This window comes from Homo sapiens, chromosome 20, assembly GCF_000001405.40.
Source record: "Homo sapiens chromosome 20, GRCh38.p14 Primary Assembly".
NCBI classification, from domain to species: domain Eukaryota; kingdom Metazoa; phylum Chordata; class Mammalia; order Primates; family Hominidae; genus Homo; species Homo sapiens.
Genome location: NC_000020.11, coordinates 17,052,525 through 18,198,030, shown reverse-complemented (window position 1 = coordinate 18,198,030; position 1,145,506 = coordinate 17,052,525). Strand labels below are relative to the sequence as shown.

The 1,145,506-nt window shown below is 44.1% G+C and overlaps 10 protein-coding genes, 6 long non-coding RNA genes, 1 other non-coding gene and 10 pseudogenes across 73 annotated transcripts, besides 92 other annotated features; 14 read left to right on the top strand and 13 right to left on the bottom strand.

Annotated features, from left to right (window-relative positions):
* Positions 1-9,995: 9,995 nt before the first annotated feature.
* KAT14 (lysine acetyltransferase 14) lies at positions 9,996-60,878 on the bottom strand. 16 transcript variants are annotated; one of them, NM_001392075.1, is made up of 11 exons: positions 60,812-60,878; positions 55,112-55,823; positions 52,680-52,798; positions 47,089-47,210; positions 38,766-38,947; positions 35,792-36,208; positions 35,086-35,654; positions 16,185-16,321; positions 14,733-14,908; positions 13,239-13,429; positions 9,996-10,745 (listed from the first exon to the last, which is right to left on the bottom strand). In NM_001392075.1, exons 2-11 carry the CDS (start codon positions 55,368-55,370, stop codon positions 10,572-10,574), a joined length of 2,346 nt encoding a protein of 781 aa, NP_001379004.1. In that variant the 5' UTR covers positions 55,371-55,823; positions 60,812-60,878; the 3' UTR covers positions 9,996-10,571. The 16 variants fall into 16 exon arrangements, 15 of the variants coding, with proteins under 15 accessions (NP_001379004.1, NP_001379001.1, NP_001379007.1 ...); NM_001392072.1 differs by lacking the exon at positions 60,812-60,878 and adding an exon at positions 60,378-60,484 and having other exon boundaries at positions 35,792-36,211; NM_001392078.1 differs by lacking the exon at positions 60,812-60,878 and adding an exon at positions 60,378-60,484.
* PET117 (PET117 cytochrome c oxidase chaperone) lies at positions 54,862-60,168 on the bottom strand. The gene is made up of 2 exons (NM_001164811.2): positions 59,980-60,168; positions 54,862-55,823 (listed from the first exon to the last, which is right to left on the bottom strand). The coding sequence occupies exons 1-2, from the start codon at positions 60,073-60,075 to the stop codon at positions 55,674-55,676; spliced, it is 246 nt and encodes an 81-aa protein (NP_001158283.1). The 5' UTR covers positions 60,076-60,168; the 3' UTR covers positions 54,862-55,673.
* Positions 59,680-59,799: a silencer, noted in NCBI's record as "silent region_12701". NCBI's record gives its function as "represses an Ori minimal core promoter by ATAC-STARR-seq in GM12878 lymphoblastoid cells {active_cell/tissue: GM12878}" and the evidence as "EXISTENCE:reporter gene assay evidence [ECO:0000049][PMID:35858748]".
* Positions 102,399-102,460, top strand: RNU7-137P (RNA, U7 small nuclear 137 pseudogene; annotated as a pseudogene).
* Positions 104,291-104,862: an enhancer, noted in NCBI's record as "H3K4me1 hESC enhancer chr20:18073813-18074384 (GRCh37/hg19 assembly coordinates)". NCBI's record gives its function as "activates a minimal SCP1, AML or CMV promoter by ChIP-STARR-seq in primed H9 embryonic stem cells {active_cell/tissue: H9 hESC(primed)}" and the evidence as "EXISTENCE:reporter gene assay evidence [ECO:0000049][PMID:30033119]".
* Positions 106,969-107,469: an enhancer, noted in NCBI's record as "H3K27ac hESC enhancer chr20:18071206-18071706 (GRCh37/hg19 assembly coordinates)". NCBI's record gives its function as "activates a minimal SCP1, AML or CMV promoter by ChIP-STARR-seq in naive H9 embryonic stem cells {active_cell/tissue: H9 hESC(naive)}" and the evidence as "EXISTENCE:reporter gene assay evidence [ECO:0000049][PMID:30033119]".
* Positions 107,280-107,972, top strand: RPL15P1 (ribosomal protein L15 pseudogene 1; annotated as a pseudogene).
* OVOL2 (ovo like zinc finger 2) lies at positions 138,843-173,879 on the top strand. Of its 3 annotated transcripts, none has more exons than NM_001303461.1 (4): positions 138,843-139,141; positions 141,154-141,374; positions 156,308-156,497; positions 173,079-173,879. In NM_001303461.1, the coding sequence occupies exons 3-4, from the start codon at positions 156,383-156,385 to the stop codon at positions 173,393-173,395; spliced, it is 432 nt and encodes a 143-aa protein (NP_001290390.1). In that variant the 5' UTR covers positions 138,843-139,141; positions 141,154-141,374; positions 156,308-156,382; the 3' UTR covers positions 173,396-173,879. The 3 variants fall into 3 exon arrangements, with proteins under 3 accessions (NP_001290390.1, NP_001290391.1, NP_067043.2); NM_021220.4 differs by lacking the exon at positions 138,843-139,141 and adding an exon at positions 140,115-140,496 and having other exon boundaries at positions 173,079-173,868; NM_001303462.1 differs by lacking the exon at positions 141,154-141,374 and having other exon boundaries at positions 138,843-138,951.
* Positions 140,923-141,710: an enhancer, noted in NCBI's record as "H3K27ac-H3K4me1 hESC enhancer chr20:18036965-18037752 (GRCh37/hg19 assembly coordinates)". NCBI's record gives its function as "activates a minimal SCP1, AML or CMV promoter by ChIP-STARR-seq in naive H9 embryonic stem cells {active_cell/tissue: H9 hESC(naive)}" and the evidence as "EXISTENCE:reporter gene assay evidence [ECO:0000049][PMID:30033119]".
* Positions 141,432-141,521: a silencer, noted in NCBI's record as "silent region_12700". NCBI's record gives its function as "represses an Ori minimal core promoter by ATAC-STARR-seq in GM12878 lymphoblastoid cells {active_cell/tissue: GM12878}" and the evidence as "EXISTENCE:reporter gene assay evidence [ECO:0000049][PMID:35858748]".
* Positions 144,038-144,538: an enhancer, noted in NCBI's record as "H3K27ac hESC enhancer chr20:18034137-18034637 (GRCh37/hg19 assembly coordinates)". NCBI's record gives its function as "activates a minimal SCP1, AML or CMV promoter by ChIP-STARR-seq in primed H9 embryonic stem cells {active_cell/tissue: H9 hESC(primed)}" and the evidence as "EXISTENCE:reporter gene assay evidence [ECO:0000049][PMID:30033119]".
* Positions 160,416-160,916: an enhancer, noted in NCBI's record as "H3K4me1 hESC enhancer chr20:18017759-18018259 (GRCh37/hg19 assembly coordinates)". NCBI's record gives its function as "activates a minimal SCP1, AML or CMV promoter by ChIP-STARR-seq in naive H9 embryonic stem cells {active_cell/tissue: H9 hESC(naive)}" and the evidence as "EXISTENCE:reporter gene assay evidence [ECO:0000049][PMID:30033119]".
* PTMAP3 (prothymosin alpha pseudogene 3) lies at positions 184,974-186,239 on the bottom strand (annotated as a pseudogene).
* Positions 189,502-190,062: an enhancer, noted in NCBI's record as "H3K27ac-H3K4me1 hESC enhancer chr20:17988613-17989173 (GRCh37/hg19 assembly coordinates)". NCBI's record gives its function as "activates a minimal SCP1, AML or CMV promoter by ChIP-STARR-seq in primed H9 embryonic stem cells {active_cell/tissue: H9 hESC(primed)}" and the evidence as "EXISTENCE:reporter gene assay evidence [ECO:0000049][PMID:30033119]".
* Positions 190,063-190,624: an enhancer, noted in NCBI's record as "H3K27ac-H3K4me1 hESC enhancer chr20:17988051-17988612 (GRCh37/hg19 assembly coordinates)". NCBI's record gives its function as "activates a minimal SCP1, AML or CMV promoter by ChIP-STARR-seq in primed H9 embryonic stem cells {active_cell/tissue: H9 hESC(primed)}" and the evidence as "EXISTENCE:reporter gene assay evidence [ECO:0000049][PMID:30033119]".
* Positions 192,203-192,262: an enhancer, noted in NCBI's record as "active region_17580". NCBI's record gives its function as "activates an Ori minimal core promoter by ATAC-STARR-seq in GM12878 lymphoblastoid cells {active_cell/tissue: GM12878}" and the evidence as "EXISTENCE:reporter gene assay evidence [ECO:0000049][PMID:35858748]".
* Positions 192,311-192,872: an enhancer, noted in NCBI's record as "NANOG-H3K27ac-H3K4me1 hESC enhancer chr20:17985803-17986364 (GRCh37/hg19 assembly coordinates)". NCBI's record gives its function as "activates a minimal SCP1, AML or CMV promoter by ChIP-STARR-seq in naive and primed H9 embryonic stem cells {active_cell/tissue: H9 hESC(naive and primed)}" and the evidence as "EXISTENCE:reporter gene assay evidence [ECO:0000049][PMID:30033119]".
* Positions 197,605-198,106: an enhancer, noted in NCBI's record as "H3K27ac hESC enhancer chr20:17980569-17981070 (GRCh37/hg19 assembly coordinates)". NCBI's record gives its function as "activates a minimal SCP1, AML or CMV promoter by ChIP-STARR-seq in naive H9 embryonic stem cells {active_cell/tissue: H9 hESC(naive)}" and the evidence as "EXISTENCE:reporter gene assay evidence [ECO:0000049][PMID:30033119]".
* Positions 201,831-201,900: an enhancer, noted in NCBI's record as "active region_17579". NCBI's record gives its function as "activates an Ori minimal core promoter by ATAC-STARR-seq in GM12878 lymphoblastoid cells {active_cell/tissue: GM12878}" and the evidence as "EXISTENCE:reporter gene assay evidence [ECO:0000049][PMID:35858748]".
* MGME1 (mitochondrial genome maintenance exonuclease 1) lies at positions 206,909-229,441 on the bottom strand. 15 transcript variants are annotated; one of them, XM_011529394.1, is made up of 6 exons: positions 229,091-229,178; positions 227,661-228,230; positions 225,280-225,324; positions 222,128-222,347; positions 209,733-209,865; positions 206,909-208,092 (listed from the first exon to the last, which is right to left on the bottom strand). In XM_011529394.1, the coding sequence occupies exons 2-6, from the start codon at positions 228,169-228,171 to the stop codon at positions 207,922-207,924; spliced, it is 1,080 nt and encodes a 359-aa protein (XP_011527696.1). In that variant the 5' UTR covers positions 228,172-228,230; positions 229,091-229,178; the 3' UTR covers positions 206,909-207,921. The 15 variants fall into 15 exon arrangements, with proteins under 15 accessions (XP_011527696.1, XP_005260924.1, NP_001297267.1 ...); XM_005260867.4 differs by lacking the exon at positions 229,091-229,178 and adding an exon at positions 228,417-229,013; NM_001310338.2 differs by lacking the exon at positions 229,091-229,178 and adding an exon at positions 228,890-229,013.
* Positions 213,666-214,619: an enhancer, noted in NCBI's record as "NANOG hESC enhancer chr20:17964055-17965008 (GRCh37/hg19 assembly coordinates)". NCBI's record gives its function as "activates a minimal SCP1, AML or CMV promoter by ChIP-STARR-seq in naive and primed H9 embryonic stem cells {active_cell/tissue: H9 hESC(naive and primed)}" and the evidence as "EXISTENCE:reporter gene assay evidence [ECO:0000049][PMID:30033119]".
* Positions 227,308-228,507: an enhancer, noted in NCBI's record as "CDK7 strongly-dependent group 2 enhancer chr20:17950167-17951366 (GRCh37/hg19 assembly coordinates)". NCBI's record gives its function as "activates an origin of replication core promoter dependent on BRD2, BRD4, P300/CBP, MED14 and CDK7 cofactors, with strong dependence on CDK7, by STARR-seq in HCT116 cells {active_cell/tissue: HCT116}" and the evidence as "EXISTENCE:reporter gene assay evidence [ECO:0000049][PMID:35650434]".
* Positions 228,019-228,148: an enhancer, noted in NCBI's record as "active region_17578". NCBI's record gives its function as "activates an Ori minimal core promoter by ATAC-STARR-seq in GM12878 lymphoblastoid cells {active_cell/tissue: GM12878}" and the evidence as "EXISTENCE:reporter gene assay evidence [ECO:0000049][PMID:35858748]".
* Positions 228,169-228,368: an enhancer, noted in NCBI's record as "active region_17577". NCBI's record gives its function as "activates an Ori minimal core promoter by ATAC-STARR-seq in GM12878 lymphoblastoid cells {active_cell/tissue: GM12878}" and the evidence as "EXISTENCE:reporter gene assay evidence [ECO:0000049][PMID:35858748]".
* Positions 229,015-229,769: an enhancer, noted in NCBI's record as "NANOG-H3K27ac-H3K4me1 hESC enhancer chr20:17948905-17949659 (GRCh37/hg19 assembly coordinates)". NCBI's record gives its function as "activates a minimal SCP1, AML or CMV promoter by ChIP-STARR-seq in naive H9 embryonic stem cells {active_cell/tissue: H9 hESC(naive)}" and the evidence as "EXISTENCE:reporter gene assay evidence [ECO:0000049][PMID:30033119]".
* Positions 229,015-229,808: a biological region, named in NCBI's record as "NANOG-H3K27ac-H3K4me1 hESC enhancer GRCh37_chr20:17948905-17949659".
* Positions 229,089-229,398: an enhancer, noted in NCBI's record as "active region_17576". NCBI's record gives its function as "activates an Ori minimal core promoter by ATAC-STARR-seq in GM12878 lymphoblastoid cells {active_cell/tissue: GM12878}" and the evidence as "EXISTENCE:reporter gene assay evidence [ECO:0000049][PMID:35858748]".
* Positions 229,237-256,431, top strand: SNX5 (sorting nexin 5). Of its 3 annotated transcripts, NM_152227.3 has the most exons (14): positions 229,237-229,331; positions 229,574-229,656; positions 240,994-241,098; positions 242,556-242,666; positions 243,914-244,035; positions 245,321-245,444; positions 246,436-246,531; positions 247,635-247,740; positions 247,824-247,899; positions 248,928-248,967; positions 249,055-249,141; positions 250,386-250,545; positions 254,836-254,921; positions 255,624-256,431. In NM_152227.3, the coding sequence occupies exons 2-14, from the start codon at positions 229,606-229,608 to the stop codon at positions 255,672-255,674; spliced, it is 1,215 nt and encodes a 404-aa protein (NP_689413.1). In that variant the 5' UTR covers positions 229,237-229,331; positions 229,574-229,605; the 3' UTR covers positions 255,675-256,431. The 3 variants fall into 3 exon arrangements, with proteins under 3 accessions (NP_689413.1, NP_001269383.1, NP_055241.1); NM_001282454.2 differs by lacking the exon at positions 229,574-229,656; NM_014426.4 differs by having other exon boundaries at positions 229,237-229,656.
* Positions 229,399-229,608: a silencer, noted in NCBI's record as "silent region_12699". NCBI's record gives its function as "represses an Ori minimal core promoter by ATAC-STARR-seq in GM12878 lymphoblastoid cells {active_cell/tissue: GM12878}" and the evidence as "EXISTENCE:reporter gene assay evidence [ECO:0000049][PMID:35858748]".
* Positions 229,639-229,808: an enhancer, noted in NCBI's record as "active region_17575". NCBI's record gives its function as "activates an Ori minimal core promoter by ATAC-STARR-seq in GM12878 lymphoblastoid cells {active_cell/tissue: GM12878}" and the evidence as "EXISTENCE:reporter gene assay evidence [ECO:0000049][PMID:35858748]".
* Positions 229,770-230,524: an enhancer, noted in NCBI's record as "NANOG-H3K27ac-H3K4me1 hESC enhancer chr20:17948150-17948904 (GRCh37/hg19 assembly coordinates)". NCBI's record gives its function as "activates a minimal SCP1, AML or CMV promoter by ChIP-STARR-seq in naive and primed H9 embryonic stem cells {active_cell/tissue: H9 hESC(naive and primed)}" and the evidence as "EXISTENCE:reporter gene assay evidence [ECO:0000049][PMID:30033119]".
* Positions 229,859-229,908: an enhancer, noted in NCBI's record as "active region_17574". NCBI's record gives its function as "activates an Ori minimal core promoter by ATAC-STARR-seq in GM12878 lymphoblastoid cells {active_cell/tissue: GM12878}" and the evidence as "EXISTENCE:reporter gene assay evidence [ECO:0000049][PMID:35858748]".
* Positions 231,742-231,821: an enhancer, noted in NCBI's record as "active region_17573". NCBI's record gives its function as "activates an Ori minimal core promoter by ATAC-STARR-seq in GM12878 lymphoblastoid cells {active_cell/tissue: GM12878}" and the evidence as "EXISTENCE:reporter gene assay evidence [ECO:0000049][PMID:35858748]".
* On the top strand, positions 235,085-235,321 carry SNORD17 (small nucleolar RNA, C/D box 17). The gene has a single exon (NR_003045.1). It is a non-coding gene; the product is annotated as a small nucleolar RNA, C/D box 17 (small nucleolar RNA).
* Positions 236,600-236,769: an enhancer, noted in NCBI's record as "active region_17572". NCBI's record gives its function as "activates an Ori minimal core promoter by ATAC-STARR-seq in GM12878 lymphoblastoid cells {active_cell/tissue: GM12878}" and the evidence as "EXISTENCE:reporter gene assay evidence [ECO:0000049][PMID:35858748]".
* Positions 256,947-257,538: an enhancer, noted in NCBI's record as "H3K4me1 hESC enhancer chr20:17921137-17921728 (GRCh37/hg19 assembly coordinates)". NCBI's record gives its function as "activates a minimal SCP1, AML or CMV promoter by ChIP-STARR-seq in naive H9 embryonic stem cells {active_cell/tissue: H9 hESC(naive)}" and the evidence as "EXISTENCE:reporter gene assay evidence [ECO:0000049][PMID:30033119]".
* Positions 256,947-257,603: a biological region, named in NCBI's record as "H3K4me1 hESC enhancer GRCh37_chr20:17921137-17921728".
* Positions 257,514-257,603: an enhancer, noted in NCBI's record as "active region_17571". NCBI's record gives its function as "activates an Ori minimal core promoter by ATAC-STARR-seq in GM12878 lymphoblastoid cells {active_cell/tissue: GM12878}" and the evidence as "EXISTENCE:reporter gene assay evidence [ECO:0000049][PMID:35858748]".
* Positions 257,634-257,723: an enhancer, noted in NCBI's record as "active region_17570". NCBI's record gives its function as "activates an Ori minimal core promoter by ATAC-STARR-seq in GM12878 lymphoblastoid cells {active_cell/tissue: GM12878}" and the evidence as "EXISTENCE:reporter gene assay evidence [ECO:0000049][PMID:35858748]".
* Positions 258,726-259,319: an enhancer, noted in NCBI's record as "NANOG-H3K27ac-H3K4me1 hESC enhancer chr20:17919356-17919949 (GRCh37/hg19 assembly coordinates)". NCBI's record gives its function as "activates a minimal SCP1, AML or CMV promoter by ChIP-STARR-seq in primed H9 embryonic stem cells {active_cell/tissue: H9 hESC(primed)}" and the evidence as "EXISTENCE:reporter gene assay evidence [ECO:0000049][PMID:30033119]".
* Positions 258,964-259,093: an enhancer, noted in NCBI's record as "active region_17569". NCBI's record gives its function as "activates an Ori minimal core promoter by ATAC-STARR-seq in GM12878 lymphoblastoid cells {active_cell/tissue: GM12878}" and the evidence as "EXISTENCE:reporter gene assay evidence [ECO:0000049][PMID:35858748]".
* Positions 266,309-266,509: a silencer, noted in NCBI's record as "peak4160 fragment used in MPRA reporter construct". NCBI's record gives its function as "represses an SCP1 promoter by STARR-seq MPRAs in K562 erythroleukemia cells {active_cell/tissue: K562}" and the evidence as "EXISTENCE:reporter gene assay evidence [ECO:0000049][PMID:32103011]".
* Positions 268,248-268,774: an enhancer, noted in NCBI's record as "H3K4me1 hESC enhancer chr20:17909901-17910427 (GRCh37/hg19 assembly coordinates)". NCBI's record gives its function as "activates a minimal SCP1, AML or CMV promoter by ChIP-STARR-seq in naive H9 embryonic stem cells {active_cell/tissue: H9 hESC(naive)}" and the evidence as "EXISTENCE:reporter gene assay evidence [ECO:0000049][PMID:30033119]".
* Positions 290,810-290,971: a silencer, noted in NCBI's record as "fragment chr20:17887704-17887865 (GRCh37/hg19 assembly coordinates)". NCBI's record gives its function as "represses an EF-1alpha promoter that drives an FKBP-Casp9 reporter gene in an ReSE screen in HepG2 liver carcinoma cells {active_cell/tissue: HepG2}" and the evidence as "EXISTENCE:reporter gene assay evidence [ECO:0000049][PMID:32094911]".
* Positions 293,813-293,872: an enhancer, noted in NCBI's record as "active region_17568". NCBI's record gives its function as "activates an Ori minimal core promoter by ATAC-STARR-seq in GM12878 lymphoblastoid cells {active_cell/tissue: GM12878}" and the evidence as "EXISTENCE:reporter gene assay evidence [ECO:0000049][PMID:35858748]".
* Positions 294,174-294,249, bottom strand: RNU6-192P (RNA, U6 small nuclear 192, pseudogene; annotated as a pseudogene).
* Positions 301,845-302,521: an enhancer, noted in NCBI's record as "H3K4me1 hESC enhancer chr20:17876154-17876830 (GRCh37/hg19 assembly coordinates)". NCBI's record gives its function as "activates a minimal SCP1, AML or CMV promoter by ChIP-STARR-seq in naive H9 embryonic stem cells {active_cell/tissue: H9 hESC(naive)}" and the evidence as "EXISTENCE:reporter gene assay evidence [ECO:0000049][PMID:30033119]".
* Positions 302,051-302,190: an enhancer, noted in NCBI's record as "active region_17567". NCBI's record gives its function as "activates an Ori minimal core promoter by ATAC-STARR-seq in GM12878 lymphoblastoid cells {active_cell/tissue: GM12878}" and the evidence as "EXISTENCE:reporter gene assay evidence [ECO:0000049][PMID:35858748]".
* Positions 309,210-310,409: an enhancer, noted in NCBI's record as "BRD4-independent group 4 enhancer chr20:17868266-17869465 (GRCh37/hg19 assembly coordinates)". NCBI's record gives its function as "activates an origin of replication core promoter dependent on BRD2, P300/CBP, MED14 and CDK7 cofactors, and independent of BRD4, by STARR-seq in HCT116 cells {active_cell/tissue: HCT116}" and the evidence as "EXISTENCE:reporter gene assay evidence [ECO:0000049][PMID:35650434]".
* Positions 309,210-310,586: a biological region, named in NCBI's record as "BRD4-independent group 4 enhancer GRCh37_chr20:17868266-17869465".
* Positions 310,292-310,586: a silencer, noted in NCBI's record as "tiled region #2615; K562 Repressive non-DNase unmatched - State 23:Low". NCBI's record gives its function as "represses a minimal TATA promoter and a strong SV40 promoter by Sharpr-MPRA in K562 cells {active_cell/tissue: K562}" and the evidence as "EXISTENCE:reporter gene assay evidence [ECO:0000049][PMID:27701403]".
* Positions 315,069-315,982: an enhancer, noted in NCBI's record as "H3K27ac-H3K4me1 hESC enhancer chr20:17862693-17863606 (GRCh37/hg19 assembly coordinates)". NCBI's record gives its function as "activates a minimal SCP1, AML or CMV promoter by ChIP-STARR-seq in naive H9 embryonic stem cells {active_cell/tissue: H9 hESC(naive)}" and the evidence as "EXISTENCE:reporter gene assay evidence [ECO:0000049][PMID:30033119]".
* LOC105372548 (uncharacterized) lies at positions 315,371-325,395 on the bottom strand. 3 transcript variants are annotated; one of them, XR_937297.3, is made up of 4 exons: positions 325,311-325,395; positions 325,108-325,178; positions 319,650-319,776; positions 315,371-315,442 (listed from the first exon to the last, which is right to left on the bottom strand). It is a non-coding gene; the product is annotated as an uncharacterized LOC105372548 (long non-coding RNA). The 3 variants fall into 3 exon arrangements; XR_937296.4 differs by having other exon boundaries at positions 325,270-325,361; XR_007067542.1 differs by lacking the exon at positions 325,108-325,178 and having other exon boundaries at positions 325,270-325,356.
* Positions 321,276-322,178: an enhancer, noted in NCBI's record as "H3K4me1 hESC enhancer chr20:17856497-17857399 (GRCh37/hg19 assembly coordinates)". NCBI's record gives its function as "activates a minimal SCP1, AML or CMV promoter by ChIP-STARR-seq in primed H9 embryonic stem cells {active_cell/tissue: H9 hESC(primed)}" and the evidence as "EXISTENCE:reporter gene assay evidence [ECO:0000049][PMID:30033119]".
* Positions 326,177-326,905: an enhancer, noted in NCBI's record as "OCT4-NANOG-H3K27ac-H3K4me1 hESC enhancer chr20:17851770-17852498 (GRCh37/hg19 assembly coordinates)". NCBI's record gives its function as "activates a minimal SCP1, AML or CMV promoter by ChIP-STARR-seq in primed H9 embryonic stem cells {active_cell/tissue: H9 hESC(primed)}" and the evidence as "EXISTENCE:reporter gene assay evidence [ECO:0000049][PMID:30033119]".
* Positions 338,217-338,790: an enhancer, noted in NCBI's record as "H3K4me1 hESC enhancer chr20:17839885-17840458 (GRCh37/hg19 assembly coordinates)". NCBI's record gives its function as "activates a minimal SCP1, AML or CMV promoter by ChIP-STARR-seq in primed H9 embryonic stem cells {active_cell/tissue: H9 hESC(primed)}" and the evidence as "EXISTENCE:reporter gene assay evidence [ECO:0000049][PMID:30033119]".
* Positions 347,488-348,687: an enhancer, noted in NCBI's record as "P300/CBP strongly-dependent group 1 enhancer chr20:17829988-17831187 (GRCh37/hg19 assembly coordinates)". NCBI's record gives its function as "activates an origin of replication core promoter dependent on BRD2, BRD4, P300/CBP, MED14 and CDK7 cofactors, with strong dependence on P300/CBP, by STARR-seq in HCT116 cells {active_cell/tissue: HCT116}" and the evidence as "EXISTENCE:reporter gene assay evidence [ECO:0000049][PMID:35650434]".
* On the top strand, positions 347,641-384,256 carry LOC107985440 (uncharacterized). Of its 5 annotated transcripts, XR_001754512.1 has the most exons (5): positions 365,713-366,237; positions 366,846-367,007; positions 368,252-368,361; positions 371,484-371,576; positions 381,598-382,370. It is a non-coding gene; the product is annotated as an uncharacterized LOC107985440 (long non-coding RNA). The 5 variants fall into 5 exon arrangements; XR_001754509.1 differs by lacking the exons at positions 365,713-366,237; positions 371,484-371,576 and adding an exon at positions 364,648-364,716; XR_001754508.1 differs by lacking the exon at positions 371,484-371,576.
* Positions 347,852-348,146: an enhancer, noted in NCBI's record as "tiled region #14281; HepG2 Activating non-DNase unmatched - State 5:Enh". NCBI's record gives its function as "activates a minimal TATA promoter and a strong SV40 promoter by Sharpr-MPRA in HepG2 cells {active_cell/tissue: HepG2}" and the evidence as "EXISTENCE:reporter gene assay evidence [ECO:0000049][PMID:27701403]".
* Positions 362,304-362,881: an enhancer, noted in NCBI's record as "H3K27ac-H3K4me1 hESC enhancer chr20:17815795-17816372 (GRCh37/hg19 assembly coordinates)". NCBI's record gives its function as "activates a minimal SCP1, AML or CMV promoter by ChIP-STARR-seq in primed H9 embryonic stem cells {active_cell/tissue: H9 hESC(primed)}" and the evidence as "EXISTENCE:reporter gene assay evidence [ECO:0000049][PMID:30033119]".
* Positions 394,684-394,853: an enhancer, noted in NCBI's record as "experimental_59986 CRE fragment used in MPRA reporter constructs". NCBI's record gives its function as "activates a minimal promoter by MPRAs in K562 erythroleukemia cells, with activity observed for both the introgressed and non-introgressed 20:17783908 variant alleles {active_cell/tissue: K562}" and the evidence as "EXISTENCE:reporter gene assay evidence [ECO:0000049][PMID:34662402]".
* Positions 395,916-396,104: a silencer, noted in NCBI's record as "fragment chr20:17782572-17782760 (GRCh37/hg19 assembly coordinates)". NCBI's record gives its function as "represses an EF-1alpha promoter that drives an FKBP-Casp9 reporter gene in an ReSE screen in HepG2 liver carcinoma cells {active_cell/tissue: HepG2}" and the evidence as "EXISTENCE:reporter gene assay evidence [ECO:0000049][PMID:32094911]".
* Positions 406,638-406,807: an enhancer, noted in NCBI's record as "experimental_59976 CRE fragment used in MPRA reporter constructs". NCBI's record gives its function as "activates a minimal promoter by MPRAs in K562 erythroleukemia cells, with activity observed for both the introgressed and non-introgressed 20:17771954 variant alleles {active_cell/tissue: K562}" and the evidence as "EXISTENCE:reporter gene assay evidence [ECO:0000049][PMID:34662402]".
* Positions 432,724-433,225: an enhancer, noted in NCBI's record as "H3K4me1 hESC enhancer chr20:17745451-17745952 (GRCh37/hg19 assembly coordinates)". NCBI's record gives its function as "activates a minimal SCP1, AML or CMV promoter by ChIP-STARR-seq in naive H9 embryonic stem cells {active_cell/tissue: H9 hESC(naive)}" and the evidence as "EXISTENCE:reporter gene assay evidence [ECO:0000049][PMID:30033119]".
* Positions 444,902-445,607: an enhancer, noted in NCBI's record as "OCT4-NANOG-H3K27ac hESC enhancer chr20:17733069-17733774 (GRCh37/hg19 assembly coordinates)". NCBI's record gives its function as "activates a minimal SCP1, AML or CMV promoter by ChIP-STARR-seq in naive H9 embryonic stem cells {active_cell/tissue: H9 hESC(naive)}" and the evidence as "EXISTENCE:reporter gene assay evidence [ECO:0000049][PMID:30033119]".
* Positions 446,933-447,485: an enhancer, noted in NCBI's record as "H3K27ac-H3K4me1 hESC enhancer chr20:17731191-17731743 (GRCh37/hg19 assembly coordinates)". NCBI's record gives its function as "activates a minimal SCP1, AML or CMV promoter by ChIP-STARR-seq in naive H9 embryonic stem cells {active_cell/tissue: H9 hESC(naive)}" and the evidence as "EXISTENCE:reporter gene assay evidence [ECO:0000049][PMID:30033119]".
* Positions 462,160-504,359, bottom strand: BANF2 (BANF family member 2). 6 transcript variants are annotated; one of them, XM_005260668.4, is made up of 5 exons: positions 497,976-498,065; positions 485,491-485,870; positions 475,153-475,315; positions 472,880-473,008; positions 462,160-462,366 (listed from the first exon to the last, which is right to left on the bottom strand). In XM_005260668.4, the coding sequence occupies exons 4-5, from the start codon at positions 473,003-473,005 to the stop codon at positions 462,220-462,222; spliced, it is 273 nt and encodes a 90-aa protein (XP_005260725.1). In that variant the 5' UTR covers positions 473,006-473,008; positions 475,153-475,315; positions 485,491-485,870; positions 497,976-498,065; the 3' UTR covers positions 462,160-462,219. The 6 variants fall into 6 exon arrangements, with proteins under 6 accessions (XP_005260725.1, XP_011527472.1, XP_011527473.1 ...); XM_011529170.2 differs by lacking the exon at positions 475,153-475,315; XM_011529171.4 differs by lacking the exon at positions 475,153-475,315 and having other exon boundaries at positions 485,491-485,673.
* Positions 498,172-500,415, top strand: LOC105372547 (uncharacterized). The gene is made up of 2 exons (XR_937294.2): positions 498,172-498,532; positions 499,851-500,415. It is a non-coding gene; the product is annotated as an uncharacterized LOC105372547 (long non-coding RNA).
* Positions 515,119-515,178: an enhancer, noted in NCBI's record as "active region_17566". NCBI's record gives its function as "activates an Ori minimal core promoter by ATAC-STARR-seq in GM12878 lymphoblastoid cells {active_cell/tissue: GM12878}" and the evidence as "EXISTENCE:reporter gene assay evidence [ECO:0000049][PMID:35858748]".
* Positions 515,459-515,878: a silencer, noted in NCBI's record as "silent region_12698". NCBI's record gives its function as "represses an Ori minimal core promoter by ATAC-STARR-seq in GM12878 lymphoblastoid cells {active_cell/tissue: GM12878}" and the evidence as "EXISTENCE:reporter gene assay evidence [ECO:0000049][PMID:35858748]".
* On the top strand, positions 515,789-584,352 carry RRBP1 (ribosome binding protein 1). Of its 3 annotated transcripts, NM_001042576.2 has the most exons (26): positions 515,789-516,003; positions 517,956-518,032; positions 537,503-538,051; positions 539,342-539,426; positions 554,904-555,052; positions 556,112-556,234; positions 561,302-561,454; positions 562,367-562,485; positions 564,418-564,571; positions 568,070-568,208; positions 570,349-570,527; positions 570,649-570,683; positions 572,429-572,519; positions 573,363-573,455; positions 576,084-576,176; positions 576,258-576,341; positions 576,484-576,573; positions 577,224-577,316; positions 577,661-577,732; positions 578,303-578,398; positions 579,352-579,435; positions 581,192-581,299; positions 582,022-582,105; positions 582,502-582,600; positions 583,151-583,294; positions 583,811-584,352. In NM_001042576.2, exons 3-26 carry the CDS (start codon positions 537,524-537,526, stop codon positions 583,847-583,849), a joined length of 2,934 nt encoding a protein of 977 aa, NP_001036041.2. In that variant the 5' UTR covers positions 515,789-516,003; positions 517,956-518,032; positions 537,503-537,523; the 3' UTR covers positions 583,850-584,352. The 3 variants fall into 3 exon arrangements, with proteins under 3 accessions (NP_001036041.2, NP_004578.3, NP_001352542.1); NM_004587.3 differs by lacking the exon at positions 517,956-518,032; NM_001365613.2 differs by having other exon boundaries at positions 537,503-539,435.
* Positions 516,109-516,438: a silencer, noted in NCBI's record as "silent region_12697". NCBI's record gives its function as "represses an Ori minimal core promoter by ATAC-STARR-seq in GM12878 lymphoblastoid cells {active_cell/tissue: GM12878}" and the evidence as "EXISTENCE:reporter gene assay evidence [ECO:0000049][PMID:35858748]".
* Positions 516,432-517,104: an enhancer, noted in NCBI's record as "H3K27ac hESC enhancer chr20:17661572-17662244 (GRCh37/hg19 assembly coordinates)". NCBI's record gives its function as "activates a minimal SCP1, AML or CMV promoter by ChIP-STARR-seq in naive H9 embryonic stem cells {active_cell/tissue: H9 hESC(naive)}" and the evidence as "EXISTENCE:reporter gene assay evidence [ECO:0000049][PMID:30033119]".
* Positions 516,469-516,518: a silencer, noted in NCBI's record as "silent region_12696". NCBI's record gives its function as "represses an Ori minimal core promoter by ATAC-STARR-seq in GM12878 lymphoblastoid cells {active_cell/tissue: GM12878}" and the evidence as "EXISTENCE:reporter gene assay evidence [ECO:0000049][PMID:35858748]".
* Positions 516,549-516,858: a silencer, noted in NCBI's record as "silent region_12695". NCBI's record gives its function as "represses an Ori minimal core promoter by ATAC-STARR-seq in GM12878 lymphoblastoid cells {active_cell/tissue: GM12878}" and the evidence as "EXISTENCE:reporter gene assay evidence [ECO:0000049][PMID:35858748]".
* Positions 517,296-518,495: an enhancer, noted in NCBI's record as "BRD4-independent group 4 enhancer chr20:17660181-17661380 (GRCh37/hg19 assembly coordinates)". NCBI's record gives its function as "activates an origin of replication core promoter dependent on BRD2, P300/CBP, MED14 and CDK7 cofactors, and independent of BRD4, by STARR-seq in HCT116 cells {active_cell/tissue: HCT116}" and the evidence as "EXISTENCE:reporter gene assay evidence [ECO:0000049][PMID:35650434]".
* Positions 541,893-542,187: an enhancer, noted in NCBI's record as "tiled region #8855; K562 Activating non-DNase unmatched - State 10:DNaseD". NCBI's record gives its function as "activates a minimal TATA promoter and a strong SV40 promoter by Sharpr-MPRA in K562 cells {active_cell/tissue: K562}" and the evidence as "EXISTENCE:reporter gene assay evidence [ECO:0000049][PMID:27701403]".
* Positions 545,976-546,055: a silencer, noted in NCBI's record as "silent region_12694". NCBI's record gives its function as "represses an Ori minimal core promoter by ATAC-STARR-seq in GM12878 lymphoblastoid cells {active_cell/tissue: GM12878}" and the evidence as "EXISTENCE:reporter gene assay evidence [ECO:0000049][PMID:35858748]".
* Positions 548,667-548,796: a silencer, noted in NCBI's record as "silent region_12693". NCBI's record gives its function as "represses an Ori minimal core promoter by ATAC-STARR-seq in GM12878 lymphoblastoid cells {active_cell/tissue: GM12878}" and the evidence as "EXISTENCE:reporter gene assay evidence [ECO:0000049][PMID:35858748]".
* Positions 548,948-549,651: an enhancer, noted in NCBI's record as "H3K27ac-H3K4me1 hESC enhancer chr20:17629025-17629728 (GRCh37/hg19 assembly coordinates)". NCBI's record gives its function as "activates a minimal SCP1, AML or CMV promoter by ChIP-STARR-seq in primed H9 embryonic stem cells {active_cell/tissue: H9 hESC(primed)}" and the evidence as "EXISTENCE:reporter gene assay evidence [ECO:0000049][PMID:30033119]".
* Positions 549,446-549,535: a silencer, noted in NCBI's record as "silent region_12692". NCBI's record gives its function as "represses an Ori minimal core promoter by ATAC-STARR-seq in GM12878 lymphoblastoid cells {active_cell/tissue: GM12878}" and the evidence as "EXISTENCE:reporter gene assay evidence [ECO:0000049][PMID:35858748]".
* Positions 549,716-549,805: an enhancer, noted in NCBI's record as "active region_17565". NCBI's record gives its function as "activates an Ori minimal core promoter by ATAC-STARR-seq in GM12878 lymphoblastoid cells {active_cell/tissue: GM12878}" and the evidence as "EXISTENCE:reporter gene assay evidence [ECO:0000049][PMID:35858748]".
* Positions 554,007-554,136: a silencer, noted in NCBI's record as "silent region_12691". NCBI's record gives its function as "represses an Ori minimal core promoter by ATAC-STARR-seq in GM12878 lymphoblastoid cells {active_cell/tissue: GM12878}" and the evidence as "EXISTENCE:reporter gene assay evidence [ECO:0000049][PMID:35858748]".
* Positions 560,416-561,289: an enhancer, noted in NCBI's record as "H3K27ac-H3K4me1 hESC enhancer chr20:17617387-17618260 (GRCh37/hg19 assembly coordinates)". NCBI's record gives its function as "activates a minimal SCP1, AML or CMV promoter by ChIP-STARR-seq in primed H9 embryonic stem cells {active_cell/tissue: H9 hESC(primed)}" and the evidence as "EXISTENCE:reporter gene assay evidence [ECO:0000049][PMID:30033119]".
* Positions 561,290-562,163: an enhancer, noted in NCBI's record as "H3K27ac-H3K4me1 hESC enhancer chr20:17616513-17617386 (GRCh37/hg19 assembly coordinates)". NCBI's record gives its function as "activates a minimal SCP1, AML or CMV promoter by ChIP-STARR-seq in primed H9 embryonic stem cells {active_cell/tissue: H9 hESC(primed)}" and the evidence as "EXISTENCE:reporter gene assay evidence [ECO:0000049][PMID:30033119]".
* Positions 582,670-583,393: an enhancer, noted in NCBI's record as "H3K4me1 hESC enhancer chr20:17595283-17596006 (GRCh37/hg19 assembly coordinates)". NCBI's record gives its function as "activates a minimal SCP1, AML or CMV promoter by ChIP-STARR-seq in primed H9 embryonic stem cells {active_cell/tissue: H9 hESC(primed)}" and the evidence as "EXISTENCE:reporter gene assay evidence [ECO:0000049][PMID:30033119]".
* Positions 583,394-584,117: an enhancer, noted in NCBI's record as "H3K4me1 hESC enhancer chr20:17594559-17595282 (GRCh37/hg19 assembly coordinates)". NCBI's record gives its function as "activates a minimal SCP1, AML or CMV promoter by ChIP-STARR-seq in primed H9 embryonic stem cells {active_cell/tissue: H9 hESC(primed)}" and the evidence as "EXISTENCE:reporter gene assay evidence [ECO:0000049][PMID:30033119]".
* Positions 585,566-586,289: an enhancer, noted in NCBI's record as "H3K27ac-H3K4me1 hESC enhancer chr20:17592387-17593110 (GRCh37/hg19 assembly coordinates)". NCBI's record gives its function as "activates a minimal SCP1, AML or CMV promoter by ChIP-STARR-seq in naive H9 embryonic stem cells {active_cell/tissue: H9 hESC(naive)}" and the evidence as "EXISTENCE:reporter gene assay evidence [ECO:0000049][PMID:30033119]".
* On the bottom strand, positions 588,112-627,956 carry DSTN (destrin, actin depolymerizing factor). 2 transcript variants are annotated; one of them, NM_001011546.2, is made up of 5 exons: positions 627,820-627,956; positions 605,968-606,099; positions 596,986-597,293; positions 593,400-593,476; positions 588,112-590,994 (listed from the first exon to the last, which is right to left on the bottom strand). In NM_001011546.2, exons 3-5 carry the CDS (start codon positions 597,243-597,245, stop codon positions 590,885-590,887), a joined length of 447 nt encoding a protein of 148 aa, NP_001011546.1. In that variant the 5' UTR covers positions 597,246-597,293; positions 605,968-606,099; positions 627,820-627,956; the 3' UTR covers positions 588,112-590,884. The 2 variants fall into 2 exon arrangements, with proteins under 2 accessions (NP_001011546.1, NP_006861.1); NM_006870.4 differs by lacking the exon at positions 605,968-606,099.
* Positions 595,032-595,533: an enhancer, noted in NCBI's record as "NANOG hESC enhancer chr20:17583143-17583644 (GRCh37/hg19 assembly coordinates)". NCBI's record gives its function as "activates a minimal SCP1, AML or CMV promoter by ChIP-STARR-seq in primed H9 embryonic stem cells {active_cell/tissue: H9 hESC(primed)}" and the evidence as "EXISTENCE:reporter gene assay evidence [ECO:0000049][PMID:30033119]".
* LOC100286962 (ras homolog family member G pseudogene) lies at positions 598,224-598,734 on the top strand (annotated as a pseudogene).
* RN7SKP69 (RN7SK pseudogene 69) lies at positions 621,522-621,751 on the top strand (annotated as a pseudogene).
* Positions 627,516-627,805: a silencer, noted in NCBI's record as "silent region_12690". NCBI's record gives its function as "represses an Ori minimal core promoter by ATAC-STARR-seq in GM12878 lymphoblastoid cells {active_cell/tissue: GM12878}" and the evidence as "EXISTENCE:reporter gene assay evidence [ECO:0000049][PMID:35858748]".
* Positions 627,826-628,015: a silencer, noted in NCBI's record as "silent region_12689". NCBI's record gives its function as "represses an Ori minimal core promoter by ATAC-STARR-seq in GM12878 lymphoblastoid cells {active_cell/tissue: GM12878}" and the evidence as "EXISTENCE:reporter gene assay evidence [ECO:0000049][PMID:35858748]".
* Positions 628,426-628,993: an enhancer, noted in NCBI's record as "H3K27ac hESC enhancer chr20:17549683-17550250 (GRCh37/hg19 assembly coordinates)". NCBI's record gives its function as "activates a minimal SCP1, AML or CMV promoter by ChIP-STARR-seq in naive H9 embryonic stem cells {active_cell/tissue: H9 hESC(naive)}" and the evidence as "EXISTENCE:reporter gene assay evidence [ECO:0000049][PMID:30033119]".
* On the top strand, positions 628,811-704,126 carry BFSP1 (beaded filament structural protein 1). Of its 6 annotated transcripts, NM_001278608.2 has the most exons (10): positions 628,811-628,860; positions 634,936-635,057; positions 637,453-637,674; positions 673,123-673,183; positions 683,215-683,310; positions 685,963-686,055; positions 689,035-689,142; positions 698,991-699,211; positions 701,008-701,093; positions 703,002-704,126. In NM_001278608.2, the coding sequence occupies exons 4-10, from the start codon at positions 673,163-673,165 to the stop codon at positions 703,955-703,957; spliced, it is 1,581 nt and encodes a 526-aa protein (NP_001265537.1). In that variant the 5' UTR covers positions 628,811-628,860; positions 634,936-635,057; positions 637,453-637,674; positions 673,123-673,162; the 3' UTR covers positions 703,958-704,126. The 6 variants fall into 6 exon arrangements, with proteins under 6 accessions (NP_001265537.1, NP_001265535.1, NP_001265536.1 ...); NM_001278606.2 differs by lacking the exons at positions 628,811-628,860; positions 634,936-635,057; positions 637,453-637,674 and adding exons at positions 639,198-639,343; positions 656,832-656,966; NM_001278607.2 differs by lacking the exons at positions 628,811-628,860; positions 634,936-635,057; positions 637,453-637,674 and adding an exon at positions 639,198-639,339.
* Positions 640,080-640,795: an enhancer, noted in NCBI's record as "H3K27ac-H3K4me1 hESC enhancer chr20:17537881-17538596 (GRCh37/hg19 assembly coordinates)". NCBI's record gives its function as "activates a minimal SCP1, AML or CMV promoter by ChIP-STARR-seq in primed H9 embryonic stem cells {active_cell/tissue: H9 hESC(primed)}" and the evidence as "EXISTENCE:reporter gene assay evidence [ECO:0000049][PMID:30033119]".
* Positions 659,200-659,400: a silencer, noted in NCBI's record as "peak4154 fragment used in MPRA reporter construct". NCBI's record gives its function as "represses an SCP1 promoter by STARR-seq MPRAs in K562 erythroleukemia cells {active_cell/tissue: K562}" and the evidence as "EXISTENCE:reporter gene assay evidence [ECO:0000049][PMID:32103011]".
* Positions 660,775-660,844: a silencer, noted in NCBI's record as "silent region_12688". NCBI's record gives its function as "represses an Ori minimal core promoter by ATAC-STARR-seq in GM12878 lymphoblastoid cells {active_cell/tissue: GM12878}" and the evidence as "EXISTENCE:reporter gene assay evidence [ECO:0000049][PMID:35858748]".
* Positions 664,439-664,498: an enhancer, noted in NCBI's record as "active region_17564". NCBI's record gives its function as "activates an Ori minimal core promoter by ATAC-STARR-seq in GM12878 lymphoblastoid cells {active_cell/tissue: GM12878}" and the evidence as "EXISTENCE:reporter gene assay evidence [ECO:0000049][PMID:35858748]".
* Positions 666,312-666,851: an enhancer, noted in NCBI's record as "OCT4-NANOG-H3K27ac hESC enhancer chr20:17511825-17512364 (GRCh37/hg19 assembly coordinates)". NCBI's record gives its function as "activates a minimal SCP1, AML or CMV promoter by ChIP-STARR-seq in naive H9 embryonic stem cells {active_cell/tissue: H9 hESC(naive)}" and the evidence as "EXISTENCE:reporter gene assay evidence [ECO:0000049][PMID:30033119]".
* Positions 666,312-667,392: a biological region, named in NCBI's record as "hESC enhancers GRCh37_chr20:17511284-17511824 and GRCh37_chr20:17511825-17512364".
* Positions 666,588-666,637: a silencer, noted in NCBI's record as "silent region_12687". NCBI's record gives its function as "represses an Ori minimal core promoter by ATAC-STARR-seq in GM12878 lymphoblastoid cells {active_cell/tissue: GM12878}" and the evidence as "EXISTENCE:reporter gene assay evidence [ECO:0000049][PMID:35858748]".
* Positions 666,758-667,087: a silencer, noted in NCBI's record as "silent region_12686". NCBI's record gives its function as "represses an Ori minimal core promoter by ATAC-STARR-seq in GM12878 lymphoblastoid cells {active_cell/tissue: GM12878}" and the evidence as "EXISTENCE:reporter gene assay evidence [ECO:0000049][PMID:35858748]".
* Positions 666,852-667,392: an enhancer, noted in NCBI's record as "H3K27ac hESC enhancer chr20:17511284-17511824 (GRCh37/hg19 assembly coordinates)". NCBI's record gives its function as "activates a minimal SCP1, AML or CMV promoter by ChIP-STARR-seq in naive and primed H9 embryonic stem cells {active_cell/tissue: H9 hESC(naive and primed)}" and the evidence as "EXISTENCE:reporter gene assay evidence [ECO:0000049][PMID:30033119]".
* Positions 667,108-667,157: a silencer, noted in NCBI's record as "silent region_12685". NCBI's record gives its function as "represses an Ori minimal core promoter by ATAC-STARR-seq in GM12878 lymphoblastoid cells {active_cell/tissue: GM12878}" and the evidence as "EXISTENCE:reporter gene assay evidence [ECO:0000049][PMID:35858748]".
* Positions 680,689-681,238, bottom strand: RPS27AP2 (RPS27A pseudogene 2; annotated as a pseudogene).
* Positions 692,996-693,519: an enhancer, noted in NCBI's record as "H3K4me1 hESC enhancer chr20:17485157-17485680 (GRCh37/hg19 assembly coordinates)". NCBI's record gives its function as "activates a minimal SCP1, AML or CMV promoter by ChIP-STARR-seq in naive and primed H9 embryonic stem cells {active_cell/tissue: H9 hESC(naive and primed)}" and the evidence as "EXISTENCE:reporter gene assay evidence [ECO:0000049][PMID:30033119]".
* PCSK2 (proprotein convertase subtilisin/kexin type 2) lies at positions 713,453-971,924 on the bottom strand. Of its 3 annotated transcripts, NM_001201528.2 has the most exons (13): positions 971,652-971,924; positions 970,549-970,701; positions 937,687-937,791; positions 839,591-839,704; positions 837,391-837,499; positions 828,754-828,791; positions 788,692-788,768; positions 768,508-768,596; positions 761,148-761,323; positions 744,074-744,289; positions 741,583-741,683; positions 732,478-732,705; positions 713,453-716,447 (listed from the first exon to the last, which is right to left on the bottom strand). In NM_001201528.2, exons 2-13 carry the CDS (start codon positions 970,666-970,668, stop codon positions 715,961-715,963), a joined length of 1,860 nt encoding a protein of 619 aa, NP_001188457.1. In that variant the 5' UTR covers positions 970,669-970,701; positions 971,652-971,924; the 3' UTR covers positions 713,453-715,960. The 3 variants fall into 3 exon arrangements, with proteins under 3 accessions (NP_001188457.1, NP_002585.2, NP_001188458.1); NM_002594.5 differs by lacking the exon at positions 971,652-971,924 and having other exon boundaries at positions 970,549-970,991; NM_001201529.3 differs by lacking the exons at positions 937,687-937,791; positions 971,652-971,924 and having other exon boundaries at positions 970,549-970,991.
* DYNLT3P1 (dynein light chain Tctex-type 3 pseudogene 1) lies at positions 718,565-719,242 on the top strand (annotated as a pseudogene).
* Positions 747,322-747,847: an enhancer, noted in NCBI's record as "NANOG hESC enhancer chr20:17430829-17431354 (GRCh37/hg19 assembly coordinates)". NCBI's record gives its function as "activates a minimal SCP1, AML or CMV promoter by ChIP-STARR-seq in naive H9 embryonic stem cells {active_cell/tissue: H9 hESC(naive)}" and the evidence as "EXISTENCE:reporter gene assay evidence [ECO:0000049][PMID:30033119]".
* Positions 766,607-767,113: an enhancer, noted in NCBI's record as "H3K4me1 hESC enhancer chr20:17411563-17412069 (GRCh37/hg19 assembly coordinates)". NCBI's record gives its function as "activates a minimal SCP1, AML or CMV promoter by ChIP-STARR-seq in primed H9 embryonic stem cells {active_cell/tissue: H9 hESC(primed)}" and the evidence as "EXISTENCE:reporter gene assay evidence [ECO:0000049][PMID:30033119]".
* On the top strand, positions 871,133-965,554 carry LOC105372546 (uncharacterized). Of its 2 annotated transcripts, XR_007067540.1 has the most exons (5): positions 871,133-871,215; positions 872,763-872,819; positions 932,745-932,782; positions 933,893-933,967; positions 965,463-965,554. It is a non-coding gene; the product is annotated as an uncharacterized LOC105372546 (long non-coding RNA). The 2 variants fall into 2 exon arrangements; XR_007067541.1 differs by lacking the exons at positions 932,745-932,782; positions 933,893-933,967; positions 965,463-965,554 and adding an exon at positions 872,969-873,046.
* A 7,850-nt stretch (positions 971,925-979,774) lies between the features above and the next one.
* On the top strand, positions 979,775-981,248 carry LOC105372545 (uncharacterized). Its single transcript, XR_937290.2, has 3 exons — positions 979,775-979,932; positions 980,031-980,120; positions 981,098-981,248. It is a non-coding gene; the product is annotated as an uncharacterized LOC105372545 (long non-coding RNA).
* On the bottom strand, positions 988,811-988,971 carry RNU1-131P (RNA, U1 small nuclear 131, pseudogene; annotated as a pseudogene).
* Positions 995,443-995,944: an enhancer, noted in NCBI's record as "NANOG hESC enhancer chr20:17182732-17183233 (GRCh37/hg19 assembly coordinates)". NCBI's record gives its function as "activates a minimal SCP1, AML or CMV promoter by ChIP-STARR-seq in primed H9 embryonic stem cells {active_cell/tissue: H9 hESC(primed)}" and the evidence as "EXISTENCE:reporter gene assay evidence [ECO:0000049][PMID:30033119]".
* On the bottom strand, positions 1,001,093-1,075,853 carry LOC105372544 (uncharacterized). Of its 2 annotated transcripts, XR_937289.1 has the most exons (4): positions 1,075,797-1,075,853; positions 1,062,899-1,063,151; positions 1,024,015-1,024,152; positions 1,001,093-1,001,364 (listed from the first exon to the last, which is right to left on the bottom strand). It is a non-coding gene; the product is annotated as an uncharacterized LOC105372544 (long non-coding RNA). The 2 variants fall into 2 exon arrangements; XR_937288.2 differs by lacking the exons at positions 1,001,093-1,001,364; positions 1,024,015-1,024,152 and adding an exon at positions 1,045,519-1,045,683.
* RNU6-27P (RNA, U6 small nuclear 27, pseudogene) lies at positions 1,010,416-1,010,521 on the bottom strand (annotated as a pseudogene).
* Positions 1,018,028-1,018,529: an enhancer, noted in NCBI's record as "H3K4me1 hESC enhancer chr20:17160147-17160648 (GRCh37/hg19 assembly coordinates)". NCBI's record gives its function as "activates a minimal SCP1, AML or CMV promoter by ChIP-STARR-seq in naive and primed H9 embryonic stem cells {active_cell/tissue: H9 hESC(naive and primed)}" and the evidence as "EXISTENCE:reporter gene assay evidence [ECO:0000049][PMID:30033119]".
* Positions 1,075,854-1,145,506: the final 69,653 nt, after the last annotated feature.

Genomic DNA, 1,145,506 nt, shown 5'->3' with positions numbered 1-1,145,506 from the left:
ATTACAGGCGTGCACCACCACGCCCAGCTAATTTTTGCATTTTTAGTCAGGACAGGGTTTCACCATGTTGGTCAGACTGGTCTGACTCCTGACATCAGGTGATCCTCCCTCCTCGGCATCCCAAAGTGCTGGGATTACAGGTGTGAGTCACAGCGCCCGGCCCATAGCTGCAATTTTTAACAATGAAACCTCAAAGGATGTGAGTTCTTGCCAGGTCATAGCTGGTGCCTCCTTCTGTGTTGGGGTTTTTGCAGGGCAAGGCTGGGAAGCACTGGTTTAGCTCTCTGGGAAGGGGAGGAAAGCGGTAAGCTGTCCAGAGGACTTGTTCTCCGGAGGCAAGCCGTCACTGCTTTGGGGATCTTGGCAACTGAGCGTCTCTATGTGCCCAGGCCTCAGCCAAGTGCTGGGGAGGACAAAAGCTGCCTCAGCTCCCAGGGAGTCCAAAACCTGGTTAATGCAGACAACAGCACCTACTCCTGCACAGAAAAGCCATTGCAGACACTGACACAAGCTAGCATTTTAGCAAATAAAGGCATTATTATTTGCCGAGCAAAATATAATGTGGGGAGGCATCAGCACGTGGCCTCTCACGTAGTTCTCTAAATTTAATTTTTTATCTAACATTAAACTTCAATGGTTTCAAAAATTTTGTAACAGAATTTTGATCAAGTTGCTTCCATTTTTAAAGCTAGATCTGTCTTTAAAAACAAATAGCTGCCGGGCGTGATGGCTCACGCCTGTAATCCCAGCACTTTGGGAGGCTGAGGACGGAGGATCACGAGGTCAGGAGATCGAGACCATCCTGGCTAATACAGTGAAACCTGTCTCTACTAAAAATACAAAAAAATTAGCCGGGCGTGGTGGCGGGCACCTGTAGTCCCAGCTACTCGGGAGGCTGAAGCAGGAGAATGGAGTGAACCCGGGAGGCAGAGCTTGCAGTGAGCCGAGATTGCACCACTGCACTCCAGCCTGGGTGACAGAGTGAGACTCCGTCTCAAAAAAAAAAAAAAAAAAAAAAAAAAAAAAAACACACAGTAGGCTGGGCGCGGTGGCTTATGCCTGTAATCCCAGCACTTTGGGAGGCTGAGGTGGGCTGATCACCTGAGGTCAGAAGTTTGAGACCAGCCACAGCCAACATGGCAAAACCCCATCTTTACTAAAAATACAAAAAATTAGGCCGGGTGCGGTGGCTGTCGCCTATAATCCCAGAACTTTGGGAGGCCAAGGCGGGTGGATAACGAGGTCAGGAGTTCGAGACCAGCCTGACCAGCATAGTGAAACTCCATCTCTACTAAAAATACAAAAAAAATTAGCCAAGCATGGTGGCGGGTGCCTGTAATCCCAGCTACTTGGGAGGCTGAGGCAGGAGAATTGCTTGAACCCAGGAGGTGGAGGTTGCAGTGAGCCAAGATCGTGCCACTGCACTTCAGCCCAGACAACAGTGCAAGACTCAGTCTCAAAAATAAAATAAAATAAAATAAAAAATTAGCCGGGTGTAGTGGCAGGCGCTTGTAATCCTAGCTACTTGGGAGGCTGAAGCAGAATTGCTTGAACCTCGGAGGCAGGGGTTACAGTGAGCTGAGATGGCGCCATTGCACTCCAGCCTGGGTGACAGATCGAGACACTCTCTCTCAAAAAAAAAAAAAAGAACACAGAATATTCCCTTATATTCCATTGCAATCCCTTCCATCTGTGGCCTAGCCATGGCATTACTCTCTAACCATTAGCCCTACTTTACTATCTGCGCATCCTTGGGGAGTTTCTTTACCTCTCAAGCCTCCCTTTTCTCCTCATAAAATAGAGGCAATTACAGGACCACCTCATGGAGTTGCTGAGACAGTGGCTCTGAGAACGTCCTTTGGCTGTGACTGGATGGCAGAGGTGGCCAGTCAGCATTCTCCCTGAGTCATGGAGCACAAATAAAAGAGTATCTGTGCCACATACTGGACACTCCAGAGGGATGAACGCATGCACTTGGAGCTTAGTGAAGAAAATCATTTTCACATTCTTAGGAGAGATAAAGTAAAAAAATGTACTAAATATTGAATTTATATATCATTTTCAAATAAAATCTCTTCACATATTTTAATGAGAAACTTGATCTGGTTTTCATGGACATTTAAAAAATATCAGATATTACCCTTGAAATGGTTGCATACAATTCCTAATCACAAGTTTTTAACAATTCTCTCTTCTAGTTCCTGACTGTAACCAATGAGAAACATTGACAAAAGTAGGTGATAAAATATTTAATCTTCCTGGCTGGGTGCGGAGGCTCACGCCTGTAATCTAGCATTTTGGGAGGCCGAGGTGGGTGGATTACCTGAGGTCGGGAGTTCGAGACCAGCCTGGCCAACATGGTGAACCCTGTCTCTACTAAAAATACAAAAAGATTAGCCGGGTGTGGTGGCATGCGCCTGTAATCCCAGCTACTCAGGAGGCTGAGGTACGAAAATCACTTGCACCTGGAGAAGGAGGCTGCAGTGAGATGGCACCACTGAACTCCAGACTGGGCGACAGAGTGAGATGCTGTCTCAAAAATAAATAAGTAAATTTAAAAAATTGTTTAGATTTAACCTTCCTTTCTTTAAAATCTGAAAATTTCTAAGAGTTGAAATTAGAAGAGTCTTAGCAGTCCATCTTTTTTCTTTTTTTTTTATTGATCATTCTTGGGTGTTTCTTGCAGAGGGGGATTTGGCAGGGTCATAGGACAATAGTGGAGGGAAGGTCAGCAGATAAACAAGTGAACAAAGGTCTCTGGTTTTCCTAGGCAGAGGACCCTGCGGCCTTCCGCAGTGTTTGTGTCCCTGGGTACTTGAGATTAGGGAGTGGTGATGACTCTTAACGAGCATGCTGCCTTCAAGCATCTGTTTAACAAAGCACATCTTGCACCGCCCTTAATCCATTTAACCCTGAGTGGACACAGTACATGTTTCAGAGAGCACAGGGTTGGGGGTAAGGTCACAGATCAACAGGATCCCAAGGCAGAAGAATTTTTCTTAGTACAGAACAAAATGAAAAGTCTCCCATGTCTACTTCTTTCTACACAGACAGAGCAACCATCCGATTTCTCAATCTTTTCCCCACCCTTCCCCCTTTTCTATTCCACAAAACCGCCGTCGTCATCATGGCCCGTCCTCAATGAGCTGTTGGGTACACCTCCCACACGGGGTGGTGGCCGGGCAGAGGGGCTCCTCACTTCCCAGAAGGGGTGGCCGGGCAGAGGCGCCCCCCACCTCCCGGACAGGGCGGCTGGCCGGGCAGAGGAGCCCCCCACCTCCCTCCCGGACGGGGCGGCTGGCCGGGCGGGGGCTGACCCCCCCACCTCCCTCCCAGACGGGGTGTTTGGCCGGGTGGGGGCTGACCCCCACCTCCCTCCCGGACGGGGTGGCTGCCGGGCGGAGACGCTCCTCACTTCCCAGACGGGGCGGCTGCCGGGCGGAGGGGCTCCTCACCTCCCAGATGGGGTCACGGCCGGGCAGAGGCGCTCCTCACCTCCCAGACGGGGTCGCGGCCGGGCAGAGGCGCTCCTCACCTCCCAGACGGGGTCGCGGCCGGGCAGAGGCGCTCCTCACATCCCAGACGGGGCGGCGGGGCAGAGGCGCTCCCCACATCTCAGATGATGGGCGGCCGGGCAGAGATGCTCCTCACTTCCTAGATGGGATGGCGGCCGGGAAGAGGCGCTCCTCACTTCCCAGACGGGGTGGCAGCCGGGCAGAGGCTGCAATCTTGGCACTTTGGGAGGCCAAGGCAGGCGGCTGGGAGGTGGGGGTTGTAGCGAGCCGAGATCACGCCACTGCACTCCAGCCTGGGCACCATTGAGCACTGAGTGAACGAGACTCCGTCTGCAATCCCGGCACCTCGGGAGGCCGAGGCTGGTGGATCACTCGCAGTTAGGAGCTGGAGACCAGCCCGGCCAACACAGCAAAACCCCGTCTCCACCAAAAAAATATGAAAACCAGTCAGGCATGGCGGCGCGGGCCTGCAATCGCAGGCACTCGGCAGGCTGAGGCAGGAGAATCAGGCAGGGAGGTTGCAGTGAGCCGAGATGGCAGCAGTACAGTCCAGCTTCGGCTGGGCATCAGAGGGAGACCGTGGAAAGAGAGGGAGAGGGAGACCGTGGGTAGAGGGAGAGGGGGAGGGGGAGGGAGCAGCAGTCCATCTTTTTTCTAATGGACAAATGTAACGTTGATAATTGTGAAAATGTGAATGAAACATGAATCCAAAAGACATTTTTTCAAGTCATGTGTTTTTAAGTGGCAGGAAAGCTCTAAACTAGGGGTCTGAAACCCCCAGACCATGAACCAGTACTGGTCTGTGGCCTGTTAGGAACGGGGCTGCACAGCAGGAGGTGAGCAGAGGGCAAGTGAGCAAAGCTTCATCTGTATTTATAGCCGCTCCCCATCACTCGCATTATCACCTGAGCTCCACCTCCAGTCAGATCAGCAGTGGCATTAGATTCTCACAGGAATGTGAACCCTATTGTGGACTGCATATTTAAGGGATCTAGGTTGTGCACTCCTTATGAGAATTTAATGCCCTATGATCTGTCACTGTCTCCCATCACCCCAAGATGGGACCACCTAGCTGCAAAACAACAAGCTTAGGGCTCCCACTGATTCTACATTATGGTGACTTTTATAATTATTTCATTAGATATTTCAATGTAATAATAATAGAAATAAAGTGCACAATAAATGTAATGTGCTTGAATCATCCTGAAACCATTCCCCCCTCAACCCCAGTCCATGGAAAAATTGTCTTCCACAAAACTGGTCTCTGGTGCCAAAAAGGTTGGGGACCACTACTTTAAGCCATAGAATGTGTTCAGTAGAGTGGTCTCCCTGCAGCCAGCTTGGAAGCTACAAAAGCCACAGACAATCCAATGTGTGTGAGGCTGCAACCTGGGCCTCCCAGGGCCTCCAGAAAGCCTCCCTGACCTTCCTAGTCCGCCTCCACCAGCTGCTACTGGCAGCACAGGAACTCCTCGGGAGGCAGCTCTGTCCTTGCCCAGGCTCACACTGTGGGCCGCACGTGGTGAGCTCCAGGAGCTGCTCAAGTCTGCTGCTTGTGGGACCACCAGGCAAGCTATCAGACCCCATTGTGCCCAGCCCTGAGGTGGCTGCATGCAGGAGCTGCTGGTTAGATTTCCAAAGTCATTATTAAAAGTTAAATTATATACATTAATTAAATCAATCATATTTAAAATCAATATTCAAAACGTACTAAATGTCAGCCAGGTGTAGTGGCTCATGCCTGTAATCCTAGCACTTTGTAAGGCTGAGGTGGGAGTATTGCTTGAGGCCAGGAGTTCAAGACCACCCTGGCCAACATAGCAAGACCCACCCTATCTCTATAAGATACAAACAAACAAAACAGCTTACTACATGACAATTAGATAATTGTCATGACTGCTTGTTACTATTACCTGTGCTTCTGAGGTAACTTCCATCTATTGTTTCTGCGTGACAGAAATACAATATAATGGTGGCTACTGTACACATCGTTCTACCTCTGGGTTTAGTGACATCACATTGGTAGCTTGAAAATTGGCCATAGAGCTGGGTGTGGTAGCTCACGCCTGTAATCCCAGCACTTGGGAAGGCCAAGGTGGGTGGATCACCTGAGTTCGGGAGATCCAGACCAGTCTGGCCAACATGGTGAAATCCCATCTCTACTAAAAATACAAAAATTAGGCCGGGCGCGGTGGCTCACATCTGTAATCCCAGCACTTTGGGAGGCCGAGGCGGGTGGATCATGAGGTCAGGAGATCAAGGCCATCCTGGCTAACACGGTGAAACCCCGTCTCTACTAAAAATACAAAAAATTAGCCGGGAATGGGGCGGGCGCCTGTAGTCCCAGCTACTCAGGAGGTTGAGGCAGGGGAATGGCATGAACCTGGGAAGTGGAGCTTGCAGTGAACCAAGACTGCGCCACTGCACTCCAGCCTGGGCGGCAGTGCGAGACTCTGTCTCAAAAAAAAAAAAAAAAAAAAATACAAAAATTAGCTGGGCGTGGTGGTCGTGGTGGGATTACACGCCTGTAATCCCAGCTACTTGGGAGGCTGAGGCAGGAGAATCACTTGAACCCAGGAGGCGGAGGTTGCAGTGAGCCGAGATTGTGCCATTGCACTCCACCCTGGGTGACAAGAGGGAAACTCTGTTTCAAAAAAAAAAAAGAAAAAAGAAAAAGAAAATTTGCCATAGTAACAGTATTTCACCATGAAAATCAGCAAACACTACACATCAGGGGCTTGGTTTACTGCTCCCCCTCTCCCCACCTCACCCCCAGTCTGTGGTCATTTATCAGCACATTACTGACTGCACCCAATGGGGACAAACTCCTAGGAGCTCTGGCTGTCCCAAGGGCTGAGGGGATTCACATGTGATGCACCTGGAACCTGCTCTGCTGGATAGAATGTTGGGTCTTCTGAGTTTCCAGGTGGACTTTGTCTCCATGCTTGGGCCAGTGGCCTTCCAGACCTATGCTCTGAGGTCACCTGCAATAAAATTCCACCTTATATGAGCAGCAAGGCTACAGAGGAAGGCTGAGCTGCCCTTCACACACGTGGGCTTGCCTGGAGCCATTCCATCTGTGACAGCACAAACTGTCCACCTTCCAGCCTCTTAACCTGAGCAGCCATCAGTCTTTTCCTTTAGCTCATAAAACTGAAATTTTACTACAGTCTTTGGTTACTTTTGTAGAGATTGTTCTAGCATGGGGTAACCTGTATATAATGTTGTAAGGTTCTAAGAGGCTAAGAGTTGCCTTTACCTATCCAGGCAAAGAGAAGGGGCTGGGTGCAATGAGAAACACTTATGATTTCTGATAAACAGAAAGATTCCATGCCTATATTTAAAAAGTGAAAAAAACAAGAGGCATTACTGAGGTCTCTCATCACATTGAACTCCCGGTACACACAGCTCATTTTCTCCCTCCTTCATCCAATGTGTGGAGTACTGGCTCTGTGCTGGGCACCACTCCAGGCACTGGGGGCAGTACCGAGCCAGACACACACAGACCCCCTAAACTACCCCCTACACCTCCCAGCCCCCTCCCCAAGGCTTAGCCAGAGCGGTGAAGGCTGAAGGCTGTGGTACCAGACTGCCTGGCTTTGAATTCAGGGTCCTCCATTTGTGATTTTCTTGACCTTGTTGTACCTATCACTACAAATGTGTGAGGTGGGTCTCATCAACCCTGTTTTACAGATGAGGAAGCTGAAGCATGACATTCACTAAGACTGTGAACTTGTTTCTCATAAATAACTGTAATACATTTCTCAGAGTCAAGTATGTACTAACAAACTCACAAGTATGTGAGTTAGGTATGTACTAATGAAGAGTCTCATGACCCCATGGCCATTCCCAGTTCTGAGGTACATTATGTTTTTACTGCAACTTCCTGCTGTTAGATACCTGGAGGATATGCTTAACCACACTGTGTAATGCAACCCCACATTGTGGGGTCAACCTGGATGCTTCTCCCCAGGGCTGTAGTGAATACACCAAGCCACTTGCAGGAGACAGTTCCAGGAAAAGGTCCCAAGGCAATGTGGCTTTTAGGTGATGAAAACTTTATGTAAAATATGTTAACTGCCTTTAGAAAATTTAAAATTATGTTTCTGGTTCTTAACCATCCTGCTGTAAATAGAGCTCAACCTCCCTAGAACAAGACTGAGTAAATATGGACAATAATTAATCAGAATTACTGCAACCCCCTAGGGATCCCAAAGGCCCACCTGGCTACCCCAGGCCACCTCCCAAGGGGACAATCCAGACTCTCTCACGAACACACAACTGAAGGCAGAGCTCTTCAGCTTGTCAGAACTCATTCAGAACTCATTCTCACTTTTGTGGCATGAAAAAACAAGCCTTCCTCCTTACTTGATATTCTGAAACTTCACAGTAAATTTTGACTTTAATCCACCAAAACATGGCTCTTCCGCAACCCAGCCCCAAGCCTGGCACTGTGGAGATTCACTTCTAGAGGACTAGCTAAGGGTTTACTACAGGGCTAGCTCAGAAGGGCCAGAGAGAAAGGCAGATCAAAACCGACAGCTGCCCCACACACAGGGGCCATCAAGCCCACCCCTGGGAAATGGCCCTGCCCCAACACCCAAGCAGGGAATGGAGTGGGGCAGGGAGTCAGCTGTCCCCACCCTCCGCTAAAGAGACAAGCATAGGTCCACTCCTCACCTTGTCCAGTCAGTCCTGCCCCATGAAGGACACCACAAGGACGCAACAGACAACCCACATGTGGGACATGCCATGGGACAACTGATGTTGTCAGTGGCAGTGCAGTAATAGGGCGGAGGCACTCTGGATGAACAGGCGGTGGAGACAGGACAGTAAGTCACTTATGTGGACCCTGCTTGGCCGCTGATCCAACAAACCAACTGTAAAAGGAATTTCTGAAACAATTCAAAAGGTGTGACTACAGGTTGACTGCTAGATAATTCCAAACATGTTCATCTTGTTAGAGGACTGATAATGAACACTGAGATTATATAAGAAAATATCCTTATTTTTTAGAAATACCTATTTGAGTAAGAAGTGGTAAAATTATATGATATCTAGAATTTACCTTCAGATAGTTTAGCAAAAAAAAAAAAGGATAAATGAAGCAAATGACATAGAATTTCAACAATTGTTGAATATGGGTGATGGGGTTTGTGGCATCATTGTCTTTGTGTGTGATTAAAATTTCTCAAAGGCCGGGTGTGGTGGCTCATGCCTATAATCCCAGCAATTTGGGAGGCCAAGATCACTTGAGCTCAGGAGTTCGAGACCAGCCTGGAAAACACGGTGAAACCCCATCTCTACCAAAAACACAAAAAATTAGCGAGGTGTGGTCGCGTGTTCCTGTGGTCCCAGCTATTCAGGAGGCTGAGGCAGGAGAATCACTTGAACCTGGGAGGCGGAAGTTGCAGTGAGCTGAGATTGCGCCAGTGCCACTTCACTGCAGCCTGGGCGACAAAGTGAGACCCTGTCTCAAAATTTAAAAAAGAAAAAAGAAATGAAAAGGGTTTTTAAAATTTCTCAAAATTAAAAAAAAAAAGTGAAACAGAGTCAGTAAAAGCAATCACAGCTTTCCTCAGCTCCCTGAAGTTACAGAGACAATTATTTGAGCCCCCACTTTGCAACAACAAATGCCTGACATTCACATACAACAATCACAAGCTGGTTTACAGATGTGGAAATGTTGTCTCCTCAATTTTACTTCGTGGTGTTACAATCCATTCTGTCAACAAAAACCTTCCAAAGAGGCAGAAAACTCTTGGGAGGCAGGGTAGGAGGTAAAGAAAAGGAAAGAAATAGATAAGACAGTGCTGCTACAGTTCCTCTCACAAATGAAATGGAGCCTCAACTGTTTCCCCAGATGACTGAACAGCTTCCAGATTGGCTTAATGTGGGAGCTCAACACATTCTCTCTCACAAAGGAATTCGAGCTGGCTGCAAGTACAGCTTCTAGAACAGATGTTCTTAACTTGTGGTCGACAGATCCCTGATGCAAAATTTTAAATGTGCATGACAGTTTTCTAGAGAGTATTCAGCTTTCTTTGTATTCTCAAAGTGATCCATGTCCCAAAAAGTTAAGAACCACTGATCTTAATTAAAGAGGGTTTGAAAGCAAACTGACTAGATTGACGCTCTGGCCATGGGTTGTGCAAAGAAAGCTTTTTATTTGAGAACACCTAGATACTTTTGGAAATGTTCTTGTTGGATCACAAACAACCTAATTGACAGTCTATCGCCAACATCCACAAACACAGCAAACAGTCCAGTCCTGCAGACCACACAGGGTACATCTAGAGGGTTCTACTTGCATCACCCACACTTCCACTCCTGTGAAACAACTGTCTTGGGCATGAGAAGGGCCAGGATAGGCCAGGTGAATGGCAGGCTGCCCAACAACCCCAATCCCAAACCAACCTCCCAGGCCATGGGCCCAAGTCCCTGCAGGAAGATGCTAATAGGTACAACAGGTAGAACATGTAGACACAAACATCTAGTTTATTTTTTCTGACTGTAACCAAAGTCAGCAAAAGAAACAACAAAACTTCAGTGCCCTAGAAATCCTCCTGGATTCAATGACAACACATCAATGGCCGGGCACAGGGTTGGATTCCTTTTATGAAATCACCTTATAATCTCTCATCATCCCAGGACAGTGCCTTTTGGGACTGCATGAATCTTTAATAGCTACACCACATTTTCTCATCCTTTAAGTTATGACAGACAGGTTATCTCTCTCCAAGAGCATCAGGTTAGATGCTCTTTCACTCTTACAAACTGTCAGGTGGAGGGAGAATCACGACATCATTCATAAATAACTGTGGAGTCTGGGATGCTGGCTGAAGGCATCTCCAGGAAGGACTGGAGGGCGATTTTGCTAAAGGGCTGCTCACTGCTCATTTCACTGCATGCCGCTTTTCTCACTTTGGTTGGGAGTTTGAAGGACCATGTAATCACAGAGATTAGAGCTCCCTGTGAAATCAATCACTGCCTTTAGATCTCCACAAAGACCTGTTCTCCAATAGCACATGCGTTTCTCTGTGAGCTGTATTCGCATCAGCGCCGGAGCCTCAGAAAGAATGCGTGTTTACACTCTGTACTCTCCAATGGGTAATATTTATCATAGAAATCTAATACATATTCTTCAGTCTTGAATCCAAACTTCTGGTACAGTAGCATAGCGGGGTTGCTTGCTGAGACGTGAAGGGTTACGTCCTTGCCCATGCAGGTCTGCCAAAAGAGTGGAAAAATACAAGATAAAAATGGAAAGGCCTGAGGGAAAATGAGTAGGTAAAGAAACGCTTTTAAGTGTAGGCAGTTAGTTATGGAAACCGGAGAAATCAGAGACTGAGGCTGAGACATTGCAACACCTAGCAACAGCTGGAAACAGAATGACATTTTGCTGCTGATCAAAACATTCACAAGACCAAGGAAACTGATAGTATTCTGGGTGTTTTTTATTTTTCTTTGAAGCAAAGGGTCAATGGGGATATTGTTATTGTCAGCTTTATTATTTACAACTCAATTACCTTTAAATATGTCAAACATTTCAATACCTAACACTATGATAACCTTGAATAAATACAAAACAAAATAAGTTTTGCTTTTTAAAACTAGATGTTATCTTGTACCTCCCCAAAACCTGTAAAAATTCCTTTACTAGGCCTGCTAAATTACATGCACAAACATGAAATATTAAGAATGTAATTATAAAACCTGAGGCCCTTGTATAGACCTTCTGAATCCCAAAGTCCACCTTCTGTCTCTCTAAAACTGACAGAATTAGCTTCTTAGAACTGAGATTTCTACATTCAGCTTTGACCTAATCTTAGGGGAAAAGAGTAACAATCATTCTATCAACACAAGGCAAGTCCTTAGATTCTTTAATCAGCTACACAGAGTAAGGTGTCCCAAAAGTCATATCATTTAAGAACTTACTTTTTAATAAAGAAGGCACTGAAATACTGAAGTTGATAGAGTCCTTGAGATTTATAACCCATGGTTCTCTCAGGCCTCTAAGAACTCCTCTGTTGACAGTCATCTGATAGCTACCTGCTTTCTCTGCTTAACTTCCATGTGTATCCATAGGCATTTTTAGGACAAGAGAGCACTTACCAGTATGCCAGGGACAAGAGCACTTTGTGAGTTTTTAAAGCAAATTTTGTGGGGTCATATTGGTGTTTGCTAGATTGCAAATATACGTGATCTCACCGTGGCCATCATTGAGTGCCAGCGACTGTGCGCCACCTATGTTTGGGCCCTCAGGGGTATGGTCTGGCTGGAGGGGAAGGTGCCCACCTGCAAAGATGAACCACTCCTCCAGTGGCCTCGCAAACACTCAGCAGGGACTGACTCTGTACCAGCCCTCATGTTGGGCACCAAGGACACACACACACAAGGACAGAGTACTATTCGTGCCCTGTCTTCAGGCCCTTACCAGTGACAGATACGGCAGCAAATCCTCTAAGTGCTCTCCTAGGTTAAAAAGACGCATACTGAGAGATCAACTCTTGGTTGGGATGGGGCAGAGAAAGGGAGTGTTGTAGAAATAACTGAGAAGCTCTCAAGAGAAAACCACCACCCAAAGTAGCACATATTAATTACTCAGTGAGTGATTTACATAATCACTGCCTAAGGAGAGAAGGAAAGCAATTTCTAGGAAAATGGTTCCAAGGTTCCTGCCAACATTTGGGAATTATTAAGCAAGTTTCATTAAAAATTGGAGAAACAACTTTTATCATCTTCATCTCCTCTTTAAAAGGAATCTTGCCTGCATAAACATATAATCCTCCATACCAAATGGTTTCTAAGTAAAAGTTGACTAAAAAAAATTCTAGGGGAAAAAAATCCTTGCATGTTTTTTGATGGTGATATATGGTGTATTTTCTTCAAAGGTGATACAAATATATTAAAGGATGAATTATAATTCAATACTAGAATCAAATCTTAGAAGGTTCATATCAGCCTTATACAGTGATAGTAAAATTACAAACTATCAGCAAAAATAAAATATGTAGCTAGGCACAGTGGCTCATGCCCATAATCCCAGCACTCGGGAGGCTGAGGTGGAAGGATTGCTTGAACCAAGGAGTTCAAGCACAGACCAGGCAACACAGTGAGACCCTGTCCCTACAAAAAATCAGCCGGGCATGGCAGTGTGCACCTGTGGTCCTGGCTACCCAGAAGGCTGAGGCGGGAAAATCACTCGAGCCCAGGAGGTTGAGGCTGCAGTGAGCTATGATTGTGCAACTCCAGTCTGGGTGACAGAATGAGACCCTGTCTCAAAAAATATATACATATTCTTATTGATACAGTTGTGCTAAAATGTTTACAAATATTTAAAAAAATAAAAATAATAGTCCTACCCTCACTTCTCTGAGTTGCGAAGGTGATGATCCTAAGAGCAGTAGCTACTACTAATATGAATAGTCCACCCTAAAGCTCTTGCTTTTGGTATTTTCTCATTTTATTTATACACATGTTCACAAACTGGTTTCTATGAAACCTGAGTCTGAATAATAATCTTATTTTAGAGGGTCGAAGATTTTTGACTGTGTGCTTTGATAACCTCATGAATGCTGATGACTGGCTTTCTTCACTTGGTTTACAAGGAAACCATTCCATTGGGCCATGCTGGGAAGGGCTAGCTCAGCTTCATTCCTCCTCCAGGTTGTTCAGGGGAGCCCAGACACAGGTGATAAATCATAAACATAGACAACTTACCTGAATCAGATGATAGATCATGAAAGTTGCAATCCCTGCTCTTCTCCATTCAGGGTGGACGAACAGAAATGAAATGTAAGCTTCATTGTATTTCACATCAGGAACCATGAAGCCAAAGGCAATGATGACTTTTTTATAAAGAACAACAACACTGAAGTCTGGGTACTGCAGACACTCAGACAGGTCAATGCCTAAAGAAAAGAAACCATCGGAGACTCAAACCACATGCCTTTGAGAATTAAGGAACACCAAGCTGTTCAGCATGTACATATAGCTACACCTGCATGCTAAAAAAAAAAAAAAAAAACACCAAAACTGGAGGTAACATAGAGACCACACAACCAGATCATAAAAATAAGAGTGAATTTTAGAAAATATTGAAATTACATAGTATTTCCTAAAAGAAGAGTGGCAGAATAGGGTAGGTAGCAGTGCACGGGTTCAGAATTGGACACAGCTGGCTTTGAACTCAGCCTCCTCTACCATGTGTGGCTTGGCACATTTCAAAATGTCTCAGAGACTCCGTTTCTGCAATATGTAAGATGAAGAGCATACCTAGACCTGACAGGGTTAAGTAAAGATCCTCCGAGCGTGTTCTATCACATCCTTTACCCCCCACACATATAATTTATAAGTTCTTTTGTACAAATGCTACCTTTCACAATAAATAAGTAAAATATGCTTCTGTGCATAATGTATGGAAGGCACCTAACATAAGGGCAGGAAGCAGGAGATGCTCCCAGAATGTTACTTTTGGCTCAGTATGACTCCCAAAAGAATGAGTGCAGCTCTGCCACCACATTCACAGTTATGTGATTATGTGACAATAAAGACGACACAGCTCTATCTTGATGAAATCGTATCTAACATCTGAAAGACATGTATTATTTCCTTTAGGTTTCAAGGCAGCGTGGGAAAGCAGATCCACAAAGAATAGTTTATATTTAGCAATGCAAATGTGTTCCTTTAATTAATGACTTTGGTCTTCAGAGGCAATTTTGTTAAGGCTGATAAAATGACAAATTATATTGGGTTTACCCTTATTCTCAGTCTGTGATCAGGGCATTTGGCTTTTAAAAAACACCTTCTGGCTGTACTAATACTCTCTAAGGAACAGCTAAATAAACAAAACATAAAGAATTATTAAGCCAAAAACAAAAGTGTCCAAACACGCCCAAGCTACCAGTCTGTGTATCTTTGATAGACATTACCTGGTATCTAAACATATGCAGAAGCAAAACAGGATGAATCTTTTACTCTGGAAACAGAGACAAACAGGGAAGAGAAACAAACAAAAACACTGTTTATTGCTGGCTTCTTCTAGATTTTGGGAAAGCAAGAGGTATTTGTATTTTAATATTTCCATGTTAGCAGAGACAAACTAAACGAAATCATAAATAAAAATCTTAAGGATATCACATAAACTAATTTTAAAAATTGCTAGAATGGACTGTACAGAAAAATGACCTGCCTGGTTTGGGAGGGGGAACATACCAGGCCAAAAAAACTCCTGACACATGGAGTTGATCGTTGGGATGTGATTTGGCCGCACATAACAGTAATCGAGAGGTGCGTCGGGCTCCGGCGTCCAGTGAGGGTCGCTCCTGTGCAGGTGGGAACGAATCTGTGACAGGAGCTGCAGTTTGGGTGGCTTTGTTTCATAATCACGCCTCCGGTACCACAGAAGATAAACAAATTCAAGTCAAGAAAAATACCTGGTATTATTCCTAGCTTTTTGACTCATATAAACTCTTTGATCTGCTTGAAACTTTAAAGTAACCTGCACTGTTTTACACGAAGCTGGCTTGATTACAGCTATACTTTTATGTATGAAATCTAAAATTCACTCTGAACATTCATCAGGCCAAAGCCCTCTGTACCCACCAGGGACTGTGCTAGGTGCCTTCATGAACAGTGAGGAAACAGATACAGCATCAGATTCACCCCAAGGAGTCAGACATGAGGATGCATCTCCAGTGCCTTGGAGGCCAGAAGAGGGAACACTCAACTTTGCGGGGCATTTGGGGAACACCAGAGACACAATGAGCTTGGAGCAGGCTCACAAACTGCTTCTCACTGTGCCTGCCCAGGAATGTGGTGCTGGCATGGAGGGTCAGGGTGATCATGGAGCTGCAGGGCAATTGTAGTGCAATGAGTGCAATAATGTGCTCTCATTTACAGTGCCAGACACTGCTGGGTCCTCTCTAGCAAGCTCAGCTTCCATTTCATTGCCTGGACAATGACATTCATTATTGGAAACTGCTTCATATACATCCAGTCCAGATGGAGGCTCAACTGAGATGTCTTTCACATTTTTTCATTTCAGACTACTAAAAATATACAACTTTAGTATTTAAAATAACATAATGAGGGCCGGCCCCAGTGGCTCACGCCTGTAATCCCAGCACTTTGGGAGGCCAAGCTGGGTGGATCACTTGAGGTCAGGAGTTCAAGACCAGCTTGGCCAACACGGTGAAACCCTGTCTCTGCTAAAAATACAAAAATTAGCTGGGCTTGGTGGTGCATGCCTATAATCCCAGCTACTTGGGAGGCTGAGGCAAGATAATTCCCTGAACCCCGGAGGCAGAGGTTACAGTGAGCCAAGATTGCACCACTGCAGCCCAGCCTGGGTGACAGGGCAAGAGTCTGTCTCAAAAAAAAAATAATAATAATAAATAAAACAATGATTATGATCATCACAAAGCAATCTTTCAGTTAATTTATTTTTGCTTTTTAAGTTTCTTTCAAAGGACCATGTTCTCTGCAAAAAAGTAGAGTTGAAACAAGCAAAGGACAAAACTGGAGGTGAAGCACAGAACTCAGTCCTTGCCAATGTTGTTCACAGTTTGTGATCTTTATTCTCTCCAACAGGAGAACAGGGCACAGAAACCACAATCATTATCCCTCATGACACACCTGACATCACACCTCTAGTTCTCCATATACCTGATATAAGGTTTCAAGATCCGAGAGGTATAAGGGCTGACAATACTCTGGTCCACAGCCATATCTTCTGATCCTACCAAGCGATACAAAAACTTGGTGGTCTGGTGTCGAAATCCCTTCCTGGACGGCAAGGAAGTCTATGAGAAAGAAACACTGGTTATATAGAAATAATTACTCAGGCTGGGCACAGTGGCTCATGCCGGTAATCCCAACACTTTGGGAAGCTGAGGTAGGCGGATCACAAGGTCACAAGATCGAGATCATCCTGGCTAACACGGTAAAACCCTGTCTCTACTAAAAATACAAAAATTAGCCGGCCGTGGTGGCAGGTGCGCCTGTAGTCCCAGCTACTTGGGAGGCTGAGGCAGGAGAATGGCGTGAACCCAGGAGGCGGAGCTTGCAGTGAGCCGAGATTGCACCACTGCACTCCAGCCTGGGCGATAGAGCGAGACTCCGTCTCAAAAAAAAAAAAAAAAAAAAAAGAAACAAAATTACTCTGAGGATTGGTTAATTTCCATATATAATTAGTATCATATTTTTATGTGTCATAAAGTAGGTCTTTTTGTATTACTTATTTGGAAAGCTCAAACTTCAATACAAAGTTTATAGACACCTTTGCATAAAACTAGACACAAAAAACCCCAGCTGTTTAAAATAAAAATAATAATTTTAAAATTCTGAAGTCATTTAAAAATTTTTTTTAACTCATTAGAGGGAGTGAGATGCAGGATTGAACACTGGATTTGCAGCTTCTCTAGGCTTCACTTTGTCTATATTATGCCTTCAACCCATTCACTAAATATTAACTAGTATCAAGTAGGTAACACACACATGAGTCATATTATATGATTGCTCTGTTATCCAAAGAGCCACTGGGGCCAACTACTACTGTATATAGAATTTTTGAAATACATCTCTGATATGGTTTGGCTCTGTGTTCCCAGACAAACCTCATCTTGAATTGTACTCCCTTAATTCCTTTGTGTTGTGGGAGGGACCTGGTGGGAGATAATTTGAATCATGGGGGCGGTTTCCACCATACTGTTCTCGTAGTGAATAAGTCTCACAAGGTCCGATGTTTTGTTTTTTTTAATCAGGGGTTTCTGCTTTTGCATCTTCCTCATTTGTTTCTTGCCACTGCCCACTAAGAAGTGTCTTTCACCTCCTGCCATGATTCTGAGGCCTACCCAGCCATGTGGAACTGTAAGTCCAATTAAACCTCCTTTTCTTCCCAGTCTTGGGTATGTCTTTATCAGCAGCATGAAGACAGACTAATATAATAAATTGGTACCAGGAGTGGGGTGTTGCTGAAAAGATATCTGAAAATGTGGAAATGACTTTGGAACTGGGTATTAGGCAGAGGCTGAAACAGTTTGGAGGGCTCATAAGAAGACAGGAAAATGTGGGAAAGTTTGGAACTTCCTAGAGATTTGTTGAATGGCTTTGACAAAAATGCTGATAGTGATATGAACAATAAGGTCCAGGCTGAGGTGGTCTCAGATGGAGATGAGGAATTTGTTGGGAATTGGAGCAAAGGTGACTCTTACTATGTTTTAGCAAAGAGACTGCTGGCATTTTGCCCTGCCCTAGAGATCTGTGGAACTCTGAATTTGAGATGATTTAGGGTATCTGGTGGAAGAAATTTCTAAGCAGCAGAGCATTCAAGAGGTGACTTGAAGGCCAGGCATGGTGGCTCATGCCTGTAATCCTAGCACTATGGGAGACGGAGGTGGGCAGATCACCTGAGGTTAGGAGTTCAAGACCAGCCTGGCCAACATGGTGAAACCCTGTCTCTACTAAAAATGCAAAAATTAGCCAGGCATAGTGGCACACACCTGTAATCCCAGCTACTTGGGAGGCTGAGGCAGGAGAATCACTTGAACCTGGGAGGTAGAGGTTGTAGTGAGCCAAGATCGCACCACTGCACTCCAGCCTGGACAACAGAGCAAGACTCTATCTCAAAAAAAAACAAAAAACAAAAGTGACTTGGGTGCTATTAAAAGCATTCCATTTTAAAAGGGAAACAGAACATAAAAGTTCAGAAAAGTTGCAGCCTGACAATGCAGTAGAAAAGAAAAACCTATTTTTTGAGGAGAAAGTCAAGCTGGCTGCAGAAATTTACATAAGTAACAAGGAGCCGAATGTTAATCCCCAAGACAATCTCCACGGCATGCCATAGGTATTCATGGCAGCCCCTCCCATCACAGACCTGGAAGCCTAGAAGGCAGCCTGGGGACTTGCCGCCCTGTGCCCCAGCCGCTCCAGTCATTGCTAAAAGGGGCCAAGGTACAGCTCGGCCCATGGTTTCACAGGGTGCAAGCCCCAAACCTTGGCAGCTTCCACTTTGCATTGAGCCTGAGGGTGCACAGAAGTCCAGAATTGAGGTTTGGGAACCTCCACCTAGATTTCAGAAGATGTATGGAAACACCTGGATGCCCAGGCAAAAGTTTGCTGTCAGGGCAGGGCCCTCATGGATAATCTCTGCTAGGGCAGTGCAGAGGGGAAATGTGGGGTCAGAGCCCCCACACAGAGTCCCTACTGGGGCAGTGCCTAGCTGTGAGAAGAGGGCCACCGTCCTTCAGACCCCAGAATGGCAGATCCACCGATAGCCTGCACTGTGCAACTGGAAAAGTTGGACACTCAATGCCAGCCCATGAAAGCAGCCAGGAGGGGGGCTATACCCTGCAAAGCCACAGGGGTGGAGCTGCCTAAGACTCTGAGAACCTACCTTTTGCATCAGTGTGACCTGGATGTAAGATAAGGAGTCAAAGGAGATCATTTTAGATCATTTAGAATTTGCCCTGCTGGAATTCAAGCTTGCATGGGCCCTGTAACCCCTTTGTTTTGGCCTATTTCTCCCATGTAGAACTGCTGTATTTACCCAATACCTGTACCCTCACTGTATCTAGGAAGTAACTAGCTTGCTTTTGATTTTACAGGCTCACAGATGGAAGGGACTTGCCTTGTCTCAGATGAGACTTGGGACTATGGACTTTCGGGTTAATGCTGAAATGAGTTAAGACTTTGGGGGACTGTTGGGAAGGCATGATTGGTTTTTTAGTGTGAGGGCATGAGATTTGGAGAGGCCAGGGGTGGAATGATATGGTTTGGCTCTGTGTCTCCACTCAAATCTCATCTTGAATTGTATTCCCATAATTCCCACATGGTGTGGGAGAGACCCAGTGGGAGATAATTTGAATCACGGGGGCGGTTTCCACCATACTGTTCTCATGGTAGTGAATAAGTCTCACGAGATCTGATGGTTTTATCAGGGGTTTCCACTTTTGCATCTTTCTCATTTTTCTCTTGCCACCACCATGTAAGAGTGGCTTTTGCCTCCCACCATGATTCTGAGGTCTCCCTAGCCAGGTGGGACTCTAAGTCCAATTAAACCTCTTTTTCTTCCCAATCTCAGGTATGTCTTTATCAGCAGCATGAAAACAAACTAATACAATCTCTTTTCCAGTGAATAAATTTGACAAAAATGGGAGTGATGTAGAATATCACTCCCGTGGATTCCCGTGGAATGCCATGGAGATTGTCTTGGGGATTAACATTCGGCTCCTTGTTACTTATGTAAATTTCTGCAGCCAGCTTGACTTTCTCCTCAAAAAATAGGTTTTTTTTGTCTACTGCATTGTCAGGCTGCAACTTTTCTGAACTTTTATGTTCTGTTTCCCTTTTAAAATGGAATGCTTTCAATAGCACCCAAGTCACTTTTGTTTTTTGTTTTTTTTTTGAGATAGAGTCTTGCTCTGTTATCCAGGCTGGAGTGCAGTGGTGCGATCTTGGCTCACTACAACCTCTGCCTCCCAGGTTCAAGTGATTCTCCTGCCTCAGCCTCCCTAAAATAAATCTCAGTAGCAGAGAGGTCTTATCAGGGGTTCAATGAGGAAGAGGCCTCTGTTCCCTAGGAAGGTATCCTAACAGACTTGGTAGATTTTATGTGTTTCATTTCAAACCCCAAGAGCTGGACTGGAAATATGTTGTTCTTCAATGACTGCCGCTCCAGGGCTCTCAGTCATGTACTAACAGAACATGTACAATTAGGGCTTTATAGCAAAGAAATCAGATGGAAGATTAAAAGGCACATTTATAAAGTTGTTTGCGAAGGGTTGGATGATGTTTAAAAACTTGTTTTTGTAGAATCAGTTTGCTCTTAACCTAGAAAATAACTTTGTTAAAAGGAAAGAGCAAGATTCCTTCCATTATAATTTGCTTTCATACCTTCCCAAACTGGACACCAAAATTTTCAAAGGCCAACTTTGAATTCTTCCAAGGCTTAAAGTCAGTTTCAAGGTAAAACTGAAAAGTGTGGTATGTAATTTCTAAATACAGCCACTAACAATTCCTCCATCCCTACTAAGCGGCTCCTCGTATCAAAAGGCAGGATAAATTTCCCCACCCACTGAAGCTGGGTGGACCTTGTGAATAGCTCTGACCAATCAGAAAGTAGCAGAAATAACTTTCTGGGACTTTTGAGTCTAGGTCTTAAGACAACTGGTGGCTTGCTTCCACTTTCTCCCTCTTGGAGTCCAGCTAGACCAGTTAATAACTAGAGGCCACAGGGAGATGGACTCTGGAGGAAGAGAGGCTCTCCTGGTCATTCCAATCCCAAACTAGCTCTCAGGTTAATGCAGCACATGAGTGAACCCAGCCTTCAGCCCACTAAGTAAAGAACCCAACAGTGCCCAGTCAATCCACAGAATCAGAAAAAAGATACAGGGATCAAAAGCCACTAAGTTTTGGAGTGGTTTATAATGCAGCAACAGATAACTGTAACACCAGGCACTGAACTACTTACTGCACAGAATACTCTCATTATCTGGTTAATGCCTCAAGGTAAGTTCTGGGAAGCTCCATCAAAGTTATACAGCTCCCTAACTTCTTCCCACTCTAGTGTAAACCACTCCCAATGCTGCCTGGATCAACTGCCTCCCATTGGTCTCTCTGCTCCCACTCTTACACCCATACTATCCACTCTCGACACAGAAGCCAGAGTCTTCTAAAAACATAAATTCACTTCCCTTGATCAAAACTCTGACATGGCTTCCTACCATATGTTCAGAATGCAGTTCAAACTCCTTACTTATGACCTGTAGGATCCTGCAGGATCTGGCCCCTGTCACCCCAGTAGCCTCATTAGCCACCAACCCGTTCCCTCTGCCATCACCAGGTTCCAGCCACATACACCAACCCAACTCCTGCTTCAGGGCCTGCGCCTGGGCCTTCCACACTGACCCTTCATCACCCTGGCTCCTCCTTGTGGACTTAGTTCAAGTGCTGCCTCCTCAGAGAGGCCGTCCTGAACCCCCATAGAGCAGTGCTCCTGCCCGCTACTCCTCCCCACGTTCACTCTGCATGATGTAACATCACTGTCCCCGCGTTCACTCTGCATGATGTAATCTTATTTGCCTGGTGAGCTAGTTAATGTCAGCTCCCTGCTCAAGGATGCCCCCTGCCTAAGGACAGGGACCTACTCTGTCTTAGTTCACAGCAGATCCCCTGCTAGAATAGCGCTTGGCACTTTTTTTTTTTTTTTTTTTGAGACGAAGTCTCACTCTGTTGCCCAAGCTGGAATGCAGAGGTGTCATCTCGGCTCACTGCAACCTCCACCTCCCAGATTCAAGCGATTCTCCTGCCTCAGCCTCCTGAGTAGTGGGACTACAGGCACGCGCCAGCATGCCTGGCTAATTTTTGTATTTTTAGTAGAGACGGGGTTTCATTATGTTGGCCAGGCTGGTCTTGAACTCCTGACATCATGATCTGCCCACCTCAGCCTCCCAAAGTGTGGGGATTACAGGGGTGAGCCACCATACCTGGCTTTTTTTTTTTTTTTTTGAGACAGTCTCACTCAGTTGCCCACGCTGGAGTGCAGTGGCATGATCATGGCTCACTACAGCCTTGACCTCCTAGCTCAAGTGATCCTCTCACCTCAGCCTCCTAAGTAGCACATGTCACCACACCTGGCTAATTTTTGTATTTTTTTTGGTAGAGACGAGGTTTCCTCATGTTGCCCAGGCTGGTCTCAAACTCCTGAGCTCAAGTGATCTGCCTGCCTTGGCCTCCCAAAGTGCTGGGATTACAGGTTTGAGCCATGTTTCGGCTCTCGGTGTATGTTATGTACTTGACTTGCATTTGCTGAATGGTAAAGTGTGGGAAAAAAAAGCATCCCAAGGTCAAATAAGTGAGAAAAAATGTTAAATGAGTTTCTTTATACTTCTAATTCTAAACACAATGGAGAGCTAGGAGGGCTGCTTGGTCCCTTTCCAAGCCCATCTGAGAGATGCTACAGACATGAGAGGGAAGGCAAAACACAAGGCTGGGAGAAAGCCCGGGGAGGCGACAGGTGGCTGGGTACGAGTGAGGCAGCAGAGTAGAGAGGGCAGAAAAAGGCTCTGCCCCACAGATGGGTCAGGGGCTGCTTGGTTAAGCCATCTCCTCCCCCGAGCACTTCTCTGGGAGAGGTAGATCGCTGCCAATCAACTTTGCCAGCCACGTATTGGCTGGAAGGTAACGCCAGAGCAGCACTAGAGCCTTCCTGGGTGAGGGTGGATACCACTCTGGGCAGCCCCTGAGCATCCCACAGTCCTAGGAAGCAACACCAGAGGGAGATTAAAAGCAGCACCTGGGCGAGAGGTCCTGGGAGGTTCCCTGAGAGAAGAGGGTGGCTGATTGTGGGAAAAAGAGAGGAGGAGAAATGGTTTTGCCCAGAACCTCCCATTTTGCTAAACTTGCTGACAGGGTCAAAAGCTAGGAACCAGGCTTTTGCTCTCTTCCCTAGGTGTAAACTGCCAGCAAAGGTAGCTGAAAACACTAAGGGGGTATGAGCTCACGGGGAAAAAAAAAATCAAGACCCATAAATAAAAAGTGCAAGAAAATCGCCGGGCGCGGTGGCTCATGCCTGTAATCCCAACACTCTGGGAGGCCGAGGTGGGTGGATCACCTGAGGTCAGGAGTTCGAGACCAGCCTGGCCAACATGATGAAACCCACATCTCTAATAAAAATACAAAAATTAGCTGGGTGTGGTGGCGGGCACCTGTAATCCCAGCTACTTCGGTGGCTGAGGCAGGAGAACTGCTTGAACCCAGGAGGCAGAGGTTGCAGTGAGCCGAGATCGCATCACTATACTCCAGCCTGGGCGACAACAGTAAAAATCCACCTCAAAAAAAAAAATAAAAAAAAAAGCAAGAAAACAAAAGGATAACAAACTAAACAAGCTATTACAGGAAAAGGCACACTTAATTTACCAAACAGACAAGAATTTTAAAGTATAATAGTCATCAAAGAAATGCAAATCAAAACTGCAATGAGATACTACACTTCATACTCAGTAGGATGGCTATAATAAAAAAGACAGACAACAACAATATGGCAAGGATGTGTGGAGAAATCAGAATCTTCATACCCTGCTTGGTGGGAATGTAAAACGGCACAGCCACTTTGGAAGACAGTCTAGCAATCCTTCAAAAAGTTAAACACAGAGTTACATTTGACAAAGCAATTCCACTCCTAGATCTACACTCAGAGAAATAAAAATGTGTGTCCACACAAAAACTTGTATACATATGTTCAAAGCAGTATTTATGTTCATAGTCAAAAGGTAGAAACAACCCAAAAGTCCATCAACTGATGAATGGATAAACCAAATGTGGTCTATCCATACAATGGAATATTAAGCCATATTTAGGAATACTAATATATGTTACAATATGGATGAATCTTGAAAACATTATGCTAAGTGAAAGAAAGTGTTCACCAAAGGCCACATATTATATGACTCCATTTATGTGAAATGTCCAGAGTACATAAATCTACAGAGGCAGAAAGTCAATTCATGGGCAGTAGGAATAGGGAGTTTTGGGTAGTAACAGCTAAAGGGTTCAGGGATTCTTTGTGGGTTAACAAAATGTTCTAAAATTGATTATGGTTCAACTTTGTGAATATATTAGGAACCCGTCAACTGTACACTTTAAATAGGTGAATTGTAAGGTATATGAACTGTATGTTAATAAAGCTGTTAAGGAAGAAAAAGCATAAGAAATAGCCTCCAAGGTAATGGAGGAGCCTGGAAGCAGGAATGAGTAATTATGAAGCATCTCTTATTCATTACCAGATATTAAACACATGATCACTGAAATAAAGCACTCAACAAATGATGTCAGGGACTGGTTAAGGATTTTGTTTAAAAAGCAAAAGAAAAGACAAAAAAAAAAAAAAGAAGTAATGGTGTTAACATCCATATTCAGAGTGCAGAAGAGGAAAAGATAAAGGAGGAACATATTTAAAGAAGCAATAATGGGGAATTTCCTAGATCACAGCAGCATATCCAAGGACTTCTGATTTCCACTCTGGCAGGCAAGAAGCTTAGAAGTCATTCCTCCAGCCTAACAAGTAAACCACTGAACAAAGTGAAAAATCAAGAACTCTTGTAGATCCGTAAAAGACATGAGATAACAAGGCAAACCACTGCCCTCAAATTTGGAGAGAAAGAGAATCACAGCACACGGGAGCAGAGCCTCTGTGGGAACCAGCATCAAGGCGGGAAAGCCCTGAAGAACTGAAAATTGCTGAAGGCTCAATGCGGACAAGTCTAAGGATAAAAACTCCACTCCACAAGGTTCACCTCCAGAAGTTGGACCAGGTTCTCACAGTGAATATCAAAGAAAACTCCCCTCTTGATTCCAGATGGAGGAGGGGAAAAGGAACCATCTTAAAATAAAACACAGCATTGTGTTCTTAGTAACACCTGCCCTCAGGAGAAGTTATTTTTATCAGAGCCTAACCTATTGGGATTTAATCAGAGCCTAACTCACCTGGGGGAAGAGAAATACCTAACTTCACACCCTCTAGCCATCCTGTCCCAGCTGACCGGAGAGAAAACTGAGAAGCACTTTTAGTCCACAGCCCAGAGCACAGGCTCAAAAAAGACTGAGAACTACTCACAGAGCTATAGAGGGCTTTCCCTGCCCACACCTCCCCCATTTCCAACAGCCTACTTATCACAGCTCCTCTTACCCAGAACATCATCTTTGGCTTTCAACAAAAAATTACAAGGTATAAAGGCAAAAAAACACAGCTTGAAGACACAGAACAAACATCAGAACCAGACTGAGATATGGCAAAGATGTTACAGCTACTGGACTGGGAATTTAAAATATAGGCACACCTCAGAGACATTGCAGGATCAGTGCCAGACCACTGCAATAAAGTGAATGTCATAATAAAGCAAGCTGCACAAGTTTTTGGTGTCCCAGTGCATATAAAAATTATGTTTAAGGCTGGGTGTGGTGGCTCATGCCTGTAATACCAGCACATTGGGAGGCTGAAGTGGGAGGACTGCATGAGCCCAGGAAGTCAACTGACAGCTACAGTGAGCCATGATTGTGCCACTACACTCCAGCCTGGGTGACAGCGAGACACTGTCTCAAAAAAAAAAAAAAAGTGGCCAGGCGTAGTGGCTCAAACCTGTAATTCCAGCACTTTGGGAGGCCGAGGCGGGCGGATCACGAGGTCAGGAGTTCAAGACCAGCCTGGCCAATATGGTGAAATCCCATCTCTACTAAAAATACAAAAATTAGCTGGGCGTGGTGGCACGCACCTTTAGTCCCAGCTACTCGGGAGGCTGAGGCAGAAGAATCGCTTGAACCCAGGAGGTGGAGGCTGCAGTAAGCCGAGATCGCACCACTGCACTCCAGCCTGGGTGACAGAGTGAGACTCTGTCTCAAATAAAAAAAAAAAAGTTGACACTATATTGTTGTTGTGTGCAATAACAGCATTATGTCTAAGAAAAAAATGTGTGACTTAATTTTAAACACTTTATTGTTAAAAAATGCCAATGATCATCTGAGCCTTCAGTGAGTCAATCATTTTATTGGTAGAGGCTCTTGCCTCAATATTGATGGTTGCCAACTGATCAGGGTGGTGGTGGCTGCTGAAGGTTGGGATGGCTGGGGCAATTTCTTAAAATAAGACAACACTGAAGCATGCCACATTGACCTGCTCTTCCTTTCACAAAAGATATTGGTTTTTTTGAGACAGAGTCTTGCCCTGTTGCCTAGGCTACAGTGCAGGGGTATGATCTCAGCTAACTGAGACCTCCACCTCCCAGGTTCAAGCGATTCTCCTGCCTCAGCCTCCCAAGTAGCTGGGACTACAGGTGTACACCACCACGCCTGGCTAATTTTTGTATTTTCAGTAAAGACAGGGTTTCACTATGTTGGCCAGGCTGGTCTCAAACTCCTGACCTCACGTGATCCGCCCGCCTCGGCCTCCCAAAGTGCTGGGATTACAGGCGTGAGCCACTGTGCCTGGCCATGTGATGCTGTTTGACAGCATTTCACCCACAACATAACTTCTTTCAAAATCTGAGTCAAACTGTGCCACTAACTTATCAACTAAGTTTATGCAATATTCTAAATCTTTTGTTGTGAGATTTCAACAATGTTCATAGCATCTTTAGCAGGAGTAGATAGCATCTCAAAAAACCACTTTCTTTGCTCATCCATAAGAAGCAACACTTATTCATTCAAGTTTTATCATGACATTTATCGGTCACATCTTCAGGCTCCACTTCTAATTCTAGTTCTCTTGCTCTTTCCACATCCACAGTGACTTCTTCCACTGAAGTCTTGAACCCCTCAAAAGTCATCCATGAGGCTTGGAATCAACTTCTTCCAAACTCCTGTAAATGTTGAAATTTTGATTCCTCCCATGAATCACAAATGTTCTTAATGGCATCTAGAATGATGACTCCTTTTCCAGAAGGTTTTCAATGTCTTTGCCCAGATCTATCAGAGGAATCACTATCTATGATAGCAATAGCCTTAAAAAGAGTCTTAAATGGTAAGACTTGAAAGTCAAAATTACTCCTTGATCCATGGGTTACAGAATAGATGTTGTTTTAGCAGGCATGAAAATAATACTAATCTTAAACCTCTCAATCAGAACTCTTGGGTGACCAGGTACATTGTCAATGAGCAGTAATTGTTTGAAAATAATCTTTTTCAGGCCGGGCACGGTGGCTCATGCCTGTAATCCCAGCACTTTGGGAGGCCGAGGCGGGCGGACCACGAGGTCAGGAGATCGAGGCCCTCCTGGCTAACACGGTGAAATCCCGTCTCTACTAAAAAAAATACAAAAAATAAGCTGGGCATGGTGGCGGACGCCTGTAGTCCCAGCTACTCAGGAGGCTGAGGCAGGAGAATGGCATGAACCTGGGAGGTGGAGCTTGCAGTGAGCCGAGATTGCGCCACTGCACTCCAGCCTGGGCGACAGAGCAAGACTCCGTCTCAAAAAAGAAAATAATCTTTTTCTCTGAGTAGTAGCTTTCAATAGTGGGCTTAGAATATTCAGTAAACCATGCTGTAAACAGATATGCTGTCATCCAAGCTTTGCTGCTATATTTATAGAGCACAGCCAGGGTAGATTCAGGATAATTTATAAGGGCCCTAAGATTTTTGGAAGAGTAAATGATCACTGGCTCCAACTGAAAGTCACCAGTTGCATTAATCCCTAACAAGACAGTTGGCTTGTCCTTTGAAGCTCTGAAGCTAGGCACTGACTTCTCTCTAACTATGAAAGTCCTAGGTGGCATCTTCTTCAAATAGAAGGCTGTTTCATCTACAGTGAACATCTTGCTTAGTGTAGCCACTTCCATCAATGATCTTAGCTAGGTCTTCTAGATAACGTGTTGCTGCTTCTACATTAGCAAATGCTGCTTTAACTTGCACTCTTTTGTGTTATAGAGCTGCCTTCTTTCCTAAACCTCATGAACCAACCTCTGATAGCTTCCAACTTTTCTTCTGTAGCTTCCTCCCTTCTCCAAGCCTTTACAGAATTCAAGAGTTAAGGCCTTACTCTGGATTAGGCTTTGGCTTAAGGGAATACTGTGGCTGGTTTGATCTTCTATCCAGACCACTCAAACTTTCTCCATATCAGCAATAAGGCTACTTCGATTTTTTATCAGTTGTGCACTCACTGGAGTAGCACCTTTAATGACCTTCAAGAACTTTTCCTTTGCATTCACACCTTGGCTAATTGTTTGGCACAAGAGGCCTCGCTTTCAGCCTATCTCTGCTTTTGAAATGCTTTCCTCACTAAACTTAATCATTTCTAGTTTTTTATTTAAAGTGAGAGAAGTATAACTCTTCCTTTTACTTGAACACTTAAAAGCCATTGTAGGGTTAACTGACCTAATTCCAATATTGTTGTCTCAGGGAACAGGGAGCCCCAAGGAGAGGGAGAAACATGGGGAACAGCTGGTTAGTGCAACAGTCAGAAAACACACATTTACCAATTAAGTTCATTGTCTCATATGGGTGTGGTTCATGGTGCTCCAAAACAATTACAATACTAACATCAAAGATCACTGATCACAGACCACCATAAAAGATATAATAATAATGAAAAAGTTGGAAGTAATGCAAAAACTGCCAAAACGTGAGACACAGAGACAGAAAGTAAGCACACACTACTAGAAAAATGGTGCCAACAGACTTGCTCGACATAAGATTGTCACAAACCTTCCATTTGTACAAAATGCAGTATCTGTGAAGTGCAATACAGCAATGTGAATAAAACAAGATATGCCTATAATATGTTTAATATGTTAAGGGCTTAATGGACAAAATACACAATATGCAAGAACAGATGGGCAATTAAAGAGATGAAAACTCTGAAAATGAATCAAAAAGAAATGCTGGAGATAAAAAACACTGTAACCAATATAAAGGTTGCCTTTGATGATGGGCTTATTTGTAGACTGGACACGGCTGAGTAAAGAATCTCTGAACTTGAGGATCTGTCAGTAAAAACTTCCAAAACTGAAAAGCAAAGACAAAAAAGATGAAAAAAAAGAACAAAACAGACTATCCGAGAACTGCGGAAAACTACAAAAGGTGTAATAAACACACAATGGGAATACCAGAAGACAGAAAGGAATAGAAGAAAAATTTGAAGCAATAATGACTGAGAATATCCCCAATTTAATGTCAGACACCAAACCACACATTCAGGAAGGTCAGCGAACACCAAGCAGAATAAATGCCAAGAAGCATATAAAATACCTCTGACCAAAAGAACAGAGTTGTCAAGTAAGACAAATGAGAACAAACACAATTTCTGTGTTTTGGATGTGCTGGAAAATAAAATAATAGAAAAAAGAAAACAAAGCTTTAAAAAGAGAAAATAAAAGACACTTAACATGCACTAATTAAAGATAAAAAACAAAGAGAAAATTCTGAAAGTTTTAGGAGATGGGAGAATAAAACAAGGAGGCCACTTAATTGATAAGAAACAAAAAAAATTTTTTTTTTTTGAGAGAGAGTCTCACCCAATCACCCACGCTGGAGTGCAGTGGCATGATCTCAGCTCACTGTAACCTCTGCCTCTCTGGTTCAAGTGATTCTCAAGCCTCAGCCTCCCAAGCAGCTGGGATTATAGGCATGCGCCACCAGGCCTGGCTAATTTTTTTATTTTTAGTAGAGACGGGGTTTCACCATATTGTCCAGGCTGGTCTCAAATTCCTGGCCTCAAGTGATCTGCCTGCCTCGACCTCCCAAAGTGCTGGGATTACAGGCATGAGCCACTGAGCCCAGTCAAAAATTTCTATTTCTTATCAGTACCGGGGTTCTCAGGAGTGACACTGTATGTAAGATGATAATGAAGTCATAATTTCAAAATATCAATGGAAAAAACTAAAATAACAATTTTATATGACTGCTATCATTTAAATGAAAAAGTGAAATGAAGATATTCTTAGTCGTATAAGTTTTCAAAATTAACCTCAAAAAGCCCATATTTTTAAAGAACTGTTAGAGAAAGCAGTCCAGCAAGAAATTAATCTAGAAAGAAACAATAGGACGAGTGAATAATTTAGTAAAGATTTATGTCATTTAAATAAGCAATACAAAAGAAAAAAAGAGATAAGTGCATGAAAATGTACTTTTTTGTTTGGGGGGACAACCACATGATATTAAAAAAAGAATAAGGAAAAATAAATGTATCTTAAGTTAGGACCTATAAAAAGAATAAAAATAGAATGTATAACTTTCTTTATGGTACAGAATGAACATCACATAAACTATTTTCTCTGATCATAATACAACATTAGAAATCACATCAATTACCAAAACATAGCTTAAAATTCTCATATATCTGAAAACCAAAAAACAACTAAATAACCTTTGGATTAAAGAGGAAATAATGAGAAAAATAACAAAATGCCAAGTACTGATTGGAAATAAAATCACATCATTTCAAAAGTCAAGAATCACAGCTAAAGCAGCACTTATTGAGAAACTTATAGCTACGAATACATTCAAAGAATAAATATAAAACAAGAGTATGGATTGAATAAATGCATTTACAGCCACTCCCTGTGTAAATACATTAAAATTTATACTAAAATTCCAAGTTAAGACTGGGTTAAAACACAAGCATATAAAGCTTTACTACTTCCCAAAATCCCACTAAAACTATAGAAGCTGACTTAATTAGAACAGTAACTGGTAAACAGATGGACAAATAGTAACTGATTTAACACCAAAATCCCAAAGTGGCTTTGGGTAAGCTAAATGAGAACTAACCCAATCTATACTACAGAACCCGCTAAAATCCAGGCAGCAGCCAGCAGATTCCTCTGGAACTGGGACCAAATGGGACAATAAAATAAGGAGCAGGCAAACACCATGTGGAAAGCAGTATGATCCCCAGATCCTTCCACTCCCTGTTGCTGGGTGGCTGCCCTCCCCCAGAAGCCAGGAGGTCTGATCTCTAGAGAACTAACAGGGGATCCAGCTGGAGGGCTGAGGTGTGAGTACCTGACAAGCTGAATGCTAAGGTCCCTCTTCCCCAACTTGGCAACCAGCATCCTGAGCCCAGAAGATTATTCCCCAGGGACTCTGACTAGATTCAAAGAAAAAACCTAAAGGAAGTGCAGTGGTCCTCAACAGAGGTCTCACCTAGACAATGTGGCTGTGTATGGAATTCCAGGTTCAACCTCACTTAATGAGGGTCTTTTCAGTATGTTGGTCTCAAATTTTACTTCCCATGCAGCTTTTCTCAGGAAGTCATTAAGAACAAGGGAATAAACCTATAACAAGGTAAAGATGGGCCACAGGAAACAGGAGATCAAATACAGAGGAGGGCAAAAGAATCTCCAGAGAGGGGAGATCCCAACACCCCTGCTGAGTTTCACAACAAAGGGTGAACAAGTGTGACCCAAGGGGCAGACATAGTGTAGAAAGTAAAAAGTTTCCTCTTCAAAGTTTTCCTTCTTGTTAAAGAATAAATCATAAGTGTTAGAAATAACAGTTTCTTTTAAAGACTAACTTTCTTCAAGTCTCCTTGCCTTGTGCTAATAACTCTTTGTTAAGCCCTATCCTCTGTAACCGTTGGACATGCTCACAGGCACGTTCCAGCCCACAGTCTACGCCCCTTCCTTATTTGGAAATGTTATTGCTTCCTTAAACCTTTTGTAAGCAACTTCTTTGTTCTTCCCTGCACTTACCTATTTAGGAAAGTTTTAGGCTATTAGCAAATCGGGTATCAGTTTAAGATTGTGAGGTCCCGCTCCAGCCAGTGGATGCAGGACACAGCAGTAAGGACGACCCAAGTGCGTAAGGGATAAATATGTCTGCTTTTCCTGTGTTCAAGTGTGCTCTCACCTTTGTTCCATCTGCAACTGAGCACCCTTTCTACAGAAAGAAAAGATGGCCTTGCTGAGATACCTTTTGTCTCTGTGCTGACTTTTCTTCGCAGCACCGATTATCTATTTCTAACAATTTTGGTATTTCTAACACATATTGAGGCTATCATCCTTAAGTCCTTGCTGCCACTGACCATCTTTTAAACCTATGGCGTCGTGGCCCAGAATCTTATCTACGCTCAGCTTGTCTTCACCATGTACAGGTGAGCCTCCTGTACACCACCCATGCCCACCCCAAAGACCAGCTGATGATGCTCACTCCACAAATAACTGCTTTGACCTTCTGCAAGCTGGAAGGAAGCTGTCAGCTCAGGCAGGAAATACAGAGGATCCCACTTCCTCTGCCCAGATTTCTGCCGCATCTCTGGTATACATCACAGCCCTGGCTGATGCATACGCTATGGTGAGCCTCATGTTTCCCAGGACTCCCTAGTGACCTTGGCCAGTGACTACCTCAGAAGGGGTTCATGGAAGCCGAAGCCAGAACATCACTGTAAGTATTAGTTTCCCAGGGCTGTAGGAACAAAGCACCACAAACTGGGTGGCTTAAAACAACAGGAATTTATTGTCTCACAGTTCTAGAGGCCAAATGTCAGAAGTCACAGTGTGGGCAGGGCTATGCTCTCTGGGGTACGCACTAGGGGAGAATTTGTTCTGTGCCCTTCTCTTAGCTCCTGGTGCTGCCGGCAATCCTTGGTGGTCTTGGCTAATTATATTTGCAAAGGGCCTATTTCCAGATAAGGCTGCATTCATAGGTACCAGGGTTGGGACTTCAACATATGCTTAAGGGGGACACAATTCAGTCCACAACAATGACCCAGAATGACTATTTAGCTTATCTTCTCCAGGAAACTTCATCTAATAGTGGCAATTTACTTACACAGCTAGATTTATGCTTGCTACTCAGTATTTTTTTAAACGAAAAGTATATCATTTAGAGACATACACATTTAAAAAGCAAAAGAATAATTAACACTGTAAGTCAAAGTGGCTTCCTCTGAGGGGAACAGAAAGTACACAGGAGACTTCTAAGGTGTTTACAACACTCTTTATCCAGGAGATGAATACATGGGCATTTATTTTACTAATATCTAAATTATACCATATTTCTATGCTGCCTTCTATCTGTATGACACATCTTACAATTTAAAAAATTAAGTATAGGCAGTAAACAGACAGGCCCACAAGAATAAGAACAAAGAACAGGTGAATATTGGCCAGGCGCAATGGCTCATGCCTGTAATCCCAGCACTTTGGGAGGCTGAGGCGATCACTCGAGCCCAGGAGTTTGAGATCAGTCTGGGCAAGATAGTAGGACCCTGTCTCTACTAAAAATAAAAATTAAAAAAAAAATTAGCTGAGTGTGGTAGTGTGTGCCTATAGTACCAGCTACTTGGGAAGCTGAGGTGGGAGAATTGCTTGAGCCTGAGAGTTCGGGGCTGCAATGAGCTGTGGTTGTGCCACTACATTCCAACCTGCGTGACAGAGAGAGACCATGTCTCAAAAAAAAAAAAAAAAAGAACAAGAACAAGTGAATAGATGACTAACAAAAGCATATGAACAAGCAGCAAATGACTTAACAGACCAAAGAAAGCCAATACCTAAGCCAGTGGTGAAGCTAAGCAGGGTGATTTACAAAACACAGCCTCAGGGAAGTGTAGTCACCTAAGGCATCAGGCTTAGAGCCTGGGGGGTATGACTATGGATTGTGAGGCTCTTTAAGAGGTTAAAGGCTCCAATTATACCCCTATAGTAATTATACTGCCCACATCTAGGAAATGATCTTTCCCTCCACGGGCAGAAGACTGGAGAGGCTCAAGAGGGAGATTCTGGACACAGGAAGCCAAGGGTGGGAGTACTGTACTGAAGACAGGGAGAGTCAGTTTACCTCCTAAACGATGGGCTCCTGGGCCCTCCCGACTTGGCTCCTGGTAGGCAGGCCAGTTAATACTGTGCTTCCCAGGAAAGATGGGAATTAGGAAAAAAAAGAAAAGAGGATCTATCTGGAGTAGGGATCTTGGTAAACTATAGCCCCCAGGCTAAATCCAGTCCACTGCCCATTTTAGTAGATAAAGTTTTACTGGAACACAGCCACACTCATTCACTACGGCTCTCCAATCACAACAGCAGAGTTGAAGAGTTCCGAATGAGATTTTGTGGCCGGCAAAGCCTAAAATAATTACTATCTGGCAGAAATACTTATTTCTTTACAGATAAAGTTTGCCAACTTTTAATCTACAGGGTCCAATATCCAAATAATGGGGAGTTCTAAAATGAGAGAACAGAAAAAATAGAAGATAGGAAATCAAGACTTTTCCATACTCAGGAAAGAAAGTTTCAAATTGAAAGGGCCCACACACCACATGTCCAGCACAAGGAAAGACATAAGCCCTACATACGGCACATCACTGAATAATACCAGAACACCAGCAATGAAGAGCAGATCCCACTAGCTTCCAGAGAAGAGAGAAAAACATGCAGACTCCAAACAGGCAATTCACAAAGAAACAACCAGGAAATTTAACCTCACCTGTAACCAAAGAAATATAAATAAAAAACAAGATTTCACTTTACAGCCAGCCAATTAGCAAAACTTAAAGGCTGGTTAGTGTCAAGTGCTAGCAAAGATAAAGGGAATAAGGCCTCTTGTTCCTCCCAGTGGGAGAGTATATACAGGTAGTTCTAAGTGGAATTAATTGTTCCCAGAAGCATCCACAAAATTTGGGTTCCACCGACCATCCTTTGAGCAACACTGATACCACACTGATCCCTTGGCTGCTATTTCTTCATGTTGTCCTTCGCAGATGTCTACACACCTTCAGATCCTCTGCAACACAGTGTCAGAGACACCGTCATGGCCTCAACAAATTTGTCAAAGCTACGACACAAACCATGCATATCTATCCTCAGAGAGAGAGAGACAAGAGAGACAGATGAAGAAAACTTATAGGTTATGTTTGAATGCCTAAAGGAAAAGAAAAACTCAGATGTATTCAGGTGTACTTACAATGAACAATTCTGAAAAATAAAGCCCAGCGATTTTTGTATTTTTTTCCCTTGCACTTTACTTTTCTCTTCCCAAATTACTCAGGATTTAAAAGGTCACAGCATAACCATGTCCAATGCCTAGTGCTGCCTGCCCCACCTCCACTCCTGCCCCCAAGGGCTTTACAGCAAGTGCTTGCATTCACCTGGTATCGGTCAAGGATTCTGAAGTCCTGACAGGTGGTTCTGTACGTGGCTTGTCCAGCTGGAAGTCTGGAAATTCCTCCTTCTTTGGCTCCATAAATCCCGTCAACTAACAAAAGAGCAGCATTAACAACTTGATCCAAGTCAAAAAGTGGTAATCCCCTATCCCTTTTCGCTTGTCTGACAATCAGTTTGCGTTTCAGTCTCCGAGCTTCCGGAGTCATGGCAACAGCACCGGGACAAGCTTCCAGCCTCTTGAGCAGCAGCTTTTCCTCGTAGATGCTCACGGGAGTATACCTGGGCTCTTTCGGCTTTGTGTCCTTCTCCAGCTGAGGCTTCCTCTTTTCTCTAGCCCTTGTTTGCAAAGATGTGTTTGAATCTGTGTCTTCACTGTCAATATCCATCCTGTCGGGTTTTTCCTCCTCACTCTCTACCTCCTGCTTTATCTGTTCAGGGCCTCTGACCTTCTTTCTGACCCCAACCACTGGCCCAGAAGCTACTGACCCAGCAGGGGGTGGGACGTACTCCATCCCTGGGTCTATGACTCCATCGCCTTCCATCTCATCGTCATCTGTGCAGAGTACAAAACAGTGTCATCAAGACATAGGAAGGAAGAAATGCAGAGCACACAGCCCACGGGGTGAAAACTTGTACATTTATACCATGGCCCATACCCAAAATAAAAGAGCAAAGCAAACAAACTCTTACCATGAAACAAGGCTTGTGGGGGCATCACATCTGGAATCAGATCTGCTTCTGAAAGCAAGCTAGGTGTGGCAGAATGAGAGGCAGGTGTACCAGGGGCAGAGAAATCCAGAGAAGGAGAAGGAGATGGGCTTGTCAGCGGGGTGCGGTCAGAGGAGCTCAAGGAGGAAAAGTCAATCACTTCGCCTTTTTCCAGAATCACATCTGGCCTGCGGCCTCGGCTTATGAATTTTACAGGGGTAGAAGATGTGCTCCTGTCAAGAAAGCCAGCGGCCTCCTTCTGGGCTCTTCTAATGTCTTTTGCTTCCTGAGTTCGAGACCTTTTCTCTTTTAATTCCATGGCAGATTCCACAGGATTCCGACTTGCTCGTTTTCTAAGTCCCTCAACAGTAATGATGGGATCTAAAGTTGGTTTTGAGGCTGCTAAGAAAGAATAAATACAGGCTGAGTATCCCTCATCTGAAATGCTTGGGCACAAGCATGTTTTGGATTTCAGATGTTTTCGGCTTTTGGAATATTTGCATTTTACTTATTGGCTGAGTATCCCAAACCCAGAAATACAAAATCCGAAATGCTGCAAATGAGCATTTCCTTTGAGCGTTATGTCAGTGCTGAAAAAGTTTCAGATTTTGGAGTGTTTTTGATTTTGGATTTTCAGATTTGGATTGCTCAACCCATATCTAAATTTTAAAATAACTACTCAACTTTAGTTTCTTTTGCTAATTTATTATTATGAGTAATATCATGTTCAATAAAGAGAAATGTTCAATGAATGCCCTAAACTAAAAAAGACTTAGATATCTCTTGAGAAAAAAGAAGTTATACTGCAAATTTAAACAAATAAATACTATCTTTCACCTACTGGAACTGGCAAACATTAAAAGTTTAGCCAGGCGTGGTGGTGCACGCCTCTTAATCCCAGAACTTTGGGAGGCTGAGGTGGGTGGATTTTGAGCCTGGGAGGTGGTGGCTGCAGTGAGCCAAAAAAAAAGTTTGATAAAGCTCAGTAAATGTATGGGGAAATGGGCATTTTCATGGGCATTTCAATGGGTACTTTTTTTTTTTTTTGAGACAGGGTCTTGCTCTGTCACCCAGGCTGGAATGTTAGTGGTGTGATCTCGGCTCACTGCAACCTCCGCCTCCCGGGTTCAAGCAATTCTCCTGCCTCAGCCTCCAGAGAAGCTGGGATTACAGGCATGCGCCATCACGCCCGGCTGATTTTTGTATTTTTGTACAGATGGGGTTTCATCATGTTGGCCAGGCTGGTCTCGAACTCCTGACCTCAGATGATCCACCTGTCTCGGCCTCCCAAAGTACTGGGATTACAGGCATGAGCCACCATGCCCGGCCTTATTACAGTTTCTTGGAGGATAATTTGGCAATCCTGATTAAAATTTTGAATGAATATGCCCTTTGATGTAGAAACTCCAGGAATTTATCACATTTTCACATGTACACAAATTTGTAGAATTGTAGCACTGTTTAAAGTAACAAAAGGTCAGGCATGATGGCTCATGCCTGTAATCCCAGCACTTTTGGAAGGAGAGGCTGGAGGATCACTTGAGCCCAACAGTTCAAGACCAGCCCAGGAAACATGGCGAGACCCTATCTCTATTACTTTTTAAAAATGTTTTAATTAAAAAATAAATAAATAAAATAGCAACAAAAAGGTAGAAACAACCAAAATGTCCATCAACAGGAGAATGGTTTAACAAATTATCACATAATTATATAATGGATGTAATGAAATAAAATAGGGTAAATCTACATGTACTGTCATGGAAAGATGTCCAAGACATACTGGTAAGTGTGGCAAAAATGGAAAACTCATAATAGTACGAGTCCATTTTACTTTTTTAAAAAACTAAGAAAATGCTTAAATCTGCAGAGATCTTTCTGAAAGTATTCACAAAAGACAACAGTGGTTACTCTGGGAAGTGAAATTGCAGGCCATAGGCAGGTGGGGGAACTTTCATACTTTACACCCTTAAGTACTATTTGATTTTCTTCCCAATCATATTTTTAAAATTTTAAAAGCTCATCAGCCTGATCCGGTGGCTCACCCTGTAATCCCAGCACTTTGTGAGGCCAAGGCAGGTGGATCGCCTGAGGTCAGGAGTTCGAGATCAGCCTGGCCAACATGGCAAAACCCCGTCTGTAATAAAAATACAAAAATATTAGCTGGGCATGGTGGCATGTTATTTGGGAGGCTGAGGCACGAGAATCATTTGAACCTAGGAGGCAGAGGTTGCAGTGAGCAAAGATTGCACCACTGCACTCCAGCCTGGGCAACAAAGCGAGACTGTACCTCAAATAAATAAACAAACAAGCAAACAAATAAATATAAAAATTTAAAAGCTCATTAAAAGCTTTTTAGATTATAAAACCAGATCAATATGTGATAGTAAGAAGTCACTGTTAACATCTTTTTAAATATGAAAATGGCATTATGGTCAGGCTGCAAAAAGGAAAGAATCCTGATCTCTTAGAGATACATACTAAGATATTTAGGAATGAAATGTTGATTCCTGGGATTTGTTTCTAAATAATCCAATTGTAAGAATGGGGAAGGTTGGGGAAAAGTACTGAGGATTTAGATAAAATGAGACTGTCAGGAGTTAATGTCAAAGTGAGGTGGAAGGTACATGGGAATTCATCATGTTATTTATTACGGGAATTTTAAAATATCTCTTCACCTTTGTGAGAAGTTTAAAAACAAAAACCAGATGGAAAACATTGAACCTTTCAGATACCCTGGGAAATTTATAAAACTGATAGCTTGATTAGGAAGTGATAAAATGTTTTTATGTGGCATTTATTTCTAGCACACACACAAGTGTCATCACAGAAGTGTTAAACAGAGTAGCTCCAGAGAGGCCTGCGAGCCATGCCCAGTGGAAGCAGGAGCGTCTCCTGGGCTCACACCTGCTTGGCTCTGGTCTGACTAGCAACTTTTGTACTGTTCTCACAACAGTACCTTTTATTTTCAAAGTAGAGGCAGACAACTTCTCTCCTTCAGGTTTCATCGTTGGGGGCTTGTTATGAACAAGTTTCCACCATCCTGGCTCTCCAAATTCCTGAGCACCTGAACGGAAGTACATGGGACTTCCCACGCTGAGGCAACCTGCCACGGTGCTCCACCAGGTAGACGTCTTTTTCCTAAAGAGTCCAAGAATTTAAAAATGATTGGCACTTTTGCTCATTATACAGAAAAGACAGTCTGTGTATACTGTGACTCCTGGCCTGCAACATGCAATGGCACCTCCAGCTACTGAAGGAGCAGAGCACGAGAGGCAGGAGAGAGGCTCTGGAGTTCGCCTGCTTCAAACCCTGGCGCTACCAACTTCTAGCAGCCTCGGTTTGTTCATCTGTAAAATCAGGATAATAGAACTTACCTCACAGGGTTGCTGTGAGGATTAAATGCAATAATTCAAACAAAGCACGTGAAATACTTCTCATCACAATCATCACGATTATGGAATTCTACAGGCTAATTTTAATTAAGTTGCTTTGTTATGTGAATTAAGCACAGCTCCCAAGAATAAAGCATACAAAAAGTGTAACTCCAAGGCTGGGCATTTTGTGATAGAAGTTAACTGGCTCCAGTAAATACCTCATTTTACCCGAGGAGTAGCACACATCTCTCAATCTGATCCTATCTGCCTCGATGCACTAGAGTGGTAACAAAACTATGTGGTATACTCCACAAACACAGAGAGCACCTACTGCACAACAAAATAACAAAACATGCAAAATGCCAACTATCCGGGTTCCCTAACGGAAATTCTTTCAAGGCGACTGTTCTATTTCCACCTTGAAAAGATACATCAATCCCCGGAAATCCTAGAAGACAGTCTTTCACAAGAAGACCAGTCTAACAGTTGGAAGGTATTGCTGGGAAGGCAAAGGAAAACCATTCTGAGGAACAGAGACGTAATATTAATAGAAAACTCAGAAAATAAACAAAACAAATAAGCTCAGCTATAGTAGGCATAAGCACTATCTGAGGCTGGGTGCGGTGGCTCACGCCTGTAATTCCAGCACTTTGGGAGGCCGAGGCGGGTGGATCACCTGAGGTCAGGAGTTCGAGACCAGTTTGGCTGACAGGGTGAAACCCCGTCTCTACTAAAAATACAAAATTAGCTGGGTGTGGTGGCACATGCCTGTAATCCCAGCTACTCGGGAGGGTGAGGCAGGAGAATCTTTGAACCCGAGAGGCGGAGGCTGCAGTGAGCCAAGACTGCACCATTGCACTCCAGCCCGGGCAACAAGAATGAAACTGGGTCTCAAAAAAAGCACTATCTGAGATGGAGAGAATGAAACCCCCAAGCTTTTGGTTCCAAAGTACCTCTCCTACATTCTTATCTTTTTCTAATCTTTCCAAATCCTCTCTAATAAATACAAAATGTAGCATAAACACATACAATAGAATATTATTCAGTCTTAAAAATAAAGGAAATCCTATCACATACTGCAATGTGGATAACCCTTGAGGACACTTATGCTAAGTGAAATAAGCCAGTCCCAAAAAGACAAATACTGTATGGTTCTACATATATGAAGTATTTAGAGTAGTCAAATTCATAGACACAGAAAGTAGAATGGTGACTGCCTAGAGCTGTGGGGAGGGGAGAATGGAGAGTTATTTAATAGGGATAGAGTTTCAGATCTGCAAGCTGAGAAGAGTTCTGGCCATCTGTGAATCTATATTCAAATACGTGAACATACTTAACACCACTGAACTGTACACTTGGAACTGGTTAAGATGGTAAATTTTCACTGTTTTTACTGCAATAAACAAACAGAAGTCTGGGCAACATAGTGAGACCTCATTTTTACAAAAAAATAAAAATAAAAAAATTAGCTGGGTGTGATGGCACGTGCCTGTGGTCCCAGCTACTTGGGAGGTTGAGGTGGGAGGATCACTTGTGCCTGGGAGGTAGTGGCTGCAGTGAGCCATTACTGTGCCATTGCACTCCAGCCTGGGTGACAGGGTGAAACCCTATCTCAAACAAACAAAAACAATAAAAAAGACTGACAAAGACTCAAAAGATTTTAAAAACCAATGTGTTATTTACTGTGTCGAAAACGGGTGCGTACTTGTACATTGACAGTGGGACTATAAATGGGCATATACTTTCTGGAGGTTACTTTCATAATGTACAGCAAAATTGTGTGTATCCTCTGACCTCGCAAATCTACTTCTAATCACAAAAACACAAAGGATATATATACAAGAATATGCCCCACAAGGCTAACTTAAACACAGAAAAACTGGAAATAACATAAATGTTTATAAAATTATCGGCCAGTGTTACAGATTTCATCGTATCCTCCCAAAAGATGTTGGAAGTCCCAGTACTTGTGAATGTGACCTTATGTGCAAACAGTGATCATGAGGTCATTAAGTTGAACACTAATCCAATATGACTGGTGTCCTTACACAAAGGGGAAACTTGGACACAGAGACAGACGTGTAGAGAGGGAAGATGCATGAAGACACAGGGAGAACGTCATCTACAAGCCAAGGAAGGCCTGTGGCTAACAGAAGCTAGGGGAGAGGCATAAAATACTCTCTCCCTCACAGCCTTCAAAAGGAACCAATCCTATCAACACCTGGATTTCAGATTTCCAGCCTCTAGAACTAGAATACATTTCTGTTGTTTAAGCCATCCAGTTTGTGTTACAGCATCATTAGCAAACTAATATAGCCAGCTAAATCACAGCACAACACATAATGAGACATTTGTATGGAATGGAATAAATTTGTTGCCAGGACATATACAAACACAGTATTTATGAATGGCCTCAATAGTTTTCCCCCAAAATTATTATTGTGGTAAAATATACATAACATTTACTATCTGAACAATTTTTAACAGTATAGTTCAGTGGTATTAAGTACATTTATATGGTACAATCACCACCACCATCCACTTTCAGAACACTTTTCACAGGGCAAAACCGAAACTCTATATCCGTTAAACAACTCCCAATTCCACCCTCCCCGCCAAGTGCTGACAACCACCATTCTACGTTCTGTATCTGTGATTTTCACTACCCTAAGTATCTCAGATAAGTGGAATCACACAGTGTTTGTTTTCTTGTGATTGGTTTGTTTCACACAGCATAATGTCCTCAAGGTTCATCTACACTGCAGCATGTGCCAGAATGTCCTTCCTTTTTAAGACTGAATGATATCCACTGTATGTATATGCCACATTTTGCTTATCCATTCATCTACTGATGGACACTTTGGTTGCTTCCACATCTCAGTTATTGTGAATAATGCTGCTAAAAACATGGATATACAAGTATCTCTGAGACCCTGCTTTCAGTCCTTTTGAGTATATACCCAGAAGTGAAATTGCCAGATCATATGATCATTATATTTTTAACTATTTGAGGAAACACCACACCATTTTCCACAACGATTGTACAATTTTACATTCCCACCAACACTGCAAAAGGGTTCCCATTTCTCCACATTCTCGCCCACAGTTGTTGTTTTGTTTCTTTGATAATTGTCATCCTAAGAGGCATGAGGTGGTATCGTGTTATAGATTTGATTTGCATTTCCCTAATGATTAGTGATGCTGAGCATCTTTTGATGTGCTTATTGGCCATTTTAATATCTTTGAAGAAGTGTCTATTAAATGCCTTTACCCATTTTTGCAATGAGGGGAGCTATAACAACAATGGCTGCCATCTCTTTTCACCTCTATGATTAGAAGCAGCAATCAGTGATCAGAGCACAAATACCCAGTATTTGGAAAACAGGCTTATTTTTGCCCACCCTGGATGCTACAAGCTGTGTGTAAGCCACTCCAGGAACACACACACAGCTTTCTTCCTAGTGGCTGGAGAAGGGGGATGGGTAGCACCAAAAAAACCCCCACCTTTTTACATTTAAACTTTAATAACATATTAAAGGCATAAAAGAAAAACCTGTAAACATCTGAAAGAAAATTCAGAACTTCATTACACTGTATAGCATTCTCTTAGATCTTGTGACAAATGAGAAATGGTTACAATTTTTAAGAATTTAAAGTATGTCCTGGCCAGGTGCAGTGGTTCACGCCTATAATCTCAGCATTTTGGGAGGCCAGGCGGGTGGATCACCTGAGGTCAGGAGTTCAAGACCAGCCTGACCAATAAGGTGAAACCCTGTCCCTACGAAAAATACAAAAATTAGTCGTGCATGGTGGGGTGTGCTAACCTAAATAATTTTATGTACCATTGTAGAAACAAGTTAAAAAGTATATGAAAACTTAGTTATTACTGAATAATTGCCTAGTATTTGTTCATTTAATCTGCTTTTACAGTCCTGGCCTTGAATTCTTCCAGAAGGTATAGTTTTGATTAGTGAAGAATAGCTTGAATATTTTCTTCTACTACCATATTTTACTGATTTTAAGATACGTAATTTTGCAAATTTTGACATCTCTGACAGCTAGATACATCTTATAGTTACTGATATGTCATAATTTAATTGGTAGTTAGCTCTTATTTGTACACAAAATGGTGTATCTTAAAGTTAATGGATCTTAGAATTGATGAAATATGATAGTACACATTCATAGTATCTACACTTCAATCAACTTTACGAGGATTCTGGGAAGGTGGCAGATAGGAAGCATTTGCCTTCCTGCCTGGACAGCAGTTGCACTGGCAGAATCTGACTGATGGAACTATTTTGGGACTCTGGAGTCTAATAAAGGCTTGTGGTTTCCAAGGGAAGGCATAGACAGTAGACTGCGGTTAATACTGGTCAATTTTAGTTCTTAATGCAGTAGCAGCTACTCCGGAGGCTGAGACCGGAGAATTGCTTGAACCTGGGAGGCGGAGGTTGCAGTGAGCCGAGATCACGCCGCTGCACTCCAGCCTGGACGACAGAGCAGGACTCCGTCTCAAAAAAATAAGTAAGTAAGTAAATAAATAAAGTACGTCCTATGGATAGCAGAATGAAAATCTTTAGTAGCTATGAAAAAAGTGTACCTTAAATATAAATGCTCTTTACAGACAGCTTCTCTGGGGTACGGTAATCTTGTTAACATTCATACACAGAAATGTCTGAGCAAGTGGTAACTACCCAGGGGTAGTGGTTTCAGGGGACTTCTCCAATCACTGATATTTCAAGTGGAGTTCCCAAAGTGAAGAGCAGCACTGTAGCATGAAACCGGGTGGCAAGAATCATAAAGTGATTTCTAATTCTCTTTTGCTTCTTCTGGTTAGATCAAAAGAAAGTTTACTGCTTTAAATTCTCATTAACACTTGTAGCAGCCTCCCTTTTTGACTGGAAAAGAAAGCCATGGCTTGCCATTATATGCCATGGGATCCAGCTACAATTTAACAGCATTGTTTTATTTTTATTGTTACATTCTACTTATGACAATTTATATAGGTTTCCCACTTACCATGGTGATGTTAAGTTTCTTTTTAAAATTAATGTATTTTTCAGGTGACTTGATTTAAATAGGAAGATCAAATAAATAATAATTCCGGTGATATACCAATATGGCCAACACACTAAATAAACTACACAGAAACTGGAGAGTAATTAATGCCTTTCATTGGCATGTTAAAAAGAAATAAGGCTCAGCTGATTCCTCTCAGAACATGCTCTAGAAATGAACAAATGAAGCATTTAAACAACTTCTGTTAAAATCCAGCAATATTTTTAAAAACAGGCAATCTAAATCTAATTTTTTCCAGGAGATAACCCACTAAATAGGACAGCACTCGAAGATCATGAAAACATTCCAAGATCCAATTTTATCAGTTTTTTCCCTTTCTTATCCCTTATAAATGGGGTACATTAAGGTCCATAAATAGTGCTAAATCATTAAACTAAACAACAGATTTCTTTTCCTTATGAGAAAGAACCAGTTATAGTGTCGATTCTTTTCTTAGCACCAATAAATAGCTCAAGAACTAAAATAACCCCTTTTGCAAAAATGTAGGGAGTCTATTCCATTTTCTCACAGCAGCCTGCAGGTCACCCTCCTTCTGACTACCCTCCCGTACTCTCAGTAACATGAGCAAAGCTGTGATTCCTCAGCTTCTGAAGAAACAGAGGCTGCAGTGAACCCCAAGTGAGGAAAGGCATGAACTCCCTGCCCTGACCTGAAGTGATCAAAGACTTTGTCATGTCTAAACTAACCTCATTATGTAAGATTCATGAATCTCACACAGGACTTCAGACAGCAACTAACAATCAGAATCTCAAACAAAAATTCACCAGTGTGGTAGCAAACTCACAAGTACCCAAGAGCAATAAAAGTCTTGATAGATCCACGTGGACATTTAGTGAAAATATATGGTCGCAAGGTCTGTGCATCGGCATCCCCGAGTCTAATGCACCAAAGCAGCCACTGGGGAGAGCACACAGCAGCAAACTCAAAGCGCAATGATAAACACAGTGACCAATGAACAAGCCACATGCAGATGTGCCCAGACTTTGCTAAGCACTATGAAAAATAGTTAAAAATAAAAAAGAGTGTCTACTTTACAGAGTTAAAAACAAATACTAGTAATACAAAACTCTATTAACTAAGGGCAACCTAAATAGATGCAGTCAGTAACTGCCATTATTTTTCCTGTCTTGTCCTCCTAGAAGGCACTGCTCTGTTTTGGTTCTTTTTTTGGTTGGTTGTTTGTTTGTTTGAGATGGAGTCTCGCTGAGTCACCCAGGCTGGAGTGAAGTGGCCCCATCTCAGCTCACTGTAACCTCCGCCTCCCAGGTTCAAGCGATTCTCCTGCTTCAGCCTCCCGAGTAGCTGGGATTACGGGCACCCGCCACCAAGCCCAGCTAATTTCTGTATTTTTAGTAGAGATGGGGTTTCACCATGTTGGCCAGGCTGGTCTCGAACTCCAGACCTCAGGTGATCTGCTCGCCTCGGCCTCCCAAAATGCTGGGATTACAGGCCTGAGCTACCGGGCCCAGCCTGGTTGGTGTTTTCTAAGAGATGGGGGTCTCACTATACTGTCCAGGCTGGCTTCAAACTCCTGGGCTCGAGTGATCCTCCAACCTTGGTCTCCTGAGTAGCTGGGACAACAGGCATGCCCCACCACACACAGCTTAAAAGAATATAATAACCCTATCTCCTCAAGTGAAATATTGACTTATCCAACTCTTGAACAGTCTCATGTAATACAACTCTTATTTTTTAACATTCTAAGAATTTCTTCAAAAAACGTCATGTTCAGTTGAAACAAACATCTTTTTTTTTTTTTTTTTGAGATGGAGTCTCACTCTGTTGCCCAGGCTGGAGTGCAATGGCGCAATCTTGGCTCACTGCAACCTCCACCTCCTGGGTTCAAGCAATTCTCCTGCCTCAGCCTCCTCAGTAGCTGGGATTATAGTTGCCTGCCACCACGCCCAGCTAATTTTTGTATTTTAGTAGAGATGGGGTTTCACCATGTTGGCGAGGCTGGTCTTGAACTCCTGACCTCAGGTGATCCACCCACCTCGGCCTCCCAAAGTGCTGGGATTACAGGCATGAGCCACTGCGCCCAGCCAAGTTTTTTTTTTAATCTTAAAAAAGTAAAAATATTCTCTGGAATTCAAAAATTTTCGTAATTGCCACAAGTAAACACTCTAAATCTCTAACAAGGTAAGGAACGGTGATTCACACCCACCATAATCCCAGCACTTTGGAAGGCTAAGGCAGGAGAGCTGTTTGAGCCCAGGAGTTCAAAACCAGCCTGAGACAACACGAGACCCCTGTCTCTACAAAAATATAAGGCCAGGCGCAGTGGCTCACGCCTGTAATCCAAGCACTTTGGGAAGCCGAGGCAGACAGATCACTTGTGGTCAGGAGTTCAAGACCAGCCTGGCCAACATGGTGAAACCCCGTCTCTACTAAAAATACAAAAATTAGCTGGGCATAGTGGCAGGTGCCTGTAATCCCAGCTACTCAGGAGGCTAAGGCAGGAGAATCGCTTGAACCCGGGAGGTGGCGGTTGCAGTGTGCCGAGATCACGCCACTGCACTCTAGCCTGGGGGAGAGAGCAAGACTCTGCCTCCAAAAAATAAATAAATAAATAAATAAGCCAGGCATGTTGGTGCACACCTGTAATCCCAGCTACTCAGGAGGCTGATGCAGGAGGACTACTTGAGCCCAGGAGGTTGAGGATGCAGTGAGCTATGGTCATGCCACTGCACTCCAGCCTGGGAGACTCTATCTCAAAAAAATTAAAATAAATCTCTAACAAGTCTACATTAGGCTGTCTCAAATCCTGTATACTTCATTCTTTACATATTCCTTGAAGTATAAGATTTTTTAAAAACACATTACCTATTCCCTAGTAAAAAAGTCCAATGTTTCTCAATAAAAGCACAGATATCTTCTTTCCACCTGAAATAACCTTGACGTCCACTTCCTTCCAGAGACAAGTTGTACATTGCCAACATGACGACCTGAAACACAATTGAAACAAGAGGTGGGAGAACAGCACGGTTAGGGATGTTAATCTTGAGGGGGGAAAAGCTTCTTCTGTTTTATATTCTGAGTAGGAATGGTGGGGAACAGAGCGAACAAAGGACGGACGGTATCTTGGAATATTCCCAGGGTAGAATTTACTTCCTTTTTTACTTTCGTTAGATTATCACTAATCCACTTAATTATGTGCAGAACTAAGCATCTAATCCTTAGGTGCCACACATGCAGGGCTAATGTGTGGCTGAACTGATGGCTACAACAGAGATGCCCCTGAATCAGCTGATAAACAGGCATTGTCCCAAGGATCCCGCACCCTACACAGTGTAGTCCTAAATCAAGGGGTACCTTCTGGCCAGCAGGAGGCCTCCAGGTGCCTACTCCAGCCAGCATTTTCTGACCAACGGCACTACCCTTTATCAAATATCTTGAAAATTACCCTTGTATATATTTCTCTAAGCTCTTAGATGGCAAAAACAAGACTCAGAATTTCAGAACTAAAAATAATGCTACATGCCATCTATCTACTCGGTGACTTAGCCATTTTTACCTGTCAAACCCCTCCTTCAAATGAAATCAGCATTAGAGAAGAAACAGGGAACTGAAAGGCCTAGCCACTCAGCCCATTTTCAGAGCGCTCCAAGACAACCCCAGAGCTCAGGATGCAAACTCCTAATCTAATCTACTCTTATTTTACAGATGAGGAATTCATGGCCCCAAATGGGAAGGAAGTAAAAATCACTTGAAATCCACCATCAAGAAATAATCCCATCCTTTCAGACATTTTTCTTTGCATCTATACTCAGATACTCATATAGATGTTTTTTTGTATTTGTTTGTTTGGTTTTTTTGAGACAAGAGTCCCACTGTGATGCCCAAGCTGGAATGTGATGGTGCGATCTCGGCTCACTGCAACCTCTGATTCCTGGGTTCAAGCAATTTTCCTGCCTCAGCCTCCCAAGTAGCTGGGATCTCAGATGCGCACCACCACTCCTGGCTAATTTTTGTATTTTCAGTAGAGACAGGGTTTCAAACTCCTGACCTCAAGTGACCTGCCCGCCTCAGCCTCCAAAAGTGCTGGGATTACAGATGTGAGCCACTGCGCCCAGCCTAATCCTTATTTCTATAAAGAGCATCCTGTAGCTGTAAGGAGTGTAGTAAATTGCAGTTAATGCCCCCAACATCTGTATTCACAGCATTAAATCCCCAGCAGTCTTACGGAAAGAGCAATATCTACACCACTCAAAGGGGCCCAGTAATTCTGACCCTTCACTAACCAAGTTTCAATTTCCCCCATTCTTAAACTTGCAATACTTGCAGACAGTCTAAAAACAATTAACCCCATGAACAGATTTTAAAAAATGTCTTCCAGTTATATCTGCATCTGGTCTACATCAGCCAACAAACACCTTCCTTTAAACAATCAATATTCATGGGAAGTTAGTGTTTAATGGGCACGGAGTTTCATTTTGTAAAGATAAAAAAATTCTGGAGGTGGATGGTGGTGGTGATTACACAGCAATGTGAATGTACTTAATTCCACTGCACTGTACACTAAAAAATGGTAAACTATATGTTATGCATATTTCATCACAATTTTAAAAAATAATTATTGCTCAATAAATAATTTAAGAAAATCATAGAACGAGCTTTGCCCACTCTCAGAAGAGTATCTCAGAAATATGTATTTGCTGATAATCTCAGTGATAAAGTATTTCTATGACTTTTTTGTATAATTGAGACATTTTATGACCCTAAAAAGCTTACATATTTACTTGAAAATAACTTTTTCTATTATCACTTAATCTTTACTAGGCAAACTATAAACTAATATATAAAGGACCTGTTTTTCCTTCTCTCCTGGAATTTATGATCTAAAAGAATGAATCCCAGGCCGGGCATGGTGGCTCACGCCTGTAATCCCAGCACTTTGGGAGGCTGAGGTGGGTGAATCACGTGAGGTCAGGAGTTCAAGACCAGCCTGGCCAACATGGTGAAACCCCGTCTCTACTAAAAATACAAAAATTAGCCAGGCATGGTGGCGCACGCCTGTAGTTCCAGCTACTCGGGAGGCTGAAGCAGGAGAATCGTTTGAATGCAGGAGGCAGAGGTTGCAGTGAGCCAAGATCGCGCCATTGCACTCCAGCCTGGGCAACAAGAGTGAAACTCCATCTCAAAAAAAAAAAAACAAAAAAAAATGAACCCCAGTTTAGTTTTCTGCTCTCATGTTACCAGACCAAGCTCATCAGTAATGAGGCTGATCTTGTGGACCAATGTATCCACAGGGCCTAGCTCAGAGCTGGCAGGTACTCAGTATATGCTGAAGAACACTAGAAAAATAACAAGCAAAGATCGATCATAGTATCTTTACTTGTGCCATAAGAATGAGTCTCCAGGAAAAGAATGCAAAAACTTCCCTATCCTTCCCAAATGTTTGATAAAGTTTCTCCTACGTATGGAACTGCTATTCACAGGAGTCACCAAGGAAGAGGAGAGGACACAGAAAGGGAGTGTGGCAAGAAGGGGCTTTTTAATCAGGAGATCAGACCTCTTTACTGTAAGTATTTTATAATACAAACAAAATGCTATTTGTGTTACAAGCATTTCTACATATTTCTTTGGTAAATCTTTCAAAGTTTAAAATTTAAAGACGGAAAACCCACATTTCAATATACTAAGAATGTGGCTACATCAATGGAGTCCATTCAAGACCAACTGATTCTCTTTCAGGTCTTCAGTGAGAGATGGGCTTTTTCAGATGCAACTAGAAATACTGGTCAGTTGTTTGCTAAGAACCACATATGTGCAACCTAAGTTATCACTTCACCCTACCAGGTTAGTATCCACCATCAATACGTATTTTGGAAGTGAAAAAATAATCTGCAAGTTATGTTAGTCTAATTAAATATGCAAAGTGGCCGGGCACGGTGGCTCACGCCTGTAATCCCAGCACTTTGGGATGCCGAGGTGGGTGGATCACCTGAGGTCAGGAGTTCGAGACCAGCCTGGCCAACATGGCAAAACCCCATCTCTACTAAAAATACAAAAAATTAGCCAGGCATGGTGGCACATGCCTGTAATCCCAGCTACTAGAGGGGCTGAGGCAGGAGGATTGCTTGAACCTGGGAGGCGGAGGTTGCAGTGAGCCGAGATTGTGCCACTGCACTCCAGCCTGAGCAACAGAGTGAGACTGTGCCTCAAAAAGATTTAAAATTTTTTTTTAAAAAGAATAAATAAATATGCAAAGTGAGCCAATATTACATACTCTGAGCAAAATAAGCAAAAGCCAGCTTTTCTTTTAAAAAGAACCACTACAGAAAACTCACATTTTTGAAAATTTACATATATTTGCTCTTCTTCCATTTTACAGCTTTTATGAGAAACAACTTGCAGGACAAATACAAATCTACCTGTGTGCACATATCACAATAATCTATTAATAAGATCTTGCCTACACACAGTATCCCATGTACACTTGAGAAAAATGTCCCAGTTATAATATTCATAAGGCTCTATCCTCAATACAAACTTCTCTTCATTTTCTACTTACATTTTTTTCAGGCAAGTCAAAGAAAAGGCTTCCTAATTCAACACTGACAGATTTCATCAGCTGTCCTAATAAAGCACTGATAATTAAGATAATAGACGAAGGCTGCTAAGGCAACTACAATTTACAAGGAACACCATAAGTGGCTAAAATGGTGTAATTTAAAATCTTTCTCATTACTCTATTTCCTTCAAAGTAAAAAGTGCTGTGGGTAATTATCTTGTTGATCTGTTTATTATCAAAATTAAGTATAGAATGTCAGCTGTCTTGGGGCAGAGGCCTTAGCTGTCTCGTTCACCACAGTAGTCTCAGGCCTAGAACAGCACCTGGTTCATAACAGGTACTCAGTATCTGTTGAATGAATGAATGAACATAAAAACTAAGTAATATATAATTTTTTTTTTTTTGAGATGGGGTCTCACTCTGTCACCACCCAGGCTGGAGTACAGTGGCTCGATCACAGCTCATTGCAGCCTCAACCTCCCAGGCTCAAGCAACCCTCCCACATCAGTCTCCTGAGAAGCTGGGACCACAGGAGTGCACCACCACCACATTCAGCTAATTTTTGTATTGTTTTGTTTTTTTGGTTTTTTTTGAGATGGACTTTCACTCTTGTTGCCTAGGCTGTAGTGCAGTGGCGCGATCTCGGCTCACTGCAACCTCCGCCTCCTGGGTTCAAGCAATTCTCCTGCCTCAGCCTCCCAAGTAGCTGGGATTACAGGCATGTGCCACCGCACCCAGCTAATTTTGTATTTTTAGTAGAGACGGTGTTTCTCCATGTTGGTCAGGCTGGTCTCGAACTCCCGACCTCAGGTGATCTGCCTCCCTCAGCCTCCCAAAGTGCTGGGATTACAGGCATGAGCCACCGCGCCTGGCCTGTTTTTTATAGAGTCGGGGTTTCACCACGTTGCCCAGGCTTGTCTCCTGAGCTCAGGTGATCTGGCCGCCTCCGCCTCCCAAAGTGCTGGGATTACAGATGTGAGCCACCATGTCTGGTTTCATCTGGTTTTTGAACTAAAAAGTATACACTGATGCCTTATTATTCATATTATACATTAACATATTGACATAGAAACAAAACTAAAACAATTTAATACAACCTGGAGATCAGCAAAAAGCTATTGTTTAGGATACAGCTGACTTAGATTAGGGTGCTGATATTAGAGACAGTTAAAAAGGAACAAGTATTTCAGCAAACAAAAATTCAAACATCTCCGAGTTCAAATGCAGAAAAGCTGGGTTATGTTGGTTTTTGCAATCAGTCACCTTCCTTCTTCCAAATCTATTTTCAACATAGCCATCTTTCCACTTTAAAAAAATAGTTTTATTGTTCTTAAAATGGCTGCCAGGAAAATGAGAATTTCATTTTCAATTATAATCAGAGCTTGGTATCACATATAAAAGAAATCATGAGATTCTCAAGCCTCTCAAGCCCAATTCACCAAGTCAGCAGTGAATATATTTTTTTTTTTTTGAAAAGGAGTCACACTTTGTCGCCCAAGCTGGAGTACAGTGGCACGGTGTGGGCTCACTGCAGCCTCCGCCTCCCAGGTTCAAGCGATTCTCCTGCCTCAGTCTCCCAGGTAGTTGGGATTACAGGGGCCCACCACCATAGCCAGCTAATTTTTGTATTTTCAATGGAAATGGGGTTTCACCATGTTGGCCAGGCTGGTCTCGAAGTCCTGACCTCAGGTGATCTGCCCGCCTTGGCCTCCCAGAGTGCTGGGATTACAGCGAGTATTTTTCACTCCCTTCTCCACATATTCGGTATCTAATTTCATTGCGAAATAAAAAGTGCCCCTCCAAACAACTCAAAAGCTCATCCCTAAGTTTCTAGATATTCGTTCCAACAAACTCCTGGGGGAACCACCCTCATGGATTTGGGGAAGGGCTTTTTACTCACTTGCTGCCATGTCAGCTTCAGCCTTTCATACTGCTCCTTGCCATCTGCTGAGCAATCCGAACAAGTAAACCTAAAAAAATTATCACCCTTAAGGTAACTGAGCTGTTCCCTCAGCTGACCTAGGAGAAAAACAAAAAGTCACATCATGGGTTTATCTAGAGCAGCGGTAACCTAAAGGTTTAATCCGTTTATCACCCAGATTTTCCTTTCCCATGTTGTCTTCTTTTCTTCAGCCAACCCACAATTGCAAAATGGGGAAAAGGAAGGGAATTAGAAAGATTTCTATTCTTCTAACACCAAGTATACGCCCACTAAGATCTGTAGGATCCAGTAACTTTTAGGAGAAAGGTACTGGAAAAGCAGGTATTGTTGCTGGATTTCCCAATTGTCACATTCCTGACTCCCAGAGGCAGGTCTCTTCACACATTCTTTCAAAAAATATGAGCTCCCTCTGCATACCAGGCACTGGGCTAGGAACTGGGAATACAAAGTCCAAGACAGATAATGGTGCCTGATCTCACAGGTTTGCACTTCCCTGAGGGCTGCATAGAAAACAGGTGATCACAACAACACAGTGGTTCTCCATGCTCACAGTGCATTGGAATCACCCAAGTTGTTCTTGGTTTTCTAAATATGCTTGATTCTAGCCCAGATAAAATGCATCAATTTCTGAAGCAGAGCCTAGGAGTTACATTTCTTAGTCCCTCAGGTGATGCTGATGCTCTGTGACACATAAGGAATGGAATGTGCTGTGTACCACAGGGCAGTGTGAGGGTAAATAAAAGGAGGCCCAACCTATATTAGGGGGAGGCTTAGGATTAGAAATTGGCCAGGTGAAAAGGGGTCTCTTTGTGTATAGGGAGAATGGAGGCTGTGGAGATGCATATTCCAGAAGAAAAAAACTGTGCAAAGCCCTAAGGATAAGAATTGTTTGTGAAGAATAAGTTCACCCTAACTGCAAAGTTGTGTGGGAATCAAAGAAACTACAGTTAGCAGGGTCCTGACCACAAAGGGTAGCTTAAAATTTGTCCTCAACAGGACAAAGGGAAAGCCACTGAGAATTCAGGCAGAACCTGAAATCAATAACAGAGACCGCTCAGAAGCAAAAACCAGCTAACTAGTAAATTCTGCATTTCCTGTGAAAATGTTACTATTAATTTGTTAACAGTGACTAAATTTGAAGTTGAACCCATTTTAAGAAAAACATTTCCACATGCCAGAAAATGACCCTCTTCACAGTTATATATGTATTTCTCTGACTTGGTTACAAATTATATTACACAAAGGCATTCCTCAAGTACCTATATCTTTACTAGTCTCTTGCCTAATGGGAAAATCCTGTTTCGGTATAAACCATATGATGGCTGGCAAGCCATACTCCTCAGGTGCCAGGAAGCTGGCCATTGAAAATCTCAAGATCAGGGCCGAGCACAGTAGCACATGCCTGTAATCCCAGCACTTTGGGAGGCCGAGGCGGATGGATCACCTGAGGTTGGGAGTTTGAGACCAGCCTGACCAACATGGAGAAGAAACCTCATCTCTACTAAAAATACAAAATTGGCCGGGCATGGTGGCGCATGCCTGTAATCCCAGCTACTCGGGAGGCCGAGGCAGGAGAATCACTTGAACCTGGGAGACGGAGGTTGCAGTGAGCCAAGATCATGCCATTGCACTCCAGCCTGGGCAATAAGAGGAAAACTCCGTCTCAAAAAAAAAAAATAAAATAAAAAAAAAAATTAGCCAGGTGTGCTGGCAAACACTATAATCCCAGCTACTTGGGAGGCTGAGGCAGGAGAATCGCTTGAACCCAGGAGCCGAGATCATGCCATTGCACTCTAGCCTGGGCAACAAAAGCAAAACTCCATCTCAAAAAAAAAAAAGAAAGAAAAGAAAATCTCAAGATTGAGGCAATCAGGGAGTGTGTATGAGGTATCTCTTGCCAGCAGAAAAAAAGGAAAATGGAAAAAAAGACTGGTCCTAGAAAAAGGGCAAAAAACACCTTCAATCTGCTAATTCTAACCTCTTTTCAGTATACAATAGCAGGAGTTCTCCACGTAAGTTAAATATTAACAAAGTAATTTTTATAAACTTGAACATGAATTCAACACTGGGACTGGAATTTGGCCCTAAATCTCTGTGACCTTGTTAGAAAAATATGGCTAATTCTTTAAGTAACACAGGATTTCCAATTTTCTCAATTTTATTGAGTTACCACCAAAAGTGTTAATTTAACAATGTGATAGAGGTTGACAGTACGTTTCATTAGTACAAACATGCCTATGTTTTATATAAATTTATAGCTGATCAACTAGAGAATAAATATAATTATCCTTTTATTTAGGTCTCTTTTACATTCACGTTTCTTTCACAGGTTGGAAAAACAAACCTTCACACAGGAATTGACAAATCAAAGGAATTGAGAAGCTCCTTACTGGCTGGTATCCATTTTTGGCACTTGTCACAGAAGTAGGACAGCTGCTCCTCCATCCAAGACACGTCTCCTTCATCACTGTTGAGGGAATCCCCACTCTGGTCGTGCGATAAGTCCACTGATGCCTGATCCTCGGATTCGACGATCAGGAGCGTCTCTCCCTCCACTTCACCTTCCTCCAGTCCTTCTGAGGTCGATGTTCTCGTGGCTTCGTCATCATGCCGACTGATCAGACTACTCAGGTGGATGCTACTATCCATCCCTTCCTTCTCACAAGCTCGGCAGTGCTTCTCAGTAACAACCCTAAGCACTGGACAGTGACCCTAATGGGGCTTCTACCAGGATCACCCAGACAGACTCTTCCAAAAAGTGTCTGCCCACACTCCTTTATTCAGATATAAGGGACCCTGAAAGCAGTAACTTATATGACCCACTGTCCTTTATTTGATCAAGTTTAAAAGGACAGTGACCAAAAAAAAAGATGAAGATACTACTAAGCTACTCTCCATCAACACACACACACAAACTCGTGTTGTCTGTCCAACAGATATTTCACATTCAAGTCATGATTTTTGAGATCCTTTTGCCAATAACATCTTCTCTCTTTCTGCTTCAAGTTGCTCAGTCAAAATAATCTGTTCTCCCAAAAGACGAATGTTTTCTTTTTTCCGAATTTGCCTCTCAATGTCTCTGATAACTCCGTCACGAAGCCTCTAAAAACGTAAGAAACAGATTTCAGTAACATCCCGAACAGGTGGTCCCCATCCTTGTGCCATTCAAATCCAAATAACAGTGTTACCAAAATATACTTAAAACTTTCAGATTCCAAATACCCAGTTACTATTTTAATTTTCTGTACAAATGTAAAATGTAATAAACGATCAAATAAATTTGGTAGTGTGCTAAATGTTATTACTGAAATGATTTCTTATCATATTTTAAGAAATTCCTGAACATTTAGTACAGAAAATTTAATGGGAAATAACAGAAAAAAAAAACTGGCACTATGTTAAATTTTTTTTTATTTATTTTTTGAGACAAGAGTCTCGCTCTGTCGCCCAGGCTGGAGTGCAGTGGCTGCACTCCGCAGCTCACCGCAACCTCCACCTCCTGGGTTCAAGTGATTCTCCGGCCTCAGCCTCCCGAGTAGCTGAGACTACAGGCGTGCATCACCATGCCCAGCTAATTTTTGTATTTTTAGTAGAGACGGGGTTTCACCACGTCAGCCAAGCTGGTCTCGAACTCCTGATCTCAAGTAATCCACCTGCCTCAGCCTCCCAAAGTGCCGGATTACAGGCGTGAGCCACTGCACCCGGCCAATGTTAAATTTTTAAAGTTTAATTGATATGTAATGCTTTAAAAACTTGGCGAGTTACTACAGTAACACTCTAAACTACTCTTCTGTTAGCACTTATCCTAGCTGAACAATAAACACCAACAGAAAAAATGCAGATTACTAAAATCTCAACTTGGCTTCTAGCATGTAAAGTTAACAATGTAAAAATCATGCAGAATTATTAATTAATTATATAACAGAGAAAGAAGAAAAAGAAGGATGCTACTACCAGCGGAAAAAATAAATGCTCATCAATGGTAGTTACCTTAGTAAGCACTAAAAAACCACAGCACTTCAGAACGTGGACCTGGCACCCAAGAAGAGACTTTTAAAAACATCAGTCATTACTAATAACTAACATTTTATAGTTTATTGCTCACAAAATACTCTAAAGGTTTTAGGCCAGGCGTGGTGGCTCACTCCTGTAATCCCAGCACTCCTGTAATCTTAGGCCAAGGCAGGCAGACTGCTTGAGCTCAGAAGTTCTAGACCAGCCTGGGCAACATGGCAAAATCCCATCTCTAGCAAAAATAAAAATAAAAAAAAAAAAAAAAAAAAAAATTGCAGGGAGTGGTGGTGTGTGCCTGTGTTCCCAGCTACTCCGGAGGCTGAGGTGATAGGATCACCTCAGCCTGGGAGGCACAGGCTGCAGTGAGCTAAGATTGTGCCACTTCACTCCCACCTGGGTGACAGAACAAGCCCCATCTCAAAATAAATAAATAGGGTTTTTTTTGTTTTGTTTTATTGGTTTTTTTTTTTTTTTTTTGAGAAGGAGTCTCGTTCTGTCACCCAGGCTGGAGATCTTGGCTCCATGGCACGATCTTAGCTCACTGCAATCTCCACCTTCTGAGTTAAAGCGATTCTTGTGCCTCAGCCTCCCCAGTAGCTGAGATTACAGGCGTGCGCCACCAGGCCTGGCTAATTTTTTTGTATTTTTAGTAGAGACGGGGTTTCACCACGTTGGCCAGGCTGGTCTCGAACTCCTGACCTCAAATGATCTGCCTGCCTCAGCCTCCCAAAGTGCTGGGATTACAGGCATGAGCTACCGTGCCTGGCCAATAAATGGTTTTTAATAGTGGCTATATAGAGTAGAATTAATGGGAGTGGGGCCCAGGGCCTGCGTATGTTTGTGGGGTTTTTTCCAAATTATTTTACCTATTTTTAAAAACTCACCTAATATAATACCTACTTGCTGGACCTCCTCCAGGCCTACAGCTTCATTATGAGGGATTTGAAGGAGTCCCGGGATTGATATAACTCAACTGAAACACAACTGTCTTGAACCATGCACCCTTGGCAAGATCACCACTGAGACAAAAACGGAGGTGCTTATTCCACTCCCCCAACTGCAGGTCTTCCTGTCCTGTGCTTCTTACACCATGACACACCGATACCCACCCTCCCAAGCCCACACCATTCACCAGAATCATTCCTTCCACACCTGCCTCCCAGATCCTACCCTTCCTTCTCAGAGATGTCACGTGTGCTTATGATCTGGCTCTCCATCCCATCATTTGCTATCTTCCTCTAGGTTTCAAGGTCTATGCTGATTGCCTCACACATCCTTCCTGTGACCCTCACTGAACTACCTTTCTAACAACTTTCCTTACTAATCACTAAAGACCTCTTTATTCTTCCAACCCTAACACCTAGAACTCTGGCTCCTCATGTAGCACTGCTTAATTTTTGCTAGGTTACTGTGAGGATTACAGATGATATACATAAAGTGCTTAATACACTGCCTGGTATGTGGTAGACGGTCAGGAATCAATATTCATTATTTAATTTCTTGCTTCCTTGAACCTTCCGACACATCCACTGTGCTAATCATTTGTCCTAGTCTTTCCCACTGCTATTAATACAATGTAAGCCCCTAATGAAGAACCGGACATAAAAGGAAAAAAAATAAACACACACACACACACACACACACACACACACACACACACACGTTATTTTGGTTCTTCAGCTCTAACTTCCAAATAACCACTTTTCCACTCTGTAACACAATGGTGCTTAGTCCTGTGTTAAAATTCTCTGGGTTACTTTTAAAACATTGTTGAACCAGGTCCCCATCCCCAGGAGATTCTGGTTTAAATGGTCTGGGGTGGGGACCAAGCCTTAGTCACATTGTAAAAACTTTCCGGGAACATTTGATGTTCAGTTAGGGTCCAAAGCCAAGCTCTAATCCATCCCTACCCAAACCCTTCAAACATCACTTCACTGACGTCAGATCATCTGTCATACTAAATTTTACTCCATCTCAAGTTTTCCCAGGATCAACATCTTTTACTTTTCCTTGTAAGAGGCGGAAGTCTTCTGCCTCTATTCCAAAAGCCAGCCCCTTAGGAGCACATTTTAATCCCAAATCTCTGATCTCTCCTGTGCCCTTTCATTGTTAAGTCATCTCAACCCCTCGTCAAAATTCTTGTACCATCACATGCTTCCTCTCTTCTAATTTCCACAGTCTGTGAACACCAAGAACAAAGACCTCATCCACTTCATCTCTGTATATCAAGCACATAGCACAGTCCAAAGGTCTGGGTAGGCAAATCAAGAAAAGACTGTTTACTCTTGATTCATCCAGTCCATTATTTTCACCCTTGGTGAACTAGGTTCAACCCCAATCACTGCCAAGTTGTTTTCTGAAAATTCACCAATGACCCTGTTCTCAGCAAGGTCGTGAATCACTGATAGACTCTGGAAGAGTGGAGTTTCCTTATCTTTGTATTCCCAAGGTGCTTAGTGAGGTAGCTTCCACACAGTAATCACCCATTAAAGGTCTGTCAACTTGAATAAGAAAGAAAATATGAACTGAGAGGACAGAATAGTCACTGCTGATCAGCAGGTCACGGATATTTCCTGAAATAAAAGTACCAAAAAAAAAAATCTGGAGACTGTTATCTCTATCGTTCCCAGATTCTAGTTTCCATAGCAAACTGTTCATTTAAACGAGAAGTGCAAACATCTCACCAAATTATCTTGGTCAAAGGCATGGAGAGTGAGTACGGGGAAGGGGGGCTCCCTTACCATGGGATAAAATCAATAGCACGTAAAACACATTAGGCTTTAACCCCAACCTTGGGCCAGGAGGGAGGCTGGTAGCTTGCAGAATGCACCCCAAGAAACTCCTTCCCCACCTTCTATTTTCTAGCGGCCCAAGTGAGATGTGGAAAGGTCCGCACCCTGCGGGCCGGCTGTGACTTGAAAACAGAGCCACTGGGCACCCCAAAAGCTTGCGTGCCGTGCCTGTGCGGAGCAAGGCCCCTTCAGCGCGGAGCTCCAAAGGCGCTAAGCCGGGCAGCCGGGTCGTCCTGAATCTGCGGGCTGCACACGCCCGCCGGGAGCTGCAGCGCCCGGAGCCCAGCAGAGCGGCCGCCGGCCGCAGCCGCAAACGCGTGGGGTGCAGGGCCGCGCCACCGCGGGGGAAAGACACGAAGAGGAGCTGAGGAACCGAGCGGGCAGAGACCACGAGAGGCCCCAGGTCGACGCCGCGCGCGCGGGCCCGGAAGAGACGGTCACGTGACACCGACCTGCTGGTCCCACTGCTGCTTCACATGTACGCCGGCCACTGTGGCCGCCGTCAGCAGCACCGAGAGGCCCAGCACCACCTTCGAGCTCCTAGACATCCCCACGCTGGCGGCCGCGGCCTCTCTCTCCCGCCCGCCCGAGGCGCAGAGGCCGCCGCAGAGTGCGCACCGCCGCCTGTACTGCCCAGGCTCGACCCCTCGAGCGCAGAGCCCCAGCCGTCGCGTGCGCCGCTCGCCGCTGCCAGGCGTGAGCAATCGAGAGCCGAGCATAGAGCGGCGCCCAGGCTCTACGAACTCTTGGCTTCACTAGGGGCCTCCTGCACACCCCGCAGGCGACAGCGTTAGACCACCCCCGATTCAAATTCTAGGAGTCCCGGCCCAAACTGGCCCCGGCACCTTACCAGGGTGGAGGGTGGGGGTTCCATGCCCCTCAGTCAGTTCAGTACCAACCTCACCCCGGGCGGGGTCTGGATACCGTGCTGACCCCTCTCCCACAGACGTCCCTTCTGAGCCCCTGACTGATCCAGAAGCTTCGCCCAATACCGGCTTCGCCTAAACGCAGCCCCCTCATTGCTCCTTTGGCGGGGCAGGCGCCACCAGGAGACCGCCTCGTTAGGCAGCTTCAGAGGCGCGGGGTTCCCATCCGTGGAGTTTTTGCCTGAGGACCCATTATTAAACGCTGTAGTCGCGGTCACCTGGTTTCACCTTGACGCTGTGGGGCGACTGGTCAGGCTCGGATTATTATTATTATTATTATTATAATTTTGATACAGAGTCTCTGTCTATCGCCCAGGCTGGAGTGCAGTGGCGCGATCTCGGCTCACTGCAACCTTACCGGATTCAAGCGATTCTCCTGCCTCAGCCTCCCGAGAGGATTACAGGCGTGAGCCACCGCGCCTGGCCCCATGTAATCTTTGTGATCACTTTTACACCCAAGTTTCCGCGCCAGTAATACAAGGGAAATAAATGATATAAAGAAGTCTTGCGTTGGGAATAGTTAAGCAATTGTGCAAGACGCATTTTCACTTCTTCCTCGGGTAAAAAAGGCAAGGCCTCCCAGAAACTTTTAAGTATCTGATAGAGCAACCAGTGAAAACGTGTTCATCATTCAATCATTCTTTCCCACTAGAATTCACAGAGAACGAGCTTCTTCCGGTGGACACGGCTATAGGCAGTATTGATTAAGCCTCACCAGGGAGTTTTACAACATTCATTACTGTTCATAGTGCTTTGCTATTCCAGTCTCTTATGTGAGCGTAAATGGCATAAGGGGACTATTGCTCTTAAAGGTATCTTTAAAGATACCTTTTCCAAATGTCATTTTGTCCACAGCATTTTTTGCAGCCTAGAGAGAATGTACCACTGAATTGGAAAATGGAGTTCTTGCTGTAATGAACTTTGAGAAGAAATTCAGTTCAGGGTGTATTTGCATATTTCTCTTTAAAAATTATATTAGACTTCTTTTTATTCGTGGTATATCCTAGATATTTTCCCCTGTAAATCAGTGAGCCTTCAACAGAGCTGTATGTCCTTAGAGTGTACATCAGGGAATTAGATCAATCGCCTTTCATTTTATTGTGACTAATTTTTCAACTTGTTTTCTTGAAATGTACTCTTTTCTTTATTTTCAGGATACTAGAAGCAAAAAAAAAAGTATTCTACTTTTAAGAAATCATTTATTATTAACTGTGTCAAATAAAAAAGTGGGTTGGGGGACTGAGGGAGGTCTTGCAAAAAAAAAAAAGTATGTTTATCTGTTTAAATATTTATAAGCCTAAGCAGTATATTTTCCGTGATTATTGTCGCATAAATTACTGATTTGTGAGAGTGACTGCATATCATCAAACTGAGAAGCAACTATTTTTTTCTTTTTCTTTTCTTTTCTTCTTTTTAATTGAGACAGGGTCTCACTCCGTCGCCCAGGCTGGAGTGCTGTGGGGTGATCTCACTGCAACCTTTGCCTCCCAGATTCAAGCGATTCTTGTATCTCAGCCTCTGGAGTAGTTGGGGTTACAGGCCTGAGCCACCAGGCTGCACTAATTTTTGTATTTTTAGTAGAGATGGGGTTTCACCATGTTGGCTAGGCTGATCTAGAACTCTAGTACTGGGTGCTGGTACTGGGTGTTTGTGAAAATTGGTCCAGTGGCACACCAAGGCTGTGTGGTCACACATACATGCATGATACACTTCTATACAAAATCTTACATAACTATACGAACAGAAAAAAAATGGCTCTTTTTTGTTTCTTTTATTGTCTTTATTTCCTTTTGATTTTTTATTGTGTGTTTTTTTCTTTTTTTTCCCATTGGTTCATAGCCGATGGCTTTACATTTTATCATCACTTCTTGTATCAAATAGCTTTTTGGCTGGGAACGGTGGTTCATGCCTGTATTCCAGGCACTTTGGGAGGCCAAGGCAGGTGGATCACTTGAGGTCAGGAGTTCGAGAACAGCCTGGCCAATATGGTGAAACCCCGTCTCTACTGAAAATACAAAAATTCGCCAAATGTGGCAGCGCATGCCTGTAATCCCAGCTACTTGGGAGGCTGAGGCAGGAGAATTGCTTGAACCCGAGAGGCAGAGGTTGCAGTGAGCCACTGCACTCCAGCCTCGGTGACAGAGTGAGACTTCAACTCAAAAAAAAAAAAAAAAAAGTTTTTTCTCCATGGTAACTATCAAAAATTAAAGAGATGATCATTTAAAAAGATTTTGATCAGCCAGGCGTGGTGGCTCACACCTTTAATCCTAGCACTTTGGGAGGCCAAGGAGGGTGGATCACTTGAGGTCAGGGATTCGAGACCAGCCTGGCCAACATGATGAAACCCCGTCTCTACTAAAAATACAAAAATTAGCCAGGTGTGGTGGTGGGTGCCTGTAATCCCAGCTACTTGGGAGACTGAGGCAAGAGAATCACTTGAGCCCGGGAGGTGGAGGTTGCAGTGAGCCGAGATCAAACCACTGCACTCCAGCCTGGGTGACAGAGTGAGACTCCATCTCAAAAAAAAAAAAAAAAAAAAAAAATCTTGATCAAGAACTATGTGCAGGAGCAATGATCAGGAACTATTTTTAACACAAAACTTGATATTTAAAAGAGACTCCAAGAAGAATGTTATCAGGAAATTTTACCCAAAGTTGATATTTAAATCTACCCCAAGATTTGCTTTTATTTTTCTTCTCATAATTATATGTCATTTATTTTTTTGTTTTTCTTTTTCTTTTTTATAAGAGTACCATATAAAGGAAATGTAAATAATTATTATCCATGAAGCTCCTTTTAGAATTATCCAAGCTCACGCAAGTTGATCCCAGTGAGTTGTACAGATATCCTTATTTTTTATGTTTACCAAGGTGGGACGAAGCTTAGGAAGCATGGCTGATTTAATACAATTTGCTTGTAAGGCCAGAACATCTGAACCTTGTGTATCTGGCTATATTCTAGTGTCTCGGCATCCTAAGATCACATCAGTTCCTGCCCCTCTCAGCTTTGGATTGACTTAGGTGTGCCCAGAATGGCCACTGCTTTCCTGGAGAGGACAGTGGGTGCCTTGCCCTGCCATTGGCTGGCCTTCAGAGTGAACTTACCTCCAAAGACAAAAATAGGAAGCTGACCACCTTAAAAACCGCTCAGTGGCTCCCCATGCCTACAGGATAAAGTCCCATACTCTTTAGAACAGCATACTACCCTGTCCTTCCCTTCAGAATCCTCTAAGCAAGAGGCAGCATCAAAAAAGAAGTACAGTTGGAAGTCAGGGCTTGGAGAAGAATCAACAAATGAAAACTAAGGGGAGGGAATGCAGTCATTTTCCTGTGTTTGAACAACATGGTCACACAATCTTTGTTCCACCTTCACTCACACAAGGGTGGGGACTTGAAAAAAATGCCTTCCTCACTGAGTGTGTAATTTGGCTTATGTTATTTGGGCTTGAATCATGGCCAGGTCCTGGCAGCTATCCTGGGAGAGCTGGGTTTCGGGTCACTTCTGTCTTAAAGAATAGTAAATCACTAGTACCCTAGCAGGAGGTATCAGTAGGAGGCACGGGTTTAAACTGGGCTTGATGGTGGGCATGAATGCAATAGGTCAAGGCAGAGGCTTCAGGCAATGATCAGAAGCTTGTCATCATTGGGGCTGAGAGAGAAGGAGGAGGTGGGAAGGAGGAGGTTTGTTTGGGAAGAAGGTGGAGGGTGTCAGCTGAACTGGCACCAGTGACTGATAAATTTATCAGTCTCAGCACTAAATGATTACAGAAACATCACACCACATGGCACCGCATAAAGCACCATTATGACTATTTTAAATGCAAGCAAGAAGGCTTGCCTTGTGTATGGCCCTGTAGTGGGCTCTATAGGCAGACAAGGCCACGAAATCCCACCTTCTTCAGGCTGAGGCTCTGAAGTCAGCACATAAGGAAAAAGTCAAAAACAGTTAAAACTACCCTTGAAAACATTTTAGGAAGGTGACATGTTGAAGAAAATAGATATTTTCTCAGGAACTCCAAAACAGCCAGTTTTTCTTCTGGTACTGGAATTAATCACCATGAATTCAATGCAGTATCTATATAAGTAATCTGAAATTCTGCACAGGTTTGTCTCTTCTCTCCCATTTAGTAACTGATTCAATCATTTGTTTCTATCAGTGTGGACTGGTGGGTATTTATTTTATACTTTGGGTTATAATCCAATATTACTTTATTTTGTTGCTCAGATGGCTCCCGCTTTGGCCGTTGGGAGATCTTTCAGCTCCTCTGCTTCTCTGACGGACCCTCATCAATGTGTGTTTTTCTTGTTTAGCACTTGTCTATTTTCTGACACTGCACAATATTCTGAGCTAATCTTGTATATTTCCTGCCCAAGTCTCAGAATCTGCCATTTCTCCAAGAATCCAAGGTTCTTTTTATTGTAGAATAATATTGGAATCCAAGATATAGGTCCTGGCATGCTTATTGCTACTGGGGCTTTGTTTCTTTTGGGCCCTCTCAGCTGACAAAGCACATAAATATATGTGTGTATACTTATCTGTGTATGTTACATATCTGCAAATATTTCTATATGTAATCACCTGAATCTATATTGACTAAAATGTGAGATATTGCTGATGTCTGCAACTCTAGTCCATTACCAGATGGATTATTCTAACCTCCTTTTTTTATTGGTAAATTCCTACTCCATCAGTGAGAATTCAGGCTCCCATTTTCCACCATCCACTTGCGCAATTGTTTGATTCCAGTGTACATGTATAGCAGTTTCAGAATTGTTTACCTCATAATTATATGTCATTTTTTTTTTGTGGGAAACAACTTTACCTACTAGAGTACCATGCTTTTTTGCAGTTCCTATTGCTTTTGGCTTTATAGACCTCATTTACTCCAAAGTTACCAAATCAGCACCTTTGCCCTCCACCCCTTCAGTGATATCGTTTCATATGTTTGCAATACAGTTAGATGCTCTTGTCATGGTTTGCACTTTTTCCTAGGATCTTCCTGAGAGTATTTTTTTAACTCCTTTCTTTCTTTCCTTTCTTTCCTTTCCTTCCTTCTTTTCTTTTCTTTCTTTTTTGAGACAGGATCTCACTCATCCAGGCTGGAGTGCAGTGGCACGATCTTGGCTCACTGCAACTTCTGCCTCCTGGATTCAAGTGATTATCCCACCTCAACCTCCCGAGTAGCTGGAAGTGCAGGTGCATGCCACCAAGCCCGGCTAATTTTTGTATTTTTAGCAGATAGAGGGTTTCACCATGTTGGCCAGGCTGGTCTTGAACTCCTGACCTCAAGTGATCCACCTGCCTCAGCCTCCCAAAGTGCATGGATTACATGTGCGAACCACCGTGCCCGGCCTTTTTCACTCCTTTCCATAAACATGATGGAATCAGCATATATCCTCTCTTCATACCGCCCAACTTAGGGATTAGATTGTTTTTAAGCTTTACCTTTATGCCTTTAAATATATTTAGACCTCTGTGCTTGATTTACCATCTTTAAATAATATATTCTGGTCACCAGCTCTAAACATTCAGGAAACCAGCTGTATTAGTTTGTTTTGACATTGCTATAAAGAACTACCTGAGCCTGGGTAGTTTATAAAGAAAAGAGGTTTAACTGACTTACAGTTCCACAGGCTGTACAGGAAGCATGCTTGGGGAGGCCTCAGGAAACTTACAATCATGGCAGGAGGTGAAGGAGAAGCAAGTACATCTTCACGTGGCTGGCAGCAGAGGGAGAGAGAGAGAGAGAAAGGGGAGGTGTTACACACTTTCAAACAACCAGATCTTGTGAGAACTCTACTATGAGGCAGCACTTGGAGGATGGTGCTAAACCATTAGAAACCACCCCCATGATCAAATTACCCCTCATGAGGCTCCACCTCCAACAATGGGGACTACAATTCAACATGATATTTGGGTGGGGACACAGAGCCAAACTATATCACCAGCATACTTGACCTATTTCCTATCTTCTGCTCTTTCTCATTCAACTTTTGTTGGTTATATCACTCCTTCACTGTCAGAGTTTATAACATATATATTTTGCTCTTTTTTTTTTTTTCTGAGACATGGTCTCACTCTGTCACCCAGGCTGGAGTGCAGTGGCTCAATCTCAACTTACTGCAACCTCCATCTCCCAGATTCAAGTGATTCTCCTGCCTCAGCCTCCCAAGTAGCTGGGATTACAGGCTTGTCACCATGCCCAGCTAATTTTTGTATTTTTAGTAGAGATGGGCTTTCTCCATTTTGGCCAGGCTGGTCTCGAACTCCTGACCTCATGTGATCCACCTGCCTCAGCCTCCCAAAGTGCTGGGATTACAGGCGTGAGCCACCACGCCTGGCCTACATTTTGTTCTTTAACCATAATTGCCATGCTTGTTTTCATCTTAGTTGCATCTTTAAATGGATTTGATGGTCATCACCAGTCCTTTCTGTGTCTTTTCTCCATCTACCCTCTATTAGAATCTTTTAAAAAGTGTTGTAGAAACTATATTTCCTGAATTCTTGCACATTAAAAAAACATGTTTGTGTTGTCTTTGTCCCTGAAGTACAGTTCAGCTGAGTAAAAATTTCTTGGGTCACACTTTCTTTGCATGAAGACTATATAGACTTTACCCATCTGTCCTCAAATATCAAATATAGCTGTGGCAACTTGGAGGCCGGTCTAATTTTCTCCTTTTAGTTAATTACTTTGCATAGTTGCTTAAAGCATACTTTCTTTATCTTTGAAGTCCAATAACTTTACAAGAATATATTTTTGAGTCTATTTTCCTTGGACACGAGGTACCCATTCAATTTTTAGATTCATACTTTTAACTCTGGAAAATTTTTTAAATTACATCTGTAAATACATTTTCTGTTCTATTCAAATTTCTCCTTCAGGGACATGAATTATGTGCCTATTGGATCTCCTGTGCCTGCCTGTCACATTTATTACTTTCTGTCTAATCCTTTTTAAACTCTGGTCATTTTAATTTCATTTGCCTTCCTATCTCTTTTCTAATCGATGGGTCTCTCTTACTTCAATGGTATCTAGTCTACTCTGGAAAAGTACACTTGGAAACAATTTTTTAAATGCTTTTTTGAAATTCTACTTATTTACCCAATGCTTTTAACTCATAGTTCATCTTTTTAAAGTTGTGTAAAATACACATAGCATAAAATTTACTAGGTAAACCACGTTTAAGCGTACAACTCAGGGGCATTAAGTACACCTGCACTGTTGTGCAACCAGCATCACTATTCATCTCCATAACTTTTTCATCTATCCAAACAGAAACTGTGTCCATTAAAACGTAACTCCCTATTTCCCCTCCCTCTAGCCCCTGGTAAGCGCTATTCTACTTTCTGCCTCTGTGAATTTGCCTATGTTAGATGCCTCGTATAAGTGGAATTATGCAATATTTGTCCTTTTGTGTGTGACTTATTTCACTTAGCAATAATGCCTTTGAGGTTCATTTATGTTGTAGCACATGTCAGAACTTCCTTCCTCTTTAAGGCTTAATAATATTCCATTGTATGTATATACAACATTTTGTTCATCCATTCATCTGCTGATGGACATTTGAGATGTTTCTACCTTTTGGCAATTGTGAATAATGCTGCTGTGAATGTTGGTGTGCCAGATTCTGATCCTTGCTTTCAATTTTTTCAGATATACAGACAATTCCAGAGTTATGATGGCTTGACTTATGATTTTTCCACTTTACAATGGTGCGGAAGTGATAGACATTCAGTATGCTTCTCAACTTATGATGGGGTTGTGTCCAGATAAATCCATCATAAGTTGAAAATACCAAAAGTCAAAAACTCTGGCCAGGCATGGTGGCTCATGCCTATAATTCTAACACTTTGGGAGGCTGAGGCAGGCAGATCACCTGAGGTCAGGAGTTCGAGACCAGCCTGGCCAACATGGTGAAACCCCGTCTCTATTAAAAATACAAAAAGTAGCCAGGCATGATGGAGCGTGCCTGTAATCCCAGCTACCCGGGAGGCTGAGGTAGGAGAATCCCTGGAACCTGGGAGGTGGAGGTTGCAGTGAGCTGAGATCGCACCACTGCACTTCAGCCTGGGTGACTCCATCTCAGAAAGACAAAACAAATTCCGGGCGCAGTGGCTCATGCCTGCAATCCCAGAACTTTGGGAGCCAGAGGCGGGCAGATCACTTGAGGTCAGGGGTTTGAGACCAGCCTGGCCAACATGGTGAAGCCCTGTCTCTATTAAAAATACAAAAATTAGCCGGGCATGGTGGCACACAGTTGTAATTCCAGCTACTTAGGAGCCTGAGGCAGGAGAATCGCTTGAACCCGGGAGGTGGAGGTTACAGTGAGCCCAGATAACACCACTGCACTCCAGCCTGGGCGACAGAGTGAGACTCTGTCTCAAAAGAAAAAAAAAGTCAAAAACTCATTTTCAATATATGATATTGTCAACTTTTTTTCCCCTATGGGTTCATTGGGATGTAAACCCGGGAGTGGAATTGCTAGATCATAAGGAAATTCCATATCTAACTTTTTAAGGAACTGCCCTCCTGTTTTCCACAGAGGGTGTATCATTTTACATTCCCACCAGCAAGGCACAAGGGTTCTAATTTCTAGATATCCTTGCTGATATGGTTTAGGTCTGTGTCCCTGCCCAAATCTCATGTCTAATTGTAATCCCCAGTGTTGGAGGTGGGGCTTGGTGGGAGGTGACTGGATTATTGGGGTGGAGTTCTCATCAATGGCTCAGCACCATCCCCACTTGGTACTGTATAGTGAGTAAGTTCTCATGAGATCTGGTTGTTTAAAAGTGTGTAGCACCACCCCACTTCCTCTCTTCCTCCTGCTCCAGCCATGAAAGACATGCTTGCTTCCCCTTCACCTTCTGTCATGATTGTGAGTTTCCTGAGGCCTCCCCAGAAGCAGATGCTGCTATGCTTCCTGTACAGCCCGCAGAACCATGAGTCAATTAAACCTCTTTTCTTCATAAATTACCCAGTCTCAGGTATTTATTTATAGCAGTGCAAGAACAGACTAATACACTTGCCAACGCTATTTTCTTTTTCTTTCATCTTCTTGTTTGTCTAATAGTAGTTATCCCAACAAGTGTGAAATGGTATCACATTGAGGTTTTTATTTGCATTTCCCTAATGGTTAGTGGATATTGAACATCTTTTCATTTGCTTATTGGCTATTCATATATCTTAGTTACAGAAAGTTTGAGTCTTTTGCTTTTTGTTTTGAGGCGGAGTTTTGTTGTTGTTGCCCAGGCTGGAGTGCAATGGCACAATCTTGGCTCACTGCAACCTCCGTCTCCTGGGGTTCAAGTGATTCTCCTGCCTCAGCCTCCCAAGTAGCTGGGATTACAGGCATGTGCCACCACACCCAGCTAATTTTGTGTTTTTAGTAGAGACGGGGTTTCTCCATGTTGGTCAGGCTGGTCTCAAACTCCCGACCTCAGGTGATCTGCCCACCTCGGCCTCCCAAAGTCCTGGGATTACAGGTGTGAGCCACCACACCCAGCCTTTTGTTTTTTAAATTGAATTGCTTGATTTTTTGTTGTTAAGTTGTAGGCATTCTTTATATATTCTGGATATTAACCTCTTATCAGACATATGACTTGCAAATATTTTTTCCCATACCATAGGTTGCATTTTCACTCTACTGATAGAATCCTTATGTATACAAAAGGTTTTAATTTTGATAAAGTCCAATTTATTTGTTTTTTCCTTTTATTGTCTGTGCTTTTGGTGTCATACTGAAGAAATTATTGTTTTTTTTTTCTTTTTTTAAATTTTACTTTAAGTTCTAGGGTACATGTGCACAACAGGCAGGTTTGTTACAAATGTACACATGTGCCATGTTGGTGTGCTGCACCCCTTAACTCGTCATTTACATTAGGTATATCTCCTAATGCCATCCCTCCCCAGTACCCCCACCCCACGACAGGCCCCACTGTGTGATGTTCCCCACCCTGTCCAAGTGTTCTCATTGCTCAATTCCCACCTACAAGAGAACATGTGGTGTTTGGTTTTCCATCCTTGTGATAGTTTGCTCAGAATGATGGTTTCTAGCTTCATCCATGTCTCTACAAAGGACATGAACTCATCCTTTTTTTATGGCTGCATAGTATTCCATGGTGTATATGTGCCACATTTTCTTAATCCAGTCTATCATTGATGGACATTTGGGTTGGTTCCAAGTCTTTGCTATTGTGAATAGCGCTGCTATAAACATACATGTGCATATGTCTTTATAGCAGCATAGCAGCATGATTTATAATCCTTTGGGTATATGCCCAGTAATGCGATGGCTGGGTCAAATGGTATTTCTAGTTCTAGATCCCTGAGGAATCGCCACACTGTCTTCCACAATGGTTGAACTAGTTTACAGTCCCACCAACAGTGTAAAAAGTGTTTCTATTTCTCCACATACTCTCCAACACCTGTTATTTCCTGACTTTTTAATGATTGCCATTCTAACTGGTGTGAGATGATATCTCATTGTGGTTTTGATTTGCATTTCTCTGATGGCCAGTGATGATGAGCATTTTTTCATGTGTCTGTTGGCTGCATAAATGTCTTCTTTTGAGAAGTGTCTGTTCATATCCTTTGCCCACTTTTTGATGGGGTTGTTTGATTTTTTCTTGTAAATTTGTTTAAGTTCTTTGTAGATTCTGGATATTAACCCTTTGTCAGATGGGTAGATTGTAAAAATTTTCTCCCATTCTGTAGGTTGCCTGTTCACTCTGATGGTAGTTTCTTTTGCTGTGCAGAAGCTCTTTAGTTTAATTAGATCCCATTTGTCAATTTTGGCTTTTGTTGCCATTGCTTTTGGTGTTTTAGTCATGAAGTCCTTGCCCATGCCTATGGCCTGAATGGTATTGCCTAGGTTTTCTTCTAGAGTTTTTATGGTTTTAAGTCTAACATTTAAGTCTTTAAACCATCTTGAATTAATTTTTGCATAAGGTGTAAGGAAGGGATCCAGTTTCAGCTTTCTACATACGGCTAGCCAGTTTTCCCAGCACCATTTATTAAATACGAAATCCTTTCCCCATTTCTTGTTTTTGTCAGGTTTGTCAAAGATCAGATGGTTGTAGATGTGTGGTATTATTTCCGAGGGCTCTATTCTGTTCCATTGGTCTATATCTCTGTTTTGGTACCAGTACCATGCTGTTTTGGTTACTGCAGCCTTGTAGTATAGTTTGAAGTCAGGTAGTGTGATGCTTCCAGCTTTGCTCTTTTGGCTTAGGATTGATGTGGCAATGTGGGTTCTTTTTTGGTTCCATATGAACTTTAAAGTAGTTTTTTCCAATTCTGTGAAGAAAGTCATTGGTAGCTTGATGGGGATGGCATTGAACCTATAAATTACCTGGGGCAGTATGGCCATTCTCACAATATTGAGTCTTCCTATCCATGAGCATGGAATGTTATTCCATTTGTTTGTGAACTCTTTTATTTCACTGAGCAGTAATTTGTAGTTCTCCTTGAAGAGGTCCTTCACATCCATTGTAAGCTGGATTCCTAGGTATTTTATTCTCTTTGAAGCAGTTGTAAATGGGAGTTCACTCATGATTTGGCTCTCTGTTTGTCTGTTATTGGTGTTAGGAATGCTTGTGATTTTTGCACATTGATTTTGTATCCTGAGACTTTGCTGAAGTTGCTTATCAGCTTAAGGAGATTTTCGGCTGAGACGATGGGGTTTTCTAAATGTACAATCATGTCATCTGCAAACAGGGACAATTTGACTTCCTCTTTTCCTAGTTGAATACCTTTTATTTCTTTCTCCTGCCTGATTGCCCTGGCCAGAACTTCCAACACTATGTTGAATAGCAGTGGTGAGAGAGGGCATCCCTGTCTTGTGTCAGTTTTCAAAGGGAATGCTTCCAGTTTTTGCCCATTCAGTATGATATTGGCTGTGGGTTTGTCATAAATAGCTCTTATTATTTTGAGATATGTCCCATCAATACCTAATTTATTGAGAGTTTTAAGCATGAAGGGCTGTTGAATTTTGTTAAAGGCCTGTTCTGCGTCTATTGAGATAATCATGTGGTTTTTGTCTTTGGTTCTGTTTATATGCTGGATTACATTTATTGATCTGCATATGTTGAACCAGTCTTGCATCCCAGGGATGAAGCCAACTTGATCGTGGTGGATAAGCTTTTTGATGTGCTGCTGGATTTGGTTTGCCAGTATTTTATTGAGGATTTTCGCATAGATGTTCATTAGGGATATTGGTCTAAAATTCTCTTTTTTTGTTGTGTCTCTCCCAGGCTTTGGTATCAGGATGATGTTGGCCTCATAAAATGAATTAGGGAGGATTGCCTCTTTTTCTATTGATTGGAATAGTTTCAGAAGGAATGGAACCAGCTCCTCTTTGTACCTCTGGTAGAATTCGGCTGTGAAATAAAGATGTTCTTTGAAACCAATGAGAACAAAGACACAACATACCAGAATCTCTGGGACACATTTAAAGCAGTGTGTAGAGGGAAATTTATAGCACTAAATGCCCACAAGAGAAAGCAGGAGAGATCTAAAATTGACACCCTAACATCACAATTAAAGAACTAGAGAAGCAAGAGCAAACACATTCAAAAGCAAGCAGAAGGCAAAAAATAACTAAGATCAGAGCAGAACTGAAGGAAATAGAGACACAAAAAAACCCTTCAAAAAATTAATGAATCCAGGAGCTGGTTTTTTGAAAAGATCAACAAAATTGATAGACCACTAGCAAGACTAATAAAGAGGAAAAGAGAGAAGAATCAAATAGATGCATTAAAAAATGATAAAGGGGATACCACCACCAATACCACAGAAATACAAACTACCATCAGAGAATACTATAAACACCTGTACGGAAATAAACTAGAAAATCTAGAAGAAATGGATAAATTCTTCGACACATACACCCTCTCAAGACTAAACCAGGAAGAAGTTGAATCCCTGAATAAACCAATCACAGGTTCTGAAATTGAGGCAATAATTAATAGCTTACCAACCAAAAAAAGTCCAGGACCAGATGGATTCACAGCCAAATTCCACCAGAAATTATTGTTAAATTGAATGCCATGAGGCTTTTTCCCTGTGTTTTCTTCTAACAGTTTTGTAGCTTTAACTCTTTGTTTAGGTCTTTGATCCACTTTGAGTTAATTTGTGTGTATTGTATAAGGTAAGGTCCAACTTCATTCTTTTGCATTTAGATATACAATTTTCTCCCTGAAAATTTGAAAAGACTGTCCTTTCCCAATTGAATGATCTTAGCACCCTTGTTGAAAATCAATTAATCATGTATAGGTTTATTTCTACACTTTATTGTCTTGTAATGGCCTATATGTCTGTCCTTATTGCCAGTCAGAACCACACTGTTTTGATTACGACAGCTTTGTAGTAAGTTTTGCAACAAAAAAGCATGAATCCTCCAACTTTGTTCTTTTTAAGATTGTTTTGGAGGCTGGGCGTGATGGCGGACTCCTGTAATCCCAGCACTTTGGGAGGCTGAGGCAGGTGGACCACTTGAGGTCAGGAGTTCGAGACCAGCCTGATCAACATGGTCTGTCTCTACTAAAACTACAAAAATTAGCTGGGCATGGTGGTGCATGCCTGTAGTCCCAGTTACCCAGGAGGCTGAGGCATGAGAATCACTTGAACCCAGGAGGCGGAGCTTGCAGTGAGCCAAGATTGCGCTACTGCACTCCAGCCTGGGTGACAGAGCGAGACTCCATCTTAAAAAAAAAAAAAAAAAAAGATTGTTTTGGCAATTAAGGGTCACTTGATATTCCTTATCGATTTTATAATGGGTTTTCTTTTTATGAAAAACAATCATGTTGGATTTTGATGGAGATGGAGATTATGCAGAATGTAGATAGCTTTGGATGATATCGTCATGTTGTCAATATTAAGTCTTTAATTAGAGATGACTTTACATTTAATAATGTCTTTTCAAATTTCTTTCAGAAACGTTGTATAGTTTTCTACGTAAAGTCTTTTGCTTCCTGTGTTAATTTCTAAATATTCTATTATTTTTGATGTTGTTGTAAGTAGAATTTTTTTTTGAGATGGAGTCTCACTCAGTCACCCAAGCTGGAGTGCAGTGGTGAAATCTCAGCTCACTGCAACCTCTGCCTCCTGGGTTCAAGTGATTCTCTTGTCTCAGCATCCCAAGTAGCTGGGATTACAGGTGCCTGCCACCATATCTGGCTAATTTTTGTATTTTTGGTAGAGATGGGTTTTTGCCATGTTGGCCAGGCTGGTCTTGAATTCCTGACCTCAGGTGATCCGCCAACGTTGGCCTCCCAAAGTGCTAGGATTACAAGCATGAGCCACAGCGCCTGGCCTTTTTTTTTTTTTTTTTTTTAGATGGAGTATCACTCTGTCACCCAGGCTGGACTACAGTGGCATGATCTCGGCTCACTGCAACCTCTGCCTCTTGGGTTCAAGGGATTCTCCTGCATCAGCCTCCCAAGTAGCTGGGATTACAGGTGTGCACCACCATGCCTGGCTAATTTTTGTATTTTTAGTAGAGACAGGGTTTCACCATGTTGCCCAGGCTGGTCTCCACCTCCTGACCTCAAGTGATTCTCCCACCTTGGCCTCCCAGAGTGTTGGGATTACAGGTGTGAGCCACCGTGCCCGGCCCTGAATGGGTTGTTTAGCTCTAAAAGTTTCTTTTAATGAAACCAATCTTTAGAGTTTTCTACATATAAGATCAAGTAATCTTCAAACAGAAATGATTTCATTTCTTCCTTTCCAATTGGATGCCTAATTTTTTTTTTTAAATGGAGTCTTGCCCTGTCGCCCAGGCTGGAGTGCAATGGCATGATCTCGGCTCACTGCAACCTCCGCCTCCTGAGTTCAAACGATTCTCCTGCCTCAGCTTCCAGAGTAGCTAGGATTACAGGTGCCCGTCACCATGCCCAACTAATTTTTGTTATTTTTAGTAGAGACGGGGTTTCTCTGTTTTGGCCAGGCTGGTCTCAAACTCCTGACCTCGTGATCCACCTGCCTCAGCCTCCCAAAGTGCTGGGATAACAGGTATGAGCCACCGAGCCCTGCCGGATGCCTCATTTATTTTCCTTGCCTAATTGCTCTGGCTAGAACTTTCAGTACGATGTTAAATAGACATGGCAAAAGTGTGGCCGGGCACGGTGGCTTACGCCTCTAATCCCAGCACTTTGGGAGTCCAAGGCAGGTCGATCACCTGAGGTCAGGAGTTCGAGACCAGCCTGGCCAACATCGTGAAACCCCATCTCTACTGAAAATACAAAAATTAGCTGGGTGTGGTGATGCAGCCTATGATCCCGGCTACTTGGGAGGCTGAGGCAGGAGAATCACTTGAACACGGGAGGTGGAGGTTGCAGTTCCAAGATTGCACCACTGCACTCCAGCCTGTGCAACAGCAGAGTTTGACTCTTTTAAGTCTCAAAAAAAAAAAAAAAGTTGCCAAAAGTGGGTATCCTTGTTTTATTGCTGATCTTAGGGGAAAAGTTTTCAATAATTCTCCAGTGATGTTAGTCGTAGATTTTCCATATATGGCTGTCTTAGTCCATTTGTGCTGCTATAACAAAATACCTTAGACTGGGCACTTTATAAAGAATAGAAATTTATTTTTTACAGTTCTGGAGCTAGGAAGTCCAAGATCAAAGCACCACCACTGGTGTCTGGTGAGGGCTGCTCTCTCCAAGATAGCATCCTGTTGCTGTATCCTCACATCCTGGAAGGTGGAAAGGCAAGAGAGTGCTCCCTTCATACTTCAGCCCTTTTATAAGGATGCCAATCTCATTTATGTGGACAGAGCCCTAGTGATTTAGTCACCTTCAAAAAGCTACACCTCTTATAATTGCACTGGGGATTAAGTTTCAACATGAATTTGGGAAGGGACATCATCGTTAAAATCATAGCAATGGTTTTTATCATGTTGAGGTAGTTTCCTTCTATTCTTACTTTGTTAAATGTTTTTATCACAAAAGAGGATTGGATTTTGCCAAATGCTTTTTCTACATCAATTGAGATGACCATTTTTTTTGGTCTATTAATGTGTATTCATTTCATCTTCATATATTGAATCATTCTTGTATTTTAGGGATACATTTTACTTGTTAAAGGTATATAATCTTTTTAAAAATGCCACTGATTCCAGTTTGCTATTATTTTATTGAGGATTTGACATCAATATTCATAAGGAATACTTGTCTGTTCCTTTTTTGTAGTGTGTTTTCTGGTTTTGGTATTAGGTTGATGCTGGCCTCATAGAGTGAGTTAGGAAGTACTCCATTCTCTTCAAATTTTTAGAACTGTTTGAGAAAGATCGGTGTTAATTCTCTTTAAAATATTTGGTAGAATCAGTCAGTAAAGAAATGTGGTCCAGGCATTTCTTTGTTAGGAGATTTTGGATTACCAAATCAATCTCCTTATTAGTTACAGGTTTACTCAGATTTTCTATTTCTTCACGATTCAGTCTTTGTAGATTGTGTGTTTCTAGAAATGTGAGGATTTTGTCTAGTTATTTAATTTCTTGACATACAAATGTTCATAGTATTCTCTTTTATTTCTTTAAATTGGTAGTAATGTATATACTTTTATTTCTGATTTTAGTAATTTGAGTCTTCTCTCTTTTTTTACCTCATCAATTTAGCTAATCATTTGTCAATTATATTGATCTTTTTGAAGAGCTAACTTTCAGTTTTGCTAATTTTCTCTTATTTTTCTAGTTTTGATTTTATTTATCTTTGTTCTGGTCTTTATTATTTCCTTTCTTCTGCTAGATTTGTGTTTTATTTGCTTTTCCTTAAAGTGTAAAATTAAGTTATTGATTTGAGATCTTTCTTCATTTTCAATGTATGTAGGTTTTAGCTATAAATTTCTCTCTTGGCACTGCTTTCACCATATTCCATAAGTTTTGGTATGTTGTGCTTTTATTTTCATTTGCTTCTTGGTATTTTATAAGTTCCCTTGTGATTTATTCCTTGACCTACTGGTTGTTTAAAATTGTATTGTTTAATTTTCATATATTTCTACATTTCCAGCTTTCCTTCTGTTATTGATTTCTAGCTTTATTCTACTGTGATCTGAAAATACATTTTGTATGACTTTAATCTTTTAAAACTCATTAAGAATTGCTTTGTGGTCTACACATTGTGTATCCTGGAGAAAGTTCCATGTACGCTTGATAAAAAATTCTATCCTGCTGTTGTTGGGTGGAGTGTTTCGAATATGACTTATTTGTTCTACTTGGTTTATTACTTGTTCAAGTCCTCTGTTTTCTTATTAATATTCTCTCTGGTTGTTCTATCCATTATTGAAAGTGGTGTTGAAGACTCCAACTATTATTTTAGAACTATTTCTCCCTTCACTTCTATCAATGTTTCCTTCAAATATTTTGCAGCTCTAATATTTGGTGCACATGTTTATCATTGTTTTATGCCTTGGTGAATTCACCCTATATCTTTATATAATGTCCCCTTTGATCTTCTGCAGCAGTCGTTTACTTCATTCTATTTGGTTATATTAGTACAGCCATTTCATCTCTCTTTTGGTTACTATTTGCATGGAATATCTTTTTCCATTACAGGCATACCACAGAGATATTGTGGATATGGTTCCAGACCACTGCAATAAAATGAATATCACAATTTAAAAAGTCACTTTTTTTTTTTTTGAGACGGAGTCTCACTATGTCCACATTTTTTTTAGTTTTCCAGTGCATATAAAAGTTATGCTTTGGGCCAGGCGCAGTGGCTCACGTCTGTAATCCCAGCACTTTGGGAAGCCAAGGCGGGTGGATTACCTGAGGTCAGGAGTTCAAAACCAGGCTGGCCAACATGGCAAAACCCCGTCTCTACTAAAAATACAAAAATTAGCTGGGCATGGTGGCGGGCGCTTGTAATCCCAGCTACTCAGAAGGCTGAGACAGGAGAATCACTTGAACCTGGGAGGCAGAGGTTGCAGTGAGCCAAGATCACACCATTGCACTCCAGCCTGGGCAACAAGAGTGAAACTCTGTCTCAAAAAAAAAAAAAAAAAAAAAAAAAAAAAAAGTTGTGCTTATACTATGCTGTAGTCTTTTAAGTGTACAAAAGCATTATGTCTTTAAAAATGTACATATCTTAATTTAAAAGCAAGTTGTAATTTTTTACCGGTGGACAGTCCTGCCACAGTGTTGATGGCTGCTTACTGATTAGGGTGCCAGTTCCTGAATGTTAGAGTGGCTGTGGCAATTTCTTGAAATAAAACAATAGCGAAGTTTGCTATATCAATTCTTTTTTTTTTTTTTTTTTTTTTTTTTGAGATGGAGTCTCACTCTGTCGCCCAGGCTGGAGTGGTGTTGTGCAATCTCGGCTCACTGCAACATTCGTCTCCCGTGTTCAAGCAATTCTCCTGCCTCAGCCTCCCGAGTAGCTGCAATTACAGGCAAGTGCCCCCATGCTCAGCTAATTTTTGTATTTTTAGTAGAGACGAGGTTTCCCCATGTTGGTCAGGATGGTCTCGAACTCCTGACCTCAAGTGATCTGCCTGCCTCAGCCTCCCAAAGTGCTGGGATTACAGACGTGGGCCACTGTGCCCAGTCTGATTATTTCATGTATAAGAAATTGGATTTATTCATTTTGTAGGTTGGGATGTTCTTTTAAATATCCCAGAGTAGGTAAAAGCTGAGCAAACTGAAACATCAACAACTCTTCTTAGATCTGTTAAAAAAAAAAAAAAAAAAAAGGCCGGGCGCGGTGGCTCACGCCTGTAATCCCAGCACTTTGGGAGGCCGAGGAGGGCGGATCACGAGGTCAGGAGATCGAGACCATCCTGGCTAACACGGTGAAACCCCGTCTCTACTAAAAATACAAAAAATTAGCCGGGCGTGGTAGCGGGCGCCTGTAGTCCCAGCTACTCGGGAGGCTGAGGCAGGAGAATGGCGTGAACCCGGGAGGCGGAGCTTGCAGTGAGCCGAGATCGCGCCACTGCACTCCAGCCTGGGCGACAGAGGGAGACTCCGTCTCAAAAAAAAAAAAAAAAAGGGAGGTCACAAGGTAAAATGTTGCCCCCCACAACTGGAGAGACAAATAGGTAGGTGAATACAGAGAATCACAATATACTGGGGCAAAAACCTGCACTGGAACCAGTGCCAGGGAAGGAAATCCTGAACTGTAATTGATTATTTGCCAGAGGCTGATTGTGGAAAAGTCTGAGAGTTAAAAACTCCAGAGTCATGGGGAGGGGAGGGGGGTCCCCACACTTTTGTGAGTGTTACCTCTAGGAGCAGAACCAGGTTCTCATGGTAAATATATACCAGAGAATATTAGTAAAGAAAACCCCTTCATGCTTCCTGCAGGGGTGGGGAGAAAGAACAAATTTGAAATTCCTCAGAGCACTCTGCTCTTCTTAAGAAGATTTGCTCTCAGGAGAAGCTAGTTAACCAGAACAAAGACTGGAAAAAAGCAGAACAGCATATACAAGAACTGTGGAACAGTTATAAAAGATGTCACATACGCATACTGCGAACACTAGAAAGAAAAAAGAAACAGAAGAAATATTTGAAACAATAATGACTGAGAATTTCCCCAAATCAATGTCAGACACCAAATCACAGATCTAGGAAACTTAGAGAACACCAAGCAGGATAAATCCCAAACAAAAAACAAAAAGACAGAAAAATCCACCAAAAGCCTATACCAGGCATATCATTTTTCAAGCTACAAAAAATAAAAGATAAGGAAAAAATTCTGAAAGAAGCCAGAGGGAAAAAACAACTATCTATAAGGGATCAAAGATAAGAATTACATCCAACTTCTACTCTGAACCCACATAAGCAAGAAGAAAGTAGAGTGAAATATTTAAAGTGAGAGGAAAATACCAACACCTAGAATTCTGCAAAATTGTCCTTTAAAAGTGAAGGAAAAAGACTTTCTCAGACAAAGAAAAATTGGGGTAATTTGTTGTCAGTAGGTCTGCCTCGCAAGAAATAGTCTTTCCCTGTCTCCCTCCCTCCCTCCCTTCCTCTCTCTCTCTCTGTCTCTCTTTCTCTCCTTCTTTCTTTCTTTTGAGACAGAGTCTCTCATTCTGTCACCCAGGCTGGAGTGCACTGGCGTGATTTTGGCTCACTGCAACTTCTGCTTCCCAGTTGCAAGTGATTCTTGTGTCTCAGCCTCCCAAGTAGCTGGGATTACAGGTGTGCACCACCACACTTGGCTAATTTTTGTATTTTTATTACAGAAGGGGTTTCACCATGTTGGCCAGGCTGGTCTCGAACTCCTGGCCTCAAGCAATCTGGTCTGCCTCAGCCTCCTAAAGTACTGGGATTACAGGTGTTAGCCACCATACTAAAAAAGGTGTTTAGAGACAAAGAAAAAAATATAGGTTAGAAAGTCAGCTCTACATAAAGAAAGGAAGTACACTGAACAAGGAATAAATAAAAGTAAAATGAAAACTTCTATTTTTCCTTTTTTTTTTTTTTGAGATGGAGTCTCACTCTGTTGCCCAGGCTGGAGTGCAGTGGTATGATCTCGGCTCACTGCAACCTCTGCCTCCGGGTTCAAGGAACTTGCCTGCCTCAGCCTCCTGAAGAGCTGGGACTATTGGCACCCGCCACCATGCCTGGCTAATTTTTGTGTATATTTATTAGAGACGGGGTTTCACCATGTTGCCCAGGTTGGTCTCGAACTCCTGACCTCAGGTGATCCGCCCACCTCAGCTTCCCAAAGTGCTGGGATTACAGGCGTGAGCCACCGCGCCTGGCCGAAAACTTCTATTTTTCTTATTCTTGATTGTTCTATCAGATAACAGTTCATTCAAAATAATAGCAACAATTGTATTTGACCATGTAGATTTCTGTGTATACCTCGTGTGTGTGTATGTTTATATGTATTTATATAGAAGTATAAGGAATGACAGCAATGATAGAAAGGACAGGAAGGAAGAATTAGGATCCTTTTTTTTTTTTTTGAGACGAAGTCTCACTTTGCTGCCCAGGCTGGAGTGCTGTGGCATGGGCTCGGCTAGCTGCAACCTCCACCTCTCAGGTTTAAGTGATTCTCTTCCCTCAGCCTCCCCAGTAGCTGGAATGACAGGTGCATGCCACCACACCTGGCTGATTTTTGTATTTTTAATAGAGATGGGGTTCGCCATGTTGGCCAGGCTTGTCTCGAACTCCTGACCTCAGGTGATCCACCCACCTCAGCCTCTCAAAGTGCTGGGATTACAGGCATGAGCCAGAATTAGGATTATTTTATTACAAGGTACTCACACCACTGGTGAAGTGGTATAGTATTATTTAAAAGTAGGTTTTAATTAGCTGTAAATGTATGTTGCAAACTCTAAGGCAATCACTAAAAAAAGTAAAAAGAAAAAAGAAGTATAACTAATATGCTAAGAAAGGAGAAAAAAATGAAATCATATAAATGCCCAATTAAGACCAGAAAAGGGGAAAAAAAAAAAAGAGTGGAAGACAAAAACAGGGAAAAAGAGCAAGGGCAACATATAGAAAGCAGAAGCAAATTTTGCAGACAGTAATCCAATTATATCATTAATTACATTGAATGTCAATGGTTCAGATACATCAATTAAAAGATAGAGCTTTGGATGTTGGCCGGGTGCAGTGGCTCACACCTTTAATCCCAACACTTTGGGATGCTGAGGTGGGCGGATCATCTGAGGTCAGGGGTTCGAGACCAGCCTGGCCAATATGGTGAAACCCCATCTCTACTAAAAATATAAAAATTAGCGTGGTGGTGGGCGCCTTTAATTCCAGCTACTCGGGACGCTGAGGCAGGAGAATCACTTGAACCCAGGAGGTGGAGTTTGCAGTGAGCTGAGATTGCACCACCACACTCTAGCCTGGGCGACAAGAGCGAAACTCCATCTCAAAAAAAAAAAAAAAAAAAAAAAGATAGAAATGATCATGTGGATCAAAAAACAGGACCCAACTACATGTTGTCTACAAGAAACCCATTTCACATATAAAGACACATACCGATTAAAAAGTAAATAAATGGAGAAAGATATACCATGTTTACATGAATCAAAATAAAGGAGGAGTAGCTATGTTAATATCAGACAGAGCAGACTTCAAAGCGAGGAAAGTTATAAAGGATAAAGAGGGGCATTACATAATGATAAATGGAACAGTTATCCAAGAAGACATAACAATCCTTAATGTGTACACACATAACAACAGAGCATCAAACTACACGAGGCAAAATCAGATAGAACTGCAAGAAGAATTAGATAAATCCACTAATACAGTTGGAGATTTCAACACCCCTCTATCAGAAATGGACAGACCTAGCAGGCGGAAAGTCAGTAAAGACATAGTTGGTGATACACAACACCACCAATTAATTGGACATAATTGACATCTATAGACTACTTCACCCAACGACAGCAGAATACACATTCTGTCCACCACATAGAAATTCACTAAGATAGGGACCACATTTGGGGCCATAAAACACACTTTAACAAATTTTAAAAAGTAAACTATGAACTATAAGAAAACATTGAGAAAAGTCTCCAGGACATCAGTCTGGGCAAAAATTTCTGGAGTAATGCCCCATAAGCGCAGGCAACCAAAGAAAAAATGGACAAATGGGATCATATCAGGTTAAAAGCTTCTACACAGCAAAGGAAACAATCAACAAAATAGAGAGACAACCCAGAGAATGGGAGAAAATATTTGCAAACTATCCATCTGACAAGGGATCAATGAGAATATATAAGGAGCTCAAACAACTCTATAGGGAAAAAAAATCTAATAATCTCATCAAAAAATGGCCAAAATATTTGAATAGACATTTCTCAAAAGAAGACATACAAGTGGTGAACAGGTATGTGAAAATGTGCTCTACATCATTGATTATCAGAGAAATGTAAATTAAAACTACAACGAGGTATCATCTCACCCCAGTTAAAATGGCTTTTATTCAAAAGACAGACAATGACAAGTGTTGGCAAGGATGTGGAGAAAGGGGAGCCCTTGTACACTGTTGGTGGGAATGTAAATTAGTACAACCATTATGGAGAAGAGTTTGGAGATTCCTTAACAAACTAAAAATGGAGCTACCATATGATCCAGGAATCCCACTGCTGGGTATATTTCCAATAGAAAGAAAATCAACATATTGAAGAGATTTCTGCACTCCCTTGTTTGTTGCAGCTCTGTTCACAACAGCCAAGATTTGGAAGCAACCTAAGTGTCCAACAACAGATGACTAGATAAAGAAAATGTGCTACTTATACCCAATGGAGTACTATTCAGCCATAAAGAAAGAACAAGATTCAGTCATTTATAACAACATGGATGAAACTGGAGGTCATTATATTAAATTAATTAAACCAGGCACAGAAAGATAAACACTGCATGTTCTCACTTATATGTGGGGTCTAAAAATAAAAACAATTGAACCCATGGAGGTAGACAGTAGAAGGATGGAAGGGTAATGGGGGTTATGAGGGGAAGGTAGAGATGATTCATGGGCACGCAAAAAAAGAATGAATGACTAGGGGCTAGTATTTGGTAGCACAACGGGTGATTACAGTCAATAATAATTTAACTGTACTTTTAAAGATAACTAAAGAAGAATAATTGGATTGTAACACAAAGGATAAATGCTTGAGGGGATGGATACTCCATCTTCCATGATGTGACTATTATGCATCACATCCCTGTATCAAAACATCTCATTACCCCATAAATATATATGCCTACCATGTACTCACAAAAATTAAAAGTTAAAAAAACAAATAAAAGTAGAAATTATACAATGTCTGTTTCTCAGACCACAGTGGAATTTAACTAGAAATCAATAACAGAAAAATAACCAGAAAGTCTTCAAATATGTGGAGATTAACTGCTTCTACATAACACATGGCTCAAAGAAGAAATCTCAAAAGAAATTTAAAAATATTTTAAACTAAATAAAAGTGAAAACATAGCATTAATATTTATGAGATGCGGTGAAAGTAGTACTTACAAGGAAATTTACAGCATTGAATGCATTTATTTGAAAAGAAGAAAGATAAAAAATCAATCATCTAGGCTGGTCTGAAGGTAGTGAGTTATCTCCATTGATTGTTCACAGACAGTTACAGATCAAACTCCTTGTTCTACTCTTTCTCCCCTTCTCACCACTGCACTTGACTAGTCTTATAGAAAAAAAATACAGAATAGAAAAAGCAATCATCTAAACTTCCACCTTAGGAAATTAGAAAAAGAAGAGCAAATTAAATCAAAGTAAACAGAGAGAAATAAACAATAAAAATTATAGCTGAGTATAGCTGAGGCTGGGCACGGCAGCTCATGCCTGTAATCTCACCACTTTGGGAGGCTGAGGTGAGTGGATCACCTGAGGTCAGGAGTTCGAAACCAGCCTGACCAACATAGTGAAACCCCCATCTCTACAAAAAATACAAAATTAGCCAGCCGTGGTGGTGCATGCCTGTCATCTCAGCTACTTGGGAGGCTGAGGCAGGAGATTTGCTTGAACCTGGGAGGTAGAGGTTGCAGTGAGCCGAGATTGCACCATTGCACTCCAGCCTGGGCAACAAGAGCAAAACTCCGTCTCAAAAAAAAAAAAAAAAAATTACATCCAAAGTCAAAGAAATTGAAAATAGGAAGTCAGCCAGGTGCAGTGGCTCATACCTGTAATCCCAACACTTTGGGAGGCCAAGGCAGGTGCATCACCTGAGGTCAGGAGTTCAAGACCAGCTTGGCCAACATGGTGAAACCCTGCCTCTACTAAAAAATTACAAAAATTAGCCAGGTGTGGTTGTGGGTGCCTGTAATCCCTTAAGCTACTTGGGAGGCTGAGGCAGGAGAATCGCTTGAACCCAGGAGGGAGAGGTCGCAGTGAGCCAAGATTGTGTCACTGCACTCCAACCTAGGCAACAGAGTGAGGCTCTATCTCAAAAAATTTTAAAAAAATGAGAAAATAAGAAGTCAACAGAAAGAAAATCAATGAAACCAAAAGCTGGTTTTTGAAAAGATAAATAAAATGGGTAAGACTCTAACCAGGCTGACCACAGGGAAAAAAAAGAGAAAGAGGATACAAATTACTAATATCATAATGAAAAAAGGATCATCACTACAGATCCCATAGATAGCAAAAGGATATAAAAGAATATTATGAAAAACTATATGCCCACAAATTTGATAACTAGATGAAATGGACCAATCCAATAAATACACTTCTGCCAAAATTCCCACAAAAAGAAATAGGCAATCTGAACATATATATATATGTTCAGATGGTATATACATTCATATATATTCATATATATAAATATATACATTCATATATATTCATATATATAAATATATACATTCATATATATTCATATATAAATATATACATTCATATATATTCATATATATAAATATATACATTCATATATATTCATATATATAAATATATACATTCATATATATTCATATATATAAATATATACATTCATATATATTCATATATATAAATATATACATTCATATATATTCATATATATAAATATATACATTCATATATATTCATATATATAAATATATACATTCATATATATTCATATATATAAATATATACATTCATATATGTTCATATATAAATATATACATTCATATATGTTCATATATAAATATATACATTCATATATATTCATATATATAAATATATACATTCATATATATTCATATATATATTCATTATATATAATATTAAACTGGATCAGTAATTAACAACTGTCCAAAATCGAAAACACCAGACCCAGATGAGTTCATTAACAGGCTCTACCAAACATTTAAGGAATAAATTTTTATTTTTTGAGATGGAGTCTCACTCTGTTGCCCAGGCTGGAGTGCAGTGGCTTGATCTCAGCCCACTGCAACCTCTGCCTCCTGAGTTCAACTGATTCTCCTGTCTCAGCCTCCTGAGTAGCTGGGATTACAGGCATGCGCCACCACACCTGGCTAATTTTTGTATTTTTAGTAGAGATGAGGTTTCACCATGTTGGCCAGTCTGGTCTTGAACTCCTGACCTCAGGTGATCTGCCCACCTTGGCTTCCCAAAGTCCTGAGATTACAGGAGTGAGCTGCTGTGAGGCCTTAAGGAAGAAATTATATCAATCCTTTATAATCTCTTTCAGAAGCTAGAAGCTGAGGGAATACGTTCTAACTCACCCTATGAGGCCAACATTACTGTAATAACAAAACCAGACAAAGACATTATAAGGAAAAGAAACTGGTTGGGTGCTGAGGCTCACACCTGTAATCCCAGCACTTTGGGAGGCCGAGGTGGGCAGATCACTTGAGGTGAGGAGTTTGAGACCAGTCTGGCCAACATGGAGAAACCCCATCTCTACCAAAAATATAAAAATTAGCTGGGTGTGGTGACACACGCTTGTAATCTCAGCTACTTAGGAGGCCGAGGCATGAGAATCACTTGAACCCAGGAGGAGGAGGTTGCAGGGAGCCGAGATCGCGCCACTGCATTCGAGCCTGGGTGACAGAATGAGACTCTGTCTGAAAAAAACAAACAACAACAAAAAAAAAAATAGGAAAGGAAATTATAGGCCAATATGTGTTATGATTGTAGACACAAAATACTCAACAAAATATTAGCAAATCAATCAAATTCAATAATGTATAAAAAAATTATACATCACAATCAAGTGGGATTTATTCTAGGTATTTAAAGCTAGTCCAACATTTGAAAACCAGTTCACATAATCAACTACATCAACATGCTACGGAAGAAAAATCACATATCAATAGATGCAGAAAAAGCATTTGACAAAATTCAATATACCTATTCATAATAATTACTCTCAGTAAACTAAGAATAGAGAGAACTTCTTCAACTTGATAAAGAATATCAAGCTAACATTATACTTAATGGTGGGAAACTAGAAGCTTTCTCATTAGGAGCAGGAGCAAGGCAAAGGTGGCCCATTTTACCACTCTTTTTCAACATTATACTGAAAGTCCTAGATAACACTACAAGGCAAGAGAAGAAAATAAAAAGTATACAGATTGTGGAGGAAAAAATAAATCTGTCTTTGTTCACAGATGGCATGATTGTTTATACAGAAAATCTGAAAGAATAGACAAAACCAAAACAAACAAACAAAAACAAAAACAACCCTCCTGGAACTAAGAAGCAATTTTAACAAGGTTGCAGGATATAAGGTTAATACACAAAAGTCAATGCCATTCCTGTATACCAGCAATGAACAAGTGAAATTTGAAATGAAAAACTCAATACCTTTTATATTAGCAGCCCCCAAAATGAATTAGGTACAAATCTAACAAATTGTGTATAAGAGCTATATAAGGAATATGGCATAACTCTAATGAAATAAATCAAAGAACTAAATAAATAAAGAGAAATTCCATGTTCATTACTAGAAAGACTCAATATCACCAGGATGCCACTTCTTCCCTGTTTGGCTTATAGATTCAATGCCATCCCAGTCAAGCTCCCAGCAAGTTCTATTTTATAGATATTGATGGCTGGGCACAGTGGTGGCTCACACCTGTAATCCCAGCACTTTGGGAGGCCAAGGTGGGAGGATTGCTTAAGCCCAGGAGTTCAAGACCAACCAGCCTAGGCAACATAGTGAGACTTGTCTCTACAAAAAATAAATAAATAATTAGGTCGGGAGTGGTGGCTTTTGCCTGTAATCCCATCACTTTGGGAGGTCAAGGTAGGTGGATTGCTTGAGGTCAGGAGTTTGAGACGAGCCTGGGCAACATGGCAAAACCCCATCTCTACAAAAAAGTACAAAAATTGGCCAGGCATAGTGGCATGCACCTGTAGTCCCAGCTACTCAGGAGGCTGAGGTGAGACGATGGTTTCAGTCCCAGAGGCAGAGATTGCAGTGAGTGACTTAAGATTGTGCCATTGCACTCCAGCCTGAGCAACACAGCCAGACCCTGTTGAAAAAAAAAAAAATTAGCTGGGTGTGGTGGCATGCACCTGTAGTCCCAGCTACTTGAGAGGCTGAAGTGGGAGGGTCACTTGAGCCTGGGAAGTCAAGGCTGCAGTAAGCCAAGATTGCACCACTGCACTCTAGCCTGGGAAACAGAGCAAGATCCTGTCTCAAAAAAATTTTTTTTTTTTTTTTACAAAAAGATATTGACAAACTGATTCTAAAGTTTACATGGAGAGGCAAAAGACCCAGGAGAGCCAGCTTAATATTGAAGGAGAAAATGAAGTTGGAAGACTGACATGCCTAACTTCAAGACTTACTAAAAGGCTATAGAGTAATCAAGACAGTGTGATACTGGTGAAAGAATGAACAAATAGATCAATTGGACAGAATAGTAAGCCCAGAAATAGACCCACATAAACACAGTCAACTGAGCTTTGACAAAGGAGCAAAAATAGTCTCTACAGCAAATGGTGCTGGAACAATTGGACATCCACATGAAAAATAATAAGAAGAATCTGGACAGACATTACTCCCTTTACAAAAACTAACTAAAAATGCATCATAGACCTGCCAGGTAGGATGGCACCCACCTATTGTCCCAGCTGCTTAGGAGGCTGAGGTGGGAGGATCCCTTGAACCCAGGAGTTCAAGGTCAGCCTGGATAACATAGCAAGACCCTATCTCTTAAGAAAAGAAAAATCACAGACCTAAATGTAAAATGCAAAACTATAAAATTGCTAGACAATAATATGGAAAAAAAATCTAGATGACCTTGGGTTTGGCAATGACTTTTTAGATACAACACTGAAGGTACAATCCATAAAAAAAGAATTGATAAGCTGGACTTCATTAAAATTAAAAACTTCTGCTCTGCAAAAGACACTACAAGAGAATAAAAAGCCAAGTCACAGACTGGGAGAAAATATGTGCTAGAACATGCCTGGTAGAAGACTGGTATCCAAAATAGACAAAGAATTCTTAAAACTCAACAGTAAGAAAACAAACAATCCAATTTAAAAATGAGCAAAAGACCTTAACAGACACCTCACCAAAGAAGATATACAGATGGCAAATAAGCATATGAAAAGATGCTCCACATATGTCATAAGGGAAATGCAAATTGAAACAACAATTTACCACTACACATATATTAGAATGGCCAGAATCCAAAACACTGACAATGCCAAATGCTAATAAGGATGTGGAGAAACAGGAACTCTCATTCACTGCTAGTGAGAATACAAAATGGTACAGCAACTTTGGAAAACAGTTTTACAGTTTCTTACGCAGCTAAATATACTCTTACCATTCAATAGAGCAATCATATTCCTCGGTATTTACCCAAAAGAGTTGAATACTTACATCCACACAAAAATCTGTTTAGTAGGTTTATTCATAATTGTCAAAACTTGGGGGCAACCAAGATATCCTTCAGCAGGTGAACAGATGAATAAACTGTGAGCTAAAAAGAAATGAGCTATCAAGCCATAAAAGATATGAAGGAAACATAAATGCATATTGCTAAGTAATAAGCCAATCAGAAAAGGCTACTTACTGTATGATTCCAACTATATGACATTCTGGAAATGGCAAAACTGTGGCAACTGTAAAAAGATCAGTTGTTGCCTGGACTTAAGGGGAGGGAAGTATGCATATGCAGAGCATAGAGGATTTTTGAAGCAGTGAAAATACTCTGCATAATTCTATAGTGGTGAATATATGTCATTGTGCATTTGTCCACATCCACAGAATGTTCAACACCAAGAGTGAATTGAGGCTGGGTGCAGTGGCTCACGCCTGTAATCCCAGCACTTTGGGAGGCCAAGGCAGGTGGATCACCTGAGGTCAGGAGTTTGACACCAGCCTGACCAGTATGGTGAAACCCCATCTCTACTAAAAGTACAAAAATTAGCTGGGCTTGGTGGCATGAGTCTGTAATCCCAGCTACTCGGTAAGCTGAAGGCAGGATAATTGCTTGAACCCAGGAGGCGAAGGTTGCAGTGAGCCGAGATCGCACCACTGTACTCCAGCCTGGGCAACAGAGTGAGACTTCGTCTCAAAAACAAAACAAAACAAAACAAAACAAAACAAAAGAGTGAATAAACTATGGACTTTGGGTGATGATGAGATGTCAGTGTAGATCCATCAACTGCAACAAATGTACCACTTTGGTAGGGGCAGTTGATAAATGGGAAGGCTATGTGTGTATATGGACAGGAGATATATAGGATAACTCTGTATCTTCCTGTCAAATTTTGCTGTGAACCTAACACTGCTCTAAAGAAAAACAGTCTTTTTTATTTTAAGTAACAAACAAACAAAAACTGGTGTTGGAGCTGTGTGTGTGCTGTTTCGTGTGTGATGGTGGCTGACTGGTGGGATTCCCTTTAGTGGATTGGGCAAGGATTGACTGTTTCTTTGGGGAACGCTGCATGTGTATATGCGTAAGTCTTTTCTTTTCTTTTTTTACATTTTCTAGAAGTCACATTAAGAAAGAAATAAACAGTCTGGGCGTAGTAGCTCACACCTGTAATCCCAGCACTCTGGGAGGCCGAGGTCAGGAGTTTGAGAACAGCCTGACCAACATGGTGAAACCCTGTCTCTACTAAAAATACAGAAATTAACCGGGTGTGGTGGCACACACCTGTAGTCCCAGCTACTCGGGAGGCTGAGGCAGGAGAATTGCTTGAACCCAGGAGGCGGGGGTTGCAGTGAGCTGAGATCACGCCACTGCACTCCAGCCTGAACAACAGAGGGAGCCTCCATCTCAAAATAAAAAAAAAAATTTTTTTAATTTAAAAAAAAGGCGAGATAATTTCCATATATTTATATGACCCAATATATCCAAAATATTATCCTTTCAGCATGTAATCAATATAAAAATGTATTAATGAGATATTTTACAACTTTTTTGTACTGTCTTTAGAATCTGGTGTGTAATTTACACTTACAGTACATTTCAATTCAGACTAGCCACACACAGTTCAAGTGCTCAGTAGCCACATGTGGTTAATGGCTGCCATATCGGACATTCAGATAGGGAAAATAATTATTATTGCCCTTGAAGGAACTAAGCTCCAGAAATTTTTTGCCTGTGTCTCTTCTGTTCCAAGTATCAGATTTTCAGGAGGGAGCATCTCATTGGGTAGGCCCAGTTTTGCCTTGGGCCTGTCCTGGACCAAGGCCAGAGGCCGTCATATCATATTGAAGGGAGCCATCTTGGGTGTCTGAGAAGTTGAAGCTGTAAATCAGGCAGCCATCCCACGAAGGAGCACATAAATGCTCCTGTCAATATTTAATCATTTCACATGCAATATTATATCAATTGTGGTTTTCATTTTCTGTATTTCTTGATACTTTAACATCCTGAGGGCCTTGCTCACTTGGAGGTACTGCCCCTCCTAGGGCTAGCCAATTTCTAAAGGTAGTAAGGGACTCGTCTGCGAGTGCACCTTTCCAATACAAACTAACCGATCTGAAGCCCATACCCCAACCACCTCCTTTATCAGACTCTCATACCTGGCCCAGACTCTCATATTCCCCTGCCCTATTCACTCCAAGGCCAGGTACTGGGAAAGCAGGGACAGTTCCTGTAGCCTAGAGCCCACTGAAATTACTCAAAGTAGCCAATCTCAAGCCCGCTTACCCTGCCTCACCTATTCCCTCCCATGGAATCCACACTAAAGACTTCTGCCCACACTCACTCCCTCTGCCTCCTGACCAACTCTGGTGCTGCCCTGCATGGCCCTGCATGGCGCGCTGTGCCTCCAGTTTCTGGTATCTGTGAACATAACAAACTTCTTCCTTCATGATAGTCATTCCCATGTCTGCAGGTCTTTCCATACCTGAATACAACAATGCTGGGTACCATTTAAAACAAATATTAGACATTTCACAGGGTTTCCAAGGACACGATGGAACTTAGCAAAAACTCTCCTGTCCCTTTGCACAGTTCTTCTCCCATGCCCCATGGATAACCTCTGTCTTGGTTTTTCATGGATCTTTCCAGAGTTTCTTTAAGTGTATTTAGGCAAATACAAACCTTTTTACCAAAAAGGCTGTACAATATACCCACTGCAAATGCTTTTAATCATCTCATGGCCACGAGTATCACTTCTCTTATTCTTGGTGTCCTTGTAGTAATTTTTAAAAATTCTTTTTTGTTTTGTTTTGTTTTGTTTCTGTTTTTGTTTTGAAAAGGAGTCTCGCTCTTGTTGCCCAGGCTGGAGTGCAATGGCACCATCTCAGCTTACTGCAACCTCCGCCTCCTGGGTTCAAGCCATTCTCCTGCCTCAGTCTGCCAAGTAGCTGGGATTACAGGTGCCCGCCACTATGCCCAACTAATTTTTGTGTTTTCAGTAGACACGGGGTTTCACCATGTTGACTAGTCTGGTCTGGAACTCCTGACCTCAGGTGATCCACCTGCCTCAGCCTCCCAAAGTGCTGGGATTACAGACGTAAGCCACCTGGCCTGGCTATTTTTACAAATTCTTACATGGTCATATGTGGTTTATATATTCTTGTATTGTTATTTGACAAAAGCTGTGTCTTATCTTTTACAAAGCTTCATCTATTACAGTGCTTCCCATGTTGTCAGTAAAAGTGAGCTAAATTGTAAAAGATAGTGAGCAGATCTTTGTGGAATAAATGAGTTAATATTGGGAAAGTATATGCAGCACCCATTCTTTTCCAATAGTAATTGATTTTATAACTACTGTGCTTCTTAAATCATATTTTTAAAAAGTATAGTTGTCTCAGTTTATGTTTGGAATTCGTTTTGCATTTTAAGGAAAAGCAGATAGTATCGAGGAAGCTTGGAAAAAGGTTAAGTGTAAAAATCATATCAGAACTTTATTCAAACCTAATAGTAAATAACCTCCTCAAATAAATGAGTCAAGGTTCAGTATTTGTCTTACAAGGAATGGACTTAGGTTTTTAATTTGGCAACTCTGTCATGAGTTAAGCATAGGACAAAAGAAGCATAAATCAGACAAAATGGAGACAAAAGAAGTACACTATGTTTCCAGAAAGCTCTATTAGAAGTTAAATGGCATATAGAAAAATCCCTGCTCCTGGGATCATTCTGGTATGGATTCTGATCCATGCTTTCTTACAGTTCAAAAGCAAGTATTTCCTTTATAAGGGGCCTGTAGTAAAATCTAAATTATCTCCCAATCCCAAAGTGGTAGTTTAGGCACTTATTATTATTATTATTTTTGAGACAGGGTCTGATTCTGTTGCCCAAGATGGAGTGCAGTGGTGCCATCTCAGCTCTCTGCAACCTCTGCCTCCCAGGCTCAAACTATCCTCCTACCTCAGCCTCCCGAGTAGCTGGGACCACAGGTGCATAGCACCACTCCTGGCTAATTTGCGTATTTTTGGTAGAGACAGCGCTTTGCCATGTTACCCAGGCTGGTTTCAAACTCCTAGGCTCAAGCAATCCTCCTGCCTCAGCCTCCCAAAGTGCTGGAATTACAGGCATGAGCCACTGCACCCAGCCTAGTTTAGGCACTTTTTTTTTTTTTTAAACAGAGTCTCTCTGTTGCCCAGGTTGGAGTGCAGTGGCACAATCTCGGCTCACTGCAACCTCTGCCTCCAAGGTTCAAACGATTCTCCTGCCTCAGCCTCCCAAGTAACTGGGATTACAGATGCCCACCACCACCCCTGGCTAATTTTTGTATCTTTAGTAGAGGTAGGGTATAACACATTGGCCAGGCTGGTCTTGAACTCCTGACCTCACGTGATCCACCCGCCTCAGCCTCCCAAAGTGCTGGGATTACAGGCATGAGCCACAGCACCCAGCCTAGTTTAAGCACTTTTAAAAAGTGTTCTCCTTTTGAGGAAAATGGTTATTTGTCCTCATATAGCTTCATTTTCACCCAGCAGGAGTAAACATAATCCTGAATTTGATGGATTCCAAATATCATCATCCCCTTTGTTATTGAAAGCAAATATTTATCAAGGGTAGGGACTGCTTCTTTGTTCTCTGGTGACCCTGGAGCCAGCACAGTGCCCTGTGTTTGCTGAGTTGAGATAAGGAGTCAGCTGTCAAAGAACTAACAATCAACAATAAATTTTAGCCCCTCGCATAACACCTATAACACCCAGACAGGTATAAATCAGTTGAAAATAATTTACATTTTTAAACACTGAGGTACTATTTTTAAAAGCAAAAGTACAAATCTTTTTTTTTTTTTTTTAAGTACAAATCTTAAGTGTATATGGCTGGGTGCAATGGATCACGCCTGTAATCCCAGCACTTTGGGAGGCCGAGGCGAGTGGATCACTTGAGGCCAGGAGTTTGAGATTAGCCTGGCCAACAGGCAAAACCCCATCTCTACTAAAAATTTAAAAATTAGCTGAGCATGATGGTGCACGCCTGTAATCCCAGCTACTCAGGAGGCTGAGGCATGAGAATTGCTTGAGCCTGAGAGGTGGAGATTGCAGTGAGCCAAGATCTCGCCACTGCATTCCAGCCTGGGCGACAGAACGAGGCTCTGTCTCAAATAATTAATAATAATAATAATAAAAAAATAAGTGTAGAGCATGATGAAGTTTAACAAATGAATACTTTCATGAAGCTGCCACCCAGATCACAATATATTTCTAGCACCCCCAGAAGACTCCTTTATGTCCCCTTCCAGTCCTGTCCTGACTGTATCATCTCAATTTGGCCCATTTTGAACATTATGCAGATGGAATCATACAGTGTGCTCTCTTTTGTGTCTGTCCTCTTTCACTTAATATTACATCTGAGACTCATCCGCGCTATTGCATGTTCCAGTAGTTTGTTCTTTTCCAGTGCTGGGTAGTGTTTCCCAGTGTGAACCAACATACCACAATTTGCATGCCTGCTCTGCTCATAATGGACTTTTGGGAGGCTACCTGTTTAGGCTGTTATAAATACACCTTCTATGAACATTCTTATACATATTTTTTAAATTATTTTTGTTCATTTGACTTTTTGGTGTGCAATTCTATGGATTTCAACATGTGTATAGATCTATGTAACTACCACAATATCAAGATATAGTTGGTTCTATCACCCCAAAAACTCTCACCTACTGTCCCCTTAGAATCACAATCCCCTCCCCTTTCCCCAGTCCCTTACAGCTACTGATCTGTCTTCCATTACTATGGCTTTGGTCTTCTTGAGAATGCCATATAGATGGAATCATATAGCATGTAACTGTTGGAGACTGGATTCCTTCACCAAGATAATTCCTGTGGTATTCACCAACACAACAGGCATGCACCACCATAAGTTCGTCTCTGTCAACAACAGATCATATATATGACGGTGGTTCCATAAGATTATAAAACCTTATTTTTCCTGTACCTTTTCTGGTTTAGGTATGTTTAGATATACACAAATACTTATTTATCAGAACCTATCCCTGTCACTACACAGCGCCTGTCTGTACATTCCTTTTTATTGCTGACATTACTACAAGTCTTTGATGGACAGACTTCTACTGGTATAGTCAAGGGAGTGGAATTGCTTGATCGTAGGGTCTTCATATGTTTCACTTTAGCAGGTACAGCCAAATCGTCTTCCAAAGTGGTTGAGCCTGCAACGTAAAAGAGTTCCGATTGCTCTCTGCCTTCTTCACCATTTAGGAAGTATTCTGGTCAGTGTGTAGGTAACATTTTAGCTATTTTTGTGTGTGTGCATATAAATTACCTTTTAAGATTTGCCATAAATCATACAAAGAATTAGCCATCCTCTGCAGCAGATGCTGTTGGTGCCTGCGTGGACCCCTGGGATTCCTTTTACTGCCCCCAGCTGCTGCAGATGCGGTTGCTAAGGCTCACACCTTCAGCTTTATCCAGTGCTGCTCAGCAGTTGGGGCTGCCACACAATTTTCATCCTACCCCCCATCTCCCAAACACACACACGAGGCAGACAGGTTCACAATGTTGCAACTTATACTTCAGAGCTCCTGTGGGATGAGGCTGAGACAGGACTTCACCTGAATCCACATGCCTGTCTGGCTTTTCCTCCGGGCCCAGCCTACTTCCCTCACTCCCTTACAACACTTCCCTGTGAGCACTCTCCCAGTAAAGCCTTTGCACAAGCATCCCCGTTTTCAGCTCTGTTGCTAGGGAACCTGGCCCAGGACACTTTTGCGGCATCCATTTCTCCATCCTCCTTCTCCAAAGGCCCCACTTTCCACCTACAGGCTGTCTAGTTAGAAAAACATTTGACTGCAACTAACAGAAAACCTGATAAGCAATAGCTTAAACAAACAACTGTTTGTTTTTTTCCCGCAAACAGCTATAGCCTCACCATGACAAGTGCCAATTCAGTTACAGGTTTCCAGGCAGAAGCATGAGATAAATGAAATCACTCTCGATCCTCCCCTTGCCCTTCCAGCCCCTGCCACCCCTGTAAGTCCCTCCTAGTTTCTCCCTCTTCCCAGGCCCCCAGCTCTGAGGCCCAGTGACCTCTGAAATGCTCACGCCAGCCATTTCCAAAGAGTGTCCCCTAAGAATGTTCAGGTTCTTGGGGTGCTTCAATGACTCAGCATGCATAAATTAATATTTTATGCCAAATAGTAGAAAATTTTAAATCCTGACTAGTAATTTTTATCACTAGTCTAGTTAATAACTGGGCAGTTAATTTCATTAAATTTTTCTTTTTCTTTCTTTTTTCTTTGAGACAGAGTTTTACTCTTGTTGCCCAGGCTGGAGTGCAATGGCATGGCTTCGGCTCACTGCAACCTCCGCCTCCCGGGTTCAAGCGATTCTCCTGCCTCAGCCTACCAAGTAGCTGGGATTACAGGCATGCGCCACAACGCCCAGCTAATTTTGTATTTTTAGTAGAGACAAGGTTTTCCCATGTTGGTCAGGCTGGTCTCAAACTCCCAACCTCAGGTGATCGCCCGCCTCAGCCTCCAAAGTGCTGGGATTACAGGCGTGAGCCACAGCGCCTGGCCTATTTTCTTTACATTTTTCAAGACATCTTTCTAATTTTGTCTCCTCATAAGAAATGCTCAGGCCGGCACAATGGCTCATACCTGTAATCCCAGCACTTTGGGATGCCGAGGTGGGCAGATCACCTGAGATTGGGAGTTTGAGACCAGCCCAGCCAACATGGTGAAACTCTGTTTCTACTAAAAATACAAAAATTAGCTGGGCATGGTGGTGCACACCTGTAATCCCAGCTACTGAGGAGGCTGAGGCAGGAGAATCGCTTGAATCTGGGGGGCAGAGGTTGCAGTGAGCCAAGATTGAGCCATTGCACTCCAGCCTGGGCAACAGAGTGAGGCTCCGTGTAAAAAAAAAAAAAAAAGAAAAGAAAAAGAAAAGAAATGCCCAGATAAACTCATTCATTCTCAGGTATTAATAACATTTACTAATTCTTGGTTCAATTTGTGTTTATAGAGGGCATGACCTAGGATCTGAATCAGTTGTGGGGTTTACAAATATGGATAATATATTGGCCTCTTTTAAAAGGCCCTGTGTGCACATGTATACATGCATTTTCCACTCTTTATTGTAGCTGTCAATTTATTTTGTCCAGTAGATTGTAAGCTTCTTGAGGTCAAGAACTATGTTTTATCTCTGTGCTACTAACTAGCATAGTACTTGGAACATACCATACATGTTTCTGGAAAACAGCATAGCCAGGTGAGGTGGCTCATGCCTGTAATTCCAGCACTTTGGGAGGCCAAGGTGAGTGGATCACCTGAGGTCAGGAGTTCAAGACCAGCCTGACCAACATAGTGAAACCCCATCTCTACTAAAAATACAAAATTAGCCGGGCGTGGTAGCACATGTCTGTAATCCCAGCTACTTGGTAGGCTGAGGCAGGAGAATCATTTGATCCCAGAGTGGGCGGAGGTTGCAATCAGCAGGGATCAGGCCATTGTACTCCAGCCTGGGCAAAAAGAATGAAACTGCGTCTCAAACAAACAAAAAAACTAGCATGGCAGGGAGGATAAAAGGAAAGAGAGGCAGGAAGTGGAGAAGCTGCGGTAGATTAAAGATGGCCACCAAGGCTGGGCGTGGTGGCTCATGCTTGTAATCCCAGCACTTTGGGAGGCTGAGGTGGGGACATCACCTGAGATCTGGAGTTCGAGACCAGACTTACCAACATGGGGAAACCCTGTCACTACAAAAAATACAAAATTAGCCACAGGTGGTGGTGCACACCTATAATCCCAGCTACTTGGGAGGCTGAGGCAGGAGAATCGCTTGAACCCAGGAGGCGGAAGTTACAGTGAGCCGAGATCACGCCATTGCACTCCAGCCTGGGAAACAGGAGTGAAACTCCGTCTCAAAGAAAAAAAAAAAAAAAAAAGATGGCCACCAATTCCTTGTAGTTTTCTCCACTGAGAAGTGGAGGCTATCTTTGCTCACCTTGAATCTGGGCTTACGTTGTGACTTGCTTTGATAATGAAATACGGTGTACATGATGATGTGCCAGCTTCAGATCTATGCCTGAAAAAGGTGTGGCAGCCTCAGGGAACTACCCTGAGACTACCACGCTGTGAGGAAGCCCCAGATAATAACCTCGTGGAGAAGCCATGTAGAGAGAACTGAGGAACCCAGGCAACACCAAGGGTGAGGCCTAGACATACCCTAGTTGAATTGTTCCAGCCAGACCTCGGCTATCTGAGCCATTCTAGCTGAGACCCCAGACATCATGGAACAGAGATGAGCTATTCCCACTGTGCTCTGGTCTAGTTACTGACCCACAAAATCAAGTTCCAATAAAATGTTGTTTTAAGCCACTGAGTTTTGGGATGGTGTGTTCCACAGGAAAAAAGAAAATCTGAAATTGGAGATATTCACCATCAAAAGAACAATGTACTGTCTCATCATTTCCAGTACTCTTTATTCTACTTGAGATATGCCTGCAGGAAGAGAGCAATTCTTTTCTTTCCTTTCCTTTCTTTTTTTTGAGATGAAGTTTCACTCTTGTCACCCAGGCTGGAGTGCAGTGGCGTGGCTCGGCTCACTGCAACCTCCCCCTCCTGGGTTCAAGCGATTCTCCTGCCTCAGCCTCCAGAGTAGCTGGGACTACAGGCATGCGCCACCACACCCGGCTAATTTTTGTATTTTTAGTAGAGATGAGGTTTCACCATGTTGGTCAGGATGTTCTCAATCTCCTGACCTCGTGATCTGACTGCCTCAGCCTCCCAAAGTGCTGGAATTACAGGCGTGAGCCACTGCACCCGGCCAAGAGCAATTCTTAATACAAAGAAAAGGTTGTACTAGTGGAGATATCTTGGGGGCAGAGAAAATATTTCCAACACATTTCTCATATCCTACCAAGGGTTGGATATGAGAATATCTCCACTACCAACCCTTGGTAGGATATAAGAAATGTATTGGAAATATTTGCTTGGTTATGTTGGGCGTCTTGATCTGGGCTGAAGGAAGGCTGGAGTCCACCGCAGGAAACTCAATTATCTACTACAGTCTGGGAGCGAAGGTCAATGAGTGAAGTGGATCGGGAAATGGTGACAGTGGATGGACTGGCAGATACCAACACTCAACTCTGGCCATTTATGGTCATGCGGGAACTTGGGCCCGCTATTGCTGGATCCTTCATTTTTTTTTTTCAGAAGCAAAATAGCCAGATTTTTATATAAAATCTCCAAATTTTATATCTGTACTGTTGGGTTGCTCATTTGAGCTCCCTGGTCCAATGACAGAGCACTGGGTGAGGTGTCGTACTCGTCACACATTGCATGTGTGTCTCTCCAGGCAGCCTGTGGCTTTGCAAAATGAAAGTTGTCTATGTGCTTTCCGGCAAAGTCCAGCTGGATCAGATTCGGTGCGTGAAGTTCTAAGTGCTGGCAGGGATGTGCAGCAACTGGAACTCTCAGACATTGCTAATAAGCCTGTGAATTGGTACATTTTAGAGAACAGTTTGGCAATAACTACTAAGGCTGAGCATATACCTCCCCTAGCACTATGACCCAGTAGTGCCACCACAAGGCTTGGGAACACGTATCTGCAAAAGAAATGCAAATACATGTTCACCAAAAGACATCTATTAAAAGGTTCATAGAAACACTATTAGTACTAGTCAAATACTAGAAATAAATACTGTCCATCATCTGTAGAGTGGATAAACAAATCATCTATTTATGGAATATTACACAGCAATGCAAAAAAAAACCACAATAGAAATTTGTTGCATGTTTGCTGCATGCAACAACACAGATAAAACTCACAAACAAACTGTTGAGTGAAAGAATCAGTTACAGGAGAGTCCGTACAGCACAATATACGGTGGGTGAAAGTTCTGGGTGCATCACATCTTTGTATACCGACGCTTAGTATATAAAGTTCAAAACAGGAAAACTCATCTGTGGCATGATGATGGTTACCCTTTTTTTAAATTTTTAAATTATTTTTTTAATATTTTGAGACAGGGTCTCACTGTGTCACTCAGACTGGAGTGCAGTGGCAAGAGCATAGCTCTGTAACCTCAAACCCCTGGCCTCAAGTGATCCTCCAGCCTTGGTCTCCCAAAGTGCTGAGATTACAGGTGTGAGCCACTGCACCTGGCCAACAGTAGTACTATAGGAAAGAGGTCGTGATCCAGACCCAGGAGAGGATTCTCAGATCTCATGCAAGAAAGAATTCAGGGAGAGTCTGCAATGCAAAGTGAAAGCAAGTTTATTAAGAAAGTAAAGGAATAAAAGAATGGTTATTCCATAGACAGGGCAGCCCTGAGGGCTGCTGGTTGCCCATTTTTGTGGTTAGTTCTTCATGATCTGGTAAACAAGGGGTGGATTATTCATGCCTCCCCTTTTTAGATCATATAGGGTAACTTCCTGACATTGCCATGGCATTTGTAAACTGTCATGGTGCTGGTGGGAGTGTAGCAATGAGGATGGCCAGAGGTCACTCTTGTCACCATTTTGGTTTTGGTGGGTTATGGCTGGCTCCTTTACTGCAATCTTTTTTATCAGCAAGGTCTTTATGACCTGTATTTTGTGCTGACCTCCTATCTCATCCTGTGACTTAGGATGCCTTAACCGTCTGGGAATGCAGCCCAGGAGGTTTCAGCCTCATTTTACCCAGCTCCTATTTAAGATGGAGTTTTCTGGTTTACACACCTCTGACAGTAGCAACCCTTGAAAGTGAGATGGTGACTAGATGGGGGTGAGGGGACTTTTGGCGCACTGGTCATGTTCTGTTTCTTGTCTGTGCATTGGTTACATGGGTGTGTTCACTTTGTGAAAGCCACTGAGCTATACACTTTTGATTTCTGCACTTTTCTGTATACATGTTGTATTTCAATACAAAGGTTTTTTTTGTTTTTGTTTTTTGTTTTTTCCTTTAGATAGACTCTCACTTTGTTGCCGAGGCTGTAGTGCAGTGGCATGTAGCGCAGTGGTGTGATCTCGGCTCACTGCAACTTCTGCCTCCTGGATTCAAGTGATCTCCTGCCTCAGCCTCCCAAGTAGCTGGGATTACAGGCGTGCACCACCACATCTAGCTAATTTTTGTATTTTTAGTAGAGACAGGGTTTTATCATGTTGGCCAGGCTGGTCTCGAACCCCTGACCTCATGTGATCTGCCTGCCTCGGCCTCCCAAAGTGCTGGGATAACAGGTGTGAGCCACCCCGCCCAGCCAATACAAAATTTTTTAAAGCAACATTTGAAAAATGTAGCACTTGCTCCTTCAACCTGGGTTGTAAAGTGAGGACAAAAGCAACCTGGAACAAGCCTCTAGCCTCTAGCTTACCTAAGCTGAACATGTAGTAGGAGAGAGAACTAAGTCTTTGTGTGTGTGTGTGTGTGTGTGTGTGTGTGTGTGTGTGTGTGTGTGTTTTAAGTCCCTAGAAAATAATGCAGCACTCTAGTCCTCCCAGTTGTCCTCTCAAATCTATTTTCCATCTTCCTGGATACATGGCTGCCTAACCAGTGGCTATATTTCCCAGCCTCTAATATTGGGCTAATGAGAAGTAGGCAGGAGTGAATGACCTGAGCCACTTCCGGCTATTTTGCTTTTGCCCTTTCTCAGGTGCATCAATGTGGAGACGGCAAGGACAGCAGCAGCAACAGCACCTGGGAGCTCGTTAGAAAGGGAAATTAAGGTTACAGCTCTTTTAGAATTTGTCTAACAGGTTTTCCTGTCTTCACCGGAACTCCCCAACTCCCAACAAAAAAGAAATGGCCATTCAGTTGACTCTTGAACAACGAGGGAGGGGCTGGGGTGCCACCACCTGCACAGTCCAAAATCTGAATTAACTTTTTTTTTTTTTTTTTTTTGAGACAGGGACTCGCTCTGTTGCCCAGGCTGGGGTGCAGTTGTGCGATCTCGGCTCACTGCAACCTTCACCTCCTGGGTTCAAGCGATCCTCCCATCTCAGCCTCCCAAGTAGCTAGGATTACAAGCATGCACCACCACACCCGGCTAATCCTTGTATTTTTAGTACAGACAGGGTTTCACCATGTTGGCCAGGCTGGTCTCAAACTCCTGACCTCAAGTGATATACCTGCCTTGGCCTCCCAAAGTGCTCAAATTACAGGCATGGGCCACCGTGCCGGGCCTGCATTAACTTTTGATTCCCCAAATACTTAACTACTAATACCCTACTGTTGACTGGAAGCCTTACAGATAACACAGTTGATTAACACATATTTTGTATGTTATATAAATTATTACTATATTCTTACAATAAAGTTAACTAGAGAAAACAAAATGTTATTAAGAAAATCATAAGGAAGAGAAAATACATTTACTATTCATTAAGTGGAAGTGGATCACCACAAACGTCTTCATCCTCACCATGTTCACATTGAGTAGGCCAAGGAGGAGGAGGAAGAGAAGGGCTTGGTCTTGCTGTATCAAGGGTGATAGAGGCAAAAGAAATCTATATATATATGTGGATCCACACAGTTCAAACCTGTGTTGTTCAAGGATCAACTGTTCTTAGTTCCCACCTGAGACCTAATGAATCAGAGACCCTGCGATGGAGCTCAGCAATTTCCGTGTAAACAAACCCTTGGGGGAATTCTAACACACTCAAGTTTGAGGACCACTGATTTAGAGGAGTCAACAAACGTTTTCTGTAATGGGACAGAGAGCAAATATTTTAGAGATTGCAGGCCGCACAGTCTCCGAGGCAACTACTTAGCTCTGCCATTGTAGTGCAAAAGTAGCCAGAAGACAAACTGTAAATGAATGGGTTAGCCGGATTTGGCCTAAGGTGGGACTCAGAGAATCAGGTATATGCTTAGAGTACAAGTAAATGCCAGGTAAAACAGTTTTCTTATCTTTGAGCAGAAGAATGTCCTCTGAGTCTCCCTCATGCCTCTTATCAGTCTTAACGTCTACTCTGAGCATACGGGAGTGACCAGTGCTGAATCCTTTATCCTCTGTAGCTGAGCCCTCCCTCCGGGTTCCTTACTTCTTGCACCCTGCAAAATCTGCTCTGTGAAATTCTATAATAACCCTTGTGTAAGTATTAAAGTCTACTAACAGCCAATAATGCCACTTTGGGCGGAGGCATTGGCATTTTAATTTGGGGCAATCCTCGTTGGGCAGGGAGAGGATTGTGTCCCAATACTGTCATGGGCCAACTGGTGGATCTGTGGAGTAGGAAGGGCTTCCAATTTCCCCAAAGTCGCTTTCAGGAGAGAGATTGCTTTCCTGTAATTCCCGATTTGTCTGTTTCGAGTTCAGATTTTTGCCGATTTTTTTTTTATACACTGAGTCTCACTCTATTGCCCAGGCTGGAGTGCAGTGGTGCCATCTCGGCTCACTACAACCTCAGCCTCTAGGGCTCAAGAGATTCTCGTACCTCACCCTCCCAAGTAGCTGGAATTACAGGCATGTGTTTGTATTTTTAGTAGAGACGGGGTTTCACCATGCTGGCCAGGCTGGTCTCAAACTCCTGACCTCATGTGATCTGCCCGCCTCGGCTTCCCAAAGTGCTGGGATTACAGGCATGAGCCACTGCGCCCGGCCAGATCTGCCGATTTTTAATCCCACCTGGGTTTAGAGTGAGTGCAGTGTTCGTATGGCACTGTTCGCAGTTTGTTCCGTTCTGGCTTCAGCGTTCCTGCAGGGAGCCCCAGCTGAACATACCTCCAGTCCCTCCTTCCCCTGGGCCTGATCCCCTGGGCTGGGAGTGCCTGGCACCCCCCAGGGACGGGAGCAGCCCAGGTGGGTTTCCCCTCCTATGCAAGCAGAGATCACTTCCCACCACGTCTGTCTGAACTGCACCTGCTCGGCCACAGAGCCAAGGCAGCAACCACCTCTCTCTCTGTTTCTCATAAGGGAGACCCAGGAGAAGGCCCTTTCTCTGTCTTGTATCCATTAGGCATCTTAGTCACAACTCAAAATGGGTTTAATAGAGAAGTTCCTGACTCGTTTCACTGAAAACTCTCGGGATAATTCTAGCTTGAAGCACAGCTTGATTCAGGGGCTCAAACACTACCACAGGGCCTGGTTTCTCACTCCATCCAGCAGCCCTCCTTGTTGGCTCCATTTTCAGACAGGCTGGCAGGTGATGGCGGCGGATCCAGGCTTCATTCTTCCAGGTGCACAGGGAGCAGGGCGGGCCTCTCTACCCGCTAAAGACTCCTCACACCTCATTGGCTTCGAACCGGTCACAAGCTGCCCCTAAGCCATTCCCTGTGGCTGGTAAAAGATCAATGCTGATTGGCTAGGTGTGATCCATGTGCCCTGTCCTGGGGTTGGGATGGAGCCACTGGAAGCACACAGAGGGAAAGTGAACGAGGGGTGTGTCAAGGAAAGCAGAACCCAGCGGCCCTTACTGAGAGAGTGGGACTGGATGAATCTTAATGAGAGGTCTCCCAGACTCTGTAGTATTTAATTGCAAGTAGTTTGAGAGATGATTTCAGGGAGTAGGGAAGCAAGATAAGAAAAGGAAGAGAGCCAGTAAAGAAAGCCGCGTTATCCCCCGGGCGCTGTGGCTCACGCCTGTAATCCCAGCACTTTGGGAGGCTGTGGCGGGAGGATCACGAGGTCAGGAGATCGAGACCATCCTGGCTACCACGGATGAAACCCCCGTCTCTACTAAACATACAAAATATTAGCTGGGCGTGGTGGCGGGCGCCTGTAGTCCCAGCTACTCCGGAGGCTGAGGCAGGAGAATGGCGGGAGCCCCGGAGGCAGAGCTTGCAGTGAGCCGAGATCGCGCCACTGCCCTCCAGCCTGGGCGACAGAGCGAGACTCTGTCTCAAAAAAAAAAGAAAAAAGAAAGCTGCGTTATCAAGCAAGTTATCTCTGCGGGCACCCGGAGCCCACTCCCCCTGGAGAGCTTGGGAGACGGTGTAGAAGATGCTTCAGAGTTCTCCCAACAGAGGGGCGAGAAAGCTGCAGTGCGAACCCGACAGCTCCTTATCTGTCATTGATACAGAACTTTCAGCTTGCCCTATTTGCCAGCCTAGCTTGCTCTTAAGGAAGGGGGTGGGGACAGGGAGGAGGAAGGGGTAGAGAGAGGGAGAGAGAGAACCTTCCGGCAGAGGAGGACTTGGAGGTGTTTGCAGTAGGCAGCCGTCATTGTGTAGGGGTGCATGCCACGGGGTTGTGCATGGCATATGGACAGTGTCTGCCACAGGGTGCTGACAACAAATGTCCTGTTCCTTTCCCGCATCCCATCCACCAGGAGTCTTTTCCCATAGCAAGGACTAGGGCCTTCTCTGGCCCATCTAGGAAAGACGCCATTCCTTCTTCCGATAAATGAAGGAGAATATCAAGCCCATAAACACAGAAATAAAACAGTACCCAGAGCTCCCCTTAACATTAAACATACCCAATTTCACAGGGACGGCTCCTGCAAAAGTAAGAAAGGTTTTGCAGGTACAGAGTCCTGGGCCAGAGGCTAAAGCTCTTAAACGGCGTGGTTGACTCATTGGGCAGGAACAGATAAGCTGAATTTGAGACAACTCCACCCAGACCATGTGGAACAGGGTTGGGAAAGGGTAGATATCCAGACAGAACTCCGAGCTGTCACTGGGAGTGGAGTGGCTGGACGCTGCACCAAAATTCCCCACAGATTTTGGCTGCAATGGCAACTCTTTTATTTGTTGATGTACAAATATACAACATCCATGAGTTCCCCAACACGAGTATGACAATTTAACCTCTTTACATGCCCTACTTATCTACTCTATTTCTCCCATTATTTTATTCTTAAATTCTATTAGTTACCTTTGTAACTTTAAAAAGAAGACCTTTATTTCTTTTTCTTGATGCATTAACCATATTTTTAAAAATATATTTTACTTTAAAAAGTATTTTATGGTCTATTTGCTTGGCTCTTGATGTCTGGCTCTTCTGATTTTGTTTTCTTTTTCTCTTTCTTTCCTTCTCTTCTTCCTTCCTTTCTTTCCTTCCTTCCTTCTTGCTTTCTTTCTTTCAGACAGAATCGTACTCTGTTACCTGGGCTGGAGTGCAGTAGTGCAATTTTGGCTCACTGCAACCTCCGCCTCCCGGGTTCAAGCGATTCTCTTGCCTCAGCCTCCTGAGTAGCTGCAACTACAGGTGCATGCCACCACACCCAGCTAATTTTTATATTTTTAGTAGAGACAGGGTTTTGCCATGTTGGCCAGACTGGTCTGGAACTCCTGACCTCAAGTGATCCACCCGCCTCGGCCTCCCAAAGTGCTGGGATTACAGGCATGAGCCACCGTGCCTGGCCTCTGATTTTGTTTTCTTTCAGAAAATATTTTGGCTGGGTGTGGTGGCTCACGCCTATAATACCAGCACTTTGGGGAGGCTAAGGTGAATAGATTGCTTGAGCCCAGGAGTTTGAGACCAGCCTGTACAACATAGTGAGACCCTGTCTCTACAAAAAATACAAAAATTAGCCAGGCATGGTGGTGCTCACCTGTAGTCCCAGCTACTCGGGAGACTTAGGCTTGAGCCCAGGAGGTCAAGGCTGCAGTGAGCCATGATCACGCCTCTGCACTCCAGCTTGGGCAAAAGAGTGAGACCCCGCCTTTCTGTCTGGCAGTAGCCATCAGGTAAGCCACGGTGGGTGCATACAAGTACATCCAGGAGCTATGGAGGGAGAAGCAGTCTGATCTCATGCGCTTTCTTCTCAGGGTCCGCTGCTGGCAGTACTGCCAGCCCTCTGCTCTCCACAGGGCTCCCCAATCCACTTGGCCCCATAAAGTGCGCCGACTGAACTACAAGGCTACATTATATATAGGATTCATGTGTGCGGTGATGGCCAAAAACACCCAGTTCCTAAGGGTGCAACTTACGGCAAGCCTGAACATCATGGTGTTAACCAGCTAAACTTTGCTTGAACCCTCAGTCCATTGCAGAGGAGCAAGCTGGACACCACTGTGGGGCTCTAAGAGTCCTGAATTCTTACTGAGTTGAAGATTTCACATACAAATTTTTTGAGGTTATCCTCATTGATGCATTCCATTAAGCTGTCAGAAGAAATCCTGACACCCAGTGGATCACCAATCAGTCTACAAGCCCAGGGAGACACGTGGGCTGACATCTGCAGGCCGAAAGAGCCATGGCCTTGGAAAGGGCCTTAAGTTCCACCACACTATTGGTGGGTCTCGTCATGCAGCTTGGAGAAAATGTGATAATCTCCAGCTCCACTGTTGCCACTGACATAAGTAAAGTTTAAGTTTGTAAAATTCATACCTAATAAACAATTTAGGACAGTCAAAAAATAAAAATAAAAAATAATGAGACCCTGTCTCACACAAAACAAAAATGCTTTGAAAAGTTTTTTATTGTTATTTTATACAGTAGAGACATACACTACATAATAATTAGCTGATCCTTAATAACTTGGACACTTGAAGGATTTCACTGGTAAACTGGACCTAAATCCTTTTTTTCTGTCTTTTTAAAATTGATATATCATAGTTACACATATTTTGAGAGTACATGTGATATTTTGATACATGCATACAATGTGTAATGATTAAGTTAGGGTAACGAGGATATCCATTACCTGAAACGTTGATCTTTTCTTTGTGTTGGGAATGTTACAATTATCTTCTAGCTATTTTGAGATATACACTAATTATTAACTACGATTTCCCTACTGTACTATTGGACTAGAACTCATTCCTTCTATCAAATTATATTTTTGTGCGTATATCCAACTTCTCTTCACCCCTACTTCCCCCTCCTAAGTCATTCTAAAAAGGTAATTTTTCAAACTTTGTTTTCACTTTATTTTAGATGTGTCTTTGTGTAAGGAGTTTATCGAGTTTTTTGTTTGTTTGCTTGTTTGAGACCGAGTCTCACTCTCTTGCCTGGGCTGGAATGCAGTGGTGTGATCTCAGCTGACTGCAACCTCCACCTCCCAGGTTCAAGCAATTCTCGGGCCTCCGCCTCCAGAGTAGCTAGGACTACAGGTGTGAGCCACTATGCCTGGCCAATTTTTGTATTTTTAGTAGAAATGGGGTTTTTCCATGTTGGCCAGGCTAGTCTCAAACTCCCAACCTCAGGTGATCTGCCCGTCTAGTCTTCCCAAAGTGTTGGGATTACAGGCATGAGCCATCGCGCCTGGACTGTTTGTTTTTAGATGAAGTTTCGCTCTTGTCGCCCAGGCTGGAGTGCAATGGCGTGATCTCAGCTCACCACAACCTCCTCCTCCTGTTCAATCGATTCTCCTGCCTCAACCTCCCAAGTAGTTGGGATTACATGCACGTGCCACCAGGCCCGCCTAATTTTTGTATTTTTAATAGAGACAGGGTTTCACCATGTTGGGCAGGCTGGTCTCGAACTCCTGTCCTCAAGTGATCCACCCGCCTTGGCCTCCCAAAGTGCTGAGATTACAGGTGTGAGCCACATCACCCAGCTAATCAACTGATTTTTAAAATAGGGAGATTATCCTGGAATATCCAGGCAGACCGAATGTGTTCATAAGGATCCTTAAAAGTGGAAGACAGCCTGGGCAACATGACGAGACCCCGTCTCTACAAAAAAATACAAAAATCAGCCAGGGGTGGTGGCACCCGCCTGTAGTCCCAGCTACTTGGGTGGCTGGGGCAGGAGAATCACCTGAACCAGGAGACAGAGGTTGCAGTGAGCCAAGATTGCATCACTACACCCCAGCCTGGGCAACAGAGCAAGACCAAAGAAAGAAAGAAAGAAAGAGAGAGAGAGAAAGAGGCGGGGGGGAGAGAGAGAGAGAGAGAAAGGAAAAAGGAGAGAGAAAGAAAAAAGAAAAGAAAGAAAGAAGAAAGAAAGAAAGAAAGAAAGGAAGGAAGGAAGGAAGGAGGGAAGGAGAGAAGGAGGGAGGAAGGAAGGAAGGAAGGAAGGGAGAGAGGGAGGGAGGGAAGGAAGAAAAAAAAAAAAACAGGGCTCAGTGGCTCATGCGTGTAATCCTAGCACTTTGGGAGACCTAGGTGGGCGGATCACCTGAGGTCAGGAGTTCAAGACCAGCCTAGACAACATGGTGAAACCCCCTCCCTACTAAAAATACAAAAATTAGCCGCGCGTGGTGGTGGGCACCTGTAATCCCAGCTACTCGGGAGGCTGAGGCAGGGAGAATTGCTTGAATCCGGGAGGCGGAGGTTGCAGTGAGCCAAGATTGTGCCACTGAACTCCAACCTGGGCGACAGAGTGAGATTCCGTCTCAAAAAAAAAAAAAAAAAAATGGTGGGAGAGAGAGGCAGAAGAGGAGGTTGGAGTGATGGACACGAGAATTCAGCTTGCCATTGCTGACTTTGAAGATGGAAGGGACCGTGGGCTGAGGAAAGTGGGCAGCCTCTAAAATCTGGAAAAGAGAAGGGCATAGATCCTCCCTTAGAGCCTGCAGAGAGGAATACAGCCTGCTGACCCTTGGATTTTATCCCACTGAGGCGCTTGTCAGACCTCTGACTCCAGAACTGTAAGACAGGAAGTTTGTATTGTGTTCAGCCATGACATTTGTGGTAATTTGTTACAGCAGCAATACAAATCTAATAGAAGCAGAGTATCTACATAATATTTTGGATTTCTTCTGCATAGGAAAGTTAGTTGTCTTTTCTCACTCATGTCTTCTGATCTTTAGGAATGTTGTATTTTTGTTCTGGTGAATATATGTAAATGTATGCAATATACTTAGACTCAATTCTCGATTCCTTTAGACATTAGATTAGATGTTCGCTTCCTGCTATGAACAATGGTAAAATTAGTATGCTTTTCTTCCTTTCCTTTCCTCTATCATCTAATGCTAGCAATAAAATTATCTTTGCAAATTTTAATTTTATACTATAAAATATGCTGTATTGCATTCAACTTACATACCTTCCCGACTTGACTCAGATGTGTATTCCCAGGTCCCCTCCGAGCCACAGCCAGTGATTCTAGAAGTATTCTGGCCTTCCTTGGGCTTCCACCATGTAGTGGACCGCTAGGTCAGCACCTGCCTCCTGGAAACTGGGTCAATGGTGGCCCCCCACCTTCACCATCAGCCTAGCTTTCCATCCGAGTTGAGCAAGCCCTACTTCTTTGGCCCCTCCCATTGTTAATGGGCTCAGCTAAAGCACAGCCTTGCGGGGCACAGGCTCTGACTTCTCCAGAAGATGCTAGGGGGAACCACAGAGCGCAGTTAACACAACAAAAGTTTACTACAAGTTCCTTGCGAGGGCTTTTTTAATAAGCTGTCTTGAAGTCATGAAACTCCAAAGTCAAAACTGTATATGGACTCTCAAATGATTTATCTAAATTGAAAAAGAAAATTAGTGTGAGTAAAGAGGTGTTATTAGACCAAAGGTAAGTATGAGATTGTATTAAGCCATCATGGTTCATAGTTATGGGCTAGTGGGAAAGATACTCAATTATAGCTAGGCAGTTTTGGTTCTTTAAAATTGTCTCCATTATGTAATTAGCACCTTTTAGTTAGCTCTCATGGACAATAATAGAAATTGCTATATTCCTAAATCCTTCCATATGTTATCGTTGGAAATCACTCAATAGATTTTTTTCCTAAGTGTTTTATTTTCCTCTGCTTTATTTGTTTGTTGATAGAGACAGAATACAAAAATAGCAAAACATACCTAAATAACTCGTGAGCCAAGGAAAGATTCACAATGGAAATGAAAACTGAATGACAAGGAAGATATGACATAGCATAATGTGTGGAATATAGCTAACACAGTACTTACAGGGAAATTTAAAGCTTAATAAATATATTAGAAAAGAAGAAATGGTTCTATCTCCAGAAGCTATAGGCCAGGCATGGTGGCTCATGCCTGTAATCCCAGCATTTGAGGAGGCTGAGGCAGCAGGATCATTTGAGGTCAAGTTCGAGACCAGCCTTGGCAACATAGTGAGATCCCATCACTACAAAAATTTTTTCAAAAACATTAACAGGCCAGGCATGGTGGCTCACACCTGTAATCCCAGCACTTTGGGAGGCCGAGGCAGGCAGATCACCTGAGGTCAGGAGTTTGAGACCTGCCTAGCCAACATGGTGAAATCCCGTCTCTACTAAGAATACAAAAATTAGCTGGGCCTCGTGGTGGGCGCCTGTAATCCCAGCTACTCGGGAGGCTAAGGCAGGAAAGTCTCTTGAACCCAGGAGGCGGGGGTTGCAGTAAGCCGAGATCGCATCACTGCACTCCAGCCTGGGTGACAGAACGAGACCCTATCTCAAAAAAAAAAAAAAAAAAAAATACCCAGGCGAAGTGGTGCATGCCTATAGTCCTAGCTATTCAGGAGGCTGAGGTGCTCGAGCCCAGGAGTTACAGGCTGCAGTGACCTATGACGGTGTCACCGCACTCTAGCCTGAGCAACAGAGCAAGACCCTGCCTCTTAAAAAAAAAAAAAAAAAAAAAAGGAAAAGAAAAGAAACTGTAAAAAGAATACCAGCTAAAACCCAAAGAAAGTTGAAGAAAGGACATAATGAAGACAAGAGGCATGGCAGCTGCTGGGTTGAAACCAGCAGCTTGGGGTCCACATATCAAGAGAATCTGAAGAGGCTCTACTAGATGTAGCCAATACACCTTTGTCTTAGTCATTCATGCTGCTGTAACAAAATGCCAAAGACTAGGTAATTTTAAAAGAACAGAAATTTATTTATTTTGGTTCTGGAGGCTTGGGAGTCCAAGGTCTGGGTCAGCACTGGTGTCCAGTGGGGGCTGCTCTTTACTTCCAAGATGGTGTCTTGTTGCTTCATCCTCACCGGGTGGAATAGAGGGGTAAACTCTCTCCGAACCCTTGTTTATAAAGGGATTAATCCATTCATAACAGTGGAGCTCTCATGACTTAATGACTTAATCATCTCCCAAAATGCCCACCTCTTAATCCCACCACAATGGGCATTATGTCTCAACATGAAATTTGGAGGGGACACCAGGACACCACATTTAAACCATGGCAACCTTGTTTCTTTTCTTTTGTTTTCTATTATTTTTATTATTTTTATTTTTTGAGACAGAGTCTCACTCTGTCGCCCAGACTGGAGTGAAGTGGTGCGATCTCGGCTCACTGCAAACTCCACCTCCCAGGTTCAAGCGATTCTCCTGCCTCAGCCTCCTAAGTAGTTGGGACTACAGGCATGCGCCACCACACCCAGCTAATTTTTGTATTTTTAGCAGAGACGGTGTTTCACCATGTTGAGCAGGCTGGTCTTAAACTCCTGACCTCAGGAGATCCACCCGCATCGGCCTCCAAAAGTGCTGGGATTACAGGTGTGAGCCACTGCGCCCGGCCCTTGTTTCATCTTTTACCCTGTTTCAGAATTATCTTTCTATTGTAGATGTGATCATCTACCCTCCTGCTCAAAGCTTTTCATGGCTTTTTATTGCTCATAGAATGAAGTCCGAATAATTTTGTATGTTCAGGGCTTTCAAAACCTTGCCTACCCTATCTTCCCAGCCATATTTCCTGTCCCTTTATTATCCCTGCAGGTGTCAGAGATGACTGGTGCTTCTCCAAAAATTTGTGCTGCTCATTCCATAGCATGGAGCTGTCTCTTAAAGATGGATTCCCATGCAGGGACTCCATTTCCCGCCCTCCTTGTATCTATGTGTGGCCAGATGGCTAATGCTTTGCAATAGAATGAGAATAGAAGTGACATGTATCACTTCTAGGCTGGAATTTTTAAAGTGGATGGAGAATCCTCATTTTTGTTCTTCTGCTGCTTGCTAGAGCCAAAGGGAACCAAGGTCCTAAAGATGGCAGAGCCACACAAGGGAAGTAGTCTGGGTCCCCAAGTCATTCCACAAAGAAAAGCTGCCTTGCTCGCCTCTGAGTTGGCTTCCTTTTTACCATTTTTTTTTCCATGCAGAGACAAAAATAATCTGCTGCAGATTCCAGCTCACATTCTGCTAGTTTATTAACTGCAGCTCAAAGAGAACTCAGGCCAGGCGCCGTGGCTCATGCCTGTAATTTCAGCACTTTGGGAGGCCGAGGTGGGCAGATCACTTGAGGCTAGGAGTTCGAGACCAGCCTCCCAACATGATGAAACCCTATCTCTACTAAAAATATAAAAAAATAGTCAGGCATGGTGGCACACACCTGTAATTCCAACTACTCAGGAGACTGAGGCAGGAGAATCACTTGAACCCAGGAGGCGGAGGTTGCAGTGAGCCAAGATCATGCCACTGCACTCCAGCCTGGGCAACAAAGTGAGACTCCATCTCAAAGAAAAAAAAAAAAGAAAAGAAAAAGAAAAAAGAAAAGGAAAAAAGAGAACTCATGTTTATCGTGAATCTAGCAAAAGTCATAGGCTTGATTCTCATGGGGCTACTTCGGGTCACATGTGAATCCCTGAGCCATTCTCATGTCTGAGATGTTTTGGCCTGGCGTAGGTCACTGACCCACTTCTGCAGTTGAAGGTTGGAAAACACATAGCCTGGGCTTGGAGGAGACGTGTTTCCCCCAGCAGGTATTGAGTATACAAAAAGAAGCACACCCATTCAGTGGGCTCAGGACTTAAAGAGAAAATATCGTCCTAGGGCTGTCTCAGGCCTTCTTCCATGCACAGGGGCGAAATCCCCACACAACTCTTCCAGAAAAAGACTGTGACTCTTTTCTTCTCTGAGGGACAGGGAGAGAATCCATCTCCTAACCACGTACTCTTCATCTTTCCTCGTGCCCTTCTATGGAGATCAATGATGTCAGAGACAGGTGGCCAGAGTTGCTGCTTCTTCCACCTTCCTTTCCCTTCCACACCAGGCTGAGGCCTGACATTTTTCAAGAGGGTGGAAAGAACTCTGCAGCATGACATTTGATCCAAGACCTGAAGGATGACAAAGGAGAGTGGGGAGACCATTGATAAGCAAGGCGCCGAGGTAAGAAGAAACACGGGTTGTTGGAAGAAGGGAAGGAGGTCAGTGTGGATGGATCAAGGGAGGCCAGGGAGTGGTCGGAAGGAGACAGGCTCAGATAGGGAGGCAGAGGCCTGATCAGCAGGACCTTGTGGGCTGGGGCAGGAGTCTGGATTCTTTTCTACTCATGGTGGAAAGTTGTTGAAGAATTTTTAAATAGCATGATTTATTCTAGCTTTCCAGAAGTTCCCCTTTCTTACTATGGAGAGAATGGATTGGAAGGCACAAGGCAGGAGTGAGGAGACCAGCTGGGAGACAAGCAATGCGGGAGGGTGGAGACTAGGATGGTGGCATCGGAGTGAAGGCAGGGTGGGCTGGCGTGGTTAGAGTTGACAGAGTGTGGAGGGGTGGTGAGAGAAAGGAAGGATCAAGCGTGACTCGGAGGTTTCTTGCTGCAGCTGCTGAATGAATGCTACTTATTGAAATGGGGAAGCCTGGGGCAGGAACATGGGGAAGGAGAGATTGAGGGGAAACGTCCAGGCCTTTTCAGACTTACTGGGATGTTTGTAAGACATTCAGATGAAGATACCAACAACTGGATCCGTAAGAATCTGGAACTCTAAGAAAATTTTGGGTTGCATTTATGACTTTGAATTCATGGGATTTAACACTAAGAAATGGGTAAGAGCTCCTTGGGACAGAATAAAGATAGAGAAGATGAAAAGGCCAGAGCCAAGCTATGAGGAAGAGTTGAGGATGAAAATCAAAGGGGGAAGGAGTTCCATGGAAGGAAGAATAAAGGAGAAAGTGAAAAGCATGGCACATATTGTAGAACATATTGAGGTTCTCAAACAATTATCAGAATCACCTGTTGAGCTTGTAAAGCCCAGATTTCTGGGCCCAGAGTTTCTGACTCAGTGAGTCTGGGGTGGTACCCAGGAATTTGAATTTTTGACTAATTCCCAAGTGATGCTGATGCTAAGAGCCTGAGGACCACATATTGAGAAGCACTGACAGAGTGACACTTTCAACATGTTTATTTATGAATGGGGACCAGAGAAGTAGAAGGGAGTGGGGATACAGTAGGATTTTTTAAGATGAAAGACAGAACATCTGTTTGCTGATGGAAGCGTTCCAGTAGAGTAGGGGAGATGAATGATGCAGGGCGGAAGGGGATAAGTGAAGGGACAGAGTCCTTGATAATTCAAAAGGGACCTGGGCTTGCATCATCATAAAGGCTTTGGCTTCCATAAGAGGATGGACATTCCTCCACAGTGGCAAATGTTACAGGTTTAGAGGAGTTGAGGTTGGAGACTGGGCCAGCTTCCATTAGGAGCTTCTACATTCTCAGTAAAGAATGGAGAGCTCACCTGGAAGCTTTCATATTCTTTATTCTCAAGGAAGAATGAAGGGAGAGTGGAGAAAATGGTTGGGGAGATTTAAGGCAAGGGGGAAAGGCTATGAACTGGTTCTCTTGGGGAGTGGGAAGTCAAGTTTCCTAACCTAGTGTAACAGAACTTTCTGGAATCATGAAAATGTTCCATAACCTGCGTTAGTCACACGGGGCTGCTTATATTTAAGTTAATTAAAATTAAATAAGAATGGAAATGTAGTTGCTTGGTCTCACTAGTTGCGTCTCAAGCAGCTATGGTCTCACAGAGCACACAGTTGGCCCAGGAGCTGTGTTGGGTGCGTGCTAGAGGTCCTTGAAACCAGCCAGCCATGCTTTGCAATTTTCTTCCAGCAGTGCTCACCAGTTCTGTAGCAGGCCCAGAGAAGGTGAGAGATATAGGCCCTCAGGGTGAGGTTTTTCCAGACAAGCAGGACAAAAGTAGAGAGGCCCAGAGCAGCAAGGGTATTGGGGAAGGAGAGATTATAATGCTGGGCTGGGAAACCTACACTAGGAAAGAACAGTGAAGTTGCAAGGGATCTATCTCATGTAAGATTATCTTACTTTTATCTTCACTTTTTCTATAAACTCTATCTCAGGGATTAAATTGTTGATAAGGGGGAAGTTTCTTTTTATGCAAGTATTCCAGCTAGTGAAGAAGGAATGATAGAATTAGAGGATCAACAATCTATAAATTCTGGCCAGGTGTGGTGGCTCACGCCTGTAATCCCAGTACTTTGGGAGGCCAAGGTGGGCAGATCACCTGAGGTTGGGAGTTTGAGAGCAAACTGACCAACATGGAGAAACCCTGTCTCTAGAAAAATACAAAAATTAGCCGGCATGTCAGTGCGTGCCTGTAATCCCAGCTACTCTGGAAGCTGAGGCAGGAGAATCGCTTGAACCCGGGAGGCGGAGGTTGCGGTGAGCCGAGATCACGCCATTGCACTCCAGCCTGGGCAACAAGAGTGAGACTCCATCTCAAAAAAAAAAAAAAAAAAGTCAATTTTGGAAAACACAAGGGACTAAGGAATATGTTAGCATCTGAGGTATAGAATCAGTAAAATCCAGACTGGAAAATTCTTCTGAAAAAACAACCTGCTTTCTTTGTTCCTTCCTTCCTTCCCTTCCCTGCCCTCCCCTCCCCTCCCCTCCCCTCCCCTCCCCTCCCCTCCCCTTCCCTTTCCTTTCCTTCCTTTTTTGGATGGAGTCTCACTCTGTTGCCCAGGCTGGAGTGCAGTGGCGCGACCTCGGCCCACTGCAACCTTGGCCTCCCAGGTTCAAGGGATTCTCCTGCCTCAGCCTCCTGAGTAGCTGGGATTACAGGCTCATACCACCATGCCCAGCTAATGTTTTTTGTATTTTTAGTAGAGACAGGGTTTCACCTTGTTGGCCAGACTGGTCTTGAACAACCTGCTTTCTTCAACAAATAAGTTGCAAGGGAAAAATAGAGATGGAGGAGGAACCTAAAAGAGATTCATGACACACATCAACAATAATCATACTGTGGCTATATATTTTTAGAATACAAACTGAAATAGTAACAGATAAAGTTATGCACCTGGGATATACTTCAGGATGAAATCCCAATGGATGGAGTTATTTGCTGATTATCATAGCTGGTGGATGGGTACCTGGGGCTTCATTATACTATTCTACTTTATGTTTATTTGAAATTTTTCATAATAAAAAGGTTAAATAGAAATAACACTTCCTACACTAGATACTATATCCAGATGGTAGCCTGCCTCGCTCCTTCCTTTCACAACCAACCTTCTTGAAGGAATGATCTCTGCCACTTCTTCATGTCCTTACCTTCCATTCGTGGCTTTAGCCACTGCAGCCTTGAGTGCCTCCACCAGAACTAAGGTCTCCAGAACCTCTAAGCCAGGGGACACTTTTCTTTTTCTTTTTTGAGACAGAGTCTTGCTCTGTCACCCAGGCTGGAATGCAATGGCGCAATCTCAGCTCACTGCACCCTTCGCCTCCCAGGTTCAAACGATTTTTGTGCCTCAGCCTCCGGCACCTGCAATCATGCCTGGCTAATTTTTGTATTTTTGTAGACACAGGGTTTCCCCATGTTAGTCAGGCTGGTCTTGAACTCCTGACCTCGGATGGTCCACCCACCTTGGCCTCCCCAAGTACTGGGATTACAGGCATAAGCCACCGCGCCCGGCCCAGGGGACCCTTTTCTAATCTCAACTCCCTCACTACACCTTCCTTTCCAAACGCTCTCCAAACCAGGACAGCTGGAATTGGACAGCATAGGACTCACATGTCAGCTGGCCACACTCTGGCTTGATGTTCTTATTGGAGAGCCTCTCTAAGCCTCCATCTTCCCATTTGTAAAATGATGATAATAACTGTGTTTCTCTGTCCTGAGTATCGATTCCTGTATAACAATCTACCCCAAAACTTATGGGCCTAAAACACTATTTATGATGATCTTTCATGGTTCCAGGGGTGAGTGGTCTCAGCTGGGCAGCTGTCACTTGCCTCATGCAGTTACAGGCAGATGGTGCCAGAGGTTTATGTCATCTTCACTTACATCCCCGGCCCTAGACTAGGGTGGCTGGAGCAGCTAGAGCTGGTCAGGTGTCACTGTCTCCATGAGACCTCTCCCTGCAGCTGGCTTGCGCTTCCTTTCAGGATACTCTGACCTCTTATATGACAACTGGCTTCCCCCAGAGTGAGCACTCAGGGAGACAGGAGGCAGAAACTTCTGATTTTTTATAGACCACAACGTGGCACAGCATCCCTTTTACTATATTCAATTGGTCAAAGCTGTCACAGAAACTGCCAAAGTTCAAAAGGAGGGGACAGTGAAGTACCAGGGAAAAAGTCTCAAAGTCGTTCAGCCTTGAAATAAACCCCATCTTCTATTGTAAAAACCTCTCTCTCTCTCTCTCCTCTCTTTCTTTCTTTTTTTTTTTTTTTTTGAGATGGAGTCTCACTCTGTCACCCAGGCTGGAGTGCGGTGGCACAATCTCGTCTCACTGCAAGCTCTGCTTCCTGGGTTCACGCTATTCTCCTGCCTCAGCCTCCCAAGTAATTGGGGCTACAGGCGCCCGCCACCACGCCCAGCTAATTTTTTTAATATTTTTAGTAGAGACGGGGTTTCACTGTGTTAGCCAGGATGGTCTCGATCTCCTGACCTCGTGATCCACCCGCCTCGGCCTCCCAAAGTGCTGGGATTACAGGCGTGAACCACTGTGCCCAGCTCTCTCCTCTCTTTCACTCGCTCGCTCTCTCTGCCAACATCCTTTAGATCAGAGTTTATCAAAATATGAATGTGTTAGATACTCATTTGGCTGCAAGAAGCGGCACTGGCTTAAACAATAGGAGGTATTTTCCCCTCATTATAAGCCTCTCATTATTACACCTCAGCCTCCCAAGTAGCTAGTACTACAGGTGCACACCACCATGCCCTGATAATTTTTGTATTTTTGGTAGAGATGGGGTTTCGCCATCTTGCCCAGGCTGGTCTCAAACTCCTGGGCTCAAGCAATCCTCCTGCCTTGGCCTCCTAAAATGTTGTGATTACAGGCGTGAGCCACCGCACCCACCTAATGTGATGTTTCAATACAGTATATAATGTGTAATGCTCGTATCAGGTAATTGGCATGTTCGTCATCTCATTTATCATGTCTCTATATTGGGAACATTTAAAATCCACTTTTCTAGCTATTTGAAAATATACAATAAATTATTGTTTATTATAGTCACTCTATAGTGCTGTAGAACTCTTATCTAGCTGTAGTTTTGTATTCAGCAACCAGCCTCTAGTCATCTCCCCCCTCCTCTGCTTCCCAGCATCTAGTAGCTATTGATCTACTCTCTACTTCTAGGAGATCAACTTTTTAAGCCTCCACACATGAGTGAGAACATGGAGTATTTATCTTTCGGTGCCTGGATTATTTTGCTTTTTTTTGAGACACAGTTTCACTCTTGTCGCCCAGACTGGAGTGTGATGGCACAGTCTCGGCTCACTGCAACCTCCACCTCCCGGGTTCAAGCAATTCTTCTGACTCAGCCTCCTGAGTAGCTGGGATTACAGGCGCCCACCACCATGCCCGGCTAATTTTTGTATTTTTAGTAGAGACAGGGTTTCACCACATTGGCCAGGCTGGTCTTGAACTCCCGCCCTCAGGTGATCTGCCAGCCTCAGCCTCTAAAAGTGCTGGGATTACAGGTGTGAGCCACCACACCCAGCCTGGCTTATTTCACTTAACATAATGTCCTCCAAGCTTACTAAGTTGCCACAAATGACAGAATTTTGTTCTTTTTAATTGCTAAATAGTATTCCATTGTATAGATATACCTGGTCTCTCTCTTATAAGGATATTTATATTGGCATTTAGGGCATCCCCTCCCAGATGATCCAGGATAATCTCCTCATCTCAAAATCCTTAATCCAATGACATCTGCAAAGACCCTTGTTCCAAATAAGGTAATATTCACAGTTTCCAGGAATCAGTGAATGGATATCTTGTGCCAGGAGAGAATGCATTTTTCAGCCTACCACAGTGGGAGTGAGCAAGGCGGAAGAGGATCAGCCTCTCTCACAGAAAAAGCCGTCTTCCTTTACAGGAGTGTTGCCCCCAAATCCTTTTTCTGACACCATCTGTAGGATTTTAGCTCCGTGGATGTAACTCCCATTCTACCACATGGTGGCTGTGAGAATGTGCCACTCACATCTCTGACTGCAGGAAATGCAATGGACTCAGGGCCTTGGCCATTGCACTCTGAACTGCCTCACTGCATTGGGGGTGAGGCTGTGCTTTCCATGGGCTGCTCCAGCCAGTGCCTGAGCACAGTAGGGTAGTAAGGTAGGCCCATTATGGGATCCTCTGACAGATGGCCGGCTGAGGACTCCTCAAAGGCCTTGCTGAACCTGTCTTAGAACTGCCCTGCAGACTAAGATGCTGCCACCCAGACTCCCTTCCTTCCTGCTCTTCGCTGCTCCCTGGGGTCAGCTCTGAATCCCAGTCTGACCACTCACAAAACCTTCTTCTGGCTCCCTCCTCATTTCTCTCACAGACATTCCCCCTAGTACATTTCTTGCATGTTTAATCCCTTCTTGGCATCTGCTTCTTAGACAATCTATTTACACTTAACTTTTCATTAAATAAATGTATTTAAGGAGGAATTCTATATCGCTACTGGAGATAGGAAGCCAAAATCACTTGCCATGAATAGAGGGGAAGCTGAAAATGCATAGATATAGACCAACAAAATAATGTTATTAAATTTTAGCCAGTTACTCATTGCTTACTTGCCAGAGGATCAAAGTCCGAGATTGGATTGCTCTTTAAAGGGAGTTTAGCCAGTGTTAGGAAGGTGTTAAAGACCTATTCACAGCTGGGCGCAATGACTTATGCCTGTAATCCCAACATTTCAGGAGGTAGGGGTGGATGGATTGCTTGAGCTCAGGAGTTCAAGACCAGCCTGGGCAACATGGTGAAACCCTGTCTCTACTAAAAATACAAAAATTAGCCAGGCGTGGTGGCATGCACCTGTGGTCCCAGCTACTTGGGAGGCTGAGGCAGGAGGGTCACTTGAGCCCAGAAGCTTGAGACTGTAGTGAGCCGTGCTCATGCCACTGCCTTTCAGCCTGGGTGACAGAGCAAGGCCCTGTCTCAATAAATAAATAAATAAATAAATAAATCACAAAAAACAACCGTATTCACATCAAACTAAGACTTTCCCCTGAATCGAATCAGAACTATCAACAGAGAATTAAAGAGAGAATAATTTTCTCATTTGGGGGTTCCATGTTAACATTTACCATAGACTAGTAAATACTCCTCAAACAGACATATAGCCATACACATGGTTGAAAGGCAGTAAAGATGAGTTAATTGTTGAGGAAACCTTGTGGCAGGAAAACTATTGAAATATTAATTTGTGTTTTGTTCTAGTAGTAAGTTTTCCTCCATCGGCACCAATCAGGTAGCTGTTCTTCATGCTTTCTTGTCTTTGGGGGTCTGTGTGGAGAGAGCAGGGTCTTTTGAAGGCGCTTCTCTTGCAGTCTTCAAAGCAAGCTAAATTCATGAGTGGGGAAGAGAGGTGTGTGGACACAGGACCATGGAAGGACAGAAGGAGGTTGCTCAAGCTAGGGAGGAGGACAGAGGCTTGGGATCCAGAGAGCAGTGAGGACCCCCATTCCCCTCCTTGGGAACAGAATCCAAAGTGGAGAGGGAAGAAGGTGGCTGCATGGCAAGCCCACCACAACGGGATAGAGCCTTGGAGTCAAAGTGAAGAAAACAAAATCATGTGACATTATCCACACACTTGAGTTTGTCCACCTGGAGCCCTACATCTTAAATAATTCTTTTCTTCTTTTTTTTTTTTTTGAGATGGAGTCTCCCTGTGTCTCCCAGGCTGGAGTGCAGTGGCGCAATCTCGGCTCACCACAACCTCCGCCTCCTGGGTTCAGGTGATTCTCCTGCCTCAGCCTCCCGAGTAGCTGAGATTAGAGGTATATGCCATGACGCCCAGCTAATTTTTGTATTTTTAGTAGAGACAGGGTTTCACCATGTTGGCCAGGATGATCTTGAACTCCTGACTTTGTGATCCACCCGCCTCAGTCTCCCAAAGTGCTAGGATTACAGGTGTGAGCCACTGCGCCCGGCTAATAATTCTTTTTTTTTTTTTTTCTTTGTTTGAGATGGAGTCTTGCTCTGTTGCCCAGGCTGGAGTGCAATGGAGCGATCTTGGCTCACTGCAACCTCCGCCTCCCAGGTTCAAGCAATTCTCCCACCTCAGCCTCCCAAGTAGCTAGGATTACAGGCATGCGCCACCATGCCCGGCTAATTTTTGTATTTTTAGTAGAGATGGGGTTTTCACCATGTTGGCCTGGCTAGTCTTGAACTCCTGACCTCAGGTGATCCACCCGCCTCAGCCTCCCAAAGTGCTGGGATTACAAGCCTGAGCCACCACGCCCGGCCAATAATTCTTATAATGACAATCAACTCACTCCCAAGCCATCTATTTACATTTATATTTTTATGGTGCCCCAAATGATGGCGATCTGTTGTTTTACATGTATATCTTCAATCTACAGAACCATACCCTCTGCCTCACGAGGGTGAGCTAAAACATTATTGTGGCCTGGTGGCCTTTGGAGAACCAACTTGTGGTTTGTTGGGAAAGGACACACTGTGTTTTCCATGAGTCACTAGGAGAGCAGAGAAATAACAGGATCCAACACAGTCTTATGGACCCAGCCTCACACTCTCCACTTTCCTCTGTTGGCGTCATCTGCAGGCAGCTGCTGGTGGCAGAGATGGCTGCCAACCCTAAGCTTATATAACATCCTCTCCTCAACCTTGGAGGGATGGGAGTCTCCACAGCAGCTCACCTACAGAGCTGGCTCTGTCTGGATGTCACATCTGTCCTTGAAACAGTCGCCATGGCCAAGATGGTGGAGGGTTCTAATTAGCTGGGTTAAATTCCCACCTCTGCTAGGAGGGGTGGAACTGGCCTGTCCAGAACAGCATGAGAATAGGGAAGAAGCAATTTCCCAAGAAAATGAGAGTTCAGTTACTGGAAGATGAAGGATGAATGCTGGAGGGATGGGAAAACACCAGATATCTTCCTCAGGTAAACTTCAAGCTGGTAGACCCTTCCTTTCCCACCCTTCCCCAGAAACAATTGTGCCCAGAGCATGCAGAGCTCGTTGGTGTGGAGAAGACACTGATATCTTGTTCTTGGAAAATTCCAAGTGTGTTTACAGACTGAGGAGCCTCAGGCAAGGGGGTCCCCCACCTGGCATGACTGGGGGCCCTGATGGACATGCTGCCAGTTCCTGCTAAACTCAGAATGCACATTCTTAGAATCCTGTGTATTGGCTGGGCGTGGTGGCTCATGTGTGTAATCCCAGCACTTTGGGAAGCTGAGGAGGGAGGATCACTTGAGCTCAGGAGTTCAAGACCAGCCTGGCCAACACGGTGAAACCCCATCTCTACTAAAAATACAAAAGTTAGCCAGGCATAGTGGCCCGAATCTGTAATCCCAGCTACTGGGGAGGCTGAGGTGGGAGAATCACTTGAACCCGGGAGGCAGAGGTTGCGGTGAGCCGAGATCATGCCATTGCACTACAGCCTGGGTGGCAGAGTGAGACTCTGTCTCAAAATAAATAAATAAATAAATAAAATTTGTATATCTCTAATGAGGGGCTTAAAAGTAGGGGCTCTTGACCTTTCTAAGCCTTGGTTTTCTCACTTGTGAAATGGGCATGAAAAGAGTATTTCTCTCCCACAAGGGCTGCTTCAGGAACAATATGCCCAGAGCATATTACCTAGTAGCTAGGTCACAGGCGCACTTAATTAACATTGGTCATTGTCTTTTTTTTTTTTTTTTGGAGATGGAGGCTTGTTGCAATGGTGCAGTCTCAGCTCACTGCAACCTTCACCTCCTGGGTTCAAGTGATTCTCCTACCTCAGCCCCCCGAGTAGATGGGATTACAGGCGTGTGCCACCACACCACCACACCTGGCTAATTTTTGTATTTTTAGTAGAGACTGGGTCTCACCATGTTGGCCAAGCTGGTCTTGAACTCCTGACCTCAAATGATCCAACTGCCTTGGCCTCCCAAAGTGTTGGGATTACAGGCGTGAGCCACTGTGCCCAGCCTTGTTATCTGAACAGTAGCATAATTCTTCATACAAGCACATACACAAATATGATCCCATTTGATTTTCCTAGTGTGATAGTTGATATCAGGTGTTGGCTTGACTGGATTGAAGGATGCCTAGATGGCTGGTAAAGTACTGTTTCTGGGTGTGTCTGTGAGGATGTTGCCAGAGGAGACTGACATTGAGTCAGCTGACTGGGAGAGGAAGAACTCACCCTCAGCATGGGTGGGCACCATCTAATGGGCTGCCAGCAGGGATAAAACAAAGCAGGTGGAGGAAGGTGGGATGAGCTGGCTTGCTGAGGCTTCTGGCTTTCATCTTCCTCCCGTGCTGGATCCTCCCTTCCACTCCTCCTGCCCTTGGACATCAGACTCCAGGTTCCTCCGCCTTTGAACTCTTGGGCACGCACCAGTGATTTGCCAGGGGCTCTCGGGCCTTTGGCCATAGACTGAAGGCTGCACTGTCAGTTTCCCTGCTTTTGAGGCTTTCAGACTGACTGAGCCACTATATCCCTAGAGCTTATCAGTAGCAGAGCCAGGTTTCAAAGCCAAATCACTGGCCTTTCAATGCAATCTCCTTCTCATCCCCCACTCAATCGAATGCTGATCAGGAACATTGGAGGAATACCTGAAGTGAGCCTTCCAGAACAATACAGGCTCTTCATGTCAGTCTAAATAGTCTAGAACCACTGTCCAGTAGAAATACAATGTGAACAGCCAGGCGCAGTGGCTCACACCTGTAACCTCAGCACTTCCGGAGACCAAGGCGGGCGGATGACGAGGTTAGGAGTTTGAGAGCAGCCTGGCTGACATGGTGAAACCCTGTCTCTACTAAAAATACAAAAAATTAGCCTTGGTGGAGGGCGCCTGTAATCCCAGCTAACTGGGAGGCTGAGGCAGGAGAATCACTGGAACCCAGGAAGCAGAGGTTGCAGTGAGCTGAGATTGCACCACTGCACTCCAGCCTGGGTGACAGCATGAGACTCCATCTCAAAAGAAAGGAAGAAGGAGGGAAGGAAGGAAGGGAGGGAGGGAGGGAGGGAGGAAGGGAAGAGAAAAGAAAAGAAAAGAAGGAAGGAAGGGAGGGAGGGAGGAGGGGAGGGAGGGAGGAAGGAAGGAAGGGAGGGAGGGAGGGAGGGAAGGAGGGAGGAGGGGAGGGAGGGAGGAAGGAAGGAAGGGAGGGAGGGAGGGAGGGAGGGAGGGACTATGTGAACCACAGGTGTAATATGAAATCTCCTAGTATCCACATAAAAAGTTTTTTAAAGAGCCACACATGGTGGCATGGCCCTGTAGTCCCAGCTACTAGAGAGGCTGAAACAAGAGGATCCCTTGAGCCTAGGAGCTCGAGGCTGCAGTGAGCTGTGATTGTGCCTGTGAATAGCCACTGGACTCCAACCTGGGCAACATAGTGAGATTCCCATCTCTTAAAAAAATTTAAAATAGGCCAGGCGCGGTGGCTCACGCCTGTAATCCCAGCACTTTGGGAGGCCGAGGCGGGTGGATCATGAGGTCAGGAGATCGAGACCATCCTGGCTAACAAGGTGAAACCCCGTCTCTACTAAAAATACAAAAAATTAGCCGGGCGCGGTGGCGGGCGCCTGTAGTCCCAGCTACTGGGGAGGCTGAGGCAGGAGAATGGCGTGAACCCGGGAAGCGGAGCTTGCAGTGAGCAGAGATTGCGCCACTGCAGTCCGCAGTCCGGCCTGGGCGACAGAGCGAGACTCCGTCTCAAAAAAAAAAAAAAAAAAAAAAAAAATTTAAAATAAATAAAAGTTTAAAACATTGATTTTAATAATATATTTTATTTACCCTGATATATCCAAAACACTATCATTTCAACATGTAAATGAATATACAAACAGTTAATGTTTTACATTATTTTTTTCATATTAAATACTTGGAATCTGGTGTGTATTTTACCCTTATAGCACATCTCATTTCAGACTACCCACCTGTCAAGTGCTCAATAGCCAGTAGCCACATGTAACCAACTGCAGTTCCTATTTGGACAGTGCAAGACTAGAGGCAGATTAGGAATAAATTTAGGACACCAGAAAAGCAGGAGGACAAAGGAGAGGGGCTGAGAAAGAGAGAGAGACAAAGAGAGAGATTCTGCTTTGACGAGTCTAACCAGAACCTTGCAAAATAGCCTAGAAAGTGGAGATTTAAGATAAGCATAGGCTGGGCGCGGTGGCTCACATCTGTAATCCCAGCACTTTGGGAGGCTGAGGCGGGCAGATCACCTAAGGTCAGGAGTTCGAGACCAGCCTGGCCAACATGGTGAAACTCTGTCTCTACTAAAAATACAAAAATTAGCCAGGCGTGGTGGCACACGCCTGTAATAGGGGAGACTGAAGCAGGAGAATTGCTTGAACTCAGGAGGTGGAGGTTGCAGTGAGCTGAGATCGCACCATTGCACTCCAGGCTGGGTGACAAGAGTGAGACTCCATCTAAAAAAAAAAAAAAGACAAGTACCTATTTTGTGGTTTAGCATTGTTTTTATTTTGAATTACAGTGGGGTGGGGACGATGAGACACCATGATCTTGTCCTCAATCAGAAGACAGCTGAAGGTCTTAATGCTGTCCTAGGACACCAATGGCAGAATCGATGACCCAGGATGTGGCAGCAGAACTCACTGTAGCCAGCTGAATCAGAAAAGGAGTGTGTTAAACACTGCTAGGTAGCTCATGGAATCTCGGGAGATGGAGACTCCATCTTGCAAGGAAGCGTCCTGAATCGATGCTCAAATTAAAGTGCAGGCCACTCCTGCGAGGGTGTCTGTTTCAGCCATCTCTGTCCAGGATGCCTGAGTAACTAACTACCATTCTCGCTGAGTACAGGGCTCGACCACCAGGAACCTGGCCACAGCACCCTCCAAGCTTCGGAGGTCTCTCTCCGTCACCCTTGCCCCAGCAGACACTGGCAGCTCGTCTTGGTTCATGTTGTTTATGTTGTTTGTTTTTAACTGGAGTCTATGGGAAAATCCCAGCCATAGAACTTGGGTCACACGCTTGCACTCAGTAGCATGGAGTCTGGGAAAGTAATTTGCAGACTCTGTTGTGAGGAAGTTAACTCATAAGTGGGAAATTGCCCAAGCATAAAGGTGTGCAGCAGGTTCCTATAAGCATGACACATGCCCACTATTCTAACTGATTAGGTTTTCTCTTTTAAAAATTATTGTGACGGCCGGGCGCAGTGGCTCACGCCTATAATCCCAGCACTTTGGGAGGCTGAGCTGGGTGGATCACCTGAGGTCAGGAGTTCGAGACCAGCCTGGCCAAAATAGTGAAACCCTGTCTCTACTAAAAATACAAAAATTAACCCGGTGTGGTGGCGGGTGCCTGTAATCCCAGCTACTTGGGAGCCTGAGGCAGGAGCATCTCTTGAACCCGGGAGGTGGAAGTTGCAGTGAGGCAAGATCATGCCATTGCACTCCAGCCTGGGCAACAGAGTGAGACCTTGTCTCAAAAAAAAAAGAAAAAAAAAATTATTGTGACAATCAACAAAAGGAGAAAGCAACCCATGGAATAGGAGAAAATGTTTGCAAATCATATATTCAGTAAGAGTATACCCCAAATAAATAAGGAAGTCATGCAACTCAATAACAAAAAAAACCCCAAATAACCCAATTTAAAAATGGGCAAAGGACATGAATAGACATTTTTCCAAAGAAGACATACAAACTGGCTTGACAGGTACATGAAAATGTAGTCAATATCACTAATCAGCAGTGTAATGCAAATCAAAACCACCATGAGATATCACCTCACAACTGTTAGGGTGACTATTATCAAAAAGGCAAAAAATAACAAGTGTTGGCAAGGATGTGGAGAAAAGGGAACCCTCAGAAATTGTTGGTGGGAATGTAAATTGGTACAGCCACTGTGGAAAATAGTAGGGAGGTTTCTCAAAAAAATAAAAATAGAACTACCATATGATCCAGCAATCTTACTTCTGGATATATATCCAAAGGAAATGAAATCAGTATCTCAAAGAGATATCCCCACTCCTGTGTTCACTGCAACATTATTCACAGTAGCCAAGATATGGAAACGACTGAAGTGTTCATCCACAGATGAATGGATAAAGAACATGTGTATATATTATATAGTGTATATATATATATTTTTAATTAATTAATTTTTTTTGAGATGGAGTCTCACTCTATCTCCCAGCCTGGAGTGCAATGGAGTGATCTCCACTTACTGCAACCTCTGCCTCCCAGGTTCAAGCCATTCTCCTGCCTCAGCCTCCCGAGTAGCTGGGATTACAGGCATGAGCCACCACTCTTGGCTATATTTTATTTATTATATATAATGTATAATTCCTTTGGATATATACCTTTCTTTTGTGGCTTGTTAATATATAATATATAAATGTAAAATATATATAAAATATGCATATATAATGGGATGTTATTCAGCCTTAAAAAAGAAGGAAATTCTGCCATTTTCTACAACATGGATGAACCTGGAGGACAAGAAGTACAGATATTGCATAATCTCACTTACATGTGGAATCTTAAAAAGTCAAATTCATAGAAGGAGAAAGTAGAAGGGTGGTTACCGGGGGATGGGGTAGGGGAAAAGGGGTGATGTTGGCCAAAGGTTACAAACTTTCAGTAATTAGATGAATAAGCTCTAGAGATCTAATGTACAGCATAGTGACTATAGTAAATAATACTGTATTGTATACTTGAAATTTGCTAATGGATGAGATCTTAAGTATTCTCACCACACACATATATACATACACATGTACCTCTGTGAGGTGATGAATATGTTAATTAGCTTGACTAAAGTAATCATTTCACAATGTATATGTATAGCAAAACATCACCTATACCTTGAATATATACAATTTTTGTCAATTATACCTCAATAAAAATTGTCGTAAAATATATTTTACAGACAAGAGTGTATATTATATATATACACAGTGAAATAATAATAATTATTCTGGCTGGGCACAGTGGCTCATGCCAGTAATCCCAGCACTTTGGGAGGCTGAGGTGGATGGATCACCTGAGGTCAGGAGTTTGAGACCAGCCTGACCAACCTGGTGAAACCCCCGTCTCTACTAAAAATACAAAAACTTAGCCTGTAATCCCAGCTACTTGGGAAGCTGAGATAGGAGAATCGCTTGAACGTGGGAGACAGAGGTTGCAGTGAGCTGAGATCACACCATTACACTCCAGCCTGGGCAACAAGAGCAAAACTCCATCTCAAAATAATAATAATAATAATAATAATTGTTCTTACTTTCCTGGTTTAGAAATCCAACATTACTAGCCTGAAACCACAGCCTCTCTTTGTCTGTCCTTGGGATTTTTGTTGAACTTTCTTGAAAACCCAGCCTGTCTTTGTCTTTCTTTGGGATTTTTGTTGATTTTTTTTTTTTTTTTGAGAAAGTAATAAGGGTTCTTATTGTCAAAACAAGAGATCATAATAGAAGACACAAATAAATTAATGGTTCTGATAATTTTAGACTCCAGGGCCTCTCTATGGAAAGTTCAGCTTCTTATTCAGAGAAGATTCTATCCACAACAAAAAACAAGTATTTGAGACAGTGTTCAAGACAATGACTGAACTTATACATGGTAAGGAGAAATGAAAAGGCACTTTCAGCCAGGCATGGTGGCTCACGCCTGTAATCCCAACATTCTGGGAGACTGAGGCGGGCAGATCACTTGAACTCAGGAGTTTGAGACCAGCCTGGCCAATATGGTGAAACTCCATCTCTACTAAAAATACAAAAATTAGCTGGGCGTGGTGGTGTGTACCTATAGTCCCAGCTACTTGGGAGGCAGAAGCAGGAGAATCGCTTGAATCCGGGAGACAGAGGTTGCAGTGAGTCAAGATGGCACCACTGCACACTCCAGCCTGGGCAACAGAATGAGACTCCATCTCAAAAAATAAATAAATAAAATAAAAAGACTGTTTCCCTATTTCCTTTAGTGTGTGTGTTTTGCGTAAAGGGATGAGGCTCATTTTGGTGAAAAATGCTTTCATACGGAAAAGTTTGGATTCTTTCGCCTCCCCCACCACAGAGTTTTCAGGCCCTGAACTGATCAAAGAAATCAAAATATGGTGACGCTGGTTTCACACGGACCTCAAGACTATAATCTAACTGTACCTACCAACTTCTTTACTTTAAAGAAAGTTTAAAGTCCATTTACCTGTATCAAACCAGTAGACTAAATTATCTCCTTTAGGAAGTTTTTAACCAAATCGGAATTAACTTAATCTCACTTGAAAGTGAAAGAAAGGCTTTGCAAGACTGACTAGTGTTTGTTCTATGGCAAAGAAAGACGAGGATGCCTCCCCCAGAACTGGCCTAACGGGTAACACATGAAGAACTGGCTGCAGAGCAGTAATCCATTAGATCTATCAAAAAGCAATGGGACTCAAGGTTCAGCCTAGAAAGAGGATTGCTGCCAAGTCTGGCTCTTACCAGACAACCCAGGTACCAAAGAGATCTTAGGCCCCCTAACTGAGAAGGCTGGAGCACAGCGTCAGCAGTCAACACGGCCAGAGTCGTCTCAACGAGTCAGTGAGCTTTGTTGAATTTATTTTTAATTTTTTTTAGTAGAGACAGTCTTTCACCACATTGGTGAACTCCTGGCCTCAAGTAATCCACCCGCCTTGACCTCCCAAAGTGCTGGGATTACAAGCGTGAGTCACCACACCTGGCAATTTTGTTGAATTTTTTTATTGACATATGATAGTCGTACATATTTTGAGGATACCTGTGATATTTTGATAGATGTATACAATGTGTGATGATCAAATTAGGATAATTGGGAAATTCATCACCTCAAACATTTATCTTTTCTTTGCGTTGGGACACTCCTTGTGTATACCCTTTCCTCTCCCCCTGGTGGTCGCTACTATCCTGACTTTTGTTATTAGTCATTTTCTTACTGTAACTAATGATAATTTAAATTATTAATTTTGAGATACTACAAATTCATAGGCAGTTGTGTGACCTTTTCCTGTCTCCTCCAACCGTAAATCTTACAGAACTAAAGTATGATATCACAAGCAGGATATTGACATTGAAGCAATCCACAGCTTTTATTCAGATTTACCCCGTTTTACCTGTACTCATTTGTGTGTGTGTGTGCGTGTGTGTGTGTATTTAGGGCTATACAATTTCACGACAAATGTAGGCTTGTACATCAACCACCACAGTCAAGATACTGCACAGTTCCAATGCCACAAGGATATTTTTTGTCTTCCTTTTACAAATCCTTAACTCCTAGCAACCACTAATCTTTTCTCCATTTTTGTAATTTTGTCATTTCAAGAATGTTATATAAATGGAATCATAAAATACGTAAACTTTGAGATTGGCTTTTTTCATTCAGCATAATTCTTTTGATATTCTTCCATAATTGTCGATTGTTGCCTAATGCTTTATTGTTGTTGTAGTTTTGCTTTTTTTTTTTTTGAGATGGAGTCTTGCTCTGTTGCACAGGCTGGAGTGCAGTGGTGGGATCTTGGTTCACTGCAACCTCTGCCTCCCGGGTTCAAGCAATTCTCTTGCCTGAGCCTCCCGAGTAGCTGGGATTACAGGTGTGTGCCATCATGCCTGGCTAATTTTTGTATTTTTGTAGAAATCGGGTTTCACCATGTTGGCCAGGCTGGTCTTGAACTCCTGACCTCAAGGGATCTGCCCGCCTTGGCCTCCCAACGTGCTGGTATTAGAGGCCTGAGCCACCGCACTTGGCCTGTTGCTTAATGGTTTTAACACATATGTTTGTATTCCTAAATAGCCTATTGTTCACTTTTATGTGTTTAAAAAATAATTTGAATATTATAATTTTTTTGTAATTTACTTTTTTCATTCAACTATATTTTTGATTGTGTGGCTTTATTGATGTGTGTGGCTGTGGGGCCATTTATTTTTCTTGCATTAATTTATCACAAAGTATTCATCCAATTAGTTATTGACAGATATTTGGGTTGTGTCTTTTATTTTTAGGTTGAGTTTTTATTTTTTGGAATATTATGAATGATGATATTATGAATATTCTTGCCTGTGTCTCTTGGTTCACTAATGGATGACTTTTTCTAGATTAAAAATGTGGACTGGAATTTCTGGCTCAATTTTACTAAATAAAGTCAAACCTATTGCTTGGTGCCCTCACCAATACTTGGTATTTTCAGACTTCTAGATTTTGTCAGTCTGATATAAAACAGTATTTCATTGTCATTTTAATTTGCATTTTATTGTTTATGAATGAGATCGTGCATCTTTTATATATATGTTTATATATTCATGTTTTCCTGGGAATGCCCGTTCATGTCTTTTGTCATTTTTCTATTGAGTTTATCTTTTTTTTAAAAATTGATTCATAACAGTTCTTTACATATTCTGGATTCTAATCATTTGTAAGAGAAATGTGTTGAAAAAGTTTTCTCAGCTTATTGTTTAGCATATCATTCTCCTTATTGTGTGTTTTGATAAAGACATTCTTAATTTGTCTACAATTAAATTTATCAACTTTTTCTTTTCTTTTCTTTTGAGACAGAGTATAGCTCTGTCGCCTAGGCTGGGGTGCAGTGACATTATCTCGGCTCACTGCAGCCTCCGCCTCCTGGGTTCAAGCAATTCTCTTGCCTCAGCCTTCTGAGTAGCTGGGACTACTGGCGCGTGCCACCACACCCAGCTAACTTTTTGTATTTTTAGTAGAGACGGGGGTTTCACCATGTTGGCCAGGATGGTCTCGATCTCCTGACCTCATGATCTGCCCGCCTTGGCCTCCCAAAGTGCTGGGATTACAGGCATGAGCCACCGTGCCCAGCCTCAACCTTTTTCTTTTCTTTTTTAAGTTCACAGTTCTTCAAGGTGGAAACCCTTTTTCTTTTGTGGTTTATTTTTTGGGTCTTATTTAAGAAATTCTTTCTTATCCTGTGGTCATAAACATATTCCTCTACATTGTCTATATACATATACATGTATATGTATTCACACACATCTAAATGTTTAATCCACCAGAAACTGATATGTGTGTTATTCAGTTTCCTTTATTTTTCCCAAACGGATAAGCACTTGTTCCAATTCCATGTATTGAATATGACATCTTTCCCTGCTGCACTGCATACCCTCTCTCATAAATCAATGCACACATATGTGTGGGGCTGTTTCCAGGCTCTCTCTCAGGTACCAGTGGTCCCTCTGTGAATGAAAGCCACATCATTTTAATTACTATTGATATCTGATTGATCAAGCCTACACACCTTGTCCTTCAGGAGTGTTTCGACTCTTCTTTCACATAAATTTTGAAAGAAATTTATCATGTCCCACAAAAAGACTGTCAAGTATTTTTAAAAATTGTATTATATCTATAGATGAATTTGGAGATTTTTGGCCTCTTTGATTCTGAATCTTCCAATCCATTAATATAGTAAAACTTTCCATTGATTAGTGTCTTCTTTAATGTCTTCCAATAAAGTTTTTTGTTGTTGTTGTTTGTTTGTTTTTTAGACAGGGTCTTCTTTTTTGTGGCCCAGGCTGGAGTGCAGTGGTGCCATATAGGATCACTGCAACCGCCACGTCCCGGGCTCAGGTGATCCTCCCACCTCAGCCTCCCGAGTCTCTGGGACTACAGGTGCACACCGCCATGCCCGGCTACCAATAAAGTTTTCTAATTTTATATACAAAGAGCTTGCACAATATTTTCAAAAAATCAATTGCAAGGGACTTTGTATTTTTGTTGTGTTTTAAATCATTTTTCATTAGACTTTTTATTTTTCTGACAGTTGCTGGCATGTAGAAATTTAATTGACACTGAAACCTTACACACTCAGATTCTTTTTTTTTTTCTGAGACCGAGTCTCGCTCTATCGCCAGACTGGAGTGCAGTGGTGCGATCTCGGCTCACTGCAACCTCCACCTCCTGGGTTCGAGTGATTCTCCTGCCTCAGCCTCCCGAGTAGCTGGGACTACAGGCATGCGCCACCATGCCCAGCTAATTTTTGTATTTTTTAGTAGAGACGGGGTTTCACCGTGTTGGCCTGGATGGTCTCAATCTCTTGACCTTGTGATTGCCCACCTTGGCCTCCCAAAGTGCTGGAATTACAGGCATGAGCCACTGTGCCCAGCCCACACTCAGATTTTCTACACTGCAATCTTGCTAAAGTCTCTTATTAATTCTAATAATTTATCTATAGATTCTTTTGGGTTTTCCGTAGACAGTGATGCTGACTACAAACAATAGTAGTTTTGTTGTTTTCCCTTATAATCCTTATACTCTTATTTCTTCTTTTTTGCCTTGCTGTACCTGCAAGGAAGCAATCTAATGTGAGTGGGGTGGTGAGAGCAGGCACCCTTGGCTTGTACTTGGGTGCTTTTTCCACTAGTGAGTTCAGTGGGTAAAAATATATCATTTTCCTAATACTGTACTATACTTCAATTAAAAGTTTAGGTGGGAGGCGCGGTGGCTCACGCTTGTAATCCCAGCACTTTGGGAGGCCGAGGTGGGCGGATCATCTAAGGTAGGGAGTTCAAGATCAGCCTGACCAACATGGAGAAACCCCGTCTTTACTAAAAATACAAAAAATTAGCCGGGCATGGTGGTGCATGCCTGTAATTCCAGCTACTCGGGAGGCTGAGGCAGGAGAATCGCTTGAAATTGGGTGGCGGAGGTTGCAGTGAGCCGAGATCGTGCCATTGTACTCCAGCCTGGGGAACAAGAGCGAAACTCTGTCTAAAAAAAAAAAAAGTTTAAATAAAGTTTCCTTAGGAATATTTTCTCAACAACATCTTACCCTCTCCTTATTGCTGTGTGCTCCAGGGATGCCACTGAGCAGGTTTGTACCTGCCTCCTTTCAACCTGAATATATATTACTGGAGAAAAGAAGTCTTAAGTGAGGGTGCAGATGGCTGCTTTCAAGAATTTGAAGAGCTACCAGGGGGAGGGAGTACAGGGGGAGTCTCAGCAGCCCTGGATGACAGAATAAAAGGGGAGATGGAAGGGCAGGAAAGCAGATTTCCACAAGCAGAAAGAAAAGCTTTCTAGCATCATTGTTGTCTAACCAGAGAATAGGTTGCTTTTTGAGACAGTGAGCTTCCCAACACTAGAAGTATTCAAGCAGGGCTAGATACATACCTACCAAGGATGCTGTACAGACCCCTCACCCCCAATATTGGGCGGGGTATGGACCACATTATGTCTCCTGTCTCTTCCAACTTCAGTCTTGAGATTTGTAAAGAATTGGATTCATTTCTTCTTTTTTTAAAATTGAAATTGTTTTTATTAACATCTTGTGTGTGTTTTTAAGTTCTGAGTATTCAACTTTGACTATGACCAAAATGTCTATATTTAAAGAGGTAACAAGGTATTTAACACATTGTGTAATATGAGCCAGATAAATTGCTTTCATACTGAGGGCTCCGTCCAAATAAGGCAGAGGCCACGATCCCAGGTGGAAGGAATGGAAATGAATCTATTTCAAGGCCAGTAGCTACACCCAGAATTCACTCAACTCTACCAAACGTACCTGCACTATCTCAGCAACACATCTCTACAGTTTGACAAGACAATCAAAAGTATATTTTGTACTTAATGTAATAAGAGGCTCAGATATAAATGTCTACTTTTATATATTTTTAACTTATGCAGATCGTTTGTTATTTAATAAATAAGTTAAACTGACTTTGTTGCAAATGAGATATGAGGATGTGCATATGAAGAATAATTGGGCTGGGAACAGTGACTCACACCTGTAATCCCAGCACTTCGGGACGCTGAGGCGGGTGGATCATAAGGTAGGAGTTCGAGACCAGCCTGGCCAACATGGTGAAACCCCATCTCTACTAAAAATACAAAAATTAGCCAGGTGTGGTGTCAGGCGCCTGTAATCCCATCTACTCAGGAGGCTGAGGCAGGAGAATCACTTGAATCCAGGAGGCAGAGGTTGCAGTGAGCTGAGATCTCGCCATTGCACTCCAGCCTGGGCAACACAGCGAGACTTTTTTTAGACAGAGTCTTGCTCCGTCACCCAGGCTGGGGTGTAGTGGGGCAATCTTGGCTCACTGCAACCTCCACTTCCTAGGTATAAGTGATTCTTCTGCCTCAGCCTCCCGAGTAGCTGGGATTACAGGTGTGCACCACCATGCCCAGCAAATTTTTGTATTTTTAGTAGAGATGGGGTTTCACCATGTTGGCCAGGCTGGTCTGGAACTCCTGACCTCAGGTGATCTGCCTGCCTTGGCCTCCCAAAGTGCCAGGATTACAGACGTGAGCCACAGCGCCCAGCAGAACTTGAATGGTACTTAGTTTCTCATAGCCTATTTTCCCTCCTTCTTAAAAAATGGGACAAATAATATTGCCAAATGAATGTAAATAAAGGTATTTAGGAAATAATGTGAAAAAGCTTTAAAGCATTATTTACTTTTTCTTTTCTTTTTTAATTTTAGATTCGGGGGTACATGTGCAGGTTTGTTACATGGGTAAATTGCATGATGCTGAAGTGTGGGCTTCCAATGATCCTATCTCCCAAATAGTGAACACAGGCCGGTTGTGGTGGCTCATGTCTATAATCCCAACACTTTGGGAGGGCGAGGGGGGCGGATCACTTGAGCTCGGGAGTTCGAGGCCAGCCTGGCTAACATGGTGAAACCCTGTCTCTACCAAAAATACAAAAATTAGCCAGGTGTGGTGGTGCATGCCCATAGTCCTGGCTACTTGGGAGACTGAGGCACGGGAATTGCTTGAGCCCAGGAGGCAGATGTTGCAGTGAGCTGAGATCTCACCATTGCACTCCAGCCTGGGGACAGAGGGAAACTCTGTCTCAAAAATAAAATGAAAATAAAAACAAATAGTGAACATAGTACCTGATAGGTAGTTTCTCAAGGCTTTCCCCCTCTCTCCCTCCCCACTTTTGAAATCCCCTGTGTTAACTGTTCCCATCTTTGAATCTGTGTGTACCCAATGTTTAGCTCCCACTTCTAATTGAGAACCTACAGTATTAGATTTTCTGTTTCTGAGTTAATTTGCCCAGATAATGGCCTCCAGTTGCATCCATGTTGCTGCAAATATGTGATTTCATTCTTTTTTGTGGCAGCATAGTATTCCATGGTGTATATGTACCATATTTTCTTTATTGAGTCCACCATCGATGGGCACCTGGGTTGATACTATGTCTTTCCTACTGTGAATAGTGCTGCAATAAACACACAAGTGTTTATTGGTAAAGCGATTTGTTTTCCTTTGGTTGTATATCCAGTAATTGGATTGGTGGGTCCAGTGGTAATTCTATTCTTAGTTCTTTGAGAAATCTCCAAACTGCTTTCCACAGGGGCTGAATTAATTTGCATTCTCACCAACAGTGTATAAGCATATAATAGTAGTGCAAGAAAAGGAGAATTGGGTTCACTTCTTATCCTGCTTTCTGGGATACTCTATCAACTCCTCTCATAATACTTAGAAAACCGACCTTACAATGGAGGCAAGTCAACCAAGATAAAAGCTGGTTCTTTGTACATGTTAATAATTTTGATAGACCCCTATCACATCTGATCAAGAAAAAAGAGAGAAATAAAACACATTAAATTCCTTTCTCCTCAGGAAGCACCCAGCAAATATAGTAGGTGTGCATCCAACGACCATAGAATAAAAAGGTTGTTATCCTGTTAAGTCTTCATCCCCAAACCTATAAAGGTTGCATTGCTTTGGAGGTTTCTAGCCTTATACCTCATCATCCTATAATCTTTTAAAATAATACAAATAGGCAAAGTAGTCAAGACACTCACTGGTTTGAAATCCAGTGAAAGGAAAAAAAAGCTTTGTTAATGGAGTTGACAGCCTCTTCTGTATAATTGGAAGTTCTGAACGAAGTGAAGTTTTGAAGATTTTTAAAGACTGGGAATAATTCTGTAACTTCATAGTTGTACTTCATTTTTACTCTTCCATTCACCCAAGCTCCTTCTTTCTAGCAAATCCCGTTTGTTGGTGGATAAAAATACATCTGCAGAGTCTCCCGGAAGCTGCCCCATCAGCCTCATAGACAAGAAGCCTTGTTTTCCTGCACCGCTACAGAAATGTCTTCCTCCTCCTCCTCCTCCTCCTCCTCCTCCTCCTCCGGCTCACCGGGATCAAAGTCTTTTTCGTTCTTAGCTGGTTTTTCTTAGAGAAAAGCTGGAGTTCAGAGTTCAGTCCAGAGAGGGTGACTCCTTGAGGGCAGACCTAGAGGCGCCGCGCACCGGTCCCGCCCGCAGCCCCGGCAGAGCTGCGCCCCGGCTCCCTGCGCCGCGCGAGTCCGCCAGTAGCGCCGAGAAATCCGTTACCAGGCGGTTGTGTCCCCAAGGGCCATTCAGGGCGGAAGGGAACAGGGAAAACCGCTGTGTTGATTCCCGGGCCCTGTAGGCTGGGAGCGCGGAGGGTCAGGTTACAGACAGGTGAGGCTGGCTGTTGGGTGAGCCTTGGGCTCCAGGGCATCCCTGACCAGACGCGCCCCCGCAGCACCCGGCAGCTGGCACACGTCTGACGACCTCCTGGAGGAGGGCGACCGCAGCGACACAAGAGGCTGTGCCGGTTGTCCTGGGCGCACCCGAACAAGGCCTTGGGAAGGGCAGCGCGCCCCGCAACGTGAGCACAACTGCTTTACAAACTTGGCATATTTTACCAACTCCCCCTCCTTCTCTCCCTCTCCCCTCCAGGCATAAAGGTTGATAGGAACAAACAGATATAATAATAAATGCAAAGCTTTCCTACCTCCCCGGTAGGGGCGGCTAGAAGATGTAGCCAATGTTCACTATGCTAGCTTCCTGGAAAGGTATTTCCCAGTCTCAGAATTTGGGGATCGGGTGGTTAGGAGAGGCAACGGTGGGAGTGGGCGAGGATTGGGGGCTTGTTTTGAAGCTGCATTTGCATAATATGCTCCTGGCTTTTGTTTCTATTGTGTGTTTACTTGGGGTGAGGGGGCTCTCGGGGGGTGCAACGTCTTGTGAGGAGAAGCTGCTTTGGCGGGGCAAGGCTTGTTTTTCTTAGATTGTATGATACTAGTCAGAAAAATAACGTGGTCTAAAGATGCCGAATTTTTAAATTTATTTTTACTGCTTATGGGGGGGGGGTGTTGTAGCTGATGGAAAGCTTAAGCCCCTAAGCCCCCACCCCCCATTATTAATAATCAGAATCCTTGGAAGTCTCCCGCCGCCTCCCCCTTCTGACCGCCCAGATTTCATCAAGCCCCAGGAAGGCTCCACAAGGTCCAGGGGAACTGAGCCATTTTCTGGCTCGTCGAAGACAAATCCACCGGGCGGGGGAGGGGGGCAACTCGTGGGAGGCCCCAACTCACCGGAGGGGTGCCCTGGGAGGCGAACCTGGGGTTTACCTCGAAGAGCTCGCCTCGAGGTGCAGGTGATGGGGGAATGGGGCGGGGGTTGATTAAAAAATGTTCTTCCTTTCTTAAAAAGAGGAGGGGGAAGAACAGACTTTAAATTCTTTTGCAAACATTCATGCCTAAGGAAGGGCTGGAACAGGCAGCCCCGGCCGCCGGAACCGGTCGGACAGGTAGCGAGCTTGTTGACACCGTTATGTTGCAGGGCGCATGCTCAGTCCCAAGTTTCCTGGTGCCTTTTCTATTCCACCTTATGAAACTTTTTCCCCGGCGTGGTCTCACTCGCGATTTAAGGCATAGGTGTCGCCGAGCCGGGAGGCTGGGAGTCGCCAGGCGTGCGGGGGAGAGGCCTGGGCCGCGCCGCGGCGGGGGGTGGAGGAAGAGGGCAGGCGAGGCGGGAAGGTGGGCTCTGGCCGCCGGGAGCCGGGGACGGAGCCGCCGCCGTTGCCCCTAGCGGGGAGCAGCCGGGAGGAGGGGGCCGCAGTCGGGAGAGGGGACCCCACCATGCCCAAAGTCTTCCTGGTGAAGAGGAGGAGCCTGGGGGTCTCGGTCCGCAGCTGGGATGAGCTCCCGGATGAGAAAAGGGCAGACACCTACATCCCAGGTGAGCGCGCGCGGGGGCCGGGCCTGGGCGCTGGGCTCCCGGGGTGGGGGAAGGGGTGGCGGGTCTTCTCTGCTCATCGGCAGGGGCGGGCTCCCCACCTCATCCCCCTCTTCCGGGGGGCACGCGGGGGTCTTCTAGGCGGGTTAGGGCAGGCAATGAGGGACTGGGATGCCCCAGACTCTAGGCGCCCCCTTCCCCGTAGTGGGAGCCTCTAATTGCCCGGCGGCGGGACCGTTGGCTGCAGCGCGGGCCAAGGTGGCCCAGGAAAGGGATTGAAAGCCAGCAGAGGCTACCCCCAATCTCACGTCCTCATGGGGGTGCACAAAGGCTCGCCAACCCTTCTGGGGCTAGCTGGGGAGAGGTCAGATCCGCCTCCCCCGCCCTGAGAGGAAACTTGGCGCGCGGGGTCCTCCGCCGCTCGTGGCCGCCCGGTTCCTCGTGGGCGCCTTGGCTGGGACCGGAAAGAGGCTCCGAGCACCCCAAGCTAGCTCTGTGGGCCGATTCGGGGCTTACTGGCCTCCCCCGCGACGTTGCCCACTTGGCGAGGTGCCCAGGTCCGGGGCGGGGCGGCGGCAGCACCGCCCGCAGGTCAAACTGCCGCGGGCGTGCGGGTTGACGCCGAGTGTGTGTGTCGGGGCGCGGCCCCTCCCTCCACAGTGGGCCTAGGCCGCCTGCTCCACGACCCCCCCGAGGACTGCCGCAGCGACGGCGGCAGCAGCAGCGGCAGCGGCAGCAGCAGCGCGGGGGAGCCTGGAGGAGCAGAGAGCAGCTCGTCCCCGCACGCCCCCGAGAGCGAAACCCCCGAGCCCGGCGACGCCGAGGGCCCCGATGGACACCTGGCGACCAAGCAGCGCCCGGTCGCCAGATCGAAAATCAAGGTACTGTGTCGACTCTGCCCCCGCCGCCACCTGCACCACGCCCTGGCGTCGGGCTCCCGAGGCCGGCGCCCCTCCCTGCCGCGCCCGCCTGCGCAACCCGGCACCCGCGCCCCGAGCGCGCCCGCCGCGCCGCTCCTGCACCTGCCCCTGGGCGGCGGCCAGGGCGCCTCGGCGCGTCCTCCCGCCCGCAGGGTAGCTGCTGCGCAGGGGCGGCCGGTTCCCGGAGTGGGCTCCGTCCTCCCGGTGGCCCCGCCTGATGCCGAGTGCTGCCTCTGGAACTGCCGAAAAGGCACAGGCATCACTGCCTTCCGCCAGCAGCCCGTTCTGTGCGCTAGGCCTGTAGAATAACCAAGGCCGTCGGAGTTCCTGAGGTTGGAAAGGAAGCCTCAGCGCTCTCAGAAATTCCACCCTCTGGGACGCAGTTCCTGGCGCCGCGATTCTGAGAGTTCACCCCCCATGCTTATGTTCTGGACCTGGGCGGCAGCTTGACACATAGTGGGCCTCTCCCAACATGAACCGGTTCCCAGTGTCTGTCAGACAGGAGGCTTGTGCACGGCACTTTAGATCTGTCATCTTTCCAATCTTGAATTAAATTGATGGGTAAAAGGGTTCAACTACAGATTTCTCGAGCGCCCCTACCCCAGTGGATTGGAGTGTTTCCTCCCATCTATGGTCGCGCCTCGGGGCCCCCTCGAACATTCTGGACGCCCACCTGCGCTTTCGGGCAGAACTTCCATGATGGTCTGCTCAAAGGTATCCGCTACCCACCAAGGTTTAGGAATCCCATTCCACTGACTCAGCCAGCTGGAGCTAGGAGGTGGTGGTTTATGATCACTTGGCCCCTCTTTCTAGCCTGGTGGGCCGCAGTGCTACACTGTGCACCCCCTAGACCCCCGGTGCAGGTGGTAATTCCAGGGCTCTCCGGTGCCCTCCTGCCACCCAGACCGGGAGTAGAGGGCGGTGGGGAGGGAGAGCCTGGGCTTTGCTGTGGATTGAGAAAGGACCCCTCATTTTCCTGGGAGAGGTCCCCTATGCACATTGCGTATTCCCAGGGTTTGACTCCGGGGTGGGCTGAGGCGCATTTGGTTTTGAACTGAGGTTTGAGGCTTCAGCTGGGATCCAAAGGAAAGACCTCTTTAAAGAAGAAGCTGCCGAAACCGTGCGGGCCGGCAGCTTAGCGGTAAGTGTGAGGGTGAGGTTCAAAGTCAGCTGGCCTGAGGCTCTTCCGGGCCAGGTGGGGTTAAGTGGGAGGGAAAAATTTGCCTGAGGCTGGTAGCTCTGCCCTTCGGGAGATTCTACAAAGTGCCCCACTTGCATATTTATCACCAGGCTGGAAGGACAATTGCAACGTTGTTTTGGGAGCCTCTGCAGCTAGTTTGCCCCTCTGTCCCCCAATTGCCCAGATTCCCCTGGAGAGAAAGTGACAGATTCTCATCCAGTCTCTTAACAAATATTTTAGGCAAACTCTTCTGCCTCAGGCACACAGGGCCGTTGGAATCCTGGATTAAAGGAAGACGTAAACCAATCTTATTTCCTAGATTAGTTGCCTGTGTGCTGGGGGAAGGGGGGCGGGAGGCACAGTTCACTCCTGAACCGTTAAGAGTCTTCTTTCCATAGTTTCCAGGGGAATTTTTATTTACTGGGGATGTTTAGGTTCCCTCTTTCTGCCTCTACCCCCAAAAAGGAAACATTTTGGTGTTAATATGCTCCAAGCCTCCAGAATTATTATCAGCCATGGCATTGGCAGTTTTCAAATGACTGACCAAATTGCCTGTGACTTAGCACGTTGTATAATTATAAAGTTCTTTCCAAGGCATGCTGAACTCACAATTTCTCTAAGAATTAGTTTCTTTTCTTTTCTTTTCTTTTCTTTCTTTTTTTTTTTTTTTTGAGATGGAGTTTCGCTGTTGTTGCCCAGGCTGGAGTGCAATGGCTGGATCTTAGCTGAGTGCAATGGCTGGATCTTAGCTCACTGCAACCTCTGCCTCCCGGGTTCAAGTGATTCTCCTGCCTCAGCCTTCCGAGCAGCTGGGATTACAGGCATACGCCACCATCGCCGGCTAATTTTGTAATTTTAGTAGAGACAGGGTTTCTCCATGTTGGTCAGCCTGGTCTTGAACTCCCGACCTCAGGTGATCCGCCTGCCTCAGCCTCCCAAAGTGCTGGGATTACAGGCGTGAGCCACCGCATCCAGCCAAGAATTAGTTTCTTAGGCAGTGGGCTCCCAGGACCACAAGAAGGGCAGGTTTGAGCTATTGCCTGGCACAGAGAAGCAACACTCTGCCCGTCTAACACCTGGGGTGTGCAAGGCAGCAGGAGGTAAAAATGCTCCCACCCTGGTGTTCCTTCCAGAATCATCTGGCAGTAGCGGTTAATCATATAAGCTCTGGCTTTGTCACTTCTTAGCTGTGGACCTTGAGCAAGTGGCTCACCCCTCTGAGCCTCGGTTTCCTTATCTGTAAGATGATAATGATACCTACTTGATAGCATCGTGAGGATAAATGAGTGGAGGGTAGAACATGGTATGTGCCCAATAACCATAGATAGTATTCAGGTTAATAGGGAGACACAAACATTATTAACTCTGCTGCAGGACAGTGAATGTGAAACCAGAATTCCAAACAAAGACGTGACCGATTTGAGTGGGGAAAGTGTCCTGATGTGGATTTGAAGGCTGGGGAGAAGGGAGGCGGGTGGGCCTGAGGGCAGTGTGGGCTGAGTCCCGCAGCTGGAGCATAGAAAGGATGAAGCTCTGGTGGCTGAAGATAGGAAACAGGGCTTGCTGGGGTCAGGGAGAGAGTTGGCGGTAAAGAGCTGGAAATGTAACCAGGACAGGGTGAGATGGTGAAGGGGCCAAGCCAAGAAATATGGGTGCTCCTGCTGGGCAGAGGAGAAGCTCTGGATGATGTAAGAAGGAAAACCTCAATCGGGTTCCTCTTTTTTTTTTTTTTTTTTGAGACAGAGTCTCTCTCTGTCGCCTGGAGCTGGAGTACAGTTGCGCAATCTCAGCTCACTGCAAACTCTGCCTCCCAGGTTCAAGTGATTCTCCTGCCTCAGCCTCCCAAGTAGCTGGGATTACAGGCACCTACCACAAAGCCTGGCTGATTTTTGTATTTTTAATAGAGACGAAGTTTCGCCATGTTGTCCAGGCTGGTCTTGAACTCCTGACCTCAGGTGATCTGCCCACCTTGGCCTCCCAAAGTGCTGGGATTACAGGTGTGAGCCACCGCGCCCTGCCATTTGGGTCCCTCTTAACGGCTGTGTTCATGGATCATTATCTCTTCTGAGCCTCAGTTCCTTGATCTGTAAAGTGGAGGACTCAAAGAATCAGCCTCCTAGAAGAGTTGCATAGATTAAATGAGATAGTGGGTGTAAAGTGTTTAGCTTTCTGTGCATGTGTAAACTGCCCAAGAGGAAGTTAGCTGACAGTGACATACAGCAAGTTTTAATGCCCAACATTTTGTTGGCTGTAAGGACATGGGATTCACTAACTTGATCGTGTTGATGGGTGGATCTGGAAAAGGAGTCCGAGGTGCAGATTAGGAAATGTGGCTGGCCCTTCCCAGCCTACCTGCCTTTTGACGGTGTGCCTCAGGGCAGATTGTGAAATTGTCTCTTTACTACTGAGAATTCTGTAATTTGCCAAACAAATAAGGGTGAGAAGATGATGTACATTCCAGAGAGTGTGCATGGCAGGTCCCTTTTGTGCTGGATCCATCTGCAGGTCTTCAGCTGCGGGGTAGAGAAACCCAGGAAATACTAATCACCATTGTCCTTTGGAGGCTTATTAGAAAGTAAGTAACTCTGAAGTTGGCTGATAGTATTCATACGTGATTCTCTGGCTGGTAGGACCCAGGTCCAAGTATGGAGTACCAAGTGAATTTGTCCTCTCACCCTTTCCTATTCTGTTCTTTCTTTTTGTCCTCTCCCATGGGTTCTTCAAAATAAATTAAGTTTAGATTCTTTCAAAAGTATGCTTGGCCTTTTACCCGGCTCTCTATCGAGTCTTGTAGTGGTGCAGATGTGTGTCTACGGAGTAGTCCCCATACCCCCATCACTTTGTATTATTTACAATCTCAAAGGCATAGTCATACGTATCTGCCACCCAGCCCCAACAACCATTAACCCATGGCCAGTCCTGCCCAGCCACACTCCCACCCCTTGCCCCATGCATGATTCTGAAGCAAATCTAGGACATCATACCATTTCAACCATAAATAGTTCAGAATGTGCGTTTAGTGGATAAAGACCAAAATTCATGATCACACCCACATTACCAATTGTGTTCACATTACTAATTGTCTCATAAATTAATACTTTTCCCCTCCAGTTTGCTTAATCAGGTCCACATAATGTCCACACATTGTAATTGATTGGCATGTCTTTTGAGCCTCTTTTAATTTCATACATTTTCCCTCCATCAAGTTAATTGTTGAAGAAATGGGTGATTTGTTTTGTAGAGTCCCCAACAGTCTGGATTTTGCTGAGCGCATCACCATGTGCCTAATGTTTCTCAGTCCCCTAGGTTTTCTCTAAACGGATAGTTGGATCTGCAGCTGCAGCATCCAGTATCACATGTGACTATCACAGCCATAGTCAATTAAGAATTAACAATTAGACCAGGCGCCATAGCTCATGCCTGTAATCCCAGCACTTTGGGAGGCCGAGGCGGGCGGATCACCTGAGGTCAGGAGTTCAAGACCAGCCTGGCCAACATGTTGAAACCCCGACTCTATTAAAAAAAAATACAAAAAAAATTAGTAGGGCTTGGTGGCATGCACCTGTAATTCAGGCTACTCAGGATGCTGAGGCAGGAGAATCGCTTGAACCCAGGAGGTGGAGATTGCAGTGAGCCAAGATTGCACCACTGCACTCCAGCCTGGACAACAGAGCGAGACCCTGTCTCAAAATAACAGTTAAGTTCTTCAGTCCTACTAGCGACATTTCAAATGCTAGTAGCCATGTGTGACCAGAGGCTAATGTACTGGACAGTACAGAATATAATTTTTCTGTCACCACAAAAAGTTCTATTGGATAATGCAACTCTCCCTGCTTGGTCAGCTCTATTTTATTTCAGCTAGAATATGTCACACTGTGGGGCATCTGTCTTCATCAGAGGCACTGAATATTTGGTTATCTCTCTTTTTCTGATGTTAGCAGCTGTTGATGCTCAGGACCTAAATATTTTGGCTTATTAGGTGTTCTAAAACAGCAATAATCTAATTCTGTCCTCTGTTTATTAACTGATGTATTTCTATAGAGATACACTTTGCCTCATCTACTGCTTGGTTTTCCAGTGGCACAGTTCATTTATGAAAGGCAGAATAATGCTGGATTCGCTTTATTTACCTTTATTTGTAAATGAAGATAATCAGTTGTTAACCAGAATTCTCCATTGATGGCTAATTAGTTCTTTCTTTTCTTTCTCTTTATTTATTTTTCCTTTTGAGACAGGGCCTCACTATGTTGCCCAGGCTGGTCTCAAACTCCTGGGCTGAAACGATCCTCCTATCTCAGCCTCCCAAAGTGCTAGGACTACAGGCACATGCTGCTGAGCCTGGCTCTCAATCTGTTATTTCATTCATTTTGTTGTGAATTATGGATTCAAGCCGTTTTTAAAAACCAATTCATTTGATATTTGGAAGGGAATATAAGCTCCATCCCTGACTCCTTTCCTCTTGTTTTTTTGTCTCCCAAGACAGACTTGAATACTCCTCCCCCTGCTCCACTGTAACCTGCTGCCCATTTTCCTGGCTGCACATTTGGCCAACTGACTTCTCTTTTCCACTCTAGATCCATCAGAGCCAGGGAACACTTCCTACTGGGCTCGTATTACCCAGCAACCAGTGCAGTAGTGCCTGGGTCATAGAAGGACATAAGTGAACACAGAACAAGAATTTAGGCAGGGGAAGAAGTCAACAGTTCCCAGACATGAGTGATAGCATTTGAAGGAAAACACAGAAAGCAGGAAGAAAAGGGATACTGGAAAAATGCTTGGAATGGATTCTTGATGAAGGTTAAATTAATTAAAAGGGGGAAAAGGAGGAATATGAGAACAATGTGTATTAATTGCCTGGTGTTAAACTTGAATATAGGTGAAGTAGGTTTTTATTGTTGGAAAGGACTACATAGGCTTAGTTACGAACATCAGAATCCACTATAGCTAGTTTAAGCAGAGAAAGGTATTAAATGGACTAAAGAAGGACCAAGCTGAGCTCCCAGGAATGACTCAGAGCCACAGAGCAGAACTGGGCCACCTAGGAGCTGAAGCTGCTGCCCAATCAGGAAGCTGCCACCTCGATGGCTGCCCGTCCCTGCATCTGCCATGGCAAAGTGTAAAACAATTGCCTCTTGCCTGCCTCTGCCCAGTTAACTCGGGGCTGAATTCAGATCTCCTGATAGTGCATGTAACTGGTGAAACCCAAGTTACTTCCCAAATCCTCATGGCAAGGGAGTCAGGGAAGCGTAGTTTTCACTTCTCTAGCTTCGGCGGTGCAGGAAGGCCCACCAAAAGGAGTTGGGATAGATACTGAGTCCTTCCATAGGATCGACTACAGGAACCTTTAAAGCATGTATGGCCCCAAATCTCCTTACTTTCAGGGTGAGAAAAATTAAGCCCAGCAAGTTTTTGTTGAGTTCCTCAAAGTTGTTAGTGGCAAAACTCAACCCAAGGATCCTCAACCTTTCAGCATTGTTCCATTGCATTGTGGGACAACTGTACTGTCCAGTATGTCAGCCGTAGTCAATATGTGGCTTTGATGCTTTAGCCCTTAGTGTTGATAGTCTGACATTAAGGACTCATGATGATATGAGACAAACAATGGGGTTCATGCCCCCTCCTCCTGCCCCACAGACCTGTGGGCCTGTCCTGAGGGAACTGTAGGCACAAGTTTTGCAGATGACGGACCACATTCAAAATTCTCAGGGTTGGCCACTACAAGTCATGTGGCCGTGGGCAAGTCATATCTCTTTGGGCCTCAGTTTCTTCTTCAGGTTTATAAAGATATATATTCCCTTCATCTTCTCTGCATTTGAGAAGGCTCTCCATTCTGCCATGTAGGGGAGTTGTGAAGTCTAAGGAAATGGTACATAGGATCGGGGGGGGAATCTGAATGCCAAACGAATTGGGGAAATATGCTTAGCATGCTTTTAGCATTCAAGCATCGCACCGTGTCGGTGGAAATCTGGTCCAAATGGCCACCAGAAGGTAGCCTTGGACTCAGAATATCCTCCCATAGACCATTAACTAAATGAACTTGTCTGCTAGAAACATCAACAGAAAATAAAAGTTGTTCTTTTTTTTGTCGTTGTTTTCACCTTTAGAAGTTTGACAGGTGAATGATCTGAGCCGGCTTTGAAGCTGGTCAGAGGGCCAGCCGAAGGCCCTGACTCCCTGGATGTTCCTGCAGTTTTCAGCAGTGCGGAGACAATGATTGGTTTGTTCTGCCGCTGAGTCCTGTTTTCTAGAAGAAGAACTTGAGGAGAATTTTGCACATTTTTTGAAATGAAAGCCGAGATCCTGCAGAAAACAGGACAGTGCTCAGAAAAGCGCCAGGCCATGGGGTTGGAGAGCTGTTCATTGTCTCTTCGTCTTCGTGCCCTGAATTAATTTCAAGACCAAGGTCATTTCCCTCCCTGTATGGTAGTTTCCCCACCTCGTTAATAAGCCTTTTGCAAAGTGTTAATTTTGGATTAAGGGTGAGACGATTAAGCTTTTCCAGAAGGTAGCATGGTGTAAAAACCACCCCTGGCAGGCTTGGAGCAGTACCTTATAATTAAATATATTAATAATTTCCATATTAAAATGTGAATATTGACACTAAATGGGATAAAGTCTGCACATATTTTTACATCAGCTCAGGTCAGATTTCACTGTCACGGGAGATAGGAGAGAATGTTGGTTGTCAGAGCTTTTTGTCATATGTTTTGTTTTATTTTATTTTATTTTTTGAGACAGGGTCTCTCTCTGTCACTCGGGCTGGAATGCAGTGGTGCTATCTCGGCTTACTGTAACCGCCGCCCCCCACCTCAGCCTCCTGAGTAGCTGGGATTACAGGTGTGCATCACCATGCCCAGCTAATTTTTGTATTTTAGTAGAGTCAGGGTTTTACCATGTTGGCCAGGCTGATCTTGAACTCCTGACCTCAAATGATCCTCCTGCCTACACCTCTCAAAGTGCTGGGATTACAGGCATGAGCCACTATACCCAGCTGTTTTTCAGAGCTTTTTGAATTACAGAGTTGCAGATGAAGGACTGGGAGCTAGTGGCTCCCTTTTTAGTTTCGTTTTGTTTTTTTTAGTTCCCCTTTTCTTCCATCAAAGAGAGAAAAATTCAAAAGCAAATTGGGAAACAAATTTTTTTTTCTTCTTTTGAGACAGTCTTGCTCTATGGCTGAGGCTGGAATGCAGTGGCATGATCTTGGCTCGCTGCAAACTCCGCCTCCCGGGTTCAAGTGATTCTCGTGCCTCAGCCTCCTGAGTAGCTGGGACTATAGGCGTGCACCACCACAACTGGCTAATTTTTGTATTTTTAGTAGAGATGGAGTTTCACCATGTTGGCCAGGCTGGTCTCGAACTCCTGACCTCAGGTGATCTGCCCCCTCAGCCTCCCAAAGTGCTGGGATTACAGGCAGGAGCCACCGTATCTGGCCGAGAAACAAGAAATTTTGACCAATTACCTTTTGTTTAGGACCACAGAATTTTGGAGTTGGTCTAACTATAATAGGACTTACAAAGCACCAGGTTAATTAAATTAAGATTTAATTTCTTCATTTCTTTCTTTTTTTTTTTTTTTTTTTTTTTTGAGACGGAGTCTCACTCTGTCGCCTGGGCTGGAGTGCAATGGCGCAATCTCAGCTCACTGCAACCTCCGCCTCCCGGGTTCAAGTGATTCTCCTGCCTCAGCCTTCCAAGTAGTTGGGATTATAGGCACCTACCACCATGCCTGGCTAATTTTTGTATTTTTAATAGAGGCGGGGTTTCACCATGTTGGTCAGGCTGGTCTCGAACTCCTGACCTCAGATGATCCACCGGCCTTGGCCTCCCAAAGTACTAGGATTACAGGTGTGAGCCACTGTGCCCTGCCAATTTCATTTATTTCTAAGAGACAGATATTATTATTATATTTATTTATATTTATTTATTTTGAGACAGAGTTACAGTCTTGTTGCCCAGGCTGGAGTGCAACGGCACAATTTCGGCTCACTGCAACCTCCGCCTCCCGGGTTCAAACGATTCTCTTGTTTCAGCCTCCCGAGTAGCTGGGATTATGAGTAGCCACCATGCGCGGCTAATTTTTGTATTTTTAGTAGAGACGGGGTTTCATCATATTGGTCAGGCTGGTCTCGAACTCCTGACCTCAGGTGATCCACCCACCTCGGCCTCCTGAAGTGCTGGGATTACAGGCGTGAGCCACCACGCCTGCCAATGCAAATATTATTATTCACATTTTACAGGTGATGAAATGAAGGCTTAGAGAAGTTAGGTAACTTGCCTACAACTAAGTTAGGTAACTTGCCACAAACTAAGTGGTAGAACAGGAATTGAAGGAATTGAGGAAACTGGAAAACAGACCCTGCTCTTAGCTTCTTATACTGCTGAAGAGATCATCTAATACCATTTTATTGTTTTACATGTGGGGAAATTGTGACATAGGGATGTTAAATGACATTCCATATCACACCCCTAGCCAGATCTAGGTTTTTTTTTTTTTTGATCCTTCAGATTTATTGTCTCTCTATTCCACTATTGTTTTGTAACTAACATGACTAAGATGTAATTAAGTTTAGTCTAGTACTTGTAGAGGAACAAGGTAAGATCGATTAACTCTTTTTTAACTTTTAGGAGGTACAGTGTTAGGTGTAAACCTATGTAAACAAAATAAAGGTGCTCCAGTGAGCAGAGCTGTGATCCTGATCCAGGCGGGGTCAGCTGGTCCTCTGCCCCATGAGACATCAGTCCAGGAGTCAGATGTGTCTTCTGTACCATGCAGTCCTGGGAGAGACACTTAGAAATGTGGCAGGTCTGGCGTCTGGAGAGAATGATACGTTTATTACTGTTCCAGTTAACCTATTTCTGCTTCACAAGAATCTCCAAATTTAATAGATGAAATGATGTAGTATTGTATCATCCACCTCTGTGGGATGACTGGGCTTAGCAGGGCAGTTCTTGCCTTGTGGTTGCAGTCAGATGGCGGCTGAGGCTGGAGTCTTCTGGGGGTTTGACTGGGATGGACATCCACAAGGGCTCACTCACATGGCTGGCAGGTGACACTTGAACTGCTTCTAGCCTCTTACCTTTGTCCAGTGCATTAATTGTAAGGTTCTGCCACCGTTTTTTCACAAGTTCCTATTGATAGACATGTATTTAGTTTCCAGTCCTTTGCTATTACAAACCAAATTTCAAGGCACAAGGCATATTAAATATACTTTTAGGGATAAATTTCATGTTTAGGAATTTACAAAGATCCCTTCCTTTCTGAGAAGTGAAATAGTCTGGCAGAAGCTAGCTTTGTCAGCCATGATTTTTTGCCATTAAATAACCTTACATCTTCTTTCAACAAGGCTCCTGAAGACTTTGAGTGTAATTTGTTAATATCTGATGGCTGGATTGGTCATAAGGGTGGTAAGCAGCACTTAATGGATTGGAGGGTGTGCCACAGGATGAATTCCCTACCTGAGCCACTTCTTGGTGACTCAGCTTTCCATGCTGTGAAATGGGGAGAAATGGAAAAATTGCCTTTGCTGAGGGATATGTGGAGAATTTCCATTTTTGCTCTAAGAAAACCAGAGGAAACGTCCCCTTGAGAATTAGGTGTGCCTTCAGTCTCCAACCCCTTCTCTCCACTCCCATTTTCTCCCCTGTTTTATAAAGCTTCCTGGCAAGTCATTGTGGCTCACGCCTGTAATCCCAGCACTTTGGGAGGCTGAGGCAGGAGGATCCCTTGAGGATAAGAGTTGAAGATCAGTCTGGTCAACATAGTGAGATTCTATCTCTAAAAAAAATTAAAAACAAACAAAAATAAATAACACACTTTCTATGTCTTGATCAGATGATCTACTGGCCCTGTACTCCCTTAAATTGTCACTGATCTCCCTTCCCTGTGCCCTTCAAGATCTTATTCTTTTCAAACAAAATAATACCGACGATTTGAGATTTTCATTCTAGACTGCAATAGAAGGCATCTGTATTGCATTCAGAGCATTTTAAAAATAGGAATTTGTCAAAAAGATTAAACAAGAATTCATGTTTGAACTATGGTTGGTGAGTCCTTAGGCACATTCTGCAAGACTTTCAAAAGACAGTTGCAGGTTTTTACTAATTTTAACTGGAATTACCAGGGTAATTGTCTTTGTTCTATTTCATTAGCCCCTCACTACCACTCAAATGTGCTTGTGCACACTTGGTCTTTAGAAGCTCAAAGTACTTAGTGGAGCATATTTAGTCTTTTCAAATCCCTTCAAGGGTGGAAGTAAGCAGGATGGGGACTGCCGGGCAAGGAGAACATGAACTGCGTGGGTGATAGGAAAGCCTTGGGTAGAGGTGGGCAGCTGCAGTTCTGGGGAGTGAGGTAGTTGATGAGGATCCAGGACAGCCACCCAACTGGGTCATCGAACTCAGCCCCTGTGATGTTCCCCCTTTGTCTTCCAGTGGCTCCCTCTTGCCCTTTGACTACATTCCAGCTCCAGTAGGGCCCTCAAGGTAGACTCCTAAGGGGATCTTGTTCTTCTCAGCTACCACTGCTCTCTTCATTAACTGCTCTCCCAGGCTCAGGCTAGCCATGCTGAACCACACACAGTTCCCTCTTTCCCATTGTCCTCTCCTGGAATGTTCTTTGCTGTGCACCCCTTTTCTTCCTCATCTTTGCCTGACTAAGGAGCTCACTTCCTCTGGAAGCATCTTCCCTGGTGCTGTAGGTCTGGGGTAGGTGCCCCCTCGGACCCCTGGGCCTCTCAGATGTCAATGGCTGTTGACTTGCCTGCACCCCCACTAGACTCGGCAGCTTCCTAGGGACTGGGGATTAAGCCATCTCTAACTGTATTGCCTCCAGCTCTAAGCACAGGGCTTGTCACAGATCAGGGACTTATCAATGTTAGCTGGGGCAAATTAAGCTCCAAGCAAAGGAAAATGAACTAGTGGAGGAGGCTGACTGGAATACCCTGTTCTGGGGTCTTGTGCCTCCCTTGAGACTCTCTGCATCCTGCCACCTGCTCCCAGCTGCCGGTCAGCACATACTGATTGTGCACTGGCCCTAGACTAGGCTTGGAGCAGTGGGTAGGGAGGCAGGAATGGGACCGAATGCTTGCTGACCATCCTCAAAGTGTTGAGTTGAGAAAACAAGATGAACTGTGTGCATAGTGAAACTTGGGAATGAGATGGAATATAGCATGACTTCTCAGGGCTAGTGTGGCGTGTGCATCAGCTGCAGTGGCATCTCCTGGGCTCTGGTTAGAAATGCAGCACATCAGACCCTACCAGACCTCCTGAATCAGAACCTGCATTTTAACAAGACCCCAGGGGAGGCATAGGTATGCTGGAGTCTGAGAGGCACTGGTTTAAGTGGGACAGTGAGCAGTTTAGTCATGGGCTGCAGTATTTGGAGAAGGCTGCATCGGCAAGGGAGCAACTGAGCTCCCTTGAGTCCTGGGAGGGCAATACCCAGGGTGGATGAAAGAGGAGAGTATTTGAAGCTGGGAGAGTGTGGAGCCAGGAGAGGACCAGTCTTCTTGCTAGTGATGAATTTTGGCAGAGCAATGGGATCCATCTTCTAAAGGATCTGATTTGGTAACATTCACATCACATGTTCAAAAGTTACCAAATCAGATACTAAAATTGAACACATCATTTTTATCACCCAGATGTAGATTCTATGTTCTTCCTTAGCAGCAGCGAAGGTGGTAGAAAGCACTGGGCAGGGAGTCCAGACCCAGGTCTGGTTGTGGTTTTGCTGATAACAAAGCTGTGGGTACTGACCAAGCCGCTTTACAAAATGATAATTTTATGCGTTTATGATTTCGTGGGTCAAGACAAAAGCCATAGGCATGGCTCTGCTAGGCAGTTCTACTCTGGGTAGTGTTAGTGGGGGCGACTCATTCAGCTGGTGGCAGCCCTGAGTTGGGATGGAGAGTCCAATCAGGCTTTATTCATATCTGGCTCCTCCGTGCTCCCCCATGTGGCCTTTGGCTGTCCACATGGCTAGCTTGGGCTTCCTCACAGCATGGTAGCCTCAGACTTCTTATGTGGCAGCTGGCTTATAAGAGGGAAGAAATGGAAGCTACAAGGTCTCTTAAAACCTGGAACTGACACATCTTCATTGCATTCTGTTGATCCAACTGGTCATAAGCCCTGCCCAGATTCAAGGGGAGGGAAAACAGTCTCCATCTCTTGATAAATGGAGCAGGATGCAGGCACAAGGAGGACAGAATTGAGTGTGGCTCTCTTTGGGTACTGTCTGTAATATAACATACCAGGCTCCATGATGTCATGAGGACCCAGACTCCTTTCTGCTCCTCCCACCTCATGGTCCAAGGTGACTGTTGGTGCTCTAGTCAGCAGGAAGGAGTGGAGGAGGAAGAAGGCACCGTTTGCTCCCCTTCAAGGAGATTTCTATTTCATTGGCCAGGTAGTCCATGGCCATGCTGTCTTAGTCCATTTTGCGTTGCCATAAAGAATACCTGAGACTGGCTAATTTATAGAGAAGAGGTTTATGGCTCATGGTTCTGCAGGCTATACAAGAAGCATAGGGCTGGTGTCTTCTTCTGGTGAGGCCCTCAGGAAGCTTCCACTCATAGAAGGCGGAAGGGGAACAAGCGTGTCATATGGTGAGGGAGGAAGCAAGAGAGAGGGGAGGAAGTGCCGGGCTCTTTTTTTTTTTTTTTTTTTGAGACGGAGTTTTGCTCTTGTTGCCCAGGCTGGATGCAATAGCCCGATCTTGGCTCACCGCAACCTTTGCCTCCTGGGTTCAAGTGATTCTCCTGCCTCTGCTTCCCGAGTAGCTGGGATTACAGGCATGCACCACCACGCCTGGCTAATTTTGTATTTTTAGTAGAGATGGGATTTCTCCACGTTGGTCAGGCTGATCTCAAATTCCCGACCTCAGGTGATCCACCCACCTCAGCCTCCCAAAGTGCTGGGATTACAGGCATGAGACGCCGCGCCTGGCCACCAGGCTCTTTTAAACAGCCAGCTCTCCCATGAACTGATGAGAGTAAGAACTCGCTCTTTACTACGGGGACGGCACCAGGCCATTCATGAGGGATCTGCCCCTGTAACCTCCCACGAGGCCCCACCTCCAACACTGGGGATCACATTTCAACAAGACATTTGGAGGGGCCTAACATTCATACCCCATCACATGCCTGTAGGATGCTGTAAGACAGTATGCCCAGCTAGAAGTCAGAGGTTTGTTCTAAGGAAGAAGGGGAGAATAAAAAGTGGGAGCAACTGGCTGGGTGCGGTGGCTCATGCCTGTAATCCCAGCACTTTGGGAGGCTGAGGCGGATGGATCACTTGAGGTCAGGAGTTTGAGACCAGCCTGGCCAACATGGTGAAACCCTGTCTCTACTGAAAATACAAAAATTAGCCAGGCGTGGTTGTATGTGCCCCTGTAGTCCCAGCTACTTGGGAAGCTGAGGCAGGAGAATTACCTGAACCCAAGAGGTGGAGGTTACGGTGAGCTGAGATCGAGCCACTGCACTCCAGCCTGGGCAAAAAAAGTAAGACTCCATCTCAAAAAGAAAAAAAAAAAAAAAAAAGGGTGGGAGGAACTGCCAGTTGTTACTTCACCTTTCCCAAAGCCAAAACCTGCTTGAAAATTTTAGGGGCAGAAGCCGCAGACAGGGCAGCCTCAAGACACAGGGAGGTGGGTCTCTTGAGTGAGCCTACTGGATGTGCCTGCCTGCCCGGGGACCCTCATGGCCTCTCTCTGCCCCCAGTTCACCACAGGCACGTGCAGCGACTCGGTGGTTCACAGCTGTGACCTGTGTGGCAAGGGCTTCCGTCTGCAGCGCATGCTGAACCGTCACCTCAAGTGCCACAACCAGGTGAAAAGACACCTGTGCACCTTCTGCGGCAAGGGCTTCAACGACACCTTCGACCTGAAGAGGCACGTCCGCACACACACAGGTGAGCGGGGAGTGCGTGCTTTGTTCTCTGTTTTGTTATTCTGGCCAAGAGCTCCTGTTTCTTTCCCACCAAAAAACCAGGTTGAGACCGTGGAACAATGTTGTGTTTCTAGAAAGATCACAAGATGCGGATCACGAGGTTAGGAGTTTGAGACCAGCCTGGCCAACATAGTGAAACCCTGTCTCTACTAAAAATACAAAAAAATTAGCTGGGCGTGGTGGTGGCGCCTGTAATCCCAGCTACTTGGGAGGCTGAGGCAGGAGAATCGCTTGAACCTGGGAGGCGGAGGTTGCAGTGAGCCAAGATCATGCCACTGCACTCCAGCCTGGGTGACATTGCAAGACTCCATCTCAAAAAAAGAAAAAAAAAGAAAGATCACAAGATGATGGGGCGTTAGGGCCAGCCCTTCTGGGTTCACCTCCTGACTCTGCCACCTGCCAGCTGTGTCACCTTGGGCCAGGTGAGCCACCTTTGGTAGCCTGCCTTTCACCCCTGTAAAATGGAGATATCGATGTGAGTTCTAGCGAGGCTCAAAACGGATCCCTGGCTGGAAGTATTCTGAGAATCATGATGCATGGCACACACGCGGGGCCTGCCACAGCTCAGCCCCTTGGTTCTGGCTGCTGGAATGTGGTTCTTGTGGCCCCACAATGAGTATTTTATACTTCTCTCTTGGGACATAAGCCTGTCTCTGGATAGCATCGTGTTCCTCCTGAGACACAAAAAGGAGCTCATTGCCTTTAGAGCTGACCCGAGCCTCGTACTGGAGCCTGGCAGGCAAGCATCTTCCTCTTCTGGGACCTGCCTCAGTTTTCTGACTTAGGAAGTGGGAATCCAGGTTCTCCCCAGTTCCAGTTCTTCACAGAGTCCTGGGGGTGCCCTTGGCCTCTTGTCTCGGCCTCACTGCTTCTATCTGAGAAACACCTGGCCTCCATGCTTTCCCGCCTGAGCTCCATTGTCCACACCTCTGCCAGAGTGATCCCTCCAGGAGAATTCTAAGGACTCTACTTCCCTGCTAAGAAATCTCCAACTCTGAACAGAATGAAATCCAGACTCCTCATCTCTCATCTTGATGGGCTTCGTGTAAAGGCCTTTACAATGTGGGTCCCATCTTCAAATCCCCATCCTATCTCAGCCCATCCCAGCCCATCACGTCCTATCCCATCACATCCTATCACAGCCCACCTCAGATCAGCCCATCTCACTCCAACCCATTTCAGCTCATCCTATCCCATCCCATCTTAACCCATTCAACCCTATCCAGGTTACCACCCACCCTCCCAACAGACTTATAGAATTTACTATCTGCAGGCTGGGTGCAGTGGCTCCTGCTCGTAATCCTTGCACTTAAGGAGGCCAAGGTGGGAGGATTGCTTGAGGCCAAGAGTTGGAGACCAGCCTGGGCAACATCGAAAGACTGTCTCCCCAAGAAAATTTAAAAATTAGCCAGGCGTGGTGGTGCGTGCCTATAGTCCTAGCTACTTGGGAGACTGAGGCTGGAGGATCGCTTGAACGTAGGAGTTTGAGGCTGCAGTGAGCTATGATTGTGCCACTGCACTCCAGCCTGGACAAGAGAGCAAGACCCGGTCTCAAGGGGAAAAAAAAAGGGTTTGCTATCTATAGTCCCCGAGCCCTTTCCGTCCTTGGTATTTTGGTAGGGAAGGGAAGACACTTTTTCCTCCCTCCAGATGGGGCTCCCAGCTACTCAGCCCTCATACAGGTTCCTTCTTAGGCCTCTGCATCCTATTTTCTAGTTCATATCATGCGTGTTTGCTCTTAGAGGACTGGCCGTGAGCTGCCTCCCTGGTCTGGAAAGAGTTTCTGTCACCTTAGAGAGTGGCTGGAATCCTAACATAGTTCTTTTCTGTTTTCCTCTTTTAAAACTTTTTCTTTTCTTTCTTTCTTTCTTTCTTTTTTTTTTTTTTTGAGACAGCGTCTTGCTCTCTCACCCAGGCTGGAGTGCAGCCACCAACTCCTGGGCTCAACTGATACTCCCACTTCAGCACCCCTAGTAGCTGGGACTATAGGTGCATGCCACCACTCCCAGCTAATTTTTTTTGTATTTTGTATTTTTTGTAGAGATGAGATTTCGTCATGTTGCCCAGGCTGGTCTCAAACTCCTGGGCTCAAGCCATCCACCCGCCTTGGCCTCCCAAAATGCTGGAATTACAGGCATAAGCCACCACACCCGGCCAAAAACTTTTTCTAAAGAGACTTTTCATTTTAGTGTAACATACATCTAGAAAAGTGCACAGATCCTAAGTGCCGACCTCAGCAAATTTAGGAAGTTTTACAAAGTGAACACACTCATGCGACTAGCAGTCAGACCAAGAAACAGAATATTTCCAGCCACTAGAAGTCACTACCCCTCTCAGTCTGCCTTTTTCTCTCCAAGGAAAACCACTGTTGCAAATTCTAACAGCTTAAGTTACTGTTGCCTGTTTTTGAGCTTGATGTAAATGGAATCCCATAGTGTGCTCTTTGGGTCTGGTTATATGGCTGCTTTTCCTAGCACCAGTGAATCAATAAAAGTTTGACCTCTGTGAGTCTAAGCTGGCCATTGGGTGGGGGTGAGGAGAATGCTTAGGGAGAGGTGGAGGATCCATAGGGCAGTAGGGGGTCTTATAAGAGGCCTAGGGGAGGTCTCGAGGTTGTCAAGGGACCCATCCAGCAGCAGCAAAGCTGGGCTTTCCTCCTGACCCCAGGGGCAGGAAATCAGGACCACTCCTGAAGTCGCTGGCCATTGGTGGCCCTGGAGGGTGTCTCAGCCCCTCCTTGAGGGTGTCTCAAGGACATCATCTCTGAGGATGTCCTTGAGGGCATTCCCTGCCTGGATGGACTCTGTGGTCACTCCCCCACCCTGGCTTCTAGGACACAACGCAGGGGGCCCAGGAAGCATGGCTAGCTGTTGGTACCTTCAGCTGGAGTAAACACTGAGCTGATGGCCTTGCCTCCCCTGTGATTGAGTTAATTCTCCATTGCTGGAGACTAAGGGAAATATTAGGGACTGACAGCTTCTCAGAGAAGAGTTTACAAGTTGAGGCGGTCACATAGTAGTTAAGAACTCCTGATCTGAGTTAGCTGACTGTGAGACTTGTTCTAAATTATTCGTCTTTCACCTTAATTTTTCCATCTCTAGAATGGGTGTGATCATTTTAATACTTGCCACTTAAAGTGATGGTTGTGAGGTTTTGGGGCCAGAATTACATAAAAGTGCTTCTTATATTGTAAGTGCGTAGTAAATATTAGCTATTATTAGTAGTAAAATTGCAACAGTTGGCAGAGGCTTCCTGAGGACCTGATGTGTAACAGGCCCTAGGATTCACCTCTGTGCTCATGGAGCTCTCAGCCAACATAGGGAGGAATAACTCAGACATCTGACTGTGAGACAAGTGAAACAGCCGATATGCCAGACAGAAGAAAAAGTGGCACATGCCAAAGGGGAGTCCTGGGAGGTGCCTTGTTTCTAACTGCATGTCAGGGGGGCTTCTTAGAAAAGGTAGTCTTTCAGCTGGGCGTTGAAGGATGAGCAAGCTTTCTACAGCAGGACAGAAGGAGGAAGAGCGTTGCTAATGAGGAGTGTCTTAGTTTGGGTTGCCCAAGAAGCAGACGCGACACAAGGATTTGGATGTGAGCAATGTATTTGGGAGGTGATCCCAGAAAACACAGTAGAGGAGGGAGGGGAGGTCAGGAGGGAAGACAGCCAATAAAAGCTCAATAATAATGAGTGGGTTATCACTACGGGCAGCGGAGGCTCAATCCCACTGGAGATCCTCTGAAGAACCATATAGAATGCACCCCAGGTTGCTCAATCAACCCCCATCCCTCCTTGGGTGTCCATCCTGGACCTCCTGACTCCTGGGCAGTTCTCCCTACCCTCTGCCCACCCCAGCCCTTTGCAGGCCTGGAGAGCATCCTTAGGCAGAGAGATGCAGGAACCATCTGAGATGCCTGGCGATCTGCTAAGGGGATATGAGTGGGGCATCCGCCCTGGGAGGCAGAAGATTTAGCAAGTGAGGAGGGTGGCTCGGCAGAGACTAGGGGACCCTTCAGAGAGTAACACAGCCCTGCAGGCAGAAGCAAGCCACACACGGTCACTCTCCTTCATGCCAGGCCTCCGGCCTTTATCCTGTCATCTCAAATTACCCAAAGCAGTCAGTGCTGTTGTTCTCCACCTTTTGCAGAGGAGGAAACCAGGCTCAGGGAGCTCACACAACCCATCAGTGGTGGAGCTGGGAACCAGAACTGGCTGGCCCTGAAGTTCATGGTCTTTTATCCTCTGTAGGGTCTCCTTCTCTGCCCTCTTTGCCTCCCAGTGCCTTCCTCAGCATTCCCCCTGAGGCAGGGGCCTCACCAGCCTGCCCTGTTGCAGTTTCTTTCTTTTTTTTTTTTTTTTTTGAGACGGAGTCTCGCTCTGTCGCCCAGGCTGGAGTGCGGTGGCGCGATCTCGGCTCACTGCAAGCTCCGCCTCCCAGGTTCACGCCAGTCTCCTGCCTCAGCCTCCCGAGTAGCTGGGACTACAGGCGCCCGCTACCAAGCCTGGCTAATTTTCTGTATTTTCAGTAGAGACGGGGTTTCACCTTGTTAGCCAGGATGGTCTCGATCTCCTGACCTCGTGATCCGCCCGCCTCGGCCTCCCAAAGTGCTGGGATTACAGGCGTGAGCCACCGCGCCCGGCCTGTTGCAGTTTCTAGAAGCCTGCTTGCTTCTAGAGGAAGGTGAGATAAAGGGAAACTCAGACCTATTAGTAGCACAAAGTGCACACTTCAGCTTGGGGTTTAGTAGGTTGTAGAGGAGCCTGTGAGCGTGTGAGTTCAGTGGTGCCAAGATGTCCTCTGCCCACAGAGGAAGCAAGAAAGGGGGTGCCTGTACCCCTTCAGACTCCCAACCTGAGGTTCTCAGATTTTCTCCATCTCCTACTCTTCTAGTGACTCCTGTGAGGGAGCTGAAAATCATTTAAGTTAGTGAATGAAAATACCTTCCACCTGACGTTTTCCCAAAGGGTTTCGCAGTTATCACCTTAGGGGAAAGGCTAGGGCTTAGGAGGCAGCTAGGAGTGAAAAACCTAGAGGTGTGCTGGCTGGTCCGGCGGCCACTGGCTGTGTGTGGCTCCTGAGTCTCAGAGGAGGGGCTGGTCCAGATTGAGATGTGTTGTATAGGCAAAAGAGACACTAAGTTTCAAGTTGTAATGCAAAAAAAGAAGGTGTAAAAATCTCAATTTTTTTGTTTTTTTCTTTTTTGAGATGGAGTTTTGCTCTTGTCGCCGAGGCTGAAGTGCAATGGCTTGATCTTGGCTCACTGCAACCTCTGCCTCCCGGGTTCAAGTGATTCTCCTGCCTCAGCCTCCTGAGTAGCTGGGATTACAGGGATGCACCACCATGCCTGGCTAATTTTGTATTTTTAGTAGAGATGGAGTTTCTCCATGTTGGTCAGGCTGGTTTCGAACTCCTGACCTCAGGTGATCTGCCCGCCTCAGCCTCCCAAAGTGCTGGGATTACAGACATGAGGCACTGCACTCGGCCAAAAATCTCAATTTTTAATATGGATTTTACATTGAAATGGTAGTATTTTGGGCATAATGAGTTAAACAAAATATAGCATTAAAATTCATTTCACCTGTTTCTTCCTACCTGTTTGAGGCTTCTACAAAACGTTAACTTATAAAGCAGCTTGCATTTTAATTTCTATTGGATGGCACTAAGATAACCTTTAAAAATTTTAATCATCATTTTGACACTTAAAGGGATGAACAAATGGAACTATGGAAATGTTTTAGACCTATTTACCCCATCCCGACCTATTTTCTGATGAAGGTGTGTCTCCATGTAATAAAAGACCAGAAAGAGCAGCCGGGGGCTTCCTGACACATCAGCTGGTGGCAAGCTCAGAGGAACAGGCTTGCCGAGCCATCTCTTCAGCTCTGTCCAAAAGAGACAGTTGGTACAAAGTGCAAAAATGTGGGTTTCTCAGATGATGTTTTAGTTCATGTGAACAAACTTCACCAGCTCCAAAAGACCTTACTTGAATTCAGTGGGAATTTGGTCTTACCTTTGTTGTTTGCTTATTTGTTTTGTTTTAGGTGGAGTCTTGCTCTGTTGCCCAGGCTGGAGTACAGTGGCTCCCGTCTTGGCTCACTGCAGCCTCTGCCTCCTGGGTTCCAGCGATTCTCTTGCCTCAGCCTCCCAGGTAGCTGTAGCTGGGATTATAGGCACATGCCACCACGCCTGGCTAATTTTTGTATTTTTAGTAGAGATGGGGTTTCACCATGTTGGCCAGACTGGTCTCGACTTCCTGACCTCAGATGATCAGCCTGCCTTACCCTTCCAAAGTGCCAGGATTACAGGCGTGAGCCACTGCACCCGCCTGGCCTGGTCTTGCCTTTGATTGAGCTGTGAGTGTTGTATTTTTGCTATTGGTTCTTATAAGTAAATGTTGTATTTAGGCCAGAAACAAAGATATAGACACTTAACATAAATACGACAGATAGTTAAATGAGGGGTATGTTTGTTTGCAGTCCAATTAGACCAGGCCATGGCCTGGACCCAGGACCCAGGACCCAGGGCCGAGGACCCTTTGTTGGAGAATTGTAGCTATAATATTGATGAGGTGGGCAAAGACAGTGAGCTAGAGAATCAGGGTTAATCTGCACCACCCCCGACTCCCCCATCTCTTCCAATCCCCTGCAACTACTGAGCAAACAGGATATCTAAGGAAAGACTCAAAACACAAAGAAATATCTTGGAAAAGATCCAGGGAAACTAGAACCTGAAGATGTCTTACATTAATATCCAAGTAGACGAAAGAAAAGATTAGGACTTCTTTTTTGGCTGTGAGTTCACCCAAGAAAGGTAAATCGGAGGGGTGTGTGTGTGTGTGTGTGTGAGAGAGAGAGAGAGAGAGAGAGAGAAAGAGGGGAAGGGAGTGTTAGTTAAATGGTGTCCTACTGAAGACTGGAAGAGAGAAACTGACCTGTGCAGAAAAACTCTGTAATATTTTGTGAAAACAAGTGGCTATTTTCAATCCAAATTATCTTAGGTGGGGTTTGGAAGCGGCTTCCCATCAAATGGTTTATTGAGGGAGGGCTGTCAAGTGGAGCCTGTGAGGGCAGAGGATGAGCATGGGTTTTGCTGTTAGCTGGAGTGCAGCCTCGACCTCATCCCAGGGGGGATCAGGAGTGTGAATGGACTCCAGGATGGATCTGCTACAGGCAAGGTGGGGGCAGGGACTTTTTTACCCCCATTTCAGTCTGACGTTGGCTGAGGGCTGTGTCTGCCCTGGGCGAGGTCAGGGAGACACTCCTGAGCATCTGGAAGGTCACTTGCCCAGTGCTGATTCCTTAAAGAAGGGGACAGCCAGAAGCCACACGACAGCTGGGGACATGCACTGACCCAGAAAAGCGGTCTGGATGGGAAGCCAGCAGCAGCCACTATATAATTGAGGGACTTGCTGTACTTCAGTGAAGTTGACAGGATCACTGAGGACAACATGGGAAATTCTGCCTGCTGACCAGCTCAAAATAGAGAGAGGGGACATGAGCTTCCAGGAAATGAATGTGTATTCAGTTCATAGCCTGTGAAAAACATGGGCCTTTATATTTATAGGATATATATAGTATTTATAGGACATTCTTTCGGATTTATTTAAGTGTTTTAGGTTGAACAGGCTAGGATGCTTCCTAAGAATGGTTCTCTGTTGAAGTAAACGATTTGGTTTGGGAGGAGAGGGAGGAGATCTTTATTTTAGAGGAAAAAATAATAACCAGCCCTTGCAAGCACAAGACTCTGCACTGAGTGTCCACACCCTCCCTACTCAAAGGGTGGTCAGTGGACCGGCAGTGCCAGAGTCCCCAGGAGCGAGCATGCAGGAAATGCAGACTATTGCTTCGGAAGTGCCCGATGTGCCAGGCCCATCATTTAAGTCCCGCGTTTATGGAAAGTGTTTTATTTTGCTCATTTGTAAAATGACTAAGTATTCTGTAAAAGATTTCAGACAATATAAAAAGCTGCAGAGAAGACAGCGTAAAGGGCCATAAACAGGTGAGAAGGGCACACACATCCGTGGGGCTCCCAGCTAAGGCTTTGCAGGGAGCCACGTGGCCCAGGGAGGTCATAAACCCATGCTGGTTATAACTTAACAACGCTGGCTGGAATAAAGGAGGCAGTTCAGGGCTCATGCCATTCCTGGGGAAGCTGCTGAGTTCCACAGGGTGAAGCCGAGGAATTCCAATTCTGAGGTCAGGGAGGTGGGGAGGGGGCACCGGCCCCACCCTCTAGGGCGCCTTCTGTCCTTATCTTCCATCGGGGCCTACATTCAGAGGGAGGAGAAGGCACACAAATCCCATCTTGATTAAAGAAGAGAAAACAATGGTGTCTTTGTTTGGAGCCCAAAGGGAAGGATTGACTAGATTGGGAAAAATGCAGATTGGGAGATGTTTGGAGTGGGCCAGATGGAGAAGAAAGAGTCAAGTCACCTCCACCCCTAGTGGCCTGAATGCTGTCATGCGGAATTGCCTGGTCCAGTTAACAAACCCTCGCTTCATTGTTTTATTTTTAATTTGTATTTTATCTTAATTTACTTTTTAGCTAAAAAGGTAATATGTTCATTAGGAGATAAAAGGAAAGAAAAAAATGTAAACTCCCTTCACATGCCAAGCCCCAGTTCCACCATTTAATTTTTTTCCCAAAAGTTTTTAATGTATATTGCTTTTTCACATAATATATATCTTGGAGCTAGGTGCGGTGGCTCACACCTGTAATCCCCGCACTTTGGGAGGCCGAGGCGGGCTGATCACTTGAGGTCAGGAGTTTGAGACCGGCCTGGCCAGCATGGTGAAACCCTGTCTCTACTAAAAACACAAAAATTAGCTGGGCATGGTGGCTGGCGCCTGTAATCCCAGCTACTCAGGAGGCTGAGGTAGGAGAATCGCTTGAACTCGAGAGGCAGAGGCTGCAGTGAGCTGAGATGGTGCCACTGCACCCCAGCCTGGGCAACAGAGTGAGACTCCATCTCAAAATAATAATAATAATAATAATAAAAGAAATCATGACAAAATTTCCAGTATCGAGGGACTGTACTTTTCCTATTCCTCAATTGATGACATTTGTTTCCATTTGCAGATTTCCTTCCTTCCTTCCTCCCTTCCTTCCTTCCTTCCTCCTTCCCTTCCTTCTTTTTTCTTTTCTTTTCTTTCCTTTCTTTCTTTCTCTCTTTCTTTCTCTCTCTCTCTCCTTCCTTCCTTCCTTTCCTTTCCTTTCTTTCTTTCTCTTTCTTTCCCTCTCTTCTTTCCTTCCCTTCTTCCTCGCTTCCTTCCTTTCTTCTTTCCTTCCTTCTTTCCTTTCTTTCATTTCAGGCAATCCTACCATGAGTATATCTTGTATATCCTTCGCCTCCCTGTGTGAGTCTTCCTGTAGGATAATTTCCCTGATGTGAAATTGCTGGGCCAAAGGGTAGATACAGTGTGATTTTTTTTTATGGCCATTGCCAAATTGCCTTCCGGGGAGGCTGCCGTAAATGTCCACTCCCACAAGCATGCCTGTAAAAATCTTCTCGCTGAAGTTCACCTTCGGATAAAGTTCAGTAAAGGAGCAGTTGAGCTATAGCAAGGAAAGCAACTAGAAAGTTCCAAAGTGTAGAATTTTCCTTGAGGATGTATGGCACGAAGCTTGATTTGCTATTAGGGGTAAAAAAATGGAAAACAACAAACCCTTTTTGATAACCCAATAAACAATATTTTTCGGACTAGGTAGGACAGGCTGATGGTACAAAATTCAAAAGGGCAGACGGCGAAAGCAGTCCCCCCTCTCCTCCACCAGCCACATTTTAAAAAATTATCCTTTCCTTTTGTTGTGAAATAAGTAACACGTACAAAAGTATACATATAGGTACAGTTTAAAGACAAATCTGCGAAATACTCATGTACCCAGCAGCCAGCTTATGTTTTTGTTTTGTTTTTTTTCTGAGATAGAGTCTCGCTCCGTTACCCAGGTTGGAGTGCAGTGGCGCCATCTCAGCTCACTGCAACCTCTGCCTCCCAGATTCCAGCGATTCTCCTGCCCTGGCCTCCCGAGTAGCTGGGATTACAGGCACTCGCCACCATGCCCGGCTAAATTTTTTTTGTATTTTTTAGTAGAGGTGGGGTTTCACCATATTGGCCAGGCTGGTCAGCAGCCAGCTTACGAATGAGGCTTATCTGCATTATGTTGAGCTGTATCCCATTGAGAACTTAGTCTATCTCGGCTAATCCTCACAGCAGCCATGCAAGAGCTATGACACCCCTGTGACAGGTGAGGAAACGGCCTTTCGGGCTGGAGCAGCCGCCCCCGTTTCAGTTAATAAGCAGCAGATCCGCAGCCTGGCTCTTCGGTGGCCTTGGACTCACAGTCGTGTGGGTGTCAGTAGGTTAATGACGTCTAGCGCATGGGTGGTGCTCTTCAGTTCCCATGTCCTGCTTTAGACACAGGCACGGTTGGCCTTTGCGTGAGAGCACCAAGATGGGTGAGCCTCAGTGGTGGGAGGGGCCTTGGCATCAGTCCGTCTTGCCCAGGGCTCCTCTCTGGCCACCCACGTCCCCCTGAATGTGTGGGTGATGGGGGTGCTCTGGGAGGGAGGTGCTTGTTCCCAAGCCTAGAAAGGGTCACCAAGGGGCTGCCGCATGGCAGTGCCCGCACCAGTGAATGAGGGGTGAATGGTGGCGTTTACACTAGCAAATGGGGAAGCAGAAGTGCTGGGGCACAGAGCAGTGCATTTGGCAAAAGTCAGAAGTGCCATAACTGGAGCTTTCTGGGCCTATGTCTCCTTTCCATCTCTGTCTGCGAGTCACTCCTCTTCCAAGCCAGGCTCTAATTCTACCCACTCCCTGGAAAAAAAGCCCCCACTGCCATCATCTCTCTTGTTTGCATGATGCAGGGCTTTGGAATCTTCTAGCGTTTGCTATCCAGGCCTTGCTGGGTACTCTGCTCATAGAAGATGCTCAGAGGCTGTGTTGACTGAAGAGAGGAAGGAGATGTGGCCCTGTGCACATGGGGCTGAGTGGTGGCCTGGCTGGCCTCTCCTCGGGGGCAGATCACCTTTGAGGATGGGAACCTCCAGGAGTTTGTTGCATCCAGGTTAAAGCCTGATGTTAAGTGTGCCAGCTTCCCCATATTTTTAGTTTGGATGTTTTAAAACAGTAGTCGGTTATTTCTACTAACTAGTGAAAGGAGCAACTAATCTCTGGGTGGATTTCTGCTCTGATGAGCTGAAGGTTGGAAATCGGGTTTGCCGCTTGATCTACTGGGTAGTGGGAGCCAGCTGCTCGCTGCTGCATGGGCCCAGAAGGCCGGGAAAACACAAAGTCTGCATTACAGTGCAAACATGAAAGCTAGAGCGGGCGCATTCCTTAGGAGAGGAGTCTGTAGTCCTTGCCTATGTGGAAAACTAGTCCCAAAGATGTGGCCTTTCTTTCCTGGAACCAACAGAGTTCATCCATTCATTCGATATTTTGATTTTTAAAATATTGCCTTAAAACTTTCTTAACCTTGATTGGTGAGGGTTGGTTTGTTTGTTTTCTGTTTTTCTGAGACAGGGTCTCACTCTCGCCCAGGCTGGAGTGCAGTGGTGCGATCATGGCTCACTGTAGCCTTGAATTCCTGGGTTCCAGTGATCTCTCCCACCTTAGCCTCCTGAGTAGCTGGGACCACAGGGGCATGCCACCATGCCCAGCTAATTTTTTACTTTTTTGTAAAGACAGGGATCTCCCCATGTTCGCCAGGCTAGTCTCGAACTCCTGGACTCAAGAGATCCTCCTGCCTTGGCCTCCCAAAGTGCTGGGATTACAGGTGTGAGCCATGCACCCATCCTAGAATAGTTTTAAGAGAAAAGGTGGGAGATTCATTGTCATTACACTGCCCAGAAGGAACCACAGTTAGTACGAAAATTATTATTATTAATACTGGCAGGTGGTTGGAGATGGGAAGTAGTACAGACAGGGACGCAATGGCAAGTGTAAGCCTTCACCACCCTCCAGACCGTCTCTCCAGAACCCCAGGTTTATGTTTCGGAAACATGTACATCCGTGCATATGCCAATGTGAATGTGCATTTATTTAGAACTCTCGTTTTCATACTTGGCTGCACACTAGAGCCTCCTGGGGAAGCTTTAACAAATTCTCCTGCTCAGGCAACACCCAGAGATGACATATATTTATTAATCTTAAAATACATATGTAGGCCGGGCGTGGTGGCTCATGCCTGTAATCCCAGCACTTTGGGAGGCCGAGGCAGGTGGATCTCCTGAGGTCAGGAGTTCAAGATCAGCCTGGTCAACATGGTGAAACCCGGTCTCTACTAAAAAAATACAAAAGTTAGCTGGACATTGTAGCAGGCACCTGTGGTCCCAGCTACTAGGGAGGCTGAGGCAGGATACTCGCTTGAACCCAGGAGGCAGAGGTTGCAGTGAGCCGACATTGTGCCACTGCACTGCAGCCTGGGAGACAGAGTGAGACTCCTTCTCAAAAAATAAAATAAAATAAAAATGTACATATATATAATTTGTAGAAAATGTGAAGGATCACAAGAAACTTGCGAGTTAGGACTAGGGAAGGAGAGGTGCATGGGGTGACAAAGGGATCTTTTCTGTTTTATTTTTTTTAATTTACTGCTGTTTTTCACCATAAAACTGGGGGGTATATTACTTTTAAATTTAAACAACTATTAATAGTAACCTTTTGTTATTTATTTTGTTTATTTATTTATGTATTTATTTGAGACAGGGTCTCGCTCTATTGCCCAGGCTGGAGTGCGGTGGCACTATCTCAGCTCACTGCAACCTCTGCCTGCTGGGTTCAAGCAATTTTCGTGCCTCATTCTCCCAGGTAGCTGAGATTACAGATGTGGGCCACCACACCAGGCTAATTTTTGTATTTTTACTAGAGACGGGGTTTCACTGTATTGGCCAGGCAGGTCTCGAACTCCCGACCTCAGGCGATCCACCCAGCCCGGCCTCCCAAAATGCTAGGATTACAAGCGTGAGCCACCGCACCCAGCCTATTTTTTATATTTTAATAAAAGGTAACTATTAGGGCCAGGCACGGTGGTTCATGCCTGTAATCCCAGCACTTTGAGAGGCCAAGGCAGGTGGATCACCTGAGATCGGGAGTTTGACACCAGCCTGGCCAACACAGTGAAACCCCTTCTCTACTAAAAATAAAAAAATTAGATGGCTGTTGTGGCGGGCACCTGTAGTCGCAGCTACTTGGGAGGCTGAGGCAGGAGAATTGCTTGAACTAGGGAAGCGGAGGTTGCAGTGAGCCAAGATTATGCCACTGCACTTCAGCCTGAGTGATAGAGCAAGACTCAGTCTCAAAAAAATAAAATAAAATAAAATATTAAAAATAAAACTACAGCTTCCTAGTCCCAGCCCCTGACCTAGTGCCTGGGGTCCCTGAGGCAGGCCCGGGAATCTGTACAGGGTCTGCGGGTTTCTCCAGGTGGCATCCCTCCTGTCTCTAGGCTCTAGGATGGTCTCGTGGCTGTGGCAGTGGCCTCTTCATGCTCCATGCACCCCCAGTACCATATTCACCCTCTCTCAACTTCCATGCTTTTGTGACGTGTGTCTCCTTCACAGCCATAACCTCTCTTTGAGAGCCTAAGTTAGACCTTACAGCCGGGCGCAGTGGCTCACGCCTGTAATCCCAGTACTTTGGGAGGCCGAGATGGGAGGATCACGAGGTCGGGAGATCGAGACCATCCTGGCTAACACGGTGAAACCCCGTCTCTACTAAAAATACAAAATATTAGCTGGGCGTGGTGGTGAGCGCCTGTAGTCCCAGCTACTCGGGAGGCTGAGGCCGGAGAATGATGTGAACCCAGGAGGCGGAGCTTGCAGTGAGCCGAGATGGTGCCACTGCATTCCAGCCTGGGCGACAGAGCGAGTCTCAGTCTCAAAAACAAAAAACAAAAAAACCTTACTATGGTGATTTCTTAATTTCATTTATTTATTTATTTATTTACTTATTTTTTTTTTTTTTGGAGACGGAGTCGCGCTCTGTTGCGCAGGCTAGAGTGCAGTGGCACAATCTCGACTCACTGCAACTTCTGCCTCCTGGGTTCAAGCAATTCTCCTGCCTCAGCCTCTCCAGTAGCTGGGATTACAGGCATGTGCCATGATGCCCAGCTAATTTTTGTATCTTTAGTAGAGACGGGGTTTCGCCATGTTGGCCAGGCTGGTCTCAAACTCCTGACCTCAGGTGATCCGCCCACGTCAGCCTCCCAAAGTGCTGGGATCACAGGTGTGAGTCACTGTGAAGCACCCAGCCAATTCGTTTCTTAAAGCCCAATAAAACTTGCTGATATGGCCTACGGGAATTTCCTAGAATCTGTCATGTGAGATTCTGCTTAGTGTGCTTGCTTCTGTCACATACCAGTCTCAACCTTAAAAAAAAAAATTCAACTTTGATTTTAGATTCAGGGGGTGCATGTGCAGGTTTGTTTATATGGGTACATTGCATGATGCTGAGATTTGAGGTCCAGATGATCCCGTCACCCAGGTAGTGCGCGTAGTACCCAATGGGGAGTTTCTCAGCCCTTGGCCCCTCCCTCTGTCCGCCCTCTGGTAGTCCCCAGCGTCTGTTGTTCCACCTTTAAGTCCCATCCTTCTTTTTGAGTGTGAGCCTCCTATTCAGCCACTGGCTCAAGGGGTGACCTTCGCCAGTGTAGGGTGCTGAGCTGGGTGTGCTCTGAGGTCTCTGCCCTGCCACTACCTTACCTGACCTCAGGCAAGACCACAACCAGAATCTTAAAGACCCTAACCTGTGGCTCTTGAAAGCCAAGTTGAACACTGGAATATCCAGCGACGTTTGTTAAAAATAGATTCCTGGGCCCGGCGCGGTGGCTCACGCCTGTAATCCCAGCACCTTGGGAGGCCGAGGGGGGCAGATCACAAGGTCAGGAGATCGAGACCATTCTGGCTAACATGGTGAAACCCCGTCTCTACTAAAGATACAAAAAATTAGCTGGGCGTGGTGGCGGGTGCCTGTAGTTCCAGGTACTCGGGAGGCTGAGGCAGGAGAATGGCGTGAACCTGAGAGGTGGAGCTTGCAGTGAGCTGAGATTGCGCCACTGCACTCCAACCTGGGTGACAGAGCCAGACTCCGTCTCAAAAAAAAAAAAAAAAATGGATTCCTGATTCCTACCCCAGACCCACTGAGTTGGTCTTAGGAGAAGTGAGTTAAGATTTTCAAAAGTTCTCCAGGTGATTCTGAGGCTCTGGCAAGTATGTAAAATACTGTACTGTCCAAGCTCATCTAAATAGTCTGTTGCACACACACAGAGTCCATGTTTATATTCTTTATCTGACATTCTGCCATACACATCAGGGTGAGTACCAATCATGGAGGTAGGAGCGGCAATGCTTTGATGAGGCTGAGCTCCCTGCTCTATATTGTACCTGTGATATCTCAGCTAGAAGGCAGGTCCAGTGTTAGCCCAGTTCTAATGCCAGCATGAGATCTTGTTTGGAAATGATTTTCATAACTGCCACAAATGCCTTAGTGTCCTGCCAATGGCCTGGGCATCTGCCATTTCTGGGCACACCTGTCCAAGTGGCAACTGTCCACCCCTGCACCTCTGCCTGAGGGGTTCCCTGCTGGAGCCCAGTCTGTCTGCACAAGGCAGGCAGAAGTGCTGGGGATGGAGAATCAAAACCACCCAGGAGCAGCCGGCAGCCAGTGACTGACCTCAGCTCCTGGAGGGGTGGGATGACGCCAAGGTGTGTGCCACACTGTCTCCCTGCGTTGCACAGAGGACTGGACCCTGGTTGTCCACCGTGTAACTGGCTGGGTAGCTTCCCCTCTACTGGATCCTACCCCTCCCTGCCTCACATCTTCGTTGCCCTATAGGTTCTTCCCAGGATCACCTCTCAAATAAACTACTTGTACTGGAATCTTTGTCCCAGGCTCTGTTTCTGGGAATACCCAAATTAATTTTTTTTTAATGGAGTCTCACTCTGTTGCCCAGACTGGAGTGCAGTGGCTCGATCTCAGCTCGCTACAACCTCCACCTCCTGGGTTCCAGTGATTCTCCTTCCTCAGCCTCCCGAGTTGCTGGGACTATGGGTGCGCGCCACCATGCCTGGCTAGTTTTTTGTATTTTCAGTAGAGACGGGGTTTCACCATGTTGGCCAGGCTGGTCTCGAACTCCTGACCTCAAGTCATCCGCCTGCCTCGGCCTCCCAAAGTGCTGGGATTACAGGCGTGAGCCACTGCACCTGGCCCGAATTAATTTTTTTTAAAAGTTTACTTTGCTCACAATAATATGAAAACATTAAGGTATGTGAGTTGGAAGAATAAAAATCTTCCTCCCTAAAGCAGGTGGTGGTTTTGTTTGTTTGTTTGTTTGTTTGTTTTCTATGTTGGCATCTGTTTGTGTTAGGTTTACTCAGGTGGATGCTATGATTTTTTGTAGACAGTTTTCTCTCCTGCTGTAACCATTGTCCTCATGCTGCCATGAATCCTTGGTCATGGCATGACTTTTACTGGCTTCATAGTTGGGTGGTTCTGGCTTGGCCATGACCAACCGATGCTGTGTCTGTCCCTCATCCTTTCAGGCATTCGTCCCTACAAATGCAACGTCTGCAATAAAGCCTTCACCCAGCGCTGCTCTCTGGAGTCCCACCTGAAGAAAATCCATGGGGTGCAGCAGCAGTATGCCTATAAGCAGCGGCGGGACAAGCTCTACGTCTGCGAGGATTGCGGCTACACGGGCCCCACCCAGGAGGACCTGTACCTGCACGTGAACAGTGCCCATCCGGGCAGCTCGTTTCTCAAAAAGACATCTAAAAAACTGGCAGCCCTTCTGCAGGGCAAGCTGACATCCGCACACCAGGAGAATACCAGCCTGAGTGAGGAGGAGGAGAGGAAGTGAGGAGAAGGAAGGGGAGGACAGACGTTCACACTGCCACGTATGTCTACGTGGATTTTTGGTTTTCAGCTTCCCCCACCCCACTGGCTCTTCTTAATTAGAAGTGACCAGTTCACCTCTGTGTCCTTTTGAAACATCAGCAGTAGGGTCCATTCCAAGATTGTCAGTTGCCGTTAGTGACGTCAGGCCCTGTAACCTGTGTCCTGTCTGGCGCAGTTGCTCACATTCACCAAAGTTTGTTTTCATGATCCTGATGGCCAAGAACACCGTGTGGGATTTTTTTTTCCCCCAAGGATTTTCACACACGGAAGGAGAGGTATTTCTTAGAGAGATCATCATTTTATGGTGCCTTGAAATAAAAATACTTCTACTTGAAATGCTGTTTAAGCAAGGCAAGTGAATTTTGTTATTCTGAAAGAGTTTACAGAAACTATTTTAATAAATGAAATGTTCTTGTGAAGCTTTTAAAAGCAAAATGGAACATTGACCTACAGCTCTCTGTTCAGGGCTTATTGTGTGATGTTTAACTTCAGGTTATTGAGGTGGGGAGGTTGATTACTTTATATTAGTTGTGTGGGTTTGAAGAAGCAGATCTTCCTCTCTTTTTTTGTTTTTGAGACAAGTTCTCACTCTGTCACCCAGGCTGGAGTACAGTGGCATGATCATGGCTCACTGCAACCTTGACCTCCCAGGCTCAGGTAATCTTCCCACTTCAGCCTCCCGAGTAGCTGGGACTATAGGTGTGTGCCACTATGCCCAGCTAATTTTTGTATTTTTTGTAGAGATGGGGTTTTGCTATGTTGTCCAGGCTGAGAAGCAAATCTTGAGTGTTGGGTGGAAGAACAAACGGCCAATTGGAAAAACCTGCACTGAGGGGCTGGCTCATGCAGGCTGGTGGGCAGAGATGCCTGGGGGTGGCATGGCAGGGAACTCAACTCATGGATCTCTTTTTATGGGCCTGGTCTCTTTTTCTGCAGAGGTCTTGGCTTTCTGCGGTTAGGATGCGCTGGCCGAAGGCTCTTCTCCCTCCCTTGAATGGGCTCTGTGGCCAACCCTGGAGCATGAGAAATGCTGGCTCCTCACTTGCAGGTGGGATAACAGTGACAGGAGTTCCCTCAGGGTGTGTGACAGCTGAGTGAAGTGACCTCTGCTACCTCCATCTCCTCACCTTGGAGGCCTGCGTCAGAGCCATGGGAGGTGAGACCCTGACTGCCTCGGGGGGTATTTGCCTCAGGCTGGGAGCTGTTGCCTGAATTGAGTAGGAAGTTCGGATCACCTACACCCTGATCACCTACACCCTGGTCAGCAACAGCCCATCACCTACACCCTGATCGTCTACACCCCATCACCTACATCCTGATCACCTACACCCTGGTTGCCAACATCCCATCACCTACACCTCAATCACCTTGACCCTGATCACCTACATCCCATCACCTACACCCTGATCACCTATACCCTGGTCACCTACACCCCGATCACCTACACCCCAATCACCTACACCCTGATCACCTACACCCCAATCACCAACACCCCATCACCTACACCTCTATCTCCTTGACCCCAATCACCTACACCCCATTGCCTACACCCCAATCACCTATACCCCATCACCTACACCCTGATCACCTACACCCCAATCACCAACACCCCATCACCTACACCTCTATCACCTTGACCCCGATCACCTACACCCCATTGCCTACACCCCAATCACCTATACCCCATCACCTACACCTCAATCATCTACACTCCATCACCTACACCTCATCACCTATACCCTGATCACCTACACTGCATCACCTATACCTCATCACTTACACCCTGATCACCTACACCCCAATCACCAACACCCCATCACCTACACCTTGATCACCTTGACCCCCATCACCGATACCTCAATCATCTATACCCCATCACCTACACCCCATCACCCAAACCCCAGTCACCTACACCTGATCATCTATACCCCACCACCTATACCCCTTCACTTACACCCTGCTCACCTATACCCCAATCACCTACACCCTGATCATCTATACCCCATCACCTATACCCGTCACCTACACCCCATCACCTACACCCCAATCATCTACACCCCACCACCTATACCTCATCACTTACACCCCGATCACCAACACCCCATCACCAACACCTTGATCACCTTGACCCCCATCACCTACACCCCATCACCTACACCTCAATCATCTATACCCCATCACCTACACCTCGATCATCTATACCCCATCACCTACACCTCAATCATCTATACCCCATCACCTACACCTTGATCATCTATACCCCATCACCTACATCTCGATCATCTATATCCCAATCATCTACACCCCATCACCTACAACCTGATCACCTATACCCCGATCACCTACAACCTGATCATCTATACCCCATCACCTATACCCATCACCTACACCCCGATCATCTACACCCCACCACCTATACCCCATCACTTACACCCTGATCACCTACACCCCAATCACCAACACCCCATCACCTACACCTTGATCACCTTGACCCCCATCACCTACACCCCATCACCTACACCTCAATCATCTATACCCCATCACCTACACCTCGATCATCTATACCCCATCACCTACACTTCAATCATCTATACCCCAGTCATCTACACCCCATCACCTACATCCTGATCACCTATACCCTGATCATCTACACCCTATCACCTACACCCCATTGTCTTTTATTGCCCACTCCCTGTCCCCTGGGCACCACCTGGGCCACTTCTTGGTCTAGGGAAGCATCCAGATGAGGAGGCCCTTGTCTTATTTTCTCCCTCCCTGCTTCCTCTTTCCCCTCCCTCCTTTCCTTCCACCTTCTTCTCTCCTTCTCTCCCACACTGTGCGCCAGGCCTTGTGCCAAGATCTGGACATTTTAAGTGGCATATCCTATAGCTTGAGTCAATGCTTCTCTTCCAATTAAGCGCTTTTGTTTCAGAAGGAAAGGAAATGAACCCTTTTTGGGCAGTGAGCTAGGTAGTCCTAGCTGGGCAGATGTTTTCTGGAAGAATCCTCAGAGCACCCCTGGGGTCACAGGCCTGTTTTCATGAGTAGATGAGGCAACTGCAGAGGCTGTCCTCTGGCGGTCAGAGGCAGAGGCCAGGAATCCTAAGTCTAGTCAGAACACCTCTATTTTCCCCCTCTCTCCTCACCTTCCCTTCAAAAAAGAAAGCAAAGGCCTCAGGCTGGACTGGGACCATGCAGAGGCAGGTATGAGACCAGGGCTGACTGGGGAGTCCTCACCCCTCTGCTGTTTGAACTGGCAAGTTTCAGGGACCCTGGGGCCCTGCTCTGCCTCATGTGAAGCTCCGGGTTCCTGGGCTGAGGCTGTAGCACTCAACAGTCTAAATGGCCCCATTCAGGCAGCAGCAGCAGCAGTAGGGGTTGAACCTGGCACTCAAGTGTCACAGGTGCAGCCTCCCAGGACAGCAAGTGCTGAGGATCAACCCTGACTCCAGAGGGCAGAGTACTCACATTGTGTTCTCTCTTAGCACTTGCTGCCAAGGAAGGCGCCGCTGGAAGGCGGTTGATTTGCTTTCTCCTTGGTTATCTGGGTCATGTAGACAACAAAAGTGAGCGTTCTTAGAAAGGAATATCCAAACGACAGGCTGGGGCAGCTGACCTGTGCCTGTTTTGCACAGGGAATTGTGAACCAGCTAACGTTCTCCTTAGGGTCAGGTTTTTATTTAACAGAGCTCTTGGTTGCAAGAGACAGAAACCCAGTGTAAAACAACTTCAGCAGAAAAGGGAATGTAGTAGCTGTAAAGCTTAGGGTTGTTCCAGTTTCAGGGGTGGCCAGATCTGGTGCTTATGTGATGTCATCCTCTCTTACCTCCCTCTCCGTCTTTTAGCTCGATTTCCCCCATGGTGGCTTCTTTCTCAGGCAGGCGCAAATGGAGGCTGGATGGCCACCCACAGCTCTGGACTTCTGCCTCACAGTGCAGTCACTCAGCAGGAGGGTTTCTCTTTCAGGCTAAGATCTTGGGCAGATTTGGCTCTGGGACCCACCCTCAACTAATCACTGTGCCCTGGGAAATGTGCAGCTCTCTTAGCCCAGGCCTAAACCCCTCCCTCCCCTGAATTGAGTGGAGAGAGCGCAGGTCAGCTACACCACTGGTCTGGGAGCAGTGGGAAAGGGATTCTCCAGCAGAATCAGGACAACATGGCCAAAAGAAGTGGACGTTGGGCGGCTATGCTAGTTAAGACAAGGCATGGCTGGGCCGGGTGCGGTGGCTCACACCTGTAATCCCAGCACTTTGGGAGGCCAAGGTGGGAGGATCACTTGAGGTCAGGGATTTGAAACCAGCCTGACCAACATGGTGAGCCAAGATCGCACCACTGCACTCCAGCCTGGCGAAAGAGCAAGACTCCATCTCTAAAACAAAACAAAACAAAACAAAAGATCAGGCGTGCTGCTGTAACAAAGATTCCCAACACACCTATGGCTTAAAGAAGAGAGAGCGTTGTTTCTCACGTAGTAGTTCTGGGTTGAGAGTTCTCCTCCATGACATCACTTGGGGGCCCAGAGTTTTCCCTTGCGTTGCTCTGCCATGCCCTAGGATAATGCCATCATATGTGTGGTAGAAGCTGGGTGTCTATGGGTCTCAGCTGATCAGAGAGTTGTCTTGAAGAAGCAAATCTTGAGCGTTGGGTGGAAGAACAAATGACTGATTGGAAAAACCTGCACTGAGGATCTGGCTCATGCAAGCTGGTGGGCAGAGATACCTGGGGGTGACTTGGCAGGGAGCTCAACAACTTGGGCTCTTTTTAAGGTCCTGGTCTCTCTTTTTTTAATATATTTTTGGTTTCCCCAGAAGCCAATTCCGAGGCAAGGATTAAAGTTCAAGTGGGGCTGGGCACGGTGGCTCACGCCGGTAATCCCAGCACTTTGGGAGGCCGAGGCGGGCAGATCACGAGGTCAGGAGTTTGAGACCAGCGTGGCCAACATGGCGAAACCCCGTCTCTACTGAAAATACAAAAATTAGCCAGGCGTGATGGCAGGCGCCTGTAATCCCAGCTACTCAGGAGGCTGAGGCAGGAGAATTGCTTGAACCCAGGAAGCGGAAGTTGCAGTGAGCCAAGATCGTGCCATTGCACTCCAACCTGGGCAACAAGAGCAATACTCCATGTCAAAAAAAAGAAAAAAAAAAAAAGTTCAAGTGGATTGTTTAGGAAGCAATCCCAGAAAGTATCTGCAGGGGATTGGGGAGGTGTGACAGGAAGAAAAGTGCCCATGTGGGGAACAGAATCAAGGAAGTTACTGCTGTGGGTAACTGGTGCTTAATCACCCTGGGCCCTCTAGGAGGCAGTACAGCACACGTCTCAGAGTTATCCCACTGCAGATGCATAGGACACTGTCTGCAACTTTCCATCCATCATTGGTTGAAGGCTGCTGACATTAGGGCCCTTCCAACTTGCCCTGTGCACTGGCCAAGCATGCCTCCTGTGCCAGGAAAATCTGCAGAGGTTAGCTGTAAGCAGCTTTCAGCACATAGACCTGAAAGCTGGCAAAACCCAGTGAGATGATGATTGTGTCTGGTACAGGTGTGGAAGGGTCACAGCCCCTACCTGAAGACACTGGCCTGGGTATGGCCCTTCCATTCCCATTCCATAGGGAGAATTTAGTCACATTAACTAGAGGGGTGGAGAAAAGCAGGTGTCTCAGCCACAATACTTCTGTGCAGCAGAATGGGGATGGATTATGGTGGATGACTGAAAGTCTCTACCATGGCAGGCAAAGTCAACTGATGTCCACTCTAGCCTTTTTTGCTTCCTCCTCCCAACTCTGTTTACCTGTCCTGCTCTCAGCCAGTTGCTAGGAAATCCAGCCAAAGTGCCCAAAATCATGACTTAGGGTTCTCAGGCTGGCAGCCCTGGAGCCTTGGGTCTGAAGGTGTTGGGGATGGAGACCCATGAGCTATTAACTTGTACCGAGTCCACCCAGCACTATCTGCTTTGGGTTGGTGTTAGTTTAGCACCATGTGGATATGCTGATGCTTGTGCTAGTCACAAGTGCCTACTGGTTATTCATTTTGGAGAATGGGATCTGTTTTCCATCAATGTGATTTATTTTGTGAATGTCTTAAGTTGGGTCCTAGAAGCGGAGTCTGAGACAAGGATTCTGGGGTAAGTGATTTATTGAGGGAGGCTCTCAGGAGAAACCAAGAAGGAGGTGAGGGAAGCGAGGGAAGTACAGCAGAGGAATAAACTCAGCAAAGATGCGGGGTCGGCTGATGTCCAGCCTCGGCCTGATTCCAGGCAGCTCTGGATATGAATGGCACCACCGAAGTTGTCCCACCTTGAGGCAAGGGGGCCTGTCATCAGCTGTGGGCTACCCCTGGTCAGGCAAGGCATAACCACCGGGCATTTTCAGCAATAGCAACTGTGAGCTGTTTAGTAGTCAATGCTCTGAGCAGCTGCAGGCTGGCTCTCTAAAGGTCTCCAAGCAGAGGAAGAGAAATCATAGCGACGGATTCTTAAGGGTGAAAAAGACGGCGGTCCACAGAATCTGGCTACATCCCTCTGGAACATTTGCATTTTGATAAAGGACTTGCTTTTGGAGCTAAGGAGTGAATCATTTATTGCAAATTATGTGGCATTTTCAGAAGAAGTAAAATAATATATAGAAATGTACACAAAGGAAAGTCATATCTGCAAACGAGTCCCTTATCTGCCAAGCCTCTCCTCTACCATTGTAATTAACCACTGTTATTAGCTCCTCCTGTAACTTTCCTGAGTTTCTTTACCCATATATAAGCAAACATGAATGTGTGTATTCTTGCTGTCCACTGTTTCTTCTTCTTTTAGCATTTTAATTAGCAGATAGCATATTATACATACTGTTTGGAACTTTGCATTTTTCTTTTTTTTAATTTTAAATTTTAAGTGTTGTGGGTACATAGTAGGTGTATATGCATTTTTCTTTTAATAGTACATCTAGTGGTTCTTTCCAAAATAGTACAAAAAAGTGTTCTCATACAAAAAAATTAGCCGGGCATGGTGGTGTGTACCTGTAATCCCAGCTACTTGGGAGGCTGAGGCAAGAGAATCGCTTGAAACTGGGAGGCAGGGGTTGGAGTGAGCCAAGACTGTGACACTGCACTCCAGCCTGGGCAACAGAGTGGACTCCATCGCAAAAAAAAAAAAAAAAGTGTTTTCATTCTTCTTTACAGCTATCTGGTATTGTATTATATGGATGTGCCATAATTTAGGCTATCAGTCTTCTATTGATAGGCAGTAACGTTATTTCCAATATTTTGCTACTATGGAGAATGCTACAATGAGTAATATACATATGTCATTTCATATAGGTGCAAATATATCTGTGGGATAAATTCCCAGAAATGCAATGGTTAGAGCTAACAATTTCATACAATTAAGGGTCATTTGTAGTTCCTTCTTCTGTGAACTGCTTTAACGCCCCTTTTTCCACTGGGGTGTTGGTCTTTTTCTCTGCCTAACTTCTAGGAGTTTTGGGTTTTTTTCAAAATATATCAGGAAGTTTGGCCCATTATGATGTAAGCTACTGGTTTTTATAATGTTGATAGATACAGCCTAATTACCCTACCCAGAGGTTGTATTGTTTGTGATGTGTGAGAGTGCCTGTGACCTCACCACCCTGCCAGTGTTGTCTTGCTATGGTTTGGGATGTCTGCCAATCTGATATGGAAGAAATAGGTTTTCGGTATAATTTTATATTTTTGTTATATTTGAGAGAGAGTTAATGTTTTTTCATATGATTAAGGGCCATTTGTACAGTCTATGTGCGTGGGATTGGTTCCAGGACCGCTACAGATACCAAAATCCACAGATGTTCAAGTCCCTGATGTAAAATGGTGTAGTACTGGCTGGGCACCGTGGCTCACACCTGTAATCCCCGCACTTTGGGAGGCCAAGGCGGGCAGATCACTTGAGCTCAGGAGTTCAAGACCAGCCTGGGCAACATGGGAAAACCCTACCTCTACCAAAAATACAAAAAATTTTCCAGGCTGGTGGCACAGGCCTGTAGTCCCAGCTACTCGGGAGGCTGAGGTGGGAGGATCGCTTGAGCCTGGGAGGCAGAGGTTGCAGTGAGCCAAGATTGCTCCACTGTACTCCAACCTGGGTGACAGAGTGAGACCCCATCTCAAAAAAAAAAAAAAAGGTATAGTATTTGCATATAAACTACGCACATCCTTCCATATATATATATGTGTGTGTGTGTGTATATATATACGTCCATATATATATATATATATATATATATATGGAGATATATATATATATATATATATGGAGATATATATATATATATATGGAGATATATATATATATATATATATATAGATATAGATATAAAACTTCTAGGAGTTTTGGGGATCTTTTCAAAATATATCAGGAAGTTTGGCACATTATGATGTAAGTTGCTGGTTTTTATAATGTTGATAGATATGGCCTAATTATAGATAGATAGATATAGATATAGATATAGATATATAGACATACATAGATACACACACACACACACACACACATATATGTGTATTTTTAAAGATGAGGTCTCACTATGTGGTCCAGGCTTGTCTCAAACTCCTGAACTCAAGTGATCCTCTCGCCCCGGCCTCCCAAAGTGCTAGGATTACAGGCATAAGCCACCACTTCCAGCCATTCCATATACTTTAAATCATTTCTACATTACTTATAATAGCTAATACTATGTAAATGCTATATAAATAGTAGTTATGCTTTGTTGTTTTTTATTTATATTATTTTTATTAGGTTTTTCCTTTTTTTTTTTTTTTTTTTTTTTTTTTTTTTTTTTTTTTTTTTTTGAGACAGGATCTCATTCTGTTGTCCAGGCTGGAGTGTAGTGGCATAATCTTGGCTCACTGCAGCCTTGACCTCCCAGGCTCAGGTGATCCTCCTACCTCAGCCTCCTGAGAAGTTGGGACTACAAGCATGTGCCATTACGCCCAGTTAATATTTTGTAGAGACAGGGTCTCACTATGTTACCCAGGCTGGTCTCAAGCAGTTCTCCGACCTCAGCCTCCCAAAGTGCTAGGATTACAGGCATGAGCCACTGCTCCTGACCCCAAATATTTTCAACCTGTCGTTGGTTGAATCCACAATGTAGAACTCTTGGATACAGAGGGCTGACTTTATAGTCCCCTTTTCTGTGAACTGCCTGCCTGAATGTCCATTTTCCCACTGGGTTTCTGCCTAGCTTGGTCTTTTTTTTCTGCCTAATCTCCAGAAGTTTTTTGTTTCTTTGGTTTTTCTGTTTTTGTTTTTGTTTTTTTTTTTTTTGAGATGGAGTCTTGTTCTGTCGCCCAGGCTGGAGTGCAATGGCGTGGTCTCGGCTCACTGCAACCTCCGCCTCCCAGGTTCAAGCAATTCTCCTGCCTCAGTCTCCCAAGTAGCTAGGATTACAGGTGCCCGCCACCACGCTTGGCTAATTTTTGTATTTTTAGTAGAGATGGAGTTTCACCCTGTTGGCCAGGCTGGTCTCAAACTCCTGACCTCGTGATCCGCCCGCCTCGGCCTCCCAAAGTGCTGGGATTACAGGCGTGAGCCACCGCGCCCGGCCTGATTTTGCTCATTCTGTTTTGTTGTTGTTGTGACCAAGCAGAAGTTTTTTATTTTTATGTACTTTGAGTTGATCCATCTTTTTCTTTCTTTCTTCCTTTCTTTTTTTTTTTTTCTTTGAGTAGAGATGTCTTGCTATGTTGCCCAGGTTGGTCTCGAACTCCTGAGCTCAAGCAATCGGCCTGCCTCGGCCTCCCAAAGGGCTGGGGTGACAGGTGTGAGCCACTGCACCCAGCCCATCTTTTTCTTTAATGGCTGCTGGAGACTGAGTCGTAGCTAGAAAGGCTTTCCTACTCCAAGGCGACATCAGAATGCTACGGGGCTTTTTTCTAGGACTTGAATGGCTTCATTTTACCATGTATAAATCTTTGATCCGCTTGGACTATTTCCTGGTGTATAGTGGGAGGTATGGATCCAACTTTATCATTTTCCAGATGGCTGACAAGAGATATTTTTTAGCAGGGAGCTGGTCCAAAACACACCAGAGAACACTTTCTTCAGGAAAAGGTCGCATGCCTCAGCAGAAGGTGTTGCGAATTATAGTAAGGAGCAGTTTTCTTTAATTAGCAGTTTTCTTTAATTCATTTGTTCAACAAATATTTTTCAAGTGCTCACTGTGTGCTAGGTACTTTTCTAGATACTGAGGCTAGAAAAAATAGACAAAAGTTTCTGCCTTCAAGGAACTCACGTTCTCTTGGAGGGGGGTGTGGGTAGACAATAGAGAAGCAAGTAAATACACATTATGTTAGACTCTATAGAGAAAAATTAAATGAGGTGTTCTGGTTACTATGACCGTGCAACTAGATGGGCCCAAACTTATGGATTCTGTGGGTCAAAGATTTGGACAGGGCCTAGCATAGGGGAACAGGAGCAGCTTTCCCTGCCCCACCATGGCTGGGACCTCAGCTGAAAGACTCAAAGGCTGGGGCCTGGGCTTCATCTGAAGGCCCATTCTCTCGTGAACCTGGTAGTTCATGCTGGTGGTTGGCTAGGGGCCTCAATTCCTCTCCACATGGACCTCTCCTTATGGTCTCCTCTCTGTGTGGGCTGGTTTGGGCTCCAAGGACGTGGTAGGTTCCAAAGGAGAAGGTCCTAAGAGGAAGAGTCAGGTGGAGGCTGTGTCACAAATTAAGAGCGGGCCTCAAAAGTCCTGCAGCGTTGCTTCTGTCACAGTTTGCTTATTAGAAGCCAGTTACTAAAGGCTGGTTCATATTCAAGGCGAGAGAAAGAAAACTCTCCTGGCCAGGTGTGGTGGCTCATGCCTGTAATCCCAGCACTTTGGGAGGCCAAGGCAGGTGGATGGCTTGAGGCCAGGATTCGAGACCAGCCTGGCCAACATGGTGAAACCCCATCTCTACCAAAAATACAAAACTTAGCTGGGTGTGGTGGTACGTGCCTGTAGTCCCAGCTACTCAGAAGGCTGAGGCATGAGAATTGATTGAACCGGAAGATAGAGGTTGCAGTGAAATGAGATTGCACCATTGCACTCCAGCCTGGGTGACAGAGTGAGACCCTGTCTCAAAAAAAGAAAAAAAAAAGAAAACTCTCTTGACGGGAGGAATGGTTCTAGAAGAACTTGTGGGAACATACATAACTGTAGCCATTGTTAGAAAATTTAATTTACCATGTAAGAGAAGGAGAGCTGGGATGAGGTGGAGGTGATGTTGATAGAGATTGGTGTCATTTTGTTTTGATTTTTTTGAGACAGGGTCTTGGTCTGTTGCCCAGGCTGGAGTGCAGTGGTGCAAACATAGCTCACTGCAGCTTTGAACTCCTGGGCTCAAAGGATCCTCCTGCCTCAGCCTCCCAAGTGGCTCCCATGCCCAGCTAATTTGTATGTATTTTTTGGAGAGATGGGGTCTTGATATGTTGTCCAGACTGGTCTTGAATTCTTGGCCTCAGGCAATCCTCTTGCCACAGCCTCACAAAGTGCTGTGATTACAGGCATGAGCTACCGCGCCCAGCTGATGTCATTTTTGTTGTTGTTAGAACAACTCAGGAAAATAAAATTCCTGTTTATTGTTGGACAACATTGTTTCACACATACCTCAAATAGGCAAAAAATAAATAAATAAATAAACAGCAACTTCATAGACAGAAAAGGAAAAAAAAGAAACCTTTTATCTTTGGCCCTTTTAACCATCTCATACAAACCAACTACTTATAGTACAGCTAAGTACGCACACACAAAAAAGTTACTGGAATGCTCAGAATAAGATTGTTTTTCTGTTGTCGTTTTTGCTTGTCTTACAAGGTTTTTTTCTCCTTTGAGATTATAACGAACATGGTCACATCACAAGTGACGTTAGAAGCAGGACAGAGAACGCTCTGAAGGCTGGTTTGGTCATCTGAGATCATTAAAAATGGCTGACCCTAACAATATGTCCAAAAATATAAAATGTAAATTAAAAAATGCAAACAAACTTCCTTTTTAAAGTATTTTTAAGGAAAAAAGCAGGGCCTTGGGAAGTTTTGGTTCTTTTTTCCTCCCCTGTTGCAAATTCTCATGGTTTGGGTTGGGTGGTGGAGAGCGCATGTCATCTGCGGGTGGCATTGCCCTCGGTGGGCGGGTGGGCCGTGTCATCTGCGGGTGGCACTGCCCTCGGTGGGCGGGTGGGCCGTGTCATCTGCGGGTGGCACTGCCCGCAGTGGGTGGGTTAGCGGGCCTCAATACTCAAAGGTGACCACATGTAGATTCTGAGACAGGAAGTGGAGGGTGAATAGGTCACCCTCCTAACATTTCCTTTTTTGCTGTCTAGTCATCCTTGTTGGTCTTCTGCTTCTTGGTATAGGCATCATCATTCTCATCATCTTCAGCTGCCCGCTTGACCTAGCGGACTCAGCTTCCTCGTCTTCATCACCATCCTCTTCCTCACCATCGCCTTCTTCTTCCTCCTCGTCTTCCTCCCCACCTTCTTCCTCTTCTTCATCTACTTCATTGTCAGCTTCCTGCTCCCCATTTTCCTCATTAGCCTTCCCATTAGCAGGGGTGTCTCTTCCATTTTCCGCTTCCTCCACAGCTTCCTTCTTCTTTAAGTCCTTGGTGGTGATTTCGGAGCTGGTGTCTACGGCTGCGTCTGACATGGTCCGGCACACCAGTGATCCGATGCAGGGGATTAAAAAGAAAGCGAGAGTTCAGGGACTGTGGTGATGAAGTGTCCGGAGTCCGCAGCGGTAAAGGCGGCTGCGGCGAGCAAGGAGCCGGACAAGGAACAATGCAAAGATGGCTTTTCAGAGCAGCCAGTGGGTGATGTCATTTTTTTATACAGGAGTCAGGGACCTGTGACCAGAAAGGAATGAAAGAAGAAGCCCTGTCCTTATGTGGGAAGCATTCCAGGCAGGGGGAAGAGCAAAGTCGAAGGCCAGGCTGAAGTGGGAGTGTGCTTGACTTACCTGGAGAGCGCGAGAACTGGTGTAGCTTACGTGGAGTGAGAAGAGATGGGGAACATGTGAATGAGGTCAGAGCGGTTGCAGGAAACGGACTGCTGCTGTAGGCCATTTTAAAGACTTTTGATTTTCCTCTGAACTGCCGAGTATTTTCAGCAGAGGAGTAACATGATCTCACTTATTTTTAACGGGCTTACTCTGGCTGCTGTGAAAACAGATTTGGGGGTAAAAGGCAAGTCTAGAAGTGGGGGATCAACTAGGAGGCCATTGCAAAGATAAAGGCAGGACACGATGAATGCTTGGACCAGGATGATAGTGGAGGAGGTGAGAAATGGCCGGATGCTGGATATGTCTCTTATAATAGAGCTAACTGGATTTGCTGATGGATTGGAGTGGGTTAATGGATAGACCATACAACTTATTTGTCTGGGGAAGTTCAGGTTTATATAATGAATTATACAGTCACCCTAGTACTGAGAAAAAGAGAGGAGCCAAGAATGACTCCAGACCGGCATGGTGGTTCACACCAGTAATCCCAGCACTTTGGGAGGCCAAGACAGGAGGATTGCTTGAGGCCAAGAATTTGAGACCGGCCTGGGCAATATAGCAAGACCCTGTCTCTACAAAATAGTTTTAAAATTAGCCAGGCACCGGCTGCCCAGTCTGGAAAGTGAGGAGCGCCTCTTCCCGGCAGCCATCCCATCTGGGAAGTGAGGAGCGTCTCTGCCCGGCCGCCCATCGTCTGAGATGTGGGGAGCGCCTCTGCCCCGCCGCCCCGTCTGGGATGTGAGGAGCGCCTCTGCCAGGCCGCGACCCCGTCTGGGAGGTGAGGAGCGTCTCTGCCCAGCCGCCCCGTCTGAGAAGTGAGGAGCCCCTCCGCCCGGCAGCCGCCCCGTCTGAGAAGTGAGGAGCCCCTCTGCCCGGCAGCCACCCCGTCTGGGAAGTGAGGAGCGTCTCCGCCCGGCAGCCGCCCCGACCGGGAGGGAGGTGGGGGGATCAGCCTCCCGCCCGGCCAGCCGCCCTGTCCAGGAGGGAGGTGGGGGGGTCAGCCCCCCGTCCGGGAGGGAGGTGGGGGGGGTCAGCCCCCCGCCCGGCCAGCCGCCCCGTCCGGGAGGGAGGTGGGGGGGTCAGCCCCCCGCCCGGCCAGCCGCCCCGTCCGGGAGGTGAGGGGCGCCTCTGCCCAGCCACCCCTACTGGGAAGTGAGGAGCCCCTCTGCCGGGCCAGCCACCCCGTCCGGGAGGGAGGTGGGGGGCTCAGCCCCCCGCCCGGCCAGCCGCCCCGTCCGGGAGGGAGGTGGGGGGGTCAGCCCCCCGCCCGGCCAGCCGCCCGGTCCGGGAGGTGAGGGGCGCCTCTGCCCGGCCGCCCCTACTAGGAAGTGAGGCGCCCCGCTGCCCGGCCAGCCGCTCCGTCCGGGAGGGAGGTGGGGGGGTCAGCCCCCTGCCCGTCCAGCCGCCCCGTCCGGGAGTTGAGGGGCGCCTCTGCCCGGCCGCCCCTACTGGGAAGTGAGGAGCCCCTCTGCCCGGCCACCACCCCGTCTGGGAGGTGTACCCAACAGCTCATTGAGAACGGGCCGGGATGACAATGGCGGCTTTGTGGAATAGAAAGGGGGGAAAGGTGGGGAAAAGATTGAGAAATCGGATGGTTGCCGTGTCTGTGTAGAAAGAAATAGACATGGGAGACTTTTCATTTTGTTCTGTACTAAGATAAATTCTTCTGCCTTGGGATCCTGTCGATCGGTGACCTTACCCCCAACCCTGTGCTCTCTGAAACATGTGCTGTGTCCACTCAGGGTTAAATGGATTAAGGGCGGTGCAAGATGTGCTTTGTTAAACAGATGCTTGAAGGCAGCATGCTCGTTAAGAATCATCACCACTCCCTAATCTCAAGTACCCAGGGACACAAACACTGCTGAAGGCCGCAGGGTCCTCTGCCTAGGAAAACCAGAGACCTTTGTTCACTTGTTTATCTGCTGACCTTCCCTCCACTATTGTCCTATGACCCTGCCAAATCCCCCTCTGCGAGAAACACCCAAGAATGATCAATAAAAAAAATAAAAATTAAAAAAAAAAAAAAAAATTAGCCAGGCACCTGTCACTAACCTGTAATCCCAGCTACTTGGGAGGCTGAGGCTGTAGGATCACTTGAGCCCTGGAGTTCGAGTCTAGCCTGGGCAGCATATGAGACCCTGTTTCTTGAAAAAAAAAAAAAAAAGAAAAGTGTTGTAAGGATTGTTACAGATATCGCCTGTTGTCAGGTGGTTTGCTGGCACAGCTTGGAGAGCTGCTGAGGCCCACGGGCCAGCTTGTCCCTGCCATGCAGCCCTAGATTGCTTTGCTCTGAAACATCGCCCTGCTGACCCGACCACATTTGTGTTTTGAGTTTTCTGTCCTCCCCTCACTGACAGCTGGCATTTTCCTTCTTGTTCCAGGCCTCTCCTCCTTTAATCCAGGGCTCGCCAGGCTATGACTGCTTGGTAACTGACTTACCAAGTACACCAGGATCATAGGTGAATGAGAGGCTGTCCTGTGACTGTCGGTCATGGCATGGGCTACTTTGAAGGCTTTTTTTTTCTTCTTCATTTTCCCTGGATAATTGCTTATTTGAAAGCAACTTTTAGATAAGTTGACTGGAACTATAAAAATTATTTTTTTGGCTGGGCACGGTGGCTCACACCTGTAATCTCAGCACTTTGGGAGGCTGAGGGGGGCAGACCACGAGGTCAGGAGATCGAGACCATCCTGGCTAACATGGTGAAACCCTGTCTCTACTAAAAATACAAAAATTAGCCAGGTGTGGTAGCAGGCACCTGTAGTCCCAGCTACTCGGGAGGCTGAGGCAGCAGAATGGCGTGAATCCAGGAGGTGGAGCTTGCGGTGAGCCAAGATCACGCCACTGCACTCCAGCCTGGGCGACAAAGAGAGACTCCGTCTCTTAAAAAAAAAAAAAAAATATATATATATATATATGTATTTGTTGTTGTTGTTGTTGCATTAATTCAGTCATGCAGTTTTTGCTAGAGGCCCAATATAGTGTTAGCACCAACTGGGGTTACAGAGATGGGCTGGTTAGTTCATTGGTACAACAAATACTATTTAATGGTTGTGGGCCTACGGATGAAACAGACAGACATCCCTGTCTGTTTCAGGTTTACATTCTAGAGTGAGAAGGTAAACAAGACAATAGGGACATCAGTAAAATATCAGGCATGCAGTGGTGCTGAGTGCCACAGAGAGACCATCAGGCAGAGAGGCAGCCGGAGGGTGCTGGGAGCAGGGGCTGCAGTTGAAACAGGGCCGTTCTGGGCAGCATGCGAACCCAGCAGTGGGGATGGGGCGGAGATGTCCCCAGCTTCAGAACCCACCAGTTATGGATCAAGGCAGGTCCGGTGCTTCTCATCCCACTAGGAATAACTCCTGAATCCCTCTCTGTGGCCTGTGGCCGGGACAGTCTGGTCCCTGGCTGCCTCCTGACCTCGTCGTTTATCTTTCCTCTCTGCTGTTCAGCTCCCGCCACAGTGGCCTGTTTCTTTCCTTGCTGCTCCTGCAGCACAGCCCTGACTCGGGGACTTTGCGTGTCCCCTCAGCGCTGCAGGGCCCACTCCTTCCTCTGTCCTGGTCTCTGCTTAGCCAGCGCACGGTCAGGGAGGCATGGGTGGCCAGCCCGCAAGGAGCCAGGCCTCCCAGCACCCCTTCCCTTGTGTGGCCTCCTCCCACATGGGATCTCAGCCGGTCCTGGCTTCAACTAAACAGGACGTGGCAGGCGTGATGCCCTGCCAATTCCAGGCCTAAGCCTTGACACAGCCTGGCAGCTTCTGCTTCTGAATTGCAGGAGCCCCAAGCTGTCATGTAAAGAAGTCTGGCTGCTTTGCTGGAAAGGCCAAATGGAGAGACCACGTGAGAGGCCACATAGACAGGCCTTGTGGAGAGGGAAAGGTGCTGAGACTACCTGGAAGGGGAGCCCAGTTGACCAAACACCCCCACTGAGCCCATCCCCCCAGCCATCCCTGCCAGGACACCAAACATGTAAGTGAGGCATCCCGGCCGTTCCAGCCTGGCCAAGCGCCAGTGGACTGTAGCTGCAGAGAAAATCTGCATAGAACAAAAGTACTGCCGAGCTGAGCCCAGTTAGTCCACAGAATCATGAGAGATAAGCAAATGATTGTTGTTTCAAGTCACTTAGTCTTGAGGTGGCTTAGCATGCAGTGAGATGACTGGAACACCTTCCCTGGCCACCCAAACTCAAATACTCAAATTGCATTTTCTTTCCTTTGCTTTTCTTCTTCCCTTTTTTTTTTTTTTTTTTTTTTTTGACAGAGTCTGGCTCTGTCGCCCAGGCTGGAGTGCGATGGTGCAATCTTGGCTCACTGCAACCTCCGCCTCCCAGGTTCAAACCATTCTCCTGCCTCACTCTCCCAAGTAGTTGGGACTACAGGCGTCCGCCACCATGCCCAGCTAATTTTTATATTTTTTGGTAGAGACAGGGTTTTGCCATGTTGGCCAGGCTGGTCTTGAACTCCTGACCTCAGGTGATCCACCCGCCTTGGCCTCCCAAAGTGCTATGATTACAGGTGTGAGCCACTACACCTGGCCCCTGTGCTTTTCTTCACACTTAAAATCTCCTGACATTTGTACATATATTTGTTTACTGTCCAGCCCTCCCACAGGTCTGTAATCTCGAAGAGGTGGGGAATTTTGTTGAATTTGCTCACTGCTTTCTTCCTGGAGCTCAAGACAGTGCCTAGATCAACACAGGCACTCAATAAATATTTGTAGAAAGAATGTATAAGTATCCATGGCCAGGCGCGGTGGCTCACACCTGTAATCTTAGCACTTTTGGAGGCCAACGTGGGCAGATCATTTGAGCCCAGGAGTATGAGAACGGCCTGGGCAACATAGGGAGACCTTCTCTCTAAAATAAATTAAAAAAAAAATAGGCCCGGCACGGTGGGTCATGCCTGTAATCCTAGCACTTTGGGAGGCCGAGGTGAGTGGATCACTTGAGGTCAAACGTTCGAGACCAGCCTGGCCAACAAAATGAAACCCCATCTATACTAAATATACAAAAAAATTAGCCAGGCATGGTGGTGCACGCCTGTAATCCCGGCTGGTTGGGGAGGCTGAGACGGGAGAATCGCTTGAACTGGGGAGGCGGAGGTTGCAGTGAGCTGAGATCATCCCATTGCACTCCAGCCTGGGTGACAGAGCGAGACTTCATCTCAAAAAAAAAAAAAAAAAGAAAAGAAAAAAATTTAAATAATAAATAAATATCCAATCTTCTAAGATCCAAACAGTCCTGCTTTTAGAATGACCCCTTTACCCTGAGAAAACAAAACAGAACAAAACACTCAATCCCCAGCTTGCAGGGGCACACGCTGTTCTGCGAGGTACATCCTGCAACTGACCTCAGGCATGAAAATCCACACATTTTTCTTGAACTGCACCGTGGAAGATTGATTGGAAAACGAACTGAACATTTAAAAATAAACAATGACTTTAAACAAACTGAGTTCTATGTTTGGACAATCTCCTCTATTCTGGGAGGAAGGGGTGAAGAGCTCTCAGGGCAGAGGGCCCTGCTCTAGCTGCCCCTGAGTCCCAGGGCCCCCTCCCTGCAGCCTTCGCCACATACCAATTCCTCCGCAAGAGGCCTCCTGAGCTCTGGGAGTCCTGCCTTCTACGCAAAGGGGCAGATTTGTGTCACCACCACCGTCCACACAGTTGCTATTTCAGTTGTCCCCCCTGTTCTGTCAGCCTGACATTTCCCCAGCCGATTCCAAGCCCAGTGTACCATTTTAGCTGACGTGGGTGAGCGTTTCGTGGGGACAGCAGATGGATGGAATGACAAATAGCAGGATGGTGGGGACAGCTGAGAAGTGCTTTTTCCTGTGTCGGATCTGTTGGCTGTGCACGTGCCCCGACGTAGTCTAGACACACTGTGGGGGCAGCGCATGTGCCAGGGCCCAGCCGGCGCGCGGGCTTCCATTTCTTTCTTTGCTGCTAATCGTGCCCATTCACACAGCCAATCAGCCAACTAGCCAGTTGTCTTGGTTTGAGCTCCAGCAGAAGCAGACCCCAAGATAGTAGTTTCTTTGACCCAGAAAGCGTGAGATGGTAGAGGGGAAGTGAGACTGAAAGAGAAGGCAGAGTGGTTATGAGCAGTCACTGCTGTGGACAGCCAGGGCTCAGTGCTGCTGGGTCTGGCCAGGTGACTGTGCAGAACCTGCCCCAGGGTTGTCCCGTGCTGGGCTATTCATCCACTAACTGCTGGTTTTCATTGCTTAAGTGTTGCCCCAGGGTGTTAACTCCATGGAACTTTGGCCTGATCCGCACCCAGACAAAACCCGCAGGCAGAAATTCTCAGGTTCTTAGTAAGAAGCCATCATTTGGAACAGCGAGTGTGAGGGTATGGTCATTTGTAACACTGACCTGTGTGTCTGCCACATACCAGGCACTGAGTTAGACCAGGGGCAGAGGAAACATAAAATGGGAGGTTTAGGCCGGGCACGGTGGCTCATGCATGTAATCTCAGCACTTTGGAAGGCTGAGTTGGGTGGATCACTTGAGGTCAAAAGTTCGAGACCAGCCTAGGCAAAATTGCAAGACCCCTGTCTCTACAAAAACTGTTAAAATCAGCCAGGCATAGTAGCACATGCCTACAGTCCCAGCTACATAAGAGGCTGAGGTGGGAGGATCACTAGAGTCCAGGAGTTCGAGGCTGCAGTGAGCCATGTTGGCACCAGTGTTGCACTCCAGCCTGGGCAACAGAGCAAGTCACTGTCTCAAAAAAATAATAATAATTTGAAAGTTGGAGGCTTGCCCAGAGTCTAGTGGGGAGATGGATATACAAGCAGATGTGGTGAATACCTTGGCAGAGCCCTGTGTCAAATGCAACAGTAGACAGAACAACCACGGACCATTCCTGGGAAGCTTCGCAGCGCAGGGAACATGAGCTGGGTCTTGTGAGCAAGACTCGAGTTCAGGGTTACGTAAGTGTAGTTCACAGTTCACAGTCTCTCCACACATATGGTGGCTGCCTTCCATGATGGGACAGCTGGGACTCCCTGTCAGTTAGAAGTTCTTGGAATTCCTAACCAGGGAGCTGCTTCTTGAGCATTCAGCAAAGAAACCTACCAAAGGAAGGGGCAGAGGCCTCTCGATCAATTCCATGTCCTGGGGTGACACCTGAGCTGCCGTGCAGGGAGTGAGGGCTGCCTGGTTGTCCTGGTGACAAGCTGGAGGTCCTGGAACTGGAAAGCAGTTGGAGAGGCCACCAGTCCTCTCATCTCTAGGCCCTACCACTGGCTGGCTCCTTGATTTTAGAGGCCCCCATGGATGTGGGAGGGATGCCATCACACTGTCATTTGTTCCCCTGGTTAATGAGCTGGTTCTCCCTTCCTCACAGCTCACCTCCTCATGCCTAGCCTCAGGGAATAGCCTTACAATCTGCTCTATTTATTCAGCATTTTACAGACTATGAGGGCTTGTGACATGTAGGCTCACAATTGGTTCTTAAGGGACCCTGTGAGGCAGGCAAGCTGTCATTAACTGCATTTTTCTTGAGAATCCCCAGGCCTCCAAATGTCGACAGGTGAGTTCAAGGTTACACAGCTAGGAGGTGGAAAGTCCCTGAGCCACACCAGGTCTTTGCCCCATGTCCTATATGTGTCTCGAGCTTCATGAAGGGGAAAGTTGTTAAACGGGCGATTTTCTCCCTCTTGTTTCTGGTCTAGCCTCAGCATTTCCTAAACGACTTGAGACAATTTTATGTACTGTGCTGTGCTGCTCTAAATAACATTGGAGTACACCGCAAAAAAGTGTATCCATTTTCTATATTTCTGATTCTGTTTGGAAGAAAATCTCTGTAGATAACACAGCCTTTGTCACTGGCCTTTTGTTCGAATATCTTCCTTTTATAAAAGAGAGAGCAGCCCTCAGATTCTGCTTTTGGAAAGCAGAAGTGAGTTAGAATTACTAGCCCTGGTTTGTGGTTGTTTTTGAAACAGAGTCTCACTCTGTTGCCCAGGCTGGAATGCAGTGGTGCGATCTCAGCTCACTGCAACCTCCACCTCCTGGGTTTAAGCAATTCTTGTGCCTCAGCCTCCCGAGTAGCTGGGATTACAGGTATGTGCCACCATGCCCGACTAATTTTTGTATTTTTAGTAGAGACTATGTTGGCCAGGCTGGTCTCGAACTCCTGACCTCAAGTGATCCACCCACCTCGGCCTCCCAAAGTGCTGGGATTACAGGTGTGAGTCACCACATCCAGCTTTGTTTGTTTGTTTGTTTGTTTGTTTGTTTTTGAGATGGAGTCTCACTCCATTGCCCAAGCTGGAGTGCAGTGGCGTGATCTCGGCTCACTGCAACTTCCACCTCCTGGGTTCAAACGATTCTCCTGCCTCAGCCTCCTGAGTAGCTGGGATTACAGGTGTGTGCCACCACACCTGGCTGATTTTTGTATTTTTAGTAGAGACGGGGGTTTCACCATGTTGGCCACGCTGGTCTCGAACTCTTAACCTCAGGTCATCCACCTGCCTCAGCTCCCAAAGTGCTAGGATTACAGGCATGAGCCACCGTGCCCAGCCGTTTTTTTTTTTTTTGGAGAGACAGGGTTTCCCCATGTTGCCCAGGCTGGTCTCAACCTCCTGAGCTCAAGTGAGTCCCTTGCCTTGAGCTCAAGTGATTCCCTTGCCTTGGGCTCCCAGCGTGCTGGGATTACAGGTGTGAGCCATCATGCTCGGCCACTGCTTTGTGTTTACTGTATTTATTTTACAATAAATAAATGTATTTATTGCCTTCTATTTAGGACAGGTGATAGTCACTTCCCATTGTAGTAGTTAACATGCTTCATGCTTCCTTTTGAAATTAATTTCTTTTTTTTTTTTTTTTTTTTTTTTGAGACAGAGTTTCACTCTTGTTGCCCAGGCTGGAGTTCAATGGTGCTATCTCAGCCCATAGCAACCTCCACCTCCCAGGTTCAAGCAATTCTTCTGCCTCAGCCCCCCGAGTAGCTGGGATTACAGGCATGTGCCACCACTCCTGGCTAATTTTGTATTTTTAGTAGAGATGAGGTTTGTCCATGTTGGTCAGGCTGGTCTCGAACTCCCGACCTCAGGTGATCTGCCTGCCTCGGCCTCCCGAAGTGCTAGGATTACAGGCGTGAGCCACCACACCCAGCCTGAAATTAATTTCTTTAAATAAAAAGAGTGGGGCTGGGCACGGTGGCTCACTCCTGTAATCTCAGCACTTTGGGAGGCTGAGGCAGGCAGATCATGAGGTCATGAGATCGAGACCATCCTGGCTAACATGGTAAAACCCCATCTCTATTAGAAATACAAAAAAATTAGCAGGACATGGTGGTGTGCGCCTGTAGTCCCAGCTACTTAGGAGGCTGAGGCAGGAGAATCACTTGAAACCGGGAGGCAGAGGTTGCAGTGAGCCGAGATTGTGCCACTGCACTCCAGCCTGGCAACAGAGCGAGACTCTGTCTAAAAAAAAAAAAAAAAAAAAAAAAGTGAACCTGTTTAATAGTCTTAAGTGGTGCTCAGATATGGCAAAAACAAAGTTTTTTTGTGGCACAGGAGTGACTGGAGTTTGGGAAATATGAGTTTGCCCAGCAGGGACTGAACTTTTTCATTATGATGATAACAATAAAACAGCTACTACTATGTTATGTGCCAGCTATTTCTAGTCTTTATGAATACCCTATGAAGTAGTTATTATTTTACCCATTTACAGACGAGGACACTGAGGCTCAAAAGCTTTAGATAACTTGCCTGGGTCATGCTGTTAGCATGGTGGGTTGTAAAAATGGGCCCATTGTTCCCTTTCCTGTTCCACAGCCCTTTGCCATGTGAGTTTTTGGCTCCTCTCTGCAAGAGGTGGAATTTATTTCTCTATCCTTTGGTCTTGCCTTGGCCACATGACCTGCTTTGGCAAACGAGACATTAGTCAGCACGGCCCAAGCCGAGGCTTGTGAAATGCTGTGTGCTGGGGCTTGTTCTGCTGCTGTCCGGAATCCTTCTGCTACTGCTGCGTGAATGAGAGCCCAGGTTAGCCCTCTGGAGGATGAGAGTCACCAGGCCCAGGCATCTCCATGGCCCCAGCTGACACCAGGCCAACCCTCAGACATCTAAGTGATGACATCCTAAATCATCTAGCCCTACTTGAGCCAGCACAGACCAGAAATGCTCAGCTTGACCTCAGAATCATGAGAAATAAGTCGTAAACCACTGAATTTGGGGGTGATTTTTATTTACTTGTTTTTGAGACAAGGTCTCACTCTGTCACCCAGACTGGAGTGCTGTGGCACAAACATGACTCACTGCAACCTCTATCTCCCAGGCTCAAGCGATCCTCCCAACTCAGCCTCCCAAGTAGCTGGGACCACAGGCATGTGCCACCACAACCAGCTAGTTTGTTTTATTTTGTTTTTTTCCGTTTTTTCTAGAAGCGAGTCTCACCATGTTGCCCAGGCTGGGTGATTTATTGCACAGCAAAGCTAACTGATAGTGTTAGTGAGGAGAAAAGATGGGGCTGGACCTGGATTTTCTCCCTCCAGCCTTTCCCATGTCAGCAAATAACACACATGCCCTAAACCTACAACTTACCTTCCATTTATACTTCTTCATCACTCATCTCATTCAAACCCTCAGGCAAGGCTCCCAAAATACATCTCGAATCTTCCTTCCCAGCACCTCCTCTGCCATTTCTCTAGGCCAGCCTACCTCTTCTATCATCTAGACTGAGAGTCGGCAGACTTACTCTATAGAAGTCCAGATAGTAAATACTTGAGGCTTTGCAGGCCATACAGCCTCTGTTACCGACTTAACCTGCAGCTACAGAAGGAAAGCAGCCAGAGTCAAAAGCAAATGGGTGATGCTGTGTTCCAGGAAACCTTGACTTACAGACACTGGAATTCGAATCTTTACAATTTTATAAAAATTATATATGCCATAAAAAGACTCTACTTTTGATTTTTTTTCCAAACATTTAAAAATGTAAAAACAACTCTATGCTCACAGACCGTATAAAGACTGTATCAGGCAGCAAGCCGGATTTGGTGGATGAGCCAGTGTGCTGACTCCTATTATAATAGCTCTGTCTATAATAGTCCAGCCAGGCTGTGCTTCAGCACTTGCCTCCTGCATTCTGCTCTCCAAACAATGCTGATCTGCTTCTGCTGCTGCTGCTGCCGCCGCCGCCTCCTCCTCCTCCTCTTCTTCTTCTTTTTCTTCTTCTTCGTCTTTTAAATAATTTTAATTAAATTAGGCCAGGTACGGTGGCTCATGCCTGTAATCCCAGCACTTTGGGAGGCCGAGGCAGGTGGATCGTTTGAGGTCAGGAGTTCGAGACCAGCCTGGTGAAACCCCATCTCTACTAAAAATACAAAAATTAGCCAGGCATGGTGGCGTTGGCATGCACCTGTAATCCCAGCTACTCGGGAGGCTGAGGCAGGAGAATCACTCGAACCTGGGAGGCAGATGTTGCGGTGAGTCGAAGTGGCGCCATTGCATTCCAGCCTAGGCGACAAGAGCAAAACTCCATCTCAAAATAAATAAAATAAAATAGATAAGATAAAATAAAAAAAAATAGAGGTGGAGGTCTCACTATGTTGCCCAGGCTGGTTTCGAACTCCTGGGCTCAAGTGATCTCCTGCCTTGGCCTCCCAAAGTGCTGGGATTACCGGTGAGAGCCACTGCACTTGGCCCCGCTCTTCTTAAAAGGCAATGGAATGGCTTTATTCCCCTGCTTATCCCTGTCTTTCCATCTTAGAGTAAAATCTAAACTCCTTACCATGGCATATTGAGTTTGACATCATCTGGCTCCCCCGCCCACTTCTGCAGCCTGCAATTCCTTTCCTTTCCCCACTGCCTTCTGGCCACCCCTGTGTTCTTATAGCTCCTGTAACATGCTGTTCTTTCCTACCCTGGGGCCTTTGAACATGCTGATCCTTCTGCTGGAATATTCTTCCTGTGGCTCTCTGCAGTGCTGGCCACGTTTCCTCCTTTCCTCCTTCAAGTATCATGTTATGTGTCGCCCCTCAGAGGAGCCCTCTCTGACCACACAATCCAAAGTTGCAATTCTCCTCCTGGCTCAGTGATCCTCTGTTTCTTCATGGCACTGTCAATCTGTAATTTTCATACTAACTTTCTCACTTATTAATTGTTTGCCCTTTCTCTAGACTGTCAGCTCCATGCATTTTGCAAAAAACTAGCACAAGGCAGACATGAATATTCAATAAGACATTTGTCGGGTAAAGGAATGAATTACCACCTATGATGGTCAATCTTAGGTGTCAGCGTAACTGGATTAATGACACCCAGACAGCTGGCGAAGCATTATTTTGAGGTGTCTGTGAGGTGTTTCTGGAAGAAACTGGCATTTGAATCAGTGGACTGAGTAAGGAAGATCCATCCTCACTCAATGTCAGGGGGCACCGTCCATCAGCTGAGGGCCAGGATAACAAAAAGGCAAAGGAAAGGAGGATTTGCTCTGTTTTCTGGAGCTGGAACACCCTTCTTCTCCTGCCCTTGGACATCAGAACTCCAGCTTCTCCAGCTTTTGGACTCTGGGACACCAGTGGCCTCCTGGATTCTCAGGCTTTCGGCCTGAGACTGAGTGCTATCAGGTTCTCTGGTTCTGAGGCTTTTGAACTTGGACGGAGCCATGCTACCAGCTTCCCTGGTTTTCCAGCCTGCAGACAGCAGACCGTAGGACTTCTCAGCCCCCATAATTGTGTGAGCCCATTCCCCTAATAAATCCCCTGTCATATACCTATATCTACAAGCCCTATTGGTTTTAGCTCTCTGATTTATACACCGTCTAACTACAATCCCATGACTTTCTTCAGCATCGCATCCTTATCTGTACTGCCTCATTAATCCTATTTTGCAAGTCTTGTTTCACTGCGAGACTCCCCTAGTTCTACACAAAGCTTTCATTTCTTTTTTTTTTCTTCATATACTCAAAACTTTCAAATCACTGAGCTCACAAGTCAACCCACAGCCTCTTATCAAAGGGGTGACCAGCACTAACCAAATTTCTCTGGTGAGCCATTCTGATACCCAGCTCTTTTTCTGCTGCTCTAGGAAATGGCAGTTTCCTCTGTTGTTTGTCTCTTTACTCATCTCTCTCTTAAAACACTATTCTGGGCCAGACATGGTGGCTCACGCCTATAATCGCAGCACTTTGGGAGGCCAAGGTGGATGGATCACCTGAGGTCAGGAGTTCGAGACCAGCCAGCCAACATGAAAAAACCCCGTCTCTACTAAAAATACAAAAAATTAGCCAGGTGCGGTGGTAATGACCTGTAATCCCAGCTACTCGGGAGGCTGAGGCAAGAGAATCGCTTGAATCCAGGAGGCAGAGGTTGTAGTGAGCCAAGATTGTGCCACTGCACTCCAGCCTTGGCGACAGAATGAGACCCTGTCTCAAAAAAATAAATAAATAAAAAGATGTTTTGGGTTCAGATTTGAGAGTTTTTTTCTTTTTGTTTTTCATTTTACTTAAGAAATAGATATAAAATAAGTAGTTTTTTTTGTCTTTTTGTTTGTTTGTTTGTTTTTGTTTTGAGACGGAGTCTCGTTCTGCCGCCCTGGCTGGAATGCAGTGGTGCAATCTCTGCTCCCTGCAACCTCCCCCTCCAGGGTTCAAGCGATTCTCCTGCCTCAGCCTCCTGAGTAGCTGGGACTACAGGATGTGCCACCACTCCCGGCTAATTTTTTGTATTTTTAGTAGAGACGGGGTTTCACTGTGTTTGTTACATGTACATCTGAAATAGTGAAGTAACAGAAAAAGGTAGAATATGAACAAGAATCAAAGTGGGTGGTAAAAACAAAGGCACCACAAGAGTTCAGTGAAGGGTAGAGTCGGTTCCACGGAGGAAGTAGTTGATCTTTGCCCAGTGCCTATTCCACGTTCAGCATTTGTCACACATTTCCTATGTTAATCTTTCCAGGAACACTGAGGTTAATACTCTTCCCCAAATTACTAGTGAGGAAAAAGGCATGGAGAGCTGAAGTGACTTAGCATTGCACAGCAGGATTTGAACCCACCTCTGCCCAATTCTGAGGCTCCTGCTTCCTGCCCTATACCATTTTGTTTCCTGTGGAGCAGGTAAGACTTGAGCAGATCATCAGTGGGATTGCGGTTCAGGCCCAAGCTCTCAGGCAAGATATGGCTGAACAAAGGGAGGAAGGGAAGTTATTTTATGCAAAGGTGTCAGCACAAACAACAGCTTAGAAATGAGTGAGACTGGTGCAGTAGGACAGTCTAGACTTGCCTAAATGAATGCTTCTAATCACAGTTGACCTTAGCTTGCTGTTCTTTAGAATTTGTTTTCTTTTTTAACTTTTTTTTTTTTTTGAGACAGGGTCTCCCTCTGTCCCCCAGGCTGGAGTGAAGTGGTGTGATCTTGGCTCACTGTAGCCTCTGCCTCCCAGGCACAAGTGGTCTTCCCACCTCAGCCTCCTGAGTAGCTGGGCCTGACTACAGGTGTGCACCACCATGCCTGGCTAATTTTTGTATTTTTTGTAGAGACAGGATTTTGCCATGTTGCCCAAGCTGGTCTTGAACTCCTGGGCTCAAGCAATCTGCCAGCCTCAGCCTCCGAAAATGTCGGGATTACATGCACAAGCCACCGCACACGGCTTCTTTTTTTAAAAAACTTTTAATATGCCATTAGTTTAGTGATACTATTACTTAAAGACACATTAGGTTACATTTCAGCAACATTGCTTTTTTACACTATTACCTTTAATGAACATTTTTGTTCATCACAAAATTGTAGCATGTTACCTAACCTGTTAGATAATATTTGTTATCTAACAGATCTTTAAAACTATATCTATGTCTCTGATGATTAATATCTAACACTTTCATACACTTTTCAATCCTTTTAGAAGTCCTCGCAGAGAATGGCTGAGGCTGATTGGGACGCATTAACTGGGGCTCTGGTGAGCCGACTGAGCTGAGTCCCCTGCAGTGCCTGTATGACCTGCACCAACGTGGGAATTGCCATCTCTCCTGCTGGAAAATCAGTGCTGCCTGTGGGAAGCCCGCCCTGGTTGGAGCTGCAGTTTCCTACCAGTTTGGTAAATAGCCTCATTTCTACTTTATCTCACTCCACTTTTCCGAACCGGTGACCCAGATGCATTTGGTAGCAAGGGGCCTCACTGGGCTGTGTAGCCAGGCTTCTATATTATTGTAGTAGAAAAAGTGAGAAGTACAAGCTGCCTGAAAATACAGAGGTAAAGGAAGAACACTCATGTAGTTGATTTTATTCAAAACAGACCTGTGTTGGTGACTAAAATGCCCAAATTACCCGGAGATAGATGTAGGTCCGCCCATTTTTGGCTTCTGCCCCATAATTGCAGTGTACTTCTCTCACCACTAGATGACAGTCGCGTTTTAAAGCAGATTTTATTCACGCGTTAATGCTGTTCCAAAAAAAAAATGGTTTTCATACCGTCAGAAGAGGGGCTCACAACTCTTGTGTTAGAGAATATGCGAGAAATCAGGAAATTTCAGACACCACTGGTGGGACATTAAGTCGATGTCACTGTTTTGGAGAGGAATTTGGTGGTAATGTTCAAGCTTTGACCCAGCAGAGACACATCCAGGTCTGATCATTTGATAGGAGGATGGCTAACATTTTGTTCCCACCATGTGTCAGGCACTTTTCTGAATGCTTCGCTCATTCAATCCTCACAATTTCAAGAAGCAGATACTATTATTTTCCCCCAAATTACAGATGAGGAAATCAAGCACAAAAAGGTCAAGTAACAGGCCGGGTGCGGTGGCCCACGCCTGTAATCCCAGCACTTTGGGAGGCCGAGGTGGGTGGATCACGAGGTCAGGAGATCGAGACCATCCTGGCTAACAAGGTGAAACCCCGTCTCTACTAAAAATACAAAAAAAATTAGCCGGGCGTGGTGGCGGGTGCCTATAGTCCCAGCTACTCAGGAGGCTGAGGCACGAGAATGGCGTGAACGCTGGAGGCCGAGCTTGCAGTGAGCCGAGATCGTGCCACTGCACTCCAGCCTGGGCGACAGAGTGAGACTCCCTCTCAAAAAAAAAAAAAAAAAAAGGTCAAGTAACTAGTCCAAGGTCACAGAGCTAGTAAGTGGCAGAGTCACAATCCATACTGCACTTTCCACTATATTGCATGTGTATTGTGTGTACCAGAAAACACGTGCAAAGGTGTTCACTGCTGCATCGTCTGGAGTAGCAAAACACTGTTAACCGAACAGTCCATTAGCATGACAATAAAACAGGAGGGAGAACTGCAGAGGAGTTAAAAGCAGTTATGAAAGATCTAGAATTGGTGAACCTGGAGACATCTCAAAAACAAAGTTGAGATAAAGCAAGTAAATCTAAAAACACAGAAAGCAAAACTATATTATACATGGAAACCAGTACACACAGTAAAACTATACAAAAAAACCCACATCAAATTTATGACGGCATTTGTCTCAGGGGAGAGGGAAATGGGATTAAGAAAACAAGGCAACAGCTTTTATCTGTAATGCTTTTTTTTTTTTTTTTTTTTTTAGAAGACTGAGTCTTGCTCGCTCTGTTGCCCAGGCTGGAGTGGAGTGGCATGGTCTTGGCTCACTGCAACCTCTGTCTCCTGGGTTCAAGCAATTCTCGTGCCTCAGCCTCCCAAATGGCTGGAATTACAGGTGCCCACCACCACGCCCGACTAATTTTTATATTTTTAGTAGAGACGGGGTTTCACCATGTTGGCCAGGCTGGTCTCGATCTCCTGACCTCAGAAGATCCACCCGTCTCAGTCTCCCAAAGTGCTGGGATTACAGGCATGAGACACCGCGCTGGCCTGGTCTATTTTTTGTTGTTGTTGTTGTTTGTTTTAGAGACAAGGTCTCACCCAGGCTGGAGTGTAGTGGTGTGATCATAGCTCTCTGCAGCCTTGGACACCTGGACTCAAGTGATCCTCTTGTCTCAGCCTCCCAAGTAGCTAGGACTATCAGCATGACCCCCATGCCCAACGACTTTTTTTTTTTTTTCCCAAGACAAAGTCTCGCTCTGTCGCCCAGACTGGAGTGCAGTGGCGTGATCTTGGCTCACTGCAAGCTCCGCCTCCCGGGTTCATGCCATTCTCCTGCCTCAGCCTCCCGAGTAGCTGGGACTATAGGCACCCACCACCACGCCTGGCTAATTTTTTGTATTTTTAGTAGAGACAGGGTTTCACTGTGCTAGCCAGGAAGGTCTCGATCTCCTGACCTCGTGATCCGCCTGCCTCGACCTCCCAAAGTGCTGGGATTACACGACTTTTTACTTTTTAGAGATGGGAGTCTTTCTATGTTGCCTAAGCTGGTCTCCAGCTCCTGGCCTCAAGCGATCTTCTAGCCTTGGCCTCCCAAAGCATTGGGTTCAAGGTGTGAACCCCTGCACCTGGCCTGTAACAATCTACATATTTTATATCTATTTCTTAAGTAAAATGGGAAAAAACCCTCAAATCTGAACCCAAAACATTATTTATTTATTTATTTGAGACAGGGTCTCATTCTGTTGCTGAGGCTGGAGTGCAGTGGTGCAATCTTGGCTCACTACAACCACCACCTCCCAGGCTCAAGCGATCCTCCCTCAGCCTCCCAAGTAGCTAGGACCACAGGTGCATGCCACCACACCTGGCTACTTTTTTGTATTTTTGGTAGAGATGGGGTTTTGCCATGTTGCCCAGGCTGGTCTCAAACTCCTGAGCTCAAATGATCCGCCTGCCTCAGCGTCCCAAAGTGCTGAGATTACAGTCATGAGCCACTGTGCCTGGCCATCTTTTTATGATTGGATCTTCACAAATGCATTACTCAACCTGACAATTGTTATTGTCATGGCAACATACAAGCCTTTTGCTCATTCTGGGGTCTCTCCCCAGAGATTCTCTCTAGTTCCCTTCAATAGTATAAATAACTGAAGTGGATCAGTAGGTTAGACTTCCAGCAGAAGCACATATCTGCTTAACTTTTAGGCCTCTGCTGGCGGGAAGGGAGGCAGGAAGGAAAAGTCAGTTCTACTTTTTACTTAGCATTGAGTGATTTAACACATAGCTCCAAACAACTTATTGTTTCTTTAAACATGGAAGTTTCAACTATTCTCTATTTTGTTTCTTAATGTTTTTTACTCCAATGATTCCCTTCCTTCACTCTTTTGTTGAGGGGTGGGCAGGAACACAGGGTAGGTTATAATCAAATATTTAATTGCTCGGGTGGAAAGCCTCAGTGATTAAAACAAAGTACCCTTCTCCAATTCCTTTTAAAGCCAGTAGCCAAATTGGTTACCTAGGAACACACTGACTTATGACTAACCCCCTTCCTGTATTTACCAAGGTCAACACATATGAAACCGTAGGTCATACACTGACGAGTTTTCCTAGAATTATAATAGGGTTATAGAGGCTAATGTTCTCAGATTATCAGGCTCTGAGGAAGAGGCCAGGTGTAAGGAGGAAAAAGGCCATACATGTATGTGTATATATTTATACTTTTTTTTTTTTTTTTTTGGAAAAAACAAAATTGGCTTTTGTGTCAGCATGGAACTTCTGTCAGTTGCTGACTGCATTGGTAAGAATGGGTAGAACTGTGGAGGAAAAGGAAATGCAGTTAGCTTTGAAGCCAACGGATTTTCTCAAAACTAAACACTGGAAGGCAACATTCTGTACTTCTGAGAAAGCCTCCTCAGAAAAGCAATATACACACACCTCCTTTAAAAAAATGTAAATTATCCTTGAGCGTCTCTCCTTATTTTGAATGCTGTTTCATTTCACTGGAGTTTCATATGCAGTATTTCACTTCGGCAAAGAGATGGCAACCAACAATTCCTAACATACGTGTTAATTCCTTTTTTTTTTTTTTTTTTTTTGAGACGGAGACTCGCTCTGCTGCCCAGGCTGGAGTGCAGTGGCGTGGCCTTAGCTCACTGCGACCTCTGCCTCCTGGGTTCAAACAATTCTCCCGTCTTAGTTCCCCAAGCAGATGGGACTACAGGTGTGCACCACCAGGCCCAGCTAGTTTAATTTTTAGTAGAGAAGCAGGGTTTCACCATGTTGGCCAGGCTGGTCCTGAACTCCTGACCTCAAGTGATTCACCCGCCTCGGCCTCCCAAAGTGCTGAGATTACAGGCGTAAGCCACTGCCTCATACATGTTAATTCTTGAAAAACTGCAACTCATTTAGAAACTCAAATTTGACTTTCTCCTCCTATGCTTTCGTAGTAACAATAACTTTTTCCGTTGACATTAACATCTCAGGAGATGTGACCCCCGAGGAGTATCATGATTATCAGGAGAAACTGGTGAGCCCTTGAGGTCAAGAAAACCTGCCCAGGGATTTACCTTCTCTGTTCTTATACCAACCACATCCTCCTGGTCACACTCTCCTGAGGGGCTCCCTCATAGAACTTTTCAGGCCACCATTATCTTGGGAGACTCCTAGTACAAAGTCACAGGTCTGAGACAAATTTCTATTTACATAACAGAACACCTGTATTAAAATGAAATTTTGCAGCTGGACATAGTGACTCACGCCTGTAATCCCAGCACTTCGGGAGGCTGAGGCAGGCGGATCACCTGAGGTCAGGAGTTTGAGACTACCCTGGTCAACATGACGAAGCCCTGTCTCTACTAAAAATACAAAAATTAGCAGGGCATGGTGGTGCACGCCTGTAATCCCAGCTACTTGGGAAGCTGAGGCAGGAGAATTGCTTGAGCCCGGAAGGCGGAGGCTGCAGTGAGCCCACCGCACTCCAGCCTGGCTGACAGAGCCAGATGGTCTCAAAAAAAAAAAAAAAGAAAAATAAAAAGAAATTTTGTTAGGTCTAGCCTCCTAAATTCTAGGTTGAGGCTTATTAGAGCAGAGTGGCAAACTCTGCTAGCACAACTTTTAATTGCCTCACTTCATTTTTGACTGGAATTTACAGGCTACAGAAATATGTATCTGCAGCTTGAGAAAAACCCACATGAATGCAGAAGTGTATAGAGATAATACAAAGGTCCCCCTTGATCCTCCCATCTCCTACCTGAATATTGCTTTCCTTGCTAGGTGACCGTGGCTGAGGGCTTAGTGAGGAGGCTTTTTTTTTTTTTTTTTTTTAAACGGAGTCTCGCTCTGTCGCCCAGGCTGGAGTGCAGTGGCGTGATCTCGGCTCACTGCAAGCTCCGCCTTCCGGGTATACGCCATTCTCCTGCCTCAGCCTCCGGAGCACCTGGGACTACAGGCGCCCGCCACGACGCCCAGCTAATTTTTTGTATTTTTAGTAGAGACGGGGTTTCACCGTGTTACCCAGGATGGTCTCGATCTCCTGACCTTGTGATCCGCCCGCCTCGGCCTCCCAAAGTGCTGGGATTTCAGGCGTGAGCCACTGCGCCCAGCCGAGGACGCTTTCTTTTATGCACTTACACAGAACTCTCACCAAAGCTATTGGGCTTGTAAAATTCTGAATTATAAAAAAAGTGCAAACAATTTCCAGGTTTATAAAATTATCCTATAAACACACAAAGTAAACAAAACCAAAGCTTCATTACTCATATCTTGTATTTTATTTCTTATGAAAATGGCTACCCAAAGAAGTCATTGTAGCAGGCTACTATTTTAAGGCAGCAACTGTATAACTTAAATGCTAAGACTCACTCCATAAGACAGAAAACCCTTCCCCAGGGCTGTAATGGGCATTTAAGTTTCCCAAACCCAGGGACAACTAATTTTTATTACCTATTGAATAGAAACAAATGGATTTTAATAGTTCCCCTCCCCTATAGCTGAAAAACTCCACAAACAATAATTGACTCTATCTACATGATCTGTTGACTCACGCCAGAAATAGTTACTAAAACACTTAGAATTGTGATGTTCAAACTGGCCTCTGGCTACTTCTGGGGGGTTATTTGGTGTTACGCAATGACATATTGCCAGCGACATGGTGAATATACTGTCTTTATAGTCAGCAATGTTTAGTTGAGGCTAATCACGTATTTATTTTTTCAAAAGGTTAAATGTAAGCTTTTCCCAGCTGAAATATATAGAAAACCCCAATGTATGAAACAAGTTTTAGGCATTGGTGTTGGCAGCGGTAGTGGGCTGATGTGTCCTCCCTGCACACAGCTGGGGGCATGTAGCCCCTTCCCCTCTGGGTGAACCCTGGGGAAATCTTGGCACCCTCAGCCTCACTGCCTTCCAATCTCAGCTCAAAGACTGGGCATCCTGCCTGGGACCACGCCCCCCCCCCCCCAATGTCCCTCAAGGGAGTACAAGAGTCACCAGCATGACTGCCCATCCTGCGTGTCCTCCTTTCAGGTAAATAAGAGGTAGCATAGCTGGGATTTCGCGTGCCGAAGTCTAGGTCTTTATATCTAGACTTTGGGGCTTTTCAGTCTTTTTGGTAACAACACATTTCAACAAATTAATACTTCTACTTGTGTTCGTGTAGCACTCAGATCCAGTGGCACCTCATTTTTACACTGGAGTAAACAGCAATATATGTTCCCAAACTGTGAGAAGGTGCTGAATGTTCCCAAATAGCAACTTGCTCCCTATTCTGAATATTCTGGTTTCTGAATATTCTGGTTCTTTTTCTTTTCCGTATATTCTTCTAGTCGAAGAAGCCACTTGGTCCAGTACTGGGAACAGAGCTCTGCATCCATGAAATGTGGGTGGGCAGGTGATCCATCTTTGTAGGCCACCACAATTAAGCCACATTGAACCTAGGAAGAAACACAGGGCAATTCTCGTTTCACTACAGTAGGTCCAGAGTTTAGGTTCGTTTCCTTCTTACTCCAGGGCAAACTCAGTATAAAATAATCTACAGGATATCTCCTAACTCAGTTTCTAAGGTAGGTTGATCAAAGACTGCACCAGGACACAAGAACACAAAGATGACAGATAAAACATTGAAGACTGGGCTGTGATCCTTACAGAGCCATTGAAAAAAAAAAAAGGCCCAAGAAGAGGGTGGAAAAGTGCTTTTTTTTTCTTTTTTGAGACAGGATCCCACTCCCATCGTCCAGGCTGGAGTGCAGTGGCACAATCTCGGCTCGTTGCACCCTCGAAGCTGAGGCGGGCACCACTTCCGGCTGATTTTTCTATTTTTAGTAATGATGGAGTTTTGTCACGTTGCCCAGGCTGGTCTTGAACTCCTGGGCTCAAGCAATCTGCCCACCTCGGCCTCCTTCAAAGTGCTGGGATTACAGGCATGAGCCACCACCCCTGGCCAAAAAGTGCTATTTATTTATTTATTTATTTATTTATTTATTTGGAGAGAGACAGTCTTGCTCTGTTGCCCAGGCTGGAGTGCAGTGGAACAACCTTGGCTCACCGCAACCTCCGCCTCCTGGGTTCAAGCGATTCTCCTGCCTCAGCCTCCCAAGTAGGTGGGACTAGAGGCACACACCACCACGCCCAGCTAATTTTTGTATTTTTAGTAGAGACAGGGTTTCGCCATGTCAGCCAAGCTGGTCTTGAACTCCTGACATCAGGTGATCTGCCCAACTCGGCCTCCCAAAGTGCTGGAATTATAGGCTTGGGCCACCACACCTGGCCTATTTATTTATTTTTGAGACAGGGTTTTGCTCTGTCGGCCAGGCTAGAGTGCAGTGGTACAATCTCGGCTCACTGGAACCTCCACTTCCTGGGCTCAAGCAATCCTCCCACCTCAGCCTCCCAAGTAGCTGGCACAAGTGTGCGCCACCATGTCCAGCTAATTTTTGTATTTTTTTTGTAGATACGGGGTTTCACTATGTTGCCCAGGCTGGACTCAAACTCCTGAGCACAAGCAATCTGCCTGCCTCGGCCTCCCAAAGTGCGTGAGCCACTGTGCCCAGCCAAAAAGTGCTTTTTTAAGTGGGAAAGGAACAAGGAAGACGTTAAGCAATGGGATAAAAATAGAGATTAAAAAAGGAAAAACCTCAAGGAGTTCTATTTTTTAACTTTTTTTTTTTTTACAATTTTTCTCCTCCTACCCCCCCACTGAGAAGTTTTTTTTTTTTTTTTTGAGACAGATTCGAGATGGAGTCTCACTCTCTTGCCCAGGCTGGAGTGTAGTGGCGCAATCTTGGCTCACTACAACCTCCACCTCGCGGGTTCAAGCAATTCTCCTGCCTCAGCTACTAGAATAGCTGGGATTACAGGCATGAGCCACCATGCCCAGCTAGTTTTTGTATTTTTGGTAAAGACAGGGTTTCACCATATTGGCCAGGCTGGTCTTGAACTCCTGACCTCAAGTGATCCACCGGCCTTGGCCTCCCAAAGTGCTAGGATTACAGGCATGAGCCACTGCGCCCGGCCCGGAGTTATAGTTTTAAGTAAGCATTGAGCAAAGCTTTAAGTAAAGGCTCAGTGTCCTGACCTGAAAGCTGTAGTTGGTATCATGGTTCATGGCACCCATGTATGCCACAACTTGCAGTGGGTTGTCAAATGTACTTTGAATAAAAGGCTTTGGTTTCTCTGATGTCTTCCAATCAATCACACAGAGCTTGCCCCTAAAGAGAAACCACAGGAAGACTTTGTAGGTAATAGATCACAATGAAAATCTCTACTAGGTTAACAGTTCTCTTATGTATAGTTTGTTACTTGTCAGCCAATGACCATTGCTCTTATTCACCATTTTTTTCCTTTTTTAAAAAAGAGATGGGGTTTCATATGTTGCCCAGGCTAAACGCATACTCCTGGGCTCAAGTGATCCTCCCACCTCAGCCTCCCAAGTAGCTGGGACTATAAGTGCACCCCCCCACTTTTTCTCCCTCTTTTTTTGCATCAAATAACCAGTGGATTCCTCCCCCCATCCCCTATCCTGGTCGGGTTTATACTTGCCAAATGCAAATATCAAAAGGATACAGAGAGTGGACCAGTAACTGGTGACTCTCAAAGGACTCTATCGGTTCAATCTGTCTTTCATGACTTCAATTTCAAAATCAGCAGTTTATAGGGAGATTTTGTACAAAGCATGTATATTACTTACATGTCACTATAGCTCTAGACAGTTACACCTCATGCAAACTCAGTCTAGAGCAGCACTGGCTAAAAGAAGTAAAATGTGAGCCATGTGTCATTTTAAATTTTCTAGTAGCCACATCGGAAAAGAAAAAAAAAATACAGCTGAAATTTTAACATTTTACTTAACCCAACATATCCAAAATATCATTTCAACATGTAATCAACTAACAAATGATTAATGGGATATTTTACGTCTTTTTTTTATTATAGGGATATTTTACATTCTTTTTTGTACAAAGTCATTGAAATGTAGTTTGTATATTGCTATAGCACACCTTAGTTTGGCCTGACCACATTCAAATGCTCAATAGCTATAGGGGTTAGTGGCTACTCTACTGGACAGTTTAGGTTTAGAGATAATTTTATTGTCTTCAGAATTGTTTTGTAATATTGCCAAGTTTGACAATCTGTGTAGTTGAGAAAAGGGCCCCAGTAACTCTAGGATGCCATTCCTGGTTCTTCTTTTTTTTTTTTTTTTTTTAGATGGAGTCTCACTCAGGCTGGAGTGCAGTGGTGTAATCTCGGCTTACCACAACCTCCGCCTCCTGGGTTCAAGCTATTCTTCTGCCTCAGCCCCCTGAGTAGCTGGCATTACATGTGTGCGCCACCTCGCCCAGCTAATTTTTGTATTTTTAGTAGAGATGGGGTTTCGCCCTATTGGCCAGGCTGGTTTCAACTCCTAACCTCAAGTGATCCACCCGCCTTGGCCTCCCAAACTGCTGGGATTACAGGTGTGAGCCACCATGTTATATTTCTGCCACAGAACACTGTTTGCAGCAATGTACTGTAATTGTAGAACTTAATAAATGTAAAAAAAAAAACCTTAATAGCATTCTGAAAACTATAAAATATTGATGAAAGAAACTGAAAATGATACAAATAAATGGTAAGATATCCTCTGTTTATGGACTGGAAGAATATTGTTAAAATGTCCATACTATCCAAAGCAATCTATAGGTTCCACGCAATCTTTATCATAATTCCAATGGCAGGCCAGGTGTGATGGCTCACACCTGTAATCTCCAGCACTTTGGGAGGCCAAGGCAGGTGGACTGCTTGAGCTCAGGAGCCCGAGACCAGCCTGGGCAACATGGTGAAACCCTGTCTCTATAAAAAATACCAAAAAATCAGCCAGGTGTTGTGGCTGGAGCCTGTTGTCCCAGCTACTCAGGAGGCTGAGCCCAGGAGGTGGAGTTTGCAGTGAGCCGAGATTGCACCACTGCACAACAGCGTGGGTAACAAAGCCAGACCCTGTCTCAGGAAAAAAGAAAAAAAAAAAATTCTGCCGGGCACGGTGGCTTACACCTGTAATCCCAGCACTTTGGGAGGCCAAGGTGGGCAGATCACCTGAGGTCAGGAGCTCCAGACCAGCCTGGCCAACATGGTGAAACCTCGTCTCTACTAAAAATACAAAAATTAGCCAGGCGTGGTGATGTGCCCCTGTAATCCCAGCTACTCGGGAGGCTGAGGCAGGAGAATTACTTGAACCTGGGAGGCAGAAGTTGCAGTGAGCTGAGACTGTGCCATTGCACTGCAGCCTGGGCGACAAGGGTGAAACTCTGTCTCAAAAAGAAAAAAAAATTCCAACATCATTTTTCACAGAAATAGAAAAAAAAAAATCCTAAAATTAACACGGAACCACAAAAGACTCCGAATAGCCAAAGCAATCTTGAGTGAAAAGAATGAAGTCGGAGGCATCACACTGCCTGATTTCAAAGTACAGTCATGTGTAGCTTAATGACAGGGATATGTCCTGAGAAATGCATGGTTAGGCAATTTTGTCATTGTGCAAACATAGAGTATATTACACAAACCTAGGTAGGATAGCCTACTACACACCCAGACCTTTGCTCCTAGGCTACAAACCTGTACAGCATGTTACTGTACTGAATACTGCTGGCAACTATAACACAATGGTAAGCATTAGTGCATCTAAACACAGAAAAGGTACAGTAAAAATGTGGTATAAAAGATAAAAAACAGTATACTTGTATAGGGCACCTACCACGAATGCAGCTTGCAGGACTAGAAGTTGCTCTGGGTGATTGAGTGAGTGAGCGGTGAGTGAATGTGAGGGCCTGGGACATTACTGTATACTACTATAGACTTTATAAACACTGTACACTTACGCTACACTAAATTTATAAAAAACGTTTTTCTTTCTTCAATAATACATTAACTTTAGCTTACTGTAACTTTTTTACTGTATAAACTTCTTTAATTATTTTGAGATGGTGTTTCACTCTTGTTGCCCAGGCTGGAGTGCAATGGCACAATTTTGGCTCACTGCAACCTCCACCTCCCAGGTTCAAGCGATTCTCCTGCCTCAGCCTCCCAAATAGCTGGGATTACAGGCATGCACCACCACGCTTGGCTAATTTTGTATTTTTAGCAGAGATGGGGTTTTGCCATTTTGGCCAGGCTGGTTTCAAACCCCTGACCTCAGGTGATCCACCCACCTTGGCCTCCCAAAGTGCTGGGATTACAGGCATGAGCCACCATGCCCGGCCACTTCTTTAATTTATTGACTCTTGTAATAATACTTATCTTAAAACAAACACATCGTACAACTATACAGAAATATTTTCCTTTTCTTTTTTTTTTTTTTTTTTTTTGAGACAAAGTCTTGCTCTGTCACCCAGGCTGGAGTGCAGTGGTGCAACCTTGGTTCACTGCAACCCCCACCTCCCGGGTTCAAGCAATCTTCCTACCTCAGCCTCCAGACTAGCTGGGATTACAGGCATGTGCCACCACACCCGGGTAATTTTTTGCATTTGTAGCAAAGACGGAGTTTCATCGTGTTGCCTAGGCTGGTCTCGAACTCCTGACCTCAAGTGGTCCACCTGTCTCGGTTTCCCAAAGTGCTGGGATTACAGGTGTGAGCCACCATGCCCCGGCCTCTTTTTTGATATCTTTATTCTACATGCTTTTTCTATTATTAAAATTATTTTTTACCCCTTAAACCTTTGTTAAAAACTAAGACACAAACATACACATTAGCCTAGGCCTACACAGGGTCAGAATCATAGTAAATACCAGTAATATGCCAGTAATAGTTGTTTATAAGCTGGTTATATACCAGCTTATGCCAGTAATAGTTGTTTATTACCATTATCAATTATATACTGTAGTGTACATAATGGTATGTGCTGTTTTTATATGACTGAATAGGAGGTTAGTTTATACCAGCATAACCACGAACACGAGTAGTATGTTGCACTATAACATAACATCACTAGATGATAGGAGTTTTTCAGCTCCATTATAATCTTATGGGACCACTGTTTACATGTAGTCTGTCGTTGACTGAGATATTGTTATGTGGAACATGGCTGTATAAAGTAAAGCTGTTATAATCAAACAGCATGATAATAGCATAAAAGCAGACACCTTAAACCAATGGAACAGGACAGATAGCCCAGAAACAAAACCATGAATTTACAGTCAATTGATTTTCAATAAAGGTACCAAGAACGAACAATGGGGAATGTTTTGTCAATTGTGTTAGGAAAACTGGGTATCGACTTGCATAAGAATGAAATTGTACCCTATCTCATACCACATACAAAAATCAACTTAAAATTTAAGACCTGAAACTGTAAAACTACTAGAAAAAAAACAGGAGAAAAGCTCCCCAACACTGATCTGAGCCATGATTTCTCAGAAGCCCAAAAGCACAGGTAACAAAAGCAAAAACAGACATATACATCCAAATAAAAAGCTTCTGCATAACAAAGGAAACAACAGTGAAGACACAATCCACAGAATGGGAGAAAATATTTGCAAACCACCTATCTGATAAGGGGATAATATCCAAAGTATATAAGGAACTCAAACAACTAAATAGTAACAAAACAAATAACTTGATTAAAAAATGGGCAAAGGAGCTCAATGAATATTTCTTAAAAGAAGACATGAATGACCAACAGATAGATGAAAATATGCTCAATATCTCTAATCATTAGTGAAAGACAAATCAAAATCACACTGGGCTATTATTACCTCATGCCTGTTAGAATGGCTATTATCAAAAAGACAAAAGGTAAGTGTTGGTGAGGACTGCAGAAAAGAGAACCCTGATAAACTGTTGGTGGGCATGTAAATTAGTATAGCCATTTGAGAAAACATCATGGAGGTTCCTCAGAAAACTAAAACATCTAAAAACTGAAACCAGAACTACTATACGATCCAGGAATCCTACTTTTGGATATATAGCCAAACGAATTAAAATCAGTATGTTGAAGAGACACCTGCAATCCCAGGTTCACTGAAGCATTATTTACAAAGGCCAAGATGCGGAAACAACCTAAGTGTCCATCTATGGATAAATGGATAAAGAAAATGTGGATACACACACACACACACACACACACACACACACACAATAGAACACTACATAGCCTTTAAAAAGAAGGAAATTCTGTCATTTGTGACATGGGTGAACATGGTGAACATTTTGCTGAGTGAAATAAGCTGGGCACAAAAAGACAAATACTGCATGATTTCATTTATATGTGGAATCTAAAAAAGTCGAACTCAGAAAGAGAGAGAGTAGAATGGTGATTACAAGAGGATAGGGATGGAGAGTGGGGAAGAGGAAAGGGGAGATGCTGATCCCAGGGTAAGAGGTTTCAGTTAGGTCAGAAGAATAAATTTTAGTGATCTGTTGCACAGCATGGTGACCATATTTAATAATGCATTGTATATTTAAAAGTTGCTAAAAGAGTAGATTTTAAAGATTCTCACCACCAAAAAATGATAAATAGGTGAAGTGATGGATATGATAATTAGCTTATTTAATCTTTCCATTAGGTATACATATATCAAAATATCATACTGTAGCCTATAAATATATATAATTATTGTCAGTCAAAAACATTTTTTAACATCATAGTAGCGTAAACCCAAATTAAAAGTACAGTAACAGTTCACAAATAGCTCTTAAATGAAAAGATGCTCAGTCTCACTTATGTGACATGCAAATTAAAAATACAATGTTATCAAAATTACTAACACTGTATTGTTAAATGTATTCACTCATATTCTTGGTAATTTAAAATGCATACCCTTGACCCAGCAACCTTCCTAAAGTATAGGATAGCAATGGCTTGATATCCTGAGTACAAGTGAAGTGACAAGTGCCTGGGAGATTTAAGAAGCAGTCATGTCCGGGTCTACTTCAGACCAACTAAATGGATTGTAACTGCATATATCACACGTCTAAAACAAACAGGCCAGGCATGGTGGCTCATGTCTGTAATCCCAGCACTTTGGGAGGCTGAGGTGGGTGGATCACCTGAGGTCAGGAGTTCGAGACCAACCTGGCCAACATGGTGAAACCCTGTCTCCACTAAAAACAAAAAATTAGCTGAGCATGGTGGCACATGCCTGTAATCTCAGCCACTTGGGAGTACAAGACAGGAGAATCGCTTGAACCCAGGAGGTGGAAGTTGCGGTGCCGCACCATTTCACTCCAGCCTGGGCAACAAGGGTGAAACTCCGTCTCAAGAAAAAAAATAAATAAACAAATGAATCTGTGCATCTGCCTAGAACAGCTCTGTAATATACAAAGAGGCACATTTGCTGCAGCACTGTTTGTAATTGTGGAAAACTAGAAATAATCTGAGTGTTCCCAATAGGGAAATGGGTAAGGCTCATTCATACAAAAGAATACAAAAAACGAGTTAAGAGAGAAGTAGGGCCAGGTGCAGTGGCTCAAGTCTGTAATCCCAGCACTTTGGGAGGCTGAGATGGGTGGATCACCTTAGGTCAGGAGTTCGAAACAAGCCTGGCCAACATGGCAAAACCCTGTCTCTATTAAAAATACAAAAAAAATTAGCCAGGCACCTGTAATCCCAGCTACTCAGGAGGGCGAGGCAGAATTGCTGGAACCTGGGAGGCGGAGGTTATAGTGAGTCCAGATTGTGCCACTGCACTCCAGCCTGGGCAATAGAGCGAGACTCTGACACACACACACACACACACACACACACACACACACACGAGTAGTAGATTGGGCAAGGTGGCTCACGCCTGTAATCCCAGCACTTTGGGAGGCTGAGGTGAGGATCATACTTCCTTCCCAGTTCTAGATTAGTCTGGGCAACACAGCAAGAATTATTTCTATAAAAAAGTAAAAAAAGAAGTAGATCAAAATAATAATGTAACATCTACTGAATACATAGTATGCATTAAGCACTCTTCAGGGAATATCTCATTTTATAACAAGGTAGGTACTACCATTTGTCTTATCTTAAAGATGAATAAATTGAGACAGAGAGCGACTAAGTAATTAATCTAAGGTTAAGATGAAAAGCCAAGCCAGAATCCAAACTCAAGCAGCTGGCTCCTGAGCCCAATATCTTACTAGCTTTGTGATGCTGTGTATCTAGAGATGTCTGTATATTATGACTGTCACAGTTCTGCATGAAATCATACATAAGTGCTGCCTATGCATGTGTATTATACATAGCATTATGTGTGTGCTAAGAGTATAGAGGGCACATATTCTTAGGTTCTCCTGATGCTGTGTCACAGATCATTGGTCATTAAAAAAAGAAAAGAACAAAAAAGAGCGTAGAAGGCAGACTAGAAGGAGGTAGTGCCAAACTTAAAACAGCAATCGCCTTTGGCCACGGGTGGTTCAACAGAATTTGGGGTTAATCTGTAATATTATATTTCTTTAAAAAAAAGATCTCCATGTAATCACAGGGATAAGGAAAAAAAAAGTTTTAAGCAAATGCACCAGTGTTAAGTGTTAATTGTGGGTGGTGGAAAATTATTACATGAGAAAAGAATGTTACAGATCTATATAAACTAATAAAAGATTTTTTTTTTTTTTTTGAGATGGAGTCTCACTCTGTCACCCATGCTAGAGTGCAGTGGCGTGATCTCAGCTCACTGCCAGCTCCGCCTCCCGGGTTCACGCCATTCTCCTGCCTCAGCCTCCCAAGTAGCTGGGACTACAGGCGCCTGCCACCATGCCTGGCTAACTTTTTGTATTTTTAGTAGAGATGGGGTTTCACCGTGTTAGCCAGGATGGTCTCAATCTTCTGACCTCGTGATCTGCCTGCCTTGGCCTCCCAAAGTACTGGGATTACAGGTGTGAGCCACTGCGCCCAGCCTGATTTTTTTTTAAATAATTTTTTTAAGTGGAAAAAAGCAGGGTATATCATCTTGTGTTAAAAAATGAGTGTGGGGACAAATGATTGTACATATGGTCATACAATATCTCAGGAACACAGGAGCTTTTTAAACAGAGGTTCAATACAGAGTGGGTGTGGGGAGTTACTCTTAATAGCATATTACCCATTAAAAATTCAGTGGGGTCGGGCACAGTGGCTCACACCTGTAATCCCAGCACTTTGGGAGGCCGAGGCAGGCAGATCTCCTGAGGTCAGGAGCTTGAGACCAGCCTGGCCAACATGGTGAAACCCCGTCTCTATGAAAAATACAAAAATGAGCTGGGTATGGTAGCAGGCGCCTGTAATCCCAGCTACTAGAGAGGCTGAGGCAGGAGAATCACTTGAACCCGGGAAGCAGAGGTTGTAGTGAGCCAAGATCTCGCCATTGTACTCCAGCCTGGGCGACAACAGCAAAACTCCTTCTCAAAAACAAAATCGGCCAGGCATAGGGGCTCACGTTTGTAATTCCAACACTTTGAGAGGCTGAGGTGGTGGATCACTTGAGCCCAGGAGTTCAAGACCAGCCTGAGCAAAATGGTGAGACCCCACATCTACAAAAAATAGAAAAATTAGTTGGGTGTGGTGGTGCATCCCTGTAGTTCCAGCTATTTGGGAAGCTGAGGTGGAAGGACAGCCTGAGCCTGGGGAGTTAGAGACTGCAGTGAGCCCTGAATGCATCACTGCACTCCAGCATGGGTGACAGTGAAAGACTGCCTCAAAAAAATAAACTAAAATAAAATAAAAAATTATTAGGCCCGGTGCGGTGGCTCACACCTGTAATCCCAGCACTTTGGGAGGCCGAGGCGGGCAGATCACGAGGTCAGGAGATCGAGACCATTGTGGCTAACACGGTGAAACCCTGTCTCTACTAAAAATACAAAAAAAAAAAAATTAGCCGGGCGTGGTGGCATGCGCCTGTAGTCCCAGCTGCTGGGGAGGCTGAGGTAGGAGAATGGCGTGAACCCGAGGCGGAGCGTGCAGTGAGCCGAGATCGCGCCACTGCACTCCAGCCTGGGTGACAGAGCAAGACTCCATCTCAAAAAAATAAATAAATAAAATTAAAAAAATAACAAAAATAAAAAATTCTTAGCTGGGCGCGGTGCCTCACACCTGTAAATCCCAGCACTTTGGGAGACGGAGACAGGCAGCTTGCTTGAGTTCAGGAATTCTAGATCAGCCTGAGCAACATGGCAAAACCCCATCTCTACAAAACATACAAAAAAATTAGCTGGGCGTGGTTGTTCGCATCTGTGGTCCCAACTACTCAGGAGGCTGAGGTGGGAGAATCGCTTGGGCCTGCGAGGTGGACGTTGCAGTGAGCCGAGATCATGCCACCGCACTCCAGCTTGGGCAACTGAACAAAACTGTGTCTTAAAAAAAAAAAATTCTAGGCTGGGTGCAGTGGCTCACACTTACAATCCCAGCACTTTGGGAGGCTGAGGCGGGCAGATCACTCAAGGCCCGGAGCTCGAGACCAGCCTGGGCAACATGTCCAAACCCCATCTCTACTAAAAACACAAAAAATTAGCCAGGCGTGGTGGTGGGTGCCTGTAGTCCTAGCCACTTGGGGAGGCTGACACAGGAGAATTGCTTGAACCCAGGAGGCAGAGGTTGCAGTGAACTGAGATTGGGCCACCACACTCCAGTCTGGGTGACAGAGCAAGACTCTGTCTCAAAAACAAAAACAAAAACAACAAAAAAAAACCGTAGTTTCAAAAATGTTCATATTACCAAGGTTGATGTTGACTTAAAAAGCAAAAAACAAACAACAGTGCTATGGACATATTTTATCATCTCTATGACAAGCATTGGGTGTCAGGAACTTCTTGTAGGCCTTGGGTGGAGGTGACTGTATGGCTTCCTTGGTTTATCTAAAAGGCAACCAAAGTCTATTAAATCTCTTGGTATACAGGGCTCTTCTCAGATATGACGCAGTTGTGCTATAAAACCATTAGGTGGTCTAGGCCAGGCGCGGTGGCTCACGTCTGTAATCTCAGCACTTTGGGAGGCTGAGGTGGGTGGATCACCTGAGGTCAGGAGTTCGAGACCAGCCTGGCCAACATGGCGAAACCCCATCTCTACTAATAACACAAAAATTAGCCGGGTGTGGTGGCGTGCACCTCTAATCCCAGCTACTTGGGAGGCTGAGGCAGGAGAATCGCTTGAACCCAGGAGGCAGAGGTTACAGTGAGCCAAGATCACGCCATTGCACTCCAACCTGGGCAACAAGAGTGAAACTCCGTCTCAAAAATAAATAAATAAAAAATAAAACCATTAGGTGGTCTAAACAGTTTTCAGACTATCAAGGGTGCCCACTCTTTCGGCTTCCTGGCCCACATTGGAAGAATTGTCTTGGGCCACACAATAGCTGATGAACTAAAAATAAATAAATAAATAACCAAAAAAAAATCTCATAATGTTTTAAGAAAGTTTACGAATTTGTATTGGGCTGTGGAATAGACAAGCTTTTAAACTTAAATTTTAACTAGAGCTTCAAGGTTTACATGAACGGATTTTTCTATCTTGTTCTTAGTGATCGCTTGCCTTATTTGGATTAGGGGTACCTGCAGGTTGTAGCCACCTTTGTATCAGAGGCGTTCGAACGAGAGCAACTCCATCTTGAGTGAGGGCTAGGAAAGTGAGGCTGGGCCTTGCTGGGCTGCATTCCCAGAAAGTCAGGCATTCATAGCCTCTAGATGTTTAAGGTTAAGGGAACAAATTAATAATGTTTACTAAACAGACCCAGACTTGGGAGTGTCCAGATACCCTGATATCTGGAGAACGAAGGCATTCCTAATTTTGCTTTAAAGATAGTATCGATTCTTGCAAAATATAATAATTAAGAAAATTAATCCTTTATCACAAACCCTTGCAGTAGAGCACATCTCCCCAAGATCTCTTTTTTTATCTTATATATATGAGCACTGTACTTAGGGTGGAAGTGTTCCTCCTCTTACTTTCAGGAACGCCCTGCTCTGTCTATGGAGTAGCTATACTTCCACTACTTTACTTTATTAATAAACCTGCTTTTACTTTGCACTGCAGACTCATCCTGAATGCTTTTTCTTTTCTTTCTTTTATTTTTTTTTTTTTGAGACAGAGTCTCACCTGTTGCTCAGGCTGGAGTGCAGTGGCACCATCTCGGTTCACTGCAACTTCTGCCTCCCGGGTTAAAGTGATTCTCCTGCCTCAGACTCCCGAGTAGCTGGGACTATAGGCACACACCACTGCGCCTGGCTAATTTTTGTATTTTTAGTAGAGACGGAGTTTTGCCATGTTGGCTAGGCTGGTCTTGAACTCCTGACCTCAGGTGATCTGCCCACCTCGGCCTCCCAAAGTGCTGGGATTACAGGCGTGAGCCACTGTGCCTGCCTTCAACCTAAATTCTTTCTTGCCCGAGATCGAAGAACCCTCTCGGGGTCTGGATCAGGACCCCTTTCCTGTAACACTTGGACTCTGAAGTACCTGAGTAAAACAGTAAGACAGCTACGATATAAAAACCATGGGGACCGGGCGTGGTGGCTCATGCCTACAATCCTAGCACTTTGGGAGGCTGAGGCAGGCGGATCACCTGAGGTCCGAAGTTCGAGACCAGCCTGACCAACATGGAGAAACCCCATCTCTACTAAAAATACAAAATCAGCCACACATGGTGGCGCATGCCTGTAATCCCAGCTACTTGGGAGGCTGAGGCAAGATAATAGCTTGAACCTAGGAGATGGAGGTTGCAGTGAGCTGAAATCGCACCACTGCACTCCAGCCTGGGCAACAAGAGCAAAACTCCGTCTCAAAAAACAAAACGAAACAAAACAAAACAAAACAACCATGGGAAGCTTTAGTAAGTTCAGATCTCTGATCCATGTCAAGCACTGCCTGGAAGCCAGGAAGAGTTGATTTTCAGAACCAACAGATCATGGTGCTATCTTTAGAAAAACAGGAAAGAAAACGCAGGAATGAAATTGGATCTTATGGCAGGTACCTTGCTTTGGGGGAGGGGAAGGACAGGCTGGCAAACAGGCCATGTTAGGGAGATTGAAAAATCTCGGCCAGGTGCAGTGGCTCACGCCTGTAATCCCAGCACTTTGGGAAACCAAGGTGGATGGATCACTTGAGGTCGGGAGTTTGAGACCAGCCTGGCCAACATGGTGAAACCCTGTCTCTACTAAAAATACAAAAATTAGCCAGGTGCGGTGGTGCATGCCTGTAGTCCCAGCTACTCAGGAGGCTGAGGCAGGAGAACCGCTTGAACCTGGGAGACGGAGGTTGCAGTGAGCCAAGATTGCACCACTGCACTCCAGCTTGGGTGACACTCCGTCTCAAAACAAAACAAACAAACAAAGAATATACCTTTCTCCAGCAAACAATTTGATTTTGGAGTACTGGATGACAAAGGTTACGTGGCTCTTCTCCTTGTACCTGTTCTCAACCCCGCCCCACCCAATTCTTTTACCTAGCACAAAGGTCTGGACATTAAACAGACAGAGGCTACAGTACCTACAGGCACACCTTTGACAGGCACCATCTGTCCTACGCTGTATTAATTCACCTCCAATCTCATACTTACTGATACTCAGCCACACAGTCCAGCAGACCTATATAGTTTAAGGTTTCATGTTGAACAGCACTTTCAAGAGCTCGCACTCCACTGACATCTTTCAGAATATGCTGGACACTTTCAATGTAACCAGACTTGAGGAGATTTTCATCTCTCTCTTTTAAGGTTTCCTGGGGTGAAAGTATGCTTTCCAAGGCTTCGTGGAACCGTTTCCCTTGTAAAAAGACGTCTGAAAAGAAAATCAGGGAAAAGGGGAGGGGGGAAACACAAACAAAGCTAACACTGAAAAACAAATACTCTAAAACGCCCTGAAACAATACAATTAAAAATGACATTTTTTTTTCTTTTTTTTTTTTTTGGATGGAGTCTCCCTCTGTCGCCCAGGCTGGAGTGTAGTGGGCGATATTGGCTCACTGCAACCTCTGCCTCCTGGGGTCAAGTGATTCTCCTGCCTCAGCCTCCTGAGTAGCTGGGATTACAGGCGCCCGCCACCGTGCCTGGCTAATTTTTCTACTTTTAGTAGAGATGGGGTTTCACCATATTGGTGAGGCTGGTCTCGAACTCCTGACCTCGTGATCTGCCAGCCTTGGCCTCCCAAAGTGCTGAGACTACAGGCATGAGCCACCGTGCCCGGCCAAAAATTACATTAGTTATTTTTAAGTGACAACCCCTAAGACCAAATTTCAGCCTCTTGTGAAACCTAAGAATATACTTTGAAACCAACGGGATTATTAATAGGACGTTAGGTAATAAAATGAATTAAAATTAAGTACTTCTAGGAGAATTGGGCCAAAGTCAAAACTGAAGATCTGGCGGCTACAAGACCACATCCAGTTTATGGTACTATGTGTTTAAGTATCCAATGTAATAAGTTAACTGGCTGTGATAAAATAAAAAAAAATTAGAAATCTAGGGAACTGTGCTTCTGTTTGTAGTTCTTTTTAGACCAAAACTTAATTATGAACATAGGTGGGGGAATCCTTTTACTAACAGGATTAGTGACAAACAAGGAATGGAAAATAAGGCATGCGCAAATGAAAAGTTATGAATTTGATATTATGGAATCTGGAGGGGGAGGAAGAGGAAAATATGTGACATTCTTCTCCTGTATTTTTTTTTTAGTGCTGGAACAGCCTGAAAAATTCAGCTGTGTCTCAATTTTTTTCCCTCATACATTTTTCTATTCTAATATTTAATATTTAACATGTAATATTTTTCTAATTAGCTTTAGATTATTAGAATTCTGATTTATGGCTTGTAGGAGGACACATCTTCTTTCTTCCTAACATTTTATAACATGTGAATACTAGAGAAATTTCATTAGGACACATTAGGACACATTATTTTTCCTGTATGTTCATTTTCTGAGGTCAAAGCCTTACTTTTCGTCCCCAGGTTTCTCCGAAAGAACTGTAGTGTCTGGATTTGTTGGCGTATCCCAGGATCTAACTTGATTTTTGAACTCTCTCCTCATTTTCAGTGCTCGTTGGCCTCCAAGCGCTTGCATAGTAAGCCCCCTCCTCATACACATTTTAAAAAAGGGAACATGGCCGGGCATGGTGGCTTATGCCTATAATCCCAGCACTTTGGGCAGCCAAGGCAGGCGGATTACCTGAGGTCAGGAGTTCAAGACCAGCCTGGCCAACATGGTAAAACCCAGTCTCTACTCAAAATACAAAAATTAGCCAGGTGTGGTGGCGCATGCCTGTAATTCCAGCTACTCTGGAGGCTGAGGCAGGAGAATTGCTTGAACCCAGGAGGCAGAGGTTGCAGTGAGCCAAGATCATGCCACTGCACTCCAGCCTGGGTGACAGAGCAAGACAATCTCAAAAAAAAAAAAAAAAAAAAAAACACACAAAGAGACTCAACAAACACAAGAAATATATTCACTTGTTTCTTAGTAAGAGGAGAGAAAGAGGGGGGACTGTTATGCTAAGCAATGGCCTTGGAGCTTTCAAAACATTATTTAATTTTCAAACCCAACAACCCAGCAAAATAGGGATTGTAAGTTACCCCCATTTTAATGAATGAGGCCCTATCCCACCAGGCAGTGCTGTTAATTTGCCCCAAAGCAAAAAGCTGGACAGGCAGCCTGGCACCAGAATCTGTTTCCAATCTACCACACAGTAGAGCAAAGGAAGCAATCTTGGAAATCACCAATTAGATACTCAGAGAAACAGAGCAGGAAATACACGTGCTTGGAACATGCTTGCAGAGAGACCCACAGAAAAGGCGGAAAACAACTTTACATTTGTCAAGTTTTTTTTTTTTTGAGACAGGGTCTTACTTGTCACCCAGGATGGAGTGTACTGGCTCGATCATTGCTCACTGTAACCTTGAACACCTGGCCTTAAGCAATCCTCCTGTCTCAGCTTCCTCTACAGGCATGTGCCACCACGCCTGGCTAATTCAAAAAAATTTTTTTTTTGTAGAGATGCAATCTCTCTACGTTGCCTAGGCTGGTCTTAAACACCTGGCCTCAAGCAATCGTCCCACCTTGGTCTCCCAGAGTGCTGGGATTACAGGCATGAGCCACTGCACTCGGCCTTCAACTATTTTTTACAAAGATGGAAATGTCAATTCTTTTTTTTTCCAGGCTGGAGTGCAGTGGTATGATCTCGGCTCACTGCAATCTCCACCTCCCAGGTTCAAGCGATTCTCCTGCCTCAGCCTCCGTAGTAGCTGGGATTACAAGTGATCGCTGCGCCCGGCTAATTTTTTTGTATTTTTAGTAGAGATGGGGTTTCGCCATTTTGGCCAGGCTGGTTTTGAACTCCTGACCTCAAGTGATCCGCCTGCTTCGGCCTCCCAAAGTGCTAGGATTACAGGCATGAGCCACTATGCCCAGCTGGAAATGTCAATTCTATCATTAGCAAAAAATGGAATCCCTTCTGAAAAATTATTTGGAGAGTTAAATGAAATTCAACTTAGGAACTAAGTTATTCTACTCCAAATTTACTTGACTCAATTGGAATTATTAACACGTGAAAGACCTACAAGAAATTTATGACTGATGGAATTAAAGCCTAGGAAAAAGAAGTGTATAGCATTCATCTACACACTAGGTTAATGAAGCAGAAGACAAACATGTTAAAAACAGGAAGAAAAAAACTTAGCAAATGCCATGCCAATAGACCATACATTTCTCGCTGCAAACTTACCCCTGGCTAGGTTCTTCATATACACATGATCACAAACATGAAAACCTAGATTACAGGATCCTTTAGACACTAAGGCTCAGAACATTCAACATGATTCAATTTATAAAAATAAAAAATGATCCAAGAATATTCACTGCATGTAGCATCAAGTCTGCTTATTCACTCAAAGTAATGAAAGTGAAATGTTTTCAAGTCCTCGTATATGAAGTGCACTAAAAAAAACCTTCATGCATCTCCAGTATTCTCATGATGGAACTGGCAGGATGGCTAATACTTCAGGATTAAATCAGCGTAGCAAAAAAAAAAAAAAAAAAATTAAAACCTAAACCCCATCCCTTTGTGTGTATTTATACACAAAATATAAATCAGAATAAGTCAGACTTTCTCATTCCCACCAGTCTTCAAAAGATGAACTGATGCTTGGGAAACTGCTCAAGTATTTGGAAGAATGCCAGACACATTTCTATGCTCTCACCTTTGAGAAGACTGGGTAGAAATTACTGATCCAATATTTTTCATTAAAAAAATCTTCTTAATTTTTAAAATGTAATTCTTCTTGGGTGCCACCTTCTTGGGTTTGGGATCCAGTATCCTCCAGACCCGTTAATCAATTTAGTGAGCCCTTTTTCTTTTATTCACCATGACACTAATTGTCCCTTTATTTATTTCAGAACCCACTGCTTACTAATACTTATTTTCTAAAAAGAGTGATTCTGCCTGGGCACAGTGGGTCACACCTGTAGTCTCAGTATTCTGGGAGGCCGAGGTGGGAGCACCACTTGAAGACAGGAGTTGGAGACTAGCCTGGGCAACATAGGGAGACCCTTGTCGCTACAAAAAATAAAAAAATTAGCCAGGCATGGTGGTGCACGCCTGTGGTCCCAGCTACTCAGCAGGCTGAGATGGGAGAATCACTTGGGTCCCGGCGGTCAAGTCTGGGCGGGGTGCTGGGGTAAGCGATTCTGCTCATTTCTTAAGGTTGCTACTGAGTTAACTGAGAAACACAGCTGAGTGCTAATCTAGATCAACAAAGCTGACTCTATGAAAAAAAAAACAACCAGTCTTCTCTCTGCCTGGGCTATTGGGGCTCATTCACATTCCAAACAGAAATTCCTCTCTGGTGCACTTCCTTACTTTGTGCCAAGAGCTACAGGCCCTGGGGTCCCATGTGTTCCAGCAGGTTTCTGCCTTTTAATAATACATTTCTTATTAGTAATTTCAGCTGTACATTCCTGGTTTAAGGAAAATAACTTCTCATGAGAAAACTATCAATTCTAAATTTTAGTGGTACAAATACAAAACTGTAAGATGCCATTAGAAGATTTTTATGTTGCTTGCTTGGAAAGCAGACAATAGTTTGGTGGTTGCTACTAATTAACTATCTTAGGAAGGCAGTTAGCTCTTGCATATATAATCCTTGCCCCACACAGCTGAGGAATATTATAAGGAGCAAAGGCCTTGACCATTTGGTACATATCCAATACCACCTATATATACTTAGTATTTTTCTTTAGAACATGTGACATGTTTAATGTGTTACACGCATAGTTTTAGGAGTCTGGATTAGGGAAAAGACGACTTAAATAGAAGCCCAGGCTATGGCAAGGGTCAGTACACTATTCTTAAAACAAAAATGAAAGAGTTTGTGTACTACTAAGAGTACATGTACTGCACTTTGGGAAGCTTGGGTAAAGGAATGATTGATGTGAAACTTTCCTTTAACAAAAGACCCCTATATAATTTATGGGACTAGCTAATTCACCAGTGCCAATGGTCTTTGTTTTTGAATGGAATATTAAATTTAAGGAAGCTATTCTCCTCACTTGTCCAAGTTAGTAAATTAGAAGTTGAAGGTTAAAGTGTATTTATCCTCAGATCCTTATGAAGAACCTCTGATTATGTTTACCAAGGTCTAAATATAGGTCATGTGTTCTGGTCTGCTTCAAGGTCTTTAAATTTACGAGTCAGTTTACGCTAATAAGTAGGACAGTGGGTATTTACTGGATTCTAAACAGAATTATCTAGCAAACAACTAGAATTCTGTTACCAGGTGACTTTTTTCAATAATCAAGGAAAACAAGCAATTCTAATATTGTTGGTAGCTTATAAAACAAGTGAATTTTATGTATTATTTAGTCAAATATTTGATCTATTTTAGTTTCATCTGTAAAATGTGGATAACAGTATCTATACTCCACAGGACTACCATGAGGATCAAGTGAGTTAATACACATAAAGTGCTATTTAATGTTAATTACTATCTGAAGGGAGTTCCTTGCTAGTAAGTTAAAAAAACAAAACCAAACCTCATTCTTTTGACACCGTTGCTCTCTATTATAGAAAACATAGCAAACATATAGAATCAGAATTGAGATAATTACTTGAAGTGTATTCTTTAAAGCCATCTTCTCCCAGTTCCAGAATCATCCGCTGTTTCCACCTCTCCAACAAGAAAACCTGTTGTTTTGTCATGGTCTGCTGAAGGACTCGGGTCACACTTGGTATCACATTCCTTTGCAAGGGGATTTTCAAAGGAACTGAAGGATCACTTGCATTTGGTTTATCACTTCTCTCTGGATTGAAGATAGGAAACCAGTTTTGTGGCACTCGTCTGTCCTCACCTTGGTTTGGCAGCTTATGCTTGCTCACGGGTCCACAGAGCAAAGCATCTTCCTCCACCGATCCCGGGGTCTGGGCGACGCCTCTGGATGACAAGACAGACTGAACTAAATTAGAGTATTTTTCTTGGTCCACTTCTTCATATGGGTTCACTTTTTTCTTCCGGCCACATGAGTAAGAGGAAGTAGAGAAAGCCACAAGGGCAGCTGATTCCACAGAAAACTTTGAACTCCTGAGCTGCCTGCAAATGGTCTGAAATAACTTCATCTTCATTCAGATTTGTTTTCACTTTAGTCTATTTGCAACGGTCGAAGGCCTTTATGTTTGTATTCCTATTGGAGAGAAAACAACCATCAAAGCGAAAGCTGCATCAGAATGATATTGCACATCAAAATTGTGAACTTTTTCGACATGTTTGGACAGAGCCCTTTCTTAAGAAAGTCGACAGAGCGAGACCCTGCCTCCAAAAAAAATTTATAAATAAATCAAGACTCAATACCCGAAGGACCGACACATACTAAATGCGAATTAGTAGACAGCTTGAGGCAAGACGTCCCAGTTTCTAATCTGCAGGAATGTGACGCCCAGGAAGGGAGGCGTGTGCGAGACACGGAAAAACACAAAGATGGAGCCCGTCCCATGGCGGCCACACAGTCCTAGGTGACAGACGACGACTAATTCCTAGACACCAGGCTCTCTGCTAAGTATTCTGTGTGGATACTTCTCATTTGGTCCTCACACCCTCTACCGTGGGTCTAGAATGAACCCGTTGCACAGACGTGGAAATCGGGTTGGAGGGTCCCGTCGCTCGCCGGTCAGAGCTGGTGGCGGCGCTGAGGTCCCATTACTGTGACCGCAAAAAGTCGCCTCCCGCTCCGCCGTGGGTGCGGACCCCTGGCGGGGCCAGGACGGCGGTGGCCCCTGTGGCAGGAGTCTGGATTAGAGAAAAGACGACTTAAATAAAAGCCCAGCCTACGGCAAGTGTCGGTACCTTGGAAGCCACCACACTTCGCTTAACTCTCAAGGCGCGAACAACCTCTCGCGACCCGTACTTTCATCCGTCCCGCGCTTTGGTTTCGAATTAGGCACAGCCTAAGGCAAAGCAGGTCCAGAATGCCCCGCGGCGCTCACGCCCCACCCGAGGCTTTCGTCGGCCTCCGCCAACGCGCCACCAGTTAGAGGCAGGGAGTACCTCTCCGAGCGGAAGGGCCGGCGTCTCCGAAGCGCGGGAGCCTCCAAATCGCGCCCTTCTGCTCTCACGAGATCTGGTGACGTCAGCGCTCGCTGCCATCTTGGACTCGGGCTGAGTAATAAATTCCCCCCGCACCGAAACGCGGTCTTTCTCTAGACGCGTCTTGCTGGGAGAGTGTCCGTTGCTTCCCGTCCGTGTCGCGGCCCTGCGGTTGGCGGCCTCCTCGTGGAGCGGAGCAAGGGTAGGCCCCACGTGGCGTCTTTGCCCGGCTCCAAGATGGACGGCAGCGGGGACTGGGAGGCTGCTCTGGGGGAGCACGTGGCGCCCTGCTCGCCTGCTCCCGGGGCAGCTGGGATGGTGGCGGAGTCCGGAGGCCTCCTGCCGCCGTCGGGCAGGGAGGCCGGCGGAGGCGGGGCCGTGGCCGCCCCCGAGAGGCGCCCAGGCGGCGGCGGCGGCGGCCCAGCTTCTTCTTTCCTCGCACAGCCAGGCGGCCCCTGCTCGAGTCCCGCGTCGCCATGGCCGCGGTTCCCGAGTTGCTGCAGCAGCAGGAGGAGGACCGCAGCAAGGTGAGGTCCTCCCAGCCTCAGACTCCTGGGCGGGCGGCCCTGCGAGCTCCGGGGTCGCTGCATTCTTTCCCTTGCGCGTCCATAGGCCGTGGCTGCTCGCCGCCATCCCCAGCGCGGGAAGCACCCGTGAGACCCGGGCGGCCCCTCTCCCTGGTCTTCACTGAAGGCTGCCCCGGGGAATCCCTGTGGATGTCCCGGATTCTATTAGGACAGAACCAGAGACGCGGGACCTTAGCCCCAGCTCAGGCGCCGGTGCCGAGCGGACTTGGAGAGATGATCTCTGGAGACCCCGGAATGTTCTTTTTAAAACTTTCCTCGGCTTCGTGGTGACCAGTAGGTGAACGTGAAATTGACTTAACATGCGACAGACCAGTTTGGTTTGTTGCCCCCAAAATACCCTCCTTCCCCCCACCTTTTACTGAGAAGACTTTTTTGGGGGGGGGGCCCAAACAACTTGGGAAATTGCATCAAGCGTCCGAACATGCTGCTTACAACTTTAGAAACGCAAAATGCGTTGTTGTGGGAGTTGTGTAATTTTTAGTAGGTGCTCAAATACTTGCTGAACTTGGTGTCTATTTTTAAGTCTTGCCCATTGATGTAAACTGTCCCTAGGTCACGTGTATCTTGAGGTCTAAAAGATTATTTATGCAATAAATTGAAATTCCCATAGCCAATTAAAGATTCAGACGAGCCTCCACTCTTTTTCATTGGTTCTTTAAATTTGCCTCGGTAGCTTTGCGATGCATGGTTTGCGAGCAACCTTTCTTGCAGAATCGTCAACGTAAGTTTTTCTGACCGATGAAAAAGAACCTCTAAAAATACAAGGCTCTCTTAAAATGTAATTTGGAGCCGTCTTAACTTACACATTTCTTGAGAAGTTAAAGGCACCTCCATAGAGAAACTTGTTCATCTAGTAAGTAAATACCAGAGTTTCAAAGCGGCTGGATTGTTCCAACAAGGGTATCATTGCATTAATTATTAAAATAGAGCTTTCTATACAGGAGGGTGTTGTTTAGAGTGGTTTTTTTTTTGAAAGTTCTTTATTACTAAAACAAAGTGGAAACTTGAGACCACGATTCTTTGTAAAACATTATAAAGGTACTTTTCTCCATAAAGGGTAGATAATGGATTGGGATTTTGGTAGCATTTTATTTTTTCTTTCTTTCTGGTACATTCTTTTAGCTGTCTTGATTCGGAGTCAGCTAGGTAAAAGGACTCAATTGCTTCACCCCACTCTCTGGTAGTACAGTATATTGCAGCTGGTTTTTAAAATGACTTCCACCACCCTGATCCTCCAGCAAAATTGGAGAATGGTTATGAAGGCCATTTCCTGCCTGTTTTAGAGGCTACAGAAACTGTCCGTATCTGTAGCGAAGAGAGTTACATGACATTGTTTTCCTTTTTACATTACAGGAATAAAGAGACAATAAAAATAAATAATTACCCTGACGCGTGGCTTTATTTTTGTTTTCTGATCTCTGCTGATGCTGATAACCTGCTGTGGTCTGGCCTAGATGGTGTTATGGTTAACTGAAAGGGAGTTTGGGGCAAGTATGAAATAATGGGAAACTAAGTCTTGGGCAACTTTTTGCCATAATACAATTTCGGTAGTCAACTGAAATGTTTTGTGTGTTACCTGAAATGTGTGTTACTTAAATTGTTTAAATGCCCTCCTGATAATTTACTTTGGTTTGGAATTCTCCCTAAGGATGGAGTTAATTAAGACTCACTAAGGTAGGGGGACATACTTGATTCTTCAGGATTTTGAATTCTAGCCCAATACTCATTTTGGCCAATTCAGCAAAACTGAAAGGGAATACTGTGTCAGTCGTGTCTGGTAGCCAGACACTGGCATTTTGTTACATTCTTTAGCCGAGGGTGTTGGGGTTTGCCTTCTTCCTCAGAAAATAGTTCAGGGGAAGAGATGCATGGTTAATTTGGTTCCTAACTGGTCCTCTATTTACTGGTTTTTGATTTTTTTTTTTTTTTTGAGACGGAGTCTCGCTCTGTCGTCCAGGCTGGAGCGCAATGGCTCGATCTCAGCTCACTGCAACTTCCGCTTTCTGGGTTCAAGCGATTCTCCTGCCTCAGCCTCTCAAGTAGCTGGGATTACAGTCGCTCACCGCCATGCCCGGCTAATTTTTGTATTTTTGTGGAGACCGGGTTTCACCATGTTGGCCAGGCTGGTATTTGAACTCGACCTTCGCAGCCTAGTGCTATTTTTAACTAGGGGGTTCTCCTTCCTTGACAGTAACAACTTGGCCTTAACTTACTGCTTGGTTACAGGGACTTTGGTGAATGATATCTGTCCTCTTACCTACTCAGGAGTGTTTGTAGACTAAGTACTGCTGCTCTGGTTTCGTGTTTAACTGGTGTGGAAGCTGCCTCTAGGGGTATTTTTGTTCTCCATTAGCTAGAATGGAGTGCAGTTGGTTAGTATAGGAACAATCCTGAACTTTGACCAATACCATAGCAAGTCCAAACTTACAAACTTTGTGGACTGAAGCTTTATGCTACCCTTGCAACTATTTTCTAAGTTGAGGAAGTATGACGTATCAAGCTTCCCACGCCTTAGTTCTAGTTCAGTAACTTGTACTCGGTGTCTTAAGATCCCCATTTGTGAATACTCTAAAAGGTCATTATCTGTTCACATTATTTTGGCCATAGGTAGAAATGGCCAAGAGGCTTTTTTTTTTTTTTTTTTGAGACAGGGTCTGGCTCTGTCACCCAGGCGGGAGTGCAGTGTCACGATCACAACTCACTGCAGCCTCGACCTGGGGAGCTCAGGTGATCACCCCCACCTCAGCCTCCTGAGTAGCTGGGGCTACAGGCACACACCAGCATGCCCACCTAATTTTTGTATTTTTTGGTAGAGATGGGGTTTCACCATCCAGTTCAACATGCCGGGATTACAGGCATGAGCCATTGTGCTTGGCCAAGGCTGTTAAGTTTTCTAGATTTGTTTCTGAGCTGTAAACTCCTCATTCGGTGAGACCTAGTGGTCATCTAAACTAGAGGTTGAGTTTAAAATTCAGTTTCTCAACCTGGGGAGCACTGTTGACATTTTAGCCTGATCACTTTTGTTGAGGAGTGCCCTCTGGGTTGTAGGATGTGAAGCAACTGTTTTTGGCCTCTGCTAGGACGCGGCCTCCTCCCCTCCCATGGTGATAAGAAGTCAAAATTGCCTGTTTGAGAATCACTGGTTTAAACGGACTTCCTTCTAAAATGGTGTGATATGGGTGGGGTCAGGTTGTGTTACAGAAGCTAGTCTTTGTGTGCTTGTTGCGAATTTTTCAGGTTTTCTATTAATCTTGCCTAAGGAAATAACATGCCATGTAAAAATTAGCATTGTTGGATATCTTTGTGAGAATAAAGCTTTTCCACTAATACTGAGGAACCTTAACAAAAGGTGGTGAAAGATGGTTTTCTTCAGCAGGTTCTGGGTACTTGAGGGTTGCAAAGGGAGGGCTTCGTGTTTGTGTTTGTGAGTGTAGGCTTTGGACACTGGAAACTTACCTGAGTTTCTTGTGCTGCAGAGGGGAACTTGGTTTAAAATTCTGCTGTTTCAGCATTTTTCTGTCTTTATTATCAGGGTCTTGATGCTCGAGCAAATTAGGTGAGAACAGATCTATAGGTTAGTACCCTGAATGTCTTAAATAGCCCGTGGTCACAACAGTGTGTAGTGAAGTTAAATAGTATTTAAGGAAACAGTCTAACTTTTAATGATCCCAATAGTGAGAAACGGCTATTAAAGTGTAAATTAAGTTTCTCTGCATGATCTAACTTTCCAAAAAGTGGCTTCTTCACCCTTAATACCTGTTTTCTGATTGGCCATTGAGGTACTCTGACAAGATCTCCTAAAAGAGATCTTCACACCTTCACATGCTGCCTAAAGGCAAACCATAGTACCCCAGGAGGAGTAAGTTGCAGTTTGAGGGGCAGCCAACACTTAAGTTTAAAAATGGGGGTCCTTGGCTTGACTCTTCTTTTTACATTTTGGCATAACTTTTTTAGGCATTCCTATATGGTCTGGAGAGAAAACTAATTTTCTGCCTGAAAAGCTCAGTTTCTGAAGGGCACACTCCTAAGCATTCTAGTCATGGTAAATGGTGAGGAATACAAATCCAGATGGCTCCCTTGTCAGGGTTTTCACTTTTTCTTTCAAGAGCACCGCAGAGCTAGGACATTGTGCTGTTAGATACTTGGTAGCTGGTGGGTGATAAAATGTTGGACTTCTTCCCTCACCCTTCCTATATCTTTCATGAATTTTGTTTTGAATTCTTGTATTTATTTTGTTTAGAATTCTTTTTCTCAAGACAGTCTTGCTGTGTTGCCCAAGCTGGTATCGAACTCCTGAGCTCAGGCCATCTTCCTGCACTCAGCCTCCTGAATGGGCCCCTGGTCTGAGTATTGGAATATTTACATCTGAATGATTTGGGAAATTTGCTGTACCTCAAACTCAAGAGTGAAAGAAATGTCCAACCAAAAAGCGGGCAGCCTGCTCTCCATGCTGCCATTTGTATTTCAAACTGAGATGACCAAGGTTAAGTTCAAACAGGCAGCTCTACCACTGTTGCTGAATCGTCTTTCTTGGTAAAGGTAAATTGTCAAACCTATTTCCTGTGCATCTTGGTTTGATCATGAAGTGAGACCATGAAGGAAGGCAGTAAATGTCCTTCAACACCCTCATCCACATGAGTAATATGGACCATCTTAGCTTTGTTGAAGAGGGCTTGTTCCAGCCTTGGCAACAGAGTGAGACCCTGCTACAAAAAAGGGGGCTTGCTGACTTGATATGGTATGCCAGTGAACTTTTGGGAGGGAGCCATGATGGGATTGGGTAGTAGGTGAAGGCTTTTAGCTCTGAGTAAAGGAAACTGGCATTTCTGTTTTTTACTTTTTGAGACAGGGTCTCAGGGTCTCGGCCTGCTCCCAGGCTCGAGTTCAGTGGTCTGATCGTAGTTCACTGCAGACTCAAAATCCTGAGCTCAAGTGATCTTCCCACCTCAGCCTCCCAGAGTGTTAGGAGTAAAGGCATAGGCCACCGAGCCTAGGTGATTTTTTTTAAGGCTTTGCTGTGTTGCCCAGGCTTGTCTCAAACTCCTGGCCGCGGGCGATCCTCCTGCCTCAGCCTCCCAAAGTGCTGGGATTACAGACAAGAACCTCTCTGCCTGGCTGGGTTTCTTTTATTCATTTGTTGGACCTGCTTTCTTGGTAGCAGTGGTGTATTGATTCCCAGTAGGATTTATCTGCCAGGAGATCCTTACAGATCATTAGTTCAGCTGTTTTGCTTTGTGAATTCATTTGAAAGTATTATAATTTCGGTACTTAGTAATTAGATGGATTTCTTGACATGCATTAGATATTTAAGGCAGTAATTTAACTCTGGTTCCATGTTGATTCCATTAGTACATGGGCTTGCAGCCTTGTGAAATGATGATTCAGTTTATCCATTCGCTGAGTGCGCTGCACTGACCTTCTTCCAAGCCTCAGTTCCTGTTCTAGGAACTTGAGGCTATGTAGCCTGAAAATGCCCTGCAGTCTGCAGTGTTCTACTGTGAACTGCTTGTGTGTTGGCAGGCTACCGGTAAGAATGGTTGGTGTCAGCAGGGACGGGGCCCTCTGAGACCCATCTCACAAAGATGAGTGGTGAAAATCTGATCACTTGCTGCAGCCCTTTAGTTTTTTATTAAGCCGATGCCTGAGTAGCTTTAATAGCTATTAGCTATGTTAGTAGACTGAGATCTTCTGTTAGAAGTCTTTAGTTCTGTTTTCCTTGGGGGACTAAGAAATTATATTGCAGGCCTGAATTACAGGAAGGGGAGAACCAATGGCTAGGGAATGAGAGCCAATACCTGTAAAAGCAGAGTTGGGCTGGGCGCGGTGGCTCACGCCTATAATCCCAGGACTTTGGGAGGCTGAGGCGGGCAGATCACGAGGTCAGGAGTTAGAGACCAGCCTGACCAACATGGTGAAACCCTGTCTCTACTAAAAATACAAAAATTAGCTGGGTGGGGTGGTGGGCGCCTGTAATCCCAGCTACTCAGGAGGCTGAGGCAGGAGTATCTGGGAGAATTGAACCCCGGGGGTGGAGGTCGCGGTGAGCTGAGACTGTGCCACTGCACTCCAGCCTGGGCAACAGAGTGAGACTCCGTCTCAAAAAAAAAAAAAAAAAAGCAGAGTTAATATATTGCTTATAGTTAGTTGAACCAGTTGTTTCTCACACACCAGTGCCATAATCTAAAGCTGAGATTGAACACAGATAGGTACGTATTAGTTATCTTCAGGATGGCAGAGAATAGTAACAATTCGGAGCACCAATGGGAACATTGTTTCCTGAGAGTTCAAACAGTAACAAAGTAGCATGTGTTTCCTAAATATGTATCATGTGAATCTTTAATATTTGTGGACATTAATACAAATCTAGAGTGTGACAGAACATCTTTGAATTTTATATTCTCACTTAACAAATATTGGACTAGGCAAGGTGTGGATATCTTTCCAGCTGAAAATCTGATCAAGGAGGCAGGCTTCTTGGCTCCATGCTAAGAATCATCGATGATTTGTCATATTGGCCCTCTTGCTGGCAAAATCTTAGTTTCTTAGGCAGTGGAATGAAACATAACAAAACAAAATCCCTAGAGGCTAGGAACAGATAGTTTGAAAGAGAAGACACTGTAGCATGTGCTGCTTAAGTACATATCTTCTGCTTTTGGAATGGAAACTAGGAAGTCATTTAAATAGATATGTGTCTTTTTTATCCTATCTGTAGTAATTTATGTGGGATATTCAAATAGGAAAATACAGGCTAGCACTGCATATTGTATCCATGTCTTACATTGTATACAAATGACTATTAGATTTAAATGACTGTTCAACTAGCCCCAATCTAACAGATCAGAGATTGTGGAGTTTCACTTCTTTGGACTGTGTCTTTTTCATTTTGGCACTGAGTCTGCAGTCACCATAACCACTTAGAAAAAACTGTATTTTTTCTGTTCTCCTGGTGGGTTCTGAGTTTTAGAATCTTGCCTTTTGTGTTGTTCAGTCATCCAGGTGCCCTTTGCCCTCTGTAAGCCATTAAACCTTTTGAAGAGGCAGCTTTGCTGGTAGAGTCGTAAGTGAAATTTGGACCAAAAGTGAGTTTATGAAGACTGGTGGGCAGGAGCTCAACAGCTGCAGGGTTGTCCTGCAGCCAGTGTCTGATGTGCCCCAGCTGGGAAGCTGATGAATAGGTGAGGAAATGCACAGGGATTCCGTAACTACTTTTCTCCTTTTAGGGAAGTGCCTTGGCTCTCTTACCAAAAGCACTGCGATTTTTTAAAACAGTTGAAAATGTGCTTTCCAAATGAAGCCGTGCTTGTTTACCGTGAAGGCTGATTATAATCCGTATTGTAAGGATTGACCTGGTAGGGAAGTACATCATGAACTGAAACTTTACCTAAAACTTTGGATACGTGATCCAGTAGTTTCAAGGGAAATCTACAAAAGTCAGGTTTTTAAAAATTTTTTAAAAATTCTGAAATAGAGATGAGGTCTCACCGTTTTGCTCAGGCTGGGTTGTTGGGTTTGTTTTTTATGTGTAGTTTTTTTTTTTTTTTTTGGAGACTCGCTCTGTTGCCCAGGCTGAAGTGCAGTGGTGCGATCTTGGCTCACTGCAACCTCCTCCTCCCGAGTTCAAGCAGTTCTTCTGCCTCAGCCTCCTGAGTAGCTGGGATTACAGGCGCACGCCACCATGCCAGGCTAATTTGTGTGTGTTTTTTTGTTTGTTTGTTTTTTTAAGACGGAGTTTCGCTCTCATCGCCCAGGCTGGAGTGCAGTCGCGTGATGTCGGCTCACTGCAACCTCTGCCTCCTGGGTTCAAGCGATTCTCCTACCTCAGCCTCCTGAGTAGCTGGGATTACAGATGTGCGCCACCATGCCCAGCTAATTTTTGTATTTTTGGTAGAGACGGGGTTTCACCGTGTTGGCCAAGATGTTCTCGATCTCCTGACCTTGTGATCTAGCTGCCTCCACCTCCCAAAGTGCTGGGATTACAGGCGTGAGCCACCGTGCCTGGCCACTTTTTGTATTTTTAGTAGAGACGGGGTTTCACCATGTTGGTCAGGCTGGTCTCGATCTCCTGACCTCAAGTGATCTGCCTACCTTGGCATCCCAAATTGCTGGGATTGCAGGCGTGAGCCACCACACCCAGCCAGAAGTCAGTTTTAAAACTTAAATTATTTGAGAGTAGGTATATTTTCAATTTGATTCTTACAAGTGACCTAAGGGATCTGGAAAAGAGGTAAAACTTTGCATGGTAAAGGTCCGGCATGCCCAAGGCTGGACTTGGTTCTAAAGCCTGCTTTGTTAACTGTTGTAAACGGCCACTGTAAGCATTGTAACATCTGTGGCCTAAGTCAGAGACTCAAGTGTTGGCCAGCAGGGCTAAGGAGTACTCTGAGCCCTTCAAGCTTAAGGGGGGATGGAGGCAGAGGCAAGTGAGAGGGGAAGAGTGGAGCCTGGCAATTATTTAGCAAGTTCTGTAGCACTGTGGAGTGGGTTTGTTGACTAAGCAGAAGGAATGCTGAACTTTTGGTCACACTTGATGCTTCCCGAGTGAGAGTACAAATGCTGACTTAGAAGCTCTAGTCATTTCACAAGTTTCTACCCATGTTTGTCTCATCTGGAGGGTTATATGCTATAATATGAGAAAGTTCATTTAACTTGCGCCTGGGGGACATTGAGTTAATGATGGCCTGGATGCTGAGGGGTTTTGCCAATACTCTCTTTTAGACAGTTCTTTAAGGCCCAAATACAACATTGCATTATTTGCTTATTTGGTGGTTAGGACTGTCATGTCAAGTGATTGGAGTTTTGCTTGAATCCCTTCCTAGGGCGAAATGTCTGGGCAAAATGGCTGCTAGTGAACCTCGGATGTTTGATATGCTGTGGTTGCAGTCACTCATAACCTAGTGGTTTTCTTCTTTTTGTCTTCATCACATTCTGAAACAAAAAATATGTTTCTATACTAACCAGAAAGGAAGACAGGTATAGTCGGGGGTATTACCTCTACATGGGGAAAGGGACGAAAAGAGAAGATAATTATTCAGAGGAACGAAAAGCAGCTAAAGCAGCTGGTAGCATCCATTGCAGCTTTAACTGTGGTGCACAAATGAGCTCCATTTACTTGATTACATCCCCCTTGGGTCCTCCTATTCGAATTCCAAGGGTATCCCATGTGGAGTTCACAGGCTCACTGAGTTTGCTGGGCTTGTGAGCGAAAATGGAACTGTCAGCATATTCATTTGAGCAGTGCTAGAAGTCAGGGTTTGTGACTTTAGGAAATGGAATCTTAGGAAATGTGGCAGTTTTTGAGCTCTGGGAAAGGCACCTTAGACCTGTCCTGTGAGCTGTCCTATGTCTCCTCCAGAGACCATGGCTACTTCTTAGGCCTGGCTCTGTTTATTCCTGTTCTTGGGCCTGCCTGACCTTGACAGATAAGCCTAAGATCAGTAGAGTCGTTGGTATAGCCTCTGCAATCACATCTCAGTTAATGATTTGAGGTATTTTTAAAGGCTGTATTTGCCAGTGTTAACTTAGCAGAAGGAAGGAAGCTCTTATCAGAAAATACGCCAAAGCTGGAGTCAGTTATGATCAAATGAAGTCGCAGACCTTGAAGCTTTATCTTTGTTTGCAGAGATCTCACAAATGGACATGTGAAAATTAAGCCAGACAAGCAGATATTTCATAGGAGTTATCAAGAATTCATGTGGAAGAAAAATACTTAGGTTGAGATGTGAGGACTCAAAAGTATCTGTTTTGATCTTACTAATAGTTGATGTTAAAATCAACTTCTGGTGACTACTTGAGCTTAATTTTTTGGAGGAAAGCCATTGTAATAGGCTCCCTCTGGCTTTCAGAATTATAAATATACAGTGCTTAAGGAAAAAGGGAGTACTTGAAACTTAAGTAATCCATGTGCTTTTAGTGAATATATTTAGTCTTTTTATAGCTGATTGACCAGATTTTCAAGTTTTAGAGGTTAAGTACATAAGTTTTTAGTCTTGAACTTTTTATTTTGAAGAAAGGGACCCAAAGGGAAATTTGGAGTGAAATACCTCATCTTCTTAATTGTAATCTTCACTTGGCATTCCGTGCTTTGGGTAATCCAGTGTTATGACAACTTTACTTTAGCACTCCTTACAGTAAAAGGAATGGGGCAATGAGATGCTTACGCTATGAGTTCCTCGTGCCTTGTGTGTCAGGTTTTCAGATTGACCACCACCTTGTCTGCTTTAATGTACTTTTATTTAAGTCACTTTTCCCTAATAGCCCAGTTCCTATTAGTGCTGCCACTGTTCTCTCCTCTCTTTTTTTTTTTTTTTTTTTTGACGGGCAGAAATGGAGTTAGGTAGTTTTTTTCCTCTCAATTTCCAGCTCAGAAAATCAGTTAATTGAGTATTCAGAGTGATGCTCACACTTGTTGCTCATGTGTAACCACAGTGGGATTGTGCTAATTAAGTAAGGCCTTGGTTGGTTTTTCTAATTCACCCCTCCTGTCTAGATTCCTTGGCTATTTGAAACAGTCCCAGGTTTACTCTGAACTCTCCACCCAGGATCCTATTCCACATGACTGTTCTCTGTGCCATCTCCCCAGGTTTTCCTTTCAGATATTTGTGTGGCCTGGTTAATGCCTCTTGAATGTTCATTGTACTTTGGCATTTATGTAAGAATTCAAGATTTTGTTCTATTTAGTTCAGGCCTTAGTGTACAGTCAGGTATTTGGCCAAATGTATTGTACATGACATTATTGTAGCTGTTGTTTACATTACAGGAATACTTCGGATATACCAATGCATGTGAAGAATGGGTTTCCCCTCAGTTTCACATAAACTTAGAAATGTCTCAACTGACATTTCTTTTTCTTTTTTTTAATTTTTAATTCTTTTTTTTTTTTTTTGAGACAGTTTCGCTCTGTCGCCCAGGCTAGAGTGCAGTGGTGTGATCTCAGCTCACTGCAAGCTCCGCCTCCAGTGTTCAGGCCATTCTCCTGCCTCAGCCTCCCAAGTAGCTGGGACTACAGGTGCCCGCCACCACGCTTAGCTAATTTTTTGTATTTTTAGTAGAGACGGGGTTTCACCATGTTAGCCAGGATGGTCTCCATCTCCTGACCCTGTGAACCACCCGCCTTGGCCTCCCAAAGTGCTGGGATTACAGGGGTGAGCCGCCGCGCCCAGCTCAACTGACATTTCTAAATGATCTATGTATAAACTGCTTTTTAGTAACTACTCATTTTTGGAATAATTTTTTAGGGCCAAATGAGTTTGAAACTAATACGCAAAAAATGTATTTCAGCTGAGATCTGTATCTGTGGACCTGAATGTTGATCCCTCGCTTCAGATTGACATACCTGATGCGCTCAGTGAGAGAGACAAAGTCAAATTTACAGTGCACACAAAGGTAAGTAACATGCAGTGGTAATACATACAGTGCTAGGTTGCAGCCTTGTTATTCACAGTGGATGTGAGAAGAGATTCCCTGAGCTTGAAACAGTTGCTATTCGTAGGGTAGCACTATTAAGTGAGAACCTCCCTAATCTATCTCACAGTAAGCATCAGGTGAGTGCCATTGTGGCGGCAGCAGCATTCTGCTGTGGCAGAGCCCTGGGCTGTGGGCATTGTTTTTTTGTTTTTTTTTTTTTTTTTTTTTTTTTTTTTTTGGAGACAGTCTCATTGTGTTGCCCAGGCTGGAATGAAGTGGCACCATCTTGGCTCACTGCAGCCCCTGCCTCCCGGGTTCAAGCAATTCTCCTGCCTCAGCCACCAGAGTAGCTGGGATTACAGGCCTGAGCCACCACACTCGGCTCAAACTCCTGACCTCAGGTGATGCACGTGCCTCAGCTTCCCAAAGTGCTGGGATTCAAGGCGTGAGCCAGAGCCACCACACCGGGCCCCAGCTTTGTTTTTAATTTGCATCCAAGGGAAGTTTGTCTCTGTAGCTTGCTTTTTTTCAGCATTTACTAAATTGGGAAAGACCTTTCCCATGTGGTTTTTTCTTAACGCCTGGGCGGCTTGAATAGCACACTTCAGTTATTCCGGAGGTAGTGTAAAAAGACTGGTGACATAATTCTCTGCCTGAGCTTACCAGATCAAAGGAGGTAAAATCAGCATTCACTGGAGTGAAAAGGAAGGAAGCCAGGGACAATTTTTAGAACCATAGTAAGTTACAGCTAAGAGGTTTTTTTAAAATTTATTTTTCTTCTTTGTCATAAGTTGGGGGTGGGGGGTAAATTCAGACTTACAAAAATAGAATTTGGGGCTGGGTTGGGTGGCTCACACCTGTAATCCTAGCACTTCGGGAGGACAAGATGGGCAGATCGTTTGAGCCTGGGCAACATGGCAAAAACCTGTCTCTTCCAAAAATATAAAAATTAGCCGGATGTGGTAGCACACACCTGTAGTTCCAGCTACTCAGGAGGCTGAGGTGGGAGGATGGCTTAAGAGCCTGGAAGGCAGAGGTTGCAGTGAGCCAAGAAGCCAAGATCATTCCACTGCACTCCAGCCTGGGTGACAGCCAGACCCTGTCCCAAAAATGTATATAAACAAAAAAAAGTACACAGAAACAAAAAAATAGAATTAGGGTTGTGGCTTATTTCTTAGAACTGAACTTCTACCAGTAGATTCTGATGGGATATTCATTACAAGCTTCAGAAAGGTGGAGTTTGGGGAGAAATCGTTAGAGTTCAGGTTGAATCTTAGCTATGACTTTCATGACAGGAGATCATGTATAACTGCTTTGTTCTTTACTGGATCATATTATGATGTATTATGCAGAATTTTCCCACTGTGTAGCCTAGGAAACCCAGATCACTTATCTAAAAGTCGTGGTTACCAGTTAACTTCTTTCTTTCTTTACAGACCACACTGCCCACGTTTCAGAGCCCAGAGTTTTCTGTTACAAGGCAACATGAAGACTTTGTGTGGCTACATGACACTCTTATTGAAACAACAGACTATGCTGGGCTTATTGTGAGTCTTTTAGAAAATCAAATAAGCTAGTTCTTTCTGCCTTGCTATGCATTAGTTTAAAAGAGACTTATATCCACTTTTTTTAATGGATTGTGAAAAGTTAGATTTCATCTACCTACTGGAGTATTTGCTGACTGTCAAGTGGAAAGTATGTGAAGGAATAGTGTTACAGCTTTGAGGTGGTGCATACAGGCTTACATTATTTACATTGTAAAGGGGTGTGAACAGTGTAATGACTTTAGTCTTACCTACCTTTAGGTTTGGTTTTTCTCTGGTATGTTTTTTCCTATGTCAGTAGAATTGATTTCTAGGAAACACTGCTATTGGTAATAGTTTGTGATAAGATTTCTCAAAAGTTGCTGAAGGAGGCCATGCCTTTAATCCTAGCACTTTGGGAGGCCAAGGTGGGTGGATCACCTGAGCTCAGAATTTTAAGACGTGCCTGGGCAACATGATGAGACCCTGTCTCTACTAAAAATACAAAAAATTTGCTGGGCGTGGTGGTGCGTACCTGTAGTCCCAGCCACTGGGGAGGCTGAGGCATGAGAATCGCTTGAACTTGAGAGGCAGAGGTTGCAGTAAGCCGAGGCCGTGCCACGTCACTCCAGCCTGGGTGACAGAGCGAGACTCTTTCTCCCAAAAACAAAAAAAGTGCTCAAGGAGGCAGTTTTCAGCCCTTGATTGTTATTTCTTGGCGGCAGGAACAGACTTAACTGATTTTAAAGGAGATTTCCACGCGTTTTGTCCTGCCAGGCAGACTGAAGAAGCTCTCCAAATGATGATTGCTTAATCATTAAACAAAATTAATACCGAAGCTTATATTTAGATATGTCTTTCATTCAAAATTAGAGTCCTTGATTATCCTTTGGGATTAGGAAAAAATTCCTTTGGAATACTGAACACTTTATAATCTTGATGGCTCATCTTTGGTGCTTAGCATTCGTTGTACTAGTTTTAGGCGAACACTGAAGCAGTATAGACACTGTTGTGCTCTGAACAATTGTCTATAATGGATAAACTGAACAAATGATTGCCATCAAAGTGAATATGCAACTCTCAGGAAGACACCTCATTTTAAATGTCCAGAAGAGTTAAGGAAGGTTAAGAAAAAACAGGAGTTGACTTTTAAATAGCCCCACAGGAGTGGAGTGGTTGTCTCCTGTGGACCAGCAAGAGTAGAATGAGGCACCAACTAGAAAACATCGCTGCTGGGACAAGAGGCTCATGAGTTCCTGCCTCTGCTGCAGATTCCACCTGCTCCTACGAAGCCCGACTTTGATGGTCCTCGAGAGAAGATGCAGAAACTGGGAGAAGGTGAAGGGTCTATGACCAAAGAAGAATTTGCCAAGATGAAACAAGAACTGGAAGCGTAAGTGGATTTTCCTGGTGGGCTCTGTCTTTTGAGAAGTAGAAAAGTGGTGCTGTGTACAAAAATAAGTAGAAGAACCTGACTTAATTTTGTTTTAAGTGCAGCTGTTTAATTAGGTCCCTAGCGTCGTTTTCTAAAACTAGTAATACATCTTGCATAGTGTGGGACATGGTCTTTGTACTTCACACATTGATTCATTGGAGGCCATTGACACTAATACCCGATAGAGTAGTTGTCTTTTCCCATATGTAGGGCATACTTATTAAGGATGCTGGTCTGGCACAGTGAGGAAATAAACTTTTGTGCCTTTATAAATTGCTCATAATGTACAAAGCTTTTCTTTCGGAAGCTTGGTTACTAGACGTTGAGAAGAAACTAGAGAGTTGGGGGTTTCGTCATGTGTTGCCCCGGCTGGTCTCGAACTCCTGAGTTCAAGTGATCAGCTTGCTTTTGCCTCCCATAGTGCTGAGATTATAGTGAGCTGCCCCTGGGCCAGGCCAAATAGTGCTGTTATAGAGTAGCATTCTCAGTAACCATCACATAGATAATTTGAAAGAGGAAGTCCAGGTCTACAGGCAGCAAGTATATTTTAATCTGGTTGTCATTTAATTTTTTCAAACAAAAATAGATTTTTGGAAAGTTTCTTATGAATCCATCCTTGCATTTCCTCATCTTAGCTGAAAAGTACTCATTCCTCCCCTCTTCAACCATCAGCTCCCCCTCTCCAAACCCCTGTGTCATCTAGGGCAGCACTCAAACCTCCAGGCCCTGAAAGCATTTAGCACACACTTGAGTGGCTCTCGGGACCAGCTCTGGGGAATGAGGCACTGAACACAACAGATCCAAGTTTCTACCGTTAGGAATTTTAAGGTGACTTTTAATGTCTAGGTTGAGATAAAGCTGCTTTGTAATTTTTGTTAACTTTTAGCTTCATTAGACTCATGCTGTATACTTAGGCTGCAGTTAAAGGGTTCTCATTGCTTTAAAGAAACAAATGTTCTGTGGCTACTAAGTAACAGTAATTGCATGTAGATTTAGGAGCTCATGGACTTGACCCATCAAATCCAGTTACAACATTGCTTTCCTCCATAGTCTTATTCCACAGATTCAAAAATGGCAACTGCCTTAGTATCTAACTAGACACCAGTTTATACTGAAATACTGTTTGGTCCAGTTGCAGTGTTTTATGTGGTGGCATGAGCAGGGCCATAGAATTAATCAGGAGTGGTATTGGTCAGGTAGTTGAGCTGTGTCAACTGAATGCCATGTGCACATCTCTTTTCAGTGAGTATCTCGCTGTGTTTAAGAAGACTGTGTCCTCCCATGAAGTCTTTCTTCAGCGGCTTTCTTCTCACCCTGTTCTCAGTAAAGATCGCAACTTTCATGTTTTCCTGGAATATGATCAGGATGTAAGGCATTTTTATTCCATTTTGATAATCCACTTCAAATGTTTATACTTTCAAAATGTACTTGATAGTTTCTACTGCTTTAAAGTTTTGAATTTCTTACACAATGGAAACCTTTTTAGATGCTGCTTTTCCTTCATTGTAAGTCATTTTTTGTAAAACTCTGCTTAAAGAAAATTTTGACTTCTTTCCCCTTCCAAAACCTAGGTTTCTTTTTAAGAAATTAACAGTCCCAAACATCCCTTAGTTAATTTCTTAACAATTCCAAACTTAACTAAGTTCATTTTAAGGAAATTAAAATTTGTGTAATTTATTTTCTTCCCACCTACGCTTTTTGTTGAATTATGACTTTTTTCTTTTCTTTTTTGAGGCAGAATCTCGCTCTGTCATCCAGGCTGGAGTGCAGTGGCGCGATCTCGGCTTACTGCAAGCTCCACCTTCTGGGTTCACGCCATTCTCCTGCCTCAGCCTCCCGAGTAGCTAGGATTACAGGTGCCCACCACCACACCCGGCTTATTTTTTGTATTTTTAGTAGAGATGGGGTTTCACCGCGTTAGCCAAGATGGTCTCGATCTCCTGACCTCGTGATCCGCCCGCCTTGGCCTCCCAAAGTGCTGGGATTACAGGCGTGAGCCACTGCGCCCGGCCGCGAATTATGACTTTTATGCTATTTTTCTTTTTAACATGTTTTGGTTTTTGCTACTTAATATGGATAGAAGAGAACAGTAATTTTCCCAAGGATTTCAGAGCCACTAAGACTTAGCTTCTAGTCAGTCTTTCAAAATCTGTCAAGCCTTTTAGAATGAGATGACCTACCTATGTTTGGGTTTAGCCATTAGGTGTTTTAAGCTTGGAGGTTAAGGCAGAATTAAAGATACTTTATGCATTTGCCTGTACTGATAAAGAGGATTACTTAAAATGTTACTCAGAACTTCTTTAAGAGAATCTAGAAAAATCCATACCATATAAACTCTTTGGAATTTTCTTCTTTTAGCTAAGTGTTAGGCGGAAAAATACTAAAGAGATGTTTGGTGGCTTCTTCAAAAGTGTGGTGAAAAGTGCTGATGAAGTCCTTTTTACTGGAGTTAAGGTAAGTGACCTTTGGCTGTTGGAGAAAATTTTTTACTTCATCGGGAATAGGTGACCTTTTGTTTCTTTGAAAGAGATACTTGTGAAACAAATGGTTAACTTTTAAGACATGTAAGTGTTCTTCAGATTTTGGTAATTTTCATCTACTTATTCAATTTTCACTTATTTCCCAGAGCACCTTGTTCTGTCCCAGGAGAAGCAACTTGAACCTTTCCACACTTGGCTTCATTTTCTCCTTTTCTGTAAGGAGGGAGATTACTCAGTTAATTTCTAAAATAAAGTACAAGATCAGTATTTTATCCCACTCTCAGAACTACACTGTCCAGTTTGGTCACCAACTACAGGTGATAGAGAAGCACTTGACATGCAACCTAGCTGGCACAACTAAGGAACCAAACTTTAGATTTTATTTACATACTGGATTTCAAGGCGTTAGCACAAAGACAAGAATACAAAATAACGTTTCCGTTACCGTTAGAGGTATGATTTACTTTACTACTTCTCGGGCCTTCTCATTCCTTTGTAACTGAGTTACCCTTACAATTACTGTCTGGTATCTGGCTTTGCCACTCCAGGGAGCCCAGAATACAGGTGCTAAGTAGAGAGGGCATCATCAGAAATTAGGAAACTCGGACTTGGTCCAGTTTAAGGTGTATGGGACTGTCCTGTATCCATGCATTATGGGATATTTGGCATTGGCATCCTTGGCCAATGCCTACCAGATACCAGGATTTCCTCCCAGTCTGAAACCAATCGAGAAAAAAAAACCTCATTCACACACAGATAGGTATCCAAGGCTAAGTGGCCATGTTCCACCTGGTAGAACCATTGTACTAGCGTAAAATTGCTGTGTCTTAGGGTGCCAGTTTTACTGGTGGTTGTTAAGTGATTCTTCTGTAGACATTTTCTGCCAGCCCTTGATTTTTCCCAGCCTTGGTTAAGAAATAGTATCGTAAATTTGTAATTCCCTGATCTGTAGAGGTTAAACTTTACTCACGTTTATATGCCATGTTCTAAGCAATATATTTTTATATTGATAAATGTAAAAGGCTGCAGGGATAGTATATTTCATGAAATGTCTGGTTCTTTTTTTCTTCCTTCTAGGAGGTAGATGACTTCTTTGAGCAAGAGAAGAACTTCCTTATTAACTATTACAATAGGATCAAAGATTCTTGTGTGAAAGCTGACAAAATGACCAGATCTCATAAAAGTAAATATCATTTACCGCTAGTCAGAGCTTTGCTGATGAGCCTGGCTGTGTTTGGATAAAAAGACTTGTCCTTGTTTCTGCAGATGTTGCCGATGACTATATCCACACCGCAGCCTGCTTACATAGCCTGGCTTTAGAAGAGCCCACAGTCATCAAAAAGTAAGTTTTTTTGGAAAAGCATTTCCCCTAACCCAATTGAAGAGTGCCGAGTGGTGTAATTAAAAGCATAAATGAGTAGTGACTACATGGTCCTGCTCTGGAGTTACAAGCTCAGTAAGACAAGTCTCTAGCACTCATCTTACATGTTCTCTGGACATAAGACACTTGTAAGACAATTGTAGGGGACTTGGGCTCTTCTATATGTAAACAAATACAGTAAATGTTGTCAAAGCAGTAGTTTCTGTCACACTTAAAAGCCTGTTTTCTTTAGTTTTGGAGTTTGTAAGAGTTTATCTTGCATCTTCCCCTGGCAATTGGTGCTTGCAATTTTGCCTGGTAATGCCCTAGACCTTCTTTTTTTTTGGCCTGTGATGCAGCCTCAGGAGATCCTGAGAACATGTGCCCCTGCCCTGGACCTTGAAGAGATTTGGTTATAGTGGTCATGAGAATAATTTAATGACCCCAGTCTAACACACAGCTGTTTTGATGTACAATTTTCTGAAATTACCTTCATTCATTAATTAAAAACCCTTCCATTTTCACTCTGCACTTATGTATGTGTTTCAGTTTCTCCATCCTGGGCATTTCTGGTGTAAGACAATATTTTACTTAACATCCAGGCTTGGCAAAACAGGTGATACTACTTCTGACTCGAAATTGAAAGGCTAATGGCAGAACCATGACGAATTAAATAGCATATTTACTGCTTTGTGATGCCCATAGCATAGCTCATTAGAAACCAACCTTGGTTTACACAGCATTGGCATTTAATAAGAATATTTGGGCGCATGGCAGGATGACCGAAGGGTCACCAAGAGGCTGAGTGTGGTGCTGTACATGTGTGTAATTTTGTGACCATTTTCTCTACTATTTGGGGTCAGTTGAAGTGAGAGCACTACTTTTAAATTAATGCTAAAGTACCAAAGGCTAGGACTCCTGAGTTGACCCATTCCTGTCTTGCACACTGGTAAGATCATGTTTTATAGATGATTTAAGACCTTAAACCAAAATTATATGTACATTTCCAGGTACCTATTGAAGGTTGCTGAGCTATTTGAAAAACTAAGGGTAAGGATTTCTGTGTTGGTCTTCATAATATATATTTTATAATCTATAGCTTTCTGCCTTGATGGTGACCTTTCCTTTTCTATATAGAAAGTAGAGGGTCGAGTTTCATCAGATGAAGATTTGAAGCTAACAGAGCTCCTCCGATACTACATGCTCAACATTGAAGCTGCTAAGGTAGGAAGAGAGTTGCTCAGCTTCTCAGAGCAGTGCAGGACCAGAAGTCTGTTTAAAAAGTTTCTTTATACAAAGGAGCAGAATAAGAATTTATCAGACTTGTTTTTATAAATGACATGCCTTTCTGGCATTGTATCCATAAAGCTTGTGTATCTGACAGCACTGTATGGGTTGTGTGAAGTAGACAGGTAATAGTTTGGGGGATTATAGGTCATTGATGTGGGACATAACATGCAGAAAGGGCTGTTTCTGGGGCAAAGAAGATTTGGGAGTTTTTATTGAATTGCAAGTATCCCTGCAGCCTTTGAGCCGTGAAGCGTTATATGTATATGTGGACAAAATGGTAAGCAGAATAACCTTTGGGAATGAAACATGCTTTGTCTGCATTGCCCTGAACAAATATGTTTTAATTTTATGTGAAATGTATTAAATCAGGCAAAATAAAATTAGATAGGATTGTATGCCCTCTAAGGCTGAAATGTCATCAGAAAGTAAAAGAGTAAAAAAAATTTTTCCCCCCATCATGCAATTTTATTTTAGTTAATTTGCCCTTTGGCATGTTTTCTGAATCTTGGGAGTTTTTAAAAACATACTTTTTTAATAGCCTATTTTCTACTTTCATGGAATTAAGAGCTCACTTACGATTATTTGAGTATATACAAAAATAGGCCTAGTAGTTTCACCCATCAGTTATTATTTCACCTAGTTTTAAATGTGTAATCTATACATCATAATTGCTCATTTCAGATACTAAAGTAACTTCTACTCTGTTGTAAGATTGCAAAGAATCTTTATATCTGACTAAGTGGATCTCCAAGGTAGATTACCAGAAGCAGGATTTGCAGGGTAGGGTTATGTTTCTTACTACTTCATTGCCCAGTTGTATTTTAGCAGCGCTCAACTTGACTTACCCAGCAGTGACTGTATATTTCAAGTTATCTCTGATACACAATATTTAATTTTTAAAGTTAACTTTATTTACTGAATTACTGGAAAACAAAAGTCCTTCTGTTTTCACTCTTGAGTAATCACTTGATTCATATAAGGAATTCTAAAAAAAGCTCTCAACAAAGCTATCAGCATTGCTCATCCCTGCGAAGCTGGAGATTTAAAAATACTCTGGGAGAGGGAAGGTGTAGAGGTAGATTATTGCCACTAACATCTCAGGTGGTACATTGGCACTTGGGCTATTTTTTAGACTGGTTTAGATACTTAGTATGTATACCTGTTAATTTTTTTCCCAGGATCTCTTATACAGACGCACCAAAGCCCTCATTGACTATGAGAACTCAAACAAAGCTCTGGATAAGGCCCGGTTAAAGAGCAAAGACGTCAAGTTGGCTGAGGCACACCAGCAGGAGTGCTGCCAGAAATTTGAACAACTTTCCGAATCTGCAAAAGAAGGTTGAGCAGGACATTCTTCTTTCTGTACTGTAATTTGAAAATAATTTCAAACTTAGAAAAGTTCTACAAATAGTGCAAAAAACACCCATGTATCCTTCACCCAGTGTCAGCACTTCACCCCTCTGCCTTATCACTTGCACATGCACAGTCATCCTCATGGCTTTGCGTGCTTACAAACGTTACACACCTGGTTTTTCTGTACCATTGGAGATTAAGTTGCATATGTCATGCTTCTTTTAGCCCTAAAAACGTTGTGGTTTATTTCCTAAGACTGAAGACATTCTCTTGTATGGTTACAGTATGGTTGTTTGCTGTGATAAACTTAACTTTGGGTCTACAATCTGCTCTCTGTATTTTCATGTTTGTCTTGATGTCCTCTACAAGATCCAGTCTAGGATTGCATCTGGTTGTCTTAGCTATTAGTCTCCTTTACTCTGGAATAGTTCTTAGTTTTTAACAGTATCAGTCTTTTTAGAGAATCTCTTTACAAATCCTGTATTTCTGACTTTTGGTAGGTTTCCTCATGTTTAGATCTGGTTATGGGCTCCTGGCAGAATAGAAGTAATATGCCCTTATTGGGGTGTCACTTCTGATTGGACAGTGTGTCTCTCCTTCATTCGTGGTGGTAATTTTGATTACTCAATTAGATAGTATCCAAATCCAGTTTCTCCACTGTGTAGTTACTATTTTAACCCCCATCAATCTGTGGTGAGGCAATTTAAGACCATGCAAATACCTTGGTCTTCATCAAACTTCCTCCCTAGGTTTAGCATGTATTAATGATTCTTGCCTAAACCAGCTGTTACTCTGACGATTGCAGAAAGACGATTTCCCTCATCTCTAGCTCTAGCTTTCCTACCCAAGTTGGCACTTGTCATCCTACTACAAAAAAGCCTTCCCTTTTCTCAGAAATTTCCTTTATCTTTATTAGAGTCATGGACTCCCAGTTTTTAAAATGGTTTAGAATTCATTATTGTATTACCAAGTTATTTTTGATGCCTGTCCAGACTTTGCCAATAGGAGCACCTTTAAGCTGGCATGTGGTTGTAACAGCCTAACCCGTCTTTTTTAGAGTGATAGGCCATGCTAATCTTACTCTCTGCTCCAGCCTTGAAACTGGCCATTTTTTCAAGGAGCCAGGGTTCTTTTTCTTTGGGAACAGTTACCAGCATCTGAGTATGCTCATCGTTTCGGGGTATCTCTGCTTCTGTGCCCTTCAGTGGACTGAGCTAGGAAATGTATGTGTGTGTGCACACATATGCCGTTGCACACACATGCAGGTTTCAGGGATCACAAGTCCGGTCCATGTCCACATCCATAGGGTTCTTTCTTGCCTTATCCATTTCACCTCTTAGAGCAGAGGACTTTCACCATTTCTATTGAACATGAGTATAATATGTAGTCCTTACCTAAGAGGATTCTGTGGATCTTCTCTGGGGTTCTCAGGGGCCATGGAACATGTCAGAGCAAATGTTGGAATGGATTACCCAGAATGTGAGTAGTTGTAGTGGGGCACTGTTGGACTCAATCCCAACCCCCTAACGCGTGTTTCCATGAAAAATTCATATCTTACTTAGTTTTTTCCTAACTTTCTTGTTTCCCAGTGGTAGGGTAATCTAGACATAGGGAAATGATGTGTTCATCAACATGTTTGAAGCTACCTGGGGGAAACCTAGACTTTATAGATTTCTAATCATTTGTCTGTCTATTCAGGATTATAATACAATGCCTTAACTGTAAGGCACAAAGGCACAGAGCTTCCTGGCAAATGTCATGTAGACAGGCTCTGAGGCTGTGTTGGGTTCTTCCAAAGTAACCTTCATGCTACCCTGTTTCTGAAACAATTACAGCTTTTTTTTTTTTTTTAAAACTAAAATTTTCAAGGAAACGTACACACTTCAAAACTACTGAGTTGAAATCTTATAGGCCAGTTTCATGGCTCTGGAAATTTTAGAGGAGATTGAAGAAAAAACATAAAACTTTAAAAAATGATGCCAATTCAGGTCTACCTTTACTGCCTAAAGTTTTCGCCCACATTGATTATATCCTATATTCAAAATGCCAGATAGGTACACTATCTAAAAATACAGTATTCTGTGGAATGCTGAGATTGGTGGGTCTTAACCTGTTTGCCTTTGGTATAAGTGCTTTCTGAGACTTGCAGCTGAGCTGACGACTAGAGTTGAGTCAGTGGGTAAGGGCTGGTTTCACAGGAGGTGAATAGTTAAGTGTATGGAGCCCTGGTACTGTGTGTAGGTCTAGAGGAAGGCAGGGAGCTTATCTTCACCCAGGATATCCAAGGGACTGATAAACATCACCTTGTAGTGCAAGCACTATAGACTTGACATATCACTATGAAATTTGTGACTTTTTAACTTGGATGTGGCTGCTTGTATTGTAGTTCTTTTGCACAGCACTGTAGAGACAGGAAGGAGGGTGAGTCTGCTCTGAACACTTGAGCACCAGCAGAAGGTTGGGTGATGGTCAAAGTTTTAGTCAAGTAAAACTGCAAGACAGAACTTGATGTCACAAATTCAATGAAGGAATTAGGGCGGACATGCATATTCTTGGTTTGTTCCAATTTCCAATGGGTCATTAATGCCGAATTCTGATGGCAATAGGAGTAGATGAAATGAAAAAGGGCTGGGTGCAGTGGCTCACGCCTGTAATCCCAGCACTTTGGGAGGCTGAGGCGGGCGGATCACGAGGTCAGGAGATCGAGACCATCCTGGCTAACACAGGGAAACCCCGTCTCTACTAAAAATACAAAAAATTAGCCGGGTGTGGTGGCGGGCGCCTGTAGTCCCAGCTACTCGGGAGGCTGAGGCAGGAGAATGGCGTGAACCCAGGAGTCAGAGCTTGCAGTGAGCCGAGATCCCGCCACTGCACTCCAGCCTGGGCAACAGAGCAAGATTCCGTCTCAAGAAAAAAAAAGAAAAAGGAGTAGATGAAAAGGAAGCATGCCCTAAAGATCATCAAGTAAACCTGTCTTGAATACGTGTAGCAGTTTTTCACTGTTTTGGATTTAAAAATGTTTTAAGTTTTATTTTTAATCGACAAGTCATTGTATTGCATTTGTGGAATACAGTGTGATGCTTTGCAGGTACATAATGTGAAATTATTAGATCAAGCTAATTAACATCTTTCATTTTTTTCAGTGGTAATACATTTGAAATTTGCTGTTTCAATATATATTATTGACTGTAGTCACCCTGTTGTGCAGTAGATCTCAAAATTTATTCCTTGAGTTTAGCTGCAGCCTTCTACCCATTCTCTTTCCCACCTTCCCCAGCACCCCACCCTCATCCTCTGATAACCATCATTCTGTTCTCTACTTCTAGGAGTTCAACTTAAGATTTTACCTGTAAGTGAGATCATGTAATGTTTGTCTTTCTGTGCCTGGTTTATTTTATTTGGCATAATGTCCTCTAAGATCCATCCACATTGTCCCATATGAGAGAATTTTGTTATTTTAAAAGGCCGGATAGTATAATGTATCTATACTACATTGTCTTCATCCACTGATGGATAATTCTCAATTGATTTTGTATTTTGGCTATTGTAAATAATGCTGCAGTGAACATGGAAGTACGGATATCCCATTGAGATACTGATTTCAGTTCCTTTTATATTCCCAGAAGTGGGTTTGCTGGATCATATGGTAATTCTATTTTTAGTTTTTTGAGGAACCTCTATACCATTTTCCATGGTGGCTGTACTAATTTACATTCCCAGCAACGGTGTAGAAGAGTTCACTTTTCTCTGCATTGTTGCTAACACTGATCTTTCATCTATTTGAGAAAATGCATTCTAGCAGGTGTGAGGTAATCTCATTGTGGTTTTAATTTGCATTTCCCTAATGGCTAGTGCTGCTGAACGTTGTTTGCATGAACCTGGTATGTCTTCTTTTGAGAAGCATTTTCACAAGCCATTGGTGAAGTATGTGGCTCACCACCACCCATACTCCAGCCCTGTTCCCAGTCACTGGTACCTAGAGGGTGAGAGTGAGGCTGCTCATCAACGTGTTCTCCAAGTCATAAGCTGCTGCTCTCCCACTCACGATGCTTGGTGATTCAGTGATGTTTTCCACTTAAAGACAGTGATAGCTGTATCACCACAGTTAATAGATGTCTGATGTGTCCCAGTCACAGAGATAATACAAATGTGAGGAAATAATGCTGGTGCCTGAAAGCATTGGAGACCATTTGTAAGAATGCCATTTGGTAGTTAAAGTGAACATGAAAATTGTTTAGTTTTTCTTGGTTTCATAAACATTTTTTCTTCCTGTAGAACTGATAAATTTCAAACGGAAGAGAGTGGCAGCATTTAGAAAGAATCTAATTGAAATGTCTGAACTGGAAATAAAACATGCCAGGGTAAGTGTTTTCTACAGATGAAGCCAACATCTTTTATGGTTTTTTCCAAGTTATTTCCCAGTTTACTAACCCATTGTCATCAGGCAGTTGGGGTGGCCTTGTGGTATTAATCGTCTGTAGTACTTAGTTGATGGGAGCCACTCATTGTTTATTTGTAGTCTTGTTTATAATGTCACCCATGACTAATTTTTAGCAACTTTTTTTTTTTTTTTTTAATAGAGATGGGGTTTCACCATTTTGGCCAGGCTGGACTTGAACCCCTGACCTCAGGTGATCCACCTGCCTTGGCCTCCCAAAGTGCTGGGATTACAGGTGTGAGCTAAAGCTCCCAGCCCTAATTTCTAGCAACTTTTATTCAATCTTTCCAAGGCCCTTGCCTTCATGGAACAACGCACTGATAGTGTCTTAAGAAGTTACAGTAAGCAGGATCACATTTAGGAGCAAGCAGGTGAGGGCAGAGGTGCTGGAGTGAACGTCGGCTCTTTGGCTGGTAGCCTTACCCACTGAGGGAGAGGAGCTGAAACATGAAATGGGGATGCGTGGTACGTTGCAGTTCACCTGGGATTTGATGAAGAGAAGGGCCAGCTTGCTCTGGCTGACTTTAAACCTCCCGTGAAAAGCCGTGTTGGTGTACTTGAGTCATTCCAGGTATATGGCAAGTTTTAATAATTCACTGGTCTGCCTTGCCTTTTTTCCCCACAGAACAATGTCTCCCTTTTGCAGAGCTGTATTGACTTGTTCAAGAATAACTGATATGCCTTCACTCAGAAGAAAAGAAATGAATGTGAAAGAAAGCCAAGCATCACTTGCACTTAAATCATTACCACGGAAGATATATTAGCTTCAACTTTAGTTTAAAATTATGTGAATAAATATTTTGATTTCTACAAATCTTAACATTTAACCATGTTGGTTTAAAAATATTATTGCTTGCTACTTGGACATAACTAATTTTTCCTTGTGCATTTAATACCTCTGGGCAGAATCCAAATACTGGGTTCTCCCGTAGTTCGTCTTTAGTTACTAAGAAAGGGTGTAGGACACATTAGCCTTCTGGAAACAAGTAGAAGCCATCACCTGGCCCATGTCCCTACAAACCCATGATTGTCAGGGAGGTGCCAGTTACAGCAGGTGATTCAGCTACTTGAGGTCGGTAACAGACCTTCCATTCCTCACTGAAGGTGGGGTTTGTGTTTTTGTTTTGCCCTGTTACTCCACTGGTAGTCATCTGGTGTTTGTACTATAACAACAGCAAGAAAATCTCATTTATCTTTATATACTCTTTGCACCTCCTTTTTTTAGTCGAGATATAAATATTTGAGGGGAGAGAAATATCTACAGGTATATATGGAAACAAATAATGTGGTCTGCTTTATAAGATGGCCAGATCTACATTAGGAAAAGTATAAGCCCCCTCCCTAATGGCCGCTGGGGGGTGAGGGCGGTGTGTTGTATGTCTTTGGGTGTTTGTTTTTTTATAAAGCATATAATAAAATAATCGTGCTACTAATGTACGGCCTGTTTTCGTGGAAACTACAACCAGAGTGTGTCCCAGGAGTGCAGGTGGTGCTAGGGTTTGGCTGTGGTTACAGGGTTTTCAGGTTCTGCCCAGAGTCCTGGGGGCGGTCAGGGGAAATTTGTCCTAGTCTTGACATTCTTAAGTACTCCAGGCCTTTTTTAGATGGTCTCTAAATGTGGGTTTGTCTGTTTGCTCCTGACCTGATGGAGGTTTGCATTTTGGCCAGGGCCTTTACCATAGGGCAGTGGTCCCCAGTCTCAGGTCCATGGCTTGTTAGGAAGAGGTGAGCCAGCATTGCCGCCTGAGGTTCGCCTCCTGTCAGATTAGCAGCAGCATTAGATTCTCATAGGAGTGCAAACCCAGTATTGTGAACTGGGCATGCAACAGGTCTAGGTTGTGCGCTCCTTAGGAGAATCAAATGCCTGATGATCTGATGTGGAATGGTTTCATCTGGAAGCCATCCCTTTCCACACCCCACCTTGTCCATGGAAAAATTGTCTTCCACGAAACCACTCCCTGGTGCCAATGACATGTCTTCAGGAGTTGTGTGTCTATTCCTTTGTTGATGACTGAGCACTTAGGGTGGTAATCTCCTTTACCTTTCTAATAAGTAATTCATGGTAAGACCATGAGACTAAAAACATTTTACCCACCACATTTAGCATCTGTTACAGCCAACTGGTATGAGGGTTGCAGAACTGATTTCAATACATACAGGGAGCATGTTTCTTAACATTTATCTGGTCTTCGTGTCTTGCCTCCCCAGCTATTTACAGGCGGCCACAGTGCCTTCTACCTTCACAGTACATACTTGGGAAACGGTGCACAAAATGAGTGAATTTAAACTTGGCAGTTGTAACTTCAGTCTGGGCTCCTAACCAAATCTGTCCTTCCTACCCATCTCCCCCATAATGTCCACAGCAGCCACCCACACACGCCCAGCATTCTGTTAGTGTAGAGCCAGCACTCCTGCAGTCAGGTTCCTGGGCCGCAGTGCTTGAGCACCAGTGTGATCAGCCCTGATTGGTGGAGCTCTGGCTGTTGGCCTCGGGGCCTTGGTGCATTTTCTTGAGACTAAACCTTGTCAAATGGACAGCAGAGGCATGAATCTTGAGTGCTGGGTCTGCTGCTCACCAAGTGATCTAGGCTGCCTCTCTCAGCTGACTGATCTGTGAGCTGGAGTCAGCACTTCAGAGGCCCCTCAAATTAGTTTTATGCCAGCAATCTCTAATACAGCCTTCATGGATGGTATGATTGTAGATGTTTTACCTGCTGTATTTGTTCCAAGGCTTTTCATTAAATTGCACCTGACAGTCACTTAGGAAATTTGAGGCACTCTGGGTCAGGGATGTAGTCACCTTTCCCCTTCTGTCAGTCACCTAGTGAGTTGCTACCTTTACCTGTATGTGAGGGTGCATTCATAGTGGTCTGGGGTGGGGGGATGGGTTTAGATGCTGACTGCGACCTGTGTGGTGTGCTGAGACCTGGAAAGGCAGGCAGGCACTTGGCAGCAGGAGGAACAGCATCAGGTGGGAATCCACAGCTATCTTGCTGGAGTGCAGGAGAGCATAGGTCCCACATTGAGAAATGGGAATTTGGGTCACTTCAGGGTGATGTGTGGAGAGGCTTTTGCTGTGTGCTTGTATGGTTCTGAGAACTAGTGATCCTCCAGGAAAACCCATGTGGGTGCACAATTCATAGGGAACCCTTGAAGGTTTCTAGAAATGGGAATGGGAAGTGGTTTCAGATGGGCTGCCTTAAGGCATCCAGGCCAAAAAGGCTGTGACTTGCCCAAGGCACGGCTGAGAAAGTTGCCTCGTGGCACACGCAAAACTGCACAGTTCACATGTCATACGATTTCATTAAAAGCTAGGATCCAGCCTGAGAAACAGCGCAACCGTGTCTACAAAAAATGCTAACCTACAGTGGTGGCATACACCTGGAGGGCTGAGGTGGTGGGAGGACTGCTTGTGCCCAGGAGTTCAAGGCTGTAGTAAGTTAAAATCACACCACTGTACTCCAGACTAGACAACAGGGACAACTGCCATCCACCTCCCCTCTCCCCGCCCTCCCCCACTCTGAAAAGCAAAATTAGGAGATTGTCACGAGGAAGGAAAGCACACCCCTGGTCTGTGAAGCCGTTGAGGTCATGTCAGACCACTGGGGTCGTTTGTGGTGACAGAGCACAAGCATTTGGCCAGTTCACCACCCAACACATTCACTTGTGCCATCTCAGGGTTTAGGGGTCTGTTTTCTGAACATTTGCCTTGCGCACCTTTTCTTTGTGAGGTTTCTTTGTGGTAATTCCCAGGCTCAGCTCTGTGAAGGGCGATTTCCGTTTGGAAGGAAACCTTGCACCATCCGCTTTCTGCCTGTAGGCGGCAGGGGCGACCCAGCACAGCCACCTGCCCACCCACAGCTGAGCAGGAGCCTGGTATCCCCGCAGAGCTGCTCAGATTATCAGCTTATAGCTAAGGTAGCAGGAAGAGAAATGTCAGGCTACTTGAGAGTTAAGTAGTTCTGAATGGTGTTTTCCCAGACCAGCAGTCCCCTCCAGGATTCCTGCGGGCTTCAGGTTTCTGGTTACCCAAGACACAACCTCCATTGCTGAGGCCATGCTGTTCGAGAACTCCCCATCTGAGCCTGGTGTCAAAACAGTTGTGATGTTGATGGGGGTTCACAGCCAGGCCATGTGATGTGTCTGGAAGGAAGTTGGGGGTGGTGGACAACATTTGGGCAGTGATCAGTTATGTCCTTTAGACACAGCTGGGTCTGCAAGGTCCAGGGGACGCCCTTCCCCATCCACTCCTCGCACATACACAAGGTGCCCCTTGCGTGGGTGAGCTGCCCACAGTGATTTCTTATTGGAGGTTTGGTTTGTCACCATTCAAAACCATTGACTTTTTTGGTTTTAATGTTTATTTCTAACTTTAATACATGTAGGGATTTAATGAAGTCCCCACATCTTGTAAAACAAAATAACAGTAAAATACCACATCTCAAGAATAAGTTATTAAATGTTTCTAGATTTTTTTCCTATCCGAATAGGAATTGTTTACAAAAAACGATTCAGGATGCCAGCATTGGGGTTGGATTCTGGAGGTTTTCTGCTGTTGGTTCTCTCTCTCCGTGGAGATCCATGGAGGAGTTTTCCTGAGGCCCCAAAACAGCTCTTTTGCATCTTTGTCCTTCCACGGCCTGCTTCCCATGAGGAAGAGGTGAGGGCCCCCTGCAGACAAGCACAGAGGCCCTGAGCCTCCCAGCCTCTTCCCTGCCTTCAGCAACCACCCCACCCAACCAAAGTCTTCATTAGCTAGAAGTTGTGAATGGTTTAGGTAGCTGTTTGGGAGGATTTTAATTTTTAATTGAGCCTTTCTTTTTTTTGGTTGGTTGGTTGTTTCTGAGACAGGGTCTCACTGTTGCCCAGGCTGGAGTGCAGTGGTGCGGTCATGGCTCATGACAGCCTCCAGCTCCTGGGCTGAAGCCATCCTCCCACCTCAGCCTCCCAAGTAACTGGGATTACAGGCACACGCCACCATGCCTGAGTAATTTTTTTAAAAAAATCTTTGTAGAGACGGGTCTTGTTATATTGCCCTGGGTGGTCTTGAACTCCTGGCCTCAAACAGTCCTCCCATCTCAGCCTCCCAAAACGGGATTACAGGCATGAGCCACTGCCCAACTGGGCCTGCCTTATTTTTTAATACATGCTTTACAAACCTCCTTTAAAGCTTCTTAAGTTGTGGGACCTGTAATATTCAGGCCAGGAAAATAACAGCCTGTAATCCTAGTCCACAGCCACTTCTGATAGTTGCCTTCCAGCTCTTATCCACGTTCATTAATACATTTGGTGTGTCCTCAGCTAAAGGAACAAAGGCCTGTTTGGGGGGATTTTTCGCATCAGTCAAAGGGTAGGGATTTGGGGGTTTGGGGTATAGAGTTTCCACTGAAACTTGCTGCAAGGAAATGGAGCAGGAGACTGGCCAGCTGCTTGGGTTTCAGGAACTGTTTATGAACGGCCTTACTTTTTAACTGTTACATTGCAGATCCTTTCCAGTTGTTCTGATGGGGTTTGGAGAGGGAATGGAGGTCATGTGTTTGTTGTTTACCCCATCCTCTCTACATTGCAAAAAGACAGGGAGGGGATGACCCATGCTCTGGACGGTCAACCTAAGACAGGGCAAAGTCAAGGAACAGTTAATAAGAACGGTGCTGTGCGGTGTTAGGCTGTGTATCAGTTACCCCTAAATCAGGCCGGATACCCATAGCAATTCTTGACATAGCTTCCCATTGCTCTGCCCTGCTGAAGTTAGGAGGTTTCTGCGAAGCAGTTGGCACACTTCGCATGAGGGTGGAAACCCGTAGCTAGAGCCAGCCTTCAAGATTCCAGCTGGATGCAGCTGCAGCTCCCGGGGCCTCTCAGCTCCTTGGATTTGTTGATTGTATCATGATCCCGTGATTCAGTCCTGTTGGGAGGCAGGTGGCTGGACATTTATCTGGGGGCAGAAAAAGTGTCAGAAGTAGGAGAAAGAATACACAAAAAAGACCCTAAGGGGAGGAGAGGAAAGGAGCCAGAGAGAGCCTGCAGACAGCAATGTAGGAAGCCCCATTCCTGCCTTCCTATGAAGCTGATCTTGGCCTGCTCAGCGAATGCCTCAGAAGACAGGAAATCCCAAGCCTGCAGTCTCGAGAAAAACATTGGAAACGCCTGCTGCGAATCCCAACAGGGCTCGCGCTATGTGTTTTTCTAAAGTCTGGTTCATGTCTGCAGTGCTTTTGACCCCTTTTGCACTGTCTGTTAAAGCACTTGTCGCCATAGGAGGGGGCGGGGGAGTGAAACTGACCAGATGTGACTCGCCTCAGAATTGGGGGCAAGAGGTGAAGCTGGTGTGAGGGGAGGGGCTACTTGCAAGGGTCCTTGTTGCAGGGAAGAGGGAAATAGGGTCCAGAAGCTGGGATCGTCATGCCAACTCCACCACCAAGTACTAGGCTGGGGTCTGATTTCAGTTTAGTTTAGGGCTAGGTACAACCTAAGGAAACTCCCAGACTCTGCCTTCACCCCCTACGTTTTATTCACTTGCAACAGCCAAAGGAATCTTCTTCGCACATGAGTCAGATTGTGACCCTACTCTGCAAATACCCTTCATGACTCCCTGTTTGACTCAAAGCCCCAGTCCTTCCAACAACTACAAAGCCCTACGTGATTTGATGTCCCCAACTCCAACGTTGTATTTTCCAACAATATTTCCAGTCCCGTATACTCTTCTGTAATGTGATCTTGCAGCTTTCCCATCAGAAGGAATCGGATCCCCCTCCTCTTGAACCTGGGTTGGCTGGAATGGCACATGTGTAACCCACCAGAACAGGACAGAAGTGACGCTGGCGGGTAACCTCCAGGTACAGAGCGGAGGAAGCCTTGCTCTTGGGCCACTCTCTTGGAATGTGGTTGCCATCCGTGAGGACCCACGCCAGATACAGAGGTCCCACATTCCAGTGAAGCCCCGTCTTCACGTCCTCCCAGCCCAGGAAGCAGACAGGTGAGTGAAGACCTCTCCAGAGCAGCAGTGTTCATAAGGACTTTCTGTGTGACGGGAATGTTCGGTATCTGTGCCGTCCAGCCTAGTGGTCGTTAGCCACATGTTAGCTGGGATTTAGATAAAACATGGAACACTGCCAAATTTGAATTCCATACAACAAATAATATAGTGTAATACATACCATGCAATATTTGGAACATAGTTATTCTAAAAAAAAATTTGTTGATTATTTAAAATTCGGATTTCACTGGGTGTCCTGTATTTTTATCTGCCAAGTATGGCAATTCTCTCTTTTGTAAAAATTATTTTAATTTTTTATTTTTTACAGAGACAGGGTCTACCTGTATTGCCCAGGCTGGTCTCGAACTCCTGAGCTCAAGGGTTCCTCTCACCTCGGCCTCCCAAAGTGCTGGGATTGCAGGCGTGAGCCACTGCGCCCAGCCAAGTCTGGCACTTCTCTATTAAGCACCTGGAATGTGGCTGGTGCAATTGAGGAAGCTAAGTTTTTATTTTGCTTAATTTTAATTAATTTCTGTTTAAATAGTCACATGAGCCTAGGGGCTACTGTATTAGACAGTTGCCCCCGCAAGACACTCACATCTTCCTAGCTGAAGCCCCAGATGTTATGTAACAGAGACGAGTCATTCCCACTAAGGCCTGTCCAGACTCTAGCCTCCCAGAAGCCCAAGCACAATAAAATGGTGGTGGTTTTATTGTGGTTGTTTCCTGCATGAAATGTGGGGTGGTTTGTGATCTGCAAGTGTAGCTGAGCTCCCCTGACCTCTGTGAACTTCCCTCCTGTGCCATCCCTCTCCTTCATCCCCATCCAGCCACACCTGTTCCAGGACACCCCAGGCTCTCCTGCGCAGGCCCTCTGTTCCAGTTGTCCCTGTGCTTGGGATGTTCCCACCCAACCCTCCCCACCCCCCACCAAAGATTCTGATATCAATAGTACAGGGTACAGCCTAAGTATTGGAGGTTTAACATGTCTTCACCTGGTGGTCCTGATGTACAGCTAGGGTTGAGAACCAACCACTTGTTTAGTTCAGTCACAGTTACATCCTGTGAGCCGGGGCTGTTTTACAGATGAGGAGAATGAGACTCCAGGAGATTCAGCCAGGCCCCAGAGTCAGAGGGTGAGAAATGGTGCATCCCGGTAAAATGTTGGGTCCTCCCCCTACTGTGCAAGGACAGGTTTGACCTGAAGGCAGAAGCCTGGGCTGAGGCCCCTGAACTTTGGAGGGGCCCTCAATCCCCCAGGAGGTAGCCGGCGACCTCCCCTGGCCTTCCTCCCCCATGGCTGGGCCTCTTTCCTTAGCTAATCAGGCTGATGAAAGGCCCTGCTGCCTGCCCACTCCCTCTCTGTAATTTGCTCGTCCTTCTCTCTAATTTTATAGCCTCCTCAGCAGTTTCCCAAAGATCGGGGGCTCAGTTTCCACTGGACCCCCCTCCCTGGCTTAATGAAAGGGGCTGCTTTGCAGCCACTGACTAGCTAAGGGTGGGGATCATTCTTAAAGCCCTAGGGGATGGGAAGATGTGTTGGCAAATGTTTTAGAGCAGGGGCCAACAACCCCTTTTGTCCGCCAAGTGCTATCCTAAGTCCCTTTTTAGCCACTTCTTGAGAAAGGCCCTTACAAGAAGAAGCGGGCGGGAGGCGGCGAGGCCGACTGCTGGGTGTGGAATGTCCGGCTCTGGGTGGTAGCCTCCTTGTATTATTGCCTTATGTTGCGGTTTAACTGCTCTTGCTCATTTTCCTCGGGGTCTTATTTCCCCGGCTGGATTGCAGCTCCCTTAGGGTAAAGACTCTGTGATGTGTTTGAATCACCCAGGCCTCCCAGGGTTCTGCCTCTGTCTCACTCCCTGGCACCGGTGACCATGGCCAAGCTCCTGAAGCTCATCCCTTTCCACGTTGGTAAAATGGGAGGGGGGTTACTCTGAGCACAAAAGGAGAGTCCAGTTAGTGAAGGGGCTGCCACCCCTGCCTGCCCCGGAGAGGTGTTTGGAATACCGGTCCTATCTCAGGGGAGAGTCGTAGTTGCCACTAGGAGGAGGGGCTGTGAGCGCTGAGGTAGGCCATGCACAGCCTCAGTGAATGCTTAATGAACATGACCTTGGTGTTCTCTTATGGGCCCCTGCCCATCTCCTGGCTGCAGCTATGCACACAGTAGACTTTCAGTCTATGCTGTCTGTGCCTTTGCATGCAGAGCCATTGGTCTGGGGACTAATTCTAGGGGTTTCATTTCTGTAAAAGAGCTCCTGTCTTTGGGCTTCCATGGTGTAGCCAGGCTGGGCTAGCAGCTCTCCTGCGGCAGTGCAGAGCCTGCTCTCCTGGCTCTGGCTGGGGCTGGCCCTTTGCTCAAGTGCCTCTGGGGGCAAAGTCGTTAGCCAGGTGGGCTTGGAAAATTCAATACCCAGCCTGAAGATGGAGGGTCCTCCCCTTCTCATGGGTCTCCTCTGCTGAAATGCCTCCCTAGAGTCACCCTTTGCTCTCCATCCCCTCCCCTGGGATCAGCAGTGCTGTTCTCAGTTTTCCTCAGGGCCCTGGACCCCCAAAGTCACCTGCAGTTCCTTCCTGCACACCCAGTGGCATCCTACATCAGGACCTGCCTGCCTCTCTTCTCAAGGGCACCCCTGATGGCAGGGGCACACTCCACCAAGCTGGGAATGCCCAGAGTTAGCACACACTCCTACTGGGGCTTCCTGGGGCCATCCCCCCACAAAATGCTTCTGCTTGAATCTTCCTTTTGGGTCAGCTCTTGGGGAAAGCTGGGCTAAGGCAACATTACCAAGCAGTCACACGTGAATTCCAGGGACTCTTGCTCTGTGGTTTTCATCCCAAGTTGCAGAGGATTTCCCCTGAGTGCCCAGGAGGGCAGGAGGGCTTCTGACCAGGGCAGGAGGTGCCATGGGAGATGGCTGGGTGAGGCCAGCCAGAGGCTGCGGGGGACCCTCCCCCTCACCCCTCTTCCTCAGCCTTCCTGACGCTCTGAGAGTTGAGGGGACCCCTGGCCAAGGTCTAACAGCCCCTGATGTTTTCTTTCCTTTGGTAGCTTTGCATGAAATGATGAAAGTCTATTTAATGAGGTGCTGGGATTGTCAGAGGCTTCTCACTGTTGAGAAGTTTTTTTTGTCTCCCTGTTAGGGACTGTTCAGGTCTCAATGCAAGTTAGGAGAAGAAAAGGCTCAGACCAGGGATCCCTGATGCCTGGCCCAGCTCTTGGTGGTGGGAGGAGGTGCCTCTGTCCAATGGCCTGAGGGAGCACCAGGCAAGATGTGCCACAAGATACCTGTGTCCCTACACCTGCACTAGTCTCTCCGCCTCAGTTATCTCACCTGAGAAACAGGGCTGGAGAGTGGGGTCTGCAGACCCCATTAGTGGGTTGCAGGAAAGGAGGAAGTCCCTTTACACTCTAGAGGGTTATTCAAGTGCAGTGACCACTGTCATTCAGGGATTGAGGGCCCAGAGCCAGGCGGGCAGCTGGGAGGTGCCCAGAATACGTCTTCTTAGTGAGAGCGCTGTGGCCAGCTGGATGGGAGCCCCTAAGGCAAAAGATGAACTTGTTTATTCCACAAATATCTGAACCCCTACCAGGTGCTGGGCGCTAATAGTGGTAGACAAAATAGAGAATCTCCTTGCCCCCATGACACTCATATTCCATGGTGTGTGTGTTGGGGGAAGAGAGACAATAAACAAATAAGCAAGTAAATACATAAAGAAGCGAGGTGGTAAGTGCTATGGCAAGATATATACGAAGGAGAGTGATGGGAGAGGGGCTTTTTATATGGACTGGCCAGGGGAGACCTCACTGAGCAGAGACCTGAAGGCAGTGAGAGAGAAAAGGCCCATGGAGTTTGCAGGGAGTGGGGTTTCAGGCAGAGCAAAGAGCAAGGGCAAAGGTCATAAGTTAGGGGCATGTTTAGTGTGTTTGTCAGCTGTTGTTAGCTACATAACAAACTACCCCCAAACTGTTTATTTTATTTATTTATTTATTTTTGAGAAGGAGTCTTGCTCTGTCGCCCAGGCTGGAGTGCAGTGGCATGATCTCGGCTAGCTGCAAGCTCTGCCTCCCGGGTTCACACCATTCCCGCCTCAGCCTCCTGAGTAGCTGGGACTACAGGTGCCCACTACCACACCCGGCTAATTTTTTTTTTTGTATTTTTAATTTTAGTAGAGATGGGGTTTCACCATTCACAGGATGGTCTTGATCTCCTGACCTCATGATCCACCCACCTTGGCCTCCCAGAGTGCTGGGATTACAGGTGTGAGCCACTGCACCCAGCCCAAACTATTTATTTCTAATGGCTGTGCTCAGCTGGGCAGTTCTTCTGGTAGCTGGGCTCACTCAGTTGTCAGAGGTCAACTTCCAGGTCTGCTGGGGCCAGCTGGCTGGCTCAGAATGGGGTCAACTGAGATAGCTTGTCTTAGTTCTGTGTGGGCTCTCATCCTCCAGTGGGCTAGCCCAGGCTGTTCTCATGGCAGCTGGGCGGGGTTCCAAGAGAGTGAGTAGAAGCTGCAAGGCCCTTGAGGTCCACTTGGAACAAGCACACCATCCCTTCTCCTGCATTTCACTAACCAAAACAACTTACAAGGGCAGCCTAGATTCAGGGGGAGGGAAAACAAACTCTATCTTTTGATGGGAGAAGTGGCAAAGATTACAGCCACTTTTGCCATTTACTATATAATCCCCCATTTTGGGGGGGTGAGAAACCAGGCCTCAGAGAGGCAAAGGCACAAGCCACTTGCCCAAGACCACACACTGCTGAGATTCACATCCATGCCTATGGGTTTACCTTCATGATTTGTGCCTTTTCCAGTATTGACTGTCTTTTGTTTATCCATTAAGTTTCTTAAATTGATTTTTTAATTTCCCCAAAATTACATGTTAAGGTAGAAAATACAGAAAAGCAAATAAATCACTGCAATGGCAAGACCCAGAGGTGATGTGCCAAAGCAACCCTTCAGGCTTGTTTCCCACACGCACATGTGACTCCATACCCCAGCTACACACACACACACACACACACACACACACTCAAATACTTTCTCAGGTGGTGTCTTTATCTCATGTGAAAATAAAGAAAAAGTGGCCACAGGCTTGGTGCCATGTCTCACACCTGTAGTCACAGCATTTTGGGAGGCTGAGGCAGGAGGATAGCTTGAGGCCAGGAGTTCAAGCTCAGCCTGGGCAGCATGGAGAGACTCCATCTCAAAAAAAAAAAAAAAAAAAAGAACAGCGGCCACAGGGAGATTTCATCTCTAGGAGGGTCAGATAATTTGGAGATATTTATGTTTTTAAAATCACGCAGCCTGGGCAACATAGGGAGACCCTGTCTCTACCAAAAAATAAAAAAATTAGCTGGGCATGGTGGTGTGTGCCTGTGGTCCCAGCTACTTGGGAGGCTGAGGTGGGAGGATCATCTGAGCCCAGAAAATCAAGGCTGCAGTGAGCTAGTGATTGCACCATTGCACTCCAGCCTGGGTGACAGAGCAAGACCCTGCCTCAAATAAAATAAAATAACAAATAATCAGAACGGGCCTGTGGAATAGTGACTAAATGCCAGTAGCATTTTGGGGTCCAGGTTTAGATGAGTCTTCAACACCAGAGTGACTTTTTGGATGGCGGGTGATGAGGACTGGGCAGGTGGTGGCCCAGGCGTGGGGAGGTGTCCACGGCAGGTGTTCTTGGCTGGGCAGGCAGCCAGCAGGGCCGGGGTCTGGAATCCACGACATGAAGACTGCACATATGAGAAGGTGGGGGGGACCAGGGATACCCCGAGGGCAGGGGAGTGGGGTTTGGGGTGGTTGGTGGGGAACGTGACAGCAGCCAGCCAGCCTTTCAGGACCACCAAGGGAACAAAGGAAGAGGCAGAGCCAGGTGTGTGGGGTAGGAGAAACAGATTTAACTGGCTTCTGAGGAACCTTCTGGTCATCAGAGCAGCCATTGTGGGAGGTCAGGAGGGCAGGTGGGCTGGAGTGGATGGTGCTGGTTTCCGCCTGCCCAGCCTCCTGCCCTTGGTAGAATCCCGGTTTTCCTGTGGGGCACCTCCCCACTTCCAGTCTTGCCCTTTCTGGTAGGCTGCCCCCACCCCGCATGCAGCTGTGGCCAGAGCACTGGGGTCTAGCCTAGGGGAGCCTCATCTCCTTGCATCCAGCCACAGATACTGGCTCACACACTGGCACCTGACCCCTGGCAGTCCAAGGACAGGGAGCCCCGGGACTGTGGCCGGGCTGATAGTTGGGGATGCACTCCCATTCTGTTGGAGCTGCAGGGCAAGCTGGGGTTAGTGGGGACTGCAGGGGGCCATAGAAGGGAAGGCAGGACTGAGATGATGGGAGAGATTCCTGATGGCATGGCTCAAGCACCTGCATCCCGGCCGTATCCACTACACGCCAGGCACCATGCTGGTGGGGACATTCAAGGGTCGGTGGTTATTTGCATTCCAGTGTGCCCAGTGCCAGGGGAGCAGGAAGCCCAGGGGCCGCGGAGCCCAGGGGACAGGCAGGGGCATCTCCCTGGGCTGGAGGTGAGGGGTCAGAGAAGCCTTCTGGCGGGAAGTGATTTGAGCTCCCATAGCCCAGGGGGTCGTCTGGACCATTAGGCTGTTTCCAGCCAAGGGACAGAGCAGGTGTGGCCACTTCACTCTGCCCTGGACCCTCCTCCCTCGCTGCCCCTCACTCCCTGTGCTGCCAAAGAGTGCTGCTCCCTCTCTGAGACTTCGCTTCCTCTTCTGTTACTTGGCTCTAATGAGCCCTCTGCCTAAAATCACTAGGGAAGGTGGTGAAAATGCACATTCCTGAGCTTCGACCTGCAGTGTCCTGGAGGGGTAGGTGTGGGCTCAGGAATGTGCCTCTTACCCAGCGCCCAGGGGCCTCTATTGAGAGCCCTGCACCCACACTTTGAGAAGCTCACTGAAGAACGCCAGCAGGCCCTTTGGTTTGGGGGATCCACTGAACGCGCTGTTGAAGTGGGACAGGTGTTTGGCCAGGGCCTTCCAGCCGTGGCACCGTCAGAGGCTACGGGTGGCCCCTCTGGGACACACCTTTGGCAAACACCAGCAACTGATCCCGTGGATAGGCTCCTCATCCTGACAGCCTGAGTCCAAGCCCTCAAGGTGCCGAAGCACCTGCCGAGACGGGGGAAGGACCTCCGTAGAGGCAGCCTCGCCAAGGGCCCCTGGGGAGGGTGGCTCGGGGCTGAGGCTTCCTCGCAGTCATCCCAGGAGACCCTATCTAGGCCATGTTCCTTCTGGGGCCTCGGCCACCTGGCCTTCCTGCCGCTCCGCACCTTTGTCAATATTTATTTCTTCTCTGGACTCGAACAGCCTGGTATTTGTTTAAAGGGCAGGAGCAGACGTGGCTGTTCCTGCCTCCTTGCCTTGCGCCCTGCTTCCTGGCACCTCCCCAGGGTGCCTCTTGCCTGCAGGTGGGCTCACCAGGCAGGCCCACCTCTGTCCCTGGCCCTCCCACTGGGGCCAAAGGCCTCACAAGAGCTTTCTCACTTCACCATTGACTCCAATTTCCCTCGAGACACCTTGACCTGGGCCTCTGGCCCAACGCACATCATATGTGGCCTACAGGCCTAGAACTGAGATGCTCAGAGCATTAGCAATGTTCCGAAAATACTCCTGGCTTCTGATCCAATAGAACAAGCCACAAAGAGGTTGTGGCAAAAGGTCATGTGGTTTGAAACAGATTTGCACATCATTTTCGGAGAAATCAGAGCCTGTCCTGGGCTGAGGCTAGGGCGTGGACCTGGGAGACCTGCACTGGGAATGCGGAGCTGCTAATACTCCTGATAAATGTGTGACTGGCCCTCGGACAGGTCACTGGACATTTTTTCTGCCAAACAGATTCAGATGTGATTTGTCATTTTTGCCTCCTCCCAGCCTCGGGGGCATGCTTCGGACAGAGGAGGCTTCAGCCTTTACCTCCCCACTCCCACATGCCAAAATATTTTGAGATCTGTTGCCTCAGTTTTGAGTACTGCTCACATCAACACAATGTGGGGATTGTTCCTTTTCTAATAAAGATACTGCTGAAAAACTGGACATTTGATGCTTTTTTAAAAAACCTTTATATTTTGACCCACTTTTAGAAAACTAGTAGTAAAAGTAGCAGAAAATTTGCAAGCCTGGTACAGGCAACTTCTCTATGTCCCTCCAGCAGTTGACCCCAATCTTGCAAAACCATAGCACAATTTGCAAAGCCATAGCACAGTAATCAGAACCAGGAAATTAACCTCAGTACAGCAGCCTTAATCAAACCAAAGATCCCGTGTGAACTTCACTGGTTTTCCCATTAACGTCTTTTTCTTGCTCCAGAATCCCATCCAGGATCCCGCATTTGCATATAGTTGTTTTTTTCTCTCTAGTCTTCTAGACTCTATAATAGTTCCTTGGTCATTCCTTGTCTTTCAGGACCTAGATACCCATGAAGAGTATTGATCAGTTACTTTGCAGAAGTCTCTTAGTTCAGGCCTGTCTGAACTTGGGCTCAGGTTGTGCATCCCAGGCAAGGGCGCCAGAGGCCTGGGGCTGCATCCTGCTCACTGCACGTGTCACGGGGGCATGGCGTTGATGGCTTACGTCTGTGATGATGGCCCTGATCACCTGGTCAAGTGGTCTCTGATGGGCTTTTCCTTGGTAATGTTTTTTCTGTCCCCAAACCCCACCCTTGTCAACAAACCTCCTGGAAGAGATACTTAAGGCTTTGCAAACCCCTTTTTTCCTCAAACCTTCCACCTATTCTGTTGTCTATTAGCAGCTCTTGTCTGCAACAATCACCACTGTGGTGTTGACCTAATGCTGATTTCTCCTTTGCTCCTTCCTTCCGCATGGATTGACTGGATTTTCATTGCAAGGAAGAGCTGTCACTTCCCTATTGACTTATTTAATCAAATACTTATATCAGTGTGGACTTGTGGACATTTATTTAACTCTATGGGTTATTGTCCTAAACTATCATTATTTTTCTTATTGTTTAAATTCTTCCAACCTTGACCATTTGGAGCTCCTTCAGGGCTCCTGTGTTCTTTCAACAAACCACCATCTTCTTCTAGTTCCACACGATGTTCCAGGATTTGCTGCTGGTTTTGCTCAGTTAATTGTTACATATTCTCTTTGGGTTCTGCATAGATTGTGAGCTATGAGAACCACAGATCACATCTTCTGCTTGATATCAACTACGGGCTAGATTATGCTCAAAACTTATTTCTGAGTCGTTGGCAGAGCCAGTTCTTTGGAACTTGGAGATTGGCAGTTGTGATTGTTGTGTTGGGAGCAGTTAAAACCAGGCGGAGCCCAGTAGGCTCCAACTCTGCTGTCTTTTACGGCTTATGTTCATTCTACCTTAAAGTCTCCATGTGACCACCTAGAGTTCAAAAGCCCCAGAATACCCAACTCAGACTAACCTGTGGCTCCCTTTGCCTGGCACACAGAATAGTGCCACGGTTTCATGCTGATAACCTCGACCTTTGTCTGAGAGCTGTACCTGATCTTACCAACAACACTGTGAGAAAGTTGGAAAGTTTCTTAATTTGGGTTCCCCCAGAAGCTGACTCTGTTGCATGGATTCTTGTGCAAGTGTTTTATATGGACAGTGATCTCAAGGGGCTGTAGGGAAGTGAAAGAGGGAGAGGAGGGCGACTGATTTGGGGTGTATTGTCAAGCACCTCATTGCTGTGGGTAGCTGGAGCTCAGTCTCATGGGGGGTCCCTGGGAGACAGTGTAGAACTCATACCTAAGAATGATCCTGCCCCTCAGGAGTTGGGGTGTTAGGCTATTTGGGGGGGTTGCTCCTGGGAGTGTGAATTCTCTAACACTTCTAAGCACACAGGCAAAGTTGTACACAGGGATGATCAGGGTCTGCAGGATACAGGTGCAGCCCCAATGTCACCCACTGCAGGCAGAGCCCATTTTACAGATGAATAAACTGAGGTTCAGGGAAGCTAAGTAATGTCTAGAAATGGTGCAGAGACCTGGTACTTGAACCTATGAATGTGGGTAAGGATTGGGTTAGATGGTTCTAAGTCTCCACCCAACTCTGAGATCTTCTCTCTTTGCACCCACTTCTCATGGCATGTTCCTTCACTGCTACCTGCTTGCCTGCCACGAGGCAGACCGGCCATTACAACCCACCACCCATGGTTTCTGGAAATGGCCTCCCAGACTTGGCAGGGTGAGTATTTGCACAAAGGCACACCTGAGCAAAATGAGTGATGGTTTGGCCTGATGTCTTGGTAGTTGCAAGTTCATTGCTTGAGTCGGACAGGATAAACCCCGTGTTGTTTTAGGAGGTTTGAGTTACATCGACCCCACCGATAAGCAGTGTTAAAAGATTAGGTGAATTGACGGAAGGAACTCCTGGCTTCTTCTTTGCTTAGACTGTTGGGCTGACAGATAATCTACTTATCTCCTCCGACAGCGCCAGAAGATAGACATTCCCAGTGCTGAGATATATGTTGTGCTGCGTCACAGTTTCTCACTGTTTCTCCTTTCCCTCCCTGACCTCCCAGATCTAGTTCTTGGCCCTAATTCTGACTCCCCCCTTCCCCCATCATGTAGCCTCAGCCTGTCCTCTTAGTGAACTTTTGGACCCGGGCCATGGGTGTTAGTCTTTGGACTCTCGTGAATCTTTGGAGGGAATTCTAGGCTAGGAGACCTAGTCTCAGGCCCAGCCCTGCCAATAAATACATATGCATGTGGCCTGGGTGCAGCCTCAGCCTCAATGTCCCACAGGAGGAACTGGAATGTTTAAAGAGGAAATTATCCCTGCCTGGTTCACCTCCTAGGACTTCTGGGAAGTTCAAACCAGATGAGGCTGCAGGAGGATTATCACAACCCAGGACTTGGCTGACTTCCTGGACTTGAGGCTGGCTTCAAAGGACATATATATGGATAATACACATACAAAAAGAAGCTCCGTCTCGTTGGTATTCAGGAACATGTGAGTTACAACAAGATACCAATGGTGGTGGGGATCTAGCCTTTTGAGGGGCAAATTGCCACTCTCGATTACAATAAATGATGTCTAAATCCTGTGCCCCAGAGAGTCATTCTTTAGATTTATGGCAGAGAGATGCTGACATGAGAATGAGAGGGTAGGCATGCATTAAGCTGTCCACAAAAGCAGCTCTTCTCAAAAATCTGGGAATCTGGGGGCAAGGTCTATTGTTTTGTTTTGGTTTGTTATGTTTTTCTTGAGATGGAGTCTTGCTCTGTCACCCAGATTAGAGTGCAGTGGTGCGGCCTCGGCTCACTGCAACCTCTGCCTCCCAGGTTCAGGCAATTCTCGTGCCTCAGCCTCCCAAGTAGCTGGGACTACAGGTGTATGCCACCATGCCTGGCTAATTTTTGTATTTTTTGTAGAGACGGGGTTTCACCATGTTGGCCACGCTGGTCTTGAACTCCTAACCTCAAGTGATCACCCGCCTCGGCCTCCCAAAGTGCTGGGATTATAGGCTTGAGCCACTGTGCTCAGACTGTGGTCTAGTTTTTATTTCTGATCTGTCATAAACACGTACATTTTTACTTTTGTAGTAAAAATGAATTACTAGAGAAGTGAAAATTTAAAAAATAAAGACTTAGAAAATATAAGCCTCCAATTTTTATTGGAAGATTCGATATGACATTACCCCGCCAAATTGCTATAAAAGTTTCTCAACACCTATCCCAAATTTCTGTTCTTATCTTGTGGTAGACGGCTAATAAACTGCACCTATGGGCCGGCACGGGGCTTTGGACCACAGACTGCTGTGCAGCCCCATCACTTGCAAAAATCCTGGAAAAACGGAAACATCTATCCCAAGCAGAATGGCTATAAAATGTGTCATCCTTACTATAAACTCCATGTAATAGTAAAATGTAAAGATGGGAGATTTGCCAGTCCTGACATGGGAAGGTGGCTGACATACATTATTGAGTGAAAAAGAAAAAAAAAGCAAACTGCAATATGACATACCGTTTTCTCATGTGTTAAAGGAAAAAAAAATCCACACTAAAGCAGCACAATATATTTCTTATGGATACATAAACATCTAGGAAAATGTATACAAAAAGGACTGGAAATTTATGCCTCTGGTATTGGAAATGGCAAGTATAGGAGGAATCTTTTGTAATGGTTTAATTTTTGTGATATTATTCAAATATTATTGTGTAATTAAAAAATAACATCTTAGCAAGGTTGATGTAAGGCAGGCAAAAGCCTCTCCCCACCCCTCGAGTTGCACTAGGAACTAATTTTCTCAGCATCCGTCTACCTCCTCACAGAGGGACGCCATCACCCACTTGCTAAACAGGTAACATATGGACTCAGATGAACAAGCATATCAAGGGCAAAGTCACGTGAAAAGAGCCGCCCTGGCCAGGTTGCAGCCTGAGAGGTGGGGAAGGCATCGCCGATGCTTGGTTGCACGTGAGTCCCTTGTGAGGTGGCCAGAGGCAGAAGCAAAAATTTGGATTTCAGAATCTAACGTAGGGTAACATTCTAGCGCCCGACTTCTGAGTTGAGAGGGTAGACTGAGCCCAGGTATTAGGCTCAGCTCTCTCCTGAATCTTGGCTAAACTGACAGTAAGATGAGCAAGACCCCCAGAGAATGGAGCTGGGAAGCAGATGGAGGAGTGGTCATTGACTTCGCAGATGGGAGGCTACTGCATCCTCAGTCAGCAGTGGGGGGCGGGGGCGGGGGCGGGGGGCGGGCAGGGGAGCGAGAAGTGATATGGCTTATACCACAGAACCCCCAGAAGACCCTTTTCCTTTTTCCTCTCTGTGTTCTTTGACCCTAGAGTTCTGACATTTTGTGATGATTTACCTTTATATGGATCTTGCAATGTGGGAAATAAGTTCCTTTCATTCTGGTGGTTTTTTGTATTAGTTCCTTGATAATCTCCTTCCCCACTGTTTTCTCTGTTCTTTCTTGGAACTCTTCTGAGTTGGATGTCTGTATTGTGTTAGTCAGGGTTCTCCAGAGAAAAAGAACCAACATGACATTCATGCTCTCTTGCTTTTTCAGAGAGAGAAAGATTGAGATTTCTTTTGTTGTTGTGTTTCTTTTTTTGAGACGGAGTCTCGCCCTGTTGCCAGGGCTGGAGTGCAGTGGTACGATCTCAGCTCACTGCAACCTCTGACTCCCAGGTTCAAGCAATTCTCCTGCCTCAGCCTCCCAAGTAGCTGGGATTATAGGCGTGTGCCACCACACCCAGCTAATTGTTGTATTTTTAGTAGAGACAGGGTTTCACCATGTTGGCCAGGCTGATCTTGAACTCCTGACCTCAGGTGATCCACCCGCCTCAGCCTCCCAAACTGCTGAGATTACAGGCGTGAGCCACCGTGCCCGGCTGAGATTTCTTATGGAATTCACTTGTGTGGTTATGGAGGCTGAGGAATCCCATGATCTGCCATCTGCAAGCTGAGACCCAGGAAAGCTGGTGGTGGAGATCAGTGGAAGTCAGAAGGCCTGAGAATCAGGAGGCTGGTGGCGTCTTAGCTTAAGCACAAAAGCATGAGAACCAAGGGTGCTGATGTCCAAGGGCAGGAGAAGGATGTTTCAGCTCAAACAGAGCAAATTTGTTCTTTTTTGCTGTTTTGTTTTATTCAGGTTCTCAGTGAATTGGAGGATGGCCACCCAAGTGAGGGAGGCCATTTGCTTTATTCACTTCACCAATTCCCATGTGGATCTCCTCTGGAAACAGCCTCACAGACACGCCCAGAAATAATGTTTAGCCATGGGCATCCCTCAGCCCAGTCAAGTTGACATAAAATTAGCCTTCACAATTTCAGACCACCTGAATGAATGCCATCTCTTTCTTGTGGGTTTGTTTCCTACTTTCCATCTTATTTTTTTATTGCTGTTCTACTTTTGGAAAATGTCACTGACTCCATCTTTTAATGCATCTTTTAATGTTTGATTGTTTTCAATTAAACTTTCTATTTTGAGATAAATATACTAGATTCACATGTAACTGTACAAAATAATCTAGAGGTCCTGTGTATCCTTGGCTGCTATGGTAACATCCTGCAAAACTACAGTACAATATTACAACCAGGATGTGGACATTGACATAACACATCAGATACACACACTTCTGTCCCTACCAGGATCTTTCGTGTTGCTCTCTTATAGCCACACCCACTTGCCTCCTGCAGCCACTCCCTCCTTAACCCATTTCTCTAACTTTCCCATTTCAAGAATGGAATCATATAATATATAAACTTTTATAATTGGCTTTCTTTCACTTAGCATAATTTTCTGCCAATCCTACCAGGTTATTATTTGTATCAATAGTTTATTCCTTTTATTTATTTATTTATTTATTTATTTATTTTTGAGACAGTGTCTCACTCTGTCACCCAGGCTGGAGTGCAGTGGTGTGATCATGCAGCCTCAACCTCCCAGGCTCAAGCGACCCTCCCACCTCAGCCTCTGGAGTAGCTGGAACTGTAGGCTGCACTACCATGCCCAGCTATTTTTTTTTTTTTTTAATAGAGACAGGGTCTCACTATGTTGCCTAGGCTGGTCTCGAACTCCTGGCTTCAGTGATCCTCCTGCTTCAGCCTCCCAAAGTGCTGGGATTACAGGTGTGAGCCACTGTGCCTGACCAGTTTATTCCTTTTTAGTGCTGAATAGTAGTCCATGATATAAAAGTACTATCTTTTTTAGAACCATTTCCCATTAAAGGAATTAGGTTTCTTTCTAGTTTGGGCTGTTGAGAATAAGGCTGCTATAATCATTCATGTATAAGTTCATATCTGAACTTAAGTTTTTATTCTCTGGGATAATTACCCAAGAGTGAAATTGTTGGGTCATATGGGAGTTGCATGTTTAGATTTTTTTTTTTAAAGAAACTGTCAAACTGTTTTCCAGGGGGCTATTTCATTTTACATTCCCACCTGCAATGTATGAGGGATCCGTTTTCTCCACATCCTCACCAGCATTTGATGTTGTCCCTATTCTGTTTTGTATTTTAGCCATTCTGATAGATGTGTATAATATCGCATAGTGGTTTCAATTTGCATCTCCCTGATGGCTGACATTGTTGAGCATCTTTTCATGTATTTATTTGTTATCTGTACATCCTCTTCAGAGAAATATCTCTTCATATTTTTTGCCCATTTTATTCTAACTGGATGGCGTATTTTCATACCGTTGAGTTTTAGGGATTCCTTATGTTTTCTAAATACTTGTCCTTTGTTGAATAAGTGACTCACAAATATTATCTCCTAGTTTATAGCTTGCCTTTCACCCTCTCAACAGTCTTTCACAGAGCAAAATAACAATAACAATAATAATAATAATAATAATAATAATAATAATAATAGTTTTCTGAGACAGGGTCTCACTTTACCACCCAGACTGGAGTGCAGTGGTGTGATCACAGCTCACTGCAACCTCAGACTCCTGGGCTCAAGCGATCCACCCACCTCAGCTTTCCATGTAGCTGGGACTACAGGCACATGCCAGCATGCCTGGCTAATTTTAAAATTTTTTGTAGAGATGGGATTTTGCCATGTTGCCCAGGCTGGTCTTGAACTCCTAGCCTCAAGCGATCCTCCTGCTTTGGCCTCCCAAAGTGCCAGGATACAGGTATAAGCCACTGCACCCAGCCCAGAGCAAAAAGTTTTAATTTTGATAAAGTTCAATATACAGTTTTTTTCCTTTTACAGATAGTGCTTTTGCTATCAAGTGTAAGCCCTAAACTCTGGAGATGTTCTTTGTTTATTTATAAAAGTATTATGGTTTTACATTTTTCATTTAAGTCTGCAATCCATTTTGAGTTAATTTTTGTAGAAGGTGTGGGGTTTAGGTGGGTCATTTTTTGCCTCTGGCTATCCAGTTGTCCCAGTATCACTTGATGAAAAGGCCAACTTTTCTTTTCTTTTCTTTTCTTTTCTTTTTTTGAGATGGAGTCTCGCTCTGTTGCCCAGGCTAGAGTGCAGTGGCACGATCTCGGCTCACTGCAACCTCCGCCTCTCAGGTTCAAGGAATTCTCCTGCTTCAGCCTCCCGAGTAGCTGGGACTACAGGTGCCTGCCACCATGCCTGGCTAATTTTTTATTTTTAGTAGAGATGGGGTTTCACCGTGTTGGCCAGGCTGGTCTCGAACTCCTGACCTTGTGATCCACCCGCCTCAGCCTCCCAAAGTGCTGGGATTACAGGCGTGAGCCACTGCGCCCGGCTGAAAAGGCCAACTTTTCTTCATTGAATTGTGTTTGTGCCTTTGTCAAATATCAGTCGTGCATATTTTTGTGCATCTAATTCTGGATACTCTGCTCTGTTCCATTGATCTATGTGTCTCTTCCTCCACTAGCACAACACAGTCTTGATTACTGTAGCTGTATTGTAAGTCTTGAAATTGGGTAGGCTGATTACTCCCATTTTATTTCTCTTTCTCAAAATTGTATTAGCTATTCTTTTGCCTTTCTGGATACATTTTAAACTAATGTTGTCTATATCTACAAAAAACTCTGCTGGGGTTTTGATGGGTATTTTTTTAAACCTATGCAATTTTTATGGAGAACTGACATCTTTTCTGTGATGAGTCTTCCAATTCATGAACATGTGATGCCTCTCCATTTATTTAGATCTTTGATTTCTTTCACTGGCATTTTGTAGTTTCAGCCTACAGATCCTGTGCAAGTTTTTTTTTTTAAATTTGTACTTTTGAGACAGGGTCTTGCTCTGTTGCCTAGGCCAGAGTGCCGTGGCACGAACACGGCTCATGGAGCCACCGTGCCGGCCGGAAAGTTTTGATAGATGTATATCTGAGTATTTTACTTTCTTTTTGTGCAATCTGTGTTATCAAATTTATATGTGTAGAGCAGTTTGTAATATTTTCTTGTTATTCTTTCGATGTCTGCAATGTCTACTGATAGCCTCTGTTTTATTCCCGATATTGGTAATTTGTGTTTTCCTTTTTTCTTTCTCAGTCTTGGTAAAGTTTTGACAATTTTGTTGTTTTCTCCAAGAATCAACTCCTTGTTTTATTGACTTTATTATTTTTTTTTGTTTTTGTTTCCATTAAGTTCTGCTTTTATTATTTTCTTTCTTCTATTTGCTTTGAGTTTATTTTGCTCTTCTTTTTTTAAGTTCTTGAGGTGGGACCTTACATTGTTGCTTTGAGACTTTTGATCTTTTTTTTTTTTTTTTTTTTGATGGAGTCTCGCTCTGTCGCCCAGGCTGGAGCGCAGTGGCGTGATCTCGGCTCACTGCAAGCTCCGCCTTCCAGGTTCACGCCATTCTCCTGCCTCAGCCTCCCGAGTAGCTGGGACTACAGGCGCCCGCCACTACGCCCGGCTAATTTTTTGTATTTTTAGTAGAGACGGGGTTTCACCGTGTTAGCCAGGGTGGTCTCGATCTCTTGACCTCGTGATCCGCCTGCCTCGGCCTCCCCAAGTGTTGGGATTACAGGCGTGAGCCACCGCACCTGGCATGATCATTTTTTAAGAACACTTATTTTTTTTAACAGTTTAGCCAAAACTGAAGAGAAAGTACAGCTACCATATACCTCCTTCCTCCAACCCACAACACACAGTCTTCTGCGTCAGCAATACCCCGTACCAGGGTGGTAGATTTGTGACAATTGTTGAACCTACACTGACACATTGTTGTCACCCAAAGTCCAAGTTTACATTAGGGCTCACTGTTGGTATTATACATTCTTTGGGCTTTGACAAATGTATAATGACATGCATTCATCATTATAGTATCACACAGAATAGCTTCACTGCCCTAAAAATCCTGTATGCTCTGCCTGTTTACCCCTCCCTACCCTTCCCAAACCCTGGAGACCACTGAACTTTCTAGTGTCTCCATAGTTCGGCCTTTTCCTGAATGCCATATAGTTAGAATCATATAGCATGCGGCCTTTTCGGGTTGGCTTATTTCACTAAGTAATAAACAGTGAAGATTCCTCTATTTATTTTCATAGCTTGAGAGTACATTCCTTTTTAGCCCTGAATAATATTCCGTTCTCTGGATGTACTGGTTTATTTACCCATTCACCTACTGAAGAACATCTTGGTTGCTTCCAACTTTTGGCAATTACAAATAAAGCTGCTATAAACGTCAGTATGCAGGTTTTTGCATGGACACATTTTCAAGTCCTTTGAGTAAATACTAAGGAGTGTGATTGATGAAAATGGTATGGTAGGAGAATGGTTAGCTTTGTAAGAAACCTCATGAGGGGGGTTTTCTCCAGTCTTTACTGTGAGAAACCAGTAGAACTCCTGAAGGTAAAACTCACAAAAGTATGGCATGTGGCTGGGCGCGGTGGCTCATGCCTGTAATCCTGGCACTTTGGGAGGCCAAGGTGGGTGGATCACTTGAGGTCAGGAGTTTGAAACCAGCCTGATCAACATGGTGAAACCCCATCTCTACTAAAAATACAAAGATTGGCTGGGCGTGGTGGCACACGCCTGTTATCCCAGGTACTCAGGAGGTTGAGATGAGAGGATCGCTTGAACCTGGGAGGTGGAGGTTGCAGTGAGCCGAGATTGTGCCACTGCACTCCAGCCTGGGTAACAGGGGGAGACCCTGTCTCAAAACAAACAAACAAAAAAACCCCCAAGAAACCAAAAGTATGGGCATGCCCTTCAAGACTGGCCCCATCCCCGGAGTTTTAAACTCTTAGACTTGTCCACACTGAGCCTCCAGCAATTTGTAAATTGCAGTTCAGGCTTTCCTGTCCCTGTACTTGTTCCTAGCAAGGTCTCTGCACCTGTGACTCTGCAGTGATAAGTTGTGATTCTCTGTACGATCTGTCTGTCTCTCCAATTTTGGAGGCAGTGGTTTGCCCTGTGACCTCAATTCTGTGACAGATCTAAGAAGTTTTTTTTTTTTTTGAGACAGTCTCACTCTGTCACCCAGTCAATCTTGGCTTATTGCAGGTTTGACCCCCTCAGACTCAAGCAATCTTCCCACTTCAGCCTCCTAAGTAGCTGGGACTACAGGCAGACGTCACCACACCCAGCTTATTTTTATTTTTTATTTTTGTAGAGACGGGGGTCTCCCCATGTTTCCCAGGCTGGTCTCGAACGCCTGAGCTCAAGCAATCTTCCCACCTCAGCCTCCCAAAGTGCTGGGATTACAGGCATGACCCACTGCAACCAGCCAAGAGTTGCTGATTTTTAGTTTGTTCGGTTTTTTTAACTTATTAAGATGGAGTCATGACTTCCAAGTTCCTCATATGTCCGATTGAAAACTGGAAGGAAGCTTCTTTTCCTGTTTTTAAAGTTTTGATTCCTGTATTGGTTATCTACTGGCACAATGACGCTGCCTAATAAACAACTACAAAGTCTTAGTGACATATAAAAGTATCATCTGTTTTTAGTCACAAGTCTACCAGTTGGTTGGTTGGTTGATTTGTTCTGCTGATTTATATTGGGCTCTGCTGACTTTGCTTGGGATCATTCACTTGTAGAAAGGCAGCTGGTGGTTAGTTGGGGCTGGCGGAGCTTTTAGGACTCAGCTGGTATTACTTGGCTCTGCTTCATGTGGTTTCTTATCCTCCATCAGGCAGGCCAGATTGGGCTGTTCTCAGGATGGCTGGGCAGGGTTCTGCAACACAGCAGAAACCCCAGGCCTCCTGAGACCCAGGATCAGAACTGTATAATGTCACTTCTGCCTCATTTTGTTGGACAAAACATGTCACGAGATCATCTCAGTGGTGGTGAAATTATTATTATTATTTTGAGACAGAGTCTCACTTTGTCACCCAGGCTGGAGTGCAGTGGCGTGATCTCAGCTGCTCACTACAACCTCTGCCTCCCATGTTCAAGGGATTCTCATGCCTCAGCCTCACCAGGTAGCTGGGATTACAGGTGCACGCCACCACGCCCGGCTAAATTTTGTTGTTTTTTTTTTTAGTAGAGACGGGGTTTCGCCATGTTCCCAGGCTGGTCTCAAACTCCTGACCTCAAGTCATCTGCCTGCCTCGACCTCCCAAAGTGCTGGGATTACAGGCATCAGCCACTCTGCCCGGCTGTGGTGAAATTATTAATTCAACCTCCTGGTAGAAGAAACTGGGGCTATCCTAGCAATACCTCACAGTTTCTGTCCTTGATTTTTAGAGGCTTTGTTCAAATATCCACTAATCTTTTGTTATTTTTTGTTTGATTTTTAAAAATCCATATGCATATTGTACTGGGGTCAAAATATAAATTTAAAAGTATTTATACCTTGTATTTGGAATTTATATACAATATTTCCTGCAATGTTATTTCATTTTATTTCCTGCAATACAATGAAAACATGGAAAATTCTAAGTGTCCCAATAATGAAAGAACCATTCAGTAAATTATGTTATTTATTAAATGGAATATTCAGCCATTGAGAATAATGTCCTTGAAGTTTTAAATGCTCAAGATCTCGCTCTCTCTTTTTTTTTTTTTTTTTTTGAGATGGAGTCTTGCTCTGTTGCCCAGGCTGGAGTGCAATGGCACGATCTCAGCTCACTGCAACCTCTGCCTCCTGGTTGAAGTGATTCTCCTGCCTCAGCCTCCCAAGTAGCTGGGATTACAGGCACCCGCCACCACACCCAGCTAATTTTTTATATTTTTAGTAGAGATGGGGTTTCACCATGTTGGCCAGACTGGTCTCAAACTCCTGACCTCAAGTGACCTGCCAACCTCGGCCTCCCAGAGTGCTGGGATTACAGGTGGGAGGCACTGCACCTGGCCAAATGCTCAAGATCTCTTGTTGAGGGAGAGAAACAGGGTACAAAACTGTTTCACATAGTGAAATCCACCTGACGAAGCCCCCAAATCTCAGTGGCTTACCCAGCACAGTGTCCTTCCTCCCAAGAGTCCCACTGGTCTGGTGCTTAACAACTGGGCTTGGTGCTTGGGGGTCTGTTATTCTACGACCGCAGTGAAGGAGCCGTGGCTGGCTGGGGCAAGCTCTTTCCATGGCAGATGGCAGGAGCATAAGAGAAGGAGGGGAACATGCAAGACTTCCTAAGGCCCAGCCTTGGGACAGGCACCCTGACACTTCTGCCAGCCTGTTGGTCAAAACAAGTCAATGGTCAAGCCCAAGGGCAATGTGGGCAGGGAACTCTTTTCCATGCCCTGGGTTGGGGTCAGGGAAGGCAGGAGGAGAAAATTCTTATTGGACAGTAAGACAATCTACCACACTTCTTCACAAACTCCTTCAGCTCCCTGGCCCCTCTCTCTTTGTAGAGCCCCATCCTGAATGAACACAAATATTTCCCTTCTCTACCTACATACCTGAGCAGCAGAATATTGCTGGAGAAAAGTTTGTAACTTAGCTAATCAGCTAATTTCTCTATAAATGAATTATCTCAAGCATCAATTGGATACTAAACATGGCCTGCCTAACTTCTTTTCCCTCCATAGGTGTATGTATATTTGTGTTAGTTTGTTTGTTTATGGTGGTAAGAAAACATACAACACAAATTTTACCTCAGCCAGTTCTAAGTGTACAATACAGTAGTGTTAAGTACATTCATATTGTTGTTCGACCAAGCTCCAGAATTTTTTCCTTTCCAAGCTGAAACTCTATTCCCATTAAAAAACTCCCCATTGCCCACTCCTCCACAAAGCCCCTGCTAATCACCATTCTACTTTCTGCTTCTATGAATTTTATTACTCTAGAGATGTCACATACATGGAACCATACAGTATTTGTCTTTTTGTGGCTGGCTAATGTCACTTAGCATAATGTCCTCAAAGTTCATTCATGATATAGCATGTGTCAGAATGTCTTTCCTTTTTCCTTTTTCTTTTCTTTTCTTTTTTTTTTTGAGATGGGGTCTTGTCTGTCACCTAGGCTGGAGTGTGGTGGCACAATCTCGGCTCACTGCAACCTCCGCCTCCCAGGTTCAAGTGATTCTCCTGTCTCAGCCTCCTGAGTAGCTGGGATTAAAGGCATGCACCACCACACCTGGCTAATTTTTGTATTTTTAGTAGAGACAGGGTTTTACCATGTTGGCCAGGCTGGTCTTGAACTCCTGACCTCAGGTGATCCGCCTGCCTCAGCCTTGCAAAATGCCGGGATAACAGGCATGAGCCACCACACCCAACTGTTCTTCCTTTTTAAGGCTGAATAATATTCCACTGTGTATTCTATATTTTGTTTATTCGTCCATCGACAGACAATTGAGTTGCTTCCAGCTCTTGGCTATTGTGAATAGTGCTGCTGTGAACCAGGGTGTATGAATGTCTCTTAAAAGTTCTGATTTCAATTCTTTTGAGTATAAACCCAGAAGTGAACTTGGTGGATCATATGGTAATTCTATTTTAATTTTTTGAGGAACCACAATACTGTTTTCCACAGTTTACATTCCCACTAACAGTATGCCTAGCTTTTTATATTTCTCCAGGAAGCCTGCTTTGCCACTGCCACCAATGACTTTGTCATACTTTCTCTTCCTCTAAACTCCCCTCCACTCTTCTACTCTTACTGTCAGTTTCACCCGCAGATGCTGCCTTATTTTACTGAGAAGAAGACCGTCAAATCCAAAAAGAAGCCATCAAATCCAAACACACTCCTTCTCCCGATTTCAGACCACATTCATTGTCAGCATCTTCTCCTTCTCGTCTGTTACGACCGACGAAATGCGTCTGCTCCCTGTCAGGGCAAACCCCTTTGCCTGTGCTCTGACTCCACCTCTCTTGCCAACTCAAAACTTCATTACTTCATTCATCTTTCTAATTTCCTTCCCCGTCCAAATTTCCTTCCAATTTCTATCACCCATCTACTGGATCCTTTTTGTCAGCATTTAAGTAGGCTGAGTGTTGTCCACCTTTAACAGAGATTCACCCTTAAGAGTTCATATCATCTCTGTGATATTCTTGCCAAGAATGTTTAACCTGAATCCAATCATGACAAAAAAATCAGGACAATCCAGAATGTGGGACATGCTACGTGACAACCAGCCCAAACTCTCCAATGTCAGTGGCATGAAAGACAGAAAAATACAGGGGACTGTTTCTGATTAAAGGAGACTACAGAGATGTGGCAACCAAATGGAATGCATGACTCTTGATCGGATGCTGGACCAGAGAAAAAGCTACAAAGGACATTTTTAAACATTTGGGGAAATGTGAATATGGTCTCTTTATTAGATAACTTTGATGCTAAATTTCTTTGAGTGGGATATATCATGAGGTCATGTGGGAGAATGAGCTCGTTCTTAGGAAAAGCATGCTGATATACAGGGGGGTCTGCAACTTTATTTCCAGTGATTTACCCCAAAGTGAATACATGCGGGTATGTGCATGGGAATTAAATGTGACAAAGGGTTGACAAATGATTAAAGTGAAGGGTACAGAAGTGTTCATTGTTCTATCCTTTCAACTTTTCTGTAGGTTTTTCATTTTTAGGAATTAGCCATATTGGTATGGGTCTATTTCTAGACTTTTTATTTTCTCCCATTGATCTGTACATCTCTCCTTTTGCCAATACCACATAAGTCAAGATGACTATAGCTTTGTAATAAGTATTAAAATCTGGTAATATAATTCTTCCAATTTAAAAAAAATAAAAATAAAAATAAAAAGTTGAGCAGAAAAAGAACCTTTCTTTTATTTTTCCTTTTTTTTTTTTGTTTTAAGACGGAGTCTTGTTCTGTCACCCGGGCTGGAGTGCAGTGGCACGATCTCAGCTTACTGCAAGCTCCGCCTCCCAGGTTCAAGCAATTTTGTATTTTTAGTAGAGACAGGGTTTCACCACGTTGGCCAGGATGGTCTCAAACTCCTGACCTCAGGTGATCTGCTCCCCTCGGCCTTCCAAAGTGTTAGGATTACAGGTGTGAGCCACTGCGCCTGGCTAAGAATTTTTCTTTGAGCTATATCTGCCTATAGCTACATCCAATTTATCCGCTGGTCTTCTCAGTTAAACTTCTGAAGTCATTGACACTCAGTGCTCCCACTGCCTCACCTCCCATCCACCAGTGGTTTCTGCCCTCACCGCTGCCTTGAAATTGCTCTTATCAGGGCCCAGACAATCTCCATGCTGGCAATTCCAATGGTGGTGTTCCACATAGGTGGCTGCTTCCTCATCCTTGAAACAGTCTTGTCTCTTAGCCTCTGGGATAACTTATCTCTTGGATTTCCTTCTACCTCACTGATCTCTTTCACTCTTCTTTGCTTGTTCCCTTTTCTCCACCCAACCTGTAAATTTTGGGCTCCTTGGAGCTCAGGCTCTTCCTTCTTTAAATTCTCCTTTGCTGTTGTCATCAATTTTTATCAATTTTAAAAAAACTGAGTTTGTTCCAGTAATACCCAAATATGTACCTCTAGGTTGGATCTTTCCCACACTTGACTACTTGACAACTCTCTTCTTGACACCACTCCTTGGATATTTCACAGACATCTCAAGTTTAACTTTTAATCATTTTTTCATTAACTGAGCCTATATTGATTGAGCACCTGCTGTGTACTAAGTAACTGTTCTAAACACTGGGGACATAGGGAGACAAAACAGTACGACTGTACCATGAGAGCACATTCTAGCTGGAAGAGAAGGATGATAAGCAAATAAGTAAGAATTCATTTGTGGTCAGTGCTATGAAGAGAATAAAATAGGAAATATGTTAGATACATTGGATGGACTGTATATTTTGGATGATCGGAGAAGGTCTCTCTGAGCCTGATGTAGATGAACCCCAAAATTGGGGCTTAGCCTGGGAGGGTTATTGGCTTTGCTCAAGAAAGAATTCAAGAGTGAGTTGACAGTGAAAGAAAGCAAGTTTATTAGAGCAATAGTGTATAGCAAAATGGTGGCTCCGCAGACAGGGCAGAGCTGTCCCATAGACAGAGTAGCCCAGAGTAGCCCAGAGGAGCAGTGTACAGCAAACTGGCTGCTCCACAGAGCAGTCCTGAGCAACAGTGGCAGTGTGAGGCAGCAGTAGCAATGTGGAGGAGGAATCAGAGCAGGAGCTACCGCTTGGATTGCTGGAGTTCTATTTATACCCACTGTTAATTATATGCGAATGAAGGGGTGAGTCATTCAGAATTTTCTAGAAAAAGGGTGGAGAGTTCCTGGAACCATATAAGGTAACTTCTGGGTCATTGCCACGGTACATTGCCATGGTATTTGTAAACTGTCACGGCACCGGTGGGAGTCTATTTAGTAATGAAAAATGAGGGCAGCCAGAGGTCACTTTGGTGGCCATGTACTGGTTTCAGCTGGCTTCTTTACTGCATCCTGTTTTTGTGTGTGTGAGTGTGTGTGTGTATGACGGAGTCTCTCTCTGTCACTCAGGCTGGAGTGCAGTGGCACGATCTTGGCTCACTGCAACCTCCGCCTCCCGGGTTCAAGCAATTCTCCAGCCTCAGCCTCCTGAGTAGCTGGGATTACAGGCACGCGTAATGCACCCGGCTAATTTTTGTAGTTTTAGTAGAGACGGGGTTTCACTATGTTGGCCAGGCTGGTCTCGAACTCCTGACCTCAAGCGATCCGCCCGCCTTGGCCTCCCAAAGTGCTGGGATTGCAGATGAGAGCCACCATGCCCGGCCCTGCATCCTAGTTTTGATCAGCAGGGGCCTTACAGGTGCTCAGAAAATAAGTCCTGCTGATTTTCTACCTCAAAGAGACCAAGATGAGACCAAGATGAGAAGACAGGGCCAGAATAAGCAGGTTTAGAGAGGAGGGCTCTAGGCTGAGGAGAAGACTAGTTTCGACACCCTGAGGGAGGAATTGCTTGGCTCCAGAACTGAGATGTGTCCAGATCTAGTTTTTAATGTGTCCCCAGGACAAGAGCTTTGATCTCTTCTTTCTCTGGTTTGTATCTTTGAATTTCAGGCCATGTAAGACCTGCTCATCAACTCTGTCTGAAAAACCTTTGGTTGACCTGAATTTCTATTCTGGAATCTTCTTCAAATTAGCAGCAGCTTTTTCTCTGAGCTAGAAAGCACTTTGATTCTTTTATTGGCAACAAGTCAGGAATTTTAGAACAAGATGCAGGCATTTGTCAGCGTGTTACAGTCCTTCTTTTCCACATGCAAAGTGCAAATAATAATCCTGACATCTGCTTGAAGGGGAAAGGTTTCCATTGTCCAGTGAGTCTTGGGTCCCACCCCTAGCCCATCCTCTACCCTCCACAGCTGCCTTTGTTTTTCTGGAGGCTGGAGGAGACTGGGGAGACAGAGGTCTTGGGACTGACAGCTGACACAGGCTGTAAGCGTCCCTCTAAGCAAAGTAGAAAGGGCGACGACCTGACCCTGTTCTGTAACCTTCTCTGTAGAAAGTGCAGTGATGCTGACAAAGATGATGATAAAATCTCCTGCACCTCCCTCAGGGCTGAATCCCACTAGGCCTTGCTAATGAGGCACGATCCATCTTTTCCTAAATAGGGGGAAACCACTCCTTAAATGAATTACAATCACTCTTAGAACCTAGGGTTTTTTGTTTGTTTGTTTGTTTCTGAATGGGCAATATATTCATATCTTTCTAAAATTTAAAAAATAAAGATGAAAAAATTTCTAAAAACGTCTTCCCAAGTCCCTGTTCACAACTTCTTGGTTTTCATTCACCTCTATCCCCTGCCCTTCAAATGTGTAACCACTATTATCAGTTTCTTGTGTATCCTTGTGTGCGGCCCACTTGGAACTGAAGACTGCCATACATTCTGTCTTTGGGGCAGCTTCCACTTCCAGGAGAGGGACCAAGAATAAACCTACCACAAATCTTCTATTCAGGGGAGTTTCATGGCCATGAGGAAGACACAGAGACTATTTGCACCTGCATAAATAAACCTCATCACAAACTTCTAAAATACCCTGTTTCTTCTCCTAAAAACCCATTTGTAAATCTATTTGTTCTTCCCATGGTAGCCCTCCTATTCTCCTTCTAAGGCATATAAGCCCCCAGTTCTAACCACTCCGTCATTGAGCACTTCTATGTGTCTGTGCATTCCCCGGGTAATTAAACTCTTTTTTCTTGCTAATCTGTCTTTTTTTCAGTTTAATTTGCAATCCCCCAGTATTGAACCCAAGAGTAAAGTTTTTTTTTAAATTATTTATTTATTTATTTATTTATTTTGAGACAGAGTCTCGCTCTGTCACCCAGGCTGGAGTGCAGTGGCGTGATCTTGGCTCACTGCAAGCTCCACCTCCTGGGTTCACTCCCCAACACCTGCAAAGACTTTATGGGGGAGGTGTATTTTAAATACAAAAATTAGCCAGGTGTGGTGGTGCGTGCCTGTAGTCCCAGCTGCTTGGGAGGCTGAAGCACGAAAATCACTTAAACCTGGGAGGCAGAGATTGCAGTGAGCCAAGATTGTGTCGCTGTACTCCAGCCTGGGTGACAGAGCAAATATATTCTTTTACACCCTACCCCATACACCTTTTTTAAAATTTTGAGAGAAGATATTGCTCTGTCGCCTGTGCTGGAACGCAGTGGCACAATGACAGCTCACTGCAGCCTCAGCCTCCTGGGCTCAAGCGACCTTCACACCTTGGCCTCCTGAGTAGCGGGGACTGCAGGCACACACCACCACACCCGACTTATTTTTGCATTTTTCGTAGAGATGGAATTTCACCATGTTGGCCAGGCTGGTCTCAAACTCCTGAGCTCAAGCAATCCTCCTGCCTCAGCCTCCCAAAGTGCTGGGAGGTGTAAGCCTCCCACACCCAGCTTCCATACACATACCTTTAAAAAAAAACCCCACAAATGATTTTGTACTGTAGGCTGAGTGCAGTGGCTCACACCTGTAATCCCAGCACTTTGGGAGGCCAAGGTGGGAGGATGACTTGAGGTCAGGAGTTTGAGACCAGCCTGGCCAACATGGCAAAACCCTGTCTCTACTAAAAATACAAAAATTAGCCGGGTGTGGTGGTGCATGCCTGTAGTCCCAGCTGCCTGGGAGGCTAAGGCACGAAAATCTCTTAAACCTGGGAGGCGGAGATTGCAGTGAGCCAAGATTGTGTCGCTGTACTCCAGCCTGGGTGACAGAGCAAGACTCTGTCTCAAAAAAAAAAGGAAAAAGATTTTGTACTATATAACTGTTATGTGTCTTGCTTTTCTTTTCACTTGATAATATAACTCGGAAGACTTTCGATGTCTGTATATAGAGAGAATCCTGTTTTTTGTGCCTGAATAGTATCCATTGCATGCATGTGGCTATAATTTTTAAAATAGATATTAAATTATGAATAAAGTACAATAAATATGCAATCCCCTCCAAAATTCCTGTTGAAATGAAATCCCCAATGTACCAGTATTAAGAGGTATAGCCTTTGGGAGGTGATTAAGTCATGAGAGCTCTGCTCTTATGACTGGGATTAGCAGCCTTATGAAAGGGCTGGAGGTTGAAGGGAGCAGTCTCTTGTCCTTCCACTTTCTACCATGTGAGCACACAGCGGCAAGGTGCCATCTTGGAAGCAGAGAGCATCCCTCACCAGGCAGCAATGATGGATCTTGGACTTTCCAGTCAACAGAGCTGTAATAAATACAATAAGTTTCAAGGCTGGGCCTGGTGGCTCATGCCTGTAACCCCAGCACTTTGGGAGGCCAAGGCAGGCAGATCACCTGAGCTCAGCAGCTTGAGACCAACCTGGGCAACATGGTGAAACCCTCTCTACCAAAAACACAAAAAATCAGCTGGATGTGGTGGTGTTCGCCTGTGGTCCCAGCTACTCGGGAGGCTGAGGTGGGAGGATAGCCTGAGCCTGGAAGATGAAGGTAGCAGTGAGACCCTGTCTATAAATAAATAAATAAATTTCAAAATACCCAGTTTAAGGTATTTTCTTATAGCAACACAAATGGACTAAGATGAATATACATACTTAATACATATTAAGGCTGGGCATGGTGGCTGACGCCTGTAATCCCAGCACTTTGGGATGCTGAGGCTGATCACCTGAGGTTGGGAGTTCGAGACCAGCCTGGCCAACATGGTGAAGCCCCGTCTGTACTAAAAACACAAAAATTAGCTGGGCATAGTGGTGCACGTCTGTAATCCCAGCTACTTGGGAGGCTGAGACACGAGAATTGCTTGAACCTGGGAGGCGGAGGTCACAGTGGGCCAAGATTGCGCCACTGCACTTCAACTTGGGCGACAGAACAAGACTCTGTCTCAAAAAAAAAAAAAAAATACGGCCATGTGAGGTGGCTCATGCCTGTAATTTCAGCACTTTGGGAGGCCGAGGTGGGTGGATCACCTGAGGTGAGGAGTTCAAGACCAGCCTGGCCAACATGGCGAAACCCTGTCTCTATTAAAAATACAAAAAGTAGCTGGGTGTTGTGATGGGCACCTGTAATCCCAACTACTCGAGAGGCTGAGGCAGGAGAATCACTTGAATCTAGGAGGCAGAGGTTGCAGTGAGCCAAGATCATGCCATTGCACTTCAGCCTGGGCAACAAGAGTGAAACCCCATCTCAACAAAACAAAACAAAACAAAACATATTAGTATTTATCTAATGGCCTTCTTGAGGGGCATTTGGGTCTGTTTTGATCAAACAGCATCACAATGAGGCAACAAATAACCAAGTACATACATGGTTTCATCCGTGTGCAAGTTTATCGTAGCATAAATACCTCCTGTTGTATTTGTACCTCCAGTGTGCATTTGTAGTTTTGATAGTTTTTGCCAAACCAGCTCCTATGGAAGTCAAACCAAAGTACATTCCCACCAGCAATACAGGCAGATAGGAGAGACCGATTTGGTGGGGCAAGCCAGCGGCATCCCTAGGAATTTGGGGTGGGGAATTCACCTAGCTTATTTAGCTTTCCTCAGTGCAAACATACAGTAAACTTCTTATGGGAAAGGGGCTTGGGGACTTTTGGCACACCTTGTGCAGGGGCAGTGGTCAAATAGCAATATCTATCCCTGTGTAGGAATGAAGACGTGAAAGACAGTGTCAGGAGATTGAGGCCACCAGGTGGGTTTCCCCTGGGGTTCTCCCAGCAGCCTCCTGTTGGAGCCCACTCTCCTTCCCCAGGCTCCCTGACAAAGCTGCCGAAGGCTCCTTCTCTGCTCCCTCAGCCCAAGTTATCACCCCTCAACCCACCTTCAGAACTGGCCTCTCAGGAGTCACTTCTCCACTCGGGCCCCATCCTACAGCCCTCTCCAGGCATTAATCTTACTGGCTGGCCCCCTTGGCTCTTTTAACTCTCTGCTGTCTGTGGCCACCAAGCTTCTTACTTCTTTGACCCCCAGAGGACTTCATTCTGACCTCTGCCTGTGCATCTCTGCTCATTCTTCCTTTTCTATTCTTCAAGTTCGACAGCTCTTCACGGTTTTCACCTTGGTCCATTTCTCTTCCCATTCTGTGTGCTCTTCCTATTTTACTGTTTTATTATTTTTACCACAAAGTTTCTTATTTTTTTCTTTATTTTTCTTTTCTTTATTTTTATTTTATTCTTGTCCTTTTTTCTTTTCTGCTATTTTTTTATATTTTTATTTTTGATTCATTTTATTTATTTATTTTTGAGACGGAGTCTTGCCCTGTCTCTCATGCTGGAGTGCAATGGCACGATCTCGGCTCACTGCAACCTCCGCCTCCTGGGTTCAAGCAATTCTCCTTCCTCAGACTCCCGAGTAGCTGGGATTACAGGTGCCTGTCACCACGCCCGGCTAATTTTTTTTTCTTTTTTTTTTTGTATTTTTAGTAGAGACAGGGTTTCACCATGTTGGCCAGGCTGGTCTTGAACTCCTGACCTCAGGTGATCTACCCGCCTCAGCCTCCCAAAGTGCTGTTCTGGGGTTACAGGCGTAAGCCACCGTGCCGGCCAATTCATTTTAAATAAACGTTATTGAGGTATAATTTACATACAATAAAACTCATTCATACATTTTAAGCATTCAGTTGGACAACTTTTGACAAATGCATGCACCTAAACAAGATATAACACCTGTCCATCACCCCAGAAAGTGTTTTAGTCCCCCACTTGCAGTCACCTCAGTCCCAGTTCATCGTTGATCTGCTTTCTGTAACTATAAATTAGTTCTCTTTGTTTAAAAATTTTATATAAATGAATCATATGGTAGGCACTCTTGCATCCAGCTTTTATTTTACACAGTGATTTTAAGACTCATCCATGTTGTTGCATCTATTAGTAATTTCAATCTTTTTATTACTATCCCTTTCTATGAAGAGAACAAATTTTGTTTACCCATTTCCTAGTTGATGGATTACTTGAATTGTTTCCAATTTTTAGCAATCGTGAATAAAGCTGTTACGCACATTTGGATACAAGCCTTTTAAAAAGGCAACCTATTATTCCAATGTAGACTTCCACAAGCTTTTGAGCAATCAAATCCAACAGCATTATGGTGGCCACTAGCTACTTACGCCTATTCACATTTGTGTACAAGTCTTTTTGTGGGCCTATGTTTTTATGGTACTTCAGTAAATACATAACAGTAGAATTGCTGGGTCAAATGGTGGGTGTTTGTTTAGATTTAAAATAAACTCCAGTAGTTCTCCCAAGCAGTTGTACTATTTTATTTTATTTGTATCTTTATTTTTTGAGACAGGGTCTCACTCTATCACCCAGGCTGGAGAGCAGTAGCATGATCACAGCTCACTGCAGTCTCGACCTCCCTGGCTCAGGTGATTCTCCCACTTCAGCCTGCTGGGGTAGTTGGTATTACAGATGCATGCCACCACACCCAGCTAATTTTTTGTATTTTTAGTAGAGATGGGGTTTTGCCACATTGCCCAGGCTGGTCTCAAACTCCTGGGCTCAAGCAGTCTGCCCGTCTTGGCCTCCCAAAGTGCTGGGATTACAGACGTGAGCCACTGCATCCAGCCTGTACTATTTTAAGTTCCTGCCAGTGAGCTAGGAGTTTCAGCTGCCCTACATTCTAACCAATACTGGTATTACACATCTTTTTATTTTCAGCCATGCTTGTGAGTGTGAGGTAGCATCTTACTGTGGTTTCATTCTGCATCTCCCTGAAGACTACTGAGGGTGAGCATCTCTTCCTGTGCGTGCTGGCCATTTGCATGTCCTTTGTGAAGTGTCTGTTCATGTCTTTTGCTCAGTTTTCACTGTTTGCCTTCCTATTAGTGAGTTGTATGGGTTCTTTATGTATTTGGAATGCAAATCCTTTTTCAGATACAGGTGCTGTGAACATTTTCTCCCAGTCTGTAGTTTGGCTTTTCACAGCAGGAAGTTTTCACCCTGATGAAGTCTGACCCTCTGCCATGGTGGGCCTGGCCTCCAGCCCCCACTCACTCCTTTGGGGTCTCCTTTAACTCATTCTTTTAAAAAAATTTTAAAATAATTTTTATTGATATGGAACTTTTCATGAATTCGTGTGTCATCCTTGCAGGGGCCATGCTAATCTTCTCTGTATTGTTCCAGTTTTATTTATTTATTTAGAGACAGAGTGTCACTCTGTTACCCAGGCTGGAGTACAGTGGCGTGATCTCGGCTCATTGAAACCTGTGCCTCCTGAGTTCCTGCTTCAGCCTCCCGAGTAGCTGGAATTACAGGCATGCACCACCACGCCCGGCTAGTTTTCATAGTTTTAGTAGAAACGGGTTTCATCATGTTGGCCAGACTGGTCTCGAACTCCTGGCCTCAAGTGATCCGCCCACTTCAGCCTCCCAAAGTGCTGGGATTACAGACGTGAGCCACGGTGCCCGGCCTTCATTCCAATTTTATACATGTGCTGCCAAAGACAGCACTTTGACTCCTTTCAATCCTTTGCTTTCCTGCTTTGCATATCAGCTTGCCCAGCTCTTGCACCCAGTCTTGCATAAATCCCTTCTCAGTGCTCAATTTTAAAAAAAGAGAGAGGGCGGACGCTCCTTGGAAAGGAGAGACGATCTTTCAGTCCTTCTCTCACAGTTCTTTCTCTTCCTCCCCATTTGCTCTCTCCTCCCCAGCCCTGCACATCATCTCTTCTTTTCATTCTCTTTACTCCTCCTTTACTTCCTCTCCCCTTCTAAGTCTCATCTATCTTGGGCCAAAAATTAGCTTTTTAAGGTAAAATCAGGTCCCCTTCCCCATAAAGGCTTTTATGCAAAGTGTTCTAACAAAAACGTCTCCAGCTTCAATATTGCCAGAACAAATTCTCAGGGCTAGGCACCTAGAACCTAAATTCTGCCGTACCAGGAACCCCAAATTGCAGTGTTATAGAAATGAAGAGACCACAGACAGGTCAAATTGAGGAGATGGTATTTCTTCTCCTGTAACGCCCTCACCTGTGTGAGCTCCCTCTCCAGCTGTGTACCTCTTGTCAGATGAGACGATGAGAGGCTATGGCAATGCTAATTACTCTCACCTGCATCAGAGCCACTCACCTGGGTAGCTTTTAATTTCCCCCACTCTCTCCCAGAGCTTGGCTCTACCCATTAGACAGTTAGACTCTGGTGGTTTTCAGAGTGTAGTCCCCAGAGCAGCCACATCTGCACCGCCTGGAAACTTGCTAGAAATGCAGTTTCTAATTAGGTCCCACACTTCCACATGCATCAGAACCCCTGGCAGGGACTGTGAGAACAGTCAGAACAAAGATTGCTGGGGCTGGCCACAGAATTCAGTGGGTCTGAAGTGGGGCCTGAGAATGTGCATTTCTAACAGGTTCCCAGGTGACAATGTTGCTGTGGCTCCAGGGGGCCCTCTGAGAAACACCATATTAAAGATTCTGATTCAGTTGGTGTGGGTCAGACGGTCCGGGCATCCCATGTTCCAATGCTCCCCTGTGCTGTGCAGCTGAGGTTGGGAGCTCCTGGTCCATGGTCTGCGTTGCAGCACGGCTAGAGCCGCACATCTGCAGAAGACAAGAAAGACCCTCCTAAAGGGCTTCTTCCTTCATCTAAGTTTTCATCACAGGCAAACTCTGTGTGTCCAGTGTACTTGGGGCTTGTAATTTTCCTCCAAGGACCTGTAGGACCCTCTCCAAGTTTGAGCAGGTCTGGCATCCCAGGGTGCTAAGGCCTGCTGGCAGCTCACGTGCTTGGCCCCAGGTACTCTGGGAGCTGTGAGAGTTCGACCCAGAAAGGTGGATCCCTTGAGAGTTCTGGGCAGGGCCACAGCCCCCTTGGTTGGAAAGCGACGGGTCCCTTTTGGTGCTGGTGAGCTGTAAGCAACAAAGCTGTTGCCAAGGGCCTCTGGAATATGACTGTTTCTGAGGCTGTTACAAAATTATATTAAATTCCCAAATGATGGTATTCATTGTAATATATGCAAGCTTTTTAATGTATCAGCCATGCTTATATCAGGTGTGGTCACCTAAGAGTTTTGATTGTTTTTGCTCTTTTATTGATGCATAATTTGCATATAGTAAAATACACAAATCTTAAGTGGATGCTCAATGAATTTTTACCTATGTATACACTCATGTAACAACCACCAAGATCAGGATAGAGAACATTTCCATCATTCTAGTAAGTTCCTTCAGGCCCTTTCTCACTCAATCCCCATCTCCCACTGCCCTAAACAAGTAGACACTATTCTGACCTCTCTCATCATATGTAGATAAGTTTTGCCTTTTATTTTTTTATTTTTTATTTTTATTTTTTAAAAAGGGGTCTTAGTCCTCTGTGACTCAGGCTGGAGTGCAGTGGTGTGACCATAGCTCAATGCAGCCTTGAACTCCTGGGCTCAAGCGGTGCCCCCGCTCCAGCCTCCCGAGGAACTGGGACTACAGGTGCACACTACCACACCCAGCTAATTTTTAAAAAATTTTTTTGTAGAGATGGGGTCACCCTATGTTGCCCAGGCTGGTCTTAAGTTCCTAGACTCAAGGGATCCTCTGGCCTCAGCCTCTCAAGGTTCTGGGATTACAGGTGTGAGCCACACTGTGCCTGGCTTATTTGATATCTTGTGATCAATATTGTGTTTTTGAGATTCATTCATATTTCACGTAAGAGCAACCCATTCATTTTTCTTGCTGTGCTGTACACCACAATGTATTTATCTATTCTTCTATTGATGGGCATTTGAGTTGTATTTAGTTTTTGGCTGTTATCGATTTAGCAGCAATGTGTATTTTTGTACATGTTTTTTGGTGTGTGTACGCACTCATTTCTTTCAGGGTATATACCCAGGAGTGGAACTGCTTGGTCACATGGTGAGTGTATGTTTAATTTTAGAAGAAACTGCCAAATGGTTCTCCAAAGTGCTTGTACTGGTTTATACTTCCACCAGCAGCATGTAAGAGTTCACTTCCTCCACATCCTCACCAATGCTTGATATTTTCAGAAATTTAATTTTAGCCATTCTAGGGAGTGTATAGTCACAGCATATTGTGGGTCTAATTTGCATTTCCCTGTAACCATTGAGGTTGAGCATCTTTTTTTTTTTTTTGAGACGGAGTCTCGCTCTGTTGCCCAGGCTGGAGTGTGCTGGCGCAATCTCGGCTCACTGCATCCTTCGCCTCCTGGGTTCAAATGATTCTCCTGCCTCAGTCTCCCAAGTACCTGAGATTACAGGCATGTGCTACCACATCTGGCTAATTTTTTGTGTTTTTAGTAGAGACAGGGTTTCACCATGTTGGCCAGGCTGGTCTCAAGCTCCTGACCTCAAGGGATCCACTCATCTCGACCTCCCAAAGTTCTGGAATTACAGGCATGAGCCACCGCGCCTGGCTGATGTTGAGCATCTTTTTATGAACTTACTGGCCATTTTGATATCCTTTTGTGTGAATGCCTTTTAAATTCATTTGTGCATTTTTTTTCCTATTGGATACCTGACACCTTTAATAAAGATAAAAGGGTTATGAAATAGCACCTTACTCATGCCAGGAGTTAAGAGGAAACTGAAGTGGGTTTGTGAAGAAAGTGATGAAGAAGAGAAGGACCCTACTTCTCAGGTCTCTGAAGCTTATTGGTCTCTGTCTCCCCAGAACCTAGCACACAGCTCGGCACAAGACAGGAACCCAACAAAAGTTCATCAAATAAGGGGACTGTCCTTGTTTTGGGGGGCTGTTGTGGACTTTGCAATGCATGATCCTCTTTACTATTCCATCTCTCTGAAGCTACATCAGACCCTGGGACCCCTCCAATTCTGGACAGGTGGCCCACAAGTAGCCTCAGGCCACGGCTCACTGAGACAGCCCAGATTGTCTTGCTGATTAGCCTGCTTGAATCCCATGGAAAACCTCTCCTGTCACTGGGGTACTCCATGAGCCTCGGGGATTGCATCATTATTTACATCCCAATTTCTTTAAATTCAAGATTTGTATCCAATAGCGTTGGTCTCCCTGAACCTGGATCCCCAGGTTCTCAGAAGAGTCAGGGACCGCAAGCTGCCTTCACCAGCCCAGATCTCTGCTGAGCACTTGTTCTACCCGGGATGAGTTCCTGAAGATAAACCTTTTGTGCATTGTGTTATTTTGTGTGCACAACTCAGCTAAGTGGCCTCCAGCACTACTCATCATCCCGCCGCCTGGCTACCAAGAGGCCCAATCAGTATCTGTGGAACGAGTGGATAAAGAATGATTTAGGGTCCAATCCATTTCCCAATCCAGTAAGCCATCTTTCATTTCCACCATCTTGGGCCAAAGGAAAAAAAAATGGGAACATCTTTCTTTCTTTCTTTTTTTTGTGACAGAGTCTCACTCTGTTGCCCAGGCTGGAGTGCAGTGGGATGATCTCAGCTCACTGCAACCTCTGCATCCCAGGTTCAAGCGATTCTCGTGCCTCAGCCTCTTGAGTAGCTGAGATCACAGATGTACACCACCATGCCTGGCTACTTTTTGTATTTTTAGTAGAGACGGGGTTTCACCATGTTGGTCAGGCTGGTCTCAAACTCCTGGACTCAAGTGATCTGTCCTCCTTGGTCTCTCAAAGTTCTGAGATTACAGGCGTGAGCCACCGTGCCTAGCCAGGAACTTCTTTTTATGCTTTACCAGAAACTCATCTTGATGTTTTCTTGTTCTTGATGATTTTGCTAAAGTCCAGACGTTCCTTGATCATCGAACACTTCTGTGTCAGCTAAGTTGTTTGAAGCAGTAAATCCCAGCTCTACATTCCCTTCATAATATGTGTCCAACTGAAAAAGAATGTTAAAGAAGACAATAAAATGCTTAATGGTAGAGTTCTGAAATAATCAGAATTAATCAATCAATCATTTATTTATTCAAATGACCGACACTTATTATTATGTATCTCTGTGCAGCCATGCATGGCTTGAGGGATGTGACACAGGAGATTTATGTCTGGTGGTGGATGGGCTTTTGTCTCGAACTCCTGACCTCAAGTGATCTGCTCGCCTTGGCCTCCAAAAGTGCTAGGATTACAGGCGTGAGCCACTGCGCCTGGCCTTGGATGGGCTTTTGTAACCTAGTATGTCTTCCTGGTGCCTTATCCATGATTGTTTCTTGGTATGGGATTTTTCTCCCACTCTTGGGAATCTCCTGGTATTCCACCGATGGCTGCTGAAACCCAGTCCCTGGCTGGTTCCAGTGTCTGATTGTGCTAGGTTGTAATTCCATGTGCTGCCAGGAGGTGTCTCTCCCTAACACCTGATGCTGCCGCGGCTGAAAAGTTGGTTTCTGTGTGACAAGTGAGAACAGTGTTGAAGTCAATTTTGTGTTTGAAGTTTTATCTTAAAAATAAGTTAACTTTGAATAAAAAATTATCTTGGTCAGTGAAGGGTATGTAAATTTTTTTTTGTTTATTTTTCATTTTTTGTATCTTCATGAACACATGTAAAAGTTTTTGGAACGGCATTGTCCAATAGAACTTTTTGCCGTGTTAGAAATGTTTTACAATCTGCTCTGTCCAATAATTGTAGCCACAAGCCACATGGAGCTAATCAGCAGTTGAAATGTGGCTAGTGAGACTGAGGAACTGAATTTCAGATTTTACTTAATTCTAATTAATTAATTAATTAACTGATTAATTTTTAGAGACAGAGCTCAGCTTGGTTGCCCAGGCTGGAGTGCAGTGGCATGCCATAGCTCACTGCAGCCTCAAACTCCCAGTCAAGCTAGGACTATAGGCAAGCATCACCACACCCAGCTCATTTTAAAATTATTTTTTCTAGGGATGGATCTCACTGTGTTGCCCAGATTGGTCTTGAACACATGGCCTCAGGCAATTCTCTGCTTTGATTTGCCAAAGTGCTGGGATAACAGGCATGAGCCATCATGCCCAGCCTTATTAAATTTAAACAGCTACATGTGGTCACTCTATGGAGCAGCATAGCTTTATAATAATTTTTTAAAATTAATTAGTTTAATTGACACATTATCATTGTACATAGGTATGGGGTGCAGTTTGATATTTTAATACATATATTGTATAATGGTCAAATTAGGGTAGTTAGCATGTCAATCACCTTAGGCATTTATCATTCCCTTGTGGTGAGAACATTCAAAAGCCTCTCCTCTAGCTATTTTGTAATATACAATATCTTACTGTTAACCATAGCCACCCTACTGTGTAACAGAACCCCAGAATTTATGCCTCCCATCTAATTGTAATTTGTACCTGTTGACCGACCTCTCCCCATCCTCCCCTCTCCCCTGCCCTTCCCAGGCTCTGGTAACCACTGTTGGACTCTCTGACTCTTCTTCTATGAGATCAATTTTTTTTTTTTTTTTTTTTAGATTCCACATATGAGTGAGATCATGCAGTATTTGTCTCTCTGTGTCTGGCTTATTTCACTTAATATGATGTCCTCCAAGTTCATCCATGTTGTTGAAAATGACAGGATTTCATTTTTTTATGGCTGGTACAATTATTTTTGTTTCTATTATTTCAGCAAAGGAGAATCAGGAGAGAAAATATCAGAACAGAGTACAGCCAGTCAGTCTCCTTACCAGTGTCAGGGCAGATTAGTGTAAGACTGTGGGGTTCTAGAGATTTGTGGGTCAATTCTGGCCTTGCCACTTAATAGCTGCTGTGACGTTAGGTAAGTGAGTTCATCTCTCTGAGCCTCAGTTTCTTTATCTGTAGATTGGGGATTGTAATGGCAACCTCAGAAGACTACTGTGAGGACTGAGTGAAGTACTGTGTACATCACTCAGGGTATGGGAGCATTGACTTACATAGTGAGTGCTCAGCAAAAGTCCCTCTGCCCCTGTTGGTGGTGATGGTGGCAGTGACAGCGGATTTATTATTCACCAAACTAGTCTTCCTGCTCACTGTCTCTACAGGGGCTAAATCGGGGGAGGACACAGTCCAAGGTCAAGAGCATCAAGCAAAGAATTAGTCAGCAGTCAGCCTAGGAGTCAGGCTGTTGTGTCAACTGCATTAACCCAGAGGTCAGAAGCAAAGGGACTTACAGAAAAATTCTAAGAACAGAACAAAAGGATTTTTTTTTAAACTCTTCATCAAGATTCCCCAAATATTAACATTTTTGCCACATTTGCCTTACTGTTTTCTCTGTCTGTGTGTACAAATATATATATTTTTCTGAATCATAAGAGAGTAAATTGCAGATGTGATGCCCTCTATCTCCCAAAGCTTCAGTGTATAATTCCTAAAAAGTAAAGGACATTCTGCTACACAGCCACAGTGCAGTGACTAAGTCAGGAAACGAACACTGATTCAATACAATTAGCTAATCTACAGACCGTATTCAGATTTAGATGTCACCAACTGTCCCAGTAATGTCCTTTATAGCAACACAATATCCCAGATCACGTGCTGCAGTTGGTTGCCCTGTCTCTAATCTCCTCCAATCGGCGACAGTTCCTTGGGCTTTCTTTGTCTTTCCTGACCTTGACATTTTTGAAGAGTCCACGCAGTTTTCTTGTAGAATGTCCTTCAGTTTGGGTCTGCCTGATGTTTCCTCATGATAAGCCTCAGGTTGTGTATTCTTGGCAAGAATACTGGGAAAATGATGCTGTGTTCTCAGTGCATCAGATGAGCGGGGACATGAGGTCCCTTTCTTAGTTTGGGAGAATAAATTCTGATGAAAAATATTCCCAGTGAGAAGGAAAATCGAGAGGATCTCAGGAGGCTGGTGTGGTTTGCACAAGCAACTGTGCTTCGCTCACATTTTCAAAGGACAGAAGCAAAGGGTGGAAGGCAGAGAACTCCACTCAGAGAGCGAGAGAACGGAGAGAAGAGCGGCTGAAAAGCTGGCTCCAGAAACGAGCTGAGGCCCTGAAAAATGCTGAAGGCAACCAAATAGGCTTCTAAATTGCTTACTTAAAAAACACTCATTCGTTTTCCTGACAATAAAAAATAGAATGTGGTCATTGTGGAAAATACAAACGTATAAAGAAGGAAACAGTAACTCCCTGCATCCTACACCCAGCTGTAGCCACGGCTAATATTTTGGGTATTTTCCCTCCCCACCTCCAGGAAAGGTTTTTAAAGCTGCGCTTGGAGCATGAAACAAAATGAGAAAGACTTCAGCTTCTCGGCGTGGGGAAGGTGATGTCATGCCAGCGGGGGCGGCGGAAAGGGCTGCCTGTGCTTCCCCTTCACTCTCGGGACGCGGCTGTGGGCTGGGCAGGAGGGAGCCAAGTCTGGGGTGCACTGGGGAGCCCAGAACCACTGCTATGCTCTGCAAAACTCTGAGGCGCTTCCAAAAGTTTGGAGCTGGGCATGTATTTTACTGATTTCTAAAAATCGTAAGCGGTTGTTCGGGGGGAGGAGAAGGGTGTTGGGGTGACGGGGTGTCCGCGCTGGAGACTCAGCTGTGTGCGCCCTGATTCAGACGAGGGAGGCCTTCCAGGTGGGGGTGGGCAGGGAGCTTCTGGGGAAGAATGCATCCTGAGGGCGGAGAGCTACAGGGTAAGGGGGCCAGGCTGTCGGCATTAGAGGGGTGTCTGCGTTTGGCTGCAGCCCAGCCCGCAGGCTCCAGAGTCTGGGAGCCGCGAAGGAGCCGCCCTTATCAGGCAGTAGGGCGAGCTGCCCCAGGGGACAGTCTCTGTGCTGAGGGCATTCCTCGACCTGGGTCGTGGCGCCTACTAGCAGGGGGTTCCAGGATTCCCAGGGCAGAGCTGTCCGGTGTGAGGTGTCCAGCTGGCTTGAGGCCTGTGGCCCTGAAGGCCGGGTGGGCCAGGAGGCTGAGAGGCAGCCACCTTTAAAGGGAGCCAGAGCAGGGAGGGAAACGGAGCTCTTCCCCTGCCGTCCTGGCGCTGTTCCTGCCAATAGACAAGGCAGATGTGTACAATGATTATAGTCTTTTTGTTTGTTTTAAGAGACAGCCTTGCTGTGTTGCCCAGGCTGGAGTGAGTGCAGTGGCTTGTTCATAGCTCACTGCAGCCTGGAACTCCTGGGCTCAGGGGATCCTCCCACTTCAGCTTCCCAAGTAACTGGGACTACAGGTGTGTGCCACCATGCCCTGCTAATTTTTTTTTTTTTTTTTTGAGACGGAGTTTCGCTCTTGTTGCCCAGGCTGGAGTGCAATGGCGGGATCTCAGCTTACTGCAACCTCTGCCTCCCAGGTTCAAGCGATTCTCCTGCCTCTCGGCCTCCCGAGTAGCTGGGATTACAGGCATGTGCCACCACTCCCGGCTAATTTTATATTTTTAGTAAAGACGGGGTTTCTCCATGTTGGTCAGGCTGGTTTTGAACTCCCGACCTCAGGTGATCCGCCTGTCTCGGCCTCCCAAAGTGCTGGGATTACAGGTGTTAGCCACTGCACCCAGCCACCCCACTAATTTTTAAATTATTTATTTATTTAGAGACAGAATCTCACTCTGTCACCCAGGTTGGAATGCAGTGGCACCATCATAGCTCACTGCAGCCTCAACCTCCAGGGTTCCAGGGATTCTCCTGCTTCAGCCTCCCAAGCAGCTGGGACTATAGGCGTGGGCCAGCCCATCAGACTAATTTTTTTTTTCAGATCCTCACATCTCAGATGAACATCCAGCTAATTTTAAAAAGTTTTGTAGAGATGGGGTCTTGCTATGTTGACCAGGCTGGTCTCGAACTCCTGGGCTCAAGCAACTCTCCTACCTCAGCCTCCCAAAGTGTTAGGATTACAGGTGGGAGCCATCACACCACCCAGCCTGATTATAACATTTTAACTGTGGGCCAGGCACTGTGTTAAGTCTAAGTCTGCGTATGTTCAAAGTAGCCTTTGCAACTGGTCTATCGAGGTAGGTATTTATCATTCCTGTTTTACAGAGGACTCAAAGGTAAATGATATGGCAGATGTGGTCAGTGCCCCAATGTCTCCCGGGCACTGGGAGGTGACCTCAGACCATTCCATGTGTGCCTGTGGCTCCCTGTATCTCTCTACAGGGCATGCTCTATGGCCCTTGGAGTGTGGGGAGTTAACACCTCAAGAGTGATTCTCAGCTGGTGGGCGAGGGATGGGAGTTGTATGAAAACCCCAGGGTGCTTGCTCCTTGATGAGACAATTTTATTTTTAATTGTAGTAAAAAAAACACATAGCATAAAATTTACCATCTGAACCATTTATAAGTGTATAGTACAGTAGTATTAACTGTTTGCACCTTGTTGTGTAATAGAACTTTTCATCTTGCAAAACTGAAACTCTATACCCATTAAATAACTCCCCATTCCCTCTCTCTGCAGGCCCTGGCAACCACATTCTACTTTCTGTCTGTGAATTTGACACTTTAGGTACCTTGTATGCAGTATGTGTCCTTCTGTGACTGGCTTATTTCACTGAGCATAATGTCCTCAAGATTCGTCCATGTTGTAACGTGTATCTGAATTTCCCTTTTTTTTTTTTGTATTTTTAGTAGAGATGTGGTTTCACTATGTTGGCCAGGCTGGTCTTGAACACCTGACCTCATGATCCACCCGCCTCAGCCTCCCAAAGTGCTGGGATTACAGGCATGAGCCACTGCATCCAGCCAGCATTTATCCTTTCTTTGTGTTACAAACAATCCAGTTATACTCTTAGTTGTCTTTAAATGTATAATATACTATTGTTGACTGCTGTCAGTTTGTTGTGCTATCAAATATTAGATCTTATTTATTCTATCTAACTATATTTTTGTATCCGTTAACCATCCCCACTCTACCCCCACCCCACTACCCTTCCCAGCCTCTGGTAACCATCCTTTTACTCTCTATCACCATGAGTTCAATTGTTGTAATATTTAGCTCCCACAAATAAGTGAGGACATGTGAAGTTTGTCTTTCTGTGCATGGCTTGTTTCACTTAACATAAGAACCTCCAGTTCCGTTCATGTTGTTGCAAATGACAGGATCTCATTCTTTTTTATGGCAGAATGGTACTCCATTGTGTATATGTACCACATTTTCTTTATCCAATCATCTGTTGATGGACACTTAGGTGGCTTCCAAATCTTGGCTATTGTGAACAGAGCTGCAACAAACATGGAAGTGCAGATATCCTTTCATTATGCTGATTTCCTTTTTTGGGGGTATATTTTTAGCAGTGGAATTGCTGGATCATATGGTAGTTCTATTTTTAGTTTTTTGAGGAACCTCCAAGCTGTTCTCCCTAGTGGCTGTACTAATTTACATTCCCACCAACAGTGTACAAGGGTTCCCTTTTCTCCACATCCTTGACAGCATTTGTTATTGCCTGTCCAAAAGACAAAAGCCATTTTAACTGGGGTGAGATGACCTCTCATTGTAGTTTTGATTTGCATCTCTCTGATGACCGATAATGTTGAGCACCTTTCAATATGCCTGTTTGCCATCTGTATGTTTTCTTTTGAGAAATGTCTATTCAGATCTTTTGCCCATTTTTGGTTGGATTATTAGATTTTTTTCTATAGACTGGTTTGAGCTCCTTATATGTCCTGGCTATTAATTCTTTGCCAGATGGATAGTTTGCAGATATTTTCTCCTATTCTGTGGGTTGTTTCTTTATTTTGTTGATTGTTTCCTTTGCTGTGCAGAAGCTTTTTAACTTGATGTGGTTTGTCCATGTTTGCTTTAGTTGTCTGTGCTTGTGGGGTATTATTCAAGAAATCTTTGCTCAGTCCAAAGTCCTGGAGAGATTTTTTCCCAATGTTTTCTTTTAATAGTGTCATAGTTTCAGGTCTTAGATTTAAGTCTTTAATACGTTTTGATTTGATTGTTGTATATGGCAAGAGATAGGGGTCTAGTTTCATTCTTCTGCATATGGATATCCAGTTTTCCCAGCACTATTTATTGAAGAGACTGTCCTTTCCTCAATGTATGTTCTTGGTACCTTTGTAAAAAATGAGTTCACTGTAGATGTATGGGTTTTTTCCTGGGTTCTCCATTGTTTTCTGTTGGTCTACGTGTCAGTTTTTATGCCAGTGCTGTGCTGTTTTGGTTACTATAGCTCTGTAATATAACTGGAAGTCAGGTTATGTGATTCCTCCAGTTTTGTTCTTTTTGCTGAGGATATCTTTGGATACTCTGGGTCTTTGTGGTTCCATATATATTTTAGGATTTTTTTTTCTATTTCTGTGAAGAATGTCATTGTTATTTTGATAGGGATTGTATTGAATCTATAGATTGCTTGGGATAGTATGAACATTTTGACAATATTGGTTATTTCAATTCATGAACATGTAATATCTTTTCATTTTTTGGTGTCTTCAATTTCTTTCATTAAGATTTTGTAGTTTTCATTGTAGAGCTCTTTCACTTCTTTGGTTAAGTTATTTCCTAGGTATTTTATTTCATTGGTAACTATTGTAAATGGAATTACTTTCTGGATTTCTTTTACAGATTGTTTGCTGTTGGCATATAGAAATGCTACTGATTTTTGTATGTTTTTTTTGTATCCTGCAACTTTACTGAATTTATCAATTCTAATAGTTTTTGTTGATGGATATTTTTTGTTTGTTTGTTTCTTGTTTTTTGTTTGAGACGGAGTTTTGCTCTTGTTGCCTAGGCTGGAGTGCAATAGCGCCATATTAGCTCACTGCAACCTCCACCTCCAGGTTCAAGCAATTCTCCTGCCTCAGCCTTTCAAGCAGCTGGGATTACAGGCACCCGCCACCACACCCAGCCAATTGTTTGTATGTTTAGTAGAGATGGGGTTTCACTGTGTTGGCCAGACTGGTCTTGAACTCCTGACCTCAGATGATCCACCCACCTCGGCCTCTCAAAGTGCTGGGATTACAGGTGTGAGCCACCATGCCTGGCTGATATTTACTTTTTTAAACATTTAATTGTTATTTTTGTAAAAATAGAGATGAGGTCTCACTGTATTGCCCAGGCTGATCTCCAATTCCTGAGCTAGAGTGATCCTCCAGCCTTGGCTTCCCAAAATGCTGGAATTACAGGTGTGAGCCACCACACCTGACCTGTTGATGGATATTTAGTTTGCTTCCACCTTGTGACTATTGTGAATAATGCTGCAGTGAACATAGGTATGGAAATATCTCTTCAAAATCCTATTTTTAATTCTTTTAGTTATATACTTAGAAATGGGATTGCTGGATCATGCAGTAGTTTTAGTTTTAATCCCCTACCTGTATTTCCTGGATTCATCACCCAAATAAACTATATGCTCCAAGCCTTTGTCTCGGTATGTGCTTCTGGCAGGAACCTAAGCTTAAGCTTGTCACTTGCTTCAGGTTACTCAGTCAATAAGTGGCTCTTCTGAATATCTATTGCTGTAAAATGAGCTGTCCCCAAATCCAGTGGCTTAAAACAACACTTCGCAATTACTTCTGCTTCTGTGAATTGGCTGGGCTCAGCTGGGTGGCTTTCACTTGGGGTCTGCCATGGCTGCAGTCAGGTGTTGGCTGGGGCTGGAGGGTCTGAAGGCTCGACTGGGCTGGAGGCCCACAGTGGCTCACTTGCACACTGGCCATTGATGGCAGGAAGCTCAGCTGAGGCAGTCTGCCAGAACTTCTGCAAGGGGTCTCTTCATGTGGTGAGGGCTTCCTCACAACATGGTGGCTGAGTTCTGAGCGTAGAGTCTCAAGAACAAACATTCCAAGAGACAGGAACAGGCAACTGTTAAGGGCCTTGTCTTTAAATGGCAGTGTCACTTGTGCCATATGCATTTTAGAGCGGGGTGAAGAAATGGACCCCCTGGTGGGATGGGGCAAGGCCATGCTGCAGAAGAGCATGTGGGAAGGGAGAGATTTTTGTGGCCATCTTTGGAAGACACAGTTGGCCATAGTGACAGAGGCAGTATTCAGACCCAGGCAGTCTGACTTGAGAAGCTGATTGCAACCTCTATGCTGCCTCCACTTGAGAACACATTCTGAGAATTCTTGACGTTTCTAAGGGACTGGAGAGCCAGCAATAATGGCAAACCTAAGAAATGCTATTTTTGTTTATTATGACCTCTTTTTAATGTCCAGACTGATGTGGCTGGGTGAATTACAGGTCTCAAGCAGATTCCAAAATGTAGAGACAGTAACCTTGATGTTGACTTTTGGAAAATTATAGAGCAGAGCGTGACATAAACTCATTTGTGAACAGCAGGGAAAAAAAATGCAGTGATGGTGAGGTGGGAGAGTTTGGTGGGGATGAGCTGTGCCCAGCTGTGGTGGGTGGCATAATGGCCCCCTAGAGATATCAGGTCCTAACCCTTGGAGCCTATAAATGTTACCCTGTAAGAAAAATGGGTCTTTGCAGAAGTGAGTAAGAATCTTGAGATAAGAGATTATCCTGGACTCTCCTGTGGGCCCTAAATGCCATCACAAGTGTCCATATAAGACAGAGTTAGACTTGACTCACACTCAGAGAAGAAAGCCATGTGAAGACAGAGAAGAGAAGGATTTGAAGACACTGGATGTGAGAATTAGAGTGATGTGGCCATAAGCCAAGGAATGCTGTAGCTCCCAGAAGCTGGAAGAGGCAAGGAACAGTTTCTCTCCTAAAGCCTCCAGAGGGAGCACAGCCCCACTGATGGATTGATTTCAGTTTGGTGGCACTGATTTCAGACTTCTGGTCTCCAGGACTGTGAGGTAATAAATTTCTGTTGTTTTAAGACCAAAAGTTCATGGTAATTATAGCAACCACAGGCAACGAATACACAAACCAACTTTCTTTTTAGACAGTACTGGATAATGGGGTAAATAAATTTGTGTCCAGCCAGCATTTTATGTTACTGTTTTTTTTTGTTTTTTGTTTTTTGTTTTTTTGTGAGACAGGGTCTTGCTATGTTGTTTATGCCAATCTCGAACACCTGGGCCCCAGTGATCCAGTCTCAGCCTCCTGAGTAGCTGGGACTACAGGCATAGGCCACCACCCCCAGCCGGCATTTTAATAAAGGATTGGCAAACTCACTGGTAATGACGGTGTTTTTTGGTGGGATTTATGGCAGATTGCACGTCTATCAGCAAAGTGTTTGCCATCAAGGAGTCCGTTGCCCTGGTGGTCATGGAGTACCAAAGGGCTCTGTGGTGAGCTCTGCCCTAGCCAATCAACGTTCAGTCCACTTTCTGGATGAAGATGGCAGAAAGTACAGGGTCAGATGTGCAGGTGACACATATTGGAGGGAACAGTGAAAGTGACAGCCAAATGGGAGATGAAAGTGATTTCGATAGATTGGAACTTTGGAGTAAGGCCAAGATCAATTGATATCAGAGAAAGTTAGGTTTTAAAGAGAAATCTGGTGTCCAAGCATAGAACCAGTTGAGGAGGTCTGGGCGGTCTGGGCGGTGTGTGTGAAAAGAAGCTCAGGGTTTCAGTCGCCACCAGCGTGGTGCTGTTTTTGTAAGGGGAACCTAATTTGGGGCACTATGGGACGATAGTGTCCAGTTCATAGAAGCAGATGGTCCCAGGGTGATCACGGCTGGTTGAAGCATACTGAACTACTTTGCTTCATTTTTAATACCCCTCCCCTTTTTGAAAATGTGTAGCAGGACAATATGGGATCAGGAAACCAAGTGTTCTGACTCTGCATTGTCTGCCCCTCCGTGTTCATTCTCTGACCTCCTCTACTCTGACCCCAGGAGGCTGACCTCTCTGGACGAATATTAGCTAGCTAATGCTGTGGAACAAATCATCCCGTGGAACAAAACATAGTGGCCTAAAGCAACAATAATCATTTAATGTCTCACAGTTTCTGTGGGTTGGGAATCCAGGAGTGGCTTCTGACTCATGAGGTTGGCATCAAGATGCAGCTGGGTTTGTAGTCACCTGAAGGCGTGGCTGGGGCTGGAGATGGCTTCCCACCACGGATGATGAGTTCGTGTGGCTGTTGGCAGGAGGCCTCAGTTTTTCACCTTCTGGACGCCTGCACAGGGCTGCTTAAGCAGCCTCACAACATGGCAGCTGACTCTCGCCATCGTGAGTGATTCAAGAGAGAGCAAGATGGAAGCCGCAATATCTATGATGACCTGGTCACAGTCTGTCATTTCCACAACTGGTAACACAGGTCAGCCCTATTTAATGTGGGAGGGGACTACATGAGGGCAGGATTGCCAGGAGGTGGGGTGCATCTGGAAGGCTGGCTGCCACAGGAACAGTGGGAGGGGATGTGCTGTGGCCAGAAGAAAATCAGGACAGACCAGAGCTGGAGGGTATGATCTGCCCCAACTCAGGTTGGCCAAGTTCAAGCCCCAGTTCCGGGATGGAGAGCTCCATGCCTTGGCCCTGCCAGTGGGACTTCTGCATGTGCTGGGAGAGAAGAAAGGTTTCCTTTGAGCCCTGCCAGGATCTTGTTACAGTCTCCACAGAGCAAGACTTCAGGGTCAGGGTGTTGCATTATGAAGACAGGAGCCGTGGAGCCTCCAGCAGGAGACAATGGCTTCCATTGAGATAATATGACTTAACGAGGCCACAAGTCCACAGCCACCACTCAGGAAACAATAACCATTTCAAGAGGGCACAGGAGGTGTTACAGAGAGGCGTGGTGACACACCCCACCCACCGTGGCCTCAGAGATGGTGCTAAGGGAGAAAGTTTGCTGGGATTTGTCTGAAAAGGTCAGTTATTAAAAACAGCTTCTGGCTGGGCGCGCTGGCTCACACCTATAATCCTACCAGTTTGGGAGGCCGAGGTGGGCGGATCACTTGTGGCCAGGAGTTCAAGACAACGCTGGCCAACATGGTGAAACCCTGTTTCTAATAAAAATACAAAAATTAGCTGGGTGCGGTGGCATGTGCCTGTAATCCCAGCTACTCAGGAGGCTGAGGCAGGAGAATCGCTTGAATCCGGGAGGCAGAGGTTGCGGTGAGCCAAGATCATACCACTGCACTCCAGCCTGGGTGACAGGGCAAGACTCTGTCTCTAAATAAATAAATAAATAAAACAGCCTCTTAAAAACACAGCGGCTTCTGACCTTCATGCACTTTGTTATTGCTCAGGCCAGGGTGGTGCTTTCCTGATTCCTTTTCCGAGTTTATGAAGGCACCGTTACTGCTTAGCATCAGGTGAGAAGAGAGGGGTACATTAGGAATTAGAAGAAGAAGGTTTGAGCATGACTTGTTTGAAACAGTCATGTGGGTCTCTCTCTGTTTCCCTGATGTCTGTCTTTGAGATCTTGTATCCAGCAGAGCGCTGGCTGACATCCTGTCCCAGGAGCAGAGAGTGCTATGTGTGGGTCCAGCCATTTGTCTGCTGGCAGGGGACTGGGGATGGGCTTGGGCCTTGCAGTTGAGCAGAATCCCACCCTCCACCACTGGGCCCTGGGGCTGGGCTTCTTGGTGTCATACCTGGAATTAGTATCAGTGAAGTACTACTCTGCCACGATGTCTCACAGCCAGGACGCGGAGAGCACAGAAAAATCCCCAAAGAAGGACCTCCCTTGGAAGATACTTGCCAACTACCAGGTCCCCCAAGACAGAAGGCACACGTGGGTAGACCTGGGTGTTCCTGATGGGAGTGCCCAGAAAAGAACCTCTCTTGGAAAGAAGGACCCTGCTGAACCAGGGCTTACAGATCATAGTTCCATGTGGAAGGCCCTCTGGAATATTTGTGAAGGCCATTGGGGAGGACAGGCTGGAATTTCCACCTGAGCTTAGCCACTTACAGATGGTATGACCTTTGTGAGTTAATGCGTGTCTTCGTGGAATGGCTGTCTGGCATTCTGTGGCCTTCCGGTGCATCTTTCCCCTTCCAGCAGCCCTCCAATTTTCTTTTGGGGAACTATTTGTCCTCTCCCTGGCTTGAACGTCATCAAGGAGGTTGCTGGAGGGGATGTCTGTGGGAGATGCAATTGACTCAAAGCCAACACAAGCTTGCTCCATACCTTTATTTACCTGAATGTCTGGGGTCTGGAACAGCTCTGAGTGAGTAGAATTTCCTGTAAGTGAAATCATATTTTAATTGCAGGGGGACATTTGCTTTTTAAAGGGAACTTGTTGAAAATATTTATAAAACAACAAAAAAATCATTTAGCTGTGCATGTAATTGCTCCCCAATTTCTGCACTAAATTCGTACTTTCTAATTGGGTTGTAAACTCTCAAAGCATCTGCACTGGGCTTGCTTCGGTTTGCTTCTCCTCCCTGCTCCCCTCCCAGCCTTGCCTGTTCCCTGTCTGCTCTGTGTCCTGGGATGCAGGGCTCTGGAGCCTGGAGCAGTGGGCTCCCATGATGTCTAGTTTCCAGCTGGGTTCACTCCACGGGATAGTGTGTGGAAGACAGGAGGGGAGGGAGTCTGGGTATCCACCTCCCCAGCCCTTCCTTTCGGATTCCCTGTGGGTCATGTACTTCCTCTTCCTAAAGGTCCTGGCTTCTGTCCAGGGAGCTCTCATTGCCACTACCCTCTTGGCTTCCTGTAATTACTTCTTCACTTTTAGGAATCGTCCCCTGATGTTGCTGGCCACAGAATTCTGAATTAGCCTGCACTGATTTCCTAAATCCTATCTGTGCCTTTGTAAATAGTCTCTTTATTAAACTCCCCTCAAACTGCCCAGTCTGAGTGTGCCATCTGCATCTCCAGGGACCCTGGAAGATGTGATATTCAAAATTTGATTTTGTACAATATTTTTAAAAGCTCTGTGGTGTTCTCTTTCTCTTTTGAAGGCCTCAGGAAAGATTTAGGATCTGTGTGTTCAATTGAATTGCTATTGTTTGAACTTTAAAAACCAGAGCTGACCTTTGGAGAAGAGGAGAAGGGTAGCTTTGTGTCTTTCTTCAGTGCAAGACTCAACTGAGTTTTAAAAGTCACAGCTGCTGGACCAAATTGAAGATGGTTTCATCCCCAAGGGCGATAGCCCCGGAAAGCTCAGAGTAAGTTACAACAGGACTGGAGAGAGACGGCACCAGGTCTGCTGCTGTTTTCACTACTGTGAGCCTTACATGAAAGCCAGATCAAGGGTTGGGGGCTGGAGGAAAGAAATCAGGACAGTAGGATGGCAAGTTCCCTGCTTTCAAAGGGGTCCTGAGATAGGGTTCTGAAGAGGGGAATGCATTCCGGAATCCACTGATAGTTACTAAGAAAAGACACAAGTCAATAAGATAAATATTGATGGAACGTCCAGTGGATTTTTCGTGGCTGCTCACCGGGACGCTGTCATCCCTCAGTGTAGAAGGTATTCAGGGACGGGAAGAGGTTCCTGAGGATGAGTGGATAGAAGTGGGTTGTGGTACAGTATGCAAGTATGAGCTTGCCTTTGTGGAAGGGAGAATGGAGTCTGTATCTATTTAGAGCATGTAAACTCATGAGCTGGAGGGGAGCCGTATACCTCACATGTGAGGTATAGCAGAGAGCAGGGACAAGGGAGAGAAGCAGATACCTAGAGACAGAGAGAACCAGTCGTGAGAACCTGCATGGAGTCCGTTGTTCTTATCAGGGGTCCCACAGCCCTTCGGTAAATCCCTCTTTGTCTCCTGGGCTGGCCTGAAGTGGGGTCAGTTATTTGCCACATTGAGAATTCTGAGACATTTAGCACTGCTGTGATCACGCCCATTTTCCAGATGCAGAAACAAAGGCTGAGAGAAGCCACGCAACTTGGAAGTAAATGGTGAAGTTCAGATTCGAACCCAGGTCATCTGAGCTGAATACTGATATTTGCCACGTTGCTGGAGCCAGGGGCTTCCAGGAGTTACTTGGAGGTGACTCTGAGGCACCTGACTCTGTTAGGGCATCAACAGAAAACCGTGGTACCTCAAGGGATTTCAAAAGAGATTTTCTTAATGGAGGGTCTGCTCCTGGTCTGAGTTTAGGGAAACAAGGGATGTTGAGGCACGCAGGCACTAGCAGCAGTGGGGAGCTGTTATGCCCTCCAGTGGAAGGCCATGGAAGAGTGTTTCCAGCTGCTGGGGAGAAGGGCAGCGTGGAGGAGGGCCACCGACTGAAGCCCCTGCCAGAACCATGGGGAGGGAGGGAGAGAAGAATGTGGGGGATAAATATTCTACACTTTGCCTCCCCACTGCCCCACCCCCCACAACCCCCATCTCCTGCCACTGTAGGCTATTGGCTGGATTAACCAGGAAGTGGAGGACCAGGGATCCCAGACAGTGCAGTCCCTAGGGCTCAGCCTTCCAGGGGGCAGGGCCAGGCAGGGAATGTTCGGGAAGCGATGGAAATACCCTAACCAGCACACTACTCACCCTGCGGAGTCCAGCTGAGTCCTAAATGCCTTTGTGAGCAGGACTTAGGGGAGCCCTGTGTGGATAAAGGGGCTTCCTGGAGAAGCAGCTGAGTGGAGAGAGGGAGGGGCTGCCCCAAGGGAGGCGTCCTCCTGGCTTGTCCCCTGGAGGTGGTGTCCCTCTATGCCACATACCCCTTCTCCCTCCCCTTGCCCCTTTCTCCCATTTTTTTGTCTCCATAGATTCTACTTTCTTTCTCTTTTCCCATAAAATGAAACCCACGGAGGAAAAGGGCAGCAGGGGCCCTTGCAGGGATCTCCCCTCACCCAAACTCCCCCTCCACACACTCCTAACAGGCATGGGATGCATGTGTGTTGCAGCTATGATTATTTATTCATTTATTTTTAGAGACAGGGTCTTGCTCTGTCAGCCAAGCTGGAGTGCAGTGGCACAGTCATAGCTCACTGCAGCCTTGAACTCCTGTGCTTGAGTGATCCTCTGCCTCAGCCTCCTGATTAACTGGGACTACAGGTGTATGCCACTGCACCTGGTTAATTTGTCTATTTTATTGTAGAGACAGGGTCTCGCGATGTTGTCTAGGCTGGTGTCGAATGCCTGGGCTCAAGTGGTTCTTCTGCCTCAGTCTGCCAAAGCGCTGGGATTACAGGCATGAGCCATATGAGTGAAGCAGGGGGGTGAGATCAAGGCTGGGAGAGACTTGGAATGGCAGTTCTGAGACAAGGATCTGGGCGCAGGAGGTTTATGTGTCAGGTGATTCCGAGGCACAAGGGAGGGGAGGGGGAAGGGGGACAGGAGACGGGGAGCCAACAGTGGCTGCATTAAAAGCCTGTTGCTAGTGTGGGCGCCTGGACTCCATTCTGTTAGAATCATCTGAGGACATAAGCCAAACTCTTATTGGTGAGGTTTGCTGTGGACAGCATTAAACCCTCATCAGTTCTGGGCTGTTCTACAGATAGTGGGAGTGATGGCACGTCTTTGTACCCATCACTGGTGGGTTGCAGGGTGGGGAAAGGCTGGTGGCAGGGGCCCTGATTAGGGGAGAGCCTGAATAAGCCCTTCAGCTGAACTTAGAGGGGTAAGGAGCCTTCAGAGAGGCTGGAGGCTGTGCACATGTCACCAGTGAGTGCCCGTGAGCCTGGAAGTGGCTGCTGCTTGCTGGACACACTGGAGTCTGGCAGGGTCAGCTGAGCAGCTCTTGTCTCCTCGGCTGTCCAGCCAGCCTGGCAGCCTCCTGGGACCTTTGATGACTTGATCCTAGTGCCTGGTGGAGGAAGGGAGGCGGTGGGCCCTCCAGGCCAGGCCACACAGACCAGCCTTTGTGCCGTGTGGCCTACGGGAGGTGTAGGCTGTCTGCACGCTCAGCGCGGCTGGGCCTCAACACAGGCTCTCTTTGTGGTGCCCAGGAACCAGGAGGTGCGGGGGTGGGACATGGTGGTGGGTGGCGCAGGAGCAGGTTTCCCCAGGAGCAGCCACGTTGTGACGTGTTGGGGTGACCGCCCCAACAGAGACTTGGGGGAAGGTAGCAGGCTGGGCCAAGGGGCACCAGCAGCTTCCGGGGGCTGGGGGTGGAAGGTTCCTGGAGGAGGTTCCCTCTGGCCAGCCCCGGGATTCCACACAGCAGGCAGAGGCCACCTCCTACAAGCAGCCCTCCAGGCCCACCTGCCTGGCCTGAGCTTAAGCCCCTCCTGACTCTAATTCTTGCTAATTAAAGCTGCCCAATGACTCAGGGCCCTTGGAACCTGCCGTTGGGCTTTTAACATCTCAGGAGCCACGGTTTCAAATGCACAAGCATGAATGTTTATAAGGTTTGTTCTGGCAAGATTCCTGGTCAACTGAAAGGGTCTGTGTGGGTCCATGGCATCTTAAGGCCCAGACCAGCTCCTCCTTGACCATTTTCCTGGCCTCATCCCCTGCTCTGTAATTTGCTCACATGGTCCTGCCAGGCAGGGCCAGCCTCATGGGCTTGTAACCTGTGGAGTCACATGGTGTCCCATGCCCAGATGAGCCCTTGCACTTGGCTTCGTACTCTGCTGTCACTATCTTGGAATTCTTAATACCTTTTGAACAAGGGGCCCACATTTTCATTTTGCACTGAACCCCACAAAAATATAGCCAGTCCTGCCTCAGGGCTCAGGGAGGGGACAGGAGAGCTCTCAGTCATAGCTCGAGAGAGTCCTTAGCCCACCTCCCCAACCTCTCCCTGACTCAGGCCTCCACCACCATGGCGGGGGCTAAGTGACAGTCTCTCTTTTTTTTTGAGACAGAGTCTCGCTCTTGTTGCCCAGGCTGGAGTGCAATGGTGCGATCTCGGCTCATTGTAACCTCCACCACCCGGGTTCAAGCAATTTTCCTGCCTGAGTCTCCTGAGTAGCTAAGATTACAGGTGCTCGCCACCATGCCCGGCTAATTTTTGTATTTTTAGTAGAGATGGGGTTTCACCATGTTGGCCAGGCTGGTCTCAAACTCCTGACCTCAGGTGATCCTCCGGCCTTGTCCTCCCAAAGTGCTGGGATTACAGACGTGAGCCACTGCGCCCGGCCAAAGTGACAGTCTCTTAAGCACTTTGTGGACATCAACTTACTCTGAAACCTCCTGCACAATTATTTTTTTTAAAAATAATTGCTTCATTAAAATTATATACACTTATTGTGAAATTTTAAACAATGTAGAAAAATACCAAGAAGAAAGTGAAGAAAAAATGATTCAAATTCCATTATGAAGAGATCACTGTTATTAGCATTTTGGTGAACTTTATTATGGTGCTCTGTGTGTGCGTGTGTATTTATATATATTTATATTCACACCTATATATATGTATCTACACACATTTACCTACATATAGTTTTATGTAAATGGGATCATAATGTACATATTATATGTCTGTGTGTGTATATATATTTAACAATATATTAAGTTTTGGGCAGTTCAAGGTCCAGGACCTATAGATTTATTTCACTAATTCTGACAGTTGCATGGAGTTCCATTGCACTTTAAACCATCATAAATGACTGACCCAGTCCCCTGTAGCTGCATGTGGCAGCGGCTGCCACATGTTCACTCTTAAAAACAAGGCCATGGGGTCTGGGCGCGGTGGCTCATGCCTGTAATCCTAGCACTGTGAGAGGCTGAGACAGGCATATCACCTGAGGTCAGGAGTTCGAGACCAGCCTGGCCAAGATGGCAAAACCCCATCTCTACTAAAAATACAAAAATTAGTCAAGTGTCGTGGCAGGCACCTGTAATCCCAGCTACTCAGGAGGCTGAGGCTGGAGAATCGCTTGAACCTGAGAGACAGAGGTTTTAGTGAGCCGAGATTGTGCCACTGCACTCCAGCCTGGGTGACAGAGAGAGACTCTGTCTCAAAAAAACAAACAAACAAAAAACAAGGCTATGGTGAACATTCCTACAGATACACCTTTGGTGGGGAGGGCAATCCTGGGTTTCCTGTTCCCTTGTTTATAACGGAGGGGCTGAAACGTTCAGAAGCCCCGAGCAGTGGGCAGTTAGATGGGGGCATATTTCAACCCCTGGGGTTGAAGTGGTTGTTCCCAAACCTGACTGTATTTTCATTCTCCGAGGCACGTGTTGAATATCCCAACCCAAATCTCCGGGGACCCAGTCACCCTGCTGCCCTTTGCACAGGCCCCAGAGACTTGTTCTTTTTTTTTTTTTTTTTTTTAATTTTTGTTTGTAGAGATAGGGTCTTGCCATGCTGCTCAGGCTGGCCTTGAATGCCTGGGCTCGTGATCCTCCTGCCTTGGCCTCCCAAAGCGCTGGGAGTATAGGTGTGAGCCACCGAGCCCAGCTGACTTGCTTCTTTAAATTAGTTCCTAGCAGACCCACTTGTGCTTTCCTCCTTTGCCTCTGGCCCTGGGTGTCCTCTCTGAGAAGGGACAACGACAGCGCTCTGCTCTGAGGAGCTGGCTCAGTTGCCTGTCACTTGGATGATGCCTCGTGCCATAGCTTTGGACATCTCCATCAGCACTGCGTCCCCTGCCTTGCAGCACCTGACATAATGGCAGGTGCCCAACAAGTATCTTTGCATTGGATGAAAAGTCTTCTTGGCCAGGCGCAGCGGCTCACACCTGTAAACCCAGCACTTTGGGAGGCCGAGGTGGACAGATCACCTGACGTCAGGAGTTCAAGACCAGCCTGGCCAACATGGTGAAACCCTGTCTCTACTAAAAATACAAAAATTAGCCGGGTGTGGTGGTGGGTGCCTGTAATCCCAGCTACTTGGGAAGCTGAGACAGGAGAATCTCTTGAACCCAGGAGGCGGAGGTTTTAGTGAGCCGAGATCACACCACTGCACTCCAGCCTGGGCAACAAAGAGCGAAACTCTGTCTCAAAAAAAAAAAAAAAAAAAGAAAAGAAAAGTAGTTTCACATCCTTTTTTTTAAATTTCCCCTCAACATTTTATTATAAAGATTTTCAAACACACAGAAAAGTTGAATGCATTTTCCAGTGAACACCCACATATGTACCCCCTAGATGGCATTTTACTGTATCTCTTCATCACACAGCTCTGCATCTACCCATTACTTCATCTTATTGTTTTCCACCTTTCAAGGGGAGCCACAAACCTCAGTACACTTCACTCCCAAAGGTCTCCACATGTATATCATTAAGTAGCATTCAGGAATGCCTTTATAGTTCATTTTAGGTAAAATTTACATAGAGTGAAATGTTCCAATCTTAAGTGCACCATTTGCTGGATTGTGACAAATGCAGACATCTGTTAAATCAGACTCCTCCCAAGGGAAGGATGTTCCCGTCCCCTCAGAAGGTTCCTTCGTGTCCCTTGCCAGTCAGGCCACCCCCACACTGCCCCCTGCGGCAACCCCTGTTCAGGTTTTTATTTCATTATAGATGAGTGTTTCCTGTTCTAAAACTTCTTAGAAATGATTTGTACTGCAGGTGCCCTTCTGAATTCTGGCTTCTTTCCCTCCCTGTAGCGATTCTGAAATCTGTCCTCGTTGCTGTGGGTTTCAGTAGCTTGTCCCCTGCTGTTGCTGAGCGGGGTCCCCCTGTGTGCATGTACCTACCATGGGGTGTTCATCCCTCCCACTCTGTATCACTCAGCACACATTAAAACACCCTTATATACTATCTCTCACTCAACTCAATTTGCCTGAGGTCCCACTGCCAATTCAAGGGCAGTCAGGATTTGTCTCTATGTTTCCAGGCAGGGAACCCATCCAAAGGTCACCGATGAAGACCTGCCCAATCTTACTGGCCCTCCGGTGGCCTCTACTCAATCTGCCCCCTGCCCCAGCCAGCACTGCAGGGCTTCCTGACGGTGGTGGGTACGTTGGCTGCCTCGGCTTCCTCTCCTCATGTTCCCCCTTCAATTCACTGCAGGCTGGCTTTGGCTGCCCCTTCCCATCTTATCAGTCCTCCTAGTAACATCCAACGCGGCCACCCCCGCTGCTCAGAGAAACCTCCCCTCTGTTGCCCTCTGTGCTCACCCGCCTGCCTCCACGGCTGCTGCGACTCAGTTTCCTTGGCTGTCCCTCCTCTCGGTGACCTTCAGCGTTGAGGAGTCTTCAAGGTCTAGCTCTGGACAGTTGTCTCTGCTCTCTGAACTCTCACTTCCTACAAGGTTGCATCCAGAACCATGGCTTTAAATTCCACCCAGGTGCTGGTAACGCCACAGCCAGACCTTCCCTTAATTCCGGAATCTCCAGGCTTGGATAACCATAATCTCCACTTCAGGCTCAAATAATCCTCCCAAATTTAACAGCACCAGAAACAGAAGCCTTGGTTCCCCTCTCTAGTCTGATCCTGCCCTGCCCTCCCATCCCCAGTAAGTGGTCCCATGAACCCAGAGGTAGCTCAAGCCTGAAGCCTGGGGGTTGTTCTTGATTTCTCCCATGTCCTTGTCTCCTACATCTAACTTATTACCAATCCACAGAGCATCCATCTCCAAATCACATGCTTTTTTTAAACCATAGTGTGGAGGTATGATTGACACACAAAAAGCTGTAGGTTTTTTTTTTGTTTGTTTTGAGACGGAACTTTGCTCTGTCTCCCAGGCTGGAGTGCAGTGGTGTGATCTCGGCTTGCTGCAACCTCCACCTCCCAGGTTCAAATGATTCTCATACCTCAGCCTCCCGAGTAGCTGGGATTACAGGCATGAGCCACCATGCCTGGCTAATTTTTGCATTTTTAGTAGAGATGGGGTTTTACCATGTTGCCCAGGTGGTCTCAAACTCCTGACCTCAAGTGATCCACCCGCCATGGCCTCCCAAAGTGCTGGGATTACAGGCATGAGCCACCACGCCCAGCCTGTAGATATTTAATGTATACAACTTGATGGATGGAGATATGTACACACCTGCGAAAACATTCATCAAGGCCATAAACTTATCCATCACTCTAAGTGTCCTTCCGTCTCCTCTGTTTCTTTTTCATTTCCTTATGTGGTAAGAGGACTAAACATGAGATCTACTCTGTTAGCAAATGTGTAAGTGTACAGTACAGTATTGTTAATCACAGGCCCTAGTTGTACAGTAGATCTCCAGAATGTATTCATCCTGCGTAACTGAGACATTGTACCCTTTGACCAACATCACTCTGTTTCCCCCTCTTCCCAGTCCCTGGCAATCATCATTCTACTTTCTGCTTCTATGAGTTTGGCTGTTTTCCGTTCCATGTATAAGAGAGAAAGAGCAGTATTTGATTTTCTCTGTCTGAGTTACTTCAGGATCTCATCATGTCCTCCAGGTCCATCCATGTTGTCACAAATGGCAGGATTGATCCCTCTCTCCCTTCCTTCCTTCCCTCCTTTCTTCTTTCTTTCTCTTTTTTAGATACCGGGTCTCGCTCTGTTGCCCAGGCTGGAATGCAACAGTGCTGTCATAGCTCAGGGCAGCCTCCAGCTCCTGGGCTCAAGTGATCCTCCTGCCTCATCCTCTTGAGCAGTTCAAACTACAGGCATGCGCCATGATACCCGGCTAATTTTTAAATTTTTTGTAGAGACAGGATCTTGCTTTGTTGCCCAGGCTGGTCTCAAACTTCTGGTTTCAAGTGATTGATTCTCCTGCCTTGGCCTCCCAAAGTGCTGGGATTACAGGTGTGACCAACCACCCTGGCCCTGGATTTCCTTCTTTTTAAATGTCGAATAATATTCCCTCATAGGTGTATACTACAATTTCTTTATCCATTTTTCCACTGACGGACATTTAGGTTGTTTCCAGATCTTGGCCATTTGTGAGTAACACCGCAATGAACCTGGGTGCGCAGATATCATCTCTTCAAGATCCTGATTTCAGTTCCTTCAAATACAATCTTAAACCTCTCCCCTTCTTTACCCCCACTGCCACTGCCCTAGTCCTTGGGCCATGCTTAAACTACAAGTATTTCTGGTTTATCTGTAATTCAGATGTAACTGGCTGCCCTGCCTGTGAGGGGCTGCAGCCGGCTAGCACCTCCTCTCTAACCTCGTCCCCACTATGGAGTTCCTGTTCCTGCTACCCAGGCCAGGCGGGCTCAGAGTGAGCCAGGACAACCCCCTGCCTCCGCTTCTTTCCCCCTGCCTCCGCTTCTTTCCCCCTGCAGGCATCTGAGGGGGAAGCAGATCCTCTGCAACCGCGAGATCTGAGATGTCTCCGCTGCTCAGGCAGAGCGGGGTCTCTGCCCTACTGCTCAGACACAGGCGTTCCACTTGGCTTGCTGTCAAGAGACTGACTCCAGAGCTCTGATTTTAAGGATCGAGGAGACTGACATCTGTGAGGATCCCAGCAGAGGGCCTGCCTGGCTTACTCGGGGCCAGTACATGGCAGTGCCCCCTTGGTCCTCCTCATGCCTGCTTCCCCCTGGGCACAGACAGGGGCTGGGCTGGTGAGGAAGCCATTCTCCAGGGGGAGCAGATCTGACAGGACTCATTTCTCCTCTCCCTGAGCAGGCTTCTTTTAAAACTACTGCATGTTTGGCCAGGTACCGTGGTTCATGCCTGTAATCTCAGAACTTTGGGAGGCTAAGGTGGGTGGATCAGCCTGGGCAATATGGTAAAACCCTGTCTTTACAAAAAACATGGAAAAAATCAGCCTGGCATGGTGGCAAGTGCCTATAGTCTCAGCTACTCGGGATGCTGAGATGGGAGGATCACCTGAGCCCGGGAGGTTGAGGCTGTGGTGAGCCATGATCATGCCACTGTACTCCAGCCTGGGTGACAGAGTGAGACCCCGTATCAAAACAAACGAAAAAACTCCCCAAAACCCCCCACTGCATTTTAAACCATGCACAGTAGTGAGCAGTCCTGTTTCAGGGCAGTTCTGGGAATTACAAGGACAAAATCTGGCCTTCTGCCTGGTGGAGCAACGTGGGGGTGTGGACGCCTGTGTGTGAACGCCCCTCACCCACGTGGGACAAAGTCCATCCTCTGTGCCAGGCCCTGGGCAAGCCAGCCCGGCTGATCCACCTTGCTCCTCCCCCTCTCTTCTTTGTGTTCCCTGCAAACTCCTGCCAAGTTTGCAAGCAGAAAGAGCTGACGGTTTGGGGTTGTGCAGAACATTCCTTTCTAGAATAGAAGTCAGCTGGTGGGGAAGCAGATGCCCCTTACTCTCGGTGCCTCAACTTCCTCATTGGCCTAACGGGGCTTAGGAATTCTGCCTGCTTCTCCTGGAGAGCACAGGGGACCCACCAGGCCCCCAGTGCTCAGTAAGAGGGGTACCTTCTGTCCATGCAAGTGGCCCTCCTTTGAGACCCAGCGCCCGACTGCCCAACAACTTGGAGCTGTTTCCTCCTTGTTCGTAGCACTTTCTGGCCTCTTCCCTTGCCGTCTTCAGTGGGTGGCATGGTGGCCCTTTCTCTTTACATTTTTTTCTGGCACTAGAATCTGAGCTCCTTGATCTGCAGGGATTGTGGTTTCCCCACACAGTGCCTGGCACACAGATAGTGCTCAATAAATGCTCACCACGGCAGAATTTAACTGTCTTTGAGGTATCCAGAATATAGAGACAGGTTCCTCCAGCTTCCTACTCCCTCAGGCCTATTCTAAAACAAAACCTGAATTTCTGTCCCTGAAGGCAGGTCCTCCTTTAGCCAACTGCAGGTCTCCTTAGGAAGAGTAAGATTCCAAGTCCTAATTTATCCTTTTTATACCTAAGGTGGATCAGCCCTGATTTTATGCTGGGACCTTTACTTGTACTATTTTATTTAATCCTCAAGATAACCCTATGAAGTAGGTACTGTTAATATCATCCCCATTTTACAGATGCAAAAACTGAGGACCAGAGAGATTAGGCAACTTGCCCAAAGTCACACAGCCAGCAAGCAGTGCACAAGGGATTTGAACCCAGACCCTTCTGATACCAGAGCGAATGCCCTTGAACCTCTGGGCTACACTGCCTGAGGGCTGCAGGGCTCTAAAGGGATAAGGAAGGAAGCTTGGAGGGACTGAGTGCCAGGGGAGTGAGAGGGGTGTGTGTATGAGTGTGTGGGTGGGTGGGGCTTTGCAGGGAGGCGGTTGCTACAGAGGGGCAGGGGAAGGGGGGTGCTGGAACGTGGGGAAGGTAGACAGAGGAGCCCCAGAAGCAGTCAGCTGTGCTGACGATGGATGGGGCAGGAGAAGAGAAACCCCAGGCAAGGGAGGTGAAGCTCTGAGCGGCCACACCAAGCTCTCCCTCCTGCCCAGGGCACAGCGCCAGGCCTTACTTTTGAAGCTAACGAGAAGCAGATGAAGGAGTGGGATGGGCTAGAGGCGGAGACTGCCTCTGCTACGTGGCACCCCTCGGCAAGCCTGGAGCTTCTGCCAGCGGCCAAGAGTGGGGCAGGGCCTTGCAGCTGGACTGTGGGTCTCCCTCAGGGTTTACTACAGCTTGGACTTGCCAGTGCAAGAGGGTGGATCTTATTCAAAGATAGGTTCAAACATTAGCAGCCTCAGTGAACGATGCAGCCTGGGCTCCATGGAGTTGCTACCACCCATAAGAGGGTGTCCCTCCTGCCATGGGCTTCCCTTTCCTTCCCTGACACATGGACAATCCAGCCCACAGGTCTGAGCCCCCCAGAGCAGCTGGCTCCCAGGCTGCGCCATCCCTTCCAGGGAGGGGTGGGAGTGGGTAGTGCAGGTGCTTGGAAGCCAGAGGGGTGGCTCTGAAGGGATAGCTAGGATTCAGGATCCAGGGAGAGCACTGGGGGCTGGGGTGGCAGCCCCCTGTGGGCCAGGACTGGGTGTGTTGGTGACAGCAGCATCCGCAGCACCTTGCATGGTGTGCCTAGTCGATGCATAATCAACACTTTAGTTACGTCACATAACGGCTCTGTAAACAGGATCTGGAATCAGCCATGGGCTTGAACCTCAGTCCCACTATTACTAGCTCAGCAGAGGGCTTGACCCCCCTCCCCAACTTTTTTAGTGACAGGGTCTTGCTCTGTCACTCAGGCTGGAGCGCAGTGGCATGATCATAGTTCACTGCAGCCTTGAACTTGTGGGCTCAGGCGATATTCCAGCTTCAGCCTCCGGAGTAGCTGGGATTATAGGCGTGTGCCACCACACCTGGCTAATTTTTAAATTTTTTGTAGAAATGAGGTTTCACTTTGTTATCCAGGCTAGTCTTGAACTTCTGGGCCCACGTGATCCTCCCGCCTTGGCCTCCCAAAGTGCTGGAATTACAGGCACGAGCTACTGTGCTTGGCCAGGGCTTAACCTCTTTAAGCTTCCATTTTCCTATCCGAGGCTTCCAACTCAGGCAGCTCTGAGCCAGCTCTGAACCAGTCACGACTTGCTGCCTCTTAAAGGTGCAGAGCTCAGCACAGTGCCTGGCACATAGTAAGTGCTTAGTAAAAGCCATCATGGACATTTAATTCACAAACAGGTGGAGGATGCAGCAGAGTGTCCTGGGTCTTCCTGAAAGAAGTGAAGTGATGGCATTTTGTACTTTTCATCATTCATTCATTCAATCTTCATTCAACTCTCCTACAAACCTGGCCTAAAATGCAGGCAGAGTTGGTGTTGGGGAAGGAGATGGCTGTGGGTCCATTATACTCCATGAAGCCTGTTTGAGGGAAAGAAGCAGAGAGCCCTTCAAGTGAACCGGAGGGAGACGGGCTCCTATTAGGAAACCCTGGACTCAGGGAACTGATTACCAGAGGAGCCTCACAGCAGCCTCCTGGGAACGGAAGGTTACCAGGCAATCCGGGGCTGGGTCACTTCTCTGCCGGCCTGTGCTAGTCTCCCTGCGCACTGACTATCCCCGCGAGACTCTTCTGCTCCCCCAAACTCAGCATGCAACAGACTACGGGTTGCCGTGGTAACAACCAGGGCTCCAGTTTTATATGTTCTTACCACTTCCGGGTCAATACCACTTCCAGGTCAATACCACACCCGGGTCAATACTACCTGACTGTGGTTGGGTCTTTTTGAGTTCAAATTCTGTCGCCCTCTCATAAGTGGGGGGGCTATCTGTCTCAAACCTGATAGTTTGCTTCTTCCTCATCAGCAAGAAGGGGGATCACACTCCCAAAAAAGGTAGGCACGCAAAATTGTCTCCTATGAACAGAACAAAAGACCAGCACCTCCCAGCAGCCTTTTCAGATAACTATCTTCACACCATTTACACCATCTTTATTTATCCTCTTACCTCTCTTTCTCCAGGACTGTTAAGAAGCTGAGAGCCACAGTAAAAAGCCACAAGGATGTCCCAAGTTACATTTCCAACCTTGTCACCTGCTTCCTTCACAAACCCACTTTTCTGGGCAGAAAAGTGCACCCTGCCAGCAGAACACGCCTGGTTCCTTCCTCCCTCCAAACTTCCGCCCACACTCGCCTCTGTAGCCTCTGTAGCCAGATGTGCTCCTCTTCATATCATTTTTTTTTTTTTTCTTGAGAAAGTTTCTTGCTCTGTTGCTCAGGCTGGAGTACAGTGGCATGATCATGGCTCACTGCCACCTTGACCTCCTGGGCTCAGGCGATCCTCCCACTTCAGTCTCCAGAATAGCTGGGACCACAGGTGCACACCATGCCCAACTAATTAAAAAAAAATATTTTTTTGTAGAGACGAGCTCTCACCATGTTTCCCAGACTGGTCTAGAATGCCTGGGCTCAAGCGATCCTCCCTCCTCAGCCTCCCAAAGTGGTGGTATTACAGGTGTGATACCTAATTCAAGAGTTAAATAACATTAAAGAATAATTTGGAGGCTCCCTCCCAGCCTCCAAATCTTCACCAGCCCTCAAAATTAAGCTCAACTTCTGTCTCCTCCAAGAATTTTCCACAGGATTCCAATCTGGAGGGATCAGTGTCCTCTAAGTGTAGCCTTTATTGACTCTTCCACCATTTGGTCTCCTATATTACCATCAGGAAAAATTAGTAAAAGACTTTCAAATGGACAAAAAAGAGCAAATGTCACTGAATGTCCAGCCTAGAGCACTCTTCCAGTTTATCACTGCCTTCCATTGCCTTTGAGCCATTTACAACTCTATAAGTCACAGAGAACTGATAATAGTGCAAATGACTTGAGTTCATAGAAATGCAAATTCCTTGTGTCCCGGGGAATGTACTCGATGGTTGCCCTGTGGATAAACTTCCTCTGCAAGTTCATTTCAGCCTCCTGTTGACTTACATGTGTGTGGTTCTTGGAATTCTCCTTTTAACCAGTTAGAACATCTTAACTACTTCCCATTAATTAATGAGTTAAATAAAATCTTTATATTTTAATGAGAGTCATAATTTTGTCTTTTTTCCAAAAATTATTCTTTAATGTTATTTAACTCTTGAATTAGAAAATATAATGGCTTGGCACCCTGTATCCGTCAGTGTTTTGGGGAGTAGGCAATAGAAAGGGGAAAGGGGGCTGCCAAAAAACAACTGTCTACCCATCTTTCCTTGACAACTAAATTGTGCACTCTGGGCGGGGTGTAGTGGCTCACACCTGTTATCCCAGCACTTTGGGAGGCCACGGTGGAAGGATTGCTTGAGGCCAGTAGTTCAAGACCAGCCTGGACTCTGTCTCTACAAAAAAATAATAATACCTAAGAAATTAGCCAGCTGTGGTGGTGCACACCTGTATTCCCAGTTACTCAGGAGGCTGAGGTGGAAGGATCACTTGAACTCAGGAGTTTGAGGCTGCCGTGAGCTATGACTGCACCACTGCACTCCAGCCTGGGTGACAGAGCAAGACCCTGTTGCTAAATTTTTTTAAATTGTGAGTTGTGTGAGTGCTATATCTAGAAAGTTCACATATTCCTCTTTTCTCTTTTTTACATAATGAGGGATTACTAAGGGGGCTAGTGTACTAGACCCTGTGGAATTATTCTAAAGGAAGTCCAGGGAAAATACGAAATCAGAGAACGTCTGAGCTGGATGAGGTCAGAGAAGCTGCCTTGAGCAAGTCTCTCATTTTTCTCCTGAGGACACCGGGCTGCCTGCGCTGGGGGGTCTGTGTGGCCTGTCAGAGAGTAGGATTTGGGGATTCTCTGACAACTGTTCATGAAATGGGGCATGCTCACTTACCCCAAATCTGGTTATGGTAACGAGTTGGGGGGAACGGCCACCAGCTGATTGGAAACAGAGCCTCCCGAGGCGCATTGGGCTTCCGGGCTGTTTCCCAGCCTCCTTGGCAGCGGACTCCTCTCCCGAGGTATGTTTTGCCGACGTGGCTGGCCGTGGGAAGCTGGGAGGCACACTTTTCTGAAGATCTGTTTGCAAAATTGAAACCCTGCTTTTGAGAACCCTTCACAGTTCGCAGCTGTGAGGAGATGGGAGCGCGAGGCCAGGAGCAGCCTTCCAGCAGCTCTGAGACCCACCAGTGTAACCCAGGATGCCCTCGGCTTGGTCTGGGGCTTCAGCAGCCATGCCTCCAGCGTGTGCCCCTCAGGGGCCCTTTCGGGGAGAACACCCCGTCTTCTCTTTGCTGGGGCTGTTGACCTGTCTTCTCCCTCTCGGTTTCCTCCACTTTAGCTCCCATACCTGGTTTCTGGAAGGCAGGGGTGCAGCTGCAGCTATGGGGCTTCCATCCACTCACCTCACCTTGGGGAGACGAGGGTCCCACACACGGGTGTGGCCACAGGCAGGACTGGGGTGGTCTGGGGTGGGGTGGAGGGCTTTCTGGCAGACAGGTCGCGTGGTCTTCTCCCAGTGGGAAGAGGTGCCTGAGAAAGGCAAGAGCAGGAAGCCAGGCGTCCAGGTCTCCACTCCTCGTTATGGTAACTCTCGTTCCCAACTCCAGAGGGACCCAGTCTGTCCCATTGCAGCACCCCTACTCCTATAACCTGTCTGGAAACAGAAGAGGAAAGGAGGGATGGTGCAGGATGGGATTGACACTACCGATTTCTGACTTATGTTGACTGCTGCATTCTACTTAATCTTCATCACCATCACTGCAGTGCGAGGTAGGGATTATTACCCATCTTACAGATGGTGAAACTGAGGCTGAGAGTGCCCGAAGGCAGTGAGCTCAGTCCTGCCAGCTACCAAAGCCCACAGTCTCCCTATGATACCAGGCTGAATCCTCTCCCTCACAGCCCTCGCCAATTCTTCAGTTTTGTTAATCAGTAAATACCCAAAGTGTCATGGACTGATTAGCAAGACAGACAAGAAAGGGGGAGTCAAGATTTTTCCACTTTGTCTTGTTTTAAAAACTCTTGCACACTTTTGCTTTCCTATTTGAAATGGTCTTGGGTGTGGGTTTTGGAAGCAGCTCCAGATCCCTTAGAGGGGAATTTTCTTTGCATTTTCTTGCAGAGGTTTTCAGCAGGAAGGGTGGAAGTTGCCCTTTTCTTTCCTCACTCAGGAAAGTGGAGGGAACTGAGTGAGGACCTCACCATGGCTGCGGGCCAGCTGGGGCTTTTTGTTCCTTAGGGTTTGCTGGTTGGCCCAGGAGTCTACCAGCTACGCCCATGGGCACAGCTCTCCCCCATCAGGGGTGGCGGCATGGTGGGGGAAGGTGTGCATATCCCCAAGTAACACCCACCACTGCTTATTCAGCCACTCAAGCCTCAATTTCTCCATCTGTTAAATGGGAATAATGATAGAACCCACCTCCTGGGGTGGTTGTGAAGATTAAGATGGGTTTATGCATGTGACTGTCAAAACCACTATCAGGATTGGATACTCACCAAAGCTCCCCGCTCCCCAGATGATCTCTGGAATGAGACTTTCTATTTTCAAGAAAGACTCACACAGTCTTTCATGTTGTGGGGTGCTCCCAACTATTTTACTTTAAACAACCAAGTGCTGTTTAGGCGAGATGTTATCTGAAACAACCTTGATCGGTGGTTTTTTTTTTTTGGCTATTTACTAAGGTTATCTTGAAGGAATTGCTAAAAAGGAAGCTAGGAAATGTAACCCAGATTTGGAACAAATTTCCAAGGGTGTGGCATCACAGTGTTGCACTATGAGAGTGAGCGAGTCTTTTAAGGACACTTAAGAAAGCCATACCATCCGTGGTTACATTATGGAGAGCACGCATTGGCACCTCTGAGATGAATGGAACAGCCAGCTGCCCTAATGTTATGCAAATAGGTGCTCAAGGCTTGGGATAAAAATTTCAGTGAAAGCATCCTACAGATTCCAAAAATGCTGTATCGCCAAGAACCCAGAGGGGAGGAAAGAAGATGTGCTTGGGAAACTAAGATGATTCAAAAGGTGGCTTTGATGATGACAAAGACCATGAGAGCAATGATGAATTGGAAGAGCTGGAATAAAACTGAGTCATGGAATGAGGGCAGAGATAGCAACTTTTCTAAATTAATATATCATTAACATATAATATGTGATTATAAGCATGTAGGGTAAATTAAATGTTATAGATATTTAACTCTTTTATCTACTTATAAAAAGATTATATATTCAATTAGGTCACAAATCCTCTGGGTCTTTTGAGTGGAGAAGTGGGCAATGATCATATTTTGGGGTTGTGTCATATTTGGGTGCTGGAGGGATGCTGCTGGTGCCTTTGCAGAAGGCCTGACTTGTGGCTCTTTTGCCCCAGGTTCCTGTTCTTTGGGCTGCCTGCAGTGGGGATGGCTGGAAGTGCCAGGGAATTAATACAGCCTTGGAACAGCCCTCAACCAATGGCTGATGGGATCTGGGGCATAAATTCCCCAGTGCCCTCATCCCTGGATGAGATGATGCTGAAGTGTGCGCGCTGCACTGGCTCCCAGAGTCCCCAGGGGGCTTGAGCTCCAGCGGCCCCAGCCATAACTTGCTTCCCTGGCTGTCTTCCATTCTCTGTCTTTCTTCCTTGTGCTTCCAGGATTCCCTCCAAAGAAAGTCAATGGACTCAAATCCTTGTCTCAGAGTTCACTTTTGGGGAATTCCAACCTACAAGCACATATGATAAAGGACAACGATTGTTATGATCACTCTTGTTATTATTTTGATAAAGTTCAGGAAAATGAAGTGAACGCTTCGTGTTCTCTGTCCGCAGAGCTTGTGGGAGTCAGGCTAGGAGAATCTTTGAGATCTGGTCAGGAGCGGGGATGTCTGACTGTATATTCATCTCAAAGCAATCTCAAAGTGATATTCTCTTTCCCTCTCATTCAATTATATGCTTGAGCAGCTAAGCCAAAAATCGGTCCATCCAGAGCAATTAAAGGCTTCCTTTGCCAGACCTTGGGGATTTCTCTCTGATCAACGAGAAAAACACTGCAGCTGGAAAACAGCTGAAACCAAGAACAGGGCAGTCAGGTCTTAGCTGTTCAGATGGGGTAAAATTTGTTTTTAAAAGATCCACTAAAATTTGTTTTTAAAAGATCCTTTTATATTTTCAATATGGGATGGTGGGAGGAGGGATGTTATATAAACGATCAGATATTTCATAGTTTTCCAGCCCTGTTGCCTCCAAACTGGACTTTATTTGTGAAAATTTCTATGGGGCCCCACATACCAGCTCATGAACCACAGTAAGGTAGTTGTTATTATATTTATGCTTAATAATAAAATAATAGCAGGAATCATGTAACATGTAGTTACAATGTGCTGGTCTCTGTGCTAAGAACTTCACTTGTATTATCTCAGCTGACTGATGATACTATAGAGTGGTCAGTGTTATCATCTCTGTCGTATAGATGCAGCTACTCAGCTCAGAGAGGTCAGAGAGGTTGAGTAACTTGTCTGAGATCACACAGCCAGGAAGTCACAGAATGGGGTTACAATCCCAGGCAGTTTGGCTTTAAAGCCTAGGTTCTTTGATATCTGACTTTTTCTAACCTGGTGGAAGGAATGTCTTGGCTGACTTCATTGCCCAAGGCTGGACTCGCCCTGAGCTGCCTTCCTTAAGGAGTTGAAACAAGGTGGGTTTTAGTTCTCATGCTATTTCTCCCTGCCACTCTCACTTATGTAGATGTCAGAGAGTTTTGTAAACTGGGTTTCCCTGGGTCTCAGCTGCCTGTAGCTGCAGAAGGTGGCACAGCCTAATGGTGGTGGACATTTCCTGGGCCTGTGGTGTGCAGCTGCGGATGTGATCCTCCAGCCCCTAGGAGACACCTCAGTGTGCAGCCACTGCGGTGTTTGGGAACAGCGGAGTGATTGTTTATCTAGAAATACAGGGTAAATGCAGAAAATACACGACGCTAGTCATGAGCCATCTTAGGTGACCCCCTTTCAAGAAGCAGGCACCAGGAGACTTGGGGGTGTCCATGGAGTCAGGGAGTGGATAAAGAACAAGGAAAGTCTCCCAGGACGTGTTGGGATGCTACAGGGAATAGAGCCGTCCCAGCTTCTCCTAGCCATCATTCACTCTGTGACTGAGGCCCTATCACTCCTCTGCTCCACCTCCTTCTCTGTGAAATGGGCAGATGTTGGCCAGGCGCGGTGGCTCACGCCTGTAATCCCAGCACTTTGGGAGGCCGAGGCAGGCTGATCACAAGGTCAGGAGATTGAGACCATCCTGGCTAACACGGTGAAACCCCGTCTCTACTAAAAATACAAAAAATTAGCTTGGCATGGTGGTGGGCGTCTGTAGTCCCAGCTACTCAGGAGGCTGAGACAGGAGACTGGCGTGAACCCAGGAGGTGGAGCTTGCAGTAAGCCGAGACTGTGCCACTGCACTGTACTCCAGCCTGGGCGACAGAGTGAGACTCTGTCTCAAAAAAAAAAAAAAAAAAAAAAAGAAATGGGCAGATGTTTTAGGGGAGGCCAAGAGGCCCCTCTCTATGATCAGTAATCAGTGGGCAACATTTCCTGCAGGAGACATTCTTCCCTACCCTTGGCTCCATGCAGTGTCTGCTGTCTCCGTGTCCTTAGTCCTTTGGCCCAGGGCATGGCCTGTCTGCGGGTCAGTGTCTCCTTGAGGATCCAGCTGAGCCATAGGTCCCTGAGGTCAGTGAGTGGGGACTTCTTTGTGTTTAGATTTTCACAGAGTAAATCTAGCACAGTGGTTCCCAACCAGGGATGTTTTTGCTCCCCATAGGACATCGGAAATCTCTGGAGATATTTTGGGTTGTCGAAATGGGGAAGAGATTGCCACTGGCATCTGGGGAGGGAGAGGCCAGGATGCTGCTGAACATCCTCCAATGTATAGGATGGTCCCTGCAGGAAAGAACAGACTGGGTCACCATGCGCTGGTGCCAGGTGGGAACACTCTGGTCTAGAGGAAGACTAGGTGGATTCAGGACTGTGGGTCCCAGGTACTGTGGCAGGCCCTTGCTTTTCCTCCTCTTTAAATTCCTTCCCCCAGCAATCAAGAGAAGACCACTAAATAATTATGGCTCAGTCAAGTCACAGTTATTCTTTTCTAAAAACAAGTAATACATGCACTTCATAAGAGACTCTACAAAATGCCCTTCCTCACAAGGGCACACAAGGAAAACTAATGATTTTGCATACCCATGCACACTGGCCCCCTAGTCCCTGCAATGGGGGTGTTCACTGTGAACACGTTTCTTGTGTATCCTTTTAGAGTTTCTCAATCTCAGTACGAATGACACTTTGGACCAGAGAAGTTGTTGCTGTATTGCAGGGGCTGTCCTGTGTATTGCAGGATGTTTTGTAGCATCCCTGGTCTCTCCCCACTCGATTTTTGTAGCACCTTCCTCGTTGTGACAGCTAAAAATGCCTCCAGACATTGACAATCATTCCCTGGCAGCCCTGGTTGAGAACCACTATTCTAGAGACATCCTTTGCATATTCATGCACATATGTATTTATGAAAATATATCTATGGTGCTTGGCACATTATAGGTGCTCAAGAAATATCTATTAAGATAACTTGAGAATAAGACAATAAAGCAGGTCTTACTTTAAATGCTCCAGAGGTACAGATTACGTGTATCCTTTTTTTTCTTTGGAGTTTTGCTCTTGTTGCCTAGGCTGGAGTGCAATGGTGTGATCTCGGCTCACCACAACCTCCGCCTCCCGGGTTCAAGCAATTCTCCTGCCTCAGCTTCCCGAGTAGCTGGGATTACAGGCATGTGCCACCAGGCATGGCTAATTTTGTATTTTTAGTAGACAGGGTTTCTCCATGTTGGTAAGGCTGGTCTCCAACTTCCGACCCTCAGGTGATCCGCCCACCTCGGCCTCCCAACGTGCTGGGATTACAGGCAGGAGCCACTGTGCCCAGCCACAGATTACATGTATCCTAACACAAATACAGGATAGGAAACAATTCTTTCCTGATTTGTACTTATCTGTTTTGCTTTCAGAGAGCATAGCTTGTTGTGCCCCCCAACCTCGATTTGTCCCCATTGCTGAAGGCAGGGATGAGGGGGCTGAATGCCAGAGGCCTCAGAGGTCCACCTCCAGAAGCAGTCAGCTGCCTGCAGTAATAGAATGATGATAGTCCTTACACATGGGGTCTCCTTCCCTCCCCGCACCCTGCCTGCCTGGGCTGATAGGGTGCGAGAGGCATCAAGTATGTGCCTCCTACACCCCGGCAACCCCTCCCACCTGGCATGTCCTGCTCTACAGACATCTGGTTTTGTTCCAGGCTATGGCCTTGGTTCCGGAAAGAGTGCCCTTCCTAAGAAGGTGGGGGCAGTAGTCCAGCTTGGGCAATCGGCCCAAAGTCCATTTTGTGTCATTCTTGGCAGCATGCCTGGTTTCTTCCTGGAGCGCAGCTGGGCCTGGGATGGTCCCTGGATTTTCCATTTTTCTGGAGTGGGGTGGGTGGGGAGCTGGGAGCTGGGCAGGTGACCTGTGCAGACACTGTTAAGTCCTGCTCAGGAGGCGCTGTACCCAGGGCCTGTTTGTTAATCCCTGCTGGGCCCAGGCAGGTGTATGGGGGGGCGGTGAAGCTAGCCTTCCCAGGGAGCACACAGCAGGGACGGGGAGCTGGGCCTTGGGGAACCCTAGAGAGCAAGGCAGATTGTAGCCATCGTGAGTGCTGTGGCCTGGATGTGATTTTCTAGGAGCTCAGGTGGGGCTAGGGGCTGGGGCTGGCGGCCTCAGTTTCTCTCCACATGGGCCTGTGTGTGTGGTGGCTTTGGGATAACTTATTACATGATGGCTCACGGCTTTGAAGGCACATGTGCCAAGAGAGAGAAACCTGCAGAAGCTGTGTGGCCTTGTCCAGCCGTGAGGATGAGGTTATCTGACATGGTTTATGGTGGACTCCACCAGCCAAGGAGGTCACAGAAGCCTGCCCAGGTTCAAGATGAAGGGACACTGACTTTACCCCTCGATAGGGGTGTGCCAAGGTCACTTGTATAAGAGCAAGTGGGATGGGAGATACTGTGGTGGCTGTTTTTAGAAAATGCCATCTGCCACAGGCTGTAAGGGGTTCCAGTCCTGAACAACAGTGAGAACCAGGATCTGCCATGTGCAACCGAGTAGCCCCCAGGGCTCCCCTAAGTTCCCACTGAGTACCTCCTTGTAAGTTTTTCTTGGTAGCTCGGACAAGCCCAAGGTTGGGGCAGGTTCAATGGACCCAGATGTCCTTGAGTGTATGCTCAAGTCTGTCTTCTGTTTCTCCCACATCCCACTGACAGGAGGGTGGGGCACAGCAGGGGAGGGGATACTCAGGGTGAGTTTGCTGAGCTGCTTATTTAGGCTAGCAACTTCTGTCCGTCCCAGAATCTCCTTCTCCCACTCCTGGATCCATCCTCTTCCCTCCCTCCTTCCTTCCTCCCTTTCTCACCATAAAATCTGTTCTTGCCACTGCCTCGTGTTCCTTCTTTCTCAGCCTCTCATTGACCTGGAAACCTCCACTTCTCTGAGATTCTCTCCCTGTGGTCACTAGTCACCCTCTAATCACCAAATCCTTTCACATCTCACCTTGTTTGCTTGCCCTCTCCATAGTTTGAACAGGACCTGCCTCCCTTCTTGGAACTCTTTCTTGGGGACCCCAGAGTCTCCTCCTACCTCGCAGACTGGCTTCTTCTTTCCCAGCATGTGTCCTTGGTTCTCCTCTCTCTCATTGAACCCCACGACTTCATCTGTTCCCTGTTAGCACTGACTACATAATCTACTCCCTTCTCTCCTACTTACCCCATGAGCTCTGGATCTCACATTTCTAACACCCTCCTTGCTCTCCTGACCTGACTGCTACCTGGATGTCTCAGGTCCACTAGACCAAAGTTCAATCCAGATCTGCTTCCCACTGTGACCTATTTCTTCCCATGTCACTGAGCATCACCTTCCAATCTGTCAAGGCAGAAAGCTTAGAGCATCACTAATGGCTTACTTCTTCCTCTACCACCTTTTAATTATGGGAAATTCTAGCAAGTCTACTGCCAGAAGATCTTTTGAATACATACATTCATTCATTCATTTAGTTAGCAAATATTGATTGAGTAGGTACAATACCCCAGGCACTGTTCTAGTGGCTGGAGATATAGCAGTCAGCCGAACAAACTCCTTCCATTCTACAAGGGACAGAAAGACAATAAACAGATAAAGAAGCAAACACATGGTATGACACGTGCTGGTAAGCTGTGAGACAGTAAGGCTGGGTGAGGGCTTGAGAGAGGAGGTGGGCGGTTGTTTTATGTCAGGTGGACAGGGAGAGCCTTACTGATCAGGTGACACTTGCATAGAGACCAAGAGGAAATGCAGGTCAGCGAGGCAGACACTGGGTCTTTCTTCACCATCCCATGGCTCCTCATCCTTTCCCCTCCCAACCATAAAAAGTACCTTCAGGCTGGGCGCTGTGGCTCACGCCTTTAATCCCAGCACTTTGGGAGGCCAAGGCAGGCAGATCATCTGAAGTCAGGAGTTTGAGACCAGCCTGACCAACGTGGCAAAACCCCGTCTCTGCTAAAAATACAAAAATTAGTTGGGCATGGCGGCGTGCACCAGCAATCACAGCTACTGAGGAAGCTGAGGTGGGAGAATCGCTTGAACCCAGGAGGCAGAGGTTGCAGTGAGCCAAGATCGCACCACTACACTCCAGCCTGGGCATCAGAGCAAGACTCTGGCAAAAAAAAAAAAGAAAAAGAAAAAGAAGAGAAGAAAAGAAATTACCTTCCCCTTGAACTTTTGGCCTCTAATCCTATCCTTCCCTCCTCATCCCCTTTCTGTGGCTCCCTGTCTCCCGTACATTTCAAACTGGCATGCAAGGGCATTCATAACTCTCTCCAAGCCTCTTTTCCAGCGAAGTCTTCCCTCAGCTGACAGAACTTGAAATGGCCCTGTGAGCTCCACTCTTCACTGTTACGCCCCATAGAATCCCCACCTCTTGAGTGCAGGTAAAACCTGTGACTTGCTCCTAGCAAGAAGCAAGAATATGGGCTATCACTCTTTATATGATAGAAGGTTCGGTCTTAGCAGACTTTATAGAGATTCTGCCGGCCTTGAAAAGGCAGCAGCTGTGTTGGGAGGTGCCCATGGAGAAGGCCCGTAGCAGGGAACTGTGGTGGCTTCTAGGAGCTGAGGGCAGCTTCCAGCCGCCAGCCGGTAGGAAGGTGGGGCTCTCAGTTCTAGAGTCACAGGAGATGAATCCTGCTAAAATCCTGAATGAACTCAGGTGCAGATTCCTTCCTGTCCAGGTCCCTGTGACCCCTGGTGCAGCCTGGAGAGCCCCTGAGCAGAGGACCTACCCTAACTGGGTGGACCCCTGGCCCGCGGAAGCTGAGATAATAAGTGTGTGTTGTGCCTAGCCTCTCAGTTTGTGGTAGACTTACACAGCAACAGAGCATGAATCCACTCAGCCTTCGTATCCCCTGCAAACCCTCAGGACTGCCCTGCTTCCAAACAAGTTTTTTCTTTTTCATGCCCTGCTAGGAGCACAAATTCTATGTACACAAATTCTCTAACCCTACATTTTCTCCCCAGTAAGATCGCGTTTGTCCTTCAAAGCCCCATTCAAATGCACCCTTTTCTCCATATTCTAGTTACACCCTGGTTCATCTTCCCCCCTGCCCCGCCCCCGCAACCCTGAGGGCCTGGTTCTCACCTCTCTTTAACCATGCCCGTGGCATTGGTGGCATTTGCGTGCCCGGCAGTTCCCCCACTTCCTCATCTCTCCATCTCAGGGTCTAGCTCAGTGCCTGGCTTCCAGCAAATCAAGCATTCTGAACTCGGAGTGTGAGCATGTGTGGATGGGGTTCATGGTATCCATTTCCCTAAAATCCAGTTCCCTAAAATTGCTTGGCAATTGCTGCTTAGGAGCATTTTGTTTTTCTGAGTCCCTGTCTTTCTTCAGACTCTCACAGAGGCTTGAGGTCCTGGAAAGATTAAGGCCTATAGAAGCAGGGTGTCAATGCACATTTCTTGAATTTAAGAAATTCACAAACTGGGTTGTGGCCCACTAAAAGGATTTTCATTTTCAGCTTTATGGCAAATTGTAGCTTCCCTGGAGGAATTGGAAGCATTCTCGGCGTTTTGCAGGAGAGCTGCTGTTTTGACATCTGCAAAAGCGCAGTCACGTAGGCAGCCCCAGGCTCCAACCAGGGATACAGATGGTCCAGCCTGGGGAAAGAGTGGGCAGGGTGGAGCAGGGGTGCAGGGAAGCCCGGACTCTGCTGCAGGAAGAGTGAACTGAGTGCAGAGTGGGGATGACGGGCGCAGGCAGGGCCCAGGGGGTTGGCTAATCCTGCGATGCTCCTTTAATAGTGCCAGGTGCTAGGATAGCTATTCCCCACTGCCAACTCCCCTGGGCTCTCAAGGACTGCCTTTGGCTGTGCCAGTGTATTTTTAGCCCTCCAGCAAGTGGAACAAAGTGCTCGGAGAGGCGCTGTTTCCCTCTCGGCTGCAGGCAACGCTCCGCACCTTTCTGAGCCGGTGCAAGGGCCCCCTCCAGCAGCAGAGAGGATGTGGGTCTGGCTCGCACCTTCCTCCCACGCCCTCCCTCAGGAGCCTGGGCGCGGGACGTCCTCATCGGTTGGAGAGAGGCGAGTTACCTGTGCTCCCGGTTGTTTAGGGGAGAGCGAGTGGGCTGGCCTTTCCCTAGGAGAGGACTCAGCACAGGGCAGGAGGCTGTCCTGGTGGGATCTGGCCTCTGACGACCACTCACTCTGAGGAAAAAATGATGTGTCCCAAGACCACCTCCAGTTAGGTGGGCAAGGCAGGGCGCTCTAGGCCAGGGGGCTAGGTGGACAGGTGAGCCCCTGACCACAGCCAGAAAAGCCCTCATCCCTGAAGGCTGCCATGAGGGGAGGCGTGGGTGAAAGTGGCAAGAAGCCACTTCCTGGTGACCCAGTGGTAAACACTTGAGGTCAACCTTGAGCATTGATCTGCCAAATATTTGCCTGGGTCACTGACCTAGCATACTTCCTGCCTTCATCTCCTCCCCAGCTGCAACCCGACTGCCCTACCCCTTGATCCTGGAGGGGTAGACATCATTTCCCAGAGAGGCCCTTTCCAGGCACAGTCCCCTCTCATGGGGCATGGGCTGTGGGTGAGGGTGGATGGGCTGGGGACTGGGGCAGGCATCCTCATGGGCCCTTTGAAGTGGCTACCCCAGTGAAGCTGGTCTGAAGCGGTCAAGGTTCACACAGCTGCCCACGCAGAACCAAACTCCACAAGGACCAGGCTGCCAGGGCTCCCTCCCCAACAGCTCCATCACCCGACCCTGGGAAAAAGAGAGACCTTGCCTCTCCAAGCAGGCAGGAGGAGGCCAAGGGGTCTCTGGCCAGGGCCTGGAGAGGCTCTCTCTCTCTCTCTTTCATCACACACACACACACACACACACACGCACACGCACACGCACATGCACGCACGCACGCACACACACACACCCTACTTCCCCTGAGTGCCCACCCTGGGTCGGTCACCATGCTAAGTTCTGCACAGACACTATACCCCACATTGTTGTAACCCTCTGTGAGTTACGTTGCTCCATTTTACCAAGTTGGAAACCAGGATTCAGAAATGTTAGGCAACCTTTCTGAGCTCACACAGCTGCGAGTGGGGAAGCTGGATGTCAGATCCCAGGCTGCCGGATGGCCTGCAGCACCCAAGAAGGAGAGAGAAGGACAAGAAGACCATGCACCTGTTCTGGGAGAGTCTGGGACAAGAGGAGATGTGAGGGCTGGTCGGAGGCAGAGCCGCTGTGCCTGCAGAGCACTGATCATTCACAATCATTTCCCAAAATCGCTTACAGGGAGAGAATTAAACCAACTTGCTTAAGTCATTGTTGTTTGGGATTTTCTGTCACTTGAAGCAAAAATGGTACTAAATAAAACACCTGTAGTCTAAGCCCCTTCCACTAGGCTGGCTGCCTGCTCTCTAAAGGCACCTCTTTCTGTGCCTGGCTGTTCCACAGGCTGCAGCCTTCCCTCTGGCTGTGGCTATCTCTGTATTTCCTTCAAGGCCCAGCTGAAAAGACCACCTCCTCCATGATGCCTTATGTAATTTCTACACATCAGAAATGATGAGTTCCTTTCCCTGCTGTCTCCAGTCTCTCAGTTTATTTCTTGTATTGAAGTCATCATGCCTGATTGGCATGTGATAATCTTCCATTGTGTATCTGTCTTACTCCTCAAGTTGGAAGAGACAGTATTTCCTTCAGCTTAACGGGGATGGTGTGTGGGTAAACCAGCTCTCCAGGAGAAAAAGCACCCTGATTTGTAGTGCTAGCCAATTCCCATGGTGTAAACGCTCCCACCATGGTCAGTTTCAAGCTATGATGGTTTAACAACTGGCTCAAAAAATTCCTGAGCATTTAACAGTTGGCTTTCATGAGTCAGTGCTAGCAGGCTCCAGCTTGCTACTGCTTAGGGTCTACCCACTGCAGAGGCTTAAGGCTTGCATTTAGTAGGCGTGCAACAGGCTGGTGCCACAAACTCTTACTTGGGTGTATTATTTGATTCAACACTTTTTTTTTTCCTGAAACCCCTACTTTGTTCCTAGAAGAATTTTAAATGGATATAGGGGAAGATCATTTGCAAACATGGTGACAATCCTTCCCCCTCCCTAAATCTATGCCCCTTTCCAATGTGACTTTGTAGCTTCTGGGGCTGATTTCCAGTCCTTGAATCAGGGATGGCCTTTTGACTTGACTTAGCCATTGGAATATGTTGGGAGTCACCTTATGACAGTTCCAAGCCTGGGCCTCAAGAGGCCCTGAGTACTGCTGCTCTTGTCTTGGGAGCCTGTTGGTTACCATGGATAAAGCCCAGGCTACTGTGCATAAAGCTCAGGCTATGCTGCTGAGGATGAGAGACCACGTGGAGCAGAGGCATACTGTCTCAGCTGAGCCATCCCAGATCAGACAGGCCCAGCAAACCCAGCAGCTGACCAAAGACATAGGAATGAGCCCAGCTAAGCACAACCCAAATGGCTAATATGAGGACTCATGAGCTAAATAAACAATAGTTATTTTAACCACTACATTTTGGAGTGGTTTGTTATGCAGCAAAAGCTGATACACCATCTTTGCATTCAGAAGTAGCTTAGCTTTTGACTGGAATGTCCATCTCTATCTGAGTGAGATATAGATAGCTTCATATTCCCTGCTATCCATCAGCCAAGAGCAAGAAGACCAAGTGTCAGCACCATTGGCCCTCCCAGCACGTAAGTTCCAGTAGAGTCTTACATCTCTCCCTAAACACAGCCTACAGGAACCTGGAAGATGTGGACGTTCTGGCTCCCTGATGGAAGAGTTGGACAAGAGGCATGGAGTCTGTGTCTATACACCAGAGTTAAGGTGAGCTCTCCTTGCCTTTGACTTTGCCTGTGCCGTGAAGTCATGCGGCTGGAGCTGCTCTTTTCCTATTAGTCAATGAAGACTTAACTGCCATTTGTGGGAAATGTCCAGCCAGGAATGGGAAACTCACAAATTCTTCTCTTTTCTGCCCCATAGAATTATTATTATTATTATTATTATTATTATTACTATTTTTTTTTTGATAGGACAAGAGGATCCTAATGTATCTGGGTTGGGGAAGAGAGAAAGAGCTGTGTGTTAAAGCTAACAATAATTTTCTACTTTCAGTTCAAGAGTAAAATCTCTCCTGTAATCTGTGAAGGAGTGTGTGAAAAACAAAACAAAACCCAACCTGCCCTCCAGGTTTGAACTGTAGAAACTCTGTGGTAGAAAAAAAAGGCATTCTAGGGAAGAAGAGAGGAAGCAGGCCATGAAACAGATTTGCAGCTGCAGGACGTGGTGGTGTGTGGTTCCCCTCTAACCAGCTGTGTGACCTTGGGCAAATCTCCCGGCCCCACTGGGACTGCATATCACATGGGGCTGGACTAGAGAACCCCACTCCCTAGAGGATACAGTATTTTTATGAGGGAGAGCTGGAGAGGCTCCTGACTTTTGATTGTTTACCCCTGGAGGTGTGTACAACCACGTGCCATTGACAGACAATGTACCCATTGTATGACAGGGAGGTAGTGGTGCCTTCCCCAAGTTATAATTGGCCTTGGGACACAGTCAGTACATACACACCCAACATTAGACACTCCATCACTGAGCAACTCAGTGCCTCTCATTCACAAGCTGTGTGATCCTAGGAGGTTATTCCACTTCTCTGATCTTCCATTTCTTTCTGTCCCTCCCTCCCTCCCTCCCTCCCTCCCTCCCTCCCTCCCTCCCTCCCTCTCTGTCTCCCTCTCTCTCTCTTTCTTTCTTTCTTTCTCTCTTTTTCTTTTCTTTCTTTCTTTTCTCTCTTTCTCTCTTTCTTTCAACAGGGTCTCACTCTGTCACCCAGGCTGGAGTGCAGTGGCATGATCTCGGCTCATTACATCCTCAACTTCCTGGGCTCAAGTGACCCTCCCACCTCAGCCTCTGGAGTAGTTGGGACTACAGGCATGCACCACCATGCTTGGATAATTTTTTTTTATTATTTGTAGAAATGGGGTTTCACCATGTTGCCCAGGCTGGTCTTGAACTCCTGGGCTCAACAGATCCTCTGGCCTTGGCCTCCCAAATTGCTGGGATTACAAGTGTGAGGCACCACATCCAGCCTGATTTTCCATTTCTTCCTCTAAAGTGTCATGTCATGTGAAACTTTTACAATGCTGGATTGTAAGAAATATTGAATGAAAAAACATATATAGTGATACTGTATGATTCAATACATAGAACATATACAGAAGCTTATTTTTATCTATTCACTTACAGGAAATCATGTTGACCAGAAGGTCTAATTTGGCCTCAAGCAGCCACACTACACTCAGACCTTCTGGGATTTTTCATTTTTCAGTTTCAGGACTTTTTTGTTCAGTTATATGTGTACTGGAACAATCTTTTTTTTTTGGCTATAATTTTTTTTAGGTTTTATGGAACACCCTTGGTGCTTATCTCAAAGGGTTATCAAAAGGATTACATGAGGCCAGGCATGGTGGCTCACACCTGTAATCCCAGCACTTTGGGAGGCCAAGGCAGGTGGATCACGAGGTCAGGAGATCGAGACCATCCTGGCTAACATGGTGAAACCCCGTCTCTACTAAAAATACAAAAAATTAGCCGGGCATGGTGGCGGGCGCCTGTAGTCCCAGCTACTTGCCAGGCTGAGGCAGGAGAATGGTGTGAACGTGGGAGGAGGAGCTTGCAGTGAGCCAAGATGGCGCCACTGCACTCCAGCCTGGGAGAAACAGCGAGACTCCATCTCAAATAAATAAATAAATAAATAAAATAAAAAAGGATTACATGAAATAATCCACCTAAAGCATGAAGGTTAGTTCCTGGACCAGTGGATGCTTCATCTATGGCAGCTACTATAGTGACTTCCCCACAGTGCTGGATGTTTGCTCTTGCTAATGCGGGGATTGATCTCCAGCTCTGGCTGGCAGGGCCTCTCAAGAACCCAGCCATCCTGGTTCCCCAGACCACAGGTCATCTCCCCACCTAAGATCATTCTCCCACAGTCCCCTCCTGTTGGGGATAGGGTGACAAAGACTTCTCCCTTGCTGCTCATGCTCTCCATTTCTGTAGGAATCAGAAAAGACGCAAAGCTGTCAGCTGAGACAATCTTCTGCCTTCAGGTAGGCACAGGGCCCTTCTCATCCCCATCACACAGCTCAGGCGGTGGAGACTGTCACTTTCCTGTTTGTCCTCAGATCCATCCCTCATCCTTCTCTGCTGTGCTGTGTTGCACGGCCCTGACCTCTGTGGACTACATTTCCCAGGCTCCCCTGCACCCTGGCTTCCTGACAAGTTCAGTCAATGGGAAGCAGTGGCAGGAGATTGAGCTTGGTAGAAGAGAGAAGCCAGGAATATTCTCTCTCCAGCCCTTTCTGTTTCAGGTGATGCCTCCAGCAGTGGCCAAGTCTCCTCCATAACTTCGGCTCCTAATAATACCCTCTCTTCCCTTGTTCCTCTAGCCCTGGGGAAGTAGCAGTTTCTACTTTCTGGGTTGCTCTACCCTCCCGTTTAGGTTTTCAGCTCTTCCATCACCTTTGCAACTACAGGTGACCCTTGAACAACATGGGTTTGAACTGCACAGGTCCTCTTCTACATGGATTTTTTTCAATAAACATTTTTTGGAGATTTGTGATAATTTAAAAAAGCTTGCAGCATGGTCTAGAAATATCAAGAAAATTCAGGAAAAGTTAGGTATGTCATGAATGCATAAAATATATGTAGATAGGAGTCTATTTTATCATTTACTACCATAAAATATACACAAATCTATTCTAAAAAGTTAAAATTTATCAAAACTTACACATACGGACACAGACCATACATGGTGCCTTTCAATCAAGATAAATGGAAACAAACGAAGATACAGTATTAAATCATAACTGCATCGAATTCACTGTACTGATACCATACTACTGTCATAATTTCATAGCCACCTCTTGTTGCTATTGTGGCAAGCTCCTGTTGCAAGTATCCACTTAAACACCATATGATGCTGATCATCTCCCTGTGAGCAGTTTGTCTCTAATGATACACTGCATATTGCAGTGAAAAGTGATCTCTTCTGGTTCTCGTGTATTTTTCTTTGTGTGCAGTGCATACCATAAACCCTGAATAGCACCATGAGACCCACATGAAGTGCCACTAGTGGTGCTGGGGGTGCTCCCAAGAAGCAGAGGAAAGCCATGACATTACAAGAAAGTTGAATTGCTTGATGTTTACCATAGATTGATGTCTGCAGCTGAGGTTGCCGGCTATTTCAAAAACAAATGAACCAGCCTAACAACCATTGCAAAAAACAAAAGGAAATTCGTGAAGCCATTTCTGGGCCAGCAGGCACAAAAACTTTGCACTTTTTTTGCAAAATTCCTTTCATATTGAAAATGCAGCTTTCATGTGGGTGCAGGATTGCATACCTAGAGACTCTAATATGATTCACGAAAAAGCAAAGTCGTTTTATGACAACTTAAAGCAAAAGGGTGTTGGAGGATCTAAAGCTGGAGCATTTAATGATAGCAAAGGATGGTTTGATAATTTTAGAAAGAGGTTTGGCTTAAAAAATGTCAGGATAACAGGAGAAGCAGCTCCTGCTGACCAAGAGGCAGCAGACGAGTTCCCAGATGCCATTAAGAAATGATTTAAGGGCCGGGCGCAGTGGCTCACACCTGTAATCCCAGCACATTGGGAGGCCGAGGCAGGCGGATCACAAGGTCAGGAGATCGAGACCACGGTGAAACCCCATCTCTACTAAAAATACAAAAAATTACCCGGGCGCGGTGGCGGGTGCCTGTAGTCCCACCTACTTGGGAGGCTGAGGCAGGAGAATGGCTGAACCCAGAAGGCGGAGCTTGCAGTGAGCCGAGATCGCACCATTGCACTCTAGCCTGGGTGACAGAGCGAGATCCCATCTCAAAAAAAAAAAAAAAGAAAAAAGAAAAAAAGAAATGATTTAAGAAAATCATTGAGGAGAGAGGATGTCTACCTGAACAGGTTTTTAAATACAGATGAAGGTACTCTATTCTGGAAAAAAAAATGGACAAAGAACATCTATTAGTAAGGAAGAGAAGTGAGCACCAGGATTTAAGGCAAGAAGGGTTGGGCTAACTCTATTGTGTTGTACAAATGCAGTAGGTTTGTGATTGGGACTGCTCTTATCTATAAAGCTGCTAAACCCTGATCCTTGAAGGGGAAAGATAAGCACCAGTTGCCAGTCTTTTGGTTGTGCAAGAAGGCCTGGATAAGGAGAGCTCTTTTTCTATACTGGTTCCTTCGATGCTTTGTTCCTGAAGTCAGAAAGTACCTTGTGAGGTAGGGACTGCCTGTTAAAGTTCTCTTGACCCTGGACCATGCCCCTCGCCACCCAGAACCCCATGAGTTCAACAGCGAAGGTGTCAAAGTGGTCTCCTTTCCCCCAAACACAATGTCTCCAATTCAGCCTCTAGATCAGGTCATAAGAACCTTTAAAGTTCAATACACACAGTATTCCATGGAAAGGATTGTCAGTGCTATGAGAGAGAACCCCAATAGAGAAAATATCATGAAAGTCTGGTGGGATTACACCATCGAAGATGCCGTTGTTGTTATAGAAAAAGCTGTGAAAGCCATCAAGTCTGAGACATTAAATTCCTGCTAGAGAAAACTGTGTCTAGGTGTGCATGACTTCACAGGATTTATGACACAGCCAATCAAGAAAAGAGATTGTGAGTATGGCAACAAGGTTGGGGAGTGAAGGGTTTCAAGATATGGATTTTGGAGAAATTCAAGAGCTAACAGACACCACACAAAGGAATTAACAGAAGACAACTTGATAGAGATAAATGCTTCTGAACCAGAGCCGGACAATGAGAAACAAGACATGGTAGTGGATTATCAGAACTTATTAACGTTAGTGTCACTGAAGTTGGTATACAACCCCCACTGCTAAATTTGACTGGCTCAGGAAAAAAAAAGAACATAGAAGACGCACTGTGAGAAAAGAGACTGACATTAGACAATCTGGCAGAAGGGTTCCAATGACTTAAGATTGTTGACCAGGTGCAGTGGCTCACACCTGTAATCCTAGCACTTTGGGAGGCTGAGGCGGGTGGATCACCTGAGGTCAGGAGTTCGAGACCAGCCTGACCAGTATGGTGAAACCCCATCTCTACTAAAAGTACAAAAATTAGCCAGGTGTGGTGACGTGTGCCTGTAGTCCTAGCTACTTGTGAGGCTGAGACAGGAGAATTGCTTGAACCTGGGAGGCAGAGGTTGCAGTGAGCCAACGTCGTGCCATTGCACTCCAGCCTGGGTGACAGCAGGACTCCAACTCAAAAAAAAAAAAAAAAGTCAGTTTTGACTTTTTTTACCACATGGACCCTTCTATGGTTTGGGCACTGAAACTAAAGCAAATGGTGGAAGAAGAATTGGTACTGTACAGAAACATTTTCAGAGAAATGAGAAAGGAAAAAAGTCAAACAAAAATGATGATATATTTCCATAAAGTTACACCGAGTGTGCCTGCCTCTCCCGCTGGCCCTTCCACCTTCTCATCCTCTTCTGCCTCTGCCACGCTGAGACAGCAGGACCAATCCCTCCCCTTCCTCCTCCTCCTCAGCCCACTCAGCATGGAGACAATGAGGACGAAGACCTTTATGATGATCCACTTCCACTTAATGAGCAATAAATTTATTTTCTCCTTCATATGATTTTCTTAATAACATTTTCTTTTCTCTAGCTTATTTTATTGTAAGAATACAGTAATAATATTTATAACATATAAAATATGCATTAATCAACTGTTTGTGTTATCAATAAGGCTTCCGGTCAACAGTAGGCTATTACTAAACTTTTTGGGGAGTCAAAAGTTATATGTGGATTTTCAATTACGTGAGGAGTTGATGACCCTAACTTCCTCATTGTTCAAAGGTCAAGCTGTAGTTTCTAGTATTAATTCACTATTGAACTACTTGGCTGGGGCTCTATTTTTCTGGTGGGGCCCTGAGTGCTGCAGCTACCATGGTCAGATATCTACGTATATCTGAATGTTCTCACCACGTAACCTCCAAATGGCCACAAGTTTGCAAAAAAAATTTCATAGGAATTTTTCCAGGGCAGCTTGCATGCTGACTCTGTGCTGGAGGGCAGATGGCCACACTTCCTGTAGTAAGCTGTTTGTAAGCAAAAATAGCCATAGTTATTCCCTCCCCTATCATATCCCTTCACGATGTGCCTTTGCTGCTCCTCCCATCAACAGATGGAGTCTATTTCTCCACCCCTTGAATCCACGCTGGTCTTGCGACTTGGCCAATAGAACGTGGTGCAACCAAGTCCAGGCCTCAAGAGGCCCAGCACACTTCCATTGCTCCCTTGGAAACCCGTCCAACCTGTGCTGTGAACATGCCTGGGCCAGCCTCCCAGAGGAGGCGAGAATGCAAAGCAGAAGGAGCCGTTCCCGCTGAGACCATCGGGACCAGCTAGTGCCCAGATGAGCCAGCAGCTCCCTCCAGATGCAGGGGTGAGGCCCATTTGAGGCCAGCTGAGCCCAGTCCAGATCCAAAGAACCATTCAGACCATCCACAGACTTGTGAGTAAAAGTAAACCGTTGTTATCTTTAACTACTACATTCTTGGGATGATTTGTTATACAGCAGTAGCGGATACGCCCCACGTGTGGGTGACGGCAGGAAGTAGAGAATTCCACATTTGCTTCTGACTCATAACACGTTCTGTGTCCAGGAGTCTCCAGTGCCAACAGGGATCTCCAGGGCAGCAGCAGGAAGTCCAGTCTAGCTGGCTCTGACCTCAGTGGCCAGCTGAGGAAAATGTGAGTGTATGGTTGAGTAATTGCATCTAGTCAAGTTTAAGGTGTGGGTGCTGGATATAGTCCTCAGCTCCTGGAGTGATCCTGGGTGCTAAGGGGGTCTGCTCTGTGGTAGGGACTCTCTGGGGTGGGGCAACCCTCTCCCCTCTGCTGCATTTAGTAGAAAAGTGAAGCACAGAAAGGCTGCCAGCTGCCTGCCCTCAATCGTCTTTCCTGATCTTACCAGTTACAGAGTCTGTATTATTAAGCATAGCACAGTCACCTTTCCTGGCCTCCTTTATGACAAGGGTGGCCAGTCTAAGCAGAAATCACTGGGTGGGGACTTTAGCCTGGGTAGGAGGCCTCCCTTTTCCCTCTCCTTCCCTTCCCACCTCCCAGTCCCCTTCATGCTGAGGTGCCCTGGGCACACACATCTGGCCAACCACACTCCATCATTCTCTTGCAGACAGCGTCCCCTTGGCCACCCTCAGGACGAGGGGTACCTTCTAGAAGGGGATGTGTGTGATCATCTAGCTGGGCATGTCCCCTTGGCCTCACCAACTCCTTACTCTGGGGAGGACTATGGCCCAGAAGAGCCAGCATGGAGTTCGGCAGGGCCTGAGGCCCGGGGCAGGGGCCTCACCCAGCAGGTCAAAGCCCAGCACGATTGCAGGGCTTCCTGGTGTCACTGCAGACCTGGCTCTCTGGGGACACCAGAGTTACCCTGCTTCCCAGTGGACTCATTCCTGATTCCTTGGACCATTGGAAGCTCATTCCCCTTTTCCAAGGAATGACAATTCATGTCTTTCCAAGTTAACTTCCTATTCCCACCCATTCTGCGATGTAGCTGACAATGGCTTTCTCTAAAGAAGCAAAAACCCTAAGTTGGATCTCTGCTAGGCACCCCCTTTGGAAGGTGACAGAGGGACATTTCAGCCCATCCTGAGCATGTCCCCCTCCTTGGTCCTCAAAAGTCACAGGCCCATGCCTTGCCTACCTGATTCATGTGACCCTGTCCCCGCACCTGCAGGCATAGCACCTGCCATCCCTTCCTGTTTGAGACCATCCCGGAGGCCCTCAGCTCCCAGCTGCCCCTCCCATCCTGGGTCTCTGCTGCTCAGTATGTTATCCAGGAAGCATGGGGCAGATGTTTTTGCCAAACCACTGGGCTGTGGCTAACCTGTAGGGGTGGTGAGGGTGACTGCACAGGTGTGTGCAGTTCCCCTCCACCTCCCAGCCATCTGGGCTCTCTGGGGGGAGCAAGTTACATATATATTTATATCAGCAGGGACTGTGGAACCCCCAGCAATAAACACTGATGGCTAAGGACTTTGGGTGCATGTTATCCACTGAATTAAACTCCTCTCCAGCTGCCTTGAAGGTTGAGAGGCTCAGTCTATAGTATTAGCTACAAGCTCTTGATGAGAGCTCAAAGGTCTGTTCCATTACTGATGAGAAAACCAAGGCTCAGAGAGGAGCAGGGACTGGATCCAAGCATTCTGACTCCAGGGGCCTTTCTGAGGGCCCAGGTGGGTCTGGCTTCATAGGCTTCCTCCAGGGAAGTGTGAACTCTGCAAACTGCAGCCTCTCCTGAGGGTATGGAGCTGCTTCTGAGGTTTTGAAGGGAGCTTCTGGAAGCCTTCCTGAGAGCTGAGCTCCTGGGTGCCGACGGGTTGCCCAGTGCTCAAGGGGATGGGCTGGGCCTCCCAGCCTGTGGTTACAGAGGGAAATGCTCTTTGGAGCCCACCCTGAGACGACACCTGCAGTGCATGTTCTGGGGCCCAGACAGAAGGCACCCCTGCTCCTGGAAGGCGTTATTGGGAGCTGCTCAGAGGAGGAGGCCAGAGACACCCTTGTGAGATGGTTGTGCTAGGAAAGTTTTGGAAATCCGATTTTCAAAGTGAAGCAGTGAGCCTGTGTGTACGATGTGCATAATAGTTGTGCGTGTACATACATGTATGTGATGTGTACATGTGTAGGTGCACGTGTGGATATGTGAGTGTGTATGTGCATGAGAGGTGTGTTTATATGTGTGTGAATGTGTGAGCAAATATGTGAGTGTGTATGTGCATGAGAGGTGTGTTTATATGTGTGTGAATGTGTGAGCAAATATGTGAGTGTATGTATGCACATGCATCATGGGCAGGCGTGCTTGTGAGGGTGTGTGTGTGTCTTTGTGTGTGTATATTTATGTGTGCCATATGTGTAAGTGCATGTGTCTATTTGTGCACCTGAGGTTTGCGTGCATATGTGTGAGGGTATGTTAAGAATAGCCCAGACCATGGCATGTGAATGGTGCCTGGTTTTGTCCACTTCCAGGGAAGGAGGGAGCAGGACGGTGACACGCCATCTGTATTGGCCAGTCCTCTTTCCTGCCACCATTCTTTTGCCCCAACTTTCTTTCTGTTAAGCCTTCATCTGGGGCCTGCTACCGTGTAATATTGCCTAAAGATGATCTGTCCTTCCCAGTAACAAAGCAGTGCATGCTCCTCACAAAAAACTGGAAAATAGGCCAGGTGCAGTGGCTCACACCTGTAATCCCAGCACTTTGGGAGGCCAAGGCAGGAGGATTGCTTGAGTCCAGGAGTTCGAGACCAGCCTGGGCAATGTGGCGAAACAAAAAATACAAAATTAGCTAGTGGGATGGCATGCACCTGTAGTCCCAGCTACCCAGGAGGCTGAAGTGGGAGGATGGTTTGAGCCCCGGAAGCGGAGGTTACAGTGAGCCAAGATCGCATCACTGCACTCCAGCCTGGGCGACAGAGCCAGACCCTGTCTCAAAACAAGCAAACAAAAAACCCCCCAAAACCGACAACAACAAAACCTTCTGGAAAATAGAGAAGAGCACAAAGAAGGAAATAAAAATTGCCTTTAGTCCCCAAAACCAGAGTGCTGGCTGTGGCTTAATAGAATGTTCTTCTGCAGCTGGGACTTAGGGAGCCGAGGAGGAGAGGGAAACACGAGCACCATCATCATCCGAGGGCCCTTGACCCTTGGCCCCACACGGGCTAAGCCTTTGGAACTTCAAGGTCTCTTACATTGTTATGTTGTTGCTGTTGTTGCTGTTGTTTTGTTGTTGGATTCTTCATGATTCACAAAGTCCTGGAGGTGACCAGTTTGGCCTGAGCTGTGAAAACCGATATAGTGACCTGGGTTTAAATTAGGTCTCCACCAACCTAAAAGTTGTCTCATCTTGGTTGGCTCAGTCATTTAACCTCTTCAAAGTGAAGCAGTGAGCCTGTGTGTATGATGTGCATAATGGTTGTATGTGTGCATATGTGTATGTGATGTGTACATGTGTAGGTGCAGGTGTGGATATGTGAGTGTTTCCTCAGTTTCCTCATCTCTACAATGGGGTAAAAACAATGACCTTGAAGGGCAGTTGTTGGGGTAGACATTGTGTCTGGCCTCCTCCTGTTTTCTCTCAGACCCTTTTCTCTCCTTTCTGCTTTCTGTTCTACAGTGTGGAGAGGGTCCCTTCCAGGGCCCCTGCCCTCTGGCTTCAGATAGGCTTGGACAAGTGAGTAGAAGCCTGGAGGGCAGAGGCGGGGAGAGCTCAGGGTGTGTCTCCCTGCTCTGCTTCTGGGGGTGTGTCAGGCAGTGGCTGCCTCTCTGCTGCGGCTCCAGCTCCTGCCAGAGGCCCCAGAACCATCAACTCTGATGACCCCACCTTGTCCCTTTGTCCTTTCCTGTCCCAGCCCTAGTGATGGTAGCAGTGGCTTCCTGTTGTTACTAACCTCTGGGTGACCTCGACATCCTCATATGGCTGTTCATCAATTCAAAGCTGCAAAACAAGTTCCCTCTATTAAACTCCCTGGGTTGGAAGATCTAGCATGGTTTTGGTTTTGTGCTGGGACCCTGATCCGTACAGAAATGACAAGCAGGGCAGTGTCTGGTGCCAAGAGGAGGGTCAATGTGTAGCACTCAGGTCTAGAGCTGTGGCCCCTCGTGGGCTTATGACAACATCACCAGCTAACCCCTTCTCTCAAGCGAAGAGCTCAACCCTGCCTTCTCGCCTTTCTTGATCAAAGCCCTGACTTAGCTCTTCGGCATTTTTTTTTTTTTTTTTTTTTTTGAGATGGAGTCTTGCTTTGTCATCAGGCTGGAGTGCAGTGGTGCGATTTTGGCTCACTACAATCTCCATCTCCTGGATTCAAGCAATTCTTCTGCCTCAGCCTCCTGAGTAGCTGGGACTACAGGCCTGCGCCACCACACCCAGCTAATTTTTGTATTTGTTTGTTTGTTTTTTGTTTTTTGTTTGAGACGGAGTCTCACTCTGTCACCCAGGCTGGAGTGCAATGGCATGATCTTGGCTCACTGCAAGCTCCGCCTCCCAGGTTCACACCATTCTCCTGCCTCAGCCTCCCGAGTAGTTGGGACTATGGGCACCCACCACCATGCCCGGCTAATTTTTTGTATTTTTAGTACAGACTGGGTTTCACCATGTGGGCCAGGATTGTCGTGATCTCCTGACCTTGTGATCCACCCGGCTTGGCCTCCCAAAGTGCTGGGATTACATGCGTGAGCCACTGCACCCAGCCTCTTTTGGCATTTTTAGTAACATGACCCAGTGTAAGGGAATGGGCTCTGGCAGCCCTGGGTTTGAACCTAGATTCACTATTAGTAGCTGGGTGACCTTCAGCAGGCCGCGTCAACTCAGCTGCATTATCTAAGCTCAGGGGATAAGAATACCTAATTCACAGAGATGGTATTTGTAAAGTACTCAATAGAGAGTAAACAGTCAGGTGTGAGGGCTCATGCCTGTAATCCTAACACTTTGGGAGAATGAAGCAGGAAGATTGCTTGAGCCCAGGAGTTAGAGACCAGCCTGGGCAACATAGCAAGATCCCATCTCTAAAGAAAGAAAGAAAGAAAGAGAGAAAGAGAGAGAGAGAGAAGGAAGAAAGGAAGGAAGGAAGGAAAGAAAAGAAAGAAAAGAAAGAAAGAAAGGAAAGAAAGAAAGAAAGAGAAAGAAAGAAAGAAAAAGAAAGAAAGAAAGAAAAGAAAGAAAAGAAAGAAAAGAAAAAATTAGCCAGGTGTGGTGGTGCATGCTTGACCTGCTCAAGGTCACCCAGCTAGTAATAGTGAATCTAGGTTCAAACCCAGGGCTGCCCTACTGCAGAGCCCAGTAATCCCAGCCACTTCCGAGGCTGAGGTGGGAAGATGGCTGTAGCCTAGAAGTTGGAGGCTGCGGTGAGCTGTGATTGCGCAATTGCACTCCAGCCTGGGCAAGAAGTGAGACCCTGTTCTCAAAAAAGAAAAAAAGGAAAAGAAAAAAAAGTATGGTGTCGTGTTTGTTGACTGTTATTAATCAATATTATCACCACAGACCCTTCCTTCAAGAACGTGGGATCTTTTCACCCGGTTGTGTGCGAGTGGACATTGAAATGGCTCACTTCTGGTCTTTCTAATATCTCTTGATATGAAGAGTGCAAAGACTGCTGGGAAAGATGGGAACATTTGCACAGGGGCTGAGAATCATGGGAAGAAAAGGGAAGAGACCCAGAACCTTTCCTTTCAATGTTGGCCTGAAAACATCTTGAGTAGATTGAGATCATCACCAAAAGGCTGGGGACCATGATGGAGAGCTGAGTCTGGTGGAGTTGAATTTGCCCACACTGGGCCCACAGGTTTGCTTCTACCTGGCATGTCTTTTCATTTCTTGTCCATCCAGCAAACTTCTATACATCCTTCAAGACCCAGCTGAGTTAAGGCCTATGGTGACCTTTGGTGACATCTCCAGTAGAATTAAACCCCATCATTCCTTCTGCTCTCAGCACTTGCGCATACTTCAGTGGTGGTGCCTACACACCCTCTTCTGTGAACTCTTAACGGCTCACACATCCTCCCGTCACCATGCCTGTCACATCCCTGCAGGAGTAGGAGGAGCCATGAGGGTAGTTGGTAACTGCTGAGCACTCACTGCATGTCAGGCACTGTGCTGTGTGTGTGATGCGTGTCACCCCACTGGCCCTCACCACTTCCTATGGGGTGTCACCACTTTACAGATGAGGGGACAGACAGGTGTACAGACCCATCGCTACCTGACTCTGGAGGCTGCATTCTCAACCTCCCTCATTTTGCTTGTGAACCCCAGAGAAAAGGGATCGGCTTATACCCTCCTTTGGGTACCCAGTAGCTGGCAGGATGCCTGTCACCAAGTGGTCACTTAAATGTCGGGTGAAATAAAGGAACATTCCACGGTGCTGACATGCCAAGGTTTATGAAACCACTTCCCTTATGTTGCTGTGAATATTTCTGAGCACAGCTCTCTTTCTTGGGCTGGATTATTTTCTTTGGGTCAGTTCCTGGGAGTGGAATGACTGGGCCACGTCATCTTCCACCTCCCAGAGCCGCTGGCAGTGAAGGAATAAAGCTGTTCTTTGCTGCCTTGCAGGCCAGGCCCTCTTCTCACCTTGATGTGGCTCCAATGCAGGCGCCCTGGCAGGCCTGAGACAGCTACACTGAGTCCTCTGGAGCCAGCGGTGGGGCCCTGTGCGGTCAGCGAGCCAGGATCCCCAGCACCACCCAGCACCCACAGCCCTTCCTCCAAACCCTCCCCAGCTGCCTCATTGGCAACTGGATTCTGTCTGGGGGCAGGGATCAGACCTGCAGGCATCCTCCCTGACCACACCACTGCCTCTGGCTTCCTTATTTGGAGGGTAAGAGATGAGGAGGTAGGAGAAGAGAAGAGGGCGGATGGAGGCAGCACAGGGAAGAAAGGATTGGGCAAAGGAGGGCAGGCCATAGGGAAGGGGTGGCCCCGAGTCCGTGCCTGGGGGTTAAACCTCCAGCACCCCATCTCATTTCTCCAGGGCTGGGGCAGATGGCCCTCCCGATTTCTGCAGACCTTCCTCCAAATCCTCAGCTCACAGAGGGAAAGGCGAATTCTCACTCTGGACAGGGACTCTGACCTCAGGTCCCTCGGCTGTGCTGAGAGCTCAGGGGTGGGAGAAAGCAGGCAGAGGGATGCTGGTGCCCCTGCCCTTCCCATGAAGACCCCCTTTTTCTCTGTCTCCTCTCCTTTCCATCCATTTATTTCCTTATCTTCCTTTATGGGTATTTCCACTCCAGTTACAAATGGGAGAAGACCAGGGATGCCCAGTTAAGACCAGAGACATCTCGTTTAGCACAGAGTCACCCAATTTAACTCAGAGACACCTGGTTAAGGGTGTCCTGACCAGTTGAGACCAATTTTTGTATGTTTTATGGTTGCCAGATAAAATCCAGGATGCCCAGTTCAATTTGAATTTCAGATGGGCAATGAATAATATTTTTAGTATAAGTATGTCCCAAATATTGCACAGGACACACACTAAAAAAAATTCATTGTTTATCTGAAATTCAAATTGAACTAGGCATCCCATATTTTTATTTGCTAAATCTGGCAAAGACAGTGCATTTCTCTTCTTTTCCTGAATTTTAAACTCTTGGGATTCGGCATCTGCCTCCCATCCTACTCCACCAACCAGCTTCCCTCTTCCACCTTTTTGGTGGAAATTTGACTTCTCTTAAACCCGTGCTCTTTTTAATTTCTCTCCTTCCCTGGGTTTTATTTAGTTAAACAAAGTCACACTGGGTCTCCATTTCAAAGTGTTTGATGTTATTACTAGATACTGGGGTTGAGGCAGTCTAAGCTTTTCGAAAGGTTTCTTCAGGACATTGGAGGGAAATTAAACCTTGGAAAATATGCTTGACATTTTTTTTTTCTTTCTAAAAAGAAAGTCTGTGCGTTCAGTTCCCTTATGGTCACGGGAGCACAAACAGTGGAGTTAAGGCCAAAAAGCTCATTTCTCAAGCCGCCACCAGCTGCAGCCCCGGCCAATAAATGATTTATCTCCAGCTGCACGGGCCACTTTCTCAGGGTTTCCATCCTCAGCTGAGCTTGTTCAAAGAGGCCTCGAACTTGTAGGCTCAGAGGGATCCGAGGAACTAGCTAGACCAGAGCTTCCCAAACTACCATGTCCAACAGGTCACTGGGGGAGCTTTCACCAGTCCCATGCTCAGGCTGACACAGCCTCATCAGCTCAAAATCACTGGAGCTGAGACCCAGCCATCACGGAAAAAAAAAATAAACTTGGCCAGGCGCGGTGACTCATAATCCCAGAACTTTGGGAGGCCGAGGCGGGTGGATCACTTGAGGTCAGGAGTTCGAGATCAGCCTCGCCAACATGGGGAACCCCCATCTCTACTAAAAGTACAAAATTTAACCGAGTGTGGTGGCACACGCCTGTAATCCCAGCTACTCTGGAGGCAGAGGTAGGAGAATTGCTTGAACCTGGGAGGCAGAGGTAGGTTGCAGTGAGCCAAGATCACACCACTGCACTCCAGCCTGGGTGACAGAGTGAGACACTGTCTCAACAACAACAACAACAAACTCCCAGATGATTTTAGATTGAGACCCAGTGAACCAGAGTGGTGCTTCTCAATGGCTCCTGGAAGTTGATGGACAAGGACCCCAGCTCCCCGCCTGTTGGTTGCAACAACTCTGAAGTATGTGACCCTCTTCTATTGGTCACCCCTGTCCTCAGTAGCCCATCCTCCCACAGCAGTAACTGGCTCCAGTAAGCCCCCTTTCTTGGCTTCTCTTCCCTGTTTCTCTTCCACATTTCTCTATGGTGCTTCTTGAGATCACCTCCCAAATCACCTACTTGTACTCAAATCCTTCTCTCTGATTTTGACCGTGGTTTATGATAGGTCACTGTTGCCCACAGATGGATGGTTTAAAATGCAAATTCTCAACTTAACAGGCTGCCCAGAATGGCAGAAGACCCCAGTTTTTGGAGCCAGGCAGACAAGGCACAAATCTTAGTTTGGTGGCTTAGACATTCTAAATTACTGTGGCATTTTCCGAGTCTCGGTTTTTAAAATCTCTAAATTGGGGTTAATAATGGCTGCCTGTTGGGGTTGTTGAAGAGGATAGAATAAAACAGCTTCTGTAGAAGGTAGAATAATAATTTCCTATTTTCACTTCCCTGTAGTAGCATTAATATTAGATGTCCACACTCTTGCTATGGCCTCAGGTGGCAGAGTATACTTAATGTCCCTTAGCTTTGGTCTTAGCCATGTGACTTGCTATGGTCAAGGATGTTGACAGTCATGATGTAAGTGAAGGCTTGAGTGGGCTTGTGCTGTTAAGCTGGCTCCTGCACTTTTTTACCATCATTGTAGAAAATAATTTTTTAGGTAGCGCTGGTTCCAGAAGTATAAGAAACATACTAAGCAGAATTGAACCCATCCGATGGCCAGGAGTCAGGCCCAGCTGAGCCCCGCTTAGGCCAGCCAAATTCCATGTAACCCGAAGATGTTGTATGCTGTGAATTTTGTTACACAGCTTTATTGTGGGAATAGCTGACAGATACACTATTTATAAAAACACCTACACAGGGCCTGGTACATCGTAGAGGTCCAGTAAATGCCAGTTGCTGTCTCTTTTCATCACATACACTAACATGGGAGCCAAGACATTTCCCTGATTCTTATCCCTCAAATCAGACTTCTGGATAAAGACCTTGGAATGAAAGCCATGTTGGGATTGAAGCTCAAATTGGTAATGGAATCCTGCCCATGCAAACCCTCTTTCCTCATGTGGCTCCCAGCACTTCTCTGATCAGAGATAGAGACCTTTGTAACAGCATTAGTTCCCCCTCACCCCGTCTTTTAAAGGAGGCACAAGCCTGTCTTTTCCTAAACTTTCCTAGAAAGACCTCACCCCTTGTCTGTGTCTGTCACTTAGGGCACAGCATAAGCTGTTTCTTACCATTTCACTTTTCACCTGCCTTCATTAATGATAACTCTAATATAATAGTCAACATTTTAAAATATTAATTGCTCATCAGGCATGATGCTGGGTACTTGACATAAATATTGTTTAAAAGTCAGCACATCTAAAGATCAAATGAATGCTTCATTTACAAAATGTCTAATGATTTTGAATTATATGTGAGTCAAGGTTTCAAAGCCTGATTAATTATAAAAATATATTTTTCAAAAGTCAACACATCCTTATGGTGTAGATAATGGTATTATCTCTCATTTGCGTATAAGGAACTTGAGGCCCACAGAGATTTGGTGCTACCCAGACCCAAGTCCATCTGATCCCCAAACCATGCCCTTACCCCCACCCTATGCAGCCAATGTGGTCCCTCTAACTAGATTGCAAGGTCCTTGAATTCACAAGCTGTATCGGATGCACTTGGTGAGCCCATCACACACAGTAGTCACATGGCTGTCATTTAGTGACTGGCTGGAGCTGCAGGGATCAGGCAAGGGGTTTTCATGTTCATGGCAGGGCTGATCCTTCTGCAGAAGCACCCAACACCCTGGGCAGATCCTGTGCTTCCCACCGTCAGCATCTACCAGCCACACTGGACCAGTGTCTACCTCCTCTGTATTTCTGCTCAGTCTTAGGTGCTCTGTGAATTTCCAAAACACACAACAGGTCTCTGGGAGTCCTGGGAATTGTCACAATGCTTTTGTTGGCAAGCAACAGAAGCCAGGTTTGGGCTCTGGTGTCCTTTCCTTTCACTTTTCTTGTCTGCCCATTTCTGTAGATCCACTTGATTTTCTGCTGGATTTCCCCATGTTCCAAGCCTGTACACCCTCGAGATTGAATTTGTGTTCCCAGCCTCTGGGCCACTCCCTGTGGTGTTCCATGGGAATCTCATATGCGAAGTGACTTCAGTCTGGGTTATTTGTACCAACCACTATGACAAGGTAGCTAAGACTTACTCCAGTCAGGACTCTGGAGCTAGGGCAGGGTCAGACACACACCATCTTCGTGGTTGCCAGGGCAGCGGGAAGGGTGGAAGGATGCTTGGCAGCAATGACACATCTATATGGAGGGATGATGTGTGGAGGAAGGGGTGGGGTGGGAGAGCAGAGAGGCTGCAGGAGGGGCCCCAGCATGCTACTTGGTTCTCAGAGAAAGCAATGTCCTTTTATAGCCTATGTCCTCCGAGGCTCTCAAACAATTGTACCAGCCCCTGGCAGGGTGATTCTTTCTCTCCTGTAAGAGGAGTTGCCCATTAGCCTTGGCTGTGCCTAAGTGTGGATTCTTCCAGAACAGATCTGGGACAAGGTCTCGTGTGCCTGCGATTTATTAAGGAAGTGCTCCCAGGGCAAACTGGGAAGGGGCTGAAGGAAGCAGGTTGGGGTAGAGAGGAATCCAAGCCAGGGGTGATCACAGGCGACATCCTACAGATGACGGCTTTTCAGCCTGATCCTGAGGGGGAGCTCTGAGTGCAGGGGACACTTCAGTTAATCTTAACCCAAGGCAAGGGAGCTGGACTTTCAAATTCTTGTGCCCATTAGTCATTGGACAAGGATTGCAGGTGTGGGAGGAGAATGCAAATTTCTAGGCACCTTGGGCTCTCTGTCCCTCCAAGCAAGGTGAAGGGAGCCCTCTGAAGAAGATCCCCAGGAAATGCTGCTTATAAGCTGTGGTCAGATGTCTTTGGGCCTCACTTTCCTTATACATAAAATGTGAATAGGCCGGGCGCAGTGGCTCACACCTGTAATCCCAGCACTTTGGGAGGCTGAGGCAGGTGGATCACGAGATCAGGAGTTCAAGACCAGCCTGGTCAACATAGTGAAACCCAGTCTCTACTGAAAATACAAAAAATTAGCCAGGTATGGTGACGGGCACCTATAATCCTAGCTATTTGGGAGGCTGAGGCAGGAGAATCGCTTGAACCTGGGAGGCGGAGATTGCAGTGAGCTGAGATCGCGCCATTGCCCTCCAGCCTGGGTGACAGTGCCAGACTCCGTCTGAAAAAAAAAAAAAAAAGTGAATAATCCCATTACCTGCATCATAAGGATGTGGACATGTTAACTTTATATATATATAAATTGATTAGGCTTTTGAAACCTTGCCTTACAACTCAAAAACCATTAGACATTTAGTAAATGAAGCATTAATGTGATCTCCCTTAGATGTGTTGATTTTAAACCAATATTTATGTCAAGCACCTAGCATCGTGCCTGATAAGCCACTGATATTTTAAAATACTCTTATGTTAGGCCGGGCACAGTGGCTCACACCTGTAATCTCAGCACTTTGGGAGGCCAAGGCGGGCGAATCACTTGAGATCAGGAGTTCAAGACTAGCCTGGCCAACATGGCAAAACCCCATTTCTACTAAAAATACAAAAAATTAGCTGGGTGTAGTGGTGGGCACCTTAGTCCCAGTTACTTGGGAGGCTGAGGCAGGAGAATTGCTTGAACCCGGGAGGTGGAGGTTGCAGCAAGCTGAGATCGTACCACTGCACTCCAGGCTGGGCGACAGTGAGACTCTGTCTCAAAAAAAAAACAAAAAAAACAAAAAACCAACCAAACAAAAAACAACTATTATGTACTATTATGTTAGAGTTATCATTGAGGAAGGCAGGTGAAAAGTGGAATGGTAAGAAACAGGTTATACCATGAGGTAAGTCAGGTGCATACTGCAGGAAGTGAAAGCCCTTCGGAGCTGGAGGGGTCACGGAAACAAAAAAGGGAGGAAGGGATTTGGGGGATGGGTAGAGTGCTGACAATGCCTGCTCCTGGCTGGGGTACATGTGTCAGTTCTCACCCATAAAGGAGGACTCAAACTCCAGCCCTCAGCCCCAACTCTACCCACAGACATGTTTTGCTTGGCCCACAGTGTACTACTGACTGCTCAATACCGTAAAGCTTCTGAATTAGTTGCCAATGTTTAAATCTCAGGTAATTTTTAAATAAAAATCCAGATCCCTGGCTCCTCTTGAAAAATCATAGTTGTTATCAGAGGCCCACATAGCCACACGGCCACAGTTGCAAGATGCCACAGAGTCCGCCCAACCTGAGCAATTTTACCTGGCGGCCTTGATGCCACAGGCCCCACCACTCTCTATTTGTCCCAAGCACACGCACTATAATTATTCTTATAGGAGAACTAAGGGGAAAGAGAAATCTTTTTTTTTTTTTTGTGCCTACCTCTCTAAAATGGAGAAAATCTCTACAGCCCTAGGATGGTTAATGTGGATATGAGATGTGACTGTATCTGAAGAATACGGCACAAGGTGCCATTGGCAAGCAAGCCCCTGAGCTGCTGCCGCTGGGCCCCTCTAGGTTTGTGTGTTTGTCTCTCCTGCTGTGAGCTGTACGTTCCCACCAGACTCTGGCTTTCCCACCAAGATCCAGCTGTGCTGCTCCGCTTCCCCCTCCCTAGCCCATTTTGTGAAAAGCAGCTGTTTTTCCCTTTCCAGCTCTCCAAGTGCTGATTTCATCTCTTTCCCGACAAAAGTTTGAAGCCAGGAGGGAAATGGTTTGGCAGAAAGTCAGATTGCAGTGGGAGCAAGAAGACTACGTGGAGGAGGCCGATGCCGGGTAGCGGTCCAGGATGAGGGGTCTGGACGCGGCTCTGCAGACTCCATGAGACAAGAAGCCCCAGGAATCTAGGCGGGGCATAGGGCTCTGTGGAATTCACTCCTCTGAGCTGTTTTCAGCAACTTTAGCTAGGGGTGATGTCAAAGAGTTCCATTTCTCAATAGCTTTTCTGGAAGAGGGGTGGAGACAGCCATGGGGAAACCATGATGAGACACCAGGGCTCACCGGGGCTGACCACCCCTCAACTCAGTGCTACAGTTCGACTTTTGAGCACTTACATTGTGTGTGGACTGTGCTGGGGATGGAAGGAGGCTCGAGAGAACATGAGATGGTTAGGAGGTGAATAAGGACTGAAAACGGGTCACCAAGGCAACCAGGCTCAAAACTCATGGCACTGGGGAGGGACAGCCAGGTCAGGAGGAGCCAGAACTGCCCACCCCGGTACCGTGTGCGGTCCCACTTCCCGGGGGGGTCACACATTGTCCCCACTACCACCCCCGGCCTTATTAAAATCACCCTTCCCTCCCAATCAAGCTGAGCCAACATCTCTGACTGAGTCTGGAAAAATTCCTTTCTCCTTAACTAGGCCAAAAAAAGGTTGAACATTTCCCAAAGGAACACTGAGGCACAAAGGGAAACCCCAGTCACGGAGAAACCGGTGAGTTTACAGAGTGCAGATTTCTGAGCCCAGTGTGACCAAACGTCCCACGGAAACCATGGAAGGTCGCCTTGATGGGCATGGGAAGAGGTGGCTGTTCCTTGGAATTCCTTGACTCAGCTGGGCCTGAGGTGGAGGCCAGCAAATGCCAGCAAACTGTGGATGTGGCCGGGGCGGGGGCGGGAAGGGCTCTGCTTCCAGCCTGGTGGGTGCCTCAGTGCTTCTCAGGGACTGGGCCCAGGTCTTTGTCTGGGAAGGGGCTCTCCATGCACCTGCCAGGCCCTCCAGCCAGGCCCCCTCAACATCCCCCTGGCCTCCTTGAATGTTGTCCCGGCTCTGCCCCCTTTCATGAGGAAAGCCTTGAATTTTCTCCTCACTCTTCTGGAAGTCACTGGCTCCTTGGCTCAGGGTGTCCCCCACCCTGACCCCATCTCGCTCTGACCGTCTGGTTGTCCTAAAGCATGTTCACAGGGTTTCAGGCTGGCTCTGCCTTGGAGCTGCCATGTTCCACTGGGTCCTCCGATGAGTCAGCACAGATTCCCGCGGGCTGTTTCCAAACGTGAATCACTGTTGGAGTCCCTTTGGCATTTGGCTCCTGAATCGAGGAACTAACCTTATCCTTAGGGAAGCCACAGCCGACCTACCCAAGTGTAATAACTATAGAAATGTTATTTTTAAAAATAGGTAATACATGTGCATGTTAATGCAATCAAACACGAACATAAGTGGCCTCTCTCCCTGCCTCCATTTCCCCCCTGCAGAGGCAACCAGTGCCCTGTGCGTTTTCCAGAGACATTTTATGCAAGCAAGAGCATATATGTATGTTAATATATTTTGAAGATAATTTCATATCAGCACATAAAGTACTGCTTCATTTAAAAAAAATGGTTGCTAGTATTCCCTTGCAGGATGGTACATTTATTTAGCCAATTTCCTATTGCCAAGCACTTGGGTTGCTTCCAATGTTGCTATCTCAGAGAGCTTTGTCACTAGATTGTTTGGCATGTGTGCCCATGTGTCTGCAGGATAAATCCCAGAAGTGGGATTGCTTAGCCAAAAGATATGTTCATTTTAAATTTTTATAAATATTGTCAAAATGCCCTCTAGGGTAATAGTACTTACTGATTTTTTACTCCCGGTAATAATATTTGAGAATGTCTGTCTCTCTATACTCTCATCAACACACAGTGCTATGAAACTTTTTGCCAGTCTGTTAGCTAAAAGCAATTGGTATACAATCATAATTATAATTTTTGCTTTTAATACTAGTGTGGTCAAGCATCTTCTCCTATGTTTAAAAGTCAGTTGTGGGGCTGGGCAAGGTGGCTCACTCCTGTAATCCCAGCACTTTGAGAGGCCCAGGTGGGTAGATCACCTGAGGTCAAGAGTTCGAGACCAGCCTGGCCAACATGATGAAACCCGTCTCTACTAAAATACAAAAATTAGCCGGGTGTGGTGGCATGCACCTCTAATTCCAGCTACTCGGGAGGCTGAGGGAGGAGAATTGCTTGAGCCCAGGAGGCGGAGGTTGCAGCGAGCCAAGATTGCACCATTGCCCTCCAGCCTGGGCAACAGAGTGAGACTCAGTCTCAAAAAAAAAAAAAAGGTCAGTTGTGGGTCCATTTCTATGAGCTTTGCTCTATCCTTTGCCATTTCTTTCTTATTGATTCTAAAAGTGCTTTATATATTAAGGAAATTAGCCTTTGCCAACTGCATGTGTTGTAAACACTTTTTTTGCTTTGTTGGTTGTGCTTCGACTTTTATTTGACATTTGAATTACATTTTTTTATATAATCAAATTTATTATTATTTTTTAAAATGTGTTCCAGATTTTGTGTTATGTTAAGAAAGATCTTTCTCACTCTGAGGTTATTTTTTTAAAAGTATTCTATTTTTAATGCTTTTATGGTTTTAGTTTGAGGGATTAAATTTCTGATCCATCTGGAATTTATGTTGGTGTGAGGAATAAGGTGGGGATTTAGCTTTAATTTTTCCCAGATGACCACTTGGTTGTCCCATTCAATTGGGATCTTTTATTTGTTTGTTTGTTTTGAGATGGAGTCTCACTCTGTTGCCCAGGCTGGAGTGCAGTGGTGTGATCTCAGCTCACTGTGACCTCCACCTCCCGGGTTCAAGCGATTCTCCTGCCTCACCCTCCCAAGTAGCTGGGATTACAGGCATGTGCCACCACATCCGGCTAATTTTTGTATTTTTAGTAAAGATGGGATTTCACCATGTTGGTCAGGCTGCTCTTGAACTCTTGGCCTCAAGTGATTCGCTTGCCTAGGCCTCCTAAAGTGCTGGGATTACAAGCGTGAGCCACTGCACCTGGCTGAATTGGGATCTTTTGAATAATCGCTTTTCTCCACTGATGTAAATTTTGAAGTGGATGCTCCGTAAATGTTTCCTTGGCATGTACAGTCATGTGTCCCTTTAATGGGGGATTATGTTCTGGGAAATGCATTATTAGGCAATTTCCTTGTTGTGTGAACGTCACAGAGTGACTTACACAAACCTAGATTGTACAGCCTGCTACACACCTAGGCTATGTGGTGTAGTCTGTTGCTCCCAGGTTACAAACTTGCACAGTACGTCTTTGTCCTGAATACTGCAAGCAGTTGTAACACAATGTAAGTGTTTTTGTATCTACACAGAGAAAAGGTACCGTGAGAATATGGTATAAAAGATAAAAAGTGTCCACTTCTATGGAGCACTTACCATGAATGGAGCTTGCAGGACTGGAAGTTGCTCTGGGTGAGTCAGTGAGTGAGTGGTGAGTGAATGTGAAGGCCTCGGACATTACTGTACACTACTGTAGACTTCAGAAACACTGTACACTGAGGCTAATTTAGAAAATACGTTTTTCTTTTGTCAATAATAAATTAACCTTAGCTTACTGTAACTTTTTCATTTTATAAACTTTTTAATTTGTTTTAACTTTTTGACTCTTTTGTAATAACCCTTACCTTAAAACACAAGCACATTCGTACAGCTGTACAAAAGTACTTTCTTTACATCCTTATTCTATGAGTTTTTTCTGTTTTTAATTTTTTTAACTGTTTGAACTTTTTTGTTAAAAACAAAGACAAAAACGCACACATTAGCCTAGGTCTACGGTCAGGGTTGTCAGTATCACTGTCTTCCACCTCCACATCTTGTCCCACTGGAAGGGCTTCCAGCGCAGTAACATGCATGGAGCTGTCATCTCCTAGGATAACAATGCCTTCCTTCTTCTGGAACACCTCCCAAAGGACCTGCCTGAGGCTGTTTTACAATTAACTTTTTTTTTTTTAATTAGTAGAAGGTACATGCTCTAAAATAATGATTAAAATTATAGCAAATACATAAACCAGTAACATAGTAGTTTATTAATCATTATCAAGTATCATGCACAGCACATACAGTATTTATATGTGCTAGACTTTTATATGACTAGCAGTGCAGTAGGTTTGTTTACACCAGCATCCCCACAAACACACAAGTGATGCATTGTACGACATGATGACAGCTATGACGTCACCAGGCAACGGGAATTTTTTTTTTTTTTTTTCTAGACAGGGTCTCGCCCTGTTGCTCAGGCTGGAGTGCAGGGATGCAAACATGGCTGACTGCAGCCTCAACTTCCTTGGCAGGAATTTTTCAGCTCCATGGTCATCTTATGGGACCACCATAGTGTATGCAGCGCCTGATGGTATTTAGAAGGGAGGCGGAGAGGAGTGAAACGGCTGGATGCGCCTTTGCCTCAGCATTATCTTCTCAGGTGGTTCAGTTCAGAATCCAAACTTGGAAACTCTACTCAGAAAAGGAAAGGCCCTCCAGTTACAGAGTCCTTCTCTCCCCAGAAGGCAGCCTAGTGATGCTTGGTACTGCTCCGCCCCGTCTTCATCCCCACAGTTGGACAAAGTGCTCCTTCCAATCTCTGGGGAGTGTGATTTGCTCCATCTTGTCATATTTCCAGGTTGCTGCCCTGGTCAGCTTCCTGGCTGGGCTACCACCTGTGGGGCACCCGCTGGGGGCTCCGATCTGCACCATGTATAAGAGTAAGAGGCTTCGTCTCGTTTAATCATCAGCGCACTCCTCCTTCTACCCCATCTCAGGGTTGAGGAAGACAGGCTTGGAGAGGTTCAGCCTTCCCAAGTCCCAGTCTGCAGGTAACAAGTGTAGAATTTGAACCAGCTCTCAACTCCAGAGCCTGAACTCTTGGCTCCCTAGGGATGCTGTCATCAGAAACCAGAACCTGCACGTGTCTCAGATGCTCCGGCAGCACTAAGAGCAGTCGGGTGGCCTGAGAGGGTGGGATCAAGAGCATTGTCAGTGTCCCCCATTCTCATTGCATCTCATGGCTCCCCTGGAAGCCATGGCTGCGTGCACACCCACTGCAGGCCCTATCAGCCAACCAGAACACCACTCCCTGGGCCACTGTCTTCCTTTGGGTTCTTAGGAGCACCGTCAAAATGCTCCTTTCCCGAGACCCATGCCCACATGGCACACTCGATGTCGGGCACCTACAGATGTAATGAGTTCTAGTTTTCATTATCTCCAGTTCTAAGAGTAAAGGCAACACAGTGGCCAGTCCAGGCTCTGATTCCCGGGTGAGGCCGGCTGCTGCTGCACGTGATGGGAGCAGCGCCATTGGAACCCATGTGATCCAGACCGCCAGCCCTCACCCTAGCCCCCAGCCCCAGTGCGGGAAATGCTCTTTATAACATTCACTCTTTAAAGGCCACCTGGATCATTGTTTTCTTTTTCTAAATCTCAGCTTATTCAAAGAAAAATGACTTTAGCTTGGCATGTGAGAAAGGTCAGGACATTACACTGTTGGAAATGTCTATATGCTTGAAAAGAACCGAGAGTCCTCTGAATACGTAGCTCCCCCAGCGTCTTCACAGTGGGGTGTTTCACCCATTTCGTGGAGTCCAAAGTAAGTGATTTTTACATCCTGTCATCCGTAGGGGTGGGGATAGATCACCCAGCCACCAGGCTAAATGGGAGAGATTTGTTTATTCTTAAAATATGAAGAGTTGCCGTGGTCCTGGAATCTGTCAACAGTCAGATTCTTTTTTTCCAATCATAAACAATTGTTTAAAAAGTGTTTTTATTTTATGTTCATCTTAATTTTCCCAGACTTTTCATCTTGAAAAATTTTAAGCCATAGAAAACTTGCAAGAATAATAACTATGAAATTTACCAGCAGTTAATATTTTGCCACATTTGCTATATCTCTATATAAACATATTCATTGGTCAAAAAAAAAATCAGTATCTTTCCTTCCCTTCTCTCCTCTCCCCTATCACTTTTCTTCTCTTTCTTTTTTAATTTCCTTTCTTCTTTCTCTTTCTCTCCCTACCCCACCTTCTTTCTTTCCTTTTTTATCATTTCCCTCTCTTTTTATTTATTTATATTTTTAGAGATAGGGTCTCACTGTTTCCCAGGCTGGAGTATGGTGGCATGATCATAGCTCACTGCAACCTTGAACTCCTGGCTCAAGCGATCCTCCTGCCTCAGGCTCCTGAGTAGCCGGGACTACAGATGTGCACTACCACAGCTGGCTAATTTTTTTATTCTTTATAGAGATGGGGTCTCACTATGTTGCCTATGCTGGTCTCAAACTCCTGGCCTCAAGCAATCGCCCTGTCTTGGCTTCCCAAAGCACTGGGATGACACATGTGAGCCACTGCACCAGGCCTTTTTGTTTCTTTCTATATTTGAGAATAGTTGCGGAGATATCTTGAGATTTTATCCAGATATTTCCACATGTCTTTTCTAAGATAGTGAGCATTTTCTCACATAAGAATGAAACCATGACCACCCTCAATGAATTTAATGTAGATACAAGCCTGGTCTCTTTACATGGCCCATGTCCAAATGTTGCAAGTTGTCCTTGTCATGTCCATGTCCCTTTTTATCCAGTCAAGACCCGCCTCCCTCCATTGTGCCTCCGCTCAAGCTCCTCTCACCTGGAGCCACCTTTGGGCCTGTCTTGTCTTTCATGACCCTGATATTTCAAAGCATTCAGTCATTTGTTTGACAGACCGTGCCTCAATTTGGATTTGACTAATTGCTCTTCAGGAAGAGATTCGGGCTTGTATTAGTCAGTTTTCTGTTGCTATAACTGAATATCTGAGACTGGGTAATTTGTAAAGAAATGAAATTTATTTCTTACAGTTCTGGAACTGGGAAGTTCAAGGCTGAGGAGCTGCATCTGGTGAGGGTCTTCTTGCTGGTGGCCTTCTTCTGCAGAGTCCTGAGGTGCTGCAGGGGATCTTGTGGCAGAGGTAGGAGCAAGAGTCAAGCTGGCTTTTTAATGACCGACCGCCATGATAACCCAAGAACCTATTAATACACGAATGGCCCTCATGATCCAGTCCCTTTTTAAAGGCCCCACCTCTCAATGCTGCCATATTAGGAATTAAGTTTTAAGATGAATTTCAAAGGAGACAAACCTTCAAACCATAGCAAAGTCAAGCTTTTTTGAAGGGACAAGATTAATCATAATTTTTATTCTATTTGTGTGCATGTGTGTCCTTTTTAGAGATGGGTCTCACTCTGTCCTCTAGGCTGGAGTGCAGTGGCTCAATCATAGTTCACTGCAGCCTTGAACTCCTGGGCTCAAGTGATCCTCTTACTTCAGCCTCCTGAGTACCTAGGACTACAGATGTGTGCCAATGCACTCAGCTAATTGTTTTCTATTTTTTTAGAGGTGGGGTCTCACTATGTTGCCCAGGCTAGTTTTGAACTCCTGGCCTCAAGCAATCCTCCCATCTCAGCCTCCCAAAGCAGTGGAATTACAGAAGTGAGCCACCATGCCTGGCAAAGAAGGTGTACGAACATACACACACTGGAGTCTTTCTTCTTCTCTTGCCCCTCAGTGGGTGACCCAGTTCCCATCCTGGCAGGCAAATCACATTCCCAGTGTCTGTCTCCTTCCACAGATGATACAAGGGGAGTGTTTAATGGTGTCTCCTGCATCTGTAGCTGGATAGTTTGATCAGTGGGTGTGTCTGATTGTGTCACTCTCTTGCCTAGAAACCGTGGAAGGGTCTTGGAAGGCCAACTAAGATCTTGCTTGGCCCACAGGATCTAGTGCTCTGGCCCGGCCCACCTCACAGCCTCACCTGGTTCTACTCTCTGGCTTGGAGAGACCCCACCACGATGGCCTCCCTCCAGCCTCCGCACAGACCCTTGGATGTGCCATTCCCTCTCTCTGGAAGGCTTTTGCTCCCTTACCCCATCAGCTACTCATCATCCTGCATGTCTTGGCTCCCAGCCCCTTTTCCTCTGGGAAGTGGTCGCCAAATCCCAGGCAGGGTCCTATCACCTGGTAACACCCCTCTCAGGGACAGTGTATTCGCTGTCTGCTCCAGGAGGGAGGAACCTCTTCTAATGTGGGCACCAAGCGCCGTGCCTGGTGCATAATTGGCTGTCAGTAAACATTTGTGGAGAGAGCAAATGCACTCATGAATCCCTCACATCACAGAAGGCGGGGCCAGAGCCAGGGTGGAGGTGGGAGTAGAGGAACTCCGGGGCTGGCTGCTGAGGAAGGTTCTCTCTGATGGTGCAGCAATAGCAGGTCAAGCCCAGGGTCAAGATAAGGAGCCAAACGTCCCAAAGGTCGTAGGTGGTCAGCGATGGGGCCAGCTGGATGTTGCCAGTGGGTAACACTCCTGCTCTGCCAGGTCTGAGGCTCAGAGTTCCCAAAGGAGCAAGCAAGTTCCTAGGAGAGGAAGAGGAGAACCAGACTAGGTATCCGGTCAGGAACAAGGGACCCAACAAAATGAGGTGGGAGACTTGGGGCTGAGGTGCGGGCGGTTGCTCCGGATAATGACAGAATGGATGTGCAGAGGCCTGGCCATCAGCCAGGGTCCTGCACTGGAGATGTCCCATGGAGAAGGCAGGGCCGAGGCCCAGCAAGGCTAATACAATTCTCTCTCCAATGTCTGGAGCCAGCTTAGGCCACAGAAGGTATAGACCATGACATTGACCCAGCTAAGTCCTACAGTGTCCGTTGGGCCAGGAAAGGTTGTTTAAGGGATGAACAGGACAATCTCTGCAAACAAAAAAGTCTCACATTTTTGGCCTAAGGCCAGAGGGAAAAGCAAAGTTCACCAACAACAGCCCCATGATCCCTCTCCACCTTCCACCTGAAGTGAGAGGCAGGGTGAAGCCCAGCAAAGCTTTCTGCACTGTGTGACTGCAGGGGGCAAAGGATATTCATGGAGAAAAGAAAGAAAAACCCCAACAGGGATTTTCTTCAGTGCATGGAACTGGTTTTGTTTTATTTTGTTTTTTAGAGTTTCCTGCAACTTTCTATTTTTTTTCTATACATGAATGCCAATTATTTTTACACTTTTACCAAAGACAAAACCCTTTTCAAGGATTCTGTACGCATCCCCTGAGAGTACTGGTTCTAAACCTTGACTACATGTTAAAATCACCTAGGGAACTTTAAATACGCCAATGCCTGGGTCCCACCGCGAGGTGATTCAGATTTTAGTGCTTGGCAGTGTGGCCTGCCCAGGTGATTATAATGTGCAGATTGAGAGCCACTGCCCTAAAATGAGTATGCACTAGAGAGGTCGAATAAAAGATATGCTCTTACCAAGCACCCATATCCAGGAAGGCCATGTTCAGTTGTATGAGCTGCGTACTGCATACCTCCAGGGGACACCATTTGCATAGCCTATAACATAAAAGTGCCTCCCTGGAGTTATGCAATGTGGCAGCCTTGTAAGTATGGATATATAAATTACATATTCATAGATACATAATTTAAACATTGATTGCATCTGTTCACTATAATTCTCAGTGGGAGGGATGGAAATGATGTTCAGTAGGATATACAGAGTATTTTGGAAGACTTAGTTTATATTGTCTGGGATTTTAAAATTTGGTGAATCATTCTCCAAGAAGATGATTATAAATTTAAAAAAATAAATAAATAATAAAATCTGATGAAGGTTAAGATAACAATAAAAACACCGAAAGCCAAGGTGACCATGTCAATCTAGAACCATGGGTTGCACGGGACAGAGAAGACTGAGAGAGAGGATGCATCTGAGAGGGCTGGGACGTGTGCAGAAGCACAAGTTTGGATGGGAAGTCTCCAGCAGGCAGTCCGTGGAGGTGTGGCTGGTGGCAGAATTGTTGGAGCAATGGGAGCATCCTGTGGAGTATTTTCCCTCTGCCATGAAGCATTCCTGTTTCTGCCACTGCTATCATTCAGAGATTGAATCTAATTCCCTGCTCTTGGACCTGAGGTGACCTTTGACTTCTTTTAATGAGTAGAATGCAGTGCAAGTGATGCTATATAAGTATAATGGTTTCAGTCATTTTCAGCTTCTGCCTTTACTTCTTTAATGGCTCCTTCTTGGACCCTCACTGCCATTCTGTGAGGAAGCCCAGGCAGCCAAGTGGAGAGGCCCACACAGAGGAACCAAGGCTGCCAGTCAACAGCTCCGCAGATCCCCAGCCAGTAGCCCGGTGGAGCCATGTGAGTGAGGCAATTCTGTAACCTTCCAGCCATCCCAGGGTCCCAGCTAACACTAGGCAAAGCAAAGGAAACACCCGGTCAACCCACAGAATGGAGAGAAATGATACATTTTTGTCGTTTTGAGTCACCAAGTTTCAGAGTATTTTGTGACTCAGAAATAGGTGGCTGAAGCAGGGCCACTTCTGCTCTGCAGGTGGGCACAGGCCAGTCTGCTGGAAGGGTATGTGTGTTGAACTGGCTCTGAGGCCTTGTGAGGTTAGACGTGCTGGAAGATCCTAATAGGGAAAGGTTTCTTTACAAAAATTATACTTATCAAAGTTATATATATACACACACAGACACATATGTGTGTGCGTGTGTGTGTGTGTGTGTTATATAGTGGCAACAACTCAGTTACATCAGAAAGGCTTACAATGAAAAGCAATCGTGTCTCTCCTGCTGTACTTGCCCCTGTTCACTCCCAGTCCTACTCCCCCAAGACAGCATCTTTTGCCAGTTGCTGTTTATGGATTTTCTCCACACTCCAAATCACATACTTATACCTCCGTTCCTCAGTTACCATCTTTAGACAACAGCTATTCACTCCCCAATACCTAAGATGAGCATTTAGCTCACTACTCCCAATGTCTGAACTTTCATGACTATTTTTGACTCCTGCATGAGCATTTCCTCTTCTGACAGCAGTCGCTGATTCCCAGCTCTGTAAGATGAGGACATCAGTGCCCCTCCCTTTCTTTCTGCTTTTCTCTTCCCTTCTTCAATCACTCGTGTTTTGTGCCTCTGCTTCTACCACTTCATAGCACTGTGGTGTTTAATCTCGGGTGCCTGGGCTTCCTGGGAGAGCAGCCATGAATTCCTTAAAATTAAGTGTAAAATTGTGTGTGTGTATTTATGATCCATTTCCTGGGGAGAGTCCAGAGCTTTCATCAGACACTCCCAGAGGGGTCAAGCTCGGGTGCTGTATGGGACTCTGTACTGAGGTCTTCCGTCCGCCACCAGAGCCACCCTCATCCTTCTTCAGACTTCCGGCTGGGTGTGGCCAATGGGGGGCCCGGGCAGGAGTAGCAGGAAGGGGACGAGGAGAGTGAGGAAAGGCATTTGCTTATTCCTGTGGCTCCGTCTCTGCTGGGTCATCTCGGGCTGGTTGAGTCTCAGCTGAAGGACCTTACTCCGCCAACGGTTGCCTTTTCCACGTAGCTATCTCCTTTGGTAAAGGCTTAATTGTTCCTAGCCCCAGGTCACTGCATTTTTCTTGGTGGTCTTATACACCCTGCCCATACCTTTGTAAACAGTCCTTTTAATAAGTCATCTGGAATTCTCTTAATTTGATTGTGACATTTGTTTCCTGTTGGGACTCTGTAATGACCATGTTCCTCGGACACAAACTCTGAGACAGAGGTTATATGCAGGAAGTTTTCGGACAGTGCTCTTGGGCAGAGGGAGGAGTTGAACTGCGATGTTGTCACCATGAGGGCTGGAGCTGGCCCTGTGGGAGATCTGAAGCTGGGATAGTCTTTGGAGTTATTCCAGTCCAGGCAAGGGGGCCCAAATGACCAGACATTGGATGCCAGGAGGGGACATAAGCTTGGTCAAAGTGGGTCTCTTCAGGTGAGGGCAGTTCTCAGGAAGGGCCCCCTGGCAGCAGGGACAGCCTGGCCTCTAGGGCAAGGAGAGCCTGGGTCTCAAAGCGGGAGGGGTTGGGGGTTATGGGGAGGCCCCTGGAATGCACTGCAGACCCAACCTTGGTCTGGTCGCTAGGCCGGGCCTTTTGTTCGCTGCATCCTGACACCTAGCACAGTGTCCCACACAGTGTAGGAGCTCAGCCAATATTTGTTGAATGAATGACTGAATGGAGTAACAACAAGCTTCTTTAATTGATTAAAATTCATAAAACTCAGAGCGCTTATGTATCGCTGCTTTTTTCAATTTTTATTTTTTAACTTTTTGTTTTGAAATACTTTCACACTTAGAAAAAAACTTATAAAAATGAGACAAAAATCATCCAGGTTTCCCAACTTGTAACATTTGCCTCTCTCTCTTATATATGTGTGTATATACACGTATTCACATATATATACGCAAACTGTTATTAATTTCTGAAACACTTTAGAAAGTTGGAGACCTCCTGCCCCTTTATCGTTAAATATTTCAGCATCTATCTCCTAAACATGAAGACATCTTCTTACACACCTGCGGTGCAATTTATCAAATTCAAGAGATAGAACACTGACTCATAGCTACTATCTGATGTACAGTCCCTTATAGAAACTCCCTCCCCACGTCAAGGATTTGATCCCGGATTACACCCTGCCCTCCACTGTCTTGTCTCTTGGTCTTTTTCCTTTGTCCTTCATGGCCCTGGCATTTTAAAGGACCCATTGTTTCAGGAAATGCTCTCAAGTTCAGGTCTGTCTGTTTCCTTATGATCAGATGAAGGCTGTGCCATTGGCAGGAACCACTCTTCATCTCCAAACCTAGTGGGTTCAAAGTTCACTGCGTCTCTCTTCCCTGTACTCTCCTCAGGGAGGAGCCACTATACCCAGTTTCTATTCTTAGGTCCAAGGGTGAAATCACCTACTCAAGGTCGCACACTTAATGACTGAGCTAAGTCCAGGTACCCTTAGCTGCCGCTCAGCATCTTTTTCACCACACCTGGTAAAAGAAGGGACTTCCACAAACACTTCCCCTCTCCCTTGGCCTCTGGAGGAGGCACCCACTTCCTAACCCAGCCCTTCGTTGTGCTAACTGGGGTAATGGGCTACCTTGATTTTCAAAATAAAGCCTCTAGAGCTGCTCTCAGAAGGGAAACCTCTGGAAGAGGGCTTGTAGGAGGGGGAGGAGGGAGAAGGGGGAGTGAGACAGGACGCTGGCAGGGCGGAGAGTTTGAGGGTGAGAGGGAGGGCTGGGTGAGCCCCTGCCCTGTGGCGTGGGCTTTGGAGACAGAGACGGACAGAAGGACTCTGTAAGAAGTTTGCAGTGGGCAGCGTTGGGTTTGGCACATGGCTCCCGACCCCCAACTCTTTCCTCTCCTCCTATGTTTGCCTGCTCAAGAGACTTGAGAAAAAAAAAGGTTTTCAGGGCTTTGGGAGAGGTCTGTGTTTATTCAAAGGCCACTGTGTTTAGATGGGCCCCAGCATGGCCCAGTTATATCCTGGTTACATATGAATGGCGGTGATTTCATTTGGATCAAGGATAAGAGATATGTTTGTGTAATAAACACTTAGAGATGAAACAGGTTGTCCTGGCAGGGTTCCCCAAGGGACTTTTCTAGAGCCGGGGTCGTCAGGGTTGTTGAGTTGGAAAAGACCCCAGAAAGAGCTCTTCTTTATTTCCCTCCAGTTATTTCCCTCCAGTTATTTCGTGAGTGCAAGTTTTGTGTCCCCAGACAGGCTGAACCTTCCAAGGCGCAAGCGTTAGGCCCTGTGAGCCCTCGTTCTGCCACATACTGCCTGTTGAAGTCTCTCACCTCTTTGGGCCTCAGCTCCTTCACCTATGAAATGGGCTTATAAATAGCGACTCTCAGACAGGATGTGCATGGATTAAATGGGATGCTGCCTCCCGACGCACTAGATGGGCTGTAGAGCATGGCACGTGTGTAAGGAACACACGTGTCATTCAGGACAGTGCCAGGGGGTTGGTGGAATACTACAGGACAGAGGAACAAAGCACTGATCTGCCAGCCCCAGGCATCTCAAGTTCAAACTCACCGTGAGCTTTCCCTGTCCTGGCTTCCCCTTGTCACAGTGGAGACGGGCCCAAGAGGGACCTGAGGCCTGAGGGGGTCTGTGCGGTGGCTGCAGGGGGCTGCTTACTGGAAAGAAGGCCTTGGGGAAGTCCCTAGCTTCCAGATTCTCCCCAGGAGCTGCCACTGGAAACCTTTGTCTGGAGACCAAAACTTTTCAAGACTTGACCATGAAGATTTCTGATTTCCCTGGAGAACAGCTCCTCCGAGCAAATCATCCCCTATCCTGGCTTTCAGCCTCGCAGCCCACACCTTTGACATCTCCACGGTAGAGCCAATCTATGCAGCTGGGCCCACTCTCCTCTGCTCCATCGGCAGTCCCACCTCCTTGTCTCCTTTCAGGGGGTCCCACTTTCCAAGTTCACCCCACTTCCAATGCACCTTCCAGATCATGTCAATCCCTGCTCAAAAGCCTTCTGACGCCCTCCGTAGTAAATGTTTTTTAGGTTTGGCCTAAAGCTGCATCTTGTAAGTTAGGCCTAAAGGTTTCTCCAGACACAGTGAACTGTAACCTAGCTGGATGTGTAAACAGACTGTAACCTACTCTTGTGCCAATCACCCAGCTTCAACCAATCACAAGTGGCCAACTGTTAAGTAAGACAAACTCCCAGTTGTAACCGGTCCGGCTGTTTCTGTACCACATTTCCTTCTTCTGGCTGCAGCTTTCTTTTTTCTGTCCATAAATCCTCTCTGACCACGTAGCAGCACTGGAGTCTCTCTGAACCTATTCTGGTTTGGGGGCTGCCCAATTCAAGAATTCTTCCTTGCTCAATTAAACTTTGTTAAATGTGTCTAAAGTTTTTCTTTTAACCATGTTAACCCCCCAGCTTTGCTCTCAAGTCCCTTCATCATTAGAGCCCACCTCACCTTTTCCAGCAAGATCTTTTTTTTTCCCCCTCTGTCGCCCAGGCTGGAGTGCAGTGGCAAGATCTCAGCTCACTGCAACCTCTGCCTCTTGGTTCAAGTGATTCTCCTGCCTCAGCCTCCTGAGTAGCTGAGATTACAGGTGCCCGCCACGATGCCCAGCTGATTTTTTGTATTTTTAGTAGACCTGGGTTTTGCCATGTTGGCCAGTCTGGTCTAGAACTCCTGGCCTCAAGTGATTTGCTTGCCTTGGCCTCCCACAGCGCTGGGATTACAGGCATGAGCCACGGCACCTGGCTTTCTACCCAGATCTTTAACCATCCTTCATGTGCTGTCCACTACAAACCCTGCCCCTCGATGTTCTTTGGTATACCTTGGGTTTTCCTGCCTCTGGGTCTTTTTTCTTTTCTTTTCTTTTCTTTTCTTTTCTTTTCTTTTTTTTTTTTTTTTTTTGAGATGGAGTCTTGCTCTGTTGCCCAGGCTGGAGTGCAGTGGTGCAATCTCGGTTCACTACAACCTCTGCCTCCCGGGTTCAAGCAATTCTCCTGCCTCAGCCTCCCAAGTAGCTGGGACTACAGGCGCCTGCCACCACGCCCGGCCAATTTTTTGTATTTTTAGTAGAGACAAGATTTCACCGTGTTAGCCAGGATGGTCTCAATCTCCTGACCTCGTGATCCGCCCGTGTTGGCCTCCCAAAGTGCTGGGATTACAGGCGTGAGCCACCGCACCTGGCCCCCTTTAGATCTTTTTTAATGCTGTTCCTCCTGCTTGGAATGTCCTCCTTCAGTAATTTCTACCCATTCTCCAAGCCTCATCCCGAATGCCTCCTCCCCGTCATCCTACCCCCAACTGGACCCACTCTTTCCTGCAGTTTATGCTTGGCATTCACCAGACCCTGCCTTGTTTCCATCTTTGGAACAAGCACGCATCAGCTTGCAAGAGCCAGTTTTGGGAATCTCTTCTCAACTCTGGGTTCATCGAAGTCATTTTGGCAGTTTGAAATCAGTCCTGGTTTACTTATGCCAGGGAAATCAGCAAATGTTACAAGTCGGGGTCCTCCCATCCCCCAGAAAGCTGGCTACCAGCACAGCACTGCTTATCTTCCTATTCCCTGGGCTGGATGCGAGCTTCATGAGGGAGGGCGGGGCATCTCTGAAAGCCCATGTGTCTCCCACCAACAGCTCTTGACAGGCACCGCACTCAACAGGAACTTTAAGCTGAAGTTTAACTCGTGTGATGCAAGGGTCCCTGAAACTGGACGTGAGATGGGTAAGGTAGTGGAGTCATGAGAGAGGGGAGAGGCTCTGAACATTAAAAGTACCAAAAACTCACCCTTTTCTATTCCGGGTGTCAAAGACCACCAAGGACCCCACCACTCTTGTGGCCTCCCATTTTTTACCTTCCATGTTTGAAAAATGACAATAGTTAATACTTCCTGGATGCTGTGGTAGGTTAAAGATGGCCACACATTCTTTGCTACTCTTCTTGTTGGGATGTGGGGTCTGTGTCCCTTCTTGCTGAATTTGGAGAGGCTCTGTGGGCACTTGGCCAGTAGAAAATGGTGGAAGTGCTGCCATACTAGTTTCTGGGCCAGGCCTTAGGTGTCTGTGTCTGGCAGCTTCCACTTCCACTGCTGGGACTCCTGCTCTGGGAGCTTTGACCTTTGTAAGAAGTTTGACTACCCTGGGCTGGTCATCCTGAAGAGGCCACGTGTGGGTACTCTGATCAATATCCCAGCTAAGATCAGCCTTCCAGCTGTCCCCACCAATGCACCAGACATGTAAGTGAAGCTCCTTCAAACCAGCCAACTTACCTTCTAGACACAAAGGGACTGTCCTAGAGCCATGAGGAGCAGAACAGTTGCCCAACCCAGCCCTGCCCAGATTCCCAATCCATAAAATTGTGAGAGATAGTAGAATGGGGGTTGTCTTGGATCACTAAGCCTTGGAGTCATTTGTTACACAGCAGTGCTTACTTAACTTACTATGTTTCAGACACTGGGCTGGGCATTTTAGTTGCTTTATTCCAATTAATCTTTACACCATCTTCATGGAGCAAGCCTTATTATCATCTCCTTTTTACAGATGAGGCAATTGAGGCTTAGAGAGGTTGAGTGCTATGGAATGAATTGTGTCTCCCCCAGAATATGTATGCTGGAGCCCTCACCCCCAAATGTGGCTATATTTAGAGGTAGGGTCTTTAAAGAAGTAATTAAGGTTAAATGAGTCATAGATCATAAGGGTGGGGCCCTAATCTGATATGATTAGTGTCCTTAGAAGAAGAGGAAAAGAGCAGAAGTTCATATGCACAGAGAAAAGGCCATGAAGACAGTAAGAAGGCAAGCCAAAGGTGTAGGATAAACCAGCCCTGCTGACAACTTGATCTTGAACTTCCAGCCTCCAGATGAGAATACATTTCTGTTTAAGCCACCCAGTCCGTGATGTTTGTGACGGCAGCCTGAGCAGACTCACACACTGAGAGCATCCCAAGGTCATACCAATACAGCCCTAGACCCTCACAAGTAGGGGGCCCTACCCCGCACCCAGTACTGTAGAGGGCCCTTCTCTGGCCCTCCTCTGGCCTTGCCCCTCCCCACAGACTGAGGAGTCTGGTTGCTGTGGGATCATGTCTACTCAGGGCCTGAGACCTTCTGGGCCATATTTCATGTACCTGGGGCCCTGGAATTTTTTTTTTTTTTTTTTTAAGATACAGTCTTGTTCTGTTGCGTGCGCTGGAGTGCAGTGGTGTGATCATAGCTCACTTCAGCCTTGACCTCCTGGGCTCAAGTGATCCTCCCACTTCAACCTCCTGAGTAGCTGGGACCACAGGCACATGCCACCATGCCCAGCTAATTTAAAAAAAATTTTTTTATAGAGATAATGTCCCGTTATGTTGCCCAGGCTGGTCTGGAACTCCTGGGCTAAAGTAGTCCTCCCGCCTTGGCCTCACAAAGTTCTGGGATTATAGTCAGGAGCCACCATGCCCAGCCCAACCCTGGATTTTCTGCCCAAATGGTTAGGAGCCTCCTCCCAGGACCCATGTTGGTCTTGTTTCTAGGTGTGTCCCCCCAAAAGTGACCTGAGACTAGAGCAGGTAGGTGCAGGAGCTATCAAGTGGTAGCTCTTCGTGGACATGTGGATGGGACTTGGATTTCAGGCTGAGTATCTGTGTGCATGCACACAAGACCCCCTGCAATGCCAGACAGAATTGTTGTGGGACAGGTAAGAGGCCAGGCCATGGCCAGGGTGAACTCTTCTTAGACTGCCACACTCTGGAGTAGAACCGTGCAGAGCCCTAGAATCCTGAACTCAAATCCAGCCTCATGGGTCATATATGTCAAAGTAGGAGCATGGAACATATTTTATTGAACAGTTTGTTTGCTTGATTTATAGTGTTTAAATACTCAGACATATGGCACATGGGCCGCCATTTGGACCCGTGAGCTAGGCCTGCCTGCACAGCTGCCGTGACTGAGCCAGGGCCGGAGCCCAGGGCCACCACACGGGATCCCTCCAAGCTTATTGCCCAGAGAAGGGTAGAGATAGTGGGGCGGATGGGCTAAGAGGAGATGCAAATACTAGTGCTTTTAAGTCCACTATTAGCCAGGTGTGGTGGTGCACACCTGTAGTCCCAGCTACTTGGGAGGCTGAAGCAGGAGGATCACTTGAGTCCAGGAGTTCCAGGCTACAGTGAGCTATGATTGCACCACTGCAGAGTGAGACCCTGTCTCAAAACAAAAAATAAAAATTAAAAAATAAGAGTTCTGCTACCAGTGCTGTAGTATCTCAAACTCATTTCTAACTTGGACCAAAGACAAATGGCTGCAGAGCCTGGAGACCACTAGGATGCTGGATTTAGGGACTCCAGCTGCTCATGGGACCATCCAGGTGGGAGACAGCGTGGCTTCAGGGCCCCCTCCTGACCCCCTTCATGACGAGCCACTGACAGGCTGAGACAAGTGACAGGAGGAGGAGATGAGATGCCTGTCTTGGGTACATCTGTGGCTTTCTCTGATCCAAGAACCACATCTCACACCGCAGGCTGCAGCTTCAAGTCCATGCCTGGGGGATCTGTTTGCCCCCTTGCTGGCTGGCTAAGGGTGTGGATGGCACTGACTGGGGCACAGGCCAGGAGGCTGGATATTGGTGGGTGCTTCCCTGGGAGGCATGTGTCTCCCAGTCAAATAATAAATGCAAAAGATATTTGGTTAAAGTGTAAAGAATCAAAGAAAGAGAGAAACTCTGGGGATAGGAAATTCTTTTCAAAATCAGTGGGGTTTTGATTTTTGTTTTCAGGTGGGGGCTGTGGATTTAGAGCCCAGGGTTTCCCTTGCCTTCTGGGGACAATGTGGCAGGAGCCTGGTCCTCTCAGACTGTTGCCTCTCTGGCCAGAGATCATGTTTCCTGAGATGGGCTTGGGATGGCTTTTTCCTCTTCATAGGAAATGCTGGGCACATGAGGTAACCGCGTCTGGGCAAGAAAGAATGTGTGGCGTCGCCAGGGCATCATCCCACCAGGAGGTTGGGGAAAGGGCCTGTTGCTTGCCCATTTGTTTGTGGACAGGGCCTCCTTGGGGAGCGGAGAATGGGGCATTTGTGAGCACTTTGGGGTTCATTCTTCCTGATTTTCTGGTCATTGTGAGTGTCCAATTAGACGTGGGGCCTGGGGCCCTTTCTAATTCAGAGGGGGTGGTTCAGCTGGATTAGCCTGGAGAAGACCAATCCCACGTTGGCTTAGCTGTGGAGACCCTGGTTTGTGCCTGGAGGAGGGCAGAGACCGGCAGGATGCTGGGGAGACCTGCTGGCACCGCAGCCAAGAGCGGCAGAGAGCAGTGCTGGACTTCTGACTCTCGGCCTTGGAGGGAAGCCTCTGTTAGACCCCAGCTGGGCAGGGCAGGGCCACGCATTTCAGCAGGGCAAATCCTGTTTCCTGCAGGGGAGCTGGGGTGTCCCTTACTGCCATCACTTGACTTCCATTTGGGTTGGGTGGGCCAGTGGAGGCAGGACTTCACCCTACTGTGATCGCACAGGAATTCTGTAGGATTTTCCACTCTTTTTCCTATGGGCGTCACAGAGCCCACCAAGGGTGGGTTGGGGATTTCAGCTTCAGCCTCTTAGGGGCCTGGGGTGGTATATATGGGGCAGCTGCTTGGAGGTAAGAGTTCTGCTCCCAGCCGGCTTTCCAGCGAGCCATTTGGAGGTCGAGTCAAGTGACTTGGGGGCAAGAGTTTGGAGGAGTGTCAAGATGACACCCTGAGAATACAGTGACTATCTTGCCATTGTTGGAGAGGCCAGCTTTGGTTTGAGAAGCCCAGACAGGATGAGTCTATTTCCACAGTACTTGCCATCTCCACCAGCACCTTCCCCTTCTCCTCCCTTCAGTTTTCAGCCATTTATGGAGGTCATTTGTTTTCCAGTACTGCTGTGACAAACCACCACAAACCGTGTGGCCAACAACACAGAAATTCATCCTCTCATGGCTCTGGGGGCCAGAAGTCCAATGTCAAGGTGTCAGGTAGGCCGTGCCCCTCCACAAGCTCCGGGGAGGATCTCCCCTTTTCTCTTCCGGCTTCTAGTGGCCCCGGGTGCTCCTTGGCTTGTGGCTGCATCAGTCTGTTCTCTGCCTCCATCTTCCCAAGCCCTCTCTCCTCTCACTTATGAGTCTCTCCTCTGCGTATCTCTAATGAGGACATTTATTGCTAGATTTAGGGCCCACCTGGATAATCCAAGATGATCTCATCCTGGCACCCTTCACTGAATTATATCTGCAGAGTCCTTGTTTTGCAAATAGGGTCACACTCACAGGTTCTGGGCTTTAGAACATGAACATATCCCTTGTGTTTGGGAAGGGAGCACTATTCAGCCCTTTCTGGAGGGTTCTTATGAACAGGTACCTGGCAATGTCCTCAGATGCTCAGTGAGGACGCACCTGAGGTTCCAGTCCTGACAGCAAAGGTGACCGCCCTGGACCTCAGTCAGCTCATCTGCAGAATGGCTAGGTGAGCTCAAGGGTTTCTTCCTTCTGGCACATTCCCAGCGCAAATCCTGTCGGTCCCTCGGCATCTATGCTGCTGATTTGGGTCTACTCCAGGGCTTTACAAATATACATATCTCTAAGCATAGAACATATATTTTATTGTAGTAAAATACACATAACATAAAATTCACCATTTTAACCTTTTTGTTTTGTTTTGAGCCAGGGTCTCTCTCTGTCACCCAGGCTGGAGTGCAGTGGCACCATCACGGCTCACTGCAGCCTCCACCCGCCTCAGCCTCCTGAGTAGTCAGGACCACAGGTATGCATCACCACACCCAGCTAACTCTTGTATTTTTTTTTGTAGAGATGAAGTCTCATTATGTTGCCCAGGCTGGTCTCAAACTCCTGGGCTCAAGCAATCCACCTGCCTCAGCTTCCCGAAGTGGGATTACAGGTGTGAGCCACCGTGCCTGGCCCCACTTTAACCATTTTTAAGTGTGGAATTCAGTGGCATTAAGCACACTCATATGGTTGTGTAACCATCACCATTATCCATATCATCTTTCACAAAGATGAAATAAGAAGACTCATTCTCAGGCCCCTCGGGCCTCAGAGTGTCCTTCATGGGTAAAGCATCTTATAGAAGATGCCTCTACTACAGAGCTCACTATCCTGGTGGAGATGTGAAGATCAGGATGTTAGAAAAGGAGGCAGACAGGACTGAGGATGGTGGTGAATCCAAAGCAATACCCCCGGCTCCTCCTCCTGCAGGATCTGCCCTGTCTTGTCACCATGTCTTCTCCTTGCTGTCCACCCGTGTTCTTTTTTCCCCTCTAGACCAGAAGTTCTTAAAGCCTGGTCCCTGGACCAGCAACATCAGTACCTCCTGGGAGCTTGTTAGAAAAGCAGATTTTCTGTGCTCACCCCTACCCACTGAATCAGAAATGAGGGTGAGGTGTGGTGGCTGTTTCACAGCCCTCCCGGGATTCTGATCCATGCTAAAGAGTGGGAAGCACTGCTCCGGATCTGCAGAGAAATCCTGCTTTCAAAGAACTCACTAACGCCCCTACAAAACTACAATTTTTATGACTAGAAGCTCTGTGAATACCTTAAACAAGGAAGCTGACAGATTTAGTAAGATCGCGTAGGTCATGATCGCAAATGGGCTGCCCAAGGGCACGTCTTTCCCTTGGGTTTGTGCATTTGTCCTGCACACAATTAAAAACATTTAACTAGTTGCCAGTATTAAAGAAATAGAAACTTCCACGTAGAAATTCAGATTTTGGCATTATTTGAAATAATACTGTCTGGCAGTCCTGATATGTCTTGGCCTAGGTCCAAGCATGGGCCACCATGACTCGATGCAGGGACTGCCAGGCAGCCCAAGTCCCCCTACGCCCCAAGGCAAGTCCGCCTGGTGAGCCCACCCCCCCATTTTTATCTGCACTGACTGCTGTAGGGCTTTCGAGTTGTCAACCTCTGTATGTGAAGGGGGACCACAAACTGTAGCCCTCTGTGATTGTTAATGTTATATGTCAGCTTGGCTAGGCCACGGCATCCAAATATTTGGTCAAACACTAGTCTAGATGTTGTGAAGGTAATTTCTTTTAGGTGAGAGTAACAGTTATATCAGTGGACTTTGATGAAAGCAGATTGCCCTCCATAATGTGGGTGGGCCTCATCCAATCAGTTGAAGGCCTTCAAAGAAAAAAGACTGACTCCCTGCAGGAAGAGGGAGTTCTGCCAGCCTCCACGGTCACATAAGCCAATTCCTTAAAATAAGCCCCTCTCTCTCTCTCTCTCCTCCTCTCTCCACACATGCATACAAAACACACACACACACACACACACACACACACACACACACAAATGGTTCTATGTCTCTGTAGAATCCTGACGAACAACCCATGCTGTGAGTATTATTATTTGTTGGTGACCCTGGACCATTCAGGCACCAAGAGGTGCAGGAACTCTTCTTCCGTTTGCTGGCAGCTCTTAGGGATACACGCTCATTCAAACCATGCCCTCAGAGATGGAGGCTGCAAAGCTAATGAGTAGTATTATAATATTAATAACAAGAAATAAATAATCCATAAAAATAATTATGTTTATTTATTTATTTATTTATTTTTGAGATGGAGTTTTACTCTTGTTGCCCAGGCTGAAGTAAAATGGTGCAATCTCGGCTCACTGCAACCTCCGCCTCCCAGGTTCAAGTGATTCTCCTGCCTCAGACTCCCGAGTAGCTGGGATTATAGGCATGCGCCACCACGCCCGGCTAATTTTGTATTTTTAGTAGAGATGGGATTTCTCCATGTTGGTCAGGTTGGTCTCGAATTGCTGACCTCAGGTGATCCGCCTGCCTTGGCCTCCCAAAGTGCTGGGATTATAGCCATGAGCCACCGTGCCTGGCCAACAATGATGTTTATTAACAATAACACTATTAACATGTTGAGTGTTTATTCTATGCCAGACACCATGCTAAATGCTTTCTTTCTTTCTTTTTGAGATGGAATCTTGTTCTGTCGCCCAGGCTGGAGTGCAATGGCGCAATCTCGGCTCACTGCAAACTCCACCTCCCAGGTTCAAGCGATTCTCCTGCCTCAGCCTCCTGAGTAGCTAGGATTACAGGTGCCTGCCACCACGTCCAGCTATTTTTGTATTTTTAGTAGAGATGGGGTTTCACCATGTTGGCCAGGCTGGTCTCAAACTCCTGACCTTGGGTGATCCGCCTGCCTTGGCCTCCCAAAATGCTGGGATTACAGGCATGAACCACTGCACATGGCCAAGGCTTTTTTTAAATTAAATTAAATTTAATCCTTGGAGTAGCCTATGGCACAGGTACTATCATCACTAAACCTATTTTACTGATGGAACAGTCACAGAGAGGAAGTAACTTGGTCAAGGTCACCTAGCTCATGAGTGGCAACAAGATTTGAACCCAGAGCCAGACTTCAGGGCTCATGTTCATTAACCACTTAACCATGCTGCCATGCTAGAGTGTGTACTTCACCCTGAGTTTCCCAAATGACGGCGTGCAATAGAATCAATTCTCTGGGGGTAAAGAAATCTGAGAACTTGCATTGTGATTCAGGCAGTCCTTGGACTTCAGCTTGCCATGTGTAGCTGCACTAGTTGTGCACCATATAATTGTACTCAGTGGTACCAATGCAAATACTGTTGTAGGCAATGGAGAGAAAGATAGCTGATGTTCCTCACCTGTCCTGGAGGTGAGAGAGGTGCTGGTATAGTCACACAATGGAACACTTTACAGCAATAAAAAAGAACAAACAATACACGCAACATTATGGATGAATGAATCTAAAAAATTTATTGAGAAAGAAGGCACCAAACAGTATATATTATATTAGTCCATTTATAGTGGAGAAACCTGGTAGGTACCAAGTTAGCCACATGATCAGGTTAACATCATTAGTAACAAGACACATTAACGTAGTGAGCTCTTTGATATAAGGACATACACCATTTTAATGGTATTCTTGCCAAAAATGCATACTCTCACTCCAATCATGAGAAAACATTGAACAAACCCAAACTGAGGGATATTCTACAAAATTACTGACCAGTACTCCTCAAAAGTGTCAAAGTCATTAGAGACAAGAAAAGACTGAGGAACTGTCACAGACCACAGGAGACAAAGAAAAAATAACAATGAATGCAGTATGGGATCACGAATAAAATTCTGCAACAGAAAAAGGGCATTTTCAGAAAAATTGGTAAAATTTAAGTAAGGCCTGCTATTTAGTTAACTAACATTAACTTCAATTCACCGGTGATAATTTTCTTGTAATCATGCTGTGGTTATGTCAGATGCTAGGGGAAGCAGGCTGAAGAATATAAGGGAACTCTCTGTACTATTTTTTGCAGCATTTCTCTAAATCTAAAATTAAACTAATTTAAAATTAAAAGTTAAAAGCCAAAACAACACAATAAGCCAGGCAACGAGCTACCTGGCTCCATTTCCTCTGTGCTCAGTGGACCCTGGAAAGGAGGGAGCAGGGTCTGGGGCCAGGCAGGTAAACACAGGTAGGACTTGCTTCTCTGATCAGACCTAGCCCCTTTCCCAGACACCAAGCAACTCACCTGACTCTTCCAGCTCAAAGACAGTCCGTGCTGTCAGCCAGCTGCCTCCCACGGGCCACCAGTGCCACCACACTGAAGGAACCATGGAGCCACCTGGAAAAGTCAACCGAGAATTAGACATAACAATTTGGTTCTGCAAGGAGAGGAAACCCTTGGTCCTGGGATTCAGCCTTCAGGCTGTTATTAGCATTTATGGATGAAAGCTTCCTCTCAAGCATGGGTTGGTTGTGAATGCTTTTCCAGAGACATGGAAATGCAGCCAATGAGGACGTTTTTAAGTTCTCAGTTTTCCACCAGAGGACGGCTGCGCTCCCTGGTTTCAGGAGGGCACTGGGCTGGGGTGTGGATGTACCCAGGCGCTGTGGCCTCTTTGTGAGTTGCCTTCCTGGTATGCTGTAGGGATGAAGGGATGTGGGGGGGGTGCTCTGACTGAGCCCAGGGAGGGTGTCTGCCTCACCAAAAAGAGGAAGAAGGCAGAAAGAGGACCATGTCTCTGTGGTGAAGAGATGGGGTGATGGCAGCCTGCTCTCTCCTCCTGCACAGGGACTAGCGATGGACTTGATGCGCCTGCCTCTTCCCTCCCTGTGACACCCATTCCCCCATCCTCACCTGAGACCACAATGTGTTGTGTTTGGCACCCAAGCCTTCTGGTTTCCAGTGAGTTCTTGGTGCTCACCAGGCCTCCTGAGGGGCCTCCCTTGCTTGACACAGGGCAGAGGAGCAATGACTGGACCTGGGTCCCAAGGGCTGGGCATTCCCCTGGGCCGGGTACCCCTGTCGGCTGGGCACCCCTGTCAGCTCAGCACCCCCCTGGGCTTGGCACCACTGTGGGCTGAGCCTCTGCTAGGAGTCCAGGCCCCTCTTAGGTGAGAGCTTGAAACTGACCTCACAGGGGAGAATTTTGTGCGCCTTTCTTGTTCCTTTCAACCCTCCAGGACTATTATTTGGAAGAAGTATAGGCAGATTCCACTACATGGTTACCAGTCTGAGTGTCTGGAAGAGCATATTTGAAACTTGGGGATCCTCTTGAGTCTTCAGGATCCCTGGATAAGCGGCTCCAAACTCCACAGAGAAGCAGCTGGTCTCCTTCACTGAGAAATCCCTCAGATCCTCTTCTCTGTGGATTTCAAAAGACAGGCCATCTCCTCCCATTTCAATACACATTTCTCACTTGATTCTAGAACTTTCTTGTGCACTTCAGTCTTAGCTTCTCCCAGAACCCAACCTAAGGTTAATTGGAGCTTTAGTGGTCAGTGGGGTTTTCCCAGAAGCAGCCCTACAACAAGAATGTTGAAGATAAACATTTGATTTGGGAGGTGATCCCGGGAAGTAATGGTATAAAGACCAGGACTGATCATGTGACCACCGTGGGCGACTAAGGCTCCAGTGCTGCAGACTCTGGGGCAATGCCTGAGTTATTCCTCTAAGGGGTGAGGGGGTAGCCACATGTGTTATCATCCACTGTTGCACACAATTTGGATACCCCTGGACGGCCACATCTGCATGTGGGTGAGGTGAGCTCAGGAGAAGAGACACAGGTGCTGGCAGCCAAAGTGAGTTCATGCTCCCTGATGTGGCATGGCCTGAGGGCATGGGTAGGCACTGCCAGCAGCTTCTACACCTTCTGGGGGAGGAACACAGCCTATCTAAGGCTGGAATAGATTGTTCAAACTGTTCCATGTGGCAGGAGCCAGGGCTGCAATAGAAAAGAAGATTCCAAAAGGCTCTCTAGAGAAGGCTGGGCAAACAGAGCTGGATGCGAAGTGAGAGAAGGTTTATTATAACTCAGCACAAGCCCATCCCATCCACATTCCAGGCAAATCCACCCCATAGAGACAGGTTGTCCTGCCATGCGGCCGAGCCACAGCAGGCCTCTGGGCGCCAAGAGCCTGGGCTGGAGCATAGAGGATGTGGAGCCCCACTCTGTAGGTTCTGGGACTCCTGAGTTTGTTTCGGCCCCCACAGAGCTGTCCTGGCTATGGTTCCCAGAGAGCCTCACTGCATAAGGCTGCCCTTTTTCTTTTCTTCCTGTGAATAGCACCAAGCCATTTTGAAACAAGAATTCCTTAAAATAGTTTTTGTTTAAAGAAACAAGAAGCACCATCTCTTTATCGACTGTATGTTAACAGCAGTCAGCCAGTGAGCAGAAGCTTCTTTCAGCTTCAGGGCCTGAGGCTTGCAGGGGGACCCCCAGACCTCACCCACCCAGGGAGCTGCTTTCTCATAGGCACATCCCACAAATACTCCAGACACTAGATGACATTTTTATAGGTTTCTGTTTCCCTATATAGTGAAGTTGTTATTGCAGAAATGAGAGGACACTTTTGCAAATGACCAGAAGTCTGCACTTTCTAGGGGTGTCTTCTGGAGCTGCACTGAGCCACCGAGCAGCGCTGTCTGATAGAACCTTCTGCACTGATGGCAATGTTCTTGCACCACGAGTGGTCGCTGAGCACGCAACATGTGGGTACTGTGACCGATAAATTAAATGTTTAATTTCATTTAAATCAAATTAATTTAAATCTTTACACATAGCCACATATGGCTACTGACCTGGGCAGTGCAGCTTATGAGCAAAGGACACCCTGAACTTGGGCTGCCTCCGGTTGGGGCTGAGTTTGGGACGTAAGTATATGCACAGTTACATGGGTGCCCCTGGTGTGTGTCACACACGGCTGGAGTCCAGAAAGAAAGCAGCAATGGTTTCTTCTCCAGCTGAAGTCTTTTCTAGGATTGAGTCCAAGTTGCAGAGGTTTATGCCCTGCCCTTGGCCTGGGGTGATGACCTTGACCCTGGTCATCAGAGCAGCCAGGAAGAGCTCAGATTTAATGTCTGCTAGTGTCAAGAGCTTTCATGCAAGCAGTCTTCTTCGCCTCTGGGACACTCGGCTTGGGGGTTGTGTGTTTACCCACCCCCCACCCCCCAACCTTATCTTGGGGAGGAAATTGAGGCTCAGAAAATGTCAGTGCTCTGCCTGAGCTTCTCAGTGAAAAAGTGGTCAAGTCAGGATTCGAACCCAGGTCCACTGAGGCCCATGATACCCAGCACTCAGAGTTGTGCTTTTTCCTTGGCAGTAAGTGCTGCTGCCGTGAACTTTCTCCCACACTTTTTCTTGCAGTTCCTGAGCAACCGGACATACACTGGGCTCTGGTTGCTGGGACACCAGAGTTGAGAGGTCAGCATAGGAGGCTCCACTCACTTCGGTCCTGTGACAATGGACTCATGACCATTCATGACATCTCCAGCCTTGATGCCCCACCCCCACTACTGCCCATGAGTCTTATGTTAAAAATAACAATGAACGACAAGAACTGGGGCTCTGCAGTCAGAAGGACAACATATGTTTTCCATTTTCTTCTTTCTCTTCCCTGCTTCTCTAAAAGTGGATTAAATATGAAAAAGCACTTCCCGAACGCTTGGGAGACACTGGGAAGGATTGTCCAATGGAGAAATTATTCTCCAGAGAATTTCTTAAAAGCCACTTGTTTTTAAGAAAACACATAAAACTCTTAATTATAAAATTCACACATATTCGTTAAAGAAAACTTGGAAAACACAGATGAATATAAAGAAAGAAAAATGCATTGACATTCTACTCAAAGAATCTTCACTAAACGTTTGCTATAGTCCTTTTCAATTTTTTTTTCCTATGCACAAAAAATGTATATTTTTGTTTGCCTGCTGTAGTTATAACTATATATTTTAGGGTGATTGTATGATTGTGGTGGGAAGATTCAAACCCTCCCTGGGGTCAAAGGAATGATTTGAGATCCCTACTTTTCAAACCTTCTGGGTATAAAGGACCTGTTTTTTTTTAAATTTCCAACCCATCACTGACCACATATGAAGCAGCACGCTATGTGTCACTGACCTTGTGGGTTCACTGTCGCCCCACCTGGGTCATGTTGAGTCCAGCAGACACTTGATTGGGTGCCAGAGCAATGTCAGATTGCTCTAAAAGTTTCTAAGCAATCACTCTGCTTCCACACTGATTTCTTTATGGCAGAACTGGCCTGACCATGATCACCAAACTACAGCCCTTGGGCCAAATCCTGCCTACCACTAGGTGTGAGCTAAGGATGGTTTTTATATTTTAAATGGTTGGGGGAAAAAATCAGAACAATGTTTCATGACATGAAAATTCCAAGAAATTCAAATTTAAAAAATTCAAATTTCAAAAATCAATGAAATTCAATTTTGAAAAGTCTCTTCGAGATAGAGCCATGCTCATTCCTTTGCACATATGTGGCTGCTTTCTCAGTACAACGACAGAATCAAGTCGCCGAGACAGGGACCGACCATCCTGGCCTAAAATGCCTGAAATATTTACCATCTGGCTCTTTACAGAAAAGTTTTGCTGACCCTGATCCAGTTCAATGGTTCCCACATTTGCTGCTTTTTATAATCATTGGAAACTTAAAAAAACAGTACAGCTCGCCAGTCCCCTCCCCGCCCCAGGTGACTGTGACGTCAGCAGTTCTGGGACGCAGCAGCCAGGTGTGCCCTCAAGCGGCTTTCCCAGGACGGGGCCCGCGGCTCTGTTCAGAGTCTCCTTTGGGACAAAACCCCTTGTGTCCCGAGCTGCTCCAAATGTGGTCCCCGCCACAACATTCCCCGTGGGTCCAGCCCTTTCCGGGCACCCTGTAGCTGGGGTTCACTTCCTCCTCAGCCCTCTGCACCATGACCTCGGCCTCCTTCTTCCTCGCAGCCTGCAGCAGGCCCCCTGGGCTTTCCCGATGTCACCCCAGCCAGGGCCTCCTCGGGCTCTCCCCAGCAGAGGGTTTCTAGAATTCTTGGCCTGCCCCCCCGGGGCGGCTGGGAGGAGCAGCCTGGCCCCACGTCCTGAGGGCCCGGCCACAGGGCTCGCCTCGTCTGGGCCCCACGCAGCTCCCACCCTCTGGTTTATGCTTCTGGCACCAGCACTGGAGTCCTGAGCCAAATGCACACATGGCCTGAGCAGTTCTGTGGGGGAGTGGAGAGGAGTGAGCTGGAAGGGAGAGAGCTGATAAAGCCGCGTCTCTGCCTGTGCGGATTCCTTGTCTTTCCTGAATTCCTTCCTCACTCCTCCATTTTTATATTTCTCATTCCTTTCCTCCTCGCTCCGTTCCCTCTTCCTTCTTTCTCCTCCTTACCCTGCTACTTCTCTCTCTGGCATTGTTACCCCTCCTGCCTTGAGTTTTTGAGTCAGATCTGCTACTTCTAGGACAACCCCCTCTTCCTGAATGGGATGTGGGACACAGCGGCTCAGGCTTCGGGGCTGGAAATGTGCTCACTTTATTCAGGGAAAATGTGTTCCGGTCCTGTCCTCAGAGAGCTCACAGTTTATGAGAGAGCCAGACAAGCCGCAGGCAATTTTATGTGTACATATGTGCTATTTGTTTGTTTGTTTGAGACAGGGTCTTGCTCTGTCGCTCAGGCTGGAGTGCAGTGGCAATCTTAGCTCACTGCGGCCTCAACTTCCTGGGCTCAAGCAGTCCTCCTGCTTCAGCCTCTCAAGTAGCTGGGACAACAGGCACCCCTCACCACACCCAGCTAATTTAAAATTTTTTTGTTGTTGAGATGGGGTCTCGCTATGTTGCCCAGGCAGGTTTAGAACTCCTGGCCTCGAGTAGTCTCCCTGCTTCGGCCTCCCATGGTGCTAGGATTACAGGTGTGAGCCACTGCACCTGGCCATGTGTTGTTTTTAAAATTTTTCTTTAATTGAAAAACAATAATTGTATATATTTATGAGTTATGATGTGATGTTTTGATATGTGTATACATTGTGGAATGATTATATCAAGCTAATTAACATATCTATCACCTCACATATTTACCATTTTTTTTGTAGTGAAAACATTTAAAATCTATTATTTTAGCAATTTTGAAATACACAATGCTTTATTATTAACTGTGGTCATCATGCTGTGCAATAGCTCTTAAAAACTTATTCCTGGCCGGGCACGGTGGCTCACGCCTGTAATCCCAGCACTTTGGGAGGCCGCGGCGGGTGGATCACAAGGTCAGGAGATCGAGACCATCCTGGCTAACACGGTGAAACCCCGTCTCTACTAAAAATACAAAAAATTAGCCAGGCATGGTGGCGGGCGCTTGTAGTCCCAGCTACTCAGGAGCCTGAGGCCGGAGAATGCGTGAGCCCCGGAGGCGGAGCTTGCCGTAAGCCGAGATCGCACCACTGCCCTCCAGCCTGGGCCACAGAGCAAGACTCTGCCTCAAAAAAAAAAAAAAAAAAAAAAAAAAAAACTTATTCCTTCAGTCTAACTAGAAATTCATATTATTTGGTCAACGCCCTCCCCGCTTGCCCCCAGCTCCTGGTAACCACCATTCCATGCTCTATTATTATAAATTCAACCTTTTTAGATCCTCAGATGAGTGAAATCTTGTGCTATATGTCTCCCTGTGCCTGGCTTATTTCACTAAGCACAGTGTCTTCCAGGTTCACCCGTGTTGTCACAAATGACAGGATTTTATTCTTTTTAAAGGGATAATAGTGCTCCATTGTGCATATAACCACCTTTTCTTTATCTCTTCCTCTGTCGATAGACACAGGTTGGTTCCATATATTGGGAATAGTGCTCAATGAGCATGGGAGCGCAGACATCTCAGACACACTGACTTCATTTCCTTTGGCTATATGCTCAGTGGTGGGACTGCTGGATATGGTAATTCTATCTTTCAGTTTTTTTTTTTTTTTTTGAGACAGAGTCTCTGTCTTTCGCCCAGGCTGGAGTTCAGTGGCACGAACTCAGCTCACTGCAAGCTCCACCTCCCAGGTTCACGCCGTTCTCCTGCCTCAGCCTCCCGAGTAGCTGGGACTACGGACACCCGCCACCAAGCCCGGCTAATTTTTTTTTTTTTGTATTTTTTAGTAGAGACGGGGTTTCACCATGTTAGCCAGGATGGTCTTGATCTGCTGACCTCATCATCCACCCGCCTCGGCATCCCAAAGTGCTGGGATTACAGGCGTGAGCCACCGCGCCCGGCCTATCTTTCAGTTTTTTAAGCAATCTTCATACTGTTTTCTGTAATGACTGTCCTAATTTAATTCCCACCAATAGAACCATAGGCTATTTAAATAGTGCCCTAAGGGGCAGCCTAGGGGTAAGAACAGGGCACTTGGTCAGGTAGCACCCAGCAAGAGCCCATCCTGGCTGTGTGTTATGTAAGGGGGAAAAGGTGATCAACTCAGTGCAGGGAATGCTGGAACTAAGTCATGTTCAGGGTAGACAGTGGCATCTGCCCATGGAAGCCGTGGACATGCCCCTTCTTAAGACCCATGGACACTCCCCTCACTGAAACCCACAACATGGTCTTAAGTAAGGGAGGCTCAGGAGCAGATTTATACTTTAGAAAACTCATCCTGGCTACAGTGGGGAAAGTAGAACTGGGGGGTACCAATCTAAAGTCAGGAAGGCCATTCTAATCCAGAGAGATGAGGCAGGCCTAAACTCGGGCTGGAGAGGAGGGAGCGGCTTTGAGGGATATTTAGGATTTGGGGGTTGGAAGTGAGGCATGAGGGAAAGTCATGATGAGGAAAGGATGACATCCAGTTTCTAGTGTGGTTCTCTCAGTGGATGGTGTTCTGTCAGTTACTTCTGTAATAATGCTGCATAACCAATAAGCCCACAGTCTCAGTGGTTTACATCAACAAAGATTTTATTTCACATCCATGAGACTGAAGGCTGGCTGCCGTTGGCTGATCTTGAATGGGCTTGTCTGGGCCAGACTTCTGATTGGGTTCAGGATGTTCCACATGACCTCATTCTGGAGCCTAAGCCAAAGGGCAGTAACTATCTGGTGGAAAATCATGGGAGGGAAGATCACACAAGCATCTTTAAAATCTCATCTTGCATCACATCCAGGGCAGAGGTAAATCAAGGCCACCAGAGGAAAGAGGAGATAAGGTCACTAGGGGCTGAGGGCTGGGGCTGCTGGCTGGAATATCTGTCTGGGTTTCCTCTTATCCCTAGGCCAACCGAGGTCACAGTTGTGATGTGTTTCTCAAGTCTTTAAAACGATGCCAGGGAACAGAGATGTGGTTATCAGAATTAGGTACAATGAAAGTCTTTTTCCCTCCAATAAATATTGGATGCACATCCACTACGTGCCAGATGGACCATTTCCTCCTGTGAGGTAGGCATGGCAGCTGGAATCAAGGCCTAAGTTTAAAGCTGTGTCATGGAAAATAGGTTTCTGGTGTCCTAAGGGTTAGTTGTACCATCAAATAGAATTTCCATGGGAATTTCAGAATAATCAATTATGTACACTTTATGAATTTAAAATTGTAGTTGGCTAAAATAGAGACCTGAAAAATAGTGGCTTAAATCCCCAAGTATTTATTCTCTAATTTGTTAGGAAGTTTGGAGATAGGCAATCCAGGGCAGAACCCAAGCTTGTTATGTCTTTCTGCTCCGTTGTCTGCAGCTTGCAGCTTCTACCCTCAGACTCACCTCATGGTCCAATATAGCTGCTAGAGCTCCAGCCATTCGATGAGATATAGGCTAGAAGAAGGAGGTAAGGCAAAAGGGATATTTTTCTCAATTGAGACAGGTTTCTCTAAAGCAGGCTTCCTGGAAACTCCATAAAACATTAAGGCTTACATCTCACTAGTCACATGACCACACTAGCTGCAAGAGAGATTGGGAAATTTGGTTTTAGCTAGATACATTGCTTCCCTGAGTAAAGTCAACATTCTGTTTTCAAGCCACAAAGGGAAAATAAATATTAAGGGGCAACCAGCAGTTTCTACTGCACCCTCTAAGTGTGTGTGTGTGTGTGTGTGTGTGTGTGTGTGTGTGTGTGTGTTCCCTCAGAGGGACAGAATTTAGCAGAAAGAACCCTGTATTAAACTCAAGACCCATGGACTTATTTTCCTATTTCTCTATTACTGGCTACATCAACAAGGCAAAGTCATATAATCTCTCTGAGGCTTCAGGTTCCTTTTCGGCAAAATGTACTATTGATCATCTTTCCTTCCAGTGTTATCAAAATAACCAAATAGGACCAAGAACTCTATGAATTTTAACATGATATTAAAAAATTAATAATAAATACCCGTTTGGACTAGAAGCGCCCTTTGACCCACTGCTGTCCACACCAAGCAGGCTGTTGTGCTCTCACAGAGCATAGCTGGAGGGTAGGAGTGGGGCAAGACTAAGTATGTGGATGGAGTTGGCCCTGTTGAGGCAGATGGTATCCTAATTCCTTATGGACAGTAAGTACCTTAGGAGAATGTTTACTTGTGGATGGTTAGTCTTGATCCAGTGGTTTCCAACCGCTCCAGTTGACTATGCTGTATAATAGACACTAACCCCAAAGCCTACTGGCTTAAAACAATAATTTGTCATCTTTCTGGTTGACTGGGCTCAGTAGGGCAGTTTTCACTTAGAGTCTCTCATATATTTACTGTCGGATGTCAATGGGGGTTGCAGTCATCTGAAGGCTCAACTGGGCTGGACCTCCAGGGAGGGTCTCCCAACATGGTCAGCAGTTGATGCTGGGAGAGTAGCTGAGCTATACACTCAACCCCTCTTCATGTGGTCTCTGCACATGGCTTTGGCCTCATTGCATAACAGCTGGGGTCTGAGCAGGAATGTTCCAAGAGCAAATCTTTCAAAAGGAAAAGAACAGAAACTGTCATTTCTCCTATAAGCTAGACTAGAACTGGCACGTGTCACTTCTGCCCAGATTCAAGAAGGTAGAAAACACACTCCCTTTCTTTATGGGGGAATAGCATGCCTGTTGGGAAGGGTGGGAACTGATGGCAACATCTTAGAGACTGGCTACCACATCTACATTGGCTGAACATTGAAATCCCCTGAGTGATTTCACCTGAGTGATAAAACAAAGGCCAGGTGCATCCCCAGAGACTGCGGTGATTGACGATCTGGAGTGTGGCCTGGTTATTATGATATTTCAAAGCTCCAAAGGTGATTCCAATGTGCAGTCAAGGTTTAGATCCATTGGCTTACTCCAATACCACCATCTCCCCTGCCCCCCGCAAAAAAGACCCAGACCCAGGAAGGGAAAGAACTCAAGGCTTAGTCCATGAGACCCAGGAGGTTCTTAATCAGACATTCAGTATGCTCTGCTCCACCCCGTCCCCTTGCTGGTTTGGTCCCATGGGACTTTCTGCATCGAGGTAGCTCCTGTGGTCAGGGAATAGAACAACGTGGAAGCCAAGGTGGAAAGAGTTATTAAATGTGAGTGGGGATAGTAGAGTTCATAAAACTGCCTGGATATCTCCTTAATCCCAGGCTTTTGATCTGTAGTTGGTAGTTTGGCCAGTTTTTCCCATTGCTTTCACCAGGAATTTTGTGTCAGAACACAAGTTCCAACAAAAATGCCAGAAATCCCATTTTAAGAGCATTTTGAATCAATCAGACTACGAATAGTTAACATACCTTTCCCCCAAATGGGCAGTACCTAAAGGAAGGTTTCAAATACCTTCATTCCAGGAGCATGCTTATGAATATTCATATTCTGCCTGCTAGTGGTTTCACACATTAGAAAATACCATTTATTCCTAAGGCTAATGAGCTCTTAAATTTCCTTTGTGCTGGGGAAAGAGGTTTTATTTTTCTGGGTAGTTTATTTTCGGTGTCTGTCCATTTTCTGGAAGGGCCCTTTCCTTTAAAACTCTAGGCACGTTTCAAGAGCAGAGTGGAACTGTAAATAATTTCCCACGCAGAGAAGCCCACCAGCCTGGTGATAACATTAACGAAGGCTGCACAAAGTGGTTGGGAGGCAAGAGGATGAGAAGTTAGCTGTGAGCCCAGTTCCCAGGGAGATTCATATCGAATGGGGACCACATAATCAACACCCCTGTGAAATGCATAAAACCATGCAACGAAAGACAGTTGCAGAAATGTGAATGTGGACAGTACATAATTGGCATCTAAGGCTCTCAGGCGTTAAATGAACCTTATAAAATATCTTGTCTAGTGACCTATCATACGTTGGAACTTCCCTGTTACACTTCTGCTGAAATGGCTCAGAAGAGGGGAACTGTTTCCTCTCTCTCGTCTTTGTCCAGTCTGGTGGTTTGATAGGCCTTCCTTACATTCATCCACATACTCTCTCTACACCTGCCACCCTGTACCATGAACCACTCACTCATTGGCTTTTGGCTCCATTCCTGTCCTCAGTGCTCTGCTCTCTGCCAAAGGGGCTGGAACCCTGCATTTCCCAGGTTATCTTGCCCGCTGGCTTCTGCTTAGGCTTAGTCAATGGGAGGCACTGGAGAGATACTGGAAGGCAGAAGAAGGGGAAGCTAATCTTGTTCTCTCTGTATCAGACTGACCCTCCAGCAGAAGCAGCAATGAATACAAGTCCCTGGGTTCCTGCTCTGGCAGCTCCAGCAGTCTAGTGACTGATGGCTCTGGGTATTCTATTTTTCCTGTTGCTCTTCTAGTGCCAAGGTTGACTGTGACTTCCTACAGTTACTAATCTTTGGGTATCCTTACCTTTCCAACTCTCTCAATACTTTTGTAAACAGTTCCCTACATTCAATTCCTTCTATTTGAGATATCTAAGAGGTTCCTATTTCCCTAACTGGACACTGATTGACATACTATTAGGGAATTTCTAGAGTTGTATAAAGATTTATGTATCTTCCAGATAACAGCAAATATTTGAGCATGGCTATACTGTTCTCTTCCAGTTTTATCTTTATCATGTCACATTTCCTCAGCCCTGCATCAAATGCCTCTTCTCTTATCTTGTGGCTTCCAGATCTGCCTCCATCCCAGCTACTTTCTTCTGAGCCCACTTCATTTGGCTACTGCTTGTTTCAAGTGACATCCACAGTTGGATGGGCCCCAGCCATGATCAATCCAGGATAAGGACAAGGGAACTTTCACCTTCCTCCACCTTCACACTAGCCTTCATGGGATTAACCTATTGTCTTAGTTCATTTGGGACTCTGTGCCATGGACTGGGTGGCTTAAACCACAGACATTTATTTTTCATGGTTCTGGAGGATGGGAAGTCCAAGATCAAGCTGCCAGTCAACTTGGTTGAGGGCTCCCTTAGTTTACAGAGGGACCACCTTCTTGCTGTGTCCTCACATGGTGGAGAGAGAGATCTCTTGTCTCCTCCTCTTTTTATAATGGTATGACCTAATCTAACCCAAATGACCTCCCAAAGGCCTTACGTCCAAGTATCATTGCATTGGAGATTAGGAATCAACATATGAATTTGGAGGGGCACAGATATTTAGTACACATCACCTGTGATGCTGCTGGAAGTCAGCAGGCACACCACATTGCTGACACTTGAAGCTACCCCATATGTCTTTGTCAGTGTTTTTTGTTGTTGTTGTTTTGTTTTGTTTTGAGAAGGAGTTTTGCTCTTTTGCCCAAGTTGGAGTGCAGTGGCGCCATCTTGGGTCATGAGTAGTTGGGATTACAGGTGCCTGCCACCATGCTTGGCTAATTTTTGTATTTTCAGTAGAGATGGGGTTTCACCATGTTGGCCAGGCTGGTCTCAGACTCTTGACCTCAAGCAATCTGCCTGCCTTGGCTTTCTGAAGTGCTGGGATTACAGGCGCTAGCCACTGCGCCCAGCCCATCAGTGTGTTCTTGATAAGCCTTCGCTTGTCCATCTTATGCTTGTGTTGTTGTTTTTGTTTTCCTTTTGGGCCCTAGCTCCAGGCTGTTACACTAACTCCCACCGGCCTGCAGCAGGATCCTTCAGTCCACTGCTCTGCAGAGTTTATTGAGGCTCCTCATTCTGTTGCTCAGCACACTTGCTACTTACTCTCCACGGTTTCCTGTCTACTGCATACTTGCCAAGAATGACCTTTACCTTATTATCTCAGTCACTGATTTAAAATGATTGAACAGAACCTGGCATTCCATAAGTTGCCCACTCAACAGTCATTGCCCATTTCACTCACTTTGCTGACTAAACCCTGATTTGGGGGTGGGGGAGTGGGCAGTGAGCTCAACTTCCAAAGATGTAACTGCCCTGCTGCACTTTGCAGATGCTCACTGTTTCAACTCCTCCAGGGCAGCTGGAGGCAGGGGTGGGGCAGGTAACTCAGGTATGGTCAAGAGGAAGTCTACTGGGGAATTTCTGGCAAGATTTTCCCTCCTTGATAAAAAGAAGAGCTGTCTTACTTTGTCCCCACCCCCAAACCCTCACCGAAGCATTCCCTGAAACAAGAATTATAGGGTAAGTAGTTTTCTGGGAACATAATCCCAGGAAAACACTAGCAAGGGAGTAGGGAAGTGAGACAGGGAAGGAAAAATATTTAACAAAGCGTGCATTATAGAGCAGGTTTTACTGTGGAGAACTAAGCTTAATCATGCAGGGACATTTTTGGAAAAGGTGTAAGTCACATGCCTTGTGGTTATCCCTTGGAGCAATGAGGGAACTAAGGTACTTTTATAGCTACTCCCCCTCAATCATTGGTTAGGACTTTCTCTGGAGGAATATGAATTTTGGGGGGCACTTCTGACCTGATGTCCATGGGCAGAGCAGTTTTCTGAGGTTTTAGGGAAAAGCCCTCAGGTTAAGGCAGTTTGGAATTGACTGGAGCCTACTGAAATAATAAAATGGAGGGATAGGCGATGAGCTCCAATAATGTCTGCTGTAATGCCCCTGCCCCACTATGCTTCCTGACCTTGTATGTGGTTGTGATGTTGGGGGCTGCAGCAGCCATCTTGTGACCAGAAGGTGATAAGCAAGAGGCTGACAAACCAACACACTGAGGTTGGCAGTGGAGAAATAACAGAAAAACCCAGGGTCCTTTCCCTTGTCATTGGGCTGCTACTGCAAAATCTCCTCCCACAGCCTTCTTATTTTATGAAAGAATTGTGTTTTCATTTTTTTTCAGCCAGTGTTACTTGGGCGTCCTGTTCTTTGTAGTTAAGTAAATTTCATCTGGAACAGCTCTACAGGATGAGTGGATGAGAAGGTCCCAGGCAGAGTCTGCCTGAGCAGCTCACTACTCTCATAACTGAATCCTTGCACCAGGGTTTGTTTTGAGGGAACACAAATTAAAACACACGCTTGATAAGACCTTTAAATAAGAAACAGATGGATGGGTCCCTGAATGGAAACCTGGATGGGTAAAACTTCAATCTCTCCATGTTAAGTAATTGATTAAATTCTTATCCCTTGTGGTGCAGGAGGAAAGCAGTTATGCCGAACAGCGTGGCTTTTTCAGGAAAAGAAATAATTCCAGGGAGGCACAACTGAAATGTCTTTTTTTGGTCAGGACCCTTTTGGTTGCAAGTGACAGAAATGCAACTCAAATAAACATAAAGGGAATGTGTTTGTGTTGACTCTAGTAACCACCAGATTCCAAAGTCATAGCTGGATTCAGTGGCTCTGATGATATGGGCTCTCTCTCTCATCTCATCTTACCTCTATTTACCTTCATTCTGCATGCAAGCTCTGTTCACGTGGCAGACAAAATGCCAGGCATTTGCAGCCCCACCCTGCCAGTGAATAACCCAGGTGTACAAGCTTCATTTACGGTCTCTCCCATATCAACCTCAGAGTGTTTGATGTGGTGGAGTTGGGTGTCGTGATTTTCAAACCCACCAGAACTGTGTCATGAATGGGACCTCCCCAGAGGAACCAGCAGAAGAGGAATAGAAAAGCAGCCTGGAAAGAAAGTTGCTTGGCTGCTATTAGCCCTGTCAGCTTCCTGCTCATTGACAGGGATAGTTCTTGTATTGCATTATCGGATGCTCCGTAGCTGCCGGCAGCTTTAACCCTCTCATCCTCTTCCATGGTGTTGGGATGGGGGACACATGCATGTTCTTGCTTCCTTTCCAGCCACTCCCTTTCCTAAATCCAAATGTATCTCTGATTTAGATGCAGTGGTACATGCCTGTGATCCCAGCAACTTGAGAGGCTGACGCAAGAAGATTACTGGAGGCTAGGAGTTCAAGACCAGACAGGGCAACATAGTGAGGCCCCATCTCTAAAAAATAAAAATTACAATTAAATGTATCTCAGGATGCCCCTGACACAAAGACTTGAGCTTAGGCCATTTATTTGAGAGATGACCCCAGGATGCACTGGGAGGGAAGAAGTGAGGCAGGGAAGGAAAGAAAATCAAGAAGGGGGTGTATTAGTGAGAGAAGGAAATAGGGCTCAGGTATCCCTGTGGGCCTTCTAAGACACTGTATAAAGTTTTATCAAACCAAACTATCCCTCAAAACTGTACACAGAAAGGCAAGGACACAAGAGTCCTTTTCACTACCTCCTAGCAGTCCTCCTTGCTTGGAGGCTGCCCCTAGGAGCAGTCTTGCCCTGGTTTCTCTAGCCTGTGTTGAGTGTGAGCTGAACACTCTGGGGTGGGAGGTACTGGGGCAGGGGCATAGAGAACACCCGAAGAGATAGATGCAGGTGCTGGAAAGAGCCCTTGGCATGGCCTGGACTGCCAACAGCAGCTGTAAGTGACCTCCAGAGTGGACCTGGGCATGTGGGCTTTGGCTGTCATCTGTTATTTAACTGAATGTTGCAACAGCCCATGAGGTAAGCATTACTCCATTTAAGAGCCAAGTAACTGACGCCCAAGCAATTTCAAAGCTCTGCTACCAGACATACTCTAACAGTAGAAAGTCTGATTTTTAAAAATGACCTAGTTTACAGAGTCCAGGGTTTTAAAAGTTTCTTCCAAAACCTCAACCTGCATCCTGTTTTCAGAGTTGTTACTACAGTTGCTTATTAATCAAGATTAATAAAGACCATGGCAGTTATTATCTGATAGTCACAGCTGTTGAGAATCTTAGGAAATAGACACATGGGTGAGAAATACCAGAGCTTGATGCTTGATTGGCATTAGCCTTATGGGGCTCATGAGATAGTGACCATGGTGCTTGCAAAGCATTTCTTGCTGAAAAAGGGAAGCTACAGCTTAATGCTGGGGCTACTTCATGCCCGACCATGACCAGGATCTGTCAGGCAGTACTCTCTGAAGCCAGTCTCCTAATTTTTCAGACATCACAAATGCGACTTTTTTTTATAGTTGTGAAAGCCCCCAAAACATCAATTCTCACAAATCGAGGACTGGCTGGGGCCCTGGCTTCTGACCCTTTGCTCTCCAGGGACCATGAAAATTATTTGGCTTAGATGTGTGGTGATGAGGCAATGGAATAAATGCAGCTTTCCATTTTGCTGCAGAGTAACATGAAGAAGCCGGTTGACAAGCAACTCTCTGGCCAGTTCTGTGGCCTTGGGCAAATCGCTTAACCTCTCTGGGATCCAGCTGTTTGTATGTGAAATGAAAGTGTTTGGTTAATCAAGCAGCTAATCTGGGGCACTTGTGCTGCCACTCCTCTCTCCCTGCCCACGGCATAGGGTACTATTATGGCACTTTCCCTCCAAGCTAGATGTTGGCCTCAGAATCCTCAACACAGCAAATCAGGGAATCATCACTGAGCACTCAGAGTTGGCAGATGGGTTTGAAACCTGTCTGCCCTCCCTGGCCTGGATGATCTCTAAAGTTCCTTTAATTCTAACTTGTTGGATTCTGGGAACATGTAAACCAGGGGTCTGCAAACTACACCCAAAGGTCAAAGCTGGCCCTCTGCCTGTTTGTGTAAATAAAGTTTTATTAGAACACTGCCATTCAAAGGCCCATTCATTTATGCATTGTCTATGGCTGCTTTCATGCTACAATGGTGGAATTGGGTTGTTGTAATAGAGACCACATGGCCTGTAAAGTCTAAAATATTTTCTTTCAGGTCCTTAATAGAAAAAGTTTTGCCACCTTGTGATTAAATTTCCCTCCTTCCCTCCATCTTGTCCTCCAGGTCATGAGGGAAATTCCTCTTTGTCTCTGAGGGGCCTGTGTGGCTGAGCAATGCTCCAAGTGCCTGTGGGCCTTCTGCATCCCTAAGTCAGGAGAAGAGCAGGAGAAAAGCCAATAGGAAAATACAAGGAATGAAGACATTGTGGCAGAGATAGAGGTAGGGGGAGGCAGATGGGTGGGGAGCCGGGGTTCTCAAAGAAAAGGTCAAAGGGCACCCAGAGGAGAGGACCAAGGCATCCTTTTGTGCTGTCACTGAATGGCCACGGTGGTACTTACAGACCTCCTCCAGCCAACCTATCCTGGCATCCAGTTGGGGGCTGAGCCACCTTGTTTGGTTCTGTGCTCCAAGAACCCTGGCATGGCTGGCTGCCCGCTGGCTTCCGCCAGTAGTTTGGCATGAAAAGTGCTGGCTTGGGGCCTTTTTTCATGAAGAAAACAATTGCCTTTTCCTGGTCTGTGGACAACCACTGCTGCCTGCCTGGACATTGGCAGGAATGTTAAATTGCACCCTTGATGGCTGCCCTAGAAGCTGGGGTCTAGGAAATGTCCCTACAGCTATGTATGCTGGGCTACCATATCCATTTTCTCTCTGTGGGGTCAAAATCCAGTGCCTCAGCAATGAATCCTGCAGCGTCTTATATGAATTATTGGTGAATGTAATGAACTGTACACCCTCATCTCTTCTCCCACTTCCAGGCCCACTGAGGTCCTTTTCCAAGGTCTGTGTGCTTTGCTGTGAATGGCTCACCCCTGATACCTTCAGGGACCTGCCCTTGGGCACTGGGGCTCCCGGGCAGCCCATGGCCACAACTGGTGGTCATGTGGACAAAGGCCCAGCTCCTTTGCTGTCACCCCCACTCCAGGGTTCCCTGCAGGATTAGGCACTGGGACTTTGTCAAGCTCAGGTGCATACAATTCAGGGCAACTCCAAGCCCTGATTCAGGGGCTTTTATAATAGATTCAGACTGTTTATTACTTACACAGACAATGAAGAGTAAGCCAAAGGTACCAGTGCCCCAGGTCCTCATTCGGCATATCAGAAAGGAGGGCACCCAAACAAGAGAGGCCGAGTGACTGTCATGTGAGCTGGGGGATGCCCCTTGGCTGAGATGCCAATTCTAGACTGAGGCTGAGCAGAGGCAGGATGGGGAGCCCCATCACTCAGCAGAACCCAGAAGGGATGACAAACAGACCCACGGCGGCTCTCTAGGGGCTGGGAGGCGATGGGGAGATGGCCTGGAACTCTGCAGCCTCTGCCTCTCACCCACTTCTGATCCAGGAGGACCACGAAGCATTCCGCCAGCACTCAGCGTGTTCAATTCCTGTTGCTGCTCCAACAAACCATCACAGATTAGTGGCTTCACACAAAGTTATCTTACAGTACTGGAGGTCAGAAGTCCAAAATGGGCTTCCCTGGGCTAAAATCAGGGTGTCAGCAAGGCTGGTTCCTTCTGGAGGCTCTAGGGGAGAATCCTTTTTCTTGCCTTTTCCAGTTTCTAGAGGGCACCTGCATTCCTTGGCTAGTGGCCCCAGCAAGCACATCCCTCCAACCTTTGCTTCTGTCCTCACATCTCCCTCTCACTGCCCCTTGTGATTACATTGGGCCCATCTGGGAAATCCAGGAAAATCTCCCCATCTCAACATCTTTAATTTACTCAACATCCTTTTTGCATATAAGGTAACATATTCACAGATTCCATGGATTAAGACACAGATGTAGGGGTGCGGGGCGTTATTTCACCCACCACATTCAGATTGGCTGTGGGTCAAGCCTTCGCCTCCGTGGCCTATTTGGATACACGTGAGATCTCCAGGGCACCACAGAGGAGCCGGTCCCATGCAGACCGCAGCTGAAACAGATGCCTCTTTAACCCCTTCCCTTTCCTTGTCCTGCTTCTCTCCTGCCCAAACTGGTTTCCCTTGAGGGTGCTTCCTTCATAAACATCTGCATGGAGTCTTAGGAAGCTGCCCTGAGACAGTGGGGGACCCCATGTGCAGGAAAGTATAACTTCAGTGGCTGGTGCTTCCTCTGTGCCCCTTACCTAGGATTGCAGGCTACGAGTCCAGCTCCTCCCTTAATTACGGAGAAGCCTGGATGAAATTTCTGAGGGTTTAGGTAAGGCTGACTCTGAGGGAGGGGAGGTTGGGTGGAAATGTCCCAGACACAGAAGTGTGCAGTCTAAGGAAGACTCAGCAGGGCTTTCGGGAAGCCCCGTGTCTCTCAGAAGTGAGCCTGCCTCAGTATCTCCACCATGTTCGGTCACTGGCAGGTGCAGCCTGTGGCACAGCCTCTGTGCATATGTGGTGTCCTTACACTCCCTGAATTTGGAAGCCTCATGGCTCCTGCAGAATGGTGGGGTAAACAGGACATAGAATTTGAACTTCATCACTGGTAGGCTGGGAAACTCCTAGGAGGATTTAAGCAGAGGGATGACATGACATGGCTGGATTGACCATATTGAATGGTCACTCTGGTTGCAGAGGGGAGAATGGACGTGGTGGGGCCTGAGAGGGGGCAGGGAGGCCAGAGGGGAGGCTAAGTCATTGTCCAGGGGACAGGTGAAGGTAGTGGGCCTGTACGACTCGTGTTCTCAGGATCCCGGAAGGAATGCTTTCGGAGAGCAGAGCAGAGACCTCAGCTCAGCTGCCTGCCTCACCTCCTGGGTTCCCAAATCCCACAGGGTCTGCCGTTTCCTACCCTGCCCACCTCCTTTCCCATGTCCTTCCCCCTTGCCCATGCCCTTCATGCTTCACCCGAGGCACACCCTGCCCTGGCATTTCCCAAATCCCTCCATACTCTGCATTTCTACTCCCAGCTCTCTCCCCAAAGAACAGATTGCCCCTGTTTTCCAAAACTCTCCTGCATCACTTGTTAGAAGTGCAGATTCTGTTAGCCAGGCATGGTGGTGCGTACCTGTAGTTCCACCTACTCCAGAAGCTGAGGTGGGAGAATCACTTAGCCCAGGAGCTGGAGGCTACAGTGAGCTGTCACCGTGCCACTGCAATCTAGCCTGGGCAACAGAGTGGGACATTGTCTCTTAAAAACACACACACACACAAACCCAAAGCATGGATTCTGGAGTCCCACTGCTGATCTACTGAATCAGATACTCTGGGCAGAGGTTGCAGGAGCAGCAATTTGTGTTTTAAAAAGCCCCTCCCCCACCCCCCGCCGGGCCCAAGGGATCCTGATGCGGCTCAAGTTTGAGAACTCCTGTTGTACACACCCTGGAATCATCTGGGTAATTCTTTTAAAAATCTCATTACCTGGGTCCCAACCCAGACCAATCAAATCAGGATCTCTGGTAGGACCCGGCTTCAATGCTTTTTTGAGCTTCTCAAGTGATTCTCATGTGCAGCCAAGATTGAGAGCTGCTGTATCTGTGGTGAGTGGCCTGTGTGTGTGGCCCGCACCCAATCCATTCCACAGACATCCATCGAGCCCTGACAACATGTTCCACGTGGAGTCAGGTGGGCCATGAGAATGCAGAGATGTGTCTCCCTGGGGTTTTGGTGTGTGGACAAGGGACTGCAGCTCTGTGTGTGTTGCCATCTGTGCGGAGGGAGAAAAGGTGTGGGAGGAGAACAACACCCAAGACAGGCTTTTAAGAGAAGCCATTAAAAGTTGAGGAAGTTGGGCTGGGCGCGGTGGCTCATGACTGTAATCCCAGCACTTTGGGAGGTCCAGGCGGGCAGATTAAGAGGTCAGGAGTTTGAGACTAGCCCGACCAACATGGTGAAACCCCTTCTCTACTAAAAATACAAAAAATTAGGCAGGCATGGTGTCGTGTGCCTGTAATACCAGCTACTCAAGAGGCTGAGGCAGGAGAATCACTTGAACCCAGGAGGCGGAGGTTGCAGTGAGCTGAGATTGCACCATTGCACTCCAGCTTGGGTGACAGAGTGAGACTCCATCTAAAAAAAAAAAAAAAAATTGAGGAAGTTGCAGCTTCTGAGAGGTCGGCATCCTCATGTCCTGCCTTCCCATTTGGGAATGCAGGATGTCAGCCTGACCCTGAGTGCTTAGGATGGGTCCAGTAACTATCTGGATAACCCCAAATCGTGAACCTGAATGTGGCTCTCTGGTTCATAACCTACAATCACACTGTCCCCTGACCCCTTGCAGGCTAAGCACACTTCTAAGAGTTGGGGGTTAAGGCCTGGGAGATAACGTCAGGAATTTGCTATCATGCCCACTAGAAGGGAAGCCCCTGTGCCCTGTGCCAGTGGCAGAGAGGGGAGCATGGTGGGTGACCACTGACATCTCCAGGCTATCAGAAGGCTGCTGTGGGACTATCCTGATTTCTGGAGGCAGAGCTCAGAGTAGTCTCTTGGTCCAAGCCCCTCTATTAGAAAAGGTCATTTATATCTGGAAAAACTGTGAGGCAATGAAACTCTAGAACAAAAATTATGCGGGTCCCTGGGCGCTTGTCTTCTCCCAGTTCCTTCCTACTGTCTTCCTTTTTGCCAGGAGGCCTTTCCAGGGAGGGTGCCGGGTGGACAAATCTTGAGTGCTGAGAGCTATGATTTCGTGGGGAAGCCCAGCTGTGCATGTGGTCTTGAAAAAAGAAGTGCCTTGAGGTAGAATTCTTGTTTGGGTTTTGGCAACATCAGCCCAAATAGGATTTGCATCCTTTCTTGTAGAGGAGCTCAGAGCTGTGGTAAAATTACTCCTTCTGGCCTCCAGCTCAGATATGGGATCAGCAGGAGCTGTGGCCTGGGCTGGGAAACAGAAGCCTCCTGTTTAGTGGCCAGGCTGAGGCTTGGAGTGCTCTGATGGAAGGGGAGTTGGCAAGGGTCGGAGGCCTTTCCTGCAAATTTGGGTGGGTACCTTAGTTGGATTCCTCAAAAGCAGAGCTGAGCAAGAACTTAGATGCAGGTGGTTTATCTGGGTGGGGATCCCAGCAGGCAAGGGTGCGGTGTGGGGAGACTGAGAGGGGGAGGATGCTTCATTGAGAGGCTTCATGAGGTGGGCATGGCAGCTCCATCCACAGAGGAAGCATGTAGAATTCTCCCACTAGAAGGGTGTCACCTCCCAGAATTGTGCCTTTGTGTGGACTTTGCTGCCTCTCAAGGCTTCAGGAAAAACCCCACAATGGGAGAGCAGAGAGATGCTGCAGCACAGCTGAGAAGGGATGTGGGCCGTGCACACGCACTGACCCCCCACAGCCAGGCTGAAATCAGGGGGCGAAAGGGCCAGGGCCAGGTGACAGAGCATCAGTCACAATGGTCAGATATGCTGGTTCTTACTCAGGCCCAAGACCAAATCTCAGTGGTACCATGTGCTATCTCTGCGGCTTTGGGCAGCTTTTTTACCTTGGAAAACCTCAGTTTCCCCATCTGTAAAATGGAGTTGATAACACTGCTTCTCTCCTGGGGTTGATGTGGGAAGTTAAAGAGAACATTCAGACAGTTGTATATCTACATGCAAAAGAATAAAGCTGCACCCCTACCTCACATCATGTGCAAAAAAATTTACTCAAAATAAACCAACCATAAGACTCTTAGAAGAAAACATGGGAAATCTTTGACCTTAGATTTAGCAATAAATTCTTAGATATGACACTAAAGCACGTGTGACAAAAGAAAAGCTGGATAAATTGGGCTTCAAAATTAAACACTTTTGCGCATCAAAGGACATTCTCTAGAAATTGAAAAGACAGCTTACAACATGAGAGAGAGTATTTGCAAGTCATATTTTTGATGAGTCTGGTATTCAGAATATGTAAAGAATTCTTTTTTTTTTTCTTTTTTCCTTTGAGACAGAGTCTCTCTCACTGTGTTGCCCAGGCTGGAGTGCAGTGGCATGATCTTGGCTCACAGCAACCTCCGCCTCCCAGCTTCACGCCATTCTCCTGCCTCAGCCTCCCGAGTAGCTGGGACTACAGGCGCCTGCCACCACGCCCAGCTAATTTTTTTTTTTTGTATTTTTAGTAGAGACGAGGTTTCACCATGTTAGCCAGGTCGATCTCCTGACCTCATGATCCACCTGCCTCGGCCTCCCAAAATGCTGGGATTACAGGCATGAGCCACCATGCCCGGCCCAGAATATGTGAAGAACTCTTACAACTCAATAACAAAAGGACAAACAGCCTGATTTCGAAAAGGACTTGGGTAAACTAATCAAATAGACATTTCTCCAGAGAAGATATACAAATGGCCAGCAAGCACATGAAAAGATGCTCAAGATTATTCATTATTAGGGAAATCCAAATCAAAACCACAGTAAGTTAGCACTTCACACCCACTAAAATGATGTTTAAAAAAAATGGAAAATAACAAGTGTTAGCAAGGGTGTGGAGAAATTGGACCCTTTGTATATCGCTGGGGGGAGTATAGGTTAGGGCTGGTTGGAACCCAGCCTCATGGTTCAGCCTTAGTGGAAAATGGTTTGATGGTTCCTCAAAAATTTAAACATAAAATTATCATATGACCCAGTGATTCCACCCTTGCCTGTATACTCAAAAGAGTTGAAAACTGGTGCTCAAACAAATACACCCACATGTGTGCTTATAGCAGGACTATTCACAATAGCTAAATGGTAGAAATAGCCCAAATGTCCCTCAGTGGATGATTGGATAAACTAATTGTGGTATATCTAGAATGTTATTCAGTCATGAAAAAGAAATGAAGTGCTGATACTTGCTAACATGGATGAACCTTGAAAACACTATGCTCAGTGAAAGAAGTCAGTCACTATCATACAACTTTATTTACCAAAAAAAAAAAAAAAAAAAAAAAACAGAATAGGTAAAATCCATAAAGACAGAAGGCAGATTGGTGGGTTCCAGGGGGCTGGAAGAGGGGGGATGGGGAAGAACTGCTTTATGGGGTACAGGGTTCTAACTAGCCCTAACTTGCTGGGAAGGCACACAGAATTGCACATTTGCCAAGCCTTATGAAAATGTGAGGGGTGGGGAGGGGGCAATGTGGTGGAGTTCTGGAATGGGGGACTTTCAGAGGGCAATGAATGTCCCAGCCAGATGGAGATCACCTGCTGGGTTGGAATTCCTGAGAGAAAAAGTGGCATCTTGCACCATCCCAGGGTCCTGCATTCTTCAGAAATCAGGGGAGAGTAGAAACCAGTAGGCAGCCTTCATGTGGGCTCTTAAGGGCAATGAAAATGGATTCCTAATGCCACCACTGATGGGCATTTTACGGGGAAGAGAGAGGAGCTTCTTCCCTCTTCCTGAGCTTTCTGAGCTCCTGCTATGTGTCAGACACGGTGTTAGGCTACAGGCCCACAGAACAATACTTGTTCCTGCCCACAAGAAGTTTCCTAGAGGAGAAAAAACATAACGAAATGTGAATCCAATGTGTTCTGTGCAGTGATGGAGAGAAGCCAAGGACATTGGGTGTGGAGGGAGGCAAGCAGGTGTCAGTGAGAAGCATCGCAGGTTAAGGGAGCCTCGGTGGGGTGGGGTGGGGTGGAGGGAAGAGGCCCTGGAAGCAGGTGGAGAGTGTGGCCCCAGGAGCAGGAGGAGAAGCCCAGGAGCTGGCTGTCATGGAGGCCATGTCCAGAAGACAGGCTGGTCTCATCCTCAGGGCCACACTGGCCGCAGCTGTAGTATGGACCGTTCCTGCGCACACGGATGTCTTCCACCTTAAGCACCCCTGTGGCTCTCTGTTTTTCTGCCTCAGGAGTTAATATCCCTGGGAAGTGACATTTAACCCATGGGGTCCAGACCAATGCTCCTGCCCTGCAGCCTTTGGAGGGACAGTTCTAAGGTGCATTCTATACAGCCCCTTGGAAGGTCCCAGCAGGCTTCCAGCCCCGGGTGCCCACAGCAGTGCCCAGCCCAGTAACACACACTTTTTCCTGGGCTCGCTTTCCTGGCATCTTCCCAGGACCACCCGCTACATACACTGGTTGCATGTAGGGCTTTGTCTCAGGTCTCTGCTTTAGGAGAATACAATACAAATACAAATACACCATGAAAGTAGAGGGTTTTAAGTGAAGAGAGTGAGGGGTTGTTTCATACAGGATGGAGCAGACAGTGAGATCAGTTCTGGAAAATGGCCATTGAATTGAGTGGTGAAGAGGCCCTCAGTGGAAATTTGTTGGAGTGCTTGGGGGATGGGCAGCCCCAGAGGGCCGAGGTGCCAGTGCAGACCCAGGAGGTGTTTTGAGAACCTTAGAGGAGAAGGGGAGGAGAGGGTCCCTTCAGTATCAGATTGTCCCTTCCCCCATGTCCCCATATCAGTTCCCATCACACACTGCCTCCTACCCTCCACAGACCTCTCAAGTCTCCTTTGGGGGATGCTGTTGCTTTGCACTTTTTTTCCGGAATTTTCCACGATGAGTGTTCTAGCACCCCAGAGTCTGGCATCCTGGAGAGGCTGGGTCTCTGCCTTTCTGTTGGTGCTATGGAACCATGGGCCACGGGCCCAGCTCTGTGTTTGGAAATATTCTTGGCCCCTTTTCGAGGCCGTCTCAGACATCCACTCAGCCATCCCCAGCAGTGAAGTTTGCAGCAGCTGATGGTGGAAAAAGAGGCATAGAAAAAACAAAACTGTTTGTCCAAGGTCAGCCAGGAAGTCTGTGGTAGCCTCGAGTCTGGGATGCAGAAAACGGATCTCCCTAACTAAGCCCCAGTGTGATGATCTAAGCCCACTTGCTTTCAGACAAGGAGAAGGAAAAGGAAACTCATTCCTTTCTGTCTGCAGGGAAATCGCCTGTGGGTGCTGGCAGGGCCGGTGGAGACACCTGCGAGGAGCCAGCAGCTGCTCTGTCACGAGAGGGTGGGAAGTATCTCTGACCAGGCCTGGGCCCACTGTCAAGAGCAGACCCTGAGAACCTCTGTTCTGGGTCCCAGGGCCTCACGAATCAGCTGCAAGTTCTGGTTTTCTCCTCACCCAATGCCCATTTCAATTCCAAGTCAGGGTGGGCCATGGATTTGAAAGGATAAGGGGAAAGGGAAGAAGAGGGATGGGAGAGGAGGAGGCCTTCCACCTGGAGGACTAGTGCCAGCCTTGACACAGGGTCACACTGATTCAAGAAGGGCTGTGCTTGTGCGCGCGCGCGTGTGTGTGTGTGTGTGTGTGTGTGTAGCATGATGTAAAAAACCCACAGGACCAATAAGATACATCTTTCAGAAGTTATGAAAGTAAAATTTTATATTTTGAGTGTATAAGGAAGCAAGACATGCAGGCACATTAAGGTGTAGAAGGATAAATTAACTGTAGATTTAAAAACTTTAAAAACTACAATAGGAGATTCTTTTTTTCTTTTCTTTTTTTTTTTTTTTTTTGAGACAGAGTCTTACTCTGTCGCCCAGGCTAAAGTACAGTAATCCAATCCTGGCTTACTGCAACCTCTGCCTCCCGGGTTCAGGGGATTCTCGTGCCTCAGCCTCCTGAGTAGCTGAGATTACAAGCGTGTGCCACCACATCTGGTTAATTTTTGTATTTTTAGTAGAGATGGGATTTCACCATATTGGCTAGGCTGGTCTTGAACTTCTGATCTCAAGTGATCTGCCTGCCTCGACTGGGATTACAGGCGTGAGTCACTGCCCCTAGCCTACAGTAGGAGAGTCTAAGGAAGATTCTAAAATGCTGAGACCCCAGGCCTCTGGGGTTATGTATCAGCTGTCCTCTGCCACCAGGAAACATTAGCAAAAGCGTTTGAGAAGCACTCATCTAGTCCAGTGGTATGCTGGTAAATATTTAGCAACTAACTCTCAAAAAAAAAAAAAATTTGGATTGGTGGCATTTGCCACTTCCCATGGTATAACTGCTTCCATTATGGCCAGTTTCCACCTACCAAGGTGACATCACCGAATATGGAGCTGGGAGGAGACGCGCACAGTCTGCTGTCACAGGCTGGGGTGTGCCAGTCCAGCTTGTCATCGATTCCACCCAACCTCTGCATCCTACAGCAGGAAACACAGAAGCCCAGGGAGAGAAAATAGCCACTCCAAGGTCACTTGGGGAGCTGGTGGCAAAGTTGAGCTCCTAACTGATGCCCTACACTTTATTCCATGTTCTCATATTGTTTGTTTTATTTGCTCGGCTCTAGAATATGAACATGTGCACGTGTGTGTTTGTACCTCTTTTAGCTTTTCATTTGACCACCCCTCTGTCAGGAGGACACTTTCTCGTCTGTCCAAAGCTGGCATCTTTCTGTCTTTCAGGTCTCATTCACACATTCCCATATCATCTCCTAAAGAGGACTTCCTTGGCCTCCCTATACATCCAGTCACTCCCCATCACAGAGCCCTGTTCATTCACGGCACTTAGTGTCTAAAGTCATCTGAATTGCTTGCTTATTGCCGTCTCTTCCCTAAAGGGCAATCTCCTCCCTACCCGCCGCCAACCCCACCGTGAACAAGGAACTGTGTCGGCTTCATTGTCCTGTCAGCTCCTAGGACGGCCTGGAATCGCTTCCTTTATTTCCCAAAGATTTATTGAGCACCTATTGTATGCCAGGCACTACCTTGAAACCTGGCTCCCAGAGTGGGGCTGGGTCCCACTGCTCTGCAGAGGGATGCATTTAGAGTTTCTTTCTGTAGCTGTGTGTGGGGCTTGTATTGCACTGCCTGATTCAGGAACAGGGCAAAGCAGAGAGAAGGGGCAGAGCAGAGCGAAGGGGCAGACCTGGGATAGAGAACCGCATTTATCTGGCTGCGAAGATGCCTCGGGCGGGTTACCTGGTGTTCCAATTATCTATTGCTGTGCAGCAAATCATCCCCAAAACCTGGTGGCTTAAAACACTGCATTGTGTTATTTTATTTATTTTTCATATTATCTCTTGCTGTTCTGGAAAATATTATCTGCCACACTGAGCCTGTCAGTTTTCAGCTTCTCCATAGAATTATTGTGAGGATTATACGTATGTGTGAAAGTGTGAATTTTAAAAGATGAGCTAAAGTGACGAGCTGGTTGTCTGACATGCAGGAGGCCCCAGAGGGTGGCCATCTCCTTCCCACCCTACACACCCAAAGGCTGATAGCTTTTGCTTCCTTTTTTAACTGTTCATAAAGATCTTAGAATAAAAAAATGTTCAGGAAGTGATCGCCAAGCTTTTTTGTTAAAGTCGAGTTTTACTGAGGTGTAATTTACATACGGTAATTGCATAGTTCTGTGAGTTTTGACAAATGCTGACAGTCACGTAACCACTGCCACTATCAGGATAGGAAACATCCCTGTTAACACAGAACACTGCAACCCTTTGTGGTCAACCCTTAGTTCCCAGATCCTGGCAACTGCTGAGCTGCTTTCTGTCCCCACAGTTTTGTCTTTGCTAGAATGTTGTGTCGATGGAATCATATAGTATGTAGCCTTTCGGGCCTGGCATCTTTCATTTAGCATTACCCATTTTGGATTCATCCGTGTTGTTGCTGAGTAGTATTCCATGCATTCTGAACAATGCATTTATCCCAAACTTGCTTTTCAGATATGGAAAAGCAATGATATCCAGTGTGGAACCTCAAAACACAAAACAGATGAGGACTGAGATCTGGTGAGGCCAGGAGGAGTGGAGGTTGGGTGGGGAAACACAGCCCCATGTCACAGCTCCAGAAACCTCTATAAGGCATTCAGGGGATTCCTTGAAATGTAGTTTGAAGTCCCTTGGTCTAGTCACTTGTGAATAAAGCAGGCTGTTCTCCAGCCTCTCTCAAGTTTTGAGGCCTGGATGAGTTTTATTTTCCTGAAAGTTGTTTTCCATCCTAAGGAGACAGAGCTCGGTGAGTGAGGGAGTGTGAGGCAATGGAAGGACACGAGCATGGAGGTCGGGTTGCCTTGACCTAAGCATGACATGGGCAGGTTCTGGCTCCCTTTGGGTCTCTATCTCCCCATGTGCAAAATGAGGATTGCATTAAACTAGACTCATGTGGGGAACCCTAGGGATGGGGTGAGAAGTTGAGGACACTGACTCTAGACTCCCATCCCATACCTCGTTTCATCCAGCCATGAGAATGGCTCAAACTTGTCGTCTCCAGAGCCACCAACTTGTCTAGCAATGCTGGACCAGATAAAGGACAGGGATGACTAGCAAACAGAATGCAGGTGTGGTGCAGAAGTGAGAGGAGAGGCTATTTTTACCTTCTCTGACTGCTTAGAAATGAAACCACCTCTTGGTCTTGCCCACTCTGGCCAGGACAATTGGAGATCATCTTATTTATTGAGTCCAGGAGTCATAATTTGTTCATCTTGCCAATGCCCCACTACATTGCCTATGCCTGTGAGGACCACCGAGTAATACTGCCCTGTCCCCTGCACTTGGCAGAGTCTCTAACTGTTGAGTTTCTGTTCTTGGCCCTGGTCAGGGAAGTTTGTGAGTATAAAACGTAGGTGTCTGGTAAGGGTGATAGCATTCTTACTGGAATAAATAATAAATAGTGACGCTGTACAATTTAATATCCAGCAGTATCATTTTCTCTAAAGCCCAGGGACTATCAGATTTACATCCTGTTCTGTGAGAGAAGGAACATTTAACTTGATCTCAGACTTTTCTTGTTCAGATATCTTTTAAAAATACTCCCCATATCGTACATACTTGACACACTTGGGGTTGGGACTGCCTTAAACAAATTATCTTCTCTTATTGTCACCCTAATCACTGATAATAACACAATTATCATTATACTTCCAGGTTATTTAGGTAAGAAAAATGGTCCCCTCTCTCCCTGGCTCCCACCCTGCTCAGTCCATCTCCAGATTCAAGAGCTGCAGCGTGTTTAACGCCATTCAGTGGGGCTGGTCCTGACCTCCTCATGCACTAGGCTGGTGACCCACCAGGGAAGCCTGGCTTGGTGCAGCCCCCAGAATCTCTGCCACAGATGAGAGGTTTCCACTGTTGCTGAGACATCTGCCCATGCAAGACAACCCACATGACCCTTCTAGGGCCCTTCTCTGGGAAAGGCCTTTGGTCAAGTCTCATGAAGAGACATGAAGAAAGCACTTAGATGCAGCAATTCCAACAAGTGACAAAAACCCACCTGAAAAGCTGCTTTGTTTTCCCTTGGATATGTCTTAGATATTCATGCTGTCATTTAGCACTGACGGTTCCCTATGCCTGGGACACTTTCCCCCCAGATTTCAGCAGGGGTCACTCCCTCAGCTCCTTCACATCTTTGCTGAGCTTCACCTCCTCATGGGGCTGACCCTGACCCCCCTATGTAATACTGCAAACTGACCACCCTTCACTTCCAATCCCCCTTACCCTGTTCTACTTATTTTCTTATAGCATGGAGCCTTTCTAACGTACCAAAAAAAGTACTTATTCATTATGTTTATTATTTAATGTCTGTCTTTCCCTGCTGTACCATAAGCTCCACAAGGCAGGGATCTGTGTTTGGTTTATCTATCTAACTGAAATGCTGAGAGCAGTGCCTGGCAAACTGTAGGTGCTCAATAAATCATGTTAAACGAACAAATGAGCAATGGAAATGTCATCCACACAACCAGCAGGTTCAGTTGCTTGGCAGATATCAACCCAGTGACTACAACCAAGGAGGACTTAGCAAGGGGATGTTATTACTTGTAAGAAGTAAGGCGAACACCAGGGATAATTCCCAAAGCAGCATCTCCCCGAGTTGGGGGCTGGGTAAGGTTTTATAAGCATAAGGTAATGAGGTGAGATCTGATTGGATCCTGCAAAGAGGTGATGCCAGGAGGCGTGATATGACTGGATCCTGCCACGGGGTGATGCCAGAGCTTGATCTGATTGGATCCTCCATCCCAGCACTTAGGATCCCCCCTCTCCCAGGTTGCACACTGAAGTCATCTGGGCATGCTCATGTTACGTGACCTGAGGGTCCGTGGCTACTGAAAACACCTCACAACTTTGTTACATAAAAGTGAAACCAATAGGTTGGATGCAGTTCCAGAAAGAACACTGAGGTCTGAAGGGGGATGTCTGAATTTGTATCTGTCTCCTGGGGTCTTTGTCATCTTTACACGCACCATTTGGCCTCTCTGAGTCTCGGCTTCCTCCTCTGGAAAGAGGAAATCATGGTGTGCGTACTTCACAAGGTTCTGGTAGCCACGTTAAATAAGTAAAATGAAACAGGGTATGTTCCTTTCCTAGGGCTGCTGTCACGATATGCCACAAAGTGGGTGGCCTAAGACCACAGACATTTATGGTCTCGCAGCTCTGGAGACCAGAAGGACAAAATCGGGGCTCCTGCAGAGCCGTGGCCTGTGTGATGCCTGTAGGGGAGAAGCCTTTCCTGCCTCTCCCCGCACACGGTGCTTGCTGGCAATCGTGGGATTCCTTGACTGGCAGCTGCATCACTCCAATCTCTGTCTCCATCGCCACATGGCTATGTTTTTGCTGTGTCTGTATCTTCTTTTTTTTATAAGAACACCAATCATATTGCATTGAGGGCCCACCCTATTCCAGTATGACCTTTGTATGAGTCCATCTTCACACTGCTATAAAGAAATACCTGAGACTGGGTAATTTATAAAGACAAGATGTCTCATTGGCTCACAGTTCTGCAAGCTGTACAGGAAGCATGGTGGCTTCTGCTTCTGGGGAGGCCTCAGGAAACTTACAATTATAGCAGAAAGTGAAGGGGAAGCAGGCACATCTTATGTAGCCAGAGGGAAGAGAAGAAGGGGAGAGGTGCTACACACTTTTAAACAACCAGATCTCATGATAACTCATTCACTCACTATCACAAGAACAGCAGCAAAGGAATGATGCTAAACCATTCATAAGAAACCACCCCCATGATCCAGTCACCTCCCACCAGGCCCAACCTCCAACATCAGGGATTCCAATTAGACATGATATCTGGGCAGGAACACAGACCAAACCATATCAACCTTATCTCAACGAATTACATCTGCAACAACCCTATTTTCAAATAAGGTAGCATTCTGAGGTACTAGCGGTTAGCACTCCAACATATCTTTTTGGGGACCACAATTCAACACATAAAACAATGAGATAAATTTTATTTTTATTTATTTATTTTTTTTTCATTTTGTTTTTAAACAATTTTAATAAAAAATTTAAAAGTAATATCACGTTACGTGAAGTTTGAAACTAGAGAATGGAAAAGATCACCCCAAATCCCTTCATCCTGATTCAAGGTTTTTTTGTTGTTGTCTTTTTTTTTTTTTTAATTTATGTTGTTAATTTTATTTTATGGTTTTTTTTTGTTTTTGTTTTTTTTTAGTATTTATTGATCATTCTTGGGTGTTTCCCGCAGAGGGGGATTTGGCAGGGTCATAGGACAATAGTGGAGGGAAGGTCAGCAGATAAACAAGTGAACAAGGGTCTCTGGTTTTCCTAGGCAGAGGACCCTGCGGCCTTCCGCAGTGTTTGTGTCCCTGGGTACTTGAGATTAGGGAGTGGTGATGACTCTTAACCAGCATGCTGCCTTCAGAGCATCTGTTTAACAAAGCACATCTTGCACCGCCCTTAATCCATTTAACCCTGAGTGGACATAGCACAAGTTTCAGAGAGCAAGGGGTTGGGGGTAAGGTTATAGATTAACAGCATCCCAAGGCAGAAGAATTTTTCTTAGTACAGAACAAAATGGAGTCTCCCATGTCTACTTCTTTCTACACAGACACAGCAACAATCTGATTTCTCTATCTTTTCCCCACATTTCCCCCTTTTCTATTCAACAAAACCGCCATCGTCATCATGGCCCGTCCTCAATGAGCTGTTGGGTACACCTCCCACACGGGGTGGCGGCTGGGCAGAGGGGCTCCTCACTTCCCAGAAGGGGCGGCTGGGCAGAGGCGCCCCCCACCTCCCGCACGGGGCGGCTGCCGGACGGAGACGCTCCTCACTTCCCAGACGGGGCGGCTGCCGGGCGGAGGGGCTCCTCACTTTTCAGACGGGGCGGCCGGGCAGAGACGGTCCTCACCTCCCAGACGGGGTCGCGGCCAGGCAGAGACGCTCCTCACTTCCTAGACGGGATGGCGGCCGGGAAGAGGCGCTCCTCACTTCCCAGACTGGGCAGCAGGGCAGAGGGGTCCTCACATCCCAGACGATGGGCGGCAAGACAGAGACGCTCCTCACTTCCCAGACGGGGTGGCGGCCGGGCAGAGGCTGCAATCTCGGCACTTTGGGAGGCCAAGGCAGGCGGCTGGGAGGTGGAGGTTGTAGCGAGCCGAGATCACGCCACTGCACTCCAGCCTGGGCAACATTGAGCACTGAGTGAACGAGACTCTGTCTGCAATCCCGGCACCTCGGGAGGCCGAGGCTGGCAGATCACTCGCGGTTAGGAGCTGGAGACCAGCCCGGCCAACACAGCGAAACCCTGTCTCCACCAAAAAAATACGAAAACCAGTCAGGCGTGGCGGCGCGCGCCTGCAATCCCAGGCACTCGGCAGGCTGAAGCAGGAGAATCAGGCAAGGAGGTTGCAGTGAGCCGAGATGGCGGCAGTACAGTCCAGCTTGGGCTCGGCATCAGAGGGAGACCATGGAGAGAGAGGGAGAGGGAGACCGTGGGGAGAGGGAGAGGGAGAGGGAGACGGAGCTTGTTGTTGTCTTTCTTCCTTCCTTCCTTCCTCGATAAATTTTAATAATATATTTCATGTAACCCAATCTATCTGAAATATCATTTCAATGTGCAATTAATATAAAACTATTAATAAGATACTGTATCTTTTCTTCCTTCCAGGTCTTGCAGTCAGTGTGTGTTCCACCCTCACAGCACATAGCAGTTGGATTAGATTAGCTGCATTTCACATGCCCACTGCTCACATGTGTATTGGAGGGCACCGGTATCTATGGAGTTAATACAGCCATGCAAATCGGTGCAAGCTAAGACCAGTTAACAGCAGCCCAAAGAGCTACCTCAAAGTAGATGTTTCAAATATCTGACCTTAGGCACCCCTCTACTCTCCTCAGTAGTTTCTCTGCCCACCTCTTCCCCATACTTAGGGATTTCTTTTGGGGTCCAGGGCAGTGTAAATATCCGGCCAATTCAATGTGACTTGTAGTTATTTCATAGATGTCTGGAAAGCCCAACTGAAGGGTCAGCAGACCTATGACTGAACCAGGGATGCTGAGCCAGTGGGGTGAGCACAGATCCCACTCTGGTCTCCTAAGGCCTCATTCAGGGCTTGGGCCCAAATCCCATAGCCTGTGGGTGTGGGGAAGGCATCCTAGAAGGACTCATGCTTCTCAGACTCCCAGCCTCCATTGCTGGTATTCCTGGTGCCCATCTCTCATCCCCATCAGCCGTACATTCCCACCCATCCACCTCTGATGCCAAGGGACATCTTTAACTTGGGATCCCAGATGTGCCAGTTCAGACCTTGGTCCCATCTTCAAATAGAGGCTGTGGCCCCCTGGCTGTCGGAGGCTTGGATCCTCCAGCTGGGAACCTGGGAAGGTCCACCCAGGGTCCCTTATCCCTTAGACATCTCTATCAAGTCTCTCAGGGTGCCTAGTGCTTTCCAGGGCATTGCTTCATGCTTTACTGGCACCTTGTAGGACTCCTGGGCCTTCAGAGGCTGGAATGGAGGGAGGTACACGGGCTTCTGCTGCATTTCGCAAGTTTGGGCAGTGAGCTTCACTCAACCTACAGAACCCAGGGCAGAAGCCCAGCCCCCTCCAGGCACACATCGAGCCTCCGTTGAAGGTGTTGCATTTCCAACTTTAATTTCTGTGTCAGCGACTCTTTACCACGTCCCTGTGGCCTCATATTTTCCTTTATCCCCAGCATCCTGGCTGCTCCTCTCAGTTTGACAGGCACTGCCTTTCCATTCCCAAGTCCTCAGTGGCCTGTGTCCATCTGATCTCCGCCCTGTGTGTGCTGTAGAGGGTGTCCCGGCAAGGGGCCTGGGCCAAGAGACCCACATGAAGCTTGGGGCCAGATAGGGAATGGGCAAGGGAAGCCCTGCTATCGGATACAGGGCCCCAGAAGTGGTCCCTGAGGCAAGCATTCAAAGGCAAGTTGTTTATTTGTGATGTGGCCCTCAGAGATATTGATAGGAGTGAGACGAGGAAGGGAAATAGGTGTCTTAGGAAGTAGGTGTTGGGGCTCAGAAACCAATACCCCAAAATATGGCATTTTGACATGCTCAACTGAATGTTGGAAATAATGTTTAAAATTTTAAGGAAATTGAACATTTAAAACAACATGAAGAAGCTTCAAGGTCTCTCTGACCTTTCCCCTGCCCCCACTGTCTCTCTCAAAGAAGCTGAAGTCCCTTTATCTGCCTAAGACCCAGACCCACCAATGAGAACAATTGTTTTTTCCTTCCCCTCCCTCTAAGACTTGTTCATTCTCCCTAGAAATCCCTTCAGAAGCATTTCTCATTGCCCCTCCCACTTTGGCAGGATAGTATATAAGCCTCTGAGCCACCATGGGGCTGGGATCTCCTTCTGAAGGCTCTCGTGTGTATCTGTAAAATAATTTTGTCTTTTTTTTCTTTTTCTTTTTTTTCTTTTTTGAGACAGAGTCTCACACTGTTGCCCAGGCTGAAGTGCAGTGGTGTGATCTCAGCTCACTGCAGCCTCTGCCACCCGGGTTCAAGTGATCCTCTCCTGAGTAGCTGGGATTTCAGGCACACGCCACCACGCCTGGCTAATTTTTTTGTATTTTTTGTAGAAACAGGGTTCCGCCATGTTGGCCAGGCTGGTCTCAAACTCCTGGCCTCGAGTGATCAGACCACCTTACCCTCCCAAAGTGTTGGGATTACAGGCATGAGCCACAGCGCCTGGCCCCTGTTCTATTATTAATTAATCTGCCTCATGTCAGTGATTTTTCAGCAAAAAATTTTTCAGCAAGCTTTTAGGGGGCCCAGGGTTGTGGCCCCCACACAGGTTACCACTGTGGTCAAGTGGAGCTCAACTGCAAGGGAAACTCAGGGAAGCAGTGGAGCCCTCCCTCAGAATTACCCCCAAGGAGAGTGAGCTGAGGTGTTTATACACGAACTCCCATCAGCCATGGGCTGAGGGTTGTGGGGGACAGAGGTTGATTCCCCAGCCCTTCCATTGTGCCCTGGGCATGGGCAGGGCAGCCTTCTGAGGCTTCAGAGAAAGCTTTTATGTAAAAAGAGGCAGACCCCAATAGATGGAGTCTGCCACACCTGCCATAGCCACCTTCCAAGGAGCGCTACACACCCATCCATTGACCGCATGTTGGGCATATCCTCGTGTTGGACCGAGTGCTAGTGGCTGGGGCTCTGATGGTAGGCAAGACAGGCAGCCCCTGCCCTCTTGGGGCTAGATATGGCAGGAGATGAAGATACTTGCACAGGTGATTGCACAACAGCACCATGGATGCTCTGAGGAGGGTGCTAGAGGAGCACCCAGGTGGAAGCAGGGAAGGCTTCTCGGAGGAAGAGATGTTGCAGCTGAGAGGTGAAGGGTGAGCTGGGAGAAGTGATGGGCAGCTGCAGGAGTTGGCTGGTGTGTTGGGAAGAGTACTGTTCCTGGTAGGGGAAATGATCTATGCAAAGGTGAGAGAGATCCCACGTGACCTATTTAGGGACCTGAAGTGGATTCTATAGGGGAGAGTGAGGTGTGGAAAAGAGGAAGGGTGGTGACAGAGGAGGCTGCAGTCAGCTCTGGAGAGGTCCTGTAAACCCTATTGAGGCATTGAGATTTTTAGCCTGAGGACAAAGGTAAGAAGTTGAAGAATCCATCACGCGAGTGGCGTCCCCAGATTCGTGTGTTGGAAAGATCTCTCTAATGGCCGTGTAGACACTAAGGTTGGGGGGATGGGTGCAACAGGTGTAGTGGGGAGACCCAGCAGGGGCTGGAGGTGATGGTGGCTTGGATTGGGGATGGTAGCAGAGGATGGAGAAAAAACGACCTTTGCCTCTCGATGGCATTTAGGGGATCCCTAATAGGGCGAGAAAAGCAGGCAGCTCTGGGCTACCTCTTCCCCTTTTCCAGCCTTTACTTTTATCTTTTTTTTTTTTTTTTTTTGAGACAGAGTCTCGCTCTGTCGTCAGGCTGGAGTGCAGTGGCGTGATCTTGGCTCACTGCAACCTCTGCCTCCCGGGTTCAAGCGATTCTCCTGCCTCAGCCTCCTGAGTAGCTGGGATTACAGGCGCACACCACCACGCCCAGCTAATTTTTGTATTTCTAGTAGATACGGGGTTTCACCTTATTGGCCAGGATGGACTCAATCTCTTGACTTCGTGATCCGGCTGCCTCGGCCTCCCAAAGTGTACTTTTATGTTTTCACTTCTCAACTTGTTGACTTCTTTATTGGCATATAACTTAGAGTAAAGGGCATGAATTATAAGCGGGCAGCTTGCTGGTTTTCTGCGTATTTTCAGCTTCCAGCAGGGTCTCTCGCACTGCCCCCTAAACTAGCCATTGTTCTGACCTTTGTCATCATGGGGCAGTCTTGCCTGTCCTTGACCTTCAAACAAAGGAATCCCACAGCAAGCTTCCAGAGGTTCCTCCATGCTGCTGTGTGTGGCGGTAGTTTATACTTTTTCTCATTGTGTTGTGTTCCATTGTATGAACACACACACATAATTTATATCTCCTCCTGCTGATGGATATTTGGGTTGTTTCCTGTTTGGGGGCATGATGAGCAGTGCTCCTATGTGTATTCTCGTACATGTCTTAGGAAGCTTCTATGCAGCACAAGCACTGGTTTCTGGTAGACATATACCTAGGAAGAGAATTTCCAGGCTTCATTTCTAGGAAGTTCTCTTTCACCTTCCCCCATTCTTAGGCAATAGGGAAGGTTTAGGGGCAGTGGGGGATAGGCCATCCTTACGCTGAATGTGGTCGCACAGTTGGACAGTTGCCCACTTACCGGGCACAGGGTCTGTCCACAGCCGAGGTGCCCACTCGCTGTTCGTAAGTGGACACAGGCATTCCACTGAACTGGAAATAGCACGCTCTTGTTATTTTTAAGGCTTACCTTCTTTTTGGTTTTTCCTTTTTTCTTTTTTGGGTAACAGTCTTGAAAGAGACTCTTACAGGGAAAATAACAGAAAGCAAAGACTTCTGTATTTGATTCATAAAATGATTTCTCCAGGGATGAATCCACCGAAACCTCCTAATTCAATGTCACTCAGAGGAGTCCATGGACATTTGTGTCCAAGAATATTAATAGCAGTAACTTAAAAAAAAAGCTTCTTCCATCAGGGAAGTTTGGGAGACACCCAACTGAACAAAGTGAGTTAGGTTTTCTTACTCAGGACTTGTTGGAGCCTCGGTCAGTCTCCAAGAGGCCCCCTAGAAGCCACTTTCTCTCGGCACAGCGTTTTGTGGGCTGGAGAACCCACACTGGGAAAGCCTGTGAGGAGGAATATTTTTGAAGTATTCTTGGAACATGTATTATTGTTTTAGTCTCTGGGGCCTATTTCCTCCAAACCTGAGCCTGCAGTGGAGGTTGAGCCGGCAGGGCATCATTCTCGGCATGAGCCATGCAGCCCTGGGTCCCTTTTTGCATTTGGCTCCACCTGATTCCGAGCATGGGGCTGACTGATCCAAGTTCAGAGAAACTAAGTTCATACAAAACCAGGCCTCAGAGGAGTTCCCAGGAGCTCCTGGGCACCCAGACCCATCTACAAACGGTGGAGGAGCTTCGTCCCTACACTTGCTGGTCCTTCCAGCTCCTCCCCCAGATATCTCCAGAGCCACTGCCTCCCCTCCTCAGGCCTTGACCTTCTCTGTGAGGATTCCGCTGACCACCTTGAAGTCACAGCCTTGCCCCCACCCCCAGCACTTCGTATTCACTTTTCCTGCTGTTTCCCCTCCTGAGCCCTTACCTAGATTTAACATACTCCATCTACTTATTTATTTATTTACTTGAGACAGGGTCTCACTCTGTCACCCAGGCTGGCATGCAGTGGCATGATCATGGCTCACTGCAGCCTGGACCTCCCAGGCTCAGGTGATCCTCCCACCTCAGCCTCCTGAGTGGCTAGGACTACAGGTGCCCACCATCACGCCCAGCTATGTTTTGTATTTTTTGTAGAGATGGGGTTTTGCCATGTTGCCCAGGCCGGTCTTGAACTCCTGGGCTCAAGACATCCACCTGCCTTGGCCTCCCAAAGTGCTGGGATTACAGGCGTGAGCCACCGTGCCCGGCCTCCATCTATTTACTTAACTTGTTGATTGCCCCCTCCTCCTCCAGCTAGAAGGCAAGCTAGAAGGCAGGAAGGGCAGGGTTATTATCCGTCTTGCTCTGCCATACCCCAGAGCCTGGAACACTGTGCGGCAAACAGTCGGTGCTCAGCAGATGCGTCCAGAGTGAATGAAGTGTGTCCACTGTGCTCTTGTGAGAATGCTTTCTTCTAATTTGTGATGTTTCTGCCTAAAGAAGGTCAAGTTGCCAGCCTGACTTTGGTAGATGGGAACCACTGGTGAGAACTCCACCTGCTTCCCTCAAGACGGACCTATCTGTTATGTATTCTGAGGCAGGCACTTTGCTGGGGGCGCACACAGGATTCCAAAACCCACTGTGAAAATGCACACCCCAGGGAGTGCATTCAGACTGGAAAGCAGGCTCTTTTATCTTTCTTTTTATTGATATTGCATTTGAAAAATACATACATACAATCAATAAAATACACAAAGTGAGGTTTCTTTCTCACCTCGAACCCCTACATTCCACTTCTCCTCTCCAGAAGCAACCTTTGTTAGTTTCTTTTTTAGCTTTCCTGAGGTATTTCATGCATTTATAAGCATTTTTTTCTTTTTTCACAGGTGATAACACACCATACATGCTCTTCAGCATGTGACTTCTTTCACTTAACAATATGTCTGGGAGGCACCTCCACCTCAGAGCATAAAGAGCTCTCTTTGAAAAGGCCACAGAATATTCCATTAGGTGGATGTACAGGACTTAACCTGCTATTGTCCATCGGCACGAAGGTTGAATCCAGTTTTTTGTCTATTACAAGCAATGACATGTGTATACTTTTGAAAGGAGGGAAAGAAAGGAAGGAAGGAGGGAAGGCAAAGAGAAGGGAAGAAAGACAGGAAGGAAGAAAGAGAAAAAGAAGGAAGGAAGGGAAAGAAAAAAAAAGAAAGAAAAGGGAGGAGGAAGGGAGGGAGGGAAAGCAAGCCACCAACGTGGTTCAGAATTTGACAAATATTTATTGGCACATATTTTAAGTGCCAGGCCTATTGTTAAACTCTAGGAAGCTCCTGCCCTTGGAGCCAGTCTAACAGTGAATCTCAAAGTCCTGTCGCTTTTTTCTCTTCAGAGAAATTCCTCATGGCTTCTCCTGGGGAGGGGAGCGGCGAAGGGGAAAGTAGGGAAGAGGCTCTGCTTAGCTTTGAACTGCACTCAGGGCACGGTTGTATGTGGACGCACTCAACCACAAGCACGGTGGCCGACTCTCACAAATGTACATTCGGGCAGCCTGAGGGTTATGAGTTTGTCATGATATATTTAGAGCGAGCAAGAGCCCTTTAGTGGTGCCCCGAGCCAGAGAGTAAATAGCTGCTTACACGGGCATTTAAAGCCAACATAGAAAGAGGCTGTAATTGCAGTGCTCAGGAAATGCCATACTTGAGAGCTTTTCTAAAATGACATGCTATTTGACCCAATATTTTCCAGAATGCAGAGGCTTCTTTGATCTTTGCAGCACGGCGCCCTTGCACAATGACTGGGTCACAGCAGCACTCCGGATGAACATGCCCCGCCGGGGGTAGAGCTGGTAACTGGGAGGACTTGGGCTGAGAGCTGGTGGACCAGATCTTGGGTTGAATTCTCCCAGAAGTAGAGAAAGATGGAGTTCAGAAGATTGTTTGGAAACGCATTTCTGGAAGCCCCCCTGGGGAGCGGGGAAGGGAGACAAACCTGTTCAGAGTATTGATGGGTAGTTAGCACCGTGGACAAGCAGAACTCAACACTGTAGGGGCCTTGGGAGATGGCAGGGACATGCTTCACAGCAGCCCACCTGAGGGGCAAGGAAGCTGGAGTATTTATCCCACCAACATCCATTCCTCATTGGCCAGAGGTGTCTTGGGAGGGAGTAGGGGGTTGAGTCTCCAATCAGCCCTGCTTAAAGCTGGGGAGAGAAGCTGTTGGGTTGGCCTCCATAGGATTTTTATAGAAAAATCTCCCAATTGCTAAATGTTGGCAAATGATCCCCAATTTTCTTTTCCTTTTTTTTTCTTTATTTTGAGACAAGGTCTCACTCTGTTGCCCAGGCTGGAGTGCAGTGGTGTGGTCATGGCTCACCGCAGCCTCAACTTCCTGGGCCCAAGCGATCCTCCTGCCTCAGCCTCCTAAGTAGCTGGGACCACAGGCATACACCACCACACCCAGCTAATTTTTAAATTTTTTTTTGAGATGGGGTCTCCGTATGTTGCCCAGGCTGGTCTCTAATTCCTGGACTCAATCAAGCAATCCTCCTGCCTTGGCCAAGGCAGGCAGATCGCTTGAGGCCAGGAGTTCGAGACTAGCCTAGCCAACATGTCAAAGTCTCTTATCTACTAAAGATACAAAAAAATTAACTAGGTGTGGTGGTGCACGCTTGTAATCCCAGCTACTCGGGAGACTGAGGCATAAGAGTTGCTTGAAACCAGGAGGCAGAGGTTGGAGTGAGCAGAAATCACGCCACTGCATTCCAGCCTAGGTGACAGAGTGAGACTCTGTCTCAAAAATAAAAATAAAAATTCCATGAAGTCAGAGAGAGCTGACAATTTACTCCTCCTCAGTTGATTATACCTCAGCTTACTTTTTTCTTTTTTTATTATACTGAAAAGTTGCAAAATACCTCAGTTTATATGAGTTTTCCAGATTAAAATATTATTGCTTTTTAGTGAAATCTTTACAGATGAAATGATGTTTGGGATTTGTTTCAAGGTAATATAGGAGGTGAAAAGTGGGTCAAGTATAGATACGGAAAGATTGGTCATGGATTGATAAGAATTAAATTGGGTCACAATAGTCATATACTATTTTTTATTTTATTTTATTTTATTTTTTGAGATGGAGTGTCACTCTGTCGCCCAGGCTAGAGTGTAGTGGCACAACCTCGGCTCGGTGCAACCTCCGCCTCCTGGGTTCAAGCAATTCTTGTGCCTCAGCCTCCTGAGTAGCTGGGATTACAGGCGTGGGCCACCATGCCTGGCTAATTTTTATATTTTTTATAGAGACAAGATTTTGCCATGTTAGCCAGGCTGATCTCAAACTCCTGACCTCAAGTCATCCACCCACGTCAGTGTCACAAAGTGCTGGGATTACAGGCCTGAGCCACCATGCCTGGCCTAGTCATATACTATTTTTATAAATGCCAAACATTTTATGTAATAAAATTTTGAGGGAAAGCTTTGAAAGTTGTTATTGTCAATGAGTGGATTGAATGTGCACAACAGAATAAGAGCGGAACCGAGTGGCGTGCTGAAGGCAGGCAATACCTGGGAATAAATTTTACACTGTCAGGTGACATCTCTTCATGCACATTTCACTCTAGAGCCTAAAGTAGCATTAATCTTGATTTTAGAAGTGGCTCTAAGTTCTAGAAGAGAATTTAGGTCTCTGTCTTGGATTGTCAGCAAGTGTTCTTGAGTGACTGTTGGTAAAACAACCTTGAAGAAAATTCTGATGTGGTTCTAGAGTCACATGGGAAACAAAATGTACTTGAAGGCTGTGTTGTGCTGGAGCCAGCTCATGTCAGGTCTCAAGAGCCAATTACGTGCATCTTTTCTCAACTCTGCTTTTATCGAGATCAGGTTGATAGTTTGAAACTGACCACGGTAGGAACCTGTATATCATGGAAATTGGCAGATGCTATAAATAGGACTTTTTTTTTTTGAGAGCTGGTTGTTGCACAGGTACCACCACACCATGGCTGTAAGGTCTTCCCTGGGACTCTGAGGGTACAGAGACAGTTGCCATTTTAAACGTGTGCAAACCCACTCTTGAAACAGATGCTGTCAACACTTATCAGAGCTTAGGCAAAGGTAAGATTGCCAGAGAAAGGGATGCAGCGGCAGATAGCTTTCCATTAGAAAGCTGATGGTGTTCAAATGTGCCTGTCACAGGGTGTGGACCACAGTGGATACCTTGTCCATGTCAATAAGCTTTTGTTGAGCACTTTCTAGGGGACTGGGGCAGGTTCTGAGGGGAGGTGATGCGTTTGAAAAGGATGGCAGTTAGTTTCATCTGGAGTGCTGTGTTGAGAAGGATTCTGAGGCTGGTCTGGACTCAGCAGGGAAGAGAACAGCTATCTCCTGATCATGTCTTCCATGTGAATGGCAGGCATTAGTTGCCCTGGATCTAATACCGTGCCAAGCCCTGGGCTAGGCCCTGGAAAATGCATCCCTCTGGCTCTCAAGTAACTTAAAATATTGTGACCCATAAATATTTGTTCCCTTTTTCATCTGTTTATTTATTGATCCATCCATTCTTCTTAGGCTGCCTCGAATGATTTATCAGCAACTTTCCTGAAAGGAAAGCTTAAGACCACCTGATATTATTTTATTTTATTTTTTTCTAGCCACATCATTTCACACCATATTTTTATTTATTTATTTATTTTTAATTTTTAAAATCTGCTGTTTTGGGCTGTTCATTTACCACTTCTCCTTTGTCTGGAAACAGTACCCAGTTTCCTTTGGGGGAACCCCTCCTTCTCTCTTAGTGCACCCTCTGGCTCCCGGGTGGCAACTCAGCACATCAGTGCCCTTGGCCACAGTGATTGGCTCAGGCTGAGCACACAACCCATGTTAGACTAAGGGAAGCCACTCCTGGGAACTGCTTGGGAAAGAAGCCCTTCCCTTTCCACCGGTATTAATAAGCAGGCAAGACATGCTTGTACTGTTGGTGGCCATGCCTTTTATCACATGGAGAAAAGTAGCTTGAAAGTGTAGCCAAAAGAGATAAAAGAAGAGATGAAAATGAGAGTAGGAGCTTTCTGATATTTTTGAGGACCTGTAGCCTGCTATTCCTGAAGCCAACACCCCTGGGCTTCTTGGATATATAAACCAACACATTTATTGTGTTGCTGTTTACACCAGTTAGAACTGGATTTCTGGCCCTTTCATAGAAAGCCCTGGTAATACCCTGCACTGACACCTCCAGAGGATCCAAAGGATAAGAAAGAACGAAGCCACGTAGAAAGACATCACTACTACATAATGAGCAGTAAAGGCAGTTCATTTCCAGATTGGTCCCAATGTTAGGAGGATTTTGACCAGGCTCTAGAGGAAGCCCACATGTTGTTGGACTCCCAGGCTCTGTGCATTGAGGGCAGAGGAGGACTACCCTGCCCCACCCTACACCTGGCTGCTCACAGGTGCCAGAAAAGAGCCCATGATATGGCCTCTCTTCCCAGTGTGCAGCACGTGCCCTTGGTGCAGACTGTGAACAGCACTTAAGGAAACAATGAGTGTTTGCTACTGGGATCCCAACCCCAGAGAGAGCACAGGGGCAGCCAAGGAGATGGAGCATTTTGGGAGCTGAGCAGGGGCTATCAGTAAATGTGTAAAGCTGAGTGAGGTGCCTCGTGCCTATAAACACAGCACTTACGGAGGCCGAGGCGGGTGGATCACCTGAGATCAGGAGTTCAAGACCAGCCTGGCCAACATCGCGAAACCCTGTCTCTTACTGAAAATACAAAAATTAGCCGGGTGTAGTGGCAGGCGCCTGTAATCCCAGCTACTCAGGAGGCTGAGGCAGGAGAATTGCTTGAATCCGGGAGGTCGAGGCTGCAGTGAGCCAAGATAGCGCCACTGTACTCCATCCTGGGTGAGGGAGCGAGACTTTGTCTCAAAAGAAAAAATGTGTAAAAACAAGTGGACTTTCAAGTGACTTCCAGGCTTGGGGGGAAAGAGAGGTTTGCTTGTCTCCAGTAGGTCTTTTATTCTCTCTGAAGCTTCCTATACCAGCTCTGTGAGCCCTGGGGGCTGCCATCCCATAGTTAAAAGAGTTTTAGAGAGGAGACAGGACCCCGAACCCAAGAGAGACCTGTGGGGAGGAATGCTGGGTTATGCTAGAATTCCTGGGTTCAAGGACTAATTTGTGCTCGGCCTTGTGGACAACTGAGCTTATCCCTGTGTCCTTCCTATTGAAGGGCAGGTGACATCTTTTCTTCCTTTCATTGCTACCAACCACGGCTGTGCCTCCGTCATGGCTTACCCAGACCCTTCCATCACCTCCTAGCTGGTCTCCTCACCTCCACTCTGACCCCCTTACAGCTCTTCTCTACAAAGTGCCAAGCTGATCTTCCCTAAATATAAATCAGGTCATACCAGCTTCCCACTGGGAACTCTCCTTCAAATTCTCAAACCACTCTGGAACACTCTTTAGCAGAATCTACTAAGGTCACCGTAAATCTACTCTATGACCTAGCAGTTCCACTCCTGGCTGTATACCCCACAGAGACAGCACCGTGACCACCCACAGACTTATCCAAGAATATTCATAGCCACATCTTTCACTATGGCCCCCAACTGGGAACAACCCAACTGCCTATCAACAGGAGATTGGATAAATACGTTGGGATATATTCACACAACAGGATATATACATAGCACTTAAGAGGTATGACATGTACATTTCCATGATGTACATGCTGCTACACGTGGTAAAATGGGTGACTTACAGATACTATGTTGAGAGAAAGAAACCAGATGTAAGAGAGCACATAGCCACACGTTTCCATTTATACAAAGGTCAAAAACAGGCAGAGCAAGCCTTCGATGATAGATACTGGAACAGTGGTTATACTAGAGGGAGCTTTTGACTAAGAGGGGACATAGGGAGCCCTTGAGGGGACTGAAGATGTTCTGTCTTGCTCTGATGGTGCCTTCATGGGTGTATATATATGTAAAATGTGTTGATCTGTACACTTAAGTCTGGTGCATTTTATTGTGTGTTAATTATACCTCAATATGGAAGAAACCAAAACCCATCCAGTAGGTCCCCACTTCTCTGAAAATAAAACCTTCATTTCTCTGAGAACTGCATAATCTTCCCTGCTTACCCCACTCTGCTCCAGCCACACTGGCCGTCTTTCTATAAACTCCATCCTGCCTCAGGGTCTTGGCACCTGCCATTTCATCCTCTTGGAATGTTCTTCCTCTGGGTCTTTGCATAGCTGGCACCTACCTGGCATTTCTCCTCCCCCAGGTAGTCCCTATCCCAGTTAATATAATCATTTCTGCCATTAAAGCCACGAGCCCTACTCCTGCCCTCTCGGCCATTCCCTTCCCCCCAGGGAAGGAACAAATGGGGCTGATGGGAGATTTTCACCCAGAGCCCATGCTCCATCTGGTCACAGCCTGGAGCCCTGGGACCCTAACTCGACCCAGACCACCCAGCCCTGCCCCCAGGGCTGCACAGGGCTTTTTTCTCTGGGTCTGTTTTCCCATGGGCAGATTGCAACACAGGCATGTGTACCCGTGGAGGGGAGGGTGGTGGGAGGTGGCTGTGAACTTGGGTTGTATTAAAGCTCCTTCAGACACAGTTCGGAGCATAGAAAGGGTGTGGGCTTTGGACCGGTAACATCCATTGGATCGCTTGTCTATCATCTACAGATATTAGGGGTGTATCTATTATTATCCTGTTAAATTGTCACAAATTGTCAGTGTCTTATTTATTCATTTGCTTTTTATATGTCAGCGCTGTGAGGAGAGGGGTGTATTGCAGCATCTGGTACAGTTTCTGGGACCTACTGGCCTCTCCGGAGGCTGTGAGGACTGTGGCATGGAGAAACAGGGCTGAGCTGAGCCAGTCGGAGGAGTGCCATTGGCCTCAGAGCATGGCAGCCCTGGCAGGCTGGTGACAGCTGGCCTGTCTCAGCTCCTCCTCAGGGGCCTATGACCCATTCCCTGGAGGGGCAGGGCTCACCTACCCAGCCTTGGCTGGGCCTGGCCTGGAGTCCATTGCAGCATATGCCTGGGCTAGACTGTGGCTGGGGAAATGTTTGAGTCCTGGAGACAAGAACAGTGCCCCCATCGGATGTGGCTCAGCTACTCTGGTATGAGACAGGTCAGGGAGGCGGGTCATCTTCGAAGGCTGCCCCTGCCCTGGGGGACATTCAGGAGGCTTGGGGGTTGCTGTAGAGCCTGATGGACCTGCACCCTTCTTATACCTCCTCACCTCTCATGAAGTCCAAGAGGCCAGGCAGTAGCTGCTATGGTTTGGATTGGTGTTGTTTGGCCCCACCAAGTCTCATGTTGAAATGTGATCCCCAGTGTTGGAGCTGGGGCCTGGGGGAAGATGATTGGGTCATGGGTGCAGATCCCTCATGAATGGCTTGGTGAGAGTGAGTGAGTTCTCACTCTTAGTTCCCAAGAGAGAGCTGGTTGTTGAAAAGAGCCTGGCACCTCCTCCTCCTCTCTCTTGCCCCCTCTCGCCATGTGATCTGCACACGCCAGCTCTCCTTCGCCTTCTACTATGATTGGAAGTAGCCTGAAGCATATGTATGCCATAGTATAAAGCCTGACAGATTCTCACCAACTGAACACACTTAGGTAACCAGGACCCGGGTCAAGAACCACTGTGATCCCAGCCCCCAGCAGCCCCTCACACCCTGTCTGTTCTGTGCCCTGCTGAGGCAGTGCCGCCAGTGGACAGCAGAGATTCACTTTGCCTTTTGCACTTTATAAATGTGGCAGCACCCAGCAAGTGCTCTCTGTGTATTTGGCTTCCTTTGCTCATCACGATGTCTTTGTGTAGAGTTTTAGGTTGTTTATTCTTATTACTGGAGAATATTCCATCAAATGAGATGGATTATCTGTTCATTTATTATGATTATGATTATGATTATTTTTTGAGATGGAGTCTCGTTCTGTTGCCCAGTCTGGAGTGCAGTGGCGCGATCTCGGCTCACTGCCATCTCCGCCTCCTGGGTTCACACCATTCTCTTGCCTCAGCCTCCCGAGTAGCTGGGACTACAGGCGCCCGCCACCACGCCTGGCTAATTTTTTGTATTTTTTTTTTTAGTAGAGACGGGGTTTCACTGTGTTAGCCAGAATGGTCTCACTCTCCTGACCTCGTGATCCGCCTGCCTTGGCCTCCCAAAGTGCTGGGATTATAGGCGTGAGCCATATTTATTCAATGTATTTATTCATTTTATCATTGATGGACATTTGAGTAGTTTCTGATTTGAGGCAACTGTGACTAATGCCACTGTGAGCCTTCTTGATTATGTCTTTTGGTAACCATAGACATGCTTTCCTTTTTTTTTTTTTTTTTTTTATGAGACAGAGTCTCACTCTATTGCCCAGGCTGGATTGCAGTGGTGCGATCTCAGCTCACTGAAACCCCCACCCCCCAGGGTTCAAGCAATTCTTCTGCCTCAGCCTCTCGAGTAACTGGGATTACAGGCACCTGCCACTGCGCCTGGCTAATTTTTGTATTTTTAGTAGAGACGGGGTTTCACCATCTTGGCCAGGCTGGTCTTGAACTCTGATCACATGATCTACATGTCTTAGCCTCCCAAAGCTAGGATTATGGGCGTGAGCCACTGTGCCCGGCCAAAATGCTTTCCCCTTAATTATGTCCAGGAGAGAATTGCAGGGGCATGGGGTGAGCGCATGTGGAGGTCAACTTCCATTAACTCATAGAACATGGTTAGTTTTCTCTTGGGGAAAGGGCAGGCTGTGGTTTTCTAAGGCTTTCGGTCGTTCTCATTTGGGGTACAAGGTGTATGGTTTGGTTGGAAAATATTCTTTTTTTCATATTAAAGAAAGTTGCCACTTCCTCTTCTCCCAATGACCTTCACAGATAGGACTGCCAGAGCCTGGATCCTGCAGGACCACATTCCTTCTTCCTCCCCAGCGCTGTAGGGAGGGGAAGGAAATGGGATCATGGTGGTGGGAGGAGACAGAACCCTGAGGTCCTACTTGGTGCCTTGTTGTCTGCACCACCCAAACCCAGCAAGAGAGATAGACAGAGAGAGTGAGAGACAGAGAGACTGAGAAAGAGCAAGAGGGAGAGAGAGGCCAAGACAGAGATGAAAGACCGGGAAGGTGGAGAGAGATTATGGCTGATAGAAATGCAGAATGAGAGAAAGAAAGGGAAGAGGAAGAGAAGGAGGGAGGGAGAAAGAAAAAGAGGGAAAGAGGAGAGTAAAGACTGGGAGAGAGATTAAGAGAGGAGGAGACACACTGCGAAAGACAAAGACAAAAAGAGGGAGAGAGAGAGAACCACAAAAACAAATTCAGCTACAAAGCAAAAAGGAATGAAACCTGGGGCCTGCGAAGTGAAACCAGATAGCTCTGGGAAAAAATCTGTATCTTCAAATAGGTGACAATTGTGTTTTTCTACCAAATAATTGTGAGATGTGACTTCAATTTGAAAGGTTCACAGAGCTCAACTCAACATAACTCCAAGGAAATGAGATAAGTGAGGCCTCTGGCTACTTCAGAGGCAGCAGGAGCCTTGGAAGGAGGAGGGAGGCCTCCTAGGAGCCAACCAGGACCTTTCCACCGCAGTCCTCAAACAGCCAAGGCCTTCTGGTCCTGCTGGCCAAGCGCGGTGAAGGGACTGGGTGAAAGGAGGCTATAGGAGAGTAATTCTTCTCCAGGACAAGCAGCAGGCCCATGGTGGGTTTCTCAGCAGCCTCTGGCCCAGCCCCTCCCCTCAGACACCTGCCCTGCACCTGTGGCGGCCTGTGCTCTCCTCTTGCTTATAAAGCAGCAACCTCTTTTTACCGCACCAGCCTCACTCAGACAGAGCTGGGCACATTTCCAAATGCCAGGCATTCAGAGTAGGAAACCGTGATGGGAGGGTGAAGCCAGGGCTGGGTAAGGCAAGAGGCCTTGGTGCAGCATTGAAGGGGGCGCCAAGAAACTTGGTAATCAAGATAAATAACATTTTTAGTAATATTTTAAAAAATCAAAATGAATGCAAAAAATAATCCATAATGAGCAAAATGTTAAAATTTTAAATAAAGATGGGATTGGATCCTGCACTGGCCTAATCCTGCCTCACTCACCTCACCCTCATCCTTGCCCTGGTTCCAATAAATCCTAATTTACAAAAATAAGCAGCTGGCCTGCAGGCCGTAGCTTGCCAATTTGGTTTTTAAAAGGTATTGGGTTAAGCCAATCATCTTCTTTCTGGAATCCATTGGCCTGCTGGGTCTCTGGGTGTAACAAGAGGCAAAGACTCAGGTGTCTTGGACACTGAGACTAGCAAGCAGGGACAGAGGTCGAGGCACTCGTCCATGAATAGCTGACTGTGTGGGCAGGAGGTGAGGTGGCAAGTCAGCCAACAGTCCACCAAAACATACATCCCTCCTTATGTGGTATAACATCATGGCTGGGAAGCAGTTGTGCACCAGGAACTACATTTCCCATCACACCTTGCACCCTGCATGGCCATGTGACCCGCTCCCACCACTAGAATGTGAATGGGAGTGAGGTGGTTAAGAAAGGGTCTTCTCCACTATCTTTCCCCATTTTCCTGGCTAAATGCAGAAGACTCTGAAATGGGGAAATGTGGAGCCACAAGATCAGAGGAGAATTTCCATCCCCAGATTAACTTCAAACACACACATTAGACTTTTAAGTGAGTCAGGAAAATACTTGTATTGTGTTAACCCACTGCAAGGGAGGGGCTTCTTTGTTACAGCAGATAGTGTTATTCTGACTCACAGAGAACGTCATGGAGAGTTAGACCCCAGGAAGGAGGTCACAGAGGAGGCTGACCTGAATGGCCCCTCGAAACTTGGGTAAGATTTGGGCTGGAGTCAAGGAGACTTTCCAGATTGGGAGAGTGAGCTTCATGTGCCTTCCAAGGGTCTCACTGGAACCTTCAATGTTTGCAGTAAACTCGGAGCAAACAGGTATGGTTGAGTCTGCAAGGCCTGCCCACTTTGAGGACCTCTTGCTCTCCCACTCCCACAATTTGATAAACTGTCCATCGTGTTGCCTCACCCCTTTGCCACTACTGAGCCTGTCCTTGCTCTCCCCAGGACTTTAAATACTGGAACAGGGTCGGGCCCTCTTTCTGGGAGGCTCCAGGGCTGGTGGCACCATGTTCCTTGCATTGTGGAATTAGCAATCTGCAGTCACAGAGCATAAAAGCTGATGAGCAGAGGACAGAGATGAGAAACAGAGAGAGTAGTGGCTGGGTTGGATTGCAGATTCCAGCTGCCTGAGACCAAGGCTTGCTCCTGTCCTTCCCACACTGACTTAATATATCTCAGAAATGACTCTTTCTGACAGATTCTGCCTCTGGACCAGGCAATCTCCAACTGGATTTCTGTGATACCACACCAGGAATTCCAACTAAACTCTATCCACCAAACCCAAATATTTATGGATAATCTACTATGTGCAATACAATGGGGTCAGCTTTTGTGACTTTGAGAGGGGCTGTGGGAAAGGATGCCCAAGGAAGATATTGAAGGGATGGGAACCGGCAACTGGGCTGGGAGCTTCTGTTTACCATCAGAAAATGAGGAATGGCATAGAGAGAGAGAGAGAGAGAGAGAGAGAGAGGATAAATCTTATCCGCAGGCCTCTGCTTAAGGACACGAGAAAGTCTTCCTGCTCCTTCCTCTCTTCCTGGCCATCCTCACTGACCTGAGGGTGATTTAGACTCACAATCATCTCCTGAACCCTAGGGCAAAATGTCCTGACTGTGGCAGCCTCACTGGAAGAAGACAGACAGACTACAAATGTGAAGGTTTGTAGGATACATATCTATTAGAATTGTATATGTTGTTTTCCTTTACAAAAACAAAGCTCAGAAACTAACAGACACTTAAACAAAGAGGATATACAGATGGCAAATGAGCACATGAAAAAATGCTCAATATTTTTAGCTATTAGACAAATGCAAATTAAAGTCATGAGAAGATATCATTACACACCTATCAGAAAGGCTAAAACAGAAATTAGTGACAAACACCAAATGCTGGTGAGGATGCAAGAAACTGGATCACTCATTCATGATTGGTGGTCTTTACAATGGTACAACCACTCTGGAAAATAATTTGGCAATTTCTTTAAAAAACCAAACGTTCAACTACCATGTGACTCAGCAATTGCACTCCTAGGTATTTATTCCAGAGAAATGAAAACTTATGCTCACCCAAAAACCTGGACATGAATGTTCATAGCAGCTTCGTTTATAGTAGCCAAAAGCTGAAATCAGCCCAGAGGGACTTCATCCAGTGAATGGTTAAACTGTGGCACATCCACACCATGAAATAAAGGAAAGAACCATTGATACATGCAACTTCAATGAATCTCCAGGAAATCATGCTAAGAAAAAAGCAACAACAAAAATTCCCCAAAAGGTTACATACTGTATGATTCCATTTATATAACATTTTTGAAATAATAAAATTTTAGAAATGGATAACATATTAGTGGTTACAAGGAGTTAAAGGAAAAGTAATGTGGGAGGAAAGTGGGTGTGGCTGTATAAGGGCAACATGAGGGGTCCCTGTGGAGATGGAAGTGTTCTGTATCTGGACTATGTCAGTGTCAGTATCCTGTGGTGATGTTGTACTATAGTTTGGCAAGATGTTGCCACTGGGCGAAACTGAGTAAACAGTACAGGGAGTATCTCTGTATTATTTCTTACAATTGCATGTGATTATGTAATTATCTCAAAATAAAAATAACAACTGCCCAAAGGCATTACAGAGTGAACAAAAGCAGGCAGAAACAGGAGGAGGCTCTGCACTTGGAAGAAAGGAATGGCATAGAAAGAGGTTGCTATTTTGTTTTTATGACTTTTAGCCTGAAAGCGGTTCTCGGCCTGAACTATGCAGGGTGGTTAAAATTCCAGTAGAAAACCTGCCGTCGGCTGGGCTCAGTGGCTCATGTCTGTAATCCCAGTACTTTGAGATGCTGAGGGCAGCAGACCACTTGAGGTCAGGAGTTCAAGACCAGCCTGGCCAACATGGCGAAACCCCGTCTCTACTAAAAATTTGAAAATTAGCCGGGTGTGGTGGTGAGCACTTGTAATCCCAGCTACTTGGGAGGCTGAGGCAGGAGACGGAGTTTGCAGTGAGCCAAGACTGCGCCATTGCTTTCCAGCCTGAGCAACAAGAACAAAACTCCATCTCCAAAAAAAAAAAGAAAAGAAAAAAGAAAACCTGCCATCTTTCTGGCTTGGAGAGTCAAAAGTTAGAGTCTGGGCAATGACAGCTGCTAGAAAGTGAGAGGTGAGCCCCAGAAAGGTGAGGACCAGTGAGGAGAAGCCCTGAATTCTGTGTGTTTTCTCTGTCCAAATCTCTGGCTGATCCCTCAACTGTGTACGTGTGTGCAAGACTTCCAATAGCCCAGCCAAGACTAAAAGAACTGAGCTGAGGTTCAACTTGCTGACTGAGAGGGAGGGTTGGCAGCTGGAGTAGAGAGAGCCAAGTTTATGGCTTTATAAAACAAGTAAGCAGACAAACAAGTATCAGTGCTCTTCAGAAATATAATAGAATCCAGAGTCACTGCAAAATAGCATCCACAATGCCTAGAATACAATCCAAAATTATTAGACATAGGAAAACCTAGGAGCTGTCCTTGATTCTTCTCCATCTCTTGCTTTCTGCAGTCAATCCATTCATGAGAGCTGTCAGCTCCACCTGAACACACAGTGTCACTTCATCTTTTTCCTGTCTCCACTATGACCTTCTCGTCCCAGCCACCACTGTCTGTGACCTGGATTACCACATGAGGCTCCTTACCAGTGTCCCCGCTTCCACCCTCACTCATCCCCCACACATCAGCCAGGGCCATCTCTTTAAAGTACAGGCCTCCTTGCCTGGCCCACAGGCCCTGCAGGGTATCCCACCTGCCTCTCCAGCTTCATCTCATTTCACTCAGGCCCTTCCTCACCACTCTCCACTTTCCCCAACTGCTGTCCGCTCCTCCAGCGTCCTTAGCACCTTCGTTCTTGCTGTTCTGTCTGATCCTCCTGTTCTTATTAAGGTTTCAGCCCAAATATCACCTCCTGAGATAGACCTTCCTTGATTCTACCACTCCCCAAGATTGTCCAACAGTCACTCTCATGGTCCCTGGTTTTATTTTTCTAAAGCATTGAGTCACTGCTTCCATGTTTGTTTTCATTATCTGTCTTCCCCAGTGAGAGTGTTAGCCCCACATAGGGAGGGACTGTGCTACCTTGCTTATTGCTTATCTGCAGGGCCTGGAGTAGCACCTAATGACAGTAGGTTCTTATTTCAGCCATCTATTATGCATAATGGCCTTTTCAAACGTAGAGGCCTAAAACAACAAGCATTTTATTATGCCTGCAGATTCAGGCAGGGCCCAGGAGGAATAGCATGTTTCTGTTTCATGATGTCTGAGACCTCATGAAAACTGGACTGGCTGGGGGTGACTTGAAGAGCTGGGACTGGAGGGTCTACTTCCAAGAAGTCTACCTCCCTCTCTTGGCTGGGCCCTGGGCTGGAATGGTTGAGACACTGGGATCAGTTGGGAATGTGGACTGGGACCTGTAGGCGGCCCCAGCCTGACAACCTCAGGACAGTCAGATGGCTTACAAGGTAGCATAACCTCTCAGGGAACTAGGCTAAAGCTGTGTAGCCCTGGACACAAAGCAGAACATCCACAATCCTCTGCTGGCCACAGTAGTTACTAGGGAATCTATACCTCAGTTACTTATGGGAAGACCGTCAAATAATTTGTAGCCACTGAAGAAAGTCTGCAATAGATCTCAACAAAGATTTGTTGGAGGAATGAATGGAATGAATGAATCTGTATGAAGATATCCCTAGATAATTGGTTTCAAGTGTCAGCTACTGAAGTACTGAGGACTATCCTAAAAGGATGGACTTAGATAAATCCACCTTCCCCCTATACCAGCCCGATTAGAGGGTCCCACCTGTCATCGGCTCTACTTCTTGTTTTTCCCGCACTCATGAGCAAAACAGCAAATGACAGGAATCACTGCATTACATTTTCTAACACCTTAGCTTCCTTCTTCAAGCCAATGACAGCGGCTGCTGGGTCAGGCATGAGCAGTGCAGCAGGTGGCAGCGGCCTCTCCCAGGCTGGATGTGGAGGTGTCCTGCCAACCTCGTGACGCAGTCTACAATGGAGGATGGCAAGGCTCCGTGACTCTGGCAGGTGGGTACTGATGATCAGTGCGCATGTGCCACTCTAGATTACTTACCTGAAGGGAGAAGCAGAAAGATACGGGTCCTGCCCACCCCCCTCATCTCTAATGAAGGTTTAAAATCATCTAAGGACTCAAAGGGATCAAGAGCGGACACTCACTTCTTAAGCAGGTGTAAGCACTTTCCAAGAGAGAGAAAGTCAAAGAAGAGTAAAAGAAGGAGAGAAGGTGTTCTCCCAAAACTTAGCCAAGCAGAGGAAGTGCTGACGCACAAACACAAATTTTCTTTTCTTTTCTTTTCTTTTTGTTTACCTACTGGAATTAGAAAGCAGAAATACACGTTTTTAAATACCCATTGCACATGCAGCATTGCACAAGTGAACTGAAGGCTGAACGGCCTTGGAGCCTGCCTAGGTCTCTCCCTGGGTGAGGCGGCCTGTAGAATCATTTCTACTCTCACCGTCTCCACACCCCCGCATCCTGTTCACTCCTTACCTCACCCCAATCTGCCTCTGTCCCCACTGAAGTAACCCTTGCTAAGGTCACCAATGGCTTCCTTGTTGCCAAATCTCATGGACACTTTCAGCCATTTTCTTGCTTGATCTTGGAAGAATTTGATGCTGCCTTTTGGGAACTCTCCTGTCTCAGTGGCCCATGGAACTGCTCTCTTCTGGTCCCCTTCTGCTTCTCTGGCTGTTACTTTTTGGTGTTCTTTGTGCATTCTTCTACATCCTTTCACCCTGAAACCTTGCAGCTCCCCAGGATTCTGTCTCAGCAACTTTCCGTTTCCCACCTTCCTTGATGGAAACATCACCCACAGCCATGTCTTCTGCCTGTGTCCTAATGACTCCGAGTCTCTTCCTGCCTTCCAGACCCATAGAACCATCTGCTTACAGAGAGTTGACCCTGAGATGCTGCAGAGATACCTCCAGCTCGACGTGTCCAAAATAGAACACATTAGTGTCCTCTGCACCTGAATCTCTCTCCTTGATTTCATGCCCCAACACTGACTTAGCTGAGACTCCATCATTTCTGACCTTGATTCATGCAATCGCCCCCAATTCTGCCTCCTACCCTCTGCCTTCCCCCTGCTGTGGTCATAGTGACATTACCCTCCCTGCTTAAATTCTCCAGGGTCTCCCCACCATGGTTGGAATAAAATGTAAAGATCTGAGAGTAATACGTGAGGTGTTGAATGATCTGGCCCCATTCCACCTAAGCATAAGAAGGCTCTGATCCAGCCCAGGTTCCTCCATTGACTGACTGTGTGACCTTGAGCAAATAACCTCTCTATGTCTCAGTTTTTCTGTATGTAAAGTGAACAATAATAATTTCAACTCCTGTTAGGAAGATGCAATGAAAAATGCACGTAAGCGCTTAATACCATGCCTGGCATCTAGTGGACTGTTACTCATCTCTCTCATCTTTCTGGACAATCCATGGTCTCTTTCCTCATCCCTCAGAGCTCCGACCCCCTTTTTAATTCTCCACATGTTGCTCATGCCATTTTCTCTTCCCTGCCTATGTTCCCTTCCTGCCCTTTCCCATCTTCTTCCCCTATCTCTCTCCTTCTCAAGACCCCACTCAAAGATCACACCCTTCAGGAAGCTTCCCCTGCCTACTCTCTTGCTGGGTAAGTCTGGGTTGGAGTCACCATGATGCCTCTACACATCTTGATTGAGCTCACCAGGGGCAGCAAATTTATGGTCTACATGGCAGATTATGCTATTGATGTGCTTTCTTTGCCCTGTATAGTATTTTAAATTTATTTTGAATTTATTATGACATTAAAAAGTTGAGAGATACCACGTGAAAATCTGGATGCAACTCTTGAAAAACTGAAGGAGATGGCAACCTGGCCACCACCAGCCAGGAGCTGAGTGTCAGCTGCTACCTTTTAGGGAGCACAGAAGTTCACCACAGTCCCCACCATTCCCTATTGTATGACACCCAGCTGCTTCACACTGCCTTAGTGTGAATTCCTCCCAAACCAGACCCTGAGATGAGAACTTGGGTGCAAGTAGTTTATTTGGGAGGTGAATCCAGGAAGCACAAGGGAGGGGTTGGAGAAGTGAGACAGGGAGGAGAGAAAGCCCATACATAGGGTGCTAATGGACCAGTTATCCCATAGGCAAGTGGGGCTCAATGCTACTGGGCACCTCTGAGAAACATCATAGAACATGCCTCAGAATGGTCCCACTAGGGGTGGGGCGGCTGGGGTATTTATCGCCAGCTGCCATCTCTTGTTGGCTGCAGGCCACCCCTGGGGTGATCCATCCCTGGTCCTCTCAGCTTGCCCAGTGTGCAAACACAGCAAACCCTTAGAGAAGTGGAGAGCTGCAGTGCACCTGAGGGTGTTCACTGCATCACCGGCGAGACCCGAGATGGGTGAGGGGACACAGCACCTGCCTGGTTCCCACAGACACTCATGTTTGCAACCTCTGAACCCAGTAGCATTGCCCTTGTCTGGTTATTTTTCTTCCCCAACCCTAAACTGTGAGCATCTTCAGGATAGGGATTGTGAACTTTCTCTCTTTAACTCTGGTGCTTAGCACTGTGCCTGGCACGTAGGTACTCAATTTAAAAAAAAAAGTGTGTGTGCCTCAGTTTGCTTATATCAACACAAAGGCGGTTCAGCTCTGTGATGGACACAGACACACTCTGCAGGAGTGGAGCAGATCCTCTCAATTTGCTGCCCAAATATGTGAGTAGGGACAGCTCACCTTCCTGGTACTGCTATAGCTGAGGTAGGAAAAGCTAGTGGCTTGTGAGCCATGGTACCGATTCAACCACAAGTTGTTGGAACCAGAGAAAGGGAGGAGACCCATAGGATGAGCCCCTGCCGCTAATGGAAGCATGTTAGAATTCATCCAGCAAATACCTACGGGTTTCCTGCAGAATGCTTGCCGCACTTAAGGGTGCTGGGGATATACCACCTTACATTCTGGAGATGGGGATACAGACATTTTGGAAGCAAATCAAGATCTTTTTAGAGGGTGATAAGCACCATGAAGAGAATAAAGAGGGCGATATGACAGAGTAGCCAGAGGAGGAGACGACTGGAGGTTGAGTGGTCAGGAAGGGCCTTTTTGAAGAGACAACATTTGAACTTTATGCAGATACCAGTGGAAAAGGCATTGCAGGTGGAGAGAACAGAATGTGCAAAGACCCTGAGGCAGGAATTAACTGGTCTACCTCAAGGATCAGAAAGAAGTCTTGAAGATAAGGGGGCAGGCGTACAAGACGAGGTCTGAGAAAGAGACAGGCACAGGTCACATGGGACCCAGTGAAGCCTCAGAGAGCTTGAATTTTACTCCAAGTGCAATGAAAGGGTGTTGCAGTTTTAAAGATGTGACTGCATCATCTAATTTGGTTTTTAAATAATTCTTCTGGCTGCTGGGCAGCGGACCAAAGGCCTAGGGTAGGGAGGGGAGTAGAAGGGAAGGTGTGGAAACAGGGCTGGTGGAGAAAAGTTGTCCTCTTCCAACTAGAAGTAGTGTGTGGCATGAGCTATGGAGGTGGGAAGATGGTCGGTACATTCTGGAGTTGGTGTGGACAGGACTAATGTTGAACAGGACATGGGTGGGACAGGAGGGGAGACTACAACTTTAGGGTTGACAAACATAATCACTTCTGCGCTGAGCTATTGGTAATTTCCCAAAAAGGGGCTGTCACTTGTCACCCCTTCATCCTCCATGGCCTGCCTGGGATATTAGGACAGTGCCTTGAGACCTTCCTGGGGAGGCAGCACCCTCACCATCACACAGACTTTTTGGAACAGGGGCCAAGCTTCTCTCCATGGGCACCCCAGATTCTTGAGGTTGAGGGAGAGATACGTAGTGTGAGAGACTATTTCTGGGGATTCTGAGTGCCTGCATGAACAGAGTACTCCATGGTCCCTCCCCAGTCCCCAGCCCCTGGAGAGGCACTGCATTCTGCAGCCCAAGTGTCTGCAAATCCTGGCAAAGGGAACTTCAACAGACCTCAGAATTGTCCTTTTTTTGTAAGTCTCTGAAAGCCCCTGGATGATTGGAATTTTTGAAGCAAGCTTACATGGTACAGGACTGATGTATTAGTAGTGATATCAGACCTTCTGCTCCCAGGTGAGTGGACCCATTGGGCACTTACTGGCATAGTGCTGCCCCGATTCCAGGTACTGGGGCTATCTTCACAGCCCCATTACAAACCCAACATTGTAAGTAAGTACCCCCATTTTTCTAAGAGATGGCTTAAGTATTTTTTTCTATGTCTTTTCTCATTCCCCTGGTTCCCCACTTCCTACTTAGCCGTTTAGAAATGCAAATATATCCTTTTTCCTCCCCTTCACCAGACTCCCTACAGGGCAAATTCATCTACATGCTCCAAGACAGAACTCTTGAGAGTTAACAGTCAATTTACAAACCAAAGCATGCCCCTTAAGAAACTCTCACCCTCCAGGAGGTTGCCTCAAAAGAGAACAGCCTGCCCATTAGGGCACCAGCAGTGACCAGCTCAACCACCTGGTACCACCACCAGCTCAACCACCTAGACACCAAGCTAACACTCGGACCCCTCACCTTGCCTGCTTCCTCCTCTGCCTTTAAAACAAATTTTTTTTTTTTTTTTTTTTTTGGCAGACAGGTTCTCACTCTGTCACCCAGGCTGGAGTGCCCTGGTGCGATCTCCACTTACTGCAATCTCCACCTCCTAGGCTCAAGCAATCTTGCAACCTCAACCTCGCAAATAGCTGGGACTACAAGTGCACACCACCGCACTCGGCTAATTTTTTGTATTTTTTGTAGAGATGGGGTTTCATGATGTTGCCCAGGCTGGTCTCAAACTCCTGAGCTCAAGCAATCCGCCTGCCTCAGCATTCCAAAGCTCTGGGATTACAGGTGTGAGCCACCATGCCCAGCCCCTCCCCTGCCTTTTAAAAGTGCCCACTTTCTGTTCCAAAAATGAAGTGATACATTCAAAGGCAAGGTGGACACCAGTGCTTCTTCCCGTAAGCTAGCTTTGAAAATAAATCAATTTCTTTATAGCGGACCTCGCTCTTATTCAATGGACTCTGCAGGCAGCAAGCGACTGTCCCACCAGCCTTTTAGTTACAATGCGGATGTCCCTTTCCGTCTTTTACAGCCACACGTTAAGATTTTTAACAATGAAGACCATATTTCTAAATGCAAATTAAAACTGAAAAATGTGGGTATGGTGGCACACACCTATAATCCCGGCTGCTCCGGAGGCTGAGGCGGAAGGATCACTTGAGCCCAGGAGTTTGAAGCTGCAGTGAGCCATGATTGCATCACTGAGCCTGGGGTCACAGAGCAAGACTCTGCCTCTAAAAAAATTAAAATTTAACTTTAAAAATCCTGAAAAATTTAATGCTACTACACCTCCCCCAGAATTGATAAGACTAAAAAGACTGACCCACCCAGTGTCGATAAGGATTTGGGGCAAGCAGACTTCCCGTACATGGCTGGCAGGAGTATAAATTGGTCCAACCATGTTGGGCATCTGTTTGGCAGTGTCCAATGAAATTAACATACATATGCTTTGTTACTCAGCAATCCCACTTTGAAGTACACCCAAGAGAAACGAGAGCATGTGTTTACCAAAAGACACGTACAAGAATATGCTTAGCAGCACTATCTGTCATAGCCAATGAGTAGTCTATTCATACAATGGAATACTATACAGCCACGAGAAAGAATGAATTATTACTGCACACAATATCATGGATGAATCACACCAACATAACATGGAAAGGAGCCAGACACAGAACTGCACATATTTTACACATCCATTTATATAAAGTTCATAAATAGACTAAACGCTCTCTGCTGCTAGATGTCAGCTGTGGGAAAGTGGACCCGTCTGAGACGGGGCCCGAGGGGCCTGCCAGTAATGTCCTGTTCTTTACCTGGGTGGTAGTTAAGTGGCTGTGGTCACTTCTGAAAATTCATCACACTGTTCGCCAATAATTTGTGCATCTTTCTGTGGGTATTACACTTCAACAGAGTTTTGTAAGAGACCATATTCCATAACTCAGTCACTCAAATGGATCTTCAGAAGACTTGTTGAGAATGGATCAAATGGGTCGTCACCATGTTGAGAATAGTATAGAGAACCACTTGGGGCTCTAGTGGCCATTCCAAAGGAGGAATTCCAGAATGTTCTGAGCCAGGAGTGGGTAACCTCAGTAGTGGCTGGGCCCCCAGGGGCCTGGGTGGACAACATCCTTATGGGGAGTGAGAGAGAAGCCCTTTGGTCTAAGGAGGGGCCTGCTTGCCTGTGGGTGACCCCGAGCAGCTCTGATTTTGCTTCCTTTGCTGAGGGCCCAACCCTGAGGCCATTAATTATGGGGCATTGTTTGTCCATTGACTTATGGACACTTTAAAAACATAACTGTATTAGGTTTGGGAATTTTGATCCTGTGCCTGCCCTGGAAGCCTAAGGAGACTGGCCGGAAGTGTTACACAATGGGGAGGTTCCCGAGAGGTCCCCGCGGCTTTGCCGGACTCAGCCAGCCAAGGGATTTCCCTGCTTCCCGTGGGTTCTTCCTCTCCCGCCCCATCGCTTGGGTCACATTGTGGCTGTTCAGGAAACTGCCTGCTTTCAGGAGCACCAGGGGGCTGCCGTCCTTGTTTGGGCATGAGAGTTTGATCCCTGGCAGGTCCTGGTGAGGTCACAGCACCTGAGTCTGTCCCATGGGCAGTCAGGGTCTGGAAGTTGGGTGGGCCACTGGGGGTCCCTGGAGGGCTCCACCCTGTGTGAGCCCTGGGAAGCTTTGCACGCCTCCCAGAAACAAACCTTTGCTCACCCCAGTCACGAGCGAATTTTTCTCTCAGGGTCAACCTCTTCCAGGTTTCACCACAAGGCAGAACAAACAACCCTTGAGGCAGTTGTCTTTCTAGTTTGCTCCAGAGCTGAGTCAAGAAGGAACAGCTGACGGGGACTTAGTAGAACACCAGAGCTCCCACTGATGGCCGGGGAAGAGGGTCGGATGGCTGGGCAGTAGAGGCCCCCAGCTCTCAGTGCTGGCCATTGGCTTGATTCAACACTTACTTATTGCATGCCTACTCATACTAGGCACAGGGCCAGGCCCTAGTGATTAATTTGAATGGGTTGACATAATAAAATAAGTACATTTTAAAATTATATTAGAAGATGATAAGGGCTACTGTGAAGAAAAAACATTTTATAAAGCTGGTAGAGGAGATAGGGGCGGTGTTTTTAATGAGAGGGCCTCCTGCGAAAGTGTAAGCAGAGTCTTAAAGGGTGAGTGAGCTGGGTGGAGGCTGGGGAAGGCTGCTCCAGGCACAGGAGGAGCCGTGCAGAGGCTGGGAGGCCTCTCTGCCAACAAGCGGCTCTGGTGTGTTTAAGGACCAACAAGGGGCCGGTATGGCCAGGGTGGAGAGGAGATGAGAGAAGGAATAGGTCCAGATTGTGCAGGGTCTTCCAGACCATCTTAAGAAATTTGGTTTTACTCTGAGATGGGGTAGGATGTCATCAGACTAACATGAAGCCAGTCCCCAGGTTGGTGACTAGAAAAACCAGCTGCAGTAAGAATCAAAAGTCTTAAAAATGTTTCTGCCTTCTTATTCAGTTAAATGCATTCTTAGGCATCTTCCTTAAAAGAAGAATGGAAAATATTGCAAAGATTTCTGTTTTAGAATTCACTCATTCATTTTTTAAAAAATACGTATATAGCTGCTCATAAAAGCTTTGATTGTAATGGTGAAAAAACTGAAAGCCAAAAAGTCAAAAAGAGAAGGCACAAATCAACACATTATTGGACACAAATTTGATGGATTGTTATACACATAGCCGTTAAAAACCATTTTTCAGGCTGGGTGAGGTGGCTCACGCCTGTAATCCCAGTACTTTGGGAGGCCAAGGTGGGCAGAACATCTGAGGTCAGGAGTTCGAGACCAGCCTGGCCAACATGGTGAAACCCCGTCTATACTAAAAATACAAAAATAAGCCTGGTGTGGTGGTGTGCGCCTGAAGTCCCAGCTACTCGGGAAGCTGGGGCAGGAGAATCACTTGAACCTGGGAGGCAGAAGTTGCAGTGAGCCGAGATAGGGCCACTGCACTCCAGCCTGGGCGACAGAGCGAGACTCCATCTTAAAAAAAAAAAAAAAAAAAAAAAAAACAGCCATTTTTCCAAAAAGATTTAATGATGAGGGAAAATGTTTAAAGCATACAAATGAAAGAAACAGGATAACTTATGTTTGATAAGATCATTTTTAAAATTTTAAAATTTTATTTATTTATTAAATTATTTTTTTGAGACGTCTCTCTGTCCCCCAGGCTGGAGTGCAGTGGCGTGATCTTGGCTCACTGCATCATCTGCCTCCTGGGTTCAAGCGATTCTTCTGCCTCAGCCTCCTAAGTAGCTCGAATTACAGGCATGCGCCACCATGCCCAGCTAAATTTTTTTGCATTTTTTAGTAGAGACAGGATTTCACCATGTTAGCCAGGCTGGTCTCGAACTCCTAGCTTCAGGTGATCTGCCCGCCTTGGCCTCCCAAGTGTTGAGATTACAGGCATGAGCCACTGCGCCCAGCCTCTCAATTTGCTTTTGAAAATATACAGCATACATGTGACATTGATTTGCCTTGAAAACATGATGCTAAGTGAAAGAAGCCAGTCACAAAAGACTACACAGCATGTGATTCTATTTACATGAAAGGTCCAGAACAGGCAAATCCATAGAAACACAAAGTCCATTTGTGATCGCCAGGGGCTGGGTTGGGCTGGGGGAGGGGAGCAACTGCTAGGGGGATACCTTTTTGGGGTGATGAAAATATTCTAAAATCAAATAGTGGCGAGAGTTGTATCAACTCTGTGAATATACTGAAAACCACCAAGTTGTACACTTTAAAAGAACAAATTTTATGGTATACAAATTTTATTGAAATAAAGCTATTATTTAAAAATGTACCTATAGGCAATTGAAAAAAGACTGGAAAGAAATCCGATAAAATATTAGATGATAGGGTTTATTTCCTAACTTATTCATTTTCTTCTATACATTCCCCTATATTTTCCAAAGTTTTCACAATGTAAATCCACGATTTATTCATCGTACCCACGCACATTGGTTAAGAAACTCAGTCATTGTAAATCTGTAAAAAGACAAAAAAGGGGCAAACATTGCCTATAACAGAGCCTTCTCGGGGACTTCCTGTGACTCTCACCCCCACTCCCAAGATAGGTTCACATGGTAGTGATTTGTGATGTTCACCCCAATTTTCCATTCTCTCCTCTCCCAGCAGACAGCACTACCTGGTCCCCTTGGGGCTGGGTGGGGCCATGTGACTGGTGCTGACCAGCCGTTTGTTAGTGAAAGTGACATGTCACTTCTGAGCCAGAGCATTTAATGGCTAGTGTGAGACACTTCTTTCTGCTGAAGTATCCTGCATACATTCAAGATGAGGTTGCTGTGTCAGCTCAGGTTGTGGAGACAGGACAACACAGAGCTGTCCCAGCAGACCTGAGATGGGCACGGAATGGGCATGAGATAGACAGCTTTGCTGTCCTAAGCCACTGAGCTCCTGGGGGTGGTTGTTGCTATCACAGCACAGCGTAGCCTGCACTGACTCATGCACACAGACGGTGAGGTCTGAGGAGCTGCCACCAATGTTAGTCATCTGCAGCTGCTGTCCAAAGTAAAATATATCAATAACTGCATGTTCCATTGCTGCACAGCACCTCACTTCCTTTGCTTTTTTTTGTTGTTGTTTTGTTTTGTTTTGAGATGGAGTCTTGCTCTGTCACCCAGGCTGGAGTGTGGTGGTGTGATCTTGGCTCACTGCAACCTCTTCCTCCTGGGTTCAAGCAATTCTCCTGCCTCAGCCTCCTGAATAGCTGGGATCACGGGCACGCCCCACCATGCCTGGCTAATTTTTGTCTTTTTGGTAGAGATGGGGTTTCACCATGTTGGCCAGGCTGGTCTCGAACTCCTGACCTTGTGATCTACCCACCTCAGCCTCTCAAAATGCTGGGATTACAGGTGTGAGCCACCGGACTCGGCCACCTCACCTCCTTTTCTATTTAAAATGCCTTCATGTCTACTTTTGAGCTTTCTTCAAAACAAAGCTAGGAGGTAAGAAAATCAGTTACTTTTCTCATTTAACAGTCCAAGAAACAGCAACTCAGACAAACTAAGTGTTTTGTCATTGGCCCCCCACCCACTTAATGGCATTATCCGGCCCTCTAACTCTCTGCCCAGTGCCCTGGCTACAGTGGCTTCTCAATCTGGTCCAAGAAGAATCAATCACCAGGCCAAGCACTAAAGCAGCATAGTTTGTGCAGTTAAAGATTATCCTTAAAATAAAACAGAGACTTTACTATCAAGGGGGCACCAGTGCACAGCTTTGAAGAATCTGCTAGAAACAGGCACAAAGAAATGAGTCAAGAAAGAAAGACAGCCACCCTGCATTTCGCCAAGGTGACCTTGGCCTTGGAAAAGTAACCAGAGAATTAAAATTGGAAGGTGTAAGGAGATCCAAAAATCTCCAAGACAGAGAAATGTAGGAGGCGCTGTCTTCGGCTTAGAAAGAGAGCTCCTGATGCGAGACAGCGACACAGAGGGAGAAGGATGGGTGTGAGCCCACAGAATGCTGTCCCAGGACCTCGTCCCCCTGCTCTCTACAGCTCTAATGCTTTGTGTTCCAAAATGGAAATGTCTGTCTTGCTTTTTTCTGATTTGTAAAAGTAATACTTAGTGCAAAAATTTAAATGCTGGACTACTGCATAGAGTGGAGCGTGAAAGGGCCTTTTAATCACATCCCTCAAGGATAACCACTGCTGGCAGTTCAGCATCTCTCTTTCCACAGTTTTTTCTATGCATGTATCATAGAATAGCCAGGATCTATGCTATGGATAATGGATCTCTATCTATCTATCCATCATCCAATCCATCTATATCTATCATCTATCTATCTATCTATCTATCTATCTATCTATCTATCTATCTAATCTATCATCTATCTACTTGGCTAATCTATATTGTTTATCCTATACTGTTATAGTATATATATATATGTCTATATTGTTATACCTTCTCTTTATAAAAATGTATCCACCTTTCCACTGTCCTAGACAACTAGCTCACACTTCATCTTTACTCCCCATTCTCATTCATAGCCTGCCATCTTGCTTCCTGTTGCACTGAGAAAACAGAAGCCACCAGAAGAGAAATTCCTTAAACTCCCACTACCACAACACCTTCTTCTCTGCATCAGGGCTGCCTGCTCTGCCTTCCCTCCTATGGCCCACTGTGGGTGTCCTCCTAGCCAAGGCCAGTCTTTCCTTCTGTTTGGATCCCAAACCTATTGTCTACTCAAGGACACGCTGCAGCAGCTCTTCCCTCTCTCTCCCGTATCCCCAAAGTTCCCCCCTCATTCCCCCTGCCCCCACCCCGGGATCTTTTGCAGAGCATCCAAAAACACTGTCCTTCATCGATTCTTAGTTCTCCCCTCATCTGACCCATCGGTAGCATTTGACACAGTTGCTCACTCCCTCCTCCTGGAAACACCTTCTTCGCACGGCATTTAGGAACCCCCGCTCCTCCTCGGTCATCTCTCTGCCTTCTAAACATTGGTATGTGCAGGGCTCAGGCCTTGACCTCTACTTTTTTCTTCCTACACTCACTCCAGGGGCCCTACCTTCAAAATAGATGCAGAATCTGATCACTTTCACCAGGACATCACTCTCATCCTGGCCTAACCCACCCTCACCTCTGCCCTGGGTTCATGCTGTAGCCTCCTAACTGGTCTCTCTTCTCATGCTTGCTCCTCCAGAGTGTTCTAAACACCATAGAGTGATACTTCAAAAATGTGTGTCTGACCTTGTGGCCCTCCAGTGGATTTCAGGCTCAGCTGGAGTAAAAGCCAATGTCTTGTCAATGACCCTCAAGGCCCCATGCAATCTGATCCCACCCATTTTCTCTTCAACTGGTTCACTCCCCTCCTTGGGCCCATCCCACCCCAGAGCCTTCGTGTGAGCTGCTCCCTTAGCCTGGTATGGTCTTCTCCCAGCTACCCCACTGCTCTCAGCCTCACTGCTTACTTGACTGTAATTAGTCCTTGCAGTGAGGCCTTCTGTGACTACTCTACTTAAAATCCCCACTCTCCTTAGCCTTCTTGACCTCTTTCTTTGCTTTATTTTCCTCATAGCACCCATCATGAAACTAACATAGTATCATGTTGAACCATATGAAATTGCCTATATTCAGCTATTTTCCTTTTTTTGGGGGGTGGAGTTTCAGTCTTGTTGCCCAGGCTAGAGTGCAATGGCGTGATCTCGGCTCACCACAACCTCCACCTCCCGGGTTCCAGCGATTCTCATGCCTCAGCCTCCCTACTAGCTGGGATTACAGGCATGCACCACCACACCCAGCTAATTTTGTATTTTTAGTAGAGATGGGGTTTCTCCATGTTGGTCAGTCTGGTCTTGAACCCCCAACCTCAGGTGATCCGCCTGCCTTGGCCTCCCAAAATGTTGGGATTACAGGCATGAGCCACGTCACCCGGCCCTATTCAGCTACTTTCAGCCAAAAAAGTGCCAATTTCATGATTCATATTAATACTTATTTTATTTAACCCTTCTTTTCTGCCTCATCCATAGAATGTCAGCTCCTAAGGAATGATGGTTTTTGTCTGTCCTGTTCTCTGTTGTACCTAGAACTGTGCCAGGCACATAGTAGGTGCTCAGTAAACATTTGTAGAGTGATTCTTTTTTAGTAAACTGCTTCCCCCTTAATGCATCATGGTCCTCTTTCCATGACCATTCCAATGAGTCTTTCTCATCCCTTGTGATGCCTGTCTGTCCTTGGTCAGTGCTCCCTTCGAGATCCCAAGAGCATCTCAGAATCACCAGATCCGCTCCCCACCACCAATGGGGGCTCTGCAGACAGCAGGCACAGCTTCAGTGCCAGACAGACTTAGAGTGAAATCACCAGCCAAATCATCATGGCTGTGTTAACCTCTTTGGTTAAGTTTCTCCGCTTTTGAGACAGAGAAAACACCCCTCATCTCAGTCCTGGGAGGCTTTGGGGGTGTTAGTAAAGTATTAGCACCCCCAAAGCCTCCTGGGGCTAAAGTGAATTAACCATGGTGCGGAATAAAACATTCACATTCATGTAGAACACCAAACATTCAAAACTTATGTATCTATTTCCAGACACACTTGCTAAAGGTTTATCTCCATGAGCCAGCTTTCTTTCCGAGGTTTCCAGGAATAAATCACCCAGGCCACCTACAGCTGGTCATACCATCGATAAGTCTTGTTTCACCTTCTGAGATTCAGTCACGGTTTTGTCCTACCTCCTTCTTCTCAGAGTCGCACTTTTTAAAAGTGACTCTGTTCAGTGCTTAGCTTTTATTGCTTCCCCCACCCCATGCCCACTATAGTCGCTTGGTTTCTGCATGTGAGTGGTAGTGATCCTTCTATTATCGTATGCCTGGATACCACTCAGGGTGCTCTCTAAAAGATAAAATAGGAGGTTCTTTTTGATACCAGGAGATACTCCACACTCTAAGGCTTCACATGGGACTTGTATCAGTTAGCTCTAGCTATATAACAAAACACTCCCAAAATGTAGTGGCTTAAAACATTGGTTCGTGTGTATGAGTGTGTGGGTTAGTTAGATGGTTTTTCTGGTCTGCGCCAGGTATGGCTGATCTTGGCTGGGTTCTTTCATGGATCTGAGGTCAGCTGATGTGTTGGCTAGTCTAGAATGTCCTCGCTCACATATCTGGAGGTTGGCTAACTGCTGACACAGGCCATGGAGACAACTGGGCTATGTGTCTCCCATCCTCCAGCAAGCTGGCCCCGGCTTGTTCATATGATAGTTGCAGGGGTTCAAGAGCACAAGCAGGACCCCAGGTTGACAACTGTCACAGTGTCTCACCCGCCATATTCTTTTGGCCAAAGCAAGTTGCAAGGTTAGTCCAGCTTCAGTAATAGGGAGTTAGACTCCCAGATTCAATAGTAGGGAGTTAGACTCCACTTTTTGGCTTGAGGAGCTGAGAAGTTGGTAAAGGGTGTGGGTACAAGGAGGATTGAAGGATTGTATTTTTTAGGATCCGTTACTACAGGATCTTTCTCAGGCACGAGGAGCAGGTCTGCCATGTTCTGGGTTGTCAGCACAGATGGAATCTCTGATCCCTTCTGACAGCTGATAGCTACAGAACACGAACATTTCCCCAGCATGGCAATCCTGCCATGACTGGCTTCTCAGACTGGGCCAGCTACCAGCTCACCTGCCACTTCTTTCAGGGGGAAGTGGGAGGAAGCCTCTTGGCCCTACAGGATTCAGCCCCACCCCTAACCTGTTCCTCCGTTCCCACAACTCACTCCCTCTAGGCCAGTTGGGTTTGTCTTCCCTATCACAGACCCTTCTCTGTCCCTTCTCCCCCTCCTTCTTCTCTATCTGCAGCTTATTCAACCCTGACCTCTCCTTGCTATGTTGTCTAGGCTGGTCTCAAATTCCTGGCCTTAAGCACTAACCCTGTCTTGGCCTCCCAAAGTGCTGGCATTATAGGCATGAGCCGTCACCCGGCCCCTGAGCTCCCCTTTTAACAGCAAGCTTAAATGTCATTTCCAACAAGGAGCCTCCCCTGACCACTCTGGTCTGCACCAACCTCTCCTTTCTTTAAATAACAATACACCATCAGTGCCACACATTTTTAAAGATTATTTTTTATTGACACATAATAGACATACATATTTTCAGGACATATGTGATATTTTGATACATTCATATAAGGTATAATAATCAAATCCCCTGATTGATTACCCTTAATTGAAATATCCATCACCTTAAACATTTGTCTTTTTCTATGCTGGGAACATTTGAATTATTCACTACCAGCTACTTTGAAATATACAGAAGATTATTGTTTACTGTATTCACTCTACTGACTTAGGTCTCATTCCTTCCAACTGTATTTTTGTACCCATGTATCAACCTCTTTTCATCCCCACCAACCCCATCCCCTTCCCAGGCTCTGGTAACCATCGTTCTGTTCTCCCCCTCTATGAGATCCACGTTCTTAGCGCCCACATATGAGTGAGAATGTGCAATATTTGTCATTCTGTGCTTGGCTTATTTCACTTAGCATAATGACCTCCGTTTCCATCCATGTTGCTGCAGTGACAGGATTTCATCCTTTTTGATGACTCAATAATATTTCATGGTGTATCTATACCACGTTTTCTCTATTCATTCATCCACTAGTGGGCACTAAAGTTGGTCCCATATTTGGCCGGAAGTAGTGCGGCACCTTTTAATACATAGGTTTTTAGATATACTGTGCATAAAGATTTTACCGGTGCAAGGACTTTAATCTTCCTAACACTTGAGCAGGAACTATTATAACCATTCTACAGTTGGGCAGCTGGGTTGAGAGGGTGGCTTTCCAAAGGTCTCATAATGGGAGGGAAGGGGTGGATTCTCTTTTCAAAGCCAGGCCTGTCCTATTCCAAAACCCATCTGTGGCAGGGGCTGGCAGTACCCCTTGCTACTTCAGTAGCCCCTTGCTACTTCAGGACAGGGGCCGGCCCACCTTCCACTGCCAGGGCCTGCATTTCTTTGCCTGAGCACTTGCTCACAGGTTCATTTCCCAGGTAGTAGGCTCAGGAGCTGAGGAATGAACTTCCTGCAGGAGCAGCCTTCCATAAATGACTGATAAGACTGGTGCTTAGACACCCAAGGGTGGGGTAGCTTCAAATGCTTGCTCTACACTGGCTCCCAGGACTGCCAGCAGGACTGGGCGCCAGTTGCCCGCCATGATGAGCGGTGATGTTACCTTTCTTGGCTGCCTCCCCGATCTGCCATGCTCCCCTGCCTGCCCTTTCCTGGGAGCAGCTCCCAAATCAACCACCTTCACTGAGATCTTTGTCTCAGGGATGCTTCTGGGAAAGCCCAAAGGAAGACACACCTCTCAACACCTTTGCCATGTGACCCTGCATTCTCACAATCAACCACCCCTGGAAGCCAGAGACTCATACTTATTACCCCTCCCTCTCCCACAGTGCCTGTGGATACTTACACACTCCATAAATCCTAATCAAAATCATTTATTGATTCATAGATACCTCAGAACTACAGATATCAGGCCAGGAAGAGGCATCCAATCCCTCTTCCTTGTAGACATTTCATCTATAGTTTAAGAAGCTGGTCAAATCTGTGACAATCAAGAAATGTTTTCAGGCACTAACCCTTTCCCAAATAATCGATGGCCCTGAGAAGCAGAAGAGATGCCACTGGCAGGACTGGGGGTGTACGTGCAAGCCCACTCCTCTTCTGCACACTTTAAAATGTATTTGGGGATCAGTGGGCTAGGGGGACCCTACAAGATAACTGAGATAACTTGATTTTCATCTGTTATTTCTTACCTACCCATTAAAGAGTGTGTAATCCCTAAGTTATACAGTGTCCAGTACTCATATGGTGGGACAAAATTGGACTAGTTTGGATAAGTTGATATCTTGGCTCCCTTTCAACTCGCAGCTGTGAATTCTCTCCCAAGGGCCATGAGAGGACCAAGAGTGCAAGAGGCAAGGACTGGAAGGAGAGCTCTAAGAAAACAGCCATCAGTGACCATTCATCATGTTCCTATTCACCTCATCCTTTACATGTGCTTTCTTTCTTTCTTTTTTTTTTTTTTTTTTTTTTGAGACAGAGTCTTGCTTTGTCACCCAGGCTGGAATGCAGTGGCATGATTTCGGCTCCCTGCAACCTCCATCTCCTGAGTTCAAGCGATTCTCCTGCCTCAGCCTCCTGAGTAGCTGGGATTACAGGCATGTGCCACCATACTCAGCTAATTTTTGTATTTTTAGTAGAGACAGGGTTTTGCCATGTTGGCCAGGCTGGTCTCGAACTCCTGGCCTCAAGTGATTCACCCGCCTCGGCCTCCCAAAGTGCTGGGATTATAGGCGTGAGCCACTGTGCCCAGCCTACATGTGCATTTTCATTGATCCGCCCTGCAAGGCAGGGTTGTTACCTTCTTGACCCATTTTACAGATGAGGAGACAGAGGCTCAGCAAGGTTGAAGTAGCTCACCCGGGATAAGGTAAGGACTGGCAGAACTGGAATGGCTATGCCTGGCTGGCTCCAGAAGCAAAGTTTTTCACCGCATCCTAGGCTGCTTCTCCATCTAAAGGTTGGGTTGGCCTTCGATGTGGCACACTTTGGCAGGGTAAGGACATTTTAGACTACAAAGAATGTATCAGTTAGATATTGCTGCATAACCAACTGTCCCAAACATCAGTGGCTTTAAATAGCAATCCTTTGTTCTCCTTCACAAACCTATGAGTTGGCTGAGGGTTGGCTGATGTAGGCTGGGCTCAGTGGGGCGGCTTTGCATCAAGCTGCAGGGCTGGCTGGCCTTGGGTCCCGGCAGCAGGTTGGCTCAGGTCAGTTTCACCTGGTTTCATTCTGAAGCCCAGGCTGAAGGGGCAGCATTTATACAAGGGAGTAGCTCTCCTCTTGGAGGCACAAGACAGCAAGTAGAAATGAATGATGTGGCTCAGAACTAGCACACTTTTACTTCGGCCACATACCATTGGCCAAAGCAAGTCATATGGCCAAGTCTAAGTCAAGGAGCTGGGAATTACACTCTGCCTCTAGTGGGAGGAACTGCAAAGTCACATGACAAACATGGGGAATGCAGGGAGAAGGGAAGAATTTAGACCAATAATTTTATCTACAAGGATGACAAAAATCAACACCAGGGAATGAGTGACTGATGGGGAAAGTTCCTAGTGCCTTTGGGAAGATTTTTACACTAAATAGGGAACAGCTACTCTTGTCTTCAATATCTGTGATAGGGTCTCTCTTATAAAGGCTTTTCAGTCTTGGGGGCCCCATCTCTTCCAGGTTTCTCAGCTCCCTGGCCCTCCTACATGATCCTGGACATCAACCCGGCTAGAAGGATGAATTTCAACAATGTTTGGAGGGATGTGGAAATAGACTGAGAGATGAAGGTACCTCTCTCTTTCCTTTCCCTAGAGCCATCCAGCTCCTGTCTTAGAAAATTAGTTACCTCTAAATACCATGACTATTTCAGTGAAGAATTAGTCCAAGGGTGGGCCATGCAAGAAGGAGCAAAGGAAAGCTTCTGGCTATTGAGACCCAGAGCTCTCAGAAGATGAAGCTATTTAAATCTTTGGGCCAACCCACTGGCTCTCCTGGAATTCTTGATTCTTTGGTTCCTCCTTGAAGAGAGCAAGAAAAGCAGAGCTAGAAAGAGCTAACAGACTCCGGTAGAAATATTCCAATCACTTTACGAATTTAGGAAATATTCATCACCTTAAACATAATACCTGCAAGGCTTTCAGGGGAAAAATAATAAACTTTGGTTGGTTTCTGTTTTTTCAAGAAAACATTAGCAAGTAAAAAAGTTATAAACTTAATTGATGACAGTGGTCTTGATTAGTGCTGCCACTAAATGTTCCCACTTCTCCTGCATTCAGAAGGGACCTTGCCCATTTGGAGTTAGGTGTGGCCATATGATTTCCTTTGGCCAATGAAATGTGAGTGCAAATAGAATGTATTACTTTGAGACAGAGGCTTTTACAGACAGTATGTAATTCAGCATGGCTCCTTCCCACCACCGTGGTAATCATGGAAGTGTGTGTTGAGAGGGTATCTCCATTAACCAAAGCCTCAGAGTGACTACAAGAGACAGAGTTCCCTGATGACATGTACTGGACACGTAGCATGAGAGAGAAGTCAACCTGTGTTGGATAAATCACCAAGATGTGGGGAGATGTTTGTTACAGAAGCAGAACTTGGCCTATTCTGACAGATAGATACACTGATGTAAGTCAACCAATAAAGACATTATCAAAATAAATAATTCAGGAATGACAAAGATATGAACTTTAAAATAATGATACTAACAAGGATTGGTGATAAGCTCTTAGATACACAACTAGGACTAAACGATTGTGGGAAGAATATAAATGCTATAAACCTTGACAAATTAAAAGTAATAATAAAGCCAATAAAAGTGGGAGGGAAGTAGAGAAGAATCATGAATATCAATTTCTTTTTACTTTTATAGCAGGAATTCATACCATCTGTATTAGTCAGGGTTCTCTAGAGGGACAGAAAAGGGAGTTTATTAAGTATTAACTCACATCATCACAGGGTCCCACAATAGACTGTCTGCAAGCTGAGGAGCAAGGAGAGTCAGTCTGAATCCCAAAACTGAAGAACTTGGAATCTGATGTTTGACGGCAGGAAGCCAGCATGGGAGAAAGATGTAGGCTGGGAGGCTAGGCCAGTCTAGTCTTTTCACATTCTTCTGCCTGCTTTATATTCTAGCCGTGCTGGCAGCTGATTAGATGGTGCCCACCCAAATTAAGGGTGGGTCTGCCTTTCCCAGCCCACTGACTCAAATGTTAATTTCCTTTGGCAATGCCCTCATAGACACACACAGGATCAATACTTCGCACCCTTCAATCCAATCAAGTTGACACTCAGTATTAGCCATCACACCATCTTTCACTGAAAACCTGAGTTTAAAATAAACCTAATGATATTAACCTCTTACTCTTTTCCTCCATATTATTCTGAAATTCAGAGGAAATTGAATTAATAATTTATGACTATATCCAGAGATGAAGAAAAAATTCATCAAATTTCAGCAATTCTTTACGTTTCAATTTTTTCTTTCATTAAAATAAAACTAAATTCCAACACTTTGGTCTTAGGTTGGGTTCTCCCAGAAGTAGAACCTGAATCTAAAATTGGAGTATTTTCTAGGGAGTAGGAGTAGGGGGATGATGCCAGGAAACACTGGTAGTGGAGTGGGGAAACAAGACAAGGAAGGAGAGAAGTATGAGCTGTTCAAGAGCAGGTGACCGCTGTGGGAAACTAGGGCTCAATACCACTAGGGAGCTCAAACAGACGGTCTCAGAGTTTGTCCTATCTGCAGGGTAAGCCAGGACATTTATCCATCACTGTTCATCCATCACTGTGGGCTTCACTGGGCATTAACTGCTTGCCACTTCCCCTCTGCCCTATGTGTGGGCTGATCCCACTCTTGTAGCCAGAGAGACCCTCAGGCAGAAGACATTCAAGTGTTTGCTAGGAGAAGTCACTGGACTCTACTAGAATAGCAAATACCGACAGGATGTGGGCTGGGCACCAATAGCATCTAATAAACCTTTTTTTGAGTTTAACAAGCCTGTATAATAGACTAATCTCAGATGAATTATGCTAAGTGAAAGAAGCCCACCTGAAAAGGCTACATATTATACAATTCCATTTATATGGCTTTCTGGAAAAATCTAAGCTATAAGGATGGAAAACAGATTCATGGTTGCCAGACGTTGGGAAGGGAGAAGTGATGACTACAGAGAGGCACGAGGGAACTCCCTGGGGTAATGAAAGTGTCTTACATCTTTGATTATGCTGGTGAATTTGTCAAAATTTATAGAATGCACACCTGAAAAGGGTAAGTTTTACTCTATGTAAATCAGGCCTCAAGAAACTGTGATTTTTAAAATGTGTATGCATATTATTTCAAGAATGTTTTATTATCCTCCCTTGAGAACTTAGTGACTTGCTTCTAACAAATAGTATAAGGCAGAAGTGATATTGCATGTGTCAGAGACGAGGTCATAAAAGGCACTGTGGCTTCCTGCTTGCTCTCTCACTCGCTCTTGGGTCACCAGCTTTGGGGGAAGCCAGATGCCATGCCACGAGCAGCCCGATGGGAAGGCCCATGTGGTGAGGAACCAAGATGTCTTGCCAGCAGCCATGTGAGGCAGCCATCTTGGAGGTGGGTCCTCCAGCCCTGGTCCAGCCTTCAGATGACTGCTGCTGGGCCAACAGTGAGTAATCTCATGAGAGACCCTGAGACAGAACCAGCTGGCTAAACAACCCTCAGGTTCCTGACCCTCAGAAACCCTGTGAGGTAGCATCATTGTTTGTTTTGAGAAGCTGCTACATGTTGGGACTATTTGTTATGCAGCAATAGATGACCAATACACTGACTTAAAATTCAATTCCTATTTTTAAATAAAATTATCCATTCTTTCATATAAATTTTTTGCTGAAAGATATTTGACATGATATTCATCTAAGAGGATTGACTATGGTTTCTGGGTGGTGGGTTTGGGAGTCATTTCTCTTGCATTTGTCCTGTTTTATGTTCTTGAACTACTGCTTATAATGGGAGTGTATCATTAAAATTAAAAACACAAATGAGGACTCGGAGCCTGGGCATAGGTGGAGAAGGCGTCATTTTCCCCAGAGGGTGGTGGGGGGCAGCAATGAGGTTTGTGTCTACAGGAAGCAGGCACACCACTCCTTGAGGCAGTGAGAAGTCTGCTGGGCCTCACACTCAGTGGCACCAAAACAGCAAATGAGCCACCTCTGAAACTCGGCTTCATTCTTGTGCATCAGAAGGAATTGTCCCAGCAGGATGTAGGCCTGGGGAGGGGATGAGACAGGGAGGAAAGCAGGAAAGGTTATCATAAGCCAGCTCAGACGCGCTCTTCCTTCCCAGCAACCAGGGCTCACGTGACAATCAAAGGAGGGGGAGCAGGGCCGATTCAAGGGAGCCTGTCAGTCCTTGAAGCCCTGACATGGGTCTTAGCCCTGGTGAGAGCTAAGGCCAAGTTAAATGCCCATCTCTCAGGGCTGGTTTGCGGGCCGTCCACCCTGGAATGAGTCAGACCCTGCCCCCTTCAAACTTTGACAAGCACATGAATCATGTGGGAGCTTGTTAAAATGCGGGTTCTGAAAGTCTAAGTCCAGGGAGAGGCCTGCATTTCTAACATGCTCCCAGCTGCTGCTGGTCCAGGGACAACAGTTTGAGTAGCCGGGGCCTAGCACACTCCTGAAGCTCCCTTCAGACCTCCAGTGAAGCATTTCTCTTGGAAACACACACATAACCCAGACAGAGTAAGAGACATTCCCGCCCCACTACTTCTGCAATTGTTGTAGCATGGGATTTCTTTTCTTTTCTTCTCTTTTCTTTTCTTTCTTTTATTTGTTTATTTATTTTATTTTTTTGGAGACAGAATCTTGCTCTGTCGCCCAGGCCGGAGTGCAATGGCGTGATCTCGGCTCACTGCAACCTCCGCCTCAAGCGATTCTCCTGCCTCAGCTTTCCAAGTAGCTGGGATTACAGGTGCCTGCCACCATGCCTGGCTAATTTTCATATTTTTAGTAGAGACGGGGTTTTGCCATGTTGTCCAGGCTGGTCTCGAACTCCTGATCTCGGGTGATCCACCTGCCTTGGCCTCCCAAAGTGCTGGGATTACAGGGGTAAGCCACTGTGCCCATAGCACGGGGTTTCTAAACCTCGGCACTATTGATATTTTGGACAATGCTTGAAATGTTATGGGGGGCTGTCCTGTGCATTGCAGGATGTTCAGCAGCACCCCTGATCTCTACGCATGCCGGTGGCACCCTCCCTCCCCGACCCAAGTAGCGACAATCATAACCATCCCCAAACATTGCCAAATGTCCCTTGGGGGCAAAATCTCCTTGGGCTGAGAACCACTGCACATGGGGCTGACAGATGAATGGCATCTTAGCATTGATTTGTTTTTGCAAACCACCTGTGTGATCTCAGGCAACTCATGTAACCTGAAGTAAGAACCCACAGAACCTGGATCTCAGTTTCTGCACCTTCCTAATGCACACGGTGTGCTCTGCAAATTAAATTAAGTGAATTAAATGGGAAGGCATTCAAAAAATGTAAATTCCTCTCTCATACTGGGAGCTGTAGTTCTGTAGGAGGAGCATAGAAGGTTTAAAACATGCTAAACCTTGTCCACGTTCCCCTTCCTCAGTCTCTGTGGATAAAAAATACATGGAAGATAAGCACTCAGTGCACTGTGATTTCTATTTTTATGGCATTCTCAAGCTTTCTAGCTATTAATACTTGCCTCGAGGCTTTTAATTCATCTTTTATAGTTTTATTACACCATTATTGACAAGGCACAAGGACCACATGGAGGAAGGGAATTCCCAAGGCCACGTAGCCAGAAACTAGCCAAGCCACTAAATGGTGGAGGCTGGAGAGCTCAGGTCACATTAAACGCCCATCTCTCAGGGCTGGTTTTGGGGGCTCTCCAGCCTGGAACCAACAAGAACCAGCATCCACCCATGCCTCGAGTTCTGGGCCCTTTCCAGGAAAACCTGATGGTGTCTGTTTACTTTTAGTTATGTAAAATAAAGCAAACTTCATCTTAACCAAAGAGAGCATACTTTTTAAGAAGAGAAATCAAATAAAAGCTGAATCCCAGTCATAAAATATACCCAAGCATTGAATTTTGGGGGCTTTATTTTTAGTCATGGTCCAGTTGTTGATAAGAGAAAAAAGCCAGGATTTTGTGGTGATTCTGAACTGCTACTTTAATCTTTTTTAAAAAAAGCAATATAGTTACTTGGCGTGATCTCATTTTACTTTATCAGTATCCTCCCATTTTGAATGGATTTTACTGAGATGTATTTAAATTAATGTTTTTGAAAAATAACATTTATTAAGTGTTAATTGAGCCAGTAGACGTAGGTGTGGGAGGTGCCAAGGTGAAGGTAACAGAAACGAGAGACATAGAGCTGTGTCCAAGGAGAGAGAATATTAATAATAATTAACAATAATTAATAGTAAGTGGCTTACACAAAGCTTTCTCCATAAAGAGAAATGTTCATGATAATACTTAATAATAGTAGTTAATGCTAAGTAGCACTTTTTAGCACTTCTGTCGGCCACGTGCTGCTAGACACCTGACACGTTTTAATCCACCTGATCCTCACATGTACTCACCCCTCCCATTCCCCAGGTGGAGGTACTAAGTCTCCTGTTTTCCTCTGCACTATTCCTGCACTTCCCAACTGTCCACAGTCTGGCCTGGAGGCTAATGCATCCCCTGCCCGTTTTAGAAGTGGCACTGCCAGCATCAGCTGGCCTGTTAGTGAGAGCCTCCACATACCCACAGGCTCAGCAGCCAGGATGCCTGGGAACATGTGGACCCTGGGCAAACTTTCCAGGAATGCTACAGGAAGCCCCGTCTTGCAGCCTCTGGAGCCAAGTGGCAACCTGACACTCCCTCCTCAGTTTTCCCTCCTGTCTCCCTGTGGCATCTTCCAGGAGGGAAAGTTGGCTTCCCTTCTCCCTTCTTCCCTGAGCACTTCACCCTGCTCCCCAGGGAAGCTGGAGTCGTGGGCTCCCATCATGGCCCTGCCAGATGCCCGCTTGGTTTCTCCCCCGGCTCCAGAAAGCCCCCTAATCAAGGAGAAAAGATGCTGCCCCTTTCCCTCCTTGGGCCAGAGCTCCCCAGAATTCAGCTACTGGGGTGGGAGGGGTGACACAGAAACACAGAAACCCTGAGCAGCTGTCCCTGTCCTCCTACCACTCTGGACAGTGGCCGTGGCCATGGCCAAGCCAGGGAATTACATTCCGTCCTGCAGCTGTAAGAGGGGGGGCTCGGCCAGGTGTGGTGGCTCACTCCTGTAATCCCAGCACTTTGGGAGGCTGAGCGGGCAGATCATCTGAGGTCAGGAGTTCGAGACCAGCCTGGCCAACATAGTGAAACCCCATCTCTACTAAAAATACAAAAATTAGCCTGGTATGGTGGCAGCCGCGTGTAATCCCAGCTACTTGGGAGGCTGAGGCAGGAGAACCCAGGAGGTGGAGATTGCATGAGCTGAGATTATGCCACTGCACTCCAGCCTGGGCAACAGAGTGAGACTCTGTCTCGAAACAAACAAACAAAAGGATGGGGGCTCAAGGGCAGAATGCCCCTAAACTCCAAGTGCAAACAGTGAGGTTCCTCCAGGGGCCGGCCCCCAAGCAGGGGAGGAATCACCCTCCAGTTTGCGGTGCCCACTTCTTGCTAAACAGCAGCAGTTTGAGCCTATGCCAGGGTTGGGTTCCCTTGCATCTGAGCCATGTTTTCACACAGCGCCTGGTGCTAAGAGCACCCTGAGCTGGTTTAACACTTGGCTCTTGTCATCTGGAAATTCTTACTAAATTTCTTTTATTTTTTTATTAGTTTTCCTTTTTTTCTTTTTTTTTTTTGACGACGTCTCCCTCTGTTGCCCAGGATGGAGTGCAGTGGCACGGTCTTGGCTCACTGCAACCTCTGCATCCCAGGTTCAAGCGATTCTCCTGCCTCAGCCTCCCGAGTAGGTGGGACTACGGGTGCGTGCCACCACGCTTGGATAATTTTTTGTATTTTCAGTAGAGACAGGGTTTCACCAAGTTAGCCAGGATGGTCTCGATCCCCTGACCTCGTGATCTGCCCGCCTCGGCCTCCCAAAGTGCTGGGATTACAGGAGTGAGCCATCACGCCTGGCCTACTTTTTTTTTTTTTTTTTTTTTTCCTAAGAGACGGGATCTCATTCCGTCACACAGGCTAGAGTTCAGTAGCATGCAGTAGCTCTTGGCAACCATAAATTCCTGGGCTCAAATGATCCTCCCACCTCAGCCTCCCGAGTAGCTGGAACTACAAGCACGTGCCACTACACCCCCTAATAAATTTGAACTAGAGGTCTTGCATTTTCATTTTACAGTGGGCCCTAAAAATTAAATAGCTGGCTGAGATCCACACTTATTAAAATGCTCAGTACTCACCATAATGCTGGGCCTTGTCAAGCAGAGATAAGCTGTCTCTGCCCTCTCTTGTTCTCTAGCTGCTTACAATGCCCTCTGCCCAAGTCCGCAGGTCCTGAGCACCTGTGCTGAACGGACTTCAATCACCACCAGACTCCATGGTGCAGTGACACAACTTTCTTTGATTCTCTCTCGCCAGTCGCCTAAGTCTTCATGTCATTTCAGGTTTAAACTCTTGTGTGTTTTTTTTTCTTCTTCTTTTATTTTGAGACAGAGTCTCACTCTATAGCCCAGGTTGGAGTGCAGTGGCACGATAGCGGCTCACTGCAACCTCCACCTTCCAGGTTCAAGTGATTCTCCTGCCTCAGCCTCCCAAGTAGCTGGGATTACAGGCATGCACCACCATGCGTGGCTAATTTTGTATTTTCTATACAGACGGGATTTCACCATGTTGGCCAGGCTGGTCTTGAACTCCTGACCTCAAGTGATCTTCCCAAAGTTCTGGGATTACAGGCAGGAGCTACCACGCCCGGCTTAAACTCTGTGTCTTTGGTGTGAATCCTCACTTCAGGGAATGTTTACCCCTTCTTCCTCCTCCCTGTCTTTTAATTTTACACTAAGAAAATTATTTGCTTATCTGAAATGTGAATTTTGATCTGGCAACCCTAGGCAGAAAAATCCCAAACTTACGTGACGGGCCCCTTGTGGGGCTCAGACATCAGGCAGTGGAGCACAGCGTCTCACCGCCCACCCAGCAGAGTGGACAGAAAGGAGTTGGAGCCTTCAGAGGCTTCGCTGTGGACACCTGGGGACATGATGGAGGCAGGGCCTGGCCACACTGCGGCCTTCTGGTCCTGAACTCAGTCTCGCTCCTGTCCACCAGTGGCCACGAAGTAACGGAGGGAGGAGATGGGACGCCCCTGAGCATGGAGAGTCTAGAGGTAGGGCTATCGTTGGCTGCCGGCATGCGAGAGAGAGCAGAGCCCCGCCTGTAAGGAAGTGAGGGCAAGAGGGAGCAGAACCTTGCAGTAAGGAGGTGAGGGCGAGAGAGAGCAGAGCAAGCCTCGCTGGTAAGGAGGTGAGGGCGAGGGAGAGCAGAGCCTCGCCGGTAAGGAGGTAAGAGAAGCCGCGCGAGAAGCACCTTCCTCACAGCTTCAGTTTTAGGGGCAGACGGCACAATGACTTGGTGTCCAGACCCTGCAGCCTATCCGCCCAGATTCAAATTTCATCTCTGTCACCACCCCATGTGATCTTGAGCAATCCACATGTGGTCTCTATGCGTCTCCACTTTCCAATCAGGAAAATGGAAATGAAATAGTGTACTTTGTAGGATTGTTTTTTACCATTAAATGAGATAAATATACATAATGCACTTAGAGGTGCTTGACATGAAGCAAATGCCAAGTGTTGCTTCTATTTCCTCCAGTCTCATCCTTCAGGCAGCTCTTAGGAGGAATATTTAGGCTCAAGGATATGGCTTTATAGTGTCTGCAAAGAGCATTGAACCAAACCAGATTCTCTGCAATGCTAAACTTACTTTTGCACTGTGGGAGAACTCAAGCACACCCGCCCCACAGGGCCCTGCCCCACAGTTCTGCATTCGGGGGATGTCTGAAAATTCACCTACCCATAGGTGGGGTTTTCACAGGGAGAAGAGAAGTACAAAGAACACAGACCCACCACTGCCTCCAAGGAACTTAGGGAGAAAAGCACAGGCAAGCTGTGCCACTAACATTGTGAGTGTGGACTCTTGGGGCATGTGCAGACAAACTAGCGTCCACCTTTTTCTTTTTTGAGACAGAGTCTCCCTCTGTCACCCAGACTGGAGGGCAGTGGTGCAATCTCAGGTCACTGCAACCTCTGCATCCTGGGTTCAAGTGATCCTCCCACCTCAGCCTCCCAAGTAGCTGGGACTACAGGCATGTACCACCACACCCAGTTAATTTCTGTAGTTTTAGTAGAGACGGGTTTCACCACCTTGGCCAGGCTGGTCTGAAACTCCTAACCTCAAGTGATCTGCCTGACCTGGCCTCCCAAAGTGCTGGGATTACAGGCGTGAGCCACCGTGCCCAGCTAGAGTCGAACTTTTGTCAGATGTCGCAACATGGGGCACCCACCAAAAACCCAAACTGCTCAGAAAAAGGAGCCTGTTGGGTGGGGTGGCAGAAAGAAGGCTTCCCAGGGGAGGTGGGCTGTGAGTAGGGTCTTGAAGGGGTTCAAAACCCATTTCAAGAGAGGCTCCAAGTTGGCAGGAGGGTGGTTCGAGGATAGTCTGGCTGTAGTATAGGGATCAGGGATGGGGCAGCGGGACAGAGAAGACAAGACAGAGCTAGAGCCAGGCACAGCGAGCCTCATTGGCATGTGCACCATGAATTTTCTGTTTCCACAGTTCCTTTCTCCCTTACGGCTCTTTCGCCCTTACATCTAGACCAGTGCTGTCCAGCAGAAATAAGTGAGCTAGCCACATACGTGATTTTGATTTTCCTAGTAGCCACAGTAAAAAGGGGAAGGAAACAGGTGAAATTCATTCTAAAATATATTTTCTCTCATATTTCCAAAATATTATCATTTCAACGTGTAATCAATAAAATAATTACAGATGAGCTATTTTACGTTCCTTTTTTGGGCTAAGTCTTTAACACTGCAGGGTGTGTTTTATATTTCTAGTACATCTCAGTTCGGACAAGGGCACAGGTACCTGCGGCCGCTGTCTGGATCTAGATCCTCAGGCCACAGCTGATGCTGATTGCCCCTGGGAAGGGCAGATACAAAACACCCAGAAGAAGGCTATCACATATGGCTTTTAAGCTCCCGAAGAGGCTTAGGTAGATCCATGGCAGACTCAATAGTTTTGAAAGTCCTGACTTAAACCAGGAGCCAGAGACCAGTGCATGCCAAAAGCCAAAGCTCTGGGAAAAATGGGGACAGGCAGTAAGAACAGTCCCCTCCCAGCACCCCACATCCTCCATTAAAAAAAGCTGAAAGACCTGTGTGAGAGGAGGAATGGAGGAGAAGGTACTCAATGTAGGGGCTGGTAAGAGTTTGAGAAGGGGACTCCCAGAGAGGTAATAGGACATCCGGATAAATTGGCGGGGTGGAGCGGGGGCGCTGGTGTCTCATCTCCCCCAGGGCATCCAGCACCCTTGGGTCTCTAGAGAGAGCCGATGGCTGAGTGCGGAGCCCAGGGAGGTAAGTGTGAGGGTGGCCCACAGGCCTGCATTCCAGCAGGTGCACAGAGAGGGTGCAGAAAGGACTGAGAGAGCAGAGCCCATGGGGCGAGGCCAGGAACGCCGTCACAAGCAAGGGCGGAACCCAAGGTGGCTTTGTGCACAGCAAAGAAACTGAGGCTGAGCCCCAGCCTGGGGTGGGACGGGGAGCAGGGGAGGGTGATGGCTGCACCTTGGCAGAAGCCAGCAAAGACAGGAGGTCACGTGAGGCTCAGAAAGATGTCCCTCCCTGTGCCAGGATTATGTATCCTGCAGGCAAGGTATGAAAATACAAGAGGCTGGGTGTGGTGGCTCATGCCTGTAATCCCAGCACTTTGGGAGGATCACTTGAGCCCAGGAGCTGAGACCAGCCTGGACAACATGGCAAAACTGTGTCTCTACAAAAAAACACAAAAAATTAGCTGGGCATAGTGGTGCGTGCCTCTAGTCTTAGCTACTTGGGAGGCTGAGGTGGAGGCTGCGCCCAGGATGAGGAGGTTGCAGTGAGCCGAGATCACGTCACTGAACCCCAGCCTGCGCAATACAATGAGACTGTCTCAAAACAAAAACAAAACCAAAAACAAAACAAAATAAAAACCACCAAGAGTCAGCATCTTTATTGGCTAAATCTGAGAACCCTGTCCTGCCAGGATCTGCCCGCCCAGGATGCTGTCATTGCTGGCCCTGACTTCAGATGGGTCCTCACCTTGAAGCGCTTGCCCATCTCGGAGGGGCCGCATCTGGGTCTCCTCCTGGGTCTCACTACAGGCCCAGCCGGACTCCAGACCCTGATACAGGCTCTCACCCCCAAATTTAGTCTAAGCCTCCTCCCTGCCGGGCATAACCGCCTGGCCACAGATCTTCTTGTGCAATTTGTGACAGTACAATCCACGGCTGCTCCAGTTCACCTGGGAGCGGACAAGGCACTGCTCCTCGGAGCCCTTGTCTCCTCACTGGTAAAGTGGAGAGAGTGACCCTCATCTCAATCACGGGTGTGGGCGGCTCAAAGCGAAGGATACAGGTGACAGCCCCAGTGCCAGTGCCTAAAATTAGCAGCTCTAGGAAAGTGCTCACTGCACTGGCCAGGAGGTCATGGACACAAGAGGAGCACATCTCCAGGGACCCGGCTGCACACAGACAAACCGTCCCCACAGCCCTGACTCGACAGGCAAGTTTTCAGATGCCTAACATTTTTCCATTATTCATTCATTTTTTGTTCTAAAACCCACCCACCTATAATCCTCATTTAAAACACAGTTAAGCTATTCACACACACAGACTTAAACTGGAAAAGGCAACACTACAGAAAATAAATCAGTGGTTGCCAGGGACTGAGGCTGGTGAATATGAAGAGCACAAGGAAATGAATATTTTGAGTAATGGGATTGCTCTGTGTCTTGACTATGGTAGCGGCTGCATCACTGCATGCATGTGTCCAAACTCATAGAACTATGTACTAAAAAGGGTGAAATTTAATGTATGTATGTCAATTATACCTTAATAAAAACATTTTTAAAATAATGAGTATAGCTGAACAACAACCACAAAACCCCACAATTATGGACACATTTAATCAATGCTGTTTGACATCAGAAGAGTGGTTACCTCTAAGGATAGGGGATAGCCTTGGCCAAGAAGAGGCACAAGAGAACCATTTGGAATTTTGGAGACATCTGATTGCTGGATCTGGGTAGTGGGTACATAGGTGTACATATGTGTGTAAAAATTCATTGATCTGTGAATTCCTTTATATCAACACATATTCTCCTCGGTATGTTACATCACAATAGGAAAGTAAAAAGAAGAATGATTTCTTTTTTTAAAAAAGGAATTTTTCATCAGGTGTGATGGCTTGCACCTATAATCTTAGCACTTTGGGAGGCCGAGGTATGTTGAATCACTTGAGTCCAGGAGTTCGAGACCATCCTGAGCAACATGCCAAAACCCTGTCTCTACAAGAAACACAAAAAATTAACCAGGCATGGTGGCACACACCTGTAGTCCCAGCTACATGGGAGGGTGAGGTGAGAGGATCGCTTGAGCCTGGGAGGCAGAGGTTGCAGTGAGCCGAGATGGCATCACTGCACTCCAGCCTGTGCAACAGAGTGAGACCCTGTCTCAAATAAATAAATAAATAAATAATAAAAGTACAAAAATTTTTTCATTTAAAATTTGTTCCCCAGAGAATGGTTCTCCCTCCTTCGTCTGGCAGGAAAGAATCCAATCTACCCAATAGGGGCACTTCCATTTCTGATGATACCATCTACTGGACATTAAACTGGCTCACAGATTGGGGTGTTATTCTGAGTATTTACCAGCTAGTGCAGAGCAATGGGGTAATCAGAAAACCATGGCTCTCATGGTTCAGATGTAGATGCAAACCAAACTAGTCGTCAGCCATGTGTGCAGCAGTTCCCAGCCTCTTTGGGTGTTTCTGTAACACTGTCCCGCCTGGTAGACTGACTTGGGGCACTGAGGAGAATGAAGAGCAACAGCTCTAGCTGGTGCCTCTCCTGACCGGGCGTGCCATGTTCTGTGAGTTCACAGCCTGCCTTGTCTGTGCTCACTCTCTTTGCGTTGTCTTTGGGACTGTCTCATCCTCTCCTGAGGCCCTAAGCAGCTTTTTAAAAGCCCCATAAAAACAAACAATGACGTAGAAAAGAATATTCCAATTCCACTGGATATCCTTGAGGTCATTCTTGGGCTGAGAGTGACATCATAGAATAACTCACTCTAGTGTAGACCCCAGGCTCCTGTTTCTTCACCTGCCCATTGCCAGGCTGGTGCCCTGGCAGGGGCAAGCGAGATGCCATGAGTCCCTTCATGGGGGCATGGAGTGCACCTAAATCATCCATCCTGACAGCTCATCTCAGACCCCGGCGGCTGACCTACTTCTGTTGATCCCTGAGTGTTTGAACACCAAGTGAATCATGCCTAGCCCAGCTGCTCTGAACTGAAGCCATTCTATGTGTATGTGCCCATCATCTGCAGGCCCTTGAGGCTGCCTGAGCATGTGGGGTCAATAGCACGAAAGCATGTGGCACCCCGCCAAGCGGCAGCTTTGCTCTCTGATGGCCCTTCACAGGGACACGTGGCAGGAACTGCCATCTGGCAGGACTGGGGGAAGAAAGGTAGGGAAGAGAAGTCAGAGAAGTAAGAAAATATGAATTACCTTATTGATACCTTTGGTGACCAAATTGATCGCGAGCTCATGGCTGATGCCATCCACCCAGCAGACATCCTTTTCTCCAATGGGTTCGGAGAGGAAGGCTCTCAGCCTGGGAGACATGTTGTCCATCTCCTGCGACAGCAGTGGGGAGAGAGGAGGATTAGCAGATACCTGACTTCTCCCAGTGTGCATGGACACTGGGGAACTCCCTCAGCCCACCAAGGGACTGGGGCAACAGATGGCAGAATTCCTTCCATCATCCAGCATTTCCCGGGGTCTACTAAATGCAGGTGCACTGGCCTCCACTAAGGCCTTCACACATCCATTCCTACCTGGATGGACAAACAGAAGCCGAATGATGGCCACAGATGAGTCAAATAAATTTCCACGAAAAGAGTGTGCTTAATATTAAGAACTGCAGTGGGTTCTTTCCAACTCACCCCATTCTAAATGCCTAAAGCAACAACTTACTTCTCTTAGCTAATTAACCCACCTTCTCTCTTAACCACCCAACACTTTAGTCATACTTTTATTTCAGTGTTCATCACACTGTATAATAGTGTAAACTCTCTAGAAACTCTTCAAACTGGCTCAAATTGTAAAGAACACATTATAGAAATCCAAAGCCTGCAGGTGGGAATGGGTCGCAGCGCCATTCCTCAGGGATTGTCCAGCTTTCCCTCCTTGTGTTGGCTTTATTCTTGCTTGGCTCCCCTCATGGTGGTGAAAGGGCTGCTCCAGCACTCTTTGGCCTCACCAACTCCACCTCAAAAGAAGGAAGAGAAGGTGGCTTTTGCTTAAGTCACCTCATTTGTTGCCTGTGCTCTAACTTTAGCCAGATAAATCAGCTTTCCCAAACAGCAGGACTTGCTCATCAATTTCCTGCAACTTTAGATTGCAGGCCCCAGGCAAAAAGACTCTCTGTCTTAGCAAAACTATTTTCATCCCTCTCCACTTTTAAATGGACCACCATCTCCCAGGAGTTGAGTCTCCTAGGACCTTAATGAAGACTGCCAGAGGTAGCTAACATCCTGAATATTTCCTGGAAGATCTCGAAATATCATGGGTTCCATAAGCATTAGGTCTGCATCCCAGCAAAACCGGCCATTTTGTTAAATGAGGGTTGCCATCTTCCAGTTTTTTGTTTTGTTTTGTTTTTGTGATGAAGTTTCGCTCTTGTTGCCCAGGCTGGAGTGCAATGGCATGATCTTGGCTCACTGCAACCACTGCCTCCTGCGTTCAAGCTATTCTCCTGCCTCAGCCTCCCGAGTAGCTGGGATTACAGGTGTGTGCCACCACACCCGGCTAATTTTTGTATTTTTAGTAGAGATGAGGTTTCACCATGTTGACCAGGCTGGTCCTGAACTCCTGATCTCAGGTGATCCACCCACCTCGGTCTCCCAAAGTGCTGGGATTACAGGCATGAGCTGCTGCGCCCGGCCGCCATCTTCCAAGTTTGATAGAGACATCTTTGCTGCTGTCCGCTTGAATGTCTCTTCTCAACCAATCCACATTTAAGGTTTGTTCATTGTAGCATCCCCTTCCTGGTACAAAATTCTGTGCCAGTTTGGACAGTTTATGATGAAAGTAACACAAAACTCAGTGTAAATCAGTTTACACAATAGGGAGGTGTTATTAGCACATGCTACCAAAAAGTCCAGAGGTAGATCAGACGTAGGTTGAGCAAGGCTTCAGCTTGATTTCCCGGCAGCTCTCTCGACTCAGTCTTTCTTTGTGAATGGGCTCAATCTTCAGCTTAACTCCTTCGTGGAAGTAACTGGGCTGCAGCATTGCCTTTGCAAGCCACAGCCCTCTCCCCCAAAGAAACACAAAGCTATCTTTTCCTAGGGGCCCCCAACAAATGCCCTCTCTGGTTCAAACTGTAATACGCCAACCCCTAAAACAAAAATTGTGGTTTGATATGTGTGTTCTACCTCTGGGCTCAGCAAGGAAGTCAGTGTCCCTCAAAGCCCATGGGCTGCAGGGGTGGGGCTGGGGGGACCTAAATCAAGATAGTTATCCTGTTCCTGGGGATAGTTACCCCTTACAATATGGGACTATGATACAGGAATGACCCAATGTCCTCCACACATTCCCCAGCAGATCATGAAGCCCCGAAGGGCTGCAGCTGCCTCCTAATGGCCTTTGCTCCCCAATCCAACACCAGCCCCTCTGCTGAGGACATGGTAAGCATTCGATGACGTAAATGATCAGGTGCATCCAACGCCTCCCTTTCACAGCCCCATCCCCTCTCCTGTCCCCATCCTCCTCCAGACCTTTCTACAGAGTCGAGCTCCTCGTGTACGCCTTCTTGCTCTGAAGGACGTTTTGTAACATTTCAGAAGACACTGAACTCTCCCGGAAGAGATGAATCCAAAGGCACTGATTTTGGAAGTCAGGGGGCTCCTAAGAAAAGTGGCCTTGATGTGTCAGCAGATTCTAGGAAGGGGAGCAAAAGACATGAGAGGTTGTTCAGGGTCCCCTGACTCTGTGGGTCTTAAATCCACAGATGTGTGAGCCGAGGGCATCGACCTCTCTTTAGCAGCTAAATAGGAATCTCACTCTTCATCTGTGAAAATATGTTTCGTAAGTACAAGATGGTGTTTAACTCAGGTGTTAACAGGAGAACGCCTCAGCACCCATGGATTTATGGGATGATGAATTGGGATTGAGAATTGGGATTGATGAATTGGGTGAGAATCCAGAATTTCTGAGCAAGGAAAAGCCTGAAAGTCTCATGAGCCGCTCTGCCTTTGCTGAGGGAAAATTCCATTCACTATCCATGCTGGCCATCTGTTAAGTTAAACATCTCTGCCTATGAAATCTAAGAATAAATGGAAACTACAACATTGCTATCAATGCATCAGCAGCATCAAAGACGGGTAATGCTTAGTAACACCTTGTGTGTGTTTGCTTTTCTCACACACCTGAGCTCACTTTGATCCTTGCAACATCTCTGGGGTGTGGACATAGGCAGTGACTTTTGCCCTCCTGGGGCTCTCCAGCAACGTCGGAGGTCAGAATAAAAAGGTCTTCACATTCTTTACGACACCTTTGGCTGCAACAGTGGTGCTCAACTGGGGGCCATTGGACCCCCTCCCCAGGGAACACTGGTAATGTCCAGAGACACTTGAGTTGTCACACCTGGGAGAGGGGGAAGGACTATTGGCTCTAGTGGGCAGAGGCCAGAGACACTGCTAAGCATCCTGCCATGCACACAACTGCCCCACAACAAAGAATTATCTGGCCCTAGGTGTCAATACCATCGAGGTTAAGAAACCCTGGGCTATAAGTAATGAAAAATCCTGCCCCATGTGGTCTGAAACAATAAATACACTTCTAATCTCATATAACAAGAAATCCTTTGATGAGGTGGACCCAGGATCTTATCAGTCAATGACTCTGTGTGAACAGCGGTCCAGAATTTGCTTGGGTCCTATTCCAATGTGCAAACTTCCAAAGGTGCCGGGAGTGGTGGCTCACACCTGTAATCGCAGCACTTTGGGAGGCCGAGGCAGGCAGATCACTTGAGGTCAGGAGTTGGAGACCAGCCTGGCCAACATGGTGAAACCCCGTCTCTACTAAAAACACAAAAATTAGCCAGGCGTAGTGGTGTGCACCTGTAATCCCAACTACTCGGGAGGCTGAGGCAGGAGAATTGCTTGAACCTGGGAGGTGGAGGTTGCAGTGAGCTGAGATTGCGCCACTGCACTCCAGCCTGGGCAACAGAGCGAGACTCCGTCTTAAAAAAAAAAAGAAAGAAAGAAAGAAAGAAAAAGAAAAAAAATTTCCAAATGAAGGAGAGGTCTTTTCTTCTTGGGTGTCCTTAAGGGAGGCAACCTCCCGCAGAAACTCTCCAGTGGAACTTCCTTTAGTTTCATTGGCCAGAACCAGGCAACATGCCCACCTGTAAAGCAGCCACTGGCCAGGGGAATGGGACCACTATGGGGCTATGGAAGTGTGGATGAGATGAGCCCCCTCTGAAACATGAGGCTACTCAGAGAACGTCAGTTTCTGTAAGAAGGAAGGAAGGAAGAGAGGAAATGAATGCTGGGTAGGCAAACAACAATGTCTGCTACATCTTCTGACCTTCTAAACCCTGGTCTAATGTTTGGTTCATTACAACTAGCACTTCTCAAAGTTGAGTGAGTGCACGAACCACCTGGGGGTTTTTTGTTAAAAAATGCAGGTGCTGACTCAGCAGGTCTGGGACGGGCCTCAGATACTGCATGTGTGACCAGCTCCAAGCAGATGTGACACTGCTGGCCCACAGACCTCACTTCCACCAGCAAGACATTCATGATGCCACTTACTCTTTTTATGTTATTGCATTAATTGTGGTAAAATATACCTAACATAAAATGTCCCATTTCAATCATTTTTAAGTGCACGGTTCAGTAATGTTAAGTGCATTCCCATTGTTGTGCAACCAATCTCCTGAACTCTTTTCAACTTGCAAAATTGAAACTCCATATCCATTGAAGAGCAAGTCTCCATCTTTCCCTGCAACCCCTGGCAACCACTATTCTATTTTCCGTTTCTATTAAAATGACTTCTCTAGATACCTCATATAAGTGGAAGTTACATATAAGTGGAACTGTGTAGAACTTGCCCTGCAGAGAATCTAAAAAGAAAAAAATTTTAAGTGGAATTATATAATATCTGTCCTTTTCTGTCTGGCTTATTTCACTTAGCATAATGTTATCAAGGTTCATCTGTGCTGCAGCATGTCTTAGAATATCCTGCCTCTTTAAGGCTGAACTATATTCTATTGTATGTACACAACACATTTTGTTTATTCTTCATCTATTGATAGACGTTTGGGATGCTCCCACCTTATGCTGTTGTGAATAATACTGCTACGAACATGGGTACACAAATATCTCTTTGAGAACGTGCATTCAATTCTTTTGGGTACATACCCAGAAGTGAAATTGCTGCATCATATGGTAATTCTATTTTTATTTTTTTGAGGAATTGCCATACTGTTTTCCAAGCGGCTGTACCAGTGGCACTTATTCTTAAACTTGACAGCACATTAGGCCTCACATGGGGCGAGTTACAAATTACTGATGCTTGGATCCCACCTCCAGAGTTTGATTTCATTAGCATAGGGTATGCCCTGGACATAGAAGTTTTAAAAACTCCCCAAGTGACTCAAGTATGTTGCAAAATTGGAGAACCACGTCTTGTCCTTTGCTTCTATCTGATAAAATTCCAAGCAGATTTGCTGGGATGATGGGGTTCCAGCTAAATGGGCCTTTGCGGGGGGATCTGCAGCGTCTGTGCTGCCATATGGCACATGCTCGCAGCTCCCAGGCAGTGTCTACCCCCAAATCACCAGGCGCATCATGTCCTCATTAGCCATCAATAGGAAGACAACTATGACCCCAATGGCTTTGAAGTCAGAGAACTTCAGAGCAGACAGACCTGAATAACAAGCTGCTCCTCTTTTTTTTTTTTTTTTAATTAAAAAAAGGGATCTTTACTTCAAAGGAAATTATACCTGGAATTCCTTTACATAAAATAGATCAAAGCAGAATTACTCTCTGTTGACTTGGGAATGAGAAGAGGACACTAGAGCCCCCCAACACATGATGCCATCCCCATGCCCTCCTTGGGCTCCCCGAAATCCTTCTCTAATCTAGCCTAAACCCCTAATTTCTCCCATAAGAAAACCAAGGCCTAAGAAGGTAAATGACCTGTTCAAGACGATGCACCTGGCCCAGGTGTGGTGGCTCACACCTATAATCCCAGCACTTTGGGAGGCTGAGGCAGGCAGATCACCTGAAGTCAGGAGTTCGAGATCAGCCTGGCCAACATGGTGAAACCCCGTCTCTACTAAAAATATAAAAGAAAAAAATTAGCTGGGCGTGGGGGCAGGCACCTGTAATTCCAGCTACTCGGAAGGCTGAGACGGGAGACTCACTTGAACCCGGGAGGCGGAGGTTGCAGTGAGCCGAGATCAAGCCATTGCACTCCAGCCTGGGTGACAAGAGTGAAACTCCATCTCAAAAAACAAAACGAAACAGAACAACAACAACAACAACCATGCACCTGGCAAAGCACACCAGCTCTCCATCTTTCAGGGGAGCGCCCCTCTTCTAAGGCATCCCTCTTGTAACCCCGGGCGAGCTGCAGCATTGGGTCCATTATGGACAGCTTAAGCACTTGGCCATCATACAACAGAACTAAGCAGATGCCTCAACATAATCCTGTCCTGTAAAAGTTCTTGTATTACAGGGTGTTCTGTCAATGACCCTACTGTATTTTGAACCACAAAGTCCTGTTTGGGGAGGACACATCGGCAGGGAATGACCAAAAACAATTCTGGTTTTAGATGCTTAGAGCGTCAACTTTTTAAATAAGGAATAAAGGAATCAGTAGAATTTAATCTCAATTCCCAAAGGAATGACCTCCCAGTTGCAAATGTTTGACATCCTTTAAGGTTATTTTTAAAAGCTGTATGACAGGTCTTCATAAGGAGGTGATCACAAATATGTCCCCACTATCAGATAAATGGGGTGAGGATGGGGAACTGCTCCAATGCCATACAAATGGCTATTTGGGGCTTGGGATACAATTTCCAGTGGGGACACTATACATGGATTCAAAAAGGGACATCTCTTCCACCATTGGCTGGAAGTGAACTTGTTATTCTCTAAAAATTCTACAATGCAGGCTGGGCGCGGTAGCTCATGCCTGTAATCCCAGCGCTTCGGGAGGCTGAGGCAGGTGGATCACCTGAGGTCAGCAGCCCTGTCTCTACTAAAAATACAAAAATTAGCCAGGCATGGTGGTGGGCGCCTGTAATCCCAGCTACTCGGGAGGCTGAGGCAGGAGAACTGCTTGAACCTGGGAGGCAGAGGTTGCAGTGAGCTGAGATCTCGCCATCGCACTTCAGCCTGGGCAACAGAGTGAGACTCCATCTCAAAACAAAAACAAAAACAAACAAACGAACACCTCTACAACACAAAAAGTGACTCCCATTAGAATACCATTGTTTTTGCAAAAGGTCAATGGGAAAAATGCAATATTTTCATGTATTATTTTGCCATTAACAGATTGCTACATGAACATTTCTAAATATTATTTTATGTAATATGTTATTTCAATTGTGTGTAATTAAATTATGAAATCAAATGGTACCTGTAAGACTATTTTATCTATATCCCTAAAAGTTTATATATTCAAGTGGCCAAAAAGCATTTTTGGAATTTTCTTGCTGAGAAACTGTGAGATTATCTTATTTTCCATGTTTGCTTTATATTTAGACACATGTGATATTGCCTACCCCAGGGAAGTGGGATGTTAATACTTAAAATCAGTGTTTTTCCCTCATCTATTATAGACAGTAGTCACAAGGGGTTGGGCAGGGGAATCTGCATCTGTGGGAACATGGTTGAGACTGTTGCTGCTCACATTTTGTTTTATAAATTATCCCACATGATATATTTCTTTTGGAACTTAATGCCAAGAAAAAAGTATGCCTTTCAAAATTGGTATATTTCTACCTTTATGATAAAAAGAATTTGTAAAGATCTTGTTTCCTTTTTTACTTGGCCTACTAGGAAGCTCTGAGCTAACCCTAATGACCATATAGGGAAACTAGCCTAGATGAATAGCTCTTTCACTTTGTAGTTAAATTTGCTTCTTTTGCTCGGTGCCTTCATTTTCTGTTTCTACTTTTATTTTAAAATGTAGATTCGTATATTCAAAGCACTGACATCCTTTATTAAAAGCTACTTTATTACATAGTTAACTCCTCACAGATATGGAATATAAGTATCTCCCAAACCAAGCAGATTTATAGGAAAACAGAGCACCCACCCCTATGCCCTGAGAACACTCCAGTCTTGTAGCAACAAGCAGCGGGGAGAGCATGAGGGTGAGAATGACCCCAGGGTTGTTCCTTGGATGCCTGCTGTGCCTTCGGTCTACAGTGAGAGGATGATGGGACCTCTGCACTGATGGAGTCAAGCCCGAGGGAGCTCAGATGCTCACCCCTCAGAATCTGAGGGAATACTGTCAATGCTGCTTCCTGGCTCCCTGTACCTCTACCCACACTCTCCAGAGTTGCAGTTTCTCCCTTCAAATGATCAGTGTTTCATAGAGAAAGAATGAAAATGAGGGTGGCTGGCCTGGTGCCATCACTCACTCCTGTAATCCCAACAATTTGGGAGGCCAAGGCAGGAGGATTATCACTTGAGCCCAGGAGTTCAAGACCAGCCTGGGCAACCAAGTGAGACCCCGTCTCTCTTTTCTTTTTCTTTTTTCTTTCTTCCTTTCTTTCTTTTTTTTTTTTTTTTTTTTGAGATGGAGTCTTGCTCTGTCACTCAAGCTGAAGTGCAGTGGCACAATCTTGGGCTCACTGCAACCTCCGCCTCCTGGGCTCAAGAGATTCTCCCGTCTCAGCCTCCCGAGTAGCTGGGACCACAGATGCATGCCGCACCACCTGGCTCGGGGTTTCACCATGTTGCCCAGGCTGGCCTTGACCTCCTGAGGTCAAGTGATCCACCCTCCTCGGCCTCCCAAAGGGCTAGGATTACAGGTGTGAGCCACTGCACCTGACCTGTCTCTTTCTTTAAAAAAAAAAATAGAAAGGAAAGACGGGTGAGCCTGGGCAACATGCCACAACCTTGTCTTTACAAAAATTAGCCAGGCATGGTGGCACACACCTGTGGTCCCAGATACTTGGGCGGCTGAGGTGGGAGAATTGCTTGGGCCTGGGGAGGTCAAGGCTGCAGTGAGCCGTGGTCGTACCACTGCACTCCAGCCTAGGGGAGACCCTGTCTCAAAAAAGAAAAAAAAGGAAAAGAAAAGAAGGGGGGTAACCTTCCTATAACACTGAAGGTCGGACTCTGAGGAGCCCTCTCCCACCTAGGCTGTTAAGGGTCTGAGGAGACCCTGTCAGGCTGCACTCATACACCGGAGGGAGAAATGCCTCCATTTTGGATGGAAGCTCATGGCCTCAAGAGCTTCCACAGGGCTCCATTTTGTACAGTCCACTCAGGAACTACTTTTCAGGGTGTACCACGCTCACCACAGTATCCTGGGGCAGGCAAGTGACCACCCCTCACCTTCTTGGGCCACATGAGTCACTTTCTGTGAGGGCTGCTCGGCGGGTGGGAACTGAGCCTACCGTGGTCATGGTCACCACAGTTGTGGAGAGCTCACCTGAGAAAGAAGCCAGGGTGGAGGAAAGCAGCTCTGAGAGAAGGGAAGAGACAGAGTCCCCAGTAATCATTTGCAGGCCTGGATTTAGACATGCCTGACGGCGACTACCCTTGGACTTTTCAATTATGTCAGGCAAAAATAAACAAAATAGTCATTTTTGCTTACTTCAGTTTAAGTTAGGATTGTGCCTTTTATAACAGAGTTCTAACTGATGACCCCTAATACTCATTCACTCACTCACTCATCCAACAAGTGTTTGTGGCACACGCTTTGTGTACCGAGCACTGTGCTGGGCACAAAGGCCTCCCCATTCCACCCAGAGTGCTGGGGCAGGGTCAGGCCCATGGCTTAGGCATCAGGAATGAAAGAAATCACTTTCTAATGACCACTAATGCTCGTTGTTCAAAAATAAAGTAATATTTGCCTTCCTTGCCGTTAGCTCCGATTCTGCAATGGGGAACAAGATTTTTTCTTTCTCCGCTCCTTGTTGGCTGTCTTACACATGGCCCTTTGATTATACATCCTTATCTTGATGGGTCTACAGGTGATGAATAACCAAATACATTCAACAGTTCCTCAGACATTCACTGAGTGCCATCTGTGTGCAAGGCCTTGAGCTAAGTGCATGAACCCTCAGGACGATGTCTTCTGCAGATACCTCTCCCAGAGAAAACAGAACCAGCCCACGGCAGGGCACACCACACACGGTGTACTAGCCATAAGGAGGCATTCCCAAAGGCAGGGCTCACCTTTTCAGGGAACTAGGAAGGAGGTGGCGGCTCAGCTTCATGGACTCTGGGTCTGGAGGTTCCTGTTAACTCCTGCTGGAGGAGCTGGGCTGAGGGTAGGAGATCCTTGTCTGACCTTAGCTCCACCAATGACCAGCAGAGCGACATTGGGCCTGTCACCTCCATTTCTTATTTATAAGATCAGCGTTAAATTCACTGACCTCATCCTTCTGGTTCCTTCCTATGTTTTGTCTCTGTTCATTTACAGTCTCTAGATGGTATAAAATTCATACAGGTCCACAATCCCTAAGCTACCATTTTCATATCCAAATGGCTCTGAAATCCAGAAATTCTTTTTGGGGGCACAGGGCGGGGAGACTTACTTGGCAGCAAATGCTGGCCTGAACTGACATGAGGCTATTTATAGTCTTTATTATCCCAGTTAGTGTGAATATTTATACACTCCACCACAGGAATATTAATGGGTTTACAGGGTGCTGAGCCAGGCTCCACTAGGAATGTTCTGTAATATACAAAAGAGGCATCACATTGCCCATTTTTTCAAAAAAAAAAATTTTGAATTCCCTAGAACTTCTGGCCCCAGCAATTCTAAGTAAGGTTTCATGGATGTGTGCTAAGATCACCATGCCTGCAGCCAAGGCAAACTGCAACGATCCATGAAGAAGCCAGCTTGTCTCCCAGCTTGTGCAGCCTCCACCTTCCTTGTCCCATGACTCTGTCTCCCAACCTTTGTGAATAGAATTGTCCCTTGTCTATAAAATTCCATCTAGGCTGGACATACTTGTCTGATAGTGGTTCTAGCCAGGACTATTTCTGGTTGCATTTTTCCTTCATGAAAATATTCCCTTCCCTTTGGGGTCCTGTTATCTGCAAAGGATCAGGAGCTGATGAAATAGAATAAGTCATATAAAGAATGGACAAGCATATTAGTTCACCCTTCATGGATGAGATATCTGCATTTGTAATAGATGTATTTTTTTTCACCTTTTATTCTTCTTTTTCTTTCTTTCTTTCTTTTTTTTTTTTTTTTTGACAGAGTCTCACTCTGTCGCCCAGGCTGCTGGAGTGCAGTGGTACAATCTCGGCTCACTACAATCTCTGCCTCCCGGGTTCTTGTACCTAAGCCTGCCAAGTAGCTAGGATTATAGGCACCTGTCACCATGCCTGGCTAATTTTTGTATTTTTAGTAGAGACGGGGTTTCATCATGTTGGCCAGGCTGGTCTTGAACTCCTGACCGCAGGTGATCTGCCTGCCTCGACCTCCCAAAGTGTTGGGATTACAGGCATGAGCCACTGTGCCCAGACCACTTTTTATTCTTAATTGTGGTAAAATACACAACTTAAATTTTTACCATCTTAACATTTATTTATTTATTTATTTATTTTTTATTTTTGAGATGGAGTCTCAGTCTGTCACCCAGGCTGGAGTGCAGTGGCCTGATTATAGCTCACTGCAGTCTCGAACTCCCAGGTTCAAGCAATCCTCTTGCTTCAGCCTGGTGAGTAGCTGGGACTACAGGCACGAGCCACCACACCCGGGTAATTTTTTAATATTTTTGTAAAGATGAGGTCTTGCTATGTTGCCCAGGCTGGTCTCAAACTCCTGGCCTCAAGCAATCCTCCTGCCTCTGCTTTCCAAAGTGCTGGGATTATTACAGCCATAAGCCACTGCGCCTGGACTATCTTAGTCATCTGCAAGTGTACAGTGCAGTAGTGTTCAATGTACTCACGTTGTTGGGCCAATCTTCAGAACATTCTCATATCCAATAAACAACTCCCCATTTCCCCCTCCTCATAGCCCCTGACAAACACCATTCCACTTTCTGTCTTTATGAAGCTGACTACTTTAGATGCCTCATGGAAGTGGAATCACACAGGGGTTGTCTTTTGGTGACTGGCCTATTTTACTCAGCTTGATGTCCTCAAGGTGCATCCATGCAACAGGATCTCTCTCTCTCTCTCTCTCTCATTCTTTCTTTTTAAAATGGAGTCTTGCTCATCACCAGGCCGGAGTGCAATCATAGCTCACTGCAGCCTTGAACTCCGGGGTCAAGTGATCCTCCATCCTCCTGCCTCAGCCTCCCTAGTAGCTGGGACTACAGATATGCACCACCATGCTCAGCTAATTTTTTAATTTTTTCGTAGAGATCGGGGGGTCTCCCTAAGTTGCCCAGGCTGGTCTTGAACTCCTGGCCTCAAGCAATCCTCCCTCCTTGATCTCCCAAAATATTAGGATTACAGGCATGAGCCACCATGCCCGGCCAGGATTTTTCCTCTTTCTAAGACTAAACAACATTCCATTGTATACACCACATTTTGCTCCTCCATTCATCCATCATGGGAAGCTGGGTTGCTTCCACCATCTGGCCATTGTTACTAATGCTGCTATAAACGTAGGGGCACTGTAACATATTTCTAAACCTCTCAATATACACCCCCTTATGAGTACAGCATTCTGATCCCGCCTCTCTCTGCCATTATTACCCCACAGAGAAGGGGAAAGCAATGTTGTCTCGGGAGGGAGAAGGAGTTTCCCCAGAAGACAGGAAGGGAGAATCTACCTTCTCTGCCCCATGGATTCTAGAAAGAGGAAGAAGGCTCACCTCATTATCCGCACTACCCTCCCAGGGAAGGTGGAAGAGAAAAGAAAGATGAACGTTCATGGGCACGGGGCTTGAACTTCCCTACCTGAACAAACATCCAGAAGTGGGCAGACTCTTTAGATTCCAGTGGGTAGAGTCAGGAAGGTTGTCGGGCTGTGGGAATGGTGCATGGGACTTGGTGGCTTGCCTTCCAGGACTTGGCAGGAGATGACAACAACAGTCACTTCTGAAGTGTCTTGGGCAACAATGTAGCAGCAGTAAACAGTGGCTGGGAAGATAAGCTTGAGGCAGTGCCCTTGGTTTTTGCAGCAAAAAGTTCAGGGCAAGATAGGGCCGAAGATGCTTTAAGGCCTGATGGGTGAACTGAAGCCTGGAGTCAGGAGGAAGAAGTCCCATGCATGGGGACCTCACAACCATGGGCAAATGTCCAGGCCACAGGCTGCAGCAGTGGAAACTAAGATAGCCCTAAAAGACAAAAAGGGACTGGTCACCCCTCCATGGCAAGGAGCAGATTCCAGCAGCCGCACTGCCACAGGCTCAGGCCATCATCCTGCAGATTCCGTGGGTATTCAAAGTCCCCTCTCCCCACTGCCTTGAAGACACAGTCAGCACCTGTCTCCACACCCACCTGGCAGCCATCACTCTTTAGGAAGGACGGAGGAGGGGCAGAGCAGTCCCTAAGGAGACCGCACCTCCCAACAGGGACTCTCTAACACGGCCTGGAGAGAATCTGACTATTCCATTGCAAGGAGACAGAGAGTAGTAGGTGCCATTGGTGCCATGCGCAGGTCTCCTTGACCAGCTGGTGCACCCAGCTGCTACAAGTGTTGCAGGGAACCTCAATGCGTGGTTGTGGCTTTCTCTGGACTGTCACCTCTGCCGTGGAAGCTGCTACACCTGGAGACACCTGGGAGGTGCAAGGCCCAGGCCTCTGCCTAAGAGCAACTAATGGCTTGCGGATGTGGAAGCACAAAACCCTAACCCCCTTGTCTCAAGGTGGAGCCAACTCCCTGGTACCATTCCGGCTCCAGAGCCCCCCAGGGGGTCAGGTAGAAGCTGAGTGCCCCTGGTGCACACCTCTCAGCTCCTCCCCTGCCCTCTCCTGCTTCCTTCACCAGGTCAGGGGCACCGGAACCCGGCTCTCAGGCTCTGCTTCCAGGGAACCCCACCCAACACATACATAATTTGCAGCTACTCTGTTCTTACCACATTGTGTGGAGGTGTCTAAGAATAAAGAATCGTATTTTCTTTATACGGGTAAGTGTGGTGAGAGTGAATCTGTAACTGACTCCACTGTGCAGTTAAACAATGTCTTCAGGCAAAAGTGACTCTCATGAGGGCTTTACAGGCCCTGGAGGGGGGCCCCGGGGGAGGCCATCTGGGGGCAGGCAAGTGGCTCCACACTGGCCTTTGCCTGCAGGAGGATTGCTGTGCTCATCTCTAACCCAGACCTCCCAGGAGGTTTGTTCTCCGTTCCCACCAGAGTAGGGTTGCCAGATTTAGGTAATAAAAATGTCAGATGCCCAGTGAAATTTGAATTTCAGATAAACACAACATAACTTTTTAGTATAAGTATGGCCCAAGTATTTCACAGACTGTACTTATACAGAAGGGGCTTTTTCTTGTTTATCTGAAATGTAAATTTCACTGGGCATCCTGATTTCATCTGGCGGCGCCCCCGCCCCCGCCCCAACACTCCCACACAGTCTGACTCAGCAGAAGCCCCCAGATCTGCCCACACACCCAGCCCTGGGTTGCTGCGGGAACTGCAAGGGTCCAAAGTTCTTCCTGCTGGGATTCCACTCCTGGCTCAGCCGCCGTTAGGCCGGCCAGTTATTCTACCCTCTCTGGATCTGATGAAAGCCACAGACTGACGAGGCTCGAAGCTAAAGGGGAAACAAGATGATAATACACAGCTTGGGAGATCACTGCAGCAGCTTGTCACTCAGAAGTCACCTCGGAGGCAAGCACTAGTCTGGATGTCAGCTTGTCCCTGCTCACATGGAAAGAAGGTCTGGTGCCAGCCTGGGCTCACCCCGGGACTAGAAACAGAATAAGGATCACAGGCAAGCGGGAGAAATGGAACCGAATTGAGCTGGCGAGTAAGGGGGCTCATGGTGGCTGAGCGCCTACTACGTGCCTGCCTCTGTATGGCCATTGTCATGCATAGTCCTCAAAACGAATTCTGCAACATTAGAGAATTGTTCCTATTTTAAGAGATGTGAAAATGGAGGCCCGAAGAGGCAAAGGGGGCCACCTATCTAGTAAAAGGCAGTGATGAGCTGCAGGCTGAGGTCTGGGTGGTTCCAAAGACCAGCTCTTCCCTCTCCAGGACAGGAGTCAGAACAACAAGGACAGTTTTAGCAGACGCTGTCCCTGCCCTGCCCATGTCCCCCCCAGGGCTCATGGTTTCCATGGTGGCTCTTCGCCCTGCAAGTGGACAGGGCTGGGGACGAGACACCTTGGGAGCAGCCCTCGGCCAGGATGTGAGTAGGTGGGTAAGTACCCAGCCCCACACCCCTCAGGTGGCACAGCTCTGGGGCCTGTCCCACATTAGGTGATATCCAGACATCCCCAGTGGGAGGGAGCCCCCAGTGCTCATGGCAGTAACTGCTCAAGGCCACCTTCCCTTCCCGGTCTCACATCCTCACTCCCTTCCTCATGGGACCAGGAACCCTTTCCATATCAACTACTTGCACTGCAATTAGATGATCAGGTCAGCAACTGGGAAACCCACCTAAGAGAGCGGCTCATGCTTATCCAGGCTTACCAAGGCACCGTGCTAAGCTCCGCACCAAGATCATCTCATTTCATCCACCCACCTGCCCTTGGGATGAGATAGCTTCTATGATTATCCCATTTCACAGATAAGATAAATTAACTGACCTATGGCATTGCCAGGCCTCAAACCGAGTGGGCCTCAGCCTAATATCTGTGTTCTCAACCACTGAGATATTAAGCAAGGCTTCCATTGAGCTTCTGGGCAATCATTTTCCCTCCTTCTAGCTTTGGACTGACTTCCTCTGCTTGGGTGCACATATAAACAGGAGATGCAGCAGTTGGCTGCCCCAAAACAAAGGGGCATCTTGTGTACAGGTGGAGCTGTGCAGTGGTGCAGTGTTTTAAGCATTGCCTTCATTCCACTCATAGGATATCGAAGGCCCACGTGCCATGTATTCACCTCCTGTTCTTTGCTGGACAGAATGCCTCGCCCAAGATTTAATTTTCCTTCATTCCTCTGCTCTCACATTTTGTGTGTCCTGCCCTTGCCTGCTAGGCCTCAGTGCGGTGGTTCTGGATCCTCCTAAGGACCAAGGCATCTGAGTTCCTCCAGCCCTCCAGGTCCACATGTCTCCAGATAGGAGGGTGTGAGTATGTGCTTCTGTGAGTCTCAGTTCAGAAATCGGCTCTAAGTGACTTGCCTGATCTTCCCAAATGCAAAGACCTACTTAAGACCCTTTCAAAAGAAAATCACTAGGCTTGTTGGCTCTGGCTTCAGAAAAGGGGCCTGAGCAAGAGTTCTATCTGTTTGATTTGTCTCCATTCAAAGCCACATTCTCAAGGTTATAAAGAAAGGATTTCCCAGATTGTCATTGCTTTCATTGATTGCATTATCACCTGAGCAGTATCTTGCAGAAACTATAGATAGGAGTTTCAGTAATTTCTAAATAGCTTTTGGTGTTTTATAACATCAGAAGATAAGCTTGCCATTTGTAAACATGCGCTTGGACAAACAACATACACGCATTCCTTAGGAGGAAAAGAATCTGTTTCTGGGCCTGGGAAGGGTGGTGTTCCGCCTCTACTAAGGGTCAGTTTCAACACTGGATTGTTGGGAAAGAGTTTAAGCTGGAAAAAAGATCTCGGTTTCAATGATCTTCTTAAAATCAGCCACCCTTTGAGCATCTATTAAAAGTTCAAATCACGGGTTGCAAATGAAAAAGCCAGAGGGACAAGGCAAATTAAAAAAATAAAGCAGTGAAGAAAACAGTGCAAGGGCGCTGATAAAAGAGGACCAACATTGGACATCCACTGAGGAGGTCACAAAAGTGCTATGGACTGTGTAGCTGACTGAGGTCCCAGACCCCATCTAAAGGAGGCCACCCCTTTCTGGAATGTGGGTCCCATGTGACTGGCTCTTCTGAGTCTTTTCAAGAGAAGCCCAACGTTTAGATTTTTATGTACTAGTATCCAATTTTTAAATGTTGGGAAATCATTCAAATATTCATAATGCTGTATGGACCCAACAAAACAAAGCCATGCCACGGTTTGTCTCTCCTGCTATGGACCTTCCTTCAAGAAAAATGCCCCCTTGCACATATAAATACAATTTGACATCATATTTCAGGCTTTTGTGGATCAGGGATCTCAGGTTTTTTTCTGTTTGTTTTTGTTTTTGTTCGAGACATATCACTTTGTCACCCAGGCTAGAGTGCAGTGGCATGATCTCAGCTCACCACAACCTCTGCATCCTGGTTTCAAGTGATTCTTCTGTCTCAGCCTCTCGAGTAGCTGGGATTACAGGCATGCACCGCAACACCTGGCTAATTCTTTTTGGTTTTTTTTTTTTTTTTTTTTTGATTTTTAGTAGAGACAGGGTTTCACCATGTTGGCCAGGCTGGTCTCAAACTCCTGACCTCAAGTGATCCATCTGCCTTGGCCTCCCAAAATGCTAGGATTACAGGCATGAGACACCGTGTCCAGCCCGTAGTCAAGTTTTGATTCTTAAAAAACAATCTTGGCTGGGGCTGGGTGCAGTGGCACACGCCTGTAATCCCAGCACTTTGGGTGGCCAAGGTGGGTGGATCATCTGAGGTCAGAAGTTCGAGACCAGCCTGAGTAACATGGTGAAACTTCGTCTCTACTAAATACAAAAAAATTAGCCGGGTGTGGTGGCACATGCCTGTAATCCCAGCTACTCGGGAAGCTGAGGCAGGAGAATCACTTAAACCCAGGAGGTGGATGTGGCAATGAGCCGAGATCGTGCCATTGCACTCCAGCCTGGGCAATAAGAGCAAAACTCCATCTCAAAAAAAAAGTATATATATATATAGGATCAGGTCATTCTCATCTTGAACCTTGGACATGGTTTCCCTGGGACATGTTCTGACCTTCCCTGTGAAAAATATCTACAAACAGTGACTGCCATTCTTGCCTCTGCTGTACTTCCATCTTCCTACTCGGGGACCACATGCTACTCCCAGCATCTTCCCTTAAATCCTTACTGGGATTTTCTTTTTTTTGACACAGAGTCTCGCTCTGTCCCCCAGGCCAGAGTGCAGTGGTGCGATCTCGGTTCACTGCAAGCTCCACCTCCTGGGTTCACGCCATTCTCCTGCCTCAGCCTCAGTAGCTGGGACTGCGCCTGCCACCATGCCCGGTTAATTTTTTGTATTTTTTTTTTTTAGTAGAGATGGGGTTTCACTGTGTTAGCCAGGATGGTCTCAATCTCCTGACCTCGTGATCTGCCTGCCTTGGCCTCCCAAAGTGCTGGGATTACAGGCGTGAGCCACTGCGCCCGGCTGGGATTTTCATCTTTAAAGCATCCCTGGTGAAGCTTTGATTTCCAGTGCTTGCAAACCCATCTGAAAGTGCCAAGATGTGGTCCCCGGTCTCTTCCCTCTGTGTGGCCCTTGGGTGTTGGTGGCATTTAGATGTTGATCAAGTCATGCCTGGCCCTAGCTCTGCTCTAGAGGTTTGGATCTGTATATTCCATCCTGCTCACAGCGTCTACTTGCCTGCATGGACTTTGGATAGAGTCACCTGGAAATGACCAAAGATACACATATGCCATCCCTCCTTCTTTGCAGAGAAGACGAGAAAGACCTTTGCACTGATCTGCACTCTGAGCCACTGCCATCTGCTCATTGAATGCTACCCCTCTCTTAGTGGCAGTGAAAAGGCAGAAGGAGCCACACCTGGCTGGATTTGTGTTTGATCTTGGCTTTACCCTTTACTTGGTGGATCTGTTCCTACCTCTCCATTCCTGCCATCACTTAAGGATCCCCTACTACGGATGGGCTAGGTGTCTTGCTAATTCACAGACATCTTATTTAATCCTCACGACAAAGCTATGATGTAGGAACATATCTGAGCCCCATTTGCCAGATGAGGAAATGGGGGCTTAGACAGTTTAGTAACATGCCCAAGATCATATACTTGGCGAAGAGAAGAGCCAGAGCTTGAATCCTTCGTGTTAAGCTCATACCTGTGAGTTCAGCCAACTAACCAACAGCTACTTTTTTCTTCTTGATCTATATGGGTCATGATAATCCCCAAGCCGGGTCACTGAGTGGCTTAGAATGAGCTCATATGAAGTGCCCAGGTGAATGAGGGTCTCAAAGGTAATGTTGCTATAACAATCACCCTCACGTCAGCACACCCCAGCCCTGACCCACAATCTCTCCCTGGATTTAAAGTGTGTACTTGGCTCTAGGAACCTTCACCCTTCAGCCTGGCACACTTGGTGTCTGTCTGTGCTGACTCTCCGGATTTGGCCAACCTTCAAGCCCCTTCAACCTCATCTATGCCGTCACCTTGCCAGTTGGGTGGCTGCGTTTTCCTAAGTACAGACCCATGTGGTTTTCTGCACCTCTCAATAGTTCCCTCAGGCATGCAGCAGTGAGGGGCATGTCCCAGGCAGGGGTTGGGCACTTTGGGTGCCCATGGGCCCTCACAGGAGCAGTGCCATAGAAGCCCACAAACCCTTATGCAGGGATATGTGGGAGAAAGGAAAACACACAGACTCCAGACAGCAGGAACACAACCAGGAGGACAGGGCTGCCCTGAGGTACAAAGAGATGCTTCTGCACAGCATGAAGTATGCCTCAACATAGCATCTGGGGTAATCCCAGCATGAACTAGTTGCATAACCTTGCCCAAATCACTTTCCCTTCTTGGCCTTAGTTGCTTCATCTATAAAATGGGGAGGAATAGAGTTAGGTTACTAATTTTCCAAACAATAGTCCCTAGGCCTCCCCCCATTCTCAGGGATTCACAATGTACACCAGCCTATTTACGGCTTTGAAAAGTCCTGTAAAGCTAGGGAACTACTGACCTGGCCTAGCCCATTATCTTTTACCTTTCCTAGACCAGACAGCCTTTTAAGTAACATCAGTTAGCTTCCCTTGAACCAGTGTTCTGTGGAACATGCGTTGGCTAATTTTCAAGATTCTTCTGGTGCTAAAGATCTTTAATTCGACAGCCCCTGAGTCTGTGCTAGGGATTGGGAGGCCTGGTTAGCTGTGGGCCCTCTGGAATTTATGAGGCTCCCGCCCTCTGTTTTCTCAGCCATCACACAAGGACTTCAACACCTGTTCTCATGATCAATTGGGACAATTTTTTAGCTTTCTAACTGCTCTCCCTTCTCTCCAATTTTACATGGAGAATCACCTCTTCCTGCTTTCATCCAATGTGGCTTGGGTGGGGCCAGTCTCCCACTTGGCTCCAGGGACACACATGACCAGGCCTCGCCAATGAGGTAACAACACACATGACCAGGCCTGGCCAGTGAGGTAACAACACACATGACCAGGCCTGGCCAGTGAGGTAACAACACACATGACCAGGCCTGGCCAATGAGGTAACACATCCTCCTGGCCACAGTGACTGCATCATTGTGGACACGCGACCTCAGCTGGGCCAGCCAGACAGAATCCTGGCACTTTTGCCAGAAAGATTAGGCAAGAAGTGGTGCCCCCTTCTTGCTGGGGTTGCTAAGTGAGTGTTCGTCTCTCCTTCCACTTGTGGGGGATCCTGTCAGAGCGATCCTGGCAATGCAGAACTGGAGATGGTGACAAGTAGTTTCTTGACAACATCATTTGAGGGCCTAGATACAGCCAGTCCTGAAGCCATATGTGCTCCAATCAATCCTTTGCCTTTTAACTAGTTTGAGTTTAGTTTCTAATCCTAACTGAAAGAGACCCATTCCACCAATTTTACAAGGGACACAATGATAATTAAATGTTAAAGAAGGAAGAGGCCTTAAAGGCTGATAAAGCAATGCATGAGAAGTGCTTGGGAGGTAGGATGGGACAGTTACCCTATGTGGGCACAAGCCCAGATGCCTGGGAAGAAGGGACCGATCATGTAGACCTCAGCAACAGTGGGTAATGCTTAACCCAAAGAAGTGCTGTCCACTCTAGAAGTGGAATTGAGGGCCCTGCAATGTCAAACCTAAGCATAGGCTCAGTCCTGATAGGATGCATTCTAATACAGCCTTGCTACTCCACGTGCAGCCTGTGGGCCTGCAGCTTTGACGTCTCTTGGAGTTTGTTAGGAATGCAGAATCTCAGGCTCCACTCCAGACCTACTAAATCTGCATCTTAACTAGACCCCAGATGGCCCATGTGCATGATCAAAGTTGAGAAGCACTACCACAGCACTGTTGAAGTGACTGTGTAGCGTGTCCATAGACCCCTTCCTGCTGGTATGAACATCCTGCCCACCCACCAGGAAGTGGACAGTTTCCCCTCCCCTTTTATCTGGGCTCTCGCCCTATGGCTTAGTTAGCCCGGTAGAAGGTGATAAAAATGGTGCTGCCAGTTCTGGGCCTGGCAGCCTCTGCTTCCTCTCTCAGAAGCCAGCTGGGGACAGTGGTTCACACCTGTAATCCCAGCACTTTGTGAGGCCGAGGCAGAGGCCTGAGGTCAGGAGTTTGAGATCAGCCTGGCCAACATGGTGAAATCCCATCTCTACTAAAAACACAAAAATTAGCTGGGCATTGTGGCAGGCACCTGCAATCCCAGCTACTCAGGAGGCTGAGGCAGGAGAATCGCTTGAACCCAGGATTGGGAGGCGGAGGTTGCAGTGAGCCAAGATCACACCACTGCACTCCAGCCTGGGCAACAGAGCAAGACACTGTCAAAAAAAAAAAAAAAAAAAAAGTCAGCCTACTTGCCCTGAGACCTCCATGCTGTAAGAAAACCCAGACAAACCGCATAGAGATGTTTCTTGGAGAGCCCAAAAGTCCCAGCTGTGTGAGTGAGGCCTTCTTGGGCCACCCTGTCCAGCCTAGCCCCCAGCTGAGTGACCCTCAGTGACACAATGTGGAACTGAGTCCTGCTCACATTCCAGACCCAGAGAATTGGAAGAAATACGAATCTTTGCTGTTCTAGGCCGCTGTGCTCATGTTATTTTGTCACACAGCAGAAGTTACTGGGGCCATGACCGCCTTTCCTCCTCACTGAAGGAGGGGGCTGTCCTGCAGAATGTTCACACACTGTAAGCACCATACTGAGCACTTTCTGCCTCTCAGGCGCTGTTCCAGGCACAGAGATGGAGTGGGAGAGGGCAGACTGCATCCCTGCTCTGGTGAAACTGGGATTTTTATCCAGGGATAGGGCAGTAGACAAGAAAACACACAAACGTAACTTCAGAGAGATAAGGAGCAATTGGAATGGGGCTGGGGACACAATTAGGTAGAATAGGGAAGATCTTTCTGAAGACACACACTTGATCTGAGGCCCTCCTGTTGAACAGGGGCAAACCATAAAATGATCAGAGGAAAAAGTGATGCCGGCAGAGAGAACAGCAAATGCAAAAATCAAAAAGCACAGGAGGTCTGGGAGTGAAGGCAGAGGGAAAGGGAAAGCCAGGAGAGGGGAATGAGATCAGAGATGAAGTCACAAAAGTCAGCAGGGCCCAGAGCAGCAGCGTCTAGCACACCGCCACCAGCCACCGATGGCTATGTAATCTAAGCTTCCATTTAAACAACAAGCGCAGCTCCTCAGTCCCACTGGCCACATCCCAAGTGCCCAGTGGCCCTGTGTGCCTAGTGGCTATCATATGAGACAACACAGAGACAGAATATTCCCGTGACGGTTCTGTTGGCTGAGATGGCTATAGAATAACTCAGAAGCAGATCAGAACCAGGGTTCAAGGTCAGACCATGTGTTCTTGGGCTTAGTATTCCATTAAATTTCTGAAGGTTCCAGTTTTCCCCAGGGTTAAATGAGGCTTTTCCAGCCCAACAGTGGGTCCAAATTATCCACAGCAAGAAGCCAAGTCCACAAACAGTTGCACACGGGTCCTATCCAAGGAGCATCAGCAAGGCCTCATCCATGGAAACTGGCAGCAGAGGTCTGTGTAACTGACTTCTTTGCAACCTCATTTAAGTTGCCAGTTGGGGCTCCCTGATGTGAAAAAAGAACAGAGCATGGCTACTATTTCAGGGCACCACGCAGAAGGGAGAGTGCCACAATTAGCTGAAGCTGCTTTCGATTAGCAGATTTTCTTCCTTGGTGCATAACATCTGTCCGTGTATAGACATCGCTCCATCTTGCCCCATCAGAGTGAGGGGCCGGGCCAGTGAAACAGGCGGGCCCACAGGGAGTTCAGCATCCATCAGGGCAACGTCCAAGAGGAGCTGGAAATAGGCACTGTGGAACTTGGCACATCGATGGCAGTTTGCCTTAGGGAAAGGCTAAGAAAGGAGACCCTGCTTCCTCACACAAGCTGGGAGGCGGCAGATGGAGACATAAGTTTTCCTTGGGGTTAGAAAGACCTGCTTCGTCATTTAGTATTTATGACATCTCCACAAGTACCTGATCCTCTGGGGTGGTTACCTAACCATGCTCATCTGAGAAACGGGGCTGATGACACCCACCTCATGGAGCTGGGGAGGAGTAGGTGGAATAATCTCTGGAAACACACTTGGCATGCAGCAGGCATTTTGTAAATGGTGGCTGAATCATAATCTTGATAGGAAAGAACCAGGTGAATGAGAGAGATGGGCATGGGAACGTTTGATCAGCACTCAGAACTGGCTCCTCCATTTGTTCAGTCAACACAGGTTAACTCTGCAAATTGGCTCTGGAGCCTTGGAAAACTCCCTCAACCAGCCTGGGTTCCTCTTTCCTACCTGGGGCCCGTAGCTGATCTCTATGGTTCTTCCCAGTTCTCCTTGCCTAACAGAAAGTTTGCAGCCGTCCTTAAGGCGTGACCCACCTGAGTTCAATCGCAGAGGGTGGGCAAAGTACTAACACCCAGAAACCTACAATCTTGGATTTGGAAACAGCCTTTAAAGGTCTTTTGGTCCAGCTCCCAGCTGATCACAAGAATCCCGTTCCCTTCCATGCTGATGGAAGAGCCGTGGCCTGCACACTCTTGCTGCCTTGCAAAGCAGCCCATTCTCTTTTCAGAGAGCTCTAATGTTGGGGATAGTCGATAGAGAGTGAAGGCATGCTCCAGGTTAATGACCCTCTTTAGACGTGGCACCAGCACAGAACAGTCTTCAGTTTCTATGTCTGTAGAATGAACCTGAGAACACCTGCTTCACAGAGGTCGGAATTAAGAGCAATAACATAGCTGGTGGGTCTGGCACGGGAGGTTCAGCGTTTGCTCCCTTTCTCCTCTCCAAATTAAACCTGCTGCAGGACGGGGACCACAGGTTGCTCTAGCGCCGGCCCCTCTACTGTCTTTTTTCCTTTTCCAGTGGGGCCTAACATAGGCTAAAATGTTCTTAGCATGCTTGGTGAACCATTGGCGTCTTGGATTTGTGTGTGAAGCAGAGGTTGGCTTCAGCCCATCACATATAAAACTAAGGAGGGATGGCAAAGCCTAAGGGTAAAATATTTCTCTGATCCACCCCCCACCACCTCCCTTTCTACCTTACACAGTCAAGGAGAGCCAGGAGCCTTCTTAAAATCATGGGGTCCCTATAGAAGCCACTCCTTTGTGGGAGAAGGGACGCAGCTGCAGCTGTGTGGACGTGTTGGCACTCACAGATGGTGAATGGACCGTAGACAGACTGTGGGAAAACACGAATGGGCCATGGTAGGGAAGGCAGCTGTGCCTCCTGGGGCCCAGAACGGGTCCCTACTGTTTGTTATAGAAGGCCTTGAGTCTCAAACCACCCTCAGCCGAGTGCAGGTGGCCCATATGGAAAGAGCCAGCATCCTCTTTGAGAGATGGCTTTGGCCTCTGTCCCTGTCCCCGCTACCTTAGATTTTGCCCACTTTCCTGGTGTTCTAATCCATCTCCTTATTTCCCGTCACGATCCTAAAGCTCTCTTACTGTCCCAAAAGGAAAGGAAGTGATTTGATATACCAGCAGGTCACCAGGAGGTGGATTTAAAAACAGCCAAAGCAGGAAGGCCTCTTACAGAAAGGAAGGACCGTCGTTCACATTTTGGACGGGAGGTGGCTGTGTCAGCTACCTCTGCTCATCCTGCTATGTGGTGTGTCATTTGGCCAATGGCTGTCCCTGACCTCAATTAGGGCTAGAAGTGATGCTCTAGTGAATTTGCCATCTGAAAGCCTGGCCTCTCTGCTCTATTAAGAACACAGGTGACCTTTGCCCAGGGAGCTGGTGCAGGTGGCAAGCCGAGTCTTAGGGGAGACTAGAGTACCACCTCCCGCAGATGGTGACACAGCAGGAAGAGGCTGGGAAGGGGTGTGTGCATCAGGTGAGTCAGCTTTCCTAGGAAGAGTTTGGGGCTTACCTGGTGAACTCCTGTCCACCGGTTTGGCTCATCTAAACCTGTGTGAGAATGAGACCTTAAAGTGCTAAGACAGCCAGCTGTTGGCTGTATCTCCTTCCATGCTGCTTGGGAAAGTTCTGAATACTCACCAGGTGCTCCTGATAAGCCAGTGGCAGCTGGCAGTTTGTCTCAGTCACCTTGGATCTGGAACTGCAGGCCAGAGGTTCAGCTTATGTCTTAGGCCCATGGGGCAAATCAGTCTCAAGATCCTGAATGGACTACATTGTGATGTCACACCACAGGTCGGGGGTGAGCACAAAAAGGGCTGCAGTGGCTGCTGGCATCAGGGCACAGGGCAGGGCAGGAGCAAGAGCCTCAGGCCTCTCCAGAAGAAATCAGCCTGTCTGGGTGCTGTTCTCAGCTGGGGTTGCTGGGAAAGAGTGAGGGATGTCTGCTGTACAGAAAACATCAGCCTGGAAGACTGCTTATGAATCCACCTGCTGCCACTTGCTGCCACGGTTCCTATTCTCACCTGGCCTGCGTCAATTCAGTTAAACCAAGTCCATCCTTCATGCAGTTTTCCTGCACAAAGTGACTTCCGTGGGTACCCCCAGCTCCTTGCACATCTTCTGTGATGGACTTGAAATTCCAGGGCAGCTTTTTCTTCTACCAGTATACCCGTGACTTTCCCCCTACTGCCCACCTGGTAGGGACTCAAGGAAAGAGAAGTAACTTAAATATTAGCTCAGGAAAACAAGCAGAAATATAAATCCTCCCACCTTCAAGTTAAATTCAACACAGGTGTCTTTTAGGTTATCCTCTATAGCATATATGCCTGGGCTACTTTCCATTGTTGGTAATTGATAACTTGGTACAATGTATATTTACTAAGCCTAAAAAGAAAAGAAAAACTCAAAAAAGGGGGCAAAGTATAAAATGTTTCCAGAGATTCCATTCCCTTTTGCTGCTGGTGCTTGGGATTGGGGATGGAGGAGTTCTAACCAAGAGCAAACGGCTTCGCTTTGGAAACTGTTGGGTGGCCCTAAATTTTAGAGTCCAAAACAGTGGGTCTTAAACTGTAGGTTGCATTAGAATGACCTGGAAGACTCGTTAAAATACAGATTCCTGGGCCCCACTCTCAAAGTTTCTGACTCATTAGGTCTGGGGGAGAACCCAATAATTCACATTTCTTACACGTTCCCACATGACGTTGAGGCTGCTTGCTCTGAGACTACACACTTTAAGAACATGTAAGGGTGCTGGTATCTTAGGTTTGATCCTGAAATAGTATTGCCAGCTGATGGCAGTATTCAGGGGTTGCTGGAGAATAAACAGGAGCTGTAGCTTTGGGGCCAAAGCTGGCTGAGCTCTCTGGGTTCAACCAGCACGCTTTACTGAGGATCTATTCATTGCCAGAACTGAGCCACGTTTTGGGGAAGCACAACTGACGTTGTCAGTGCCCTGCCCATAGCCTCTTGGCCTTACAACTTCATTGTACAAAGGTAATCTGACTCCCAGCTGCCAGTACCTGCGTATCTTTGCTTGGGGGCTTTTGCCAGCTGCTGGAGTCCACCCTGCCTACAAGCGGGCAGCTGCAAGTTGCAGAATGTCCTCATTCAATGACTATTATCAGTTGGTAGATAAATAACCCAGCTCCCTCCCTGCTCAGGTGGAATAACCTGGAGTCATGTCCTGTTCCATGTCCCAGAGGACCCACAGGACCCACCCGTAGGTGCCTATGCTAGGCCATTCTCTTCCTATAAAGAAATATCTGAGGCTGGGTAATTTCCACAGAAAAGAGGTTTAATTGGCTCACAGTTCTGCAGGCTGTTCAGGAAGCACGGTGCCAGCACCTGCTTTGCTTCCAGTGAGGCCTTAAGGAGCTGACAATTATGTCTGAAGGTAAACAGGGAGCCAGTGTATCACATGGCAAGAGTGGGAACAAGGCAAGGGAGGTACCACACACCTTTTTTTTTTATTATTATTTTTTATTTTTGAGATGGAGTCTCACTCTTGTTGCCCAGGTTGGAATGCGATGGCGTGATCTCGGCTCACTGCAACCTCCGCCTCCCGGGTTCAAGCAATTCTCCTGCCTCAACCTCCAAAGTAACTGGGATTTACAGGCACCCACCACCACTCCCAGCTAATTTTTTTGTATTTTTAGTAGAGATGGGGTTTCACTTTTTTGGCCAGGCTGGTCTCAAACTCCTGACCTCAGATGATCCGCCCATCCTGGCCTCCCAAAGTGCTGGGATTATAGGCATGACCCACCGTACCCGGCCGGGTACCACACACTTTTAAACAGCCAGCTCTCACAAGAACTCACTATCATGAGTACAGCACCAAGACATTCATGAGGGATCTGCCCCCAGGACACAAACACCGCCCACCAGGCCCCACTTCCAACATTGCAATCACTTTTCAACGTGAGATTTGGAGGGGACGAATATTCAAACCATATCAGTGCCCACAGTGGCAACTGGCTTGCTAACATACCCCACATTGTTGCCCCCATCCCCTGCCTCACTTCCCCGCTCCCCTACCTATGTTTCCTGGGATCAAACTGCAAATAAACTGCTTCCACTCAAATCCTTGTTTCAGGGTCTGCTTCAGGGGGAACCCAAACTAAGACTTTGTAAATAAGAAATGATGTCTGTTCTTTGTAAGTTCACATTTAGATGGAGAAACTATATAAATTGGCTTGGTATAATTCAGAATGTCTGGGAACCGGTGAGTGTCAGGTCTCAGGGCAGATGGAGGTGTTCTGCTGGTTGGCCTTTGGAGTATCATTAGGAATGTCTTGAGGAAACACATGAGCTGATATGCTCAGGGGGAGGCCTGGCAACCTGGCCCAAAGGCCTTTTCCTCTGCACAGGGAGGCCTGAATGTGCTACCCCCAGGGGACTGATTTGCTACACAAATTCCACCTGCTTTCCATCTCCCTGGACAATTCCTCCTGGAATAAGAATATGGAGGTGGAGCTAGCACCATATAAAATATGGCTCTTGTTCATGCTTTTGGGGGAGTTTCAGGTGTTTAGAGAAGGCTCGCTAGGGATATCTGCTGGCCTGTTAGGATTAATATGCTTTCCTAGGTGTTCTGCTCAATACCATGCTACACCCAGCCTCACACCTGCACTGTGGTAGGATTAATCCAACTCTGCCATAGCTTTTGCAGGGAGCCTTAGTTTCCACCCTAACTCCTTCCACATTCTCCTCCCCATTATCATCATCATCACCATCATCATCATCACCATCAGATCTCTTAGAGATCCTGCTAACACACTACAATCCAAATGAAAACACCATGTCGAGAAAGTACTCTTCAAGTCCAGTTCCCATTCTTCCAATCAGACACGGCATGTACTGAAATTCTGGAACTGCCACTGAAAAGATCCAATCGCGGCTTGGCTGATCATTCACACAAATCATTTCTTTAGCAACATGGCACCCAGAGTTATTTTCCTCCACATTTCAACTTGGCTAGAGGAAGAATGAAGCCTACTGTACCAGAGCATTGCATCAATAACAATATCAATATTTTCAGCATTACCCAGGACTCAAAAAATGGCCTCAAACAGTCTTTAGTTCTGCCTCCAGACAAAGAATTACAACTATAAAAACACTTACCTGGGAAAAAATGTTCGACATTATTAGTGATAAGGTAAATGCAAATTAAAACCTCTACATGCCCACCAGAATGGCTAATATTAAAAAGAGCAACAATACTAAGTGTTGACAAAGATGTGGGGCAACTGGAACTCTCACATAATGTAATATAATATAACCACTTTGGAAAATTGTCTGGTAGTTTCCTGTAAAATTAAACATAAAGACCTACCCTATAAGCTAGGATTCTACTCCTGGGTATTTACCCAAGACAAATGAAAACACATCTACAAGCTGGGTGTGGTGGTTCATGCCTGTAATCTCTGTAATTTGGGAGGCCAAGGTAGGAGGATCATTTGAGGCCAGGAGCTCAAGACCAGCCTGGGCAATATAGAAAGACCCTATCTCTACAATAAATAAGAAAAAAGAAAACATGTCCATAAAAAGATTTGTGCAGGAATGGTCATAACTTCTTTACTCATCATAGCCCCAAACCAAAAACACCCAAATGTCCATTAACAGGTGAATGTCCATTAATAGGTGAATGTATATTCTTATAATGAAATATTAATCAGCAACAAAAGGAACAAACTCTTGATGCATATATGATGACATGATAAACCTTGAAAACATTATGCTGAGCAACAGAGGCCAGACATAGAAGAGTACACACATGGTTCCTGTTATATGAAGTCCTGGAATAGACAAAACTGATCTGAGGCTACAGAGATAAGGTCAATGATTGCCTGGAGTGGGGGATGGGGGAACAGGTTAAATGGCACAGGTAACTCCATGGGATGAAGGGAATATTCCAGATCTCTATCATGGCGATGATTACTCGGGTGTATACATTTGTCAAAATTCATCAACTTGTACACTTAATGTGTGAATTTTAGAGCATGTAAATTACACCTCAATAAAGGTGACTATATACACATATATGTATGTGTGGTGTGTGCATATGTAATGTGTAATACACACACACACACACACACCCTAGGTTTTTCTAGGGGAAGAAACTGGAAAGAATACACTAAAATGTGCTAGTTGTTATGTTTCACAGATGAGATTATAGGTAATTTTTGTATCTTCTTAAATTTACCAAAATTTTACCTATGCGACTCTACTTTTTTTTTTTTTTTTTTTTTTTTGAGACAAGGTCTTGCTCTGTACCCCAGGCTGGAGTGCAGGTTTGTGAACATGGCTTACTACAGCCTTGACCTCCCAGGCTCAAGCAATCCTCCTGCCTCAGCCTCCCGAGTAATTACAGGCATGCCACCATGCCCAGCTAATTTTTTTTTAATTATTGTTTGTAGAGATGGGGTCTTCCCTTTGTTGACCAGGCTGGTCTCAAACCCCTGGGCTCAAGCAATCCTCTGGGCTCAGCCTCCCAAAGTGCTGGGATTACACCATCACACCCAGCCTTACTTTTTAAATAACAGAATGAAAAATGTTCATTTTTTAAAAATTTCAAGCTGCTAAAGGCAAGTGCTTATGGTGGTCTATAAAAACTCTGGAGTTTTGCAAACAGAGTCCTTGGTCAAAGTCCCTGTCCCACTACTTCCTCGTTTTATGACCTAAAGGAAGTTACTTCCTGAGCCTCAGTTTTCTTATCTATATAATCAGTTTGTTGGGATGATTGAATTAGGATAGTGTATGTTCAAAGCCCTCTGCAGGCAGGGTGCGGTGGCTCACACCTATAAGCCCAGCACTTTGGGAGGCTGAGGCAGGAAGATTGCTTGAGTCCGGGAGTTCAAGACCAACCTGGGCAACCAAGTGAGACCCTGTCTCTACAGAAAATTTTAAAAAAATTATCCAGGCCTGGTGGCACGAACCTCTATTTCTAGCTACTTGGGAGTCTAAGGGAGGAGAATCACTTGAGCCTGGGAGGTCAAGGCTACAGTGAGCTGTGATGGCATGACTGCACTCCAGCCTGGGCAACAAAGCAAGACCCTGTCTCAATAAAAAAAAAAAAAAAAAAAAAAAAAAAAAAAAGAGAGAGAAAAAACAAAAATAGCCCCCTGCAAACTATAAAACACTACAATGTTAGATGCAATGTTTCACACAATATATTAATAAATCCAGGGCTTACCTTTGTTTCTGACCTCTTAACTCCTTGCTCATGAGCACTACTTCCTCACCAGCTTCCACTCAGTTCCTAAGATTGTCGAACACCCTCCTGCCTCAGGGCCTTTGCACATGCTGATCCCTGCACCTAGAAGACCTCTGCTCCCACATCTTCAACAGCTGGTTCCCTCGGGTGATTCAGAGTTCAGCTCCAGTGTCTCTTGGGGCTTTACCTAATCATCCCAAAATAGCCTCCTCCCACTCTGTCCCATCACTGTGTTTTATGAGTACTTGAAATTGTCTTGGTTTTGTGCTGACTGTCCACCTCCCATCCCATACCACCTTGTGGAGAGGCTTTGCATCGGTTTTGTTCACTGCTGTATGTCCAGCCCCTGGAGCACAGTAGGTGCTCAAAAATCATTTACTGAATGAACGAACAAGTACTTATTGACAATTAGGCCACACGTTGTATGTATTCAGTTCAATCTGCCAATTCATCGCAACAAGGAGAGACTGTGAGGCAAATGCTGCTTGTTCCCACCCCAGTGGCTGAAGGAATCCGTCCAAGACGTGCCCGTCGGCCATAGATCTGAACGCTTGCCACTGCCCATCAGGCTCCAAGTCAGCCACCGTGGTGTGAAGATGCGGGAATAAGGAGGGCATTGTGCTGCCTGCAGAGACACGTTCCGAAAAGAATTCAGAATTCGGGAAAGCACCTCCTCCCACTGGACACACCTCTCCTAGCCAGGTGATTTGTCCTTGCCTCCTTTCCCCGCCGTCTCTTCCCCACCGTGAGCAAGGAAGTCAGACCAATCTGCCTTACCTTTGTTCCTCGCAGCATTCAGCGCAGGGTTGCTTTAAAGTTCTGATTCTGCATAAACCCTGCCAATGCCACAGTGGAATTTTCTAGCCCATGCCAAAGACGGAGCTCATTAATTTTCGTGCCTGAAAGAAAGAAAACACTTCTTTAGAAATTGGCGTGTTTAGCACTCTGCTGAGGGAGGGTGAAGCCTCCCTGCAAGGAAGATTAATCTAGGTTTGTAGGTAGGTCATTCAGGGAAACACCAGCACACTGCAAAAGACATTGTCCACGCCAATGGCCACCCGCTGCCTGTGGGTGACTTGTGCAAAGGCAGGAAAGCACCCACTCCTCTCAAAAGTGCCCATCCAGTACATTTCCAGAAAGTTCTTCTGCCCTGTCTCTTCCCTCCTTTTCTGAAATGTCCATGGTTCCTGGAGATATCACATCTGAGTGCCAGCTTTTCAAAGTGGAAATCAGGCTGGGCCAATTCCCCAGGGCCTGGACCTGATGCTACCACAAAGATAAGCCAGAATCTCTTTATGCAGTGGTAAGTAATTTAAAACTTTTTTTATATTAAAACAAGGAATGTGTCTTAGAAAATAGTGTAGAAGGGAAAAAAATTAAACTATGACATCGGGGGTTGGGACTTCTGGTGATTTTTACATTATTCTTGATATCTTGTCCTGTATTATCTGTATTATGCATTCAAATGTATTACTCTTATATCATAAAAATAACAATGATACTATTTCCATTTTTAGAAAACCAGCTTATGTGGAAATAGCTTGAAGAAGAATAAAAAATCACATGGGACCGGGCATGGTGGCTCACACCTGTAATCCCCGCACTTTGGGAGGCTGAGGCAGGTGATCACTTGAAGTTAGGAGTTTGAGGCCAGCCCAGCCAACATGGTGAAACCCCGCCTCTGCTAATAATACAAAAGTTAGCTGGGCTTGGTGGTGCATCCCTGTAATCCCAGCTACTCGGGAGGCTGAGGCACAAGAATTGCTTGAACCCAGGAAGCAGAGGTTGCAGTTAGCTGAGATCGCACTGCTGCACTCCACGCTGGGTGACAGTGAAACTGTGTCTCAGAAAAAGGGAAAAAAATCATATGGGTGTTTAATGGTAACGTCAATGTCTTCTTGGACAGATGGCTTAAAGGCCATGCCCCTCCTTGGTGTCCACATTCACTCTCGTCTGACACTAGAGGTATTATGGCAAAAATGCTTGAAAGGCATTTCATGGTAAGTCAGTAAAACTTTAGTGCAAATTAGTCTATCTGAGGTAATCTCTCTCTCTGTCTCTCTCACACACACACACACACAAACACACACACAACACCTAAAATCTCATGAGAATCTGCAGATTCACCAGGAAATGGCACTGGAAGGAAGAATGAAAAGTTGCCTAAATTCAACCACCTAAGTAAATTTTGCCCTGGCCTGGAGTTTTCTGACCACAGTGACAAGTAGCTTTCTGAAGAAGAGTACAAGTGGGGCTGCAGGCTATGCTCTCATCCCTCCAAATCTAGTTTTTCTGCAGTGCACATTCAGATCAGAGGCTGGGACGATTGTGCTGAGCTGGGATAGTTGGCCTGATCTATTAGCTGGCAGAAGGGACTGCAGGGCCAAAGACAGGGAGATGAACTCAATTGCCCTGGTGGACCCTTTCTGAATACTATTATATATATATATATTTTGCCTCTGGTTTAAGGACCTTCTTTAAAACTCTCACTAATCATTTAAAAATAAAGAAAAAATGCTGATTAACCGAATTTGAGAAGTGTCACAAGATGATTAAGTGGCTGGGGAAGAAAGATTTAAGAAGCTGCAGTTTTTAAGTCTGGAGGGAAGAACCTGGAGGAGGGAATCAAATAATGATTTTTAAGTACCAGGCACTTACTAATCAAGTGACAGGCACTTTGTGAACACTCAGCAGAGACCCAGCATTGAGCAGAGTGCCGAAGCTCTGCCCTAAAGCCATGAAGAATAAGACTCTAAGAAATAAGCGCACAGTGATGTAGAAGTGATTTAAGGTAGACATAAGAAAGGACTTCCTGAAGCTAAAACCAACTCATTGCAGAATTGAAATCACAGGGAGTTCAGAAGGAAAAAACAAGTATGACTCAGGCCTTTTATAAGCTTTTTTGTTGAAGAGTCAGGATTGCTATGTACAGAATCTAGCAGTGAACTCGGGTGCCCAGTTGTGTTGTGGTGGTCTCCAAAGGGAGTTGGTGGGGCAGAGGAAAAGAGTGGTAGCTATGTATTCTGGAGTCCTGTGGAGGAATCAGCTCCATAGGCTCTTCGAGGGCAGAGAATAACCAAGTTCAATCCAACTTTGCACCCCTATCAACAAGAGGGTGCCTGGCAAACTTAGCACCAACTACAGGATGAATGACCAAAGACAGCTCTTGAAAGATGAGAGGGCAAGAATGGCATGCAAGGCTATAGGGAGTGTGCTTTGGGCAGAGGCACATGGGGTACAAATGGGAAGAGGAGGAGCTTGGTGAATGTCAGGGGGCACTGGTATATGGAGGTCCACAAAAGTCAGGCAGAGAAACAGAGACTTGACATGGTGGGTACAATTTTAGGCTCCTGAAGGGGAGACAAGAAAAGATAGAAGTAGTGGTTTTGGAATGTTAAGTTTCCTAAATGTGAGCAGGATGGATTGGAAAGAGAAAGCAGGGGGGAAAAAGACAACTCGGTCCTTCACAGTTTCCATATACCACTTCACCCTGTGAATTTACTTTGGAGCACTTACCACAAATTAAGCAACCATCTATTGAAATACTGATTGCCTCCCCCCATCCCCCATCACCACTAGACTATCAACCCACTGAGGGTAGGGGTCCTATTTGTCTTGTTCTCTGCTGAATTCTTAGCAGCTCATATAGACTGTAGTGTGCAGCAGTGCTCTATAAATATTTATTGAATGAATGAGTTTACTAAACCAGGAATGGGAGATGAAGTTCTAGACTACACGTCAAAGTCCTGAGCTCTTCATCTCTGGTAATCTTAGAGAAGAGCCAAGTTGTCTAACTAGCTGGACTAGTTAAGAATGCCTTCTGCTCAGGGATGGATAGACGAAGCCCTATTGTGCCTTCCAACTCAGTGAACCTTGGATTTTATCCCAAGATGTCCAATGTGAGGCACCTAGTCATGCCAGGCACACCTCAGGGCCATGAAATGTTTCTTCTGACTGGTACTTCCCATCTGAGATAGGGAGTTGTGAATCCAGGATTCTTAAGACACCATAGCTGGACAGCACAGCTAGACAGTGTCATTGGTTCAATTAAAACATTTTTGACAGCTTACTAAGTGCTTGCTACTATCCAATGACTGCACTGAAGGGAAGATGCATGGAGTCCTGCAAGGACAATAGAAAGGAGAAAGGTTTCATTAACTCACGTAGGGTCTGTTATACCTGCTCATTTCTCCATTGGCATTTCTGTGGGAGAGGCAGAGAGATGTATCCTACAAAGGTGCCATTTCTGGAGTGTTCAGGGCTTATTTAACTTTGTTATCTGTAAATGTGAAGGCTTCAGCAAGCAACTGTACTTCTCTAAACGTCAGCTCCTCACCTGTGAACTGAGGATAATAATAATAATGGTTATAGTAACAATTATTACAAAGCACTTTACAAACAGAAAAGTGTCAGATAAATATCATTCACCTATTATTTTGGTTTTTCTTGTTTTCTCTGGGGACTCACCACCAGCCACTAAGTCAATCATTGTCATTTTTTGCAAAAACTCCTATCTGTAAGCTCACTTCTAACATTACGCACAGAACAAACCAAATATTCTTCTCCCAAGTTCTCTTTTACTACCACTTGCAGCCACAAAAATTGGCAACTTGGGTTCACACTTACATCTATTTCCTTTGTGTATATTTTATTTTTGTTTTGACAATTACTATAGTCTATAGAGATTTTTGTTGTGTAACAACATTGCTCTGGTTTTGAGTAAAACTATTGCAGAATTTTAATTGTCTGGGATATCACATAGGTCCTCTGATTTAAATTTTGCAAAAGTGCGTGATACATGTGCTGACTATGCAATGGAAGGCTCTCCATTCTGTTTTTTGCTTTTTGGTTTTTTTTAGACAGAGTCTCACTCTGTTACTCAGGCTGGAGTACAATGGTGCAATCTCAGATCACTGCAACCTCTACCTCCCAAGTTCAAGTTATTCTCCTGCCTCAGCCTCCTGAGTAGCTGAGATTACAGGCGCCCACCACAATGCCTAGCTAATTTTCTTTATTTTTAGTAGAGAGGGGGTTTCACCATGTTGGCCAGGCCGGTCTCGAGCTCCTAACCTCAGGTGATCCCCCCACCTTGGCCTCCCAAAGTGCTGGGATTACAGGCGTGAGTCACTGTGCCCAGCCTCTATTCTGTTTTAAAACTCTAAGTCAGTGTTTAAAGAAGCTCAAACGGTCCTACACTCATTTATTCATTTGTTCATTCATTAAATAAATATTTATGAGTTTTGGAGCAGACACTGTTGGCACCTTGCCCACATCCCCTCTGCCATTCCTGTGCATATCAACAGCCTGTGATTGCAAACACCAGCAACCTTCTTCCTAAGTGCTTTCTCTGAGGTGTGGGCTGGAAATACCAGAGAGCTAATGCCTCCAGGAGCAGCCTTCAACCAGTGATGAATAGGAATTGGTGAATAAGTACTCTGCTTCCTTGCTTCTCAGTTTGGAAGCAAGAGAGTTCCTCAATGGTATTACACGTCAGCTGTTCACAGTGGTAACTTGCTGTTGATGCACTGTTCACTGACTTCCTTACATTCCCTGTCTTACTTCCCCACTTCTCTACTGGTAATTCCTGGGATCACCTTCCAACTGCTTTCACTCCAACACTTTTTCTCAGGGTCTGCTTCTGGGGAGATCTAACCCAGGTAGGGAGAATTCTTACCAGGACAAAGGCATTGGACTAGGTGTTCATAATTAAACATTGGGTAGAGCCACTGACCCTAATGAATCCACAGTTCAGACAGGGAGATGATATGGGTGCAGAAATGCCAACATGAACATGCACATCTCATTTTTCTAACATTTAAAAATCCTGCTGGGTCTCTCTCTCTCTCTTTCCCATGCACTCAGGCATGCATGTGCACATGCACACACACACACACAGATACACACACACACACACTCCACTCTGATCCACATGACTATTGTATCTAGTGGTATGGTAGAGCCAGCCTGCTTATGACAGCTGATTGTTACATTTTTAGGAATTTTTCCAGCAGTTGGTTAAACATGGTCATTATTAAAAATTAAATTATATAAACTTAAAATGAAATAGATCATATTAAAAACAAAGGTAATAAATACTCAAAACCATCACTTCCTAATTAGTACATTGTACTACTATCTATACTCTTGGAATGATTTGTGTCTCTCATATTTTTATGGTAGAAATAGTAGACAGTGGTGTGCTACTGCAAATTTCTTCCCATCTTTGCCTTCAATGACTCCATAGCTTGAAATCAATTGGCTCTGATGGGAATATTTACACCACAGAAATTGGCAGATGCTGTAAATCAGGGAGTGCCCCCATCCCCATCTGCACCTGAGAGCCAGTTGTTAAATATTTACCAGCACATCATCCACCATGTCTTGCCTGGAATCTCGGAACAGTCTCCTAATTTGAGTCCTGAATCCTCCATTACACTGTCCAATCTATCCTGCACATTGCTGCTAAAGTGATCTTTGAAAATGCACATCAGATTGCATCATTCTTCTGCTTAAATCTCCCACCCAACCTCAGCTTCCCATGGTATCCTCAGGCCTCCGTGGTCTGGGACCTTCCTGCCTGCAGACCCCCTTCCTTTCTCTCCCTTCCATTTGCCCATGAGCTCCAGCCACACAACCTTCTTTCTGTTCCCTGAACCAGCTGCGAAGATCCTCCCTGACCCAGGATTTTTGCACTTACCCTTCCTTTTCCCAAGACAAGATCAGCTTCTTTTCGTCATTTAAGTCTCAGGTCAACCATCACCTCCTCAGAGAGGCTTTCTCTGTCCATCTTCTTCACATCCACTGCGCTCCCCCTCTCCAAATCCCCATCCCTCTCCATCACCTGAGCCCATTCTCATTTCCTTGTAGCCCATTGCACCACTTCAATTCTTCTTACTTATTTATTGGTTGCTTTGTCTACTATCTCTCTTCCCACTAGAATGTGAGCTCCGTGAGAGAAGACCCTTCCTTTGTTCGTGGCTCTCTCCCCAGCACCTAGAACAGTGACTGACACTTAGTGGGTCCTCAGCTGGATTCATCTGTCGGATGAATGGATGTACATTCCTTCTACCTTCTCCACTCCCATTCATTTCTTAGCCCTCCACGATCTGGTGGTGTCCTTACCAAATACCCCTCCTCTAAAGCTGTTTCCCCAAGGTCCCTGGTGACTCCTGAGTTGCCATGTGCCCCGGTCTTCATCTTGCTGGATTTTTAGGCTACATTTAACAGTGCTTACCATCCCCAATTCTTGAAACTCTCTTCCCTTGCTGAGGCCATCCTCACCTGATTTACCTTTTCCATCTCTCCTTCTTGGACTCAGTAGTTGATTGCATCACTGGTGCCATTGCTTTACCCTTCCCTGTATTTCCCCGCCCCTTGAATCTGGGCTCACCTATCCAATACACCTTGTATATGTATTTCTGCTTATTTTCTTTTCCTTCAACCATCACCGTGAGAAGGGAATGCCCCTTATAGCTTGCTGATCACAGGAAGAGGGGGTGAGCCAGGTGCAGCAGAGCTTGTAAGGTGCCCCAGCCAAGCCCAGGCTGGAGGTGAGCTCTCAGGCCACCCAGAGACCTATGAGTGAGCCAACCAAGATCAGCCAAGCCTCAGCTGACCCACAGATGTGTGAGCTCTGATAAGAAACCATACTTGTTTTAAGCCACTGAGTTTGGGAGTGGTTTGTTACATAGCAAAAGCTGATTGATACATACTCTTTTGTGGGTTTTTTCCTTTCTCTGTTCAGGACTCAAGCATTTTCTCCTGTTCCCATCCACATGCAACTCCCACCCTATCCACTGGTTATAGTCATTGCTGTCCTTGGGTCTGAACCTCCAAGGGTATGCTTAGGTTTCCTAATTGCATCACTGACCCTGACAACAACCCCTGAGCCTCAGACCTACGGAAACATTGTCTCCACCTGGACTTGCCTTAGGCTCCTGAAATCCAACATGTCAAAATACAATACAACATTTCCCCCAGCTTCTGTCCCCAATCTGTTCATTCTTTTGTGTGCCTTGCCCCAGCAGTGACACCACCATGCTCCCTATCACTCAGGCCAGAAACAGGGCTCATGGGTAACCCCTCTCTCCTTCACTCCTGCTGGTCTCTAAGCCTCACTTGCTACTACTTCATGTCCTAATACCCCTCCTGAAGGACCTTGCACCTCCTACCCCTGCCACTGCCCCATTCCAGCCCTTGTCACCTCTCACCTGAGCTATTGTGGGTCTTATAACCCTGTGGGCCCCAAACCTAGCATCCACCCAAAATATAGAACGTCAAAGGAGTCATCACAGCTGTCATCAATCACAAACCCTTCCTTGAGTTGCTACTCTCAAAGGATTAGGCTCAAATCTTGCCCCTTCTATAGGCACAGCACACCTTCCACGACCTGGCGCTGAATGCAAGAGTTATTGCCATGAGCCTTGGGGACCAATGTAACTCCTCCGACGAGCCCTGTGACATGGGCAGGTTCCTTGCTCTCTCTGTGCCTCGGTTTCCTCATCTCTAAAATGGAAATAATAACTCTACCTCCCTTATAGGGTTGTACTGAGGGTTAAATAACTTTACGTATTTGTAGCGTGTCTCAAATGGTACCTGGCACAAGAAACCTAAACATGTTCTCTATTATCACAGTGGCTTTTATTTTCACATGATATTTTATTGTACTTGTCATTTATCATCCTTTCATAGTTGTTTGACAAAGCAAAATCTCTTTTTAAACTGTGAGATATAATATATTCCCATCTTCCTGTCTAGTCTTTCGGATAATATTTGCAATTTATTGTCATGAGTTAATGGACCATATTAGGTAATTATTCTTGTATGTTTAATTTTTTTCTAATAATAATGCTTTGTTTTTAATACACAACTAAAACCAAATACATCCTTTTTTTGAGTCAGGTTGATTGAAGCATAATTTGCTTCCAAGCCAAATGTACTCTTTTTAAGAGTGTACAATCCTATGAGTTTTACCACAGCCATCACTATAATCAAGATATGAAACATCTGCACCACCCCAGGGAAGTTCCCTGTTTCCCTTATGATCACCTGTGTAGAACCAGCTCTTCCCAGCCTCTCCCTCGCCCTTCAGGCTTTGCCAACAACTGAGTTGTTCAACAGATAAACTGAGATGATGTGATCTCAGATCATCCTCTCCCTCCACCTCCCCCTCTCCTCCTTCTCTTTCTCTGTCTTCTTCTTCTTCCCCTTCCCCTTCCCCTTCCCCTTCTCCTTCTCCTTCTCCTTCTTCTTCTTCTTCTTCTTTCTTCCAACCTGGAACTCTTGGGCTCAAGCAGTCCTGGGGCTAGCTGGAGCTGCATGGGCACACCACCACACCTGGCTAACATCATGCCTTACTTTGCCCATGCTATTCCTCGCCAGTGTGCCCTTTTTGGCCTGGCTACCTCCCACTTCTTCACACCTCTGCTGTCAGCCTCTGCTCCCCTCAGGGTGGGGTAACTCCCCCGGCTGGGGGCTCCCAGACTGCTGACTTTGTGTTGAAATGACCTGTTCCCATCTGAGAGCCCCAGCCTGGAGGCTGGACTGTGGGATGGGCTTTCTCGTGCTGCTGGAGGGCTGCATGATTTAGCAGAAGACTTGAGCCTGGGGGGATGCCTCTCACTCCCACCACAGGCAACCCTTGTCCATCTAGTCCTAGGGATGGATCTGGTTTTTCCCAGATACGCCTTGGGAGAGCTGACGAGGCTGCAGGGGGTTAAAGATGGGTGTCCACAGGCACAGCAGTGGCTGTCAAAGTCGGGCCACCCTGAGGGTGTGCAGATCTGCCCTGACAGAGCCTGGTGCAGCGGGACTGATTTCTTTGCCCAAAGGGCATGAGGATGATGAGGCTGGAAGTCTTCACAGCACATTGGGGCTGGCTGTTGGCAGATGAGGGGCAAGGACAGAGGAAATGCAAAGGCTCAGACAGGGCTGCTCTTCCATCCCGAAACAAATGTTGTGTTGAGGCCAAATCAAATGTTAAGTTATGTAAGGGAACAAACAGGGAGCCCCTTTTCTGTAAACACTCCTCACTCCTAAGGACTTTGTAATGTTATCGCTCATGGGACAATATTTACAGAACACGTATATTCACAAGCCTCTATTCTGTGCAGGTGCTGTGTCGGACTATGGTTCACAGTGTGGGAGACACTGCTGTGGCCCCCGACATGCCTCCAGGCACTCACCATTCTGCCAAGGGCTTCTTGCTGCAAGGCTTTCTCCAGCTTGATGGGGGCGGGGGTTAAAGTCCCCCCAGAAGAAGCTGTTAACCAATGAGGACTGGGAGTGGCTGGATAAATAACCAGGTCCTCACCCCTCAGCTGGGACGTCTCTGGGGTGTGTTCTACAGTTTCACAGCATCCCCAGAGACGCCGAGCCCTGTGTGCCCACACCAGTCACAGGCTTGATGTTGGTCCCCTTATTGGCTCCTGCTCATCCCACTTCTCCACCAATGTTTCTTATGATTATCCCCCAAATGAATGATTGAACAAACCCTACTGCCAGGATCTGCTTCCGGAAAAAGATAAACAGTGAACAGGATAAAGGAGGTCCCTGTCCCTGGACAGGCCCTTGAGGGCAGCTGGGTCTTCACTGGACCTATGTGTCATTCTAGGCTGCTTGCCCAGCTTAGCACTGTATACCGGGCACTCCACAAACACCGGTGAATGAATGAATGAATGAATGAACGAATGAATTTCCTCCCTGAAACCCAGAGGAAGGAGTGATTGTCCTAAAGGAGTATACCCATGTTCAGAAAGGTTAGATGGCCCAGCCCTGGTCAAGTAGGACTCATTGGTAGCAATTGCCAGCCAGAAGCTGGGATTCTTGACTTTCATTTGAAGCCGGGTCTCACTGCTGGAAAATGACTGAGTGTTCCAGAGTTAATCCAGGTTAATTCCTGCTGATTAATCATTAATGGGCTAAGGAACCGCCAAGATTAAAAATAGGAATGAACAGTTTAATTTCAACCCAATCGCTCTTTATTCCCCATGAAGGCTTGTATTTTTCACATCTTTCTAACAACAGCTAGTACAGTACTAGTGACAAATGGGGACAGGGAAGATTGAAAATTGTCCAAGAAATAGATGTTAGGCACGGGATTCTGCAGCAACAGGAGCTAGGGAAGTGATGGGGGGCAGTCTAGGCAGCCTTTGGTCGCTCAGAATCCAAAATTCCAAAGAAGCTGGCTTTGGCTCAAGTTCAAAGGGTTGGCTTTAAGAGACGCTGACATAATGGTTAAAAATCAAGCCTAAAATTATTTTAATTTAAAGACTTGACTAATTATGAAGACTGAGTGTTGGCTGATATTGGGGAGAAAGTCAGGGAATGAGGAAGTACCAGTTGCTCCGTTTTGTGGGACACGGATGAGTTTTCTTAGGTTAGAACCTCTCACCTTCCCCAACGCATGGAATAAAACGCCACAGAGTGGATTGTAATTATTGCTCTGCCGGCTGTGATTTGGTTGAGTATCTTAAATAGACCGTGCCTCAGTTGTACCCTCCCTAACAACGAGGGCGATGACATCCGCTTCAATTCCTCGTGCACCTTCTGGCTCTTCCACCCCAATTCCTCCATTTACTGAAGGAAATTCCTTCTGGTGCTGATTGCAATCTCTTTGATGATAAGAACTTGCTCTCCCTGGGCTGACCCCCAGCAGAGCTTGTCCTCATACCCGGCGGCCCGAGGGGGCGCTGCTTCGGGGGAAGTTAGTTGGGTTTAAATAAAGCAGCTTCCTTGGCTGTTCGCGGTTGCGCAACCCTGTTCAGCCACCGCCATGTCAGCCCAGCGGTATCCAGAGGCGCAGGCCCGGGGTCGCCGGGACCCGAACCTTCTGCTTCCCGCCTAGGCAGAGCCGGATCCTAGTCAGAGACTGCTGGGAGCGCCGCGGGCCCAGAGTGGGCGGAGCTGGCCGGAGACCCCCCCCTCGGTGGGCGGGGCGTTCCTGCTCCGCCCCGCCCCGCGCACGGCCGAGCGCCGCGCCGCTCGGCCCCGCCTCTCCCCAGCCCTGCCCCCTTCACCTCCCCGCAGCTCCTCCCCTCTCCCATTGGCCGAGGTGGAGACCCTCCTCTCTGCCCAATGGCCGCCGCCGCGGCTCGGCCACCCGCGTCCTGACTGGCCAGCGACCGGCAGAGTGGCGGGGTGCGGACCAATGGGAAGAGGCGGCTCGATGAATGGCTGGCCCGGGTGGGGAAGGCAGGAGGCGGCGATCCCGGCGGAGGGGGCCGTTCGCCAGCTCTGAGGCAGAAAGTGCCACGACTCCACACGCGCGCACGCAGCCAGCGAGCGGCCGGAGCGGACGGCAGACGGGGCGGGCGGCGTCAGGGTCGCAGCGTCTACAGCTGCTCGGGGGCGGTTTCTTGGCGGAGGCTTGGCCGGCTCCTCTCTCCCGGCTCCGCGGCGGCTGCGAAGGCGGCGGCTCCTGCCCTCTCGCTTTCCCTCTCGCGTCTCTGGCTGCAGGTAAGAAACTTGGCCGGGCCCTGCAGCGGCCGCGCGCGGGCCGGGCCGTCGGGGGGCCGGGGCCGGCCGCGCTGCGCCGCGAGTGACACGTCTCCTCGGCGGCCCCTCCCCCGGCCCGCCCGCCGCCCGCCGCCTGCCGCCGCGGCCGTGCACCATCGGGGTCGGGGTCGGACTCGGGGCGGGGGTGCCGGGCAAGCGCCGTACCGGGGCGTAGGCAGGGCGCGCCCCGTGGTGTGGACCCCGCGGCCCTCGCCGTCCGGGGAGCTGCGGCGGCAGACGGGCGCGACGTGGCGACCGCTCCCTGCCTCCCTCCCTCCCGGCAGGGCCGTCGGGCCGGCCAGCGCGCTCCGAAGTTGGGCGAAGAAAGTTGGCGGCGGGGCGGGGCGGGGCGGCGCACAGCTGGCGGAGGAAGGGGTTAAGTTTCGGGAAGCCGCCGGATGACGTTGCCGGGCTGGAGTCCGGGCCGGAGGGGTGGGGTGCGGGCGGAAGGCGGCGGAGGCCGGCCGAGGGGAGGAGGGCGGGATTGAATGGGGGCCCACGGGCCGAGCGCGCCGGTCCCGGGCCGCGGCCCGCTGGCGCTTCGCGGGGCTGGGACGGCCCCCGACGGGGCGGGCCGGGGCCGCAGGGCTCGCGGCGCAGGGACCGGGTCTGTCCATGGCACGGACGCCGGGCGGCCGCGGTGGCAACTTCCCGGAGTGCGGGAGGCGGCTCCCTGCTCCCCCTGGCGGCGGGGCCGGGGCCACCGTTTCCCCGGCTGGGCTGCGCGGAGCCTGGCTCGAGGGCTCCCGGCGGGGGGACGAGGGCGCCCGGGGCCCGGCCCGCCCCGCCCGCGGCCACGATGAATGGGCCGGCGGTGCCAGCCCCGGGCGGAAGCGGACACCTCCGGGCCGGCCAAGCGCGCTGGCACCCGGCCTGGTGCCCGCCCCGGCCCGGCCGGCTCTCCCGCTGCGCCCTGATTAGGGGAGGCAGGCCGGGGTCTGCGCTTCCAGTGGGGCGCCCGCAGTGCTTCAGGGACCCCTCTCCGAATGATAAGTCGCGAGTTTTAGCTCTAGAGTGCCCCGGCTGGCGAGGGTGACCCCGACCAAGTTGTTTCGTTCGGGGTCTCCATTTCCTGGTCTGCAAATCGGGGCTCCTGTTAGCTTCGATTTGCGAGGAAAGCTGTGGAGACCCAGCACTTGTAGGAAGGAGCCACAAGTGTTGGCTGTTCAGTTGGGATGCTTTTGTTGGGGGGTGCTGGACACGGGAGGAAGGTGGGGCCTGGCTCCGGCACTGCGGCGGGCGCGGGGCTGCAGAAGTTGCACAGCCGGGGTTCTACACCCCGGACCACGTACTGGCCGCCTACTCGCAGGTCCCATAGCCCCTCTGAATCCTAGTTTCTTATCTGTGGCCTGAAGACAGCACCACCCACTCACAGGGTCGGGAACCACGCCGGGAAGTGCTGGGACCTTGTACAAACAGAAGGCAATTTGGCAATTACTCTGAGAGGTCAGAGGTTAGGAGAGACTGGGAAGCACCAAGGAAATGAAACTCTGAGGGACCTGAGGAGCCTCCCACGTCACTGCTCAGCTATTCACTCTGCGTGCTGGAACCTTCAGGGTAGGGGCCATCTGGATGGCATTTTCAGGAATTTGGAGAAATGGGCCTGGTAGGGCCTCATATCTCACATTAGATACCTCTTCAGAACTGGGTGTCCCCAGAGACCCAGGACGTCTGTCTGGCACTCCCAGGAAGAACAACTGCGAATGTTACCCCGCCCTGTGCAGCTGGGGGGCATTCTCCCACTGCCCCGCCTCCCTCCTCACACTCCTTGTTTGATTTAACTTCCTGTTAATCCGACACCTAGAGAAATCTGTGACCCTGCAGCATGTCACTTACTGTGTGATGTCTTGACTCGTTTACGAACTTGCCAAAGGTCACTCCCACTATCATATGCCAACCTCTTTCCCTTCCAGAAAGAAGCTTCCGGTTCTGAGGTCCTGGAGGTGCCATTTCCCTCTCTGTTGAAGCAAAGGCCGGGGCAGACCTCCTAGTAGGTGAAGTTTTCCTTTTACATGGAGCACCGCAAAGCCGGCTTGCAGGGATCTTGGGCCAGTGGAGGCCTGGAGGAGGCTAAGGTTGGGGGAGGGGAAACCAGAAAGGGATCTTGGGGTTTAGGAGAGGGTTTAGAGCTCTAGGCACTATAACAACTCTCACCTTTCATACTTAGGAATCTGCCTCTGAACATTTACAGAGAGATTAAGAAGTTACAGTGGTTCATGGTATATGAGTATTTTTTGGTGATGGAAGAGTTTTAAATAAATCTTAAATCAAGTCACATTTGAGCAATTATGCTCTTTAATGAAATGAGCCCTAACTCAACAGGCTGCAATAATTACATAGCAGCAAACTCAGTTTAAATGGTTGAATGCCAGTGATTGAATTGGAGTATTGATTTATTATGTAGCAGGGACACCTTTTAAAAGTGTCGGGACCCCAGACTCTTCTTGTCTTTTTAGCCCTGGGAATTTTAACTAATAGATGAATGACACATAGAGGATCAACAGTTCTGTTGAGACAGCAAGTTTTTCTTTGCTAAAATCTTGTTTCAGGAGAAACAAAAATAATGGTCAAGTCAGAATGATGAAGGCAGGGACTGTGCTGTCCGTCTGTGCATGCTGGGCCTGCAGTGGTTAAGGCCTGGCCTATAACATCATAAATATTGGTTATACCAGGCGGACAGCGCCCCCATACCTGTTAAACTATTCCCAGCTGTCTCATTGGATAAATGAAGCTTAGCCCAACTTGGTTTTTAAGGTTCACTTTTTAGAATCAGATTCCACAACTGTGGTTTACATTTAGGCCTTAAAATAACCCTGTTCTAGGGGGTGGGAATGGTTGTCACCCATTCAGTGGATGAGAATGTGGAGGTCCAGCTGGTCAGAAGGTTGTCAGGCCAGTTCCTGTTGCCCAGTTGCTAGGCGATGTGGGCCCGGCCTTCCAAATGTTCCCTCCTGGCTATATACCTCCACCTTCCTGGGGCAATAATTACCCAAGGGAGGACACAGAACGTGAAGATCAAAATTAAGAGCTTCAGTGGCAGGAAGGTGGGGAGGCATTTTGAAAATCTGGCAGTGCTGAAGGTATTTTTCATTTCATTTTTTTCACCGAGGGTCTCCTGTGTGGTGGGCCTTCAAACACCGCAAGTGAGACCTAGTTCTTGCCTGAAAAAGCTACTGTCTAGAACTGTGTTGTCCAATACAGTAGCCACAAGTAGCAATTTAAGTTTAAAACAATTCAAATTAAGTAAAATTAAAAATTCAATTTCTGAGTCAAATTAGCCACATTTCAGGTGCTCAGTAGTCATAAGTTGGTCAGCGTGGCTGTAGATGGTTTCCACCATCACAGAAAGTTCTAGACAGTGCTGATGTAGAGGCAGCTGGTATTCTGTAAACATTCATGTCCCTGTTCCTCTTGATCATGTGGTAATATGTTGAACCACATGAAATTGCCCATTCTGTAGGTCAAAACCAGTTGACTAGTGGCAGTTGATACACTTCACCTGATAAGATCTCACCCTGAGAAAGCATTAGTCCCGCCTCTTTGTGTGCATTGTAAACTGCATTCCAAGAAAAAGGAGTGGGAGGGGGGCCACACAGATAGTGGCCCTTTCCTGGAGAGATTTTTTACCCAATGCCCTCAGCATCAAAATGGTGACTTGTAACAAAGACAGAAAATAAATTGATATTAGGTAGAAAGTGATGGCTTGTAAGGGAAGGTAAATATTTAATTTTAAGTGACAGTGCCTAGGCAAGGAGGCACTCTCACTTAGCATATAGAAAATTAGTTCAGGGGCCTCCTAGGAGACTTTTCTTAGGCAGACAAATTCTGGCCGAGTCTCCTGAAGCAGACAACCAGACACCCCCAAAACCAGACGTGTGTGTCCTTTATGTGCATTCAGTAACATGTGTCTTCCACCTGTCAACAATGGGCAGCAACTTTAACTTATCAAGAACATTTTGTGATTTCTAACTTAGATTTTTTTGGCAAGACTAGAATACCTGCCCAGTCCCGAAACCTTTTCAGTTCCAAAGTATTGGAGTTCCAGTGTTCTTGGGTGGCATAAATTGCTTCCTACACCAGTGACTATTTACACAGCTCTGTTATTCTCCATATAACTTTTTTTTCTTTTTCTTTTTTCTCTTTTTTTTTGAGACAAAGTTTCGCTCTTGTTGCCCAGGCTGGAGTCCAATGGCGTGATCTTGGTTTACTGCAACTTCTACCTCCCGGGTTCAAGTGATTCTTCTGCCTCAGCCTCCCAAGTAGCTGGGATTACAGGCATGCGCCACCACACCCGGCTAATTTTGTATTTTTAGTAGAGACGGGGTTTCACCATGTTAGTCAGGCTGGTCTAGAAGTCCTGACCTCAGGTGATCTGCCCTCCTCGGCCTCCCAAAGTGCTAGGATTATAGGCATGAGCCACCGTGCCCGGCCTCCATATAACTTCGAAAGGATCATTGGGCAGTACTGGGGAATAATTTTTGAATTCTTGGTTGTACTTGTGGGCTCATCTTAGTATTAGTACTCTGTAAAGAATAATATAAAACCAAAGTTTAACTTTAAAGGAAGAAGCTGAATGATGGACAGCTACTTGATCTCTTTCTGGTCAGAAAGGAGGCCCACTAAGACTACTGGAAGTTACAGACTATTTATAGTGATAATGAATATCATCTGCTGACTCAAAAGTTGGAATAAAAGACCATCTTGAATTCAAATCTTTAATTCTCTATCCTGGGCAAGGTATAAGCAAACAAGGTCTGTTAGGGTATAAGCAAACAAGGTCTGTTAGGCTGTCTTGAGAGGAATTCCAAACTGGTGCCCTGTGTGAGCTGAACTTGGCCTTCACATGGAATTTGTTTCACTGACCTCATGTTATTAAGCAATTGAGTCACCTTTTAAAAGTGGAATTTTTTTTTTTTTTTTCACTAAAATCTAGATTTTTTGGGCTGGGCACAGTGGCTAATCCCTGTAATCCCAGCACTTTGGGAGGCCAAGGCGGGTGGATCGCTTGAGCCCAGGAGTTTGAGACCAGCCTGGGCAACATGGCAAAACCCCATCTCTATAAAGAATGCAAAAACTAGCCAGGCATGGTGGCATGTGCCTGTAGTCCTGGCTACTCAGGTGGCTGAAGCAGGAGAATCATTTGAACCTGGAAGGTGGAGGTTGCAGTGAGCCAAGATCATACTACACTCCAGCCTAGGCGACAGAGTGAGACTCTGTCTCATAATAAAAAACAAAAACAAAATCTAGATTTTTGGGTTCTCTGGGGGAAAATGGGAATTTCTGGCTACACTAGGTTGACTTTCTTGTGTGGCAGCCGTGGACTGTGTTTGTCCTCTCTAAGCTGGGCCTGTGCTCTCAGTGCCCAGCATCCTACCCCAATATATGTTATGTGCTTGGGTATTGGCAGTCCCTCAGGGTGCTGGGGGCTGTCCGGTGTGACCGGACTAGTCATCAGCTTGTCCCACGGAGCTGCTGTGTGGAGCAGTGGGAGAAGCACTGGTTGGGTGTTCTGATCCCTGGAGTGAGTGAGTGACTTTGGACATGACTTCTCCTCCCTGGGCTTCAGTTTTCTCCCTCCTATAAAATGAAACTAGGCCAGCTAGCTCCACCTTTCAGGCCACAAACCTCGGTTTATCCTTAACTCCTCGCCGTCTCATACCTGTACCCTGTACGCAGCAGGTCCCATCAGCTCTACCTTCCAGACAGAGCCAGTGTGACCATTCTCACCACTTCTGCCTTCTCCCTGGTCCAAACAGCTCTTACCTTTTGATTTTTTATTTCTGAGAGGGTCTTGTTCTATCACCCAGGCTGGAGTACAGTGGCGCAATCACTGCTCACTGCAGTTACAACATTGCAGGCTCAGTTAATCCTCCTGCCTCAGCCTCCTGGGTAGCTGGTACCACAAGTGCATGCTACCACACCCAGTGAATTTTTAGGTTTTTTTGTAGAAATGGTGTCTTGCCACGTTGCCCAGGCTAGTCTTGAACTCCTGGGCTAAAGGAGTCCTCCTGCCTTGGCCACCCAAAGTGCCAGGATTGTAGGCGTGAGCCAGCATGCCCAGCCTGCTCTCACCTCTGCCCCGGGTTATTTCTCTAGCCTCTGGTGGGCTCCCTGCCTTTGCCTATACCCCCTGCCTTCTAGTCTGTTGCCAGAGCAGACCATGTCACTCCTCTGTTCAAGACCCTCCTTGGTCAAGGTCTCCAGTGGCCTCTCAGGGCACTTTCGCTCTAGCTTCACTCCTACCATCTCCCTGTCCTCTGCTGCAGCCACGGTGGCCTCTGTTCCTCAGGCATGCTTCTGCCTCCGGGCCTTTGCGTCTACTTTGGCATATCCCTAAGAGCTTTTCCTTAGATGGCACATGGCTGGCTCCCTCATCTCCTTCAGGCCTGTTGGCTACCCTGTGTGGAGTGTCAGCCTCTGACGCTCTCCCACCCCCACTCCCTGCCCCCCTTCTCTGCATCACTTTCTCTTCATCACCCCCTGACATGTCCCGTATTTGACTGACTTTGTCATCTCCCCCTCTGAAGCGTAAGCTCTACCAGTGCAGGGATGTAGCTTTTGTTTCCTGAGGTATATCCAGTGTCGAGGGCAGTGACTAGCATGCAATAGGTGCCCATTCTTGCTGAGCTAATGGAGATGATTTTGTAGCACTGGCGTTCTGCGAGTATATCATGTAGCCTGAAGGAGTCTGGATTCCTAGAGCATCACATATAAACACAAAAACATATTCCAGAGCCAAATGCAAGTGAAGTTTGGATTACCTCCAGCCTGCCTCCAGTTGAGAAATTGACAGTCACATGCAGAGGGCACTGTTAAATGTGGACATCCTGCCCTTCCAGCGGAGGCTGGGGTTTGAAGTGAACCTTAGGAGACGATGTGGATGTTGGCTCTCTCCTGGGAGCCCTCAGTCTCCAGCCTGGTTAGATTCATCCCAGTGTCTCTGGGAGTCCATCATGCATGGCACCTTGACAGAACTGGGCCCTTCCCAGGTGCTTGCACCAGTTCTGGGGAGGAGACTTGGCTGTGAGCATCCTTTAATTCCTTGTATAACCAATGAGTGTGAGGTGGGCCTTGCAGAGTCACTGAGCATTTCAGTGACGACACACTCACCAGGAAACAGAACATTTGTTTTGGGTGTGAACAGTGTGCTGGCTGCTCTGAAAAGAGGTAGATTTTGTGTTTAGTGGGCAAGAATGTTCCTTAGGGGGAGAAGGGAGAATTCTTTTTTTTTGAGAGGGAGTCTCGCTCTGTCTCCCAGGCTGGAGTGCAGTGGTGCATCTCAGCTCACTGCAAGCTCTGCCCTCAGGTTCATGCCATTCTCCTGCCTCACCCTCCTGCTGGACTACAGGCGCCCACCACCAAGCCCAGCTATTTTTTTGTATTTTTTTTAGTAGAGACGGGGTTTCACCATGTTAGCCAGGATGGTCTCGATCTCCTGACCTCGTGATCCACCTGCCTCGGCCTCCCAAAGTGCTGGGATTACAGGCTTGAGCCACCGAGCCTGGCCGGGAGAATTCTTATAGTTGGCATTACATTTTGTTTTCTCTTGGTCAGTCCTCATCGTGCTAGGAAGTGAGGGAGGGGTCAAGGTTCCTCTCCTGCCTCACCTCATGGTGATGTTCTTTTCTCAGAGGAATTTTGTGTGGCAGTCCACTAAGTAGGAGGAGCAATGGCTGAGGCAGGGTGGTCTGGTTGGGAAGAGGCAATACTACGTCCAGCCCCATCCTTTGTTTCTCCTCTTCTCTCCTGTTGATTTTAGGTGAAGAAGAGTAGATACTAGATTTCTAGCCCTTTCTAACGGGAATGTCTGACCTACTCATTTTACTTGGAAAGGTGAAAGACCCTTGTTCAAACCCAGGTGGTGTGTTTTTTTGAAGTTCTCATTCAGTGATTAAAGTGTGCAACTCAACTGCATTAAATTGGTTTTTAATTAAGTCTGATCCTGAATAGGAATTAGATGTAGCTTTAGTTTTATGAATACATTTTTATTTCCTTGGTAGTTCTAGGTATTTGTAGTAATTAGAAAGGAAAGTCTTAATTTTCAGAATAGTAATCACAGTGATTGAGGGGAGGAAGGAGTCAATGCTGAAGAATAAATGAATTATTGAGACTCTTAATGAAAAAAGTCTTATTGGTAATGTGTCAAAGGACTCTTAAAAGGTCAACTTTAGCCACTGCTCTGAAGCTAAGTTAGTCTTTTCCATCTTAAGTCATATCCCTCTTAAGTTGGAAGATCTGGAGACTTATTCTGTACAGTTTGATTTTAAAAAGACTGCAGGTGGGCCGGGCATGGTGGCTCAGCCTGTAGTCCCAGCACTTTGGGAGGCTAAGGCGGGCAGATCACCTGAGGTCAGGAGGTCGAGACCAGCCTGGCCAACATGGTGAAACCCTGTCTCTACTAAAAATACAAAAACTAGCTGGACATGGTGGCACATGCCTGTAATCGCAGCTACTTGGGAGGCTGAGGCAGGAGAATCAATTGAACCCGGGAGGCGGAGGTTGCAGTGAGCCGGGATCGTACCACTGCACTCCAGCCTGGGCGACAAAGTGAGACTCCATCACAAAAAAAAGAAAAAAGAAAGACTTCAGGACAGCAAGGTGGCATGGCCACAGGACTATAAAGGGCTGTGGGTCCCACTGAGTCACTGCCCTGTCAGGTCAGGAGGTGACTGCCTGCCTTGACCCTGGCCTCAGTTACTTCCTGTCTGTGAAGGGAGCGATCCTGTGTGGGTGTGAGCACTGGGAAGTGGCAGTAGTAACAGGGCTCCATAACAGATTCTTCAGGCCTTAAAGATGCTCCTCCTCCAGGATCTGTGGGGCGCGTTTTCCAAGGAAATATGACACACATTTTAAACTCTTTATTAAAGTAAAATATATACAGAAAAATGCACTATCACGAGTCTACGCAATAAGTATCCACAAGCTAAACATGCCTGTTTAACCAGCAGATCAAGAAATAGATTATTCCTGACCTCCCCAACCTCCTTCTGTGCCCCTCTTCCAGCTGCTGCCCATCGTGGGCAGGGAATACCTGCTCTCTTCTTAATAATACCAGTGATTGATTTTGCTTGTGTTTGAACTTGATGTAAATGGACTCAAACGGCATATGCTCTTTTGTGTCTTTCACTCAACGTTACGTGTAAGACTTGTCAGGTTGTTGGGGTAATTGTAGTTTGTTCATTCTCACTATTCCAGCATGTGAATATATGAGTTTATTCACATTACTGTAGGTGGGTACTTGGAGAGTTTCCAGTTTGGGGCTATTAATGCCGCAGACTTTTGGTGAATGTCTATACACATTTCCATTGGGTCTGTATACCTAGGAGTAGAATTGCAGGACCAGAAGGAGGTAGGTGCTCGGCTTTAAAAGAAAGTGCCAGACTTTTTGTCTGAAGTGCTTGTTCTAATTTATACTCCCACCAACAGTATATGAATGAGACCTTGGAATATATTATAAAGTGGCTGATTCTAAAAGGGAACCAAAATGAATTTTGAGTTACCGTTGATAATAAATAAGAAATGACTCACTCAGGCTGAAGTTCTCCGCTGTCACAGAGAGAGGATGTTAGGCTGGCAGAATTCGTTAATCAAAGGTGGGCCTTGGGAAAAGGGCTTGTGAGGGTCAGATTTTATTGCTGATGAGCAGGTGATATTTCCTAATATAAACCTGAGTGGAAATGCAGCTCTTCTCCAAGGAGTTAATGGAAGGGAATTCAACGAAGCTCATATCTTGAGATTGAATTCTTCATCAGAACTCTTCCCCTACAGAGTGAATTTCCTAAAAACGAACCAATAGTTGGGTATCAGACCTCATTTAGCTCTGGCCCATGTGTTTCTAATTAGAAGCTCTGCCCACCTCTAGGGGTTGGCAGTGTCGGGATATTCCTGCAGGAGCCCTTCCTCCCTGGCCCACCTAGTAATGAAGGATGGTATATCCAGGTCCAGAGTTGGTAGTAGTCTCCCTGGCACAGCCAGCCTCCTGGCACATGGCAGCCACGTGCTCCCTTTTCTTTGAAGAGCATGGTTGGCTGGAATTTGGTTTGGCTGTTGGGGGCGACAACACTGGGTTTCTGGTGATAGAATAGGCTGGGTGGCCTGAACCGGTCTTCTAACTTGCTGGATGGCCTGGACAAGAGGTAAATGACATTAAAAATACCTTCTGACAAGCCTAGAATGGAATACACTGAAGCAGGTGGTGAAAGGAGTGACCCAAGAGGATAAGGACAACCCCGGGGGCCTTTGGCAAAATAGGCAAACTCTTAAGTTCTGATAGCATCTCCAGGCGCAGGGGGCAGAGATTAATGCTGGCAGCATGATAGGACACAGGCTCCCTGAGTTGGAACCACAAGGGGCCATGACACCTTCATGGAGAAGGGGAGTCAGAGGTAAGCCCATTCTCACCCTACAGGCAGGGTAGGGAGGGGCACATTCTGAGAAGTGGATATCACAAGTTGTCCCTCATGTGGATCCCATGACTTGAGTAGTGGGAAACTCCAAGCTGATTTGAAGATTCTTTATTTGAGAGTGGACCTGCACACCTAGTGTTCCTGGGTCAGTCCAGGGGCGAGCAGATCATTGAAGGACTGCACCTTTATCCTAGGCTCACCAAATCCCCAGTTGTAATTATCAAACGAAAGAGAATAGTCCATAGTTAGGAACAACTAAATGCAAAGGATGAAATAGCACTGAATGAGGACCAGCAGGAAGAGATCTCAGAAAACATAAGATAATGGACTTGTTGACATAGATTTTAAAGGCCTTACTCAAACTAAATAGGCAAGATTGAAAATACCTATGAGGAAGAGGAAACTATACAATGACCTAGCAAATTTGAAAAAGGAACCAGGAACAACTTGTAGACATGAAAAGTTCATGTCTTTATAATAAAAATCTAACAGATGGATTTACTAGCAGATTACATAAAACTGAAGAGAGTGAATGACCTGGAAAGTAGAGAAGAAGAAATATAATTTAGAGAACCACATAGATGAATAATTTGTAAGACCAATTAAGATTCAGGAAGAGTAGATGCAGAAGTGTGTCTAATTGGGGTTCCAGGAGAGGAGCGAGGACAGAGCCAGTACTTGAAAAGCTAATGACTGAGAATTTTGCGGAATGCGTAAGACACCCAACCAAAACCCAAGCCGGGTAAATAAAAATAAATCCACATATAGACATTTAGTGATACAGCAACTCAAGGGAAAAATTCAACAGTGAGAGTGAAAAGATTGTTTTAAGACAAAAACCCAAGATAGCTACTGACAGATCTTTGCTAAAGGAACTTCTCAAGGATATTCTTGGAAGGAAGGTGATGGCAAGTGGAAAAAGACATAACAAGCAATGATGAGTAAAGAAAGTGGTAAATATTTGGACAGTTCTAAATACATGTAAAAGAATAATGTTGGAGAGGCTGGAACAAGGATAAGATTAAATACATGAAAACAGTAACATCTAAGTTGGAAGGGATAATAGAATTAATTTGGGGGGGTAAAGATTTGTTTAACTTTGAATTTTGTGAGTGCTGTGTGTTACTGTTTTTTTTTTTTTAAAGGTAATTGCTAAAAAGTAGAAACAATGAAAAAAAAAAAAGAATCCTACACTACTCATTTTGATGCCAGCCAACCTTGTTACAAAACTTGACAAGAATGGTAGGAGGAAAGAAAACCATCAGTCAGATCTCATACCTGAAAAGATAAACAAAGTCCAGCAGTATGTATGACTAAATCGTTTTATCCTAGGAATTCAAACTTGGTTTAACGTTTAAAAATAAGTTTATATTCACCTTCCACACCTACGGGTTATAGGAGTAGAATAGTATGATTATCTTAATAGATACAGATAAAGTATTTGATAAAATTCAACATCTATTTATGTAAACTAGGAATAAGAAAGCAACCTCTTTATCCTGATAAAGGATGTCTGCAAAAAGGCTTTAGTAAATCTCACACTAAAGAGAGACACCTAAATCTTTCCCTTTGATATGAGAAAAACAGAATACTTGCTGTCATTCCTTCTCTTTAGCACTGTGTTGAAGGTCCTGCCCTGTGCAAAAATTCAAGAAGAATTAAGCAGACGATAGGAAATTGGGAAGAAAGAAACAAAACTGTGATTCATATGCTTATATATGTAGAATTTTTTTCTTTTTAATCGACAGATGTGTTACTAGAATTAGGCAAGTTGCTGTGGGGGAAAAATCACCCTGCTGGAATCAGTTACGTTTCCGTATACCAGCAACAAGCAGAAAACGAAACTTCAGAGCTACCATTTGTAAGAGTGTGAAAACTATGAAAAACTAAGAAGTAACTCTGAAAACGTGTAAGACTCCATGGTGTGTATTATTTCCCATCTGGAAACTTGGGTTGTTCTGTTTAGATTTGATCCTTATAATGGTATACATTAGCACATACGATGCTGATATGATATTGAGTAGACGATTGATTCATCACTTACCATATTTGATGTGGTGAGGTTTGATTTGATACAGTATAGATGACACTGACCCCTGCTTTTGGGAGACAAATGTTTACGGCAGTAAGAACTCCCTTGTGGGCTAGCACATCTTAACTGTTCATGTCCATTTTGAGACATCAGTTCTTGATTCCTACCGCATAGGCATGCTGTCTTCCTCAATAAGGTGAAGCCCGTAGGCTTCTTGGAAGTTCGCAGAAGATTTAGGTCTGTTTAAGTACCTACTTTCCAAAGACTGTTATTTGGAAAGACACCAGAAATTGTCAATTCTTTATTTTTTACCCCCCTCAGGCATAGAAATTGAATCTGAAATGGCTGATGAATAAGCAAAGGCTTATAATAGAGTACATTTCTATTTTTAGTGTTTCAACTCTTCTTTAAAATGAGTAACATTGTTTCTTTAAAATAGGGAGTCCATTATATGTATCCTCTTAGAAATGAAATAAATTTTTTCGGACTCTTTGTTACTGCATTTTCTCTTAGTTTCTTTGGGTTAAAAAAAAAATCAGAGATTGCACTTAAAATTTTAGGTCAACTGATCTGAAACCCACTTCTCCAACACTTAGAAATGTTACATAGTTAGTAAGCAGTCTTTAAAATGCATAGTAGTGCATTCACAAGGTAGGGAAAGAGATGACCAGAGTTCATAAGCCAAGGTTGCAGCGAGTGACTGGGACCTGCAGTGAGCTGACCCTGGGACAGGGGTAGGGGTGCGGTATTATCGGTCAAAGTCATCTGAGTCTTTGGCTTTAATGTCCAGGGGGAATGGGATTTTGTCTGAGACTGGGAATGGGAACTGAGCCTTCTCTCACATCCACCTGTAAGACTTGAACCCTTGAAGGGCTGTACCCTCCATGGGAGGACAGACTAGAAAGAACACCTGCCCAGTAGTCGCAAGGGGAGATGACAGGTAAGAATTTATCTGTTTTGTCCTGGGCAAGGGAGACACAGTCTCCTGATAATTTGTAAGAGGAGACCATGCCTCTTGTAAAAGTTAGTCCCTGGCTGGTCTTCCCTGAGGCCCTAGTTGAAGCAAAGATAAAACAGCTCATTAGAGGCAGGCCCACAACTCAGCCCATTAAGGTTTACCAGTGATAAAGCCCCACAAAGATATAATATCAAATCACTGTTAGAGGTAGAAAAGAAGACAATGAAAAATAGAAAAGCCAGTCAGACTTAAAAAACAAATCGAATAACGAAGGACTGATTATAGAGCTGGTGAGATTCAGCTGAAGACTGGAGTGTAGGTCTAACGAGTTATCCAAATGGTAGCACAAAGAGATTGAGGTCTAATTAGGAGCTCTACCAGGAAGGAATAGGGAGCAGGCCATTTTCGAAGAACTGTGTGGCCAAGGATTTTCCAGAATTGAAGAATAACATAACTCCTCACACTCAGCACAGTGAGTCTGAATAAGTTAAATATACACTTACAAACATTTTGCTGAATCCTTAGAACCCCAGAAATGGATCTTAAAAGTAATGAGAGATTAAAAAGATATTATAAAGGAATAACAAATAGACTGACAGTGTGTTTCTAAACATCTCATCAAGAAAATGCCGGAAGACAAGTGAAATAACATCTTCAACATGGTGAGAGAAAACTGTCAGCATGGAATTCTGTCCTCAGTTAATCCATGAAGGTGAAGTAAATTTTCTCAGGGCTTTAAGGACTGAGAAAGTTTATGAAGAAGAGATCCTTGCTGAAAGAACTACTCAAGGATGTACTTTGGCAAGACCCTAAAAAAAGGAATGAGATGCAAGTAGCAGTGATGAGCAGATGGCCAGCATTTGGGTAAACAAGCAAGTGTCAGCTATCCGGAACCAAACAACACTGACTAGTCCAGATGTGTGTGTGATGGGGGCTCATGTCATGGGGAAGGGCAGCAGACCTAAGACCTTGTAGGTGGTTTGACCACTGGGGAGGCAGCTGGAGACATTCATGAAATTCAGTCACGTATGGATGTTAGGAAGATGTGTTAGCATCACAGCTTGTAGGATGAAGCCGTAGCAGTACTTAGGGGGAAATTTATTGCCTTAAATATTTGCTGCAAGAAAAGAGAAAGGACTGAAAGTTGATAAATGGCCGTGTCAGAAAGTTAGAAAAGACAGAATAAACCAGTGGAAGATGGAGGAAGGAATAATGAATATTAATTTTATAGATTGGATCAGAAAGCCAGCAGCTGGTCCTAGAATCATCATTGAAATTGATGTTGTTAAATTGTATCGAAATTGTTAAAAATCAGCACTCTAGCCAGCCTTCCCCCTTTAAGAAAAGATCTCAGAACACTAATCCTGATGGTTTTATGGGCAAGTTCTTCCAGATCTACAAAGAACAGAAAACCCTACCTGTACACAAACTATGCCAAAGAATAGGGGAAAAGGAATGATTTTTAGCTTATTCTATGAGACTCAAGAGACCCTAATACCAAGATCAGAAAACAGTCTGAGAATCACCTCTGATTTTTCTCATTTTAAAATACACATAGAAATCTCACATAAAAATGTTAACAAACCAAATCTAGTGATGTGTTAGAAAAGAATCTCCATCAAGAAACATTTATACCATAGAAACTTTCTGTGAACTGGCATTATTAGACTGTGCATTACTGTAATTCCACATACTTCAGATTAAAGGAGAAAATGTCAACTGCAATTGGTAAAATCTAATACTCAATTATATTAAAAAGATAACTAGGAATATAAGACATGCTACTTAACCTGAGGAAAGATTTCTGCCAGAAACCTGCAGTTGGTACGACACTGGTAGTAAAACATTAGAAGTAGTAACTTGCGAATGCTACAAGGCAGCTTATTGCACAGACTCTGCTCAGCACTGCATCAGAGTTCTCAGCCAGCTCTGTTAAGCCAAGAAAAAGAAATGAGATCATATGGTTTGGAAAGCAAGAAACAATACTGTCTTTTTTTCCACAGCTTACTTTTTATTAAAAAAAATCAGAAAGAATCTACAAACTCCTAGATTTGACAAGAACATAGATGATAGCTGGGTAAATTATACATATGCAGAAATGAATTACTTTGCTGGTTGTCTGTAGCTGAGGAGTAGAAGAAGTAGTTTACAAAAGGTATTCTAACCATCAACAAAACAACGTGTAAGACTTTTATGGAGAAAATCATTAAAATCTTATAGAAGTATGGAAGAAAACTTTTTTTTTTTTTTTAAGAGACAGGGTCTTGCTATGATGCTCAGGCTGGTGTTCAACTCCAAGACTCAAGTGAACTCCTGCCTCAGCCCCCCAAGTAGCTTGGACTACAGACACGAACCACTGTGCCTGGCTTCGAAGAAAACATTTAAATCAGTGTAGTGCTCTAGCATACCATATTCATTGACAGATAGCTTCTATAGTTAGAAATATCAATCCTTCCTACGTTCATGTATAAACTCAGTGTGATTCAAATGCAAATTCCAGTAGAAATTTTGTAGGGGATGCTTAAGCTGAAAATGTGGCATTGATGCAGGGCATAAATATAACAGTGGAACAAAGTGTAGAATCTAGAAACAGATCCACTGAATGGCACAGAAATGGCCATCTGAGTCTGTGGGGGAAGGAAAAGACCAGTCAGGAAATGGTGCTGGGTAATTAAACTGATGGGGAAAGTTTTATCACTGTTTCCTGTCACATACCAAAGTAAATTCCTGGTAATTGAAAACCTGACTTTGAAATGCATTACCAAAGTCTTTTGAAGAAAATAACTTATAAACAGTAAAATGACTTCTGTCACAATGGTTATCTCCAGGAAGCGACCCTGGGTGGCTGGCTTCAGGGGTATAAAGGAGATTTTTCACTCATATGGTAGACATGTCACACTACAATTTTGTGTGACAGCATAAATTTTTAAAACCTAAAAGCATAGGAGTATGGCTAATAATTTGTGGTTCAACTATGTAATATAGGAGTGAAAATAAATAAACCCCAGCCTGGCCAATATGGTGAAACCCCGTCTCTACTAAAAACTACAAAAATTAGCTGGGCGTGGTGACACACGCCTGTAATCCCAGCTACTCGGGAGCCTGAGGCACAAGAATGGCTTGAACCTGAGAGGCAGAGGTTGCAGTGAGCCAGGATCATGCCACTGAGCTCCAGCCTGGGCAACAGAGAGAGACTTTGTCTCAAAAAAACAAAAAGAATAAACCAAAGCTATGTGTATCTATATGAATATTCTCACAAAGTTTAGTCAAAAAATGTTACCAAATAGCACCCAGAACAATGTCACTTACACAGCAATTACCAACACACAAAGTAACGGCTGTATTTTGTTGGTAGAGATAGATACATGTAATAGAAGCAAAAGCAGGTGGAAGTGGTAAGTGGCCCATTCAGGGTGTTGTCCCCCTCTAGAAGGGAGATGACATATATATACATATACACATGTGTGTGTGTCCCCCCCCCACATATATATGTATACACAGGCACATACATATATATATAAATAAATATCTAAAGTGCATATGGCAAAATGTTAGGGTTTGGTAAACCTGGGTGGTAGGCTAATGGATGTTCATATTTTTCTTTTTAGTCTTTTGTATGAGTCATTTCATAATATTTTAAAAATTAGGAGCTGTTGATTCTGATGTAGCCATGTCTGCTAGGGTCTCTGTTTTATTGTCATTCTGTTTTAGTTCTGTACCTTCCTAGCAGGTCACCTTATGCCCAGGAAATGGATCTGGGGGTTGGTTTTCTTTGTCCACCCCTACCCCACAGCTTCTCCAAGCTTCCACACACGGTCCCCCGTGGAGCTGCTGCTTAGTAATGAGACAGAGTCCTGGGAGCTGTTGAGGGTCTTTTCACAAAACCTACCAAAATCCCAGCTGCCAAATTGGACCCAACTGGCTTGGCCGGGCCATGTGAATTAGCAGATATCTTCTGTGTCTAAAGAGTTTGGGGCTTCCTCTTACTTTTGTTCCCCGAATCTTAAGAACAGAAGAAGAGCCATTCTCTCAAGATCTTAGAGGTGGGCCAGTGAGTTCAGTCTGTCCAGCCTCTGCGCAGCCTCCTACATCCTTCCCTCTTGGGGCCTTCATCTTTTTGTCTTACAGTCTGAGTATGTTAGCAATATCGTAGTCCCCCTTTATCTATGGTTTCACTCTTTGTGGTTTCAGTTACCAGCAGAAAGCTGTGGTCTGACAATATTAAATGGAAAATTTCAGAAAGAAACTCTTCCTGAGTTTTAAGTTGCATGCCATTCTGAGTAGCGTCTTGCCTGGGATGTGAACGATCCCGTGTGCAGTGGATTCACGCCGTCTGTGTTACCTGCCTGTGCGTCACTTGGTGGCCCTCTCAGCTTTCAGATCCACTGTCTGGTATCACAGTGCGTGTGTTTGAGTCACCCTTACTTTACTTAATCATGGCCCCAAAGTGCAAGAGTGGTGATGCTAGCATATGGTTATAATTGTTCTATTTTATTATTGTTAATCTCGTACTGTGGCTAATTTCTAAATTAAATTTCATCATAGGTATGTAGGTATAGGAAAAAAATAGTGTATATAGGATTCAGTATTACTGCAGTTTCAGACCCACTGGGGGTGTTGGGAAGTTTCCCAGAGGATAAGGGAGGACCACTGCAGGGAGTAAAAGTACGTATTTGACAGAAGTTTCTGGAATTGACAGAATATAGATCCCTGTGGTCAGACCCTACAAGGTATGGGTGGGCACACATCTGCCCTAACTCTGGTGCAGTGGAGGAAGCCCTAGAAGAGGTTTCTGTTGGGGGCCTCTTATCATGGTGTGGATTTCAGGAGCAAATCTCCCGGAATGCTGATTGTGAGAACCGAATTTGAGAGGCATCCCTGGCTTCATCATTTCTGTGAATCAGGGATCTCCCAGCATGATGTTTACGCCTCACTGAAGCTGACTCTGCAAAGCAGCAGAAAGGTTGTTTTTCATTTCGATTTCTTTGCTGTCCGTGGTGGTATTGCCTTAGCCTTAAATGTTTCAGTGTATTACTACTTAAGACTAGGGCTTTTCATTTTCTTGTGAAAGATTTCTTTTAAAAAATTCTAACTTGGGAATTAGTGGTGGGGATGTAATTTCTTTTTCTGCAAAAGTTGGGAAGACACATTTGTGCTGCTATAAAACATATATTTGTGTGCGTTGCAAAGGAAAAATATTCTCCCGAGTTTGTTTTTCTCGATTCTGGGTCCCAACAGAGAATATGTTTTTGTATTCTGTGTTTGCCTATGTTGAGTAAGATTAAAAGTTCATTTTCCAGCCTTGGCTTTTCTGCTGGAGTTTAGAAGTTGGAAACCACAAGGCTGCACAGAGCCCCACAGTCCTCGGCTGTGAACAGGCCCCGCTTTGTGCGTGGCTGTTCACTGTGTCACGGTCTGCAACCAGTGCCAATCGCGACTCGGTAAAGACCACCCCTCGAGCACATGGTTGTTGGGAAACGATTCGGGGTTTATGGAGCCTCAGTGAGGGTGACCCAGGCCCCTAATGTTCGTTTCTCTAGAGAAGGGGAGTGTTTTAGAGGATTTTTTATTTTTTTTTAAATAGAGATGGGGTCTCACTATGTTGCCTGGGTTGGCCTTGAACTCCAGAGCTCAAGCGATCCTCCCTCCTCAGCTTCCCAAGGTGCTAAGATCACAGGCTTGTACCACCATGCCTGGCCTTAGGATTTTTGAATGTAGTGATTATAATGTGGTGTCCATTTTGGCAGAGTTCTGAGAAATCTTGTAAGTACCCAGAGGAGTTTTGGTTGGTGGGTACCTGCCAAAAAGTGAGGGTTGACTGTACCATGTTCCAGACCTTCTTGTCCCCATCCTCCTACCCACTGAATCCATCCATGGCTGAGCAGGGTGCGATTTCCTTTTTAACACCCAGCTTGAGAGTGTGTTCTCGGAAGGCCAGTTCCTGGTATCCTCCCTCGATGATCAAACGTGAGAGTGCCCTGGCTGTGGATCACACTGTCACTGCCCACGGCCAGAGGTCAGAACCCATTTGGAAATATAAATGCTGCCTTACCCAGGATTCAAAGGCCTCCATGAGCTCCCCTAAGACTTTGTAGAGGTTAAGACTGGAATGAAAAGTGTGACTCAGTCTCGCTCAACGCCGAGTGACAGTGTGGGAGAAGTGTGTTGCCACAGCAGCTGATAGAGTTGTCCCCAGGGAGAGCATATGCTAGGAAGTTTCTTCGTCATGAGTGTTTTAAACCCTCTTCTTGTGAAGGTCTTAGAAAGGTCAAAGTAATGTGTTCCTTCTGTGATGAGAGTGATTTTTTTTTTTTTGAAAATTTTTTTTTTGAGACGGAGTCTCGCTCTGTCGCCCAGGCTAGAGTGCAGTGGCGCGATCTTGGCTCACTGCAAGCTCCACCTCCCAGGTTCATCCCATTCTCCTGCCTCAGCCTCCCGAGTAGCCTGGACTACAGGCACCCGCCGCCACGCCTGGCTAAGTTTTTTGTATTTTTAGTAGAGTCAGGGTTTCACCGTGTTAGCCAGGATGGTCTCGATCTCCTGACCTCGTGATCTGCCTGCCTTGGCCTCCCAAAGTGCTGGGATTACAGGCGTGAGCCACCGCGCCCGGCCGAGAGTGATTTTTCTTAGAACACAATGCCAAGACATTGAAAACAGTCTCCCTTCTCAGTCCCTTCTTTAAAATGCCCTCATGTCAAAATTTGGATTTGATTCCTACTCTGTTTCCTTCCTCTATAACCACTCAAGAGGAGTGGGGATCTCAATGTCTTAGGAGAAGAATCTCAGTATCTGAGCCACTAAGCAGCCTGGACCCAGTCTCCCACAGCATCTAGAGGTTTTGCAGGGCAATGCTGGGGGAGGCCTGTCCACTTCCCCTCCTCTCCTCTTCCACCTCCTTTTACCTCCCCTTAACCACCCCTTCTTACCCTTGTGTTCTCTTTGCTCATTCCATCGATCTTCTTTAGAGAGACTCGGGACTGGCTTGAATGTATCCAAATAAATACACCTCCTGGAGTTCCTCAGTGAAGTCGAACTTAGCCCGGGCTGTGGCAGGAAGGTGTATGAACCTGGATGCCTCTGACCCATTGGACTTTGGTCCATAGGCAGTGAGAATGGTGTTGTTCATTCTTATGGTTTGGGGAGTGTTGTCTGACAGAGGGGCCTGCTGACACTGTCTCCTCACCCTCTGTGCAGCTTCTGGATGTGAAATTCCAAACCTGGCATCTTCTGGGCCTCCCAAGACTGATTCTTCCTGTTTCCCAACATGCAAATTGCAGGCTCCATAACTCCTCAGGAGCTATTGCTGGCAAAAGGCTATTTTCCCTCACTGAATTTTTGAACACGTTTCAGGATTGTAATGCAGAAGTTTTTATCTCTGATCCTGGGTAGCAGCATTTATTGGCACTGGGGAAGAGGGAAACAACAGAGTGGAGATGGCACACTGTGGGCCTGCTGGCTAAAATGCTTGTGGCTGAAAGCCTGCAGATGTGTTTGGTTTGGTTCGGTTCACATATTTTTTAAATCAGTCAATTTCACGTTGAGAGAAAAATTTTTTAAAAGTGTCTGGCCTAACATGAAAAATCAAAACATCTTCCAACTCAGCAATCACATTTCTAGGGCAATCGGCCATGACAGAGTGTCACTGTCTAATTTTAGGTGGGGGCGGGTGTTTTTACTACAGTCTCCACCACTCCCCATGGTCTCACACCTGGCCTGTGTTTGTGCTCCTGTGCATCTTTGACCTTGGGTGGGGAATATCTTGCATCAGGGTCATGGCTGCTGAGGCTCCTGGGCGTGTGTGCTCCAGAGATAGGCCTCCACTCTGCTCTGACTCTGCTGTTGCTTTGTATGGGGACTGCTCATGCCTTGGGTACGAATCGCTCACTCCTAAAGAGGAGCAGGTGAGAATGTGGGACATCAGAGAGTGCCTGGGTTTGTTTCTTCTCTGAATTTATTAGCCTGAAGAAAGAATTAGTGAAACCTGAAGTTTGGTGGTAGGGTGGGGATAGAAACTGTTGAAGGCCTTGATTTCTATAAATAGTAACCTCCATGTATGTTTGACAGGTGAAAGGAAAGCAAGCCAGGATGGATATTTACGACACTCAAACCTTGGGGGTTGTGGTCTTTGGAGGATTCATGGTTGTTTCTGCCATTGGCATCTTCCTGGTGTCGACTTTCTCCATGAAGGAAACGTCATATGAAGAAGCCCTAGCCAACCAGCGCAAGGAGATGGCGAAAACTCACCACCAGAAAGTCGAGAAGAAAAAGAAGGAGAAAACAGTGGAGAAGAAAGGAAAGACCAAGAAAAAGGAAGAGAAACCTAATGGGAAGATACCTGATCATGATCCAGCCCCCAATGTGACTGTCCTCCTTCGAGAACCAGTGCGGGCTCCTGCTGTGGCTGTGGCTCCAACCCCAGTGCAGCCCCCCATTATCGTTGCTCCTGTCGCCACAGTTCCAGCCATGCCCCAGGAGAAGCTGGCCTCCTCCCCCAAGGACAAAAAGAAGAAGGAGAAAAAAGTGGCAAAAGTGGAACCAGCTGTCAGCTCTGTAGTGAATTCCATCCAGGTTCTCACTTCGAAGGCTGCCATCTTGGAAACTGCTCCCAAGGAGGTGCCGATGGTGGTGGTGCCCCCAGTGGGTGCCAAGGGCAACACACCAGCCACTGGCACTACTCAGGGCAAAAAGGCGGAGGGGACTCAGAATCAAAGCAAAAAGGCTGAAGGAGCCCCAAACCAGGGCAGAAAGGCAGAGGGAACCCCAAACCAGGGCAAAAAGACAGAGGGAACCCCAAACCAAGGGAAAAAGGCAGAGGGAACCCCAAACCAAGGCAAAAAGGCAGAAGGAACCCCAAACCAAGGCAAAAAGGCGGAGGGGGCCCAGAACCAGGGTAAAAAGGTAGATACAACCCCAAACCAGGGGAAAAAGGTGGAGGGGGCCCCAACCCAGGGCAGAAAGGCCGAGGGGGCTCAGAACCAGGCCAAAAAGGTAGAAGGGGCCCAGAACCAGGGCAAAAAGGCAGAGGGGGCCCAGAATCAGGGCAAAAAGGGAGAGGGGGCCCAGAACCAGGGCAAGAAGGCCGAGGGGGCCCAGAATCAGGGCAAGAAGGCCGAGGGGGCCCAGAATCAGGGCAAGAAGGCCGAGGGGGCCCAGAATCAGGGCAAGAAGGCCGAGGGGGCCCAGAATCAGGGCAAGAAGGCTGAGGGGGCTCAGAACCAGGGCAAAAAGGCCGAGGGGGCTCAGAACCAGGGCAAAAAAGTAGAAGGGGCCCAGAACCAGGGCAAGAAGGCTGAGGGTGCCCAGAACCAGGGCAAAAAGGCCGAGGGGGCCCAGAATCAGGGCAAAAAGGCCGAGGGGGCCCAGAACCAGGGCAAGAAGGCCGAGGGGGCCCAGAACCAGGGCAAGAAGGCCGAGGGGGCCCAGAACCAGGGCAAGAAGGCCGAGGGGGCCCAGAACCAGGGCAAGAAGGCCGAGGGTGCTCAGAACCAGGGCAAAAAAGTAGAAGGGGCCCAGAACCAGGGCAAGAAGGCTGAGGGGGCCCAGAACCAGGGCAAGAAGGCCGAGGGGGCTCAGAACCAGGGCAAAAAGGCCGAGGGAGCCCAGAACCAGGGCCAAAAAGGAGAGGGAGCCCAGAATCAGGGTAAAAAGACAGAAGGGGCTCAGGGCAAAAAGGCAGAAAGGAGTCCCAACCAAGGCAAAAAAGGAGAGGGAGCTCCCATCCAGGGCAAAAAGGCAGATTCGGTTGCTAATCAGGGCACAAAGGTAGAGGGTATTACAAACCAGGGGAAAAAAGCAGAAGGGTCCCCCAGTGAAGGCAAAAAGGCAGAAGGGTCCCCCAACCAAGGCAAAAAGGCAGACGCAGCTGCCAATCAGGGTAAAAAGACAGAGTCAGCTTCTGTCCAGGGCAGAAATACAGATGTGGCCCAGAGCCCAGAGGCACCAAAGCAAGAGGCTCCTGCCAAGAAGAAGTCTGGTTCAAAGAAAAAAGGTGAGCCTGGTAAGTAACTGATTTCTTTATGAACTTAGAAGGAAAGGCTGTCTTTAAATGACTTATGGATTCTCTCGGGGAGTGCCACCTGTATCAGTCAGCTATTGTCATAATAAGGCTGCGTAACAAACATTCAAAAAAAAATTCAGTGGCCTTCAACAGCAGTCATTTATTGTTGCTCATGCTTCTGGAGGTTGGCAGATGTGAGCTTTCTCGGTTGGTGGCTCTGCCTCAATCTGGTTTTAACTGGGTTGGTGACTCTTTGCTACAGGTTGAGCTCAGGTCAGTTCCATGTGTGGTCCTTCTGGCGCCCTCCAGGGCAGAGGCCCTTCATAGTTACAACAGAGGCACAAAAGGGCATTTCAAGTCAGCATTTCATTGACCAGATCAAGTGATGTGTCTGAGCCTGAGTCAAGGGGCAGGGAGTCCACTGTGTCCAGGGAGAAGGGACTGCAAGGTGATGTGAGAAAGGAGAGGTGAGGAGTGAGCAACAGGTCCGTGTCTTGGCATGTCTTAAACATATGGGAGCACAAGGAGAGGTGAGGAATTAGGAGCAATAATTCTGTCCACCACACAGTGTAGAAGAGTTCTGCGTGTTGGCAAGTCTTTCTTAACTGTCTGGCTGCGTTCTGTCAGCCTGTTCGATGTTCTTGCCTCACCTGATGCTTTTGTGCAGCCTGACTCGGGTATCTGTGCTTGTTGAGTGAATGATGGTAGGAAGGTGTTTTTAAGGAGCAGTTGCATTCTTTCCTCTTCTGCCTTCTCCTTCCCCTGCGCCACCCTAGTCATTTGGTAAAGCATTATAGAGCATTAACATAAACACTGGATTACATAGATATATATGTGATCATATGAAGCACTGGTTTACCTTTATCTGTTTAGTGTATATTACTGTAGAAATTGGTCCAGGGAGTTCCTGTTTCATGTTTGTCATTCATTCAGTTTCACTTATGTTTTCTTTCTCTCCTCTCCTTTCCTTTCCTCTCCTCTCCTCTCCTTTCCTTTTCTTTTTTCCTTTCTTTTCTTTTCTTTTTTCCTTTCTTTTCTTTTCTTGTTTTTAAATAGCCATTAGCTGATTTGGAAAAATAATTGCATTTGTGTTGACGAAGGGTATCTTAGGAGGTGTGAAATGTTTGTACCTGTGTCGGGCTGCACAGGCCCTGTGTCTTTAGCTGGGCTTCCCTATCTTGCCTCTGTCAGGCTATTACCTTCGTGGGGTTTCCTCCTTCTGCTGTTTTTGATGGGCCATTTGCTGGGGCAGCAGCCCCCTGCTCCGTGTGAGAGGCCCTGTCCCCTGTGAGCGGCTGTAGGCTCCTGTGGGAAGCCAGCGACCAGCTGCCCAGCCCAGATCAGGTGGCCTTGAAAGCCCTTTGAAAACCCAGACGCTCTGGCCTCAGCCCTACTTCCAGAGGCTGGCAGGCGACGCACTGCCCTTTCTTTAACATGATGTTCCACTTGATTCAAAGCTGGGGATGGAGCTGAGAATCAGCTTTTACTTGGTTCTTCCACATCAGGCATGTCCACAGCTTCCTGCATCCCATGGTCATTGTTATTTCGTGTGGTTTTAGACATTTGAAACGAGATACAAAACAGAAGTGTGATGATAATATTGGAAAGGAAGACAAAATTGTTCTAATTTGCAGGTAATAAAGAACCTTGTTAGGGATGAGACCTACGTGTGACCTCTGTGAACGTAACACAACAGCTTGAGTGGGGTGATAAAGTTGGAACCAAGAAAACAAAACCCATATTCCAGGAGAAGAAGATGAAATATTATCGATGAAAGGATAGTAATTTTCAAGTTAATTTAGTGGTCTACCATTATTCCAGCCAAACTTTCTTGAGATTTTCCCCCTAACTTGACGGATTATTCCAAAAGTCCCATCTGAGGGAAAAATAGGTAAGAATAATTGAACAGATTTTTTTACAGTGGATTTTAGAAGGCCAGTCCTGTCAATGTGTGAACGTCTCCCAACTGTTGTAATTACAAGTAGGGGAATAGAAGGCTCTGAAACTGACTGAGAACTTGAATGAGAGAAGCATCATATTGCAGTAGGGAAGGAAACGTTCAGCAGATGATCTAGGGCAGTGTGTTCATATATTCATAATTTGGAAAAGTCTTCTTAGACCCGCCAAGCACTTGCCTCTATAAAAATTTAAGGTTTGGATGAAATAGATTTAATTTGAAAAAAAATGAATATGGGTTAGCCCAGATGGTGGAAGATGGCCACTCTGACATTGTCATGAGAAGAAGTCACCAAGGCTGACATGGGGGAGCTTGACACACAGCCACGCAGGGCTGTGCAACCACAAGGAAGAGGCAGAGACAGGGCCACACGTGCCACCAACATGCCGCCCGCAAGGTGGTTTCTTTCTTCTTCACAGTGTCGGCAGTCTAGAAAACATGGGGAAAGTTCTTTCTTGGACTTTCTATTTTCGTTTCTTGAATTAGCACTGAGGAATCTCAGGCCTGTTTTCCCATGGTTGATGTACAAAGGCATCTTCAGGGCCATCTGCGGTGGATTTGGGCCACTCCCCAGACACCGTGAGGATCCTGGAGACGTCCCCTCCTGAAGTGCTTCTTAAACTTTGTTATGCAGATGAATCACCCAGGATCTTGTGACTCAGCAGCTCCCAGGTGGGGCCTGAGATTCTGCATTTCTAAGCAGTTCCTGGGAGCTGCTGATGCTGTGGGTCCCACGTACCACATGTGGGGCCAGTCAGGATCCAGGAGACATCATCATTTAACTAGCAGTTTCAAAAACTCACATTAAAGCAAATAAGCTTTATTTAAAAACCGTTAATATAAATATATAATGTATATTTTTAAATGCTGGCATTGTAAATTGTGTGACCATTTTGAAAAGCAATTTTGTGAAATGTATCAAGAGCCTCAAAGGGATGAGTAGTTTTTCTTCTTCTCCTGGACTCCCCTCAGGAAACAGTGTAAACTGTGGCAGCCAGGTCTGTGGGTGAGTGGCTGGGGTGTCCCTCGGACCACCCCAAGGGCCTCGGTGCATGCGGCTCACCCAGACACAGTGCAGCCACTAACAGTGATGCCTGTGAAGATCCCATAGTAACCTGCAAAGACATGGTCACGTGGTCACAATGTGACTTTTCATTGGAGAAGTCGGGTGCCAAATTCTTTAGATGCCTCAAGAACAGTGGAAGGCAGAGACATTAAATGAGTGATAACAAGATAAACCGTAACTGTAGGAAATACAGTACAATTCCTTTCTGATTTTTTTCTTCAATGTAGTAGTAGTTTTCTCTTCAAAAGTCAAAAAGCAGCTGGGCGTTGTGGCCCACTCCTGTTATCCTCAGCCCCTGGGAAGATCACTTGAGCCCAGGAGTTCCAGCCTGGGCAACATAGTGAGACCTGGTTTCTATAAGAAATGTTAAAAAGAAAGAAAAAAATAAAAGTCAGAAAGCAACGCTGAAGACCCTAGATCTTGTGTTTGTGACAGCGCCCCCTGGAGCTGGGAACGCCCTTTGGAAAGCCTTCATTAATGCTACTGGGACAGGAATTCCAACGAACTGATGAAGCAAAGAATTTCCTATTAAAACCTTCCTGATATAATGCCCTTCAGAAATTATTTTAGAGAGATAAAATTGGGTCTTGATATATTATCTTAAATACTCTCTTTGCCATTGTGAAAAATAAAGGAATAATGATACTTCCTTAATTCCAGATGTTAAAACAACTGAGAAAGATCCCTGGAAGGCAGGGGCTGCTGGAACTCCTGCTCCTGCTTGCTGTCTCTGGACATAGCTCAGCACCGCAGGCCTCTGCCTGTGGGTTCATCTCAGTAGTTCGGGGGTGAAGTGCAGAGAAGGACCCGAGAGCCACAGTGGACAGACCTTAGGGGCTGAGGGTGGTTTATATAATGGCACAGGCTATAGAGTCACCCAGGATTGTTGATAGGGCAGTGTGGACTTGGTGATGGGTCCAGAGCTCCAGCCACAGTGAAGAGACCCTCCCTGATTCCATGATGCTCAAGCAGCAAAAGCTCAGGACAGATGAAAGGAGGCATTTATGAACATGGAAGGGAGTCACTAGCAAACACACACGTGATTGAGTGGTAAGGCCCGAAATTCAAGGTATTTGAAATCCCAGTTAACAAGCAATGTATTCAGTCTACTTCTTTTCCACAGAATCAGTAGTGCATATTGGTAAGCCTCCAAGTTTATCCACAGAAAACCCGTAAGTCCTTAATGTGTCTGGAGTTGCGTGGTCCCAGGTAGAGATCTTCTCACTGGGGGAGCAGCATCTGTACAAGAAGAAGCATTTAGGACTCTGGCTTAAGATGCTTCACACTCAGCACCTGCTGCCACCAGTTCCATCATGGGGTCACACTCAGGATGTAGGGGACATTTGAGTCCTGGAATGACAAAGGCTCTCCTACAGGGAGACTGTGAAGGGAGGGTGCCGGCCCTGGGATGTGAGGAGGTCGAGTCTATGTTACGTGGACGGCCCACACCAGTCTGAGCGGGTAGCGATTGGGGTGGAGAGCCCTGTCCTTTTGTTGTGTCCTTTAGTGCAGTGGTCAGACCCTGCATGGCCATTATCAAACCAAAACAGACAAAAATGCGTTTGTGCATTACTGTTTAACTGTGCAGTGTGCTTTTCTCTAGTCTGTGCTGGTGGGTATCTGATATTAATGTCCCCATCAACATTGGTCTTTGGTGGCTGGGGGTTGTGAGGCATGTATGTGTGGCTCTTTCTGTCCACCTTGGGACCAGGAGGCTGTTCTTTTTTTTTTTTTTTTTTGAGATGGAGTCTCGCTCTGTCACCCAGGCTGGCATGTAATGGCACGATCTCGGCTCACTGCAACCTCTGCCTCTTGGGTTTAAGCAATTCTCCTGCCTCAGCCTCCCAAGTAGCTGGGATTACAGGCACCCACCACCACGCCCAGCTGATTTTTGTATTTTTAGTAGAGATGGGGTTTCACCATGTTGGCAGCTGGTCTTGAACTCCTGACCTCAGGTGATCCACCCGCCTTGGCCTCCCAAAGTGCTGGGGTTATAGGCGTGAGCCACCGCGCCTGGCCAGGGCCAGGCTGTTCTTGGCGTGTGATCTGTATGTATTGGTCTCATCTGGACTCCGTCACAGTCTGCTTATTCTTTAGCACACGTATTTTCTGCTCTTTGCAGCTGACGGGCTCCAGGGACATTTCTTGATTCATTTGTGGCTACCATCTTCTTACTAACAGCATGGGTGGGGGGCCCAACCCCTAAGCCACTGCCAGGTGGCGTGTGCAAGAAGGTCTGTCTGCATAGCTCCCAGCTGCTTTGCAGCTCTGACTGTAAAGGACAGAGGCCCTGGGTGGGCTCAGTGAAGTGTGCACCTCTCCTCACAGTTAGTCTGCTTTTCCCACACACAAATAACACGAACACAGGGGAGAGCCCGAGGGCGCGCTGGGCACGGTGGGCATGTAGCTGCATCTGGCAGAATTCCCACCACTGCAGTCAGTTGTCGGTGGCGCTCTCTGGATGCTTGGCCGTTTTGCCTTGCAAAGGCCCTTCTCTGCTCCGGGCACACTTCATCACTTGCAGTGATTTCCCACCTTGTCTCTGTGCCCTCGGATGATTTTCTTGGTTTTCAGTTAGCCATGAGCTGTGGTGCCCGAGGGTATGAGGCAGAAATCTGTGAGTCCACAGCATGGGTTTTCACCAGTGGCTTGTGGAATTGGTTTCACCCTTGCTACGTCTTATATGTGGAGTTTTCATGTTCCAGAATTATTTGGATTTCCACTTAACATTGGCGGCTGTGACCATGTTGCCTGGTGAGCAAGCCCGGATGAGACACGTTAGACCGTGGGTTCCTCCCTTTGTTGGAAAGGCTGCGGCGGCCCCCACTGGCTGCCTTGTGCCTCGTTGCCCCTCTGCTGGGGCTGAGCTTCCTGTCAGTCTGGGGCCTGCCCACTCCAGCTTCTCTGGGGGTCATGTGTGCCCAACCTGAGGCAACTGTAGGCAGAACTCCGGGTGGGCTGACTGGCCCTGGGCATCTAGAAACACAGGGACCTGTGGGTGTGAGTGTGTTGGGTGGGAGGGGTGAGGTGGCATGAGGGCTGTGCTGCGGGGATCTGGGAGGTGCTTGGCAGTGGGTTCTAGATCACCGGTGTGGAGCAGGCCAGGACGGGAACTCCTCCCATGAGTCCAGGAGGCCTTGACTTGGGCAGGGGAGGTGTAGGGCCTAGGGCTGTGCTGTCCCATATGGGAGGCACTGGTCACATGGGAGCATTTAAATTATCACCTAAATCAGTCAGAAGTAAATAAAATTAAAGATTCCATTCCTCAGTCACACTAGCCACATTCCAAGTGCCTACTAGTCACATGTGGCTAGTGGCTCCCTTTACACAGTGCAGAGACAGATCATCTCAGTCAGAGCAGAAAGTTTTGCACAGCAGTGCTCTAAACAGGACCTTCTGAAAGGAGGTGGCCTCTTGGATCACTAGCCGGTCTGTGCAGACCTGTGTTGGTGTTGCACAGAGGCTGTGGCTGGCCCATAGCACAGGACAGATTAGCAGCAAAACCAGTACTGGAGCTGGGCTCCACCAGAGACTTGAAGTGCTTCTTCAGTCTTCCTAGCCCTACCTGTTACCTGGCTGGTCCAGCAGGGCCCCCTGCTGACAGGTGCCCCAGAGGGAGACCTGGCAGGAGTGGTAGGCCCAGGACATGCTTTTGCAGACCCAGGCTGGAGCTCTTCCAGAACTTCTGCTCTGATTTTCCTCCAAGAGCAGATGGGGGCCCTGCAGCGGGTTTTTACCACTTGTCCATGGCTGTATTTGACAGAGAACACCTGCCTTCCTAATCCTTGCCTTTTACAATTTATTATTACATAAATATGTGTTTCCAGCAAACAAAATTCACAGTATGGAGGCATGGAAGGTGAAAATAGAAAGTCTTTTTGCTCCATCCCAATCACCATCCGCTTCCCGGGGGTGGAGGGGCGGGGGGGTAAATTCATTGTGCTCTTCACATGGGCACCCACAAACGGGAGCTGCAGTGCACACTGCTGTCTGCTTAACAGTGTGTTGGTGACATCTTTCCGTATTGCACCTGCGAAACTGCCACATTCAGCTGCATAATATTCCCTAGCATGACTGTATTGTAATTTATTTAAATGACATTTAAGTAGTGTGCAGCTATTTTGCAGCTAAAATTAATGCTGCAATGATGTACATACACTGTTGTGTGTCTCTACAAAATAAAGTCCTAGATAAGTAATTGTCAAGTCAAAAGGTGGGTACGTTTTTAATTTAGGAAGACAGTGCTGCATTGCTTTCCAGAAACGTTTCACAATTTACGATGAGAGGCCCACAAGATTTGTTTTCTGACTCAGCACTCCTCACACGGTGCTGCTGTGCTACTCTGGGAATGATTCTAACTTCAGGAAGTTTGGGGAGCAGGGAGCATTATAAACCCAGACGTGGGATAAGGAGAAAGCCTCTTTCTTTGGAAATGAAAGGCACAAATTCTTTACTAAATATTTGGAGAGGAGGAAATTGATGGGATCCTCGAGAAGTGGAAATTCCCCAGAATGGAAGCTTCCCCGTGTTCCGGGTACTGTCAGCTGACGCACGTGTCCAGGCTTTAGCTGGTTTGTTCTCCGATAGTTAACTGAGCACCTATGCACAGTGTCTATTAGGAAAGTCAAGTTTCTAACACAAGACGTGTGTGTATGCAGTGGTGTTGGTTTTTAAAAAAATCTATTTTTATCCTCAGATTGAGTCTTTGTTTGCAGGATTATGCTGGTTTGCCTCCCACCTGGGCTGCCCTGATCTTGTACTAATCACCATCTGGGTGTTACACTGGCAGGAGAGCTGTCCCACCCAGCACCTGGAATCAAGTCTGGATCCTACAGTGTGGGCGTAGACTGAGGAAGTACATATGTACATTCTGAAGACCCCACAGTTAGCATGAGCTCCAGAACAGTGTACTTTTAACTGGAGCTTGCTTCACTCATTGTTGCTGCTGGTTGGAAACAGGTGTTTCCTCATTACCTCTGCTAGCACGTCACTCAGGGGATGCGGGGATGCAGGGTACTTGTTGCACTCTTGGGGAGTCTGGAGCTCACCCAAGGACCTGTGACCTTTCTGCCTAATGGACGGGGGTGGGTAACCCTGGGGACATGGCACTTCTGTCTTGGCTGTGGGCCTGCTTTCTGCGGGGCCCTCTTTCCCCAGCCTGCTGATGCAAGCCAGTTTTACTCTGTGGCCAGAGAGACCATTGTGTCATGGCCCAGGAGAACCCACCCAACCTCCATGAGGTGGCAAACACTCAGAAACAGGCATTTCAGAGGCCCATTCTTGCCACGTTGTCAGATAAGTCCATGTGGGAAAAAGAGGCCACCTTTGGGAGGTAGGATTATGGGTAAATGTTAGTATCTTCCTTTCACCCTTCTGCATTTTCCAGTTTTTCTATAACTTTTTTTTTTTTATGGAGAAGAAACAACTCCATTATGTGTCTCTAAGTCAAATAAACAGGCCCTCATTATACCAAAGCTGATGGAACTCTCATCCTTCTGGGTGTTTTGAGGCAGCCCTGTGTCCTCTGAGGAGCAGCAAGGAACACGTTGCTCCTTTTGGGGTCTGGAATGAGGAAAGGTAGTGCCAGCTCTTCTGAGGCCTCCAGAAGGAGGCCAGTGCGTGTCCCAGCCCTAGCACACAGGCATCTGGGAGGCATTCATGAACTGAGGTAAGGTGGGAAGTTAAAGGCAGTTCCCACATTCTGGAGCCTGGCAGTGCCGTGGTGGGAGGGGGCCTGTGAGCTCTGTGTCGTGTGCAGTCTCGCTGAGCCCCCATTCTACCCCTACAATAGGAAATGTAACCTAAAATCCCAAGTCGTGTTCTGCAATCTAATGGGGCTGGGGTCACAGGTCAGGGGGTATGGGGAAGAGTTGTCAAGCCCCCAGGAAACGGTATTCAAGGTGTCTAGGGTAGCAGGGCCCTTAAACAATTTGACTTCGTGATGGGAACACCCCTTGCTCCCAGCTCCTCACCCACCCACCCACCCACGCCTGTCCTCCCCATGTGTAGCCTGCTTTGCTCCAAACCCAGCGCTGCTTAGCACAGCAGGTCTGACGCCACTGCTCTCCCCAGCCAGGTGTTTGTTCAGATGTGCAGTTTAGGAGGCTGGTTTCCATGCCTTTATCCCTCGTGCAATTCTCTAAGGTGGATTTGAATTTTTACCTGTTTGACAGAAGCAGAAAGCAAAGCTCAGACTTCCCAGAAGTCATGCACATGACCAGCAGATGGCAGAGCGGCCGGTGTGGGCAGCCCCTCCCGAGGCCCCCGCCCTGCCCGGCAGGTGCCCCTGTGCCCTTCTCGCCGGCAGTTGCACAGAGAGGTGTACACGGAGATCAAGTCAGATACTTTTTCTTTTGAACCTAACTCAGTTTCTCAGGGTCTGAAGCTCTGAAGAAAACTCTCTGGGGCTTATGACCCTTTATTCACTTTCTGTGGAAGTTCTTCAAACCCAACTTTTTCTTTTCTTCTTCTTTTTTTAAAGAAGAACAAAAACATCCCCTAGGGAAGCGAGCCAAGTATCAGTGTGAGAAGCTGCTAGATGACACTCTTCCAGAAATCTCTTTTCAGCCACTTGAAAACGTGTTGAGGCTGGGACTCCGGTCACTGCCCCCAGACGGCTGTGGTCAGACAGCCTGGGATTAAAAATCCCCTGCCGTTTTCTGCAGGCATTAGGTAGAGTCCTAATTGCTGTTTAAACTGTATTCTCCTTGGGCCAGCCTGTGTGCCTTGGGAAGGGCCTTGCCCAGAGGTCCTCCAGGAATTGTCGTTCTTTTAAAAATATTGTGATGTGGGTTTTTTTTAACTCCAGGTATAAAATTGGTTTTGTTGAAATTTGGAGGAAAAAACAAAACTTTAAAGAGGAAAACAGTTCTTCAATCTATAGGATATTTTAAATTCCATTAGATACCATTAAATATACCAGTCCCCAAGTTTGTAGCCGATTACGTTTTTCTCCAACTAAAGGAAAAGGACTGATTGAAAGGCCCTGAATTGGGTTGTTCTTGACATTATTTGTACTGAGCTCCATTGCCCTTAAAGCTGCGGATGTGACCGTTCGTGGCATTTGGGGTCAAGTGCAGCTGCGCCTCCTTGGCCTGCTTCCTGTCAGGAGCGCTGAGCAGCGCTTGGGCAAGGCCGGGCTCTGTGGCCTGAGCTGGGCCTGGAGTCCACTGTTTGTGCACTGCCCAGGGCCTGCCTCAGCTGTGGGCAGATGAGCAATGAGTGAGAGCAGGAGTCGCAGTTTGCCTCCAGGAGCATTTGGTAGATCTTCATTTCCTCCAGGGTCTCATAAAGCTCACTTCCCCCACAGGCTCAGGAGGAGCCTTCACGGCCACAGTCCAAGAACGAGCAGTTAGAGGCCAGCAGTGATGTTGGCCGGAGCTCCTCCCTAGAGAGCGTCTTGCGTCCCACCTCGGGGTGGGACCCTGAAGGGAGCCGGCTCCTCAGGTTGAGAGAGACAGAGATGCCCTTGGCTTTGGGTCAGCAGGAATGGGGAGCTTGTCCTCAGCCTCTGAATCTTGGTCTGCAGAGGCTGATGACTGCTTGCGTGGTGCTGGGCTTCCAGGAGGCATGTGGGAGCCCTTTCCTGGGGCCCCAGGGTCTTCACCTTCTTACAGCAGACCTGAGTTTGGGTCGGGTGACTGGGGACTACAGGGCGTGGAAGGCACGCCAAGATTGCGATCTGGCTTGGGCAGCCATGCTGGGTGCCTTGGTCTGCACTGTCTGGAGTCACCCCGTGCAGGCCCGGAGGCAGCAGCTATTCAGACTACATGTGTGTGTCTGAGGGAGGCACCCTCAGAACTGATCTGGACAATCTCTTAGGAAATGAGAGTTTTTGCCACTGGAGTTCTTCCCCAAGCCCTCAAGTCCATGCTGTTTCAGGTTCCATTGCCAGAGTCCCTGGGTTGACACCTGGGCCTCTCTCCCACCAGCTCAGCTTCCTGAATACTCGGGCCCAGATCCTGGTCCTGGGCTCTTAGGACCCAGCGGGGATAGGCTCTTAGGACCAGGGTCCAGGCCAGCTGGTCTGCCTGCTTCCAGCCGCATCCCCCTGGGCATCCTGAAATCTTTTTCTCAAATTCAAACGCTCCTTCCTAGGCATCGCTTGTTGCCTACAGAATAAAATCCAGATTCCCAGGGCCTATGAAGACTTGGACCTAGTCCAACCTCGGGTGCAAGTCTGACACGCTAGGGCCCAAAGCCCCTCACCGTGTCCTTACCCAGCTATGCTTGGCCCAATGCCTTAAAGCCTTTCTCGGCATTGCTGCCACAATTGTTCTCCAGGTCCCCCTTGTGTCACTCTTCTGCCTTATGGCCCTGTGTCCTCTGCCTCTGTTGGCCACAGCCCAACCTATAACTTAACTTTCCAGGCCCAGCAATTTACGAACTGCTGGGTATGCAGGTGGTACATACTTTGTGTCTAGAGACCACCTGGCCCTGCCTGCCCTGATCAGGGCTGCTGGGCACCTGTAGCAGCAGCTGGAGCTGAGCCGGAGCCTTTTGTGGGGCCCATCCCAGGGCCAAGGCGATAATCCCCTCCTATTAACCACCAGCTGCTGCCAGGGCTCAGGCGGCAGTTCCTGGAGTGGTTCTGATACCCTCCCCGTGGACTGAGAGAGCCAGGTGTGCACAGTGCAGGGGTGCTCCAGCAGCTGATGTGGGGGGCTGGCCGCTGAGTCTCATGAGGCCACTTAGGGCTGAGATCCTCCTTCTATGCCTGAGCCCTGGCCATGGGGGATCCTGGAAATTATACAGAGAGAAAAGCCTCATCCAAGGACGCCACAGTTGACAGTGAGAGAGAACACTAAGTGCCTCTTTGCCAGATGAGTTTAATTTTAGGTGCCTGAGCCTCCCAGTGTGGTCGCAGAAGGGAGAGTCATTTTGAAATTTGGGGTGTGAGGTGCGTTATCTGAGCTGCTGTGAGCTGCTTGAAGGCCGGCCATGCTGATTTATTTTGCTGTGCGTTACCCTGCGCCAGGCATGGTTCCAAGCACGTTGCAACTTACTCTTTTCAGCCACGCTGTGAGGGGAACAATGATCATCCCCGTTTTGTAGGCAAGGAAACAGAAGCAAAGGAAGGTTAAGCCACTTGTCCAAGGACAAAGGTGGGAAGGAGCTGAGCTGGGATTCGACTCCAGGCCACCTGGTCCCAGAGGCCTTGCTCTGACCTTGGTGCCCCACTGCCCAAGGACAGAGGTGACCTGCAGACTGGACGTGGCCCACGGATGTGTTTGTTCATCTGTACAGTGGTTTCATTCATTTATTTGTTTTTTATTGAGTTAGCTGTCAGCAGTAAAGATGAGAAGATAGCACTTAAAAATCTCGTTTCCAGGCTCTTGGGCAGGCCTGTGGCTTTGAGGGTTCTGGCTCAGATTCCCCCATTGCAGCTATCACCTGGAGGTGAAGTGCCGTGCCCAGGACCACCCAGCTCAGGAGAGGCCACCCCCCTGAGCCCAGGCCTGTGTGGTTATTTGTCACAGTACCTGTCCCATTCCTGCAGGGCCTGGCCCCTGGGGTGTTGCTGTGTCCCCTGCCAGACAGAGGTCTGGATTATCCATCAAAGTGAGACACTGGCCTGCGTCTCTACTCTTGGGTCTCCTGCTCCCTGGTCACTCCCCAGGCCTCCTGGCCTGTCCCTTCCTGGTATTTCATACCCACCAAGATGGGCAAAGCGTTAGCCGCAGGAGCAAGCCCTCAGGGAGCTGAGCTTTTCCAGCATTCACTGCACCCTGGGCCTTTTGAAGTCTGTGATTTCACAGACTAGGTGTTGAGTCTGAGAGACTTAGTTTAGTGCGTTAAGATTTCACAATTCGGAAGATTACTGGTATCTTCGAGTATTTGCTGGAGCCCTAAGTGATGTGCTGGGCACGCCTTAGGCTCCCGTTAGTACGTTATTTAAATGCAACTCATCTGGAGGCCCAGAAATCCTGCCTCTGCTTCTGAGGGCTTTCCTTTTTTCTTTCAGTTGTGCTGCCCTTGATTTGGGGACAATTGAGACAGCAGAGTTTTTACCTAAAAGATTTAATGAAAAATGATTTGTAAAGTTATAGCTCTCTAAAAACAGTATAAAAGGTAGTGTTTGTATGAGTGTGGCAAAGGCTGTGGAAGTTTCTGGGGGGCCATGAGAGGTGGCAGAGGAGAGCGTTAACATTTTGCTGTACGCAGCTTTGCGTTTGTTTCGCGTGTTGCAAGTTTTTATTTTTCTGTTAAAATATCTAATAGAATGGAATTACGTTAGAAAGTTTTAATAAAGATTTATGAGAATGCCGCTCCGAGAACACTCTCGGGAGCACTCTGTGGACTGAGCCTGCGGCGGGTGAGCATGTGGCCATGCTGCCCCTGTGCAGGAAGCGGCGTCCTAGAGCGCGTGCCCTCCAGCTGCCTTATCCAGATGTTTCCCCACCCAGCAGTGCAGTAGGGGCCGTGGGGCCTGGAAGGGTGGTCTTTAAGGAGAGAGTTCAAGAGAGGCCAGAGCTCTTGGGTCACTCTGGAACCTCTGTAGGACCAGGGGCTGCCAGGAATTCAGCAGGGGGCACTTTGGGGGTCCCTGGTTCTGGAAAGGAATAGGCCAGCCAGTCCAGGAGAAACAGAATGTGAGCCACACACGTGTGAGCCATGGATGTGATGTAAATGTCCTCAGCCACATTTAAAAAGGCCAGCAAGAAACAAATGGACTGAATGTTAACGATACATTTTGTTTGACCCAGTTTATCCAAAATGTTATTTCAACATACAATCCATATATAAAATTATTACAGATACTTCACATTCTTTTTTTTTCATACCAAATCTTCTAAATTCCACGTGTACTTTCCACTCATAGCACATCTCGAGTCAGGCCAGCCACGTTGCAGGTGCCCAGTAGCCACACATGGCTGGTGCCCAGCACATCGGACGGCGCAGGACGCTTTTCTGAGTCAGGAGGGGGAAATGTCCTTGCAGCCAGCAGCTAGACGCCGGCTGAAGCAGCTGCCCTGCCCAGTCTGTAACTACAGAGGTGTCTTTGAAACAAGTGACCTCTGTCTCCTGGAAAGTGCTGGCAGTAGACACGCACCTGCAGGCTGAGGGGGAAGACAGGAAGGCTGGGAACCGAAATGTGAACTAACACGGGGGTTTCTCCCGAGAGTGAGCCATGCATGTTTTTATTTTCTTTTGGCTTTTGGGTTAGAATTTTCTCTTGTGTGTGCATTAAAATTACTTTATGTACATACACGTATTTCAGTGAAAAGAAGGTTGAAGGGGCATGCTTTTGCCAGGACCTGTTTTCGTGGCACCCATGACCTCTTAGGCCTTTGGTGTCAACATGGTTATTTTTAAACTCCCGAGCCTCACCAGGGTAAGAAGTTATAAAATAAAGGTGCTCATAGCAACCAGCTCGCCCACATCCCACGTTCCCCTCATTAAGGTATCGTGCCAAATGCTTTGACTTGTAATGAAAATATTATGACTAGTAAGTGAAAATATTGTGACAAGCCAGAGAATTGAGGGTTGCTATGGAAACCAGCCCTCTCCTTTGTCCTCCCAAGGTGGGCTCAGCTGAGGGGCTGCTGTAGGCCTGTCTGCTCTCTGATTTGGCTCATTTTTAGTGCTGTCATTCAGCTGTGGAAGAGTCCAGGCACTCAGGCGTGGCATCTTGGTTCACCCTTTCTTGCTTCCGAGGCTGCATTCAAGCCCCAATGAGAACAAAACCATGTGTGTGGGGAGGGGCGTGGGGGGTGTCGGCAGTTTTAGTTTTTCAGAAGTGACGTTTGTTGGCAGATGGCTCCCTGTCCTCCAGGCAGTCACTCATGGACTGGCCAGTGGACAGGCCCTTTCTATAAGAACCCAGCCAGCCTTCCCTCTCCCAAACCCTGTCACTGCCTGGGCTTCATCCAGGGAGCTAGAAATAGGGTTTGCACTGATGTGTGGAAGCAGCCTCTCCTTGCCTTCTGTGCTCCTCCTGTGGCTGCAGGAGTGTGGCTCTGGGTGTCTGTGTGTGGTGGACGGTAAATTCGCTGCCCAGTCAGGTCCCACAAGGCCACGGGGCTCAGTCACAGCCAGTGGGGAGAACCATGGTGAGCCATGCAGGTTGAGAACAGGACCAGTGCATTTGCGAGAAAAAAAAGGAAGGGAGAAAAGCCTATGGAAAAAGTACGCCTTGCTTAATTTTGTTGCAGGCCATCTTGATGGTGGAAAAAAAAAAAGAGGAGCTCTACTTCCACCCCAGGCTGGGACTTCCTATGGGCGAGTTAGGACGGTGCAGGGACCTATCGTTGAGTCAGTTTCTTGGTGTCCTGAAAGAGCAGGAGACACTGGAGCAGACTCGCCATGCTCAGCCTGCTGACCCCAAGCAGTCAGAGAGCTCTTCGTGGCTGTGACCAGAACCTTCTTGGTGTGATGGGCATTGTGGCCACGTGTGTTGTGGCTTATGGGCCTAAGTCTCAGCTCTTTCCCTCTTGCTGCACAGGGCCCCCAGATGCCGACGGCCCTCTCTACCTCCCCTACAAGACGCTGGTCTCCACGGTTGGGAGCATGGTGTTCAACGAGGGCGAGGCCCAGCGGCTCATCGAGATCCTGTCTGAGAAGGCTGGCATCATTCAGGACACCTGGCACAAGGTGGGCCCACCCTCCTGCTGGCCATGCTCAGAGGCCACTGCAGCTGGCTAGGGTGGTTTTGCCCTTCCCTCTGCCACAGAGAGGACATTCATAGGACAGCCTCCACTTCTCTTTCCTGGCAGAATTCTGCCACCCCGAGGGATCGCTCGCAGGTGCTTTGGCTTCTGTCAAGCCACCCATGGCCTGGCTCCTGAGATGGTTAGGGCTGGGGCAGGGCTCTGTATTGGCAGGGTATGGGATCTAGGGAGCTGGGGCCTAGCCAGTTTGTGGCCACAGCTCAGGGTGCAGAAAGAAAGGTATAGGGACACAGTGTGGGGCCCTGTGAGGTTCCCCAGCCCAGGAGCGCCCCTGGTTTCCGTCGTGCTGCCGGGGGCAGGTTCAGAGGCTAAGAGTTCTGAGCTATCTCGTGCCTCTGGCCAAGAGCTGTGCCCAAGAAGTGCTGCGTGGCACATTCCTTCACTGGAGTCAGAGTTCAGGGTAACTGTGCTGGAGGATTTAGTGGTTAGAGATGCTCAGGTGTGCCCTGAGGCCAGTGGGGTCACTCCCTTCCTGGCCATACACATCCTGCACAGTCTCAGTGGCACCGAGAGCTTGTCAGTCGTCACTGGGGGCTCTACTGGGTATGAGTGGCCATAGGAGATTCAGATGACCAGGGAGAGGCCTGGCTCTCCTCAGGTCACTGTCCTCAGAGTACCCGGCCCCCATACTGCAGCCAGAGGCCTACGGGCTGCACGCCCGGCTCGGGTAGGCTCCAGGCCAGAAATGGTGGCCAGCTGCCCCTCAGAGGAGCTGGCAACACCACACTCCTAAATGCCACTCCAGGGATTCAAAGCCTTTGGCCTTGACAGTCCCAACACACGCTGGGTCAGGGGTCCCGGCAGGCTGATGGCTGAGGCGGGGCCGCCTTTCCCCACAAGTATCTGGAGTCCCAGTGGAACCCTTGACTCGAAGCCCCTGCTCCACTTCATCAAGCCCTCAGGCCTCTGCTCTTGTCCGGGGTCAGGGGATGAGCCAAGTCCCATTTGTCCCCTCTGTTAACGCATCTCTGGGTATTTCTAGGCCACTCAGAAGGGTGACCCTGTGGCGATTCTGAAACGCCAGCTGGAAGAGAAGGAAAAACTGCTGGCCACAGAACAGGAAGATGCGGCTGTCGCCAAGAGCAAACTGAGGGAGCTCAACAAGGTACAGCCTGAGTGGGCTCGGAGATGGTTTGTCCTCTCCCGTCCTCAGAGGACCCCCGCCCCATCCACGGTGGATCCCGGGCTCCGAGATGCTGGGGCCTGCCTGGAACGTAGCTGGCTGTCAGGCTGCTGAGTAGGGACTGCTGCTTATCTGCTGCCTAAAGAGCCAAGGGCCGGCAGCTCACCCTTGGCAGTGCTCGTGGCTCTACGGCGTGGTGGCTTCCTTCGTGGCTGTAAGAACGCAGGGAAGTGAAGCAAGGGTTTGGAAGTTAAGCAGCATCAGTTTGTGATGGGGATGGACCAGACCTGGCTTTCACTAGACAGGTCCTGCAGTCACAGGCCAGCTTTCTAGGGGCTGTGCCTGGAAAGGAGGGTGGCCACAGTAGATTCAAGGTTGTTTTCTTGAGGATTATGCAAAACCTTGTGGGGAGGGGACTGGAGGGGCTGCTCTTCTCCCTTTTTCTGATGTCAGAGGAGGGATGTGCAGGGAAACCCTGGCTCCCCGTATCAGCGGATGGCGTGGCACGTAGCATTTGCACTCTGAACAGCAAACGGTGGTGGGTTGGTGCTGCCATAGGACGGGGCTGATGGCACGTTGAGATTGTGTTGGGATCCATGGCATAGGGGCTGTTCTTCCCACTGCAGAATTCACCGGGGTCTTTCCCCACCTCTCTGCTGCTGAGGGTGGGCCCTGGTGCCCCAGCCTTCCTGGAGGAAGGGCAGGGTGAGGGGCCCCCTGGCCCTCTGGGACTGGTCAGGCCCTGTTGAAAGCCGTCTTTGCCCCATGCAGCACCGCAGGCTTGCTCTTGCCCTCTCCCTGCCTCCCTGCCTTCTCCATCCCGGGCAGCGGGCGCAGGGGGAGGGCCTGGATGGTGGACTGTCCAACAGTGTCTGGGCTACAGCCCTTCTTCCGGGTGCCTTTGTCTGCTCGAGCACAAAGAATTGGAAGTAAGGCAGCCTTACTTTTTGTCGCAAATTCAGGGTCACGGCTCTGAGCCAGATGGGAAGTTCACTGGGTGGGGGATGGGCAGGACCAGAAGACACACCTTAGATGGCCGCTCTTCGATGCTGCTCTCCACCCTGCTGGGGTGGTAGAATATCTCCCTGGCTGCATGCTCAGGGCAGCCTGTGGTCCTCATTCAGTACCCAGCCTCCTCGGAGACCACTGGCCTTGCCTCTTAGGTGAGGAGAAGGTTAACGGTGCGTGGCCTCCCTTCCACCCACACTCTGCTCCCTAAGCCGGAAGAGGTCCTGTTGGGCTCCCAAATGCTGATCTGTGAGGACCCCCATCAAGCTCTGCCAGGGGCCCCTAATCTTCAGACCTAAGTCTGCCCCCCAGGCCCCAGCTCAGCCACTCACCCTGCCTCTGGCCTCACCTCTTCCCTTTCCCTACCTGTGCTCAGACATTCTGTGCCCTTTCGTGACTCCTCTGGGGCTCTCCTCTTGCTCTTCCCTTGGCCTCTAATGCCCTTCCGTGCTTGGATGTCTGGACATTGTCTTCTTACTCTGGAAGACTCAATTTGGTTTCCCTCCCTCAGGAGCCTTCTGGAGCTCCCATGTTCCTGTTCTGCACAGAGGTCATTGGTACAGTTAGGCATCACCTGGCTGCATCTGGCTCCTGTCAGACCTCAAGCCTGGTGGCGCAGACCCACTCTGGTGGTCTCACCAGGCTCAGCCTAGCAGGCCGCCAGTGATCAAGTGGCCACTGAGAGGGCCAGGCCACCTCGCAGCTGAGGGGAAGCCTGGAAGCATTTCTGAGTATTTTACATTGTCTTCTTGTAAATAGTTAAATGTTTGTAGTCGATGCCTTTGGCCGTTTCTCTTCCCTGTGCTCGTGCTCTCTGTTGAGAGTCCTGAGCAGAGCCGATGTGTTTACCTTATTCTTTTTTTTTTTTTTTTTTTTGAGACTGGAGTTTCACTGTTATTGCCCAGGCTGGAGTGCAATGGCACGATCTTGGCTCACTGCAACCTCCGCCTCCCGGGTTCAAGCGATTCTCCTGTCTCAGCCTCCCAAGTAGCTGGAATTACAGGCAAGCGCCACCATACCCGGCTAATTGTGTATTTTTAGTAGAGACGGGGTTTCTCCATGTTGGTCGGGCTGGTCTCGAACTCCCGACCTCAGGTGATCCGCCCACCTCGGCCTCCCAAAGTGCTGGGATTGCAGCTGCGAGCCACCGTCCCTGGCCTGTTTACCTCATTCTTACGGTAACACTGCAACTGCCCAGCACTGCTGAGGGAAATGTTGTGAGACAGTAAATTCCAGAGAGTGTGGCAGTTCCTCTTACCTTAATCCCCCTCGGGAGCTGGGGAGATGGATGGAACCTATGTTTCTTGTTCTAGTCCCTTCGACATGTTTTCTTTGTCCTTGTAGAGAAGTTTTTATAGTTGAAAAGGGTTTTCATTAATTCTGTTTCTTGGGGTCTGATGCTGAAGGCATGATCTGGACACACTGAGAAAGAAAATTTGGATCATCTGCTGTATCCAGGTCTCCCAAATGTGCGAAGTCCCAGCAGAGTTGGGTTCAAGGACCAGTCCACACACTGTCTGCAGGAGTTGATGGGCTCAGACGCCCTTGAGAACTCTGTCCTGGCTGTCTGAGAATCTCTTGGGGGTTTGAGGAGTCCAGGCAGAGCTCCAGTGATGTAACCAAGAAGGCACAACCTTCTGGAAAAACATTCCAGCTGTCATGTTCCTGGGCACCAGAACCTCTGTCCTGAAGCCATGCCTCGGACTGGCCCCGTCCTGGGCTTGGTCCCGTGTTCTGGCTTTAGGGCCCAGAAGGAGATGGGGCTGTGAAACAGAAGGAGCCCCAAGGCCCTCTGGGACCCTCAGAGGGTTTACCTGGGGATGGGGTCACGGGAGGAGTTCCTGTTACCAGGCCTTCTTGGTGGAGGTTGCTTCCTTGCTTGGCTGGGAAAGCAGGTTGGAGGGCTCTCTACAGTCCTCAAAGCTTACACCATGAGGGGCCCCACTACTCCTAGGGAACAGCGCCTGGAAGAAGTAGGGACAGAGAGTCACTTCTGAGCCAATGCTAGTGATGGTGCCAAGCCTTGTCTTCTTGTGCGCCGGAACCCCCCCACCACCATCAGGAATGCTTTTCAAGGAAATAAATCTGACTCTTGCAACTGAATTAAGAATTTGACAAGCAGAAGGAACCCTGGGTCTCTGAGCTCTTTGAAGAAAAAGAAACCATAGAGAGCTAAACAGCTGCACTGAGGACAAGTGACTTTTCTCTGCTCTTTAAAAAGCCTAGAGGCAAAAGAGGGGGAAGATCCCATTGAATCCTGGCGGCCTTGGGACGCTGACCCCCAGGAGATAGGGGTCTGCAGACCCTGAGCGGGGTGGACCTTGGAACTGCACGAGGCCTGCCCAGGGCTGGGAAGGGTGTCTCCAGGTGGCAGAGGAGGGCTGAGGATGACCCAAGTGTGGCTTCCCAACCAGCCATCCATGTGGCTGTGGGAATGCCTGGTCTCCATGAGCTTTGGTTTCTTCGCAAGGCTGGACCATCTACTTGGAAGGGCCGTTGTGTCGGAAACTCAGCAAAGAGAGCGGCCTCCTCTCTGCTGGTGTTGGGAGGCTTCCAGCCATCTCTACCACACCTGTCTGCCAGCAGTGGGCCGGTGGGGCCACGTGTGTTAGAGGAGGAAGTGCGGAGGGGTCCTGGAATCACCGCTAAGCTGTCCTCCCTTTCCCCAGGGGCTTCCCAGCCCACACAGAAGGGCAGGCGTCCTCATTCCTCCCCTTTCTGGGAACCCCTTGGTCTTGTACAGTCCTAGGTTTGGGCCCCACCCCTGCCTCTTAGAGCTGCTCCCCAGCCTTGGACAAGTGTGTCCTCTCCAAGGCTCTGTGACCTCAGCTTGGATGGGGATTGTAATCCTCGTCTTCCAGAGAAAATTAAATGGGACAGTGCTGGGGCGCAGTGTCAGCTCATCCCGCCCCCCACTTCTGTAGCTAATCAGTGAAGCAGACCTGCAGGTTCCTGTGGGCCTCTCACCCCGGGCAGAGCCAAAAAGATGATTGTCTTTGAAAAGTGAGGCCAAGGGTCCCAGGAGGTCCCAGAGAGTACCAGGAGCACGGAACAGCACCAGCACCCAGTGGCTCCTCCTCAGGGTTCTTTCCCATCTCAGGCAAGAGGGACACTCTGGCCTTTGGGACAGGCCTCCCTATAGTCCTGGTCTGGGGAGGGGACGGACTTCCTCACTCCTGGCCCACTGCCCATGGAGCAGCCTTGACGCTGGTGGGACGCTTGTGCCCTGGTCACTCAGGCCTGCTGTGTTTATGATATGTATTCACATCACATCAGTGCTGGTCTGTCCAGGCCTGCTAGACAGGGAACACCCCCACCCCAGGGGCTCATTGTGTCAACCTTTCCTTGAGTTGTCACCCTGCCTCCCTATGGTTTCTGGTTGAGGCCATCCCTCTGGGATGACACAGACCATGGCCAGCCTTCCCATCCTGCTCTGTCCCTGCTGGAGACGCCGGACCCCCCAGACTCGGCATCCATGTTCACCTGTGGGTATCTGGCACTGATCGGAGCCGATGTCCCCCTGGGTGGAGGACAGAGCGACCGCCTGCAGAGATGCATGCCCTACCCCCAGCCACGGCGGAACTGGCAGCTGGCCCCACCCCCACCCTAGCCATCAGGGCTTGGTGCCTTTCAGTCCTGATGAAGGCACTTGAGTAGAAGTAGGTGTCCCAGGGGCCCTGGATGTTGGTGACTGAGTCAAGCTGGGGTGTTGTCATCACAGCAGGGCCGAGCCAGTGCCCTGGAGAGCCAGGGACAGCACCGTGTGTCTCTGCTGTTCCTGCCGCATCTGCCACCTCCACTGTGGCCAAGGCCTGACATTGAGCCCACAACCGGCCAGGGCCAGCAGGGTTTCCAGGGATCCCTTGTTGTCTGTCGTCGTTCCCACTGCAGCTGGCTTGAGTCTAGCTGAGAACCCGGCCAGCAGGAGGGGTCTGTGCTCTGCTCTCCAGCCTCCCAGCTCGGGTGATGCTCTTGCTCCCTTCTGATAGGCTCCTGCCCTGCAAGGCTTACCAGCCCCTCTCTCTGCTACTTTCCCCCCAGGAGATGGCAGCAGAAAAGGCCAAAGCAGCAGCCGGGGAGGCCAAAGTGAAAAAGCAGCTGGTGGCCCGGGAGCAGGAGATCACGGCTGTGCAGGCACGCATGCAGGCCAGCTACCGGGAGCACGTGAAGGAGGTGCAGCAGCTGCAGGGCAAGGTGGGTGTAGTGGCTGGCGGGGGCATGGGAAGGGACAGGACCCAGTCCAGGTCCAGGACGGAGGGAGCCAGAGAGGCCCAAAGGGTGAGGCATGAGGAGGGGGTTGAGGATGCCCACAGGGGTCTGTAAGGTCTGGTCAGGTTTAGGAGTCCAGGGGCTGTTGCATTTGGCTGGACAGGGTCTGGCAGCCCAAGTGTGTGTATAATGTTAAAAGCCAGGGAGGTATGAAATACATTTTAAAGAACACTTTTCAAAAGAGCCTAGTCTCAGATGGCCAGCCCTGTTTCCCTGCCTCCTGGGTGTCTGTGAAGTTCTCACCCTTCATGTGAACCTAGAGAAACGCAGGCTCTATCTTCTTTCCACATGGTGGGGAGGATCCCATAATACCAAGGCCTGAAAATCACACAGCTCCAGCGGCCAGCACTGGGCGGCTGCCCAGACTGGCCCTGTAGTCAAAGTCTGAAGCCTGCACCCTGCTCATAGTGGGCTGCGACCTCCTCCCTGCTGCATGTCTCAGGACGTGCTGGAGGTCAGAGGGCAGGAATCGAGGCTTCCTCAGGGGGGTTAGAGGCGGTGCATGTGCTTTGTCTTAGAACAGTCAACCATGTGACCTTGGAGGCAGATGTTCATGGGGTGTGTCAGAGACCCTGGGCTGAGTGTTCAGCCTTGGGCAGGCCATGAGCAGTGAGGAGGGAGAGAGGTGTCGCTGGGTGTGGGAGTCATGCTTGGCCGCTTAAGCTTCGCAATTTTCAGGCCTCTTGTTTTATGGGATCCTCTTAACTTCCACGTGGAAAAGGTGGAGGCTTTTGGGGGTTTTCTTTTGTGGGCTGTGTCTTCACTAACCACTGCTCAGAAGTCAGTTCTGTGTGTGAGGCCGAGCTGCCTCTGATGCCCTTGCCCGTGACTTTCCAGATCCGGACTCTTCAGGAGCAGCTGGAGAATGGCCCCAACACGCAGCTGGCCCGCCTGCAGCAGGAGAACTCCATCCTGCGGGATGCCTTGAACCAGGCCACGAGCCAGGTGGAGAGCAAGTAAGCTGAGCTTTCCTGCCTCAGCACCTCCCCAAGGGCCCTGGAGCGAGGAAGGCTTCACGAGGCTGCGGCCAGGGCAGCTGGCACAAGAGCCAGGCATGGGCCCTACATGTGTGCGGAGCCGTCCTGACCTTCCATCTCCCGTCTGGGTTCTGGGCCCCTGAGTCTTCTAACAGGTGGCCCAGCGTCCCTGTGGTGGCTGGTGGTGGGCCTCGACTGTGCCCTGGAGCACAGCCTCCTGCTCTGCAACACCCTTGCTTCAGATGCACTGGTACTAGGGAGGGTTTCCAGCACCCACCTGCCTAGCGGGGTTCTCATCTCAGTGTTGTCTCTGAGTTGCTGAAGCACCGCAGCCCACAGCAAGTGGGCCGGAGGGTGCACTTCCCCTCCGGAGTTGAGTACAGCCGCACTTCTGCTTCCCTGATTTAAGCATTACACCCTCAGTGGCAGCCCTCGAGAAACCCACTGCAGTGTCTTTAGTTGTACATTTCTTTGCTTTCTCTGGTCCGAAGTGTCCTGCAGGGACTTGGCAGAGCTCTGTGTTATCCCGAAAGCCTCTGCTCTCACCAAGGCAGGGGCTGACCACAGCAGAGCACGCTGGCACCCTTAGTCCTTGTCTGGGAGTCGGGTCAGGGGAAGTCCAGTGTGGGAGCTGGACAGGGAGGGGAGCTGGGCCAAGTATCTGTTTTGACTATGGCTCCCTCTGACGTGGAGTGAGATCCAGCAGCTGCCTTCCCCTCTGCCTGTCCCCTCTGGGTCCCCTTCCTGAGCCATCGGCTGGTTGGAGGTTTGTGGCTGCTGTTTCCCCAAAAGCCACAGCAGAAGGCATATGTGGGGACTGAGAAATTCTCTGGCGTCTCCCCACATAGGATCTGCTGTGGCCTCCTTAATGGGTAAGGCTCTAAAGCCAGGAGACTTGTCACGCTGAGGCAGTGGCCCTGCCAGTCCAGAAGCTCTGGCTGGTGGGTGGCTCTCAGCAGCGGGATGTGTTTTCCCAGGCCCACTTCAGAGCTCCCAGTCCATCTTGAGGGCACCACACGACCTTCCGCCTCCCTCCTAGGTCACTTGAACCTTGGCCTTGTGAAGCATGGAGCTGATGGACCTACAGTGGGCTTTGGTGTGGCCTCCCCGGTACAGACGAGGCAGCCCCCAAGTCAGAGAGGTGGGACCCACCACCCCGCAGGCAGCAGAGCAAATCTAGCCTCAGCCCGGTTTCCCAGCTCCGCCTGGCCTGGTGCTGCGTCCCAGGGTTTGGGACAGTCTCGTCTGGTGGTGTCCCTTGGTTGGACAGTCAGTCTTTGGCCTTGAGGCAGCGTCTGCTAGTGAGGGAGTGGCATCCTGATCACACGCCTTACGCTGGAAAGGCAGGCCTCCAGCTGCCCCCTTTTCCTTTAAGTCTCCTTCTGTAACTCCGGAACATTCCTCCCAGCTCCTGAGACCCAGCTTTTGAAGTGCAGTCCTGAAGGGTCTGTTTTGTAAGCACCTCAGGCTCTGGCTTTGGGCAGCCTCCCCAGCCTGGCCCTGGTCCAGCTGGCCAGTGAGGGGGCGCGTGGACTCCGTGGGCTGCTGCCCACAGGCCTACAGGGCGTCAAGGCGGGTGGATCTTCATCTCAAGGCTGGTTTGCACCCAGAACTGTGTTGCCGTTTTCTGTGAATTTCTGGCTGTTTCTGGGAGGGGCTCCCCTGGGATGCTTTAGTGCACATTTGCTCTATGCTGTCTCTGGTTCATGCACTATATAGGTAAAACAATGTCTTCAACAAAACACATGCCCAACCCCACACAGCTGATAATGGAAAAGTGGCTTTGGTAATGGCTTCAAGACTTGGGCAACTGCTTACTTACAAGAGAGCTGGAGTCCTGGAGGGAGGGCTTGGACCACCGATCCCATCACCCTTTTCTTTCCATTAGTCGGGCTGGTGACTGTCTTGCAGGCAGAACGCAGAGCTGGCCAAGCTTCGGCAGGAGCTCAGCAAGGTCAGCAAAGAGCTGGTGGAGAAGTCAGAGGCTGTGCGGCAAGATGAGCAGCAGCGGAAAGCTCTGGAAGCCAAGGCAGCTGCCTTCGAGAAGCAGGTCCTGCAGCTGCAGGTGAGTCGGGGCAGTGGCCGCCTCAGTGCCCTGTTCACTGCCCAGCAAGCCTGTCTGCATAGCGGGGATGGGCCCAGGCTGGCCGTGCCACACTGGGCACCCGTTTCTAGCCTTGACTGGGACAGATGATGGTGTCTGCAGGGCTGGGGCTCAAACTCTTCACCTTAGTCTCCTTGGTAGTAGTTACAGCTGGCATCAAGCGGGAGCTTTCTGTATGCTAAGCACTGTTCTGAGCATTTTCAAGCGTTAACTCAGCCACTTTTCCTTGTAACCCTATGAGGTAGGCACTGGTAGTGTCTGCATTTTTACCCATAAGGGAGTTTGAGGTGCAGAGAAGTTCAGCAACTACCTCAAGTTCACCCAGCCAGGACATGGCAGAAGCAGAATTTGAACCCCAAGTCTCGCTCTGGAGCCGTGTTTTTCCTCCCATACTTGCCCCCACTGTGGTACTGCAGCTCTGGAGCAGCCAGCTGAGCCCACAGGCTGTGGACGCAGCCTCTGGCTTCAAGGCCAGTGGGGTTTCTTCTTTCTCAGCTTCTGGGTGTGGCCTTGAGGCCTTTTTTCCCAGGAGGGTGCCTGTTCTCCTTCAGAGGGAGGAAGATTGTCCCCCTGTCCCCAGGGGGACACGGGCAGCATGCAGCATGTTTTCCCAGCCCAGAGGCCTTGCCTGATGAATTCCCATCCGTCTGCTGGCCTGTGTTGGGCAGGTGGACCCCACATAGGGCTGTTACCCAGGGCATGAGGCACCTTGATGTCATGCCCACTTGGGTTTAACTTTTCTGGATAATGAGACCCCAGGGGCTTAGGGCCCTTTTTCTGTCCCATCATTGAAACCAGGCTGTAGTGCGTGGGGGCATTAGTGCTGCCTCTTGGAACTAGAACAGACACGAAATTTTAAGAGTGATGTTTGAGCGTGTGCAAGGACTAAAAGAGAACATGGACAAAGAAACAGTTTGAATTGGGGTGGAATTGAGATGGATAATTTGGTGTTTTCTGATGTTCATGTGAAGCAGACCCACTCAGAAGAGGGAGTTGAGAAGCTGTGGGGTGTGCCTGCCCATGATTGTGTTTTAAAGGCTCCTGGACGGTTGTGGTCCATCTGGGCCTGGAACTGGGCTTGGTCTGTCACCATCACGTGTCATTCCTACGAAGGATCTAGCCAGGGCCCCCAGGCTCCCAGTATCTCCTGTCCTCTCCAGACTCAGGGTCCTTGTCCACAGCCTGGGGCTGGGCAGAGGATTCCCTGCTCTCCAGTCTGACACCAAAGATTCTGTGCCTGTCAAGTCTGTGATTGACAGTGAGGCCTTTGGCGCCAGCTGTCGGGTTCAGGTCCTGGCTCTGCCACTTCCTAGCAAGTTATTTCAGAGCCTCAGTTTTCCCATCTGTACTATGGACAGGATAGTAGGAGCTGTCCTGCAGGGTGACTGTGGGAGTTAACCATGCTATTACACCCAGAGTGCCTAGGACTAGATCAGTGCTTTTCAGAAAAAGAGCTCAATGTGAACTCTACAAAATTTTATTCAAGATATCTCCAAGTCAGACTGGCGGTTGAGGTTGTAGAAAATGTCTCTTTTTTGCTGAGGTGAAAATGGGGCTCTTTCCATATTGTGACTGTCCTGCCTTCACCTGAGGCCCCTTCACTGCCAGCCAGCTCTGCAGGAATGAGGGCGGGGGTGGCCTGTGCTGACCTTCGGTCCTGGAGCACTGGCATCAGGGAGGTGCCCTGCCCCTCATTGCCTGTCTCTCCCCGGACGGCCTCTTGGGGCCTGCTTGGAAGAAAGTACCCATTGAAGGTGCTGATGACATCCTTCTAGAAGAACTGAATCTTAGAAATCCAGGAGGGCCTTATGAAAGTCCCCAGCTGGGCCCACCCAGCCACGGGACCCGCTTCTGAAATTGTTCAGTGTGATTGGCTGTGCTAACAACATTCTCTTCAAGGCAAAGACAGTTGTCACCTGAGGTCTTAAGATGGAGGCCCGTGGTTTCCATCAAAGATTTTAAGTTTGGGGTTCCTGAAGGTGGGTGGGTTTTTGTTTGCTTGTTGCTGGAATCAGAGTTCTAATCAATGTTAGTAACAAACGGAAGAACATGTGTGGTCAGTCTCCCTGCAGTCTGAGCTGGAGTCCCTTTTCTTAAAGAAAAAAAGCAGCAGCAGCTGGTGTGTTTTCTTCCAGTCGTGTAATGACCCTGCCCTATGTATCCTGGTCGAGGCAGAGGTGTGAGGGTGTTGGAGCCGGTGGGTGCAAGGCAGGCTCCTGCCCGGGACACCTGGCAGAGGAGAAGCAGGTGTGCTTTCTGGGAGCAGCTTGCAGTCACTCCTTTCTTTCATTTCCTCCCTAGGAGTTGGAACTGAGTAATCCCCTGCTACGTTCTAATGCAGAAAGCACTGCCCATCCTAAAGCTGCCCCCAGTTTTCACTGCACAGTACACGTGAACCACGGCCTAGTGGCCACCTCCTTGGTGATGGCTTCACTGGCTCCAGCCACGCCTCTGCCCGGATGGTGCTCATCTGAGCAGTTACCCCAGCTCCAGGTTGTGCAGCCATTGCCCTAAAAGAAAATGAAAATGGATGTGGATGGGATCAGCTTGGTAAAGGCATTGACGAGGGATAACTCACAGCCTCTTATTCAAACAGCAGTCATCTGTTGATGCCCCTCTTACCTGGTTCTGCCCCCAGACAAGCTTGTTAATGAATAATCAGTGGTCGGGCTTTTTGGAGAACTGAGTTCTCCAAAGGGCTGGTTAAATGGAGGCCTTGGCCAGCACTTCTGCCCCAGTGTGTGGGAATCCTTTACAGGTGGATGAGGGTGTCCTGTGGAGCACCGACTGGGACTGCCAGAGCCTGCCTGACACTGAGCCGGGAACTGGGCAAACACTGAAGCTCTGTGTGGCTCCTAAACAAGGGTGTGGTGGGCCTGTCTGTCCTGAGTGAGGAAATGTCTCTGAGATACTTTTGAAGCATGTGAAATTGCCATTTTTGTAGGTAAAAATGGTCAAACACTGACAATTTCACGTGGTTCAACCTAATATTAAGAACTAAGAGCACTGCCCTATAGCGTGATCGCAGTGGTGCACCGTGCGTGTGTGTGTGTAACATGTGGAGCTGCAGGTGGGAGACCCACCAAGCTGTCCGCCCCTGGGAGAGGAATCGAGGACTGGATTGGGAAATGTCGCTAGTTTACTCTGAATCAGTATCTTTGGACTCTTGCAGTAACCATGTCTTCATGAATCACTTGAGAATGTAAAAATAGGGACTCAGAAAAGAACTGGGAAGTGAGTGTGGGTCCCTGGCAGCTGCCTTCTCCCCATGAAAGGGTTCTGGCCGAAGTGAAGCCTGTGCGGGTTCTAGAGCCTCGAGGGATGCATTTCCTTCCCACATGGACCAGAGACTGCACGGGGCTTTGGTGGGGTAAAGAGCTCTGTCCGCCTCCACCGCAGAGCCGCTGAGGGCCTGGTCCTTCCACGTCTTCACTGCCCCACTCCCCTGCCCGTCCCCAGGCGTCCCACAGGGAGAGTGAGGAGGCCCTGCAGAAGCGCCTGGACGAGGTCAGCCGGGAGCTGTGCCACACGCAGAGCAGCCACGCCAGCCTCCGGGCGGATGCCGAGAAGGCCCAGGAGCAACAGCAGCAGATGGCCGGTAAGGGCGGCGGCAGTGGGGCCGGGGGTTCAGTGCAGGGTGCTGGGTCTGCATGCCGGCCCAGCCCCACTGCCAGTGCCAGAACTCAGTGGGTTAGGCCTGTTGGGTGAGGGCAGCACGGATCCCTTGACTGCCCCTCAGAAAGTCAAAGAGCAGGGGATTATGCCCAGTCAGGGGCTGGCGGGGGGCGCAGTCAGCCTATAGGCGCAGTCCAGAGGTGGGGGGATGGAGCTGTGAGGATGGGACCTACAGGGGCTAGAAGTGGGGGGCAAGGCCTGTGAGGGCCTGGTGCATGGGAGCAGGGCATATGGGGGTGGAAGGCACTGCTTCCCTCCCAAGCCTGGGTCCGCAGTGGCTGTGGATGAACCAGGGAGATCCTGAGGCGTCTCAGCTAAATGTGTGTTCTGGGCCTTTCTACTCTCCCAGCTCAGTCAGCCCAGAAGGCCAGGCAGGATTTACAAGCCTGTGGTTCCCTTGCTGCAGTCGATCATGGAAAGGGTGACAGGGATGGAGGGCCGAGAGCCCCTGGAGAAAGGGAGCTGAAGGTGCCAGTGAGAGGCCCGTGGCCCTTGGCTCACTGGCGCTTCCCGAGCCCCTCCCCAGGCCAAGCACTGCCGTGGGTGCCGGGCTGGGCTGGACTGGGGGTTACACGACAGAGTCACCTGCAAGGACAGGATTGCACAGCAGGGCCCTCTACACAGGGACTGTGTTCAGGGCAGGGTTGGCAACTGTTTCTGTGAGGGATGGATGGTGAATGCTTCTGGCCAGTCTCTGTCACAACTGCTCAGCTCTGCCACAGTGGGCAAAAGTGCCCGTTAACACCGGGTGAACTGTTTCTGTCGGGGATGGATGGTGAATGCTTCTGGCCAGTCTCTGTCACAACTGTTCAGCTCTGCCACAGTGGGCAAAAGTGCCCATTAACACCGAGTGAACAGAGGGGCCTGGCTGTGTTCAAAGAAAGCTTCATTGATATCACTTGGAAAAATGGAGGTTGGGAGGCACGGCCCCAGCTTCCCGGCCCCTGCTCCAGAGGGCTGGGCATGGCTTTAGATTGCGTGGTCCTGGAGACTCTCTGAGGCAGGAGGGGATGCATGGCAGAGGCCAGCACAGGGCCCGGAGGTGGGAATGAACTGACTTGGCCTATGTGAGAAATGGGCTAACAAGTGTGGCTGGAAGGAGAAGGCTGGTGGCGGGGCAGGGCCAGGTCACCCTCCCTCTGAGGAGCTTGGGCACCGTGGAAGGTGTGACAGAAGTGCTTGGGGCAGGAGATGAAGTCGTCTCATGTGCGCTTCTGGACACTGACACCAGGTGGAGAGCAGACCAGAGGGGCACGAGTGGCCCATGGAGACCAGGGATGAGGCCTTGCAGTTGCTGAGGCCCAAGGCAACAGGGCAGGGCCCAGGTGGCCGCAGAGGTGCTAGTGAAGAGGGCAACTTGACAGATGGCGGGTGTGGGCTCGTAGGCTTCGGCAGTGGGCGAGGGAGGAAGATGAGGAGTCCTGGGAGGTCGGGATGTTGGGTTTGCGTTGTCTAACTAGAGCTTCATTTAGAAGAGGCAGATGGCAGAGCCTGGGGTTGGGGAGAGTGCAGCCTCAGAGGCACGAAGATGACACTTAGACCCATGGGACTGTCTGAGGTGACCTGAGGAGGAGGACACCTCAAGGGGAGAAAGGGGCCCAGGGCAGAAGAGTCACCCCCTGGCCTTTCTCGACTGTGAAGAGGTCTTGGGGGTTGAGGGGGACCCAGCCAGGGAGGTGGGGGAGGTGTGGCAGTGGGGTCCACCTAGCCACTTTCTAAGGAACTTCTGGTCTCAGTAAGAAAAAGAGTCTTCTAGAAGATGAATCTTTAAAAGCCTCAGCTGGAGTCCGTTTCCACTCTCTATCATTTTCTCATGAGTGTCCTGAGAGCATTGCATTCTACCCTGACGGTTCTCAGAAGTGATGCCAGAGTGGCACTTTCTTCAACCGCTAACAAGAGGCCCCAGTGGTCAGTAGTATGTCTTAAGAGCCCCAGACACACAGAGGAGGCAGGAGGAAGCCCTCGGTGCCCCACATGTGCTAAGAGGGCAGCAGTGAGGGCATCCTCCACACCCCCTGGGGTTTGCAGTCTCTTAACTTCTCGTTTCCCTTCCTCTGCACCAGAGCTGCACAGCAAGTTACAGTCCTCCGAGGCGGAGGTGCGCAGCAAATGCGAGGAGCTGAGTGGCCTCCACGGGCAGCTCCAGGAGGCCAGGGCGGAGAACTCCCAGCTCACAGAGAGAATCCGTTCCATTGAGGCCCTGCTGGAGGCGGGCCAGGCGCGGGATGCCCAGGACGTCCAGGTCAGCCTTCTGCCTGGGGCCACGGGGAGGAAAGGGAACTCCATCTAGCAGGTGGGTGGACTAGCCCCGCTGCGTGAGATGAGTCTCCTGGAGACCAAGGAGCTTTTGTCTCTCATTCCAGGCCAGCCAGGCGGAGGCTGACCAGCAGCAGACTCGGTAAGCTGGGGAAGCAGCCTGCCTGCTCACTTGAGCCTCAGCCCGGGGGACCAAAGACCCTTGGGGGGCCAGGGTTTTCAGGAGGGTGCTCAGGTCCTCTGCAGAAGAGCCCCTTTCAGAGGCTCCCTTCCCTCCCCCATCCTCCGGTGATTTAGAGGACGGGACAGGCCTGGGCGGGAAAGAAGGCGGCCTTGCAGAGAGCTTCGTGATCACATCGTTCCAGAGTGGCCTCAGCCAGGGTGGGAGCACCCCCTGCCACCTGCCGTCCGTCCATCCACCTGTCCATCTCTCTGTGGGAAGGGACTGACTGGTCAGAGGTTCTGTGTGTACAAGCAAGGGATTTTAGGGGCTGAGGTCAGGAACTCTAACAGGAAAAATGGTTGCACAACCCAGAATGGCGAACCCAGGCTTGCTGCTGGAGCACAGGTTTGAGGCGTCGGGGCAGAGCTGGCAGCGTCTCAGCGTTGTTTTCCTCCATCTGTGAGGTGACTTCACTGCTGGCCAGACCTTGTTTTCCCTCCGTGTCAGCAGCACCAGCGCCAGGCCATGTTCGGGGAGTGTTTATTTGCTGTTGCTAAGGCCGGCCAACACCTGGGTGGGGTGGCTCGAGTCAGGGGCCGGAGTCCTTGTGACCATCACTTCTGGGGCTCGCCTCCTGTAGCACATGCCCACAGTCTGGGGAGGCAGGTCCTGGCCGCCGTGGCTAGGGGTCCATGCAGCAGTAGGTGGGGGAGGCATGGAGGGTGTCCTGCATTCCCTCGCACACGGTCAGATGTGTCCTAGGCCATCAGTTCACAAAGTTCCCTTGTCCTGACCCTCGTCACCAAAGAAGCACCTCCCTGTGTGCCTCTCAGCAGAGGCAGCTCCCCAGGCCACAGCCCATGTTCCCTGGCATTTGGGCTCTGCGGCTTGGGGACTGGGAAAGGAAGCCAGCTGCCCTGAGGGCCCAGAATGACCCACAACCAAACCTTGTCCACCTTCCTTTCCCAAAAAGCATGGGCAAACTTTGTTTCTCCTGGTGGTGTTTGTTGGGGTAGAGAGGTTGTTGTTTTGCTCTTGTGTTTTAAGATCAGATTCTTGGGCCACACAGCATATTACTAGGATAATGAACTCATGTTGTAGTTAGGATTAATCTGAATTTTCTTGCATCATGTAGATGTGTCTGGCAGAAATTGGTGCTTTTATTTCCTTCTCAAACAGTTGATCTGAAAGTTATGTGTAGGCTGGGCCATCCTGCTCTGGAGTAGAGAGGAGCGATTCAGCCCCAGATATTCTAGAATTCGGGCAGTGGCTGCCAAGGGTGTGATTGTCAGTGTGTCCTTGCCACTGGCCTGCTGACACCTCTTCCTCGGAGTCTCATTCTTTTGGGGACGCTCTTGGGGTGATTTGCCGGCGGAGGCTGTCACATGATGCAGGGAAAAGCTGTGAGGGCCCCAGGAGAGCTCTGAGGGCAGGGTCACGATTCCACCTCTCCTGGAAACCCAGCTCTCCGGTGTCACCAACTGGGACTCTGGTGACAGCTCTGGGGTCAGTGCTCTGGATGGCGGGGGGAGGGGAGGGTGTTGGGGGCTGCTCAGGCTTCCCTGGGAGCTCACGCTGGGTGAGGTGGGGGCAGCCAGAAGGGACCGTCCCTGGCCAGATGGTTCAGCCTCGAAGGTACTCCTCCCTGGATGGGGCCTCAGGTGGGATCTGTAGGGGCTGTAGCCCCTTGGAGCCTAGGCGGTGACCTCGTTGTGTCCCTTCAGCCTCAAGGAGCTGGAGTCCCAGGTGTCGGGTCTGGAGAAGGAGGCCATCGAGCTCAGGGAGGCCGTCGAGCAGCAGAAAGTGAAGAACAATGTGAGTGCGGCAGGCACAGGCGGGGACGGACGGGCCAGGGAAGCACAGGTGGGGCCGGGAAAGGTTCTGCTATGTGGCACCCGCCCTGGACTCGGGGGAGGGCTGAGCTTGTGTTTCTACACCCCATTGTGCTGTGGGGGTCCAGGGTGTGGGGGGTGCTTCTACTCACCCCTGAGTTCCGCCAAAGACCCAGGGCTGACTGCCTGTGGATCAGCCTGCGCCACTCGCTCAAGCGTGGAGTCATCCCTGGGGTGGGGACAGTGTGCTGTTGGCCTGGCCTGAGTCACGTGGTTGCCCTAAGTGGGGATCCTGGTCCCAGGAGAAGGGGATGTAGAAGCTCGGCAGGTGGCATGCCTGCTGTCCTGGTGTGGCCTCGGCCACACCCTCCTGCCCCCTTCTCACAGAGCCGGGCTTGCTGGCTGGCCCTGTTGCTCCCTGCAGAGGCTGCAGCTTCCCAAGGCAGGCCCTGGCCTTGGCCTCCCTGTGCCAGGCTCTGCCAGAGCTGGCCCAAGGGATCAGCACTAACCATTTGGTAGCAGGAACCTCTTCCCTTTGAGGACACAGGCTGGCCCTCCCTCCTCCCTTTGGCTAGTGGTGTCTTTATCGAAAGGGCGCCACCTCTTCACCCTGTGCCATGCTGCCCGCCTCTGGCTACGGCACCCAGGCCTTGTGTTCAGGCGCCATGGTCATGGGCCAAGGAAGGGGCATTTTGTCCCGTGGCAGGTCCTCTGTGGGCCAGGGTGGCATCAAGGAGGGTCTCTGGGCCCTGTCCTGTCTGACACCAGCTTAGGCAGCCCGTGCTGCCAGTGCAGGCTGCTGACCTTTCACCTGTGTCCCCTCCAGGACCTCCGGGAGAAGAACTGGAAGGCCATGGAGGCACTGGCCACGGCCGAGCAGGCCTGCAAGGAGAAGCTGCTCTCCCTGACCCAGGCCAAGGTCAGAGCCCGACCACACTCACACCCCCACCATGGAAAGTGCACTAGGATGCACAAATGCACTAAGACGTACAGATGCACTAGGACACCAGATGCTCTAGGACGCACAGATGCACTAGGACAGACATACAGAGGCACTAGGAACGCATAGAAGCACTAGGACACACAGATGCACTAGTACGCACAGACGCACTAGGACACACAGAGGCACTAGGACAGACACAGAGGCACTAGGACGTACAGACGCACTAGGACACACAGACGCACAGGTGCACTAGGACGCACACAGTGCACTAAGTGCGCACAGAGTGGCCTTGGCCTCAGAGCTCCTGAGTCCACGCCAGACCCCGGCTCTACATCCACCTCCCCCTCCCACCTCCTTCCCTGCCGTCCTTCCCTTCTTCACTTGCTCCTTTCCAAGAGAGGGATGGGGGTGCCCCCTTGATGGGCTTCTCCGTGCTGGTCTCTCTGGCTGAGGGTACAGAGCTGCTGGGGTGGGACTGGAGGCAGTGAGCCCGAGGCTGCACTCTTTATGAGCTTTTTTGGTGTTATTTCTGTTGTGTGTCCTTTTGTCGGGTAATCCTGCTGCTTGGGCCTCTGAAGTCATGGCCCAGGGGGCTCTGTGAGGAGACTTTTTTTTTTTTTGAGACGGTGTCTTGCTCTGTCGCCCAGGCTGGAGTGCAGTGGCGTGATCTCAGGTCACTCCAACCCCTGCCTCCCGGGTTCAAGCAATTCTCCTGCCTCACCCTCTCAAGTAGCTGGGATTACAGGCGTGCACCACCACGCCCGGCTAAGTTTTGCATGTTTTGTACAGATGGGGTTTTGCCATGTTGGCTTGGTTGGTCTCCAACTCCTGACCTCAAGTGATCTGCCTGCCTTGGCCTCCCAAAGTGTTGGGATTACAGGGGTGAACCACCACGCCCAGTCCCATGAGGAGTCTTTAAGTCACAGAGGGGAGGACATTGTTTGCAGCGAGCACTCGGGGAACAGAGGCCGCGTTGGCCCTGCGCTCCATGCTGTCCAGGTGGGGCGTGTGCAGGTGTCTCCCAGTGTCTGAGCCCACGGGTTGCTTTTGGGGTGCTGGGCTGTCCAGGAGCCAGTGAGGAGGCTCTGGCCAGGGGACATGGCCAGCAGCAGCTGCAACTAAAGGCCCTGCCCACACTTTGAGGTCACACACGTTTTCCTACCTCATGAAAGGGCCTCCACTCCCAGCCTCTCTCACAGGAATATCTGCCCCAATGGCAGGAGCTTTGCGGTGATTCCCAGGAAGCCTGAGGGTTGTATCAGATGAGGACAACTAGCTAGGGCAGGAGGTGAAGGATGGCCTCAGGCCACCCTGTGAGAGCTATAGTTAGACTCCTAGAATCTTGGCCTTGTAGCCCCCAGTGACCTCAGAGACTGTCTGGCTACCATGTGGTAAATGAAGCTGTGACCAGAGATGTCACCTGACTTGATTGTGGTCACACATCCAGATAGAAGGTGGCCTCTGGGTCTCCAGCTTGCCTTGACTCACAACTAGAGGCCTCAGTGGTGGTCGTGAGGTCAAGGGTCCACATGGGTCACGGGCCCTACCTGTGGATAACTTGGCCAGCCAGGAAGGGCCCGCTTCTCAGGTGTGCGTCAGGCCAGAGGGCGCTGCGCTCAGGCTGGGTGTCCGGTGGTCAGCATCCTTCATGCACATTCCAGGACTCTGCTTGGGGGAGTTAACACTCCATCAGCTCTGATCCAGGTGGAGTTCCTGGGGCCTCCCTGGGTCTTAGGCCAGGCCTGTCCAGGTGGTGGCAGGGCCAGACACAGGCTGTTACCCCAGCAGCCTTCCCCTCGGGGTGTGGGAGAGCCCAGCTCTCTCCCGGGGGACACTGTGGTCCTAGGCTTTGCTTCATGATTCCCTTGGGCCCCCTTTGTTTCCTTTTGTTTCCTTATCTTTGTTGTGCTTTGAATGGGGGCCGCTGGCTCTTCGTTGAGGACTGAGGGGGTGTCCGACCCAGCATGGCACAGGGTGCAAAGTCCCTGTCTCCTCTGAGTGGGCTTCTCCCTCTGCAGAGGGGGAATGCTGATCCACCCTCTCCAGGGTGGCTGGAGATGAGCCTCTCTGGGTTGCCCCTTCCTGGCTGCCACTAGCCCCTAACCGTGGTGCCGCCAGCAGACGCACTGCTTCCCTGCCTTCACCCCCATCCCCATCACAGCTCTAGATTCCAAAACATTGGGGGCCATGAGTGTCCTCCCATCCCTTCTTCCTGCCCTGGCTCTCACACATCAACTGCGGACCCCCCAAATTCCCCCACACATGCACACATGCCCAGAGAGCTCGGGAAGTGAGAGCTGGTGGAGACTGTCCCTGCTGGGAGATGTCCCGGGAGCTGGCACCTGCCATCTTGGCCTGACCCAGTATGCTCCTTTCATCAGAGCTTAGTCTGTTTGAAATGGACCAGATACAGGCTGGGTAACCCCTCTGCTTACAGTCAGCCCCATGGAGCCTCATCTTCTCCTTTGATTCTTGTCGCTTCCCTGAAGAGCTGAGGATGTGCCCTTTCTGGGGCAGAGACCCGGGCATATCAGTAAAGACCTGGGGAGGTGCCCCACACCTCCACAGCTGAACACCTTCCGCTCTTCCCCACCCACCCCCCAGGAGGAATCGGAGAAGCAGCTCTGTCTGATTGAGGCGCAGACCATGGAGGCCCTGCTGGCTCTGCTCCCAGAACTCTCTGTCTTGGCACAACAGGTAGGAGGGGAGGGTGGTTCCCGGGGACCTCACAGTTCTCAGGGAATGTCCCCGGGTCTCACCGAATGTGTTTCATTGCAGAATTACACCGAGTGGCTGCAGGATCTCAAAGAGAAAGGCCCCACGCTGCTGAAGCACCCGCCAGCTCCCGCGGAGCCCTCCTCGGTAAGTGTGGCTGCCTGGCAAGGCTCCTCTGTTGGGCTCCCCTGTCCCCAGGAAGAGGGGCTGCCCCAAGTCATTTCAACGGGAAGCCAAGAGAAGAACCTTTGTGTGTGGCTAACTAAACACCTGTTCTTCCCTCTCTCAGGACCTGGCCTCCAAGTTGAGGGAGGCCGAGGAGACGCAGAGCACACTGCAGGCCGAGTGTGACCAGTACCGCAGCATCCTGGCGGAGACGGTGAGCATTGGGAACCTGTCAGCTGGGCATCCCTGGGAGGCTGCAGGGAAGGAGAGCTTCGGGGCCTATGGGGCAGGAGGTGGCCTGGTGTTTTGGAAAAGCCCACTGGCCTTGTGACTCTGGGCCCCGTTCTTCGGCTGCATGGTAAATGGATGGCACCCTCTGAGGTCGTCATTGTTTCTAAGCTGAAGAGAAGGCCAAGTTGAAGGTTCGGGGCCGGTCTCTAAGCTGGGGAAGGGGAAGGACGGGGTAAGCAGCTGGTGACTGCCAGGTTGAACCCCGTTTGTGACTAAGAGCAATGCCAGGTCTAGCCCTGCCACTCTCTGGCCAGCCCATCCTGTGCTCCTCGTCCTGGGCCATTGACACACTTGGTGCTGGTGGCAAACCCCGGCAGTAACAAGCATCCTAGTGGTCCTGTGCAGGTCACAGACCTCATTTCCTTGCCTGGCACTGCAGCCACACTGGCCCACTGGCCAGAGGACCTCCCTCCCAGGACAGTGGTTGCCTTCCCTCCCCACCTAACGCTGGCGCTCATGAAGTCAGCAGGCGGAGCACGGCAGGTCACCAGGGCTGCAGGGACAGGAAGATGCGGTTGTGTGGTGCGGGTCTCGGGAGGGAGAGGGCCCTGCCTCACCTCGGTTTCCCCCCAGGAGGGCATGCTCAGAGACCTGCAGAAGAGCGTGGAGGAGGAGGAGCAGGTGTGGAGGGCCAAGGTGGGCGCCGCAGAGGAGGAGCTCCAGAAGGTATATGCAGCCCTGCCTGCCTCCCGGCGCCGTGGAGCACATGAAGCCCAGGGGAGAGTTGACAGGATTGTCTCTGTCACCTGTGAGACTCGTGTGTCTCGGTGGGGCTTTTCCACGACACCCTATGAAGCACAGTTGCGGGATGACAGCTCAGTCCGTCCTCCAGGAGGCCCCCGCCTAGGAAGACACTGCCAGATGGCGCCAGGGTGACCGTCCCAGCTGGGCGGAGTGGGCACCCCCGGGGCTTCCTAAGTTGGGTCAGTCCCGCTCGGGTCCTAGCATGGCCTCGGAAGGAGACACCCCCAGGTGCTCGTGTCTGACGGAGCCTTCCCCTTGCTTTGTAGTCCCGGGTCACAGTGAAGCATCTCGAAGAGATTGTAGAGAAGCTAAAAGGAGAACTTGAAAGTTCGGACCAGGTATGTGCTCTGCTCAGAGAACTCTTTCTCTTGTCCCGGGAGCCTCTTTGAAAGTGACGTTAATGCAGAGGACACTTCACTGATTTCTTCCTCATGGACCGTGTGCCTTAAGAGAGGCATTCTCTCTCAAGCCAAGGGATCTTGTCCATCCTGTTTTTCCTTAATGAGAGACATTGACTACCTCAGAGGACCCTGAGACCCAGCCACGGGCCCTGTGCAGACCTGCCCAGCCCTGGTGAACAGGGCTTCTGCCACGGCCTTCACAGTCAAGGTGGCCCCACTGCCCCCTTCAGACGCCACAGGGAGCCCTGGAGAAGGTACCCTTGGTACCTGCTTTTGCAAGTAAATCTAAGAGCATGTCAGTCCCCAGGAGTGCCCGGGTGCAGCCTGCCACTTTCCGTAAGGGGTTCTCTTGCCGCGGACTAGTTTCTCGTTTGCTTGGTAGCTGGTGGGCCTCAGGGATCTCCCGAGAGGCCTCACCTATCCCAGGGCCAGCCTGCTCCCTGAGGTGAGTGCCCTTTGAGCAGAGGCTGCTGGCGCATGCGTGTGCGTGTCTGTGCATCTGTCCAGGTGAGGGAGCACACGTCGCATTTGGAGGCAGAGCTGGAAAAGCACATGGCGGCCGCCAGCGCCGAGTGCCAGAACTACGCCAAGGAGGTGGCAGGGGTGAGTCTGCCCCCCAAGGAGTGCAGCCCCTGCCCAGCAGATCTGCGGTCCTCCCTGAGCTGCTTCTCCTCAGCCCTGTGGGAGCAGCTCTCGGTGACATAAGCCTTGAAGTCCGAGTCCTCAGGCGTTTGCCCGAAGCCTCACAGGCCCCTCGTTGGGCTGTCAGGCCTGAGGTGTCTCTCAGGGCAGGTTTCAAAAAGGCAGCCTCCCAGCCAGGACAGGGGCAGAGCCAGGCAGCCCTGCCCCGAGGGAGGCGTTTGACGTTCTAGGTTATCCCTCCGCAAGGGGATTCTCTGCCTGGCTTGCTGATGTCATATCTGGTGGGGAGTGGATTTAGATCTGACACTTTTTCTGCTCTTCAGAAGCAGAAGCACAAGCCCAGTATCCCAATTCTGGTTTAATCTCAAACTTTTGGGCCAGGCACAGCGGCTCATGCCTGTAATCCCAGCACTTTGAAAGGCTGAGGTGGATTGCTCGAGGCCAGAAATTTGAGACCGGCCTGGGCAACATAGCAAGACCGCATCTCTACCAAAAAAAAAAAAAAAAGCCAGGCACACTGGTGGGCACCTCCGTTCCCAGCTGCTTAGGAGGCTGATGCAGGAGGATTGCCTGAGCCCAAGAGTTCAAGACCAGCGTGGATGACAGATTGAGACCATCTCTGAAAAAAAAAATCATCTCCAACTTTTGGCCCTTTTTTGCCAGAGATAATCAGTAAACATTTGTGAAGGCCTGAAAGAGGTACGCAGTGAACACCATTCTTCCTAAGTCCTCAAAAAAGAAATCGTAGCTGTAGGAAGCCTGGCGAGCCCTGTGCCGGCCCGATGCTGTGACCCTCCTCAGGGTTTTGGTTAAGTGGATGTGTTAGGTTTTATGTTTCGGCGCTAACTCACGGGGACTGGTTTTCTCCTTTTCTCTCCTTTTTTCCCATCACCCGCCTCTGTTTTCTCCCCAAGCTGAGGCAACTTCTCCTAGAATCTCAATCTCAGCTCGATGCCGCCAAGAGCGAAGCCCAGAAACAGAGCGATGAGCTTGCCCTGGTAGGTGGCCTCCATGTCCCCATGCCAGGAGTGTGACCTGGGGCGTTGCGTGTGTGAGATGCATTTGCCAGTCATGCGTTTGTGTCCACTCAAAGATAAAGCCTAGGGAAGGGACAGTGTCACCCGTTGAGCAGCATGGGGCCGGCTTCTGGGGGCCTTCCTGCACATTTGCCCAGAACTCTGAGCTGGGCCTGTGGCTGTTGGGACCAGGGTGCTCCCACTCCATCTCCCGTCCCCTGGCTACCTGGTCCCCTGTTCAAGGTAGTGAGAGCTCTGGGCGTCTGCATTCCCTGTGAGCCCATTGTAGTCACCTGGGGGCGTCAGGGATATTGCAGTCCCTGGCATCACAAGACCAGGAAGCCTGGGGGTTCCTCCTGGCCTGGCCACCCATCGCCCTGGGGCTCTCAGCAAGTCCCGTGCCTTCTGTGGGTTTTCTCACCTCAGTGACAGCTCAGATCAATTCAGTCAAAGCCACAGGCATGCAGGGAAGACCTGCTCCACGCCCGGCCCCATACCAGCTGCCGGGTGCAGAGAGCAGCCCCCTTGGCAGACCACTGGAGCTCTGCCTGTGCAGGTGGCCTCTTGAGTCCCTCCTGGTGTTCAGCTCAGGTGTCTGATGCCAAGTCCCAGCTCCTTGGCAGGCTCCACCCAGCCTCACCGGATCTGGTACCGCCCCAAGGCTGGTGTTGTGAGCAGCACCCTGTGAGGCCGCAGACATGTTCTGTTTGATCTGCGGTGTTTTTTTAAATCTTGAATTAGTTGTCAACAGGGAGAAATTGGGAAATTTTAAATAAAAATGGGCTGGCATTCCCCCTGCAGCAGCCAGTGAGTCCGGCACACGCTCCCAACACCCTCGGTCCCCCTTGGTCATTCAGGTCTTACCCGGACCAGAACACCAGAGGGCAGTGCTGCCTAGGCCAGGTCTCCTCCTGTGTCTAGGGGCCACTCACTGAAGCCTTGGCTGAGCGAAGTCTGGGTGACAGGCCCCGGGGGCATGGCCCAGGCCGGGGATGTGCAGAGAAAACCCCCTGGAGTTTCTGTTGTCTTCCAGCTGTGCAGTTCGTTATTTGCATTGGGAGGGGCTGTTCAGAGGGAGGGAAGAATGTCTGGGGTTCCCACGTACCTGGGGTGGCCCCTCAGCGCAGGGTCAGAGACCGCCCATGTTCCCTGGGGAGCTTATGCCAAGGGCCCCACCTGGGTCTCCAATTGGAACCTCTACCTGAGCCTCTCGAGTGACACCTGCCCTTCAAATTGCAGGCCCAGTGGTTTGGGTGCAGCCAGATATGCCACCTAACCCCAGTGATGGAGCGTAGGGGTGGGGGACCTTGTTAGGCAAGAATGTTATCTCATAATCTTTTCTAGACCCCGGAAAGGGCTCTGAGCAGTGGACTGCATCCTTGAAGGAGAAACGGGGGGTGTAGACAGTGTGGCGGCCACCCCCCGGTTCCATTCGGATTCCTTTGCTCTGTGGGCCATGCCCATCAGGGGTCACCTCACTCCCAGGGAGGGCTCCCCTCCGGTTGGGCTTGGAGCAGAGCACATTGGGTCTCATTAGCCCAGAGGCTTGGTGGCCTTGGTTTGGCTCAGGTTGGCGGCGGGGGTGGCCAGACATAGGTCACAGTTACCAAGCCAGGTCCCCTGAAGGGACTTTGGCTGTTGAGAGCAGCTACGGTCCTCCGAGGGGGTCCCTGCAGGAGTGAGCATGGTGGGTGTGCGACTGGCTGTGCATTTGCAAACACACCCCTTCCTGTTCCAGGTCAGGCAGCAGTTGAGTGAAATGAAGAGCCACGTAGAGGATGGTGACATAGCTGGGGCCCCAGCTTCCTCCCCAGAGGCGCCCCCAGCCGAGCAGGACCCCGTTCAGGTTAGGGCGGTGAGCTGGTCCCCAGACACATCACTAATCCCAGAAGAGTGCAGGCCCTGCTGCCTCCGTTCGGACTAAACCCCGCACTGGCTGCTCCAGCCTCCGCTGCTTCCCCACCCCACCCTGCTTTGCCCCATTTGGATCATCCAGGTTCGGAGAAAGCCACAGAGCATGGAACAGAAAGGTGGCCAGGTGGAGAGGCTGGAGGAGTTGGGGGGAGGTGGGACTCGAAGAGGGAGTCCGTGATTTGGGGTCTGCACCTACAGGGCTCAGGAGCAGCTCTGGGCAGGGTCTGCAGCCATCGAAGGGGACTGTCTCCCACTGCAACCCCGGCTGGGACATCGCTAGCAGGATATTCGCTCTCCAGAGTTTTGAGCCCGGCAATAGCCACCAAGAGTCCTCACCAAGAGGCAGGGCCTGTCCCTGGGGTGGCCATGGTGTGGCTGTTAAGGGGGTTGTCATGGGGCCAGGGCTCGGAGGCATCGTTCTTGTCCTGTGAGTCTCGTTAAAGGCCCCTGAGGTTGCAGAGGCCCCATCAGCTGCTCCTGAGCCACACCGAAGTCTGTACCAGGGGCTGAGGTGCCCTCTCCCCAACGAGGGGAGCGTTGGGGCAGGGAAAGGGGAAGCTAGAAGCAGCTAGAGAGCGGTGCCTGTGCTGGATCCCTGGGCCCCTGGAGGGTTCCTCACCGGGCTGCCGGGTTATGTTTGCGGTGTTTGCACAGCTGAAGACGCAGCTGGAGTGGACAGAAGCCATCCTGGAGGATGAGCAGACACAGCGGCAGAAGCTCACGGCCGAGTTTGAGGAGGTCAGGCCCTGCCTGGTGGCTCTCAGCCCCCATCAGCCCCTGGGCCCTGAGTCTCCAGGGAATGAGTGGGTCAGCCCTGCCCCGCTCGGCTGTGCCCAGCAGCACCTGGGCTGGGCCTGGGCCTTCTGGGCAGCAGTGGGTGGGGCCCGGGCAGGTGGAGCACAGGCTGGAGGCACCTTGGGAGCCCTGTGGGTGGTCTGCATCCCTGAGGAGCCTTGAGGGCCTGGGGCTGGGTCAGAACTTGTGGGTCTGGCCCACTCATTCCAGCTACAGGATGGAGCTGTTGCTCCATCAGGCTGGGGGGGCCCCCTGGTCCCCAGGCGTGCTCGGTAGGGTCTTGACAGCACAGCCGTTTATAAGACGTCTCACCCAGACCTCACTTCCCTCTCCGGCAAGGCTCAGACCTCGGCATGTCGGTTACAAGAAGAATTGGAGAAGCTCCGCACAGCCGGCCCCCTAGAGTCTTCAGAAACAGAGGAGGCCTCACAGCTGAAGGCAGGCAGGGGCTGGGGCGGGGGTCACACCTGGAGGGTCTGCTCTGGGGCTGGCGCCACTCTTGGCCTCGGAAAGGGGCCAGGAAGGGGAGAGCCGACCCCACCGGGACCTGCCCTTGGCACTGGTTCCCCTTGTCACTACCCGGGGCTGGGGTGGGGACTCCTAGCCCTGCAGTGTCACATGGTCACATGGCAGCCATTAGTCCTGGTGGCTGTCGAAATGTGAAGCATGTAGAACGTGAAGTGCGTTCCTCAGCCACACGTCCAGCGCTCAGTAGTCAGGTGTGTCTCCTGTGCTGCCTTGGACAGTGCGGAGTAAACTGCTCCTGCCCCAGGAAGTTCTGGTGGTGCTGAGAGCACAGGACCCAGCCCTCACGGTCAGCATGGGCGGTTTCCTCCCTGTCGTCACCACCTATCTCCGGGTGACCAGGAGTTGCCTTCCTTGTGTCCCCAGAGGGCTCCAGCCCCTGGCGTCAGGGTCCTGTGGGCATAGCTGGGGTGGCCCTCCTGCCGGTGCAAGGGCTGATGCCCGTCAACCTTCTGACCATCAGGAGAGACTAGAAAAAGAGAAGAAGTTAACAAGTGACCTGGGGCGCGCCGCCACGAGACTGCAGGAGCTTCTGAAGACGACCCAGGAGCAGCTGGCAAGGGAGAAGGACACGGTGAAGAAGCTGCAGGAACAGCTGGAAAAGGCAGTGCGTGCCTGGCGCCAAAGCAGGGCGGGAGGAGTCGAGCTGCCGGGAGCCCCGGGGAGGCAGGACCGGGAGAGGCAGAGCTGGGCGGAGTCGTCAAGCTGCTGGGAGCGCTGGGCTGGGAGCCCCAGGGGAGGCAGAGCTGGGCGGAGGTAGTGGGGACAGAGACTTCCTAACGAGGGCTTCAGCCCACCCGGCCCACCACCCACCCTTCTGGGGTTCCCTTGCTGGGAAGCGAGTGTCTGATCCCCCTGCTGGCCCAGGTCCTCACTTTGCACCTGTGTGGGCCCCTTAGCCAGTGCTCCAGCCCCTGCCCTGCAGGATGATGGTTTCCCCTCAGCTCCCACCAAGTCCTCCCTGTCCCCCAGCCCCAGGGGTCTGTGGCTCCTGTTCTCTGAGGGACTGGAGTGGCTTGAGGGGGTCAATCCAGGGAGGGACTAAAGGCCCAGGGTAGAGGGCAGGTGGTTCTGCCATGGCTCGTGGCCCAGCCCCCCTCACGCCACCTGCCTTCGTTCACAGGAGGACGGCAGCAGCTCAAAGGAGGGCACCTCTGTCTGAGTTTCCTCTTTGGAAAAAGAAGTTACTGTTCAACTTACCAAAATGCCTTACACATTCCTTACAAATAAACCAACCAACCTACACAGCGTTATCCAGGCCCAACTTCCGGTAGCTCCGAGAGAAGCCATGAGAGACAAGTCTCTTAGAGCCACAGAAGTAGACCTTCCAGAGCCCCAGTTTGTAAATGAACCTGTGTCACATTTGATAAACACTATCCTGGGCGCAGCCCCGGGCCACCGCCGAGTGACGCCAAAGCCCTGGTTGACTCTGACAGCCCCGTGGGTGTGTGGGAGGCCGGGCGCTCTGGGGTCTGTCTGTCAGTGCAATCGTTTAGTGTTTTTTCAGTGGGGCGGGGCGGGAAGCGGGTGGGACCGGGCAGCCAGTTCTCAAAGGCTGTGGGGCCGACTGGAGGCCACAGCCCCTCACCCCTAGACGTTGCCAACCAGAACTGACGTGTGACCTCCTGGGTGTTGATGCCATTAAAACCAACGTTGGTGCCCGGTGCTGCGGTCTCGTCTGGTCTTCTGCTGGGGCTCCCCCACCCGCTGTTGGGCCCAAGATGAAGAACCAAGGGGTGGGGGCGCACTCGGGAAGAGAGTAAGCGTGGGCCTCAGCTGCTTTGAAGGCAGAGGCTCTGCAGCTCCGCGTAGCGTGGGGTGGGGCTGAGACTCGCTGCTTCCGGGGCCCCCAGCAGTTTTCCTTGTCACCTCCCAGACCTCAGTGCCCTCCGGGCAGGATAAGGGAGCAGGGCCTGCGACACCTGAGAGCCAGATACATTTACTGCTGCCCCGCATCCCGGAGGGGCTGAGGTTTGTGAGCGCGGCTGGTGGCCCGGGCTGTTGCGTGATGGAGGTCCGGGAATGAACAAGGGGTCTCTGTCCTGGCTGGGGCTTAGACACCCACACCCCAGGAGGGTGGGCCAGGGCTGGAGCAGCCCACTGCCTGCCCTCGGGAGGTGGAGTTTCACCTGCAGAAACCAGCTTAGGTTTGCCACGACCCTCAGACCCAGTGTCCTCAGCGGCCCCTGACAGCATGGTCTTTGGCCCCAAGAAGTGTGTCCCTTTGAGTGTAAACAATAGGAACCTGGAGCTTAGTCCACAAAGACGTTCAGAGGCTCAGAGTCACAGTAGGGCCCCAACCAAGCCCGGAATGGAAGGCGGGTCTGCCTTGACCAAGGACTGTTCACTTTAATCTCCCTGCCAAGCCTCGGAATCTTGGGAGAGGGTCTGCTTGGCCGAACTTGGCTGGGGGACAACTGGGCTCTTGGATGGCAGGTCCTCCAGGACGACATTGTGAGAAGGGTTCTGTCAGGGACAGTGGCAGCAAGAACCGGGGTCTCCACAGGCCTATGAGCTTGGCAGGTGGCCTGCTCTGGGATCTCTGTCGTGCATGGCCCCTTCAGGTGGTGGCAGTGACTCGGATGGTTTTCACAACCTCAAGACCAAGGGAAGCCCCGCGGTGTGCGTCTGTGTGCCTCCCTTCCTCAGCCCCCCACACGGCCTCTGCCTGCAGCCTTGAACTGCTTAGCCTCAAACTGCTCGGCCCAGACCTTATGTCAGTTCTCAGGAAGTGCCTGTGGGCCACCCAGCTATGGTATGTGGCACTGTGCGTCATGGCTGTTCTGGGTGCTGGGAGTCCTAGGAAGGCCCCTGGAGAAGTGGGCTTAAGCTGAGCTCCCAGGAAGAGCAGATGTGTGTGAGGTGAGGGAGGCTGGCACTCAGGCAGCAGCAGCGTAGAGGCGTGGAGGGCGGGGTGAGGCACGGCCTGTTGTGGAGCCAGGTTACCAAGACTGGGGGGCCCTGGACTGGGGAGGCAGTACAGCCACTGAGGTTTCTGAGCAGGGAGAGCCAAGCCTGCCTGTTTTAGAATTCTCTAGAGGAGGCTGAAGCAGAAAGGGATCCCACGGTCTTGGGACATTGACATCCTGGCTTCTGGCTGGGAGACTGAGTAGCAGGAAGTGCCCACAAGGACACCTGATGGCTGCCCGTTTCCCGCCCTGTGCCTGGCGCTCAGCGAGCCCTCGGTCCTCCCGGTGAGGTGCATCCTGCCCCATGGAAGTGAAGGTACCTCCCCGGGCTAAAGGCTGGGCAGGTTCAAACCCATCTCTCTGACACGTGGCTAGGCCCCGCAGCCTGGGAGGTCAGTGCTTGTGGGGCAGGGCTGGGCTCTGCAATGTGGGGAGCCTGGGGAAGAACACCCTGGGCTGAGCGCCCCGCAACAGCCACTGGGCCCCCTGCATCCGCGCCCCATGCATCTGGTACAGGGGGCTGAGTGGGAGCACAGGTTCTGGGTGAGGGAGGCCGCCTGCAGGAGGCAGAACTCTGCACGTGGGTGGCTGTAGGTCAGGTCAGTGGTGTGGGCCCCGGTGAGTGTGGGGAACGGACAGACCTGTGCCAGGGCTGCCACCGAATCGCCCCCTCGACCTGCCACACTGCGAGACTGAGCGCTCCATGCTGGGCTGATCCCCTCTGAAGGCACAGGAATGGGGCAGGGGTACCCATTTTGAGCAGCGGAAAGGGGAGACCTTGGGGAAAGAGACAAGGGATGCTGGGGTGCCACGCTGCCGCCTCTGGGTTGTGAGGGGCAGTGGCCTCCTCCTGGACTCTGGCTAAAAGCCTGCTCCTTCAGGCCACCTGCTGGGAGCCCCAGGTCTGTGCATGCAGAAGGGAGGAAGCCGAAGGCAGGTAGCACAGGGTGTAGGACTCCTGTGCGGCTGGCCTGGGAGTTCAGGAAAATGCCACTTGGGAGCTTTTCTCCTGCAGCTCGTTCTAAGGGCCCATCATCTGTTGTCCCCGCCTGCCCCAGCAGGGCCAGAGCAGTCCTCAGGCCCGGCAGTGGTACCTCCCAGGTGGGCAGAGGGAGCCTGAGTCTGCCAGGCCACCGGCTGGGCCCTGCCTCAGGTGGGCCGGGCCTCCTCAACTGTCCCAGGCCAGGTTCCATGTCAGGCTCCAGGGAAGCCAGCTGAGGCGCAGCCCTCGCAAACTTCCTGCGGAAGGGGCTAGCAGCACCCCCCCAGCCCCACAGCATTCCCCAGCGTGGCACAGGTCACTGGCCTGGCCATTCGCAGCCCTGTCCTGCAGCTGTAGCCGAGCTCAGGCAGCACCAGAGGACTGGCTTGTGCTGTTCTTGGAATGAAGTTCACCGTGGAGGCAGGACTCACCCAGCTGCTGCCCGACAGAGGAACCACTGCTCCTCCCTGGCCCAGCTTCACAAAGCCAGACCCTGGGTTTGGGCCGCTGGGTGAAGATGGATCAGAGCCCACAGAGTAGATGTGAAGTTCCAGGTTAACATGGCCCATAGACAGCACAACAAGACCTGAAGCCCCTCACAGACAGCTGCGCCCTGACCAGCTTCCTCAGGTGTCTCCATGTGATATTCTGGAACACACAGGCACCACGATGCTGCGCCTGCAGGCCACACCTACGGAAGCGGTGCAGTGAAGGCAGGAAGCCAGCGAGGCCTGAGGGACAGGTGCGGGGAAAGCGAGGTTTTGTTCTAGAAGCCACTCCACGCCCTCCACAGATGCCATCACTACACTTCCTTCAGGGCTGGGTCTGATGAGAGCTCAGAGTGCAAAAGAAATGCTTTCCTTCTTGGCCCTTTCAAATCTCACCCCAGCACTGAACAAGGTCTAACCTTTGAATTTCAGATGTTAGAAATGTGGAAAGATGATCCAATTATAATAAGAGGAATGAAGTGAATTCTCCTGAGGTGGTGGAAATAGCTCAGGAACAGAAACCAAGAGATCTGAGTTTTTGTCCCAGTTCTGCCACTTGTGAGTCGATTAACCTTAGGCAAGTTAATTCACCTCTGGGCTGGTTACTGAGGGTACTGGCCAGAGGCTCCATAAGTCCCTTCCCCAGTGCCCTTTTGGGACTGTGCAGAACCCAGAGAGCCCTCAGTAACAAAACGGTACTCAAGCCTGCCTTCCACTGAAACCCTGGCTCCTGGAATACTCCCCTCACCAGCCATAATGCCATTACTGTCCCTTCCAGCTGCAGTCCAGCTGGAACCCAGTCTAGAGCCCGTTCTCAATTTCAGAAATGCCCCAAATCACGAAGAAGTGATGCGTGTTGGGCATATTCAGTCTCTGGTGGTCCGAAGGGCAATTATAGTCAAGAAACAAGTTGCACTTGCTGTGCCTGCGGCAGCCGGTACTCTGCAGAAAGGAAACCACCAAACCAAACCTATTATCCAAGTCACTGTGTCCACTGTTTTTGCAGAGTAATATTATCTGAGATAACTTCACAGTCAAGCTCTGATTGAATTGTTAGCAATGGCTTTATTTGCTGCTTTGTCAGGGCAAGAGAGTAACCGCTAGATGAGACTAAGTCAGCTTTCCACAAACATATTTTTGCAGTGTGTTAGCATTTGTGAAGAGGTAAACGTATTTTCTGGAAACAGAGTATACTTGCAGTTTTGTTCCTGACCAACAGTAGACCAATCAGCTGAGGTCTGAACCCTAATTATGTACCAGAATCGCCTTGAGTGCTTGTTAGCACAATTCTTGGGCCTCAGGAATCCACTGAGACTTTCTCAAAAGTTCCCCTAGAGACTAACTACTAGCATTTTATTCAATTTCTGGAGTGAGTTCTGGATGCTTACATCACATCCCTTTGTACTGTTTGAAATCCTTCCCACAGAAGACACCTCACACACGCACAACAGTGCCACACTTAAGCCAACACCACAGGAAAAATCTCCTTCTAAAACTCCTTGACCAAATATCTTGCTTTACCTACATGGCTGACTTTTGAGTACGGCAGTCTTGGGCTTATGGCACTTCCCTGGAGGCCTGTTAATCACAATCACTAGCAGGACACAGTGGCTCACACCTGTAATCACAGCACTTTAGGAGGCCAAGGCAGGAGGCTTGCTGGAGCCCAAGAGTTCAAGGATGCAGTGAGTTATGATTGCACCACTGCACTCTAGCCTGGGGGAAAGAGTGAGACCCTGTCTCAAAAAACAAAACCCACACTAAAAGCATTGCTACAAAGTAAAGAAACAAGCAATTCAGGATGAATGACAAGCAGCCAGCACTATTTTCTAGACAATTCCAAAATATTTTGATTAAAGCATAATCTTGTCTCACAAACACCTGGCATGTGGATCAACATTAAAATGTTCCCCACCCTAGACTGCACTTAAACCTAGTGGCATAGCCTACTACACACCTAGGCTGTATGGTAGAGCCTATTACTCCTAGACCACAAACCTGGACAGCACGTTACTATACTGAATACTGTCGGCAACTGTAACACAATGGTATTTGTGTATCTAATTACAGTAGAAAATACATTATAATTGTATGGGACCACCATAGTATATGCAGTCTTTGACATGTAATAATGCACAGCTGTGTATCAAAATGCTAACCATGTGATGGCATGTGGTAGGACAATGTATAATTTCCCTTTTCTCTATTTTCTAAATTTTAAATGTGAATTTATAATTTTGTATAATATTTATTACACTTATAGTGTAATAAACATTGAAAACGTTCCCAACTTTTACACCAACTTTCTTATTCACCAGAGGGAGTTGTGACTTTTTTTTTTTTTTTTGAGACAAGGTCTTGCTCTGTCATCCAGGCTGGAGTACAGTGGCACGATCTCAGCTCACCTCCTGGGCTCAAGTGATCCTCCCACCTCAGCATCCAAAGTAGCTGGGACTACTGACGTGCACCACCACACCCGGCTAATTTTGTTTATTTTTAGTAGATGAGATCCCACTATGTTGCCCACGCTGATTGTCAAACTCCTGGCCTCAAACTATCCTCTTGCCTCGGCCTCCCAAAATGCTGGGATTACAGGAGTGAGCCACCACACTCAGCCAACCTTAACTCTTAATTATTGGAAATACCCAAACCTCAATGCCTTACCCCATATGGAAGGCAAAATCCTGTATTCCCAATTCACACATGAAAATTACACGAGAGGTAAGTCAAAAATGCTTCCTTTATTACATAAAGCCAATACTGCTACTTCTAAGTTCAACTGTTTGTGCATCTCTATATCGTTCAAAGTGTTACGCCCGTGATATTAACAATGACCGCTTCCAAGTGTCAGTGAACAGTGGCTCCCTGTGAGTGTCATCATGGTACCTCTCCCCATTGCACACAAGTCAACAAACTGCTCTAGAAAGTTAAGTTCTCCCAGGCCCAGAGTAAACATATACTCAATATTCTTCCATACTTTATTATACCATAAGAAGCAAACTTCTGAAGGAGATACAATTAAAGATACCACAGGTGTCCTAGCTTGTCAATATTCTGTTTTATCATTTTCATTAACAAAGCAGATTACAATGTAGCCCTAATTTGCATTATAATTAGTTGTTACAAGACACTGCACATTCTCCTGAAGACACACAATGATTTCCAAGATGCCAGGTCACTCTTCCAATCAGTGAATGGCGAGCTCACTGGCAGGTGCAGGGCTACTTCCTGTATTCCAATGATGTGCCTGAAATAGCGCTTTGCAAGATGAGCGTGGATTATGTGGACACAATTTTGAGGCAATCTCCATTACACATTTGGTAGAAGACTGCCTAACTTAATCTTACTATTAGTGTATTAGTGTTGTTATATTATGAAGACATATTATATTCCATTATTCTGCTTAGCTCAAGGAAGAATAAAGAATTTGGACCAAAATTATAACCAGATTATGAGCAATTTCCTAAGCAAAAGAAACAAAGTAAATGCTGAGGTTAATAAAGATGTAATAATTCTCTTCACATGGCCTTTACTGTTTGTGAACTGTGTAATTTAAAATCCTGAGCTTAACAAAAATCTTTATAAATCAACTCATCAAAACAGGCATTTGGCCAATAAGAATTTAATTTCACATCAATAAAACTTTAGACTTTAGATTTATTTAGGGCTGTTTGCATATGTTTATAGAATAGTTTACTCTAAAAGATGACAAGACAGCTCCCCCTCAGTGAGACCCTGGCCTAAATATATTTGCTTTATTTATATAGCAAGAGGATAACATTAAACATGGAAGCTTTCAATTTGTGGCACTGAATAATCTACACAGGGCATCCTTCAAAGGCTACAATTAAGGATCCACCTAACTTTTCAGCAATACAAGCCCGATTGAGATCTTCTGGTCCATTTGCTTGACATTCATGTTTTATGCCTAGAGAGAAAAAACAACACTTCTATTTACAATTATGGCAGCAGTTTACCTCTTTCTCTAAGATAACCAAACTTTTAAAAGACCAGTTCTAATCTGGATAAACTGGGGTATATACAAACACGGAATACTACACAGTAACGAGAAAAAATAATTGTAACTACATGCATCAAGATAGATGGGCCTCACAAACAGCATTCACTGAAAGAATCCAGATTTAAAATGCATATATTCTATTATATATATAGGTATAGCATACAAAATCAGCCCACGCTAACTTACGCTGTTAGAAGCCAGGGTGCTGGCTACTTTGAGGAGGAAGGGGCAGGCAGAAGTGCTATGAATTGAAGGGAACAGCACCAGGGAGGCTTCTGGGGTGCTGGTCATTAGATTAAGAAATAACCATTATGTTCACTCTGAAAAATTCAACACATTCTACAATAATTTGTGACATACACTTTTCTAAAGATATGTTGTACTTTGCTAAAAAGCTAAAAGGCAGGTCTAGTAAGAAAATTTTCTTGGTTTTTAAAACATAAAAATACAAATGATTTTTGATTGCACAGTTGATTTTGTCAACTGTATTGAAAAGTAAACAGCTGGCTCTTCAATGGTATTACACTACACATTTATGAAATCGATCACAATGAAAACTATGTGAAATATGTTACTGATTGCTTTCTTAGAACAATTACACTACCACAATGCAAAAACGAGCTCAATTATGGATTACATACAGTAGCTTCTCTGTAAATGGCCACTGTCTTTTAAATAGCTGCATGGTTATTCCCATCATTTAAAGACCATTATTTCTCAAGCTGCTGAAAGCACAGCAGGTCAGCTTTTGAACTACTCAGGACTGATCTGAGAAAGACAGTGGATGCTTTCATTAGAAAAAAGGCAGCATGGTCACTATCTTTTTTTTTTTTTTGAGACAGAGTTTTGCTCTTATTGCCCTGGCTGGAGTGCAATGGTGCGATCTCAGCTCACTGCAACCTCTGCCTCTTGGGTTCAAGCATTCTTCCTGCTTCAGCCTCCCAAGTAGCTGGGATTACAGGCATGTGCCACCACGCCCGGCTAATTTTTTTTTTGTATTTTTAGTAGAGACAGGGTTTCACCATGTTGGTCAGGCTGGTCTCGAACTCCTGACCTCAGGTGATCCACCTGTCTTAGCCTCCCAAAGTGCTGGGATTACAGGCATGAGCCACCACACCCAGCCGGCCACTATCTTTTAGTATCACCAAATCAAGTGTGCAAAGCAATTCCCTTTACTGAAAGGCAATGCAGAATAAAGATAATAAGGAATCCACTGTGAACCTTTTGGTTGGGCTGGGAAAGTGTTGAAGCTAAAGGATTTAAAAGTGTCAGTTAGCAACCCAGTGACACACTTCTGGGGGTTGCCAAACATCAAACCAAATGCACGAAGAACCTGACCCAGCAATAAACTATGCAGCAGCAAGGCTCGGGAAAGGAAGCAAGAATTTTTTTTTCCGAACTAAGTAAAACAGGCTAGGGCAAACCTGTTCTACCATGAAAATATAAAAACCAGTGACAGTAAAACAAACAAAACAAAATCAACATCAGGCCAAGCCCTTGTGACCTTGGCTCACTCAGCTGTTTGGAAACAGCCATGGCAGGAAGGTGGCAGGGCAAACTCTTAAACTAAAACTCACACATGAGACCAAGTCTCCCCTTCTACAGCTGAGAGAATCAAGGCCCATGGAGGTTAAGCAGTTCTGGCCAAGGCCACACAGCAGTTAGACAGGCTTCGCCCTCAGTGCAGGCCTTTGGGCACTTGCCCCATGCACGTTCTTTCCATCATACCAACATTTTCTCCTGGCTGAAGTCTGGCCAGGCCATCTCATCAGGATCCCAATCACCCAGTGGCAAGTCAAATACAACTGACCAGCTCAGGAGTGGGTGCACTTTCCTTGGGACACAGATGAATTAATTACCTAAAATCATGCCATTCAACAGTAAAGCTGGAGAAAAGAGCATCCTTTCTCATTTAGGTACATTTCCTTTTTGCAACTTTATTATAACAACTACATTCAAAGGCAAGAGCAAATTTACTATTATGTCCAATGTTAAACAATCAGTCTCCACCTCCTACATGAGAAAACTGGTAGCACCTCAAACTAGTTTAAAACCAGCCTGAATAAACGATATATATAGACAATGTCAAGGGTATAGTTATTAAACACAGGCTGGGCAGACCCAGAGCAACCAGCACAAAGCAGAAGATACATGGAAAGTCAAATTCAGTCTTCTGCTTTTCTCAAAACAAGTAACACTTCTCCCTTGTGCCCGAAGCTCTGCAAAAAAATAAGGTGCTTCTCAGAAAAGGTGCTGCCCCATTCTGAGTGTTCACCATACCTCTACATATTCAGAGGTCATCTAGAACATACCTTGAAATTTCTTTTTAATTGCATCCTTGGAGCTTGCATAGATCATTTTACTTTTCAGAGGTGCTAGTTCTGGTGCCCTAGATAGAAAGATGCCAAAAATGAAAAAAGTGGTTTAGAGAAAGTATAACTTGCAACTTGTTAAACATTTGCTTGTGTAAACATTTGCTGAGAATCCTCAGACTCTCCTGAGATATTTTTTCTTAACTGCACATTTTTTCTACCTCCCCAGCAGCTCAGAGAGGAAATGCTACAGATAGGCATATGCAGAATCACTCAGGTTGACCAGGGTGGGAAAAAAGAAGAGAACCACTGGTGGCAAAAGACAATCACCAATTAAAAATCAGATTACAGTCGCCATAATGAAAGAACCAACACTGAGTACTTCACTGTATAACCCAATTCTTTTTCTTCAGAATATTTTTCATTATTATTAATAAGGGATTGGATTCAGGCTAATATTTACACAAGGTTTTTGACAGTTTTTCTAGTTGGAAAAAAGTTTTAAAATACATAAAAGTACAGAGAATAATCCGTAAGTACGTGTGACCCAGAATTAAATGCTAATATTTTGGCACCTTTGCTTCAGATTGTTTTCTAAAAAAGAATAAATCAAAAACTTAAAAAAAAGGACAAAAAAGAATAAATTACAAATAAAAGTCCTTTTCTTAGACTTCCCCAGTCCCTTCATCTATTCCAATAGCAGGTTTTGATCCCACAGGTACTTGTTTTCTTAGTCTAACATAACAATACATGTTTAATTACAGATCTGGGCATCCACGTTTCAATAATTCTCTGGAAAAAAATATTAAATCCACTTGTATAATCTCATGATTCTAAAGATTTCTAAATGGCAACTCACCAATAATTATGTCTTAACTGTCAATATTATTACTATCTTTTTATATTTATAACATTGGAGCACGTTCTCCCTCTTGAAGGGAAGCGTGTTAGAAGCACAGCATATGTGTCACAGCACCTTCAGCAGCAACACTGAAGAATAAGGATGATTAGTAACGGACAGAAACCCTCCCACTCAGACTGCTTGCACGGAGGTCCTTCTTTCCTCTGTACGCCAACCCATAGGCCCACCTCCATGCCACACTGCTAAAATATCACAGAGAAGATGCAGTACAGTAAGTCCACACTTAACATTGTCAATCAGTTCTTGGAGCCTGTGACTTAAAACAAAATGACATATACCAAAACCAGTATTTTTTTTTCTCAATGTTATAACAAAACTACATTGAAAGAAATGACGTTATTTGAGGACCTGGTGTATGTTGTTTTGCTTAAAGCTGTAGTTTCCAAGAGCCTACTGGAGGTCATTAAGATATTACGGTATAGCTAAATACTTCTGAGCATTTAATAATTCCATTTAGCTGCCATATTTCCAGGACATTCAACAGCCATGAGCACTGGCATGTGGACCTCACCTAGTGTACCCCTTACCCTAGTGAGCAGAGATTCCATTCTTGGGAAAAAGGGCAGTCTGTCTCTCAGAGGCTTATTCCTCCCAATCCTAAGGTCCAGGGAAGGAGGCAGAGCCATCACAACCTCAGGACTGGCAGATGTTTGAGCTACAGGGTGGGTACTTTTTATTTTTTATTTTTTTGAGGCGGAGTCTCGCTCTGTCACCCAGGCTGGAGTGCAGTGGCGTGATCTCAGCTCACTGCAACCTCTGCCTCCCAGATTCAAGCGATTCTCCTGCCTCAGCCTCCCGAGTAGCTGGAACTGCAGGCGTGTGCCACTATGCCCAGTTAATTTTAGTAGAGATGGGGTTGCACCATGTTGGTTGGCCAGGATGGTCTCGATCTCTTGACCTCGTGATCTGCCCACCTCCACCTCCCAAAGTGCTGAGATTACAGGCATGAGTCACTGCGCCCAGCAGAGTGGGTACTTTTGTTATGAAAATAGGTCAGAAACATAAAAAAGCATCAGCTGTTCTGCTTTTATTCTAACCAAATTGTTAAACTACTTTAAGAGCTGCTCCCTGGGCCATGGGCGGAGCTTGTTATAGAAAATGCCTTTAATAAGGTTCTACCTTTTCTTAAGTAACAGTGTAACAGTGCAAAATAAACCACTGCACTAACACTAAATTTCCTTTTCTTCTATTATTTTCCACATTTAAAAAAATAAGAATGCATACTTTTCATAATTACAAAATACATAAAAAGCAGAAAAAATACCTGCAAATTAAGGAAATACCGACCAATTTAAAAGCCTAAACCATTAGCTGGCCTGTCTGCCACTCAGCTGTGAATGCCAGAAGAGGAAGGACTTAACCTGTTTTATTCACAGCTGTTTTCCCAGGCCCTCGCACAATAGCTGGCGTGTAGTAGAAATAAAGTTCAGTAAATGCACCTTCATTCAAATCCTTGTTAATTTTCAGTCTTATGTACCAGCTTCAATGGACTCTAAGCTGCCTGAATACGTGCACCCTGACCTCATATTTGCATTCCTCACAGCAACTTGGTTTAATCAAGTGCAGTAAAAGCTTACTGAAATACAAGTGAGGTGTGACCTCGAGTTATCTTCCTTTTTAAACCACAATCCTCTGCATCTCCTACTCCCATATCCCTTTTACACTCCAAGCTATTGATGGCACATAGCTAAAAGCTAAGTCCCTCCCTGCCTTGCCCTGACTCAGGCCAAAGTATCAAGAGAATCCTTGCCCCTCTAAAAAAAAAAAAAAGAAAAAAATCAGGTAGTGTTACCATTTCTCCCTCCCCTTAGAAACTAAAGAATTCTACTCCTGGCCATATCAAGGAATGCAGTATAATATTCAATAAATGAGGGATCCAGGTGTAACTTTTTTCTAAAGCTTCATCTCAAATACCGACTTGCCTGAAAAGACCAGAATAACTAAACAACATTTCAAGAAAAAGGCCATAAAAATAACTTTATAGCCCTGTTTCACTATCTAAGAGTAACACTGCCCAACAGAGTTTTCTGCAATGATGGAAATGTTCTGTATCTGTGCTACTCAATAAGGTGGCCACTAGTCAGATGTGGCTACTGAGCATTTGAAATGTGGTAATTCATTCAGCTAACAAACTGAATTTTTAATTTTAAATAATTTAAATAGCCACATGTGGCTAGTGACTACACTACTAAACAGTGCAACTGTAGAGCAAATTATAGCAGGGAGGGAATGGTACCAATTTCTTCAAAAGTAGTAGACCACAGAGGCACAAGGAAGGGGTGTAATTTAAAAGAGTAGATAGAAGGCTGGTTCCTGGCATGGCTCGTTGGAAAAGTAGGGTTTTGGCTTATAAGTAAGAAAGTTAAAAGTAGTAGGAAATTTTAGCCTATAAAAGCAGTACATTCAGAGGATGCCTCCTGTCCTTTCCCCATTGAAAAAAAAAACAAAAACGGAGAGTCACATAACAAGTAGATAGAAAATAGTCAAAATTTAGTTTGGGTCCCATAAACATCAGCCCTGGTAACATTATGAAACCTGTAAATAAAAATTAAATGACAACAACTGCAAATAGTTTGAATAAAAATTACTTTGGTGCTGGAACTGGTCTTCCCGAGTGCTAACAAAATGAGTTTTACAGAGGCTCAATATTTCTAACATGCTTACCACAAAAAAAACATCAACTCTTCTTTTCTGGATTCTTTTGTTTCAAAGCTTGCATCATACAAAGCATAGCGACAATCTTTTTCAGGAAGCATTCCCACAAAATGCTTGAAAGGATCAGTTATGGTTACACCAACATCTCCAACCAAGATCTCTTTGCCTTCTTCTACAATGATGCACTTTTTGTCTGCACTGAGACAAAAAATGACAGCCTTCTTTCTTTTCTTGATTTCTTCTGGTGTGGAGCATTTACGAACTTTCATGTCATAAAAAATGCGACATACTTCATCAGCTACTTGCACTCCTGAGGCCTATGATGAGAAAATACATGAGAAAAAGACTTACAATTTTTATTGTGCCAAACATAAAATAATAAATTCTGCTTATAGATTGGCATATATTTAACATTTTAAAGGTATATCATCTAATTAAAAAACTAGAAATTTGAGCTGTAATCACTACTAATTTTAGACATCAAACTTTTTAAAAGATCACAAATATATGCCATTCCTCACTACTGCACAGGGGTAAGGAAACATTCAACTATAGCAGCCTCTCCTACCCTAGAACCTTAAAAGAAGTGTTTCCTAAGGTGCTGGGTTATTTTCTTCTTATACAGGTTGCTTAGAGCCTTGACTACAGGCAGATCATCTTCCCAGTGTGTATATTCATGATACCTAAAATTCCTTTTGTAATACACAGTAGCTGGTCATAGCTGCTAGACTGGGAAATTTCCATCCCTACAGCATCTCTTTCTCTAATAAAAAAAAAGATTTATTAAGAGGTCTTTGCTCTACTCACATTTCAAAATTATGTGATCAATATTCAGTATTAGTCACACTTGCCATTAAAATTTCACTTAAAAATTCCAAATTTTAAACTAAGATTAGAATAAATAAGAAAATGTCTACTGCTATAATAAAGAGGGTAGCTTAATTAGGGATTATACTGACCAGAAAAATTACCTTTCGCTATGTTATACTTGCTATTCTGGGCTGAAGGACAGTTAAACAAAATCTTGATAGCACAAGATCTTAAACCAGTTTTTAATTTTTTCATCTTGAGGAATGTGCTATTTACATTAACTTTATTATATCCATAATTGTTAATGCCTCATTAACTACTTTGTTTTGCATGTTAGCTTTTCTAAAGCAAGAATTATAAAGCCCAACAAGAGATGCCCAGGAGGCTCTGCCAGTCATGGTTGAACAGCACTGGAGGATGATCAGACTAAGGGAAGAATGTAGACAATCAAATGTGTGATTGCAGGAGATGTGGCTGTAGACAAAGCCTGCCTCCCCATCAGTTATACAACAAATGCCTTTCCTAAGGAGTATATGCCCAATGTCTTTGACAACTACAGCACCCAGACATCTGTGGATGGCCAAATCATCAGCCTGAACCTGTGGGACACCACTGGCCAAGAGGAGGAATATGACCAACTGCGACTGTTCTCCTATCCCCAAGACCAATATCTCTGTCATTTGTTTTTCCATTGGCAACTCATCCTCTTAGGCCAATGTGAGGCATAAGTGGTACCCAGAGGTCTCCCATCATTGCCTCAATGTATCTGTTATGCTGGTAGGCACCAAAAGGGACCTGTGGAGTGACCATGAGACAGTGAAGAAGCTGAAGGAGCAGAGCCAAGTGCCAATGACTCCTCAGCAAGGCCCTTCCCTGGCTAAGCAGGTGGGAGCTGTGAAGTATCTGGAATGTTCAGCCATGATGCAGGATGGGGTGCATGAGAGATGGGGTCTCGTTATGTTGCCCAGGCTGCAGCCTAGTGGCTATTAACAGGAATGATCATAGCACACTACAGCCTTGAACTCCTAAAATTGGGCAGTCCTCCTGCCTTGGCCTCCCAGATAGCCAGGGCTGCAGGTGCATGACAAAGCGGCTGGTTACTTCATTCTTTTTACTGTTGAATAATGTTCCATTGTTTGGATATCCCACATTTTCCTTATCTATTCATCAGTTGATAGACATTTGGGTTGTTTCCACTTTTTGACTATTAACACTGCTATAAACACTCGTGTACAAGGTTTTGTGTGGGCATGTTTTTAATTCTCTTGGGTAGAAAACTAGGAGTGGAATTGTTGGGTCATATGGTCAATTTATGTAAAACCATGCTTTGAGTCAAGAATGGTATCTTTAGGCTGGGTAGTAGCTATGCCTGTAGTCTCAGCACTTTAGAGGGAGAGGGCAGGAAGATCACTTGAGTTCAGGCGTTTGAGACCAGTGTGGGCAACATAGGGAGACCGTGCCTCTAAAATTTTTTTAATAAAAAGGGAAAAATGAATCATAAGCAATAGAATTTAAATACTAAACAATGGAAAAATATTAATGATACCCAAATGTCAAATCATTTAAGAAATAAAAATGCATATAAGATGAAGATAACCAACAGAATGAGAGAAAACATCCAAAAATCCTACAAGGAACTTGTCAGAATAAAGAACCCTTACAACTCAATTATAAAAAAAGGCAAATACTTCAATTAAAAAACAGTTTTAAAGGATTTAAATAGACAGTTCTCCAAAGATGTATAAATGGTTAATAAGGACGTGGAAAAAATGCTCAACATCAATAGTGATTAGGGAAAAGCAAATCAAAACCATAATGAGATACCTCTTCACTTCAAAACCATAATGAGTCACCCACTAGGAGGGCTAAAATAAAAAAGATGGACAATAACAAATGTTTGTGGGGCCATGGAGAACTTGGAACCCTGATATGCTACTGTAGAACTGTAAAAGGGTACAGCTGCTTTGGCAAACAGTTTGGCAGTTCCTCAAAAAGTTAAACATAAAGTTAACACCTGACCTAGGAATTCCACTCTTAGGTATATATACTCAAGAGAAATGAAAATGTGTCCATACCAACACCTGTACACAAATGTTCATAGTAACATTATTCAAAATAGACCAAAAGTGAAAACAATCCTAAAGTCCATTTAGTGATGAATAGATTTTTAAGATGTAGTATATCCACACAATGGAATATTTCTTGGCCATTAAAAAAATGAGGTACTGATACATGCTACAAGGATGAACCTTGACAAACACTGTGCTAAGTGAAAGAAGCCAGACAGAAAAGGGCACCTATTGCATGATTCTATTTATATGCAATGTTCAAATTGGGTAAAATCAACAGACAGTAGGTAGATTAGTGGTTTCCAGAGGTTGAGAAAAAAGGGGAATGGGGAGTGACTGCTAATGAGTATGGGTTCCTTTCTGAAGTAATGAAAATGTTCTGGAAGTTGACAGGAGTGATGCATACACAACTGTGAATATACTGAAAAACCACTGAATTGAACTGTACTTTGTGGTATGTGAATTATACCTCAATAAAGTTATTACAACAAATACCATGTGTTCGCACTTAGGAACTAAATAATGTGTACACCTGGACACAGTGTGAAATAAAAGACAATGGAGAGCCAGGGGAGGATGAGGAATTAATTAATGGGTAGAATGTATGTTATTCGGGTGATGGATACCCTAAAAGATCTGGCTTCACTGCTACCATCCATGCATGTAGCAAAATTACACTTGTACCCCCATACATTTATACAAACAAATAAAAATAAAGTTGTCACTTTAAAACACATGCAAGAATCCTGGGAGAAAGATACACTAAGATCCTAGCATTTACTTAATATTAAGGTAACTGGGCTATTTCATCATCTCATTCATTAAAGATCTCTAAATAACACACTCCAATGCCATCTACTCCACATTTTCTGTTCATAAATGAACATTCACTCTAATAAAGTGGCAGAAACAGAAAATTAGGACTAGAAAACTCATAAGTACACAATATTACCACATTCCTAATTTTAAAAAGCACTTTTCTTAAACCTTTTACTGCTTTAGGAGTAGCATATTTCTGATCTTTACAACGTATCTTATGTTAAGCAAGTTAAGAATCTCCATTTTGCAACAGATGAATAAAATGTTCAAAGCAACAAAAATTGAAGAACTAGAAACAGATCCCAATCCCTCTAACTCCCTAGTCCATAATGTTGAAGTCACATTTGACCCAACAAGCAATTTCTAAAAGCAGGAAGGCAACATCTAAAGCCTTATATTCAATCAACCAATCTTTAAATACATCAATCAATATCTAAGCATCTCAAACATTCTAAATTCTGATTTGTAAATTAAATCAATGATGTACTAGTAATCAAAAACAAAGTAAATGTGCATTCTGCAATTATAAAACAGATAAATCTCAGCCAAATCTGGCTGTAACTTACAAGCTCCTTAAAAGCCTCAGTAAGGAAGAATTTTGTCTTTTTTTCTATCAGAAGTGATGTCTGTGGAGGTTTCTTATACCATTAGACACTTGTGCTTGAGGAAATTAACACTGAATACTTGAAGGAGAAACTGGCACAGAAACTGGAAGCAGAAAACCAATTTTGACACAATTACAAATATTCAGAGAAGAAAGCTCTGAACTACAGCAGTGAGGTTAAAAACAGAAAAATTCAAGGACATGTCAAAGTCAAACCAATATAGCTGAATGAGACACAAAAGAGTGGTATCAGAGAAGCCCCAGGATTCTCTCGATTAGTGACTAGACTGCAATATATGAACAGAAAAGGAAATATGGCACAGTACGACACATCCACTCTGAAGACTGTGCAAGACATCTAGGTGGAGATGACCAGACAGTGGCAGAAATATGAGCACGGATCTCGTTGGAAGGCTTCACCTAATCCATATTTTGGACTAGCCCACACCATGGGGTCACCAACATTAAGCAGCAAAAGAAAAACCAATCTAGTTTCTCACCACTGAGTACGTAAAAATTAAAAAGAGAAACCCATCAAGGACACTAAAAAGAGGTAATCAGAAAACTAAGAAGAAAAAGAAGGAAGAAAGCAGCATCTTAGAAGCAAGGGAGAATATTTTGAGGAGGAAAGTCATCAACAGCCAATTCTGCAGTATTTCAGAGAATGAAAACAGATCGCTGGGCTTGGCAATTGGGCCTCTGAACATTTCAACAGATGGGAGAAATGGGACAGAAGTCAACCATAATGGACTGGGGACCCATGGGGAATTGAAGAGGTAAAGACAGAAAACATAAGATGGTTAACAATGAAGAAAAAAGGGAAGATTGAATGGTACTTCATGCAAGTTGTCTTATGATTGGGGAGATGTAACTGTTCTAGATATTTAAGAACTTGAAGGAATAAAGAGGAAGAGCCAAAACATTAAAAAAAAATTAAAACATACACTGAGTACTTACTATTGCTAGACACTTCTAAATCACAACAATTCTATGAGACAGCTACTATCACTATTTGCATCTTAAAGATGCATAGCAAAATTAAATAATTTGCCCAGGGTCACAGAGTAAACAATAGAGGAATTGGGATTTGAACTCTGGCAATTTGGCTCCAGAGGAGATTTTTTTTTTTTTTCCAGATGGACGTTCGCTCTTGTCATCCAGGCTGGAGTGCAATGGCACCATCTCGGCTCACTGCAACCTCTGCCTCCTGGGTTCAAGCAATTCCAGAGGAGATAATCTTAATCACTCATAAAATTAACAATATCAGAGATCTAAAGAAATGGGTAAGATCCACAGCACAGATGGGAGAGTTAGCCTAAGAAAAAGATACACATTTTTTTCTCTGAAACAGGGAGGAAGGGAAAATGACAGTTTTGAGGTGGAAGGAAGATACACTGCCAAAAATTGTGTCTGAAAGATTCTATTTTCTCTGTGAAGTATAAGGCAGGAGGAGTAGGATGGGTTTGAGGGCACTCCTCCAATCTACTACTACTAACAATTCAGAACAGCTATGACGGGGAGTTCCAAAAGGAACTACCTAAGGACAAGAAAAAGGGCTCTGGGGACCTCCAAAAGGTCAGCTGAGGTCAAGGGGTGAGGGTGGTAGGACAATGCAGTGGAAAGCAGAGGCTGATGGCAGTGTGGAAGGAAAGGACGAACTCTGCATTCTTCCTCAGAGAGTTTACCCAAGCTCAAGCTTTCAATCATCTAAGCCAAAACTTAGTTCAGACTTCTGCTCTTCTGAGCTTCTAGTCTTTACATTCAACTTCCTATCTCACATCTCCAGTTGTGTGTCTCAAAGGCATGTGATGCACAACATGTCTAAAATAAAAAACAAGCTGGTCCATTTCTAACCAGTCTTCCTTTCTCAGTAGCTATCACCACCCTCCTAGTCACATAAGGCTCCAAGCCTAAGAGATGTTCTTAGCAACTCCTCCATTATCTTACTCTTTGGATTTTCATCTTTCTCTGATACATTCATCTCATTTCACCCTCAGTCCAAGCTTCCATTGCCTCTTACTTGGACTGCAGTAACTCCTCAAGTGGCTGCAGAGGAGGGAGATTAGGATATGTATACATCATACTGTTTTCTCTTCTTGGCTGAACAGGAAAGACTGCATTCCCCAGCCTTCCTGGCAAGCTGAGTTGGCTGTATGACTGAGTTCTGAACAGCCATTTGAGTTCTGAACAGCCAAGCTGGGCCCAGTTATGTAAACTACTTCCAGTCCTGGCCCTTTAAAAGTGATCTTTAAATACACTAAATACAGCTTTTTAGATGTGAATCCTACCACAATAAAATGATTTTTAAAACATCAAAAATTAAATAAAAGTTAAATAAAAGTGATCTTAAAGCTCTGTTTTCTCCCACCAAGATGACCTTGGTAAGCATACTTCATGATAGGAGAAGGCTGCCCAACCCTTCTGGACTCTGCGTGACAGAGACAAATCTTTACTGTGTTAAGTCACTGAGATTTTGAATTTAATTTGTTATTGCAGTTCTAATACAACAAGACTGCCCATACCAACTGCCCATCACCTTTACCCTCCAATTCATCCTCTACATAAACATGAATCTGATCACCATACTTAGAACAGTCCAGTGGCTTTCCATTGATCTGAAGGTAAAAAATAGCTATTTATTTATTTATTTATTTATTTATTTATTTATTTTTGAGATACGGTGTCACTTCGTCACCCAGGCTGGACTGCAGTGGCATGATCATAGCAAACTGCAGCCTCGCACTCCTGGGCTCAAGTGATCCTCCCACCTCAGCTTCCTGAGTACTGGGACTATAAGCACGTGCCACCATGCCCAGCTAATTTTTAAAATTTTTTTTGTAGAGACAAGGTCCCACTATGTTGTCCAAGCTGGTCTCAAACTTCTGGCCTCAAGCTATTGTCCTGCCTTGGCCTCCCAAAGTGCTGAGACTACAGGTATGAGCCACCACCCCCAGCCCAATAATGGGCTCCATTTGGCTATACCTACCTCTTTAGCCTTATCTTATAGACCACACACTGCAATTTCACTACCCTGGCTTTCTTTCAGTCATTTGTACTTGCCATACTCTGGCCCACTTCAGGGCCTTTGCTCATACTATACACCCTGCCTAGATAGCACTTCCCTACAGTTCTTTGGCTAATACTCTTTAGATGTCAGATCAATTCTCACTACGCAGAAAAGTCTTCTGCATCAAAACCAGTATCACATGCTCCCATAAGATCATGTATCTCCACCACACACCACCTCCTACCACTTCAATGCTCTATCTTTAAAATTACTTAATATCATCTCCTTAAGGCCACAAGTTCTTAAAGACTGTAAGTTCCTTAAGATAAACGGTGTCTGTCTTATTCATTATTGTGTTACCCTGAAAAAAAAATCAAAGATCAGTCAGATGAATCATTAGTTTGACTTATGGAGAAGATAAGGACAGCACATACAAAGCTTCAATACTTGGTAGAATATACATTATTCCTTGATAAACTCCAGTGGAAGGGAATTTAAAGAAAGTAGCTTAAACAGAAAGACAGTTCATCAGGTAGTTTCATGCTGACTTAAAAGCACTCTAAAACAAGGGGACTGAAAGGATGAAAAGACTGCTCCTGACAAAGAGAACCCAGCAAATACAACAGGAGATGAGGATAAGGGAGAAGGAAACTGGAGACTCGCACCAGGTTGAGATGGAAAAGGCCTCCAACAGAAGGTTCAGGGGTTTGGAGACTGGATATTTTTAAAAAGAGTAAGAGGAACAGAGTTGTGCTTTGGGAAAATACATGAAGCCATGCGTAAGAGAACAAGAAGAGGAAGAAAATTATAGTAGGCACTCCAGCTAAAAGGCTAATTCAGCAACCAAGGCAAGAGGTGCAAAAGGCCTTCACTAGGGTAGTGGCAGCATTACTAAGGAGGAAGTGATGGGAACTGCATAGGTGCAATCAATTGTAGTTGACAATCACTGGACTGGGAGAGGGGAGGTGGAAAGGAAGGAGTCTGTATGGTGATCAGGAGGCTAATTAATAATGCCAAATGCTCACTTTCCTTAATTTCCCCACTGTGGTGGCTTTGATATTAGAGTAGTATGGCTCTTCATGACTAGTAACTAGTAGTATGGCTCTTCATGACTAGTAACACTATATACTAAATTTTGCCTGCAAAAATAATAAAAAACCCACAAGGTATAGTATATGTTAGATTTAATGAATATACTTAAATTTATTATACCATGGTTTACTTACCACATCCTTGAGATATGGTGAATATTAAAACCGAGATAAAAGAAATAAAGATTAAATAACCGGTTCCGAGATTTTTTTTTTTTTTTTTTTGAGACAAGGTCTCTCTGTGTCATCCAGGCTGGAGTGCAGTGATGTGATCATGGCTCACTGCAGGAGCCCTGACCTCCTGGGCTCAAGCGATCCTCCCACCTCAGCCTCCTGAGTAGCTGGGACTAGAGGTGCATGCCACCACACCCAGCTAATTTTTGTATTTTTTTATAAAGATGGGGTTTTGCCATGTTGCCCAGACTGGTCTCGAACTCCTGGGCTCAAGTCATCTGCCTGCCTTGGCCTCCCAAAATGCTGGGATTACAGGCATGAGCCACCATGCCTGGCTGTAGTCCCTAGGTTCTTGATAATGATTTTTATACAGTAAAACTAAAACCATGAGGCAGACAGAAAGCACGGAATACTAACCCTAAAGCCTGGCCCAACACTGCCCAGGGCTCTGACCTTCTTCTAAACTCCATTCTCGTAGTGCCTGTGTATCTCCTCTCAATACGCTGGTAGCTCTCTTACGTCTTTGCCTCTAGTGGGTGAACTGAAAATCTGGGGTAAAGATTAGCAGATGGAAAGAAGACAATGATTAAAGTAACTGCAATTTATTAACATCTCAGAGACCAAAAGGAGATATCTTAAAGCACTAAAATCATGAGAGTAACAATCCATCCCCATTCCTCTACTAACTAGCTATGTCACCTTAGGCAAGTCATTATCTCTGAATTAAATTTGTTCCTTTAACTGTACTTAGGGGAGTGGACTAGATCAGTTATTATCTAACTCTAATGTGCACAGGAATCACCTGCAGATTTTAAAGATTCTGATTCAGAATATCTGGGGTAGAGTCTGAGAGTTTGTATTTACACTAAGCTTCAGGTGATGATCACTAAGATTGCTCTGAAATTTCATGAAAGAGAATAAAATCGTAGCTCATTGCTATAGGGGCTTCTTTGCCTACAGGCAAAATTTTTATAATGAAGCAGTAGTGGTAAGAGTACTTTATTTTACCAATATTAGTAGGTCCAAAGTCAAAGCATTTTTTGTGTGTGCCACGGACTCCTGGCAAAGCCTATGGGCCCTTTCTGGAAATAGTGTTTCAAATAAAATAAAATATACAGGATTGCCCAAAAAAAAAAAAACCCAATTATACTAAATAATAGTTTATCTATAATAATAGTTGAGAGTTCTTGTATTAATTTTGGATGATTTGTTATCACAAAACAACATCATGGTGAATATTAAAACAAAAGTGGCTGTAACACCAATATACAGAATTATCTGTTTTACAGATATTTATTATCTTTTTACCTAAAAGAGCCTTTCCCATCAGTCCCATTCTTTCAGTATTTCCGTGGTTTTTCTGGGGGGGAAGGGGGACAGGGTCTTGCTCTGTTGCCCTAGCTGGAGTGCAGAGGCACAATCATGGCTCACTGCAGCCTCAATCTCCCGGGCTCAAGCGATCCTCTTACCTCAGCATCCAGAGTAGCTGGGACTACAGGCAAACACCACCACACCTGGCTAATTTTTTAACTTTTTTGTAGAAACAGGGTCTTGTTATGTTGCCCAGGCTGGTCTCGAACTCCTGGCCTCAAGTGATCCTCCTGCCTCAGCTTCCCAAAGTGCTGGGATTACAGGTGTGAGCCACCATGCCCAGCCCTAGTATTTCTCTAAAATGTTAGGTTATTAGATTTAATTGCTCATTTGTCAAGAAACCTAAACTTTATTTTTAAAAAAGCAAAATCAAATTGTTTTTACTTAAAAAATTTTCTAAGAGTTACTGATATTCAAGTACACAGTTTTAACAATAAAGACCATTAAAGGATACTCTGAACATAGCACCAAGTTTGCTGCACAAATGGGAAGGAAAATCTTGAGAGCAAAAATAGACTGCTATCATAACAAGAGCTTTGTGATTACCTTAAAAAGATATGTTATCCACAACTTCAGTTTCTCCATGTACCAGTGACCACTGGAGAACAGTTGCTCTTAGAGCTCCACCCCCATGTCAAAAAATAGCTGTTAAAAATATACTTCACTGCATTTTATCTCGCTTGACTACCAGTTTTTAACTTGTTCTCAAACCTGTCTGAGTCTCCTCTGGCACAGCTTTTGTGAAATAATGTTTCAGAGATTAAATCAATACATCTGAGGCCCTGCATGCATACTTAAGAATCACTGTGTAAGCTTCTTTAAAAATGTTACTACTCACTCACAGAGGGAAGTAAATGTTACAAAGAATATGGAACACTGGGTATTTTACAGTTGCAAAGGACAGAACACAACTTAAAATAACAATTCTCTCAATTCTAGCATAAGGATAGTAACCTTTGAAACGTGAGCATTAAATTTTTCTAATTTGATTTTTGTAAATAACTGAACCAGTCCAAAAGCTAAATGCAATGATAGCTTACAGCAGTCCCTCCTAAACCAAAATAAATCAGAAACGGTGGTCTTTTTCCGTACTACTAAACTCAAGACAGACACCTGACCTTGGCTACATAATTAATGACAACTAAACTTCACATGATCCTTATTATTAATAGAGAAAACAGGATGAAAGCTATTTTAACTACCTCAGAAAATTATTAATTAAAAAATTTTTTTCTAAGGTAAAGTCTGAAATATTTGAATGTAGGATACTGCAGACAAATACTCAAATTTTCAATAGCAAATTTTCAAACTGGCAAAAATGTCATCAGCATCTTAATCTACCTACTTCTACCAACTTCTCAAAGGAGTTAGGGAGTTAAAAACTGGGTTCACGATTCTACTTTATTTATACCATGCCTTGCACAAGGGCCAATAGAAACAGAATGACTAATGACAAAATATTTGGGCTTTTGGCTGCTATAATTGATGCTTCTGAACAATCATGCTGAGACAATAAATAAAATGAGAGTGACAAGTTCTTCAGCACATTTCTGCTTCACAGAAGTGTTCAGGGCCTCACAGGTCCTATATTAAGATGCGGAACTTGGCTGGGCGCTGCGGCTCACGCCTGTAATCCCAAAATTTTGGGAGCCTGAGATAGGCAGATCACCTGAGGTCAGCAGAGCAGCCTGGTTAACATGGTGAAACCCCGTGTCTACTAAAAATACAAAAATTAGCCAGGCATGGTGGTGTGTGCCTGTAATCCCAGCTACTCAAGAGGCTGAGGCAGGAGAATCACTTGAACCTGGGAGGCGAAGGTTGCAGTGAGCAGAGATCACACCACTGCACTCCAGCCTGGGCGACACAGCAAGACTGCCTCAAAAAAAAAAAGTAGGGGGAGGGAGGGTTAGGGGTTGAATATATACATCTCCCTACCAAAACTCTACTTAAAGTATAAAAATGGGATTAAAAAGAAAAAGAACATAAGTCCACCACGACAAGAAGAGAAGAAATATGGAAGTTCAAATAAGGAAGAATGAGTGAAATGGGTCTGAGAAGCAAAGATCCCTAGACTCCCTCCTGAACGCCATCCTGCTGCCAGCCCCTTACCCCTGGAATTCTGGAGTTTATTCTCTGGAGAAGGTAAACAGTAGTTCTGGAGTAGTCAGAGGATACAGGTGACCATATGTAAATGAGTGCTGAAACACTCTCCCCACCACCACCACCATCTTGAAGTCATGCCTTACTAAATCCTTTGTCCCACTGTTCTAGAGAGCCGTGCTGTCCAACAGAACTTTCTGTGATGATACAAAGGTTCCTTCTTTTTGAGACAGAGTCTCGCTCTGTTGCCCAGGCTGGAGTGCAGTGGCGCAATCTCAGCTCACTGCAAGCTCTGCCTCCTGGGTTCACGCCATTCTCCTGCCTCAGCCTCCCAAGTAGCTGGGACTACAGGCGCCCGCCACCATACCCGGCTAATTTTTTTTTGTATTTTTAGTAGAGACGGGGTTTCACCATGTTAGCCAGGATGGTCTCGATCTCCTGACCTTGTGATCCGCCCGCCTCGGCCTCCCAAAGTGCTGGGATTACAGGCGTGAGCAACCGTGCCCAGCCAAATGTTCCTTTTTATTCCCCTCAATTTAGAGTTTATTTTGCCAAGGTTAAGGACATGCTGATGACATAGCCTTAGGCGGTCCTGAGAACATGTGCCCAAGGTGGTTGTGTGACAGACTGATTTTACACATTTTAGGTGGGGCAGAAGTTACAAGCAGGCATCAATCAATAGAGGTAAAGTGTACATTGGTTAAGTCTGGAAAGGTGGGATAACTCAAACAGGGGATTCCAGGACATAGGTGAATTCTGTAAACCAAAAGTACCTGAGGTCTCAATCAAGTTAGAAATTTATTTTGCCAAGGTTTAGGACATGCCTAGAAGAAAAGAACCCAGAAGCACGGAAACAGTCTGTGGCCTATGCCTTTCTGCAAAGATGATTTTGAGGTCTTCAATATTTAAAGGGGAAACGTGCCTGGAGGGGAAAGAAGGAGGGTATGGTCATACACTGTGCAAGAGAAAAAAAGCAAGTAGGGAACAGTACATTATGTACTGGTCTCGTGCTCAGTAAATCAGCATTTTACATAAGGTGAAGATGTCCCTTTTCTGCACTGTCTAATATGGTAATCACTACCAAGTGTGGCTACTGAATACTTGATGTGTGGCTAATAAAGCTGAAGAAATTTTAAATTTTAAATAGTTTGATATAAAGTAACACATAAAATTAACTCTGTTAATACCAAAGTAGTATGTCTGGAGTAAACAAATTTATTGACCATATTTCATAGTTTTCTGCCTCAGAAAACAATATATTATTTAGCTTGATTGATGCCTGCTGTCATCAGGAAACTCAGTTATCATGTACACAATGACAGACTAATGCCTCTAATATCAAAGTCACTCAAAGAGAAAAAAAGAAAAAAAAAAGAATAATGCCTCCAAGGGTAAAGACTTCAATTCTAGTTTACTACAATTAACTATGGTTAACTATTTCTGAGGGCAAGGAAGAAATCTTGGGAGAAATTCAGATAAACTCTTTTTTTTTAAAGTACCTATTCCGAGTGTTAATTTGGAAAGAGTCAAAACAACCAAAATGAAGGATCATCATAAAGTTTCATACAAGAGGGCCTGACTTAACCAGGTGTGGTGGCACATGCCTGTAGTCCCAGCTACTCAGGTGATGAGGGAGGATCACTTGGGCCCAGGAGGTGGAGAATGCAGTGAGCCAAGATCACACCACTGCACTCCAGCCTGGGCAACAGAGCAAGACCCTGTCTCAAAAAAATAATAAGGACTTGACTTTAAGCAAAGACCTTAATTCTTACAGATGCCATAACAAGAATTTTTTTTTTTTTTTTTTATTCCTTGAGAAACAAAAGCCTAGTTATTGGGGAAGAAGTGAAATAATGGATTTAAAATATAAGGTTTATGTAACAGCAATAAAGATAACTTCATTGTATGTAACAATACTACACACAGGGCTATTTCTGATTTTACAATTAACTGGGAAAATTGAGCAAGTCAAATACTGAATATATATATATTTTTAAACTGGCTGTGTTATTCTCAAAAACAGAATTTGGAACATTTAACCTTTGAAGACCTTTTTAACCAGAGGAGAAAGTGTACCACAGGGTTGAATCAGACTTACTAAAATCCTGTAACTTGGGCAAGTCAGCTAACTTCTTTAATCCTCAGCTTCATCATCTGTAAAATGTGAATTATCATACTGCTAACTCAAAAGGACTGATTAAAACAACACACATAAGGCCTTCCATGCACTAAGCAAAGACTCTTACATTAACCAGAAAATCTAGTTAGAGCTTCTTCGACTCTTTCTAGTTAACAATGCAGCCAATTTTTATTGAAATCTTTGGGTAACAGAATGTTATGGATAAAGAAACCAAACAGCTTAAGACTGATTTGAAACAGTAATTTCCATTTGTTCTCTGATAATCAAAACTACGAATTAAAAACAAACCTAAGAATTTAATGTGCATCTCTTCTTTCTCCACATGACTATTAAGTGGTTAAACAGCAAAGCCATATCAACAGCAAAGAGAAGGGAATAGTTCTCTCAACACAGTAAGATTCAATTACAATACCTCCTACCATTCTCCTAGGCACAACCATCACCTGCAGCTATAAATCAAAATCTGCAATGATGAAACTGGGTCCTATGAGGCAAGCCATTGGTTTTGTCCTAAAATATGTCCCTTTTCCTAGTATATACAGGCATACCTTGGAGACGCTGCAAGTTCAATTCTAGACCATAGCAATAAAGCAAGTCACACAAATTTTTTGGTTTCCCTGTGCATATAAAGGTTGTAGTCTATCAAGTGTGCAATAGTAAGTTCTATTAGTTTTATCTAAGGTAGAGAAAATGACTGTTTCAAGGATTTATGAGCATTAGAAAGAGGAAAAAATCATTCTAATATTCTGCCCCATCCTTAACTGAGACAAGAAAAAATTAAAATATATCTCTCCAGGGAGACCCTCTCTCGGGCGACCTGTTTTCTCAGCATAAGGAAGCTTTCTCTCTCTCTCTCTTCTTTTTTGTCTATTAAACTTTCTGCTCCTTAACCCAGAAAAATAAATACATAAATAAATAATAAAATAAAATATACCTCTCCACTGGGGAATGGAATAAAATTCAGCAATAAAATAGAACTGCTGAGGCACAAATGCTTTATGCTGAGTGAAAAGAAGCTAGACTCAAAGTGTATCAATGTACAGTTCCATTTACATGGCAAAGGTAAAACTATAGAGACAAAAAACAGATCAGTGGTTGTTGGGGATAGGAGGAGGGATTAATGAGGAATTTTTTGTGTGTGAAGGAATTATTCTATATTTTGACTGTGGCTGTAGTTACACAACTATATATGTGTATGTATATATATGTGTGTGTGTGTATATATGTGTGTGTACATATATATGTGTCAAAACTTCCAGAACTTACAGCAGAAAGGGTGAATTTCACTTTATGTAAATTATACTAAATTAGATATATAATTTTTATTTCAAGGTGAATAATACTTTCAGTATTCTACTCTTTGAGAAACAGCATATTAACCAAACAGTAAGCTAAATGTGAAAAATTTCTCCTTGGTTTAACAAGCTGTCTTAGTTCTCTCTGGATGGTTAACTAGCAAATCAATAAATATGAAACAGATTTGATATTGCTGGTTAACTAATCTACCTGTTTCCCAGTCACACCTAGTTTTCTAAGCCCTGCCAATTCCTCCTTCAATGTGTATTTCAAATCTATTCCCTCTCATTTACTCTCAAAATCTCCTATCACTCCCAAGATTAAGTCTTTAACAATTCCCAAGCACCCACAAGATAAAGTCCTTATTTATTAACAGACCATAAAAAGCACTTTATTGTGTAAACCAACCTACTTTTCCAGATTTGTCTTCCACCACAGGCAACCCTATTTATTACTCATTAATATCTTTTAGAAAGCAATTTGGCCATTTATATCATAGAGCCTTATAATAATCCATACCCATTGACCCTTTAACCCAGTAACCTCACTTCTAGGAATTTATTCTAGGAAAATAATCTACATAATACTAAAAAAACAGACAGCCCAAAGAAATAAAAACAGGAGAACTGCAAAGTAAATGATAGTATATCCACAGGATAGTTCCTGATGCAGCTGTTAAAATCATGTTTATGCCAAGTTTTGAAAAGCATGTGGGAAATACTTATGACTTACTTTCAGTGAATGAAGAAGCTGGATATAAAGTTACATGTACAGTATAATCTCAATTATGAAAAACAGTACAGAAGAAAAAGAAGTTCCACAATTTTATCTCTAAAAGTGAGGCTATAACTGATTTTTATCTTCTCTCTAGTTTTCTATATTTTCTAAGTTTTCTCTGGTAAGCCTTTTTTTTTTTTTTTTGAGACGGAGTTTCGTTCTTGTTGCCCAGGCTGGAGTGCAATGGCGTGACCTCGGCTCACTGCAACTTCCGCCTCCTGGGTTCAAGCGACTCTCCTGCCTCAGCCTCCCGAGTAGCTGGGATTACAGGCATGCGCCAACACGCCCGGCTAATTTTTTTGTATTTTTAGTAGAGATGGGGTTTCTCCATGTTGGTCAGGCTGGTCTCGAACTCCCAACCTCAGGTGATCCGCCTGCCTCAGCCTCCCAAAGTGCAGGGATTACAGGCGTGAGCCACTGTGCCCTGCAGGTAAGCATATTTTTTTATATTAGAAATACACACACCTTTTTGATTCAGTGATTTCATACCTAGGACTCTCTTTTGAAGAAATGCAAGATTTATGCACAAGATGACAGAGTATTTCTTATAAAAATAAATTTAACATGAGGGTGATGTACATGCATGATATTATTAAACAATTTAAGTAGTTTTTACAGATATATTCTATATACCATGAAATTTACCCGTTTAAAGTGTAGTAAATTCAGTGGGTTTTCAGTATAGTCACAAAGTTGTGCATCCATCACCACCACTTCCTAATCTTAGACCATTTTGAACACCACAAAAAGAAACCCTGGGCTGGGTGTAATGGCTCATGCCTATAATCTCAGCACTTTGGGAAGTTGAGGCAGGAAGATCACTTGAGTCCAGGAGTTCAAGACCAACCTCGGCAAAATAGTGAGACCTCATCTTGACAAAAAAACTTTTTAAAATTGCCAGGGATGGTGGTATGGGCCTGTAGTTCCAGCTATTCAGGAGGCTGAGGTGGGAGGATCACTTGAGTCAGCGTGGTAGAGGCTGCAGTGAGCTATGCTCATGCCACTGCACTCCAACCTGGGTGACAGAGACCTTGTCTCAAAAAAAAAAAAAAAAAAAAAAAGAAACTCCAAACCCATTAGCAGTCATTCCTCATTCCCACTCCCACCCACCCCAGCCCTTACTAACCACTAATGTACTTTCTGTCTCTATGGATCTGTGTATTCTGGACATTTTGTATAAATGGAATCACACAATATGTCATCTTTTGGGACTGGTTTCTTTCACTTAGCATATTTTCAATGTTCATCCACGTTGTAGCATGTATCAGTATTTCATTTCTTTTTATTGCCAAATAATATTCCCTTCCCTTGCATGGATATACTACATTTATCCATCTATCCATCAACTGATGAACACTGGGTTATTATCACTTTTGGCAACTATGAATAATAATGCTATGCACATTTGTGTACAAGTTTTTGTGTGGACATACATTTTCATTTTGCTTGGATATGTAGGTAGGAGTAAACTGCTGAGTCATACGGTAGCTCCCAAGTTTAATTTTTTCAGGCACTGCCAAACTATTTTCCAAAATTACTGCGCCATTTTACATTCTCACCAGCAATGTATGGGTGCTCCAACTTCATAGCCTGGCCAACATTTGCTACAATAATCTTTTCATTATAGCTGTCTTAGCAGGTACAAAGCAGTATTTGCGGTTTTGATCTGCATTTCCCTAATGGCTAATGATGTTCTGCATTTTTTTCCATTGGCTTATTAGTCATTTGCACATCTTTAGAGAAACAGCTATTCAAATCCTTTGCCCAAACAAGTGGGTTTTTGATTGTTGAGTTGTAAGTCCTTTAATATATTCTACACACAAGCTCCTTGTCAGGTATATGATTTGCAAACATCTTTTCCTATTCTGTGGGTTGTGTTTTCATTTCCTTGATGGTGTTCTTTGATGAACATTTTTGAATACAATGAAGTCCAATTTATCTATTTTTGTCACTTGTGCTCTTGGTGTCATTGCCTAGAAAGGCCAGGAAAACTACCAACAAAAATTGCCTAACACAAGTTCACAGAGATTTATACCTATGTGTTCTAGAAGTTCATAGCTTTAGTGCTCACATTTAGATTTATGATCCATTTTAAGTTAAATACAACATACAGTATGAAGCAGGGATCCAAATACGTTCTTTTGCATGCGGATATCCAATTGTGCCAGCACCATTTGTTGAAAACACTATTCTCCCCCCAACTGAATTATCCTGGCACTCACGTCACACTGGGAAATGGGAAATACAGTTTTATCCTTTATAGATTAACTCAAGTGTGTGAGAAAAATCTATATTGGCAGTCTCCAGATAGTCACTCTCTCATTCCCTTATTTTCATCATAATACGTATAAAATCTGCAATTATCTTATTTGTTTACTTATTTCTTAACTGTCTCTCCCATTAGAATGTATACTTCGGGGCCGGGTGTGGTGGTTCACACCTGTAATCCCAGCACTTTGGGAGGCTGAGGCAGGCAGATCATGAGGTCAGGAGTTTGAGACCAGCCTGGCCAACATGGTTGAAAACCCATCTCTACTAAAGATATAAAAAATTAGCGAGGCGTGGTGGCGCGCACCTGTTAATCCCAGTAGTCAGAAGACTGAGGCAGGAGAATCGCTTGAACCTAGGAGGCGGAGGTTGCAGTGAGCCAAGATCACGCTATTGCACTCCAGCCTGGGCAACAGGGTGAGACTCAGTCTCAAAAAAAAAAAAAAAAAAATGTATATTTCATAGAGACAGGGACTTTTTCTTGTATATTATTGAATCTCTAGAGCCTACAACAACAGTGCCAGGTTCCTAGAAGGTAGTTAATAATTACTTCTTGAAAAAATGAGAATATATATTAAATGGCTTAAAAGAAAATGTCCCAAATGTTAATACTTTGGTTGGAACTGTCATTACAGCTAAATTTTTCTTAATGTTCTACAATGAATATATACTACTTTTATATAATCAACTATGAAATTATGGTATTTTAAAGATTTATAAAACTTTTGAATCAATTTTTTTATTCCTCAAAATTCTAAGAACCTCAATTTATGCTAAACTATTTTGTTTTAGTTCTTTTATAGGACCTCAAGCATAGTGACACCATCAAATATCTGGTAGATCAGGTCTAAGCCTTACGAGCCATCTTTGATAGTCTTCTTTCCCTTATGCCACACATCCAAATTATCATTAAGTCCTTCCAGCTCTACCCCCAAAATATATATCCAATCTTACCACCTCTCATTATTAACAAATCTTAATTCAAGCTACCACCATCTACCATCTGAATAAAGCAATAGTTGGTTGTGTTGTTGTTTGTTTGTTTAGGGACAGGGTCTCGCTTTGTCACTCAGGCTGGAGGGCAATGGCGTGAACTTGGCTCACCATAGCCTCGACCTCCTGGGGTCAAGTAATCTCCTGCTTCAGCTTCCTAAGTAGCTAGGACTACAGGTACGTGCCACCATGCCTGGTTATTTATGTTTTATTTTTTGGTAGAGACGGGTTCTCTCTATGTTGCCCAGGGTAGTCTTTAACTCCTGGCCTCAAGTGATCCTCTCACCTCGGCCTCCCAAAGCATTGGGATTACAAGCATGGGTCACCACACACAGCCAGCAATAGTTTCTTAATTGGTCTTTGTCCCCATTTGTATGTCTCTACACATCAACCACAGGGATAAATCATATCTCGCTCCACTACACTACTTAACACCTCCCCACCATCACACACCCAATGGCTTCCTGGTGTCATCAGAATAAAATTCAAATTCCTCACCTTTGACCTAATGGCCCTTTCTGGTCTAGTTCTTGCCTATAATCTATTTTCTACTTATTTCCCCCTTGTTGACTGAATGCTAACCACACAAGCCTTTTTTCTGTCCCTGGCAAATGTCAAGCTCATTCTCTTCTACAGGCCCTTCTACTTAAGAGTTCCTTCTGCCCTAAATGCTCTTCACATAGCTAGCTCTTTATTGCCATGTAAGTCCTACCTCAAAAGAGGCCTTCTCTAAATTCTAGCTAAAGTAGCCCAACTCTTCCAGTACTTCCCATTTTTTTTTTTTTTTGAGACGGAGTTTCACTCTTGTCCCCCAGGCTGGAGTGCAATGGCACGATCTCGGCTCACTGCAACCTCCGCCTCCCGGGTTCAAGTGATTCTCCTGCCTCAGCCTCCCAGAGTAGCTGGGATTACAGGCGCGTGCCATCACACCTGGATAATTTTTGTATTTTTAGTAGAGACAGGGTTTCACCATGTTGGCCAGGCTGGTCTCAAACTCCTGACCTCAGGTGATCCACCCACCTCAGCCTCACAAAGTGCTGGATTACAAGCATGAGTCACCACGCCTGGCCTTAGTACTCCCTATTGATTACCTTATTTTCTTCATACTACTTATCACCAGCTGAAATGATCTTGTCTTTTTTGTCTCTTCCTCCATATCAGATTGCAACTTCCATGAGGAAAGAACTTGTTTCCCTAGTGCTTGGACCAGTTCTTGACATACAAAAATCTCTCAAATATTTGTTGAATAAATGATTGTTATTCTAAACATTGAGGGCAATGCAAAACTGTCTAGTTCTCCATTAATTACTCCAGGAAAAATATAACTAAGAGTGTAAAATGATATTTTTACATCAAGAATCAAGTCACTTGAAAATTCAAATTAAAAAGTTGATTATATACAATGATTCCAAGTAAAATAATATTAAAGAAAGAATAAAACTATTGAAACACATTCTAATGCACTCCTCCAACTCTTTTCATTTGCTCTACAACTACTGAGGCACACACTGGTGTCATCAGAATATAAAGATGAATACAGGATATAAAGATGAACAAAACTTTGAACTATTCTAAAGATATATCCAGTTGGGTAGAGATAACAGATATAAGAAAGAATCCTATATATGATTAATGCTGCACCAGCAGCAAGCTCTCCATGCATTGACAGCCCAGGAAATGAGTGATTCTGTATGAGACATGATGACAAAAGGGAGGTGTCATGTCAGGCAGGTCTTCCTAGAGCTGGCCCTTGAAGGATAAACTGCCTTTTGATTAGTCAGGCAGGAATCCCTTTTTAATGAGTTAAATAAATGATTCTGGCTTCTTCCACTTGGATAGCAAGTAATAACAAAAGACTATTTACCTAATTAGATCTAAGCTTGCCACCATTTATTTTAGCTAACACTGATAAACTGATAAGCACTTTACTACCTGCCACTGCTTTTTTTGGGGGGATCAGGGTCTTGCTCTGTCGTCCAGGCTGAGGTGCAGTGGTGCAACCTTGGTTCACTGCAGCCTGAAGCTCCTGGGCTCAAGCAATCCTCTCACCTCAGCCTCCCAAGTAGCTGGGACCACAGGCATGCGCTGCCACACCTAGCTTTCCTTTTTTTTTTGGTATTTTATGTAGAGACTGGGTTTTGTCATGTTGCTCAGGCCGGTCTCGAACTCGTAAGCTCAAGCGATCTGCCTGCTTTGGCCTCCCAATGTGCTAGGATTACAGGCATGAGCCTCCACACCTGGCCTGTGCCACTGCTTTAAACTAGTTACATGCATCATTCATACTGTTGTGGTGGTAGGTACTATTATTATTCCCACTTGGAAGAATGGTGAAATTGAGGCACAGAATGTGTCAGGAACTTACCAAAGGTCATACAGTTAGTGCAAGTGGCAGAGTCAAGATTTAAAAAAACCCAGCAGCCAGACACTGAGCACATGCTTTTAATGTGGCAGTACAGTTTAACACAAATAATATCTATCTCAATGAACTGCTATAAGGGTTGAATGAGATAAGGTAAATACTTATAAGTTAATGTAAGACAGCATTACTTCTTGCTTTTTTTTTTTTTTTTTTTTGAGATGGAATTTCGCTCTTGTTGTCCAGGCTGGAGTGCAATGGTGGGATCTTGGCTCACTGCCACCTGCACCTCCCAAGTCCAAGTGATTCTCCTGCCTCAGCCTCCCAAGTAGCTGGGATTACAGGCATGAGCCACCACACCCGGCTAATTTTGTATTTTTAGCAGAGGAGGGGGTTTCAGCACATTGGTCAGGCTGGTTTCGAACTCCCGACCTCAAGCGACCCACCCACCTTGGCCTCCCGAAGTGCTGGGATAACAGGCGTGAGCCACCACGCCCGGCCACTTCTTGCTCTTTCATTTGTTAGGCTTTTGAGCGCTTTTCTATGGTTCAGGATGCCTCAATGAGCATGAAATTCCACGGTTTCATTTTTAAGGAAAGAAAGGAAACTGGCATTTATTGAGGACTTTCAATATGCCACAATCACTTTAAAGGTATTACTCTAATAACTGCCTTAACTATCTTGAAGGATTTTTACTTGTAAGACTCAAAGTAAATTATCATGCAGTATACAAAGGGGAGGTACTATTCAATTAATTCAATACTTAAAACCCAATTTCCATTACATTAAAAAAGGTATGTGGGAATAGAAGGTATAAAAATTAAAGGACTCCACCTCCATGGGAACCTGTCCTTTGTCATAATTAAGAATACCCTCTCCCATTCACTCATTCATGTTCATTCAGTAACATCTATGTGGGCCTACTATGAGAGTGGTATCTTGCTACTGGAATGTACGATCCCCATCTTAAAAGAGCTCAATAGTCTAGTTTCATAAAACATCTTAAGTCCTATAAAGAAATTCATATGCTATCTCAGCATCGTTTCTTGGACATGTGCAGAAATGCAGAGAATTTAGTTGGTACACACACCAACTTCCCATTACAAATTAAGTAGGCCAACTCACAAAGTCTTAGGTTGGTCCAATAAAGTGGCCACTAGCCACATGTGACTTAACGAGTCCTTTAAATGTGGCTAGTGTGACTGAGGAACTGTATTTTCATTTAATTTTAATTAACTTAAATTCTAAAAATTTATTCTTATCCATTACTGGAAAACTTGTAAGTAGGTCTGGAGCAACTTGAGTATATGAATCTACTTTTTCAAATGTAAATTTTATCATATCTAAATACAGATCAAGTATTTCCAATGAAAATTTAGCACCTGAATTGACACGTGCTTTCAGTGTAAAATATATACTGGATTTCAAACAATTTATATGTAAAATTTCTCAATTTTTAAAAATATTACTAGAAAAGTTAAAAGTATATTAAAATATTACTAGAAAAGTTAAAAGTATATACATAGCTTGTATTTTCTTTCCATTTGACAACACTGGCCTAAAGATGAAATATTCTTATAACTAGAGTATTCCTCTAAAGATTTTTTTTTTTTGAGACAGGGTCTTGCTTTGTTGCCCAGGCTGGAGTGCAGTGGCGTGATCTCGGTTCACCACAACCTCCGCCTCCCAGGTTCAAGCAATTCTCCCGCCTCAACCTCTCAAGTAGCTGGGACTACATGCACCTGCCACCATGCCTGGCTAATTTTGTATTTTTAGTAGAGATGGGGTTTCTCCATGTTGGTCAGGCTGCAGATTCTTACAATGATTTGAGAATTCCTCAAAACTCCTGAGCTTCAACAACTGACTTCAAAGATTGCTCCAGGGCAAGTTGGAGAAGCCTTACCTGTATTTGCCTGTGCTGTGCTTTAGTGTTAGTTCTATTACTACAGGTTAAGTACCTTCCGGTACCAAGCATTTGATTTCAGATATTTTCAAATTTTGGAATATTTGCATATACATAATGAGATAGCTTGGGAATAGGACCCAAGTCCAAACACAAAATTCATTTGTGTTTCATATACACTTTATACCCATAGCCTGAAAATTATTTTATATGATATTTTAAATAATTCTATGTGTGAAAGTTTTGTCTGCATTTTGACTTGTCGCATGAGGTGAGATGTAGAATTTTCCATATGTTGGTGTTCAAAAAGTTTGGGATTTTAGAGAATTTTGGATTTTTAGATTAGGGATGCTCCACCTGTACATGAAAATAGCAACAGAAAAGTTGTGAAACCATTTTAAAATAAACACTAATTACATTTACAAGCTATTTTCTGAAAGCAAGCCAAGATAGAAACAAGGGTAGGAAATTCATCCTTGCTTTCCTGTGAGAAGGCAAACAGAAATAACAACCTATGAAGTAATGTAAAAATGTTCAAAGGAGTAAACAATCTTCCTTTGATGTGATCCAAAAGCACAAACACAATGACAAATGACCTTCCAGGTGTAGAATGAACTTAAGTTTCTATCTTTCAAGCACTCATCTATGCCGTGCTGCAACAGACGTTCTCAGTCTTTTCACACCTTCAATTAGAGATTACTTTGTTAATTTTAAAACTTTAATTGCATTTTTTACTGAAATCAATTGCTTTTAAAAAATCTACGTATGATGTGAGGGCGATCTGGCTGCAACATCTGTCACCCCATTGATCACCAGGGTTGATTCGGCTGATCTGGCTGGCTAGGCAGGTGTCCCCTTCCTCCCTCACCACTCCATGTGCATCCCTCTCAAAGCTATGCACTCGGTCAAAGAGGATGACCATTCCTGATAGAGGAGAACCGGTCTTTGGTCAAGGTTATATGAGCAGCTGCGCTCCCCTGCTAGAACCTCCAAACAAAAAATCTACGTAAAACATAACAAAGCAAAACATGGAATAGTGTTGGCAGCATGTAAGTATTACAGTATCAGCTTCTAGAAGACTAATCTTGGAGCTAAGAATCACTCTAAATATTCAACTCAATGGGGGTCTTAGTACAGCAGATTCAATGATGAATATAACATTTTGGCCCAAAGTATTACTGAGATGAATAAAACCGATGTTTATTTGTCTAAGTCTATGCCTCTCCCAATTGTAAAATTTCAAGAAAAATGAGCAGGAGGTAATTCAGAAGCACAATTCCAAGTGAAAACTTCTCACTTCCAACATCAATGAAAGGAGGCATGAACAGAAGAAAAGTTGTGGTTACAATATTGCTGAAGTGTTAGGTGTAAATCTTTGTGTATGACTTTCATGGACAATCTAGACAGAAATGTTATGCCACAAGAGAAGTAAACTCAAGATACTTTCACGGCTGGGCGCAGTGGCTCATGCCTGTAATCCCAGCACTTTGAGAGGCCAAAGTGGGTGGATCACTTGAGCCCAGGAGTTCAAGACCAGCCTGTGCAAACATGGTGAAACCCCATCTTTATAAACCCCGTCTTTATATATAAATTTATATTTATAAATCCCATCTTTATATATGTAAAGCTTTTAAAATACAAAGCTTAGCTGGGAGTGGTTGTGCCTGCCTATATATAGTCCCAGCTACTCAGGAGGCTGAGGTAGAGGACTGACTGAGCCTGAGGGTGGACGATGCAGTGAGTTGTGTTCACGCCCCTGCACTCCAGCCTAGGTTAACAGAATGAGACCCTGTCTCCAAAAAAAAAAAAAAATGCTTTCACAATATTCTACTTATTTATTATGCTCTGTGGTTTACATATGCAAATGACAGTACAACAAAGAGACTAGCTCTAGTTACTCAGAGACTAGAGTGTTGTTCTGTGGACAAAATCAACGCATTTGTATGTTAAATTCAGTTTTTCAAGACTTGCAAGTTTTTTTTCAAATTTCAAATGTAGTGTGCTTCATCTCAAATATTACTGAAAGAAAATATAAAGTTACATTAACATAAAAACTCAAAAATTTGAAGTCTTCCTGTATACTAAGTTAAACACAATTTTGATTTAAACAAATTCTATTTATGAAAAATAGTCACTAGGCACAATGGCTCATGCCTGTAATCCCAACACTTTGGGAGGCCAAAGCGGGAAGATTGTTTGAGACCAGTCTGGGCAATGTAGCAAAATCTCATTTCTACAAAAAATTTTAAAAAGTTAGCTGGGTGTGGTGGTGCACATCTGTAGTCCCAGCTACTCCGCAGGCTGAGGTGGGAGGATCATTTGAGCCCAGGAGATCAAGGCTGCAGTTGAGCTCCAGCCTGGGTGGCTGCAAGAGAGTCTGTCTCAAAAAAAAAAAAAAAAAAAAAACAAAAGAAAAGAAAAGAAAAAGAAAAGAAAGAAAAAAGAAAGGAAAAAAAGGAAAGGAAAGGAGAAAGAAAAGAAAGTCAGTCATGTTTACTTGTTTTGCATGTTTGTTTTTTAGACTTTTAATTTTTTTTTTTTTTTTTTTTTTGAGACTGAGTCTCGCTCTGTCACCCAGGCTGGAGTGCAATGGTGCGATCTTAGCTCACTACAACCTCCGCCTCCTGGGTTTAAGCGATTCTCCTGCCTCAGCCTCCTGAGTAGCTGGGATTACAGGCACGTGCCACCACGCCCAGCTATAGACTTTTAATTTTTTAGAGAAGTTTTAGGTACACAGCAAATTTTAGCAGAAGTGCATTGTTCCCATATATCTACTGTGTGTGCTTTTACATTTTGGCTAGAAGAACTGCCAGGAAAGAGAGGGGTAAGTGTAAAGTGAAGGACATTAATCTCCACAGCCCTTGGCAAAGAAGGAAAGAACTCTGTCCTAAGTCACTCTACATTCTACCACTACCAGGGGCCTAAAAATGGCAGGTGGATAGAATTAACAGAGAGTATTGAACTTCTGGTAATTAGCTGGCTAAGGGGCCTGGAAAGAAATTTATGTGCCAGAAAAGAGAAATATTACTCCTCAGTATGAGGTTCTGGTATTGATAATCATGTTCTTGTTTTTTGAGACAGGGTCTCCCGCTGTGGCCAGGCTGGAGTGCAGTAGTACAATCATAGCTCACAGAAGCCTCTAACACCCAGGCTCAAGCAATACTCCCACCTCAGTCCCCCAAATAGCTAGGAGTATAGGCACATGCCAGCATGCCCAGTTAATTTTTATTTAATTTTTTTGTTCAGACAAGGTCTCACTATATTGTCCAGGCTGGTCTCCAACTCCTGGCTTCAAGCAATCCTCCTGCCTCAACCTCCCAACGTGCTGGGATGACAGGTATAGGCCACTGTATCCAGCTGATTTTTTTTTTTTTTTTTTTACTGCTACATTTACTTTATGGCTCTGCAAATAAGCTTAGGTGAAGATGGTAAGTATTTACAGAATGGCCAGGTTTGCAGGATGCAGCATGCGTGTAAAAACCTAAGATGCAATAAACATATGAAAAGAGTCAGCTCACTAGTAATCAAAGAAATGCAAAATAAAATAATGAGAAACCATTTCACAACCATCAGACTGGCAAAGGTTTCAAGTCTCTTATTAAGTGGTGAAAGGCAATGTAGAAACAAGCTGTTAATGATGAGATACAACCAGAACGAACCAGTAGTAGAGTAGAAAATATGTATGCTCCAATCCAGGGCTTCCGCTTCTAGATATACACCATGGAGAGATACACACTGGGGCTAGAGAAGTAATATATAGCAATATATGACATGGAAATTGCCTATTATAAAAACTTTAAATAGACCAAAAAAAGGCAAAAAATTAGGAAATGGCTGAATGTCTATCAACAGGGGAATGGATAAACTTGCACAATCATACAAAAGAACACAATTCAGCAGTTGAAGAACCAAAGCTACAAATAAATCCAAAAGCTGCCCTCCCCTGGGAAAAAAAAAACCACCCCCACAAAGTTTAATTTTTTCTCACAGAGCTGCAAAAGGATACATGAAGCACAGTATTTACGTAAGTTTTAAAAGCACATCAAGGCAATACATATGAATGATTAAGTAGCTAAAAGTATGGAACTATCAATGAATATCAATTTCAGGTGACTACTGTGAACTTTACCTGAGCTCTGTGTTCTCAGAAAGCAGTGATGGTTAATCCACCCCACCGTTTTGTGTTCTGGGAAACAGGTAACTGCAAAGAACTGGCCTGTTGCATATTTTCAAATAAGGCAATCAGGAATGCTCTCCTAATTGCAATAGCCTGAATAAAATCATCTCCTTAACCAGCCAGGATATTATGTCTTTGACACAGGAATGGTTATAACTCTAGGGAGGGAAGGGAGTGGGATGAGGAAGATGATGCATATTTAGCTGTAATGATAACATAAAAACCTGAAATATGGCAATAAGATAGCCCTGTTTTTCCTGTACAAAAGGATCTGTTATTCTGTGTACTTTTCTGCTTAAAATGTTTCAAAATTATTATTTTAAAACTTGGAGTTGGAAAAGGTGATTTGTCTCAAGTCAATTAATCCTTTACAATCTGTTTTCTCATATGTTAAATAGGCATGTGAATACATGCCCAACCTATTTCACTGGGTTGTAGTGTTTTTGCTAATCACCAAGTATTAGAATACTTGAATACTGCGCCAATTAGTTCAGTCTGTGAGACCACAGTCCAGATTAGGATAAGGTTAAGGGTTAGATTATCGTGCAAACCTTTTAACTCTACTTCAGGGGCAAGACTACACTCTTACTTTCCAAGAAGCATAAAAGATACTCTGGTTACAAGAGGAGCTAGGCAAGTCTAGGTGTGATGTCTCAATCCATATCCAGTAGAACTACTGAGCAAATAACCTTAGTAACTTGATGATGGGCTACTAAACAATCTCTGTATAAGGAGGCTGGCACACCCAGTACACACACACACACGTTTTGTTTGGGGTCTGTAATTGTGGTTCACGTGGAGGCAGACGTTGTTTGTTTTTTGTTGGAGGAGACATCTGAAAACATCTAATCTCATCCTGAAGCGCCCAGCTGGTTTCAAACTGCTTTATTTCAGGTGCTTCTAAAAGACTTGGTGAGTACAAGGAAGTGATTCTGCTAATTTAGAACAAACCCATCGGTAGTTAAAATTTAATCTTAAAAGAAACTTGGAACCAAGCATCTAACCAAAAGAGCTAAAAGCAAAGTGCTAGACTCTGGGATAATACCCACAATATTCTCTAATCACTGAACTAAACAAAGATGCTCCTGCGCTCATAAGGCTAAAAACAAAAATAACCTTTAAAAATGGGGGGTCTATAATCTGAACTCTAAGAGTAACTTGTAAGGTCTTCTTGATCTCCCTAAAGCCAACAATTTTGAAGCGTATTTGGAAATCGCTCATTTCTAATTTTTATTTCTCCCACTCCTCACAAGAACCAGGAAATATAACAGACCCTTCCTTCCTTGAATTTAGTTAAGCTTTAACTAAAACTAAGCATTTAACTAAAGGTAAAATGTTTGGTCTCTTATTTTCAAACAGAAAAATAAAGTCTGTATTAGCCACTCAATAAAAAAGCATAATGTCAAATCAGAAGTCTCTAGAGCAGACCCTAGTCAGCTTCAAAGCACTTTCACAGAGTGAATGGTCTTAAGCGTACCATAACTCAAAGCCCCTAGATTAAGTCTTTCAGTATAAAGTAGCATATACATTTAAAATGTTATTAAATTTCTAATAATTAGATATTAAAAAGACTCAAGATGCTGATACTTTGTAGCTTACAGCATTAAACCAAAGAAGAACCAAAAACTGAACAGTATCAAATCCCTATTACATACATATCTACAGTCATCAAGAAACTACCGGTTTATCTTTTCTTTCACTAAGGGGCCGCCTGCATGTTCACGGAAGTTGTAGTAACTTAAGAAAACCAAAACTGTTATACAGTGAAAACAGTTTGTATGCAGATAAGCTGGTACCAACTGCTTCTAGACAGATGCAATTACAGTGTAATATTTCTAGCAAAGTCTGGTAAGGCTACGCCTGCAAATCACTGACCAAAAATGGTAACAGTGTGTGCACACTAACGAAAACGACAAAATGTTCCAACTGATAGTTCAGTTGAGAATACGTTTTTAAATAGCTAATTAGAGTGACAGTGTAAAGGGGGAAAATATGTAAATTAAGCAAAATGTCCATCATATAGAATATACTAATGAGCACCTGTTTACTTTCTGGTGACTCCAGTATTTTAATGGTTTTTAAAGCTCTTAAATTTGGTTGTATCAGCATCCCAGCATCATGCCCACACCTTGCGCACCAAGTTCTGGCAGAGTCCAACTGTCTACAGGTCAGAAAAAAAATTCTAACCATACACGGACAGATCGGGCAGGGAAGGGTTAAAACAGACACTGCCAAGCTTGACAAGCACGACGAGAGTGCTGCTGGAAGCCGATTGCCAGATAAAAAGAAAAAAACAAAGGAGCTGCAAGGCCACCCCGTTCTAAATCATGCCAGGATCCTGCTCGTTAGCGATCATTCCGTGCTCTAGGACTGTTCCATAAAGGCTTTATCTTCCTTATTGAGATGGACAGACCTCAAGGGCTGGAACGCGCACAAGTCACCAAGCGCCTCAGCGCCAGCTCTGGGGAAACCCACGCCAACAAGGACGGTGGCCGGATTCCGACGCCCCCCGCCCCCCACTCCCCGGCCTCGGTGTGCAGACCCCCGGATGGATTTCACAGAGCGGGTGGGGGCGCTCGACCCCAGCCAGTTGTTGCAAGGCCGGGTCTGGAGACACCCGCAGAGGCCACGCTCAGGGCGGCGGCCTCGCCCCAGCTGGGAGCTGCGCAACAGCCGCGGATCCACCCCGGGGCGCGGGGGCCCAGCCAGGACGGCGGGAGACGGAGGCCCAGAGACCCCCCCTCACCCGCAGCCCGGACACTGCAGCCGGACCGGGTCCCTCCCCGGGCTGAGGCACGGCTCACCCCCTTAGCCCCGACTCCGCGGCGCCCCAGAGACACACTGCTCCCGGCCGCCTCGGCCCACGCCTCGGCCTCCCTCCTACTCACCATCTTCGCCGCGGCGGTCGCAGGGACGCGGGGGAGGGAGCCGGCGGGCAGCGAGTATGCAGACCGTCCTCCTCACGGCTGCGGGACCGAGAGACCCAGCGCTGAGCTGACGCGGCGGCGCGAGCTTACCCCGGGGCGGGCGCGCCTCAGGACGGAACGCGGCTGCGCACGTCACGCACCGCCTGCCGTTGCTACGCAACCAGCCGGCCAGGCAACGCCCCCCCGGCGGCTATCCAGAGTCTCGGAGGGGAGCTTCCCTCATCTGCTGAAGGCTGCGGGGCAGGGTCCGCCTCACCAGAAAGTGTTTAGGGGTGGGGGTGCGTCCTCTCTGGTCTGCAGGAGGCTAGAAGGCGGACTGGGCTGGCTCCTGCTGGCGAGGGGCGGGCAAAAGATGATGGGGGAGGGGTGGCCTTCCTTCGCCTCCTCGGCGGGGCCACCTGACGCCCCACCCACTGTGCAGGCATGGCCCGCGCGGGGAGGCAGCCACCTGGCCAGGTGTGCCTGCCGCTGGGGCGGGGCGAGGCCGTGGAGGGGAAAAGGAGGGGAGAGCCGGGGGAGAGGGGTACAGAGTGTGGGAAGGAGGGGGATTTGGAGGGGAGAGGCGAGGGGCACATAGTTGGGGGAGGAGGAGGATGGAGAGGGGAGGGAAGAGGTGAGGGAGAGGGGACAGTGTGGGGAGAGGAGGGGGATGTGGGGGGAGGGGCGAGGGGGCACTTAGTGGGGGAGGTGGGGGCAAGGGGAGAGGTGAGGGAGAGGGACACAGTGGTGGAAGGAGAGAGATGTTGGGGGTTGGGAGGGCAGGGCCCGAGGAGGGGGAACGCACTGGGGGAGGACCCACGGGAGCGGAGTCGCGGGCCGCGGCAGCGGGGACGCCTCCCGCATTTTTTACCTACTTTGGTGCGATTCCCGCCGCCCTCCCCTGATTGGCCCAGTCTGGCTTGTCCTGCCCTCGCGTGAGGGGAAAAAAGTCTGCACATTTTTCCTCCTTCCCGAGGCGACCGTGGCCATGCAGAGTGCTCTGTGAGTCACCGTTAATTTCAGGTCTGGAAAAACAAGGAGCATTTATTTATCTTTGGGAACTGCCGGGGAAGGAGGCCGGCGGCGCGCAGGGGTGTGGCTGGGAAAGGCCGCGCTGTCCCGGGACGGTGGCGCCAGCCCCGCCGCTCAGTTCTCCGGGTTTTTAATTTGGAATTGTGTTTTTCTAATGGGCGGTTGCGTCGGAAACACGGTTTTCAGAGGGCCCAGATGAATCCCAGCGTTTTTGCTGCGGGTGTTTTTGTGGGAAATAAAGGGAACAAAGAATTTTATAAATTAATTTAGGTTACCGAGAACATCATGGCCTCGACCAAAACTATTTTAATTCTCCAAATATGAGACTTTTGGACAAGATGGTCAGTATTTTTTTTTCCGGCACTACGTAAAATCTAGGTTGTATGTGGCTTTTGTTCTGCCCCACTCAACATAGGAACCCATTTCTCATTACCCTCGTTCTTTTTAAAAAAGACAGTAAGTTGTGCAGTTCTAAGCCTTTACCACCTGAGACATGATTTTTGGCGGGCTAGAGCAGTGGTTCTTTAGCATGCATCAGAATCACCTGGAAAAGTTGTTCAAAGCTAGATTTGTGTGCCCCATCCCCAAGGTTCCCTCACTGCTTCTAAGATGATGCTTGAGAATGGGCATTTCTAACAACTCCTAGGTGATGCTGAAGATGCCAGTCCGAGACCACACTCCTGAACTGAGAAGGAACCCCCCTGTATCCTCCTGCAGCTGGAACCCTTTGCTTTTCTGCCTGCCTAGGACCCTGTGGCCCTTACACTTCTTAATATTCAGACTTCCTTTCTAGTCCAAAAGTGAATGGTGCTCATTTAAGGATACATGCCTGCCTGCTTGCTCCAGCCTCTCCTGCATTTCGTCCTCCACTCTGCCACCAGAGTTAGGTCCAAACATAAGACTGGTCTTGTTACATTCTTGCTTAAAATTTGCTGTGGCTTCCTCCATAACCCTCAGCAGGTCAGTCTGGCCCGTCTGCCTCTGGCCTCAGCCTACTTTTTCTGCCCTATCTCCCATATCTTCCTAAGTGCCCACTGCCCCTCCCAGACGAAACTTCTCATTCCAGAACACCTCTTACTAGTTCTAACTACCTTGATCATGGGCCTGCTTATTTTTTCAGCCTGGGATGTTCCTATCACCCTTCGCATCTGAAGACTTCTCTTACCACTTCCCAAGGATCAATAGTAGTTCCTTCTTTTTTTTTTTTTCGTGCCCCGTACCCCTTACAACTCCTTCACCCCCCTAGTTCCTTCTATAATCCCAGAGTTCATCACTTCTCAAATCTTTTTTTTTTTTTTTTGAGACTGAGTTTCACTCTTGTTGCCCAGACTGTAGTGCAATGGTGCGATCTCGGGTCACTGCAACCTCCGCCTCTCGGGTTCAAGCGATTCTCCTGCCTCAACCTCCCGAGTAGCTGGGATTACAGGCATGCGCCACCACACCCGGCTAATTTTGTATTTTTAGTAGAGATAAGGTTTCTCCGTGTTGGTCAGGCTGGTCTTGAACTCCCGACCTCAGGTGATCTGGCCACCTTGGCCTCCCAAAGTGCTGAGATTACAGGCCTTAGACACCGAGCGCCCGGCCACCTCTCAAATCTTAATAAAGATCCAAATCACCTGAGATCCTTGTTAAACTGCAGATTCCGGGGTTGAGGGGTGGAGTCTTAGATGGCCCCAGGAGATGCAGATGCTATACTTTGAGTTAGGAGGTTTCATGGTTTTTTCCCTACAATTACTGTAGCTCTGTAATTATTTATGTGCATTTTCCATTACTACCAGATAGCTGGGAGTTCCTTGAGGTCATGGGGTATTTAAGATGCGTATGTATGAACTGGCATAGCCCCTGATACATAGTAGGTGTTTAATAAGTATTGAATAAGTGAACCAGTATCTGAAGATGTTTTACAATTTATCAAACTTATATATCAGTTTATCATAACTTAAGATGAGCCCCCATTTTTTTTAGGTCCCACTGAACTTCAGCCTCTGCATTTAACACCCAGCTTTTCTAGACATTGACATTCCTCCTCTCCACACGGAGGGAAAGAGTTTTCATACAATGCTATAGACTAATAAAGATTTATGCCCTCCGGAAGCTGAAAGGTAATCCCCAATGTGATGGTATTTGAAGTTGGGGCCTTTGGACAGCGATTAGGCCATGAGAGCAGAGCCCCCTTTAATAGGATTAGTGCCCTTATAAAAGAGGTCCTAGGCCGGGCACCGTGGCTCACACCTGTAATCCCAGCACTTTAGGGGGCTGAGGCAGGTGGATCACGAGGTCAGGAGTTCAAGACCAGGCTGGCCAAGATGGTGAAACCCCGTCTCTACTAAAAATACAAAAATCAGCCAGGCGTGGTGGCAGGCACCTGTAATCTCAGCTATTCAGGAGGCTGAGGCAGGGAATTGCTTGAACCCAGGAGGCAGGGGCTGCAGTGAGCTGAGATCGTGCCACTGCACTCCATCCTGGGCAACAGAGCGAGACTGTGTCTCAAAAAAAAAGAGGTCCTAGACTACTGCTTGCCACTTCCACCATTGTGAGAACACAGCAAAAAGGTTCATCTATGAACCAGGAAGTGGGCTCTCACCAGACACTGAATCTGCTGGTGACTTGATCTTGGACTTCACAGCCTCCAGAACTATGAGAAGTAAATTGCTGTTGTTTGTAAGCCACCCAGTTTATGGTATTCTGCTATAGCAGCCTGAACAGACTAAGACACATAAGGTCTCTCCTTAAATATGAGATTGGTATATTTCAATTTCGTTTAGAAAACATTTTGCATACTTAATCTGTGAACATATAGGCACTTGAATTTAAAACCATTAATATAAGCGGCAGGGAAGAAGAAATGATACATTAACGAGGAGCCTGAAGAGAGATGTGTATTAATAGATAGGCTGGGGAAAGCTCCTTTGCTGGGAGACATAACACTGTCAATATACAGCATAGAAAAAAACTTTTAACTCCTCCCTCTCCACAAATTCACCTATTTCCTATCTCCTATCCCTATTTATGTCAGTAGTCTTTTTTTTTTTTTTTTTTTTTTTGAGACGGAGTCTTGCTCTGTCACCCAGGCTGGAGTACAGTGGCAGGATGTCAGCTCACTGCAACCTCCGCCTCCTGAGTTCAAGCGATTATCTTGCCTCAGCCTCCCGAGTAGCTGGGATTACAGGCATCTGCCACCATGCCCAACTAATTTTTGTACTTTTAATAGAGATGGGGTTTCACCATGTTGGCCAGGCTGGTCTCGAACTCCTGGCCTCAAGTGATCCGCCCGCCTCGGCCTCCCATAGCGCTGGGATTACAGGCGTGAACCACCATGCCCGGCCGTCAGTAGTCTCTTTTAAAAATAACTTAATCCTCTAAGACACAAGTGTAGTTTTATTGTAAAAGATTCAAACAATACAACAAAGGAAAAACCCCTTTGAGCACCTTCTCTCTTTTCCCATAATCCCAGTCCTCTCCTCAGAGGTAACCACTGATGTCAGTTTGCTGTATGGACTAACAGAAATAGACCTTGGGCATATGTTTTGTGTTTCGTTTTTATTGGTGTTCTGTGTAATGGTTTTATGTTGGTTATGTAGCATCTTGTAACTTGCTTTTGTGCAGTTAATGATTGTCCTGGCAATCTTGCCATTATCAATAAATCATTTCTTATAATTGCTGCAAGGTGTGACTGTTCATTCATTTAACTTTTCCCCTACTGATGGGCATTTAGGATATTTCCAATCCTTTGCTTTCACAAACGGTTCTTCAGTGAACAGCCTTGGGACTGGCTTCTTTGCATACATGAGCTGGTAGACTTCTCAGAAAATTCCTCCCATAAAATTACTAAGTCAAAAGGAATGCATAAATTTTATTTCACTAATTACATATTGCCAGATAGCCTTCTAAAAAGGATATACCAATTTATAATCCCTCCTACAGTAGTTGACAATCTCATCTACTTACTCTCCACTGACAGTTTATTCAAAGTTTGAGGAATTTTAGAACAGGCAAAACTATAGTGAAAAAAATCAGAATAAGTGTTAAATAGGGTGGGAGTGGAGATTGACTGCAGAGGGGTCTGACAGAGCTTTCAGGGGTGATGGTCATTTTTTTTTTCTTACTTTGTTAGGGGTTCAAGTTACATGGGTATACAGGAGGCAGAGGTTGCAGTGAGCCAAGATCACACCACTGCACTCCAGCCTGGGCAACAGAGTGAGACTCCATCTCAAAAAAAAAAAAAAAGTTACATGGGTATACACATTTGTCAAAACTTAAGATTTGTGCATTTTGCCGGACATGGTGGCTCACACCTGTAATCCCAGCACTTTGGGAGGCTGAGATGGGCAGATCACCTAAGGTCAGGAGTTCAGGACCAGCCTGACTAACATGGTGAAACCCCGTCTCTACTAAAAATACAAAAATTAGCCGGACGCGGTAGTGGGTGCCTATAATTCCAGCTACTCAGGTGGCTGAGTCAGGAGAATCGCTTGAACCCGGGAGGCGGAGGTTGCAGTGAGCGAAGATGGCGCCACTGCACTCTAGCCTGGGTGACAGAGCAAGACTCCTTCTCAAAAAAAAAGAAGAAGAAGAAGTAGTAGTTTAAATGAATCAAAGAAGTGGTAGTTTAGTAAGGGTTGTGTTTAGTTACAAGTAACAAAGACTTACAAAATAAGGGCTTAAGGCTTTATTACGTGTGTGTGTATGTGTATATGGTTTACTTCACACATAGAAGTACAGTGCCAAACAATTCAGATTTGTTATATTGACTTGATGGTGCTCAAAACCCAATTTCTTCATTTTTTTTTTTTTTTTTAGCCAGGTTCTCACTCTCACCCAGGCTGGAGTGCAGTTGTACAAACACGGCTCACTGCAGCCTTGACCTCCTGGGCTCAAGCAATCCTCCAATCTCAGCCTCTTGAGTAGCTGGGACCACAAGCTCACACCACCACCATGCCCAGCTAATTTGTGTGTGTGTCTGTGTCTGTGTGTGTGTGTGTGTCTGTGTATGTAAAGACAGAGTCTTGCCATGTTGCCCAGCCTGGTCTGGAACGCTTGGACTCAAGTGATCCTCCTGCCTCCGCCTCCCAAAGTATTGGAATTACAGGCATGAGCCACCACACCTGGCCCCAATTTCTATACTGTTGCTTTGTTGTGCATAGATTGTCTTTCTAAGGTTACCTCACAGTCCAGGATGACTGCTAGAGTACCAGCTATTACTTCCACATTTTAGGCAGTAAGAAGGAGGAAAAAAGATAAAAAGGGTATCCTCTTTTTTTTTTTTTTTTTTTTTTAGACACGGTCTCGCTCTATCACCCAGGCTGGAGTTACAGTGGCACGATCACCGCTCACTTCAGCCTCAACCTCCTAGGCTCAAGCAATCTTCCCACCTCAGCCTGTCAAGTAGCTAGGACCACAGGTGCACACCACTGCCCCCAGCTAATTTTTAAATATTTCGTGTGTGGAAACAAGATCTCCCTATGTTGCCCAGCATAAGCATCCACTTTTTTATAGAAAGATCCCAGAAACTGGTGGGGTGGTGGGGAGGAGGTGACTCACACCTGTAATTCCAGCACTTTGGGAGGCTGGGGAGGGTGGATCACCTGAGGTCAGAAGTTCGAGACCAGCCTGTCCAACATGGTGAAACCCTGTCTCTAGTAAAAATACAAAAATTAGCTGGGCATGTGCCTGTAGTCCTAGCTACTCCGGAGGCTGAGGCAGGAAAATTGTTTGACCTGGGAGGCAACAGCACGAGACTCTGTCAGAAAGGAAGGAAGGAAGGGAGGGAGGGAGGAAGGAAAGGTAGGAAGGGAGGGAGGGAGGGAGGGTGGGTTCCAGAAACATATACCATATTTCTAGACCACATACCCTGTACTATATAGGATTTCTCCTTTTATCTCATTGACCAGAACTTAGTCATATGGCTGCAAGGGAAGCTGGGAAACATGGTCTGTTCTCTGACTAGCAGTGTGCTCAGCTAAGACACTATTGTTCCTTTACTAAGGAAGAAGGAGAAAATGGATATTGGGAGATAACCAGTAGTGACTGCCACAGTTAGATATTATCACTGGCCTCATCCCACAGATGGGGTAAGGTGAAGAGACGTTCCTTGGGAGCCCAGAGGAGTACAGGATCTGATCCCAAGCCCTTTACCAACAGGCCGCATGACACAGCACTTGTGAGTGAGGCTGAACAAGAGAAATGAGGTATGTCTTGTTGCTTGCTTAACACCACAGAGGAGGTTAATTGGCAAAGTAAAACAAATAGAAGCTGTAGAAAATACATTCTGAACATTCCTTACTGCCCATAGCCTGGTGCTGATGGATCAGACAGCCCCAAGGGCCCTGGCATCTATTTTAGGAAAAGGCTAAATATGTTTAAGTATATTTGTGGGAAGGATACAGTACCACATGGTGACATTATTGATTTCTCTATTAGTCGTTATGGTAGAGTAAAAATCATATACCACTATTTTATAACATTAAAGGTTGACCAATTATGTATGTTTTTCAGATAATAGCATGCTTCTTGAGTTAAACAGTGAGAAAATGGAGTACAAAGTAGTACAATTATCTCAACCAGTGGTTCTTAGTCCCTCTTAGGCCATATATATTCCCTTTGGGATTCTTTTTTTTTTTTTTTTTTTTTTTTTTGAGACAGAGTCTCACTCTGTTGCCCAGGCTGGAGTGCAGTGGCGTGATCTTGGCTCACTGCAACCTCCACCTCCCAGGCTTAAGCAATTCTCTTGCCTCAGCCTCCCGAGTAGCTGGGATTACAGGTGCGTGCCACCACGCCTGGCTAAGTTTTTGTATTTTTTAGTAGAGATGGGGTTTCACCATGCTGGCCAGGCTGGTCTCAAAACTCCTGACCTTGTGACCGCCTGCCTTGGCCTCCAAAGTGCTGGGATTACAGGCGTGAGCCATCGCTCCCGGCCTGGGATTCTTATAAAAAGTATAAATCCTCCGGGCGCGGTGGCTCATGCCTCTAATCCCAGCACTTTGGGAGACCGAGGCGGACCGATCACGAGGTCAGGAGTTCGAGACCAGTCTGGCCAACATAGTGAAACCCCATCTCTACTAAAAATACAAAAAATTAGCCAGATGTGGTAGTGTGCGCTTGTAATCCCAGCTACTTGGGAAGCTGAGGCAGGATAATCGCATGAACCCAGGAGGCAGAGGTTGCAGTGAGCCGAGATCGCGCCGTCATACTCCAGCCTGGGTGACAGTGTAAGACTCCATCTCAAAACAAAACAAATTAAAAAAAAGTATAAAACCTCTCTCTAGAAAGACGGACATTTGTTTCTACTCACAAAGCTTGGCCTATAACCTTAGGGAGCTCATGAACTGCCCTGAAGCCCATCTAATAAATTAAATATTTCAAGAAAGTTTTTGGGAAATGTTCTAAAAAGCAAATCCAGTGCAAGGATAAATGAACAGTCCCACGGTTCCTTGCATACACACATACACACATCAAGGTCAGAGTGGGCATCACACCTCTCATCAACACAGAGCCTTTCAGAACTTTATAAAATATAGCATTTTGTAAAACACAAACGGTCTGAACAATACATGCAGAAATGCAGCCTGTTTTTATTCATTCATTCAGCACTATATCCTGGGGATCTCTCCAAGTTGTCTTCCATTTTTCATAAGCATGATACATTCTTTTTTTTTTTTTCTTTGAGGCGGAGTTTCGCTCTGTTGCCTGGGCTGGAGTGCAGTGGTGCGATCTGGGCTCGCTGCAACCTCTACCTCCCGGGTCCAAGCGATTCTCCTGCCTCAGCCTCCCGAGTAGCTGGGATTACAGGCACCCACTACTACGCCCAGCTAATTTTTTTGTATTTTTAGTACAGACGGGGTTTCACTGTGTTAGCCAGGATGGCCTCCATCTCCTCACCTCGTGATCTGCCTGCCTTGGCTTCCCAAAGTGCTGGGATTACAGGCATGAGCCACCATGCCCAACCTCCATGATACATTCTTTTTACACTTCTGATCCGGTTGTTGTACTTCCGGAGAAAGAAAAATGAACCACAAAATATTCAGAAAGGGGAAAACAAGGAAATCAAGCATTTTTTTAAGGATAGATGAAATGAGTTCAGACTCTTCAGCATGTAGGATTGAGTGTAATCACAAGTCATAAAATCATGAAGGATAGGAATGAAGAGACTAGAAATTTCACAGTAAACCTTAACATGTAAAAACAAGAGAGTTTTTCTAAAAGCTCAGAATAAGTCACTTTAGAAAAAATGAAAGGACTGTTTCACACGGTGGTTAAGAAAGGGAGGAAAGTGACAGTCAGAGGAGGAAAAAGCATGTCACAGACAGCAATGGGCTGGTTGTGGCAAGCTCTCTGGTTGGGACTCATTTTTCCCCAGCTCGTCCCATTATTCCCTGCAGACTTCTGCCTCACCCGCTGCAACTACAGGGCAGGAAAAACTCAGAACCAGCAAAGCGCCCACCCCAGAGGCTGCCAGGTAATGTCAGGGCAGTGCTGAAGCCCTGCTGGGATATGGAGGTGATACCAGTGCATGCAGGTGGGCAACTTGTTTATATTCACAATGGGAAGCCACTGTCAAATCTAACTGAACATTTTTTCATTTAGATTTGAGGATGTTTCCTGAGGTCCTACTGTGTGCCAGCTGCGGCCATGTTAGCTACCAGGAATATGAAGATGAATAAGGAGATCACAAGTGAAAACAGAAATGCCAAGATAAACTTGGCCCAAGTTCCCTTGGGAATTCTCAGGATCCTACCTGGTGCAGCAGATCACACCAGGGAGATGTTACTGGATCTTTGATGAGTGGAGCATCCACAGAGGAAGGAAGTGAGTGTTTGTTAATGACATCATTCGTCACTTATGTTGGCAAATATGAATATGGAAGAGATGGCTGGAGGGTTTATTCAAAGTTGGATATTTGGAGGAAGAGAATGCCTGATGTCCTACCAAAAAAAATTAGACCCTATGGACCAAGATACATAAGATAGATGTAGATATGTAATGGGTTTCCTCCCTGTTTTTTTATTTTCTTTGGGGTCTGCTCTGGCTTACCTCCTAATTTTCCTGTCTTCTCGGGGGTAGCAGGAGGGATGTCAAATGATGGTTCAGCCAAAGAAACCCAGCTCTTCCTGATGAGGGAACTCTGAGTTGTATTCAAGGAAAACAAACACCAAAAACAGATAGCCAAAGGCCAATGGTCATGATTTGAAATTTGAGTGCCTTTTACTGTAACTGTTTTGCTCCAATATTTCCACTGCCAGTCCTTCGGTGAGGTATTTGACTCTAGATAAGAGGTCCCCAACATTTTTGGCATCAAGGACTGGTTTTGTGGAAGACAATTTTTCCACAGACGGGGTGGCAGGGGGATGGTTGGCGGGGGATTGGTTTCAGGATGAAACTGTTCCATCTCAGATCATCTGGCATTAGTTAGATTCTCACAAGGAGCGTGCAACCTAGATTCATTGCATGCACAGTCCACAATAGGGTTCCCACTCCTATGAGAATCTAATGCCGCCGCTGATCTGACAGGAGGTGGAGCTCAGGTGGTCATGCTCACTCGCCGCATTCCTAACAGGCCACAGACCAATACTGGTTCATGGCCCAGGGGTGGGGACTCGTGCTCTGGATGACACAAATTCTAGTCTTGCCTAGCCCTACTGTTAAGTAGCCATAGGACCTCTGCAAGGTGCACCCCTTTGGGACTCCTTGTCCTCACCTGTAAACTCAAGATGTTGACTAATTTGACCCTTTTAACTCTAAAAGGTGATGCTTGCACTCCACAGAAGAGATACTGAGTGCCTGGCACAGTCTTAGCAATTCGTGAAGTATCCTGTTCTAGTAATACTAACGCAGTCTCTTAAATTTTGATTTATAAACTCTAGGCCTTGGGCTCTAGACAAAACAGGGCTCTAGAGGACTTGTTTTTGTTGTTGTTGTTGTTGTTGTTTTTTAATGGCAAAAGCAATAAATTGCTGTAGTTTTCTAGATTGTAGACTTAATGTGGTTCTCCCAACTATCCATGTCTGGGCAAAGGGAGCTGATTGACACAAGAGATCAAACAGCATTAGCTTCAACATCCTTACGTGTAAATGAGGCAAACAACATCACATCTTGCAATTGGTCCTGCTTTTTTTTTTTTCTTTACTCTTCTTTTTGGAAGGGGGAGTGGAGGTGAGTGGTCACTAAATTCAGGCCCAGTCATTAAGAGGTGGTCCCCTAGTAAAATTTTCCATGCTGGAAGTGGAAGGAATTGCTTGCTCATTTATATTCTCTATCCTGTGGAAAGCCTTCCCTCCCACCCCTTGAGCCAGTGAGTCACTTCCTCTCTGCAAACCTCTAAAGCCTCCTTTCTTTCTCAGCCCAGACCTGGCCCTCTGGAGAGGGTTTTGGAGTCCTGGGTAGGCAGGGTACCTCAGGCAGCAGGCAGCACACCTTGGATGTGAGCTGAATGGATTTTCAAATTTCACAGAAGGAGCCTCCATGCTGGAGAAAGTATGTAAGTGTTCTGATAAACGGCAAGTGTTGGATTCTAGGTTTAGCATTTTTTCTTTTTGCTTTAAAGAACTCTAGGAAAGAAACTCCCGTAGAAGGTACAGCAAGCGGGTTGCACATTTGTTTTATGACTCATGGAAATTTCTAAAATGATAAATATTGGCTCAGTAGTAGTCTGACATAAGACACACTCAACTAAAGCACCATGGTTACAAGAAACAAGAAGTGCATATTCGGTAAATAAAGTGTGGCTCCACTTCCAAAAGCTTTCAGAGAAAAAAGAGCAGCACGCAAGGCCTGGATTCTTGAGTTTCCCTTCTTGAACGGCCAAAGTTCCATTTGTTTTTCCCAAGGCCAGAAACTTCCCTGAGATGACTGCAGTGTCTTCCCAGTCAGGAAGCCATTTTAAATGGTTTGGGTGCTATACTTTATTCAGTCCAGAGTCTTTTTGGCTAATGTAATGAAAAAATTTTACGCATCATAAAAATTAATGAGGTTGAAGAGACAAGTATTTTTCTCCTAAAAAAAAAAAGGAAAATAAATATTTTTCTTGCTGAGTAAAACCCCCCCCCATCTTTGTGTGTATAAGATGCTAGCCATCTTGGAGAGATGTAAGGAATCTGGAATATCAGCTTTTCAGATGAAGTTTAGAGAATGTGAGCCACAAATAATGGCTGGGGTCCTCCTGAGTCGAGTTTTTATTTCTTATGAAACAAAGTCAGCATTACTTTAACTTCTCATGAGCTGATTTTAGTTTCTAAAGAAAATATAATAGACTAAAATTCATACCCAATGAAAAGGCCATTGTATCCACTTACTAACAGCTGGGAGTGAGCAGCTTGGATCTGCCTTTCAGCTGGGTTTTCCTGCATAACAGGTTTATTAACAGAGCAGCGTGACTCACAAGCAGTGTTCTTTAGAATCACCCCCCAACACACACACTGGAACCACGATAAACACTTGGTAAGGAGGATCAATCACAAAATAAACTGAGGAAAGACTCAGGCTACAATTCTATGCTTCAAATAAAACAGCAAAAGAGACTGTTAGGCGCATGAAGGTCCCAGGCAAGAGACCTGGAAGAAGGCACCAAATCTGAAAAGGTGATTCAGTAAGTTAGCTGGGTCATGCCGGCAACCCTCCTACAACCACTCATGGATATATGGACTTCCCTTGAGCCAGGAGGGCCCAGGACTGAGTCACTAGAATACGTTGTAGGGGACATAGGGGGGCAGAGAAAGCTAAAGCCATTCTGTAAGCTCCTGCAGAGAAGCCCCCTTGAGGTAGGGGAGAGATGAGGTGCCCCCCATGGTCTGCAACACCAGTGCAGGTGGGAAGGGATATGCAATGAGGCGCTGTATTCAAAGGCCCTTTGACCCAGCTGCTGGGAAGCGTATCTCAAATTTCTCCAAAGAGAAACTGCGAGGGCCAGATTATTCAGAGAGATTGACGTGGGACCTGGTATCAATGCTGCAGAAACGGACTTCTCCTTTGCACGGCCTGGCCCTCTGTATTTGCCCTCCCTTTGCTTTTCCACTCATCTTATATTAATCAGTGTTGCAACAGGAGGGAGCTCTCCCCACCAGTGAGGCAGTGGCAGGAGTGTCTCTGCAGGTAGCCAAGGTGATGCTGGCAGCCAGGGAGGCAGCAGTTGGGATAGCTCTGGCAAGATCACCTCGCTGGCTGCCAGGGAGAGAGCCTGGGCCCTGAGCCAGGACACGGATGGGCCTGGATCATTCTGCTGTGAGCCAAACACCATTAAAAATAATTTCAGAAGGGAAACCACTTTGGTGCATTTTTTCTGGCTATTAAAAAAATACAGATTTATCAGGGGAAAAAAATGTTGAAAATGTCTAAGAAAGAAAATAAATGTTCCCTATTAATTTTCCTGCCACATATTTATATAATAATAAAGAGGTCGTTTTAAAAAATTTAATTATATAAATTATCTGGGAATGTCTTCTTATTAAAAAAAAAACTCTGGGTAGAAAAATGTCACCTTCACTCCCCTGCAATTCTTTCCCTCCTCACCAAATTTAAGCTCTACTACTGGTTTAAAATGTGCAGAACAAAGTCTGTCCTTCCAGGTTTTGCTTATTTACACACACGATAGATAGATAGATCAATAGATAGTAATAGATAGTTTTGTGTTCCTGTGTTTTTTTATTATTATTTTTAATTTTTTCTTTTTTAGAGATAGGCTGTCAGTCTGTCACCCAAGCTGGAGTGCAGTGGTGTGATCATTAACTCACTGCATCCTCAAACTCCTGGGTTCAAGAGATCCTTCCACCTCAGTCTCCCAAGTAGCTGGGAATACAGGCACACACCACCATGCCCAGCTAACTATTGTATTTTTTTGTAGAGTCTTGCTATGTTGCCCAGGCTGGTCTCAAATTCCTGGCCTCAAGCAGTCCTCTCGCCTTGGCCTCCAAAAGTGCTGGGGTTACAGGCACGAGCCACTGCACCCGGCTGATGATTGTATTTTAAATTTTGCTTAAGAAAGCCTTTCTACCACCAAGATTTCATTTGGAATTAGTTTTATATATTGTGAGATACCTAACTTTATTTTTTCTCAAATATATATCCATTTTCCCCAAAACTTTTTGTCTAACTAGCTTATCCTTTCCCATTGGTATAAAATGTCATTTTTACCATCTATTCCATTCCCATGTAGAAATGGACCAACATGGGTCTATTGCTTGCTCTATTCTCTCCACTGATTTCTTCATTCTTATACAAATATCACCTTTTTCATTACTCTGGCTCTATTGTATATTTTAAATATTTGATGGGCCCTTGTTCTTCTTGTAAAAATTGTCCTTAGTTATCCTTATACATTTTCTCTTTCATATGAATTTGACAATCTTCTTGTGAAGTTCTATTTAAAAATCTTGATGGTATTTGATTGGTATTGCACAGTTTTTAATCATCAATTTGTGGGGAATCCATTATCTTTACAATATTGATTCTTTTCACCTGTGAACATGGCATGTTTCTGTAATTCTTATTGTTTTGTTTGTTTATTTTGTTTTGTTTTTTGAGACAGGGTCTCATTCTGTTGCCCAGGCTGGAGTGCAGTGGCACAATCTCAGCTTACTGCAACCTCTGCCTCCCGGGTTCAAGCGATTCTCATGCCTCAGCCTCCCAAGTATCTGGGATTACTGGTGTGGGCCACCATGCCTGGCTAATTTTTCTATTTTTAGTAGAGACAGGACATCACAATGTTGGTCAGGCTGGTGTCCAACTCCTGACCTCAGGTGATCTGCCCACCTTGGCCTCCTACAGTGCTGGGATTACAGGCATGAACCACCACTGCCGGCCATGTTTCTGTAATTGTTTGGGCATTCCTTTGTGACTCTCAGTAAAACTTTGTACTATTCTTTTTTTTTTTTTTTTTTTTTTTGTGAGATAGGATCTCACTCTGTCACCCAGGCTGGAGCGCAACAGCACGAACACAGCTCACTGCAGCCTCAAGAGATCCTCCTGCCACAGCCTCCCATGTAGCTGGGACCACAGGCATGCACCACCATGCCTGGCTAATTTGTTTTAATTTTTTGTAGAGACAGGTTCTCACTTTGTTGACCAGGCTGGTTTCAAACTCCTGGGCTGATGTGATTCTCCCACCTCGGCCTCCCAAAGTGCTGGGATTACAGGCATGAGCCACTGCACCTGGCCTACTTTTCTTCATGTAGAGTCTATGCATGGCTTAATTAGATTATTTCAAGGTATTTTGTGATTTTTAGTTAATTATAATTCATTATTGTTTATTAAAGACAAACATTTGATTTTGTTTATTAGTCTTATAGCCAGCCATCTTACTGAGCCCTCATTAATTCTAATACTTTTCCTCTTAATTTTCTTAGACGTTATGGGAATGAGATATAAGCAACAAATGAGAGTTCTATTTCTTTGTTTCTAATTTTTATAACTAATTTCTAATTCTTGTCATTGCATGGGTTAGGTTTGGAAGCATAATGCTGACTGGTGGCGATCCTTATCTTGTTCCTGACTTTGGTGGAAAAGCATCTAATATTCCATCATCTGTTCTGCTCTTTCTGTTAGGCTTCTGGCAGATATCCTTTAATATGTCAAATAAATTTCTTGTCTTATTTTTGTAAGACTTTTCATCAGTGGTGGGTATTTAGTTTCATTAACTAGGTGTTCCCCTCCTTTAATTTGTTAATGTAGTAAATTATATTAATGGATTCGCTAATGCCAAACAATTGTGGCCTTCTATGATACATTCTGCTCGGGCTTGAGGTGTGTTCTCTGGAACTACTGCTAGATATGGTTTATTAGTCATTTACTTAGGATCTTTACATTTATTTTCACAAGGAAGGCCTATGTTTTATTTTGGTTTTGTGTTTGTGAAAACACAAAATAAAGAATAAATTGGGACTATTTCCTTCTTTGCCTTTTCTCTGAACAAGTTATATAAGGCAAGACTTACCTGTACCTTAAAGCTTTGATAGTATTGGCCTGAGAAACCAGCAGGTCCTTAGACCTGATCTTAAACATAAATCTAACAAAGTCAGCCTTAAACTAATTTTTATATTTTCTTTTGTTCTTCTCAAGTTTTCTATTTCTTGAGTCAACTTTGGCACTTTGTCTTTTTTTCTAGAAAATCATGCATTTTATGTAGATTTTAAATTTGGGGGACATAATACTGTACATAATAGTTTCTATTCCCTAATGCTAAAAATATGCCATCTGCAACTGTAGTTTAATTATCTTTGTGCCAAAGATAATTAAATTGTGACTTCTCTTGTATTTACTCAGACTTGCCATCAGAAATATATATGTGTGTATATATATATATGTATATATATGTGTATATATATGTATATATATGTGTATATATATATATGTGTGTGTGTGTGTGTGTGTGTGTGTGTGTATATATATATATATATATGTTTATATATTTTTAACAGGTCTTTTCAAAGATCCCAATTCTAACTGGTATAAGATGAGCTCTCTACTAATAAATCCGAAAGGCCTTGATGATCACCTTATCTAAAGTAGTTTGCCACCCCACTTGCCTCCACTGTCTATCCTCTTTCTGTTCTGTATGATTTTTGAAGCACTTATCAGCAACTGACACACTGTATATTTGTTTAGTTGTTTACTGTCTCTTTAACCCTAATAGAATATCTGCTCCATAAGTATAGGTACTTTGTTTTCTTCATCACTGAATTGCCAATGAATTTTTCGAATGTCACTTGGCACATAGATGATAAACACTAAATATTTGTTGAAGTTGTTGATTGAAGTAATTGTTCTTTCATTGAGGATTTTTGTTTTTGTTTTTTTGTCTACCCTGTGAATTTTATTCCATGGATTTTAGTTGTTCTTGTTGAGTTTGGCATTTCATCCTCATAGTTTCTTCCCCACCACTTTCCTGAAACTGCTTTTACTCATATGACCATGGAACGTCACATTGCTAAATCCAATGGCCAATTCTTAGTCCTCATCTCATACAACATAGTCAGTCATATCTTCTCTTCACTTTGAAACACTTTACTTACTTGGCTTCCGGAATCCCACACACTCTTCCTGATTTTCCACCTACCTATCTGGTCCTTTTCAGGCTCCTTTGCTGGTTCCTCTTCATCTCCTAACCGCTGATCTCCAGAGTCCCCATGCATACTAAGTTCTTAGACTTCTTCTCTTTACTCTCTGCACTAATTCCCTTAGTTTTCTGATTCAGTTTCATGACTTTAAATATCTTCTCTCTGCTGTTGGTTCCCAAATTTATGTCTGTCCTTGACCTCTCTCCAGATTTCTGACTTGTAGATGCAACTGTCTATTCAACACTTGCCCTTGGATGTTTCATAGACATCTCAACTTCTCATAATTAAAACAGAAATCTTGATATTTTTCCCCCAAATCTGCTTCACTTCCAGTCTTCCCCATCTTGTAAATGTCAATTTCATCCTTCCAGCTTCAGATTTTATCCTTGTCTCTTCTCTTTCACATCCCACATCAGTACATTCTGTTGGTTCTACCCTCAAAATATATATAGAATTCTATCACTCCTCATTACCTCCATTGCTATCACCCTGGTCTAACTCACCATCACCTCTAAACTGGATTACTGCAATGGTCTCTTGGCTGGTCTCTCTGCTTCTGCTATTCTCAGCACAGCCATGAAAGCCATGCTGTTAAGTTGTAGGTCAGTTTATGCCACTTCCTTGCCAAAATTATCAAAGGCTTCCCTTTACTCTCACAGTGAAGCCAAATCCTTATGGAGGATTTGTAGAAATCCCGTGGGATCTGTCCTCTCGTTGCCCTTCCTGACCTCATCTGACCCGCACTCTATCCTCACCTGCCCCACTCTTGCCATGATGGCCTCTGCACCCTTCCTTGAACAAACCAGGCACATCCTATTATATTTATTCTTCCCCATGTTTAGAACGCTCTTTCTTCAAGAATCCAAATGGCTTTCCCATCACTTCCTTCCGTTCTCTACTCAGATGTAACCTCCTCAGTGAGGTCTTCTCTGACCACCCTGTCTAAAATTACCAGATGCCCCACCATCCTCCCAGTTCCCTTTTCTTTATTTTTCTCTGTAACACTTATCACCACTTATTATACTCTATTTTTCACTTATTTATCTTATTTACTTTCTGTTTTCTCCAATTGAATATAAGCTCCACAAGAACAGGGATCAGGGATTTTTATTTTCTTCTTTTTTTTTCTTTTTGAGAGAGAGTCTTGCTGTTGTCGCCTAGGCTGGAGTGCAATGGTGTGATCTCGGCTCACTGCAACCTCTGCCTCCTGGGTTCAAACAATTCTCCTGCCTCAGCCTCCTGAATAGCTGGGATTACAGGTGCCCGCCACCATGCCCAGCTAATGTTTTTGTATTTTTAGTAGAGACGAGGTTTCACCATGTTGGTCAGGCTGGTCTTGAACTCCTGACCTCAGGTGATCCACCCGCCTCTGCCTCTCAAAGTGCTGGGATTACAGGTGTGAGCCGTCACACCCAGCCTTATTTTATTTTTTTCACTTCTGTATCCCAAGGCCCAGAAGAGTGTTGGCACAGGGTAGGTTGTCAATACATATTTGTTGAATAAATACATGAATAAGATTGGTGGTGTAGATGTACAAGTGATTTCAGGTACAGATGTGATACCTAAGGGTAGCAGCCATCTGTGAGCTTGAGCACTGATATAGTTTGGATGTTGTCACCTCTAAATTTCAAGTTGAATTGTAATCCCCAATGTTAGAAGAGGGGCCTGGTGGGAGGTGATTGGATCGTGGGTGTGGATCACTCATAAACGGCTTAGCGCCTTCTCCCTGGTGCTGTCTTTGTGACAGTGAGTGAACTCTTGAGAGATCTGGTCATTTAAAAGTGTGTGGCACCTCTCTGCCTTCCTCCCACTCTCACTGTGTGACCAGACAGCTCCCCCTTTGCCTTCTACCATGAGTAAAAACTCCCTGAGGCCTCCTCAGAAGCCGAGCAGATGCTGGTGCCATGCTTCCTGTACAGCCTGCAGAACCGTGAGCCAACTAAACTTCTTTTCTTTATAAATTACCCAGTCTAAGGTATTTATAGCAATGCAAGTATGGCCTAATACAGGCACTAAGCCACATACTAAAGCCAGCAGAGTGAAGAGTTGGAATGAACCTGGGACTGAAGGCTCCACCACACTCGCCCTGAACTGCCTACCTCTGGACTGCATGTCATCATGTTAGGGAAGCAGGAGCATAGGAGAGCCAGAGTGGCACCATTTTAAAATCAACTCCATCGTAAAACTGGCAAGGCACATTTCTTGTCTATCATGACCTGTGGTTATATGATGTTTACAGCTGAGGAAACAGCTTAACAATGCCTGCAAGGATAAACTATGACAGAAAAAAATGTCCAGATGTCCTGGTATTGCATAATAATACATGCTTTTAAAATGATTGTAGTTGGCCAGGTACGGTGGCTCACGCCTGTAATCCCAGCACTTTGGGAGGCCGAGGCGGGTGGATCACCTGAGGTCAGGAGTTTAAGACCAGCCTGGCCAACATGGTGAAACCCCATCTCTACTAAAAATACAAAAATTAGCCGGGTGTGGTGGTGGGCAGATGGGCACCTGTAATTCCATCTACTCAGGAGGCTAAGGCAGGAGAATAGCTTGAACCTGGGTGGCAGAGGTTGCAGTGAGCTGAGATCACGCCATTGCCCTCCAGCCTGGGAGATAAGAGTGAAACTCCGTCTCAAAAAAAAAAAAAAAAAAAGGATTATAGTCATGCTTTGATGTACTTATGCACTAAAATGCCAAGAACAGTTTTCTTTAAATCAACAAACTAATAAATCTTGTGACACTGTCAGCCCCCCAACAGGTAGATATAGCTTAACTTTTATATAGGTAAGACCCTATATAAGAAAAATTTAAAACAAAGATGAGACATTTCTCCTCTTGCTTTCTGAGGACACCCTACTCTGTAACTAAGTGGCTTTTAATAAGCTTTCTCTTCTCACTGTTCTCTGTGACTTGCCTTGACTTCTTTCCTGCACAAAGTCCAAGAACCCCCTCTTGGTGTCTGGGTCAGGATCCCTTTCCTGGCAACAATTAGAGAAAAATAATCCTGATGTGGGTAAGCCTGTTGTGTGCATCTGAAAGCAATCCCGAGTGGTACTACCTCATGGCCTGGAAAGGTTGAGAACTATTCTGAGGGTAAATAGAGAAGTGGGCTTGGGACAGATCTCCTAGTGATATGGTTTGGATCTATGTCCCCACCCAAATTTCATGTCTAATTGTAATCCCCAGTGTTGCAGATGGGACCTAGTGAGAGGTGATTGGATCATAAGGGTAGATCCTTTATGAGTGGTTTACTTTTTATTTAATTAATTTATTTATTTTTGAGACAGGGTCTTGCCCTGTTTCCCAGGCTGGAGTGTAGTGGCACGATCTTGGCTTACTGCAACTTCTGCCCCCCGGGTTTAAGTGATTCTTGTGCCTCAGCCTCCTGAGTAGCTGGGATTACAGGTGTGTGCCACCACGCCAGGCTAGTTTTTGTATTTTTAGTACAGACGGGGTTTCACCATGTTTCCCAGGCTGGTCTCGAACTCCCGACCTCAAGTGATTCACCCTCCTTGGCCTCCCAAAGTGCTGGGATTACAGGCATGAGCCTACTGTGCCTGGACTGTGAATGGTTTGGCACCATCCCTTTGGTGCTGTTCTCGTGATAGAGTTCTCATGAGATCTGCTTGTTTCAAAGTGTGAAGCACCTCCCCACTCTCTCTCTTGCTCCTGCTCTGGTGATGTAAAACGTGCTTGCCCCTGCTTTCCTTCTGCCATGATTGTGAGTTTCCTGAGGCTTCCCCAGAAGCAGAACCTGCCATGCTTCTTGTACAGCCTAAGGAACCATGAGTCAATTAAACCTCTTTTCTTTATAGATTACTCAGTCTTGGTATTTCTTTATAGCAGTGCGAGTACAGACTAATACAACCAGGAACCCCAGTAATTCAAAGATGTGATATTTAAGAGGATTCGTTCTAGAGGCTGAGAAGGAATAACAAACATGGCAAAACACAGAAGCAACTGGATTCATGCAGCCAAGATCAAGTGCTGCAAAAGGGAAATATGGGGCTGGCATAGTGGCTCACACCTATAATCCCAACAGTTTGGGAGGCCAAGGCAGGGGAATCACTTGAGACAAAGAGTTTGAGACCAGCCTGGGCAACATAGTGAGACTCTATCTCTACAAAAAATAATTTAAAAACTAGCCTGATGTGGTGGCATGTGCTTGTAGTCCCAGCTATTTGGGAGGCAAGGGCAGGAGGACCCCTTGAGCCCAGGAGTTTGAGGCTATAGTGAGCTATGATCACACCACTGCACTCCAGCCTGGGTGACAGAGCAAGACCTCATCTAAAAAACAAACAAACAAACAAACAAACAAAACTACCACCACCAAAAAACAATAAGTATAAGAATCTGTTTTCTTTTGTAAAAATACACAGTTGGAGACTGGTTATTTTACCAAGGCTTTGACTGAAATGTTATGCTTTTAGACTGATTTTTTAAAAATTGAGGTTGACTCCAAGAACTGATAAAAGCCCCTTGGAGAAGACTGGCATCATACTCGGTCTATGCAGTCTCTGTACCTGGTGAGAAAAGAATGTCACTTTCTAATGGCCCAAGAACCCCAAGTTATCTTGGGACCTCCAGAGGAGAGGAATTCACCCAATTCATACAGGTATTTGCAGGAACAGATAAATTTGTGGCTGGGCTTGAGGCTTTAACAAGTCTGAATCTGAGATTTCTTATGTAAAAAGTTTCAGCAAAGCCAGTTTAAGAGAGCCTGTAAGGCAAATAATTATTATTGGTAAACTTTATGCAAATCATCAGGCCAAGAATAGTAAGACTAAAACTTATTTTGTAAATAAATTGATCGTACCATAATTTGTTTTTAATAAAAATGAGAGACTAGAGAGAAAAACATTATCATACACATGCTATTAGATTCTAGCCTTGTCTGTCGTTTTTGAGGGTTTTTCTTTTTTTTTTTTTTTTTTTGCATTATTTTCTGCAATTTGGACTAGATCTTAAATTCTTTCCAGGCTACAACTCCAAACTAACATTCTCTGGATAGATTATGCCCACTATTAATATTTGTTTTTCCCCCGTTTCCATAAAAATGCCTCTATTGGCTGGGTGCAGTGGCTCACAACTGTAATCCCAGCACTGTCGGAGGCTGAGGCAGGCAGATCCCCTGAGGTCAGGAGTTTGAGACCAACCTGGCCAAGATGGTGAAACCCCTGTCTCTACTAAAAATACAAAAAAAAAAAAAAAAAAAAAATTGGCCGGGCATGGTGGCATAAGCCTGTAATCTCAGCTACTTGAGAGGCTGAGGCAGAAGAATTGATTGAGCCTGTGAGGCAGAGGTTGCAGTGAGCTGAGATTGCACCACTGCACTCCAGCCTGGCAACAGAATGAGACCTTGTTTCAAAAAAAAAAAAAAAGAAAGAAAAAGAAAAAAAACATGTCTCTTATTAAAAATCCACTTGCTTTATGTTTTAGACAGCAGGAGGCTGGTTTTCCAACCAATTCACTTAGATTCCAAATGCCATCCAATTTCTTTTTACAAACATTGTTAAACTGGGCTTAAGCATTTTATTAATTATCATTGGGTGCTATTTGATTTTTAAAATGATTATTTGTTATATTCAACAGGGGTACAGATGGTTAAAGTTTATGTCTTCCAGGCTTCAACAGTTCTGAATCAAGCTAATAATGGCCCAAATATTCCAATCCACACCATCCCAGGAGGAGCCCAGTTTTTACAGGTCTTTAAAACAGTAAGCGAGAGATTTCAGTGCCCTCAAAATTAGGCAAGGATGACAACCCTGTTCAGCAGGAAGCAGCTTCGGAAGATGAGATCTTTGGCCCTGTCTCCTTAAGAATAAGAAGGATGAAATCTCTCTGGGGGAATTGAGGTACAATAGGAATGGGACAGACTTCCTCCCTCATATATATATTTATTTATTTATTTTACTATTTTTTCCTTAATTATATTTAATTTTTTACAGAGACAAAGTCTTACCATGTTGCCCTGACTAGTCTCAAACTCCCGGACTCAAGGAATACTCCTGCCTCTGTTACTGGAAAAAGGAGTTGACATTGTTTGGCTCTGTGTCCCCACCCAAATCTTTTTTTTTTTTTTTTTTTTTGAGATGGAGTCTTGCTCTGTCACACAGGCTGGAGTGCAGCAGTGGCATGATCTCAGCTCACTGCAACCTCTGCCTCCCAGGTTCAAGCAATTCTCCTGCCTCAGCCTCCCAAGTAGCTGGGATTACAGGTACCTGCCACCACACCCGGCTAATTTTTGTATTTTTAGTAGAGACAGGGTTTCACCATGTTGGCCAGGCTGGTCTCGAACTCCTGACCTCGAGATCCACCTACCTCGGCCTCCCAAAGTATTGGGATTACAGGCGTAAGCCACCGCTCCTAGCTGAAACAAAGAGCTGCTTTCTTCTTTGTTTTTTTTGTTTTTTAAATGGAGTCTCACTCTGTTGCCCAGGCTGGAATGCAGTGTGGTGTGATCTTGGCTCACAGCAACCTCCACCTCCCGGGTTCAAGGGATCCTCCTGCCTCAGCCTCCCAAGTAGTGGGGACTACAGGTGTGCACCACCACACCCAGCTAATTTTTATATTTTTAGTAGAAACGGGGTTTCAACATGTTGGTCCAGGCTGGTCTCAAACTCCTGTCTTCAGGTGATCCACCTGCCTTGGCCTCACAAAGTGCTGGGATTACAGGCATGAGCCACTTCGCCCAGCCCCAAATCTTATCTTTAATTGTAATTTCCACATGTTGAGAGAGGACGAGTAATCCCCACGTGATTGGATTATGGCGGCGGTTTCTCCATGCTGTTCTCATGATAGTGAGTGAATTCTCATCAGATTTGATGGTTTTATAAATGGTAGTTCTTCTTGCAGTCTCACGTGCTCTCCCTCTCTCTCACCTGTCACAATGTAAGACATGCCTGCTTCCCCTTCTGCCATGATTGTAAGTTTTCTGATGCCTCCCCAGCCACTCGAAGCTGTAAATCAATTAAGCCTCTTTCCTTTATAAATTACCCAGCCTTGGGAAGTTCTTTATAGCAGTGCGAAAATGGACTAATACAGTGGTCTTGATCCAGACCCCAGGAGGAGATTCTTGGATCTCGCACAGGAAAGAATTCAAGGTAAGTGGTAAAGTGTGATGAAAGACGAGATAGTTTATTGGAAGCTACTCTGTCACAGAGTAGCACATTTTCAGAAAGCAAGAGGAGGAACACACCATTTTTGTTTCAAGTTTTTCTCATATGGGGTCTTGTCTATGTAAAGACTAAACTAAGCTGTGCCAATGTGCAGGTGGGCCGACAGCATGACAAAATGTATTATTCTGTTGATTTAAAGAAAACTATCTTTGGCATTTTAGTGTGCAAGTACATCAAAGCATAAGTATAATGATCTTGAAAGCATATCTTGTTATTGGTATTGGGACATCTAGGTTTTCTGTTGTTGTAGGAGTTTGCCCTTGCAGGCATTACCAAGCTGCCTCCTAGGTTGTAAACACCTTAGGACCATGGGTTGTGACTGGAAAAGAGTGTGCCTCACTAGTTTTAAGATGGAGTTGATTTTAAAATGTTTTCACTCTGGCTGTCTTAGGCTCCTGCTTCTCTAACACCTTGGCCTTTCAAAGTGTTGGGATTACAGGCATAAGCCACCGTGCCCGGCCCCCTCCTTCATAATGTTTAACCATGCCTTTTACTTAAAGAATTCCAGGAACTGGCCTTAGGAAATCTAAATATCAAACCAAGGAAGGAATGCTGAACAATTAATTTACAGCCTTGTTGATGCTGGCCAGACCATCAGATGGCCCATTACTCAAGATAACCATCACAACCAGTTATGCCACCTGCATACCCTACCTCTCCTGTGCTTCGTCCAGCCCAGCCCGCAAACCCTACCCCCAGTGTCAATGCTCATGCTTTGCCTAATAAAAAAAAGCCCTACCTGCTCTTTTTGGAAAGTCAGTCAGGCAATTCTCTTTTTCTCTTGTGCTACCTCCCTTTTGCCTGGGCATAAGCTCCATTGAAGCCTCGCCTGGGAAAACTCTTTTGTCCTCATGTCAATTTCTATTGCATTGAGAGCCCAAGAATGAGAGGTTAGTAAAATATTGACTTTCCCCTTTTCACATGACAAGAACACAAATGATCAGATTATGTAACAGATACATTTCTCAGCTTGGGAATGCAGTTTGTAGGTGTTAATGATCATTTTAGTGTTTGAACCTTTGTCTGGATGCATGGGAAAGTCTTAAAATGTTATTTGTCCTAAAAACTTGATTGGTTTCAGTTACTGGGGAAGCCTATTATTACAGCTGCTAAAAGCTTGATGATTTTTGGAAAAAGAGGGATGTTTTACGTTTTCATGATGTCTTGGCTATTCCACAGCACTGTGAAAAATAACAGATACATCTGTAATTTTAGGTGATGGATATTCAGGAGGTGGTAAGAGGTTCAAAACAGAATTATGGTTTTAACTCCATATATTATTCCCAACTCTGTGTTGATTTAATGGGAACTCTCATACTGATTTTTTTAAGTTAGGTAATTTATTTCTTGTCTTAGTACTGCCATTAAAACCAGCATAGACACAGCTCTTTTGTTTTGTTACATTATTATCTCTAGAGAGCTGATCTATTAAAATAACTATGTAGAGGTACTTCAGCTAATTTGATTACCTGAAAACAATAATGTGGGGCTGTAGCAGTGGCTGTGCTGCACCCCCGTACCCCCTCAGCACTCACCTCTATGTGCTAAAGCCTGCTTACTCTAAACCATCTGCCACTTTCTGTCCCACAAGTGCTGCACAATTGGGAGTTGGGGCTGTGTAGGGAGCAGCCCTCAACCAATGATGGATAGGGGATTGGTGGATAAGTACCCAGCTTCGCGTCCCTTGCCTGGGATATCTCTGTGATGCATTCTACTCTGTCTCCTAGAACCCTTAGATATGTTGAGATCCAGTTGCCCCCATGGTGATGGTGGTCACCCTGCCATCATTGGCTACTTTCCCTTCCCCATCTCACTTCCCCACTCTTCTACTGGTGTCCTGGGATCATGTCCAAAATACATTACTTGTACTCAAATCCTTGCCACGGAGTTGGCTTCTGGGGGACTTCAAGCTAAGACGGATGCTTAAAATAAACATAGACCATGTGCAAAAAATAAAGGCAGATATTTGTTAAGCACTTACCATATGCCAGACAACATTTAAGTCTCACAACAACTCTTTTGGGAACTTCTATCACGTCCAGTTTATACATGAAGCATGTGAGGCTTAGAGAGGTTCAGTGTCTTGTGTAAGTCATGTAGCTAATGGGTCATGAAGGATTTAAATCCAGACTATTTAACTTAAGCGGACATAGTTTTCATGACCACATGTCCTACAACAGCATATCAAGTTGCTTCGCATATCTTCACTGGTACATATTTCATAAGCTTTTGAGGGCATTTTGCTGGTGGATTTTTCTGATAGATGAGCTGATAGATTTTTTGTAACCTATCAACAGTAATAATGTTGCATAACTTGGATGAGTCTGCATTCACCCAATGGAAATCTGAGTCACATGCCAGAAGGTTTTTTTTTTCTAGCCACATGAAGAAGTTCAATAATGTTTTATTTTCTCCTAGCTCTTCTAAAATGTTTTTGCAGCTAACACTGTTGCTGCTGTTTTTCTTAAAACTGGCTTCCCAGCTTAAAATTCATTGTGTGATAAATAAAGGTCACCATTTATGCTCTAATAACAAGTTGGATTGATCCAGGGTTTTAGTCGGTCATGACGCTGTGTGAGGCATATTCATTCCTAATGTGAAAGACAACATTTCATGGGCTCTGGATGACCCTTCTTTGAACTGAAATGCTCTTCTGGCTGCTGACTTTATCAAGTTTTTTCTTTGTTACACGGCAAAAGACACTCTCTGCTTACCGCCACTGTTGGTCTTCAGAAAGAATGAAACAAATGATTTGTGGTTCCTAGAAAATGTTATAAAATTGTTTCCCAAGTTAGGTCACTGCAGTTACAAAATTTTTGTTTCAGTAGAGGAGTTGGCCAAAAACAACAGAGCCAGTGGTCAGCCATTATTCCAGGGGAAAGAAAATATTGAGATTAGCTAGGAGTAACTGCCTCCTTTTCCACTGAAACAGAGACAGATTCCTCTAGCGGTGCTGAAACTATTTTGAGATAAATCTCTTTCTCTCTTTATTTACTGGCTGACTTCCCTAGTTTTTGAAATTGACTTATAAAATTTTGGAAGGCATTTTAACTTTATAAGGCAATTTATTATAAATTATTTTTCAGAAACATCTTGAGCCAACTAGAAATGAAAACAAACCATGTTCTCAGGCTATATACTCTAATTCTAGTCTAATTTTTTAAAACTTAGCATTTAAATTTAGGGTTCCATGTTAAACAATACACTTAGGAAGACTCTCTTTGAGCTTAATGAGACTGAGGAAAGAATGCCAAAATTTCCATCACCAGAGATATGGTATTATTCATAGGTAATGTGAGGTTAGTAAATGTTTAACAACTGACTTTTTTTTTTCTTTTTAAGATGGGGTCTCACTTTGTCACCAGAGCAGGCATGCAATGGTGCGATCATAGCTTACTGCAGCCCTGACCTCTTGGGCTCTAGTGATCCTCCCACCTCAGCCTCCTGAGTAGCAGAGACTACAGGTGCATGGCACCACACCTGGTGAATTTTTTTTTTTTTTTTTTTTTTGGTAGAGATGAGGTCTCTGTATGTTGCCTAGGCTGGTCTTGAATTCCTGGGCTCAAGCAGTCCTCCTATCTCGGCCTCCTAAAGTGCAGGGATTACAGGCATGAGCCACAATGCTTGGCCAACAGCTGACTTTCTAGGAGAGAAATGTCTTCCTTTGTAGTGTTTATCATTCTTGTGGTGTAGATACTCTCACCGTTTCCAATTTCAAGCTACCGATGAGGTGTCAACCAGCTTGCAAAATTCCTGAAAATTTAGCAATTGGCTCTCATGATCTACTAAGAGGCAACTCCAGAACACTCCTGCAGGTGACTCAGCCAGCAAGTGCCCCAAATGCAGGCAGGGGAACATTGATGTGTTGACTCTGCAATGCCCTGAAATTGATTTTGGAGGTTACGAGGACATCAGTTAGCAAACCCTCGCAAAGTGGCACTTTTGGTTACACTGTGTGTGTCACCCCAAAACTCAGGTTACCTTGAGAAAATAATGTACTCTGAGAGAATTTGGTCCAAAATATCCTATTTAATTGTTGTTCTTGCCAAGTCATGCAATTAGGGTCACCGAGGACAGTCCAAGTGCATTTTACAGACAAGGACCACTCACAGCTCTGTGGCTCTGGTTTAGACTGCTATGTTCAGCAAAGGCTGACCACAGAACAAAATAAGCAACCCATATCCAACTTGGATGCTACGCTTTGTAATGGATTTTGTTTTCGGTTGACATCTGAAAAGCCACAGCCATTGAGGATGCCTGGGAAGTGTCTTCATTAGCTATCACTTAAGGACCTCTCTTATTTTGTTCATCTTCTTAAAATAGAAAGCTCTTTTCCAAGGAATTAACTTTTTCTTTTCATGTGTCTTATAACTATAGTCTTTCTGCTGACTGGTGCACTGTTCTCTTTCTTAATAAATGTATTTTTGTTCTGTCCCTATATATTTCCTCTAATGATGACAGACAATGTAAACCTAGCCATCATAGCAGACAGCAAAGTAAATTTCAATTTTGGACTGCTACTAAATTTGACCATGCCCCTTGAAACAGCCCAATCAGCGAATGTGGAATGAGAGGGCCTGGAACTGCTGGTAAGATCCCTTGTAATGATCCATCTTTGGCCAAGCACTATTCAGCTTTCCCATTTAAGAGTTTCATGACAAACCTCCCAACATGCAAAAACTTTATCTTTTATTTCAAGTTTCTATCTAATATTCACTAATTATTATTTTTTTTTTAGAGACAGGGTCTCACTATGTTGCCCAGAATGGGGTGCAGTGGCTATTCACAGGAATGATCATTGCTCACTGCAGCCTTGAACTCCCGGTCTCCAGTGATCCTCCCGCCTCAGCCTCTCAAGTAGCTGGGATTACAGGTGCATGCTACAGCTCCTGGCTCTAATATTCACTCACTCTTTAATTCATTTTATTGGGCATCCACTTTGTGTCAGAAGCTTTAACTAGTTGCTGAATGAGATTTTGTAGCTCCCAGCGTTCCTAGTATCTAACGAGCCAAATGAATCAACAAAGCATGGTGAAGTGCCCATGGTGTAGTAGCAACAGTGGGAAACTATTACTACCTGTAGGCTTTAAAGGAGCAGGAGGAAAGGATCTTGGAGGAGAGATTATGCCAGAGCAGAAGGGAAGCAGGAAGGGAGTCTTTTTGATCTCCTGACAGTGACTCCCATTTGCCAAACCCTACAGGAAGCTAGAGGACATGAGAGGCACCCGGAGGTGATGCAGTCTGGGAGGGCCAGGCTTTCAGCGTTTTAGAGAGGCATGGAGAAGGATGGAGGGTGGGCACCTGGGGAGATCCTCAGGTGGACAATGGCCACTGAGGGATGCCCAGCATTGCTATCAGCCCTGCCCTCAAAGAGCTGCAGTCTAGTGAAGATACTCATACAGCAGGTCTGCCAGGTAAACAGCGGGGGACCTTAACTGGAATGGTGTCTTGGGGTATGGGGGCGTGGGTGTGTAGAACTGAAGACCACTTTAGACATCTTCCTGCATACATTAATATACATGAGGGGTTGGGTGGGAGGTGTAAAGGAGTAGGGAAGATATTGGTGTCAAAGCTGAGGGTGACAGGCAAATGGAGAAAAGGATGATGTATGCTGGGTGAGAAGTAAAGCCTGATGACATAAATTTCAAATAAATGAAGGCATAGAAGTCAGTAGGAGTTGATCATGAGCAGGCAGGTGGTAGAGGGTGGAATAGCAGGAAATATTCACATCACTTGTAGCTCCTTACCAAATGAACTAACAAGTCAGATGGTTGGAATAGGTCATTCTTTGAATTTTGGCCAGACCCTGCTAAACAATGGCGAACTTCTGTAAACTGACTATTTTTAGAATTTCATTAGAAAACTTCATGTGGAGTTTAGGTCTGAGGGGCCGTTGAGGGGCTTAAAATGTATAGTATACTCCTAAACTGTACCTTACTATACTCCTAAACTGTATGCACAATATGAAAATAGTTCATAAAATAGCTTGCACTATTGTTGTCCCCCCCAATTTCAGGTCAACGCTGGGAAGCTAGTGAACTTTGGAAGATAGAACATGTTCTCTTGTGTTCAATCAGTCCCTACTGATATTAATAGAAAAGTAGACCTGGACCTACAAAACAATGGACAGCCCAAATGTATGTTTCTTTTTTTAATTTTTGTCTTTTTTTTTGAGATAGAGTTTTGCTCTGTGGCCCATGCTGGAGTGCAGCGACACAATCATGGCTCACTGCAGCCTTGACCTGCCAGGCTCAGTCTATCCTCCCACCTCAGCCTCCCGAGTAGCTAGGACTACAGAGGTACACACCACCATGCTCAGCTAATTTTTTGTATTATTATTATTATTTTTTATATATAGCGACAGGGTTTTGCCATGTTGCCCAGGCTGGTTTCAAATTCCTGTGCTCAATCAATCCACCTGCCTCAGCCTCCCAAAGTGCTGGGCGAGAGCCAGATGCCCAGCCCCCAAATGTATGTTCAATCTATGAATATATGAATGTATATTTCTATCAGAAATATATTCATGGGCTGGGCATGGTGGCTCACACGTGTAATCCCAATACCTGGGGAGGCTGAGTCAGGAGGATCACTTGAGGCCAGGAATTCGAGACCACCTGAGCAGCACAGCAAGACTCCTGTGTGTATGAAACAGTTTAAAAATTAGCTGGGCATGGTAGTGTGCACCTGTAGTCCCAGCTAGTTTGGCAGCTGAGGTGGGTGAGTCGCTTGAGCCCAGGAGGTTGAGGCTGCAGTGAGCTGAGATTGTACCACTGCACTTCAGCCTGGGCTGAGCAAGACCCCATTGCAAAAAAAAAAAAAAAAAAAAAAAAAAGAAGAAGAAATATATTCATGGATGCATGTGCCCAATTCCTTGGGATCTATCTCCTAACTGATACAAAGCAGGGCTGGAACATCCTTCTTTTTAGGACAGAGTGGGCATGCCAGTTGGACAACTGTGGCTTGGTAATATATCAAACCACTTGACAGTGTATTCCCAGAAGGAAACGGGCTGTGGTTCAGATGTAGGCTGACCCAACTTGAAAGTGGTGGTAGGTTTGTTTAATGATATCTTAGAGAGAAATATAGGGCAGAAATATGAATACCATGGCTAGATTTATAGCCACAGAAATTATAACTGTAAAAGACACTTCTCCAAACGCAGTCCTGAGGATGGCACCTGCTGGGACAATGACTCATTTCTGCATTTCTGAGGTCATGGGAAGGGCTGCTTTTCATGCATAACCAGAATGACGATGAGTTGGTACGACAATGTCTCAAGGACATTCTGAGACTGTGCAGAGAAGGCAAGTCCAGATGTCTCTGAAAATCCGTACCATCATTTCGGTAGGTGTAAAACTCCTACCGTGGTTGTCAATGAAATCCTGGTTGCTGAGATCATGATACCATCTGGTGAATCAAAGGAAGATTTTTGCGTTTTCTTGCTATCATTAAGAAACACCTGTTCTCAGCACAATTTTCCTGGAGGTGTTGGGATTTTGAGAGGTAACTTTTTCTTTTGTTACAATTTCAAACTTATGGAAAAGTTGCAGGAGGAGTAAAAGGAACTTCTATACCTCTTACCTAAATCCACCAATCATTTGCTTTATTATTTTATGTATTTATTTATATATGTTTATATCAACATAAATGCATATCTATTATTTATTTTTTGAACCATTGAGAGTAAGTTGGACATCATGCCTCATCCCCAAACCAGTTTCCTATGAACGAGGTCATTTTCTTTCCTTCCTTCCCTTCCCTTTCTTCCTTCCTCCTTTCCTTTCCTTTCCTTTCTCTCTTTCTTTTTTTTTTCTTTTGAGACACAGTGTCCTTCTGTCACCCAGGCTGGAGTGCAGTGGCACAGTCTTGGCTCACGGCAACCTCTGCCTCCCAGGCTCAAGTGATCCTCTCATCTCAGCCTCCCAAGTAGCTGGAACTACAGACATGTGCCACCATGCCCGGCCAATTTTTGTATTTTTGGGGGTAGAGACAGGGTCTCATTATATTGCCCAGGCTGGTCTTGGATTCCTGGGCTCAAGTAACCCTCCTGCCTCGACCTCCCAAAGTGCTGGGATTACAGGGGTGAGCCACAGCACCCAGCCAAGGTCATTTTCTTACATGTCGTAATACAATGTTTAAAATTAGACATTTTAACTCTGTTACAATATTTTTATCAATCCTCATTCCATATTCAAATTTCATCAATTGTCATCACAATGTCCCTTATAGATTTTATTTTTGCAGTCTAGGGTCCAGTTTAGGATCCTGCATTACATTTGGTAATCCTGCCTTTTGTCGGTGCCTGTCAGTCAAAGCACCAGGCACACACTTGCTGTCACACAAATTTGTTTTTTTTTTTTTTTTTTTTTGGTGCTTCAGTTTCTGAATTAGACCCTGAGAAAAGCAGGTTGGATGCTTAGTGCTCTCTTTGATAGTGTTTGAATCTCAGGCTTCATTTTCCAGCAACTCTTCAGAGTCAACTGCGTGTGTGCAGTTAGTTGGAGAGAGAGCCTTGCTTCTGAGTGTGTTTCTCCATCTGCTGTGACCCTTCCTACAGACTCATCACTTCCAGGAGCACTGAGCATACTTCACGGGTGCGTCTTTAGAGACTGGGGCCTCATGGAGAGGCCTGGCTACAGGGAGCAGGGATAGTAGGGATCCGGGAGCCAGGGGTCTGCCTGCCCTTTTACTCCTGGGCTGTCACTTTCCATGGCTGACTTACCTTTTGAGTTGGTCCAGTTTGGTGGAAAGGCTTCAAGCTGCACCCTGGTGGGACCATGTGGCAGGGCATTCAATTTTAGTATAGGGTGGCCCTCTTGTGGCAGACATTTGCATGTTCTGGGTAAAGGACGGATGGTAAAAGGTGCAGAGTCAGAGTGTTAGAGCAGTGTATTCGTTTGCTAGGGCTTCCAGAACAAAGCACCACAGACGGGTCCACCCTAACAGCCTCAATTACCTCTTTACAGGCCCCATCTCTGAAGGCAGCCACATTTTGAGGGAGTTAGGACTTCAACATGTGAGATTTGGAGGAATACAATTCTGCTCATAATAAGCAGAAAGGAACCTTAGATATTCTTTAGCTTAAGTCCATCATTGTAGAAAACAGATTGACCTGTTCAAGGTCACACAATAGTAGGCAGCAGAGACCTAACGTGAAACCCACCTCTAAGGAATATATGATTACCTCCATTACCTTTTGTTTCTGTAAAATGTCCAAAGCAAACTCAGAATGTATCTCAACTGAAAGGGATGGCTCAAAATGCTAGAGTATGAAATTGACTAAAAGGCAAAACATCTAAGCCTATTTTACTCAGGCTTTTAGATATTTGTTAGTGAAGAAAAATGTTAATTAAAAAATTTTGAAACTGTATTTTACATTTAAATAACTTTATTTTATTTATTTTTTGAGACAGGGTCTCATTCTATCACCTAGACTGGAGTGCAGTGGTGCAATCTCAGCTCACTGCAGTCTCTGCCTCCCAGGCTCCAGCAATCCTCCTACCTCAGCCTCCTGAGTATCTGAGACTACAGGCATGTGCCTATATTTTTTGTCGACATGGGGTTTCACGATGTTGCCCAGGCTGGTCTTGAACTTCCGGGCTCAAGCAGTCCACCCGCCTTGGCCTCCCAAAGTGCTGGGATTGTAGGTATGAGCCACTTCACCCAGCCTTAAACAACTTTAAATGGAATAAAAGATATGATGAACATTAAACCTGGCATATTTCACTAATTTCTGATATTTTTGTACTGCTAAAATTACCATGCATCTGGTATTTTGCTTTTCTTTTCCCCTTCAAGTTTGTTATAAGCATTTTTATTTATATCATAGTATATTCCACAAGGTTAAAATTGTTTGGTGGGGCCAGGTGTGCTAACTCTTACCTGTGATCCCAGCACTTTGGGAGGCTGAGGCAGGAGGATTGCTTGAGGGCAGGGAGTTCGAGACCAGTGTGGGTAACATAGCAAGACCCTGTTTTTTTAAAAAAATAAATACATAAATAAAATAAATAAGTAAAATTGTTCAATGGTTATAGCCCATTTTCTCCTATTGTTACTGCAGTTTGCTAAGCCATTCTCCTCTCTGCACCTCTCCCTCTCTTAGCCATTATACATATATATAGCTATAACATAAAGCAAGTAATATTTATTAAATGTCTATACTGCAAAGGTGATCACACTTTTTGCAGGTGTTTTGGAAAATAATTTCAAACTTTCTAGGAAAAATGGCAAGAATAGTACAAACAACCCAGATTCACCTCTTAATATTTTGTCTAATTTCCTTACTATCTCTCATACTTATTTATGTTTATATTTATACATGTCATTTTATTCAGAATCATTTGAGAATAAGTTGCATACATCATGGGTCTTTGCTCCTAGATAGTTCAGAGTATATTTTCCTTTTTTTGAGATGAAGTCTCGCTCTGTTGCCAGGCTGGAGTGCATTGGCATTATCTCGACTCACTGCAACCTCTGCCTCCTGGGTTCAAGTGATTCTCCTGCCTCAGCCTCCCAAGTAGCTGGGACTACAGGTGTGTAGCACCATGCCTTGCTAATTTTTTTGTATTTTTAGTACAGATGGGGTTTCACCATGTTGGCTAGGATGGTCTTGAACTCCTGACCTCATGATCCGCCCACCTTGGTCTCCCAAAGTGCTGGGATTACAGGCGTGAGCCACCGTGCCCAGCCTGAGCCCTCAGAGTGTATTTTCTAAGAATAATGATATTATTTTACATAGCTGTAGCATAGTCATAAACTTCAGTAAATTTAATCTTGATACAATTTTATGTTCTAATCTACTATTTATATTCTAATTTTGTTAATGAACCTAGTGATAACCTTTATAGCAGTTTTTCTCCTCCAATACAAGATCCAGTCTAGGATCCATATTGCATTTATTTATTTATTTTTATTTTTGAGATGGAGTCTCACTCTGTCACCTAGGTTGGAGTGCAGTGGCGTGATATTGGCTCACTGCAACCTCTACCCCTCCGGATTCAAGGAATTCTCATGTCTCAGCCTCCCGAGTAGCTGGGACTACAGGCACAAGCCACGACGTCCGGCTAATTTTTTGTATTATTAGTAGAGATGGGGTTTCACCATGTTGGCCAGGCTGGTCTCGAACTCCTGACCTCAGATGATCCACCCACCTCAGCCTCCAAAGTGCTAGGATTACAGGCATGAGCCACCACACTCGGCCCTATACTGCATTTAGATGTCCTGTCTCTTCAGTCTCCTTTAATCTGGAACATTTTCATAGCTTCTCTTTGTCTTTTATGATATTAACATTTTTATAGAATACCATCCCCCTTCTGTTTTTATTAATAGGATGTTCCTTCTTTGGGATTTATCTGGATGATTCCTTATGGTCAGATATAGGCTACATATTCAGGTTATGCAGGCCAGATAAAAGACGTGTATTTCTCAGACAAACCAAGATACCCTTGAGAGTGAAAGATGGTGCTTGCTATATTTACGCTGAGATAGTGGGTGTAAATGTGTCTTAGGCAAACTGGGATGTGTGGTTACCCTACTTACATAAGTGATTATTCTCATTTTACCAGTCTCCATACTGGGACTAGATAGGTTAAATCACTTACTGAAGTGATGGGACCAGAACTTAACCTCAGATCTTTCTTATTCTAAAACATCCATTTCCTGTCCCTGCCCCCAAACTAGTGCCATTCAACTGTATTTAGAGTAACTCTTCCATAGCTGACCTTTCATCAAGTCCTGTGGAATCTATCTCTACGAACATGTCTCTTGAATTAACAAATTCATTCAGCAATGATTTCTTCCTTATGCATACGATCTCTACTCCTACTGAATGGTCTCCTATCAGTGATATGGTCTTTAGGGCTGTTGACAAATATTGCACACTCCTTCTAAGCACATAGCAGGATTGCATTTCCCAGTGCACCTGAAGTTAGACAATACAACCACAGCATTTTGCTAAGATCTTTATTTTAGAAGTTGTCCAGATTATCTTGTGTTTTCATTAGTCAGTATGGATTCGCCTCCTGCACCCTGAGGGCAGAGACTTGATTTTGTGCAATATTTAACTCTGAGGCTACGCTTTGTGAGGAGATATTTTCTGAGTGTTTATTTCACTGGATTAAATTGAAAGAATTTTTTGTTATGTTTCTAGAATATATTTTTCTCAAATGGTATTGCCATGTGTGGTCGATTGAGTTGTGGGTCCTGATTCTCCACTCCAGCATGATGGGATTATCCACCCACACCCTTGCCAGGGCCTCAGGCTGAGCCCTGCCTCCTCCTTGCTTCCTCTTGACTTTATTTGTGGCCATGTGATTTGCTTTGACCAATGAGATGTCAGCAGACATGATGCAAACAAAGGCCTGGGATGAGCTTGTGTGGCTGGGCTTGCTCTTGTGCTTTTTTCATTGCTAGTTTAGAAGCTTGAGGGACATTGGGAGCAGAGCAGCCCCTGCTGAAAGGAGACCTACAGCTGGAAGACAGCTGAGCTCCCAGCCCCAGGGAATGCAGTGATAAATACTTCTATTTTGTTCTGTAGCAATATTTGACTGATACATGGTATCATAGGGAACAAATGATTTTATAACTCTTGCTATATGTTGGTTTTGCTCTCGTGAGGAAGCCTGAAGTCAATTTACCATGCTATCAGCATGGTATATGTGCACCTACAAAAATATTCATGTGGTTATCCTCAATTTGACCATACAATTACATTTTATGTATTTTTATTTATTATTTTTATTTTTATAAATAAAAGAAATGGGGGTCTCACTATGTTGCCAAGGCTCGTCTTGAACTCCTGGCCTCAAGAGATCCTCCCACTTTGGCCTCCCAAAGTTCTGGATTAGAGGTGTGGTCCACTGCACCTGGCCAAATCTAATTTTAAATGGTTTAAGAAAATAGAACAATAACCATGCCACCAGCACAGTTTAGGGCCTTGCAGAGCTTTATTCCAGACGGAATCTATTATCTTGAGGTAATATTTTGGTGTAATAATAAACTCCACAAAGATCTGTGTAATTTTCTTTCTCTATCTTTGATAACTATGACTTTAATTTGTAGTATAATCACACACAATCCATATAGTTAGTAATTATATGGTACTACTAATCCTTTTAAGAAAACAACCCTTTTGATACTTATTTTTAAAGTTGGAGATATGACAAAATATTTACATTCAGAAACATTCTCATCAAGTGGTATTAATTTCTTTTCTTAAATTTACTTTTAAATTTGTCAAAGTCTAGCTATTAATTATATATATATATTTTAAAAGCTTGTCCTTAAAATCCAACTATTAGTTCCATAATAAAAATTAAAATGGAACATAATGGCACAAAATCCTTTATTATTCTCGAATTGAGGGTTGGCCAATTAATGGCGGATCACTTGAGCCCAGGAGTTTGAGTCCTGCCTGGGCAACATAGCAAGACCCCATCTCATTTTTTATTAAAATTTTTTTGTATTACATTTTATGTTAAAAAAAGAAAAAGAAAAAAGCAATCTTTTTTTCTTTTTCTTTTTTTTTTTTTTTTTGAGACGGAGTCTCACTCTGTTACCCAGGCTGGAGTGCAGTGGGGCGATCTCGGCTCACTGCAGCCTCCGCCTCCCAGGTTCCAGCGATTCTCCTGCCTCAGCCTCCCAGGTAGCTGGGATTACTGGCACACGCCACCACGCCTGGCTAATTTTGGTATTTTTAGTAGAGACGGAGTTTCACCATGTTGGCCAGGCTGGCCTCGAACTCAGGTGATCCGCCCGCCTCGGCCTCCCAAAGTGCTAGGATTACAGGCGTGAACCACCTATTACAGGCCCATGGGTGGGGCTCTATTTGTTTTTTCCATTCAAGAAAGCATGTCAAACTCCATCAGAGCATGGGTGAATTATAAAAACATAACCGTGCATGTCTCCTAAGTTATTGTAGGCTTTTATGCACGGGTATTACTAAGAAATTACTTGCGCCACACCTCACTACTTAATGGAGACATGCCATTTTATTTTGCATCCATGGTTAAGAACCTCTGCTATACAGAAGGGTCCTAAACGTCATGTTATGATTATGAAAAAGAATTGCATGCATAACCGAGCAATTGGAAATAAAAAAGACCAAAAGAAAAAAAAAAGAATTGCTTAAGTAATCAGAAAAAAAAAATGGCATTGTTAAAGAGTTCTACAATTGAGTTTGAATGCAAGAGGAGACAAAGTGACAAGCCCTGGGCTCTTGAGCTAGTCCAAGTTTAAAGAGTTCGCTTGGGGATTCCTTCACAGTCCCCAGTGGAACCAGTGAAAAGAGCGTCATGGCTCCCGTGTCCCCTGACCCTCCATTCAATCAAAAGCAACAGGCCTGAACAATCACGGAACAAAAACCTCATTGCCCAGCGTAACCTTCCAACCCCGGAGCTGTATGGGCCGCTAATCCGCCGCACAAAGCGGGCCGCTGCTCTTTTCTTCTCCCGCGCCCGGGCCCAGCGTGGCGCCCAACTGCTGATCGGCTCTGGAACGTCCCAGCAGCGCGCCGGGGGCCTCCGGTGTTTATTTAGCGGGCTGCGGGCTGCGCCGGGGGCCTCCTGGAGAGCCGGCTCGGCGCCGCCCGCGCGCCCGCGCCAGAGCAGCCATGTACCGGCGCAGCTACGTCTTCCAGACCCGCAAGGAGCAGTACGAGCACGCCGACGAGGCTTCGCGCGCCGCCGAGCCCGAGCGCCCGGCCGACGAGGGCTGGGCTGGGGCAACGAGCCTGGCGGCGCTGCAGGGGCTCGGCGAGCGCGTGGCCGCCCACGTCCAGCGGGCCCGCGCCCTCGAGCAGCGCCATGCCGGGCTCCGGAGGCAGCTGGATGCCTTCCAGCGCCTGGGCGAGCTGGCCGGGCCCGAGGACGCCCTCGCCCGCCAAGTCGAGAGCAACCGCCAGCGCGTCCGGGACCTGGAGGCCGAGCGCGCCCGGCTGGAGCGCCAGGGCACCGAGGCGCAGCGCGCGCTCGACGAGTTCCGAAGCAAGTAAGCGGCGGCCATCGGGGGAAACCGAGGCAGGGCGTGGGCCGTCCCGGCGGCGCGGGGCTGGGAGCACGCTGCTACCATGCAGGGGTGGAGCGCCGTCTCTGGTCCCCTGTCGATCGATGACCTCATCCCTGCACGCAGGTGGCACATTTCCTTAAGCTAAGACTGGCTTCTGTTTTGATGGCACGTCACAGTTTACACGAAGTTGTATCATTTACTTTTCATCTATTTTTAAATTTTGGTATAACTTACATGTTATAAAATGCACAGATTTGAAGTGCATAGTTCAGTGAGTTTTGACAAATGTATATACCCGTGTTACCACGAAAACAAGTGAGATATTTCCACTACCCCTGAAAGTTCCCTCCTCCCCTTTCCCAGTCAGTCCCCTTTGCCCCAGACCGGAGGCACCCATTCTGATTTCTATCACCATAGATTGACTTTGCCTATTCTACAGTTCCACAAAAATAGAATCTTACGGGATGTACTCTATTGTCTGGCTTCTTTTGCTCAGCACATTGGTTTTGAGATGTACCGATGTTATTTAATCCTTACATACTTATCTTTACTGCACCTGTTTTACAGATGAGGCGACTGAGGCTCAGAAAATGTAGGGATTTGGCCAGCAAGGCCCCTCAGCTGGCGAACTGCTGTCCCGGGACTGGAATTTAGGTCCTGGGCATGCTAAGTCTAATTGCCTTCATGGCATAGCAGCTGACACCTGGGAATTATGCTCAGTATGTGTCCTCTAGTGTCTTGATACTCAAAGTGCGGTCCATGGACCAGCAGTATTGGCATCACCCGGGAGTTTGCTAGAAATACAGATTCTTGGGCCCACCCTAGAACTCCAGAATCAGAATCTGCATTTTAACAAGCTCCCCAGGTGATTTTCAGTTTAAAAAGTTAAATGTTGACTAAGCAGCACTGGTCCAGGGCATGGTCTCCCCTCCCACAGATTGAGTAATGTGTTAAAATCACATAGGAGCTGTTAAAAAAAAGATGCAATTTGTCAACATTTTTTCAAGTTATAAATGTGTGTGCTCTTTGACTCAGAAGGCTACTTTGAGGAATGTATTATAGGATGCACTCCAGCAGGTGTGCAATGGCATGCCTCCACCAATACTGCAGCAGGTACACTCCAGCAGGTGTGCAATGGCATGGCTGCAAAGATACTCACTGCAACAGGTACACTCCAGCAGGTGTGCAATGGCATGCCTGCAAAGATACTCACTGCAGCAGGATCTGCAATAAGCCTGGAACCAAATAAATGCCCATTAAAAGGAGACAGGTGCTTCCTCCATGTAATGGAATACTATGCAGTGGAAAAAAGTATGTTATTGTCATGTAGTCTTTTAAAAGGGGAGGAGAGTAGAGTTTTTTTTTTGCTTGCATAAAAAGAATTTCAGGACACACACAAAGACACACACACACAGACACACACACAGGCACATGCCCCAATGACACTGGCTACCTGAGGGAGATAAGTGAGTAGGAACTGAGCAATTGGGAGACAGAGGTGGGAAGGAGACTTTTAACAGAACATCTTTTTATATCTTTAAAAAAATTATTTAACTATGGGCTGGGTGCAGTGGCTCACGCCTGTAATCCCAGCACTTTGGGAGGCCAAGGCAGGCAGAACACTTGAGGTCAGGAGTTCCAGACCAGCCTGGCCAACATTGTGAAACCCTGTGTCTACTTTAAAAAATACAAAAATTAGCTGGGTGTAGTGGCACACGCCTGTAGTTCCAGCTACCCGGGAGGCTGAGGCAGGAGAATCACTTGAATCTGGGAGGCGGAGGCTGCAGTGAGCTGAGATTGCGCCACTGCACTCCAGCCTGGGTGACAGAGTGAGACTCTGTCTCACACACACACACACACACACACACACTTATTTAACCATGTAAGATATTCATCCATTTAAAATTACATAAATGAATTTTAAAATACAGATGTCTAGGCTCTACCCTGGACCTCAAGAGGGGCCCAGAAGCTTAAACATTTTTAATGAGTGCCACTGGTCATTCCAGCCAGATTTGGGAACCCTTGGCATAGGGTAGTCAGAGGATTTCTGTAAACCTGCTCTATGTTTGAGTTCCAGTTTCTCAATCTGAATCTTGGGCAGGTTATTCATTGTTGTGTTCTGAACACATTTATCAAATCACATTTATTGATTCGATTCCTGTCAGCTCTTTTGTCTTGGGGTTTAATCTGTAGAAACAGACTTGGAGCTGGTAGAAGGGACCTGAAAATCCACTTGTTACAGAACTTCATGGGGAAACTGAGCCTGGGAGAGGGCCTGTGGGTGGCAGAACTTGAACCTGGGTTTTCTCACCCTGGGCCTATGCTCTTTCGGGAACACTGTATCTTGAGATAATCCGTTCTTGGACTCCTGCAGCCTAAGGCCCAGAAATAGGACCTCATTCAGATGAAGCTCATGTTCTCCAAAGCAAAGGGGGAAAGTGCCCTGTGGCTCAGACATCCGGGGCAGCTTGATGGACCATCAAGATTCCCTGGATGGCCTTTGTGTTGGCATTAGACCATAGTCTACTGTACTTTGGCTGGTAAGCATGACATCCATGAGTCCTAGTTGAAGGAAAGGCCATGTTGGGTTTTCCTGGTCTTTACTGATTGCACTTGGTTCTGAGTTATATGCCCATCATGAAGCAGTTCCATCAGGCTCTGTGATTTATTTAAAATTCATATTAATTTATTCCCTCCCTTTGCCCCCTTGGAGAAGTTTTGACATTTGGATTGTGGTAGTGGGAACTGAAAATCATTATAGAAATGCTCATCCACATCCATAGGCACACACACATACACATACATGCCAGGCTGGAGTTTACATTCCAGAGGTGAGTTGATGGCTACCTAAAGCCAGGGGAAAATAATGCAGCAATGGGTTAGTATGTGCAGGCTTGGTTCCATGCCAGTGCTAGGCATAGTCTCTACCTGGCAGTTGAATAATTTCAAAATCAGGTCTTTAACAGGTCAAAGACTAAACAAAACACTGAATAAAACAAGAATGAAATAAAAACAAAACTATCAAAATACAACAACAGAGTCAATTATTCAAATTGTTGAAAACTAAAAATAATTTATGTAAAACAGTTAATTGAAGCCAGTTTTTTCACTTTATGAATATACTTATATGAATATACACATCATGAATTCTTTGTAGTGAAATCACTCTCTCTCTCTCTCTTATTTTATTTTATTATTTTTTTTGATACAGAGTCTCGCTCTGTCACCCAGCCTGGAGTGCAGTGGCGTGATCTCGGCTCACTGCAAGCTCTGCCTCCTGGGTTCACGCTATTCTCCTGCCTCAGCCTCCTAAGTAGCTGGGACTACAGGCGCCCACTACCACACCCTGCTAATTTTTTTGTATTTTTAGTAGAGACAGGGTTTCACCGTGTTAGCCAGGATGGTCTCGATCTCCTGACCTCGTGATCTGCCCGCCTCGGCCTCCTAAAGTGCTGGGATTACAGGCGTGAGCCACCGCGCCCGGAAATCACTTCTCTTTAATATAATATCTAGACTTGTCTTTACAGCATGAAAATTACTCACAATATCAGGTTAATGTGTTGATCCTCAAACATGTTCTTAAGCTATGGAAACTCTTAGATATTTCCAGCAGGAAAGAGCAATAAGAAAATTAGATTTTATTAAGTTTTATTCTCAAAGCTAATTATACATTTAAAAACTAATTTCTGGCTCTGTTATTGCAACACACAAAATAAACTACTAAATGTAACATCCTGATGTGAAATGTAAAACTTATGCAGAGATGTTTAGTTTCCTAGATAGAACTCAGCTTCGCAGATGGTTTTAGATCTGGGAATGCGTGCACATTGCACATATTCATAATTGTTCTTCCTTCAGTTCATGACTTTTCCTTCTGAGAACATGGTGGTGTGGTTTTCTAGCACCTTTCATGGTTGCAGAATACTTGACTTGAACCCATGGCATGGGCATGCAAGGGCACAGAAAACTATGCTTTGTGGATTGGGCTCAGTGTTAATTAGGATTGCTTTCAACTATAAAGGACAGAAACTCCAAACTGACATTGACCCACTTCAGACCAATTAGGATGGCAACTATAAAAAACAAAACAAAACAAAAAACAACAGAAAATAAGTGTTTGTTAGGATGTGGAGAAATTATGGACTGTTGATGGGACTGTAAAATGGTACAGCCATTGTGGAAAACAGTATGGCAGTTCCTCAAAAAATTAAAAAATAGAGTTACCATATGATGCAACATTTCCATTTCTGTGCATATACCCAAAAGAATTGAAAGAGGGTTTTGAATAGCTACTTGCATATACGTGTTCATAACAGCACTGTTCACAATAGCTAAAATGTAGAAGCAACCCAAGTGTCCACTGACAAAGGAATACGTAAACAAAATGTGGTCGATACATAGAATATTATACACCCTTAAAAAGGAAGGTAATTCTGACATATGCTACAATATGGTTGAAACTTGAAGACATTATGCTAAGTGAAACAAGCCAGTCACAGAAAGAAAAATATTGTATGATTCCACTTACATAAGGTAGTTGGGCGTGTCAAATTCATAGAGACAGAAAGTACAATGGTGGTTGTCAGGGCTGGGGATGGGGAGAATGGGGAGTTAGTATTTAATGGGTACGGAGTTTCTGCTTTGCAAGATGAGGAGTTACAGAGATGGATGTTGGTGGTGATTTCACAACATTATGAATATATTTACTATCACAAACTATATACTTAAAATGGTTAAGTTGGTAAATTTTATGTTATGCATATTTTACCAGCCCCCCCCCCCCCCCCCCCGCCATACAGAAAAAAACAGAAAAAGTGATACTGGCTTACCCAAAATGTCATTGGCTTATCCAAAATGTTTCTCACTTGTGTAAGGTCTGGTTAAGCAGTTTAGTATGATACTGTACAGTATTTGGGACACAGAAGGTTCTGTGTGGCCTTCAGGAAGGCAGCATTCATGTTTCTGGCTGCAGGATGGAGGGAGGGATGGAAAATGAGAAGCAAAGGGCACACATACACCATTACTTAACTAAAGGTATCTGGAAGCTGCCATGCAGACTTATGCTTCCATCCCATTGGTCAGGACTTAGTCACATGGCCACACCTGGCTGCAAGGAATGCTGGAAAATGTAGTCTCCCTTCTAGGCAGTCCTGTGCTTGCCAAGCATCAAGGGCTCTAACTCCTGAAGACAGCAAGAATGGGCATTTGGGGGTCACCTTATAGGGAACAAGGGGAGGGGTCATTTAGGAAGGAATCTTCTCTCTTTAGGGTTAAAATTCCCCCAGAGGGACGTGCCTCAGTTGTCCCAGCCGAGCAGAAAAGGAGCTGGGGTACTTATGCTCCAATTTGCCTCATTCAGAGTTTGTGGGCTGCTCCCAGAGGCCCTGACTCCCTGGCACGTCCAGCCTGCCCCACCCATTTGCCCAGAGGAGGCCATCGCTGTGTGGGGAGTGATGCTGCTGGGAGGAGGGAAAAGTGTGCGGAGCATCTGCCTGAGTTTCCTCATCTTTAATGCAGCACTAACAATAACTGCTTTCTTCTGGGGTGATGTAAGGATTAAATGACATAATCCAGAAAAACTGACAAATTACATGTGTCAGCAAATAAAATACTATAGGAAATCCAAGTACGGTCAGGTTAATGGTGGTGTAGATTGTGCAGGGCAGTCTCCCATCTCTGCCACTGCTGCACTTGGGTTATAGATAGGCTAGGATATAATTCCCTCATCCTTGGGGTGGCTGGGAATAAGGCTGTAGGGGCTGGGGTTGGTGCCTTCGGGCTGGGAGACTCCTATTCCGCTAACTGCCCCTGGTTACCCCACGCGGTGTGCAAATGGTACCACTTTCTGATTGGGAGGCAGTCAGCTAGGAAATGCAGCATTCGTTAGCTACTACTTTAAAATTAAGACCCTCTCCTTAAAGGAGAGGGCATCGTACCCAGGTTGAATTTAATGCTGATTATGTGATCCATACATGTGAAAGCATGGTAGTTACCCAACTCTCACTTATGTGTCCAATTTGCAGGTATGAAAATGAGTGCGAATGTCAACTCCTGCTAAAAGAAATGCTTGAACGGCTTAACAAGGTGAGCGGAACACATCCTTGGGTTTACGTAGCTTAATTACAGTGTTGAATGGAATGGTGGAAGTGCAGGTTTTACAGGCTTCCTCTTTGTGTTACTTTGGCGGTCACTACTTCTTTTGCAGTCACTCTGTCTCTTGACTTGTTAATTTCAATTGAGTCTTTATGAGTGAACTCACACACCCATACACACACCCCTCTCTCACGAGAGAAACACAGACTATGAAGCTTGTTGGTTATGCTAGGCTAGCAAAACCTGCCGGCGTTACAGTGACAAGCTGCTGTTTTACTTGTCAGACATACTGATGCCCAACACCAAATTTAGGAAGGACCTTGCTTTGGGCAGTGGTTATTTGGACACAGTGATACCTCTGTCCTATTGGCTAAGAGTTTTGAGATTGCGGCTCCACAGAAGTCTCAAGATAACAGAGGAAGAAATTTCTATTTCCTCTAGAGTTCCCTCTTATAGCGTGACCAATAGCCCCAGGGGAGATGCCAGGGGTTCTTAGCCACTTGACTTTCCTGCAGGGTTATGTGGAGTTGCTCTTTACAGAACAGTGGTGATTTCCTTCTTGGGATTCTTCATCATGATTCTAACTAACTGATTGGATTTTCTGCTTTTGCTGGGAGAATCCCACCACCAAAAAGCAGAATGATTCTGGACCACCAGGGTTGTACAGAACCAGGGATGGCACATAGCTTTAAGCATGGCCCTTTTCTGATCGTTTTTGAGCTCCAATGTCAGAGCAGAACGACCCATGGAGACTATTTAGTGGAAAGGCTGCTTGATTAGGGCACATGGGCTGCCCTTCCCCGCCCCTTCCATGCCTACAACTCATCAAAATTGCTGACAAAACCGCAGACTCTTCCCTGCCATGCCCAGGTATGCTTTAGGCTTCTTTGCCACATGGAACTCCAAGCAGCCTCTTTGGACAGTCAGGGTTAGCGCCGGATGTTTGCCATCCCTTCACTTTGTCCAGCCTTTGCTGTCTAGGATTACTCTGCTGGTTGAGGGGAAAATCAGAACTAGAATCTAGGGGAAACCCAATTTTGCTTTGTCTATGTTACCTGCCCCTCTGCGCGTGAGCACGTATGATATGTTCAAACCAGGACAGTGTGCAAAAGAGGGTGCAGTTTGTAATAACACAGGTCAGTCAATGCAGGCTGGGACTCTCAGGACAGCTAGTAGGACACTTGGGCACCCTAGATAGAAACACAGAGATGGCAGTGAGAATGCACTTCAGGAAGGCCCTGAGGACACACGCTCAATAGTTGGCTTGGAAAACGATGGCCTCGAGCCTGTTGGACATCTGAGCTGGGAGTTGGGCCTTATTAGTGTCTGACATCACTCTGCTATTCTGCTGACACCTGTAGCTCATCCCCATTCTTCTGTTTTGTGCAACCTCAGACTGCCAGAACATGGCCTTCAGACACGGGGACCCAGCACCCTTCACAGCACCCCTCAGGCCCTCCGAGGCCCTCTCCCCAACACTTCCACATGTTGCTTTGTGAGCATCTGTCCTCACTTGTCACTCACGCAGTGCCATCCTGGGTACTCTTCAAATAAAGGGGAGAAAGAATGGGGTTCCTCTTTTACCCTTGATGGAAAATGACAGTGAATTTAAAAAACAAGCTTAAACTTTCTGTTGTTTTTCTCTTTTTACAAAAGCAATCCATATTCTCAGTAGAAAAAATAAGGCAACATAGATAACGAAAAATAAGGAAAAGGCATCGCATAATACACCTTCATGTATATTGTGACATAGAGTGTGGACATTTGAAGTATCAGCCCTGTAAGAATATTATGAAGGTTCTGGGGAAAGATGCTACCAAGAATGTGGGTGAGACCAGCACAGGCAATTAGCATGACTGGCCCCTGGGTCCAAGTAAGACAGTACTGCCCGCAGGTGAGCTGCAGAGCCCCAGCGAGGAGTGTAGCCTGTGACTAGGAACCTCCTGCTACAGCTGAGCATCTGTGAGACTGTGGGCCAATTGCCTTGTCCCTCTGAGCCTCGGTTTTTTCATCTGTGAAATGGAATCACAATACTCCCCACCCACCATAGGAGTGAAAGTGCCTAGTGAGAACTAAATGATGTAATAATGTATATGACTTGCCCATCACCTGGTGGTGCTGAATCCCTGATCACTGTTATTACTACAGAGCACTTGATGTGACAGACACCAGCTTGGTTTTCTCCACAGTGTGGGTGCAGAACCCTGTTGAAATGGGAGGTGACTTTAGAAAGTGCATGGAGGAGTGATATTTAATAGTTGTGAATTTTTTATGATTACCTGTTATTTACAGCGGATGACATAAAATATTCCTTTCCAAATAAACCTACGTAAGAATGAGTACCTTTAAAGACAAATACAGAGTGAATAAGATGCAGGTGGTCCTTGGATAATAGTAGAAATCATAAACACAGCAGGCAGATGCAGGACGCTGGGGAGGGCCTTGTGCAAGCCTGTGGGAGCCTCAGAACAGCCCGTGGTTATTGGGGGGGCAGGTTTTATTCTCAGAAATGACCTATTCCAAATCCTTCTCTGGGCCAGTGAGGAAACTCACCCTTGATGAGGTTAAATGACTTCAGAGCCTCGCAGCTCAGCCGTGGTAAGTGTAGACAGGAGTTGGGGTCTTTTGTATTTGTGGTTCATTCTCTACCTCCAAAGAATAGTCAGGGAACCGGTATTACTCAGAGGCCAGACACGAAGCCAGAGAGTTCTCGGCTATAGGTGGCCCCATGGACCTTGATGTTGGTGTCCTGTCCACACACCTTGGGCCATGCCAGTGGTCACTCAGACACGCTGAACACCCTGATCACTGCCTGCATCTCGGGCTCTGGGAACATGCATGGCCCACATCAGTATAGTCCAGAAGCGCTGGGTGTTAACACCCCAGGAACAACCCTCAGTTGCTGTGGACTGGGATAGGTGGATAAGTTCCCCACCCCTCATAGTGATGGTTCAGAGCCACATTCCACATGGTCCCTCAGAGGGACCCCAGCCGTACTGAGCTGTCTACAATGGCAACCTGCTCGTCACATTCCTTCATTGGTTTTGTTTCCTTCTCTGGCTCACTAGCCTCCCTTACCTGTGCTTCCTGGGATCACCTCCCAGATAAGCCACAGGTACCCAGTCTTTGCCTTGGGGTCCACTTCTGGAGAACCCAAATAGTCCCTCAAGGGCAGGGCCAGGTGAACACTGGACCTTTTTGTTCTCTGCTGAGATCATCAGATGACATGAAAGAGGCTAAAATTCACATCGCATCAGCTGGTCGTGTGAGTGATTTTGGCCTGCAGGTTTTGGGTATTTTCTTACATCAGATCAACGAGGTTTTAGCTCAGTCTCAGTGGCCATTTCCTTTGGTCTGACTTGTGGAAGGGATTCATCCCTGGGTGTGGCCGTGGGACATCACTGATCCAGTCTTTGCATCCTACTTGGAGGATATTGCAGTGTATGTGAAAGGACTGATGGCCCCTGCCTTCACAAAACCACCATGCATTTCTTCATGCTGCCCGTGTAATCAAGCCTACGGAAAGAGCTCCTGTAGTTTTATCAGCCAGATAAATTATAGTAGGCCACTCTTTGCTGTGCACTTAGAAGTGAAGTAAACTCCTCAACACGTTACCTACAACCTATGGCCAAAGTTATTCAACTTCTCAGCCTTTTGATGTAGTAGGAATTCCAGGTGACTTTAAAATATTTGGGTTTGCTAACTTCTAGATCTCATGGTCACCAAATATATACGTATGAAGTTACTGGTCTGCTATGATGCCTGATTTGCTTATCTTGAGGAAACTGTAAGCAGCAGACTTTAAAATCTCCCTCTCCTTTTCTCTTTAAAATTCCCAGAATTTTAAAATGATGTGGTTTCTAGTCAAATGCTTTCACTTAAAAACAATTTTAAAAATATTTAAAGGCTGACATATATACTTTTTCATGTAATTCATGTGTCTCTTAAACGTGCCTGTGGAAAGCAGCAAGAGGCCAGGGAGTTTAGGGGATAAAATGGTGCAGGCATGAAGCCCTACCTTCAGGGCTATGCCTTTGTATGCCAAGAATTCCTCTGAGCCCGGAAATGAACTTCCGGAGAAGAGAAGGAGAGGAAACTGGGAAGGAAGAGGAGGAGTCTGGGGGTGGAGAGGCAAGAGGAGTGGAGGAAGAGTCAGGATGAATGCAAAGGGAGAGACAGCAAAGTTGAGGAGACTGAGGCAGAGGCAAGAGAGAGGGTGGAGAGATGTAGAATTTGTCCAGTGCCCTCCAGGCCAACATTAGCACCTGGAAGAACAGCCATAACATTTTTGGAAAGGTTTTTGACATCCAGAGTTGAAGGAAAAGTGTTTTTTAATTAAATTCCAGCTAACTAGAACTCTTAATGAACTTAAATACCCATTCTTTAGCAGTTGGGTTTTAAATGGAGTTTCTGGGATCCCTGTGAATAGGTCAGCAAGGCTGTTTTTTTTCCTTTTTAATCCCCACCATTTGAGTTAAAAAAGGGCTGATTTTCAATAATGCTCCAAATTCTAGTTATTTCTCCAGCTCCTTTCTAAAAACATGGCTGTAAATAGTCTAGATTAGTGGTTCTAAAACTTCAGTGTGCATCAGTGTTACCTGGGGTGAAAGGTGGGCGGGGTGGGGGGGCACGTTAAAACCCAGACTCCTGGGCCCCAGCCCCAGAAATTCTAAGCCAGTAGGTCTGGCATCTGCTGGAGTATTTGCATTTCTGATCCGTTCCCAGGTGTTGTGATCCAGGGACCACACTTTGAGGACCACTGGTCTAGATCTAGGACATAGGCAATTATCAGAGTTGGAATGTTTTGTAAAATTAGACTATTGACCCATAATCTCAATTCAGAAAAATCTAGATGATTCTGCTGGTGAAGCTTTTGAAAATTCAGCTGACAACATCCACAGCATAATAAAAACACAAGCGTCTACACATTTCTGAGTTCTGGCGCAAACAAAAGAAAACACTTCCAAAACAAATTTTCCTCAGCGTATCAGCAGCTGTACATTCCAGTGGGCCCTACTCACCTTTGGGGGTTTTGGGGTCAGCTTATCGGGTGATTATCTTCAAAGCAGGACAGTGTGCTTGCAGAAACATCTGCTTAATCCCTATTTTAAGAATACATATTGACTGGCCTTTTACTATCACTATGAGCAGTTATAAAGATTTAACTGATGGGACCCAGTGCTGGTGGTTTTGACACAATCCTAGGAGGGAGGTGGGGAAGAATGACAGGCACCTCGAAGGATGGAGTCAGGGCTTAGCACTCAGCTCTTGGCTAGGAGAGAGAAGCCCATGGTAGGTTCCAGGCCTGTTATCTTCCACTAACTTCCATTCACGAGTTCAATGATGCACTGCATCAGTCTGGCCTCAGCCCTGCATACATGGAGGGAGGCTCTGGACTTCAAGGTGCATTTGGCAGAGCCCTCATGTTGCATCGAGTTGCTTGAAGGGTCTCTGAGGGAAGAGGGCAGCTGAGCATGGGAGATGCCTGTGGCCCCTTGGCTTTGCTTCAGTACAGTGGCTTCCATGGACTGCTTTGTTCAAAGGATGGCACATGTGGCTTAACAAAAGTTTGAGGACCAGTGACCCCAGGGTTCCTTCTATTTCTAAAATTTGTAATGTTTGATTCCTTATAAATAATAACACAAAGGGTCCTTGAAGCCCTGTTTCCAGTCATTCAGCTTTGTGGCTCAATCTTGGATGCATTTTGTTAAGAGTGATTGAGAATTCTGTGCCCCACCCCATCCTCAGCAGTCTTAAGAGGGGCAGAGGGAAGATAGAACAACATCCACCCAATACTCCTGCACCTCTGGCCCAGATTTAGCCAAGCCTCTCTGAGGGTGTGGTCCCATCCCCGGGGCTGAGAATCACTCCACAGGGAACCACTGCCTTTGAAGGGAGTGGGATGCGTCCGGGAACACTGTGATTTTCCTTCACATCGTGTGGTCCAGCTGTCAGGCAAGATGGTGGTCATGTGACCCATGCTGGCCAATCACAGCTCTCCTGAGGGAGGGATGCAGGGATGAACTGATTCAGAGCTGGGTCACTCTGAGGACAGGTCCTTGACTCCTGCTACTTAGATTCCTGGAACTGCCTTGGTTTCCGTCTTTCCTGAGGTCTGGCTGGTATTTTACAAATGAACCAGGGTTTTTCTGAATCCTCCACCCTTTTCTGTTGCTGGAAAGATTCAGGCTTCCCTTTCCACCATTTCTCTTATGAAAGGGCTTCCCAGGCTTGTGAAATACTTCTGGGTATTTCAGAAGACCAGACACCAGGATCTCCAAGGGGCCTGCCCACTTCCCCTGCGGTAGGAAGGCCTTGATTTGCATGAGTGCATCAGTCTGGGTCTGATCGCCCCGGGCCGGGTAGCGCACGCCTTCTGGAAGAAGAAACGCTATAGCTGAGTTTTCATTAGACCCTCCCTCACTGTCCCTGGGTCGCAGGATGTGAGGACCCATCATTAAGGGCTCAGAATGGTAACCCCCTGAAGGCAGAGCTCGTTAAAGGTCAATGGCTAATTAATTAAACACATGAATGAGCTCAGAAGCTAAGTCCCATAGTTAGATTTCATATTCTTGTAGTTTGGACAGTTCAGTGTCCTGGATCTGGAAAAATGTGTCCCTTTTTGTAATTTGGTTCATTCTTTTATTTCTGATTTAAAACAAAAACCCCCAAAAACTTCAGACCACGTGTAGATTTGTTGAAGGGAGTGGTTTTCCCAGGAGCTCTTGCTTCTCCCAGTGGGCAGTGGTGCTGGTGGCAGCAGGAGCCCGGTGCCAGGGCCAGGAATCAGGAGGAGCCTTGGAGAGAGTAGGCAGGAGAGTCCAGGGGCCGGGGTGAGGAATGACTCTGGACACTGGTGTCCTTCCTTCTTCTGTCGAGAGTTCCTTACCTGGGGATTCACCCTGCAGCAGAAACCTGGAGGAGCACTGAGGAGGAACAAGATGTTCCGTTGCCGAAAATTGCTCCCATAGAGCCGTGCCATGCAGTATGGCAGCCACCAGCCGCATGTGGCTGTGGAGCACCTGCAATGTGGGGAGTTCGAATTGAGATGTGTTATGAGTGTAAAATACACAGCAGTTTCAAAGACCTCATCTGAAAACAAGAATGGAAGATATCTCACTACTAACTTATTGATTACATGATGACATGATAATATTTTGGGTATACTGGGTAAAATAAAATATATTATTAAAATTAATTTCACCTGTTTCTTTTTATTTTATTTAAAGTGGCTACTTCTAGAAAGTTTAAAGTTGGCCAGGCACGGTGGCTCACACCTGTAATCCCAGCACTTTGGGAGGCCACGGTGGGTGGATCACCTGAGGTCAGGAGTTCAAGACCAGCCTGACCAACATGGTGAGACCCCGTTTCTACCAAAAATAGAAAAATTAGCTGGGCGTGGTGGTGTGCACCTGTAGTCCCAGCTACTTGGGAGGCTGAGGCAGGAGGAAACGCAAAAGGAAATGATTTTGTTTGTTTGTTTGTTTTGTTTTGTTTGTTAGTTCATGTCTTTTATTAACTCATACAGTTCCTTGTCTTCTGGTTTGTTGAAGCAGTAAGTCAGACAACATTTGCCACAATAATGTCTGTCATAGTGGCTTGCCATAAACACTCCAGCACCACATTCATCAGAAGGGCACTCTCGATGAAGGTGACTAATTTTGCCATTCTCGTCTACCTTATAGTATTTCAGGACAGCCAGCTTAATCTTCTTCCTCTTGTGCTTATTCTTCTTGGGAGTGGTGTAAGACTTCTTCCTTTTCTTAGCACCACCACGAAGTCTCAACACAAGATGAAGAGTAGACTCCTTTTGAATGTTGTAGTCAGACAAAGCACATCCATCCTCCAGTTGCTTGCTAGCAAAGATCAGTCTTTACTGATCAGGAGGAATTCTTTCCTTATCCTGGGTCTTGGCCTTTATATTTTCTATCGTATCTGAGGGTTCAACCTTGAGGGTGATGGTCTTCCCTGTGAGGGTTTTCACAAAAATCTGCATTTTGGTGGCAGCTCCACTGCAGGTGGCTAATGGAAAAGGAAGGAAATGTTTTAAGATACATTCCTAAGGGTTGCACATTGACTAATTTGATCTTGTACAACTCTCAAGTTCTGTAAGATAAAATCTTCAGTTCTCTTGGGTAGATAAAAGAGCTTCAGAAGTTTGAGTTGGGTGAGGGTTGGCCACTCCCTTACCATCTTGCTAATGCTTTAGACCAAATTCACACAGAAAGAGATTTGTTAAATATTAACATTTATTGTGATGCAGGCCCCCAAGGTCCATACAACCTTCTCTGTAGGCTCCATGAAGTCTCAGCTCTGGTGTCTTAGGTGCTAAGAGAACACTTTGCATGGAAAGCTCATTGAAGGCAGAGGCTACAATAGAGTCAGAATTTCAGGATCCTTCTTGTCAGCATCAGACAATCAGAAATCTTACTACACCAGTGGTCTTTCACAAGAGCAATTAAGGAACCAAGTGCCTTTTATTTTTATTGAATTAATTAATTAATTTTTTTTGAGATGGAGTTTTGCTCTTTTTGCCCAGACTGGAGTGCAATGGCATGATCTTGGCTCACTGCAACCTCTGCCTCCCAGGTTCAAGTGATTCTCCTGCCTCAGCCTCCTGAGTAGCTGGGATTACAGGCATGTGCCACCATGCCCAGCTAATTTTGTACTTTTAGTAGAGATGGAGTTCTCCATGTTGGTCAGGCTGGTCTCGAACTCCTGACCTCAGGTGATCCACCTGCTTCAGCCTCCCAAAGTGCTGGGACTACAGGTGTGAGCCACCACACCCGGCCCCAAGTGCCTTTCTTAAGAGTGCAGTCTCAAGGCCTTGCCAGACCGAAACCCTAGTAGCACAAGGGTGGGGAGTGTCCCTACATCTCATGGCCAGTCCACATATCGTGACTGTCATAACTCTGTTCATGCGAGTATGGAGAGTGTCTCTTACATATTTTAGTCAGACCACGTGTTCCCCTTGATTAATGAGAGCCCATTGCTAAGACTCATTATGTTTATTAGCAAGTCACTAATAAGTCAGTAAAAATTCACTTCCCAAGGCCTCAGGTGTTGGCAGGTGTGCATGGCAGAGGTATCTTGGGAGACTGGGGAATCCTGATGAACCCAAGTAATGCTCACCTGTAATATCACACCGAAGATGCCAAAGTATATAAGTCACTTCTGGACATCATAGCACAATCTTATTAAGAGCATGAATAATTCTTTCATACCTACTTGGTCTATCCAAACAAGATCAATGAGGCAAGAGCCAGTGAATTATCAGAAAGTTTCCTGAGAAAATTCAACCTTTTGTGATCAATGTCGTTTCCAACCTTAGAGGAACAAACAAATGCTATTCACAAAACAGTCATTCTAAAAATGCATTTTTGTATGAAAGATGCATCTTCTCAAGGTAAATGTTAACAGTCCTTGGGAGAAAACTGCTAGAATACAGATTTCAGGATTTAAGGGAAAACAATTTTTTTCTTTCAGTCTTAGAAACCCAACTCACTGATGATGAGATATAGAACAAATATAGACGTTACTTAAATATTAACTTTATTTGGTATGTAAATATACCTAGCGCTCCGATCTTTCTAGATCAAGGTTACTTAACCCTGGCTGTATTGACCCTTTAGGCAAGGGAATTCCTTGTGTGCAGGGTTGTGGGGGGATGCTGTCCTGTGTATTGTAGGGTATTTAGCAGTGTCCCTGGCCTCTACCCACTAGTTGCCAATAGAAGGACCCTACCACTAAAGTGGTGACAACTAAAAATGTCTCTAGACACTGCCAAATGTCCCCTTGGGGGGCAAAATCACCCTCTGTTGAGAACTGCTCTTCTAGAACAGGTCCAATGGGCTAAGCCATTGCCTTGCTAGAATGCATAATCTCAGACCCCTCCCAGACCTACTGAACCAGAGTCTGCATTTCAGTAAGCTCCCAGGTGGTCTGTGTGCTCATATACCCGGCCAGCTTTACCCCTATGCTCCATGGTGCCTGTGGCCAGGGATATGTGGCTCTCATTGCAGGAAGCTGATGAAGCCTTGCTGCATAACCTACGCCTTCAGCTGGAAGCCCAATTTCTGCAAGATGATATCAGTGCGGCAAAGGACAGGCACAAGAAGGTAATCATGACCCCTTGAAGCCCTTCCTCTAGAAAACCCAGTTTGGGTTTGATCAGGTAAGCCGAGGGTACTGTGGCTGAAAACAGACTGCTAGAGTGGCATACCTTTGTGCGTTTTCCCTCGAACCAAATAGGGGTGAATTGGTCACTGGACAGTGCTTACTGAGCTAGATGTGCTTTGAAGAGTGGGCAGTAGTGGGTGTGTTTTGAGGGCCCTGGTGTTGGGAACTAGTATCTATATTGTACAGTATAATTTACAAAGTGATTTTATATAGATCTGTCTTCATTAAGCTACAGTCCATCAACTGTTTCCGCTCAGAAAATACATGAAAAAGTCTTGTTTTTAGCTCTGCCTCTGAGCCCGTTAATTGCAGGAGCACATTATTCAGGAGCTTCCTCTCCTGCAGTGCTCAGACTCCCCCAGCCTCCAACAGTTCCTCACAGGCCTGATTCTGGGGGGCCCTGGCATAATTGAAAAATCAGATTCTGCAGCTGTTTGACTATGGGTGAGTGGCCTAACCTCTCTGAGCTGCTTTTTCTTCTTCAAAATGCAAATGCAGGCTCTCCTTCCCAGCAGTGACGTGGGTGAAGTAGTGTAGCAGACCTGTGGGTGCCTCAGGGCTTCCCTCTCCAGGGGCTCTGGCCTCCTCCCACTGCCATCCCTGCAGCTTTGCCTGAGGACTTTCTCCAAGCAGCTGGAGGCTGCTCCGCCTGTAGTGGGGTGTTGGGGAACTCCTGTCCCCAGGAGCAGGGAGCAGCCTCAACCAGAACTGATGGGAGTTGGTGTATAAACACACCAGCTCCCTCTCGCCTTTGTAGACCAACTCTGAGGCTTTTGTTCTGCATTGGCACCCAGAGATACTCACCAGGATTGAGCTCCAGGTGCCCACAGTGGTGATCCATTGGTAATAGCCCTCGCTGACTGCTCTCCCTTCCTGCCTCACTTTCCCACTCCACCCGTCATGTTTCCTGGCATCACTGCCCAGTCAACTGTTTGCACTCAGATCCCTCTCTCAGGGTCTGCTTCTGGGGAAACCCAAACTACGACAATGTGGGAACATGGGTACAACCTGGAGCTTGGCAAGTGCTCAGTGAACTTCCAGTTCCCTTCCTACCTCAGTGTGTACCTGCATCAGTACACCAGGCCTGTCTGCTCCAATCAGGGTCCCTCCAACTTTCCATGAGGCCCAGCCATTTCCTCCTCCCCACCCACCTCCTTGCTTCTACCCTACTTGATGGAATCCTGGGAACAGTGCCTGGGCCAGTTTTGAAGCAGCTCAAATAATTCTTCCAGGCCATTTAGGATGATGATGATGATGATGACGGTGATGATGATCGCTCACACTGTGAGGCTTCCCTGTAGTATCTCACTGGATCCCAAGAGCAGCCTTGTGAAATACTGCTCAGGTCAGGCTTCCTCTAAGCAGAGCTCTAGGTAGTGATTTTTTGTCACTGATGTCTTAGTGGAGGGCTCTGAGAAGGGGAGGAAAAGGGCAGGACAGGGCAGGGAGCAGAGCAAGGACTTGTCCTCAGCCGGAGTCCAGCTGTGGCCTTCTCATGATCCCACAGGAAGCTCTGGAGTGTGAATGTGAATTACACCACAGCTGGGTCCCTCAAGGAGTTGAGAGAGTTGGTCTTTTGTACTCCTGTGCTGTCAGTCGTTGGCCTGGGTTGGGGATGAGGCAGGGCCTGGTAGCTTCCTGGACAAGATGACCATTTGTTGGCCAAGGGCTGCTTTCTGGAGAGGGCTGTGTCATCTGTTATTACAGAGCTGGGGACAGGGGCACTGGCGGGTAAAGGGGATCAGCATCCCTACAGATAGTTATCCCTGTTTTACAGAAGAACTTGCATTTTAGGAGGTTTAAATAGCTTGCCTGAGGTCACACATAGCCAGTAAGTCTTTTAGTCCAGGCCTGATTGACCAAAGCCCATTCTTTGAAACACTGCTGGTGTTGGAAAGGGTCCTTTGTGCCCTCCAGGGCCTTTTAACTTATTTATTTTTGACACGGTGTCTCATTCTATCACTCAGGCTGGAGTACAGTGGGGTGATCACAACTCACTGCAGCCTCCACCCACCCCCAGGTTCAAGTGATCCTTCTACCTCAGCCTCCTAAGTAGCTGGGACCACAGGTGCACACCACAACACATAGCTAATTTTAACATTTTTTGTAGAAATGGGATCTTACTATGTTGCCCAGGCTGGTCTCCAACTCCTGGGCTCAAGCAATCCACCTGCCTTGGCCTCCCAAAGTGCTGGGAGTACAGGTGTGAGCCACCATGTCTGGTGAGGGCTGGTTTTTTTCTCTTTTTTTTTTTGTGCCTCCGCCACCCAGGGCTTTGTGAAGACCAATGCACCAATGTAACTGAAGAGAAACAGTGAAATAAGGCAAGTCTTAGTTTATTCATCGGCCCCGTTGTTCTTGTGAAGATTAAAGGAGACTGAGGTGCCAGGAATGAGCATGGTGCACATGTGGGCAGGCCCACCCATGGCAGCAAATGCATCAGTCTCTTCTTCCTCCTGAACCTGGTCATGGTCTGTCCTGTCTGTGATGAGGGAGCGTGCGGAAGTGTCCATTCCTGTTCTCATCTAGTACTAGAAGGAAAAACCAGCGCAGCTCAACTTATAATGAGAATGTTTTCCCTCCCCCAACAGAATCTTCTGGAAGTTCAGACCTATATCAGCATCCTGCAGCAGATCATCCACACCACTCCTCCAGCATCCATTGTGACGAGTGGGATGAGGGAGGTAAGAATTGAAGCAGGAAAAGGCAAACCAGCCCTGGAGGGAAGCTGTACCTGGAGACTCCCAGGGAAGGGCTCACAGGTTGGACTGTGAGGGCGGCCACCAGGGTCCACTCCCCACTCCTGCCTTGTATTCTCATCTGAAGTTTCTTCTTCTGATATTTTACTTGTACTGTAAATGCCAATATTTAGACATGTGAGGATGTAAACCGCATCCTTGACCATTTTCTTCGGTATTTTCTCTTGAGAATTATGAGCTGTTCTTCCTTGCATACTTTATAAGAAATGACCAAGCTGCTTTCCAAAGCGATGTGCCATTGTTGCATCTCCACCCACAATGCGTGAGGGTTTCTGTGGCTTCCTGTCCTTGCCAGCACTTGGTATGTCAGCTTTGTAGTGTGTCTTTGCTCTTCTAATGGTGGTGGTTTTAATTTGCATCCCCTAATGACTAAGGAAGCCGAGCATCCTTTTGTGCACTCATCTGCCATCCGGATAGCTTCTTTGTGGAAGTATCTGCTCAAGCCTCTTGCCCATTTAAAAAATTGGTTTGTTTCCTTATTCTCCCTATCAATCTGATAATGAATTTCAAATACAGATAATCTCAGATAATTAGTGAATATATTTCCAAGACGGAGCTCTGCTAATGATTATGTGAGCCTGTGGCATTGAAACTAGTGGGAAAGGATAGAGATTGTTGAAGCCAATTTGTAAAAATTAAGATTTGGATATGAAAAATTACTTCTGATATTATGTTCCAAATTCCTTCTTCATTTGACTCTCTAGCTGCTCAACGGGATAGTAACGCTTTTCCTAATATGGTTTATGGAATTTTGTGATGCATAGCATGATATATATATATATAGACTGGTGCTGAGTGAGGTGGCTCATGCTTGTAATCCCAACTACTCAGGAGGCTGAGGTGGGAGGATCATTTGAGGCTAGGAGTTCAATACCAGCCTGAACAACATAGCAAGACCCCATCTCTAAACAAACAAACAAACAAGAAGCAAAAAAACCCCACAAACACTGGAAATGATGCAAATTAAATAAAAATGTTACAGTGTCCCTTCTTCAGAGGTTGTGGTAGGCTACTACAGGGTTTGGTGGATTGGTCAAGAGATAAGGTTCTGGGTCTTTTTGCAAGGATGACCTAGGATGGTGGCTCTCAACCCTGGTGACACTTGAAATTGCCTAGATGTGTGCTCAGGCCATGCTCCGAGTCAATGAATGGGCTTCCCAGGAGGTGGGGCCTGCCCAGGACCAGCATGCAGACAAACTGCTGCAGAACCCATGGGCTGGGGTCACCGGCTGCCTGAACTTTTTCGTCTTAATTATTTTATACAAAGCTAAAGAAATCCCCAAATTTGCTTTAGAAGACACTTTTGAACCCTGCAAAGTATCATCTAAGCGACAGGAAAGTTACTTTTTTTGGCATTCATGAGGATAGTCTTGTCTGAATTGCCCACCAGTTACCATTTCAGGATCCTGTTCTCCTTAGTGGATGTAACTGATGTTGCTACAAAGGCCTAAAAAAACTTTTCCTGAAGCCTTAATTTTCTTTCCCAGAGATTCCTTTCCAGAGATGTTACTTTTATTTTTCAAACCCAACTCTAACTCAAAGGTGTTTTACATCCGAGCATACCTTTTGAATTGTATCATCTATTCCCATGTAATAAGACCCTTCTAAGTCATAAGTATACAGACACTAAACTGACTTTGATGTCATCGATCAGCATCGTCTGGGCTTGTGAGACGTGCAGAGTGTCCAGTCCAGCCTCAGACCCACTGAGGCAGAATCTGCATCTTAGCCAGATCCGCAGGGACTCGTGTGCATGCTCAGGATAGAGAAGCACCGATTGAGAAAGTGTCACATCTTTATGAGTCTTAGCTTAGCAATTCTACAATCAAGTTAGACGGTCACTTTCCTGTATGTCTATGTCATTGCTGCAGCCACTTTGTAAGGTGTTTGAAGCAGAGGCTGTCTTCCATGCAGCCTCTGGACACAGAAACCCTCATTGTAGACTTGGTGTTTGATTTTGCATGGCTTCGAGTCAATGTGCTCTGTGTCAGAATGCATGGCTCTTGAGCAGTCAGGCCTTTGTGAAACAATTTGAATATTTTTGAATAGACGTGGAAAGGCAGGTCAGGAGAGAGGGACCTGCTTGGCAGAGTGTGGAGAGGTCAGAGGATTTCCTTCTAGCCATTCCCTGGAGCGTCACTTCCCTTTCACCCACTGGGGCTGATGGCTCCTGCTTTGTGCTGCGCTGACATCCGAGCACAGCGTATGGCTCGCGGCTCCAACCAGCCTTCATTTTCTTCGAGAGTGTGCATTCCAGGTTTTCCCTTTCACAGAAGGGAAAACAGAGGCTTTGAGAGTCAAATCCTTTTCTAGAGTCTCTTAGTAGGTTCATGGCACAGCCAGGTCTAAGCTCTGGTCTCCTGGTACTTGGTCCCGGCATGTCACACTCCCAAGGAGGTTCAGACTTTGAAGACAAAGCAAAAGGCATTGATGGCTGTGCTGTGGGCCTGGCTTAGTCTTCTCAGGCTACTATAACAGGACACTACAGATGGGAGGGCCGACAGGCAGACATTTACTTCTCACTGTCCTGGGTGCTGGAAGTCCAAGATCAAGATGCCAGCAGAATTGGTGTCTGGTGAGGGCTCTCTTTCTGGCTTGAAGACGGCTGCCTTCTTGCTGTGTCTCACGTGACAGACAGACAGGGGGTGGGGGTGGGGGCTCTGGTGTCTCTTCTTGTTCTTACAAAGACCCTAATCACATGATGGGGCCCCCCATCCTCATGACCTCATCTAACCCTAACACCTTCCAAAGGTCTCCTAAAACCTTCATCTTGGGAGTTAGTTAGGGCTTCAACACAGAATTCAGGGGGACACGGATATTCCGTCCATACCAGGGCCCCGCACCTTCTCTGCCCTTTTCCTCTCTGCATGTCCCATGAGTCTGACTCTGGCCTTCTCTGTGCAGGAGAAGCTCCTGACGGAGCGGGAGGTGGCCGCCCTGCGGAGTCAGCTGGAGGAGGGCCGGGAGGTGCTCTCCCACCTGCAGGCGCAGAGAGTGGAGCTGCAGGCACAGGTACGCTCGAGTCTGCCGCGTGTGCATTGGGGCTTCCCACATGTTTCATGGAGGTGTTACGCGCAGGCACACGCATGCAGCTTGAGGAGCTGTCACACGCTGAACATATCCTATGTTCCTGGCAGAAACGGGGTTTTCTGAGTGGGTGGCCAAGCGCTCTGCTCTGGCCTGGACTGAGGAGTTTTCCAGGACACAGGGAGAGTCCTGAGCTGGGGGACACAGGTGCCACGCTCATTCCTGGCCCCTCAGAGGTGCCCCTTGGGACTCCTTCGAGTCATGCCCTCCCCACCGAGTCTTAGGCTTAGGCTGCCCCAGTGTCTACATCATGCATTCATTTTGCCCAGGTCAAGCTTCGTAAGAATAAGAAGAAACGGACACCATAGGGATTTTTATCCTCCACTTGTTCAAATCTGTGCTTCTGTTTTCCTTCTCATGGTAACAGTTCTCCTTCGGAATTTGATTACAACCCGGCAAGAGTGGTTGTATCAGTGTTTGCTTCTAGTTAGAAACGTGTTGGTGGAAAGCTCACATTTCTACCCCCACCCCTTTTGGGTGAAGCTTAATTTGAAAACAAAACAGAAAAGCCCCAAACTGTCCTGTGGCCTGTGCCTTCTTGGCTACTTGCCGGCTCATCTTCTTTGTTCCTTCCGGTTCTCTCTCTTTCTCATTACCCTACAGCAGGTCATTCCACAGGGACGCTTGGGTTAAAATACTGCACCTTTGTATGGCTCTCTAACCACATTTCCCAAACCAAAAAGTAAGTTGACATTTGGTTTGACAAGTACACATGGGGACAAGAGAGCAAAACGTGTAAAAATCGGACACTTCAGAAAGCCTGGACCATTTGGATGTTATGTGTTACTCTGTCTAAAAATGTGAAGCCACAACTAGATGTAGCGCTTTTTATTGATTTCCAGTGCCCCCATGTCTGCTCAGGATTTCATTTTGGGACCTTGGAGTTCACATCCTAATTCCCATCCCAGCACGCACCACACAAAACTCACAGTGCAGCAGCTCTCAGGGGCTGCTGGAAAGCAAACCCGGGTCTGTGGTGGTCCCCTGAACTGACGATCGCAGCAGGAGGAACCAAGTAAGGCACTTAAAACTCCTCCTTCTTGTGAGACAAACCCTGGCTCAGGGACCATGTGCCTCATCCTGGTGACTGGGGCCTGTGTGGTTTCTTCTGAGGCTCTGACAGGATAGAATAAGGGTTGTATGTGTTTGTGTACATGGGGTGTGTGTGTGTGATATACATGGTATGTGTGATATATGTGGGATGTGTATGTGAAGTGTGTGTGGTGTGTGTGTGTCATGTGTATGTGTGTGTGCTGTGTATGTGAATAGGGACGTGGATACAAGCCCAGTCGTGGTCCTAGAGACCAGTGTTTTCCAAATGGCTAGTGACAACTCATTTTTGGATGTAAAATGAACTCAGTAGAATTGACTGGCATGTAAAAGGAAGTCAACAAAATGCTAGACTAAAATATAATAAGAAAAACAGAGTGTACAGCAAGTGAAAGGGAGGATTTGTTTTGTGAAGCCCTTGTTTTATCTCTCTATATCCATATGGATATGTTGAAATACACACACACACACACACACACACACACACACACCTACCTATCTGATGTGTATGGCTCGCAATGAGAAATGTGGTTTTTCCTGGGGCGGTGGTGATAAAGTTGAAAACCACTGCCCTAGAGATACTGAGAAAGATGAAGGAGCCCAGCCTAGATGGCAAATTCCAGTTCCAGGACAAAAAGAATGTTCCTCTCTTTATGTACAGGTATTTGTTGAATATCAAAATAAGAAATTTCACAACAGATTAACCTGGTTTCTGAGAACATGAAATGAAACCGCTGGTTGGCCGCCTGTTTCTGTCCTGAGTGGCTGCAGGAGGACTTCCTGGCTTTTCCCTGCTGCCCTCGTCTCTAAAGCAGGGTCTCAAACATCTCTTCTGTGCTGCCTCCTCCACTCCCACCCGTGGCATTCTGATGGAGACCGCTTCTCAGAAAAATGATGGTAAAGGCATAAAATAAAATACAGATAATTTAAAGGAAACCAGGCTGGGTGTGGTGGCTCACGCCTGTAATGCCAGCACTTTGGGAGGGCAAGGTGAGTGGACTGCTCGAGTCCAGGAATTTGAGACCAGCCTGGGCCACATGACGAAACCCCACCTCTACAAAAAATACAAAAATTAGCTGGGCGTGGTGGTGCGTGCCTGTGGTTCCAGCTACTTAGGAAGCTGACATGGGAGGACTGCCTGAGCCTGGAGAGGTTGAGGCTGCAGTGAGCTGAGACTGAGCCACTGCACTCCAGCCTGGGCAACAGAATGAGACCCCGTTTCCAAAAAAAAAAAAAAAGAAACTAATTATATTAAAACAGTTATCAAAATATTACTGAATCATTTTAAATAAAATGACAGATGTGCTTATACTCACTCAGTAACAAGCTATAGCATGTAGCTGATGAAACACGGCTGTGTCCATTTTCTGTTGCTGCCTTGATGAGTCACCACCAGCACCCGTGTCATCGCAGTTGTGTAGGTGGGAAGTCTGGGTGGGTCCTATCGGTTTCTCTGCTCTGGGTCTCAAAAGGTAGAAAGAAAGATGTTGGCCAGCCTGGGCCCTTGTCCAGAGGCTGTTAGGGGAGAATTTGCTTCCAGTCTCATTCAAGTTCTTGGCAGGAGTGAGGACCCTGTTTCTTTGCCGGCTGCTGGCCAGGAGTGGCTGTCAGGGCTGCCCAGGCTCCTTGGCTTCAGGCCCCTCCACGTTCGGAGCCGGCAGCGAACTCTGAACCCTCTTCCTGCGTCTCATCTCAATGACTTGGACTTACACGTTTCTCTGACTTCTGTTTTTAGGGGATAATCTTGAATAAACTCCTTTCCTTAAAAAAGGGTAACTGATTAAGAACTTTAATTATATCTGCAAAGTCCCTTTTTGCCATGTAACATATTCAAGGGTGTAGCACCAAGGGGAAAAGGTCACGGGGGCCAAAATTCTGCCTCCTTAGCTCTGATGAAAACCCAGACGTGGCTGGGTGCGCCCGGGAGCTCCTGACTCAGTGGGTCTGGGGTGTGGCCCGGGATGCTGCATGTCTAGGTGTCCCTGTGATGGTGCTGCGGCTGGTCCAGGAGCCACACTGAGAACCACAGGGTAAGGGCGGGTCCCAGGGAGTGGGCGAATGTTCCACCTGGTCCCCCTGTGTCCCAGGCTTGGGCCTCATTTCAAATGTTTGTGGCTGGGTTTTTGCTGGTTTTAAAGGTTTTAGTGGCTTCCCAATGTAGCAGCTAAGCTAGAGCTGAAGGAAGATGTGGCCGCACACCGCCGGGCAGGGCCCGCTCTGTGGCCGGAACTCGGTGGAGGGCGGGCCGAGAGAGAGCGTCTGCTAGCACCAGGGCCGTGGCAGCGGGTTCCGCCTATGGTTAGGGCGTCCGAAGCTTCCCGAACTCTCCACAGCAGGGGTCGTCAGGGTGAGGTCCCCGTCCCAGCAGCGGGGGCACCACCTGGGAACTTGTCAGAAATGCAGATTCACAGGCACCCCAGACCACTGACCCAGGAGCTCTGGGGCGGGCCGGTGCGCCTTGTTTAAGCCCTCCACGTGGCTCTGCGGGCTCAGTCTGGGAGACGCTGGGCGGACGATGGGAGAATAGTGCCTGGGCTTGGAGCTGGAAGCTGGAAGCCTCTCCTTCAAATAAGTGCACATATACCCGTAAGAGCCCCGGAGGAAGCACTTCGGACAGGTGGAGAGGAAAGGACAGGTAATTCTAGTTCCCTAAATTGCATGGACTGAGAGTTTCTGTGACAGGGAAGTAAAGAAAGTCACTTTTTAAAATTGCAAAGTGGGAACCGCCCATGTCTCATTTCTCATTAAAGTCACTTAGCACCATCTAGTGGTTTAGTTTGTGTAAGACAGTATGTAATGAGTTTCCTTTTTTTTTTTTTTAAGACAAAACAAAAACAAAAACAAAAACAAAAAAAAAACCTTACACCTAAAGGTGTCTGGGGTCCTAAGGACTGAGGTGAGAGCTCACCCCTCCAGATGGGGCTCGCGTCAGGCTCCTGCCTGTGTCGTGCCCTCAGCGGCTCACAGCCCAGTGGGGAGACAGATATAAACCAGGCAATCTAACGGTCCAGGCAGAAACAGCAGTCACCTGGCTCCGGATAAAGTTCAGGTTGCCACATGGCCCCACCGTTGGAGGAACCCTGGGCCAACCTCTCTTCTCTTCGTCTCCTGACCCCTCCTGCAGTTTCTGGGACCTCCCCTTTGCTCATTCCTTCTCTCCTTTCTGGAAGTCCCTTTCCTTCCTCGGTTCCCAGGACCGGTCCTGCCTCCTCCTGGAAGCCCCTTTCTTCCTCTGAGATGCCCTGGGCGTGCCTCCCCTGCTGGACTGCGGCCTTCTAGAGGAGGGTCCGTGTCTCATTCTCCTCGGCCAGGCTGGTGCTGGGTGGCAGTGGACGCCGTGCCACAGTGGCTCTCGTCACAGGCATCTCCATTCCTGTTGAGCTCCTGAGACAGGAGCTCTTACTGGTTTTCCTGAACACTCTTCCTTCTGATGAAAGGTTTAAATTATGGAGCTGTAAAAACCACATCGGTATAGACATCAGTCCACTTTTATAAACCAAGTCATCACTTCACTGGACTCAGCAGAATCCCGTAGAGCATCTGCGACCAGTACGGAGTTGGAGGGCTCTGGGCCTCATGGTCATGTGGGGGATGGGGGCTGTGGGGGCGCCCAGGACAGGAGCTCCTCCCGCAGTGTTCCAGCAGAGGATCTCCAGCCTTTAAAACATGCAGCCTTCTTCAAACAAACACAAATGCACACCCAAGAAAACACCCCATCCCTCCACCCCCTACCACTACCACAAAAACAACAATCACCACTTCCTGAGACATAAAAAGATTGCACTCCACTTGTAGGGTAGAAAGATCACAGGTGACTTTCCTGGGCTCTCATTTCCCATTCTGTGATGCTTTGTGGTTCTATTTACAGTTTAAAACTTTGCTAAGTGAAAACCTGCAAGGAGAGGTCTCTGCATGGCTCACACTGACTTTCCCATGTCTTCAGAGAGAACAGGCTGGTGTTGGCCTGTTGCTGTGTGGGAATGGGGAGTTTGCAGGGGCCCTGGAGACAGAGTGTGTGTGTGTGCACGCACGTGTGTGCTTGCATATTGTTGCCTGCAGCAGGGAGGAGGCTGAGGTGCAGGGCAAGGGTGGCCTGGTTCTGGGAGGTGTTTCAGACCTTGTTCAGGTAGATTCGAATCCTGCTGTGGTATTTATGGGCAAGCCACTTTGCCAGTGTGCCCCAGTTTCCTCATCTGTAAAGTGGAAATAATGACAGCCCTTCCCTGATAAGGTTGTTGTGAGGTTGATGAGTTGACCCAGCTTAGGACTTATCAGCATGAGCCACTACCCCCGCTCTGGGCTGGGGAACCCACACCCAAAAGGAACGGCCACCCCAGAGCTCTTGGGTCAGTGATCTGGGGTACATTCTCTTCATATGTAATTTTTTCTTTTACTCTTTATTATGGAAGATTTCAAACATAGAAAAGTGAGAGATTATAGGTGCTATGGCTCACGCCTGTAATCCTAGTACTTTGGGAGGCCAAGGTGGGAGGATCACTTCAGCCCAGAAGTTCAAGACCAGCCTAGGCAACATAATTAGACCTTGTCTCTACAAAAAAAAATTTTTTTTTAATTGGCTGGGCATGGTGGCATTCACCTGTGGTCTCAGCTACTGAGGAGACAAAGGTGTGGGGACCACTTGAGCCCAGGATGTGGAGGCTTCAGGGAGTCCTGATGGCAGCACTGCACTCCAGCCTGGGCAATAGAGTGAGACCCTGCCTGTCTCAAAAATTAAAAGTGAGAATAGTCTGTCTCATGAGCCCTCCCGCCCCATCCCTCAACACATGGCCCCTCTATGTTCTCTACAGCCCCACACACTTCCCTCACCATGTAATTCCAACACTTCTTTGAGATTTGGGGCTCAAAGGGGTCTTTTCAATCCCCATATTCCTTGAAAGTGTTTCCTGGAGTGTCTGAACACTCTGGTGTGGGTGAGATGTGGCTGCACCAGGCGTTAGTGTGTCTGACTTGTATTTGCTATTACAGGCGACTGTTTGAATCCAGATTTCTTGGGAGAAACAGAAACTGGATCACACTAGCTGAAACAGGAAGGGGACTCTTGTTTTATTCAGAAGTAATTTTAGATTTTTGAAAAGTTGCAAAAACAGCACAGTAGCTTCCAATATATACCCCTCACCCAACTTCCACAAAACCACGGGCCGATGATAAAAACCTGGAAATTAACAGTGATCCTGTCGCATTAATAGACTGCACTAAAATCTCACCAGTTGCTCCACGCGTGTTTTTTCCTGGTCGAGATCCTACTCACATTTAGGTGTCATGTCTTGATTGTCTCCCCCATACTGGGATGGTCCCCAGTCTTTCTCTGTCTTCCATGACCGTGATGCTTTGGAAGAACCCAGACCAGTGGCTTTGTGGCATGTCTCTCCTTTTGGGTTTCCCTGATGTTTTCTCAGGATTAGATGGAGGTTCTGCATTCTTGGCAAGACCCCCATGGAGTGACGCTGTGTCCTGAGTATTTCGTTATGTGGCTGTGTCCTCATACAGGTGACAATAACTCTGATCACTTGGTTAAGGTGCTGTCTGCCAGTTTTCTCCACCGGAAAGGTACTATTTTTTTTTTTTTCCAAAGGAGCAGGGTATAAAAGGCAGGGCATGAAATCTGAGAGCAGGTGTGCATCAGGAATCAGGAACCAGGAACTGGGAGCTGAGGCAGCCGCTCTCCGTCTCCTTTTCCATCTCTTCCTTCTCTTGCCATGGCTCCCTAATTTCTGTTTGTCTTTGCCTTTCGGCTTCATTTCTTTTCCTCTCCAAATAATTACCTTTCTCAACTTTGCCATGCACATGAAAGCTCGCCACTCCAGAGCGGCAGCCTCAGACCCGTTCATGTGTCCCTGTTGTCTAGAACCTCCCACCAACTCTGCGATTTCTGAGACCCCTTTCCAGATTCCCAGGAGAGAAGGCATGTGACAGGCCAGCCTAGGTCAGGCCCACCCCTGGTCCTATAACTCTGCACAGGAGAGTGGGGTCATCTTGTTGCTGGGACCGTGCCTTTGGATGGGTGGGGCTGACATCAGACACAGGGACAACGTGGACTGGACAGACATCTCCCCAAAGTGCTTAGCACACGTACCTTTTCTTCCCTTCCTCCTCCCTTCTAATGCAACAGATCTATGGCTGAACACCTGCTTTTTTTTTTTTTTTTGACAGAGTCTCGCTCTGTCACCCAGTCTGGGGTGCTCTGTCACCCAGTCTGGGGTGCTCTGTCACCCAGTCTGGGGTGCAGTGGCATGATCTCGGCTCACTGCAAACTCCACCTCCCGGGTTCAGGTGCCTCAGCCTCCAGAGTAGCTGGGATTACAGGCACCAGCCACCACGCCCAGCTAATTTTTGTATTTTTAGTAGAGATGGTGTTTCACCATGTTGGCCAGGCTGGTCTTGAACTCCTGACCTCAAGTGATCTGCCCGCCTTGGCCTCCTTAAGTGCTGGGATTACAGGTGTGAGCCACCACACCCGGCCATTTGCCGAACACCTTTGAAAGCTACATTTTCACTTAAGGAATTTCATGATCCAAGGGCATAAAGTGTATAAGTGAAGAATTGGGTTTTGATGGCAATGATCATCTTCCAGGGTGTCCAGTAGGTACATTTAGGTCTGGATGTAGGAAATGCCTGCAGTGGACATACATGAAGTTGAATATAGATGTGTGTCTTGCCCCTTGTGACTCGAAGTGTGGCCCATGGACCGGCAGCATCAACATCACGTGGGAACTGGTGAGCAAGGCGGAGTCTCCGGCCCCCCATCCCTGCTGAGTCAGACTCTTAACACCCTCAGGTGGTTCCAGTGCACCCTGGCTTCCAGAAGGGCTGCGCTAGGTAGAAGTGAGGTTTTGTTTGTTTTGTTTTGTTTTTGAGGACCATGCGTGTCAAATTCTTTCCTACTCAAGAATGAGATTGGAAAAGAATCATGATATCTCGGCCTCTACTTTATAAAGTTTAAATTTTTTTTAAGCTTCTTGACTCTTTTTTAATAACACTTGATCAAGCACAAGAGAAAATATTGCAATCAAGAGCTGTGGGAAACGTGAGCTGTAGGAGGCTGCGGCTGGGGTAATGCGGCGTCACTGTCTTACCAGAAACATCTCGTTAAAAGTGGGACTACACGCCAAAATAATGAGAAAAAGTGTAGTATCGTAAATACATAAACCAGTAACATAGTTGTTTATTATCATCATCAAGTATTATGTGTTGTACATAATTGCATGTGCTAGACTTTTTTTTATGCAACTGGCAGCACAGTCTGTTTACGCCGGCGTCCTCACAGACATGTGAGTGAACGTATGGCTCCACGGCCCTAGGATGGCTGCGGTTGTCACAAGGCGACAGGAATTGTCCAGCTCCATTGTACTCTTATGGGACCACCATCCTATATGCAGTCCATTGTTGACTGCAGTACTGTTATGTGGCCCATGACTGAGCATTTGTGGGTCTTTGTGTATCATCACAACCTCTTACACTGAATATAAAACTATCTCTTTCTGTTTTCCTCCCTTAATTTTTACTTGCTCTGATTAATGTACTGTATTTCTCTGACATTATTTTATGTGTACACAAGGGCACACACATACACCTTAGCTACCAAAACATAAATGTAACTCTGCCGATCCAAACTCGGGAGAAAATCAAAGCTGAATGAGAACAAGGAAACTTTTCTCCCACTCAGTATTTCAATAAAGGTAGCATCTTATCTATTTAGTATGTGCTTCTTTTTACTTATTTTTTTGCTATCAGATTTATGCTTGTTCATTAAAGTCTGAAGAATGTACTTTATTTGAATTATACATATTATTCCACCGATAGCAAGTTTTTTTTCTTTTTCTTTTAGACAGAGTCTTGCTCTGTTGCCCAGGCTGGAGTGCAATGGTGTGGTCTTGGCTCACTGCAGCCTCTGCCTCCCAGGTTCAAGTGATTCTCCTGCCTCAGCCTCCCAAGTATCTGGGATTATGGCGTGTGCCACCACTCCCAGCTAATTTTTGTATTTTTAGTAGAGATGGGGTTTCACTATGTTGGCCAGGCTGGTCTCAAACTCCTGACCTCAAGTGATCTGCTAGCCTCGGCCTCCCAAAGTTCTGGGATTACAAGTGTGAGCCACCTGGCCTAGGTTTCGTTTTATTTTCTAGGTTTGTCTTCAGACTGCCTTTGGGGTGGGCCTCCTTATGGACTAATTGCAGAGGGTGCTGATATTAGTGCAAGAAGGGCTGGGTGCGGTGACTCGCACCTGTAATTCCAGCACTTTGGGAGGCTGAGGTGGGAGGATCACTTGAAGCCAGGAGTTTGAAACCAGCCTGGGCAACGAAGTGGGACCCTATCACTACCAAAAAAAAAAAAAAAAAAAAAAAGCCCAGCATGTTGGTGCTTGCCTGTAGTCACAGCTACTCAGGAGGCTGAGGTGGAAGCCTTTAGCCTGGGAGGTCGAGGATGCAGTGAGCCGAGATTGCACTCCTGCATTCCAGCCTGGTGACAAAGTGAGATCCTCTATCAAAAAAAAAAAAAAAAAAAATTGTGTAAGGACACAGGAGCTCAGTTTTCACATTGCTTTTTAGCTTAAGGATTCCAAAGTGATTCATTGCTAATCTCGAATGGACAGAGAAACACACAAACAACATAAAACATTCACCGAGTCCAGGTTCCTTTTCCTGGTGAGGTCTGTCTCTTAGAGAAGAAGGGGGATGGATTTTCTTACAGCGTGTCCTTGCCCACAGACAACAACTCTGGAACAAGCTATTAAAAGTGCCCATGAGTGTTATGACGATGAGATTCAGCTTTATAACGAGCAGATTGAGACACTGCGCAAGGAGATTGAGGAGACAGAGCGGGTCCTGGAGAAGTCTTCTTACGACTGCCGGCAGCTGGCGGTCGCCCAGCAAACCCTGAAGAATGAGCTGGACCGGTATCATCGTATCATCGAGATTGAAGGCAACAGGTGAGCGTGTGCCCTCCCCATCCAGGCCACTTATTCCTTCCACAACTCTTTATTGAGTGCCTATTGTGTGCCAGGCACAGTTATAGGCAGTGGGCATGTGTCAGGGAAGGAAACAGAACAATTCCTGACCCCATGGGTGTTGGATAACTAGTAGGGGAGACAGAGGATGAAGGTACGACCAGTGCTGAGGAGGAAGTTCCCGCAGGGAGGAGGGTGGTGGCAATAGGGGTGATGGGGGAATGCTTGCAGTTTTAAGTAGGGTGGTCAGAAAAGGCCTCACTGAGAAGCCTGTGTTTTGCTCATAGGCCTCTGGGGACATAAGTGTCCCAGCAGGTGGGATGCCCAGGAGTATTTAATGAGGTGCTGCAGGTGAGCTACGTGGCACGGAGCCTGGCACTTGAGGGCACTCAGAGGTGTTGGTGATGCTCCTGCTGCCATCCTCACAATTCTTAGCACCTTGCTGAGTCAGTCTGTGGCTGTGACTATGTGGCTGTCTGGTCTTCTCCATAATGGAGCTGTGAGTCGATCCCTACTCACTTTAAGAAAGCTGGGAAATTCTCTCTTTCTCTCCAGCTATGCTGGTATTCATAGCTACGGTGATTTCCAGAGAACGGGTTGGGAATTAATTTGTGATTCTTCACTTCAGTCTTGCTAAATTCCTGGGTTTCGACTGAATGAAAAGAGAAGCCCCCCACAACTGAGGTCCCCACCAGGAGCAGCTCTTCCCTTCGCGCTGGGTGCTCTCTCTTGGCTGTGAGCACTCGAATGCTTGGCAGGAGAAGCAGGATTTTATTTTTCTTTCTCCAGTGCTGGTCGGTGTATCTGGCATGATTCCACATTATATTTATGTCACAGTGAACACTATGCACACATCTGCAAGAATAAGTCTGGAGCTGGCATTTCGGTGACTTTGTAAACATTTTTGTTTTGGGACAGGGCTTCACAGAAAGGTGACTGGATACCTCTTTTATTTATCTATAAGTTCTGATTTTGGTCTAATTTTAAATTGATAGAAATGTTGCAAGAATAGAACAAGGAACTCCTGAATACTCCAGATTCACCAGTTGTTTATATTTTATCTCAATTGCTTTATCATTTTTTCTCTATTTATATATGATGTGTGTGTGTACATGTATATGTATATATGTATATACGTATATATGAGTAGATATATGTATATATGTATATATGTGTGTGTATATGTATATATACGTATATATATACACGTATATATATACGTATATATACATATACACACACATATACATATATACACACATATATACATACGTGTGTGTATATATATACGTATATATACGTGTATATATATATACACACGTATATATACGTGTGTGTGTGTATATATATATACATACACGTATATATACATATATCTTAAGTTGGAGATATCATACTCTGTTTGCCCTAAATACTTCAGCCTGGGTTGACTACTCTAACTAAAAAAATCAAAAAGGCAAAAAAACAAAAGGCAAAAAAATAAAAAAGGCACTGTCTCATGGAGAAGTGGCATTTTTAGGTTATAAGCAATCCCCACTTTACAATTTTTTATAGGTATGTTTCACAGTTTATGACTCTTGAGCTCAAAGAAATGATCACTTCCTTTATGTCCTCATCCAGTATGTAAATGTGTGTATGGCTGTCTGTTTAAAATGATATCTAATTCGTGAGCAATTTGGTCTAGAGAAAGCTTTTTTTTCATTTTTGCTCAACATTAACGAGAGTCGCTCTTGCCCCTGACCTCTGTTTGGCTTGTTCTTTCTGGTTCTTTCTGCCAGGCTGACCTCTGCCTTCATTGAAACTCCCATTCCCCTGTTCACCCAGAGCCATGGAGTCTCTCTCAGCACTGGATCCGGTGGGAAAGGTAACGCTCCCCAACACTGGACTTCTGTTTTTTTCTGTCTTGAAAAAAACCAAGCGGCTCTCTTCCTGACTTTAACATTCATGCTTGCTTCAGATCCATCTGGAAATTAAATGCTTTTATGTGAAGGAGGACTCCTTCCCACCCTCTGCCCTCTCTGGCTTGCTAAGTGACTGAGCTGAGAAGTTTATAAGGAGAAAAATCGACTAGGGGGCTAGGCTACCTTGGGCATGCCATCCCTAATGTGAGGCATTTATTTTGTATTTTTATATTTGTTTTATGGTTTGACAGCAATAACTTTTGCAACACAAGGCATTTAATTGGGCAAAAAGTACAACTCAATATTCACTTCTTGCTCCCTCCGCTCGGCAGTAAGTGAACACTGGATCACATCCCACCGCCTCCCCACATTGAATCAAAGGGTTTGTGCCAACGCGTGTAACATGGTGTCCAGTGCAGAGTGGCTGCTCAGTCATCTCTCATTCTCCCCTCCCTCAAACCAGGCAGAAACAGCTTGGCTGGTAAATGTGGCATCTGCCTTCAACATTTGGTCTGTAAGACCTCACCTCACATCGAAATCTCCCAGTTCTGAACAAGCGCAGCATTTGGGGAGAAAAGAGAAGGTGGTAATATGGATGCTCATGCATATAGGGCCTTGAAATCCTTATTTCCAGATAGCTCAGAGGGCTTTGTGGAAATGGTGTTCCAGAGTCAACATGGTTGGAAAGGGAACAGCCTTGCAGCTGGACGCCCAGGGCCAGGTCTGCAGACGAGCGGCCCTGCAGGGGCTTGCTCTCAGAACGGTCCCAGCTTGGCTGAATGCTCTGCTAATGCTGTTCTGAAGTTCTTAATAATTTGGAACAAGGGGTCTTGTGGGTTTTTTTGGCACTGGGCCCTGAGATTCTGTGCAGTCCTGTAAGCACCTCCTCCTCGCATACCAGTTCCCAGCAGTTTTCCTGTGCCCTGTCCCTCTCTGCATCCCTTGCACCTGTGGCTTTGTGACCCATGTCTGCTGTTGCCGGCTCACCTGGCTCTCTTTTTATTGTGAATCAGCCGTGCTTGATGCCGGTGCTTGATCGGTCTTGCCCTGTGGTTACCAGTGGGAAGGGATGCAGGGGATGACTTTTGGGCTGAAAAAGTTCAAAATTCACTATGTGGGTGGAGCCGGGAAGCCTCATAGATTATACCAGGTGAGAATTTTATGTGTTTTCTTCAACTTTTAGTTTTTCCTTTCAGCTAGTCTGGAAGCAGGAGGGTGGACTTGGGGCAGGGGATTCCTGTCATTTCTGAATTTCATAGCATCGCTTCTTCTCTTGGCCTGGGAGGAAGGGGAGGCTGATCACAGCCGGGTGGCATTTATCTAGCTTGAGCTAATTATGGAATGAGGTAGATCCACCGTGAACGGGTTCCATCTCCAGGCCCAAGGCCATCTGAGCATGTCAGAAGCCCCCAGGTAGCTCTGTCGTCTCTCCTTTGAGGAAGTCAGAGGAGAGAATAACTTTGAGGAATGGGCTTCTGTGGATCCAAGTGTCTGCTGTGAGCTCAGTGGGGCTGCAGTGGGAACAGGGGCTAGGGCTCCCATTGAGTGTCAGGACAATGGCCTTGCATACCTTGGTAGGTTCTGCCTGGTGTGGTGGTGAACTGTGGGTGTCAGAACAGGGAGCACCTTCCCTCTGGAAGCCCAAAGGCATCCAGTGACTTGTCCAGAGTCGCCCAGCTGGACCTCAGCCTGGGCCATGGAGCAACAAAGCCAGGGCCTTTCTTCCATTGCTTCTGCTCCAGATGAAGGAAGCCCCACCCTAGTACTATAGGCGTTTGTTTCCGAGAGAGTTAGCCTATTTTCCAACCAGCGTATTTTCTTTCTCTCTCAGTGACAATTATACTTGAATTTCTGCCTGTGTGTTTTTCCAGATCTTACCAGAGCTCTGCAGGATATAACAGCAGCAAAACCAAGACAAAAAGCCCTCCCCAAGAATGTTCCAAGGAGAAAAGAGATTATAACAAAAGACAAAACCAACGGAGCTCTGGAAGATGCACCATTAAAAGGTTTGGAAGACACAAAGCTGGTACAGGTGGTACTTAAAGAGGAAAGTGAATCTAAGTTTGAATCAGAAAGTAAAGAAGTAAGTCCCCTGACACAAGAAGGGGCTCCAGAGGATGTGCCAGATGGAGGGCAGATAAGCAAAGGCTTTGGGAAACTATACAGGAAGGTCAAGGAGAAAGTGAGAAGCCCCAAAGAGCCTGAGACCCCCACTGAGCTCTACACCAAAGAGCGGCACGTGCTGGTCACAGGGGATGCCAATTACGTGGACCCTAGATTCTATGTCTCCTCCATCACAGCTAAAGGTGGGGTGGCTGTTTCTGTTGCGGAAGACTCTGTGCTTTATGACGGCCAGGTGGAGCCCTCTCCTGAGTCACCCAAGCCCCCTTTAGAGAATGGGCAGGTGGGTCTGCAGGAGAAAGAAGATGGACAACCAATTGACCAGCAGCCTATAGACAAGGAGATTGAGCCAGATGGTGCAGAGCTGGAAGGCCCTGAAGAGAAACGTGAGGGTGAGGAGCGGGACGAAGAGTCCAGGAGACCCTGTGCCATGGTCACACCCGGTGCAGAGGAACCATCTATACCTGAGCCTCCAAAGCCTGCGGCTGATCAGGATGGAGCTGAGGTGCTTGGGACTAGGAGCAGAAGCCTGCCAGAAAAAGGCCCTCCCAAGGCTTTGGCCTATAAGACAGTGGAAGTGGTGGAATCTATCGAGAAGATTTCCACGGAGAGCATTCAGACATATGAAGAAACCGCTGTGATCGTGGAGACCATGATTGGAAAGACAAAGTCAGACAAGAAGAAATCAGGAGAGAAGAGCTCTTAAAATGCCCAGGCTTGATGGGATAAAATGTATTTGGGGCCACTGTAGGGGTAATGCTTTGATATTTTAGAGCAAATGATAAAAGGGTGAGGGTTCCTGTTTGGATTAGACCATAGTTGACCCATCTGGCATTGCCAACGAAGCCTTCATTAAAATGTTTTCTTTGCTTGCACATCCTTTGTCTAATTAATAGGGACCTTGGGAATGTAGGTGGGTCAGCTTCATGAGGACAGGGATGCTCTGTTAAATGGCCACCATACCGTCCTCATTTAGGAAAGAGACATGCTCTTCATCCTGGTTCATAAGTCTCGTTAGAGACTCAGATAGCATCTGGATTTCACACAGAAACATGCTGGTTGATGACATCGGCTCATCTTCATTCCATTTCAAGCACAAGTGTGTGCTTATGTGGATGAGTGTTTTGCTAGAGATGAAATTATTAAAGGCATCTCTCTTAATGTGGATTCCCCCAGAAGCTGATCCCAAAGCAGAGAATGCGAAGTTTCATTGGAAGATGAATTTAGGATGCACAAGTAGGAGAGTGGAGAAGGCAGGGAAGAGAAGGGAACCAATAAGGAGGACGTTACCACCAAATCAGCTCACACCAGGGGCCACTGAGGAGCTCTGGCAGACAGCATAGATCACGTGCCTCAGAGTCAGCCTCCCTGAGGGGTGAGGGAGCTGGGGTATTAATCCTCCAGCTCCTGGCAGTCAGTGGGAGGTGTGCTCTCTGGGGGCCAAGAAAGCTCTCAGGCAAAGATGTCTAGGTGCTGGCATTTGGAAGTCAGGCCTGGAAATACAAGGAAGTACTAAGGGTCAAGGGGTCATAGGCAGTGCACCAGTGTCATCTGCCACCATATGGGTACCAAATGTACTTAGTATGAGATACTTAAAATTTTCTCACTCAGAGATTGCAACCTAGGTCAGGTTTCAAGAAGCAAGGTGAAGTGTCACTGTGTAAGTTCCTTGTTTAGAAGTGAGTTAATTAGTCCAGCAAGCATTTATTGAACATGTACTATGTGCCTGACAGTGTGCTGTGCCATTAAGGGGCGATTTTTCAGACTTCTCAATGCTCTCAATTACCATAATATAGCAGTGGCCATGTGAGTGTGCATGATCTTGCGTGTGCACACACACACATGCACACAGGTACTTACTGTGTCACATCCTAAAACACAGAAATTACTCAAAACCAGAATCTTTACACAAATGTCTATGTTGCCCTCCAGTATCTATCTTTGTACTCACAGTCCAAAAATAAGTTATGCCAATTAAAAAAAGTCTCCTTCCCTGTGTAGCTTCACCAAAGTACATTAAGGGAGCTGAGTAAATGTGTTTAAATGGGTTATAGTATCGGCCTACAAAAAGCATCTGGTGAGACAACTACACATTATTAGAGGAAATTGACAGAGTCACAAATTACATTCTGTTATTTCTTGGTTACAAATAATATAATACTAAATGGAGTCACCTTTCCTTTCTATTTAGAGCTTGAAACAATCTTGTTCCAAATTCATTTGAGGTTTGGATTTCAAGAAAGAATTAGGCTTTTGTTGTTTTTTCTAAAAGATGAATGGGGAACCCATTCCACTGAGTTTTGAAATATTTATAACTTAAAAGCTTAAGGGAGAATGATAGAAACCATTAGCTGGAGCCCAGGATGTACTAGGCTTTGGGCCTGTGTGTCTATTATCTTCAGCTTCAACAGCCACTGCAAAGCCTTTCTTTTCCTCCTTGGGTCTTTTTATTTTCTGAACTATGTGTTCAGTTTATATTATTTTAAAAGGCAGGGGGTATTGCTTTAGAAAGAAAGGTCATTTTTATATTATATTCAATCAGTCAAGAAAAATGGATTGGGATCTGTTCTGTGCCAGGCATGGTCCTGGTCACTGGGAGACAGCAAGGAACAGTGGGACGTGGTCCTGCTCTCACAGATGTGATGTTCTAGTGGGGGAGGAAGGAAACGCCATGCAAGCGGGTAGCGAAGAGAAAGTCAGAGACTCTACCATGAAGGGACTCAACTAGCGTGACCTGCTAGAATGACTGGGGGTCTAGTTTGGATTGGGTGGTAAGGGAAGACCCTGTGAAGGGGTGATGTGGGACCTGAATGACAACATGGGGTATATCACATACAGAGCTGAGGGTAGAGCATTTCAGGCAGAGAGAGCTGCAAGTGTAAAGGCCCTGGGGCAGGAGTGAACTCGGCCTGTTCAAGGAGACATAAAGGGGACTGCAGGGGGACAATGGAAGGAGGTGAGGTGAGGGTGGGAGGCAGGGACCAGGTAAGCACCATTTCCTGGCAGGTGCACCTCAGCCTGAAGGTTGAGCCCATACTGTGAAATGCAGGGCTGGCTGCAGTGCACGCTTTAGAGCCTAGTTGGGCTCTGACTGTGCAAGGGTCCCAGGGATTTGACTCACTTGCTCATTTTCTTGACACTCCACTGTCCCAATCTAGTTCTGTTTCCCAATCTAGTTCTGTTTTCTTCTGTAGAGCTGCAGAATGGGTTCATTTCTGGGCTTTCTCTCTCCCCAGGGTCCTGAAACACGCACGAAATCTTTGGTTTCATAAAGAGTTTCTTGTTAGTAACATGGAGTCAGAGCAGGCCTCCCGACAGCATCCATGCAGGGTCCCGACAGCATCCATGCAGGGTCCCGACAGCATCCATGCAGGGCCTCGGTCTCCTCTTCCCTGAGGCAGCTTTGGGTCTGTTGGGAGCAAGACTCTCCCAGAGTGCCTGCTCCATACAGCAGCTGTGTGGTAGCCCCTGCCCCACTCATCTTCCCAGCACTTGAGTCAGTGACCCGTCACTGCTGTTGTATCAGCCACCCAGGGTGTCTCGCCAGATCCCCCAAGTCTCACCGCACTCCAGCTTCTCGCGGCAGGCGTGTGCGACTCTGCCTTAGAGTTTCCTGTGGCCACAGGCACATGCTTGGTCCATACCTGGGCAGATTGGTTGTCCTGGGGAGTTCATGCTCCCGGGAGCAGCCCTCAATCAAGGGTGGACGGGACCTGGAGGAGCAGGTCTCTTCCCCAGCCCTCTCACTCTGCTGTTAGGGTAACTTTTAGGCATATTCTACATAGTCTCTTGGAGCTCCCCAGTGGGTTTGAGCCTCAGATGCCTGTGAAGAAATGCACTGATCAGTGCCTCCGGTATTGGCCTCCTCCTTTTCGTGTCTCACTTTCCTTCTCAAGATATAGATGCTTCCTTTCACATAAATGACTTGCCCTTCACTCCTTGTCTCAGGGTTGCCTTCTGGAGGACCCAACCTGAGACAGCAGACTAACATCTGCCACTCCTACCTCCCGTCCCTCAGGTGACAGCCCTGATTTTGTATTGAGTAGCCGCTCCTCCCACACTGGATACAACCCTAATGTATCAAGATATTCTGCCTTCCTCTGGCCTCAGGGTGGGCCAGTGACCCGGACCAGCCCAATCAGATTCACCCTCAATGAAATTAGAAATCTGAGTCCAGTATAGCGCAGGCTGCAGGTGCTGGCACTTGCCGCCTGAGACCCCGGCAAGGTTGCCTGCCAATCCTTGCTGTGTTTCCGGGTCCCCAGCCTTGCTCCAATCACTGTCTTTTTTCTAGGATGGTGTTGGCTGGTTCTTCAGGCCTGAGGGCTACACCACATGTTTTTGACATACTGCTTACTTGTTTTCGCTAGTTAGAGTTGGTTTTCTTTGCTTGTAACCCCAAAGATAACTGCTAAGTAATAAGGTTAGGTATCAACAGATAAGGAGGTTTGGATGAAGTTGGGTTGTCCCCCAAAGCAGACCCGGAGAAAGGTCTTGGGTGCAGGCGGTTTGTTAGGGTGGTGTCGCAGGAAGGATAGTAAGCTCCTGTCTCTTGCTTCAAACCTGCCCCTCTCTACCCAGTGATGCTGGGGCTGGGACTCTGCAGCCAGGTCCTGCTTAGCCAGCTGCTCCCTGGGAGGTGCTGTTAGAGGGGAGCTGGGGGAAGACTGAAAGTCTGGAGGAGGAAGAAGGCACTCGCTGGCTTTTGTTTGCTTTCTGCTCTTGTCCACACCACCCCAGCAATCCTTCTGTGGTCTGAATGTTTATGTCCCTTGCAAATTCATATGTTGAAGGCCTTACCCCAAGGTGAAGGTATTAGGAAGTGGGGCCTTTGGGAGGTGATTAGGTCATAGGGCAGAGCCCTCATGAACCAGATTAGTGCCCTTATGAAAGAGACCTTAGAGACCCCCTCATCCCTTCTAGCATGTGAGTTCGGAGTGAGGAGGTGCCATCTATGAACCAGGAAGTGGGCCTTTGCCAGACGCTGAATTTGCTGGCACCTTGATCTTGGATCCCCCAGCCTCCAGAAGAGTGAGAAATAAATTTGTGTTGTTTATAAGGTACCCAGTCTATGACATTCTGTTACAGCAGCCCAAATGGACTGAGACAGCTTCTTCACCCTGGCAGTGGCAGTTCCTTCCTGTAGCAGCAGCTGAGTCCAGTTCTCCATTTTCCCAGCATTTGCAGGACCAGCCTCATCGCAGTCTCTGCAGAGATACCTGCACTAGCCTGCTGATGCCCCTCCTTGGTCTGGGTCCCAGCACACTCCCACCTCTGAGACTTCCAAGTTGTATTAATTCCAACCTCTCCTCTTAGGTGGTAGCTAGCTGCTTCTTGAAGGTCTGCTGACAAGAAGTGGCCCACTAGGCACTTGTATTCCATAACCAGCGCCATACCACCCGCTGGGCTTCTCCCTAAAGACTGTAAGCGTTGGTTTTACAAGAAAAAATCTGCATGGGTTTCCTTGAGAGAGTGCCAGTGGTCCTGAGGGAAATCTTGGCATGAACCAGCTGCTGGGTGGTTTCTCTAATCTTTTGGCCTCATGCACCTGTACCCAAGTCAGATGACTGATTTGCACATTGGGACCACTACAGACCTCCACCTGAGCTTCCTCTGGCTTCACTCTGCCAGGTCTTAACTCCCCATCTTTCAGGTCCTAACACGTGCACTTGTGCTCCACTTCCGGGCACTGTGGGTGGGTAAGGCAGGCTGGGGTGCCACGGATGCCTTAGGATCCTGCCCGAGCCAGGAGGGCATCTTCATTGCGTGAGCCCCCCACTCCCACAAATGTTGGACTTTTTGGTCCATGTGATTCTTGTGTTTTCTTTTGCTTTTTGAATTAACTAGGTAACAATTCATTATACTAATTGTATGGTACTTTGTATTAAATTCTCTCTGTTAAAACCACTGGTATGGTTTCTGTCTCCTGACTGGAGAAAGAGGAGGCATGAGATGGGGAATGGATGTGTCCACGCAGGGGGCATTAATGAGGTGGCCACCACTGTGAGCAGCTGGGGCTCCATCCCACTGGGGACCCTTCAAGAGAGCGGGTGGAACATCTTCAAATTGTCCCAAGCAGGAGGTGAGGAAGCTGAGCTATCCGTCTACCAGCTCTCCATCCCATTTCTCCTCAGGAGAGGGTGGCCCTAGGGCACTGATGCCCTATCACCTGTGGCCTGCTCCACACGAGGTCTGGGGCTTTTCTGCAGCTGGGCAGAGTGATAGAATGGCCTTTGGCATGCATGGAAACTGCCTACAGATAACCTTTAGGTGGGCCAAGGAGATATAGGGCAGAGGTTGGCAAACCTTTTCTGTAAAGGGCCAGATTGTAGGCCACACAGCCTCTGCTGTAACTACTCAGCTCTCTTGTGGTAGCATGAAATCAGCCATAGACAATACAACAACAAACAAGCACAGTTGTCTCCAACAAAACTGTATTTATAAAAGCAGACCGCGTACTGGGTTTGGCTATAGTTTGCAGACTCCCTGATACAGAGGATGCACCAACAGTCTGCCGCAAAATTCAGTTAACATCTCAGAAGACACTTCTAAACCTGGCATTGGAACCTGTCTCTTCCTTCCACCTTCATGTTGGGAAATTCCATTTAGTTCTCTCCTCGACTTGAAGCTTACATTATAAGAAAGATCTGGCCGGGCATGGTGGCTTACTCCTGTAGTCCCAGCACTTTGGGAGGCTGAAGCAGGTGGATCATCTGAGGTCAGGAGTTCGACACCAGCCTGGCCAACATGGTGAAACCCCATCTCTACTAAAAATATTTTAAAAATTAGCCAGGCATGGTCACACACGCCTGTAATACCAGGGGAGGTCGAGGCAGGAGAGTCGCTTGAACCTGGGAGGCGGAGGTTGCAGTGAGCCTGAGATCATGCCACTACACTCCAGCCTGGGCAACAGAACAAGACTTTGTCTCAAAAACAAACAAACAAACGAACAAACAAAACCTAAATGAAAAAAAACCCCGAAAAACAAACAAACAAAATCTTCAAGCAGCCATTACTATCAAGTTTATCCTAAAATTTTTCTAACATAGATTTGTGGTTAGGACACTGCTGGTGAATGAAGTCACCCCAAAACTCACATGGCATTTGGCACATTGATGATTGGTATCTTGATTGGTACAATACCTGACTCCATTTTCTCAGGCATGGATAAAAGCAAGCAAACAACATAAAAAGCCACACTGACTTATGTTGTATTCAAACAGAGTTTTTGAGTTGAAACTTATTTTATCAGAAGATACACTCCTGGTCAATGACTCCACTGGGCTGATGCCCTCACCAGCTGTACCTGCCCCTTTACCCTCATGCTTGCATCCTTGTGACCAGGAGCTTGCCTGTCACCTGTGGCCCATCAGTGGTCCTGGGACATGGTGCCAGAAAAGAAAAAGATAAATTTTAGCTTCTTCCCTCCATCTAGTTTGAGTAGCTCATGGGATATCCTCTCAGATTCAGAGGGACATCTTTGAGGGTGTTGTGAGGTGGCACACCCCATCTTGGGATGGGGAGCTGGCACACCCCATCTTGGGATGGGGAGGGCAGGTTGGCCCAAAGCCTCCTGGTTGGAAATCAGTAACAGTGACGTTAGGCCTAAGGAATTACCAGCCTCATGTGGCTCTTCTGGCACCTGAAACTCTGTGAGCTGAGATTTCTAGTTGCCTTCCCATCCCATCCCACCGCAAATCATGCATGAATGAGCATTAAACATTTAGCCACACAGAATCTTCATCTTTTTAGGCTGAGTGCATCCCTCACCTGAGATCATTCTATTCCCAGGTTCACAAACGTGAGTCTCTTCTCAGTTCTAAGAGAAACATGGAGCCAGGACCTTGGCTTGGAGAATTTACCCTAGGTTCTCAGACTTTGATTCCAGGTCCCTTATACATCTTAAACCAAATTTGATCAGGGTTTTTTGAAGCCAAGGAAAGGGTTCAACTAAATGCACAAGAGACTAATGGAAAAACTCAAGTACTAGCTGATTAGTTTACAATTCAAAGAGAGGGTGTTGTTTTCTGCAGATCTAGCTGCTTGGATCGTTTATACCGGTGTTAATGTTCTTGGGAAGCTGCATAAGGCATGAGGAGGCTGTGGGTGAGCATGCAATGGGACCATTGGCAAGTGGTGGTGTTTTAATGCACTCTCTCTGGGGGTGGCTTTGCCAATGTATTGGCCTGTATCCCTCGATAGACTTCAGCTCTTCAGAGACTGGAATTCTCCCTTATGTCAGGCTTCATGTTTCCCTACCCTGAATGCTGCCAGACACTGTCTTCCAGCTTTGGTCACCCTGACTCTCATTTATTCTAAGCTCCCATGTGCTGAGTGCCCTCCATCCTCCCACCCTTTCTCTTGACTTATTCTTTAGAGACAAAGAACCACCCTGCTGGCCACAACTGAACCACCTACATTAGCCTAGGAGACATTCTGTCTCTGGCATTTCACAATTCCAGAGTTTTAAGGATCCCCTAACTCTCTTCCACAACCACTGTCCTTTATCTTTGCATTTTGCTTTTTAGAAATTTCTACCAAATTAGACTATTTGCATCTAAACACTTTAGCTGTGAGATCACCATTTCCCCTAATTCAGCACTTCTTTCTGTTAACTATAAAATACTTATGTGTCCTGAAGGTCTTACACTGTGTGGTTTTCATATAATCACTCCAAGCAAATGCGCTGATCACATGAAAACCATGCATTAACTTATAAGTGATACGAATGAAGACATAGAGTAGTAACTCTATCGGAATTTTTAAAAATCATTTTTTAAACTTAATCTTTTGGAAATCCATCTTTAAACCTAAGTATTAAAAAGGAGTGTCTCAGGATCACAAGATCAAACCTTGGACCTTATATCCGCCAATATCTATTTTTAGTAACAGACTCTGTTTATATTTATTTATTTTTGGGACAGTGTCTTGCTCTTCACCTAGGTTGGAGTGCAGTGGTGTGATCACGGCTCACTGCAGCTTCTACCTCCTGAGCTGAAGCTATCCTCCCACCTCAGCCTCCTGAGTAGCTGATACTACAGGCACATGCCACCATGCCCGGCTAAGATTTTAATAATTGAGTTTAAGTGTTATATCAGAGGACAGAATTATAAATTGTTTTTATAATTAACTTTGGTAAATATAGTATATTAATATTTTATGAATAATTATTAAGGTCTTTTTCTAGAATAGTCTGTGGTCTATGGGGTAAGGTACAGCCAGTTTGTAATAATGTTCATGGTACCATCCATGAAGAGTGATTGCCATGTTAAATCGGTTCTTAAGAACATGTTTTAAGGGAATGTCAAGCACTCTCTGTAGTGGAGACTCTAATGCTCACCAAATATTCCCTTAGTTGTCACAGATTTCCCAGTTGCTTTGCATTTAGCCAGGGCTATTGCCCAATACTGGCCAGTGGGCAATGGGCAGAAGCGATGCATGTGTCTCCTTCAGGCTAAACATAGAAGAGCAGATGAATGTCCTCCTTGGGTTCTCTTCTGCATGGTGATTGTAGCAGCCTTGTGCTATGATTACAAACCATACGGTGAAACAGCCTGGATCCTGAGTCACTGCATGGAGGTCTGTGGCTTTGGGGAGTCACCTGAACCTTCACTGGAATTTGTGTGGATGATAAATAAACCTTTGTTGTATTAAACCACTGAGATTTTGAGATTGTCTGTTACTATAGCATAACTTAGTCTAGCCTGATTAATATATTTTAGAATAGTGTTTCTAAAAGATTTTTGACCATCACTCACAATGAAAAATGTATTTTACATTGTGATCCAGTACACACACTCAGACACACACACGTGTGCACACACACATCTGAAACAAATATTTCAGGAAACAATACTTATCCTTATTATGCATGATTATTCTATTCTATTCTATTCTATTCTATTCTATTCTATCCTATCCTATCCTGTGATTTTCTTCTCTCCTACTGTATTCTAAATTACTCTATTTTATTAAAAACTGACCTCCTAAATTGATTTTACAACCCACTAATGGATGTAACTAGAGTTTGAAAAATACTGCTGTAGATAATAATTTGTGTATGATTTATATGTTAATTATAAGTCTTTTATGCATACTTAGTAAAGCAGGCTCTTTAGATCTCTCTTTGGCAATTTTTAAATTATCTGTTCCTAGAATGGATGAAAGTATTTTCATGTACAATATAGCACATCTCACATAATTTCTGGAGCATAATGTTTTATTGTTGAGCCTCCTAATTTACAACATGTCTTTTGAAATTTGCTTATAAAATTTTGTCACAGGGAGCAACAATGTTAACCTAATTATTATTCACTTATTTTCATTTTTTAAAATAAATGACTATAAATAACTGTCTCTTCAGTTAGGATCAGGGATATCATAAAAACATCACTAGCGAGACATATTTTAGTATTAATACTGATGCAAAAAATGAAATAGAGACCAAATATTTATATATATAGCACTATATATATTTTTATATATTGTATACTCATATCAAAACTTGCCATTTCTCTTAAGTAGCTGATAAGTTGCTTTCTAATTTTATAAATTACACCACACCTGTGAAAATATGGACAACTATTTTATATTTTTGCTGCTATATAAGACATTTAATGTTTATACAGAGAGCTGAAAAATTACAGAGGTGATGCAATGGGAATTGATGAACATTTTCACCTGAATTTCCACTGGCCTTTTTCAGCCAGAATCATCTTGATATTCTCTGAATATTCTTTTAGAAATGAGTATGGTATCTGTTTCTTCAATAAATACACATACACACATTATAGGTATATGTGTATATACATTTATACAAGTGTATGTATATATACACATATATACACACATGTATATAGTCTACATATGTATATATATTTCTGTGTGCACTTATACACACATGCACACATAATGTCCTTTGGTTTATTTTTAGACCATTAATGTGAAATGAATTTTCGATGATTTCCATTTATTTTTTCTTGAAATCTAAACTGGTTTAAAAAGACCTTTGCAACAAGTAATAAATTTCTTTTAAAAAATCATATTATTACACTTTAAAGCATGATATAGAGAAGGTCACAAGGTGTTAGAGAAGACAGAAATCCATGCCAATATGGGAGAAAAGAAAGCAAATGGGGTTTTCAGATTTCTCTCTTAAAGTGGCCACCTTCAGGGAATTGAACCTAGTGCTCTGTGTTGCTGGCTTGAAGGAAAGGTGCTCCAGGCTAAGCTCTCTGCTCCCACAGGAAGGGAGATGGTGCCTGGAGAGGCTGAAGACAAAGCATTTCTTGGGAATGGATGTGCATTGGGACTGGGGATGAGAAGCAATCTCTGGGTAGGTCACTTTGGTAATGTCTAGTTGGGAATGGAGTGGTGACTTTTGGGATTGACCATAACCTTCGGGTTGCATGTTAAATGGTCTCAGGGACTGCTTAGTTGCCGAGAAGGTGACTGTGTGCTTTCCTCACAGAGGTCTTCTCTCACCTCCTTCAGGCCTCAGGTTCCTCTGGGATGAATTGCATGGCCCTCTCTTGGCAGAAGAGGCTCCATACAACTGGAGAACTATGTGAAGATAGCGCTCGCATCTTCAAACGTGCCCCTTTCACCTCCCATGACTCTTCCGGGACAGAGGCCTTTTTCCCAACACATTAATGACATCAAACTGTGGGGGAGTATGAGATTTCTCTTCCATTATATTACTTGGAAATCAAAGCCCACATCTGTGTGTGTAAAGCTGTAAAAAAAAAAAAATACTCCTGTCGCCTCTCACTCAGATCAGATTGAGACACCTCAAAGTGACTTAGGAAAAGGGACATTCTTGTTTGAAAAGCTAGTAAACTACTCTTCACCAGGTGTGTTGCCAGGCTTGTCTTAATTTTTTTTCTCTTTTGGGTAGCTATGTGAGGAGCCCCAGAAAATTGGGGCTGGGATGAACTCTATACAAACTGAGAAAAATTTGGGCTGCTCTAGCGGATTTTAACATAACTCAGAGCAGCAGCTGGTGAGAGCACAGCCACGCTCTGTAAGTTTTATATTTGCCACGCCGGCTGAGTAGAGTGAATTATCTTGGCATTGGTAGTAAAATATCCAGCACTCATGCTTCCTGGATCTCTTTCCCCATGCAGTAACTAGGGCTCTCTATGAATGGCATCTTTTGAATCACATCACCTTAATCTACATCCCTGGTAAATCTCACTAAATTCAAAACATCGCTCCCCAAAGGATTTATAGCACAGTGTCTCCTGTGCTTTCAGAGATGTGGCGCTCACACCCTGTCCTCAGCTTTGATTTTCTTGTTATGTAACAGCCCCTTGTTTGAGACCATGGACAATTGTTCTTGGAGTCACTCTATGTGGCTTTTAAAATACGTTCTTTTCTCAGAAACAAAAAAAAAAATGAGGGGAAAGCTGTCCCAGTTTTTTTTTTTTTTTTTTTTTCAGGATATCACCCATTTGAATGACAGAAATAAAGAATTTAGAGTCACACATAGGACATGGATGTTGTTGGGAACGCTATATTTGGGGCATAGAGTAAAAAAGATTGTTTCCATTGTAATGAAAATAATCATTGACAGTGAGTGAAGCTTCAGATTAAGAAGACGGAATTGCCTGTACGGGTGATGGAATTGCTAGGTGCCTGCCTGAAACGTGGAGCGAGGACAGAGGCGGAGCTGGGGAGGGAGGGCGGTGGGAAAGGCGGATGTGCAGCGCTAGTTCTTGTTAAGGATGCTTTTCAGGCTTCTCTCCACGGCTTCGTCCAGCTCTTCCTCCAGCTCCTCTTTCTTGGACATGGCCAACTTGGACTGGTAATCCCGCACCACCTGGTCGATGTACGGGGCACTCTGAGTGCCATGCAGCATCAGGGTCCACTCCTTCAGCACCCCCTTCTGCGGGGCGCTGCCGACAAATCCCAGCTCCAGGGTCCAGGTGCCTCGGGCGTCTTCCCCCCACGTGTGAGTGGTCATGAAAGGCCACTTGTCAAAGCCCACCTTGGAGTCGTCATCCCTTGGACGCCGGCTCAGCAAAATGGACTTGGTGCCCATAGGGGAAGTCATGTTGATGTTCAGGTCTCCTCTTCTGGTTGCGTTGACCGTGATGACAGCCTGGACATGCTCCAGGTAGCGGACAAAATTTTCCTTCCCCTCACAGGCGTCGGTTGTGAGTGTCAGCACCAACTTGCCAGTGGATGGTATTTTCCTGAGGGCAGAGTGAAGAGGAGATAGGATAAGCAGTGGTGGGTGCACCTTACAAGGGATTTTGAGGGCAGCTTCAGGTGGCGGAAAGGGCAAGGGCTTTGGGGTTGATCAATCAGACCTGGGTTTAGTTCCCACACTGGCTGTGTGAGCCTGAGTAAGTTACTTATCTCTTTTTTTTTTTTTTTTTTTTTTTTTTGTCTTTTGAGACAGGGTCCCACTCTGTTGCCCGGGCTGGAGTGCAGTGGTGTGATCTCAGCTCACTGCAACCTTCAGCTCCTGGGTTCAAGTGATTCTCATGCCTCAGCCTCCCCAGTAGCCAGGGTTACAGGCATGTGCCACCACGCCTGGCTAATTTTTTGTATTTTTAGTAGAGACGGAGTTTCACCATGTTGGCCAGGCTGGTCTTGAACTCCTGGCCTCAAGTGATCCAGCTGCCTTGGCCTCCCAAAGTGCTGGGATTACAGGTGTGAGCCACCACGCCCGGCTGTGAGCAAGTTACTTACGCTTGGAACCTTCTGTGTGGAAGGAGAATGTAGTAGATGCTGTGATGTCCCTCCTGAGTCTCCTAAGTCCCTTCTGAGTTCACCTGCAGCTGAAGCTCCCTTGCACGTCCACTGCTTCCCACCCCAGGCACGAGAATCTCCCCGTGTTCCCCCTGGGCTTCCTCCCACCTCCGTGGAAGCCTGCACAGCCTGCGTGCAGGGCGGCCCAAAGGTGGCAGGGATTTAACCTTTGAGGGGTAGCTCTCTCCCAGTGACTGACAGGTTTTTACCCCGGTTTCTCTATTCCTCAGCGTGACAACTCAGTGTCCCTAGTGGGACTGAGCTCAGCTGCCCACGGTGGCAACTCGCTCATTAATGCACTCTTCATTGGCTTTTCTCCCCTTCCTTATTTTACATCTCCAATTCCTCACTTGTGTTACCTGGGATCATTTCTCAAAAAACTGTCAGCACCCAAGTCTTGTCTCAGGTTGGACTTCTGGGACAACCCAGACTGAGGCAGGAACTCATAATGTCTTTCTTTCAAAGTGCTAAGTGCTTTGATAAATAGAAGCTGTTGCTAATATGACTGCCATTACTACCATTAAGAAAAGCTGGGCCGGGCGCAGTGGCTCACGCCTGTAATCCCAGCACTTTGGGAGGCCGAGGCGGGCGGATCATGAGGTCAGGAGATCGAGACCATCATGGCTAACATGGCGAAACCCTGTCTCTACTAAAAATACGAAAAATTAGCCGGGCTTGGTGGTGGGCGCCTGTAGTCCCAGCTACTTGGGAGGCTGAGGCGGGAAAATGGCTTGAACCCGGGAGGCGGAGCTTGCAGTGAGCCGAGATCGCGCCACTGCACTCCAGCCTGGGTGACAGAGCGAGACTCTGCCTCAAAAAAAAAAAAAAAAAAAAAAAGAAAAGCTGAAAATGGGTAAATTAATTCCAGTGAAAGGCAGTCCAATGAATGATCAGGAGACTTTGGGGGAGTCTTTGGCGAGAGTTGGAGCGAGGTTAAGCCCAAGTACTCTCTAGGCTGTCCTTACAGGCAATCTCCTTTCTGGAGATGGCCTTCTTGGAGTGGGAGAAGCTCAAAGGTTCTTGCAGTAGAAAGAAGGAAAAAAGGAAACCGCATTTGAGGATTGCGTGGTGTAACATCAAGACTCCAGACTTTGAGAATAAACCCATTTGGATTAGAATTCTGCTTCTATGTTTACTGCTCATGAGAGCTTGGGCAGGTTATTTAAGCACTCGAAGTTTCACTGTCATTGTGGATAGTTCTTTTTTTTTTTTTTTTTTTTTTTTTGAGACGGAGTCTTGCTCTGTCGCCCAGGCTGGAGTGCAGTGGCGCCATCTCGGCTCACTGCAAGCTCCGCCTCCCGGGTTCACGCCATTCCTGCCTCAGCCTCTCGAGTAGCTGGGACTACAGGCGCCCTCCACTGTGCCCGGGTAATTATTTATATTTTTAGTAAAGACGGAGTTTCACCGTGTTAGCCATGATGGTCTCGATCTCCTGACCTTGTGATCCGCCTGCCTCGGCCTCCCAAAGTGCTGAGATTACAGGCGTGAGCCACCGCGCCCGGCCGTATGATTCTTGTGTGGTTAAATAAGACCATGTATGAAATACCAGGCACAGGCGTAGCTCCGCCCCCAGGGAGAACAGGCGCTACCATGGAGGAGTACCATCGCCACTGCGACGAGGTTGGCCTCAATGCTGAGGAAGCCCACAATATTGTCAAAGAATGTGCAGACGGGGTTTTAGGTGGTGAAGATTATAATTACAACAACATCAACCAGTGGACCGCAAGCATAGTGGAATTATCGTTAACACATCTGCCTAAGCTGGGAAAAGCTTATAAATGTATTGTGAAATGTGCAGTGGTCCAGAAGAGCGCATATGGCTTTCGCACAGCAGCTCCTGTTTTTGGGATACCACATCTGATGGAACCTGTACCGTAAGATGGGAGAACTGGACCATGAACTGTATTGTCAATGTTTTTGCCATTGCTGTTCTTTAACTGACTAAAAATGTTGGGTTAAAGCCATTAACTTAAGAATTTGTCAGTGTATCCTTTCAAAAATAGTTATTTATTAGTGTGCTAGATGACAAGTGTGCAATATACTTTAAAGCTATCAACAAAAACTGAATATTGTAAGCAAGCAATATCATAGCAATTGGCAGATTATCTCATATTCTATACAGCATCATTTAAATACGAAAAATTTAATGCTAGCAAAAAATAAATGCAGAAATATGGCATGACATGAAAATACAATCTTACATTTACACTAGCTTTTCACTAATATTTTGTACGTAAGGTGATGGGGAACTCCATTCAGATAATAAAATTCTCTTTCAGCTAGAGAAGTTAACAGGAATAAATATATGAACAAATAAGCTGCAAGGATAAATGTGGAGAAAATGATGAGAATTAGCTAATATCTTTTCATTTTTTAAAACTTTCTTCCCCTCACTTAGTTGTACACAATATTTAGTGGAAAGTAATTTTTAAAAATTTTCTATCAACTAATAGCATAGTAACAACTATGATTAACTTGTTTACTTTTTCTGAGGATTAGTAAATCGATTTTTTTTAATTTAAAGTTTTTGGATTTATACTTGAGGGTGAATTAAATCTGGTAAACTGAATTTCCTAGTTAAACAAAATTAGTTGCAGTATATGATGAACAGTATATGACTCAAACAGCTGCCTTACAATTCATTCCATGTGGAACAAACATTTATCAGATGCCTATTATGGGCATATGTCTCTGCTGAGCACTATAGTTATCAATGTGCTGTGTAAATGCTAAGTTCCTTTTAGCAATTGTTCAGTTGGAAGACAAGTATTAATATTTGGGGAAGGAAAAAAAACAGTTGTTTTACACGGGAGGAAAAAAGTGAGTCTGGTTACACATATAGAAGTAAGCAAAATGAAAAGCACTTAACTGCTTTCTGACAGAATGATAGATGTAATTTTAAGAGTTGCTCCTAGCAAGTTAAAAGTGCATGTAAAATATGCAACTCTTAGTTAAAGGCCTTATTATCAGTCTTATCTATACAAGTAGTAAATTTTGTCATTGCTTTAATTACAACCATCTGTAAATAATTTTGAAGACTTATTATGTGGGGTTCAAATTGAGTGGAATAAAGTATAGATTAAAAGTATACAATCATTAGCAGGTTATCTCAGGGCTTATGAAATGTAATTAAATTTATTAAGAAAATAGATAAAAATTAGGGTACACAGCTGGCCACCAAATGCGAAGTCAATCTGCTACTTAACCCTGCACACAAAATCAGTTTTGCATATTACCACTAACACTAACACTTACAGAGAGTGGAATCATAACTCATTGAATTTTGGAGAGGAATAAACTTAGTGTTAATATTAACAATATTAAGGCAAGATTCTTGTAGGAATACCATGTGCATGTTGGATATTTTGCCAAATAACAATAATTAATACCTGTTAAATGTTTAATAATAATATTAACAAAATAAAGGAGTTCAACGCAGTGATCTTTGTTTTTGGCACATCAAAACTTCTCAGTCATTATTCATGTTTCTTTATGCTGCTGGCTTTTGTGCCCTTGAAGATTATAATAGTGACCAACATATATATGCAGACTTGTTTTTTATTATTGTTGTTTAAGCCTGATTTAAGAAAAAAATATTCATACCTCGTGAACTTGCTATCTGTTCTGTTTCTAGTTAAAATATAATAAATATTATCTTCCTGTGCTGAAAAATAAATAAATAAATAAATAAAATAAAATAAAATAAAATACCAGGCACAATGCTTGGCACATGTACTGGCCCATTGCCTATGCAAATATCCTTCCTCAATATGGCTTTTATTTTGGAGTATAAGTAAAATATTTTTAAACACACATCTTGTAAAGCACATTTACAAAAAGACAGTGGTCATGTGCCCAGTTGGAGTCAAGCCTTGGTTCTGCATTGCCCTAGGAACCAAGGCCATGAACCTGGGAGGGCTTGCTGAAACATACAGTGCAGTTCATTAATACTCTCTGGAGGAACTTTACAAATATAGACTTAAACGGTTTCATGGAGTACTGCTGTATTCCCCTCTCCCACCCCCGGATACTGATGCTGAATCATGTATGGAGTGTCCATCAGCTATGGGGATCCAGTGATGGTGGGGTTGGTCTTTCTGTTCCCAGGATCTGGGGAAACCATCCATTTGGTGGAAAGCAGGCATTAAGCCAACTTTGCGGGTCGGGGTAATGAGGGCCATAACCTGGATTTCTCAAAGATGGTGCTATTTATTCAGAACAAGATCAGAAACAAAACAGGTAAGGTGATGAATAACTAAAGATTGGGCTCTAGCCCAGCAGTGGACAGCTGTGTAGGGTAGCACAAAGAGTCTCAGAGTACGAGTCCAGTTGTGGGCAAGTATTTGCATGATCTGAGCTATTAATTCCTGCCCTGAACAGTTGCTGGCAAGATAAATTATCCTACATATACATTATATATGCACATATATATAACGTGTCTATATGTGTATATACATGTATACTCATATACATAGTATATTTACAAATGTCTAGACCAGCATTGGCCAATAGGACACTCTACGATGATGGAAATATTCTATATATATAATCTCTAGTATGGTAGCCACTGGCTACATGTGGCTAATGAGCAATTGAAACATAGATCATGTGAGTGCTGAAATGAATGTTCAATTTATTTTATTCAATTTTAACTAATCTAATATGTTATTATATAACCACTTGTGGCTGGTTGCGTCTGTACTGGACAGTGCGGGTCTAAATTGTTTATGTATGTTGAATTTGAATCTGATAAGAACAACAACAACAGGCAGAGAGTCTCTTGGCCTTCTGTTTCAAGGGCATTCAGTTTTTTCCCGGCTCACAGGCTCTAGGAAAAGCAGTTGGGGAAACTGCAGCTTTGTTTTGCAGGTTTTCTGGCCACCTCTCTGGAGGACTCTGAAATATTCATCCAGAACCTCAAGGTATGAGGGAAATGACACATTCTATCACAGGGTTTCTAGGCAGACAAGCAGCCAGGCCCAGAATCGGGCTTTCCTTCTAGAGTTGAGCCAGAGGGGCTTTGGGAGTCTTTGAGAAGCACAGTTGCAGGAAGCAGAGAATGATAACAGGAAGAGAGACCCTGGCTCTGAGTTCTGTGTTGAATTTGAGCTCTCTTTTCTTTCCTGTAGTCTAGGGCTTCTTGAAAAGTTTCAAGAAGGAAATTCACAAGCCAACAACCAAAGACTGTAACTGAGTGGCAATCATTATAGATATTATAAAACATCACTAATCATTTGTCAAGTGCAGTGGTCACTATTATCTTAAGAATTCAGAACACCAGCTGAATTCTAAGAAAATTTGTTTTCTGTCCCAATTTGCACCCAGGACCCTTGTGGACTGGAGTCATAGTGACAGACCCTTTACAAGTCAATTTGTAGAAACTCTGGCAGAAAAATGGCATTGCTTGCCTTGTGGAAAACTGAAAATATTTCTTCAATTGGCTAAGAATCAGAGATGAGACAGCCACTTTTGCTAGAAATAAGACCACAGCCCACCATACATGAAGTTTCTGTGAATTAACTATAAGGTCCTTCGCTACGTGAAAAGAGTTGTTCTAGTGCTGAGATGACTTCTTATGATGGAAGGAGAGAAATATGGATTAGACTAAACCTGAGATGACCTTCAGGCATACCACAGCTAAGGGTGTTTTGGTAGATAGTGATAGTGCCTCATTCAGATCCCCTTCCCTGGGCTGTGCACCACCCCAGCTACTGTGGACATTGGCTGCTAACTGTGGTCTTCTGCTTGTGTCTCTGAAGAATCACCCTCAGGAGCTATGGAAACCTGGCTGAAATAAGAATACATAAAACCAATGCTCCTGCCCCCAAGCGGGACAACTGTGTGGTGGCGTTGATGCTCCAAAGCCCCCGGTGGGTCAGGCCACATGCACATACCTGGTTCCACATCCTTTCTTGGCTACTTCTGCCCCTCCCAAATCCCTCACTCTCCTACAGTTCTCCCTGAAAAGCCCTCCCTCAATAAAGCACATGTACTCAAACCCAATCTCAGGCTCTGCTTCCGAGCAACCCAACCTAAAACAGGTGTTATCTGTCTCTGGAGAAGAGCAATTGGAAACTGATTACCACATCCCTCTGCACAGTGTCTGAGGACTATTGACTATATTTATGTCATCGTTGGTGATACAGAATATGGGCCTCATTCCATCTGTGGGCTCAGTCACCTCACTTCTTTTGCTTTCTTTAAAAAGCCCTTAAGAAGTTATTGTAAAGATAGATGTAGGCCGGCGACCACTTTGACATTAAGGGCATGGCAGAGGAGCCTGGAATTTGAGTCCCAAGAAGGAGCCTCACTGGCAGAACAACAAGGGCCGGTGTGTTCCTGTCTGTGTGAATCTTCTATGGTGGCTGTCGTATCTGTTTCTCCCAGGAGCCCCACGCTCATGGGGAAGGCCTTAGCGACTAAGACTAAGGGAGGGAAAATGACAGCGAGGCTGAGAAGGGGAAACTAGAACACAGGCCACCGATTGCCCAGGCTAAAGGTCTTATTTGAGAGTGAGTGGTGTGCATTTGTGATAGAGGGTGCAAGGGAGAGATGGAGGGAGACTGAAAGACATATTCCATGCACCTTGGAAAGCCGAAAGACAGGTGGGAGTAGGGACAAACACACAAACTTGTGTTAAGAATCACACATTTTCCTAGAAGCCTTGGACACTGGGGTGTGCCTGGGGGTCACAGGCCATGCTGGCTTTGGAGCATCAACGCCACCACACAGTTGTCCTGCTTGGAGGCAGGAGCATGGGTTTTATGTATTCTTATTTCAGCCAGGTTTCCATAGCCCCTGAGGGTGATTCTTCAGAGACACAGGCAGAAGACCACAGTTAGCAGCCAATGCCCACAGTAGCTGGGGTGGTGCATAGCCCAGTGAAGGGGACCTGAACAAGAGGCACTGTCACCATCTACTGAAACCCCCTTAGCCATGGTGTGCCTGAAGGTCATCTCAGGTTTGGTCCAATCTGTATTTCTCTCCTTCCATCATAAGAGATCATCCCAGCACTAGAACAACTCTTTTCACGTTGGCTGAGGAGTCTGGCTTTTTTAGCACCACGGAGAGACTGCCAGCTAGAAAAACGCCCCGATCCTGCCCTGCCATGTGAACTGCTTCCTGCACAGGAGCTGGGTCTGCTGAGAGAGGAGACATGTGGCTGGACTCTTCTGAGAATATTAAGTTACTATGAAATTAAATTAAAAGCATGCTGTGAATTCCAGAGGCAGCGAACTTGGTAGAGAAAGAACACCATTCTCCCCTCACAGGTCAGGTTTTTTTGGCTGGCATCGTGGCATTGGGAGAGCCTAGGAACAGTATTTTCCAGATGTTTCTTGTTTCTCTCTTCATTTGCTCACTTGCATTTTCTGATTTTCTTACAGTGACCATGTATTGCTTTTATGAGAAGAAAAGGAATGAAACATTCTTATTTTAAAGCAAAAAGGAGATATATGCTCAGGAATTATCAATTTATAAGAAGGTTAAATAGGAGGAGGTTGGTGGTGGAACAAAAAGAGGCTCTGCAGAAACATTTTAAATAGTCACAGGGTGTTAGTTTCCAGGCCATGATCTGGAGCTCATTTGCTGCAGAAAATGAAGCATGCTTTCTGGAGGTTTAAGAGTTCTTAGGTCAGGCGCGGAGGCTCACGCCTGTAATCCCAGCACTTTGCGAGGCCGAGGGGTCGGAACACGAGGTCAGGAGTTCAAGACCAGCCTGACCAACATGGAGAAACCCCGTCTCTACTAAAAACACAAAAATTAGTCAGGCATGGTGGTGTGTACCTGTAATCGCAGCTACTCAGGAGGCTGAGGCAGGAGAATCGCTTGAACGCGGGAGGCGGAGGTTGCAGTGAGCTGAGATCACGCTACTGCACTCCAGCCTGGGTGACACAGTGAGACTCGATCTCAAAAAAAAAAAAAAAAAAAAAAAAGAGTTCTTCTTTGACCTATTAGAGATAACATGCAAAATCGTAGTGTTCCAGTCTTATAAAAGACAAACTTGGGGTTGTCGGGGTGGCTTGTATCTTTATTTTATTGTGTATCATTGCAAGTAAGTGTTTAAACTGCCTTGTGTCAAGAAATAGGTGTTGCTTCCCAGGAGGCCCTGGGGAATGCTTCTTGTGTTATGAATCTTCAACTGTAAGATAAAGTTATGAAGCTGTGGTGGCTCATGCCTGTAATCCCAACACTTTGGGAGGCCAAGGCAGGCGGATCACCTGAGGTCAGGAGCTCGACACCAGCCTGGCCAACATGGTGAAACCCCAGCTCTACTAAAAATACAAAAATTAGCCGGGTTTGGTGGTGGATGCCTGTAGTCCCAGCTACTCAGGAGGCTGAGGCAGGAGAATTGCTTGAACCTGGGCAGTGGAGGTTGTAGTGAGCCAAGATCGTGCCACTGCACTCCAGCCTGGGCCACAGAGCAAGACTCTGTCTCAAAAAAAAAGAAAAAGTTATAAGGCTGTGATTGTTTTGATAGAATAATCACAATAGTAACAATGACAGCCACTCTTTCTCAAGTGCCCAAGATGCCTGCTTTTGTGGCAGTCACATGACGACACGCAGCAGGTGGCCATGGTGAGGTTTTCTCCTCCCCCTGTAGCAGAGTCAGGTGGGCATGAACTTGTGCAGGAAGCCTCTGCAGCTCGGGAGTGCTGGTCCACAGTCCCCCAGGTGGCACAGGGCCGAGCACACGCTGACCTCTCACTCCCATGCTGCTTCCGGCATTGATACCAGGTTTTAACATTTATTTCCAAATTCACTTAAACTTCAGAGCTGGATCACATATTTTGGCACAGCCTTAAAGGAGCTCAGTGAACAGTCCCCTCAGGGTGCCCAGAGGGGCTGGGGGCAGCTGTGTTAGACAGGTCACTCCCAGCTGGCTGATGGGGCCGGCCTGGGCTGGCTCTGCTCATTCTACACACAGCTGGTGCAGCTGGTCACAGCCAGGTGTATTTTCCCCTTTGATTGTAGCTGAGCATCCTTCACTGACTCTCTTGATAAAGCCTCTTTAGAAAATTGCTTTTCAAATTGACTCCATCTCCGGGAAGATTAATGCCAAGGAAACCCACAAACCTGACAATCACCACTCACTCCACCTTGGAAGCTGTTTCTGTGCAGCCCTGCACATTATGGAGAGTGGCGATTGCCACGGCTGTTGATTCCTGTACCCCACCGCTCCTCGAGTGTGCTTCGTGGTCACAAGGGCCTCCTCTGTCAAGCGGCACAGCCAGCCCTGGGGCTGCTCTCCAAATCTCCCTGTGGAGCCTCTGCATTCTTCAACAAGTGTATTTGCCCTAGACCTAACTCATCTGCATCTGAGAACAAGTTCTGGTGTGGGGGTGGACGAGGGACCGGAGGGCACTGAGAGGAGGCAGAGCCCTTCCAACCAAGGCAGAGCCTCCTTCCCACATTTGCCTTGCTGGCCCGCCGGTCCTATTGCCAGCAGTCAGACATTTCCCTTGTGTCCGGCTGCTGCTGGCTGAATATTTTCATTCCCTCATTCATTTAAAAAATATTTATCACCTGTCTACTATATGCCCAGCACTATTGTAGGCACTAGGGTTACACCATGAATATGACAGACGAGGGCCCAGTCCATTGGGAGGCCCCAACTGAGTTAGTGCTGAAATATAGTGCTTTCCCATTTCTCTTCATTGAAAACACTGCATTGATCTTGCATAAAGTTCCTGGATAGTTGTGAGATGTTGGGATGATCACATCTCCGGACCTCAGATTCCTTACAGGGACTTGGATAACATTATTTCCAGTGTTCTCTCTGGCCTTAAATTCCACATGTATGCAGATTATGATGGAATGCTAAGCATATTCAGAAACTGGGAGATAAACTGCCGTTCATCTCAGCATACGCCCTCATTCCCTCTCTCTCCTTCTCTCCCGCGGTGCTCCCCTCCTGCCCTCTCTCATAATCATATGGTGCTTGACGATCATTAGAAGTCCGTCTGGCTTGTCCAGTGCAATCTCAGAAAATATAGCCTGGTATTGACACGTAGCTTGACTAAGAGGGCCGCAGTACATTCCAAGCTAACTCTTCCCCTAAATACTGCAACGGTGCTGCCTTTTTGTTAATTGTAAATATTGCTTATATGCAAGTAAGTGTAGATATCGTGCCAGTTGCACTGCCTGTGAGGGACATTCCAGCCCCCACTCCCTGCTTGCAGAGTGTCTGTAAAGGCACAGACATCGTAAGTCTTTCTCCTTTTGCAATAAGGGAATGAGGTACCAGGCCCCAGGGCCTTGTGGAATGGATAAGGACATTGGAGTTAAGGCCGTTTGCTTTATTTGTCTGATCCTGTTTTCTCACCTAAATTAAGACTAGGGATGCCAACCTCCTGTGATTAAATGAGATAGTGGAATAAAGTGCTATCCCAGTGACTTTCCGAGAGAAGTTCTTAGCAGCAGTTCTTACTAGCACCCTCCCAAGGCTGCCTTTAGGCTTCTAGGATGCTGCAATTGGATGTCGTGCTGGGGGAAGGCATGAGGCTATAAAATGGACCAGCAAGCCTTTCTTGCAGTCTCATCTTCTTGACACCCCTTCATAGAGTTTATGTTATTAAATCTCCACTTCCCATTCGGTTTGCACAATTCAGCATCCCTCCTGCTAAGATGTAACTACCAGATGTGCCTTAGACATGGCTGTCCAAGATGGTAGCCACCAGCCACATGTTGCTATTTAAATTTAAATTAATGAGAATGAAATAAAATGAAAACTCTTGTTTCTTAATCACGGTCATCCACTTTCTAGCACTCAATAGCCACAAGCTATTGTATTGGACAGTGCAGAACATTTTCACCACTGCAGAAAGTCACTGCACTTCCAAATTTCTCAAGAAATTATTCTGAACTCTAACAAGGGAAACAGTTGTCAACGCCCATTTCATGTTGACTTTGGGTAAAGTTAGTTATGATGAGTAGGGTTTAGCCTTAAATCCCCCATTTGGACAGTGGTTCCCAGTCTTGTCTCTTTGTTCATTCCCAAAAGACACGGCAGACCTTGGCATTGTAGACCAGTGAAAAGGGCCTCTGGAATGCCAGTGATGGGGTTTGGGAGATGGGAGCACCCACTAGGTGGGTGTTTCAGAATCCCCAGGGGAATGTTTACTGAAACTCCCTCCCCTACCCAAGCCTCACCTTCTCCAGGGGGAGTCACTGAGATACCTGAGAGCCCACCGTGAGGGGTCAAAGTGACTGGGCTCAGATCCCAGTTTGGCTGCTTAGTAGCTGGATGACATTTAGCATGCCCTTGACCTTTCCCAACCTCCTGTCATCAGTAATGGCACTGTGAGCTCACAGTAGGGCTGCTCTCACATACGGCCTAATGTAGGACCTGTATGCACGGGAGCTGATTAAGGTCAAGGTCATGTAGTGAAAAGAGCCTGGGGTTTGGGTTTAGATGGGCTTTGCTTCAAGTCCTGCTCTGCCCTTTGTGACTCTGAGCACATTTTTTTTTTTTTATCCTTTCTGGATCTCAGCTTCCTTGTGTATAAAAAGTAATAATGATAGGACACACCTCCTGGGCTTACAAGGATTAAATACAGTAATGTAAATGGGCCTAGCATATACCACACCTAGTTGGTGTTTCTCCCTGACACCCAGCATGGGACCAGTTTGTTGTTAAGGCTGCAAAATATTCACCCCTGCTCCCACCTCGACTGTGCGAGTATAAGGCACACCCTCAACAATAGGGTGGCTGTGAAGCTTACGTGTATGAAAGCACATAGCATGCAGTTGGCACTCAATAAAAGTGACTTCCAGTCTCACATTTACAGCCTCTGTGGGCTTGACTGTGTCAATCAACTTGTTTAGAGCTCAGAGAAGTCTGTCCTGCCAAGAGGAGGGATACGGGAGTGAACAGAAATGATGTGTGGACACAGAAGCTTTGGAAAATGGTGAGGAACTGTGCAGAGTAGCTATTTTTATTATAGGACATTTGTAACATCACTTGGGACTTGGGCAGCTCTGTGTTTTTAGATTATTATAGGGCTTGGGCTGAAGCTTTATTTTTTCCATGTGGTGCTGATTAGAGTGAGGCCTTCTTAAATCATGGACTGTTTCATGGAAAAAAAATACTCAGCTTGGCAGTAATCCACTTGGTGCCACTTTCTAGGGGTTCAGTGAGTAAACAATGAGGATGCTCACTCATGGGAAGATGCTTGTCCATGGGAGGATGCTGGCCCTTGGGAGGATGCTGACCTATGGTGGGCTGCCCGTCTATAGCAGGATGCTGGTCTGTGGGAGGATGCTGACCTATGGTGGGCTGCCTGTCTACAGCAGGACACTGGCCCATGGAGGGTGCTGACCTATGGTGGGCTGCCCGTCTACAGGAGGACACTGGCCCATGGGAGGATGCTCACCTATAGTGGGCTACCCTTCTACGGGAGGACACTGGCCCGTGGAGGAGCTGACCTATGGTAGGCTGCCCGTCTACAGCAGGACGCTGGCCTGTGGGAGGATGCTGACCTATGGTAGGCTGCCCGCCTACAGCAGGACGCTGGCCCGTGGGAGGATGCTGACCTATGGTAGGCTGCCTGTCTACAGCAGGACGCTGGCCCGTGGGAGGATGCTGACCTATGGTAGGCTGCCTGTCTACAACAGGACGCTGGCCCGTGGAGGATGCTGGCCTATGGTAGGCTGCCTGTCTACAACAGGACGCTGGCCCGTGGAGGATGCTGACCTATGGTAGGCTGCCTGTCTACGGCAGGATGCTGGCCTGTGGAATGATGCTGGCCTATGGTGGGCTGCCCGTCTACGGCAGGACGCTGGCCTGTGGGAGGATGCTGACCTATGGTTGGCTGCTCGTCTACGGCAGGATGCTGGCCCATGGGAGGATGCTGACCTATGGTGGGCTGCCCGTATATGGCAGGATGCTGGCCTGTGGGAGGATGCTGACCTATGGTGGGCTGCCCATCTACGGGAGGACACTGGCCCGTGGGAGGATGCTTACCTATGGTAGGCAGCCCATCTATGGCAGGCTGCTGGCCCATGGGAGGATGGGAATCCCAGGGCACATGCTTGTCCATTGGAGGATATTTTAGGCTGAGAGGATATCTGATTTGGAATTTGCATAAAAATCAGACAATTATTTCACCAAAAACTCTAGGAGATTACTGTCTTTTGATTCTACAGGTGTAAGCTAGAAGTGTTCACATCTAGTCATGAATGAGAAGGAGAGGCAATGTTACATTTATTAAGTGCCTACTGTGTGCCTGCTGTAGACTTGTGTGTTGCTAAAGTCTCCCAGCAGCCTGCGGAGGAAAAACATTAGCTCCGTTTTACTGGTGAGGAAAGAGAAAAAAATCTCTTATTTTGGGGCCCATTTGGATAGAATTCAGGGGGTCTAATAATTTCAATGGAAAAAATTCCACATTTTAATTTTCACTAGATTATAACAGAAACTTTTCTTCTCTTTCGATTATGAATGCAGGCCACAAAGCAGAGTGGCATTAGCTCCTCCTCGGACTTTGTCATCAAAGAGCTGGCAGATTTTCGTGTCCCACCACAGCCACTGCATGGATCCTGCAGCAGCAATTAGTCATCACTGCTGCTCTGAAATTATTGTGGCCATTAGACTTGCCACTAGAGCTTTTTACTTAATGTGCTGACAAGGGGACATATATTTCAGCATGAATTTATTTTCTAATTGGTTTCAACATAATTGGTTTCCTTTGCAATCCAGTGCATTTTATCTAATGAATTTGGAGAACATTAGACTGATGGGGCCCATAGACGTCACCATGCTGTCAAAGGGAGACAGGGCACAAAGGTTGAGAATTGCTAAAGCAGAGGGTCAGAAATGTCAAAAGTATTGTCTAAGTTGGTGAAGTCAAGATTGGAATTCAGGTCTGGGTAACTGAGTAGAAGAGATGCAGCAAGTCTAGGACCAATGAAGAGTGGCGAGGAGGATAAAGTCTGAGAGGGGTTGGACTCTGGCCAGGCTCGATGGTCCTCGGAAATATGACCCTGGCAGGGAATGAATTTTACCACCATTTAAATGATGTAAGCCACGGAGGTGTATTCTCAAGGTAGAATGAGAATGAATGAGCTACGACTACACATGGTGACCTGGACGAATCTCACAAGCCTCATGCTGAGAAAAAGAAACTGGACACAGTCCAGTCTGAAAACTGGTGAAACGAATCTACAGAGAGAGAAGCAAAAACAAAGGGTGCCTGTGGAGCGTGTGGACGAGCTGGAAGCAGGTATGACGAATCTTCCTGGGTTGATGGAATGCCTCATCTCTTGATTCAGTGGTAGTTACCAGGGTGTATACATTTATCAACACTCAAATGATACACTTAAGTTCTGTGTATTTGATGACATGTAAATAATACCTCAGTGATAATAATAAAAATTACTATCTCCATTTTACTAATGCATCAAGGAGGACAGAGAGAAATTAAGAAGTATCCTTACTGACCAATCCACTTGCCAAGGTGGGGCAGTTGGAAGGGAAGTGGGTGCAGTTGACTAACGCTGTGGTTTCTGTGTAGGGAACCCCATACACAAATCCCTCCAAGTGGCAAAATCCACCTCACTCAGCGGAAAATCAAGTCCTTAGATTGTCCCACAGGTAGAATGAATAAACGAATTGTGTTATAGTCATACACTGGAACACTCTTCAGCAATGAGAAAAGCTGTAAGTACACATTAAACATGACTGGATCTCACAAACATAACTCCAAGCGAAATAATCTAGTTGTAAAACAGGACATAGTGTATGATTCTAGTAAGTATGGAACAGGCAAGTTAAGCTATGGAGTTAGAAGTAAGAATATGGCTACGCTGGCATGGGGATGTTAATGGCAGTGGTCACGGCAGGGGGCCTTTGGGGGTGTTAGTCATGTTCTCCTTATTGAGCTGGGTGATGTTTATAGTGGTTGATTTGTGCCCTTAGAAATAATGGCATACATCACTGAAACAGTTAAGGCTCACAACCAAAAGCAGGGGTTCTGTGTTCTATGTAAATGGTGCCTCCTGGATTTATGCAAACCTGCAGCTCTGCTTGGAAACTGGTTGTCCCTGAGTCAAATCCAGGCCGAGGATTGTGGCTCACACCTGTAATCCCAGTACTTTGGGAGGCCAGGGCAGAAGGATCACTTGAACCCAGGAGTTTGAGACCAGCTTGGACAACATAGTGAGGCTTTGTCTCTACAAAAAATAAAAAAAATTAGCAGGGTGTGGTGGCGCATGCCTGTGGCCCTAGCTACTTGGAAGTCTGAGGCAGGAGGATTATTGAGACCAGAAGTTCAAGGCTGCAGTGAGCTGTGATCACGCCACTGCACTCCAGCCTGGGTGACAAAGTGAGGCCCTGTCTCAAAAAAACAAACAAACAAACAAAAAATACAGTTGACCCAAACATGAAGAGGGAATGTGATATTATGCCAATGCCATGGAGCCATCTCAGGGGCACTTTCCACATGCAGCAGAGGGACCACTACCCCCACTTACTCAGGGTCCTGCACGGAGCCTCCCACACAGTGGAATCTCTCAGGCACGGTTTTCCAGTCTTTAGCCATTTTCACCATGGCACCTGCATCAAGGACCCCGTAGCCAAAGAGGTGATTAAATTCCAGGCCGACCCCATTGCGCCGCCACTGATGGACCTCGTCGTGAAGCTGGTTCCGTTTGGAGGTGAGCACAGTCAGATGCTGCATGTCCCGCCAGGTCAGACCCAGGCTGGATACAGGAAGCAGAGAGCAAGAGGGCAAGGGCAAAAGGCAGGGTGAGAGAGGGAGAGAGGCACAATGATTAAGAGAAATATTACTCAGGACACAGACCTCTTGTAAGATTTTGGAATCTCTGTGAACTCTCAAATTCAAGGGAGGGTGTCCATGCACCATTCAAAACCACTATATAAGTCAATTAAAGAAATCTTCTTGCTTTTCTTACTTACATAAATTGATTTCAAAAGTCTATTCTAACACACACACCGGAATGGCTAAAATGAAAAAGACTGACAATGTTAAGTGTTGAAGATGTGGAGCAACTGGAACACATGTACTTTGTGGATGAGCGTGCAAGTAATTCCAACTAAACTGGAAAACTGTTTGGCTGTATCTTCTAAAGTTAAGCTTAAGCTATGGCCTGGAAATTCTTTTCCTAGGCATATACCTGACCAAATGTGTACATATTCACCAGACCTGTGTACTAGAATGCTCCTAGCCCCAAACTGTGAAACCCCTACATGCCATCCAAAAGATAGGGAGTAAACTAATTGAGGTGTAACTTATAGAATGTGGGGTACTATACAGCAGTGAGAATGAATGAACTCCAGGTACTCTGAACAACATGGAAAAATCTCACAAATACCATGTTGGCCTAAAGAAGCCAGGCAGAAAAGAGACCATAAAGTATGATTCCATCTGTTTAAAATATAAAAACAAGAATGACTAATCTATGCTGTTGGAGGTCATGTTAGTGGTCAGTCTCGTGGGGCAGTGACTGGAAGGGGATACAGGGAGCTTCTGAGTGCTGGTCTTGCTGTCCCTTCATCTGGGAACTGGCATGTGGGTGTGTTCCATTTTTGAAAAGGAGGGTACCAGTTCTTCAAGGGTAGAGAAATTATATTTAGCATATTTATATCCTTAGTGTCCAGGATGGTCCTTGGCACATTGTTCAGTGAATAAACTAGTCTTCTTGTAAATGTTATTGTTTTTGGAAATTAGTGTCTATTACTACACATTGTCTATGTTTTTCAAATTGCAAATCATGATTTGTTTTTGGGCCAGGTTATCGCACAGGTTGTTGGGACTGCCCATGAAAATTTTCTCCTAGGGGCATTGAAGATCTCATGCCTAGGGCCTCATCCCAGACCAAGTAAATCAGAATCTCTGGGAGTGAGACCCAGGCATTGGAAACTGTTAAAACTTCTCAGACCATTCCAACAGACAGCCAATGTTGAGAACCAGTGATTTAATGGTTGGTGTTATTATTTTAAAAAATGAATGGAACAGAATAGAAAAGCAGTATGCACTGCACATAATACAGGAAGCTATTTTTTCATGAAATACTTGGAGGGTAGCTGTGTGTGTGTGTGCTGAGCTGCAGTGCAAAATTTATTACTCACCGAGGATTCTGGTCAAAAAGTTGGCAAAACCTTGCACTACAGTTCTCTTCAGAAGTCAAACAATTCAAAGGACCAGGAGCAACATAACTCATTTGATAAAATTTCAACATATGCAAAGTTCATTGGTTGGAAGATCTGAATCAGAACCAAGAGTTCAAATGATCCATGTGCTCTTGAATGCAGACCTTCTTCTATTAAGAAGCAAGTTCCACACTTGGACACAGGAAGGGGAACATCACACCGGGGCCTGTCATGTGTGTGTGTGGGGGGTGGGGGGATGGGGAGGGATAGCATTAGGAGAAATACCTCATGTAAAGGATGAGTTAATGGGTGCAGCAAACCAACATGGCACATGTATACATACGTAACAAACCTGCACATTGTGCACATGTACCCTAGAACTTAAAAGTATAATTAAAAAAAAAAAGAAAAAAAGAAAAGAAGCAAGTTCCAAGGAAGGTCAATGCTTATTTGAGGAGATTCAGAACATGTCTTGGACATATGGTGTAAAATGATGTAAGTGGTGTAAAATGGTGTAAATGATGTAAAATGGTGTAAAAGTTCCTTAAGTTGATTATGGCTAAAAACTGAGTGTTTTGCTGGAAGGGGATTCTGAGTTTATTAATCTCAGAAGTGTTGACAAATGAGGATCTAAATGACCAGAGGGCTGGCTAGCAGGTTTCTCATTTCTCATCTTTGCCATGAAAATGGGCTGTACTTCTGATGCCTGGAGAAGGGCTCCCTTAAATGTTTCTCTGCAGATTTATTCTCATGGGGTGCATTTTAGAAAGAGAGAGAGCATGAGAGAGAGAGAAATAATGTTTCAGAACAAGGAACTTTTCACTTTTGAGATAAACCACAGCATAGTTCACTCTCCAGTGTAACTGAGTCTATGACACTGTTTGACCTGCTATTTGCATATGTCTGAAGAGTAAAACCAGGTTCCTTCTAGTATCCCTTCTGAATGATTTAGGAATTGACAGACTACAATATTCTGTAAAGTAGGTATTTATTTCATCAACCTGCTTTAATTGTACCATAGCAGCCCAAGAATTACAGGTGATAGTTATTAAATAATTAAAAAATAAATTTATGGAGTATCTGCGATATACAGGTCACTGTTTTGGAGACTGTAGGACAAGAAATGTGACATGTTCTTCCCTGTTCTCAAATGTTTTATATGAGTCGGGAAAATAAGATGCAGATATATGAGAAGGTACTGCGCAATGAAGTGATTGTATGGATGTCTGTTGAGTGTCTACCACATTCAGGCATCGTGCTAACTCTGGGCATGTCAGACGGATGTCCCTGTCCCCACCAGCTGATAGCCTAGGGGGACAGAGGGACAACTCAGTATTGAAAATGTGAGGGCTGTCATGATGGGGGAGCTCAGGATGCTGAGGGAGGCATCAGTGGAGCCTCTGTGTTATCCTAGTCAGGAGTTCTCACTGTGATCCTCAATCCCCCTGTGTCAGGACCATTAGTGACATATGTGAATTTCCACCTGTCCTGAATCAGCATCTTGGAGATTGTGGGCCTGAGAATTTGCATTTAATCCAAATGATTCTTCTGTACAGTGATGTTTGAGAACATTGGTAGTCTGGGACAGTGGTTCTCAACCTTGTCTGCACATTGGAATCACCTGGGGATGGTTAAAAAAATGATGTCCAGGTTCAGAGGTTTTGATTCCATGGATTCCTCCAAACATTTAGTATTTTCAGTATGCAGCAAACCTCGTTCAGGGGAGAGCTTCCTAACTTCCTGGACGGCACTGGTGGGGGTGGGGGCGCTGGTGAAAAATAGAGCTTTCCAGGGGCTCCCCTGGGGATTCTGATTCTATGGATCTCCAGTGGGCTTAGGGTATCTGTGTTTTTAACAAGCACTCCAGGATTCTGATCATCAGGAAATCTGAGAAACTTGGGTCCAGGGGTCAGCAAGCATCTCTTAGGAAGTGGCTGACCAGCAGACTGACTTTTTGTTTAATGTTTAATTTTTAATTTTTGTGGGTACACAGTAGGTGTATGTATTTATGGGGTACATGAGATATTTGGATACAGGTATGCAATGCATGATAATCACATCAGGGTAAATGGGGTATCCATCACCTCAAGCATTTATCCTTTGTAGGAACCTGACTTCTAACAGAATGGATTGTTTTTCTCGTGTGCAAGGCTGTTCCCTCACCATTCTCTTTCAGAGCATAGTACTTCTATTTACAGCATCAAGTTCCCCTGAACCCAATTAACATTTTCCTCCTAATGATCAAGGCAGCAAAAGTAATTTAAAGTCAGCACATGCATCTTTAGAGAAATTGAAAATGGAAATGTTTTAAAGATGATGCTGTAGTCTTAAGGTTGGAGGAATCACTTCTCCTAACATCTGGTAAATTCTAGAAGTCAACAGGAGAATTTTAATCCCTTTACTTGTTGGATCTGATCTTTATCTGACAATGTAAACTGTGTGACCTGGAGCAAGTTGTTTCACTTCTCTGGGTCTCGTTCTCTTCATCATAAGAGATGTTTGGAGTCGTAAAAGATCCATTCATTTTCTTTCATTTTTAAAATTCTGAGTCTATCCTCTAAATTTTGATAGGATTAAAAAATAATTTCAAAGGTTGGATTATTTCCAGTCTGAGAAAAATAATGCATTTGTGAGTCAAGCTGGTATTTTCTCCATAGCCTTTGTTTGCTCACGTCCTATAAGGACGTGAGAGGAAATTCAGTTTTCATGACTCCCTGGTGTAGTTGTGGTGTGGAAAATCTCATCTCAAAGAAAGTGAAACCTGATTTTGTGCATCATGTTTGAGGAAGAGCTAACTCATTCACTGCAACCCATTGCCATGGCAGGATGAGTGGTGAGCCCCACAGGCAAGACAGTGGCAGGGCCTTTTCTATGTTCCACCGAGAGCCCAGTGGAACAGGCATCCTAATGCTTAAAGCCAACTGTGTGAACTCGGATAAGTTACTTTAACAATTCGAGCTCTAGCCTTTACATCTTTAAAATGGGCATAAGGCCTTATAGGTTTGTTGCAGGATGTAAATGTAAATTATGTATGTAAAGTACCTAGCACAGTGCTGGACACTGAATAAAAAGACTTTATTATTATTAATGATAACATATATCACATATATCAGAAGTTAAAGTAAATTAGATTACTATTTCCTAAGTATTGACCTCAATATTTAAAAGTATGTAAATGAACGTTTTTCAGCTTTAAGGCATATTCAACCTTAAAAATCACCAGACATCCAATTAAAATATTAACTTCCCTAAAAAAACAATATTTCAGAAGCAGAGCTAAAATATTCCAGGAAGTCATTGGAACCTTATTGATGATCTAACTTGCTACCTTTTGTTGATAAGACAATAGAGATCCAGAGATGAGTGATTGTCCACTTAGATGCCAGAAGACATTAGCAGTTGTATTTCCCTCCATATCTATCTTTTCTCCTTCCTTATTAAGAAAACTTCAGTTTTATTCAGAACAGCAATGCATTCAGCTATAAAATTACATTTCCCAGCCTCCCTTGAAGTGTGGCGGTGGTCATGTGACAGTTCTAGCCAATGAGAAATAAGCAGAAGCCACTGGGTGGGGCTCCTTGGAAAACCCCTTCAACATGGCTGACTCAGCTGGTTTCCTTCTTTCTTTTCTTTCTTTCTTTTTTTATTTTTCTCTTTCTTTCTCTCTCTCCTTCTCTCTCTCTCTTTTATTTGTTTATTTATTTATTTTTTTGCCCTTTGTGCTTCTCCTTTTCCTGCCTGAAATGTAAACATGGTGGCTGGAGTTCCAGCACGTCTAGAGAACATGAAAGTGGCAGAGCAAAGGAGCAGAAAGCTAGAAAGAGCTGGATTCCCTGATTCACAATGGTACCCCGGTACCCTAAACCAGCCCTGGGTTCCTTATCTCTGTATTTTCTTTCACATGACAGAGAAATAAACCCTTGTCTCTGTTATTATTTGGATTCGTTGTTTCATGCAGAAACATTAAATCTTGACTGAATACCAACACCTAATCAGAGGCAGAAGCCAGCTACCCACACTCTGCACCCAGAGTCATAGATTCACAGAGCTATTGCCTTATTGATCATCCTCACACCCTAGTTCACAGATCAGCGACAGGCTGGCAGCTTAAGTATTCCCGGGGAACAGGCATTGAAAAGTCAGGTTCCTGGGCCACCCATCCCTAGGGATTTGTATTCTATGAGGCTTGGGTGAGGCTTGGGAATGTATTTTTTAAAAAACTTTACCCAGTGTGCTCAATTTCACTAGCTATGAGGGAAGTGCAAATTAAAACTATAATATGACTCCACTGCACATCCATAAGAATGCTAAAATATAGAAGACTAATAATACCACATTTTGGCAAGGATGTGGGGCAACTGTAATTCTCATATACTGCTCAAGGTAGGGTCAATGGGTACACCCACTTCAGGAAACTATTTGACGATATCTACTAGAATTGCACATATGTATATTAATGACCCAACATTTTGACTCCCTAGTAGACGCTCAACAGAAATGTATCTGTATGTTCACCAAAAGGCATGTACAAGAATGTTCCTAACAATATCACTCATAGTAGCCCCAAATGGAAACAATCCAAATATCCATTTATACAATGGAATGATATTCAACAATGAGAATGAACGACCTATAACTACATACAGGAACATGGAGGAATCTCTTGCACTGCTGAGCAACAGGGCACATAAATCGTCTGTTTCTTGATTTGGGTGCTGGCTACATGGGTCTGTTCATTTAGTTAAAATGTCATGGAGCCACACCTAATGAATTTCTTTCTATATACTATACTCGCTAAAGAGTTTACATTAAAAATCCATCCCCTGGAAGGTCAGTTTTGGAAATGTTGTTCCAGTCCAGCATGTGGACCACTTTACTCCAGATGATTTTCTTGAGTCAAAAACTGATCTTCTTATGACATCTACCCCTCGAGCCTAGCTCACCCTCTAGGACCACAGAGAAAGCACCAGGTCATATGAGAGAAACCTAAATATTCGAAGGTGGCAGTCATCCCCCACTAAAATTCTTTGAAATTTCTCTGATATTGGTGATACTGGGAGATGGGAGCAATATTTCCTGTGACTCAAGTAGGCATTTTCAAGCATTAGGCAGAAAAGTACATTATGATATTAAACTACAAAGTGACAACTGGTTAGGAGAGAGAGATGGTTTTCTTTTTCTCCCCTACAGTCATGATGGGGGAAGTGTTGTTCTCTCTCTTTCAAGGTCCTGATGGACATACATTTAGATAATTTGTTGTTATGCATGAGGACTTCCTGTAACCTTATCTCAAGATAAGAGAGAGATGAGCTTTGGGACTGCTCTGTGGAGGCCCTATTCCTCATCCCTCTGGGCTCTCATTTGGAGTATCTCATCCTGACCAATGGTTTTCACTTTTGGCTATTGGAGCCGCTTTGCCTAAAGCTAGAGATGCCTTGGAGTTTACTTCTCCAGAGTAGCTCTTAGCCGATGACTGACTCATATAAGAATATGACAGTCCTGCTTCCTTGCCTGGAGGTAGAACAAACTCTGAGGCCTAATTTACACTCGGGATTAGACTGAGGCCAGAACTTTTGAAGTTGAACCTTTGCTTGGATTCTTCCCCATCCCTAACTTGTTTCCCCTACTCCCTTACTGCCTTTCCTGGGATCCCTTCCTTAATAAATCACTTGCACCAAAATCTCATCTCAGGGTCTGCTTCCAACCTCAGAAAGTTGGTATTTTGAAGAATTTTAGGACCGGCTCCCGTGATGGACTTACCCACAAGCTGCCAGGTGTTATATTTTTTTCCTCTTTATGCCAGCAGAGAATATTAAGTTCATGATCATTGCTTCAAAACAAAGCATGCCTGAATGGTGACTGCATTCTTTTCTGTAGGATATCTGGACGTATGTGCTAAAAGAATGGTGACTAATCAAGGCAGAGCCATGAATCTCTAGGAGTCCAGCAGCCTCACTCCCCCACTTTGATTTATTTAGGTCTTCCATTTGTGTGCCTATGGATCTAGGCATAGGCATAGGATTTTGTTTGTCAAAAATCCAGAAGACTGTGAGTCAAGTCCTGACTTCTGAGGTTGAAAGGGCAACCGGAAACCCTTCTCGCTTTTGGAGCACTCCTGTTCCCTGGCTCTGCACAGCTCAGCTACAGGCAGCAGGCTGTGCTAATTGTCTCCTTGCGGATGCAGTGAGCAAGGCCAGCTCAGGCTCCAGGGCCCACTCAGACCCTGAGATGAACAGTTTTATCTTCAGGAAATGTACATTGGATATGAGTAAATTTTGTTTTCTGTGCTTGATAGGGCAGAGGTCTCTGTGCCTAATAGTTGAGCTTTGACCAGTGTCTTGGCATCATAAATTTTCTATCTGAATTTTGTTAGAAGAGTCAAAGTTTAGACTTGTCCAAAAAGAGAAGTCACTCTCAATTTGGGGTCTTATCTGTAAAGGGAGGATAATTATGCCTTTTCTTGTGAAGGTAGAGGGTTGAACTAGGTAATCTGTTGAAGCCCCTTTCTATTCTAGGAACCAACTCCTGCCTCCTTTGCAAATCAGAAAATGCACTGCCTATGTGGAGAGAGACAAGCAGGGCTGCCTAGAGATTGATGCTGGGAGCCCTGGTTGCCTAGCAACTCTACTCTCCTTCCCCAAGAGACTGAATCCAACTTCTCACAAGTTGCTGGGAACTGCATTCTCTGACAATTCCCTACACAGCCGGCACTTACACTCACACTATGTGTGTGGTGTCTGAAGCCCATGTGTTCATTCTGTGAACATAAGGCCAGCCTCAGGTATCATTAAAAGAAAGTAGAGTAGCAGGTGGGCAGGTACCTCCACTGCTACTCAAATCCAAGGTGTGTCCAGCAGTAGCAATATGTGGCCTCTCCATAGGATGGTGAGGACATAGGAGATGGTCTCCTCTTACCTTCAGCTTGGAAGGTCTCCCAGGAAAGCCCATATCTTGGTCTACACTGCGTGACTTTGCCTATCTTGTTTCAGTGTTAAAAAGTGAATCCACTTCACAAATTAACAAATCTTGAGTGGGACCACTTTGTTTGCCACATGTTCTGAAACACCAGCCTGGCAATTTGATTTGTCTTCAAGTAGCTGATTGTGAATATCACTGGAGTAGAAGAGCCCAGGGATACACAGAGGATAGAGGGGTAAATTTGATGAAGAAAGAAATATCTCTGTGCCTTCACTGGGTATCTGAGTAAGTTGCTAATACGTGCTGCTGGGTGTTGTGTGCTCCCAGGAATGTGGTTTTATGGTGTGTGCGTGTGTGTGTGTATGCACACGCACGTGTGCTGGTGGGCACATGGGCCACTTAGAAATGCACAGCAGAGTTCATTGGCCCTGACTATTCATGGCCTCTCACATCAACTTTTCCCTCCATGGACACCTGGCATGTGGGCAGAGAGACACGTGTTAGTCCACCCTGCAGAGCTGGCCCTGGACCCAGAGCTATGAACATACTTAGCCTCCAGAGCCAGTGCAAACACACCAGCTGCCTCGGGGGCAGCTGCAGATGTCCCAGAATGCCTCAGAGTGCAGTTGCCGTACAAATCTGTGGTTGCCTGGAAGGGAAGATAATGAGTAATGAGTGGATAAATCACGCTATTTTGAACCCCCGCACAATGTGGAGCAGGGGATTATCTACTCCTTTTATTTATTCATTTATTTATTGAGACAGCCTCACTCTGTTGCCCAGGCTGGAGTGCAGTGGCATGATCTTGGCTCATGGCAACCTCCGCCTCCCAGGTTCAAGCGATTCTCCTGCCTCAGCCTCCTGAATTAGCTGGGATTACAGGCACGTGCCACCATGCCCGGCTAATTTTTGTAATTTTAGTAGAGACAGGGTTTCGCCATGTTGACCAAGCTGGTCTCAAACTCCTGACCTCAGGTGATCCACCTGCCTCAGCCTTCCAAAGGATTACAGGCATGAGTCACTGCCCCCAGCCTACTCCTTTTATTTAACCTATGCTTTGTTCCCAAGAAGATTAAGATGAAACTAAGGATAAACTTAGCATCCATATGCCTCTCTTTTGCCCTAGATTTTATCTGAGCTTCCTAGTAGCCCACGTAAAAGGGGATATATAGTCAGTTATAGTTACAGTGTCCACAAGATAAATGAGTTGTTCAAAGAAGCATATCTGTGGCTATTCCAGAGACTACAGAGAGATTTATTTCCTGAAACCTAAAAGGAAACATTATGAAGTGGAAAGTGATGTCAATACCCCCACCCTAGTTTTGTTGCATTGGGACTGGCCCTTGAAAGGCCAAAGGCCACTTCATCAGCATTTCTTTTTCCTTCTTGGGGGAAAGAAGGCATTCCCGAAGAGGAAAGAATCAACATGCTCAGCTAAAGTCTCTCTAGAAGGGCAGGCTATTAAAACATGTTTCTCTACATCTAAAATCCACGGAGAGATTCTGAGATGTGTTGAGTCAAGACAACCCAATATGTGGGTATCACCTCCACAACTCTTATTTAGAGGGGAGACTGGTAAACAGATTTTTAAAGGACTTTCACAAAGTGAAAAACCTCATTTTCAATGTTTGTGAGAGCCAGGGTGTTCATTAAAATCATGTATAAACGACGGGAATTCTTCCTCTGTCTGTAGGATCCTCAAGAGAGCTTATTATTTTGAGGAAGAAATTACCAGGGAGGTTTAAGGGCATCTATTGAGCAAAATTATAGTACTCACAGGAAACTCAAGGCCTTTAGCCAGCCCAAGTAGAAAGAGTCATAAATACGGGTCGAGGACAAATTTACACCACTGAGAGGTCTTTGGGGTAGGGAGTGGAGCTTTCAGGCGTGAGAGTGAAGTGTCACCTCACCTGTCCCTGTCTGCTCTGCCCTTCTCCCTTTCTGTCCATACAGCTTACAGGATAAGAGGGGTCAAAGCCCCCTTCTGTTTGGGAGGAGCTGGCACATTCTTCATCCTCCCCAAGACCAAGGGGGAATGCAGGAGGGCTCGTGGGAAGGACAGGCTTTTAAGGTCTGCGTCCCTTCCAGGTAAAGGGCTTCTCCTCGCTCACGCAGGGGCATGGCCATCTTGCCAAGTTGGGATCCCACGTGGGAGCGTGGGATCGAAACACTGGATGGTACTAATGATTTTGTCCTGAGCTCCTGTCCTCCTGTCTCAAGAAGCCTCAGTGGAGATGGGTGCAGCCAGTCAGGATATAATTCATGCATGACTACTGAACCACCTACTAAATCCTGGTTTGGAGGTGTAAGAAAAGGCTGATCTGTGAGCAAAATCTCCAGAGAGGAAAAGATCCAAAAAAGCTTATTATGCTTTACAGATGATGTATTTCCCAGGGGCTTGGAAAATTCACCATTATACCTAGTTGCCAAGAAAGGAAGATTTTTTTTTCTTTGCTCAGAAAAGAGCAACAAACAATAAATCTGTGATTATTAATCTTTTTGTTCTAAAAATCATGGCTCCATTTTAAAATATGATGAAAATCACAACTCTTTCCCTGAGAAAATAACAGATGTGTGTGCAATTTTACGGGGTTTATGGATCCAGAAAAGTCCATCCGTGAATGTTGTTTTTTAAATTGCTATAAATAAACAGATGGGTTCTTGTTTCAGACAGGGTTACAGTGTGATGCCTTGGTTCTTACAATGAGTTAGTTATTCTTGTAAGTGATGGAATGGGGCAACTGATTGGTAAACCAGACTTCATCATTACTTGTAAGCCAGAAACAATAAACAAGAAAATCTATGGAAAACGATCCAGAAAGGAGTCCTCACCGATCATGCTACTAGCTCGCAGATGGGAGGTCTGTGCTTTGTTAGAAAGCAGGACTGGGCATAGAGAAAAGGGGTCTTCCCTTCAGAGCCTTAGTTCAGGCTCTGAGGGAGGGGACAGGAGGGGAGCAAGCCAGTGTCCCAGCATCCCACCCTGACACAGAGGTGCAGTGGCCCTAAGGAAACAAGGACAGAAGGGGACGTGCTCACCACACCGGCCTCGGGGTTCCTTTTCCTCCCGTTGCTGAAGGTGGAAGCCAAGGTGGAAGAGCAGCTCTCGTCGTACAGGGCAGTCCTGCCGTCGTTGATGGCTGAGTTGATGGAGATGGTCCACATGCTGGAGGCGTAGCCGTCGCAGTTGCAGTCGTCATAGCTGCCGCCGTCCCCGGAGGCCCACACGTAGATGCTGCCTTTGCCGCCGCGGCCCTGGGGAGAGCAGGGGAGACGCTGCCGCTACCCACAGCCTGGGCTGCGAGGGGGCAGGGGAGGTCTCCAGCCCAGGGGTTGGGCTTCTTCAGCAGTTGAACCTAAAGACTGGGTGCACTTTTTAAACTGGGTTGGACACCATATCCTTCTGGCAGGGCATTGTGGGAAACTTTTTTTTTCCAGGAAGAATTCAATCTAAAAAAGTCAACTGAATTTACAATTTAAGCTGGGGATAATGAGGTAAGAAAATTGGAAGAACTGTCTTAAAATTTACAAATAAACTGCTTTTTAAAAAAGCTAGAAAGGTGGTACATGCTCACAATGAAAAGTCTAACTGTATGGAAAGGAAAATAAAAAACAACTCTCTAGAGGTAATTATTATCTCATTCTTACATCTCTTTATGTATCAGACATTTTTTAGTGAAAATGCAAGTATATGGACATATAATTTTTCTTAGCTACATAAGCTATACAAAACATTTATAGAAGATATATACCTTTTATTTTAAATAGCTATATATCAATATATAAATTTAAATATGATATGTAGACATTATAAATATAAAGCATACATTTACTCCATGATATATAAAAATCTTACGTGTGTGTGCATATGTATATATTCTTTTTTATTCAATTGGATACTAGAATCCTTTTAAACACATAATATATGACATTTTACTTGAGCAAGGGAACTCCAAATGTAGGAGGAAAGTCTAATATGATCAAGTAAAACACACAGTGAATAAAACCTTAAACACACAGTAGTAAGCACAGTAGTTATTGCCACATGCTAATTAGTTTAAATGGCAAACTTTGCATAAGTCCCTACAGTTAGCATGGCTCTTCTCCTCAAACCATGTTCTTAGAGGTTCTTAAAAATCCTTTTCCTTGTCTTCTGAGTATTTTCCTCTCTACCTAAACAACCCAGGATTGGACCATTAGTTTCTTGCTTCCCACTTTCTTACCCCAAGGCAATGGGGCCTGGGGCTGCTTAGTGTTCACCTGTGGGCTGGGAGGGTGGATAGGAGTGCAGCCATGCAGTGCCGGAGGCAAGGGGCAGGTGCAACCTCCAGCCACTCCACAGCCTGGCCCAGGGTGGCTTGGTTACCCTCTAGAGGGAGAAGACAGAAGAGATTGTCAGGGAAAGTCTCTCCCTGTGTGGTCACCAGGTGTCCATGGTCCTTACGCTTGAAACTGACACAGAATCAGTGGTTTAAGAGTGGAGAAGCCAGAAGGAAGAGAGATGACTGGATTACCTCCAAGTGCTCTCTGCCGCCTGACAATCAGATGTGACATTTTCAATCACTTCTAACAGCACTGGGAATTAATCAGCCTGTGATTGATTGAATCGACAAGTGAACAAATATTTATTCAACCACTAGCTGGGAACTATTCTCAGCATCTTGGTAAATCTATGCTGGAAAACTCCAACCAAAACAAGGAACTGCTCTCAGAAACCAGGACAGCGAGGGAAATAGATATCCCTACAGTTGGTGTGGAGGATCACACTCTCAAACAGACTCAGATTTGGGCTCGGTATCAAGAAATAGCAAAAGTGTGGCCGGGCGCGGTGGTTCATGCCTGTAATCCCAGCACTTTGGGAGGCTGAGGTGGGTGAATCACCTGGGGTCGGGAGTTCGAGACCAGCCTGGCCAACATGGTGAAACCCTGTCTCTACTAAAAATACAAAAATTAACTGGGTGTGGTGATACATGTCTGTAATCCCAGCTATTCGGGAGGTGCAGTGAGCCGAGATTGTGCCACTGCACTCCAGCCCGGGTGACAGAACGAGACCCCATCTCAAAAAAAAAAAAAAAAAAAAAGCAAAGTACAACTGATGTGTTTCACAATAAATGGGTGAGTGAGGTTGACCATCTGCAGAACTTTCTCCTGAATCAGTCCATATGTAGACTGCTAGTGAGATGAAGCAACGTTTGCTAAAATGAAGGAAATCGATGCTAAACATTCTCTTCTTTGTGTGGGGAGTGTGGTAGATTGATTGTGACCCTAATTATTCATGATTCCCTGTATTTATGCCCTGTGCACTATGCCTTTGCAGCCCCATCCATCAAGAAGAGTGGTCTATTTCCTACCCCTAGACTCCAAGCTGGCTTTATGTCTTGCTTTGGCCAATAGAATGTGGGGGAAAGTGATTCTGTATCAGTTCCAAACATCAGTCCCAAGAACTCCTATGTTCTCTGATCTCTCCCAGAACTCCGTTGCACCATGAAGATAAGCCTAGGTTAGCCTCCTGATTGATAAGAGAGAAGTATTCCAGTCAAATTCACTGCCCCTGCTGACAGCTGCCAGACACAGGAGGGAAGCCATCCTCGATCCGTCAGTCTCTAACTCACTCTCCTGAGATTAGCCTAGCCTGGTGCAGATCAGCAGAACAACGCAGCTGACCTGTAGACCCAAGAGCAAAATTAAATGATTGTTATTTTAAGCTACTGAGTTTTGGGGCAGTTTGTTATGCAGCCAGCTCACTGTTACACAGAGAGCAATTGTCAGCCTGTTTCTGAACCGTGAACAGTAAACAGCAAACGTTAATTTTGTTTTAAACCATGAGACTTGCCCACAAGAATGCTTCGTTTTCTAGGAATATTAAACTTTGTTTTCTTAAGCTAGATAGGACACATGAAGCAATAATAATTGTGTCCTTGCTTCTGGTGATTGGGTTTTAGCACCAAAAAGTCTCTGGCTTCTGGGGAAGATGGGCCAGTGAGGAAAATTCTCTAGTTCTGGGGGCAGAAATGAGTGGGGAAGGGACCTCCATAAGAGGACTGAGAGCTGGTTATGGGATGGGGCTGTTGCTGGCATGCCACCCTACTTTGGTTTGAACTTATATGTCCCCCCCAAATTCATATATTAGAACCTGAGACACAACATGATAGTCTTAAGAGGTGGGACCTTTAGGAGGTAATTAAGTCATGAGAGTTTGGTCCTCATGAATGGGATTACTGCCCTTATAAAAGGGCTCCAGGGAAATAGCTAGGCCCCTTTTGGCCCTTCCACCATGGGAAGACCCAGTGTTTGTCCCCTCTATGAGATACAGCAACAAGGCACCATCTTAGAAGCAGAGAGTGAGCCTTTGCAAGACACTGAACCTGCCAGTGCCTTGATCTTGGGCATCTGCTTAAGGCTTGATCCATTTCTGCCTCTCAGCTTCACCTGAACAGGAGCTAGGCAGAAATCGAGACAGAACAACTATGGCTCACATCTAAACCATAACCCGTTAGAGGAAGAAGTGCAGAAAACAAAGGTTGACTATCACAGCAAGCATTTCCATAGCACTTACTACATGCCAGGGACTTGTTAAGTACTTCACATATTATCCTATTCAGTCTTCACAGCCACCCTACAGGCAGCCCCATTTACACTGGCCACATAAAGGATAAAATACTTAGGAAGAGCCGGGCGCGGTGTCTCATGCCTGTAATCCCAGCACTTTGGGAGGCCGAGGTGGGCGGATCACGAGGTCAGGAGATCGAGACCATCCTGGCTAACACAGTGAAACCCCGTCTCTACTAAAAATACAAAAAATTAGCCGGGCGAGGTGGCGGGCGCCTGTAGTCCCAGCTACTCGGGAGGCTGAGGCAAGAGAATGGCGTGAACCCCAGGGGGCGGAGCCCGCAGTGAGCCGAGATCGCGCCACTGCACTCCAGCCTAGGCGACAGTGAGACTCCGTCACAAAAAAAAAAAAAAAAAAAAAAAAAAAAAAGGGAAGAAATTCAACAAACTTAAAAAAAAAAAAGCTAAGGAAGTGCTAAATAAGGCTTTGAACCTCTCTGAACTCTATGGAAGGAGGGACGAAGATGAAGATTTGATCCCATGGAAAGATATTGGCCATATTCTCGAATAGAAAGACAGGATCACAGAGATGTCAATTTTCCCTATGTTAATATATAAATGTGCCAGGTGCAGTGGCTCACGCCTGTAATCCCAGCACTTTGGGAGGCTGAGGCAGGTGGATCCCCTGAGGTCGGGAGTCTGAGACCAGCCTGACCAACATGGAGAAACCTCGTCTCTATTAAAAATACAAAATTAGCTGAGCGTGGTGGTGCATGCCTGTAGTCCCAGCTACTCGGGAGGCTGAGTCAGAATTGCTTGAACCCAGGAGGCGGAGGTTGCGGTGAGCTGAGATCGCGCTATTGCACTCCAGCCTGGGCAACAAGAGTAAAACTCAGTCTCAAATATACATATATATATATACATACATACATATATATATGTATATTTATATATATGTAACATTATCCCAATAAATATACAATATATCAATTGAAATTCAGCCAGGCAAATATTGCCACACTTGGCAGGTCAACAGAGGGAATTTTATCCAGGGAATAGGTGTTAAAGGAAAGCCTAAAACCCAAAAGGGAAATGGGAATTCACCCATGGATTAGAGGGTGGCCCTGGAGCTGAAGGACAAAGGGAGGCCATGACCCAAGAGCCAGCACTGTGGGTGGGGCTGTCTGCTGGGGGGCGGGGTCTCCACCCTAATCCTGCAGCTCATGCTCAGTGAGTGGAATGGCTGTCAGCTGCCTGAGGCAAGTAGGCCAGCCTGATGGCTCATGCCTGTAATCCCAGTGCTCTGGGAAGTGGAGCCTTGAGGCAGGAGGAGCACTTGAGGCCAAGAGTTTGAGACCAGCCTGGGCAAAGTAGCGAGAGGCCCACTCACCCCCATCTGTACAAAAGAAAAAATTAGCTTGGCGTGGTGAGGCACACCTATAGTCTTAGCTACTCGGGAGGAGCCCAGGAGTTTGAGGAGCTGGAGTCTGCAGTGAGCTATAATCACACCACTGCACTCCAGCCTGGGTGAAAGGAAAAAAAAAAAAAAAAAAAGGCAAGTGCATTTAGGTGAAATTAAGTGAGTGGTGCAACTCCACTTTGAATTCTGCCAGTCTTTTGGAGTTTAGTGGGATTACAGTGTTTCTCAAAAGTTTTTACCAAATGGAAACTTTTAACCTAGGTACTATGGAGTGTACTTAACCACCCTGGTTCTCAACTAGTGTGGACTTTTTCTCCAGGATGCAGTGATGGAGACATTTTTGGTGATCACAACCATGTGTGTTTTACTAGCATCTAGTCCATAAAGGCCAGGGAGACTACTAAACTTCTATGCAAAGGACAACCTCCTCACCACCGACAAAACAGTATTTTGCCCAGAATGTCCATATGCCCAGGCTGAGAAACCCTGCTCAGTGAGAGCAGTGAGTTGGAACTTGCTGGGCATGGCCTTAAGTAGCCTCTCACAAGCCCAAAATTTCTGAAACATTCAAGCAATTTTTTTATTTTGCTCATAATATAAAAAGAATGTTACAAATTGCTTACCGTCAGCTAAGGTGACATTCCAGCTAGAGACTGGTGCAGTGGCTTGCTGTGTCCCCAGCGCATTGCCTACATTTGAGGAGGTGGAAATCCCACTCTGAGAAACTTGTGGCTAAAGTGAGTCAGTCCCTCCACCCTAACCAATGGGTAGCCACCAGGGTTAATGACCAGAACAGGTGCTGGTCTGGGGTTGGTATGGGTGCAGGGTGCAGACCCCTGGTGAGGCAAGCCTGGGAGAGCTTATCTTTTTGTAAACAATTATAGTAATTTTTATTTTCCAGTCACCTTAATTTCTTAATACAACATTAGCATACCTTGGAAAAAGTTATTGTATTCTTTACTATGAAAATAATATTTATTATAGAATAATTGGAATATAGAAGATGAAGGAAATAAAAGTCCTTTATAATCTTACATGAATAGATAATCACTGGTGATATTTTGTGGATTCTTGCCAATTTTACATATAAATGCAAAGTATAAGAACGGGCTTGAAAGTGAAATTGGGATAATAAAAATAGATCAACTTTCTTGGCCTGCTTAAAATGTATTTCTCACAATTTATATAATTGACTTTTTTTATGTGATTAAATACTCTTCTACACCATAATTTTTTATTAGTTTTATGAAATAGCCATTCCGCAATTTATTTACACCTCTTCTTGAATGTACATGGAATGCTGTCTCTAGTTTTTAAAAAAGTGCTTTATGTTTAAAATGAACATAATCTTATATATGTCTTTGTATGTTTATTTTCTTAGGCAGTGTTTCTAAAAGAGGAAATTCTGGGTGAAAAAAAATGAATGACGATTCTTAGTCCATCTGCCATATTATTGTTCTTGATAAAGTTTGTTAACAGTTTATATGTTTACCAGCAGTGCATGAGAACTCTATATTCAGCTCATATGCGTCATAATTTAGAATTGTCATTTCTTAAAAATAGTTTTGCCAATTTGGTGGGTAAAAATAGTACCTTATTGTTTTGAGTTATATATTTTTTCACTAAAGTTGAATTTATCTTTTTGTGTCTTTCCTGCTCATTTGTATTCTTGCTTTATTATTTAGCAAAGCCCCAAGCCCCAAAAGATAATATGCTTTGCCTATGTTTTTTTCTTTCATAGATTTTTTTTTTTTTTTGAGACAGAGTATAGCTCTGTCACCCAGGCTGGAGTGCAATGGTGTGATCTCGACTTATTGCAGTCTTTGCCTCCCAGCTTCAAGATATTCTCCTGCCTCAGCCTCCCAAGTAGCTGGGATTACAGGCACATAGCACTGTGCCCAGCCAATTTTTATTTTTCTTTATTTATTTTTTTTAGTAGAGATGACGGAGTTTCACCATGTTGGCCAGGCTGGTCCCAAACTCCTGACCTCAAGGGATCTGCCCACAACAGCCTCCCAAAATGCTGGGATTACAGGTGTGAGCCACCTCGCCTGACCTCATGGTATTCCTTTTATTGGTTTGTAAGAGCTCTTCCTGTATTAAGAAACTGAGCTAGATTTTCATTATCTATGTGCATATATATTTACTCAGTTTTTCCTTTTTCTTTGATGTGTTGGATTTAGACTTGCAGACACTTTTCCATTATATTACTTTAATCTGTTATTAAAATATGAATTTTAAAATAAACACATTTTAAATTGCACATGAAACAATGTATTGATTTATGAATATTGCCTTTCTGCACTCGTAGTTCATGAAAAATTTTATTCAAATTATTCATGAACATCTTTGGCAAATTTTATTCAAACTATTCACAAACATCTTCGACATTTGCACATTTGTCCTCACTAGGTCAACTGGTTACCTCTTGAGCTACCTAACTGTTTCGGTACACATTGTGGTAGTCATTGCTGCTGCTTGCTAAATATTGCAAACTGTCCACGGTCTGAGCCCATGACCAGGCCTCTTTGTGGTTGGGTGAGGTCTTATAAGCCATTTTAATCAATGAGTTGTGAGTGGGAGTGATGATAGATGGTATCCTTTGTAGTTTGGAACTTTCACTGGTCAGTTCCAGACTCTGCAGAGTCCCTGTGGGTTCTGTGGTAGTTCAGCGGGAGTAGGGTATCAGGTTCTCTGGAAAAGCCAAGCTAAGGATGATGCAGTTGCCCTGGCCTCTGATTTAAATCCTCACCTCGATTCAGTGTTTGATGGCGCCTGTGGTTGTCTTTAGTTATTGTCTGGTTTTCGTGTAACCACCTTGGAGGTCAGAATCCTGTGTTATTCTGTCTCACTGCTCAAAGGATCCAGCCATTGTAGTGATGAATCTTTCTGATGTCAGAGGTGCTGCTGAGTTTACATTCATGTCAACTTCTAACCTCGGGTGAATTTCTCACTGGGCCCAGGTGGGCCAACGCTACTAATAGCGCCAAAGGGTGGGTGACCAACTGTCTTGGTTTGCCCAGGATTGAGGGGTTTCCTGAGATGTAGGACTTTTCAATGCTAAAAACAGGAAAGTCCCTGGCAAAATGAGACGGCTGGTCACAAGGATCACCCGAAACCCACCAGACTTTTCTCTTAGTTCTCTTTATCCCAGAAATGAAAGGAAGGACGGTAACGGCACCAGCTGTTTCCAAGGCTGAACTGCAGATTCCACGCTGCAGCAGTTCTGCTCAGTTGCGACCTTCATCTGGCTGCAGAGCATAAATCTGGGCTCACAGAGTATTCGTGAGAGCTCCTTGGCAGGAGGCATTCATCGTCTGCCAGAGGCCCTGGCACTCGCCGCCATGGTGTACGACCCGTGGCTCTGATTAAATTTCAGCAGGAGGCACTGTGGCCTCCCCTCGCCCATGCCTGATTAATCACTGTCTCCCCAGGCAGCTCTCTGTCCCCTGCTTTCCTGGATGGTGGTTTTCTTGTAAGTGGTCCCTGTCCATACATTCCAGCTGGAAGAAGACCTGAGTTCTGTGCTTTGCCCTTTGCAGCCCCTTAGGGAGTAAACAATCAATGCGCTGTCTCATCTGTACCTTAGAGAATTTTTGTAGCCTTGTCTTTAAATATTCCTAAAATATTCCCTCCAGCAGCAACTCTGAAGAGTGATTAAGAAGAAGTTGGGATGTAGTCATCAGAGCCAGCAAAAGGTGTGCCAGGGTTGCCCTGGGTGGCTGCATTTCCTCAAGTTGTGGAAAGACGTTCATGAATCAGTTGTCACTTTCAAGACCTTCTAGCGTCACCCGAATTCCCCTTCTGGTTGTCAGAGCAAAATAAGATGCTGTGTCCCATAATGGCTGGTTTTTGTAGCTCCCTCTTTGCAAGGGCTACATCCTTTTCCTGAACAGTAAACACATCACCTTGCCAGTGCTTTATTTATCCAGAGAGTGATGACTCGAAGTCTCAGGTTAGGTTTTGCTTAAGCTGCACTTTGGGAGTTGTGTGTGAGCCCATATCCCTTGGGCTTTAGAATTCCCTGTGCCTGGGAGTTTCCAAATGTCAGCATATGCATCTTTTTGTCTAAGGGCTTCCTCCCAAGAGGCTGAAAGGCTGCTCTGTGCATCTGTCCTCAGGCTGAAAGCACTGGGGCATTTACAAGGTTTTGGGAACAAACCTCATCAATGGGTTTTATTCCAGCTCCTTTCCCACAGGGTGGGATACCTTTGGGGTGTGTTCTCAAGTTTTGGTGTGGTTTTCTGAAGTTTCCCAGTGGCATTAAGCTCCAGTTGCTGACAGCGATGACTGGCAGGATAACATACCCTTAACTGGCCCTGTCTCTTTCCTGCCACACCTCCCATTCATCACTGGTATTCTCTTCACCTTCCCAATAAACTACTTGATCCCAAATCTTGCCTCAGGATCTGCTTCTAGGAGATCTAAAACTAAGACAGAAGTCAATTATTGAACCCTCTGGTAATTCAGGGGCCTCTGACTGTCACCCTCTTCCCATATACAACGTGAAAAATGCTGTAACTGTAAACCCAACACATAGACTACTAAGCAAAAGAAAAAAAGGATTTCCTTCTTGCCCACTCCTCACTGCTTCTCTCAAGTATTTACTAAGCAAATGTAGGAGGTGCAAACTTCAAATCCCTAAGGAGTCAGGTAGGTGATGTTTGTGTGAAGCAGCCATCAGACAACTGGGAATGGTGGGATCTATGGCAAACAGTGCATGCCCCGATAAAAGTCTCTTATCCATCTCCTCTTTGTTCTCTTCCTTTTAATCATTACCATGTTGGTCAAACAAAACATATGTACAGGATGATAAAATTGAAAGACAAACGTAAGAAGTGCCTTGTGTAACAGGTAATTCTCTGACTCCTTTGTTTGTGTGAAGATTGCCTTTCAGAAGTGGATTTTTCCTTAGAGTAGACCAGGCAGTGGAAGTCACTAGGAGAAAACCTTCGCTAATGCACAATGAACCCTCACTTCCAAAATGCTACAATGTTGTCCAAAAAATGTCACCTTGAAACAAGGAAAGATTTATTCCCACTGCTTGGGGAAATTTATTCCCATTGCTTGGGGAAATTTATTCCCATTTCTTGGGGAAAAGTCAAATGTGAAATAATGTATTTTTCATCATACTCACTCCACTTTCTAAAAGATGTACTTGCTGTCATCTGAAGATCAGTCATAACAATTTTTCTCTTAAGCTTCAGCGGGCTCGGCATGCTTTGCAGGACAATCACACTTGAAAGGGCCTTTTCACCTGCAGCCAGGGAGGCTACAGATGGAGGAGAGAGAAATATCCTGCTTCGAGAGGCAGTGGAGAAGTGCAGAAGTCCGTGGAAAATGACAGGGGCACCCAGGGATGTGGAGCGCTGCCACCATCTGCACTGTCAGTCTGGACAGAGGGCACACATCTCCTACCTTCCCGACTCTCTTTTGGCCTCAGGTGTCAAAAAAAGTGCCTCTCAGTGAAAATCCATGTCTGCTGAGGAAAGGGGGAATCTGCCAACTGTTCCCCTGGGCACCTGCTGTCACCTGGTCTGGGGCTTGGATGTGTAACAATTTCTCTCCAGTCACACAATGAATAATGCAATAAGGAAACAGGCTGTCTGTGCATCAAAAATTTCATCCTAAATGCTTCTTAAGGAGACCAGGCATTGAAACAGGGTAGGGACGTCACTTTCCTGCCACCCGATCCTGTTGGCAGACATTCTCTGTAAACCGCATTGTGTCACTCAAATGTCAGGCTCCTGTTGCTGTTTCAGATGGGTTGAATTTCAACAGCAGACTGGCATAACCTTGTAATAAAGCGTCTTCACTATTTCCTGAACAGTGTAGCAATGGACATTTAGCTGCTGTCACCATGATGTTCACTTCGAGGACTCTGTTTCCCATCTCATAATTGTGTTTTTGGGATCCTTGTATTTAATGTAAAAGTGGTGAATTCCTTAAAGTGTGAGATCTTTCCTTGACTTAGAAAAGTTGTCCTCCACAGTCTTGGGGTAACTTAGGACTCTGGTTGGGAAACTTGTCATTTTGGGGAAACAAAACCTTGGGGTTTCAGGTGTTTTTCCTCCAGCTTTTCCACTTCGCAAAGGGAACTTCCAGACTCATGAAGGCAAGGGTGGCTGTTACTTGCAGGGAGAACACATAGGTATGTAAGTGCTATAATTTAAGGGAAGTCAGAAGAGTCCTCTAACGAGAGGTGTGCTATTCAATGTTTAACAACCAGCTCCCTGAAGGGGGCGTAAAAGGGCTTTATTTTTAGTGTTCGTCAATTTCCATGTTGAATTTCAAGCTCCCAGTGTGACGTTATTGGGAGCATTTCAGCACAGCACTCTCCCTAACTTGGAAACATGTTTCTCTCCTAGGACTGCATCGTGAGCATTTTCACACGCTCATTCCTTCGAGGAAGCTACATCAGAGAAGGGAGGGAGGGAGACTTCTCAAGGTCCTGAACTAGAAGAAAAAAGTCGTAATTGGATCAACTATTGACCATCTTGGCTGTAAAGCAGAGGGCCAGGTGACATCAAGGTGACCTTGAACAGTGAGCAGGTCATTCCCGCACTGCCAAACCTCCTTTTTGATGATCCATTCTAAGACTGGAAGGTGCATTAGTTTGCCAGGGCTGCTACAGAAGGACCACAACCAAAGGACCAAAGTAACAACCAAAGGACCACAAACTGAGTGGCTTAAACAACAGAAATTTCTTGCCTAGAAATCCTGGAGACGGAAGTGTCAGCCAACCCTGCTGACACTTCCGTCTCCAGAACTTCTAGGAATAGAATCCATCTCTAGAAGTTCTGGAGACATAATAGATTCAATTCCATTCCTAGAAGTTCTGGAGAAGGAATCTATCCCATTCCTTTCCCAGCTCCCGGTGGGCTGTTGGCCATCTCTGGCTCTCCTGGGCTTGTAGATGCATCCCCAGCCCCTCTGCCTTCATCTTCACATGCTGTTCTCCCTGTATGCCTATCTGTGCCCAGATGTTCCTGTTCTTTTTTTTTTTTTTTGTCTTTTAAATAAGGACACCAATCATATTGGATTAGGGGCCCATCCTACTCCAATATGACATCATCTTAATTAATTATATCTGCAATGACCCTATTTCCAAATAAGGTCACATTATGAGGTATTGGGGATTAGGACCCCAACATATGAATATTTGGGGACACAATTGAACCCACAACAGAAGAGGTGCTGATGCCGTTTGGCTGTGCCCCCACCCAAATCTCATCTTGAATTTCCACATGTTGTGGGAAGGACCCAGTGGGAGGTAACTGAATCATGGGGGCGAGTCTTCCCCATGCTGTTCTCTTGATAGTGAATAAGTCTTATGAGATCTCATGAGATCTCATGGTTTTAAAAAGGGGAGTTTCCCTACAGAAGCTCTCTTCTCTTGTCTGCCACCAGGTAAGACATGCCTTTCACCTTCCACCATGATTGTGAGGTCTCCCCAGCTATGTGGAACTGTAAGTCCAATAAACCTCTTTCTTTTGTAAATTGCCCAGCCTTAGGTATGTCTTTACCAACAGCATGAAAACAGATTAATACAGGGGCATACAGTCTTATATTTCTGTTCAGACCTTTGAAAGAATTCAACAGCTCAGAAAAAATTACTCCATCAGATGCCTAAGAAGACTGTGAATATAGACAACTACCCTTTGATGTCCTCAGAGGAGAAAGAAAGGGGTTTTATTAGAAACCATCTGACTGGCCTCTGACCCTGCAAGTTCCAAACCTTCCCAACAGAACCACACTTCTTGGTTTTGGAGGCTCATCTTGGGGTGTTTCCCCTAATTTTGAGCCAAAATTTCCCTGAAAGCATCAAGGGCAGGTGGCAGCTGGAGCAGAGGCTGACAGATTGTAACAAGCAAGGGTGCCAATGGGGTGGTGTCCAAGTGGAAACACCTCTAAGCATAAGCCTCAAGGAAGGGGAAGGGTGAGTTGGAGAGCCGGAGCCACGAAACCGGGGAGAAGCAAACAGGGTGAGTGTGGCCTAGCCCCGTGACCGCAGAGCCCTCCTGTGGCTTTCCACACATTCTTGGGGCTGGCATCCTGCAGCCACCTTGGATCAGGATGTCTGTCTGGTCCCAGGCACTATGAGGTCTTGCCTGAATCTATCTCATTGCCCTGATCCCTCTTGGTGCATTTTTTTTTTTTTTTTTGAGATAGAGTTTCACTCCTGATGCCCAGACTGGAGTGCAATGGCATGAACTCAGCTCACTGCAACGTCTGCCTCCCGGGTTCAAGTGATTCTCCTGCCTCAGCCTCTTGAGTAACTGAGATTACAGGTGCCCACCACCACACCTGGCTAATTTTTTGTATCTTTAGTAGAGACGGGGTTTCACCATTTTGATCAGGCTGGTCTTGAACTCCTGACCTCAGGTGATCCACCCGCCTTAGCCCCCCAAAGTGTTGGGATTACAGGCGTGAGCCACTATGCCAAGGCCCTCCTGGTGCATTCTTACGAGAAACCAATTTATTTGGGCTACCTAGGCCTCTGTTTCTTCAACACAGAGACAAATGGCGTGTGGCTCAGTCATCACACAGCCCACCCGTCCAACCCATTGTCTGATGAGGAAATACAGGGCTGTTCCTTTCTGGAAATGTGTCACCCCTGCTGCCCTTTTCTATTCATTGTAGGTTTTAAGAAACCATATGTTAGGGTCTTAGGATCTCAGGGTTAGATGATTTGGATCCTCAAGATCACGTAGAGCAACACCTTGCAAACTTTAATGGGATCTTGTTAAAATGCGGCATCTGTGGGAGGGGAGGAGGCGCTGAGGTTTTGCATTTTTCACTCTCCCAGGTGGGCTGTGGCCACACTTTGAGAAGCACTGACTCAGACCATTTTGCAAAAAGTGAGGAATGGAGACATCGACTAGTCTGAAGTTCCCCAGCCAATGGGGGGCAGGACTGAGGTTAAAACTCAGGTCTCTCCACTGTCAAGAGCTCTCCACCTGCTGAAATATCCCTGCAACAGGACGGACCTGCTGCTGTGCAGTGTCGGCTCTCTAGTGAAGACAGAGACGTTGACCAGCATCCAGAAAAGCCTGATTCTGAGAGATGAGCCCCTTCATTTGGTGCCCTATGTGCTTCCTTCCCCTGGGACCCGTGACAGCTGTGGTTGGAGGTGCCCAGAATGTCACAAAGACCTGGAAGGGCCTGGCTGTGTCCCAAGGAAACTGTCTTTGCAAAGCAAGTCTGGGGGTTAGATCCAGCCTGTGTACCAAAGTTGGCCACCCACTGCGCTGAAGGGTTCCACTTGGTTTGAAATATTGTTTACTATTGTTTAGGGCTGAGACTCTGAGGAAGTTACATGTGAACTTGCCAATTTTTGTCCAGTGAGATGCTTTAGTCTGGTAAGACTAGGAATGTGTGTAAGCAAGCAACAATTTAGTAAGGATCCAAAGTTAGATTTCTCATGGCTAAATATAATCTAATCAGACTGAGCTCATTTCATCAATTCTTTTACAAATTTTACATTGCCTAGCATTCAGAGGCTTAGACTCACTAGGAATACAAACACGGACACAGGGACAGAAGCTAAGGGATGATTTTGGAGGCTGTGAGTGGTGAAGAGATGGAGAAAAATGGGGTGGAAGAGGCCGGGTGCAGTGGTGCATGCTTGTAATCCCACCTCGGGAGGCCAAGGTGGGAGGATCTCTTGAGTCCCGGAGTTTGAAACTAGCCTGGGCAACATGGTGAAACATGTCTACAAAAAGTTAGCTGGGCATGGTATCATGCACCTGTAGTCCCAGCCACTCTGGAGGCTGAGGCAGGAGAATCACTTGAGCCCAGGAGGTTGAGGCTGCAGTGAGCTGAGATTGTGCCACTGCACTCCAGCCTGGGTGATGCAGTGAGACCCTATCTCAAAAGAAAAAAAAAAGGTAGAAGAAAACCTAGTCTAAAAAACCAATGGTAATAGGCACACACTTAGTTCTAAGCTTCCTGGCAGCCAAAGGAAAAAGGGAAACCTAATGGGGTAAATTTTGAGGCAGTGTTTGTGGGAGGTGTTCCCTAGAAGCAGAGCCTGAGGCAGAGATTCGGCTGCCCCAGACTCATTGAGGGAGGGCTCTCAGGAGCAACCTGCGAGCAAGGAAGTGAAGTAAGATACAGAGGGGAAGGAACTCCAAAACTATGTAGTCTTGGGTAAAGCTTTCCCTTGGCCTGGCCCACAGGGGGCTCTGGACCATAAATTGCATTGAAGACTCCTCCCTGTTGGAGGCAAACAGGCTCCTGCCTTAGTCATCGGCTGTGGGCTGTGCCCTGGGTGTGGGGGGCATAACTTTCTGGGAGAGAAGATTCCATCGTCAAGGCAATGCTTCGTGAGAGGGCCCACTGTGAGCCATCAGCAGCCAACACTCACAGCAGCTGGGGTGGCCCCCAGGCCTGGTAAAGGGGATCTTGGTGGGCACCAATGGCATCCATTGTAGTCATAGATTTCGATGTGACTTTCAGCCTCTCAACCGTACCATTTCGTGTCTGCATTAATTCCATACCTGCCCCCTGAACAGCTCATCCACTATGTTCTCAAACCCCGGGCCAGTTCCTGAGGATGGTCTGGGCAGGAAAACACATGTTTTCTGACCTCAAGAAATGTATGGAAAAGCAGCCTTCAATTGCCCACTCTTATTTTCTTCAATATTCTCTTTTTTATGCCTGCGTTAAACATAGCGTTCTGTACATTCACTTATTTTAGTGTTATCAATGTATAAGTAATGAGTTTATGCATTTTCCATAAACAGACTGTACATAACTTAAATGTGTATGTGGAGCAGATGCATTTTATAAAATATTTATAATAGTGCTGGTTTCTATAGCCATTTCATCTATTTGAAATTTACCAAAATCTAAGAAGCAAATTTAAAAACATTCCCAAAATGGAGTTCCAAAAGCCACACACAAAATCTCACACACTGTCCTTTCCCTCACTTAACACCAGACAACTCACTCCACACACGGCAGTGACCTTGTGGTGTGAGTCCCACGTCCAGGCTGATTACAGAGAGTCCTCTGGGAGCACGGTGTGGGTGGGGGGGAACTGCTGGCCTGGCAGCCAGGACAGGCCTGAGAAGACTGCGTAAGCCTAGGGGTGGGAGCTGTGCCACGCGTGGCAAGTAGATGGATGCATCAGAACAGCTCATGAAGACGCAACAGTTTGGTAATGGATGCTCAAGTAACGAATCTATCGGCTGAGGCCCCAGGAATCATGGAGGACGGATGAGCCATCCCCAGTGTGCCCGGTCCAAATTCCTGACCCAGAGCATCCCAAGCGTAGTAAAGGAGTTGTGTTCTGTGCTATGAAGTTTTGGGGTGGTTGCTTAAGCGGCAGTCGAGACTGGGACAAATTCTGACTCTTTGCAGGCACTTCTCAGTGCCGAGCAGTTGCATCTTTATCTCATTTATACATCATAGTGACCCCTCATTATCACCGTTTTACAGGCGAGGCTAAGTCACTTCCTGATAGACTGGAGCCCAGAAATCCTCTGGTCCCTGAGCCTGGGGTCATGTCTCCTCTGGGGTGGCTCCAGCCCCAGCGTCTCAGAGAAGGGGCCCCCTTCCCCTCCCTATGCAGCACTGACCTGCATCTCATCCCTTTGGAGGCTCTGCCCAGCTTCCTTCTCCTCAGCTCTGTCCAAGCCTGGGCTAATCTCAGAGGAGCAGCTGTGAGAATGCATGCTCAGACCCCCTGCCCCACGAGCATTGTGGTCATAGTCTTGGCTGCTGCCTCCTGGATCTACCGCCCTGTGTGCGCCGAGACCCAAAATCCTGTGTGCTACTGCCAGCCAACGACTGAGTGGGTGGTGGGGGTGCCAGTGCAGGCCCCTTTCTGTCTGTGATGGGCAGCTTTGGCGTGGGGACTGCTGTCTGAGACCCTCCCCCCCCCGGCCCCTTCCTTCCCACTGTCGTTTGCAGGAGCCAGGTAGGCATCGCGTCTGAGGCTTTTCTGCCCTCTCTCCTTATCCATCACAGGCCTCCCTGCAGTCAGCCTCCTGCATGGCTAAGCCCCTGTGCTGTCTGATTCCTGCAGGACCTGGACTCACACACAGGGTGACAGTGGTTCACCCAGTTGCATCTACCCCTCCACCCACTTTGTCCCAACTTGTGAGTGGCCGGGGCCTAGGGGGCCGGCCCCCTTACCTTGTTCACGCCATCGGCCATGGCCTGCAGCGTGAGCTCCCGGGGCCCATCCACTGTCTTGCCGTTGTCTGTGGGGCCCCAGCTGGCGCTGTAGATGTCAATCAGCTGTGGCATATGACTGATGGAGGAGGCCTCGATGATGTCTGTCATGAATGGCTGGTCCAGCATCCGGATGCCTGTGGACACGTTGAGCAGAGGACACCATGTTTGGGTTCCCCAGTTCGCAGGAGACAAGGAGGTGGAGGAGGGCTTGGGCCCTGGGTACTTGGAATGGTTGGAGATCTCAGGTGCTCTGGGGCCACTGTGCAGTCCAGGGATCAAGAAAGAGGCACAGACGGTCCTACTGGCTCCTTTCTGCATCCCACCCACATCTTTGCTGATGTAATGATTTAAAGACAATTTTATTCCCCTAGCAAAACTTACTAGAATTCATGATGGGAGAGACCACCTTTGCTGAAGCGATGCTTTGATAAGCTCGTTTCTAAGTAGAAGCTTGGCCTCAGAGAACTGGGTGTTGGCTGCAGCCAAGTTTTAAGGGAGAAATAAAGCTACTACATATGATAGATGGGGGAGGCAATCAATATTTGATATTTGAGGAGAAATTCCAGCAGGCAGAGGGCAGAGGGCAGGGGACAGAGAGAGGGGCAGGGGCAGTGCAGGAGCGGGTGGGGTCAGGAAAGAGGAACTCCCATTTGCACTGTAGCTGAGAGGGACTTCGGAGAGGACAGAAAGGCAGAGATGGCTATTCTAAACTGTATTAGTAATTCTGTGTCTGACGGCTGCCTCTCCTTTCTTCCCTATAGCATCGCTGTAAAGTTTGTGTTCCTCTCTGATGCCTCGTGGGAGTGATTTCTCACAGAATGTTGGGAAGGAGCAAAGTCCTGCAGTCCAGGATAGTGTGGGACACACAATCCTAAGACACAGGGGCACAGGGTGAAGGTGCTGGCGCTGCCCCCGCAGAGCTGGTGCTCCTAGGCCTCCGGTCCCCGTTTGGCCATCCACAAAGGCCTCTCCAGGGGGATCTCAGTAGCCGCCATTGGGTTGGGTGTGCTGTCTCTCCATCACTACCCTCAAAACTTCGCTGACGGGGTCACATGCCTCTCTCCAGGCTTTGTCATCTGGATGGGTCAGTGGGTTCACAATTCTGTGGCATGGAGCTTAGAGTGCTAGTGAAGCTGACCTGAGTCTTTCCACCCACTGCGATTATGGAATGAAGGGGTTGGGCCATGCACAGTCAAAATCTGGGCCCCAAAACTCCTTCCTTGTCCCCGGTGGCCAAAGGATGTTGTGCCTGAAGGACACTATTTCACAAGCCTCACTCTCTAACATGGCGAGCACGTCAATCGAATTAAAAGCCACCCAGGTCCTTGCCAGGCAGCTGAAATGGACATGAAATTGCTTTCTTTCCTGAGGGACTACTACTTTCAGTCCTCAGGAGACTCGAGGATCTCACTTTCCTCTTCAGTGCTCATAGCCCTCTTCTTGTGTACCTTTAACCTTCTATCGCAACTACTTATTTGCGTGTTTCATATACCACCAGATGGCATGGTCTTTGAGTATAGGGCATGTGTCTATTTTGTTCACTTCCATGTCCTTGAGGATCAACATGATGCTTGGTATTTATTTTAAGCTTGACAAATATTTGGTGAATAAATATCTGGCATTATTACCTTATTTAGTTGATTTTCTCCCCAACACAAATAACAGGTCCAGAAGAATGAATAACAGGCTCTGCTTATCCATCTTCTACTATTAACCCATAAGTGTAATCACCATTTTTGACAACAAACACCCAGTTATCAGTTAGCATTCTTTCTCCTGGAGGAAGATTATCTAGAATAAGCCTAGTCTTTGGTTTGAACTTTCCAGATGTTAAATTTTATGGTTCATTTTATAAGGAGATAGGAAATTTAAGACTCTGTATTTTGCTTTTGGTCCACCTATGTTTTTATTTATTTAAAAACTTTATTTAATGCAGGTGACCAATGAACCACAGAATAAACTGGTCAGTGCAGCTTCTTCTTGTGCAAAGTCACGCCCACTCTGTGGGTGGGAAATAGACAGAGGCTGGCGTTCACTTGCTCAGATGCTCTTGAACTTGCCTAGTGCCAAGATGACCAGGACTGAATGGCCCACTCAACTGGAAGGTGAGAAATTCAACCCCGGCCAAAGCAGGTTTCTGCTGCCCCACAAACCAACGAATGCCAGCCCTGGATTTTGCCAGGGCTGGTGCATGGCACTTCCAGCTGTGCCTTGAACCCTCTTCCTCTTTGCAGCTCTTATCACCTTCATGGGCTCCCTCTGTGCTGCGCAAGAACCTCAGAGTGGATGTGTATTAATCTTCTGACTGTTTTAACATTATAGGGTGGCCACAGGCTGAGAGCAAGTCTCTCATTCATATTCAGGGACCAGGCACCCGACATTCTTTTAATCTTGTTAAGCTCAAGAGGAATGAGGCATGCATTAATTGAATGAGATACAGTATTAATTTTGCAAGCAACTGCACCAAGCCAAGACAGAGGCTCAGCGTGACCCAAGGGTTTTTAGGGAAGGCCTCTCCTCTGCCCCTGGATGCTCTAGGAGCTACAGGGGAATGTGGGGTGGAGACAGAGAGTAGACCGAGTGAGAGAGAGGGAGAGAAGGAGAGAGAGAGGGAGAGAGGCAGACAGACTGGGAGAGAGAGAGAGAGAGAGCGTAGATAGAGGGAGAGAGACAAAGAGAATGGGATAGAGAGAGGCAGAGGGAGAACAGGTAGAGAGAAAGGGAGAGGAGAAGGAGAGAGTGGGAGAGAGAGAGAAGGTAGAGAGAGAAGGAGAGGACAGAGAGAGAGGAGAGGGAGAGAGGGAGAGTGTAGGAGAGAGAGAGAAGGTAGAGAGAGAGGGAGAGGACAGGGAGAGAGGAGAGGGAGAGAGGGAGAGTGTAGGAGAGAGAAGGTAGAGAGAGAGGGAGAGGAGAGGGAAAGAGAGAGGAAAGGGAGAGAAGTAGGAAGGGGGGGGGAGGAGGAGGGGAGGAAGAGAGAGAGGGAGAGAGGGAGGAAGGGGGGGAGGAGGAGGAGGGAAGGAAGTGGGGGGAGAGAGAGAGAGAGAGAGAGAGAGAGAAATCAAAGGAGCTAGGAGTCTGTGTCTTCACATCCCTAACAATGCTGATATGTGTATTTGATGGGCAAGAACAGACACAGGCACACATCAAGTGTTTCTATCTGACCCCAGGCAGGCCTGCACAGCACATTAATGAGTAGAGGTGACTCTGTGGGTCTCTTCCATTCATTTAGAGCCTTCTCTGTCTGCCTGTGCAGCATGCACTGTGGCTAGCCCTGGTGCCCCGGGGGCTGCATGTCCAGGGGATTTGAGCTGCACCCTCTCTGCCTCTGCTCCTGTTGCACAAGGTGTGCCTGTCCCTGCCTCCAGTAAATACTACATCTGCCCACAAACTTCGGTGCTCATCAATGCCACTTTTTGTGCTCATGAATATTAGCTCTGGATGATAAGGAGGAAATTCATGCTCATCCAGGTTTTAGGTTCTGAAAACTCATGTTAGTCATTGTACTTACAGTGATTTTTACTTGTTTATTGAAAAGCTCAGATAAAATATGTTTATCTGCAGTGTTATGAGATTCATTGGCCAATAATAATAGTGATAATAATATGTGAAAGCACTTCATAGCTGGTAGAGAAATTTCACGGCATTTTCACAATGGTCAACAGTGTGGTTTTTAAATATTTTTCAAAATCTTCAATCAAAGGTGATCTCATCCCGAAGCCCGGTGTGTAAATCTGTGTGCTTTGGTTTAAAAAGGAAGGTGAATAGGACCAAACCCACCTGGCCTGGCCCCCTCTTAGGGCTGCTCTGAGAGTCTCTGCAGAAATCCAGAACAGTGAGGAACTGTAGAGCCCCACCCTCAGGCGCCTCTTGTCCCTGAGCCCTGGTTACTCTCTGTCCTCTTTCATGAGTTGTTATCTGATTTTTTTTTATTTGCTCCCTGTCTTTTTCTCCTCCTAGACTGTGAGCTATATGGGGCAGGGGACCTGTCCGCCAGCTTCCATCCCCTGCAACAGGAAGGTGCCCACAGTAACTATGGACCACACAAAAGGCCTGAAGGCAGGAGACAGTGTTACGACTCCTTGATGTGGTCTCGAGCTTTAATATTTTCAGAAATATACATTTGACAAATTTGCAAAAACCATCATTTGGAAGGTCATTGTTTGTGGTACATTTGCTTGGTTTTGTGGATTTTGAATAACACACTTAATTTTAATTTTTGACTCAATCTTTTTGATTGAAGATGTTGTTTACTTAAAAATTAAAATGAAAAAAGAAAGAAGGAAAGAATGGGGTCCTTTTTAAAAAAGACAGTTACTTGAATAAAGGCATTTTCAAAATAAAAAAAGTAATATTTTTCTTCAAAATTTATACAATTAAATCAGTGAAAATGGAAATGTAAATAAACTTTCAAATAATGTTCCTGGGGTTATTAAAGCTTGAAGACTGCAGGATGACTTTTGGGACATCCCGTATGTGCGGGTCTACATGTCACGGAGTTTGAAATGAAGACGGACGCGAAGAGAAATGAAGGAGAAGATCTTTGCATTGATTAAAATGGGTTAGGGGCTAACCTTTGGGACACACCAAGAATGCCTACAAATCAACAAGAAAAAGACAGGAGCCTTGATGGAAAAATGAGAAAAATTTATGAACAGAAGAGGAACTCAGGTAGATGCAGAGATGCTCAATGCTCTCTTCTGTTCAGAGGACTCAATTTACAATCTCCACTCTTCTTTTTTGAATCCCTGGGTTAAGATTCAACCACATTTTAACTTTGGGCTTTTTCTGGAGACAGCGTGGAGGGGTGCTGGGGAAGGACCTCAGACATCACAGGGGCGCCCCCCTAACCTGTAACGAACGAACACCTCGACTTTGAGACCAGCAACGATCCGAGTTGGCCACCAGGTGGCGCTTTAGACCTCCTTAGCCCAGAAAGCTCCCGAATGGAAAGATTCTCTGGAGGGTTTGGCTCATTTTTAGCAAATAATTAAAAACCAGCCAACTTTTGGAATTGCCAGCCAGGATGAATAAAATGTTTTCCTTAAATTTGTAAGATAAACTCTGCTGTTTTTGTAATCCATGAGTAATTCCCCAGTGCTTCCTCAAGAATTCATGCTGACGCCCCAGGGAGCCAGAGGACACTGGGTTCCCTAAGGCACAGGCATGGGACTGGAGCCTCGCAGCCCTTGTAGTTAGAACCAGCGTACGTGGTCACAGGGGAGCCAAGCTGGGGCTAAGGGAGTGGGAAAAGAAAGAAAGGAGCCTCCCTTGCTCAAAATCTTTGGATGTCTGTTCTTGGTTTCTGGAACCTCAAAACGTTGCTGTGATGCCCTAGCTGTCATTGGGCTTCACAGAAGCCCAGTCGCGTCTTTGAGGTGTCAGGCTGCATTCAGCAGGCGAGGCAGAGGCTGCTGCACCCACCGGGTCCTCTGGCCTGCTCCCTGGCTTTTTGCCTGGGGGTGTCCTCTGCTCAAGGAGCTCCACTCAGTTCAAGCGAGCTGGGCAGGCTGGACAGGCCCGACGGCACCCCCGAACAATGAAAGATGGGAACTGGCAGATTAATGCCGCAGCCTCCTCACATTAGCGGGGTCAATTCTGAGGGGTGTTCTCCACACTTCCTCAGAGAATTACCTGCAGGACGGGGCCCCTGTTGTCCATGAGACTCACTTCGTTGGCCTCCATTCCTTTCCTGTCTTCTTCCCCAACTCCCTCACTCTGGCTTCCGGGGACCACCTCCCACATTAACTGCTTGCCCGGAATCCTTGTCTCAGGTTTTGCTTTTAGGCAGAGCAAACTAAGACAGCAGGAGAATTAGATACATTTGATGAGCACTCAATGCTCAGGTGTTTTCAGAGTGCAAATAATAAGAGAAGAGGAAAAAAGGAAAAGAAGGAGATGGAAAAAGAAGCTCCCAGGAACCTCCAGAAAGCTGTGAGCTCCCCCTAACTCTTTTAACTTTTGCAGGTGGTCATTTTACTTTGTTCCAAAAACCAGTTACCTTGGGTGTGTGAACAAGAAATTCAGGTTTGAATTTTTCAGTTGCTTCCAGTTCTGTCCTGTGAGTAGAGAACCCGCCTCCCTTAGATTCCATCCCAGGTCTGAGCCTGGCTTATAAAATATTAACCGAGTGATATTCTTTCCCCTGAGCTCATAATGGCTCCTGACATTTTAATGCCAGCATTTTGGATGTGCACAAAGTAAAGAGAGCTGAAACCCAGGGGCTAAGCCTCCTCTATTTACATTTTAGAAACCTCCAGATGTATTCTTTTGTGACATTCAGCACCCAGTTCAGGCAAGCCTCTTAGCAAACAGTGTTGAAAAGAGGTTAATAGTGGGTTTGTATAGGTTACCTTTGCTTTATTTAGTTCCATGGAAATGGAGTGTCAGCAGAAAGTAGGTTTATGGTTCCATTAAATTGCCAGGAAAAGAAAATATCAGGACAGTTGTAAACAAAAAAGAAAAGAAAAAAGAAAAACAAGGTTGGGTGACTCAGCCTGAATAAATTAAGAATCAATTTGATGCAAAACTTGGAAAAAGACTGGTGCCACTCCATTCTCAGACATCTCGTTGAAAGCTTATGAATCTCTCAGTCTCTGTCTCTGTCTGTGTCTCTCTCTCTTTTTTTTTCTGAGAGGGGAGGGATATTGGGTTCTAAATTTCCAGTGACTTGCCACTCTTATTTCTAAAGGCTCCATCAATAGGAAATTCTTAAATATCCTACCCAATGAAATGTAAGAAAAAGGTTCTAGGCAGAATTTCTCTTTTTAAAGATGAGTTCCATTGTGCAAAACATTTTGAAGAGCTCTGAGTATGTTTACAAATAATTTATACACACCACCTTGTATTCTATAGTCTATATTTGAGACTCATTAAAATGTTATTGACACTGACACAGAAGAGTAGTGACTGACAATTCTATTTATATAAATTTCAAAAACTGGCAATAACCATTTTTTTTTTGCTGTTAAAAAACAAGATCATGATTATTCTTGGGTGTCAGAGTAGTAACTGGAAGGGGACATGTTTGGGGTGCTGGTTACATTTTGTTTCCTGATCACTGTATGGGTATGGCCAGTTTGGGAAAAGTCATTAGCTTATTTATGATTTGTTAACTTTTTTGAATTTATATTATGCTTAAATTAAAAATTTAAAACTATTGATATTGTTATGCAGGTTAAAAGAAAAAAATTTTTTTCACTTGTGCCAAATCTGTGGATCCTAGCTTTTCTGCACCAGTGGGATTTTTTGCTGGGCCACAGTCAGCCTTGAGATCAGTGTGATACCTAGTGGGGGCCTCTGTTTGGCAGGGATGGCTTACCTGCAACCTTGGAGTTGTATGCTACTCCAACTCCACAGATATTGTTGTTGGCGGCAGCAGAAACTTCTCCTGCACATCGGGTCCCGTGGCTTTGGAAAAATATAAAGACACATTAGATATGCAGTGAAACGAATTTGGCTAGATCTCTCATGGGCTCAAAATTCTCTTTGGAACAAAAATGAAATCTGCGTATCATATACAAGTAAACCCTGTGTCACTGAAGAGGTCAGCCCTTGTGTTAAAGTTCTGTGAAGACTTAAAGTGCTGAGCAAACCATTATCTACCTGTCTTTTAGTTTTCTGTAAAGCGCCCCATTTTGGGGTGGTTTGTAAAGCCGCAATAGAGAAATAAAACAAGTATAAGCTGAATCACTGAGAAGGCTGTGTTTTCAGACCCAAACAGCATTCAAGATGCAAAAGATTCCAATGGTACAAATCATCTGGAACTACCAGATCCAACCATGAAAAGTCCACTTTATTTATATTTATTTATTCTTTTTTTTTTTTTTTTTTTTTTTTTTTTTTTTGAGACAGAGTCTCCTCGGTCACCCAGGCTGGAATGCAGTGGTGCAATCTTGGCTTACTGCAGCTTCGACTTCCTGGGCTCAGGTGATTCTCTTGCCTCAGCCTCTTCAGTAGCTGGGACCACAGGTGTGTGCACCACGCCTGGCTAATTTTTTGTATTTTTTGTAGAGAAGGGGGTTTCCCATGTTGCCCAGGCTGGTCTCAAACTCCTGGGCTCAAGCGATCTTCCCATCTAAGCCTCCCACATTGCTGGGATTACAGCTGTGAGCTGCTGAGTGTGGCTAGAAAAGTCCATTTTAATGGTGGGTGGAACAACTACTGAATCAAATGGGCACATTCCCAGGTCTGCTGGGACAGTGCGAGTATGGCCTGCGGAATGCACAAGGTCTTTCCACTCACTGTTCAAATTGTGGCAAACAATCAGGAAATGTGGGTGAAGGGGTTCATTGGCTACATATCCCTAGGAATTTTCCATTTCTGCAGCATCAACTAGTGCACTGTCTGGGACATCCTCTTGGGGCAAGCAAAGCTATCGCACCAGCCCTTAAAAATATCACATGCAAGGATTGAAAATACACACACACACACACACATTTTCTTTCTCTGTATGAGTCAAAGTAAATCCTGCCTCCATAAAGGCTACATATTTCATGCCTCAAAATTCTCTTTGGAACAAGAATGAAACCCGCCTATCATGTACCCAGATATGTAAACCCAGTGTCACTGCAGAGGTCGGCCCTTGTGTTAAACCTGTCCCTGTCCTAAAACAGTTCACCAAAGGCTGGAGGACAAGTGTATGTGAACCAGCTTGAACAAAGTAAAGATATTAAATAAGTCTTCTGTATCTTAATTTTGGCCCTTAAGCGGGGGAGAGGAATGCCATGGGCTCTCCAGAGGAACATATGGGAAGAAACATTTCATTGCTAAATTAGGCAACACTAATTAGCAATCAGCCATAAATAGAGGTTTCTTACGATTGTTCCTAACACCAAGCCTTCTCACAACCCTGGGCTTTTGAATCTGGACTTCTCTTGTCATTTATTTTGACTGAAAGAATGTGGCAGAAGTGATGAGCCTGGGCCTCAGGAGACCATGTGGCTTTTCTGCTTTCTCTTGCCACCCTGTCTAGGCTCCATGTGAGTAAGCCCGGGCTAGCCTATTGGATGATGAAAGACACATAACCTGTAATGCCTGACACCCCAGTCAACAGTAATCCATCAACATGTGAGTGAGGTCATCCTAAACCAATCAGCCCCCAGCAACCTGCCAGCTGACCAGGGAGACAAGGGTGAGCTCAGCCAAGACAAGCCTAGCCTGGTCCAGATCAATAGAACTTTCCAGCCAAACTATAGACTTGGGAGCAATAATCAATGCTTATTGTTTCAAGCTACTGAATTCTGGAATAATTTGTTATGCAGCGTTATCATGGCAGTAGATTACTGACACAATGAATGAACAAGGCTAGAGGGACACCATGGCTCACGTGTGGGGAGCCAGGGTTCACAGCTGGACTGTCAGGGTGACTGTATTGGGGCTTTTGTGAATAGCCTGTATTGAGGGGCTGCTGGGGTGTCCAAATGAAAACCTGAGGCCCTGTGCGCAACCCTGTGGATTTCCTGAGAGAAAGAACAGGCACACCTTTTCCATCCACACTGCTGGCTTTTCCATCAGAGTGATTTGATCATCTCACTTAGTTTTTCCAGCCAAAAGCATGTATTTATATATGTACTACACTTAGGGAATAGTGTTAGATATATCCAGCAATATGAATAAAACAACCTCTTTTACCAGCACCTACTATGAGATGGGCCCTGTGCTGAGAGAGTTACATGTATTATCCTATTAAATCCTCACAACAGCCTATTATTATCCCCATTTTAAAGATGAGAAAACTGAAGCTTAGATAGATGTGAAGTCACTTCTCAAATAGGAGGCAGGACAAGAATTCAAACTCAGGTCTGCTGCTTCCAAAGCCCTGCTCTTAACCATGATCTTTAACTATCATGTAATCCTATTAGAAACATGCAGATTAAAATTGTAACGGTTAATTTCATTTGTCAATATGGCTGGGCCACGAGGTATCCAGACATTCAGTCAGACATTATTCTAGGTGTTGCTGCAAGGGTATTTTGGATGAGACTCACATTTCAATTTGTGGACATTGACTAGAGCAGCTTGTCCTCCATAATGTGCGTGGGCCTCATCCAATCACTTGAAGGTTTAAATAGACAAAAGATCTGGCCTTCTCTGAGAAGAGAGAATTCTCTGGAAGACTGTCTTTGGACTTCACCTGTAACGTTGGATCTTCCTGGTTCTATAGCAGGCTACCTTCAGACTCAAGCTGGACCATTGGCTCTCAGGGTCTCCAGCCTGCTGGCTCACCCTGCAGATTTTGGACTTGCCAGTCTCCAGACTTAGGTGAGCCAATTCCTTATAATGAACCTCTTTTTATATGTATACACATCCTACTGGTTCTGTTCTCTGGAGAACCATGACTAAAACAAAAAGTAACTAAGTAATTAAATCTGCTTTTGCTGGTTTCTTAGTTCAGTCATTTGCTAATACCCATATTAGTCTGTTTTCACACTGCTATGAAGAAATACCAGAGACTGGGTAATTTATAAAGGAAAGAGGGTTAATTGACTTACAGTTCAGCATTGCTTGGGAGGCCTTAGGAAACTTAAAATCATGGTGGAAGGCACCTCTTCACAGGGTGGCAGGAAGGAGTAAATGAGTGCCAGCAGGGGAAATGCCAGATGCTTATAAAACCATCAGATCTTGTAAGACTCACTCATTATCATGAGAACCGCATGGGGGAAACTGACCCCATGATTCAGTTACCTCCACCTGGTCTTGCCCTTGACACATGGGGATTATGGCAATTACAATTCAAGATGAGATTTCAGTGGAGACACAGAGTCAAACCATATCACCATTCAACTAGGTATTCTGGTACAGTATTGTCTCTCACTCTGTAACATGGTTTTTGTTGGTGGCAGAAAATGCTAAATGGTCACCAGTCATTCTCTTTTCTCCCCAGGCTGCAGTAAGGCTCCCATCCTCCCTTGCACTTGTATGTGGCCATGTGACTGAGTTATGGCAAATATGTGAGCAGATGGGTAAATGCTATTTGTTAACCTGGCCCATAAAAATTACCCTTGGGCAATTATTCACTCTCTTTCCCCTCAAGTAGTTTGATGCAAAAAAGCCCAGGAACATTGGAAACCTATGCCAAAGATGAAAGGAGTCTGCATCCCCTAATCACTGCTTAGAGGAGAGCTGCTCCACCAGGAACACAGAGATGGACTGGTGGGTGAGTGATACACTTCTTTTGGTGCTAAGCCGCTAAGCCACTAATATTTCAGGGCCAAGATTTATTTGTTACAGCTACTAGGATAACATGAACTAGCACATTTTAATCTTATTCCTATTGATTATTCCTATAATTTTATTAGATCCTACTCGATAAACTGTTTTGGAAGGATAAATTCTAATAATAAGTGACATAAACTAATTTGAAGGATCCCACAAAAAGAGATGTTGGGTGACAAGGATCAGTACAAAGCAGTCTTTGATGAACAGAAAAAAAATGGCTGCCTTGTCTAGTGGTCGAATTCCCCTACCCTCTCACTAGGTGTGTGCAGGGTGCATGATGGACTTTTGGCATTCGTTTATTTAATGCGCACTTTGAGGCTGGTGTGTAGAAGTGGGTCTTTTAATGGTGAATGGGCCTGTCTGACACTTTGGGGTTTCCATTTTGGCTCAGGCTTATTATTTAAATATGTGAAATTATGAAATATTTAAAAAAATATAGACAATTTCAGTGAATAGTATGATGACTCTCATATAGCCACCATCCAAGTCTATCAAAGCCAAACATTTTTCTTACTTTGGATTATTTTTAGAAAAACATAATTCTTTATAGGCTGGGTGTGGTGGCTCACTCCTGTAATCCCAGCACTTTGGGAGGCCAAGGTGGGCGTATTGCTTGAGATCAGGAGTTCAAGACCAGCCTGGAAACCCCGTCTCTACTAAAAACACAAAAAAATTAGCCAGGTATGGTGGCCTGTCTCTGTAGTTCTAGCTACTCGGGAGGCTGAGACATGAGAATTGCTTGAACCTAGGAGTCGGAGGTTACAGTGTGCCAAGATTACGCCACTGCACTCCAGCCTGGGTGACAGAATGAGACTGTCTCAAATAAAAATAAAAGGCTGGGCGCTGTGGCTCACGCCTGTAATCCCAGCACTTTGGGAGGCTGAGGTGGGTAGATCACGAGGTCAGGAGTTTGAGACCAGCCTGACCAACATGGTGAAACCCTGTCTCTACTAAAAATACAAAAATTAGCCAGGCGTGGTGGCGCGTGCCTGTAATCTCAGCTACTCAGGAGGCTGAGGCAGGAGAATCGCATGAACCAGAGAGGCGGAGGTCACAGTGAGCCGAGACGGAGCCACTGCACTCCAGCCTGGGCGACAGAGTGAGACTCTGTCTCAAAAAACAAAAAACAACCCCCTCCGCGCCAAGAAACAACATAAATCTTTACAGATACAATTTGAGGCCCTCTCTGATGCCATTCCTTCCCCTCTTTGCTTCCTCAGAGGTAACAAGTGTACTAAATTTGCTGTTCAGAACATTTTTATGAACTTATAATCAGGTATGCATAAGCATACATGTCACTCTTTGCATGTTTCAAACTGTATAAAATTTCCTAGTGTATGATCTATGTAAAATTGGCTTCATTTGCTACATTTTCTGAAGTTAACTTGTGAATTCTAGTTCATCCATTTTTAGTGCTGTGTAGTAGTCCATTTATAAATATGCTGTGATTTATTTATTTATACTTCTAATGATAGGTATTTAATTTGTTTGCAATTTGCTTGCTATTACAAATAATTTGAAAAGAAACATTCTTGTTTATTATTTCCATGTACCCATAAGGAATAGTTTCTCTGAGGTCTTCTTGTAGGATTTAAAACAGGTTATATGGCTATGTACTACCTCCTTCAAGGTGTGAGCAATCCTGTTGCTCAATCCTTTTCAACATTGATCATTGTTGAATGTTACCATTTTTGCTAGTCCAGTTGGTGTGAAATGGTATGTTATTGTTTCATTTTGCATTTCCTCATCACTAGCAAGGTAATCTTTTCATAGGCTATTTGGCTTAGATTTTCTTTTCTGTGAATTTCCTGTTAATAACCTTGGCCCATTTCTTCTACAAGGGTATTTATTTATTTTTCATTGATTTGTAGCTGTTCTTTACAAATTTTCTATATTAAGCCTTTTTTTCCATAAAATTTGCTGCACGTCTTCTAGTCTGTGGCTTGTCTTCCAAATTTATTTATTGTGACTTTTTTTTTTGTACAAAAGTGTTTAATTTTAATGTAGCCAGCTTTATTAATCATTTATTTTTCCATGTGGTTTAGTGGCTTAAGAAATCCATCCCTAATTTACATTCTGTAGAGAATCCTCTGCCCTTTCCAGATCTTTTTCCAATCCTGGAGAGATTAGCTGAGAGTCTAGCACCTTTTAAAGGTCTGAACAGGAATCATCTGTCATCTATTGCCTCTAAGAGTGGCCACTTAGGAGATTCATCTACATAAAAAGAACCCTGGTCTCCACAAACCCTTATCTTAACCCAGACACACCTTTCTATTGATTCCAGGTCTTTAGGTAATAATTCAACCAATTGCCAATCAGAAAATCTTTGAATCTACCTATAACCTGGAAGCCCCTGCTTCAAGATGTCCTGCCTTTCCAGACCAAGCCAATGTCTACTTCACATGTATTGATTAATGTCTTATGTCTCCCTAAAACATATAAAATCAAGCTCTGACTCAACCACCTTGGGCACCTGTTCTCAGGACCTCCTGAGGCTGTGTCATGGGTCATGACCCTTAACCTTGGCAAAATAAACTTCTAAATCAATTGGGGAGAAAAGGGAAGAAATCAGTCCCTATGTCATGATCATAAAGATGTTTTTCTTTATTTTTTCCTAAAAGATTTATATCCATTTAGGTCTTTCATTCTCCTGGAATTTATTTATGCTCAGTATGTGGTGTGGGTGCCTATTTCTCCCCATGTGCATAGTTATCACATTTATTGAATACCTTCACTCCATCATTTCCTTATTGTTTTTATTGCTATCTTAATCATATATTAGGGTTCCTTTTATGTGGTGTCTGTTTTTGCACTCTCTATTCTGTTTCTTGATCTTTTTGTCTCTCTGTATGCTAACCCTACAATCTCATATTATTATGGTTGTGTAATGTTTTGGTATCCGGTCGGCAAAGCTTCCCATCTTGCTGTTGTTCTGTTGTTGCTGAACTTCAACCTCATCTTCTTCTTCTTTATCTTCATTCTCTTCCTCTTTTTTCTCCTTTTTTCCTCCTCCTTACTTGTCTTCTTCTATTTTGGCCACTTGTTTTTCCATATCAATTTTAAAACAATTTTGTCTAGTTCCACTGAATAATCTATTGAAACTTTAATTGAAATTGCAATGAATTAATATATTAATTTGATATGATATCTTTATATTGTTCCATCTTCTTATCCCTGAGCTTAGTATGCCACTCTATTTATTTAGGACTCCTTTATTCTTTTGTAAATTTTATAATTTTCTTCTTAATGATCTCACACCTTTTCTTAGATTTATAACTATTTGATCAGCTATGAAATGTAGCATAGTGTTGAATTAAAGGGATGATAGGGAGAACCCACATCTTGTCAGACTTAGAGAATGCTATCAAAGCTTCACCATGAAGAATAATGTTTGCTGTAGGTTTTTGATAAACAGGCTGTTATCTTCAATTCGATAATTAACTCCTCAAGTGCATCCAGGCTAGATTTTATACCATTTATTGAGATTTTATTCCACAGGCTGTATTTTTCAGCTGCAATTGGTTCTTTTCATGTCCATGCTTTTGTTTTTGCCTATGTTTCCACCATCATTTAGTTTTCTTTAAAATGTATGTCACCCATGCATTTATCACTCTGAACAAACTAAAAATAACTTATGATAAAGTCTTTTTCAAGACTGCTTCATAGAACCGATTTCATATAGTACAAATTAATATCCTGATTTTTAGTTTTTTTAGGTGTATTTTTTTCAGGCATTTTGGAATAGTGGATTTTAGGATAATTTTGATGTGGAGATATTTTTTCGTCTTTTTTTTTTTTTTTTTTTTTTTTTTTTTTTACCTCTCTTCCTTTCCTGGCTACTGGTCCTATGATTGTTTCAATTGACTCCTTAGTTCTGTTTCTGACAACCAGTTTCTACAACAGTGTTTCAGGGATCTGCATTCACAGAGATAAGGAGATAAGACAGATTAGTCAGCAAGCCAGTGTGCAACTTGGCTAAGTTCATGCACATGAGGCTGTCTTTGTCTTCTGGTCTCCAGTCTCTCTGCATCTACAGATTCTTAGACAACAGAAGACCCATGGTGGCCAGCTGCAGTCTTTTCACCCTTGGCTTTGGAGAAAGAAGCTCCAGTGTTAGACATATTAGAACTGAAATGCAGAGACTTCCTGGCTAGTTTGGCGTCGACCACGTTTGCTGGCTAATGTCCAATGAGCTCTACAGGGTAAGACTTTGGGGTTTCAAGAGCCTACTTGATAGAATAGATGAGAAATGAATAGCTCAGGCAGAATAGGTTAGAATAGGTGACAGGTGAGAATGAGCAAAGCTGCCTCTGGGGAAGTCCCTGAGTCTGCTGGCAAGCACCCATTGCTTTCTGGAGAAGTGAGCAGACTCCTCATCTTTCTGAGGCCAGATGCTAGACATTTCAAATTTCCTAATAGATCAACTTTGTTTCATGCATACAAGGTATCTTTGGCTATAACTCCTTTTTCAATCAGCAATGCAGAAACACAGGCACTAGAATCTTGACAGAGAGTTTAACCTTGAGCTGACTGTTATCCAGTTTCTGTCAAAAGCTTAAATGAGAGAGCAGATGTCTGAGAAAGGTGGGTGAATGCTACATTTACTCCTGTAGCATAAATTCTCCTACTTTTCTTTGTCGTTGAATAATCTTTGACTTAGCTCCTGTAGAAATCTCTTTGCTGAATTTCACAACTCTATTGGTTGTCGGTTAGGGAGTGCTTACCATGTGCCATGCTCTGTACCAAGCACTCTATACCTGTCTTGAATCCGCAGTACAAGCCTTCAAGGTGGGAGCTTTAGTCCCTGTTTATAGATAAGGGAACTGATTCAGGGATCACTCATTCCATACCAAGCAATTAACATAATATTACATTTGTCTACATAATGTGCTGTATTTCTCTCTCTTAAGAAAAGAGTTATTGATTGCCGTCTGAGTACCATAAAATCTCTATATGGCATGTACACATTAGCTTACAAAGTAGAACTAATTATACCCAAATATAGGTCTTTCTTTTACCATCTTTATAATTTTCTCCATAACCCCTAAATCTATATTACATCTACTCCTTTTAGCTGAAGGAAAAATTTAAATAATAAATACTTTTCTAATCCAGGTAGGGGACTAGAAATTTAAAAATTAAATGCTGTTGGATTTCACTGTGCTCTGGTTTGGATGTAGAAAGGGTTGGTTACAAGCAGTAACCTTTGAGCTAATATCGACTGATGAGGTAGTCTTAAAGCTCACATGAAAAAGACTATGTCTTTGAAAACAGTTTGCATTTTATTATCCAGGAGGTGTTTCAGAATTAGTTCATAAAGACATAAGGGAAAGATGTTCATCTACTCCCAAACCATTAAGTATCACCAGGGTAAGGTATCAGCTTACATCAGTGTGAAAATAGCCAACCAGAGAGGGCCTTTTTTCTCACACTTTTTTGTGGCCTGTTGCTTGGGGTTCTTCAGAATGAAGTATGACTTTTAATAAGAAAATAAAAGTTAATCCCAGAAAACCTTTCTTATTTGAAGGTTTAACTAATGCTATCAATCACATTGGCTCACAAAGAGATAAATGTTCTTCAGCCTCCATTTATCCATCTTCCTTCCCTCCATTTTGTTTGCTTGAGTAATAAATGTCTTCTCTCTTCCTGAATTTATAGTAAACTTTCTGCAGCCAAGAATTGCATCTAACCTAGAATCTCTCACTGTTTAGGGTTTAATAGATAGAGTATGCTGCGTCCCCAATGCTTCATAAATATCGTCAATGGCAGGGATGACATTTCAGTAGTGAACACCTGTCAAAGAAATGCTATGCAAGAGAGATTTTTATGGACAACAGCACAGTAATGGAATACAGATCTGCAATGCATCACCAAACATTGACCTAAAATGAGCAGGGCTGCAAGATTATTGACAAAACGTGGGCTGCAGACCTTGAGAGCAGCAGGCAGCTTGACAATGGACAGATGTCAAGGCCACTCAACATCTTGGCATGGTTGAAAGGTATGCCACTCATCTATCAACCAGTCAGTCAATATTTTTTGAGTGCCAGCAAGGGAAAAAATGTGATGCTAAATCCTGATAGCTCTCAGCAAATCAGTTATATCTGTTTTGCACATTACTGATGCTGATTAAATGTGTATTTTCTACCTTTTTACAATTTGAGTTACTATTATTATTATTTTGTTTGGTCAAATGTATTTTGCTCATTGCAAGCTAAGAGAAAATTATACTCTTTTTGAAAATGTCTTAACTGTATTTCAAGTACATCCCTGGAGCTCAGATACTGCATGTAATTATTAAATGGTTCACAGTAGAATAAATACGCTTGCTCTGCTTAAACAGGAATAATCCAACAAAAGCAAATCGAGCACAAGGCAAGCTATTCTAATATACACATTCCCTAAAAGCAGTTCTGCATATGTATGAAGTTTGTTTTCCTAAAGCACCCTTGGCGTGGAGTTTAATAAAGGAAAACAATGAGTAAATGCAGAGGGTATGAGATGATGGTTTAAAGTGTCAGGAAAACCTAGGAGAGATGTGTTGCTATTGAACTCAGTCTCCCAACCAAGGGGAACATTTTACTTCTTTGAGTGTCCCCTATAGTGCATTTTATTTTCTATTTTCACAGCAGTGAGAATCTCGTGCTGGACAGCCGCTGCCTTTTCCTGTGAAGCAATTGCTCCTGCATTGTAACTAGCCTTTGTGGCAGTCAGTGTGGCTGGAATAGTTAATAGCAACAAGCCTATCGCTGCTCAGCATGTCAGCCCTATACTGGAGTTTCAGGGCATGCTGACACCAGCCTTTCTCAAGAGCCCCAACTCTGCTGAACAGAGATGGGGCATCGGATTTGGTGCCTATGCCCAGAAAACACCTGAAGAACCTGTGGGATGCCTTGGTGTCTGCACAGCTGGTGGGAGGCTCATGCTGGGTCCTATGCCAGCCAACAACAAGTGCCAGGCTCCAGGCTATTGGGGCTTCTGAGAGTAGCAGCATTATCTTGAGTGTAATGAGAGAATGAGCCTCATCTATGCCCCTGGCCCAGTTTCTGACCCAACCACAGAATTTATTTCTTTCTCCTAGCAACTTTTTCAACCCTTTTATGCTCCACCTCACTTGCGGATCCTTCTTAGAATGCTGCCTCCTGCACCAGCCTCCAAATCCCACAGCAGTTATCCAGACCACCTCCTGAACATATCCTGCACCTCCCCGCCAGCCTATCTTTGTCCAGATTATATCCTTGCCCTGGGATACATTCGTTCCCTACTCCCAACTCTACCTATTGCCTTAGATAAAATCCTAGACCAATGACCCACTGGCATCAAATCCTGCCTCCACTTCTTATTAGCCCTGTAACCTTGCACAAGTAACTTAACCTCTCTGTGCCTCAGTTTCCAAAAGGGGAAAATCATAATACCTATTTCAGAGGGTTACTACGAGAATTAGTTGAATGAATACATGCAAAACACAGAACAGTGCCTTAAATACAGTAACTGTTCAACTTGCATTAGCTGTCCTTGTGTTATTTTAGTCTGGGCTACATTTTTGCATTGTAGTAACTTGGGCATCTGTTGCCCAATCATTTGACATTGCAAGCTCCTTGGAAGCTTGCACACCAAAACAGTTTCATGATACCAAACTGAAGTCCTAGTTTTGTTATTACCTCTTTTTATGCCGTATGCTAGTTAAATTTACTTCTTGTTATTAGAAAAAAATCAAAAACATACAAAAATAGAGTAAAATCCCATGTACTCATCACAGAGCTTTAACAATGATTAACCCATAACCAATTTTATTGCCTCTATACTTCAGTCATTCTCTTCCCTCCTGCCACAAGCCATAAGTAATACTGAAGAAAACATCAGGCATAATATCATTTCATCCCAGAGGGGTTTTGAAATAAACATATCGTACACTCATGGAAGGGACGCTTTATTCAAATTCTCCTTCACTCAAGCAGGAATCATCTTCAGGGTAATGGTGATGTTTTGAACTAAGGATTTTCTTGGTTCTGTGGACTTGAGCTTCACCTCACCAGCCTCCCATAATCATTTACAATGGTAGTTATGTTTGAAAGTAGCTGCGATTTGAGTGGTGGCATCATCCAGTCTTTGTAATAACAAGCCATAGTGCGTGAGGATCTTTGAAAATGACTTGATAATTGAAAAGAACCCATTTACTGGTCAAAGTGGACACTCTGTCTTAATCATTGGCTCCCTAAGGCATGGGGATCATGCTTGCCTGAGTCACTATGACTGTGTCTTGGGTAATTGGACACTTGGGAATTCTTACCGCTGACAATGATGAGTTTTATTGCCCTAAGCACTAATTAGTCCTAATTGGAGGTTTTTAGCTGGTTTAAAATTATAATTTTGAGAACAAGTTTGCAAATGAAATATTTAAGAGAGAAGACATTTCCTTAGTGTTTTTAGTTTTTCTTAAATTTTCTTTTTTTTATACTTTAAGTTCTAGGGTACACGTGCACAACGTGCAGGTTTGTTACATAGGTATACATGTGCCATGTTGATTTGCTGCACCCACCAACTTGTCATTTACATGAGGTATTTCTCCTAATGCTACCCCTCCCCCAGTCTGCCACACCCCCTGACAGGCCCTGGTGTGTGATGTTCCCCGCCCTGTGTCCAAGTGTTCTCATTGTTCAATTCCCACCTATGAGTGAGAACATGCAGTGTTTGGTTTTCTGTCCTTGTGATGGTGTGCTGAGAATGATGATTTCCAGCTTCATCCATGTCCCTGAAAAGGACATGAACTCATCCTTTTTTATGGCTGCACAGTATTCTGTGATGTATATGTGCCACATTTTCTTAATCCAGTCTATCATTGATGGACATTTGGGTTGGTTCCAAGTCTTTGCTATTGTCAATAGTGCCACAATAAACATATGTGTGCATGTGTTTTTATAGTAGCATGATTTATAATCCTTTGGGTATATATCCAGTAGTTGGATTGCTGGGTCAAATGATATTTCTAGTTCTAGATCCTTGAGGAATCACCATACTGTCTTCCACAATGGTTGAACCAATTTACACTCCCACCAACAGTGCAAAAGCGTTCCTATTTCTCCACATCCTCTCCAGCATTTGTTGTTTCCTGACTTTTTAATGATCACCATTCTAACTGGTGTGAGATGGTATCTCATTGTGGTTTTGATTTGCATTTCTCTGATGACCAATGATGATGAGCATTTTTTCATGTGTCTGTTGGCTGCATAAATGTCTTCTTTTGAGAAGTGTCTGTTCATATCCTTCACCCACTTTTTGATGGGGTTGTCTTTTTCTTGTAAATTTGTTTAAGTTCTTTGTAGATTCTGGATATTAGCCCTTTGTCAGATGGGTAGATTGCAAAAATTTTCTCCCATTCTGCAGGCTGCCTGTTCACTCTGATGGTAGTTTCTTCTGCCGTGCAGAAGCTCTTAAGTTTAATTAGATCCCATTTGTCTATTTTGGCTTTTGTTGCCATTGCTTTTGGTGTTTTAGTCATGAAGTCCTTGTCCATGCCTATGTCCTGAGTGGTATTGCCTAGGTTTTCTTCTAGGGTTTTGATGGTTTTAGGTCTAACATTTAAGTCTTTAATCCATCTTGAATTAATTTTTGTATAAGGTATAAGGAAGGGATCGAGTTTCAGCTTTCTACATGTGGCTAGCCAGTTTTGCCAGCACCATTTATTAAATAGGGAATCCTTTCCCCATTTATTGTGTTTGTCAGGTTTGTCAAAGATCAGGCAGTTGTAGATGTGTGGTGTTATTTCTGAGGCCTCTGTTCTGTTCTATATATCTGTTTTGGTACCAGTGCCATGCTGTTTTGGTTACTGTAGCCTTGTATTATGGTTTGAAGTCAGGTAGCGTGATGCCTCCAGCTTTGTTCTTTTGGCATAGGATTGTTTTGGCAATGCGGGCTCTTTTTTGGTTCAATATGAACTTTAAAGTAGTTTTTTTCCAATTCTGTGAAGAAAGTCATTGGTAGCTTGATGGGGATGGCATTGAATCTACAAATTACCTTGGGCAGTATGGCCATTTCCATGATATTCATTCTTCCTATCCATGAGCATGGAATGTTCTTCCATTTGTTTGTGTCCTCTTTTGTTGAGCAGCAGTTTATTGTTCTCCTTGAAGAGGTCCTTCACATCCCTTGTAAGTTGGATTCCTAGGTATTTTATTCTCTTTGTAGCAATTGTGAATGGGAGTTCACTTATGATTTGACTTTCTGTTTGTCTGTTATTGGTGTATAGAAATGCTTGTGATTTTTGCACATTGATTTTTGTATCCTGAGACTTTGCTGAAGTTGCTTCTCAGCTTAAGGAGATTTTGGGCTGAGACGATGGGGTTTTCTAGATATACAATCATGTCATCTGCAAACAGGGACAATTTGACTTCCTTTTTTCCTATTTGAATACCGTTATTTCTTTCTCTTGCCTGATTGCCCTGGCCAGAACTTCCAACACTATGTTGAATAGGAGTGGTGACAGAGGGCATCCTCGTCTTGTGCTGGTTTTCAAAGGGAATGCTTCCAGTTTTTGCCCATTCAGTATGATATTGGCTGTGGTTTTGTCATAAATAGCTCTTATTATTTTGAGATACATTTCATCAATATCTAGTTTATTGAGAGTTTTTAGCATGAAGGGCTGTTGAATTTTGTCAAAGGCCTTTTCTGCATCTGTTGAGATAATCATGTGGTTTTTGTCATTGGTTCTGTTTATGTGATGGATTACGTTTACTGATTTGCATATGTTGAACCAGCCTTGCATTCCAGGGATGAAGCTGACTTGATCGTGGCGGATAAGCTTTTTGATGTGCTGCTGGATTTGGTTTGCCAGTATTTTATTGAGGATTTTTGCATCAATGTTCATCAGGGACATTGGTCTAAAATTCTCTTTTTTTGTTGTGTCTCTGCCAGGCTTTGGTATCAGGATGATGCTGGCCTCATAAAATGAGTTAGGGAGGATTCCCTCTTTTTCTGTTGACTGGAATAGTTTCACAAGGAACGGTAACCGCTCCTCTTTGTACCTCTGGTAGAATTTGGCTGTGAATCCGTCTGGTCCTGGACTTTTTTTGGTTGGTAGGCTATTAATTATTGCCTCAATTTCAGAGCCTGTTATTGGTCTATTCAGAGATTCAACTTCTTCCTGGTTTAGTCTTGGGAGGGTGTTTGTGTTCAGGAATTTATCCATTTCTTCTAGATTTTCTAGTTTATTTGTGTAGAGGTGTTTATAGTATTCTCTGATGGTAGTTTGTATTTCTGTGGGATCGGTGGTGATATCCCCTTTATCATTTTTGAATGCGTCTATTTGATTTTTCTCTCTTTTCATCTTTATTAGTCTTGCTAGTGATCTATCACTTTTGTTGATCTTTTCAAAAAACCAGCTCCTGGATTCATCGATTTTTTTTGAAGGGTTTTTTGTGTCTCTAGCTCCTTCAGTTCTGCTCTGATCTTAGTTATTTCTTGCCTTCTGCTAGCTTTTGAATTTGTTCACTGTCGCTTCTCTAGTTCTTTTAATTGTGATGTTAGGGTGTCGATTTTAGATCTTTCCTGCTTTCTCTTGTGGGCATTTAGTGCTATAAATTTCCCTCTACACATTGCTTTAAATGTGTCCCAGAGATTCTGGTATGTTTTGTCTTTGTTCTCATTGGTTTCAAAGAATGTCTTTATTTCTGCCTTCATTTCGTTATGTACCCAGTAGTCATTCAGGAGCAGGTTGTTCAGTTTCCATGTAGTTGTGTGGTTTTGAGTGAGTTTCTTAATCCTGAGTTCTAATTTGATTGCACTGTGGTCTGAGAGACAGTTTGTTGTGATTTCTTTTCTTTTACATTTGCTGAGGAGTGCTTTACTTCCAATTATGCGGTCAATTTTGGAATAAGTGCGATGTGATGCTGAGAAGAATGTATATTCTGTTGATTTGGGGTGGAGAATTCTGTAGATGTCTATTAGGTCCACTTGGTCCAGAGCTGAGTTCAAGCCTGGATATCCTTGTTAACCTTCTGTCTCGTTGATCTGTCTAATATTGACAGTGGGGTGTTAAAGTCTCCCCTTATTATTGTGTGGGACTCTAAGTCTCTTTGTAGGTCTCTAAGGACTTGCTTTATGAATCTGGGTGCTCCTGTATTGGGTGCATATATATTTAGGATAGTTAGCTCTTCTTGTTGAATTGATCCCTTTACCATTATGTAATGGTCTTCTTTGTCTCTTTTGATCTTTGTTGGTTTAAAGTCTGTTTTATCAGAGACTAGAATTGCAACCCTTGTGTTTTTTTTGTTTTCCATTTGCTTGGTAGATCTTCCTCCATCCCTTAATTTTGAGCCTATATGTGTCTCCGCACGTGAGATGGGTCTCCTGAATACAGCACACTGATGGGTCTTGACTCTTTATCCAATTTGCCTGTCTGTGTCTTTTAATTGGGGCATTTAGCCCATTTACATTTAAGGTTAATATTGTTATGTGTGAATTTGATTCTGTCATTATGATGTTAGCTGGTTATTTTGCCCGTTAGTTGATGCAGTTTCTTCCTAGCATTGATGGTCTTTGCAATTTGGGGTGTTTTTGCAGTGGCTGGTACTGGTTGTTCCTTTCCATGTTTAGTGCTTCCTTCAGGAGCTCTTGTAAGGCAGGCCTGGTGGTGACAAAATCTCTCAGCATTTGCTTGTCTGTAAAGGATTTTATTTCTCCTTCACTTATGAAGCTTAGTTTGGCTGGATATGAAATTCTGGGTTGAAAATTCTTTTCTTTAAGAATGTTGAATATTGGTCCCCACTCTCCTCTGGCTTGTAGGGTTTCTGCTGAGAGATCTGCTGTTAGTCTGATGGGCTTCCCTTTGTGGGTAACCCGACCTTTCTCTCTGGCTACCCTTAACATTTTTTCCTTCATTTCAACTTTGGTGAATCTGACAAGTATGTGTCTTGGAGTTCCTCTTCTTGAGGAGTATCTTTGTGGTGTTCTCTGTATTTCCTGAATCTGAATGTTGGCCTGCCTTGCTAGGTTGGGGAAGTTCTCCTGGATAATATCCTGAAGAGTGTTTTCCAACTTGGTTCCATTCTCCCTGTCAGTTTCAAGTACACTAATCAAACGTAGATTTGATCTTTTCACATAGTCCCATATTTCTTGGAGGGTTTTTTCATTTCTTTTTACTCTTTTTTCTCTAACCTTGTCTTCTCACTTTATTTCATTAATTTGATCTTCAATCACTGTTACCCTTTCTTCCACTTGATCAAATCGGCTATTGAAGCTTTTGCATGCGTCACGAAGTTCTCGTGCCATGGTTTTCAGCTCCATCAGGTCATTTAAAGTCTTCTCTACACTGTTTATTCTGGTTAGCCATTCATCTAACCTTTTTTCAAGGTTTTTAGCTTCCTTGCAATGGGTTAGAATATGCTCCTTTAGCTTGGACAAGTTTGTTATTACTGAGCTTCTGAAGCCTACTTCTGTCAACTCATCAAAGTCATTTTCCATCCAGCTTTGTTCTGTTGCTGTCGAGGAGCTGCGGTCCTTTGGAGGAGAAGAGGCACTCGTTTTTTAGAATTTTCAGCTTTTCTGCTCTGGTTTCTCCCCATATTTGTGGTTTTATCTACCTTTGGTCTTTGATGTTGGTGATCTACAAATGGGGTTTTCGTGTGGATGTCCTTTTTGTTGATGTTGATGCTATTCCTTTCTGTTTGTTAGTTTTCCTTCTAACAGTCAGGTCCCTCAGCTGCAGGCTGTTGGAGGCCCACTCCAGACCCTGTTTGCCTGGGTATCACCAGCAGAGGCTGCAGAACAGCAAATATTGCAGAACAGCAAATATTGCTGCCTGATCTTTCCTCTTGAAGCTTTGTCCTAGAGGGGCACCCACCTTTGTGAGCTGTCTGTTGGCCCCTACTGGGAGGTGTCTCCTAGTTAGGCTACATGGGGGTAAGGGACCCACTTGAGGAGGCAGTCTGTCCATTCTCAGAGCTCAAATGCCATGCTGGGAGAACCACTGCCCTCTTCAGATCTGTCAGACAGGGGCGTTTAAGTCTGCAGAAGCTTCTGCTCCTTTTTTCCAGCTATGCCCTGCCCACAGAGGTGGAGTCTATAGAGGCAGTAGACCTTGCTGAGCTGTGGTGGGCTCTGCCCAGTCTGAGCTTCCTGGCCGCTTTTTTTTACCTACTCAAGTCTCAGCCTCCCTCCATCAGGCTGCTGCCTTGCAGATCAATCTCAGACTGCTGCACTAGCAGTGAGCAAAGCTCCATGGGCGTGGGACCTGCCAACCCAGACATGGGAGAGAATCTCCTGGTCTGCTGTTTGCTAAGACCATGGGAAAAGCACAGTATTTGGGCAGAAGTGTCCCATTTTTCCAGGTACAGTCTGTCACGGCTTCCTTTGGCTAGGAAAGGGAAATCCTCCGACCCCTTGCACCCACTGTCCAACTAGTCCCAATGAGATGAACCAGATACCTCAGTTGGAAATGCAGAAATTGCCCATCTTCTGCGTCGATCATGCTGGGAGCTGCAGACCAGAGCTGTTCCTATTTGGCCATCTTGGAGTGGAACCTTTTAGTTTTTTTAAGGAGTATTTTTATAGCACATTGCCCAGGAAGATTTGACTAGGGTAGATTTTGTTTGGGTTCAGAAAATGAGATTGGGGGATAATCTTTCCATTGGTTATATTTTTGTGCTTACATCAATCCATCAAAGACTAATTTAGTACCTACTAGTTACAGAAAGACAGCAAGTAGCCAGTGGATATGTTGCCACTGCACTTTCTGATATTCATGCGGAGAGCTGGTAATCAATCCTGCTGAAGCCAGACCCTCTCATGGCCCTTCTCAGCACTGTGCCCTGGATGGCCACTGCCAATTCTGTCTAAACCCCAGCTTAATGGCACACATTTGGTAACTTCACATTCTTGTGTCTGAAATGGTTTATTTGCTAAATATATGCTACCATCTAGGGTTAGAAGTCACAGAGATAAAACACACTTCATGCCAAAAGTTTTCAGACCTTTTTTATACATTCTCATCCTCTAAACACACACCTCCAAGCATTGTATGTCATTTTCAGGTTGCAGGTGATGTGGATAGAGAATGAATTGTGCTATCCGACATCAGCAATGATCTTTACAAAATATTACAAAATTAAATTTCATTTTCTTTTTTCTTATTTTCTGCATTTGTACTCAGAACCTGTGTACCCTGTGTCAACCCTTGATGAGACTGAGGGGTCTCAGGTCAACTTGCTAACTTTAGAGACAGAATCTAAGCTTCCTGTCCACTGAGGCTCTACCCTTGAACATATTCTGGTCATCATGCTGCCTGTATCAAATAATAGAAATGATACTCAGCAAAGAATAGTACAAATGTGGATTTGGAAATAATTTGAAGCATGGGGCTAATCTTGGCTTTGACTTGAATTTTAACTGTTTGACCAAGGAAGCCCTTCAACCCTTCTGAGCCTGTTTCCTTATCACTAAACTAAAAATGACAACATTTGTTTTATGTGCTACTTAGAGTGCCATGAGAAATAAAAAAAAAAATGGATAAAGTGCTCTGCACATCATATATTTTTATACAACTAATTGAAGTTCATATGTTTTTATGAACTTCACCCAAGGACGTCAATAACAGGGAAACACTAGGTTTAAAAATTACAGTATTCTTTCATTGAGCAAACCGCACATCTTTATTTCTTCATATCTCTTATATGTAATTAACCATTTAAGAAAAATGTTTACTTGAAGAAAAAAGAGACCACATTTCCATGTTTAGTGGCAAAACAAGCTGAAGGAAAATTATTCTCTTGGATGGACTGTTTGGGTAGTTTGACATCATAGGATCTTTGTCCCAAGCAATACTTCAAACCTCTGCCAATCACACTTACTGTTTTGTTGAAAGGGACTCCATGAGCTGTTATGGGGTTATAGCAGAAAGCGTACAGAATGCTTTTCAAAAACACATAGACCCATGGGGCAAAATACTTCTCTACGACAGTTTCAACACATAAAGCAAAATCAGCATGTTTTAAATCACCTTGTAATGGGTTGAGAAAGAACTTCTTATTTCTATTTTCTTTTCTCTTTAATGGATTAAAGTAGCAAATAATTTCAAGTTAGCAGAACAAAACAGTCAAAAGATTATTCTAGAGGAAGATTGTAATATTAAAAATTTCACTTTAGAGAATGTAACCACTAAGAAGAAAAATCACAATATAATTTAATGAAGCATGGGGATTATTTTGCTGGTGGTAGTCAAGCCTGAAACAAAACAAAGTAGAATAAAACCCCAAAGCCTAAAGTCAAAGAGACCTCCCAAGGCCCAGTTTACCTGTTAAACCAGTCATCTGTGTACCGAGGGTAAGGATAGGGGTCGTTGCTGCTGAAGTCGTAACTTGCTTCGGCATTCTGAAAAACACAAGGCATCTCATTAGGTCCGTACAGCCAGAGGCGCAGTAAAGGGAAAGCGCTGGGAGACTTTAAACATTTCTAGTCCTCCCTGGAGTGCTGGATTAGTGTGCTGCACTGGACCAAACCTCACAAAATTGTGTTGGAGCCAAAGCATGTCTTTGGGGTTTTCCATCCTCTCTTGATATTCTCTTTCAGGCTTCCCCATTTCATCCTATTTCAAGCCTTCAAGGGGTTAGCAAATGTAAGCCCTGTGTTCTCCAGGACTGTCTTCCTTTCAAGTTGATGTAGCCCTTGTGGTTAATGGATTTCACCTGGAACCCAAGATGTAGGGTAAGCTTCCTTAATCCTTCCTTGGACAGATGGCCAGATGTTCTAGTTCTCACATCACAAGTGAGATGGCCTCTAGAGTTTCCTTGCTTTACACAGAAAGCTCACAACCAGCTTCTTCCTTCAGACTAGCATAGGCTGGTTTCCTTTCCCCTTATGGGTTTTAAACCCCATGCCCAAGGCCCTGACGTTGTCCACAATTGACCTTATTTATTCACTCAACAAATATCATTAAGAGTCCAATATATGTCAGAGACTTTGCTAAGTACGGGAATACAATGGTGGCATCCCTGCCCTTATGTAACTTATAGCCTAGTTGCGGGAACAGACATCAATCGAAAGATCAAACAAAGAAATGTACCATTACAAACTTCAATAAGTATCTGTATGAACTCTTATGCCCTACAGCATATGGTCAAAAGTGTACTATTCTCTGTCATCCAGCACCTTCCTTTTTCCCACTGAGAATCTTTCCCCACATAAAATAATTATGTAGCCACTAAAACTGTCTAAGCAATTTTGTGGGTTTTTTTTTTCTTTAACATTTAGGTCTTTAGTTGGTTTGCCTTTTATTCTGGTCTGTAATGGGAGATGATCCACCATTGTTTAGTGAATAACCCATTCCTTCCCCATTCCCTTCTCTGCTTGCTTGGAGAAGCTGCTCTCTCTCAAGTTCCTTTTTCCTCATCTCATTCTCCTCTCCTTTGTTTTGGGGGTCTGAAATGAAGACCCCAGATGGCTTCTTGGTTCACAGTATACACTGGGCCAGGAAACACTGGGTTAGAGGCACATTCCAGCTTTGGCATTTCTTGATGTTATGGGTCCTGAGACATATTTAGGAACTGTGCTTTATCATAAGATAACACACAAGTTTTGTGACACACTTGAGTTTGTAAGCCTAATGTGGTGGCATAATGTTTTTAAGAGCAACTCCACTAATTCCATTAATTTTTGTTTTATTGTTTAGGTGACAAAATCACCAGTAGTTGTAATAATCAGAGTTGTAATGCTAATTTATTTAAATAAATGCTGTACTTGGGCAGGAGTCACCCTGAAATTTGGCCCAGTAATTTGCCTGGAGTCTTAAGCATGTTGATCCTTTATTCCAGGATCTAGGTCTTCATTCAACACTTGGCTTTCAGAGAGGAGGAAGTCTTCTCGTCTCCACTGACCATAACTACTGGCAAGTTGCCAGTTTTTCGACTCCTTCCCCACTTAGACCCCAGATTGCTTTCATTCACTTTAAAAGTTTAATTCTGTATCTGGCCCGCAATCCGTGTTCCTGGGAGACCCTCTCAGATTTGGCCTTTCTCCCACTGACTTCCCATGCGATATTTGGATTTCTGTTTTTTTCAGAGATACTATTTTGAAATAGTAACTTGTCTTCCCCAAGGGTGTTCTGTTCTCCTAACCTCTGAATTTTTCAGAGATAACAGCATTCTTAGGTATAGTTAGTGGGGTAGGAATATCGAGAGAAACACAAGTTAATACTTTTTTTTCTGGGCTTCAAAGCTGAGATTGAAACTTAAGCAGTAGATTTGGAAGAGTATCTGCCCAATCTGGTTTGTTTCTCTTTAGAAAAAATTAAAATTCCCTAAGGTGAGGTGGGTGGAAATCCAGCACGAGTGGCCACTCAGCGGGCCCCTGAGGCTGCCTCTTCCTTCTGAGGTGTGCTGTTGGAGTGGGAAGAGGCACGCTGGGATGTCCAACCTCAGAGAGGCCTGGGACTCAGCTCACAACAGGGACATAGTGTTGCAGATCAGAAATGCCCCTGTGAGGCATCTGAGCTACAGGCTTGGGGCAGCTCCATCCTGCATTCCCTTGATCCCCAGTGGAGAGCAGGGAGCGGAGGTTGGTGAGGATGTGACGCTGAGAACTAGCTGGCCTAGGACATTCGGGTGGTCAGGACAATAAGCATCCAGGGTTTAGGCAGGATCTGGGTGAACTGACCACCGAGGCCAATGGGAATGGTGTTACTGCAGAAGCCAGAGTGGACAGATGATGAAAACCAGCACTAGGTCCCCGTCTCCCTCTCTGGAAGGCTGTATGAATCTTTTGAAGCTTGAGGGCGCTTCTGGAGACAGGGAGGACAGGGGCAAAACCTGAGCGGACTGAGACCATGTTTCTACCAGGCTGGCAGAGGGAAATGAAGTCAGTGAGGGAAAACTAGAGAGTGTTTGTCCCTTTGTAGCTGCTGCCTGAGTGACTGGCTTCTCAAACTTTCCACTTGGGCTTATCTTTTGGGCTGATAATTATCACTGGGGTCTGTCTGAGTGAGGCTGTTGGCTCTGCTCCTGACTCTGGGAAAATAGTTTGGCCGGACATGGCAGGGGTTGGAAGCAGGACCTGGAGAGTTCTGAGAGCAGAGCTTACAGCAGAGAACCCTCAGAACTCTGCAACCACTTTTATAACAAGAAGAAAGACCTTGTATTGTCTGGGGTCAAATTGGCCTCTGAATGTTGAAATGGATGATAACTCAGGAACCCCAATTATTTTGTTGCCTTTGCAATGAAGTTTTGATGACTAATGCTTAATTCCTTGGGTAACAGTCTACACTGAACATTAAGGAAGGCAAACAGTTGTTATTCTTGTTTGGCTGTATGTTTTCTGGCTAAAAATCAAATGGTTTCTAGCAAGGAGGAACCATATTTTGCAAGCGTTCTGTTTATGCTTGTACAGCCAAACCGAGTCATTTATTGATTTGAATTACAATGCTGTCTCCCATAAAGTTATTTGTGTACAGGAATAAGTTAAACTGGCCTTGAATGCTACTGGAGTCTTCTATAATTGCCATTAACATGGACATTTGGAGCAGGTGGTGTTTGGTGAATTTAATGTTCTGGTCACCGAGGCTTGCCAGATGCTTGCTTTGTTTGGACTTCTCTAACTTTTTACTGAAATCCTTTAATCGATTTTCCTGCTTTAGAAAATACTAGCTGTTTGGTGAAAATAATTTAATCTCTGATGATTCAGGATCGAGATGATTCAGAGTCATCATTAAGAACTTGAATTATCATTGTACCATCACACCGAAAGTGAGAAGGTTGGGTTGATTCCAAGCTGACCTCAGGGCTTCTCTGGGAGTTATTTCTGGGAGAAACTTCTGATGATGGCTCATGTTCTCTTCTAAAAGTTTAATGCACAGGGGAAAAAAACCCATCCCTGGTATATAATAATTCTAAGGCTTAATTTCTGAATATTTGAATGCATAATTAGGAAGAAAGATGAGACTCGCTCTTAGCTAGAAAGTTTAATAATTACAACTTGGCATTGTTTGCAGTGTGTACTTTTCAAACAGATGGCCTGCACCACGCTAAGAAAGGACAGTCACTTATTATATTCACAGATTCCTCTGGCTTTTTATATATGAGGTGCTGTAATTGCCTGGCTATCAAAGACGCAGGCCCACAGATGACACCTTTCGGATTTGGGGCTTGTCTATCTGAATGGCTGGTGATGAGAGAGGTGAGAGCTCCTGCAGTCAATGGTGGCTGTGCCCATTGCTTTTACATCCACAGAGAAGCTTCTGAGGCTCCTGAGATTGCACCTGGCCCTGGCACTGCCATCCATACCTTCAAATCTGGAATTTAATGCCTCTGTGATCAATGGGCTTCCCTGGCTGGGCTGCCCTAGACAAATACGTCTGCAGGTACCAGCTTGATGTAGGGGAAGGAAGAGAGACATTCAAGTCAAACAGACTTGGTTTTGAAATGAGGCTGTTTTTGACCCTGGAAATTTTCCTATTTTTTAGAAACTGTAGTTTCCTCATCTTCAAAATGTAGGTGGTAAAACTGTTACTAGTTGGTTGCTGTGAGGATAAAATGAAACAAGGAATGTAAGCTGGCAAGCACGTTGCCCCACGCAGTATGGGCAATGCCTCACCTGACTTCTCCTGTTGTGTCCTCTTTCTTTGATCACCGACAGCAAAGGTCACAAAATATGGCCCACCAGCTAAATCAGCCCATGGCCTGTTTTTGTAAGTAAAGTTGTATCGGAACACAGCCACATCCATTTGTTTATGAATTGCCAGTCGCTGCTTTTGCACTCTAACAGCAGAGATAAGTCGTTGTGACAAAACCCCACAAAGCCTAAAGTATTTACAAAGTGGCCTTTTATCGGAAAGAGTTTGCCAATCCCTGACCAATGTCCGAGGCCTCTTGGGCTCCCAGGCTGCCCTCTGATAGCCCACACTATAGCTTCTCACTCAGTCTTTGTCTTTCTAGGCAGATCTCTCTGCTCTGAGACATACGTGCCCCATACCTCGTTCTCTCCTGGGCTACAGCCACTGAATCTGGTATGAACTAGGCTGACTACCTTGTTGGGAGTTTGAAGCTTGCTCCTCCTGTGTCTCATGCTAGCTGAAGGTGGGTTATCAGGCAGATACTGAGCCCCAGCTCACCAGGTAATGATGGAGGCTGAGGAGAGCATTACATTGCGATGGTGAAGAGGTGCCACCGTGGTTTCCACCACTCCACTGCCCACCACTGGTCAAGCCCCTAGGAGTCACCGTCCTCTAGTTCTTCTGTTTCTCAACCTACGAGTGTCCTGTTTGTTTCCAAGGTTAGAACACTGCCCTTGGCAGAGAGTGGCAGTTACTTGCCATAAGAAAGAAGACCAATGTATTTAATATGGACATCCACTGATGTGATTGAACAGATATTTTTAGAGTACTGAGGGGCAAACTCTGTGGTCCAACTACAAAATTGTGAAAATGGATTCTGTAATCAGGGCTGTTGTGTACAGTTGTGCAGGTTGTGCATTGCGCCAGGGGTTCCTGCCCACAGGGAGCAACTAGGGTCTGCATTGGACTTACCAAGCCATGTGCACCACCCCCACACCCCAAGGTGGAGGAGGCTTTAAAAAAGAATTGGTCAGCCCAGAGGGGCTGCCTTTTGCTCATTTGTCCACCCAGAAGGGGACATCTTTTCTAATTTGCCCATAGACAGGGTGCTGTTTCCCAGTTCACCCACCAGTAGGGAATGTCATTTTCAATTTCACACAAATGGCACTATATACCTACTAGCATGTCCACGAAGCACAAGAAACAGGTCTCTATGGTTATAGTTGTGCACAAACCCGACCTCAAGGAAATTGTGCCACAGAAGACAAGATGTTTCTTGTGAGACTTGAATAACATCTTAAATAACAGGAGTTTATGATCACGAGTACAACGTGGTAATGATTAACTGCCAATGTAATTCCACAGCTACAGGAACTCAGAACAAGAAACCGCATTGCATTTGTCCTTTTATTCTGTCTTGCTACTTTCCCTGAAGGCATTTAACCAAATAACCCAGCTAGGAGCTGTGTAACAGTATTAGCTGAAATTGCACTGTGCTCATGGACTAATGAAAGAGAAATGAGCTCCTTCAGATAGACTCTCAAACTGCAACCATATTGCCCCAGAACAAAGCTCATCTGTATGGAAACTGAGAAGCAAAATAGCCCAGTCCATTAGAGCCTAAAGAATTTTGCTATTGCGCCTACTTGCGTCTAATATGGCCACGGCTTAATGTTCCCAACTGTGCCTATTTTGATTTTCCTCAAGTAATTCTCCCACATGCACTGGTTTAACGATAATGTTCCGCTCACTTTTGACTGAAACGAACATTAAAGGGATTTATGTCTATATTAAATCTGGCTGTAAAACTTAATGAAATTTAACATTTCTTCAGCATTCAAAAAAATTTAGAAAAAGATACATAGTCAGAAACTTGTTTGAAATCTTTCTTCCATACTCCTAAGGTTGCCAGGGTCATATAATTTTCTAGTGACACAGTGTTCTCCCATTGTGGATTTGACACATTTTCCCATCACTTTCTTCTTGCTTTTGGAAATTCTAGCAACTTCTGTAGTCACTGGAGCACTTTCCAGATAAGAGGAGTGATACAACTGAACGGTCAGGCCACACAGTTGTGTCCTGGGTGGCTGGACATTTTATGTTTTCTTTTCTTCTTTTCTTTTCTTTTTTTTTTTGAGACGGAGTCTCGCTCTGTCGCCCAGGCTGGAGTGCAGTGGCGTGATCTTGGCTCACTGCAAGCTCCGCCTCCCAGGTTCATGCCATTCTCCCGCCTCAGCCTCCCGAGTAGCTGGGACTACAGGAGCCCACCACCACGCCTGGCTAATTTTGTTTTTGTACTTTTAGTAGAGACGGGGTTCACTATATTAGCCAGGATGGTCTTGATCTCCTAACCTCGTGATCCACCCGCCTTGGCCTCCCAAAGTGCTGGGATTACAGGCATGAGCCACCATGCCTTTTTTTTTTTTTTTTTGAGACAGAGTCTTGCTCTGTTGCCCAGGCTTGAGTGCGGGGGCATAATCTCAGCTCACTGCAACCTCTGTCCCTAGGGTTCAAGTGATTCTCCTGCCTCAGCCTCCTGAGTAGCTGGGATTACAGGTGTGCCACCATGCCTGGCTAATTTTTAGTAGAGACGGGGTTTTGCCATGTTGGCCAGGCCAGGCTGGTCTCGAACTCCAGACGTCAAGTGATCTGCCTGCCTCAGCCTCCCAAAGTGCTGGGATTACAGGCATGAGCCTCTGTGCCTGGCCAGTATTTACCAGAGCTAAGCAGCTCCATCCTTTGGCCCTCATTGCCACCATTATCAGCAGACTTGGGAGAGGTTCTAAACACTAAACAGATGAGGAGATAATAACATTAATTCTTAATGGCTAATAGGGTGCCCCAAATTAAAAAGATGCCTTTATCTTTTTCAAAGTTGTTTAAAATATATTATTTAATTGATATTTTCCAAAACCCTGTGGTGGAGGAGTGCAGCTGTATTGCAGGAAGGAGCAAACAGTTGCTCTAAGTAACAGCCGAGGCAGACACCTCCGGAGGGTATCTTTAGAGTGGCCTTTGCCTGTCTATGTCTTCTTGCTCGGCTTGCTATTTTAGAAGGCCAGTGAAGCATGTATTAGGCTAGATGGAGGCTGATTCCCACACATGAATTTTAAGAGCTTCCCTAAAAGCGTACATTCCTGGAGCTGACCTGATGTATTAAAAATAAGCTGCCATTCATTGGAATGAGGCTCTAAGAGCTGGCTCCAAGATAGGCTCTAAAACTTGGGTGGAAAAATTTACATTGTTATTTGCACTAGCCACCACCTCAAATCAAGCATTTCCTTCAATTACGAATGGGAAGTACAAACAACAGTATTATTAGCAGTACCTGTGAGCATATCATCAACATGTATCTTCATTCCACATTAGGGTTGTTGCCGGTATGCTAAAAAGTATCTTTTCAGCACACCCCTACCTGCCACTAGATTTTGTTATTTGATGCATTAATAAAGGACATATGTTAGCATTTCACAGATGTGTAATTTCAATCTTTTGATAACTGCTTCCATATAATAGCATTCCTTGGTGCCATAGTCTGAATGTTGGTGTCCCTCCAAAATTCATATGTTGACATATAACCCCCTGTGTGTTTGTATTAAGAGGTGGGGTCCTTGGGAGGTAATTAGGTCATGAGGGTGGAGCCCTCATGAACGGGATTAGTGCCCTTATAAAAGAGGCCTGAGGGAGCCTGTTTAACATTTCCACTATGTGAAGATGTGGCAGGAAGTCCTTGTGTATGAGGAACAGGCCTTCACCAGACACCACATCTGCTGGCACCTTGGTCTTGGAATTCTGGTCTCCAGAACTGTAGCCAATAGATTTCTGTTGCTTATAAATTACTCAGTCTAAGATATTTTGTTATATCAGCTCAAACAGACTAAAAAACTTGATTACCTTGTATATCTTGTTAATGTATTTAAAATATTATTTTGAGAATGAGGGGACACAGGTGCTTCTGTATGTGGTTGGTTGGTATGGAAGTTGGCACAATCTCTTTGAAGAGAAATTTGGCAATATCTATCAAAATAAACATGAATGGACTGTTTGACCCAGCAATTCCACCTCTAAGACTCTACCCTAAAGATATTCTTCCATATGAATGAAAGATGTATATTTAAATATATTCATTCTGGCAGTGACTGTAATAGTGAAATATTAGAAACAACCTAAATCTCCAACACTGGGGATGAGTTAAAGAAATTCTGGTGCACCCATATGATGCAAAACTCTGCAGCTCTGGCAAAGAATGAGGTATGAAACTAGCAATGAACTCATTCCCAAGAAATGTTGTTAAGCAAAAAAGGCAATATGTAGAATAGAGTGGATAGTGGGCTCCCATTTGCACAGAAGAGAGGGATGGACTTGATGGTAAGTATAGAGTAGTTCTGAGAAGAAGCACAAGGGTCTTTTTACAGTACTTTGCCTGGGGAGAGGCGTGGGGTCTAGGGTGGAAGGAAGACTTAGTTTTAATTACATTTTGTAATTAAAATTAGTAAAAATTACATTTTGTGTAATTTTTTTTTACTGTAATGATATCAGGTAGCACATATGGAGTGCGTATTTTGTATAGGGGACTCTTAGATATTTTGTATGCATTACTCATCCTTATGATGTCCTTATGTGGGTAATACCCTTATTGTCATCCTCATCCTATAAGCAGGGCAGTGTAGGCACAGAGAGGTTGAATACTTTGCCCAAGGTCACACAGATGATGAAGGGCAGAGCAGGGATTTAGACCAGGCAGTCTGGCTCCAGAGACCTCTCTCCTAAGTGTGCAATCTTGCTTTTCTGCATCAGAATTATATTAATCATATTCTACTGCATGCATTATTTAAAAGAAAAGCAAATACCTGGCAAATAAAAAAGAATAAGTTAGTGCATTTACTTCCTAGAACATCAGTGGATCATTCTGTTTAAATCCAAGTATATACATTTAGCTAATAATTTAACCTCCCACAGAGGGCCATACTTCACTAAAGAGCTAGGGGAGCACATGAAATATATTATTTTGTATGGTCCATTCATTTTTTTAATAACATGGTTTTATTTAGTAAATTGTCTCATCCAAGGTTGATGTAATGCCTTTGAGGCCTAAACCAGCAAATATGCCTCCAATGAGAAGGTTAATTCTCCTGATTTCAATGGCAGGGTTCAACCTGTTTCTTTGTTCTCTGTTGATTATGTTGTTCCTTATAGAAATAGGATTTAAAAAAAAATCATACTCTCTATAAGACAAATAACACTGACGACTGAATTCCTCAGAATCTGAAATACTTCCTCTTTTTTCTAGAGCCTCTTCAACACTACCTGGTGGCCCCTGGGTTTCTGAGTACAGCTTGACAATCATTGACTGAAAATGCCATGAGATGCTTACACGTGGTGCCTGCTTTTCATGTTAAATAACATGGCATCGCACGGCAGGACTGTGGCTCCTTGCAAAACGCTCCTGCAATCCTTATTATGCCAGTGACAAAGTCTCTGCTAAGTGCCCCCATGGCTTTAACACCTCCGTATACTTGTTAATCCTTCTTCTTATCTGACAGAGGCAAGCATTGGCAGGCAGAAACACCCTGCTTCAGTTGCTTACGTTGCATTTATTTTGACTGTCAATTCTACTGATGTCATGGAATATTAGTTGCTTTTCTATTTGAAATAGTGATTTATAGTTTCCCTTTAAAATACATTTGTTTATGTTAAAAAGTAAGTCAATTTAAAGAAACATACTAGGTAAATAATAACACCAGTAGCAAAAGTGTATAGTGACTGTTGGTTGGTTTGGCAAACACTGGAATAAAGTAATGGTGTGGAAAATTTGTGGCTTTGACTCCTCCAGTTATTAACAAAGTCAGGCTTAAAAGTGGGCCAAGATTTAAGTACTTCTATGGGGTATTTGAAAGAGTGATGGAAAAGATGATCTGTCTTAAAATACCCATCCTGCCACTTGTCATTTTGATAATAGGACTGTAATCCTTTTCATTCCATAGACTGTTGACTTCAAACATTTCCATTCATTCATGCATTCAGCCAATCACTTATTTTTTTTCATTGAACAAATTTATTGAGCACCAACTGTTTGCCCCCATTGTACAATAGCAAATTGCTGTTGCAGAGGAAGATGCCCTTAGCTGGGGTGTCTCATTAGCCTTCATGAGCTCATATATTATGGAATTTTTAATAGCACCTTCAGTTATCAACTAACAGTGGTTCCTAACTCAAGCTGCACAAGAGAATCACCTGGAGAGCTTTTAGAAATACAAATACTTGAGCAATTCCTAGATTCTGATTTAATTAATCTGGGGTGGGGCTTGAGCATCAGGAGCTTAAAAAAAAAAACAAACCTCCAACAAACCCAACAGAACCTCTTTTGGTGGTTCTGATGTATAGTCCAGGTTGAGAACCACTGAGCTAACACCTTTGTTCATACCTCATATCCTAGCCTTCTTGTGGCTTAAAATGTGATCTGTGTACTAGCAGCACTGACATTACCTGAGAACTTGTCAGAAATCCAGAATCTCAGGCCCCAGCCCAGACTGACTGAATCTGCATTTTTTTTTTTTTTTTTTTTTTTGAGACAGGATCTCACTCTGTAACCCAGGCTAGAATGCAGTGGCACAATCATCCCTCACTGCAGCCTCCAACTCCTGGGCTCAAGTGATCTTCCCACCTCAGTCTCCAGAGTAGCTGAAACTACAGGCGTGTGCCATCATGCCTGGCTAATTAAAAAAAAATTGTAAAGACAGAGTTTCACTGTGTTGCCCAGGCTGGTCTCAAATTCCTGGCCTCAAGCGACCCTCCCACCTTGGCCTCCTAAAGTATTGGGATTGCAGGCATGAGACACTGCATCCAGCCCACACTGATTCTTTTATTTGTGAAATGGGTGGCAGGTTTGCCTTTGATTCCCCGCTTTTCCTTTCTGCATCCATAGCCTCCCTGTTATAATCTTCTCTCACTTTCTCTCCTCCCCTTGCACCTAAACTCTTCCACAGGAAGAAATTGATTTTGATAAACCATCGACATCTTGGCAGAAATACATTCAGACATTGCCTTTCCCAATATTATCTGCTTTAACAGAAGAGAATGGGCATTGAAACAAGTTAATCTCTAATAGTAAAGATTGAAAGGTGTTAATTTTGGGAGCGTCAAGAACTCCTTGGCATGTCTCAGACTGAAGTTCTCTCTATGGAAAAAGTCAGCTCTGAGAACAGAGTTGTCACAATGGATTTCTTTGGTTCTGAAGGAGAGGTCTAATGAGCCAAAGAAAACAAAAGAAAACAAGAGAAAGTGTGTGACTACTAAGCATAATATTATTGAATTTGGCCGGGGGCGGCGGCTCACACTTGTAATCCCAGCACTTTGGGAGGCCGAGGCAGGTGGATCATGAGGTCAGGAGTTCAAGACCAGCCTGGCCAAGATGGTGAAACCCCATCTCTACTAAAAATACAAAAATCAGCTGGGCATGGTGGCGGGCACCTGTAATCTCAGCTACTTGGGAGGCTGAAGCAGAGAATTGCTTGAACCTAGGAGGTGGAGGTTGCAGTGAGCCGAGATCATGCCACTGCACTCCAGCCTGGGCGACAGAGTGAGACTCCATCTCAAAAAAAAAAATATATTGAATTTTTGTGCTTCTGGTAGTTGAGGGCTGCTGGAGGGATTGATTCTGCAAGAAAGAAGAGTAAAAGTTCAGAGTGGAGGGTTTCCTGCTATTAAACAAGTTTTGATGAATATTACGGTCTGAATTATTTTTGACTCCTGCTGCTTAACGTTTATTTCAAATTTTTAATTTTAAAACACACCCAATTACAGACAAACTCAATGCCAAGCTGCAGGAATGAGAATAGGAGCTAATTTCTTTTTAAAATGTGCTTATATTTCAACACACACTTATTTTTATACCTGACTTTTTCCTGGAAAGAAACAATGTATGTTTTCTGGATTCCAACAAATGATATAGACAAATAAAAGTTAACAGTATAGTAAGGTGTAATTTGGATTTAGCAAAAACGGAGATGCACATAGGTAACTCTAGGTGTGCTTTGATTCTGTGCTCAAGTCTTTGCTTGGCCTCATTGTCCAAATTTGACCTGAGTATCGCTTGAAGCAGATTCGAATTCATGACCCATTCTACTTAGGCAACTGCCCTAGAACTGGCCGATTCTCCCAGCCTTGTTCCAGCCTGGTTGGATTTCTCCCATTTCCTAGAGGCCTTCACTGCTGAGGTCTCTCTATGCCCCCCATGGTGACAAAACTGACCTTGACTCAGCCTGGGCAACATGGCAAGACTCCATGTCTACAAAAAGTATAAAAAATATTAACCAGGCATGGTGGTACGCACCTGTAGTCCCAGCTACTCAGGAGGCTGAGGCGGGAGGATCTCTTGAACCTGGGAGTTGAGGCTGCAGCAAGCTATGATTGTGCAACTGTATCATCCTAGCTTGGGCAACACAGTGAGACCCTGTTTCAAAAAAAAAAAAAATAAGTTGACTTTGAGTGAGCTTCTTGTAAAAGCAGCCCCAGCAGTGCTGTGAGCCATCATCACTTCATTCCCTATCATGTCATGAGAGGATGATGTGGAAACAATGGCTAATTTGAAGTTGAAGGAAATAGAAAAGACGTGGGTTTAAGAAAAGCAGTGGAAGGTAGCTTTGATAGCTTAATGAGAGGTTAAGGCCAGTGATCACACAGGGATGCCCTCCGGGACTCAGGACAGGAAGAGGGCAGCCTGCAGATGGGCTTACCACAGCTGCAGTTATGGACTTGCCTGGAGAGAAGGCTGAGGGTTGAAGGGGCCCAGTGTAGCTGGCTCAAAGTACAATTGAAGCCTGATTCTTGGAGTTCCACAAAGACTGGGTGTACAGTCAAGGGTCTACAATAGCAACCGTGTAAATCAGCTCAAGGAGAGCAGCTCCGGAAAAGGAACCAGAAGATAATGTAGCAGCCAGAGTCTAAATTTGTGTTGTCAAGGTGATGAGGTACAAGTCAATTTGTGTTTCCCTCTCTTTTGACTGGGTGTTCTCTGATGTTGTAGAGATGCTCAAAGCTTCTCCGCCCTTGCCTCCTCTGTGAGAGTTCTGCTTGCCTTTGAATGGCTGGCGAGGTTGAGGCCACTACCTTTGAGTCCAGATGTCCTGAGAGAGACAGAGACACTAGTTTATAGCCCTCCCCCTGAGACTGATTACACAACTTCAGTATCACCTGCTTCTCCTTTTTCAGCTCTAAAAATAGCAAAGATGAGTTCACTGATAGCTGAGTCACCTCATCGAAGGGGCTGTTGTGTCCAAATATCATTGATTGGAAACTTTGTCTAAAACACATCTTAGATGATGTTTTTTCCTTCTGTCAAAAGGACAGGTATATGAATAATAAATACTGTATCAGGGGTCTGTTGCTATTATACATATACATATAAGTTTTATGTATAAATTACAAATATGTGTAATTCAGCACAAATTAATTTTGTGTGAGCCCCACAGCAGTTTTGAGAATTAAATATTATAACCCCCATTCTACAGGTAAGAAAACTGAGTCTCCATGAGATTATGTAATTTGCTCAAGGTTTTCCAGCTAGAAGTGGTTGAGTACAAAAAATGTGACCTTCTGACTCAGAAAGCATTCTCTTCTCTCTGCACTGCATGACATCTGCAGCTCATTTTTATGATAAAAAGTAAAGAAAAAAATGTACAAGACTGTGAACACCTTGCTTATCCCAGCACACTCAGCACTGAGTGAGAACATTAAGACCTAAGTTGTATTAAATGATAGCAAAATCAGGACTACCGTCATGAAAGGTGGACTCAGGGACTTGAGTTTCTACTCATTTTTGCATCCATAATAAACCAACCCCCGAAATTTGTAAGTAATCTTCTCGCTTATTTGTTTTTTCTTGTAACAGTTAATCTTTGCTTTGATGATTCTTTTTAGGATAACATTGCTAAGAGAAGATGCAAATAGAGTGTCGTGACCTTGGGAGATAAACAGAAAGAAGTACAAGGCACTTTGTAAATATCTCAGTGTTTATAATAGCTGGGGAAAAAAAAAGTTAAGTAGATCGGTTCTCTTTCAGGAAGAAGTAGTTTGAACCTTTGAACAAGACCAAGTTTATGTTCCCAGCTAATGTGAAATGTGACAAAAAAGAACTGATCCCCAACTGTTCTGAAGAAAGATTAAATGCACTTCTGGTTCTTTTCACAGCTATTCATCATTTTAATTGGTTTTGAAGCCAAAAAACTTGGACAGCATTTGGGATGGGAATCCAACTTCATAATTCATAAACTATGGAAAAGTGATTATAGCCTTCATTTAGAAGCTGGGCACATACCTTATTAAGTTGCTACAATATGAAACACCAAAATCTACATTAATCACACAATCCCTTTGTGCACAGGGGTTCCAGCAGGTGAATTATGGGACACTGGTTTCTTGGGAAGGAAATACTCTGCCCTAGACCTTTTGGAGATGACACGTCCCTGACTCATGGTGCTCTTTGCCATTCCTGCTACCACCAACATTCGTGGCATTTTCAAGAACCAGGAAGAGAGCTCATCCAACCCCCGTGCCTCCCTGTTCCTTGTCCTCTCCTCACATGACACTCTGCAGTGAATAGATGTCCCTCACTTTTCCATCCCCTACGGTTCGCTCCAAGTGGTTCAAGGACATGTCCTCTTCCCACATGACACTCTGCTGTGAACAGATATCCCTCGCTTTTCCATCCCCTCCAGTTCTCTCCAAGTGGTTCAAGGATATGCACTGGGTTTTTTACTTGATACCACTTGCACATAATAGACTCTCAACAAATGTATCAGATAAATAAGCAAATTTCAAGAATTGTCTAAGTTGTTTTGTTGACGTCAGTATCATTTGACATTATAAGAGTTGTCAGGTGGAGCTCACTCATGCTCTGAACATTAACAAAATTATTATTATTTTGTTATTATCATAGAGAAAACTATAGGTACAGAAAACAGATCCAGGGTCTTGCTATGTTGCCCAGGCTGGATTCAAATTCCTGGGCTCAAGCGATCCTCCTGTCTCCACCTCCCAAGTTGTTGGGACTACAGACACATGTCACCATGCCCAGCTAACGAAATTATTAAAATAAAACTGTTTGCCTTTGGAATTCGGTAGAGCAACACAAGCATGCTTCCAAGAGTTTCCAAATCTTTAAACATTCAGCTTTCCATTACTGTACTTGTACTTTTTTTACATTAAATGTTGATATTTCAAGCCTCCTTTTTTAATGTGCTAGTGCCATACCACTTTTATTTATACCACACTTAGCTATGGAGGTGTTGTAAGCAGCATTATTTACACATTTTAATTGCATTTTGTTGTTATTTTAGGAAAACAAGTGGAAAATGGAAATGAAATAAACTGACACTAGAGATAAAATAGAGGTCTCATAAATTTAATACAATTGAAACAAGAGAGAAATCATTAGGTGTGCTTTGAACAGAAAATCTTTAGTCCCAACAGAATGCTTACTGGATTTAACTCAACTGTGCTTAATAGTGATTGAAAAAAAAGAAAAAAAATTTAAAAATATTCATCTTTTTGAAGATAAATGATTAAAAATTATGTCTAAGAGTTGAAGTATAATAGGGATTATGTAATTATGATAATTCTAACTTTTTTTTAGCTTTCTGGGAGCATAATCTTACATTATAAATGCACATTTATTGTTCAAATTTGGGAACTGCATATATTTTCCAAAAAATCAAATGGAAAAATACTCAGAATTTTATTTAAATTTATTTCATTCAGTTAAAAATCTTGAGATATACTTGCTTATAAATTTTTTTGAAACTTTTAAGATACAAAATTTGATGGGAAAAGAAAAAGGAATGAAGTATCTTAGCTTAGCTTGACACGAGACCTAAAATAAAAACGGGCAAGTGATGTTCTGGTCTCATTGGACTGAAGGCATCAGAGTTCACAGCATGAGTCCTTATCTGATTCTGGGGACAGAGCTGGGATGAACGGCTACACAACGCCTATCATAGCACATTTACTCACAGACCAAGGCTATCCAAGTAAGAATGATATTTACAGAGTAAAGCATTCTGAACTCCAGGGACAACCGCACTGTTTTCTAGGCTCCATGACTCTGAGGACTGTCACATTTTCTAGACATTAAAGAGCAGTTGGTTTACCATACAGCCCCTCAATCCCAAGACAGAGGACATCTAAATTCTATACAAAAATCTGTGTGTAGATGTATATAACGATTTTATTTATAATCGTCCAAACTGAAAGTTATCCAAATGTTCCCAGACTGGAAAACAGATAAACACATTGTGGTACATCACACAAGGGAATGCTACGCAACAATAAAAAAGAACATGTTATTGATATATGCAACCACATTGATAAAGAATAAATGCTTGAAAAAGCCAGACTCAAAGGCTGTATACTGTATGATTCCATTTGTATAACATTCTAGAAGAGACAAAACTGTAGGAATAAAAAGCAGATCTGTGGTTGCCAGGACTGCGAGTGGGAAAAGGGGCAGCAGGAGGAAAGTTTTTTGGGTGATGGGGATGTTCTGCCTCTTGACTGTATGAACTTTTGTCAAAACTCATGGAACAGTGCACCAAAAGGAATACATTGTACTTCCTGTAAATAAAAGTTAACATAAAATATAGCAATTGGCTATTGGACTAGAGTAATTTTAAGTAATAATAAAGTGCTCTTCTCCTGGTAGAAAATTATGATGATTTCTAATCACTGCTTTGGAATGTACTAATTCTTCTTTCAAGCCTTTTTTAGGGGACCTATTCAAAAGAACTGTTTCCCCCCAAAATTGACTAAAATGACCACTGGGCAGGTTGTGAGTTCTTCCTGACTTGTCAGCAAGATGCTGAGTTCTTTCCTGTCAGGTCATTTCATCACAGGAACAGGCGTAGTTTCCTTCAGGGCCATATTCTCTCGAGTTTAGAAAGTGTTTGACTCCATTCAAGGAAAAACATAATACCTTGGGGGATATAGCCTAACTGTGTTAGTTGGAAAGTGTCCTATTTCCTGAAGGATGAGCTACATGAGACAGGGGATATTTGGGACTCCTTGACAGGATGGCTTCTCTTTCCTTTCCTTCCTTTCCTTCCTTTCCTTCCTTCCCTTCCCTTCCTTCCTTTCCTTCTTTCCCTTCCCCTTCCTTCCTTCCTTCCTTCCTTCCTTCCTTCCTTCCTTCCTCTCTCTCTTTCTCTCTCTCTTTCTTTTTTTCTTTCTTTCACATGGTATCACTCTGTCACTCAGGCTGGAGTGCAGTGGTGTAATCATAGCTCACTGCAGCCTTGATCTCCTGGACTCAACTAATCCTCTTACCTCAGTCTCCTGAGTAGCTGGGACTACAGGCACCCATATGTCACCATACATAGCTAATGTTTAAATTTTTATTTTTGTAGAGATGGGGTCCCACTGTCTCTGTTTCTGAGCACCCAGCACACATTTGGGAGAATAAGAGCTACTTCCTTTTCCCAGCACTAGCCCAGGTCTTGGCCTTCCAGCCTCCACTAGTAGCTCATGACTCAGCATTTAAGTTGAAGCTTGGTGGGCAGAAGAGGCTCCCTTCCATTTGTCTTCATTTCTGGTTAATTACAGTAATTGGCACAACACTGTTTCCATCCCTACATCTATTAACCAGCAAATGTTCAAGTCATAGGCTCTCAACTCTCATTAATCTCATTGATGAGTTTTTTTATTTTTTTTAAATCATGTGTTTTATTTCCTCATTATGGAAGTTTCAAGTCAGCAGCGAAAATAAGGCCATGTTGATGTCAGCTCCACTTCTGCTTTTCAAGGGCATCGGAGAATCTTTGAATATTTCAGCATTCTCTCAACTTTATTTTTCCTGTCTTTGAGATCAAAATGAGAAGGGATTCTCCTGGGAGGACTATGCATTGATTCAATCTTTTCAGAGAATAATTTGATAAGGTTTATTAAAATTAATATTGCATGTACTACTTGACTCAGAAATTTCACTTCTAAGAACTTATTCTAAAGGGATATTCACACAAGGATTTGAAGAAGATCAAGGAAACACATTCGTCTCGTAGTTTATAACAGCAAAACTTTAGGGGAAACCCAAAATGTCAATCATTAGGGGCTTGGTTAAACAAATGACGGAATATCCACACTGTTGGAGAGAATATGTTGTTAAATAAAAGAGCAGGTTGCATGATACGGTGTACTGTATGATTGCAGTTGGGGGAGAAAAAAAATCTGGAAAGATCCATGCAGAACTGCCACGTCACCAAAATTGGAAAGTGAGTGGGTTGTATAGAGGAGGAAAAGGAGAGGAGAGAGAAGGGAAATTGCAGTTTTTATTTTATCTACACTTCTGTAATGTTTGAATCTTTTTGATGATGAGCAAGCCTTGATTCTATATTAAAAAGGCAAATAAGGAAAAAAGAGTGATGCATTTCTAAGAAATTAGTACAAATGATTAAACTAGACCCCTTTTAGAGTGTACAGCGATTGGAGAGTTTCCAAGTGCCCTGACATCTATCATCTTCGTTTATGCCTGAGACAACCTAGGGAGGTGAGCAGGTGGGCAGTGAAAATTCTGAGGCAAGACATGGGCAGGCTTCTCCACTCATTCTTCCCACATTCACAGGGCATTTTTGGTGGTAACTGATTTCTAAACTGGCTCTTTTGCTTATAGGTTGTGCTTTAAATCATGTTTTTTAATTGAGGTATAATTTACAGTAGCATATGTGATCTTAAGCATGCATGCTGCATCTTAGCAGTATGTAAATCTGAGTCACCATCATGCCAATCAAGATAGTGGACACTGTCATCACCTTGAGGAGTTGTCTCACCATATGATGCCCTTCTCAGTTAATCTTCACCTACCTTAGGCAACCACTGTTCTGATCTCTATCGCTGTATCTGAATTCTGCCGGCTTTAGAGCTTCATGTAAATGGAACCAGAGAGTATATGTACTCTTGCATTTGTCTTTGTTGGTAGCTAACAACATTTGGAGATTTGCCTATTGTACTGTATGCAGCAGCAGTTTGTTTGTTTTGTTGTGGGATAGTATTCCACTGTATAAACACATCACAGTTTTATTTATCCATTCACTTGTTGACGGGCATTGGAATTATTTCCAAGTTTTGCAAATATAAAGCTGCTATGTATATGCCATTTTATAAACATACCTTTTTGTTTCTCTTGAGTACATACTTAGGAGTGGGATTGCTGGTTGTATGCTAAGTGTGTGTTTAACATTACAAGAAACTGCCAAACTTTTTCCAAAGGGATTGCACCATTTGACATTTGCACTAGCAGTGTAAGAGGTTGTAGGTAGGTTTCACCCTCACAAATACCTATCTTTAAGTATATCCATAGGATTTTCCATAAAGGAAATGCTACAGGGACCTTTCAGCAGCTGTAAACCCTGCACTGAACCCTTACCCATTCTAGTCCTCACAGCTCCCCAGATTAGAGAGATAAGATAAATGAGCCCTGGTCCTTACCCCAGGCAGTAAGTCCAGAAGACAAGTCTCTTAGCCGATGGTCCCTGAAGCTGCAAAGTCTGAGCAGTGTTCAGGCCTGAGCATCTGTTCACACCCTTTCCATGAACCAAAGAGCATCTGTTTCTTCAGGTTCAGTCGATATTCATTGTTGTTAATTTGAGAGATCTCCCTTTCTCTCTCCACCATTCTCTCCCTATATTGATATTGGAATGTGTGGACATATACTCTATATCATATATGCCCTATGTCACATAAGGGCATATCCCCTGTATCCTGGCTGTGTGAACTGATGACCACGGCTGTTCCTTCCAAGACCCTTGACTACAAGCACATCCAGGTCCAGCAGTTCTCAGGGTGTGCTGTGCCCAACCTGAGCTGTACATGGCAGATTTTAGGGGTAGACGGTATCTATTTTTATGATTGTCTTATTTATATGGCAAGTGAGATTTTCCATTTATGGCGGTAATGTAGAGTTAACTTTTAAAACTACCTATTAAAATAGTGAATCAGTTAAGTAAAAATGATTAAATAAATAAAAGCACAGTGGGTCATGAGAATTGCAGTTTGATTTCATATTTAGAAAACCCCAACTCTGGTACAATTTCTCATTATCTATTAAAGACACTCTGAGTGACTTGGTTGATCATCATAATCAAAGGAGATTTACTAAGCACCCGTTGTCACTCAGAATATAATGAGCCCCAGAGTAGATACAGGCCCCTGCTTGAGACTGAACATCAGTGATACTGTTACTAAATATATTCCCGTCAAAATCTTTGTAACATCTAACTCTCCATGATGTGCGAAAAATCCGAGCATCCAATTAATTTCCAGATCAACGCTGCATGCTTTCTGATTAAGCATCATAAATGCTATTCAGCGCTCTCTGTGGGTCAGTCCGGGTTCCTGCTGGTGGTGGAGCGAGGCTTTAAGCTCACTGCTGACTCCCCTCCTGAATTTCCTGTGCACAAGACTCCTTCAGGACCCTAGTGCCTGAACTTATGAGGTGCCTAATGAGGCCCGCGCTAAGTGATTGTGTTTTTGTCTGCTTTTTTTAGAGATATATGTTTTGCAGATATCATCTTATGTTAGGTGTCCCTGAAGGTTTCTGTTTTAAGAGGAAGAGAGAAAGACTATTTAGGGAGCACCTCTGAAGTTCAGGGTGCTTTAACTACATTCTTTCTCTCTCTCTATCTTCCTTTTAACCATAACAGCTCTTTGGCAAATAATCTTTCTCCTAGAAAAGCCCCCATCTGCTCTCCCTGCCTCCTTTCTTGTTCACTCCCAATCTGTCTCTTTAGCAGGCAAATCTTTGAAAAATGCCAAATCTAGGCATGTTATTCCCCCTCCCTGCCACCCTGAAGCTTCCCTTTGCTCCTAGGATGAAGTTATGAATCCTCATGGCTCAGAAAGTTTATACAGTCGGTTCTCTTTCTACTTCTCCAATGTCATCTCATGCCATATTTTTCCTTCCCGTACTGATATACTTCTTTCCCCCAGCACACACACACTGGCCTTCTTCAGATCCTTGAAAGGGCTGAGCATGTTCCTGCCTCAGGGTCTTTGCACAAGCTGTTCCTTCTGCTTCCAGATTCCTGGCTAACTCCTCCTCATTCTTAAGGTATCAGCATAGGGATAGCTACTCTAGGGAAATCTTCCCTTAACTGGCAGCCCAGATCTGGTTCTCCATATTAAACACATTTATATCACCGAGTACTCTTCCGCTGTAGCAAAGCACCTAGATCATAATTATTTCTGTAGTTATTTCTTTGGAGTCTATTTTACCCTCTAGTTGCTAAGGTCCTTGAGGGTAGAAACTATGTCTGCTCTATTCAGCCACTTGTCCCCGCCTCCCAGTTGGGATCCTAGGGATTCTTGCTTCCTGATATTCATGACCTTGTATACAGTCCCCTACAATGAACAAGGCTGACCCATATAACCAATAGGACATTTCAAAATTGTGGTGTGTGACTTCTGAGGCTAGATCGTAAAAGATATTGTAGCTTCCATTTTGGTCCCTCTCTGAGATTGCTTGCTCTGGGTGAAGTCAGCTATCATGTCATGAGGATGCTCAAGCAGTTTGTGGAGAGCTACGTGCAAGGAGGAACTGAGGCCTCCTGCCAACAGCCACCATGTGAACCATCTTGGAAGTCGATCCTCCAGCCCTGGTTGAGTCTTCAGTTGACTGCAGTCATGGCCAACATGCTGACTGCAACCTCACGAGAAACACGGAGCCACCCAGCCAAACTGCTCTTAAATTTCTGACTCATAAAAACGGTGTGAAACAAAATATATATATGTATTTTGTTTTATGCTGCCATGTTTTGGGGGTAATCTGAGATGCAGCAATAGGTAACTAATATACTACAGTTTCTGGTGTAGCATAGCTCTCAATAACTAGGTGTTGAATGAAAACATGAAGGCATATTGCTATCCTTCTTTTATATCTCAGGAATGTACAACGTGTACAACAGAGAGGTTAATTAACTTGTTTCAAATCACAGTAACTAAATATAGAGGCAGGATTGGACCCAGATCTACCTGTCTGCATGATCCTTATTGGTGCCATTCCTATTATTCTGTTTTATCTCCCTTAAAGACAGAGATCTTAACATCTAGCTGGACAGAGGATTTTATGTTTTAATACAGAATCTTTTGCTGATTACACTGAGGGCAGGGCTACAGACTAGGTATTTAGTGCAAAGGTCTCAAAAGTGGATTGTGCTCACTTGGGAGGATGTGCTGGATGATCCATTGGAGTGTTGGGAGGAAATCTTTTAAGCCTTGTTTTACCTTGATTTAAAAAACGATGTATTCATTGTAATAGTGGTAAAAAATATGTAACATAAAATTCATCATCTTAGCCATTTTTAAGTGTACAGTTCAGTAATGTTAAGTACCTATGCAAACAATCTTCATAACTTTTTCATCTTGCAAAACTAAAACTCTATACCCATTAAACAATAACTCCCTATTTTCCCCCTCAACCCAGACCCTGGCAACTACCTTTCCACCTTTTGTCTCTATGAGTTTGATTACTCTAGATACCTCATATAAGTGGGATCAGAATATTTGTCTTTTTATGACTAGCTTATTTCATTTAGTGTAATGTCCTCAAAGTTCATCCCTGTTGCTGCAAGTAACAGAATTTCCTTCCTGAAATTCTGAATAAATAATCTTAGGACCTTAGGATCTTAAGGTGATAAAAAGGCTGAATAATATTCCATTATATGTATGTAATACATTTTGCTTCTCCATTCATCGATTGATTGATTGATATTTGGGTTGCTTATACTTCTTGGCTATTGTGAATAATGTTACCATGAACATGAGTGTGCATTTTAACTTTTAATATTTATTTATATTTTATCCTTTAAAATTTTCTTTCTTGGATATGCTTTATAATGTACATAGCCCATTGATAGTAGTACATACATATACTGTCTGAATAAATAGCTATACATGTATTAGGAGAGCCTAGTTAAAATTGTTTTACAAATAGGGATGTGTGATTGGAGACCTCTGATTTTGTAAGTGTCCTAGATGCTATTAGATGCCCCATCCATAATAACTCCTTGCTTTGAGCATATCAGTGCACATTGACACAACTTCCATCTGTCAGCATTTTATCTCTTTATCTCTGGAGTCAAATTCACCAATGATATGGCAGCTTAGAAGTATAGGAAATTGTTCCTCTCTCCATCCTGATATTAATCATCAACCAATGATGGATAAGAGTTGGTGTGTTCATACTTGTACTCTTTCTCCTTCATGTGTTCTAACTCATGTTCTAGGGGTGCTTAGCAGAACTGAGCTCCTGTTGCCCACAGTAGGACACACTTGTGCACACCCTGTATTGACTTCCTTCACTTTTTCACTCCCCTGCTCCCCTACCTGTGCTTCCTGGCACCAAATTCCAAATAAAATGCTGGTTTGTGGATCCATGTCTCACAGTCAGCTTTTGGAGGAATCCCAGCTAAGACAGTAAATGAATGCAAAACTCTTTGAAATCACTCAGCCCCAGTGATTAGTGTATACAGCATCATGCATGGAAAAGGAGCATCACTTTGACTTAATGTCTGTCATTCTCAAAAGCAAATTAACTAGATTCAAACTACTTGACGATTCCATTTCCTTAACAAAACTAATTCAGCTTTTGTTTCTTAATCAGGGATTTTATTGGAAGGGAGGAGAGTTTCATAAGATTTTAGAGTTACAACAGACAAGAGTTCAATTTTCTCAGCTCTCAAATGAGGGTGCTATGCCCCCAAGATATTCAGCAGTTTTCCAGATGTCACACTGCTAGAAGGTGCTACAGCTGTCACTGGAGCCTGTTTTGAAGCTCTCTGGACTTAAGTTTCTAACAAAACCATTTTCCTACATCTTGACACACAACTGATTAGACCAGGGGATTTCAGCAGACCTATTCTTAAAGGATCAAATAGTAAAAATTTTAGGCTTTGCAGGCCATATGGACTTTGTCACAACTACTCCACCCTTCCCTTAGAGCATGCAGGCAACCATAGATATCAAGTAAAAAAGTGAGCATGGCTGCGTTCCGATAAAACTTTATTTACAAAAACAGGTGGCCAGAATCTGTGTAGTTAGCCAACCCTTACGTTAGGTACAGAAGAGACAAAGAAAGGTCCTCTTTGCCTTTGCATTTAAGAGAAATACTTTTTCTTATTTTTTTGAGTCAGGGTTGCGTTCTGTCACCCAGGCTGGAGTGCAGTGGTGTGATTGTGGCTCACCGTAGCTTCGACTTAGGCTCAATAGATCCTCCCGTCTCAACCTCCTGAGTAGGTGGGACTACAGATGCACCACCATTCCCAGCAAATTTTTAATTTTTTTGTAGCGACAGGGTGTTGCCATGTTACTCAGGCTGGTCTCAAACCCCTGGCTCAAGCAATACTCCCACCCTAGTCTCCCAAAGTGCTGGGATTATAGGGATGGGCCGCTGTGTTCAGCCTATGAAAAATATTTTAATTTTTAAGACTCAAATTGTTGATTGATTGATTGAGACAGAGTTTCACTCTTGTTGGGGAGGCTGGAGTGCAATGGCACTATCTTGGCTCACTGCAACCTCCACCTCCTGGGTTCAAGCAATTCTCCTGCCTCAGCCTCCCAAGTAGCTGGGATTACAGGTATGTGACACCATGCCCGGCTAATTTTGTATTTTTTTTTTTTTTTTTTTTGGTAGATATGGAGCTTCGCTGTGTTGGTCAGGCTGGTCTCAAACTCCTGACCTCAGGTGATCCACCCACCTCGGCCTCCCAAAGTGCTGGGATTACAGGTGTGAGCCACCAGGCCTGGCCTCAAATAGTTTATTTTTAAATAGTATGTAGTCACTTAAATACAGATTTAAGTGCTTTTCCTCAGACCCAAAGAATAGATTACTGGATTCTAAGATGTATCATTGCCATTTGTCCTCCCTCTCAGATTTTTGCTGTGTTAATCCTGCATGATTACTAGCACTGAGGGTATTGTGTTCTAGTTGTTGCTTATAGGACACAATGGCACACGCACAGACAAGACTTTCTTCCCCAAATATCAAAATGAGAGTGTATACTTTTCACAGTGTCAATATTAATTACTTGTAATTTGGTGTTCGGTGTTATTTTCTATATTAATTTCAACACAATGGGATGAGTCTAATTTGGAATGATAAGATTCATTTGCATTTAAATTGATATTTTAAGCATTCCCTGTGAGGAACAGATAGAATCCACGATTATAATTATAAGCATTGTTTCCAGGGCAGGTTTGTTTCCCTTTGGAAGGATTTGTAAATATGGTGCATCAAGTTTAATATTAATAATGGTGACACTGTAACACCACGTTTCTCAAGAGAGACTTGTGAATAGAGTGTCCATATTTGGAAAATTCTCTTCTAGTGGAACAGTGGATAAGCATAGCTCATTAGTTAAGAACATGCTCATGTTGGTTTTTTTCCTCTTTCTTTTTCTTTTTTTTATTTTTCAAAATCTTTTTGATACTTAACTGAGTGGAAAATAACCTAGGTTAATTTTTCAGCTTGAAATTGCATGCTTTGAGAAATCAGTTGGCCTATTGTTAATTGCATATAACACAAATGAATGAATTAAAAGCATCAAGGGAATCATTCCTGCTGCTTTCTGTAGTTCTCTGTTTTCTTGGGATGGACAAGGCAGTCTTGGATAGAGAGGCTTTCTGTTTTTTGGTTGTAGCTATGAAGAAATATAGTATTTCTCCCCAGAAGTTACTAAAGAAGTACTGAAGTGTTCATTTCCTGGGGAAATTGTCTTCTTTGTGGCACTGACCTGCAGCTTTTCTTTCATAACAAAATGCTGGTGTTGACTGAGGTATAAATAAGGAGAAGCATAGCAAAAAGACAGAGATAGGAGCTATGTGAGGAGAAAGCATGGCCAGAAGAAATTAAAAGGTGAAGGCAAAAGAAAAAGAGGAAAGCCAAGTGTTCAATCCTCAGCCAGTCAGTCATCTCACAGATACCTACTGACCACTCACTTGGTTCCAGCCATGGTGCTGTGCTGCGGATAAAGAGGTGAACAAGACAGGTCAGATCCCCGTGGCCTCATCCTCCTGGGGCTGACATTCTAATGGGGGAACACATGCAACAAAACAAAAATACAGAACCACAGACTATCTTAAGAACTAGGAAGTGGCTACACAGGGTGTGCAATATAAGTTGAGATGGACTCAACTGTGGGAAGAGCTAGTGTGACAGTCTTCCAAGCCTTTAATTAGGGAGAATCCTGGATTGTAGAGTCTGGTTCATCGTGAGTAAGCAGGACAAAGGCAAACAGGCTAAGTCTCACAGGGAAGGGGGAGAGCCACCTGTTGGTTTTAAGCATGGAAGTGATATGGCTTCCACTACTTTGTTCTTTGTAACGACCTTTCTGCTTGTTTTGGGGAGAATGCATTGCAGAGGGTAAGAGTGGAAGCAGGAAACTTTTGTGGGGTCCAGGAGGGAAGTGATGCTGGCTTGGTCCAGGATGCCAGTGGTGGGAACAGAGAGGCAGGTGTATTGCCTAGCAGAACTGGCAGATAGGGTGGCTGAGGGGAAAAAGAAGGGAGCAGCAGTCAAGGATGGTAACGTTTAGCACCTTAGTCATTGTGACCATGGCGATGCCATTTGGTAAGATGTGGGAGACTGGAGGGGGCCAGGTTAAATGAAGGCAGCATGACAGATGGTGAACTTCACATTTTGCTACTCACTGTCTGTGTGAGCTAAGGCAAATCACTAGCCTCTCTGATCTTCAGTTTCCCGTCTATGACAGGTGGGTAAGAAAGTACCCACTTCACTGGCTTAACACGCTCATTAAATGTGATCATGCATATAAAACACAAGGCCAAACACACAGTAAATACTCAACAAATTCTGGGAACTAACACTCCTGCTATTCCACAGAAATCAATGGAGAAATATCAGAACCACGGCAGGGAGAAGAGGTGGGAGACAACACATGGTTCTCATACTTCGTTAGCCAACTACCAACTCTCCACGGGAGGAGAGATGGATTTGCGAGTTATTAATAATCAAGCAAGCAACAAGTCAAAACTCCCCAATAAAGCTGCCATGTAGTATAGGATCATTGTGACCGCTTGTGAGTGATTAATCGAAGTGGTTAATAGCCTTGGCCATGGTTTTATTCACAGATAATATATTTTTTGTTGGTAAAGTGCCTGGTAAGAATTCCTGCAAGGTGCTGACTGTATCAAATGACTCAGTGCCCATCTGTCACCACACAGGCCTCTACACAGGGACTGGCTCCTTTCCACCTAGTGTTCTGGAACATTCTTTACATGATAGAGAAAGAATATGTGTGTGTATGCTTGTGGGGTGTTGTGGAGAAAAAAAGGGAGGGTGGTCCAATACCCATACCAGAATAGCTTCAACGCCTTGAACATTCTCAGAAGTTCCATTTAATTTCTATTTTTTGATTGATCAACAAAGACCCAGTGTTCATATCAGCCATATGAATAATCATTATACTCTTTTGATTCTGGAGACAATGAGAATCTTGTTGGGGATGACAATTATAGATGGGGAAACTGAGGGCCATAAAGATCAAACAACGCATTTTTTTTTTGGCTTGCAGTACCTCAATGGGAGTCTGTGAACTAGTGCTCTTTGAATAGCTTAGACTTACACTGAACTCCTTATTTAAAAAATTGGCAATGCTTGAGTTATAAAACATAATCCATCTCTTTCCATAGCTTAATGAAAACATCTCCTACACACTGTAATACATCTTATTCTTCTGCCTAGCAGAGCACTCATTGTGGAGAGGTTGTGTGCATGCCACATGGAAAGTGCAGACCTCACCATAATACTCCCGGTGATGTTAAGGAACATTGCTAAGAGCCAAAGTCTGGCTTCCTGTTCTTGGCTTCAGGTTTTAATTATTGGTTAGTAATTAAAGATTCTTTCTTTGTGAAAAATAATTTCCCGTAGGTTGGGAGTCAGCAGCAGGGTTACCATGGTGGAGAAGCTAATCTTATTTCTATGTCAGAGATTCTCTCCGCCTTGGCCATGTAGGATGGAAAATTCTGCTTTGCCTAAAGCTCCAGACCGCTCTAATGTAAGATCAGGATTCCTGGGAGCCAACCCTGTGATGAAAGCTTGTAGGCAAGTGATTTATTAAGGATGTGCTCCCAGGGGAAACCAGTAAAGTATTCTGGGAGGCAGGACAGGGAGGGCTGGGGAAGCAAGAAAGTGGAAAGAAAACTTAGAATAACACACTAGTTGTTAGCAGGAAAGTGGAAAGAAAACTTAGAATAACGCACTAATTGCCCCTTTTAATTTCATTTAAAAAATGCTTTCTGCAAATTCATATGTGTCCTTAAGGCAGGAAGGGAGGGGGAGGCTAAGAGAACAGACTTTGAGGTCTGACCACCTTAGGCTTGTGTTCTTCCCTGCTGAATTCTAGCTGTGCAATCTTGGGCAGGGGACTTAACAACATCGAATGCTTATTGAGGGTGTCTTATGAGCCAGAGGCAGTTCTAAGGGCCTTGTGTGCACTACTGAATTGAATTATCACAATCACCGGTAAGATCAGTATTATTATTAACCCATTTTACAGATGAGGAAATTGAGACACAGAGAGATTAACTTGCCTAGGGCACATAGTTAAGAAGCAGTTGGACGTGAGATTTGAATTCAGCGAGGCTGGCCCAAGAGCTCTTCTTAACTTCCTCACTAAATTTCTCTGAGCCTCTCATTGCAGCAGAATTATTATTTATGAAAGGGCCCCATGTGGCAATAGGCAGAGTATACTTATTTTTGAGATAAAAGCAAACATATTAAGAAAAAGTAAAAACTGAGGAGTGGTCTATTTTTATTAATTCAGAGAGACAGCAAGTCATTCAGTTTGTGCTCAAATATCCACTATAATCAAGAAGGTTGTATTAGTTTTTTTATTGCTGTATAGCAAATTATTACAAACATAGTGGCTTAAAACAACACAAATTTATCTCAGAGTTTCTGGACGTGGGTTAACTGGGGCTTTTGCTCAAGGTCTCACCTGGCTGAAATCAAGGTGTCACTGGAGCTGTCTCATCTAGGGCTTGGGGTCCTCTTTCAAGTTCATTCAGTTGTTTGTGGTTGTAGGAGTGAGGCCTCAGCTCCCAGGGAGTCCGCCATTCCTTGCCATGTGGCCCTGTTCACATTATGGCAGTGGCATCTTCAAGGCCAACAGGTGAAAGCCTCCACTGCTTAGAATCTCTCTGACTCCTTCCTTCTCTGACTTGTAGATTACCTTTTAAAGGGCTCACCTGATTAGTTCAGGCCCACCCAGGATAGTCTTTCCTTTGATTAGCTTAAAGTCAACTGATTAGGCGCCTTGATGACATCTGAAAAAAATCTCTAACTCTGCCATATAATGCAATCTAATAACCTAATTGTAAGAGTGATATCTCATCATATTCACAGGTCCTGCCATACTCAAGAGAGGGACTATACAGAGTGCTTACAGCAGAGGGTGGAAATCTTAGGGGGGCATTTTACAATTCTGCCTACCATCAAGTCTTTGTCTTCAAGGAAAAATGATTAAGAGCTTTTAAAGGTAAGAATGGGGCTCTAGCCAAAATGACAGTTATAGTACTCATGATTCTTTGACACAACCACAAAATTTATCTTCTATCATATTTTAGAAGACTCCATGGCTTCAGAGTCTGATCCTTCTTAATTGAGGCCTGGGCATTGTTTCTTGGTCTTTGTTGCTGCTTCAGAAAACTGTAATTGGATGATGGATCAGACGTTTGGTCTCCATCAGATCCACATTTGCCCAGGCAATGATCCCATGTAGGTGTGGCTCTAGTGGACACACCCACTTGGGCTCTGTTGCTTGGCAACAAGACATGGGCAAGCAGTGTGGATGACTGCCCATTTTGCTGTGGCATCAACCCACTACTCCCCTCCTGGGTGGGGGACATGGGTTCAGAAATCTGGTCAGGCCTGCCTTAGACACCCAGAACTGTGGCTTTAAGACAGTATGATTGGGAAACAGGCACATGAGGAGAGGGACAAAGTGAAAATGGATGTCAGCTCAGCAGAAGCAGCATTTTGAACCACAGCTGTAGCCAGGGGTTATTGCCAAGTTAATTATTTGTAAGGCTTGGTCACCTAAAGGTTTTTGGTTCTATGAGATAGAAACCCAAATAAAAAAGCCAGTAAAATATTTCACATTTTGGGAATTCAGTGCGTATATACCGATAATGAAGACAAAGAAAGGAACAAAGGCAGTTGAGAATAGTAATCTTTCAATTTTCTTATATTTGCATAAATGACTTTCTTGTGGCTTATCAGTAAACATTGCTACACTTTTTCTGAACAGGTGTGTTTAGTGATAAATGGAATAAAATCCCAATAGTCTCATTAGCATCCTCCCATCTTTTCATCCATCCGTTCCATCCAACTATCCATCCATCTATCCATCCATCTAACCATCCATCCATCCAATCATCCATCCATCCATTCATCCATCCATCCATCCATCCATCCATCCATCCATCCATCCATCCATCCATCCGTCCATCCATCCATAATTCAGTCTTTTATTTATGAAGTCTCTCTTAATGATCTCTGTGGGGAATGAGGCCGCTGGTTCATTCTCTCATGAGTAAAAGAGTTGGAAGACATTACCCTGGTCTTTAAGCCAGTTAAATTTAGTCAAAGAGATGAGAATCTGTCGAAGGGCTTTAGGGAATTTGGGGTAAGGAAATGATGTGGGCTACTTTTTAAGTCTAGGCTTCTAGGTGGAAGCAAATCTCCAGATGAAATCCAATTACCCATTTGTCTAGTATCGTATTGATGAAGCTTCTAGATGAATTCATATGCTGTATCGACCCAAGAAAACAAGTTCATCCCCCATGTGGTGAGCTGCATTCTTTAAATGCATTTAAGTATCTTTCTTTCTCTAATTTTTTAGGGCTGACTTGCTTTTTCTAGCTATTGCATTCCTATATGGGTGGTGTTTTATTTCCAGGTTAGCACTAAGCATATTATAATGTAATTATATACTTACATGTGAACCCCCCAAGGTCAGGGACTGGATTTTTCACACTTCATAATTCAGGCCCCTAGTATAGCATTTTGCACAGTGGGAACAATACGGCTTTCTTGAATGCTGACTAAGTTCAATGAAACAAATACTAGTCAATTGAATAATTAAAAATAATAGAATGACCAGATATTTTCTTTGCTTTCAGCTATAGCTGTAAGTTTAGGTCCATACAAGTAGTTTCATTTTGTTAAGCAAGGTTTCATTTCTGCCCTATTTTTAAAGCAAAGTATGTTTCTGTAAAAATAAATAGTTTCCTCTAGTACATGAGTTGCATTAAGTGATAGTCATTTGACTGACGGTCTATCAAAGTGATTTTTAAAAAGTCCCCATTCTCAGTATTCAGTCTGATCTGGTGCTAAAGTGCTCATCATGATCCAGCCAGCATTCAAGAGCACATTGAAAATGCCAGCCCTTCCTTTCAATAAGAAACAAAGGTTATTTAAGCCTCAGTTTCATATGCAATATTAATGTGCTTATTTAAATATTCATAGGCCTAAAAGCCAGAAGCAATGTATGTGATCAATACTTCATAACATCTGAGTCATTCGGGGCTGAGTACTGTGCCGGTTTCTTGCTGTCGCCCTTTTATCATGGAGGCCACATGCCCCCTGGGGCCCAATGTGCACACTTCTGTCAAGCTCAAGGTACTTCCTGTGCTGGCAGCTCTTCTGAGCTCTCAGCAGGCACCCACTTCAGAGACAGTCACCTGTCAGGACCCATCTAAAGAATGGAAAAGTGCAGGAATGTAGGGGTGGGCCTTTTTCTCTTATGATCACTTCTGTTGGTGAAATAGCAACCCTGGAACATAAATAATGTTCCAAATTTTGAACGGAACCAAAGAACATAATTTGTCCTCTCCTATCTAGGAACCTAATTGCATTTCCAGCAACTTGAGGGATTCTAGACATTAAAGAAAAGAAATAGCTTGTAGTTATTTGCCTGTGGATTATTCACCTCTCGAATCGTATTCTCTCCAGGCTTGCAGCCATAGGAACTCAGTTAGGTTCCAGGGTCCTCTCTTTCCTTAGTATCATGCATGATGAAGGAGGCAATGGTGGCATCCACCTATGAGGTGGTTGAGAACTAGGAATTACACAGAGGGTTGTGCATGCTGCAGTTTCTGATCATCGTCGATAGAGGGTCATCATATAATTTAGTTCCTGGTATTACTTGCAATAATATTGGTGAGTTAACATTTAATGCAATTTAACAAATATGTATTAAGTGCTTGCTTAACACTGTGATAAGTGTTAAGAGGGACACAAAACACTTACAAAGTACACACTTCCTTACAAAGAGCTTATGATCTAACTGTGATGTAGTCAAACATTATAGGTAAACTGCACTGTTGAATGAATGAATGATTGAATGCATGAATGAAGTGCCAAAATGAATGAGTAGGTTAACCATCAGAATCTTGGAGTGCTTCAAAAGAAATACACACTATGAGGCTTATCCCTAAAGATTTTGATTCAGTAGGTCTAGGATAGGCCTAGAAGCCAATATTCTAAAAGAAATACACACTATGAGGCTTGTCCCTAAAGATTTTGATTCAGTAGGTCTAGGATAGGCCTAGAAGCCAATATTCTCTCCAGACTGGGGTACACCTCAAGTACTGTAGGAGGATGGAGAAGGGGGTCTAGCATGGGCAGCTGTAACAGTTACTACACAAAAACGGCCATAATATGTCAGCAGCATATAACAGCAGGTGTTTAGATAGCTTACGAGTCCACAGTTCAGCTGGCAGCTAGGTGCTCTGGGCTGGGCTCAGCTAGGCAGCTCTGCTGAGCTTGGCTGGCTTGCTTGTTTCTGTGGGTTGGCTGAGGTTTGGTGATTTTGGTGGGGCTCAGCTAGGCAGCTCTGCTTCTTACTGCAGCTCTGTAGGCCAGTGTGGGTGGTGGTGCTTCAGGCCGTGGCAGCAGGGAAGCTCTTCTCCATGTCTCTCACCCTCCTCTAGGGTACAGCAGGAGAGCCTGGGAATGCCCTTCTAATGGCGATGGCAGAGGCGTGGGTAGGCAGTTGGGAGCACACAAGGCCTCTTAAGGCCTAGGCTCCAAACTGGCACTGTCAGTTCTAGATTATTCTATTGCTTAAAACATGTCACAAGGCCCAATCCAAAGTCAAGGGGTAGGAAACACACTTCACCTCTTTAAAGGGAGATTCTACAGAGTCCCATGGCAGAAGCTGTGGTCTAGGGAAGGATGTGGAGTTGAGTCAATGCAAACTTCTGTATTTGCTGCACTCAAGAATTCTTGGAAAAGCTCATGAAGTGTCATGAATCTAGACAGATTCTCAGCACAGGATCTTGGAGCTGCTCAGAGCATCACTCACAGTTTCCAAGCTAGAAGACGGAGTGCAAGAAGTGGCCCATCCTCCCAGCCATCAGAACAGGAGTTGATGTCCCACCCTGCAATGGCTTAAATACCAGGAGATTTCCCTGGCTCGGAGAAAACCTCACTTGGGGTAGTTGCTACCTTATAATCCCTTTGCCCACCTTAGGGATTAACCCTCCCTTATGACTATCCTTGAATATTCATCTAGTTCTAAGGTATGTGACAGGGAAGAAGATGCAGGTCAGAAATGCCGCTTCCTCGGGGGCATCCTTCATTACATCCCTGGCCACGAGCAATGGGTCTTCTCCCTGCCTTTACCTTCTCTTTTCTTGGATGTTGTTTTTCAAAGCCTTTGAGATTTATGTTGGTATCCTCTGATTTTTGCCCTTAACTTTGCAACCCTCACAATCTTATACTTAGCCTGGATCAGTTGCCCTTTCTTCTTTTAATGACCCTAAGCTCACTGGGAGGTCCAATGAACAACTGCACTGGTTTCTTGAGGCACACCCCTGCTTCTCCATCAGGACAACCCGAAATTGTGCAACGTTGTAACCTCAACTCTTCTGAGACAGAAGGAAATGAATGCTTATTGAGCATCTATTATGTGCCAGGCCTGATACGCATATTATCTCAAGGATACCTTGCAACAAACCTGACAAGACATCCATTTTGCCCATTTCACGGATGAAAAAATTAAGGTTCAAAGATGTTTGATATGCTCCTCTAAGGCTGCATCATGAGGTAGGGAGCCAGGAGTCATCTCAGCTTTGACTCAGTTTCCACTACTGCCAACTGTCAGAACCCTACCCTTGCAAGCTGGCTGTTTTCCAACTGTCAGCACATGCAACTCTGCTGAAGACTCTGTCTGCAGGGCCCTATTTTTCTTGTCTAGAATGAATCCTTCTATCTCCCCACCTCATCTCTACTCCTGGGTAGTGGCCTTCACCCAGTGGTTGACAGGAGTTTGTGGGTAACTCTGAGGCCCACTCGGTCCACACTGTTTCCCAGAGTTCCCCAGGGAGATTGAGCTCCCATTGCCCTAGGGGGTAATTTGCTCTCTGGGCCACTCTCCCTTTCTGGCATCAATTTCCTCCTTCCCAGCTGGTGCTTCCTGGGATCTCCTCTCAAATGAATGACTTGCTTTCAAATCCTTGTCTCAGGGTCTGCTTCTGAGAAAACCCAGCACACAGCAAGAAGGCTCTCCTTGGATTCTACAGACCCACCAGCCTTTTCTTCACCTTTGTAGCTTCAGCAAAGCTACAAAGCAGGAGACGTTCTACCCCACCCACCTCCATGCCCTGAAAGCTGCCACCTAAGTCACACTCCACATGTTCTTGAAGAAGTCTCCCTTTGTTCCATAGACCTAACAGAACCCCTGAGCTTGGGCCCGTACTGTGAACCCAGCCTGCAATCCTCACTGGATTGGGAGCTCAGAGTAAAGAGACAACGAACCTCCCTGTCTGCCTACCCCTCACCTGACAGTCATGTCTCACATGCTTGCATCTTTACTGACCTGCCGACTTCTCTAGAGAGTGCCTGTGTCTTATTTATCTCTCTTCCTCTGGGGCTTGCACATAGCAGGTTCAATCCACAGCCATTGTATTGACTTAGAGAAAATACCCAGTTATTATAGCGAAGATGGGTAAAGGAGGTTATAATTTTAACCTGGTCTAAAATAGCCTCTTGGCTAATACTCATTTCGTGTCATGACTATTGGGATAGAAAAAGAAAAATTTTAATTATTTGGAATAGTGAACTTTTACCAGTGGGACTGGATCCCTCCGATGAAATTCAATCATAGAACAATAGAGTAATAATCCAAGTGGCCGTTATTATCCTTTACTCCCAACACTCAGCAGGCTCAGTGTGGATTTTTTGAATTAGATTAACACTAACAACTTACATTTATATATTGATTTGCAATTTTCCAAGTATTTTATTCTTAGTTTAATGGGAATAAACTGGACTACCAGCATATGCTGTTTCCTCTCTTAATATACAGAATAACCAAGCTTTGAAAATAATTCTGCTTTCAGAAACATTTTGGTTGGTTTGATTATAAAGTAATTTTTTTGAGGAGCCTTGGGTAGAGTTTTCAATCCTCACTGAAAATAAATCAGTAACCACAAGGAGTTTTTTCAACATAGAACATGTCTATTTATTTTAACCTTTAATGAATTTCCAAGGCATCTCTGGGGCAGACGTTGCTACATCCCCCTTCAGCCTGAAACCCTCATGTCCCTGGTAAGCTGCAGCTGTCTGTACCCACACCTCTGCCCAGGGCTTTTCCCCAGGCTGTGGGGAGGTAGGAACATCTTTTGGGACAAGCCCTCAACCAATGACTGACGAAGTTGTCACATAAATACCCCAGCTTCTTGAGGCATCACATCCCAAGGGGGATCACTCTGGCTCACATATTCTATGCTGTCTCCCAGAGCTGCCCAGTGAGATTAAGCCTCAGTGCCCACAGTGCTGTCTTGTTTGATAACTGCCCCGTTTACAAGCTACCTTTCCTTCCCGGACTCATTCCCTGTCCTCTACCCCTGCTTCCTAGAATCCTCTTCCAAATAACCTACTTGTACTCAAACCCTTGCTTCAGAGTCTGCTTCTAGGGAAACCCAAGCAAAGACTCCACCAAGTACCTCTCTCTCAAGGGGCACCAGGCTGGCTCATCCCTCCAAGCCATTAGGTCACTTAACGAGGTGTGAAGCTGCCTGCTAATTCTCTGCTCAAACAATTTTCGAGCCTATCACTGTCTACTGGTTTCATTGCTCTCCTGGGCTGGTCTACTCTATTTGCTGTCCTCATTGTGTTAATGATAGTGTAAAATTTTTAATTAAAAATAAAGAAGATTAGTGTGGTTAGTAGCTCCGAAGTTGCCACTCTGAACTCTACACAGGGTGAGAGAGACACTGTGCCATTAAAAACCAGCCAGTTTGGGCCCTCTGCTGAGGAATCAAGCACGAGGTAGTTAGGTGTTCAGTTTTCTCATCTATACCAGAGGCAGAACATTTTCACAGCCATATGTAAATATATATAATTTCATTGTCAGCTTCCAAGTGTTTGATACAAGTTGAAGACTCAGACTTTGCTCTGAATGAAAGTTATCAAGATGCGCAGTTTTGCACAGAAATCACATTTTCTGTTCAATTCTTAGGTCTCATCTAGTTTAAGTTCAGCATAGACATTGTCATCTCTTCAATAACATCCCACCAGTGGCCATCAAACTTCCTCTTGAATATTTTCAGGTATGAAGAATTTGTTACTTTCATTAATTTACTAATCTTTTATTTTTATTTATTTATTTATTTATTTATTTATTTATTTATTTATTTATTATTTTTCAAGACAGAGTCTCCCTCTGTCGCCCAGGCTGGAGTGCAGTGGTGCAATCTCAGCTCACTGCAACCTCCGCCTCCTGGGTTCAAGCGATTCTCCTGCCTCAGCCTCCTGAGTATCTGGGACTACAGGCACATGCCACCACGCCCGGCTAATTTCTTGTATTTTTAGTAGAGACGGGGTTTCACCGTGTTAGCCAGTATGGTCTCAATCTCCTGACCTCGTGATCCACCTGCCTTGGCCTCCCAATAATTTACTATCTTAATCACTAGACAGTTCTTCCTTTGACTGAGTTAAAATTTTGCTTCTGTGGTTACCACCCATTGGTGAGAATTTTCTTGGGAGAAATTACTGAACAAGTGGAATGCCTCATTGTACCAGGAGAATTTGAAATATTTGAAAACATACTCAATGTGCCTGTTTTCTTTTTTCCAGGAAAAGCTTTTCCAGTTCTTTCAGTTCTCCTTAGCATGGTATGGCTTGGAGTCCACCCATGTTACTGTCTGCCATCTCATCTCCCTCTTACAGTGAAACACTGATTGGAAACAACCTAATTGTTCAACAATTGGAGATCAGAATGTTTAAATAAATTATAGCATGAGCTAATGCCATGTAGCCCTTAAAATTATGTTTTGGAGAATATTTAATAACATAAAAATGTTTATGGCACATCAAGCAGAAGGGAAGAATATGCAATAAGAGCTCAATTTCATTAAAAATAGACACATAGAAATTAAAGGCCCCAAATATGTCAAAATAATAAGAATGGTGGTATTATGGCTAGTTTTGAATCTGTTTTATGCTTTTTCATATTTTTTGACAGATAACATGCATTTATTTTTTAATCAGAAAAATGTTCTTAAGAAAGAAAAGAAGAAAAAAGAACTTGAGACTCACAGAACCGATAAGAGTTCTTCAGGTGTATTCTGGTATTGCAGATCTCAGAGGAGCTGGCACGGCTCAATATGGAGGTTTCACATTCCAATTTCAGATGAAGGTTTTGGCAGATGGATCACACCATCCACTAACATTGTACCTGCAGCTCACTGGAACCCCAGAGGATTCTTGCCCCCAATGAATGACTATCTTTTTCGAATCTGGCAGCTGGAGTTGGGAGCAGCCTGACAGGAACTGCCTGGGCTAGGCAGGGAGAAGGGAAGGATGCAGAGGTCGGTCTCCATGTCTTAGGCCTTTGTGGGGTTATGCTATGCACAGGAGACAGGCCATGTGCCCTCAGCTCTCCAGCCCAATGGGTACCACCCCACCTTGAAGTCCTCCAAGTGACAAGATGATTGTTTCCCCAAGTATGGTTTGGGAAAGTGAGCAGAACTCCACGTGGCTGCCCTGTGAGGCACTGGGTCCTGGAGATGGAGGGAACTGTGGAGAATATCAATGCCTCTGTCTGCAGAGGGTGGAGTGGGGACAGCCCTCGGAGGGAGGACCACCGACCCTGGAGGCCATGATCCCTGCCACACTTGCTCTCTGTGAGGAACAGCCCCAGATACATCAGAGCCTTGGAGAAAATGCAATGCAGCACTTCTCAATCCCCTGCCTGACACATCTCCAGGGCCCTGCAGTTATGGAGGAGGCAGGGAAAGGTGAAGGCACTAGCGGAGTCAGCCATAGTCAGGGAGAGGCAGCAAGGACTGTGTCCAGGGCAGTCCCTTTAAGGAAGTGCATGAGAAGACCAGCAGACAGCTCCACTCATGTTCAGTAGGGAAGGCACCATGAGGAGACAGGGAGAAGGGCTGTTTCCTCAGACTCCACACACAGGACCGCTGGCACAGGCAGTTTACAATGGTCTTCTCCATAGACATGGATTATTATCATTGCTGGGAATATAGCTTTGGTTTAATTTCTGTCATTTCTTTCTGGGGCCACATTGGCTGGATTCTGCCAATGATTCATTTAATAGTTTTTCCTAATATTAAAAAAGATGCTCCTCTCAATTTATGCTCTTCTAGATTTATAAGATCCCTTGAATGCCTTGTTTCTTGTTGCCCAGTGCATGAAACACATGGAATATTCCCCCTTTCTTTGTGCAACGTAGAGACACTCGCCTTCCAGGACAAATGACCCAGACTGGTGACCTCCAAACACTTTTTGCTGGGTAACCATCCTTTCTTTTATGCAAGCCCTTGTTCTCTAAATATGAGTCTCTTCAATGACTAAGACAACATTTTTTACACCTAGATCTGGAGGTCTCAGAAGTATAGCTTAGAAATAGTTTGGATAATTTTAAGTGAACGCACCAATGCTTGAATCTTGTACTCCCTGGGGTTAAAATAAGTGATCGATTCTGTTTAAAGGGCTTGTGGGCTTCATCAGGAAAGCAGCGTGTGAACTGCTGAGTCAAAAGTTAGAGTGTGTGGTTCTAGCCCAGCAGGGCTTTTGGTGATTCTCTGCTAACATTGCTTGTTTGTCAAGGGATAGTAATTCTCAATGTTATGGGGGAAAGTCAGTGGAGTGGTCATAAGTGACACAAATAATCAAAAAAGATAACGCTCTTACTTTCATAAAGCTGGGGCTGCAATGTGAGTCACTGCAGTTTTTGGCTTTTTGCCTTTGGTTTTGTCCAACAAGAACCCAAATGGCTCATTTCCACCCTTCAATTCAATATCATCAGGTAGAGTTGATTTAAACCTTGCCAAGTCTCTCTCTTCTTCCCCCTCCCTGTACCTACTTTCTTGGCACTCTGCTCTTTCAGATGTCAGGTTTCTTTCTTCTCTCAAAGCCACTGCCTTTGCCTGCTGCCAGGCCACATGCCTTGTCCATTTGCTTGTGGCCTGAGCTGTGGCTCCAATGGGATGGACAGTTCCAGTGTGGCTGCCCATGTGGCTGTCTGTGTGTGCATGCATGTGTGCCTATGAGTACGTGTGCATCTTTTGTGCTTATGCATGTGTGTGTATGTTCCTGTTTGTGTGTGTTCCTCCATGTGTGCGTGCATATGTTCCAGCAGCTGTACTCCTGTGTGTGTGTGTGTGTGCATGCTCCTGTACTTGCATGCATGTGTATAGACATGTAGACATGTGCATGTTCCTAATAGCCAGGGACACCAGGACATTTAAGATGCATCTGTTTCCCCACCAAAGTTGGCTTGTACTTACATAGTTGGAGGCCAGGTCCGGGTGGAGATAGTCAATCCCTGTGAAAAGACAACAATAACACAGGAACCAAAGGTTAATACCTGCCACTGTGTCCTCAGGAAAGCTGCCCAAGAAAGTGCCCTCTTTATGGGGCTGGTGCCAGAAGGCTTGCCATGGGGGTGAGTGCCCCATCACACAGCTCCCAGTCTTGCACCTCCCTTCTGTGTGGAGGTGTGAAGGTGGGCTGCACTGCCAGAGCGGAGAGACAGCTGCCCAAGACAGCTTTGTGACAGTGAGATGGATGGCTCATCAGAGCACTGATCTAAAAGAGATTTGTAGAAATCTTGACATTTTTAAAGCATCAACTGGCATTTCTCTGAAATGAAACCGGCCCTGGGGAGGAAAAGTGATTATTATTTAACAGGGCATGGACAGCAATGGATTAGGAGAATGTACTCTGGCATGGAAATAATAAGAGAACATGGCTGGGCAAGAAAAGCCATTAGGTAAAGGGCAAATGGTTTCCAGTGAGGTGTTGCTGGTTGGGAGCTGAGGCTTGTCTCCTCAGAATGTGGCTTTCCAGGAAGCCTGAGGCTTGAATGTCTCAGCAGGAGCCCTGCTTTCTCCTGAATGGTGGCCTGTCTTGTTGCCCAGTAGTCGTTCCAAGGGTAAAATCAGGGACTATGAGCACTGCTGAGTTCCATCAGACCCTTGGACCTCAGAAAGCATCAAGAAACTCCAAGGGCAATTGAAAAGCTCTCATTTGGGTTTGCAAAACCACATAAGCTTTGCAGCAGTTACACCTGAGCATCTAACCCTCCAAGAAACAGGGCAGGTTCTTGACACCATCTAGCATAATGGTTACAAACGTAGGTCTGTGGAGTCAAAGACAGGCATTTGAGTCCCAACCACCCTGATAACTGCCTGCAAGACTTCAGGCAAGTTGCTTGGACTCTGTGATAATTTTCCTTTTTGATCAACTGGGGGTGAGAACAATGTAAGGACTAAAGAAATGAATGCATGTGGTATGCTTGGCCCAGCAGCTGGTGCATTTAATAACTATATGGGGATGCAATATCTAAAAGCCAGAAGTATCATTAAATCTGTCCCAAGGCTGCTATCTTCACTGCATGCTTACTAAGGCTAGGCCACCATTAGAGATTTGCCTTCCCCAAAAGAGCTTGTATTAGGATGCATATTTCTGAAAAGAAATTTTTCTTTTTTTTTCCGGTTATACAATGAGTAACTGGACTGAGAGTCACTAATCTACGGTACGTGTGTTAGGTTTCACTGTTGATTTTGATGAGTGAAGCAATTGCTGTCACTATGGCTGCTTTCTATAGTTTGGGAGACTATAGTCCCCTCCCTAAATCATTATGCCTTCTTCTCCCACTTGCCTCCCGAAGTCTTCAGAGGGAAAGGCATCAGAATATTTAAAGACAAATATTTTTAAATGTTGTTAACCCTTGTTCTGGATCCTAATTCAAAGACCGTCAATTTTGGTCAGGCATGGTGGCTCACGCCTGTAATCCCGGTGCTTTGGGAGGCTGAGGCAGGAGGATTGCTTGAGGCCAAGAGTTCAAGACCAGCCTGGGCAACATAGTGAGACCCTGTCTCTACAAAAATAAGGACATCACTGCACACTAACCTGGGAGACACAGCAAGACCCTGTCTCTAAAAGGAAACAACAAACAAATCCCCAAAAGCAAACCAAGAAACATCCCCCCAGCAAAATGGTCAGTTTAGGCTGTGGGGTGAAGTTGGGGATGAGCATAGGCTTTGAAATCAGTGGATCCAGTTCCACTCTGGGCTCAGACACTAACACTTGTGTGGCTTTAGCCAAGTGACATAATCTGTCTGAGCTTTGGTTTCCATGTATTTGAAATGGGACTATTATTTACTTTGCAAAGCGGTTTTCAAGATTAGAGACAATTCATTGAAAGTCTTCAGCTTATAGTAAACACTTAATACATTCTATTTCTTATCATCATTAGTCCTAACATCTACCACATCTCTGGAGTAGTGTGCATATGCAGAAGAAAAGAAACATTAAAAAATATCCACTTGGTTTCAGCATATTGTGTTGAAATTAAATTGCTTCTATTTGTTAAGATAGCTTAAATTTTGTGAACTCATTGGGTGAAAAATTTTGATAATTTATACCTAAATATAAATGATCAAAAATATAATTTATATTTTAAATATTTATATTTTAAAATATATTCTCTGTGTGTGTCTTTTTTCACACTTAGCTAGATCAAACGAACTTATCTAAATAAGTGTAAAAAAAGACACACCCAGAGAATATATTTTCCAACAGGAAGTCAATTTTTGAAACATGGCTTCATGTTCTGAGAATGGAAGCTGTTAAGGAGAAAAATGTTCCAATAAATAGTAGTGTCTTCTCTGTCAAGGGAAAATACTGGAGCAAGAAGATAATTTGAGACCAGAAGGAAATTAGAATTAAAACAAGATAAATTTAGCCTAATTAAAATAAACGATCTTAAATTAGGTTAAGAGGAATACTAAGTGTTAAGTTAGAACAGATACCGACTTTGGTCTGAGAAAGAGAATGATTGATACGACTGTGAAGGACAACAAACATGATTCGGAAAAAGTAATAATGGACTGAAGAATGGAAAATAGTAATTTGGTAACTAGATAGTACTTTTATATTTTTGTATATTTGATTATCTTTTAAGGTGGGAGGTACTGAACACATCTTCCTAATCGGCTTATGTTTAATTCTTACAATATTCTCATATTCATTCTTATACTTCATGCTTTTGTTTATTTCTCAGCAGTGAATGCCAGGCACAGTGTCGGTCCTGGAAAACCGCAGGTGATTTAGACGTAGAACCTGAGCTGTACAACTATCTATGGCTCACAGCCTATGGGGGTACCGACTGATCACCAGCCAATCATAATAAATGTGGCACAGAAATGACAAAGACTTGGTTATAATTTGGTTCATAAATCATTAGTATCCTATCATCAATTTGAAGCTTCTTGGAAAGTCTAATCCACAATAGTCCCAATTCTCAGGAAGCGGTGACAGTCCTGGAGACCTCGAGGAACTAGGAAGGAGTTCCATGTGCACATTCCTAGGTAGAATGTTAATAGTTCACTTGAGATGCGTAGCATGTCAGAACCCTGGCTCTGAGCTCCAGTTCTTTAACCCTAACCCTAACCCTAGAGCCTCGGGGCCCAGGCAGAGAACTGCCATGGGGTGGGGCTACCATAGAAAACCCCCACTAAGACAAAGCCCAGTGGAGCTGTGGGGGTGGGACTGCCCTGAGACCCCAGAACTACAGACCCACTAACATGTGATTCCAGTGTGGGAGAATGGCAGGCATGAGACTCCACCCCATGAGAGCTGCTGCATGAGCTGTGCCCAGTGAAGCCATGGGGGAGCGGTCATTAGGAGCCTTGGAGGCCCAGCTCCCACCCCAGTGTGTCCAGAAGGTGGGACATAGAGTCAGAAAAGGTTACTCTCAAGCCTCAGAATTTGTTTGCCTTTTTGGATTTTGGACTTACTTGAGACCTGTTACTCCTTTCTTCTTTCCTATTTCTCCCTTTGGGAATGGGAATGTATGTTTTATGCCTGTCTCACCATTGTATTTTGGAAACACGTAACTTGTTTGATTTTACAAGTTCACAGCTGGAGAGCAATTTGCCTCAGGATGAATCGTACCTTGAGTTTCACCCATCTCTGATTTAGATGATATTTAGATGAGACTCTGGGCTTTAGACTTTGATGTTGGTGCTGGAACAAATCAAGACTTTTGGGGCTACTGGGCTAGAAAAAGTGTATTTGTATGTGAAGGACACAAATTTTCGGGGGGGTGGTGCTTGCGGGCAGGGTGAAATGCTGAGATTTGAGTGTTTGTGTCCCTCTAAAATATATGTTGAAACTTAATCCCTAGTTGCAATAGTATTTTGAAGTGGGGCCTTTAGGAGGTGATTAGGTTTTGAGGGCTGTGCCTTCATGAATGGGGTTCGTACTTTTATAAAAGGGCTTGAGGGAGAGAGTTCATCCCTTTGTTACCCCTTCTGCCAGGGGAGGACGCAGTGTTTGTCCCCTCCACAGGATGGAGCAACAAGGGGCCATCTTGGAAGCAGAGAGCAAGCCTTTATCAGATACTGAATTTGTGATTTCCCAGCCTCCAGAAGTGTGAGAAATACATCTCTGTTATTTATAAATGACCTAGTCTAAGGTATTTTGTTACAGCATCAGGAACGGACTAAGGCACATTGTAAACATCTACAGCCAATCCCCTGGAGTCCTGTTGGGGCAGGATAGAGTTTATAGCCACTCTGGTGAGTAAGACATCAAGACCAAACTATAGTAAAGCACAATATGTGGGCACTCTTTTTGACGGTCCCAGCTGAGCTCCAGTGGCAACCAGCAACAACCACCAGCGATAGGAGTGCACCATCATGGATGTGCAGCCCAGCGGGGCCTTCAGAAGACTGCAGCCCAGCTAACATCATAACTGCATGAGCAACACTGAGTGAGCAGTGCCCAGCCAGGCTCTTCCCAGATTCTTGTGCCACAAAATCATGATTAAAGATAAATAGCAACTTCAAGCTGCTAAGTGTTGGGGTTGGATATGGTTTGGCTGTGTCCTCCCCCAGATCTCATCTTGTTGGGGGGACCCGGTGGGGGATAATTAAATCATGGGGGTGGGTTCCCCCATACTGTTTTCGTGGTAGTGAATAAGTCTCGCAAGATCTGATGGTTTTATAAGGGGAAACTCCTTTCACCTGGCTCTCACTCTCTCTCTTGCCTGCTGCCATGTAAGACACGGTTTCATCTCCCGCCATGATCGTGAGGCCTCCCCAGCCACATGGAACTGTGAGTCTATTAAACCTCTTTTTCTTTATAAATTACCCAGTCTGGGTATGTCTTTATCAGCAATGTGAAGATGGACTAATACAGGATTATCTGTTATGCAGCAAAAGTAACTGGAGCAGTCACCCTGCTGGACCTTCCTACTGTTTTCTATGTGATGCAGAGTTCTAAATCTCTCAGAAGGGTGTGGGTGACTATGTGGTCCTCAGGTTTGAATCTTTTATTTATTTATTTATTTGAATTTATTGAAAAAACTGTCTTTTGTCCTGGAGAATTTCCACATCCTGGTGGTGTCATTTTTTTTTTTTTATACTTTAAGTTTTAGGGTACATGTGCACAACGTGCAGGTTAATTACATGTGTATACATGTGCCATGTTGGTGTGCTGCACCCATTAACTCGTCATTTAACATTAGGTATATCTCCTAATGCTATTTTGAATGAGGCTCCCATTCATAAAGTCTCACCAGGAAGGCAGAGCAAAGGATTAGGTTTCAAGTACCAAGAATGGTGGTTAGAATTAGTTGTGAGACTTTGGGCAGTTTCTTGCCTCCCTAAACCTCAGTTTCTTCATCTGTAAAATGGCGATTATAATAATACCAACCTTAGGGAATAACTGTGGTTGTATTTCCAAAATGCTAAGCAGTGTCTAGCACATAGTGATTACTCAATAAATGTTCGTCGTTTTTACTGTTAGTTGTTTATTCTTACTTCAGCTTGAAGCTCCCTCTGACCTTAGCTCGCTGGCCTTCCATCTCACTTCCTTGGCTCCATCTGATAATGGCTAAGGGCCTTGACCCATGCCTTCTCTGATCTTGTGTGATCTTGAGAACCAGCCATCTGCCCTGAATTACTCTTGGGCTGGATGACTCTTGTCCATCCCTGTATCTTGTCATGATCACATTCCATTTTCCAGGTCAAGTTCCCAACTCTAAACAATTCCATTACAGTAAAAGGGCGGAAGTTGTCATCATTAAATGGGGTCCTTGCTAATATCTACATAGGTGAAATGTCCTAGTAGACCCTTAAGAAATAATTTCTGCCCCTTTAGACAGCAGCTAACCATGGAGGTCCTCTCCTAGTGATATGTAGCATGTGGAAATGACATTGCTTTGTACCTACGTGAAGGCAGCAGATATTTATTGAGCATCCATTGAGTCACTGGATCCAGCAGAGGGGATGATGGCTGAGTTTGGAGTTGGGCAACCAGAGATGGGAGGGCAGTGATTAAAACTGGCTGTCCACAAATTTAAACTTCTGCACGCAGATGATTGAACATTTGCCACACAGGCCAACATGTGGAGAGACAATGTTGATAGAATATGACATTAGTTTTGCCCTTAGGTATCAGGGTTGGCATCTGTGTCTGTCTTTAACCTTATTTTGGAATATCTTGCCAAGAAAATGTCTGGGACATGGCACCATACCATTCATGCGTGCAGGTCGTTAAGAGAGAGAATGCAGTACTGATGTTGCCAGCCTTCCCGGTTCTAGCTGTGAGGACAGAGATGGCCAATTACATGGCAAGAGCATCTGTCCTTGTCCTCACCATGTGGGGAGCTGCCCTTGTCCCAAATGTGCTCATTTTGCTATTCAACAGTGAACTTGGATACTTTTCTTCAGTTATCATATGGAATAGCATGTGATGCATTAAAAATGGCCACAAATTCAGAGTTTATTTCCTTTCCACTTGAATCTGGATTGGCCCTGGGACCATTCATCCAACATAAGTGGCAGAGTTACCGGTGCCCATTCCAGGTCTAGCCTTTAAGAGGACTGGCAGCTTCTGCTTCTTCTCTTTTGGAAGGCCTACTCTTGGGAGTCCTGAGCCACCTATAAGAAATCCATCTACCTTGCTGGAGGCCTCATGTGAGAGGAGAGGTCCTCAGACTCCATGGAAAGGGAGGGAGGCTGAGCCTTTTCAGCCTCCCATTGGAGCCTCTAGTTGACTCCAGGGTCAACTTCCTTCTGACTCCACCTGCATGATAGACTCCAGTGGAACTTGCAGAACTGCCCAGATGAACTCCAGCAACCCACAGAACCGTGAGAGATAATAATATGGTTGTTTTTTAAACCACTCAATGTTGGGATTCTTTGTTCTGCAGCAGTAATTGACTAAAATGAAGAAGAAACCAGGAATTGTAATTGGGGGGCAGAGTTTACTTTTGTGGGAACCCAAAGGCCATTAATCAGCTGAAGAAAGAACATCAAATGAGAAATTCTGCTGAGACTTTCTAAAGGGCTTGCCTTTGCATGTGGAAATGAGTCAGGAGCCAATGACTTTAGGAGTCAGTCAAAGAGCTTTCAGTTAAAGTATTCTGAAATGGGCATCTACAGTACTCTTGGAGGTTTCCTAAGAGCAGAGCAATGCACATCTGTTGGCACTTTAGTGCCACTTTTAGGGTGGCTTCTCTGATCCCCGGCTGGGGATACCCAGTAGGATATGCTGTTAGAAATGGTCATGACAATATCTCCTAGGTAGGTTTTCCCCAAATCCTGATGCATTGTTTTCCTGGGTGAGCTGGCCTGAACCCCTTTGGAACAGTTTTCAAGAACAAGTGTGAGAAAAGAAGAAACATTTATAAACTCCTGACATCTGAGCACACACACTCTCATGCAGGGCTCCTTTCTTCTTGTGAGAGCCCTTGGCCTCTGGAGGAAGGTTTTACATCCACTTAAAAATGTCTCACACATCAAAAAACATTGAGGCATTGTTTTTATGTTGATATTTAATGAGCCCACACAAGACAACGCAGGTTTTAAGCAGGCTGGCTCCTCTTGGTTTCCTCTGTCATTTCTGCTTCAAAGCCTCACTTTAAGGAACATAGTGTTCTGTTCTTTGAGGATCTTCGGATGGGAAAGGCTCAACTGTTTCATCTCTGTGTAGCCTTTGTATATAATTGGGTCAATAATGCACAGTAGAGCTTTTTGCTGGCAGACCCAGATGGGTGATGGAGGGCAACAACACATCCCCAGTGAAACGACCACAGGCGGCAATTCTCCACAATCTTGGCAGGGCCAAGGACGTGTGTAGTTGGAAAAATGCCAATTCATCAAGCCCATTGGTTTTCATATCACAAACTATAGAAAATGAAGCTCTGCTAAGTCTTTGGTAGGCACGCAGGTTGAATAACATGTAAGGGATGTCTGTAATAAAAAGTTATCAAAGGCTACTTTACAAGGGTTCATTCTGAAAGCAGCAATAAAGTCAAATTTCCCCAAGCTCCAATCCTGTTACTGAAAAGCTGTTTTATGGATGTAGAGTCACGCTAATGTAACTATCTGTGATGATGAAAATGGAATTGAATTTCAGCAGCTGCTAGCCCCATGTGGATATCAAGAACTTGAGGCTAGTGTGATTGAGGAATTGAAATAAAATTTTACATTTTATTTAACTTTAATTAATTAAAATGTAAAGTTAAATAGGCACATATGGCTAGTGGTGACTACATTGGATAGTGTGAGTCTAGAGAAATTGATGGTGAATATAAAGAGTTTAGAGGACATTTTAAGGTAAAGTGTAAGCAGTAAGAAATTATGGTTGAGTGATAGGCAGCTTTCATTTATTCATTTGTTTAGCTTATTATTTATTAATTCAAAAAATATTTGTTAAGTGCAACCTCAAGTTTGAGGACCACTGATTGGAAGAAAGGTGAAGATCTGGGCACAGTGCAGTGTGGCCATCATGCCCAGTATCTTGCTGTTCCATCTCTGGTTAGCATCTCCAAAACAATACAACTTTTATCAAAAGGCAAGCAAAGGCACGCTTATTTCCAAATGAGGCACAGGCTTCAAAATACTCACCATCATCCATAATTCCAATGGTAACACCTTTCCCTGTGTATCCCAGCTCCCAGGCTTCAGCCACATTCAAATCAAGGCCAGGAGTGCCATCAGCTTGCCCAGTATTGATCTGGTACAGGAATTTCAAAGCAGAGAATGGTATTAGTTTGGTGTTGTAAAGCACCCATGTACATATTTACTTGACATACTCTATAGCCATCTAATATTTCAGGACCAGCTCAAAGGCCACATCTTCCATGAAACAGTACTTTTGGGTGTCCCTCCCAACCTACCTATAGTGTTTCCTCTCCATTTTTTTTTTTTTGGTATAAACACTTTGTGTTTTCTGTTTTCTGTAAATATGCAAACATAGTTTCAATCCCCTAATATCTTATAACTAGATCACTATCTTTAAACTTTTTCCATAAGAGAGCTGCTATTGCAGGAAACCCTCCCTGATTTAGAATTAAATGCTCACTTTCATAGCTCTTTGTTTCTACCTCATGTTTTGAATTTACAGCATATTGTTTTGGATTATTCTTATTTGAATATAACTTCTTACTAAATAACAATATCTTTTGCAGGAGATGACATGTCCTAGTTAATCTTTGTAATTTCAGTGCCACCACACTAAGTCTTGTTCAAAAGTATTTGTTGAACTGAATTAAAGAAAACTGGCTCACCTTTAGTGCATGTTCTAATGCAGAAAAATAAATCCTAAGGCCCCTCATCCTGGCCCCCAAAAATATTTCAGAAAAGAAAGAAAGGAAAACAAAGAGCAATTCCACAGTAATATGTCCACTCCCAATCTTCATGTGTCTTTGTACTGTGTAGGTTTTCTCCAGGATGGATTGTAAAAAAAATAATGAAGTCAGAGCTTGTACTGGCAAAAGCCCACAGTGATCAGTGGCTGTTATGATATTGCTAAAACATTGTATGATTGTCATTGGGGCTCTTTAAAAAATTTACTGTGCTCTTTCTTCTAAAGACATGTTAAGACTACACACCTCTCCACCCACTCTGAAGTTAGAATGGCGGATGACTGATTTTGGCCAATGACATGTGATCTCATGTGCCATTTTTTCACATCCAGGCAGAAGCTTTAAGAGTTTCTTTTAAAAATTCTACAATTTGCCCCTTTTCCTTGCTGAAGGGCTTATGAAAGCAGTGTGGGAATGGAGCTCAGATGGAGGTTGGTCAGCCTGCGTTTCTGAGCAATTATGAAGCATTAGTCGTGTAGCAAAAGTGAGAAACAAGCCTTGCTTTTGATAAGCTACTGTGATCCGAGGGTTGTTCATTATTGCAACAAACCTAGCCTATCCTAACTAATACAAGTACACTCATTCAATTACCCATATTGGATTTTCGGACTTCCATGCCAAAAAGCATAAGTCAGAGTCAAGCTCTGAAGCCCCAGAAGGGAAATTGTGATGAATTCCTGTAATGTAGCCGTCCACAAGGCTGTAATTTAGTTCTCTCTCTTGTTCATCACTTTTTAATCTTAAATAAAATACAGCTTCATTCACATTTACAAATTAGTCACTCCCTTTCTGTCAATATGCCCTGCAGTTCAGGTTGGTTTGGAGTCACTGATCCCTTTTTAAACATAGCTTGGCCAATCCAAATGGATCATGATGAACTGTTGGTGACCCACAAAATGCTCACTTCACCAGGCAAAATGGGTTTTAGTGCCTCCAGGCCTGCATCAGTTAAGCCCCATGGAATTGATTTCCTGCCATTGTTTTAGGAAGCATTAATAGATGCTCTTTTTGCTACTTTAGTCTCCAAGCTTTCTTGCTAGCCCCTTGCAAAGTCATTGGATCCTTTCTTTTAGGCCTGTGACTTCATTATGTCCCCTGTTACTCTGTCTGTTGAAACCCCTGCATTACTCTTCCCAGACCTCTGATTTGACTTTTATATAGTTTTGCTAATCTTCAGTCATACACTGGTGCACTTTTTCAGAACTGAAGAGAATTCCACTAGTTGTTGGTCATAGCCTCCACCCTAGGAGACAAGGGCTACTTAGCAGTTCCAGAAGAAAGCAGATTAGAGAACTAGATGCACAGGTGGTGACAGAAAATCAATACATATGTAAGGGGACAGAGAGGGTCACTGGGTTGGATACTGGCTAACATCCTAGTGAATAATGAGGATACAGGAATTCATCTTTTATCCAGAGTCTCAAGATGGGAAATGTCCAAAAGGACATAAAGACACTCACCAGATACCACTGCTTTGTAAAAAGAGGATCGTTCATGTTGATGTCGATCTCATTGATGTCTCTGTAACCTCGCTTTTTTCGGTCAAATCCTTCCTGCTGCAAAGCCATCTTTACCTGGAATGACAATGCTGACATATTACCTGAATATAATCTGAACATTCTGTCTTCTGGAATTTGTTTCCATGAATCCAAATTTCATTTGTATATCAGGTGTATTTTTTTCTTTGGCAAAAGCAAGTTCATCTCATATACATGCTCACCTTACCATTATTATTATTATTTTGTATTTTTTTGTAGAGATTAGGGGGGGTCTCGCTATGTTTCCCAGGCTGGTCTCGAACTCCCGAGCTCAAGTGATCTGCCTGCCTCAGCCTCCAAAAGAGCTGGGATTACAGGCGTGAGCCACTGTGCCTGACCCGTTACCATTATTTTATGAGAGCATTTACTTATGGTTGCACTGAACAGACAGGCTTTGGTGATGACTCAAAGTGAGTTTCCCTAAAGTAAGAATTAGATAGAGAAAAGTATTCTTTTTTTTTTTTTTTTGAGACAGAGTTTCGCTCTTGTTGCCCAGGCCGGAGGGCAATGGCATGATCTTGGCTCACTGCAACCTTGGCCTCCCAGGTTCAAGCGATTCTCCTTCCTCAGGCTCCTGAGTAGCTGGGATTACAGGCATGTGCCACCACACCCAGCTAATTTTGTATTTTTAGTAGAGACAGGGCTTCTCCATGTTGGTCAGTCTGGTCTTGAACTCCCAATCTCAGGTGATCCACCAGCCTTGGCTTCCCAAAGTGCTGGGATTACAGGCATGAGCCACCGCACCTGGCTGAGTAAAGTATTCTTAAAGAAGATAATGTGGTAGGGGTCATTAAGTGAAATAAAACAATGGAACATTTCTATTAAGGAGAGAGGACTGATGTGGATTCAGGAAGAGAGAGAGTGAAAACAGCATGTATAATTTTTCTGGATGGCTTCCCAGTCTTTAATTTGTTGACAGTGCTATCACGTTTGAGAATCTGCTGAAAAAGAAAACTTCCCCAAGACAAGAACAAACAGACAAACAATGAGGCCAGCATGGAGAGCCAACAAATGCCATAGCAAAGTCCTAGAAGGTAGAGAGGAACCTCTGAGAAGAAATTGATGGATGGTGTGTCCTTGCACTGACAACATTTCAATTTTGGACAGCCAGAAAGAACCCCAAGCTCTTGGATGTAAATGCAATTTAGGAGCTGAGTTAGTTCAAGCAGCTTCTGGCAATGGCTAGGCTTTGTTTTAATCAGGAAACTTGTTTTCACTTGGACAAAGACTAATTTATCATGCAACAGTTGTGGCCAGTCTCCGAACATGTACAAACTCAAGGATTATGCACATATATAAAAGGGTGCTGCTAGATATTACTATTATATTTTGTAGCCCAACATTTTTTTTCCTCTTCCCAAATCTCCCCAGTGTATTTGGGGGAATTACTTCCAATCCATCAGGTTCTGTGTTGGTGGAGTGAAGTTCTAGGTGCCCGCCTGCTGCAGGCATTAGAGTCTCCCTCTGCCTTAGGGGTGCCTCTGTGGGTGTCTCTTTCCCAGGATTTGAATCTTGGGAAGGTGAAGCAAGGACCAAGATCCCCTGGAGCCCATTTATCCTGGAGGTTCCCTCACCAGGCTCTTCTAGTAAAAGATCCTCACTATGTTCCTGCAACCCAGCCCCGGAGCTTTCAAGACTGATCCTCCAGCTGCCCATTGATTGTGAGCCCCCGATATCTTCCTGACAACTTCTCTCTGGTTGAAGTGAAGCAGAATCCATTTCTGTTGCTTGTAATCAAGAACTCTAATGGATACCAGATGAGAGAAGGACAGCAGGGCCCAGGTCGAGAATGACAGCAGGAAGAGAAGAATGAAGAGACCACAGACGTGGCAGAAAACCCTTCCCCTCCTTACTGCACTGCCTTGCAGAGGATCCTGTGAAAGGCTAGATCCTCACTTCTTTACTCTGCACACTGACATGAGAAGGCCTGAAGCTCATTTACCAGAGAAATTGAAGCCACACCAGAAAATCTATACATGTGGAAAACAAGTGTTAAGTGTGGCATTGGCTCTGGGAGTTCTTTGGAGGTATTCCAACAAAGGACAGTCACAGTCACTGTGGCAAGCTTAAAAAAAAATCTCCCCAAAGAAATGTGAAATAATTAGAAAAATGGGATAGATGGGTATTTTTATAACGGCAAAAATTTGGACCTAACTAGTGCCCATCAAATGGAGATAAATTATGATTCAAAGGTACATATACATATATATATATACTTATGCACATGTATGTGTGTATATATATAAATATATATGTGTATGTGTGTATATATGTGTGTGTCATACTGTCACATATGTACATATATATGCACACACACATGTATATCCTCTAGGAAGCCATTGCCAAGATGGGATTAAATGTGCAAGTATTTTATGAGAGAAAAATACAAGAAACTGTGATGTAAGTCTGACCCCAAGTAAAGAACAGTGAACAAAGTTGGGCAAATTCATCCTTGATTCCCCTGTACTCTAAGGATGGTTTGGTAAAACTGTTGGGGATTAAATTTGAGGAGCCCTGTGTCTCCCAGAAATGGGCCTGCCTGAGTTCCCCTGCTGCTCGCAGTCACTGGGGGGAGTGTGGCCTTGTTGGCACAGTGACAGATTTCAGAGTGCAGCAGCTGGGGGCCTTGGTCAATTATTTTCCCTGAAGTCAGAGATTTTTGCAGCATATTCCCATAGCTCTCTCTCTGTGTGTGTGTGTGTGTGTGTGTGTTTGCGTGCACACATGTGCATATTCATTAACAGAATGTTTAAAATGTTGAAGTAAATGTATAGTTCTCCACCTGGAAACATAGCCATCAGATACACCCATCTCGCAAACTTCTTTCACTATGGAAGCAAGAGTGCCTCTTGCACTTGGGAAAGAAGGTGTCTCACTTTGGCCATTGCCTCTTCCCATTTTGGTTCCACAACGAGAGGCCTTTATCTGCTCTACTCACTAATCGGAGGCCTTGGTTGACTTTCACTGAGGGATTCCCATTCTATGGGACTCCTTGTCGTAAATAACTTCCCTGAGAGGATCTTCGGGGAGCAAGAGCAACTATCACATGGAAGTTTGAAAACTCTAAGCAATATGTTGTTTCTCAGTAGCGTAAGAACAAAAATACTCACATCAGATTTCACCTTTATAAATAACAGTGCAGGAATGGCTATTACAACCACTCCAAACTCATTTAGACCAAGTGTGCTCTAATGAAAAGACTGCTCAAATTCATTTCCATGAAATTAATTTTTAATTCCATAAATTAGGTTTTAATGGAAACTAGTGATGCTTAGGAATGCTGCATTCTCTGGGCACTGCCTCCTTGCAACTCAGCAATTTAGGAGTCTTGAGACTGAAGGGGGCTTTCTGAGTCTGTCAGTTTATCTTCTTGTCCACAGTTACACTTTGAAAGAGACGAACACCTTTAACAATATATGCTTTCACTTGTTACACACAAATAACTGGAAAACTTTTTTTTTTCCCCACAATGATACCATGTAACCCCATTAATCATGTTTATTGTTCTGGGTTCTCATTCAATCTTAATTCATATTCATACCTAATTTTTAAAGAGTAGTAATCATACTATAAAGTTGTGAATTCTTTTTTCACTGAGTATCCTACCATAAGAATTGTAATATGCTGCTACTTAGCTATCATACTTTAATTAAAATTAAAATTTAAGTAAAATTAAATACTAATGGCTACCTAAATGTTCCAGAGTCATATACCACAATTTATCCATTTCCCTCTTATTAGTCATTTAGATTGTTTTCCATTATAAATAAAATTACCATGACCGGACAGATTGGGTTATAAACTATTTTAGAAGACCTCTGGGAAAGACTGCAGTGTTACAATTCCATGTATGATAAAGCCCTTAATGTCAGAGAAATATTTCCGAGTGTCTAAACTATATTTTCACATTATTACTAAAAGGTCACTGACTTATTCTCTCTTCCTCCTTCTCTGAATTTTAGCCTTCCATACACTATACCTTTTATTACCATTTAGATGTGATACGAATAACATGCATACAACTTAATTATTCCCCTTCTCAGAAAATAACGTATAGTTCACTTCTGTATTTAGTTTTAGAACGCTTCCTCAAATAGGACCGTTGGCTTACACGTTTGTACAAATAAAAAACATAAGAAAGTAGAAGTCTTTGTTACTGGGTATCACTATTATTTCTATGAGAATATCTTTTAAACATTTAAAAAAATTTTGTTGTAATTTCAACTTTATTTTAGATTCAGGGGGCACATGGATATATGGCATGATGCTCAAGTTTAGGGTATGAATGATCCCATCAGCCAGGTAGTAAGCATAGTACCCAATAGGCAGTTTTTCAGTCCTTGTTTTCCCTGCTCTTCCTCTTTTCTAGTAGTCCCCATTGTCTACTCTTCCCATCTTTATGCCCATGTGTACCTAATGTTTAGTTCCCACTTATAAGTGAGGACTCCTGGTATTTGTCTTTCTGTTCAGGTGTTAATTTGCTTAGGATAATGAACTCCATCTGCATCCAAGTTGCTGGAAAGGACATGATTTTGGTCTTCTTTATGGCTGCATAGTATTCCATGGTGTATATGAGGTGTACCACATTTTCTTTATCCAGTCCACCTTTGATGGGTACCTAGGTTGATTTCATGTCTTTGCAACTGTGAATAGTGTAGCACTGAACAGAAAAGTGCATGTGTCTTTTTGGTAGAATGATTTATTTTTCTTTGAGTATATAGCTAGTAATAGTATTGCTGGATTGAATGATAATTTTGTTTTAGGTTCTTTGAGAAATCTCCAAAATGCTTTTCACAGTGGCTGAATTGATTTACTTTCTCATCAACAGCGTATAAGTGTTCTCTTTTCTCCACAGCCTCGCCAACATTTACTATTTTTTGACTTTTTTTTTTTTTTTGTGTGATGGAGTCTTGCTCTGTCACCAGGCTGGAATGCAGTGGCATGATCTTGGCTCACTGCAACCTCCACCTCCCGGGTTCAAGCGATTCTCCTGCCTCAGCCACCCGAGTAGCTGGGACTATAGGCGTGTGCCACCACGCCCAGCTAATTTTTTTTTGTATTTTTTTTGGAGACAGGGTTTCACAGTGTTGGCCAGGATGGTCTCAATCTCCTGACCTCGTGATCCGCCCGCCTTGGCCTCCCAAAGTGCTGGGATTACAGGCATGAGCCACCGCATCCAGCCTATTTTTTGACTTTTAATCAGCAATTCTGACTGTTGTGAGATGGTATCTCACTGTGGTTTTTGATTTGCTTTTCTGCAATGATTAGTGATATTGAGTATTTTTCATATGTTTGTTGGCCACCTGTGTGTTTTTTGAGAAGTATCTGTTGATGTCCTTTGCCCATTTTAAAATAGGGATTTTTTTTTTGTTGATTTGTTTAAGTTTCTTATAGATTCTAGGTATTAGATTTTTGTCAGATGCATAGTTTGCAAATATTTTCTCCCATTCTCTAGGTTGCCTGTTTACTCTGTTGATAGTTTCTTTTGCTGTGCAGAAGCACCTTAATTAGGTCCGCCTGTCAATTCTTGTTCTGTTGTGATTGCTTTTGGAGTCTTCATCATGAAATCTTTACCAAGACCTATGTCTGGAATGGCATTTCCTAGGTTTTCTTCTAGAGTTTTTATTGTTTGATGTCTTACTTTCAAATCTTCAATCTATATTGAGTTCATTCTTGCATATGGTGAAAGAAAGGGGTGCAGTTTTATTCTTCTGCATACGGCTAGACAGTTATCCTAGCATCATTTATTGAATAAAAAGCCCTTTTCCCATTGCTTACTTTTGTAGACTTTCTTGAAGATCAGATGGTTGTAGGTGTGTGGCTTTATTTCTGAGTTCTCTTTTCTGTTCCATTGTTCTATGTGTCTGTTTTTGTACCACTACCATGCTGCTTTGATTACTGTAGGCTTACAATATAATATGACATTGGGTAATGCAATGCCTCCAGCTTTGTTCTTTTTGCTTAGGATTGCTTTGGCTATTCGGGCTCTTTTTGGTTTTATAGAATTTTAGAATTGTTTCTTCTAATTCTATGAAAAATAACATTGGTAGTTTGGTAGGAAAAGCGTTGAATCTGTAGATTGCTTTGGGCAGTATGACCATTTTAATGATACTGATTCTTCCAATCCATGAGCATAGACTGCTTTCCCACTTGTTTGTGTCATCTATGACTTTTTTCAGCAGTGTTTTGTAGTTCTCCTTGTAGAGATCTTTTACCTCTTTCGTTAAATGTATTCTTAGGTATTTTATTCTTCTTATAGCTATTATACGTGGGATTGTGTTCTTGATTTGGCTCTCAGCTTGAACGTTATTGGCGTGTAGAAATGCTACTGATTTTTGCACGTTGATTTTGTAACCCAAATGTTACTGAAGCTTTTTTTATTAGTTCTAGGAGCCTTTTGGTTGAGTCTTTAGGGTTTTCTAGGTATAGAATCATATCATAAATGAAGAGATATAAGTTGACTTCCTCTTTTCCTTCCTGGATGCCTTTTATTTCATTCTCTTGCCTGATTCCTGTGGCTGGGACTTCCAGTACTATGTTGAATAGGGGTGGTGAGAGTAGGCATCTTTGTCTTGTTTCTGTCCTCAAGGGGAATCCTTCCAGTTTTGCCCATTCAGTATGATGCTGACTATGGGTTTGTCATAGCTGGCTGTTATTATTATTTTGAGGTATGTTTCTTCAATGCCTAGTTTGTTGAGGGTTTTTTTCTTGAAGGCATGATGGATTTTATTAAAAGTTTTTTCTGCATTTATTGAGAGGATAATATGGTTTTTGTTTTTCATTCTCTTTATGTGATGATCACATATATTGATTTGCATATGTTGAACTAACTGCATCCTAGGAATAAAGCCTTTTTAATTGTGGTGAATTGACTTTTTGATGTGCTGCTGGATTTGGTTTGCTAGTATTTTGTTGAGAATTTTTACATCTATGTTCATCAGGGATATTGGCCTGTAGTTTTCATTTTTCACTGTGTCTTCACCAGATTTTGGTATCATGGTGATGCTGGCTTTGTAGAATAAGTTAGAGAGGAGTCTCCTTGATTTTTTGGAATAGATTCATAGAATTGGTACTAGTTAATATTTTCTTTAAAATGAACAGATGGCTATTTCACAATTCCAGTTCAACTTTTGAACCTTAATTTGACATTTGTGCACAAATGTTGCTCAAGCAACTCTACCCATCCCTTACCCACCTCTAGTCTCTCTATGATGTGCCAGTTATGACCATGCTAAGATGAAGCAGAAAACATCCCTGTGCATTTGCATATGATTGTATACTTAACAAGGTACTTTTACTACATTAATTTTTTTTTTTTTTTTTTAGATGAAGTCTTGCTCTGTCACCCAGGCTGTAGTGCAGTGGCACCATCTTGGCTTACTGCAACCTCCGACTCCCAGGTTCAAGCGATTCTCTTGCCTCAGCCTCCCGAGTAGCTGGGACTACAGCCATTCGCCACCATGCCTGGCTAATTTTTGTTTTAATAGAGATGGGGTTTCACCATGTTGGCCAAGCTGGTCTCGAATTCCTGACCTCAGGTGATCCACCCGCCTCGGCCTCCCAAAGTGCTGGGATTACAGGCATAAGCCACCACGCCTGGCCTTAATCTTCCCAACAAAACTGTGGGGTTGGTATTGTTACGGTTGAGGAAAAAAAGGTTTGGAAGCCATTGTCTAACAGTTAAAACATGGCAGAGTCATCAGGTTGATGGATTCTCAATGCTATGAACTTTCGACTAAGCCGCATTGCCTCTCCCTATGGGCACATAACACAGTCAATCTTCCAGTATCTGGGACAACTTAACTGTGCATATAACTCTCTGAGGACCTGGGCCATGATCACTTCCCTGCTGGGCTGATAATTAAACAGCTGTTAATTAGCATTGACTGTGCTGGGGTGGGAGGGGCCAGGAGAAAGGGGAGCAAAGGGGAAACCTGCTCCAAAGATGGTGAGGGACGTCTTTGCTTGAAGTGAGAGCAAGAAAAGGAGCATAAAACACAAAACTAACATGTTGCTAAAAATACTGGTTTATTAATCTATGATGTCCTTGATTGTGTAAAATTATTTCTTGTGCCACTGAGAATTATTTTATTTACCACTATGATGGGTTGGATTGTGCTGTCCTGAAAGATATATTAAGGCGCTAACCTCCAGTACCTCAGAATGTGACCTTATTTGGAAATAGGGTCACTACAGGTGTAATTAGTTAAGATGAGGTCATACTAGATTAGGATGGGTTCTCAATCCAATACAGCTGGTGTCATTATACTAAGAGGGCCTAGAAACAAGGAGAATGCCATGTGAAGACATACAGACACACAGAGTGAAAGGCATGTGGAGATGGAGGAGGCAGAGACTGGAGTTAACATCACTACAAGAAAACAAGGTGTCCTCGCGAAGCAGAGGTCCCCAGCCTTGACTGCACAGTGCAATCACCTGGGAAGGTGGCAAAAGCCCTGTGCTCAGGCCAACCACCAGAGCAGGGAACTGAGAGTTGCTAGGGATGGGCCCTGGCCTCAGCGGTGTTTAAAACTTTCCAGGTAATTCAAATGACCAGCCAGCGTAGTGAGCCAGTGTGCTGGAGGAAGTATTAAAAATGTAGCAAAAGTACCCAAAGAGCATGAATCTTTTATTTATGAAAAACCTCTTAATTTGCATGGTAAGATACCTTGCCTTTATTATAGTCTGAGGATTTTTTTTTTCTTGGTAGGTTAAAACACTTTAGCTCTAACACCCATGGATGGGCTTGAGGACGCATCCATATGGGACACAGGATTAGGGCTGAAGATAGAAGTTACCTCTGGGCCCTGGCCTGGTCATCCTTGTCACTGTTATCTTCCTGGGGAGGGTAGAGGATCTGAGGCATTTCTGGGGTGTGCTCACAGAGCTGGGCACCAGATAGTGACAGAGTAAGTTCTTCCTCTCACAAGGTGTTAGAGGCAGGGCTGGGAAGTTTCGTTTCACGCTTTGGGAAGCTGGTAAGAATTGAGATGGATTGGGTTGTGTATCCTTCATCTCACAGAAAGGGGAATATAGCTTGACTTCTTTGTAGGCACACAGCTGCCTTCTGTGTAATATTGTGAAGGAGGCAGCATAGGATTGTGGATGAGAGCTTGGTCTTGGGGACAGGCAGACATGAGTTACAGGCCCTGCTATACCTGTTGTTCTCTGGCTGTGGGGTCTCCAGCAAGCTGTGGAGCCCATTTAAGACTCAGTTTGCTCACCTGTAAAATAAGGATAAACCCTAGTGATGGCTGACACTTACTGAGGGCTGACTGTTGCGCTGGGCAGTGCCCTGAGTACTCATGTACATTATCTCAGTTATTTTCCCCGACAACCACATGAGAGGTTAGGAGTGAAGGCATGAAGACACCAAGTGGCTGGTTAACGGTCCTATGGTTAGCCAAGGGCAGAGCCACGGGTCATGCCTGTTGTGGGCTGGACTCTCTTCCCTCTAAGTTCAAATGTTGAAGTCCTTACCCCCAGTACCTCAGAATGAGGTTGCATTTGAAGATAGTGTCTTTAAAGAGGTCATTAATTAAAGCCATTAGGGTGGGGTCTCATCCAATATAACTGGTGTCATCATATTCAGGCACTGTTACCAACAGAGGGAATGGTGTGAGGACACAGGGAAAAGACGGCCATCTACAGGCCAAGGAAAGAGCCTGGAACAGGTCCTTCCCTCATGGCCCTGATGAAACCAACCCTGATGACACCTTCATCTGAGACTTTTACCTCCATACATTTCTGTTCTTTAAGCCACCCTGGCTGTGGCCCCCCATATGAGAGCCTTCGCAAACTGACACGACACTCCAGCAGTCTAGCTAGGTACTTCTCTAGCGTACTGTGCTGCTCCTCCACTCCCATGTGTACTTTGGTTGTGGTGAGGATCAAAAGTGATGGTGCATATAAGCACCTGGCCCACTGTGTGAACTCAAGAAATGCCAGCAGTTACTTCTATAATTTTGCTAATGTTTTTGTAATGTAGAAAGGCAGTGGGGTAGTGACTTCCCTTGTTCCAAAACACCTCAAGCTAGGCTCATCTCACTCCAAAGCTGCCCAGATGCCTGGACTTTAATCTTCTTGCTCTTAGCTAACTGAAGACAAAGCAAATCAAATGTGAGAAGAGAAGCCAGCTGGAGTCCATTCCTAAGTGTGTCCTAAATGCAACACAAGTCCCCATCTGCATGAGGGGCATGTCTCCACATCTTTTTGTTAGACTTTCTTTCTTTCTTTTCTCTCTCTCTTTCTTTTCTTTTCTTTCTTTCTTTCTTTCTTTCTTTCTTTCTTTCTTTCTTTCTTTCTTTCTTTCCTTTCTTTCTTTCTTTCTTCTTTCTTTCTCTTTTCTCTCTTTCTTTCTTTCTCTTTTTTCTCTCTCCTCTTTCTTTCTTTCTTTCTTTCTCTTTCTTTCTTTCTTTCTTTCTTTCTCTTTTTTCTCTCTCCTTTCTTTCTTTCTTTCTTTCTTTCTTTCTTTCTTTCTTTCTTTCTTTTTTCTCTCTCCTCTTTCTTTCTTTCTTTCTTTCTTTCTTTCTTTCTTTCTTTCTTTCTTTCTTTCTTTCTTTCTTTCTTTCTTTCGTCTATGTGTCTTTCAGCAGTTTTAGGTTCACAGCAAATTGAGAAGAAGGCACAGAGAGTTCCACATATCCTCTGTCTCCTCACATGCACTGCCTTCCCATTATTATCAACATCCCTGCTGGAGCACAGCGTGCATTTGTTACGCGTGCTGAACCGACACTGACACATCGTCATCACCCACGGTCCATGGTTTACATGAGGGTTCACTGTTGGGGCTCTAGCTTTTCTGCCTTTGCCTTTGCAATGCGGTGTGTTATCTCAGTGTTTGAATTGATGAGCTGGACACAGCTCATCAAGCGAGAAACCCCCAAAAGCGATTGATGGAAGTGATGTGGGAGATTATGGAAGAAAAAGGCCTCTCCAAGGGGCTCAGATATTCTAGTTCATCTGCTTTGCCGCCAACTGCTGGCTTTGGTTGTCGAGATCCAAACAGGGATCTGGAGAGGAGAGAGGTCTGCGGAGGGAAGACTTGGCCCATGGCAGTCAGATGCCAGGAGGGAGGGAGCAGGCAGCAGACAGGGAGTGTGCCGGCTTAATTGCTTCCTTGAGCAGGAGATATGACTTTTTGGAAAGCCCAATTACAGGCAAATTACACAGCTTAAGTTTTCAAAGAATACCAAGTTAAGCCACGATTATGGCTGAATGCACAGTATTGATTGCCCTCATTTAGAGAGGTTGGACCATCTTGCAAGAATAAAGATGATCAATTGAGGAGGGAGGATATGGCTGCATGCCTCTGACCACAGTTCCAGTCATTGAGTCTTAGTGACAAGTATTAACAAATTGCTATCTATCATCTAAAGCTCTGGATACAAGGTATACCGTGAGATAAATCAATGTAATTAGGGAGGGATCAAAGATGTTTCTTGTGGAGCGAGGTGCCAAGGCAGCCAACGAGAACCCCGAGAAAGTGAAATCTCAGCTTCTATATTGGTTGGAACATGTGCATTGCAGCCAGGGCTATGCTTGTTTCCAGGGTGGTGGGGCAATGTTAGGAGATGGATTTAGGAAATTATATTAAGGAAAAGGATATTAAAAGATGGAGGCTCTATGCCAGATATTACGGCAGGAATGGTTAGACTGGGGTGTACTTGACAGGACAATTTTCCAGAGAAGCTAGAAAGTCCCTAAATGCTGTTCTTGGCCAAAATGACATGTTCCTCTCAATGAGTGTCTCCTGAGATGTAAGTGCAGTAAAGAAGCAAAGCTAGCTAAGCCTCTTTAATACATGAATAGCTTTGGCCATGCACATTGTAGCACCCCAAAGAGCCTGCCTGGGCCAGGTGAATGGCTCTGTTTTCCATTGCAGGCAGGCTAAAGGGCCTCAGTCTAATAAGGAGAGCTCCTGGGAGGACAAATGGGAGGAGGAACAGAAGGATGGTGGGGAGACGAGGAGAAGTCTCTGTCCCTCTTCACTCCAGCTGTGAACAGTCAGTGTCCCCACATCTGACCAGTGCACTCAGCACTACACCTCCCTGGAAAGGCGTTTGGGGGTGAGAGGTAAAGGGGAGCCAACAGCGCCCACAGAGAAAGTGCTCATGGCACCTGGCTAGGAATGAATGGCTCCAGCACCACCCAGGAATACAGGTTCCAAAAGCTTTGTTCTTGCAAAGCCTCCTTCATTTTGTTGATTCATGATCCAGTTCTGCTAGTGAACCAGAAGGAGGATGCTGGGTGGGGATGTGTCTGGATTGCCTAGTTCCCATTCTGTGCCGGAGGGGGGCCTCATTAATGTGCTTCTGGAAGGCACAGGTGGATCTGACTGAAGAAGTTCTGCAGTTTCATTCAATTATGCTGTATATGGCCAGCAAGCTTCAATGGAAAGAGCTAATAGCATCAAGGTCATGTGTCTTGGTCCTGTGGGTCAGTTACCTTGACTCTGTTTCCATGGCCACAGGCTAATGATGGTACCCCAGCCCCAGCTGCTCCTTTACAGGTGTGTGTGATGAAAACGGGGGAGATGGGTGGGTGGAGAGTATTCTTGATTTGATCCAAAGTCATGACTCTCCTGAATGCTAAAGACTATGCCCCAAACCGTGTGGTTCAGTGAAAGAGCACCGAATTTCAAGTAAGAAAGAACTGGGTTTGGGTTCTGAGGTGGTTTGCTTCTGATTTGTGCATGTTCTGAGGTAGGGCCTCAAATTCTCCAGGTTGTGCTTTCTTCATCCAGACCATGGGTTTGGCAAGTCTAGTCTGCTGACTGCTTTTGTAAATAAATTTTTTGGAACATAGCTATGCCCATTTGTTTATACACTGCCTATGGCTGCTTTCACACTGCAGCCGTAGAGTTGAGTAATTGCAACAGAGACCATATGGCCTCAAAGCCTGAAATATTTGCTCTCTGGCCCTTTACAGAAAGTTTGTTGATTTCTGGTGTATAGCACGGACATGATGGAATTCTTGACCTCACAGGCTTATTGGTGAGGATGACATGAAATAAACTTTTCTTGTTGAGAATAATGAAGCATACTATAAATGTCACTGGCTATAATTATAATGGTCAATATATTCATGAAATCATTTCATCGTCAGAGTGGAAGCAGGGGCAGCATTTGGGTAGTACAAATCATGTGATTTGAGGGGCACAAAGAAAGCCTCCAATGACCCATATCACCTCCCCTGAGCACACGCACACTGACCACACTCCTGCCATGAAGGGTTAAGCTTTAGTTTTGAGCACTCATTATCCAGGCTGATTATGTCTCTATTTGAAAAGATTTGGAAAACAAGTCCTCTGGGAAGGGCAACACATCCAGGTGTTATCACTTACCCACACTTGTGCATGAAGTCATTAATTAGGCAGCTTTTTGCAAAGATGCTGGTTGAGATTGTTCGAGGAAGGAACAGGAGTTTATGGAAAAGGTAATTTTGAAAGCCTTGGGCAGTTTCCTGCAAGTCAGGGAGAAATGCTACTGAAATCAACAGCAAAGGATCCAGGGCTTAGGTTGGGCACCATCACAGAAAGGAGGACTAAGACAAAGGAAGTAAGAAGGCACTGGGAAAAGAGCCTTCCAAAGTTATTTGTTTTTCTAGGCACATTTTTTATGCTTGGCATGTGTTTGGCATGGAGGGATACACCCACCAGTTATTTGCTATAACAAAGGTTGCAGTATTGTTTCTTGTAGGTTTTCAATGGGGAACAAACAAGCTGTCTGCTACAGAATACAAATGAATTCTTGAAAATTCCTGATCTCCTTAAACCTTCTTCAGAGTGTGTTAGTTTAATTTTTGGATGAGGACAATGAACTAAAGAGTTAAGAGGAGAGAAGATTCACTTCCTCAGTTCTTTCTTCTTCAAGGACATCTGTTTTTAATCTTCCTCAAAGGTTAGCCCCTTAGTCAACAGTGGTGCCTTGTCAATTATTTCCTCTTGTTCATATTTCATGCATTGCCAATGGAACAGTTCCAGGGTGACGGTAGAAAAAAAATGTGTGTTGAAATTGCAATTGGCATATGTCTGAAATATTTGGGGGCTGGTGACTGTGCCTCCCCAGCACCAGGCAGCTGGAGAGTAATTCATATGTCAAGCCAAGCAGCCCACGAATGACAAAACACCAACAGGGAATAAAGGTCAGAGCGATTGATTCTTAACACACTTCTACTTACGCACAGAGCACCCGATGACAGGGCGTTAATGAGCCCCAGCACGGTGATGCGGAACAAATGAAAAAAGTAATGAATCGACTTTGCAATAGTGCTCCTGGAAGATACAGAACAATCCATGCTCTTAGATTAGCCTTTGAGAAATACCAGGAGAAAGTGGCTTTTCATCCTGCAGTGGGCAGTTTTCTGTGGCTGCTGTAACAGATGGCCACCGACTTAGTGGCTTAAAACAACACAAATTCATTCTCTTACAGTTCTAGGAATCAGAGGTCTAAAAGCAGGGTGTCAGCAGGGCTGTGCTCCTTCTAGAGGCTCTTGTAGGGGGCAGGGATTCTTTTTTTGCCTTTTCCAGCTTCTGGAGGCTTCCTCATTCCTTGGCTTATGATCCCATTTCTCCATCATTAACGGCGCAACAGTGGATGAAATATTTCTTGTATGATATCACCTTGACTTTCTCTTCTGCCTTCCTCTTGTAAGGATACTCGTGATTACATTGGGGCCATTCAGATAATTCAGGATAATCTCCCTGTCTCAAAGCCAGCTTATTAACAACTTTCATTTCGTCTAAAACCTTAACCCCACCTTGCCATGTGGCATAACATATTCACAAGTTCTAGGGCTTAGAATGTGGGCATCTTTGAGAAGGTCATTATTCTGCCTCCCGCATGCAGAGAGAGAGCTAATATTCATGCTGGAGAAGTGAGGTTGGTTGCTGACAAGTTCTACTGAAGATATCTGTGCAGGGATGAAGCAGCCCTGTTTCATGGCTGGCAGATAGTGAAAACAGAGGCCACCCTCAGGAGGACAGCTACATGTGGGTTATACTGTTTTCTTAGATGAGTCAAATTGAAGCTACTAAAACCATCCAATTCCATTCATTTCCACAAACATTTAAGATGGGCTTTTTAACTATCAGATGTTTTGGTGGCCACTGGGAATTTGTAAATAAATGAATCTGTCTCCCAAATGTAGTTGGTGTGCGTTGTATGAAGTTCAGCTACAGATGCAACATGTATTTTTTCTCATGCAATACAGAGAGTGCTGAATAAAGGGATAGTGAGAGTCAGTCTCTGGAGAAGGACTGTCTAGGCCCACATACTGAATCTACCACTTGCTAGTTGTTTGGCCTTAGTCAAGTTTTTTAAGCTTTCTGTACATTTGTTTTCTCATCTGTAAAGTCAGGATAATTATAGCAGGAACCTCGCTGTGTTGTGATAAAAAATAATTGTTGGCTAGGTGCATGGCTTATGCCTGTAGTCCCAGCACCTTGGGAGGTTAAGGTGGAAGGATTCCTTGAAGCCAGGAGTTCAAGACAAGCCTGGGCAATATAGCAAGACCCTATCTCTACCAAAAAAAAAGAAAAAAAGGAAAAGAAAAAGAAAACAATTAGCCAGGTGTGGTGGTGCGCACCTATAGTCCCAGGTGCTTGAGAGGCTGAGGTGGGGATCACTAGAGCCCAGGAGGTCAAGGTTGCAGTGAGCCATGATCGTGCCACTGTACTCCAGTCTGAGCAACAGAGCACGACCCTGTCTCAAAAAAAAAAAAAAGTTTATTAAAGAGCTTTATAGGCGAGGCCTGGTGGCTCATGCCTGTAATCCCAGCACTTTGGAAGGCTGAGGCAGGTGGAGCGCTTGAGTCCAGGAGTTGAGACCAGCCTGGACAACATGGTGAAACCCCATCTCTGCAAAAAATACACAAATTAGCCAGGCATGTTGATACATGCCTGTAGTCCCAGCTACCAGGGAGGCTGAGGTAGGAGGATTGGTTGACCTCAGTGGGGTGGAGGGTGCAGTGCACGGAGATTACGCCACTGCACTCCAGTCTGGGTGACAGAGAAGGACTCTGTCACAAACAAACAAACAAGCAAAGAAACAAACAAGAGCGTTATAGATTGCTTAACACTAAATGCATTCTAAATAAGTAAGCATGGAATAATAACACCATCTCAACAATGTTTCTTGGAATGTGTGGGAAGAACTTCTGAATGATGCTAATTTTGCTGTATGTGTGTGTGTATGTGTAATTTGCTGGTGCTGGGTGTGACACACACCTTATCACTCAAGAACATTTACAGTATGTAGTCCACTCCTTAAACTGTCTACTCCAATTCTCCTTCTTGTAAAATGGGACTGGATAGTGCTTCATACAAACAAATCAAAGAAAATCAATTACCCCTGTGGCCAGGCTAAACTTACAGTTTTGGGAACACATGGTTCTCACTGAACAGCAGCTGAAGCAGGCTGGACAGGATTGGAAAGATGCAAAAATGCATATTGCACATGTGAGTATTGAGAGGTGGCCCTGGAGCATGTTCATGGAACACTGTGGAAAAAAAAAGTTGTGGAGATAGATTTTTCTGTAAACAAGTCTGACTTTTGAGAGCACATGTGGTTATTCTACTCTTGTGTCTGTCCCTCTTAAAAACAGTTTTCTGCCAGAATCATTTTTCTGAAAGAGGCTTCTGGATACTAACTCCTTGCCTAGTGCTCTTGAGTTTCTCACTGAAGTACTCAAGACACGCCATGAAAAGCAGAACTCATAGTCCATCTGCTGCTAGAATTCAAAAGAATTGCTGCTAAGTAGTGTAGCTATTCAGTGCGGCTGAATAGATAAACACATTTGACGGTCCATCTCTGCAGGGTTCCTGAAAACAAGGGAATTTTTCAGCAAGACCCCTTCTTTGAAAGGGTAAACATAAAATAATACGTAGACATATACATTTCCAAAATACACAGCTTATGGAAAGGAGGTAGATACTGGGGGCGGCCCGCTTCACTTCGGGAGCTATAAATCACAACTTTCAAGTGTGTGAGTGGAAACATAAGAACCCTGGTGGATTGTCATTTTTTAATCACTTATTTGTTCAGAATGTCAGAGAAATATGCAGTAAGGGTAGGAAGAGATTCAATTTAAACCCTGCAATCTTTTATTTTATTTATTTATTTTTGAGACAGTCCCGCTCTGCCTTCCAGGCTGGAGTACGGTGGTGCGGTCTTGGCTCACTGCAACCTCTGTCTCCTGGGTTCAAGTGATTCTGCTGCTTCAGCCTCCCAAGTTGCTGGGATTACAGGCATGCACCACCATGCCCAGCTCATTTTTGTATTTTTAGTAGAGACATTTTGGCCAGGCTGCTCTCGAACTCCTGACCTCAAAGTGATCCACCTGCCTCAGTCTCCCAAAGTGCTGGGATTACAGGTATGAGCCACTGCGCCCGGCCAATCCTTTAAACATTGGGAATTTGGCAAAGAACTATGCTCTTCCAGTGCTATCTCTCAGGAGGTGACTTAGTTAATGGACAGATCAGGGACAACCCAGCAGTGAGTCTGGTGGTGAATTCTGGGTTTGGGTAAAGCTTATCTCATTTAAAAATAAGTAAGCCAGAAAAAAGAAGCCCACATAGGAGAGCTGGAATGAAAAATGCAAGGAACAGGGGAGGGGAACATTCTGCTGAAGATTCAGGGAAAAACACTGCACTGCAAAATAACTAAGCGTAAGAACCAGAAGAAATTCCTTGGTGTATTAATTAGGATGTACATCAAGATTGTAACAAAATAGGAGCCCAAATCCGTAAGACGGAGAGGAAAAAAACACAAGATAAGCAGTAAAATTGAAGAATTTTACCTTTTTAAACAAAAGATACAAAAGGTAAAAAGGAACAAAAGGTAAATTGAAGAATCATAGAGACAAGAAGAGGATGCCCAGCACAAAACCCAAATTAAATCTGGTTTGAAAGCAGCAAAGAGCAGAATTCACAATGCAGAAATGGACTGGTAATGACAGGTGAATTTTAGCAGTTTTACCAGAAAGAGATTAAAATGTCAAAAGGGGAAAATTATAGGCGTGTAGGACACAGAGCAGAGAAACAGATTCAACAATAAAGCTAGTTAGTTTGGGGGATGGGAATACTTCTGAATGCCTTCTCAACAGCAAATGCTACTGCTATCAAATGGGAGTGATCTCAAGTCAGATATCTTTTCATGGGGACCTGCATGACTCTTCCTCCATGCCGCCTGTGTGTTTACTCTAAAAGCTTCAATATCTCCTTACTGAGGAGCCTCAGGAGGTAGAAGTAAAGGGTGGGTTTTCTTGTCCCATTTGTTCTTAGTGATGCCAGCATTTGGGGTAGACCCCATGCTTAGGAATTTATAGCCAGAGAGCTATAAACTTAGGCCTGAGAGGGGGAATGCGTCACATAACAGGCAGGGGTGGGTTGCATGGATGTTATAAAAGGCAAATGTTGAGTCTTAGGTCCTAAAATCCGAAGGTCAAAGCATTAACTTATGACATGTCCATTGCTAGTGTTCACTGTAATCTACAGTAAACTGAGCCCATAGTCTATGCATAGTTAGGAGGCCACTCTACTCTTTTCCATTGCTGGTCCTTAGACCGAGGGCAGCAATGACAGGGGAGCTGGGCAGTTCCAGATTTATCAGTGTGTACCAGCTCCTCAGCTTGGGAATATTCCTAACAATATTCCTGGAAAACAAACAAACAAATAAACAGAACCGTTGGAAAAGCCACGAAGCAAAACACTTCAGTGTAGAGAATGAAAGGCTCACTTCACTCTAGGCAAGATTAATAACATGAGATCTGTATTTAGCCATATTCCAGGGAATATTTAAATTGCAGTGATAGAGACAAAATTCCAGAAGCCTTCAAGCAGAAACAACAACAACAAAAACAACCAAAACATTTTAATTGTAAAGGAATAAAAAAATCAACATGGGCTGGGCCTGCAATGCTAAATGGCCAAAGCCAATGAGGAAATGTCGACGGATCATGAGCTCAATGTTTGTGTTCCAGCTACTGTTGCTGCAAAACAAAGAAACCCAGGACGTGGTGGCTCACAGCAGCTTGTGAACAAGCCTACCGTGGTTCTCTGATGGAGTTCACTGATTTCTGTTCACTTTGTTCACTTGTCTCCTCCACTTCAAAACATGCTCAGGTCAAAAAGCAAATGAAAGCCACCAGGTTGTTCATGCCTCGTCAGCATTTTAAAAAGCTGCATCGTGTCTCGTTTCACAATGTGAAATTTGATCACTTTTATGGAACTGTTGTATGGGGTCTGAAAAGTGCTGTGTATCCCTAAGAAGCTTTCTAGGGGAGGGTCTTGTTATAGTAATTGTTGAATAAATCTCCCTAAAAATGTGTGCTGTTCTTAATGAAAACTAGACGGGATTCCTTGATGAGGCCACAAAATCACTTCAAAAACAAGATGCTATGTGAACATTCCTATATCCTTTCTAAGAGTTCTATCTTGAATTTTAAGGAGGGTCGATTTGCTGGAAGTTCTGCTATCAATTTGGACTCACCCATCGCACTAGTGTGTTGAGATTGTCTTCCCTTTGAATTGCCAGTGTCTCCTAATCATTCCAGGAATGACATGTATTTGTTTGCCCTCCCAATAGCACCCAGAGCTCTAGGAAGGTCCCAGTCCTGTCTCATCTCCTAGTACCATCCCTCTCCCTGGGAATGACCCCTCTCTCACTCTGTTTCTGAGTTCCCGGAAGTGCCAGATGCAAAGTAGGAACTCACTAAGTATTTATTTAATTTTTTAAAAATAAGTTTTATGTCAAAGAAAAAGAGAGTTTTCTTTAGGGTTGCTACTCTCCTGAAATGATCCTGACAGAACAGGCAAAAAGTTCACTTGAAAACAAAACCAACAACAACAATTTTAAAAACATAAGGTTAGCTGGGCACGGTGGCTCACACTGGTAATCTCAGCACTTTGGGAGGCCGACATGGGTGGATCAAAAGGTCAGGAGTTCAAGACCAGTCTGACTAACATGATGAAACCCCATCTCTACTAAAAATACAAAAAGTAGACAGGCTTGGTGGTGCCCACCTGTAATCCCAGCTACTCAGGAGACTGAGGCAGGAGAACTGCTTGAACCTGGGAGGCGGAGGTTGCAGTGATCTGACATGGAACCACTGCACTCCAGCCTGGGAGACAGAGTGAGACTCCGTCTCAAAAAAACAAAAAACAAAAAACAAAAACACAACCCCCCCCCCCAAAAAAAATGTAAGGTTTCTTCTCAGAAGAAAGAACCTGAGTCTGGAGGGAATGCAGGTGTGGAAGTGCTTGAGTTCAGGGACAGGTAAGAGCAACTGGCCCAAGTTCCAGGGCCTGCCTGACCTGAACCCAAGTTCCAGTACCTGCCTGATCTGACCTGAACCCAGGCACATTGTATGCAGAAAGGGGACATTTAGACCTTATTTCCCTCTTTCTCTTCTCCTAATGCTTTTTTTTTTTTTTGAGATGGGTTTTTGCTTTGTCACCCAGGCTGGAATACAGTGGCATGATCACAGCTCACTGCAGCTTCAACCTCCCAGGCTCAAGAAATTCTCCTGCCTCAGCCTCCTGAGTAGCAGGGACTACAGGCATGCACCACCATACCTGGCTAATTAAAAAAACATTTTTTTTAAAGAGTCAGGTCTCCCTATACTGCCCAGGCTAGTCTCCAACTCCTGAGCTCAAGTGATCCTCCTGCATCGGACTCCCAAAATGTTGTGATACGGGCCTGAGTCACTGCACACCTCTCCCAATGCTTTTAAATGATTATTATTTATTTCAGGGAAAACAAAAGAATTATCTTTATAAAGTAAGATAAGGCAGAGTTTTCTTTATTTCCTTCTTGGATAGAAAAGCCAATTTTATTTTCTGGTTTGCAGTAAATTTGCTGCATCCTGTTCTCATCTACAGCTGAGGGTTAAATGAATCTTCTTCCAACCAAGTGCTGAAAATGTGCTCCAAGGGCAGAGCCTGGCAAACCTGACCCAGTAAGACCTTTTCCCTAAGAACATCGCAAAAACTGAAAAGCAAGCCCAAGAATGCCCCACTGTGGTTTTCGTCATATTCTGTTGAAAGCAGTAATCTACTTAAATTCAGAGTATCTGACAAAATCATGAAAAAGTGTCACTCTCTGGGGATTCTCCTTTGTTGTTCTTTGAGGCAAGTTCTCTGGGACTGTATCCTTTAGGAAGCACATATTGGAAACAGGGCTCTTCTCCATCCTCCATCATTGGTTTCCTTCCAATGGTGTGAATTGCGAGTGATTTCCAATCTGCTGCCCTTTGGCTCCCTGAGGGAACCCCTGGCTTTTTCTTTCGGAGAAGTTAACCACACATCAGTTTCCTTGGGTGTCAATAGCAACCTAATGTTGATGCATGGTTTCTTGGATGTCCTCTATATCAAAGAAACCCAGAAATTTCTTAACCTGTGTTTATCTGTCATCTCTGACACAGACTAAGACAGAACATTGTTGTCATTTCCAAGGGTATAACCAATTTTGCACATGGACACCTAGGATGCAGACCCCAGCCTCCGAAATGCACCTCATTACCCCGTCACTGGCCCTCAGTTCATCTCAGCTTTCAGTCGACCCTCTTCAGACACGGATGGAGCTGTTTCCATGGATTGGTTGGAAATATTTTCCACTATGCTACTTAGTGCCACAGGGGCGAGCTGTATTATCAATTAGCAAATGACGAAGTGTGAACAATGATGTGTAGTTTTTGAATCTAAAACCACAGTGTGTAGTGGGGGCACCTGCTGCTTAACCAGCTTCACATTCAGAAGCCAGAACTGCCATTGTTGCTCCTCACATCATCTATTTCTATGTGGACTGCCGTTTGCCTGATGTTTGCTCAGCACCTGGTAAGCAAAGAACTTTCAAAAAGGTAGAAAAGAAAATCAATATTTCTACCCATTTAAACAGCCTCCCATCATTCAGTGACATTCGCACAGTGCTGGGGAGGAAAGCAGGAGATCAATGCATCTTAGGGACCCAGAGAAGGTATTTGGTTAATTCCTCTAAGAAATCAATGGCATTCAACTAGTTGCTAGCCTGGGTTTGAGTGACTAGGTTTTTATAAAGCTGTGGCTTAAAGAAAGGATGGTGTATACCTGTGTTTGTCTCTTAAAACCTGCATCTTTCCAGCTCAGAGGCAGCAACCTGTTTCCCTGCTATATGCAAATATAAAAATCTTAACAATAGCACCAAATGCAAAATACTTTACAATGATTATATATCTAATTCTTTCAACAATATTATAAAGTGGTATTACAATTGTGACAGTGTTAAAACATATCTGTAAGTTCTTTGATATTCTTCTCATCAAGAGGTAGAACCTGTGTTCCTCTCTTTGACCTGGATGAGCATGTGACTGATTCAACCACTGATTTATCATGAAATAGGTGATGCTGTGATGAGCCACACAATTCAAAATTGCAAAAATATGGAACCAGCCCAAATGCCCATCAATCAATGTGTGGATAAAGAAAATATGATACACACACACACACACACACACACACACACACACACCATGGACTACTACTCAGCCAGAAAAAGGAAAAAAATAATGGCATTTGCAGCAATCCAGATGGGACTGGAGACCATTATTCTAAGTAAAGCAACTCAGGAATGGAACATCAAACATCGTATGTTCTCACTTATAAGTGGGAGCTAAGCTATGAGGACACAAAGGCATACAAATGATACAATGGACTTTGGGGGACTTAGGGGGAAGGATGGGAGGGGGCAAGGGATAAAAGACTACACACTGGGGACAGTGTACAATGCTCGGGTGATGGGTGTGCCAAATCTCAGAAATCACCATTAAAGAACTTCTTCATGTAAACAAACACCACCTGTTTCCCCAAAACCTACTGAAATAAATAAAAGAGCCCACAAGCAAACAAATAAAAACTAGACAAGGAACACACACACACACACACACACACACACACACACAAAGTGATGCTGTGATGCTGTCTGACTTACAAGAATACGTCAGAAAAGGACATCTTGTGTTTTGGCCTAGGGCAAGCCAGTCAGCCTGTAAAGAAGTCTGAGCCCCCTGAGGCTATGGTCCTGGAGAGGCTGAGCTTTGGTCCTATGGTTGATCCTCAGCTGGGCTCCCAGCCTGTAGCCATGTGATGGGACATCTTGGACATCCAGCCCTGTTGAGTCTTCAGACAACCCCCCCAATCTCCGCTGCCGTCTGACTGCAAGTATATGGCATCCCAAGTGGGAACCGCAAGCCCTTCCCAAATTCCTGAACCACAAAATAGTGAGCCAAAAAACTGTGGTTTCCTTTCTTCTCTAGGCTCTGGGGTAATTTGCTACACAGCAATAGTAACTGAATAATTGTCCACCATTCTACGAATGAAGAAATTGAACTTCATAAACTCTGAGTAACTTGCCCAAAGTCACACAATTTCTGAGTTGCCGGTTTTACACCAGATTTGCCTCAGTCTGAAACCAATGCCTTTGGCTGTATATGCTAATGCGTTTGTAAAGAGCCAGTTAATTGCAGGGGAAACCCAACATGACTGACAGAATGTGTAATTAGAAATGAAATACCACTATTTTATGTGCTTGCTTGAAGATTCAGTTGGTGGCGCAGATTTCCATCCCAGGCCCATACAATAGATGTGTGGGTGAGAAGTACTGGTCCTGTGGTTCCAGGTCTTCTACTTCTCTCAGAGCAGGAACATTTTCTTCCAGGTGTTGTTCTCCACCCCTCATGGCCCCTTCCTATTGGCCCTCCCCAGCCTTAACTTTACCACCAGTTTCTCTGCCCCAAAGTCAGCCATCACCTTTTTTGAAGCAAAGAACATTTTTTGGCCATCCGTGGCCCTGGACTCATTGCCCCCCCGTAAGAATCCGCTCTGATCGCTGTCACCACACTGAGAGAGAAGCACCACTAACTGCACTTTGTGGATGCAGAGAATGCGGCTTGTGGGAATTATGTGGCATACCCAAGTTAATTGGTAAATTTTAACCCACTGTTTTCTGATTCTCATTGTACCATGCTCATTTCCAGTGTCCTCAACTTACCACACATTTGAAAAATAAATTACAATTCAGTGTGCCTGTGGTACCCGGTAATTTCTCATTCCAGTGACTCTGATGACTCTAGTGAGAGGCGTTATTCCTACATCAGGAGGTTTCTGGCTCCCTCCAGGCAAAACTGTTTTCTATATAAAGACCTTCTCTGGAAAAGTAGATTGCCCACTCCACTGCTCTTTCAGATCCCCAATCTGGAGAGTATGCTGGGAGAAATGATTCCAGGCACAAGTGACTTGAGCTGGTAAGTAACACTGACAAGCTGTGTTACTTGGGCAAGTTATTTAACCTTTCTGGGTCTCTGCTTCTTCAGGTGTGAAGTGAGAGAATGGGCCAGATGAATTGAACATGTTGTGAACATACTATGAATACACAACTATCTAGATTTGAAGCCATATATATATATATATATATATATATGCAGTGACTTAGAAGGAAGAAATGTATGGAAATAATAGCACAGTGAAGACTTACTGAATAACTTCCATGTGCTAGCACGGTTCTTAGCCCTTTACACTTATTTAATCCTTGTTACTATTATCATCCCTATTTTACAGATGAGGACACAGGGGCTTGCCTGAGGTCACACAGGTAGAAAGTGGATGAGGCAGAATTTGAACCCTGGCTGTTTGAAGCCATAAATACATGAAGTGGCCCCAGAGACTGCTCTCTTAAACTACTTCTTAGTACTAACAAATGAGCAATAATATCCCAGGACAGACAATAATGTCAGAGAAATTCTGAAGGAAGGGGGACATTTCCAGCTGTGAAGATTATCAAGTTGGGAGGCCTCAAGAAGCTTGTGTTCCTGTGCTGCTCCATGCCTGGTGACCACCCTCGCTCCATCAGCATTTCCATAGGTGTCTCTTGTTTCCTTTGGAGGGAGGAAAGTTATGCTCCAAAACAGGATAGAGCATGAAGCATGAGATTCTGCAAAATCAGTTGCATACATTTGGAGCACAAGTCATGGTGGATCTACTTGCTTTTTCTTTGTAAACTTTTAATTTGGAAATAATACAAAAATTGGGAAAAGAGTATTTAGAATTCCTACATACTCTTCATTCAGATTTTCTAAATATAACATTTTACCACATTTGCTTTATCATTCTTTTTCTACACATACGACATATGCAAAATCATTTTTTTCTGAACTGTTTGAAAGTTGCAAACAGTATGCTCTCTGAAGTTAAAAAACTTCAGTATGTGTTTCCTAGAAACAGTCACTTTCTCTTACATAGCCACAGTTCAGTTGTGAACATTGGGAAATTAACATTGATACAATACTATTATCTAATCTATACCTTATTCAAATTTGATCAATTGTCCCAATGATGTTCTTTATGCCCCCATCAAAAAACAACCCAGGATCCAATTTAGGGTGACTTGTGCTTTTCAAAACTTTTCATTTTTAGAGCAGCCAAAGCCCAAAATAAGGTAGGATTCTCTTGGTAGGACAGGGACTTCAAAGACTATATTGCATATATAGTAAAATAAAGGCAGGGTGCATACAACCAAGATTACAAATGCTACGGTGAAAACCATCAACCTTCTAGCAGGTCAGCAATGGTGAATGCTGTGCACAGCTCAGTTTCTTGGTGTTCTTCTAGAGCAGTGGTGCTCACATTTAGAAGCAGCATCAGAATCCTCAGGAAAGCTTATTAAAACAAAAATTGCTGGGCCCCACTCTCAGAGTTTGTGATTCCGTAAGTCTGGAGCAGGGTCTTAGAAAATCCTAACCAATTCCCAAGTGACACTGGTGCTGCTGGTTCAGGGGACACAATTTGAGAACTGTTGCCCTAGAGAAAGCTGTGCTTGATGGTGTCCCTCCCAGATTTCAGGTGACAGCTTCATCAGTGATCTCTTTCTTATCAAATCCAGTGCCCTATTTTCAACTCCACTTGGCTTTTTGATAGAGGTGGCTATCAGGGCATTTCTCTACTTGTCAGAATCCTCCCATTTCCACCAAGACACTCCAACTCCCACTCAGGAGGACTAAGAAAATAGTATTTGTGTGTGAGGTCCATTGAGTGTGAAATTTACAAGCAAGGTATTATTTGTATGAATCAGAAGTAAACTTTAACGCAACCCTTGGGCTCAAAGCCATCCCAAGCTGAGTCCACCCTAGATCAGCCAAACCTCAACCAGTCATTTAGTAGCTGTTAATGAGAAGTAACTGTCTATATTGCTGTGAACACCTGCAAGTTTCGTTAGTTTGTTATGAAGACATAGCACTGATGCACAATTTTATAGGATTCTCGTGAAATTAAATAAGTTAACAAATGTAAAGGGTTCAGAACAGTGCTTAGCATGTAATAAATGCTCTGTAAGTGTGAACTATAATTATTATTATAACCAGTGCCTAGACCACTGAGAAAGTTTTGATAATAGAAGAGCTTCTAATGACTTCTGATATCCATCTTTCTCATAGTTCCTAGCATCCAAGACCAGGGTCCTAGCCTACAGGTTTGATTTTGACCCAATTACTTTACTTTTCTGAGTCTTAGTTACCATTTATCAAATAAGGTTGCACACTTCTGCCAACCTCAGAGGTTTTTTTTTTTTTAATCACACGAGATGATGGGCATAAAAATACTTTGAAGATTATGAACCACCATTGCTGTCATTATTTTTACCTTCTCTCCAATAATAAAAGCAATTCTGAGTGGTTCACAGTAGAGAGATCATTTAAGTGCCCCAAGATCTGTTTTTCTGGTGGTCAGTCACAGACTGGCTGTTTGGATTTTTATAAATGCCAGAGCTTATCCTGGGAAGGGTCTTACATTGGGTTTTCAAACTTGTCATAAAATTCAACTTGAGATTCTTTAATTATACTTTCAATTTTCATGAAGTATTCTTTACTTGTCAGGTGGATTGCAGCTGAGAATGGAAAAAGCAGTGAGTTTGTAGACAGAAGGCCTGGGTTTAATAGATGGTTCATGACTCAGGTTCTTCTTGGCTGTGACCTCAGAAAGTTATTTAACTTCTGGGTAAAATGAAGGTGACACTCATGAAAGTGTAAACTGTACGGGGTTATTTGAGAATCTAATAATGTCCAACGTGCTGCAGATGTGCTGAAACATTCTTTTACATACTTTATGAAGGAAGTGTGATCAGCACAGCCCACAAGGAGTGGGCTGGAAGAGTCCATCCAGCTCTGAAGTAGGAACGCTGTTTGAGTCAGGAGCGCTACCTTTAGATCTATCCATGTCAGTTCTTTGGGTGCTTACCTTTTAAACATTTTCAATCCCCATCTCCTATGACTGATTCTCACTGTGGAGACTAAAAGAGCCAGACAGCTGCTTACCCAGCTTCCCTTGTAACCTGGGAAGGCCATGTGATCTGTTCTGAGCAAAAGATATAAAGGGGGCATCTGACAAAGATTTTTTTCCCCTTCATGAGTGAAGAAAGAGCTCTTTCTCATTTTCTCAGCTATGCTTCTGCTTCCTGCCTTTGGAAGCTGGAGTAGGAAGATGTGCTCTCTGGACCCGCAGTAACCATCTTACAACCACAGGGGATGGTTGAGACAATTGCAGAGAGCATCCTGAGGCCTGGATTGTTAGCTGCTGGTCCAGCCTCAGACCTGGCCACCTGTAGACTTCCTGTTACATTGGCTGATTGAAGCCTTTATTATTTCAGTGATTATTACTTCTGTTCTTGGCAGCAAAATAATTCTTTATTTTATTTTATTTTATTTTAATTTATGTATTTTTATTTGAGATGAAGTCTCACTCTGTCGCCCAGGCTGGAGTGCAGTGGTGCGATCTTGGCTCACTGCAACCTCTGCCTCCCTGATTCTGCAACATCTGCCTCCCTGGTTCAAGGGATTCTCCTGCCTCAGCCTCCTGAGTAGCTGGGATTAAAGACACGCGCCACCATGCCCAACTAATTTTTTTTTATTTTTAGTAGAGACGGGGTTTCGCCATGTTGGTCAGGCTGGTCTCGAACTCCTGACCTCTTAATACTCCCGCCTCGGCCTCCCAAAGTGCTGGGATTACAGGTGTGAGCCACTGTGCCCGGCCAAGAATTCTTAGTTGATATACTATCTCACAGTCTCTCTCTCACATAGAAAGGAAGGTCTAGAGCTGTATTGTCCCATAGGTAGTCACTGCCCTGTGTGGCTACTGAGTACTTGAAACTTGGCAGTCTGAATTGATTTGTGCTCTAAGTGTGAAACACACACTGGTGTTTGAAGACTTAGTACAAGAAAACAATGTAAAATATCTCATTATAATTTTGTACTGATAACATGTTGAAATGATAATATTTTGGATATACTATGTTACATAAATATATTATTATTTAATTTCTCTCATTTCCTTTGCTTTTATTATAGAAATGTGGCTACTTCATATTATGTACACAGTTGTGGCTCACATTACATTTCTATTGGCCAGTTCTGTTATAAAAAGATAGATACCAAACTAATGATAATAATGATTACCTCCGGGGTGTGGAGATGAAAGAGGGGCTCGATATAGAGGGAGATTTCTGTTTTTCCTTCATATACTTCTTGAATTTTCCACACTGACCATATATTTACGTAACAGATTATCTTCTGTGACTTTTAGGAATATAGGACAAGATCAAAACAAATGAGTTAATACATGCAAATATGCTTCGCTTTGTCAATTGTTTTTCTTTTTTAATTTTCATTTTGTGTAACAATCCTGCATATGTAATTTGTCAATTGTTAAAGATATGCACGTGTTAGCTGAGAGAGCGAAGTTTTTAAACTTGGTGACCGTCTATTTTGGAACATTATATGCACTTCAATACGTGTAATAAGTCTTTCAGTTTAAATATTAGACAAAGCTTGTGGAGAAACATGTAGGGTTTGCAGTAATAAAACAGAATGTGTTTGTTTTTAACAGTAGAACTCTATATAAAATGATCTTGCTTCTGAATAATTGGGAACATTTTCATAAGTTTAAAAATAAAAGGTGACTTGTAAGGCAATCAAGATGTTTTGGGGTTAGCTCATATATAACTAATAATATTTATGATAACCCTCTTTTTAGTGGTAGAACACAGCATCTTGTAAAACAGCCCAGACTTATTCTGGCTCCTGCCTTATTGTGATGTACTGCTAGGTTTCTTTTTCTCCAAAAACCCTCGAGTCATTAAATTTTGGATTTAACATTGATTTACTCCTTTTGAAGTTTTGCCAAATACAAAGAGAAATTACTAAGCCTAAGTGATTAAGGAAGAATAATGGTTTGTTTTTAGTCAACACTGTGTTTGGTATTTTAATTATTATTATTTTTAATTAAAAAGCTAGTGTGCCATTCCCAACCTGCTAATGGAGCTGGAGAAGAAAATAGCAACCACGTTCTGAAAACCAAAGAACTCTAATTCATCAAGCCAGGCTGCAGGGAGGGAAGATCACCCACAGGATGTCTTAGCTCTGCTGTTTGCTGTGTTCTGGCAAAGTTTAGATACTAATTGACATTTAGTTGAATGCACTGGAGTCTTTGAGTGTAATTTCATGACTGTCGACAACTCCCATGCAGAAATCCAAGTGATTTTGCTTCAGTTTCATCATTTAACTCACAGCTCAGCCACAAGTTGACTGTGTGTTGTTAGCCAAGTCAGTTTTTCCTCTGGTCCTCATCTTCTAGGCAAGTAAAATAGGGCATTAGATTGGAAGATAATCTCCAAAACCTTTTTCGACTTTGAACTTGTGTCCTCCTCTCCTCTTCCGTTTACCATACATAGCACCCTTTCTCACCAAACATACAGTGTATCAGTAAAACTGTCATTTAAAGCTGCAGGTAATTATCTGCATTACAAATATCCCCACTGCTAATAAATATGTACTAAATTATGTTTGTCTATGTATTTTAATATATATAAAATTGCATATAATTCTATAATTATATGTAATTCTACAATATATAAAATTATGTATAATTTTATAATATATATAATTGCATAATATATAATTATGTAATATATGTTAGGTAATATTTATATATTGCATATGGTATGTGTAACATATAATTATATATATATTAAAATACACACACACATACATGGGAAGGAAACTCCATTGTGGAAAACCTACACATAAAATTCCCAAATCCCAAAAACTTTTCTGGGAGAAGTCAGAGAAAAAAAGCAATATATTTCCAAATCTTTAATGAAACTTAAATTTAAAAATGCTTTGTAACTACCGTTTGGAAATTTAACGTTGGTGAATGCATGATGAGCTTGCTTCCTTTTATCCTCTTTGTTCATTTTCCTACCACTCTTTAAAGGAGGAAGTAAGAAATCTTTGCAAGCATTCATTTCATTTCATGGTGGGATTGTTCTAGGTGCAGAGGCAGGCTCAGGATTCAACAAACACAGCCGCTTAGCAAATTTCTTCTCAACATGGGCATCGCGTGCGTGTATAAAAGCATGATTTACTTGGTGTTTTTGAGGCAGCAGTAAATAAATTTGGAAGCACTGAATTGTATTAGAAAAACATGACTGAGCATTTAAAGCTTTTTCTCAGTGAAATTAATGGTGTGTTTGCTGGCAATCTCTTTCCCATGCATTAATAGGGAAAAAGTGATTTACCAAAAAATGGTAATAGAAACCAGCAAATACCTTAATTTGTTGTATTATTCTGGCCAATTTAAAATTCGAGGAAGCAGAAATGGCACTGGCGGAGACACAGCGGTAGCAGCTGCTCGGTGACTTCGTGGAGGGTGCACTGTCTATGGGAGGGAGCGCCGCGTTGCCATGGCAGCGAGCAGGTCCGGGCGCCGCTCTGCCCCAGGGAGGAGAGGGGAAGGGGCAGAGGGCGTCTTCCTTCCTTGGTATTTACGGGTGGGGGTCGGGGTAGGGCACAGGACCTAGCATTTTGCTAAATCTTTGGAGGATACAGGATGTATTCATGTTGGCCCCTGCCTTCACGAGACTTACAGTTAGGCCGGGCGCCCTCGGAAAATGCATCTGCTTATGTCCTGTGTCCTGAGGACTTAGGGGTGAGCCAAAGTTGACATAGCCCCGACCCACCGGGAGCAGACTTCTTGGGAGGAATGTGATTGACACAGCATTTACAAGGGAGATGGATTTCTCAAAGGAAAGCTGTTGTGCATGCATTTGTCGGGGATCTGATCTGTTCGTGGTCTCAGGATACCTTCTTTGAGGTGAACAGTGCTTTCTTTGAAAGGAGCTGTGACTTCAATTAGATTTTGAAAAATAAATGATCTTGTAGCTGTGGACTTTTAAGTTAGCCTGTTTACATTGTGTTACTGCAAACGTATAGAAGCTTGGAGTTGGGTCTAGAATTCATCCAGTCTTTTCACACAGATGAGGAGACAGAAGAAGGGGGAGGATGAGAAGACTACAGATATACTGAGAAGAGTAAGATCACAGTGGAGTGAGGCTGGAAGGAGCCCAAAGGGAGGCTGCATAGGGACTGAGGGCAGGCAGCCCCACATCCCAGGCAGCTGGCCTCCCCCGGATTGAAGATTCTGACAGGAGCCCTCTCCATGCACCTCCAGTCCCTCTCTGAGCACGTCTCAGGTGGGTACAAATAAATCCTTTGTCTCAGAGTCCCAGAAGAGGGCTTTTTCTTCCCTAGATAACAAATCCGTCATTTGTAAGACTGTAATAAGGTTAAGAACTTGTTGAGTCTAGACAAGCAATAATTCTTGCTGTCATAAACCACATTCCATCTCTGACTGCTGTGTTTGTTAAAACCATTTTATTTTTATTTTGGAATAGTTTCAGATTTATAAAAATGTTGAAAGCACAGAGTCGCCATATACTCCTTACCCAATTTCCCCTGTTATTAACATCTGCCATTAGTATGGTACATTTCTCACAACTAATGACACGATGTTGATATATTATTATTAAAGCCCATATGTTATTCAGATTTAATTAGTTTTTAACTAATGTCTTATTTCTGACCTATAATCTCATCTAGGATTCCATATTACTTTTATTCATCATAGTTCCTTAGGTTCTTCTTGGCTGTGACAATTTTCAGACTTTTCTTGCTTTTGATGACTTTGACAGTTTTGACAAGTACTGTCTCTGACAGCTTTTCAAAGGCATACAACATACACGCTGATGGAGGGCTTGATTGCCATTTGGCTGTTTGCTTCTCTAAATGCTTCTTATCATTCACCTGACCTCTAATATTGAGGTAGATTGCTCGTTGGCTTTGAATTTTCATCCTTTGCTGTACCCATTGTGGGTGGAGGTACTAACCTACTCTTGACTTTGGACTTGATCATGTTGAGTTGTGTTGGCTAATGGCATGGGGGCAGAAGAGATAGTGGGCCATGACTAAGCTTAGGCCTTAAGAGGACTCCTGTGATTCCACTTGACCTCTTTTGCTTCTGTCATTGCAGCGAGAGGAATATGCCTGGGCTAGGCCCCTGGTGGCTTGAGAAAAACATACTTGGGCTAGCCCACTGGTGGCTTGAGAAGAATATACCTGGGTTAGCCCACTGGTGGCTTGAGAAGAACATGCCTGGGCTATACCACTAATGGCTTGAAAAGAACATGCCTGGGCCATCCCACTGGTGGCTTGAGAATAACATGCCTGGGCTAGCCCACTGGTGGCTTGAGAAGAACATGCCTGGGATAGCCCATTAGTAGTTAAGAAAGATGAGAGGCACGTGGAGCATTGTCGCTTTCTGCTGAGCCTCATCTAGAACAGTTTACCCCAGCCCACGTCTAGATGAATGGACAATAACCAATGATTGTTGTTTTTATCCTCTGAGCTTTGGAGACACTTGTTACATTTGTTACGTAGCAATAGTTAATTGAGATATGACCTACCATTGAGTAGATGGAAGGCTTTATAAAAACTTTGAAAAATATTTGGTATTAAAAAAGTATTTCTTTGGGAACATGTAATCAAGGTGATCACACGCCCCATTGGGTTATTTTAGTGTCTGTCATGAGAGAACATCTTTCTCATTGAAAATATGAGCTGCCTCACCTCTAAGCCAAAAGGACAATGTCTTTTGCTATTTACAAACTGTGTAGTGATTTGTGAAAAACCAAAATTGAGCTGCTTATAAATGTGTTCATTCACTTATTCATCTCTTCAACAGCTATTTATTTGGTACCTAATATGTGCTGGACCTTCTGCTTGGTGCTGAGCACACAGGGTGAGTAAAAGTGGAGACAGCCTGGACCCACAGGGAGCTGACTTCTTGGGAGGGAGGCAAATGACATGCAATTACAAGGGAGATGAATTTCTCAAAGGAAAGCTGTTGTGCATGCATTTGTGGGGGATCTGACATGTTTGTGGTCTCAGGAAATCTTCCACGAGGAAGGCTGACCTGAATTCTGCAGCCAAGAGGAGTTTGACTGGGCAGAAGAGGGGAGCCTTCTATGCACACTGTGTGGCAAGGAGAAGCATGGTGGCCTCGCGACACTGCACAAAGCCTGGTAGGGCTGGACTTCAGGATGAGGAGGGGGCTGTGAGGCAGTAGGGGGTCTGTCTTCTGGCAACCCAGTATTTGAGCACCCTGATTATTTGGGACATCCCCATTTCCTTCTGCAGATGCTGAAGTAGGGGAAGAGACCTTTCTCCATGCACTGTGGGAGCATGCTTTTTAAGCATATCAAGCCCACAGCTCCTTCTCAGGCTGTAAGTCTTTCGGGAGGGCCAGGAGGGTACATACTGGTTAGAGAGTTCCATGGGGGCTACTGATAGCTGAACATTCAGCAGTAGGGGGAGTATCTGGGTTGTGGAATCTGGCAGCAGGAAGAGGGTGATCAGGACCAAGGTGGGCTAGGGTCTGCAGGAGTGTCCTAAGTCGATGGTTCTTATGGTAGGGCCTTGGTTACTCGTCTCTAAATCAGCCTGGTTCCCATCTTGCTAATCTGATTCTGTGAGAGATGCCCTTGTAATAAATTCATTTTCTGCATTAGTTACCCAGATTCTACTTCTGTTGTTAAACCTAAGAACCCTGATAAGAATAGGTAGGTAGGTGCCAGATCATGCCAGCTCTTCCAGGTCATGTTAAAGAAAGTGGCCTCTTGCTTAAGAAACCTAGAGATCCATACAGAGGTGTTGGAGATGGGAGGTGACTGTCAGATTGGAGCCAGTGGTTATAGCCTGGTATCATTTGAGCTTCTCCAGAAGACCCCAAGACAAAGACTTGAGTATAGTTTATCTAGGAGGCAATCCCAAAAAGCAACAATGGGGAGAAAAGGCAGCCAATACAAGGTATGTTATCAGGCTTGTTACTACTGTCCACAACTAGGTGTCAATCCCATTGGGGAATTCTGGGAATAGTACAGAAAACATGTCTCAGAGTCATCCCACGTGAGGGAGGAGGGAACTGGGGTATTTGTCCACCAACTCCCATCAATCATTGGTTGAGGGCTTCTCTGGTGGGGAGCATTCACTACTCAGAACTTCCAATCTGCCCTGAACCAGGGCCAAGTGGGAACTGCCTAAGATGAAGAGTTGCAGGTATTGGCAGTTGGAAATCACAGAATCTCTGCTCCCAGAAATGGTCAGGCCTGAGGACAGTGGGTGGGACACAAGAGTGTCAGCTCACCTGGATAAAACACTGGCTGGCTTTTATATCTTATAAACAAAAATGCTGTCCTAGGCTGGAGGCTGTAGAAAAGAAACAGCAATGAGTGCCCTGTGCTGCCCATGGAAAACTGAGCAATTGAAGAAACATATAACAAAGCTTTAGTTACTTTCTATTTAGTCCCTATTTATAATTTGTTTCTGCTTCAGAGGAAAGTTTAAAATATGCAGAACTTGGTTTTGTAGTTCAGTAGACTGAAGTTAGAACCCTGGCTCCACATTAATAGCTTTGTAATCTTGGGTATGTTACTTAATCTCCTGTTTCTGGAAGTACCAAAAAGATGACTGTGAACCGATTATATTAGTTTGCTAGGGCTGTGAGAACAGGTGGCTATAAATAACAGAAATTTATTTGCCCACAGTTCTGGAGGCTGGAAGTCCGAGATCAAGGTGTTGGCATGTTTTGTTTCCTCTGAGGCACCTCTCCTTGGCTTGCAGATGGCTGTCTTCTCCCTGTGTTTCCTCACATGGTCATCCCTCTGTGTGCGTCTGTGTCCTAATCTCCTCTTCTTATAAGGACACTATTTGCTATGGTCTGAATGTCCCTCAGAATTCATGTGTTGTAACTTACTTCCCATTATGGTGGTATTAAGAAGTGGGGCCTTGGCTGGGTGCGGTGACTCACGCCTGTAATCCCAGCATTTTGGAAGGCTGAGGTGGGCGGATCACCTAAGGTTAGGAGTTTGACACCAGCCTGGCCAACATAGTGAAACCCCATCTCTACTAATAATACAAAAATTAGCCAGGCGTGGTGGCATGCACCTGTAATCCCAGCTACTCTGGGAGAGTGAGGCAGGAGAATCACTTGAACCCAGGAGGTGGAGATTGTAGTAAGCCGAGATCACGCCATTGGACTCCAGCCTGGGTGACAGAGTGAACTCCATCTCAAGAAAAACAAAACAAAACAAAACAAAAAAGAACTGGGGCCTTTTGGAAAGTGATTAAGTCATGAAGGTGCCACTTCCATGAATAAATTAATGCCCTTATAAAAGAAGCATCAGAGAGAGTTCACCTTTCTTGTCCTTCCATCACTTCTACCATGTGAGGACACAGTGTTCCTTCCCTGTGGTAGATGCAGCAACAAGGTGCCATCTTGGAAGGAGAGACTGGGCTCCTGACAGACCCCATAACTGCTGGCCTTGGCCTTGATCTTAGACCTACCAGCCTCCAGAACTGTGAGAAATAAATTTCTGTTCTTCATAAATTATTCAGTCAATGGCATTTTGTTATAGCAGCACAAATGAACTAAGACATAAGTCATATTGGATTAGGGCTCAACCATATGACATTGTTTAACCTTAATTACCCCCTTGAAGGCCTATCTCCAAATACAGTCTCATTCTGAGGAAGGGGGGTTGGGCCTTCAACCTATGAATTTTAGAGGGGCACAGTTTATCCCATAACACCAATGAAACAGCTTACTTATCAAGATTGATGACTTACTCATCAATACTCCTTTCAAGACCCTTACCTCCATATGCTTACCAACCCAAAGAAACTTTTCATAAACTTTTCCAGTCCCAACAAGTGCCCTGCCTTGCAAGACCAACTTCGAAATCACCCAGCTCAGGCCCTAAAACCATTCTCCATTAAGACAATGTTCTCTCTTATTGCAGGAAGTGTGATAAGCTTTGCTTGATCAACAGGTTTCTTTTGTGGGCTTTGAAGAGTAGATAAGATTGAATAAAATGATCAATGAGTACTCTGTTATAGTACTTGGCATTTAGAGGTGTTTAACCAGTGTTAGTTTTCTTCCCTAACATTGGTTAAACACCTCTAAATGCCAGGTACTGTAGCAGAGAGGTACATCACAAGAGAGATTTTCAAAGCATGAACGATAATTTTTATTTTTCTTCCTTTGTTATGCCCAATTGACAAAACCATCTCACTTCAAAATCCTTCTGTCTCTCTGTTTTGTCTGAATAAATCTATGCCTGATACAAGTCAGCAGTTTCTAGATTATTTTCAACTCTTTTTAATAGTTCTTGGAATGTCGGAATCAATTAGAGGTTAGTCAAAGGTTTTTTCATGTGTAATACAATTCTGCTGAAGATGGCAGTTGGTGGGAATCTTGCAGACTCTAGCAGTTGAGAGTGAATTATGGAATCAACTACTGTTATGTAAATTACAAGAAAATAGAGGATAATTTGTTTCTCCCTGTAGGATCAGAGCATGATGCTCTTCACATTGAAAGAAGTACTTATCATTACCTGATTTTGTTAGAGCTTTATATGCCTGTCTTTCCCCAAAATGGAAAGCTATTAGAAAGAAAGGATTATTAGCTCTATACTTGCTATGTAATCCAAGACAGAGTCTACACACAGTAAAACTTCAACATAAATTGATTAAGTAGAATTGAATTTAATCCTCAGCAGTGAGGAGAGTATTGGAGAGTGGGGAAGAAGGAGGACAACATTTGTGTGCCTTTCATGGATGGGCTGCTTACATACTTCTGTCACTGCAATCCTATGTGGTCAGAATTGCTATTGTCTTTTAACAGATAAGGAAACTGAAGTTGAGGGAGGATAACTTGGCCAAGGTCACAGTTTTGAGAGACGACAGGGACAGAATGAAATCCAGATCTAACTAATATTGCTTCCTAATGGAAAGCAAGGAAAAAATCTTTGCTTTCCTGTTGAGTAACTTGGGTGAATAATGTTGAAAACAAATACTTTATTTAAGGCAGCTGAGACATTATTGGTTGGCATAACAACAACAACATAACCCAACCAGTCAACAGAAGGGGGAAAAGGCAGAAATAACCGACAGGGCTGTTTGATGCCTAACATTTTGCTTGTTTTACTAATGTGTTGCTTTTCATGTGCTTGCCTTGGTTTTAGTCACAACCATTATACATTTAAGCTAGTCCTGACTTTCTAGTTAGTACTCCGGCGATGGTTAAGGCAGAAGGACTCTAGCCTTTCCCATATTCCTTCTGCATTCTCCTGTACAAGCTTGAAGCTGCTTTTAGAAACCCCAAAATACTGTCTCTGCCTGAAGGCTTTTCTCTGACTCACTAGCTGTGTGCCTAAGGAAGAGTGATGTGCTGGAGAACTAATCCTCCCCGAGCACCCTCCAGCGGTCTCTGACAGGGAGTTTGTGGATAAACACCCAACTTTCTTCCCATTGGGTGGATGACTGAGTCATGTTCTCCACAGTTTCCCAGAGGTGCTCAGCAAGCCTGAGTCCCAGTTGCCCACACTGGTAATTTCCTTGAAAACACACACTTTATGGTGTTTCTTCCCTTTCCTGTCTCACTTCCTCACTTTCACATTGGTGCTGCCTGAGGAACTTGACCTGGGTACAGAACACTTTTAGATCAAGTGGGCTGGCTAGGGAGGGGAGACATGAGAATTCAGCTCTTCTCTGCTGCAGTGGATAACTGCAGTTATGAAAAGAAGACACTGATTCCAGGAGGATGTGTCTTGCGACCAAGGGAACGAGTCTCCCTAAGGTGCACTGTAGGAGGAGGAATTCAGGTTTCAGAGTATGTCCTATGAGTTCTATATGATTTCTGGGAACAACATGGATGAGAGCTAAGTGTCTCCTGGGCATACACCTTTTGCAGTAGGACAGTTCTCCCTGGAAAGGCAGTTCATGTGCACATTGAAGTTTGAGAAGTACTGCCTTATGAATCTGAAAATAATATAAGAAAAACATAACACCTTGAGCTTCAGTTGGTTTTCCCTCATTACATCTGCTTGTTTACCTGCCCACCTGAGCTCTGTCTTTTCTTTCTGAAAATATTTTCTAGACTCTTTAGTCCTGATAGATTTTCCCCTTATAAATAAATTTTCCTATCCTAAAAATTAAGTGAAACTACTATATCAGTGATTCCAGATGCTTGCCAATACCTTCATAATTAATGTAGTATTGAGTTAGTCATGTGACTTTGGGCCCAAAAAAGTCACCTTTCTGAATTTAAGTTGTCCAAAGAAGGATTTGAAGATAGCTGAGATCCATTTTGGCACATGCTTACATGATTCAAAGTCCCTAGAGTTTTGGTCTGGTGATACGGATAAAAGCATTTTCAAGGATACGTCTGTGGTAGGTTGTTGCAGTAACGTCCTTGATTTATACCCCCCTCCCAGTGTTCACCCCCTTGTGATTTCCTGCCCATACTGGCCCTAGACCTGGCCAAGTGACTTGCTTTTGCCAGTGGAATATAGTAAACATGCTATAAGCAGATGCTTGAAAAATGTTTCTGCACTGGGGCTTGTTCTGTCTTGCTGCATCTTGGAACACTGTTGACCACCAGCATGTGAACAATCTTGGGCTACTCTGTTGGAGATATACAGGGCCCAATCCCTTGCACCTCCCAGACAGCAGCCAGCATTAAAACCAGAAATGTGAGTGAGGCCGTTCAAGACCAATCGGCTCCTACTGACACCATCAGCTGATTGCCTCTGCGTGAGGAACCCCAGGCAAGACAAGCAGAAGATCCGCCTAGCGGAACTCATCCTAAATGCCTGACCCAGATTATAGTGAACTAATAAATACTTTTTGTGGTAATCTATTATGTCTTAATGGTTTGTTACATAGCCAAAGCTAACTTATTGCAACTTTTTTGTCTTTATCTTATCGGGGCGTAGCTTGGTAACTATTTAAAATGGGGAATTATAGGAGCCCAGGTATAAAAAAAAAGTCATTTTAATAATCAGAAATTAGTTACAATTTACAATTAATTATTTAATGGCTCACTAATGATTAATTCTTGGTTGATTACATCCTATCTGATGAAAAAATATGTTTTTCTCACAAAGCATGATCTGTCTTCAAACACTGGCTCAGAAATGAGCATTACACATAACAAGATGGGGCTTTTCTTCTCTGTCTTATTCCCCCATTTCTGATTGCAGCTGAATTGAATAATCCTGCTCTGGCTGTTCTGATTGTGTGTGTACTCTTCCCATGGGCTTCTTGTCTAAAGTGGCAGATGTATTTCTCTCTATCTCCCTGAAGAAATGACAATAGAAGTAAATTGTGGCCCTGTAGCTTATTCAAAGCTGCTGAAAGCAGAAGCAGGCTTCAGAGAAACCTAGCAGAACTTTGACATTCATAGGCGTCCCTGGCAGATGGTGATTGTTGGGTGGAATGCCCCGTGGAGATGAAAGAACACCAGCCACAAGTGGTTTTGGACCATATTGTTTGGAAAATGACAAACATACTTATTGTTTCCTGACTTAAGTCAAAATAAAACAGACCAAAACAACTCCCACGCTGCAATCACAGACACTTGACATTACCCAACTCATATACAATGCAGAATGCATTTTGCCTTTGAAACAGGGGCTGGTAATGTTGTTTTTCATCTATATGAAATGATGAAAAACATCATTTTTTTTTGGATATAGGACTTGGGCAAATGAAAAACGTGATGACAACTCGACTTCAATACATTTTGGATCTTAAATGTCCATTCATCAGGAGCCGGTAACATGCTTCATCTCTCACAGAGGGCAGGCATAAAGCCCCTGCAGAACCTCTAAACAGTGCATAAAAGACTAGAACACAAGTTCAAGGACTGGAGTTTTCTTTGACCACTTTATAGATGGAAATTGAGCTGGAAGTGTTCTGTCTTTGGTTTTCTTTGGCATTCAGAACTATGTTCCAAATAGGAGCTCACTGTAAGCAAGTAAATCAGAATATAACCTGCATGGCAGATCTTAGAACACATCCAGTCGTGCAACTAAGTAGCATCCAAAGCCCAGGATGAATGCTGGAGATGACTGACACATCAAAACAAATTTGAATGACACATACATTTTAAGAGACTGTCTGTAAAATAGAATCAGGCAAACCTTTTTTCTATTCTGATTTATTCTCTTCATCTCTGCTGCAGGCAACCCTCAAGCTATTTGGTTATTATTAATCTTTCCAGCCATTCCATAATTGTCCTTCCTGCGTCTACATCTTTTTTTAAAAAATTATTTTCTTTGTTATTTTCCAACCTTTCATGTGTTGTTTATGTGTTCCCTTTTGAAAAAAGAAACTCTTCCCATGTCTCTTTTATTTTGGGGGTAGTATTTTATTATTATTTCTATTTTCTGTTACTTCTTATTTCTACTCTTTCAAAAACTGTCTGGCAATTGAATGTGCACATGAATAAAGAGGAACTGGAATGAAAATGTCCAAAAAGGATGCTGGAGGGATTGGGGGAGTTGTATTGAGGTGGAGAGGAACAGATGGCAGCTGTTAGTAAAAGAAAAACACGTCTAATAAATGAAGATTTAGTTGCCCATTTTTCAAATCCAAGTTTGTCAAGAGGGACACTAATGGACACAGCCAGAATTGGCGGCAGCACAGTGGGAAATGGCAGGAAATTATGCCCACTCCAGTGAGAAAAGGAAAGAAAAGATGGGTCAACTGGGTCTGGAAGGAGCTTTGGATAATTCAAATGAATATAGGACTATGAATATCTTTGTGAATTTGCAGAATTCACAAAGATGTTCCAAGGAATAAAGTTTAATAGGGGGAAAATTATGTATCAGTAATTCACATTTCTCTCCCTCATGCCCACCACTTTATACTGGGGGACAGCTGAGTCAACTCTCAAGTTCTTCTTTATTAGGGAGAGTTTGGGAACTGAGAGAGAATTAATGCATATAGAGAGGCTAAGTTGATTTACCTAACTAAGAGCTAGCAGGAGCATCTGTTGGGAGAGAAGAAAAGACTGAGTCAGAATGTTTGGGAAGCTGGGAGATGTCAGGGCAAAAAGAGAGAATGTGGCACTCTCAAAAAGCTGAGAAAACAAGGAAGGAAAGAAAAGTGGACTTTAGAACATGTTCCCATTAGCATTCTCTGAGAGAGAAAATACTAGCATTAATTTTTGATGACTTTTGGCTGCTGAACCAGATTTTTTTAAAGCCTGCACTTCATAGGGCCTGAGAATTACTTATGTCACGGGAAATCTCCTGGTGCATTCAACTCTTATAATGCCACAGGAAATCTCCTGGTGCATTCAACTCTTATAATCTGTCTGCCACATCACAATATTACATTTCACAACTACAACATCACACATCACAGTATCAGAAACATGGGGCTGGTGGAGAAAGGAGGCATTATTAGCTTAATGATCAAGCACAAATTGATGCTGCGTTATTATTCTAACTTTTTATAGGACTGTGTATCTCCTGTAAGATTCCATCCTGAATCCTGGAAAAGGATTCTGGGTTGCCAGCACTCTAGATTCACTTAGAATCAGACTCTGACACTGGGATTTGAGAGCAAGTAGTTTATTTGGAGATGGTCCAGAAAGCTCTGGTAGAGAAAGGGAGACAGGGAAGGGAAGGAAACAAGTAGAGGCTGTGTTTTCAAGCTTGTTATCTGAAGAAAATTATACAAGTGCTTGCTTACATGATATTTCACCTCTATGTGCCCAGAGCCTGATACATATATTCATACATACACAGACATATAATTTTAAAGCATTTGCATGACTTAGATAACAGACGGCACCCTTGGTGTTTTTCACTTATATCAGCCAACCCTGGGTCAGTGACAATGGAGAAGGAAACGAGAAAAGAAACGTGCGAGGGTAGCAAAAAGAGAGGCATGTCCTGTGAGTCGGTAGTTAATATTTACTGAGCAGGCACAACTTGCCCACACCAGGTGCCCAGTGCCTTCTATGCCTGAGCAACCCTATGCGGTCAGGACGACTGAGATCCATCTGACCTATGAAGAACGAGCCTTAAAGAGGGTAAGGCTTAGGAGTGGAACCCAGGCGGCCTGACTGGAGAGGCAGAGTTAATCTCTGTGGCGCACTCGCTCCCAGCAGGAATGATCGCGTTGTCAACAGAGATGCCAGCAAGGCCGGACAGTTAATTTTTAACCCTGGGGAGTGGACGCAGCTAGAGCCCCTTGCTCCTGTGCCTGCTTGGCGGGTGTGTCCGCGCGGGCCATGGATTCACACTGGCTTCACACCGGCCGGGGGTGAAGCACCGGGACAGAATGACAGCCACGGGCCAGGACGCCGCAGCCCTGCAGGAGACCGTGTCGGCGATTCACATTCACCCAGCGCCAGACTCACCCCCAAGCCAGGCTTCTCTTTTTCTCACTTAATCACTGCCTAGAGAACAGGAGCCTGTTGTGTGCGAAAGGATGGGCGCGCCCCTGGCTGCAGGCACCTACTCATTCTCTGCCCCGTTTGGGGCAGAGGGAGCTGTGTGGGCCCCTCAGCTCCGCCCCTGCCCGTGGAGGGCGTGGAGGGCACCAGAAAGGCGCCGGGAGTCGCAGGTCCGACAGAGACCCGGGAGCTGGGCGCTGTGCACCGGGACGCTTTCCGCGCAGGAGGGAGGCCCCCTCTGGAGGGCCAGAGAGTGATCGGCCACCCACGGGTTCCCTTATAGCGCAGAAAAGCATCCAGGGTCAACCAAGCTCACGGGTCACCTCTATAAATAAGTGTGCAAATCTTTGGTTGTGCAGTTCTGAAAAATCTAATTCCTTTTTTTTTTTCCTCCTCTTTATTCAACTCTCTGGCCAACCCCTCCCACCACATCCCCAACCAACACACTCAGGAAGACACACACCATCACCACCACCACACCACACTGAGAGAGTCAGGCAGTTATGATAAATTTGTGCTGGGCATCAGAGCGGGAATTAGTCCTGGGAGGGACTCCAGAAGTCCCAGGCCCTGGTTCCTCGGTGTTGGGCTGGAGGAATCCGCAGAGAAAGCCGCAGGGTTTTCTCGGGGAGACTTCGATAGAGTGGGCTAAGTGCTTATGGCCCTGGCTTATTTCAGGAAGGAATTGAAAAGCCTTTTTCAGCATTTAATATCCAGTGTTGTAGGGAAGTCCTTCATTATGTCTATCCTAAATCTCTATTTCTGCAAGTTAGCCATCAGCATATTCCTGAAGAGCAATTTTGCTAACACAAAAATAACATTAGACACAGCAAGCATGAAAGGAGTCACACTTCTATTAGTAAACATTCAAGAAGCTTCTGATAATGTTAAGTGGCAAAGACAACACGTGAAAATTCAATTTTTGAGGCCACTGACTAGCAGACACTAAAGAAATAGAAAGGATCTTAAAAAATCAATAAAGTAAATCAATATTCCCTACTAGAGATGTAATTTTAAAAATCATTCAAAAGTAACAACTGGTGTCCTTGTGTTCATCTGGCTTAATGTGTAGTAAAAGCAGAAAAAACAAACCCAATTTCACAGACAAGCTAGGCACAAACTCACGCCTCACTTTAGGCCACTGCACAGACTTGTCCCTCCCAAATCGTTCACATCCAAGGCAGTAACTGTAAGCTATTCAGAGCATAACTCAGGCCATACCCTGTTAGCTCACAATTGCCAAACCAATGAGGTTTCTACATGGGTGATAAACATTGCCTGGAGCAGAAGAATTTCACTTCCTGTAGATTTGGAAAAATCCTCCCGGCTTGATTCATTCCCACTTGTGTCCCGGGTTTGAGTCTAGATGTCTCAGCATTATTTTCAAGCCTGGCTCTGGTTTTTCCTGATATTGCAAAGTTGATGCCCGCTGAAACACAAAATAAAAAACTACCTAGAGAGGAAATCAAAGCAGGTTGGAAATCTTGAAAATTGCTAAATGGTAGGTCCATTTATCCAGTGAGTTGCTATTTCAAGACAGGGTTTAAATGGCTAAAATTGCTCAGTTTTTGGTTGCCTGCCTATTTGTTAGGCAATGTATATTAATACTCAGGGTAATGCAGTCTCTTTGGGGTGGGGGTAGGGACATGGTGGGTGGGGAGGTGAGGTTGAGGTCTATTTTCTCCTGGAAAGGAGCACTTAGTCTTTGGAAGAAACAAAAGCACATCATTAATGGAGTGCTATCCTGGCTGAGAAATGGAGGTTTTACAGTTTGCTTTGTGCATATGAGCTATTCATTTACAATCAGGTACACACGATTTGTGTCTCATTATCTATTAGGAACTGTTCTTCAAATGGGTTTGGGGCTGGATTTTTCAATGGGCTGAGGGAACAAACAACTACTCTTATCTTCCAGCCTGTCAGCCTCAACATTCATGTCGTCCTTCCATTAGCAAGAGTTGACTTGCAGAGAAAAACCTTGTAAATTATAGCCTATTGTTGGGTGAATCACCCCGCAGTGACCCAGAAAGCAACTTTGGAGGCCTCTGCCCTCTAAAGCAACTTTGGAGGCCTCTGCCCTCTTCAGGATGCAAACAGGTTGGGGAATGAGGTTGATGAGGGGGAGAAAAATGAGCTTATGTTTTTCTTGTTTGCCAGCCTTTCTCTGCTTTTCCTACAAAGTGAGTCACTCGAAGGTCTTAAGTCAACTGCTTCCTCCTGGGTTTTAGTGTTGTCAGTGGGCCCTCTTGGAAACAAAAATATGATTTGCTCTTGGGGGTCTCTTCTGGTGATGGAGGTCAGGAGCAGCAGGAGTGGGAGGGGGAAGGTGAGCACAACCCTGAAGAGAGAGTTTTATAAAATCTGAGGACTAGCTTACTCACAGGAGCTAGACCGTCAGCTCCTGGCCAGGTGTGGACTTTGAGGCCCTGGAAACGTGGCTGGTCTGAGTTGAGGTGTGCTGTGAGTGGACAATACACACTGGATTTTGAAGACTAAGAATGAAAATAAGAGTGTAACTATCTCACTAATGTAGTTTAGAATATTGATCATGTGTTGAAATGGTAATATTTTGGATATGTTGGGTTAAGTGAAATATATTATTAAAATTATATTTTAATTGCCTTGTCTTCCTTTTTAAAATGTGCCCACTAGAAAATTTAAGATCACCTATGTGGCTTCCTTTATATTTCTAGTGGATAGCATTCATCTTGATGGTGAATTCAGAGGGGAAGATGCTTTCGCTAGATTAGTGACCCAAATTCTCCTCTTTGGAAGTAATGTCAGTACTTGTGGGAACAGCCTGAAAAGAGACGGGAAAGACTTGGGTTTAGGACATATAAATCTAAGAAGTTTAGAATTCTAGACACAGAGTTTATCTGCTCTATTTCCTAGTTTAATTGTAGTTTCTTTAGGGCTAACTTGGTGGCCATACCTAAAATATTCTTGGGGACACACACACTCGCTTCTCCACCACTACAGCACCTCTCTTCTCATAGTCTAGAAGAGAAGAATGTTATCAGAATAACAAAAAAAATCATCTGACCTGGCCCCTAATTGGGAAATTTCCTACTGTGTGCAGAACAGTGCATAGGACAGTGGGAAATTTCCTAACTGGGGGTCAGGTCAGGTGATTTTTTTGTTATCCTGATAATATCCAGGGTTTCAGTTTGTTGTCGGGTTAGTTTTTTGAACACTTCGTGCTTGGCTTTCTTGTTCACTACAAATATTAATATTTGGCCTACTGACTTCATAGAATTGATACATGGATCAAATGAGTTAATGGTTTTGGAAGTATTTTTGGAAAATGTTAAATGGTTCTTAATGAGTAGGTTGTTATTGGCCCTCAAAAGAGAAGAGTGCCAGTCAAGGAAAAGAGGATTTACTTCTAGAGAAATTACAAGGAATCAGAAGTCCCCTGTTTCTTTGACTCTGAGATGGATGTCACCCACTGATTGCTCCCACACTGATTTCAGAATTTGGGCTTGGCAGGAAGACTATGCCAGAATGGTGAGCTGACTTCCAAGTTTCCAAGTCCATAAAAATCTAGTCTCTAAACCTGAAAAATGTGAGGCTGCTTTTCAATGTCATCTGCTTTGTAAAGAACCTTTGATGAAATGACGTGTTTGCAGTCAAAATAGATAATTCTCAATAATAGAGGTTGCAGAGTAAAGCAGTCAGGCTATAAAATCTGAATGGAATATCTTCTATTTATTTGGTCCCTGTGTTCAGTTAGGCCTGACATGGGCACATACTGAATGAGGGAGAGAGAGAAATACTATCCCTACAGATCTTTAGAGCAAGCTGGGTCTAATGGCATTTAGAGTATATACCAATTACAGAAGTAGGGAAAGGGAAAGAGAATTATTCCCTGGAGATATTACTAAACCTATAAAATCAAGTTTGCAGCCATTGTTTGATGTCTTGTAAAACTCACAGCCTCCTATTTCACTCCAGTATAGGCTCCTTGTAGGGTCATCTATGGGGGTTGTGCTTCCTAAAAATGTACTGTACTAGGATCACAAGATGTAGGTTCTTGTCCCAGCCCTGATCTATCCATAATAAACTACATAATGAAGACACATCCATCTTTGTCAACGTGCACGTAATTGGCCTAAGGTACATTCTAAAAGCTGAGAACTTCTTCATGTTCTCCCAGAATGACATGATAAATCACCCACTTTTGGATTCAGTCATCTGCTTGCTGGGTCACCTTGGAAGACCAACAGCTTACTACTTCAGTTAAAGGTGATACCACCACCTGCCCCTTAATTGCTTCTATTGGGATAAGAATCAGGTTATAGGTGCCTAAATTTTTAAAGAAATATATTCATATGAGATATTCATGTAATATTTATCAGGAAATAAATTAGTCAACTTAAGTGAATTTTTTTCGGAAACAGGAACTTACAAATTTAGCACCAAATGTTAAAAAGTAGATGTTTTCAATGGAAATCTTTTTAAAATCTACTACAATGCAGAATAGAAACTAACATTTTTTCTTATAAGCAGAAGGTTTCATTATCTTGTTCAATTTATACACAGACATGAAAATGGAGGGTGTCCAAGGAGGTTTGCTCTATGTTTAATGGGCTCAAACTACTCTAGTTGTTGATCTTTCTAATTAAAAAACATTTTTTACCCTTTCTATCCCTGAGGAAGACCATTTATTCACTTTTTCCATGATTTTTTTTTTTTTTTTTGAGACGGAGTCTTGCTCTGTAGCCCAGGCTGGAGTGCAGTGGTGCGATCTTGGCTCACGACAACCTCTGCCCCTCCAGGTTTAAGCAATTCTCTGCCTCAGCATCCAGAGTAGCTGGAATTACAGGTGTGTGCCACCACGCCCGTAATACAAAAATAAAAATTTTTGTATTTTTAGTAGAGACGGGGTTTCACCATCTTGGCCAGACTGGTCTTGAACTCCCGACCTCGTGATCCACCTGCCTCGGCCTCCCAAAGTGCTGGGATTACAGGTGTCAGCCACTGCCTCCATGAATATTTTTTGATGGCCTACTTGGTGCAGGATGCTATATGACCTACTAGATACATAAAGATAAATGAAACCTACTCTCTAATCTCAAGGAAATCAATCTGCTGTGAGGGAACAGACTGGTTTTAAGACTTATATTTCAATTCAAGAAAATATAGCTTGAATAACTGCACATGCATGGATTGGCAACATTTATTTTTGGCATCTCAGAGGTCAAGATAAGAGGAACAAGGCAAGTTCTCAACCAGTGTTGGCTATTAATATATTATTATTTTCATTAGCTCTTTTAAATGTTGCAAATATCAGGTAATAAAATTTCCACATAAGAAAATATTATCATGATTGTTTATTATCATCAATGTTTTTTAACCTCGTGATAGCAACCCAACCTCCAGACAGAGCCTGGGGGAAAGGGTCAAATTTCATCTTTAGAGGTGTACTTTTGCATTTCTAAGCCAATTAGGTATCAGCAAATGTCTCAGCAAGTCTTATCAGGGGGACAGTGTGGTGGTTGGAATGACTCGTGTATGGAAATGGCACTCCTTGGTGCCATTGTCATGATAGCGAGTGAGTTCTCATGTGATATGGTTGTTTAAAAGTGTGTTTTAGCACCTCCCCCCTTGCTCTTTCTCTTGCTCCTGCTCCTGATTTGGAAGATGCCTGCTCCCCCTTTGCCTTCCGCCATGATTGGAAGCTTCCAGAGGCCTCCCCGGAAGCAGAAACCACTATGCTTCCTGTACAGCCTGCAAAACTATGAGCCTATTAAACCTCTCTCCTCCTCCCCCTTCCCCTTCCCCTTCCCTTTCTTCTTCTTCTTCCTCTTCCTCCTCTTTCTCTTCCCCTTCCCCTTCCCCTTCTTCTTCTTCCTCTTCCTCTTCTTCTTCTTCTTCTCTCCTTTTGATGGAGTCTCGCTCTGTCACCCAGGCTGGAGTATAGTGGCATGATATTGGCTCACTGCAACCTCCTCCTTCCAAGTTCAAGTGATGCTCCTGCCTCATCCTCCCGAGTAGCAGGGATTACAGGCACCTGCCACCAGGCCTGGCTAATTTTTGTATTTTTAGTAGAGACGGGGTTTCACCATGTTGGCCAGGCTGGTCTTGAACTCCTAACCTCAAGTGATCTGCCCACTTTGGCCTCCCAAAGTGCTGGGATTACAGGCATGAGCCGCCATGCCCAGCATCTCTTTTCTTTATAATTTACCCAGTCTCAGGTATTTCCTTATAGCAATGTGAGAACATACTAATACACTATGGTTTAGTACTCTGCAGAGTATTTATTATTTCTTGACATATATATTTTTATTCATTGCTTTTTAAATAAATTTTGGAGACTGTTTTTGAACTTCAGCTTTCCTATTAACTTTCTGGAACACAGTAAGGATGAGAAGATTGCATTTGGATCAACAAATTCTCTCCCAGCTCATCAATTGTCTAACACTCATCACTACAGCTTTTGTTTCCTCTTTGCTGTCATAGCCCTCACTATTATTTTATGGCCATGTGAAAAGAGAAACTCTCTTCATTGACTCACTTCTCTTCTGGTCCATGGCTTCATCAGTACAGATTGCCAAGCCCTCCATGATCTGTCTCTGGTCAATCTTTTCAATTTTATGGTGGACTGTGCGAAAATGGCCACAATACTCCACTGCTCCGTCTACTTCATTCACTCCCTCTGCCATGTGACTTTTCAGATTCTTCCATCAAGAGTCAGAGTCTGTTTCCCCTCCCTTTAAATCTGGGCTGGCCTTTGATTTCCTTTGATATTTACTCTGTGATAGAGTTTGGCAGAAGTGGTGGTGTGTGAGTTCTCAGGTTAGGCCTCAAGAAGCCTGGGAGCCTCTGCTCTCCTTGGGATCCTACATAGTCACCAAGCCGGGCTAGCCTCCTGGAAGATGGGAGACCACATGGGGCAGAGTTGAGTCAGTTCAAATGCTCCCACGAAAACCCCAGAAATGCTAGAGGTCCTGGCTAAGATCAGCAAAGTTGCCTCCATGACCCACAGCTGTCCATAGATGTATGAGACACCCACCTAGCTGAACTCGGTTTAAATTAATGACATGCAAGAATACTTAGCTAAATAAACCATTGTTGTTTTAAGCCATTAAATTGTGGGATGGCTTATTATGCAACAATAGCTACTTGATACATGTACAGAACTCCCTTCACTACAGCCACCCAGCTTTATTTCTAGTCCTAAAACACAGAGAATTTGTTCTGTCCTCGGGACCTTTGCACTTCCGCCTGGAATGCTCTTCCCTCAGATCTTTGCATGTTTAGTTCTTTTTTGGGGGGATTCAAGTCTTAGCCCAAATGTAGGCTCTTTGGAGAGGCCTTTTCTGACCATCTTTTCTAATTGTACTACCTATTTATCTTCTATCACATTATCATGTAATATGATTTGGATCTGTTTCGCCACCAAAATCTCATGTGGAATTGTAATCCCCAGTGTTGGAGGTGGGGCCTGGTGGGAGGTGGTTGGGTCAGGGGAGTGGGTTTCCCATGGACAGTTTAGCACCATCTCCTTGGTGCCATTATCATGACAGTGAATGAGTTCTTGTGAGATCTCGTTGTTTAAAAGTGTGTAGCACCTTCCCCTCACTCTTTCTTTTGCTCCTGCTCCTGCCATGGAAGATGCCTGCTCCCCGTGAATGAGTTCTTGTGAGATCTGGTTGTTTAAAAGTGTGTAGCACCTTCCCCTCACTCTTTCTTTTGCTCCTGCTCCTGCCATGGAAGATGCCTGCTCTCCTTTTACCTTCTGCCATGATTGGAAGCTTCCAGAAATCTCCCCAGAAGCAGAAGCCACTATGCTTCCTGTACAGCCTGCAGAACCATGAGCCAATTAAACCTCGTTTCTTTATAATTTACCCAGTCTGAGGTGTTTTTTTATAGCAAAGTGAGAAAAGACTAATATTCCATGCTTTAATACTCTGCAGAGTATTTATTTCTTGATATATAGATTTTTATTTATTGCTTTTTAAATTAATTATCTGTTTCATAGAGAATGTAAACTCTATGAAATCAGGGAGTATGTTGTATCCCCAGAGCCTAGAACACTGCTGGTAGGTATATGGAAGAGGATTCAATACAATCTTGGTGAAGGGATAGAAGGCATTCATCAATTCTCTCAAGTTTGCCAAAGCAACATGTAAAAACGCGGATAGTTGAAGCCCACCTGTACTAGGAGAGATCCTATGGCTCTTGTTCTGGCCCTAGCCATCTCTCAGGCTGCTTCTCTTCTGCCACTGCCACCACCACCCTTTGGCCACACCAGGCTGTTTGTCATATTCCCCATGGCTCATTCTTATGACCGTGTTATTCACTTCAGAATGGGCTTTGACAAACTCTCTTTCATCCCTCTAGGGCTCTCAGCTCAAATTTGACTCTTCTTTCTATTTACCTCTGGTCAGCAATGAGAATTAATTATTCTTCATCTATGATTTTAGAGCTCATAACAACTGTTTCTATGATAGACTTTTCCATTAGTCTGAAAATTGATTGAGATTAGAGACTATTCCTTATTCAACTTCATATTCTCAGTGCTTGGCAAGTAGGGTCTCTAAAAAATTTGTCAAATTAAGAAGATAAAGCCTGTGAAATAACTCTGCATGCTATAGGGAATTATAATCTATAAGATTGAATAATCTTACAATTTAACATGGTTGACATTCTTATTTCTAGGTTGACTTGGCTGATAAGACATTAACATATCATTCCACCTTTAGTAGAACGAATGAATGAGCCAATAGCATCCAGACTATTTTCCCTCACAAATTATCTATCTAAATGAGAGATGCATGACATTTAGATTCAAAGCTTTTTCTAAATACCAATATAGTTTCAAGAGAAACTTTCCCCTAAGACTTAATGGCAAAAGAGTTGTGATTAGGTCTGACATCTATTTCCTCAGGAAAGTTACCAAGGCCGAAAGAGTTTGTGTGCAGTTCATCATGTATTGCTCTGAACTCTTTACATAGGACGTTAAAAAGATTCTGGAGTCACTGGAAATGCTTCTGTTAGTGAACCCAGTGGTTTAACCCAGTCTTGCATAGATGGAGCAATAATGAGAAATCAGGGAAGGGTACTGCGAGGCACTGAGTCACTGTTCCTATGCGAACAGTGTCCTCCCTTCAGTGAGTCCTCCCATTTCTCATTAGCACTCCACTTGTGCAATGAGGCCTGGTCAAACTTTTACATGTTATACTTTTAAACTTGGAGAAAAGCAGTTTCACTTTATAAATCTAATGCCCACTAGACAGAAGCAGTTATTGCCTGCCTGGGACCATCTTCTGTTTGAGAATTCAAACAATCCTCTTTGGGAAGCTTCAGCCTTTTCTGCATCAGTCTGTATGCAGGTTCAGTCACCGAAGGGCTTATTTTTATGCGTTTTTTTGGGGGGGCATAATTTAATTGTTTGGTGTCAAGTAAACAAGTAAGAAAACAAATCAAAATGCCAAGTTGAAAACAAAGAATCTACTCAACATGATAATTTATCTACAAACCAAGAAACGACTGAGGAACTACAGGAATTCACATAAACTTTGCACAAATTGCATTGTCAATACTCTTTGGCTAAAGGGAGATAAGATTGTATTGTCCATCTTTATGTCCATATAATTGTGTTTTAGAAAGCCCTATAAAAATGGTTCATCCTAATAAATACAGTGTTTAGTACCAAAACGTTATTCATGCAAATTCTGCCCTCATTTTGGAAGTAACACATTTGCAGAAAAATGTCAGGCTAAGAAAAGACTGTAGCACTCACAATGCGAATGCCTAACAGTAGCAAAATGCATCCTGTTCAACTTAATTACAATGATAATATTTTGTTTAGTTTTTGTGTATATGGCATAGTGCTAAACCTGCAAAGGTTTGATTAATTACCTATTCAGTGAATTGATAAAGCTTTTTTGTTCATTTATTTATTCAGCAAAAGTTTAATGAGTGCCTACTATGATTGATGCCATTGCAAATGCTAGGAATGCAAAAAATACATAAGGAAAATAAGACATTTTTCTGTGTTTATGTTTTTTATTGTCTTGAAAGCATACTTATTAGGCTATGTGCTTGATTTTTCTAATTAAATTCTCATAATGACCTTTTGAGAGATGTAGTATTATACCCATTTTAAAGATGAGAAAACAGCTTGTAAAAGAATTAAAGTGACCAGTTTCAATCACATGGCTGGGAAGTGGCAGAGAGCCGAGATTTGCAGCCAAGCCTGGGGTTTTGATGGTGCTGCTCTTGTCACCAGATTACACACGATTCCTTCCCTTCTTCCCTCCAATCATCCCTCTTGTCTTACTATCCTCTTTGGATTTAGCTCCATCAGAACATTTCCCAACATGTGCCTTTCATAAAAGTAGTTCTCCAGATGCCTCAAAAAAAAACATTTTCATTTTGCAAGTGACTTATCCTGTCCCCTTTTTCAGAAAAGCGACAGAATCTTCTGATATTTAAAATGTCAAATAGTCTTAAGATAAAGACATCTGTTTAATATTATTTATACGAGTGTTTCCCTAAATTCCTGGGCCATAGAAACATTTTCTTGCCTAACATTTATTAGTAAACATATTTTGGAAAATGCTGCTTTGTCATAATTATTTTTCAATGGAGCAGAAACTGAACTCCCTCTTAGAACGTACTGAATCTCAACCTGTAGGAAACAAAAAAATGGTAACAGGAGGAGGCAATGGAAGCATTACTAGGCTTGTGAAATGAGATTGAAAGGAGAGAGAGCTGGGAGGAGCTGCAGCCTGCTGAGGTGGGCTTAACCGTAGCAGATGATTCAGTCAGAAACAAAACAAAATAAAACACAATAGGAGGCCAGGTGGAATTGCTTTTAACTATATTCTTGTCGCAGCTTCTGGGTACTGAAAAATTCTCTCCCTACTATGGCTTCTTTTTGAAAACAATAAGCAAAAACTTTTGCTATCTATTATTATCTGCATTTTACATATGGGGAGACTGAATCATAAGCTCAATTGTACATGGTCACACAATTAAGAATTGAGCTGCAATTAAAACTCAGAAGGAGTGACTTCAAAATCAATTATCCCATCAGGCTCACAGATTTTAAAAAAATGTGTAAGTTGCCTTATGGAAATTACACAACACAGAAAAGTTTCTAAGTAGAGAAAATAGGTAAACAAGAAAAAGTGAGGAAAAGAATCTTCTACCCAGATTGCCAGTCCAGTGTCCCTACAATAGCTTCCTGTGCTCCGTTTCAGAAAATTCTATCTATTAACCAGTAATTGGCTCTTAAAAAGATAAGAAATCATGGATTGAAAAGCTGATTAAAGAATGTTATGCTGAAATTCCATCTCCCCAACTCAAAATATACTGTTACTTTCTCTCTTTTAGGCTTTTGAGCTGTTACTGCTATTAATTCCTTCATAAGTATTTATTGAATGGCTATTATGTGGCAGAAATATATCTAGACATTAGGATCCTGCATAATGTGAATAAAAACACAAAAACTTACAATAGGTCATAATAAAATAACTAATGTTTATTTAGTGCTCACTTTGTGCTAAGCACTTTCCTTACCAAGTATCATTAATTCTCCAAAACCACCTTAAGAAATTGTTATGCTTATTATCTCCATTTTGTAGATGAAAAACCTGAGGCTTACAGAGGTGAAGTAACTTTCCCAAAAGACTCCCAGTTGGATAATCATGAATTGAGAGGTCTCATTCCAGAACCATATATAGCTATGTAATAGCTATATATGGTTATAATATATATTTATATATTATGTATATATATATGGTTCTGGAAAGAGACCTCCAATACATATAGTCATAAATTGAGAGGTCTCACTTAAAAATATATATATAGGCCAGGCACGGTCGTTCACACCTGTAATCCCAGCACTTTGGGAGGGCGGGGTGGGGGGTGGATCACCTGAGGTCAGGAGTTCAAGACCAACCTGGACAACATGGCGAAAACTCCCCTCAACTAAAAATACAAAAATTAGATGGGTGGGGTGGCACGTGCCTGTAGTCCCAGCTATTCAGGAAGCTGAGGCAAGAGAATCTCTTGAACTCGGGAGGCAGAGGTTGCAGTGAGCTGAGATGGCACTACTGCACTCCAGCTTGGGTGACAGAGTGAGACTCCATCTCAAAAAAAAAGTATATATTTTTAATATATTATATAATATATATTATATCATATTATATATAATATAATATATATTATATTATATATAATATATATTATATTAAATATAATATATATTATATATAATATATATTATATTTAATATAATATATATTATATTATATATTAAAAATATATAACCATACATATATATTACATATATTATATATTATATTAATATATAATTATATATCATATATTGTATGTTTATATTATATATTATATGTAATAGATATATATGGTTATAATATAGTAATATATAATATACATGTAATAGACATATATGGTTATACTAATATATATTATATATAATTATCTATAATATATGAAATAGATATGTATGGTTATATTATAATAATATAAATATATATATTATATATGTATATATTTTTAAATCACTGAGCTATACCCATCCCTTTGCCTGGCAAGAGATTGAACAATATAGGAAAAAGCAACTTGACATTAGAGATGTGGGGAAATTCAAATGAGAAAAGATGAGAATTTATAGAAAAAAGTTTAGGAGAAAAATGGATTATAGATTTATTAAATTTTTTCAAGTTCTCTGGTTCAAGATGTCAGAGTGAGCTCACATTGAGCCTTCTTCTCATTCCAAACATAGATCAAATACAAAAGGGTAATATTAAATATATCTCCATGTTCAAAAACAAGGAAGGGAGCTCTTCTTCAACCAGAAACAGGAGACAAGAATAACAACACCAACAACATATTGGGAAAAGGGTGAGATCTGAAGCTTTCCATGCTATTCGTAACCAGTACTGAATAACAACATCACAGTGCGTTCCTCAAAGCTTTTCTGATGACTGGGGTCAAACAAATCTCATTCACAGCACGGCCTGGATCCTGGTTCTCTGTGTGAATTCAGGAGTTGAAACAGGGCTGTCTACCCATGAAGATAAAGAGAATAGCTCCACTGTTTCTTGAGGTAAAGGAAGTGAACTTAGAATTTTATTACCAACTAATACATTAATCAAGAGTGAACATGATGTGAAGAACATTTTCGGACATAAAGGGCTCCAAAAGTGTTTTCGGTACAGACCCTTACTGAAAGAGCTACCAAGGGGTGTGCTTCAGTAAGAAGAAAAATGAGGCCTGGAGGCAAGGAATGGGACATAAGAAGCAATAGTAAACAACAGCAACAAAACAATCTGAAAAAATTGTTTTTCAGATTGTTTTCAAATGGTTCAGACCATTTACCAGCATGTTTAAATTGGTAAATTTAAACATGCTCAGGGCAAATGACAAAGAATAATTGATAGAAACTGACATGGGTTGGTGGAGGGAGTTGTTGAGTGGATATAGGGTCATGGAATTCGAAGATTAAGAAAAATTTAGTATCACCTGTTTTGACTTGAGCACAAAACTCCTACTGTAACCCAATAAGAATATTCTTGTTTTCTCAAGGCCTGGGGTTGCCTGAAGTTCTGGGTTAAGCAGGGACAGCCTATGGAGAGATGTTAGACAAAACGTGTGATTTTTTTACTTGCCTACATCCTAAACATTGGTATTTCTGGGTTCACACACTTTGACTTGGTGTGAAGGTCAAGGCTGCTGTACCAAGTATGTAAATTGAAGAGGAGAAAAAAATATAATAATATATATATATATTTGAGATGGAGTCTTGCTCTGTCACCAGGCTGAAGTGCAATGGCATGATCTCAGCTCACTTCAACCTCTGCCTCCCCAGTTCAAGCAATTCTCCCGCCTCAGCCTCCTGAGAAGCTGGGATTACAGGTGTGCACCACCACGCCTGGTTAATTTTTGAATTTTTAGTAGACACTGGGTTTCACCATGTTGGCCAGGCTGGTCTCGAACTCCTGGCCTCATGATCTGCCTGCCTTGGACTCCCAAAGTGTTGGGATTACAGGCGTGAGCCACCGTGCCTGGTCATAATATATGTATTTTTATATAAATAAAAATCCAAATAAAAGGTGATCTCCAATCTCTAATATAAGGTGATATCCCATTTTCTCCAAGAAGACTATCCAAAAAATGTTTTATAGGCAACTTAAATATCAAAGCTCTTTGGACTGTAGATGAATCAGTCAAATGTCTCCTTATGGAAATTAATTTATTTGTTTACTCACACACATTTAAAATTATGTATATGGAATATTGATTTCAAACCACTGCTTTTTTACTCTCACAGTTCTTGACACTATTTTATCCTAACTCCTCCAAGGGGCCTTTGATATCAGAGCCCTCCTCCTCCTCCAGCTGCTTTTTGAGTCTCACACAGAGTTGTCAGAGCAGAGCTGCTAGCAATGTCTCCTCCACCAAAATGATGAGATACAGAACTCTTGGCATCCACATCCAGCCAGTGCTGGAAATTTTATCCTAAGACCTAAGTTCACATTCCCAAATTTCTAACGTCAAATACATTTGCTCTCTTTGCTTATCCTGTAGATGATGGTCTGCAATCCTAGTGTCTTGCTTTCTAAATTGATTTTAGAAGGCTTTTTAACAACGACACCCCACTCTTGAAGTGCAGGCCCCTTCCCAAGCAATAGTGACTACATCTTCATTAAGTTTCTTTTCATCCTTTTTATACTTATTTCATTGGGTCATTTCCCTAAGAGCTCAATTAGCATTGATTAAGGTTAAGGGAAATTATGCCTCTCCTAAATACAAATTTATTTTATGAGTAATATAATTTTGAGAGCACTTACTATTACACACTATTATAAGAGGCTTTGTGAGGACTTCGCCTGAAGGCAACTTGCTCCTTTTGAGGGTAATTTTGGTAAAGTCTCAACTCACATTAGGAAAAATTCAGTGTTTTAGGAATTATCTTGGACTTTATTGTTTAAAACCTTTCTATTTTTATTAACTAAAAAATATGAAAATGAGAAATGAGAAAAATAAAAATATTCTCACTATAAAAACTGAGACATAAATAAAGTTCAACTTTCCCTTGACCACCTTTCTACTTCTTAAATATCCAGAGAGACAGCGAGTTGGACACAGATGTCAATGTCATCCTCCTAAACTGCAGAAGGAACTAAAAGGGATGCAAAAACTGAAACCTATACTTGGGCTGTAAATCAGACAACATGCATAATTTAAGTTAGCTAGCATTTCTTCCATATTTCATGCAGATAGGCTGGGCAAGGACCTCTGGGGAATGGGCAAGGACCTCTGGGGAACCCATCTATGCCCTGTCACTCAGCCGGCCAGGCCTTGGGGAGATGCATTTTAATTCCATCAATGCCACTGGGTAACAGGCGCCCACAGCAGTGCACACACTGGGTTCAATAGACACAGATGGCTCTGTTGGGAGGACAGGGCTGTGGACTTCTAATGAGGGCAGGTGTAGCCAGTGAACTGTGGAGACTGCTGGGGCTAACTCATGGCTGCCTCAGCAGAAGGGGTGGGAGTCAGGCTGGATGTTGTGACCATCCCTTGAACTCTGACACTGTCCCCTGGGTCTCTGAACAGGTGAAATAAAACCAGAGCAAATCTCAGCATTTCACTCCTTCCTTTTCTGGGCCTGAAGTATGTGGACAGCAATCTCTCAACTGTGAGCAAGGGGGCTAAATACAGACCTGTCTCTGCGAGGAAAAACAGAGACATCCCTAGACTCTAAGAAGACTAGCTTTGTTCATTCCAAAGAGTTAGTCAATGCTTTTCACCAAAATAGACATATAGCAAGGGATAGGGGAAAGAGTGTTTTTCTACTTCCCAAAGTTATGAAAATAGACCTGAGAGTCCCCAAAATGAAATGATTTGATATCAGTAAGGATCACATAAAGAACAGAAATAGGATTACTACATTCAAAACCCCTGCACCAGAAGAATGGCAGATTATGTGAAAAATTGGATTAGCGAAGGAAAAGGTAAACTTAAGAAAAATTTCCAGAACTCAGAGGAAACAATAAAGAAATAAAAATTGTAGAAGAAAAGAGAAATGGAAGATGGGCTGAGGATATCTAGTATTGCAATAATTCTTCCGGTATTTGGAAATGTAATACAATTCTAACCAAAAGTCCCAAGGGCTATTTTTTTGAAACTGGATTAAATTGCTCCAGAATTCTTCTGAAAGAATAAATGGGCAAGGAAAATTAAAAATATGGTTGTTAAAAGTAATTGTAATGAAGGAAAACTGGCAAATATAAAAACATTATACAGCCAAAATAATTGAAATAAAATTTAGGGTAAGAAAAGATAGATTTGATGAAACAAGACATAAACTGCAGAAACAGGCCCTTGTGTTTGGTACACCATAAAAGTAGCATTTCATATTAGAGAGGAAAGGATGAATTATTTAATAAACCAAATTATGAGAATTGCTTAACAATTTGAGGGTATTTTCAAACACCAAAATAAATCCTCATGGCTTAAAATGATCGCATGTGAAAACAAATAGATGAGGCACTTAGGAAAATGTTGATCTCAGAATAGACAAGACCTTTCTAGCAAAAAAGTGAAGGAAGAGACAGTGAGGTAAATTTTAAAAAAATAAACTTTTAAACTTTCTGTACATTAAAAATTAGAAATATTAAGTATCAGTGATATCTTAAATATTATAGGTTAAATATTTGTAACACATACATTATGCAAGAGCTAAAATGCATAAAAGTATTGCATCATAGACTATAGGAATAGGTAAACGGGTAAGATAAGGACAGGCGATTAACAAATGGAAGTGTAACATGTGCAAATATATGAGGGAAAACATCTACAAGAAAAATATTCCTTCTCAGAGGCTGGGGAATGACTGACTAATAGCTTCATCTGCTTCCAGTGAGTGTGTCTGAGAGTGTTAGAAAGATTTGCTCAAATACTGGCAGCTTAGGGAAGTATAATTCCTCCTTTCTATAGAGTCTACTTGAAAAAAAAATTACTTAAAAATATTTTCTAGCCCGTCGAGGGATAAACAGGAATTTAAAAATTTAAGAGTGAGGATATGAAAGTACTGGTGGTAAAAATAATTTAAATACAATGAGTAATATTAACTTACAATTATCATAAGAGCCACAAAACCTCTAAAATGGAATTTTCCTGCCTCAACACTATTGGCATTTTGGGCTGGACAATTCTTTGTTGTGGACTCTGTCCTGTGCATTGTAGAATGTTGAACAGCATTCCTGGTCTTTTCCCACTAGATGCCAGTAGCAAACACCCACCTTCCCACCAGTGACAATCATGACTGTCTCCCAACATTGCCAAGTGTCCCCTGGGGCCAAAATCACCCCATTTCTATGTGGTGAGAACCATTCCTTTTAAGCTGAGTCATAAAATGTAGACTGTGGAGGAGGGTGGCTGAAAGCAAAGCATAAAAACCCCACCTCTATCAATTAAAATTGAAAAGTAGTCAAGTACAGAGGAAGTAACAGTGTGCTAAAATTTAGTATCTTACTCAGGATTGATATAATAAATATTGTTTGATAGTTGACATTTTATAATTAGAGAAAATGGGTTAAAATATGTTTATATTTTATGACAACCATGAGAAGAATAAAAAGATGGATTAAGTTTTCAAAGCGTAAGAGGAAGGAAAAGAGCAATAAAAATATAATGCATAAAATAAAGGGCGGAAAAAGGAGCTAGTCTAGAAGTTATAAGAGCAAATGTATTTGTTTTGATAATACATAGAAAATATCTTAAAGTGCTTTACTAAAATAAAAATACTTTTAGCTTAAATCAAAATGCAAAATCCAATTGTATGTTATTTTAAAAAATTAGCTTAAAAATAACTGACATAGGAAGGCAAAAAATGAAGGAATGAGCAAAGGTGTATCAGGCTGATGTAATAATAAGACAGTAAAGGTGGCAGTGTTTATCCTGGAAGAAGTAGACTCAAAGGCAAAAACCATTACATGATATGATTTTATATTGATAAGGAAGGACATTCACGAAGAGGATAACCCTGATGACTCTGAACCAAATAATATCCTGTCAAAGTATATAAACCGCTCTTGCCATTGCCATGTAATGAGCAAGCTCCAGGGAGGGGCTAGTCCTGGAAAGAGACCCATGGCAACCCCCTGAGCCCCTCCTGCAGCCTGAAGTGCACAGTCCAGTCAACCTGAGCTAGTGCTGCTTCAGACGGTAGTGTTGAATCTGGATCCATTCATGATAAGTCCATTCCTAGTTCCCCAGATGATGCTCGAGGATGCATAGCTCTCTCTGCCCAGGCAACTCCACCATAGCACCTGACACTCACCAACACCACCTCAATGGAGTTACCAAACTACTCTCCCAAATCCCAGATCTTCTCACTTCCCTCTTCAAAGGAAATGCAAGCTTACTGCCATGGTTTACAAGACCCAACAGGATCTGGACTCCACGTCTCTGTCTGGCACTGTTCTGTATCGCTCTCTGCTTCCTTCTCCTCTTGCTACCTCGGACTCTTTGCTATTTCTCTAATGTAAACAGCTCCTTTTTTGACTTTGAACTTGGCTGTCCCCACTGCATACAATACCCTGTTTACTAACTTCTCTGCTTAAACGTCAGCTCTTTTAATTAATGAAGGTTATACGATTATAATTGTATTCTTATGTCATGGATACATTAATCTTTTTAAATGCCCTTAAAAATAAATATATAAAGGGGCCACTCTGAAGCTCATTTAAGCTTAGCTTACTCTCTAGATATGCTGCTCTCTGGTCTGCAAGGAAATATGATATTTAACAAAAATAAATATCTTTGAGTCCAACGAATGGAGGATCTTTAGACATACATTATCTTACTGTGAAGAGCTGTCGTAAGTGGGCTTGTGGCTTACCTTTACAGTAGCCGTGAATTCACCCAAACTTTTAGGGTTGAAGTGACTTCACCAAGAAAAATCCTTCTCACACTTTCTTCTGATAAAAAATTATGATAATTAATTTAAAAATATGCAGCATAAAATCTGCCAGAAATACAAGACTCATTTTTAAGGTGATTTGAGCTCACGTGCTCTCTTTCCTTCCCTATCAAAATTCTGCTGAAATAACTGAAGGGATGTTCATTTAGGATAAAATATGCAACAGAGCTGGAAAACCCAGAAGGCTGAGTTTGACAGGCCAGGTTGGAAGAATTTCTGGAAGACAGGAAACAGATGGCGTCCAGGTGAGCACAGGTGAAGTGCTGAGAGGGGCGCGAGTGGTTTGGCAGTGTCAGCAGTAGGGATGTCTACAAAAGGTCATCTTATTTAATGTTTATCTTTAAAAGTTGGTAATTCTTTATAATTTTAGATAAGAACAACTTATATTTCATGATTTATGTAGCTAATTAACTCAATTTATGTAGCTGATTAACTCTGTCTTGTTCTGGGATGTTGGGAGTTTTTGAGACGCTGAGCTGTGTAGCGGACCCTGTGTCCTGCTCAGAGGCCCTTGGCACTCACCATTGCCAAGCCACGTCTGTGGCCCAAGGGAGCCTGCTTTGCTTAGGCTGTCTTGCTGCTTTACACTGGCAGTCACATTTCTGCTCATTGGCCATCAGAGGCTGGAGCAGTAAAATCGGACAGACACCAGATTCTGGGGCTTTGAAACACATCAGAGTCCTGCACCCTCTGAGGTTATGGAACTATAACTTTGTGTACCCTTAGAAGCTGGCATGGCTTGAACCCCAGGTCTGTGCCACCCCTCACACAAGCACATTTGTGGATGCCCTGCTATCAGCTTGCTTGAGGAGGGGCTGGGTGCAGGCCACAGTGGTTATCAATATGGATACATTATCTTTATTTGTAAAAGTGAGAGGCCAGACACGGTGGCTCACACATGTAATCCCACCACTTTGAAAGACTGGGGCAGGAGGATCACTTGAGGCCAAGAGTTCCAGAACAGCCTGGGCAACATAGTAAGACCCCCGTCTCTACAAAAATAAAATTTAAAACATTAACTGGGCATGGTGGCACACACCTGTAGTCCCAGCAACTTGGAAGGCTGAGGCAGGAGGGTGGCTTGAGCCCAGGAGTTGGGCTGCAGTGAGCCACTGCACTCCAGCCTCAGTAACAGAGCAAGACTCTGTCTCTAAAATAAATAATAAATAAATAAATAAATATATATAATATAAATAAATAAATATATATAAAAATAAATATACAATAAATAAATAATAAATAAATAAGTAAATAAAAATGAGGCAGATAGAAAAATTAGGGACAAATCTGTAGAAGTAGCAACTTGAAATAGGAGACCCAGCTGAGCGTAAAGAACAAATGCTGGTATTGCACGGTGGTAGAGTGTTCCTGGCTCTGAATCAGACTGTCTGGGTTGGCTTCCAGGCTCTGCCCAGTCTCCTTGCTTGGGAAGTGGTAATAATGGCATTTAAAACAATATCTGGCATGCATTAAACTCTTGAGAGAGGTGTGTGTGTGTGTGTGTGTGTGTGTGTGTGTTAACTGCGTATAAATGCAGACCTCACTGAAACAACTGAAAATGCAGGGAAGATTATTACAATTTTGAATGTCAGTGAAATGTGAGGGATGCTTCTATCACTATGATATGAACAATTTGCTATGAGAAAAACAAGAGATAGGAAAAAGAGAGCTCTCCAAGCAATTAAAAACTATTAAAATTCCAGATTTAATTTAGCAATAAAATGGACATTGCTAAACACCAAACTAATAAATAAGAAAATGAATTCAAGGAATTATCCCAGAGCAAAGAGAAAGAAGTAAAGGAAGGGAGGGTAAGAAGTGTTGAGAGACCTAGAGTGTCTTATACCTATGTAATAAGAGTTTGAGAAGAAGAGAACAGAGGAGATGGAGGAAAACAGGCAAACATATTTTTGATTTGCAGAAAAGTTTTAGTGTTCAGATTGTTAACTCTCACTGAATGACAGACAAGATTACTGAAAATAAATCACATCTAGTGAAATTTCTGAATTTATAGGATAAAGGAAAAGTCCTATAAACTTTTAGACAAGGGGGAAAAACATTATAAAGGAAGGAGGATCAAATGGAGCTTCCCAGGTACTAGACTTTCCAGTGGAAATACCAAATGCTAAGAGAACATGTGATATATTTTACAGAGCTCAGAGGAAAATGGATTGTGGCTTCTGAATTCAGTATGAAACTGTCTAACCTTCATGTGTGAGGGCAGGAGAAATAAAGTAAAGTTGGTTATTCCAGCAGAAGACTAGAAAGGGAAAAAGGAAAACACTGGAGAAGCATAAAATACGCAGGCCTTAAAATGAGGACTGCAGGCCGGGCGCGGCGGCTCACGCCTGTAATCCCAGCACTTTGGGAGGCCGAGGCGGGTGGATCACGAGGTCAGGAGATCGAGACCATCCTGGCTAACACGGTGAAACCCCGTCTCTACTAAAAATACAAAAAAAATTAGCCGGGCGCGGTGGCGGGCGCCTGTAGTCCCAGCTACTCGGGAGGCTGAGGCAGGAGAATGGCGTGAACCCGGGAGGCGGAGCTTGCAGTGAGCCGAGATCGCGCCACTGCAATCCGGCCTGGGCTAAACAGCGGGACTCCGTCTCAAAAAAAAAAAAAAAAAAAAAAAAGAAAATACTTTATACAAGTTTACAACAACAAATTTCATAATTGAGGTGAATAAGTACGTTCAAGGAACATGTAAATTACCAAAAATGACTAACGAAATGGTAGAAACCTAAATAGACAGTAAGCTTAAAAGAAATTGAAACCCCAAAGATACACTTTCAAAAAGGGACTGGACCAGCCCATTTTAAAAATGAGTTACATTGACCATCAAGAGGCATGTTTTCTTTGCCATTTAAACTGTAAAGAAGCACAGAAAAACACGAAGGTTCCAGTTCATTTGTTGGGCTGAACAATTCCTGAGAAGAAGGCTGCCAGAAGAGGAAACTATAGACAAATATATCTTAGGAATATAGATTTTTAAAATTCTAAATAAAATATTGACAAATCGAATCCAAAGAATAATAAAACATAATCTCATGACAAAGTAAAATCTAATCTAGTCATTTCAAAATGATTTTATATTAAGAAATCTATTCATATAATACACTTTATTAAATTAATTCGTTAAAAGAAAATGCAACGTGATTATGTGGATACATGTTTCAAGTATACTTGATATAGTTGATAAAATTTCCATGTCTGATTAATCTCTGTATAAATTAGAAACATAAAAAATGTTCTGAAACATGATAATGGGAATTTGTTAGAAGCCAAAGGACATAAAAACAAAATAGAGGCATTCTTATTAAAATCTTAAACAAGACAAGGATGTCCACACTGACAGCTATTATTCATTAGTCTGGAGGTTGTAGCCAAAACAACAGCAAGAAAAATGTGTGAGATATAAATATATTATAAAACACAAGTTAAATAACCATTATTTATTCTTTATGAGAGTTTCTTCTTAGAAAATTTGAGAGAATCATTTTATAGGTGCCTTAATTAATAAGAGTTCAGCAAGCTGGAGAAAATCAACATGTAAAAACTTCATAGCTTTTCTATGTATTAGCAATAAAGTTTTAGAAAATGTAATAAGGGCCGAGTGTGGTGGCTCATGCCTGTAATTTCAGCACTTTGAGAGGCCGAGGCAGGTGGATCCTTTAAAGCCAGGAGTTCAAGACCAGCCTGGCCAACATGGTGAAACCTTGTCTCTACTAAAAATACAAAAATTAGCCAGGCATAATGCTGCGTGCCTGTAGTCCCAGCTACTCGGGAGGCTGAGGCAGGAGAATCGTGTGAACCCAGGAGGCAGGGGCTGCAGTGAGCTGAGATAGCACCACTGCACTCCAGCCTGGGCCCCAAAGCTAGACACTCTCAAACAAAAATAAAAAAAAACACCCCAGAAAACTTAATAAGAAAAAGTATTCACAATAATAACCCAGCTATAAGAGCCTTGAGACTAGACCTACAGGACATATGTAAGACCTAAATAAAGAAAATGATGATATTCTGCTGAAGAACCCACCAGATGTGAATAAATTGAGATATGCCATATTCTTGAAGGGTATGACCCAACATTGTAAAGGTATCAATTTCTCCTCTTCCTAATAATCAATAAGCTTAATGGAAATTGAATCCAAATATTTGATTTTAAACCATTTGTATATAATAAATTCAAACAATCAGGTCTAGATAAATTAATCAGTAAGTGATATTGAGTCAATTAGCTAACTACAAAAGAAATTCCTGTATCACACCATACACAAAAATAAATTCCAAATAGATTAACCATGTAGATGCATATTGTTAATTAATTTGCCTAATACTTTTGTAATTTTATCTTATAAATATAGAAATATTTTTTCTTTCTTTTGGAAAGATGGAATGGGGGCAGATCTTTAAGGCCTTTCTTTTCTTTCTAAAACAAGAAAAAATGCTTTAAAATACTACATACTAAAATAAATGCAAAATGAATTAGAGTTAAAATTGAGGCCATGAAAGAAATAAAAAGAAATGCAGGTAATATGTATTTGATTTTGGAGTGAGGACTCTATGAATAAAAAGATCAAGATATGGGACACATTTAGAGGTTGCTGCTTATCTACTCAATATCCATGCGCTGTATTCGACCTTCCTAATAGAACCCTTATATTACTGAGGACTGCAATGTGCTCAGTCACAAAATTATACTTCCCAATATTTCTTGCCAAAAGGTGTGGGCAATGATATTTTTGGACTCCTATGAAAGACACTTTTTACCCCTAGATTTTTCTTGATTTTCTTGTCTGGAACAGGGATGTGACAGTAGAGTTTCAGCAGTCATTTTGTGATCTCGAGATTGGAAGTTATATGTTCAGAATGACAGAGCCAAAAAAATAAAGGAGCCTAGGTTCCTTATGACTTTGTGGAGCTCTCATATCAGCTCTATACTGCCTGCCTCCAGATTCCATTTCTGTGAGAAAAGAAAACCCTTATCTGTTTATGCTGCTGTGGTTAGGTCTCTGTTCCTAGCAGCCAAACACAATTTCTAACTGATAAAATAAAAACCTTCTATACCTCAGAAGTACCATAAATATAAGTACTGCAATTGCTGTGGAGGACAATTGGTAGCATCCATCAAAATTACAAATATATATACCCTTTGCTGTAACCATTCTATTTCTGGGAATTTATCTTACAGATATACCTGCATATGTGGTCAACAATAAATGTAACACTGTGTTATAGCAAAAGATTGATAGAACCCAAATGTTAAGTAACATTTGAACTGGTTAGCTAAAATGTAATCAATTCATACAATGGAATATCATTTGTCTGTAAACAAAAACAAAACAAAACAAAACACAACAAAAACAAGGAAGCTGCTCATGTACTAATAAGAAAGGTCTAAACAGCAGGTACACAATGGTGTTTATAGTGTGCTGCCATCTGTGTAAAAAGATGGGAGAAGAATATATATGCATATTTTGTATATACATAAAAGAGGCTCAAGAAGGTTGTATGTGCAACATTAGTAATAGTGGTTATTTAAAGTAAGTAGGGGTAAAAATGAGCAAATGAGGGAAGGAGTTTTTTTTTTTAAACTTCACACCTATATATATTATTTTTGATGCAGGTGAATATATTATTGCTATGGTTTGAGTGTCCCCTCCTAAACTCAGGTTGAAATTTAATTGCCACTGTAACAATATTAAGAGGTGGGAACTTTAAGAGGTGATTGGGTCATGAGGGTGGAGCCTTCATGAATAGATAAATGCCATTATTGAGGGCATGGTTTAGGTACCGTGGGGGTGGGCTCCTCAGGAAAGTATAGTTTGGTCCCCGTTTCCTCTCGCTATCTCACATGCTTGCTTGCCCTTCCACCATGGGTTAACACAAGAAGGTCCTCACCAGATGCCAGCACCATGCTCTCGGACTTCCAAGCCTCCAGAGCTGTAGGCCAAATAAACTTCTTTTCTTTGTTTTCTTTATTACATAGTCTTTGGTATTCTGCCACAGCAGCAGAAAATAGACAAAGACAATTACCTCCTTCAAAAATCCCACATAAATATAATTTAAAAGGAAGCGATATAGCACTGTAGGTGAAGGCTTATGGAATATCAGACAGAACTAGGTGCTACTGTCTCTTGAGAGTATGACCAGGGCCAGTTATTTAACGTCTAGGAGTAGTCTTAATATTTCCATTAGTAAACAGGATGATAACATCCACCTCCTAGGGTGGTGGTAAGAATTAAGCAAGATAAAATATGTAAAGTACACATTCCAGGCTGGGCACATGGTGATAATTAGCAGGGACAAATATGATTATTAGAAATTTAAATGAGAAAAGAGAACAAACCATTTTCCATATGAATGGTAGAAAATGGGCTGATATTCTTATGACAAAATGGGATCATACAGATCCTTAGGGAAAAGTGGAGCACTTCCCAAAAGATGACAAGAACACAGGGTAAATCATTAATTCAGTCACTAACTGAAGACCTACTGTGTGCCAGGCAGTGATCTGTGATAGATGCTGTAAGCCACACACTCAAGGTACCTGTCTTCTCACCAAAGAAAACTATAAATGATTGAGAAATATGTGGAAAAAAATTGCTTTCACTAAAAATCAAGTACATGCAAATTAAAATAAAATAAGATGCCATCTCTGACCTGCCAAATTGATGACAGAGGAAAAATGCTAATAATACCCTCTTGACAGAGATGTATTAAAAAACCTAAACAATGAGCAAACTGATGAATGCACCAATTCTACTTCTAGAAATTTATCTTCTGCAAATAATCAGATGTACATTAAAGAGTACAAAAGAGAATTTATTTTGACACTGTTTTTTGAATCTCATTTACTACAAAAAATTAGAAATGGCCATTTTTCCTAAATAGAGGAATTGTTAAATAAATGATGCTATAACCATACAATGAAAAACATTGCAGCTTTCAAAAGCTATATTATAAAGGAAAGTAAAACAAACATTGATTTTACAATAGAAAGTCAGCTTTGTAAAATAAAAAAAATAGAGACAAAACACTGAAAAGATATAAACAAAAAAAGTTAAGTGATGTTTAGCTTTGGGTATGGGTAATTTTTATTTTTAAAGTGATACTCTCTAAAATATATATATTGATAGATACAGACTAATTGATGTGTTGGTTTTTTGAATAGTCAAAGTATTTTTAAATAGTTACTATTTTCAGTTTTTAAAAATTAATAAACTATATTTTTTAGAATAGTTTTAGGTTTACAGCAAAAATGAGTGGAAAGTACAGAGGGTTCCCATATACCCCATCTCCACAGAACCTCTCCCATTATTGACATTCAGAACCACAGTGGCACAATTATTACAATCAGTGTTAGTTGTTAAACAAGGAGCTTCATAGTGACCCTCAAATATGCATATGTGACTTGCTGTGTTATTTTTTTTAATGCAAAACTAATTTGGCTTGTTTTAGGTACACAAATCTGACTTTGAAAAGGCCAATTCCAATTCTCATTTTGCTCTTCAACCTAGATATTGACTAATCTAACAAGGCTAAGTGATTGAGCAAAGTTTGAGAGGTAATATCACTGCATTGATTTATATCCAAAATGATAAGATATTTGATCACTTGCTTATTCAGCACCATCTGGGACCTTGCTGCTGTCCTTCGGTTGAGAGAAAGGAAATGCTTCTTTCTAGGCACAAGGTGGTTTCCAGTAACATCTGTCATCCTTATTTCCTTCTATAATCTATTAATAGTACTGCACAAGAACGCAGCTTTCCTTTGCGGATAGCCTTTTGGGATAGCTTCACGCAGTCTTTTGAAATTGCTAACTGCAAGTTGATTTAGATTGAAGCCAGTATATTTGTTCGCTAGGGCTGCTGTAACAAAGTACCATAGACTGGGGGGCTTAAACAACAGAAATTTATTTTCTCACGATTCTGGAGACTAGAAGTTCAAGATCAAGGTGTCATCTGGGTTGGTTTCTTCTCACACTGCTGTCTGTGGGTTGCAGATGGCCTTCCTCTCCTACGTCTTCTTGTGGTCTTTCTTCTGTGTGTCTGTGTCCAAATTTGCCCTTCTCATGGGTGTTTACCCATTATATTGGATTAAGACTCACCCTAGTGACTTCATTTGAGTTATCCTTTTAAAGGCCCAATCTCCAATTACAGTCTAATTCTGAGGTACTGGGGGTTAGGACTTCAACATATGAATCTGGGGGGAAACAATTCAGCCCAGAACATGAGCCGTGGCATTGCTGCAGCCATTAGTGGTGGAGCAGGTGAGTAGGGACTCACTGTCATTGACTTTCTCCAGCATCCAGAGCTGTCTTTGCACCCTTGGAATTGCACCTGCTCTGGTCTTGCTATTGCTGTCCATCGAAGCCACCCTCCTCTGTGACAGACCATGTTGCAGAATCCCTGGCCTCTCCCCTTCTTGAAATGCTGTCCTGGATTTCTGCTGGCTTTGGGAGCATCCTCATGTGCCCTAGGGTAGCAGACACCTGCTGAGGTAGAGGTTAGATGGAAGCTGCATGAAAGGACATGCTGAGTCATCCTCCATGAGAAGGGATCTCCTCAGAGCAGAGTTGTCCGTTCCTGGAAGGGCCTGGTGAAGGAGTCCAGCTTGATCAGGTGGATTTAGAATGGGAAGTGGGGAAGGGCATGTACAGCTGTGTGATCCAGCCTGCAGAGCCAGCCCTTGGGTGAGAGCTCATCACCTTGCATGAGGAAGACAGGGCGTTCTGGGACAGAAAGGAAAAACACCCCATCCCCAGATTCCCAGTCAGGCTGCTCTTTCAGGGTGAGCTGGGGGAGGGTACATCAAGGTCAGGTGTTAGGCAAGGGCAACGAGGCCACCAGAGTAAAGCTATCTGGAGCATGAAGGCAGGCAAGCCTTATGGCCAGGTATGACACAAAGCCCAGGGGCTTAGGAAGGCTCCCCAGGCCTCCCACTAGGGTGGCTTGGGGGAATACTGGCTGGCCAGGGTTATAATCTTAACCAAAGGAGTTGTAGGATTGGTGCTCTCCTGAGAAAGGACAGCGCCACCTGTGGTTGCTAATGGCACTGCTGACTCTGAAGCACCAGGGTTCTTGGAGAATTGAGGACCTTCTTCCATAAGATAAGTGGATGCTTAGCCACTAGTTATAAAATAAAATTGCATGACCCCACTTGCTCCTATGCTTGAGCAGACAAGAAAGAATCCACCCTCCCCTCCTTGACCTGTTTACTTCCTCAGCTTCATTTGTATCATTCTCTTATTTCCTCCCCATTTTAACACACACACACACACACACACACACACACACAGACACGCACATGCTGGTGCAAGATCCCTGAAATGCCTCCCGACCTCATGAATAAATATTTGCAAGTATTTTTCACGGTGCTTTCCTCTCCTTCACCCTTGTAGACTCCCCACTTTCTCTCAGTCCCCGCCAGTAGCCTTCGATGTCTATTGTGACTTTGTCTGTCTTGCCCACTGGATGTGTGGCTAATTTTATGTGTCAACTGGGCTAGGCCACGAGGCTCAGATGTTTGGTCAAACACTAGTTTAGATGTTGCTGTGAAGGTATTTTTTTTTTTTAGATGTGATTAACATTTAAGTGAGCAGAGCTGAGTAAAGCAGATTGCCCTCAAAATATGGGTGGGTCTTATCTTATGGTTTTAGGAGAAAAGACTATGGTCCGCTTAAGGAAGAGGGAATTCTGCCTCCAGACTGCCATGGACTCGAGCTGCAGCATAAATTCTTGTTGGCATTTCCAGCCTGCTGGCCTGCCCTGCAGATTTTGGACTTGCCAGCCTTCACAATTGCATAAGCCAATTCCTTAAAATAAATATCTCTCTTTACATATACAACCTGTATGTATACACCCTATTGCTTCTGTTTTTCTGGAGAACCCTGACTGATTCTGATACAGACTGTGAGCACAACCCCCTTCACTGGGATGGAGACCAGGGCAGAGGGTGCTGTGGAGGGAGGCATGAGCTGTTCTGCAATTCATGAGCAAAGCAGGTGGGCTTTTACAAACATTGCAAATTCTTACTGGATTCCTGACCAAACCAGGATTTATATATAAACGTCTACCAAAATATGGCAGAAAGGTAATATCCAAAGCATTGCTTTGCAAGAATTGCTACATTTTTCTTCCTCCAGGTACATCTTAGTAGATTGTACTTTGAAGATTAAGCTCCTGGAAAAGTATTTAGTGCCTTTCTTATAAAGCATCTGACACATTCTAGGTGTGAAAGAAAAGCTTAATTTCCTAAAAAAAACAAAAAAACGATCCTGTGCAGAGAGCTTGCTCTTCCAAGTCATACAGAGGCTGCACCTAATTTCTTCATTTATCTCTAACATTCTTCCTCCTGCCTTTGAAACTCTTTCGTTTAACATTAGCATTTGATTAACCTTTTATTCAAGAGACATCTGGGTTTTGTTATACACTATTATGTTGATTCTGGCTTGTTTTTATTTCAGATAATTTTCAAGTAGCCACATGTGTTAGGTAGTAAGGTCTTCCTTTATTGCTAGTTTTTGGCAATGGGGCTCCAGGAAGAGCTGTTACTTCATTATCCAAACCTTGTTCATGTGGAGAAAACAAGAACAATCCAGTAATGACAGCAAGATTTTGTTTTCCAGGCAGAGTTATTTGGAGGAATGTCCTGGCCATTTCTGCCTTACATTTATGCATTTTTTTGCAGGCTTTCAAAATTATATTTTGTGTCAATTAAAACTCACATAAAATACAATTTAACTGAAAAAAGCTAAAGGTAACTCTGTAGTTAGGGTTACATGGGATCATCTCAGCAGCTCTGGTGGGGTCTGGTAAGTAACAATTTTTCTTCAAATGTCCTTTGAGGCCACTAGTACTGCCATTAGTACTGACTCATAGGTGGGTCTGTGATGTGCTGGGGCCTGGATGAAGTTGAGTGTGTCCTTAAAATCTGGAGCAAGGAAAATTCCACTATTCCACTCCTAATTCCTTAACAGTAATGGTGGCTCATGATTGCCAAGGCCAGAACCCATCCAGGGTTTGTACATGTTTTGGCACTTCCTCTGAGCTTTGGTCTGAAGGCTACTGCTCTTATGTGGCCAATCTGTCTGCAGTTGCCTGCAGCAGGAGCTCAAAATACAGTCTACTGAAGAATTCAGGGCTAGTGAGAGATTTACAGTGTTAAAAATTATAGGAGGTTGTTGTTTTGGACTAAACTTTTGCACTAGACTTCAACAGACCAGACTAAAGATCAAAATAGAGTCACCCATGCTAAAGTTCTACATCACCAAACCTAAACTATGACATTATCCAGCCTTCTGAGAAATCGGGAGACAGAAATAACAGCCATTTTCCAAGCAGGTCAGTTTTAATTATCAATCGACATGGTAATAAAGTTCCTTCTGCTGTATTCCTTACACAAAATAAGTAGCCTGACATGACTTGATGTTAACTAATCAGTTATTTTTCTATTGTTCTATTTCCCTGTTCCCACCCGACAAGAAAAAGTAACTTTGAAAAATAATGAATACATCCTTTGTTCTTTGTTTCTGCTTTCTTCAACCCTTCTTGAAGCCATCCTCACAGGGTTAAGAAGAATTCTGGACAGAAATATAGTTATAAATAAGAGTAAATAATCAGCCTTCACTTTTACCCACTTCCTTGAACCTGATAGTCACAGAGCACTGATCCTGACCACTGGCATCCCCATTGTTCCTATAGATAAGATCTCTGACATTAAAATCACAAGACTTTTGTTTAAGAATTGCTTAAGGTGTTTTCCAGATCCTGAATTCCAGCAAAACAGTTGTTGCCAACCAGTTTGAAACCCCCCACAGAGTAATGAAATCAGAGTGAGAATATAGTTTCTTTATCTCCCTGTCCCATGACTTCACTCTGTACTCTTCACCCCGTCAACAATCTCCATGCTTCAGCCCACTCCATAACCCTTAAAAACTCTATCCCCAAACTCCTTGGGGAGACAGATTTGATTTTCCCTCCCTCTTCCTCATTTGGTGGCCCTATGGTTAAATCTCTTCTCTGTCACAATCCAGTGTCTTGGCATATTGATTTGCCATGCACATCGGGCAACAAACCTAGTACAATTACATTCTCTGTCTAGAAAGCCAACCTCTTCTGCTAGGCTCATTGGAACACTTATTCTATTTTATGGAATTAAGTGTTGACCAATTCTAAAATTGCTATAAAGCCCAGCGAGATCTTTAAACTAAATTTGTTGTAATTTGTCCTTTGACAATAGCTTGTGCATGTCTGCTCTCCCTCACAAGGAAACAACAGAGAAAATGGATCAGATAACTCCTGCAAAGTAGAGCCAGTGGTGATGGTGGATGGAGTGGACGAAAGCCATTGCCAATAGTGTGCTGTATGTCACAGTTAGCAAAGCATAAGGCACAGTTCCAGATTAGATGTGCCTTGTTAGTGATGGAGCAGTCAGAGTTCATGTATACGGGGCCAAGCCTGGTGCTGCTGAAGACCTGGATGTGACTGCTACTCTTTGACTGTTAGCTCCATAAACCTCCATCTCTCCATTTAGTGGGAACAATGTTCCCAAGTGAGAACAATGATACCTTTCTGGGCCATCTCACACAGTACTCAGAAGATGACAGAGCTTTGTTAACTCCCAAACCAGATGAGATGGCAATGGTGGGGGTGGAGTTGATATAACAATGCCCACAAAAGTCAGGGCTACATGGATTCCTGTGAACGATATAAATGTAAATGAAGAACATGGCTGGAGTCACACTCATTAGATATGGGAAATGTGGATTCTGGCCATGGCTCCTGCAATGACAAACTGTCATTTGGCAGGCTTGTTTTCCTTATTTGTACTCATAAAGAGAGGTTTGTGTAGAGGAGAAGTGGATAAGTAATTTCTACTCTAGCTGACGTGGGGCTGAGCAAACATGCTAGCTGGATTTAGGTAGGTAGGGTAAGCAACGTGAAGTGATGATACCTGAGATGGAATTGTCCCCTGCCTTTTTCTCTAGCATGACAAGTTGCCAGTGACTTAGTTCTTCGGTGCAGGAAACTGAAGTCTTAACTGCGTTTCAAAAAAATGCTCACTCTTGAACTCATACAGTGGCCATATGCTGGCTTGAGTGAGAGATGATTAGAAATTAGGCCTGACCTAAGAAATCTTTTAATCACTCACATGATTCGTAGGTACTTAAGGTATGGAAGCCCAGCCTCAGCACCCCATCCATTTAGTCTAGCTCTATGTGTGCTCATCAAATTCGACAGTTCCTTCTGGAGAGTCTGAGGCTGTTTCTGTGTGTAACCTTCATTATGGGGTGTTGGTAAAATGTGCTCCAAGTAAGATTCCAGTTTATCATGCAAATCCTAGACATCACTCTGTGCCTTTTTGAAATCTCCTTAAAGATTCAAACTCACCCTGAATGCCCCCGCTTGTGAATATCTTTTCCCTTTTAGGTCTTTCTACAGAATTTAGCTAATTATTCTGTAGTCTCTTTACCTATCTATTCATTTATCTACCTACTTATTTATATCTCTATCTATCATCTTTCTATCAGGTTTATTTATCTGTGTATCCACCTATCTCTCCATCTAGCTTTTATAGCATCTTTTGCCTTTCTGTTTGAATGTAGTGTTTGAGGTGATCGGATTCCCTGCCCAGTTGCTAAATGGAGCATGACCTACCAAAGGTGTTCATGGCAAATGGTTCATCAGTTAACTGGGATAATGGAGTCTAAGCCACCACTCTTAAGCCTAACTCCCTAAGATCCCCAATCCTAACCATTCTTTATACAAGGCCATGAACAATGAAGAAAAGTCTTACCCTAGAACATAGAGAAATAAGAAACTAAAGATCTGAATAATCTTCAAATCCTGCCAGCTTATCTACAAGCCTCCCTCAGACTCATTCTCCCCAGCCTGTGTTATTAACAGAAAAAAAGATAAAAGGTGTCACTTTATTTACAAAGAGAAAAGCCTGGCATAACCCTTTCTTTTTTTTTTTTCACAGCGTGTGTGCCCTTTCAAAGGAAATACTTCCACTAATGAGTCTCCTTTGCTTGTCCGTTAGTTATTAGGCACTTCCTAGAAAAAAAAAATCTCTTTCCTTTAATTAATGTGGCTGTTTTTTAGGCCTCCTTTGGAGATTATCTTTTTATCCTGAGCTACAGAAATAAGATGAGGAGGAGGTATTATGTTGGCATGAACTTATCTATAATTGACGTGACAATGGGGAGCTTTCCTCTTTCTTTGCTTGAGTAAGCTTGTCTTTGAAAAGATCAGACCATGGGCTAAAGTGAACATTTGGGTCAAAAACAAGCACAACCAATGAAATAAATCGATATTTCTTCTTAAAGCTACAGAGGACTCAGTGCAAATGGCAGACTAAGAGCCACTTCCCATGTCTTCTCCCTTCTTTGAACCCTTTGATATTAACATACATATGTATCATCCTATAATATGATATGCAGAATATACATATATATACATATGTGTGTGTGTGTGTTTATGTGTGTGTGTATGGAGAGAGAGGTAGGGATTGTCTGTCTGCCATTTGTGCAGATACACAGCTATATAAACATAAATCCATATATATATATGTAAATATATACATGCCTATATAGACATCCTTAACTGCATTAGAAAGCAAAATGGGTGCCCCCAGTGGAGCATACACCATGAGAAACTCCTGAAAGGTGGAGTCAGACTAATAGAGAATATTCCAGGGTAGGAGAGAACTGTTATGGATTGTGTGAATGGCACTGGGAAGGTCAAAGATTAAGAATAATATGGGGAAGGGGAGGTACCTAAGGGCAACAGTCAAGTGGCTTACTGGGACATCATACTAGGTAGGAATGGCAGCTTCCCTGCAATTCCCAGAGAGAATCTTTATCCATAGGTGGGACCAGTAAGCATGAGAATCAGGTGAGAGTGGCAGGGCACTTTCCAGAGGGTTCAGAAACATTCCCATTCCTGCAAGAAAAGGTATCAGAACACCTGGCTTGCTGCATAGGCTGGCCATGGCCTGCAATTGCTTGGCTAACATACAGCATTCACTGGGATTCACAGCAACCAACAGGGGGCAGCAAACATAAAGGTGAGAGTATGATAAAAGGTGGGCCAGGGATGAGAAGCCATACCAGCCAAGTTAAGTGGGCAGATTAATTAGAATAAAGAGAAACAAAACATTTATATATGGTTATTGGCATGCCCAGACCAAGCAGCCTGAACTGATACAATAGCTGAGTGAAAGGTCCTTGTAACATTCTCAGCATCACCATGGGAACACTGGTAACATAGTAAGGGGTGGAACTAGTTGTATATAGCACCCACATTTGGGATCTAGTCTTTACCGAGGTTTGCTCCCAAGGGACAGGAGCACCTGACCTTAAAGTTCACTGGCTTTCCTTCTGGACTGCATTCTTCATCAGGGCCAGGAGAAGTGTTTAGATAAAAAGGGAGTTCCAGGAAGGCTGAAGTTAGGTATGGGGTCATTGTCGATAAGGGAGAAGCCTAATTCCATTGCACAGTTAGGAGGACAAAGAGGTTGTCTCCAAAATCTGCCTAATAGATGGGTAGTCAACGTGGATGGTAAATCAACTGAGAAATGTCACATGCCCAGTTTGACCTCAGATGGAGAGTCTTGAAGGTGAACCTCACCTGGGTTACTATACTTTCAAGTAAAAATATTTGCTTTTAAAGGGAGAAGAAAGAAGTCTCCAGGAAAAAGAAGGAGAAGGCAAATATGGCGGGAGATCAGATTTGGTTGCAAATTATAGTCATATTGCTTGAAAGACCTTCCAGACAAGTGAAAATGCAGTGGATAGAAAGGAACAATCCACTGAGGTTGCTGAAAAGCAAATCGGAACAACTGATTTTTGCAGCAGATACGGGCCTCCACATGGTTGGTGTGGGAGTTTATCATTTGCCACACACTGTCAGATATGCTTATTTGGCCAGCTAGAAAGACAAAAGGCACATGGAAAGTGCCAATTAATTACTCAGCTATCATTTTGATCTTAAACACCCAGGCACTAGGTGTACCTCATTATCACTTCCTGACTTGGGGAATTAATGGAGAATCTTCTATTTGTCTTAGGTAGAGCTAACAGATGTTAGAGCATTTCCCTACCTAAAGAATTCTGGAACAAAACTACCTTCTTATTAGACATGGCCCACTATATGTAGCCATAGGTCCCTTCTGACTTTTATAACTTCCTCTGGGTGACTCTGAAGTTGAGAAGGCTCTGCCACACTTTCTAAAACACAAGGGCCTGTGTCTAACTTCCACATGGCATCATTCTGGGATAAGGCATAATTACAAGACCAAAACACAAATTTGACCCATCAATTTCACTTCTGACAGCTATCCTAAAGAAACAATTATATTTGTGCACAAAGAAGCATGCAATGTTGTTTATGTAGTGAAAAGTTTGAAAGAAATTTCCACCATAGTATATCTACATTTTGGAATCTTATGCAGTCATTAATAAGAAAAATTCAATATGTGTGTACTTATAAGTCAAATTCTCTAAGATATACTACTAAATGGAAGAAAGGAATTTGCAAAATAGTATATACTATACAATTCAATTTTGGTTAAAAAACTCTTACCACAAAAATTAAACTCTCTATTTCCATATGTGCATGTATAACCATGTTGACATATAATAAAATGTCTGAAAGCTACACATTAAATTGATAATAGTGTTTTCTTCTGCGGAGGATATAAGCTTGATTTGGAACAAGTGTGTTTTTTTTTTTTGTCTTCTACATTTGTTTGGATGTTTAGCATAAAAATGCATATATGCATTACTTTTGTAATTAAAAATAAAATAAAAAAATAAAAAAGTGTTGTTTTGAAAACACTTATTGAATCAACACTTCAAGAATACAATCAGCAATTTTATCAGAGAAACAAGGATATTTGCATGTGGATGGGCCACACACTTTTTTTTTTTTTTTTTTTGAGACGGAGTTTCGCTCCTGTTGCCCAGGCAGGAGTGCAGTGGCGCGATCTCGGCTCACAGCAACCACTGCCTCCCGGGTTCAGGCCATTCTCCTGCCTCAGCCTCTGGAGTAGCTGGGATTACAGGCATGCACCACTATGCCCAGTAGAGACAGGGTTTCTCCATGTTGGTCAGGCTGGTCTCGAACTCTGGACCTCAGGTGATCCACCCGCCTCGGCCTCCCAAAGTGCTGGGATTACAGGCGTGAGCCACCACTGGGCCACACACATTTTAAAGCTTTGCAATGAATACTCAAATGTCATGTCAATAGAAACATAGCTTTCATGGAAAAAAATGAACTTAAACAAAAAAATCAAATAAGAGAAACGAGTTTCACTACAAAATGCAGAGAACTAAGAGCAAATTCTAGAGAGAAAGAGGAATACCAGGAAACAGGAATTAGAATGATCTTGACCTCCCAATGGCACCATTGTAGGCAAAGATAACAGAGAAACACTTGCAAATTTCTGAGAGATGTTTATTCCCAACCTAATAGTTGATAACCGTCAAACTATTAATTGATTTGAACGCAGATTAAAAGTCCTAAAAAGTCGCCTCTCATGAAGGACATTCTGCATCGGAATGCGGAAATAATCTGAGAAAGGGAAATGAAGGGGTTCCAGGAAAGAGGAATCCAACACTATCCAGCCAACAGGGAATTCCTGGGATAATAGTGAAGGAAGTGCTAGGGTAAGAGGTGTGAGCTGGTCCAGAAAGCAACCACTACATCGTGAAGTCAAAGGATGGTATCTCTAGGGTGGATGACAACCAAATAAAGCAATGGATCGTTTAGGGGATGCGTTTGACCATACTGAAAAAATTTAGGAAACTATTAGACAATGTAGGGGAAAAATTAGACATAAGGAGATAGGAAAGTGAGCAAGTTAAAAAAAAAAAGGCAACAGAGGTCTTGCTCTGTTGCCCAGGCTGGTCTTGAACTCCTGGGCTCAAGCAATCCACACACCTTGGCCTCCCAAAGTGTTGGGGTTACAGGGCCATTATTATTTATCTATTTATTTATATCATTATTATACTTTAAGTTTTAGGGTACATGTGCATAGCGTGCAGCTTTGTTACATATGTATACATGTGCCATGTTGGTGTGCTGCACCCATTAACTCGTCATTTAGCATTAGGTATATCTCCTAATGCTATCCCTCCCCTCTCCTCCCACCCCACAACAGTCCCTGGTGTGTGATGTTCCCCTTCCTGTGTCCATGTGTTCTCATTGTTCAATTCCCACCTGTGAGTGAGAACATGCGGTGTTTGGTTTTTAGTCCTTGCAATAGTTTGCTGAGAATGATGGTTTCCAGCTTCATCCATGTCCCCACAAAGGACATGAACTCATCATTTTTTATGGCTGCATAGTATTCCATAGTGTATATATGCCACATTTTCTTAATCCAGCCTATCATTGTTGGACATTTGGGTTCATTCCAAGTCTTTGCTATTGTGAATAGTGCCATAATAAACATACGTGTGCATGTGTCTTTACAGCAGTATGATTTATAGTCCTTTGGTTATATACCCAGTAATGGGATGGCTGGGTCAAATGGTACTTCTAGTTCTAGATCCCTGAGGAATTGCCACACTGACTTCCACAATGGTTGAACTAGTTTACAGTCCCATGAACTGTGTAAAAGTGTTCCTATTTCTCCACATCCTCTCCAGCACCTGTTGTTTCCTGACTTTTTAATGATCACCATTCTAACTGGTGTGAGATGGTATCTCATTGTGGTTTTGATTTGCATTTCTCTGATGGCCAGTGATGATGAGCATTTTTTCATGTGTTTTTTGGCTGCATAAATGTCTTCTTTTGAGAAGTGTCTGTTCATATCCTTCGCCCACTTTTTGATGGGGTTGTTTGTTTTTTTCTTGTAAATTTGTTGGAGTTCATTGTAGATTCTGGATATTAGCCCTTTGTCAGATGAGTAGGTTGCAAAAATTTTCTCCCATTCTGTAGGTTGCCTGTTCACTCTGATGGTAATTTCTTTTGCTGTGCAGAAGCTCTTTAGTTTAATTAGATCCCATTTGTCAATTTTGGCTTTTGTTGCCATTGCTTTTGGTGTTTTAGACATGAAGTCCTTGCCCATGCCTATGTCCTGAATGGTATTGCCTAGGTTTTCTTCTAGGGTTTTTATGGTTTTAGGTCTAACATTTAAGTCTTTAATCCATCTTGAATTAATTTTTGTATAAGGTGTAAGGAGGGGATCCAGTTTCAGGTTTCTACATATGGCTAGCCAGTTTTCCCAGCACCATTTATTAAATCGGGAATCCTTTCCCCATTGCTTGTTTTTGTCAGGTTTGTCAAAGATCAGATAGTTGTAGACATGCGGCATTATTTCTGAGGGCTCTGTTCTGTTCCATTGGTCTATATATCTGTTTTGGTACCAGTACCATGCTGTTTTGGTTACTGTAGCCTTGTAGTATAGTTTGAAGTCAGGTAGCGTGATGCCTCCAGCTTTGTTCTTTTGGCTTAGGATTGACTTGGCAATGCAGGCTCTTTTTTGGTTCTATATAAACTTTAAAGTAGTTTTTTCCAGTTCTGTGAAGAAAGTCATTGGTAGCTTGATGGGGATGGCATTGAATCTATAAATTACCTTGGGCAGTATGGCCATTTTCACAATATTGATTCTTCCTACCCATGAGCATGGAATGTTCTTCCATTTGTTTGTATCCTCTTTTATTTCATTGAGCAGTGGTTTGTAGTTCTCCTTGAAGAGGTCCTTCACATCCCTTGTAAGTTGGATTCCTAGGTATTTTATTCTGTTTGAAGCAATTGTGAATGGGAGTTCACTCATGATTTGGCTCTCTGTTTGTCTGTTGTTGGTGTATAAGAACGCTTGTGATTTTTGCACATTGATTTTGTATCCTGAGACTTTGCTGAAGTTGCTTATCAGCTTAAGGAGATTTTGGGCTGAGACGATGGGGTTTTCTAGGTATACAATCATGTCATCTGCAAACAGGGACAATTTGACTTCCTCTTTTCCTGATTGAATGCCCTTTATTTCCTTCTCCTGCCTGATTGCCCTGGCCAGAACTTCCAACACTATGTTGAATAGGAGTGGTGAGAGAGGGCATCACAGGGCCATTATTAACTACAGGGAAACAAAAAGCTGTTTGAGAGAGGAAGGGATGTTATTGGTATAAATGGCTCAGCTGTAAATAGTACTTAAGGACTCACAATAATATGAACACTGAATATTAACCTAGCCCCATCTTGTGATACATCTATATTCAAAAGCCAGAAAAAATATAAACATGGTATGTGTGTGTGTGTGTGTGTGTGTGTGTGTGTGTGTTGAATTTAAAAGTTAAATCTCATCTTCCATAGAAGAAAGCCCATAGACAACATCTGAAATGAAGCAAATCCACACATTTCAGCATACACATATTATTTTAAAATGTGGAGTTAATTAGCACAAGAAACACTTAAAGAATTGGTGGATAATGCCTCTGAGGGATTTGAGAAAGCTGGAGCAAAATGCTTCTGTTTTTAATTATAAGGCTTGCATTTGATTTTTAAAACTGTAAACTATCATTTTGGTAAGATGAAAATAAAACCACCATGCATAACTAATTTTTTTATGGTATGTAGAATTACTAAAGGACAGCAGTGAACAAAAATGCTACTACATAGGCAAGTTTCAGAGATCAGTATCAGTCACCATGTAATCGAATGCTAGAGAACAAAATATTATTGGTCATGGCTGTCATCTTTTGAACGTTTACCCTAGCATCATTTCATTTAATGCTCACATCAACCTTTCAGATAAGTAATATTATTATTACCCACATTGTATAGATGTGGTTGTGAGATGTTAAATAACAACGTAAACTTATGTAACTGGCAAGTGAGTGAGTGGTGGACCTGAGATTAAAACTAGAATTTATCCAGAGCTCAAAATCTTGGCCACAAGTTTACACTCCAGAGAGATTAGAAGGTTACAAGAATTTAGAGAGGGACAAGAGTTCTGAATTCACCCTCCTCTTTTTCCAGACCAAGCAGTGTGATGGATCCCAGCAGACTGCACGTTTCCTTATACTTCAAAGAAAATGTAAATCCAATGTATTTCCTATTTAATCTTACATTGGATTGAGTTTTTAAAGATAATTTTATTTGAGCTTCTTTTAAACTCAGTTGCTACACATTTTTAGTCAGGTTACTTTTAGATTTGTCAGCACAAAACTTAAGACTCTAGCCTGAATCTCTATGAACAATAGTAAAAGTCCACAGTTTTCGAACCTTTCTTTCTATCATATTTGATTGCCAGAGTAACCCCATGTAATAAGCACAGGTAATGTCATTAATCATTTCACAGATGGGGACATTGAGGACCATAAAACTAAGTGGTTACCTGGAGCCCACATAGACAATAAATGGCTGAGCTGTGATTAGAACTCGGAACTCCTAATTCTTCCTTTGATTCTCCTCTCACTACGTATGCTGTTACCTGCTGATATCACTGCACCAAAAGGGATGCATTGCTTCTGTTTCATGCCAAAGTTTATACTTTGGAAAAGCCTACTTCTTTTAGATCTTTTCAAATGCATTGATTTCTTAAACTCGAATAAATTTAAACAAGAAAGGGACTCTTTTATAAGAAAACCATTTTTCATTAGTCGCCCAACATTATATATATATATATATATATATATATATGTATAAATAATATGCACAAAATAAGATAGAATAACAACTCCTAATGATTATGGTTCCTATACAACTATAAAACTAAGACAAGTTTACGAGTTAAATATAAACACCACAAAAACAATAATAGCCAAAGAAGCAATGCTGATTAAAACACAATGTGACTATGCTGTAGACTGCTGGGGTGTAGTGTCTTGGGGTTCATTTTAATGTGCTTTATGCCATGACTCAGTTCTCCACCACTCATCCCCTCTGCACTGCTGGGAAAATTCGTTTGTCTTCTTGTTATCTATTGCTGCATAATAAATTACACCACATACTAATGGCTTAAAACAACCAGTTTATTTGGCTCAAGATTTTTTGGGTCAGGAATTCAGGAAAGACATGACTGGGTAGTTTGTCTCCAGGTAACAGCAGTTGGGACTGGGGCTAAAAGATCCACTTCTGAGATGGCTTCTTCACTCATAGTTCTGGTATCTTGGTGCTCCTTGGCCTCTCTCTCTCCCCACGGTATATCAATCTCTCCACCTGGCTTGGCCTACTCACAGCATGGAGTTCTCAGGGTAATCACAATTCTTTAGCTTCTCTGAGGAAGGAGTAGAAGCTACCAGGTCAGGTAGGGGCTGGCTATGCCCAGAATTGGCCCAGTATCACTCCCACCACGTTCTACCAGATAAAATGTTACAGAGCCTTCACATGGGTGAATAAATAGACTCTACCTATGGATAGAGGAGGAGCCAGGCCCTATTGCAGAAGGTCACACATGAAGAGAGATGTTCCAATCATTTTAGGACAACAGAAGCATCCCGGGGTGTATCCCACCCTTTCTCAATAGCCAGAGACTGGATGGCAGTATTGCTGCCAATACAATTATAAACATGAGTGCTGAACTTATGGGAAAGTCTCAATCCCAAGGATCACCCAGAATAATAGAATATGGGCTTTTATTCACATGTTTATTGTTGTTTTGAATAAAAAATACACTATGCAAGGGACTTCTACTGCTCCCCAAATCCAGTTTGTCTCTCCTTCCTGAGCACATGGGAGAACCACACTTCTTAGCTTCTTTTCATTAAGACATTCATTTTGCCTAGTTCTCGCTAATGGGTGGTGAGCAGAGTGATATGTAACATTTTCAAGCTGAGGCATTTACAAGTGGGTAGAGCTTATTATGCTTTCACTTCCTCTTTCTCTTCCAGTGTCCTGGAATTCATGTGCTAGGATAGTGGCGTTTCAAGATGGTGAAACTTTCAACAGCATTATATTAATCAAATCTATCCAGCTCATGCTGGACTTGTGACTTGTAGCACAGTGAAAAGGAAACATTTGTATATTAAACCATTGGGAGTTAAAAGTTAATTTGTTACTGCAGCGTAATCTAGTTTATCCTAACTAATATCTTTATTATTCACAACGTTCTGGAAGAAAACCCAAGGACTCCAGCGTAACACAGTTTAAGGAACACTGATTTAATTCACACCCATATTTTTCATGGAGTAGGGGCAGGCAAGGAAAACAAGTAGAGAACTAAGAAGATGCAAAAGGAGTAGGTGACACTATCACCTTTTCTGCTTTGGCAAAGTTATAATGTATTTGTGAAATTAACATGTACTTTAGATGGAGTCATACTTCCAGCTTTGAAGTCTTAGGCATGTATTGGCAGACATTTGCACTTTCATTGTAATTCCATGATAGGGATTAAAAATTAAGGCAATTTATTTCCAGTCATTTGGACTTTCATTGTTATTTAATGGTAGAGATGATAAAATGAAGACAATTAGTGAAGGTTAAATGACTTGCCCATGTCACATGAATAAGTGTTAGAATAATTATTTTGGAAGCACTGATAGAAGTTCAATGATAGTTAATATTTCAGCTCTGGAGAATATGATCCTTAGCTGAATTAATCTATGTCTGAGATATCTTGACTTACTCATTTAAAGGAAATCACTTTATTAAGTTTTATAAAAATTTGGTTTGGTCTACACTTGAGTGTCACCTGGCACCCTTGAAATTAACAATTACCCATTGATTTTGGCTCTCTGATTAAAATTTCATGACGAAACATCCATCAGTAGCAGGTGTGTGGACAAGTTATCAACAGAATTCAAATTGCCTCAAGGGACTGGATTGAAAACATGTTGGTCTGGTACTTTTAGTCATGTGAATGACCAAATTAGATTGTTCCATGGCAAATAAACTGATTTCTCAGAGAGCCATATACACACACAAATCAACCAGATTCAGAGTGTTGGAGTTAAGCCATATAAACAGTCTTCAAATAGCCTCCCTGGTGAGACACTGTTTTTTCATTTAACTTGAATGATTTTTCAGAACTTTGGGTGCTTTAGAATTTCCTTTTAATATGGGGTCAGTGTGAAATACTCCTTAGAGTCTATATTAATAGATTCATATCATCCTGGCAGAGGGTTCTGAACTTTGTCATTTTTCTTTGTACTATTTAACTTTTTTCTTAAGAACTGTTGAAGATATTGATGCTGATCAAAATCATAGATGACAAGAAAGTGGAAAGGAGACTGAATCCAAATCTAATAAAATCTTGACAGGTCAGAATGAACTCTAATAAGATGAAAATTCAAAAAATAAATCCTTTTTAAAGGTTCCTTGTTTTAGAACCAATACCTCGATCCTTCAAGGATGGATTATGAGTGTATTTTAGAAGAACCTAGAAATTTTAGCTAATTGTAGGTTCACTATTAATCAATGTGAGATCTATGACTTCCACAAAATGCTAAAATGATTTTAAGATGTGCTAATAGAAGAATAGCTTTTAAAATGTGGGAGATACGGGAAGTGAGCATGCAATACTACTCTGAAATAATCAGAGCAGACCTGGATGTTATAATGTATTGTTCTCCAGTAATGTTCAGAGAGGTGTAATCAGGAAGGCATGGGAAAGAAGTGCCAAATTCAATGAAAACATCTGAAAGAACTAAGAATGCTTACTCTAGGAAGGTCCAGGGGGCATGATAACTATTTTCAAATGTTTGAAGGGTTCTCACATGGAAGATAGATTAATTTGGCCTCAGAAAGGAGAATGTGGATTATGAACCAACGCTACAAGGAAGTAGCTTTGGAATTCCCTTAAGGAAGAACTTTTATGTGGACTACCTTGGCAAATAATGAAGTCACGGACTAGTCATAGAGGTGTTCTATCAGGTTTCATCCTGTCCTGGGGTGTTGTAGAGTAGGGACTGCAAAATGGTAGTGCATGGAAAAATTTGTTCTGATGATGTATTTTCTTTAGATTGGACAGTGTGTTAAGAAATTTTAATTTAATCACTAATTTTTTTAAAAAGATAAAAGAATCTTTACAAAGATTGGTAGTTGCTACTTTTCTTCAAAATTGTAGATGTGGCAACCAGGGCGTCCATTATTGGAGGTAACAATTAGCTGAGAATAAGAATCCGCTTCCTCCTTTTAAGAGGGTGTGTACACTCAGGTTCACCACAGTCCCCACCACTCTCTGTTGTGTTCCTCACACAGAGGAGAAGATCATTTTGCCGTTTATTCTCTTGCTTGAGTAGCTGTTTTGCTTACAACTGACCCACCTCAATTTGTAATTTATTTGCATGGCCTGTGTAGGCATCAAGCTTGTTATCCCTGTTGGATACACTGATTGACTAGGCTAAAGAATCGAACTTGTTTAGCTATCAAAGGTTTTCAAACATTATTTTTTATTTTAAGGACCCCCACTCCTTCACACCCATGATACCAGGGAAATCTTAAACCAAATCCCAATTTATAAAACATGATAGAGGAGCTATTATCTTTGAAGTGGATGAATAACCTCTATCTCATAATCTAATATTTCCCCCGAGACAAGAAATGGAATTTTAGGGTACTATTGAATTGGTTTGAACAGTACAGGATTTGAAATTGTGTTCTATAAGTTGAGGATACCAACATATAAATGCTAGTTCTTGCAAACACTTTATAGCATTGGTTTAAAGAAAAAGCCCTATTTCTCAGATGAAAAGAAAGACATGTAAAGGAAGGATCACAAACTGGTTAGAATTGCTGGGTTTTAGTCGTGGCTTTGATATTAACCAGTTGGAGAGGCTTCAGGTTAGTCCCTGGAATCTCAGATTTAGGACCTCAGAGGGCATTTTACAGACTAACTAGTCCACACTCCTCATGGTACAGACAAGAGAACTGAAGACTGGGGGAAACAACGGTTTGTTCAAGGAGAGCACAGTTAATTGGTGTCAGTGTAAGTATTGGAACTCAAGAATGACCTCAAATTGGACTCTATCATGTTCCTTTTCTCCCTAATAGACAATTATTTGGGTCTCTTTCCACACAATAGGTTTTAATTGCTTTTCTTTGCTTCTGTTGGGAGAAGAAACTTTCTCATGTTGATTCTCTAAGTTGTCCTTAAAAATTAACATCCATTAAACTATTCTTTACTTGGGATGGACTGCTCTCCCTTTTCAGGGGGAATGGAAAACTATTTTGTCTTACCTGTTTTCTCTCAAGCAATAAGTTCTTTATTGCTAAATGGGACATGCTCATCGTAGAGAAGATGAAAAACACAATGTTTTTGGTACAGATAATGGCAAACCAATTAGATAAACTCCAGCAATTGGGTTGTTATTCAGACATGAATCTCTTTGCCTAACTGCTGTTTACTCATTTCTAGACCTGGCTGCACTGTTATCCTCTCCTGAACCCATAAAGCTTTGAAATTACTGGAAATGGCAGGAATTCAATTCCACTCATTTTCAAAATTCCCTTGGTTTGGCTTTAAGACCGTGAAACCTGTTTATAGAAAGAGATGTGATCACAAACATGTCAATAGGCATCAAAAAGGAAAAATAGCTAAACCAATTTTAAAATACCCAGAAAGAGTTCTAAAGAGTATTAAAAAAAATTTTTTTTGAGGCATCACCAACTTCAAACCACTTTTGCCTCACAAAACGTTATCTTAGAAATATTCAGTAGCTAGATAGACATACGATTATAACTGTTCATTTATGTCACCATTAAGGAACTTTATAGTCTCCTTATGCTAAATATTGAATAAAATTTATTTTGAAGCAGAGGTTTGAGGAGTGAGAAATTATATCCTAGAAAAAATTTTGAATCTTAACAGGAAATTCTTTTAAAAACTATATCTTTCTGAAATCTATGAAAATATGATCAGAATTAAATCAACAACAACTTATAATTTTATTTTCCTTAATTGGAGGGTAAGGTTTTTTCTTTTTGGTTTACAGTCAAACATGATCTTTCTCATGGCTTTTATAGTTTCTCAAAATTAAAAAGAGGTGCCCAATTCAGGTTCTTCCCTTGACATGTCAAACAGAGGCTGTTTCCTGGTAACTTCACCTGGCAGCTTGCAGAACGCGGTCTTGGCTCTGAGTTAGTGCCTAGTTGGGATTGCAGGTTTAAGAGCTAGATTCTCAACATTCTGAGTCAAATGTGACCTCCTGCTGCTTTAAAGCACACTACCCAGCCCAAACACATCAGTATCCTTTAATTTCATAAGTTCATGTGTGAACCATGTATTTCAATATCCGTTGAGAAAGCGTTTGAAAAATAGATCAGAGAGGGGAAAAGTGAAGAAACATTGATACCTCTAATAAGAAATAATTATAGGGATGGCCAAGTTACTATGGTAAAATGTAGACGAGCTAGAACACAATGGCTAAAGTTGGTCTTCTCTTGACCTCTGATCCTGTTTCTAGATTACTTGCTGCTTTTCTGTCTCCTTTGCTGGTCCCCAGTTATCTCTTTGACTTCTAAATCTTAGAGTACCCTAGGGCTCAGTCCCACAAATCTTCTCTTCTATATCTACACTCATTTCGTAGGTAAGCTCAACTAGTCTCCTGGCATTGAACACTAACAATAGATGGATGCCTCTCAATTTATATCTCCAACTCTGACCTCTCTCCTAGATCCTTAAGTCCATCTGTTCATTTCACATCATCTCCACTTGGTTACTTAATACAAATCTCAAATGTTAACGTGCTTAAAACTAAACTCTTAATTCCCTAACCACTCCCCATCAACCTGCTCCTCTCACCATCTTGTCCATATGCATAAGTGCCATTTCATTCTATAGTAATGCAGGCCAACAACTTAGGAGTCACCTTTGCCTTCTCACTTCCTCTCCCATTCCTCATCTAATCCATCAGCAAATGCATCAACGAATTTGAAGACTACCTTCACAACATACTCCCAGATCTGATTTGTTTCTCACTGCCTCCACCACTTCTATCCTGGCCTATGCCACTGGCTTTTCTCTTCTGAAATATTGCAATCGCCTTGCATGGATCTCTCTAGTCCAGTTGTCCCTCATCCATACCTCTACCCCATTGTCTATTATTTGCCCATAGGCACAGAAGCCACATCTCATTCAGAGTCAATTCAAAGTTCTTTCCCCAGCTTATCATGTCGCCCATGATCTTGCTTTATTTTTCCTCTCTAACCTCATCTCCTTCCCCACTGTCCTTGGCTCATTCCTTTGCAGCTTTACTCGCATTCTTGCTGTTCCTGGAACACACCAGGTGTGTCTTGGATTCCAGGCCTTTTTCCTTGGTGGTTCCTCTGTCTGGAGTGCCCTTTCTCCAGATATCCACATGAATACCTTCCTCATCTCCTTCAGGTCTATATTTAAATGCCACTTTCCCAGACTAGCCAAACCTGGATGCTTTTTATAAAATAGAAACACCCCTCTATGGCTCTCCCTCTTCCCATACTCTGCTCTACTCATTCTCATAGCATTTTGACCACCATTCATACAATTGCTTGGTCATCTGTTTTTTGTTTCTCTCCTTCATTGCCACTAGTATACAAGCCCCCTGGGAGGAGGACTTTGTCTTGTTCACTGTTATATTTCAGTATGCAGAAGAGTGCCCTGTATATAGTTTGGACTTGATAACTATTTGCTGAATGAATGCTGGTTTTCTAGCCAACAACTAAATAAGAGAGTTACATTATGAATTTAATAAGCATACACATATAATCATTTTTAGAAGATATAATAGAGGCTATATAAATGCATTATATATATATATATATATATATATATATACACATTGGATATATAAATGCATTTCCTTTTGCATCTTGGGGAAGGTTGGGGAGGGAATCAGGTGAGGCAGATCAGGAGAATTTTGCCCTTCAAACATCTAAGATTTTCCCAGGAAGTCCTAAAGGTTTGCTAGCCCACCATTAGAGACTCTTCACCTTGTGAATTGTAAAGACGATACAGAGCCACCAATTTTCTCTGTGTTAACTTTTCTCTATACCAGGGCTTGTAAGAATTCTCCCAAAGAAAGTTAAAACTTCCAAGAGATCTCTGGCTTTGCTAGCATGATGCCTCCCAGAGAGTTCCCACTTTTCCTTTAGGAAGCATGACAGCACGAACAGTACCCATCATTTAAAAATGAACATCTAGAAAAAAACAGCATCTAGAAAAAAACCAGGCTTACTCATTAGCAGCTTTCCCTGTGCCTTTCTGTAGCTGTAGTAAATAATTCTCCCCTGTTCCCCACAAATAGTTAATTATAGCACCAGCAGCAGCTCTTTGAGTTGGGAAGCCAGGCATATCTGCAATGCCCAGAGGAGATGCTGAAAGTCCTCCCTGCCACATTCTGAAAGCAGAGGATTAGAACAGATGAATTTTTCCCACAGGTTGGGGCATCCATGAAGATACCTCTGCCCTGCTTCTTATGCATACCTCCCCCATTGCATTTCTCCTTTTCCTGATGCTGTCAAGTAACTCTCAACTTGCATCACTCATGAATGGTTTACACCCGCTGACCTCTTGGCATGTTATCTAGAAAATGAATTTGGCCACAGATGGGAGGCTAGGTCAGAAACTGTTTCACTTGGGTCTCTTGGCTTCACTATTTGTGTTCAAAATATGGTCCAGCTCATGTGCCTACAGATTCATGTTTTCCCCTCTTAGTTCAGTTCAATCTCTGGAAAAGGGCAGCAGGGGTGGATGGGGAGCTGGATTGGGCACGGAGAGCTCCTGATCTGGGAAGCCATGTCCACTCTTCCAGAAAGGTCAAAGATCCCAGAAAATGCCTCTTGAATCAAATGTGAATTTACAGACAAATTGAGTGAAGTGGGCATGGCAGGTGTAATGAAAACTGTGGTGCACTCTCCAGATTTCCTCTTTAGGGCCCTCACACATTTCCTCCAGCTGCTAAATGTGGCTCAGAGTTTCTTTCACTGAGAATTGCCTTTGGTAGCAGGACGTGATTTACCTAAGACTATGTTTCCTTTGAGGGAGTACCCATGCCAATAACTGGTCATTATGGGGGCACAAAGGTCCGGTTCCTTTGCCTCACACTGGGGTAACTCTGAAGGGCCACCCCTGTTTCTGAGTTTCCTGTAAAATTGACTGAGGCCCCTGTTGAAAGCCCATTTGCTCAGCTTCTCCCTTTGCCCAGTGTTCTCTTCCTTGCTCTCCAAGAAGTCTCTGGCATACAACTCTGCATCTCAGAGTCTGTTTCTGGGAAATCCAAAATGAAGACCCCATCTTTGTTTAATTTCTCCTAGAAGAATCACGCCTTAGGGAGTGAATTCTAAAGTGTGCAAAGTGGAACTTATGCATGGTTAAAATTAACTTTGAAAACTCCTTAAGGGTTAGAAACTGATATTGTGTCTCAATACATCACAAGGGTGGAATTTCCCTTTCACAATGGACCCTGGTCGTGTCCCATTGTTCTCACAGCAAATGAAGAAGTCAGCTTGCGTTTAGGAAATATTTTGTATCAAAAGTATTAACTTTAAATGCTACAGGCTCACCCCCAGAAAGGTGAAATGCTTCCACTGTGAGGGTCACCAGGGAACCGAGGCCAACTGCATACTCAGCTGCCTTCAGTTCAAGGCCACTCCAGGGCATAAGCAAATTGAGCAGAACAGTGAGCTCAAGTGCCGCCCTTTTTATTTCCCTCTTCTTTTTCACTTTTCCATTTATAGCTGAGCTCACTGAATTCACATAAGTGACATAAACTCAGGAGGCAACTTCACTTCTTTTCAGCACATTATTTTTAATTGAGAAAATTCAGTGACTAATTAGTGCAAACAATTGTTTAAAGAACGACAGATTCATAAGCAGTATCAATTCTCACTTAGTTTTTTATTTAAATCAGACTTCGTATTGAGAGGAGTCACGAGTTTTATTTTCTTCCTATCAGTTATAGCTGTGTGGCCCCAGGGAAGTCACCTTCTCTCTCTCTGGGTCTATTTTGCCTCAATGGTAAAATTATATTTTAATGCTTCAAGGTCAAGGGCTGAATCAATGTTTCCTTAAGACTCTTCCTGCTCTATAATTCTCTTTGTGCAGAGGAGCAGGGAAAATTATGGAATACAAATCAGTGTAGAGCAGCACCATGGAGTGGTTAAGTCTCCTTACAAACCATGAGAATTTGGGGAACTCAGAATCCACCCTTTGTCCAATTTATGCTACAAGGAAATGAGAATATGAAGAAATAGCAGCCACAAATGCCCTGTAGAATAAAAAGTTCTAGAAAAATACAAAATGCTATTTTCCCTTTTGTGTTTCTCATAATATTAATAAACTTACCATGACTATGTTTCTTAATAAGTAAAATATAATCAAATCTATATGCTTTATTTTTTTCCTTCAATAAAACATTTGGAAGATAAATTGGAAAATTTCTATATGTTTCTCAGAGCAGCACCTCACAACCTCAGACCTTATCCTCTTAGAGTTAACAAGTATAAGGATAAAAAACAGCCTATTCTTTGGGTATAAATCCCTTAAAAAGGCACTAAAACTATCTAATTTCTATTTTTACCCAGCCCCCAGACTGTGAGGCTCTCATGCAGTCATGGTGATGGTAAGTAGAGGTCACCTCAAATTCCATTAGTTATCCACTGGAGGAAGGTGTGGTCAAGACAAAAGAGGGGGAGGAGATTTTTCTCCGTGACATTTTCAATTTGAAAGTAGACTTTCCAGCATTTTGGGAGGCCAAGGCGGGTGGATCACCCGATGTCAGGAGTTCAAGACCAGCCCGGCCAACATGGTGAAACCGTATCTCTACCAAAAATACAAAAATTAGCCAGGTGTGGTGTCACGCACCTATAATCCCAGCTACTCAGGAGGCTGAGGCACAAGAAACACTTGAACCCGGGAGGCAGAGCTTGCAGTGAGCTGAGATCGTGCCACTGCACTCCAGCCTGGGCAACAGAGTGAGACTCTATCTCAGGAAAAAAAAAAGAAAGAAAGAAAGAAAAGAAAATAGACTTTCCAAAAGATAACAGCATTTTCCCTTCTCTTCCCTTTTAATTTATAATAAATAATCAAATAATTAACTACTATAATTGAAAGGAAAGAAGAGTTTGGCCACAATACACACAAATCATATAAATCATGTCCAGTTGATTTTAAAGAATAGGAAACTTTTCTTTTGCTCCAGTGGTATTATGAGATTTCTGAAGTGATTATATTATCCAGTGAAGCTAAATTTTGTGGGTTATTGGCAGTATCTTGAAAACTCCACAGATATATTCAAGAATAGACCCTTAAAGACCAAAAACAGATCACTACCAGAACGTGTGGCTGCCTTTTATGGTTATTAAACATGTGGATACATTTGGATAAGAAAGAAGCTAGAAAGATATAGCTTCTAAATATAGAACACAAAGGAAATATCATCCATTCTTTGAGATGAGAGAAGCAAGGAAAGTTTTTATTGGACTGATAGAAGTTTCTGACTTGTAAAACTGAAACATGTTTAAAAATGAGGAATAATTGTATGGTCTAGTAAAATTGCTTAGTAAAGGAAATAAATGTTTTTAATTCTCAAATATAACCTCTCTCAAGAAATGAAGTTCAGGTTATTTTTTAATTAAATTATTTTGCTTCCATAAGACTAGTGTGTGTTACTCATAGAATTATGAGTCCTTCATGTTTTTAAAATATATTTCACTTTAATATTCTATTTCAGATGTGCAAGTATGGTTTGACAGAGCTGGGAAGCAAATATTATCTTAAATAAATCTACTCTTCGGAAGCTTTTCAGGTACTTGTAGAATTTATGAGGTTTTGATATGTTGACCAGGGACTGAAGATAGGTTTGGCTTTAAGATTTGTTGGTATTGTTCTAGCTAATGTTGAACAAATCTTACAGAGCTTTTGGGCATAAAATATTTGTTTTTGACCCTGATGTTGAGAAGGTATTTTTAGTTTCATTATTTCATTTCAGTGTTGAATTGATTTATTACCTCTTCAAATTATTTTCATTATCAAAACCTTCCAGACACATTGTCCCGCTTTGGTGCCTGTACCACGACTGTGAATATGATTAGGAAGAAGGCAGATTGGGTTTTGGAAATTAAGAACTGGTTCTTCATGGGATTCTTTGTGATAAAACTTGGAAGTAATGAAACAGTCATTGGTTTCTGTTACCCACAATTAAGAATGTATGTAAAAGAGGTGCTAGGGAGAAGACTATATAGTACTTTTATTTCCTAATGGAGACAAATTTTGGGATACGGAGGAAAATATAAAATGAGAAGGGCAATACTATTACATGGATTAAAACCCTGAAGAAAAAATAGTAATCATTCATTCATTTGACATGCTCAGTCATTTCCTGAACATCTCACTGTGCAAAGATATTACTGAAATAAACAAGACACAACTTTTGCTTTTTAGCATCTAAATGATGATACTTGGCAGTCAGCTAATCTTTTAGCAGGAAGAACTGGAAAGAGAAGCGAACATCTTTAACACAGTCTACATCAGAATCTGTTTTCTTAGCTATTGTCTGCATATTGATGAACAAAGATGAGCACATGGAAAGTAGCACTTTAGCTCTTTCTAGTCCTTTTTTTTCTGTTTTCCTTTTAGCATAAAAATTAGTTGTTACATGAGAGGCAAACATCATTGAAATTTCTGGTCTGAAGTCAAAAAAAGCCAAAAAGTACCTTGGGTTTCTACCTTTTTCTTTTTTATTTCTTGGGTTGCTAGCAGAGCTTGGAGGTTTCTTTGGTCAAAAAGCTACCTCAGTAGATGAAGCCCTGAAAGCGAATAGCAGCTCAGACCACCCTCCCTGGGCTTTGTGTTCCTTACCACAAGCCTGTAGACAGTGAGTGAGACAGGCTGGGAAGTGGTGCAGGGACAGGAAGGAGAAGGAAGCTGGGGGCTGGGGCTGCAACCGTAGTTAACGTTAGCAGTTCTAGGAGACAGTACATTTCAGGGAATGCTAAAACAACTTACTCTTAAATTCTGTGTTTATAAAGCATAACTTGCCACATCTATGTAAGACATAAAAGCCTGGACCTCCTTCTGGCTACTTGGTCTCTCCCTTTTTCTTTCATTTACTTTTCTTTTTGCAACCTGTTTGAATGTGTTTGAGAACCCCCAAATTGGGGTATTCCTACTCTAGACTTATTTACCCTTTTGTTTAACAGCTATAAACCCACAAGGCAGAATCTTTAGTTTACTATCTTTGCACTGTTCATAGTCAATGATTTTTGGTTCAGAATAGTTGCCACTCTATTTTTCTATCAGCAGATGCCAAAATTAGACAACCACGAGAACATCATGCAGGAAAGACTCAGACCTTAATCTAATATTTTGGAAAAAGGCAGTCATCATTAGCAGTTTTTTTTTTCGTTTTGAAAAAAATTATGAGATTTTTGTGCTTTATTTATTTTCCTAGAATGAGTTTATTATTGACAACATCCCCAGCATTTAACCTTGATGACAAGATAGGGAAAAGATATAGGATACTTGGTCTTCTTTAGTTTTTCTGCTATTTTCTGTTGGTCTTCATGGGCAAGGCAGATGGTTACAACTACCAGATAGAGGCAATTGGCTACCTGGATCCTTATAATAGATAATGAAGGGGAAATAGGCACCCCTTTTGGTGATAACAGATAATATTTTGAAGAGAAAGACAAATGATTAGAATCACCAGTGACTGATCTCTTCTTTTTATTACCCAATTAGTCCCATTTTATATTTTAAAAGTGTCACTGTATACTTCAAGAATCAGCATTTCAGAGATCATATGTGTTAGAATGGGAAAAGCTCAGGCCAGTGGTGCTAAATAGTCTCTCTGACCAAACAGGGACTTTTGAGTTCTACTGTGCCTCAGTTCTCTTTCCCAGCCCAAGCCTTTTAAATGTCTCTTTCATTCTGCCCCCAGTTTATATGTTTCTGAATAATCTTGGAGCAACGCCTTTAATCGTGGAAGAAGAGTAGCCAATGGGACTTTTAAGAAAATACATAACTAAAAGGAAAACAACTGGCCATAAATGGCAAGGTTATGGCATAGGGTTGAAGTGTAGGGAAGACAAATGTCACGGTGCACCAGGGTGATCTTTGTCTACTGGTGCCCACCTTGGGTTCAGGGCAAGATCCCTGTCCATATGACTGCCCAAGGGTATCCCCAGGTAATGAATTGGTATAGCCAAGGCCAAGGTTATTATCACATAGAATAGAGAGCTTCTCCCTTAGGTCTTGGTGCCGGCTTCTATGACAGATCCTTTAAGAATACTTGGCCTTGGCTGGCAGCACAGGCAGCTTAATTGTTACTGCAAAAGTAAAGTTAAAGTGGCTTCCTAGAGCAGAAATTCCTCTTTAGAGAAGGTGGGAACTCTTGAGAAGTTAAAGAAAAAATTGCCTGTGGCCTGTCATTTGGCAATCTGCTGAGAGACTGTTTTATCTGAATTCCTAATTGAAGCCCAAATTAAACCCAGGGAAATGTTCACATGAAAAGCCCCACAAGAATGAGTTTTCAGATTCTATCAGCTCAAAAGAATCTCATGTGAAAGTCCTTAACTCAAACATCTGACACGCTTTTCATCAGCTGGTCCCTGAGAGTCCTGAGAAAGAGGTTACGCTGCCTTCAATGTACAGAGAACAACTTGTCTGAGTTATTACATACTTTCCTTCCTAGTGATTCTTGTAACAGAAATCAGAATCTACCCAATTGGATGAGTGTGTAGGTATGGGGGATGGTGGAAAATATGATTACTAAAGGTCCTATTCTGAAAGGCAAGAAGTGGGAACACTGGGAGAGAAGCCACTTTGTTGCTAAGATGATATGTTTGATTGGGGGAAAGTTGAATTTGAGCCATCACAGGGAGTAGAAAATGGGACCTGGAGTCCAAGAGCAAGGTAAAGACTGAAGATTAAAAAAATGGGGGTGATGAACATCAAGTAGACAGCTGAGACATGAAGGCAAATTAGATCAGTGCTAGAAAATATAGGATAAAAAGAAAGGCTGAGATAGTCTCATGGCCACAGTCATGCATGGATACTGAGAAGTCCACTGCCTGCTGTGAGCTGCTCACTGACTGGCTCTCTCATTCTTTCCGTTCACAACGTGGGGCATGGCAACCTCCTCTGAGCATGTGGATTCACCAGTAGAAACCTTCCGTAAAATGACTCATTAAACTGCTTGTTGTCTTCCCATCCATCACAGGCCAAAACATGTTCCCAGGCAACCCGAAGTCCTCACCCAATAATAACTCAGGAGAAGATAGCCAGTAAAAGGGTGGTATCCCAATTTCCTCTTCCTCCAGCCATACAAAGGGGCCTGTGATTATTTATTATGCAGAGACAAAGGAGCAGAGAGTCCCTGATATGACTCTGCAAAGCATTCATTTGCCCTATCATAGTACATTAAGTGCCTTTACTTCAAAATTCCCTGCCAGCCCCTCCACACCCCCTTGGTGGGCTCAGCCATGGCAGCAGAGATTGGGAGGCAGGTTTCTGGGGAAAACTCACCCTGGGGTCTCTCTCCAGCTGCTGCTTGTGGTGTAGGCTGCGTCTTCTCTTGGCCTTTGCAAGGCCATTGTGATAAAAGTGGTACAGACCTTCAGCAAAGGGAAGCTGTGGAGAGTCAAGTAGACATAGGCATAGTTAGCTTCTGGGGTTGGCCCAGGGACAGGGACACCAAAGCTGGGGCTGCTTGCAGGGGCTCCATGGGGTAGGGAAGTATGCAAGGAAACCACTGGCAAACCTCCTGTCAGTCCTGGTCCTCTATTTCCCTATCAATGTCCTCCTTCTCTTCTCCTTGCCTTTGTTCATGTGGTGTCCACTCTCCTCCTGCTCCCCAAATACCTTCTATTCTTTCCCCCATTTTTTAACTTTCTGCACATCCTTTGATTCCCTTTCCTTTTCCATGGAGCCTTGCCTTTACATTCACACCTGCATCAGATTCTCCTTGCCTTCCTTGGTCTAGTGTGCATACCCCAGGTACCACCTGGTTGCTTCAGAATTATGCTGCGATGTTTTGTAGTCATGTCTTCATAGCTGTCTGTGACAGATCTTCAACTGTCTGTCTGTGTCTTGGGCTTTTTCTGTGAACCCTTGGTGCCTTTTATCAGGCTGAGCACAGTGTGAACATCTAAATTTAGTAAATACCAGTTGGATGGCAGGTCTGGTTTCCCTCTACCTTCCTATCTCAAGGATCCTTGAAATCAGGTCAGAACCAGTCAGAGAAGTCACAGTAATGAGAGGTTGTCTTTGGCACAGGGCCTCTAAGAGTCTTGGAGAACCTAAACAGGCCAATCATTTGTTCTATGATTCAAGGTAACTTGGTGGGAAGAGCCTTGACCTGGGAGTTTGGAGGCCTGGATGTGGCTCAGGTCTGTTACCATCAGTATGATTGTGGGCAAGTGGTTTCCTCTCTGGGCATCTTTTTCTCTTCTGTATAAATATAGGGGCTTGAAGTTCCCAGATCTCTCCCTTTTCTCCACGTCTTCACATTGATGAAGACATGCTGTTTGCAGTTCTTAACCTGATTAATTAATTTAATTGAATGCTTACAAATTATAGACAAATAATGTAAATATGTACTTTTTTTGGAAATAGGACACATGATTTCATCAGATTCTCAAAAGAGTCCCTAAATCAAAAAGCATTCCACTACTCAAAGTATTGGCTATTGAAAGTTTTGGTGTGTGTGTTGCCATCCAGTGTTTGGAAGAAAAGGGAAGCAGATGTGGTTGATTTGATAGAAAAGTTTTCTAACATAGATGGGGCCAATCTGAGATTTTTAGATCACATAGAACCTCAGTGTGGCTCAAATATTTCTTAAAGAATATTTATTATTATTATTTTATTTTTAATATAAAGAAAATGTAGAGTAAATTTAGAAAACCGAAAAACACAGATAACAAAGTAAAAATTCTTCATGTTTTCTTTTTTGGCAGTATTGGAGTTAGGTTACCTTTTTGTTTTTTTTCCTCTAGGCCTACCTACTTGTAAGAGCAAATGATTATTTCCTTAATAGTCAAATGAGTGAGTTTTAGATCTTCTTCCTTGCTTAAACACACACACACACACACACACACACACACACACACTACATATTATGCAAAGTGGTTCTTCTCTTGTCACTCAGATGCTATCACAGACTTTCACTTACTACCTCCTTTTTTCAAATTTTTATTTTGGGTTTGGGGGTACATGTGAAGGTTTGTTACATAGGTAAACACGTGTCATGGGGTTTATGGTACATATTACTTCATCACCTAGACTACTTCCTTCTTTTGAATGGCTGCATATTATTCCATTACATGGGCTATACCATGACTTATTTAGCCTTTCCATTATTGATGCATATTAAGATGCTTCCATTTTTTTTTACATTCAAAGATAATGCTGTGTGTTGGGGTGGGGAAACTTCAGGTATGATAGAATAAGAACCTTCAAAAATCTACTGCTATAGAAAAGCAAATAGAACTCTGAAAAAAATTGCCAAATCAACTTATTCAGAACACAGGAAATTGACAAGAGGTTTGCAGCAACCCGAAGGGTGTTTATTCAATAAAAAAGTTGAATCTCAGTGATAATGGCAAACTCTGTGCTGTTTTAGATTGCCCTATGACCATCCTCTTCTTCATAGCTCTGCAGCATCTTTGAACATGAACAACCTCACAATCACAGCAGCTGTGAAAACCAGTAGCCAAATACATAGTAGAGGGTGCAGACTGGGTTTAGAGTTATTTAAAAAGCTCCATCCCTAAATAATTGCCTGGAAGCTATCTGGAAAAGTTCCATTTATAGGATTTGTTGTTATTTGATCTGTCCCAGGGTTTGCTCAGTTGGAAAAGTCCTACTCCCCAGGGAATTTGTCAAAAATAATCAGTGGCAAATTTTTAAGGTTGCAATTTCCTGAAGTAGCAATATGAACTGGGGCAAATAAAAGGCTGGACAAAAACCTTTGTAAAAGAATCTAGGGAATAAGATGTCCATTGAAGGCTTTACAAAGCTCTAATATATTCCTGGACACTTAGAAGGCCATACACATGGGCAGAGCTGTACACACAACCAGGAAATATCTAAGAAGGCCCTAAGTGCTCACCTTTAGTTGACTTGATGTCTCTTTAAAAACAGGAGGTGAAGGCCATAGCAGAGTTTAAAACTGCCTGCTTGAGAATTGAGGATATGTCCCGATATACACAACAGAGCCCCTTAGCAAAGGGTAAAAACAAAAAGCCTTATTGATTCAAGGTCTTTAAGAAAACCTCTGCCCTGTCATTGGCTAACTATTAAGTTAACCAAGCAGATTCAATGGCACATTATAGAAATTACAGACTTTATAGAATTAGTCCAGAAAGACATTAAATAAGCAAATAGAAATAAACATATGTGTGCATGTATCTTTAGAGTAGAATGATTTATAATCCTTTGGGTATATACCCAGTAATGGGATTGCTGGGTCAAATGGTATTTCTGGTTCTAGATCCTTGAGGAATTGCCACACCATCTTCCACAATGGTTGAACTAATTTACACTAACCACCAACAGTGTAAAAGCATTCCTATTTCTCCACATCCTCTCCAGCATCTGTTGTTTCCTGGCTGTTTAATGATCACCGTTCTCACTGGTGTGAGACGGTATCTCATTTTGGTTTTGATTTTCACTTCTCTAATGACCAGTGGTGGTGCATTTTTTTTCATATGTTTGTTGGCCACGTAAGTATCTTCCTTTGAGAAGTGTCTGTTCATATCCTTTGCCCACTCCTTGATGGGTTTTTTTTCTTGTAAATTTATTTAAGTTCCACAATAGCAAAGACTTGGAACCAACTCAAATGCCCATCAATGATAGACTGCATAAAGAAAATGTGGCATATATACACCATGGAATGCTATGCAGCCATAAAAAAGGATGAGTTCATGTCCTTTGCAGGGACATGGATGAAGCAGGAAACCATCATTCTCAGTCAACTAACAGAGGAACAAAAAGCCAAGCACTGCATGTTTTTACTCATAAGTGGGAGTTGAACAATGAGAACACATGGAAACAGAAAGGGGAACATCACACACTGGGGCCTGTGGGGTTGCAGAGCTAGGGGAGGAATAACATTAGGAGAAATACCTAATGTAGATGATGGGTTGATGGGTGCAGCAAACCACCATGGCACGTATATACCTATGTAAGAAACCTCCATGTTCTGCACATGTATCCCAGAACTTAAAGTATAATTAAAAAAAAAGAAAAAAAAACAGGGGTGGGGGTGCAGGAAAACAAATAGCAATAGTAAAAACAACAAAACCTAGAAACAACAACAAACAACCTGGGGAGAGGTAACTCTGGTTTCCAAACTGTCATATTACAGTATTTAAAATGTCAAATTTTCAAGAAAAATTGTGAGACACAAAAAGAAATAAGAACATATGCTCCACACATAGAGGAAAAAATAATAAAAACTCTCTGAGGAAGCCCAGATGTTGGACTTACTAGACAAAGACTAAACTATATAACTATAAATATTCACATGATATTATATATAGATATCACTATACCCAGACATATGTTCAAAGAAACCATATCTAAAGAACTAAAGGAAAGTGTTAGAATGGTGAATCATCAAATAAAGAATATCAATAAAGAGATAAAAATAATAAGAAGAAAGAACCAAACAGAAATTCTGGAGCTAAAAAGTACATAACAGAATTTAAAAATTTATCAGAGAGCCTCAATAGCAGTAAAGAGATTGAATTAGTAATTTTAAAACTTTCTGCAAAATAAATACTGATGAATTCTACTAATCCTGATTAGTTCTACTAATGTTTAAATAAATAATTCCAGTCCTTCAGAAACTCTTCCAAAAAATGGAAGAGGAAGAATCACTTCCCAACTAATTCATTGAGGCCTGTGTCACCCTGACATGAAGAAAAGACAGAAATACCACAAGAAAAGAAAACTACAGATTGTGATCCCTTACAAATATGGCAAAAAAATGCTCATCAAAATAGTAGCAAACTGAATCCAGTCACATATAAAAAGGATTTTCATCATAACCAAGTAGGATTTACCCCAGGAATGCAAAGTTGTTTTAACATCTGAAAATCAATTACTATAATAAATATATCAATAGAATAAATAACAAAAACCACATGAACATCCCAATGCAGAAAAACATGTGACAAAATACAACATTCTTTTATAATAAATACGTTTTAAAAAATTAGGAATGAAGGCTGGGTGCGGTGGCTCACGCCTGTAATCCCAGCACTTTGGGAGGCTGAGGTGGGCAGATATCAAGGTCAGGAGATCAAGACCTTCCTGGCTAACATAGTGAAACCTCGTCTCTACTAAAAATGCAAAAAATTAGCTGGGCGTGGTGGCAGGCTCCTGTAGTCCCAGCTACTCAGGAGGCTGAGGCAGGAGAATGGCATGAACCCGGGAGGCAGAGCTTGCAGTGAGCCGAGATTGCGCCATTGCACTCCAGCCTGGACAACAGAGCGAGACTCCGTCTCAAAAAAAAAAAAAAATTAGGAATGAAAGGGAACTTTCTCAATCTGATAAATCTATCTATGAAAAACTCACAGCTAACACCATAGTTAATGGTGAAAGGCTGAATGATTTTCTTAAGACCAGAACAAGACAAAGTTATCTGCTCTTGCCACTTCCATTCAAGAGTGTACTGGAGATTTTAGCTAATGCCATCAGGCAAGATAAAGAAATAAAGGCATCAAGATTGGAAAGAAAGAAGAAAAACTATCTCTATTTGCAGAAGACATATCTTGTACATAGAAATTTATAATGAATCCAGAAAAATTATTAGAATTGACAAAAGAGTCAGCAAGGTTGCAGAATATAAGATTAACATGCAAAATCAATTATATTTCTATACACAAGCAATGAACAATCCAAGCATAAAGTTAAGAATATAAGTCAATTTAAAATAATATCAAATAAGTAAAATACTGGGGAATAAATTTAACAAAAGAAGTGCAAGATGTATACACTGAAAAGTACAAAGCATCACTGAAAGAAATTAAAGATCTAAATAAATGGAAAAGCATCTCATGTTCACGGATTTTTTAAAATGGCAATGCTCCCTAACTTATCTGTAAATTCTATACAATTACTTTCAAAATCTCAGCTGTCATTTTTGCTTATCCTAAAGTTCAAATGTAAACTCAAGAGACCAAGAATAGCCAAAATAATCTTAATAAAGAAGAACAAAGTTGGAAGACTCACATTTTTCAATTTCAACACTTCTTCAAAGCTAAAGTAATCAAAGTAGTATGGTACTGGCATAGGAGAGACATATAGTAGTTTAATGGAATAAAACTGAATCCAGAAATAATTTATGATAATCAACTTATGGTCAATTGATTTTCAACATGGATGCTAGAACAATTCAATGAGAATGAATAGTCTGTTCAAGCACAGTTTTGTGCTTGGACAATTAGATATTCACATGAAAAAAATGAATTTGGATTCCTATCTCATACCACATGCAAAATTTAACTCAAAATGATTAGTAGTCCCAAATGTAAGAGCTAATATTGTACAACTCTTAGAATAGAACATATAAATAAATCTTCATGGCTTTAGGTTAGGCAATGTTTTCTTAGATACAACACCAAAAGTGTAAGAACATAAATTGTACTTCATTAAAATTAAGAATATTTGTACTTCAAAAGAAATAGCGAAGGAAACGAAAAGACAACCCACAGATTGGAGAAAAATTTTGAAAATCATATCTCTGATAAGGATCTCGCACAGGAATGTTTTAAAAATGTTTACAATTCAACAATAAATTCAAGAAATCCAATTAAAAATGTGCAAATTAGAGGAATCATTTCTTCAAAGAAGAAGTAAAAATGGCCTATAAACATACAGAAAGATGTTCAACATTATTAGACATCAGAGAATGCAAGTTAAAACCATGAGATATCACTTTACACACACTAGAATGGGTAAAATCAACCCCTGCCCAACTGCACCCAAACCAGCAAGTGTTGACCTGGATAGGGAGGAATTTGAACCCTCATACACTGTTGGTGGGATAGTAAAATGGTACAGCCTATTTGGAAAGCTCTTTGGCAGTTACTTAAAATGTTAAACATATAGACTTGTCATATGACCCAGCAATTCCATGTACGGGTGCATATAAGAGAAATGAAAACATACATTTACACAAATTCTTGTATACAAATGTTTATAGCAACATTATTCATGATAGTCAAAAACTAGAAACAACCCACATTGCTATCAATTGATAAAACAGTAAACAAAATGATATATATGTACAATGGAATATTATTTCTAAATGGAAAGGAATTAAGCAATGACACATGGTAAAAACACGGAAGAACCTTGAAAACTTAATGCTAAGTTAAAGAAGCCTGACAGCAAGGTCATATATTGTATCACTTCTTTATATGAAATGTCCAGAATAGACAAATCTATAGAGCTGGAAATTAGATTAGTGGTTGCCTGGGGCTGAGAGGGGACAGAAATGAAGAGTGATTGTTAATGGTCCAGGATTTATTTTAAGGGTGGTAAAAATATTCTAAAATTAGATACTGGTAATGATTGCACAACTTTGCAACTCTACTAAAGATCACTGAATTGCAAATTTTTAGAGGATAAATTTTATGGCATGTGAACTATATCTTAATCAATTTGCTATTAAAAATGCTATGATGAACAGCTTTGTGATTATCACTGTTTGTATAGATGAGAGTTTTCCTGTAGGATATATCCTAGGAATTCAATCTCTAAGTCGTAGATTATGAACACTTATCATTTTGATAGATACTTCAGAAAAGTTTCCCTATAAGGTTGTATATTCCAAGATTCACCGAAAAGTAAATAAGAATAAAAATATCCTTTTTCCCATTCTCTAAGTAACACTGGATTGACATTTATTAATGATATTTTAACTGCAGCCAATTTATAGGCAAAATGTTTCATCTTATTTGAATATTTTTAATTGTTTTGAAAGTTTGAGCATCTTTTCATATGTTTATTGACATTTTAGTTTCTTCTCTTTTGTGCATTTTTCTATTGTGTATTTTTGTGTTCCTTGTCATAAGCCAGGCACTGTGTTTGGTGCTGGAGAGACAAAGGTAATGATGATATGGTCTCAGCCTACAAATAGCTCACAATTCACAGGGAAGGAAGATTTGCACACAGCAATCTATTAACAGTACTCTGTGGTGGAGTGGTTTAAGAACATGAGTTCTGAAGCCAGATTGCCTTGGTTTAAATTCTCGCTCTTCCTCGTAACAGCGCTATGACCTTTGGCAAGTTAGTTAACCCTTGTGGGCCTCAGATTTTTTACTTATAAAATGTTTTTGTTATGGGAATTAAGTGAGATAATGCATGAAAAGTGCTTGGAATAATATCTTGCACTCAAGCATAAGTTACTCTTTTTATTGTTAGAATAGAATGTGCTGTAGCAGAGTTATTCACAAGCTGCTATGGAAACCCAAAGGAGAGGTTATTTCAATCAGAGGGATACTTGGGGAATATTTCTTAGACTTTTTGGAGAAAGGGGAGGGCAGTCAGCTTAAGAGACTCTTTTCCACTTCTGTTAAAAATTATATTTTTCTAGTGTTTTAATTTTGAAGAGTGTGGCTGTTTAAAGCCACAGCTTTTTTTTAAACACTCCCCATATCAAGAAATGAGGTCCATGATTCCAGCCCTTGCATCTGGGGAACATGATCACTTTAATTACGAGTATGGTGGAAGTGATGCCATGTGACTTCTGAATCTAAGTCATAAGGGGCCATTAGACTTGTGCCTTGTTCCCTGGAACACACTTGCTCTTAAAGTCCTGACCTACAATTTAAGAAGTCCAACTCCTCTCAGGCTGCCATGTTATGAGGAAGCCCAGGCAACATTGAGAAGCATGTGTAGTGCTTTGCCTGACAATCCTGGAAGAGCGCAGCTTTCAAGTCATCCCATTTATGGTGTTAAATGCACATATTAAGAAGCTTTCACATGATTCCAACTCCAGCCATACCAGTCATCCTCTAGCTGTTGAGTCTTCCCAACTGAGCCTCCACACATCGTGGACCACAGACAAGCCATTTCCACTGTGCCCTGCCTGGATTACAAATTCCCACATTCATGAGTATAATAAAATTGCTGTTTTATACCACCAAATTTTGGGTTGGTTTGTTACTCAGCAATGGACTACAGAAACAAGTAGCTAGCTGAAAAAAAAGTTTTATTTCTTCAGCTTTCACAGCTGTGTTAACATAAAACTCTACAATAATATTGGTTCTGTCTGTCAACTGATGACACCGTCTTGGAGCAGCTCAGATAAAGGCTCTCAAGGGACATCCCTGGCACAGGGGGACAGGCCTGGACTCAGATCAGCAGATACTGGATGATCTTCAAGGCATAGCCAACTTAACCAGGGGTCTTTTCTGTGAATAAAAATTTTTTAGAACATTGTAGCTTTTGTGATTTAGTTCCTGTTCACTAAAAGCCATATTCCCCATGGCAAATTTAACATAAATATTTCGTGTGATAATTCCAGGCTCAATGGTTCTTAAATGTTTTCTCTACTTAACCCTGCTGATATACTCTGGATAATATTAAGATTTAATAAAATAAAAAAAGTGAGGGGAGAGGAAGAAAATGTATGTGTGCTGTATTTTGCTTTCCAAAAACTTTCTACTTTGAACACTATCAGGTAGTATGAAATTTGACCTTTTGTTTCTTATTGCAGGAAGCATTATGGATCTGATAATTTTTTTTTTACTTTTAATTTTTTGGAGTCTCACTTTTTTGCCCAGGCTGGAGTGCAGTGGTGCAATCTTGGCTCACTGCAACCTTCGCCTCTTGGATTCAAGCAATTCTCCTGCCTCAGCCGCCCGAGTAGCTGGGATTACAGGCACCTACTTCCACACCTGGCTAATTTTTGTATTTTTAGTAGAGATCAGGTTTTGCTGTTTTGGCCAGGCTGAGCTTGAACTCCTGACCCCAAGTGATCTGCCCGCCTTGACCTCCTAAAGTGCTGGGATTACAGGTGTGAGCCACTGCATCTGGCCTAGAACTTAGAATTTTTAACACTAGAAAGAAAATTTGGAGTTGTTAAGTGCCAGTGGGTATCAGAGGAACATATCTTACCATGATTCTGGCTTGTTTTAGTGTTTTTTTAAAATAAGAAATTAAATGTAAACTGAGGTGCAGGGAAAACTCTTCCTTACAGTGGAATTGCCATTAATAAATGTAGAAGAAATGATGGACATTGAATATCATCATTCAGAAAATGTCATAATAATAGTAATTGTGGCCGGCAAACATCTCCAATAGATGCTAAAATTAATAGGTGAGATACAATAATAAACAATGGGAAATGTATCTTTATAGTGGAGAAACCTGGCAGAGACCACTTTACCCAAGCGATCTAAGTTAACTTCACCAGTGATGAGTCATGCTATGATGCACTAAGAAGGGCACATTGTTCATGTGATTTTCTCACCAAAAATACATAACGTGTATTTATTCAGGTAGAACCATCAGACAAACTCATAACTGACCAGTACTCTTTAAAGTCATCATGTTCATAAACGACAAAAAAGAGCTGCAGAACTTTTCCAAATTAGAGGAAACTAAGGAGACATAACTATTAAATATAATCATATTTTGGATTGAATCGTGGATCAGAAAAAAGGACACTAGTGGGACAACTGGAACATTTTGAATAAGGCCTGTAGCTAATAGTATTATATCAATGTTTATTTCCTGCCTTTGGTAATTTTGCTATGTTTACCTAAGACGTTAATTTTGGGGAAGCTGAATAAAGAAGGGTATATGGAAACTCTGCTTCTTTTTAAAAGTAATGTTTTTATTGTGATAAATATATATAACATCAACTTTTCAATTTTAATGATTTTTAAGTGAATAGTTCAGTGATATTAAGTACACTCACATTATGCAACTATCACTATTATCCATTACCAGAACTTTTTAATCATCTCAAACTGAAACTCTGTACCTACTGCACAGTAACTCTCCATTCCCCCCCCAGCCCTGGAATCCACCTTTCTACACTCTGTCTTTATGAATTTGATTTCTCGAATTAGGTTATATAAGTGGAATCATACAGTATTTGACTGTTGGTGCCTGCCTTATTTTACTTAAGCACAATGTCTTCAAGGTTCATCATGTTGTGGCATGTGTCAGAATTTCCTTCCTTTTTACGGTTAAATATTCCACCCTGTATACCACATTTGGTTTATCCATTCATCCGTTGATGGACACTTGATTTGCTTCCACCTTTTGGCTATTGCGAATAATGCTGCCATGAACATAGGTGTACCTGTGTGCTATTTATGCAACTTTTTTTTTTTTTTTTTTTGAGACAGAGTCTCGCTCTCTCCCAGTCTGGAGTGCAGTGGCGCGATCTCGGCTCACTGCAAACTCCACCTCCCAGGTTAACGCCATTCTCCTGCCTCAGCCTCCCGAGTAGCTGGGACTACAGGCGCCCACCACCACCCCTGGCTAATTTTTTTGTATTTTTAGTACAGACGGGGTTTCACCATGTTAGCCAGGATGGTCTCGATCTCCTGACCTCATGATCCGCCCGCCTCAGCCTCCCAAAGTGCTGGGATTACAGGCGTGAGCCACCGCGCCCGACTTAATGCAACATTTTTAAAGTCTAAATTATTTCCAAGATGCAAGTTAAAAATGTAAAAATATTTTAAAATTTAAATTTGAATGACCTCAGAAAGGTCATGTATTTCCTAGTTTCAAATCAGAACCCACCTACCCCTGCACTTCCTATGGTCACACACTAAGCTCCCTTTCCACGGTTGTGTTACCTTAGGCTACTGAGTTGCATACCTGGCTTGGTCTAGCTGCCTCATTTTTTTAGAGAAGACACTGTGGCTCAGGGGGTGCCAGGGCCTGACCAGATGAATGGGAGCTCTCTGCAGAAATCCCAGCTCTCCTGAGTGTAAATCCACACTGCTTGTGTGGTGGTCCTACTCTACGTCCCAGCCCCTTTGTAACCATGACTAGGAATCCATGAGATTTTGGCCTGGAATTCCTGATGGAGATGAGTGGGACTCAAGGACAGCCAGGTTGATGGGTGACATCCCCACTGCTGTGATCTTGGGACCCTTGAGTCTGGATTCTTTGGGATTCTTTCTTGGCTATGAAAGAAAATGGAGCTAATTGGTCTCATAAAGCTAAAATTTGAACCTCTGACGAGCTTACTCTTATGCAATAAACAGGTAAATTGACTGATCATGAACCTAACAAAAGACTAACCTGTAGGCATTGGTTATTTTTCTGGGCCTTTTTTGTCTCTTGCTTTTGGAGTGCAGACCCAAGATCCACTGTCTTCTGAGCATCTGAGAAGCAGCTGCTTAAGAGCTTTGTGCAATCATAAGCTCCACCGCAGGGAGAGAAAGACAGATGCTATGTGACTTACAGTAGTATAAGGTACTTGCTGCCTACACAGACCTCAAGGATGTAAGGCTGATCGATGCATTCCTGAGATTCTTAAGTAGACTGCAAATCTTGCAAATAGCAAAGACATATTGAACACAGTGGTAGATTCCCAAACATTCACCTGAGTATCCTAGTAAGAAGCCTCTCATACTGCGGGCATTTAGTATGTTTTGAAATGTTTTCTTCATTGAAACACACACACACACACACACACACACACACACACACACACCCTTTTTTATATCATCACTTTGTTCTCTTAAGGCAAAATATGCATGGTTCCAGAAGGAAGGAGAAAAAGAAGTGAATGAAGAACTCGCAGCAAATTGTCAGCTTGAAGATTCAGGCTGGGTGACAGTATAATAATGCTGCTAAGTCAGACTTGCAGAGTTTTTAGAAATTCTCATTATGCCACAAAAATGTATGGATCTCAGCAACACTTCTCATTGTCTTCTTTCTTTTCCTCTTACTTCCTTTTCCCATTGAAAACTATGGCTCCAAGCTATAGCACCTCTCTGAACCCACACACTCCATTTTCCCAGCAGTAGGGAACTCCAGGGAACTGGCAACCAATTGTGAACAGATAAAAAGAAGTGTTAAATTCTCATGGAGCCTATTTCCTGCTTCTTTTAAACACTAGAGTTCTCTTCCCTTAGGGAATCTGTAGATGCTCCAGAGGGTCTGTGACCTTGGCATGGCCTCCATTCCAAATTTTGTGCATCTGTGCATTCGCTTGTTCTCAGGAGAGTCTACTGCTTATTACAGATTCTCAAATGGATTCAGAACCCTCAGAACAGTTAAGGCTTCCCGGATCAGACTCTTCACTTTTCCTTTGGCTGCTTTCTTTGTGTTTGTCCACTGTGCTGGTTTTCATGGTCCTCAGTCAGGCTTAGTCGGGATCTAGTTTGGTAGAACACTGGACATCATTTGCTATATAGGATTTTTATAATTTTATTTGTAAGAGGGACTGCTGTCAAGAGGTTTAAGAAACAAAAACTGGCAGACGAAACAATCACCAAGGATTGAAAACTGGCTCAGTTGATAATTGCTTGTCCATTTCATTTGGGGACCTGAATTTTACCAACAGGGATAAGCTCTGCATTTTATTGACTTTCTCAGAGACCGTTCTTTATTTCCTTCAATTGCATGCAATCTCTTATAGGCAGAACATGATGCCCAGGAGTAGGGATGGGAGAGAAAGGGAAGCTCATTTGAATTTAGGTCTGGGGTAGGCTGCTGGAGGATGAGAGACCATGTGGAGAAGAACTGATGTGTTCTTTTTCCCCATTCATTTTTCACTCTTCCTAACATTTCTTTCTCCTTCCAAGTCAAGTAGGAAATGGGTTTTGCACATTACTGATATCTGCCCAGAGATGATTACTGGTTTCCCTGGATTGTGTGCAAGGTAAAATGATCTCAGTGATAATTCTAAAGGTACCTAATAGACAGGCCTGAGTTTCAACTTCAGAGCAAAGGGAGAGAGAAGAACAACTTCCAGAGTGATTTTATTTCTTAATTATCAACAACATAAGAGTGACTATGTCTAATCTAAAACACAAATTAAGTATCTATTTCCATCACTAAAGAGAAACCACTTTTTTTTTTTCAAGCAGAATTATTTATCATCAGTGAAACAACAGCTGCTCTCCCAGGCAAGGATGGGATAGTCTGATTGACAGCCTAGGACCACTAGGGGACAGACCACACTCTTCAGGTCCACTTTGGACCACGTCCCCCATGGAATGCGTTGGACCCAACTAACTTCCATAGCAGAGAGTAGAGGCACCATTCATTCAGGCATTTTCTGGAGGATATCCTGCATTTACTATTCCACTGTTAAACCAGGAACATGGAACCTCTCTTGGTTCATACTTTTACATTCTCCTTTTTACGTTTGTGACTTACATTCTCCTTTTTAATTTTGTGACTTACTATCGAAGACTGATTGTGAGTAATTACTGTAATTTCTCTGATCATCTGCCTTGTCGTGTTCTCATTGTCAACCTCCAACTGAATATCCCCAGTCAATTCTAATAGAGCCGCTCCAACCCACAGCCAAGTGGATTGTACACACTTTATAGTAAGGAAATAGTTCTTGCTTATAGGAAGAGCCATCCACTAGGCTGGTTTCGAATACAGTAGTAGGGAGCAGAAGAATCTTAAATGAAAAAGAAAATTGAGGTACTGACATGTTGCCTAAATATTCATCTTTCAAAATTATCTTGGTATGCTGGAAAGAATTATCTCTCAGAACACAGTCCTCGGAATGCCTGGATTGCAAGCTCTATGGGGACAACACCGGTTTTGCTCATGTCCTAGGTGCAGAGTATCATGTCATAGATACCTGCTGAGTAAATTAAAAAGATCAGGAGGTTCTAGATTCTAGCAAGAGTTATTAAGTAGTTGTGCTATTCAGTGTGGATGACTAAGGTTATGGAGTTCTTTGGGCATTGGTAAGACATTTAATATATTGGGGGTCAAGCAGGCTGTCTAACTAAGCGAATCAGGTAAAAGACAATAGAAAGTGGTGAGGATTGTGGTAAACTGGAGGGTACGTGCTCCTCCACAAGTCAAACAGATTGAAAGCATTGTGCTGGCCAAACTCAATTTGTGATCCAATGAGTGATGCACATTGCACTTGTTAGCTCTGAGCTGTCTAGGACTCTGCTAAGCACAAGACAGAAGGCACATCATAAGAGATATGGAATGAAAAGAAACTCATGAGATTGAACACGAGGTAAAAATACTCTCAGATATTCTAGCAAAAAAAAAAATCCTATCAATTACAGATGAGGCTAGCATTCTCTGTTACTTTGGTCTGTAGTCAGGTCCAAGCTCTTTGGAGCAGCTATAGAAAACAAGAGAAGAAGTTAACTACTCCCAAACATCAGCTTTGGGTTCAGAGTTATTTCTAAATAAAGGAGAAAAGGGGGTGAAAAGTAGATGTCTAAGCTAGAAAATTACATGCTAGTATCTTCACAAGCAAGATATCCCTTTAAAAAGCTAGAATAACCCACAAGAATGCTGCATTTGGCAAGGTCGTATAAAGTGTAATTTGTTAGTGAAACCTTATTGGTACCCTATTAAATTCCACACAGATAACAAGGCTAGAGGAAAGGAACTTGTGTTTGATATCTGTCTGCTTGAAAAAGTAATTTCCATTTTTTTAAAGCAGGTGCACTTCATAGAATCTCAGCATATTTCCACTGGAGATGACCTCCACGTGTATCTAGCACTATGTCTCACTTTGCAGAGACTCTGAGGGTGAGAATGTAATCATCTGAGCTCTTCTTCGGGAGGAAACTGTCTCTATTTGGGATAATTCTGTGATGGTTGGTGGGTACCTGAGGTCATGGGTGCCTAGAGAGCAAGGAGATCTGACCTGCTCTGCCTGGGAAGAATCTGCCCACACCCATGAGAGGAGGAGATACTAAAGAAACCAAGGGGCAGATAAAAGAAGGTGGCGAGGATCTGGCAAGAAATGTGAGGCTGGGCAGGAAGAGGCCACCGCCCGTGCCCAGTGATGAGGGGATGAAATGACTCCTCAAAGCAAGTGCTTACTTAAAGTTCTTTGTGTTTGCAACATAAATCCCCTCCTGGCACCTGTGACATCTTCAGGAAAATACATTCTAGTCACAGATGCCTTGGGTGAATGGTAAGAGTTTTTTGGTGAAGGGAAATCAAGGGAGTTGGCTGAATTTTACACTTGAGTAACCATTGTGAAGAATGATTGTTTGGGTAGGAAGGAGACATAATTTATTAACTGGAAAGTTTTGGTAGAAGTAGAAAACTGTATCCAGAAGTAAAACGAAAATCTAGCTCCACTCCTAGAATTTAAAGGAATATTGGGAAGGGTTAAGACTTCTACAGGGTACATTATGGGGATTTGAGTGGATCTTATCTACATCTCAAGGGTCCAGGTATTTCTAGTTGACATCTGGATTACATAGATGAGAAAAATGAGGTTCAAAAAGTTGAATTATGTGGATGTGGTCACACTGCTCTATAGTGGCAGAGCTGGGACAGAAACCCATTGTTGGTGACAAAGTTTAACCCAGCTCTATTTCATAGAGGGAGAGACCTCAATGTTAGTTTTGCATCAATGTACACATTTTTTCTTTTAGCAGTAATTTTTTTACTTTTGAAATAATTTCAGACTTATGGAAAAGTTGCAAGAATAGTGAAAATAACTCATATAGCCATGTCACCCAGAGTCCCCAATTGTTAACATTTTACTGCATTTAAAAAATTATTTTCCTACATATACGTATTACTTTGGTGAATCATTTGAGAATAAGTTGTAGATGGTGTGTGTGTGTTTTCTAAGAACAAGGCAGTATAAGTATCAACATCAGAAAGTTAACTCTAATGTGATATCATTTTCTAATTTACAGACATCACTGATATGTTGCCAACTGTCTTAATAGCATCCTTTATGGAAAAAAAAATAAAAAATCTGGCCCAAAGTTCAATCCAAGATCACATGTTGCATGTGGTTGTCATTTCTTTTTTTAATTTGGAAGAGTTTCTTAGTCTATCTGTCTTTCTTTTATGACGTTAATACTTTTGAAGAGTACAGGCCAGTTATTTTGCAGACTGTCTCTCAATTGGGATCATCTGCTTTCTCATCATTAGATTGAAGTGATGTATCATGGCAGGGGCATTACACACGTTGTGGTGTGTGCTTCTTGATGCGCTGTTCACAGTCTTAAATGCAGCTACCTCCACTTCACAGTAACTGCTCTGGTCTCACCTACGTAATAGTGACTTACAAACTGAGCACAAGACATAATTGTGGGTACATTCAGTGCTATTTGCTCACATGTTTCTGAGCATCCAAGTGTGAGAATGCCAAATAACTAAAAAAACACAACTTACTTCGGTGGACTCCTATTGCTATAATTATCCAAACAAGGCCAGGTATGGTGGCCTGTAATTCCAGCACTTTGGGAGGCTGAGACAGGAGGATCATTTGAGCCCAGGAGTTTGAGACCAGCCTGGGCAACATTGCCAGGCCTTGTCTTTAGAAAAAATAAAAACCTAGTCAGATTAGGTGGTGTGTGCCTGTAGTCTTAGCTACTTGGGAGGCTGAGGTGAGAGGATCACTAGAGCCCAGGAGTTGGAGGCTGCTGTGAACTATGATCATACCACTGTACTCCAGCCTGGGTGACAGAGTAAGGCCTTGTCTCTAATACAATAAAAAATTACCCAAACAAGAAGCAACTCATTGGAAATGAAATATAGAGTACATGACTTTTATTTATTTATTTTTATTATTCCTTTTTAAAAATTTTTCAGGACGGGCATGGCTGGGCCATAGAGAAAAAAATGAGAATGAGGAGCTGGACATTTTGAGTAAACCCAATGACTCATAAGCTATAAAGGGCTATAATAATCAAAACTACTGAACAAGAAGCCATTCCATTCCCAGAGGTAGAGTGGCATATGGATGCACAGAAAATCATATGCTGTCCCATAAAACCCACCAATGAGAAACAGTGCAAGACAATTTCACACAGAAGGCAAACAAGCCACATTATTTAGATGAATAAAGTAAATATGATTTCACTAGAGAGGTGGACAGCTTGACAGCTCCTTAAACAGATGCTTTTCATGCAGTGGAGGAGCCTAAATTATTTATGTGTGACTTCAGCTCCTCTCTCAATAGCACAAGGCCTGTGGAGTGAGGACATCATGTCTTTGAGTAACCAGATGTGACAAAAGATCTCATTCAGCCTCAACTTATTAGGATGTGTCACCAGGTTAGCATGGTCTGAGAAGGTCCTTTGCATTTAGAACGAGAGACCAATTGCTAAAACAGTTTGTCACACCCCAACACATAAAGTAGACATTTGCAATAGCAAAATAGAGACCTCAGATTGTATGAATTCTTATAAACTAGACTATAGAACTATAGAACTATAAGTGTGCTTGTCCTTGGGCATAAACTTGAACCTGTTATCTTTCTGTCTGTAGAATCAACCCCTTTCAATGTGCCTCATCTTCATAGGGCTCAACACACACTTGTTAATAAAATAAGAACTCATGTATGAATGTTCTTCTGTAATTAGCTGATTTGTAAGAGGCTGTGTGGAAGGGAAACTAGGGGAGAGAGGGGTAAGTCACTGACTTAGCACTCAGTACACTTGGCTGTAAGCCAGCCCTGCCTACTCCTATGCCATTCCTAAGCATTTGTTCTCCACGGATAATGCTCAATTCTCTTCTGTAATTCCAGGATCCACTCTTCCCCATAAGCAGGAAAACAGTATGAAGCAGCTTGTGTTGTCCATGGTTATCCATTATTCTAGGGCTGAGCTCACTGTCCATAGTGGGATTCAAACTATGATGTACCCCCTAAGAACTGAACAACTGTTTTATATCAAGTCTAGAATGACACCCAGATAATGAGACAGGTAGTGGTTATCTGACATACAGCCTCACTCACAAACTTTCTTTCTAGCCTCAGGCAACATTTCCATATATCATTCCAGAAAGAAAAAATTAAAAATGAGCATTATTTCTTTGGAATATCAGGGAGTAATGTGCCTATTAGGTGAGCTAGGATCATGGTGATACACCACTGTTCTTTCTTTTCTTCTTGGCTTCTAAGTTACGGGATTTGTTCTGCATTCATATATTTATATGTCAGGGGAGGTGCATTTAATTGTTTTGTTCTTAGCTGGACTAATCTTCATGGATAGAACTGGCTGCTCTACCAGCCGTTCAGTGTGACTACAAGGACAATAATTAATCAAGCCATTAGTATCACTGATGCCATCATCCAGTGACAATGGAATCAAAGACATATAACCTGACTTCCTAGTGGCATCATCTATTAAATGATGTGCTACTTGTTGCCAGAATTAGTGATTCCACAGGACAAAGAAACCAGGCAGAGATCAAGGCTTCTCCAAGTCACTATTAGCTCAACTTCTTATCCTAGGATGTCCTGTATGTGGCCATCCTGCCACACTTCCCAAGTACCCTTCGATGCCTCCTTCCACCTACCTGCAAAATCCAAATTCCTCAGCATAGTATGGGTGACTGGTCATGAACTGACCCCAGGTCACTTCTTTGGCCTCATCTCCCAGTCTCTTGTCATCTAGACAGACAAAACTACTTGCAATCCTCCGAAAAACCGTGCCCATTTCATTGCACATCCTGTGGTTTTCTTTATAAACCTCTTCCTTTAAACCTCTTGAAATTATAAGCCTCATTGTAAATTTACCTCAATGTATTATTGCCTGCTTTGTGAAGACTTTCCTTCTGCTGACAGTCACGGCCTCACATGCACTATATATTAAATCTATCACAAAAACTTTCTGGACTTGTTTACATGGAGCACTCCCATTTGTCTGTAATCAGCGCGAACTGATCCTAGAAAGACATTCGTTTAACCCTTCATTTTATACGTGAGGGAAAGCAGATCAAACACTATGTTTATGTGCCTAACAACTATTGCAAAAAGCATTTGAGCCTTGTTGCTTACTGGCTGTGGTTTAGACAATGCATTGTTGATACAATTGAACCAGCTTTCCAGACTGAATGAGACAGACAACTAGATTGTGTGACACTCCTATGAGGGATTAGCCACAAACACCAACTATTTTAGGGCTGGGCTAACAGTCCACAATGGGATTCAAACTATGATGTACCCCCTAAAGACTGAACCACTGATTTATATCAAGTCTAGAGTGACACCTAGGTAATGAGACACGTAGAGGGGATCTGACATACAGCCTCACTCACAAACTGTTTCTTTCTAGCCTCTGACGAACCTCAATTTTATGTAACTTTAGGTCCTCTGTGTAGCACATGATATTGATGCACTGCCTGCCTTCCCTTGGTCCACCCTGGAGGTCACCTGTACAGAGTACATACAGATGCCAATGTCTTTCAGGCACCGCTCTCCTGAGGGTGTTCTCTGGCAGTGGAAGCATGCTTGGTCTACTTACAGCAGGCAGAAGTATGAGAGATTTGAAGTTCCCCAGGAGCAACCATCAACCAAGAAGAAATGGTAGCTGGAGGTTAAACATCCCAGCCTCCTCACCCTTTGATGGGACAACACAGATAAGTTGTAACTGTCAGAGGGGCCTGTAGTAGGAAATTGGATCCATGTTTTGTTCATATCTCCCTGTATCCATTCCCTTGGTTAGTCTCCTCCCACACTGACTCTAAACTTGGCCATGTGACTTGCTTTGGCCAATGAAACTTAGTAAATGCAACACAAGCAGAGACTTAAAAAGTGTTTTCATGGGCCAGGTGCAGTGGCTTATGCCTGTAATCCCAGCACTTTGAGAGACCAAGGCAGGTGGATCACGAGGTCAGGAGATCGAGACCATCCTGGCCAACATGGTAAAACCCCGTCTCTACTAAAAATACAAAATTTAGCTGGGTATGGTGGTGTGCGCCTGTACTCCCAGCTACTTGGGAGGCTGAGGCAGGAGAATCACTTGAACCCGGGAGGCGGAGGTTGCAGTGAGCTGAGATCGCGCCATTGCACTCCAGCCTGGCAACAGAGTGAGACTTCATCTCACAAAAAAAAAAAAAAAAAAAAAAAAAAAAAGTGTTTTCACCTTGGGGTTTGATTTTTCATCTATCTATTGGAATCATCTTAGGCCAGTAAGATTGAATCCCAGTTGCTTACTTGTTCCCAAATCCATGTCTTAGTGTGTTGCATTATGTTTGTTTACTGAACTTACTCAGTATATGTTTGTTGAATGACCTTAATAATCTTCTCCTTCTATACGTCCCTGTGGTATGACTGTAGCTCTTGCTAATTTCTTGGTCCATTGGCTTGAAACTCCCATAACTCTTCTTTGGTCCTCTCCTCATTTTCTAGTTTATGGCCAGAATGGTTTGTTTCTGGCTTCGGCTGCTGGGTCCAAATTTGGGTTAATGACAAACCTCATTTAAGACACAACTCTCCAAGGATCCCTGTCCCTTCTCCTCTGCCTAAAGTGCTGCTACTGAACTTCAAGAGATCACAAATGGCTTGTTTCCCATCCTTCTTCCCACATTTTAGGTTCTTCAAGGTCTCTCTTGGTCTCCCATTCTTGGCTGACAGTTCCTAGAAACATAGTCAGCTGGAACTGACTAGAATTGACTCTTGGATGTCAACTACCTTCTTGGGTTTGAGCTTCCATCATCACTGAAGAGAATTGGTGGTGCCCTGATAAAAGTGATATTTTTTCTTCCCACAGAAATAGAGGAGAAGCTAAAGGCAAAGAGGAATAGGATTTGTGGGTCACCTTATTCTCCTCTGTCACTGGATTCTTAATGATTAAGTCACAAAATTTTAGGCTATTAAGGGCAATTAAGGAAATCCACTTAACACAGGCACTAAATAGGATGTTCCTATAACCCTTCCTAGCATACTTGGTTTTCCTGATTGCACCATCTCATGAGACATCGGCTGGGTGTGCAGTGAAAATCTAATGATGATGCTAAGCCTTTAAATTTTTTTCTCAGTATTTATTTTGGTATTTATTGAGTGCTTACTAAATATATAGCACTGTTTAGTCACTAAGGGAGTAGTCAAGGAAGTATAAATTCCTATTCTGTCTTTTACCAAGTGTAAACCCAATGGTTGTTGGTGTGGAATCCTTGAGTCTATGAATAGCTTTGTTTGGAAAATCAGAATTTATAAAAATTCTACGGGTAAAATGGTAAAAAAACAAACCAAAAAAGCACATCAGGAGGACCTGAAATGAATTAGTATGGTCAGACCAAGTTGGTGTATGTGGCTAATCACTTATAGGAGTCTCACCCAATCTAGTTGTCTATCTCATCCAGTCTGGAAAGCTGGTTCAGTGATATCAATAATGCATTGTCTAAACCACCGCCAATGAGCAACAAGGCTCAAATGCTTTTTGGAATAGTTAAGCATACAAACATAGTGTTCGATGCCCTTTCCCTCATTTATTTCCTTCATTTATTAAATGAAGGGTTAAATTAATGTCTTTCTAGGATCCCTTCCTGTTCTGAAAGGCTGTAATTTCATAATTATAATTATCATTTGTAAAAATGTAAATGACTGGAAAAACCAGTTAGAGTAATGCAGACTTGATTGGCTAGGTATGTCACAATATTCTGGTGGGATAGCAATCTCCAGTGGTCTGACAAGTGCTAAGAAATTATTAATTCATAAATACCTTTAAAACCACATCAAGTGACTGTAACACTATTTTTCTATTTTAACCACTATACCTCTTGAAGGGATGGTCTATATTTGGTACCTCCACTTCATCACACTTGATGCTTTCCTTCATGATTGGGCTTTTTTCCTGTAGCAGACATGTTTACTTTCACACTCAGATCCTCTTGGATAGGCCTTACCATTTTGTGGGTGCCAGCCTCTGCATCTGTTTGCAAGTATTTTTCTGGATGGCCAAATTCTGCTCTGTCTGAGCATATGCCAGGACAAAATGCTGGAGTGTTAACATCAGCCTGGAGTAACTCTCAATCATTAATTAATATGTCAATGCAATGCGTGTATAAATACCCCAACTTCCTCACCCCTCAGGCAGGATAACTCTGAAGCACATATTCTACACCAGCTCCCAGTTTTCCAGTGGGATTGAGTTCCAGTTACCCACAGTGACAACTTGCTTTATGATGTACCCTTTATTCCTGCCTTCCTTTCCTTATCTCAATTCCCCACTCCTCTACCAGTATTTTGTAGAATCACTCTTTAAGTAAACTACTTGCATTTAAGTCCTTATTCCAGGGCCTACATCTGGGGACCCAAATTAACACTCGTCTCCTCTTCCACTGTGCTAGGGTGACTCCTCCTATTTCAACAATGACTTTGTCTCTAAAACCAGTGGCTGAGGTTGCTTCCTTCTTTCCTTCTTAACTCTCTCCTCCTTTCCTTTCACAGGCCTGTGTGCTCTTGATTCTTTTTCCATATCTCTAACCGTCCAAGTTCTGACTCCTCTCCTGGTTCCTCTTTCTCCTTTCATGTCCAAAGTTCTCCAACATTTTGTCCTAGGACTTCGCTTTGTTTTCTCTCAACAGTCTTCCTTGACAATCCTATTTCTTGCCATAGCATGAATGAGGTGTATGTGAACAAATCCTTGTGCATGTTACTTTTAGTGTCTTGATCACCTTCATCTCCTTTTTACTTTGATAATTCACTTCCATGAACTTCATCATTATCTGGAAGTGCTCAATTTTTGGAGCCTTGAGCTTCAATATCCCACTCACCAACCATAGCTCTCTCCCTTTCATCTCTCTCACTGTTATTTCCAATTTACCTATTCTTCTATTTCATTGACACTCTATTATTTGGAAGATTCCATTTCTCTCACCTCTCAACCCTAATCTGAATGTTGCTTAAGACATTCTTAAGATGTCTGCTGGTGCCACCATAAATCCATTCTTTCCCACTTGCCTCTGCAGTACTGCCCAGAAATCATGATCTGTCCTTTGTCCACTCCCTCTCTCATGTCTACTAGCAGTGTCTGAACTTCCATCTCCTTGAAGCCCCCATCCTAACACCTCTTCCTTCCCTCTGAACATTGACCTTGCCTCTTAATCCTCTGAAATAATTGTGATTCCTAAGTGGATATTATCACCACATTCTCCTCTGTGACCTAAAAACAGGACTTCCCCTGCCAATTTTTTCCCCTTTAATCTGAAACTGAGACAGCTCCTTTTTCATGCTTAGGCTAATTTCTTCATGTTTCAGTAAAACCTAGCTACTCAAAAGATGAATAAAAATGAATTTGTAATTGAAGTTCTGATAAAAGGACTTGTGGTAACATTAGAATTTTAAGAAAGAACTAATATAAGCAATACTATAAATTATGGTTATTAGTAGAAGGTTAATATTTATATGTAACACAATGCAAAAATAATGATATACCTAACAAACATTGGAATGTGGAAGTAGGGAAGCTGAGAGAAAGTGTCAGGATGCTAATTTCCCCATTTTACAAAGCACTGAGTCCATAACTCACAAAAGTTGAATTATGTAATTAAATAAGTAAACATGTAATTAAATATATGTAACCTATCTACCATGTATGTATAAAATATGTAACTACAAACTCCTAAATATGAGACACAATAATTTCTTATGAATTTTAGGGAGGTATATTAGGAAATAATATCTCCTTTGTATAGCATATTTATCTGAAGTTTAACAATTTCCATAGTTTTCTTTTGATTTTCTCTTCTGTTAAATTTTATAATAATTAAACTGAATGATTTAAAACTTAAAATAGCACATATGATGAGATCTCAGCTCTATAAAACAATTTATATATCTCTCTTCTCTCTATACATATTCATACAGAAGTATCTGCAATAGAGTTTATCTAAAGCTGGTAATGGTTATTTCTGAATAATGAGATTTGAGATAATTAAAAAAGACCTTCTTGTATTTTTTTATTACTTGGTATTTTTTAAAATAATGATGAGTGATTCTGACAAAAATATCAAAGTTATTACATTTTTCATATTATCAGGGTTCCTAACTTATCTCGTGATTTAATTTGATTATGTCCACTCACGGTATTCATGAATATTGCAATGTGTAAAAATACTGTCTTGACATTGAGATGTTTACCATCTCACAAATGGAAGGATTCACTTTTTTGTTTGTGTGTGTCATTGTTTAAATCTTAAGAGGAAAGATATTCAATTGTCTACTACATCTAATACCAACATCAATCAAGTAATTCATTCAACAAATATTTCCTGTAGACTTAGTTTTGCCAGACACTGTGTTTACACAGAAAGCAAGGCTGACCATCTCTTTGCCCTCTACTTAAAACTTTAGAAGAGTGAAACCCAAATATTCCAGGTCAAAACTTTTTTCTCTAATGACTTACAACACTTTGCAAATGTTTTAAACCTAAGTTATTATCTTTATGTTCTTGATGCTTCCAATAGTGATTCTGTATATTGTTCACTTTTCTTTGGACTCTTTTGCCTTTGATACAAAATGAGCATGAAATGAATCTATTTAGGAAAAACTAGGAGAACAATTGGATATTTATGGAAGTTAATGTCAAATTTAAAGTTGTAAACAAAGAGCAACCCCAGGATCCTACAGTTTTCTCCCCATTCTTGTCAATTTTCTAATGGAGAAACTGCCAATACGCTGTAACAGTCTGAAGTCTACTTTATGTCAGGAAATTAAGAGTGTGTCATTGTTCTACTTTCAATGTAAGAACTTGTTTTATTCAATTATTTTTATCGACAATCTCAGCACATCACAACAATTTCCAAAAAGTTGTGGTCAAATTAGCTTCAGTGACAAAAAATTGTCAAGGCAGTTAAATTATTTTCATATGTGTCTCGCATATAAACCATCCATTAATACACAACTATACATTTCAGACTGAAGTGTTGACTCAGATGTAATTTCTTGACTTCTTAATCACTTGTGGACTTTAGCTAAATAAATACACCTTAATAAGGAAAGTCAAATAGAAATGTCAGTTTTTGAGCTGTCCCGTGATTATTTGTATCTCAAATAATAATTCACAAATTCAGCACAGAGTTTCTTTTTGAAACGTTGGATCTGAACTCAATGAAAAATTGAACTTCAGATTTCATGTTTTATTCTTAAAGCCAGACCTCTTTGAGCAGTTAGTTTGAGTGGAATATATAATTATTGTGAACCTAACTATAGCATCACTATCTGATGTGCTATGACGTTATGATCTATAGCTAATAAGACCTTCTGAAATAGAAATTGATTTCTAGATATTCATTCAATTGAGAAAAAAAGGTGTATTTCCCCTCTTTCCCTTCTTTTGGATTTTGATCAGGTTGTAACTGCAGACTTTACTTTCTTTGTTCAAAGAGCTCATCTGTTCTACTACTGATAATATCGAAGTTGGGGAATTTTAGAGAAACAAAGAAGCATGCCAGTTGCCCACTTGCTGGTTGTCACTTAATTCTATTTCCTAGCTGAATGGCTGCCTATAGAGAAATGGATTCTACAGGAACAGTTTCTTAAAAAATAGTTTTTCCAGCACCTTCAACCTGAGATTATGGACAAATCACCACCTTGTGGTCCAACTGTAGTCATAGTCAAGGAGCACATATTAAACACCTATTATGAGTAGGGCACGTTGGTTGCCAGCAGGAAGAACAGTGTGTAGAATGGGTTCTATTTGTTGCTGGAGAAGACAAATCACAAATATTTGAAAAGTTGTTTGGTAGTATATTGTGAAAATATGTGTGCTCTCACAGAACTTTGGAACAATTTTTGTTGTGATCTGGCTCGGTTTGCCTTCGAGGTTTAGAGATTCACTCTAGCAACTTAAGCAAAGGGATATTTACTGACAGCATATTAGTTTGGGCAGTACTCCCAAATCTCAGTGTCTTAATGTAATAGCAGTTTATTTCTCACTCATATAAGGTCTTCTAATTCACGGACCAGGGACCTGGGCTCCTTTCATCTTGTGATGCTGCTTTGGCATTTGGTGTCAAAATGTACTGTTCTCAATTACATCAAGCCCCAGAGGAGAGCAGAACACAGAGAAACAATCGATAGAGAATTCTTATGCATCAGGCATGGAAGAAGTACACATGACTTCTGCTTGCATTACACAGGCTAGAATTGTCACATGATCACGCTTATTTACAAGGCAGGCTGGGAAATGTGGTCTTGCTGCAGCCCATGAAGAAGGAGCAATGAATCTGGTGCTTAGCTCTTCAGCCTGTTACAGGCGTCTTTTGCTGGAAACTGGGGTTGGAAAGCTATTAGAAACTTAGATAAAATGTCTGAGTTTCCCATGGCCTGAATGGGCTTTCTCATGGTAACTGTACTGCATTCTCCTCTCTAGAGCAACTAGCCAGTCAGATTTCCTGAGGAATCCAGTATAATTGGCTGAGATAATTACCATGGTCTATAATGAATTAAATTTACTGAATTTGGGCCAGGTCATCTCATGGGTCATGACTAGCCCATGGGTGGATTGCTGCTGGGCTGGGTTCCTATTCCTTACTCAATCAGTTGTCACTCCCTCACAAGTATAACCCACAGCTACTTTTTTGAGGAAAAGAGTGTCACTAGTGCACAACCAGCTTATTGTTACTACTGCAGTAATAGCTATTTTATCCTATGCACTCAGTGCTGTGCCCAGAACTTTACATGCACTAACTACATTATTTATTTTTCACAGCCACCATATTTTATTAACCATTTTCAGAAGACAATGAGCCTCTGAGAGATTTAGTAACCTAGCCAAGTTTCCAGTGCTATCTGATTCCAAATCCTGTCATCTTTACCTTTCAACATTATTGTTCCTCATTTTCTTCAGCCACAAGAGGTGTATTGGGGACAGTGAGCGTTCTGATGGCTATGACTGGTATCAGGGAAAGGAATCGATTATACATCATCAAAGCACCAAATGGATAGAGAACACTGTGGTCTAGGTCAACCAGACAGGTCTTGAGGGATTAGCTTGGATTCGATCTAAGGCACAACATGAATGGCAGCCATGTCTAGGGAAGCAAGGTTACAGGTTGCTATTTTCCCTTAGCTACTGTGGAAAATCTTTTAGTTCCAGAAGAACTGTCCCTTAAAGTCTTCTTAGATTGAAATCTTTCAGGGAATGCTTATGATCAAATCTATATGCTGTTTTTATTTTTTTCCTCCAAATATTGTCAATTTTGATCTAAAGAACTTTGGGATAGGGGATGTGGAAATACTGCAAGATAATTCTTCCTTTGACTTACAATTGGCTGCCTGACAAAGTAGAAGTAAAAGCATATAATCTGGATTGAACATTGTTGTGACATTACGATATCATTAAATGGGTGGTATCAAATATTCAAAATACATATATCTGACCAAAAATTTCTATCCATCATAGGTAAAGAAATCCTACAAATAAAAAGTGAAGATGGACAACCCAAAAGAAAAACTTTTCAGGACAAAGCATCTGAAACAAATGTGTTTAAAAGAGGATATCCAAATCATCAATAAGCATATGAAGAGGTGTTTAACTTCAGTTGATAATCAGGGAAATTCAAATTAAAGTCACGATGAGACACTACTACATACCACCAGAATGGCTAAAAGAAAACAGATGTAAAATATCTAGTGTTGGTGAGAATGTGGAGCAGCTGGAACTCTCACATACTGCTGAAGGGAATGTAAATTGGTATAACTACTTAGGAAAGCCATGTGGCTGTTTGTCTGTAGCCGGCAGAATTCTGAGATGGCCCCCAAGATTTCTGCTCCCTGATGTACATGCCCTATGTAATCATCTTCCTTTTGAGTGTGGACAGCCTAGGTGGGACTGTGAAGATGATAGATTTCACTTCTGTGATTAGATTACGCAAAGGTGAAGAGATTTATCAAATGTTATTAAAGTCCTAAATCAGTTGACTCTGAGTTCATCAGAAGAACCAAAAGGAAAACAATCCTGGTGGGCTTGAACGAATCAGGTTAACCTTGCAAGGAGAGTGGGCTCTTCCTGAAGGCAGATATTTGAAGGGTGAGGTGTGAGAGGGCTATGGAGAGGTCTCCAGGGGATGAGAGTGGTCCTGGCCCAGCAGCCAGCAAGAAAATAAAGACTTCAGGTCTAAAACCACAAGAAACTCAATTCCTTTAAAGCCGTGAAAATGCTCAGAAGAGGGTTGTTTCTTGGTCATGCCTCTAGATGGGACCCAGCAGCCTATACCTTGATTTCAGCCTGTGAAGACTCGAGCAGAGGACCCAACTAAAATGTGCCAGACTCCTTACCCATGAAAACTGTGAAATAACAAACTTGTGTGGTTTTAGGCCACTAAGTTTTTTAGTGATACACAGCAATAGAAAACTGATGGTCTTATAAAGCTGTATGCATGCATATCCTTTTACTCAACAATTCCATTTCTAGGATTCCCTGTAGAAGGCCATATATGTGTTTGCCAAAATACGTAGACTTTAATATCCACAAAAGCTATATTTATAATAGCTAAAACCTGAAAACAAAGCAAGTGAGTGAGAAAAGGACTTAGGGATACTGGTAATATTTTATTTCTTGATTTGGGTGCTGGTTACACATGTGTGCTCAGTTTGTGAAAATTCCCTAAGCTGTGTTCTTTCCTAAATTATACTTTAATAAAAGTGAAGCGACCAGAAATTTATTAATTTTTTACTACCTGGCAGCATAATGATTATTAGGTTGTTTTCAAAATTAAAAAATTCTCACACATTATAAAAATGGTCACATGATTTTACTTGTGTAATCATTTCAGCATCTGTCCTCTGTGGATAAAACATAAAACACACCATAATACAATGAAACCCCTAGGATAATATCAGGTTCTTTTTAAACCCTAACTCTCACTTGATTTTTGGTTAATCTTCAACAGGTTGCTTCAATAAATAATTTTTGTTTTCTGTTTCAAATCAATTAAAATTAGTAGCATTTTGAGAATTTTAAGGCACTCTTTGGAATAATGCTTTTGTCATTACTGTAAACTCATTCACTCTCCTAGACTTAAGTATCTTTTCTGATAGACATAGGTCTTTGGGCCAGGGCCAGGTCATGATAAAATAGAAAGCTTTAATCTCCATAACCTTTTCAGAGGTAAAGTTATAGGTGCTTTTATTTCATTTTAGAGAGAAAACAAATGTTTGTTCATGGTCTTATAAGAATCAATCAAATAATTGACAAACAATTAAATATTCATATACAGGCCACCATGCTAGATATGGAGACTATATAAAGATATAGTATGTCATTTCTCCTCTTGGAAGATTTATAGTCTACCTGAAGACATAAATACACGTACCCATTAGCTAATGACATGTTCATGTGTTAATAGAAAATAAATGATAAATATAATAAAAGTAAAAAGAAAAGGGAAAATAGCAGAGCTCTAAAATTGTGTCTCAAGGGAAGAGTTCTTGGCAGTCAGGGAAGGCTTCCTGGAGGCAGCATGATGTAGAAAAGCAATTATTTTTCAGTTAAGCAAATTTGGTTTTAAGTCTGAGTTCTTTTACTTCTCAGATATAAGCAGATACTTAACTTCTCAAGGCCTTAAGGTTTTCATCTGAGAATTACAGCTGATGCCAGTAATTTCTCTCATAGATTTGTGAGCTTAGAATGAGATAATTTAATAAGAAAGCATGTTCTTCTAGCCTCCATTGCTGACCTTTCATATGGATGAATAAATAACCACTGAGAATCTTTTGTGTCTGACACTGAGCCTCGGAGCAGGGAGCAGTAGGGAGTTGGGAAGCATGCTAAGCATCAGAGCAAGGAAGGAGAAGGACATAAGGGCCTCTAAGATGCACAATAACAAATGTTGGCAAAAGTACAAAACAGTATGATGAAAGCAAGATAGGACGGTGTCTGGGAAACCTGGGATAATAAATACAGACAAGGAAGTTTCCTTCAAGGCTGGCAAAACAGTAATGTGCTGGTTACAGGGAGGAAATGAGAAATATAGGAGGTATCATCCCTGAATATTTACCTTTTAAGTAGAAATACAACAACTGAACCCATATTTACTTATATACCTGAAATAATGAGGAAAAGTGATGGCATTTATTAGCTTATGTAGTGCAGTGTTTGCCTATCAGTCGCATAAAAATTTGGAGGAGGGAAAGCTCACTGTGGTCTGTAGCATCAGGAAAGGTTTGAATTTAGGTCTTGAAGAATGGACAAGACATGGATCCAAAAGGAGGTTTATTCTAGGCAGATGTTGCACCAGGCAGTCCCTGTTACTTAAACGTGTAAAAGGGGAAAAAAAATCACTGGATTTGGTTGTGGGGTACTACCTGAGAGGTTATGGAGAAGTAAGGAGAGAGGTCTCTCAGATGGGAACTGCAGGTTTCAGGTTGTGATGCAAAATCAGTGTGCTCCTCTCCAAGAAAGAATGAAGGACAAAGAGGCCTAGTTATCTGATCTCTGATCCTAAGGGCACATTTTCAAAGGGGGCAGCAAAGAGAAGAGAAAACCACTGAGAACAATGGTTTTCAGAAACCTATGGCTCCCTCCCACTCCCCCGCACCCATGAAAAGGTGTGGGGGAGGGGGAGGGAGCCACAGGTTTCTGCAGCAAGATCACACTCAAGAATTAAAATCCCTTTTCAACTTATCTCAATGCCCCACATCCCCTGAAAGCACCTAGCTTGCTTGGGTGGGTACTAAGGAGTAAAGAGCATGGGTTCACTTCTGAAAGATCTGGATTGAAGCCCTTGCCTGTTTTTATCTCGCACCCTTTTCTGAACCAATTTCCTCAACGGGGCCATAGGCTCAATAATGATAGTAGCCTCCTCAGAGATGTTGAGAAGATTAAGTAAAAATCTATGTAAGGACTCCAGCACGTAAGCTTCCGTATAACTAATAATAATCACTATTATATTTTATAATGGCGTTTGGGTCCTGGGTCTTGCCAAGTTTGGGGTGGGGGGGAGTGAAGAAGGAAGGTCGGCTTCTTTATTGTGTTGGTGTCTCTCAAAACAGCCGGCAGGCCACGGGCCAAAACCACAGCGGGGTGCTCCCTCCGCCGGCGCCTTCTTTCCCCTGCTCCACCCACGCTTTCCAGAGCAACAAGTTCCTTTCCGCAAGACCCGCCCGCGCGCCACCGGCGGACCCAGAGCCTCTTCCCAGACCTCTGTCAAACTCGTCGCCAGACCCTTCTGGGGTCGAAATTCCGGTACTGCCTACGCCCTTAGGAGGAGGGAGAGGCCCCCACACCTGGAGGAGCCCTGGCGGTGGCTGGGAGAGAGGCGGGAGGCTTGGGAAGTCAGGACAGAAGAGACTAATAAGAGCTTCGGTCTGCGCGGCCCTTCAAGGCAAAACCAATAACCAAAAGCACCCACCGCTCATCTCACTCCTCTCTCTTCCTGGGATCAGGAGCGAGATGGAGCCTAAAATCTCAGGGACCTCCACCCAGCCCTCTGGTAGCCACATCTCTGTCCTTTGGGTTCCCCTCGCCCCACCTTCTCTCTGCACCCACACTCCACCCCAGCCTGCGCCAGGTCCCCTAAGGACACTGGAGAACCCTGATACATCTTTTGCAGGAGAGACACGCAGGTCAGCCACAGCCCCCACCCAGCGCCCTTCTCTCTGTCCTCCCAGGATGAGTACCCTGGAGTCTCCAAAGGAGATCCAAGGTGTCCAAAGCTGGGAGGCTCACCTATCTGCTCAAACTGTCGAACTCTGGCAACTTCTTGGAATGGGGATCCCCACGCTCTAGTGGGAAAGCCAGGCTGGCCGCCCACGCATCAGGAGAGGACACCTCGACTTCTCCGTAGGGAATCCCCCTCAAAATCCACCTCTCCAGCTCCTGTAGCCGGGAGTTGAGAACTAGGGAGCCAACCAGAAGTGCGCTCCAGGGGTGGGCGGTCGTGGGCGGGGGTGAGGGCGCAGAAGTTCCGCCCCGATTTTAGAGACCAGTTTCTTTCCAAATCTAGAGTCAGGAAGCCGTTGTTCCCGGAGAGGAGCAGGGACCGAAGTCCCTGGGAGGGAAGTCCTCCCGGCGCGGGGTGGGAGAAACACCGAGGTGAATTGCAGTGTCCAAACGTCCAGCCTCGTCTGTAGGAAACTATTCTTTCTCCGGGGGATGGGGGTGGGGGAGACTTCCCTGGCCAAGTAGCCAACGCCAGGCTTAGCTGTTCAGGGCTTCATCCCTCCATCCCCAGGCAGCCTCGAGAACTTGGTACCTCGGACAGCATCCCCGGAGCATGGCATCCTGTGAAAGGTGTTATCCTATTTTCGCCATCAAGTCAAAGAGCAGTAAATTATTTTGATGACCTTACTAGTACAGATGAAGGACATTTTAATTACATAACCGGTGAAAGATCACCGGAGGCAATATCGTGTTAAAGAGCCCATGGCAGAATATCTGCATCGCATGAGAAAGAGAGAAAACTTGCAAATCTGCAATGAGATTGCGCAGGGCTGCCCCCCCGTCCCCCCGTTTTGAAACAACATGCGAAATGCATGGGAGAGCTTACCTTTCGGACTCCAAAGCCGTGTTCTGCTGCAACTTGGCGAGCTTTGTCCTCTCCCCCTTTATGCAACTCCACAAGAAAATGATTCGTGAAGACCGGTCGCTCAGCAGATGCAAAAACCATGACACAGAAGAGGAACCCGGCGGCCGCCTTCCACTGGGAGACACAACCACCCTTCATCCTTCTTTGGGAGTGAAAAGTGGTGCTAGGAGGCGCGCAGGCTGGCGGAGCAGGGGACTCGGAGGGAGGGTGCAAATAAAGAATTCTTATATATAGTTTTTAAAAAAATCTTTGTATAGAGAAAGAGACTGAACAGGGTCTTGGAAAGCAGCGAATCAGTGTGTGTTCTCCAGCATCTGGCTGGAGGGGAAGCCGTGCAGTCAGGCGGCCCGGCGCGCGGGCAGGGGTGCGAATGTGGGGAGCTGTGTGTACCGGAGAGAAAGAGCGAGTGTAGGTCTGTGCTTGATGCTAAATCTGCATTTTCAGCTCCTCCTCAGCTCCAATTCCCTAGGGGCTGGGGGAGAGCACCAGCTCGGGTGACGTGAGTCCGCCAGCGGCCAATGAGGGCGGGGGAAGCGGCGGGCCCCGCCCTGGGCCGCCCCGGGCCCGCCCCCGCCCACCCCCGGCCCGGCCCGGCCCGGCCGCCTCCGCCTTCTGGGGGCGCAGCGCAGCGCAGCGCAGCGCAGCGAGCCCGCGCCCCCGCCCCTTTCAGCACCGGAGAGCTCCCCCATCTCAGCCTGGCCCGCCGCGCGCCCAGGAAAATCCCCCCAGCTGTAATCAGGCCAGCGGCGGCGGAGTGATGTCATTGTTTGTGGGAATCTGTAGGCTCTGGGAAGGGAATTACGGTGTGTGCCGCTCTCAGAGGCCCCGAGGGGAGCAGGGGCGCCGGCCTCTGTGCCTCTTCCTGCTTGTTTCCCGCTGCAAAAACACCTCTCTCTCTCTCTCTCTCTCTTTCTCTCTCTCTCAAACACACACACACACACCCAAGGCATACTTGCCTCCCCTTATCCGAATAACAAAGCAAATATTAACCCTCCTCCCACCACTTTGGGCAAATCCCCGGGGAGGTTTGCTCTCCTTGGCACCAGGAGGGTTGGGGAAAGCACCTTCTAGGGGTGATCCATGGGGGGCGAGAGTGCAAGGACGAGCCCTTGTTTTTTGTAGGCTCCAGGCAGGTCCGGAGCGAAGCGGCTGGGAAGCCCAGCAGGAGACCCGGCTCGCCCCACCCGCGATGGTGACTGGAGGAGGCTCCTCTAGGAGTCCTGGCTGCACCTCCAAGATCTGCCTTCAGGAGAGACGCGGCCGGGGTGGACACGGCGGGAGGTGCATTCTCAGACCTGGGGACGTTCCACTGCACAAGGACAGCGAGGGTGCTAGTTGGGGAACGCATAGCCACCGATCCCAGGCGCCGGGCCAAGTCGCCCGCTGAACGTCTTCTACTGGAGGCGAATTCGGGCGCAGCGACGGGGGGCAGGGGCAACTAAGTTATCCGGTTAAGAAACGTGCACTCGCACTGGACTCTGCTAACTGCTGACGACGGACTCCGCTTCTTGCCTGAGAGGGAGGAAGCACGAACGTTCTGTATGTAACGAAATGAGGACGACTGTTTCAAAGCTACTCAAATATTGTTGTGTTAAAGAGTATTTACACTGATCTCATTGTATCATTTAGCTTCAAAGCTCAAAATTCTGCTTTACTTAGATAAGAGGTAAGAGATCTTTTCTTAGGGGCTTAAGTGCATGCAATTCAGAGAGAGAGGAAGAGACTATTTATACCATCGACACGTTACACACACATTCTCATGTATACACATATTCCTCTCTTTTTATTTTAGCTTGAAGTCCAAATCTACACAAGTCAGAACCTATGCAAGAAAAGCACCATCGGTAGAAATGAATACACTTTGAATGCCATGGACCACCCTGTCTTCAGAGCATGTCTGTTTGCTGACATAGTTGGCTCCCTCATAGCCCTTTAAAAAATTGTCACGTAAAAATGTGGGCGTTGCTGAAGGTTTTTATTAAAACATTAGAAGTCTATGTGACATTATTTATTATTGTTATTTGAATTCCTCTAAGAAAATTAAGCTATCTGTTAGGACTTAGGGCCATGGTGGAGGCAAGGTTTCTGGAAAAGTATTAACACGGTGAAAGTATTAATAAAGGGAAACAGATCAACTCTGGGCCCCTCAGCTCACTACTGCTCAGAGGCTCATTTCTGCCTTTGTTCCCCCTTTCTATTACTCTATTGTTTAACAGCTTACCCCCTCATAGTCCATCCGTTTGATTATAACACAAGGTTTTCATGTTTCACCGTGTTAGTCAGTATGGTCTCTATCTCCTGACCTTGTGATCCACCCGCCTTGGCCTCCCAAAGTGCTGGGATTACAGGCGTGAGCCACTGCGCCTGGCCACTTCATTTCTTAAATAGTTTCCAAATATGAAATGCTGGTAAATGTTGAATCTCATATAGCTACATTTTAAATAACTAAAACTGTGTAAAATTGGCCAGAAATGATATAAAACCTGAATGACTAATTAAAATAAGTCCTCTTTAGTGGTTTACATAAAATACAGCTCATCATAATATTGTCAGGACAGAATAGCAAATGGAAAGATAATTTTTTTGGTTATTCAAATACTAAATTTTCAATACACAACAATGTAGTAAGCAAGTGGAAGAGGAAATGTATTTATCCCTTGGATATCTATTGATACATTGTTATTTGAAATGCTAATACACACCCATGTGTGCACACAAATTGCTCTTTTAGACAACTATTTCTCAAACTCCTTTTTCCAATAACAATAGTCAAGGTGGACAGTAGAGAGAATGGCAGCAGCACATTTTGAGGATAGACCTAGAAGCCTGTTGCCAGGGACCCTATTGCAGGCTCTGCTAGTACTAGGTATGTATACCACTTGGCTGTGGGCCAACATATTGCACCTCTCAAAGTCTCTATCTTTCTATCTGTGAAAAGAGACTGTTGGATTAGATACCTCAGAGCCAAAGTCTATAATTTCAAAAGAGTTGTGAAAACATACGCTGTAATGTAGGAAGCATCATCAATAGTTTGAGAAATGCTGAGGACCACAATACTATTTAATAACATATTGTGGCCAACAGGCATACTTATTTTTGTGTAACCTCCCCCAAATGGTCTCATATTTATCAGTTTTGTGTACTTGAAAAAATAATAACTGACACAAACAGATTGACAGCACGAGATATAAAAATCACCAATACCTGGAGCTTCTTTTCATTTATTTACTTTTGTATCTGTAACAATGACGTCGGGTGTTTGGTTCTGGCTCAGATGTGCCACAGGCCCCCAGAGTCTCTTTGAAGATGTTGTCCTGCAAAACAAGACTAGAACTCTCCCATTTTATGGCTTAATACTAGAAATCAAGAGACCTTGGGTGATTTTTTAAAAAACCAAAACCACCTGAGGCATGATTGGGATACTCACATTTAGATGTACTTCTAAAAGGAGAACTTTGGATTCATAGAGCATCATGCCAAGGAAAACCTACCACTGGGGGTACAGAGCAAGCCAGAAGCAGCCGTAGGAGAGTCCCCCAAACCTTTGAATATTCTTTGGACTACTGGAGAAAGATCTAATTTTTCTGTTGATTTCTCTTCAATTGTGTGGGATGTGTAATCTGGAGAGAAATAGGGTATATACCACTGAAAATCACAATTTAAAATACAGCCTTGTTAAAAATCAGGTTGGGCTTTGCCATTTTTGCTGCATTCATTGCAAACATTTTAAATGCAGTAATGGTACATTAATCAGGTAGGAACAATTCTCTACTGTCATATTGTACTGTTGTATTAGTTTGTTTTCACATTGCTGATAAAGACATACGTGAGACTGGGCAATTTACAACAGAAAGAGGTTTATTGGACTTACAGTTCCGCATGGTTAGGTAGGCTTCACAATCATGGCAGAAAGCAAGGAGCATCAAGTCAGGTCTTACATGGATGGCAGCAGGCAAAAAAAGAGAGCTTGTGCAGGAAAACTCCCCCTTATAATAACCATCAGATCTCATGAGACGTATTCATTATCACGAGAACAGTATGGGGAAACTGCCCTCATGATTCAATTACCTCCCACTTGGTCCCTCCTACAACATGTGGGAATTATGGGAGTACAATTCAAGATGAGATTTGGGTGGGGACACAGAGCCAAACCATATTGACTGTCAACCCTTTCAATGGATTATTCCTAAAGACCCTGCCCTGTCTGTTCCCTCCATTCCAGCCCATATGCAGGCTTTCTGAAATATCGTTACCACTTTACAGATCTTTGCCCAATTTTGAACTCAGCATTGATCAAGTCTTTTTTTTTCCACCAGACTATTCTTATTTTCCAAGAACTCACCTCATTTTCCTCTAGTATTTACATATACTCTCACATTTGCTATAACTAAAAATTCAGATACTTGGGAAATTTTAGTTTCTCAGTATGCACCCACTTCTAAATCACTGTGATTCAGTTGGTCCTACCTCCAATTCCTATAGCTTTCACCAACTTGTATCTTTTCCTTAAATAACCTATCTCTGTTTTTCCTTCAGTTGAAAATTCTCAGCTGATTTTTATTATTTAAGCCATCTTAAATTAATATAGTGAAGAGAATTTATATGGCTTCAAGTGTTTATTATTATCAAAGTATTGAATCTACAGTGCTTTGGGTTATATTCCTTTTGTAATTTCATCAAAGTCATCCAATTTACTCAGACCAATCATCTCTTCACAAACAAAAGCTACTTCTCACTTCCTTATTTTCCAGGACAGTGAAAATTTGCTTCTTTTGCTAATTTAGGTTCTATTATTTTGATAGGATTTGAAGCAGCTAAACAATGAGGACGAGCGGCCCTTTTAATCTTCTTTTGAAAATTAGGAACACATTGCTATTCACTATCTTTAGATTCCTTTTCAGGTCTACGGGACTACAGAATAATGTTTGCTCACTTAGAAAAGTAATTAGTTATTTCTCAGGGTTTATTGGAACATTGCTTATTGTCTGCGGAAAGTGATTATCTATTCATGAATTCTCTACCTTGTGTTATTTCTCTTTCCTTTTTCATGATCTTTTAAAAACCATAGTAAATCTTTCTCAATGTACTTTTTAAATAATTATGGAAATTATCTTCAACAAGGAGTTTTTTTGTGTTTCTCAAACTACTTATAACTCAGAAATAATTCAGAGAGAACAAAGTATATGCCTTGTTAGCAAATATAAACAGGAATTTTAAAAGATAAAAATTTTATGTGTAAAATAAAATTTAATACATTCAAACGTGTACACTAATTTTATAAGGTAAACTCTGCCCATTATAATGAAACATAAGATTCTAGGAAACTACTTACTTTGATCTGAATGCTTTGGATAATTATACACTATTTAGTATCAGTTTGAACGACCTACCCCGAGTAGATAAATTGATGTATAATGTTACTTAACATGCTAGAGGAACAGTTATAAATTTATGGCTGTGCTCTCAGATATTTTCCACTCTTTTGAAAATATTCTATACTTTCATAGATGTTTTGGCAAAACGTGGCATTGTCTATTTTTAGGGAATTTCACTATATGATATTTACTTTATTGTCTTATGATACTGGAGTGAACCAAAAAGTACACCCTTACAAACAGATATTTCTAGAATTAGTCACTCAATCCTAGTTTGTAGATTTATTTTCTCTTTTAAAATCCTACAATCCAGATGTTATAATTAATATAGGACCTAGTTAGATTATTTTAAAGTTCTAATAACACATTCACTATGCATTAATTTCTTTTTAATTTTTCAAAACAGCTTTGTTAAGGTATAGTTAACATATAGTAAACTGTGAAGTTTGACTAGTTTTGCAATTTAACTAGTTTTGATATATGTATGCACCTGTGAAATAATCCCTGCAGTCGGATAATGAATATATCCATTTTCTCCAAAAGATTGCTCATGCCATTTTCCTATGGCTCCCTCCCACACTTCTCCCACCCCTTCACACCACCCATCCTCAGTCTGCCACTGCTTTGCTTTATACCACTATAGATGAGGTTGCATATTTCCTGAATGTTATATAAAGGGAATAACATAATGTGTACTTGTTTTTGGTCTAGATTCTGTCACTCAGCACAGTTATTTTGAAATTTTCCATGGTGTAATGTGTAACAATATTTTATTCCTTTTTATTGTTGGTTAGTATTCATCGCATGACCGATAGCACTAACCGTTTGTCTGTCCACTAACCTGTTGATGGACATAAAACATACACATAGACCAATGGAACAGAATACAGAACCCAGAAATAAATTCATGCATTTATAGCCAAATCATTTTTTATGAAGGTGCCAAGAACACACGTTGGGGAAACGATAGTTTCTTCAATAAACGATGCTGGGAAAACTGGATATCCACATACAGAAGAATGAAACTAGTCTCCAATCTCTCAGCATCTAAAAAAATCAACTCTACATGTATTAAAGATGTAATTGTAAGACCTGAAACTACTAGAAGAAAATATAGGTGGAATGCATCTTGAAATTGGGCTAGACAAGAAGTTTTTAAATAAAAACTCAGAAGCACAGGCAACAAAAGCAAAAACAGACAAAAAAATTACATTGAACTAAAAAGCTTCTGCCCAGCAAAAGAAACAATAGAGTGAAGAAACAACCTACAGAATGGGAGAAAATATTTTCAAACTATGTGTCTGACAAAGGGTTAATATTCTGAATATATAAGGAACTCAACTCAATAGCAAAAAATCAAATAAACTAATTTAAAAATGGACAAAAGGACTGAACAGACATTTCTCAAAAGAAGACATATATATGGCCAACAGATGTATGAAAAACTGCTCAACAACATGAACATCAGAGAAATGCAAATTAAAACCATGACAAAATACCACCTTATCCCAGTGAGAATGGTAAATGTCAAAAAGACAAAAAATAACAATTGCTAGCAAGGATGTAGAGAAACGAATACTCATATACATTGTTGGTGGGAATGTAAATTAGTACAGCTATTATGGAAAACAATGTGGACGTTCCCCAAAATATTAAAAATAAAATGTCCCTGTGATCCACAAATCCAATTATTGGTTATATGTTTTCAAAGAAAATGAAACTAGTATGTTGAGGAGACATCTGAACATCCATGTTTATTGCAGTGTTATTCCCTGTACATTAATTTATGCCAGAAGTTACATACCAGTGACATCCAGTTCACAGGTATGTTTTATAGGAAATGTGGTGTCAATAAAAATAGTCACAATCCTTTAAAAATTATTATTTCCCATAAAAATTCAGAGATGTGACTTCTTTTGGAATAACCAAAGATTTGGCAACTTGGTCACAATTAGCTAGTTAGTAGCTGTTGTTCTCCCCACCCCATGTAACAAGGCCTGATATGCTCAGTTCACAAGAATCCTCATCCCGCCTCCTGACTCATGTGTTTTACTTTTCTCACCCTAAAGTCATCTGAGTTTATGACTTCTGGTTTAAACAATCTACAGTGTCTCAGTTCATTTTGCTATAGAGATTTTTTTTTCACCCTAAAGTCATCTGAGTTTATGACTTCTGGTTTAAACAATCTACAGTGTCTCAGTTCATTTTGCTATAGAGATTTTTTTTTCACCCTAAAGTCATCTGAGTTTATGACTTCTGGTTTAAACGATCTACAGGGTCTCAGCTCATTTTGCTATAGCGATTTTTTTCAGTTATTGTTATTATTTTATTTTAACTTTTATTTCAGGTTCGGGGTACATGTGAAAGTTTGTTGTATAGGTAAACTAGTGTCATGGAGGTTTGCTGTACAGATTATTTCATCACCAAAGTATTAAACCTAGTATCCAATAGTTCTTTTTTCTTCTAAAAATAATGTATTTAATAGAACACATTCAAAAAGATGAAAATAGAAGTATATTCTCTAAATAATTATTAGCATAGATGAAAAAATAAACTCAGACTTTCAGAATACAGACTTGCAAGAAATGGAAGCAGTCTTGGCCAAAGCTACTCTTTGCCTACCTCTGAGGACAAGGAATAGACAAATTGGCATTACCTCCCTTCTCTGGTAGTGAAAACCTTTGCAAACGTCCAATATCATTAGTTTTTATGTTCTGTATTTTGCTATAAGCTAGTCCTTAGAGGAAACAGCATTATCAATGCAAGGACAGTGAGATGTTAAAGTAAAGTAGGAATTTATCTATAAATGCCCAAGAAAGGTTAGAGTGGCATTATGGGAAGATCGTGAGGCTGGAAGTAAAGATTCTTTTGTTTGACGTCGGCTCTAGGTCATTTTAGTCATGTGACCTGAAGGAAGCCATTTTACCCTCTTGGTCTCAACGTAAATTGGGATGGGGATTATTTGCTTAGACTGTGTCTGAGATCAAATTAAGGGCTGACATTCAATGATAATATTTTAGATCAAGGACCCACTTCTCTTGTGCATCTCCTATCTCTTAAGGAATACTGGCTGCATGAGTTATACAATAGCACATGAAACATGGAAGTGCATTTATACAAAGTATAGCAGTCACATAGTGCCCCTGTAGTGCTGTGGAAAAAATCATCTTAACTGTAATAGCTTACAATAAGTATTTTATTCTCACATTACAGTTTTCTGTGGTTTGGCTGATCTAGAATGGGATTGGCTGAGTAGTTTTACTTCATGCTACAGGTTGGCTCAGCTTAGGTTCCAGGCTGAGTTTGGTTTTTGTCTGTTCCACACATATTTTTTTCTGTAGCCCAGGCTAAAGTGGTAGCAGCTACCTACCCAAGACGTGCTCTTATCATGGCTTAATACTGGAGCTTAAAATCCAAGCCAAGCCATGCAAAAACAATAAGGCTTTTATTGCATCATGTTTACTAATGTATTGGCCAAAGCAAATCACATGGCCAAGCACAACACTGTTTATAGGGAGGGTGAAGGAAGAGAATATTTGCTGAACAGTAATCTAAACTACATACCAAGAAAGGTCCGCCATCTACAGATATTTTTATTAAAAAGTGTATTTTCACAAGTTAGTATAATTTAAACAATTGGCTCAGGAACCATTTTAAAGGGTTGATTTTTTAAGATTAATATCTGTAATACACGTGGGGAGTCTTGTTCTAAAATGTTGAGAAAAAAACTTTTAATAATCTCATTTGTGCGTGGAAAAATGAACCACCCTCCCCCTAGAGTACTGGAGGATTAGAGTGGGCGTGCTTTTGGATATTTTCTTAAGAATGGCTAGGTAAGCATTGCTGGGGGCTGAATCTGACACAAATGGCAATGTTCAAGGTGATGACAACAGAAGGAAGGCTTATCTTTTTCAAAATTGGATCAGCTCAGACTCAACTATAATACAAACATATGAAGCCCTGAGTATAGGTAACAGAATTTAGTTATGTTATCCTTAGATTTTTGGACACATTCCAGATTGTAGTTTCCTGCTTGCATTAATCAGAATTCTTTCTTTTGGTTATAAGGGATAGAACTACAACTCTAACTGGCTTTAGCAATGAAGAAAATTTCTGGTTTCACATCTTTCAAGGGTCCAGAGGTGGCTACAGATTCAGGTATGGCTGGATGCAGAGCTTTCACCATCTTCACTTGTACAGTCCATTACCCTCTTTGATGGCTTAACCCCAAAGGAAAGTTTCTTTTCCCCTGTAATGTTTATAAAATTTTGGAATAGCAGTTCATTAATTTGGCTTGTAGCATGTGACCAATTCTTTCCCAATTGGGTTCAAGTATTGAAATCAGCTACCTGGCCAGGCCTGTGTGTTGTGCCTTCTGGAGCTGACATGGGATGTTAGACTAAGCTAAACCACGTGGACTAAGAAAGGAGAAGTTTTTATTATACAGAGGAAAATATGGGGGCTCTTTTCCAGAGAAAGGTGCGAGGATGTTGGACAGATAAAAACAACAGATGTCTATTACAATATCTGTTCATCAAAATGAACAATGCGTTAGGGTGAGGGACAATTTATGAAGCAGGAGTATATTGAAAGGTGTTAACTAGAAAGCTAAAATGTTGTAAACGGTACGGTGCTATACTAACGTATCCTCTAAGTGCCAGGTGGAGAGAGTGACATTTGATGAATTGGTTATTTATTTGTAGATGTTAAGAAGGACGTTTCATCCATTTGGGCCCAACAGCAATGTTAACTATTAGCCAATAGCATCAACATGTCACTAATTTGTATCTGGTGACTTGTTGATGATGGGTTGACTCAGCTTACTAGAGTATGGGGGTGACATAGCCAAATAATGGGTTCAGCCTTCATGAGGGAAGTCAGTCATTTTACCATGTAGCTGTATATAAATGCCAGGATTAAAATGGTGATTAAAAGTAAATATTTAAAAAGATTCATATCTGTGCCAGAATGTGTCTTCATATCTTTTTTCTACTGTCAGGGAAAGGAGGGCCCTTGTTCTTAATTCCATGAGATGGCAAAATCGTCTAAACTTTCATCATTGCCTACAGTACTTTATGTATAATTACATTGTTTCTTCAAGGTGCCCTTATTATTTCTCCTCTCATTTTTCCCAGGAGACTTGCACCAGGAGGAACTGGCAAATTTCCTTGGCAAGAACAGATGAATAAATAAGAAGCATGAGCTTGCGACTTTTAGCTGGGGTGATTCGTCAAAAACCACAGCACTGTGGCTGTTTTCAGATTTTAAGGGTTATGTTCAACCTCAATCAAGGGGAGTTTTGAAAGCTGTTATAAATCATCAAATAAATTGAGGAAAAAAATTTGGTAGAACATGATGTTACTTTTTCACGTATGGCTGAATATATTCACCTGAAGGTTTTTCCAAGCTATGCTAGTGTTAGGCAATGACGATTACCTATTCATGTTTGTCTAATGTTTTGAGTGGTGAGTGGCATTGAGTGAGGAATCTCATGATGAATAATTGGCTTTAATCCTCAAGAGAGGACAAAGTATCTGAGCAAGATACCCCTGAAGATCAGTCACTTGCTATAAGTACCAAGTGGTCAATATGGATAAATTGGGTTCTACAATATAGATCATATTGGGTTTATAATGCCTCTGCAATTTTTTCAACATTATTTTGTAGATCCAACAATGCATACTATATGTGTCTGGTTATTTCTGTTTTCCCTTCAGATCTCCTCTCCATGGTTCTCCACTGTGTGCTGTGCCTGGAGATTGGCTTTTATGGACCACATCAATGAGATTCATTGCTTTATGGCCTCCCACTGGATTCAGCCAACAGGAAGTGCATTTAAAAACTTGGAGAGTTGGGTGGGAGAGTCATCTCAGGATTTTCATTTTCCAGGCTCCCTTCCTGCTGGCTCATTACATACTAACTTCATTCCTGTCCCAAATGCTGTAGCTCCCATCAGGGAGCCCTCTCCAGATTCCATTAACCTTGCCATTCCCTTGTCTCTTTAGGCCTAGCAGGATAATGACTCCAATCTGTTGCTAGTCCCATGGACTTCACTATGCTTCATTTGCTTTATTCTTCCATACATTTGTAAGTAGTCCCTCAACAGACTCTCCTCAATTACTCCATCTGTGTAAACCAACTCTTTCATACTGACATCCTGACTGACATATCACCTATGTAAAATATGACACATGCTATACAAGGGATACATTTACATTCAAATTATGACATATTTAAGTATAGCATTTGTAATGAATATAACAAAAACAGCCTTCTGAGAGGCTGGCTGGGTGAACACAGTAGCCAACATTAACAAAACAAAACAAAACAGAAGAACACAACTTAGAAGAACAAAAATGTGACATATATTTGGGCAAAAGAAATAATACAAAGGAAAGTCATATTAAGAGGCAAGGAAAAAATTGCAAAATCCATTAGCAATTTTGGGAAAAGTCCTCAGGGCCAAACAACTAGAATTCAAATTGTGAACAACCAGGAAATCCTAATATCTAAGGGCTAGGAAATTACAAAAAAGGAAAAGGTGGAAGAGGAGGAGGAGGAGAACAAGGAGGAGGAGGAAGAGGAGAAGGACTTACTGAAGGAGAAAAATATGAAGGCTTAGGAAGGCAGGATAGAAGTTATAGGACCCTTCTCCATGGCAGCACTCAGAACCACCATCTGGTACAGTAGTATGGAGGATCTGTCCATGGTTTTGGCCAATTCACAGAGATGAACCTTCCTGCCTCTGCAGACCAGGTGGGCTGAAAGAATTCTTAGTGCCTAACTGATGTGTTTTCAGACTTCCCAGGATATTACTTTGTAGTAAAGACATCTTTCAGAAGAGCAAATTGTACCTGGCTAAAAGAAGAAGGAGAGGTAGATCTCATTTGTCTCCCAGCTATTACGTGTTTGTACATGATTGATACTAACATTACTACCACCAGCAATTGATCTGAGAATATTGCTATGCTAAAAACAATTTACCATGAAGACAGGCACAAATGTGATGACTCTGAGAAGCAATTTCAAAATAAGAGGCCAGGATGAAAATAAATCTGAAGTTCACAAGATGGAAATACTCCAAATGTCTGTGCATAAATTTTGGGCTAAGTTTCTTCTAATTCTTTTATTACTTTATCCTGGGCAAAAGGTGATTATTTTATGTAATGATATGTTCCAAGTATGAGAAAAAATTATTAAAATGAATAGGATGAGAATAAATTAGCTGATACAACAAAGAATTTTTTTTTACGTGTGGAAGAAATCACAACTTAAAAATAAGGTTTTACTCTGTGATTATAAGAACACTAACCAAAGAAATAGGTCTTTAAAAATGTCTTATTTTTTATTTTCATGGATTCAGGGGTACATGTGCAAGTTCGTTACATGAATGTATTGAATAGTGGTGGAATTTGGGCTGTTTTTTTCTTTAAGCTATCTTCAATCCAATCATTCTTAACAGAAATAAATATGTAGTTTCTCATAAAATTATTAAATGTATAATCAATAAGAAAAATCTATCCATCTGGCAGTTTCACAGCTTTGATATTAAATAACTTAAATTTAAAGTGTAAGATTTAATACTAATGGGAGCATTGCAGTGGTTTTTGAAATCTTTTCCCTGCATTGGAATGAATGGTGTAAAGATAGGAAAGGGAAACTGCAATAAATTGCCAACATTGAGGAGAATGGTAATCTAATGAGACCACCAAGCAGAGGCAGGAAGTGTCTTTCCAGCTTCACAATCAAGTTATTAAAAAGCACAGTACAGACTTACAATCACATTTCCAACAATCATCACTTGGAAATGCAAGCACTTGAAATTCACCTTGTGTTCTACCTCTTGTTTTTCATATTCTGATTTTGGAAAAGTCTCTGGGTTCGATGACAAGAATATTAAAGGATCTTGGGACACAGATTGTCGCCCTTATCAAAATGGTGATAGATGAACTGCAAAACCTTTTGGTACCCAGATTTTTATCAAAAATAATACATGAGCTATCTGGTCCACAGGGTTATTTTGGGTTTTAAATAAGCATGCATGAATATATGTATAAATAAAAAGGACCCAGAGATCAGAAGATTTTATTAAAGTCCTTGGGACCCGAATTGAGTTGTTCCAAACCCTAACTGGGCTTGGCCTGGAGAAATCTTAATCCTCCCCATGGCATCTGAAAGTTTCTGGAGATTACTCAGTTTTACTTGCCTTTATTGCTGGGCTTTCTGTGTGCTGATTGGCTAGTCTGGAAAGAATTTCATTAACTGAGACGTGGAACTCAAGGCCCCCTCAAATTTCCAGTCCCAAACCTACATATCAAACCCATAAAGATACTCAGGAGTACTTTTGCTCTGGAGTTAGTAGGAGGCACTCTTTAGGGAAAGCAGGTGAGTTAGTTATAGAAAGTAAAAATACTTTTCCAGTTACATTGGTTTTAATGAGCATCAATAAATAGACCACACAACAATGTAACTATGGAAATTTCCTTAAAGTGGTCCCAAAATAAATACTTGTAATACACAGGCCACATTCAAATAATGTGGTATAAATATTAATTGGTATAGTTTAGTGAAATGTTAGAGGGAAAAAACATGGAAGACTAGAGATAGAATTATTCCGTCTCTGTGATGGTTTGTTCATATAGTAGAGGTGAACTAGAACAAACCTGTGATGTAGCCATCCTTAAATATTCATCAGATATTTTAAAGCAAAAGTAGGTTCAAAGCACCTGGCACAGGCTTTGGACTTAACATATATGTTGCTTTTAGCCAACAGATGCCCCTCCCCTACCAGAAGTTTGACTTATTAGATACTTCTTTACTCATAAACAAAATAAAGCAAAATGCATCTGACAGATTTTATTTTGAAAATTGGTCTGTCTTTAGGAGTTCTTGGAATCTTTGCTAAGGGTCTATTTTGATGATTTTGGTCATCATTTTTGGATAATGGTGCTATGGAGGATGCAAAACAAAAACTGTGACTCTTTTAACCTGCTTCAGACCAGATCATTGGTAGTTTGAACCCATTAGTAGAAAAAGAGGCTATATTTTCACAATCAGGAAAAAATTCTAGGCTGAGCGTAGTGGCTCATGGCTGTAATCCTAGTACTTTGGGAGGCCAAAGTGGGCAGATCATGAGGTCAGGAGTTCGAGACCAGCCTGACCAACATGGTGAAACCCTGTCTCTACTAAAAATACAAAAATTAGCTGGGCGTGGTGGCACACGCCTATAATCCCAGCTACTCAGGAGGCTGAGGCAGGAGAATCGTTTGAACATGGGAGGCGGAGGTTGCAGTGAGCCAGGATTGTGCCATTACACTTCAGCCTGGGTGACAAAGCAAGACTCCATCTCAAAAAAAAAAAAAAAAAAAAAAAAATTCTACCTGTTCACCAGAGCCTAATACTTGAACAGACCTTAAGGTACAAAATTTTAGTTAGATAGGAGGAATAAGTTCAGGAGATCTATTGTACAATATGGTGACTATAATTAATCATGTTGTATCCTTCTTTTAAACTTTTAAGTTCAGGGGTACATGTGCAGGTTTGTTATATAGGCAAACTCCTGTCATGGGGGTTCGTTGTACAAATTATTTGATCACCTAGGTATTAAGCCTAATACTCATTAGTTATGTTTCCTGATCCTCTCCCTCCTCTCACCCTCCAACCTCCAGTGGGTCCCAGTGTGTGTAGTTCCCCTCTGTGTCATGTGTTCTCTTTAGCTCCCACTTGTAAGTGAGAACATGTGACATTTGGATTTCTGTTCCGGCATTAGTTTGCTAAAGATAATGGCCTCCAGCTCCCTCCAGCAGCTCCATCCATGTTCCTGCAAAGGACATAATCTTTTTTGTTGTTGTTGTTGTTGTTGATTTTGTGGTTTTATTTTTGGCTGCTTGTATTCCTTGGTGTATATATGCCACATTTTCTTTGTCCTGTCTATCATTGATGGGCATTTAGGTTGAGTCCATGTTTTTGCTACGGTGAATAGTGCTGCAATTAACATACACACGTATGTGTCTTCATAATAGAATGATTTATATTCCTTTGGGTATATATCCAGTAATGAGATTACTGGGTCCAATGGTAGTTCTGTTTTTAGGTCTTTGAGGAATTGCCACACTGTCTTCCATAATGGTTCAACTGATTTATACTCCAACCAACAGTGTATAAGTGTTCCTTTTTTTCCACAACCTCACCAGCATCTGTTATTTAAAAATTTGTAGTCATAGTCATTCTGACTGGTATGAGATCGTACCTCTTTGTGGTTTTACTTGCGTTTCTCTAACAATCAATGATATTGAGCTTTTTTATATGCTCATTGGCTGCATATATGTTTTGTTTTGAAAAGTATCTGTTCATGTCCTTTGTGAAAATTGTTAAATGAGTAGATTTTAAGCACTCTCAACACATGCAAAAATGGTAATTATGTGAGGTAATGCATCTGTTAAGTAGCTAGATTTAATTATTCTACATTACACACATATTTCAAAAATGATATAAAATATATACAATTGTACTTTGTCAATTAAAGTTTCAATTTGTCTATTAAAATAATAAATAAATAAACATTTGAAAAACAAAGACCTCAATTACCCAACAGCATTAGGAACAATATATTAACAAAGATGTCTTTAAGTGGCTAGATCAATAGGTATATAAGGTCCTGGCCAAAAGACCAACTCTCAGGACTGGGTTTATGGTTTATGTGACTTTGAAGGAGGAGCACTTCAAGTGTTTAGCCTCACAGGCAAACTGACATGAATTCTGAAACTCAGGATGTTATTTGCAAAGTGTGTGGGAGCTCTAAGCAAATTACTCATCTTACTATTATGCAACCCTGGAAGGGTGAGGAAGTGGGGAGGGTGATGCCACCTGCATTAGCTGAGAGCTACTGCTGATGGCTGGAGCCAGAGCAGCAATCTTGAGCCATGAGATCATCTCTGGAATGGAGTTAATATGCAACTTGCACATTATAGCTACACACCAGGTAAAAGCCAGTACTCATGATATAGTTGGGCAAATTGCGAATACCTTTAAGAGTTAAAATTTGCATAATGCCTCTCCTTCATGCTGAGCACTTCGCTCTGTTGCTTTTCTAAACATCAGTGTGGGAGGAGACAAGGAAAATGAGGGTGAGTGTGATAGAGTCAGTCAGGTCAGAGTTCAAAACCTAGATTGGTCCTTGTTAGCAATCTAGGTGTGACTTAGAGCAAGATTTTAAACTTATGGTGACTCCATATAGTCTTTTGTGAACCCTTTTAGTATTGTGGGAATTAAATAGGATAAAACATACACAGTGCCTTGTATAGAGTGAATCCTCAGTAAAATTATCATATTATTATAAGCATAATCATATTACTGACTAGAAGACCAAGTTTTTCAGCCCCACCTAGTATTATCACCCTCTCATTAGAAGCCTCATTTTGGGCTGGGTTGCCATTGTGTTAGTCACTTTTATTCAAGTATATCTTTTGACTTGGCTAGATCCAGACAGGCCATGGAAGGTGAATCAGTTTCAATGCAGTCCAGAGGTTTTGGTTAGGTCAAGCATTAAAGCACGCAGTTATCTGGGTCTTCTTTGCCACGTCCTGGAATTTTACCTGAAAACCAGGATGATATATGGCCACAGAATGATTTAACTGCTGGCCATTGAAATGAGGGAAGAAATGCCACGAGCAGCTTACAAAAACAATCCTATGAGAAGGGAGGAAGTCACCCTTAGCTTATTTCTCCATTTTTTCTCTTTCTCCTTTTCGCTGGCTGGAATGCAGTTCTGCATGGTTTTTGTTCAGGAAACACTTGGCTCACCTGTTACTAAGTTTGCCAGAATCCTTTTCTTTGTGTGTTTCTAGACTGCAGTTGGCCAAAGAGAACTTTGTGGTGGTTTGAAGAAGCAATGCGAGGACACAGTTACAATGTCTGAAGGTCATGGTTGTCGTTTGCAGAGAGAGACAGGTGCACAGGTGGGTTCTGTTTTACCACTGCCTCTCCCAACCTCATGTCCAACTCTCCCTATTAACTCCTAGCCCTGTTGACCAAGAGCAACTCCAGGCTGACCACTGGATTCTTGGCTGCAAACTCACAAAGGCACTATGTGTGAAGTGGCAAGAACTTCCATAAACTCCTCCACCAGCTCGGCTAGGGGCCCACTCTGGTTGTTAGGCATGCTTGGCTTCTAAGTTCTCCTGGGACCTCTGATGTGTCCATTGGTGTCAGTGCTCCAGGAGGCCTGGCTGATGACCTTCCCCTGATTCTCCAACTCCCATTTTTGGACCCTTATTCTCTAGCACCTTCCACAATTGTGTAAAGTTGAATTCCTATAAAAAATTTCTTATTCCATAGCACTCAGAGTGGTTATGCTTTCCTGATTCTGCACTTGTATTATGTTTAATTACTGTCAGGCATCATTCTGAGACCATATCAGCTTAATCCCCTCCAGAATCACTTGAACTGAAATGGATTTTGATGTTAACCTCTCAGTTGTTATCCAAGTTCCTTTTTAAAGCATCCAAGTAAAAATCTGGCCTGCATTTTTTAAATGAAACTGATGTCAGAAGACCTATCTATCATGGCACTCAATGTTACCCTTATAAGGTTTTACATGAGAAATATCTCGTTACCTGTTGTCAGTTTAGACTTTATTTCTTTTGAAGCATTGGTATGCTTCTTCCTTTTGGGGAAACTCTTTTATTTCCATTTTTGCCCTCACTTCCAGGAGGCTCAGAGTCATGAATATTGCCTAATTATAGGAACTAGCTCAGCTCTCAAAGTATTTGGTTATTCCTCTCTTTCGTGCATTTAATTAATTCTATTTTACTTATCTGAATTGTGCTTGTCTTCTTTTTTTAAAATTAGGGGAAAGTGCAAATGCAGTCCCCATGACAACAAATGATGCAGTCGAGTTTCCCATATTTGGGGAAATTGCAGGAGTTTGTACATCCAGAGTGCAATGGATAAGGCTTACCCTGGGAAAACCACCTTTGTGATGATGGTATTTGCCCTGCCAGGTAAGTATCACGCTTGTTTTTTATTGTAACTTGTGCCAAATTAGAAATGGTTGGGTCACAGTAAGGGACTAGAGCCATCTGAGCTAGACACGCTACCTACATTTTCTATTTTTTAAAATTTTATTTTACGTATGAGCAAACTGAGGTTCAGTGATATTGTGGGATGCTAAGTGGTCAGTGACAGGACCTGCAGGTGGATGCATTTGACCTTTGACTCGTGCTTTCTCCATGGGTCAGGCTGTCTCCCTGGTTGAAAGAATCAGGTATAAACACATAGACAGTGAAATAAGCATCGCTGTCCCTCTTAACCTGATTTGAGAATGTAGATCTCAACATGGGTCCCTTTCTTGTCTATCAAAGAAGTTTGTGACTGTAAGTGAGACATGAAGCAAATGTGTTATGAAATGGAATTGGTGGTGAAGATAATGAAAATGAGGTGGTGATGGAGATGATAGTAATGCATCATTCTTGTGCAAAGGAAGATTGTGATGATTTTCAGTCACTGTCCTCTACTCTCTCATCGTGCATTATGTTTTCAAGAGATCCAGCACGTAACAACTTATAATGTAAATTGAAGGTTTTATTACTGGATGAAATGTATTCCCTGACTTCAATAATCATGTAAAATAGCTGAAGTGATCCACTGAGTACTCACTATATATCAGGCACTGTTTTAGTTCCTTACACATGTTAACTCCTTTAATACTTGAAATGAGGCTTTGAAGTAGATACTTTTCTTATCCCCATTTTACATATGCTAAAATTAAGGCACAAAGAGATTAGGTTGTTTTCCTGAGCAAGATCACTGAGCTACTAAGTTGTGAACCCAGAATTCAAATGCATGGAGTCTGCCACACCGAACACTCCCTTGAGCCCGCGCTCTTGACCATGATATTGTGCCCCTATTAGTCCTATCTCCACAATCAGGAGAAAGAGCGTGTGCTTCTTAAACACACTTGGATTCAAATCTGGATTCCATAACTTCCCAGTTATATGCCCTTGAGATGGTTACTTAACCTCTTTAAGCATCAGTTTCTCTGAGAGTTCTTTTAAGTCCAAGTGATACAATTCTTTTGAATCAATCATTTACTTATTTTTTGAGTGCCTATGAGCTTAGAATTAAGCTAGGTGCTATTAAATTAAAACACCTATGGGCAGAGAATTATACCACCATTCAAAGGTTTTGCTCGCAGACACAAGCATAAAGATGCTAAAAAAGACTTGCTTAATTGGAATAAATTTTCCTGCAGATGGCCCTCAAGCATTCCAGCTTCCCTTAAGAAGACAAGAAAGGCTGTTATTGGAGAAACTCATCTTTTTTGCTTTTCACTTTCTCCCTGTGTCCTATTGTATCCTTTTTTAATGGAATTTTCTTTATTATATTTCTTTGGTAAAGGCAACTCCTTTGAAAATCTACCATCCATAGTTACCTTTGCAAATCACGAGTGTACCACAGGACCCTCCCTGAAACCTAGACACTGAATATTCAGTGGCCTAGTGGGTTACTAATGCATGGCAGGGCAGGAAAGTTGCTTTTTCATATCACTACATTGGTACCACTGGGAAAAGAGCATTCTGATGATACCGATGGGCTGGACGAGGTCCCCGAATGTCAGTGCAACCTCAACCTTAGCTGGTGTCCAGGCTCTTAGGTGAGAAGGAATTCAAGATACGCCTGAAAATAGTGAAAGAACTGAGATTTATAGCAAAGTAAAAGTACACACTCAGTAAAGGGTAGCATGCACTTGAATATCAAGAGAGTGAGTCACGCTGCAGGTTTTCGGGCTTGTATCTTTACCGCACTGGTGGGTATGTGATTCAATATGTTCACAAGCATATAATGAGGTCCTATATCAAATCCAGTGCCATGGTGCATCCAGTTTGTCTTAGCCGGTTTGGCCTACACCCTGGTTTTTCAGGGTCTTATCAGTCCCTAGCTTCTGAACCTATTTCAATAGTTTCCTTTTGCTAGTCATGTGAAACTGCTGCCTGGAGTTTTCTATTCTCCTGCATCCACCCTGCATTATTCCTGTCTCGTTGGCTGTGAGTTGGTTGCCTGTGTTAGCATGGAAGACAGGAGAAGCTACGTGTTGGCTCTGGGTAAGGGGAAGGCAACAGTTCCAACAAACAGATTGTGACTGTTCTTTTTTCTGTCGTCCTTGAGTTTGATGGTAATAAAGCACATGACATGCATCACCCACTCGGATCACAGTCTCAGGTTGCTAAACAATCTTTGGGATTTATAAAGGCAACACACACATCTAATGAAGAGAAGCCACAGAACAAAGAACACAATTCTTTCTGGTGACAGAATTCTGTCTCAATCTGTATAATCACCAAAGCTTTTCAGATCAAGGGAGGGAAAATGAAAAAGAAAGGCTTAAACAAATATGCAATCTGAGGCTTCTGGGTTCATGATCAGTGGACACAAACTGAACAGCAGAAAGTTTGCCTTGAGGCTGAGCATCCCTCAGCATGGCTTAAATCAAGGCCGGTTGCTTTTCCTTTAAATAATGAATCATTTTTTCAATACTATGGTTTCCATCCTTCTATTTTTCCAGCAGTGGAAACTCCTCTCCACTATGTGGATGGAATCCTCATAATGGAATCTGAAAATTGAGGAAAGTCAACTTTAACGCCCTTCTTCCCCTTAAAGCTTCTTCTCTCCCATCCACATTGCCCCTGCCTTTGCATGAGGTTTAGCATGGACCACGTGGTGGTCTGTACTGGATTGGCACTTCCACTGGATGCTGTAGGAGGAAAACAGGAGGACCTAGTAATGCCTTCAGAGGAGGTCAAGCCCAAAAGCTGCTGTTAATTGGCAGGTAGAAAAGCAAGTACTTTAATCGAATGTGGGATAGAATTTAAAGGGAGGCAGAGGAGAGAGTGTGGGTTGCCTGGCTTGGAGGAGAGGTAAAGGCAAAACCAGTGATTTCTAAATTTTGTAATTGCTCAACAAATGATTGTAGAATTGGATTGAGACCCTAAACTTCACTTTTCTCATTAGAATACAAAAGCTACTAACTAGGGGGCATAAGGGACTTACGGTTTACTTTTCATAGTGACAGAGGGACCTTCTCTCTAGAACCATTTAGGTCTGCTGGACACCTTCCAATTAGAATTGCTCTCTAATCTCCAGGAAATTGATAGCATGCAAACCATTGTTATCTTGAGTTTTGGTTAAAGATTGGTAACAGAAGCTGCTTTGGAGATGAACATAGAGTAACAACAAAGACATCTTAAGCATCTTTATTATATTATTTTTCTCATTTAATCCTTACAACTGCATGCGTTGGTCATTATTATCTCATTTGTTGGTGAGAAAACAGGCTTTGTGGACTTTAACAGCAACAGACTATGACTCAAAACAAGGTCTCCAGATCTCCAAACTCTTATATTAGGTTTTGCCTTAAAGCCCCAATTTCCGTAGGGTGTAGTCAGCAATACACTCATGGGAAAAGTGAAGGATGAGGCTCATTACATCCTCTGGATAAATAAACTGACCACAAGTCAGTTTTTCATTAACAAATATTTATTTATGGTTCTGTAGTGTGTCTCTTTCCGCATGGGGAAAGCACTCAGAAGGGCATCAGCCATGGTCTGTCCATACCCCTGGGAGCTCAATATTTAGCTGGGAGGAGAAAGTTTGGATACATGACAAGGTAACCATTGGCTGAAATTTGAAAGTGCTGTAGATTAAATCAGCGCAGAGAAGACATTGCTTTTGCAATCATGAATCATACCTTTGCAAATCACGAATGTATCACAAGACCCTCCCTGAAACCTAGACACTGAATATTCAGTGGCCTAGTGTGTTACTAATGCATGGCAGGGCAGGGAAGGCTTCCTGAGCGAGGGAAACCTTGATAGGAGCCAGGAAGGGAAGAAAGGCCCCAGACGTGAGAAGATTGATGCAGGGAATATCAATGCAGGGCAATAAGATGCCCAAGGAGATGTCTCAGTTAGAACTGAGGTGTCAGTGAATGAAATAGAGGGTCATCAGGCTGGAAATGGATTTTTGGCCAGAATATGAAGGGGCTGTAAATGCCAAGGAGAGAAAGTTGGCCTTTATCCTGTACACTATGTTTTCTTGATCACATTTTCTATCTGTAAAATACTTTGACTTGTGCCTACGGTGTATGTATACGATATATATGTAGTAATACATTATATATATTATGAAACATACCCCAAGATAATAGTTGAAAATAACAAATTAAGATGAAATAGTTTTAAATGTCTTGAAAATCAAGGTGACCAGCACATACTTCAGCTAATGCTCATTGTTATGAAATAAAGGATTTAAATCCATATATCGAATAGTCTTGTATTTGAACTTTTTTCTTTTATAAAAATAATTTTAATGCTATGCTATTGATTTGAAAGTGCAGCACTATTTTTATTCTTTAGGGGCTTTCTCCTAACATGTTAAGACCAACCCAGCTGATTTGTCTCCATCAATGTCTGAAGCTGTCAATAACTGTGTCATTGCTCTGGAGGAAAAAAGAAGAATAGCAATTTCTTGTTTTGTTCCTCACTTCACCTCCAGCCACATTGGGATTATTTGGAATTTTGATCGAATATTCTTAGAGATATACTCATTTATTACCTTTTAATTAGAAATAAACATTGCACAGTCTTTCTTCCCATAGACCGTTGCCTTCTGTCGGATTAATTTCTCTCTTCTGGAGAATGTCTCAGTGCTTTTGTAGCATGCTATTCTCCCTGAGACCTCATGTACCTGAGAATACTGATATTTTGTTTTGCAATTAAATTTTAGTTTTATTGGATATAAGCATCTAGGTTTTAAGTTTCAAAATGATATTCCATCTTCTTACTAGATTTTTAGGCAAAAGTTTTCCTATGATACAAAACTTGGGCTCATATTTACTAAATTACTTGTATTTTAAAAATGGCCTTAGAAAATCAGTTGTTTACCATAATTGAGGGAAGTTACCTACAATATGACTTGCCAAAGTCCTTCAGCATGCTAAGATATTCTTCAACAGCCTAAGATAATTTTCACTTTTCAATATTCTTCCTATTTATACTGTCTTCGAATAAAAAAGACTTAAAATTACATTATCTATGAGAATACTGTTTTCAGTTCTGATATACCTCCATTTTTATTTTAGTGAACAGATCACTAAAATAAAACAAATAGCCCGCAGTGCTTAAGCACAAAGTAGAAACTCCTGAGATTTAATTTACTTACTGATTTTTGCACTCATTACCAAATGTATCTGAAATATCACCGGATATAAAGAACTCAACTAAGTTATTTTTGAAAAATGTGTTATGATTTTAGTACTGTTTCTGTTACAAGTAGCTTCATAAATATCTGTTAGCCCAATTATGTATCTGTGCATTTGTAAATTACAGTGGAATTTGTTAATTGATGTAGCTTGTGATGTTAAAGAATTTTTTTTTTAATTTTGGGATATGGGAAAATAACACAATTGTAAATGTTACCCTATTTATCTCTTTGTTTGTAAGAAGTAACATATCTGATCCCCAAATACAAGAAATGATAGATCTTGATTTACATAGTAACATCTCACCCTTAATGTCTTAGTTGAAACAGTTTTTGTTCTGTTTTGTCTCTTGGCCATTATATCCTGTCTAATGCCTAAATACAGCTAGTTGCACAGTGAGATTTACACCATTCATTACTGTTTAGTTGGATATGTCATGAAGGATGCAACTATTTCTTATGTAGCTTTTGAAGTGTAACTCTTACACACACCACCCCCCAAATCCTCAGCTCTGAAACAAACGTTTGTTTTATTTGTAAAAATGTCTTAAATTTTTGCAGGAAAAATGTAGCTTTTTCCCTTTTTTTTTTCTTTTTTTGCTGCTTACAGTAGACATGCTTTATTTTTTAATGGAAACATAGTTCTTAATAAAGTAAGCCAGTTTCGATAAATGTGTGGATGTTTTAGTACAGACTCTTAGAAGCACACCGAAAGAGAAGGATTCACACGTGATTTATGAATGAGTGCTCCCACAAACTCTGATAAGGGAGTGGAGAAAGCAGGACAAGGAAAGGAAAGAAGTAAAGCAATTGTTGTGATTTCAGGAAAAATCCTCACTTCAGCCTGGTCCTGTAGGGCGGCTCTAGAGTGTCCAATTACATCCTAGAATTTTGTTCTGAGGGAGCTGCCATTGGCTAAGGACCAAATCATGGGAGTACAAACCCCAGGTTCCCTGTATAAGCAAAGCAGCTCTCATACCGTTGGAGCAGTCACCGTAAGCGGCACCACTGCAGCTTTTAGAAGTAAAAGGACACAAAAGCTGGGAAGCGGCACACAGAAATGATAAAAACGGGTTCCCGAGGGCTCTGGGCAGAGAGCTCGGACATTGTCCACTTCACCATTCCTCAGTATTCTTATTTCCATCCTCTATGCCTTTGTGTTTCTTCTCAGAATGCACACTGAAGTTCTAATTCCTTCTGAATTTTGGACCTCAGTTCTGGAGGGGATCAGGATGTGAATTCTCTTACGCACTTCTGTAATGAAACTTTTATTTTTATTTCCTGTTCACTGTCTATTATGATAAAGCTGTGGATCAGGTAAATCAGGTATTTTTTAATCTAAAATTCACAAATGAGAAAGACTCTTCACGAGAGGTTGAGTGATTCACTTAGGTTTCTATAGCTTAACTAGTGGCAACTCCAGTCTGATTCCCCTATCATTGTTCATCCCACTGACTGTAGCATTCTCTTCAGAACCTGCAATCAGACGCTGACCTCTCTGTTTCTGATGTAAATTCATTCTTCTATATGACACATACCTCTGAAATCAGTGACCATTTGCTCACTGGTAAGTGGAAACTGTTAAGAGAAACTACAGGTGTCCCTGAAACTGGTAACCTTCCATGGTTTACCCTTTCCTGTTTATTAAACCCTAAAGTGGTTTCTCGTTCTTAGTTAAAGCTCTCACATTAGCAGCCCCAGATGTGTTTCCATGATTTTGAATTGTCAAATTTATAAATTTATAATTTGCATCAATTTTTGGATTTCTGGCATCTCTGCAAAAGTGAGCTCAGCTAGTTACATTGTGTCTTCATTCTCCCCTGCTCCCAGCTTGTAAGAGCTAGGCAGAGGCTATTTCCTTTCCATATGCTTCACAATTTGCCAGTCTCTACTGAGTCCACATTGCTCATTTCTGTTATCTGCTTGGCCTTGCAAGACTTAAACTGATGGAGGAAAGACAAGTAATTTTGAGGGCCTTGCACTTTAGTTAGTACTGTTAATGAACTTAAACTGATGAATAACTTGATGAACTAAGCAAGGATTGGAGAAATCTTTGTTGTCAGTTCATGAAACTGTCCCGAATTCTCCATTATGCAAAGGTGGGCTCCTTGCTTGATGACTACCTTGTATAACTGAATGAGTCTTTTTCTGCCACTCCTTTGGCTTACATATTTCTTAAGCATTTCCTTGCCAATTAGCATCCTCTATGAGAGATGGAAGAGAACCACACAACATAAAAAGTATTTTGTCTAGAAGTAAATCTGAAACTAACTACAGACAGTCCCTGACTTACGATGGTTGAATTTATAATGGTGAGAAAGTGATATGCCTTCAGCAGAAATCATACTTCAAATACTCATTCAACAATTCTGTTTTTACTTTCAGCACAGTGTTCAATAAATTACATGAGATATATGATACTTTATTATAAAACAGGCTTTGTGTTCAATGATTTTGCTCAACCATAGGCTAATGTAAGTGTTCTGAGCATGTTTAAGTCTAGTTAAGCTATGATGTTTGGTAGGTTAGGTGTATTAAACGCATTTTCAACCTGAGATGCATTTATCTGGCTATAACCCCATCATAAGTCATGAAGCATCTATAGTTAAATTAAGTCTTCACTTTGTAACATTTGTTTCTTCCTGTCACTCCTCCATTTTATTAGCACATATTAAGACTTTATTCTCTGAGTATTAACTATTTTTATGAAAACACACACATACACACACACATCAGATTTTTCCATGTCCCATGCTCAATGTGGGTGTAGTCCTTGTATTTTCTCTGTGATGAAACAAGAAGAAACCCTAATTAAATATCTAGAGATCTACTGCATTGCCTTTAAACCTGTGACCATGACTGTCACTAAATTTCCCAAGGTTTTGGTTTCTTATTTGATAAAATAACTAGTGTAGGAAGCTGGGCAAGATTCTTAGTTAAGTTTTTCCTGGATTTAAAAACTATTGCCCAATTCTTCCAGGATCACTTGAAAACTTAGCAATTTATCTATGCATTTTTTTCTATATCTTGTTGTTAAGATGCTCAGATTCCAGGCAGCTAACTCCTACTGAGAGCATCCTTTAGTGTAGCTTGTGGTAGTTTTGACAATAGTCTCAAGGAGGGGCTACAAAGGACTAGAAATTCTATTCCATGACTGTAGTTTTACTAGATACCTTCTTGTGGTTTAGCTTCTTCAACCAAGATTCCATGTTATCGTGGTGTTATCACATGAAGAAGGATTAAAATGTCACTTAAATATATACATCACACTCTAAAATATCAACTTCATCCTCAGGCTCTTCCTAATTCAGGTATGGATCTTGTATATTGTGTCATGGGACATCAACACATTTGCCATGCCAAATTCAGTTCATCAATCTCATCTAACCAGAGCATAAGCAAAAAGAAAAAAGAATAACTTAACTGTAAAAAATAATGAATCTAAAATGATGTTTTAAAAGAGGAAAATAAAATCAATTTGGTGTTGCTTTAATTTTTGATGATTTACAGTAGGAGTTCTAATGCCCAGCAGGTACCATTTGACATTTTCATCTCCAGTGCTGTGAAGAGATTAGCACTTACTGGTATTGATTTAAACTAGGATTTATACCAGGGCTGTCATTTTTATGGAAAGCACAATAAAAGAGATTAGAAAGAAATTGCCAGGTGGCCCAGGTCTAATCAATTGTAGAATGCTTTCATTGGGAACTTGCAATTTTACCAAGCAGAAAGTTAACACACACAGGATAAGCAATAGGAAATGAAATTCACATCAGGCCTTAAGAATTGTGGCAAGGCCAAAACCAAACCATATCACACAGTTGGTAGCATCACTCTACTAACTTTCCATGAAATTTCCAAGGCGAAATATCTGTGAAAGACAGTATTTTAGTGCCCACTGAAATAGAACAAACCCCTGCTGAAGGACCGAAGGGAAACACATGATGTATTTCAAGTCAGAACATGTAAGGCTGCATTTGGTGAGATTTTCTTAAGGCTGCAGTCAAGTTGACTCAACTAGGGTATATAACTTTTATTTGGTTTTGATTGAGAGGGAGGAGTTACTCTATGATTGACTGGAGGTCAAGAAGTCTGATGTCAGAGAACTCAAAGTTCACTGCTCGAATTGAACTCAAAGCCCAGAAGAGATAGACGGTGGAGAGAAAAGTAATGTGAAGAGCATTTATTGCTAAATTCAGAATCAGAGCTCACATAGCAACTGGCAGTTGACACATGAACGGTGAGATAAAAGTATCAAAAGAGATGTCAACAGACATTTTTGACATCCTAGCAAAGATGTAGCAAATCAACCTGAGGTAATCTGCTTTACTTGAAAAAATTAACCAGAAAGAAGATTCTACTTACAATGGCATTAAATTAGTTACAAGTTCAACACATACCCTACGCCAGTTATTGTGCAAAGGGCCCAAGATAGAAAAACTTAAAATCTGGGAATACTTCACATAAGAATGCTCACAACCTACAGGATGAAAGGTTGGAAATGAAGGTGGCTTATTACAGGACACAGTGATAATTGTGATAATAGTTTTATGGCACAGAGGGCAAAGACAGCTCAGAGGAGAAAGCAGTTCAGTCTTTTGGGAAGAGCAGAGAGAATGGGATCAAGGATGGCTTCTAAGGGGAGCTCAAATAAGAGTAGAGTTTTGAAGAATAAGTGGAAAGACAAGGGAGGGAAGAGCATTCCAGGGGGAGGGAACAGAGGTGTGAAGGCACAGAATCATGACTGCATGTAGGACACGAGTTGGGAGAGGGGTCCAGAGTCTGGACTTTATTCCACAGGCGAGGGAAAATTCTGGCTGGTTTTAAGTGTGTGTATGTGTGGTGTGTGCATGGGCCAGGTAGGGAGAGTGACCTGATCAGAATCGTGTCTTAGAATGACCACCTGTTACCATCCTAGTCTTCACTACCTGGACCCATGCAATGCTCTTTTACCTTGTCTTTTTGCTTTCAATCTTGCCTCCAGAGTGTGATGCTCCAAAAATGTCACACTTCTGCTCAAACCTGTCAATGGCTCCTCATGGAACCCAGAGAAGGCCTGTTACATAGAACCACATCTCCTAGTACTCAACAAGGATTCTCTGCTTCCTTTCTGGTCCTCAAACTCATCTGTCTCAGGGCCTTTGTGCACATCATTTTCTCTTCCTAGAATAGTTTTTCTCTGGAAATCTCCATGCTTGTTCCTTCAGCTGACCCAGGTGCTCAGATGTCACCTTTTCCAAGAAGTCTTCTCCAGCTACTCTGCACTCAATATAACAGTGGGGGAAGGAATGAATCAATGGATGAGTAAATAGAGGGGACAGTAAAGGCGGTAAGTGTCCCACAAGAGGTTTGGGAGAGTCTGAGGAGAGCTAATACAAATATGTGGGAATTAAGGTTCTTGGATGGGACTTGGTGGATAGGGCAGAGATGGGTGTGGGGAGTCTGAGGGATTAGAAGGTGCAGAGGGTCACTCCTGGGGTCTGAACTGGAGGACTGGATGATTGCAGGACATATTTTCGGAGGGAAGCAGGAATGGTCAGAGAACAAATAATAAGAACATTATCTAATGTTCCAGGCACTGTGCATTAAGTGTATTTCTCACTTCATTCTGTATGATAGGTACTTACCCTTATCATTATCATCATCACTTTTTTTCCAGGATGAAGAATATGAGGCTCAAGGAGGTTAAGCAACTTGCTGAAGCTCACACATCAGTAAGAGTCAGAGTCTCAACCTAAACCTAGATCTAATGCAGTTTATGTAAACGTAAGTTACTGTGGTTACTGCTATTAGATTTAAGTGTGAAAATCAACTCCAACAATCTATATGGAAGTTTAGGAGATACACGAATCAGATGTAGCTTTGCATTATGAACAGCACTGCAAATGCCCTGCTCCTTCTTTTTAGAGCAAGAAGTTAATTTGTTGTTTAACTTGAATCCTCTATGCAATGGACTTAACCCATTCCCTTTTACCCTAAACCCGTAGAAATCTGAATCCCAACTCCTTCAAGCAGTGCTGGCCAGGCTGCTGCCTGTTTTATATGGTCTGGGCACTCCACAACTAGAGGAAGTTGCCATGATGTGAATGCTCCTGCTGGAGCTGTGCAATATGGCAGCTCCACAATTTTTGTGACACATGTTCTAAAAAATTGTCATTCACTATACTTACCACCTGTTAGGGAAGAAAAGGTAAGTGGAATATTTTCAGAGAAAAAGAGGAGATAGAAAAAGAATGAAAGCCTTGACAACCGTGGAAAAAAGGCTCAATTCTTTGAGAGAGGATGTGGTGAAAATACCCCTGAAAGGCACTAAGACCAGCATGGGCAAGGTAGGTCATTAACACATTGCAAGGTGGGGTGTCTGGGCACAGGTGGGGAAACAAAGAAAGAAAAGCCACAGCTACTTTCATAAATATTTTATTCACAGTAAGAACGTTGACCTTTTCTTTAAGCCAAGTGCTTTAAAAACATACAAATGGGCAGTCAGTTCTTGTAAAATTACCTATCAAATCAAGAGGTCGTTGAAAATATTGCTTAACATCTTTTACTTTTCACTTAGATGAAGAACATAGATCTTGCCTGGTGGACCAAATTTTACAGTACTTCCCCCCTCCTCCCCTCCTGCCCTCCCTCCTTCCCTTCTTCCCTCCTTCCTTCCCTCTTTTCCTCCACTTTAAAAAATAATTGTATAAAGTTTACCTTTTAAACCCCTCTTATTTTGAAATGGAATACAGATACAGAAAGAATGCACAAAATATAAATATACATTTTAACAAATTATTGTAAGCACTGAAGTAACAGCCATGCAGATTAAAACATAGATCATTGCCACTACTCTAAAGCTCACTTCTCCACCTGCCCCTTCCCCAATTACATTCCCTTCTCTCACCTAGATGTGCCATTCTCCTGATATTTATGGTAACCATTTCCTTGTTTTCTTTTATAGTTTCACCACCAAAGAGTGGATCCTCAAACTATAATTTTGTCTGCTTTCAAAACTTATGCCAGTGGAATCATATTAGAGATTTTTCTTTTGATCTTGCTCTTTTTGGCTCAGTGATATGTGTTGAAGGTCCATCCATGTTGTTGTTGTGTGTCACTGCAGTTCATTCATTGTCATTTCTCCATAGCAAGGGCCACACTTTCTCTGTAAAGGACCAGAAAGTAAATGCATATGTCTTTACAGAACATATAAAGTCTATCACATATTTTTCTTTCTTTTTTGTAAAATAAGCCTTGAAAAATGTAAAAAAACACACACACTCTTAGCTTGCTTGACATAAAAAAGAGCAGGCCACAGGCCAGACGTGGCTCATGGACCGTGGCTGGCTGCCCCTTGGTCCTGTAGTATCTACCATATGATTCAACATGTAACTCTAGAGTTGAAGGACAGTTTCATTGCTCTCACTTGATTCTTTATGATGTACATAATATTATTACAAATAATATTATCATCATTACTGTCTTATACAGTCAATTGTTACTTAGAATTACCCACACATTGATCGCTTTCTTCAATTTTCATGTATTTTTGCTTATTCCTGTTTATTGTTTCTGCTGATCTTTACTTATAGTGTCTTGTCTTTTTGTGTATTTGTTTATCTGTCTTTGACTATGTGCTGGATATTGCATTTTAAAAATTATTTGTAGAAATAACTTACAGTATAGAACTTATTTTTTTCTCCAAAGATTTTCCATGGATTTTTCTAGGTACCTATAGGTACTAGTAATCAGGGATAATCTTAATCCAGCTTTAGGGTCTGGAATTTCCTGGATTACCCAGAAGAGTTATAGCAGTCTGCAGTCTATGTCAGAGCTAGTTTACTTTCATTTCACCCTGACTCCTGGAATCTTAGACCGAAACCAGGGGGGTTACCTTGACAGGCCCAGGACCTTGGCATGCATTCTCCTAACCTGATGAGGTTGTCAGTAGTGCATTTCGGATCATCAGCTCTGTTTTCAGGATTGGCAATTGCCTTGAGGATGTAAGTGGCCTGGGGGGCAGGACTCACAAGTTACCCTCTTTGAACCCCAATTTCCTCATCTATAAAGTGGAGATAATGAGTCCTATCCTATAGGGCTGCTTTTGGAATTACAGAGGTTATTTCTGAAAGATTAGGATGGGACGTGACTCAAGTAAGCCTAAAATACACACAACATTTGCTGTAGTTGTTGTTATTGTTCATGTCATTATATTATTATTTAGACACTTGCACCAGAAATATAACAATCAAAATAAGACAATAAATGTAGATGCTTGATGAGAAGTACAGAAGAAAGATGGCATCTGAGACCCGAACTGTCCTTACCCATACAGCTTAATGTCTACCTCAATGCAGCTTCACTATTCCACTATCTTCAACAATATGCCATCACTCTTCTAGGCAACTCTTGCCCAGGAAGTTGCAAATAACTTGATTGGTCATTCCAGAAACTTCCTGAAAGATCTATCACCTCTTCAGTAGAAAGCACCACCTTACAGTTTATACCCCAAGTCTTTGAACACATCATCACAAATTCATGAATCCTAAGTGATTTTGACATGATTATTGCCCATTCCTAACCAAGCCTACAACCACCAACCCCATTGAAAGACACACCTTAAACCAGACTTCAAAATCTCCTAAGTATCCCTATTTTGCCCTGCCCCTCTGTGAAGTGCTAGTATGACTCTCAAAGTAGTGCTTTCACTTACTGCAGAAGGATAAACTGAGGTTTATCTTTTCAACAGATTGTTTTGGAGATATTTTCAGGAACCAGCATTCCACACAGTGGAAGAGAAAATGGGGAGAGAAATGATTATTTTCTTGTATTTCTAACAGTGAGCACTGTCTTATTCCTGGGAAGTGCTCAGTAATGACTGGATGAACACTTGAGATGACTGGACACTTGAGTGTATCCTCAGAGCACACCTTCCCCAGATGAACTTAAAGTGTGACTCAAGAGTCATTTTAAATATTAATACAATTAATGTAGTAAGAGCTAATATTTATTATTTATTACTGGCCAAGCACTGTTTAAATGTCCTGTTAAGGAATAATTTTAAAAAAGGATAAAATGATCCTTATACAGATAAAAATGAGCACCTGTCAAAAATTTAACTCACTAATTATTGAGGATCTGGTAACATGCTACAACTAGTTCAAACACATTTATAGTTAAATGAAAAATACTGAAATAAATTTACAACCAAATGCAAAACTGGCCAATATCACTTACATTCCCAGGGCAATAATCAGTTACATTCCCTGGAACTCAATTTGTATTTCATGGGTAAAAACGATTCACATTATTATCAGTTTTCTACAACTTCAGAATTGTGAAATAACTCAAAGATGAGGAAAGGTGGAGATTAACCCAGATGAATAAGGAAGTCAGGATCCCACTAATCCTTTTACTCATTTTAAAGTCTTTTATACATCAAGTATTCATGATTAAAAACAAACAAACAAACAAAAACACTTTCCAAAGTAGCAATAGAGGAAACTTCTTTAATCAGTTAGAGACGTATCTATACCAAAAACCTACAGCAGACATCAGCCTGTCTGGTGAAGGCCTGGAAATTTTCCTTTCAAGATGAAGATCAGAACATGGATGTTCACATTTTCTGCTTTCACTTGCTATTGTAGTAGGAGAGGTCTTAAGTGGATATGGCAGAAAGAAAGAAAGAATGAATGAAAAATAAAAAGGAATGAACTACTGATGCATGAAACAGCTTGGCTATATCTCAAATCATCATGCTAAGTGAAAAGAGCTAGACAAAAAAGGCTCCATAATGTGTGATTTCGTTTATATTGCACCCCTGGAGAAAGCAAAAGTGTAAGAACAGAAACCAGATTACTGGTTCCAGGGACTGGTGTGGGGAAAGGAGCTGATTACAGAGGGGTACAAGGGAATTTATGGGGTCATGAACTTTTAAAAATCTCCATTGTGGTGATAGTTATGTTATATGATGTTATGCATTTGTCAAAACTCATAAAACTGTATACCAACAGGTGAATTTTACTGTATTTAAATTATATGTCAATAAATATGACGAAAAGCAAGTGCATAAATGTATAGGATTGTCATATCTCTTTGACTAATTGATCCTCTTGACATTATGACCTGACCATTTTTATCTCTGATAATATTCTTGGCTTTGAGATCTACTTTGTCTTATATTAATCAGGCCACATCTGTTTTTTTGTTTGTTTGTTTTGTTTTGTTTTTTTGAGACGGAGTCTCGCTCTGTCGTCCAGGCTGGAGTGCGGTGGCACGATCTCTGCTCACTGCAAGCTCCGCCTCCCGGGTTCACGCCATTCTCCTGCCTCAGCCTCCCAAACAGCTGGGACTACAGGTGCCTGCCACCACGCCTGGCTAATTTTTTGTATTTTTAGTAGAGACAGGTTTCACCGTGTTAGCCAGGATGGTCTCGATCTCCTGACCTCATGGTCCGCCCACCTCTGCCTCCCAAAGTGCTGGGATTACAGGCGTGAGCCACCATGCCCGGCCCACATCTGTTTTTTTAAATGGTGTGATTGACCCACCCAAGGAGACCCCCATTGTCATGCCCTTGTATGATGCCATCCTATGAGTGCAGGTGAAACTTATGACTTGCTTCTACCCAACAGAATATGAGAAAATTGATTTTTTCTTTCTTTTATTTTGGATAGCTTCTATTGCTATGTTTTCAAGTTTATCAGTCTTTTCTTCTGCAAGGTCTAATCTGCCATTAATTCCATCCAGTGTATTTTTTATCTCAGATATTATAGTTTTTGTCCCCAGAAAATTGGACTGGGGTTAAAAAAAATTTCTATGTCTTTACTTCATCTCTGAACATATGAAATACCATTATAATAATTGTTTTGTTGTTCTCAAATGCTAATTTTAGCATTGGGTCAGGTCTGGGTCACTTTCAATTGATTGATTTTTCTCTCTTTGTTATAGATTATATTTTCCACGATTTATCCATGGCTTGTTATCATTGATTGGATGTCAGGCATTATCTGGTTTTATGATAGGTATTTTTTATTTCTACACATTTTCTTGAGCTGTTTTTTCTAGGATGCAGTTCATTTACTTGGAAATACTTTTATTCTTTTGCATCTTACTTTTAAAATTTGTTAGGCAAGACAAGAACAGTTAATTTTTCTCCATGACCAATGCAAAATCCTCCTGAGCACACTACAGAATGATTTTCTTTATTGTTTAGATTCCAAATATTTAAGTATTTTATCAATATCTTTCTCTTATTGATTTCTAATTTTATTATCATTGATTTTCTTTATTATTTAGATTCCAAATACTTATTTTTCTCAATATCTTTCTCTTATTGATTTCTAATTTATTTCTTTGTGAACAGAAAACACATAAATTATGAGGTAGTTATAAATTATGAGACTGGAACGTCTGGCTGGGGGAAAGGCACTATTCCTGGCCTTGAGTCCTTTTCCCTTTACACCTTTTGGAATGCTTCTTTCCCTGGCCTCAGGAAATCTCATGTATGTGCTTATTGGTACTTTGCTGAATATTTGAGTGAGACCCTCTGCAGATCTCTCTCCTCTTTGGTACTCTGTCCTGAGAACTCTGTTGCCTTGTCCTTCCCAGGCCCTCAACTCCATCCTTTAAACTGAGGAAGTCTGCTGGCCTCTACCTTGGTTCTTTATTACTCTGCCAAGGATGGGAACTCTCTCAAGGTAGTAGCTGAGGTTATTGTAGAGGTGACTTTTTTTTCCCTCATCTCTCAGGGGTCACTGTCCTTCATTGCCTGATGTCCAATATTTTGAAAATCATTGTTCAACAAATTTTACCTTTTGGGGGTTGTTTTAAGCAGAAAAATAAATCCAGTACCTGTTATTTCATCTTTACCTCTTGCAGTTTTAACGTGTGATGCTTAAAAGAGAGATCAGTAAATAAAAGCAAATTGCATTGTGTCTGGTAATACAGCTAGATAAGAAGGAATCTGTACCTATGAGAAACACTTAGTAAGTTTCTTCGTTTCTCTGTTACCTTGATCATTTTTCCTAATAATCAAAGTCTGCAAGATTGAATGTGTAGATGTATCAGTGCTTTGGACATTTTATTATGCTTTGATGTTATCTTCACACTTTTTTCTTCATCTTCCTGTGAAAGGATATGACTTATCTTTGCTCCATTAAAAGAAAAGAAGGCCCGACAGCTCAGAATTCTTAAATGGAATGGATTGTAATTGAAAAGTACTCTCCAACTCAATCAGTTCTTGTTTATGCAAGATACAGAGTGGAGAAAAGGCACTCTCCATATATGCACATGTACATGTAGGAACACATCACTAGGACTATTTTCAGATTACAAGTTGTAGAGTTTCCCATCTTGCCTGCAGCTTTTATTCCAGGTGTCCAAAGCCCTCCAGCTCACATTCCTCACATCTTTATCAAAACCTATATAATCTCTTAAAGGAAGAGTTACTAGCTCAATGTGAAGTGCTGCCAGGGATTAAAAATGTTACTGTGGGAAGTTGCTCTTGCTAGGTCTGAGACTTGACTGGATGAGCCTCAGCTGCAGCATCTGTGGTCTCGATCTAGCTTTTCTCATTGCTTTCTTCCTCCTCCCTCAGCCGGCCACAGGCAGACCTTCCTGTCACACAGTTCCTTGGGAGCTGTACCATTCCGAATCCAGTGGATAACTCATTCTGCTTTAAAGAGGAAGAAGGAGGAAAAGTTTATCTTTTGTTTCCTTCTTAGCTAATTTTAATTTTAATAAGGCTTTCTGCTGCTGGGGCTCCCCCTGAGATGGGGGCCCATCTAGAATAACTAGAAGGGTAGACGACTTTCTGCTTATGAGCTCTGAAGGTTTTTCAGCCTGCACAGGTCCTGCAACACCTGGATATCTCTGTGTGGAGCCTCTGGTGTCTGAGGCAATGCTTAAGACTGATGCTATCACAATGTTGATTGACAGGAACTTCTTCTACCACGAATATGATGAGAGAAAAGCTGGCCTCTCTGGCCTTTCTGCTCTTGCCTGCCACTGGCATCTACTTCACTGACTTTATTTTATTTTTTAGAACTGGAAGACCTGCTGGTGGTGCATTTAAAAAGGTTTAAAGAAATGAATAAACAAAGATGCAAATACTTTAAGAGTGCTGCACACAGCATGCAAATGTGGCAAAATTTGTGAATAATCACAGGAAAGGGATATGTCAGATAAAATTCTTTACATCTCCTCTCTCATGTTTGGATCTGTGGGAAGAAGGGGGCAGTGCGTCTGCTGCTGTTCTGAACACAATTCCTGTCTTTGATGCTGGGTGCTCGTGACCCTATGTGCCAGCTTATTTTTCACTCCCTGGACGGCTTCAGAGATTTCACGGTTTCTGTGATGGGAAGCTTAGAGGATTCCTGAGACATCCTGCAGCTGTGCTTGTTCTGGGTCACCAGCCCAACTGTAACTTTGCATCTACATAACCATTTTGGCAAAAACGTGATGGTTTTTATTCATTTCCATCGCAAGTGCCCTGCATTGTCCTGATATGTCTTCCTCCTGAGCCCTTCAATGGAAGTCTTATTCCCTGGTTCTAGTGGGGTGTCTTTTAGTTGCCCCCACTAACAGGCCCCCCAGTTGTGTTTTAACCTCACATGGAAGACAGACAGGAGCAGGAGATGGGTGTTACAGTGTAGTGTGGGGCTTCTGTTGTGGGGTTCCAAGGCTACAGTTCCCACAATGTCCTTCACCTCTGGCCTGGAGCCAGGAGACTCAGTGGACACATGAACCAGATTTACTTTTTTTTGTATAGTTATGCAACTTTTATTTATCAGAAAAATCATATCACACAAACACAGATGTCCAGTAAGTCCTCACCTAATGTTCAAAAGAGGTTCTTGAAAACTGCAACTTTAAATGAAACAATATTGCTATACACTAAACGTAACTCTTGTTTGTATCAATTAAACGCTGGTAAAACTAGTTTACTTTTTTCTTTCTTTTTTTTTTTTTTTTTTTTTTTTTTGAGGCAGAGTTTCACTCGTCACCCAGACTGGAGTGCAATGGTGCGATCTCGGCTCACTACAACCTCTACCCCCCTGCTGAAGTTGTAATTAAACTATTCCCTGCATTCTTTTCTGCAAACACTTTAACTACTATGTCAGTATCGGGGTTCAAGTGATTCTTCTGCATCAGCCTCCCGAGTAGCTGGATTACAGGTGCCCACCACCATGCCCGGCTAATTTTTTGTATTTTTAGTAGAGACAGGACTTTGCCATGTTGGCCAGGCTGGTCTTGAACTCCTGACCTCCTGATCCGCCCACCTTGGCCTCCCAAAGTGCTGGGATTACAGGCGTAAGCCACCGTGCCCAGCCCTAAAATTAGTTTTCTTTAATTATATATTGCTTCACTTACAGTTTCCAAGAATCTATCAACAATGTTAAGAATTTACTATACACATATATAACATATAGGTGTGTGTGTGACAGCCATTTTTATACAGATATAGATAGATATATCTCGATGACAGAATCTCAGTTAGGCTTCCTACTAAATAAGACAAAATTATAAGATAATAGTTATTAAGAAATACGGTAATGATTGAGAGCATAATATACACTTAGCAATGTTCTAAGCTGGTTAATGACATACTGCACTTAAGAAATCTAGAAGGTGAGTAGATACTTTAAACCGGTGACCAACCCTTTGAATGCAAGGACTTTTTTGCTTATCTATGGTGGCGTATATCACAAAAATTATTCATGAAACTTCGTTTTAAGCTTATCAGCTATTATTAGTGTTAGTGTATTTTATGTGTGGCTCAAGACAATTCTTCTTCCAATGTGGCCCAGGGAAGCCAAAACATTGGAAACCTGTGCTTTATACTATATTTAATTTGAGAATTTGCACCTACAGAGTTTAAATCACAAATCTCAGTTTATACTAAAACAATAACATTTTGAAATAACAGTACATTTTTTAATATTTAGAAAAACGTTTATTGTTCTGATAAAATTGCCGAGTAAGAATTTTTGTAGAATTATATTTGTAACCTCTATAGGAGTAAAAATCACAAAGCAGAAGAGGTACAACATCTGTCCCTAGTGTTCCCGGGATTTCTGAACCAAATTCCAATATGTCCACTACTCACCTTACACATTTTAGACATCATCCAAAACGAATATTTGAAAAAAAATACTTCGACATAGAGCTCCTCAATATACAAATATTCCTGTGTCTCCAAAAGCAATGGAACCACAGTCAGATCATGCAGCCCCTTACAAATGGTAAAGCGGACATTGGTTTTCCCTGTAACCTTGAAGGGAGATCACTAAAGAAAAAAGAGGATACTTAGAAGATTTAACAGCATGAGACAGAAGATGCCCCATTGGTGTATATGAGAAAAAAATGCAGCCTTTTCAGAAATTATTTTCATTGGAGCAGAGCTTCCCAAACTACATTTTAAGGCCTGGCTTCCTCCTTGACCTTAGTCCCCTTGCCTGTGTCCTCTATTTCATTCACTGTCACCTACCTGGGGGTTTGGCTACTGTCTCATATATCTTCACATTGTAGGGCTCTTTTCTTTGCTCCAGACAGGTGACCAGGTCTGGGTTACAGACAGTAACACCCAGGTTTCTGTAGTTCTGCAACGTCACATCTCTATATCAATTCTTCTGGGCACGGTCCAGGTATTTCCACTCTTCTGCAGAGAATTCTATGGCCACGTCCTTGAATGTTAATAGTTCCTCTCATTAAAGTATCTGGAAGTCCTCATGCTTGACCTTGGCCTCACTGTAATATGCGAGGAGCTTAATTTAAAAAACAGAAGTGTTTCCACCCAGAACAATAAACAGGATTTGTGGGGAGGGCACAGGTGATGATTTATCTTCAAATTGTCCATGTGATCCTATTGGAAGACTGGGCTGAGAGTCACTTAGCTAAGCTCTGCCTCTCAAGCTTCAATGTGCATATAAATTATTTGATATTCTAGGCCTCACTGTAATAAAATTTTGCAGGTTTGAAAAGAGTCCATGAATTAGCTTCTTATAGCAAGTCTCCTGTTAATGCTGATGTTTCTCCTCCTAGACTCATTATAGTACCACTTGGCTAGAGAAAAGCACAGCACACAGAGTCCCTTACCCCAACACCCTTATCACAACACAAATACTTTTCATCTGAAGACAAGACCACCAATCATCTTCCAGAAGCATGGCATTCTCTGCAGGCCCTTTAAAGTTTACAGAGGCTGCAGGTGGTGTCAAAAATATGGAACGCTTCACGAATTTGCATGTCATCCTTGCGCAGGGGCCATGCTAATCTTCTCTGTAACGTTCCAATTTTAGTATATGTGCTGCGGAGGGGAGCACCAGATTCATTTTTTTAAAAAACACTTTTATTTTAGGTTCAGAGGTGCATGTGCAGGTAGGTTTTTTATATAGGTAAATTGCGGGTCATGGGGGTTTGGTGTACGGATCATTTAATCACCAAGGTGATAAGCATAGTACCTGATAGGTAGTTTTTGATCTTCTCCCTCCTCTCACCCTCCACCCTCAAGTAGATCCAGATGTCTGTTGTTCTCTTCTTTGTGTTCATGTGTACTCAGTGTTTAGCTCCATCTCACAAGTGAGAACATGCCGTGCTTGATTTCCTGTTCCTATGTTAGTTGACTTAGGATTATGACCTCCAGCTCCATCCATGCCTCTGCAAAGATCATGATCTCATTCATTTTTATGGCTGTGTAGTATTCCATGACGTATATGTGCCACATATTCTTTATCCAGTCTGCTCTTGATGAGCATTTAGGTTGATTCCCTGACTTTGCTATTGTGTAGTGCTGTGATGAACACATACATGCATGTGTCTTTATGGTAGAATGATTTATATTCCTCTGGGTATATTCTCAGTAATGGGATTGCTGGGTTGAGTGGTACTTCTGTTCTTTTAATTTTTATTTATTTATTTTAATTATTATACTTTAAGTTCTAGGGTACATGTGCAGTACTTGCAGGTTTGCTACATATGTATACATGTGCCATATTGGTTTACTGCACCCATTAACTTGTCATTTACATTAGGTATTTCTCCCAATGCTATCCTTCCCCTTTCCCCCCACCCCACCACAGGCTCCAGTGTGTGATGTTCCCTGCCCTGTGTCCAAGTGTTCTCATTGTTCAATTCCCACCTATGAGTGAGAGCATGCAGTGTTTGGTTTTCTGTCCTTGTGATAGTTTGCTCAGAATGATGGTTTCCAGCTTCATCCACATCCCTACAAAGGACATGAAACATCCTTTTTTATGCCTGCATAGTATTCCATGGTGTATATGTGCCACATTTTCTTAATCCAGTCTATCATTGATGGACATTTGAGTTGGTTCCAAGTCTTTACTATTGTGAATAGTGCTGCAATAAACATAGGGGTGCATGTGTCTTTGTAGGAGCATGATTTATAATCCTTTGGGTATATACCCAGTAATGGGATTGCTGGGTCAAATGGTATTTCTAGTTCTAGATCCCTGAGGAATTGCCACACTGACTTCCACAATGGTTGAACTAGTTTACAGTCCCACCAACAGTGTAAAAGTGTTCCTATTTCTCCACATCCTCTCCAGCACCCGTTGTTTCCTGACTTTTTAATGATCGCCATTCTAACTGGTGTGAGATGGTATCTCACTGTGGTTTTGATTTGCATTTCTCTGATGACCAGTGATGATGAGCATTTTTTGATGTGTCTGTTGGCGGCATAAATGTCTTCTTTTGAGAAGTGTCTGTTTATATCCTTTGCCCACTTTTTGATGGGGTTGTTTGATTTTTTCTTGTATATTTATTTAAGTTCTTTGTAGATTCTGGATATTAGCCCTTTGTCAGATGGGTAGATTGCAAACATTTTCTTCCATTCTGTAGGTTGCCTGTTCACTCTGATGGTAGTTTCTTTCTTTTCTTTCTTTTCTTTTCTTCTTTTCTTTCTTTTTTTCTGAGACAGGGTCTCGCTTTGTCACCCAGGCTGGACTGCAGTGGTATCATCTTGGCTCACTGTAACCTCCACTTTCCCAGTTCAAGCGATTCTCCTGCCTCAGCCTCCTGAGTAGCTGGGATTACAGGTGCATGCCACCATGCCTGGTTAATTTTTGTATTTTTAGTAGAAACGGGGTTTCAGCATGTTGGTCAGGCTGGTCCGGAACTCCTGACCTTGTGATCTGCCCACCCTGGCCTCCCAAAGTGTTGGGATTGAAGGCACGAGCCACCACATCCAGCCTGTTTTTTTCTTTTTTTTGAAAATTGTGTGTTCATGTGCTTTGCCCACTTTTTAATGGGGTTGTTTGATTTTTGCTTGTTAATTTGTTTAAGTTCCGTATAGATACTGGATATTAGACCTTTGTCAGATGCATAGTTTGTGAATGTTTTCTCCCATTCTGTATGTTGTCTGTTTATTTTCTTGGTAGTTTCTTTTAAACTGTGCAGAAGCTCTTTAGTTTAATTAGGTCCTCTTTGTCAATTTTTGTCTTTGTCATAATTGCTTTTGGTGTATTTGTCATTAAATCTTTGCTAGGCTCCTAGGTTATCTTCCAGGGTTTTATAGTTTCAGGTTTTACATTTAAGTCTTTAATTGATCTTGAGTTAGTTTTTGTTTATGGTGTAAGGAAGAGGTCTAGCTTCAGTCTTCTGCATATGGCTAGCCAGTTACTCCAGCACCATTTGTTGAATAGAAAATCATTTCCCCATTGTTCTTTTTGGTCAACTTTGACAAAGATCAGAAGATTGTAGGTGTGCAGGTTTATTTCTGGGTTCTCTATTCTTTTCCATTGGTCTATGTGAGTGTTTTTGCACCAGTACCATGCTGTTTTGATTACTATAGCCTTGTAAGATAGTTTGAAGTTGGGTAACATGATTCTTCCAGCTTTGTTTTTTTTTTTTTTTTGGCTTAGAATTACCTTAACTATTCAAGCCTTTTTTGGTTCCATGTGATTTTTAAAATAGTTTTTTTTTTCTAATTCTGTGAGGAATGTCATTGGTAGTTTGATAGGAATAGCACTAAATCTGTAAATTGCTTTGGGTAATGTGGCCATTTTAAAAATCTTGATTCTTCCTATCTATGAGCATGAAATTTTTTTTATTTGTTTCTGTCATCTCTGATTTTTTTTTTTTTTTTTTTTTTTTTTTTTTTTTTTTTTTTTTGAGACGGAGTCTCGCTCTGTCGCCCAGGCTGGAGTGCAGTGGCGGGATCTCGGCTCACTGCAAGCTCCGCCTCCCGGGTTCACGCCATTCTCCTGCCTCAGCCTCCCAAGTAGCTGGGACTACAGGCGCCCGACACTACGCCCGATCTCTGATTTCTTTGAGCAGTGTTTTGCAGTTCTTGTTGTAGAGACCTTTAACCTCCCTGGCTAGCTATATTCCTGGTTATTTTATTCTTTTTGTGGCTATTGTGAATGGGGTTAAATTCTTGATTTGGCTCTCAGCTTGAACGTTGTTAATGTATAGAAATGCTACTGTTTTTTGTACATTGATTTTGTATCCTGAAATCTTAAGTTGTTTATCACTTCTAGGAGCTTTCAGGCAGACTATGGGGTTTTCTAGGTATAGAATCATATCACATGCAAATAGAGATAGTTCGACTTCCTCCCTTCCTATTTGGATTCTTTTCATTTCTTCTTTTATTTCTTTCTCTTACCTGGTTGCTCTGGTTAGGACTACCAGTACTATGTTAAATAGGAGTGGTGAGAGTGGGCATCCTTGTCTTATTCCTGTTCTCAAGGGGAATGCTTCCAGATTTTGCCCATTCAGTATGATGTTGGCTGTGGATTTTTCATAGATGGCTCTTATTATTTTGAAGCATGTTCCTTCAATGCCTAGTTTGCTGAGGATTTTTAGTATGAAGGGATGTTGAATTTTATCAAAATCTTTTTCTGAATCTATTGAGATGGTTATTGGCCTTTGTTTATAGTTCTGTTTATGTGGTGAATCACATTTATTGATTTTCATATGTTGAACCAACCTTGCATCCCAGTGATAAAGCCTACATGATGGTGGTGGATTAGCTTTTCAATGTGTTGCTGGATTTGATTCGGTAGTGTTTTTTGAGGATTTTTGCATCTATGTTTATCAAGGATATTGGCCTGAAGTTTTCTTTTTTTGTTGTGTCTCTGCCAGGTTTTGGTATCAGGATGATGCTGGTCTTATATAATAAGTTAAGGAGGAGACTCCGCTCCTTAATTTTTGGGAATGGTTTCAGTAGAAATTGTACCAACTCCTTTTTATATATCTGGTAAAATATGGCTGTAAATCTGTCTGGTTCTGGGCTTTTTCTGTCTGGCAAGCTTTTTATTACTGATTCAGTTTCAGAACTTGTTATTGGTCTGTTCGGGTATTCAGTATTTTCTGGTTCAATCTTGGAAGACTGTATGTTTCCAGGAATTTATCCATTTTTTCTGGGTTTTCCAGTTCACATGCATAGAGGTGTTCAGAGTAGTTTCTGAAGTTTTTTTTTTTTTTGTATTTCTATTGTGTCAATAGTAATGTCCCCTTTGTTGTTTCTGATTGCGTTTATTTGGATATTCTCTCTTTTATTGTTGGTTTGTTTGTTTGTTTTTGAGAAGGAGTCTTGCTCTGTCACCCAGGCTGGAGTGCAGTGGCGCAATCTTGGCACACTGCAACCTCTGCCTCCCGGGTTCAAGTGATCCTCCTGCCTCAGCCTTCCAAGTAGCTGGGACTACAGGCATGTGCCACCATGTCCAGCTAATTTTTGTATTTTTAGTAGAGATGGGGTTTCACCATATTGGCTAGACTGGTCTTGAACTCCTGATCTTGTGATCCACCCACCTCGGCCTCCCAAAGTGCTGGGATTACATGCATGAGCCACCATGCCCAGCCTCTTTTATTCTTTATTAGTCTAGCTAGCAGCCTGTCAATCTTATTTATTCTTTAAAAGATTCATATCCTGGATTTGTTGATCTTTTGTATGGTTTTTGACATCTCAGTTTCCTTCAGTTAAGCCTTGATTTTGGTTATTTCTTTTCTTTCACTAGCTTTCAGTTGGTTTGCTCTTATTTTTCTGGTTCCTCTAGATGTGACATTAGGTTGTTAAATTGAGACCTTTCTAACTTTTTGATGTGGGCCTTTAGCACTATGAACTTTCCTCATAACATTCTTTATCTGTGTCCCAGAGATTCTGGTATGTTGTATCATTGTTATTCTTATTAATTTCAAAGAATTTCTTGATTTCTACCTTAATTTTATTGCTTACCCAAAAGTCATTCAGGAGCAGGTTGTTTAATTTTTATTTACTTGTATGGTTTTGAGTGATTTTCTTGGTATTGATTTCTATTTGTGTTGTACTGTGGTCTGAGAGTGAGTTTGGTATGATTTTAGTTTTTTGGAGTTTGCTGAGGATTGTTTTATGGCCGATTGTGTGGTCTATTTTATAGTATGTGCCATGTGCAGATGAGAAGAATGTATATTCTTTTGTTTTGGGGTGGAGAATTCTGTAGATATCTGTTGGGCTCATTTGGTAAAATGTTGAGCTCATGTCCTGAATATCTTCATCAGTTTTCTGCCTTGATGATCTGCCTCGTATTATCAGTTGAGTGCTGAAGTCTCTCACTATTATTATGTGGTTATCTAAGTCTCTTTGTAGGTCTCTTAAGAATTTGCTTTCTGAATCTGGGTGCTGTAGTGTTGGGTGGATATATATTTAGGATAGTTAGATCTTCTTATTGAATTGAACTCTTTACCATTATGTAATGCCCTTCTTTGTCTTTATCAATCTTATTGGCTTAAAGTCTGTTTTGTCTGAAATTAGAAGAGAAAACCCTGCTTCTTTTTGATTTCCATTTACTTGGTAGATTTTTCTCCATCTCTTTACTTTGAACCTATGGATATCATTCATATCCATATGTGTGAGACGAGTCTCTTCTAGAGAGCATACAGTTGGGTCTTGCTTCTTTATCAAACTTGCCTTTTAATTGGGGGAATTTAGCCCATTTATGTTCAAGGTTAATATTGATATGTGTGGGTTTGATCCTGTCTTCATGTTCTTAGCTGGTTATTTGGATGATTTTATTGTGTGTGTGTGTGTGTGTGTGTTTATGGTGTCAATGCTATATGTATTTAAGTATGTTTTTGCAGTTACTGGTATCAATCATTCCTTTCCACATTCAGCACTCCCTTAAGGACTTCTTGTAAGGCAGTCAGGTGGTAACAAATTCTCTTAGCATTTGCTTTTCTAAAAAGAATTTTATTACTCTTTCCTTATGAAGCTTAGTTTGTCTAGATATGAAATTCTTGGTTGGAATTTCTTTTCCTTACAAATACTGAGTATAGGCCCCAAATTTCTTCCAGCTTGTAGAGTTTCTGCTGAAAGATCTGCTGTTAGCCTGATAAGATTCCTTTTATAGGTGACCAAACCCTTCTCTCTAGCTGCCTTTAACAATTTTTCTTTCATTTTGACCTTGGAGGATCTGAGGACTATTTGTCTTGGGGATGGTCGTCTTGTGTAGTATCTTACAGGGGTTATTTGCATTTCCTGAATTTAAATGTTGGCCTCTCTAGTGAGATTGGGGAAATTTTCATGTATAATATCTTCAAATATGCTTTCCAAGTTGCTTGCTTTCTCTCCCTCTCAATAACACCAGTGAGTCATAAATTTGGTCTTTTCACATAATCCCATATTTCTCAGAGGTTTTGTTCATTCTTCTTTATTATTTTATTTTATTTTTTCTGACTTAGTTATTTTGGAGACCAGTCTTCAAGCTCTGAGATTATTTCCTCAGCTTCACCAGTTTTGCTGTTAATACTTGCAATGTATTATGAAACTCTTAAAGTGAATTTTTCAACTCTCAGTTAATTTTTCAGCTCTCTTGGTTTAATCTGGTTCTTTCTTAAAATGGCCATTTTATCTTTTATCTCTTGTGTCATTTTATTGTACCCCTTAGATTCCTTGGATTGGGTTTCAACTTTCTCCTGAATGTTAATGATCTTTATTCCTATCCATAATCTGAATTCTGTTTCTAACATTTCAGCTTGGTTAAGGACCATTGCTGGGAACAAGTGTGGTTGTTTGGAAATAAGAAGACTCTCTGGCTTTTTGAATTCCTTGACTTCTTGCACTGGTTCTTTCTCATCTGTGTGGGCTGATGTTCCTTCAGTCTTTGAAGTTGCTGTCTTTTGGATTGTTTTTTTGCTTTTATTGTTTTGGATGTCCTTGGGGATTTGATTGTGGTATAAGGTGGGTTCACTCAACTGGCTTTTATTCTAGTCTGCTCCTGGGTCTTGAAGGTGCCCCATTCAATTACTGTCTCTGTGCCCATGTTTCTTTTGTTGGGTGTTCTGGGCCACAAGGCTTCCTCAGGCAAGGAGTGTAGTTGGCAGACAGGCTGTATCCTAGCCAGGTTGGTCCTAATCTACTGTCTGAATGCTTCCCAAGGGAACATGGGGTTGCACCTGCTGCAGAGTTCAGGCAGAAGTGGGACCCCTGGGCTTAAGGCTCTAGTAGGTGTTGCCTATCTGGCTAAGAGAGGTGGGGTGGGTGGGGTTACCTGCCCTGCCATCCTGGTGTTTCTGGGGCAACAGGAGGCTACATCCCTTAGCAAACTCAGGAAGAAAGAGGACTGCTGGGCTGGAAGCTCTAGCAGGCATTGTGCTCCTGGCTGCCAGTGCTGAGGGTGGGTGTGGTGGTCTTTCCTGCTGTCTAGGTGTTTTCCAGGACAACAGAGGCTGTGCCTGCCAGTTGAGTTCAGGTAGAAGTGGGACGGTTGGACCAGCAACGCTAGCAGGCATTGCCTGTCTGGCTGTCAGTGACAGGGGTGGGTGGAGTCACCTGCTTTGACATCCGGATACTTCCCAGGACAGCAGGAAGCTGCAGCTGCTGGCTGAGTTCAGGCAGAAGCAGGATTGCTGGACCAGAAGCCTGGCAGTAAGCCCTGTTCAGTGAGGGGTGGTAGAGCAACCCTACTGCTCCCGGGTACCATGACTGTGACCTCTATTGGGGCTTGGTGCTGGTGCTGGTCTGCTGTGGGGCCCAAGGCTTGTAGAGGTCCCTTTTTGTCTTGAGAGTTACCCCCGCACAATGTCTAGGTGGCTCTCTGCCTCAGTCTAGAAGCCGTGTGGTGGTGGGGGCTGTGGAAGGGCCAGGGGATTCTCCCATTCCCAGTCTTGCACTAGTCCCCGTGGAGAGCACGCATCCCCCAGGGGCACTCATTCACTCACTCACTCACTCAGTCACTCACTCACTCACTCATTCGGAGAAATTCTCCTCACTCTGTGCTGAGCTCATACAAGCTGCTGCCCGGCGTGGCTCCTCTCTGCTGTGTCCCCCACTGCCTTGATGGATCCCGACATGGTTTCTCAGATGATCAGCTGCAGAGTCAGTGTTCACTAGTTCTTTTGTTTCCTTTCTGTGAGAGTAGCACACAGGAACTCAGAATTCACGTTTTACAGCATGATTTATTTTATTATTTGAAAACGTGTAGACAGAAAGATCCCTTTGGCCAAAGAGAAAGTCTAGAAATAGATCCAAATACATATACACATTTCATACATAAAAAGGTTAAAAAGATGAATCATTTTGAATAGTATTAGGATACCAGGATAGATGAGTGGAAAAACAATTACATTTAATTCACCTCTTACATCTTACACCAAAATGAATTTTCAAAGCATCAAAGGTTTAAATATGAAAACTGAAAACATGAATAATTAGGAAAAAATACTTAAAATCTTGATGTAGGGAAGACTTTCAAATCATGACCCCACAGCTAGCAGCTATGAAGTATTAATTTAACTACATAAAAATTTTAAAATCTTGTGTGGTAAAAATTATGACAAGCAAAGTCAAAAGCCAAATGATAAATAAAAACAAATTGTCCTGTAATCCCAGCACTTTGGGAGGCCGAGGTGGGTGGATCACCTGTGGTCAGGAGTTCGAGACCAGCCTGGCCAACATGGTGAAACCCCATTTCTACTAAAAATACAAAAAGTTCGCTGGCGTTGTCGTGGACACCTGTAATCTCAGATACTTGAGAGGCTGAGGCAGGTGAATCTCTTGAACCCGGGAGGTGGATGTTGTGGTGAGCCGAGATCATGCCACTGCATTCCAGCTTGGGAAATGAGAGGGAAGCTTCGTCTCAAAAAAAAAAAGACACCAAACAAACAAAAAACAAATTGCAACTAAGATGCAAAGAGTTAGTTACCTGAACACATGACCATTCCTGTAAATTGATTAGACAAAGTATCAAAACCACAACAGACAAATGGCAATGGATGCAAATGGATATTTGAATGAAATGGAATGAAATGGAAGTCTGAAATTAGCATCACTGGGTCAAAACCAAGGTGTCAGCATGGCCACACGTCATCTGGAGACTCTAGGGGAGAATCTGTGCCTTGCCTCTTCCCACTTCTGGGGGTTTCTGGCATCTGTGGTCTTGAGGCAATAGCATCTTCAAATCTCTTCTCACTCTGCTCCCACATCTTCTTCTTCCATGTATTCCCCTCTGTCTCTCTCTTATAAGGATACATGTGATTGCATAGGGCCAACCTGGGTAATATAGAGTAATTGCCTCACCTCAAGAACCTTAATTTAATCACAACTGCAAAATCTTTGTCATATCCAGTAACATTCATAGGATCCAGGGATCGGGACTATTATCTTTGGGGGATCATTTTTCAGCCTATCACGTCAAGGTTATACATGGCAGCATTGTTTGTCATAATTCAAGACTGGAAATGACCCAAATACCCATCAATGGAGAGCTGATTAAATAAATTATGGCATACCCATAAAATGGGATATTATGTCATTTCTGATACATAAAGGTTGACAAGATGTTGCTTTAAATGAAAAAATGCAAAGTACTAAACATGTGTGAAGTATGCTACCACTGGTAAAAAATACAGACTCCCCCATATCCACATACTTACTTATATTATGCATATGCTTGAGGATGTTTTGAATATTTCTGAAAAGATGCACAAGAAGTTAGTGACAGTATTTGCCTATTGAGAGGGGGCTTGGGGAACTGGATGGTTGGGGATGGGGTAGAAGGCAGGGCTTATTTTTCATACTATTCCCTTTATAAACTTTTAAATTTAAAACCATGTGGATTTGTTTCTTATTTAAAAACAAAGGGTTTGAAGATCTGAATAAAAAAATCAGTGCGTGTTCAAGAAAAAATACTTCTGCTGCTAGTACTGACTGGCCCTTGTTGTCCACCACATGGTCTACGTCTCCCCTGCTGTGTTGTCCTTCACACAGGGCTCCCTGCCCAGCTCAGTTTCTCTGTACCTGCTCAGATCTTGCCACTGGTAGCTGTACACTGCAGGCGGCAGCCTTCTTGTAGACCAGTTACTTTCTTTACTGTCCACTTGACTGATAGGAAATCTGCTTCTTGCTGACACAGCAACCAGTGGGAGGGAGACTGCCCTTCTGTCCTCTCATCTCTCTCCAATTCTGTTCTTTCCCAGCTCTAGTAAGTAAGTGACAGATCTGCTGCACGACCAGACTGCAACTCAGGCATGCGATGCCATCTCCCTGAATCTTGAGAGAAGCTCACACCGCTGCCTTGCCTTGGGGCAGGAGGAACAGAGCCCCCTTGCAATGGGAAGGGATCCCCCTCACTGCCCGCACTGTCCTCTCCACAAGGCTGCAGCTCTAAGAGCTATGGACTAACATCCCTTCTTCAGGCATGGAGGTGGATGTAAGGAACTGCTTGTCTGGAATATTCTTTTATAGATCACTGTACTTCATGGCAAATCCTTAGTAGTACAGCTATCACGTACCTCACACCTTCTAGCTGGAACACAGTTGGAAACTTGTAATGAGCATACAAAAGGCATTTTGAATATCCACAGTAGATATGAGAATGTTTATTATCTAAATCTCCTGCCTTTAATTTACAAGAGAACACAGAGTTCCTAATTCTGAGTCTTTTATCCCTCACTTTACTCATGTTTGTAACAGTCCCTATGACCTAATTTCCACCCTTAGCAGATTAGAAGCAGCCAGTTGTAAGTGGAAAGAGGCAAATCTAGTAACTGCATAAAGACAATGAAAGCAGCAAGAAAGTTACAACTCCCAACAAAAGGAAAGGCATAGAAACCATTTTAAAAAGAACAATAGTAACAACAAACCCAGTGAAGGAGCAAATTCTTTATTTCCCTTGAGGTCATCATTTTAATTTAGCAAGGTACAATTTTTTGCACATTGACTCTCAGTTTTCAAATATTTAATGTGTCATGTTTTAGAAGGCAGAGAAGTGTATGAGACATTTTTGAGATGTCTTTATCCTCATGTGTTTAGACTTCTTTTAATGAAAAATTGATATAAACATCATTTATCTATAGCAGCCTGTTTCATCTGTGATACCAGATACTCATCTCTGCAGTTAGGCATTTGACATATTGATACTGGGAACAGCAATACACTATTCAAATATGCATCTTGGTGGTCTCGTAACATAGAAATGGAACCAACTACTATGCTTGAAAACAAAATTTCCACTATGCACTATATACATGTAACCAAATTTCTCATTTACTCCATAAATATTACAAATTAAAAAAAAGAAAAAGGAGTTTTTACATTGGACCCCTTCAAGTCTGCTTCTAGATTCAGTGTTAACACTGACATGCACTTATTGTACATAATTCTCCCAGTTCACTTTTTTGTACTACCAAACATGTGTTTGTTCCATGACCCCATGTCACTTCCCGCCTTGCATAAGTCCACAGGATTTCATGGCAGGGTCCAGGTCTATGTAATTTTTTTGTTGAGATTAATATACCTTGAGTAAATGCTCATTTTATGTATGAATGAATGATTGTTGACTGAATTAAATATTCAAGTTTGCATGGCTTCTAACAAACAGCGTTTTAAGGGATTTTGTTAAACATGCCCATAGACACAGGTAATTGACTAGGGATGGAGACAGACGCAAGGAAGGACCAGGCTTGGTCTTCCCATAATTGGATTAGAAAACACAGAGGGAAATTTGACTGATGCCAGGTTTCAGACCTGAAGAGTTGTGTACAGTTGGCCAGGTGGTCACACTCGGCTATGTTCAAAACAATTAAGCAGAAGTGTTCTAGAATGACCAGTTGTGAGGGCTACAACATTTAGGAGGATATGCTTGGAACCTGTAGATCTGAAAGCATAACAAGTATAGTTTCATGAACATTTCAGCTGCCTAAGCATCTCTCTTTCACAAACTTCTGATTCATTATACAAATCTAAGGTCAAGATAACCAGTTGGGGGCCATCAACTATTGAGAAAGAAGGCAATAAGACATTAATTTTACAACAATATCTTGAAACTTGGGCCAGAATTCTCCTGCTTGAAAAGTCATGGTTTTGTGGGAGAACCCCAGCAAGAATCAAATGCAGATATTTAGACCCAGGGGTGAAGGACCACAGGACCAGATATTCCTCCATAGCTCTCTGGTGCTGGGTTTTATAATATTTTAATGAAGCAAGGATCGAGTCTGCTAAAAGTTAAAACACTTCTGTGTCTCACTTCTTCTCATTAGGGACTGTGGTCTCTTCAGCAGGTTTGGGTGGGCTGTGGAAAAGGAGGCTTTTCACAGTGGGGCCCTTTCCACTTGGACACAAAAAGGCTGTTTCTTGCAGTTGGGAGTGTTCTTCTAACCAGAGGAGGCTGGTGTGCTGTGTAGCTGTGAGTCAGGAAGGCTCAACCAGAGAACAAGTTGGAGACAGACACTGTGGCCCTGGGAGATGTTTCTGGCTCATGGCTCCCATCCTCCATGTTCCTTGCCTTGGTCCCCATGGGGCCCAGGTGGGTTTCTTGTCCCTGAACATTTTCACTTATTTTTTATTTAAGCTACTTTAAGTGAGTTTCTCTTTCTTGCAATCTAAAGAGACCTTACTGGAACATGGGTTAATTTGTTGCCATTTCTTTTTCAAATAAAAAGTATGGACATAACATAATCTGAAATCAATGCTTATAACATCTAGGAGGGATCAATAATGTTGTTGTGCAAATGCAAAATTGTGATTGTAATGATGCAAATTGCCAAATAGTAATAGGAGAGTGTGACGAAACCAGTTTAGACTCAGGCTCACCTGTATTTTAATCTAGACTTCATTATTTATTTGCTGTGTGGCTTTGGGCAAATAACTTAAGCTTTCTGAAACTATTTTTTAATCTGTATATGGAGGAAACAGCACTTATTATACTGTTTTGCTGAGAAAATTAGAGATAATATATGTACAGTACTGAGCAATGAACCTGGCACTTAGATGTTTGATAAAGAGTGACTGATCACATGACTGTGAGTACACAGGCAAGGAATTAGTTGATCAATCATGACTGTCATGGCAAATGTAAGAGTGAAATGAAAAACCTGTTTTATGAATAGAATAACCAGATATTGGCAAATGTAGGCTTGTCAATGAGCAGGTATATAAGAAAGATTGAAGTGTCTGTGGAGATGTAAGCAGATTCTGACTGAATGAGGAAACCGCCCAACAAAAGGTAAGAATTCCAAGAAATTAACCTACAAAATGTACTTTGGGTCACATGGAAAACCTGTGAATAAACTCAACTCATGTGGCATGTCATGACAGCTGACAGAGAGCAGTAAAAGACCGAAATTCCCACCTGCTGGACAAAGGAAAGATACTAACCATGGTTACTACAGTAACTATGGAAATTATGAAGATTTGCAGAACCGATGGGCTAACCTCCAGATGCACTTCAGGGATTAACAGATCACCTGAAAAATCAGAATCCCGTGTCTTTGGATTATTTCATCTAAACTTCTATGCCCATGTGATCTGCAGTCACAAAATATACTGTTTCTCTTGAAAAAGTTGAAGTGCTTTCCTCTATACTTCAAAGTGCATAATAGTCACCTGGGGATGCCAATCCTGTTCCAATGCAGATCCTGAGGCAGCAGATCTGGAGTGGGGCCTGCGATGTTGCATGTCTAACAGACTCCAGGTGATGCTGATGCCCATGGTCCAAAGACCACAACTTTAAGTAGCGAGGCTCTATGAGTCAGAAGAAATTCACTGGTGAAAATAATTTTAAGCATTATTCTAGTTTCTCTACTTCAGTAGGGCAGTGTTTACATAAAGGAGTTGAGAATGGAATAGATCTCTGAACAATGTATTCCTCAAGCCTACTTGCAAAATCTTGGGCATTGGAGAAGAGCTTTGAGCTCGAAACCTGCAGGCATTAGCCTCAGTATTTCATTTGCTGTCGAACTGACAGGCCATTGCTTGCTGTCTGCTTCTCCATACCTGGGCACTTGTGACAACTTTGCCCTACTTTTTAATATCGGTGTCATAGGTAGAAAGTGGATCGATAGGATATGGGGGCAATGACAGGAAGCGGCCTATGAAATCATGTCACAGTAGGATCTGTAATCCTTTCAACTGTGACAGTTCATTGTCACTTAGCAGAAATCGTTGGTTATGAATATTTAACAAATTTGCAATTAGCTCATCTACCAACATGATTACTGAGATGGAATAAACCATTGAATAAAGCTGCTAGGATTATGTACATAATGCCTTTCTGATTATACACGCTTACACATCTGTTTTTGCTTTTCCTTCTCCTCTGACACTCTTTTTATTAATTTTTATAAAACCACATGCCACACCTCACTGCCTTCTGTAGTCTCATACTGTGCTAAGTAAATAAAGGCATTTTTATCTGAAAAATAATTCTACCCAGAATCTTCTGGGTAGAAAATTTAGTCTTAAGCTTCTGCGGTGACACCATCTAATGCATGGTATCCAGCAGCAAGAATGCCTGGAATCTTTTGCTAATTTATCACCAAAGCCATCTGTGGTCCAATTACCAAATTGCCCCAATTTTTTTCTGGTCCAAAAAGGCATTACATATTATCCGCTTGACTCATTCTACTTGGGTTGTAATGCAGATTAATTAAAAAATCCACAGAGGAGGGGATAGATCACTTGATTTAAGGTCAGGAAAGCTTGCAGCTCACTGGCCATGTGATCTTGTGTCTAATCGCTTCACCTTTCTGGGCTCCAGATTCTTCTCTGTAAAGATAATCGTTAGTCATTACTTCCTGGTATTTAATTTTTAAGATTATAGGTCGTTTTCCTTGTGCTGTTGGAATTAGCATCTTGCTACTTCTTCAGAGCAATAAAAGGAAAAAAAAAAAAGAAAAGTAGAGGAGATATTATGTAATAGTAAGTGGTAGAATGGGGAAGAGAATCGTCTTGCTGACTCCTATTCCATGGAAGCTTTTTCCTCTCTTGCTGAAAACAACTTGTAGCAGTAACATGAAACTACTTGTGCTTGATCCAGAAAACAAAAAGAAAATGTTGCACCACTCAAAACAGACACTATCTATATGCTTTCACTAATAATCAGTACTGCTGTTAAAAGGTTTTCATTTTTCCTAAGTGCATTTCAAACTGTCATCAAGGTGGGGCATGCAGGTCATATTATCTTTGAGCTCTTTGCTGAATTGCGCTGTCTGCTTTGTTGATAGATCCATACTCTGTTTTTCTTCATGTTTTTAGGAAATGATCTTGATTATTTCTCCCATGCAGCTTGGATTTCTAAAAAGCTACTGTTTTCGAAATGCAAAAGGCAATGAGGAATATTGTAAGAGTTACCAGAAGTTGCCATTAATAATAGTTTTGCTACGTTACTTTGTATAGGAGTGTAGGGCTTTTATGTTTGCAAAATGCTTTCACATGCATTAGTTAACATATTTGGCTGATATTCCCAGACACACTACTTTTTAGGATGGGCTTTTTCCAGTCCTTCTGCTGATGGAATCTGGGTCTTAGCATTTGGAATCATCCCAGCACTGATTAGACTTTAAGGGCCAAATTTATGAGTCAGCAACCTGCTTGTTTCTTCATTTTTTTTCTATTGACTTATCGTGAGTCCTAACAGAATATTTAAGCATTTACTCATATTTATTTACTTATCCAGTTTGTCTTTTGTCCAATAGTCATAAGGCGCCACTGTCTATAATTTGCTAGATTATGGATAAACAAATATACATGACAACATTCCTACTCTCAGGGAGCTCAGTGTAAAGGCAAAAATGGACAGGAAAATCCAGGCCCAAGATACACTGGGATAAGAGCCTTGTTGGAGGGAGACATGGATAAAGGCCAACCAGCCAGCACAGCCTGAGGGCAGTCAGCAAATGCTCCCAATGGGTCAGTCATTAGGGCTGAATGTCGTTAGCCAGGACAATGGGTGGTGGATGAGAAGAAGACACCCTTCTTTCAAAGAGAAGAACCAAAAAACAGAGATTTGGAGGCCCCAAGCACTATAACCTATAAGCAACTGCAACACAGCAATGCATTTGATAATTTACTAATGTAGTTACCTGTTTGCTTAACTCTTTATTGTAGAAATTAATGAATGTACACTCAAGTAAAGGGGGATAGTAAAAGAAGGTCTTGCAGGCCCATAACCCAGCTTTTGTGATTTTGTATTAGGAAAAAGAAAACTCAGATCTGCTGTCAGCTTTATGGCTTCAGGAGACCACATGATGGGACAGAAGAGAGGACTCAGAAACAGGTCCATGCAGACATGGGAACAACAAATGGCAGACCTGGCATTGCAAATCTATGGAGGAAGGATGAAATATTCAATAGTGATGAGATCATTACTTAACTATATGAAAAAAATAAATTTGGATCCCTCCTTCACAATCTGTGTTGTAAATATAAATTCCAGGTTGGATTAAAGACCTGAACATAAACAGCAAATCATTAAGTTTTTTTGAAGAAACTATAGAAGAATATCTTTATGAACTTTGAGTAGGGAAGAATTTCTCACAGTTAAAAATCACAAAACTTAAAGTAATAAATTTAAATTTACTAGAACCCTATGTTTCTTGTAGGCCAAAATGAGAAATTAAAAAGACAAGCCACAGTCTGGAAAAAAATCATATATATATATGTATATATATATACACACACACATAAATATATATATAATCAGTGTATATGATCAGGATTCATTTCCAGAAAATATAAAGAACTCTAACAAAGATGAACACTCCAATAGAAAAATTGGCTAGTTACATTATGAATTTTTAGAAGAGGAAACATGAATAGTCAATGAACATACAAAAATGCATTCAACCTTAAGGGTAATTAGGAAATTCATATTAAAGTCATAATGCTCTAAGGTGGGTTAAATAGAAGGATTCACCAGTATTTTGAATGTTTTACATCTTAAACTGGATGGTCTGTGCACAGTGTTTCTTATATTATTCTGTATGCCTTATATATCTGAAGCTTCACAGAGATATCTTCATGTATGTATGTATATATATTATATATGTACATATATGTATATATAATACATATATACATATATAAACATGCATTGTGTATATATGTAAGTATACTATACAAGTTGTGTTTTATTAAATAAATTCGTATAAACTCTTTGCAGGGTTTAATTATCTACACAAGTACCTTACTTAAGAATTGCATTGTATGGGAATGATGCAATTGAATTTCATTCTTCACCAGATATCAACATTGGCATAATTAACTAGGTGGCCTGGGTTAGTAGAAAGGCCAACACATGGAGTGTGCTCTGTGGTAACTGGATGGGTGATTCTGGCTTTTCACTAAACCTCTCTAGACCTCAGTTCCCTCACTTGTAAATGGAGGGAATCCTACAAAAGACCAACCAGTACTGCCTCACACTTTACGATTCTATGTTATGCCAGCATTTCTCAAAGTGTGTTGGAAAAAATCCATGAGATTCTAATTGGGATTCCTTGAGAACAGAGCTCTGCTATCAAACAAGTTGGGAATCATTTATCATTGTAACGTACTGTCCTCTTGAGAGTGTGGATATGCAGTAAGAAGGTGGGGAAGGAACAGAAACTGGGAGAAAGAAACCAGGCATGAGGATCTGTGCCCCTCGGGCATGTTCCCTCATGCTGTCCCACTTCTGGCTCCGGGGACTTGGGAGTTGTTTACTTGACAGATATTTATTGAATCCATTTGTGTAGTCAAAGATAATGAGAGACAGGAGGAGGGGAAGGGAGACCTTCTGTTCTACGGCTTCCACAGTCCCTTCTTTGAAAGCATGCTTAGGTCAAGGCCATATATTGCTTTGGCCTGTGAGACAACAAAGCCAGCTGGCTGCACCTGCTTCCTGCTCAGAGCTTTCCAGATGCAATTGAAATCAGGAGAGGCTCACATGCAGCATGGGTGCCTTCCTTTGTGAGGCTGGTAAACAGCTTCAGCCGGGGTTTTTATTTTTTTGCCAAAGCAACTGTGCAATGAATAGCTGTGTGTTCTTAGGGACTTCACTCAGCCCACCCTGGGTTTCAGATTCTCATCTTTAAAAAGAAGGGCTTTTATAAGATTATTTTTGAGCTTCTTCGTGTTCCTTTATTACCTAAGACATTTATAAATGTGTCCGTTCAGAAGTTCTTCGGACTTGGTTGAAAACATTAGCGTAGAAGTATTCAACAAGGGAATGGGTTAGTAAGACAGCCATTCAACATGTTTGTTGTTGAGGACCTACACTATCTTCAATGCTGGAGAAATAGCAGTGAACAAAAACAGTCTCTTCTCTCGTAAAGGCTAAAATTTCATGGGAGGAGACAGATAACAAATAAAGAAGATGCCTGAACATCAGGTAGTGTTAAGTGCTAAGAATAAAAAAAGCAGGCTATGTGCCTAGAGAGTGCCGGCAGGGGATTATTTTGTGTTAGAAGTTTAGAGAAGGCCTCTCTATTAAGGTGCCATTCAAGCTGAAACTTATGTGAGGGGTAAGCCACTGATGTAAGCTGGGAAGAAGGGTGGTGGGAAGAAGGTTCTAGGTGGAGGAAATGCCAAGGCCCCAAGGTCGGAGTGTGCCCAGCATGTACAGGGAACATCATGGCAGCAAGAGGAGAGTGGCTGGAAATGAAGTGAGGGAGCTCGTGGGAAATGATGAAAGTCCTGCATTTCATCCAGAGTGAGATGGTAAGTCAAAAGAGAGAATCGAGAAGATAATTGACACGATCTGAATAGAGTTTTGGAGAAACTGACTGAGACTAGTCTGTGGGAGGTCAGGAGGGGGAAGGAAACAAGGCATCTAATTGGAGGCTATTCAACAGCACATGAGAGAGAGAATGGAGGCTTGTAATAGGCTTTGGGGTAAGATTCTGAAAAATCCCAGGGAAGGACTCCAGTTCACTTAGCTATAGCCAAAAGGTCAGGGTTCTGTGATGGCAGCTCCTCCTTGAAATGTGACCCAGAGAGGAGAGGCTTTGCCCCAGAGGAAGGGGATAAAGCATGAACAGTGGATGTGAACCACACTGTTGCCAAGATAAAATGTGACAACTCTAAAACAAAACAAAAAGCACCACGGGAACAAAGAGTAGAAGAGAAGGTATTGAGACTAAAAGTTGTGCTCAAAATTATTTTCTCACATAATCACTGTGGCGTTATAACAAAGAACACAGGGTTATAATACGTTTTCTTCTTGGGACACAATCAACATATGTGCATTGATTACTTCTTATGTCCTGGATGCTGGGTGAGGGGAGGAAGATTCCCAGCCTGGAAGGAAATTAATAGCACCATGCTGCTTTTTCCTTCCTTCCTTCCTTCCTTCCTTCCTTCCTTCCTTCCTTCCTCTTTTTTTCTTTCAACTTTCTTTTTCTTTCAAAAAAAAATGCAAAAAAGCAGACAGACATTTTTCTCTATCACATAAAAGATATGCAGAGTTAAGATACTGAGCCCGTTAAGACATCTCATGATCATTACAGACTCAGGTTTTCTTCTATTTTGCAGTTCTGCCCTTACTATGTTGCCACACTTCTTATTTGCAAAGGATGTATTTGATAAAGGACTATTTCCAAATATATGAGGAACTCTTGAAGAGTTTTGAAAACAACCCCGTTAAAAAAGGGCAGAAGATCTGAACAGACACCTCACTAAAGAAGATACACAGATGGTAAATAAATATGAAAAGATGCTTATCATCCAGGAAATGCAAATTAAAACAATGAGATAACACTGCATACCTATTAAAATGCCCTAAATCCAGAACACTGACAACACCAAATGCTGGTGAGGACATGAGGAAACTGGAGCTTTTGTTTAATACGGGTGGGAATGCAAAATGGTACAACCACTTTGAAAGACAGTTTGGTGGTTTCGTGCAAAGCTAAGCATACTCTTACCATATGACCCAGCGATCACACTCCTGAGTATTTACCCAAAGAAGTTGAAAACTTATGTCCCCACAAAAACCTGCACATATGTTTTTATAGCAGCTTTATTTATAATTGCTAAGACTTGGAAGTAAAGCAAGGTGGTCTTCAGTAGGTGAATGCATGAATAAACTATGGTACATCCACACAATGGAATGCTATTCAGTGCTGACAAAAATGAGCTATCAAACCGTGAAAAGACATAGGAGAACCTTAAATGCATATTACTAAGTGAAAAAGTCCAATCTAAAAAGGCTACATACTGCACGATTCCAACTACATGACATTCTAGAAAAGGCAAAACTATAAAGCCAAGACTGCAATGGCGGTAAGTTTGATTTGTGGCTTAGCTTACAGCCTTACCTGTAAAAGTTATTTAAGCCTCCAGGAGCTGCTGAATACAGCTTGTTTGAAAGAAAAGCCAGCCCACTCATATTTAGATTAAGAACACCTGTGGCTCACACCTGTAATCCCAGCACTTTGGGAGGTTGAGGCAGGAGGATCACGAGGTCAGGAGATCGAGACCATCCTGGCTAAGACGGTGAAACCCCGTCTCTACTAAAAATACAAAAAATTAGCCGGGCGCGGTGGCGGGCGCCTGTAGTCCCAGCTACTCTGGAGGCTGAGGCAGGAGAATGGCATGAACCCAGGAGGCGGAGCTTGCAGTGAGCCAAGATAGCGCCACTGCAGTCCGGCCTGGGCGAAAGAGCGAGACTCCGTCTCAAAAAACAAAACAAAACAAAACAAAACAAAACAAAACAAAACAACCCTGCATTTAGAGAAGCATAAATAAACAGCAGGTGCTTTTCTGCTTCCTGAAAATAAAGTACAAACCTTGCCTTCATTAGATGTTTTTGCAGATTTTAGCCTCTACACCTGCTTAGACTAGAGGTGGCGCTTTGTCACCCAAATTTGCTATTTGGTTCAACTTCTGGATATTTCATAAATGTTTATTATTCCTGTCATTTCTCAGATCCACCAAAACCCAGAGTTTATATTACTGGGATTCAAAGAGATTTGAATCTGATCTTAGATGCAAAATGAAGAAAAGAAAAACAAGATTTGCTCCACTCTGTGCATTTCCCCAACAAGCTAGACTATAAGGCAAGTAGCTTGTGGGAGAGAAAAATTCTGTAAGTAAAAAAAGAAATTTTAAGAGATATAAATTTTACCCTCTTCTTACATACCTACTACCATACCCAACACAACACTGCTCAAAAAAGTGGCATTTAGAATGTTTGCTTCTTCCCAACTCCTGTAGTCGCTGTAGAAGGGAAGAAAGACTCCTCTCACTTAATCAAGACCTCAGCCCTGTCTGGGCATTAAAATCACCCATGTGGCCTCAAGAGTCCAACACTCAGGTCTTGACCCAGCTCTATTCAATCTGTATCTCAGTGCATGAGGTCCAGGTATAACAGTGAAACAGCAAAAGGACTAATACAACTAACTCCATTTTTGTTTAAGGGGCTTTACCTATTCCTGCACATAAGCTAGGATAGTTTAGTGCACTGAGATAATATGCAAAACAGCAATTATGTAGTTTTTTTAAACTCTAGGGTTAAAGAAGTATGTAAACAACTATGTTTTGTTAAAGATTTACAGGAACATTGTGACCTGACCAAGGATAAAGAAGTTCCCAACCTACTCAGACCCTCGCTGGCACACAGCTGTCCATGTTCATGGATTACCCATTGATCCCAGTTCCCTCCTTTTCCCCCTGCCCTTAACATAAAAAGAGGCTGCAACTTATATTAACTTAAAATGGTGCTTTAAGACAATAGTCCACCACCCTGTCAGTTTGCTGGCTCTCCAAATAAACCTGCTTTTCCTCCCACCAACCTTTGTCTCTCAAATCTGGTTTTCTAGGGGCAAGCAGTTGAACCTGGGTTTGGTTACACAGGCAGGTTATCTTCAAATGTTCCCGGGTTATTGCTGTGGACACCATGTGTCAGCGTTACTGTCTCTTGACTTGGAAGAGGAGGCCCTGACTAATAACTGGGCTTCCCCTTTATTCATATTTTGGTTTTGCTTTTTAATTAAATTAATCCTGTTGAACATGTCTTTTCTATTGAGCCACATGAAACTCTATTCTTTCTTTTTAAAGACAGGATCTTAATATATTTAAGCATTTTAGTGAAGAAAGAGGAATTATCTGTAAGTTTTAGATTTGACTTTGTGGAATCTGGCGAATCTGAAAACAGAGATGAGGTGCAGAAGCAAGTAGTGATTCTTTCCTGGAAATGTTAATAAACAAGAAAATTACTATTGTTCCTGGGCTTTGAGGGCATGAAGTGTTGTAAAAGTGTCAGGAAGGCTGTGAACACTTGCATCTTCCAAAAGTTTTATATTTTGTCTGTAAATTCTGAGGAGAGAAAAATCTTAGACACCAAATTTAGAAGTAAGTTGCTGAAAAAAATTTTCTTAATATTAATTGAGTATTAGAAAACCATAAAGAGAGATTACAAAGAGAATGGAACTTTTGCATTGGGATCCATCAATACCAGGGCTTTAAGTGGAGAGATGAATAAAGGAGAAGCAGACTGTTATGATTCTGTCTCCCTCTTCAGCCCATTTTCTCCAAAGTTCATGCATCTCTATCCCTGAGAAAAGACAGTTAAACAAGAGAGTTACACAGCAGGTATCTTGCAACACAGTAATGGCATAGTTGATTGTTCTGTTTAATAATTGTATGTTTATTATATTATATTTGGGAAATGCAACCTGCCACACAGTTATAGTTCATTCTGATTTTTTTTACTAGTCTTTAGAACTATAATAACGTTTTAAGTTTTTATATTTTTTGTTATTTCAAAGATAGTCTTCCCTGTAGGTAAGTGGAGTGGACAACGAGGTCACAAATCTAAGGTACTCTTAGAATTGCAGTTTTTTTGAAACCAGAGATGCTGGCAACTCATTAAGTTTTTGAAGCAGCTAAAATCCACACACAGAACTAATATATATATATATATATAATATATATTTCTGTTATATATATATATAAAATATATATTTCTGTTATATATATAATGAAATATATATTATGAAATATATATATTTATATATATTTCTGTAATATATAATATATTTTTATATATTTCTATAATATATGTATTAGATATATTTATATATTTCTGTAATATATATTATATATATTTATATATATTTCTGTAAATGAATTTTTTCCAAGTTCTTTTCAACTCTTGTAATTTTTCCATTTCCCATATTAATGAGCAGGGAAAAGAAACAGAATAACATTACATGCATGAACAAATGATATGAAAATGAAATCCATTTCTAATTAGTTTACCAATTGGTCTGCATTTTGCTTTAATACAATGTAATTAGGTGTTTTGTCATTTCAAAATTAAGCTTCAGCTATAATTGTGTCTTTGATGTCCGTTGGTAGGTCATTAAAAAAAGGCATTTTCTCTATTTTTCTATAATATACTGAGTTTGAATTATATTTTCATTTTCACTGTTTTGTTTTTTATTGTGTGCCTGCTCATTCAGTGATGCATGGTTAGCAATTACACACTGTATTTTAAGAGTTTTTTTCACTTTTTATTTCAAACACACCTATTACTTTAATTTTACTACAGTGACTAGAAACTGTAAGTCTGGACTTCTAACACCATTAAATTACATGTAACAGCCTCATATTTAATGATTCAATTATCCTGAAAGCCTGATATTAAAGTCATAATGAATGATAGAAAGCTCCATCATCTTTTATTAGTTATGTATTGCTGCCCAATAGATATCTATTTTTATCTAACAAATTACCCCAAAATGTAGTGACAGAAAACACCCATTTTGTTATGATTATGGGTTCTGTCGGTAAGGGGTTTGGCCAGGGCATAGGTTTGGCAAGGTGGCTTCTGTTCCTGGATGTCAGGAAGCTCAGTTGAAAAGACTGGAAGGAGAGGCATGTCTTAGTGATGGGGCTGGAATCCTCTGGATGTGTCTCCACTTGCAGGTCTGATGCTGGATACTGGCTATTGGTTGGAGCATCTAGGCAGAGCTTTATCATGTGATTTTTTTCATCTGGCAGGTTTGATGGTTGGGTTCCAATAGGAACATCCTGAGAGACCCGGTGGGAACTGCGTCACCTTTTATGACCTAGCCCTGTAAGTCATGCAGTGGCACTTCTGCTAAAGTCACAAAACCTGCCCAGCATCAGGCAGGACATAGACCCATCTCTCCATAGGAGGAGTGTCGAGTCACCTTGTAAGAGGAGCATATGTGAAGGATTTATTGATGTGGCTGTTTTGGGGAAATGCAACCAGCCACACACCTACAGTTCATTCTGATTTTTTTTCACTAGTCTTTGGAACTAGAATAATTTTTTAAGTTTTTATATTTTTTGTTTGTTTCAAAGATAGTATTGCCTGCAGGTAAGTGGAGAGCACCATGAGGTCAGCCACTATAAATCAATGTTTCCACAATCTGCAGAGGGTTGGAACCCATGAAATTAGGAATAAGGTATAGATTTTTGAAAAAGATAACATTGTTCCTTCCCTGTGGCTTCTAAAACAATTGGTTTCTCAGAAGCCCTGAGCACATTTGCATTTGTCATAGGAAGATGCTGGGTACTTTGTGATAGAAGGAAAAAAAATGGTGAGTTTAGCCTTATAAATCTGCCTGAACAGACACAAGTAATGTGGTCACTTCAAGTAAGCCAGCTTTTCATCACAGTGTGAGGGGAAAAGTACTTGGCCAGATCTGGATCCTGAACTCTGTTACTTTCTAGCTGTGTGATCTTGAGAAAGTTACTTAACCTCTTGGAGTCTTGGTTTCCTTGTGTGCAAAGGGAAAATAATTTACCCCATGGGCTGTTGTGAGGATCAAATAAGATAATTTGTGGGAATATATTTGGAAATCTGTAGTGTTATGCAGAATAATCTGGGAATCATGGCAGCATCTCATAGAGCTGCTGGGAGGTTTAAATGGTAGAAAAATGTAAAATGCTCAGAGTAAGATAAGTATCATCTGTTGTGCAAAGATGAGATGTGATTCTTTCTATAGGTTGTATGCCAGAAGTGGGGGCACCTCTGGTTCACATTTGCATTTCTCCTATGAACAGCCCAGTGTTTTATATATAGTAAATGTTCACATTCCTTTCACATGTTCAATGTCTGAAAGATTTCTGCACTTGATTTGCTCAATGAATCCCATATTTGTGCAAATCTTTGCTGGTTTGGTAATAAGCTCTGATTCAGTCATTCCAACAGCTATATCAAATTCAACACTTCTAATTTTTGATGTGGAATTTGATATTTAAGTTGTTCTTTGCATTCCCAAAGATCCTCTCCAGAAAGGGTTAGCCTTCCTCCCGCCTTCCTCCACACCAGGCCTCTCAGCTCATCAAGGCATTGAACATTCACACAGATGAAACTTATTACCAAACCAGCTCTCTGCAGAACACGACATCTGGCTCTCAATCCATGTGCTATTTTTACAGCTCCAGGAGCCGAATTTGGAGGATTAGAGTAAGTTTAACACATGGTCTCTGTTCTCAAATGAATGGCTTGTTCATCGTGTCAAAGTTTTTAGAGTTGATTTATTGTATAAGGCAAGTCTTGTGGAAATAATGGTGTCAATGATATGATCTATTCAAGAAGGATCCTCAATCAACAGTTTAACTTTATAAGTAAAGAGAAGAGAATGGAGAAGAACTGGGAAACCATTCTGAGGACAGAAACCAAACAACATATTTTAGCAGAAGTTTATAGGCAGGGTGCCTCAACATATGTTGATGCCAAGTTTAATATATAACCTTCCAGGGAAGTGGCTTTCAGCTTCAGTTGCACAATGCAATTTCCTGGAAATCACTGCGGCTGGGTCCAGAAGATTAAGTCCTGGGAGCAGCATTCTGATTGAGGCGGTGCAGGCACAATGAGATACATGCATGTGTGTCTCACCATGTGGTGAGATCCTGGCCTTGGTACTGGCTACTCAAGATGTGTTCCCTGGACTAGCAGCATCAGGATCATCTGAAAGCTTGGTAGAAATGCAGAACCTTGGACATCACTGCTGCAGACCTAGTGAACTAGAATCTGCATTTAACAGTATCCTCAGGTGACAGTGTATACAGTATAGTTTGAGAAATGTTGTTTTAATGCAGCAATTCTCAAGCTCATCTGTGTATTGGAGTTATTTGTGAAAATTTTAAAAATCCAGATGCCTGTATCTCATTGTGCCTACACCGCCTAAATCAGAATCTCTGGGCATAGGATTCAGAAAGAGTCTTACAAATGGATGAGTTAACAATCCCCAGTGGTCAGGAATGCTTAATGTCTCTTGCATAAACTATCCTCTGACTCACCTATGAGTTTTGATTTTTTAAAATTTCTTTAAAGAGAAACAATAATTAAATTACAATGATGACAGTAGAAAAAAAAAGGGGAAATAATTTGAGTACAGAATCTTCCTACTTTTAACACTTTTCTCCCTAATCTTTTACAGTCATATCATTTTTAATTCATAGCATTTTTTTCGCCAATTTTTTTTTTTTTTTTTTGAGAAGGAGTCTTGCTCTGTCACCCAGGCTGGAGTGCAGTGGCGCGATCTCGGCTCACTGCAAGCTGCGCCTCCCGGGTTCACGCCATTCTCCTGCCTCAGCCTCCCGAGTAGCTGAGACCACAGGCGCCCGCCACCATGCCCGGCTAATTTTTTGTATTTTTAGTAGAGACGGGGTTTCACTGTGTTAGCCAGGATAGTCTCGATCTCCTGACCTCGTGATCCGCCCGCCTCGGCCTCCCAAAGTGCTGGGACTACAGGCATAAATTTATTTTTTAAATTATACTTTAAGTTCTAGGATATATATGGAGAACATGCAGGTTAGTTACATAGATATACACGTGCCATGGTGGTTTGCTGCACCCATCAACCTGTCATCTACATTAGGTATTTCTTCTAATGCTATCCCTCCCCTAGCCCCCTACCCACTGACAGGTCCCGGTGTGTGATGTTTCCCTCCCTATGTCCATGTGTTCTTATTGTTCAACTCCTACTTATGAGTGAGAATGTGCAGTGTTTGGTTTTCTGTTCCTGTGTTAGTTTGCTGAGAATGATGATTTCCAGCTTCATCCATGTCCCTGCAAAGGACATGAACTCATCCTTTTTCATGGCTGCATGGTATTCCATGGTGTATATGTGCCACATTTCCTTTATCCAGTCTATCACTGATGGGCATTTGGGTTGGTTCCAAGTCTTTGCTATTGTGAATAGTGTCACAATAAACATACGTGTGCATGTGTCTTTATAGTAGAATGATTTATAATCCTTTGGGTATATACCCAGTAATGGCATTGCTGGGTCAAATGGTATTTCTGGTTCTAGATCCTCGAGGAATTGCCACACTGTCTTCTACAATGGTTGCAGAAAACTGAAACTGGACCCCTTCCTTACACCTTATACAAAAATTAGCTCAAGATGGATTAAACACTTAAACGTAAGACCTAAAACCACAAAAACCCTAGAAGAAAACCTAATGCAATACCATGCAGGACATAGGCATGGGCAAGGACTTCATGACTAAAATACCAAAAGCAATGCAACAAAAGCCCAACGTGGCAAATGGGATCTAATTAAACTAAAGAGCTTCAGCACAGCAAAAGAAACTATCATCAGAGTGAACAGGCAAGCTACAGAATGGGAGCAAATTTTTTGCAATCTGTCCGTCTGACAAATGGCTAATATCCAGAATCTACAAGGAACTTAAATAAGTTTACACGAAAAAACAGCCCCATAAAAAATTGGGCAAAGGATATGAACAGACACTTCTCAAAAGAAGACATTTATGCAGCCAACAAACATATGAAAATAAGCTCATCCTCACTGGTCATTAGAGAAATGCAAATCAAAACCACAGTGAGATACCATCTTATGCCAGTTAGCATGGCAATCATTAAAAAGTCAGGAAACAACAGATGCTGGAGAGGATGTGGGGAAATAGGAACACTTTTACACTGTTGGGGGGAGTGTAAATTAATTCATAGCAAATTTTAAGTTATTCACCTTTATCGAGATTGTCCAAAGTATTCAACTAAGTTTTATAAAAAAGAAATCTCTTTGCACTCATATTTTATTGTCTTCACATGACATTTAAAGAGTGCATAATTTCAGAAATTGGAAAGTGGTATAAACAAGTTTGGGAACAAACACTGTTGCTGTTTATAAGGATAAGACTTAACTTTTAGGAGCAAAAAGAGACAGGCAACTTAGAAAATAGAAATGTAATTGTCTAGGCTAGCCAGGCTCAGCATTTCCCATTTCCATTTGTGAATTGCCTCCAAACAAAGACAAGTACTATCAGAAATTTCACCATCTATTATGCAAAGACAAAGTTGTCTGCTCACATTTTATGTATGAATGGATTGATGTGTTGGGTCATTAGCTCCCAACAAACACAAAGCCTTCCATTTTTCAGTCTTCTTATATAACATTTGCAGGAAGATACATCTTTAAACTTGTAAAAAATTAACCTTCAGCTAGAAATTGAAGAAATAAGAAAAGGAGTTGGGAAGGACTCATCAGGTGTTGCTTGGATGCAAAGACTTCTCAGGAATCTGATTTAAATGCAGTTAGCTATTTTCAGATTCAGTTTGTTCCCCAAGCAAAATCTATGCAAAATCCAAAATTCCTCTCCAAGCCTCTTTGGAAATAAAAGACTTGCATGTGTCCTGTTGTCTACAGTCCAAACCAACAATGTTGCTTCTGCCAATTGCTACGGTTTAAGCTATTATGGTGAGCAAATGAAACAGTGACAGAAATAGAAACTCCAATTAAAAGATAATGGTATACCAGATCATTCTTGCTGCACATTTACTCTATATCCATAAGCTCTATGATTCCCAAGGAAGACTGATTAAGAATGTATTGCACGTATTATGCCCTGCTGTGTCTCTCTCCTCTCTCTTCAATCTGTAACATTAGCAGATAAATTTCCTCCTATGGGGCCTAGGAAGAATTGATATAAGTGAAGCATATAGTAATATTATAATGAATATAGAATATATATATTTAAATAAGCTTGCAGAATAGAAATCTGTATATATTATTGAAAACAGACACAATGCATATATCTAATATGGATAAGCAATCTATTTAATTGGAACTTAAGCTGCCCAATTCTTAAGGCTATTTTTCTATTGTGTGATTGGGAAAATGTTTGCAAATTGAAATTTCATAGTTTTTTTTTGCATACAATTGGTTTACAACCACTGAATCAAAGAAATATGTATTAAATCATGAGACTATAAACAGACTTATTTACAAGTGGCTTGGCTCATCAATATTTTAAGAAATTTTTAAAGACATATTTACATGCAAAGCCACCCAATTCAGAATTGAAACAAAATTATGGTTAATATGAAAAATTCTTGCTGCATTTTGTAACAACTCAAGCACAACCATGTTAGTTGAAAGACTGCACATTTTTGAAAGAAATATACTTTATTTCAATTAAAACATCTTTTTAATTTTTCTTCTTACTATAAGAGATAAAAATATTCATTTTAAAGAAATCAGGTAATGCAGAAAAATGTAAACTAAAACTAAATTAAGTAAACACTGAAAATTTCCTACAATTCTACCACTCAGAAATGACTTTTCTCAATATATAGGTGTTAATTGTTTCAGACTTTTTTGTGAGTATACAAATACACTTACTAAAAGGCATGCCATAAAAATGTTTGGTTTATTTTTATTTTTAACTGTATAAAACAATCAAAATTTCATAATAATTGGAGATAATTCTCTCTAACTCATTCTATAAGGCCAGTATTACCCTGATACCAAAACCAGATAAGGGCACAACGAAAACAACAGAAACTACAGGTCAATATTCCTGATGAACATAGATCCAAAAATCCTCAGCAAAATTCTAGCAAACTGAATCCAATAGCACATCGAAGAGATAATACGCCATGATCAAGTGGGATTTATCTCAAGGATGCAAGAGTGGTTCAGCATATACAAATCAATAAACATGATACATCACACCAACAAAATGGACAAAAACCATATGATCATCTTAGTAGACACAGGAAAAGCATTTGACAAAATTCATCACCCTTTATGATAACAACACTCAACAAACTAGGAATAGAATGACCATACTTCAAAATAATAAAGACCATATATGACAAACTCATAGCTAACATCATACTGAGTTGGGAAAAGTTGAACGCCTTTGCTTTAAGAACTAGAACAAGATAAGGATGCCCACTTTCACCACTTCTGTTCAACATTGTACTGGAAGTCCTAGCCAGAGAAATCAGGCAAGAAAAAAAAAGTGGTATCCAAATCGGAAAAGAAATCAAACTGTCCCTTTTGGCAAATGGTATGATCTTATACCTAGAAAAACCAAAAGACTTCACCAAAAACCTTCCAGAGCTGATAAAAAAAAATTCAGTGAAGTTGCAGGATACAAAATCAATTTACAAAAGTCAGTAGCTTTTCTATACACCAATGAGGATGAAACAACCAAAAAAGAAATCAACAAGGCAATTCCACTTATAACACCTACAAGAAAAACAAAATACCTAGGTATAAATTTAACCAAGGAGGTAAAAGATCGCTATTAAAAAATCTACAACACAAACACATGGAAAAACATCTTATGCTCATGGATTGGAAGAATTAATCTAGTCAAAATGACCACACTGCTCAAAGCAATCTACATATTCAGTGTAATTCCTATCAAAATATCAGTATCATTTTTCACAGAAGTAGAAAAAAAAATCCTAAAATTTGTATGGAACCAAAAAAAGCCCAAATAACCAAAGCTACCTGGAGCAAAAAGAACAAAGCTGGAAGGATTACACTGTCTGATTTCAAAACATATCACCAGGCTGTAGTAACGAAAACCATATTTATAAAAATAGATATGTAAACCAATGGAATAGGATAGAGAACATATAAATAAATCCGTGTATTTACAGCCAACTGAGATTTGCCAAAGCTGCCAAGAATATAAACTGGGGAATGGATACCCTCTTAAATAAGTGGCGCTGGGCAAACTGGATAACCATATGCAAAAGAATGAAACTGGGTCCCTATGTCTCATCATGCACAAAAATCAACTCAAGATGGACTAAAGACTTACATGTAAGACCCAAAACTATAAAACTATTAGAAGAAAGCATAGGAAAAACTTCAAAAATCACTCTAGGCAAAGATTTTATGGATAAGACTGCAAAAGCACAGAAAACAAAAATAAAAGTAGATAAATGGAACTATATTAAACCAGAAACCTTCTGTACAGCAGAAGAAACAATTAACAGAGTGAAGAGACAACCTATTAAATGGGAGAAAATATTTTCAAATTACTCATCAGACAGGCGACTGATATCCAAAAAATACAAGGAACTCAAACAACTAAACAGTGAAAACAAAAAAAGTCACTAAAATATGGGCACAGGACATATTTTGAGAATAGACATTTCTCAAAAGACCACATACACATGGCCAACAGGTTTATGAAAAAATGCTCAACATCACTAACCATCAGGGAAATGCAAATCAAAACCCCAAGGAGATATTATTTCAGCCCAGTTAGAGTGGCTATTATAAAAAGAAAAAAATAACAGATTCTGGTGAGGATGCGGAGAAAAGGGAGCACTTATACACTGTTGGAGGGAATATAAATTAATATAACCAATATGGAAAACAGTGTGGAGATTTCTTTAAAACTAAAACTATCATACAATCCATCAATCTCACTACTGGGTATTTTTCCAAAGGAAAAAAATATCACCCTGTCAAAGGGACACTTGCATTCACATGTTTATCATAGGCTGATTCACAATAGCAAAGTTATGGAGTCAACATAAGTGTCCATCAATGGATGAATAGATTAAAAAAGTAGTATATATACATAATGGAATGCTATTTGGCCATTAAAAAGAATGAAATAATGTCATTTGCAACAACGTGGATAGAACTGGAGGCCATTATATTAAGTGAAATAAGCTAGCAACAGAAAGACAAATACTGCATGTTTTCACTCATGCAGAGATCTTGAAGGGCTCTTGAGAACCTTTGGTGGTTGTCCGTGAGTGGCTTTTGCATATGGGAAGTGAGTGTGTTTCCTGTCTGCCATGGGTCACAGCGTGTATGAGTGTCTCCCGTGGACCAGCCATGGACCCTGGAAAAAAGAGAGTGTTCCTGGAGCTATTTCAGGGAGCACTTAAAATGTATCTCGTGAACATAGAGAATAGAGTGATAGATACGAGAGACTGAGAAGATGGGCTGAGTGGGAGGGGAGTTAAAGAGAGGTTGGTTATGAGTAGAAACATGCAGTTAGATAGAAGGAATCAGTTCTAATGTTTAATACCGACTAGAGTGACTATACTTTGCAACAAGATTATGTATATTTCAAAGTAGTTAGAAGAGAGGACTTGAAATGATACTAACGCATAAAAACGAGAAATACTCAAGGTGATGACTTGATCAATATACATTCTATGCATGTAACAAACACATGTAATGCATAAATATGTAGAGTTATTTTATATGACTAAAAGAGAAAACAAGTTTAGATCTAGATGATTATTTGTAATTACTGTCAAGTTATCCAAAATATAAACTACACTTATGTGTTTAATAAGCCACTTATTTTGAACATCTGGATTGTTTCTTAAAGTAGTTTTTAAAATTAATTATTTAAAAATGTTTTATCTCAAAAACTATTTTGGAATTTGGAATGCACTGTTTAAAACTTCAAAGAGGCACTTAAAATTTAACTTTGCTACTTTTATTTTTGCTCTGAGTCATGATTTTTTTTTTTACATTTGCATGGGTCTTCTTTTTTTTTCCTACATGATGTATACGTAGAAAATCAGGTCAATACAGCATCAAAGAGAAAAATCATACAGTGGTAGGCCTGTCCGATTTCTGGCATTCTTTATTAGAGAAAGGGTGTGCTAGCCATCATTTTTGCCCTTTAACACATGTCTTATTCTAACAGGATCTTAAAATTTCTAATGGGAACCAAGATATGATAGAAATGAAATTCCAAAGTGAGGCACCAGCTCATCACATGCAGCATTTACAAAGAAAAATCAGCTTCAAAACTTTTGAGCACCTCATCTGGAGGTTCAAGACAGTGAGATGTAGAAAGAGGAGTTTTTTTTTTATTATACTTTAAGTTTTAGGGTACATGTGCACAACGTGCAGGTTTGTTACATATGTATACATGTGCCATGTTGGTGTGCTGCACCCATTAACTCGTCATTTAGCATTAGGTATATCTCCTAGTGCTGTCCCTCCCCACTCCCCCTACCCCACAACAGTCCCCGGTGTGTGATGTTCCCCTTCCTGTGTCCATGTGTTCTCATTGTTCAATTCCCACCTATGAGTGAGAATATGCGGTGTTTGGTTTTTTGTCCTTGTGATGGTTTGCTGAGAATGATGGTTTCCAGTTTCATCCATGTCCCTACAAAGGACATGAACTCATCATTTTTTATGGCTGCATAGTATTCCATGGTGTATATGTGCCACATTTTCTTAATCCAGTCTATCATTGTTGGACATTTGGGTTGGTTCCAAGTCTTTGCTATTGTGAATAGTGCTGCAATAAACATACATGTGCATGTGTCTTTATAGCAGCATGATTTATAGTCCTTTGGGTATATACCCAGTAATGAGATGGCTGGGTCAAATGGTATTTCTAGTTCTAGATCCCTGAGGAATCGCCACACTGACTTCTGCAATGGTTGAACTAGTTTACAGTCCCACCAACAGTGTAAAATTGTTCCTATTTCTCCACATCCTCTCCAGCACCTGTTGTTTCCTGACTTTTTAATGATCGCCATTCTAACTGGTGTGAGATGGTATCTCATTGTGGTTTTGATTTGCATTTCTCTGATGGCCAGTGATGATGAGCATTTTTTCATGTGTTTTTTGGCTGCATAAATGTCTTCAGACACTTCTCGAAAGAGGAGTTTTTAATGAGTATTTAGAGAAAGTTGTGCTGCTGGGAGGTGTACAAACATCACCTGTTCCTTCATCTCAATCTTAGTGTTTGGGGAGAAGAGCTCAATGGGGCCATTCAGAACTTGATACGCAGCCCCCCCAAACTTTGGAGACCCAGGAGATGGTAATCTGTCTCCAAACCCAAGAAATTCAGAGGTCAGGGAAGGGATGCTGACACCTTTTTGTGGTTGTCTGTGGGTGGCTTTTGCATATGGGAAATGAGCGTGTTCCCTGTCCACCATGGGTCACAGCGAGTATGAGTGTGTCCCGTGGACCTGCCACTGACCCTGGATGAAAGAGAGTGCCTCTGGAGCTATTTCAGACCCTTGGCAAGGGGACTCCCTCAAAGAGTTGAGGAGAACCCCAACAGTGAGCATCTGACCATGAACTGGACACACTGTGACTAGCCAAAGAAGAAACATGGTCTACATTATGGGACCTGCATCTGGAAGAGCCCACAAGTGCATCTGTAAGAGAAAGTATTGATACCTGATACCAGAGTCATGACATAAGGTGAAGAACAGACCCCGTATGTCAGAAGGTGGCTTTTCCACAGCCCATGCTCTTTCCTGCAGTCAGCTGCTATGGGAGGAAGGAATATTGTAGGGAAAGAATGAAGGGGAACCACCCCTGCCTCCACTGCCTGAAACTGACAGGCCACAGTGGGCCTAGCTAGAGAATGGGAGATGGGACACTAACTTTTGCCCAAACATCTCATTACTATCAAGAACTGGTCAGTCTAACTTCCAAATCGAGGCTTTATGTGCTAAAGTGACCATGATACTGTGTAGCCTAACTCATTGGACCTATGTAAGATTTCACCCAGAAGCAGAGAATTTCTATTAAAGGGAAGATGTTAGGGAAAAATTATATTTTGCTTTGAGTATATCCTGTGTTTGGTAGTTATTCAATGGGCTGCTTGCCTACCTTTTAGTGGCTTCCAACTGGAAACACTGGGGTCCGCAGACCTGGCTGGTAAGAACACTGGCAAATTGAATGTATGTGCGTAAACATTTGAAGCCTTGTCATTGAAAAGCCTCTCAAAGGCAAGTGCAGAGCTTCCAGAAAAGCTGGAGTACGTGGTATACCCCACTTGGGTATTCCTTGTGAAGTATCATTTATGTGACAGAGACCAGAAAAAGTTTTTTATCAAAGAAAAATTCAGAGACGTTTGTAGTTATTTTGCAGCATGCTTATTAGTTTATTTTGCACTCATATTGTTTACTCACATGAGGAGTCAGTTGGTAGAATGAGCCAGGAAACAAAGGCAAAAACGGGAGTCATAAGACAGGAGAAAAATAAAACTGTTGGTAGTCTGGACACAGTGAATCTTGTTTGCACAATTTTTGCCTAAGCTGATGATCTGGAAGTAAGCAGAGAAAGGTCCACCTGGCAGTCTCTTTTTGAGTAGGCCAACCAGAGGTATCAAAGATAACAATTTTCTTTGTTCAGGAATTTACCAGAAAGCTTTGAGGTTTGAGCTTGGAACAAATAGTGGTACCATCTTCCTGGCATGTCTGCCATTGTCCTCCCTTCATAACTTCTTCCTTGGTTCAACCTGCACCACTTAGTTCAGCAGATTTTCTCATGATTGAAAACCATCTACCATCCCTCCTTTTATCCATTCTAAGACAGTTTTAGTGTATTTGCATTAGGAAGGAAAACCACAGAGTACCTAAAAGCTGAATTTTTCTAAGTTAGAAAGGGCAGACAACTTTCCATTTTTCTATTAAAAAATGAATTTGGGAAGGTGGGAGTGGAGGAAGGGACAGAAGAGACAAGGTTAGCTCAGATTATATTTTGGAAGAAAGGTTTGGGGAGGATTTTTAAGCAGATGACTCTATAATTTGGGGGCAGCTGCTGCAAGGTGATCAGTTGGCTTTGTGGGAATGCATAGGGATCTTGGGGGCATTTTTACTGTACATAATGTAGTGTATTTTCCCTCTGGTTAAGAGTTCTGCAATACAGATTTAAATTGCTTTTCAATTCATTTGTAGCTCTTGAAAGCAACGCTGTGCTGAGAAAGGCAATGAAAAGAGCCAAGTTTATTCTAGTCGTACATGTTAAAGATTTGACAAGCCTTCAATAAAGACACTTAAAAAAAAACCAGCCTTCATCAAACTTATTTGACCACACTATCCTACTTTTAGAGAATATGATTTTATGTGTAATTATTTGGAATACACTTTGGGAAATGTGATTCCTAGCTCACGTGATCTCAAGATAGGTCAAGAATTCTAAAACAAAATTATTCACTCCTTTCCTAACTTAATTCAACAGAGCCATACAACATTTCGTGAAGTAGGATGACTGTCCGGGGTTGGATGCTGTCCCCTACAAATTCAAGTCCTTTCTGAAATCACAGAATGTGAACTTATTTGGAAATAGGACCATTGCAAATGTAATTAATTCAGATACGGTCATAATGGAATAGAGTGGGCCCTTAATCCAGTATGATTGGTATCATTTTAAGAAGAGGAGAAGAGACACAGAGACAGAGACAGTCAGGGGAGAACACCATAAACAATACAGGCAGAGATGAGAGTGATGTGCCTGCATGCTAAGGAATACCCAGGACTGCCAGCAATACCAGAAGCTCAGAGAAGGGCACAATTTTCCCTGAGCCTTCCAAGGGAATGTGCTGACACCCTGATTTTGAAGTCTAGCCTCCAGAAATGCAAGACAATAAATTTCTGTTGTTTAAAGCCACCAGAAATTGAAACAAATTTCTGTTCTTTAAAGCTTGTGGTAATTAATTAAGGCAGCCCTAAGAAAATGATACAATGACCACGTCTCAAAATTAAAGAAATATTTGATTTTGTAATCTTGAAAACTTAAGACCACTCAGCAATGAAAAGTAATAAACTATTGATACATAAAAAACCACAGATGAATCTCAAGATAATTCCAGATGATACAAAAAAGAGTACATGCTGCATGGCTGCATTTACATAAAATTCTACCAATGTAAACTAACCTATAGCGACAGAAAGCAAGTGGTTGTCTGTTTCAGAGTGCCTGTAGGGGCAGGAGGGGCTAGAGGATGGGTTTTCAAAAAACACAGATAACCTTTTAGAATCGTGGGCATATTCATTATCTTGATTGCAGTAGTGGTTTCATCATTTATGTATATGTCAAAACTTATCAAAATTGCACAGTTTAAGTATGTGCAACTTATTATATGTTAATTATACCTTAACAAAGCTGCTTAAAATGAAACAACTTGGGGACTCATTAGTTTAAAATAACCAAGAAAATAATGTGCAAGTTTGCATGGAGGACTGGTGGGAGCATTAAAATGTACTTTCACTGTTGTGCACTCTCTCTCTCTCTTTCTCTCACTTTATTCTTGTCCTTAATTGAAAGTGGTAAAGCAAACACATTACCAAAGCAACTCTAATTACTTTCTCTGAACTAGTCTCCAGCAAATTAGGAAAAAGGAGCTGAGAAAACCATTTCAGCTCTGAAATACCACTGTGTGATCTTTTCTTCTGAGACGATCTCAGCATACAGCAAAGAGCATTCATCTTGTGCTCCAGGACAGCCCCATGGCTGTGCCTAGAATGAACTTTGGGAGATACCCCTTCCCCTCATGCAATGGACATGGCCATTTTCCCTCTCACTTTCCTTCTGGCTTTAATTAAATGTCACAGCAGAAAGAGGTTACCAAAACAAATGATGCAAAGTGTTCTAGCTCTGATCCATCCTTGAAGACATGGTCTCAGCCAGTCTTTCTCCATAAAGGCTTGCTCACCTCTTCCCTGCCCATTCCCCACAGTCTTGCCCTCATTCTTATGCCATGTAAATGAGCTTTTGGTACATACTGGTTTCTATTGCTACTGTTTTGCATACTAGTCATTGCACCCCAGTCACTATGATACTCTTGGTCTCTTGAACCTGATATCTTTTGAAACCCTCTTTTCCATTCTAGATTTATCCCTATCCAGATTGTGGGATATATTCTATTCCTCAAAGTGCACAACAACAGCATGCATACTTTTCTCTTACTCTTCCCTTTCATTTCACCCCAGGCCTGGATGCATCATTTGTTTGTCTAGAATGCTACTATGCCAGTGTACAGCTGATAACTTTAGATGCCTGCCCTGCCACTCTGTGACAGGGGACTTTTTAACAAGGATGCTCTGCCCACACAAGCCAGAAGTGTTGGAGCATTAAACATTCCCCAGGAGGAAACTCAGCCAGTGAGTGACAGCAGACAGTGTGTGAGTTCCCCAGGTCCCTTGCCCCTCAGGTTAGCTAGCTCTGCAGTGTGTTCCACACTGCTTCTCCTGGCTCTCCCATGGGATGAAGCTTCAGTTGTCCACCACTTAGTTGATATAACAATGCATGCCTTATAGGCTGCCTCCCTTCCTTATATAACATCCCAACTTCCCTGCTGGTATTGCAGGAAACATCCAGGTAAACTGCTTGCCTTTGAATTTTCCTCTCAATGTCTGCTTCTGGGGAAGCCCCCCACTGAGATTAAGACCTTATGTTAGAGCGCATTGGATAGTTGAGCCTCTTCCCAGTCCCTGAGCCACAGCACCCCCATTGCTGTCTCCCACTCTTTACACAGCCCCATTTCATATGGTTGAGTCCTCACTTGCAACTCCACCTATTGCCATGTACTTGAGCCCTTCAGGCTGACTTCCTGCATTTCTTCTCAGTGTGCATTTGTCATCTGGATAGAGATGCACCTCCTCTGCTAGAGAGCTGTAGGAGAGAAATACCCTGTAGGGAACCCTGAAGAAACCACAAAAGCGTTCTTTAAGCATTGAATACACTGGTATGCACTCAGATATCCCACAGCCCAGTTAGGAAGGACTGCTATGCCTTCTTGACTTTCCTCAGCCCATGGCTTGGATCCTGGCATCTAGACAGTGAAGGCAGGGGAGGGAGAGCAGGAAAAAGGAAAGAACAGAGCCATCCTCTTTCCTTCCCCCATGCAAGGGTTTTCTGCAGCTTGAAGTGCTCACTTGGTTCCCAAACTGTGAGAACCAGACTGTGATAGAACCGCCTCTCTATCCCACTGTGGTTAGCAGAAAAAGGTCTCCCAAAGATGTCCATGCCTTAATCCCTGGTACTCATGAACGTGTCACTTCACATGTATGGCAGAAGGGACTTGGCATGTGATTAAGGTTACAGAACTTGAGACAGGGAAAAAATATCCTGGATTATCCAGGTGAGCCCACTTTAATCACACAAGTCCTTAAAAGTGGAGAATCTTTCCCAGCTGGGGAGAGAGAGATAAGCTGGAAGAAGGAGAAGGGTGTTGAAGCATGAGGGGAACTCAATCTGTCATTGCTGGCTTTGAATATGGAGAAAGGAGGCCACAAGTCAAGGAAGACAGGGGCCCCTAGAAGCTGGAGATGGCTCTCAGCTGGAAGGTCACAAGGAATCTTGGTCACAATCAAAAGGAACTGAATTCTGTCAAAAACCAAATGAGCAGGGAAACAGATGCCCCTCTAGAGCTACCAGAAAAGAACATAGCCCTGACAACACCTTGATTCTAGCCCAGTGAGATCCATGTTGCACATCTGACTTTAAAAACTTAAAGATAATGCATTTGTGTTATATAAGCCACTCCATTAGCAGTTATTTGTTATGGAAGTAATAACAAATGAATACACTGAGCATCTAGAGAGTTTCTCTACATGCCTAGTAGTCCTGCAAAAGAAGAAAGCAAACCTTTTGAAAGTGCCTCCCTGTCAGGCTGCAAAATAACAAACACTTGGGCAAATCTCTTATTGAGCTGCTGCTTATCAGGGAAAAAGGGAGAACATCAGGGCGTGTGACTGGAAGCCAATGCATCTACTCTCATTGTTGCCTCTAAATGGGCAACACCAGAACATACACCTCACTGTTCATCTTATCTCATTTTTCTCTTTTTCTTACTCTTGTGTACCCAAAAGCTTAATGTATATCCACATTATTGCTCAGGGAGGGACACTGGAAAGTTCCAATCAATTAAAACAGTATTGAAGTTTTATCCTGCTAATTAATCTACCCTCTCATTGGTCAGAAAAAGTCATCTCTTTATTGCAGCCTGAAACATCAATTAATACCTTGGCCTGGGTTTTTCCTCCATGATTTCAAACCAGTTATTTTTCAGGTATCAAAGCAGAGTGGAGAGGCCTAATTAATTGGTAAAACTATGGTCATCTGTAGTGGATTTGACAAAGAGCATGACTCTTAGAACACAGACTCATTAAAAATGCTTCCTGCCTCACAATCGAGATTAAGGAGATCTAAGGAAGACCAAACACCTAACAGTGCATTTATTTATCTGAGATGTGTGATGATGAGAGTCATATCATACTTGAGATCTTGCAATTTTATATGAGCATTTTATATTGTTTTTGGAATCAGAAAAAATACAGGTTTTATTTTTGTTTAAAGAGCATTCTAAATGAATTTGTCCAGAGATTTGAAGGTGTTTTTGTTATTTCAGGGGTTGCAGTCACATTTTAAAATGATTTTGTTTCTCCATATATATATATATATAAGTACTTTAAGTTTTGGGATACATGTGCAGAATGTGAAGGTTTGTTACATAGGTATACATGTGCCATGGTGGTTTGCTGCACCCATCAACCCGTCATCTGCATTAGGTATTTCTCCTAATGCTATCCCTCCCCTAGTCCCCCAATGCCCGACAGGCCATGGTGTGTGATGTTCCCCTCCCTGTGTCCATGTTTTCTCATTGCTCAGCTCCCACTTATGAGTGAGAACATGCAGTGTTTGGTTTTCTGTTCCTGTGTTAGTTTGCTGAGAATGATGGTTTCCAGCTTCATCCATCGTTAGAGAAATGCAAATCAATACCACGATGAGATACCATCTCATGCCAGTTAGAATGGCGATCATTAAAAAGTCAGGAAACAACAGATGCTGGAGAGGATGTGGAGAAATAGGAACGTTTTTACACTGCTGGTGGGAGTGTATTAGTTCAGCCATTGTGGAAGACAGTGTGGCAATTTCTCAAGGATATAGAACCAGAAACACTCCCATTACTGGGTAGATGACCAAAGGACTACAAATTATTCTGCTATAAAGACACATGCACATGCATGTTTATTGCAGCACTATTCACAATAGCAAAGACTTGGAACCAACCCAAATGCCCATCAATGATAGACTGGATAAAGAAAATGTGACACATATATACCGTGGAATACTATGCAGTCATAAAAAAGGATGAGTTCATGTCCTTTGGAGGAAGGATGGTATTTTTTAAAGAGGAAGTTTTGATTTCTGCCATTGTTCAAATCTTTATCCTGTGCCTTTTAAAAAATCTTCTTTCATTCAATTACAGAGAAGGAAGAATTAAGTAGCTCCTACTAGAATGGTGGCTTTATCATTTTTTCCAGTCTTAGGGTGAATATATTTATTTTAGTAGCTATAATATCATTATTGTGAAATTTAGAATTCCTGTAATGCTTTTGTGCACTGAAATCTTTATCAGTTTTTAGTGCCTCACTTTAACACTTCTAATGCTTTGTCTAGAAAGTCTATTTTGCTTACTATTAATACCTGCACTAACTCTTCTTTAGTTGGTATTCTTATGGTATCTCATCATTTGTTTTAAGTATTTATTATACCATTTTCTTCACATTTGAAAAGATCCAGACCGTAAATTTGTGTCATTTAACAAATCTATATTGATTATGACTGCAGATATATTTGGATACACTTTTATGTATTTTTAAAATTTGGCCCTTTTCATTTTTTCTTTTTTTATTTTACTTGACCTTTTAACTTTTTAATTTTCTTTTGGATCTGGTGTGTGTTTCTCTAATTCACTTATTTCCTCTCCTGGTTTTGAAGTTGTATATCCTATTTATATACCCTGTATATAACAGTAAGTCCTGTTACTTAAGTCTATTACTTAAATGGTCACCCTAGTGATTTCTCTTTTATGTTTTGAATTTTTACTACAGTATAATTTACATATAGAAAAAATGCATATCTTACAAGTGTGCAGCTTACTGACTTTTCACAAATGAACACCCTCCTATAGCCAGCATGTAGATCAAGAAACAGAGTACCCCCATTCTCAGAAGGCTTCTGCATGCCCCCTCGAAAATGCTACACCTATTGAATGTAAGTTTAACAAGATCTAAGATTCAGCATAATCTTTAGGCTTCTCACAAACAAAATAAGATTTTATTGTAGAATGTTTTACTTCCATTCACCAGCTCCTAGTTTCTGTACTATTGCTGTCAAGGATTTCAATTCAACTTTATTTTTTAACCCCAAACATTTACTATGACATGCTTATCATTTTCTTTGTTTACCATTCCTTCTTGTGTCTTAGATTTTCCAGGCATCATTTTCTTTCTTTTTGAGGTTTCTGTAGTAAAAATCTTTTAGCAAAATAGTCTCCAGTTTGGTTGTCTGAAAATGTCTTTAACCTTATTTCCACTGCCCCCTGCAAGTTTATCTTTGCTAGCTGTACAATTCTATGCTCACAGTTATTTTTCTCTTAGCACTTTGAAATTGTATTCCACAGTCCTGTGCCTTTGGCTGTCATTGACACAGCAGCTTTCTTTCTAGTTTCATATATTTGTCTTTTTCTCTGGCTATTTCTAAGATTTTTTAAAAATAAAAATATGTTATTATATAATTTTACAGGGATATGTCTACTTATGAGTTTCTTTTTATTTCTGCTCATTGGGTTCAATACGGTTTCTGCATCTGAGGAATAATGTAATCCTTTCAGCAGGCAGTTCTGGAAATTTCTCAGGCATTATCTCTTCAGTTATTGCTTCTGGCCCACTGCCTCTTGATTTTCTTTCTGAAACCTTGATTACACATGTTGGACTTCTTCATCCTATGCTCCTTCCTGTCGTCTCTCTGCACTGCATTTTTCCATATATCTCCTTGTACTTTTTTTCAGATCCACTTTCCCATTCATGCATGGGCTCTCATCTCAGATGTCTCTAACCTGCTGCTTCCCCCATCCATGGAACTTCTGATGTTAATTCTGACAGTTTTCTTCAGAAGTTCTATTTGTTTCTTTTTCAAAAATACCTGGTCAATGTTGGGTGTTTTTTATTCCTTCATCATATTTCCAATGCTTTTATATCTGCCCATCCGTAATTATTTTGTGTTCTGTTAATTCCAATATCTGTAGTCATTGCCAGTATGATTATCTTGTTGTCTTTCCTGTCACTCACGTTACCTTGTTTTCCGTGTGTGGTGATATTTGATTGTGAGCTCATTTTTCTTGGAGCTTTGTCTCTAGGAATGCTTTGGAGTTTTGAGTCAAGATGATAGTCCTCTAAAAAGGATGTGCAATTGTTTCTGCTGGTTTCTTACACATACTACTAACCCAGGAACACTTTAATTTACAGTCAGGGCTTGGATTATTTCAGAACTCATAGGTTAAGGAAATTCTGCCCTCAACCTGGTGGTGGTAGTTATGGTCAGAGATTTCTAAGGAAGTTTATTTAAAAAGTTATTATTATTAATGTTTCTCCCATCACCAAGGCCAAGACATGAGACATGAATGGATCAACATCCTCTCTCCTCTTGGAAGGGTTTTTTCTTTGTCTACACCTGAGAGCATTATCTCTTGAAGGTCGCAGCTTTATGTTGAATATTTTTTCAGGACTCCCACCCAGTTTGGGTCCGAGTTTTGTTTTCTGTTCCCCATCATGTCTCACTAAAATTCAAGGTTGAGAGTGCCTGAGATCAGAGACACATAGAGAGAATGCTAGTTCCAGCACTGTTTACTTCTTTGAATTTGGCTTTTTCTTTATTTCCACTTTTTAAGGAATTGTCTTATTTTTTCACTGGCTAGTTTGTCCATAGATTTTACAAAAAAATTGCTTAAAAAATCCAGTATTGGTTGAGATGTGTATTATTAACTAGGATTTCTTCTGATATTTTATTATCTCATTACTGGAAAGGAAACTCTCACTATCTCATTCATCTCTGCTGCATTTGTAAAAATGTGTATGATCCAGCAGGTTCCCACTTTGGACAACTGGAGTGTAATTCAGTGGAGAACTCTGGGAGATGGTGTAGAACATGCCTAAGTAATCACAAATGAAGAATGAGGAAACTGAGATCGTTAGGACCCAACTTCCTGTTCATCATTGGTTAGAGACCGCTTCTGGAGATAACTGACGCTTTGGTTTTCCTTATACACAGGCAAGAGAAACTTCTCAGGCAGAGAATCACTGGTATTTGCTTTCATTTTGTAAAGGTGAGTGCTGTGAGGTTATGAAAGGGATCCTGACAGTATCTGCCAGGACATCAGGTGGCACAAAGAATAATGCGAACCTTTATCTGGGAGAACTTGGGTTTTGAGTTTCTTGCCCTCAGCAATTCATGGACACATAGAAGTACAAACATTTTTTTAAAAAATCAAACAGAATAGACTTCAAGATCACTAAAGCTCTGAAAAGCTGGCGGAGCTATCTAAAGGTATAATCTGTTTTTCTTATACTTCTAGCACAAGATATGAAAGTGTGGAAGACATCAAATTATGTGCTACAAGAATGATGATGTAAAGAAAGCAGACAAAGCCATGATAACTAGAGAAGGATAGCAACAGGCCTGATGCCCTGACTCATGGACCATCCTTTTGCAGAACGGAGCTGACAGTCACTGGCTGCAGCCAGTTGGATTCTTTCTTATAACAGGAGACCTAACGCTTTACACTTTAAAGTTCAGAACATGCTTGGAAAACATCTATGTGTGGCTATGAAAGGCATTAGGGAAGGCACTTGGCTCATTATCCCCAGGATGTAGCAAGGTTCTAAGTCCAGGGTTCCAGTCTCAGTTACTCAATCTCTATCTGCAGAACATATTTGTCCAAGTCCCTGATGTCCAGTAATGAGCAGCAATTGAGAAGATTATGACAGTAACCTCCCCTTTGTTTTCAACCTCGTTATTTGTTTGGAGCCCGGTGGGCTAATTTAGGGCTCAGGTCAAAAGGTTTGTTTATAAAAGGACAAATGCAAGTGTTGAACTGGAGAATCACAGTCTTATGCTCACACAGAAATTACCACTTTCTAGCTTTTATTAAACACTATTGAATTTGACCAATCTCCTTGATGAGGAAAGCAGCCACCCATAGGAGGGAAAAAGGAGAGAGAAGAGAAAAGGCAGACTATTGTATAAACAATAAACAACAAAAGTGACATGAGAAACACAACTTGTTTGCTGCTAATCAGTAGAGATTTGCCAAAACTTGAACCCAAGTTTCTGCGTGTTCAAGGATATCAGTTTCCATGGTGCCCAAGATTCTGGATGACAAAGGAGACTCTTGTGTATTCTTGAGATATTTAATGCGTTTCTTATCTTACATAAATGGCAACACACTGTGCATTTTCCTGCTTTTCTACTTTTCCCACTTAACATTAATTCTTGGAATTTGCCTTATATGAGTATGCAAAAGGCCACATTCTTTGTGGCTACATGGTTTTGCATTCTATGGATAAGCCCACCAATCCCCTATTTATAGGTATTTAAGATAATTTCAGTCTTTCTTGATTAGAAACTGTGATGCAATCATTAACTTCAAGCACATATCATTTTGCACTTTGGAAGATAAATATGAGTAATATTTCCTAGAATTAGAAAGATATTGCTGAATTGAAGGATGTTTGTACTTGTAATGTTAATAGATTTTGCTCAGTTTCTCTCCATAGAGGCTGTATTGATTTTTTTTCCCACAGCAATACATAAGAGTGCTGATTTCCCCCCACGCTGCGTGCTCTCTCATACAATGTGTTGTCAGGCTTGTTGACCTTTTCCAATTTAATAATAGAAAAACGGTAATTGCAATTTTAATATGCATTTCTCTTATAAACAGCACTGAGCAATTTTCCCGCTGTCTAAGAGCTGTGGGTTTCACTGTTTTTCCTTAGGCCGTGACTAAGACAGTTTTTCTCTTTTTGGATTCCAAGATTTACTAGAGTTGTGTCTGGAGCAAATTGAGGCTGACTTTTGGGCATAAAAAATTCAGGGTAGGCCCAATTTGAGATTCAATTTCACTGAGTCTGCATGTGTAAAATTTACTGCGATGGGAAATAAACTATGTCAGCAAGATGCTGCCACAAATGCAAGTTTAATGACATGGAACTCATATTTACAATAAAATATTAAAGGAAAAAAGTAGGTTAAAATACAGTACAATGTGATCTCTCTTCCTTTTTTAAAAATATAGGATCCATCTGTAGAAAGGTGCCTGGATGTATATGGAAAATTAACATGGCTATTTATGGATGGAAAGACTACATGATATTTTATTGTAATTTGAGCTTCTCTTTATTTTTGAAGTGTTGTCAATTACTAATTTCTACCTGAAATAACTAAAAATAATATTTTAAAAATATAGTCTGCCTCATTGGTGGAGAGCTATAAAAAATACACAAAGTGATGAGAAGAACACTGGACCAGGAGTCAGGAAACCTAATTTTTAGTCCCATTTCTGCTGTTAATATGCTCTGAGATTATTGGGCTTATAATTTAATTTTTAGGCCCCGGTATCATTTATAAAATGGGGAAATTGGGCAAGCTTGTTGTTTTGAATCCTTAGAGCTCTAAAAACTTATCTTAAATGTTAAGATGAGATACTTATAAATTAATGCTGATTAAGTTCTTTTATAGATATATGTTTATGCTCCGAATAGTTGCACTTCATAAAATCAAGGTGAATCTGTGTGTGCCGGTTGTTTCTTATGTAAATGATTGTCTGTGAACTGTATTGGTGTGCCATGCAAAGCAAAAGTCTTCACACTGAGTAATTATCTTTTCAAGGCTCATTGAAAGAGGTTACCTTGGTAACAAGAAATCAAAACCCACCCACTTCATCTTAGGGGTCAGAACAAGGTTCTCCATGTAATCATCATTTCTGTTCTTCAGGTACAAACTGTGAAGAAGCCTCAGTGAGAATGTTCATATATTAGTAATAAGCAGTTTTGTACTCAAAGACACTGTTCATTGCGTTGTTCTAGTTCAGGCCTGTTGTCCTGGCGGAAATATTAAGAGCACAACTTTTCATTTTCTGAAGTTTCCCTGTTTGCAAGATAAATTATTTTGGTTCCTCCAGCTCCTCAGCACCTTAGAGAGCTCTTTTTTCAAAAAAATTATACTTTAAGTTCTGGGATACATGTGCGGAACATGCAGGTTTTTTACATAGGTATACATGTGCAATGGTGGTTTGCTCCACCTATCAACCTGTCATCTACATTAGGTATTTCTCCTAATGCTATCCCTCCCCTAGCCCCCTACCCCCGACAGGTCCCAGTGTGTGATGTTTCCCTCCCTGTGTCCATGTGTTCATATTGTTCCACTCCCACTTATGAGTGAGAACGTGCAGTGTTTGGTTTTCTGTTCCTGTGTTAGTTAGCTGAGAATGATGATTTCCAGCTTCATCCATGTCCCTGCAAAGGACATGAACTCATCCTTTTTCATGGCTGCATGGTATTCCATGGTGTATATGTGCCACATTTCCTTTATCCAGTCTATCACTGATGGGCATTTGGGTTGGTTCCAAGTCTTTGCTATTGTGAATAGTGTCACAATAAACATACGTGTGCATGTGTCTTTATAGTAGAATGATTTATAATCTTTTGGGTATATACCCAGTAATGACATTGCTGGGTCAAATGGTATTTCTGGTTCTAGATCCTTGAGGAATTGCCACACTGTCTTGCACAATGGTTGAACTAATTTACACTCCCACCAACAATGTAAAGGTGTTTCTATTTCTCCATATCCTCTCCAGCATCTGTTGTTTCCTGACTTTTTAATGATTACCATTCTAACTGGTGTGAGATGGTATCTCATTGTGGTTTTGATTTCAAATGAGATGGTATCTCATTTGATTTTGATTTTGATTTTCTCTAATGACCAATGATGATGAGCTTTTCTTCATGTTTGTTGATTGCATAAATGTCTTCTTCTGCGAAGTGTCTGTTCATATCCTTTGCCCACTTTTTGATGGGGTTGTTTGTTTTTTTCTTATAAATTTGTTTAAGTTCTTATAGATTCTGGATATTAGCCCTTTGTCAGATATCCACCTGCAAAAATTTTCTCCCATTCTGTAGGTTGTCTGTTCATTCTGATGACATTTTCTTTTGCTGTGCAGAAGCTCTTCAGTTTAATTAGATCCCATTTGTCACTTTTGGCTTTTGTCGCCATTGCTTTTCATGTTTTAGTCATGAAATCTTTGCCCATGCCTATGTCCTGAATGGTATTGCCTAGGTTTTCTTCTAGGGTTTTTATGGTATTAGGTCTCATGTTTAAGTCTTTAATGCATATTGAGTTGATTTTTGTATAAGGTGTAAAGAAGGGATCCAGTTTCAGTTTTCTGCATATGGCTAGCCAGTTTTCCCAACATCATTTATTAAATAGGGAATCCTTTCCCCATTGCTTGTTTTTGTCAAGTTGATCAAAGATCAGATGGTTGCAGATGTGTGACATTCTGAGGCCTCTGTTCTGTTCCATTGGTCTATATATCTGTTTTGGTACCAGTACCATGCTCTTTTGGTTACTGTAGCCTTGTAGTATAGTTGGAAGTCTGGTGGCATGATGCTCACAGCTTTGTTCTTTTTGCTTAGGATTGTCTTGGCTATACAGGCTCTTTTTTTGTTCCATATAACATTTAAAGTAGTTTTTTCTAATTCTGTGAAGAAAGTCAATAGCAGCTTGATGGGGATAGCACTGAATCTATAAATTACTTTGGCAGTATGGCCATTTTCACGATATTGATTCTTCCTATCCATGAGCATGATTAAAGCATGGAGGTAGAAGGACCCAAGGGCACTCATGTATTTCTCCCTTGGCTTCTGTGCTCACTTCACCAATCAAGAACGAGGACTATTAATTACTAGGGGTATGCTTCTAAAAGACTCAGACCTGTAAGAGGTAGTGGAGATTAAGTAATGTTTCTCCATGATTTTATAGATGAAGGAGCTATGAAGTTGGAAGCAAAGCTTCTGAGTCCAGTGGTCTTTTCAGGCCAGCACTTCGATCAAGGGAAATTCTAGCCCTGAGGGCTCACTTGCATGTGAGCCCTGCCTTCCCTTAACACAGTCATCAAGTGTTAGCTTTGAAATCCCTGCAGAACTGTACAGAACCTCTCACTTCTTTCTCTTTCAAAGCAGGAGCACACAGTGTTCACCATAGAGCCTCCTACTCACTTCACGGAATTGACAAGGGAAAGCAGTGCTCTGGTGAGCCAAGTACAAAATGGGAAGGTGATTCAAGCAAGGGTGAAGTCTGGGACAAGACCGCCCTCGGAAACTTTCTGTCCTCCCTTAAGGTTCTTTGTCCACAAGATTCTGAAGGCTCAAGCCAGAGCTGACAACACTTGTCTGGAGAGACTCAGCCACAGTCTCCCACCTGCACCAGGGCAGCCCTGATGAATCAGTAAAGATAATGTTATCGGTGTAGCACTTGCAGGCTGTTGCTGAATAGCTTTTAATCAGCAATCTAGGGATCCCCTCTCAGGGCGTGGGGAAAACAAAGCGAGGACAAGCAGGTTGTATTCAAAGCACTGAGTAGGCATCAAAGGCAGCATAAATTCAGCCAACTGGAAATTCACTTTAAATAAAAACACAATTTTATACTACCAGCAAGCTTACCTTGGAAACACAGCCCCACCTTCCCCACAATATGGCTCATTTTATTTCCTCCACTAAAGGGAATTGCCAAAACAATGACTGTTTCAGTGCCTGTGAATAATACAAATACAGTTCTTAAGTGTAGCTGTCTCTTGGTTAACCCTGGGTTTGGAGGGGAGCTGTGGGGAGATGCTCCCCCAGCCTGATCATCTCTCAAGAATTCCAACAATATTCCCCCAGGAGGCAGCTGCCAGCTCACTCTCCTGAGAACTGGCTGACTTGGAGTACTTGAGCTGGAAGCGATCAGTAAGGATTCTTGCTTAGCCTCCTTTTATAAATGTAGAAACGGAGATTCAAAAAAATTAGGAGACTCACTGAAGTTACATTATTCGCTGTTTCATCATTTTACTGACTGTAAGGGCATCTCCTGAAGAATGGTTGAGATGAGGGATGAATGTCAGATCAAATGAGTTAGCAAGTAATTAGTGAGCACCCATAACAAAACTGGCCCTCATTTCAGAGATGAGGACAGGTCCCAGGAGACCGGCTTTGTAGACGACTGCCACAGCACCATGTGTACGCACAATGACATATCCACTAGAAACCCTTTCTTCCTGCCAGTTCTACCAACCAATGGGACTGTGATCCACCCTCTCTTCTCATCCTATATTTTGGCTCTTACCCTCTGACCTGGACACTTACATCACAACAGCTCTGTCTAGTGTTTTTGCCTCCATTACTGATCCATCTGGTCATTGTCCACACTGCTGCCCAAATGAGCTTCTATCAACATCATGGAATCGTATCACCTCCTTGATTGAAACCTTTGATAGCTATTTAATTTCAAACTCCTACCTAACATATGAATTCCTCTTGAGGTGAACTTGGTCTATCTGTCCATCCTTATTTTTTTTTTGAGTTGAGTAACTCTATTTTTTAGAGTAATGAACTAATTATAACTCCCCAACATGTGGCTCCATTCCCAGCCCCGTGACTTCATTGCTGCTGCTTTGGCTGGCAATCCCTCTCCCTGCATCTACCTGGTGAACATCTACTGTGTTTCACAGAAAGGTGTTTCATCTCCTGTGAAGACTTGGTTTGATAGTGAAGGTCAGGGAAGACCGAGAAGCCAAACTTAGATTGGGAAGCAAACTTGGCCAGAGGGGAAGGTGGAATGCAACGGTCTTAGCTGTCCTTTGGTCACTCACTCTGACTGGTGAAATGCTCATTTGGTTACTCGTGGGTCCGGTCTCATTCTTTATTTCTCACAGTATGTCAGCATTCATTCCAGACCACTCTAGGCATTAGACTTTAAAAAAGTAATAACTCTATGAAAGTGTGTGTACGCGTGAGTGCATGTGAGTGTGTGCAACCATGCTCAACGTTCCATAGCCTGATGGCCAGAATTCTCGAGTAGCAGAAAATACCCTGAAATGCCTTGGTTTCAAGAACATACTGGCCGGGCGTGGTGGCTCACACCTGTAATCCCAGCACTTTGGGAGGCCTAGGCGGGTGGATCACCAGAGGCCAAGAGTTCAAGACCAGCCTGAGCAACATGGTGAAACCCCATCTCTACTAAAAATACAAAGATTAGCCGGGCGTGGTAGTGGGTGCCTGTAATCCCAGCTACTCAGGAGGCCGAGATTGCACCACTGCACTCTAGCCTGGGCAACACAGTGAGACTCCGTATCAAAAACAAAACAAAACAAACAAGAACATCCTGCAGCCATTTTCTAAAGGACTTTCTTTGACAGTGTTTATCATCAGGTTTTTTAAAGGACTATATTTCCCACTCTCCTGGTTACCTACTTGTACTGAAAAAAGCAGAAAAGTGATTAAAATAAGTTCATATATTACAAGAAGAAAAAGGAATATCTCACTCATTGAAGTGGATTTCCTGCTCCCAATTCTCTTCAGGGAAAGCTCAGTGACACCCAGGGTTAAGTTATTTCAAAAAACATGAGGCTTCCACATGATAAGCAGACTTGTGCCATTTTGGTAATTACCTTTTGCAGTCACTGGGGGCTCTGGGAAGGGAGACATACCTCTCTAGCAACTTGCAATTATAATATAAATCAGCATGTGTGTAGATTAAATGCTAAATGGATCTTATTATTATTAGAGCTGGTTTCTTCCTGTGCTCTCATTTTACAGTAAAGCATGCAGTTCAGCAAATGGCAGGCTGCTCCAAATTCTCATTCTGGAAGGTTTGAAGGAAAGGCAATATCTTCCCCTCAGGACATTGCAGCAAGGTTGACTCTTTTTTTTGTGTGCCCACAGGAGACCAGAACTAGGTGTGATTCCAGAGCTCACACTTTCCTAACTCAGAAGTTTGCTTCTTAGTGATTCCAAACAGAAAGGAGGCTTTTAATAGACCACTTGATGATGCAAAAGCTTTAGGAAATTTTAGATGGTCTCCTTGAACTCTGAGTAGGGATTGACTTCAGGAAGAAAAAAACAACACTTATCAAAGCCAACAAGGTACTATGAGAAAGGTTGCTTACTTAGGCCAGTTTCCATAAGAAACAGAACCTGAAATAAGAATTCATGTGCAATGTTTTATATATATTAAAAAAAATCCCAGAAGGACACAGTAAGTGAGTGAATAAAGTCCCAACTGGAAATAAGGGTGCTGGGCTTCCATATTCCTGCACCATCAGTTAGTCAGTCATCAGCCAGGGCTACCGTGAGGAAGATAATTTCCATGGAACCCCCTGCTCTCTGTGCTTGCTGCCTTTCTGCTCCATGTGTGCAGTGTGGTGCCAGTAGTCTCAGGGAGTGCCTTGAAGAGAGGCACAGATGCAAGCCATTGGAACCCAAACACTAGGAAGCCAAGGGAAGGGCTCACAAAACTAGTAAAAAGGGATCCAAGGAGTGTAGTACACTTGCCCTCTGTGACAGTTTGTGTGTCCACTTGGCTGAGCCATGGTGCCCAGATATTTGGTAAACATCGTTACAGGCATTTCTGTGAAGATGTTTTTGGGTATTACTACTCACATTTAAACCAGCAGATTGAGGAAAGGAGATTGTCCTCCCTCATGTGGGTGGGTCTCATCAAATCAATTGAAAGCCTGAGTAGAACAAAAGGCAAATCTTCTCCCAAGTAAGAGAAATTTTCCTGCTTCTGGACTTGAACTGAAACCGCAGCTCCTCCTGAGTCTTGAGCTTCCTGGCCTTCAGACTGGAACTAAACCTTTGACTCTCCAGGGTCTCCAGCTTTCGAACTCATACTGCAGATCCTGGGATTTGCCTGCATTCATAATTACATAAACTCAATTGGCTCATGTAATACATACACACACACACACACACACACACACACACCTATATTATTATATAATTTGTATACACATATGTATATGTGTGTGAGAGAGAGACTTGACCTTCCAACTTGACTCTAAATGGATGAATATTTTGTTCTGAGGATTCAGATGCAATTGGTTTCTTATATTGTCTGAACCTCCTGTGATTCTTTGGATGCAAACTGCATAGTGTAATGCTAGTACTCTTTAAATGAATGGAGAGAGGGAACAGAATGAGATAAAAAGTGGGACTGGTAAGATAGATTTGGTGACTAAAAGTAGCTGCATGGAATTCAATGCCTGGGACTGTGGAGGTCATTCATTCATTTCATAGGTTCTCACTGAGCTCCCATTTATTCAAGGTCACAGCATTGGCTGGGGTCAGGGCACTCTGAGAGAAAGTGGAGGATCTGTCTCCCTGACCCGAGGAACACAGGAACAGCCATGACAGTGAGTACCTAAAGGAAGGTACAGATAAAGAGCCATTGATATTCCATGGTGGGAGAGTTAACGTTCTTAAAGATGTGACATATGATCTGGGCTTTTTTAGACAGATGGGGAGAATGCAGAAATAAAGGCAGCCTGGGAAGGAGGGTTGTGCTTGGGAAACCTAAAAGAGTGCAGCCAGGTGGGAGTACTGAAAAGGGAAGGGGACAGAAGATCAGGCTAGAATAGAAAGATGATCCCCTTAACCCCATGCTAATAATTGCAGGCTTAAATATCTAGAAGATGGAGGAGCCAGTCATGACTTCTGAAGAGAGAGATGGTTTGATTATATTGCCTTTAAGTTATATCACTGTGGAGATACTTGGAAGGGTAGCAGAAGGGGCAATCCTGTGGACCAAGAGTGTGCTTTGGAGGAAGCCTCTGTAATTATTTAGGTGAGAAATGATTAAAGCAGAGCAGTGAGAGAAGATGATTCAAAAGACAGGTTCTTAGCACCCAATTGGATGAGGGGAGTAGAGACAGTGTGGTTGTTGGCATGGACTCCAAGGTTTCTGGTTTGAGAAACTTGGCAGAGGGTGACATCATTCACTCACAGAGTGAATACAGTGATAGAAGCAGATCTAAAACAGAGAAGACAAGTTCAGTTTTGATCTTGTAACGTTTAAAGTGCCTTTGGAACTTCAAATTTGAGATGTTTATTAGGTGGCTGGATATGTAGGTCTAAAATGTAAGAGTGTTTTTGGCTGTAGCTGGAAATCTGGAAGTCATCAGTATTGGGCAACAGTTAATTCATTCAACAAACATTTACTGAGAGTATGCTATATACCAGACACTGTTCTAGGCCATGGGGACACAATAGTGGACAAAATACATAAAACTCCCTGTCTTGTGGAACTTATATAGTAGCACGTGGAGTCAGGTAATAAACAAACAAATACAACATACAGACTGTCAGATGGTGGTTGGGACCCTTGAGAAAAGTAAAGTAGGGGTGGGGCATGGATAGGCTGGGCTGCAAGTGCAATTTCAGGAAGGATGGTTAGGAAAGGCCTCATTAAGAAGGTGATATTGAGCAAAGCCCTAAAGGTGATATTGAGCAAAGCCTTGAGGAGAAGGTTTGATCCATGTGGACAAATGGGGAGACAGCATTCCTGGTTTGATCCATGTGGATACATGGGGAGAAAGCATTTCCAGTAGAGGAAAGAGCAAATGCAAAAGTTCTCAGGTGGAAAGCAGCAGAACATATTTGAAGAGCAGCAAGAAGGTCAGTGTGGTTTCAGCATAGTCATCTAGAAAGAAAGTGGTAAGAGATAAGGTCTGAGGGAAAATAGGGAGCTAGATCATGTAATAACTTATTTGCCATTAAAAAGTCTTTAGCTTTAATCCTTAGTAAGGTAGGATTTGGTTGAAGAAGTGTGATCAGACCACTGCGATGGAAATAGATCACAGCGTGGGGGGCAAAGATGAAGGCAAGGAGGCCACCTGAGAGGCAATGTCAATAATCTAGGTGGGGGATGATAGTAGCTTGGGTCAGGATGGTGACCAAGAAGGTGATATGAAGTGGTTAGATTCCGAACATATTTTAAAGATAATGCTATGGAAGACTTTCTGGTAGCTTGGAGGTAGAGAGTATGAGTCTAGGATTTTCAATCTGGAAATATGGACTTGCCGTTTACTGAGATGAGAAAGATTGAGGGAAACATTTTTGGGGTGGTAGGAGATCAAGAGGTCAGTTTTGGAAACTAAGTTTGAGCTGTCCGTTATTCATCTAGGTGTAGAGATCCAGTAAGCAGTATGGTTTTGGGTTCAGGGTAAGATTCAGGCTGGGGATAAAAATGTTACAGTCTACAGCATAAAAATGGTATTAAATCTATGTGACTGAGTGAAATCATCAAGGGAATGAGGATAAATAGAAAAGTTGTACTCAGGAATATGCATAAATTAATAAAATGGAGCATGAGAGAAGAACCCAGGCAAGGCTATAGATGGTGCCAGGTTTCATATTTGGGCACAGGAGCCACAGGAATGAGTAGAGTCAACCAGCATGTAAGACTAGTCTTGAGCAGGTATGAATATCCCATGTCAGAGAGTGGAAACCAAGAACCATAGTAACTAGGAACATAAAGAATGAATAAAAAGATTCGTGTAGTTGCATGGCAATGTTAGGCCCATCTGCTAATATTAGACAGGCTGCTTTCTGTCTGTTTATCTATTGTCACATGAAAACCACCCCAAAACTTAGTGGCTTAAATCAACAACAGCATTTATTTTTCTCATGAATCTGCAATTTGGCTATGGCTAGGTGAGGACAGTTCATCTGTTCTACACTCCCCATCCATTGGGTAGCTATAAGCTTGGGGCTATAATCATATGAAGACTCTTTCACTCACATGATTGGCAGTTGATGGTAGCTGGTGGCTAGGATTTTAGTTGGGGCTCTCTTCCAGGACACCTACTCATATCCTTGTCCTGTACTTTCTTGTAACATGGCGACAAATTCAAAAGGTAAACATCCCAAAAGAGCGAGGGCCAAGTGGAAGCCATATTGCTTTCTAGCCTTTATTTAGACAGAATCACTTGTGCTGTACTCTATTCATGAAAGCAGTCTTGAAAGCCCACACAGATTCAAGAGGAGAGGAAATGGACTCTCATTTCTTGATGGAGGAATGGAAAAGTTCTGGAAGACCATGTGGAACCAGAGATCTTGCTGTGGCCATTTTATCTTTTCTTTTCTTTTCTTTTCTTTTTTTTTGAAAATGCAATCTTTCATACAACTTGGTAAATGTGTCATGGTCCAGGGTCTTGGCTCTTAGACATGCAGGCTGTGAAACTCACCACTGGCTGGCTTTTTTGAATCAAGATACTGATGTATGAGGCTGGAATGCCCATTTATTATTTGCAGTGAGAAAAAAAACTTCACTGACGTAGAACTACTCAAATTCTCTATGCTTTCCAGATACTTGGTGAGCACAGAATCAGAACAAAGGAGTGAGAGATTTGAGTTGATGACTTGAATAGCAGCAGGTCAAAATGAGGTTTGAATTTCTATCTTGTCAATCGGATGTGAATTATTGATATTCATTGACTGACACTTCTGGGGTCTCTCTCAGTGCATCCCTCCCTTATTCCCCTTTGCGTAGCTTCCAGTTGTAGGAACAACTGCTCCTTTGGAATGGTCTTTCTTTGGGTGTGCTTGTCCACTTAACCTGATCAGTCTGAGTTTGCAGAGGGAAGCCATTCTGCTCCTACAAGTGCGACTTTCCACTTTTCTTTTCTGATTGGTCTTATAGCTTATATCTCAGAAAGCAACCTTAATCCTTTTATTTCTTACTTCTTGTGGGAGGGAGGAGGAGTACAACTATTGACAAGAGAATGCACAGTAGTCAAGGTGGAGAAGCTGGTTTGGACTAAGGTGATGTTGGTGGGATGGAGGGTGGTTCAGTGAGAGAGAGAATGGAGTTCAGGATGGTACAGTCAGGTCTGTCAGGACTCCATGCAGGCCCCTTCACCATGCTGGTGCCTCTATCCCCAGTGGGTATGAGTGTTGCTTGCTAATGGCTCCCAGCGTCCTCCTTCTCTGACCTCAGGCAATGGAGCATACTCACCTAGAAAAGTGGTGGGAGTGGGAAGCTTGTAACCAATGACTCACTGAGACCAGAGTAACAAAGCCCCATTTTCTTGTCTCAAAGTAAGCCAACTCTTGTGTTGCTCATGCTCCACAGATGTCCATGGCATCAGGTTGATGCTAGATTCCAGCTGCACCCATGTCTTTTGCCACGTTCTTGCTTCTGCCTTGTCTGGCTTCCTGCATAGCCTGGTGTTTCCTGAGGGCTCCCTTGCAATGCATCAATTGGACAGAAGTCCCCTTCTGAGCCTCTGTGTCTAAGAAACCCAACCTAAGACAGACTCCAAGGTTTCTGGTTTGAGTAACTAGGTAAATAGTTAACATTTACCTAGAACATTTACTGAAATAGGGAACACCAGGGTATAAACAGGTGCGAGGGAGAAAAATGAAGGATTCAGTTTGTACTTGCTAAGTTTAAGATGTCTATGACACCTGATGGAGACATCAAACAGACAGCTGGATATCAGAGCAGGAAATTCAGATGAGAAGTTTGGGCTACAGATGTGAGGATCAAATCAAAGAATATAATTTAGACTGGAGGGTCAGGGCATAGTTCCCTGAAGAAGTGATATTCATTCACCACTTGAAGTCTGAGCAGGAAATAGTGAGGCCATGAGTGGAAGAAAGAGCCTTCCATGTAGAGGGAACAACAGGTGTGAAGCCTGAGCCTTTTCTTATTGATGTCAGAGGTGGGGAATTTCTTAAGTCTTTGATTCCAGATGCATCGCTTAACCATTGTCAAAGTAAGCAATATTTCTTTGAAGTTCATAATTTAGGGGGCATTTGTTGCTAAGTGACATCCTCATCTTATTTTCCTGGTATTTTTCAGGCAGATTCTATGTCTAGCAATAGGCAAAATTCATTAAGTAGTCTTATTTAAAAAAAAAAATACTTGAGTGTCAAAGAGCTTGTAATTTTGTGCTATCAGATGACGTTGAAATGCGCGGAGGCATTGTTAATAGGAAGCAAGGAGGATTCAGTCAGGGGCCAGCAGAAGGGACCCTGGGAGAAATATTAATAAATGGTAATTTTGGTTATGGGAAGCTTAAAAAAGAATTTAACAGTGAGAGAATTAAAAGGAAGTGAAAGTGAGCAAGAAAGGTAAAAATGAGGTAAACGCCGAGCAAGGGAATAATGGTGATGCAGAAAGCACATACTAACTGAGTTGGAGAGAGGATTGACTGCAGAGCGGAAAAATTTCCAAGATAAAAGCTGGACACATCCAAACCCATAAGGAGAAAGATTCCAAATGCAATAAACAGGGAAAGCCAGCTCTTGAATTGGGGTCCTGGGACAGGATCACCTGGGAGCTGGGAGCATCTTGATAGAGAGACTGCCTGACTGTCACCCCAGCCAAAGGATGGTTAGTGCGGTCACTGTCTTGCCATAGAGCCTCAGAGCTCATCATGTCTGCAGAGGAAAGGGGCCTTGTTACATAAGCAGGGTGTTTACACCTGGCCCATCACCAAGGGAAACACTAACTCCCCACACAAAGAAGAAAAGCCCCAGCGAGAAAAAGTCCTTGCAGAGCGCAGGCCTGTGGCCTCTGCAGGTAGGACTGATGAAGAGATATAATCAAGTGTTCTTGCTGCAAATACGCATGTTAAGAACTTGGGTTATTTTTATGTGCCGTGTAATGGCAATTAAAGGCCCAAAAGAAAAACAACCCATGACTCAAAGGACAGCTTAACTGAAGAGAATACGCTGAAATGAAAAGTGATTCAAGCTTCCCTCTAACCTCTCTCTTTGCCAATAAAATAAATCTAGAGGATCAGGCAAGTCTACATAGATGTCATACAGTTCTGATCTCTCTTTTGGCTTGCTCTTCCTAAAGAAGATGACAGCAAAGAGAGAGGGTGTTAGCCTGCATCTGCTCTGACTGTGTGATCTTGGGCAGGTCATTTATCTCCTGCAGAGCTTCAGCTTCTCTTTTGAGAAATGAGTAAGGGATTTTTTTCCCCCAAATCTCTGAGGTCTTTTCTAGTTGAATAGTTAAATTCCAGAAATCATTTTACTTGATAATGCCACATTTTCCAGAGTCCAACCAGAGAAAGCAGAAGGTTTGTGATAAACGAATGCAAAGAAAGAGTGCCCGCAGAGGAGAAACCCAGGTGAGTGGACATGGGCTATGTTCATGGTTCATCTTCCTGAGGTGTCCTTCCCAGCGTCTATTTCCCACAGACTACCTTTTGCTTTTTTGATTTCTATTTCTGCTGAGACAGACATTAAAAAAATTATATATCCATGTAACTTTCTCAATTGTCAGTGGCTCAAAGCCAATACATAGAATAGAGAATAAACAGCAATTTCAATTCCTCATTCCTTCCTTGAAGTCTTGGGAAGTTAAGTCAACAAGATGTCCATTGTTCTCTCATAGACAGCATCTCCAGGGTGTCTTTTCATGTGCATATACAGAATAATTCCAAAGTTCCTACTCATTAGTAGGTTCAAAGAAAAAGAAAATTTTCTGAAATGGAAAAGCCTACTGTTTTTTGTTCTCTGTTATCACTTTTGATTTTATTATTGAGTGAAATGGCAATTAAAGGCACAATAAACTTAAAGCTAGTTTATTAAAGGGGGGCACCTTTCATATGTAACAGTGTATTATTTTTTCTTTTATAATTCAGCCTTAGAAATAATCAGGTAAGGCCGGGTGCAGTGTCTCAAGCCTGTAATATCAGCACTTTGGGAGGCTGAGGCGAGCGGATCATGAGGTCAGGAGTTCGAGACCAGCTTGACCAGCATGGTGAAACCCCATCTCTACTAAAAATACAAAAATTAGCTGGGCGTGGTGGTGCACACCTGTAATCCCAGATACTCAGGAGGCTGAGGCAGGAAAATTGCTTGAACCTGGGAGGCAGAGGTTGCAGTGAGCCGAGATTGTGCCACTGCACTCCAGCCAGGGTGACAGAGCGAGACTCCGTCTCAAAGAAAAAAAAAAAAAGGAAAGAAAGAAATGATCAGGTAAGCCCTTTGGAAGTCATTTAGTTTATAGGATTCCCATGGTTTTTCTCAAGGGAAACTGTATTCAGGCTTTGGTGAGTAATAAAACTTCTCTTTAAAGAATGTTCTCTCTGAGCACATTTAGATTTATTTAAATTGAATATACATCCATATGTTTTTATAGGAATTATTATTTTCCTACTAAATTTCTAAAAATAGTGCCTGAATAATATCTGCTTTAATGAACAGAAAAAAATTATTAGAACAATTTCTTGGTTAAGTTCACTGTATTGGTTGACACTGTAGATTTGTATATTCACAAGAGTTTCACTGCAAACTGACTTTTCAGGGCAAATTCACCACCCAAAAGTCTGTAGTGAAAGGTGAATGCTGAGACTGAGAGTCACAGATGAGATCTGCTTACCTAGAGCAGAAGTTGAAAACTGTAAACTGGTTAAATGTTAAAAAACACTTAAATGGTAAAATTGACAAATCTCTGGAGGCTGAGTATAAGACTAGCATGAGAAGAAGAAATTCCCAGGTCTTAAGGGGGCCCTTTCACTTTTGTGAACTTGACCTAGAGGAAACCCACCAGGTTCTCATAGTGAAGAACTGAGAAAGATCCCCTTGTGGCTCTGGCAAGGGGAGAGAAATAGAAATCATGAGAAACTAAGGAATTTAAAGCTTCTGGCCCTGGAGCTATAGAGAACATTAAACAAAACCCAACTCCTAATCAGAGTAACATAAATCTTCACACTACAGGACTGTTTACCTCATTTCCTATTACCTGATATGATATGTCCATCACTCAACAAAAAATTACAAGGCATACCAAAGAGAAAGAAAAACATTATTTGAAAAAACAAAGCAAGCATCAGAACCAGACTCATGAGACATAGATTTTGGAATTATCAGATAGGGAATTTAAAATTACTATGATTAATATGTAAAGGGCTCTAATGGAAAAAGTAGACAAGATTAGATACAAGAACAGATGGATGGTAAAAGCAGAAAGATGGAAATTCTAAGAAAGAACTCAAAAGAAATGCTAGAAATAAAAGCACTGTAACATAACTGAAGAATGCCTTTGATGGACTCATGAATGAACGTAACAAGGTTGGGGAAAGAATCAGTGAACTTTAAAATAGGTCAATACCAACCTTCCAAACTGAATTGCAAAGAGAAAAAAAGAACAATAAAAACAGAACATCCAAGAACTATAGGGCAATTTCACAAGATGTAATATATATGTAACTGAAATACTAGAAGAATAAAGAGACAGCAGAACAGAAGAAAGATTTAAACTAATAATATCTGAGAACTTTCCAAAGTTAATGGCCTACATCAATCCAAGAAGTTCAGAGATCATCAGGCAGAATAAATAAAAACAAAGCCCCAAAACCAAAGCTCTGCATTTAGGTGCATCATATTTAACCCACAGAAAATCAAAGACAAAGAAGAAAAATCTTAAAAGAAGCCAGAGAAAAATACCACCATATCAACAGAAGAGTAAAGATAAGAATTACATCACATTTATCATCAGAAGTCATGAAAGCAAGAAGAGAGTGGCATGCAGTATTTAAATTATTGTTAATTAAAAAAACAAAGTATGCTGGGTGTGGTGGCTCATGCCTGTAATCCCAGCACTTTGGGAGGTCGAGGTGGGAGGATCTCTTGAGCTCAGGAGTTCAAGACCAGCTTGGCCCACATAGCAAGACCCCGTCTCTAAAAATAAAAAACAAATCAAAACAAACAAACAAAAATCTAGCATTCTATACCCAATGAAAATATCCTTTAAAAGTGAAGGAGCAAATACAACTTTCTCAGACAAACAAATATTGATGGAATTTATCCCCAGCAGACCTGTGCTTCAATAAATGTTAAAATAAGTTCTTAAGGAAGAAGGAAATAACATAGGTCAGAATCTTGAATCTACAGGCATGTACTGCATATGGATGTATCAGTCAAGGACAGACTGCATATACAGTGGTGGTCCCAGAAGCTTATAATGGAATTGAAAAATTCCTATTACCTAGTGAAGTCATAGCCATCCTAATGTTATAGCACAATGCATTTCTCATGTGTTTGTAGTGAAGCTAGTGTAAATAAGCCTACTGTGTTACCAGTTGTACTAAGGTCTATCGTGTACAATTATGTAGAGTACATAATACTTTTTTTTTTTTGAGACAGAGTCTTGCTCTGTTCCTAGACTGGAGTACAGTGGCACGATCTCAGCTCACTGCAACCTCCGCCTGCCAGGTTCAAGCGATTCTCCTGCCTCAGCTTCCCAAGTAGCTGGGACTACAGACGCGCACCACCATGCCCAGCTAATTTTTGTATTTTTAGTAGAGCAGGGTTTCACCATATTGTCCAGGATGGTCTCGATCTCTTGACCTCGTGATCCACCCGCCTCGGCCTCCCAAAGTGCTCGGATTACAGGTGTGAGCCACCGTGCCTGGCCACCAGTATATAATACTTGATAGTAGTAATAAAAGACTATGTTACTGGTTTATGTATTTATTACACTATACCTTTTATTGTTATTTTAGAGCATAGTCCTTATACTTATTTTTTAAAAAGTTAACTTAAAACAGCCTCAGGCAGGTCCTTCAGGAAGTATCCAGAAGAAGTCATTATTATCATAAGAGATGACAGCTCCATGCCTGTTATTGCCCCTAAAAACCTTCCAGTGGGACAAGAGGTGGAAGACAGTGATATTGATGATATTGACTCTGTGTAGGCCTAGGATAATGTGCGTGCTTGTGTTTTAATTCTTAACAATAAGGCCTAAAAGGTAAAAAAATTAAAAATTTTGAAAATAGAAAAAAGGTTATAGAATAAGGATAAAGAGAAAGAAAATATTTTTGAACAGCTGTATAATATGTTCATGTTTTAAGTTATGTTATTATTATATGAACAGCCAAAAAGTAAAAAAAAAAATTAAAAGTGTATCAAGTTAAAAAGCTACAGTAAGCTAAGATTTAGTTTATTATTGAAGAAAAAATAACTTTTTCATAAATTTAGTGTAGCCTAAGTGTACAGTGTTTATCAAGTGTACAGTAGTATATAGTAATATCCATGCCTTCAGAATCATGCACCACTCACTCACTGACTCACCCAGAGCAACTTCCAGTCCTGCAAACTCCATTCATGGTGAGTGTCCTATACAGGTGTACCATTTTAAAATCTTTTATACTGTATTTTCTTTTCAACTTATAGGTTCAGGAGGTACATGTGCAGGTTTGTTAGAGGGGTAAATTGTGTGTCACTGGGTTTTGGTGTACAAATGATTTCATCACTCAGGTGGTGAGCATAGTACCTGATAGGTAGCTTTTTGACCCTCACTATCCCTGCCACCCTCCAACCTCAAGTAGACCCTAGTGTCTATTGTCCCCATCTTTGTGTCCATATGTACTCAGTGCAGCTCCCACTTATAAGTGAGAACATGTAGTATTTGGTTTTCTGTTCCTGTGTTAATTCACTTAGGATAATGGCCTCCAGTTGCATCCATGTTGCTGCAAAGGACATGATTTCATTGTTTTTTATAGCTGTGTAGTATTCCATGATGTATATGTACCATATTTTCTTTATCTAGTCCACCAATGATGGACATCTAGGTTGATTCCATGTCTTTGCTTTGGGTATAGTGCTGCAATGAACATATATATGCTGGTGCCTTTTTGGTAGAATGATTTCTATTCCTTTGGGTATATAGCAAGTAATGGGATTGCTGGGTCCCATTAAGTAATTGGGGCCAATGGTAGTTTTTGTACCATAGTTTCACTGTACTTTTTAAATGTTTATATATGTTTAGATATAGAAACATCATGTTGTTGTAATTGCCTACAGCATTCAGTACACTAACATACTGTGCAGATTTGTAGTCAAGGAACAATAGGCTATATCCTACACCCTCGATGTGTAGTAGGTGTAGTAGGTTATATCACCTAAGTTTAAGTACATTTTGTGATGTTTCCACAACGATGAAATTGCCTAAAGGTGAATTCCCCAGAATGTATCACTATCAGTAAGCAACATATACATGAATATATATATAGAGAGAGAGCCAGGTGTGGTGGCTCACACCTGTAACCCCAGCAATTTGGGAGGCCAAAGCAAGAATATTGCTTGAGACCAGGAGTTTGCGACCAGCCTTGGCAACATAGCAAGACCCCATCTCTACAGATAATTTTAAAAAATTAGCTGGGCCTGGTGGCATGCACCTGTAGTCCCAGCTACTTGGGAGGCTGAGGTGGGAGGATCACTTGAGCCTGGGAGGTCAAGGCTGCAGTGAGCTATGGTCACACCACTGCACTGTAGCCTAGGTGACAAAGTGAGACTTGTCTATTTAAAGAAAGAGAGATGAAGAATCTTGGAAAAAGGAATCAATGAAAATGGAATAAAATATTTCATTTTTATTATTCTAAAATGTAACTGTATAATTTAATAATAGTAAGAATGTACTGGGTAATTATAACATAGAATAAAAGAAATTAAATGACAGCAACATCACAAGGGATGGGAGGGAGAAATTGGGAATATTTTTTCAATGTACCTGCACCACTCATAAAGCAGAAGCATGTAATTTGAAGGTGGAATCAGATTAGCTAAAAATGTATATTGTAAGCTTTAGGGCAACCACAGTTTTTTTTTTTTTTTTTTTTTTTAAAGAAGTGAATAAGAGGCCGGGCGCGGTGGCTCACGCCTGTAATCCCAGCACTTTGGGAGGCCGAGGCGGGCGGATCACGAGGTCAGGAGATCGAGACCATCCCGGCTAAAACGGTGAAACCCCGTCTCTACTAAAAATACAAAAAAATTAGCCGGGCGTAGTGGCGGGCGCCTGTAGTCCCAGCTACTTGGGAGGCTGAGGCAGGAGAATGGCGTGAACCCGGGAGGCGGAGCTTGCAGTGAGCCGAGATCCCGCCACTGCACTCCAGCCTGGGCGACAGAGCGAGACTCCGTCTCAAAAAAAAAAAAAAAAAAAAAAAAAAAAAAAAAAAAAAAAAAAAGAAGTGAATAAGAGAGGAGATAAAATGGAACAATACAGAGACTTAATTAAAACAACGGAAAGCATAAAACAACTACAAACATGGTTGATGTTAAAGCAAATATATGAATAATCCCTTGGAATGAGTAGTCTAAATATACCAGCTAAAAGACAGAGATTGTCAGATAAAAATGCAAGACCCAAGTATATGTTGTTTACATAAAATTCACTTTAAATATAAAGACTCCGATAAGCTAAAATTAAAGAAATGGACAATGGAGAAAGAGAAACCATACTAATCGAAAGAAAACTGGAATGAAAATATTAACTTCAGCCAAAGCAGACTTCAAAACAAGGAGAATTGTCAGAGATAAAGAGCAGCACTGGGTAATTATGAATGGGTAAATTTTTGAAGAAGATATAACAATTCTAAACATGTATGTATCTAAAAACAGATCATCAAAATACATGAGGCAATAACTCATATAACTGAAGGAGGGATAAATTCACTATTATGCTTGGAGAATTTAATACCCCTTGTCAGTAATTGAGAGATTAAGCAGGCAGAAATAGCAACAAAATATAGTTTACCTGAACAGCATTATAATCAACTTGCTCTATTGAAATTCATAGAATACTGCATCCAACCATAGTAGAATACACATTCTTCTTAAGCTCACATGGAACATTCTCAGACATAGCCAACATTCTAAGCCATAAAACACATTTCAAAATTTAAAAGAGTAGAAAACATGCAAAGCATGTTCTCAGACCACAATAGAATTAAATTAGAAATCAATAATAGAAACATACTTGGAAAATCACCAAATAGTTGGAGACTAAACAACACAAATCTATATAACACATGAGTCAAGATGTCACAAGAAACATTTAAAAATACTTTAAATTAAAATAAAAATACAACTTATTAAAATGTGTGGGATGTACCTGAAGCAATGCTTAGAGGAAATTTGATAGCATTAACTACATATGGTAGAAAATAAAAAATATCTAAAATGAATAACTTAATATTCAACCATAGGAAACAAGAAAAGAAGAGGAATTCAGACCTAAAGCAAGCAGAAGGAAAAAATAGAGCAGAAATCAATGTAATTGAAAACAGGAAAATAATAGAAAAAACTAACAAACCAAAAGCTGGTCCTTTGAACAAATCAATAAATTGGTAAACTTCTAGCCAGACTAACCAAGAAAAAAGAGAGAGAAGAGGAAAAGTTACCAATATCAGAAATAAAGGATGGACATTGAAAGGATAAGAGAGGAATACTACAAACAACACTGTGATTACAAATTTGACAATTTAGATAAAATGGACCAATTCCATCATAGACACTCCCAAAATTCACACAAGGAGATATAAATAATATAAATAGCCCTGTGTCTATTAAGTAAAGTGAATCAATAACCAGACCCAAATTGTTTCACTAGTGAATTTTACCAAATATTTAAGGGAGAAATGATATCAATTTTCCACAATAGCATTGAGAAAATTGAAGCAGAAGTAATACTTATTACTTCACTCTAGGAGGCTATTGTTACCCTAACACCAAAACCACATATACCCCACAAAAAAATTAACTCAAAATGGACAATAAATGTAATTGTACAATGCAAAATTGTAAAACTTCTTGAATAAAACATAAGAAAAAATCTACATGACCTTAGGTTTGGAGATGAGGTTTTAAATGCAATACTAATAGCATAATCCACACACAAAAAATGATACTTTGGACTTCATTAAAATTAAAAACTTATTTTCTGTGAAAAAGACTATTTTGAGAGAAAAAATACAAGCCACAGACTGGGAGAAAATGTTTATAAAACACTTATCTGATAAATAACTTGTGTCCAAAATATACAAAGACCTCTTAAAATTTAACAATAAAAAACAGGATGGCTGAATAGGAGCAGCTCCGGTCTACAGCTCCCAGCATGAGCAATGCAGAAGACAGGTGATTTCTGCATTTCCATCTGAGGTACCAGGTTCATCTCACTAGGGAGTGCCAGACAGTGGGCACAGGACAGTGGGTGCAGCGCACCATGCGCGAGCTGAAGCAGGGCGAGGCATTGCCTCACTCGGGAAGCGCAAGGGGTCAGGGAGTTCCCTTTCCTAGTCAAAGAAAGGGGTGACAGATGGCACCTGGAAAATCGGGTCACTCCCACCCCAATACTGCGCTTTTCCGACGGGCTTAAAAAAGGGCACACCAGGAGATTATATCCCGCACATGGCTTGGAGGGACCTATGCCCACGGAGTCTCACTGATTGCTAGCACAGCAGTCTGAGATCAAACTGCAAGGCGGCAGTGAGGTTGGGGGAGGGGTGCCCGCCATTGCCGAGGCTTGCTTAGGTAAACAAAGCTCGAACTAGGTGGAGCCCACCACAGCTCAAGGAGGCCTGCCTGCCTCTGTAGGCTCCACCTCTGGGGGCAGGGCACAGACAAACAAAAAGACAGCAGTAACTTCTGCAGACTTAAATGTCTCTGTCTGACAGCTTTGAAGAGAGCAGTGGTTCTCCCAGCATGCAGCTGGAGATCTGAGAATGGGCAGACTGCCTCCTCAAGTGGGTCCCTGACCCCTGACCCCTGAGCGGCCTAACTGGGAGGCACCCCCCAGTAGGGGCAGACTGACACCTCACATGGCTGGGTACTCCTCTGAGACAAAACTTCCAGAGGAACGATCAGACAGGAGCATTCGTGTTTCAGGAAAATCCACTGTTCTGCAGCCACTGCTGCTGGTACCCAGGCAAACAGGGTCTGGAGTGGACCTCTAGCAAACTCCAACAGACTTGCAGCTGAGGGACCTGTCTGTTAGAAGGAAAACTAACAAACAGAAAGGACATCCACACCAAAAACCCATCTGTACATCACCATCATCAAAGACCAAAAGTAGATAAAACCACAAAGATGGGGAAAAAACAGCAGAAAAACTGGAAACTCTAAAAAGCAGAGCACCTCTCCTCCTCCAAAGGAACGCAGCTCCTCACCAGCAACGGAACAAAGCTGGATGGAGAATGACTTTGACGAGTTGAGAGAAGAAGGCTTCAGACGATCAAACTACTCCGAGCTACAGGAGGAAATTCAAACCAAAGGCAAAGAAGTTGAAAACTTTGAAAAAAATTTAGAAGAATGTATAACTGGAATAAACAATACAGAGAAGTGCTTAAAGGAGCTGATGGAGCTGAAAGCCAAGGCTCGAGAACTACGTGAAGAATGCAGAAGCCTCAGGAGCTGTTGCGATCAACTGGAAGAAAGGGTATCAGTGATGGAAGATGAAATGAATGAAATGAAGCAAGAAGGGAAGTTTAGAGAAAAAAGAATAAAAAGAAATGGACAAAGCCTCCAAGAAATATGGGACTATGTGAAAAGACCAAATTTACGTCTGATTGGTGTACCTGAAAGTGACGGGGAGAATGGAACCAAGTTGGAAAACACTCTGCAGGATATTATCCGAGAGAACTTCCCCAATCTAGCAAGGCAGGCCAACATTCAGATTCAGGAAATACAGAGAACGCCACAAAGATACTCCTTAAGAAGAGCAACTCCAAGACACATAATTGTCAGATTCACCAAAGTTGAAATGAAGGAAAAAATGTTAAGGGCAGCCAGAGAGAAAGGTCGGGTTACCCACAAAGGGAAGCCCATCAGACTAACAGTGGATCTCTCGGCAGAAACTCTATAAGCCAGAAGAGAGTGGGGGCCAATATCCAACATTCTTAAAGAAAAGAATTTTCAACCCAGAATTTCATATCCAGCCAAACTAAGCTTCATAAGTGAAGGAGAAATAAAATACTCTACAGACAAGCAAATGCTGAGAGATTTTGTCACCACCAGGCCTGCCCTAAAAGAGCTCCTGAAGGAAGCACTAAACATGGAAAGGAACAACCGGTACCAGCCACTGTAAAATCATGCCAAATTGTAAAGACCATCGAGGCTAGGAAGAAACTGCATCAACTAACGAGCAAAATAGCCAGCTAACATCATAATGACAAGATCAAATTCACACATAGCAATATTAACTTTAAATGTAAATGGACTAAATGCTCCAATTAAAAGACACAGACTGGCAAATTGGATAAAGAGTCAAGACCCATCAGGGTGTTGTATTCAGGAAACCCATCTCACGTGCAGAGACACACATAGAATCAAAACAAAAGGATGGAGAAAGATCTACCAAGCAAATGGAAAACAAAAAAAGGCAGGGATTGCAATCCTAGTCTCTGATAAAACAGACTTTAAACCAACAAAGATCAAAAGAGACAAAGAAGGCCATTACATAATGGTAAAGGGCTCAATTCAACAAGAAGAGCTAACTATCCTAAATATATATGCACCCAATACAGGAGCACCCAGATTCATAAAGCAAGTCCTAAGTGACCTACAAAGAGACTTAGACTCCCACACATTAATAATGGGAGACTTTAACACCCCATTGTCAACATTAGACAGATCAACAAGACAGAAAGTTAACAAGGATACCCAGGAATTGAAATCAGTTCTGCACCAAGCGGACCTAATAGACATCTACAGAACTCTCCACCCCATATCAACAGAATATACATTTTTTTCAGCACCACACCACACCTATTCCAAAATTGACCACATACTTGGAAGTAAAGCTCTCCTCAGCAAATGTAAAAGATCAGAAATATAACAAACTGTCTCTCAGACCACAGTGCAATCAAACTAGAATACAGGATTAAGAACCTCACTCAAAACCACTCAACTATGTGGAAACTGAACAACCTGCTCCTGAATGACTACTGGGTACATAACGAAATGAAGGCAGAAATAAAGATGTTCTTTGAAACCAACGAGAACAAAGACACAACATACCAGAATCTCTGGGACACATTCAAAGCAGTGTGTAGAGGGAAATTTATAGCACTAAATACCCACAAGAGAAAGCAGGAAAGATCCAAAAGTGACACCCTAACATCACAATTAAAAGAACTAGAAAAGCAAGAGGAAACACATTCAAAAGCTAGCAGAAGGCAAGAAATAACTAAAATCAGAGCAGAACTGAAGGAAATAGAGACACAAAAAACCCTTCAAAAAATTAATGAATCCAGGAGCTGGTTTTTTGAACGGATCAACAAAATTGATAGACCACTAGCAAGACTAATAAAGAAGAAAAGACAGAAGAATCAAATAGACGCAATAAAAAATGATAAAGGGGATATCACCAACAATCCCACAGAAATACAAACTACCATCAGAGAATACTACAAACACCTCTATGCAAATAAACTAGAAAATCTAGAAGAAATGGATAAATTCCTCAACACATACACCCTCCCAAGACTAAACCAGGAAGAAGTTGACGCTCTGAATAGACCAATAACAGCCTCTGAAATTGTGGCAATAATCAATAGCTTACCAACCAAAAAGAGTCCAGGACCAGATGGATTCACAGCCGAATTCTACCAGAGGTAAAAGGAGGAACTAGCACCATTCCTTCTGAAACTATTCCAATCAATAGAAAAAGAGGGAATCTTCCCTAACTCATTTTATGAGGCCAGCATCATCCTGTTACCAAAGCCGGGCAGAGACACAACCAAAAAAGAGAATTTTAGAACAATATCCTTGCTGAACATTGATGCAAAAATCCTCGATAAAATACTGGCAAACCGAATCCAGCAGCACATCAAAAAGCTTATCCACCATGATTAAGTGGGCTTCAATCCTGGGATGCAAGGCAGGTTCAATATATGCAAATCAGTAAATGTAATCCAGCATATAAACAGAACCAAAGACAAAAACCACATGATCATCTCAATAGATGCAGAAAAGGCCTTTGACAAAATTCAACAACACTTCATGCTAAAAACTCTCAATAAATTAGGTATTGATGGGACGTATCTCAAAATAATAAGAGCTATCTATGACAAACCCACTGCCAATATCATACTGAATGGGCAAAAACTGGAAGCACTCCCTTTGAAAACTGGCACAAGACAGGGATGCCCTCTCACACCACTCCTATTCAACATAGTGTTGGAAGTTCTGGCCAGGGCAATTAAGCAGGAGAAGGAAATAAAGGGTATTCAGTTAGGAAAAGAGGAAGTCAAATTGTCCCTGTTTGCAGATGACATGATTGTATATCTAGAAAACCCCATTGTCTCAGCCCGAAATCTCCTTAAGCTGATAAGCAACTTCAGCAAAGTCTCAGGATACAAAATCAATGTGCAAAAATCACAAGCATTCTTATACACCAATAACAAACAGAGAGCCAAATCATGAGTGAACTCCTATTCACAATTGCTTCAAAGAGAATAAAATACCTAGGAATACAACTTACAAGGGACGTGAAGGACCTCTTCAAGGAGAACTACAACCCACTGCTCAAGGAAATAAAAGAGGATACAAAGAAATGGAAGAACATTCCATGCTCATGGGTAGGAAGAATCAATATCATGAAAATGGCCATACTGCCCAAGGTAATTTGTAGATTCAATGCCATCCCCATCAAGCTACCAATGACTTTCTTCACAGAGTTGGAAAAAACTACTTTAAAGTTCATATGGAACCAAAAAAGAGCCCGCATCGCCAAGTCAGTCCTGAGCCAAAAGAACAAAGCTGGAGGCATCACGCTACCTGACTTCAAACTATACTACAAAGCTACAGTAACCAAAACGGCATGATACTGGTACCAAAACAGAGATATAGATCAATGGAACAGAACAGAGCCCTCAGAAATAATGCCGGATATCTGCAACTATCTGATCTTTGACAAACCTGAGAAAAACAAGCAATGGGGAAAGGATTCCCTATTTAATAAATGGTGCTGGGAAAACTGGCTAGCCATATGTAGAAAGCTGAAACTGGATCCCTTCCTTACACTTATACAAAAATTAATTCAAGGTGGATTAAAGACTTAAACGTTAGACCTAAAACCATAAAAACCCTAGAAGAAAACCTAGGCAATACCATTCAGGACATAAGCATGGGCAAGGATTTCATGTCTAAAACACCAAAAGCAATGGCAACAGAAGCCAAAATTGACAAATGGGATCTAACTAAACTCAAGAGCTTCTGCACAGCAAAAGAAACTACCATCAGAGTGAACAGGCAACCTACAAAATGGGAGAAAATTTTCGCAACCTACTCATCTGACAAAGGGCTAATATCCAGAATCTACAATGAACTCCAATAAATTTACAAGAAAAAAACAACCCCATCAAAAAGTGGGCAAAGGACATGAACAAACACTTCTCAAAAGAAGACATTTATGCAGCCAAAAAACACATGAAAAAATGCTCACCATCACTGGCCATCAGAGAAATGCAAATCAAAACCACAATGAGATACCATCTCACACCAGTTAGAATGGTGATCATTAAAAAGTCAGAAAACAACAGGTGCTGGAGAGGATGTGGAGAAATAGGAACACTTTTACACTATTGGTGGGACTGTAAACTAGTTCAACCCTTGTGGAAGTCAGTGTGGTGATTCCTCAGGGATCTAGAACTAGAAATACCATTTGACCCAGCCATCCCATTACTGGGTATATACCCAAAGGACTATAAATCATGCTGCTATAAAGACACATGCACACATATGTTTATTGCGGCACTATTCACAATAGCAAAGACTTGGAACCAACCCAAATGTCCAACAATGATAGACTGGATTAAGAAAATGTGGCACATATACACCATGGAATACTATGCAGCCATAAAAAATGATGAGTTCATGTCCTTTGTAGGGACATAGATGAAACTGGAAATCATCATTCTCAGTAAACTATTGCAAGAACAAAAAACCAAACACCGCATATTCTCACTCATAGGTGGGAATTGAACAATGAGAACACATGGACACAGGAAGGGGAACATCACACTCTGGGGACTGTTGTGGGGTGTGGGGAGCGGGGAGGGATAGCTTTAGGAGATATGCCTAATGCTAAATGACGAGTTAATGGGTGCAGCACACCAGCATGGCACATTTATACATATGTAACTAACCTGCACATTGTGTACATGTACCCTAAAACTTAAAGTATAATAATAATAAAACAAAAACAAAACAAAAAAATAAAAACCAAACAATTCAAGTAAAAAAGTGGACAAAATATCTGAACAGACACCTTACCAAAGAAGATATGTAGATGGCTAATTAGCATATGAAAAATGCTTAACTAACTATAATTAGGGAATTGCAAATTAACAAAATGATAAGATATGACTACGTACACACCCATTAGAATGGCAAAAACAAAAGCAAAGCAAAGTGAAAAATGAAACGGCAATACCTGCTACTGGCAAGGATGTGGAGCAACAGAAATTTCCATTCATTGGTGGGAATGGGAAAATGATACAGCAACTTCTCAAAATGGCTACAAAGATTACCAAACAATCTAGAAATAATGCTCCTATGTATTTAAGTTTGCAAACTTAGGTCCACATAAAACCAGCATGTGAGTTTTTAAAACAGTTTTATCAAAATAGCCCAAAAGTGAAAGCAAAGAAAACGTCCTTTAAGAAGTAAATGCATAAACACACTCTGGTACATAGACACAATAGAATATTACAAAGCAATAAAAATAAGTGAGTGTTCAAACTACCAAAAAGATCAATAAATTTAAAATTCATATTGCTAAGTGAAAGAGGCCAGTCTGAAAAAGCTGTATACTGAGTGATTCCAGCTGGATGACAATGTGGAGAAGGCAAACTGTAGAGATAGCAAACAGATCAGTAATTTCCAGGGATTTCAGAGGTTGCACAGGTGAAGAACAGGGGAATTTATAGGGGAGTCACACTATTCTGTATGATACTGTAATGGTAAATACAAGGCATTAAGCATTTGAAAACTCACAGAACTTCACAGCATAATGATTAAATATTAAAGTATACAAATTTTAAAAATAATTTAGGAGTTCAGGGGATCCCAGGATACAATGCAGAATGTCATAAAAATATCTAAGTATGAATATATGAAATCTCACTGAAAGAGGTTGGGTAAAATGATAAACCAAGGAAAACTTTGGAAATGATGGAGCCTGTAAAACTAAAGGCAAAAGGAACTGTACATTAAAACTGTGCTCTAACTTATAAAGTTATTTTCTGTACAGGCATAGGTTAACAATTCTGAAACTGCTACACATGTATACTAGAAGTAAACAAGTAATGGATGGCAAATAATGGGATCTGTGTTTCTCATTATTGGTGTTAAAGATTATAGATAAGCAAGTAGAAAGAGACTAGAACAATCCATATGGTAATGGATTAGTATTGACATAAGTATGAACTTATGTTTAGGTCAATATAGACACAGATGGTTACATATAGAAATATTTATAGATATGTTTACATACATGGGTTAGTATATACACATATATCTCTTTCCACAGGGAGCAAGCAGAAGCAATGGCATCTCAGCAGTAGTGAGCAAGTTAGTGTCCAGATTTTGGTTTCTAATATCATTCTCCTGTAAAAATAACAAAGGGTTCCTGGAGAAATAGCTGATTCTAGGACTGGGGAATAAAATACACAAGATAACCTAGAGCATCTTGCAGTGCAGAAAGTAAGGAAGTGATGAAAAAGAAACAAAGCAAAACAAAAAATCCAAACCTATAAGGATGGGGTATGCCAAGGTGCACAGTAGCCAACTGAAAGAGCTCCCAATGGTCAAAGTTGCAAAAATTTGAGCAATCAATCAAGTAGCATTGGATTATAATCCAACATATAAAATAAAATAAAAGTCCTTGAATCCATATGAATATAAAGAAATGAATAAACAAATAAATGAGAGAGAATAAATACATTTCCTGCACCAAAGAATTCTAAATAATTTCTGTAAATATTCTTTCCATAAGAAGGTAAAGCATAGTTTACTAGTCCTTAAGTGTGGCCTTTACATAGTGACTTTCTTCCAAAGAGTACAGTACGGAAAAGCAGGGAGATATAATGGGTAAGTTTACAGTGGAAAGACCTGGCAAAGATATTTCGAGCCAGATGATCAAAGGTAATGTCAACAGTGATGAATCACACTGATAGTATGTTCCTTGATAGGATGTGATGAGAATAGCACTTCACCTCTGAGGTTTTCCTCCCTGAAAACACATTATCCTAGTTTAATGATGAAAAATGCCAAGAGAGGAACATTTTACAAAATACTGAACAATTTCAAGATCATCAAAACAAGAAAAGTCTGAGAAACTGTCACAGCCAAGAAAAGCTAATGGAGATGTGAAGACTAAGTGTAATGTGGTATCCTGAAACAAGAAGAAGAAAGGACATTAGGTAAAAACTAAGGAAATCAATAAAGAATAGACTTCAGATAATAAGTATCAATATTGGTTCAATAATTGTGACAAATACACCATAATAATGTATGATGTTTATAAAAAGCTAAATTGATTGTGAGATATACAGAAACTCTCTGTACTATCTTTGCCCTAATTTTGTAAACCTAAAACGGTATGATACTATAATAGTGGATATGTCTTTATGCATTTTTCAAAACCCCTAGACTGTACAACAAAAGACTAAACCATAATGTGAACTCTGGACTTTAGGTAATAATAATGAATCAATATTGGCCCATCAGTTTAACACATGTACCACATTAATGCAAGATATTAAAAATATATTGGTGGAGATTGAGGGGTATACGGGAACTCTACTTCTCAATTTTTTTCAGCAAACTTAAAACTCTATCAAAAAGTCTATTAATTAAAAAACAAATCAAAAAGAGCTGATCATATTTTTAACTTTTAAGTTCAGAGGTACAAGTGCAGGTTCGTTACATAGGCAAACTTGTGTCATAAGGGTTTGTTGATTATTTCATCACTCAGGTTTTAAGCCTAGTACCAATTAGTTAATTTCCCTGATCCTCTCCCTCTTCCCAACTTCCACCCTCCAAAAGGCCCCAGTGTGTGTTGTTCCCTTCTATGAGTCCATGTGTTCTCATCATTTAGTTCCCATTTACAAGTAAGAACACGCAGTATTTGGTTTTCTGTTCCTGTGTTAGTTTGCTAAGGATACTGGCCTTCAGCTCCATTCACATCCCTGCAAAAGACATCATCTCATTCTTTTTGCGGCCACATATTACTCCGTGGTATATATGTACCACATTTTCTTTATCCTGTCTATCACTGATGGGCATTTAGGTTGATTCCATGTCTTTGCTATTGTGAAGATCACCAGCATTCCTATACACCAACAACAGACATGCCAAGAGCCAAATCAGAAAGGAACTCCCATTCACACCTGCCACAAAAAGAATAAAATTCCTGGGAATACAGCTAATAAGGGAGGTGAAAGATCCCTACAAGGAGAACTAAAAACCACTGCTCAAAGAAATCAGAGATGACAGGTATGGAAAAACATTCCATGCTCATGGATAGGAAGAATCAATATTATTAAAATGGCCATACTGCCCAAAGCAATTTACAGATTCAATGCTGTTTCTATTAAGCTATCATTGACAGACATTCTTCACAGAACTAGAAAAAACTATTTTAATATTCATATGGAACTAGCAAAGACCCTGAATAATGAAGACAATCCTAAGCAAAAAGAAAAAAAGCTAAAGGCGTCATGCTACCTGACTTCAAACTATATTACAGGGTCATAGTAACCAAAACAGCATGGTACTGGTACAAAAACAGACACATAGACCAATGGAACAGAATAGAAAACCCAGAAATAAGACCGCACACCTACAACTATCTGATTTTTGACAAGCCTGACAAAAACAAGCAATAGGGGAAAGGATTCTCTATTCAATAAATGGTGCTGGGGTAACTGGCTAGCCATATGCAGAAGATAGAAACTAGACCCCTTCCTTACACCACATACAAAAATTAACTCAAGATGAGTTAAAGACTTAATGTGAAATACAAAACTATGAAAACCCTGGAAGACAACCTAGGCATTACCATTCTGGATATAGGAATGGGCAAAGATTTCATGATGAAGATGCCAAAAGCTATTGCAACAAAAGCAAAAATTGACAAGTGGGATCTAATTAAACCAAAAAGCTTCTGCACATCAAAAGAAGCTATTAACAAAGTAAACAGACAACCTACAGAATGGGAGAAAATTTTTGCAAATTATGCATCCAACAAAAGTCTAATATCCAGCATCTATAAGGAAGTTAAGTTTACAACTATAAAACAAGCAACCCCATTAAAAAGTGGGCCAAGGATATGAACGGACACTTTTTTTTTTTTTTTGAGACAGAGTCTCACTCTGTCACCCAGACTGGAGTGCAGTGGTGCAATCGCGGCTCACTGCAAGCTCCCCCTCCTGGGTTCATGCCATTCTCCTGCCTCAGCCTCCCAAGTAGCTGGGACTACAGGCGCCCACCACCACACCCCGCTAATTTTTTTGTATTTTTAGAACAGACGGTGTTTCACCGTGTTAGCCAGGATGGTCTCGATCTCCTGACCTCGTGATCCGCCCGCCTTGGCCTCCCAAAGTGCTGGGATTACAGGTGTGAGCCACTGTGCCTGGCCATGAATGGACACTTTTCAAAAGAAGACATACATGCAGCCAACAATCATATGAAGAAAAGCTCAATATCTCTCAATATCACTGACCATTAGAGAAATGGAAATCAAACCCACAAGGAGATATCATCCAACACCAGTCAGAATGGCTATGATTAAAAAGTCAAAAAATAACAGATGCTGGCAAGAATGAGGAGAAAAGGGAACGCTTATACAATGTTGATGGGAGTGTAAATTAGTTCAGCCACTGTGGAAGACAGTGTGGCAATTCCTCAAAGATCTAAAAACAGAAATACCATTTGACCCAGCAACCCATTACTGGGTGTATAACCAGAAAAATATAAATCATTCTATTATAAAGACACATGCACATGTGTGTTTATTGCAGCACTATTCACAATAGCGAACAGCTAATAAATTTTACAAGCCCCCAAAACTGGCAACTAGAAGGAATTACTCCCACAAATTAAGTAGAGAGAAAAAAGCAACATAGAAAGAACTATAAAAATAATTATAGCATAGGCTCAAGCTGGCCAAAATTCCTCTAGTTCCAAAATGAAGTCTAGCAATGAGGTTCTGCACTGCAAAACAGAGTGCATCACGGGGCATCCTAGGATAGAAGAAGGTTACTTATGGCCATCTGTGATGCTTTATCAGTTATTTCTACTCCCCAAATCCTGTTCTCAAGTGAAGTGGTGTTCTGCTGATTCATGCTTTTACAACACTGCTCAAAGAACGTTACCCACATTTCTGTCCAAACACACTCCACCTGAGATTTTAGATCCATTAAGCTCTTCCAAACAATTGGTAAAAGAGAGCCTCCACAGCTTCATTAGCAGAGGCAAATATTTGACTTTATGAAGGAGCAGTGTCCTGTTGATTCCCACTAAAAGAGGCTCTTGGTCACAGGGCCAGCTGTTTTTGCCTGTAGCAGAAGGTCATGGATTTACACTTAACCACTCATAATTTTTGCATAAAAAGGAGAACTGTCATCTTTCTCAGAGGTCCTGGTGGCTCGTTCCAGGTACCCATTTCTGTTTAACAATCTACTCCGCACATAGTGGTTAAACATCTTATTTTGCCCATGTTTTTGAGAGTTGGGAATTTAGGAAGAGTTTGGCTAAGTGCTTATTCTCTGGTTCATGTGACATCAGCTGGAGCTGCAGGGGCTAGAGCAATCAGATCACAGATGACTTCTTCATCCACATGTCTCGTGTGTTAGTATCCCTTGGCCTCTTTCTCTTTTCACATGGTGTTTCATCAAAAGCTTCTTTATGTGGCTTGGGCTTCTAATGGCATGGTGGCCTCAGGGCAGTCACACTTCTATTTCTTACATGACAGCAAGGTTTCCTTGGGAAGAGCAGTCTTAGAGTGAGTGTTCCAGGAGACAGGAAGTAGAAGCTGCCAGTGTCTTATGGGATGGGTCTGGGGGCATCTTGTGTCGCTTCTGCTCCATTCTGTTACTCAAAGGAGTCCCAGAGCTTGCCCAGATCAGGGAGAGGAGAACACAGACCTCATTTCCGCATGGGAGGAATGTCAGAGAATGAGTTGTCATAATTTGTCACACGGAATCCAATACCCTACATAGCTGTAAAGATGGCAGTGCCTGGTCTAAGCCAACACATATCTTATGTTAGAAACTGAAATAAATATCACCAGAAACCAAACTTCCAAGGAGATACTATTTTTCTTAGGAATATCTTACCAAAAAATCCACAAAGTCTGGTACAAAATGGGTAACAATTAAAATAATCTCGACCAAAATATTGGTGGGAAAAAAATTGCTACACCACAATGAGACCTGTATTCTATGTTTATTTTTGTTGTTTGTTTTTTGTTGTATTTATGTCTTATTTGGTAGAAAACAAATAGAATGTCATTATTATAATAAATCTCCAGAGTGAGTTGCCTTGTCATTAGTTTTGTCATCTTATGTCAAAGTGTGGGAAAGTTTTTGAAATGTTCTCGAAAATTCCATTCACTACTATGTGGCATTTTGGATCTGTAAGCAATGTGTTTACCATTTAATATACATTCGCTTCTTTCACACTTGAGAAAACTGTGGCCAAAGTGGTCAGTCATCCTGCCCAGGGTCCCACAGCATTGTAGTGTATTAACTAGAACCAATATTTGGACAGCCAGTTCAGTGCTCTATAGTCACATCAGGTACTGTAGGAAAAGGTAGGACCAGTTTTATTTGGAGGTATGTGGAAGACTTTTTAATCCTTCATTCCCCAAAACTACCATTGATGCCTGAAATTTTTCCAGTAGGGACTCATTTGATGCTACTCCTAATTGAGAGTAATTACACAGAGATAATTTCATTGTGTATGACAGGAAAGGAAAGGAATTCAAGCACAAAATGACTGAGGTTTGGTGTAGACCGGTTTGCCGAACCATGCTTCCTATCCGGGACAACCTGGAACACCACAAAAACCATGGTAGATTTTGAGATGGAGATTATAACAGTAAACATCAAAAGGAAAACGTACAGAAGAAATGGGAGGGCTGGGAGAAGAATGGGCCCTGATGACCCTTTTGTGGCTTTTCTGCATGGCTGGGGGCCACATTTAAAAGGCCATGTCCCCAGAGGAAATGAGAAAAATAAAACTATCATTTTAGCCTCAGATCAGAGTCCAGGAAGTCCAGGTTGACACAAAGATGTAAGTTTAAAACAAACAAACAAAAAAAACCAACAACTGGGTGCAGCACACCAACATGACACATGTATACATACGTAACAAACCTGCACATTGTGTACTTGTACCCTAAAACTTAAAGTATAATATTAATAAAATAAAAAAATAAAAATAAAAAAACCCAACAACTTAGAGAAAGCAGCCAGATAAGAAACTAGTAGCTGTCAAATAATGTTGAAAAATAATTCAAGCCTAGATACAGCATAACTGTTACTGTATATGTCACTGTATCATGTGATTTTAAAAAATTAGCAGTGTCTTGTCTGCTTTCTTGTCAGTACGGAGGAAAATGCTACATGCCACAGATGTTCCCCATAGAAAGATGTCAAACCTGAAATGGCAGTGCTAGCAATCAAAGACATTGTACAACGGAGAATGCAAAATGCAACAAATCGCCATCTACTAGCAGTAAATTCCATCTGATTGCTGTGCACAACCCGCTCCCTCCCAAACTGCCAAATCTTAAAAGATGTGACATCGTATCATAGGCGACCCAGTTTCCTGTGAGCTGAGTGCTGGACCCTCTGCCAGCCTGGGCCATCTGAAAGGCACACATCTGAGAAAAGCAGGTGATTCAGCCTACCATCGCCATAAAATAAGTACTAATCCACAAAAATTAAACCTGATTGTGTGAAGCATCCACTTAGATTCATTAAAAAGAGATCCTGTTTGAGCTTTGCCAGGCTTACTGGGCTGTGGCGGCTACACAGATATTGGCCTGTTGGTGACTCTGTTATATTGGGTACAATTTGTATAACCCCACTTGCCTTACTTTACCTCATGTTGAGACATCTAAGGACAAATATCCAAAATGATGTCTGGAAACCTCCTGGGACAAAGAATTAGGGAACTGTGGAGCCAAGGAAGACTTTAGAAATCTATTCAATCAAATATCATGTTTAACATATTTAATTTGATTCAGTTTAACATGAATCCCCTGCTACCTCCTTAAGTGTCTCAGTCAAGCTCTGGATACACAAAAATAAATGAAATACAGCCTGACACCCTTAAGAAATTTCTAGTTTATTGAATGAGAGTGAGCAGTAAACAGGCAATTGAGATCCCATGTGATAATCTCTATATTAACCTCCACTTAGGATGGTACAGGGCTTGTTGAGTGCAGCTAATAAGGAGACTTAACATAAAATATGTCATTGGTTGGTCTTTTTTCTTTTTTAAAAAAATTTTTAATTTTTATTATTTTTTTTATGAGTCAGGGTCTTTTGTCCAGGCTGGAGTGCAGTGGTGTGATGATGGCTCACTGTAGCCTTGAAATCCTGGGCTCGAGTGATCCTCTTGCCTCAGCCTCCCTAGTAGCTGGGACTACAAGCATGCACTGCCATGCTTGGCTAATTTTTATTTTTGTAGAGATGGGGTTCTCAGTATGTTGCCTATGCTGGTCTTGAACTTCTGGCCTCAGTCAACCCCCCTGCCTTGGCTCATTGGTTGTTCTTAAAGAACAAGTGGGTGTAAACCAGATGGATGGGATGAGAGGTGGTGAGGGAATGGACCAGGTCAAGCATTGCATGACCCCTATATAGAATTGACAATATGCAAAAGGACTATACCAGAGGATTGGGTGTTTGAGTGGGGCTGGAAGGCAAGCCAGAGAGGTACCCATGCTTCAAAGTGCTCATCTAAAACTAAGAAGGTGGACATTATTTTGAAAGACAAGGAAAAGTGAATCCCAAAGTTATTAGTTAACTAAGACAATGTCAGTTAGTTGAGGAAAAGGCTGTGGATCTGAGCCTTCAATGTGGGTAAAATTTTATTAAACAAGGAAGGACATTGTTAAGAGTCATACCCCTCCCCCCACCCACCCTGCCAGAATTCCCTTTTTTCTTTTGGCATAATCTATGGAGCCTGTAAAAAATGACTTTATTTTTTCTTTACCTTCTAATTCCTCTTTCCTCTCCCTGGCTCTGCTCATGCAAATGTCCTGTATTTACTTGGATATTTGCTCTCTTTCTGCTTACCTTATCAATTTCCCCATATCTGTTTTTTTTCCATTACGCATTTCCACAGCTAAAAATACCCATTTTGTACTTTTAAGCATTCAGCCCTACTTTTTATCTTGAGAACTTGAAAAATATGACATTTTAACATGTGCTTCTGTTCTGGGGCATCTAAAAATGCAGACTTCTCTCTCTTTGGTCATATTTTTCTTTAACTCCTTTTAAATGCATTTTTATTACAATATGAAACAGAGAATTTTGTTTTTATATCAAGGATCCAAAAGGTATTTGCTCATCATATCCCACTACCTAATTTTGACTCTTTTGAAAAACTGATTTCAGTTACTACCACAGTATGATTGGAAAAAGCAGAACTTGGGACCTTTGGGTTCCATGACTTCTTGCTCACGTGTGGGATTTTGTCAGTTTTATAGGGCAACAGAGAGTAGAGTGAAGGGGATTAGACAGCAGATCTTCAGGAGACAGGGAAGCTAGCCAGCATGCCATGTATAGAATATTGTGATAATATAAGATTGTGGTCACCTTAACTGGGCGACCATGTATGCATCATGCACAAAGCTGCAACCAAACTTACTATGTTACAAATGAGCAAGAAACAAGAAAATTCCCCGTGAAGATGTAAAAACTGGAAAATCAGTTTAGTAAGAAAGAACGTGCAGATTCTAGATGTTTGTGTCCATGAATCCATATCTGTGTGCCATCTCCACGGAAAAGTAACTCTTTTAATTGTATAAGGCAGTGTGCTGTAGTGAAACTACAGGTATAGGTGAAACTGAATCCAGTTCTCCTACTTATTAGTGATACGATCTTGGGCAAGTTACTTAATTACTCTGTGTCTTGGTCCATTAAGACTGCTATAACAGTATACCATAGGCAGAGTGGCTTAGAAACAACAAAAGTTTATTGCTCACAGTTCTGGATGTTGGAAAGTGCTGGATCAAGGCTCTGGCAGATTCAGTGTCTTGCTTCTTGGTTCACAGACATTTGCCTTTTCACTGTGTCCCTGCATGGAGGAACAGGGTGAGGGAGCTCTCTGGGGTCTCTTTTATAAGGACTCTAATCCCTTTCATGTGGGCTCCACCCTTAGGACTTAACTACCCACTAAATATTCCACCTCCTAATACCACCACATTGTGGGTTAGGATTTCGACAGTGAATTTGAGGGGAGCACACTCAGTCCACAGCACTTTGAGTCCTAGTCTCCTTGTCTATAAAATGGGAATAAAAATGGTTTATCAAAAGTGTATGAAGATTGTCTTATTTTTTTCTCCCTTCAGAAGCTCATCTCAAAACAAGGATTATCTGCAGGGTGATCTCAAGAAACTGGGAGAGTAGGGAGGTAGAAAGTGAGACAGAGGACGAAGGAAGTCAACATAGAGTGCATGAGTGGACAGGATATGCTGAGGGCACTGGGGCAAAAAGCCTGCTGAGACTTCTAGGAGACATTACAGAACACGCTCAAGATTTGTCCCACCTGAAAGGCTGGGAAGCTAGGATATTGTTCATCATGTCCTGTCTATTATTGGCTGGGAGATGACCTCAAGGGTGGTAACTCTCCAGCACATCTGGTCTGATCTATGCATGGTTTATCATGCTCCTATGGCCAAAGAATTAAAAAAAAAACCCAAATAGAGAGATGCATGTGATTTTGGTAGGAAGCTGACAGTGTGTAAAGGATGGTGGGTGTTTAGGTATATGCACAGGACACTGCAGCATCAGCTACGGAAATTAGATGAGACAACACAAATAAAGCCATGGGGACAGTGCTTGGAACCTAGGAGGTGTTCAATAAGTAGTGGCTTAAAAAAATCATAGAGGGCATGGACTGATTTAAAAAAAACTTAGCACATGTATACATATGTAACAAACCTGCACGTTGTGCACATGTACCCTAAAACTTAAAGTATAATAATAATAATAATAAAAAAACCTTAGGACTCAAGGGATTGGACCGCTTGAGGGTCCATCTGCTCCCACGTGCCCATGTGGCATGCACTCTAGTTCTTTAGGAACAACCCTTCTACAAATACTGACACATACTCTTTAATCGCCCACTCAAGATAGGCTATCCTAGCACCCCAGAGACACATTATAACCCATCGTGCCAAGCAAAGTGGTTATGCCTCTTAATAGTCACTGGCAGCCACTTTCTTGCCAAAGTCCTCTGAATACCAAGACTACATCTGAAAATGTGTCCAGGGGCAGTGCCCACTGTTATAAAGTTCTAATTGGGAAGGACTGGAGCTTCAGGTAAACAAGCAAAAAAAGCTAAAAGTTTGGAAATTTTAATTTATAGTATCCTTTTTGATGTTATTTTGATGAAAATGTAAAGCTACAAGAGGGCAAGAGAGGAATTTCCATACATGGAACAGAACAGAAACAGAGTTTCTCAAACTCCTCAATTAACTGAACTGTTTGTTTAATCACTTACTTGGCTTTCGGGAAGCAGAAGCAAGTTCTGAGAAAACCAGATTCAATTTCTTACATTTTGAGCTTAATTGGTGATAACTGAATCTAGAAGGCTGTACATCTGGAGTAGCAAAATAATTTTTTTCTACCAGAAAGAAAGGCTCATATTAATTATTTCAATACATAGTTGATTTTGGTAGACACTCTCCTATGTCCAATCAGCCAAAAATTCACAGTTCACGAGATAGCAAGCAAACTGCTTTATTATTATAACTAACTACTAGCATTATTTATTATTATAACATATGAACCCACCTTCAATTTGGACATCAGTACCTGAAGCTCTTGTCTTGATGCCTGAATGCTAAAAATACTTAAGACCTACACAGGCTGTGTATCATACACATATGAAAATTAGTTAGAGCTTCTTATAAAATAGCATGTAAACAGAGACTTGTGAGGAATAAAATAAAAACTAAAGATGAATCCATCAGCACTAGGTAGATACAGTCACCTATATCACATGTAACTGCAAGCAAGGGGAATCCCCTGGAGGAGGTGAGCTTACGGGCTTCTAAAATGAATGCCACGAACAGAGTGGGGGATATAAAATAGCTCATGTCAACTTGCTTTTGTAAGGTCATGTTTGAATGACTTTAAAGTAGAATTCACACTTGAGGAATTTTTGTAATATTTAGATGTGAATATTTGAAACCTAAATAACTATTGTAACAGTCACCGAACATATGAATTTAGCTACATCAGTTTGCAACAATTCGGTCTTAAATTTACAAAGTGCTCCTCATATAAATACCATAGCCAACCATCCTCTCTCTAACCTAGTCCAAAGCATATAATAAACCCTGATAAATGTTCTCTGTTTATATGAACAAAATATTTAATTCTGTAAATAAGATTTTAAGATAAAAAAAGTTTAATTATTTTTATTTAGTTTTTGAGGCAGGGTCTCACTCTGTCACCCAGGCTGGAGTGCGGTGGCACAAACACAGCTCACTGCAGCCTTGACCTCCTGGGCTCAAGTGAACCTCCCACCTCAGCCACCCAAGTAGCTGGGACTACAGGCATGCGCCACCACACCCATCTAATTTTTGTATTTTTTGCAAAGAGGAGGTCTCGCCATGCTGCCCAGGCTGGTCTCAAACTTCCAAGCTCAAGCCAACTGCCCGCCTCACCCTCCCAAATTGCTGGGATTACAGGTATGAGCCACCATGCCCGGCCTAAAAACACATAGTTTAAAAACTCTTTTTGAAAATGAACATACATACAATAAAGTGCACAAATATTAAGTATACAACTCAAAGTATTTATACAAAACAAGCACGCTATGTAATCACTACCCAGATCATGAAGTAGAACACTTCCAGCACCCCAGTGAGCTTTCTTGTGCCCCCTCCAAATCAATGCCCCTTCTAAAAGGTAGATCCAATTCTGACGTCTCTCACAAAATGAGGCTTTTCTTGTTTTTGAACTTCATATGAACAAGATCATGCATTATGCACGCTGAGTCTGGCTTCCTTCATTAACACCACGTTGGTGTTTGTTGATGAAGCTTCATCCATGCTCTTTGTTTTGTTTCGTTGCTGTAAAGTATTCTGCTTTGTGACTACACTACCATTCTTGTATTCATGCTACTATTAATGAACATGTGGACAGTTTTCAGTTTGGGACTTGTATTCTTTCCTGGGGCTACTGCAACAAAGTCACCAACAGAGTTGGTGACTTAAAACAACAGAAATGTATTCTCTCTCGGTTCTGGAGGCCTGGAGTCTGAAATTAAGGTGTTGGCCAGGGCTGCACTCCTTCTGAAGGCTCTAGGGGAGAATCCTTCCTTGCCTCTTCTAGATTCTGGTGGTTCCATTCACTTCATGGCTGTGCAACATTCCAATCTCTGCTTGTCTTGACAAGATCATCTCCTCTTCTTCCTCTTTATCCCTGATCTCTTCTGTCTCTCATAAGAACACTTGTTATTGGATTTAGAGTTCATCCAGGTAATCCAGGATGATCTCATTTCAATATCCATAACTTAATTAACATCTTCAAGGATAAGTTAGGGCACATTCACGGGTTCTGGGGGTTAAGATGCAGATACATCTTTTAGGGAGGGCATCATTCATCTCACCAGTGAGCTATACTGAATAGTGCTGCTGTGAATATTTTTATACATGTCTTTTGGTGGGCACATATATACATTTCTATTGGGCTTATACCTAAACATAGTAATATAAGTCATAGCATGTTGGTTTACCTTTTGCATATTCCCATCAAACAGTTGTCCAATGCGGTTGCAGTGTGCCTTGGAAATCACCAACACTGATTGCAGCATGTTACAAATGCAGGATTGGAAAAACAACGAAGCTTAAATATGTTAACTAATTTTCTGAAGTTTCATAAGAGATTAGTGGCAGAGCAGTAATAAACATATTTTTTTAAATGGCATAGGACTGTGTTTAGCAATGCTAATATCCCCTAATGTTTTCTTTGAATTTCACATTTCACATAAAACATAATTAGCAGATCTGTTCATTAGCCCAGATGCCAATATGCTGACATTTCTTTTCCACATGCACAATGTTGGCTCCCCAGTGGGCTTCAGGGAAATGCCAAAGTGGGGAATCACAATCCAACCTTGGCATTTCAGGGATGAGAAACTCAAGCAACAAGATGAGAAGTGTCTTTCTTGTTGCTGCTATACAGAGGCAAGTCTTACCTTATCTTACTAGTTGCCATCATGATTTCAGTTAGGTACAGAACTAACTTTCTTTAGGAGCTTGAAAACAAAAGAAATGATTTAAATGGTCTGTAGGAGAAAATGCAGTGGCGGAAGGGTGGGAAGTTGTTCTTTAGAAGAGAAAGACGGCAGAAAAGAGGAGATAGGAGGGAGGAGCAAATAGAGGGCCCAGCCCATAGTCGAAGGTAACAGCAGAGAGCCAGGAAGATTTTAGGGGTAGTAGGCTTATGAGAAAGACTTTACAGAGTGGGAACACTTGCCATGTGCTTCAACACTGCTTGCTACATGATGCATGGTGATCTTCCTCCTACAAAATGCTTGAAGACAGTAGTTATTTTATGTGCATTCTGGGGAAGAGGCTGGGTTTTATCTTTGGGTTGGGAGGCTTTAGAAGAGACAATATGAATTGAAAGATGAACTCAAGTCAGAGGTACCATAAGAACATTGTTACATTCCAGAAATTCACAAAAAATCTGGTAGACTGTGGACTTCCTCAGTCTGTGGAAAATTGAGATGAGGCAATTGAATAGAGGTCTCAGTGGACTAGAAGCCCTCAGTGGATACCAGGTTCCACTGTGTGGGTTTTTTGTAATAGAATTGGTTTAGTAACAAAATATTCTTTTTTAGAAACTTTAATTTGCTTTGTATTTTAATTTTTACATTGACAGAAAAAATTGTATGTATTTAATTTGTACAACATAGTGTCCAGATGAGTTTGGAGGTATTCTCTGCTCTTTAATTATTTAGGAGAGTTTGACAAAAATTGGTAATATTTCTTCTTTAAATGTTTGATAGAATTTAGCAGTGAAGACATCATGCCCTGGGCTTTGCTTTGATGAGAGACTCTATTACTGATTCAATCTCCTTACTCATTATTTGTCTGTTAGATTTTCTAGTTTTTCATAATTCAGTCTTGGTGGGTTGTATACCCAAGGAATTTCTCTGATTCTTCTAGGTTATCCAATTTGTTGGTGTATAATTGTTCATAATGTCTCTTATTAGCCTTCATATTTCTGTTGTATCAGTTGTAATGACCACATTCTCATTTTTGACTTTATTTATTTGAGTCTTCTTGCTTTTTTCTTTTTTCTTAGTCTAGCTAAATATTTGTTGATTTTGTTCGTCATTCCAAAAAGCCAACTCTTAGTTCCATTGATATTTTCTATTATCTTTCTAGTGTCTATTTAATTTATTTCCTGCTCTGATCTTTGTTATTTCCTTCTTTCTATGAACTTTAGGCTTAGATAGTTCTCTTTTTTTTTTGAGATGGAGTCTCTGTTTGTCACCCAGGCTGAAGTACAATGGCATAATCTTGGCTTACTGCAACCTCCACCTCCTGAGTTCAAGTGATTCTCCTGCCTCAGCCTCCCAAATAGCTGGAACTATAGGCATGAACCACCACACCTGGCTAATTTTTGTATTTTTAGTACAGACGGGGTTTCACTATGTTGGCCAGGCTGGTCTCGAACTCCTGACCTCATGATCCGCTTGCCTCAACCTCCCAAAGTGCTGGGATTACAGGCTTGAGCCACAGTGGGTGGCTCTTAGTTTGTTCTTGTTTATCTAATTTCCTGAGGTGCAGTGTTAGTTTGCTTATTTGAAATCATTCTTTTATAATATAGATGTTAATTGCTAGAAGCCCCCCTCTTACAACTGCTTTTGTTATATTCCATAGGTTTTAGTATGTTGTGTCTCCAGTTTCATTTGTCTCAAAAATTTTTTAAATTTTCCCTTTAAACTTTTCATTGACCCAGTGATTGTTTGGGAGCATGCTGTTGTAATTTCATGTATTTGTAAATTTTCTGAAGTTCCTCCTGTTACTGATTTCTAGTTTTATACCGTTGTGGTAAAAAAAGATACTCGATATGATTTTGATCTTCTTAAATTTGTTAGGAGTTGTTTCGTGGCTCAACACATAATCTATCCTGGTGAATGCTCCATGTGCAATTGAAAAGAATGGGTATTCTGCAGTTGTTGGATGAAATGTTCTGCAAATCTCTATTTGGTCCATTTGATCCAGAATGTAGTTTAAAGCTCTCTCCAAGTACCAGAATATTGTGACAATTGGTGTAGTTCTCTTTTCTGTAAGTCAAACGTGGCTGAAAATGCCCAAGTATGACCCCAAAAGTGGATAAAACCTTTGGAAAAAGTAACTTTTCTGTTGTAGACTGTAACATGCATAATATCTATAAACCCTTTGATTAAGGATTTGGCTGAATTCAGATGGGACCCTGGTAATCAATAACCAGCTTGGTAGCTAGTAATTTTGGGTTTTAATGCTGCTTATTGTTTTTTTCTCTCTTTGTCACAAATCATTCCTTGGCCTTTGAACATTTTTGGTGCTTTTCCCAGGGTGACTTCCATCCATAATGCAGGGGTCTTTTCTGCTGCCACAGAAATCCTACATTTCATCAAATGTTTCCCTCCTGCTCTCAGGACAAGCTGATCCCTGGAGTGACCCTGTTTCAGGGCATGGCAGTTTGAGGGCCTTGCATCTGCTTTTTGCTTTGATTGCTTTCTGTTACTCCTGTGGATTAGAATCAAACTGTCATTCTTAGGAGTAAGTGTCTAGTTCCGAACAAGATGTGTTTTCGCTGTAGCCTGATGTAGGAGGAAATTATGTATTGTCTGTTCCCTCAGATTGATGAGGAAAGGAAATTGAAGAGGCCTTTTCCTTGTTTGGGTTGATAACGGGCACTTGGGTGCATGGGCATTGTTTACCACTGAACTCCACAGAATGTGGACTTTGGGACAAGCTCCAGGAGTAGAGGCTGATCTAATCACCTGAATTAGTGACTTCTCTTTTTTCCTTTTCAGATACGTGCATGGAGAAAGGTTCATGTCAGGAAGCTCTGTCAAGAGCAGAGCTTTGATGGCCCTGGGAGAAGGATGAATGCTCTTTCTAGTGACTATTTAAGCAATGAAACTGTGAATGCTATGAGTGGTCTCCAGAGTATTTGAGGCATTCAGTTAGTCTAAAACATTGGTAAATCAGGCCAGGCACAGTGGCTCATGCCTGTAATCCCAGCACTTTGGGAGGCCGAGGCAGGTGAATGATTTGAGGTCAGAAGTTCGAGACCAACCTGGCCAACATGGTGAAACCCCATCTCTACTAAAAATACAAAAATTAGTTGGGCATGGTGTTGCATGCCTGTAGTCCCAGCTACTCAGGAGGCTGAGGCAGGAGAATTGCTTGAACCCGGGAGGCAGAGATTATAGTGAGCTGTGATTGTGCCACTGCACTCCAGCCTGGGTGACAGAGAGAGACTCTGTCTCAAAATAAATAAACAAAATAAAATATTAGTAGATCATCTTCTGTGGGTCTGGATGAGAGCTTGTCTTCTGTAGATAGAAGAAGGGGAGTGGGAAGAAGTAGAAGAGGTCATCCTAAAGATAGAGGAGACCTTTCAAATTTGTACAAGGCAAGGAGGACATATCTCCCTCTTAAGGTTTTCCTGTAAGATAATACAATCCTTTGAGGCACCAAAGGATTGAAAAATTGCTTTAAAAAAGGATAAAGTAGACTTTTATTTACTTTTTAAAATGTGTGCTTCAGAAAAGAGCCAAGTTCATCTTGAGCCACTTTGAGCTCATACAATCCCCGACTGGCTCTCACTGAAGATTGCAAATTGTGGAAATTTGAGAGGTTTTGTGGGCCGTAGAATATCTCTCAAGATAGAATATGATGTTCTGTTTCAGGGCTCGCAAGCAAGCCAAGTCTAAGCTTTGCCAGTGTTTCAGTTACTGTTGCTGTGTAACAAACTTCCCTAAAACCTAATAGCACAGAACAGCTATTTGATTCTGCTCATAGATTCTGTGGGTCAGGGGTTTGGATGGGGCACAGTGAGAATGGTTTATCTGCTTCTCTATGATGTCTGGGGCCAAGCTGTGGGATTTCAAGGAGCGTGACTAGATAGCTTGGGCTGGGATCAACATGTCTGGTGGGTTTTGCTGGCAGTTGACTGGGATCTCAGCTGGGCTGTTGGATGGAACACCTATACATGGAATCTCCATGTAGCTTCTCTGTGTGGGTTAGTTTGTTTCTTCTGCATGGAGCTGGGTTCCAAGACCAAGTGTTCCAAAGACAGAAATGCATAGCATTTTTATGATATATTCTTGGGTATCACATAGCATGTATACTATACTTTATTGGTCATGGCAATGAGAAGGTTCTGTCCATGTTCAAGGACAGGGCACATAAACTCTAACATTCAATGGGAGGAGTGTCAAAATTACAGTGTAAGAAGATCACATAAAATGGGAGATATAAGCACAGTCATGTTTGGAAAATACAATCTGCCAGACACTAATGATTTTTGAATCACATGGGAGATAGAAAGATTGGTGATGGGTACAGAAATAGATAGAGCGGCCCAACTCTTCTCTGCAAAAATAGCAAAGTTGAGGTAGACCAAGTTCATGAAATCTACACCTATAGGCTTAAGGCCGCAGTCTCTACCATGAACACATTTACAAATGTGTATGGCTGGTCACAACTGGGATCAGGGAGGAAAATTCAGGTAGTGTCTTAGTTGAGACTGCTATAAGAAAGTACCATAGACTTATAAACAACAGAAATTTATTTTCAGTTTTAGAGACTGGAAGTCTAGATCAGGGTACCAGTAGGATCAGGTTCTTGTAAAGACCCTTCTCTGGGTGGCAGACTGCTGTCTTCTTGTATCTCACAGGGTAGAAAAAGAGTGAGCTAGCTCTCTGCTCCCTTCTTACTAGGTCACTACTAACATTCATGAGGAATCCAACCTCATGACCTAATTACCTCTCGAAGACCCCACCTTCAAATACCATCACAATGGGATTAGAATTCCAACGTATGAATTTTGGAGAGACACAAATAATTTGGTCTGTTGCAGATGGTTTAATGAAAATTAATCTCCATTGCTAGTCAAACAACTTAACATGCATGTCTGCTGGTGACTTGGCAGTGTGCCCATCTTTATACAGAAAATGCAAAGGTGGTCCTAAAGATTTCCAGTTCCCTTCACTTGTTGGTCTGTCATCTAGAGTGGGTGTTTGATTAACTCCTGGGATGCCGCATGAAGAGTGTATAGCTTAATTGGCTGTATAATGCTACCTTGTCTCTATTTGCTTAGATTATTGGCTGGATGCTATTATATTTTTAGAATAATTATTTCGGATCTGGTTCTTTGGGAGATTCAACTCACAGTTTGCACCTTCTGTAAGAATTACAAATGAACGTTATCACCTTTGAAAAATAAAAGAGCATTTAATTATCCTTGTTTTTCTTAACATTATATATAATTTCATATCTATATAGTCTCTTAAGAAAGGTTTAAAAGTCAGATGATTTATTTCAGGCACTAAAAGGGGGCTTGTTCTGTTAGCTTAGTACTTAATAAAATCATTAGAAGGTGCAAAAGGTCTGCTTCTCAACAGTAATAAAGGTTTTCAGAGTGATAAAAGGCTTTTTTATGTCCTGGGGTCGTCTCTTTTATAAGAACTGCATGTGGGACTGATGATAGTAGCCCCTTCACTTTGAAGTGTGCTTGGGAACCTGTCAGCATGATCCCAAGACTGGGTATGCTGCTCTCCAAAGTATCAGAGGCCTGGCTCTGGTCATTTAAGCCCAGATCCCATGGCACTTTCATGTAGGAAAGTATTGGTTCTGGAATTCTAACTTTTTTGTAAACAGTTAACTCTAAAACAAAACAGGTACCTATGTACTGAAATAGGTCAAGGCTTACTGCTAGCCCACTTGGCAACTGCATTGGTGTTCTGAAAACAGTTGCCATGAGTTATCAACCAAGTGGCTCTTGAAAATCTAACATGGTCTTAAATGTTTTCAGTATGCCTAAAAAATACTACAATGGTGACTCTGGACAAGAAGAAGATGGGAGAGAGAGCAAGAAGACTCCCAGTGTCACAAAACCAACAGTCCCAATGCTGTTTTACAAACCTCTGCCTGGAGAACTTTAAGAATGGAATAGATAACACAGTCAACCTTTTTGTTGACAGTAAAGTGGCATGGGAGTGCCATGCCTGGTTGGCTCCATGTGAACCTAGCACCTTTCTCCAGGTGCTTTCATAACAAAGGAAATAAACTGGGAAAAGACAGGACAGGTCTAATAGAAGGGAAAGAGTTTTAGGGATCCCAGAATTTAGCCCTTCAAAGGACTGAAATATTTTGGTTCTTCTTGGAAAGTATTATTTTTTTCCTGTTGCTTGTTCCTCAAGAGAGTGTTTCTGATCATATTTATTAACTTCCTTTGAAAAAAGGGGATGAATAAAGTAAAGCTGGTTTCACACAGCTTTACACACTCACACATGTTTCCATGTATTCCTTAAGTGTTTCTGTAACAGTTGTTCCTTCAGTAGGAATATAGAAATGACAACAGAAAAAGAAAATAGGCTCCTAAAGGAAAACCAGTAGGATCAACTCACATCCTCAACCTGTGCTGTCTGAGAAGCCATGGGTGTCGCCACCTGCTTTCACATCCAGAAGTTAGCAGCAATGATTAATGTCAGCATCATCCTGCCTCTGCGTGCACAATGCTTCATTAAGTCTTCCCAGATACACAGCAAACATGACATTTTATAGCAAACACAGCTCATCTACTCCAGGAGCGTGAAAATCCAGAGATACATTGCCTGCCACTGTGTGCACGTCCAGTCTGCAGGCTGAAAAGATCCTAAGGAGCTGGTGGACAGGAGATTGAGTCCTGGACATTTCAATGCATTGGGTCAGTCTAGCCATCCTTTTTACAAAACAAGTGCATTTCAAAAAAGTGACCTTGCTTCGGCTAAGGCTAGTTCTCATGATAAGCTGAAGGAAATGACATTCCTTTCCTTCAAATGGTTTCTAGGACAGCTTATCATTACTCCTTTCTAAGATTCTGGAAAGTGGCATAGTCTATTATTTTCCAAAACGAGATGGACCTTAATAACTCTTAAATCTACATCTCTAACTTCAAACCAGCTTCTCAATTTATTGGCAAAATGGAGACAATAATACCTTGTCATGTAGTTGACAGAATTATATGCAGATATATCTGTAAACAATCTTTATATCAACTGATCATCATTGATCATCACTACTTAAATATGAGGCAGTTCCAACATTGACTTCATAATCAGCATTGATAGTTCATGATCTGCATTTATGAAAAGTATAGAGAGTCCAGCATTTTTGGCCTCACAAAGTGTCAAGACAAAGCTCACAAATATTCCAGCATGATTTCATATGACAGTGATTTGGAAGGTGCTCCTACACAAGTGGGCTGGGTGTTTTTCAGTCACATGCATTTGTTTATTGTTCCATCAATTCCATAATCTTCAAACGTGCACCCATAAACTAACTACTAAGCATCCTAGTTTATACATTACTATTTAAAGAATTGGACCAAGTTACAATGTTAAATCATGGGCCTATAAGAATGAATACTTAATGTTCTCCCATTGAAAAAGACATAATCTGGGAAAATTTTTAATTAAATTGAATTTAGGAAAGCAGTAATTGAGGATTATTGCCTTTGTATAACTCAAAGCATTCATTACCTATAAATAGGGCAAGTAGTGCCTTAATTGCTATGCTGCCAAAATGTCAGTGGTATGTACAGGAACATTGACTGATTAAACACTAGAATATAAAGCAATTGACTTAATCATCCCATGGCAATTAATTGAGTTTTTCGTATTATCTGGTGGCAGAATACCAAATATAGAAATAAAGAACCAATTAGACTCCATCAACCATAAAGCTGTCCCATGACAAATCAACACTTACGTAATTGATTCACCTCTACAGGTATATTTCTAATTTAACCACTAGTCAAAACACAGTGAGCTAGGCTTCTCGCTACCTCTGGGTAGAAGGTGGAGAGAGAAGAATGGGGTGGAGAGAATTAAGAAGAGAAACTGGAAAAGGTCAATCTAACACAAGCTCTACATTTCAGTACACTGATGTGGTCAGAACCAAGGCTTCTACAGGTAGTCATGACTGCTTATTTGTGCATCTAATGACCACAAACATTATGGGAATATGTGATGTGACATCTCAAAATCACAGTGCAGCACTCTTTACAATTATCCTCTAGATGAGTTTCACTCCATCCCCACAATAACCCATACCTCATATTAAGCAGAAGATCATCATGAAAAGTAGAGGGAAATGAACCCTATTTCTGACTTGTCTTTGCACCTAGCTAATGAATCTTCATGATAAGCCAGTTGTTTCAGTTTGTGATGTCATGAGCTCTTTATAGACACAGGCCAAAAAATACTTTAAAGTCAACATCTTGGTCCATGTAATTAGGACATCTTGGTACCAGCATGGCAAAGCTGCGGTGCCTCTATCATTTAACATTCAAACCATGGCCTTTTCACAGGGAAAGGGGATGCTATTAACAAGTATTCCATGACAACAGACATAAGCCAACACCATTTTGGGCCAACCAGATGTATAGGTAAGATCCCAAGTAAAGCCTGTTTTGCAAATAATGGGAAGGTAAAGAATTTCCATTCTAACTGTTCTAACACTACCCTACTCATGAAAGAAGGTGTGAAACATCCTAAGACTGACATGTCATCAATTAGATAAAGAGCATCAGGTATGTCATTGAGGGGATGGATGAAAATAGAACACAGTCCTAAAGGGGTAAATTGCTCTTATGTGTGTGAACATGTGTGGACAATTATTTCGTTTTCTCACATGAAGAACATGATTTCCCAGACAGCTCACCCTCATCCCTTATGAGAATATTCCTTTCCAACTTCCTCCCTCCATTTCTTTCCAAACTCCAGTCATAGTGTAAGAACTTAATTTCATAAATGGTATTTATGAGTAGATGGTTCAGAACAAATGGATCCAATGGCCCTGCCCTGTACTCCAGGGATTCCAGCTGCAAGATTGTTTCCACCTGCCAAACTAATAAGACAAGCATCTCAAGGGCGTTCCTATTTTCAAATGTATTACAGACCTGTGGTTAGTGCATAACATCGTAAATAAATCCAGCCTCCGGCAGGAGCAAAAAGGGTTCAAGACAAGAAACAAATTCCTTCCCATGAGCCTGAAATGGCATTCACCAGCCTGAGGCTTACCATGTACAAGATAGCATTTCTTTTTGAAGCCTTCAAAGAAAGATAATAAAAATAACAGAAGATGAAGTCAGACATATCACCTATAGTGGCCAGCATTCTCACATTATTCCATTTCTAAGAGAGACAACAATTTGAGGGAAGACAGAAGGGATATGTGTTCAATTAGAAAGGACACTGATCTAGGGGCTGAAAGAGAAAGCAATAGGCTTAAAGTCTTAAAAAGAAATGGCCTTATCATTCAGGTTATCATACACACAGGTATTCCATTGCTCTAGAGCTGACTATGGCAGGATTTTACAAAATTTATAGTATTTTTCTTGGAAAATACAAACATCCATACATGCATTGAATAAGAAGTACTAGTGCCTTCAGGGTATGCTAAAGAGGTAAAACAAAAATTTCCATAGAACAATACAAGGTAGAGCCATATAAATTATAGATTTGCAGACAAGTAATAAAATTAGTTCCATTAAAACAACCCTTCATTCAACCATTAATGGAATCCATTTGGATATTCCAGAAGGCCTTCTCAACCTTGAAACACATTGATTCAGAATCCCAGCAAATGGCCACCCTTGTGGCGATCACTACAGTCCCGATTCTGGCACCTTCTCTTGAGTGCACAGGAGTAGTTCTACAATGTTACCTACTCCAGCTCTCTGCACTGTCTCACCATACCCAAAGTAGGACAACTAACCTGAAGGTAGAACGTGACGCTCTACAGTCTGCATGCTGAGGTTTCTAGATCTGTATAACACAAGGAGAAAGAAGCTCACACTGAGAATTCAGGTCTTCCATTTTATTGGCAAGCACTTACTATTATAGCATCATTATTCATTAGAACTAGAAAAGATAATTTTCTTTATTCAACTTCTCATTCCACAAATGAAGTAGCCAAGCCATATAAAGAGGACAAGGTCAGTCAAAAATCAAATGCCTCCGGAGAAGGTAAGTCAAGGACAAGAATCCAGGTTCCCTGACTCTCCATCCATGCTCTTTCCACTACAGCATACTTTTTTATGTATCATTACTCATATGCTTCCCCAGTGTTTTATTTAAAAATAGGAAGATTGAATGAAACCTTGTTTAGGGCTTCTATGAAGGTCCTAGAGGCAGCCATAATGCCTTCTTGCTACTTTCCTTTGTTAGTGCACAAACAAAGGTGCCCACAAACTTCCCTAGAACCCATAGATTGATGTAAGCCCCTGAACTTGAGACAATGTCCTCTTTTTTCCAATTTGATGCTTCATTTTACTTTTTGTTTGTTCGTTTCTGTCTTTTTTTTTTTTTTTTTTTTTTACTAAAAAGTCTATTGCTATCAGCAAACAAAAAATTTATATATCAGTGCCTTCAAGCCTGGTAAAGTTTAAATTATATTTATTCATCATTCAGGGCTTCCTGCTAGTAGGAAATGTATTCTGGAGACAGCAAGAACAGATAAATAACAATCTCAAAGGGAAAAGAAATAAATAGTGCAATTAATGTGATCTGAAACCAACATAAGAAAATCTACTTTGAATAAGCAACATCACAAAGATATAGGAAATGTTTCTTTGGCTAAAAAGATAATGTTTTGCATCTGATTTCTCTGACAATGAAGTTTTCAAGTTGAAAAATGCTAAGGGTTAAGAGATAAAGCCTGCTTCTCAGAACCTTATGTTTATGCATGTTTTGAGATATTTTTAGGAATCTGAAGGTAGACAGATTATAAGGAACAAATTTAGATGTTTTGTTTCACACAAAGAATAAAGTGATTAGAACTGAAATTAATTAGTATGGAGGTGGAAGAGGGGGTGTTTATCAAGGCATAGAAGTTTCCCAGTAGATTTTACTACTGTATAATCTTCCTATTAACTTTAGGAAAATGACTGATATGCTGGCATGCACAGAGGAGAAAAATAAGGTAAAACCAAAGTTATAATGCACTGGGATAAGAATGGTTCAAAGAAACCTGTCCCAAGCATGTGGAATAGAAACCAGAAAGATGATCAGAATGGTTGCTGAATTTTCATTGCACAGTAAAAGAATTTCATTGTACTTGAGAAAAAAAAACTCTCTAAAATGAATCACATGTACTATGTCTCTCTAAATTTGTAAACTCTAAGGAAGTCCTGTGTATACAAGCAAAGAGAACCCCAAATGTTTAACAAACATGCATGGATTGAACTGACCTATCCTGTCTTCCTCCCTCCCAACCCCTGATCACCGTTACCCCATGACGGCTTTCTTGGATATTTTCATTCTCTTAATAGCCTTTTTTATTTTCCTGGCATGTGCCTATTTAGAGACTATTCATGATTCCAATGAATTAGCTTGACTCAAGGCTGTGATATCTCTCACAACACTCAGCACCATACAGGGTTTCAGAGAAGTTGATTTTCATTGTAAGTTCTGCCAAATGAACACAAATATATAGATGGGTTCAAGTCGGTATATGTGGATCAGCTTTATAAATGGGAAACTTTTGTACTCTTTGGTAGCTATATATAATTTGTAGGGCTCACAGAAAACGTGCTAAGTCTTGTGTTGAAGCAGGTTATTTTATCAAAGGACCTTAGTATAATTAAGAGATCAAAGGATGGTTAAATCGCAAAGCAATAGAATGTTTTAGTTGCAGGATCTTCTATGATTGTGAGATTTACAAAGTAATTAAGATGGAGAAACATTGCAAAGCAGGTGCTTCTGCAGCTCAGACCGGTACATCAGCATTGGTAGAACATTGACCTTCATTTCTGTTTCTTTATCGATCATAGCCACTCAGGTCTTTACATTGATCATTGCCTTCATGAATGGATTTGAAATAGACAAGAATCACAAGAAATGCATAATCAACACAAATACTGTGCCACTCTGGGATGCCTCTTGGAATAGTCTCAGTGCTCTTTTCTGCCAATCCTTCAAGGTCAACTCTTTTCTTCTCAGAACACTTCAGCCTCAATGGAAAATGCCCACCCCTGAATTCTCAGCTCCTCTAGATTTACCCTTCATGAAGTGATTGTGCAAAGGGCTACCTTATGACTTTTTTCTGCATTATTGTTTTGCAGAATTAGTCAACTTTCCCTGTCTTCCTGTCTGATCTTCCCAGCTAAATACCAAGTCAAGTTCTCTGTCAAACAGTGTAGTTATTTTCCTCCTCATCTTTCAGGCCACTTTTGGACACATACTTAGTGGAATTATATATTTTAGAAACATACAAACAGCAAGATAAACATACAGAAAACTTGCAATGCTTGCGTAAACTCTGTCTTACTCAAGACTCAATGAGTCCACAAGGAGAAAAATACCCTATGTCGACATGATTCACTGAGTTCACACAGCAGGAGAACATATTTTCCTCTATGATTGCTTTAAAAGAACTTGCTGAAGATAGGTGTTATATAAATCTAAGAGATTCCTGGTATTGCAATGCAACCTAATGAAATTCTTAACTGTTAAGTACCTTATTGATTCCAAAGAATTCATCAGAGAGAAATGGAATAATAAGGTACATTAACACTTTCCGTGATGCATGATCCTTTTCAGGAAGCTTTGATACCCTAAAGGCCCAGAGCTAAGAAAAATAATTTGTGTTCTAGTCTCCTGTGACTCTTCTCCAAGAAAGAAGGCAATTTCTTTTAGCCAGGTTTGCATTTCACTGAGTGTTTGTTTTTCATATCCAAGGTGTTATTATTGTATTAATCTTCTGCTTGCAAATGGAAGTGCAATATTTACAAGGGTTTATTTTTGTTGTTGTTCTTTAAATGATACATATTGTTTCTTCAAAAAGCCTGAAATGAAAAGAAATTGTTTAGTTCTGGCTGCATTCAACAAAATAGGAGAACTTATATGCCCTATACTAATCCAATTCATATCAGTTATCCCAGCACTGGGTCTAACCAGTTGCTCTTTACCCAGAAGTTTGGGATATAGAGATCAGTGGGTACAAAAGAGGTTGAGAAGCTTGGAATTCCCTAGCTACGATGGCATTCCTGAACTGAAGATTAATAGGGGAGGCTATTTATCCATTTATTTATTTAGTCATGCAAATATTTTTTTGTTGTCTACCATATGCCATAGCCCTAAATATAGAAGTCAACAACCAAGACCTGGTCCTTGCCTTCATGATGCTAAGCACTCTATTTGGGAAGAAATCATTAATTCATAACCCCACACATATGTATGCACTTATAGTGCACCAGGGCAGGTCAAGGCAGAAGCAGAGGCTGAGAGAGTGTGTTCTTGGTCTTGTGTTCTCTCTCTAGGCCCTCTAACTTACACCTTAGGCACACTGGTCTTCTAAGACATACATCATGGTGAAAATCACGATAAAAGTTAGGCAGCAATAAGCTTGGAAAGAATACTTAGGTGTTACTATGGGGCATGGGGAGATACTGAGTTGTGCAAGCTAGATTTTTTTACCCTAGCTCTGCCATCTTGGATAATTCATTCCTGTCTTGGGGACTTGAATTTTGTCTCTTGTATAATCAAGAAATCTGGCTGGGTGATTAAGGCTCCTTCCAGAGCTAAGATTCTCTGTCTCAAACCACAATGTTTATATTTTAGACTTTCTCCTGAAATCCACCCTCCAAGTAAGTGTAGTGAGTGACAGACTTTGAATAAGTGAGCCTTTTTTAGACATTAGTGTGGGCTCAAGTTGACAAATACCAGGATCTGTGCCAAACACTGGGGAAACAAACTGCGAGTAGGACATGAGACATTTGTTGCCCTCAGCAAACTTCAGTTCAGCTGGGAAGACCGAGACAAATAGAAAGTATTTCAGGACAAAATGGCACATATTGTTATGAGGAAGGAACATTCAAGGTCCATGAAGCAAAAGGAGGCCTGCCTGCTGCTTATTGGACTACTCTTCTGGGTTCCCACACCTCAACCAGGGGGCCACATGGACCTGGGGCATCCACTAAGTCTTACATTTATCTTGGCCTGAAAACAGTAACATAATGACTATGGGATGAGAATGTGGTGGCTGCGGTACAATACCTCATCTGCTGTCCAAGCAGCACCATTAACACCAGGGCTGGAGATCCCTGGGCTTGTGTTGGTTAACCTCTCATTCATGTCCGTGACCTTCCACATTGCTTCCTTCCTGTAGATAAACTGCCTTCCCCTTTGACTTTTCTCTTTCCACTGTGTTACATCTTTCTTGGTCATGATCAGCCTCTTGCAGATGGCCAAGAACTATCACTCTCCTTGCAGATAGTTAATAGTCAAGATGTATCACCCTCCTTTGAGATGGTCAAGACCTATCACTTTCTTTGAAGATAGCCAAGACCTACAAACTTCCTTGCAGAGGGCCAAGACCTATCACTTTCCTTGGAGATAGTCAGGACATATCAGTTTTTTTTCAAGATAGCCAAGACTTGTCACCCTCCTTGGAGATGGCCAAGAACTATCACCCTCCTTGAAGGAACTACTTCCTTGGAGATAGTCAAGACTAATAACCCTCTTTGGAGATGGTCAACACCTATCACCCTCCTTGGAGATGGCCAAGAATTATCACCCTTCTTGGAAATGGCAAAGACCTATCACTCTCATTGGAAATCATCAAGACTTAGAACCCTCCTTGGCCCCTGCCCCACCCCATGCAGTCAGTTGCTAAATTCCAGCCAACCTTCCTTCACAGTCCTTCTTTTCACCACTTTTCTTGGTATTCCCATTTCTGCCAGTCCTGCATTATTGCAACAGCCTACTCTGTCCCTTTCATTTCTCTCTTTTTAGTCCATCATTTGTGATGTGTATGGCATTATTCTTGGACTGCAGCAACTGCATATTTGCCTTAGTGGATTAATAAAAGAACCTGGGAATTCTCTGTGTCTCACCAGCTGATCACACAGTGCTGAGCACAAACCCTTGGGCCAGTGGATATCCATTAAGGGTCTGAAAGAGACCTCAGTGATCCCACCTTTGCCATCAACTTTTCTCTACTACATACCCCTCACCTCAAAAGGAAAACTTGGGTGATTTCTCCCCAGAGCCTTATGACATACCTTGGTACTAAAATAGAAAACTTACTGATTCTTTGTCCTTAGGTAAGTGACTTAACCTCATGAAGCCAAATAAATTAAGAATAATTTAATTAAAATGAGATAATATTGAGAAGTGCTTTATATGGAACCTGATTTGAAGTCAGGGCTTAGTAAATATCAGCCACTGTATGTGGGCAGTCTGACTTTCTTTCAGATCTTCTGATGTTTTTCCTCCCTCCTGTGACAAGGTCAGGAGGCCATTCCTTCTGCGTGGAATGATCCCCCTCTCCTCCACCTGACTAGCTCTAATCCACTATGCAACTCTACCCCGAAGGTTCACTCTTTTGACCTCTTCATTTTAGCTTACATCATCTTATTGCATGACATCATAGCTGCCCTCACGCCTACCACCTCTTCTTAATACAATAATTTTGTACTTGCCTATGTGTATATTTATCTAATGACCATCTCTCCAACAAAGCTGCAAGCTCCTCAAAGGCAAGGACCTTGCTATGGAGCTTATTGCTGTCTTTCTAGAACTTGGCACCTAGTAAGAGCTCAACAAATACTTGGTGACAGAATGGATGATGAGTAGAAAAGACCAATTTCTTCACGTTAGGTCATTTTTATATTATGTTCTAAACATAATTTTCAGTTTTCCCATGTATTTCCATTCTTTTTTTGTTTTTTTTTTGTTTGTTTGTTTTTAGATGGAGTCTCCCTCTGTCTCTCACGCTGGAGTGCAGTGGCGCCATCTTAGCTCACTGCAACCTCCACCTCCCAAATTCAAATGATTCTACTGCCTCAGCCTCCTGAGTTGCTGGGATTATAGGCGCACACCACCAGGCCTGGCTATTTTTTGAATTTTTAACAGAGACGGGGTTTCAGCATGTTGGTCAGGCTGGTCTCAAACTCCTGACCTCATGATCTGCCTGCTTCAGCCTCCCAAAGTGCTGGGATTACAAGCGTGAGCTACCGTGCCTGGTCCACATGTATTTCCATTTTAAGCTGAAATTATTTGCTTCAGAAGACTCCAGGAAACCTTTCCCTCCCTCTTTTATCCCCATTTGTTAGTGTTCTGCTGTTGTTTGAAGTAGTATTTTTCACAGCATCTCTTTCCCAAACTTGATCAATTACCAGTCGCTTAGGAAGCTCTTCTTTAGCTTTTCCCCAAGTGCTTTATAAAAGGTTAAAACAAACCTTTTCAAAAGATAAGCTTTTATTGGCAATTTATTTCTGTAATTGATGGAATTAAAATAAGAGTGGCAAATTAGCCGAGTTTGATCTCAGGTACAGAGATCGACATGAGTAATCCCTGTAATGCTGTCCTAATTGCTATCTGCATGACTCTGATTAGAAACATTACATTATTTACTTAGCCTTTGATGCCAATCTCAGAACCAGAACCAACTAATAGCTTTTTAAATTTCCACTCTCAGATGCTGTCTGCTGTCTATAGATTTAGACTATTGCCAGGAAGCTATATGTGGAGTTTTCAAAACCTACTGGGGGCACCATTTCTTCTGCAGAGTAGGCTGGGAAGGAGGAGCTGTCCTGGGTTCTGAAATGGTGGGCAAAGTGAAGTTTATCAGAATAGGAGTGGGGCCAATGTGACTTTATATATGGCTGTTCTTTGATGTCTTGGATGAAGAGCCACCTGGCAAATCTGGAAGATTAACAAGCTCGACAGTGGGACCAGCCAGAGACCAGATTGTGAGGTAGGCTTATTTCACCCATTGTGTCCCCTCACCAGGGGTCTAGGCTTGCTGCAGAATCTGCCCATGTCCACAATTGGCGGCTCCCTAGTGTGGTCTGTTCTTCACTCCTCATCAAAATTGCTCTCGGAGGTGCCAATTTCAGGGCCTACTGAGTTCTCCATTAACTGATAACGAAGCGCATGCAGTGGTGGAAAGTGCAAGGGTTTTGTTGTCACAGGGATGTGGATTTAAATCCCAGTGACAACCATGAGGCCTTCAGCAATATTCAACGACCTTTTGTGCTGAACCAGTTTTCTCATCTGAGGATAACAAGAGCTACCTCATAGAGTTTTATTCAATACAGACTAGACTTAATATTACTTTCCTTTTATTTATAACTATTAAAGGCTTCATTTGTTAACTTCACGGTAAGATATTTCTCATCCAAAGAAATAATTTCTCATCCAAAGAAGTTGTTAAGCATTGGTGAAATTTCAGATGCTGGAAACCGCTGTCGGGGGGTGCTGTCTGGTGTGCGCGCGTGTGTGTGTGTGTGTGTGTGTGTGTGTGTGTGTGTGTGTGTTTTGGAGAATGAGGTAGTTTTGGCCCAATATGCTAGATTAAATTACTGGTCTCTGATTTTCATTTCTCTGCATGGAATGAAAAGTCGACCTTTTCCACGCCTGTAATCCCAGCACTTTGGGAGGCCGAGGCGGGTGGATCATGAGGTCGGGAGATCGAGACCATCCTGGCTAACACGGTGAAACCCCATCTCTACTAAAAATAAAAATAAAAAAAAAATTAGTTGGGCTTGGTGGCGGGTGCCTGTAGTCCCAGATACTTGGGAAGCTGAGGCAGAAGAATGGCGTGAACCCGGGAGGCAGAGCTTGCAGTGAGCTGAGATCGCACCACTACACTCCAGCCTGGGCGACAGAGCAAGACTCCTTCTCAAAAAAAAAAAAAAAAAAAAAAAAAGAAAAGTTGACCTTTTCATCTACTTTCTTGCCTTGCCTCATGAAACCAGTAACTGGGCTCTTGGCCTTTTTCTCTAAACTGAGAATTCCCCTGTCTCTCGTATCTACTACTCCATCAAACAATCCTATCTCTTGGCTTCCACAGGTGGGGTCTACATTTAAACTCCAGGTGCCCATGCTCACCTGTGTGGTTCACTTTCATTATTTGCATATTTATATACCCATCCTGTATCCTCCCAAGGAGTGGGGTGTGTGTGATTCTTGAATTCTTGTTATTGATGATCTAGTTCCTTCTATCATTGCTTGAAGACAAGTTGTAGCAAGTGATTAGTTGTCCTTTTTTACAAACTTCTGGTGGTATGAGGCCATGAGATCAGCACAGACATTCAGAAGGAGGCCCACTATGGAAACTGCATTTGGAGCCAACTATGTTTCTAGTAGGCTTACCTGCACAGAGGACTTCTTACTATTTTTCTGCTATGAGGCCTGGTAAAAGATTTGTAATTAATTCTTAAACCACTGAGTGGAGACTAAGAAAGGGAACAAATATTCAGGGTTTTTATAAAGTGGGTTAATAAAAAAATGGCACCTTTGTCAGGGAGATTATATGGATGTGCTTAGGATCAGGTACATCGTTTCTAAACACTCAAGAGGTGTTTTGAGAGAACTCACCACACTCTGGTCTGCACTATAGAGGTGGCTGATTACTTATTTTGGAATTAAAGTTTTGGTGAGAAGAACTCTTGAGAGATCTCAGTGCAAAGCTCTGCCAGGATACAGTGAGAATGCAGCTAATAACTTCCAGGAGGTTTCCTCTGCTGGTTTTCATTGTAACTTAGAGTGTTCCCTATTTTTCATCAGAATTAAAACAAATGCATTCACTGCATATTACCTGTGAGTACAGCACTGTGCTAAGGACTTTGGGAGAAACAAAAGTATATGATACAGTTCCTGCCATTTAGGTGACTATCACTTATGGGAAGGTTAATTTCTACAATGAAACAAGCAGGGATGAAATAAATTGAGAGCAATAATTGATTATGAATTTAACTAATGGCACAACTAACACACCATTCATATTTAACAAATATCAACATAGTTTATTTCAGATTCTCCTTTTTTTTCTTTTTTCTTAAGAAATAAAATATTCTGACTGGGTACAGTGGATCATGCCTGTAATCCCAACACTTTAGGAGGCCAAGAAGGGTGGATTGCTTGAACCCAGGAGTTCGAGACCAGCCTGGGCAACATGGTGAAACCCTTCTCTACTGAAAATACAAAAATTGGCCAGGCGTGATGGCACGTACTTGTAGTCCCAGCTACTTGGGAGGCTGAGGTGGGAGGACTGGTTGAGTCTGGGAGGCAGAGGTTGCAGTAAGCCAAGATTACCACAATGCACTCCAGCCTAGGCGACAGAGCCAGACCTTGTCGTAATAAAATAAAATAATAAAATAAAATAAAATAAAATAAAATAAAATAAAATAAAATAAAATAAAATAAAATAAAATAAAATAATAAAATAAAATAAAATAAAATAAAATAAAATAAAATAAAATAAAATAAAATAAAATTCCACATGGAGTTGATTCCTTTACCCATCACATTTCCTTCTGACCCAGAGGTAGTCATGATCCACAATGTGGCATGCATTTTTACCAGCCATAGTTTTATACTTTTACTACATAAAAGAATATTCATTGAAAGTACACAGTCTCATTTTCTTTGTTTTAAAATTTTACACAGCATCATACTCTGTATATTTCTTCCCAATCTTCATTTCTGAATCAACGTTGTTTTAAATTCACACATATTTGTGCATATGTTTTGATTGTGGTATATTTTCCCATTTTATTTAAATACTGTTATATATATGTGGCACATATATATGTATATATACACACATACATACATTTCTTCTATTGATTGACAGTTAAGCTACTTGATTTTTATTTTTCCTTTATATACAGTTCTACAATGAATATTCTAAATCATCTCTCAGTGTTCATTTCTGATAATTCTTCTAAGGTATATGCCTGGAAATAAAATTGCTGGAGTTACAGAGTAGTTGCAATTTCAACATCCTATCTATGAACATGCTATAATCATTCCTTTTATTTAGATTTTTTGGTATATATTTCACTAAAGTCTTACGTTTTTCCCCATGAAGGTTTTATACGTATTTTGATAGATAAATATTTATTTTTTTCCTAACTTTTATTTTAGGTTCAGAGGTGCACGTAAAGGTTTGTTACATAGGTAAACTCATGTCTCGAGGTGTGTCGTACAGATTATTTCATCGCCCAGGAATTAAGCCCAGTTCCCAATAGTTGTCTCTTCTGCTCCTCTCCCCCCCCCACCCTTTGCCCTTAAGTAGGCCCCAGTGTCTGTTGTTTCCTTCTTTGTGTCCGTATATTCTCATCATTTAGCTCCCACTTATAAGTGAGAACATGTGATATTTAGTTTTCTGTTCTGCGTTAGTTTGCTGAGGATAATAGCCTCCAGTCCACTCATGTTCCCACAAAAGACATGATCTCTTCCTTTTGATAAATATTTCTTATCTCAAAGCATTTTTGTTGGTTTTAATTATGGGTTTATTACTGTTATTATCATCATTATTATATTTTCTAATTAGCTGCTGATGCATATTGATCAGATATCTAGCAGTCTTTCAATCTTTCTGAATTTGTAGTAATAAATAGTTTGTATATTGGGATATTTTTCAATGTAGATAATCATATCATCAGTAAATAATGACTATTTTATTTCTTCCTCTTCAATGCTTGCAATAATTTCATTCACTTACAGCATTGACTATCAACAATTTAGGTGGAAATTACCGACATGGCTATCTTTATTTTATTCCTAGAGATATGCAAAATATTCATTGAAGATTGAATGCTACTGATCAATCACTTATAAGAAGCAAAGAGCGTAGTGACTGTATGTGAATGCCTTGTCCACCTCCATGGTATTTCATACATCATTGCTTCTGATCAAGGAATTAACTTCACTGCAATGGAGTGTCACAATGAGCCGATGCTTATGGAATTCACTGGTCTCACCATGTTTCCCACCATCTTGAAGCAGCTGGCTTGATAAAATGACAAAATGGCCTTTGGAGGATTTAATTACAGCACCAGCTAGGGGGCAAGGTACTCCACAAGGCTACATATCCTCCAAATCAGCATCCAAAGTATGGTGCTATTTCTTTCATATTCAGGATGACTAGAACTACACCACCAACTTTCCTGATACACAGCTTGCAGATAGTAGATCGTGCGACTTTTTAGCTTCTGTAATTGTGGGAGCCAATTTATTTGTTTACACCAATCAATCAGTCAATTAATCTATCTCTCAATATCTGTGGATATATATATATTTTATATAAAAAGCTTTGTTTACATACATGTGTGTATACGTGTCCTGTTAGTTCTGTTTCTCTGAAGAATCCTGGCTAATATACCATATATGCCCTAAGCATATGGAGCCTACTCAATGTGGAGATCACTCCTTTGGCAGACCTTTCCAGTGGTAAATGAGATCTTGCCCGTGTTTCTACCATCACACAAAGTATTCATGTTACCATTTAAGGCATTTATTATGAAAATTTAGCCCAGCTTATATTTTTGTATTTCCAACTTTTTCCTAAAACACTAAAATATGATCCTTGCTGAAATGGGCATTACTTTTTCTTTGCTCTGTTTTCCAGGGAAATGGAAAAGAACTTGCTATGGCCCTAGAATGACAATTTGTCTTTCTAAAAATCAGAACCAATAGCAAACTCAAGATGGCTCAGATTTAGAGACTTTATCAAAGCCTCTGAGGGATTTTGAAAAACATAATTTCCAAGCTTTGGAGGAAGAATTTTTAATGTTTCTGTAATGTTCTCAATCAGAATAGGTTTTTGTTACAAAATAACTCCTCTGCAGAAGTCTGATGGAGGGTGTCTTTTTAAACATCATTCTTCATCTATTCAGAGGATCAAATACTTAAAAGGGACTTTATTGGGAATGTTTTTCTTTATCTATCTGTTGACAGTAAGCCAGTCATTGAAGGAAAAGAAGACAAAGGCTGGCAGGAAAGCTATGCACTCAAAAACAAGCAGCCAAATGAAGTTCTCATCCTGACTGCACCTGCTTCTGAGCTCACAGGGTGTGTACCTGAGATGGAGGTGATTATTAAACACAGCGCCCTGACCACTGCCCTTTGGTATGGCACTTCCTACTGACTGCATATCAGTGGTGTTGAGCAGATTAACTCATCAGGGTCTTAGTGAGGCACAAAGCTTCTCTTGACACATAACTACGTGTAGCTACTTAAGAGTGCTTGGTACTGGAGGTCATTATGTTAAGTGAAATAAGCCAGGGACAGAAAAACAAATTTGGCATGTTCTCACTTATCTGTGGGGGCTGAAAATTAAAACGATTGAACTCATGGAGATAGAGAATAGAACAATGGTTACCAGAGGCTGGGAGGGGTAGTTGGGGGAGGTCAGGGGGAGGTAGGGATGGTTAATGGGTACAAAAAATAGAAAAAATGAATCAAATTTAATATTTGATAGTACAACAGAGTGACTATAGTCAATAATAATTTAATTGTACACTTAAAAGTAACTAAAAGAGTATAATTGGATTGTTTGTAACAAAAAGGATAAATGCTTGAGGTGATGGATATCTTATTTACCCTGATGTAATTATTAATCATTGTATGCCTGTATCAAAATACCCCTTATACCCCATAAATATATATACTTAGTATGTATCTACAAAAATTAAAAATTAAAAAAATCTAAAACAAAAGAGTGTTTGGTACTTTCTTTGTGGTGAGGTCCCACTCCAGCCACAGAGTCTCCACAGGAGGAGAGAGAATATCTGAAAACTCTTGAGAATATTTGTGGTACTGAGTTAACAGGGCTGGGTCATCTGTACAAGTTTGCATTAAATTTGGACAACAACTTTCCTTTAGATTTCTTGTGTTGCTCACTTTAGGTGATTTCTGAGAATGAAAAAAATCTTCATGAGTGCAATATGTGAATACATTGGGTTTATTAGAATTACTATTACTTTTTTATAATATAAAGAACCATGTTTGGAAATAAAAGTTGTTTTGAGTATTCCCTAGGAGTCCAGATTTCATTTAAAATTCCTGATTTATAAGTTGAGAGCTTGCTGACAGCTTCTAGAAAATCCCAGGCCCATCAGAGTCTCTTTCTAGAGTGTGCTTTTAAGTAGGACGGCTGCTAAAGTTACAAAGAATGAACAACACGGGCTTCTCATTCTGTTTCTTCTTGAACCTGATCTTAGGGATGAAGGCAGTTTGCTTGGGGACTCTGACATGACCCTAAGCCCTTTCCTTCCAACAGAGCCAGTGCTGCAGTAGATGGGTCGGGAGAGAAACTCCATGCAAGATTTTTAGTGAGGCCACCAGCTACCAGGTCATGTGTGGAAGTCCTGAGTGCTGTTCATGAAGTGTCACACAAAGGCACTGTTCAGAAAGCCTGTAATAAAATATGTGCATCTGGCCCCCGTTGGCACAAATTAGTTTTATTGATTAGTTTATTGGATGGCGCCCAGTACTGAGAAGGTTCCCAAGAAGATAACAGCTACACAGTGGCTGTGTATAATTGGAGAGAAAGCATATAGACAAACAAAGACACCATGAGGAAGCCAGTAGCATAGGACGGGTAATGGAGAAGGTGCCATGAAGAGGGTGATAGAGTCTCGGTTGTAATGCCCACCTGCCCTTCATTTACGGCCTTGCTTTGCCACTTGTTAGCTGTATGCCCTTGGGCACATTTCTTAACCTGTCTGAGCTGCTGTTTCCTTATTCATAAAATGAGCAAGATACTATTAGTACCCATCCTTAGAAGCTGAGTAAGCGTTAAACAAATTAATGATGCCATCTGCTTCATTTGAGTAGCACAGAAATGGGCAGGTAGCACCTGTTTGGTTCATGCTTTTGCCCCCAGGACCCATTGCAGCTCCTGGGATTGGGGAATGTTCTATACATTTTGGTTGAATGATTGAATAAAGAAATAAATGATGAAAGGAAAGAGCTGAGCACAATAAATTATAAACCAGCAGCAGCATTCCATACTTGTGATAGATTATTATTATGGTAGTTTGTGGGGGCAGCAGAGAAAAAGAATGGTGAAAGAGCTTAGAAATGTCATCATGTGTTCAATGCTTTATAAACTGCAAAGGAGTTTAGTGCAGCCCCCCACAAATGCAAATGATGCCAGTGCCCTGCTCAGAAACACAGAACTTCAGTCCTTCTTGGCACCTTCCTCTCTTCACTCCTCACACTCATAAACTCAAGTCTTTTTGTTTTTCCTCCTCGGGATTTCCCTCCTCCACTCATGTCTTCTGTTGCTACTCCTGCCATCCTCCCGGGCTACTTTCCCCTCATCACTAAGTTCCTGGAATAGCCTCTTCACTGGTCTCCCTGATTGTAGCTGACCTACTGCAACAATTTAGAACTCTGGAACCTGAACAATCATTTAAAACGTAATTCAACTCTTCACCCTTCTCTACCCCTTGGCTGTAGCTTGAACTTTTCAGGGCTTCCCACTACACATACCCTTCATGCATCCTTGTTGGTCTGCAAGCTTCTCCCTACCACTCTCACCTCACACCTGCCTGACTCCTCATGGCCCAGCTACACTGATCTACTCTGAGTTCCTCCAAGTGTATGTGTTCTGTCTTCCCACAGAAACTTTGCACCTACTATTACTTCTACTTGAATACTTTGCTCCTTCTTTTCTCTTAGTTTTCTTCTGCTCATCCTCCAAGTCTCAGCTTGAATGTCATTTTCTTGGGCATTTTTCTCTGAACTACCAATTAATCAGATCATTGAGAGGTGCAGTTTATCCATCAGGAGCCTCATCCCGGTATACACATTTATTTATACAATTGTTCAACCCTTGCCTGGCCCCTCACTTGTCTATCCTCCCCATAAGGGCAGAGGTAGCACCTGTTTGGTTCATGCTTTTGCCCCCAGCACCTATTGCAGCTCCTGGGATTGGGGAATGTTCTATACATTTTGGTGGAATGATTGAATAAAGAAATAACTGATGAAAGGAAAGAGCTGAGCACAATAAATTATACACCAGCAGCAGCATTCCATACTTGTGATAGATTATTACTATGGTAGTTTGTGGGGGCAGCAGAGAAAAAGAATGGTGAAAGGAGCTTAGAAATATCATCATGTGTTCAATGCTTTATAAACTACAAAGGAGTTTAGTGCAGCCCCCCACAAGTGCAAATGATGCCAGTGCCCTGCCGAGATTCCTGTGGTAGTCACCTACACACACTGAAGGCTGCTTATTTCAAACACCTAAGGCTCTCTGCTGAGAGGGTTTTGTTTGTATGTTTTGTCTCTGGATATAGGAGCCCTTTCTACAATTACTCAGGACAAGCCAGAAGTGCCACAAAGTTGGCATCCCTGGAAATAACCTTCAACCATTGATGGCCAGGGTTTGGAGGAAAATGCTCCAGCTTCCTCTCCTCTTGCTGGTTTGCATCACTTTCTCATTTCTTACTGGTATTTCCTGGAAAACCGCTTGCATTTGATTTAAAAAAAATTTTTTTTATTATATTTTAAGTTCTGGGATAAATGTGCAGAACATGCAGGTTTGTTACATGGGTATACACGTGCCATGGTGGTTTGCTGCACCTATCAACCTGTCATCTACATTAAGTATTTCTCCTAGTGCTATCTCTCCATCAGTCCCTCACACCCTGACAGGCCCCGGTGTGTGATGCTCCCCTCCCTGTGTTCATGTGATCTCATTCTTCAACTTCCACTTATGAGTGAGAATATGCTGTGTTTGGTTCTCTGTTCTTGTGTTAATTTGCTGAGAATGATGGTTTCCAGCTTCATCCATGTCCCTGCAAAGGACACAAACTCACCCTTTTTTGATGGCTGCATAGTATTCCATGTTATATATGTGCCACATGTTCTTTATCCAGTCTATCATTGATGGGCATTTGGGTTGGTTCCAAGTTTTTGCTATTGTGAATAGTGTCACAATAAACATACATGTGCATGTGTCTTTATAGTAGAATGATTTATAATCCTTTGGGTATATACCCAGTAATGGGATTGCTGGGTCAAATGACATTTCTGGTTCTAGATCCTTGAGGAATTGCCACATTGTCTTCTACAATGGTTGAAGTAATTTACACTCCCACCAACAGTGAAAAAGCATTCCCATTTCTCCACATCCTCTCCAGTATCTGTTGTTTCCTGACTTTTTAATGATGGTCATTCTAACTGGTGTGAGATGGCATCTCATTGTGGTTTTGATTTGCATTTCTCTAATGACCAGTGATGACGAGCTTTTTTTTTTTTAGCCAACAGGAAGAGAATTTTTAATGTCTTGATAAAAATTTAAGAAGTCACAGAACAATTGCAATTATGCATGCATGCTTTTGGAGCAATCACTTGGCTTAAAATGCCTCCCACCCAGCAATCTAATAGGCATCTTTCAAGACCAGTTCAAGTGTGAAGATTGCTTTGCACACTTTCAGTTTGCATGACTGTTTTTTTGTTTGTTTGTTTGTTTTTCAGTTTTCCATTTTTTAAATTATTATTATACTTTAAGTTTTAGGGTACATGTGCACAACGATGAGCTTTTTTTCATATGTTTGTTGGCTGCGTAAATGTCTTCTTTTGAGAAGTGTCAGTTCATATCCCTCGCCCACTTTTTGATGGTTTTTTTTTTCTTGTAAATTTGTTTAAGTTCTTTGTAGATTCTGGATATTAGCCCTTTGTCAGATGGATAGATTGCAAAAATTTTCTCCCATTCTGTAGGTTGTCTGTTCACTCTGATGATAGTATTTGTTTTTGTTTTTGTTTTGTTTTTTTGCTGTGCAGAAGCTCTTTAGTTTAATTAGATCTCATTTGTCACCTTTTGCTTTTGTTGCCATTGCTTTTGGTGTTTTAGTCATGAAGTCTTTGCCCATGCCTATGTCCTGAATGGTATTGCCTAGGTTTTCTTCTAGGGTTTTTGTGGTTTTAGGTCTTACATTTAAGTCTTTAATCCATCTTGAGTTAATTTTTGTATAAGGTGTAAGGAAGGAGTCCAGTTTCAGTTTTCTGCATATGGCTGGCCAGTTTTGCCAACACCATTTATTAAATAGGGAATCCTTTCCCCATTGCTTGTTTTTGTCAGGTTTGTCAAAGATCAGAACACAACTTACAAGGGATGTGAAGGATCTCTTCAAGGAGAACTACAAACCACTGCACAAGGACATAAAGGAGGACATAAACAAATGGAAAAACATTCCATGCTCAGGGATAGGAAGAATCAATATCATGAAAATGGCCATACTGCCTAAAGTAATTTATAGATTCAGTGGTATCCCTGTCAAGCTACCATTGACTGTTTTCACAGAATTAGAAAAAACTACTTTAAATTTCATATGGAACCAAAAAAGAGCCCACATAGCTAAGACAATCCTAAGCAAAAAGAACAAAGATGGAAGCATTATGCCACCTGACTTCAAACTATACTACAAGGCTACAGTAACCAAAACAGCATGGTGCTGCTACCAAAACAGATATATGGACCAATGGAACAGAACAGAGGACTCATAAATAACATCACATATCTACAATCATCTGATCTTTGACAAACCTGGACTTGATTTTATCTGTGCTTATACTCTGCTCCTAAGGATCCCATGTGATACCCACAATTTCACTGAGACAAAGGCAAACTTCAAGTTCATCATGATTTGGTCAAGAATTGTCCAGAGATCTAAGCTTGATCTCAACACATTTTACCTTGCAGGACATACTTGAAGTCCTGGGATAGCCACTGTAGTTCCTGATTGTGTTTCAGACCCAGATCTCTGGTGCAACATGTGCCCCCTAAGGATGCTGCTTTGGAAGGAACTGCAGAGAGTGGCTCAACTCCCTGAGAGGTGGGCAGACCCCCTCTACATAACCCAAACCCTGGAAGAACTGAGGAGTACCTTTTCAGTAACATCAGCTTGTAAAAGCAAGAGTTAAAATAGGAGGAAATTTAGAAAACATTCTTGTTCAATCCCAATGTGTCTCAGAGCTTCTTACTTACCTTCCTTTGGCTTCCAACACATCCTGTGGAAAATGGTGACTTCCGCAGTGATTCAGTAATTCTCAGATGAGTGAGTGTTGGTGTGTGCACAAACCTTGGTGGAAAGGAAGGATGAGGACTATTGGATATTGGGGAGAGAATGGCATTCAAAAGGTCCACTTCCTGTAGCTGACTGTCCACCAGACTTATCAGATACAGATACCAAGGTCCATTGAGTGCAGTGATTTTTCTCAATTATTTTCTTGTTAGCAGAACCGAAAGTGAGCCCCTCACCTCCTCCCTCTACATCCAGACTTTCTCTCCATTCTTCGTTTTATCTTTCCTCTCCTAAGGACTATCTTCTGTAATCTCTAATCAAAGTATCCACCTGTGATCTGTAGCCAGCATCTATTTTTGTTTGGCACCTAAATCTCACATGAATGCATAATCGATTGTTAATCATATCTCAGTGTTTCCACTCTGGGTGGCCATTTTGCATTTTTTTTGCCAATGAACCTTAAGACTGCAACAGTAATCTTTCATGCATCACGTAAGAAGTGGTTGTTAAATTTCAAGCCACTTTGCTAATCCTGCCCTGTTGCCTTCTCTAGTCAGTTTCTCAGCACTAAGCCAGAAGGAATTGAAATGGCGAATACATAACACCAACAGGAGGAAACAATGAACGGAACCATCTTACCCATTAGTTACAAAGCACTAAGAAGGACCCTGGGGATACCAGCAATACCCAAGCTAGGCCTCTGGGGAAATTGGATGAGGGAAGATGGATCACACTTTTTAGCTGTCAATTCAGGGTCACTCCCTAGGAAGCTGATAGCAGTGTTTCTTGTAGGCATTTTGGCATTTGATATCTTGATTAAAGACAAGTCTTCCCATGATAACTCCTGTGGTTTTCTTCAGAGCTCAAGTCCCTTCTTATCCAAGAATTCTCCCCAGATGACATCTAAGCTTTATGCACTGAGGGCCTATTTCTCTTTTCTGTCAAAATTTCACTCTCTTTCTTTAGACCTCATCCAATATTATTGCTTGGTATTATATTATTACAGTTATGCTCTCCATCTCTTCTCGTATTTATGTCTTGACACCCACATTAAGCATAATCTTTTTCCTAAAGCAGGTTATTCGATTCCATACTTGTACTGGTGAGGTTTTTGGTTGCAAGGAATAGAAATGGACTTGGGCTAATTTAAGTGGAGAACAAACTTTAGTAGAAGGATATCAGCAACTCTCTAGAATCAAAGGGAAAACTGAAGAACCAGGCTCAGGTGATGGAAAAGCTCAAGGAACACTGGATAATGAGGAGTCTAGTAGCAGGCTGGTTATTATATTACCAATCACCATGGGTTCAGTACTCCCACCAAATGCTGCAGCCATAAATTGATCATCAACTGGATTCAAGGTGCTGAGAGCATCCAATTGGCTGACTCTCTGTCAGGTAGCCCAGATCCTGACCTTCTGCTAACAAGCCATTAACTCTCTGCTTTTGCTTAGATATTTCTAGTTCCTTCTGCAGCAAGGACACTCACTATATCAAATGCTGTTGGTGCTCTTCCCACATCCCTCTAGCCTTACCATTTCTTGAGCCAAGTGGATGACCAACTGTCAGCCTCTGCATTTCTGTCTTTGAGGACTTCCTTTCCCTGACAGCAGCCCTGAGCCAATGGCTGATAGTAACAGGTGTATAAACACCCCAGCTCCCTCATCCTCAAACTAGGATGATTCTGAAATGTGTGTCTTACACAAGCTCCTAACTTTCCACACAGGGATCAGGTCCCAGTTGCCCAAAGAAGCAACTGGAACGTAAGTCCACCCTTTCTGAGCCCCTGCCCTTCTGTGTCCCCCTTCCCAGGTTCACTGCTCTTCCTCCACCTCCTGAATAAGCCACTTGCCACCAAATTCTTGTCTCTGGGTCTGTTTCTGGGCTAACTCATGTTAAGATATCCACCTGAAAGTGTCTTCTCCCATTAAAATTCTCCTCATCCTTTAAGATCAGGGTTAAATTCAGAAGCAATCAGAAACTTAAAGCTAACATTGACCTGGAAGTGAAGCAGACAACAGCTGAAGTTGACTGCTTACCCAACATCCCCCTGTATATGAATAAACTCCCTGAAATATTCAGCCTGTTATATGTTGCTTTCTCTATACTCCTGGTTTTTGCCTTCTATTCCCTTGTACAATGGTTGCCTTGAATTATATCATGGCTGAGGAAGGAGGTGTTTGCACCGTAGCCAATACCCACTGTTACACTTGGATAAGTACTTCTAACAAAGTAGAGATCAAGTTGGAAAAATCCGTACACACACTAAATAGTAAATTAGAGCAACCAGTGTTAAAATGTTTGGCTTTTTTATCTCTTCAGCTGACTACCCTCTAAAGTCAGAACATGGCCAAAATTCAGTCTTCAACTTTTGTTACTCACTATTGCAATTATTGTTGCCATTGTTGTTCTTGCTGTAATATTTAAGTTATTCAAGTTATTCCTTACACGAGTTTGCTTAGAAATAACAGTGTAACCAAAGTAATGGTTGCCAAGATGCTCAATACGGTCAATCAAGCCTATGGTTCAGAAAAGATATCTGATTTGACAACTTTTTTGGGACTTAAGCAGACTGGAGAGCACTCCCCTCAAAATCTCGTTATTCAAATGTGGCCCGATCTAGCCATACACACTTTTAGACCTGGAGATACTTCAACAAAGGACATGACTCCCTGAAACAGGCCCATCCAGGCAGTGAAGGACAAAATCAGACTCACTAATTGATCTCCAATGTTTTCTGGAAAAAATATTGATCAAAAGAGGCAAATGTGAAAGAAAAGAATGTACTTAAGGCTAAGACTTTAAAGTGGAGTCAGGAGATTGTGAGAGGATTGCACCCACACCTGCTGAGTCAAACCACAGGATATTCCAATAGACTTGGATAATAACAGAAGTCAGTATACTCCAGACTTTAACATCTCTCAGCTGGGAGTACCCTAATTAAACACTCAGAATAGGTTTGCAATTTAGGATTTCTGCATAGCCAATGAACTGTCTTTGAAAACAACTTTTTATGGAGGGCCCACATTAAAAAAAAAAAAAAAACTTTTCCTGAGCTTGTATAAGAGAATTCCAGAAGGCGGTAGAAGATTTCTTTAAGTGAGAAACATGAATAAAAGAGCCAATACCTGTTAGTTTGGCAGCACTGGAATTGGTAAGAAGCATCTGAGAGGGACCTTTCCATCGAGGTTGAAGGAAATCCTGATGTAAATGCCTCTTGCAACAGAGAAAAATCACTAGGCTAAAGGTTGTGATGTTTTGTGTCTTTGTCTCCTGGGAGCACACTGTGGAAAGATTGTGCTACCAGAGTATGATTTTTGCCTTTAGCCTTAATTATTTATTATATTGGAGAATGTCTCCTTTAATCGACTGAATATCAAAGGCAGAGGAAGCTAAAAAGATCTGCCATCCAGTGATTATTTCAAAAGGTAACAACTCATGTTTTCCAAAAAAATGCAGACCTTTGATTTAACAGGACCAGAAGCAATTGTAAAGTTTCCACAAATTTCACCAATTGAGTTTTAATGATGCCATTTGTTCTTTCCATTAATGTGCAAGATTGGAAATGGTAGGTACAATAAAAAGTGTTGTTATGTGGGGCATACTTCACAAATGTGTTTTATAACATGGCTAGTGAAATGAGTTCCTTGGTCATTATGTAACTCTGAAGGTATGCCCCATCTAGGAATAACCTTTTCTAATAACAGTTTTATAACAGCTGAGACTGTGGCATGTCAGCAAGTGAACCATCTACCTAATGAGAAAAAACAAATCATAACAAGAACATATTTACAACCTTGAATGGGAAGAGGCTGGATGAACTCCATTTGCCAAATCTCAAAAGGTTCACTAGACAGGTCAAGATGATATGTAACTGTCTGAATTGTCTTTCCTGGGTTGAATTTTGGACAAAAAATACAAGACAACTGTGCCTATTTGGAACCCTTGAAATGTTTTCCCCACCAACACTGTTTAATAAAACTTATAACTTTGTTGAAAAAAAAAAAGATCACCCCTTTTTAAAGGGGTGGTTAAAAATCCACCCCTAATGTGCTTAACTGAAGTCAACAAGGTCATTTCTTTGGCCATCACATGTTAAAATTTTTTAATTTTGAATATCCCTGGGAGGAGTCCGGACACTTCAGCCTGGCAAAGTCTTCACCATGTCCTGCTGCTTTCTGCTGACAACACACATACATGACTGTCCCGGCTTGCGAAGGCTCCTGAGCTTATAATCTTTGTTAAGGCTCAGCTCAAATAGAAACTCTTAGTGAAAGTTTTCCTGACTACTAAGGCTGAATGAATCCCTGCCTCCTCTGGGTCTTCTCAGCAACATATAAGAAATGTGCAAGATGCCATTAGAATCCATCATTATGAGGCAGTGGGGACACCTCCCTCGCCTCTCCCTGCCTCCTCCTCCATATTTTATTTTCATTGAGATGAAATTTACATAACATAATGAATCATTTTAAAGTGAACAGTTTAGTAGCATGTAGTATATTCACAATGTTGTGTAGCCACCACCTCTGTCTAGTTCCAAAATATTTTCATCACCCCAGCAGAAAACCCCATAATCCATTAGGCAGTTCCTGTCTCTTCCCCCTCCAGGGCCTCAGCCCCTGGCAACCACCAATCTGCTTTCTGTCCCTGTATTCTTAGCACTGGGTATGTTGTCAGTATTCAATCAATTTTTTTTGGCGGGGGGGCAAGTAAATGATAATTGGATGTGAGAAGAGGCCGGGGGTGGTATGGCAGCATCTTCACGTCAAGGGACCCCATGGGTGAGAGAATCACTGGATTCAGACTGCCTCAGTTTTGTCATCTGTATAGCTCAGCAAGATAGCTGAGCTCTTGTAACTCCATTTTCTCACCTACAAGATAAAAACAATAATAGTATCTACCTTTAGAAGCTGTTGTGACAATTGAATGAGTTAATGTGTGGAAAACCCCCAGAACAGTGCCTAGCACATAGAAAGCTGGTGTAGGGAGTGTTAAATGCAACTGACGCCATACTCCATTGATGTCGGAGTCTCCTGCGAGTTCATCTTCCAAGAGAGAATCAGAACAAAAATCTAGGACTAGAAAACTGCCATGCTGAGATGGAATGGCTCTTCATAAAAAAGAACATTCACGCTGTTTGCTCTTGAGTCATTGTCTGCTTCTGCTTCTACTCCCGACACCTGGCCACCCCACTCCACAGCCCTCCCCTCTCCCAACACCCAGACTCCTGTCCCAACCTCACTTTTGACCTTGAATTCAAGAGAATGTAAATTCCAGGAGGATAGAGACCATCTCTTCTTTGTGAATCTCTGTATTCTATACCCTAGCACATAATCAAACTCAATGATTGGCTGTAGATTAAATTAATAAATTCCTGTATAAAATCATCTACTATTACAACCACAAAACTTCAGAATGCATCACCCCCCTGCCTCTCAGCAGCTCCCTGTGCCTCAAAAGAAAACTTGTCAGAGAACAAAAGCTCATGCAAGGCCTGCTCCTCCCTTGACTTCCTGTCTGTACCTATTCACACCTCCTTTCACCACCTCTGCCTTTAGTAGGGGATGGTGGCGGTGCAGACAGACAAGACCACTGATCTCTGGAGTGTTTTGCCGCTGAGCTCATCATACTGCTTTACATCCCAGCCAGGCCTCAGCCTTGACGTAAAACTCTCCAGTTCTATGTAAATAATGGTTATAATTAATAATAAATGAACAGCCTGGGGGAATTGCAGAGCAGAATTTAGTGGCTGGAGATTTATACAGCTGCATTTGGTGCCAGTGTAAGATGTGGATATGGAAAAAACCCACGGAGCTATCATTTCAGAGCCAGGGCACTGCTAATAAGCACTATGCACCCAGCAGCTCACAGCCTTGTAGAAAACCACACATTTTCCTGGGTGTAAAGGAGAGGAGGATATTTTTATCTTTTTTATCTCTGTTCCTCTAAATCAGGGTTAGGCCCCCAAAGTCCAGGCAATTTATATGGGGTAAGGCAGAAATCTGAACATGAAGAAGAAGCTGGAGAAAGAATTTGGACATACAGAAGAAAACTGAAATAAGGACATCATGTACTTTTAGGAGAATTGATGGAACCAGTGGGTCTTGAAGTGATGATAAAGACCTACTTCTGCAGAAAGAAAACAAAAATGCATCATTCAATGCATAATTGGGGTACAAACCCTGCAAGCCTCTTAGCTCCAAATATTTTAGATGCTCTAACTGGGCACTCACTGAGTGCACATGTTGAGTTTTTTCATAACATACAATCCTTCCAGTCCACACACTTCTATATTTTTTAGTCCAATTCCTCTACCTTCTAAATCTTGATTTCCTGAGTTGGAAGTTAGCAGCTGCAAACATTTTCAAGGTCACTTGATTAATCAACTGCTCATAGTTACAAGGAGGCAGGAGATGGAATAATATAAGGTTGTTGATGGGATTTCTAGGCAACACAGGCAAGGGGCTGAGCATAGGGGCTGCCATGTAAGAAGCTCTTAATGAATGAAAGCTATTGCCATAATGTTTCAGGCTCAGGTCTGCCTCGTAGTCTTGCATAATCTCATTGGCTCCACATGAAACAAACTTCAGATTCAGGCTACTACTAAAAAGTGCCAGACAACCAGTGGTTCACAGTCTTGTAGGAAATCAGAGTTATTAACGCGCATTATTTCTGGGTATAAAGGAGAACGTTCTTGTTCTTGAAGTATTGTCCTTAATTTATAGAAATTAAGGCTTATTGTTAACAAATTTGGCCAACAAAACAGCTTACAAACAGCAAAACCATGATTTGAACATAGATGGGTAATTTCCAGAGACCATGCTTACTTCATGCCCTTCTCCTTCCCTGAACATCAATGTCAACTCTCCTGGGGCCCCAGGTTAACATCTTCATGTAAAGAAAAGGGAGAGTGGGTGCTACAAACTCTCAGGGCTCACCAGGTCGAGGCCCATCTGACCAGACACAATTCTTTCTAGTGATGAATAAGGAGGCACTACAGACATATGCATATCTTGTAAGATACTGGATAAGAAATCATGATGGCCACGTGGTCAAGATGAAGTGACTATTTCAGATGACTGGGGATATTGGAGTAGACCTTGAGGTGGTTTCTGGTGTCCATCCTAAATAAAAAAAAATCTAAATTTTTATGTATTCCATGTATAGTTACAGTTTGTGACCTGTGCAGGGTACAGAGAAGGTACTAAAAGAGACATCAAAAGATAGGTCAGTTTCCCTAGGAGCAGAGCCTGAGAAAAAGGACTTAGGTGCATGTGATTTTATGAGGACATACTTTAGGAGAAAACTGCAGGGAATAAAAGAAGCAAGATAGAAAGGAGATAATCAAGAATGTGATGTCAAAGAAAATTTAGACTTGGCCTGATTCACAGGGGGCTCTAGGGCATAAATTATACTACCAAATTACCCTCCCCTTGAGGCAAGGAGGCTGACTTTTGTACTCCATATAAATCAATTATGTCTCTGGGCTGCCACTTCCAGGGTAGGATGTCCCATCAGTAGAAAAATGTTCCATCTGTTAATAACCCCAGAGAAGGGGAACACCATGAACCATTAACAGCCAACACTCACCCACAGCAGCTGGAGAATGGTTGCATGACAGTGTGCACAGATCACTGACTACAAGCATTTTCCCCACAGGAATGAAAATGCCAGGACAAGTGAGGACAAATAAGTCCTATTTGACAGACCTAGCCAGGTGCTACAGTTAGAATGTGTCTCCCAAAGTCCACATGTTGGAAATTTTATCCCCATACAACAGTGTTAAGATGAGGAACCTTTAAGAGGTGATTAGGTCATGAGGTATCTTTCCTTGTGATGAATTATTGAGGGAGGGGGTTGGTTGTCACGGAAGTGGGTTCCTGATAAAAGGATGAGTTCAGTTCCCTTCCCCTACTTGCGTGTTAGACCTTCCACCATGGGATGACACAGCATGAATGTCCTTGACAGATGTTAGCCCCTTGATCTTGGAGCTGTAAGATATAAATTTTATTTCATTATAAATTGCCCAGTCTGTAGTATTCTCTTATAGCAGCACAAAACAGACTAAGACACCGGGCAATACTACAATGGTTAAAGAAAGGCCAAGAGAGTGGGTATTATTAAGGCTCACATGGAAGATGACTTTGAGCACAACAACCGTGCGGTGGGTAGCATTATTGCTCTCAATTTTTTACTATGTGAGTGATAGAATTAAACATCCCTGCAGTTTCCATGGCTTCATGGTGGGCTTAGTGCACTTTTTCACTCCTTGATTTGGTCCTGACCCATGCCCACTTTCTTCGGCTAATGGGATTTTAATGAACTCCATTGGAACAGAGACGCTAAACGTGTTTATGCGCTTCGGCTTGCCTCTCCCACTGCTGTGAATCTCTATGAGAAGAGCATATCCCCAGTAGCTGGTCAAAGAGAATCATGTGGAGTAGACATAAACCCAACTTGCAGCCATGAGCCAAGTCCAGCTGATTCTAACCAAGCCCAGCTGAGACAAACCCGATCCGCAGACTATAAACAAGAAGATAAATGTTGTTGTAAACCAACTGCTTTGTAGGCAGCAAAATCTGACTAATAGTGATGGGGATTTTTAAAGGACAAGAGGAAAAGATTATAACATTTCACTCTTATAAATGGAACTAAGATTTTATTAGGACAGCCATACTAAAGACACAAATTGAAGAAGGGGAGAGAGTTAGTGATTCTCCATCTCCTGATAATGCCATCCCTCCTTATAGGTGTTTGTTTAGTATACTTTTACCTGGCCTAGAAAAATAGTCCAATGACATCATTTCCCAAGTGGAAAGTTGGAGGCTCAGAGAGAGTAGGTAGTTTTCCACCATTGCAAAGCTCATATCTGAACCATAGAGAGGAAGTCAAAACCCATGTTTGCTGATCCTCTGTCCTGGGTTTATTCATTAGGGCATGTTTTATGTAGCTGATGCTGTTGATGCCACACCTCACATCCCCCAGTTCCCCTGAGTTCACCTGCAGCTCTACCTGTCTCCACCTGCCTGAGGGCTCTGTCTGGCACCTTTGGAGCTCGTGGAGCTACAAGCAGGATCACACAAGAAGAGCAATGGAGTTCATACCTTTTGGGCAATGCTCACCCAACAGAGGATGGAAGGAAGTGGACAGAGGTCCAGCCTTTCTGCCCACTGGGATATTGACTCTGAGGCTGATTGCTCATCAGTATAGAGCCCAGGGGTAACACCCATCAATATACTCTTTATTGGCTCTGCTCTCCTCCCCGTCACACTCTCCCCACTCCCTCATTGTGTTTTGTGGAGCCATCTCCCAAATAAATGATCTACTCTCAAGTCCTTTTCTCAAAATTTGCTTCGGGGAGAACCCAAACTAAGCCAACTACACTTCTCTTCAGTGCTTGAGGCAACAGGAATTGGTAAGATTTGAGAGGGCAAGGGGAAAAATGTCTGTATTAGTAATGGTTTAATCAGAGAAGCAGAACTACTATGCATGATATAAAATGAGGGCTTATGATGGGGATTAAACCTTCTGCAGTGCTAGGAGCTGGTTGAGCAGTCTGTGTAAGTCTGTCACCTCTGGCTCTTCTTCTCAAGGCAATCTCTTAAGCTGCTATTTTGGCATTTTATTTCAAAAAATTTACAATTTGATACAGCTCCTCCACAAAAAGAGGTCCGAGTAGTTTTTCTAGATGTACAACACATTTCTCCAAATAAAGGCATTAAATAAAGTGAATAAAATTTATATTGGGAAACCACTGGTCAAAATAGTTGAAGTAATTTGCTGACTTGGCATGTCAGTTGACATGCTTGGGCCTTCTCTGGGAGGAATGGGCATCATAAATGAAGATAAATGGCAACATCCCTGGTTGCCCAATGGAAAAGCTAATAGACCACAGCTCTTTGCCACTCTTGAAGCATTATTGCCTCAAAATGATTTTCCCAAGTGTGCTTCAAAGAAGGTACAGGACTTTTACATTCTAAGTGATGAATGCCATGTCCAATCAGTTTTAGTATCATTGCTTTTTGTAGCACAGAACATTGAGAAAATTGGCACAGGTAAAAATTGTGTGTTCAGTTCATTGTCATCCTTACTTGATTTTGTCTAAAGCGCATGATCTTGAATAATGAGAAATTAAAACTTAGCATAAGAGAAAGACTTCTCTATTTACCATACATGTGCACATGCATGCACACAAATCTACAGTGCAGGATCCAACTTCATAGTGATAAACATATTCTAGCCATTCAATGAAATGATCAAATGAGACCAAAAAGAAAAGTGAGAGGGGAAGACAGAGAGAGAGAGAGAGAGAGAGAGAGAGAGAGAAAGCAAATAGAATTTTAAAAGGCCAGTAAAAAATAGAATACAGCTACAGAAGGAAAACATTTCAAGATAATCACTTCTAATGATATTTTGAAGAGTGATTTATACAATTTAAGCAGGCAGATGTATATTTATAAAAATTTTTTAAATTAAAAAATAGAATATACCTAACGTAATATATTGCAAAAATGGGCACAAGTTCTTTCCCTCTCTATAGCCATGCCATCATTTTCCTCCTACACTAACTCTGATTTTGGCCATGTGACTTGCTTTGGTTCACAAGGCAATAGTAAATGTGGCACAAGCAGAAACATGAAACGTGCTAGCACATTGGAGCTTTCCTCTATTGCTGTTCTTGGAAATCTGCTAACTGTATGTAAATGAGCCAGGGCTAGCCTGCTGGATGATGAGAGACAGGCAGCCCAGCCACCTCTTCACCCCAGTCAGTAACTAGCCAGCTCCCAGAAGCAGAGCTGCCTAGATGACAAGAAACTAATCACAAATGCATGAATGAGCCCAGTCAAGGCCAGCAGAGCAGCCCAGCTGAGCCCAGCTCATGTTGACAATCCACAGAAGCATGAGCTTAAAAAAATACCATGGCTATTATTTTAAGCTACTAAGCTTTGGGACAGTTCGTTATGCAGCAAAACCTAACAGATATGGTTGACATTATGATATGAGATCCAGGAGAAGGAAGTGTAGAACAAGATCCTTGCCAATAGGACCTACAATCTGGTTGAAAAACAAAGAATATAGAATAAAATATCTAGTCAGTGAGGCAGCATGATGTCTGTCACCATTGTATTCTGGCTTAATAAATTATAGAAAAGGTGCTAATTAGGTGGTATAAGCAGGAAGTGAGAAAGAAGTAAAAGGTATCAGCTAATGATGTATCTTTTGAGAAGAAAGGTTTGAATTAGTGCAACCTAGGGAGGTACATGGCAGGGAGAGACACAGGAAACAGGCAGGTAAGTGAGGTGGAAGCAGGAGGCCTTGGGATCTTGGCCAAGGCACTTAGCATTAAAACAGAAAGCAATAAGCAACAGCTCAAATGTCCAGACATCATTTAATATTTGGTAAATTACATAATGTATTTGCCTTAGAGGCTGCACTGAGATGACGATGAAAGATAATGAAAATAAGAGTCATAGATATCTGGGGCTCCATCTTCCCTGCAACCTTCTTCTCTTGGGAGCAGGATCAAGTGGCACTGAACTCCATGATCCAACTGGCAACTTTGGGCTGCCATGGTATTACTTTGGTCCCTCAATTAACCCAAGCTAGGACAACAAATCCTTCCAGAAGGATAAAAAGAGAAATTCAAAATCTCTCTTTGAAGCTGAGAAATACAAAACTTGGGAGCTGCCATCAGCCATGGTTTCTTCCTCACGGGACAGAAAACAACACTATCACAGAGAAACAGACACAAAACCGAAGCACACACCAAATCCCCACATGGGGCTCCTGGGCTCTGGTGCATCCTTGTCAGTTTCCTTCCCAGTTCCCTTCCCAGGGTCGTGCCACCCATCTTTTGATGTGGCTTGGGCCAGGTTTGTGACCAAATTGTTGCACTCTGAAAACCGAGGTGCATAAATAACATGCAGATAAATCTTCCCCAAGTGGAATCTGGGCTCTCTGTCTTTTTTTCAGGCAGCTACCTGACTCAGAACAGAAAGTGTGCTGGGATAAGGATTTTTAACCAAAGCCAGGAAAAAGCATCCATTGTGGTTTTAGAGTGGCTAGAGAGGAAGAGAAGGATGTTCTCAGAGTGGGAGAGATGAAGGGCACACCATGAGGAAAAAGGAAACATGTACTGATTGAAAAACTGGAGAAAATCCCCTTCCCCTCCCACTGCTGTGTGTGCATAGATGGAGCTGGCCCCCGATGCCCTGCCATCTCTCAATACTGCCACCTCTGTGCATTTGCACATACTGAGCTTACCTCCTGGAGGCTTTTTCTGCCTCCCTGCCTCCTTCAAAGCCATGATGTGTCCTCAGATCCTCCTGTCAGAACAACTCTTCCTTTTCTGTGTCCTCTTAGCAATCTGGGTCACACCCAAAATACTTACTACATCCTGCCTTGTATTATTATTGATTGTCACATGCGCAATCTCCCCATCAGGTATTAACTCTGAGAGGGTAGGGAGAGAAGGCAGTGGAATTGAGAATATGATCAATTCCACGTAGTTTGCATGGATGAGGACACCATTCAGGGTGATCCTTGTTTTGTCCTCTCCTAGGTGTGGGTAAATCAAGGCTCTAATCTTCCTAAATGGGGAATTGGAGAACAGCAATTTTAGTAATATCAACTTTACCACAGGCACCCTCAGTGGTAATGGAGTCTGGCAAGCTGATACCTGGTAACCAGGCACACTGAGCAAATCCAGGATCTGTTAGAAAGGGAAGCGGATAGCGGATGCCAGCCAGAGGCCTTCTGAAAAGTCATTCCGCTTCTCACACCAACTCAGGGAGCCCAGTAATGAAAGTGTTTTCATCCATCCATTTGGACTTAAGATGTGATTTAGGCACAGGTTCCTCATCTTTCAAATGTGGATGGAAATCGTCCCTAGCTCATAGGGCAGTCCTGAGGATTACACAAGACAACATGAGCATGCTGAGAGCACTCAGCGTGCTCAGGAAGTGCGAGCTACTCCAGTGAACTGTGAAGAGCCAAGATACTGAGGCCGAAAAGGCCATGTGACCAACTTATAGACCAGAGCATGGGAAGAGCCTGCTGCGGTGTGTGTGAGTCACATTTGGCCTCCTGCCACCATGAAGGCATGATACAGCAGCAGCGTTGTCACTGATCCCTGCCTACCTTCTAGATCCCCTCAAAGACAAAGGAGACAGGCTCCAGTGTCTCGGTGTCAGTTGTTCAGAGGAGGCATTGCAATAAGACAATTCAGTGGTTCCATAGAGTCTCCCTTGCTGTGTCACAAATCCTGCAGGCCCACCAGGCCGCCAGCTCATTCACAGGGCATTTTTGTCATGTAATTAACAAAATTTTCAGCCAAGCACATTTGGGAAATGCTGGTCCAGAAACCATTGCTCTTCTTTCTTTGATGTCTGCACAAAGCAGTAAACACAAGGAAAGATCAGCTTCCTTGGAGTCCAGGCAAAAAAGCAGCAGAGATAAAAGGCAAAGAAATTCCCTCTGTGGTCAGCTTTAGACTACTTCTGCTGTAGACTACAGTGAGGAAGAACTGAATAGGGAATGCCTACAAAAGACAGCAGAACTAAGAGGCCAGGTGTAGGAGACAAGGTATGCCCACTCCCAGGGGCAACCTGCTTGCCTGCTTCTGAAACTGCCTTTGCAAAATTATAACTAAGGAAATTATGACAGTGAAAGACATCAGACCTAACCAACTCCATCTTGCTTATAACCTTGAAACTGTCCTTAGCCATTCCTGGGCATAGGCTGAACTAGCCTTGGGAAGAAATTTAGTTTATAGTTTAAATAATAGCCCTTCCCAAAAGCTAAAACGTCTTGTAAAATGAATGAAAGGCCACCAGCCACCAAGTTAGAATAGGAGGGTATGGAATTCTAAATATTACCTGCCATTATTCTGGAGGTCATAAGATTTACAACTTCCCCAATTATTCTTAAAGGTAACATCACTATTGTGAACCTAAGGTCGGCCTTTTGAGATGTCTTTTCAGGTTTTTGCATTTCTAACAATTAGATGGCCCCACCTAGACCTGCCAACCAGATCTGTGGCCCCCACCCAGGAGCTCAGCATAAGAGAACAGCTTCAACTCCCAATGATTTCATCTCCAAGTCAACTAATCAGCACTCTCAATTCACTGGCCCTCTACCCACCAAATTATCCTTAAAAACTCTGATCCCCAATTTATTTAAATTACTACTCAAATCAGGGAGACTTATTTGAGTAATAATAAAACTACAGTCTCTTGCCTCTTGCACAGCCAGTTCTGCATGAATTATTCTTTTTTTTTTTTTGAAATGGAGTCTCACTCTGTCACCCAGGCTGGAGTGCAATGGTGTGGTCTCAGCTCACTGCAACCTCTGCCTCCTGGGTTCAAGAGATTCTCTCGCCTCAGCCTCCCAAGTCGCTGGGACTACAGGTGCATGCCACCACATCTGGCTAATTCTTTTTGGTATTTTTACTAGACACGGAGTTTCACTATGTTGGCCAGGCTGGTCTCGAACTCTTGATCTTGTGATCTGCCCACCTGGGCCTCCAAAAGTGCTGGGATTACAGGCATGAGCCACCGTGCCCAGCCGAATTACTCTTTCTCTATTGCAATTCTGCTGTCTTGATAAATTGGCTCTGTCTAGGCAGCAGGCAAGGTGAGCCCCTTGGGCGGTTACACTTCCTTTTGCCCACCCTCCTCCCTTCCCTTCCTTCTTCCCCTCCCTTATTCCACCACTCCTCCATCATTCCTTTCTCATCTCCATGTCTTTTCTCTGACTTTTTTTCTCCATAGCATGTATTTCCAGAGTGCTCATTGTACTCCAGGCACCATGCCAGGTGCAGGAATGAGAATGGTGACTGAAAAACACATAATCCCTGCCCTATGGGCAAGAAGCTTTTGTGTGGAGCAGTGTATATAGGGGTGATAATATATGTCTGCTAGCCAGTGGAAATGAGCCCAGAGCAGAAGACCTGTGGTCAAGTGACACGTGACTGATGTAGGGAGAGGGACCATGCTCCTGTAGGGTGGATTGTGTCTAAGTCAAAAGTACCAAGACTAGTATGACTTTCTCCTTTAATTTGTCACAAGACAAAATACAGCATCTCAACTCTGTAGTGCATGCTAGTTCATGTCCTCATCATGTGAAAACCCTCCAAAAGGGGCTTCTTAGAATAATCTTTAGGGCTCTAACTCTCAACCCCATCTGACACCTCTTCTGATGCTCTAGCCCCACCAGCCTTCTGGGATGCAGCAAACCTCTTCCCACCTGGAACCCCTTGTCCTTGTGTTATCCCTTCTTCTGCACACACCACTCCCTGGCCAGTTGGGCCATGGCTGGTTCATGCTCAGTCCCCCATCTCAGTGCAAACATGCCCACACCCAAGAAATTACCACCAACCTCCTTATTAATGTCCAGTTTAATTTCTTCATGGCAGCTATGACTCCTTCACTTCATGGCACTGTCACTCTGAAAGTGTCTTTTTTATGTTTCCTTGTTTGCCTATTTCTTCTCTCTTTTAAATAGACAGCACAGACTAATAGTGAAGACTTTAGACTCTGCAACCAGACTACTTGGTTCTACTTCCAGCTCTGCCACTTTCTAGCTATAGGGTTCTGGGTAGGTTACTTTAGCTCCCTGTGCCCCAGTGTCCCCCTGTGTAAGATGGGTATGTGACAGTACCTACCTGATGGGCAGTTCTTCAGAGGCAGTGTGGATGCCTACAGTGGTGCTAGAATAATGTGTGGCACACAGCAGGTACTATGCAGCACTTGCTGTTAGAGCTGCTCCGTATTGCCCACTGAACTGTGCATGCAGGTTGACCTGGTCTGTCTCTTTAACCCGTGCACCTGCAAAGTGACTAGAGCATAGTCGTTGCACAATAAATGGCTGTTGAATTATTCAAACTAACAGGGATCACAACCAATGACAAGTCTTTCAGCTATGTATGACAGTTTTGCCAGGCTATACTTTCCTGAGAAATTTATTATTTGGTAATAATAAATCAATAAGTACATTACTTAGTAAACATGCATAAAGGGTACTAAATGATTTGAAAGAAAATAGAATCATTCTAGAGGAGGAAAATATAAATATAGACCTCATGTATAAGTGCTTTGGAGAAAGAATTTTTTGTCCTCAGTGAGTGTGGATGTAGCACTGCGTTGTCATTTCTTTGAGGGGAATGAATACTAGGGTTGCTCTCCAATCTTAAGGGTCTTGTTCTTCTAAATACAACGTTGAGGAACTTTAAACTTTATGAGAAAAAAGTTTATTTGAGAACCTATGACTTTTTTTCATTTAAGCATTTTATTTTGCATTTGCTATAATATAGTAGTAAATAAAATATTTAATGAGAAAATATAATGATATTTTGTATTAACCTGACTCCTGTTGACTCCTGTGGCTTCAACACATTTTGACATTTACCTATTTGTGTATTGGTGTAACTCTTGTAAATTTCTTCTATTTCTCTAACCCTGTCCCCCTTCATTCTGCCTAGCCCATGGTGGGGAATTTAGGCAGGGAGCCATAATAATGGTAACTTCTAATACTTACTGGACACTTACTGCATGCCAGGAACTCTGCCATGTTCCTTACATATATTTACTAATTAAGCCTCATGACAGTCTCTGTAGTAAATAGTATTATAATCCTGTCTTACAATGAGAAATTAAGGATCAGAGAGGTAAAGTTACATGCCCAATATCACATAGCTATTAAGTGGCAGAGTAGAAATTTGAACACACTTCTTCAAACTCTAAAGACTGTGCTCTTCACCACTACCTTACTACCTTAGATGATTGCTCTGGACAAAGAGAACCAAAGAACAAAACTTTGTGGTTATCCTACAGGGCCCTTGATGCCTCCAGACACGAATCCTGGCCTTGGATTTGAAGGTTCCTCTTTTCAGCCCACTGCTTGTTGCCCCGAGCTGGTCCCCAAGGAAGCTTCCTAGGACAGCACCAATATCTACTGCCCTAAGCTTGGACTTCCTAACCGTCTATCACCCTTTATTGGCTTCAGAGTTAGTGGGAATTCTTAATTAGGTGTTTATCCTCTTACATCCTATTACAATGACATTTCACCAGCACCAGTATTTCTGAAGAGACACCCTTTTAAAAGTTCATGGCCCTTTGTTAATTAATTCAGAGATGTCCTCTAAATTAGAATCTTCCTATCTGGCTTGGAAATACTTTTACTATCTTTGCTGCCATAAACTGGCATGTTCTTTAACTCTTTCCTGTATCATATTTATCTGAAATAATATTTACAACAAATTTGCACAACTAAAAAAAGTTGGGGGAGGTCGCCATGGCCAAGATGGCCGACTAGAAGCAGCTAGTGTGTGTGGCTCTCACCGAGAGGAATGGAAGGGGTGAGTTAATACAGTACCTTCAACTGAAACATCCAGGTGCAAGCACTGGGACTAATCAAAGAAATAACCTGACCTATGGAGAATGGAGAAAAGCAAGGCAGGATGATGGCCCACTTGGGAGCAACACCAAGCCAAGGAAACACCCCCTGCCCAGGGAAGCTGTGAGTGAATGTGTGACCCCGGGAACCCACGCTTCTCCCACGGATCTTTGCAACCCTCAGGTCAGGAGATCCCCTCATGAACTCACACCACCGGGGTCTTCAGAGCTAAGTGGAGCCTTGGCAGAGCAGCCATCTGGTACACGTGGAGACCTGGGAGCCTTAGATACTCAGGCTCTCCGGGCTTCCCAGCAAAAGTAGCTGCAGCTCCAACAAAGCAGGAGGTTAGACTGCCATAGATACCCCTAGGAAAGAGGCTGAATCCAGGGAACTGACCAGAGACTGTCTGCAGGCCTCACTTCCATAGCACCTCACAGGATAAGACCCACTGGCGTGGAATTCTAGCCAGCCAGCAGTGGTAGCTTTGCACTTCCCTGGGATGGAGCTCCCCAGGAAAGGGATGGGCTGCCACCTTTGCTGTTTGGCTGACTTAGCAGTTCCAGTTTTCAGGGTTTGGAGAGTCCAAGCAACCAGGGCTGGAAAGGATCCCCCAGCACAGCACAGCTGTTCTGTGAAGATGTGGCCAGATTGCTTTTTTTTTTTTTTAATTTTAATTTTTTTTTTGAGATGGAGTCTTGCTCTGTCACTCAGGTTGAAGTGCAGTGGCTCAATCTACTGAAACCTCTACCTTCTGGGTTCAAGCAATTCTCGTGCTTCAGCCTCCCAAGTAGCAAGACAATAGGTACACACCACCACATGCAGCTAATTTTTGTATTTGTGCTAAAGATGGAGTTTTACTGCATTGGCCAGGCTGGTCTTGAACTCTTCACCTCAGGTGATTCACCTGCCTCGGCCTCCTGAAGTGCTGGGATTACAGGCATGAGCCACCACACCCAGCTCAGACTGCTTTTTAAAGTGGGTTCCCAATTCTGTTCCTCCTCACTGGGTGGGACCTCCCAACTAGGGTCCCTAGCCACCCCTGCCAGTGCTCTCAGCCAACTGAGATTTGAAATCTCCCTGGACAGAGCTCCCAGAGGGGTGGGGGATGGGCCATTATCTTTGCTGTTTCAGTGACTTAGCTATTCCAGCCTTCAGACTTTGGAGAGTCCAAGGCAATCATAGGCTAAAGTGGACCCCCGAGCACAGCTCCTTTGTGAAAATGTGGCCAGACTGCTTTTTAAAGTGGGTCCCCAACCCTGCTCCTCAGTACCAGGTAGTGCCTCACAACCAGTGTCTCCAGCTACCTCCTACATGTACTTTTCGGCCAGCAACAGGTCCCTACCATGTAATTACATAGAAACTAAACAACATGCTTTTCAATGACTTTTGAGTAAATAATGAAATTAAGGCAGAAATTAAGAAGTTCTTTGAAACTAATGAGAACAGATATATAAAATACCAGAATCTCTGAGACAGAGCTAATGCAGTGTTAAGAGGGAAATTCATAGCACTAAATGTTGTGTGTGTGTGTTTGCCTGTGTCTGTGTGTTGATTTCCTTCAGTTCAGTTCTGATTTTGGTTATTTCTTGTCTTCTGCTAAAGTTAGGGTTGATTTGATTTTGCTTCCGTATTTCTTTCAGCTGTGATGTTAGGTTGTTAATTTAAGATCTTTCTAACAAACAAACAAAAAAAAAACATTCAAAAGATCAATGAATCCAGGAATTGGTTTTTTTAAAAAAGTTAATAAGATAGATAGGCTGCTAGCTAGATTAATAAAGAAGAAAAGAGGGAAGATCCAAATAAACACAATTAGAAATGATGAAGGGAATGTTACCACTGACCCCACAGAGATTAAATCAACCATCAGAAACTACTATGAACATCTTTATGCACACAAACTAGAAAATCCAGAAGAGATGGATAAATTCCTAGAAACATTCCTCCCAAGAAAACCAGGAAGAAATTGATTTCCTGAACAGACCAATAATGAACTCTGAAATAGAATCAGTGATATGGTTTGGCTGTGTCCCCACCCAATTCTCATCTTGAATTGTAGTTCCCATAATTCCCACGTGTTGTAGGAGGGACCTGGTCGGAGATAACTGAATCATGGGGGTGGTTTTCCTCATACTGTTCTCTTGGTAGTGAATAAGTCGCACGAGATCTGATGGTTTTATAAGGGAAAACCCCTTTCACTTGGCTTTCATTCCCTCTTTGCCTGCTGTCATGTAAGATATGCCTTTTGTCTTCTGCCATGATTGTAAGGCCTCCCCAGCCATGTGGAATTATGAGTCCATTAAACATCTTTTTCTTCATAAATTACTCAGTCTCGAGTATGTCTTTATCAGCAGTGTGGAAACAGACTACTACAATCAGTAATAAATAGCCTTCTACCCTCCCACCCCCAAAATTAAGAACTTATGGATTCATAGCCAAATTCTCCCAGATGTACAAATAAGAGCTGGTACCATTCCTACTAAAACTACTTCAAAAAATTGAGGAGGAGGGACTCTTCACCAACTCATTCTATGAGGCCAGCATCATCCTGATACCAAAACCTGGCAGAAACACAGCAAAGCAAAGAAAACTTCAGGGCAATATCCTTGATGAACATTGATGCAAAAATCCTCAACAAAACACTTGCAAACACATCAAAAAGTTAATCCACCACGATCAAGTAGGCCTCATCCCCTGGATGCAGGGTTGGTTCAACATATACAAATCAATAAATGTGATTCATCATATAAACAGAACTAAAGACAAAAACCACATGATTATC

Bases quoted from the DNA above. Each gene is read 5' to 3' on its own strand.
- SNX5 (NM_152227.3), top strand. From the start codon at position 229,606: ATGGCCGCGGTTCCCGAGTTGCTGCAGCAGCAGGAGGAGGACCGCAGC. The intron at 244,036-245,320 runs GTAAGTGGATTT...ATCTCTTTTCAG, and splicing joins ATGAAACAAGAACTGGAAGC to TGAGTATCTCGCTGTGTTTA. The intron at 250,546-254,835 runs GTTGAGCAGGAC...TTCTTCCTGTAG, and splicing joins TTCCGAATCTGCAAAAGAAG to AACTGATAAATTTCAAACGG.
- BANF2 (NM_001159495.2), bottom strand. The intron at 462,367-472,879 runs GTAATTCATATT...TCCCCTCCCCAG, and splicing joins TCACCAAAGGTATCAATAAG to GCCTACATCCTGCTGGGACA.
- DSTN (NM_006870.4), bottom strand. The intron at 593,477-596,985 runs GTAAGCATGTTA...CTTTCTATCTAG, and splicing joins GAGTTGATGTTTTTTTTGTG to GGCACCAGAACTAGCACCTC. The intron at 590,995-593,399 runs GTATGTTCTAGA...TTTTCTCTCTAG, and splicing joins AATTAAAAAGAAATTTCAAG to GCATAAAACATGAATGTCAA.
- PET117 (NM_001164811.2), bottom strand. From the start codon at position 60,075: ATGTCTAGGAGCTCGAAGGTGGTGCTGGGCCTCTCGGTGCTGCTGACG. The intron at 55,824-59,979 runs GTCGGTGTCACG...TTACGTTTTTAG, and splicing joins AGCAGCAGTGGGACCAGCAG to AGGCTTCGTGACGGAGTTAT.
- PCSK2 (NM_002594.5), bottom strand. From the start codon at position 970,725: ATGAAGGGTGGTTGTGTCTCCCAGTGGAAGGCGGCCGCCGGGTTCCTC. The intron at 837,500-839,590 runs GTGAGTGTCTTT...TTCCTGTACCAG, and splicing joins TTACAAAGCAGTGGTATCTG to ATCAATACTGGGCAAGCTGA. The intron at 741,684-744,073 runs GTGAGCACGTCC...CTTCCCTTCCAG, and splicing joins GGAACCCCGAGGCCGGTGTG to GCAACCACAGATTTGTACGG.
- OVOL2 (NM_021220.4), top strand. From the start codon at position 140,397: ATGCCCAAAGTCTTCCTGGTGAAGAGGAGGAGCCTGGGGGTCTCGGTC. The intron at 140,497-141,153 runs GTGAGCGCGCGC...CTCCCTCCACAG, and splicing joins GGCAGACACCTACATCCCAG to TGGGCCTAGGCCGCCTGCTC. The intron at 141,375-156,307 runs GTACTGTGTCGA...CTCTGCCCCCAG, and splicing joins TCGCCAGATCGAAAATCAAG to TTCACCACAGGCACGTGCAG.
- MGME1 (XM_011529394.1), bottom strand. From the start codon at position 228,171: ATGAAGATGAAGTTATTTCAGACCATTTGCAGGCAGCTCAGGAGTTCA. The intron at 225,325-227,660 runs GTAATTATCTCA...CCTGTAATCTAG, and splicing joins CTTTAAAGAATACACTTCAA to GTTTTCATGTTTGTGATCAT. The intron at 222,348-225,279 runs GTAAGTTTGCAG...TTTTCTTTTCAG, and splicing joins TATGAAGAACCTAGCCAGGG to ACGTCTTTTTACAAGGGAAA.
- RRBP1 (NM_001365613.2), top strand. From the start codon at position 537,524: ATGGATATTTACGACACTCAAACCTTGGGGGTTGTGGTCTTTGGAGGA. The intron at 576,342-576,483 runs GTAAGTGTGGCT...TCCCTCTCTCAG, and splicing joins CTCCCGCGGAGCCCTCCTCG to GACCTGGCCTCCAAGTTGAG. The intron at 577,317-577,660 runs GTATATGCAGCC...CTTGCTTTGTAG, and splicing joins CAGAGGAGGAGCTCCAGAAG to TCCCGGGTCACAGTGAAGCA.
- BFSP1 (NM_001195.5), top strand. From the start codon at position 666,702: ATGTACCGGCGCAGCTACGTCTTCCAGACCCGCAAGGAGCAGTACGAG. The intron at 686,056-689,034 runs GTAAGAATTGAA...TTCTCTGTGCAG, and splicing joins TGACGAGTGGGATGAGGGAG to GAGAAGCTCCTGACGGAGCG. The intron at 689,143-698,990 runs GTACGCTCGAGT...CCTTGCCCACAG, and splicing joins GAGTGGAGCTGCAGGCACAG to ACAACAACTCTGGAACAAGC.
- KAT14 (NM_001392072.1), bottom strand. From the start codon at position 55,370: ATGGATAGTAGCATCCACCTGAGTAGTCTGATCAGTCGGCATGATGAC. The intron at 13,430-14,732 runs GTATGTTCCCCC...TCTTTTCTTTAG, and splicing joins TCAGGAGTTTTTTTGGCCTG to GCATTGACCTGTCTGAGTGT. The intron at 10,746-13,238 runs GTAAGTTGTCTA...CTCTTTTGGCAG, and splicing joins TGATCTATCATCTGATTCAG to ACCTGCATGGGCAAGGACGT.